Source organism: Chlorocebus sabaeus, chromosome 1 (genome assembly GCF_047675955.1).
Source record: "Chlorocebus sabaeus isolate Y175 chromosome 1, mChlSab1.0.hap1, whole genome shotgun sequence".
NCBI lineage: Eukaryota > Metazoa > Chordata > Mammalia > Primates > Cercopithecidae > Chlorocebus > Chlorocebus sabaeus.
Genome location: NC_132904.1, coordinates 3,184,780 through 4,338,212, shown reverse-complemented (window position 1 = coordinate 4,338,212; position 1,153,433 = coordinate 3,184,780). Strand labels below are relative to the sequence as shown.

Below are 1,153,433 nucleotides of genomic sequence, written 5' to 3'. Positions count from 1 at the left end.
CGAGACCATCCTGGCTAACATGGTGAAACCCCATCTCTACTAAAAATACAAAAAATTAGCTGGGCGTGGTGGTGGGCGTCTGTAGTCCCAGCTACTTGGGAGGCTGAGGCAGAAGAATGGCGTGAACCTGGGAGGTGGAGCTTGCAGTGAGCCAAGATGGCACCACTGCACTCCAGCCTGGGTGACAAAGCAAGACTCTGTCTCAAAAATAAATAAATAAATAAAAAATAAAGGCATAGAATAGCAAGCTGGATAAAAAGAGAAGACCCAACTGTTTGCTGTCTTCAAGAGACCCATCTCCTGTGTAGCTACACCCACAGGTTCAAAGTAAAGAGGATAGAGAACCAGAAATAAAGCCACACACTTACAACCATCCAATCTTCAACAAAATCAACAAAAACAAGCAAGGAGAGGAAAGAAGCTCCTATTCAATAAATGGTGCTTGGATAACTGGCTAGGCATATGCAGAAGAATGAAACTGGACCCTTGCCTTTCACCACATACAAAAATTAGAACAGACTAAAGATTTAACTGTAAGCCCTCAAACTACAAAAATCCTAGAGAAACTCTAAGAAATACCCGTCTCAACACCTGCCAGGGCAAATAATTTATGGCTAAATCCTCAAAAGCAATTGCAACCAAAACAAAAATGATAAGTGGGACCTAATTAAATGAAAGAGCTTCTGCACAGCAAAGAAACTATCAAAACAGAATGAACAGACAGCCTACAGAATGGGAGAACATATTTGCAAACTAGGCATCCAACAAAGGTCTAATATCCAGAATCTATCAGGAACTTAACAACAAAAAAATAATCCCATTGAAAAATGGGCAAAATACATGAACAAACACTTCTCAGAAGAAGACATTGGCCAGGCGCAGTGGCTCACGCCTGTAATCCCAGCACTTTGGGAGGCCGAGACGGGTGGATCACGAGGTCAGGAGATCGAGACCATCCTGGCTAACATGGTGAAATCCCATCTCTACTAAAAAATACCAAAAAAAAAACTAGCCGGGCGAGGTGGCGGGCGCCTGTAGTCCCAGCTACTCGGGAGACTGAGGCAGGAGAATGACGTGAACCCGGGAGGCGGAGCTTGCAGTGAGCTAAGATCCAGCCACTGCACTCCAGCCTGGGCGACAGAGCGAGACTCCGTCACAAAAAAAAAAAAAGAAGACATATAAGCAGCCCACAAACACATGAAAAAATGCTTGTCATCACTAATCATCAGAGAAATGCAAATCAAAACCACAATGTTACTTCTGTAGTCCTAGTTACTCAGGAGGCTGAGGCAAAAGGGTCACTGGAGCCCAGGAGGCAGAGGTTGCAGTGAGCCAAGATCACACCACTCCACTCCAGCCTGGGTGACAGCAAGACCCTTTCTAAAAATAAAATAACCTACGATGAGATACCATCTCATACTAGCCAGAATGGCTATTATTAAAAAGTGAAAAAACAACAGATGGTGGCAAGGCTGTGGAGAAAAGGGAACGTTTACTTATACACTATTAATGGGAATGTGAATATGCACATTAATTCAGCCATTCTGGAAAGCAGTTTGCAGATCTGTCAGAGGACTTAAAACAGAACTACCATTTGACCCAGCAATTGGATTACTGGGTATATACCCAAAAGAAAATAAATTATTCTACAAAAAAGACACAAGCTCTTGTATGTTCCTTGCAGCATTATTCACAATAGCAAAGACAAGGAATCAACCTAGGTACACATCAGTGGTGGATTGGATAAAGAAAATATGGTACACCAGGTCCAGTGGCTCACGCCTGTAATCCCAGCACTTTGGGAGGCCGAGGCGGGTGGATCACCTGAGGTCAGGAGTTCGAGAGCAGCCTGGCCAACATGGGGAAACCCCTTCTCCATTAAAAATACAAAAATTAGGTGGACTTGGTGGCATGTGCTTCTAATCCCAGATACTGGGGAGGGCTGAGGCAGGAGAATCACTTGAACCTGAGAGGCAGAGTTTGCAGTGAGCCGAGATTGCACCACTGCACTCCAGCCTGGGAGACAGAGCGAAACTCCATCTGAAGAAAACAAACAAACAATTTAAGCCAGTTTGAGTTGAGCTTTCTGATATTTGCAGTGAAAGGCATCATAGTGCTACATATGGAAATTTAGAATATGGTAAAATGGTGTTTCAAACGTATAAGAACAAATCATTAATGGGCTTGGCACAGTGGGGAAAATTGTGGCATTCTTACCTCACTCCTTCGACCAAAATAAATCCCAAATGGATACAAGATATGAATGGAAAAAAGAAAAGAAGCTGCAAACCTAAGAGAATTTCCTCATAATTATGATCAGGAAGGAGAGGGCCGTGAAATAAAACCCTGACCAATTTGATTGCTTAAAAAACTAAAAATGGGCCGGGCGTGGTAGTTCACTCCTGCAATTCCAGCACTTTGGAAGGCCAAGGCGGGTGGACCACCTGAGGTCAGGAGTTCAAGACCACCCTGGCCAACATGGTGAAATCGTGTCTACTAAAAATACAAAAATTAAGTAGGCATGGTGGCAGAGATTGCAGTGAGCGGAGATTGTACCATTACACTCCATCCTGGGCAACAAGAGCAAAACTCTGTCTCAAAAAAAAAAAAAATTGTAAACAAATTTGAGAGGCAGATAACCACCTGTGTTCCCATTTTATAGTGAAAGAAACGAAATGTCGGTTACAGAGCTTCCCCAAATCATTCGTTCGTTCACTTTTTGACAAGTATTTGTTGAGCACCTACTAAGTGATCAACGTAGCCAGGACCAGAGGGATGTCCCTGCCTTTGTGGAGTTCCCATTCTAGCAGGAGAGACAGACTTAAGTCCACTAACCACACAAACAGAAGTGATTACACTGGGGCTATATGGGGCCTGGCCACGGGTGGGCGAACAAGGACAGCTTCTCTGAGGAAAGATGGTGGTGGCAGTCAGCCAGTTGGAAAGGGCTGGGAAAAAGTGCCTTCTTGGCAGGGGCCAGGCTGTATGGGGGACAGCCTGTACACAGCTTGGAACCAGGAGGGAACAGGACTCCTAGAAGGAACTGAAGGGCCAAGGTGGCCGAGGGCTGGGGCGAGGCTTGGGTGGGGCGGCATAGCAGCGGAGGTTGGAGGGCAAAGGTCCCTCTGCCGTTCTAAGATTCGAGGAAGGAGGGGCCTACTCATCCGTTGGGATGCCCTGCCCGTGTCTAAGAAATGCACCAGGCTCCAGGCCAACCTTGTGTGCCAGCCTCCTTTGCAGCTCGAGCTGGCCGGAGGCCCCAGGACCCAGACAGGGTTGGTGACACAAGCAAGCTCATTTCCCAGGCTGGCAGCAGAGCTGTCAGGTTTCTGAACATGCAGAGGTGCTGTGTTGCATTTGGTGGCTGGCCCCCGTGGCTGAGGCAGCTCACTTGTCCTTCTGAGGCCTGCCAGCTGCCTACTGTCCTTTGACCACTTGCTTTTCTGCTTAAACAGCTTCCAGCCCTGTTCTGTTTTGTCTTCTGGTTCTGTTTTGCAGCTAGAGCCTGCATGAGCTTGGTTTTGTCCCAGGGGCCAGGGCAGGGCCCTAAAGAAGTCCAGGCAGGAAGGTGAGATTTGCATTTTTCAAGCCTCAGCCACGGGGTAGGCTGCAGGGAGCAAGGGAGGATGTGGGAAGCCAGGTTAGGAGGCCTCTGGAATGGCCGAGGGGTGGGGGGATGGTGGCAGAAGGAGGCGCGTGGGGCAGTTTGTAGTGAGGGCATGCATTTGAGGGGTGTTGGGGGCTTGGCATGGGTATGGGCATGAGAGGGTGGGGTTGGCATGAAGGAGGCTGAGAGGAGGGGACGCAGAGACCATGTTCAGGGTGAGGACAGAACCACAAAGACGATGGCCTGGTTTTGATCAACCCCGAATATGAGGTTCCCCAGGAGGTGTCTGGGGGCAAGGAGGTGTGTCCTGGGGTCTGGAGGAGAATTCCCTGAGTGTGGGAATGTCTGGCCAGGGAGAGCTGGGCAGACCCCATGAGGGCCTTTCAGGGCAAGGACAGGGGGATGAGGTGTTGAGGGCTGGGCAGTGACAGCTCAGGAATCAAGCCCTGCACCCGCTCCATGCACACATGCAGCTTCAGTTTCAAAACACGCGTGGAAGGATCTTTTGGAAACACGTCCAGACTGCAGACACCCAAGTCCCTCCACCAGGGAGTCCGACTCAGTCCCGGGTGGAGCTCAGGAATGACTCCACCACTGCTCCAAGCAAAAGGACGATTTCGCCTTCAGCTGTTAAGCGCTACTAATTGCTCTGTCTCATCTTCCCACCCAAATTGTTCAGGACATACATTGTAACTCCTCTTTGATCTCAGACCGCTGGTGAAAAGCAGGTTTTACAGACCAGGGCCACAGGGGGCGCCTCCTGCAGAGACTCCAGGTGGCGCCCAGGCTCCGAGTGACCATCCTCACCCTTTAACCCCCAAACCTGGACCCCTGAGGGTACACCGTGTGTTTCCCCGGGGAAGTGGGTGGTCTGCTGGTGAACTGAATGCCCAGAAGAGCTGAGCCCCAGATTTAAAACCTGCCTAGTGGCCAGGCGCAGTGACTCAGGCCTAGTATGTGAGCACTTTGAGAGGCGGAGGCAGGCGGAACACTTGAGGTCAGGAGTTCAAGACCAGCCTGGCCAACATGGCGAAACCTCGTCTCTACTAAAAATACAAAAAGTAGCCAGATGTGGTGATGGGCACCTGTAGTCCCAGTCTCTCGGGAGGCTGAGGCAGAAGAATGACCAAGATTGCGCCAATGAACTCCAGCCTGGGCGACAGAGTGAGATTCTGTCTCAAAAAATAAAACAAAACCTGCCCCGCCCCTCCGTACACCACGGAATATGACCCAGCCATAAAAAGAAGGAAATCCTGCCTTTGCTGCACCATGGACGGAGCTGGAGGCCATTACCCTAAGTGAAATGACCCAGAACCGGCATGCCAAAGCCACGTATTCTTACTTATAAGCAGGCGTTAAGCATTGGGTACAGGTGGACACACAGAGGCACACTGGAGACTGCAGAAGGTGGAAGGGCAGGACATGCCTCATGACTCCTCTCTAGCGTCAACGGCAACACAGATCTGGAACCAGCATGCCTTCTGTCTCCCTAAAATGTATAAAAGCAAACTATACCTTGACCACCTTGGGCCGATGTTGTCAGGACCCCCTGAGGCTGTCACAGGCACGTCCTTAACCTTGGCAAAATAAACTTTCTAAACCAATGGAGACCTGTCCAGATGCTTTTTGGTTTACAGGTGCTACTCGGTGATTTGAGTTTTTACTTATCCTGAGATAAATGCAATATCCCCGTGCTTTTAGGGACTGGGAGGAAGGAGAGGACCCAAGGATGAATACAGTGCAGTTCCAGACCTTAAGGAGTTCCTAATGGGAGAGACAAACAGGGAAATAATTCCACATGAAAACAAACTGAGTCCTGAGAGCGGAAGTGATTTATCAAGTCACAAGGCGCAGCTAGGACTTCAACCCAAGACTCCTGACTCCAAGGGCCATAGGGTTTCCAGCACACCAAACCGCCTTTCCAGAGAGGGGGTCCTTTGAGTTGGTTTCCTAGGACAAGGAGGAGTTCATCAGGCAGCAAGCAGCTCAGACACAGGGAATAGCAAGTGCTAAGGCCAGGGTCACGGAATCAGAGGCACCTCCCAGAGGCAGCAAGCTCTTAGCAAGCCGGTTCCAGGAAGACTCAGGAGAGGGCTTAGAGCCTGGAGGTAGAGGAAGGGCCGGGATTTTATCTTTTAAACACCAAGGAGCCGGCAGGCTGGGCGTGGTGGCTCAAGCCTGTAATCCCAACACTTTGAGAGGCCGATAGGAGAGGACTGCTGGATCCCAGGAATTTGAGACCAGCCTGGGCAACATGGTGACGCCCTGTCTCTACGAAAAATTTTAAAATTAGCTGGCGTGGTGGTGCACATCTGTAGTTGCAGCTACTCAGGAGGCTGAGGCGGGAGGATCACTTGACCCAGGAGGTCAAGCTATGATCGTGTCACGGCACTCCAGCCTGGTGACAGAAACTCAGTTTCTTTTTTTTTTTTTTTTTTTTTCCGCTTCTTCAGGACATTTATTCCATTACAGTATACCAAAGCCACAGAGAACCTCAAATTTGACCTTGCTTTCTCCTTTAATCTGCCAACACAGGTCCTAAATCCAATCCAGAGCTGCTTTTGATAGGAAAAAGAGTTAATAGAGTGCTATTTCTGCCTTTTACAAATCCTCCAAGGAGGTTTGGGCAATACTGAGTTCCAGGCTTTGAGCGCTCTCTAACTTGAAGGTACAAAGTCAGGAACTGAATGAGAAACCCAGTTTCTTAAAAAAGTAAAAATAAAGGAGCCAGCAAAACCCTTTACGCAGGACAACGACATGATGAAATAGTGTCCCACTTTTTTGGAGATCCAGAGCACGTGGTTGTTCACTGGAAAATTAGAAAAGAAAACAACTAGATTCCTGAAGGTTGTCGTCAACTTTCTGGCTGTTATGGGGAGCGTGTAATCATATATTATCACTTAGGAAGAACGGCGAGTGTTAATTAAAGCTGCTTAGTAGCTTTGTTTTTTCCCCAAATTCTTTGAGGGCTAGCAACTCATTTTGGTCTCAGGGGAACCTTGAGCTGTTGTTAAGGCAGGTTCTGCTTGTCCCATTTGATAGGTTTGGTGATTAGGGTGGGGGTTGCCCCCTAAGAAGTGGAGGAGTGAGGGTTGCGACCCAGATCACCCGATGTTCTGCAGGCTGCCCTGCACAAGCTTCTAGCTCCCAGACAGGCACGGCAGGCCCAGAAAGGGGCCCAGCCTGGGGCAGGGGCGAAGCCCATCGCAGCCCACAGTCCTTGGCGGTTTTCCGTCCCTTTCTGGGGACTCCCGGGGAAGACTGATCAGCCACTGTCCCCATCTTACAGCAGGCGGTCACCAGGAGCATGAAGGACCAGGTGATTTCACAGCAGCACGGGAACAGCCGCGGAAACTAAAACAAGGCTTATGGACACTCCAAAAATACTCCACTGAAAGCGCTGGCCAGCATCGAAAATAAACCTGTCTGCTGGCTGCCCGCCCAGAGGAGCCAGGGAGGGGCCACTGAGCCACACTTCCGGCCCCACACCCTTTTATTTTGGGAAAATCAAACTCTTCCCACCACGAGCTTGCGTGTGGGAGGGAAGCTGAGGCTGCCATCGTCCTGTGAGATTTCACTGGACGATGCTCAGGTGCAGAAGCGGGAGCCGACCCTTCCATTCATTCCTTGGTCCACCCGCAGGCACGTGCGCCTCCCTCTGTGCGCCAAGCGCTGTCTGTGGCATCAGGGCAGATGGAGCAGGGACCGCTGGACTCGGCTTGAATCTGCTGTGCTGTGGACAGGCCTGGAGAGCTCGGGGAACACTTTCCCTCTAGGAGATGGGAGTGGGCTTATTGTGCTGTGAGGGGATAAAAAGGCAGGGGAGATCTTGTCTGTGCCAGGCACATCCTGGGTCCCACACAGATGACCAGTCTCATTAGCACGTTATCTGCACTCGCTCATGCAGCCTCACCTGTGTGCATGGCAGGAGGCCCTGGCCTTTAACATTCCTGCCGTCTCACAGCTCCACCTGCTTCAAAGCTTCCGCACGCTTCTTAACCCCTGGGCAGACCTGCAACCCCTACCTGTGGCCGTGGCTCCCACTTCCAAGACCCTGATGAGCTTTGCTGGGAGGGCCCAGTCGCTGCTTTCTTCTTGGAGGAAATGGCCCTTTCTGACCTCACTCAGCCTCCTGCTCCCCTGCCCTGGCTCTGGCCGGCTCACTTCTGGAACAAGCTCCTGCTTCCTCCCGGCCTTCCCATCTCTGGTCTCTTCCTGATCTGGATCTTTCTCTCTCTCTCTCTCTCTTTTTTTTTTTTTGGGATAGGGGCTCACTCTGTTGCCCAGGCTGGAGTACACCGGTGCAATCACAGCTCACGGCAGCCTGGACTTTGCAGGCTCCAGTCATCCTCCCATCTCAGCCTCCTGAGTAGCTGGGACGACAGACCCAACTAATATTTCTATTTTTGGTAGAGATGGGGTTTCGCCATGTTGCCAAGGTTGGTCTCCAACTCCTGAGCTCACACTTGAGCTCCACCTGCCTTGGCCTCCCGAAGTGCTGGGATTACAGACGTGAGCCGCAGTGCCTGGCGACCCACATCCCTTTCTAACTGCAGTCAGAGATTTCCTTCTAAGTAGAAAACCTGACCCCCCCCCCGCCGGTCCTTGGGCGAGACACCTCTTTTCCTTTTTCGTAGTTCGTAGCTCCTTTCCCAAAGCTCAGTGACTCCAGGGTCAGCTTGGTAATTTTTGCCATAGCCATGTACCCTCTGTCATTTGTTTGTTTTTTGTTTTGAGACGGAGTCTCACTCTGTCACTCAGGCTGGAGTGCAATGGCGTGACCATGGCTCACTGCAACCTCTGCCTCCCAGGTTCAAGCGATTCTCCTGACTCAGCCTCCCGAGTAGTCGGGATTACAGGCACCCACCACCACACCCAGCTAATTTTTGTATTTTTAGTAGAGACGGGGTTTCACCATGTTGGTCAGGCTGGTCTCGAACCCCTGACCTCAGGTGATCCGCCCCCCCCGCTTCTTGGCCTCCCAAAGTGCTGGGATGACAGGTGTGTGCCACCACGCCTGGCCTCTCCCTGTTGTTTTATCTACTTAGCTTTTTCTTGAAAGCGACTCTCCTAAAAACTTAAAATTTAAAAATTTTAAATTTTTTGTGTCTCTGTTACAGAAAGAAAACAGTCTATGGCAAAGATTGCTGGTGTCACCCAGTATCTTTTCATCCCTTCTCACTTTACACAAGATCCCCAATTTTTAGCTGAGCAGTCAAGGCTGCATTTCCCAACCTCCCCTGCAGCCAGATGTGGCCCTTTGATAAAGTTCTGCATGTGTGCAGAAATGGAGTGTGGAACTTCCTAAAAAACAGCCTTAAAGGAGGGAGAGGGTTGTGCCCTTCAGCATCCCGTTCTTCCTTCCTTCTGCCTGGAATGCAAGCATGATAGCTGGAGCACAGGCAGCTATGTTGGGTCATGAGGAAGCAATGCAGCAGGATAGGAGGATCCCGGGTTCTTAATGATTACAGAGCCTCCCTGCCAGCCCTGGAAAGCTTTCATCATGGTTGCCTTTGTATGAGAAAAATAAACTTCTCTCATTGAAGCCACTGTGATTTGGAGACTTCAAACACTTACACAAAGCTACTGAAACACAGTATCACTTGGAATAATCAGGAGGTGACTATGAAAAGGAATGCAATAAAAAAGTGACATTCTGAAACTCATCATACACTCCACTGCCTTCCAGGCTCTGAACCTGAGGGCTACTCACTTTGTTTAAGAAGACATTAGTCATCACTAGCCCGAGATGAAATCTCACTTTGTTCAGAGGGACTGACCGATCATTGGAAAGGGAAAGACGATCTCACCGCGTGACTCAACACTGTTCAGTGCCAAGTTCCTCACCTCACCATTAACTAGAGTCATTGACTGTTACACCTGCAGGCTGAGCGCGCCTCCCCAGGATGAAGTGTGAGTCCTCAGCATCCCAGGGAGGTTAGTGTCCTCCTGCGGAGCTCCAGCCTAGGGGGTGCCTCCACGTCCAGTCTGGAGCCACCTCCCCACTCCCTCTCCCCAGGGCCCAGCACAGTCAGCTGTCATGAGTGTCCCAGCTAGAGTCAACCAGATGTTTAGTGCCTCTCTGTGCCTTCAGAAATGCTCCCCACCCTCGGGAATTCCAATGCCTGCTTCTCTCTCCTGCCGCACTTCTACTCATTGCCAATCTCTGTTCAGATGCCCCAGCGGATCACCATTCAGTAGACATTTACCAGGCACTCCCTGTTAGAGGGTGAGTGTTGGCTATGGAGTTAGCCGCCAGGAGCCTGCCTCCTGCTGACTGGGCAATCTGGGCAAGTTATTTAGTTTCTCCGCCTCAGTCCTTCTTATCCGTAAAATGGAGATAGGAATGGCACCTTCCTCAAGGGTGTTGGTGAGGGTTAGACCAGTTGATAGGCTAAGTGCTTAGAACTCATTAACCCCCTGGGACATCTCAGCTGCTGCTGTTATCTGTCAGTCTAGGAGGCTAAGGGATCTGCTTTCCTGGGGGATGGAGTGACCTTCTAGAACCTGCTGCAGATAGAGCTTGGGCTTCAGCCTCTGTATTAAGCGTGACCCATGGGGGTATGGGTTGGACGGTGGTCGACTTACTTTTTTACTGGCTTCCTCCCAACATGACAGCCTGAGGGCAGCTAAATTGCCCACTTGGTGGCCTGTGCGTCACAAACTCACCCAGGTTCAAAAGGAGAATTAGACTCCAGACTTTCTGTTTTTGTTTTCGTTTTTGTTTTTGAGACGGGGTCTCGCTCTGTCGTCCAGGCTGGACTGCAGTGCTGCGATCTCAGCTCATTGCAACCTCCGCCTCCTCACACCTGGCTAATTTTTGTATTTTTGGTAGAGACAGGGTTTCACTGCATTGTCCAGGCTGTAAACTCTAGACTTTGATGGGGCAGTGGAAAGGTGGGAAATTGGAAAGGTGGAAAGTGGAAGAGTATATGGGACAGGTGTCACTGCTGCAACCACCTTTTGGGAGATACGGTCCTCCACAGATGATAGCTCTCACGCCCACTGGGAGGGTTATGGGTGTGAAGCAACTGGAATATCTTTTTTTTTTTTTTTTTTTTTTTAAGAGATGGGGTCTTACCCTGTCACCCAGCCTGGAGTGCAGTGGTGCAATCATGGCTCACTGCAGCCTCGGATCTCCTGGGGTCAAGCAATCCTCCTTCCTCAGCCTCCCAGATAGCTGGGACTACAGGCTTGAGCCACCACATCTGGTGCCTGGAATATCTTACCTGCCCATAAGGGATCTCTGTGGTGACCGCAGCTGCATCATTGCAGGTTGGCTGACCACATCTGTCCCTTCTCTTCCTATCCCACCTCGGTGCAAGTCGCGCCATTTATGGTCCACAGGAATCAGCTCACAGGAGACAGTTGGACAAGCCAAGAATCCATTGGTCCACGTGGGGTGGCCAACCATTAGGCGGAGAGCAGTGAGTGGAGCACTGAGCCCAGGCCAGGTGAGCGGGTGGAGGCACCTGGGACCAGCACAGGATGTTACATGGGAGCTGGGCATTCAGAAGGGGCCTTGCCATTAAGCCGAGTGAGCCCGTGGGGCCACACGCCCCCACCTCCTCCGGGAAGGAGGGATACATCATCAGCATGGAGCCTGGGAACCCTAGCAGCCTATTCCATATCCTGCCAGAGCCTGATCACTTGATTTCATCTCCCTTCCAAAGTAGTGGCAGTTAATTAAGAATTTCTAGGTCAGGCGCAGTGGCTCACATCCATCATCCCAGCGCTCTGGGAAGCTGAGACAGAAGAAAAAACTGGAGGGCACAAGTTCAAGACCAGCCTGGGCAACATAGTAAGACCTACCCCGTCTCTACCAAAAAAAAAAAAAAAAAAATTTTCATGAGCAGAACGTGGTGGCATGCACCAGTGGTCCCAGTTACTCGGAGGCGGAGGCGAGAGGATCACCTGAGCCCAGAAGTTGGAGGCTGTGGTAAACTATGATTGTGCCACTGCACTCCAGCCTGGGTGACAGAGCACTACTCTGTCTCTAAAAAATAAAATAAAATAAAATAATAAATGAATAATAAATAATTTGGGAAAAGACTTACTAAGAAATCTTTCTCCTGCACCCCAGGGCCCCTGGTTTACTTTCACGTCTCAGGAAATAAGAATCATAAAAAAGTCACTTTCCTTGAGTGGGGGGAAGAAGGGAAGGCTGGCCAGACCCCGGGCCTCTGTCTCCTCCCTCCGTCTCAGCCATCTGGACAGAAGGGGCCTTTATTTAACCAGATGCTTCTCTACAGTCCTGTCACCCAGGGTTGCAAACTTGTCCTGTGGTCTCTTGTGGCCTCTGACATGTGGATCGGGATCAGCAGTTCTGAAGCTGATGGTCCCCTTCTTTAAAACGGTGGTAAACACATGTAACATGTAAATTACCATCTTAACCTTTTGAAGTATATAGTTCAGGGGCCTTAAAAACATTCACGGCCGGGCACAGTGGCTCAAGCCTGTAATCCCAGCACTTTGGGAGGCCGAAGTGGGCAGATCACCTGAGGTCAGAAGTTCAAGACCATCCTGGCTAACATGGTGAAACCCCGTTTCTTCTGAAAATATAAAAATTAGCCAGGCATGGTGGAGTGCATCTGTAATCCCAGCTACTCAGGAGGCTGAGGCAGGATAATCACTTGAACCCGGTGGGTGGAGGATGTAGTGAGCCAAGATGGTGCCACTGCACTCCAGCCTGGGTGATAGAGTGAGACTCCCTCTCAAAAAAAAAAAAAAGAAAGAAAGAAAGAAAAAGGAACATTCACAATGTGGCAGTACCATCACCACCATCCGTCTCCAGAATTCTGTTCCATCTTCCCAAACGGAAACTCTGTCTCCATTAAACACTAACTCCCCATTTCCCCGTCCCTGAAACGTGACAACCACCAGCTTCTTTCTGTCTCTGTGAATCTGACTACTCTAGACACCTCATGTAGGTTGAATCTTACAGTACAGTCAGACCCCCATGACTATGTGTCCCAAATCCATGGATTCAAGCACCCACAGATTAAAAATATTCTCAGGCCAGCCGCGGTGGTATACGCCTGTAATCCCAGCACTTTCAGAGGCTGAGGTGGGGGGGTCAGTTGAGCCCAGGAGCTCAAGACCCCATCTCTACCAAAAAAAAAAAAATCATTATTATTATTATTATTATTATTATTATTATTATTATTATTATTGAGACGGAATCTTGCTCTTTCTCCCAGGCTGGAGTGCAGTGGTGCAATCTTGGCTCACTACAACCTCTGCCTTCTGGGTTCAAGCAATTACCTTGCCTCAGCCTCCTGAATATCTGGAATTACAGGCACCCGGCCACCACACCCAACTAATTTTTGATTTTTAGTAGAGATGGGGCTTCACCGTGTTGCCCAGGCTGGTCTTGAACTCCTGACCTCAAGTAATCTGCCTGCCTCAGTCTCCCAAAGTGCTGGGATTACAGGCGGGTGCATCTGTAGTCCCAGCGACTTGGAAGGCTGAGGTTGGAGGATTGCTTGAGCCTGAGAGATCAAGACTGTGAGCCATGATCATACCACTGCACTCCAGCCTGGGTGACAGAGCACAACCCCATCTCAAAAAAGAAAGAAAGAAAGAGAGAGAGAGAGAGAGAGAGAGAGAGAAAAGGAAGGAAAGAAGGAAGGAAGGAAGGAAGGAAAGAAGGAAGGAGAAAAAAAATGCAGAAAAAACTTTTTACAAAGTTCCAAGGAAGGAAGGGAAGGAAGGAAGGGAGGGACGGAGGGAGGGAGGATAAAAAAATGCAGAAAAAAAGCAAAACATGAATTTACCGCTTGCTGAGTATCGCACTGAATCCACGCAAATGAAGCAATGCGTAGGCATTTTATTCGGTGTTACGAGCCATCTGGAGATGATTTAGAGTCTACAGGGGGACATGTGTAGGTTATATGCAAACACTACTCCATTTTATGTAAGTGACTTGAGCATCTGAGAATTTTGGTATTCACAGGGCGTCCTGGAATCAACCATCTGTGGACAGGGAGTTGTATTTGTCTCTTTGTGTCAAGTTTATTTCACTGAGCATAATAGTCTCAAGGTTTATCCATGGAGTAGAATGGGTCAGAATTCTGATGCCCCTTTTTATAACACACATCTTGTACAGTTCTCTTTACTCTCTCTCTTTTTTTTTTTTTTTTTTTTTTGGAGACAGGGTCTTACTCTGTCTCTCAGGTTGGAAGTGTTCAGTGGCATAGTCTTGGCTCACTGCAGCCTTGACCTCCCAGGCTCAGGCGATCCTCCCACCTCAGCCTCCCGAGTAGCTGGGACTACAGGTATATGCCACCACACCCACCTAATTTTTTTATTTTTTTGTAGAGATGGGGGTCTCAATATGTTGCCCAGGCAGGTCTCAAACTCCCAGTGTCAAGTGATCCTCCTGCCTCAGCCTCCCAAAGTGCTAGGGATTACAGATGTAAGCCAGCACATCTGGCCTCTCTTCACTCTCCTGAAATGAAATGTCTAGAATGATCTAGAACGCTGCTCTGCCCTCTGCCAGTAGACATCCAGTAGAACCCACCATGACAAGCAGGCCCCCATTCTGCATTTCCAGAACGTTCTCTAACTGTCATGCAGTGTGACCCCCAGACCACCCTGAAAACCACTCTCCCAAATGAAGTTTTTTCCTGAGGAGCCCAGAGGATTTTGTTCCTCATTATCTTCCTCAAGTCTTAGGCCCCGACATCCCTGTAAAGAGTCTTCCTTGCCGGCAAATAGCATGTGCAAAAGGCTTCCATGGGCGGCCCACCAGCCCTACAACCAACCTTGGCTTTGGCTCAACTGAGAACCCACCCACAATTTCCCCTCTATCATCAGTGACCACTCTCATTGCAAAGACATGGAAAGTAAAGTTCAGAAACACATGAAGACGTCGGGACTGACATGTCCTACATGCCTTCTAGATGTGCACACAGTGTGTCTTTACTGCTCCCAGCATCCTGGGTAGAGAAGACATCATCCCATTTTTACGGAGGTAAAAATTGAGGCTGAGCATGGTGGCTGACACCTGTGGTCCCAGCACTTTGGGAGGTTGAGGCAGGCAGATCACCTGAGGTCAGGAGTTCGAGACCAGCCTGGTCAACATGGTGAAACCCCGTCTCTAGTAAAACTACAAAAATTAGCCGGGTGTGTCGACTGACACCTGTAATCTTGGGAGGCTGGGAGGCTGAGGCAGGAAAAGAGCTTGAACCCGCCCGGGAGGCAGAGGTTGCAGTGAGCCGAAACCACACCACGGCACCACTGCACTCCAGCCTGGATGACACAGTGAGACTTCGTCTCAAAAAAAAAAAAAAAAAAATTGAGTAGCAGGGCACCAAGGACCTTTTCTCTGGGTCACAAAGCTATTGGGTGGCAAAACGAGAACCAGGAGGTAGAACACCTAATTCTAAGCCACTCCCCGCTACTGCCTCTGTGACGAAGGATAGCGGGGCTGGGATCCACTCTCCCCACAGCAGCTGCGATCGAATCAGAAAGCGCACCCGGATGCTGGGAGTCAGTGCTCAGAGGAGGAAGAGGAGACCATCGTGCACAGGGCAGTCACCACAGTCCTGGCACGGCCAGGTCTCTGCCATGCACTGCCACAGCCCACCTGGCTCAGTTCGTGGCCAGGAAGGCATGTTCCTTCCATGAGCAGGAGGTGATTTTTTTTTTTTTTTTTGAGACGGAGTCTCGCTCTGTTGCCCAGGCTGGAGTGCAGTGGTGCGATCCCGGCTCATTGCAAGCTTGGCCTCCCGGGTTCATGCCATTCTTCTGCCTCAGCCCCCCGAGTAGCTGGGACTACAGGCACCTACCACCGTGCCCAGCTATTTTTTTTTTTTGTATTTTTAGTAGAGACGGGGTTTCTCCGTGTTAGCCAGGATGGTCTCGATTTCCTGACCTCGTGATCCACCTGCCTTGGCCTCCCAAAGTGCTGGGATTACAGGCGTGAGCCACCACGCCCGGCCAAGCGGGAGGTGACTAACGAACACCGGGTGAGGACGAGCAGGTAGAACAAGGTCAGAATCTCAACTAAGCCTTCGAGATCGTGTCAGGCTCATTTCCCTGTGATGTCTGGTCTCTGTCCCACTCTGGGGTGTCAGCTTCCTGGAGACTTGCCTAGGTCTCCTGCCTTCCGAGCTCTTGCCCTGCTGCAGCCTTCAGCCCTGCCTTTCACAGCGGCTAGGCGCCCACTCCTTAGCCTGGCATTCAAGGCTGCAATGCCAACTTCAGCTTCACCCCCATTTCCTGACACAAACCCTCCACTCTGGCCAAATTCCTCCCATGCCATGACTTTCCTGCCTCTGAGCCTCTGCCTGTGATCCCCTCCACTGCCCCCCTAGGCCTGCCCTCCTCACCCATTTCACCTGTTAGGCTGACAGGGCAGGTTTGAGTCCAATGCACCTGATACCAATCCCTGACTTCGCCAACTTATCAACCTGTGAGGCATCAGGCAACCTCCTGAATCTCTCTGAGCTTCTTCTTCTTTTTTTTTTTTTTGGCAGAGTCTCATTCTGTTGCCATGCTGGGATCACTGCAGCCTCCATCTCCCGGGTTCAAGTGGTTCTTATGCCTCAGCCTCCTGAGTAGCTGGATTACAAGTGCTCACCACCACACTGGCTAATTTTTGTATTTTTAGTACAGACGGGGTTTCGACACGTCGGCCAGGGTGGTTTTGAACTCCTGACCTCAAGTGATCCACCCGCCTCAGCCTCCCAAAGTGCTGGGATTACAGATGTGAGCCACTGTGCCGGGCCAAGGTAATTTATAATGAACTGAAATCTATTGGCTTACAGTTCTGGAGGCTGAGAAGTCAAGGGACCACATCTGGCAAAGGCTTTCTTGCTGCATCATCCCATGGTAGAAGGCCCGAAAGAGGGTAGGGAGTGGGGCAAGAGGGAGCCAAACTGATCCTTTTATAAGGAAACCACTCCCCAATAATGGCATTAATTTATTCAGGAAGGCAGTACCCCCATGGCCCAAATACTACCCCCAGTTAGGCCCACCTCCCAACACTATCACATTGGGGATGGAGTTTCCAGCACATGAACTTTGGGGGACACATTGAAACCACGGCACACACCTGCCATGTGCCGGCTCTTCTGCCAGGTGGGTAGGAGAGAATGATACAGCAGTTCCAATCTTTCCCCTCTTACAGGTTTCTGCTGGGTAAGGGAGAGAGGACCCCACGTGGAAAGGGAAAGTATTTGCTACACAATGTACGAGCTTTGTAGATTATATGCAGAGTACATGTGCTCCATAGAGCAGGTGGCATGAGCAAAGGACTTGCAGAGAAGGGACATCAAGTTGAGACCTGAAGATGGTCCCGGCAGATGAAGGCAGAGGACTGGACATTCCATGGGCAAGGTGGGCGGTAAGAAGGTGTGTAGAGAAGATAAGAACAGCCGGAATGCGGAGTTTCATGTTGAGAGCAGCGAGGGGCTGGAGAGGTGACCAAGGACCTCATAGATTATGTAAGGAATGTGGTCCTTGTCCCAGGAGCAGGCTTCAGAGGGCTCCCAGCAAGGGAGGGACATGAGAAAGTTCTGGCGTTGGAGAGGGAACTCTGACTGCACTGTGGTCACCAGGTTGACGTGGACAGGATTGGGTTTGGTGGTGACGGTGTGTGGAAGCCATCCAGCACAGCTGGAGCAGAGGTTCCCCAGGCAGGAGGGGTGCTGGGGGTCTGCAGCAGAGCATGGAAGTGGGAGCAGAGAATGAGGAAGGTCAGAAGATTCCTCTGAGCTTTTTTTTTTTTTTTTTTGAGATGGCGTCTAGCTCTATCACCTAGGCTGGAGTGCAGTGGTGCCATCATGGCTCACTGCAACCTCCACCTCCTGGGTTCAAGCAAGTCTCCTGCCTCAGCCTCCCAAATAGCTGGGATTACAGCCACCACCACACTCAGCTAATTTTTGTATTTTTAGTAGAGACAGGGTTTCACTGTGTTGGCCAGGCTGGTCTCGAACTCCTGACCTTGTGATTTGCCCGTCTCGGCCTCCCAAAGTGCTGGGATTACAGGTGTGAGCCACTGTGCCTGGCCTCCCCCCAACTTTTTACCAGAGAAATTCTTACCTTCCTGAAAAGTTGGAAGACCAGTACCACAAACACATCTGTCTCTACCTAGAGTCAGCAATCTAATATCTCCAGCTTTGCTCTCTCAAGACGTAGCAAAGCGGGTGGATTTTCTTTTTCTGAAGTCAGTTTCAGACATGGACATCAGCTTCACCCTGAGACCCTCAGCTGCATCGCCTGAGAATGAGGGCATTTTTCTCCTGGATCGCAGAACCAGTATCGCACCACGGAAACCCAAGAGGAGTGACGTCTGCTGCCCAGTTTGTGTCCAGATTGTCCCGAGTGTTCCAGGATGGCCTTTCATGGTTGGGTTTTTGTTTTGAGAGCCGGGGTCCCATCAAGATCCCAGGGTCACATTTGGTTGTCTCTTTAGTCTCTAAGAAAGACTCTGGAGGTGGAATGTGCAGGGCTTGATGAGTCAGTCACTGGGTTTCAGGGGTGGAGGGCAGGGAGGATCCGGGCGATGACCGGGTTCTGGTTTGGGCAGCCGGTGGTGCAATCCTTGGCATGAGGAATTCTGGAGAGGGAACAGATCTCAGTGAGAGTGGGTTTTGGAAGGGCCGAGTGTGAGGAATTGTCTGGCTGTCAGGTGGGAAGCTCAGGAGATGGCGGCGAGATATAGTGAGGCCTGCGTTAGCTTCCTGGGGCTGCCAAACGAATGACCGGAGTTGGGGGGGCTTAAAGCAACAGAAATGTGCTTTCTCTTAGCTCTGGAGGCTGGAAGTCCAAAATCAATGTGTCAGCAGAGTCCTGCTTTTCCCAAGGGCTCAAGGGAAGAATCCTTCCTTGTCTCTTCCAGCTCCTGGTGGTTTTCAGCAATCCTTGGCGACGCCTCCAATCTCTGCCTTTGTTTCGGCACATGGTCACCTTTCCTCTTATAGTTCATATGGCCCTCTTATAAGGACACCAGTCATTAGGTTTAGGGCATACCCTCCTGCACGGTGACCTCATCTTAATTTAACCAATTACATCAGCAAAGACCCTGTTTCCAAATAAGCTCACATCCTGAGGTTCCTGCTGGAGACCCAATTTGGGTGGCACCTTATCCAACTCAGTATACGGTCAGCAGCATCTAAATGGTGACTGAGACAGCAGGAATGGCTGTAACTGGCCAGGGAGAGCAGATGGAGGGGGAGGAGAGGGAAGGAGGGGAAGGGGCCCCAGAAAAGAACCGGGGGGCCGGGCACAGTGGCTCATGCCTGTAATTCCAGCACTTTGGGAGGCCAAGGCAGGTGGAGCACCTGAGGTCAGAAGTTCGAGACAAGCCTGGCCACATGGTGAAACCCTGTCTCTACTAAAAATACAAAAATTAGCCAGGCGTGGTGGCAGGCACCTGTAATCCCAGCTACTCAGGAGGCTGGGGCAGGAGAATCGCTTGAACCAGGAGGCGGAGGTGGTAGGGAGCTGAGATCGCGCCATTGCACTCCAGCCTGGGTAACAAGAGTGAGACTCCATCTGAAAAAAAAAAAAAAAAAAAAAAGGAAAGAACCAGGGGGCTTAGTCACAGTCTGGAAGGGAGGAGGGCATGGGCTCTACACGGTCAAGTGCTGTGGGATGTCAAGTAGAGAAGGGCTGAGCCACATGCAGCCTCTGGATTCCACGATGAGCTGGCCGGAGACTTTGGCAAGAGCAGTGTCAGGAGACCGCTTGGGGAAAACCCAGACTGCATGGAATTTTGTTTTTACATTTCAGACCCTGGCCTCCTAGACCTCTTTTTTATTTGTTTGTTTTTTGAGACAGAATCTCGCTCTGACACCCAGGCTGGAGTGCAGTGGTACCATCTTGGCTCACGGCAACCTCTGCCTTTTGGGTTCAAGCAATTCTTATGCCCCAGCCTCCTGGGTAGCTGGGACTACAGGGGTGCACCACCACACCTGGCTAATTTTTGTATTTTTAGTAGAGACAGGGTTTCATTATGTTGGCCAGGCTGGTCTCAAACTCCCGGCCTCAAGCGATTTGCCCGCCTCGGCCTCCCAAAGTGTTGGGATTACAGATGTGGGCCACGGGGCCCCGCCCTCGCAGGCCTCTCGAAGGTAAGTGGAATAAGTGGCTCTTCTTACGTATTTATCTTGCTGTTGTCAGTCCTTCCCTCGGGCTGTAAGCCCCTCCAGATTAGGCGCTAGATTAGATTTTGATCCCTGTAACTCTCCCAGATCCCTGTAGGACCCGTGGCCTCCTGTGAGCATCAGCACTCACCGCCCCAGCAGGTCTGGCCTGGACTGTGCTGAGAGAGGGTTCCTTATAGGATAGGAAGATACCAATTCCAGCTGCAACTATTGACCTTTTTTGTGTGACTTCACATGCGTGGATTTGCTCATTGAACCCTAACCCTAACCTCTAGTAGTAGGAGAGTACTATAGTACTAAAATACCACAGGAGTACTATTGTTACTCCAACATAGCAGGTGAGGTAACCAAGGCATAGAGAGGTCAAGTCGCGCAGGAAGTGAGGGAGCCAGGATCCAGACTCAGTGATATGACTCCAGAGAGCACAGTGCCTTGCAGAGCACGTGGCTTCACGTTGACCATTGAATGGGTTCCAAGGTCATCAGCAGATCTCAGGCGGACTTGTAGATGTGCTCCTCGAGCTCCCTGGAGTTCTTCTGGGTCTGACCTCAGCTGGGGCCTGGCTACACGCTGTTCTTTACTTCCTGGGATAAAGAGCAAACACTGACCCTGAGCACTGTGCATCATCAGAAGGGCAGGTGCAGGCCCAGAGCAGGGGGTTTCCAACCGAAGCATGATCATGCTCCCCACAGAGCCCCTGCAGACTGGAGACTTTGACCCCACAGGTCACTCGCAGTCTGCCCACCACTTTCTCACCGCACCTTTCATGTCTCAGGTGTGCTTCTTTCAGCTGAAAGCCCCAGAGGGACCACGCCTAGCCCTTCCTGGCTTAGCTGCCCCATAGTGGTGAGGTTTTCTGGTTTATTTTTTCAGTTGTTATTAGAGGTCTTCGTTATCTTCCTCGTGAGTGACTAAAGCCTATTATCCCTAGGCAAGTTCCTGCCTGGCGGGTGGGTGGGAGCCTCCAGTGTCTGCATCTTCTCCCACACCACCCCCGGAGCCTGAGCTCACACAGCTGGGGTGGGGAAGAACCTGCCTGCGGCCCGTGGGAAAGCTGGGGAAGGAGGGGAGGCTTCTGTCCTTGCTGAGGGAGTAGCTGCCATGCCAGCCTGGCCAGGGGGCTCTTCTCTGCTGTTCTCTAGGTGTCCTGGAGACCACAGGCTGCTCCCAAAGAGAAAGGGATGGGACAAAGGGATGTCCTTCTTCCCTCTTGCAAAACTTCTTGCACCTGAGGTAGAGTAAATCTGAGTTCCCCCCACCCCAGATCTTTGGGAAGAAGGTAAGGGACCCATGCCAGGTGCAGTGTCTCACACCTGTAATCCCGGCACTTTGGGAGGCTGAGGGTGGCAGATCACTTGAGGTCAGGAGTTCAAGACCAGCCTGGCCAAAATGGTGAAACCTCGACTCTACTAAAAATACAAAAATTAGCCGGGTATGGTGGGACACGTCTGTAATCCCAGTTACTAGGGAGGCTGAGGCAGGAGAATTGCTCGAACCAGGAGGTGGAGGTTGCAGTGAGCTGAGATTGAGCCATGGCACTCCAGCCTGGTGATAGAGCAAGACTCCATCTTAAAAAAAAAAAAAAAAAAAAAAAGAAAGAAGGGAAGGGACCCTGTATTAGGCCAATCTCACACTGCTCTGAAGAACTACCTGAGACTGGGTAATTTATGAAGAAAAGAGGTTTTAAATGACTCACAGTTCCACAGGCTAACAGAAAGCATGACTGGGAGGCCTCAGGAAACTTACAGTCATGGCAGAAGGTGAAGGGGAAGCAGGCACATCTTCACAAGGTGGCAGGAGAGAGAGAGAGCAAAGGGGGAAGTGCCACACACTTTCAAACCATCAGATCTACTGAGAACTCATGCACTATCATGAGAACAGCAAGGGGAAATTCACCCCTGATCCAATCACTTCCCACCAGGTCCCTCCCTTGACCCATGGGGATTACAATTTGACATGAGATTTCGGTAGGGACCCAGAGCCAAACTGTATGAGACCCCAGCCTCAGTGGACACGGTGTGCCTGCCAGCTAGCTTTCATGCTAGCTTGTCCTCTGCCAGGGGCCCTCTCCCCACTCTGCTCACATGACAGGCTCTTACTCATCTTTGCTGTTTCACCTTCAAAGTTTTTGCTTCCAAGAAAACCTCCCTGCTTCCCCCATGCTGCCAGAACACCCTGCCCGCTCCCTTTTGTCTTTTTCACCGTGGAATTTAGCCTCCTGCCGGGCACAACCTGTGTCTTGTTTCCCACCCTGTATCCTCAGCACCTGGTCTTACAAAACAGCACAGGTTTGCCACAGTTGAATCGGCAGGTCGCCTGGTCATTTTCCTCTCCTTTCCCTCCCAGAGCCAGGCTCATCTCCTCATGCCTGAGGCTCCTGGCTTCCCTCCCCAAGTGGGACCGAGGCAAGCAGCAAGCAAAGAGTGCAGGGAGCTGAAAAAGTGCCAAGCCAGAGGACAAGACTCCTTGGCAGGATGACCTCCTGAAAGAGGTGACTTCATAGCCCAAGAGCTCAGTGGCTGCAAGATGTCAGTCTCGCAAAGGGCTGGCTCGGAGTATCCTGGGCACGGAGAACAATGAGTGCAAGGACCCTGGGGCAGGAACCAGCGTGGCAGATCTGAGGGCCACAGAGAAGGCCAGTAAGAGCAGAGCGAACTGTAGACTTTACCCCAGGTGTGTTGGAAGTTGGGGAGCAGTGCCGGGGGGAGGTGCTCTTCATGCCAGGGTGGCTGGATGAACTAAGGTTGAGGGCCTCCTCACAGCCGCCTCTGCCATCCTGCAGACGCTGTCCAATTATTTGGAAATATTCACAGAAAACACAGCAAGAAAAGCCTCCAGAGTGTGGGGGCAGTGAGAGCACTTCTCACCTGTCAGTTCATATTAGACGGTGAGAAATAGACCAGGGGCAAAGAGAACCTGTCTTTCAGCCACCCACAGGGATGGAGACAGTAGCATTATGAGGATTCCAGCCCCTTCTGGGTTTAAGTTATTTACACAAAGGTGTAAGGCATGTCATAAGAAGGTATTGGGTTATATGGCCACAAGAGCCATTCTTCTGTCTTACTGGAAAGGAGCTGGGCTGCTGTGGAGACCAGCTATGTGTTTGGATGCTCAGGGACTGATCACGTGTGCCCACCTGGCCAGCAGTGCTGAAAGGAGGCACCATCACGGCCCCTGCTTGCTCACTGAGGAAACTGAGGCTCGGAGAACTTTGGAGACCTGCCTCAGCCACAGGCCAGCACAGGCAGACAGTGAGCTCAATGCCTGGACTCCTCAAATCTTGTGCCCTTTTTAAAAACCTTTTATTATGAACTATTTCATTCATTCGCCAACAACGGCGGTGGTGTTTTGCAAGATGAAAATAATGATCACATAATGTGGACACCCACGCACCACTGTCCACTTAAGAAATAAAACGTGCCAGGACCAACCACCCCTCCTTTGCTCCTGGTGGTTGAATCACCACCACTCAGCCCCCAGGTACCCAGGACAACTCTGGATTTTACTTGTATCTTTCCCTTGCCCCATGCACCTCTTGCTTTCTGCCAACTGCTTTGTGGTTTCATAGTGTACCTAGGATATTACTATGGACTACTCAATGCAGAAATGCATAAATTTTTATGAGTGTGTGTTCATTTCTTGGCCAGGCGCGGTGGTTCACGCCCATAATCCCGGCACTTTTGGAGGCTAAGGTGGGAGGATTGCTTGAGCTCAGGAGTTCAATACCAGCCTGGGCAACACGGTGAGACATCATCTCTACAAAAAAATACAAAAACAAGCCGGGCATGGTGGCGCACGCCTGTACTCTCAGCTACCAGGAAGGCTGAGGTGGGAGGATCGCTGGAGCCTGGAAAGTCAAGGCTACAGTGAGCCATGATTGTGCCACTGCACCCAACCTGGGCAACAGAGCAAGACATTGTCTAAAAAACAAACAAACAAACAAAACAAATAAACAAACTGTGTGTTCATTCCCTGAGGCTGCTGTAATCAATGACCACAGACTGAGTAGCTTTAACAGCAGAAATTTATTCTCTCACAGTTCTGGAGGCTGGAAGTCTGAAGTCAAGGCGTCTGCACACAGGGTGGGTTCCTTCTAGAGGCTCTGAGGGCGTATCTGTTCCAGGCTTCTCCCAGCTTCTGGGGGCTGCTGGCACCCCTCAGTGTGCCCCAGCTCACGGCCGCACCCCTCCTGTCTCTGCTTCTGTCTCTCATGGCCTCATCCCTGTGTGTCTCTGTGTCTCTTCTCCTTCTCCTTCTTCTTTTTTTTTTTTTTTTGAGATAGAGTCTTGCTCTGTCACCCAGGCTGGAGTGTAGTGTCATCATCTCAGCTCACTGCAGCCTCCACCTCCTGGATTCAACCAATTCTCCAGTCTCAGCCTCCTGAGCAGCTGGGATTACAGGCACATGCCATTATGCCCGGCTAATTTTTGTACTTTTAGTAGAGATAGGGTTACACCGTATTGGTCAGGCTGTTCTCGAACTCCTCGCCTCAGGTGATCCACCCGCCTCAGCCTCCCAAGGTGCTGGGATTACAGGTGTGAGCCACCGTGCCTGGCCTCTGCATCCTTTCTTCTTCTGATAAGGACACAGTCATTGTATTTAGGGCCAGTCTAAATCCAGGATACTTTCATCGTGAGATCCCTAAGTCAATTACATTTGCAAAGACCCTTAATTTTTTTGTTTGTTTGTTTTTGAGAAGAGTCTCGCTCTGTCACCCAAGCTGGAGTGTAGTGGCGCAATCTTGGCTCACTGCAACCTCCATCTCTTGGGTTCAAGCAATTCTCCTGTCTGAGCCTCTCTAGTAGCTGGGACTACAGGTGCATGCCACCATGCCCAGCTAATTTTTTTGTATTTTTAGTAGAGACAGGGTTTCACCATATTGTTTAGGGTAGTCTCTAACTCCTGGCCTCAGGTGATCCATTTACCTCGGCCTCCCAAAGTGCTGGGATTACAGGCATGAGCCATCATGCTTGGCCAAAGACCCTTATTATACACAAGGTCGTATTCACAGGTACCAAAGGTTGGGACATGAACATATCTTTTTGGGGGCCACTATTCACCTACTACTTATGGGAAGGCACTCAAAATTTACTTAGTGGTCAAAGTGCTTGATCAAAAATTTAGGGCGCCCTATGGTGTGCAGATGTCTGTGGTATTGTCTCTGTCTCGGGACAGGGGCCACATCTCATGACCCCTCCAACCCCCCCGGCTGCTCAGTAGGATGGAGGGAAGGGGCCTCTGGACTGTGGCCTGAGTTTGCCAGGATGCAACTGAGAATGAGAGTGGGGGCTGGGTCTTTCCTCCTGCGTTGCTATCGCAGAGCCCACTTGCCCACCGCCCTCCCCCATCAGACTAACTCAGAGCTTGCAGTGTGGTTCACCCCAGTTGTCAGCTCTCCTTGCACCCTGTCCTTGTCCTGTGGGGCACATCTCACCTCGTAATGAAGGAAATCATGGGTGTCATTTGTGTTTAAGGCTCACCTTCTCCCCAGATCCTGCCTTCCCAGTTCTTCCTTTGTAGACCCTCAAGAGATCATTGCCACCTACATGAACGAGGTCCTGTGGGGTGATCTGGACCCTTCTTGGCCTGATCCAAAGGAGACTGCAGGGTGGGCTGTGTCACAGTGAGGCATTCAGCTAGCACAGGAGGAAGGAATTACCATAAGTCAAGTAAGTGGATTTAGCCTGCTTGGCCTATGGAGCTGAGAGCACAAAGCAAATGGCTGCTCGGACACCATGGCTGGGCACCTAGGAAGCCCCCGTGGGCAGCAATTTCCCCAAAATGATGGCCAAACGCCTGCTTTGTGCTGGAGACCGAGACAGGTGAACACACAGATGGAGGCACGTGGACAGACCGCGTCTCCAGCCCCACCCGCAGTAGGATAAAAGTCTTGCCTCCTGACCCCAAGGCCACCCCCGCCCTCGGGCCCCCTCCCACTCTACTTTGGCCCTGGGCTCGCCTTCCTGCCTTCCCTGCCTTCCCTGCCTTTCCTTCCTTCCTTCCTTCTTTCCTTTTCTTTCTTTTTCTTTTTTTATTTTTGAGATGGAGTCTCGCTCTGTCACCCAGGCTGGAGGCAGTGGCGCAATCTCGGCTCACTGCAACCTCCGCCTCCTGGGTTCAAGCAATTCTCCTGCCTCGGTCTCCCGAGTACCTGGAACTACAGGCAGGCACCACCACATGGCCCTGGGCTATTTCCAACCATCTGGGTGCTCAGGCTTGGGCGAGGGCCGCCTTTGTCTGCAGTGGGAAGGTTCTACCCTACAACTTTACCGTGTTGGGAAGCGGCTTGGGAATCTTCATCATGATTCCCACACGTGTTCATTCCATTCCGCCCATGTGAAAAGCCTGGAACCATTGAGTGCAACGAGCTAACAGGGTCCGGCTCCCCCTGGAGGCGGCGGCGCTCAGGGGTTTCGGAGCCCCCAGTCTGTGTGTTCCCAGAGCTAGGGCTGGGAGCCCTGCCTGGCTTCTCTTTGATAATTAGTTCTTGGAAATCGGCTGTGGCAACACTTCCCGGCACAACCATGGGTTCCTTTTGTGTCCCGGCTGGAGCCATCCGGGGGTGGTGGTGGCTGCTGGCTGGCGACGCAGGCCCCACTCTCCCAGGAGCTTCGCGGCTCCCTTCTGCAGCTCTGCCTCTCAAAGCAGCTCCTAAACCCCAGGCTCAGGCCTTCTCGGCTCCATCCGTGTCCACAGGTGCCGCCTTCTCTGGCACAAGCCGACCATTACTCAGAGCTGAAAATTTCAATCCAATTTAAAAAGAAACAAAAAAAAATCCCCACCTCCACTGCCCAAGAAACAGGCCTCATTTCTCCTTTGTTCTGAATCACAGCCAGCCGGTTCTCAGAATGCTGGGATACCGGAACAATATGATGTCCTCCATCCATCCTGGCCACGTTGTGAGCAGTCATTTCGCCATCCCAGGGCCAGAAGAAGGTGTGGTGGGAGGGGCTTCCGGGGCCTGAGGAATCAGTGGGGTCGTAGGCCGTTGGGTTGAGGGGAGATGAGGAGGGTGGACTGGGGGCCCGGGCCTCGTGCCGCATGCGAGGGCAGGCTCTTAAGGCTCCATTCATGGGACATGTTTCCTTGATATGTGGCGACTTTTTTCTTTTTCTTTCTTTCTTTTTTTTTTTTTTTTGAGAAATAGTTTTACTCTGTCACCTAGGCTGGAATACAATGGCACAATCTCCGCTCACTGCAATCTCTGCCTCCTGCATTCAAGCGACTCTCCAACCTCAGCCTCCGGAGTAGCTGGGATTACAGGTGCCTGCCAGTACACCCGGCTGATTTTTGTGTTTTTAGTAGAGATGGGGTTTCACCATATTAGCCAGGCTGGTCTCAAACTCCTGACCTCAGGTGATCCGCCCGCCTCAGCCTCCCAAAATGCTGGGATTACAGGTGTGAGCCACCGCACCTGGCCGATATATGTGGGGACTTTTCACGTTTGAAGAGACCTGACCAACCTAAACCTACTGCAACATAAAGCACAGATCTGTGAAGATCTGTAAGTCATACAGAAAGCACTGATGTGTGAAGATCTGTAAGACCACAGCTTCCTTCCCAAACACAGTGTGAACACAAGGCCACGGAAGGACAACAGTCAGGATCAAGAACCTGATACCTGCTGCATGTGAAAGCAAACTGGCTAATACCCTACAGCTCCAGCCGGGCACGGTGGCTCACGCCTGGAACCCCGGCGCTTTGGGAAGCTGAGACGGGTACATCGCTTGAGCCTAGGACTTTGAGACCAGCCTGGGCAACAGGACGAAACCCCGTCTCCACTAAAAATACAAAATTTAGCTGGGTGCGGTGGCATGTGCCTCTGGTCCCAGCTACTTGGGAGGCTGAGATGGGAGGATTGCTTGAGCCCAGGAAGTCAAGGCTGCAGTGAGCCATCATTGTGCCACTGCACACCAGCCAGGGTGACAGAGCAAGACTCTGTCTCAAAACAACAACAAAAATGACACACGTGGTGTAAGGGAATGACTCTCCAGTATTATTTAAGGCATGACAGTGAAAAACGTCATGTGAAAATAGGGATTTACCCTGACAGATAACACTGTAATTGCTCGGTCTCTTGGAAATATGGCATCATCTGCGAAGAATCTGATTCATGAGATCTATATCATCGGGAAACGCTTCAAGGAAGCAAGTAAAGACCGGGTGCAGTGGCTCACGCCTGTAATCCCAGCACTGTGGGAGACTGAGGTGGGTGGATCATCTGAGGTCAAGTGTTGAGAACAGCCTGGCTGACATGGTGATACCCTGTCTCTACTAAAAAGACAAAAATTAGCCAGGCGTGGTGGTGGGTGCCTGTAATCCCGGCTACTCAAGAGGCTGAGGCAGGAGAATCGCTTGAACCCAGGAGGCGGAGGTTTCAGTGAGCCGAGACTGTGCCACTGCACTCCAGCCTGGGTAACAAAGTGAGGTTCATCTCAAAAAAAACAAAAAGGAGCAAGTAACCTCCAATCATGGCCCTTCAGATTATCCTCTGCCATGATTATTATTATTATTATTTTTGAGACACAGTCTCGCTCTTGTCCCCCAGGCTGGAGTGCGATGGTGCAATCTCAGTTCACTGCAACCTCTGCCTCCGGGTTCAAGCCATTCTCCTGCCTCACCCTCCCAAGTAGTTGGGATTATAGGTGTCTGCCACCACACCCGGCTAACTTTTGTATTTTTAGTAGAGACAGGTTTGCCATGATTATTTTTGTAACCTGGTCAGTTAATAAACAGTGACTGCTCTCAAACTGAAAAAGTGTGTGTGGGGGGATCATTTAGCCCAAGAATCTACTCCCAACTGGGGTGTTATTCTCGGTTCATTTTTATTATCATTATTTTTTGAGATAGAATCATGCTCTGCCACCCAGGCACAAGTGCGGTAGTGTGATCTCGGCTCACTGCAACCTCTGCCTCCCAGGTTCCAGCAATTCTCGTGCCTCAGTCTCCCAAGTAACCGGGACTACAGGCGCGTGCTACCATGCCTGGTTAATTTTGTGTATTTAGTAGAGATGGGGTTTCACCATGTTGGCCAGGCTGGTCTTGAACTCCTGACCTCAGGTGATCCACCCACCTCAGCCTCCAGAAGAGCTGGGATTACAGGCGTGAGCCACTGTACCTGGTCTCCTCAGTTTCTTTCTTTCTTTTTTTTTTTTTTCTTTTGAGATGGAGTCTTGCTCGTTGCCCAGGCTGGAGTGCAGTGGCGCGATCTCGGCTCACTGCAAGCTCTGCCTCCTGGGTTCATGCCATTCTGTCTCAGCCTCCCGAGTAGCTGGAACTACAGGTGCCCACCACCACGCCTGGCTAATTTTTTGTATTTTTAGTAGCAACAGGGTTTCACCATGTTAGCCAGGATGGTCTTGATCTCCTGATCTCGTGATCTGCCCGTCTCTGCCTCCCAAAGTGCTGGGATTATAGGCGTGAGCCACCGCACCCGGCCTCAGTTTCATTTTTAAAATGAGGCTCTCGATAGGGTAAAGTGTGTTCTGGGATCTTTGAGTCTCGTCCCTGGCAGTTATGGCTTAGCCTTGTCAGCTGTCTCGCCTGGAAAATGGAAATGTGGTATCCAGGCGCTGATGCTGAAGATGGGGGAGGAGTCCCATGTGTCTCACCAGAGATGGCCTAGGATGCCATCGAGGCGGGCTGTTACGGCCTGAACTGTGCCCCCACTTTCTCCGATTCCGATGTTGACACTCTAACCCCCAGTACTCGAGAAATCGACTGTATTTAGAAATGGGATCTTTAGAGAGGTGATTAAATTCAAATGAGGCTGTTAGGGTGGGTCCTAGTCCCATATCCCATATGACTGGTGTCCTTATCAGAAGAGATTAGAACACAGACATGCACAGGGGGACAATCATGTGAGGACACAGGGAAAAGTCCGCCAACCAGGGAGAGAGACACCAACCTTTTCATGCCATGGTCTCGGACTTCAGCCTCCAGAATGTGTGAGGATAATTGTCTGTTGAAGCCACCCCATCTGTAGTTAGTCCCCTGTGAGTTTGTCTGCCTCGCTGGCTTCTTTTGGGAGCAGCTCATTGCGTTTCCCATGTGATGGGAGGAGCTGGAGGGCCCTCCCTTCTTAGGGAGACTGAGCGGAGCTCACAGCCGCAGGGCAAGCTCAACTCTGTGCCTCCATTGAGCAGATCCGATTAACATGCACCCCTTTAAAGAGCTGTCACTACCGGCAGCACACACCACGTTTCAAACCAGATACACATTTTTTGCTGCTTCATCTGTTTAGCCGCCGAGACGATGCGTTCTGATGTCTTGATTTATTGACGTACTCTCAGCGCCTGGCCCGGTGCCTGGCATAAAGTGGCTCCAGAACAGAATGCCTGTGGGATGAATGAATGAAAAGAATACAATGACAACATCTAACAGTTGTCACATCCTCTATATTTAAAAAAAAAAAAAAAAAGTAATTTTAAGAAGTGTCACTGGCCAGATGTGGTGTGGCTCACGCCTATAATCCCAGCACTTAGGGAGGCCAAGGTAGGAAGATCCCTTGAGCCCAGGAGTTCAAAACCAGCCTGGGCAACATAGGGAGACCCCATCTCTATAAAAAATTAAAAGCCCAGCCCAGTGGCACATGCTGTGAGTCCTTGTTACTGGAGAGGTTGAGGCGGGAGGATCCCTTGAGTCCAGGAGGTCAAGGCTGCAGTAAGTTGAGATCGTGCCACTGCACTCCAGCCTGGGTGACAGAGTGAGACTCTGTCTCAAACAACAATAGCAATAACAACAACAAAACAATTAGCGAAATAGCTTACATTCATATTTATTTTATTTATTTATTTATTTATTTTTGAGATGAAGTCTCATTCTGTCACCCAGGCTGGAGTGCAATGGCGTGATCTCGACTCACTGCAACCTCTGCCTCCTGGGTTCAAGCGATTCTCCTGCCTCAGACTCCCAAGTAGCTGGGATTACAGGCACGTGCCACCACGCCTGGGTAATTTTTGTATTTTTAGTAGAGACAGGTTTCACCTTGTTGGCCAAGCTGGTCTCAAACTCCTCACCTCAGGTGATCCACCCGCCTCGGGCTCCCAAAGTGGTGGGATTACAGGCATGAGCCACCGCACCTGGCTAATTTTTGTATTTTTGGTAGAGATGGGGTTTCACCATGTTGGGCAGGCTGGTCTCAAACTCCTGACCTCAGGTGATCCACCTGCCTCGGCCTCCCAAAGTGCTGGGATTACAGGCTTGAGCAACCACGCCTGGCCCAATTTTCGATTCCATACTTCTGCCCCATGTTGTTTTGTCTCAGAATCCATTTATTTAAAAAATAAATATGTTGCAGATTTGGAAAGAAAAAAAAAAAGACATGGGTATGAGATATCAGAATTCCCCAAACCGTAAGTTATTTTGTATTTATTAAAAACGTTGTGTTTACTTGCTTGTAAATAATGGGTGACCATAATAAGCAGTTTCAGAGGTTTTCTGTAAAAAAATTTAAAAAAATCTGAAGTGCATGGTTTCTAATTATAAACCAATATATTTTGACAATATTGCTTTTTTTTTTTTTTTTTGAGACAGAGTCTCCAGGCTGGAATGTAGTGGCACCATCTTGGCTCACTGCAACCTCCGCCTCCTGAGTGCAGGTGATTCTCCTGCCTCAGCCTCTGGAGTAGCTGGGACTACAGTCGTGCACCACCACTGCCAGCTAATTTTTGTATTTTTAGTAAAGTCAGGGTTTCACTATGTTGGCCAGGCTGGTCTTCAACTCCTGGCCTCAAGAGATCTGCCTGCCTTGGCCCCCCAAAGGGCTGGGATTACAGGCATGAGCCACTGCGCCCAGCCAGAATTACATATTTTAATAACATAAAAAATCTCCATCTGATGTAGACATTTGATAATAAAAAACATTAAAAGAAAAGAATATTAGTAAACAATAAATGTCAAATTAAAGTAATTTTTAAAACTTAGAATAATTCCACAAATATCCAACATTTTATTAAAAGCTTAATTGTCCTGTCTCATAATCTTGATCTTTGTTTCATCATAAATATTCCAGCTGTGGAAAAATTTCTTAGGACTGTGCCCAAAAGTATCCTCAAGTTGGACAATAGGAAGACTATAGGGTTGTTTGTTTGAGACAAGGTCTTGCTTTGTCACCCAAGCTGGAGGGCAGTGGTGCAATCATAGGTCACTGCAGCCTCAGGCTCCTAGGCTCAAGTGATCCTCCCACCTCAGCCTCTAGAGTGACTGGGACTATAGGCATGCTCAGCTCATTTTATTTTTTTTGAGATGGAGTCTTGTTCTGTCACCCAGGCTGGAGTGCAGAGGTGCGATCTTGGCTCACTGCAACCTCCACCTCCTGGGTTCAAGCAATTTTCCTGCCTCAGGCTCCCTAATAGCTGGGATCACAGACACTTGCCACCACACCTGGCTGATTTTTGTATTTTTAGTAGAGATGGGGTTTCACCATATATTAGCCAGGCTGATCTTGAACGCCTGACCTCAGGTGATCTGCCACCTTGGCCTCCCAAAGTGCTGGGATTACAGGCGTGAGCCACCATGTCTGGCTTCATATTTTATTTTATTTTATTTTATTTTTTGAGACGGTCTTGCTCTGTTGCCCAGGCTGGAGTGCAGTGGTATGACCTTGGGTCACTGTAAACTTCACCTCCCGAGTTCAAGCAATTCTCCTGCCTTTGCCTCCCGAGTAGCTGGAATTATAGGCGTGCACCACCACGCCCAGCTAATTTTTATATTTATAGTAGAGAAAGAGTTTGGCCATGTTGGCCAGGCTGATCTTGAACTCCTGACCTCAAGTGATCCACTCACCTCAGCCTCCCTTAGTGCTGGGATTACAAGCGTGAGCCACCACACCTGGGTTTCATTTTTTTTTTTTTTTTGTAAAACAGGATCTCACTATGTTGCCCTCACTGGTAGAGTTTTCTTTGTTCTTTTTTTTTTTTTTTTTTTCAATTTTGCGGTAAAATACACATAACACAAAATTTACCGTCTTAACCACTTTTGAGTACATAGTTCAGTGGCATTAAGTACTTTCACAGTGTTTCACTGCGTGCAACTGCCACCACCATCCATCTCCGGAATTTTTCTTTTCCGACTCAGTCTTGCTCTGTCACCCAGGCTGGAGTGCAATGGGGAGATCTCGGCTCACCACAACTTCTGCCTCCTGGGTTCAAACGATTCTCCTGCCTCAGCCCCCCAAGTAGCTGGGATTACAGGCATGCGCCACCACACCTGGCTAATTTTGTATTTTTAGTAGAGATGGGGTTTCTTCATGTTGGTCAGGCTGGTCTCGAACTCCTGACCTCAGGTGATCCACCCGCCTAGTCCTCCCAAAGTGCTGGGATTACAGGCATGAGCCACCACACCCGGCTGTCTCCAGAATTTTTCATCTTGCAAAACTGGAACTCTGTCCCCATTAAATAGTAACTCCCCATTTTCCTTCCCCCAGCCCCTGGCACCCACCATTCTACTGTCTGTCTTTATGGGTTTGACTACTGTAGGGACCTCAGATCAGTGGAATCACATGGTGTTTGCCTTTTGTGTTTGACTTAGTTCACTGAGCATAATGCCTTTGAGACTCATCCGTAAGGTTACTTTAAAATTTTTTTTTAATTTTATTTTTTCTGAGACAGGATCTCACTCTGTCACCCAGGCTGGAGTGCAGTGGCACGATCACCACTCAATGCAGGCACAACCTCCTGGGCTCAGGTGATCCTCCCACCTCGGCCTCCTGAGTAGCTGGGACTACAGGTGTGCATCCACCACACCCAGCTATGTTTTTGTATTTTTAGTAGAGATGGAGTTTCACCATGTTGCTCAGGCTGGTCTCAAACTCCTGGGCTCAAGCCATCTACCCGCCTTGCCTCCCAAAGTGCTGGAATTACAAGTGTGAGCCACTGCACCCAGCCCAGATTACCTTTTTTCTTTTTGAGATGGAGTCTCACTCTGTCGCCCAGGCTGGAGTGCAGTGGCGCATCTCGGCTCACTGCAAGCTCTGCCTCCCGGGGTCACACCATTCTCCTGCCTCAGTCTCCCTGTAGCTGGGACTACAGGTGCCCACCACCACGCCCGGCTAATTTTTCTGTATTTTGAGTAGAGACAGGGTGTCACCGTGTTAGCCAGGATGGTCTCGATCTCCTGGCCTCATGATCCGCCCACCTCAGCCTCCAAAAGTGCTGGGATTACAGGCATGAGCCACTGCACCCGGCCCAGATTACTTTTTTAATGGTGAAATTATTTCATCTGCTTCACAAAAAAACTATAGCCCACAGTGAGTACTCAGACTCTGGAAAATGCCAGCAAATACATTGTGTGGGATTCAAATCACACGAACATTGAGATCTGTTAGCAAGGTGAACAGCGCTAACATTCAGAATCACGCGTTGAAGTTGCCAGTTTGAGGACTTAGTTGCTTATTTCTTAGACTACCACTCATAGGATTTGGTTTTGGATTAAACATACTATGTGTAGAAACTCAACAACATTTATTTTCAAGAATAACTCACCGTTTGGCAGAGGCGGGGGCCAGGACAGGCATACACAACAGGGCACAGCCACAGGCAAGACAGACTGGTTCTCTCGCACACACTTCTGTCCTGGTTCCAGGAATGTTGGCCTGTAACCTTCAGCTCCATGTGTCAGCGCTTCCTGCCCTAGCTTTTTTTTTTTTTTTTTCTTTTGAGACGGGGTCTCACTCTGTCGCCCAGACCAGAGTGCAGTGGCATGATTACTTCTTCTTCTTCTTTCTATTTTTTTTGAGACAGAGTCTTGCTCTGTTGCCCAGGCTGGAGTACAGAGGCACGATCTCAGCTCGCTGCAATCTCTGCCTCTTGGGTTCAAGCAGTTCTCCTGCCTCAGCCTCCCAAGTGGCTGGCATTACAGGCATGCACCATCACGCCAGGCTACTTTTTGTATTTTTAGTAGAGACGGGGTTTTACCATGTTGACATGGCTGATCTCGAACTCCTGACTTCAGGTGATCCACCCATCTCAGCCTCCCAAAGTACTGGGATAACAAGCATAAGTCACTGTGCCCAGCCTGCGCTAGCTTTTTTTTTGTTTGAGACAGAGTCTCGCACTGCCGCCTGGCTGGAGTGCAGTGGCGCTGTCTCAGCTCACTGCAACCTTCGCCTCCAGGGTTCAAGTGATTCTCCTACCTCAGCCTCCTGAGTAGCTGGGATTATAGATGCCTGCCACCATGCCTGGTTTTTTGTATTTTTAGTAGAAACAGGGTTTCACCATGTTGGCCAGGCTGGTCTCGAACTCTTGACCTCCTTATCTGCCTGCCCCGGCCTCCCAAAGTCCTGGGATTATAGGCGTGAGCCACCATGCCCTGTCCTAGCTTGTGACTTGACATGAGTGCATTCTTTTGAGCCAGTAACCTCTCTCTATGTTGATGAAGTTTGTTTCTCCAGTGAGAATCCTACTCTTTCCTTTTTTTTCCATCTATCGGCTGATTTTTTTTTTTTTGAGACAAAACAAGTTTTGCTCTTGTTGCCCGACTACAATGCAATGGCACGATCTCGGCTCACTGCAACCTCTGTGTCCCAGGTTCAAGGGATTCTCCTGCCTCAGCCTCCTGAGTAGCGGGGACTATTGGTGACTGCCACCACACCTGGCTAATTTTTTATAGTTTTAGTAGAGATGGGGTTTCACTATGTTGGCCAGGCTGGTGTCAAACTCCTGAGCTCAGGTGATCCACTCACCTTGGCCTCCCGAAGTGCTGGGATTACAAGCGTGAGCCACTGTACTCAATCTTATTGACTGATTTTTCTTGTTATTCTGGATTGGGAAAGGGACCAATTTCCTGCGAGATGGTGGGAAGGAATTTCCTGGAAGCACAGTGGGCAGAATATTTCCTTATGGTCTGACGGCAGCTGCCACAGCCCCCAGTCCCAGTCCTCAAGGACAGAGGCCACGGGGCTGTCTTCTGCTCGCTCTTTCTTCAGAGACGGAAGTCCCAGGAGTCTCTGCACACTTTCCCTTATGTGTCATGGGTGAGAACAGGACTGTAGCTTATCAGGAGCAAAGAGGAAGAAGATGCTAGCGGAGTTAGTCCAAGCCTGATTCATGGTGTGGGGATGAGCATGGCTCAGATTCAAAGGACTTCCACCAGTGACAATATTGCTCATATGGCACTTCCCAACTCAACCCTCACGGCAATCCTATGAGGTGGTGCTACCATCTTTGCTTTACAAATGAGGGCAGTGTGGCCCAGAGAGGCCAAGAAGATTACCTGGGAGCATACAGCTACGGCAAAGAAGCAGAGCCAAATCTGACCCAAGCTACCTGGCTCCAGGGTCGGCGTCCACACCCACTGTGCAGAAGTGTCTTCAAAGAGGGCACGGTGACCAGGCAGGGGGCCAGCTGGGCGGGGGTTGCCATAGTCAACTCTCATTTCCAGGCATAAGGTCTCACAACGAATATCGCAGGGTGGTCTGTGGGTGTTACGATGCCCATTTGACAGATGAGGAGATGGAGGCTTAGAGGTTAGTGCCTTGCCCCAGGGCAAGGTAAAGAGCTGGGAGTGCAGCTGAGACCTCTGAGAGCTGGACTACCTCTGTCTGGGCCCTTGTCCCTATAATAGTGGGACATTTTTATTAGGTGGCTCTGTTTGATGAATACAATGAGGTTGTCAAGAGAAGCAAGTTGCAAAATGCTTGACTTCCCTTTGAAATATAATTATACGTATACATTATATTATGAATGAGACAAAAAATCTTCATGCCCACGCAGGAGGCCATGAGATGCCCAAAGCGTTGGGAACCTCCCTGTACCTGGCGTTAGGACGGGGCAATGGAGACGATTTCAGACAAGATGGATCAGGGAGACAGATTCATAGACCGGGGCTCAGTACCTTGGTGTCCCATCCCTGGTGGAAGGCTTTGACTCCTGCTTTGGGGGCTTGGAGATAACTTTTGATGTGGCTTTGGAGCCAGAGAGTTTTGGGCTCAAGTCACTGTTTCTACCAAATCATAAACTGTGGGATGTGGGGTACATTATCTAATCCTTCTGGGTCTCAGTATTTTCAACTGTAAAAGGAAGTAGGATATACTTGTGACGATTTGTGGAGTTATATGGGTTAAAGGTTTTTTGTAAAATGCTCTGGAAATTGTAAAATGCTCTGGGATTTTCTTATTGTCACTTCATCCAGAGGTGTCCATGCTCTTCGGACTGACCTGAACAAACCAAGCTCCCAACATAGTCATTGATGGACCAATTTTGTTTTTTTTTTAAAGTCTCGGTCTGTCACCCAGGCTGGAATGCAGTAGCACAATCTCAGCTCACTGCAACCTCCGCCTCCCAGGTTCAAGTGATTCTCGTGCCTCTCAGCCTCCCGAGTACTGGGACTACAGACGCGTGTCACCACGCTTGGCTAATTTTTGTATATATATATATTTTTTTGTAGAGATAGTGTTTCGCCATGTTGGCCAGTCTGGTCTCAAACTCCTGACCTCAAGTGATCCACCAACCTCAGCCTCCCAAAGTGCTAGGATTACAGGCGTGAGCCACCACTCCTGGCCAATGGACCAATGTTTAATTAATCGGTTTACCATGAGACATCGAACTGCCATAGAAACCAGAACACTCGAGTCAATGATCTCCCCAGCTTAGTGGCCACTAGGGGCTCAGTTTCCTCATCTGCAAAATGGAAAGAATACAGGCATAGCCAGGCAGAGAAATATATATATATATACACACACACACACACACACACACATATATATATATATATATATATTTTTTTGAGATGGAGTCTCTCTCTGTCGCCTAGGTTGGAGTGCAGTGGCACCATCTTGGCTCATTGCAAGCTCTGCCTCCCGGCCCCGGAGAATTATTTTAAGAATGAAATGGTGGCTGGGTGCAGTGGCTCACGCTTGTAATCCCAGCACTTTGGAAGGCCGAGGTGGGCGGATCACCTGAGGTCAGGAGTTTGAGACCAGCCTGACCAATATGGTGAAACCTCATCTCTACCAAAGATACAAAAATTATCCGGGCATGGTGGCGCACACCTGTAATCCCAGCTACTCAGGAGGCTGAGGCAGGAGAATTGCTTGAACCTGAGAGGGGGAGGTTGCAGTGAGCCGAGATTGCACCACTGCACTCCAGCCTGGGCGACAGAGTGAGACTTCATCTCAAAAATAAAGAAGAAGAAAAAAAAAAAGAATGAAATGAGATGAATAAGTAAAACGGTAGCTCTTGACCCTGGAAATTGAATTATCTGGGCTGCACTGCAGACCAACTGGTAAAATGTTTTCTCCTCAGTTGTTCCTTAAAGAGGCCACTCCTTGATCACAGCAACATGCAGACAGGACTGGGAATCGAGAGCCCTGGGTTCACTCAAGCCTCCACCTCCAGCTCTGCCCCAAACTATCTGAGTGTCTACAGGGAAATCTGTTTTGCATCTCTGGGTTTCACCTTCCTCCTCTTAAAGGAAGGACTACATCCTCCACCATCCGCCGCCCCCGGGCTCCTCCAGCTCAGACCTTCCCCTGAACTGTGTTGTCACAACACCCATTCGTTAGGTGGCTTTACATGTTCTGGGTAATTTGGGCACGTCCTGATCTCTGTGATTGAGGTCGAGCCACACCCTGATCCCCACAGGAACCTCCTTCTCGGGCCGCTTACATCTCCGGAGTGGAGAGGTGTCCTGCGTGATGCTCATGGTTGACAACTAACTGCATCGTCCAGGCACCTCCTAGAAAGCAGAGGCTGGCTGACCTCCACTGCAGCCACGTTTGCGAACATGAAACCCACGCGTAGTGATAAATTCTCTGCTCCCTCCTCACTCCTTCTATCATGTTTTATTTATCAAGCCTTTAACAGAAGAACTGGAGTGAAAACATTTTCCATCTTCGCTGTTTTCCTGACGTGGCCTTGGGTGACAGCATGTCACCCAAGCTCTGAGAAATGTTTTCCAGATAAATACTTCTGGGAAGTCGTTTAGTTGGGTGGCGTGAGTAACGCCACCTGAAAGTCATGTTAACTTCCTGAAAGCAATTCTCCATGGTTCTTGCTTGTCCAGATTGAATTTTAATGAACATTTATTGGAGGTTTTCCTACTGATTATAATAATGATGCACATTCATGATAAAGTATCTGGAAAATAAAGACTAGCAAAATGGAAATGCAGCTTCCAGCCACAATCCCACTCAAAGATAACCACCGCGAACCTTCTGATGGGTCTCCCTCCAGGAATATATACATGAAGGAAGTGGGGAAAGAGAAAAAACTAATTGACTACAGTAACAATATTTTCATATGTAGACATATATGTTTTTCTTTTATAATTTGAAACTTAAGATTTAATTTCACATTTCAAAAATAGTTCATTTCATATAAAACTCATTTTATTAAAAATATATTACCTTAACATTCTAGAGTTATTCATATACAAGATAAATTTTATATAATACAGTCTTAATCTAAACACAGACTGTTTTCTTTTTCAAATTGGGGTTCACACTCTGTATACTTGTTTGAATTTGCTTTTTAAAAAAGTTTTTGTTTAACCATGTATAAAAATTAAGGCATACTATATTAATGTACAGGTATTTGACAAACATATAGTAATGTAACTACCACCACAATCATGATATACATAATTATCTAAAATATGACTGTGGGCCAGGTGCGGTGGCTCACGCCTGTAATCCTAGCACTTTAGGAGGCTGAGGTGGGTGGATCACCTGAGGTCAGGAGTTCAAAACCAGCCTGTCCAACATAGTGAAGCCCTGTCTCTACTAAAAATACAAAAATTAGCCAGGTGTGCCTGTAATCCTAGCTACTCGGGAGGCTGAGGCAGGAGAATCGCTGGAACCCTATGAGACGGAGACTGCAGTGAGCCGAGATCATGCCACTGCACTCCAGCCTAGGCGACAGGGCAAGATTCAATCTCAAAAAAAAATGGCTGTGAATGTCATCAACTTTTCTGTCATTTGGAAGTGCAATAATTTAACCAATTTTGTTTTCTTGGCCATTTAGGTTGTTCACAATTTCTCCCTTACCGATTTCCAATCTGGGGGAATGAAATCAATGAGTTAAAATGCATGAGGGCCATGAGTGGTGGCTCATGCCTGTAATTCCAGCACTTTGGGAGGGCGAGGTGGGTGGATTGCTTGAGCTCCAGAGTTTGAGACCATCCTGGGCAACATGGTGAAACCTCTTTTCTACCAAAAATACAAAAAAGTGAGCCAGGCATGGTGGTCTGTGCCGGTAGTCCCAGCTACTTGTCGGGGAGCTGAGGTGAGAGGATTGATTGGGCCTGGGAAGTAGAGGCTGCAGTAAACTGTGTTCGAACCACTATACCCTAGCCTAGGCAACTAAATGAGACCCTGTCTCAACAAAAAAAAAAAAAAGAGAAAAAGAAGGAAGGAAGGGCAAGGGGAAGGGAGGGGAGGGGAGGGAGAGAGAGGAAGAGAGGAAGGAAGGTAGAAAAGGAAGGAAGGAAGGAAGGAAGGAAAGGAAGGAAGGAAGGAAGGAAGGAAGGAAGGAAGGAAGGAAGGAAGGAAGGCAGGCAGGCAGGCAGGCAGGCATAAAATGAATGAAATTCGGAATTTTCATTTTCCTGGAGCTATACCAACTGGGTGTCTCCCTTCTCCACTGGAAAAATCCCACCTCATTCAAGACCCAGCTCAGATATTGCCTCCTCTATGAAACCCCCATGATGCCAGCTGGAGAGAGGGTTCCTCCCTTCCCTGTGATTCCACAGCACCAAGTCATACACTGTTTATGGGACAGACATTGCAATAGTCTGATTTTCTTCTCTCCTCCAGACTGTGAACTCATACTAGAAGTGATGTCTTGGCTCTATGTTCCCAAAACCTAAGCCATGCTTGGCTCATACATGCTCCACAAATGTCCATGAAATGAATGAACATTCTACCCTGCTGAACCCATTTTGATCTTGAGCTGATTTCTTAGAAAACAGACACTTTATGAGCATGGTGCAAACGTAAGCTGGCTGCATTAAGCAGGTACGCCTAAGGAGAGCTGGACATTTGCTGGTTTCGGACAGTGGTTCAGGGGAACATGGGAGTGGTGCAGAATTGCTGGCATGTGGAGAGGTACAGGGCACTTGCAGAACACCTCATCTAAGTGATCATCTTTACAATTTTATTTTTTATTTTTGAGACAGAGTCTCGCTTTTGGCACCCAGGCTGGAGTGCAGTGGCACCATCACAGCTCAGTGCAGCCTCGACCTCTCAGACTCAAGCAATCCTCCCACCTCAGCCCCCCAAGTAGCTGGGACTACAGGCGTGGCCCACCTCGCTGGACTAATTTTTAATTTTTTGTATAGACGCAGGTCTCGATATATTGCCCATGCTCAAGCAATCCTCCCACGTTGGACTCCCAGTGTGCTGGGATTACAGACGTGAGCCCCTGCACCTGGCCAATTTTTTTTTTTTTTTTGAAACAGTCTCGCTCTGTCTCCCAGGCTGGAGTGCAGTGGCATGATCTCGGCTCATTGCAACCTCCACCTCCCAGGTTCAAGCTATTCTTCCACCTCAGCCTCCCGAGTAGCTGGGATTACAGATGCCCGCCACCACACCTGACTAATTTTTGTATTTTTAGTAGGGATGGGGTTTCACCATGTTGGCCAGGCTGGTTTTGAACTCCTGACCTCAAGTGATCTCCCCGCCTGGGTCTCCCAAAGTGCTGGGATTACAGGCGTGAGCCACCACACCCGGCCTCACCTGACCATTTTTACACTTTTAAAATAGCAAGAAACTAGGGGCAAAAAGTACAAATTCATATTTATGTGTAGTCAGTCAATAAATATTTATTGAATGAACTAATAACTTTTTTTTTTTTTTTTTTTTTGAGACAGTCTCGCTCTGTCCCCCAGGCTGGAGTGCAGTGGCCGGATCTCAGCTCACTGCAAGCTCCGCCTCCCGGGTTCACGCCATTCTCCTGCCTCAGTCTCCCGAGTAGCTGGGACTACAGGCGCCCGCCACCTGGCCCGGCTAGTTTTTTTGTAGTTTTAGTAGAGACGGGGTTTCACCGTGTTAGCCAGGATGGTCTCGATCTTCTGACCTCGTGATCCGCCCGTCTCGGCCTCCCAAAGTGCTGGGATTACAGGCTTGAGCCACCGCGCCCGGCCATGAACTAATAACTTAATGGAAGGTGTACCAGATCCTGGCAGGCGAGAAAGTCAGTCGGAGGCAGTGCTTGTTCTTAGTGCACTCACAATGGAGAATCAAGGAATTCACCTTGGACAGGCTCATTTCTCCCTCTCCTAGGCCCTGTGCAGTCTCTTCTCAGACTTCTTAGTTCTGAGGGGCTCCTGGCTGCCTCACACCAACAGCAGTGGCCAGTGGACACTGGCGATGGTGTCCTGTCATTTTGGTTTGTGAAGAGTTTGTGCGCCAAGTCAAATCCTGGGAGGAGTGGGGAGGGCATCCGCTTTAATTAATTAGAGGTGTCTCTATTCAATAATCTCCGTAAATGCAACATCTAGCACAAGACTTGGCCCACAGTAGGTGTTTAAAAATGCTTGCTGAGGCCGGGCGCAGTGGCTCACGCCTGTAATCCCAGCACTTTGGGAGGCCGAGGCGGGCAGACCACGTGAGGTCGGGAGTTCGAGACCAGCCTGACCAATATGGAGAAACCCCGTCTCTACTAAAAATACAAAATTAGCTGGACTAGGTGGCGTGCGCCTGTAATCCCAGCTACTCGGGAGGCTGAGGCAGGAGACTCACTTGAACCCGGGAGGCAGAGGTTGCAGTGAGCCGAGATGGCGCCATTGCACTCCAGCCTGGGCGACGAGAGTGAAACAACGTCTGGAAAAACAAAAAAACAAAACAAAACAAAACTTGCGGAAAGAATGAAATGACCAAGACTCCTGCAGGGCCGCCCGTCAGGTTCTCAACTAGTCACTCTTCACATCTGATTCATATCTTAAAGCAGCCTCGCTGGTAGGTCTGCATCATTTTCCCATCCTACATCGGAGGCGCTGAAGCCCAGGTGGGCTTCCCGAATCGCCCGGGCCCACGCTGCAGAGTGAAAGCCACAGCGGCAAAGCCTGCACGCTGGACGCTGCGCCGGAGCGTCCCCAGGTGCAGCAGGCTGCGCTCCGTAAGTGGGTCCTGGCGGGAACCGCGTCCTTCTGAACCCCGATCAGGCCCGGGGAGACCCTGGGAGCGACGCGGCGGCCGGGGTCTGGGCCCTCGGCAGTGGCTGAAGCCTCGGCTCGCTCTTCCTCACAAGGTGCGAATCCAGCGCCTCCAGCTCGGGAGGGACCTGACGTGCGGGACGCGTCTGCCTCAGAACCCGAGGCGCGGCACATACTCGGCAAAGGCCGCCGGCCTCCCCGCAGCAGTGGGAGGAGACTAGGGATGCCCAGAGGAAGACGCTGACCCGGCGAGCACCTGAGCGCCCACCTGTGGCTCATTCCGGAGACCCCCCACAGACCCGGCGGGGGCTGGGGGCGTGGCTCCCGTCTCGCTCAGCCAATCAGTTCCCCGGAGCCGCCGCCTGCCCCCTCCTGAGGAGACAGCGCTTGCGCACTCGGGCCGCGGTCCTCCTCGGGCCCCGCCCCCGGGGCGGTGCTGACGCTCGCGCCGACGCGCTCGACGTCGGGCACGTCGACGCCGGCGCCGCGCAGCCGGGCCCGCTCCTCCTCCGCTCCGCCAGTGTCCGGCCGCGGGCCGGCCTTAGTGACTGGGGCGGCGGGCCCCGGGGCCGCGGCGTGGGGCAGGCAGGCGGACGCCGGCCGCGGGCTGCCTTCGTCGGCTCCCAAGCTCGCCCGGAGCGAGCAGCCTCCCGCGAGCCGCCGCGGAGCCTCCTCACCCGCTCCCGCCGGTGAGCAAGGTAAGGGAGCGGGACACTGAGGCAGGCTCGGGGCCCAGGCGTCACCCGCTGGTCCCGGTCCCTGCGGCGGCCACGCAGCCGGTTGGATGTGTTCACGGGGAAGGGTGCGCTCCGGGGCGGGTGGGGGCGAGGCCGCGGCGCCGGGTCGCGCTGGGAGAGCTCCGGCTGGACCCCCGCGCCCCGAGGGATGGCTCCGGGGACTGCGCGCCGCCCCTCCCCGAGCCCTGCGCCCCGTGACCCGGGCGCTGGGGCGAGGGGCGGGGAACTGCGGCCGCTGAAAGCCCCGGCCCGAGCGGGCTCCGTTGTCAACGGTCCTCACCTCCGGGGTCCGGGGCTCCCGCCGCACCTGATACAGGAGGGGAAGGAGTGCGGTTAGAGCAGGCTGGAGGTCACCATCCCCATCAGGTGCGCCGCCTGGGGCATCCTCTCTCAGGGGTCCATCGCGCCCTGAATACTGCCCGAAAGACTCAGAAGCCACTTCCCCATCCCCTCGCGCTGTCTTTATATCCCAGACACTTAATAGCCTCTCATCATCTCACCTTTCACTTTTCCCTCTTTCCTAGCCGCCTCTGGCTGTATATCGACCTGCTATATTTCCATTGTTTTTTTTTTTTTTTTCGGTTGTAAACTTACGTAAGTTAGGTTGACTGATCAACCGTTGCAGCCATTGAAAAAAACCACTTCTACCAGCGTTTAACGAATCCAGTTCCTTTTAGTGCTCACCAACTCCAGCTCAAGAATTCAGGGAGCCGTCAGTTCTTCACAGGAGCTGACTGCACACATTCCTGCAAGATGCCTGATGGATTTTGTACTTGTCAGTTTTGCTGGTTGTATGCTCCTTCTGTGCTTTTCCTGAAAAATGATTGGGTGACATGTGTTTTGACTTTCTTCCCCCCCCCCCCCACTGGGAAATAAAAAAAAAATTAGGTAACAGAAGCACACTTGTTTTCGACAAAAACAAGTACAGCTTTGCAAACAGACTACCCCAGGGTTTGCCCTTTTTTGTGAGGGTAGTCCTCTGGTATCTTGACCCCTTCCCTGGATTTTTGTCTGTGTTAATGTCTTCATGTTGTGTATTTCTGCACTTAATATTTGCCCGGTATATGTTTTCCCAGCTTATTTACACACAAAGCGTAACAGATCTGAGGATAATGAGGCTGCCCATCTTTTTAGCTACAGATACCTGTAAAGTTGCATATTTGTGGGAACCTGTATTCTGCACTTGATGACTGTAGCCTGGCTCTTTCATTTCAAGATGATGTGCGAGGTGATGCCGACCATCAGCGAAGCAGAAGGTCCCCCTGGAGGAGGTGGAAGCCATGGTTCCGGCTCCCCTTCGCAGCCAGACGCAGATTCACATTTTGAACAGTTGATGGTCTCCATGTTGGAAGAAAGGGACCGCCTTCTTGACACACTGAGAGAGACTCAAGAAACACTGGCCTTAACCCAGGGGAAGTTACACGAGGTTGGTCATGAAAGAGATTCCTTGCAGAGACAGCTCAACACGGCACTTCCACAGGTATGAGTGCTTTTAACTTGAGACTCTGTAGATTATTCTCCACTAAATTTTTTTTTTTTTATTTGGTGTCATCTTTTGTTAATGTTTCAGATGAGTATTTTCCATAACCATTTGTGAAATGATGGTTTCTGGTGTTTCTAAGTCAAATACAAAGTTCCTAGGGATTAAACTTCTTAGGGAGAACAAATTGTTGTACTCTAAAGTCATGTGAAAATACCTCATTATTTTCATTCCTATCTTTGGGAACTGCCTAGGTTCAGGAAGTTCTCCAGAGTTTCTGAAAAAGGGCTCTGAAGCAACTAATCTATGTGGTGCCTCCGTTCTGTTGTCTTAAACCTTCTCTTGCTAAACTTGTGCTTCCCATGGATTGTGTCTCATGTGTTTCTAATTTCCTAATGTAATTTAGTAGACAAATAGGATTGATTTCACAGAAAAAAATATTATTTTGATAGCCCACCTTTATCAGAACATCTAGGTTTTGTAAGTCACATTTGTTTTAGGGGATAGAAGACTGGAGATTGATTCCTTAGGAACGTCTTCCTTGGTAGATGAGAATTTTAAAGCTTAGGCCGGGTGTGTTGGCTCATGCCTGTAATCCCAGCACTTTGGGAGGCTGAGGCAGGCGGATAACCTGAGGTCAGGAGTTTGAGACCAGCCTGGCCAACATGGCAAAACTCTGTCTCTACCAAAAATACAAAAATTAGCGGAGCGTGGTAACGCACACCTGTAGTCCCAGCTACTCAGAGGCTGAGGCATAAGAATCACTTGAGACAGGGAGGCAGAGGTTGCAGAGGAGCCAAGATTGCACCACTGTCTCAAAAAAAAAAAAAAAATTTAAAGCTTAGAACAACTGAAATTATTTCTCTGAGTGTATTACATTTGGACCAGTGTTTGAAAGACTTTGCTCATGGAGTTGAATGAGGATTTGCTTAATGGTAGGTAAAGGGAGAAAGTGTAAAAACTAGAAAAGTGTCAGGTGAGTGTCACGGAGCATAGCGGGAGAGAAGTGGGTTACTTAGGTGTTTCAGAGCTGTCTAGGCCCCATGTTACTCATCATAAGTGCCTTTGGGGTGCATTCAGGTAGACCCGCAGAAACACACATTTATACTCGCATGATGGGTCTGCAGTGATAACTTAGTAAATGAATAATTACTAGCCTTAATGTATTTCTTGGCTGTAGTCAGTTCTCCGGGAAGATTGATAAGCCAAATGTGGGTTTCCTGTATAGCAACAATGATTTGACATTAGAGCTGTATGTTCCTTTTTTGTTGGATTAGAGAATCATTAAGATTTTTCTCATTTTAATCTTATAAAATACTAAGTTTATTAAGGTCGAATTTTATTACTGCAATTTTTTTTTTTTTTAATTCTTTTTTTTGAGACGGAGTCTCGCTCTGTCCCCCAGGCTGGAGTGCAGTGGTGCAATCTCAGCTCACTGCAAGCTCCGCCTCCCGGGTTTACGCCATTCTCCTGCCTCAGCCTCCCAAGTAGCTGGGACTACAGGCGCCCGCCACCTCTCCCGGCTAGTTTTTCGTATTTTTTAGTAGAGATGGGGTTTCACCGTGTTAGCCAGGATGATTTCGATCTCCTGACCTCGTGATTCACCCGTCTCGGCCTCCCAAAGTGCTGGGATTACAGTCTTGAGCCACCGCACCTGGCCTTGTTGGGTCTTTTAATTTTAGCTGTTCTGGTGGCTGTTAGCTGGTAGGTGGCTCAGTATGGTCTGAATTTGCTGCTCCCTGATGGCCAGGAACATGCAGAGGTAAAGCATCTCTTCCTGTGTTCTCTGACCACCTGGATGTCTTGTGAAACGGTTATCTTTTGCCCATCGGTTGGTTGGGTTGTCTTATTTTGTTTCTTACTGATTTGAAGGAGTTTTCTCTATATTCTGAGTACATATGTGCATGACAGATTGTTTTTAGACTCTCGTGTTTACCTTTTCACTTTCTCAGTGGTATCTTTTGATACACAGAAGTTTTAAATTTTTAATGTAGCCCAGTTGATCAATCTTTTCAGTAATGTTTAATGCTCTTTGTGTCCTGCTTAAGAAATTTGCTAGGTCAAGTTCATGAAGATACTCTACATTGTCTTCTGAAAACTGTATTTTTAAATCTTCTGTCTGAAATTGACTTTGTTTATGGTATGTGATGGGGCCAAGAGTCTCTCTTTTTTTTTTTTTAATGGATATCTAGTTGACCCTGCATAATTTCTTAAAAAAACCATTCTTTCCCCAGTGTACTACATGCAGTGTCATCTGTGTCATCTCAGTCCAGTGACTGTAAGTGTGTGGGTCTGTTTCTGGACTCTCTTCTGCTCCTTTGATCTTTTTGTCGTCTTTGCATAAATAGCACAATGTCTAAATTACCGTAGATATAGTCTGTCTTGAGATCTGGTAATTTAAGAAAAAGGTTCTCACTCCGTTGCCCAGACTAGTGTCAAACTCCTGGTCTCCAGCAATCCTCTCTCCTTGGTCTCCCAAAGTGCTGGGATTTCCATTGTGAGCCACCACACCTGGCCCTGTAGATGTTCTTTATCCAGATGTAAAAATTCTTCTCTTCTTAGTTTGCCAAGAGTTTTTTAAATACCGTGAGCAGATGTTACATTTCTTAACATGGATTTTTTGCATCTTTTGAGACAGTCATGTGATTTTTCTGTTATGTGGGAATTTAACTGTTTTTATTTGTTTGTTTATTTTTGAGGTGGGGTCTTGCTCCATTACCCAGCCCGGAGTGCAGTGGCGCCATCATAGCTCTCTGTAGCCTTGAACTCCTGGGCTAAAGTGATCTTCCCACTCAGCCTCTCAGGTAGTTGGAATTATAGATGCACGTCACTGCGCCTTGCTTTTTTTTTTTTTTTTTTTTTAATTGCTTATTGTTTGTAGCCTGGGGAAACAACCTCAGGAACTCCTGAGAAAGAGCACCTCCCTTTTAAAAAAGATTTACAGTTGTAGAATAATTCCAACCTGATCTTGATGTATTTTCCTTTTACTGGATTATATTTGGTAATATTTTGTTTAGGATTATTACATTTATATTCACAAGAAAGATTGACTTGTAATTTTACTTTCCTTCAATGCCCTTGTTGGGATTTGGTATTGAGGTTATGCTGGTTTCATAAAACAAGGTGGAATATATTCCTTCTTTTTCTACTCCCTAGAAGAGTTCCTTCGAAATTTGTGTTATCTTCCTTAAATGTTTGAAAACATTCTTTGGCAAAACCAGCTCCTGTAGGATTTTTAGAATTAATTTTATAGGTAGATGTAGGATTTTGAATATTTCTTCATGTGTCTATTTAGATAAAGCATTTTTCCCTGCTAGGGATTTGTTCAGGCCACCCAGACTTTCCAATTTGTAAGTTTAAAGTGGTTTACAGTACTTATTATCTGCAAGATCTGTAGTGATGTCCCCTTTTAATAATTTTTGATATTGGTAATTCGTATATTGTCTCTTAATCGGTCTTGAGGGTTTGTCAGTTTTGTAAGTTCTTTCAAGGGACCAACTGTTAGCTTTACTTTTTTTCTACTTACATTTGTTTCTATTGCATTAATTTCTACTTTTTTTTAAGCTTTGTTTTTTGTTTGAGATTTTTTATATATATATATGTATATGTATATGTCTTTTTTTTTTTGAGGCAGAGTCTCATTGTGTCTCCCAGGCTAGAGTGCAGTGGCATGATCTCAGCTCGCTGCAACCTCTGCCTCCAGGTTTCAAGCAGTTCTCCTGCCTCAGCGCCCCCCCTCCTCCCCCCCCCCCCCCCCCCCCCCCCCCGGTAGCTGAGATTACAGGCGCGCGCCACCACGCCCAGCTAATTTTTGTATTTTTAATAGAGATGGGGTTTTGCCATGTTGGCCAGGCTGGTCTCGAACTCCTGGCCGCAAGTGATCCACCCGCTTTGGCCTGCCAAAGTGCTGGGATTACAGATGTGAGCCGTTGCACCTGGCCTTTTCTAGTTTCTTGAATAGATACTTGTTTTAACTTTTTTCTTTCTAATATATGTTTTTAAGCCTATACATTTCTCTCTAAACACACTTTTAGATGCATGTCACAAGTTTTGATATGTCAAATTTTCATTATCTTTTATGTAAAAATAATGTTGTAATTTTCACTGCGGTGTTGTTTGTTGTTCATACAATTTTTAGAAGTGTATTTCTCAACTTCACTGTTTGTGGGGATTTTCTAGATACCTTTTTGTCGATTTCTAGCTTAATTATTTTAAGATCCCTAAATATATTCTGCATTATTTAAATCCTTTGAAATGTGTTGAACTTTCCTAATAGCCCAGCATATACTCAGTTTTGTTAAATGTTTCCCAGACACTTGAAAGTCATATATATTGATAGGAATGTAGTGTTCTGTGTACATCAGTTATATCAATTGTTTGAGTCATGTAATTCAAATTCTAGTAGCCACATGCACAGATACAGTACACATTTTCAATTTAAGCCTGATTTATTACTTTTACTGCTTCCCAGACACTGCTGTTTCCTTAGATACTTGAGCTGGATTTAACTCCCTCCTACCTTTTGTGTCATTGTTTTATATATTTCAGTTTAATTTAATTTATATTTATTTTTAAAAATAGAGACAGTATCTTGCTCTCCTGCCCCAGCTGGTCTTCAGCTCCTGGCCTCAGGTGATCCTCTGCTGTTAGCCTCCCAAAACAGTGGGATCCAGGTGTGAGCCACTACACACTTTTAGCTGCGTCTTACAAGTTTATGTATTTTAGTTTTAGATATACTTTTCGCAGTATCATAATTGTTTTGTACAGTTAATGTTTATTTAGATTTATCCTCATAGTTACCATTTTTTTTTTGCTCTTCATTCTTTATTGTTGTTTCATGTTTCTGCGGGGGATTGCAGTTGTTTGTTTTTTTTTTTTCTTTTTTTCTTTCTTGAGACAGAGTCTCACTCTGTCACCTAGGCTGGAGTGCAGTAGCACAATCTCGGCTCACTGCAACCTCCATCTCCCGTGTTTGAGCGATTTTCTTGCCTCAACCTTCTGAGTAGCTGGAACTACAAGCGTGTGCCACCACATCCGGCTAATTATTGTATTTTTAGTAGAGACTGGGTTTCACCATGTTGGCCAGGCTGGTCTCAAGCTCCTGACCTCAAGTAATCTGCCTGCCTCAGCCTCCAAAGTGCTGGGAGTACAGATGTGAGCCCCTGCACCCAGCCTATATTTCTTTTCCCTGAAGAACTTTCTAAGGCATTTCTTTTAGTTCATATCTGTGGATAATGAATTGTCATTTTTGTTTGCCTGAAAATTTTCTATTTTACCTTTAGTTTTTTGTTTCTTCTTTTTTTTTTAAGATGGAGTCTTGCTCCATCGCCTGTCTGTAATGCAGTGGCACGATCTTGGCCCACTGCAGCCTCTGCCCCCGGGGTTCAAGCAATTCTTCTGCCTCAGCCTCCCGAGTAGCTGGGTCTACAGGCACGTGCCACCACGCCCAGCTAATTTTTGTATTTTTAGTAGAGACGGAGTTTCACCATGTTGGCCAGGATGGTCTCGATCTCTTGACCTTGTGATCTGCCCTCCTCAGCCTCCCAAAGTGCTGGGATTACAGGCATGAGCCACCACTCCTGGCCTTTTTTTTTTTTTTTAAATAGAGGCGATGTTTCACCATGTTGCCCAGGCTGGGGTCAAACTCCTTGGTTCAAGCAGCTGCCTGCCTCAGCCTCCTAAAGTGCTGGGATTACCGGTGTGAGCCACCGTGCCCAACTTGCCTTCACTTTTGAAGAATGATTTTGCTGGGTATAGAATTATGGGTTCATGGTCATTTCCTTGCACCATTTTGTAGCAGCGAATTCATTGTTTTTTAGCTGGCTTCCTTTTTCTTGACAAGTCAGCTTTTGGTGTTATTGTTGTTCCATTTGAAGTAATACTTTTTTTTTTTTTTCCCTTCTGGTTGCTTTTATTTTTATTTTTTGGAGAGGATATGACTTTTCTGAGTTTATCCACCAGAGTGGAAATAATGTCTGTGCAAAACCAAATGTTTGTTACTATAACTCTCCATCACAATTAAAATCCAAACAGTTTTTTGAAAACAGTCAACTCAATCAAAACCCACTACTTCAGAATCAATAGCTTCTTTGAAGCCACGGTAACAAATATGGTTAAGACTTGAATGTAGAAATTTGTTGGTTGGAAAGCTAATTAAACTTCCTACTTGCTCAAGTAGAATTACAGAAAGGCAGAATTGTGTTTTTCACAGAGATACAGTTCACTGGAATCAGCAACACTGGACAGCTGGTAGAGTGTTTAGGGTCCTGAGATAATAAGAAATCCAGGCAGCCTTTAGACAGTCTACTGCTGTCCTTTCTTCCCAATTAGATATTTGTGGGTGTGTGGAGTGACACCTTTACCAGCAATTGTAGACTTGATGAGAGACTGCAATTCTTCATCTCCACGAATGGCAAGTTGCAAGTAATGAGGGATAATATACTGTACTGTGAAGTCTTTTGATGTGTTTCTTGCCAGTTCAAGTACCTCTGCAGTGAGGTACTCCAGGATGGCTGTGCTATTCACAGCGGCAGTTGCGCCCACATGTCCAGGACTGATTGTCCTAGATTTCAGGTGTCAGTGAATACAGCCCACCAGGAACTGCAAATTGGCTCTCTGTGAGTGGGAAGCTGCCTTTGTTGGCCTTTCTGGAGTCCTTCCCAGCCTTACTGCCAGCCATTTTCAATTCTGCTGAAGCTCAAACAGACAAGGCAGTGAAGGGACTAATCAGACACACAGCAAGATCTCACCAGCTACTCTTTCCTTCCACCAGGATTTGAAGCTGCCTCTGGTGGCTTGTAAGATTTTCTTTGCTTTAGGCATTAGCAAAACTTGATATTTGTTGTATTGGTGGCCTGTTCCTAATCAATTTTGGAAGTTTTGGCTCTTCTCTGTATAAATATTCCTATTTTTCACTCATCTTCACTCTGAGGGCCTCCATTTTTGTGTGCATTAGGCTTTTCTTTTTTTTGAGGTGGAGTTTCGCTCTTGTTGCCCAAGCTGGAGTGCAATGGCGCGATATACATTAGGCTTTTATCATGTCCTACATGTCTCTTTTGCTCCTTTCTGTATTTTCTAGACCTTTTCTGTGTATGTGTCTAGATGTGTGTGTATGTGTCTAGATGTGTGTGTGTGTGTGTGTCTGTGTGTGTGTATATATATGTGCGTGTGTATATATATATTTATTTATTTATTTTTTAGAGACTGGGTCTCTCTCTTGCCCAGGCTGGTCTTGAACTCTTGGGCTCAGGCAATCTTCCTGCCTTGGCCTCCTAAACTGAGGGGATTACAGACGTGAGCCACTATGTCCGGCCTGTGTGGCGGGGGTGTGTGTGTGTATATGTATATATGTATATATATATTTTTGGGATAGGGTCTCACTCTGTTGCCCAGGCTGGAGTGTAGTGGTGCAATCTCAGCTCACTGCAGCCTCTGCCTTCTGGGCTTAAGCAGTCCTCCCACTTCAGCTCCTGAGTAGCAGGGACTACAGGTGCACACCACCACACCTGGCTAATTTCTGTATTTTCAGTGGAGATGAGGTTTTGCCATGTTGCACAGACTGGTCTCAAACTCCTGGGCTTAAGCGATCCACTCGCCTCTCCTAGTGTGTTGGCATTACAGGCATGAGGCAGCGTGTGTGTGTGTGTGTATTTAAGAGACAGGTGGCTGGATGCGGTGGCTCACGCCTGTAATCCCAGCACTTTGGGAGGCCAAAGTGGGTGGAGCACCTGAAGTCAGGAGTTCGAGACCAGCCTGGCCAACATGGTGAAACCCCGTCTCTACTAAAAATACAAAAAATAGCCAGGTGTGGCTGGTGCCTGTAATCCCAACTACTCGGGAGGCTGAGGCAGGGGACTTGCTTGAACCTGGGAGGCGGAGGTTTCAGTGAGCCAAGATCATGCCATTGCACTGCAGCCTGGGTGGCAAGAGCGAAACTCCATCTTGGAAAAAAAAAAAAAGAGACAGGTACTCTGTTGTTGCTGAGGCTGGAGTGCAGTGGTGCGCATGATCACTGTTCACTGCAGCCTCAAACTCCAGGGCTCATGCAATCCTTTTGCCTTAGCCTTTTGAGTAGCTGGGACTATAGGCGTGTGCCACCATGCCCAGCTAATTTTTAAATTTTTTGTAGAGGCGGGGTCTTGCTATTTTGCCCAGGCTGGTCTTAAACTCCTGACCTCAAGTGATCCTCCCACCTCTACATGTCAAAGCACTGGGATGACAGGTGTGAGCTATTGTGCCCAAACTCTCAAGTCCAGGTATTTTTACTGACCCATCTTCCACCTCACTCACCCTCTCTTCGTTTAGTGTCCATCACTGTTTAGCCCATAGATTGAGTTCTTAATTTCAGTTATAATTTTCAGTTCTAGAGTCTGCATCATTTCTTTTACTATTCTAGTTCTCTAGTGAAATGCTTTCCTTTTGTCAAGTATATTTTTGACTAGCTGACGTTTGCATCGGGTAACTTATTATATAGGTCACCTCTGGATCCATTTCTGTTTTTCTTTTTTCTCTTGGTTCATTTGTTGATAGGCCTGTTTTTGTTTTTTTTAATTGAGTCAGACATTATGTATGAAAAACTGTAGAAGCGCTGGGTGATGCCCTCTTCCTTCAGAAAGTTTCCCTGTGTCATCTGGCACATGCCTAGAGTAGGGACAGATCATCTCAGCTCAGGGCCTGGGTGACCAGAGGCTGGGATTCAGTCAGTAAGCCTCAGTTGGAGCTGCCTTCCCCCAAACCCCTGCTCCCGATGTAACCATCCGGGGGTTCCATCTGAAACCCTGGAGTGTTTCCCAGGGCCCCTCTTTCTTGGCGTGTCCTGGAGCCCAAGTTTTGTCTCCCTAACACCATGAGACTACTGAAAGCCCAGCTTCTCAGCCAGGTTTGCAGAGTGTTGGGCTCATTTCCTGTGTCTCCCTTTTCTCTGGGATCTTGGCCCCTTAAGTCCTGGCTGACTGTCAGGCCTGTACTTCTTTTTGTCTTCTCAGACCCTTGGGGCTTTCTAGAGCTCTTTAGCCGCTACTTTCTGCTGAGTTTTCTTCCCAGTTTATCAGTGTACTGCCCCCAAATCCTTCCAATTTGTCAAATGCATTGACAGAAAGAGTGGGGGCTCCGAATAGTGGACTCACCTCAGTGGGCCTCTCTTTTTTTTGGAATATTGGTCCCTTCAGTTGTGGCTGCCTTGGCATCTCTTTGATGCCTGCAGACTTTTCAGTCATACTCTCCTTTTCCAGTTCTTGGTGGGTTGCCGTGCTACAGGCCACCCTGCATATCACTGAAAGTGCAGTCAAAGCGGGCGTGCTCGCTCTGTCTGCGGCATGTGCGGAGGCTGTAGACATTGGTTATCGTTACCTGATAGGGAGCATACAGAACCCCCTCACCTTGCTTAGTCTGCCTTGTCCAGTTTCTTTCTTTTTTTTTTTTTTTTCCAGTCTGCTTCTCATGACATTGTCCAGTTTCTAATCAGAATCCCCCATTTGCCCCTACCCAGTCAATTAACCACTTAAAGACAGTAGAGCAAGTGGCCTGCCCAGCGGGAGACACAGCCCTTGGCCTCCAGTTCCCGTCTTGGCCACTGTGTGGGCTCTTCCACCCTGCTCTAGTCTCTACTCTTCCCTTTGCCCTGTGCCAGACCAAGGGAGGGTTTGTGATGACATATGTGGCAGTGGCAAAGGAGGAGGCTAGGGAGGTAGGAGAGGTTGTGTGCGTGGTGTTTAGTCTTATTTTGGAGATGGGGTCTTGCTATGTTGCCCAGGCTGGTCTCGAACTCCAGGGCTCAAGCAATCCTTCTGACTTGGCTTCCTGAGTAGCTATCACTACAGGCATGAACCACTGTGCCCAGCTACCTAATGTTTATTCTGTGACTTGATCACATGTGTGTTTTCTTTTCAGTGCTGCTTTTTTTTTTTTTTGAAACGGAGTCTTGCTCTGTTGCCCAGGCTGGAGTACAGTGGCGTGATCTCGGCTCACTGCAAGCTCTGCCTCCTGGGTTCACGCCACTCTCCTCAGCCTCCCCAGTAGCTGGGACTACAGGCGCCTGCCACTACACCCAGCTAATTTTTGTTTTGTATTTTTAGTAGAGTCGGGGTTTCACCATGTTAGCCAGGATGGTCTCGATCTTCTGACCTCATGATCCGCTGGCCTTGGCCTCCCAAAGTGCTGGGATTACAGGCGTGAGCCACCACACCCAGCCTTTTTGTTTTTTTTTTTTAGAAGGAGTTTTGCTGTTGTCGCCCAGGCTGGAGTGCAGTGGCGTTTAGTGCAATGGCTGTAGTGCAAAGACAGCCCGTTTAGGAGGTGATCTCAGCTCACTGCAACCTCCGCCTCCCAGGTTCAAGCGATTCTCCTGCCTCAGCCTCCTGAGTAGCTGGGACTATAGGTGTGCATCACCATGCCCAGCTGGTTTTTGTATTTTTAGTAAGAAACGGGGTTTCACCATGTTGGTCAGGCTGGTCTCGAACTTCTGACCTCAGGTGATCTGCCCGCCTTGGCCTCCCACAGAGCTGGGATTACAGACATGAGCCATCATGCCTTACCAACCAACTGAGTGCTTTTTTTTTTTTTTTTTTTAAACAAATACTGCCTGTGGGCTTCTCTCATTTCATTTTAAAGTTTAAGCTGCATTTTCAAATTGAGATTTTATTTTAAACTTGAGTACAGTGATTTTTATAGTCTTTTTGAAAGCAACAAATGAGATTTTTAGAAGACCTCTCGCTTGAAGAACTCTAATGTATGAAACCTAGAAAAGAGACTGTTCACCTTTCATTGCAGGTGAGGTCCCAAATTTTGCCAGTCTGTCTCCCAGTCTGCTAATCCCTGAGGCAGGGAGTACAAAACTCAGAAGACTCTAACAAATGAGATCTTCAAATCAAATCCAAACTTAGTGAAAAAGAAGTCTACCTGTGTCAGGGGTGTTCCCTGTCAAAGTGATGGGTGAGCTTCTGCTGGTTGCAGTGGAAAGTGTGCTGGTTGGATTGGGAAGGCAAGAGGGTGCAAGACAGCCCGTTTAGGAGGCAGTTCCTGCATTGTGGGCATGAAGTGTTACAGCCCAAACTAGGATGCTAGAATTCAAGGGCAGAGGGCAGTAGAAAAGAACAACCTGGCAGAACTGTGTGGGACTAGAGGATGAGAGCCGAGTGGCAGATGCCATGGTCAGGCTTGCTGGGAGACGGGGATGGGGGAGGGTAAAGAGGAGACGCTGGTGTTTGGCAGTGTTGAGAGGTATTTGTGGTTGTCACAACTAGGGGCAGGGTTGCTCCTAAACATTCTGCGGTGGAGCCCCCTCAACAAAGAATTATCTGGCCCCAAATGTTGGAAGTGTCCAGGTTTAGGTATAAAGAATCAGAAGCTTTTCTCAAGTATTGCTATTAGGTTGGTGCAATAGTGTTTGCGTTTTTGCTTTATTTTTAAAGGCAAAAACCGCAATTATTTTTCCTTCAACCTAATATGATGCAAAGTTGGCTACAACTGTAATTTGTTAAGTGCTGCAAAGTACTTGCTAAGCTTAACTTAGTGAACAAGTTAGGAAGAATTGGAATTAGGTAAAACTAGCTAAATGACTCTTCCCCGAGGATAAATACTAATGACTACCCCTTCAGATGGTGCCCCTCATGTGCTTTACTGACTGCTTTCTTAGTAGTAGTTGGTAAAACACCTCTTAAAATATCATACTTGCTTTCATCATCTTTCGTTTATGAAATCGTTGAATATATCCTTTCAGAATAATATTTGGCCATTTACATCTCTCTTTTGCACACACTGAACTTGCCATCTTGTCTTCCTGTTTCTACACCTTTAATTGTCAGCAAGGAGACAGAGTCCTCCCTCCTATTTTGTTGAGTCCTGTGTGAATATTACCGTTCTAGGCTCCTGCAGACACTGGTAGAGACAGACAGGGTCTCCGCCAGAAGGCTTTCACAGTACATCCATGTTCAAAGCAGGTGCAGGTTGTGAGACACATCCAGATAGAATGAAGGGGTTCACAAGAAATCCATTATCTCGGTTGAGTAGGGTGGACTGCCAAGCACACTGTGGTCCAGGAAGGTGAGGCTTTCGAGGGGATTGGCTTGGAGCTGAGAGATGAAGGCTAAGAGGAACCAGGTATGAGAGCTTTCTTGGCAGTGGGGCTACTTGAGCAAAATCCAGAGCAAGGGAGAGCTTAGCATTTAGCTGAGTCAAAGCTGGGGTCTGTGGCCATGGTTACTCAGCCTGGAGGGAAGAGTGAACAAGGTAAGGTTGGCTAGGTAGGTTGACATGGGATCAGACAGAGGCAAAGATTTGCTTGTTTCTGTTTTGTTTAAGTACCTTAGGGCTTCAGTACTTTGTGTGCATCGTGGCCTCAGGGGAGGGAATGATGTGATTTGGCTGCATTGTTATTTATTTATTTTTATTTATGTATTTATTTAAGATGGAGTCTCACACTGTTGCCCAGGCTGTAGTGCAGTGGCACGATCTCGGCTCACTGCAACCTCCGCCTCATGGGTTCAAGCGATTCTCCTGCCTCAGCCTCCCAAGTAACTGGGATTACAGGCGCCCGCCACCATGCCCAGCTAATTTTTAGTAGAGAAGGGAGTTTCACCATGTTGCCCAGGCTGGTCTTGAACTCCTGACCTCAGGTGATCCTCCTGCCTCGGCCTCCCAAGTTTTTAAAAGATCATTCTATGTGGATAATGAGCTGGGGATGGAGGGAAGAATGGACCTAGGGTGGAAACCACTGGTTAGAGTAGAGCCACCTCGAGTGCATGGGTTTGGGCTACAAAGTTAGCAAAAATTAAAAACTCTTGCTGGGTGCGGTGGCTCATGCCTGTAATAGGAGGCTGAGATGGGCGGATCACCTTGAGGTCAGGAGTTCGAGACCAGCTTGGCCAACATGGTGAAACCCTGTCTCTACTAAAAATACAAACATTGGCTGGGTGTGGTGGTGGGCGCCTGTAGTCCCAGCTACTCAGGAGGCTGAGGCAGGAGAGTCGCTTGAACCCGGGAGGCGGAGGTTGCAGTGAGCTGTGATCGCACCACTACACTCCAGCCTGGGGGACACAGTGAGACTCCATCTCAAAAAAAACCCCAAAAACCCCTTAACATCACCCATCCCATAAAGCACAGAACAATGTATACTTTTTAATTATCATACACATAAATACATACTGTTTTAATGCAGTATACATAATGTTTATGTATGTAATGTATACATTTATGTATTTTCAGGTATTTTGAGTGTCTGTATGTGCCATGCACTGTTGTAGGTGCTGAATATTCCATAGGTAAAAAGGGTTATTTAGCCCACATTTCTTTTCGTTGTATGAAGAGAAATGGAAAAAACCAGACTTACGTAGTTCAGTTTGAACAAGTTAAATGCATGGATGATGTAATGTGGGAGCACTTTCCGCTTTTCATTTAGGTTTGTGTAGACGGAACTCAGGGAGGTGGTTTTCCTTGGGAGTTTCACTGCCCACTGTACTCCTCCACTCTCAACACCTGTGCCTCGCAGATGGGTTACCTGACTGTCACGCTGTGTACTTTCCTTTGGGTAGGCTTTGGGCTCCTTAAATTCAACATTGACTCAGACTATCTTTCCCCCACATGGGTCCCCCTCCTGTGAATGGCAGTTTTCTACGTAGTCAGGTGGCTATGTCTCTTTTCTTCTGAGATGGAGTCTCGCCCTGTTGCCCAGGCTGGAGTACAGTGGCGCAATCTCAGCTCAGTGCAACCTCTGCCTCCTGCGTTCAAGCAATTTTCTTCCCTCAGCCTCCCAAATAGCTGGGACCGCAGGCACATGCCACCGTGCCCAGCTAATTTTTGTATTTTTGTAGAGACGGCTTCACCGTGTTGGCCAGGCTGGTCTTGAACTCCTGACCTCTGGTGATCTGCCCGCCTTGGCCTCCCAAAGTGCTGGGATTACAGGCGTGAGCCACTGCTCCCGGCCCTATGTCTCTTTTGTGTGCTAACCTTATCCTTCTAGTCTCTGGGACCTGTGGGATGGACCTTTCCATCTCTTGGAGGTTACCCCTGAGGCCCACCGACTCTCAGACCTGAACCCTTTGTCTGCACTGGGTTGACTCCCATGGCCCCTGGCTGTTGTGGAGCTTCTTTCCAGTATCTTATCCCTCATTGCAGCAAGATCTTTCTTTTTTTCTTTTTGAGACAGGATCTCACTTTGTCACCCAGGCGGAGTGCAGTGGTGTGATCGGGCTCAAGCAATGCTCCTACCTCAGCCTTGTAAGAAGCTGGGACTACAGTTGTGCGCCATTACGGCTGGCTAATTTGTGTGTGTGTGTGTGTGTGTGTGTGTGTGTGTGTATACACATATATATATACATACACACACACAGATACGTATATGTCATTATTATTTTGTAGAGGAGTGGGGTCTTGCTTTGTTGCCTAGGCTGGTCTCGAACTCTTGAGCTCAAGTGATTGGCCCACCTCAGCCTCCCAGAGTGCTGGGATTACAGGCATGAGCCACCACACCGGGCCAGTATCTTTCTAAAACACATCTCTCTTTCCTTTGCTCAGAACACTTCAACTCTCCATCGCCCCTTGGGCTGAAGACTCCTGTGTCATCACATCCTGGCCCAGCCCCTCCCTGCTCTCCCAGTCGTGGGTAGTTCCTCACATGCAAACTCCTTGTTTTTGTACAACTTTGTAAATAAGCCGTTCTCTGAGATTAGGCCTTTTGTATCTTCTACTTGCCAACTTCATTCTAGCTACAACAAGTAGTTTGGTACGGCTCTTTCAGCAATCTGGTTTTGCCTTGTGTATACTGATCCTCAAAAATGCCCATATTCTGATGCAGTGGTTTGACTTCAGCTAAGTTTTTTGGTTTTTTTGTTTGTTTGTTTGTTTGTTTGTTTGTTTTTAGTAGATACAGGAGTCTTTATGTTGCCCAGGCTGGTCTCGAACTCCTGGTCTCAAGCAGTCCTCCTGCCTTAGCCTCCCAAAGTGTTGAAATTACAGTCATCAGCCACTACACCTGGCCCTTTTTTTGTTGTTTTTTTAAAACATTTGGTTTTAGAGACGGGGTCTCTGTTTCCTAGGCTGGAGTACAGTGACAGAGTCACAGCTCACTGTATCCTCAACCTCCCTAGCTCAGGCAATCCTCCCACTTCAGCCTGTTGAGTAGCTGGAACCACATGCATGTGCCACCACACCTTGCTAATTTTTTGTTTTATTTTTGAAAGATGAGGTCTCCCTGTGTGCCCCAGGTTGGTCTTGAACTCCTGGGCTCAAGTGGTCCTCCCACTTGGCCTCCCAAAGTGCTGGGATTACATAATGATGTTGACCCTAACAACTTGTATAGTTAGATTTTTAAATTCAGACATTTAAAGTCTAAGTGTGTGTAGGTCCCATTGCACTGGGGCTCAACATCTCTCACTTGCCCTCCAGTCATGCCCCATCTCACCTCTGCTTTTTTTTTGGAGTCTTGCTCTGTCTCCCAGGCTGGAGTGCAGTGGCACAATCTGGCTCACTGCAGCCTCTGCCAACTGGCTTCAAGCAATTCTCTGCCTCAGCCTCCCAAGTAACTAGGATTACAGGCGCTGCCACCACGCCCGGCTAATTTTTGCATTTTTAGTAGGGATAGGGTTTCACCATCTTGGCCAGTCTGGTCTTGAACTCCTGACCTTGTGATCCGCCCGCCTCGGCCTCCCAAAGTGCTGGGATTACAGACATGAGCCACCGCGCCCAGCCTCCCCTCTGCTTTTTGTATCCCTTCGAGGCTCACAGTTCCCAGAGGTCTCCTTCTTGGTGGTAGAAAGTGGGGCCACTGCCTGAGGTGTGATTGCAGACCGCTCCTTTGACTCTCTCTCTGCAATTACTTGTTCCCGGGAGACTTTCAGCCTCATGGTTTTACTGTCCATTGGTGTTCCCTGCTCGTATCACTTCTTACCTGGAAGTTGCAAAGAGGTGATTTTTCCAGCTCTCCGTCTGTGTACAGTGATGAACAGATATTCCTGTACGAAGAAGAGCGTTCTCCTTTGTTCGCTTTCCAGCTCTCTCAGTCACTGAGTACACTGCGTATTAGAGTCAGGCATCGTCGTTACTCCTTGGATACTCATATTGTCCCTTTCAGATTGGCTCCTGTGTCTTTTTGCCAAGACCCCATTAGTTTTTGAGTGCTTCATTGCTTTCTGGCACAGAAATTTGTCCCAGGCCTGCTTTGTACTTTTCCTGCCTCAGATCTGAAATCATTCCTCTCAGGAGGCCTGGTTCCCTTTAGTTGGAAGTGGCGGTTAGAAATCAGCATTTGGGGCTAGGTGTACCCGTTTTCACGGGGATAGCATCTTTTTTTTTTTTTTTTTTTTTTTTTTGAGACGGAGTCTTGCTGTGTCGCCCAGACTGGGGTACAGTGGTGCCATCTCAGCTCACTGCAAGCTCCGCCTTCCGGATTCAAGTGATTCTCCTGCCTCACTCTCCTGAGTAGCTGAGATTACAGGCCAACACCACCATGCTTGGCTAATTTTTCTTTTTGTATTTTTAGTATTGACAGAGTTTCACCATGTTGGCTAGGCTGGTCTCAAACTCCTGACCTCAGAACTCCACCTGTCTTGGCCTCCCAAAGTGCTGGGATTACAGGTGTGAGCCCCTGTGCCCTGCTGAAGGTAGCATCTTTTATGTCTTTTCATTGGACCAGAGCTAGAAAAAAGTGTTCATTAAAAAAACTTCCAATTTCATATTGATTCTTCAAAATAAAATTTTTCCCCCTTTTTTTATATTTACACAGCTTAAACTGATGATTTTGATTTCTAATGATATTAACATTGTTTTCCTTATCTATGATATACATAAAATGGGTTCAACATTTTAATACATTGTTCTCATAATCAGCCCTTTGAGTGAAGTTTAGGATTCCTTAGCAATTCTTTTGGCTTTAGAAATAAATACATCTTAAGAATATATAGTTAGAATAATGGGTTTAAAACAATTTGTTGTAACATAACCAAAGTAATTACCAATTTGATAAACAGGTTCATTTGTTCCTATTTATTCTTAATTTCAGAGTTTGCATTTTATAAACTTCTTAAGTAGCTGGGACTACAGGCATGCGCCACCAGCATGCGCCTCCACGCCCCGCTTTTTAAGTGTTGGAATTACAGGCGTGACTCACTGCGCCCAGCCAAGTTTATTCTTTTTCAAACCAGGTGTGGTGGCACACGCCTGTAGTCCAAGCTATTTGAGAGGCTGAGGTAGGAGGATCGCTTGAGAACAGGAGTTTGAGGCCAGCCTGGTTAACATAGCAAGACCCTGTCTCTCAAAAACACATTTTTAAAAAAGTTTTTCAGCCAGGTGCAGTGGCTCACGCTTGTAATCCCAGGACTTTGGGAGGCCGAGTCAGGTGGATCACTTGAGCTCAGGTGTTCGAGAGCAGCCTGGGCAACATGGCGAAACCCCCTCTCTACAAAAAGTAAAAAAATTAGCCAGGCTTGGTGGTGCATGTCTGTAGTCCCAGCTACTCAGGAGGCTGAGGCACGAGAATCGCTTGAGCCTGGGAGATGGAGGTTGCAGTGATCCAAGACCATACCACTGCACTCCAGCCTGGGTGACAGAGCGAAACTTTGTGTAAAAAAAAAAGTTTATTGTTTTTCAAATACGCAAAACATGTACGTGGTTCAAAAGACCAGAACTGTGTAAAAATGTAAACTCAGAAGTCTTGCACCCAGCCCTGTGGCACCCACCGCCAATAGGTGGAGTGAGGACATGCTGGGTTTGCGTGGAGTAGTCCCAGTTTGTGTCTGTTATCCTGGAGCAATTAGTGATAGCACCTTCTTTCACTCTCAGGAATGAAGCATAGCTAAGGCTTTGTTGGCGCCTGCTCATGCTAATTTAGAGATGTGGACAAAATGTTTCCACTTTGTGGATTTTTTTCCCCTGTAGCTAAAAGTAAGGGCTTGGCCGAATCCTGCAGACTTGGATTGAGGTTCTCTTGGCAGGGGAGGTCTAACCATGGAGTTCATACTCTTTTCACAGAGTCTCATTCTTATTCGGAGGAGGAAATTTCATTTTACTCTGAAAATAAATTTGGGAGCTTGAAGCATATTGTACGTTTCCAAGTTTTTCTGCTTTGCAAAGGACTAATTATTCTTCCTGCCTATGTAGTTTTAAACCTTTGCCAGTACTAATATAAAAATTGATTTCAGGTAGTGACATGCTGAAGTTGTTGAATCATATAGAAAAATTAAAGTTCTACTTAAGATGAATCAGTATTTCTGAGCGATTGATCTCTTGAAATCTTTTTTTTTTTCTTGAGATAGTTTTACTCTTGTTGCCCAGGCTGGAAGGTAGTGGCATGATCTCGGCTCACTGCAACCTCTGCCTGCCAGGTTCAGGCGATTCTCCTGCCTCTGCCTCCCGAGTAGCTGGGATTACAGGCACGCGCCACCACGACCAGCTAATTTTGTATTTTTAGTAGAGATGGGGTTTCTCCATGTTGGTCAGGCTGGTCTTGAACTCCTGACCTCAGGTGATCTGCCCGCCTGGGCCTCCCAAAGTGCTGGGAGGATTACAGGCGTGAGCCACTGCGCCCGGCCGATCTCTTGAATTCTTAAGGTGCTGTGAAGACACTAGTGCAGTCTCTTCCACCTTAAAAATAATTTATGGGGGAAAACATGAATGACAGCCGAGGTCATAGTATCCTACGTACCCTAAAAGAGAAATGTGGCGGGATGAGATTATTTTGATTTGTCTGAGTATTAATTGGAATACTCTGATGTGGTATTTCTTTTCATACAAATTCAAATCTAAAGCACTTCACTTGTGATTACGTGTGAGATCCCACTGATGCAGGCAGGCTTAAAGAAATTCCAAGTAAAATTTTACTTAGCTGCCCCGTGGCTCAGCTCGTTTTCCTCCACCATAGACGCTGGGGCATTCCCATTGGCGGGTGATGCTTAGCCGACAGGAATTGTGCTCTTTGTGCTACCTGAAGGCACTTTACAAACAGTGATTCAGTGCATTTCCCTTCCTCTTTCTTTTTGTGACTGATGGAGATCTGTTGACTTAAATGAATAGTTTATTTATGTAATTATGTATTTTTGAGACAGGGTCTCACTCTGTCATCCAGGCTGGAGTGCAGTGGCATGGTCACAGCTCACCATGGCCTCCATCTCTCTGGCCTCAGGCGATCCTCCCACCTCAGCCTCCCCAGTAGCTGGAACCACAGGCATGTGCCACCACACCTGGCTAATTTATTTATTTATTTATTTAGAGACAGTCTCGCACTGTTGCCCAGGCTGGAGTGCAGTGGCATGATCTCAGGTTCAAGCAATTCTCCTGCCTCAGCCTCCCGAGTAGCTGGGACTACAGGCGCCCACCACCACGCCTGGCTAATTTTTTGTGTTTTTAGTAGAGACAGGGTTTCACTGTGTTAGCCAGGATGGTCTCGATCTCCTGACCTCATGATCCGCCCGCCTCCGCCTCCCAAAGTGCTAGGATTACAGGCGTGAGCCGCTGCGCCCGGCCAGTCGCCTGGCTAATTTTTGTATTTTTTTGTAGACAGAGGGTTTTCCCATGTTTCCCAGGCTGGTCTTGAACTCCTGGGCTCAAGTGACCCCCCTGCCTAGGCCTCCCATGTGCTGGGATCACTCATGTGAGCCACCATGCCCGGCTAGTGAATAGTTTAGAAGCAGGCCATGTGCATCCTTTCTGCTTGCCTCTGTAGGTAGATTCCACTCTGCCTCCCCTGTGTGGATTCCCGCGTTGGGGTGCGGGCTGGGAGGGTGGCAAGTAGGTTTGTATGGAGTGTGGGCTTGGAGCCAGCTGAACTCACACGTCCCCTTTCCCTTGTTACCTTTGTCACGTTCCCTTATCACTGAGCCTTCTGTTTTCTTACAATAAATTAGAGATAATAATCATTTGAGTAGTTTTTAGCAAGTAGGTATTGTCTACTGTGTGTAGGGTACCATCCAGGGGCTGGGTATATGGATGTTTGGGAGACAGAATGAGATAATAGTGAATGTTTATTGCCTCTAAGCCTCTTTATCGGAATGAGCCACTGAAGCCTCGTAACAGCACTATAAAGCAGAGCACTATTATATACCCCATTTTGTAGATGAAGAAATTGAGGCATAGAGATGTTTGGAAACTCGTTCGGGATCCCCTAGACATTACATGGTAGCGGCTGTATTTGAACCCAAGCATCTGACTCCAGAGTTCTTCAACTGCATGAAAAGATTGGGCACAACAGTATTCCTCGCACCCCTCTGTCCCTCTGTAGTATTACTGGAGTGCACACGCTTATGGTTCTTTAGCAGAGGGATTTGTCTCTCAGTCAGATCCCTTTCCACCCCTCTGTACCTGCTCCACCTTTGAGCAGCCGGGGCAGCTGCTTGGGCTTCCCTGCCCGGGATGGGTGCCTAGTCTGAGCAAAGTGCCTGCCCATGTGGCCTGCTGCCTGGTGCTATTCTGTCCCCAGTGTTGAGCATAGCCCCTGGCACACAGTAGACACACACACAGTGATGCGTCCTGGAATGATGAAATAATTTCCTAAACAGGATCTTTTAACAGTTACCTACCTGTTTTTCAGTGGCTCATCTAATTCTGTTCCTAGCTTTTCCACATGGTTAATCCAAGGCATTTAAAGTTTCAGTTTTTTTCCCCTTCTTCATTGCTTTTTCCAGAAACTTTTTCACAGTGCAGAACAAGGGGATTTAAGTGTGCTATATGTTGGCTTCATAGCAAGTGTGTGACGCTATTGTTTGGTTTCCCATCAATCAACTCTTGGCCCATCATAAAATTAAAATTTGCTAACCTGCAATTTCGTTGGTATTTTGATGATAACTTGAAACAAATCACTGGAACAGTAGAGAAGCAAATGAAACCAATGACTTGGGAACAGGACAGAGTCGTGGTGGCAAGGCCACTCCCCCTACCCCACTGCCTGTGGCACATAGGAGCTGCGGATTCACAGAGTGTGAGAGCAGGTGGCTCAGGAGCCAGCGGCATCTTCTGGTCTGCCATCACTTAATCTGCCGGAGCCTTGTGTTCCTTCTCTGTAGAATAAAGTAGGTGGACTGGGCCCTGTAGTTTAAAGCTTTCTGGAAGAAGCCAGGCTCCGAAGGGTCTTTTCCATAGGTAAAACTGTGCAGAGTGGCTCAGGGCAAAGTCAGCTGCCCTGGGGAGCCACTTGCTGAGACCCTCAGCCTCTGCTTTACCCTGCCCTTGAAGGGGTCTTAGGAAGACAGTTGGAAAGCCCTAGGACTAGTGATTTGATCCCTTTCAGCTCTCTGATTCTTGAAATATTCTGTACTTGCTGCACAGTTTTTTTTGTTTTTTTTTGACAGGGTCTTCCTGTGTCACCCAGGCTGGAGAATGCAGTGTGATCAAGGCTCACTGTAGCCTCAACTTCCTGGGCTCAAGCAATCCTCCCGTCTCAGCCTCTCGAGTAGCTGGGACCATCGGTGTGCTGTGCACCACCATGCCCAGCTGAGTTTTGTGTTTTTTGTAGACACAGGATTTTGCCATGTTTCCCAGACTGGTGTCAAACTCCTGGCCTCAAGCGATCCTTCTACCTTGGCCTCCCGAAGTGCTGGGATTACAGGTGTGAGCCACTACACGTGGCCTGCACAGTTCTTTTTTTGCAAATTGTAGATAAAGGTTAAACTTTGATTCCAGTATTCACCTGCAGAAGACATGAGTGAGTATTTGGAGATGGCGAGGCAATGAAAGTTGGTGAGGGTCAAGGGAGAGGAACACAGGGAAGGAAATCCAGTGTTCCTGCTAAAGGGATAAGTCCACATCCTTTAGACATGTGACAGAAAGCAGGATTTTGGTGCCTTTGAGTGGGATGTAACTTCTACCTTGAGTATCATGAGGCTTTGCAACAAAGGCAAAAAGTCAAAAGGGAAATGGTGAGAATTTTCTTCATCACATTTGTTTCTGTGTTTATGGAGAGTTGCTTGTTAGTGCGGTGTGATTTTGAGGTTGTGTGTAAGAGCATGGCCTCGGGGTCTGGACTGTTCCGTTAGCTCTCCGCTGCTCACTGTGAGATGTGCTTCACAGACTTGTGGTGAAGATAGTTAATTCCCATGAAGCTCTCAGAAGAGAGCCTGGTATTTAATAAGCATTCAATAAATGTTAGTCATTCTTCTAATAGTCATTATTGAATGGGCTAAAGAAGTTTGGTTTTAGTGAAGAATGCTTTTCCTTGTGATTCCCAAAATTAATTGTGGTCAATAGAAAACAAAACTAGAGAGGCTGGGCACGATGGCTCATGCCTGTAATCCCAGCACTTTGGGAGGCTGAGGTGGGAGGATCACTTGAGGTCAGGAGTTCGAGACCAGCCTGGGCAACATAGCAGGACCCCATTTCTACAAAAATTTAAAAAGATTTGTGTGTGGTGGTGGCATGCTTGTAGTCCCAGCTACTCAGGAGGCTGAGGCAAGAGGATCGCCTGAACCTAGCAGATTAAGGCTGCAGTGAGCCATGATCACACCACTAGTACTCCAGCCTGGGTAACAGAGCAAGACTTGTCTCTAAAATGAAAAAAAAAGAGAAAAATGAAAAAGAAGGTGTAAACCGTATGGAAACGTATGGTGTCCGCAGTAACGGCCTGTCCTCGCGCTCAGTGTGTCCGCAGTAACGGCCTCTCCTCGCGCTCAGTGTGTCCGCAGTAACGGCCTCTCCTCGCGCTCAGTGTGTCCGCAGTGGGTGTATTATCTGAAGGGTGCGTTCGTGCTTGAGAAGAATGGATGAAATTCAAAATATGAGTAACGGGTAAAATAAGCCTGCTAAGTCAAAGGGCCTGTTACGCACTACCTGTGTATACGAGTAACGGGTAAAATAAACCTGCTAAGTCAAAGGGCTTGTTATGCACTACCTGTGTGATCAGCACAGAACAATTATTGTAAGGATTCTGACTGGGTCACAGTGTCTCTGGGAAGGTGGAGAACCAGGCTTGGAGGACGCTGGTTAGCCAGGCCCCGCTAGCTGGGCCCTGTTTCCCCCTAATGTCTGTGCTCCGAGGTTGTCACCAGCAGATGCAGGAGGCTGGGAGAGCAAGTTTCTGCGCTTTCAGCCCCTCATCTGGTCCACTTGCTGTTCCTCAAGAGTGGACCGTTTCCCATCCATAGGAAGAGGCTCAGATGCTGGGTGGCCAGCCTGCCTGACAAATGGCAACAGCATAACTGAAACCCTTGACAGCTGGGCCTTAAGATCTGAAGAGAGCAGTTTCGCATTTGCTTACATGGCAGTGGTAATGCTCCTTCCCTCTGGAATGATCAGGAAAAAATGCCATGTGATTCTCTCCTCTCTGCTCTGACTTTCCTCTAGAAAGAAAAAAGAACACATATTGAATGAAACTCCAAATCAGGTGTTTGGATTTCCTTCCATCAACTTTTCTGTTGTGTCACTGCCCATGTTACTTTTATTCCTGTTCCTGATTATTCCATTTCAAGGAGAAAGGTTCATAAACAAGAAATATTGCCTTTTTGATGGTGTGTAGTGGGGTGTCTGGTTGTCAGCTGAGTGGTAGAAGGCTCATGCAGGAGGAAGTAGTGGGTGGGTAGAATAAAGGTTTTACATCGGAAAGCATCTGCATTCCAAGGTTGTTTTCTTGTGCAAACCATAGAAATACTTGTTCCTAAAACGGTTTAATGATGAATTAAGAGATTGCTTAAAAGCACATTCCTGTAGATAGGGTCTGGGTGCTTTTCACAAACCCATGAATGCCTGGCACTTTCTTTTTTATGTTCCCTAAACTATTTTTACTCTAAATGGTTGTTATTAAAAGGCCCAGGTGCTGCCAGGAAGTGACATTTTCTAGAGTGTACCTGATAGTGTTCATTCCAGAACCTGTTTATTAAAAGACTTCCAGGCTGATCTGTCCCACAGTGCTGGCCTGAGAACATCAGCTGCTGCTCAGAGGGCTTCCCTGGGCTCGGGGAAGAGCTTCCCTGCCTCCCCACCTCAGAGTGCTGGTTCTCCTGTGCTGTGACACACTGTGGGGATTGCTGTTACACATTCATCTTTACGATTCTCTTATAAGAAGTTTACAGTAATGCTGCATAGAGAGAGATGGACACTTCCCGTCACTTTTTAAACTGTCAGTAATTTAGAGGGCAAGTCTAGATACAGTTATTCTGTCTTCGTTTAACAATTTTACCATGTCTTTTTATTTCAAGGAACAGGTTCTGGGCTGGGCACAGTGGCTCACTCCTGTAATCCCAGCACTTTGGGAGGCTGAGGCAGGCGGATCACTTGAGCTCAGCAGTTTGACACGCCTGGGCAACATGGCAAAACCCCGTTTCTACAAAAACCACAAAAATTAGCCAGCCGTGATGGCGCACGTCTGTAGTTCCAGCTATTTGGGAGGCTGAGACGAGAGGATCACTTGAGCCTGGTAGGGTGAGGCTGCAATGAGCCGAGATTGCACCACTGCACTCTAGCCTGGGCAACAGAGTGAGTCTCTGTCTCAAAAAAAAGAAAGAAACAGGTTCTGGGTAGGCCTTTTGTTAGCTACAGCTTTAGAATAAAATGGCTTTTTTTTTTTCTTACAGGGGTCAGACACCATAGGATAAAATGTGAATACCGTGCGTCTGTTGACATCTCTCTGTTTACTGCGCTACACTGGCAGGCATTAGGGATTTCTTTTTCATGTTAGGTAAACCCGTGTGAAAAGAATCAAGGGAAAGGTAGCACTTGCTATCCACAAAGATACTGTTCTTGGACAGTTACTTTCGTCTGAACCAACCCTCTCCTCAGCCCCTCCAGCAGCCTTTATCGTGGGAACTTCTTCCCTTCTGGATGCTCCGGGGACCTCAGCCCTGCATTTTGTGTTTGTTTCAGACATGTCCATTGGGTGTCCTGCCGTCCCTCCTGCCAGAACTGTGCTCCCCTTCCCTTCCAAGTCAGCGTCGCCCTCTGCCTCTCATCCAAGCTTCGCTCTTGGCCCCTCTGCTCCCCTGCTGCCACTCAGAGGCTCTGTTGGGGGTTTCTTTCCTGATTCCTCGATACACACTCGTCATTGTTGTTCTTGTCTCGGAGCCAGGACCTGGGTGCCTGTGGTCCTGACTGTGCTTCTGCACTCTCCCTTTGCAGTCCGCCCAGCACACCTGCCACAGTCACCAGCCTAACCTCAGCCATTGCTTTGGGAGGGTTTGTTCAGTGCCTGTCTAGGCGCAGGAACAGAATCTCGACTCGATCAGCCCGGCTACCGACTCTGTGTTTTGGCTCCCTCCACCCGCCCCACAGATCTCCCTCTATCAGTGCCAGCCATGCCCTCTGCCCCTTCCCATAGGCCTGGGCTCCCTGGACTCCCTTCTCCTGAGATGTCCCGCGGACTCCTCTTTATTACCATGCGCTCCTCAAGGCCAAAGTCAAGCCTGCATGGTCTCTTCTCACTCCTTATAGGTGTTCTTTCTCCGCGAGGGGCTTGGGGCTGATTTTACTATTTATTCCTTTTATCTTTACTCCAGCTTTTATTTTTTAAATTTTTATTTATTTATTTTGAGACAGCGTCTTGCTCTGTCATGCAGGCTGGAGTGCAGTGGCCTGATCTGGGCTCACTGCAACCTCCGCCTCCTGGGTTCAAGCAATTCTCCTGCCTTAGTCTCCCAGTGGCTGGGACGACAAGCATGTGACGCCATGCCCAGCTAATGTTTTATGTTTTTACTAGAGATGGGGTTTCACCATGTTGGCCACGCTAGTCTCAAACTCCTGACCTCAGGTGATCTACCTGCCTCGAGCTCTCAAAGCGCTGGATATAGGCATGAGCCACCGCGTCTGGCCTACTCCAGCTTTTAAAATGCTACTGGCTTTAAGAAAAACACAGATGAAATATTAGGATCAAGGTAAGCCATGAGGGGGCAAAAGAAACCACAAAAAGATACCCTGGGAGGTGAGGCCAGCGTGGTTCTCTCCACTCAGGGTCATGGGTTGGCTGTGTAAACAGGCCCTTCTTTTTCACCTACTGCTGCAAGGGCAGTCTGTTGTTTTCCGCCCAGTCACTCCTTGTCCCCTCTCCCCGACATACATGTTATAAGTTTCAGGTCCTCTGCTTACCAATTTTCTGATCTTGGCCAAGATAGTTCACCTCTAAGACTGTTTTGCCATCTATAAAATCTATAAAATAGAGATACTACTTATTGCCCAATATTATAGGTAGAATTAATGAGAACTAACATAAAGTATCTACCATGCTAGCCTACACAGAGTAGACATTCATTTGATGTGAGGCATCTCTCTGCAAACCGCTCAGCACAGCCCCCCAACACAGGGAAGATGGAGAGAACTCAGCTGCTCTGTGCACTTGGTTTTGGTCCTCACCATGGTATCTTCCCCTGAAGACACCATCTGCATTGGGCTGTGAGTCCCAAGCCACTTACTAGCTGAGTGACCTTTGTACCTCTCTCATCTGCCTGGGTCTGTATTCTAATTTGTAAAATGAGGTAATTATGAGTGCCTTACTGGGCTGCTGAGAGTAAAATGTGATAAAATATATGAAAGTATTTTAAAAATTATAAGGCATTAGAGAAATATAGTTATTGCAGTTTACATCTTTTGAGTACCTAGTATATAGCACCTTAGAAATATTTTTTGTTCAGGAAATTGCTTGAATTAATAGGGGTACTTGTTCTTAAGCTTGTATTTCTATTTACTAAGCTTAATAGAACACAGGGAGAAAATTTCTAATAAAGGACCTTCGTTTACAGTTGTGTATCTGGACCTTTGGCTCATCTTGAGATGCCTTCTTGTTAAAGTAGAGGGTGAAACCATTCATAGAGCTCTCGTCAGACTGCTTTGCCAGTCGCAGTACGCAGCACATGAACGTTTCACGGGACCACCGTGCAGTAATGTGAGCTGTCAGTATTACTCAGTGAATTCCATATGCACTGACCGTGTGAACACTTCTGCTTTGCTCGGTTCCTTGTTATGGCTTGGGGTTTTAACAGTGATGGGCACAGCCTTTCAGCTGGGAAGTGTGGAGTCTGAGTAGACTCATGGAAGTGCAGTGAAGCGGGGGCTGTGCAGTGGCACAGTAGACAGAATCCAGTGTAGCACAGGAAAGGAGCTGGCCCCGTTGCCCTCCGAGGGGCCAGGAGCCTTCCCAGAGGAGGTGGAATGGTTGAACTGAGGGTCGTGAGGTCTGATTCAGCATCGAGGGGATCATGGGAGTGAGCAGCAGTGGGAAGAGAGGCTGGATTGGAGGAGGGAGCACCCAGCAGCTGTGTAGGGTAGGGCAGCCACACTGGTTCTTAGAGGGGATGCTTTCCCAAGGAGCAGCGGGAGAAGGGTGGCTGACCAGGAAACAGGAAAGGCAGGGAAGGCTGTGAGCTCACAAGAAGGTGGCTATCCGGGACTGAAGTGCGATCTCTGAGAGCCTTGTGGGAGGATGGAGATGGGCAGTGGAGTCTGGACAGGCAGAGGGAGGGCACTGCAGCAGCAGGGCTGTGAGCTGGAGACAGGGCACTTGAGGCACTTCCTTGGTTGACAATAAACCCTTTCTTTTTATCATTTCTACCAGTCAGTTATGTCGTTTTCTGGTAGGCAATGTCGTGCTTGTTAAGAAAACTGCGTGAGAGAGAATCAAAAACTTTTACAAGTCCATTTATATTTGTACGTTCAGCCTTAGCTGTATGGTCTCGAACACTAGAGTGTTGTGTTTTCTTGACTCATCAGCACAGTATCATACTCTGACACACTTTTTTTTTTTTTTTTTAAGAGAAGTGATCCCACTGTGTTGCCCAGGCTGATCTTGAACTTCTGGGCTCAAGCAATCCTCCTACCTCGGCTAGTCCTATCTGGGACTACAGATGTGCCACCACACCACAGGAGGAAATCCCTAATAAAGCATCTTTCACTTACAGCATTATACCAAGACCTTTGATTCATTCTGAGATACCTGTTTATTAAATGAGCAAACTTCCCATCTTTGACCTGATATCTCTAAGACCATGTCACAGACTGAAAGGACAGTGGCAGCCCAGTTTTCCTTGGTCTTGCGTATGCTGAGGCTTGAGTTTTCAGTTGTGGTCTTCCGTGTCTGTGAAAATACTGGCCAGTGTTCTCAGTTGGTGTTCCTTGCATTCTTTCAGCATTGCATTGTGGTTCTAGACCCCGGTCTGACGCGGTGTTGGGCAGCCCTTCTGCGTGTTTGTGCTGCTCTTCGGTAGCACTTGGTCTAGCAGAACATACCAAGTCCTGTCTGCAGAACCTTGACATGTCAGGCTTGGAAAATGGTCTCAGAATGCTTACTCACACACATTTGGGACATTTCCAATTTAATAAATGTCTCGGAAAAAGTTTGGCAGATTGTTTAATTACATGTAAAAGCTGCTTGTGGCTTTCCTTGCTAATATGAGCCTGAAAAATGCTAACTACAATTATAATGAAATCAGGGAAAGCTTGCACATACGCTAAGGTTTTTCTGGAGAATTGCTTACCTGTGAACTCTGAAGCCGTTCCTGAGTGGTGCCAGTGTGATATTGTAGCATAAGAAGAAATGTACATTTGGTCTGTGCCCTGGCCCCTGGCACAGAGCTCCTCAAACCCCTGGACTCTCTGAAGTGCTGAGAGTGTCCTTATGTGCTGATCAGGTGACTGGTGACTGGCCGCCCTAGGTAGCCTCAAGGTAAGGACTGGTCACTGGAGGCCGGGCACGGTGGCTCACGCCTATAACCCCAGCACTTTGGGAGGCTGAGGCAGGCGGATCACTTGAGGTCAGGAGTTCAAGAACAGCCTGGCTAACATGGTGAAACCCCGTCTCTACTAAAAATACAAACATTAGCTGGGCATGGTGGTGTGCGCCTCTAATCACAGCTACTTGGGAGGCTGAGACAGGAGAATCACTTGAACCCGGGAGACCGAGGTTGCGGTGAGCTGAGATTGTACCACTGCACTCCAGCCTGGGAGACAGAGCGAGACTTTGTCTCAAAAAAAGAAAAGAAAAAAAAAAAAGAAAAAAGGGCTGGTCACTGGAAAGACCTAGGCAGGATTAGAGGGTTAGGACTTTGAACTCCATGCCTTAGCTTCTGGTTGAAGGTTGGATTATCTAGTGGCCAATGATGTAATCAGTCATGCCTATGTAATGAAGCCTAAAACCCTAAAATGATAGGATTCTGGGGGCTCTGGGTTCCTGAACGTGTAGCAGTTTCTGGAGGGTAGTGCCCTAAGAGGGCATGGAAGCACCACACCCCTTCCCACTTACTTTGCCCTGTGCATCTCTCCTGTGCACCTGGGTCCTTTGTGATAGCCTTAAAAAAATAATTAAAGTTGGGAACGCACTGTGTTGCCCAGGCTGGTCTCAAATTCCTGGCCTTAAGCAGCCCACCCGCCTTAGCCTCCCAAAGTGCTGGGATTACAGATGTGAGCCAACATGCTCAGCCTGTGATATCCTTTATAATAAATGGGTAAATGTAAGTAAAGTGCTTCTCTGAGTTCTGTGAGCTGCTGCAGCAAATTTAGTCGAACCTGAGAAGGGTATTATGGGAACCATGATTCATAGCTGCTTGGTCTGAAGCACAGGTCACAACCTGGGACTTGTGTTTAGCACCTGCAGAGGACTGGAGTGGTCTTGTGGGACTAAGCCTTAACCCTGTGGGATCGACACACTCTCCAGGTAGACAGTGCAAAATTGCATGGGATTAGAGGCACACAGCTGCAGAATTGCGTGGGATTAGAGGCACACAGCTGCAGAATTGCGTGGGATTAGAGGCACACAGCTGCAGAATTGCGTGGGATTAGAGGCACACAGCTGCAGAATTGCGTGGGATTAGAGGCACACAGCTGCAGAATTGCGTGGGATTAGAGGCACACAGCTGCAGAATTGCGTGGGATTAGAGGCACACAGCTGCAGAATTGCGTGGGATTAGAGGCACACAGCTGCAGAATTGCGTGGGATTAGAGGCACACAGCTGCAGAATTGCGTGGGATTAGAGGCACACAGCTGCAGAATTACTTTACACCCCCGACATCTGGTGTCAGCAGTGGCGGTGTAGGTGGAAGTAGGGAAAACACTTTGGTTTTTCCTATCCTCATTAGCCAGGGAGGTCAGCACCCCCTCGTTTTACTAGAGAAGGGATGTTAATCAAGTGCTCTGCCCTTCTCAAGTTCAAGGTGCCTGAGACACTGGCACCCCTCCTGGCACCTGTGTATATTTGCTCCATGTTTTGATTGTCCTATCACTGCCAGCATCACTAGGCATGACCACCATGTTCCAGAGCCTGTGGCAGTTTGTGAGTGACAGAGTGGCAGCAAGTGGCCTAGTGTCCCGCAGGCAGAGCAGACTATTTGTTTCTCTATGGCAAGTATGCGGCAGTGCCACCGAATGGTGGTGTCAAATGATGCCCAAATGGCTCACCAAAAGCTGAGTGACAGTTGCCACAGCAAAAAAAAAAGGGGGGGGGGAGAAAACATAGGTTCAGAATTTCTTGGAAATGTTTGAAATGCATGTGATAGAACTCTAGGTAGGAAATTGGCTTGTTAGATACAGTAACTTAGCATGCATGCAACTAGAGTAAACAGTTTGACCTACCAACCCAGCGACCCATCTGTTTATTTTACTTTTTTTTTTTTTGAGACAAGATCTCACTCTGGCCAAGCTAGAGTGCAGTGGCATGATCACCGCTGCCGCAGCTTCGACCTCCTGGGCTCAAGGGATCCTCTCACCCCAGCCTCTTAAGTAACTGGGACTGCAGAGGCACACCACCACGCCTGGCTAATTTTTGTAATTTTTGTAGAGATGGGTTTTCACCCTGCTGCCTAGGCTGATCTCAAACTGCTGAGTTCAAGCAGTCTGCCTGCCTCGGCTCCCGAAGTGTTGGATTACAGACGTGAGCCCCTGAGGCTGGCCCCCATCTGTTTGTTTTAATAAATATGTAGGACTGAATTTGACTCACAGTTGACTAAGTTACATTCTAAAGTGGCCAGAAAACTTTTATTGGTAGTTTCCTTCATAGGAAAATTGGGAGGTTCTCACTCAAAATTGGCTTATATGGCCGGGCACAGTGGCTCACGCCTGTAATCCCAGCACTTTGGGAGGCCGAGGCGGGCAGATCACAAGGTCAGGAGATCGAGACCATCCTGGCTAACATGGCGAAACCCCATCTCTACTAAAAATACAGAAAATTAGCTGGGTGTGGTGGCGGGCACCAGTAGTCCCAGCTACTTGGGAGGCTGAGGCAGGAGAATGGTGTGAACCTGGGAGGTGGAGCTTGCAGTGAGCCGAGATGCGCCACTGCACTCCAGCCTGGGCGACAGAGTGAGATTCTCTCAAAAAAAAATTGGCTTATATTTGGGCATATGTTAGGATACATGTAATGTTTAAATAAAAGCAATAATTTGAATATCAAGGTAACTAGTGATTTATGGTTATTTATACTGTTAAGTAATAGGGTATTTAATCTACCCCTTATTGCCATGGGGAGGTTTAAAAAAAGCAACATTAAAAAAGGAGAAATTGTGCTGACATTTGAACAAAATAAATGGATTAGTTTTCAAGTAATGTTTTGTTTTTAGGAATAGTAAGGCAGCCCTCATTTTGCGTGGTGGTACTGTGGGACTAGAAAAATGGCCTTTTGGGCCAAAGTGGTGCAAAGTGACCTTTTTCTTTTGGAGTAAACATATGCGCACGCACATGTGCTTACCTGCGAAGCAATCTGAATTGCCAATGGGGAAATGGATTACTTGCGATCTTTAATTTTTGTTGTTGTTGTTGTTAAGGCATAAAAATCTCTCTTACTGTAAATTGTAAACATAGAGGAATGACAAGCAGTAACACATTGATGAAATACACTGTAATTTATAACATTAGAAACATTGATAGTTAAAGTACATAACCCTTTGACATAGCAGGTTCATTTCTAGGTGGATAGCTTAGAGCAATCTGGCGTCTCCTTTTAATAGTATTTTAAAGTACAATTTTTATCATAAAATGACATTCGTAAAAAAACCTTACCTAAGCACATAATTTTAGAAAAATCAATACAGTGTCTCAATTGTAATGTAAAATAAATAAGAGGAAATTAGTTTACAGTAAAATGTTTCATTGTATAAATGCTTGGGCATGACAATGCTAGAAGACAACAGGCCCGATGTGTGTACTTTCTGATGACCAATGTTTGACTTTAAGAGAAGATTGTCAGAAGCTACTGCAAAGAAGAATATAGGAACACAAAGGAAGAGGTGACTCTGCTGGTTAAAAATGTGTTAGGATAGGTAAAAGTAGACCAGTCATTTATACGTAATAAGAGAAAAGGTAAATAATGAAGTTAGAGATAACATGCCATTTGTATTATAGATTGTCACCTGGAGACAATGAGGAAGTATTATAATCTCACAAAAAAAACCCTAAGCCTTCTTTGTTTCCAGTGAAATGTCAGAATCATTCCCTGGGTCATGTCAGACTCGGAGGAGCACCAAGGCACCACAGAAAACATATGCTTCCCGCCTCCCCCAGCAGATGGCCAGGCACGCACCCAGTCGAGTACATGAAAAGATTTTGGAGATTCCTGTATGACAGGCAATGGGGAATGGAGAATGGATCTGAAAAAAGGGAAAATTAACACCAAGGTTTAATAACACACCAGGATGGTAAGGCCACAAGGAAACCAGCATTTTATTATGTTGCTGGCCTACTGGGGATAATTTAGCAGTATCTTTTAAATTACAAATTCCCTTTGACCCAGAAATTCTAAGATTTTATGTTACTGATATACTTTGCACAGGTATAGAATGATGCATGTACAAGGTTATTCGTTGCCATATTGTTTGTAATAGCAAAAGATTGGAAGCAGGAACGTAAACCTCATCAGTAGGTGAACAGTTAAATTGTGATTCATATTCTATGTATGCCAGGAAGCTGTAAAAAGGGAGGAGGATGTTATGAGCTGATATGGAAATATCCTTAACTGACGAAAAGCAAGGGCGAAGGAATATATTTGCCTATATATGCATTAAAAAAAATCTCTAGATAAACAGGAAAGGCACAAGTTTATTACCTACTGTGTGGAAGAGTGAACAGGGCTGAAAGGGAGATTTCTCTATATACACCTTTATTACTGATTCAAAAAAAATTTAGTACTTTTTCTAAAGGTGTGTGTAAAAACAAAGAAATAAAAAGGTCTATTAGGCTGGGTGTGATAGCCCCTGTAATCCCAGCGCTTTGGGAAGCCATGGCAGGAGGATCCTTTGAGCCAGGAGTTCAAGACCAGCCTGGGCAACATAGACAGACCTTATCTCTACAAAAAAAATTTTAAAAATTAACTGGGCATGATGGTGTGCACTCGTGGTCCCAGCTCTTGGGAGGCTGAAGTGGGAGGATTGGTTGAGTATGGGTGTTCAGGGCTGCAGTGAGCCATGGTTACAGCACTGCACTCTGGCCTGGGCAACAGAGCAAGACTTGTCTCTAAAAGCAAATAAAAAAGCTGTGTCCTAAGCTCCTTTCCTTTGCTGCTGCTACCACTGTTATTAAACCTTGTTAGGGCCAAAATGTATTTAGAAATACAGGTTATACACTGACCTTAGTGATGGCTTTATTATTTATTTATTTATTTATTTAGAGACAGAGTTTTGCTCCTGTTGTCCAGGCTGCAGTGCAATGGCACGATCTCGGCTCACCGCAACCTCCGCCTCCTGGGTTCAAGCGATTCTCCTGCCTCAGCCTCCTGAGTAGCTGGGATTACAGGCATGTGCTACCATGCCCGGCTAATTTTGTATTTTTAGTAGAGATGGGGTTTCTTCATGTTGGTCAGGCTGGTCTTGAACTCCCGACCTCAGGTGATCCGCTTTCCTCAGCCTCCTAAAGTTCTGGGATTATAGGCATTAGCCACTGTGTCTGGTCATTGATGGCTTTAGACTGTCAAGTTCAAACAGGCGTTTTCTCATTTCATGCTTTGAAGACAGTTTATGATTCAGTAATTTTTTGGCACGTGCATAGGTCTATTAGATATTTGAAACTGAAAAATATTTTGTATTCCTGTAAGCATGATCAGTGCCAAAAGTCACATACTTGCTCTGTTGGGAACTTCGAAAAATACTGTATAAACTGGATGTCGTATGTTTGTATTTTGTTATTTTCTAGTGTTTTAAATTTATCCGAAACTCTTTTAAGTGAATATTCTTTTTAAAAAATTGATTGCAGAGGCTGGGCACAGTGGCTCACCCCTATAATCCCAGCATTTTGGGAGGTCAAGGTGGGAGGTTCGCTTGAGGCCAGGAGTTCAAGACCAGTCTGGGCAACATCACATCTCTTAAAAAACAAACAAACAAACAAACAAATGACTTGGGCACTGTGGTGCACGTCTGTAGCCCTAGCTACTTGGGAGGCTGATCCTAGGAGTTGGAGGCTGCAGGGAGCTATGATTGTGCCACTTCACTTCAGTCTGGGTATCAGGGCGAGACTCTCAAAGAGGTAAACAAATATAAGAATAAAAAGGTGATTGTAGAAGGCTTTCATTTCTATTAGAATCAAGGGTTTCTGCCCTTTATTTATTTTTATTTTATTGGTTTGGTTCTGCCCCTCCCCTCAGGCTAAGTTTAAACATGTTAATTAGAATGTTTTTTCTTTGGGTTTTTTTACTAATATATACTTGAATTCTGAAGTATATGAAATATACATTCTCAGTAATATTTCAGGTTGTTTTGAAACATTCATACTAACATTAAAAATTTTTTTTTTTTTTTGAAACAGAGTCTCGCTGTGTTGACCAGGCTGGAGTGCAATGGCGCGATCTCGGCTGACCGCAACCTACGCGTCTCGAGTTCAAGCAATTCTCCTGCCTCAGCCTCCTGAATAGCTGGGATTATAGGCATGCGCCACCATGCCCGGCTAATTTGTATTTTTAGTAGAGACGGGGGTTTCTCCATGTCGGTCAGGCTGGTCTCGAACTCCTGACCTCAGGTGATCCGCCTGCCTTGACCTCCCACAGTGCTGAGTTTATAGGCATGAGCCACTGTGCCTGGCTGCTAATATTTTTAATTGTCTTGCTTGTTTATTCTATGGAATTGTATGTGTTTAAGTATTGAAATGCTAAAAACAACCAAAAATAGTTTGGTTTGCTCTTAGCAGAATGATAAAAGTACAGGAAGCAAAACTTAGAAACTCCCATGAGAAAAATCCCAGTTTTGCCAAAAAAATAAGTTTTCCAAAAAAGAGAAAGGAATAAAAAGGAGTGGAGCTACCATATGCTACAACATATATGACCTTGAAAATACTCTGCCAAGTGAAAGAAGCCAGGTACAAAAGGCCACAGAGTGTATGATTCCATTCCTGTGAAATGTCCAGAACAGGCAGATCCGCAGACACAGAAAGCAGATTGGTGGGTGCCTAGGGTGGAGTAGGGAGGGAGGGTTGGTGATGATTACTGATAGCTATGGGGTTTTTGTGGGGGGCTGACGAAAATGTGCTGTATTAGATAGTGGTAATGGTAGCACAACATTGTGAATATGCTAAAAACCACTGAATTGTACTCTTAAAATGGTTGGGATTGAGAATTTTATGTGACTTTTATCTTGACAAAAGTTTTAAAACATAAGAGCAGTATGGTCATAAATTTTTTGAGTGGAAATTCACATCAGTGTTTCAGTTACTATGAAGTAATGCAGCTCCCTTCAGAGTGAAAACAAAAAACAAGTTAAATTGTCAAGGATAATACAGTTTCAGAGCTGACAGACCAGATGGATTATAAATTGTGTTCATTATAAATTGTGTTTATTATAAAGTGGCTGGCAATGCCACTTTAGCTGGTGAAGAAACCACATCTTGAATTAAGGTGTCCCACGTTTGGCCTTCAGTAATACTGATTTGACATTTAGAAACGCACAAATGCACCCTCCTTAGTTGCTAAGCCAGAAGTGAAGAGAGAGGCACAGTGAATTTTTAACCTGTTCATCCATGTACTTTTTCTTTTTTTTGAGATGGAGTCTCCCTTTATCGCCAGGCTGGAGTGCAGTGGGGTGATCTCGGCACAGTGCAACCTCCGCCTCCCAGGTTCAAGCGATTCTCTTGCCTCAGCCTCCCGAGTAGCTGGGACTACAAGTGTGTGCCACCATGCCCAGTTAATTTTTGTATTTTTAGTAGAGACGGGGTTTCACCATGTTGGCCAGAATGGTTTCCATCTCTTGACCTCGTGATCTACCTGCATCAGCCTCCCAACGTTCTGGGATCACAGGCATGAGCCACCGCACCCGGCCCCTTGTACTTTTTAAAAAGCACCAAGGGCTTTTGGCCGGGCGTGGTGGCTCACACCTGTTATCCCAGCACTTTGGGAGACTGAGGCAGGCGGATCACGAGGTCAGGAGATCTAGACCATCCTGGCTAACACGGTGAAACCCCGTCTCTACTAAAAATACAAAAAATTTAGCAGGGCATGGTGGTGGGCACCTGTAGTCCCAGCTACTCAGGAGGCTGAGGCAGGAGAATGGCGTGAACCCAGGAGGCGGAGCTTGCAGTGAGCCGAGATCACACCACTGCACTCCAGCCTGGGTGACACAGCGAGACTCTGTCTCAAAAAAATAAAATAAAATAAAAGCACTAAGGGCCTTTTTCCTCTTTTTCTCTTCCAAATGAAAACCACATTCTGTTTTTGTTAAGTTCAAGCTGCAGTTGGTAGTGGTGGGCTCCTTGTCATTTAAGAGACTGAACAAGTTCTGGAAGACAGGACCAGGTCTGAGGGCCAAGTGCTGTTAGCCGTCCATCCACAAGCCAAGGACCCAGTATCGGGAGAGCAGAGAGGCTGAGGACACACTGGTTCTTAGGGGCGCTCAAGGTTGTTCACCCTTGGAAGCAGTTTGTGAGCAGTGAAGGCAGGAAGGCAAGCCGTGAGCACCCAGGAAGCAGAGGCAGAGAGTGTAGACATTCTTGGAGGATTTTTGTTAGCAAAGATGAAGGCTTTGGGAGGCCGAGGTGGGCGGTTAACCTGAGGTCAGGAGTTCGAGACCAGCCTGACCAACATGGAGAAACCCCGTCTCTACTAAAAATACAAAATTAACCAGGTGTGGTGGTGCATGTCTGTAATCCCAGGTACTTGGGAGGCTGAGGCAGGAGAATTGCTTGAAGTTGGAATGCAGAGGTTGCAGTGAACTGAGATTGCACCACTGCACCCCAACCCGGACAGCAAGTGCGAAACTCCATCTCAAAAAAAAAAAAAAGAAAGGTAGGTGCAGGGCAGGCTAGAAATCCAGAAGGTTGTCCATAGACTGACAGTGATGGGGGCATGTGTGATCATTTTCCACTTCATGTGTTGGAATGCATACACCTGCTTTCTTCAAACTGTTAACAGTACTCCTGAGAACTGAGTTAACAGTTGAGGTATTAAGTAACTTCATTTTAGCCATGTGGCAAAAATCAACCAATGCATCACAAGCCAAGGATTTGCATTTGAGGGGCAGACGGAGAGGAGGTGTTAATGTGGAAGGGGCTGCGGGACACCTGTCGAGCCACTCTCCTGGGTTAGAGGGCTGGTGGCGATACTGCCTTTCAGTTGAATGGCACGTTTGATGGTTTTCTCATTTGATTGTTATGGTTGTGGGCCATGGGTAGAATGTAGCTATCTTTGCACACATTTTGTAGATACATAAACCAAGGGGAATAATAACTTAAGTGACGTGTTTGAGGTTGGAAGGGTCAGTTCTTTTCAAACATGGAAGGACAGTGAATTAGCTTTTTTTTTTTTTTTTGAGACAGGGTTCACCTTGTCACCTAGGCTGGAGTAGAGTGGTGTAGACATAGCTCACTGCGGCCTCCACCTCCTGGACTCAAGCAGTCCCCACACCTCAGCCTCCCGAGCAGCAAGGACTATAGGCATGCACCACCATGCCTGGCTATTTTCTGTATTTCTTTTTTAGAGATGGGGTTTCAACATGTTGCCCAGGCTGCTCGAAATCCTGGGCTCAAGTGATCCTGCCCGCCTCAGCTTCTCAAAGTGCAGGGATTACAAGCATGAGCCACCACTCCTGGCCGTGAATTAGCATTTTGTTTTGTGTTTTGTGTTTTGTTTTGAGACAGGATCTTGCACTGTTGCCTAGGCTGGTGTGCAGTAGTGTGATCATGGCTCACTGCATCCTCGACTTCCTGGGCTCAAGTGAGAGCCTCCCACGTTAGCCCCCAAAGTAGCTGGGACTACAGGTGTGCACCACCACAACTGGATCATTTTTGTATTTTTGGTTGGGACCTGGTTTCACCATGTTGCTTGGGTTGGTCTCGAACTCCTGGCTTCAAATGATCCTCCCACCTAAGCCTCCCAAAGTGCTGGGATTACAGGCATGAGCCACCGTGCCTGGCTAGCGAATTAGTATTTAAAAAATATGTACTTCTGGGTTCCCCCAACAGGAATGTTGATTCAGCAGGGTGAGGCCCAGGGGTCTGTATTCGAATCAGCTCCAGAGGTGGTTACTGTGCAGCCAGTCTGTACTGCCCGTCATGCCCATGCTACCTCAACACCGTGGAGTCTGCGTGCTTTGCTGACTCGGGAGCCTAGGTGTGCAGTGCGTTGTTTTTCCTGATAGGCAGCTTTCTGGTTTTGTGAATGGGTGTGCCTTTGGTCCCATTGCCATCACCTGGACTGCGGACATTGACTGGGTTTCTCCTGGGTGCCCAGAACGTTGCCACATGTCCGGGCTTCTGCTTTTCAGAGTAGAGTGGGGAAGACAGTTGGACATGCAGCCAGGAAGTGAGGAATGCCGGGGCTGGGGGTGGGTGTGACCACCTCGCAAGGGGACCTGTCTATGTCCACGTGGGAAGTGGAGGAGGCCCCTGCAGGACATGGCCTCAAGCTGTGAACATCAGGTAAGTGGGAGCTGGTCAGGGAAAGGCAGCAGATTCAGAGATCAGCAGGAACAGCCGTGGTGTGGAAGGCCAGCAGAGGAACAGACGGCATGTTGAGGGAGCTATAGATTGCTTTGTGACTGATGTGCTATGAGGCATGAGGTGAGGAGTGAGAAGTAGGGCAGAGCTGACTTCTGGAGCTGCCACTCTGACCTCTCTTCTGTGTGCTGCTGATAGAGTTTCAAGGACTGGATGAGGCAATCCATGTTAAGTGCTTAGAACAATATCTGGCAGATAGTGCAACAGAAGTGTGTGTTATGACTTCTCATTTGGGTTAGAAGTTATTAGGGGAGCTTTGGACTTGACCTTAAGGGCAATGGGAAGTTACTGAAGGATTTTAAGCAGGAAAGTCACAGAGTCTGATTAGTTTCGGAAAACATAGAGAATGGATCAGAGTGGAGAAAGATTAGAGGCAGGGATGAGTTAGGCAGCTTTTGTAGTAGACTATGGAGACACAGTGGCCTGGATGAAGGAAGCTGGGGTGAGGAGGTAGAGGAGTGGGCAGTTCTAGAAGATATGTGTGTGAGGGCGAATTAGGGGTCCTCAGCAAGTGGTTACTGTGGAAGAGGAGGCGATGTGATGTCTCGGTGTCTGACTTGGACAACTGGATGCTGATGTCCACTGAGTGAAGGCTTATGAGGATTTGGGAATTGGGGCAGGAAGAAGATGATGAGCTCAGTGTGGAGAAAGGTTTTTGAACCTCCAAGATAACTTGCCAGTAATCTCAGCACTTCGGGATGTGGAGGCAGGAGGATCACTTGAGCCCAGGAGTTTGAGGCCAGCCTGGACAACATGACAAACCCCATCTCTCCAGAAAATTAGGTGGGCATGGTGGCGCGTGCCGGTGGTCCCAGATAATTGGGAGATTGAGGCAGGACAATCACCTGAGCCTAGGAAGTCGAGGTTTCAGTGAGCCATGATTGCCCCACTGCACTCCAGCCTGGGTGAGAGAGTGACGCCCTGTCTCAAATAGAAATTTTAAAAAGGGCAGTTGGGCATTTGCCTAGAGTAGGTGATTGAAGCCGTGGACACAGGCTGGATCAGGCAGGCACACTGCATGGGGCGAGCAGCAGACCTGGAATGTGGAACCCCAGGAGCAGCAGCGTTCTGTGACTAGTCAGAGAGGAAACCGGGTGAGGTGAATGGATGGGGGTGAACAGTCAGAGGCTACCCAGTAGGTGAGGACTGGAGCTGGCCTTTGGGTTGAACAGAGGAGAGGTGGTGAGTGCCATGCAAGCAGCAGGCGCTGGAGACAGTTGCAGTGGCGAGTGAGGGGCAGGAAACAGAACTGAGGACCGACAGATGCAGGCTGGAGACATGTTTCTGAACAAGTTACGTGTCCATGTGGACACCGTGTATTCTGATCATGTCCTTGGGTTTAGCATTGTTTAGAAAGACGAAAAGAGAAAGGAAGATTGATCTTTTTTGTTTTTAATGCTAAGCAATACAGACTTAAAAATTAAAACAAAAAAAAGTAAATTATCTTACTTCCAACCCTCATTCCCAACCATAGTGGGTAACCAGCATCAGCAGCTTGGTGTGTTTCTTTCTAGATTTTATCTTATGTATACTTGAAAAATACATAAAAGCATGTGCTTGCTTTTAACCACGTAGGATCATACGGAAATGCGGTTCTATACTGTGTTTTTTTAACTCAGTATTTGGTCACTAAATACTAAGTATGGGCATACATTTTTTCAGCATATATTTCTTAAAGAGAAACTGACAGGGAAAATAAATAAGATATTGTATTAGTCCGTTCTCACACTGCTATGAAGAAATGCCAAGACTGGGTAATTCATAAAGGAAAGGATTAATTGACTCGCCGTTCCACATGGCTGGGGAGGCCTCAGGAAAGTTACAGTCATGGGGGAAGGCAAAGGATAAGCAGGTCCCTTTTTCACCCAGCGGCAGGACGGAGTGCATGCGAGCAGGGGAAATGCTAGACTCTTATAAAGTCATCAGATCTCGTGAGACTCATTCACTATCACGAGAACAGCACATGAGGGAACCGCCCTCATGATCCAATTACCTCCACCTGGTCCTGCCCTTGACCCATGGGGATTAGGGGGTTATAATTCAAGGTGAGACTTTGGGTGGGTTCACAGCCATATCAGATACAGTGGAACCTTAAAATGTTTATGTAATCTGTTACATGCAAATAATGTCCAGTGATTGAAAAGCCAGTGCTACTTCAGTCACAGTGGCTTTGAATTTATGGTTAGAATTCAGTGAGATGATGAGACCAAATTTTCATAAAATTTATAAAAGTGTGAAGTTTGTGGTCTTCTTTTCTAGTGTCTTCCTGTCCCCCTTCTATCACTAGGAGTGGTCCACCCTTCCATCTTATCTATGGACTGATGGGCAGATAGATATAGATGTTTATTAGCATACTTTTTTTTAATCATGGCACCAGAGTTTCAAAACATGATTTGCTCATTCATTTTAATATATAAACTTCCAATTTTCTTTATTTCAAATTTGACATACTTTTAAACCTAGACTGAGGCGAGTAGCTTCTACTGCCTGAAGATCACAGTGTGAGCTCTGCATGCCGGTTTCTCAGGTCCTTGTGTCCGTTTATTAGACCTCTCTTCGACTGAGAAGACACAGGCTTTGCCTCCTGTGAAGTCCTTTTTTTCTGGGTGTTTTTTTTTTTGTTTTTTTTTTTTGTGTGTGTGTGGTAAAATACATGTAAGGTAAAAATTACATCTTAACCATTTTTAAGCGCCCAGTTCATGGCATTAAGTATAATCACATTGTTGTGCAACCATTACCACCATGCATTTCCAGAACTTTCTCATCTTCCCAAACTGAAACTCCATCCCCATTAAACACCAACTCCCTGTCTCACCCTCCCCACCCAGCATTGTCCAAACACCTACCATTCTGTTTTCTGTCTCTCTGAGTTTGACTGCTCTAGAGACCTCGTATAAGTGGAATCCTACAGTATTCTCCCTTTTCGTGACTGGCTTATTTCACTCAGCCCAGCATCCGCAAGGTTCACCCGTATTGTATTATGTGTCAGAATTTCCTTCCTTTTTAAAAAATTTTTATGTATTTATTTATTTTTGAGACGGAGTTTCGCTCTCGTTGCCCAGGCTGGAGTGCAATGGTGCAATCTTGGCTCACTGCAGCCTCTGCCTCCCAGGTTCAAGTGATTCTCATGCCTCAGCCTCCCAAATAGCTGGGATTAAGGCATGCACCACCATGCCTGGCTAAGTTTTGTATTTTTAGTAGAGATGAGGTTTTGCCATTTTGGCCAGGCTGGTCTTGAACTCCTTGCCTCAAGTAATCTGCCTGTTTTGGCCTCCCAATGTGCTGGGATTGCGGGCATGAGCCACCGTGTGCCACTGTGCCCTGCCAATTTCCCTTCCTTTTTATGGCTGAATAATATTTCACTGAGTGAAGTTTTATTTCATTTTCAGCAAAAGGTTAGTGAAATATTGAAAAGTAATTAAAAAGCAAAGCAGAACTATTGAAGGAGATTATAGAGAATAAGAGATGTGGAATTGTAACATGTTATGGCCAAGTAAAGAAAACGGGAAGAGGAAAGGGTAAGGGGCAGGGCCCAGGCACCCCTGTGAGGGTGGGGACCATGAGCCTCTGCTACCCCTTTCCCACTGGTGATGGGGGCTACTTTGAGCCATCGGAATGACAGGAAGAGAAAAGGTGGATTGCTTTTGGCAATAAATGTCACATCTGATCCATAGGACTTAACTTGAAATTGACCTGATTGTGGCTTTTGAGTAATAATGTCTGGTCTATATAATATGAACCTATTATCCAGATCTAAACCTTTTGTCCAGAAATGATAAACATCATCATTATCAGGCATTATGTGAAACTAAGTTCTTTAACTGATTTTAGTGTTATTTTCTGTCTTCTCAATCCTAGATAATGTCAGATAGAAATACATATTGGCATTCTTCTGACTTATTATTTTAAATGAAAATATTCCAGTAATTATTGCATCTATTCTGTTTCAGAAAATACTTGACACTTTAATTATTAAATAGAATGTCACTTTAAACTAGTGGTATATTTGACATAAACTTAACTTTTTTTTTCCTAAATAGGAAAAAATGTACACTGACAATTAGATTCCTGTGATGTAATAAGGTAGATCATTTATTGCACATATTTGGGGTTCCTACCTTTTTTTTCTGCAATAATAATACAAGCAGTGCATATAGGAACATGCTTTTGAGATCTTAAACTTCGGAATTTCCTGTCTAATGTTTACCTAAACTCCTAAGTTTAAATTTGCTTTGATATATTTTCAGTTGTTGGATTCTTCTGAGCAGAGAGAAAGGTTTTTTCTTTGAGTGGAATAATCATCAACATCTATAAATTTGTTTTCTACTGTAGCCATAGTAGTATACCACAGAATAGTTTTGGTAGTTGAATATATTGGGAATACTTACATTTAACCAAAATAATAGGAATTATCTGTATCTTTGGTTTTAGAGACAAATCTAAAATCTGGAAATTGAATGAAGATAGTTTGGGGCTCTTAGGAAAACCTTAGGGAAACTGTATGAAAGAGAAAAAGGCTTGCTGCTGGTGCTGGAAGAGTGACAACGTGCTGGGGGTTTGTGCGGGAGTGAAGGTGGGGCCAGGTGGGAGCCTTCCTATTTCTGGAGGGTTGGTCTGTGCGTGATGTGCAGTAGTAACTCAGGCTGCATGGTTCTTGCACCATCTGAGTTGTGAAGTGCTCTTCCTCCACTTCCAGGTCCTCCTGGTTATGAGGACTTAGGCTCTGACTAGGTCTCTTATTTAAAGGTGACGAAATTTGTTCATAATAGACTTTAAAAATAAAAGGCCGATATTCCACCTTCCTGGGACTGACAGTCCTGGGACCCTGCCACCTTGTCAGGATCCTGCATCTCCTCTTCTGTTCCATGATTACCCTCCCAGCCCTGCCAGCCTTTCAGCTCCCTTGCCTCTTCCACTTCATTGCGCTTACCTGGCAGAGACCACCCCATTCAGTCTGTTCTCCACGCCCATTCACCTCCACGGACCCGCAGAGGCCCTGAGTGCGCCAGCATCCCTGTTAGCACATCCTGCCCTCTTTCTTCAACCCATCCTCTCCTCTAGACGCCATTTCATACCTTCTCCCCTCCTGTCTTCCCCAAATGCAGATGCAGAATGATGACATTGTGTTTGTTTTTTCTCTGTGAAATTGGAAGAAATCAGAAAAGAACTTCCACCAACTCCCACCTCATCTCTGGATCTGCACCCCACGTAGTCTGCCCTCTTTCCCTTTACTGCGGGTGATCTGTGTGCCCCAGAAAATGTCAGCCTCTCCTCTTAGTCGCTGGACTTACCTGCTTCCAGTTGGAGTCTTATCAGTTGCCACCTCCCCCCTGGATTCTTGCCCTCACTATGCAGATGTCTGTCTCATCCTGCAAAGGTCTTCCTTGACCTCATATCTTCTCCAGCCACTGCACTGTTTTCCTTCCCCTTTACTGCAGAGTTCCTTGGAAGAATTTTCTGTACTCCCTGCTTTACTTCCACTCTTCCCATTCTCTTTGAACTCAGTCTAGTGAGAGTTTTGACTCGCCACTGCAGCATGCTGCAGCTGTCACAGTCACCATTGATCTCCTTCCAGCAAGTCCAGCCAGCGAGCATCAGCCGGCTCATTTGATCCACCAGCATCAGTGAATACAGTTGATCATCCTCCTGGAAATAAGGATCTTCAAAGATCTTGAAGGGTTTCCTGGTTTTCCTCCTCCTCTCTGGTTGCTCCTACCCTCTTTTGCTGATGCCCCTCAATGAGACTGTGGGGGCTTGATCCCCATCTCTTCTCATCCTCCACCCAGGGCCTCACTGAATGCATGGAACAAAATGATTATCCCCATTTGCAATCTCTGCAACACACCCAAGAACTTCAGACTGTGAACTGCACTCGATTGTCTAATAACCATCTCAAATGTAGCACGTCCAAACCCAAACTTTGACATCTTCCCTTCGAAACGTACTCTTACCGTAGGCACTCTGTCTCAGGAACCAATGACTCCATCATTCACTTGCTCCCTCCAGAATCCGTGGAGGCATCCTCGGGCCTTTCTTTCTCTGTGATCTTTGACCTGTCAGGAACTCCTGCTGGCTCTGCGGTGAGCAGGTCCAGAGTCCCTGCTTCTCACCACCTGCGGTGCTCCCACCCTGGTCTACTGCGTAATTACAGTCATTTCTTACCCATCTCCGCGCTTCTGGCCTCGCCTTCTCACAGGCTGTTCTGAACACAGCATCCAGGGGAAATCCTTTGAAAACTGGTGAAGGGCACAGCTCATGAGAATTCTTACTTAGGCTCCTTCTTTTCTCAAATACTGATCTTAGTTCAGACCCTCATTTTTCCCTGGGATTATTGCAGTGAACTCACCCAGTGACCTTTCCTTGCTCCAACAAACCCATTTCGAGCACATCCCTTATGCTAATGACTGACTGAGACTTTAACAGTTTTGCCCCATTTTCTGTTCAGGGTCCTCAAAGTCTGTAGATGAGGCAATTTCTGTAGCCTTCAACATGAAATCCAGGTTTCGTGCTGTGTGCTGTGGTCTCTGAAGGGCTGCCCACTTCTGACCTCACCTGCTTCCTCCGTACACGCTGCCCATGCCCCAGCCCTGCCGAAGCCCTCGCTTATCAGATACCTTCCTGCTTTTGTGAAAGAGGCTCTCACTGGCTCTACAGCTTGTTCTGAATTCAGCTCAATTCAAGTGCTATGTCCTTCAGCAAACCTTCCGAGAAGCACTCCCACTTCCCATCATGGATGGTTTCTGTTCAGATCCTGCAGTATCCTGGGCACTTCTCACCCAGAGCACTTGCTGCTCTGAGGTTCCTACCAGCTTGTCTGTCTGTTCTTTAAAGCATTCTGAGGAGTGGACAGGCCTTGTTTCTCTGTTGCTGCAGCAGCCAGTCTGGACGAGATATGCACTATTTCTTGAATGAACTGTAATGTCCGATTGAGGTGGAAGCACTCACTTGTGCTTTGATGCATCTCCCCTCCAAACACAGCAGTGAAAAGGTACAATTTAAGTAGAGAAATAAACCCAAAAGCATAGCCAGCCCCCGAAGCAAGAGAAATACCCTTCAGTACACAAACAGACGAGAAACCTAGCATAGTCAGCATGAATTGACTAGATTTCACTGGCCACTGAGCTGCAAGCTTGAAGCAGGCAGTGTCAGTAGGAACCTAGGGTTTTTACAAGGGTAAGGGTAACAGGGACTAAAGTATTAAGTGGAATTAGAACTAGATGTAGCTTTTATTTATTTATTTATTTTTGAGACAGGGTCTCGTCACCTGGGCTGGAGTACAGTGGTACGCTCACAGCTCACTGCAGCGTCAACCTGCTGGGCTCAAGCAGTCCTCCTGTCTCAGCCTCCTGAGTAGCCGGCTCTATGCTACTGGGTCTACACATGGTGTGTGCTAATTTTTTATGTTTTGTGGAGTTGGGGTCTCACTATGTTGCCCAAGCTGGTCTTGAACTCCTGGGCTCAAGCAGGAATTTGGCTTCCCAAAGTGCTGGGATTATAGGCAAGAGCCACCATGCCTGGCCTTAGATAGTTTTTGAAGCTGGAGTTAGATAAGATTTCCCCATCTAAGGCAATTCTCTGCTATAGAGATTGGGGCTGTATTGGCAGTTGTGGTCCTAGGAAGGTAGAACGCAAGGCCTGGGATGAGTCCTGCTGTTCCATGATTCTCTGCCAGGGTCTGCACTGTCAGTGACATAACCACGTGACAGAAGCCTGCACCACCATGGAAAACCTAGTTCTGGACTGAGGCCTTGGAAGGCTCGGAGGCAACCACAGAACACTAGTGCTATGGGACTGAGGCCTTGGAAGGCTCAGAGGCAACCACAGAACACTGGTGCTATGGGACTGAAGCCTTGGAAGGCTCGGAGGCAACCACAGAACACTGGTGCTATGGGCTGAATACTTCTGTGTCCCCCGCTCTGCCAAAGTCACGTGCTCAAGTCCCACTCTCTAGTTTCACTGTATTAGAAGGTAGAGCCCTTGGGAGGGGATTTGGTCATCAGGGTGGACTCCTTGTGAATGGAGTAATGTGCTTAGAAGAGACCCCATAGAGATCCCTGGTCCCTTCTGTCTTGTGAGGTCACCAAGCTGGGAGTTGGGCCCTCACCAGACACCGAATCTGCTGATGCCTTGCTCTTGAACTTCCAGCCTTGAGAACTGTGAAAAATGAATTTCTATTGTTTTAAGCCACTCAGGTAATGGGAGTTTGTTATAGTAGCCTGAATGGACTGAGCCACTAGACAGGGAGGAGAACGCCAGCAACAGAAAACCTTCTGTCACGATGAGCCTGAAACCCAACATCAAACTTTTTACCACGATGAGCTTGAGACCCCAATTCCTCTATACTCTAATACACATCCTCACAGAGTTGATGCCTTACAGAGCTGTGCATTTACTGCATCAGAAATTTAAGGACAGACAGTCTGGCAAAAACTGTCAAAATGAGTATGTTTAAGATGCTTAAAAACATAAATTAGCATCCATGAAAACAAGAAATTTTCCAAAAGGAAACAAGAGCAAGAAGATGTGACCCAAAAATAAAGGAAGAAAAAAAAGGAAGAACTTGAAATCTAGTAAATGAAAAGGATATTAGCCAGGATGATAGACTCTGTACTGGACATAGTCAAAGATAAAATTAGTGGATTGGCAGTTACTTCACAAAATTGACCCAGACAACAGGGACAAGGTGGAGGGGCACAGTGATAAAATTCAAGGTCCTGTATTCAGGCAAGCCTGGAGGCAACTCTTTACTTTGACTTGACAGTTATGTGCCACAATAATGGCTATTTATTTATTTATTTGAGACAGAGTTTTGCTCTTGTTGCCCAGGCTGAAGTGCAATGGTACGATCTCGGCCCACCAGAACCTCTGTCTCCTGGGTTCAAGCGATTCTCCTGTCTCAGCGTCCTGAGTAGCTGGGATTACAGGCATGCACTACCACTTCCATCTAATTTTGTATTTTTAGTAGAGACGGAGTTTTTCTGTGTTGGTCAAACTGGGCTCGAACTCCCAACCTCAGGTGATCTGCCCACCTCAGCCTTCCAAAGTGTTGGGATTACAGGCGTGAGCCACCGTGCCTGGCCTAATAATGGCTTTTTAACTGAAGCTAGTTTGAGTCTGTTTACTTTTTGCCTGCAAGAGGAATAATCTTTTCTCATGTACAAACCCCTTCATAAGATGACACTGTTTCATTAAAGTTAGGCATTAGATGATCTGACAGTCAGCTAGAGTTAATTATCAGAGAAGATGTAAATCAGGGCATTTGATATGATTAATATTGGCACATAAAGAAGAAATCTCTGAAACTTAAGACAAGGAGAACAAACTTGATGGGAGGATGTGGACAGGAGACCGGTTTGCTTAGCGGCCTATCTCCACCCTCCTCCTGCACACCGCCCAGCCGAGGAGCCCACTTCCAGGAGACCCGTCTGCTCAGCGGCCTATCCCCACCCTCCTCCCTCAAGCTGCCAAGCCCAGGAGCCCGCTTCTGAATGCTCCGTTCGATCTCTGAAGAGGTTTCAACACTTGACAGGATCCTTATCAGGTTTTAAGACACATTTGGGTGATCTTTATTAGTATTGTTGAAATTTCTTTGTGTTTGCAAGTATGCATTGAAATACTGAATTGGGCCGGGCGCAGTGGCTCGCGCTTGTAATCCCAGCACTTGGGGAGGCCGAGGTGGACGGATCACGAGGTCAGGAGATCGAGACCATCCTGGCTAACACCTCTACTAAAAATACAAAGAATTAGCTGGGCCTGGTGGCAGGCGCCTGTAGTCCCAGCTACTTAGGAGGCTGAGGCAGGAGAATGGCGTGAATTTGGGAGGCGGAGCTTGCAGTGAGCCAAGATTGCACCCCTGCACTCTGGCCTGGGAGACAGAGCGAGACTCTGTCTCAAAAAAAAAAAAAAAAAAAACCTGAATTGAAGAGCTATTCATGTTCTTTAGCTAATTTTATGGTCTTAGGAGCAGCCTTGTCTCCAAAACTCACAGTGTAATATATTTATAATATTTATATATATATTTAATTGCAACAAACTATACTAACATAAAACTTGCCAGCTTCACCAGTTCAGTGAATGCTAGATTCATGTAGTGAAATGTGCTTGTGTCCCCTCCCCACCCCTGCCGTGTTCAGCCTCTGCTGTTACTCCCCAGCCAGGCGCAGCTTTGGGTGTGTCCACAGTCACCCTGCTGCTCTCTTCCACTCTCTCTGACCACACTCAGTTTTGAACCCCACAAATGTTTCTTTTGTCTTCAGCAATGCCCTGGGATAATTAGGAACCAATTCAGTGAAATTGTGGCTAATTCTAAAAACAGTTTCTGAAGTCATTTTAGGAGATTTGTTCCCACCCTGGAGGGCTCCTGCAGCAAGAATTCTCCAGCTCTCCCTGCAGACTGCCCAGCTGCAGTCCAGTCTGTGTCTCCATTAAACCCACACCTCCAGTTGCCTCCACTGCTGTTAGGTTTAAAGAGTGCCCTCAGGTTTGTTTAAACATCACCAAACTCGTTTCTCCCTGAATGACGCCCCTGGTCTTATGGTAGCAGCCAGGGCCCTCTCAGCTTGTCACTCCAGCCCTGCAACCACCGCCTCCCAGAGCCAGGGCACAGCTGATCAGGACCCCTGGTATTAGCCCGCCACACTCAAAGTTGAGCCTCCATTCCAGAGTGGAGGCTGGACGGAGGTAGGAAGGCCCCCGCCCATGACTGCACTAGCCAGGATGTGGCATCAGCGGCACGTAGCTGGGGCGTGGTGGAGCGGGGGAGAGGGCACTGCGTCATCAGCTACAGCAGTCTGGAATGGAGTTGCTGCCTCACTGGCCTGGAAAGGGGAGGCAGGGAGCAGTCTTGGTTCAAATGCAGCAGACTCTGGCCTTTCTTACTGAATTTTTGGTTGTTTGCTGTGAACCCTTAGAATGATCTCCAGCGTCTTTGAATAGTTGTTTTCTTACAGGGTTCACCTGTTTTCCTTGGGAGCAAGCAGGTCAGTGGAGTTTCTTGTGCTGTCATGCTGGAAGTTGATTCCCCCACAGTAGGGATTCTTGCAGAAGAAATATTACTTTAGAAGAGAGGCTGGGCACAGTGGCTCAAGCCTGTGGTCTCAGCTACTTGGGAGGCCGAGGCAGGAGGATCACTTGAGCTTGGGAGGTCAAAGCTGCAGTGAGCCGTGGTCACACCATGCACTCTCGCCTGGGTGACACAGTGAGGCCCTGTCTCAGAAAGAAAAAGGAAGATAAGGAGGCTAGGACAGGGGTGGTGGCCTTCTAGGCCTTCTTTCCCCTCTCTCCAGCAACTCCAGATCACATATCTGTGAGTCATTTAAAACTGTCTTCATTCAGTTCACGCCAGGATGCTGTTCAGGAAAATGTGTTGAACTTCTCTGGCTGCTGAGAAGGTGGACTTGGATTCCCCTTCTTTGCCTGCCGTCCTTGTGCCAGGGCCCAGGGATGGAAGAAAGTCAGATGGTCTATCAGTGTTGTGATTTGTTAGGGAGTCTGTGGTCTTAGGCCAGTCCATTGACACCCTCTTTCTCGGGAGGATCACAGAGATCTCTTCCCCATAACTTGCAATGAGATTGCCTTTGTGCGAGGACTGTGAAAGGGTCTTTCTTATTTATTTAATTTTGTTTTGTGATTTTCTAGGAGTTTGCGGCACTTACTAAGGAACTCAATGTATGCAGGGAACAGCTTCTTGAAAGGGAAGAAGAAATTGCTGAACTGAAAGCAGAAAGGAATAACACCAGGGTGAGTGTGACCTTTCTGTTCACCGTCTGCCCCTGGAGCCACTGTCAGGAGGAGGGGTGCTGTCTCAGAACAAAAGGACGACCCACTCTGTCCGGCCTGAAACACTTTTCATACCTTTTCCCACTGAGCAGACTGTGATTAGTCAGCATGATCACACATTAATGACTTGAAATTTGTGATGAGAATTTATGATATTTTAATACAATTGAGGGGAATTTGTCTTTCTGCTGAATTGAAGGGACTTCATTTTAGCATGAGACTGTAAAGGAATTATTTGCCCTAGATTCAATCATGAAATTAAAAGTGCTCTTTAACGAGTCTTTATTTTGGCCTTTTATTTCAGCTGCTGTTAGAGCATTTGGAATGCCTTGTCTCCAGGCATGAGCGGTCTCTTAGGATGACCGTGGTGAAGAGACAAGCGCAGTCTCCAGCAGGCGTGTCCAGCGAAGTGGAAGTGCTGAAAGCACTGAAGTCCTTATTTGAACACCACAAAGCTCTGGATGAAAAGGTGCCGTCAGCCACATAAGTCTTGTTGTGCACATACCGTGTATTAGGCCAGCTTTGCAAATGGTGGTGTAACTTTTATTTTTTGAAGCTTCTTGAACTCTTGGAAATAACTTCTCTAAGAAGACAGGGTTTTGTAGGTTTAAAAAGTACTAATTGGCATAAATGTCTTAAAATTACTAATATATATTGATTTGCTGTTACAGATTGGGTAGTGTTAGGTTGTTGCAAAAGTAATTGTGGGATCTGCTATTACTTTTAATGGCAAACCCTGCAATTACTTTTGCAACAACCTAGTATTTCAGGGGAAGATTTGTTTTTCTCAAACTTAATTTAGAGCCATTAACAAGTTTTCGTGACACTAAGATCAAGGACAGACATTAATGGTATTTTATTATGTTATATTACACTAATATATACATTAAGTGTATATATTACACTTAACTGTGTATTAAGAATAAAATAAACAGTATACACACATACACACAAACTCAACCCCTTTTATTTTCAGGTGAGAGAGCGATTACGAGTAGCACTTGAAAGATGTAGTTTGTTAGAAGAGGAATTAGGTGCCACACACAAAGAGGTAAGCTTGAGATTTCATCATCAGTTGAACTGGGAGGTTTTTATTTTTATCCTTTAATTATTAAAAGAAGCATAAGGCCAGGCGCAGTGGCTCACGCCTGTCATCCCAGCACTTTGGGAGGCCAAGGCGAGTGGATCATCTGATGTCAGGAGTTCGAGACCAGCCTGACCAACATGGTGAAACCCCATCTCTACTAAAAATACAAAATTAGCCGGGAGTGGTGGCATGTTCCTTTAGTCCCAGCTACTCGGGAGGCTGAGACATGAGAATCGCTTGAGCCCAGGAGGTGGAGGTTGCAGTGAGCTGAGATTGTGCCACTGCCCTCCAGCCTGGGCGACAGAGCGAGACTCTTATCTCAAAAAAAAAAAAAAAAAAAAAAGTAAAAGAAGTGTAAAGACTGTAGTTGTGCGTACCACATGTTATTCATCTTCCCGATTGAGGACCAACCTATCTGGGTCATTTTAAGGACTAGAAAACTATGGTTACCTAAGGACTCATTTGGCCAGTGGATAATAAATTCCGTCTTTAATGATCTGGTTATTTTCGGATTGGATAGCATTGCCATATGCTTTCTCTTTTATACTATATTAAGCAGTTTATAGTTGTGTTTTTCCAAAAGGAGTTTTGCTATCTTTACTTATTTCTCTTACGTAAGATATTTTACACTCATATTCAATTTTTTGGTTTCAGCTAATGATTCTTAAAGAACAGAATAGTCAGAAAAAAACACTAACAGATGGAGTGCTGGACATAAACCATGAACAAGAAAATACACCAAGCACGAACGGAAAGGCAAGTCTGTAGGCTTTCTCGTCATTCTGTTTGATTTCATTTGTCCCCAGCATGTGTCGGGTTATGTGGAAAATGGTTGCTAAAGTGCCAGCTTAGAGCTGAAGTGGTCATGAAAATTGTGTAATCCGACAGATTGCATAAGTCAGTTTTGATTTTAGCTGTTTCCTGGAAGTATTTTTATTTTATAGCTCACCAAACAAGGGTATTTAGGGTTTTGTTTTGTTTTTTTTTCCCCTATCAGAGATCTTCTGATGGTTCTTTAAGCCATGAGGAAGACCTTGCTAAAGTAATTGAGCTCCAAGAAATCATAAGTAAGCAGTCAAGGGAACAGAGCCAAATGAAAGAACGCCTGGCTTCCCTCTCCAGTCACGTGTCAGAGCTGGAAGAGGATCTGGACACTGCTAGAAAAGATCTCATCAAATCTGAAGAAATGAACACAAAATTGCAACGAGATGTCCGTGAAGTGAGCAATAACAAAAATTACAGGCTTGTCATGAAGTTGAATGTTTGGGAGGTTTCAGTTAAATGATTTTTTTTCTCCTTTTGTCCCTTGCTCTCCCAATTACTTTCAACCTTTGGATTATTATATAAGTTATATTGAAAAAGAAAGAGTGCTGTGAAACTGCGATAAGATACCTCCCCATTTTTGTTGTGAAATCTCCTGTCCCTGAGCGCTTCAAAACAGAGGACAACTAGTACCACTGACTGATGTGGCCATGGAGTGGACGCCACACCAGCCCCTCCTACCTGTGCTGCTTTAATATTCTTTAATGTCCTTGTTTGTAGATTCTTCATCTGTGCAATTTCTAGGCTGTCTTAATTTGTTCTTATGTTCAGATTGCCTTCTGTTGCACACATGCTTAGCAAGCAGACGTTGATCCTGGCTGTGCTAGTTCACGTAGGGCGATGTGACTATAGTCTGTTAACTGTGGGAAGGGTCGTTGCTGGCGGTCTTCTCGTTTTCTGACCTGCTCCTTCAAGGAACTCGTGGCATTGAATATTGATGGTCAGACAAATAATCAAGAGTGGAATTTGCTTCTACGTGGGTCATCAGGATCGTATAGTAAAAATATGTCGCAGTATACTCATTGCTGACAAATATTTCTGCCATTGTAACTATGAGAAACTATTTGATCATGGAACAGTGAGGCTGAGTCCTTTCTCAGGTGCCCTTCCTGTCACTTTCTAACCTGCGCTTTGTCCCTTGTCAGGCGCCTCAACCGTGGAACGTCTGCTTTTCAGTTTGATAGTTTGGCATGAGTAATTCATGTAGGAATTCACCACAGGAAGAGCATTTGCATGTGCTGTGTCACCTGCTAGGTTCTATTCTTTGGCTATAGCGGGAGATTATGTGGCAGAGATTAACATGCCGAGAATTTTGAAATTCTTTTAAGACCTATCACTTTTATTTTTGATTTTTTATTTTAAGTTTGGGGTACATGCTTAGGTCTGTTACGTAGGTAAACTTGTGTCCTGGGGGTTTGTTGTACAGATTATTTCATCATCCAGGTACCAAGCCTAGTACCCATTCGTTATTTTTCCTGATCCTCTTCTTCCTCCTACCCTCCACCCTTCGATAGGCCCCAGTGTGTGTTGTTCCCCTCTGTGCGTCCCTGTGTTCTCATCATTTAGCTCCCACTTATAAGTGAGAACATGAGGTATGTTGTTTTTCTGTTCCTGTGTTTGCTAAAGATAGTGGCCGCCAGCTCCATCCATGTCTCTGCAAAGGACATGATCTCATTCTGTTTTATGGCTTCATAGTATTCCATGGTGTATATGTACCACATTTTCCTGATCCAGTCCACTATTGATGGGCATTTAGGTTGATTCCATGTCTTTGCTATTGTGACTAGTGCTACAGTGAACATACACATACATGTGTCTATATAATAGAACGATTTATATTCCTTTGGGTATATACCCAGTAATGAGATTTCTGGGTTGGTATTTCCATCTTTAGGTCTTTGAGGAATCTCCACACTGTCTTCCACAATGGTTGAACTAATTTACACTCCCGCCAACAGTAGGAAAACATTCCTTTCTCTCCACAACCTCACCAGCAGCTGTTATTGACTTTTCCATAATAGCCTTTCTGACTGGTGTGAGATCCTGTGTCATTGTGGTTTTGATTTGCCTTTCTCTAATCAGTGATGTTGAGCTTTTTTCCCCTATCACTTTTAGTAGTCACTTTTAATAGTTATCACTTTGCTAACTTTAGTCATTTTATAAATAGGGAACAACTTGAAAATAGTGAATTCTGGGGGTGGAGGACAGGTATTTCACAAGCAAAAAGTTCTGGTCCTAGCCTTAAGTGTTTGATACTGTTTAGTAATCATCTTGTAGACTTCAGGTAGTTGCGTCCAATTAAATTGAACTTGTACTTCTGTTTCCACTTGTCAATATGCCTGAATCTTGTAATTGTATGAGATTTCATCTAACCCTTATCCTAGAAAGTGAGACTTGTATCTCACTACTGTATCCATTGAGAGAGGCCACACCCTGTCCTGTGTAAGACCATTTGTAGCGTGAGGCAGACATAGACTGCGTCTTCTTTGAGGACACTTTCACCTCCTTGAAAAATATTTAGATATTTGAGTGTATATATTTTTATAATATTATGTAGAAATGGGAAAGCTTGGTCAACTGAGTGGCTAGACATAGTATTAAGAGAGACAACTCTTTGTTAATCGTATAGGTGAATATTTATGATATTTGAGGTAGTTACATTTTCATTCACATTTGAGAAAATTGAGGTCGTCTTTAATTTTGAGGACACTATTTTTTTTTTTTTTTTTTTTGAGACAGGATCTCTCTCTGTTACCCAGGCTGGAGTGCAGTGGTGCCATCATAGCTCACTGCAGCCTTGAACTGCTGGCCTCGAGCAATCCTCCTGCCTCAGCCTCCCAAGTACCTGGGACTACAGGGGCATGCCACCATGCGTGGCTAATTTTTGTTTCTTTAAAATTTTTTTGGCCAGGGATGCTGGCTCACGTCTGTAATCCTAACACTTTGGGAGGCCAAAGGAAGGCCAAGGAGGATCTCTTGAGCCCAGAAATTCAAGACCAGCCTGAGCGACATAGTAAGACCTCTATCTCTACAAAAAATTAAAAATTAGTCGGATATAGTGGTATGCGCTTGTAGTCCCAGCTACTGGGAAGATTGAGGTGGAAGGATCCCTTGAGCCTGGGAAGTCAAGGCTGTGGTGAGCCCTGATTGCACCACAGCATTCCAGCCTAGGTGATAGAGGGAGACTGTGTCTCAAAAAATAAAATACAATATTTTTGTAGAGACAAGGTCTTGAACTCCTGGCCTCAAGCCATCCTCCCATCTTAGCATCCCAAAGTACTGTGATTATAGGAGTGAGCTGCTGTATCTGGCCTGAAGATGCTAATTTTTAATTTGATTGGAAATTTGGGATTTAGTTCAGTTTTTTTCTCTCTTAAGTATCTTAATGTGTAATCTGTTAATTACGTACTTTTTTGTCCCTTCTGAAATACTAATTTAGGCCATGGCCCAAAAGGAAGACATGGAAGAGAGAATCACTACTCTTGAAAAACGCTACCTCGCTGCACAGCGTGAAGCCACATCTGTGCATGACCTCAATGATAAACTTGAAAATGAAATTGCAAATAAAGATTCTATGCATCGACAGGTAATGGATTTTATCGATCTTTGTCTGGCTTCAGTTAATTATTAATGAAATTAAAGACCCTTTTTCTCTCACTTTCATGTAGGAAATCAAGTCCAAATATCAAGTTTTTATGACCTTAGAATATTATGTTCAAGATATGTGGGAGTTCCTTCAGTTTACAGGTTTTGATAACGTAGGATTTGATTTAACCATTTTGTCCTCAATTTTTCTTTTGTTGTAATTGAAAGTTAATCTATTGCTTTTTAGCATTTTTACCAAAGGAGGAGAGAGTGGCAAAGAACTTCAAGGCAACTGGCTATTTGTTACTAAGTGGGAGCACTATGATAAATGAATAGTATGAGAAATAAAGTCTTGGTCAGACGCAGTGGCTCATGCCTGTCATTCTAACACTTTGGGAAGCTGAGGCGGGAAGATCACTTGAGCCCAGAAATGTGAGAACAGTCTGGTCAACATAGCAAGACCCTGTCTCTACAGAAAATTAAAAAAATAAATAATTAGCTCGGCATGGTGGAATGTGCCTTTAGCCCTAGCTACTCAGGAGGCTAAGGAGGGAGGATGACTTGAGCCCTGGAGTTCAAGGCTTCACTGTGCTATGATTGTGCCACTGGACTCCAGCCTGGGCCACGGAACAAGACCCCGTGTCTAAAATAAAAAATGCGACTGGGCGCGGTGGCTCACGCCTGTAATCCCAGCACTTTGGGAGGCCAAGGCAGGCGGATCATGAGGTCAGAAGTTTGAGACCAGCCTGACTAACATGGTGAAACCCTGTCTCTACTAAAAATAGAAAAATTAGCTGGGCGTAGTGATGCACATCTGTAATCCCAGCTGCTGCTCAGGAGGCTGAGGCAGGAGAATCGCTTGAACCTGAGAGGCAGAGATTGCAGTGAGTCAGGATTGCGCCACTGCACTCCAGCCTGGGCGACACAGCTAGACTCCGTCTCAAAAAAAAAAAAAGGCAATGAAGTCTATAGTAAGAAATTTGTGTCTCCTGTGGTTTCGTTAAACCATACTTACTCTAGTAAGAGTATCACGGTACTCCAGCCTGGGTGACAGAGCGAGACTCTGTCTTTAAACAAAAAACAAAAAGTTTCTTAGAAGTTATTTAGGAAGAGCAAATACTTTGGCAAGAGGTGTTTTGCACATTGAAACGAAGCCCAGGAAAGTGGGCATGTACTCCAGGCAACAGGAAAATTTGACCCAGGCCAGGCACAGTGGCACACACGTGTAATCCCACCACTTTGGGAGGCTGAGGCAGTTGGATCACTTGAGGTTAGGAGTTCACGACCAGCCTGGCCAACATGCCAAAGCCCTGTCTCTACTAAAAATACAAAAATTAGCCAGGTGTGGTGGCACATGCCTGTAATTGCGGCTACTCAGGAGGCTGAGGCAGGAGAATTGCTTGAACTCGGGAGGTGGAAGTTGCAGTGAGCCGAGATTGTGCCACTGCACTCCAGCCTGGGTGACAAAGCAAGACTATCTCAAAACACACACACACACACACACACACACAAACCTGACCCAGAAGCAACCCCCATCACTGTAGCTCTTCCATCATGACTCTCTTAGTCTGTATCTACATTTCAGTTTGTTTCAATCTGTTAAAAACTGATACAGCTAGAAGATTTGCTGCATTTTGATGCTTTGCTCTCATTTTATAGACTGAAGATAAAAACCGCCAGTTACAGGAGCGCTTGGAATTGGCAGAGCAAAAGCTGCAACAGACACTGAGGAAGGCAGAGACACTCCCTGAGGTGGAGGCAGAGCTGGCCCAGAGGGTGGCAGCGCTTTCCAAGGTAGTGCCATGAGCTTTGTTCTGGTTCGGCTGCCAGGCCTGTGACTGTGCCTTGCCTGTGTACCTTGTTTGTCACTGTTCTTATTACATCAGCACCTAAATCCATGGAAGAGCACAGATTTGGTTTGAGTGCTCTTTCATCTGAGATTGGAACACTTCGTAAATGCCAGACATGATCCTTTTATCCTGAAGTCTCCCTTGGTGTTGTGAGCTGTATACTATTTGTCCACAGCATGTGTGATCTGAGAGTTACTGCTTCTTAAAATTGTTTTGGTCACCAGCTTAAGCATAGGATAGAAGCCTCTGTAAAAGAAGGTAGTTTTTCTCAGAAATAGGAAGATGCCATTCTTTTAAAAACACCATCGAGATACATTCTTAATAAACACATTTTTAAGTAATTTTATTATTTTGAAATTACTTAAAAATGTGTTTTTAAGTAATATTTATTCATTTGTCCAACAACTGTTGACTAGGCATGTGCAAGGCACAGTCCCTCCAAGTTCTCACCATTCATGAGGGAAGCAGCTAAAGAGGTAAATGCTGTCATAGGTCCTGGGACCAGCGAGAATCCAGCGAGCACATCACCGGGCAAACACCCAGCCTCTGGGGCATGGGGAGCCCAGCACTGCAGTGCCAGGCAGGCAAGCAGCAGGAGCCGAGGCCGCTGTCCGTCATCCTGAGTCTCCTGGCTCAAGCTTTTCAAGCTGCTGGGGAGGGCATCCTTCTGGACCATTCAGATGGTTTTAGGGCCTACAGATCTGTTCCTTCTAGCAAGTTTGTTGCTAACAGCTTAAGAGAACCTTTCCTCCCACTCCATGATCTGCTTTTAAAGTCTCAATTTCTTTTCTCCCCTGTTATCTTTCCTGTCCCTTGTCGGCTATGTAGTCTGACCTTTTGTCTTCTGGGAGCTCTGCTGCTAAGGAAGCTAAACTGTTGGAACTTACTTCCAAGCTTAGGAAGGTAGAACGGGTGCACTGCTCCTTGCTTGTGCTTGCTGCTGCTTTCTGCTTTCCATGCTGACTAACCAGAAGCAGTCTAAGGATGGGGGAATCACAACTCCATTGAGATTGGGCATAGGGGTTGGGGGGAAACACCCAGTCAGTCACCAGCAGCAGCCATGCTTCAGAATCACCAACACAAGAGGGCTAGCCACCTCCCAGCCCAGCACGTGAAGCCCCGTAAGCTGTGTTGATGGATGAGTAAATGCTTTCCGTTTAGTATGGCGGAGGAGTCCACGCAGAGCATGTCCTGCCTGTTGCCACTGCAGTAGTATGCAGCATGTTGTTAATGAAGTGTAAGGATGAGGTAAGCTGATGCTATTTCTGCTGACAGGCTGAAGAGAGACACGGCAACATTGAAGAAAGGTTACGGCAGATGGAAGCACAGTTGGAGGAGAAGAATCAAGAACTGCAGCGGGTGAGCATGCAGCCCTGAGGGCGGGGGCGCTGAGTGGGTGCTGCAAGGGCATTGCTCGGGCTGTGGGGAGCTCGGGGCCTCCCACCCCTGACTGAGATATTGGTCCTCCAGCTCAGTTCTGGTCATGTGCATTTGTTTTGTGCCCTCATCTGTGAGTCGCCTGCTAATGTGTACATCCCACACAGTAGCAGTTTTCAGTCAGTGTTGGGAGCCGCAGAAGAAATTTGAGATCATAGGCAGTGCTTCAGGGGGGTGGATTAGATCCCCACGTCCAAAAATGCTTCTTGCTTGTCTAGTGGCCTATGAGGGGAATTGTTCTAGGTACCTGTGGTACCGGCGTGGGTAGAGGCAGGCCCATTGTCCTGGATGACTAGTCCACTTGCCTAGGATATGGCACTGAATTCCCAAATGCAGGTCAGAGGCCTGACCTCTGTCCCAGGTTAAAACACTGCAGACATCGTGGTTTGTTGGAATGAATAGTTTTAAGCAAGGGCAACACCGTAATTGAGCTACGGTAAAAAGCACTAGGAAGGAGTGTGGCAGTGGAGACTTCTGTCCATTGAATCCTAAGATTGTCTTCCTGGAAGAGTTGGACGGATATCAGTATGGAACATCCAGGAAAAAGTAATAGCAAGAGCAGTCCCAGGGCCAGCTGGTACCAGGCCTGGGGGTTGGGCCGGATTTCTCTTGAACAAGTAGGTGGAGAAAGGAAGCGTGCAGCATCTAATTGTAGAACTCTTGCACTCTCACATCAACCAGCCTTATAATTTTTTTTTTTTTTTTTTTTTTTTTTTTTTTGAGACGGAGTCTCGCTCTGTCGCCCAGGCTGGAGTGCAGTGGCTGGATCTCAGCTCATTGCAAGCTCCGCCTCCTGGGTTCACGCCATTCTCCTGCCTCAGCCTCCCGAGTAGCGGGGACTACAGGCGCCCGCCACCTCGCCCAGCTAGTTTTTTTTTTTGTATTTTTTAGTAGAGACGGGGTTTCACCATGTTAGCCAGGATGGTCTCGATCTTCTGACCTCGTGATCCGCCAGTCTCGGCCTTCCAAAGTGCTGGGATTACAGGCTTGAGCCACCGCGCCTGGCTAGCTTTATAATTTAAGGCTACTAGGTTTTGTTTTCACCAGAAATCTGTATTCTCGGCCATGCCCTGCAGAGAGTCAAATGAGCTTCCAGGAAACAATGATTCCCACTCCCAGTGAGAGGGTGCGTTTTAGGCAGTCCCCACCTCCCCTTCCAAAACGCACACTTATGCGCACAGACACAACCGTGAACTTTGAGCTGTGTTCTTTAAAAATTATTTAAATGCTGACAGAAAATACGCACAAAGAAGGATATTATTTCTTTCCTAAGAGGAAGTATGTGATACTCTGTATGCCCCATGATGTGCTGGACCCTTTCAGGTAATGAGAGTTGCTACATGTTAGACCTTGTGAGAAAAGGAGAGGTCACTCCCCATGTTTTCCCAGCGCAGAAACTGGGCGCACGGGGGGTGAATGCACTACGGATGGCGCGGTCTCGTGGCTCTCTCCTGCCTGGGCAGCATGACTCAAGTGCACGTCATCACCCCGTGCCACTGCCCCCTGCCTGGGAGGAGCCCCCGAGCACTGCACGGGCACTTGGATGATGAGGGCGTGGAGGTGCCACCTGGACAGGTGCCACCTGCTAACACTTCCTGTCCCTTTCTGCCTGTCATTTGAGAAACAGGTTTTAAACCATGAACTTAATTATGGTTTTATAAAATAACAGACATGTCAGTTTTGTTACTACATATTAAAATTACTTAAGGTAATTATTTATAATTTTTGAATATAAATTTCCATGACAAGAAATTTAAGCAACATAGAGGTATAAAGAAAAAATATGAAAGTCTCTCTAGTGCTACTAATTTTTTTTTCCAAAACAAACTTTTTAGCTTTGTAAATTAAATTCACCCTTCCTCCCCAAATCCAGACCCAAGCTTTTAGTGACACAAGGGGAAATTCCTCTACCAGCGTGGAGACAGGCTGCTCCTCTAAATATCTGCTATAAATCTGCTCCTTAAGTCCCTCTGACAGTTAACTGATGACATTCCTGAGGAGTCCTGTCGCAGGAGCAGTGGGACCTTCTAGTTAATGATCTCTCCAAGACTTGTCCTGTGTTCCCCGTGTCCATGAGTTGGTTCTGGTCACCATGCAAAAATCCACTCAAGACGGCAGTGCGGGAAGCAACTGGGGAGGGGAGGGCACACATGGGGCTCACCCTGTTGGTCCTTGTGCTTTTAAAATAATGATTGAGCATTTACATGAGGTTTGTAAGTCTTTGTTTCTCCTGCTTTAGGCAAGGCAAAGAGAAAAAATGAACGAAGAACATAATAAACGTTTATCAGACACTGTTGACAAGCTACTTTCAGAATCTAATGAGAGGCTTCAGCTTCATCTTAAAGAGAGAATGGCTGCTTTGGAAGATAAGGTAGGTTAGATAACACGGACATTGCTGGCGCTTTCCCACCCTAAAGACTGCTCATCTGCCCCTGAGCAGGCATGTGTAACAGTGGTTAGCAGCTGTTACCGAAAGTGGGAATTACTCTTTAAAGTGGAAAAGGTACACACAGTTATCCAGTCACTGAATTAACTTATTGTTTGCTATGTCCTTGCCCTATTTGCATGTATGGGAAATTGTTTATCATTCTTATTCTCTAGAATACCAGTAGGTAAGTGATTTTTATAAAGGGCCAGATAATAAATATTTTAGGCTTTTAGTAATTACAAGTAATTAAATAATTTTATGCCAATCAAGTAATTAGCACAAAAGCAGCCATAAATAACATGTAAATGAATGGGTGTGGCTATGTTCCAATAAGACTCATTTGCAGAAATAAGCAGTGGGCTGGTTTTGGCCATCAAGTTCTAGTTTGCCAGCCCCTACACTTGGATCATTTTTTGGGCCCAGCCCTCACCCCTTTATTGTTCATGCATTAGAAGTTAATTTCTGGCCGGGCACGGTGGCTCACGTCTGTAATCCCAGCACTTTGGGATGCCGAGGCAGGCAGATGACTTCAGCTAGGAGTTCGAGACCAGCCTGGCCAACATGACCAAACCCCGTCTCTGCTAAAAATATAAAAATTAGCCTGACCCGGGAGCACCTGCCTATAGTCCTAGCTACTGGAGAGGCTAAGGCATGAAAATTGCTTGAACCCAGGAGGTGGAGGTTGCAGTAAGCCGAGATCGTGCCACTCTACTTCATTCAGCCTGAGTGACAGCAAGATCCTGTCTCAAAAAAAAAAAAAGAAAAAAGTTAATTTCTATCTCATTTATAAACAGGTCACTTAGGGAGTATCGTGTGCTAGAAAGGGTTTAATCAGCTGAAACCAAATAAATATTCCAACCTCTACCTTCATTCTTTTTCATTTGATTTGGAAAAAGTTGAAGGCTAAGCCTGGACTCTGAGCACTGTCATCATGGAAACATGTTAGCTGTCGCCAAAGGGAAGGGATATCCTAGAATCTGTGTCAGAGAAGCTCTAATGGGTAGCAGCTGGATTCCAGTTTGATAAAGCCTGTCCTGACTATGCAGTGTCCCTAGCGATGAGACTCAGAAATTGCGCTGAGATTGGCTGTTAGGATTGGGGTCTGCTCATCTGAGAGACGAATGATTCCCGCTCATTGCATGACACGTTTATTTACATGGTGCTGACCATGGAGGGCATTTCCAGAGACCACACAGAGTCGTTATCCCACTCACCTCCTTGATCAGTGGGTCAGCCTTAATGGAGCAGTGTTTTTATCTTTGATTTTTTCTTTGATTATCTTTGAAACTTAAATTCAGGTTTCACAAGTGACCAAGAAATTATAAAGTCTAAAAGCTAGTATAAGCCAGTTTAACTGACTAAAATGAACTTGCACCGTGAACTTGACATACCTACCTTTAGAAAGTTCATTTGGTGAGGAGTAGATGTTACATTAGTCAGAAACATAAGAGAAGGTGTCGCCGCCTGAGGGTCTGACTCTGGGACTATAGCAGTGCTTGCTGGTGTGCTTTCTGGCTCCGTTCCCTTTCTGTGGTCCTTTTTTTTTAAACAGATACAGCCGTGCTATGTATTTAAATGGGACATTTTAAAGAAACACTAAAGGACTATCTGTCTTTTTCAGAATTCTCTATTAAGAGAAGTTGAAAATGCAAAAAAGCAATTAGAAGAAACACAACACGATAAGGTACTGAAATCTTCTCTAAATCCATGAAGAGCCGAGTTGAACTGAGTTGGTGATGGTGATAGTTACTGCAGATGTCTGACAGAGTGGAGATCAGCTTGGTTTGTGGCTCTCATAGTCCACTGCCATAAGTTTCTAGCGCTCTCAGGCTTGTATGTTGAATGCCTTTGTATTTCAGGTGTATTTTGAGTCTGGCTGTGCATATGGTTCAGAATTCAGAGTCCTTTCTGGGTTTATTTGAAGCTAAAATGTTAGCATCAATGACAGTGCTGTCCAACAGAAATATTATATGAGCTGCATATGTAATGTTTAATTTTCTAATAGTTACATTTTAGAAAGTAAGAAATAGGTAAAGTCTATTTTATTTAATTCAGTATATGTAAAATATTATTTCATTATGTATGAATAGTAACAGAACTGAGCTACTTTACATTCTTTTTCCACTGTGTATTTCGTAGTCACAGCACATCTCCATTTAGACTAACCCATTACAAGGGCTCATTAGCCATGTGTGGCTAGTGGTGGACAGCACAGCTCTAGAAATGAGATCAAGTATACTCATGACACAGGAATGGATGCATACCTGATGTAAGACAATTAAACACAATTCAGAGACGCACAGGATGTGAATATTGGTCCCTTTCTCCCCTAAAAGAGTCTGCTTCTCTACAAAACTAATAATTGTTAATGGTTTGGTGTTTATCCTCTTAAAAGCTTTTCTATGACTAAGACACAGCTTTTCATTCACTAGGGCTTACAAAGTTAATATAGTAGTCTGAGTGTTTATGTTTATTGCAGTACTCTTGGAGAAAATTTTCCCAGAATTAAAATGTTTGGTATTTGTAACTGCTGATTTAACCTGTTAGGGTTATGCTCAACATCTGAGCACATTTGAAGTAAGTGATTTTAAAATCTCAAAGAGATAGCAGTAATGTAAGCCTTTTGCTTTTCTGTAGGATCAGCTTGTCCTGAACATTGAAGCACTGAGAGCTGAACTAGACCAGATGAGGCTAAGAGGTGCTTCACTTCATCATGGGTATGGTATTAACCAGTGAGCAGCTGTATTGTCAGCACCTGTGGCAGGTCAGCTCTTGGCTCTGTGGGCAGCCTAACTGGGTGCGGCTAATGGTGTGGCCTCAAGGAGCCTGTAGCTTAGTAGGAAGCAAGAGAGAAGAGTGAAATAACTCAAAGGTTAGAGCTTGGTACTGAGGAGACACATCTTTGGCAGAACTCCAAAACGCAGGAGGAGTTTTGATCAGTTAGTATTTGGATATATTAATCGAGGTGCCAGCAGAGTGTGACACTGATGATGTAAGAGCAGGATGACAGATCCCAAGATCTCACACCACAGATGCTGGCACGGGTGGGACAATTGCAGAGCAGTTGAAGGCCAGCAGTGGCGTGTGGCTGTGTTTTTCGTCAGCCCTGGGAAAGTGGAGCAGAAATGCAGAGCCGGACACCTGGACCCACAGGAGGTGTCTCAGGGGACCCGGGGTCTCTCTCATCCTAGACAGCTGGGCTCCTTGTTGCTCATCGCCGTGGCCGTCTGCACAGCTTTTCCTGGAGAGCTTTCTCCCTGGTGGGGCTGAGAGACTGAAACTGTTGTCCTGGAGGAGGCAACAAGTAGCTCTTGGGGCGGGCGAGAGCAGTGCCCTCCCTGGAGACCCTTTCCTGTGTGGAGTAACTTTTCCAAATTGATAGATTCTGCCTTAACTAGAAGACAGTTTATTTCCTTTTCTTCTAATAATGATCATTCTTATTTTTCATATTTCAGCCGACCCCACTTGGGCAGTGTCCCAGATTTCAGGTTCCCCATGGCAGACGGCCACACAGACTCCTACAGCACCAGCGCAGTGCTGCGGCGCCCGCAGAAAGGCCGTCTGGCAGCCCTGCGAGATGAGCCTTCCAAGGCAAGGTCTTTGTGTGAAATACCTCTGCTTACGTGAAAGTTAACCTGCTTATCCTGTGGCTTTCAGACTGCTTTGGAATAAAAATGTTGATAGGTCATTGCCTTTCTTGCCCTCCTCTCATTTTCTGTTTTCTGGCTAAGAGTTTAGCTTTTAGAGCATTTTTTAAAATAGGGTTTTGTTTTTGTTTTTGTTTTTTTTAAAGAGATAAGGTCTGTGTTGCCCAAGCCGCTCTTGAACTCCTGGCCTCAAGCAGTCCTCTTGCCTCGGCCTCACAAAGTGCTGGGACTACAGGCGTGAGCCATTGTGCCTGGCGTCTGTAGTTTTTTTTTTTTCTTTCTTTCTTTTAATAGGAATTCTTATAAAAATACAGTCATTTTTAAATACAATGATAATCATGGATTTAAAGTAGTGATTAAAAATAAATGAGTAGGCCACGTGCGGGTGGCTCACGCCTGTAATCCCAGAACTTTGGGAGTCCAAGGCAGGTGGATCACCTGAGGTCAGGGGTTTGAGATCAGGCTGGCCAACATGGTGAAACCCCATCTGTACTAAAAATACAAAAAATTAGCTGGGCATGGTGGCAGGTGCCTGTAATCCCAGCTACTCGGGAGGCTGAGGCAGAAGAATCGCTTGAACCCGGAGGCGTTGCAGTGAGCTGAGAAAGCATCATTGCACTCCAGCCTGGGCTATAAGAGCAAAACTCCGTCTCAAAAAATAATAGAATAGAATAGAATAGAAATCTGGGTGCATTGCCTCACACCGGTAATCCCAGTGCTTTGGGAGGATCACTTGAAGCCAGGAGCTTGAGACCAGCTTCGGCAACACAGGGAGACCCCCGTCTCTATTTAAAAAAAAAAAAAGAAAAACTTACCTGGGTGTGGTGGTGTGTGCCTATAGTCCCAGCTATCGGGAGGCTGAGGCAGAAGGGTCCTTTGAGCCCAGGAGATTGAGACCAGCCTGGGCAACATAGTAAGACCCTGTCTCTACAAATAAAGAAATTAGCTGGGCATGGTGGCATGCGCCTGCAGTCCCAGCTACTCTTGGGGCTGGGGTAGAAGGATCCTTTGGGCCCTGGGAGGTCAACGCTATAGTGAGCTATGATTGCATCACTGCGGTCCAGCTTGGTCAACAGAGTAAGACCCTGTTTCTAAAAAATAAAAGAAGTAATTGAATACATATATTCATCATTTAGTGAAAAGAATTCACCTTTGAACATTTACCTTCTTTCTTTGGTCTGTTCAGCAGCGTTTGTTTCAATACATGTTAAGTGTAATTTTAGCCCCCATAGTCACTCAACAGCTAGTTTGGGCCCGGCCCCATTACAGCCCTGTAGAGACCTAGGGCTGCAGCAGTGTGTAGTGAAACAGGAAGAATGCCTGCATCCCAGAGGACACAAACAGTCGACATATAAAGTCTGGTAGTGTGTGTTTGTTGACTATTGGTGTGTAACAAATTACTATGGAGCTCAGTGGCTTAAAACAGTGAACATTTCATAGTTCACAGCTCCTGTGAGCGCAGGAGCAGCAGAGCAGGACAGTCCTGGCTCAATCTGGCAAGATTGGAGCCGCAGAAAAACCCAGCTGGGGCAGGAGGCCTCGGGGCCATCACCCACCACTTGGATCTGGCCACCTGGGCTGCTCTTTGGTCCTTGCATTGTGATACGAGCAGCCCGTACTCTTGGAGAGGGCAAGAAGAAAGTCCCACAGCCTTTCCAGTCCTGGTCTTGGATGCTGCAGTCTTCACTTCCTCTCTAGTCTGTTCATTGGAGTGAGGCGCTAAGTCTTGCCCACACTCAGGGTTTGGGGTGAGAATCACCCTCCACCTCTTAAAGGGATGAGTGTTAAAAGTGTTTGCGGACATATTTTTAAACCATCCCCGTATGTCAGATGGTAATAAGCACGGAAACGGGACTCAGGGCGGCCCTGAGTTGTGGAGTGAGCAGGGGAGTAAGAATTGTAAGTAGGGAGGCCAGGGAGACAGTAGAGTGAGGGTGACATCTGAGCAGGGATGTGAAGGGGGAAGGAGAAGCAGCACGTGGAACATGTTCAGTGTATTGTTATGGAGTGCCAACAAGATTTGCTGAGTGATTGGATCCAGGGTGAGAAGGAAAGAGAGGAGTCAGAGATGACTCCAAGGATTTGGGCTTGAGCAGCTGGAAGGATGAAGTCTGTTTCTTGAGATGAGGAAGACACTGGCTTGGGGGAGAGTAGGAATTGAGCCAGGGCCGTGTTCAGGTTGACAGGACTATCAGCTGTCCAGGGGAGGTGGCAGGTTGGCTGTTGAATATTCCAGTCTGGAACCCAAGAGAGACGGCTAGAACTAGAGATGAAAATTGAGACGTCTTGAGCATATGGATGGTATTAAGTAACATGAGACAAGATGACGTCATCTCATGGGTGCCTGTGGATGGAGACAAGGCCCAAGAATGGAGATCTGGGGTGCTCCAAGACCATCGGTGGGGAGATTGGGAAGGAATGAGACAGAGGCATGACCAGCAAGGGGTAGGGTCCTGGGACCAACTGGACAGAGTGCTCGGGGAAGAGAGGAGAGCAGCAGAGTCCAACCTGCTGATGGGCCAGGTCAGATGGGAGACGGGACCAAGGGACAGCTGGTGGCCTTAGTAACGGGGAGCACGTTGGAACTGCCATAGAGTAGTCCCGCTGGCGGGGAAGTAAGCACTCAAAGCGTGCCTGCAGCAAGGTCTAGAGAAGTGGGGAGAGGAAGACAGAATGGAGGCGGCTCACCAGGATCTTCTACTCTGTTTGGGAGCAGAACAGTGGAGGGGCGGGTGAAAGGAGACCCGGGCAGGGACGGGGGAAGGGCCTTGGTTTCTGCTGTGGTGTTTTAAGGTGAGATGGGGGAGAAAATGTCCTTGTGCTAATGGGACGAGCTAGTGGAACTTGCTTATCCAGAGAGGGAGCCGTGATGGCTGGAGATCCAGGTGGGAGCCAGGGCTTGAGGCTGCTGCCCAGCAGGTGGGGCTGATCCCAGAGAGGAGGAAGGCTGAGTGCAGGCCTTGGTTTTGTCTCCATGAAATGGGAAGGTCACCGGCTGGGAGTGAGAATGGGAGAGGAGGTGTTGGGGGCTTGAAGAGTGAGGCGGCATGAAAGAATCACACCTGGGGGATTGTGTAGGTCCCAGCACACACACTTTACCCTCTGCATTCTGATGACATACGTGATGCCTCAGTCAGACATGGCCACTCAGCACTGAGCTGCCCATGCCACGTACTCTGCCATTCTTGAGATCACCCTTGATTCTCTCAGTTGCTGCTGCCCTCCTTTGCTTGTTCGAGCTTGGTAGTAAGAGCCTCAGGTAGGGCAGGATGTGGACACACAGGTTGGTTAGAGGGTACTCGAAAACACGAAATTTACAACTGAGTGAACTCAATTGATATGGATTTAAATCTTTTTTTTTTTTTGTAACTTTCCAGGAGCATGTATAATTGGAGCACAGATGTATTTTTTTATTGATCCATATTGGGTATACATATTTAGGGGGTATATGTGATAATTTGATACATTCATGTAATTACATCAGGGTAATTGGGATATCCATCACCTTATGTATTTCTCCTATCTTTACACTAGGAACATTCAAGTTATTCCCTTGCAGCTATTTTGAAATGTATCACTTTTTTTTTTTTTTGAGGCAGAGTCTCTCTCTGTCGCCCAGGCTGGAGTGCATTGGTGCGACTTGGGCTCACCTCCCAGGTTCAAGTGATTTCTCCTGCCTCAGCCTCCCGAGTAGCTGGGATTACAGGCATGAGCCACTATGCCTGGCTAATTTTTGTATTTTTAGTAGAGGCGGGGTTTCGCCATGCTGGCCAGGTTGGTCTCGAACTCCTTACCTCAGGTGATTCATCCGCCTCAGCCTCCCAAAATGCTGGGTTTGCAGGTATGTGCCACCATGCCTGGCGTGTATCACCTAGTAATGTTAACTCTAGTCACCCTGCTGATCTATCCAACACCAGGTCTTGTTTCTTCTAAGGGTATATTTGCAGCCATTGATCAGCCTCTCTTCATCCTCCCCCGCCCCATCCTTCCCAGCTGATTTTCGGTTTTTGTTTCTGACTCTGTTGTCTCCCAGTTGTGTATTTCACCATGGAAGTGCCACATGTCCGTGTTAGGGCGTTAATATCACAAGCGTCCAAGGAATGGATTGTTGTCCTCCCCAGTTTCTTAAATACTGCCTGCTTCATGTCAGTACCTTACAAGCATGGCCCATCTTTCTAAAATCTTTTGGGCTTTCATTAAATAATTTATAAATTTCTGATAGATTTATGTTTCTATAACTAATGTTGTTACTTTATCTGCTGAGATTTGGTTTTCTTGTTTATAGGTACAGACTCTTAATGAGCAGGATTGGGAACGTGCCCAGCAAGCTAGTGTCTTGGCAAATGTAGCACAAGCATTCGAGAGTGATGCTGACGTGTCTGATGGTGAAGATGACAGGGACACTCTCCTCAGCTCAGTTGACCTGCTGTCGCCCAGCGGCCAGGCCGACGCGCACACGCTAGCCATGATGCTTCAGGAGCAGCTGGACGCCATCAACAAAGAGATCAGGTGTGTGCAGCCGTGCATGACACTCACCACACGCGTGGGTGGCTCTGAGGAATCTCATCCTGCCTGGAAAAGTCTGGATGAAATACTATTAACATTTCTAAGTGTTCCATAATAATAGAACTTACTTAACTTCTGTTTTAAGAATTTTAAGTTCTGAAATTGCCCTTGAATATAAAATTCAAGTAACCAGGGCACTCTCCCCACAGTCACGGCACTGGTACCTTTCAGTAGAACATTGTGGGACCTGAGAGGTGTTCAGTCCTTCCCCTGGGAGGGTGCCTGAAGGGGCTCTGGGCCCGCCCGGCTCCCACTGCCGTCCTGAGAGCTGCACTTGGAAGGCCAGTGAGCTGAGCACATCTGGAGGAGGCCTGTCGGCCTACCTTCCTGACCCGGAGTGCAGATGAAAGGTGTGCACGGCAGTGGGCTGGAAAGAGATGACAGACTGACACCTGCCTTGAATGAACAGCCTCCACAGGCCAGTGCCACTCACTAGAGAGACCAGTGCTCAGAACAAGTGCATGCCAGAGCGGGCACATAGGGTGGGAAGGGAGAGGGAGGGTTGCTTATCAACCCCCTTCTGGTCTGAGTGTCCCTCGTTGACCCTGAACCCTGAAAGGAGCGCGTTGCCGTCACCTGCCGTGTGTGTGGCCTCCTGCACAGAAGAGGCTATGTGTAGTGCGTCCGTCAACCTCACGTGTTCAGGTCCCATCACATAGTGGCCTGGCACAGAACACTGGCGCTCTTCCGGAGTGCACGCGCCACTCCAGTGTGCCTTTCCCTGTGTGAAGTTAACACGGACAGTGAGTGCTCAGAGTGCAGGTTTGCCCTCTAGTCTCATCAGTATTTTAAAGGGTTTTTCTTTAGCAACTTTAGCAGTTACAATGCAGAACTTCCAAAATGGGTCAACTGTAGAATGGAATCCAACAATTGCTTTTATATTGACAAAGAGACCGGTCAACCCTGCCCACGCTGGCTTGGCCTAGGGACACAGCAGTGTGACCAGGGGGTGCCTGGGATCTACCCCCCAGGCCCTGACCTGACGTGCCGCTTGGCCAGCCTGAATCCAAGTGAGGAGCAGGTGTGTGCGTGGAGTCCTGTGGCGGGTCTGGGTGGGGTGCTGCCAGGACTTGGTTGTGAAGTTTATGCGGGTAGAGGTCCCAGTCCTGGTCAGAGAGAACAGGAGGTAAAGAAGAGAAGGTTAAGAGAAACATCAACAAGAGCTGTATTACTCCAGCTTTTTTTTGATTAAAAAGAAAAAAAAATAGGGCTGTATGTTCTGAAGTAAGAAGTTGGTATGCTGCCGGTGTTTTTGACTTTATAAACTCCCATTTCATGTGCCACGTTGAAAACTGGTGAAGAGGCCCCTGCAGCAATCTGTTGCCAGGCATGGGGGCCCTTTGAAGGAGGACGTGCAAAATAATACGATGTGTTCAGAAAGATAGTCTTTCCTCCTCATTGTGGGAGCGGGGAAAGGATTCTATACCTTTTGTTTTTATTTTTTATAATGTATTACTGGATAAAAGTGCTTCCTCTTTATGCAGAAAGTTGACCTGGTGTAAATGTTCTGTCCACTGACTTGTGGATTTTCTTCTATTAATAATGATTAGAAATGTAAGTAGAGCTTTAATTGGAAGGGTTATTGCAAGGTTTCTATATTTTAATACTAGAATAATTATTACTGGCACAGTCAAATATTAAAACTGCTGTCTAGTGATCCACTCTAGGATAGAGGATCATTAATCTTGAATTCCAAATTAATGTAGCACGGTTGGCATGAATCCAGAAATTTAGATGAGGATGGTAGAGAATCCCATCAGATAACACTCTGGTTCAAATTTAAACTTAAAAAAAAAAAACTCAGTATTTTCATTTAATCTAAACAGTTAAGTGTTTGGAAACTCCTAATTGCTTTGTGGATCTGTTCTTTATATTAGAGTTCCTGATTTCCAGTTGAAGAAATCTGTAGAAGTCTTCAGCTTTGCTCTAAGAATAGGGGAGATAAGGGTCATAAAATTTTAAAATATTGCTTAGTAAAGAAACTATGAATTGCAACCATAGGAAAAATTGCCATCCAGCCTTCTCCAAAATTTTAGTGTAAATAAGTAAAATCAAATATGAATGATATCCAGAACCAACAAGACTCAATGGAAGGTTTACTTTTTGTTGTTGTAAGATGTAGTACATTAAAAAAGATTGAGGCCAGTGTGGTGGCTTATGCCAGTAATCCCACCACTTTGGGAGGAGGCTGAGGTTGGAGGATGGCGTGAAGCCAGGAGTTTGAGTCCAGCCTTGGCAACATAGGAAGACCTCGTCTCTACAAAACATTTTTAAAAAATGAGCCAGGCGTGGTGGTGCATACCTGTTGCCCCAGCTACTTGGGAGGCTGAGGCGGGAGGATCCCTTGAGCCCAGGAGTTCGAAGCTACAGTGAGCTATGATCATGCTACTGTACTCCAGCCAGGATGAGAGAGTGAGACTGTGTCTCAAAAAATATAAAAATTAGACTGGGCGCGGTGGCTCACGCCTGTAATCCCAGCACTTTGGGAGGCCGAGGCGGGTGGATCACAAGGTCAGAAGTTCGAGACCAGTCTGGCCAACATGGTGAAACTAAAAATACAAAAAATTAGCCAGGCATGGTGGCACATGCCTGTAATCGCAGCTACTTGGGAGGCTGAGGCAGGAGAATTATTTGAACCCAGGAGGCGGAGGTTGCAGTGAGCTGAGATCGCGCCATTGCACTCTAGCCTGGGCAACAGAGCGAGACTCCATCTCAAAACAAACAAACAAAAACATAAAAATTATAAAAGAGTAGGACATTTTTGCTGAAGTGTTCATTGAGCAACTTATTATTGGAGTTTACTCATAGTAATACAGAGTATAAGCATGGTCTTTCTCATGCAAACACATTAATCTGTTTGCCGAAACGGAAGGACTGACTGCTTTTGTTTTATTTTAGGTTGATTCAGGAAGAAAAAGAAAACACAGAGCAGCGGGCAGAGGAGATTGAAAGTCGAGTTGGCAGCGGAAGTCTAGACAATCTTGGTCGTTTTAGATCAATGAGCTCCATTCCCCCCTACCCTGCTTCCTCACTTGCTAGCTCCTCCCCTCCGGGCAGTGGGCGCTCCACCCCACGAAGGATCCCTCACAGCCCAGCCCGGGAAGTGGACAGACTGGGCGTCATGACCCTTGTACGTATCCGCCCTTTCCCTGCTGTGGCTGCCCTCAGCATACCTGTATGAAATTTTGGACACTACAAATCTACCTACAAGAAAATCAAGTACATTCATTATTCTAAGAGGTTCAAGATTATAAAAACTAGTTATTATTTAATCATTCAGTTATGACAAACTAATTTTAACATTTGGGACTGGGCATGGTGGCTCACGCCTGTGATTCCTCACACTTTGGGAGACTAAGGTGGGCAGATCACTTGAGCCCAGGAGGTCAAAACCAGCTGGGCAACATGGCAAAACCCTGTCTTTACAAAAAGTAGCTGGGCATGGTGGTGTATGCCTGTAGTCCCAGCTACTCTGGAGGCTGAGGCGGGAGGATCACCTGAGCCCAGGAGGTCGAGGCTACAGTGAGCCATGATTGCATCACTGCCCTCCAGCCTGGGCAGCAGAGTGAGACCCTATCTGAAAACAAATCCAAAATTTTTTTAATATTTGGATGATCAGGCTAGCAATACACCATTTGTTTGTGTGACATTAGGCATGACAACTGTGCAAAAGTACAGCAGCCAGAAGGGGAAATATTTTCTGTTTTCTAGGAAAAACTACTTAGCAAAAGTAAATAAAGGCAGACATCAGAGTATATGGGAAAATGTACAAAGGGAGTCAGTGCATTTCTTTCCTTTTGGAGTGCCCAGCCAGCTTCCAGGGCATCTACTACCGGGGAAAAAAAAAAAAAAAAAAAGGAAAAAATGCAAAATGAGTTCTGCGTGTGATGCCGTGAACAAGCTAGCTGCTTCGTGGCTCCCTAAGGAAGCAGATGGGCTTCTTCCCTTCGCAGCTTAGGGTCACCTCTCACCTGGAAATGCGATGACCTTCTGGTGTTTGGCGTTTGCAAAGTGTGCAGGTCTGAGGAATGTTTAAAACTTTCCTGTGGGCCTGGCACGGTGTCTCACGCCTGTAATCCCAGCACTTTGGGAGGTCAAGGTAGGAGGATTGCTTGAGCTAGGAGTTAAGAGACCAGCCTGGGCAACATAATGAGAACCCCATCTTTATTTAAAAAAACAAAAAACAAAAAACCATCTTGTATATTTAGGATTTGTCAGTGTGTTGTCAATGAAATATTTCATAATTAGACGATTTGCTTTTTAACTGTGCTTCTATCATATTTTTTCCCGTTACCATCTATTTTCATTTTTAGTTGTGTTGTTAGCCAGCATGCAATTAAATCGACGGTGAATCATTTTAGTGGCATATGAGGTGGTAACTAGTCTATTTTGCAGTGTTTTGAAATACTGTTTTTATAATTTACATCATCTAATTAGGTAATATTTTAAACTCTTTGACTGTTTTATTTGTGGTTTTATGCTTATTTCTGTCCAGAGAATTTGTAAAAACAGTTGTGTATGTTTATATATTTTTTCTGGTTTGGTAATTCCGTATGCTGGCTGACAGTCTCTATGCTTCCGTCATTGGTTTTGATTTCCTGTCATCCTTTTGTTTTATTATTTTAGCCATCTCCAGATTCATTTTTAATCCAGACCTCAGGTCCCCATCAGTCTGTAGTTTACTCATCCACCTCCCCTCCCAGTTCCACCCCATGCTATAGCGATTCTTCACAGCATGCTCAGGTAACCACGCAACTGTGTGTGTTCGATCATGTGTGAGTCTGTGCTGTGATGACTTTATTAATGGGTTGCTGTTCTCTTAGTTAAAAGTATCTTTTTCTCAATGATAATAAATTTAAAGTAGTGTATTACTATATAGTAAGTATGGATACAGGCAAGACATAGGTGTTTAAGAGTGTTTTTACTCAAATTATGTAGGATTTCTGTAATTCATAAGTGTTTCCTACATAAATAATCTATCTAAGCGTAGACTTAATGGAAGCTGTTTACACAGACAGTATGCTTTCTGGTTCTGATGATTGTATTCAAGACTGTAAATCTCATCAGCTTGTTGAATCTCATCAGCTGCTGTCTCTAATAGGTTATTTTTAAATTAAAATATCTTACTTGAATCATAGGATGAATGTAAAGATTCTACCTAACATTATGCTAGCTTTTGTTCTTATATATTTTCACAGGATACCTTGCTTTAAGCAATAACTTTATTTTTGAGAAGTGATAAATCAAATTCTAGGTAAGGATTTCACATTAATGGCCAGCAGGTGATTAACTAAAAGTAGGTTTGTTCAGTTTTATAATTGGTATTGCAGTAACTTCCTCATCAGTTGGAATATTTTTAATTATAACATGGATTTTATTAAAGAAAACTAAGTTATAGAGAGATTTGGCTTAGAATAGATGATTGTTAGGGCCGTTTATTATATAGAATGCCATATTTTAATAAAACACAAGAAATAGAATTTTATCTAAGTAATAATTTATAGTGTTTCTCTAATAAACCTTTAATAACTTGTATTTAAATTTTTTGGTGAAAAAATGGTTCTGTATCCAGTTACATTTTCTCTAAATCCTGTCTCCTGTCATTTCTATTTTAATATATTTGCTTATACTGATCCTTGAATTTCTAACTTCAAAGTGTATAGTAAATCTGGTTTCTCTTCATTTCTTTGCACGCATCTATCAGCCTAGTGATTTAAGGAAACATCGTAGAAAGGTAAATTATTTAGTAATTTAACGTATCTTTGTATCTCAATAATGTATTGAAGAGTACCTGTCATATTTTACATAAATATAGCATTATGTAGTTGTATAATAATGAATGGTTGGCGTTTTAATGGAGGTGTTTAAAGTGACCTAGCACCTTACTGGATGATGGTTCTATTGGAAATTAGTCATTAGCGATTTTCACAGAACACTGGGACAAATGTAACAGTTTGCTATTCTCTCACCTTTTCAGCCTTCTAGTCATCACATGCTTATTCATGGTAGACGTAGTTTTAAAAATAAGAAATTACTCGTGCAAAGCTATGGATTGTAGATTCGGGGGGACCTGTTTTTGTAATAGTCACAGCTAGCGCTGGGCTCTTGCCGTATGCCGGGCACTGTGCTGAGTGCTTCCCTAGTCTGGTGCAGGCTGAGTGTCCCTGATCTGAGATGCTCAGGGCCAGAGGGATTTCAGATTTCAGATTTGTTTGAATTTTGAAATATTTGCATTACACTTACTAGTTGAGCCTCTCAAATCTGAAAATCCAAAATCTGAAATGCTCCATTGACCATTTCCTTCAAGTATCATGTCAGCACTCAAATTAGAGATTTTGGAGCATTTTGAATTTCAAATTTTTGGGTTTGGGATGCTCAACCCGTATTTAATCCCCATACACATCCCTGTGAGCTTACTGATGTTATCCCCATTTTACAGATGTGGAAACTAAAGCTTAGAGAGGCCCCACAGTGCACAGTGCTGATTTGAGTTCAGATTTGTCTGATTTCAAAATCTGACAGTTGACCGCTTCACCATCTAGCCTTACTTGTCTAGATACTCTGACCTCCCTGGCAGCATTCCCACAGAAGGAGGCCCAAGACCACTTCTCTTGAGAGAGAACTGTGGATTGGGCCTTCCTGTTCTCGAAGGAAGTAGAGTACATTAAGAGCAGATCTACTCGGTGGCTGTTCTTTATGTTGACCCAAAATCTCCACCTCATAACTTTCACGCTCTGGTCTTTATTCTGTGCTGCTGTCTGAAACCCGCCTGATGGTGCAGTGACTGGACAGCCGTTTAGATACCTAAAGGCATCTGTCCCTGACAAAAGCGTGGGACCTGGTCAGCAGCTGTCTGTGAGCTGCTCTGTTGGGTGATTTAGTGAAACTGCTTGGGTTCGGATCCCAGTTTAATCACTGATGAGTTTGTGAGCTGGGGTCTGTTTCTACCTCGGTTTGCTCTCCTGAGAAGTGAAGATGATGATAGAACAGTGCCACTTAAAGTGGCATTGGACCTGTGGCTGTCTGTGGTGAGATAAGGAGCTTACACCAGCAGCAAAAGACACAGAGCACGGCCTTCAGTTCAGCTGACTTCTATTGGATTGTGTTTTCTTTATTTTTTGATAGGAAGATTTTCTCAGTGAAGGAAGCAGCATGTTGATTGATACTTAGGCATGATAACCTGGCCCTGTTGGTCACTGGTAACTTCAGGGTGCTGCTTGGTGGCTTTGAGGAGCCTAGTCCTCGGGTGGTTGTGAGGTTAAACCAGCGGTGCGTGCAGAGTGCCAGGCCTGGTGCCAGACCTGGTCCACAGAAGACTGTCGCCTTCATTCTCTGTGTCAGTGGTGTTGGTGTGGACCAAGAGGACTTCCCTGCTCTCTAGTAGGCCTGAGCTGGGATGGAGGCGGAAGTCTGGCATGTGACAGCACTACAGCGTACGGAGGAGTGCAGAGGGCGGCGTGTGGGGGAGTGCGGAGAGTGGCGTGTGGAGGGATGCGGTGGGCAGCGCTGGCCAGGCTCTCGGGGCTTTCCCCAGACTCTGTTAACAGCTTACAGCCGGCTGCACGTCAGCTTGCCCTGTACCCTGTTTTTGGTTTTGTTTTTTTAAAACAGATGATTGTTTTAACCTGAATTTTGAAACTTAAGCTTCATATTGATAATTTCTAGATATGAAAGCCTTTCATTGTCTTGTGATTGTAACTGGAAATTAGGAAAGGATGCAGGATTCATTTGCATTTTAACTGTCAGTTGAGATTGTGTCCTAAATGAGCACAGCACCATTTTGCATTGAATGCACTTGGTCCTCCCTGAGCCACAGTGGGGCTACAGTAGGATTGATATACTTTACACAATCCCATTTAAAAAGCAGAAGTTCAAACTGAGCCCAGTGGTACATGCTTGTAGTCCCACCTACTTTGGAGGCCGAGGCAGAAGGATCAGTTGAGCACAGGAGTTTGAGGCCGTAACACAAAATGATCACATCTGCAAATAGCCACTGCAGTCCGACCTGGGAATCGTAGCAAGAACCTGGCTTTTAAAAAATTTTTTAATAAAATAAAATTCACCGTTCAAGTCTTGCTGTTTATAGTAATGCTTGCTCAACGTGTTTTATGAAATCTAGTCCCAATCAAAACCAGAAAACACAGATGTATAAGCAGGATCTGCCTAGACCCTGCAGGGGTGAGTCTGTTCACTGTTGTTGCCACCATCCTGCTCCCTCAGCACATGGACACATTCATGCTCCACTGCAAAAACGAAAAACCCTGGGAGTCTGGCAAAGATCATCTTGTAATGATAAGCCTGGAAGTATTTTCTTTTAAGCCATATTGAAGAAAAATGTTTAACCTGCATAGAAGTGCTTCAATTTATAGTGTCCAGTCCAAACATTATTGAGAAATATGAGCCATACACATGTGTATGGGGGGCCATGGGCTGTTCCTTGATTATTTTTTACCCTTTCAGACAAAAAGGTATTTGACAATTTTGCCCCAGAGGTTTCTGCCCTCTAGAGTGTCTTTCGAAGTACATCAGGAGGTAAACGTTGTTGCTGGCTCTTCGTTAGTGCGAGTTAATGCTGTCTGACATTTGTAACGATGTGGTTTATAGGTGTTGTTCGGATCTCTGCAGCTGAGTGACTGTCCTCATAATGTGCCTAGGATAACCTTGGGCTGCATAGAGGAGGCTGAGGATGAGGGGCATCCCTGTGTCCTGCTGAGCCCAGCGCATGCTCGTGGGGAGGCAGACCAGGAGTCTGACGGCTCTGTGGTGCTGTGCTGCGTGGCCCTTCAGAATGGTGCCAGACTGAAACAAGACTTTCTGTGCTGGCAGAAAGCACAGCGAATCGATTTTCAAAGAAGTGTATGGCTGTAATTTAAGGCCTGAGTTTTTCACAGTCCGCTATTAGCTGACTTTGTGCTTCTCTTACTCTTCAGTTGCCACCTTCCAGAGAAGAGGTACGAGATGACAAGACAACCATAAAGTGTGAAACCTCCCCACCTTCCTCCCCGAGAGCCCTTCGGTTAGACCGGCTGCACAAAGGGGCGCTGCACACCGTCAGCCACGAGGACATCAGGGACATAAGGAAGTAAGGAGCCTGCAGCAGCCCCGTGCAGAGCATACTTGTCTTTTCGTTTCCAGTGTTGAGAAATCGACGAATCTTTTCTTGAATAAAACAGTGATTTTCTAGAATTGTCTATTAATTCAGTTGAGTATATTTACATGTTACACTTAGAATGCCTGCCACTGCTCTGGGCTACAGTGAAATCCAGCAGAAAATGCGTATCTGTTTGGGCAAGCTTAGTTTGGAAAGGAAGGAGTTAAATGATATCAGCAAGTTTTGGAAAAACTTCATGTCTTCAGAGTCTACAAATTGACTGCTTTCTATTCTTGATGGAGAGTTTGGCAAGCAAATGACAGGCTTGGGATTGGAACCGCCCTCTAGGACAACCCGTGCCTTTCAGACGCCCTCTTGTGCCTTTTATAAGCTGTGGAGAGTTCCAAGTTGTACTTACCCATTTATTGAGTGTCCCCACTCAGGAAACCAATCAACTGTTTTGTTACTAGTATGCCATCTATGCTCTCTTTTTTTTTTCTTTTTTTTTTTTTAATTCTTTTTTTTGAGACGGAGTCTCGCTCTGTCACCCAGGCTGGAGTGCAGTGGCCAGATCTCGGCTCACAGCAAGCTCCGCCTCCCGGGTTCACGCCATTCTCCTGCCTTAGCCTCCCGAGTAGCTGGGACTACAGACGCCCGCCACCTCGCCCGGCTAGTTTTTTGTATTTTTTAGTAGAGACGGGGTTTCACCGTGTTAGCCAGGATGGTCTCGATCTCCTGACCTCGTGATCCGCCCGTCTCGGCCTCCCAAAGTGCTGGGATTACAGGCTTGAGCCACCGCGCCCGGCCTCTTTTTTTTTTCTTTTTGAGACAGTCTCGCTCTGTTGTCCAGGCTGGAGTGCAGTGGCATGATCTTGGCTCACCACAGCCTCTGCCTGCCCGGTAGCTGGGACTGCAGGCACACGCCACCATGCCCGGCTACTTTTTGTATTTTTAGTAAAGATGGGGTATTACCATGCTGGCCAGGCTGGTCTTGAACTCCTGAGCTCATGATCCGCCCGCCTCGGCCTCCCAAAATGCTGGGATTACAGGCGTGAGCCACCGCGCCCAGCCCCTCTTTTTTCAAACTCCATTGGATTTCGGTTCTGTGCCAGGCAGTATGCAGGGGAGGCATGTGTATTAATTTTTGCAGTAACCCCTCAGGCAGTTAACATTGCCACGTTTCTCAGCTGAGCAGAGTAATGCTCAGGGCAGTTGTGGGAGCTGCTGGAGGGGTAGCAGGCAGACCATTGAGTTTTGGAACCTGATGGCGCGGAGTCAGGGCCTCCCCTGGAGGGAAGGGGAGCTGCGTGTCAGAGAGAGTCTCAGCTGCCCAGAATGGGTCTCTGTGCTGGCCTCACCGGGAGCCTGCCTTTGTCATGCATGATGCACTTAGTGAGGAAGATGTGTGTGAAAGAGACTGGAAGTGCTTGTAGGGAAGTTTCAACTGTTAATATGTGAAGTATCCTACAAGGGCACATGGTAAAGATCCGTTTTCTTTCCTCGAAGCTCCACAGGCTCCCAGGACGGTCCAGTGAGCAATCCCAGCAGTAGCAACAGTAGCCAGGACTCGCTCCACAAAGCCCCAAAGAAGAAGGGCATTAAGTCCTCCATTGGCCGCTTGTTTGGCAAGAAAGAAAAGGGCCGACCTGGACAAACCGGCAAAGAAGCATTAGGACAAGGTTGGTTGGTTTTCCGCACCCTTCTCAGCAGCCAGGGGTCGGGGAGGAAGGCACTGCCTTCGGTGCCAGCAGTTCCCACGCGGTGCTCCAGCAGCCATGTGCTCTCCAGGGAGCAGCATCTGTGAAGGCCTGGGAGCTAGAGAGCAGCGGTTTGTGCTCACTTGCCACTCAGGTACCACACGTTTTCTGTCTTTGAGCATTTTTGTCTTGCGCATTTGGTTGTCTAGTCAGAAACTTAGGCTTAAGAAATGATTTCCCTCTGAACCTGCAAATATTCATCCGCCTATTTATGAAAACATAGAACTTTGTCATGCTGATTTGTACTTCTGGGCTGTTCTGCTTCCTCATAGCTGGCGTTTCCGAGACAGATAATCCATCTCAGGATGCCTTGGGACTTAGCAAGTTGGGAGGACAGGCTGAAAAAAATCGTAAACTTCAAAAAAAGTAAGCTTTGTATTGTTTCTTCATCTCATTGCATGGTTTTCAGTTGTGCCTAAGCTCTAAGTAGTGTTCGTTAATTATACTATGTAGCTATGTATATATACATTGTATTCTGAAACCTTTACCTACAGCCTTAGTTAAGCCGTACTTTCTGGAAGATTTAGAATGTTTGTGAAATTTCGAAGAAACTCACACTGGTATCCCTATTGTCTTGGAAAGTTGTCCAACTAGGAGATAGGATGGGTGAGAGTTGGACTTGGCTGCCTGAGCACTGGAGTCGGCCCTGGCGCCTGCTCAGGTTCACTTTGTGACGTCGAGGAAGTGACTTAGCATCTCTGTGCTTCAGTTTTCTCATCTGTAAAGTGGGGATCCTAGTAGTACATACCTTGTATGGCTTTTATGAGAATTAAATGGGATGATATGCATAAAGTTATTTAAACAGTGCCAGCAAGTCATAAACAAGTTGTGACTGTGGCCACTACAGCGGCTGTTGTTTGCCAGCGTTCAGGATTCGCTCTTCATGCCAGTGATCTGCCTGAAACATTTGCCATGTTGCATTTTCTTCTCTTCTATAGATTTTGTACTTTTATCTCAGAGAGACTCCAGATTTTATAGCCTGTTTATTAAGTTTTAATTCTAAACTAAGTCTGCTTCTGACAACAAGCTGTAATATTTGGGATGGCTTTCAACAAAGGAGCACAGGCATTGTGATGCCCCGGGGTGAGGGCATGGAGGAATCAGGTTCCTGTCCCTGGGCCTTCTAGGATGTGGGGTGAGTTGTGTGTTGGCTGACCGTAGATGAACTAGATAGGCTGAGACAATGCCCGAGTGAGCTAACAAACGACGAACAAAACTAAAGCCACTTCTGTAATAAAAGAAGCAGTTTGTGTAGTCTATGGGGTAAGGCCTGAGCTTGAGAAATGTGGAAGATGGTAACGCCAGGCTTTGAGACAGGGTGAAACTTGATGGGCTGTGTGATGACTCTGAGTGTGGGAAAAATCATCTGGCCACTTTTAAGTGCCCTGAGAAACCAACGCTCATCTGGAAATTGGGGCCCAAAGACACTGGTTCCCAGAAGCACCAGAGCCTGCAGGGACCGTCTGCCCTAGAGGCCCCTTTGCCTTTAGCCCCCAGAGTTGCCAGCTGATTTTTTCTGTTGTGAAATCTGTCTCAATTTAGTTTTCTTTTCAAAGCCTTTATAAATAACTTTATTGATTATATTTTAGGTAAAATGCTCTTAAATGTTAACAATACCATAGGAATACTCAGGTTTTTTGGTTTCCTGTAAATGGAAATTTATAGAAACCACTTAACAGCAAAATCTGATTTGAACATTGCTATGCTTGAACTGTGTAAGAATGTTTTTTTTGTTTGTTTGCTTTTGAGACGGAGTCTCACTCTGTCTCCCAGGCTGGAGTACAGTGGTGCGATCTTGGTTCACTGCAAGCTCCACCTCCCGTGGTCACGCCATTCTCCTGCCTCAGCCTCCTGAGTAGCTGGGACTACAGGCACCCGCCACCATGCCCAGCTAATTTTTTTGTATTTTTAGTAGAGACGGGGTTTCACCGTGTTAGCCAGGATGGTCTCCATCTCCTGACCTCGTGATCCACCCACCTCGGCCTCCCAAAGTGCTGGGATTACAGGCATGAGCCACTGCGCCCAGCCAAGAATGTTTTAAAATAACTTGGGTAATTGCCATTTGGCCCCGTGAAACTTAATGTTAGGACTAAACTTTCTGCCTCCTGGAAACATCCTAGGAAAATTTCATTCCTTAGATTTTGCTAATGTTACTGTTTTTATTATAGTAAGTATGAGGAAGTGAAATAAAACTTCTCTGTCCTTTATGTTGTGCTTGGGATCCATGTGGAAGTTCTGAAATGTACCAGCTCCTTAGTGGGGAAAATTTCCAAGTACAAAGATTATTTGTCTGACTATAGAGGGCAGTTTCATTTCTTTCACTTAAACTGAGATAAAATTGATTTTAGAAAAGTGCTTTATTGATTGATTGATTGATTGATTGAGATGAAGTCTCTCACTGTGTCGCCCAGGCTGGAGTGCAGTGGCACGATTCTGGCTCACTGCAACCTCCACCTCCTGGTTTCAAGTGATTCTCCTGCCTCAGCCTCCCAGTAGCTGGAATTACAAGTGTGTGCCACCACGCCCAGCTAATTTTTCAGAATTTTTAGTAGAGACGGGGTTTCACCATGTTGGCCAGGCTGGTTTCGAATTCCTGACCTCAAGTGATCTGTCCACCTCTACCTCCCAAAGTGTTGAGATTACAGGCGTGAGCCACCGCACCCGGCCTAAGGTATCTACATATAAATGTGAAAAAAAGTTTACGTTTTCCAGAAAAAGTATTATATGAATACAGTTTAATATTTATGCCATTCTTAAGAATGAAATTATATTTCTCAGAATTATTTTCTTCTTCTTAACCCCTGATTTCACTCAAAAGTGTGCTTTTAACTGCAAAATTTACACAGCCAGATGCTTTCATTTACAGAGAATTTAAGGAACCTGGTGAGTTTGGTGGCAAGCTGATTTCAAGTTTTGTAAGACACAGTGTGGTGGGCGCATTTGGTACCTGGGATACGTGGTAGTGAACCCACAAGTCGGGGCTGGCTGTCCTAAAGACGTTCATCAGCTTTGATAGTGCATAGTGATTCCACAGCACTTCTGGAATTCCCCAGGGTTATTGAAACGCCATCTCTTGAAGTAACCTTGCTTTTAAAGTGTTCCCTTTTCATGTTCTCCTTTTTGTCTTCCTAGTGCTTTCTCAGGGTAAGCAGACTTGGGAGATTTGCTGGGCTAAGTGTGGGCAGTCACCAGCCACAGGCTCTATGCTGAGCTTCCTAAGAGGATCTTTTTATTTTTTTATTTTCGCCCTTGCAAAATAAAAGAAGGCCCTTGCACGGTTGCCTGGGCTGAAGTGCAGTGGCACATTCACCACTCACTGCAGCCTTGACTTTTATTTTTAGTAGAGACAGCGGTCTGACTGTGTTGACCGGGCTGGTCTTGAACTCCTGGCCTCAAGTGATCTTCCTGCCTCTGCCTCTCAAAGTGTTGGGATTACAGGTGTGAGCCATCACATCTGGCCCAAGGATCTTTTTAGTTTTGCATGAGAAATGCTGATTCCATCCATTTCTCATCAGGGCGAGCCTACATCTTTCCTCAGGATTCTGCCAGTGTGCCATGGCCATGGAGCATGGGAGGGGCTGTGGCTGGGTCACAGAACCGTACTTGTGGTGGTGGTATTTTTTTATGGTTTTTGGAGAGGGTCCTGCTCTGTCACCCAGGTGGCAACTGTACCTGTGAAAGCAAGTCTCGTTCACTGTGTGCAGGGTGCAGGGGATTGAACAGCTTCAGTCTTATGAAAGCAAGGCAATATATTTAGTTTGGATAGTTAAATGAAAGTACTTCCTCCCTATCCCTTACATACTGTTTGATCAGCAAAAACTCACACAAGCTTCTCGTTATGAAAGACTTTACCATTATGCTATGTCTTAATTATAAAATGTACAACATTATTCACAAATTATATGACCTTTTTGCATTATAGCATTCTCAGTCGCCAGTGAAAGAGCCAAGTCTGAGATCAAGCAATAAAGGAGGAATGTAGTTGTTCATGTAAAGGAACAGCCCAGAGGGCCAGGGTGGAGTGGCCTCAGCCATCTCCAAGTTCTGGACTCTGCATCCCCTCAACACAGGGGACTTCTTCCATAATTGGAACAGTTCCCCCAGAGAAAACAAGGGCTCTGGTGTTCCCACCTGGAGTGTCAGCCCAGGGGTAAGGTCCCATGTTTGATCTTAAAGATCATGGACTGGTCTGATAGGGGAGGGGAGCCAGGACACACACTGAGGCCTGGGCCCGCCACCCAGATGGGGTCTCCTCTGCCTTCTCCCTAACTTCTGTGACTCTTACACACATCCGTCTACCTCCAGTGTTTTAACAGTGTTTCCACTGTTGCTTCTGGACCCAGAAGCGTCTCCATTCTGGAAAAGACTTTATAAAAGCTAGTGATCATTGCCAGGAAGACGGTACTGGTGAAGTCTAGGACAGTGTACACCAGTCTCCAAGTAATAGAAGTAAAGGATTATTTTTTGACAGTTATTTTTGTTTACAGTGAGTATCTATTACATGTTAAAACATGAAATCTCTGGCAGAGTGCCAAGGCTGAGCATAAGCTGGAAGCCCTCCTGACTTGGCAGCAGTCAGATCCTCCTTGCTCCTTGGCCAGGCCACGGATGCTCAAGGCCTTAGCAGTTAACCAGATTGTCAGCATTCAGAGCTTTTTCTGGGATTGATGTGGCAGGAATTACCTGCACTACTTCCTAGACCCACCAGTGTGTGAAGGAAGCTCTACTGACTGTCGTTGAGGGGCATTTGTCCAAGGGAACGAAAAGCAGGGTTTCAGCCACCACCTGGTGACTGGTGCCATGCAGTGTGCCCTTCCTCCCAACCCCTTCATTTCACGTCTTGCGATACCACTTCATACTCCTAAGAAAAGTCTGCGGCTATTGAAATGTATTGAAGAGCCAATATCAAATTTTTAGAAATAAGAGATTCTGTGGTATGTCTTACAGAAATTATTGTAGAAAAAATGGACTAAAAGCAGCCTAGGGATGTTTAAATGACTTGGGGATATCTTTATGTGCAAACCAAATGTACGTGTCCTCTCCGTTACAATGACATCTTCTCTCTGGGGCTTTTTATTTTTTTAAACAATTAGCCTCTTTGAAAGCCTTGTAGGTAAACACTTGAGAAATAAAATGAGATTCACCAAGCTTATAGTGTTATTTCTCAAACACCTGTTAGACAACATTATGTTAACCGTGGGTATTTAAAAATGAGGCATATAGAGTATTTCCGATCACATAAAGAGATGTGTGGCAGGACTGACTCCTGCCTGCCTCCTCGTGGTCACCAGTGACACAGGGATTCTTGCATCCAGGATTCCCTGCACTGAGAAAACTGTTGGGGTTTCAAATCTCCCGGGTAGGAGGCCTGTGGGTTAAGCCACAGATGACCCAGTGACTTGATTCAGCAAGTCATCAGCTAAATAGCAGTGTAGAGATAGCCATCCACTGCTTGCCTGCTAGATTAGATCATAACATTGTAGTGTTAAAAAGCTGCAATATTCTTTTTCCTTCCTTCTTTGGGTAAATGCTGAACATTTTTAAAGATTCTCATTGAGATAGGCTACTTTGTTTAGACCAAAGTATGGTTTCCTCTTTCCAGATAGTTGTCTTCATTGTTTAAAAAGGGAATTGTGATTGTTTTCCTTGAATGTCCTATACCTTGGATGTGAAGGCTCTGCTGCTGTTTTTTTGTTGTTGTTGATTTTTTTGTTGTTTGTTTTTTGAGATAGAGTCTTGCTCTATCACCCAGGCTGCAGTGCAATGGCATGATCTCAGCTCACTGCAAATTCTGCCTCCCGGGTTCAAGTGATTCTCCTGCCTCAGCCTCCCGAGTAGCTGGGATTACAGGCATGTGCCACCATGTTCAGCTAATTTTTTGTATTTTTAGTAGAGATGGGGTTTCACCGTGTTAGCCAGGATGGTCTCGATCTCCTGACCTCGTGATCCGCGCGCCTCAGCCTCCCAAAGTTCTGGGGTTACAGGCATGAGCCACCGCGCCCAGCCTCTGCTGGTGTTTTTAAAGTTGGTAATAATTTGATGCTGTAAGGAGGTGGGGATTCTGTAGAGAATCAGAGGGAGTCATTCAGTGTTTTCTCACTCAGGCATTCTTTGTAGTGTGCACAGAACTAATGTGGAATGGATGGTGTTGATAATGTAAAACTGTAGAAGATGAAAGGAAAATGATGAGAATTTATAGTCGTGTCTCAGAGTCTGTGGGGGATTGGTTCCAGGACCCCTCCTGAAGACCCAAATCCATGGAAGCTTAAGTCTCCTGTATAAAATGTCACAGTGTTTCCATATAACATAGGCATAATCTCCCGTAGACTTCAAATCGTCTCTAGGTTCCTTACATTACCCAGTGGAATGTAAATGCTTTTAAATAGCTGTTGTGCTGTATTGATTTTTATTGTTTTTTCCCACTGAATATTTTTGATCTGCAGTTGGTTGAATGTGTGGATGTGGAAGCCACAGATAGAGAGGGCAGACTGCGTACTGTTAGACTTTTGCAAATGCTCAGAACACTTTAACTTATTTTATATATGCATATAATAGTGGTTCCTTGATTTTGTTTTTGTTTTTGCTGGTTTTAATTTTTGTTTTTTAGAGATAGGGTCTCACTCTGTTGCCTAGGCTGGAGTGCAGTGGCACAGTCATGGCTTACTATAGCCTCGGCCTCCTGGACTCAGGCAGTCCTTCCACCTCAGCCTCCCAAGTAGCTGAGACTACAGGCATGCGTCACCATGCCTGGCTAATTCTTTTTAATTTCTTTTTAAATTTTTGTAGAGATGCATCTTATTATATTGCCCAGGCTGCTCTTGAACTACTGGCCTCAAGCAGTCTTCCTGCCTCAGCCTCCCGAGCAGCTGGGACTACAGGGGTGTGCCACTACACCGTGCTAATGTTTAAAATTTTTTGTAGAGATGGGGTCTCGCTGTGTTGTCTAGGCTGGTCTTGAACTCCTGGGCTCAAGTGGTCCTCCTGCCTCGGCCTCCCAAAGAGCTGGGATTACAGGTGTGAGCTACCATGCCTGGCTGATTCTCTAATTTTCAATATCTTCTCCTTTGTAGGCATGAATTGCTGGAGGAAGCCCGGAGACAAGGTTTACCTTTTGCCCAATGGGACGGGCCAACGGTTGTGGTCTGGCTGGAGGTACATCCTTCATTTCACACGCAGTTGCATGGGTGACAGCATGTGAACTTGCAGTTCCACCTTGTAGACTGTACCTCACTATGCTGCCTTCTGCTTTCTGCCTCCAGCTCTGGGTTGGGATGCCAGCCTGGTATGTGGCTGCCTGCCGAGCAAACGTGAAAAGCGGGGCCATCATGTCGGCCCTGTCCGACACGGAGATCCAGCGTGAGATCGGCATCAGCAACCCCCTGCACAGACTGAAGCTGAGGCTGGCCATCCAGGAGATCATGTCGCTGACCAGCCCGTCCGCCCCGCCCACGTCTAGAACGGTACGTTCAGAGACAAGCCCTGCATTCTTTGGAAACAGGGAATGCCTCTCTGAAGGTATCACTGCCCTGTTCACATTGCTTCTCCAGTTCCTTAACAGCACATCAAGTATAGTTCCAACTCAAAATTTTAGCATCAAATACATTAGGACTTTTAATTTTGGGGGAATTGGATGGTGAAAGAAACTTTATTAAATGCTTTTATGAAAGATTGGCTAGAATGGCATCATACTATAAAAATATGAGCTTTTTTAAACATAGAAAAGCAATTACAAATTTAAATATGAAAATATGAAAAATATGAAATATGAAAATACCAAAAAAATTGGTAGAGTTGGGGGTCTCGCTGTGTTGCCCAGGCTGGTCTTACACTCCTGGGCTCAAGCAGTCCTCCCACCTCAGCGTTCCAATGTGCTGGGATTACAGGCATGAGCCACCACACCCGGCTGAGTTTATCAAAATTGAATCGGTCTAAGGGCCTCTTGAAGGAAAAAGTTAATATTTAAGGACACATTTTATAATTGTTTTGAATTTCATTTTTCAGTTTTTGTGATTTTCAGTTTTGTGTTTTTAAATGTTACTGGAATATAATATACATATAGAGAAACATACATATGAGTGAACAGTTAAATGATTTGTAAGTCATCATCCCCTGTGTGGTCCACGCCTACACTGAAAAATGGGATCTGACCAGGGCTCTGAAGGCCTCCTGCTCCTTTTGAGGCACTGCCCCTTCCCTAGGGGTGAGTGCTTGGCTCCTGACACCATAGACTGCTCTGTTTGTTTCATTCTTTATGTGGATAAACAAGATCCTGTAGTATTCACTCTTTTGTGTCTGGCTTCTTTCACTTAATGTTATGTCCGTGAATTCATCTGTATCATTCTATGTGTAAGTAGCATCTTGAGTAAAATTTTTGTGTCTAGTTCAGAGGACTGGCTCTTCCGCCTTCTTAGAAGCACCCATTTATTTATATATTTATGTATGTATGTATGTATGTATGTATTTAAGTTCTTTAGTTTTTAGAGGCAAGATCTTACTCTGTCACCCAGGCTGGAGTGCAGTGGCTCAGTCATAGCTCACTGCAGCCTCAACCTCTTGGGTTCAAGCGATCCCCCCACCTCAGCCTCCCAAATACTTGGGACTACAGGTGTGCACCACCACACCTAGCTAATTTCTAAAAACTTTTTAGAGACAGGGTCTTGCTATGTTGACCAGGCTGGTCTGGAACTCCTGGCCTCAAGTAGTCCTCCTGCCTCAGCGTCCCTGAGTGCTGAAGTTACAGGTGTGAGCCACCATGCCCAGCCAGAAGCATCTATTGAAATATAGCTGACATACTAGTAAGAGATACTTGTTATCCCACCGTCAAAATTGATCCCTAAGGCATTTTTGTATTTTTTGTAGAGATGGGTCTCACTGTGTTGCCTAGGCTGGTCTGGAACTCCTGGGCTCAAGCGATCTTCCTGCCTCAGACTCCCAAGTAGCTGTGACTACAGGCATGCACAGCCATGCCTGGAAAAGGTCCCTAAAGAATTCTAATCCTCCCTTCCCCATCATTCCAGTTTGTGAACAATTTTTTAAAATAAAAACTAAAGGGAAAAATAAAGATGAGATCACTGGTTGCCTTATAACCAGTGTTTTACTGTATTTGATTTGTTTGGCCTGTAGGTATTTTCCGTTTGGGGAGCTAAGGACCCTGGGAGCTCAGGATTTCAAGCAGTTCACAAATCTGCAAATGTTCATCCAACATGAGCTGTACTCATACAGTTTCTCTCCATGTGGGAAGTCCCTGAAAGCCCTTAAGAAGGGTTATCCTACTTGAAAAAGAAGAACTATGTTAATAAAAACAAGAATGGTTATTGGGAGATAAGGGCAGGCCAACTCCAGATGTATAAAGTTCCGACTTTTTACACTGACTGGATTCCCAGTCTCTGCTTTTAGTCTCCTCAGGAGAAAACAAATTGTTGTTGCGATGAAGAGCCTCCCAGGCACACTTCTCCAAGGAGCACATCAGCGCTGGATTCAGGGCTCCCAGTTTACCTTACAAAACAAGTTTTGAGGGGTTTTATTTGTTTTATTTATTTTTTTCTTCTTAGTGAACAAATTATGGTGATGAGCAATAAGCTTTGTCCTCCCCTGTTGCTCTGAGAGCTCCTTTCCCATGGCCTGCCTCGGGAGCAGTGTCTGAGCTTCTCTGGTTGTTCCACATGAGAGTGTTCCACAGTGAAGGTGCTGAGTGCTTTCTCCCGTGTTTATCCACTGTCTTCAGTAATGACGGAGAACACCTCACCTAAGGCAAACTCTTCACACCATGTCAAAGTGTAAGGAAAAAATCTCCCTCAAGTAGACACACAGGCCACTGTCTGTCTCGTGTCTGGTTCTGATGGCTGCACAGAGCCATCGACGCTGCTTAGCACATCCATGACCCCCTCGGCCTGTGGCCTGCCTTCAGCCTTCCAGGCCATCACGGAGCATCTGCGGCAGAAAGCCCTCCAATGGCCAAAGCAAGAGTTTCATGCTGGGTTCTTTGTTGTTAATCTGTTTTAAATATATTGAATCAATAGTTACTTGAGAATTACTCAAAGTTTCCAGAAGTACACAACGTGTTTTCTTCTCTTGATATTTCACATACCTCGGGTAAGCATGGCATCTAAAGCTCTGGGCATCGTGTGCTCTTCTCCTGGTGGTGTTGACCACACGGTGTTAACAGGGAATGGTTATTCTGTATGGGCATCTGAACTGAAAAGTGAGAAGAGCGAACTTTGCCTCCTCGGCCCCTTCTCTGTGCCTGTGGCTTATGCGTGTGCCCCTCTCCTCTTTGTCACTGCTTCCCTTGCCCTGGATGTGGTTGGTGCACTGGGGTCACCTTAGACCACAGGAAATGTCTGGTTAACACACGAAGAGATGGAAACGCTCGCAGCCACGCCGCAAACGGTTAGTCACGCACCACAGCCTGCACTCCCTCCGGCGCATTTTCCACTAAGACCGTCTGGGTTCTTTGCCTTTTTGTTGAAACAAAAATGTTATTTTCCATTCAATTGTTCCAGATAAGTATTTCCTTTAGTTATTAGTTGAATGTGTAAGTAGAATTTGGATTGTATTTTAGATTTTTTCCAGGAACTTAAAGTTGGTAGACTCTCTCTTTAGAATACCTTTAATCTAGCTCTCTTTTTGGAGAGATCTCAGTTGAGCCTCCGTGTGTCTGTGTGGCCCTTTCTCCTTCCATGGATGTGCTTGGCATGGAGAGAGTCTGCTTCTTGCATGAGAAGTTGAAATTGTTGGTTTTGCATGAGTTTTGCATGATGCTTTGCTAGTCTGAACTTTTTCACTCAGTGAAGCTGCATCTTCCCTGCAGAGTTGCTTTGCCTGCACTACCGAGCTCACCAATACTAATAGTTATGTTCTTTTGCATTCCTAACCACGTAACCCCAGGAAGATGAGGAGGGAAGCTGGGCTCAGGTTGGAGTCTTTCTGTAATATATTCTTCACTACATGTACAGCAGCAAAAAGCAATTGGAGTATGAAAACTTGTGTAATCTACTTTTTTTGATGTTTATAGCATCTTAATTTATTCAGAGTACAGGATTGTTAATGATTTGAAAGCACTGGTCAAGCAAAGCATAGGATTAAAGAGTACGTCTCATGGACAATTTTGAACATTTCTCATATGGTGCCATGGCAGTTATTTTTAATTAATATAGATTGCTTTGTTTAACATATGATCTTTTATACAAAGTCTTGTGGCTTAGGCAGCTTCTGAGATTATGTATGTAATTTCCTGGCAGGCTAACGTTAATTACAAGATATACTGATGGGGAAATTGTGTTCTAATAAATTTCCAAACATAAAAATTGGCATAGTGACTTTTCCTCTGTGTCTTTGTGTTGATTTTTTTTACTAAATACTATCCTAATACTATGTCCACTTAAAGATTTTCTTACTAATGGAATCCTAAGGAATTAAGCCTCTTCTCGAGTACTGTACATTTGAATTTTCAGCTGCTCAATTCTTTAACTCACCAAAAGCTCTATCCCAACTATTTTGCATTCTGTACATTCAGACAGCTTGCCGAAATGTCAGCGGTTCCTTCCGTGCGATGCCACCAGCCTTCTGTGGTCAGGGTGTATGTCTCAGTGGCCTTCTGTGGTCAGGGTGTGTGTCTCAGTGGCACATCGCAGCCATGAGGCACGGACAGGCAGTTGTAGAGGCTTTCCCGAATGGACTGTATTCGAGGGCTTCAGAAGAATCATTTTATATCTGAAAAGAATCAAAAAGATTTTAAATCATAATTTTCCTGATTACGAGGTGATGATTGAAGCAGCTGTTTCCTATTCTTGGTGCTCCTAAAATCTAGCCCATTAGACTGTCCCCACACCTTTATTTATTTTTTATTTTTTTTAACCAAATAGAGTAGCTATAATGTGACTCTGTGGGCTTTTTTCTCTCTTGATTTAAGCATTCTGTGCCTCTCCTCCAGATAAATAACCTCATTGTTTAACTTGTTAGATATCTCTTTACAGGACCAATAATGACCATAAATGAATTACATAGGGTACATTTCATAATTACTTAAATTTCAGTATATTTTCCACCAAGTAGCAGAACTTGGTTAATACTTCGGTATGAAATTGCCTGAGTCAGAGACATGAAGTGTAAATTAAATAAGCTTGAGCTTGTTCTTTACAGTGAAAATACAAACAAGACTGAGGTGTGGTGATGACTCCAGAACTAGCCGACATGCAGTCTAGTGGAAGCTCGTATCACTTTTCCCTCCTTCCTCCTTCCTGTCTTCCAGATGGGACTGCCACCACTGCCAGGGGCAGTCCACAGTGGCCAGCTCTTAAACCGGGGAGAACTTTGAGCTGCCCCTAGACACTCAGGAGGAAAACATCAAGGCGTGCCCAAAACCATGTATACCTCATTTGACAAATAGAGTGCTGGTTGCGCGGAACATCTGTGAGCAGGACACCCGTGGCCCCCCCATCATGGAGCTCCCATTTTATGGAGTTCATAAAACTGGGTTGTACTTGTGACTGTTTCAGTGATGGGAATAAACACTGTGCAGTGGGTGTCTCTTCTAGTTCGGATGTTCTCTTGACTGAGATCACCTGGTATGTTTTTTATTTCCAGAAGGCTGCTAACGCAGCCCAGGAGAAGAGGTGGGTCTCCCTGGGATGGAGCCTGATCCTTCTGGGAGTTTATGTTAAAGGCCACTTCAGGAGTCTGAGCAGAGCATAAAATGAGGAAACAGAAATAAGTAGGGTTCTGCTTCCATGCAGTTTTCTGTTTAGACATTTCCTTTGTTTAATTTCCCCATTTAAGAATACATAATCAGCAAGAAAATAATACCAGATATCCATGCTACACATATCAGGCCTGGGCCAGGTGCGGTGGGTGGCTCACGCCTGTAATCCCAGCACTTTGGGAGGCCAAGGCAGGTGGATCACTTTCAGCCCAGGAGTTCAAGACCAGCCTGGGCAACATGGGAAAACCCTGTCTCTACAAAGAATATAACAATGAGCCAGGTATCGGTGGCTTGAGACTGTAGTCCCAGATGTTTGGGGGGCTTAGGCTGGAAAATCGCTTGAGCCCGGAAATTGGAGGTTGCAGTAAGCCGAGATCATGCCACTGCACTCCAGCCTGGGTGACAGAGCAAGACCCTGTCTCTAAATAAATTAATTAAATAAATAAATAAATATCAGGCCTGTAAGGGTAAGGTTTAGAAGAGTGAAACAAGCATGGTGATACTGTTAGATAGCTTGATGATTACCCAAAAATGTTTGGCATATTTCTTTCTTTTTAGAGAAAGTGGTGAAGCATTTTTTTTCTAGTAGAATTTAAACATTCTTTGTTAGAATTTGAGTTATTGCTTCTAGCTTGGACCAAGTAACAAATGATACTGGAAGCCAGAGTTTCAAGACCAACATGGTGTTAGTTGAGAGCCATTACAAAGACCCCACAATGTAACTGCAGAATTCCATGACCATAACTTAGTCTTCCTCAGCTGGAGACTTCAGGTACCTGGGGTACCTTCCTTCGGTATGTGCGTGTATGTAATGTGTTAGTTATTTTTTATTGTATACATTTTGCATGCATTCTGTTAGATTTATCCCTGAGGATTCTACAGGTTTTGATGCCACTATAAATGGTACTTTTTAAATTTCAATTTTCAGTTCATTGCTAGCTAGTATTTAGAAATACAGTTCATTTTTATAAATTGGCCTTGTATCCTACAACTTTGCTTAAACCCACTTATTCTGATAGCTATTTTGTAGATTCCTGTTCTACATTGATAATGTTGTCATCTTCAAATAAAGACAATTTTATTTCTTTTGTAATTTATGTACTTTTTATTTCTCTTTCTTGACCTATTACAGTGGCTAGGATTTCCAGTACAGTGTAGAATGGAAGTGGTGAGAGTGGACATCCTTAGTCTGTTCCTTGTCTTAGGAGAAACACATTCAGTCTTTTTTTTTTTTTTTTTTTTTTTTTTTAAAGAGACAGGATTTCACCATGTTGCCCAGGCTGTTCTCAAACTCCTGACCTTAAGTGACCCACCCACCTCTGCCCCCCAAAGTGCTGGGATTATAGGCAAAAGCCGCCATGCCCAGCTGAACATTCAGTCTTTTACATTAAGTATGATGTTCGCTGTAGGGTTTTTGTAGATGCCTTTTATCCAGTTGAGGCACTTTTTTCTTACATTTCCGGAATGCTTGGAGTTCCATAAATGATGACAAATCTTGTCAAATGCTTATTCTGCATCTTTTGAGATGATACGGTTTTTTTCAATCTCTTCATATGGTGAGTTTCATTTCAAATGTTGAATCAACTTATGTTTCTAGAATAATAAGCCATACTTGTCATGATATCTTATTGTTTTAACTTATTGTTGACTTGGCAATATTTTGTTACATATTTTTGGATCTGCCTGAGGGCTGTTGATCTATAGTTCTGTTACATGTTTGGTTTTGCTCTCAGGATAATGCTGGCCTCATAGAATGAGATAAGGTGTTTCAGACTTTTTTGGAACACTTCGTGTAGAATTTTGGTTATTTATGCTGATAAATGTTTGGTAGAATTCAGTGAAGCTATCTTGGGTAGAGATTTTCTTTTTTGTGTGTTAGAAGATTTATGATTACAACTTCAGGTTCTAATAGAGATATATGTTACCTGTTTCTGAGAAGCTTTGGTAGTTTAAGAAATTTGTCCATTTCATCTAAGTTGCTTAAAATTGTCCACAGTATTCCCTTATTCTTTCAATGTCAATTGAATCTGTATTGATGTCCCCTTTTTGTTGTTACTCTGTTTTTGTTTTTGAGACAAGATCTCACTGTGTTGCCCAGGCTGGTCTCAGACACCTGGGCTCAAGCCATCCTCTGCTTCAGCCTGCTGAGTAGCTGAAGTTACCGGCATATGCCACCATACCTGGCTGCCCTCTAACTTTTTTTTTTTTTTTTTTGAAATGGGGTCTCGCTCTGTTGCCCAGACTGGAGTGCAGTGGCTCAATCTTGGCTGACTGCAACATCCGCCTCCCGGTTCAAGCAATTTTCATGCCTCAGCCTCCCGAGTAGCTGGGATTACAGGCATGTGCCACCATGCCTGGCTGATTTTTGTATATTTAGTAGAGATGAGGTTTTGCCCTGTTGGCCAGGCTGGTCCCCTCTTTCATTCTTGGTAGTGGTGATTTATGTCTTCTGTTTTGCCTTATGTAGTCCGGCTAGAGTTTGTTCATTTGATTAATATTTATGAAGTACTAGATTTTCATTTCACTAGTTTATTTGCTGTTATTTTTCTATTTTCTGTTTCATTGATTTCTGCTTTTTTACCTTCTTCCTTCTGCTTGCTGGGGATTTCATTTGTTCTTCTAGTTTAAGTTTTAATTTTTTTTATTTTGAGACAGAGCCTCGCTCTATCCCCCAGGCTGGAGTGCCGTGGCATGGTCTCGGCTCACTGCATCCTCCACCTCCCGGGTTCAATCCATTCTCCTGCCTTAGCCTCTCGAGTAGCTGGGACTGCGGGCACATGCCACCATGCCCAGCTAATTTTTGTATTTTTAGTAGAGATGAGATTTCACTATGTTGGTGAGGCTGGTCTTGAACTCCTGACCAAAGGTGATCCGCCTGCCTCGGCCTGCTGGAGTGCTAGGATTACAGGTGTGAGCCACCGCACCAGCCTAGTTTAAGTTTTTAAAAGCAGACTCTTGGATCATTGATTTTCTAGGTCTTTCTGCATTGATAATCCTTTGACATGATTTTTGCTCTCAAGGTATTGTTTTAACCATTTCCCACAATTTTTGAATTTTTTAAAAGTTTCTTTAAAAATATTTTCTGGTTGGGCGCAGTGGCTCACGCCTGTAATTCTAGCAGTTTGGGAGGCGGAGGTGGGTGGTGGATCACTTGAGGTCAGGAGTTTGAGACCAGCCTGGCTGGCCAACATGGCGAAACCCCATCTCTACTAAAAATACAAAAATTTGTCGGGTGTGGTGGCTTGTGCTTGTAATCCCAGCTACTCGGGAGGCTGAGGCAGGAGAATGACTTGAACCCTGGAAGCGAGGCTGCAGTGATCCGAGATCGCGCCACTGCACTCCAGCCTGGGTGACAGAGGGAACAATTTCCCCTTGTAATTTCTTGATGTGAATTATTTAGAAGTATGCTAATTTTTAAATATTTAGTAGGGGGTTCTAGATAGCATTTTATTACTGATTTCTAATTTCTGTTGAAGTCAAGAGAATGTACCTTGATTTCAGTCTCTTTAAGTATGTTGAGATTTGTCTGTCTGTGAGAATATACTATACAGATAGTAAAAGAATATATATTCTGTTGTTGGGTGGCGTGTTCTATCTTCTGTTGAGTGAAGTGTTTTATCTTCTGTTGTTGGATGGTGTGTCCTATATTCTGTTGTAGAGTGGAGTGTCTGATATTCGGTTGTTGGGTGGCGTGTTCTATAGTCTGTTGTCGGGTGGCGTGTTCTATATTATGTTGTCGGGTGGCGTGTTCTATATTCTGTTGTCAGGTGGCATGTTCTATATTTTGTTGTCAGGTGGCATATTCTATATTCTGTTGTTGGGTGGATTGTTCTATATTCTGTTGTTGGGTGGATTGTTCTATATTCTGTTGTTGGGTGGCGTGTTCTATATTCTCTTGTTGGGTGGTGTGTCCTATATTCTGTTGTTGGGTGGATTGTTGTATATTCTGTTGTTGGGTGGATTGTATATTCTGTTGTTGGGTGGATTGTTGTATATTCTGTTGTTGGGTGGCGTGTTGTATATTCTGTTGTTGGGTGGCGTGTTGTATATTCTGTTGTTGGGTGGCGTGTTGTATATTCTGTTGTTGGGTGGCGTGTTGTATATTCTGTTGTTGGGTGGCGTGTTGTATATTCTGTTGTTGGGTGGCGTGTTCTATATTCTGTTGTTGGTGGAGTGTTCTGTATTCTGTTATTGGTGGATTGTTCTGTATTCTGTTGTTGGTGGAGTGTTCTATATTCTGTTGTTGGGTGGAATGTTCTATATTCTGTTGTTGGTGGCATGTTCTGTATTCTGTTGTTGGGTGGTGTGTTCTATCTTTTGTTGGGTGGCGTGTTCTATATTCTGTTGTTGGGCGGCGTGTCCTATATTCTGTTGTGTGGCATGTTGTATATTCTGTTGTTTGGTGGTACGTTCTATCTTCTGTTGTTGGGTGGCGCGTTCTGTCTTCTGTTGTTGGGTGGCGCCTTCTGTCTTCTGTTGTTGGGTGGTGTGTTCTATATTCTGTTGGGTGGCATGTTCTATATTCTGTTGTCAGTGGAGTGTTCTGTATTCTGTTGTTGGGTGCAGTGTTGCATATTCTGTTGTTGGGTGGACGGTTCTATATTCGGTTACTGGGTGGCATGTTCTGTATTCTATTGTTGGGTGACGTGTTCTATATTCTGTTGTTGGGTGACGCGTTCCATCTTCTGATGTTGGGTGGTGCATTCTATATTCTGTTGTTGGGTGGCATGTTCTATATTCTGTTGTTGGTGGAGTGATCTGTATGCTGTTGTTTGGTGGAATGTTGCATATTCTGTTGTTGGGTGGAGCGTTCTATATTTTGTTGTTGGGTGGATTGTTGTATATCCTGTTGGGTGGATTGTTCTATATTCTGTTGCTGGGTGGTGTGTTCTATATTCTGTTGGGTGGATTGTTCTAAATTCTGTTGTTGGGTGGCGTGTTCTATATTTTGTTGTTGGGTAGCGTGTTCTGTATTCTGTTGTTGGGTGGCATGTTCTGTATTCTGTTGCTGGGTGGTGTGTTCTGTATTCTGTTGTTGAGTGGAGTGTTCCGTATTCTGTTGTTGGGTGGAGTGTTGTATATTCTGTTGTTGGGTGGCATGTTCTATATTCTGTTGTTGGGTGGCGTGTTCTGTATTCTGTGTTGGGTGGAGTGTTCTGTATCCTCTTGTTGGTGTCGCATTCTGTATTCTGTTGTTGGGCGGTTTCTTCTATATTCTGTTGTTGGGTAGCGTGTTCTTTCTTCTGTTCGGTGGAGCGTTCTATCTTTTGTTATTAGGTGGAGCGTTCTATCTTCTGTTGTTGGGTTGCATGTTCTGTCTTCTGTTGTTGGGTGTCATGTTCTATATTCTGTTGTTCGTGGCATGTTCTATATTCTGTTGTTGGGTGGCGTGTTCTATATTCTGTTGTTGGGTGGATTGTTCTATATTCTATTGTTGGTGGAGTGTTCTATAGTCTGTTGTTGGGTGGAGTGTTGCATATTCCATTGTTGGGTGGAGTGTTCTATATTCCGTTGTTGGGTCAGTGTTCTATATTCTGGTTTTGGTGGCATGTTCTATATTCTGTTGTTGGGTGGCGAGTTCTGTATTCTGTTGTTGGGTGGCGTGTTCTGTATTGTTGTTGGGTACATTGTTCTGTATTCTGTTGTTTGGTGGCGTGTTCTATATTCTGTTGTTGGGGTGTTCTGTATTCTGTTGTTGGGTGCATTGTTCTGTATTCTGTTGTTCAGTGGCGTGTTCTATATTCTGTTATTGGTGGAGTGTTCTATATTCTGTTGTTGGTGGAGTGTTCTATATTCTGTTGTTGGGTGGATTGTTCTGTATTCTGTTGTTGGGTGGAGTGTTGCATATTCCGTTGTTGGGTGGTGTGTTCTGTATTCCGTTGTGGGATCAATGTTCTATATTCTATTTTTGGTGGCACGTTCTGTATTCTGTTGTTGGGTGGCGTGTTCTATATTCTGTTGTTAGGTTGTGTGTTCTATATTCTGTTGTTGGGTGGCGTGTTCTGTATTCGGTTGCTGGGTGGCATGTTCTGTATTCTGTTGGTGGGCAGCGTGTTCTATATTCTGTTGTTGGGTGGATTGTTCTATATTCTATTGTTGGTGGAGTGTTCTATAGTCTGTTGTTGGGTGGAGTGTTGCATATTCCATTGTTGGGTGGAGTGTTCTATATTCCGTTGTTGGGTCAATGTTCTATATTCTGGTTTTGGTGGCATGTTCTATATTCTGTTGTTGGGTGGCGAGTTCTGTATTCTGTTGTTGGGTGCGTTGTTCTGTATTCTGTTGTTCGGTGGCGTGTTCTATATTCTGTTGTTGGGTGGCGAGTTCTGTATTCTGTTGTTGGGTGCGTTGTTCTGTATTCTGTTGTTCGGTGGCGTGTTCTATATTCTGTTGTTGGGGTGTTCTGTATTCTGTTGTTGGGTGCATTGTTCTGTATTCTGTTGTTCAGTGGCATGTTCTATATTCTGTTATTGGTGGAGTGTTCTATATTCTGTTGTTGGTGGAGTGTTCTATATTCTGTTGTTGGGTGGATTGTTCTGTATTCTGTTGTTGGGTGGAGTGTTGCATATTCCGTTGTTGGGTGGCGTGTTCTGTATTCCGTTGTTGGATCAATGTTCTATATTCTATTTTTGGTGGCACGTTCTGTATTCTGTTGTTGGGTGGCGTGTTCTATATTCTGTTGTTAGGTTGTGTGTTCTATATTCTGTTGTTGGGTGGCGTGTTCTGTATTCGGTTGCTGGGTGGCGTGTTCTGTATTCTGTTGGTGGGCAGCGTGTTCTGTATTCTGTTGGTGGGTGGCGTGTTCTATTTTCTTTGTTGGGTGGCATGTTCTATGTTCTGTTGTTGGGTGGAGTGTTCTATCTTCTGTTGTCGGGTGGCGTGTTCTATATTCTGTTGTGTGGCGTGTTCTACATTCTGTTGTTGGTGTAGTGTTCTATATTCTGTTGCTGGGTGATGTGCTCTATATTCTGTAGTTGGGTGGCATGTTCTATATTCTTTCGTTGGGTGGCATGTTCTATATTCTGTTGTTGGTTGGATTGTTCTGTATTCTGTTGTTGGGTGGCGTGTTCTGTATTCTGTTGTTGGGTGGCGTGTTCTATATTCGGTTGTTGGGTGGCGTGTTCTGTCTTCTGTTGTTGGATGGAGTGTTCTGTCTTCTTTTGTTGGGTGGCATGTTCTCTCTTCCATTTTTGGGTGGATTGTTCTATATTCTGTTGGGTGGCATGTTCTATATTCTTTTGTTGGTGGATTGTTCTATATTCTATTGTTGGGTGGTGTGTTCTATATTCTGTTGTTGTGTGGGATGTTCTATCTTCTGTTGGGTGGATTGTTCTATATTCTGTTGTTGGTTGGCGTGTTCTATCTTCTGTTGTTGGGTGGATTGTTCTATATTCTATTGGGTGGCGTGTTCTATTGTTGGTGGAGTGGTCTATATTTTGTTGTTGGGTGGCAGGTTCTGTCTTCTGTTGGGTGGAGCGTTCTGTGTTCTGTTATTGGGTGGAGCGTTTTATCTTCTGTTGTTGGGTGGAGGATTCTATCTTCTATTGTTGGGTGGCGCATTCTATATCCTGATGTTTCGTGGCATGTTCTACATTCTGTTGTTGGATGGCATGTTCTATATTCTGTTGTTGGGTGTATTGTTGTATATTCTGTTGGTAGGTGGCATGTTCTATATTCTGTTGTTGTTAGAGTGTTCTATATTCCGTTGTTGGTGTGTTATCTCTCCCCTTATTGGGGGGATTGTTCTATATTCTGTTGGTGGGTGAATTGTTCTATATTCTGTTGTTGGGTGGATTGTTCTATATTCTGTTGTTGGGTGGATTGTGCTATATTCGGTTGTTGGGTGGCGTGTTCTATATTCGGTTGTTGGGTGGTGTGTTCTATATTCTGTTTTGGATGGATTGTTCTATATGCTGTTGTTGGGTGGTGTGTTCTATATTCGGTTGTTGGGTGCTGTGTTCTATATTCTGTTGTTGGATGGATTGTTCTATATTCTGTTGTTGGATGGATTGTTCTATATTTGGTTGTTGGGTGGCGTGTTCTGTATTCTGTTATGGGGTGGCATGTTCTGTATTCTGTTGTTGGGTGGCATGTTCTGTATTCTGTTGTTGGGTGGTGTATTCTATATTCTGTTGTTGGTGGATTGTTCTATATTCTGTTGTTGGATGGATTGTTCTATATTCTGTTGTTGGGTGGCGTGTTCTATATTCTGTTGTTGGGTGGCGTGTTCTGTATTCTGTTGTTGGGTGGCGTATTCTGTATTCTGTTGTTGAGTGGTGTGTTCTATATTCTGTTGTTGGGTGGCATGTTCTATATTCTGTTGTTGGGTGCTGTGTTCTATATTCTGTTGTTGGGTGGATTGTTCTATATTCTGTTGTTGGATGGATTGTTCTATATTCTGTTGTTGGGTGGCGTGTTCTATATTCGGTTGTTGGGTGGCGTGTTCTATATTCTGTTGTTGGGTGGATTGTTCTATATTCTGTTGTTGGATGGATTGTTCTATATTCTGTTGTTGGGTGGCGTGTTCTATATTCGGTTGTTGGGTGGCGTGTTCTATATTCTGTTGTTGGGTGGATTGTTCTATATTCTGGTTTTGGTGGCATGTTCTGTATTCTGTTGTTGGGTGGCGTGGTCTATATTCAGTTGTTGGGTGGCGTGTTCTATATTCTGTTGTTGGGTGCTGTGTTCTATATTTTGTTGGGTGGATTGTTCTGTATTCTGTTGTTGGGTGGCGTGGTCTATATTCTGTTGTTGGGTGGCGTGTTCTATATTCGGTTGTTGGGTGGCATGTTCTATATTCTGTTATTGGATAGATTGTTCTATGTTCTGTTGTTGGGTAGATTGTTCTATATTTGGTTGTTGGGTGGCGTGTTCTGTATTCTGTTGTTGGGTGGATTGTTCTCTATTCTGTTGTTGGGTGGATTGTTCTCTATTCTGTTGTTGGGTGGATTGTTCTCTATTCTGTTTTTGGGTGGATTGTTCTCTATTCTGTTGTTGGGTGGCGTGTTCTATATTCTGTTGTTGGATGGAGTGTTCTGTGTTCTTTTGTTAGGTGGCGTGTTCTATATTCTGTTGTTGGGTGGCGTGTTCTATATTCTGTTGTTGGGTGGCGTGTTCTGTCTTCTGTTGTTGGGTGCCATGTTCTATATTCTCTTATTGGGTGGATTGTTCTATATTCTGTTGTTGGGTGGTGTGTTCTATATTCCGTTGTTGGGTGGATGTTCTATATTCTGTTGTTCGATGGTGTGTTCTGTATTCTCTTTTTGGGTGGCGTGTTCTGTATTCTGTTGTTGGGTGATGTGTTCTGTATTCTATTGTTTGGGTGGCACATTCTATATTCTGTTGTTGGGTGCCATGTTCTACATTCTGTTATTGGGTGGAGTGTTCTATATTCTGTTGTTGGGTGGTGTGTTCTACAAAATGTCAGGTCAGGTTGGTTAAGGGTTGTTAGTTTAGGTTTTCTATATTCTTTTTTCTTTTTTTGCTCTTTTCATCAATTGCTATGAGAAAGAAGTGTTGAATTTTTTCAACTGTAGTTGTGGATTTGCATGTTTCCCCATTCATTCCTATTGGTTGTTGCTTTATCTCTTCTCTAAAACTATATTTTAACTTACTTTTACTGATTTTGAAATAGATTTTTTGTTTAGGAAAACAAAGTGTTAAAATGTAAACCAACCAGAGATAATTTTAGGGAGCAGTGTTTAATTCAGCCTTCAAACTTGTTCATGAGTCGTGATCAATCTTTGTTGTCATATTATTATATTAAAAACTATTTCAGAGAGGAAATTTGTAGCCAGGTACAGTTTTTTTTGTAGTTTGATTAAAAAGTTAAATTTATCACAATGAATCATATATTTTTAATGTTACGATTCCTGTTGTATAAAAATTTTACTAACAAATTTAAAAGGTGAGAAGAAGAGATCAAATTGTTTTGCAGTTATAAAATTATCACTAGTTTAGCCTTTGAGAATATAGGTAATAGATTAAAAATTCAATTTAAAAATGATTTAAACTGCTTTTGAGACTTCCTCCATAACTGACCTTTTTCATTTATGAAAAGCAGACACTCGCCTATGGGGACATGAACCATGAGTGGATCGGCAACGAGTGGCTCCCCAGCCTGGGCCTACCCCAGTACCGTAGCTACTTCATGGAGTGCCTTGTAGACGCCAGGATGCTGGACCACTTGACCAAGAAAGACCTTCGAGGGCAGCTGAAAATGGTTGACAGTTTTCACAGGTAACTTAATGGAGATAGTTCTTACTAATTGGCTAAGATTTTTCACTGTTACCATCTCTAAATCATCTCTCTTTTCTTCCAAATAGAAACAGTTTCCAGTGTGGAATTATGTGCCTGAGAAGGTTAAATTATGACCGGAAAGAACTGGAAAGAAAAAGAGAAGAAAGTCAGAGTGAAATAAAAGGCTAGTACATGACATTTAATTGATTTAGTTCACTCCTACTTGCTGGTGTGTTTGCAGCCTCAGTGACTTCCTGTTTTCCAAAAAATCAAGAAAGGCCAAATTTAAGTGGAGAAAACTAGTCTAGTGTCATTGCAGAGGAGGGCTGGATGAAGATGAGTGCTTTTGACATCCTCTTCCACAGCCAGAGAACTGTTCCCTGTGTTCTCACACCTCAGTCTGGAGGTTAAATGTCTCAGGCTAGTCATTTCCTATGAGTTGAGAGTTTTCCTTTGGTCATGCCCTGTGTACTCCTTCACTCCAAAATGCTGTTCCACACTGTTAGATAACAACAGAGCAAAGCTCACTTGATGATTCAAGTGTAAGAAATATGACTGGGGGCTTATCCAAGGGGTTCAGGAACACAGGAAAGCGCCGTGCAGTTCTGCCCCCAGAGTGGAAGGAGAAGCAGCGTCCACATTTCAGCCAGTCCTTGAAGAAGGTGGAGGAGCTGCTTAGGGTAAGGAAAAGGCATTTCAGTTGGAAAACACAGGCCAGGGAGGTTAGAGGACATGGGACATTCATCCAGAAGACGAGGAGTTGGTTCTCCTCTCTGTTGGGGAGCCTCTCACTCGGTACTCAAATTTATTTGTTTGTTTATTTTATTCATTTTATTTATTTTATTTTGAGACAGGGTCTCGCTGTCTAGCCCAGGCTGGGCTGGAGTGAAGTGGTGTGATCACAGCTCAATGTAGCCTTGAACTCCTGGGCTCAAGTGCTTTTCCTGCCTTAGCCTCCCTGGTAGCTGCTGGGACTACAGGCGTGCTCCACCATGCCTGGAATTAATTTTTTTTTTTTTGTAGAGATAGGGTCTCACTATGTCATGTAGGCTGATCTCGAACTTTTGAGCTCAGGCGATCCTCCCACCTTGGTCTTCCAAAGTGTTGGGATTACAGGTGTGAGCCACCACACCCAGTCAGAATTTGGTTTTAAAGTTAGACGGTAAACATTAAGCTCAGAGTAATGACTCCCAGAATTCCTGGAATGCAAGGAAGTCACTAATAACAATAGCGATAAGAAGAGGCCAGCCTTACTCACAGTGAGTAGGCACCGGGTGGGTGCTCCAAGCACTCCGGGGTTGGCTTCTTTGGTCTTTCCCTCAGCCCTATCAGTCTAAGTGCTGTTTTCATCCCCACTTTTTACTAAGAAAGAAACTAAGGATAAAAATATAGTTGGGAGATGGCCCAGTTGAAGGGAAGTTTACTCATGATTGAGTTAATGTGAATCAGGAGAAAAGTCGTAAGTCGACATTTATACAATGTGTGTATATGTATGGACTTTTATCCAGAAAAGGGCATTGGAAATGAAATATGTCCATCTGTTTTGTTTTCTGTATCTATTTTACATCTCTTTCCAATAGACAAAAACTGTCTTTGGAAGTGATTGGTGATCATCTGCATATATTTTTATAGAGTGGCTATTTTTAGATCTAATAGAGCAAATTGAATAATTTGTTAATTTTCTTAAGATATTGTGACCAGGCATGGTAGCTTATGCCTGTAATCTCAACACTTTGGGAGGCCAAGGCAGGAGTATTATCTGAGCCCATGAGTTCAAGACCAGCCTGGGCAACACAGTGAAACCCTGTCAGTACCAAAAAATTAGCTGGGCTTCGTGACATACGCCTGTAGTTCCAGCCCCTCAGGAGGCTGAGGCGGAAAAATCGCTTGAGCCCCAGAGGTTGAGGCTGCAGTGAGCTGTGATGGTACCAGGCTGTATCCAGACTGGGCGACAGAGCAGCACCTTGTCAATAAAAAAAGAGAGAGAGGAAAAAAAAAGATTTTCTGCAAAGCCTCTAATATGCTGGTTGATATTTTTAAGTTTCTCTCATTTTAAAATGAGACAAAGACTTCAAGATTAGAAATGAGAGGTTTCTGTGGAATTATGCAAAGTGTTCATTTTATTCTGAAGCCAGCTCCATCCGTGATGAAGTTTTCAGAAGACTCCAGTCTGTGTGTGAAGCATGTTTATACATGTTAGGTATTCACGTTCTTGCAGTCCTCTGGCTTCTGATCCCTGGATCCTCCTTATCTTCTTTTCTCTAGAAATAATAACTTCATTCCTCTTGTGCTCACTGGAAGGATGAGTTCTAATGGGAGAGTCTCCCTGAGAGTGGAGCAGGGCCAGGACACCATTGTCTCAGTGCAGCAAATGGTTGTCTATTTAGCTGTGTCTCCCAGCACTTTTGTCAGGAGCCGAAGGATTAGGAACCATGGTAGGAATCTTTCTCCTGCATTCCCGGTACATGTGATAAAGATGGCTTTCTGAAGCCACTTTTATAATTGTCTTTATTCTTTTGCAGACGTGCTTGTTTGGAGCAATGATCGAGTGATTCGCTGGATCCTATCAATTGGCCTTAAAGAATATGCAAACAATCTTATAGAGAGTGGTGTTCACGGAGCACTTCTGGCCTTAGACGAAACCTTCGACTTCAGTGCCCTGGCACTGCTATTACAGATCCCGACGCAGAACACACAGGTGATGCCAAGCCTGTCCGTGTCTGCACTCAGTGTTCAGTTGGTGCCCTGATTATAGACAGTTATTTGAATAGAAAGAAAACTTAGGAAAAAAAAACAAACCTTCAGACAACTAGTTTTTTTGTCTTTTTGTTTTTGGTCTATCATCTTTCCTTTTTCTGTTGAAAGCATGAGAGTCCTGCAATAAACCAGATAAGGAGGATCTTTCATTCCAGCCCATGTGCCTTATCAGAAGAGTGACATATATTTAGTTCTTACATGGAAAGGGAAGTACTTTTAGGTGTGCCACAGGAAGATTTTATTAATTTTGTTTTTTTGGTTAATTGCCTTATGTAATTCTTTTTGACTTATGGGCTCATGTGAAAAACAGGGAACTTTTATTCCTCTACAGAACATTGAATATGCCAGGCGAGGTGGCTCATGCCCACAACCCCAACACTTTGGGAGGCCCACGTAGGCAGACTGCTTGAGTCCAGGAGTTCAAGACCAGCCTGGCCATCATGGTGAAGCGCTCTCTCTACAAAAAAATACAAAAAATTAGCCAGGTGTGGTGGCACATGCCTGTAGTCCCAGCTACTTGGGAGGCCAAGGCAGGGGGATCACTTGGCCCAGGAAGTGGAGGTTATGATGAGCTGCCATTGCGCCACTGCACTCCAGCCTGGGTGACAGAGTGAGACCCCATCCCAAAGAAAAAGAAAAAAAAAAAAAAAAAGGCGTTGAATATCTTTTGCCAGTACCCCTGACCAACCCACACACCGTTGTTAATATGACTCCAAGGATCATGGATCCCTTTCTGCAAAAGTCCATCCATAGACTCCACATTAGATGCCCTGATTTAAAATATTATTATGGTTCAATATAGTCATAGTAGTGAAGGAATTTTTGTTTGTTTGTTTGTTTGGAGATGGAGTTTCACTCTTATTGCCCAGACTGGAGTGCAATGGTGCGATCTTGGCTCACTGCACCCTCTGCCTCCCAGGTTCAAGTGATTTTCCTGCCTCAGCTTCCCAAGTAGCTGAGATTACTGGCACACGCCACCACGCCCAGCTAATTTTTGTATTTTTAGTAGAGACGGGGTTTCACCACGTTGGCCAATCTGGTCTCAAACTCCTGACCTCAAGTGATCTGCCCGTCTTGGCCTCCCAAAGTACTGGGATTACAGGCATGAGTCACCACACCCAGGTCCTAATTTTTATAGTTTTAGTAGAGACGGGGTTTTACCATGTTGACCAGTCTGGTCTTGAACTCCTGACCTCAGATGGTTTGTGCTCCTCGGTCTCCCAAAGTGTTGGAATTACAGGCATGAGCCACCGCACCCAGCCAGCAGTGAGGGAGTTTAAGTCTTGGTTTAAAAAACAATTATGATGCTAACACCCTTCAAATTAGATTTGATGAAAGTTTTATTTGTTATTCTTTGGTTATTTCAGGCTCGTGCTGTCTTGGAAAGAGAATTTAACAACCTTTTGGTCATGGGGACTGATAGAAGGTTTGATGAAGTAAGTTTTTGACCTAATGTTCTTTAAATGTCTATGAAACGTGTGTAAATGTTTAAATGTGTGTGAAATGTAAGCTGTTATTATTATACTCAGGACATCATGTAGCTAGGCAGTCTCTCTGGATGTTAGAAGTTAGGATTTGCTCTTATGAATTTATTAACAAATGAGCCTTTAAAAACTAATACCTGGGCCAGGCGCAGTGGCTCATGCGTGTAATCCCAGCACTTTGGGAGGCGGAGGCAGGGGTATCACCTGAGGTCAGGAGTTTAAGACCAGCCTGGCCAATATGGTGAAACCCCATCTCTACTAAAAAACACAAAAATTAGCCAGGCGTGGTGGTAGGTGCCTATAATCGCAGCTACTTGGGAAGCTGAGGCTGGAGAATCGCTTAAACCTGGGAGGTGGAGGTTGCAGTGAGCTGAGATTGCGCCACTGCACTCCAGCCTGGGCGACAGAGAGAAACTCCATCTCAAAAAGAAAAAAACACCCCCCCAAAAAAAACCACAAAAGTAATACCTTCAAGAAGGTAGTTTTGTTATTTTTGCTCTTTAATTTTTGACATCCCTCAAAAATGGTTTTCACATCATAAAACATTGGTTGCAGCTTAGGAATAGAGTCTGTAAGTTGGGTTTTAGGGACCACTAGGTATCCTACCCCAGTCCAGAGTATACCCCCCATAATCCTGTGCATTGGTGGGGTGGCGTGTTTCAGAAGTATATTAAAAACACAAAATGTTAATTTCCCCTTCAAACCATGACTCATTTGTTTCACACTATTAGGAGTCTCTTAACTGGACCTTAAGAAAACTTGAGTTTGACAGAGAGAATAGAAGGCCACCTCTAAAGATGAAGCACTCGTTGGCTATATCCTGGCATAAGATAGAATTGTTTATAGCTTAAAAATTGTTTGTAGAGCTGCACGTGGCAGGGGCACACCTGTAGTCCCAGCTACTTAGGAGGCTGCAGTGGGAGGATGGCTTGAGCCCAGGAGTTTGAGGTTACAGTGAGCTATAATCACACCACTGCACTCCAGCCTGGGCAACAGATCTAGACTCTGTCTGTAAAAAAATAAATAAAAATGAAAAATAAACTATTTTTAAGATAAATAAAAATTTATTATGTAGCAAGAAAGTGATTCCTGCAAGGTAAGAAGTAGAACACGATGCTGGGGAGAAGGAGCACATCTCCATGGCCCAGCACCGACCTCACTTCGCCAGCTGAGGCCCAGCTGGACCATCACCATGCCCCATTTCACGCTGAAGTTCCAGTTTGGGCAATACCTTGTGTGGTCATCAAGAAGGGATGAAATACACGTGAACAAGAATACGTACATTCTTGAATTCAGCAGTCATTTTAAAGGACATTTAACTTTACATCTCTGACGTTTATTTTTTAAAATGAATCTTGTTTTTTGTTGTTTAATTTACCAGGATGATGATAAAAGCTTTAGGAGAGCACCTTCATGGAGAAAAAAGTTTAGACCAAAGGACATTCGTGGCTTAGCTGCTGGGTCAGCAGAGACTCTCCCTGCAAACTTCCGGGTCACGTCTTCTATGTCTTCCCCCTCAATGCAGCCAAAGAAGATGCAGATGGACGGTAGGTGATGGGTCGTGCTAACCTGCCACTTGCTGGGAGCATGAGCAGCTTTTTGTCTGGAACATTAATAATGATCTAAAATGGCCCAGTTAATATGTTACAAGGCACTTGAGTATGGTTGCATGTCCAAATATAAATGTTTTTAAATTAACTCTTAACATTTGTTTATAAAAGTTTAACCATAATAATAGAATTTTTTAAACATTCTTGTCTGGTTGAATCTTAGCATATTTTTCCAACTAATAAAGCTCAGTATTCGTCTGTGTTCTCAGAGGGAGACTGAGGCATACTTGTAAATATGTCTGTGACAGGCCGTGCTAGAAAGCTCTTTCAGGAAATAGTAGTGTAGTAGTAGCTTCCAAACCACATGATTCACTGCTCTCCACACCAGAGAATATAACAGTATATTTTAAAGAACACACAGTTTACAGCTTGTGTGAGCTCTGCCTGTCCTTTCGGCCCTCCCTGCTGCTGCTGTTCTGTGCAGTCACGTGTCTACCCATTAGAGGGCAGGGAAGGGAGGACGGTGAACCTCCAAGAAGTCCCCAGTGGATCGAGGCAGCCATGAATATACCAGCCAGAGAGAGGGCATCACTGCCATGATTTCAAGCACAGTTTGGGATTTTCCCTTTGACAGCCACTTTGATTTGAGGTTAACAGTTGACCATGGCTTCCTGACAGGTCTCTCAGCTCTGATCTTGTACTCATCTAATGAAAGGCAGTGCACAGGTTGAAGAGCCAGGCTGCCTAGGTTTGACTCCAGCTCTGCCGCTAGGAGGTGCATGACCCTGAGCAAGTCATTTACCTAAACTGTGCCTCGGTTTCCCCATCTGTAAAATGGTCATCATGGTAGTGTCTTCCTCATAGAGTAGTTGTGATGATTAAATGCATCATTCATAAAGCTGGTGAAGTTCTGAGCCCATGTCAGTGGGGGCTGTATGGCAGCCCCTGTGCTACACACAGGTGTCACTCATGCTCAGTTCTGAGGCCAGTGAGCAGACTGAAGAAAAGGAAGTGGCATTAAAAACTGTGCCACTCCTTGAGGCCAGGAGTTCAAGACCTGTCTGGCCAACATGGCAAAACCCCGTCTCTGCAAAAAAAAGTACAAAAATTAACCAGGTGTGGTGGCACACGCTTGTAATCCCAGCTACTTGGGAGGCTGAGGCATGAGAATCATTTGGAGTTGAGAGGCAGAGGGTGCAGTGAGCTGAGATTGTGCCATTGGACTCCAGCCTTGATGACAGACTGAGACCCTGTCTCAAAAAAAAAAAAAAAAAAAATTTTTTTTTTAAGTGCTAATTAGGGGCCAGGTATGATGGCTTATGCCAGTAATCCTAGCACTTTGGGAGGCTGAGAGGCAGGAGGATCACTTGAGCTCAAGTTTGAGACTAGCCTGGGCAACACAGTGAGACCCCATCTCTACAAATAATAATAATAATAATAATAATAATAATAATAAAAAATAATAATTGAAAACTGTGCTAATGGGGTTTTTGCAAATTTTTTTTTGTCATCAGCCCCTCCCATAAGTAAGTTCATAAATTTTGTTCTCTATCACCTGTATAAAAATCAAAAGAAAAGTACATTTATATAAAACCTAGTTAAGCTGGACACTTTGGGTGAGAATAGCTTACTCTGTGGCATTTTTAGTAAAAGGCTGTATTATTTATGTATTGTTTGCCAGAGTTTGATAATATACTTAAGGGGGAAAACTCAGTATATCTTTTAACTAGGAACTTTTTTAAAATTAGCATTTTTCCTCCAAGAGTCATACAGATAATTCTTAGAAAATGTAACTGTAACTTGGCCTTCAGCTCAAGCGCTGTCACCTGCAGAGTCCACATGAGTGCTTGCTTGTTTCCTTGTGGCTTCCATTTCAGTTTTCCTTCTGACACATCACATTTCCCTTGTTAAATGTTAACAGGAATATTAAGAATGAGAGTTTGGATGGATCAAAAGTAAACCTAGGCCCGGCGCGGTGGCTCACGCCTGTAATCCCAGCACTTTGGGAGGCCGAGGTGGGTGGATCACCTGAGGTCAGGAGTTGGAAACCAGCCTGGCTAACATGGTGAAACCCTGTGTCTAGTAAAAGTACAAAAAATTTTGCCAGGCATGGTGACACGTGCCAATAATCCCAGCTACCTGGGAGGCTGAGGCAGGAGAATGACTTGAACCTGGGAGGCGGAGGTTGCAGTGGGCTGAAATCATGCCACTGAACTCCAGCCTGGGCGACGAGCAAAACTGCCTCAAAAAAAAAAAAAAAAAAGTAAACCTAAAAGCTATAGAGAATTTATTATAAAGAAGACTTTTTACCCTTACATAAATAACTCAGGCACAAGCCTGCTAAAGGGATTATTATTATTATTATTGAGACACGTTCTCACTCTGTTGCCCAGGTTGGAGTGCAGTGGCTCAGTCTTGGCTTACTGCAACCTCAGCCTCCCAAGAAGCTGGGACCACAGGTGCGCACCACCACACCTGGCAAGTTTTTTTAACTTTTTGTAGAGGTGGGGTCTCACCATGTTGCCCAGGCTGGTCTTAAACTCTTGGGCTCAAGCAATCCTCCTGCCTTGACCTCCCAAATTGCTGGAATTACAGGCGCGAGCCACTGTGCCAAGCAAAATTGATTATTTTAATGGCTTTTTAATTAAGGGAATGTGGGGTAAACTCCAGCAGGTCTCCCAGGCTCTTAGAGTCAGAGGGTTTGGGAAGATCATGTGTCCTGCCCAATAGTCCCAACTGTCTTAACATCTTTGCTGGAACCATGCAGGATGTTGATAAGAGTTCCTGGTATACCTGTGGGAAAACAAAAAACATATAACCGGGAGCAGCCAGTACCTGTTTCTGATTTGTAAGAACTTTTTTTTTTTTTTTTTTTTTTTTTTGAGACAGAGTCTCGCTCTGTTGCCCAGGCTGGAGTGCAGTGGCCGGATCTCAGCTCACTACAAGCTCTGACTCCCGGGTTTACGCCATTCTCCTGCCTCAGCCTCCAGAGTAGCTGGGACTACAGGCGCCCGCCACCTCGCCCGGCTAGTTTTTTGTATTTTTTAGTAGAGATGGGGTTTCACCATATTAGCCAGGATGGTCTCGATCTCCTGACCTCGTGATCCACCCGTCTCGGCCTCCCAAAGTGCTGGGATTACAGGCTTGAGCCACCGCGCCCGGCCTGATTTGTAAGAACTTAAACTCCAGGTTGTTAATGGAAATCAGGCTTACTTCTGGCCACACAGTGTGTTTCTTGAACAAGAACGAAAATCTGTGGTCTCTATGATTAATATTTCTAGTAGGAACCGAGACTGGGCTTCAGTTTTTAGATCAGCCCTCACCCCACTCCCTGGCCAACGCCCCACCCCTGCAGCCAGATCTCTGCACCTGCTCTGCTCCTCCCCAGGAGAAAAGGGCATGGCTTCCCAGACACCGCAGCTAGTGCTGGTCTGCGAGGTCTCTCCCCTCCTCTGAGGCTGGCCTTGTACCCAGTGTCGCCGGCCTCTGTGCTCAGTGGGGCTGGTCTGCGAGGTCTCTCCCCTCCTCTGAGGCTGGCCTTGTACCCAGTGTCGCCGGCCTCTGTGCTCAGCGGGGCCGGGCGGCATCAGCGGGGCCGCGTGGTGGTTCCTTCATACCAGTGTCAGAGATGGAAGCAGCCCCATGGGTCTATGAATGCAGAGTTTAGTAACAGGCAAAGGGATCGCTCTAAGTAGGGTCATTTATGCAGATGCACATTTTGAAATTGTTACTATACCATTTGGTGCTTGGTATTTCGGAGTAGTGTTCCAGAGTCTCCTGGGGCTCCTTGGGAGCTGGGGAGAGCCACCACTGGGTGACACTTGGATCTCTCTCTCTGGCTCCATCCCGCCCACTCAGGCAGCTCCCCTCAGGTCCCTCCGTAGGCGCTGCTGTAGTTGTGAAGATGTGTGTCTACTTGTGCCCTCATGTGATGTTCTAAGACTAACTGCACGCTGTGTTTGCACGCTTCCTCTCGTGGCTGTTGAAACAGGCAATGTATCAGGAACACAGAGGTTGGATTCTGCTACAGTCAGGACTTACTCCTGCTAAAGTCTCCTGTTGGTGAGTAGAGAGCACCACAACCCCTGGAGGTGGCTCAGAGGCACAGCAGGAGTCATCGGAGCTGCAGTGCCAGACTAGGGGTGTGGACCATGAAGGCCAATGCAGTTTTTGGGGAATTTAAAATATATAGAGACACAAGCTCTCCGTACCCATTAAGATAATGTTGTTGTTACAATTGATCATAAAGAGGTTAGTGTGCCCTCTTTTTTTTAAGGGGAAAAAAAACGTATTTTCACCTTTTCCTTAAACCTGAAAATGCTGACTCATTTTAATTGTCTGTGGATGTCATGCGGGTGCAGTGGGGAGAAGAGCAGAGCATGGCAGAGAGCGTCAGGCGAGTCTCTCACCCTGACGTCGTTATGCACATGGCCTTGATTCCTAAGCTTGCTTCGTTTTAAATACACATTCTTGAATGAAACAAGCCCAAAGTTTTGTGGTTAATTACATACTGTATTAAGTGTGACACTAATAGCCTGTCAGTTTGGAGAGACTGGTTCTTAAAACTACGGACTCTGGCTGGTGAGTGGCCCGCCCTCTCCTTGCTGTTCTAAGCAATTTTAAGGTCTCCGTTGGCATATTTGACTGGTTTGTTCATCTTTTATTTGTAATTGGTAACTTGTAGACGTAAGCCAAAATGAAGTCAGCCAAGGAACTGTCTCATTGATGTGCATAGCCCTTGATGTTCTAGCCAGTGATTCTCAGAGCAGCTACGGCACAGAAAGTGACGGTCCTGGAGGGGAGGGGCCAGGGTTGGGACGTTTGGGCCTCAGTGTCAGAAGCTCCCTTTGGTCAGCACGGCCCAGCCTGCACTGAGTGGCTTTTTGTTTGTGTTTATTTTCCAGTTTACCCACACTACTTCTACCGATGATTACGCAGCATTTGAATCCAACAAAGACTACATTTTAGAATCCAATGGAATCTTTAATCTGTTAATACTTGTTATATGGACCCTAAGATATTTTATTACAGAGTTTTTAATTAGTGAAAAATTCATGAATACCATAGAGAAAATATTTTAGAATTTAATGTTTCTTATATTTATGTAAACTTATGACTCTTCATTTATATAGTTACTTACTTTTTCATGTATATCCAGGCTATAAATATCCTTTCAAATCATGTTCTTATACCTAATTTTAGTCTTTCAAATGAATGTACTGTAATGCTTGTATGTATAAATCCTATGAACAAATAGAGGGCTTTTGTAAATTATGCATTTATTGTAATTATCATTAATTTTTTAATGATAAACCATGAAGAGGATTTTACTACATTTATAAAATTAGGACAGAAGCAATGTGCATTATCCTTTACAGATGCAGCCTAGCTCTACAGCAATCATTCTGAAATAAGCATACCTAATTTCAAGCAATTGTATTTTAATGACTGACCTTAACTATACTTTTTCTAGTAAGAAATGCTTTATTCTGCAGCATGAACAGATTTAAAATAGCTGGTGTTAAATATCAGCTCCTAATAAAATGTGGACTGAAAAGACTATCACAACACTATGAGAAGCCCCTAGCACTGGTTAACGCTTTCCTAGCCTGGTCTCTGGATTTGGGGAGCTTGTCTTCAGTGGCTGACAGAGATGGTGAGCTGGGAGCAGTTCTCTCAGCTGGAGAGACTCGGGATGGGGTAACCTGGGGACCAGCCCAGCCCCTGCGCCCTCTTCCCTGCCTCTGCTCCTTGGGAGTGGGTGGAGAGACACCCATGTAGCTCCCCTAGGGCCAGCCACCAAGCACACGCGCTCACTCCGCAAGTCGGCGCACACAGCGGATGAAGGCAGGAGACCCAGAAAGCAGTGCAGTGCAGCTCTAATAAAGGCCTTATTTTTCTTATGTAAATCATCTTTTTACATTTGTTTGTAAACATGTTTAAAGAATGAACCTAGTGGGACATTTTTAGACCTCGATGTTATAGCCATTTTGGATGGTGTAAGTTGCAGATGTGGCTTTGACTTTTTCAGTGGCATATTAAAAAGCCAGCAGAGCGTGGCAGCCCATGGCCTGGTATTTCCTGTGCAGCAGATACAGAGGTGGCGGCAGCCTATCTTTTCACAGTTGGTTTCTGCTTTTAATTTACTTGTACAATTCATTGTTACTGTTCCGTTTTTCTATTAATCTTTTGTGAACTTCCTGATTATGTAACAAAGTATGTACAGTCTACTTTTGAACTATTTTTATCACAGTATTATTTATTGCTTTCTTTCAATAAAGTACTGAAGTATTTTCCACTGCCAATGAAGAATACTGAGAATAAGCTCTAATTGCATTGAAATTGACCATAGCTGTTTTGGAAGGCAGTGTCACCATGTGGCAATTGTATTATAGAAGTCAACTGACAGAATAAAGCAGCCAGGAGATGAAGTGCAGGTTCAGGGCATCATCCTGCCCGCTTCTCTGGAGGTCCCCAGCCTGCATTACCGCAGGAGACAGGTGCCTGGTGTTAAATGCAAATGTGGGGGCTCACATACACAGTCGGTGGGTAGGGCTCAAAGGCAGAGCCTAGGCCATGGACCGCGCGCATGCACGCGTGTCCCTTAACGCCGTTTCCCAGCTCCACTTCCTTCCTCAGTGCTGGCTTCACACTCCCATCTGCTCTCCCTGCCTGCTCACGAGGTGGCTCCCAGGCCCGCACCCTTCACACTGACGGCCTCTGGAAATCAGGAAGCCTGGGTCCCTAATAGCTCACATCCAGTCCTGAGTCGTGAAGCAGCCCAGCATGGCAGAGGGGAGACGACACGCTGACGGGCTGGGGGAGGAAAGCAGGTCCCACCCGTGGAAGTGGGGGAGCTCAGTCCCCTCAGGCTGCAAGGCTGCAAGCTGATGCCCAAGAGGAAAGCCAGACACCAGCAAGTGGCCCTTCTCCTCGTCCCACCTCAGTGTGGCCACCGAGCCCAGGATTCGCAGAGCCCACGGCCAGTACCACCCCTCCTGGAGCAGGCATCAGCGGCCACCTCCGACGTCACCGGGGTCTCTGTTTCCTCATTCTGTCTACACGGCTGACACCTCTGAGGGGCACGTGCTGTCACATGGGTCGGTGTCCTGGGACGTTTCTCCTGGGCAGCCATCAGGGGTGTTCTGTGCTTTCCTGTTTAGAACCTGTGTTTGCTGATCTTCCCACTTAACGTAGGGAAAGCCTTGTTTTCTGTACTTCCTCGTTCTTGAGGTTAACCAAAGTGTGAGATTTAAAACATAACGTAGTGCCTCCCTGCTGTTTTTCATCTAATAGTCCTTTTTGGCTGAACAAAGCCAAAGGCATGCCTCAAGTATCTTAAAACTTCCAGAAAAAAGGAGACTGGGCCGGGCGTGGTGGCTCACGTCTGTAATCCAGCACTTTGGGAGGCCGAGGCGGGCGGATCATGAGGTCAAGTGATCGAAACCATCCTGGCCAACATGGTGAAACCCCGTCTCTATTAAAAATACAAAAATTAGCTGGGTGGCTCAAGCCTGTAATCCCAGCACTTTGGGAGGCCGAGACGGGCGGATCACGAGGTCAGGAGATCAAGACCATCCTGGCTAACCCGGTGAAACCCCGTCTCTACTAAAAAATACAAAAATCTAGCCGGGCGAGGTGGCAGGCGCCTGTAGTCCCAGCTACTCGGGAGGCTGAGGCAGGAGAATGGCGTGAACCCGGGAGGCGGAGCTTGCAGTGAGCTGAGATCCGGCCACTGCACTCCAGCCTGGGCGACAGAGCGAAACTCCGCCTCAATAAAAAAAAAAAAAAAAAAAAATTAGCTGGGCATGGTGGTGCACACCTGTAGTCCCAGCTACTCAGGAGGCTAAGGCAGGAGAAACGTTTGGACCCAGGAGGTGGAGGCTGCAGTGAGCTGAGCTCATGCCACTGCACTCCAGCCTGGCAACACAGCGAGACTCCATCTCAAAAAAAACAAAAAAAGGACTGGGGGCAGTGGCTCATGTCTGTAATCCCAGCACTTTGGGAGGCCGAGCTGGGAAGATCAGTTGAGGCCAGGAGTTCAAGACCAGCCTGGGCAACGTAGCGAGACTCCCTTCTCCACAAAGAAAAAAAAAAAAAAGGTGAAGACATTTTAAAATAATCAAAACGACACTTGGCATGCAAATCGATTTGACGTCTAGGACCTTAATCTTCAAACTCCAGTGTGCGAAGCATCACCCAGCAAAAGAGGCAGTTGTGGGGGTCCCCTCTGCATTCAAAGCGATTGAGCATGCATTCATTCATTCATTCATTATCTACTCTGTACCGGACTCTCTTCAGTGCTGGAGAGACCGTGGTAAGACAAAACTATTTCAACCTTCTAGGAAAAACAAACATTGCTAGTCCTGTACATCCAGGGGACAGCCCAGGAGTGCGAGCTGCACCATGACATTGGTGTGGAGGGAGGGAGAAGTCCTCTGGGGAGGGCTGCATCACACACATCAAACGCTGAGAACCGTTTCATGTTCACACTACATATTTACTGTCTCCTATGAATAAAACCCCAGACAGGGTTTCAGAGAACACCAATGCAAATGGACCCATTTTAGGTAATATGCCACTTTTCTTCATGTGACCTGTCACGCACCAGCTCCTTGTGATTTACTTATTTTTTGAGACGGAGTTTCACTCTTGTTGCCCAGGCCGGAGTGCGGTGACACAGTCTCAGCTCACTGCAACCTCTGCCTCCTGGGTTCAAGTGATTCTCCTGCCTCAGCCTCCCGAGTCACTGAGATGACAGGTGCACGCCACCACACCCGGCTATTTTTTGTAGTAGAGACGGGGTTTCGCCATGTTGGCCAGGCAGGTCTCGAACTCCTGACCTGAGGTGATCCACTCACCTCGGCCTCCCAAAGTGTTGGGATTATAGGCGTGAGCCACCGTGCCTGGTTGTGAATATTTTAAATAGGTCTTGCCAGTCGACCTCAGAAGAAGCCAATGGAGTACAATTTTTCACTCCTGATGAAGGGCGGTCGATAAGCATGACTCTGCCTTACACTACACAGTTCTCATCTTCAAATAGGCCAAAACATGCTTATCGAACAAAAGCAATATAACTTAGGAACTGGGGTATTACAGAAACTGTAAGTCTTGAGGGAGTTGAATCACCAATTCTCCAACACCCTATTTTCATTTTTAAGGTTTTTGTTATAATCAGAGTAATACATGCACATCATTTAAAGTAAAAAGCCAGGTGCAGTGGCTCACGCCTGTGATCCCAGCACTTTGGGAGGCTGAGGCGGGTGGATCACCTGAGATCAGGAGGTCAAGACCAGCCTGGCCAATGTAGTGAAACCTCATCTCTACTAAAAACACAAAAAATTAGCTGGGCGTGGTGGCGTGTGCCTGTAATCCCAGCTACTAGGGAGGCTGAGGCAGGAGAATCGCTTGAACCCAAGAGGCAGAGGTTGCAGTGAGCTGAGATCGCACCATTGCACTCCAGCCTGGGCAACAAGAGCGAAAATCCATCTCAAAAAAAAAAATCAGGCCAGGCGCAGTGGCTCAAGCCTGTATTCCCAGCACTTTGGGAGGCCAAGACGGGTGGATCACGAGGTCAGGAGATCGAGACCATCCTGGCTAACATGGTGAAACCCCGTCTCTACTAAAAAATACAAAAAACTAGCCGGACGAGGTGGTGGGTGCCTGTAGTCCCAGCTACTCTGGAGGCTAAGGCAGGAGAATGGCGTGAACCCGGGAGGCGGAGCTTGCAGTGAGCTGAGATCCAGCCACTGCACTCCAGCCTGGGCGACAGAGCCAGATTCCATCTCAAACAAACAAACAAACAAAAAAAATCAAATCAAAAAAGAACAAAACCAGCAGACCTTGCCCTTGTCCTTCCTCTCTCGCTTCCCACTCCCTAGACCATGAGGAATGGATTTGGCTATTCCTTCTATTTGCTTTCTTACTCCCAAATAATACGCGCTCAGCGTGGCCGCCTGCTTCCTCCATTTTGGGCCCTGTCTAGTGGCTTCTCATCGTGGCTGATGAGAATTTGAGCACCTGTCACCTCCGGTCCCCTCTCCCAGTCTCCCAGCTGAGGTTAAGTCAAGTTGTTGGGGTCAAATCCAAGTTCTGTTTTCATTATTGTGACTATATTATTTATTGGTGAGTCAAGTGGGATACTTCGATTATAACACGGGGCACGTGGTAAGACTACATTCCCCAGTATCCACGGATGAAATAACAGGACGTCTGGGTTTGCTTTACAATAATCTTAGGGGAGGGAGGGATCTGCTTATGAATTGAACAACACTGACCAAGTGGATTGATGATTGTTGAAAGTGGGTGGTGCATTCATGACCGTTTTATTAATCCACCTTCACATTTGTGTGAGATTTTCCATAATAAAATTTTTGCTGGGTGCAGTGGCTCACACCTGTAATCCCAATACTTTGAGGCTGAGCCTGTAGGATTTCTTGAGGCCAGGAGTTCAAGACCAGCCTGGGCAACACAGGCTCTGCCTCCGCAGTGAATTTAAAAATCAGCAGGGTGTGGTGGCACATGCCTGTGCTTCTCGCTATTCTGGAGGCTGCGGTGGGAGGACCACTTGCACTTGGGAGGTCAAGGCTGTAGCGAGTTATGATTGTGCCACTGTACTACAGACTGGGCAACACAGCAAGACCCTTCTCAAAAAAAATCCAAAAAACAAGTTTTAATAGTGGTCTCAGGCAGACCCTCTATGTGATAAACTCTTCATCTTTGGATGTTTGAGAATACTGCTGCTTACCCCTTCACTTTGTTTCGGTAATTCTGCCCAGTTTCAAACTCTGACTGCAGCCCACAGCTGAAATATTTTATATCACAACCCAGCATGCACACACTATATTTCATCAATTCTGCTGTGAACATTTTTTCATATTTTGGTATCTTAAATTAGGATGTGTCTTATAAGCAATGATACTGAAGGAAATCAAGAGATTTTACTCCAGGCCGGGCACGGTGGCTCACACCTGTAATCCCAGCACTTTGGGAGGCCGAGGTGGGCAGACTGCTTGAGCTCATCAGTTCGAGACCAGCCTGGGCAACATGGCAAAACCCCGTCTCTACAAACAGTACAAAAATTAGCCGGGTGTGGTGGTGTGTGCCTGCAGCCGCAGCTACTCAGGAGGCTGAGGTGGAAAGATGGCTTGAGCCTGGGAGGTGGAGGTTGCAGTGAGCTGTATGATCGCACTGCTGCACTCCAGCCTAGGCGACAGAGCAGAGCCAGACTCTGTCTCGACCACAACAGAAACATTTACCCCAAACTGTACTTTTGACATTTTTTTGAAATGGCTGTTATAGGGCCAATAGATGAAGGGGTCCCTGCAAAGCTGTCCACTGTCAGGGCAATTTGCATCTGTGGAGAATCTCCATTACTGCACCCAGGCCCGAGAGATTAACTGAAATAACACCTTGAAAGGTCTGAAGAGAGCCACTTATCATCTCTGACAACTTCTACTTGTGAGGTTTCATCTACCTAATAAGACCCCGTTTGCAAGCCAGACCTCTTCCTCCCGTCTTCCCAGAACCTCATTTGCCAGGATCCAAGCCCTCATTCATTCTGTGGCCTCAAGACCTGACAGTGGTGCCACCTCATCTCTTCAGGATCCCTATTCAGACCTTTCTCCAGTTGGTCTTGCACTCCTGGGCTCTAGTGATTCCTCCCACCTCAGCCTCCCCAAGTAGCTGGGACCACCGGTGCGCCCCTGGCTGCGTGCTTCTTTTACAAGCATGGGTGACCCAGCCCAGCAGGTTGGTAGCTGCAGGCCCACTCAGCACTTTGCATTCCTCTTCATTTCTGGCTCACAGAGATATCACCTTTTTTTTTTTTTATGGAGTCCCACTCTGTCTCCCAGGCTGGAGTGCAATGGCACGATCTCAGCTCACTGCAACCTTCACCTCCTGGGTTTGAGCGATTCTCCTGCCTCAGCTTCCCAGGTAGCTGGGATTACAGGCGCCTGCCACCAGGCCTGGCTAATTTTTGTATATTTATTAGAGATGGGGTTTTACCAGGTTGGCCAGGATGGTCTCGGACTCCTGACCTCAAGTGATCCACCTGCCTCGGCCTCCCAAAGTGCTGGGATAATGGGCATGAGCCACCACGCCTGGCCACCAGTTTGTTTTTGTTTTTGTTTTTGTTTGTTTGTTTGTTTGAATTTTAGTAGAGACGGGGCTTCACCATGCTGGCCAGGCTGGTCTCAGATTCCTAACCTCAAGTGATCCGCCTGCTTCGGCCTCCCAAAGTGCCAGGATTATAGGCATGAGCTACCGCGCCCAGCCTCCAACTATTTCTGAGCACAGCTATACTCATTGCTTTGCAAATTTTACACTGTATGTGTAATTTCTCTGTGGCCAGCCTCAGTCTCTGCCACACATTGTCCTGCGGAGCACAATGGGCATGTGGAAGAGTGCGCTGCCCCTTTCTCCCTGGGAGCCACTCTGAAGCAGCCCGCTCTGCCCCGGCAGCAGACTGGTCTTTCTAAGCCACGAACACTGCCCTCCTGCTGCAAAGTCTGCAGTGAGCTCTGGCTTTCCTTCTCTGTCAAATGGAAGCAATGATATCCACCTTATTGGCAGAAAGTAGACTCATGGCTGCTCAGGCTGGTGGACAGGGGATGGAGGGGGACTGGCTACTCGGGCTGGCGGACAGGGGACGGAGGGGGACTGGCTGCTCGGGATGGCGGACAGGGGACGACGGGGGACTGGCTGCTCAGGCTGATGGAGAGGGGACGAAAGGGGACTGGCAGTTGATGAGTAGGGTTTCTTTCTGGGGGAGGGTAAATGTTCTAAAATTAGGCTGTGGTGACGGTTATACAACCCTGTGAATATGCTACAAAAAACCCCCAAAACACTGACTGTACTGAATTGTATGTGAATTATATGTCAATAAAGCTGGTCTTACAAAAATGATTTCCAGCTTGTAAAGCTGTTTTGAGGAAAAAATGGAATGCCCTGCCTGAAAAATCTCATCGTGGTAGCTCTTCGAATGTGAGGCCCCTGTTTCCGGGTACGCCTGCCCCGTTTATGCCCTATTTGGCCTCCAATACCCACATTTGTTACGCTCAGTCAAGATGTCTCCTTTTGGAGCCCTCTCCAGGGCCCTTTCACTCATCTGCCTTTCAAAGCTGGATTGCCTGTGAGGAAGGCTGAGTTCTGATTTTTTTTGCCTTCGTGGTCCACAGCCACTATACTCCAGCCTGGATGAGAGAGACTCCGTCTTGAAAAAAAAAAAATGTGTATATATATATATATATAGCAATATATTTTTCCTTACAGTAACATGATTATAAGACATAATTTGTACTTTTTTTCATGGAGCAAGGGGCTCACATATGTAATCCCAGTACAGGAGGGCCACTTATGATGTATTCATTATTGAGTTAAATAAAATATTGGACATGTTTATTTTATACGTGTATGAAAGTAATGATTTTACCTTTAAAAAATGATCAACACCTGACATTTCCTTCCGCCACCCGCACTCCCAATTCATCCTCACATCTGACCGTTTAGCTTTCTAAATGCCTCTTGCATCTATCCACTTCTCCCCATCTTACCTGCCACCAGTGGTCTGCCTGAATCAGCTACATTAGGCTCTACCTGGCCCTTCTCCCATCCATTCTCCACACAGCAGCCACAGTGATCTCATTACAATTCAAACTTCATGATGTCTTATTTATTTATTCAGCGATAAATAAATAAAATTTATTTATTCGGCGAGCGGCCGGCGGGGAGGGGCTCACTATGCTGACCAGGCTGGTCTCGAACTCCTGGCCTCAGGCGATCCTCCCATGTCAGCCTCCCAAAGGGCTAGGATTACAGGCGTGGGCCACTGCGCCTGGCCCAAACTTCATGATGTCTCTTATCTGCTTAACTCCTCCAAGGACTTCCCATGTCTCCCAGAATAAAGACCGAGGTCCTCGCTGTGCTCTTTCGGCCTCTGCATGACCTGGCCTCTCTCACACCACAGCTCTGCTGCACCACCAGCCCTCTGCCATGCTGAGCTGAGCCTCCTTCAGTTCCCCTGCTGCAAGATCTTTCCTGCCTCGGGGCCTCTGAACCTGCTGTTGGCCTGCCTGGAAAATTCTTCCCTCCTTACCTTGTTTACTCCTATGGGGCCTTCACATCTTGGTTAACATGTGAATCGCCCAAAGAAACCTCTGGTCTCCCAGGGGTTCAGGTCCTACCGTCTCTCCAGTACGATGTCATGAAACTCTCACTTCTTCCTGGCATTTATCTCATTTCCCAGGTGAGTACCCATGTGGTTTAACGCTTGACTCACCTTCTAGGCTGCTAGGTCCCTGTGGCCGGGGCTCGCGTCCCTGGCACGCATGTGGCCCTTTCTGGAGGGTGCATGGTGAGCGGACAAGGACGGCTGGGAGCGCGCGAAGAGAAGATGGAGAGATGAAGAGGCTCCCCGCTCCCGGGCTCAAGGCATGCGCATCGCCTGGGCTGGCTTCCTTCCCTCGGCCCCGGGAAGCGCCGCGGATCCTGAGACCCCGCCGTGGGCTGTGTGCTTCTCAGCGCCCCTCGTCTGCCCGCGCAACGCTACTTTCGAGCGCGCTCTGCAAACTCGCCACTGGACGGGCTAGCGTTTCGCCAGCTGCTGGCTGACCCCCGGGGCTCTTGGGGGCCGGGACGCGGGAGGGGGAGGTTTCGGGGGCGGGGCCGCGCGGGGACCCGGATGCGGCCCCGCCCCCGCCCGCGGAACCGGAAGTAGAGCCTGGCGCCTGGGAGCGGCGGGCGCGGCGGGATCCAGGGCCGACCCGGGCCGGACCGACCCCAGGTGGCGGTGAGCGAGCGCGGCGTCCGCCCGGGATGCAGGCCCGGCTCTGCTTCTTCCCTCCTGTGGCGTCGCCGGGCTGCGAAAGGGGAAGGAAGCAGCGGCCGCAGCGGTCTCACCGCTCTTCCGCTCGCGGTTTCGGGGGCCGGGGCAGAGTGGCGAGGCTTTCCCGGCCTGGGGCGGGGCCGGGCGAGGGCCGGGGGTCCGCGAGGGCCACGAGGACGGGTCTGGGCCCCAGGGGACAAGGGGGCACGGAAGGCTCGGGGCTGGGGTCCGCGGAGGAAGGTTGGAGAGGGGCCAAATGGGGGGTCTCAGCTCTGCGGGGAGGGTCCCTGGACCCTGGGGGCCCCAGGGCCGGAGAGGGGCCAGGCTGGGAGGGGTAGTGGGTCCGAGGGAATAGGAGAGGGGGATGGGCTCCGAGGGAGAAGGGATTGGGGCCTGAGGGGGAGGGGCTGGGCCTGTGGGGTTCGGAGGTCCGAGCGGAGGAGGCCGGGGTTCGAGCAGCCGTGGAAGGTGGGTGTGGGGGGTCTCAAGGAAAGGGCGGGGGGTTTTAGAAGGAGGAGTCCGGGCGCAGAGGGAAAGGGATGAGGTCCGAGGGGAGGGGATTGGGGTCTGACGGGAAGGGGTCCAGGCGCAGGGCTACAGGGATGGGGTCCGAGGGAAGGGAACTGGAGCTCGAGGGGAAAGGGTCGGGGCGCAGAGAAAAGGGATAGGGTCCGAGGGGAGGGGATTTGGGCTCCAAGGGAAGGGATCCGTGTGCAGGGGAAAGAGATGGGGTCCGCGGGGTCAAGGCGCCTGGGGTCCACGGTTTGAGGGGCTCGCTGTGGGACGTGGGACGTGGCGGAGCAGCTGGAGATCCACCCGGCCTGTACCTGAGCGAAGGTTTTGCAATCAGGTCAATGGAGGCAGCGAGGCGCGGCTGCAGCTAGTCGTGAGGCTCTAAATTTGGAACCGTCCCTCCTTCGGGGTGTGTTTAAAAATCACCAGAACGGTGCTTTGGGGCTTTCTGTTACGTTTCCATCACCTGGATAGTCTAACGGATGCCTGATCCCCGGCGCTGGAAGGCCTCGGGTGAGAAGGGACAGGGCTTCCTCCCGCTGGAATCTGTGGACGTGTCGGGCCCCTTGGGGAGGAATTCATTTTCTGCTGAGGGAAACTCCGGAGGCATCCGAGGAGCGCTCCCAGCAATCCCATGCGCTCCCTTTGGGCTCACTGTTGACTTAGCTGCATAGGCTCTATTGGGGGGACTTCACCCACTAGGTCCTTAAGGCATGATCCCGGCCGGGCCCAAGGCCGTGGTGCAGGAGGGGCTGGCCGCCTGCCCCTGTCTCCATTCCCGTGTTTGACCTTGTGGGTGAGTCACCGGCTCCAGAGCACTGAGTCAGTCCTATTTCTCCTCTGGTTAGAGAAGTATTCGCCAGATACTCAAGGAACAAGGAAGAGTCTTTTAAGTGGGACTCAATAAAAAGTTGGTGAGGCAGGGTTGTTTTGATATTAGGTCCCCTAGAACTGGAAGCTAACCCTCTGCTAAATCTTACTGAAAAGAAATATCTTTTGGCCTGGGGCGGGGGTGCGGTGGCTCCCACCTGTAATCGCTGCACTTTGGGAGACCAAGGTGAGAGGATCATTTGAGGCCAGGAGTTCCAGACTAGCCTGGGTAACGTAGGGAGACCTTGTGTCTACAAAAAAAAAAAGAAAGAAAAAAAGAAATTCGCTGGGCATGCTGGCGTGCACCTGTTGTCCCGGTACTCGGGACGCTGAGGCAAAGGATCTCGAGCCCAGGAGTTGGAGGCTGCAGTGAGCTCGATCGCACCAGTGTACTCCAGCCTGGGTGACAGAGCGAGACCCTGTCCCCAGGCTGGAGTGCAGCAGCTCTTCACAGGTGCCGTCTATCACACTGCAACCTTGAACTGCTGGCCTTAAGCGATCCTCCCACCTCAGCCTCCCAAGTGGCTGGGACTGCAGGCCCAGCTAAAGCTGACTTTTAATTGTAGCATTTTGATGGACCTGTTTTTAAAACATTTTTAAAATGACAGTGCACATAATTGGCAATTCAGATATTCAGTATGTGCCATGCAGTAGGTGCTCTGAAAAAGGTGTCCTGAGAGTGTGAATTGCTGTGAGCGCTGGTTGCTGCCTTGTGTTGCAATATTCCCATGGCCCACCCCATCTGCTCACGCACTGCTTTGAGTAAACAGAGTAAATGTTGGGGGCAGGGTTTCCCTTGAGTAAGTGTGGTGTAGGGAGTGTGCCTGTGATGGCGATTTTGGCTAAGCAGATGTGTTTCCTTTCTCCTCCTGCTCTGCCATAGATGCTGAGGCTAATGGAAAGTTGATGCTGGATGGATGTTTCTGTCCCATCATTTAAAATATTCTTCGGCCGGGCTCAGTGGCTCACACCTGTAATCTCAGCACTTTGGGAGGCCAAGGGCAGGTGGATTGCTTGAGCCCAGGAGTTTCGAGATCAGCCTAGGCAACATGGAGAAACCCCATCTCTATTAAAAATAGAAAAATTGGCCAGGCGCAGTGGCTCACACTAATCCCAGCACTTTGGGAGGCTGAGGTGGGCAGATCATGAGGTCGGGAGATCGAGACCATCCTGGCTAACAGTGAAACTCCGTCTCTACTAAAAAAAATACGAAAAATGTGACGGGCGCCTGTAGCCCCAGCTACTCAGGAGGTTGAAGCAGGAGAATCGCTTGAACCCAGGAGGTGGAGGTTGCAGTGAGCCAAGATCACACTATTGCACTCCAGCCTGGGCAAAAGAGTGAGACTCCCTCTCAAAGAAAAAAAAAAGAAGAAGAAAAGAAAAATTAGCTGGGTGTGGTGGTGCATTCCTATAGTCTCAGCAACTTGGGAGGCTGAGGTGGGAGGATCGCCTGAGCCTGGGATACGGAGGTTGCAGTGAGCTGAGACTGTGCCTCTGCACTCTAGCCTGGGGCACAGTGCAAGACCCTGACTCAAAAAAAAAAAAAAAAAGGCTGGTGGGGGGCAGTTAGGCGTGGTGGCTCATGCCTGTTATCCCAGCACTTTGAGAGACTGAGGCTGGCAAATCACTTGAGGCCAGGAGTTGGAGATCAGCCTGTACCAACATAATGAAACCCCATCTCTACTAAAAACATAAAAAATTAGCTGAGTGCGGTGGTACATGCCTGTAATCCCAGCTACTCAGGAAGCTGAGGCAGGAAAATCACTTGAACCTGGGAGACGGAGGTTGCAGTGAGCCAAGATGGCACCGTTGCACTCCAGCCTGGGCAACAGAGCAAGACTCTGAAAAAGAAAAAAAAAAAATTCTTGTATAGAGGAATTTTTCCCTCTGTCTAGACAGCAAAATTACTTCACGTTTGTGCAGTCTGATTTGTACACTGACATTTGCAAGGAAGGTTTAATGTTGAGGTTGGACAGAGTCATCATCTTCTTTTGAACCGTATTGTAACAGCTTTATTGAGATAAAATTCACACGCCATACAATGCGCCTGTTTAATGTATACTGTCCACTGGTGTTTAGGATCTTCATGCAGTTGTACAACTATCACCACAATCAATCTCAGAATAATTTTGTCACCTCAAAAAGAAGCCCTTGTACCTTTTAGCCATGACTTCCCGATCCCCACCACCACCATCCGCCCAGCCCTGGGCAACCAGTAATGTATCTTTTGTCTCTGTAGATTTGTCAACTCCAGACAGTTCCTAGAAATTGAATCGTACAATATGTGGTCTTTTGTGCATGGTTTTCCTTTGCGTAATGGATTTGAGGTCCCTCCACACTGCAGCAGGTGTCACTGCTGGATCCTCTTTGTGGCGGAAATAATGCGTTTGTGTTAGGTAGACCACATGCTCTGTATCTATCAGTTGATGGACATTTGGAGTGTTTCCGTTTTGTGGCTGCTATGAATAGTGCTGTTCTGAACACTCATGCACAAGTTTTTGTGTGCTTATACTTTATTTCTCTTGGGCATAGACCTAGGAGTGGAGTTACTGAGTCATACAGTACCTGAGTTTAACCTTCTGAGGAACTGCCAGACCTTTTCCATTTAACATTCCTATCAGCAGTCTATGAGGCTTCCGGTTTCTCCACACCGTTGCTGAGACTTGTCATCGTCTTTTATTTTAGTCATCCTAGTGGGTATGAGGTGGGTTCTCTTTGTGGTTTTGATTTGCGTTTCCCTGATGGTTAATGACATTGAACAAACTTTTCCTGAGCTTATTGGCCATTTGTATATCTCCTCTGAAGAAATGTCTCTTCAGGTCCTTCACCCATTTTTAAATGGGGTTAATTGTCCTTTTTATTATTGAATTATAAGAGTTCCTTTTTTTTTCTTTTTGAGATGGAGTCTCACTCTGTCGCCCAGGCTGGAGTGCAGTGGCACAATCTCGGCTCACTGCAACCTCCGCCTCCCAGGTTCAAGCAATTCTCCTGCCTCAGCCTCCCGTGTAGCTGGGATTACAGGCACACGTCACCATGCCCAGCTAATTTTTGTATTTTTGGTACAGACGGGGTTTCACCATGTTGGCCAGGATGGTCTCAATCTCTTGACCTGTTAATCCGCCTGCCTTGGCCTCCCAAAGTGCTGGGATTACAGGCGTGAGCCGCCGTGCCCAGCCAAGAGTTTTTTATATATATTCTGGATATACGGTTCAAAATAGTTTTCTCTTGGGATCGTCTTGTCACCTTCTTGATGAAGCACAAAATTTTTAATTTTGTACAATTTATTTTTTTCCTCTTGTGTTTTGGTGTCGTATCTAAGAAACTATTGCCAAATTCAAAGTCACAAAAATTTATACCTTTTTAGGATTTTAGTTCATTTTTGAGTTAATTTTTCTGTATGGTTTTGAGGTAGGGGTCTAGAGGCTTTATCTTTGGATCCACAAAATAATCAAGCCTATTTTCTATTAGTTATTTTTGTGATTTTTTTAAAATTTCAAATATTGAGAGTATAAAATTGTGGATTTGAGCCTATCCTTAGCTGCTCATGAGATTTTTATTTTTTACTTTATGATTGATTTATGTATGAGACAGGGTCTCTGTCTCCTAGGCTGGAGTGCAGTGGGGTGATCATGGCTCACTGCACCCTTGAGCTCCTGGACTCAGCCTCCTGACTAGCTGGGACTACAGGTATACACGACCATGTTTGGCTAATGGTGTAGGCAGAGTTGTATAGATGCCTGCTGATTACAGTAATAACTGTAGTAACCAGAATGTACCAAGCAATCTGTAGAAGTTAAGATTGCCAAAGGGAATTGGGGAGAGAGATGGAGCAAACAGTTGGGTCAGGAACCAGATAGGAAATTAATTGCCAGGAGGGCCAGCCAGGTACCATCCCCTAGCACCTAATGCATGAGAAACCACTCTGCCTGTGGCCAGCTTGTTCCTAGGGACGAAGGGATTTCATTCGTCGATGAGTGATGTTTAGCAGTATGGTGTCCCGTTGAGGCTGATGTGTGGTCCTCGGGAAGGGGCCATGTGCTTGGCCACCCTCTGGGGAACTGGAGCCTTGCTCCCTGCGCGGTAACCATATACGTCCATTAGGAATGCAGCCGCCGCCTCTTCGGCTCTCCAGCTGCTGCTGTCACATCTTGAGACGGTCACTGTACCTGTGTTTTCTCCCGGCCATATCACGATCCTCGCAAGGAGTGTTTTTCTTATCTTATTGTTTTAAAAAGCTCACAGTAACAATTTTATTTTATAATGCTATTAATTAGAATGAATAAAAAGTGAAAATCTCTCAGAATTATAGCAAACAGTAAATGCATACTAGCAATTAAGGCAGTAATTTCTGTTTGCATTCATTAAGAAACATGATGTAGGCCGGGCATGGTGGCTCATGACTGTAATCCCAGCACTCTGGGAGGCCAAGGCAGGCAGATCACCTGAGATCGGGAGTTTGAGACCAGCCTGACCAACATGGAGAAAACCCATCTCTACTAAAAATACAAAATTAGCCGGGCATGGTGGCTCATGCCTGTAGTCCCAGCTACTCGGGAGGCTGAGGCGGGAGAATCGCTTGTACTCGGGAGGTGGAGGTTGCAGTGAGCCACTGCACTCCAGCCTGGACAACGAAAGCAAAACTCCATCTCAAAAAACAAACAAACAAACAAAAAAACAAAGAATCATCATGTAGTTAGAAATCTTTTAAAACTTATTTCTTTAGTTTCTCTGTGTTGAACTTTTTTATTAGTAAAATGCAAATCTTCCATCCTCATTTCAGATTTCATTACAAAACCTTGTTATATTTGGGAGGATTTCTGAAGTTTTCTAAAAAAGATCTCCACACAGAAGGGTTTGCCCAGGGAGCTGCTCAACAGACATCCTTCTGAGCTTTTACTCTTAATCTTTTTACAGACGGAATCATTCCCCAATGCCTGGAAATTCCTCATTGGATTACTGTGTTTCAAACAGAGTTTTGTGAACAGCCTTTTATCTCCAAGCGGAAAGAAAGGTACTTGTGCATTGTGAACATCCTAACATTCTTTTCCTGTGGATGGAAAGGGCAGAAATCCCTTTAACAGGAAACGGGGGAGGTTGCTGTTTCTGTGGATTTACTGGGAGAGAGATGATAATTTTCTGGGAGGAAATTTCATTGTTTAAAAGATGAAGTCAGATTTCTGTTGTGTATGACTTAGAGGAGACAGTTGCAGAAACTCTGAAATTGAGGAAGGGAACTCATTCCTGTCCTCCCTGAGGGGGAAATCTGGCCCCTTCCCCACCCCATGAAAGTGGGTGGAGCCCCCAGGCGCAGGACTGTGAAGCTTGCAGGTGCCTACCCAGCCCCCTGGTGAAGCTGCCTCCAGGAAGGTGAGTGGAGACTGTTCTCTGCTGATCTTTCCCTGATGAGCCTGAGAAAGTACCAGGCAAAGACACCTGCCTTCTTTCACCTTTGACTTGGGGTTGAAGGTTGGCCTCGCCAGCCCCGCAGGAACTCCCGTCCTTTCTTTCAGCCACTTCCTCAGTGGTGGGAACCCTAGGCGGCTGAAGTCCGCAGGCGGGCAGCCCCCTCACCAGGGCAGCATGGTGCCATGGGGCAGCCGGAGACCGAGCATCCCGTTTCTCTTTCCTGCAGCCGTTGCTTCATTTGTAAATGGGCGCACTGGGACAAGACGGACTGGTTGTGCCTTTCAGTTCTAAGATTCTAGTTCATCTGTTCTCTAAAATCCTGGCAAAAGCAGGAAATTTCTTGCCATGCTTTGGGCATTGACTCGAGGTTCCAGGGGCATTGTTGGTCCTGCTACACCCCTTGGCAGACAGTTCTTCCCCGAGAGAGACAAAGTCGCATCTAGAAATTTGAGAGCATGGTGCTCTGATTGGTCCCTCACTGTCACATTGGATTTGGACTTGAGACCCAGCCAGGCTGGACGGGGAGGAGCCAGATGGGACATTCTCAAGCTGCCAAGGGCTTTTGTCCCATTCAGATTCAGGGCGCTAGAGTCCCAACACGGCGCCTGAGGAAAAGTGAATTGGGTGTCCTCAGTTCAGACCCCTGGGCACAGCTTCTGGTTGTTTGATTTAAAATAATCTCTCGGTGGCTCTATGGCCTGTGTGAAATTTTATTACTATTTCTGTGGAAAAGGAATCAGTTCTTTTTATACGTAGTTTTTTTTTTTTTTTTTAAACCCTTAAAAGTTTCGATTTTACCACTGCAGTTACAAGAAGAATTGTCTTGTTAGGGTTTACAGGTGTGCCGTTGTTCTCTATAACAGAAAACCTTTCAGTCTTCACGGGCTGAGGAAGAAGGTGGCTGCCCACTTGCAGAGCTGCCTGATAGAGGAAAAGGTGGCGTTTTATAGTCTGTTTTCTCCCAAGTAGAGAGTAAAGCAATTCGCCGATGAATTCCTTGAAACGTTTATTAAACTGTAAGTCTGAATTAGGAAAATTATTGTTATCGTTTCAGTAAGCACTTGAAATCAAAATGGGTGCACTTTTTAAGAAATTGTGATAAAATACACACACCGTGAGATCTACCATTGGTAGCATTTAGTGTATTTATAATATATAACACACATGGTGCGTTTATTTTTGGTTGGAAACAATCATATAATTGGGCAGAACAGGAATATGTTCTTAATGAATGCAGTAAGTGCACACCCGACTTTTTTATTTTCCAGAAAATTTTCTCACTTGAGTTGAAGCCAAAGAGTATATTTCTGACGCCAGGTGACAGCAGTATTAGAACCCCGAGGGGAAGCTTCTTTCACTCCTGTGGTTGTCATTCAGGCTTAGGGATCATGAAAGATTGGCTGGTCCTGCAGCCTCGTCCTGGGTTGCCTAGAATCTCGGTAGTTTTGGCCGAAGGGCTCATCTGCTGGCCTCTGTGGATGGCACCCTGAGGCCTCCGTAACCCTCCCCGGCCGCTCTTTCAGATGTGGAAAGCTTCAGCAGGCCACGCTGTGTCCATCACCCAGGATGACGCGGGGGCCGATGACTGGGAGACCGACCCCGATTTTGTGGTAGGAGCCGCCAGCCTTTGCTTTCCTTTTTCATGAAGTGGAAGTGGCTGTCCTGGGTTTTTCTTTGATGGGGTGGTGGTTTGTTGGTGTCGCAATCCAGGCTGTGAGATTGACTGGTCGGTTTTCTTTTCAGAATGATGTGAGTGAGAAGGAGCAAAGATGGGGTGCCAAGACCGTGCAGGGCTCCGGGCATCAGGAGCATATCAAGTAAGAGGCGTCGCCACCACCCTCCCGAGGGCCCCTCTGTGGGTGGAGCCCCAGGTGCAACAGGGCTCATGGTCGTCTGTGGAGGGACAGCCTGTGTGGAAACTGCTTTTATCTTCTTGACCTGATACCCATGCAGTAAATGAATATAAGACACACACATATATGTGTGTGTATGTAATGTGTGTGTTTATATGTGTATATTTCGATACTTAAGTGGTCAGTAATTTTTAAATTCCCATTGCAAACAATTTCCATATTTATAATTTTAGAGTGTCTGCTTCTCAGTATTGTAGCTTTTATCAGGGAACATGTTTCCCTAAGCTCTACCTTGCCCGCGAGAGGTTTCTGAAGTATGAGATGTCTGAATAACTAAGACCTTAAATGTCCTGTCCCTGTTTTTATTATCTGGAAATGATTACGTATTAATTGTGGGGTACTGTGAGCTTTGTGTTCTTATCAAAAGCCCAGAGAAGGGAACTGAGTGAACCCTGTCATTGTTTCTCACTTGGCACTATCTAAAATGCCAGCTCTTGGGGCAGTTTTTTTTTTTCATCAGGAAGTGTAGATAAAAGGAACTTTTAAAATGTGCCCAGACTTCTATTTTAGGCCACACTGGGTTCAGAGTGGATCCTCCTTTCCCGCACTGTGAAGGCAGCACCACTGACCCGGTGACCGCCTCAGTATCCTGGCGAGACTGTCCTGCTTGGCCACGGTCCCTTCAGCTGAGAAAGATTCAGTCCATCATCCAGAAAAGAAGGCACAGTCTGCCCAGTGGCTTTTTATTTTGTTTTAAAAGATTTATTTATTTATTTATTTATTTATTTATTTTGAGACAGGGTCTCACTCTGTCACCCAGGCTGGAGTGCAGTGGTGCAATCATAGCTCACTGCAGCCTTGACTTCCTGGGTTCTCGCCTCAGCTTCCTAAGTAGCTAGAACCATGGGTGCACACCACCATGGCCAGCTAAGTTTTTTTATTTCTTTTAAAGACGGGATCTTGCTTTTGTTGCTCAGGCTGGTCTTGAACTCCTGGGCTCAGGTGATTCTCCTGCCTCAGCCTCCCGAAGTGCTGGGATCACAGGTGTGCGCTGCCACACCTGGCCCACAGTGGCTTTTTATACGCAAGTTTTAGTCCCTCTCTGGCTTGCTCAGCGCACTCCCTTCCACAGAAGCAACTTCGGAACTCCAGTGGCCGTGCGGCTGCCCAGGACAAGAGACTGGAATGGGGCTGACTTAGGAGTCTGCTGTGGCCTTGGGTATTTGCTATGGCGTTAAGCAGACTCCTGAATTTGTTGAGTCATCGTACCTCTTCTCATCTCTTCTGTTCCCTGTAGCTTCAAAACATGTCTTGGAGGGTGGCTTGGAGAAAAAACAACTCTCCAGTACAAAAGCCTCGGGCGGCTTAGAATTCAGAGAGGAGCGCGTGGGGAATGAGCCCATTCTTCATGCTCTGGGCCTTCCCAGGTTTTAGGAGTGGCGTCTTTCTTTCCCTGCTCATCAGGGTATTGGGCGGTTTCTGAGCCTGGTTTGCATTTCATCCTCAATTCTAGCATTGTTGTCCAGATGTCGAAGGTGGCGGCCTGGTGTCTCCTGGGCAGAAAGTGTGAATGCCAGAGTGGCCTTCATACCACGCTGGGGTCTCTCAATGACAGCTGTGTCCTGCCTGCCAGATTTGAGCACACCTTGTCATCTGTTTCATCATCTGCTATATTAAAAATTTTCAGTGGCGTTTAGATGTTAAATTCTGAAACGCTTTCCTCACGTCTTTGAATGTATAAAAAAGCTGGAGTACTTCAAGTACGGACGAGCCATCTACATGTGCAGCATCACCGGACTTCTGCCAGTGACTGGGAAAGGGGGTGTAGCCCCGTGTTCCCCTCTACAGACTGGCTTTCCTGTTCTCTGCATGTGAATGAAGGCCGGGTTTGGGTAGAGCCATCTTCAGCGGGGATTTGGGATGACCCCACTGTCTCCCTTCAGATTCGCGTTCTGTCTCCCACGGAGCGTGCGTCTGACACTGCGGACTGCCGAAGTGGGTGTACCAGCCGGCAGAATAGTCAGGAAGGCACAGTGCAGGGCGAGAATTGGTGGACATCAGACAGGCAGATTTACAAAGATAATGTCGCCTGCTCTTATTTATGACACCGGGAGGCAAAGCTGCACATCTGTTGATTGATTTGTTCCTATTTCCATCTCTTCCTTCGAGCATCCACAAGCTGAGGGAGAATGTCTTTCAAGAACATCAGACCCTTAAGGAGAAGGAGCTTGAAACGGGACCCAAAGCCTCCCACGGCTATGGAGGGAAATTTGGTGTGGAACAAGACCGAATGGATAAGGTGAGTGGCCCGCGGCTGCCTGTGCCAGGCTCCTGGTGCGCTTGGACCACTCGACTGAGTGGCAGAGTCATCCCTCAGACTTTCCTTAGATCAGCAGTTCTGAGTCAATCTGCTGAGGCTGAGATTTGCCCAGAGTAGACCCCTGTTGATTGGACTTGCTCGTGAAGTACTGTAGCTTTCTTCAAAGCTCGCTGAGAACCCTCAGAGGTGCTGGAGCACGGGTGGTACGTGGGGAGGCCCAGAGCGGGAGACTGGCCCTCAGAGGCAGCCTTGTGATCAGGACAGAAGTCCGGAAGCATCGTGGCTCCAGGTGTCATCATTGTCAGTGCCTCTGGTTCCAGCTTGCAGCCTAAGTCATGCCAGTCCGAAGACCAAAGTCAAATCCGTAGGCCCCCATGGTTCACAGCACACACGGAAATTCAACCAAAGGCCTAGCTAACGTGCTTCATGCCTTCAGTGACTGTCAGAGCAGTCTGTCCCTTGTCTAAATGGGGCGCCCACCAGGCTGGGGACAGTGCTCGCTCTGTTTGAGAGGTCTGGGAGAGCCTCCCGGGAGCCATCATTGATGGGATGCAAACTGCCGTGCAGACGTTGATTGAGGACGTTGGCCAAATGCCTCCAGCTCCACCCGTACTTTAGGTCCTCTCTACCCTAAGAAAGGGAGCCCCGTTAGCTCAGGGGGGCTGCCTTTTCCTTCCTGGAGAGAGGATGGAAGGGATTGTGGTGTGTTTGCATGTTTCTTCAGTAAAACAGACATCCTGGAGGTGAACTTTTGAGTCTGAGCGACATAAGCTTGTTCTGACCTGACAGATGCTTGCCTTTACCCTGTGGAAAGAAGTGTTTCAGCCAGTGTCGGATTCCAGGCGGTAATTCCATACCTCTCCCACCTCATGCGCCAGCCGGATGAACATCTGAGCTGGGCACAGGGTGACGTTGCCGTGTTACAGTGAGCTGCACCTTGCTCTGTCCCCTGCAGAGTAGATGATGTGGTGGGCTGGCAGGGCACCCCAAACCACAATCATAAATAGCCTGGGGGAGGAGTGGGGTGAGGGACCATCTGCAGGAAGGAGACACGGATGTTGCTGTGTCACTACCACAGAGATGCGCTGACACTGAGGAGAGCAGTGTGTGCAGAATCATCATCTCTGGAGTCTAAAAAAAGTCCGCTAGCTTTTAGGAGTGTAAACAGGCAGACGGACCCCTGTGTTCAGTACAGTGAGCGAAGCATGTGCAGACGGACAGACGGAATCCATGTGTTCAGTGCAGAGAATGAAGCATGTGCAGACGGACAGACAGAATCCATGTGTTCAGTACAGTGAGCGAAGCATGTGCAGACGGACAGACGGAATCCATGTGTTCAGTGCAGAGAATGAAGCATGTGCAGACGGACAGACAGAATCCATGTGTTCAGTGCAGTGAGCGAAGCATGTGCAGACGGACAGACGGAATCCATGTGTTCAGTGCAGTGAGCGAAGCATGTGCAGACGGACAGACGGAATCCATGTGTTCAGTACAGTGAGCGAAGCATGTGCAGACGGACAGACGGAATCCATGTGTTCAGTGCAGTGAGCGAAGCAAGTCGGTAGAAGCCTTTCCCACCGCAGACTGAGGCAAGCCCTGTGCTTACAGGGCTTGTGGGGGGTTAGTGCAGAGAGAAATTTATTCTAAAAATGGGGCTCCCTGCTCTGGGTTGGGAAAATTACATACTGGGGAAAAGAAAGGCAATGTGTCAGGGAAAGCCTGGTAGGGAAGCTGTTGTGGCTTCTCTGCTGCTGCTTGGACTGCACCTTTTTTCAGCCTGAATCTCGCTCACCCTGGAACCTGCAACTTAGGCCTTCTGGAGTGCCAGGCTCCCTGGAAGAGCCCTCACTTCCCTCTCTCCTGTGCCGTCTCCATGGCAGCCTCTGCTTCCCTCGTCAGCTGTCCTTGCCTCATCCTGCTGTCCTTCCCAGGGAGACTCCCCTCTGGGCTGGGCTTTTCAAGGGTCGGGACTTGTCATCCTCTCCTCGTGCCTGGCCCTATGCCATGAGCCCCACCTCTTAGGCCAGTGCGCTCCTGGAGCCCAGGAGGCTTGTGGAGCCTTGCTGTCACCTCTTAGCTGACAAGCTGGAGAGCTATCCTGGCAGGGCGAGTCCAGCAAGGGGTGCTGCAGCTGCTCAGTCCCGACTGGCATCTGGGCCAGGTTAGCTCTCAGCTCGGGTCAGCACCACGGGACAAATATGTTGTCAAAAATAACTCAGGGCCAGGTACGGGACTCACATCTGTAATCACAGCATTTTGGGAGGCCGAGGCAGGAGGATCTGATGAGCCCAGGAGTTTAAGACCAGCCTGGGCAACATAGCAAGACCCCGTCTCTACAAAAACATAATTAACTGGACGTGGTGCACACCTGCAGTCCCAGCTGCTTGGGAGGCTAAGCAGGGAGGATCACTTGAGCCCAGGAGGTGGAGGCTGCAGTGTCCTATGATCGCACCATTACAGGCCAGCCTAGGCGACCCCGTCTCAGGAAATAAATAGATTAAACTCAGATTCCAAACTGAAGGGGAAATGGCTTAAGTTATTTGTAACTTGCCCACTTCAGAAATTAAAAAAATAATAAAAAATTGAAATCTCTGCGTTAAGAGTTGAGGAATATGTGCTAGAGACTTCCAGAAAAAAAGAACACATTGAGGGCAAGCACACATGAGAGGAGCCTGGACGGGCTGTCCGGATTCTGTTTACGCTGGGGCCTGAGCACGCTGCACCTTTCCCTTGCGACCGGCGGTGGCTACATCCATCACGCGGGGCAGGCTTCCTGCTTGCTCCCGTGTCTCCTTGCATCCCGTAGCCCTGAGTGTACACATTCAGGCTTCAAGATACAATCTCCCCAGCATGACTGTTTAATAACGTGTGATTTCGTCAATGTAAAGTCAAATGCAATTTTGGAGATGAATCCCTTTCCATCAAAAAGTTGGAAACTTTGCCTCGTTGTCATTCTGGGCATGTCTTTAGATCCGTTTTCCTATAACTTCCTTCTGATGAAAACTCATGCTGGGGAATCCGTTTGGCACGTCTGTCTCTGCCACTCCTTCATCTCTGTTTTCTGGGTGGGACCCCAGAGGACACGGATGGGCAGTCTGTGCCACAGAGGGTTTGGAGGTGACGGCTCGTGTGGATGAGGAGTCAGCTGCCGACCTCAGAACAAACGTGGGAAGAAGAGGGCGCGGCACAGGCCCGAGGCTTAGGGCAAAGCCTGCTTTTCATTCGGGGAAAGAGTGGACGCGCTCTGAGTTGCCTGCTGTGTCAGCGCCGGTGTGGGATGCTGCTCGGGTTAGTATGAGCGGCTCCGCATACTAGAGGGAGTGAGAAGACGGGTCCCGGTGTGCCGTGGGCTTTCTCCACGCCGTCTGCTGGGCCACATGCCTGCACTGTGCGTGAAGGAGGCCTTGACCCGGCTCTGCTGTCAGCAGGGAGCCTCAGAACCCCGGGGCCTTGGTGTGCCCGAGCGTGGGACTGTCAGGGCTGGAGCAGGGCCGGTGCCTTGAGGTGGGAGATCTTGTCTGCTTTGTGGACCAGAGGGTCTCATCGGAACTGCCGAACAGAGTTGCGGAATCACAAAAGCAGCTGTGGACAGCACACCTGTGGATGGGATGTGGCTGTCCCAGAGGCGTTATTTACAGAAGAACTGGGCACCGGGTCTGGAAAGCCCAGGGGAACCCTCGGCTTTACCTGCTGGCTTTGGCGAACAGAAGGTCCCCAAACCTGTGTGCGCTGATGGGGGCTGACGACATTAATGATGCTGAAGCGAGCTGGCGCTGGGGCCGGCACCTGGCTCCTGCCTGAATGGGGTGCTGCTCAGCAGAAATCGAATATGAGCCTGTGTTTTGCAGACTATTTTTTGTGCTGATTCTTGGGTCATGTGATTCGCAGAGGTCCCACTTCGGTAAATGCCAGCAGCCTCCACACCGGCGGGTCTCACAGATCCTGCCACAGGCCACCAGCTCTGTATCCCTTCTTTATGCCCAGCGGTGTCCGACATCCCCACTGGTGGCCCCAACCTGTGGCCAGGGGTCGTGTGCAGCTTCCAGGAGCCCAAGGGCTGGGGTGGGCCATGAAAGCCTGCACCAAGGACCTGGACCTCCCAGGAGTCGGGCCCCCTCCTTGGCTCCCCAGATGGGTGTGTTCATGTAAGGTTTCCCTGCACTGAGCAGGAGGTGGCCTCCCCAGCCCTGCTCTGGGAGGAAGTGAAGCGCCGCAGTGTCGTCAGTGTCTAATGCTTTGTGTTTGAACCCTGTTCCAGTCAGCTGTCGGCCACGAATATCAGTCAAAACTTTCCAAGCACTGCTCACAGGTAGACTCGGTCCGCGGCTTCGGAGGCAAGTTTGGTGTCCAGATGGACAGAGTTGATCAGGTGAGTGATGTGGTGCTGGGGCTGGGGGAGGGTTGGGGCAAGGGGAAGCGTTCCCCGTAGATCTGAGCCATATTGAGCCACTTGTAGTGGCAGGCAGGTGCCCTCCAGCTCTGTGGGACTGCAGAGAGGGGCATCTCGCTCCCAGGATGCTCTGAGAGCCTGGGCCCAGGGAGAGGACGCGGGATGCGGAGGGCTTGCTACAGCAGTCCCTGCGGTCACTCTTCACTACGTGCCCCAGTACTGGACGGCCCTGTGTCTGTCCAAATGTGCCAGCAGGGACCATTGCTGCCCGTGTTTCTCACGTGTGTGCTACTGTGACAGAGTAGCCTCAGAGCCTGTTCCGGGGAGCGCTCGTTGCGTCCAGGACTCAGGCTTTGCGTCCAGATGTTGTTGCAGTCATCCTGGGCCCAAGCCTCTTCTCTGATTCTCTTCAGCCTGGGGCTGGCGGCTCTTTTGTTTAATAGAGGAGGGATCAGGAGCCTGGAGGGAGCAGGGAGCTGATGCTGGTGGCAGATTGTGGCTTTGTGACATATTAGCCACGGTTCTGAATTTATGTGTCTGTGAAATGAGGGGGATGATCACACCTCTCTCACGGGTGTGCTCAGATGCCCACCGCAGTGCCTGACTGGTGGGAGTGCACCCCTGGTGGCCACTGCTATTCCTGTTATTAATATTAATGTTCTCAGCATGACTTATTTGAGAAGCGAGTTTTCGTGAAACCTGTGGAATGAATCGGCTGAGGACGCCCTGCCGCCATGTGCTAGGGAGGGCAGGTCGCCATGTATACAGCTTGGCCCGCGCCGCCCACTGGGCCTTGCGGAACGTTTGTTGTCCTGTCCGTTTAGGATGCCATAGCTCTTGCGTTACTGCCACCTGTACCTGGCTTAGGAACCCAGAGGTCACAACATAACGTGTTTCATGTTTTTTAAAGTTTCATGTAATTCAGAGAGATTGTTTCAGGGACATTGAAAAAATGTATTTCTCCCCACTCTTTAATGTGTTTTTGGTCATCACAGTCTGCCGTAGGCTTTGAATACCAGGGGAAGACTGAGAAGCACGCCTCCCAGAAAGGTAAGACGCGAAAGGCGCGGAAAGAGGCCGGCGCTCCAGGGGCCCTGATGGGGAGAGTCACGGCCACCTGAAGCCGTTTCCCAAGCGGTTTCTGTTGCCACAAGGAGGACTCTGCCCTCCTCTTCATGTTTCTGGATCATCCGGATGCCACATGACGGATGCATTCCCCGTTACACAGCCTCCTTGGAGCCCTGGCATCTGCTGTCATTGTGGAGCCTCCCGCTTTAGCGGAAGCTGCCCTCCCTTCATCTGGGCAGTGCTCCTCCTGGAGAAGAGAGCGCTCAAATTTATCAGCAAAAAGCTAACTTCCCCCTCTAAGGATAGAAACCAGAGTTGTTAAATTCTTGTTTTCATTATACACATACGGTCTTAACTGCTGGTGATTAATCTTTATTACATCATACCATCTCTTTTTGAAAGACCAAAGCATATCGCTACCTTAAAGTTGACAGTTTATTTTTTGCAAGCTTATTTAGTTCTTCCTCTTTAGTGTCATTGCATCATCCGGGGGAACAAGCTCTCAGTCCTTAAGCAGTCTCGGTGCAGTCCAGGTGGAGGTAGCTGTGGTGTGGGCAGGCGGAGGGAGGATCAGGGTCTTGTTTCCCGTGTTCAGCTGTGTGGCTTTTTTCATACGAGGCTTTCTCTTTCCATTTTTTTCATTTTGTTTTGTTTGTTTCTTTGTTTTGAGACAGAGTCTCGCTCTGTTGCCCAGGCTGGAGTGCAGTGGCGCAATCTTGGCTCACTGCAAGCTCCGCCTCCTAGGTTCAAACGATTCTCCTGCCTCAGCCTCCCAAGTAGCTGGGATTACTGATGTGCACCTCCACCCCTGGCTAATTTTTCTATTTTTTAGTACAGAAGGGATTTTGCCATGTTGGCCAGGCTGGTCTCAAACTCCTGACCTCAAGTGATCCGCCTGCCTCAGCCTCCCAAAGTACTGGTTCTTTGTATGAAGCTTTCCAACTTTTAGCTGAGCAGTTGATTTTCAAAGTGGGCATGCAGCTTCATTTCTGACCACACGAAGGAACTGCCCTGTAACAGCTGACAGGGCCCGGAACCCCACCATGTACCTGTTACGAAGCGGGTCCAGCGTCACCTGTATGGAGCAGTGGGTAGCTTGTTGTACATTGTAAAACGTGTGCTTGATCTGTTTGTGAGTTGTAACCACTACACACTTCTGCTTAGTTTAACAAAAGGGACAGTTTAGTTTGTCCTCAGGCCCACGTGCTAACTGCTGCCCTGTCTCTTCAGACTACTCCAGTGGTTTTGGCGGCAAGTACGGCGTGCAGGCTGACCGAGTAGACAAGAGCGCGGTGGGCTTCGACTACCAGGGCAAAACGGAGAAGCACGAGTCACAGAGAGGTGGGGCAGACCCCACGGTCTGTAATCATGCGTTTGCTCCAGAAGCACCCATGAGGGCATTTTCTTTCCTCACACATGATTGTTGTAGATTTTTTAACTTAAAATATTTGGTGTTCTTTTAGTACCAGTGTATGTGGGCTTTTCCTAATTCGAATGGCTGCACAGTTCCCCATTGTAGGAGGATTCCATAGTGCATGTAACCATTCCTTTTTTGAATGTGGAATTTAGGTTGTTTCTTTTTTTTTTTTTTTTTTTTTTTTTTGGTAGAGATGAGGTCTTGCCATGTTGCCCGGACTGGTCTTGAACTCCTTGGTCTCAAGCAATCCTCCACCACTTTGGTTTCCTTAAGTGCTGGGATTACAGGTGTGACCTGTAAATTTTTTGTTGTTGTTTTAGAGGGAGTATAGTGGCGTGATCTCTGCTCACTGCAACCTCCACTTCCCTGGTTCAAGCAGTTCTCATGCCTCAACCTCCCGGGTAGCCAGGATTACAGGCACATGCTGCCACGCCCATCTAATTTTTGTATTTTTAATAGAGACAGAATTCTGCCATGTTGTCCAGGCTGGTCTTGAATTCCTGACCTCAGGTGATTGGCCCGTCTCGGCCTCTCAAAGTGCTGGGATTACAAGTGTGAGCCACCGCACCCAGCTGAAAGTTGACTGCAGGGAACATTCTTGTACCTTTGTTTTGCTCACGAATGATTATTCAAAAGAATCAACTCCTAGATGTGGAATTGCTGGGTTGAAGTCTATTGAATGTAAAATTTCCATAGATACTGCCGAGTTGTCCTTGGAGGCTGTGCTGAGTTCTTCCTTCCCCACGGCGTAACCTGTACACCAGCACTCAGAGAGTTTCCCAGGGCTGCAGAGGCTGTGGCCTGCCCGTTTCCCTGCGCCTCTTTTGTTTGGCCTGCACATTTAAATTTTTAAAAATATTTGCCAACATTTGAAAACTGAGAGCTTGACTATTTAAAAACTCAGATTTCTTAAAAAAAAAAAAAAAATCCCAGACCAAGAAACACCACTGGAAGATCCGACCACTCTGGCTTGGCATTTCCCTGAGGAAAGTGCCAGTGGCGTGAAGGGCAGCTTGGCTTGCAGTTTGTTGCGGACTGGCCTGGCTTGGCCTTCCTGCCGGTCAGGCCCTGCCTATTGCACAGGGCTGCTTGCCTCTGCTCTCTGCCTCTTTCCTGGGAACAATCCATTCCTCCTCTTCCCACACGGCACAGTTGTGAGCAGTGCGTGCTCCGTGAAGCCGCGTGAGTGTGTGACTCCAGTGAGCCTGGGAGCATGGGCTGAGCACCTGGGCAGACTCAAGCCTCCTCAGATGCCTCAGGCCTTCTCTCCCAGGCCTTGATCCTCTGCATTTTTACTTTTAGTGGGTTCATGAGAGATTCATGTTTTGGTATCACAGTGACATGCTAAATGGCTTCATTCTGAGTAGAACTGGTGTTTCTGGAAGATGCTGTGTGTGTCCTGTTTCCAGGTAGCCCCCTGTTTGCTTCAGTTTGTGAAGAGTGGCCTTTGAAAGTCTTGCCCTTGTGCCACCTCCTCCCCTTAGAGCCTTATCATAAACTCTCATCTCCTGCTAGCTTCTGGATGCAATGGATGATGTTACAGGAATTCGTCTGCTGTACTTTCTTTCTTGAGACAGTCTCTTGCTCTGTCGCCAGGCTGGAGTGCAATGGCACGATCTCAGCTCACTGTAGCCTCTGCCTTCTGGGTTCAGGAGACTCTCCTGCCTCAGCCTCCTGAGTAGCTGGGATTACAAGCATGCGCCACCACGCCCAGCTAATTTTTTGTATTTTTAGTAGAGACGGGGTTTCACCATGTTGCCCAGGATGGTCTCGATCTCTTCACCTTGTGATCCGCCCACCTCAGCCTCCCAAAGTGCTGAGATTACAGGTGTGAGCTGCCATGTCCGGCCTTTGCTGTACTTAAAAAAATAATAAGGCCGAGATCCAGCAGAGCTGAGATCCAGCCACTGCACTCCAGCCTGGGCGACAGAGCGAGACTCTGCCTCAAAAAAAAATAATAATAATAATAATAATAATAATAATTTTTTTTTTTTTTTTTGAGATGGAGTTTCGCTCTTGTTGCTCAGGCTGGAGTGCAGTGGTGCAATCTTGGCTCACTGCAACCTCCACCTCCTGGGTTCCAGTGATTCTTTTGCCTCAGCCTCCCGAGTAGCTGGGATTACAGGTGTGGGCCATCACGCCCAGCTAATTTTGTATTTTTAGTAGAGATGGGGATTCATCATGTTGGTCAGGCTAGCCTTAAACCCCTGTCCTCAGGTGATCTTCCCACCTCAGCCTCCCAAAGTGGTGTGATTACAGGTGTGAGCCCCCACCCCCAGCCTGTTTTTTTAATTTTTAAAAAATTAGTTAATGATTTAACTTAGAGATGGGGTCTTGCTATGTTGCTCAGGCTGTACTCAGCCTCCTGGGCTCAAGCAGTCCTCCCTTCTCAGCCTCCTGAGTAGCTGGGTTGCAGGCACATGCCCCCACCTCTGCTAACCACTCTTTATGTTTCTGTTATTACGCATAAATAGCACCTTTAAATATTGTCTGTATTATTCAGTGGCCCTACAGTGGACGGACCCGAAAGATTTTTGTGTTTTTTTAATCAAACGATAAAAGTCTTTCTTAAGGACTGCTAAGACCCTTGCATGTTCACTGATTTCATTGCTCCCTTTAAAGCAGTCCTTTTTTTGTTTGTGTTTAGATTACTCCAAAGGTTTCGGTGGCAAATACGGCATCGACAAGGACAAAGTGGATAAGAGCGCCGTTGGCTTTGAGTATCAAGGCAAAACGGAGAAGCACGAGTCCCAGAAAGGTGTCTTCCATTTTATCTTACCCTCCAGCCAGCAACTAGTAATGTGGCAGGTGGTAGCCACTCCGGAAAAGGAAAGACAAAGCGTTATTGACAGCCCTTGATGTAGATGTCTCGTTTTCATTAAATACCCAACTTGAAAACGGCACATCTAGAAACACGCTGCTAAATAAGAACTCGGAGCTTGCATGTTTTGGCGCTCCAGCCCCAGCGGCATTGCTTATCGTGGCGGCCGCGCCCGCACGTCCGTGTTGCCCGTGTGAGCCTGTGCTGCCTCGTGGTGCGGGTGGAAGCCGCGTACCTGGGAGCTTCCGTGGGGTCCTGTCTGGCTTAATCACAATGCTGAGGTCTACACTAGGTTATTTCCTGCCACTCTCCAAAGAGGGCCTCTTCGTGGATGTTATCTAAAGTATTACGAAAGATCCAGAAGGGAAGGGTGATTGAGTGAATCGAATGTGTTTAACTGTATTGAAAACATACTTTCTACCTGTGACCCGCACTACTTGCTAATGATGGGTTCTGGCCTTTCATTGTGCATGTAGACTATGTGAAAGGGTTTGGAGGAAAATTTGGTGTGCAGACAGACAGACAAGACAAATGTGCCCTTGGCTGGGATCACCAGGAGAAATTGCAGCTGCATGAATCCCAAAAAGGTACATTTCCTCTGCCTGTCCGCGAGGTGGTTTTGGAAGTTTGTCTTTGTTCTTGTGGGTCAGTTGGTGTGTGTTGTGTCTGCGTGTGCCTGCTGCACGTTGTTTTGTTTTCACTGTTTGAAGTTGTCCTGTGCACCCCCCACAGTCTCCCAGTTCCAGAAACCCTCCAGCTAGTGTAGTCATGACCCCTCCCTGCTGACACGGGGGTGGTGCCCCAGAGAGCTAGGTTTACCTGAGAGTGGGGGTGCACGGGCCAGACCTGCAGTAGGGGGCTGGGTTTACCTGGGAGTGGGGGTGCACGGGCCAGACCTGCAGTAGGGGGCTGGGTTTACCCGGGAGTGGGCACATGGGCCAAGCATGCAACAGGGGACCGGGTTTACCCGGGAGTGGGCACATGGGCCAAGCGTGCAACAGGGGACCGGGTTTACCCGGGAGTGGGCACATGGGCCGAGAGTGCAACAGGGGACCGGGTTTACCCGGGAGTGGGCACATGGGCCAAGCATGCAACAGGGGACCGGGTTTACCCGGGAGTGGGCACATGGGCCGAGCGTGCAACAGGGGACCGGGTTTACCCGGGAGTGGGCACATGGGCCGAGCGTGCAACAGGGGACCGGGTTTACCAGGGAGTGGGGACATGGGCCAAGCCTGCAGCACTCCTGGGATGCCGCTTGTTTTCTGCCTTCAGGAGGTGCAGGAGCAGCAGTGCTCCTCGTCCAGGCTTCTTGTCTATGAAGTGGGCCACGGTGTTTGGCAGGAGATACTTACTTTTGAACCAAAAGTGTTCTCTTGTCCGAACGGGTCCCCTTTCCCTGGGGAAAGGAACCTAAGGGGCTGAAACGCTTTGTGTGTGACCGAGCCCTGAGATAAGCAGGAGCGGGGCTGATGGGGCTGCACCGTCCGCATCTCCAGGGTCTCTCCTCCCATGTACACAGATACGCGCACGCGTCTGCAGTGTGGGTAGGACCCTAGGAATGAACTGCACAGCCTGGAGTGCCTTTACTGAATTATTTGAAGTACAGTTCTTAGCCTGTTTCCACATCTTGGCTGAGTGTCCAGATTTTAAGTTCATTCTTTAACGTTGACCTTTGGAGCCACCTTCTGGCGCTGAGCCTGGGAGTAGGATCTCAAAGGCCGTAAGCTCAGGAGAGCCCATGCTTTCTGGAAACTGTTTGATTTTTGCACATGCTCATGCAATTCTAACCCAACTGTGTTTCCCCTCTTGGTTGTTTTCCCCACCGTTGCTTGTGGATTTTCAGATTATAAGACTGGTTTCGGAGGCAAATTCGGTATTCAGTCGGAGAGGCAGGACTCCGCTGCTGTGGGGTTTGATTACAAGGAGAAGTTGGCCAAGCACGAGTCCCAGCAAGGCACAGTTGCCACCAGCCTCTTACCCCCACCCTCCCCCTCCCATGCAGCCACTTCTAGCACAGACTTCAGGGCTCACCGTCCGCACCTGCAGCACAGTCCTCCTGTGTCGCCAGTTGTCAGCTGTCAGGCTGTTGGGCACTTGAAACCCATTTCTATTAGAGTGACACTGGTTTTGAGTGGTTCCCTTCTCTTCCCCGCTTCACTTTCTTCCTTGTGAACCTGTGATCTGCGTATGGCAGGATGTACCAGTTAGTGTGTGGGTGCCATCTTTCGAACCCTGTGACCCTTCCGGTCTCTGGACCGGGGCATCTCCGGTCTCCAGCAGCATTCTGCCTGAGGCTGTTCTGCTGGTAATGGTGGCTGCTGTGAGCCGTTGAGTCAGGCCTTCCAGATGAGGAGAGAGGTGTTTGGTTCAACCAAATCGCTGGCTGTTTGACCAGGGGCTTCGTAGCAGCAAGGGCCAGGAGACAGGCGTGTTCTGTGTGGTTTCTGTGTTTCATTTGTGGTGGTGTTTTTGGCCAGGGTTGGGAGGTTTTTTGTTTGTTTCATTTGATGACACCGTATGTGTGTAACATCTCCACACAGAGCCACACAGTATGTACACAGAGCCACACAGTATGTGCACAGAGCCAGCTCTGCATCACACAGAGCCACACAGTATGTACACAGGGCCACACAGTATGTACGCGGAGCCACACAGTATGTATGCGGAGCCAGCTCTGCATCACACAGAGCCACACAGTACGTACACAGAGCCACACGGTACGTACACAGGGCCACACAGTACGTACACAGGGCCACACAGTACGTACACAGGGCCACACAGTACGTACGCGGAGCCACACAGTACGTAGGCGGGGCCACACAGTACGTAGGCGGGGCCACACAGTATGTAGGCGGGGCCACACAGTATGTACACAGGGCCACACAGTATGTAGGTGGGGCCACACAGTATGTACATGGAGCCACACAGTATGTACACGGAGCCACACAGTATGTATGCGGAGCCAGCTCTGCATCACACAGAGCCACACAGTACGTACACAGAGCCACACAGTACGTACACAGAGCCACACAGTACGTACACAGGGCCACACAGTACGTACGCGGAGCCAGCTCTGCATCCTTCCTTAGAGCAGTTATGTTACCTTCAAAATTTGGACTTGGTTATTAGAACCTGAACACATAATTGGAAAAATAGTAATTCCCTAACCTTGCAGGGCAGACTCTAGACTTTGCACCTGCAGCGTTAGAAACACAGCAGTGTTCAGGTGTGGGCAGGCAGACACACCTGGGGTGGTCCCGCAGACTGCATGGAGATGGCAGTGGCTCTCCGAGGCATCACTCCTGCATGACAGTGTGACTTTCATGTGGATCTGTGTTGCTGCAGCAGAAGGATTTGGCTGGTAGAATTTCCACATGGATTTTTTTTTTCTCTTAAAAAGCAAGAGAACAAACTGCGATTGAGCCTCTTTTTAGCGCTCAGTAGAGCAGGCGCACAGGAAGCAGCTGAGAATAAGCCCGTGCTGGTGCGGAAGACTGTGCTATTGAAGTGGCGCGTTGCAAAGGCCTGTCCGTGCCCTCTCCTCGCTTAGCTCCTGCCTGCCGCCTGCCGCCCCTCCTGCCCCTCAGGGAATGCTGAAGCCTGCCCCTGGCCTGTGCCCTGCTTCTCACTGCCTGGGTCTCACGACCATGGGTGGAAGCAAAACTTGCCTTGCAAGTGAAGCCTCGCTTGGCCATTCTCGTTTCTTCCCGCTGTGGTGCACCTTCTTGGGCTGTTTCTGGATCTGTCTGCATGCACCCGCGGCCACCCCCACGCTCGCCTCCGCCGCAGAGTAAGTGTTGTGTTTTGCCACATTTCAGACTACTCCAAAGGATTCGGCGGGAAGTATGGGGTGCAGAAGGATCGGATGGATAAGGTAAATATTCCAGACCCGGAGCTTAGTGTCATCTGCCTGCAGGGACTCTTGGTGGGCGTGGCTCACGGTGCCGGTGGCAGCTACGCGCTGGGGTGGGGCACAGGTGGTTTCCATCACAGTGGACATGATGTGTTCTGTGCTTATGTCTGTGCTGTGGGATAGGCGCTGGCACTGGCCCCCCTCCTAGTTGGGGGCCCCAGGCCAGGCAAGTTCAGCACCTGGCTGTGGCACAGCAGTGGACGGCTGGGCTGCCACAGGAACCTAGACGTTTAACATGAGAGGTGAGAGCCTCGAGGGCTCATGTCCATTTGAACTTAAATTCTTTTTTTTTTTTTTTTTTTTTGAGACGGAGTCTCGCTCTGTCGCCCAGGCTGGAGTGCAGTGGCCGATCTCAGCTCACTGCAAGCTCCGCCTCCCGGGTTTACGCCATTCTCCTGCCTCAGCCTCCCGAGTAGCTGGGACTACAGGCGCCCGCCACCGCGCCCGGCTAGTTTTTTGTATTTTTTAGTAGAGACGGGGTTTCACCGTGTTAGCCAGGATGGTCTCGATCTCCTGACCTCGTGATCCGCCCGTCTCGGCCTCCCAAAGTGCTAGGATTACAGGCTTGAGCCACCGCGCCCGGCCTTGAACTTAAATTCTTAACAGTAAATGAGATTGGAACCGAGTGTTAGACCCCGCTGGTGGCCGGCGCTGCCTGTGCCATGATGAGCCATGTCTCCCGTCTTCAGCCTCACAGAGACGCGGGCTCCACGCTGCCTGCTCTTGTGCATGGCCTGCGGTCGGGGTGGCAGGGTCAGTCCTTGCTTCGCAGCTGACCACACACAGCACCATCCAGGGGCTCCTGATGTGGGATCTGGGGGCGTGGGCGGGCAGAGCAGGTGTTCGGGCTGGGCTCGCCAGGGAGCCGTAGCCTGGGCTCATTTCTGAGGGCAGGCGGGAGTTCAGGAGAGAAGGCTCAGGAGACCACGGAGGGACGAGGTGTGGGCCCGGGTGGGACAGGAGTCACAGCAGGTTCTCAAGAAGCCTAGCTGCAGAGGGAGGGCGGGGAGCGGGGACAGAGCTGGCCCTGGAGAGCCCCACACACCACAGAGCGTTCTGCACGTCATTAGGTGACCTGCATGGCCCCAGAAAGGTTAGCAGGTAAGGGACACTTTGGGGGTCTGCTTTGAGAATCCGCTAGCCTCAGCGTGGAGTCTGGGTTGTGGGGAATGGCCTGGGCAGGGGGGTGTGGTCCTGAGGAGAACGGGAGGGGCTCAGGTGGTAGAGAAGCAGGGCGTGGTGTTTCGCGCCAGGGGATGCAGGGGAGGGAGCAGTCGGGTGGAGGTGGGGTGGACGTGGGGCCGACACTGAGCTGAAGAACTGGGAGTGGCGGATGTGGGTGTCAGTGAGAGGAAGCTGGGGTAGGGCTGGGGCCAGGCCCGGGTGGCGTGCAGAGTGGGGAGGGGAGTAGGCATGCGGTCAGAGGACACTGGGCAGGGGGAACCGGCGAGGTAGCAGGGGCCTTGCGAGGCACTGGGACGGGTGGAGGGAAGGAGCTCCCCTCTGGGTGAGTCAGAGGTTGTGGCTTTGAGGCCGGAACCTGAGGGACTGCTGTGCTGTGGGTGTCTGTGGTCAGCATTGCTGATGTTGGCTGAGCTTGTGAGCACGTGGGGAGGCAGTGTAGGGGTGCCGCCTTTGGTGTCATTGTCTTTCATCCAGGAGGGGGTGGAGCTTCTCTCTCCTGGTTTGCTGTGTGATGAAGTCCAAGGCTGAGAGAGAGGGATGTAACTGCCTGAGTCCCCGTACATTGTGGGGATGGGGCTACAACCCAGGCTGGGAGGTGAGGTCATCCCCTGAGGGCGAGGTGATGTCTGCAGAGGGCCCAGTGGGTGACGGGACCCAGTAAGGCTGATGGCCTTGCCTTTGAACAGGTGCAAGCAGCTCAAGGGACATGGAGTAGACGCTGGAGCTGACTGACAGGAGGAGGGAGCAGGGTCCGAGGAAGGACAGGCAGGCCAGGAAGGGGGCAAGCAGGAGATGCTGGGCAGAAAGGGGCCATGGTGTGGGGGCTCTGGTGGCTTCTGAGCCTCAGGTGTTCTCATCAGAGGTAGTGAAACCCACAGTGAGACTGGGGACGGCCGCTGGTCTCTTCGAGCCCTGCCAGTCTGCACCCGAGTCCTATGTGAGAGTCATTGCTGCTGCTTGGTCAGGCCGGAGTTGAGTCCCCCGCAATGCAGAAAGGTGTGACTGCACCACTGCGTGGTGTGGTGTGGAGGACGGGCCACCGGAGGCTTGCATGTGTCCCCAGCGTCTTCTGCTTCCTGTCAATGCTCACACCTCTGGGTGGCGAGGGAGGGTGGGGAAAGCGTGAGGCTGATCCCAGAATTGGTGTATGATAGAGCAGATGGAGATACATGTATTTCTTATGCTCATGCTGACTCACGGTTGCCTGCAAATGTGGTGGGTAATCGTTCTCATGCCTCAGTTAGTTTGCAAAACTGAGAGGCCATGAAGAGTGCTCTGGGCTGTGTGGCTAGGCCTTTAGGAAGATCTGAGGAAGGCATTTGCATCTGGTAGGAGCTGCCACAGGGCATGGAGAAAAGAGAAAAGTGCTTTTCTGACGCCCACTTCCTATCTCCACAGAATGCGTCCACCTTTGAGGATGTCACCCAGGTGTCCTCTGCCTACCAGAAGACAGTACCTGTTGAAGCTGGTGAGTCCTGGCTGATACCGGGAGCACCGTGTGGTTTCCCAGGAAAACACTGAGGGGAAGGACAATTGTGAAACACAGCCAGGAGCAGACGCACCACTAGTTGAAAGTGTGGTTGTTGCTGCATATTTTTGGGAAAGAAAATGATCCTTTTGATGAAGATCCCGTTTCTCCTGCGGAGGTTTAGAGTCACCTTTCAAACGCAGCATGGTGCCGTTGTTTCAGTGGGGCCTGTTTCGAGGGCCTCTTCCCAAAGCAAAGGGGTTACGTGCACGTTCACGAGGGTCCCTCCACACTGCCAGTGACCAGCTCCTGGGAGCAGCTGGGGCCTGCCCGGCTCCCTGAGCCACTCGGTCGCAGCTGTGGCAGGAGGAAGACGTCATGACGTCTGTGTGCAGGCGACGGCAGACGTTCTCTCTGCTGCTTGTTCTTGGGCCCTTGACCAGGGAGCTCGAAACCTGTCCTTTTCTGTGCTGGACACACGATTGAGTCAGAGGTGGTCCATGCCCTGGAGAGTCAGGTACTTGGGGAAAATATCGTACATGAAAGCAAGTGCTAAATTTAACACAGGATGCGGAGAGCTGCCACTGCTTACTAGGGGAGCCGTGGATCCACAGTTCTCAGAGTTGGAGGGCCCAGGACGCTTTGACACTTTGACCACTAGTGAGAACCCCCCAAGACGTTGATGTATTTGATGACATTGACTATATTAGAAATTAGAGGAATGTGGCCCGGCGTGGTGGCTCATGCCTGTAATCCCAGCACTTTGGGAGGCTGAGGCCGGTGGGTTACGAGGTCAGGAGATCGAGACCATCCTGGCTAACACAGTGAAACCCCGTCTCTACTAAAAAAATAAAAAAATAAAAAATTAGCCGGGCATGGTGGCGGGCGCCTGTAGTCCCAGCTACTCAGGAGGCTGAGGCAGGAGAATGGCCTGAATCCAGGAGGCGGAGCTTACAGTGAGCTGAGATTGCACCACTGCACTCCAGCCTGGGCGACAGAGCGAGACTCCATCTCAAAAAAAAAAAAAAAAGAAATCAGAGGACTGTTTTATTTGTTTATTTATTTATTTTGAGACCAGGTCTTGCTGCGTCATCCAGGCAGGACTGCAGCCTCAGTCTCCGGGGCTCAAGCAGTCCTCTTGCCTCAGCCTCTGAGAAGCTGGAACTATAAGCGCATACCACCATGCCCAGTTAAATTTTTTTATTTTTAGTAGAGACGAGGTCTCACTGTGTTGCCCAGGTTGGTCTTGAATTCCTGAGCTCAAGTGATCCACCTGCCTCAGCCTCTCAGAGTGCTGGGATTACAGGCATGAGCCACCACAGCCATTGGAAAGTTATAAATTGGTTCACTTAAAAAGAACAAAACTAGGTTGGGTATGCTGGCTCACGCCTGTAGCCGCAGCACTCTGGGAGGCCGAGGCGGGTGGATCACCTGAGGTCAGGAGTTTGAGACCAGCCTGGCCAACATGGTGAAACCCTGTCTCTACTAAAGATACAAAAAGTAGCTGGGCATGGTGGCCCACGCCTGTAATCCCAACTACTCAGGAGACGGAGGCAGGAGAATTGTTTGAATCTGGAGGCGGAGGTTGCAGTGAGCCTTGATTGCGCCACTGCCCTCCAGCCTGGGTGACAAGAGCTAAACTCCATCTCAAAAAATAAAAATAATAATATAACTGGCCATGCACGGAGTGGCATTTTTTTTTTTTGTAAATCTCTTTAATAGAAGGCGGCTGCATGCTCACACCTGTCTGCCTCTGCAGTCTGTCGATGTCACGTTGTTTAGGAAGAACATGTGGAATCACCTGGGGAGGCGGTTGGGAAAGGGAGGAGTGTTTGTAACCTTGAGGGCAGTGTGGGTGTCCTTCCGCGATGCCATGCAAGCGTGCCAGGTGGGGGTGGTCCTGCGGCCGGCTCCTCTGGCCCTGAGTGGCTCGCTCCCCAGTATGCTCGGGCGGCACCCTGTGTCGGTTATTTGGAAAATGCTGGACCTCTGAATTATGCCCGTCTTCCAATTGCGGACACTTCTCATTATACAGGACCAAAAAAAATCACTTTTGCTGTCATCGTCAATGTCATCTGCAGAGGCTAAGTGGAAATTGTCATGTTCATGTAGCCTCACATTTTTCAGAATTCTGTCTTTTACTTGAAAGCTGGAATTTTCCTGTTGGCGCCAAATACTACAGTAATTTTTCTTGACACAATAGGCTTAGTTCATTCACTTGGGAGAAAACTGCTGCCAGATACCCAGCTTTGCATAACCATAGCTTGTCTGTCAGTTGTTATTTCAGGGAAGAACGTTGTTCCATGAAAAAACAATCAACTTGCAGCTCTCATGGTTCCATTCATGTTCCTTGAGACAGAGACAGCCACCGCCACAGTCCCGGACACAGCAGGGAAGGCTTACGTGTCTTCCCACTTTTTTGAGACAGAGTCTCGCTCTCTTGCGAGGCTGGAGTGCAGTGGCGCCATCTTGGCTCACTGCAACCCCTGCCCCTGGGTTCAAGCAGTTCTCCTTGCCTCAGCCTCGAGTAGCTGGGATTACAGGTGCGCACCACCACGCCCAGCTAATTCTTGCATTTTTAGTAGATACAGGGTTTCACCATGTTGGCCAGAATGGTCTCAATCCCTTGACCTCGTGATCCACCCGCCTTAGCCTCCCAATGTGCTGCGATTACAGGTGTGAGCCACTGCGCCCGGCCTTGTTCCCCACCTTTGACTTACATTTTTATTGTTTTTTCTTAATAGACATGGGGTCTCACTATCTTTCTCAGGCTGGTCTCACACTCCTGATCTCAGACAGTCCTCCCATTTCAACCTCCCAAAGTGCTGGGAATTACAGGCATGAGCCACTGCCCTCTTTTCCATTTTTGTCACACAGAATATAAAAAAATGTATACTCAGCGGTTGAGATTCACTATATTCAGTATATGTCGATTACAGTATACATCAGTACCTTAACTGCTTTATCAAGGACAGATGTCTTTAAGAGAAATTGGCTGTTTTTATTTAAAATTGTGAGTGTGGTGGTGAAGATTCTGTCTTGTTGAAAGATCTTCCTGATGCCAAGCTTAGGGGGATCGCCAGTCCCACCAGGTGTGCAGTGCACTGCGGCCGGCGCCCAGTGCTGGCCCCGGACCAGTGGGCTGAGCTGGCAGCCGCAAGAACCTTTCCCTCCTCGGGGGTGGGGGGTGACCGGTTCCTGGGGCGGCCACCCTGTATGGGGCTGTTGTCCAGGAGCAGTGTTTTTGCTGTGCTCGAGCCACACGTCCTCCCTCCTTTCTCTATAGTGACCAGCAAAACAAGTAACATCAGAGCTAACTTTGAAAACCTCGCTAAGGAGAAGGAGCAGGAGGACAGGCGGAAGGCGGAGGCAGAGAGAGCCCAGCGGATGGCGAAGGAGCGGCAGGAGCAGGAAGAGGCCAGGAGGAAGCTGGAGGTGAGCGGCAAGGAGTGGGCTGCAGCGCGCTCTCCCTCTCGGACCTGTGCGAGGGGATTGGCAGCTCTGGGGCCTGGGCGGGGCTTATTCTTTCCTGGCCAGGTTTTCCTTGGAAGGCATGTTTAACTCTCGTTTAAGGCTGTGCTTTAAGGCACTCGTCACTTGAAGCCACACATAGGCTGAGTCTCTGGCCACAATGCTCCAGGCAGCTGGCTAGCGCCATCCTGGTCTTGCCAGTCCAGCCCTGGGACCCAGCAACCTGCCCTGCCCTCTGTCCCTGAGCTGACAGCAGAGTCATGTCGGCTTCGTCCTCCATGGAGCTCTTGTCCAAATGTCAGCCGGAGTCTCTTCTCACCCCTCCCCCTCTGGAAGCCCCTCCTTTTCCGGGTGAAAGTTTGGGGTTTGGAGGGGCCTCTGTGCAGAGGCAGCCTGCTCTTGGGGCCTGCTTCTGCTTAGCCAGCCCAGCCCCGCTCACCCAAGCCCCTGGCTGTGGAGAAGCGCTCCAGAGAAAGATGCCAGGAGCGCACCCCTGGCAGGGGCAGAGCACGAGTCTGCATCTGGGTGCTTTGGGTCCAGCCTGGGTGGCTTCCCACTGACAAGGAATTTCCTTGTGCTCAGCGGGATTGGGGGGGCTATGAATAGAGCCTGGAGCCTACAAATGTGTGTGTGTGAAGTTACCAGGTGTGGCTCTCAGCTGGGGCGTCTGCAATGTGGGGCAGGCCCAGCCTGTCTGGAAGCCTGGGCTTCTCCTGCCCACCCCAGGCCCTGCCCCTGCAGGGCCACACAGGACATGGTACTTCGAGTGTTTAATCTGTGGATGGCACCAGGTGACGTGGGAATTTACAACTGTCCTGTTGGGGTCAGGCAAGACCATAGATGCTAGGAACTGTGCTAGGGTCTCAAGACCAGGAGTGGTTTTCTCTTCAGCAAGACAAGACAGCACTACCATTGTTCTTAACAGAGCGAGGCAGCCTGCAGGGGGAGAGGAGGAAGGGTTTGGAGCGGACGCCTGGGTGTTCAGGTCCTGCAGAGGGAGAGGAGGGAGGGGTTCGGAATAGACGCCTGGGGTTCAGGTCCTGCAGAGGGAGAGGAGGGAGGGGTTTGGAGTGGACGCCTGGGGTTCAGGTCCTGCAGAGGGAGAGCAGGGTGGGGTTTGGAGCGGACGCCCGGGGTTCAGGTCCTGCAGAGGGAGAGGAGGGAGGGGTTTGGAGCGGACGCCTGGGGTTCAGGTCCTGCAGAGGGAGAGGAGGGAGGGGTTTGGAGCGGACACCCAGGGTTCAGGTCCTGCAGAGGGAGAGGAGGGAGGGGTTTGGAGCGGACGCCCAGGGTTCAGGTCCTGCAGAGGGAGAGGAGGGAGGGGTTTGGAGTGGACGCCTGGGGTTCAGGTCCTGCAGAGGGAGAGGAGGGAGGGGTTTGGAGCGGACGCCTGGGGTTCAGGTCCTGCAGAGGGAGAGGAGGGAGGGGTTTGGAGCGGACACCCGGGGTTCAGGTCCTGCAGAGGGAGAGGAGGGAGGGGTTTGGAGCAGACGCCCAGGGTTCAGGTCCTGCAGAGGGAGAGGAGGGAGGGGTTTGGAGTGGACGCCTGGGGTTCAGATCCTGCCTGGGTGGCTCCCTGGCCCGTGTGCCTGTGCCTGCACACCTCGCCCTCAGACTCAGCGTCTGGCACTGGAGCCCGCAGGCTGTCAGTGAGTTTCCCATTGCTGCTGTAGTCACCACCACACACAGCACACAGCTAGTGTCTCAACAGCCCTGGAGGTCAGAAGTCCCCAAAGATGTCAGCAGAGCTGTGTGTTCCTCCTGGCAGCCCTGCAGCCCCGTCTTCCCATCTCCAACCTCTGCTTTCGTTGTCACCGCCCCTCCTCCGTCCCTCACACTCCTGCCTCCCTTCTCTTAGGACCTCGTGATTACATTGGGTCCACCCAGACAGTCCAGAGTTCCCATCACAGAACCCTTAGTTTCATCACACACACAGTCCCTCCACATGGTGTCTGGGGACTGCGATGTCAGCAGCTTTGAGGGGCCATTATCCTACCCTAGTTCATCCTTTGGCCCCTAAAGCTTCGTGTCCGTCTCATGTGCAAACGCACTCAGCCCATATGAAGGCCCCCAAAGTCTCAACCCATTGCAGCATCAACTCAGACTCCCAAATCTGTGGCTAAACCGTCTAATCGTGTGTGGGCGGGACATGAGCTGTGGCCCAGTCCCGGCACTGTCGCGTCACTGGCTGTGTGATCTCAGCCTCAGAGCTCACCTGCCCCTCGGATCCTGCCTGGGTGCTGGTGGGATCCGAGGCTTAGTGCTCCAGCTCACCTGCCCCTCGGATCCTGCCCGGGTGCTGGTGGGATCCGAGGCTTAGTGCTCCAGCTCAACCTTGGTGTGGGTGTTCTCCGCTCCTTCCCCCAGAGCGTGCCTAGAGCTTGGGCGCAATCTTCTGAAACACGGCAGGCGTGACAGTGCAGAGTGTCATGGCAGCATTCCGATTGCTGTTTGTTTTCAATCACAGGAGCAAGCCAGAGGGAAAACGCAAACGCCCCCTGTGTCGCCTGCACCTCAGCCAACCGAGGAGAGGCTGCCCTCGAGCCCCGTCTATGAGGTTGGTGTCTTTGGTGGTTGAATGAGCGTGACTTCCTGCCAGAGCCCAGGTCCTCTGTGGGGCAGAGGAAGCCCTTGCAGGCAGGCAGCGCGGTGTGGGTGCAGAGGGCATCGCTGCATTCCACGCCCAGAGAGGGGTGGGCCGGGAGCGCCCTGGGGGTGGGTGACATGCCTCGGTGCTGTCGGGGGACAGCTGTGCAGGCCCACGTGCCATCTTCTCACCCCTCTACAGCCTGTTGTAGTCTGGCCACTTTCACTGCAGTCCCTGCTGGGGTCACCTGCTGTCAGACAATCAGATGTGGGGATCTTCATCCTATTTGCTCTCTGCTGTGCGGGACGCCACCACACTCCCTTCTGGCAATGCCGCCCTCCCTCATCACTGAGCCCCCACCTCCTGCGCACTCTGCCTTCTGTGCCTGCCCCGTTCAGCTCTCCGGCCTTGCACCCCCTCATGAGTGTGCTGCAGACATGCTGTCCGGTCCCTCCCTGTGCTGCTGACCCCCTCTCGTGGGTCCCCCAGTGTTCCGTCCCCATCCCAGAGTTACCCGTCCCCATCCCAGAGTTACCGAGCCATCTGCCGATGGCCCGCCCATCCCTGACGTTGTGTCTCCTGCTCCGTGCCAGCATCTCTGCGCTAACCACACCCTCCACCTGTCACCACCTCTCCTGGCCCCAGCCCTGCCCCTTCTCCATCCCACGGCCATCATCCTGGTCTGTGCATTCACCTCTCCTCGCCCAGGAGCCAGGCAGTGAGTTACGGGGGGCACACTCCAGACCACGGACCACGGTAGTTACGGGGGGCACACTCCAGACCACGGACCACGGTAGTTACAGGGGGCACACTCCAGACCACGGACCACAGTAGTTATGGGGGGCACACTCCAGACCACGGTAGTTCAGGAGCCCAGAGCGCCCTGGAGACAGGCAGGGTCTGGGGCCTGGGCCTCCCTGGCCATGGCCTCGTCACCACCTGACTGTCCCTCCTGGGCTGTGCTACTGCCTTTACCCTGCCAGGCCCTGGGGGGATGCGGTAAGTGAGGCCTTGCAGCTCATCGGGAACTGGCCTCCCCCTCTCGTCCCTCCCCTTGGCAGCCAGCGCCGTCTGCCGCAAGGAAGCTCCGACCCTGCCCCTCCTGTGCAGCTCAGCCCTTTCGTGGTTCCCAGCGCCTGCGCTGAGGGTGGAGTCGCTCTCCCTGCCCGGTTTCTCTCCCTGGCGAGCAGCGCTCCACCACCAGTTCTTCCCGGATCTCCTGGGTGCACGTTTCTGAGCTGTTGGCATTGCTTTCTCTCACTCACTGCCAGTGACATCAGGTGGACCCTGCTCAGAAACATTGATTAAAGCCAGCATCGGTGATAAGCAGGTCGGGATTTTCGTGAGGGCTCCGAAGCTGCGGTGGTTATAAATAAAGAGGTGTTCCGCTGGCACCTTTGTAGTTGAATGTGATTCTTCGGCGATGCCCTTGCTGCCCTCTGCAGAGAGGATCTGTTTAGGGCAGAGCCCGGTCTGCAGGCTCGGAGAGGATTTGTTTAGGGCAGAGCCCGGTCTGCGGGCTCGGCTGCTCTGCAGCCATGTGGTGAAGCTGCTGTCAGGCAGGGCCAGGGTCGAGCAGCACAGGGCAGGAGGGTGGCCACTCGGCCCCAGGGTGCCTTGTGCCTCAAAATCAGTCAAATTAACCCAATAAAGATGGGCTCTACCCCCAGGCAACAGCGCAGGCAGGGGCGTGGCTCCTAACCTGCCGTGTGGGCGTGGCTCCTAACCTGCCATGTGGGCGTGGCTCCTGCAGGACTGGAGTGTTCTGGGGTGAGGACCCAGTCATCGGTAAGGAAGTGGCACGTGGGCCTGCCCGCACTCACCACCATGGTGAACAAGCCAGCAGGCCTGGCCTTCCTATGCCGCATCTGTTTTCTCAGTCCTGGCTGGGACTGAGAATGAGGTGGCCGCTGGGTTTCTGCTGGCTGTGGCAGTGCAGCTGCGGCTCTCTGGAAGCCAGCATGGGCCCCGTGCCATGTGCGTGTGACCCTTCCCCAGGACGCGGCTTCCTTCAAGGCAGAGCTGAGCTACAGAGGCCCTGGTAGTGAGACGGAGCCGGAGCCCTTGTACAGCGTGGAGGCCGCTGACTATCGAGAGGCCGGCAGCCAGCAGGGCCTGGCCTACGCCACAGAGGCTGTCTACGAAAGCGCAGAGGCCCCAGGCCACTATCCCACAGGTACTGGGCCCCACGCTGCAGCGCCCTTCCCAGGGCGGGGAGCTCCCGAGACATCCTGCTCCACCTGTGGTGTCCTTGCGAGGAGCGTGGGTGGGTTTCCCGCTGACCCGCCTTCGCCTGCTTGCTGCAGAGTCTTTCTGTCCCTTGAGGGAAGTGCTCTAGACACATTTGGGGCAGCAGCTCCTGAGCTGCATCCCGGGAAGATCCCCGGGATGCTGGGGACGGGTGGGCAGGGCAGAGGAAGGGAGGGCTTCAGCTGCCGTCCTGTGTCCTTGGGACAGAATCTTAGGAAGTGTCTAAAACTTGAGAAGGCTGGGAACCTGTGTGGGGCTTTGTATTGCTCAGCTCTGTCCTGGCTTTCTTTTAGAGGACAGCACCTACGACGAGTACGAGAATGACCTGGGGATCACAGCCGTTGCCCTGTACGACTACCAGGCTGGTGAGCGACCCGCAAAAGTGTTCAGAGGGGAGACCCGGGCAGCTGCGCCCGCCTGTGCTTGCTTCCTGAGAATTGACTTCTCCAGCGTTGTTAGTTTAGAAATAATTCATGTTGAGATAATTTCAGAGGTATAGAAAAGTCGCAGGTATAGTGCCAAGAACTCCCATGTTCCCCGCCCAGATTCCATCTCCGCACACACACGTACCCACCCCGTTATCTTTAGTATTCTCTGAACCCTTGGAGAGCTTCGAGGGTGCTGCCAGCCCCAAAGACTCCAGCGTGTTTCCCAAGGTCAAGGACGCTGTCCCACAGGGATGCCCCACCCTCCAGGTGAGGGGGCCACACAGATGCCCCATTCCTGCCTGTCCTGTCCTGGCCGCCAGCTCCCATGTGGCCGGCGTGTCCCCGAGTTGCCTTTGCGGCCTTGGCAGTTTAAGAGCAGCCTCAGCTCCTGGGCTGGCCTCAGCCGCCTGCCCTGTGTTCCCTCAGGGCCAGGCTGAGCCGTGCTCTGGTGGCAGTGAGGTCGTGGAGACCACGTGGTGGGGCTCCCTGCTGGGCCACGTGGCGTCCACCTGTCCCTCTGTCTCAGCCACCATCTGGTCCACAAAGCCACTGCCACCCCTCTGCAGTTGACAAGCATCTTACGGGTGGCGTGGGATTCCTTTCCGAACCCCCGGCCGCTGCCTCTTAGTGCTTCCCGTTTGCAGTTTTCCATCAGTGCGGAAGTTGGCATTCTACCATAAGTGAGCGCTGGCTGTCCCCGTTCAGTCCCTTTTGCACACGTGCATTTGCATGCACTCGTGTGGATATGTCTGTGGCATCTCGGCACCTGTGTGTGGATTCTCATCATCATGGCTTTTGCCCTCCAGCCCATTTAAGCCATCACCTTGGGCTTCTCTCCGGGTGTCCCCCAGCCATCCCTCTACTGTGGCCTCCACACCCCCATGGCCTTGGGCAGCCCATCTCCCCACCCCCTCCACAGACACGTCTGCCAGGGAGAGAGGGGGAGGGAGGGCGGGCAGGGCTGGAGTTATGTGGTGGAAACTTGCTCCTGAGGAAGGGGTCCGGGTGGGGTTGGTGTTTTGTGTGAGGGGTTCTGGGCATCTTTGTAGTCACTCGGCTCGTGTTCTTCACAAATCCTGGCCTTGGTGGCATGAGAGAGGCAGCAGGAGCCTCCGCAGTGCATCTCTGCAGGGGCAGCTCCTCTGAGCAGGCTGCCTGGGAGTTTGCTCTGGGTTGCACTGTTCTTTTCTAGCAGACCAGGAAACGCTCGCACTTAGCACCTTTCTCTGTGTTCTCTTCCCCAGCGGGTGATGATGAGATCTCGTTTGACCCCGATGACATCATCACCAACATCGAGATGATTGATGATGGCTGGTGGCGTGGGGTGTGCAAGGGCCGGTACGGGCTCTTCCCAGCCAACTACGTGGACCTGCGGCAGTAGGACCCCCAGCACCCAGCCCCCGGAGCTGCGCCCCGGATCCTCACACTACAGATCAGGCCTTCTTTGGTTCTTGGGTTTTGGGTTTTTTTGTTTTTTTTTTTTTTTTTGAAGGTGGGGAGGAGAATATACACATTGCTTTTATATTTAATACTTTTGCTGATGCTTTTGAGAATGTTTATGCCACAGAATTTGCTAATATATTGTAATCACATTCCTTAGAGGACTTTGGTAATTGGTTTTATGCATTGATGGATTGATGGGTTTTTTTTGTTTTATTTTTTGCCAAATTGACTGTCACACGCGGCAGCTTCAGGGAGCTTGCATTCTCTTGAGTGCGTGTTGCCCTCGTGCTCATCAAGTGCAGTCGGGGCCTCCCACAACAAGCACGAGGCCTCAGGTGGGCCCTGCGGCGGGTAGGCAGGAAGGACTGTCCTGGGCCCTGCGGCGGGTAGGCAGGAAGGACTGTCTCAGACGAGGGCTCCCTCTAGAGTCTCAGCGTTTGGGGGGAGAGGGGCGGGCCTGCTGGAGGTTAACACAGAGCTAAGTCACCCAGAACACAGGAGCTGCCACGTCAGATGGGAAATCTGCCTGTGTCATACCGTGATAGCCCGCAGGATCAGGTGCCTTCTAGCAGAGACCCTGGATTTTTTCCTGTGCCCACCCCGGCTCGTCCTCATCTCTATTCATCCCTATGCCCAGGTCGCTGGGAGGGCTGCTGGGAGCCTCTTCTGCCCCTGCCGGGCAGCGTCACCAAGTCCTTGAAATCTTCCCCTGCCCCGCAGGTCTCTGGACTGGCGCAGTGCAGTTGAGGTCTGCGTTGGGCTTTTCTTTTCACACAGGCTGATGTCTTGACCGTCACCCAGGTGGTCCGTGGGCCACCGGGCAGCCTGGGGCGGTATATGTGCCGTGTCACAGCACGGCCTCTCAGCCTTGGGAAGGAAGTCAGTGCCTGCTCTGCTGTGAGCCACCAGGAGCCTCCTCCCATCAGTGGGGTGTAGTCTTTTTGCCAAAATATCATGTTCAATTATGGTAGTTTGATGAGCTGAAGGCTAGAAGTGTGAAGTGCAGATGAGTGCGTGTTCCTCCCCAAGGCCCCCCACAGCTCTGGGACGCCGCTGTCCTGGCATTTGTGGCCAATCACTTTGTAGGAAACTCACGTCCTTCCTGAGGAGCCGGGAGGCTGGACCAGTCCCGTCGTGCAGTCAGGTGGGCGGTGTGTCATTCCAGAAGGTCCCGTGGAAATGTCCTGGGACTTGGGTCCCGGAGCACCCGTGAAGCGCGTGTTTTTGCTTCTGAGGTGCGTTTCTCATCATCCTTGCTTTACCACAATAAGCAATGAGGTCGGGTTTTATATGCAACTTATTGTATCTGAATTCCTGTAGCACACCTCATAGGTATGATTTTTTTTAATTAAAGAATTCAGAATAAACTTTTTTTGATCCACTTGCGTGATTCGCTTTGGTCTGTGGTCACTCCGTTCTGCTGTGGAAGCTGCGTTGACACTCTCGGCATCCTGCACCCCGGACCTGGGCTGGCAGAGGCCCTCCTGCCATCCGGTGCGTCTCACGTGTTCTGTTCTGGCCTTAGACTGAAGCGCACGTTCCCTTTTCAGTGTTCTTCAGAGGTGCTGGTTACCAACTGAAACGTGTTTACTCTCGCAGATCATCCAGTTTTTTGCACAGAGGTTCCAAGCAAAGTTAAAACATTCTGTGCTTAAAAGTCATTTCTGAATTATAATTCTCAAATCCTGAGGGGGATTTTTCTCCCAGTCTCGTTTTGCTCAGGGGCACCGGAAGTTAAAGGCTAAGGGGAACAGTGGCACTGAGGGAGCAGGTGTGCCCTCGGGAGCCGGGGGTGCTGGGGAGCTGAGTTCTGGCTCACACTTCCTGCCCATCAGGTGCTCCCAGGGAGCTTTTGGCTGCACGACATACCTGCTACCCCTTCTAGCCTGAGTGGTGACGGAGCACTGCCTCCCTTGGACTGTCCTACACCTGCCTCTCGCTTAGTAAACAGCGCCTGTGCCAGCTCTACCCACAGGAGCCAAACGTGAGAGTGCCCTCGCCCTCCTCCCACTACCGAACTGCCGTGCGTTCTGCATCACAGGGTCAGAGCCCTGATGGCGAGCCCTGTCCCACACAGGGCCTGTCTGCTGGGTGAGATGGCAGCCACCTGCGGGGAGCTGGGTCCTGAAGAAATGAGGCTCGGAGGCTTGTGAACCAGGGGAAAGTCCCAGCAGGGGTGGGCAGACGGGGTCAGGGGGCTGGAGGACGGTGCGACGAAGGGAGGGGGCCCTGCTGGCCCACTGTCTGCCCAGTCTGGCTCTGCCTCTACCGCCTGCGGATGAGCATGGCAGGGGCTCAGCGGGAGTGGGACACATCTTGAGCGGGTCTGTGTTTCTGTTCTGTTGGTGGCCAAGCGTTGCCTGGCAGCTTGTGCACCTGGAGCCAGCCACCTGAATCTTAGCCACTTTCCTTTTAGATGTGGTTGGGGTTTTTTGTTTCTGTCTTTTGAGAAAGGGTCTTGCTTTGTTGCCCGGGCTGGAGTGCAGTGGCACGATCTCCGCTCCCACAACCTATGCACCCAGGGTTCAAGCGATCCTCCCACCTCAGCCTCCCAAGTATCTGGGGCTACAGGTGTGCACCACCACACCTGGCTACTTTTTGTATTTTTAGTGGGAATGTGGTTTCACCATGTTGCCCAGGCTGGTCTAGAACTTCTGACCTCAAGTGATCCTCCCATCTCGGCCCCTCAAAATGCTGGCATTACAGGCATGAGCCACCGCGCCTGGCCTAGATGTGGTCATTTTAATGTCAGCTCACTGTACCTTCTGTCTCAAAGTTGGATTCACTCCCCAGGTCCCCTCTGGCCTGAGGAGCAGCCCAGGCCTGGCTTGCCCAGCAGCAACTTGCTCTCAGCCCGCTGGAGGAGGGAGGGCAGGACGTGGACATGCTTTTCCCTCTTGAGGCCCAGACATGGAAAATGTTTTGTGGCATGTAGGGAGCCATCGGCACGCAGGCACCTCCCAGAAGCACCGGAGCCACTGCTGGCCACTCTGGGCACTCAGACGTGGGCACGGCATGGAGAGTGCTTTGTCCGGCGAAGATGCTCACTGTGCTCCTGGAAGATCTGCTGGCGACTGCTTCTTCAACCCAAGATGTTCAGAGAGCGACTGACACGGTATTAACTGTGCACATACTGTGTGCTGGGCCTTGGAGGGGAAACGGGGAAATGTTGAATAAGAGAGATGGCTCAGCCCTGGGGAAGCTGACCCAAGAAATCAGAGATTCCACCACTGCGTTTATTTTTATTTTTTAAATCAATTTATTCTTTTTGAGATGGAGTCTTGCTCTGTTGCCCAGGCTGGAGTGCAATGGCACAATTTCCGCTCACTGCAACCTCCACCTCCCAGGTTCAAGCAGTTCTGCCTCAGCCTCCCAAGTAGCTGGGACTACAGGTGTGCACCACCATGCCTGGCTAATTTTTGTATTTTTAGTAGAGACAGTTTTGCCAGGTTGGCCAGGCTGGTCTCAAACTCCTGACCTCAGGTGATTTGCCCTCCTCGGCCTCCCAAAGTGCCGGAATTACAGGCGTGAGCCATTGTGCCTGGCCCCCACCGCTATGTTTAATTCTAACCAAGGAGAAGAGGAAGTTCCGAAAGGAGAACAAGGAGATCTGAGAACACAGCTCGGGACTGGCCAGGGGCCTCCTCTCAGATAGCTCTCCCTGTTGTGTCCCTCCACACCGGGGCCTCATGAAGTGAGCACGGTTTTTGATACCCACCTTGCTGACTTTCAGCTCCAATTTCTTCATCTGAAAGGGAGGATAAAAGAACCCCTCTTTCTAGTCAGATGCCTGCTAGATTCATTTACCTGCTTGCATTTGAGATGTATTGCCAGGATACACCTCCACAGTCTGATGGAACACACTGAATATATCTTAACAACAAAAGGTAACAGTACATTTTAATAATTTTTACTTATTTTGCCTGAAACATTAGGATTCTCTCCTTTTCTTATCTCAGTCCCATGTTTTTTGGTTTTTGGTTTGTTTTTTGTTTTTTTTTTGAGACGTTGTCTCGCTCTGTTGCCCAGGCTGGAGTGCAGTGGTGCAGTGGCAGGATCTCAGCTCACTGAAGCCTCCGCCTCCCAAGTTCAAGTGATTCTCCTGCCTCAGCCTCCCGAGTAGCTGGGATTATAGGCGCCCACCACCACGCCCAGCTAATTTTTGCATTTTTAGTAGAGATGGGGTATCACCATGTTGGCCAGGCTGATCTCGAACTCCTGATCTCACGTGATCTACCTGCCTCGGCCTCCCGAAGGTCTGGGATTACAGGCGTGAGCCACAGCGCCTGGCCCCTCAGTCCTGTGTTTTGAATTCTGTTGTTTCTTTTCTCCCATTTTCCCTCCGGTTATTTCTTCTGACCCGTTTGACCTCCCTTGGGAAGACGCACTCTGCTTTTCATGATGATAATTGTGAAAATGCACACAGACGGCAACACAGTCAAAGAATTCTACGTTGTGTGATAAGGTGCTTTTGTTCTACCTACTGTCATCGTTATAATAGTGCTTCTTCGATTAAAACCGTTTGAGACAACTCCATTGTCATTTGTGAACTGTCAGACTTCCCACTAACATACGCCATCTCTCGATGTAATGTTTGTCAGTATTGTCTGTGAATTACACCTCCTGCTATTACGTAGAAAGAGATCCGTCCCTTGGTATTTGCAGGAGATTGGGCCCAGGACCTCCCTCCTGTACCCAAATCTGCACATAATCAAGTCCCCCAGTGCCCTGCAGAACCCACATCTATGAAAGGTCGGCCTTGCATGTGCAGGTTTTGCCTCCTGTGAATACTCTATTTTTTGTTGTTTTCGAGACAGGATCTATGTCACTCAGGCTGGAGTGCAGTGGAGTGACACCACCATAGCTCACAGCAGCTTCAACCTCCCTTAAGCAATTTCCAACCTCAGCCTTCTGAGCAGCTGGGACCACAGGTGCACACCCACCATGCCTGGTTTATTTTTTTTTTTATTTTTTATTTTTTATTTTTTAGGTCTTTGTAGAGACAGAATCTCACTATGTTACTCAGGCTGGTCTTGAACTCCTGGCCTCAAGCCATCCTCCTGCCTCAGCCTCCGAAAGTGCTGAGATTACAAGTATAAGCCACTATGCCCAGCCTGAATACTGTATTTTTTATGTGCTTGGTTGAAAAAAATATGTGTATAAGTGGATGCTCACAGTTCACACCCTTGTTCAAAAGTCAGTTGTGTTCTCCTGAGTAGGGTGTGTGAATGAGATGCACGTGAGTCCCTGCAGGCTCGATCACCCCCTGGTGGGCAGAATCCTGGCCTCCCAAAGATGTCTAGATCCTAATCCCCAGAACCTGTAATGATGTTATCCCACATGGCCAAGGCGAATTACGTAGCAGATGGAATTAAGGTTACTAATCAGCTGGCCTTCAAATAGGGAGATTATCTTTTCAGCACATGGCACTGGGAAAGTGATATTCACATGCAAAAGAGTGATGTTGGTCCCTTACCTTTCACCAGACAGAAACATTAACTGAAAATGGATTAAAGACCTAAACACGAGACCTGAATCTATAAAACTCGTAGAAGTAAACAGGGAAAGCTTCATGACATCGAAGCTTTCATGACATTCCTGATTTGACAATGATTTCTAGATACAGAACCAAAAACACAGACAGCAAAAGGGAAAATAGCCAAGCTGGGCCAGGCATGGTGGTTCACGTCTGTAATCTCAACACTTTGGGAGGCCAAGGCGGCTGGATCACTTGAGGTCAGGAGTCTGAGACCAGCCTGGCCAACATGGTGAAACCCCATCTCTACTAAAAACACAAAAATTCGGCCGGGCGCGGTGGCTCAAGCCTGTAATCCCAGCACTTTGGGAGGCCGAGACGGGCGGATCACGAGGTCAGGAGATCGAGACCATCCTGGCTAACCCGGTGAAACCCCGTCTCTACTAAAAAATACAAAAAACTAGCCTGGCGAGGTGGCCGGCACCTGTAGTCCCAGCTACTCGGGAGGCTGAGGCAGGAGAATGGCATGAACCCGGGAGGCGGAGCTTGCAGTGAGCTGAGATCCGGCCACTGCACTCCAGCCCGGGCAACAGAGCAAGACTCTGCCTCAAAAAAAAACAAACAAACAAACAAACAAAAAAAAACAAAAATTAGCTAGGTGTGGTGGCACACGCCTGTAATCTCAGTTAATTGGGAGGCTGAGGCACGAGAATCACTTGAACCTGGGAGGGAGAGGTTGCAGTGAGCCGAGATTACTCCACTGCACTCCAGCCTGGGCGACAGAGCAGGACTCCATCTCAAAAAAAAAAAAAAGGTAAATTGGATGTCATTTAAAAAATGGCATTGAAGGACATAACAATGAAAAGGCAACCTAGAGAATGGGAAAAAATATTTGCAAGTCTCACATCTGATAAGGGGGTAATGTCCAGAATATGTAGGGAACTACAGTTAAACAACAAACCCAAATCATTTAAAAACGGATAAAGGATTTGAATAGATGTCTCAAAGAAAATACACAGATGGAAAATGAGCAGGAGAAAGATTCCCAGCGTCACCTATCATTAGGGAAATGCAAATCAAAACCACACGGAGGCTGGGCACGGCGGCTCACGCCTGTAATCACAGCTGTTTGGGAGGCTGAGGCAGGAGGATCACTTGAGCCCAGAAGTTTGAAACCAGCCTGGGCAACATAGGGACACCTTGTTTCTACAAAAAATTAAAAATTAGCTGAGTGTGGTGGGACCCGCCTGTAGTCCCAGCTACTCAGGAGGCTGAGGCAGGAGGATTGCTGGAGCCCAGGAGGTCAAGGCTGCCGTGAGCTATGATTGCATCACCTCACTCGAGAATGGGGGACAGAGCCAAGATACTGCAGTAACATCTCACACCCATAAGGGTGACTACCATGAAGAAACACAGTCACAAGAGTTGGTGAGGATGTGGGGAAATTGAGCCCCTCTTACACCGTTGGTGAGAAGGTAAAATGTGGCAGATGCTGTGAACAGTATAGCAAATCCTTTAAAAAAAGAAAAAAAAGTACCATATGATGCAGCAATACCTCTTCTGGGTATATACCCCAAATAGTTGAAAACAAGGTCTCAGAGAGATATTGCTACACCCATATTCATAGCAGCAGCATTATTCTCTGGCCAAAAGGTAGAAGCAGCTCACTGTCCATCTGTGGGTGAGTGGATAAATCAAATGTGGTAAATACAGACGGGGGAATATTATTCAGCCTTTGAAAGGAAGGATGGTCCTAGCTGTTCAGGAGGCTGAGCTTGGAGGATCCCTTGAGCCCAGGAGTTTGAGGTTACAGTGAGCTATATAGTCCCACCACTGCACTCCAGCCTGGGCAACAGAGAGACCCTGTCTCTCAAAAAGGAAATCCTGACACGCTACGACACGGATGAGCCTTGAAGATGTTATGCTAAGTGAAAGAAGCCAGCCACAAAAAGACGAATGCGGTAGGGTGCCACTTGTGAGGTCCCTAGAGCAGTCAAATCACAGAGACGGAGAATGGTGGCTGCCAGGGCCTGGGGTCGGGGATGGAGCTAATGTTTAATAGGCACAGAGTGTCCATTTGGGAAGATGGTTTAGTCTCTTTGTGTTGCCATAAAGGAATACCTGGGGCTGGGTAATTTCCCTCCCCTCCCCTCCCCTCCCCTCCCCTCCCCTCCCCTCCCCTCCCCTCCCCTCCCCTCCCCTCCCTTCCCTTCCCTTCCCTTCCCTTCCCCTTTTTTTTGAGACAGAGTTTTGCTCTTGTTGCCCAGGCTGGAGTGCAGTGGTGCAATCTCGACTCACAGCAACCTCCGTCTCCTGAGTTCAAGCGATTCTCCTGCCTCAGCCTCCTGAGTAGCTGGGATTACAGGCGCCTGCTGCCACGCCCAGCTAATTTTTTTGTAGAGATGGGGTTTCACTATGTTGGCCTCACTATGTAGGCTGGTCTCGGACTCCTGACCTCAGGTGATCCACCCGCCTCAGCCTCCCAAAGTGCTGGGATTATAGGCGTGAGTCTCGGCGCCCGGCCGAGGCTGGGTAATTTCTAAAGGAAAGAGATTTGGCTCAGGGTTCTGCAGGCTGTACAGGGAGTATGATGTCGGTGTCCGCTCCTGGGGAGGCCTCAGCTGCTTCCACTCATAGGGGAGGGGAAGGGGAGCCCAAGTGCGCTCAGATCACATGGGGAAGAGGAAGCAAGGGGGGCAGGTGCAGGTTCTTGAATAACCAGCTCTCACAAAAACCAACAGCTCCCTCCCGCCACTGGGGAGGGCATTAATCTATTCATGAGGGATTCGCCCCCATGACCCAAGCACTTTCCTTAGGCCTCACTTTCAATATGTGGGATCAATTCCAACGTGAGGTTTGGAGGAGTCAGACAAACCCTCGTGAACCCTTGCGGAAAATGTGGGCGTTCCGGAGCTGGATGGGTGGCGACGGCAGCGCAGCAGTGTGACCGTGCTGCAAGTCAGTGAACTGTTCATGGAGAAGCGGTTAAAATGGTGATTTTTATGCTTTGTGTATTTTACCACTTTTTTTTTTTTAAGGCAGATTCCTTTCAATCATCTGAGTGAGCCCAGTGCGATCTGAAGGGTCCCTACAGGTGGAAGAGGCAGTGGCCAGGATCGCAAGGAGCACCACGGCCTCTGGAAACCGGCCGGGGAACAAAGTGGATCCCCCGTGAGCCTCCAGCAGGAAGGAAGCCCCGTGGACACCCTAACTTCAGCCCAGCAGACCTGGTCAGACTTCCGGCCTGCAGCTCTGTAAGGGGAGACGTTTGTGTTGTTCGAGGCCACCGAGCCTGGTTGTCTGTGCCGGCAGCCGCAGGAGCCCAGGCCACCGCCCCCAAGAGGTCCATGTGCTGTGACGTCTGCCTGGGCATTCTGCACAGGGTCCTTATTTTCTCTTCCCCTCCCCTGCAAGGTCAGTCCCGGGAGCCCAGAAGGTGCTTGATGAGTGATCTGCCACGTCAGCTGGCGGCATTAGTGTGATACGTGTTGCTTTTCTTTTTTTTTTTTTTTTTTTTTTTGAGACGGAGCCTATATCTGTCGCCCAGGCTGGAGTGCAGTGGTGCGATCTCGACTCACTGCAACCTCAGCCTCCCGGGTTCACTCCATTCTCCTGCCCCGCCACAACGCCCGGCTAATTTTTTGTGTTTTTGGTAGAGATGGGGTTTCACCGGGTTAGCCAGGATGGTCTCGATCTCCTGATCTCGTGATCCGCTGGCCTTGGCCTCCCAAAGTGCTGGGATTACAGGCGTGAGCCACTGCACCCGGCCACGTGTTGCTTTTCAAATGAAAGCTCTGTGGCCCTCGGTTGAGCAACTCTGAGAGCCGGGATCCCCGCCCTTCTCTCCCCGTTGTGGTGGGTCTTGTACCCAACAGCTTGCCAGAGCAGAGAGCCATGAATAGGGTTTGGTTTCCGGAAAGACGACCAGGAGACTCAGCCCAGGAGTCAGCCTGGGTTCAAATCCTGGCCCCACACTTCCTGCCTTGTCACCCTGGGCATGTGATTCAGTTCTTCGTTCTTGTACATTTGGGTGGAAACTAATAGCCGCCTGCCGTGGGGAGAACCAGCTTGCTCGCCTTCTGCGCCATGGCTGGTGCTGCTCATTAGCAGGTTAAAAAAAGCTTTGCCAATAGGCCGGGCACGGTGGCTGACACCTGTAATTCCCAGCACTGTGGGAGGCCGAGGCGGGTGGATCACGAGGTCAGGAGATTGAGACTATCCTGGCTAACACAGTGAAACCCCATCTCTACTAAAAATACAAAAACAAAAAATTAGCTGGGTGTGGTGGCGGGTGCCTGTAGTCCCAGCTACTCGGGAGGCTGAGGCAGGAGAATGGCGTGAACCCGGGAGGCAGAGCTTGCAGTGAGCTGAGATCGCGCCACTGCACTCCAGCCTGGGCGACAGAGCGAGACTCCGTCTCAAAAAAAAAAAAAAAAAGCTTTGCCAATAGGTTGAGGTGGTCTCAACTGTGGGTTTAATGCACCTCTCGCTATGAGAGGGTAGCAGTTTTACATTTGTTTAGAAAATATTTGTTTTTCTCCGTGTGCTGTTTGTTTATAGTATTTGCCTACCTTTCTCCCCTGTTTTTCCTTTTGTCTTTTACTTTGTTTACGGTAGGATTTTTTTCCTGCAGAATTTGAGAATTTTGATGTGGTTTAATTAATCCGCAGTGTAGGGCTCAGAATTCATCTTCCCGCAGAAACAACAGCCTAAGTAATGGTTTGGTTTCCCGACCAGCTCACTGAAATGGATTTCATTCATTGTCTAATGCAGACACTGTACGCTGTGCGGTGTGGACTTCGGTCTGACCCTGAGTGAAATGGGAGCCACTCCAGGGTTCACAGCCAAGCAGGGAGATGAATTTGTGTTCAGAAGATCTTTAAGGGGGCACAGGAGGAGGAAGGAACCCCAGTTGAGAGGTCAGTTCAGTAACCCAGGCAAGAGGTGTGGAGGCGTAGACAGGGGCAGCATCAGCGGAGCGGGAGACGCGGGGCTCAGCGTTTGGCTGCGCTTTCACGACAGACCCAGTGGGAATTGCTAGCAGATTAGACACAGCAAAGGAAAAGAAAGGAGTCAGAATGAGTCCAAGGTTTTTGGTGCCTGCAACAGGAAGTATGGAGTTGCCTTTTATTGAAACGGGAAGGACTGAGGGAGGTTCCTTGACTGCCCGTTAGACATCCAAGCACCTGCTGGAATTCTGTGTGGGGTTCAGGGATGAGACCCAAATGGGAATGTAAGTGTTAGAATTGTAAGCTTATGTTAGAACTAGAACCGTGGATTGGATTAAACCCCTAGATGTGGTGTTTGCCGACCGGGAAGATGGCCAAGGGTGAAACCCGGGGCACCCCAGGATTTAGAGGTCAGGGAGAAGAGAAGAGACCCCCAAAGAAGACCCAGAAACAACAGGCAGTGATAGGATGATGGGGTCCTGGGAGACGGTGGCCAGGACATCCCAAAGAGGAAGTGCGGCCATAGTGTCAGAGGCTGTGGTGGACACAGGGGAGATGAAGATAGATCTGACCCCTCCTTCAGCATGGGGGTCACGGGGACCTTGAGCAGGAGGCTGGAGCAGCAGAGGGAGGGGAACACCGGTGGCAGCAAGCCCCAGGGAAAATGGGAGGCACACTAGCCCTAAAGGAATGCAAGAATATTTCTTAAAGCCGTCATTCCAGCCCCAACAATTACAACCAAAGAAAGTAGTTCAGAAGCTGCATTTCTCTTGAGTGTTGTAACTTCAGAGCCTAGGATGGGGCAGCAGGAGGGTGTGGCGCAATCTGAGGGAGGCCTCTAAGCCATTGTCAGACCTTTTTATTTATTTTACTGTTACTTTTCTGAACGAACATATTTAATATAAAAATATGAGTGCAAGCCGGGCGTGGTGGCTCACGCCTGTAATCCCAGTACTTTGGGAGGCCAAGGTGGGCGGATCACCCAAGGTTGGGAGTTTGAGACCAGCCTGATCAACGTGGAGAAACCCCATCTCTACTAAAAATACAAAACTAGCCAGGTGTGGTGGTGGACACCTGTAATCTCAGCTACTCGGGAGGCTGAGGCTGGAGAGTTGCTTGAACCCGGGAGGCAGAGGTTGCGGTGAGCCGAGATCGTGCCATTGCACTCCAGCCTGGGCAACAAGAACAAAACTCCATCTCGAAGAAGAAAAAAAAGGTTCCAAAGCAATCCAGACAGTACAGATCAGTGTAATGTGAAAAAATAAAGCCTTCCTCTTTTTTCTCCTTTTTCTCCCTTCTTTGAGGTGGCTATGTCAATAATTTATGGGTGATTTTACAGAAAATTTCTCCGCACATAGGAGCATGTCTGTATAGTACAGAAATCTCTTTTTGTGTACAAAGGGATCATACTGTACTTTACCTTCTACGACCTGCTTTTTCAATGTGATAGACGGAGTTTCTCTCTTGTTGCCCAGGCTGGAGTGCAGCGGCGCCATCTCGGCTCACTGCAACCTCCGCCTCCCGGGTTCAAACGATTCTCCTGCCTCAGCCTCCTGAGTAGCTGGGATTACAGGTGCCCGCCACCATGCCCAGCTAATTTTTTTGTATTTTTAGTAGAGACGGGGTTTCACTATGTTGGCCAGGCTGGCCTTGAACTCCTGACCTCAGGTGATCCACCTGTCTAGGCCTCCCAAAGTGCTGGCATTACAGGCGTGAGCCACCACGCCCAGCTTGCCCATCTTTCTCTACCTCATTCTTTTGGTACCCTCTGCAGAGAATTTCATTTGTGTGTGAATGTCAGGTCAACCCCATCAAAAGACATTTACTGGCTTTCTGCATCTTTCTGTTACTACAGTGCTGTCCTGAGTCTCAATGCACACTTGTGCATCTGAGTCTGGAGGGTGAATATTCAGCAGTGGGATTGCCCAGTGTGACACTGATACCCCATATGCCTTCCCTACTTTCTTCTTTGTTACGGTGCCAAGTTTCCAAGTTTCTTCAGCATTACAATGCAGTTGAAAGACTACAATTGTCTGTCACTTGTCATCTGATTTAGCTCTGTGACTGTTCTGGAAGGAAAGCTCAATTGTGGAGGATTTCTGGGACTGGTCATTAGAAGGACAGACAGCTGGAGTATCCTTTGATCTCACCACTCTTCCCATTTCTCCTTTCTATTCTCTGGAATGTGGGTGTGATGGCTGATGGCTGGAGCTCTGCCAGCCATTTTTGACCACGAGGCACCTTGAGCTCTCCCAGCCATTTTCAACCACAAGGCATCCTGAAAGACTTTGGATTCATGTTTGCATCATGGAGCTATCCCACTAGTTTTGCCTGCTTTAGGACTTTTTTTTCCTTTGAGACACAGTCTTATTCTGTCACCAAACCTGGAATGCAGTGGCAAGGGCTCAAGCCATTCTCCCACCTCAGCTTCTCGAGTAGATGGGACCACAGGTGTGTGCCACAATGCCTGGCTAATTTTTTTTCATTATTATTTGTAGAGATTGGGCTTGCTATGTTGGTCAGGCTGGTCTTGAACTGGGTTCAAGTGATCCTCCCACTTTGACCTCCCAAAGTGCTGGGATTACAGACGTGAGCAATCGCACCCAACTTGTTTTAGGACCTTTTTAGAAAATGAGACGGAGAAGTAAACTTCTATTTTATCTAAACCATTATTATTTCTAGTCTCTACCATGAGTCCAAATACAAATCCCAACTGATCAACTGAGTCAATGAGTACATTTCCCTCTAGCATGTTTGGCACTCATTTACATGCGAGAGCATGTTTCTTCTTATTTTTGCAGAATTCAGGGATAACAATTTTAGGCTGAGCCTGTTGGTTCACACCTATAATCCCAGTACTTTGAGAGACCAAGATGGGAGGATTACTTCAGCCCAGGGATTCAAGACCAGCCTGGGCAACGTAGTATGACCCCATCTCTATGAATAATAATAATAGTAATAAATTAACTGGGCATAATGGTGTGTGCCTGTGGTCCCAGCTACTTGGTAGGCGAAGGTGGGAGACTCACTTGGGTCCAGGTGGTCAAGGCTGCAGTCAGCCATGATTGTGCCACTGCACTCCAGCCTGGGTGACAGAGCAAGACCCCGTCTCAAAAAGAAAAACCTCTGCCAATCTAAGAAGTCAAAATGTGTATCATATTTGTTACTTTATCTTTAATTCTCCTTCCAACAAATGGGCTTCTCTTTCCCTCCTCCTCTCTTTTTATTTTCTGTTTACTTCCTTTCTTACAAATACACAAGTGATTCATTACATGCGCATGGTGAAAATTCAAACAAGGACTTTCAGTTCTGGAAGTATTTTTAGCTAGACATTATGAAAACTCTTGCCATACAACACCAAAAATGGTAGATAAATTGTTATAGGTATCTTTTAAATGTAAAGTTGAGCTTGCAAAAAGATCAAGAAAATCTTCAAGGGGACAAAGAAAAGAGGAAGCAAGAACACAGAATGGAAGGCCAGCCCTGAAGTCTTGATCACCGTGAGACCATCCAGGCATTTTTCTGGATATCAAACAGTAACAATATACTAGAACTTTAAGCCTTGGGGTTTAACAGATGTTTGGGTCAGGAGTGCGCACTTGGAAAGAGTACCTGAATAAGGCTTGGTCCTGAAAGGGATATGACCTCAGGGAAAGGGTGGGAGAGTGAAATATCTGTCTGTGGTCAAAGAGTGATATTGACATAATTTGTCTAGTCATCTGATCTGGGTGGAGAAAAAGAGTTGTGTGATATTTGACCAAGATTTTGCTTAAAGGAGATTAATGACTGGTAAAAGGAAATACAGAGGGCTTGCTGGACCAGTACCCCCTATGGGTCTGGAGCGACCTGCGATGGGGAAGAGATTGAGTGACATTTCCTATACTAGCCACTAGATGGGGCCATTAACTCAGGACAGCTTGGTTGCCCTCCGTGCAAACTGGATTTCCCACTCCCGCCTCTTTGCTTAATAATTGGTGATGGGAGCATAAAAGAGACAATCTCAGTAAATCCAGAGACAGAAATCAGACTTGTGGTTGTCAGGGGCTGGGAGAAGAAGGGAGTGGGGAATGATTGCTAATGGGTACAGGGTTTCTTTTTAAGGGTGATATAAATGTTCTGGAACTAAATAGAGGGGTTGGTTGCACACACTGTAAATGTATGAAATGCTGCTGAATTGTACACTTAAAATGGTTAATTTTTTAAAAAGCAAATAGAGAATGATTCAGTCTTGAAGTCTGTGATATAGTGAAAAACAGATAATTTCGATATTACATGAAAGGTACAGAGACCACGGTCACTCAGAGGAAGGAGGGTGGATTCAGGGGAAGATTCTGGGAGGAGGTCAGAAGTGACCTGAGTCTGAAAGAACAAGTTCAAGTAAACCAAGAGAAACAGGGAAGTCTGACTAGCAGGAGAGGCAAGGCTGAGACGTGTGTGTGATCAAGGGCTTCGAAGCAGCTGAAGCATCTGGCGCATGTGGAGAATAGAGACACAGGCAGGGGCAGATCAGAAAGATTCATAGGTCATCGCAAGACAATTGGATTTCATTTTAAATGCAGTGAGGAGTTACTGAATTTTAAGCACAGAAGTGACCCGATCTGTATTTTTGAAGGATCATTCTGGCACTGATGTGGACAAAGATTTAGAGGACACAAAAACTGGTAGCAGCCCTGTTCAGGTGCTTGCTTCTGCAGGATCTGAGGGGATATTATACTAGGAATGTGGGGACCACACTGCTGTTTGAGACGCATTTATACAATTATCCTCACTTAATGTCCTTGATAGCTTCTTGAAAACAATGACTTTAAGCAAAATGACTTACTGTATGCTGGAAGAACTCTTTTTTTTTTTTTTTTTTTTTTTTTTTTTGAGGCGGAGTTTCACTCTGTCGCCCAGGCTGGAGTTGTTTATATGAGTTAGTCTGTGGTAAATTGGTTTTGTTATACAGACCATTATTTCACTTAAAGTTAGTTTCCAGGAACCTATCGACTGTGTTATGTTAAAACTTACTGTAATTTGTTTTTTTTCTTTTTTTTTTTTTTTTTTGAGATGGAGTCTCACCCTGTTGCCCAGGTTGGAGTGCAGTGGCGCAATCTCAGCTCACTGCAAGCTCTGCCTCCCAGGTTCACGCCATTCTCCTGCCTCAGCCTCCTGAGTAGCTGGGACTACAGGCGCCGCCACCACGCCCAGCTAATTTTTTTGTATTTTTAGTAGAGTCGGGGTTTCACCGTGTTAGCCAGGATGGTCTCGATCTCCTGACCTTGTGATCCACCCGCCTTGGCCTCCCAAAGTGCTGGGATTACAGGCGTGAGCTACTGTGCCCGGCCAGAAATTTCAGTCTACACTTGTTCATTGCTGGTATTTGGGAAAGCAAATGGCTTTCGTACATTAACTTTGTGTCCTGCAACCTTGGTATAATTGCTTATTAGTTCCAGGAATAGATTATATATTTATAGTGGCATTAGTTTGTATGGCCGTGTGATTTTTCTGATCTAACCAGGACTCAGGACTCGGCAAGGTGAGGGAGTGGGGGTGAAGAGCACGTGTGACTTTTTTAGCCTTCCAGGGGTAAGTGGGGATCTGCATATTCAGGGGAATAACCAAGACCGGTGCTGCAATACAACCCTAAAAATGGATGTCTGTGTCATCTAAACAAGCAGCAGCTAAGCTGGGTCTCTCAGAGGCCTCATGGTTATGAGGGCCAGCCATGATAGCATTCTGTCTCTCGTTGAATTCACTGTACCTTTTCTGTGAACATCTTGGGAGCCTCAGGCTGACCCATACCAGAGAAGGCTTAACTTCCTGTATCAGATGGAAAATGAATGATAAAAGTTGCAATCAAACTGACTGAGGCAAAGAAGGGAATTTGCTGGCTTGTGTATTGGAAGGCCAGAAGTACATCTACCTTCAGGTAGGGTTGGATCCAGGATCTCTGCTGTGTTCTCGGGCCTTGGTCTTTCTCTTTCCTAGGCCTGTTTTGCCCTGTGTCACTTCATTCTAAGGCAGAGTCTCCTCATGAAGGGACGGGAAATGCCTAGTGGCACGTAGCACAGCACCCCATCAGCGAGGTCCTCCTCCAGCCCAGTTGTTCCAGTGCAGATCTTCAGACCTGGACTTACTGATTTGACTTTGGTCATGCACCCATTCCTGAACCAATCCCTATAGCCAGGGATGGAAGATACTAGCCAGGCCAGGTCACATGGGCCACCCCTAGCACTGGGGACTGAGTGTGGGAGAGGGCTCCCACAAAGGAAAGCCGAGGTAGTCTTAGCAGAGGGGAGATACCTGACAGGCAGGCAAAGCACCAGGGCCCTCTCTCTTGCCCTGGGCGGTCCTGTTTGGTTATAATTTCGTTATCCTTTGGAGTTGCTTCACATGTGGCTGGCTGTGGCTATTCAAGCATTCATGTGCTTTGTGACAAAGTAAAGGTCAGAACTTCGCCATGACCAGGACCTGCATCCACTTCTGTCCCACTCTCTCACCAACTGAGAGATGTTTTTTTAGAAATAGTGGCTGGGCACGGTGGCTCATGTCTGTTCTCCCAGCACCTTGGGAGGCCAACACAGGAGGATTGCTTGAGGCCTAGAGTTCAAGACCAGTCTGGGCAACATAGCAAGACCTTGTCTCTACAAAAAATAAAACAAATAGCTGGGTGTGGTGGGGTGCACCTGTACTCCCAGCTATTTGGGAGGCTTAGAGGAGAGGATCACTTAAGAGACCCTGTCTCTTAAAAAAAAAAAAAAAGAAGAAGAAGAAAAGAAAAAAAGAAAAAAGGAACTGACGCAGATTTTTTTTTTTTTTAATTTTTTAGACAGGGTCTCACTCTGTTGCCCAGGCTGGTGTGCAGTGGTACGAACTCGGCTCACTGCAACCTCTGCCTCCTGGGTTCAAGTGATTATCCTGCTTCAGCCTCTTTTTTTTTTTTTTTTTTTTGAGATGGAGTCTCGGTCTGTCACCCAAGCTGGGGTGCAGTGGCGCAATCTTGGCTCACTACAAGCTCCGCCCCCCAGGTTCATGCCATTCTCCTGCCTCAGCCTCCCAAGTAATTGGGACTACAGGAGCCTGCCACCACACCCGGCTAGTTTTTTTGTATTTTAGTAGATACGGGGTTTCACTGTGTTAACCGGGATGGTCTCAAACTCCTGACCTCGTGATCTGCCTGCCTCGGCCTCCCAAAGTGCTGGGATTACAGACATGAGCCACTGCACCAGCCTGTGGGTGTTTTTTTTTTTTTTTTTTGCTTTCAGTAAATGAAATATAAGGACCCCTTTTTTTCTATAGCATACATAAAGTGAATGGGTAGTAACCCTTGAAATACAAAGGATTAAATTCTAAACATTTAGTTTTATTGATGATATTTATCTTTAAGGACTTTGCTCCAAGAAGTACAGCACTGAGGTCCCGTGGGAACTCCCTGTGGGTTCTGGGGCTGAGGACTACCCAGCGAGCTCCTGACTCCCAGCACTTGGAGACCCCCACCCTGGCAGCGAGTACTGGCCTCCTGCCTGCTCCGTGTCACTGCACTAGTCCAGCTCATCCGGAGCGCAACACTGACGAGGCAGGGCTGTGTGCGAGAAGCCCATGTGGTGCCAACGAAGAGCCCACAAAGATGGAGGGTCTACCCACTGTGCTCTTCTAGGGGCTGAGATTTTAGTATCATTTTTATTTATTTATTTATATTTACTTTTGTTTTTTCTCATTCAACACCTTTGGTGTGTGTCATTTTTTGTTTTTTTTTTTTTGAGACAGGGTCTTGCTCTGTCACCTAGGCTAAAGTGCAGTGGCACAATCACAGCTTGCTGCAGCCTTGACCTCCTAGGCTGACATGACCCTCCCACTTCAACTTCCCAAGTAGCTGGGACTACAGGTGTGAGCCACCAGACCTGGCTAATTAAAAAATAAAATCTGGGGGCCAGGTGCAGTGGCTCATGCCTGTAATCTCAGCATGTTGGGAGGCCAAGGTGGGCAGATCACCTGAGGTCAGGAGTTTAAGACCAGCCTGGCCAACATGGTGAAACCCCATCTCTACTAAAAATACAAAAATTAGCTGAGTGTAGTGGTGCACACCTATAGTCCCAGCTACTCGGGAGGCTGAGGCAGGAGAATTGCTTGAACCTGGGAGGTGGAGGTTGCAGTGTGCTGAGACCACACCATTGCACTCCAGCCTGGGTGACAGAGTAAGACTCTGTCTCAAAATAATAATAATTTAAAAACATAGAATAAAAATAAAATTTTATAGAGATGGGGGTCTCCCTATGTTGCCCAGGCTGGTCTCAAACGCCTGGACTCAGGTGATCCTCCCTTCTTGGTCTCCCAAAGTGCTAGGATTACTGGTGTGAGCCCCCTCATCTGGCCTTCTTTTTTTTTTTGTAGCAAGTTTTCTAGAAAGTTTTTTGGTAGATTCCTTGGGATTTTCTACATAGACAATCATGTCATCTGCAAACAGGTGGTTTCAGTTCTTCCTTTTCGATGTGTATCTTTCTGATCTTTTATTTCTTTTCTTGCCTTATTCCAGTGGCTAGAGCCCTAGCCCTGTGTTGAATAAGAGTGGTGAGAGTGAACACATTTGTTCTCATTCTTAGGAAGAAAGCATGCAATCTTTCACCCTTACGTATATGTTACCTGTGGGGTTTTTTGATAGATGCTTTTCTTTTTCTTTTTCATTCTTTCTTTTTTTTGAGACAGGGTCTCACTCTGTCATCCAGGCTGCAGTGCAATGGCATAATCTCAGTTCAATGCAGCCTCCACCTCCTGAGTTCAAGTGATTCTCCTGCCTCAGCCTCCCAAGTAGTTGGGACCACAAGTGTGTGCCATCATGCCTGGCTAATTTTTGTATTTTTTGTAGAAATGAGGTTTCGCTGTGTTGCCTTGGCTGGTCTCAAACTCCTGGGCTCAAGTGATTTGCCCATCTCGGCCTCCCAAAGTGCTGGGATCACAGGCTTGAACCACCACGCCTGGCCTGCCTTATTGTTTTAGATTATTAGCTCCTCGAGAAGCCAGCGCCCTGTCATGAGGACACTCAAGCAGCCGTATGGAGAGGTCAGTGTGGAGAGGAACTGAGGCCCCCTGCCAGTATCCTGGTGAGCAAGCCGCTTTGGAAACAAATCTTCCATCCCCAGCAATCTCTTCCATCCCCTCCATGTCCTTTGTCACGAGAAAGTCAGCCAGGCTCACTCTCATGAATCATGACTTTCTGTTTTTCATCTCAGCTGAAACCTCATGAGACCATAAGCCGAAACCACCCAGGTAAGCTTCTCCCCACTTCCTGACCCTCAGAAACAGCAGAAAATAATACACATTTAGGACTGTCTTAGGCTACTACTTTTTGGCATAGTTTAGAAAGCATTGTAGGGGAGCCAGAGATCACCTCCTGCCCCGCTTTAGCTGTTCGTGGGCTCTTCAGCCAGCTCTAGAAACTAAATCAACACCAGGCAGATGAGCAGGAGAAAAGCACACACGCTTTATGAGTTTTGAGTTTTGCATGCTAGTGGGGATCTTTACAAAGGAGGGAAGTCTGGAGATGTAACCCAAGCGAGATGCTTTTACTATTTTATTTTATTTTATTTTTATTTTTATTTTATTTTTATTTTTATTTATTTTTGAGACAGAATCTCACTCTATCACCCAGGCTGGAGTGCAGTGGTGTGATCTTGGCTCCCTGCAACCTCTGCCTCCCAGGTTCAAGTGATTCTCTTGCCTCAGCCTCCTGAGTAGCTGGGATTACAGGTGTGTGCCACCACACCCGGCTAACTTTTTTTTTTTTTTTTTTTTGAGACGGAGTCTCGCTTTTTCACACAGGCTGGAGTGCAGTGACCGGATCTCAGCTCACTGCAAGCTCCGCCTCCCGGGTTTATGCCATTCTCCTGCCTCAGCCTCCCAAGTAGCTGGGACTACAGGCACCCACCACCTCGCCTGGCTAGTTTTTTATATTTTTCAGTAGAGACGGGGTTTCACTGTGTTACCCAGGATGGTCTTGATCTCTTGACCTCGTGATTCGCCCGTCTCGGCCTCCCAAAGTGCTGGGATTATAGGCTTGAGCCACTGCGCCCGGCCTACTTTTTTGTGTGTTTTTGTAGTGGAGACGGGGATTCGCCATGTTGGCGAGGCTGGTCTCGAACTCCTGACCTCAGGTGTTCCACCCGCCTTGGCCTCCGAAAGTGCTGGTATTACAGGCCTGAGCCACTGTGCCCAGCCTCCTTTTTCTTTCTTTCTTTTTCTTTTCAGACCCACCCAAGAATACAAAGATGCTTTTATGTTTTTTTGGCAAAGAGTGATAAATTTGAGAAGAAACGATAGGTCAAAGAAAATCTGGCTGGAGCAATCAGTTTTCTCGGGGAGTCACTTGGAGACGTATGGGGGCGTGTAAAGCAGGTGGAAGATGAGGGCGACTGCGTTATCTATGTTTATTCAGGCCCATTGCAGCCCCTGATGTCCAGTCTTGGTGATAAGGGCTGCTTTCTTGCCCTGGTTGGGAGAGGGGACCCCTCCCAGAGGCATCCTTATGGCTCCCAGCATGCAGGAAGTGACAGGTCACCTCACCCTTTCTGAAACTACTGGTGATGGTTCCCAGGCATCATTTCTCCAGTTTTCAGTTCCTCCAGTTTTCAACATGAAATAATTGTAAACCAAAAAGTGTCTGAGACAGGTCTCAATCCATTTAGAAGTTGATTTTGCCAAGGTTAAGGATGCGTGCCCAGGAGACAGGCCTGTGCCTTTCTCCAAAGGTAGTTTTGAGGGCTTCAGTATTTAAAGGGAAAAGCAGGCTGGAGGGGAAGGAGGGAGGGCATGGCCACACTGTGGAATTCCCATGATGCAAGAGAAAAGGGGCAGTCGGGGAATCGTCAGTTACGTATTCTTTACACAAGGTCCAGTGAACACAGAGCGATGTTTCGCCTTTTATCCATCACTCTCTGCTTGGGAACAAAAGGAAAAGCAGCTTCTTGCACGACTCAGCTCTCAGTTTAGTTCTTTCCTTTGGGCAGAGTGGATTGGGGTCCTGAATTTTTCTTTTCCTTTCACATAATCAATATACTAATCTGGCATACTGGGGGATGGTGTGTCCTTCACTCCTTCGGCAGCAACGGTAACTATCAGAGATGTTTGCATTTCTTATTTGGATCCAGCAAAAAATGGGCATGGGTTTGTGCATGGAAAATGTTGCCATGCTGATATGTGTGCCCTGATATCATCTGGGGGGGTAGGGGTGGGCGGGCACCCATTAAACATGTCCTTCAGCTCACAGTTCGGCTTCTAAGGATTTATCTTCGCTACAGGAGCACGTTCATAAAGGAGACAACTTAGCTGCCAATCCACAGGGGCTGGTTCCATACGCTAATGAACATCTGCACAAAGGAACTGGACAGCCTATAAAGAACAATGATGCCTGGGAACCATCGCCAGGCTACACCGTTGACTAACAAAGGCACAGGCCCTGCAGGGAACAGTTCAGTAATTTCCACAGAGTCGGAGATGACTCAGCAGTTCCACTCCTGTTCAAGCACCTGAGAGTTGCCCTGCTAGCTGTGCACGTGGGCGCTCATCACAGCATTTGCTTTTAAAATACATTTTTAATTTTGGAATCATTTCAGATTTACAGAGAAGTTGCAAATCCGATACAGAGAATTATTGTATACTACCCTGCTCAGTTTTCTCCTATAGTTAACATCTTAATTGTGATACATTTATGAAAACCAAGAAATGAACATTGGTAGAATGTTATTAATTAAACGACAGATTTTATTTGGGTTTCATCAATTTTTCCATGAATGTCCTTTTCTGTTTCAGGATCCAATCTAGGATCCCACATTACATTTAGAAAAGCATTGATTTTGGTTTTCTTTTTCTCAAAAAATAGATTTATTTTTTGAGATAATTTGCATACCATATAATTTACCTATTTACATTGTACAATCCAATGGTTTTTAGCGTACTGACAGAATTATGGAAATATCATCACTATTTAATTCCAGAAAATTTTCATCACCCCTGAGGAAATCCCCTGCCCATTAGCAGTCCCTCCCATCCTCCTCTCGCCACCCAAACTCCTGGCGACCACTCGTCTACTTTCTGTCTCTGTGGATTTGCTTGTTCTGGATATTTCATGTAAATGGAATCATATAATATGTGTTTGTTTGTGACTGGATTCTTTCATTTAGCATAATGTAGAAAATAAATGTTTTCAAATTTTTATTAGAGTTTTTTTTTTTTTTTTTTTTTTTGAGGCAGAGTCTCGCTCTGTCACCCAGGCTGGAGGGCAGTGGCAGGATCTTGGTTCACTGCAAGCTCCGCCTCCCAGGTTCAAGCAATCCTCTTGCCTCAGACTCCTAAGTAGCTGGGACTACAGCCGTGCGCCACCATGCCCAGCTAATTTTTGTATTTTTAGTAGAGACAGAGTTTTGTCATGTTGGCCAGGCTGGTCTCAAACTCCTTACCTCAAGTGATCCTCCTGTCTTGGCTTCCCAAGATGCTGGGATTACAGGCATGAGCCACTGCGCTGGCCAAGACTAATTTTTTTTTTTTAGCAGTTTTAAGTTCACAGTAAACCTGAGTAGAAGGTACATAGATATCCCATATATTCCTGGCCCGGCACACAGCAGCCTCTCCAATGTCAACGTTCCCCACCAGAGTGGTCCATTTCTTACAATCAATGAACCTACGTGGAAACATCGCCATCACCCACCTGCCCATAGTTTATGTTAAGGTGCACTGTTGGTGGTGTGCGTTCTATGGGTTTGGACAAATGAATAATGACACGTATCATGCAAGATAGTTTCACTGCCCTAAAAATCCTCTGTGCTCCACCTAGCCATCCCTCCCCCTCAAAATAGCATTGTTTTTAATAGTGAAAAATTGGAAATAATCTGAAAATCCATTGACAGATGAATAGCTAAATAATTTTGATATATTCACAGAATAAAATACTACTCAACTGTGAATATAAATGATTTAGACTACATCTGTCATCTTGGATGGATCTCAAAATACTATTAAACAAAATAAGCCAGCTGCAGAAGGATTCGTGATTGCCAATAGCTATAATATCAGTGATAATTGTGGCCAACATTTAATTGAGTGATGACTATGTGCTGGGCTTGGTTCTCTTCATAAGGATTGCTAATTTATTATGCATGAGCTAGAGGCCATTAATATAAGGTTTTAAAATGAGCACAATAATACTACATATTGTTTATAGAAGCATACATATGCAATAAACGAATAAAAACAGGCACAGAAATGATGAATGCCAAGTTCAGGGCAGTGGTTACTTCTACGGTGGGAGGAAAGAGGGTGGAATCTGGATGGTATGAAGGACTTGTATTGCACCTGTAATGTTTGATGTCTGAAGCTGGGTGGTGGGCATGGCTGTTTGTTATTCTCCATCCTTTTGGTATGCCTAATACATTTCATAATAATTTTAAAAAGGACAAGACTACTGCAGAGAAATGCATAGAATGAGCTCTGTTTGGGTTTTTTAAATGATTCCTACCTCTATGCTTGTAGATGTCAGCACCAGCCCTGGAAACCATTGTAAGGGATTCTTAGTAGGCCCAAACTTTGGGGAAGGGTCCAGGGGGCTGGGGAGCTGATTCAGAGGGGATACATGCTTTTTCCTGCTGCCTTTTGAATTTTGTACCACATGTATTATTACTTATTAATTAAAAATAATCTGAACTAGCCGGGCGTGGTGGCAAATGCCTATAGTCTCACTTACTTGGAAGGCTGAGGCACGAGGATCACTTGAGCCCAGGTGGTTGTGGCCAGCCTGGGCAACATAGTGAGACCCTGTCTCTTCGGGAAAAACAAAACAGGCCGGGCGCAGTGGCTCACACCTGTAATCCCAGCACTTTGGGAGGCCAAGGTGGGTGGATCACCTGAGGTCAGGAGTTCGAGATCAGTCTGACCAACAAGGTGAAGCCCCATCTCTACTAAAAATACAAAAATTAGCTAGGTGTGGTGGCAGGCACCTGTAGTCCCAGCTACTTGGGAGGCTGAGACAGGAGAATTGCTTGAACCTGGGAGGCAGAGGTTGCAGTGAGCCGAGATCGTGCCACTGCACTCCAGCCTGGACAATGGAGCGAGACTTCCTCTCAAAAAAAAAAAAAAAAAAAAAGAAAAGAAAAGAAAAGAAAAGAAAAGAGAAAAAACAAAATAATTCAGCCTCTAATCATATATTTCCTTTTGCTTTGCCAGGTAATTTCCTACCCAGGACCTCATTTGCCCCCACAAAGGCCCTGGGGTTCCAGCGACTGTCAGCGCCTTTCAGATGATAAGGCAGAGGCACAGACACGATCCTTGCTTCCTTGGTCAGTGGTTGATGCAGTCTTGGAACGCAGATGGCTGGTTCCCAGCTGAGGTTCTTCCTGCCCTGGACAGTGGAGCTCAGTGGGAGGGGTACCCTGGGCCCATCCACTGGCTCCTCAGCATTGGAGGCCACAGTGTGCTCTCTCTGGTGTGCTTGGTGGCCAGATGAGCGGCTGCACAGGTGTCCACAGGCAGAGCTTGGGCAGTGCTGTTGTGCGGCCCCTTCCTCATGAGGTGGTCACTGCCTCTGGGACTGTGGGGTGGTGCCCAGTGCTGCATGGCCATATGGGACACCACAGTGGTTTCAGTGGTCCCACCGTGTCCCCTAATGTCCCACGGCTGGAGGTTTGGGGGAGGTTTATACTGCAGGAATGAAGGTTTTTATGTGCTCAGACTTAAACAGGCATGGGATCATCTGGAGGGCCTGCTAACACACAGCTCACTGGGCTGCGCCCAGAGTTTCTGATTGCACATGTGCGTGTGTGTGTGTGTTGGGGGTCAGGGGAACTTGCATTTCTAACCAGTTCCCAAGTGATCTGATCTGCTGCAGCCAGAACAGGGACCACACCCTGAGAACCTCTGCCTTAGAGCCTCCTTCACTGTAAACCAGGGGCTGATGGAGCCACAGGGGACTGCACAGACAGTAGGTATACAAGGTGCCCTGCCACTAAAATCTCCATGCATCCTGCACTCTGAGGGCCTGTGGCTGTAGCATTGGTGTCTGTCACCCAACCCTTGCCCCAGTCAACTGAGGATGGGGTTATGTGGAGCAGTTTCTCCAACTTCCCATCAGACTCCCCTGGGAGGCTGTTGAAAACAGATTCCCAGGTTTCCTACTGAATCTGAGTTCCCAGGGGAGGCCTGGGCATCTGCCTTTTCACAAATGCCCCCTGCTGTGCTCAGGGAAGTGGAGTGCAGGGATGCAGACCTGGCCTCGCCAGCAGTGCCTGGTGCATGTGGGAGAGACAGAGTCTCTGACTCTCAAATCCATCCTCAGTGCCTGTGTTGCACACAGGAGTGAGATGGTTGGGGCTTGGCCCCTCCCCAGCTCAAACATAACTCCCCCGGAGAGGTGCGGCAGACAGAAATGGGAGCCCCCATGCACTCCAGGGGGCATGTCAAATGGTGCCGCCATTGCAGAAAACAGCTTGGCAGATCCTCAACAAGTTCAACATTGAAATACGACAGGACCCAGCAGTTCTACTTTTCAGTATACGCCCCCTCAAAATTGAAAATAGGTGTTCAAAAACTCGCGCACAAATGTTCACAGCAGCCCTATCTACGATAGCCAAAAGGTAGAAAAAACCCAAGTATTCATCAACTGACAAGTAAATAAACAAAATATGATCTATTCACATAGTGAAATAATATTCAGCCATAATAAACAGCAGAGTTCTGATACCTGCCACAACTTGGATGAATCTTGAAACATTTTACAGTAAGTAAAATAACCCAGTTACACAAGGACAAATATTTCCTGATTCTATTTATACGAAATGCTCAGAATAGGCAAATCCATAGTGATGTTAAGTGGATTTATGGTTGCCCACAGCTGGGGATGGGGTGCTGGGAACATGGAGGGCCTGCTCATTGAGTATGGGATTTCTGTTTAGGAAATCTGTTTAGGAACTAGGTAGTGGTGATGACTGTACAACATTGAATTTATCTAATGCCAATGAACTGTACACTTAAACATGCTCAGTGAGGACACTCCACCTGAACACATTCTTGCTAGCATCTGCCACGTGCCCACCCATTCTCCATTCCCCTTCTGCTTTGTTAACATTTTGTCCTCCACCCCACCCACCCCATTTTGTTCCTGGCAGCACAGTGCCAAGCTAACCACTTGCTCTGCCAGTCTGCCTTGCTTCTAGTTTGCTGCAGACACCATTGTGACTGATGTGTCGGTAGACATTTCTGGGAAAGCATTGACTTTTCTGTTAAAAGAGACAGACTCAGCTGTCATAGTCTTGTCCCTTCTTCCTATCTTTGAAGAGAATGTGGTGTGTGGAGTGGCAGCAGCCTTTAGGTGCTGTGAGGTGGTAAGTTTGAAGAAATCTGAGACTTGACACTGTTGAGCTGTCAGACCAAAGCCGGGAACCACCCACCTCTTCTCCAGCACATACTTACTAAGAACATCCTATTCTAGGCACTAGGGCAGTGAACAAGACTGACAAATCCAGGCCCTTCTGGAGCTTACAATTTTGTGTAATATGAAAAGAATAAACCACTATTTGTTTAAATTGCTTTTAATTGAAGTTTCTGTTATTTGCAGCCAAACATGGTATCAACAGACACAACTGTTTACTTCCATTGTTTGATCTACTTCCAGGGGTCAGAGTGAAAATGTTCATGTCTTTGTTAAGATGCCCTGGTCACATAGCTAACAAGTTCCAGAACTTGGATGAGGACAAGAGTTCTTTGAGGCTGGAGCCCAGACTCTGTTTCAATACATGTCTTTTTTATATCTGTCCTACCGCTCTGCACAGACCCCGCCCAGGGTCTGCCTTGTGGGTTGAAGCGTATGCAGAAGCACCATAGTGATGTGAACACCACACCTTCAGAGGACTGGATGTAAGATGATACTGTAATAGCAAAAAGTGGACGTTATCCCGAATGCCAACTAAAAGGGCATTGTCAAGGAATCACACCATACCACTCAATGGGATCTCACACCACCATTTCCATGAAGGTCTGGGGACTGACGGCCAGGCAAGCAAAGTTCGGGGGCTAACGGGAAGCCAGAGAAGCAGGAGTGGAGGTGTGGGGGCATCATGATTCAACGCAGGGAGAAGGTGGGTGTTAGGATTGGAGGTGACTTGGGAGCCTGGATGCGAACTCAGCCTGGTGGTAAGGCTGTGGCAATTCCCCATTTTCCAGTGTGTGCCTAATGTGGTTACATGGCTTTGAAATTCAAAGTGGTAACTCTTAAAAAAACAAACCTCAAACATGTGCACCCCCACACGGAAGGAGGGACTTCTCACTGCTCCCTCAAGAGGATGCAGGCATCTAAGAGGACATCAGTATCCGGGCTCCCTCCCAGGGCACCTGCCTCGTCTGTGGCCCCGCCTCCTGGTCCCAGGGATTGGCTGATAGATGCCCCGCCTACTCCAGCTCAGCCAATCATGGCTCCCCATTCTTTGTCAGTGATTGGTCAATGTGAAGCATGTGACCATTGGGCCCAGAGCCCTCTGCGCGCCTTTTTCAAAGGCGGGAGTTGAGTGCAGGCCAGGCCTGGAAGGTGGGATGGCGGCCGCGGGCGGCTGCACCCTGGCCGGGACCTGGCTGAGGTGGCGAAGGGGTTGTTGGGGGGAAGGTGGCCCTGGCTTTGGCCCCTCCCAGAGCGGGGGCCCCCAGTGACCAATCTGCGCCCCGTCCTGTGGCCCTCGCCCTCCTCACCCATATCCCTGGCCTGGGAGCCGGGGGCTGCGGGCCCACGAGGAGGGCGAAGGCCGCGCCGCTGCGGCGTGAGGACGGCTTCGCACGCGGGAGCAAGCCCGGCGCCACCTGAGCTCAGCTGCCTGCGCCGAGGCGCCCGTCGCGTATTGAGAGGAGAATGAGGGTGAGTAGGGGCACAAGGGGAGCGTGCCCCGTGGGCGTGGACGCGCTGGCAGGTGTGGCGGTTTGAGTTCTGCAAACCCTCCCTATGGCGGATCTCGGGTCCTGGAGCGAGACGCCAGGTGCACGACGCCAGAATCACTGAGGTGCCGGCAGTTCCCCGGCAGCCCTGCCCTTCCTCGGGTTGGGCCTTTGAGGGGCTCGGGACCTCCCGGGGCGGCGGCCTTGAGCCATTGGTGTTGGCCGAAGTCTTTTAATAACGGGAGGGGCGGGCGGAGTCGTGGGGTTTGAGAGGCTGTGGTTTCCATAGGCCGAGGTTAAGCCTGGTCCAGGTGAGGGCTCTGAGGCGCCCGGCTGGAGTCCGGCCAAGGCTGGAATCTTTGTGCTTTTGCGGTCTGTGAAGCTACGCTCAGGTGAGCCCAGGGCAGACACCGTCTCCTTCCGGAAGCTGGGGATTGGGGTACGCGACCCCAAACACCTGATCTGGGGAGAATGGCTGCACTCCCAGCCCTTCCACTGTGGGTCTCGGTGCACAGGAGTCCCGCACCCTCCCAGCATCCCCTTGGTACCTCGAGGAGCTGCGGGACTTTGCACTCACTGAAACGGGGCCGGGCTGCACAGACATCGTTCCCCTGTGGAGCCCAGCCCTGTGTGCCGGAAAACAGACTCGTGGGGTTTGGGGGTTTCAGCCCAAGCGTCTGCCCAGGACACAGTCCGCTTCTGCTGCGGCCGCCGAGAGGACCAGCGAAGTGTTCCTTTCCGCACCCTGGGACAGGACGGGCGAAGTCCGTGGGTCTGGTGGCTTGGGGGAGCAGGGCAGATGGAGAACTCCCAGGCATTTTCCAGGCAGGGGACTAGGAGGGCCCGTGGAGGGGCAGGCCGTGCTCGGGAGGAGTCTCCGAGCCCTTGGGGAAGCCCCTCTTCCTTACCAGGTGTCTGAGGACCAGATGGAAGCTGTAGGAGTGGGAGTGGCTGCAGCATGGGCACAGCTGCAGTGGGCTGAGGCTGTGAGGGGGCCTCTAGGAGGGGCTGTCCCTGCAGACATTGCCTGAGCCAGGGCTACAGCAGTGCATGAAACAGGCCATGCCTCCGCAACGGAGATTGTCTTCCAGAGGCATGTGTGGGTGGGGTGGGGTGGGGCGGGGCGGGGCGGGGCGGGGCACGGCGATGGGCACTAATCAGTGAGCAAGTAAGTAAAGCAATAAGCCAGCGAAGGTGGCAGTAAGTGCCGTGGGGATGTGGGAGGGGTTGATTGCAGTGAGTCCCGTTCTAAATCAGGTGATCTGGGAAGCCATGTAGGTACGGGGACCCCACAGGGAGGCAATGATGAGGTGGCAGTGTGGCTGGAGCCAGGGGAGCAGGGAGGAAGCCCGAAGAGGAGAGTAGGTGGGGCCAGATGGCTCTGGACCTGGTGGGCAGAGTGGCAGAACTGAGGTCAGTGTGGCTGTGTCTGTGTTGCTGCTGTGAATGCATAGGTGGCTTGTGTTTCCTGCTATTTCTAGACCTCTCTTTTTGTGGTTTCCTTCCTTCCCACCGCACTCTCCGCTTAGCCCTCCGGGGGCCTGCCAGGGAAAGCTGGTCCCGTGCCTGTCGGCGAGGGCGGCTGGTATTTCCCAGCAAGCATACTGGGTGTTAAAGATCTCGGGCTGTGTGGCTTTCCCTGGGGCCTCGATGTCTCTATCGGGGCCTTTGTAGTCACCTTGTATAAGTTCCCACTTGTGAAGATGGAGCTTTTCTTAGCTCTCCCAGGTGGCTCCAAGGCCAGGAGGGCAGCTGGCCATGCCCTTGGCATTAAGTGGGACTTCACAGCTGCATGGGGCTGGCAAGCCGTTTCCAGGCTCACTTGGTAGCCATAAGACCCTCTATCTCATCCTTCATTAGCTGGGCCTTTCTCCTCTACCAATGGGGGTGACAGTAGAGGAAGAGGAAGGGGCTGCCCCAGTTCTGACTGGCAGAGAGGGCTGTGGGCTGTGGGAGAAAACACGTCGTCATTGTGGTGGGCTAGGAGCTCTGTCATATGGTGGTTGCAAGCAATAGAAATGTACCATGGCTGGCTGAGGCCGCAGAGGTGCGTGTTGGGAGGGTTCTGGACGGTTCACAGCCACAGGAGGAAGGCTTCACGGAGGACTTGGGAAGGACTGGCCTCAGGCAACTCTGCTCCCACGGTGAGGTCTCACAGGCTGGGGATAACTTGTGTAGCTTCCTGGAGGCCATGGGCAGTGGCAACTGGTTCTCCAAGCCTCAGTGTCCTCATGAGAAAAGGAGATAGTCACCTTGGTGATACTTAACCTCATAGGATTCTTGTGGGAATTAAAGCAGATCCATGTGTCACATGCCCTCTAAGCAAAGGGGACTTTACAAACGTTGGGTCCTTTCTCTGAAAAACAGGGGTTTCTAGGTCTTGGTTCTCCTGATCCCAGTGGAGTGAATTAAGGTAACCAGATGGCCACGGAATTCAGTCTTAGTTTTCCACAGCCCTGATGTGATTCAGTGGGTAGGGACTCCCGCCTTGCCCCACCTCCTGAATTCTTGGCCCTGCACACACGACGTCAGACGGGGCAGGGAGAGGAAGCACCCTGTGCGTGGAGCAGATTCTGAGCCAGCATGGTTCCCAAGGCCCCGGGCTGGGTTCTCTCGCCTGTAGATAGACTTGGGAAGCTGCACAGCAACCTCTGCTTCTCCACTTGCTGTGGACCTTGGCAAGACTTAGTTTCCTCATCTGGGAAATAGGACTTTAGTTGCTACCTCACAGGGCTGTTATCCACGTGGTGGGTGCAGTGCTCTGAACGGTGCCCGTCCCAGATAGCACTAGGTAGACTGAGTGCTGTTTCCAACCAGTGCTGCCTCTTGGGTACACACACAGAATGCTTGTGCTTGTGGCCACCTCTGCGGGGCTTCAAGGGCTACGTGTTCTTCCCACTCCCTGGGTTCTGGGGTTTGGAGAACACGCTTAATTATGTTTTTGCAGTCATCTTGGGCAGAGATGACCACAGGTGGGCCATGGCAGGATGGCTTGCCTTCCAGGAGCACCACGCCAGAGGGGCCGGCCCCCAGATGCAGGTAGCTAGTGAGGGGTCTCCACACTCAGTCCTGTGAACTGGGCCATTTCCATGGTCCCCACCTCACGGGGGCCTAGGGCCTGGCTGCCAGGTCTTACCCAGTGGCTGTGGGCAGTGCCAGGGCCCCTCCTCTGGCTGTCAGACACATTCTTCACACTTGGAGCAGAAGTAGCAGCACATGTGGAGCAGGGTGACCAAGAAGCCTTGGCCACCTCTCCCTGAGCACCGTGCAGGTTCTTGGATTATTGGCTGCATTGTTGCCTGAAACTACACAATCTGGATTCCAGTGGACTCTTCTGGCTGGTAAATAGACACACTGATTAATAGTCTGTGAGCTCAGCAGGCACAGTGGGGAGTTCTGGATCTGAGTAGCTCCTCACTCCCTTGAGAGATGCGTGTGGCAGGACAGCACGTGGCAGTGCTCTGCCTCCAGAACCTCTGTGGCCTGTTTGCGGGGTGCCCCCGAGAAGATGGGGCTGCTGCCACTCCCATCTGTCCGGAGTCCCACAAATGCTCACTATTGCTGTGGCTATTCTGGTCCCGCAGGCAGATGGCAGCCCTGATATGCTCACTACACCCCAGGCTCATCCTCCAGAAAGGCAGCTCAGGGAAGCTTCGCACTTAAAGCAAATGGAGCATGACAGCATTGAGACAAGAATTACGCTGATGTACTTCTCACGTCGTTTTTTTTTTGTCAAAAGAAAAACACACATGTTGCCACTTTCACTTGTGAAAAATGGAAAGTTTTCCTGCAATGAGTGGCCTCAATCACTAAAAATGAATTTGTGTATATTTATAACAAAACGTCAAAATGATTGATATTGATGGCTTCGTTAAGCATTACCAATGAGTACCACCGGAGGGCGGCACAGCACAAGGGGAGGAGGTCAGAGAGCCCAGGGCTCCTGTGGTTAAAATGTCTTTTCTCCTTTCCGTGAAAATCCTCAAACACATTTTGTATTTTAATTAAATGAAAATGCTGAAAATGATACAGTAGAGAGCACTTTTAATGGAAAATTAATTGATAACACAATCTTATTTCAATTTACTTTTTATTTTTTAACTTAAACGACTGTGTATTTTCCACAGTCTTATGATGAGAAAGGCTCCAGAATCACGTGTAGGTGTCCTCAACATTTCATAGCTCGAACCGTCCTTTCTTTACGTTGTGCATTGATATGGGCTTCTCAGTTCAGAAAACAAGGCACTATAACTATTTTATCAGCTACATTAATACATTGAAGATATATTTATCCTTTCATGAAAGATACAGCATTTGAATACAATATGGTTTTATGCAGATCAGGTTCAAAACACCCAAGGCACACACTTAATTTTTTTTTCCTTTTTTTTCTTTTCTGTGTTTATTTGAAGGCTCGTATTAAAGTTTCAAAATTGCCATGAACAAAGAGTTCTAGTGTGGAATCAATGGACAGGGATTGTTGTAATTTTGAACATAAAACGGTAAAGACTGTGGAATGTAGAACAAGTTACAGGAACGATAAACAAAATCACCAATACAGCATGGATTAGAAATCAAAGTGATCAGATCTGCGGAAGTCTGAGAAACAAGTCTGGAGATTCTCTGGTTCCCCACAAAGCATGGGCAGTCCTGTCTGCATGCAGCTGCTGTGGTCACCCAGCCACTGTGGAATGTTCACCTACTTGCATGGGTACATGGATGTCTACAAATACAGAAACACATTCCAGTTCATCAGTTCTTAAAATGCCTCCAATTTCAAGTAAAAGAAAAAAATCTTCCAATAATTTTCCTAGTAAGGTAAACGAATATATTCATCTAGGAAAAGTGGTCTGGAAGAAACCATTGGAAGCAAAGTCTAGGGGGGTGCCAAGGTTTGGGAGAAACTATTGGATGGTGAAGCGGGAGAGCTGGAGGGTGAACTACAGGAGATATGAGGACTGGAATTTTTCCTGAACATGGAAGCATAGTGGCTGCTGCTCAACTGGGGAATATGCCAAAGTAGAAGAAACTTTAGGAACTAAAGACAACAAACAAGTTTTCACTGGTGAGGCCAGAGAAGAAGTTCAACGTTTAGGTTTAAAATATGCTTCCCTAAAGCGGAGGGATGGCCCATGTCTTCCTGGCTTAGTTCTTTGCCAATAGACACAAATTCTCTCTTGCTCCAAGCCTTAGCATGTGGCTTGCTTGTCAACCAGAGAGGCGGCCCAGTTCTGCCACTCCCTTGGCCTTATGGCTAGAAGACACCCTGCTGGGGTGTGGGGAGACTGGACCCTGAGGGAAGGGTCCAGATCTGGCTGACCCTCCACGGCACCACCGCTTCCACCCAGAACAAAAGGAAAAGCCGAGCCTCAGCTCCATGCCTATAGCAGCGGTCACAGAAGCAGATTTTGACGTTTTGCATAATTCTGAAATAACATACATGTATCCACTGATAAATTGAGAATAATTTAAGGAAATGGAACCAAGGCAAATTAGCTCAGTGACAGGAGCCTATTTGCTCGATGAGAGAGATTTTTCTGGTCAGTTTTAGAGAGGCAGAGCTGGCCACAATGCTTGAGATAACCTACATTAGATTGCAAGTCAGGCAGCTTTTTGTTTAATTCAGACAGTGTTCACTGTTTGCAATCAGAACCACAACCTTAGTGCAATAGTATATTTATTTTTTTACAGTAATTTTGGTTGCCATACAAGAGATTTAAGGATTGGGAGAAAGTGCAAATTACAGGAGCTTTTTTTTTTTTTTTTATAAAGTCTAAAAAGAATAAAAGCACAAAAGTAACAGCAACATAGATAATGCGAACACGTGTTGTTACACAAACTATAGTGTGAAACGTATTAGTATTTAAAAAACAAAAAAAAATTGTTAATGGGAAAATCAATATTGTGGCCCACACACAAAAAGTCATTGCCAGATCAACTGGATAATGCTTGCTTGTTCAATAACTGAGAAAAAAATTTATCATTTTATTAACTAAAGTATCACAAATAATTCACTTTGTGATATGTAAAGTTCAGCAAATCAACAGTCACATTGAGTAATTTTTATATTATGTGAATTAACTTAAAATGTGCACAGACACCCTAGAAAAGGTATCTTGGCAGGTATACATAATTTACATTTTGAGAGATTTGGGTTTTGTATACACAATATTACAGAAACTAAGCATGTAAATGCAGTTTATTTAAATTACAGTATGTAACAAAAGTTGATCTTAAAACCTGGAATAATATCAACATGATCTTTAGATGAGCAGTTTAACATTTGTTCCACCATTAAAGAGGGGCATGGAATAGGGCCTGGTCCTAACATGTCCCAAAGGGGGAGAACAGTGGGTGGTGATTTGAATGAGGAACTATTGCTTTCAGTACCAAAATAAGCAAATAGAGATAGAGACCGATTCATCTTGGCAACATGTGTTTATTTGTTGGTCAGTGCAGGTTCTGATAGGTCTATTACTTCTCTATAATAAGACAGTGTAAAAATAAGCTATGTTATCAGCTCTTTAGTCTTGCAGCCAGCTTGCTTGTGGTTAGTGGCATGTGGCTTGGAGTCTCTTTAAGAAAGGGAATAACATCTGGCCCTCACCAACTGGCTGCCAAAGTTCAGCAAACTGAAGTCACTGAGTTGCGACTGGTTATCGTCTGCCAGCAGTTTCCTTTACTCTCCTTTGAGCTAGTGTTTTGCCTGGCACTGAGCACAGAGGTAATACCAACTGTAGGCCCAGGGAAAGCGCCATGCCAAAGGGATGGACTCACGGAATTTTGCAGTATCATCAAATGGAAGACAAATTAATGGCCAAACCACCATTTTTACATTTTCTAAAATATGGGGCGGCCTCAGCAGGCCATCTATAGTATCCTGTCTTGAAATTTCTCTAGAGTAATACTTATTCATCTCACCATGGAAAAACTGAAAGCACACGGAAGTAAAGCGCCTTAATATTCAATTGATTTCAAGTTGGTTTGAATCATTTCAAATACAAAGATTGACCTGCAAAAGGTTTTGGAACAGAAGGTCCAAAAACTTGGTTTCCAAATCGGGTGTGTGGCTGGAAAAGCGTGTGTGTGTGGTGTGTGTTTTGTTTTTGGAGAAACTGCTGCATTATGAATTGTAACGACTTTGAAGAAATTGTCCTTCAATGATGAAGTTCTAGCAAAGATAGAAAATATAACACAGCTCTGCTGGTTCAGATGCATCCAAATAAGGTTGATTTAAAAAGGTCATACTTTTATAATTATTCCACAGAAATAGTATTATTAAATCACAAAAGTTTTTTTTTTCTTTAACTTTCTAGCACTGAAGTGGCACAAAGGCTGCCTAGTAGACCAGCCACTTTTTTTTCTTAAAATATTGTGCTTATAAACTATCTGTACAACTATTTAAACTTGCAGTAAAGAAAGAGATTTTAAATTGCTAAATTTTATGTGTTCATTCTAGAGCTGTTCCAGACCTAATCAAGAAAAAAAGGAAAAAAAAACAAAACATGTTTTATAATTAGAGATGGGCTGAGCTAGTTCTGAAATCATAATAAAACCAAAAACCTGACATTCGAGTATCCTCCAAATGGGGGAGAATGTGCTGGAAGCCTGACTGTGTGTTTTGTGGCCCATGTGCATCTGGTGACCTCTTTTGGAAATTCGAGGTATTGTTATGGGGTGGAGGGACTCCGGGGAAAGAAAGGGGCAGGGCTCAAGAAAGCCTTGCCAGAGAAGCTGACCTGGCAGCCCAGGAGACCTCCCTGCTTTCCCCTCCTTACGCCTCTGCTTTCGCTCTGATCCTGCCGCCCACCTTCTGTTCTCAACCCTGGGGTCTGTCTATATCCATACCCACTGGGTCCTCAAAGAAGCTATTGTACTGTTAAGACAAGCTGGTGGGATTCCTAGACACCCAGAGCGATAGGGGAAAAGCCTCTAAGTACCATCTTCCCTGGCCTCCGAGAGCAAAAGGACTGTCTCAGCAGAGATGCTCACCCTTGGCTGGGCACAGAACTGAGAATGCTGTGCCCGCCCAGCTCCCAGAGGAGACGCTGTCTCACTGGCAGCTGCATGTGCCTGCCGTGAGCCATGCGTCTTGTCCTTCATGTCAAAGTGGATGCTCACCTGCTCTGATCTTTGCAGAGCTCAAGACATCTTCAATTAAAAAGAATTCTGAGAGGCAGAGAAGCCCTGATTCTCCATCCTGGATGGGTGCTCCTGGCAGACAATTGCTCGTCCTGGAGACCTGGAGCTTGGGCCGCAGCATGCTGGCTGGCTCCCTTGGCCAGGTCTCCCCTCCATTGTGGAATCGTGACTTTGTGCTTTGACTAACTCCATGTGACTTCTGCTTGGCCACCTTGGAATTATGCTAACAGATGTGCAGAAATAAAGAAAGAAAGCTAAGCAAAGCTGGGCACGATCCCATCCAAACTCCCAGCACTGCCAGGAACCTCATGGCCAAGGAGCCGTGGATGCAAACCACAGGAGGAGATGGGGAAAATAACCTGTGTAGGAAAAAGTTTCTCTGCCTTTCAGGCCCATGACAGGGCACTGGACAAATGCATCTGGGAGCATCTCACTGCAAGCCAAGTGCAGGAGAAAGAGGGGCAGGTGAGCATCAGGTGTCCTCCAGGAGGCCACAGGACTGAGGAAAGGCCTTGTGCCGGGGCCTGGGGTGGTGAGAGCTGCCCGGAAAGCAGAGGATGGAGGTCTCAGGAGGTATCTAGAGTGCACTGGTGTCTGCCTACAAGAGCTAGGATCCCGTGCAAAATCAACGGGGAGCCTCTCGGACCCAGCAAAGCGAGGCCACCTGCATGCTGGGCGGCAGGCTGGGAATCTCTTTCCATGTTAGAAAAACTCTCTCCCCTTGTCCCATGTTTGATAGAAACTGCCCAAGACACCCACATGGTGAGCCAGGGGTCTGAAGACCCAGCCATGTTGTGGACACAACTCAGTATTTCTTTGGGTACCAGGAGACAAACCCATGGAGTGGGGTTGATGTTCACAGACTTCGCTTGGCATTCAGATGTTTCAGCACGAGCCCATCTCTACTTATAACAAGAGCAGTCTGCGAGGTGGAGAGCAGCCGTCCTTATCTGTCCAGTAGCTGTTTCAAAGCCCTTTCTATGTTCATTCTGTGCCCAACTCGAGTCACCCCAAGATCGATGAGGTCCTCCTTCTGCAGGTTTGGTAAGTGACTGCCGTCGATCTCATTGTCCATGAAGGCCTCTTTATGTTCACCCAAGTTTAGACTTTCCAGCCAATCGGCCACGTCTGGTTTAGTCCACAGGTGGACAGGTTTAGTTGTAAAAGGCTTATTTGAGATTGGCTGTTGCAGTATCGAGGGGGATGGCGACCTACTGCGTCCCGCTGGGTTCAAGCCAAATAGATCCCCGGAAGGGGGCTGGCTTGGAAGGCTAAAGACATCTGAGAGAGTGGGAGAAGGAGAGGCGGCGGCAGCAGACAGGGGGGCGGGCAGGGTCTCTTTGTTCATCTCTGTTGGCGAGACCACAGGGCTTGGGGCACGTCTTGTTCCTGAGGTCCTGCTTTCGTAGTCGGGGGGCCGGCTCTGCAGGGTGATGGGTTGGGAGGTGCCGGGGCGAACAGTGAAGGTGACCGTCGTGCTCCGTGTACCTGAGATGGTGCTCATGATCTCCGGGCTTCTGAAACAGCAACAACAGAGAAGACCGTCACAAGCCAGGTCACCGAGTCAGGGCAGCTGGGTGCAGATCACCAAGGAAGGCGAAGGAGATGCCCAAACCATGCCAGAGTGTCTAGTGGCAGATGCGCTGGCAGTGAACAAATGATTTGCCATGCCAGGGTGGGGGAGGGGGAGAAAGGAGCCAGAGCAGAGGTGGAGACACCAGAGCACACCACGTCAGCCCACTCACCCGAACTGGGACAGAGGAGCTGGGGGACCTGCCTGTGCTGGGGGGCAGGGCCAGGGGGGCCCTCAGGAGGGTGGCCACTGAGGCACTTGGAAGGGGTCCCTTGAAGAGGGTATGGAGACAGGGACATGTGGGGTCCTGTCCCCTGGATAGAACGTGCTGGGTAACATCTCCAGCGCCTCAGCTTCAGCAGGTGAGAGGGCGCACACCTGAAGGAGAGGCCCCTCTGAGCCGCCTGGCAGCCTTTGGCTTTTTGGGTAAATGGACAAGAGCAGGGCAGGATCATTTCCAGGCGGCCCTTTTCAGTGACTGGAACCCCTGTAGCCATATAGGGCACTCAGGGTTTGAGATCACCCAGAAACACAGACAGCAGGGTGTGGCTTGTGTGGCCAGCGTGGGCTGTGCTCACCTTCCTGAGGCAACACTGTCCAGCACCCACCCAGTGGACAGTTTTGTTGCAGAAGGAGCTGGGGTGCACTGTGTTATTTTTAACCTCTTTAGCTCACTGGTAGGACACACAGGCCTTACTGAAAAGCAGAACGCGTGAGGAGCCCTGTGTTCCCCAGAGTGGCCATGGGCGTCCCCGAGGGTCCCCTGTGCCTTGCCACTCTGGCTAGGCAGGCAAAGCCCTCAGAGCTCAAGTCAGGACGACCCTTCCAGCTCAGGGCCCAACCTTTACTGGCCCCAGGGAGGTGGCCAGATGACTCCTACAGGCAGGAGGTCCCAGCTCAGGGCCAGAGAAGTCCAAGTCCTCACACTTACCCACATGGAGGTGGCCTTTCACACATCACTCCCTCACGGGCTTTGGACAAGGCCCGTGGCAGGCACTCTCCACACCAAGAGAACAACTGCCACTCTGGGCCCTGGTGCATTTTGCTGTCCCCACACTGAAAGCCCATTCATCCTATTGCCCCTAGGAAGGCCACAGCCACTGGGGAGGGGGAAGAGAGGTGTGGGTCTCTTGCCTTTTGGGCCCATTCACTTGGATATGAACAGCTCACCCACTACTTCTGGAAAGATCCATCCTACCACAGCTCTCTCTTCAAGACCTGGACTTGAGAGATGTCTGCTGGAGCCCTGGCTCTGCCAAATGCCAGCTTGGGTGCACCTTTCTCCCATCTCCACATCTTCCCGCATGAAGTGGGCTCCTCTCCCTCCTACGTGGCAGGTTACCCCAGGTGAAGGGGCTCTGGAGAGCATGAGGAGTGCACTGGTGTGACATCATGACCGTGAATGGTGGTGGGCTGCAGTGTCTCAGTGAAAGGGTCATGGGCAAGAGGGGGAGAGCTGCGAACAGTAGAGATGCTGCTGTGTGGGGAGACTCCCTGGAGGGCAAGACTGAAGCCCCTGCCCATCTGCTGGGGGCCGGTTCATCAACTTGCATTGGGGCTGTCTTTGGAGCTCAATGGCTGACCAGTCAGAGCAGCACTTCCCAAAGAGGAGCCCACAACCCTTCATAGAAACCACCTGGGACACTGGTGGGCAGTGAGGACTCCTGAGCTTGTCTCAAACCTATGGAAGCAGGAGTGCTGTGCATGGGGACCAGGTGTCTGCAATTAACAAACTCCCTGGACACTGAGACATTGAACCTTAGAGGCCATTTGGTTAGGCCTTGGTTTTCATTCCAGGGTATGCACAAAGCTAATGGCCCAGAACCCTCCAGGAGCTAAAAGCAAAGGGAGTGAGCTAGAGATGGGCCCCGCCGCTGGTGCAGTTGTCTCTCCGGTTTTTCTTTTCTCTTTCTTCACCGTGGATGCGTATTTGGGTGAAACCACCCATCAGTTACCTAGGTGCCCCTAAGCTGTGGGACACTTCCCTGCTTGATGTTAGTCACTGTTGCTTAAAGTGTGGAGTAGTTCATAGTGAGAAAGGAGGAGCAAATCTGAAAGGGGCCTGTGCTGTGGACTGAGGCTTCCATCCTGCTATGAGAAGTGTTTGCAGGGGCTGGTGGGGGCACTGCTGGGCCAGGGACCCCATCCACCCACAGGGTGTTCACGTGTTATTTTCCGGAGGGCTGGGTGCCCCTGAGTGGGAGATGTTACAAACCAGGCACCCCCATCTAGAGCCTGCCCCCACCCTCAATGGGGGCTTGCTGGTCATTGGTTGTACTGGTCACACCAACAGGCATAAGGCAGGTGAGACTCTGAGGATTCCTCCACTGTTTCTGGGCCCAGTTACTCACAATCAAGAAATCAGAGGCCAGGCAAATCCCAGCACTTTGGGAGGCCGAGGTGGGTGAATCATTGGAGGTCAGGGGTTTGAGACCAGCGTGGCCAATAGGGTGAAACCCTGTCTCTACTAAAAATTAAAAAAAAAAAAAATTAGCTGGGTGTGGTGGCAGGCACCTGTAATCCCAGCTACTGGGAGGCTGAGGCAGGAGAATTGCTTGAACCCAGGAGGTGGAGGTTGCAGTGAGCAGAGATCGTGCCACTGCACTCCAGCCTGGGCGACTGAGCGAGACTTCTTCTCAAAAAAACAAAAAACAAACAAACAGAAAACCTGAAATCAAATCAGAGTCCAGTGGGGCTTCACAGCAGGGGAGAGGGGCCAGCACCCTCTAGTATCTCAGTTTACATTCTCAAGAGAGAGGTGGCCTATGGACATAGGATACACGAAGAAACCTGCAACCCCCCCTTCTCTGGTACTCAGAGAGGTTTGAAAGACCAGCTCCAGTTCCAACTTAAGTTAAAACTGGGGGTGCTGTGGCCTGTTCTTCTGTGTCTATTCCAGAGTCACAAGAGCACAGGTTTTGGGGAAGGCTTATTTGCCTACATTGATAAAACAATTAAGCCAAGATGATTGAAATCAAATAACGGGTAAGTTGAAAGTCCCTGCATTCAAAGGTGATTTAGGGTGTTAATTAGGGCCAAGGACCTTGGGGCACAGGGAATGTTTCCTATAAAATGGGAAAACATCTTATAAGAAGACACATGCCCACAGAGGACTAGGGGAGGAGGGTAGCTGGGGTAAAGTTCTGGTCTCCATGTGCTTTTGCTAAAGCTGACTGCATGGTGACTGTGCCTGCAGCCCTGATTCTGGGCAGCTCCATGGTGGCAGCATGGCTGGGGCCTGGCCTTGGTGCTCACCAGGCCTGTGAAGCAGAGGCAAGTGAGCCCCAGAGTGACAGCACCTGCTTCACACCTGGGCAGTATTCACCACGGGTATCTCTGGCCCAGAGGGTTGCCCCAGTGTCACCCTCACTGGGAAAATACCCAGCTGTTCCCAGGTAGTTGGGATTGATTTTGGCTTTTGTCAGGAAAGGCTCTGCAGGCAGCTGTGTGTGTGGTTAGGAAGCAAAGAGGAGGCTCTGCAAACACCTTGGTGGGCAGCGGGAGCGTGAGAGTGGCACACACGGGGTCACGCAGCAGCACGGCAGGTGGCACTTACTTCCGTTCAGCACGACCCTCTTCTGTTAACACCGGTCATGGGAGCAAATGAAAATGACAAATGGAATGACTTGAGACAACACTGCAAAAATTAATGAACAAGAAAGGAAGAAACAGAAAAAAAGCTGCTTTTGACAGATGAAATGAAGGCAGTGGGGCAGACCGTGGCTGAGAGCCCATCCGTGGTAGTCCCTCCGGCCTGCCACAGCCTGCCCAGAGCTGAAACATCAATATGGCATCACTTTTCATAGGGAGCGTGGGAAACTCACAAGCTTGCCTTCTCCTTCTTTGGCTCGGGATAATGTAACCACTTGTAAAGAAGAAAAATAACCAGGAAAAAAGGAAGAAAATAGTGGCATTGGAGTGAAGTTCACCTCTGCCTGAAACCCACTGAGAAGCAGCTTATTGCCAATTTCCTACCTCAGGTGTCTGAACTGTCTTTCCTGAGGCTTAGGGAGGATAAACGAACATTCCTGGCCGGGGAGGGCACCCCAACAGGACAAGTGCTTTGCTTCAAGTCTGCATCACAAGATAACAGCCCAGCCGTTAATCATGGGGGTGTCACGTGCTTGGGGCCTGCCAATATCCTGCCCAACATCGCTATAGAAAATAACCGCCTGCGAGTGTGAGATGCAGGGTGCAGGCCACCCTGGGCTGCCCGCCCTGCCCTCCTCAGCAGCTTGACTCTCTTGGTTAATCACATTGATGATATGCACTGGATCTTCCTGGTTGCACAGATGGTTACGTTGCTAAGCAACCACTGGGTTCCCAGTCGGAACACACAGGAATCTGCTGCCCTGATTTAGAACACACCACATATACACACTCACACCCAACAGGTCACCACTGTCTACCCTGCCTTTTAAATCAAATCCATGTAGAAATGTGAGAATTAAGAAAAAAAAAAAAGGTAATTGAGACACTCAAAGAGGTGCTGTTATTTCATCAGTGCAAGTTAATTGGGGTGCGGTAAGTAAAGAAGCAAGTGGCTTTTTCACTGTTTACAAATTCAATGTGGCTTTTTTTTTTTTTTTTTTTTTAAAAGACAGGGTCATGCAGCAATCATAGCTCACTGCAGCCTCAACCTCCTCAACTGATCCTCCTGCGTCAGCCTCTGGCATAGCTAGAGTAATTTGTTCTTTAACTGTAGCTGAACATGGACCAGGGACTGGTCAGTGACGCTGCTTGGGTATGCTGGTTCTGTCCCTCCCATGAGCCGTCTGTCAAGGGCCTGCTGGGCCCGGCCGGCACTGGGGCTGGACTTGGAGCCTGTCAACATATGTTCTCTCCAGCACACTGCACGCCTCTGCATTTTAGTGATGAGCCCCCATCTTGCATGAAAATAGCACTTATTTCCAAACTGCTTTCTTTCTTATTCTATCTTTATAGCCTCCTGATAAGCAGGACACTGAAAAGATAGAGCTGGAGGCACCAAGTCCTTACCTAGCTTGCCCGAGGCCTGGATGTGGGGACTGGAGCCCACACTCTCACCTGTGCCATGCTTTATGTTGTGCGTCTCAGCAGCTGCCAGGCCTCCGCCTCACCCCCAGCTCTGAGTGCCATGAGGGGGTCCTGGTGGTCTAGTTTTAGTCCTTGAGGTCTGGCCCAGAACAGGGGTGGAATAAATAATTGTTGGCTGAAGTGTTGATGGATAATATATCCTTTTCCCAGATCAGAAAGTTAAGGGACTTTGCCGAGAGCCAGACCTGGGAGCAGGGCAGGCAGCCTGAGGCTCTGCGGCAGTTCCACCAGGAATCCAGGTTTTCGTGCCTGGAGGTTCACAGCTAGGATCAAGAAGGTGCCCAGCTCTTGGGAAGAGAGATTCACCCTGTGATATGCTTTTGCCAAAGGGGTCTCATGTCCAAAATGGGGAAGAAGATTCTGACTTGAGATCCACCTGTTGACGGGCAAGGACGAGGCACTCCCACTCATCCTTGCCCAACTCCCACAAGTACCAGCCCCGATGGACGCACAACCTTACTAGTGCTCCCAGCCATCCACAGTCGCATTCACTGACATCACATTCACGTTTCTATCAGGGCCTGGAAACCCTCACACCACCCTGCTAGTGCCGAGGTGCTGAAAACACCGTGAGGCAGCTTCTAGTGCCAAGTCAGTTTTGAAGCAGTCTGTGCTCTGGGACCAGCTGGGCAGAGATAATTTTTTAACAACCTAAAATTATCTGAAAATCAAGAGGCTGTCAGGATAATACTGCAGAGATCCCAGGAGGGACTGCAGGCCTTGGCAAGTTGAGGCAGGTACCGTGAGGCAGCGGGCACAGGGGCCTCGGGAGGAAAACTCGCCTGAGCTCACATCCCAGGGAGCCTGACCACTCAGAGGCCTCTGGGACCTGGAGTTTCACAGGACAAATCTTCCTTAAGCCCATCCATCCCATGGGGAAGCGAAGGCCAATCTCGAGGTCCCTTCTGGACCTCCCCCACTGCAAAGGGCTGGCGACCTAGAGGGGACTTTGGGGAACTCTTATAGGCCATGCCCCCTAACAGAAGCCATGGGGGACCCCCACAAGCACACACTCACTGCTCTGTTGCCCCCACATACACAGAGTGAATGTGAAGCTGACCTCTGCCATAGAAGTGATGGTAAAGAACATCAGATGTATCTGGCTTTACAGTCGGCGCCTGGTATGTGTCAATTATCTCTTAATAAAGCTGGAGGGCAAAGGACACCTGGAGCTCCTGGGTCATAGCAAGTTTGTTTTGGGTCAAAGCATATAAGTCAGGCAAGCTGCTGTGTTTTCCTGGGTTCCTTTGGCACTTATCCCTTGAGTCTACCTGTTTGTCTCCAGTGTGCAGGCCCTATACTCCCACAGCAGCCTCCCTGTGCCACCAATGGATTCACCTGATCACACGGCTGCCTGGGCTTTTTTTGTTCAGGAAACAAAGTCTGGTCATGCCAAGGCTTTGCTGAAGCCCTGTGAAGGCAGCCGTATCTGGAACTCCACCCAGCTCATGCCCATGGCCTGCAAGCCCCTTGTGACCTGGCCCTGCCCAGCCCTCCTCATCTGGTCATGGTTTCATGAGCACGCAAGGCGCTTTCTGGCCTCAGGGCCTTGTACTCTCTGTCCTGTGCTGGGATGCTCCACTCCTGGTTTTCTGCAAGGCTGGCTCCTTTTTAAATTTCTGGTCATTCAAATGTCATTTCCTTACAGAGTGTCAGTCCCTTTCTGCACATGCTCGCTGTCACCTGCTAGGGCATCATAGTCAGCCCTTTTTGTGTGTGGTCAGAACCTGCTGGTGTCCCATGGCTCTCTTCTGTATGTGGTTATTGTAACCTGCTGGTGCATCATAGCCCGTTTCTGCACTGGTGTCACTAACCTAGTAGCATGTTGTGGCTCCTCTGTGGCATTTGTCACAGTTTGGGTTTGTCTTATTATTTGTTGTCCACTTCTCCCCTCGAGAATTTGAGCTCCCCAAAAGGGAGGGGCATCTGGAATGTTTTCTTGTTCAGTGATAAATCCTGGGCACAGCATGGTGCCTGGCACATAAAGGCAATCCCTGACTTTGTGGAGTGAATGATTAGTGACGGCATTGCTGCCCCATTCTGAAGGCCCAGGCATCCTTGTTGGTGTATTCCTCATTACTCTGTAGCCTCAGCCTGGCACTGGGCTTGTAGAAAGTAGCCCGGTGAACTCCTGACTGGTGAACTCAGGAGACGGTGGGGCTGGGCCGTGATTCCAAGCCTGAGTGTCCAGTCGGTCTCCCAGGCCTGCACCTGAGGAGCTTCAGGCTCTGAGTTTTTGTAGCCCCAGGCTCCTGTGCTGGGACCCCCAGTGTGTGGCACTGTCAGGCCTCTGGGCTGGCAGCTGTTGTCCTGGCTTTCTGTGGAGGAGGGACCACTGACTCTTCACGGAGACACACTCACTCTTCCTTCCCCAAACCAGTTTCCTTCACTTTGATCCAGTTTGAGATCAAAGATGAGATTACCTCCTGGAATAATCAGGCCAGGTGGTCCTGGAACACTTTTCTCAGAATTTACGCCTCCATTCTTGGCAAGGTGTTTTCAGATCACCCTGAGAGACGCCTCTAACATGATGTACTAAAGAGAATTACTTCATCATCTTCCTTTCGTCAGCGTATTTGTAATTAAGACGCCTGCAAATTCCATGTCATCCTTGACTTCAGGGAAGAACTGTGAGCAGCAGAGATTCATGGCTAAAGTTAAATCACACATACCCAAGGAAAACAAGGATCTAGTCATTTAATCTTTGGCTGCTTCCTTTGATCCCATCCTGGATTCTTGCAAGAAGTGAAAAGAATGGAAGATTCCAAGGATGAGACGAACTTTAAAAGGGTCATGTTCAGCTGAGGTTTCTGCCCATTTCGTGAATGAACATTTGAGGAACAACTCTAAAAATGGTCCCTTTCTTGGGCAATCAAAACTTGTTTCTATGGAAATGGGATTTTTACACCACTGCTTATCTATTATTTCAAAAAAGCATGGCTGGTTTTCAGTTTTCCCTGGAAAAACTCATTTCTTTTTCCTCAGTAGGAATTCCCTTCATCCAATTTCGTGCCTCATTTTGCCCAGGGCCATTCACAGCTCTTAATTTTTAGATGCATTTAAAAGGGGTGGTGAGTTGCCCAGGCAGGTGAGCTCAGGTGAGAGTTCTTGAGGCTCCCTCTGATCCTCAGATGATCAAATGCCCAGGGCCCATCAGTGAAGGCCATGCCCAGCAAAGGAGACGTGCCCAGAGATAGGTCTGTGGCTCATGGCAAGGAGGGCAGCTTTGTTGCCCTGGCAATTCTGGAACCCCTGGTGGTCGTTGACTAACCCCCCCCCCCAACTTGTCCTTATCAGTGTGTCCCATGACTGGCGCACCTCCATGGGGGCTTTGTCCCAAGTGCTCAGCCTGGTGAGGTTATTAGATCCAAGAAGCAAGGGTGAGGGAGAGAATTGAGCCTAGTTTAGTGCCTACAGCGAATGCCCTTCATCTTTGTCCTCCGGCTTTAGGCCATCCTATTTCTAGTCCAACCCTGAGTGTAAAGTGTAACCCTTGGCTGGGAGCAGGAAGGAACAGACATGGCCTCTGGGAGCTTGGCAGTGCCAGTGAACCCCTAGTGACAAGCCTGCTGTTATCAGCCACAGGGTGACCTCCTGGTGACTAAACCTGCTATTAGCCTCATGGTGACCAAAGAGCTTGGCCTAAGGGCAGTCAGAGGCCTGAGAGCAGTCCTGCCCATGGCAGTCTCAGCCTTGTAGGTGTCCACTTTGCCAGTTGGTCATTCCTTCCAAGGCAGTCCCTGGCTCCCACAAGGTCAGGAGTCAAACCCTGAGCCAGCTCCGTGGGTTGGGGGTCTAGCTCCGCGTCTTGGCTCAGCAGATTCACCGCCCTGCCCTCGGGTTCCTTGTTTGCACAGCGGGAAAAATTACAGGCCCTGGCTCAGGGGTGCCGTGGAATGCGGTGCCTGGCATTTGGTGAATGCTTTGTGTCATAGGTGTGGGCTCCTGTTCTTACTGTAAGAGAGCTGGGCTATAAATAACAGGACAGCTGGGAGGCGGCCATTCTTGGCACCCAAGCGTGGGTCGGCAGTGGTATGCAGCTGCTGTCCTTCAGAGTCCAGCAGGATTCTGCCCTGTGAGGTCTGCTTTGAGCCAGCCCCCCACTCAGGGTCCCCCTGGAGCAATGCAGGGCAGAGAAACCCTAGACACACACAAGTTGGAGTCCCACTCCCCTGTGGCACCCCAGGAGCCGGCCCAGCCTGAAGACGAGTAGAGGGGACGAGCTGTCCAGCTACCACTCAGGGAGAGGCCCCCACGGACGAGGTCCCTGGACTCACTGGGTGGAGTGCTCAGGGGAGCAGAGCTTGGTGCAGGATGCTCCGCTGGCCTGAACAGTGCATTCCTTCCTCCAGCCCTAGAGCCATTCCCTTCCAGTTCCTTCCTTACTGCAGACATTGCTTACAAGGGGAAGTGAAAGTCAGGAAACCCCAGCCTGTGTCCCTATCTATCCCCAGCTCTATCTCCTGCTGGCTGTGTATGCAGACAAGCCGCTTATCCTCTGAAAAATGGGTGTGACTCATACCTGCGCCCCAGCTGTCATAAAAATTACCCACCCATGTGAAAGTCTTTTGTAAAAATGTGAAACACTAAGATAAGGCCTCTTAATTGTTGCTTCCACATAGGGTAACGACGGAAGAGCCACATTAGTATGTAATGGGGAAGGGTTAAACTAGTCAGTTTTTCAGATTTTTGGCCCAGTGCAGTGGCTCATGTCTGCAATCCCAGCACTTTGGGAGGCTGAGGCGAGTGGTTTGCTTGAGCCCACTGGTTCGCTTGAGCCCAGGAGTTCAAGACCAGCCCGGGAAACATGGCGAGACCCCATCTCTACCAAAAAAAAAAAAAAAAAAAAAAAATTAGCTGGGTGTGGTGGCATGCAATCTATAGTCCTAGCTACTCAGGAGGCTAGGTGAGGTGTGAGGATTTCTTAAGCCCAGGAGGTCTAGGCTGCAGTGAGCCGTGATCACATCACAGCACTCCACCCTGAGCGGCAAAGCAACACCCTTTCTCAAAATTCCTGGAGGCTGTTGAGTGTACTTGTAGGTATATACGTACATAATTCTTAAAGACTTTCTCCTTGACTGGAGGCACTGTCTGAATGTCTGCCATGTAACTGTGCTTCTCTCTACCAATGCCAGTCTGTTGATACTCCTCTAGAGTAATAGATGGCATCCGAGTCATTTATTTACATCCACACTGAAAAATAACTGGGAAAATTGGGGCTCTCAGGTTACATCTTGAGCCCCAGCTGTATGTGATGTCACTGATTACTGCACTGAGTGGCTTAAATCAAATGCCTGCCCAGCAGGGGTGTGGAGAGAGGCTTCATTAGTCAAAATGATGAAACCCGAGATCAAATATCAGTGGGAGAGACTGAAGATGCTGCTGCCTGGGGAACAGCAAAATGGTGCACGCCACAGGGAAGGAGAACCAAGAACCATAAGCCATCACGGGACCCAATGGGGCTCCCAAAAGCCACAGACCGCTGAGCCCTGATATGGTTTGGATTTGTGTTCCCACCCAAATCTCATATGTGAAATTGTAATCCCCAGTTGGAGGAGGTGCCTGCTGGGAGGTGATCAGATCATGGTGGGGGAGTTCTCGTGAATGGTAGCACCATCCCCCGGGTACTGTACATAGTTAGTGAGCTCTCACGAGATCAGGTGGTTTAAAGAGTGTGGCACCTCCCCCGATTCCCTCTTGCTCCCCCTTCTGTGATCACTGAAAGTTTCTTGAGGCTTCTCCAGAAGCCAAGCAGATGTCAGCATCATGCTTCCCATATAGCCTGCAGAACTTGAGCCAATTAAACCTTGTTTCTTTATAAATTACCCAGTCTCGGGTATTTCTTTATAGCAGTGCATGAGAGATAAAATACAGGCTCCTTCCAGACAGCCTCAGATAGAGCCCTCTGGTTGCATCTAGAAATGACTCCTGACTTACTCTACCTTCAGTTCCAATGGAAATAATGTAAACCCCACATGATACTGTGAAGGGCTGACACGGACACAGCTGGAGGCTTCTGCCCCTGGGACAGCGGGGGCTGGCAGGGAAGAATGTACTGCACTTGGAGTTCACCAGTACAGCCATGACCCAGTGCCTCCCTAGCCCGCAAACCTGGTAGTGATGCGGGGAGAAGAACCCACACGTGTATTCAGACACCTGCACCTGCCGCCCAGCCACTCGCTGCCCTCTTGGGGCAGCTGGTCTCCTGCAACCAACTCGAAGCTTGGTTTGGGCTTTGGTGAGGCTCTAAATGGCCTTCTAGGTAGTCCTGGCAGAGATCTGGAGGGCACAGAGGAGAGAGTGGAGCTTCTCTTTGGAAGCCATGATGGGGAGGGCTTCCAGCAACCTCATTTCATTACAGGTCTTTATGAGGGAGTGCTGTGTCCCACCAGGATGGCTGTGATCATTACTTGGCTGTCCCAGAGTCCAGGAGCATGAGAAAAAGAAGTGTTACTGCATTAACAGACGTGGCCCACACAGGCTTTACAAATTCCCCTCTTCGTGTCCGCTGGGGCTGCTACCCGAGGGCCTTTCCTGGTCAGCAGGGACAGTGCACGCGGAGCGGTGTGCACCTGCACCAACCACGGACTTACCTTGGAGCGAGGCTGGCGGACTTGGCTCCCATTGGTGAATCCAGTCCTTCCCCCGGCTTTGCTGATTTCTCTCGGTTCATTTGCTGTAGGATAGAGTTCAATTCACTAATAACATTTGCCTTTGGGCCTGAGAGAATCGGGCTTTTGATCTCTGTGACGTCGCCCCACAACTTGGAGGTCCTTGGCTGGAGAACCTTGGCCATCCCAGGCTGGGCACTGCCCGGCGGGGGCGGGGGAGCGGGCGGGGGGATAACAAAGCTATCTACATCCTCTTCCACGAGCGCGTCTTGATAAAGTGCATTGCTTTTGTGAATGATGGGCTTCATTTTTGGCTTAGGAGGTACTGGGGGTTTGTCAACCATCAATGCTTGCCCATCTGCATAGACTGTGCAGGTGTCCACGTTCTCTCCCCCTTCGGAAGACAGGGTGGAGATGCTAGACACGGTGGAGATAGTGCTGGTCGTCTCGAGGTGGTGCTCGCTGCTACTCCGGCTGTCCACCTCCTCGATCCCAGAGTCGGCGACGGCGTCAAAGCTTTCAGGGGGTGGCAGGAATGAGGCAGGCAGACAGTTTGAAAGACTGGCTGGCTTCTTGCTGTCTGCAGAGTTGGTTGGTTGGCTGGAGTTCAACGAAGGGGACTGAGGGGTGTCGCTTTTCTTCTGCTTCACTAAGTCTGTGAGAGCCGGGACAGAAGCTGCCCGGTCATCGGGGATATCAAAACTATTTGCAAATTCCAGGGGAGGAGGCAATGGCTCTGTAAAAATAAAATCCTCGTCCAAGTCCACGGATGCCAGAGGGGGAGGAGGGATGCGGAATGGCAAAATCACCGCCTCTTCCATGGAGCCCACCGCCACGATGGTTCTGCCGGGCACGGTGGTGGGCTCGGGGGCAGCGGAGATCTGTAAAGCACCTTCGGTTTCGGAAACACCTTCTGGCACCTGGGACGGCGAGCTGTCTGGCTTCATCTCCACGTCTGCCTTCTCGTCCTCTTCCTGCAGGGCATTGTCCAGCTTAGTGGCGTCCACGGTGTGGACCATCAGCAGGCCAGCCGACTTCTGCTGGGACGTGTCCATGATGTCGATCAGCATGTTCTTCTTGTCGTCGCCCTTCCGGTCTCGGCCCAGGTCGGTCTCGTACTTGTTCTCCGTCTCCTGCCGCCTCAGGGGTCCCCGAGTGTTCTGCCTGGTGACCGTAGGGAAGCCAGCATCTAGGCTGGGCCGCATTTTGGTATCAATGTAAAGAGGTTTGTTGAGGTCAGCCTTGGGGGCCTCCCCTTTGGGTCCCTGCTGAGACTCCTTCATGGCTCGGTCCCTTGCGGAGAGTGCCAGGGCCAGCGGGGAGCTGGGATCAAGCAGCCGCCCTGTGAGTGGGTGGACGTAATTCCCGGGGCCAGCTGTGCCGCTGCTTGTAGGGGGTACTGCTGGGCTGCTCTCAGGCCCCTGGGCTTTGGACGTGGAATTCAGCGGCCTCCCAGCCTCACCCTGAGCACTGGCCTCGGCGCCACCCACGAAATGGTTTTCGGGCTCCCTGGGCGTGGCACCCGGCATGGGGGATGACAGCTGCTCAGCGCTGTCCTCGTCGGCGAAAACCCCCTCCTCGGGGAACATGGAGGGCCGCGTCCTGGGGGCAGGTGGCCCCAGGCCCACATCCTCGTCCCCCAGGTCTGTGGAGAGGAAGGCCGGGGAGTTCCTCCTGGCTTCCAGCCGCTTCTCACGGTCGCGGACGGCTCCGGCGATGGCGGCGGCGAAGGGGCTGCTGACGGTCAGGCTTTCGTCAGGCCGCAGCTGGCCTGGTGGCTCCGGGGCCTGGGGGTCGATCTCCATGCTGCTGCCCTGGCTGCTCTTGCCGCTGCTGCTGGTGGACGGCTCCTTCACGATGATGGTCGGGATAGGGATGGAGCACGTCTTCTCGGGGCTGTCCTCCACGTTGGACTGCTTCACCAGCATCCCCTTCCGCCTGGCGGGCTTGGCGGGGACGTAGACGGCTTTGCTGGCGATCTTCCCCACCTCTGAGTATGGGTTTTCGGGCATCTGGCCCCTCTTGTTGCGGAAGTTGGCCTGTGGGCCGGCGTTCCGACTGTAGAGGTCTTCAGAGTCCAGGGAGTAGCGATCCAGCTCTCTCCTGAAGTACATCCCCTTCTCCCTCATCATGGTGGCCACAGTGTCGGACCTGGTGGCGGGGGACACCTTGGCGGCAGAATTCTGATTGAACGCAGGCTTAATTGTCCCATAGACTCTTGGAGTTGGGGACTTGGGGCAGTTGTAAGCGGTGGGGGAAGGTGGTGGTGGGGACGGGGGCACAGACTGTGGTGGAGGGGGGATGTCCTCGGAGGTGTCCGGCATGGACAGGCTTCTGGTGAACTTCAGCATTGGAGGAGCCAGAAACTGCCGCTCTTCCTCTGTTATTCCTACAAATAGAAGATAGGTTTAGCTTTAAGTCACAATAGCAACAAAGCCTAAGTTCCTAGGAACGTGCGATATGCTACGTCTCCACAAACTCACAAGTTCAGATGATGAACGGGTGTTCATGAAACACAGCACAAGCCACAATGCCAAGTGGTTAGTCACATGGCCCATCATGAGCCAAAGGACAAGAAAGGGAAGAACAGAAAGGCACTGGGGATGCTGTGAGTACGCTGCTGCTGCGGAGCCTCCAGGCGCAGGCTGCAGCAGGGGAGCTATATGAGGCCAGGGCAGAAGGGCCCCTGACGCTGAGCTGTGTGCCAGTCTGCAGGCCAAGTGGGCAGCTTGCCTTGGGGCTGCATGTGTGTGTGCGCACGTGTGCTTGTGCTGGCATTGTGCTTGGGGCGGGGTTGGCTAGACCAGGAGGTGTCCTTCCACCACACCCCTTCAGATATGATAAGGGCTCCTGGGAGGGTTTTTAGGGCAGGGGCCTAAGGCTGTCACCTGTCCATGTGAAATGAGAGCAAAGGGGTGCAGGTACTGCTGTGTTTATGTGGCAAGGATGGTGTGCAGTCCACCATCCAGATGGCACTTGAGCCCCGTGGCTGCCCAGATGTACAGGGAGGCCTCTGCCACCCTGAGCGAAGCCATCTGCCCACGGTTGGCTGTGTGTGTGCTGGAAGGAGGTGCTTTTCTTCGAGGGTCACGTGAATCCTTTAATTGCCTGACTTCACTGGGCCCCACTAGGGTTCTGTGTGTCCTGGAGCTCTCTGGACCCTCAGAGAGGTGGATGGCTGGGGAATGCCAGCTCAGAGAGGTGGATGGCTGGGGAATGCCAGCTCAGAGGAGGGGCCATGTGGGCTCGAGAGCCTGGCCCTGAGGGGAGGGAGCCCAGGTTCCTTTAAAGATCCCGGCCTGAGGTAGGAGTAGGATCCTGAGCCAGGCCTCAGTGAGCCCCTTCTGGGTCCCAGTGGCAGCCCTGGAAGTGGTCCTGTCAAGACCCTCTAGAGCAGGGGCTGAGAGCCCAGCGGACCACCATGATTGCAGCTGATAGAACCTCATACTGGCACAAAGTATGAGTTGACCTAATGAAAATACGTGGATGTTGAATGTGTGGGGATGCAGCTGAGGTCCTACAACAGCCAGCAGCGTGGCCTGAGGGTTCTCTGGGTGTGTTGCCTGGGTGTGACTTTACAGACTGTCCAACAGCTCAAGACACAGACACGTCAACAGGAGCACTCAGGGAGAAGGGAAGCGAGACACGCACACACGCACCGACAGACGCACGGCACAGGGATTTCATGTCAGGAGCATGCAGGGTTTTCAAAGAGGTAGCAAAATAAATTACTTGAAATGAAAAAAAATTCCTAGGACAAACTACAATAATTTATTCCAATGAAAACTTCCATTCGATAAGGGTATTCCAAATTTAACATACTCCTTGTGGGAGGACATTTTGGCATTGCAAAGATGGCTCGTTCTCCATTGACCAGTCACTCTGAGTTGGTTGTCTGGCAATTATGTTCCCAAGGAGTACTAATTTAAGAATACACCTTATAAAGTAAACTGGGTTACATTCAGATTACAGATTCCAAACCATAAGGGTTCACTAACCTGATAGAAAGATTCTGCTGTCTGACAGGAGGAAATCAGTTGTTATTAACCAGTAACCGCAAGACAAATACGCAGCTCTCCCTGAGTTTGCTGGTGCAGGGGGAGCTTTAAGCACAGCAGACACCACCTCCATGGCCACTTACTGCCTAGTGACTGCCTACAGTCATCCACCTCAGACTCACAAGCACGCTGCGCTTTTGCACAGCAGCCCAGAGGCATTTCCAGAACACATAGGACAGTGCCCCTGGGGTGGGCTGGGCAGACCAGAGTCCCAGGGTTGTCCCACAACTCTCACAGGGCAAGGGCCTTAGCTTCTATCAGAATTGACACAGTAAAGGCAATGCTGAATTATCTCACAAAGGGACTGTCTCAAAGGGTCAAGTGTGACCTTGTCTCAAGGTCAAGTGTACCTTTGCCTGCAACAGAGTCAATAGGAATAATTGTGACATTAAGAAGAAAGGAAGGCAGTTTTCTGCAACACACAGTGCGTTATTTCATTAGAATTCGAGACCCTGACCAGACCACCCTTGGAAGTATATCTGCTGAGCTCATCCTCCAGGCCTGGTGGTGGCTGGGGAATGCAGGGAACCCACTCGCCCTTCCCACCCTGAGCAGGGCAGGGTGGGGCAGGGGGGCTGGCTCAGACCACCCTGCCCCCCTGCCCCTTTACTCTGCTGGAATTATCACAGATAACTGGGCTTCAATATTACAGAAGCCACCCCGGATTTTGTGTCCTTCAGGGGGCATAAGTTTCATGCCACTCAGATGTTCCAATGGCTCCCTGGTGGGCAAGGCCAGGTTCCTGCCCTCTGGTAGGCGGGCTGGCAGGGCCTTGCTGGGGTGAAACGCCAAGGCAACTGTGGCAGGCCCGGGGTCAGAACTCCCGAGGGGCTCTAAGGCTGTTTGAAAGCCCAGGGGCAACTTCTGTGGGGGGTGCCACACTTCTTACCTATTGATTTCTGCCTTCGCATCGTACCTCGAGGGATGCCCAGAAATGGGGCTTTTGGGCTCCCAGGAACAGTGGGCGTCATCACGGCGATTCCTTGGCGTTCATACACAGACTGCAAAGCGGAGAGCCTAGGGTGAGATGCAGCCCTGGCCAGCCCCCACCCAGGGTCACAGGGCCCAGAGGCCACAAGGGAACGTCTGTCACTGTGGCTTCCCCAAGCTGCTTCTGGAGCCACCTCAAATCTCCAGAGGGGCTGATGAGAACCACAGCATTGAGGACCCAGGAAGGGCCCTCTCTAGGTGCCTTTCCTATTCACTGCAGCTGCTACTGGCCTCTGGCCCTGTTAGGATGGCAGCATGCCCTGTTCCATGGAGAGGTGGTCTGCTGCAACACCATTTGCCAGAGCAGCTGGACAGACTCGTCTCTCTGAGATGGGGGCCAGGCTGGATGTCCTGTGGGAAAGGGCACAGAGTGGTGGGCAATGGGGTCTGGCCTGGGTCCATACGCTGCTCCCCATGTGCCATGTGACCATCAAGTCCTTACATAGGAGCCACCATTTCCTCTTTCATAAAATGGGCTCATGATACTAGCCCCACAGTATGTGCAAGGGCTAGCCAGGTATTAGGGTAGTGTGTGGGTGAGTGTGATGGGCCAGCTAGCTTGAGCAAGCCCTGGAGCTGCTTGGGGGCACAGTATGGAGTCTGCAGCAGCAGGCTGTCCCCAGCTTCCTCCCTCTTCGGCCTATTCCAGGAGGAGCCTAGAGCTCCCCTCCTCCACCTTGGAAGCAGAGTCCTGGTGCTGCCAACCCTTTGGCTTCCCCAGGCTGCTGCTTTGTTTGCAAAATTGAGATGGCTCAGGGCCCCAAACCTGTAGTGTTGAAGGCCAACCCAGAAGAATATCAGATGCGGAAGCTCAATGGAAATATTGGTGTGCAAGCTTTTATTACTCCAGCTTGGAGATGCTGTTTCCATGTGTCCACAGCATCTGTTTGTCTCACTGTATGGCCCTGAGGCTGGAGGGGGAAATTGGGACCCTTTGGGAGGTCGAGGGCACTTTGTCTCAGACACCCCCCAACTAGGTGGGGCACGTGGGTGCTGCGAAGGACTGGGAACAAAGAGGGAGGCAAGGACGGGTAGGCAGGGCGTGAAGGGGAAGGCCCCTTGTGAAGTTCAGAGGTGATGGGAGGAGGTGTGAGGGCAGATATTTTAATTGTAACCATTAACAGTTGTTTAATGCACATTACAGAAAAGTCTTGTGGTAAATTTATAATATTTATAGGTGTTATTGTTCAAGAAAAGGCTAGAAATAGTGAGGCAGTTTGATACTGGTTCAAAGGGAATACTAAGTTAGGTAAGCAATCACGACAGGTAGGCAGTGCTGGAATCTGACATCAGGCTCATATGGCTGCCTCTGTAAAATGGAGAAGCAATCCAAGGGTCCAGGAGGCCACGCCTTCCTCAGGATGTGCCTGGGGGAATCGAGCAGCCTCTGCCCCAGGCCCTTTTCCAGCTGTGTGCCCTCCTGACTGCATAGGGAAGGTGACCATGGCACGGGCAGCCTGCTCTGAGCCAGGCACCCACTCTACCCAGCAGACACTGAAGCCCTTCGTGGCACTTCGGGCCCCGAGGACAAGTGCTGCTCAGGATCTCGGAGCACGTGGGGGACTGCCACATGGGATGTGGGACAGATGGCCTCTTCCACACCGGAGTATTTCTGTGCTCTGGGTGGACCAGGAGGCAAGATCACCTCTGTCTGAAGCGTGCGTCAAGGCCCCTTACATCCGTGTGTTCACAGGTCCTCAGCAAAGTATGACAGGGGACACCTTTGAGGCTCAGGGCACTGAGTGAGCAGAGGCAGTCAGTGCAGTAAGGGAGTGGCACGGCTTAGATGTGGTCTGCTCTGTCCCACCACTGTGAGTCTGCACGGACCCGGCTGTTCGTCCTGTGGCTACTTGGATTTGGGCCCCACCTCTGGACAGCATGAACCAGACATGACAGCATGTGCGCCTTAGCTACTGAGACAGCCCACCCACTTCCTGGGTCACTGCCAGCCCCTGCCCCGCGTGGTCCCAAGGTATGGCCACTTACATTCATGTCTGAGCTCGCCGGGAAGCACCGGCTGCTGGGCCGCTGCTTGATGGTCGCCACCCTTGGTTCCACGGCCATGTTCTCAGCAGCACGGGAGGGCTTGGAGGCCGGGACTATCTCCTCGGGTTTATCTGCAATAGAACCGTGAGGATTGGAGCAGCATCACCAGTGGGGGAAGCTGGGCGTCCATAGGAAAGCGCACAGGTGCAGCAGCCACTCCAGCATCCAGAACTGTGCAGGGGGCATTTGTTGCTGCTGTGAGGAGCATGCGTGTGCCTCTGCCACATGCATTCCCACTGGGGCATGGGCTCCTTTCCCAGACCTTGTCCTTGGAGGCATGCATGAGGTGTGGACATAGAAGACCCTCCACAGCTCGGTCGCCTCCTCGGAAGTGCCCAGCCCACCAAGGGCTCTGAAGCTTTTTGGGACATTTCGGGTTTTTTTTTTTTTTTTTTTTTTTTTTTTGAGACAGAGTCTTGCTCTGTCGCCCAGGCTGGAGTGCAGTGGTGCAATCTTGGCTCACTGCAACTTCCACCTCCCAGGTTCAAGCAATTCTCTTGCCTCAGCCTTGCGAGTAGCTGGGATTACCGGCACCTGCCACTACGCCCGGCTAATTTTTGTATTTTTAGTAGAGATGGAGTTTCACCATGTTGGCCAGGCTGATCTTGAACTCCTGACTTCAAGTGATCCACCTGCCTTGGTCTTCCAAAGTGCTGGTATTACAGGCGTTTGGGTCATTTCTTTAGTGGAATCACTTTATTCTTACTAATGGGATTTATTCTTTTTTTTTTTTTTTTTTTTTTGAGACGGAGTCTCGCTCTGTCACCCGGGCTGGAGTGCAGTGGCCAGATCTCAGCTCACTGCAAGCTCCGCCTCCCGGGTTCACGCCATTCTCCTGCCTCAGCCTCCCGAGTAGGTGGGACTACAGGCGCCCACCACCTCGCCCGGCTAGTTTTTTTTGTATTTTTTAGTAGAGACGGGGTTTCACCGTGTTAGCCAGGATGGTCTCGATCTCCTGACCTCATGATCCGCCCGTCTCGGCCTCCCAAAGTGCTGGGATTACAGGCTTGAGCCACCGTGCCCGGCCGGGATTTATTCTTTTGAGGGTTAACTAAACTGACTTTTTGAAATTTTTGTTTGTTTTTTTTAAAAGAGACTCAGAAATATGGTTCCTTTGTAACTGTGATTGCCAAGACATGAGGACCTGCCATCCAAGGCAGTGTGGGTGTTTTAGAAGCCAGGGTGCTCAGGGGCCCCAGGCGTTAGTAAGTGTTGCAGAGGGAAGTTCTCGGTTACAATTTTCCCCAACGCAGAACCTTCCCATTTCCTTTTAAAAAATGAAAGCCAAAATTTATTTATAAGGGATCCTTAGCAATTAACAAAAGCTTTTTAAAAAGGACATTTACAGCACTTTTTTTTTTTTTTTTTTTTTTAACTTGAAAACTGAAGGCACATCCCGGAGCTCTCCTGACACCTTAGCTTCATCTCAGGGTATTTAGGATCAGGCATAAGGGTGTGTCTAGGGCTGTTTAAATGCAAGGGCCCTGTGCCACTGAGACCTGGAGAACTGGTCTTCCAGTTCCGACTGTGGAAAAGGTGACCCCAGTTGTACTTCTAAGATGTCACTGGGTTGGGACAAAGCCAGTGCGGTGCCTGGTGGGTGTACCCCATTCTAAGCCTTTGAGACAGCACTGGCCTTACTCCCTGGGAAGAAGCAGGCCATCTAGAACATTCTGCCTTCTGGCCACCCTAAGCCCACTCTTGGCATCTGGTGGCCTCCCATGAAGTGTATGCTAAGGACTTGCCCAGACTTTGAGCCATGGGGCTATTGTGCGGGTCGGAGCTGAGCAGAGTGCAGGGAGGAAGGCCCCCATCTCCAAGTTGTTCTTCAGGATGAGGCGGAAGTTACCTGTCATGGCAGCTTCTCACGGGGAGCTGACCCATGGGCAAAGCTTCCAGAGCCACAGCGTGGCTCAGGGTTGTCCAACACAAAGGCATCAGGCTCCTGACAAAGGCAGCCCAGACCAGAGGTTCCCACAACAGAATTTTGGGGAGAAGAAATGGGGGTGTGCTGGGGACACTGAGCCGGGCACCCTGTGATGGCCCCTCAACCTTGCAGAGCAGCTGAGATGTACATAACTCTGACACCTGTGGACACTCTCATGGTAGAGTCTGCATGAGGGGCCTGGTTCCAGGCCTGTGTTCCAGACCCTTGGACCAGTCCTGCCCGCACTGGACCAGAACCTCAGGTCAGTCTATACTTTTTTTTGTTTCTTTAAGATGGAGTCTCGCTGTCACCCAGGCTGCTTGGCTCACTGCAACCTCCACCTCCTGGGTTCAAGCAATTCTCGTGCGTCAGCCTCCTGAGTAGCTGTGCGCCACCATGCCCAGCTAATTTTTGTATTTTTAGTAGAGATGGGGTTTCACCATGTTGGCCAGGCCGGTCTCAAATTCCTGACCTCAAGTGATCTGCCCACCTTGGCCTCCTGAAGTGCTGGGATTACAGGTGTGAGCCACCACGCCAAACCACATGTTTTTAGCCTTCAAACAAGGAGGGGGGAAGAAAAGCCAGGAGAATGTGCAGCAGAGGCCTTATGGCTGCCAAGCCCAGCACACTTACCATCGGGCCCTTCCGGGAGGCATTTGCCGACCTCTGGCCTGGACCACATTTCCAGTTGTCAGCAAAATGCCAAGTGTTCACGCAAAGCAAGAAAGCCCTTGCCCCATAGTGTCCGGGCAGCCCAATCTCCCCCCACAGCACTCTCCCTTCATGACCAAGTCCAGCTGACCAGGCCTGCGGGCTCACTGGACCCCATTGCTGCATCCCTGCTCACGCATTCTCTCCTGTGATTCCTGGACCCACAAGCCCTGCTGGCTCTTTGACGAGCCTGATGCCTCCTTGGGGTCTTGTCATTCCCCCGGTGGATGCTAAGCATCTGCTCCTCAGGGAACTGGTCAGGCACGGTAGGAAACACCCGATTCTCATCTCACTTGGCAGTGGGGACATCCTGGCTGCGACCTGTGACCCCAGTCCAGAGCCATGCTGTCCTCACCTGCGTTCAAGACCCTCCTCTTCTGCCCTCCTCAGCCCAGCTCCTCCAGCTGCAGCAGGTGCTGCATGGCTGCCTCGTCTCACATTCCCTTTGCTAGGGTCCCTGTCAATCTCTCTGGGCTGCACGGGCCGGATCCACCTGCCATGGTTCCAACAATTTGCTTCCTCCAAGGAGCCTTTCCCCTCCTAGGGCTGGGTTGGAACTCCTTGGATGGCTGGGGTCGAATTTGTTTCTGTGCAGGCCTCTCTGCCCTGGCCTTGCCCATCAGCTGGGCTGTTCCCCTTTGACTCAGGACCAGGCTGACGCTTGGGTGATCTGCTTTGGCCGGCTGTGACGTGCAGCTCCAGCTTGGTCTGTCCCTGGAAGTGGGGGCGCTGGGCAGTGGCTGTTCTTTGCCTCAACTGAGATGTGGCCGCTGGTGGCCCCCAGAGTATTTTTCTCCAGTGAAACAGGGGTTGAGATGTGCCTCCGTCACCAGGGAGTTATGTCCCACAACTGTGGTGAGCCAGGGCACTGTGGGGTGGGGATGCCCCGGACCTGCTTCCTGACAGTGCTGGCCTGGGCCCCTCCTCTGACCCCAGTGGAGGGTGAGGCCTGAGTGGGGCGCAGCAGCATGTACCTCCACGAACATGACCCAGAAGGGATGCCACCAGGCTAGGGGAAGAACAGCTGGAGCCCAACAAAACATCCCACGGGGCATTCCAGGTGGTGAGCTCTGGGGACAGCCACAGAGACTCCAGCCCGCCGGATACTGTACACAGGTGCACACAGGGAAGGGTGCCTTCCTGGCTGCCACCTGCCTGTGCTCGGGCCTGCACCTGTGGAGATGCAGGAAGGCCCATCCGAGCCAGAAACCCCTGGGCAACCCTCCTGGCCGGACTTCAGACTATGGTAAGCTCAGAGGCTAAGGCGGCAGCCAGGGCTGAATAGCTGAGGTGAAGGAAAGTTATCAGCACTGAACATTGACAGAGGTGTCAGACCCAGAAGATGCAGGAGAGCCACGGCCCTGCAGGGGAAGGCCTGAGCGCAGGTGGGTGTGGGAAGGCTATGGCCAGGCTCCACTGTGCTGTTGGCCATGTCTGGGCACATCAAAGAAGGAGGGACTCTAGGGTGTAACAGCTTTCCTGGGATTACAATTTAAATGAGCCAAATCTTCAAGAAGCTGGGCCCTTCCAGAAGCCATGCGTCTGCTTTTTATGTATTAACAAACTCCACAGCTGATGAGGCTGGTTCATTTCCATCCACTGCACACTGAGGGTCTGCTGCCTGGCCTCCCCAGGGCACTGCCTTGAATCCTCACATTCCCAAAATGAACAGGCTACAGGCTGTGATTTTAGGACCTCAGGGCCTGCGGCAGGCATCTTGCCAAATACACCTCATGTAACTGTGTGCCCGGGGTGAAGGACAGGTGTCCTGGTCAATAATGACAACCATCCCCGAATCAGGGGGAGGTTCTGGGTTGATCCTCATGAGAAGCTGGCTGTAGTAAAGGGATTGTTCCCTTGTTGAAGCGAAAACATTTCAGGTCTGAGATGCGTAAGGCCATACAGGGCAAACCATGGGACCACGCGGGAGCTGGGGCTGGATGGGGGTCCCCCGAGCCTTGTGCCTGCCATGTGAATGGGCTGCCCAGCCCTGGGCCCTGGTGGGCAACGGCTGCAGAATGTGAGTTTGGAAATGATTGGGGTCAGCACTGGCATGCTCTGCCTCATCCAGGAGAACCACGAGGTGGGGGTGGGGGCGCCCTTCCCATCATCACCGTCGCCACGTCGGAGGGTAGGGTTGGTCAAGTCCCTGCAGGTGCATCCCTGAAGCTGTGGCCACTTTGACTGTGGATGCTTGGTCTCTGTTTTAAACCTTTCCCTTCCCAATAACCCCAAAACAAACGTTCTTTTGAACCAGAATAGGTGAGAGCAGCCAGGCGTGTTGGGGTGACAGGGTCAGGGGCTAGCATTCCTTTTTAAGTTAGAGTTAGTGTAATTCAAATGAAAAAGGAAAACCCTGCATTGGTCCCCCACAGGGGTGTGGGTCCTTCCTGGCCCTTGTCTCTTGGGGATGTGGGCAGTGGGAGCGTGCTGGCCTGACTTGCTCAGTCCCTATCTTGGAGATCTTGTTTACCAGATCTCCAAGACTTTTCAGAGAAGCCACAGGACTGCAGATTCCTGCTTCTCATTCTAGGCTCCTAAGGATTATGCTTAATTTATAAAAGCTCAGAACTAGGTCTTTATTCAGGGACTCCGGATGAAGGGGATTAGCGAATCCGGCCCCTGGCAGTCTTCGAATGAAGTGCTCAGTGACTGAAAACGAGCCTCAGACAGATTTGAAACTGTCAAATCCCAAAATACTCCAGTGAGGAGCTGATGAAGATGCCCCAGCAGTCACCCGCATTTCAGCCCTCTGAGCAAGCGTGTGTTCTCTCTAGAAGACACACGTGATGCTGACCAGGCACAGGGAAAAGGGAGGGGAGGTGGTAGGTTTGTCACCTGCCTGCCCTTCCTGTTACCAGAGCCCCCCAACCCATGAGCTGACTCTGGACCACGGGCTGACTACCGTGCAGGTTCCCCTGATGGGGGGAAGAAGCAGCGTGCCCCGTGCTAGAGAAATCTTGCCACGGCTCTGCATCCTCAGCGAGTCACAAGGGAGTCACCAAATCGAGGAGTGACACAATCCCAGCGTCCATGCTGAGGCTGGGAGGCCCAGGACCACACAGGCACCTGGTGGCCAAGTCTCCTGCTTCCCCAGGTAGGAAATGGGCTCTGCATTGAAGCGACGCTAGGTCCACTGTCCAGCGAGTTCCTTTGCCTGTGGCCATACAGCAGGCCCAGAGCCTGGGACCCAGCTCCATTGAGGGGCAGAGTGCCCAGCTGTTTTCCCATCGACTCTTCAGAACCTTCCGGGGGAAAGCAGCAGACCAGACCCTGTGGAGGGCTGCAGAGGGCTGCTCCAGCTCTTCAGCTTTCCTGGGCCCTGATTCATGGTCTGCTTCACATCCTCCAAGATGATCCAGGGACCCTATCGGTTCTCAACCACTGCTCTCTCCGCTTATGTGAGCTTGAAGTGGTCTGTCTACCTCTCTGGAGGTGCAGTGCCACTACATCCTGTCTCTGAGTGACAGAGTATAAATGTCACTCCATTTCCAAAAGGAAAACACATCTGCAGTGCCAGATGTTAGAGGACAGAAGCTGTGTGTGTTAGAAGCAGCGGCTGTTGCCAGCTGGCTGGCCTCTTGGTTTAATCTTCCAAAGAGGCAGTGCAGGGTGGGAAGTGTGTGCTTGGACTCTGGTGGACTGGTCTTGGCCTGCAGCTCTGAGTCACACACCTTCCAAGGGCTAGAGTCTGAAGGTACAAGTCAGAGGTGCCTGGTAGGGTGGAGGCCACAGTCCCCTTCATGTGTCTGGGGGCAGAGGCCCCACCCCAAATCCTACCTGACAGCCGGCTTCTGCCTGAGCCCAGCACAGGGTCTGGGGTCTAGGGCAGGTGCTCAGAGAACACTTAAACACTAAACAAAGATTTTACAGATGGAGAACTGAAAATCTGGGATCACTAAGCAGGGTAAAGCTAGCAGGGGACAGAGTTGGGATTTGAGGTGCTTTGCCAGGGATGTTAAGATAAATGACCACGCACTGGGGGGCTTAAAACAATGGAAACATATCCCTGCACAGTTCTGGAGGCTGGAAGTCCAAGGTCAGGTTCTTTCAGAGGGTCTGGGGAGGATGAAATCCATGGTGTTTCTTGGCTTGTTCCTTCTTTACAAGGACACGTCACTGGATTTAGGGCCCACCCGAGTCCAGCATGACCTCATCTTGATTAGATCTGCAAGGATCCTATTTCCAAATACGGTCCCATTCACAGAACTTTGGGGGTCACTTTTCAACCCAATACAACTGCAAAGGCCTGACTTTTGTTCCACATGCCTTTCTGGAGTGTGGTGAGTGCTTTTTCCGAGGAGAGGCCAGTCTTCCCAGAGACAGGTGGAGGCAGCACCAGGGTCCTGGAGCATTTGCTGCACCCCAGTGTGTGCTCCACACTTCGCATGTGCACCGTGGGATGCGCTCATGGCCCAGGAGGCAGGGGCTGTCAGTACCCCTCGGTGTCTTCAGTCCCCAGCTGGAACCCCCAGTGTGACCAGGCCAGGCCACGGCTGCTGGTCCCTTTGGGGTCTTCCTGCCCCCACCCCTGCCCCCGTTATAGCTGGGGTTGGGGCTCTGGGGCATTTAAGCTCAAATTTGTAGTCAGGTTCTCTTGCTCAGACGGGAGGTGGATCTTCTCTCTCTGGAGCTCCTGGCCGTGCTATGTGTGGACTCTGCCTGGCTGTGCAGGCTGTGACTCTTATCTTCTGATGCCACACTGGGGGAGAAGGGCAGTGTGGATGGGGCCAGGTCCCAGCAGGCCACAGGCGCCCACAGCGGCTCAGCCACCTGAGTCCCGAACTGTTCTCCCTGACAAGGGAGTTTTGTTGTCCCGCGCTGTTCTGGCAACTGGGTCCATGGGCACCTGTGGTGGGGGCGTCTTCCTCGGGTAGGTGATGAATAGAGGGCCATTCCTGTGAGCTGGGGTTTGGCCTTGGATTGAAGGGGCGTTCACACAGAAACGTAATTGCACGACATAGAAAGAAGGGTATTCTGTATCCCGGGTGTCCATATCCTCGGCGCAGCAATGGGGCCTAGAAAGCCTGCTGGGAGTTTTCTGGGCAGCCGTAGGATACTGGTGCAAGCCCGGGGCTGCTGCACAGAGGCCACTGGGATGACACAGGCAGGGCGGTAGGCAGGGACAGCCGGGGGGGAGGCAGTGGTGGTTCTATGCCCACTTCACCCATTCTCATCTAACATGACTGGGACACAGTTAAGATGTGCCTTAGGGCCAGTGCCTCTGGCCAGATGCTAGGGTCCTCCCAACTCCAAGAGATGAATTAAAAGCTCGGAGTGCTGCTTTTAATTGTTGGGGGAGCTGTGTCCAGCAGCAGGCGAGCAGTACCCCCCAATGTGCTTGCTGCTGTGAAAAGGGGGACCCGAGTCTATCCGGGGCCTGCGGTCCGCCTGCCCACTCCATGGTGATTGCCAGTCTCCCACTCCACACCAGCCCTGGGTGGGGAGGTATAGCCAAAGAGCTCACCCTGCTCCCTTCTCCCCCCAGTGCCAGGCACGGGGCACAGGGCAGCCTCTTGGGGAGTGGGTGATTTCCGGGCCTTAAAGGGAGGCAGTTCCTGCCCACCACAAAGGGTTCCTGAGGGTCAGGAATGCAGCCAGGGGCTCTGCTCGCCTGCAACCCCCCATCCAGGGAGCCCCATGTGACTCAGGCCCCTGGGAGGCCTCACAGACAGAGCTTGAAGGCTGCCCAGCTAAGACCAAACAGGGGTCCTGCCAGCTTCACGGTCATGACGATGTGAACACAGGTCAGGGAAGAAACACAGGACACGCTGGGGAATCACAGACAGGAGAAGCCAAGCAGAAAGAACAGACAGACGGATGTGCTCCAGGGTGGGGCTCCTCGGGCAGGACCCGGTGGGAGAAGGCAACACAAGGCTTTGCGGCACACTCAAGACTGCACGGCGTCACAAAGGAGGTTTCTGTTCCACAGGGGGGTGATGGGCAGGGGGCTGACACAGACACCGGGCCTCCCTTACCCTTCTTCTTCCGGACTGAGGCTTGCAAACAGAAAGGGGAGCGCCGTGAGCCACCAGGATGCAGCGCCCGCCCGCAGCCTACACTCGGGCCTTGTCAGCTCCGGACGCCTCAGGAGCAGGCTGGGCCAGCACTGGGGCAGCGGGCAGGGACTGTCTGGAACGCTGCAAACGCAGGCTGCGCTATCCACGGAGCAGCAAACCTTGGCTGCCCGCACAACTCTGTCCTGTCTGCCCTGCTCGCTAACCTACTGCCTGGCAGTGGAAAGGGGCTTTCCTTCTTCCTCAGCACCTCTTGTCCCACCAGCACCCTGCCAAAGTGGGGGATGAGTTCTCAGAGCAGACATGAGCAGAGGTGGTGGGGCCAGCCTTCAGAGCGCACCTGTGGCCTTTCCTGCCTCATTCCTTTGTTTCTTGACTGAGCTGAGCTCGCGGGAGCACCCCTTGGAAAGATGAGAGCTGCTGGGTTTGTCTCTCTGGGGAGCCCCAGGACAGGCCCCTGTGGAGAGGGCCTGGAGGCTGGCCGCCACCTCCATCGACTGTGAGGCTGGGGCACGTGGAAGTGGGTTTCCCACGCGGGGCACTACTGGTTCTGGGTGGGTGGGGCAGTGCCACTGCAGGGCTGCTATTTTGGATTGAGGCCTCATGCCCGTCCTCAGACTCCAGCCCAGAACCTTGTGAGAGGCGGCCTGGCCGCCCTCAGCACCCTTGCCCAAGGAAGGATGACTACTGCTTCACCACTGTGGCAGCACTTGCTAGACCCCTCTCGGGAAAGCTGCCTGTGCCGGGAGTGCAGGGAGGACAGGGCCTGTGAGTGAGAGTGTCGGTCGGGGCTTGGCTCTCAACCTCCTGGGCCAGCTGGACTGGACCGTGGGCCTTGGGCAGGGGCTCATTTTTTCCGTGCCCATGTAAGCTGCCTTCACCAGCTCTAATTTGTGTTCCAGTGGAGCAAACATTTCCACCCACACGCCATCTCTGTGTGTTTCAGAACCACCCTCTTTCCAAAGGTGTCCCTGGGCTCCATGGTGACTCCCCGGAACAGGATCCTGCGTGGCCAGCATGGTCCACGTGGCTGCTTGTCGCCCTTCCCCTGTCTCCAAGATGGAGTCAGAGGGCCAGAGCCTCTCTCTGTTCCTTGCAGACCTTATACAAAGGTGCCGGGAGTTCCCTAGGCCTGCTGTGCAGACCAGACTGCTCTGCCAAGCCCACGCTATCTACACAGATCCCCGGAGGATGGAGCCTTCCGGTCTGAGCCACATGGGGAGCAGCTCGCGCAGGCCTCTGAGGCCTGGACTGAGATGGATGTTGGTGGGGGTGCCCTAGACAGCAGGGGGAGCTGCTCTGGGGACCCAGTGGGGCTGCTTACCTTTATCCACTAGTGAGAGGCCCAAAAATTCAAAACAAAACAATGTTAGATAAACAGAAAAGAGGAAAGGCAGGACTAGCAACAACTCCCCGCGAGGCTCCGAGGGAGGTGCACACGTGGGGCTGCTGGGCATGCAGGGGCACTTCCCGACACACGTCTGGGCACAGGGGCAGGAAGGGGGTAGCGAGCAAGCATGGGGCCATGCACAGCCTGCTGCTTTGCAAAGGGCAGCTCAGGGACAGGCATGGCGACTACGGGGCTGGGCCGGGTGTGCGACTTACCAAGCTCCTCCAGCTCTGAGGTCATGGACTTGGAGCGCAGCGTGAGGGCCGTGGTCGGTGCTCGCTTTGGAGGCGGGGGAGCTGGAGGGCAGAGGAGAGATGGGTGTGAGACCCCAGACCATGTTTCCAGACATATGAATAAGGCCAGCGGTGGCCCTGTGGCTGGCAGGTGGCTCTCAGGCTGTCTGGCTGCGGTGGTCGGGGATTGTGCAGGTGTGCTTATGATGGGAAAGGACTGGTGCTCAGGAGGATCTTGCTGTATCCCTGAACTGCAGTGCAGAGCCTGCCCTCTCATGGGTGGGCCTGGGCAGGGGGAGGGAGGGGACAGGACACTGAGTCGGAAGCCTGCGGAAGGGACACCTGCTAGTGACTAAAAGGGCACTCCTGGTGGGGCACGGATGGTTCCGGCAGCCTGTGAGCCCCAAGTCATTGTCATGGGCTCTGGCAGCAAATTCCAGTCTTGTCCCTGTTCCTGGGCTCTCAGAAGTGTGGAATCAGCTAGAGAGAGGGCCCACTGCCCCCCAGCTGTCCTGCCCACCCCCACCCACCCCTGGTAGGGCCCCAGGCTGGAGCTGGGCAATGTGGGGCATGTACCTTTCTTTCTGGCAGTGTCGTCGGGGTCCAGGTTCCTGGTCACCGTGACCACTTTAAGGACCAGGTGATTCCCTCCCTGCCGGATCATGTTCACCACCTGCCTGTGGCCGACTTTGACAACATTCTCATTGTTAACCTGTGGGAAGGCGGGGAGGATGGCGTCAGTGAGAGCCAGCGGAGAAGAAGACAGCCAGCACCCACCCAAGGCAGAGACATGTGGGCTCCTAAAAGGGGGGCGAATGCAGGGAAGCGAGGGGAGTGAGATCGTCATCTTTTTGGAAGCAAAGGTGCTTTTGGGGAAACCAGAATGAATGCTGCTGTGACTGTGGAGGTCACTTAACTGTGGCTCAGGAGGCCAGGGCAGGCCAGGGGAGGCGGGGAGGCCCTCCTGTGACACTGCAGCTCTCCACTGAGTCCTCCACAGCTGCTGCGGAGGAAGGCCTGATTCCTATTTAACCTGAGCATCCTTACGTGCTTACTCTTACAGGCCTGGGGCAATTTTCACGGCCACCAAGAGACTGCATGTGAAGAGCCTGACAGGCAAGTTCCAGGGCTGGGCTGCAGCGCCAGGCTTTGCATCCTCACAGGAGGAGGAAACGTGGCGCTTAATTGCTTCTCATATATTCTGGGAACGCACATCACACTGACGCGGCCCTTTTCCTCCCACTCCCTCCCTGCTCTCCTGCTCCAGAGGCCTGGGAAGGCAGAAGAGCCTGGCCCAGCAGGGCACTCACAGAGTGGGGGCCCTGTCCCCGTTCTGGCCTGGATAGCTAGCTGCCCCAGTACTCCTGGGAAGGTGAGTGGCAGGCTGGGAACCCCCAAGGCTGCCACGCTGTGGCCACTGCCCTGCAGTTGAGGAGCTCTTGGTCCCTTTAGGAGCCGGTTACCTCCCCTGCCCCATTTGTTCTCGCCGTGGCAAATGCACCTGGCACAGAAGTAGGAACGGACTCAGGGTGCCATCCCACAGGCAGAGGTGGTGCTGGGCCTTGGCCCTCTGCTCTCTGCTCTTCTCACCTCCCTGAGCAACGCTCAGCAGCAGATGGCCTTGGCCTCTGCCTCCCAGCCCTACGCCACTCCCAGAGGAAAACCCGACGGATAGAGACTGGAGCTGGGTAGGCGTCTGGGCTGACACTGCCCACCCTGGCTACTGCAGGAATAACCCTTAGTGGTTTTCAAATGTTGCTGTGAAAAGGCCCCGGCCCCACCCCTGCCCATGGAACTAAGCTCCACAGGGGGCCTCTGGCACCTTCATCCCAGCAGCTCCTGAATGGGAGCGCAGCCCAAAGGCAGCTGTCTCTAGGTGGCAGCAGGGAGGAGGAAGCCCGGGAAGGTGAAGTTTACAGCTACTTTACGCACCACCTTTGAACAAAGAAAAGCACCCTGATGGTAAACAACAGCCAAGAAGTCATGCCCCTCACCAGCCACACTGCGCTGTACGTCTATCCTCCTCGTGCTATGGATTTTTCAAAAACTAAACATCTGGTGTAGCCACAAACAGAAAACGTAAAGCCTGCGTGCTGCTTGGTGGATTTTCACAAATCCAACACCCATGTAAGAGCTGGATAGAAGCAGGTACCGCCCGGCTCCCCATACTGTTGACAGGCCCAGGATGTGCCAGTTTCAGTCACCTCCAAGATGGCAGCAGAGCTGCTCCAGGCAGAGCTGTGACGAGCCCAGGGAGGACTCAGCGGCGCCAGGGCAGTCCCCACGCCAGCTGCTCTGCAGTCTCTGCTGTGGGACCGGCTCATTCCCATGTACTCAGACCTGCCCGGTTTCAGCAGTGAGTATCCAATGTCCTGGGCCCACTGGACAGCTGATCACCCTGAACCGCCCTGAAGATACAGTCTTGGGAGCAGGACCATCCTAGTGGGGCCTTGGGAGAGAGGCCCACCTACAGCAGCAGTGGTCTTTGCAAGGTGACTCCTGGGGCTGTCCCTTTGACTGAGGTTCTCAGAATGTAATTAGGAAAGCAGATGGATTTAGGAAGTAAAGAAGCCAGATCAAGGAAGAGAATGCGAGAATTCTCGGAGGGCAGACCTCAGCTTGCAAGACCCTTGCTGCTCTGGTACGGACAGGCAACCGAACACAAGCCACATGTTATATTGGTTCCCTCCCCTCCAATCAGCACACCTGGGCAGCGGCTGTTGCTCAGGAATTCATTCATTCACTTAGTCATTCCAGTGTTTCTGTTCCTGGTACCACTAAAAGCCACGAGGCACAGGCAGTTCAGCTGTCTCTGTCTCCATCTGTGGGAAGTTTGCGTCCTCTTGAGGGAGTTTTGGCCAACACACAAAGAAGTGAACACATAACTTCAGGTGGCTGAGTACCACCTAAGGCAGAGCCAAGTAAAAGGAGACGGAACAGAGGCCTGGACCCACCAGGAAACAGCAGTGTGAAGCGGAGTCCTGGGGTGGGAATAGGCAAGGAAGCAGTTAGGGGGCCGGGGGCGCAGAAAAGGCCTGAGAGCTGGGCCCAGGATGCCAGGGTGAGGTTATCGGCCAGGGAGTGCTGAGGTCCGATGCAGAGATGAGACATGTGACCCAAGCAGCTGTATGAGGTACCAAACACATGTGGGAGGCACCGAGACACTGGGGCCTCAAACTGAGATGGAGGAGGCAGGCTGCCCCGGCTCAGGAGTCACGAGGCCAGTGTGTGAGACGTTGGTGAGAAGACCTGACAGTAGGGAGCCCCCAGCTGCCCAGCCACTAGATCCCCAGGGGTCATCCCTTATAAGGCTGTGGGTAGAGAGGGGAGGACTTGGCCCCACCTTGAGATGGGCTAGGACCAGCTTCCCTGCTCTGGGCAGGCCCCCAGTGCCAGGCCTTGAGGGGGCTCCAACCAAGAAAGTGCATATTACTGCCTGCTCACTCCTGCCACCCGCTGTGGGGCGTTCTCTGGATCTGATGCTTGGGGAGACTACGGGACTGGCACAAGGATGGGTCACTGGAGAAGCCAGGCTCAAGTTGGGGCCTACTGAGGGCTCGTTGGGCTGATGGGGATTCTAGCAGCCCGGCCACTTAGGCAGAGAGGGGCTGGGGATGTGGCCTCCGACTGCGACCTGCTAACCATCACGGCTTTGGGCTCGCTCCTTAGAATCCTCATCCTCCAGAATCTCCTGTGGTTCATTTGTGATGGCTGGATGCTGTCCTTCCATGATCTTGGCCAGAGCTGGCCCTTGGCCACTTTTGGGGGAGAAGTTTGTTCCTGTGCCTTGGAAGGGTCAAGGGGCTGGAGAGCCCTTTTCCTCAGAAGTGTCAGAGACAGACATTACTCTTCTCTGGGCAGGGGAGACTGTGTTTTAGGAAAAGGACCAGAGGGCCTCTCAGGGAATGAGCCACTCATGGGGGATTCTCAGGAAGCTTGGCTGTGGGACCGAGGACCTTGGTGGCCCCAGCACCTTCCTTGTCTGTAGCCGACAGCCTGGGTGCACGTTCTGGTGGCACCTCCACACAGTCATGCTGCCCCAGCCAGAGCTGCTCCTGCACGGGGGCAGGCTGGCTGCCCAGATGTGATGTCTCGTATCTGAGTCTGCAGAAGCTGCTGTTTCCACCTAACTCCTGATCAGCAGGGCTCCCCAATTCCTTATTCTGTCCCCTGTACCCCTTTTATAGACCTGCTGCCCTCAGCAGACTGCAGCAAATGGCAGGACCTGCTCAGGAAAGCTCGGAGGAAATGAGGCTCCCATGGGCCCTGGAAACGTCACTGGGCTTTCTCTGAAAGCTGATGACAAAGGGGCATACAGGGCTTGCAGGGGTGGAGCTAGGTTTGGAATCAGTTATTGGGCATCTGATGCCCCTCTGACCTCCGGAATCTGTCTCGCCCAGGTCTTCCTAGGTCATGAGTCACTTCCAAACAACGTTGCTTTGGAGAGCTCCCCTGCAGTCCCAGCCCCACCTGGAGGGCCCTCCCTCCCCCTTCATGGTGGGATGGTATCCGGAGAGCCCTGGTCCTGGTGGGCCCGCACCCCTCCAGAATCAGTGTATTATTGTGTCCACAGCCCGTGGGGGCCCTGCTGCTTGCTGGGTGCCCGTGGGCAGGACACCTGCCTCTCTAGTGGGGTGTCCTCAGTAAACAGCATGGCTTCCTACCCTGGCAAGCACTTGGGGGCAGGGATGTGGTGCCGACAGGGCCTCAAACCATCCACACACATCCTAGGATGTTCCCTTTGGTCCCCATCCAGCGATTACCAAGGGTCAAATCCCACCCGCACAGTGCCTCAGTCAGTTTCAACTTAGCTGTCACAATTTAGAGAGTATGAAACCTTTGCATAGAAAGTCTAGAATTTCAGTTTTCATTGAAAAATCAGAACCCTCGCACTTGGGGAGCTGGGCCTCCCACTTGCCTGCGGCACTCTCCCCTGCTGTTAGCTGGGGCTGAGAGAGCTGCTGTGCCCACCCGCCCCAGCCTCCTGGGCCGTGACGTCACTTTCTCAGCTTGAGGGGGCATTGGATTTGTGGCTCTTGCCAGCCACCAGTGAAACAGAAAACTGCTATCACTGCCTTTGATGCCATCTGCATTTAGAATTTTGGGAAGGGACAGACTGAACTCTGCACATTGCTGGTCTCAAAAGCAGACCGGGTGACATTCATGAAATTGATTTCTGTTTCCTAGGGAAGCTGCAGATGACTGGTGAGCCCTGTATCAATCTAAGCTTCCCAAGCCAGTCTCCTGTGGCAGAGCTTGGCTCTCAAAAAACATTCACCTTGTGACCAAAACCTTTCCCCTGCAGAGGGAGCGGCATGTCTACAAGGGGCCTCCAACAGCCTCTCTGAGCATGAGGAGGAGGCGGCAGAATGGGGGAATGTCATGTGGGTGCTGGGCACAGGCAGGTGGCCACCTTGCCTGTCACCACTCTGCATTACCCTGAACCCTAGATGCAGGCCCAATGGACAGACATGGACATGAGGTCTGGAGGGGTCTGTGGGAGACCCCAGCTCAAACTTGGGCTTGCAAAAGCCAGGAAAGTGGCTCCGAATCTTGCACTTAATATAGAAACCACATTGTTTCCATCAATGAAGAGCCAGTTCCAGCACCAAGCATGTGGTCCCAGTGACGCGCGTTTGTAATTAGACTCTAAATACCATCAAGGCACTAAAAATGCCGACTTCCCCAAAGCAGCTGGGGCTGGGAGGCACCCGCAGGAGTGGGGCTTGTGACTTTTCGGGGTGTTTAGAGGCTCTGCAAATGATCTCAGACCAGTAGTAACTCCTGCAACACGCATTTGCTCTGCACCCCTCCAGGGTGTGGTTTAGATTCTTCCAAGAGGGCACAGGCCATGAGAGTGTGCCACAGGGACCTCCATCATACAGGCTCAGGACAGGAAGCCCCCTTGGTGAGAACCTGGCTGCACTGACAGCCTGTCCCCACCTCTGACCTCAGGCAATGACAGCCTGCCTTTTGGGAACACCACAGGGCACCAGGGCTCATGGGGGTGAATGGTGCCCACATGCTGCTGGGCACACACCTGCCCTGTCCCCCTCAACTGAGCACAGAGAATCCACCCCGACCTTCTGCCCACACTGACCTTTCCCGGCAGAATGCTCAGCACCCTCCCCACATCCCACCCCTCCGGTTTCCCCTAAGGCCGCCATCAGGGCTAAGTCCTGGGGCAGGGCAGAGTCTGCCCCCTGCCCTACCCTGCCTACTGGTGCATCATCTCTGTGTCCCCGAACACTTGTTCTGGACTGAACTGTGTCCTGCCCAAATTTATATTCTGGAGTCCTAACCCCCAGTATCTCAAAATATGATCTTATTTGGAAAGAGGGTCTTTGCAGATACAGGCAAGTTAAAAAGAGGCCATTAGGGTGAGTCTGACCCAGGTGACTAGTGTTCTTATGAAAAGGGGAAATTTGGGCCAGGTGTGGTGGCTCACACTTGTAATCCCAGTACTCTGGGAGGTCGAGGTGGGCAAGCTGCTCGAGCACGAGTTTCAGACCAGCCTGGGCAACATAGTGAGACCCCATTTCTACAAAAAATACAAGTTAGCCTGGTGTACTGGTGTGTGCCTGTGGTCCCAGCTACTTGGGAGGCTGAGGCAGAAGGATCACCTGAGCTCTGGAGGCCGAGACTGCAATGAGCTTTGTGCTACTGCACTCCAGTCTGGGCAACAGAGCGAGACCCTGTCTCAAAAGAAAGGGAGTCAGGGGAGTCTGGATATAGAGACATGCACACAGGGAGAAGGCACCATGAAGGCTGCGATCAGGGTGATGCTTTGAGATGCTAAAGGTTGCCAGGAAACCGTCAGCTCCTGTGGGAGAGGCCTGGAAGATTTCCCTCACAGCCTTAGAGGGAACCCATGCTACTGCCACCTTGATCTCAAACTTCTGGCCTCCAGAGCTGTGGGAGAGTCCCCTTCTGGTCGAAGCTGCCCACCTGCAGTGCTCCGTCACCAGGCCTATGCCTAGCCCGGCCTTCTTGGCCAGCACCCGGAGGACTGTTCTATAGCAGCCCTCAGCCACAGTGCGTCTCTGTCTGCTGCCCACTGAGGCTCACCTGCCCCTGCAGCAGCAGCTGTTGCCCAGGCAGTGGCACAGGTCTCCAGCGCTGCCCAATGTGAGCGGACACTGATTGGGCCACAACCTTGGCTCTTGGTCCCATGACCTCCCCCAGGGGCCCAGTGTGGGGACACTGGCTATTGACCTCAGAGCAAAAATGGCCCGAGTCCTGTTTATCCCGTTGAGGAGGGGCTCCCAGCATGGAGCGCTGCACTCTTCCTCGTAGGAGCTCAGAGCGCGGCCAGCCGGCATGTGGCTCTGCCTGGGTCTTCAGCATTGTGGCCTTCGGGGCAGCCTTCCTCAGCTCCCCGCCCCCTCGCCCCGCCTGTCTTTCAGCTCTGACTCAGCCCACCCTGCTGGCCACGAATGGAAGCTGGGGACTTGCAGCGGCTGTGTGTCTGTGTCCCCCCCAGTCCATGTGTCGAAACCCTCACTGCCAGTGTGATGGGGCTGGGAGGCAGGGACTCTGGGAAGTGATTACATCATGAGGTGGAGCCTTTGTTAACAGATTTAGTGCCCTTATAAAAGGGACCTTGGAGCAACCCTTTGCGTCCTGTGAAGAGAAGATGGCTTTCTGCAAACCAGTTTGCCAGCCAGTGCTATGATCTTGGACTTCTGGTCTCCCGAGCTGGGAGAAATAAGTGCTGTTTAAGCCACCCGAGCTGTGTATTCTGTTGCAGCAGCCCAAATGGACTAAGAACTCAAGTGACAAACCATAGCTGTGCCTACTTTCCCAGGAGGCTGGCCACAGCTGCTCCTCTGGGATCTTAGGGACGGTTCCCATCTCCCATCCCCTGCAATTACATATATTGTACCAGGCTTGGGATGGGGAGGGAGGAGGTGTCTCGGCCAGCAGATGACCCAGGAGTGACTGGTTTCGGTTAAAGGGAAGCTGGGGGGCAGGGACTGGAGGAGCAGACCCTGGGGCCGCAGTCCACCCAGACCTGCAGAGATGGCAAAGGCAGCTCTGGCATGCAAAGGCCACAGCCCCAGATGCTGCTGCTGCTGTTAGCAAACCCAGGGTCAAGGCTGGTGGCTGGGGCATCTTAAAGGTCCTGGGGGAAGGGGTGTTGTGAGTGGGAACTCAGAGGCATTGCCATTGGAAAATGACTGCCGCAGCCCTGGGAGGGAGTGGGCAGTGCAGGCTGGAGGCCACAGCCCTCCCACACCCTTGCTTGTAACAGAGCTTCTGCCCTTCCCCAAACCACAGAGGTCCTATCGAAACTGTCCCCTTTAGCAGGGCTAACTGAGGCACGTAATATGGGTCCCTGAGAAGAGATTGTCTCTCCTGCCTCTGCCAGTCCCCCCACCCCCAAGTTTCTGCCACTGGACCCAGATGTCTGTGAGGCCTCTGGATACAGATCCTGTCCCTCCCTTCCCTGCTCCTCTGTCCAGGAGCTGGGGGAACCCGTCTGCAGGAAGAGGGTGTCCTCCAGGATGGGTCCATGTCACTGTCTTCTACCTTTAGGGGAAGTGTCTCTGCCTTGTGCGAGTCATAGCACAGTGAGTCCTAGAGGTTACTGGAGTCCTCCCTGGGCTGGGCACACAAAGGGTGGAGCCTATGCTCCCAGCTGCCTTCCCCTTTCCCGGTGAAGAGGAAGTGTGACTCCATTTTCCGGACAGAAGCTGCACAGCCACATGAAGTGGCAGCACCTACTTGTTGCTGCCTCAGAGCCAGCCCCAACCAAAGAGGCTGCTCCAACTTCCCATTGACCATGCTGGTCTTAAGTTCTCATCCTATTCTGCAAAATAAACAAGCTTTGGATGAAGTCCTTCTCCAAAAGTAAGAAACATACCAAGGTCAAAGCTGTGCGCTGTGTGGCTTTCTGTTTTTGTGCACCTGCTCCCAGTGTGAAGGTGAGCACTTTAACAACGAGGCATGAGGATGCCAATCTTGGAGTGTGCCCCAATGCCCATCAACACTTCTATGGGAAGAGTGGGGCAAAGGCACATGGCTGGCAGCTCAACTCAACGTAAAATTAATTGGCAAGACCAGCAAGCAACAAGGCAGGACTGGATAATTCAGTTACATTTCCTTACCCAGTTCAGCAGAGACAGGAAGAAAGAGCTTTGGGATCTTTAGAATTTCCCAGCCTTTAAACAAACCTAAAATCAATTTAACCTGCAATGAGACTTTGGAACCAGCTACAGTCCTTAAAACAGATGCCAGAAATTGCTCATGTGGTGACAGAAACAGCAGAGACAGAAACTGCAGAATAGGTGAATTGCTTGCTGTTTCCTCATATGCTCAGGTTGGCATCTTGAGCTTTCATGGGGTTTCTGTGCCCCTCAAAAAACCCTGGACCTGCAATTCTGGAATGCTGCCACCAGGGGAAGGTATGGCTTGATCACTTGCCAGATTTATAGAAGGCTCAGATAAGTACTGAAGCTCCTGGGGATAACTGCCTTGGAGTTGAGAGAAACTGTTGAGAAATCATGGATCCAGTTAACTCCAAAAAAAGAGTAATGTGCCTATCCATGCATCACCCTTACATACAGACATGGAGACATTTACAGAGTGAGTGAATCACAGCCACATCCAGGTAGATGGCAAGAACCCAACCCTGTCATCAGCCACAGTCCAGGGGATTTCTGTGAAGAATGGGCATACCTGCCTTCCTTGTAAATAATTACCTTCTTCCATTTAAATTGTTACTTAAAATACCAAAGTTGTACATACACATACACAGAGTTTACAGAAACAAGGAGTTCCACGAGGATTGTCATGATGAAACCCCACCACCCAGCCTTACTTCTCACTCTGAGTCTTCAGCTATTTAATTTTATATCTATCACGCCATCTTTGAACACCTATTTTTGCTACTTGATATTTACATTTTTGATATTATCTGCTGACACACTGTGATGGAAAAGGATGACTTGGCTCGGAGCTTGTGAAATGTGGCACTATGGTGATTTTGGACCAATTAATTCTTTGTTGTGGGTGTGCATTGTAGGATGTTTAGCAGTGTCCCTGAATTCTACCTGCCAGCTGCCAGCAATAATCTCCACCCCCAAGTGTGAAAACCAAGAATGTTTCCAGATATTGCCAAATGCCCTATGGACGGTCAAGACACCATCAGTTGAGAACCACTAATTTAGCTCTTTTTAAAAATCCTCCCTCCCCACTATTTTCCCAGTACCACCATCTTCTAGATGTATTTCTATCAAAATTTTAACTAGATCGCCATTCAGGATTTACATCATGACTATGTCAAATCTATTCATGGCTTAAACTATATAGTATACTATGGTTACTTTGTCTTTTCCTGTACATTTTGTTCTCCCTAGAGCAAAATAATTTTGTTTGTTGGTTGGTTTTTCTATGTACTTAACAGTAATGCAAATCCAAATGCTTCCCTAATTATGTAAATCTCTTTTCAGAATTTTCAAATACATTATCCATTTTAAGTTTGTCTTCCTGAAGAAATATTTCCTGAAGACTTTTGATCGGCACTGAACAACCAGGATTAAGTGTTTTCTAGCAGCTGTCCCCATTACTCTAATCCTCAGGATTCTTTTGACTGATTCTTTCCTGTGTTGGATCTCCTGAATCCCCGCATTTTTTATTTGGTTCAAAAACCTCATTTTTTGTAAAGGACATCCTCCAGTATCTTCTCCCCAAATGGAGTCTGGAGATAATTTTTTGAGACATTGACTATTTGAAAATGGCTTTATCTGTACACTTAACTGGTAGTTTGGCTGGGTATAAAATTTGAGGTTGGGTAATAGGTAAATTCCTGAGACTAACTCTTCTGCAGGTAACAGCCATAAAATCTAGACAGAGTACAATCCCCACCCCCAAACCAACAAACGAATTCTCTGAAGGTTCTGGAGAGTGCACAAAGACAGGCAGATTTTAGAAGAGAGTTGAAAATTAGAAGCTTTGTGCAATGGATGCATTATGGTGTGAGTCACCTGCGGTTTTTTTTTTTTTTTTTTTTTTTTTTTTTTTTTTTTAATCCAGATCCTGCTCAAACCTGCAGTTCTGATAGAAATCAGAGGATACAGTCCACAGTGGCCATAGCAGCCAGAGTGAGGGGAGAACTCCAGAAAAGAGAGAGCCAGAGAAGGGTAGTTTCATGTTCTGTGTGTAAACTTTTCCTAGGTCTTTGGTTGATGTCCGAGCTGTGTGTGTAAGGAAGACTCAAATAAGCTTGCTGATAAGGCTGAAATTTGAGCTGCTGCCACTGCAGGTCAGACAAAGGTTGCAATTTGAGTTTAACCAAACTTATTATCAGCTAAAATGAAAACATTAACACCCATCAAAGGAATGTAATATAATCCAGAATTGCCACAGCATAACATTTACAATATTTGGCATACAACTCAAACTTATTTAGCAAACCCGGAGATGACCCAGATGTTGGAATTATCAGACAAGGACTTTAAAAAACAGCTACTGTAACAATACTAGGTAAAGGAAAATAGGCTTATAATGAATAAAAGACAGGAAATCCCAAGGAAATTTTAAAAATATATGGAATTGTTAGAAATACAGTATCTGAAATTTAAAAATGCATCAGCTGGGCTTAACATCAGCATGGATATGACAGAGCTAATCGTCAGTGAATTTGAAGACATACCAAGAGAATGTATCCAATCCAAAGAAGAGAGAAAAAAAGATTTTAAAAAGTAGAACAGAGTATTAAGGGTCAAAAGGTCTAACATAAGGTTAACGAGAGTCCCAGAAGGGGAGAAAATTAGAATCAAAGAAGACAGAGAAAATGAATCAGAAAAATTATTTGAAAAAATGATAACCAAGGAATTCCCCAAGTAGGTGAAGGACAAAAATTTATAGATTCAAGAAGCCTGTGAATCCCCAAAAGGATAAATGTTAAAAAAAAATTATATAGGCACATTATAGTCAATTCTGCTCAAAGCCCAAGACAAGGTGAGAATCTTAAAGCAGCCAGAGAAATTATTTACCTTATTCACACTCTACAGAAAAATAACTGAATTATGGCAGACTGCATCAGAAACCATGGAGAAGAACAACTTGTAGAAGACCACAGAACGACATCTTTAACAGGTGAAAGTAAAAAAAAAAAAACAACTAGAATTCCATTTCTGGTGAAAATTCTTTAAAGAATGAAGGCAAAATAAAGACCTTCATAAAGAAATGATAACCAAGTTATTTGTTGCCAGAAAGCCTGCACTATAAGAAATGCTGAAGAACATTCTTCAAGCTGAAGGGAAGTGGGACTGGATCTATGGATGGCACAAAGGGTGCCACAAATGGTGAACACCTGGATACAAAATAAAAGATGATTTTCCCTCTTAATTTTTAAAGTAGATATGACTGTTTTAGGCAAAAATAATATTGATTTTGGGGTTTACAAGTGTGTAGGTGTAACACACATGACAATTATAGAATAAAGTGAGGCAGGAGTGAAGAAGATGCATCTCTATGGCTGCTGGGTTTTTATATTTTACATGAAGTATACTATTTGAACTCTTAAGTAGATGATGGAAAGCTAAGAATGTATACTGTAATCCCTGAGCCACTGCTAAAAGAATGTGAAGAGGTACAGCATAAAACTAGTGGATAAATTAAAATAAGGTTCTAAGAATAGTCAAATAATCCAAAATGAGGCAGACAAAGGGAAAAAGAAAACAAACCAAGGAGATAAACCGAAGACAAACTTGTAAACCTAGGTGGAACCACATGAACAATTCTATTAAACGTCACATAGGATAAAACTCCAATTAAATATCAGGCCTTATAAGACGGTTTAAAAAGAAGACCTAATGATGCTGTCCATACACTTTCAATATGAAGACACTGAGAGGCTGACAGTTAATAAATTGGAAAAGATAGTTCCTGGGTAGAATGGCTGTTAATATCAGACAAAATCGATTTCAACCACTAGAAAAATAGTTTGGCAATTCCTCAAAATGTTCAACATAGAGTTGCCGTACGACCCAGAAATTCCATGCTTATTTATACAGCCAAGAGTGGTGAAAACATATGTCCACACAAAAACCTGTACATGAAAGTTCATAGCAGCTTTTACTCATAATAGTTAAAAAGCAGGGGTGGGATGAATGGGGAATGACTGCTAACGGGTGTGAGGTTTTTTGGGGGAGTGACACAGTGTTCTAAAAATAGATTGTGCTAATGGTTACACAACTGTGAATTAACTAAGATTCATTGCATTGTGCACTTTAAAAGCTTAAATTTTATGGTGAGTTGTATCTCAGTAAAGCTGTTATTAAAAAGCAGACTTCAAGAAAGTATTACCAGAAATGAAGAGGCATATTTCAGAATGATAAAAGAGGCAATTTATAAGGAAGATATAACAATCATAAATGTTTACACAACTAATAACAGGGCTTCAGTGTAATGAGGCAACATTTGACAGAATTAAAGGGAGAAAGAGGCAACTCCGCAAACACAGGAGGAACTTTTAATACCCCTTTCTCAAATTGACAAAACAGGCAAAAACAAAGACACAAATGATCTGAACAACCACCTTGACCTAATGGATAATTCTAGACCACCCAACAACTTCAGCGTGTACATTCTTTTCAAGTGTGCATGGAACATTCTCCAAAATAAATGCTATACTGGGCCATAAACTTCTAGGCTAGAAATACTTTTCTTTCAGAATCTTGAAGGCTGTGCTTTACTTAGCTTCCAGGTGAGCTGTGAAGGACCTGATGCCATTCCTGTTTTGATCTGTTGTATGGAGTCTGCCTTCCTTCTCTGCTGCCCATCTCCTCCCTACTGGAAGACTTTGTGAGATACTCTTTGTTCCAAATTTTCTGAAATGTATTGATGTGCTTTGGCGTGTCTATTTTCTTCTCTTATACTGGGTACTTATTGATCCTTTTCCATCAGGAAACTCAGTTCTAGAAGGTATTTTTCTTTTTTAAATTCAGAGGCAGGGTCTTGCTCTGTTGCCCAGGCTGGAGTGCAGCCTGGCACAATCACAGCTCACCTGCAGTCTTGAACTCCTGGGCTCAAGAGATCCTCCTGCCTCAGCCTCCTGAATAGCTGGGACTACAGGCATGTGCTACTATGCCTGGGTAATTTATTTTTTTTGTAGAGTCTTGCTACATTGTCCAGGCTAGTCTCAGACTCCTGGCCTCAAGTGGTCCTCCCACCTTGGCCTCCCAAAGCACTGGGATTACACGCATGAGCCACCATGCCCAGCTTAAAGTTTTCTTAAATAACTGTTTTTTTTTTTAAATTTGTTTGTTTGTTTTAAATTTTTGACACAGGGTCTTGCTCTGTCGCCCAGGCTGGAGTGCAGTGGTGTGATCATGGCTCACTGTAGCTTTGACTTCCCAGGCTCAGGTGATTCTCCCACCTCAGCCTCCCAAGTAGCTGAGACCACAGATGCATGCCACCATGCCTAATGATGTTGTGTGGAGAAACATGGTTTCACCATGTTGCCCAGGCTGGTCTTGAACTCCTGGGTTCAAGTGATCTGCCCACCTTGGCTTCCCAAAGTGCTGGGACTACAGGCATGAATCACTGTGCCTGACCATTCAATTACTTTTTAAATATTTCTTTTATTTTCTCTTTGAGGTATCTTTATTTTATACACAGTAGACCTTCTGGACTGACCTTCTAATTTTATTATCTTTCTTCTTCGAAGGTCATATCTGTCTCTTTTCTGAGAAATTCTTTTCGATTTTATATTTCAATCTATCTTTCAAAATTTTAATACCAGCCTGGAATAGTGGCTCATGCCTATAATCCCAGCACTCTGGGAAGTTAGGGTGGGAGGACTGCTTGAAACCAGGAGTTTAAGACCAGCTGGGCAGCATAGTGAGACCTCGTTCCTTGAAAAAAAAACTTTAAAAAATTAGCCAAGCATGGTGGCATGTGGCTGTGGTTCCAGCTATTCAGGAGGCTGAGGTGGGAGGATCCCTTGAGGCTGAGGCTGCAGCAAGCCATGATCACACCACTGTACTCCAGCCTGGGCAACAGAGCGAGACCTGTATCAAAAACAATTTTTTTTAATACCCGGTATAATATTTTTAATTTTCAGGAACTCTTATTTTGTTCTCTGAATGATCATTTCAGAAAGAACATTCTACTTTTATTTCAATGATGCAATATTTTCTTTGATCTCACTGAGCATATTAATAATCCATTTCTTAATCTTACTCTTCCTGCATATTGGTTCCTTCAGTTATTTTCAGTGTGTTTGTTTTGGGCTGTATTTCATATTAGTTCATCAAATGTCTGATGTTCCTTGGAAGGCAGCTCATATTTCAGAGTAGCCCCTAAAAGACTTAAGTTCGATCACAGCCAGTTATTTTGTGAATACTGACAACAGATCCTAAAGTTTATATGGAAAGGTAAGAGGCCCAAAATAGCCAACACAATATTGAAGGACGACAAAGTCACAGGGCCGACACTCCCCAACTTCAAGAGTTACTATACAGCTACAGTAATCAAGGCAGCGGGGTACGAGTGAAAGAATAGACAAATAGACCAATGATCAGAATAGAAAGCCCAGAAATAGACCCGCACAAATAGAGTCAACTGATCTTTGACAAAGGAGCAAAGGCAGTTCCATGGAGAAAGGACAGTCTTTTCAACAAGCCATGCTGGACATCCACATGCAAAAATGAATGTAGAGACAGACCTGGAATCTTTCACAAAAATTAACCCCCAGTGGATCATGGACTTAAATGTAAAAAGCAAAACTATGATACTTCTAGAAGATAATTTAAGAGAAGAGCTAGGTGACCTTGAGTTTGGTGATGATTTCTTAGATACAACACCAAAAGCATAATCTATAAAAGACAAAATTGATGTTGAACTTCCTTAAATTAAAAACTCTACAAAATGAACTCTGAAGAGAATAAAAAGATAAACCACAGACTGGGGGAAAATCTTTGCAAAACACTTATCAGCTAAAGGACTGGTATTTGAAATACAAAAAGAACTCTTACATCTCAACACTAAGAAAACAACTGAATTTAAAAATGAGGCTGGGCATGGTGGCTCATGCTTGTAATCTCAGCACTTTGGGAGGCCGAGTTGGGCAGATCACCTAAGGACAGGAGTTCGAGACCAGCCTGGCCAACATGGTGAAACCCCTTCTCTACTAAAAGTACAAAAATCAGTCAGGTGTGGTGGCACATGCCTGTAATCCCAGCTACTTGGGAGGCTGAGGCAGGAGAATCGCTTGAACCTGGGAGGTGGAAGTTAGAGTGAATTGAGATGGTGCCACTGCACTCCAGCCTGGGCAACAGAGTGAAAAAAAAGGGCAAAATATCAATAGACAACTCACCAACGACGATACACAGATGGCAAATAAACGCTCCGCATCATGTGGAATTAGCAAATCAAGCCAATGGTGAGACACCACTACACACCTATGGAATGGCCAGAATCTCAAACACCGACACCACCAAATGCTGGCGAGGATGTGCAGCAACCGGAATGCTTATCATTGCTGTTGGGAACGCAAAACAACACAGGCACTTTGGAAGACGGTTTGGCAATTTCTTACAAAACATCAAAATTTTACCCTATGATCCAGCAGTTGTGCTCCTTGGTATTTACCCAAATGAGTTGAGAACAGGTTCATACAAAAACCTGTATGCAGATGTTCAGAGCAGCTTTATTCATAATTGCCAAACTTGGAAGCAACCCAGATGTCTTTTGGGAGGTGAGTAGACAAACACACTGGTCCCTCTAGAAAACGGAATATTAGCGCTAAAAGAAATCAGCTACCAACCCATGGGAAGGCCTGCAGGAAGCTTACATGCATGTTGCTAAGTGAAAGAAGCCCATCTGAAAAGGGTGCACACTGCATGATTCCAACTACATGACATTCTAGAAAAGGCAAACTATGGAGAAGGTAAAAAGATCAGTGGTTGCCAAGCGCTCAGGGGGAGGGAAAGTGGAACAGAAGCACAGAGAATGTTTTAGGGCAATGAGGCTGTTCTGTTTGATACTGTAATGGCAGGTACAGGATATTATACATTTGGCAAAACCCACAGAATGTACACCACCAAGAGTGAACCCTCGTGTAGACTATGGACTTTAGTTAATAACAGTGTATCAATATTGGCTCATCAATTGTGTGGGACATCTGCTACAATTGAGCCAATTGAAAAATAGGGAAAATGGGGAGAGATACAAGGGGGTATGTGGCAAGTTGGTACTTTTCACTCATTTTCCCCCAGAAACGAAAATTCCTCAAAATATAAAGTCTACTAATTAAAAAGAGGCTCATTTCTACAAGTTTTTCTTATGGAAGAAGCCCCATGTTACATGACAGTAGAGAGATGAGTACCCTGAGCCACTGCTGTCCCTTCAGCCAGCATCAGCCACTGCTGCCTCCGAGAGCACCCACCCAGCCCCTGGGGTGATCATATCCTCTTTGTTCCCTGGAAATGGCTCAGCGTGCTTTCTATGAAAAGACAAAGACTCTCATTAAGAAGAAACACAACTGAGGTGGGAGGATTGCTTGAGCCTGGGAGGTTGAGGCTGCAGTTAGCAGAGATCACACCACTGTACTCCAGCCTGGGCAACAGAGTGAGACCCTGTCTTAAACAAAACAAAAACAAAAAACCACAATGCCATTCTCACGCCTTAAAAGCGACTGCATTCCTGGTATCATGAGGCACCCTGTCATGGCTCAGGCTCCCTGAGTGTACAGCTGGTTTACTGGACTCATGAGCAAGATGCACATGTCACATCTGGCTGGCATGCCTCTGAAGCCTTTTTACATCTCTAGGCTTTCCCCATTCCTCTTTTATCCCTTTGTAGTTCAATTGCTGAAGAAACCGAGTCCATTGCATCCTGGGGCATTGCTTTTATTAGTAGTGGTCAGAGGCAGGATCACATCCAGGCGCACTTTGCAGGTGGTACTGGGCACGCCCATGCCAGGAGCCCTGGCGCAGCTACTTGGATCTTTCTGCGATGAGATGGCACCGGTAGGTCAGGCACCCTCAGCCTGGCCCCCTCCCTGTTAGCTTGCCACTTAGTATTTTTAGCAGCCACTGGTAAATGCCATGCCTAGATCCTTCACCTCCTGGGAGCTGTGGAACGCTGATGTTTGACTTCTATTGCTCCTTCTCCACTTATTAGTTGCAATAATTTTTATTTTAACTTTTTGAGACAGGGTCTTGCTCTGTCACCCAGGCTGGAGTGCAGCGGCATGATCTCAGCTCACTGCAGCCTTGATTTCCTGGGCTGGAGTGATTCTCTCATCTTGGTCTCCTAAGTAGCTGGGACCCAGGACCACAGACATATACCACCATACCTCTTTTTTTTTTTTTTATTTTTTTTTATTTATTTTTTTTGAGACGGAGTCTCGCTCTGTCGCCCAGGCTGGAGGGCAGTGGCGCAATCTCGGCTCACTGCAAGCTCCGCCTCCCGGGTTCACGCCATTCTCCTACCTCAGCCTCCCGAGTAGCTGGGACTACAGGCGCCCGCCACTGTGCCCGGCTAATTTTTTTCTATTTTTTAGTAGAGACGGGGTTTCACCATGGTCTCGATCTCCTGACCTTGTGATCCGCCCGCCTCGGCCTCCCTTTTTTTTTTTTTAAAGATGGGGTCTCACCATGTTGCCTAGGCTGGTCTCGAACTCCTGGGCTCAAGCAATCTGCCTGCCTCAGCCTCCCAAAGTGTTGGAATGACAGGCATAAGCTACCATGCCTGGTCTAGTCTTTGTTTTTAAGCAAATCTTTTATTTTAGAATAGTTTTAGATTTACAGAAAGATTTGAAGACAGCATCCACAGTTCCCACACACTCCACGCCGTCTCCCCTATTACTAGCATCTCACACTGGTATGGGTCATTTGTCACAATTAATAAATCAGTATTGATACATGATCATTAACTAAAGCCCATATTTTATTCAGATTTCTCTAATTTTTACCTGATGTCCCTTGTCTGTCACAGGACCTGTCCAGAATGCCACATTATGTTTAGTCGCCGCGTCTCTAGGCTCTGCCTGCTGGGATGGTTTCTTAGACTTTGTTTTGTTGACCTTGACAGTTTTGGCTGCTGGTCAGGTCTTTTGTACTACCCCTGAATTAAGATTTTTTTTCCTCATTATTAGACGGAGGTATATACGGGTGTTCAGGAGGTAAAGAGCCATCCCTGTCACATAGTATCGAGGGCACACACTGTCACCAAGACTTATCACCGTTGGTGCTGACCCTGCTCGCCTGGCCAAGGGAGGGCTCGCCGGGCTCCCCGCTGTGAAGTTACTCTCCTTTCCCTCCTTTCTACGCTGTGCTCTCGAAAGGAAGTCACTGCATACCGCCTACATATAAGGGGTGGGGAGTTACACACCACCTCCTTGAGGACAGAGTATCTTTGCACATGTTAGGGAAGATTTGTCTATTCTTCCTTTGCTTTTTCAGTTGTTTATATCAGTGTGGACCCATGGATACTCATGTTGTACTTTGAATGATAACCAAATGCGACTTTATCTTCTGGCTCAAATTGTCCTGGCCGTGGCCTTTGGGAGCTCCCTGGGATTTGCTCCAGCCTTTTGTTTTTTGACCACTTCCTTCCTTTCCGGTTCTGCAGGATGCTCTGGGCTGCTACCTTTTGCTGTGCTTTCGAATCCTCCACTGTGCTGTATGAGCAGTCCTTCCTCACACTGGCTTCTGAGCCCATCACATGTGACTTTGTATCTTCAATACTTTCCTTGCTTTTGGGTGTGACAAAATATTCTACACTCTTCACGATTATACTGATAGTTTCAACAGAAAATTAGGATGATGCTGTTTTTACTTATTTTCTTTTATATTGGTGTCTCTCTTTGCCGAAAATCTAGGTTCCTAATGACTGACATTAAGGTCATGATCTATTTGCTCTATCATTTATTAATCAATCATCTATCCATCTATCATTAGATGCTTTCAGACTAACACCACCAATGTCATTACTAATAACAGGATTACTGTAAAGAGGTTATGATTTCTTTCCAGTTTGCAATGACATGCAAATTGCCACTTGACATAATTTGTTAATGCCATTAATTTAATTAGCAGTTATGTTCATTTCTGTTATTTTGTTTTGGATTTTGAGATTTTCAAAATTTTGACTTGTGTTTTACAATTATGTGAAATATTTACTCAATTCCAAAATTGAACCTGCTACTCTTTCTCTTCTACTTCCTCTTCTTATATTCTCCCCTTTGAGGCAATGTTAAATTAAAACAAGTTATTTTGGTGGATTATCCTTCCATTAAAAAGAAGAAATGAGAAATACCTGTGTGTTTCTGTATGTGTATGAGTGTGTGTGCACGTGTGCTCGTGTGCATGTGAGCGTGTGTGTGGGCGTGTGCACGTGTGTGTGCGCATTCCCTCCCCACCCTTCCCTGGGTAAACAGCAGCACGCTGGTCACGTTCTTCTCGCCTTGCCTTTCCCACATAACAACACCCCCTGGAGACGGTGCCACGGCAGCATTCAGAGACACTCCCCGCACCTGACTGCAGCCGCATGTTCTCCCCACAAGGCTGTTCTGCGGCGCACACTGCAGGCTCCTACTGGTGGGTCTGGTGCTTAGCGTTCTGCTCTCCAAACAGAGCTGAAAACAGCCACGTGCGTCCTTGTTCTAATTTTCCGAGTGCACCTTTGGGCTATGTTCACATCTGTGGGGTTGCTGGCTCTAACAGTTTCTTATCCAAACTACCCATCAGCCCTTAGCCCAGGCCACCTCCACCTCCTGGGCAGAGGCCACAGCCTGTTGCAGTTCTGCCACGTGTCCTGACTGTACCAGCTTTCCCCACCACAGCCCCGTTCCAGCTTTCTGAGGCCTTTGAGTCCACTTGCCGTGCAGCCACCATCGCCGTTTCTGCTCTGTCCTTGATGGTCTCTGCCTCTTTAAGGATGGCTTATCCTGCTGCACGCATGGCTGAATGCACGGCTTAACCTCTATCTAGATTTGATTGATTGCCAGTGTCCCTCTTTTGCTGGACGTTGCCAATCAAATCTCTAAAAATTCATTTATTCTTGAAAAAGATACAAGAAAGTACCAAAGGGGCAGCCACAGCATGGCTGTCCTTTCTGCACGTGCAGGGTTGTCATTAATTCTTAGCTTGTCTCCAGCCATGGTTTATTCAAACCCCGATCTTATTTCCTCCTTTGACTAGAAAGCAGCTCTCTGGTGGTACCCCTCTATCGTCTCTCATCCTACCCAGGGGCTCCGAGTCCCTGCTGGCTCAGGCTTTGAAAGCCCACGCCCCTTACCCGGCTCCAGCTCCACAGGCTGGTGGGCCACCTGCTCACACTGTCTGTCTAAGCTTTTTCAAGGCTGTCCTTGGCCTTTCCTTGGCATCCATTCGGACTGTGTCCTAGTCCCTCAGCCATCAGAGGGGGAGAGGAAAGAAGGAAGAGAAGGGCACTGCCTCCACCTCCAACCAGGCGGCATCATTTCCGAGACTCGTGCAGAAGGGAAGCTGCCCCAAGCCAGCCAGACATTTGGGCCCCTAAATGCCACAGCTCTTCTCTTAGCAGCCACAGTTGCCCCTGGCAACGTGTGGCAGTGGACAGGCTGCCTTCGCTGAGGCCTCCCTCCAGACCCGCAGCTCCAATCCACACCCCCTTTGAAAAGTGTTTACACACAGTGCCGTGAGGTCTCCGGCAGAGGGCTTGCGGGTGTGAGGAAGCCCACGGGTCCACACACAATGCTGGCATGGGTGTGGAGGGGCGGCTGCTTGTCTCCTGCCCCTCCCCGAGCATCAAGGCATGCGGGTGGCACAGCAGGGTGGCACACATGCTTCTGCATCCGCCCGGGCCAGCTGGCTGCCGTGTGCACACCTGGAGGCCTCTGTCCAGAGCACCAGGAGGCTGGCCTCACACCTCAGTGGGACTGGTTACAAATGCAGATTCCCAGCCCTCATAGCAGCGGCTGCTCTATAAATACTATTGGGTGGTTCTCTTTGGGACTGGCAAAACACAGCAGGGTGGGAACCCCTCGGTTCAAGTCTCAGCTCCCCCACTGTCAGGTGCGTTTGTGACCTCAGAGCAGGGCTCTGGCCCTCATCAGCTCTGTCTGCAGCAGGGAGCAGCAGCCCCAGCAGCCTCTCCGTGAGAATGCCTGAGGATGGGTGTGTGACAGGAAGGCGGGAAGCAGAGGCCCTGCCCTGCTGGGGAGGATCCCCCGTGCTGCCCCGAAGCCCTGTGCTGCAGGCCAGCTTTCCCACCTGAGCAGGCTTCGTCTGTGGTCCTACCTCCCCAGCTGTCCTTCCCGTGTACCCTGTGCAGCAGCCGGATCTGGAGGGCAGCGTTCATCGCTTCCTGTGTCAGGAGGCGCTCTCTAGCTGGGGCTGGACTGTGCACGAATCAGGGGCTGTAGGGGATTCTCAGTCCACTATCTTGTTGTTCTCAACAAGAATATCCACAATTTCAGTTCAAAGCAGTGGAAAAGCATCATACAGAGGCAGAGTCGGAGAGCCGGGGTAGCTTCCTCTGACCCCTCATCCTGCTGTGTCCTTCAGCTGTCCTCCCTCCCCTGTGCTCCCTCCCCTGGCTCCACGTGGCCACTGTGTGCTGGCTTCAAGGCCCCTGTCAGGGGTCAGGTCCCAGGTTGAATACCTGGCACATGATGGGGCCTGGCCATATCTGCAGCATGACTAGCAAGGCAATGTTAACAGCCAGTGCCAACTAAGCACCGACGATGTGGCTGTCCCTGGGCTAAGGACTTTACATAGTTATACCATTCAGTCCTCACAAGCACCCGATGGACCAGGTGGCGACAGGATCGCCTTTTACAGATGAGGGACTGAAGCTACAGTGGAACCCTGGGTCATCCCCTCTCTACCAGGACAGTAACCAAGAGCAGTCCCACCCCTGGGGACAGCGCCACTGTGAATGCCACCAGCGGAGATGGGAAAGCACCAGGGGCAGCTGTGTCGCTCACATCCATGCTTGCCTTACCAGCGTAGATGCACAGAATCCCAGAGAGCCTAGAGAAAGGTATAGACTGTCTTCAACTTAATCTGGTGGTGACACCCATTGAGGTTGCTGTTCCCAATGTGCTATCTTTACTGGAGCAAATTGGTACAACCCCAGACACCCGGATATGGCTATGACCTTGTGAATTCCTTTGCTCCACATGGATTTGCAAGGAGTACCAGTAGGAGTCTGCATTCACCTGACAGCACCAGTGGTCCACATGCACAGCCTGCCCTCCCGCTACCCCGAGCCTCCTGCTTTCTGCCATCCCAGGGCCCTCAGAGATCCCATCAGCTCAGCTTTCCATGCTAAACATCACGCTGTCCACAATACTGATGACATTACGGTAACTAGATCACGAGCAGGCAGTAGCAAACGCTTCAGATGCCTTCTATGCAAACCAAAGGGTGGGGGAGGAAGCCCACAGAGATGCAGGGGCCTGCCAGTTCAGTGAGGGTTCTGCGTCCTCAGTGCTCTGGAACATGTCGAGATAGCCCCTCCAAGGGGAGGGACATGCTGCTGCCTCTCACCATCTCATGCGCACATGCTCACACACACACAGGCACGAGGCTTGGCAGGTCTTTGTGGAACGTGGAGGCAACACAGGCCACATTGGAACGTTTTTTCCATCCCATCTACAAAGTCCTCTGCAAGCCTGCCCGCTTTGAATGGGGACCAGAGTAAGAAGGCTCTGTGCAGGTCCCTGCTGCAGCAGCACAGACCTTGCCGCCAATCGTCCTGACAGCCCAGCAGCTGCAGTGACACTTACAGTACCCATGGCAAACAGAGACGCTGCGTGGAGGTTCCGGCCAGCACCAGCAACAGAATCCCAGTGCAGGCCTCGAGGACTTGGGAGCACATTCAGGCCCTTCTCTGCAGGTAGCTCTTCTCCTTCTGGGGGACACCTCTCTGGCTTGCTCCCGGGCCACGGTGTACACCCTGCCCAGGCTCGCCCAGCTCGTTCGCTTCTGTTAGCTTTGTGCACCAGCCCCCAAGCTCACCGAAGGAACAGACTCTGTGGGTGGCAGCGCCTCTCCAGGAGCTAAGGACAGCAGCCCCCAACACCCAGGACAACTCCTCCCGGGTCTGTGAACCCCCCAGCAGGCCCAGGGCTGGGCAGGGGATGGTGGATTTTTTTCTTCTACCTTCTGCTTGGAGCATGAGACAGACTAAGAGAGGGGTGAGAGGAAAGGGCATTTGGAAACGAGCCTCGAGGTAGGGGAGAAAACAGGCTCTTTTTCTTGAAATGCCAGGGTTGGCAGCAACGGAACAGGAGCAGACAGGGTCCTGGTACTGTGCACCCCCACCTCCCAACGCCAGGGAAGGGAGGGGAGTCCTGACACCCCGGTAAGCACACACAGCAGGTCCTGGATAGGACCAAGCCACCACTTTGCCCCCCAAACAGCATGCTCAGAAGGGATCTCTGCTCTCCAGCTCACCCCCGCCCAGCCCCCAGGGGATGCAACTCCTTTGGTTTTGTGGAGGTGATGGTGGGGAGGTCCTGCTCTCACAAGCTTCCTTCCCCCTGCCGGCTCTGTGACTCCTGTCCCCTCTGCTGGACTTCCCCACCTTAGTCTTGGTGGCCTGGGGGGCAACTGCCCATCATTCCCGGCCAACAGGCCTGTCTCAGGAGGACAGGCCCTGGCATACTCCGCCCCTGCCTGCCCACCCCCCTTTGCAATTCAGACACAACTGGCCAGCACTCACATTAAAACAGAGATCCAGAGACTAATGGAATGGACTTATGGTAGCAACAAGACACCAAACTATAAACAAGACCTGAGGCCGTGCCAGGCAACGTGATCCTGCACCCTAAACCTAGGGAATAAGGTGGGTTCTGGCCACCACAAGGCTTTTTGGATTCTCTAGCAGCTAAGCAAGCACTGGCCTTGGGATAAGCAATATTAAAATAATTATAGCTCATCCACCTCCAGATGCTGACAGCTGGCCCCTGTTCCAGCAGCCATAGCCACCGCTGTGACTGGACAAGAGACTGATCTCAGTGACTTTCTCCTGACAAGAGGCCGCTGGCCATGGGCTGGCTCTCGCTGGTTCACAGAGGCTGCACTGAGCCCCTCTGAGTCCTTGCTTCACCTTTTGACAGGTAGGGCCTGATTGCAGTGCCTTTCAAAGTTACCCCCAGATGAACATGGGAGGCATGTACCATGCATGTGTGCTCAGCACACACACGTCAGGGCCCCCGTGTGAATACTCATGGTTCCTCCTATAACCTGCTGAGTATGCTTAGCCAGCGTATCCTCATTCCAGCCCCCACTCCCTTGAAGTGCCTGCTTCCCGCTTTGGCCAGAGGTTACGCTTCCCAGCTGGTCACAATGCCACCTCGCAGGCTTAACCCTTTACAAAATAAAGTCTCCTTTCAAAATTTTATGATTTTGTGATTTCAGTAGACACCACTCCTCCCTGCCCCCCCTACTCTCAGCAAGAAGGACCCCCTCCCTCCCACCTGAACACCCCTGCCATGTGCTGCCGACCTCTGCAGTCCTGGCCCTCTTGGAATCACATCCCAGGGAAGGCCCTCTGAACCCCACTCTCCTCCCTGTACCCTCCCCATCCGGCCGCCACCCTGGGAGCATCCCTGCCCCCGTCTCAGAGGTATGCCAACCTCCCAGGACACCTCAGCTGCTGACCAGATGCTCCCAGTCCTCAAGGCTTCCTACATGAACACATCCCAGACCCTCCTTACACCGTCCCCTTCTCTGATCCTGGCCTCCGGGTCTCCTCCACATCACGCTGGTGTTCTGACCCACGCATAGCTCTGATTCCACAGCTGTGGTCTGGGCAGCCCCTGTGTGGGGAGGGAGAGCCCAGAGACCTGGTCATTCATTGACCAGATGCTCCTGAACGTTCTGCCTAGGCCCTGTCCCTGTCCCCACCCCCGGGACTCCTGTAGTTAAAGCCTCCTGGGGAGGGTGTGGTGCCGGCCTGGCTGTGGGCTTATGCTGACCCCTTCTGGAGCTGGGCTGGACTGACCCTGACTTTGTTCCTCTTGGGCAGAACTTGCAGCCACCTGGAGCTCATTCCAGAACAACCCCCACGGTCCTGGCTTCCCAGTGGGCCCTGGGGAATGGTGTGGGCTCAGATGGGGCCTGATTCAAGTTAGGGGATCCTAAAGCAGCATAGCTTCCTGGTGTGTTTAAAGTACTCATTTGCTCCTCACTCAGAAGGGCAGTTGCTATAAATGGCCTCCAGCAGCCTGGAGACGGCACTAATGGTGTCATCAGCCAGCTCAGGTCTGCAGAGGCACCTCCTCCCTGGAGCCCCCGTGGTGGTGAAAGGAGCAGGGGCCCTGAAGCCAGGCCCCCAAATCTCCCCGGCCATTCATATGGCCTCGCAGGGGACATGGTGGTGACTCAGACTCCGAGGTCGTGGAGAAGGCCCGTCTGATGAGCTATGAATGTGCCTGACCCTCCTCAGGAAGCTAGGAGAGAGGACACCCAGGGACAATGGCAGACCAGGGCAAAGGGCAGAGAGGAGCCTGCGGAGGTGGGCCAGGCAGCCAGACTCCGACCCACGCTCCTTCACCAGGTGACCCAGACCTTGCCAGGGCCTCAGGTGTCTCAGCCACAAAACGGGATGGTAGTGGGAGGGAGGGGCCTGACTGCACGTTGAGGACCTGGAGAGCTGCTGGGCGCATCCGCAGCAAATGGGGAGGCCACACCCTCGTGACCGTCCTCCCATCCCCGCAGGTGATCCGGACCCAGACGACACGGCAGGAGGTGGAAACCAGGATGGCGGTGCAGAAACCTACCGAGCATCAGGGGCACCTGGGCGCGATGCTGCCAGCCCCAGCTGAGGACCTGGCAGGCCGAGACCCCGTCCCCAGGCACCCCTGAGGTCTGAGGATCAGGTTGCCCATGTATGGGACGAACGTGGCTCTCGGGCTGCTGTGGTGCCCTGGTATCTGGCCGAAGCAGGAGCGTTTGGCTGGTCCTCGGCAGGGTGCAGCCTCCTGGGCTGACGAAAGGCTCCTTGCCAGTGCCTCAAAGCGCAATGCAGGCGCCACCTGGTGCCCATGGGACCCCGGAAAGGGGCTCCAGGTCCCACAGAACACCCCAGTTCATGGCCCTTTTTGGCACCCATGGGAGGGGCTGGATGGGGTTCTTCCCGTTTACCGCGTGGTGTTCAAGTTGCCCAGAGCTCCGTTAGCCTGCCCCGCTCAGCCGGTGTGGAGGCAGCAGAGCTCCCTGGCGGGGGCTCCTGCATCCTGGTGAAGGCCTGCACAGAGGCAGGCCCGGCAGAGCCTGGGGCTGAAGGCAGAAGGGAGTCTCTCCTAGGCGGTTCTTTACTATGCCCTGACAAGCGGTCAGCTGGCCGGCTCCCCAGGGCGTGGAAGGAAGCAAGCGTCCTCGGCACCTGCGGGGGACATCACCTATGCTGAGGGTGGGGAGGGTGAAAGGTGAAGGGGGCCCGTGGCGGCCGGCGAGCCGGGAGAAGCACAGCACCCGGAGGAACCCAGGTGACGGCTCCTGCTCCAGGGCCTCACACCTGCCTCTCAGGAGGGGCTTCCCGTTTGCAGAAATAAAAGGTCCTGGAGAGGCCCCCGTGATGATTTCCCCCACTGGTGGCCGTAGGGGAGGAGATGGGGTCTCCTCAGTGTGATGATGGGGGCAGATGATGGGGCATCCGGGAGCCTGGGTGTGGAGCAGAACTCAGGGGGGTCAGACGCCCTGCTCACTTACTCCCCTCTGGGACCAGGGAGTAAGAAACCGGTGCCTGGGGAGCCAGAGGCACACTAGGCCAGGACCGGCATCTCATGTGACAGCAGCCCAGGACCCATGTCATGCTAGGAAACCATCATGGCACCTACTACTGGGAACAGCAGGGCCTGTGCCCACTGCAGAACCTCACCCAGTCCTCCCAGCAGCCCTGTCAGCAGGCACTACTGTCATCCCCATCTTCCAGATGGGAGGCTGGGCCCAGAGAAGGCAGGTGACTTGCCCAAGGCCACACAACTGGTAATAGTGGCTGGTGCAGTGGAACTGGGCAGTTGGGGTTCAGCGCACGGGTTCCTCATTACCACCCAATACCCCCCCCCCCCCCAAGGTGCTGTGGGATCCAGGCTGCAGTGCGGCGGATGCAGATTCTGGGTTATTTTAGAACAGCCTAGAAGGTCCTCCTCTCCTGACAGGGATTACCACCTTTGCACTGTGGTAAAATACACGCGGCATAACGTTGACCACTGATAATGTTTAGTACAGTCACAGCGCTTTGCAACCACCACCTCTATCTAGTTCCAGAACGTTTTTGTCACCCCAGAAGGAAACCCTGCACTCATGAGCAGTCACCCCCCTCCCCCTCCCACTGGTAACCGCTCACCTCCTCCCTGTCTCTGTGGATTTGCCTATTCTGGGCATTTCGTGTGAAAAGAATCAGACACTTTCTGGCCTTTCGTGTCTGGCGTCTTTCACCTGGCCTCACGTTTTCAGGGTTCACAGTGTGGGACCAGGCATCAGTCTTCTGTTCCTCTTCATGGCTGAATAATATTCCATTGCATGGACAGACCACAGTTGGTTTTTTTGCTTACCAGTTACGACCATTTGTGGATTGGGTTGTGGGGATGTAGAATGGTACAGCTGCTGCGAAGACAGTATGGCATTCCTCAAAACACCGAACAGAGTTACCACGTAATCCAGCAACTCCATTCATGGGTACAGAAGAAAAGAAAGCAATGCAGGGACTTAAGCAGATATTTGCTCACCATATTCACAGCAGCATCATTTGCAATAACCAAGAGGTGGGAGCAACCCAAATGCCCCTTGATGGATGACTGGATAAACAAAATGTGGTCTATCCATGCAATGGAATATTACTCAGCCATGAAAAGGAGGAGGCCGGGCACAGTGGCTCATGTCTGTAATCTCTGCATTATGTTGCCCAGGCTGGTCTCAAACTGCCAGGCTGAAACAATCCTTGCACCCAGAAGTTCGAGACCAGCCTGGGCAACACAGTGAGACACCATTTCCACAAAAAATTTAAAAACTAGCCAGGTGTGGTGACATGTGCCTGTAATCCTGGCTAGTCGGGAGGCTGAAGTGGGAAGATTGCTTGAGCCCAGGAATTTGAGGCTGCACTGAGCTATGATCACACCACTGCACTCCTGTCTGGGTGACAGAGCAAGACCCTGTCTCAAAAAAATTAAAAAACACAAAAGACAGGAAGTTTTGACACGTATTGCAACATGGATGAGCCTTGAGGACATCATGCTCAGTGAAATAAGCCAGACACAAAAGGACTAATACTGCATGATTCCATTTATCTGCAGTCCCTAGAGTAGCCAAATCCATCGAGACAGAAAGTAGAACAGTGGGTGCCCGGGGCTGGGAGAGGAGAGGACGAAGAGCTGGTGTTTACTGGGGATGGAGTTTATTGGGGACAGTGTTTATTGGGAAGATGGAAAGTTCTGGAGATGGGTGGTGGTGACGATTGCACAATAACGTAAGTATACTCAAGTGTATGCTTAAAAATGCTAAGATTTTGTCCGGGCGTGGTGGCTCATGCTTGTCATCCCAGCACTATGGGAGGTCGAGGCAGACAGATCGTTTGAGGCCAGGCCTTTGAGACCAGTCTGGACAACACAGTGAAACCCCATCTCTACTAAAAATACAAAAAAATAAAATACATTTAAAACATTCATCGGGCTTGGTGGCGCACGTCTGTAATCCCAGCTACTTGGTGGCTGAGGCATGAGACTCACTTGAACCTGGGAGGTGGAGGTTGCAATGAGCCAAGATGGCGCCACTGTACTCCAGCCTGGGCGACAGAGCAAGACTGTCTCAAAAACACAAAAACAAAAAAAGGCTAAGATGATAGATTTTACATGTATTTTACTATGATTTTAAATAATAATTTTTTAAAAGAGAGAGGCATGGCCCAGGCCTAGGCGCCTCACCTTCCAGCCCTGTGAGCGGCTCTCTGGACCTTTGCATCCATCTGTGCGGGGACTGGTGGTGGGGCCACTCTTTGGGGTCTTGGAGGATCAAATGCAAATGCACCCAGGTGCCCGACCTGAGCCTGGGGTGCACGCTTTGCAGAGGTGAGCTATGGTTTTCTTTGACCCACACTAGACTGACTGCCTCACGGGTGGATGACTGTTCCCAGGCCACGGTTGCGGGTGAGGCCCCAGGGAGGCCTGGGACCATGCCAGGGCAGGCCGGGTGACCCTGGCACGCAGCAGGGCTGTGAGGACAAGTCTAGGGCTGAGATTCCATCTCAGTGTCCCCAGGCCCTGCTGTGTGGCCACAGGCACTTTGCTGCCCCTCCGTGTCCTAAGAGTGGGGATAAGCAGCACCTCAGGGCTGGCATGGGGACTGGGTAGGAGCGCAGAGACCCTGGGGACCTTGGGAAGTCCTGGGCCTTCATGTCACTCAGGGGCTGGAAGTGGCTTCTCCATACCTGGTCACTTGCTGGCTGGCCCCACACTGATGGGGTGGGGTCCTTGCAGCCCCTTCCCCCCATACATTTCTTTCCTGCCTTACAGTTCTGGGTGCTGGTGCTTGTCTCTGTCAAACCTTCCCGGAGCTGACAGCAGGGACCAGATCTCCCCTTGTCTGCCTGGACTGTGGTGTGCGGTGACAGTTCTGGGATATATGCCCCTCTCTAGGACACAAGCTGGGCCCTGAGCTCTGAGCATTTTCCCCCAACCTGGGCTTCTTCTCTCTGGATCACTGTACCTGGGCAGAAAGGCCCAAGGAAACCTCTCCTCCATTCTTTTGCCTGTCATTGAGAAACTGAGCATGCTGAGCCGAAATTCCTGTGGCAGCAGCTGTTCTCAGGAACGTGTCAATTCCATAAGGCAGGTGGCTCCCACACTGTGCAAGATAAATGTGTTTCCGGGTGTCAGCAGGCAGGACTGCCCTGGACAACCGTGTAGGTTGTTCACTCCACAAGGGCGTCTGCTGGGGGTGGTGTTCCAGTCCACTCTACTCTGCCCCCCATGCTGTGCACAGTGGCTGGCGTGCCCGCCCGGAGTGCGGGGCCTCCTCACATTTGCACAGAGGTACTGTGGGCTCACAGAGGTGGCCCGTCAGCAAATGCCTCGAGTCTACGGGCACACTTGTGGGTCTGTTTGCATTTTCCTAGAGGGAGGGCCCCTGGTCCTCACCAGACTCTAAAACGGAGTCACAACCCAGAAAGAGGCTTCCCCTCTTCCAGGGAAGCAGGCCCCCAGCACAGTGAAGCCCACTCCCAATACAGTCCATTGTCCATGGGAAAAAAAAAAAAAAAGCAAGCAAGCATTCAGTGGGAATGCAGAATGGTGCAGCCGCGGTGAAAGAGTTTGAAGATTCCTCAAAGAGTTAAACACAGAATTACCCAATGACCCGGCAATTCCAGGCCTACTTATAACCCCAAGATAATTCAGAGCAGGGTCCTAGACCGACACGTGCACATCAGCATCCACAGCAGCACCATTCAATCGCCGAAAGATGGACGCCACCCACCGTCTATGGACAGAGGGATGAATAACACTCGGTGGCCGCGCCAGACAGTGCGACACTCACAGAAAGGAATGAAATGCTGACACGTGCTGCAACAAGGAGAGCCTCAGAGACACGATGCTGAATGAAGGAAGCCACGAAGCACCCCACTTTGCATGACTGCATTTCTGTGTAATGCCCAGAGTAGCCAAATTCACAGCGGCGGAAAGCAGACATTGCCAGAGGCTGTGGGGAGGGAGAATGACGGCTCATGGTGATGGGGTTTCCTTCTGGGGTGATGGAAATCTCCAGAAACCGGAAGGTGGTGACGGTTGCACACCCTGTGAATGTGTCAAATATCACTGTACACTGTAAAATGGTAAATTTTATGTGTATTTTACTAACATTTTACATTTTTAGATTTGTATTTTTGTAGAGATGGGGTCTTGCTATGTTATCTAGGCTGGTCTCACACTCCTGGGCTCAACCGATCCTCCTGCCTTGGCCTCCCAAAGTGTTGGGATTACAGGTGTGAGTCACTGTGCCTGGACTTACTACCATTTTTTAAAAAGACAACTAATCCAAGGTCTCAAATACAGAGACTCCTAGGTGCAAATTCTACATCCTTATTCCAGTGTCAGAACTGCTGAGAATGTCCAACCTAGCTCCAGTCACAACCTGCGGCCCATGCCATCTGGCTCCTCCCCCTGCTTGCCTGGCGTTCCCTCTACCGCAGCCATGCTGGGTGCCCCTCTGTTCCCCAATGACTGGCTCCCACCAGCTTTTTTGGGGATATGCATATTTTCTTAATTGCGATGAGCTTATATAATGTAAAATTCACACTTTCCAAGTGTGCGACTCCATGGCATTCAGTGTTGTGCACGCACCACCTCTAGTTCATCCCCCACACAAGGAAACCCCCTACGCATTAGCAGTCAGTCCCCACTCTCCCCTTCCCCAGCCATAGGCAAGCACCAATCGGCCTGTCCTGGACATTTCATGAACATGGAACCGTGCATCATGCCGCCTTTTGTGTCTGTTTCTTTCACTCAGTGTCACACCTTCCATGCTCACCCACAAGGTAGCATGGCTCAGCACTTTCTTCCTTTTTATGGCCAAGTAGTGTTCCACTGAATGGGTGCCCATTCTCCAAGAGCTGTGGTACATGGCTGGTCTGAGCTCATCCCAACCCAGGGTCTCTTGATGAAGGAGGAGTAAAGGCCAGTATCTGCTGGGCGCTGCCCTAGAGGGGCAGTATATTAGTCTGTTTTCCTGCTGCTTTCAGGACATACCCAAGACTGGGTAATTTATAAAGGAACGAGGTTTAATTGACTCACAGCTCCGCGTGACTGGGGAGGCCTCAGGAAACACAATCCTGGCAGAAGGGGAAGCAAACACATCCTTCCTCACATGGCAGCAGGAGAGAGAAGTGCCGAGTAAAAGGGGGAAAAGCTCCTTATAAAACCATCAGATCTTGTGAAAACTCACTCACTATAATGAGAACAGCATGGGGGTAACCACCCCCACGATTCAATTACTTCCCACTGGGTCCCTCCCACAACACGTGGGGATTATGGGAACCACAATTCAAGATGAGATTTGGGTGGGGACACAGCCAGACCATATCAGACGGTAACTCGCTTAGCCCTCGCTCAGCCCTGGGAGGCAGGTGCTCTTACTGTCCCATTCACAGACAGAAGCCACCATGGAGGGCCCAGGGTAGGACACGGGGCTGGGACAAGGCCTCAGGTGTCCTGGTCTCCAGTCTGTGGTCTCGACCCAGAGCCAGGCTGGCTTCAACAAATGCCAGCTGGATGAAAGAATGACAGTGTCCTAAGACTGCTGGGGAGTCCAAACTGGTGGCTTCACTCTAGCATGTCACTTCTTCCCGTAAATGACAGTGACACAGCTCATCAGTTCAGGTGACCCCTCAGACACGACTGCACAGACTGAGGGGTATAGAGGACAATGGCGAGGTGGGGACTCACGATCTGCATGATGGCCTTTCCCTGACCGTCTGCCTCACTGAGAGTGTGCTCAGGCCATGAAGCTGCTTCGGCCCAACAGAGACGAGGATAGTCAAGTTCACTAGCTACGCAGGGGTGGGAGATGTGGACAGTGCCTCTGGCTGGGGAAACACTGACAAAGGAGCCATGGCTCCAGGACCCTGGGCAGGGTGATCCTCAGCTCTCACACCCTGCTTGCCACCCATGTTGAACAGGGCAAAGCTGACCTGGAGGGAAGATTGGCTTTGGGGCAGGTGAGGCAGGCACATGAAGTGCTGCTCATGACCAGGGATAGTTCCCATGAGCACCTTCCTCCCTCCCACCCTCCATTATCCATTTTCCATCCATCCACTCACCTAATCCATCCTCCATCACATCAGTCAGTCCATCCATCACTCCATCCATCCATCTGTCCTTCCATCCATCCTCTATCCTCCATCAGTCAGTCCATCCATCACTCCACCACCATCATCCATCCATCCATTCATCTGCCATCATCCATCAGTTCATCCATTTATCCATCATCTATCCATCACTACACCCATCTGTTCTTCCATCCATCCATCCATTCATCTGCCATCATCCATCAGTCTAACCATCAGTCCATCCATTTATCCATCATCCATCCATCCATCCATCCATCCGTCCGTCTGTCCGTCCGTCCGTCCGTCCGTCCATCCGTCTATTCATCCATCCACCATCATCCATCAGTCCATTCATCTATCTGTTCATCCATCCCCCTGTCCTTCTGTCTACTGATGCATCTGATGTCTGTCACGTTGCCTCTGTGAGGTCAAGTGTTGTGCTAGGCGCTGGGGAATCAATACCTCCCGGGCCTGCCTTTGAGGGCTGCACAGCTGGGCAGGAGGATGACCACCCAGGGGGACGCAGGCCAGCCCTGCAGCAGGGCCACCCAGCAGCACTGTGGGAAGTCCCTGTGCTCCACGGGACAGGAGGGGTTCAGGTGGGCCGTCTGCTGGCAAGGAGCTGGGCCCAGGCACTTGGGGAGCTTGGGGGCCTGTGAAGAATGGGGCAGGGCCTGGTAAACTGTGGGGGAAGCAGTGATTGGCTGGAGATCCTAGGAGAGGCACATAGCCCAGAACAGACATGCAGCTCACCCAGGGCTGGGTGACTGAGGGGACTGTGTGGGGGCTGGGCTTGAAGCCAGCAGCCCCACAGGGCCCAACTCTCTGCAGGTGCACACACTACCGCCAAGGCATGTGGGCACACCTGCACCCCCAGGCCCAGGCCACCGACAGCACCATGCCTGCCCCCCCGGGTACCCTCAGCCTGGGCTGAAGCCCACCCAGGTCTGCTGGAGGCACCGACCCAGGAGACCTCCTGACCCTGGCCTCGCCGCCCAACTCTGTGCTGAGCCTGCCCCGTGTGGTCTGGGCAGAGCTCACGGTGCCAGGGGCTGGGCCGACGGTAAGTGGCGGGGCGTGGCGGGCTCGTCATGCTTGTTGTTTGTTAAAGTTCAAGTCCGTTGGACTAAGCTGAGCATGAGTCTTGGTCTAAAATAAAACCGGAGCTGCGTCAGCGTGTGGGCCGGTTCTGTAGGTTGGAGGCCACTCCACAGCCAGCAAAGTGCGGCTGTGCACCCCAGGGCTGTCCCCACCCAGGCTGGTGAGCTGTCCCCCGATGAAGCCGAGCTGTGGCCTCCGTTGAACCCGAAAGGCAGAATGGCCGACCAATCCTGAGGCTGTGGCTGCACCCACATGGCCGCGGTGGGCAGAGGGCCCACTTCCAGCGACCCGATTCCCGCATTCAGCTTCTCCTGCGAGCTCCTGGGCTTCAGGCCTGCAGCTCCCTTCAGCTGGGGTCACACATCTCAGGCTTGGCTCTCACTTCTTGAGTCAGAGAACCATGGGGTGAGAACAGAGCAGAGGACCCTTCTTACTCCAGGAAGTAAACAGCATTTTCTGAGCTGTATTGAGTGTTGGGCTTTGTGTCGTACATCAGCTAGAAGAGGGTTCCCCAGATGAGGCTGGGGAAGGGTGGGGGCACGGCCTGCCCATGCTCCTTTTGCTCCCTCAGGGCCTCCCAGACACTGAGATCCTAGTTCGAAAGGATCTGCCAAGTGCCCTGAGCGTCCCCCTCTGAGTCCACTGCAGGGGTGTCCCCAACAGTCCCTCCAGAATTTAGGCCTGAGAAGCAGAGGACGGGAACCTCCCCACCAGGATGCTCGTTAGGAAAGAAATCCCCAGGGCCAGCACGGCAGCCCTCAGAAGATACGTCCTCGGCCCCCGAACCTGTGAATATGACTTTATTTGGAAAAAGTCCTTGCAAATGTAATTATGTCTCTCAACAGGAGATGACCTGGGATTTATGGTGGTTTCAAATCCATTGACAAGTGTCCTCGTAAGAGACAGAGGAGGAGACACACAGCCGGGAAAGGGCACGTGGAGATGAAGGCAGAAACAGGATGCAGCCACAACCAAGGAACACTGGGAGCCCCTCAGAAGCTAGAAGTGGCAGGAGGCCTCCTCCCCAGAGCCTTGGGAGGGCACAGGGCCCTGCCGCACTTGGCTGCGTCCTGTGCGGCTGATGTCTGACTCCTGGCTCCCAGGACTGTAGGGGAACACATTCCCCTTGCTTGAAGCTGCCCTGTTTGTAGCCACTTGTGGTTGTAGCCACTGTGGCAAGCCCAGGCCACTCGAACACTCCCAACAAAGTGAAGAAATAGGCAGCTGGGCCCTGGCTCAGTCCTGCAGAGGCACCTGCCAGCTCCACAGAGGGCACCATCTACACTCCGTTGGCAACAGGGACTGTGCAGGGCCAGGCCTGGTGCAGCCGATGTCAACCCTGCAGCAGGTCACAGAGGCCCGTGGGGGGTCTTCCAGGAGGCATTTTATGGGGCACGTGCCCTGAGCAACTCCCTGGCCAGTCACTTGCCCTAGCTGGATTTTACATTGAGAGGGCAGTGAGAGACCCCACGAGGGTCACAAAACAGTGATCTCAAAGTCGCTCGCTCACTTGCAGAGGGGTGTTACCCTGGAACACTTGTGACCATCCTGGGCCCAGCACACCCACGGGGCAGTAGCGAGCAGTGGGGATTCAGGCGGTCACTGTCATCTCCCCGGCCTGAGGCCTGGGTAGGGCCAGAGTGCAGAGTCACCCCACCCGGGGCTCCTGCAGCCCTGCCTGTGGACACAGCCAGCAGGCCACATGGAGTCCCTGGGCACTGACCTCTTCCAAACAGCCTTGCCAGTCCTTCCCCAGGATTAGCTGACAGTGACCTGGAGGGGCCAGGGGATCTGAGGCCACTGCCTTTGTCCCGAGGGGCTGGGCCAAGGATGCACAGTGGAGTGGATGGCACCTGCCAGGCCTCTTGTGGGCTGCATACTGGGCCTCTGTGCCAGGCCCTGGACAGGGCAAAATCACAGGGGGCACACAGCTCATATGGTATTTTTGGGAGTGCGTCCTCCCCTGAGCCAGTGCTAAGCAGGCTCCCACCGTCCCATGCAGTGTCCTGGCCCCGGTCAGAGTACAGCTCTGGTCAGAAGGAAGGAGCAGGATGACCTGCAGGGGGACCTGTCTTCTGCAGGAAGTGCATGGCGAAGGAGGCAGCTGTCACTCTTGCTCTGGCGGTGGTGGAGTCTGTGCTGGTTCCCTGGGGCTCTGCCTGCTCCAGGAGGAGATGAGACCTGCCAGCCAGGGGCAGAACCGGCCCCGAGGCACAGCCTCCAGGAAACGGCCCATTCCACACAGAGAAAGCACTGGGTGGGGCGGGAGGCCGCGCAGACGGTGGGCAGGGCTAAGTGTTGGGGACAGCCCTGGGTCCTGTCTCAGGGGCACCCCCAGCCTCCCCACGCTCACTCCCCACGCTCATCACTATCACTCACCAGGCTCGCTCCCCACGCTCGCTCCCCCAAGCTTACTCACCAGGCACGCTCTCCACGCTCGCTCCCCACGCTCGCTCACCAGGCTCGCTTTCCACGCTCGCTCCCCACGCTCGCTCCCCCAAGCTTACTCACCAGGCACGCTCTCCACGCTCGCTCCCCACGCTCCCCACGCTCCCTCCCCACGCTCGCTCTCCACGCTCGCTCCCCATGCTCGCTCCCCCAAGCTTACTCACCAGGCACGCTCTCCACGCTCGCTCCCCACGCTCGCTCCCCCAAGCTTACTCACCAGGCACGCTCCCCACACTCGCTCCCCACGCTCGCTCACCACGCTCGCTCCCCACACTCGCTCCCCACGCTCGCTCACCAGGCTTGCTCCCCACGCTCGCTCCCCATGCTCGCTCCCCAGGCTCGCTCCCCACGCTCGCTCCCCACGCTCGCTGACCACGCTTCCTCCCCACGCTCGCTCTCCACGCTCGCTCCCCACGCTCGCTCCCCCAAGCTTACTCACCAGGCACGCTCTCCACGCTTGCTCCCCACGCTCGCTCCCCCAAGCTTACTCACCAGGCTCGCTCCCCACGCTCGCTCCCCACGCTCGCTCCCCACGCTCGCTCATGAGTGGATAAGCAATCACGGGCAGCGCCACAGGCTGGCGGCAACTCTGATGCTCTTATCTACCCAGCTCCTTCCTGCCCGGACTCTGCTGTGGGGACCAGGATGTAATCTGGGCGCTGACCCATGTCCACCTTCTCCTCGTTCAGCTGGGATGGGCCATGATCCAGCAGGCTGGGGTTTCCAGGGAGCACGTTTCTCTCCCGGGGCGGCCGTCGCAGAGGGCCTCGGTGCTTTAACTACAGACCTTCATGTTCCTACAGTCCTGGAGGCAAAGTCCGAGGTCAAGGTGTGGGCCAGGTGGGTTCCTCTGGGGACCTCGAGGCGCTTCTGTTCCAGGCATTTCTGTGCCCCTGGTGGTGGCTGGCAAGCCTTGGTGTCCCTGGCTTGGAGGAGCATCGCCCCCTCTGCCTTCATCTTTGCCCGGCCTTCCCGCTGCGTGCCTGTCTGTGCCCAAACCTCCCTCTTCTTACAACGACATGGGCCGGTAGATCAGGGGCTGCCCTACCCCTGTGACCCCATCTTAACCAATCATATCGCAATGTCCCGATTTCCAAGCAAGGCCTCGCTCTGAGGTAACGGGGGTTAGGGCTTCAACGTAAGAATCTGGGGGAACATGATTCATTCCACAGCCGTGAGTTACGGGCATGCTTGTCTCATCTCACACGCCTCCGCCAGGCCAGTGTCCCCAAGGGTGGGGCTGGGGCTCGCCCATCTCTGCAAGAAGGAGAACGGAACCAGCAAGTGGGGTGCCAGCGGGCAGGTCAAGGGGACGGCGTCTGAGAAACCAGGCAGGCTGGGGCCCCCTCCATCTTGTGGAGTCAGGGTGATGAGGACCCTTCTCATCCTACCACCTCCTCCCTGTCTGCGGGAGCCCGGGAGTCTCATGTCCAGCCTGACACATACACGATACCCACAGCTGCAGCTTCACGATTAGCGACGGGGGTGAGCTGACTCCACGAAGGCCCTGAAACACGTCCCATCAGCCCCACCCAGGCCTGCCTCTTTATAGTTTTAATTTTTAACTGCACTGTGGTAAAATCTGTATAACATAAAACTTCCAGCCTGGCCAACATGGTGAGACCCCATCTCTACTAAAAATATAAAGATTAGCCGGGCGTGGTGGCGGGCGCCTGTAATACCCAGATGCTCGGGAGGCTGAGGCAGAGAATTGCTTGAACCCGGGAGGTGGAGGTTGCAGTGCACTCCAGCCTGGGCAAAAGAGTAAGATGCAAAACAAACAAACAAAAACAACAACAACACAACAACCGCAAAACATAAAACTTAGCACGGTAACCCATTAGTGCACAATTCAGTGTCACTGAACACACAATGTCCAGAACATTCTCATCTTCCCAAACGGAGCCTGTCCCTGTGAACCACAGACTCCCCATCTCCTTCCCTAGCCCCTGGCACTCACCCTCCGACTTTCTGTCTCCAGGGACTTGGCTACTCTAGAAGCTTCATATGAGTGGATGGTACAGTTGCCGAGCTTGTCTCCTGTGACTGGCTGATTTCACTTGGCATAATCTCCTCAAATCTCCTCCGTACCAGGCCTTTGTAGCCGGTGTCGGTTTTCCTTCCTTCTTTAAGATGGAACGATGCTCCTGTTCTGGATACACCACATTTGCCTTCCTCCTGCACCCGTGACGGACACTTAAGCTGGCCCTTTCACCTGAGAACACCTGTCCTTCCGTTAGCCAGGCTGCACCTCTAAGCCTCCCCTAGTCATCAGCCTGGCGGGAACAGTAGGAATAGCCACTGGCCCCCCGCCAACCATCCTTGGCTTCATCAAGAAAATGGACAGCTGGCTGTGCTGGCTGGGCAGCTCCCTGGTGTACCCTCTTGGCCAGTCACCTCTGCATGTAGCAGGTGGGCTGGCGAGCATGAGCCAGCTAGGACAGGGTGAATGATGACTAGATGTGTAGGTGACTGCGGGCCTCGCCAGAGACCTCTGGGCAGGCAGGGGTGAGGCCAGCAGGCACTGACAGATGTGGGGCGTGGAACCTGGTGTTCAAATTGGCTCTGAGAACCTGGTTTATGGCTTAAGACAGGGGTTTTCAAGCGGGGGCAATAGTGACCCCCACAAAGCACATTCAGCCATGTCGGGAGATATTTTTGGTTGTGACAACTGGTATTGCTACTGGCATCTTCTGGGTGGAGACAAAGGAAGCTGCATCCTACAAAGCACAGGACAGTCCCCCACAACAGAGAATTGTTGAGTCCCAGGTGCCACCAGTGCGGGGACCGACCCTGCCCTAAGGCTGAGGGCAGCCATCTTGGAAGGCACCCTGCAGTTCTCGTGGCAGCTGGCATAGAGCGGGACCCATGCAGGTCAGGGAGCTCCTCACTCAGAAGCTTCTGCACACCCCGTGACAGTGGCTAGAGAGGGTTTACTGCCCAGGATCCACGCTACTCCTCTGTGCACAGGCCACTGAGTGCCCCATAGTGACCGGGCAAATGCTGAGTGGCTGCTGCATGCTTTGCTTGAGTTACTGCAGGGAGGTTACAAAAACAGACTACACAGTGAGCTGAACGGTGGCCCTCGAAAGGTATGTCCATGCCCTTAACCCCTGGCACCTGCCAATGTGACCTTATTTGGACATAGGGTCTTTGTAGATATAATTAAGTTAAGGATCTCGAGATGAGATCATCCTGGGTTACCGAAGCGGGCCCTGAATCCAGTGATGGGAGCCCTTATGAGGGATGAGGAGAGAGGAGGAGGAGGCTGTGTGACCACAGAGACACAGATTGGCTCCACGTGGCCACCAGCCAAGGAATACCGGCAGCCCCAGAGCTGGAGGAGGCAAGGAAGGACCCTCCCCTAGAGCTAGAGGGGCTCATGGCTTTGCCCACACTTTGATTTTGGAATTCCGGCCTCCAAACTGTGAGAAAATCCATGTGTGTCGTTTACAGCCCAGCCCCTGGAAATGCATGTGGGCTGTGCTCAGCCCTGCTCAGGGGACATGGCCACAGGCTCCTGACTCTCACTGGGCAGGGCTCTGGACTCTGTCCAACACCTCCACTCTAACCAGCAGGCCCTTCCTGGAGCACAAACCCAACAGCCCAGTAAGGTCTGCGAATGACTCAGAAGTCATGTGGGCCTGAGTGACTACTCCTGGAAGCTGGCTCCCAAAGCAGCAGTTTCACAAGATGACCCGATCACGCAGCTTCCTGCCTGCACCCCAGCAGGGTTTCCAACGAGCCTCCTCACTCCTGGGCACCAGAGCCTCAGTTTCCCCACTGCCATGAGGAGAGGCAGGAAACGTTCCCAGGGGACTTCTCCAGCATCTCAAGGGCTGACTGTCCCCCATCTGGAGATCTCAGCAGGAAGGGGGCTCCCCCAGGACGTCTGACCAATCCCACAAATGAGAACTTGAACAGAGCGAGCAGGTGGGTGGAAGGGCAGGGGCGGTGTGTGCTGGGTGAGGAGGCAGAGCCCTGGACCAGCCTGGCACGGGGTGAAGGCTGAGCTCCCCAGGGCAACTGCATGTGCTTTTGATGAAACAGGAACTGCAGTTTGAGGGACAGGCACCTTTTAGATCAGAGGATGCTCTATTAGAGAAAGGCATGGAGGAACCACACGCAGCCTGCGTTGTGAAATGGGTATTTGGTTTTCCTCTCCTTTACTGACATGTGGCCCCTAAAATCTTGGGACTCTGCAGAGTGCTGAGTGTCTTTGGATGCTAATGAGATGACTGACGGCTGGGGGACCCTAGATGGCTTCAGAATGGGGGCTGGTTATCAGGAGAACCAATCCCAAGATCAGAGAGTTGAAAATTTCAGCCCTGCTGCCCCGCCTCCAGGGAAGAGAGAGAGGGGCTGAAGGTTGGGTCGATCACCAATGGCCAATGATTTAATCAATCGTGTCTATGGAATGAAACTTCCATAAAAACCCCAAAAGGACCGGGTTTGGAGGAGTTTCTGAATAGATGAACATGTGGAGGTTCCTGGGAGGTGGCGTGCCTGGGCAGGGCATGAAAGCTGCACACCCTCCCCCGCACCTCACCCCACACATCGCTCCATTTGTAACAAACCAGCAAACGTATTTCCCTCCATTCTGTGAGCTGCTCTAGCAAATTAATCGAACCCGAGAAGGGCATCACGGGAACCCTGATTCATAGCTGGTGGGTCAGAGGCACAGGTCACAACCTGGGGCTTGTGCTCGGCACCTGCAAAGGACACGGGGCCCATCTTGTGGGACTGAGCCTCACCCTGTGGGATCAACATGCCCTCCAGGTGGACAGTGCAGAACTGAACTGAATTAGGAGCACCCGCTGGTGTCTGAGGGAACTGACTGCTTGCTTGCTGTGTGTGGGAACCCCGCTCACCTGGCCTCTGAGTGTCTCTGTGGATTGCGTTGAGAGAGTATAGTGGGAAGGAACTGAGTTTGCTTTTTCCTGTAGCCTCACAGTCCCCCCAAATGTGGCCTCAACGAGAGGCCGTTAGCAGACACGTCCTCATTTCTTAAGACAACTTTCTAGAAGTCAGGAAACGGCCTATTTGGAAAATCCAACCTTGACCTCTCACCCTGTGCCTCTCCCTGGGGATGACAGCCCCAGTTCAAATCTCCACTCTCCACACGCAGGAGGGAATCCTGGGGCTGCAGAACCTCTCCAGCCCCCAGCCTGCCCACTCTGGGGCTCAGTGTCCTCATCTGGAAAATGGGCCAGTCCCAGCTCCTTCCCCATAGCTGCTGTCAAGTTAAAATGAGCCCCCAAAGGTGGAGCCCCACGTGGGACCTTCAAGACCAGCTGGTAGCAACTGTCATTGTTCAGCCGGGGGTATGGAGGGGGCAAGGCTACTGCCCCTGTCCGTCCCTGTGAATCCCAGAGCAGCTGCCTGTGGGAGAGTGACCAACGGATCTCACTGTGGGCTGCCCAGTGTGTGTGGTTCACCAGGGCCCAAATCCCTGCCCGGGGAGAGGCACTCAGCAGCGTCAGGAGGGGCCACGCCGCCCTCAGGTCACAGTAGACACCATTCTGTCCTGATGCCCCCTCTCGGGGCTGGACCAGCAGATGGACTTGGGACCAGGAGCGGGGTGGCCACCACTGCACAGACACGGGTCTTCCATTCGGTAGGAGACAAACGGGGTGGCCCCTGCTGCTGCCGTAACCTGAAACCCTGAAACCACAGTCTCACAGAGGCCAGACCTCAGCCACCCTCAGGCTTCTCCCCACCCTCAGGCTTCTCAGGCCACAAAGGAGCAAATGTCACCGGCGCTGTCCTGGGCAAGACACTGGTGTCCCCACCCAGGGGCCCTTCAGGGATTGCATCCTCTGAGCCCACATGAGCACCAAGGACACCGTCGTGCGACCATGTGGGGCTGCGGCCTCTGGGGCTGGGCCGGCTGCTGTGTCTCCTGCCGGGGTCATGGTGGACCTGGGGAGCTTCTCCCACACGCCTAGTGCGGGCACAGGACGGCCTCTTCGAGGAGGACGGGCCAGTGGCAAGAGCCCAGGCCAGGGCAGGCAAGGGCCATTGGGGCCTGGGAGGGGTGGCACTCTGATCCCCTGATCACCACCTCGGCCCTGCCGTGGGCATCTTTTTGCCTGAGAATGGATAGAAGTGGCTCCTGCAGTCCCTGGGCTCGTGCTGTCTGGGCTCCTAATCCGGCTGGCTGGAGGCAGCCTCTCGTTGCTAATCAGCTCCTTTGTGTGCCAGTCTCGTCCTCCTGACCCAGCTTCCTCCCGTCTGCAGCTCCTGCTCCAGAGGCATTCACGGCCCCAACTCACTGCAGCCTTCGCTGGCCCTGGGGTTGGGCTCCAGGGGAGAGGCTGGCCAAGCAGAGGAGTCAGGGCAGCTCTGGGAGGCCCCGAGCCACCGCACGCTCTCTCCTGGATGGTGCTCAACTCAGCGCCTGCTGCAGAGTTGATGGTCCTCACCTTGGAGCCTTGGTTTCCTCCCCTGAGAGCAGCTCAGTGACAGCACCGTCTCCCTAAGGCCACTGGGACAGGATGGGAGAATTCATGCACGCCCTTAGTACAGCGCCTGACAGTAAGTGCTCATTAAACAGCTGGTGTTGTATTTTTTTCTGACACCAAATACATCATTCCAACATCAACCAATTCTCTAATCCCCGCCAGCTGGGTGTCCTACTGCTCAGTTCAATTCTGACAGTACCTCCTAGAGTCACCTCAGGGTAAGGGCCCAGTCCCACAAGACTGCCCCGGCCTCAAAGGCCAGTCGCCAAGAAGTGGCCCCCGGATGACCCACACTTCTGCCTGGCTGACTATGAGTCAGAGCTCCCACAACCCTTGCTTAGGTCTGATATCTGCTAGAACCATTCACAATACTCAGGAACATGCAACACTTACGGCAACCGGTTTGCTCTGGAGGCTGCACCTCTGAACAGGGAAGAGAAGCTCAGGGCCAACGGGAAGGGGGGAGGCGTGCAGAGCTTCCACACCCCCTTGGGTACCACCAGCTCGGAACCTCCCCAGCCTGGTTGTTTTTCAAAAATTTATTTATTTAATTTTTTTTTTTTGGGGGGGGTAGAGATGAGGTCACACTCTGCTGCCCAGGCTGGTGTTGAACTCCTGATCTCAAGCAATCCACCCGCCTCGGCCTCCCAAAGTGCTGGGATCACAAGTGTGAGCCACTGCGCCCAGAGTTTTAATGGAGGTTTCAACACGTAGGCACAGCGGATTAATCACTGGCCAATGGCAACTGAGCTCAACCTCCAGCCCCTCTTCCTGAGCCTTCTGTTCCTCTAGAATCACGTGGCTGGTTTTCCTGGTGACCAGCCCCTGCCATCCTGAAGCTATCTAGCCTCAGACTCCCCTAAGGGTCATCTCATTAACATACAAAAGACAAGAAATTCAAGGGGTTTTAAGAGTTCTGTGCCAGGAACTAGGGACAGAGACCCAATGTACGCTTTTTTATTATTCCAAGTTGTCGTGAGCCCAGATGCCTTGCCTCACGGGGCAGTCTTTCTTCAAGATCGAGACCCTCCCAGCTTCCCTGACCCTCCTGCTACGGTCCAGTCCCGTTGGAGCCTCTCCTGGCTGACTGGGCTGGTGCAGACCCCTGGTGGGACTTGGTGGGAGGGTGTCCACTGTCTTGCTGGCCTTGGGAGAGGCTGGGCTGCCCCAGTCCCCTCCCTGGGAACGGTCAAGGGGGAACAGAGCGTACACCTCCCTGCTGGCTCTGGGTGTCTCCAGTGTGTCAGGCCCTCGAGGTCCCTCCAGCTGCAGGACCTTCTGGGGGGCATCCTGCCTTGGCCAGCTCTGTGCTTGCCGAGCGATGATTAAGATTCTTTGCTTTGACCCGGCGCGGTGGCTCAAGCCTGTAATCCCAGCACTTTGGGAGGCCGAGACGGGCGGATCACGAGGTCAGGAGATCGAGACCATCCTGGCTAACACGGTGAAACCCTGTCTCTACTAAAAAAAAAAAAAAAAAGAAATACAAAAAACTAGCTGGGTGAGGTGGCGGGCACCTGTAGTTCCAGCTACTCGGGAGGCTGAGGCAGGAGAATGGCATGAACCTGGGAGGCGGAGCTTGCAGTGAGCTGAGATCCGGCCACTGCGCTCCAGCCCGGGCAACAGAGCGAGACTCCGTCTCAAAAAAATAAAAAATAAAAAAATAAAAAAATAAAAAAGATTCTTTGCTTCACCAGGTTCCTTAGACTTCTCCTGAGTCCACCCCTGCTCTTCCATATCAAATCCAACTTCAGCAAGAACCCCCAACCCTGGATATCTGATCAGGCCGCTCACCCCCCACCCCCACCTGGGATGTCTGCTTACCCCAGCCTGCCTGCAGCGAGAATCCCATTAGGTCAGTTCAGCCAGAATCTCCCTCACCCTTGATGCTTCCACTCAGGTATTTTCCACCCTCTCACTCCCACCCTGCTCCTGGGCCCTAAATCCCCACTGGCCCATGCAGTATTAGGAACTGAGTTGTGTCCTGCACTGAGTCTCCTCCCTATTCAATATCCTGCTACTCCCCTACTGCAATAGTCCTGGATGAAAACCGTATTTATTATTATTATTATTATTATTTTTTGAGACAGGGTCTCGCTCTGTCGCCCAGGCTGGAGTACAGTGGCGCAATCTTGGCTCACTGCAACCTCCACCTCCTGGGTTCGAGCGATTCTCCCTCCTCTGCCTTCCGAGTAGCTGGGATTACAGGCGCTTGCCAGCACGCCTGGCTAATTTTTGTGTTTTTAGTAGAGACGCAGTTTTGCCGAGTTGGCCAGGCTGGTCTCGAACTCCTGACCTCGGGTGATCCGCTGGCCTCATCCTCCCAAAATGCAGGGATTACAGGCGTGAGCCACTGCACCTGGCCTATGGCTTTAACTTCTGTTCAGCTCTGGTCACTACACAGCTCAGCACAGAGCAGGTGCCTGTAATCCCAGCTGGAGAGTGTGTCTGAGTATCCAACAGCTATTCCTCTGTCTTGAGGAAGGTACAGACGCGATTTGAAAATAAAAACTACTTCTCTGGGACCCCCGCTTGAATAGCTGACGTGAAAGGCTGAGCTCTTACTCTATGTAACTGTCTTCCAAGTGCAAATTAACTCTGCTAAAGGAATCCGTGGTCCCCATAACCATTTAGACACAATCGAGACAGAGAATTTCAACATTCTTGGCAAGCCCCTGCAAGCCCGAGGCTGAGCTTCATGGCAGCAGTGTGAAGATAAGCTTGTTATCAGCTCACTGAGTTTGAACTAGAACCGGAAACATCCTTTCTCCCTGCCAGCCACACAGAATGCCCTAGAAGGCTGTGGGTGTGGCTGGCATAAGCATGCTGGCCTGGCCTGGTACAGCCTTCTGGGCAAAGGAGGCGTTGATGTACGTGGCCTGTACTGGACAGATGTAGGAGCGACCGCCCTCTCACTCCGCCCTCCTTCCCGATGATGGCCGGCAGGAGTTACCAGCATCCGGGCTGGCTGTGTGCAGACACTGGCCGCCCGCTCTCCCCACTCAGCGGCTTCCTGCCTGAAATAGATGCTTCCAGTTTTCTCCTGTGACTTAGATCTTTCTGAAAAGAGCCTCGGATAGACGTGCACACACAGCCATCTCTAGCAATCAACCGATGGCTGGATTTCCCTTCCTCCTGGGACCGCCCTGATCCCAGGTGGGGAGACTCTGCTTCTACGACCACCTAGCCCAAGTCCCGTCCCATCCACCCACCACTTCCCTGCTCTTGACTTTGGCCAGCCTCCCGCTGGGCTCCGTTCTCAGGGCAGCTCCTAGAGTTTGGTGGGAGGCTGGCCGGCGCCTGTGCCCGGACACGGAGCCCATTCTCTGTCCTTCCCCTTCCAGAGTCCCCGCGGATGAGAATGGAGGCTGTTACTTTCTCCCCTAGGATGCGGGTGTGGTCTATAGGAGAGGCTGCCCCTCGAGAGTGCTGAACCCTGGCTGTTGGGATCACAGGTTATTGTGGGTTGGAAAGTGTTACCCCCAAAGCTATGCCCATGTCCTAACCCCCGGAGCCTGCGAGCGAGAACTTATTTGGAAACAGGGTCTTTGTAGATGTAATCAAGTTAAGATGAGGTCACTGGGGTAGATCCTAATCCAGTCACTGGTGTTCTCAAACAAGAGGAAAATGTGGACACGCATGGTGGGAAGGAGGCCGGGTGAACACAGATGCAGAGATGGGGGCTGCTGCTGTGAGCCAAGAGGCGCTAGGGGTTGCCAGCAGCCACCGGGAGCAGGAAGAAGCTGGAGGGGTAGGCAAGGCTCCTCCCCCAGGACCTTCCGGGAGAGCATGGCCCTGCTGACACCCCGACTTCAGACTGCTGGCCCCCAAACTGTCAGGGACTATGCTTCTGTTGTTCTAGCCACAGGGTGTGCGGGACGCTGTGACAGCAGCCCCAGGAAATGGATTCCCTGGCACAGCTGTACATATGAGGGTGCTGGATGTGAAAGCTCACGCTGACCACACGGGCTCTGCGGCCACGGTCCGACTTACAGAGGTACTTATCACAGGCTGCAGGCACTGCGGCCCCCAGTGACCTGTGCAGTGGAGTGAAGGATTCCACGCCGACTTAGCCGAAGGCATCCCTTCCAGACGTGGACGAGGTGTGGCGGCCTCGTGCGAGTCATTGCAAGCTGCTTCTGCCTCTCTCACCCCAAGCCCACGGTCACACTGGTCCCCCTAGTGAACGGCCCTTAAAAATAAGCTCCTGATGGCCCAGAAAGGTGCTCCTCTGTATTTAGGAGACGGAGCTGCCTGCTTGCTCCTCAGTAACAGGACGTGGACTAGGACGGCCTCACGACATTTGCAAAGTGAGGTTGCTTCCACCGTCCTCTCCTTTGGTGCTCAAGGCAGTGTGGCCAGGGATAGGCAGGGGCTGTTGCTCCCCTCTCAGAAGCTGGACTCAGCTGGGATGTGACCTGAGGTCCCCGGCCAGGGACTGGGGAGCTTGAGTGGGACACCCGGGTCCCAGAGCTCTGTCCTTAGGATGGGATGAATTTATTAGGACATTGAAGGAATCTTCAGTCCTGTTGGAATTCATGCCTCTTGGAGGTGAGACCTTTTCCACGGACAGTTAACACCGACACAGGAGCTCGAGGAAACAGAGTTGCATTTTGGGCGTGATTCTCACTACACTTTGATGTTTGGGCTTTCCACCAGGCAAGGGCTTGCGACAGACACAGCGAAGCCCCAGTTCTCTCACAGCCACCGCCTCTGGGAGGCTTGGCGGGCTCTCTCCTGCTGGGCTCTGCCAGGGCTCTGTCCAGTGCTGGCTGAGACCTCCCCATGCACAGGGCACTGTCCTGTAGCCTCCCAGCCCCTCAGAACAACCGCACTGGCTTGGCTGCCGCCCCAGAAGCCAGGAAGTCAAGAGCAGCTCAGGCCTACCAGCCCCGCCAGGCTCCCCTCTTCCTACTCCTACCCGGGGTTCCTGTATCCCTGGAAAGGGAGGCACCCACCCACCCGCCTATGTCCACCCAGCAGCCCAGGTGCTCTGCTGCAGACCCACTCCCAGCAGCGCCTCTGGGAGGGGACAGATCCCTGCCACGAATGACCTCAGCCCCCTTAGAGCCCTTTCCCCATGTCAGTTAGGCAGAGGAGACACTCCCAACCTGCAGGGTGGGCAGGGGCACAGCTAGCCTCGGAGCAGACGCCACCCCTCCCCTGCTGGGGCCTGCTGCACGTGTACCCCCAGGCGGGCCGGGGCAGGAGGTGCCCTTCAGTTTTTGGCAAATGCTGCATTCTACACCCTGGACCCTGCTGCTCTCTATACCTGGGTCCTTCTATTCAAGACCAAAGTCCAGCCCACTGCCACTGCTGCTGGGCGAAAACCTCATCTGCTGGATCTGCTGGTGAGGCCTCCGTTTAGGAGGAAAATCCACGTCCATGGGGTCGGCTCGCATTTGGTCCCGGATCCTCGTGGGTCGGTGGGCTAAGAACGGAGCGATGTTGATAGCGAAGGTCCCGAGTGAGGGAGAACCCTGGGGAGGGGCACGGTGGTGAAGCGGGTATACCCTGGAGGCTCAGCGCCCAAACCTCCCGTCAGTCCTGGGCTACCGGGCTCTCACAGGCAGTCAGCAGCGGGTGGTTCTCAGGGCAGGACGAGTTCCAGGAGGGCCCAGAGGTGGTGGAAATGTGAGTCCAGGCTCAGGGCCTCCGTGGAGCCGGCCTGAGAAACACTGAGGCGTGGATGGATAGCTACGGAGAGGACACTAGCCTCAGGAGCAGACAGGTGTGGACCCAAACAGCCGCCCTGAGGTGGTAAGCGCTCTCCGGGAAGGTCTAGGGACTCCGAGAAGGTGATGTCCCTGAGGGCCGAGCGGGGAAGGCCGAGGGGCTTCAGGGCCAGCAGACCCCCTCCCACCCCGCCTCCGAGACCTCATCCCTACACTTTGCTGGGGGCTTCACCGGGGTCTGCATTTTCACATGTGCCCACTCTGCCTGTGTCTATCGCAGCAAATGTTCCTTTTGAGGGAGGAGACAAACACTACAGAAACTTCCCCGACGTTGCCTATGATGTGGTTCTTTCAGCTTTAAAGACGTGTCTGAGGCTCTTTCTTGAGGCCTTCAGAAGGAGGCCAGAGACCACGGAGCCTCTGCTCTGTGCCCTGCCCACTGCCCTCTCCCTCCCTCCCACCGCCTCCCCCACCTCCACTCTGGGCCAGTATGACCCTAAGCTGTGTGGACGTGGCGTGGAGCCCTACCTCTTATTTTAAATTCGCGGGCAGAATTCTCAAAAAATTCCTACCACATGCAGAATGCCGCACCTGACTTTCGCCCCAGCGTCTGGGCTCTGATGGCGACCGCATGCCTGTTATCTCCCCCGGGCCACGGCAGCCCCGGTGTGACGCTTGCCATGGCCTGCGTTCCGGGCATACGGCTGCTTCCTCAGGCTGACTCAGTGGTTTTTTTCACTCAAATTCCCAAGCCGCCACTAAGCAGGAGCATGAATAGAGCTGTAATTCTACAACGATGCGCTAGTTACGTCTTTGTACTTAACACACTAAAATCAATACACTCCCTCAATGTGAAGTGCAGCCCTATATCCCACTCAGCCTCAGCTGCGGGCCCCACCTGGGGACATGGCTCTCTGCTCCTCCACCTGGCCCCTCGCCTGGCCCCGCAGAACTGGACTCCGGGTTCTGTGAGCAGGCACAGTCAGGAGTGCCGGCCTGGGACCCGGCCGTAAGGCCTTGAGGCTGGAGGGCTGGGGAGCAAGACCCTCTATGCGCCAAGCCTGTGCTGCCAGCTTCCCAGCCCAAGGCACGGGGGAGCCCGTGGGGGCCTGGGCTTCTTCCCTCCTGGGGTCTGTACATTTTATTGGAAAGCATGGACCAAACTTAAATGCGATGAGTAATTTCAGGCAGTACCCGAGACCACGTTTACCAGTGACAATGCCTGAGGTCAGAGTGATTCCCAGGAGGGCTGCATGGAGGAGGAGGCCTTGACCTTGGCTCTGAAGAATAATATGAGCAGGTGAGGTGACAGTTGGAAGGGGCAGCTGGTATTTCCCGGGTACGGCCAGGCTGCCGGCAAACAAACGCACAGACAGGCGAGCAATGGGTGGGCCTCTCCTGGGAGGAGAGAAGCTGAGAGAACGCCCGGGCACCTCCAGCCCAGGCCAAGCCTTGGGAGGTTGGGCCTCCTGGTGCCCAGCAGGACCCTGGAACACTCGTGTGCCAAGCTCAGGGAGATTTAGAGCTCAATTTAGTTCTTGCATGTCCCACGTCACGGCGAGTCATTTATCGAGTGCTTCAACTTGACAACAACTGAAAAATTAATCCCAACAGCAAGCGATTAGCTCTGCAAGGGGATCAGATGCCTCATTTCCCAGGCTCTGATCTCCAGGCGTTCGTCTGTGAAGTGATTTGTCACTTTCTACCCAAGATGACACAGGCGGAAGCTGACCCCGGGCAAGCTGCGGGCCACCATGGGCTGCCTCTGGGGCTCGTCACTGGGTGTCATTAAACCTGCAGCTCGAGGGTTCTCCGTGGCGCAGGTGGCCAGCCATGGACACAGCCCGGGGCACAAGGGAGTCGCCGTGTCTAGCCACGTCGGGACATTTTCCTTATAGGCATGTCTCAGGATGGAGGGTGACTTTGGTCCCCACCTGGCCTCTAAGCTGGACCCAGTTCCAGAAGCCTCTAGTCATCAGCTCGGGCTGCCCTAACAGAGCACACAGACAGGGCAGTAACTTAAACCACACACAGGCTAGAGGCTGAGGTCTGAGAGCAAGGTATCTCAGCGTTAGCTCCTCCAGAGGCCTGTCTCCTTGGATGGCCGCCTTCCCTGGTGTCCTCATGTGGCCGTCCCTCTGTGCCTGTCTGTGTCCTAATCCCCTCTTAAGGACACAGTGATATCGGATTAAGACCCACTCTAATGGCCTCATTTGACTTAATAATCTCCTTTTTTTTTTTAAGACAGAGTCTCGCTGTGTCACCAGGCTGGAGTGCAGTGGTGCGATCTCGGCTCACTGCAACCTCCATCTCCCAGGTTCAAGCAATTCTCCTGCCTCAGCCTCCTGAGTAGCTGGGACTACAGCTGCCCACCACCACGCCAGGCTAATTCTTTTGTAATTTTAGTAGAGATGGGGTTTCACCATGTTGGTCAGGCTGGTCTTGAACTCCTGACCTCAAAAGATTCGCCCTCCTCAGCCTCCCAAAGTGCTGGGATTACAGGCTTGAGCCACCTCACCCGGCCTGACCTTAAGCATCTCTTTAAAGATGCTGTCTTCAAATACAGTCACATTCTGAAGGACTGGGGATTGGGACTTCAATGCATGGATTTTTGAGGGACACAACTCAGCTGTGATGATCCCTACCAGCTCCTGTCCGGAAGCTTGGTCACTGGAACACTCAGCCACGTGAGGTGCAGGACTGCAGTGGGATGCACGTCAAATCAGGGTCAGGACCCTGGCACTCAGGCCCTTTCACCAAGGGCCGTGCAATCCTCAGCAAGACACTTCTCTTCTCTGGGGGAACACACAGCAGAACCAGACAACGTCAGAGGTTTGCTTCTGCTCTGTCCCTTGGGCTTCCAGTGATGGTCTGCGTGACACAGGGTGGAAGTCAGGCTGTGCGATACATCCCTGTATTAGTTAACACCCCCTCCGTGAATAAGAGCCCAGTCACGTCAGAAGTCACTTCTCATCCAGGTGGGGTCGGGATAAGCTCACTTCCAGTGGGTGATTCAGGGCTCCCCGTGTGTGCCGCAAAAGAGGCTACAGGCCTGGTGGACAGGAAGCCAGCAGCAATCTGAATAAAATCACGAAAGAGAACTCGAAATGGCCTGGGGTCGCTGAACGGATGGGATCACTGGCAGGAAGTCCCCGCTGGGGGCGACAGCCTTGCTTTGCCGTCTCCTTTGCGGGGAGCAGATGGCAGGAACAGCCTGTGCTGATAGGGGAGGAACTCCCGAGTCCAGCCCCTGTCCCCAGAAAACACCACATCTGCAACCCTCCCCTCCTGATAAGAAATCACAGGCACCTCCTTGACCCTCCAACCACTTCTAGAACATTCCATTCCCCTCCTAAGAGCCTGGCTTTGATGGGTCTCAAAGAGGGTCCAGTCTTAGATGGCCTCAAAAGTCAACGTGTGGTCAGATGATCACCCACAGTGGACCTTCAGGGAGGGTTCCTGCGCGGCCTCTTTTCTAGCTGTTCTGTCCTCTCGAATACGGGTTCCTTTGTAATCCTGTATTCTACCATGAGTCAACGCTTGCAAGGACATACCTGATCATATTTTAACAAAGACTTTATATTTTGGAACATTTTTGGATTTACAGAAAAATTGCACAGAAAGTTCAGAGTTCCCAGATTCCCTCTCCTCCCCACCTCCCCCAGGCTCCTCTGTCAGTAACACCTTGCATGAGTCGGTTGCATTTGTTGCAATTAATGAACCGATCCTGACACGTTATAATTAACTAAATCCACAGTCATCATAGGGTTCCCTCTTGGCATTGTCTATTCATTGGTTTTAACGTATCTATAACGCCCTGTTCCCCCACTCCAGTGCCACACAGAAGAGCACCACTGCCCAACAACGGCTGTGCCCCATCTTTCACCCCTCCCTGCCCCGAATCCCTGGCAACTGCTGATTTTTCACTATCTCCATTTTTTTTTTTTTTTTTGAGAATGTCATCTACAGGCACACCTCACTTCATTGCACTTCATGAACATTGTATTTTTTTTTTTTTAAACAAACTGAAGGCCTGCAGCCACCCTGCGTGGAGTCAGCCCATCAGCACCGTTTTCCCAACAGCACATGCCCGCTTTGTGTCTCTGTGTCACATGGTGGATAATTCTCACAATATTCCAAAGTTTCTGGCTGTTATGATGATCTGCGATCCATACTTTTTGATGCTACTATTGGACTTTTTTGGGGGGTGCCGTAAAACACACTCAAATAAGATGGTGAATTTAATCGATAAATATTGTGTGTTCTGACTGCTCCACCCACCGTCCACTCCTCCATCTCTCTCCCTCTGCGCGGGCCTCCTTATTCCCTGAGAGACAACACTATTGAAATGAGGCCAGTTAAGAACCCTACAATGGCCTCTAAGGGCTCGAGTGAAAGGAAGAGTCACACATCTTTCACTTTAAATCAAAAGCCAGAAACGATGAAGCTTAGTGAGGAAGGCCTGTTGAAAGCTGAGATAGGCTGAAAGCTAGGCTTTTTGCGCCAACGACAGCCAAGTTGTGAATGTAAAGGAAAAGATCTAGAAGGAAATTAGAAGTGCTACTCTGGGCTGGGCGAGGTGGCTCACGCTTGTAATGTCAGCACTGGGAGGCCAAGGTGGGAGGATCACTTGAGCCCTCGAGTTTGAGACCCCATCTATATGAAAAATAACAAATAAATTAGCCGGACATGGTGGCATGTGCCTGTAGTCCCAGCTACTCCAGAGGCTGAGGCAGTGGGTCACTTCAGTGCAGAAGTTTGAGGCTGCAGTGAGCTATGAACATGCCACTGCACTCCAGCCTGGGCGACAGAGTGAGACCCTGTTTCAAAACAACAACAACAACAACAACAGCGCTACTCCAGTGAACACACAAATTATCAGAAAGTGAAGCATCATCACTGCTGAAATGGAGAAAGTTTCAGTGGTCTGGACAGAAAATCAAGCCGGTCACAACATTCCCTTAAACCAAAGCCTAATCCACAGCAAGGCCCTAACTCTCTTCAAGTCTATGAAGGCTGAGAGAGGTGAGGAAGCTGCAGAACAAAAGTCTGAAGCTAGCAAGGGTGATTCATGAGATTTAAGGAAAGAAGCCATCTCCATAAAATAAAAGTGCAAGGTGAAGCAGCAAGTGCTGATGGAGAAGCTGCAGCAAGTTCTCCAGATAATCTCGCTGAGATCATTGATGGAGGTGGCTACACTGAACAACAGGTTTTCGGTGTAGCCTGTTTAGGTTAGCTTCTTTTGCTTAACGATATGGATTTAAGTTTCCTCCATGTCTTTTGTGGCTCAATGCCTCATTTCTTTTTTATGGCTTGATAGCTCATTTCTTTTCATTGCTGGATACTATTCCATTGTCTGAATATATCACAGTTTGTTTGACCACTCACCTACTGAAGGATGTCCAGGCTGCATCCAGGTTTTGGCAAAAAAGCTGCTACAAGCACTTACGTGTAGCCTGATCATATTTATTTTCTCTCTCTCTTTCTGTTTCTTTCTATCTCTATCTTTCCTTTTTTTTTTTGTCTTGCTCTGTTGCCCAGGCTGGGATGCAGCGGTACAGGCATAGCTCACTGCAGCCTAAAACTCCTGGGCCCAAATGATCCTCCTGCCTTAGCCTCCTGAGTAGCTGGGACTACAGGCATGCACTACCATGCCCAGCTAATTTTTTTCTTTTTTCTTTTTTTGTCACCCAGACTGGAATGCAGTGGTGTGGTATCAGTTCATTGTAGTCTTAGCCTCCCAGGATCTGGCAGTTCTCCTGCCTCAGCCTCCTGAGTACCTGGGATTACAGGCATGTGCTATCACGTCCGGCTAATTTTTGTATTTTTAATAGAGACGGGGTTTCTCAATGTTGACCAGGCTGGTCTCTAACTCCTGGCCCCAAGTAATCCGCCCTCCTTGGCCTCCTAAAGTGCTGGGATTACAGGCATGAGCCATCACTCCTGGCCTCATTTTTTCTTATTTTTAATTTTTTTTTTTTTTTTTGTAGAGATGGGTTCTTGCTGTGTTGCCCAGGCTGGTCTCAAATATCTGGGCTCAAGTGATCCTCCTGCCCTTGGCCTCCCAAAGTACTGGGATTATAGACATGAGTCACCACACCTGGCTGAGCCTGATTGTACTTTTACAAAGCCAGGGACATAAATGTCATGGCATTGCTGGTGTGACTCAGAAGGACCCAATCACTTCCATATTTCAAGTGCTCACCACATACCAGGCACTGCACTAAAAGCCTCATTCATTCATTCATTCATTCATTCATTCATTCATTCATTCATCTCTTCACTCAATATTTACCAAGTGCCTCCTAGATGTAGGCTCTGTTCTGGGTGCTTGGAACAAAGTTATCAACTGGCCTTAAGATCTCATGAGTCACAGACAAAAAGCAAGCAAGCAAACAGACGATGATGTGTGAGTTCCAGGGCGGGGACTGAACCCAGGCCAGCCCACCCTGAGGCTCTTGCTGCTAACCCACCTCCTCCTAAGGAGGGACTCACATGGAGGGGGTTCTATATGGAAGCTTCCAGACATATGTTCTGGATGCTCAGCAGTGGGGGAGGAGCCCGGATAGAGTTGGCAGTCCTGGCTCCAAGGCTGGATGTGACCCCTGGGAGGCTCATCCCAGAGCCTGATGTCGGTCTTGCTGCTAAAGCCGGGAGCAGGGAGCAGGGTGGCAGCACTGCAGGGCCAGGGTAAGAGCTGGCAGCGGGACCTGGCGGAGCTGTGGGTGGGGGGCCCTCACGGCTGTGTCCCCCAAGATTCCCACAGTCTGGAAGGATAAGCAGAAAGGCCCCCTGACCCGGGCCTCCCTGTGCAGAGGCCCAAGTGGTTCCGGAGATCCCCAGTGATCCCGAGGAGGCTGGGCCTGGACGTTTCCAACGGGCAAGCGGCTCTCTTCACGCACACAGCTGCCCAGTGTGTCCGAGCCCACCTGGACTCTGCAGCTGGGCTTCCTGCAGCCACAGCTCCCAGGCGTGCCGAGCCAGGGCTGAGTCACTGCTACCATTTGAACACTTTCCTCTTCAAAATGACAGTCTTTGGCAAATATGTTAAATACCAATCGAGAACAAATGCCACCAGGAACTCTGATCATCCTTCATCTGCTCAGCTAGGAAATGCCGGGGGAGAAGGGAGAGGAGGCGAGACTGTGAGGGGTCCCGGGGTCCATGCTCTCCAGCTGTCCCATGGCAGGGGTCCGGCTGCCCACCCAGGAGGCCTGGGTCTTTCTGGGGATTCTCAAAGAGGTTCTTTCCATCTGGAGGTGTGCGAGGGGCGGCCCCCTGGCCCTCCAACTGCAGGCTCATTCACCTGCCCACTGGGGCTTGGGTAGGAGCATCAGGTCATGGGCTTGCGGGCCTGATATCATGTGGGGGACACCCGTACCTGCCCTCTGGACAATGCCACGGGGGCTCTCAGCAGGAAGGGAGCAGCTGGCGTCCCCCTGCGTCAGCATCGGGCTCAGCCCATTCGGTGTGCACAACCCAGTCCAGTGGTGCCTGTCACCACCACAGAGCTGGCCTTGAAGACAGTGCCTGGGCCGAGCTTCGGAGCTCAGGCTGGAGCCAGCCTGCCAGGGTTCCAAGCCTGGATCTGCCAGCCCTCACTTGGACGGTCTTAGACAAGTGGCTTACCCTATCTGTGCCTCAGTTTCCTTGTCTGTAACACAGAGGCAGTATCAGTGCTCCCCCCATGGGGATGCTAGCTGGGTCCCTGAGGCCATGTGGGGAGGTAGTCAGTCCAGGGCCTGATGCACCTTGGGCCCCTGAGTTCCGCAGCCAGATTCTACACTGGGCACCGGGCGAGTGAACCGAAAGAGACAAGACTGTGCACCCCTGAGCGGGAGGCGACCAGAAAGACACAATGACGGCCCAGAGTACAGAGATGTGGCAGCTACAGGAGAGCACAGGAGGGCTCTGGCTTCCTGGAGGATGTGAAAGAAAAAACAGTAGCACAGCTGCTGCATGGAGACAGAGCAGTCCTCCTCGGAGTTGGCCTGCAGCGCGTCTGCACATGGAAGAGAGAGGTGCTCAGGGCGATGTGCACGCACACGCCTCTTAATAACAATTTCCTCATTTCAGAGACTCTTCATAACAATTTCCTCATTTCACAGATGCTTTTGTTAAATTTCCAACATGGAGTCTCTTTCTGTCATTCAGGCTGGAGTGCAGTGGTGCGATCTTGGCTCACTGCAACCTCCGCCTCCCAGGTTCAAGCTATTCTCCTGCCTCAGCCCCCTGCGTAGCTGGGACTACAGGCACCTGCCACCACACCTGGCTAATTTTTTGTATTTTTAGTAGAAATGGGGTTTCACGATGTTGGCCAGGCTGGTCTTGAACTCCTGACCTCAAGGGATCCGCCTGCCTCGGCCTCCCAAAGTGCTGGCATTCCAGGCGTAAGCCATTACACCTGGACCATAGACCCCATTCTTTATTTTTTTTTTCCGAACACATTTAGCTTTACCAAAGGAAACCGATGCAGACAGCGTTCAGAGTTTCCATACACCAAGCTTCTTTTTCTTACACAAATAGCAACACGGTTAACATTCTGTCTGCTCCTGGCTTTTTTCACCTCAAATCACTTACTTAGGAGATCATTCCCTAGCAGGACACCCAGAGCAACCTCAGCTTTCTGACAGCAGCATGGCACTCCCCACACTGGGTGCTCCATAGCTCACCTGACCCATGCTCTCCTGGGGACACACCTGGACAAGTGGAGCTGTGGGATCAAGTCCTGGAAGCACAGAGGCTGGACCAGAGGGCATCTGCATTCATCATTTTCACAGGAATTGATGAGCTGTCCTCCAAGGAGGACGTGCAATGTAACCTCTCCCCAAAACAAGACAGTGCGCCTTGCCCAGTCCACTCCTGCCCAAACGGTAGATGATCAGACTCCAAAAACAGAGTCCTCACACAAAACAGCCCTTTCCTCTTCCCGTCCCAGACCACCCACATTCTAGGGGTTGCTTATTTATTTATTTAGAGACAGAGTCTCACTCTGTTGCCCAGGCTGGAGTGCAGTGGCGCGATCTTGGCTCACTGCAGCCTCCACCTCCTGGGTTCAAGTGATTCTCTTGCCTCAGCCTCCCAAGTAGCTGTGATTACAGGCATGCACCACCACACCAAGCTCAAGCTCATTTTTGTATTTTTAGTAGCGATGGGGTCTTGCCATGTTGACCAGGCTGGTCTCGAACTCCTGACTTCCAGTGACCTGCCTACCTCAGCCTCCCAAAGTGCTGGGATGACAGGCATGAGCCACCGTGCTCGGCTTGAGGCTGCATTTCAAGTGGAGCAGAATGTCCTGGATCCTCTCACACCTCATAGCAAAAAATGATCACAAACAGAAATTCAAAAATATCTCTACCATATCTTCAAAAAATACAAACTAGGAATAAATACAACAAAAGATTTGCAAGACCTGTACACTAAAAGCATTAAAACATGGCTGAGAGAAATGGAAGATCTCAGTAAATGGAGAGGTTTTAGATTACGTGACAGAAGACTCCATCTCTCCCGATTGGTCTATAGAGTCTATGTAATTCCTATCACATCCCCAGTAAGGTGTTTTTTTTTTTTTTTTTTTTTTTTGGTAGAAAATGACAAGCTGATTGTAAAGTTCACATGGAAATGCAAAATATCTAGAATAGGCAAAAGATTTAAAAAAGGACAAAGTTGGAGGACTAACTTGACCTGATTCCAAGATTTTTTTTTTTTTTTTTTGAGACAGAGTCTCACTCTATCACCCAGACTGATATTTTGTTAAATTTCCAACATGGAGTCTCTTTCTGTCATTCAGGTTGCAGTGCAGTGGCACGATCTTGGCTCACTGCAACCTCCAACTCCTGGGTTCAAGCAACTCTCCTTCCTACCTCAGCCTCCTGAGTAGGTGGGATTACAGGCACCCATCACCATGCCTGGCTAATTTTTTTTTTTTTTTTTGAGACGGTGTCTTGCACTGTCACCCAGGCTGGAGTGCAGTGGTGGATCTCAGCTCACTGCAAGCTCCGCCTCCCAGGTTCACGCCATTCTCCCGTCTCAGCCTCCGGGGTAGCTGGGACTACAGGCGCCCGCCACCACGCCCGGCTAATTTGTTTTTTGTATTTTTAGTAGAGATAGGGTTTCACCGTGTTGAACCACGCTGGTCTCAAACTCCTCAGGTGATTCGCCCACCTCGGCCTCCCAAAGTGCTGGAAGTACAGGTGTGAGCCACCGTGCCCAGCCAACTTATTATAAAGATACAGTAATCAAGACAGTGGCACCAAGCTAGACAAATAGAAAATGGAACAGAATAGAGAACGCAGAGACAGCCCCATAGACATGTGAAGAACGGGTTTTTGATAAAGGACAAAGGCAATTCAACAGAGCGGGAATCTGCAGGATACTTCCTCTCCCGTTTCTGCTGTTAGTTATGTGTGTCTTCTCTTCTTCCGGATCAGCCTGGCTACAGGTTTCTATTTTTTTGAGACATGGTCTCACTCCATCGCCCAGACTGGAGTGCACTGGTGTGATCACAGCTCACCGCAGCCTCGACCTCTGAGGCTCAATCTTCCTGCCTCAGCCTCCTGAGTAACTGAGACTACAGGCATGTGCCACCACGCATGACTACGTTTTGTATTTTAATAGAGACAAGGTTTTGCCCAGGCTGGTCTCCAACTCCTGAGCTCAAGTGATCTGCCCAGCTTGGCCTCCCAAAGTGCATCGATTTTATCGATGTCAAAGAACCAGCTTTTGGTGGCTCCATTTTCCTTTATTGTTTTTCTATTTTCTATGTCATTGATTGCTGTGACCTTAATTACTTCATTTCTTTTGCTTACTTCTTGTTGTTGCTGCTGAGACAGGGTCTTACTCTGTTGCCCAGACTGGAGTGCAGGGGTGTGGTCATAGCTCACTGTAGCTTCGAACTCCTGGGCTCAAGTGAGGTTCCCACTTCAGCCTTCAGAGTAGCTAGGACTACAGATGTGTACCGTCACACCCAGCTAGTTTTTAACTTTTTGTAGAGATGGGGGGTCTCACTATGTTGCCCAGGCTGGTCTTGAACTCCTGGCCTCAGGTGATCCTCCCACCTTGGTCTCCCAAAGTACTGGGATTACAGGCGTGAGCCACCACACTCGGCCTTACTTTGGTTTTAATTTGCTCTTTTCCTTTTAGCTTCTAAAGGTAGAAGCTGAAGCACTGATTCGAGACCTTACTTCTTTTCTAGTAGAGGCATTTTGTGCTAGAAATGTTCCCTTACAGACACTTTAGAGGCATTCCACACATTTTGATATGTTGTACTTTCATTTCATTTGGTTCCAATATTTTCTAATTTCCCATTTGATTTCTACTTTGATCCTGGTGTTATTTAAAGTAATATTATTTACTTTCCTAATATCTGTGGGATTTTCTAGAGATCTTTCTCTTACTGGTTTCTAATATGATTCCGTTTGGGTTAGAGCACACGTCATATGACTTGAATAGTGCCGAATTTATTGAGACTTGTTTAATGGACTAAAATATGGTTTATCTTAATATACATTCCAAGTGCACTTGAAAACAAAGCGTAGAGGATTCTTTCCACAACTCTCTGTTAAGTCAAGCTGGCTGAGGGGTTTGTTCATGGTCTCCTATATCCTGGCTGACCTTCTGTATATGTCTATCAGTTACAGAAGGAGAAGTGATTATACTTATAGTTTTATCTATTTTTCCTTGCAGGTCTATTTTTTTTTTTTTTGAGACGGAGTCTCGCTCTGTTGCCCAGGCTGGAGTGCAGTGGCTGGATCTCAGCTCACTGCAAGCTCCGCTTCCCGGGTTTACGCCATTCTCCTGCCTCAGCCTCCCGAGTAGTTGGGACTACAGGCGCCCGCCACCTCGCCCGGCTAGTTTTTTGTATTTTTAGTAGAGACAGGGTTTCACCGTGTTAGCCAGGATGGTCTCGATCTCCTAACCTCGTGATCCACCCGTCTTGGCCTCCCAAAGTGCTGGGATTACAGGCTTGAGCCACTGCGCCCGGCTGCAGGTCTATTTTTTGCTTTATGTATTTTGAGGCTCTGTTATTATTTAGTGTTTTTAATGTCCTTCCATAGAACTGACCCTTTTACCATAATGAAATAACCTTCTTTAAGACTGTTCACATTCTTTGTTCTAAAATCTACTTTGATACTAACATTGTCATCCCAGTTTTCTTCAGATTAGTGTTAACATGGTGTATGCCTTTCCACCTTCTTACTTTTTAACACTTTTGTGTCTTCATAATTAAAGCGAGTGCTCCTTGGAGGTGAGCATCTATTCAACTTGAAAAATCTGCCCTTAAAATAGGGGTGTTTATATCATGTGCATGTAACGTGTGATTATGGATATGAAGTTTAACCCTGTCTCTTCTTTCCATTTTGCTTTTCGTTTGTCCCACGTATATTTTGCCTGCCCCCCCCCCACCCCCCGCCAATTCTCTGTTTTTCTGCTTTCTTTTGGGTTGATAATTTTGTTTGTTTGTTTTAAGATGGAGTCTTGCTCTGTCACCAAGGCTGGAGCGCAGTGGCGCAATCTTGGCTCACTGCAACCTCTGCCTCCCAGGTTCAAGCAATTCTCCTGCCTCAGCCTCCCGAGTAGCTGGGATTACAGGCGCCCGCCACCACGCCCAGTTAATTTTTGTATTTTCAGTAGAGACGGGGTTTCACCACATTGGCCAGGCTGGTCTCAATCTCTTGACCTCGTGATCCGGTCACCTCAGCCTACCAAAGTGCTGGGATGACAGACCTGAGCCACCCACCGTGCCCAGCCGGGTTAATAATTTTTTATGATTCCATTTTATTTCCTCTGTGACTTTATCAGCTATTATTCTTTGTTCTGTTATTTCAGCAGTTGCTTTAGAACTTATTTATAGTTGGCTGGGCGCTGTGGCTCAAGCCTGTAATCCTAGCACTTTGGGAGGCTGAGACGGGTGGATCACGAGATCAGATGATCGAGACCATCCTGGCTAACACGGTGAAACCCCGTCTCTACTAAAAAATACAAAAAACTAGCCGGGCGAGGTGGCGGGTGCTTGTAGTCCCAGCTACTCGGGAGGCTGAGGCAGGAGAATGGCATGAACCCGGGAGGCGGAGCTTGCAGTGAGCTGAGATCCGGACACTGCACTCCAGCCTGGGTGACACAGCCAGACTCCGTCTCAAAAAAAAAACCAAAACTTATTTATAGCAGACACCCTTATCACTGCTTATAATCAAGTGATGCTCTACCAGTTCGTGTATAGTACAAGAACTTACAACAGTACACTTCCACTCTTCCCCTCCTAGACTTTGTGACACTCTTATCACACCTACGATCTTTCCATGTCCTAATCCCCAAGCTACATTTATTCTTCTGTTTAAAGACAGTTATCTTTTGAAGGAATTAAACAAAACAAATTTTACATATATGGCCATGCAGCTAAGTCCTTCGTTCCTTGGTGTATTTCCATCTGTGGTCACCTATTTACTTATTTTTTTTTTTGAGGTGGAGTTTTGCTTTTGTTGCCCAGGCTGGAGTGCAATGGTGAGATCGTGGCTCACCGCAACCTCCGCCTACTGGGTTCAAGCAATTCTCCTGCCTCAGCCTCTCGAGTAGCTGGCATTACAGATGCACACCACCACACCCAGCTGATTTTGTATTTTTAGTAGAGACAGGGTTTCTCCATGTTGGCCAGGCTGGTCTCCAACTCCCGACCTTAGGCACTTTCTTTTTATCTGAAAGAAGACCTTTCACATTCCTTATAGTGTACCTGCTGGTGATGAATGATTAAACCTTTTGTATTTTTCAAAAGTCTTTTTTATCTTTGTTGGAATAATTCTGTTTGAATTCTGTTGAAATAACTCTGTTGAATAATTCTGTTTTTTCTTCTTTCAATACTGTAAAGGTATTTGTCCACGATCTTCTCACTGGCATTGCTTCTGACACTATGCCTGCTGTCATCTTTCTCTTTCTTCTTCATGTGTCACATATCCTTTTCTCCCCATGTGGCTGCTTTTAACATATTTGTCCTTATCTCTAGTTTGGAGCAATTGGAATCCTATGTGCCTGGGTGTTTTTGTGTCTTGTGTCATGTGTCTTGTGCTTGGAGTCCATTGAGCTGCTTGGGTCTGTGAGTTCATAGTTTACTTCAAATTTGGAAAAAGTTCCATCATTATTTCTTCAAATATTTTAATATTTTTTCTTTTCTTTTTTTTTTTTTTTGAGACGGGGTCTCACTCTATCACCCAGGCTGGAGTGCAATGGTGCAATCTCAGCTCACTGCAACCTCCGCTTGCCAGGTTCAAGAGATTCTCCTGCCTCAGCCTCCCAAGTAGCTGGGATTACGGCGCCCGCTACCATGCCCAGCCAACTTTTCATATTTTTAGTAGAGATGGGGTTTCACCCTGTTGGCCAGGCTGGTCTCGAACTCCTGACCTCAACTGATCTGCCCACCTCAGCCTCCCAAGGTGCTGGGATTACAGGCGTGAGCCACCACGCCCGGCCTTCAAATATTTTTTCTGCCCTCTCCCTGCAACCACCCCCTCTTCAGGGACTCTACTTGCATGTATATTGGGCTGCTGGAAGCTGTCTTGCAGCTCACTCACTGATGTTCTTTTAAAAAGAATTCTTGCTCAAGCCTGTAATCCCAGCACTTTGGGAGGCCGAGGCGGGCGGATCACGAGGTCAGGAGATCGAGACCGTCCTGGCTAACATGGTGAAACCCCGTCTCTACTAAAAAATACAAAAATATAGCTGGGTGAGGTGGTGGGCGCCTGTAGTCCCAGCTACTTGGGAGGCTGAGGCACGAAAATGGCGTGAACCCGGGAGGCGAGCTTGCAGTGAGCTGAGATCCGGCCACTGTACTCCAGCCTGGGTGACAGAGTGAGACTCCATCTCAAAAAAAAATAAAAATAAAATAAAATAAAATAAATAAAAAGAATTCTTTTTTTTTTCCCTGTGTTTCACTCAGGATAGTTTCTACTGAGACTTCTCTGAGTTCACTATTCCTTTTTAACATTTAATCTACCCTCAATCTCATCCTGTGTATCTGTCATCTCAGACATTGTGGTTTTCACCACTGGAAGTTTGATTTGGGTTAAAAGGTAAAGAACTGCTTTATGTTAAAATACACGCCACAAAATTTATCATATTAACCATTTAAAAATGTGCATTCCAGTGGGTTTTAAAAATATCTTCCGTGTCTATATTTAACTTTTTGGACATATGGAATTCAGTTTTAATGATTCTTTTAATATCCTTGTCTGCTAACTCTAACATCTGCGTTAATCCCCAGTCAATTTTGATAATGGATTTTTCTCCTCCTTATGGGCCGCATTTTCCTGCTTCTTTGCAAGACTGGGAATTTCTGAATGGATGCCAGACGTCACTAATTGTACTTGCTGGGGGTGCTGGGTAGTTCTGTATTCTGGTCTTGAGCTTTGTTCTGGGTGTAGTTAAGTCACCTGGAAGCAGTTTGATCCATTTATCTGTTCGTTTGTTTGTGTGTTTGACAGAGTCTTGCTCTGCTGCCAAGGCTGGAGTGCGGTGGTGCGATCTCGGCTCACCGCAACCTCTGCCTCCCAGCTTCAAGCAGTTCTCCTGCCTCGGCCTCCCGAATAGCAGGGATGACAGGTGCCTGCCACCATGCCCAGCTAAGTTTTGTATTTCTGTAGTAGAGATGGGGTTTTACCATGTTGGAAGGTTGGTCTCGAACTCCTGACCTTGTGATCCACCCACCTCGGCCTCCCAAAGTGCTAGGATTATAGGTGTGAGCCACCACGCCCAGTCTCAATGTCTTCAATGTGGATGTTCTTCCAGTTTCTGCCTGAGTTCCCTCTCCCTGCCCCATCCCATCTGTTTCTTATGTTTTAGTGATCACTATCATTTATTACCTGGTGTCTGGTTGTAAAACCTAGTGCTTTATATATATTTTATCTTTTCTTTTGGACATTTCATGAGGAAAGGTAAATCTGGTCTCTGTTTCTCCATCTTGGCCACAAGTAGAAGTTGAAGTAGAAGTAGGCATTATTTTTTTTTTTTTTTAATTTTCAGGTTTCTTTTCTAACGGAAAATTGCAAACATAAAGCAATGTAAAGACGAATACTGTATTAGTCTGTTTTCAAGCTGCTGATAAAGACATACCCAAGACTGGGTAATCTACATAGAAAAAAAGGTTTAATGGACTCACAGTTCCACATGACTGGGGAGGCCTCACAATCATGGCAGAAGGGAAAGGGCATGTTCTACATGGCGGCAGGCAAGAGAGAATGGGAGCCAAGCGAAAGGGGTTTTCCCTTAAAAAATCATCAGATCTCATAGACTTGTTCACTACCGTGAGAACAATATGGGGGAGAATGTCCCCATGATTCAATCATCTCTCACCGGGTCCCTTCCACAACACATGGGAATTATGGGAGCTACAATTCAAGATGAGCTTTGGGTGGGGACACAGCCAAGCCATATCAAACACCATGATGAGCTCCACAGTCTACCCTGAAGCTTCTGCCATCATCCATCTCATAGCATTATTTTCATTAAGACAAAAACCACACTTCCCTGACTTTAATCTACACCACCTCGCTTCTCATGGATGCTAAGAGTTGACCCCAAATGGGAGTGGAAAAGTGACGCTGCACCCTCCCAGGACAGGGACACCCCCTCATCAAATCCAGGGCTGGGACCACCGTCCCCAGTCCCCAGGCTCACTCGCAGAAGCATGGCTCCCACAGCCTGAACCCCAACATGGATGCCTAGACTTTCCACTCTGAGTCCTTCTGAAGTTTGCTGTCACAATTGACAAGATATGGGTGAGTATTGATCCTGAAAAGGAAGAAATTACAGTGTTTCTGAGAGTGAAATTTACCCCACCCTGCCCTTCCCTTCCTGAGTTTGATGGCGAGTGCGCCCCACGCAGCTATTCTGGCTTGCACAGATACTACCAGAGCAGACATGGGTGGTTAACAAGTAATTCATTTAGTCTCCATCATAACCACTTAGCAATCTGTTTCCTATTTCCTGTTCGGAGACCTTTGGATGTGGCAATCTGAATAATTGATTGGAGCAGAAAAGCCTCAGGCCTTTGAAGTCCCTCATTAATTACCTGGACAGGAAGAAGGAAGAATCTCTACTCAGCCACAAAGTGGCTAAACACGATCAAAGAAACCCTACCTGGCTTTGATGGGTCCCTCTGTCAGCCAGAGGCACCATTTCCCCTCGCGGCGGGAGGAATGCTTCTGGAACCCTCTGAGCTGCTGCTGAATGCCACCTCCATTGTTATCGGGTGGTGCCACCATCTATCCTAAGTCAAACACATTGGGCTATGATTGATGGAGAGGTGTATGCAGAGCATCTGTGATGAAGCTGTGATCAGCTAAATTGCGTCCCTCTTAACTCCTATGCTGAAGTCCTAACCTCCAGTACTCGAGGGTATGACTCTATATGGAGACAGGGCCTGTACAGAGGTAATTAAGTTAAAATGACATCATGAGGATAAGCCTTAATCCCATCTGACTGGTGTCATTATAAGAGCTGGAGATGAGGCTGGGCGTGGTGGCTCACACCTATAATCCCAGCACTTTGGGAAGCTGGGGCAGGTGGATCACGAGGTCAGGAGTTTGAGACCAGCCTGGCCAAAATGGTGAAACCCCGTCTCTACTGAAAATACAAAGATTAGCTGGGTGTGGTGGTGGGCACCTGTAATCCCAGATACTCAGGAGGCGGAGGCAGGAGAACTGCTCAAACCCAGGAGATGGAGGTTGCAGTGAGCCAAGGTCACGCTACTGCACTGCAGCCTGGGTGACAGAGCAAGACTCTGTCTCACAAAAGAAAAAAAAAAAAAAGAACTGGATATGAGGATACAGACACACATAGACATACAGACGGACGACCACGGGAGGACCCAGGGAGAAGGCAGCGCCTACAAGCTACGGAAGGAGGACCAAGTCCCTGAGACACCTTGATCGTGGATTTCTGGACTCCAGAACTGTGATAGTCAACATCTACTGTCCCAGTCACCCTGTCTGTGGTGCTTTGCTGGGGCAGCCCGAGCTACAACAGACACCACACCCTGGGATAGCTGTAGGGCTGGGAGGGAAGCTGCAGACACTGGATGTATTTGTCCAGCCCAAACACTTCAAATGGACTGAGTTATTCAAACCAAAACTCAGCGAGGAGACGGGCAACTAAAGAGTTAAAGGGGAGACTGGAAGTGAAATGGGTCTGGGCCATCAGCTGATGGCTAGTACTGGAGGCGGGGTGCAATACAGCTGTGAGGTCAGTGGGGTGGGGTGGGGTGGGGAGGATGGCGGATTCTGACTCTGATCCTGCCTGTGATGGATCCCGTGAAGGGGTCAGAGCAAAGCTTCCAACACAGAGAACCTAGAAAGCAGGCCCTCAGGTAGCTGTAGCAGCCGCCTCTTCCGCAAGACTTAACAGCTGGGGAGGCTGGAGCCAGGGATCCTTCCAGGGGTGGCGCCATCTCCAGCATCAGGAAGAATCTTCACTTCCTCTTTGAAACTGCCCTGGAAGTGAGCTTAGGGACAGAGCTCAGGCAAGGCAGTGCCTCACTCGGTGTGTAAAGCCTCCTTCCCTCTCTCATAGCTCCCTGAAAGCTCCTTGCAGAGAACTCTGTTTAATAACCTGGGAAAAGCATTAAAAGTGAGTCCGAAGAACTCATTTAATGGATTCTTGGAGGCGGCTAGGATCCTCAGAGCTCTGTGAAGCTGGGGAACTTATTCTTTGTAGAGCCTCCAGCTGGAGAAACACTGTTTGACTTTCCCCAAAGCCAATTCGAGTTGTTGTTCCTCCTGGGAGGATGCATCTCCCAGCACCTCCCCTCTCCCATGTGGGCAGCAGATTCGGAGCTGCTCTTTTCAGCAAAGCCATGGGTGGCCCAGGTCAGGCATCTGGGAGGAGCCAGGTTCTGGGAGCAATTCTGAAAGATAAACCACCCTCTGGAGGGTGTGACTCCCAAGACTTCGATTCTTTGAGCCACCATGACTAGACAGCCCCCTCCTTCCTTTCTGACAGAGGACTTGAGCCCTTGGCCCTGCAGCCCAGCTGTTTATAGATGGCTGAGAAGCCTGTCTGTGCCCAGCAAGAGTGCAGCTGTGTGGCCAGTGGATTCAGCATCCATGTCCCAGCGACTGCTCCCATTCTCTGAAGATGTTTGAGGCTGCCCATGCGCTCTTTCCCCGTTTTCAGGCATGCAGCATGCAGGCCCCACTCCCGCCGCTGGACTTACAGTGAACGCAGCCAGGAAAGCGAGCCTGCCCTGACTTGCCCCGGATTCTGCAGGAAGGCCCCACCTGAACCACCTCAGTCCCATGGAGAGGGGTATCCTTTATCCCCTTGGTGCCAATCGGACTGAGGACCCCCGGGCTAAGCCCAAGTGCATAGTGACCTCAGGGGAGGCTGGTGGCTAAGCCATGCCCTGGGGTCCTGGGGGGTTGGGGCTCGGGAGTACCTGGGGTGATCCTGCTCATGCCCCTCCCTGGTGGACGCATCTTGCCCTGGTTTCCAGGTGCGGTGGAGCGGGGAGCTCCGGGGCTGGCAGAGTGAGCAGGACCTGGGTACCGAGGGAAAAGGCGGCTCCTAGGCTGCTGGACTGGGCAGAGGGTGGACGGTGGGGCTGATCCGCAATGAGGCCCTAGGGAAAGCCGGCCGCATCCCCATCTTACCTCTGCTGGTGCCGCAGCCCTTTCCTTTCTGTGGCCCCTCCCCACGTGGAGGATACTGAGGAGACTAGGACAGCCCTCGGGCTCAGCAGTGCCCAGTGACCCAGTCCTGGCCAATCGGGGGTTCCCGTTTCCCAGGCCACAGTGATTGGTTGAGGGACGGTCATCCAGGCCAATCAGAATCCTGCCTGGGTTTTTCCTCTACATCTACTGGGAAAGATGTTCTGTCCCTGGGGGGCTGTGATGCTGGCAGATGTGTGAGCAGGGAGGGGGCTCCTCAGCCTGGGGAAAGGCTGGGGCCGGCACAGGGAAGAAGCAAGGGCAGGAGGTCAGTACCAGGAGATGGAGACAGCGGTACAGAGCGAGACAGAGACACACACTCACTGAGACAGAGACACAGAGACATACGGAGAGAGGGAGACAGAGAAGGGAGAGACAGAGACAGGCCCCCAGCACCACCGTGGACTCCTGTCTCCAGCTGTTGAGTCCCCCCCGCACATTATTCACCTATGAAACTTCAGCTGCTCAGTTGGAGCCTCATAGGCTGTCGCTACCTGACTGTTTTTTGACCTATAAAAATGGCAGCTTCACAAGGCTTGACTGAATGACAAGAGGCAACTTCTATGGCTTGCCGCCCAGAGTCCTGGAGAAAGTAGGTTTGGCCGGTGGCCACGCTGACCCGCAGGAGCCCTGCCCCTTTGAAGCCCTTCCCTCTTTTAGATCTGCCGGGTTTACAAGGGGCCCAGGTCGTTCCTGTTCTTGATGATTAATTTTCTAAAAACGGTATTTCTGATTCCTGATGGTAGAACTTCAAGCCCTGGCGCCTCTCTAGGGTGCACGCTTGGGTGCCCCTGACCCAGGATGGGTACCGTCTGGCTCTCTTTAGGAGCTGTGGTCAAAGCACCCCTACCTGCTGCAGGACCAGGACCGGGGTCCCATCGCCAGGTTCCCCAGGGAGGCCTTGCCCTGAAAGGGGCCCTGGGCAGCCCATGCCGTGAACTCCTCCTTTGGACAGGGCTAGCTCCTCACCTGCTCTGCTGCAGGCCTGGGGCTGCCTCCACAGCTGCAGCCTCCCGTGGTGTGTGTAGGCTGCAGCTTCAGACAGGGCCACCCTCCAGGATCACTGCAGCCCAGCTGGCTCTATGAGAGGAAGCGCCAAGGGGCTGGAGGATGTGGGAGCACCTGAGTGGGGAGTGGGGAGTGGGGTGCCGTAGGCTGAGGCCCTCCGGCAGTCAGTGCCCACTCACACCCGGGGCCCACGCCCACCAGGGCCTCACACTGAGCTCCCCGTGGAGCCATGGGTGCAGTTCCAGGGACATACGCTGCTTGTCACCCAACTGGAGATATGAGTGGGGCTCTGAGAGTGGACAGGTTTCATAAACCTTGCAGTTATCTCATGCATAACACAATGATGCTGCATCCTGTGGGTCAAAGCATGAGACGCTTTTGTGTGGTGGTGCTCGTGGGCGTAAGCATTTCTTCCTTTTGAAGCAATCCAGGAGGCTCAGAACACCACAGCAGCTGGGTCCTGGAGGTGGACTCCAGGGAATGACTCTCCCTGGCTTCCCCCAAGGCCTCTCTGACCCTGTCCAGCTCTCCCCCGCCCCCTGGAGGTCAGGAGTGTTCGCTCTGGGGTCAAGGCTGGGCTCGGCGTCTGCATCCATGTTTGTGCTCTCCATTGCCCTGCAGAAGACGGCGTTTAATTCTTCCAGCTGTGGGCCAAGGACAGCGCTGTGAGCATGAAATAAGCATCAAATATCTTGTGGGTATTCATCTTAGAGGCTTAGTGACTTCCGGTGATCCATAGCCCGAAAATGGAAGGGCAGAGAATCAACACCAGGCTCTTGGCTAGGCCACTGGGCCCAGCCAGGCCTTCTGCAGAGAAAGGGCATGGTAGCAGGTCCTGGATACTTGGATACCATTGTGCTACCTTTTCCTTGAAATAAAATGTTCATTTTCCAATATAAAAAGTCTAGATGCTACCCCCCACCACGTGCCCCTCCCCAGCAATAGCTGGCTGAGCTGGAGTGGCCCCCTGACCCCACAGGCTGACCAGTGGCCTTGGGTCTAGGGAGGAGAGGTGAGCTGAGCCTAGCCAATTCTGTCCGTGGGGCAGAACCAGGGGATCCGGGTGTCTGTGCAGGGAGCTCAGTTGGAGGCCCCTACAGGCAAGGGCTGAGGTCGATAGTAGAGGAGTCGGCAAAGGAGGGTGGTTCGTGCAGGGAGAAGTGATGAGCCCTGAGGAGAGGGAGGGGCATGGCAGCAGGTGGCCCCAAGGAGGAGTCGAGGTGAGGGGAGAACCAGAAAGCCAGAGAGGAGGAGGAGAGGGAGGGCTGGGTGCTGTGGGCTGAATGTCTGTGTCTCTGTAACATTCCTGGGTTGGACCCTAAGCTTCAACGGCATGGTGTTGGGGTGAGGCCTCTGGGAGGAGACTGAGCCCTTGTGATGGGATCAGTACCCTTACAAAAGGGACCCCAGAGAGCTCGATTCCACTTTCTCCCTCTGCCACGTGAGGACGGCGTGAGAAGGCAGCCGTCTCCACACCAGGGACAGGCCCTCGCCAGAACCCGGCCCTGCCGGCATCCTGCTCTCAGGCTTCAACCTCCAGAACTGGGAGAAAATCAACCTGTTGGTTTTTGAGATGGAGTCTCACTCTGTCGCCCAAGCTGGAGTGCAGTGGCGCGATCTCGGCTCACTGCCACCTCCGCCTCCTGGGTTCAAGGGATTCTCCTGCCTCAGCCTCCCGAGTAGCTAGGATTACAGGTCCCCACCACCACGCCCAGCTAACTTTTGTATTTGTAGTAGAGATGGGGTTTTGCCATGTTGGCCAAGCTGGTCTCAAACTCCTGACCTCAAGTGATCCTCCTGTCTCGGCCTCCCAAAGTGCTTGAATTACAGGCGTGAGCCACCGTGGCTGGTCACCCCTGCTGTTTTGGAGCCCTCGGTCTAGGGTATTTTGCCCTAGCGGGTTTAGCTGGCTCAGACAGAAGGGAAGGGAAGGAAACTAAGGGAGGAGAGAGAAAGCCCCTGTGTTCCCCACAATGTTGCAGTTCTGGCTTCCCAGAAGAAGATACAGGGATGGCTGGTAAGAATAAGAGAAGATGCCCAACATCAGAGGTCTCCAGGGAAATGTGAGCTAAAGTCACAATGAGACGCCACCTCACACCGTTCCAACTGAAAAAGAAGGCACACACCAAGTACTGGCGAGGCCCAGGAGAGGCTGGACCGCCACACGTGGCTGGCAGGGACGCGAGATGGTGCGGCTGCTGTGGAAGATCGCTTGGCCGTCTTTTAAAGTTGCATGACCTAGCCTTTCCTCTTCTGAATATCCAAGAGAATGAAGGCACTCATCTACCCCAACTCTAGTGCACGGACATTCTCAGCAGCTTTATGTATGGTACGTCCGGAGTGGATGCAACCAAACGCCCATCCACCGTGACTGGTTACCAAATTGTGGGCCGTCGACACGGTGACTGCCCATCACTCGGCAACGCGAAGGAAAGGGCTGCCGGTACACACGCCTCAGAATAATCACGCTGCCGGAGAGGAACCAAGCCAAAAAATAGCATCGATTGCGTGACTACATTTCATGTGAAATTCTAGAGGGTGCAGGCTGCTGTGATGTGAGGGAGCTGGGAGGTCCCTGCAGCTGTGGGGGCGGGGCTGTGATGGAGCTGGGCGGTCCTTGCAGTGGTGGGGGCGGGGCTGTGATGGAGCTGGGCGGTCCTTGCAGTGGTCGGGGCGGGGATGTGATGTGAAGGAGCTGGGCGGTCCCTGCAGCAGTGGGGGTGGGGCTGTGATGGAGCTGGGCAGTCCCTGCAGTGGTGGGGGCGGGGCTGTGATGGAGCTGGGCGGTCCCTGCAGCGGTAGGGGTGGGGCTGTGATGGAGCTGGGCGGTCCCTGCAGCGGTGGGGGTGGGGCTGTGATGGAGCTGGGCGGTCCCTGCAGCAGTGGGGGCGGGGCTGTGATGGAGCTGGGCGGTCCCTGCAGCGGTAGGGGCGGGGATGTAATGTGAAGGAGCTGGGCGGTCCCTGCAGCGGTGGGGGTGGGGCAGGGGCGGGAGCAAGCCGGTTGGTGGAAGGACTTGTCACCTTGACCTTGGCGATGGTTTCCCAAGAATACACACATGCTAAAACTTACAGAATTGTACACTTTAAATATGCAAACTTGACGTTGATTATGCCCCAGGAAAGTTTTTAAAAAGTATATCATGATATGACCGATACCACAGGAGAGGCTGCCCCATACGTCTGTGTGTGGGGGGGGGGGGGGCGCGGCATTTAATATAAAGAACATAGAAGTTACTGGGACAAAGACATGAAGATGACCCCAGTGGCCCCTCCTATGTTGACCAGATCAAGCTTCAGGTTCTGGGAGACAGCTGGAATCCATGTCCCACGCAAGCCCCTGGCTACCCCTGAAGGTGAGGAGGGGAAATGGGGAGCCAGCTGATGCCTCAAGCTCCCAACCCCACACCTCACTTCAGCAAACGGCCACTTTTATGTTCTGTCTGACTTAGAGTATGCAAAGTACTTCTCACACTGAAGACTTCAGGGCACACCCACATCCTGGTGACAGTGGAGCCTGGAAGGCCTGGGCTGATGATATGATCTTCGATTCCACACCCTGCGCCAGGGGCAGATGGCGCTACGCCAGTTTCTCTCCAGCCACCAACACCCATGCTCCTGGCCCCCAGCCCCGGTTCTTCTCCAAACATGGGCACTTCTTAGGAAATCTGGTCGCCTCCTGCCAGCTCCGAGGGGCGGCCAAGCCCCCAGCGTGGTGTTGATGGAGAACTCGGCCAGTTCCTCCTGTCTATGACCACAGGGCTCACAGCACTCATGGCAGCCCCTGCCCAATCTCTCTTAGGCCCTGCCTCAGTTTACCCTGCTGATCGATCTCCAGGTGAGCCAACACAGACTGTGGAGGTCTGGCCCAAAGCCAGCCTGTGCTTGTTTGGGGCCTTTATTCTGAGCTTCCCCACACTCCCCACAGCCTGCTGGGAACTCATACCACAGGGCACTAAATTCCCCACCTCCCCCACTGGGAGAGGCAACATCAGGGTAGGGGGTGGGGGTCTTTGGAGGCAGGAGAACAGGCTGGCTTGATGCCTGCTTCCGCTCCATCCCAGCACTGCAACTGTGACTGATCACCTAATGTCTCCCACTCATTCATTCATTCATTCATTCGTTCAGTCATTCTTTTACTCATCTGACTCTGGGGCCATGGCTCCTCCCATTTTCACACATTTGCACTTTGCCAGGGGACTTCTAGTGACTGTCCCTTTGCCCATGAAAGTGGCGTGCCCTGAAGGGTCCCCTCCCCTTCTCTGACTCTGTATGCAGCCCTGGCTCCACCATGGAGCAGGAAGAGAAGGAGGGACTGGCTCTGATGGGATCCACCCTGTGCACTGGGGGCCACGCCATTCTACAGCACGGAGCACAGACAGGGGTCTCAGTCTATGAACTGGGGGATTAGGTCACATATCTGCTAGTAGTGCTGGGACACCTCTGAAACCATTATGGTTGGCAGCCTTACAAAACTCTGACCCCAAACCTTGCTGCCTGGCAAGTTTTCTTTGCTTTCCTTCCCCGTCCTCCTCATTTTGCCATGATACCTAGAGGCTGAGTAGATGTCCTGCTATGAGTCCCGCCTGTCCTGCAGGCCCTGCCCAGCTATCCCCATCCCCACACTCACACACAGGAAGCCACACACACAAAAGGCACGTTTCTGTTTCAAAATCTTCATTGCAGCTGATCCTCTGTGGTACATTCAAGCCAGGCCCCCCTTGTTCCCTGCTCCGGGTGGGGACAAGGACAGCACACTGAGTAGGAAGGACACTGGGGTCCAAGTCAAGCCACCCAGGCAGGCAGCAGAGGAGAGGTCACCCAACGGTGACTGTCAAGGTACAAAGGCCGGTTGGGCGCGGTAGCTCACACCTGTAATCCCAGCACTTTGGGAGGCCGAGGCGGGTGGATCACCTGAGGTCAGGAGATTGAAACCAGCCTGGCCAAAATGGCAAAAATCCATCTCTACTACAAATACAAAAAAAAATCAGCTGGGCATGGTGGTGGGTGCCTGTAATCCCAGTTACTCAGGAGGCTGAGTCAGAAGAATTGCTTGAACCCGGGAGGCAGAGGTTGCAGTGAGCTGAGATTGCACCACTGCACTCTAGCCTGGGTAACAACTCCAGACTCTGTCTCAAAAAAAAAAAAAGAAAAAAAAATGTACAAAAGCTACAGAGTCAGCCCCAAAGAGGGCACACACAGTCCCCTGGGGTGGGGAGGAGACACCAGGCTTTTCTTTATCATTCCCTCTGCCTCCACCTTTGGCGTTTCCACATGTGTTTTGCAATGTGTGCGTGCTTTACAGAGTGCAAGTAAATCGACACTCAGGTGGCGGTGGGGGAGTGGGGGTGCGGGATGAAACGTGCAGAGACTCTGGGCTGTGAGGTGACTGCTGACAGGCTTCTGCATAGCCGCAGCCCATGGTGGGTGATGGCGTGGAGAACCTGGGTCAGTGGGGGCAGGTGGGCTGGACAGAGTGGAGGACGCTGAGCTCCTGTGAGGCTCCTCGGAGCTAGACTGGGGCCCTGGTAGGTTTTAATTCCTTACCGCAGAATCCCCTGGGCCGTGCTACAGCCTGGCAGTGTCAGGGGCTCAGTAATTATTTGTTGGTGGAGTCACCTGAGCAGTGAGAGTCAGGCGTGAGCTTCGGTGTGCTGCCTTTCCCGTTTTCCAGAGTGGAAATGCGTCCCCCGCCCCCCCACAACCAGAGCATCGCACGGGCTTAAATTCTGGCAGACGGACTCCTGGCATCTGAGCACCAGGCCATTTGTGTCTATGGGGAGTCACCTGTCCCTCAGTACTTCTTAGGAGCCCTTTGTTTTCACAGGTGCTGGGAAGCAGATGAGGAAAGGAGAGGCTGGGGGTGCAGGGGCATGGAAGCTGCAGGCGAAGATGTGGTGTGCAGCCTTCCTGCGAGGGACAACAGGCGGCTGCGGCAGACCCCATGCACTTCCCGGGGAGCACTGGACTCAGCGTCAAAAAAACCCACACTCACACCTGTGATCCCAGCACTTTGGGAGGCCAAGGTGGGCGGATCACAAGGTCACGAGATTGAGACCATCCTGGCTAACACGGTGAAACCCCATCTCTACTAAAAAAATACAAAAAATTAGCTGGGGGTGGTGGCAGGTGCCTGTAGTCCCAGTTACTGGGGAGGCTGAGGCAGGAGAATGGCATGAACCCAGGAGGCGGGGCTTGCAGTGAGCCATGATTGCGCCACTGAACTCTAGCCTCAGCGACAGAGCGAGACTCCATCTCAAAAAAACAAAACAAAAAACACCACATTCCCAGCCCTAACTCTGCCCTTACCAGCCTGAAGAAGCTACCTGGCTCTCCCAGGGCCTCTGTTTCCCCATCAGTAAGACTGGGATGCCCAGGGCTGCTGTGAGGCAATGAAAGTCCCTGCAAACAGGTTTCATCATTTCCTTATCCCTCACTTTTCTCCCCTACTAAGTAGGGCAGTAGTACCACCAACCCCAAGGGATTGTGAGGGGGCCATGAGTCAGCCCCAAGGACAGAGCAGGCAGGTGATAAATGCCTGGGGAGTGTCGGTGGCTCTCTAGAAATAATGAGTATCACGCAATTAGCAGAACAGATGGCCAGGACACTGTGGGAGCCCAGGAGATCACCCATCCTGCACCTGCCACGGAGGCCACGCCGCTGCCTCCCTCCCTGGGGACGAGCTCCCTCAGTGCCTCCGGACCCACGTCATTGGGCGCCAGCCTCTTCCCTCAGTCTGGATACGGTGACACAGACGTGACACAGACGTGACACCGTGGAGCCCGGACACCCCCAGGAGGACTCGTGATCCCCGTGCGGTGAGAGGAAGGAAGAGTGACTCAAGGCTGCGTCTTTCTGGAAAGCGTAATATGGGATCATCAGTGTCAAAACCCCGAGCTCCGGGCAGGGGCCATGATTGCTCCAGTGGCCCCAAGACCACCAGAAATGACCCAACCACGCGGAGAGTGAGGAGGGCCGCGGCCACGCCTTTCTCCCTGGTGGGGCCGCTTCATGGCACCCACGGACCACAAGACACCTCTGGGCTGAGGAAAGTCACACGATTCCCAGAGCCTCGATTCCACTGCAAATGGAGACCGAAAGCCACAGGCGGGTTTGCAGAATCAAGCCAGGTAACAGGCGTGGGGTCGTGGCCAGTGACCACCCCCAGGCCCACAGGCACTGCCGCTCATCCTCTTGCAGGGAAATCATCCTTTCCTGATGTGCACAAAATAGATGAGGCAACAGATTGATCTGAGGGGCCAGGCCTGGTTTCCCGCCCAGGCCCACCCCCACCTGAGCATTCAGACACTGGACTCGTGGCTCCTTGCCCTGGCTGCACTGCACCCCACAGCCTGGGTGGGCTGATAAATGGAGGCAAACTGTGTGTCCCTATTCCTGTGTTAAAGTCCCAACCCCCGCAACCTCAGAACGTGACTGTATTTGCAGATAGGACCTTTAAAGAGCTGGTTAAATTAAAATGAGGCCATTAGGGTGGGCCCTAATCTAGTAGGACTGGTGTCTTTTAAGGAGATGAGGACACTGACACACTCGTGGGGATGACCTGTGAGGGGACAGGGAGAAGGCAGCTGAATGCCAGCCCAGGAGAGAGGCCTCAGGAGGAACCAGCCCTGTTCTATCTTGATCTCCCACTCCAGCCTCCAGAATGTGAGCCCACCGACAGCCCGTGTCAGCCGCCCAGTCCGTGGGGCGTTGTGGTCAGCCCGAGCTGACTCAGACACACGAAGACACGCTGAATGCATTGCCGTGGCAGCTCGTACACTGCACTCTCGCCATCGCACAGACAGGGAAGCAGCCTACAGATACGGCGCCTGTCCAAGGTAGGACTCGAACCCCAGCAGGATGCCTGCAGGATGCACTGTACTTCCGGGAACCACAACAGGCTGCAAGAAATGGAGACTCCTGCTCCCCCAGGAAGGGAGGAATGCAGATTGCTTTGGAACTTTTATTCCAGCCCCACAAGAGTGGGTTTCAGGAACGGCGCCTTCTCTGCTCACCTGAGGATGGTGATGCTGTTGGTGCAGAAGGCGAGGTCTCAGGGAGGACATGCACATGGCAGGACACACAGCCTTCCCAGCCTGGACCACAGCATCGCACAGCCCAAGTGCTTGTGGCCACGACGAGCTCTGGAGGCCCAAATCCTTTATGTGCATGATTCTGGTACTGACAGTGGCTCCTCCCCCGTGGAGTAGACAGCGTGTCCCCGAGAAGGTGGGGGGCCCTGGGGCACATCTCACAGACAGAACCTTCATCTCACACCAGCTCGAACCAGCCAGGTGCGTGGCCTCGCGCTTGGTGACATCGAATCTGCTAATTTACACGAACTGGAGCAACAGGATGGCCTATGGAAGATTTTCGCCCAATTCAGAGATAACTAAGAGATTGGTTTTCTTCTCAAAGGGGGACGGATTGCCCTTGCCTTGAAAGTTACTTATTCGTGATGGTTTAGATGTCGGGGATGCCACGAGCCCAGAGACCATCTAGTGGATCACTCGCAGCCCTTCCCTAGCCACCCCACAGGACGGGCAGCCTCCCCTCACAGCCCATTCCCACGCGCCGCAGCACCAGCCTCTCTCCAGCTGTTGCTGAATACAGGGACGTGGGAACCTGAACACAGAGGAGCATGAATGCAGGTGAGAACGAGGCCTGTGCGGGATCCAGGGGAGTAGGACTGCGAGGCCTGTACTGGATCCAGGGGAGTAGGAACGCAGGGCTACACACCCTAGGTCCCACTCTGATTTATTAAATTAGGTCTTGCTCAGACTCCAGGCCCAGCTCACCCCTGGCAAAGTGGCCAAGGGCATGGATGTGTCCCCAGTCCAACCCTGCCCTGTGCTGGGCGAGGGACATCATATTTCTCAAGAAAATCATGTCCAGCTAATGAGCTCACTGGGCTACCTTAGCATCTACATGAAACACAGATCAAAGCCCCTCGCACGAGCACGAGGTGTCCCCGAAAAGGCCCAGCTGTGGGACGGGACAATGGTGGCTGCCTCTGAGGACAGCCAGAAGAGGCTGCAGCTGGCACTACATCCTTTCCCTTCCTTCTGCCCAGAAAGTGGGGCCTACAGGCCACCCCATGGGGCAGAGCCCAGTCCTGGGTGATGGTATGAATGTAAGACAGGCATGGATGGAGCTGGGCCCCAGGTGGTGTCTCCCAGGCCTGGGCCAGATCCCGGGGACCCCAGGTGTCCCCAGGACCTGCCCTGTGCAGGTCAGCCCGCTGTGGTCAGCAGAGCCATCGCTGCCAGATGTCCATGCCCTAATCCCTGGGACCTGTGTGACCATAAGTGGCAAAAAGGACTTTGCAGATGTGATGAAGACCTGGAGATGGCTCTGACGTTCAGCGTCATCAAAGGGTCCTGATAAGGGGAGGAGGAGCTGGGAGGAGCAGAGCTGGAGAGGCGAGTTTGGAAGCAGAGGTTGGAGGGATGCGCTGCTGGCTGGAGGAACCACAAGCCAAGGAACACAGGTGGCCTCTAGAAGGTGGAAAAGGCAAGGAAACAGGCTCTCCCGGAGCCTCCAGCAGAAACCAGCCCTGACCATGCCTCGACTTTAGCCCAGTGAGCCCCGCTTTGGACTTCTGGCTTCCAGAACCCTAACATAATAAACACGTGTTGTTGGAAGCCACCAGGTTCATGGTGACTTGCTGCCACCACGTCAGCCACAGGAAGTGCACAGCTGACTTCTATGAGGCTGAGAACATCAGAAAGCTGTGGACATCCACCGGGCTGCTGCGAGGAGGCGCTCTGCAGACCAGCCCCTCCCTTTTGGTCATTAATAAACAGGGGAGGGGCGGCTGGCCTGAGGCTCTGCGCAGTTTTGCTGGCTACGTTTTGTAACTGAAGACCCTGTAAAGAGTCACAAGGTGAGAGCTCAGCCCTGTACCCCACGTGGCCCCAGTGTCCAGGGGGCCACCAGCAGGACGTCTCTGAACATCCCTTTGTCACTGCAGACCACGCCAGTCTCCAGAACACTCAATGTGTCCCTTACCCTCCTGCAGGATGAAATTGGGCTGCCAATGAGTGGCGTGGGCCTGGAGCCTGGGCTGCTGGGGATCTGGCCTTGTCTGCGAAGTCTGGGTCTGCTCGGCGTTGCCAGAAGAAATTGTGGGCACCAGGTGGCACCCACGGGGGCTCAAGATGAAGGACGAGGGAGCGGTGTTTTGCCAGGATCAAGGACAGCGCCGTGGCACTGGCTCAGTGGGCACGGGAGCCACTTCCTCCCGCTCTTCAGGCCTGAGGCTGCTTCCCAGCTGGTGGCTGCCCAGCCAGAGCCAGGGCTGGGGCAGGCGGGAACAGCGAGGCCAGCAGGCCATGGGCCACATCTTCATGCCAGGCTCTCCCCGGGCCTGGGCGGTGTCTCCCAAGCCTGGGCGGTGATGGTACCTCAAATGAGAGATGAGACCTCAAAGCTTGTGCTGCTCTCAGAGGCTAGAGCTGGTTTGGCTGGGGAGACCCTGGGGGGCTCACTGCTGTTCCCTCTGTGGACCCCAGGATGCTGCAGCACACACATGTGGGTATACACTCCACACCCCTCTGTCACTCTGCCCTGACCCGGAGCCCACCAGGTCCAGGGGCTCTCAGAGTTCTGGCTCTTCCCCATCATTAGCACCTAAGTGTTCGTCACTGTGAGGCCTTCCGAGGAGCCGCCAGGGAGGGAGGACGCCAGATCTAGGGACAAGAGGCACCCGGATTGAGAACGGATAAAGGTTCAGGGCACTCCCTTCTCCAGAAGTCACCGTGGGATCTCCGTCAGGGACAATGGCAAAAAGCAAGTCTAGTGTTTGGAGGGCAAGGGAAGAAAAGCTCTTGTAGTCACTGAAACAGAACCACAAACCTGACTGGCTGTTCCAGTACCTTAGGAAAGACCCCTGTCTTCCTCAAAGATGGCATCTTCCTATCTGAATGTCATATTCTCTGTTACATTAACGTTGTTGGTGCTTCAATTTTTGTTACTGTTTTTTTACTTCTCACCAACATCATAACTCACTACACTTTAAAGCTAGCTAGGCCAGGTGCAGTGGCTCATGCCTGTAATCCCAGCCCTTTGGGAGGCTGAAGAGGGCAGATCACTCGAGGTTGGGAGTTTGAGACCAGCCTGGCTAATATAGCGAAACCCCATCTCTACTAAAAATACAAAAATTAACCGGGTGTGGTGGCATGTGCCTGTAATCCCAGCTACTCAGGAGGCTGACGCAGGAAAATCGCTTGAACCCGGGAGGCGAAAGTTGCAGTGAGCTGAGATCCTGCCACCGCACTCCAGCCTGGGTGACAGAGCAAGACTCTGTCAATCAATCAATCAATCAATCAATCAATCAATCAAGCTAGCTAGCTAGCTAAAGGCAAAGACTGAAGTTGGGGCCCGGTGCACACAGTGGCATTCCGTGAGTACAGAGAGCCCAGCCCTGGAACTGGAGGAACTCACCCCGAGCCTCGCTCTGCCAGCTCTGAGCTGTGTGACTGCTGTGGCCCCTGGGAAGCCACTTAATCTTCCTGGACTCCAATTTAATCTCCTGTAGAGCAAATTTCGTGATCTCCTCTCTCAGGCACACGAGCGTTGGGGCTGTAAATGTTTGCCGGCCCTGCCCCAAGCCTGATGCCCACAGAGACCACTCTGCCTCCCCTGGAAGCTGCTGGTCAGTGGCAGGGGACAGACCCCGGGCTGGGCCCAGCCTCCCTTCCCTGCCCAAGAGTTGAGGCCAGAGGAGGGGTTGGCCTGGGGAGAGAGCAGACAGACCCAGAGCGGAGAGTCCAAGGTGCTATCAGTCAGAGAAGACCTTGGAAAGAAAGCAGAGAGGGGCTCCACCCCAGGGGGCTAATGCCGCCGTCCTCACGATGAGAAGGGGCCTGGCATGAGCACCAGCTGAAAGGACCACCTAACTATCCCCACACATCCAGGGCCTCCAAGCCCCTAACTCTGTTACTGCTGATTGAATGCCACGGAGGCCGCCAGCCCCGGCCAGATCCAATTAGCTCATGCACACAGGTCTGCAAGTGACAGGGAGGGCTGGGGCGAGATGCTCTCTGCTCGGCCTGCTCAGCAGATGGGACCCACTCAGCTTCCCTGTGGAGTCCCGGAGCCGGTGCGTCCCTCTGAGCTCCCCACAGAGGCGGCAGGCAGCAGATACATGCTCAGGCCCGTATCTGTCTGACCAGTGCGTGCAGGCTGGGGCGGCAGGAGGATGTGCAAACCTCTCCCCTGGTTCACTGAGGGTGGCCCTGGAGTGATGGGGCCCTCACAGGTCCTGGTGGGCACCTGGTCAGGTGTGGGGATGCAGTGTCTCACTTCTGATGCTGTCAGGGTCCCTGAAGGGGCCTTATCCCAGAGATGACAGCCCAAAACCAGATGTGTCACAGGCAGCATCTGTGTGTGCTCTGGTGGTGTTCTAGAAGCTGGTGGAGCTTCAGAACCACCTGGGAGGCTTTGGACAAATGCAGACCCTGGGCCCTCTCCCTGGCAATCTGAGTCAGCCAGTCTGGGCTGGGGATGGGGCTGGGGTCTGCTGAGTAGGATGGACGTCTGATGAGCAGGACCCCCAGGTGCTGGTGAAGTCTGAGAAGCCCCAGGAATCACTGGCAGAGCCTGCTCTGCAGGAGGTCACTCTCCTGAGGCTTGCAGCAGCCTCGTGGGGCCAGGGCGCTGCCCTGTGGACGGGGGGCGAAGCTCAGTGCTCTGATGGCCACACGGAGCGGGGCAGGCACAGAGGGAAGACTGGGGGAGAATCTGCATGGTGCCTAGCCCCGGGGCAGGGGCACTAGGCTGTGGCTGAGAACGTGTAAGGGAGCCGTGGAGGCCAGAGGGCGGATGTCATCGTCTACCTACGGGCTCAGGTATGGCTCCATAGGTGTGGGATTCCCAGGCTGACTCCAGAAGGCCTAGCAGCGTCTCCCCAACTGATGCAAGAGGTGGGAGGAGGCCTTGCTGGCAGAGGGAGCATGTGGTGAGAAGGTGACCTGGAGGGCAAGGGTACAGGGCCAGGATAGAGCCAGATGATTCAGCTGCAGAACAGGGGCCAGCGTGTGATGGCAGCATCCATAGTGCCCCGATCTTCGGGGCTGTGGCACAGGCAGAAGGAGTCCAGTCCTGCCCAGTGCCTACAGCACGGCAAATGCTCAGCAAATACTGGCAGGTGCGATTTTCATGAGCTCTGATTCTTGCAAGGGGCTGGCTGACTTCTGGCTCCAAGGAGGGCCGTGCCAGGAAAGTGTAGCTAAATGCCAGCTGCCCAGATGGCACGGAAAACATACACTCTGGGTCACCGAATCCCAAATTCACTGGGGTTGAGTCCCCTCCATCTTGAGTGGCTCAGGATAAAAACTGGAGCCCGTCCACCCCTGCTCATTGTCAGCAGCCTCCTAATGACCTACCAAGGCTGCGCGTCCCCTCTGCAGTCTTTTGTCCACCCAGCGGCCAGAGCGATCCTCCACAACACAACAAGAGCTCACCACCACCCCACGGTATAATGCCCACGCGCTGCCTGCTCCTCACAGGTAAAAGCCAGCACCACCCAGTGGCCCACAGGGTTCCCATGGCCTGGCCCAGCCACGCCTCCCCTTTCTCCCCTGCCACTCTCCGAAGCTTGCTCAGCCCAATTGCACAGCCGTCTTTCCCTCCAACCTCCAGGCATGGCCTGGCCGCCATGCATGACTCTGCAGCCACACCGAGCACGCTCCCCGAGCGGCTCCCCAAGGCCTCATCCCCGGCCGACCCCCAGAACCATTCAATTATTGGCCGTGATTGCTGCCTGTGATGGGTCTGCCCGCCAGCACTTTGGCTCCACTCTGCCCTTGGGTGGCCCCTGACGTGTCCCCAGCTCTGAGAGTGGGGCCTGCCTCAAGGGCACATTTGCAGGTCCAGTGAGTCTAAAGGTAGGAGGTAGTTACTAAGCCAGGCATCCAGGCGCTCGAATCACGTGCAGGGCTGAGTCTGTGTTTTGATCCCGTGTGACGGACCTACCATCTGTGTCTTTTATTTTCTCTTTCTGATGCTCTGGCATCCAGGGTTTTGCTGACCCTGGAGGGACGGCCCCTCGAGAGTCAGGCAATTCCTAGAGAAAGTAAACAGCTCACCTGACAGCCGGACTTTCAAATGCCAACCAACCAAAGCAGAGGCCACGCCCATCCCTCCTCTATCCGGCTCCCACGCTCCCAGTCACTACCCACTATCCCCAGGACTGGGTACCAGACAGCCAGGGACAGGCCCTACACCCCAGATCTCTGAAATGATTCCAGCTGCCAACCCTAAACCCACCTACATTGCCTGCCTCGCTCGCTCCTTCCTGCGGAAATCATGATAAAGCTCCTGTCCACATTTGCCCCCTCTCTCCCTCTGCCTCCTAATGAACCTGGTGCTTCCCCGTATGGCCCCCAAGGCATGGCCTCCCCCACCTCCTGGGAATTGTGAGTTAGCAGCTGTCTCCTGATCCGTTGGCCTCGCCATACCTTAATAGTAATAAAACCTACATTTTAAAACATTGGGGTACACAGGACCTGCCTGACAAAGGACCCAGGAAAGCAAGTCCCTGAAGGTAGTTGTTTTGTGTCGTTCCACTACATGTTCTGAAGAGTGGCAGTGCCGGCACAGTCTGGTGCATGCTGGTGCCTGAGATCGTCAGCAGAGACGCAGAGAGCCAAGGGCTGGAGGACAAGCCCCTGAGTTCCGTGGCTACCACCCCAGGGACGTGGATGCATTGGATTTTGTGTGGGTGCATGGTGAATACCACTTTGCAGCCCCTCTGAGCTGGCACAGCTCAGGCCATAGCACTCCCACTCTGGCTCAAGGGAAATGGTACCATGCTCTGTGCCCTGGGAGACCGACTGACCCAAGGGTGGGCTCCTGATCACAGGTGGTCCATCCCTTGGCTGGCAGGGGCTAAAGCCAAGAGCTGATGCAAAGGGCATTCCCAATGGGGCAGGGATGACCAGTACGGCCAGTTGGATAGGCTGCTTTGGGAAACAGAGAATTTGGGACCAGTGACAATAGAACGGACTGGCAGAGTGAGGCAGGGACAGCATGAGGGAGGAACGGGGAAGCAGCCAGTCAGTAAAGCTGCCCCAGGTCCTCACAGCTCTAAGTCTCAGGCCACACTGCTCTGCAATACTCTCCAATCTCACCTGGCATTTAACACAAATTGGCCAGAGTCATTCCCTGTTCTTTGTTCCTAATAAGGACAGGCTTGCTTTTATCCATCCATCCATCCATCCATCCATCCATCCATCCATCCACCCACCCACCCATCTATGTATTCACCCATCCATCCATCTCTCCTTTCATGTGTCCATCTACCCATCTAGCCCTCCATCCATTCATCCACCCATCCAACTACCCACTCATCTATCAATCTGCCTACCCATTCACCCACCCATTCGTCCATCCAATTAGTCATCCCTCCATCCATCCATGCACCCACTCATCCTCCATCCATCCATCCACTTGACTACCCATCCACTCATTTATCCATTTGCTCACCCACCCACCTACCCACGCATTTGTGCATCCAATTAGCTATCCATCCATCCATGCATCCACCCATCCTCCCTCCATCCATCCATCCACCCATCCTTCATCCATCCATCCATCCATCCATCCATCCATCCATCCATCCATCCAACAGCTATTTGAACTGTTTAATTACAATCTCCCATAGGGAGACACCTGGGAAAAAGACAGATTCAACCCTGACCTTGTGGAGTTTGCAACCTGCAGGTGACAACTGAGCAAGTAGCCATGAGTGTGGTGAAGTTTCTTGGAGAATCACACAGGTGCCTGCCCTGGGTTGTGTAATATGGTGGAAGCTATTCTAATTAGGGGGAAGGTCAGGGAAGGCTTCTCTGGGATGTGACTGTCAGGCCTGAATGGTGCCCAGGAGTCAGCCAGGGAGGGAGGAGTGCTTGAGGCAAGAGAGCTGGGAGGTGGGCAGTGGGGGCAGATCAGGAAGATGGGAATGGGGCGCCTCCTCAGGGACTCTCTGGACGAATCTTTAAAAGCTGGGCACAAGGATCACTTGCGCCTTAGAACGCTTGCTGTGGGCAGGGGTGGCAGGTGCGAATGAGGGAGGTGCTGGGGCCGGGGTCACCTATTGGCTTATTTCTTTTAAGGCATAGCTGGGGCTAGTGGCACAGAGAGCCCCAGGGTGCTGCATGGCTTGTCACTTAGAGCTTGGCAGCCTGGGCACACCACTCTTCACAGGGACCTTGGAGGCTAGCTCCGAGGTGCCCCCTGCATGGCCGGCCAAGGGGCACACGCTGGGACGCAGACTCTCAGTACAGATCGCCAGCCTCTGGCACCGTCGCTGTGGAAACCAACTGGCAATGAGAAATTTAGCCATTTGAAAAAAGCATTTCCTCCTCTTATTTATATCTCTTGACCCTTCTCCTACGGGAATGGCGAGGGAAGCACAGCTCGCAGCTGGAGTCAGGAGCGGGCAGGTATCTTGAGGGTGCCGTTCCCCAGAATGGGGAGGGCTGCCAGTACCTCACCCCCCAGAGTGGGTAGAGCCTAGAGACGCCTTCCCAGAATACATCGCTCCCGGGAAAGATGAAAATAATGCAGAAAAGGCAAAGTCTCCCTCTTCCCTCCCCCATCTCACTCCCCTCCCAGGGACGACCTCAAACGTCACTCCGAGGATTGTTATTCCAGACCTTTGTCTATGCACCGCTGGGCACACACAGGAATACAGACACATGCCGGTGCTCCTGTTGAACAAAACGGGGTCGCGCTCTAGCCCACGGCTCCTCTGCAGCCCACTCCCTTTGCTGAGGGCCTGTGTTGCTCTCCTGACCACAACGCTGGGGTTGCTGCATCTCTTCCACCACTGCACAGAGTTCCACGGCGAGCTGGGCCGGGCTGCATGAAAGCAGTTCTCTCAGATGTCCAGGGATGCCACGCCACATGAATCACCAAGAAATAAAGCAACGCACATGCCAGTCCCTCCTCTAAATGCTTTCTCTAAAGGCAACCTGGCCAACAGGAACCCGAACTAGGCAGGCCCTAATGAGGCAGAGGGGAGAAGCGGGGAGAGCAATCCGGAGAAAGGAGCCTGTCACAGTGCCACGGGAGCATCTGTAAATGTGAGAGTCAGGGAAAAACGAAATTGGTCTGGGGCATTCTATGCAGCCATCAAAGGCACGGATGACAGTGCTTACCGACGGGAAAAAATATTCCCCATCCGTTCAGGAAACAAGGGTAGGTTACAAAACAGTATGGAACAGGGAGTCCGATATTCAGAGAAAAGGTGTTAAAAAGACGCAGAGGCATATCTTATTTTATTAACCCTCGCTTTATTGTGCTTCGGGGATACTGCATTTGTTACAAACTGAAGGTTTGTGGGTTTGTGGCAACCTATGGTTGAGCACATCCAGTTTATTTTTCCCCCACTTTTATTATTATTATTTTATTATTATTATTATTATTATTTTGCTTGGAGATAAAAATATCACATTGCTTTATTTTTCTACATTGAATTAAATGATTACATTTTCTTCAGAAACTCTTATTGGCAGACTGGTTTAAAAAAAGTCAATTCAGGAAAAATGAATCTTCCCCAGTGAATTCCTGGAGGCTTTCGTCTTGTCCTAAAATTGATGGAAGGGCCTCTAGTCTTTAGTTCATTATGATTTCCATTGAGACGGTAATTTTTTTTATTATACTTTTTTTTTTTTTTTTTTTTGAGATAGGGTCTCGCTCTGTCACCCAGGCTAGAGTACAGTGGCAAGATCACAGCTCACTGCAGCCTCAAACGAAGCTCCCACCTTGGCCTCCCCAAGTGCAAGGATTCTGGGTATGAGCCACTGTGCCTGGCCTGAGTCAAGTAAATCTGTTGGCACCACTTTTCCAAAAGCATGTACTCACTTTATGTCTCTGTCACATTTTGACAATTCTCGAAACATTTCAAACTTTTTCAGTATCATGGTATCCGTCATGGTCATCTGTGATCACTGATCTTTGATGCTACTATTGTAATTGTTTTGGGGTGCCATGAACTGTACCCACATAAGACTGAGAACTGAACTGATAAATGTTGGGTGTTCTGACTGATCTACCAACTGGCTGGTCCGTCATCTCTCCCTATCTCCTTAGGCCTCCCTATTCCCTGAGACACAACAATATAGAAATTAGGCCGATTACAGCTCTAATTTCACATGCCAAGGGAATAAAAAAAGAAATAAGGTCAATGAATAATCCTACACTGGCCTCTAACTGTTCAAGTGAAAGGAAGAGTCACCCATCTCTCACTTCGGATCAAAAACTAGAAATGATTAAACTTAGTGAGGAAGGCATGTCAAAAGCTGAGATAGGCTGAAAGCTGAGACAGGCCTCTTGCACCAGTTAGCCAAGCTGTGAATGCAAAGGAAAAGCTCTGGAAAGAAATTAAAAGTGCTACTGCAGTGAACACACAACTGATAAGAAACTGGAACAGCCATAGCACTGATATGGAGAAAGTTTTAACTGGTGCACAGAAAATCAAATTGGCTACAATATTCCCTTCAGCCAAAGCCTAATCTAGAGTAAGGCCCTAACTCTGCAGTTCTATGAAGACTGAAGAGCTGAGGAAGTTGCAGGAAAAAAGCTGGAAGCCAGCAACTTCCATCCAGTTTAAGAAAAGAAGCTGTGTCCGTCACATAAATGTGCGAGGCAAAGTCGCAAGTGCTGACGGAGAAGCTGCAGCAAGTTCTCCAGAAGATCTAGTTAAGATCATGGATGAAGGTGGCAACACTCAACAACAGATTTTCCATTGAGACAAGACAGCCTTCTATTGGAAGAAGGTGCCATCTAGGATTTTCATAGCTAGAGAAGAGAAATCGATGTCTGGTTTCAAAGCTCCCAAGGACAGGCTGCCTCCCTTGTGAGGGGCCAGTACAGCTGGTGACTTTAAGCTGAAGATGGGACTCATTTTCCATTCTGGAAATCCTAGGGCCCCAGGAATTACACGAAACCTGCTCTGCCTGTGCTCTGTAAATGGATCAACGAAGCCTGGATGACAGCACCTCTGTTTACAGCGCGGCTTACTGAATATTTTAAGCCCGTTGTTGAAATTTACTGCTCAGAAAAAAGAGATTCCATTCAAAATGTCACTGCTCATTGACGATGAACCTGGTCACCCAAGGTCTCTGCCGGAGATGTAAAAGGAGATTCATGCTGTTTTCATGCCTGCTGACTCAACAGCCATTTGCAGTCTATGGATCAATAAATAATTTTGACTTTCAAGCCTTCATATTTAAGAAATACATTTTGTAAGGCTGTAGATGCCATAGACAGTGATTCCTCTGATGGATCTGGGCAAAGTCAATTGAAAACTTTCTGGAAAGGATTCACCATTCTAGATGCCATTAAGTACATTTGTGATCATGGGAGAAGGCCAGCATGTCAACATGAGTAGGAGTTGAGAATAAGTTCATCCCATCCTTCATGGATGACTTTGAGGGGTGCAGGGCAAGAGGTCACTGCAGATGTGGTGGAAACAGCAAGAGAACTAGAATTAGAAATGGAGCTGGCTGGGCAAGGTGGCTCACGCCTATAATCCCAGCACTTTGGGAGGCCAAGGTGGGCAGATCACGAGGTCAGGAGATCGAGACCATCCTGGCTAACACGGTCTACTAAAAATACAAAAAAAAAAAAAAAAAGCTGGGTGTGGTGGCGGGCACCTGTAGTTCCAGCTACTCGGGAGGCTGAAGCAGGACAATGGCGTGAACTTGTGAGGCAGAGCTTGCAGTGAGCTGAGATCGCACCACTGCACTCCACTCTGGGCGATAGAGCAAGACTCTGTCTCAAAAAAAAAAAAAAACAAAAAAAAAAAAAAAAAGGGAAGAAGAAGAAGTGGAGCTGACGATGTGACTGAAATGCTGCAATCTCATTAGAAAACTTGAATGGATGAGGAGTTGCTTCTTAGGGACAAGCAAAGAAAGTGATCTCTCGAGATGGAATCTACTCCCGGTAAAGATGCTGTGAGCATTGTTAAAATGATAACAAAGGATTGAGAATATTCCATAAGTCTAGTTGATAAAGCAGCAGCAGGGTTGCAGAGAAAAGACTCCAATTCTGAGAATTTCTGCTGTGGGTAAAATGCTATCAAACAGCATCGCATGCTACAGAGACACCTTTCATGAAGGGAAAAGTCAACTGATGTGGCAAACTTCATTGTTGTCTTATTTTCAGAAATTGCCACAGTCACCCCAGCCTTCGGCAACCATCGCTCTCATCAGTCAGCAGTCATCAACATTGAGGCAAGACCCCCCACCAGCAAAACGATTATGACTCGCCGAAGGCTCTGATGATTGCTAGCGTCTCTCAGCAATAAAGTATTTTAAATTAAGATATGTACGCTGCTTAGACATGATGCTATTGCACACCTAACAGACTCCAGGATAAACATAACTTTTCTATGCACTGGGAAACCAAAAAAACGTGTGCGTCTTGCTTTAACGTGGTATTTGCTGTCCTGTGGTGGTCTGGGCTGAACCCACAAATATCCCCAAGGTCGGCCTGCACAGAAAACAAGAGCTGAGAGGCATCCTGAAGTTAACGAGGCTCCTCTTGGGACCAAGACTTTCGGGCCTGGAGGATTCATTGCTCTTATTATTAGTATCCCTCTCCCCAGTAGATATTATTTTTTTAAAAAGGAAAAGACAAAGAAATGGAGGGAAAGGGAAGGTCTAGAAATGGGTCAGAAAAAGGAAGGTAGAGGCCGGGTATGGTGGCTCACGTCTGTCATCCCAGCACTTTCGGAGGCCAAGGTGGGCGGATCACTGAACCTCACTTGAGGACCAACCTGGCCAACTTGGTGAAATTCTGTCTCTACTGTAAATACAAAAATTAGCTGGGTGTGGTGGTGAGTGCCTGTGATCCCAGCTACTAGGGAGATTGAGGCAGGAGAATTGCTTGAATCTGGGAGGCGGAGGTTGCAGAGAGCAAAGATCACGCCACTGCACTCCAGCCTAGGCTATAGAGAGAGAGAGACTCTGTCTCAAATGAAAAAAAAAAAAAAAAAAAAAAAAAAAAAAAAAAAAAGAAAAGAAAAAGAAGAAAAAGAAAAAGAAAAAAGAAGGTAGAAAAGAAAGAAGCAAAAGATAGGAGAAGGAGCCAGAATCCACAGAGCCAATTTGTGCAGATAAATTAGAGGAGTAAGCGCATTGCCCTGGACTCAATGCTGTCAACTTCTGGAGATACAACATTTGCTTTTCTTAAAAAAAGAAGAAGAAGAAGAAGAAAAAAAAGCAACATCATAGCTCCATTTTTGTCTTCTCCAAGGAAACATAACACATTTCAACAACTTAAAAAGGGACAGGAAGACCATGTGAAAACATCCTGAAATAGTGTTTTCTCTCAAGGGCAGACCTGAGCTACACTGATCTCCTGAAACATTTTTTAAAATGCAGAGATGTGGGCTGGGTGCGGTGGCTCACGCCTGTAATCCCAGCACTTTGGGAGGTCAAGGAGGCTGAATCACTTGAGGTCAGGAGTTGGAGACCAGCCTGGCCAACAGGGTGAAACCCCATCTCTATTAAAAATACAAAAAATGAGCCAGGTGTGGTGGTGTGTGCCTGTAATCCCAGCTACTTGGGAGGGTGAGGCAGGAGAATCGCTGAAACCAGGAGGCAGAGGTTGCAGTGAGCTGAGATCGTGCCATCCAAGATCGCGCCATCACACTCCAGCCTGGGCAACAGAGCGAGACTCCGTCTCAAATAAATAAATAAATAAATAAATAAATAAATAAATAAATAAATAAATAACAAGCAGAGATGTGGAGACTACATTTAAACAGGGCATGCAGGAAGCCCAGTCCCTGTCAAGTCTTTAATACTCTCCTGTGGCTCGGGCTGTGAATTGATGTGTGCCAACTGCTGGCCTCCTCACTCTACCTGCTCCGTCTTCCCTCTGCACACAGGGGACAGGGGAAAGACAGAGGCAACTGTCGTTGGCCCCCCAAGGGACAGCCAGGGGAGGTGAGGACTGGGTCCTGCCTGGGGAGGCTAGCACTGTCTTTGGGTCAGTCCGAGAAGGGATGCAGTCTGCTCCCACTCGGAGTGAGAGGCAGGACTCTGCTGACTCAGGTGGGGCTTCTGCAAAGGCTTTGGGGTGGGAAGTGGCCGCCAATCTGATGCAGCCAACTCAGACCCAAGCACGACACACCCAGCTCTGAATCCCAGCACATCACCTCCAGCCACGGCCAGGGGAGTCTCTCTGAAGGCCATGCAGCATCTTGGTGCCCCCCTTTTGCCCAAGGGGGGTCTCGGGCAGCCTCAGTCCCTCTGTCTGCACCCCTAGTTGAGGGCAATGTGTGCGGCCCTGGTCCTGACCTGCTTCACCACTTAGAACAAGGGCTGTGTGGTTAGGCCAACTTCTTCCTCCAGCCCCCTCCCATTTCTGCCCATCATCTAAGCAACAGTGGCTGTGTCTGCCCTTTTGCTATGGCCCAAGGCAGCTGCGGATTCCCACCCATGCTCCTTCAGCCCTGCGGCCCATGCCCCTCTGCATGCACCTTCAGGGACCCCATGTCCAGTAGAGGGACACCCAGACATCCCCACCTCGCCTGGGGTAGCCCTCAGGGTTTCCAGGCTCCTCGGCCCTGCCCCCAGGCCTGTCACCTACGTGTTGCAACCCCAAGATGCCCAGCAAACACTTGCCGAAAGGAGGGACTCACGAAGGGAGCCTGCAGCTGTCGGAGGGGTGGGTCCCAGCCCTGGCCCCACGTGGCAAACTCCCCACATCTGTCTGTCTGGCCCCAGAGTTCGGGGGAGGCCCGTGGCTGCCCCTCCTGACCGTTAAAGCTCTCCTCGTACCGTTTCCAACATGAACGCACACTGTCCCAGCACGCGTAGGACTTTAGGGACATTTTTTGCTAGGTGTGGATCCTCTACTTATCTTATCATATTCTATAATTTCTTAGCTGTCTCCACGCAGCTCTGAGAACTCTTGCCACGTTGAGAAAAATCTAACCTACAGCCTGTTTTTAAATGAATGTTGCATTTAACAGTGAATGAAGGTAGGATATAGTAATTAAATATTTACTAATCTGAACATTCTTGCTGCCTTTTCTTATTCAGAGGCTGTGAAATGTTATTTCTAGATCTGGATCCTGGAAAGCTCAAGAGCTCTCACACCAAAGTGGTCCTGGAGGAGACTGGTGCTGTCTCATCAGCCTGAGCCTCAGTTTCCCCACCTGGGCATGGCGGCTGCCTCGCCTGCCTGCCCCACGGGACATCTGAGCAGGTGCGTCAGAAAATACTAGAGCAGCAGGAAGGTACCTCCCACACCTACAACACCCCCAGGGAGCTCTGTCCACAACCAACTCCTGTTGAGTGAATGAATGGAGTGAAGAGTGAGCTAAACGGCATTCAATGTCAGGAGGCCTACGGCAGGGTTGGAGCAGGTTACATTCCTGACTTTGTGGGCAAATGACGAGTGTCCACCTTCTTGAGTGACAAGGACCCCAATCTGGACCCCTTTGGCCTCAGCTGGAGGGACCACGCAGCTGTTATCATTAGTTCGTTCCTTCGTTCATTCATTCATTCATTCATTCATTCATTCATTCATTCAACGAATTGCTACATCCCAGATGCTGTTCTAGGCTCTGTTGATACAATGGTGACAGATGCACACGTGGGACCTGCTGGTGTCAGACGCTGAGTGAACCCATGTGGAGGGTGTGAGGAAGGGATACAAGTGCCAGGGAGGGGCTCTCAGAAAGACGGGTGGACCAGATGTCCTCCAGGGCCTCTTCCTAGGCAACGCCGCATTGGAGCTGCCCGATTCATAAATCGCTGCTTGCTCACATCAACTTTTTTTTTTTTTTGAGACGGAGTCTCGCTCTGTCGCTCAGGCTGGAGTGCAGTGGTGCCATTTCCACTCACTGCAAGCTCCGCCTCCCGGGTTCAAGCCATTCTCCTGCCTCGGTCTCCCGTATAGCTGGGACTACAGGTGCCCGCCACCGCGCCCGGCTAATTTTTGTATTTTTTTAGTAGAGACGGGGTTTCACTGTGTTAGCCAGGATGGTCTTGATCTCCTGACCTCGTGATCCGCCCGTCTTGGCCTCCCAAAGTGCTGGGATTACAGGCGTGAGCTACCGCGCCCGGCCCATCAACTCTTTAAAATTTTATTGTGCCTTGGCTGACCTGATAAACAATGGCCATCCACAGATGAATGACTGAATAGCTGTGGTCTACCCATACCATTGAATATGATTTGGTCATGAAAAGGGCCGCAGCTCTGACACACCAGGGCTTGGGGGACGCTCGGCTACTTCACGCCAAACACGAAAGATGGCATTACTTGAGTCCACACACGGTCACCCTCGAAAGATGGCGTTACGTGAGTCCACACACAGTCACCCTCGAAAGATCGCGTTACGTGAGTCCACACACGGTCACCCTCGAAAGATGGCATTACTTGCGTCCACACACGGTCACTCTCGAAAGATGGCATTACTTGAGTCCACACATGGTCACCCTCGAAAGATGGCGTTACGTGAGTCCACACAGAGTCACCCTCGAAAGATCGCGTTACGTGAGTCCACACACAGTCACCCTCGGTGCACTCCGGAGATCGGTCCCAGGACCCCGGCACAGACCCAAATCCAAGAATATTCAAAAGTCCCACAGTCGGCCCTGAGGAACCCACTCATATGAAAAGCCAGCCTGCTTTCTACGTGGGGTGGGTTCTATATTCCATGAATACTGTGTTTTTGACCAATGTTTGGTTGGAAAAAATCTGCGTGAAGTCAATCCATGCAGTTTAGGTGTCAACGGTATATGAAAAGCCTGGAATAGACTCATTTATAGAGGAGAAGTAGCTTGGTGGTTGCCAGGTAGGGGCGGGTGGGGGCAATGGGGCGCACGTGCTTACCGGGTCCAGGGTTTCATTCTGGGGTGAGGACAATGGCTGGGAACTGGATAAAAGTGGTGGTGGAACAACACCGTGAACCTCGAAATGTCACTGATTATACACGTTGAGTGAATGAATGGAGCGAAGAGTGAGCTAATGGGCGTTCAGTGCCCACCATCTAAGCAACAGTGGCTGCATCTGCCCTTTTGCTATGGCCCAAGGCAGCTGCGGATTCCCGCCCATGCTCCTTCAGCCCTGCAGCCCGTGCCCCTCTGCATGCACCTTCAGGGAGCCCCTGTTCATGGTTCATTTTACCTCAGTAAAATTTCAAACAAAAGTGACCTTGAACAAACAATGAGAGAAAGGCTTCAGGGCCAGGAGTTGGGTCTCTCTGAACCCATTTCCTACCGGGCTCCACGTCTGGGTGGGCCTCATTCTTCCTCACTCCCCAAGGTGGTTTCTGTGGGCCCCCCCACCTCTCAGCCCTCACCTGCCAATGGGCCCAAGGCTTGCTCTCTGCCAAGGTATAGGAAGAACCCACGCTGACGCCTCACGTCGGCCACCGGATGGAGTGGGGGTGGCCCTCCAGGCAGCTTTGGCCAGGAGGGCAGTTTGAGGGGTGCAGCCCGGCCTCTCAGGAAGCTCCGGTGCCAGCAGCACCCTCCACGCGCCCCCTCGCAGCCAGCCGAGGCCGCTGCGTTTGTTAAAAATATGCAGTACCATCTGCAGCAACTTGGAATTTAATAAATTTATTTATAAAGCGACTGAGGCTTCTTTTAAAGTCGAGCTTTTATCTCTGAGATGAGGCTTCTGAGGCCTACGAGGTTCACTCGGCTTGGCTCGCTCTCTCTGAAAACTGCACACAGGCCCAGATAACCCTCCGCGAAGGTGGCGGAGAACTGTGGCCTGGAGCCCAGCCTACGGCCCCTGTCACGGGAGAGGTGAAGGAAAGTTGGGAACCACAGGGCTTCCGCAGCTCAGGTTCTCCTGGACCGTGTTGAATGGCATCTGCCCAAAATTCGTGTCTACCCAGAAGGGGCTTGCCAGCCCTTCCCCAGCTGCTGGGAGGCCCCACCGCCCCGGGTAGCGGGGGAAGAGTGAGGCTTACCCAGACGTGGACTCCACCAGGAAATGACTCAGAGAGACCCAGCTCCCAGCCACGAAGCCCTTCTCTCAAACCGCAGATTGTGGCCTGATTTGGACACGGGATCTTTGCAGATTTAGTTAAGGTAAGGTCATGCTGGATTAGGGTAGGACTTTATTCCAGCGACTGGTGTCCTTGTAAGAGAAAACAGAGCGGGGTTTGAGTTGCAAACACAAAGGAGAACGTCGTGAGGATGAAGCAGAGATTGTGGCGACCATCTTCACACCAAGGCATCAGGGGCACCTCGCCAGGATACGGGAAAGGCAGGAAGGCCCCTCCCCAAGAGGGAGCCCACCCCGCTGACACCTTGGTTTCAGAATTCCAGCCTCTAGAGCTGCAGGAGGATCGAGCTCTGCTGTGCTGAGCTGTCCTGTGTGTGGTGATTTGTTTGGCAGCCCAGGCAAGCCCCCTTCACTGCCTGCTCTTTGGGGCACCTGGGCCGGGGCTGGGCCAGACCCTGGACGCTTCCCAGTGCCACAGTACCTCCTGCTGACTTCACTTCCCACAGGCAGACCTGGCGCCTGGGAACCAAGAGGGGAGGGGCATGGGCGCCAGTTCCAGAAGGAGCCACAGGCACCAGGCAGAGAAACTGTCCAGGGTATTTCCAAGGGACAGGCCGGGATGGGCGGGACAAAGGAGAAGAGCTCCGAGGACCCCCTACCCGGGTTCTAGGGTTCTGGGGTTGGAAGGGGCATTGGGATCCGGTCTGGGACCCACCGCCCTAGGCCTTGCTATGCCAAGACGACTGCAGGACTTTCCTGAAGTAGAAACCGCTGAGGGCAGAATCCTGACGCAAGGGGCAGAGGGCCCAGCGGGGCAACCGCCAGGACAGCGGGGCCGGCGCAGGGCAGGGGCTGGCGGCTGCCCCTCCACTTGGGCCTTCCTTCCCGCCTTCCTTCCCTGGGCTGCTGCAGGGCTCACCTTCTAGACCACAGCAGTCCACTCTCTCTGGAGTCACGGGCACTTTGGTGGGTGCACTCAGAGGCTGTCTGGAGCTGTGCTCTCCCCCAGTGTGAGGAATCACGGAGGCTTCTCGGAGGAGGAGAGAACAGAGGACAGTGCGTCGGGCTGTGGCACGGCATGGGCACAGGCTCGGAGGCAAGGGGCCTTTCCCATGACTGAGGTCTCCTATGGTCTGTATCTATTTTGCAAGTGTAGACATCCTCAGACCCTATCAACGAAGCTGAATACTTGTGCACCGGTGCTTGGGGGTGACCGTTCCCTCCAGACTCAGGGGCGTGACAACGCAGGGGAGCAGGTTTTGCACAAAATGGGCACAAGGTCACCGAGCCCATGATTACTCCTGGCACTCACGCCAGGCTCAGTGCCCGCCACCAGGGGAATCTCCTCCCTGTCCCTTGTTCTCTCTCCACCCACTGCCCCTCTATCTCCTTTGAGCTACTCCCTTCCACTACCCAGGCACCCCATAATAGCCATGGAGATCCCGAGGAGCAGCAAGTACTTAGTAGACACAGGAAACCTGGAGGAGCCCTGAGAAGGGGCTGCCTCTTTACCACACCATGGATTCGGCGCTCCCTGAGAGGCAGCCAGTGGAGCTGGCGGTCGTAAGGTAAGAGAATAGGGTAGAGAGGGGAAGAGATTTTTATTTACCTGGCAAAGTCCTCATGGGACTTCTGAGCAGGCATGTCAGAAAACACCAGAGTGATGGGACGGGTGCGGTGGCTCATGCCTGTAATCCCAGCACTTTGGGAGGCAGAGGTGGGCAGATCACCTGAGGTCAGGAGTTTGAGACCAGTCTGGCCAACATGACGATACCTCATCTCTACTAAAAATACAAAAATTAGCCAGGCATGGTGGTGGGCACCTGTACACCCAGCTACTTGGGAGGCTGAGGCAGGAAAATCACTTGAACCCGGGAAGCGGAGGTTGCCGTGAGCCAAGGTCATACCACTGCACTCGAGCCTGGGCGACAAAGCGAGACTCCATCTCAAAACAAACAAAAAACCAAACACCACCAGAGCGGCAGGATCCAGACCCCTTCAGACCCCACCTGAAATGCAACCCCCAAGAGAGGCCTTGCGGGCACCCCTGCACCAACCAAGTCTGACAGCAGCTCCCAGAAGCTGTGCTTTGTCCCTTCACAGCACACAGGGCAACGCTGTCCACTAACTGCCCCTCTGGACACTCAGGGGTGGGGTGGGCTGCGGCACTCTGGCCGTGTGCTGGAGTCCAGAGCCAGCAAGGGGATGTGCCGTGGACAGGGTCCCATACAGGGGCAGATTGAGCCTGTTTCCAGCTGCAGACGACGGGGTGGGACGAATGACTGAACATTCTGTATGTGTTTGTTGAATGACCTCGGGGCACTCACAAGCTGGGCTGGAGAGAAGGGTATTGGAAGGTGGAGAAGAATAGAGGAAGAGGCTGGAAATGGAGGCTTGGCGGGGAGCCCTTGACTATCTGGGAAGGAGCCGAAAATGGATCTGAAGTTAGCACAAATGGCACAAGAAAAATAAAAACTCGAAGAGTTCTGTAACCTTGAAAGAGATTGAACCAGAAGTTGCAAATCTTTTCATAAAGAAAACATGAGGCCCAGATGGCTTTCTGAGCAGGGTCAAGTCATCGCAGAAGGAACATGTAATTCTAACCTGAACAGTGTCTTCTGGAGAAAAAGAGAGAATGCTCCCCAGCTTCTTGGGAGACTGGCAAGAGCTTGACTCCGGTTGGAAAAGAATGGCCCCGGAAAGGAAAATTACAGGCAAATCTCACTCATGACCTTGGATGCAAAAATCCTACACATAATATTAGCAAATGGAATTAGGCAACATATTAAAAAGATGACTATATCATGACAAATTGGGTTTATCTTAGGAAGCTAAGACTGATCTAACAGAAACATCAATTAATACAATTCATTAGCAAAGGAGAAAAGCTGTGTAATTTTTGCAAGTGATACAAAAAAGGACTTGAGGAAATTAATTACCCATTTGTAATTAAATAAAAATCTCTCGCACACTAGGAAAAGAATAAAATACTTTAACCTGATAAGCTGCATGTCAAAAACAAAAAAACAAAACAAAACAAAAAAAGCTGGACTCAACAGGAATTTTGAAAGCTTTTTTTTTTTTTTTTTTTTTTTTTTTTACAGATCAAGAACAAAGCAGATATTTCCATTATTCCCACTTCTATTCAGCATTTTATTGCAGGTCCTAGCCAGCAGAGAAAAAAAGAGAAAGGAAGAAAAAATATAATCAGTCGATAAAAGATGAGAATTAATAAGAGAATTCAGCAAAGTGGCTGGATAAAATAAAAATCAATATACCAAAGCCAGCCATATTTCTGTATTTCAGCAAGAATCAGCAAATGCAATTCTGAAAAATATATCATGAACTGACAACAGTGAAACTACCTAGGAATAAATCTAAACAAGGTTGCAGAAGCTCTTTGTAGAGATGCTTAAAAAACAAGTTTGAAAGAAAAATGTAGGCCGGGCGCAGTGGCTCACGTCTGTAATCCCAGTACTTTGGGAGGCCGAGGCGGGTGGATCATGAGGTCAGGAGTTCAAGACCAGCCTGGCAAACATAGTGAAACCCATCTCTACTATAAAAATACAAAAAAATTGTCTGGGTGTGGTGGTGGGCGCCTGTAATCCCAGCTACTCAGGATGCTGAGACAGGAGAATTGCTTGAACCTGGGAGGCAGAGGTTGCAGTGAGCTGAGATTGTGCCATTGCACTCCAGCCCGGGTGACAGTGTGATATTCTGTCTAAAAAAAAGTAAGTAAGTAAGTAAGTGTATTGTGTTCTTGAAGAGAAAGACAACATTGTGAAGGTGTTAATTTTTCCCAAATTGGTCTAAGCTGGGTCAATGCAATTCCAACCAAAATCCCAATAGGGTTTGTTGTTGCTGTTGCTGTCTTGTTTTGGTGTAACTTGAAAAGCTAGTTTAAAAATGCATATGGAAGCCAGGCGTAGTGGCTCACGCCTGTAATCCCAGCACTTTGGAAGTCTGAGGTGGGCGGATCACCTGAGGTTGGGAGTTCAAGACCAGCCTGACCAACATGGAGAAACCCTGTCTCTACTAAAAATACAAAATTAGCCGGGTGTGGTGGCACATGCCTGTAATCCCAGCTGTTCGGGCGGCTGAGTCAGGAGAATTGCTTGAACCCAGGAGGCGGAGGTTGCGGTGAGCTGGAGATCGCGCCACTGAACTCCAGCCTGGGTAACAAGAGTGAAACTCCGTCTCAAAAAAAAAAAAAAAAAAAAAGCATACAGAGCAGGCATGGTGGCTCACACCTGTAATCCCAGCCTTTTTGGAGGCTAAGGTGGATGGATCATTTGAGGTCAAGGGTTCGAGACCAGCCTGACCAACATGGCGAAACCCCGTCTCTACTAAAAATACAAAAATTAGCTGGGTGTGGTGGCGCAAACCTGTAATCCCAGCTACTCAGGAGGCTGAGGGATGAGAATTGCTTGAACCCGGGAGGCGGAGGTATCAGTGAGCCGAGATTACGCCACTGCACTCCAGCCTGGGTGACAGAGCAGGACTCTGTCTCAAAAAAAATAAAAAAGAAAATGCATATGGAAATGCAAAAGCCAATGATTGCTCAAATAATCCTAAAGAGACAAAAGGTTGTGGGTGAAAGGTAGAAATATTCAGAGGTAATGAAGGTGGTACGCAGACAGACAAACGGACCAATGGACAGCCACGCCACAGACCTGCATCGACGTGGAAGTTTGGTTTATGATGCCTCCAGCACGGAAGATCTTGGAGAAAAGGATTTTATTTCACCGATGATGCTGGAAGGATGGGGTGTCCTCAGGGGAAAAAGTGAAATTGGATCCATGCCTCGCGTAACACAAACACACACAATCTGAATTCTTGGATTAAGGATTTACATATGAAAGGTAAACATTAAACTCCTAGAAAATAAGATTGGGAAACAGCTTTACAAACTCTTAGGAGAAGATAACTTCTTAAATAAGACACAAAAATCACAAACTCTGAAGGAAAGTTTGATAAATTCATCTATACTAAATTAGAAATGACTTGTCATAAAAGAATGAAAAGACAAGCTAAAGATCAGTAAAGAGAACATACATATATATTATATATATGTATATATATTTGAGATGGAGTCTTGCTCTGATGCCCAGGCTGAGTGCAGTGGTGAAATCTCAGCTCACTGCAATCTCTGCCTCCCAGGTTCAAGTGATTTCCATGCCTCAGCCTCCTGAGTAGCTGGGACTACAGGTGCGTGCCACCATGGCCAGCTAATTCTTTTTTTTTTTTTTTTGAGCCAGAGTCTTGCTCTGTCACCAGGCTGGAGTATAGTGGCGCGATCTCAGCTCACTACAACTTCTGCCTCCTGGGTTCAAGTGATTCTCCTGCCTCAGTCTTCCGAGTAGCTGCGACTACAGGCGTCTGCCACCACGCCCAACTAATTTTTGTATTTTTAGTAGAGACAGGGCTTCACCATGTTGGCCAGAATGGTCTTATCTCTTGACCTTGTCATCCACCTGCCTCAGCTTCCCAAAGTGCTGGGATTAGAGGTGTGCACAACCGCACCTGGCCCATCTTTGTATTTTTAGAAGAGATGGGGTTTCACCATGTTGGCCAGGTTTGTCTCGAACTCCTGACCTCAGGTGATCTACCCGCCTCGGCCTCCCAAAGTGCTGGGATTACAGGCGTGAGCCACCGCGCCCGGCCAGTAAAGAGAATATATAAAGAACACAAATCAATCTGAAAAGGATGAACAACCCAGTAGAAAACTGGGCAGAAGATGAGAATAAGAATTTCCCAGCAAAGGCACTGCAAACAGTCCAGAAACATACAAAAAGATGCTCACGTCCATTAGTAATCAGGACATGCACATTCGAATGGCAATGAAAAACTATTAGGTACCCCCCAGATTGACAAAAACTGCCAGGTCTGAACCAGAACAGGGGCAGCTGCAGCGTGGAGCCAGGAGACCTGCCACCCAGGTAGCTGGAAGGCAGCCGATACAGTTTGGATATTCGACCCTGCCCAAATCTCATGTCGAAATCTAATTCCCAATGTTGGACGTGGGGCCTGGCGGGAGGTGTTTGGGTCTCGGGGCAGGTCCCTCGTGGCTTGATGCTGTCCTTGCAATAGTGAGCGAGTTCTCCGGAGCTCTGGTTAAGTGTGTGGCAGCTCCCCCTGCTCACCTTTGCTCTTGCTGTGTGAACTGCCTACTCCTATTCCACCTTCCATCATGAGTAAAAGCTCCCTGAGCCTCCCCAGAAACAGATGCAGGCACTATGCTTCTTGCACGACCTGTCGAACCGTGAGCCAATTACACCTTTTTCTTATAAATTACCCAGTCTCAGGTATTTCTTTATTGCAACACAAGAAGGGCCTAATGCAGCTCCCTGCAGAGAGGTCTCAGCCCCCACCTGGTAGAGCTGAATACTTGCCTCCTAGTGATCTAGCAGCTGCTCTCCTAACACCTGCACTTGGACATCAGGAGAATGTGCAGGAGTGCTCAGAGCTCCTCCGCTACAGCCCCCTAAACCAGGAGGCATCACACACCCGTCAGTGAGAGGACAGACGCATCAGCGGTGGGACAGGCCACAACACCAGACCCCAAATTCCCACCTCCACGAGGCTCTGAAAACAAAAAGTATTTCTTCCTCTTCTTTTTGGTAATTACACTGGTGGCAACACCTGTATTTACTTTCTGCATTTATCCCACTGAGTAGTTGGACATTTTGAGGCAGAAAAATCAGCGTGCTTGATTACATGACATGATTGGACTGGAATTATATATAAAATACATAAAATGTTACATCCTCTGAAATTTATTTTATAGTGTAAATTGTAAAACATGACTTTTTTTTTTTTTTTTTTTTTTTTTTTGAGATGGAGTCTCGCTCTGTCACCTGGGCTGGAGTGCAGTGGCACAATTACTCACTGCAAGCTCTGCCTCCTGGGTTCACGCCATTCTCCCACCTCAGCCTCCCAAGTAGCTGGGACTATAGGTGCCCGCCACCACGCCCGGCTAATTTTTTTGTATTTTTAGTAGAGACTGGGTTTCACCATGTTAGCCAGGATGGTCTCGATCTCCTGAGCTCATGATCTGCCCGCCTCGGCCTCCCAAAGTGCTGGGATTACAGGTGTGAGCCACCACGCCCGGCTATAACATTATGTTTTACAGTATTAAATAAATACATGCATGCTGTACGTTTATTCTGAAATGCACGTGGCCCCACAGGCTTTGGGTAGCAACTAAGAAGCTGTCTATCATATGATAGAGTCCTATACAGGTGGGAAAATGAATAAACAAGGCACACACACACCGGGAGGGAGAACCCCAGAGCGTGCTGCTGCGCCACGGCAGAGCTCGGCAAAGAATGCAGGTGGCAAATGTCCATTTACAGAAAGCCGGAAAATAGGTAAACGTTAGCTTTGTTTAGTGATATCAACACAGGTGGTAAAACCCCAAGGAAAATCCTGAGGAAGCAGTGCCGGGGGACCCCTCACAGCCCTACTGTCTCTGCACGCTGTCCCTTGGCTCAGGCCAGTACCTCCATGATGCTTCCATGACATGGGGAGAAACCGCCAACCATGGACCATGTACACCACATGGGCCCAGGCCTGGACGGCAGTTGAGCCTAAGGCTCAGGCCCCGTGAGCAGTTCTGGGCAGGAAGCTTGGCTGCTGTCCTGACACCAACACCAAGCCACAGCCATCACCGCTCCTCCAGGCTTCCCCTCCTCCTCTGGGGCAGCAGCCCATCTTCCCAGCTGCCCAAAGGAGAAAGGCATATCCTGGGTGTCCCTCCACATCCTGACCCTGACCCTGTCCATCAGCTGGTCCACTGCTGCAATAAACCCAGAGTCCAGCAGAGCCTTTGCTCAGTAGGCACATAAATCATTCTTGAGCAGATGAGCCACTAATTATATGTCACTGACACCAAGGAACAGAGGGTTGACTGACTTGCTTCAGGCCACACAGCAAGTGAGATACCAAGCTGGGACCTCGGACAAGATGCCTCCTCCGTACTAGGCAGCCCTCTCCCGGGCCAGTCCTGCTCCCCACTCCCAAGAGCCTTGATGCTTTCACAAAAACTCAAGAGGCTCCAGGAGAATCCCACAGTCCCCCTTCTCAGCCTAACTGGCAGGCGAGGAAATATCCGTGGAGCCCTCCACTCATCGGGATCCATCCCCCGCCCAGGGGACAGGCAGAGACCTGCCCGATGCCCTGGTGGTGGCCACAGGAAGGCTGAGCAGATAGATGGTGCTTGGCACCCAAAAGAGGGGTCAGGAGAGTAGAATGACCTGGTAAAATTATTGATGCAAATATTTAACCACGGGCACTGCGGCAATGCGAAAATAACATCGAGGAGCCCATGAAACGTTAGCTGTCCACCGCCCCAAGTGCCTGTGTGCAGAGCCAGCGGCAAGCCAGAGGGGGCAGGAGGGTTTGGGGAGGAGAAGGTGCCTCAGAGGGAGCAGCCGGGAGGGAGGGACAGCCCCTCCGTCTCTGCGCAGGCCCAGCTGCTCAGGGAAAGACTCCCTTCTCCCTCCTTTAATGAACACCCATGAATGGCTCGCTCACCTGTGGTGGGGCGTTTCCACGGTGAGCAAAACGGAGAGACACAGGTGAGCAGAGCAAGAGTGTGAAGCTGGATGCCCGTGGGGGGGCTACCCTGCGCCCCCTGCTCCTCCCAGCATCTCTGGCAGGTCTGCACAGGGCAGATGGGAACTGTGGGGCACAGAGCTACCTGGGGGACCCTCCGGACCCCTCTGCCCTCTGAACGGTTGGGACAGCAAGTCCAGGAGGGCCAGGGGGCTGGCCTGGGAGAGGTGGTGCTGGTGTTCTGGGCTGGAGCGGGCACTAGGATCACCCTGGTTACAGATACGGACACTCAGTTCGAGGAGGGCAGGTGCCTGGCCCGAGACCCCCCGGTGAATGGTCACTGCATAGAAACAATGAGCGCTGCACTGAAGACAGTGGCAGCAAAGCTTCCCCAATGTCATAGATGATGCGTTGATATACTACACGTGTATACATACAACATACATTCTACATATAGCATAGCGGCATCCCGCAAGCATACGCAGTGCTTTTCATAAACGGAACCACTGGGGTCTCACAATGGCCCCTGAAGGGGGTTAGTCATACAATCCTCACGCCATTTCACAGATGACACACTGAGGCACAGAAGGGCTGAGGGTGGCGATGGGATGGAAGCCCCGGGGGCCTGGCTCTGGCCCCCTCCCGATCCGTCTGCACTGGCCGTTCAGGGTGCTGGACACAGGGCAGTGGGGTGTGGGCAGCATGTGAGTCACAGGGCAGGCTCAGGGGTTTTGGGGCCCACCAGGATTCACCAGCAGCCGCACCAGGCTCTACAGTTGGGGCCAGATGGGCCTTGGGCAGGCAGCCTGGGGCAGGGCCAGGGGCCTGCAGCAGCCCTTCAAGGATGGGAGGCTCTGAGAATCCTCGTGAAAGGTTGCGAAGCCCTGTTCAGTGAAATCCTGCTCCAGGCAGGGCTTGAGCCTGGGATGGCACTTTTTAACAGGGCCATGTGTCTTTGCACATAAAAAAAAAAAGCCCCCTGCCATGCCAAATCTTAAAGTAAACATGCCTCTTTTGGAAGAGGCTCTCCCTGCTAGGCCTGGCCACTCCATTGTTGTGAGCCCCGGGGGTGGGAACGCCCAGAGTGAGAAGTGAAGCCTCCCACAGCTAGCCGGAGACAGCCTGGCTGGCCACGCCCAGAAGGCAGCAAGCGGGTGAGCCCATGACAGACGCACCCTCGGCAGCTGGGAAAGGGCCCTTGGCAGAAAGCCCCCTGTGACCTCTCATGTTCAGGCTGGACACTCCACACCTGCATTTTCCTAACGCAGCTGGTCTCTCTCCCTTCAGAGATTAGCACGTTGCGACCACAGAGCCTTGTGAGCTCCCGCAGGTTTCTTAATGGCCGGCTGCCTCCGGTAGCCTTATTTTTAGCAATTTCCACTCTAATGACCGCTCAGTGAAGCTCAGATGTATCATGCGCACTGGGAGCATGTCCATATCGAACTCTCTCCAAGGAGGCGGAGGGGGGCAAGGAACACAGAGCTCGACTCCACGTTTCCCTGGACTCACTGCGCAAATTGAGTTACAGATGCAGATTTCCGACCCATTTCTTGATGTTTTCCTCCTGGAGCCAGAGCAAAGAAAACCCGAGGAAATTTGACGGCAACAGGCCCCAGGACGGCAGGCGAGCTGGCGGCAAGACCACTTTCCTATCTAGAGCTGGATTTAGGAGTCTGAAGCCAGCCAGGAAGGAGGAAGCATGAATTTAAATGACCCTTCTAGAACAACCTATTATTCCCTCCCTCCTTGGGGTAAAAAGACTGCATGAAGTACCCTCAGTTAAGAACCCTGAAGAAAAATAACCATCCGAGGATCGCACTCTCCAGACTGACGACAGCAGATCGGGGCTACTTCTTGAACGCTCCACTGCCAGGAAGTGTGCTTGGCAGGGGGCAGCTGGAAGGTCATCCTGAGCCACCCCAATACCAGCAAAGACCCCCCTCAAAATCAGCCCACCCCATGTCTGAAAATCAGCTCTTCTGGCTCCACTGCCCATCCTTCCCCCACCTTTTCCACTGAAGAGATTCCTACGCACTCTTTCAAGATCTTAGCATGAACAGGCTTGGAGGCTCCTGCCTTTGATCCCAATGCTTTGAGAGGCTAAGGTGGGAGGATCGCTTAAGGCCAGGCACTTGAGACCAGCCTGGGCAATCTAGCAAGATCACATCTCTACGAGAAATAAAAAATTTAGCAGGGTGTAGTGGCACATGCCATCATATGACCCCAGGGGTGGGGTGGGGGTGTCACATGATTGCGCCACTGAACTCCAGCATGAACCACAGAGTGAGACCTTGACTCAAAAAAAAAAAGATCCTAGCTTGTATCCTCAGCCTTATGTGCAGACTTCAGAGTTTGAATCAGTGGTCCTTTGTGGGCAAGTCCTGTAGTACAATTACCCCTCAGACTCTCCTCCTGGGTGCCTGTGTCTTTAAGGGCCTGTGGTCATCCACACCACTTCCATAACTTCTAGGTCCTGGCCTAGGACGAGGAGCTCCCAGGTGCAAGATGGAATGGACCGTGTGCTCTCTGAGCCTCAGGTGCTTCCCCAGTCCCGGTTCCTGGTACTGGGTCAAAGCACAGCAGGAAGATACGGAAAGGAGGTGCGCTAAGCGATGTCTCTGAGCAACCTTGTTCTTCGGCTGTTTTCATCCTTCAATGCAAAGCCCTTAAATCTCTGCACAGCCCTGGAGAAGGACGAGGCTCGGGACCTGAGTTCCCAGTCATGTCGTCTGTGCCTGCAGCTCCTTGACAGGTGCCTGGAGGGACAGGCCAGCAAGGGTGCCCACTCCTCTCGGTCCCTCCACATAGCCGGGGTCAGTGGAGGTCCCAAATTCACACCAGGATCTGAGGCCTCAGCCCTCCTCTGTGGCCCCTCAGAGGCAGGCGACTTTCCTGGAAATATCCGCCTTCCTCCCCAGGCGCCAACAGGAATATGTGCCTTTTCAGGTCTGGGAAGAATGGGCTCTGGGGTCTGGGTATTGCAGATTGCCCCGGTCATATACCCTGGGTCCTAGGAGAATTTTAGCAGATGAACTGGTTTTCAGGCTAAACTCTGGGCCCAGCCTCCGTGGAAGGTCAGAGGTGACCTGCTGGCAGATTCTAAGGACCTGGCCACTCTCCGGCTCCTCTCCCCCCACGTGCCTGGCCCATGCCCAGCTCCCCAACCAAGTACATGCTTGGCCAGGTCTTCCCGGAAGTCAGAGGTGACCAAGTGGGTCCTGGTCACCATCACACCCCACCCCCTGCCCTCAGGCGCCCATTCTGTGCCCAGCACCTCCACGCACACACTGGTTCTAGGGCCTGTTTGCCATCATTTACTCCCTGGGCCCACGGGTCCAGTGACTTCTTGTATGCCTGTGGCCACCAGGAAACAGAGCAGATGAGCTTAGAAGAAGGACTGGCCTCCCTGTGTACCCCTGGCTTGTCCAAGGAGAACAAGGGCAACTCCTGACTCCCCGCAGCACGGGGCCCCCAGGGCACGCCACCATTCCGTGAGCAGGCAGTGGCCAGGTCTGCTCACCGCCTAACGTCAGCCTAGCTGGTCCGTTCTGAGAGTTGGAGTCAAGCGGGAGAGGCCCCAGCCCATGGGGTGGCCAGAAAGAGACCACTGAGTATTCTTTCTCTTGGACAGCATTTAGCCCCCCTTTCAGAAAGAATAATCTATTTCCAGCTTCATCCTTGTGTTCCTGTGGGGCACAGTGAGCAGCTGCTCATTTCCACACTTGACTCTGATCAGAGAGACCGAGTGGCTGGCCCAGAGTCACACAGAAAAGGCAGTGCCAGGGCTCTTGACCACTGCCCTCCATGTCCGATTCCTGCTGCCTTTGCCAGATAGAGGTAAATGTGCCAGCTGCTCTTGTGGGAAATCGGAATCTCACCCTAATTTGCAAGAGATTTTTCTTTTTCTTTGTTTTCTTTCAGAAACAGGGTTTTGCCATGTAGCCCAGGCTTGTCTTGAACTCCTGAGCTTAAGCGATCCCCCTGCCTTGGCCTCCCAAAGTGCTGGGATTATGGGCGCGAACCATCTCACCCAGCCACAAGGGATATTTCTTTCCTCTTTGTGAAAAGAGCTACTATTTTCAGCTACTGATTGGGCTACATGGGAGCTCCCTAGTTGAAAGTATAGGGGGCCTGCAGGCTCCCAAGGCCACCTGGCGATGGGAACTTGTTCTCTCAAACACCCAGCTCCTGATGGGGGATCCATGGGACCTGGAGGGTAGGTCTGCACCTCTGAGTTCTGGGACCTGGGCTAAGTCACCCAGCCTTTCTCTGAGCCTCAGCTTCTTCATCTGTAAAATGGGGTCATGTAAAGGCTCTGCAGGTGGGCAGGACACAGCAGCCAGCAGCAGGGAGTCACTGAGAGCCGCTGTCCCTCCTTCTCTTGGCCGAGCCTGGACTCCATCAGCCACAGGAGCACGACTTCCTCAGGGCCTCTCTCCCTGCTTCACCCACCTCGACATGGGGGTGAGGGCCACAAGCTCCTGGAAACCCATTCACAGCCAAAAGCTCGTGCTTTTAAGTCTCATCTGTGTGCAGCCGATGAGAGAACTTGATCTCAAATTACAAACCTCTCAGCTAAACATGGTCTATTACGCAAAACCTCATTCCAGCAGCTATAAATAACCCTCACAACACAGTCCCCAGGAACTCTCTGGAAAGATGCGGCGTGGTTATGAATAATGAGATAATGGAAACACAAACCGGTGCTAATTAATTTCACTGCTCACAGAGCGTTCGCTCCTTGCTTAGCCATGGTCAGTGGGACTCCATCAAGGAAACTCTGCGATGAAACAGGAGACGTCTCGAGGGAAACCTGTTGGCAGAAGGGCCCAGCCACGTGGAGCCACGGCAAGTGGCCACGTGGTTTGTTCACGGACCTGTGGCACTAGGGGACCCAGAGAGGGCCTGGCCGGCTCCCACCTCTCAAAGCCCTGCTTGGACAATGCTGCTCAGAGGCAAGGCTCTAGGAGGGCCCACCCCACAGAGGGCTAGGTCTGGCGGCAGGTGGTTGGTTTCAAAGTGAAAGAAGAGGATGCTGAGGGCTCCTGCTGAAGGGTCACAGGAGTCCTCAGGAGGTGTCTTTATCTGTTCAAATTAGAGACCCCCAGAGAGATGACGACCTGGCGTGTGAAGAAACCAGCATGGGTCACGGGAAGCATTCAGAGGTTCCTCAGTAAGTTAAACACCCAGTCACCATGTGACCCACTAATTCCACCACACAGGGAAGCACAAACAAGCACGCACAGCCATGCTCGGAGCCCATCCGTGATGGCCAAGAGGCGGTGGAAACAGCCCCGACGCACATCCACTGATGAAAGAATACACAAAACATGGCCGTACAAATAATGCGGGATATATCATAGAGAGAATGGAATAGATACAATATGGACTATGTATATTATGGAATATTATGCGGGCATGAAAAGGAATGAAACACAGATCCATGCTACAACATGGATAAACTTTGCAAACGTGACGCCGAGTGAAAGACGCCAGGCACAAAAGGCCAAGTTCTGTGATTTCATTTATAGGAAATACACGGAATCGGTGCATCCATGGAGACAGAAAGCTCCCTGGGGATTGCCAGGGGCTGGGGAGGGGTGAGGGGAGTGGCTGCTGGTAGATACGGGGCTTCCTTTTGGGGCGGTTAACCAGGCCGTGGTGGTCACACAGCCTTGTGAATGTATTAAACACCGCTACGTTATTCCCCCTTTAAATGGCTAAAATGGCACATTCTATATTACACGTATTTGACCACAATTAAAAGAAAATAGTTATGGGACCAATGGGAGCTTTGGTGCCCCCAAAATTCCACCAGTATTGCCTGTTCTTGACAGGCTTGTTTACTTCTTAATACGAGGTGTGCACACTCAGCTCCAAGTCCCCTCCTGCTGCCCAGCTGCAAAGAAATGAATTCTTGCCTGGTTTTATGAGTCTAATGTTGTGACCTGCTCCTGCCACTGATGCCAAGGCCAAGAGGTCTGTCAGTCAGGGTGGCACATGATATGCCTGTGCCCCCCTGGCCAGTCCCCCGATCCCTGATCTCAGCTTCTCCCCTGCAAACTCAGAAGCTAGAAACAGGCTGCTGGTCTTTGTTCTTCTCTCCCTGAATCCAAGGATGACGGTTTTCCAAGCAGGCTGCATTTGTTAAGTAATCCTCGACTCTCCATGTTATATGAATGAAAGACAAACAGAACTGCCAGCCAGAGCCGCTGACCGGCTCCAGTGGATGGGACAGGCCCGGAGAATTCCGTGGAGCAGCCAACACAATGCCAGCCCAGAGCACAGAGCGCGGCATGGGGCTGGCATGCAGGAGCACCAGGGACTCCTGCCGGCCCCTCTGGGCTTTCTGCATATTTAAAGCAGCTCTTAGAGCCCAGAGACTCCATTCCAGGGCCTGTGGGGATCCACGGGACTCATGCCAAGAATGACGGGAATCTTTTTGAGCTCAAAACTCTCTGATTTTGAAAAACAAATGGTCCTTTGAAGAACACTGCTTCCATATGGAACCATGGGGCACGGTGATCAGAAGAGCTCCAGCCTCTTTAAAAACCAGCTAATGATGCACCCTGATCCCTCTGAATGTCCAGAAGAAGGCTGAACCTAGAGCCATAGTGACTAAGAGGCAAATGCAGGCTCTCAAAATCTCCACAACCCAAGACTTGCCTTTTCACATGTGAAGCCAAGGCCTCAGAATGCAAGAGAAGTGGCAGCTTTCAAAAGGAGTTTGGAGGTTCTCAGATTTAAGCGCAAATGCCACTTCCTGGGGCTGGTGCTAAAACTGCAGGAAAAGGCTGGTTGGCAGAAGCTCACAAAGGGGAGTTTATCAATGTTGCAAAGGGTATGTTCACGGATGCCTATCGGCGTTGGCCTTGTTCTCCACGGGGATGGTGAGGCGGGGCCAGCAGCCTGCAGGGCTGCGGCATTACCCTTTCCTTGACAGTTCCCTCAACTCATCATCACTCCAGCCGGAGCCCTGGGTTGCTCCCCACCTGCCCTGCTTCCCCATCTTCCCTGCATTGCCCCATGGCAGCCCTGGGCACTTGGTCACCACCTCACGACCCACGTCCTATCCTTCAGGGACAGGCTCGCCTCTGGGCTGTTTCGAAGGACAGAGTGACAAGGCACAGAGACAGAGCATTTCTGGTTTAAGGGTTACTTCTGCATTTATCATTCCATTCTTTATTTTGGGTCTAATTCAAACCATGCTTTCAAAAAGGCTAGGAATGTACAAAGCGAAGGGACCCACTGGCCCCAGGGCAAGATGGGAGGGTGTCCTGGTGGACGTGTCGTCTGAGACTCCTTCCCTCCTCTAGCCATTTAGAATTTCTAGGTAGTCAGGCACCCAGGATGGACCTTCCAGGATGAATGGGGGAGTTTAGAAAACTGCCTTCGTTTCTACTGAAAATGGAGAAAAAAAGGCAATTTTCAGTTCTTGCAGCACTCCGGAGTGTGAAACTGGGCTGCTGCTGAAAAGGAACGAAAAGCCTTGTTCCAAATTTACTTGTCATGGGAGGTGGGTGGGGGGGGCGTGAACACTGGGAAGGCATCGAAGAAGGGGAGCGTCCTGAACGTCCTGCCCAAGATCTGGGAAGGAGGCGGCGGCGGCCGGGTGTGACACAGGCCCCAGAGGGGAGCTGGATGGGGTGGTGGCGAAGTTGCCTGCGACTCCTGCCTGGGAACCGGGGCTCTGTGCTGGTGGTGGGGTCCCTGTGGGATGTGTGTTCTCACAGAGAGGCCTTCCATAAGGGCTCTGAAGGTGTCCCGCTGCTGAGTATGGGAACTCACACGTGCTGGGCGGGAGAGAATCAGGGCTGGGCTGATCAGGGAAACGCAGAGGGCAAAGGAAGTCTACCTGTAGCCCCCATCTCTGACAGAGGCAAGATGCACAAGCACCTTCCATTTACCTGATAGCAGCCACAGCTCTCGCCAGGTACGGCTGCAGGTGAAGGCACGAAAGGTTGGGTTTCTCTACATATGTATGTACACGTATACCTACCCATATGCATGCATGCATACATATTCTTGAGGGTGTTTGCCTTCTTCATACAATTATGAATATCTTTAGATCCACGCTTACTTTCTGATGGAACTTCATCCCTGAAGTAAACATACCACATAGGCAAGGATAAACGAAACTCCACGAAGAAAAATGCAAAATGTTCAACACTCCAGACGCCCCCAGTGGCCCCCCAGCAGCCACCCTCCTCCCTGCAGGGGTACCTGGGGTCTGCGCGTGCAATTTCCACGCTCCGGCTCTTCTCTAGCACTGTCACCTGCTCACTTCCTTAAATCATACATGGATTCCCTTTGCCTTTTTTTCAAATTTTACAGAAATCATTTTGCCCCCTCCCCCATTTTTTTCCTGGAACTTTCTATACGCAATATCAGACGCTATGTATTCCTCTGTGTCCTCCACGTTCCCCTCCACAGCATTTCTGAGATTCACGCGCCTTGGTGAATGCAGCTGGCATTCATTCATTCTCCCACTGCCGCACTGTACTCCACGTGTGAGCAGCTCACGGCATCCGGATCCTTTCTTGTTCGCAGACACTTGCATCATTTCCAGCTTCTTGCTGTTATGAACAGAGGTGCTTGGAAACTTCTCATGTGTGTCTCCTGGCCCACGTGGGAGAATGTATCAGGGGTGTGTGCCATGGAGTCACATGCTGGTTTGCACAGCAGGTGCATCTTTCATGTTAGTGGGCAATGACTACTGTTTTCTAAAGAGGTTGCAATTTGGGACTTTTTTTTCATGTTTTTCTTTTTCAAAAAACACAAAGTGTAGAAACTCAAAAGGCTCGGGAAGACCTGGCCATGTGCAGCAATGTTATGAGTGGAACTGTGTCCCCCAGAAAGAGGTGTGGACGTCCTCACCTCAGGACCTCAGGATGTGCCCTTATTTGGAAGGAGGGTCATTACAGATGTAATTAAGATATCAATTAAGGTGAGGTCATAGGGGAGTAGGGTGGGCCCTACATCCAAGGACTGCTGTCCTTATAAGAAGAGGGGAATTTTATTTTTTATTTTTATTTTTTTTTGAGATGGAGTCTCACACTGTCACCCAGACTGGAATGCAGTGGCACAATCTTGGCTCACTGCAACCTGCCTCCTGGGTTCAAGCAATTCTCCTGCCTCGGCCTCCCAAGTAGCTGGGAATACAGGCACATACCACCATGCCCAGCGAATTTTTGCATTTTTAGTAGAGACAGGGTCTTATTATGTTGGCCAAGCTGGTCTCCAACTCCTGACCTCAAATTATATGCCCACTTCTGCCTCCCAAAGTGCTGGGATTACAGGCATGAGCCAATGTGCCCAACCAGAAGAAGGGAATTTGGACACAGACACACAGGGAGCCCTCCATGTGACAACAAAGGTCGGGACTGGAGCCGGGCAGCACACGCCAGGGAAGGCCAAGGAATGTCGGCACCACCAGCAGCCGGAAGAGGCCAGGAAGGGCCTCCTGGAGCCTCTGGAGGGAGCGCTGCCCTGCTGACTCCCTGACCTTTGTCTTCCAGCCTTCAATGACACAGTAAAAGTCTGTTGTTTTAAGCCAGCCAGTCTGTTGTTTCCTTTTTATTTTTTATTTTTGAGACAGAGTCTCCCTTTGTTGCCCAGGCTGGAGTACAGTGGCGTGATCTCAGCTCACTGCAACCTTTGCCTCCCAGGTTCTAAGAGATTCTTCTGCCTCAGCCTCCAGATAGCTGGGATTGCAGGTGTGCGCCACCACGCCTGGCTAATTTTGTGTTTTTTAAGTAGAGACAGGGTTTCACCATATGAGCTAGGCTGGTCTCGAACTCCTGACCTCAGGTGATCCACCTGCCTCGGCCCCCCAAAATGCTGGGATTACAGGCATGAGCCACCATGTCCAGCCCAACCTGTGGTTTCTTAGCAGCCCTAAGAAATAAATAAGTACAAGTAGCATTCCAGGCCCTTCCTTCATCCCATCCTCCAGTCTTTGTCTCAGTGACCAAACAGGCCTTGGGTCTGTTGCTGTGAGAGCAAGGATGACCAAACCCTTCTGCAGATCTCCAAGAGTCTGTGTCCTCCTCTGAGCCTGGGAGGAGCCTCTGAGCCCTTCTCAACACAGGGCTGCAGACCTTCCCTCCCCACTAACTTAACACGCAGGAGCACTGGATATCCCCATGGCCGTGTTAGAGGCTTCTGGAGAGGGAAGAGGAAGTGGGCCGCTATGCTGCTCCTGGCTGGGGGGCTGTGGTCCCAGGGCCTTGCTTTAATGGGTTAACTGGAAAGGCAAAAGGAAGGAAAGAAGAGAAACCTGCTTAGATTGGATTCACCCTATGCACAGAATCCATTCGTGGACATGCCATCTGCAAGGCTTCATGGAAGAGGTCTTCTGAGGGCAGAGGGCAATCATGAACTCAACACTCAGCCTCCCTCTGAACCAAGAGCTGGTGGGGAATGAGTGGGGGGGTGGAGAACAGTGGGTGGGCCTAGAAGGAGAAGGTGGCCTTGGACGAGCACAGTTCTCCCATCTCTTTTGATTTTAGTTCTTAAGAATAAACGTAGAATGTGCTAGAAATGCAACACCCCAAGAGAGGGAGGGCTGATTGGAATAGCCTGGGCTCTGTCCCAGTCTTCCCCGGAAACCTGATGTCCATCAACACTTTAGCCCAGAAGTCATGTGGCCCCGGAGTATAACACCCAGGAGGAGCTGCTTTCCAGGGTCCCTCAGTTGCAGCACAAGTGGGTACATGCAGTCAAGACTCCAGTCACCTTTCCTGAGCCTTACAGGCTGGCTCGGCCGAATCCCAGGCTTCTATTGTTCCTTGCTGCCTATCTGTAAGCAATGAACCACTTCATGTAACTCGCTGTGTGGGCGGCTGGCTCACCAGCCTAGGAAAAGTCAGTAAGCCGCGTGCAGTGAACCTGCTCCACACCTTGGGGCAGAGTTGCCAGGCCATTCAGTCCAATCCTGGGGTTTGGTATTAGAAGGAAACCCACCCACCCACAGGCCTAAGTCACCTTGGCCGGTATTGTCTTTGTTGGCAACAAGGGAGGAACTTGCTCTATGTGGCTCTTACGTCGTCGGTCTGTCTCTTTGTTGGTTAGTAGTGAGGTGAGGCCGGGCACCAGCCTTACTGGGGCCACTCAGACCCCAGGTGTCCCTTAGAGGGCTGCCGAGGAAGGAGTGGCAGACAGCGTGGACGCTGAGATCAGAGCCTGCCTCTGGGAAATGGACAGAGGCCTTGGAGCCCATCCTCCCTTCACTGTCCTTGCCTTTAGGATGCCCTTCCCTGGATTCAGGGCCTCAGCTGCTCATCAGGATGGGGGGCACATGAGATCACCATTCTTGTAGGTTGATAATAGGTCAATATTTGCTAGTTTGACATGGTGCAACTGAACGGACCCCACAGCCGACTGCTCCTTGCTCTGATAAGTAGCTATCGAGTTGAAGGCCCCGAGAAGTCCCGATGAATAGCAGGCCAGGCCCTGCACCTGTGGCAACCCCACACTTGGCTGCTGGAACTGGCTCCAGGGACCCCGAGAGGAGGGCCTCCCCAGCCTGGGAGGGGCCTGGATGGTGTCTCTGAGTTGGGGCCTACAATGAGACCAGAGGGTGAGCCGAGCAGAGGATGTGAATTCGAGTGCTAGGACTGCCCAAGGAGTGCGCTGGGTGGTACTGGGGAGGCGGACAACTCAGGAGGCTGAAGGTCAAGGGATGAGGGAGGCGGGGCCAGGCCACGAGGATGGAGGAGGCACTGTTTCCCACGGGCTCTGGAACCGGGTCCTGGTGCCCAGTGCTTGGTCCTGAGCAAGTTCTCCCCAGGGTTAGAACATTCACACCTGAGAAGGAAGGCAGGGTGGGGTGTGGGGGGCTCTGAGGCCTCTGAAGGCTGCTGGGTGAAGGCTGGGAGTGCCAGAAGGGACTACTTTCAGGCTAGGGCGGCCCAGAGCCTCACCCTGGCCCAGGGGACTTCTGCCAGGCTGGCTCCTGACCAGGCCCCAGGTAGGTGGAGCCTGCAGGGCATCCCCTGACAGGGGCCACTGAGAAAGAGGAGATGGCAAACACCCTGCAAAGGGCCACAGAGTGCAGCAGCCAGGGGCAGAGCCGTGTGTGCTCCTGTGTGTGTGTGTGTGTCTATGACTGTGTGTGTGTGTGTGTCTATGACAGTGTGTGTGTGTGTGTGTGTGAGACAGTGTCTGAGAGTATGTTGTGTGTCACTGTGTGTATGTCAGAGTGGGTGTATGTCACTGTGTGTGTCTATGAGTATGTAGGTGTGGCAGTATCTGAGTGTGTGTGTACATGTGTGTGTCTATGGGAGTGTGTATGTGTGTGTGACTGAGAGTGTGCTGTGTGTGTCACTGAAAGGGTGTGTGTGTGAGCTGTCTGAGTGTGTGTGTGTCTATGAATGTGTGAGTGTGACAGTGTGTTGTGTGTGTGCATGTGTGTCACTGAGAGTGCATGTGTGTCAATGTCTATGACGGTGTGTGTCAGTGCCTGAGTGTGTGTGTGTGTGTGTATGTGAGTGTGTAGTGCATGTACGTGTGTGTTAAAACCTTTTAAAAATGTAAAAACCTTCCTCAGCTCGTGGGTGCAGAAACTCAAGTCATGGATGGAACGTGGCCCCCAGGCCAGAGTTCACCCAGCCCTGACATAAAATAAAGAAATGCGAGGAAGGGAGTGGGGAGGTGGGGCAGATTTGTCAAAACAGGGGCAGTAAAATGTGGCACATACACACCATGGAATACTATGCAGCCAAAAAAAAGGATGAGTTTGTGTCCTTTGTAGGGACATGGATGCAGCTGGAAACCATCATTCTCAGCCAACTATCGCAAGAACAGAAAACCAAACACCGCATGTTGTCACTCATAGGTGCGAATTGAACAATGAGATCACTTGGACGCAGGAAGGGGAACATCACACACTGGGGCCTATTGTGGGGAGGGGGGAGGGGAGAGGGATAGCATTAGGAGATATACCTAATGTAAATGACGAGTTAATGGGTACAGCACACCAACATGGCACGTGTATACATATGTAACTAACCTGCACATTGTGCACACGTACCCTAGAACTTAATAAAAACAAACAAACAAACAAACAAAAACAAACAAAAAAAAAACCGGGGCAGTCAGAACCTCCACAGATCTGGTTGTGGGCTTCAGAGCAGAGCTAGGGGGCAGACGCAGCTGTCCCCACAGGGGCCCTACATAGCCTGGAGCAAGCTCAAGTTCAGAGTTAATGGGAGAAGGCGGCGGCTGGAATGAGGAGAAAGAGGCCTTCTTGATCAAGGTGGAGTTTACCCCACGTGCATATGACCAAAACTCTGAAAAACAGTATTTTTCTGAATAAATGTCTACCATACCAAGCATGTTAGAAAGGTTTGATTCAGGCTGGGCGTAGTGGCTCACACTTGGAATCTCAGCACTTTGGGAGGCCAAGGCAGGTGGATTACTTGAAGTTAGGAGTTCGAGACCAGCCTGGCCAACATGGTGAAACCCCGTCTTTACTAAAAATACAAAAATTAGCCAGACATGGTGGTGTGCCTGTAATCCCAGCTACTTGGGAGTTCGAAGCGGGAGAATCATTTGAACCCAGGAGGCAGAGGTTGCAGTGAGCCAAGATCACACCACTCCACTCCAGCCTGGGCAACAGAGTAAGACTCGGTCTCAGAAAAAAAAAAAAAAAGAAAAAAAAAATGCTTGATTCTGATGTGATTCATGCAGGGGTGATTCCAGAAGGTCAAAATGAACCCACGAGAGGGAAGTCTTTGAACAAAAGGACAAAAGTCTCCAGAGTTAACCGCCATTTATGTCTAGCCTAACCATTTGAGGAAGGAGGTTCTAGAATCCCAGGGCCACTCCGCCCTAGGTTCCAATGAGTGGCCCTGGCTCCGCCCACAGCCAGGCCTGGCCTTGCTTGCAGGTGGTGTGCATGGCTGGGATTCAGTAATTAAGTCACAAAACACAAGGCTGGCTACTTAGAGCAGAATTACAAGGCATTGCAGCTTGTGAACATGGTAATCCAGCTTAATTAACGCCGACTCAGAGAGCAAGGCACAGGCCTCTGGGTTAAACCAGCCCATGCGGAAACGCTGGCCGCCGCTTACCCTCATCACACTATGCTGAGGATTTGTCATTGTGTGGAATAAAAATAAACCTGAGCTTGGAAAACTGGGCAGGTGACCCTGGAAAGGCCCGGAAACCACCCAAGGCTGGCTCTCCAGGGCCTTTGTGCTAAAATGGAACAAATCCAGCAACCCTGAGAGGTATCAAGGGCAGGCAAGCTTCTCTGGGACAGGGGACACACAGGCTGACCCGGCAGATGGCCAGGAGATGGACGGGGTGAATCATCACAGGTGCCGTGCACAGCCACCCCAGTCCCGTACCCACACGCCTTGTCCTGCAGGCTCGATTCCCCTTCAGGACCCCCGCTTTCTGCCCACAGCCCTGCCCAGGGGAGGCAGACCCCAGCCCAGCCTGTGACATGCTAAGGACTTCTGAGGGTTCATCATTTCAGCCTTACAACCACCCTTGAGTTTGATTCTTATTGCTTGCTGTAACAAATTACTACAAATTTAGTGGCTTAAAACAACACAAATGTTCTTATCTGCCAGTTCTGTAGGTCAGAGGGCCAACCCAGGGCTCAGGGGACTGAGAGAGAGGTGTGGGCAGGGCTGGCTCCTTCTGAAGGCTCTCAGGGAGGATCCTTTCCTGTCTCTTCCAGCTCTGGGGGCTCCTGGCGTTCCTTAGCTGAGGGTTCATCACTCCAAGCTCTGTCTTGGGGGTCCCATGGACTTCTCCCCTGCATGCATCAAATCTCCCTCTGCCTCCCCCTTATAAGGACACCTGTGGTCACACTCAGTCCCCCCTAAGTGATCCATGATGACCTCCTGATTGCAGCAAGATCCCTCAGTTCGTTGTGTCTGCAAAGCCACCTTTGCCATGGAAGGCAGTCGGTCGACAGGCTCTGGGGATAAGCACGTGGACATCTCAGGGATTCTTATTCAGCTGGCCACTGAGAGGCACAACTGGGCTCTGCGGAGAGGCTGCCCAGGGACCCTTCGAGGCAGTGATAACGCCTCAGGGCCCCTCTCTTCCCCATCTCCCTCATTCTCTTTGGGGCTGTCGTGGCTGCCTCTGTGGGGCGTGCTAGTCAGTGCCGGCTCACAGGGAGGAGGCCTCCATGACAGCAAGGCCCTTGGACGCTGGAGGGTGAGATGCTGCCCAGTGCGAAATCTACCTCTGTTACCATGGGACTTGGAGGAACCCCTGTTTGGGGCTCAGCTTTGCTAACTGATGCTCAGGGAGGCAGGAGGGGAGAGTTTTAAAAGAGCCACAAAGTACCCAGGAGCTTAGAAGGAGAACACGTGAGGGTCTTGTTAAAGACCGGAACAGAATGTCTATCCTGGGAGAGAGCGTGCTGGTCTCCCTCTCTCTTCCCATAAAGGACATGGATCCCATCATGAGTCCCCACCCTCTGACCTCATCCAACCCTAGCCCCCTCCCAAAGGCCCTGCTCCTGACACCATCCTGGTGGGGGTTAGGGCTCCAACATTTGAGTGTGGGGGTCACACAGACTTTCGGTCCACGGCACCATGCTGATGCTTCCTGGTGTCTGAGGTGGGGAGAGGCCTCTGCATAGCACAGCTGGCTCTTCTCTTTCCTAAGGCAAAAGAATCATTACCTTGCCGGGGCCTCATCAGAACAAAAATGTAATTGCTTTGTGCCTTTCAGAATCCTCCTGAGTTGGGAGAAATGGAGATTTTGGTGGCTGTCCATGAAGTACTTAATTAAGCAGAACAGGTAATCCCATCATTATTACAAGAAACACGCAGAGCTCCAATATCTGTGGAAATGCAGCTGCCTGCCCCAGCCTGGTCTCCCCCACCCCCACCATGGGCACCTTCCTTTCCAGCTATCTGGGTTGTTGCATTAATGCTTGTCCTGCCCCCAGACAAAATGTGGAGTCTGTTGTTATGGTCTGAATGTCTGTGTCCCCCCCAAGTTCCTATGTTGACACATTTGGAGACAGGGCCTTTATTGAAGGCAATTCAGGTTATGTGAGATCATAAGGGTGGGGCCCTGATCCAATGGGATTAGTATCCTTATAAGAAGAGACTCCAGAGAGTTTGGTGGCACTTTCATGCTCACTCTCTCTCTCTCCCCTCTGCCATGTGAGGAAGGCAGCCGCCTAAAGCAGGAAGCAACCCCTCACCAGGAAGCAACTTGCTGGCACCTTGATCTGGGACTTCTAGTCTCCAGAACCATGAGAGAATAAATGCTTGTTTAAGCACCCCCCGCCCCGGCTTGTGGAATCTTGTTACAGCAACTCAAACTGAGTAAGACTTGTGGGGCTGGGTATGACGTAATATCTGTGTGACCCCAACAGGCCTCAGTTTCTCCATCTGAAATGGGGATGGATGGTAACAGCACCTGCCTCAAAGGCTGCGGGGGCTGAAATGAAAGCTCAGGCACCAAGGCACGGGGATCAGGCAGGGTGTGGTCCTGACTTCACCTCCACAGCTCATATCAATGACGGCAGCCCCTGTGCAGCCTGCCCTGACCGCCCAGGAAGACCCCATTTCTGGGGTGTCCAAGGAGAGTCCTAGACACTTGAGGACATTACGTGTCATAAGACATCAGCCCCTCTGTCCTGATCACTATTTTACAGATGAGGAAACCGAGGCAGGAGCTGCCAGGGTGCTCACTTGAGGTCACAGGCAGAATATGTGAAGCAGAAGCCAGACCAGCTTGGAGCCCAGCACTGCATGGCTATTGCTTATGCTCTGCCACATTTCGTCCATTTCTTTTTGGTCTGGCTCCTGCCTCTGCCCCACCATGCAGCCAGATGCACCCCGAAGGCTGCACCCCTACAGCACCCTTGGCAAGGACATGGCCCCTGGCAGGCGCTTGGGAAATACGGGTGGACAGGCTGGAAGGAAAGAATGAAGGAGAGAGGGGACTGGAAATTCTTCCCAACTCCTTCATTTCCCAGATGGAAGGTGGTTTTCATCAAACGGGAGGTCTGATACGGTAGCCCCAGCCACGCACGGCTGCTTACGTTACGAAACGACCCAGGCCAGTGAGTGCAGAAGGGGAGACTCTGCCTGAGGACGTGGGTATGGAGATTTAGGAGGAATGATGGAGATAAACGGGGATGGCCCATTGCTGTAACTCTTCTGGAGACACCCATAAACGATCCCAGAAAAGCATGATTGAGGGCTTAATGGCAGAGGTGGTCAAGTGTGACTGACAGGCGTTGCCAACAGACAGTCCAGCCTGCACACCCCCAGGCCTGGCCAGCTCTTCCGTTCGCGCAGGAGGGGTGAGGGTCGACTTCTGAGCTCGTTTCTCTTCCCAGCTCTGTCCACATGGTGCCGGGAGGGTCTGGTGCTGAGCCCAGCACCATGTGGAGGTGCCTGTCCCACCTTGCTGGGCTGGCTGCCCCAGGCACACTGGGGCAAAGGTGTGAGCCCAACAAGTGGCGTGGGTGAGCCTGACAAGAGCAGCTGGTCAACCGCTCCTCGGCTCCTTCTAGAACCATTCGAACCAGCAGGATGTCCAATGGAATGGACATCTCCAACTCAACACAGCACCGCAACTTCCCCTGCCTGCCAGAGGCTTCCCTGTCTCAGCAAAGGGCCCCATGGCTGCCCAGCAGTGTATGGAAGAGCCCAGGACTCACCTATGTCAGTCCCTGTCCCCCACCTATGCTCTGCCCTGAAACCGCCCCCAGCCTCAGTCCTCTCCACCCTGGTGTTTGATGTGGAACAGCCTCTAACGGGGCTTCCTGCGTCCCTGGGCTTTTGTTACAAAGCACCACAAACCGGGGGACTTAAAACAACAGACATTTATTCACTCACAGTTCAGGAGGCCTCCAGTCCAAGACCAAGGCTTCTGGGAGGGGGCATCCGTTCCGGGGCCCTCCCTCAGCTCTGGGGACTGCGGGCCACCCTGGCACCCCACCTTAGCTTGTAGTTGCACCCACCAAGCTCTGCACATGGCCTTCTGCTCTTTGCCTCTGCGTCCCCCCTTCTTACAAGGCCAGCAGTCAGCAGATTTGGGGACCACCCTAAATCCAGGATGATCTCATCTCAAGATCCTTAACTATAAATGACGTCTAAAGACATCTGTGAATACCTTGTTTCCAAATGGGATTCCCAGTGGACACAAGTTCTGTGGAACACCATCCAAACCCTACTCTCTCCAATGCAGTCTCCGAACGGAAGTCCCACAAGCTGAACAACACACACGGGCAAGCACTGCTGCTCCCTGCCACAAACCCTGTCACCTGGGGAGTAGAGTCAAAATTCTTCCCACAGCTGGGTGCGGTGCCTCACACCTGTAATCCCAGCACTCTGGGAGGCCGAGGCGGGTGCAACACCTGAGGTCAGGAGTCTGAGATCAGTCTGGCCAACATGGTGAAACCCTGTCTCTACTAAAAATACAAAATTAGCCAAGCATGGTGGCTCACGCCTGTAATCCCAGCTACTTGGGAGGCTGATGCAGGAGAATCACTTGAACCCGGGAGGCGGAGGTTGCAGTGAGTCGAGATCATGCCACTGCACTCCAGCCTGGATGACAGAGCGAGACTCCATCTCAATTAAAAAAAAAAATTCCTCTCCACATCCTGTGGGGCCTGTGCCTGCCTCTCCCGCCCTTCCCACACTTGGGGGCATGGCCTCTGCCCCTCCAGGTCCCCTGGCGGTCTCTGCCTTTGCGACTCTGAGCCCACCTCCTCCGAGGCTGTTGCCGACCCTCCCTGACGGCCACCACTGCATGGCTATTGCTTATGCTCTGCGCACCCTTAGCCCTTCTGGAGGATCATCACACTTATTCATTTATTTCTGGCCTGGCTCCTGCCTCTGTCCTATCACGGAGCCAGATGCACCCCGAAGGCTGCGTCCCCACAGCAACCTTGATGAGGACACAGCTCGTGGCAGGTGCTTGGGAAATATGGGTGGATTGGCTGGAAGGAAGGAAGGAGAGAGGGGACTGGAAATTCTTCCCAGCTCCGAAGGTGGTTTTCATCAAATGGGAGGTCTGATACAGTAGCCTCAGCCACCCACGGCTGCTTAAGTTTAAATTAATTGACATTAAACATTTAAAACTAAGAATTAGTTCCTCAGCCACACTGGCTGCATTTTGTGTGCTCAGAAGCTGTGTGTGGCCAGTGGTGCCATATCAAGCACGTGGGACATTTCCAGAAAGTTCTATCAGACAGAGTTGCTTTAGGCCAAGGAAGGAGAGCGAATTCAGGGCTGTCAGCATTATGAAGGTCCCAGGGCATCTCTTCCAGCCTATGGCCCCTCCCACGCCAGGGCAGGGTATGGACAGCAACAGAGACTCCACTGGGGAGCTGGGGTATAGGACGGGGCACAACTCAGGGCTAAGGGTACGCCCAGAGCTGCCACCAAGAACTGGAGTCACAGGAGGTGGGGCGCCTTCGTCCCTGTGCAGGGAGGGGCAGCCTCGGGTGTGGACTCCTGGGAGCAGAGGCCCTGGGTTCCCCAGGGGAGGGGTGGGCCTGGAGCCTCCTAGGAGCTTCCAGCCTCAGGAGGTGCTGAGGCCGGGGAGTGTGCAGGGCTAATGGACACCACGCCTGCCACTTCCTGAGCTGAGGGCAGAGTTGATGGGGACGGGCTGTCCCCTGCATCGTCTTATTCCCAGGCTTGCATCCTACCCCTCTTCCCCATGGAGGAGGTGGGAATGGACAATGCCCCCAGCCAGTCCCCTGGTGCCCCCAAGGGATTCCTGCCAGCTCTGCGGCCCTCAGACCTGAGGCCAGGGGGTACTGGACACACTGCATCCCTCACAGAGAGACGAACAACTGTCCCCTCCTGCCTGAGCCAGGATTCACCCCCAGACATCCCTCAGAATCCATTTCCATCTTTCCCAAGAGATGCTCCCATGGCCACAGCCTGCTTCAAAACCAAAAAGCCCCAAACCAGCTTCCCCATAAGGCAGCAGTCCTCAGCCAGGGGCGATGGTACCCCCCCAACCCCCAACCCCCAGGGAACCCGAGGACACGTGTCAACCTCTGGGGACATTCTTGGGAGAGGTCAGGCTGCTGCTGGACACCCTACAGCGTGCAGGAGGGGCCCGCAACAGAGTGATCCCGCTAGAAGCGTCCCTGGTGCCTCCGTGGGGCAGCACTGCCCCAGTTCCACAGCTGGCGGGCGGCTCTGGGAAATGCCCCCACCCAGAGCATGGTCTCTATCAGCTCCCTCCCCTGGCGGCCTTTGGGGGGTGCCCCAAGGGGTCTCACCAGGAGGTTAGCCAATGTACAGTTCAAGAGAACAGCTGCCACAACACCACCCCATCCTCACTTCAGACACCAGCTGTAAGTTCCGGGGGTCTCCAAGACCACCCTCCAGTTTGGTGATTTGTGGGAAAGACTCGGAGAACTCACTAGAAGCACGTGTGCTCACAGTGTTGGTTTATTACAGCAAAGAGATCCAGGGTGAGATCAGGCAAGGACAGGGAGGCATGGGGCAGGGTCCAGACGCGGACACGGGGTATCTGACGTTCTTCCCGGGAAGCGGGGATAATTCCTTCCCAGAGATGATGTGTGACAACACGCACAGGGCATTGCCACCAGGGATGCTCCAGGACCTTTGGTGTCCCGAGTCTTGGCTGGGGCTCTGTCACACACTGCCTCGGTGGCAGTGCTTTAGTTTCCAGCTCCTCCTAGAGGTTTGGGCTAATCCTTCTGGTCTCCAGTTTCTTCTGGAGGCCCAAGCTGACATGGCATGACCCAGAGCCCCTGCCATAAATCACACTGTCAGACTGTCCAGCCGTCAAATCCCCCGGGCAAACAGACACACACATCAGGCAGGATATTCTGGGATCCCAAAGACCACCCACCCGGGAGCTGAAGGCAAAAGTGAGCCCTCTCTCTGGATCAAGCTGGTGTTTCACTACCCAGACCTCCCTCCCTCCATTTTACATCAGAAAACTGAGGCCCAGACCTTAGGAAATCTGAGCAGGCTCTGAGCAGTGGAGGATGTGGGCTCTGAGCCAGTCTCTGCACTCTCCTCTTTTACTCAGGCCCCTCTGCTCCCCAAGCCCCCTGCCTCCCAGAGGTCCACAAGCCCAAGCCGGGTGAAATCTCAGTGCAGCCTCTTAGACCTCTGTGCAAAAATGAAAGAAGAGGACATGTCTGTGCATAAAATACACACTGTAGAGGAAGGAAAAATGCAGAAAGAGAAGTTTCCAGTAATCCACCCCATGGCAACCACCAGGCCATCACGGGACCTGGAGTATTAATCCTCTAAACCTGGGGCCCCTCCCACTTGGAGGGCCGAGGGCTGCAGCCCTCTGGGGCCTCCCCGCCTCCAGTTCCGTTGCCTTGTTCTCACTCCCAGGCAGCCTCCGTCCCAGCCTCCCATCCCGGCTGAGCATGGTACCCCGCACACACGGTTGCTAAGAAACCGTTGCCGAGAGTCACAACTCAGCTGGCAACGGAAAACACCCCCAGCAACACAGTTTGCTGGGCCCATTTAGGGAGACATGTTTTCTGGTCCACTCGATGCCTCATCATCTTTGCAAACATTTCAAACGTTTTCTTTTACATGGCTTCTAGATATCACTTAGCATGCACTCTAAATTTAGGAACGGTTATGAAACAAACATATCACCCACAATATCTGCACTGACTATGGCATGAAGCCTGGTACTGGGATCAAGAGGCAGGGAGACACCAGGGAAAAATCCTGCCTCTTATCACAGGGAAGCCTGGTGCTCCTGGCTGATTTGGGAGCTTGTCGGTCAGTCTCAACCCCCAGGTGGCAAGCTTTACGCCACAAAGCCCATTGGACTGTGGGAAACAGGAGAGACGGATGGCTCCTGCCCTCAGCAAGAGGCAGAGCTTGTCAGTCAGTCTTATCTGGTCTGATCCCACCACCCCTGGGTGGCAAGCTTTACGCCACGGAGCCCACTGGATTGCAAGAAACAGGAGAGACCGATGGCTCCAGCCCTGGACCAGAGGCTACTATCCTCGTAGTACCCCTGCAAGGTCAATCCTTGCAGCAGTCCCAAAAGGTCCAGATGCAGCCCCTTATTTTGCATAGGAGGAGTCCAAGGTGGCCGCCCACAGGAGGCAGAGCTGGCCTCTGTTGCTGTAGTGGAGAAATACTGCACCCCAAGCCACATCACGACACTCTTCAGCCCAGAGTGGGCAGCGTGAAGAGGAAAGACCCCATCCCAGCAAGGATGAAGCCTGCAGTTCCCAGGTCCTCCGTCAGCACGTATCTCGTTTCCTGGGCACCCAAGACGGGGACCCCGGGAGGCCCTTTGGTCGGCCTTGGCACAGCCGTGAAGGTCAGATGGGAGCCTGGAGGTGGGGGTGGTGGCATGGCGCTGGTGGACTTTGTCCCTGAAGTGTCTCCTCTCACAGCTCACTCTAGCACTAAAGGCTCCTGTTTTTGAGGTTTGCGGTATTAGAGTTGTTCCCCAAAATTCTGATTTTCCTCCTTCTTCGGCACATGCAGGGCTGCAGGTCTCCACCCTCCTGAAGTTAGGTGCGGCCAGTGAGCTGGCAGCGGCAGGGACGTGTGTCACTCCAGGAAAGGTGAAGACCAACTCACCACCCGCCACACTGCCCTTGAACCCAGACGTGGCGACTATGAACGGATCATGGTCCGGTCAGTGGGGGCATCACCCACCCAGGTTCCTAAGTGAGGAAGGCAAGGGACAGCACCCAGCAGACCTGGCAGGGCAGTGAGAGTGAGCAGGAAATAATCCTTTGTTTTTTTAAGCCATGGCAACCTGGATATTGTTTCTGCTGGAGATTAACCCTGCTGTCCTGACTGCTACAGGTCAGGTGACTACAGCGAAATAGCCCTTATCCTAAACCCTTGGACTAGAAGTATTCTGGATTGCATGTGTTTTTGGATTTTGGAATATTTGCATGTACATTTGGTATATTTACACATATAATCACATATATCTTGAAGATGGGACCCAAGTCTAAACACGAAATTCATGTATGTTTCACATATGCCTTATACACATAGCCTGAAGGTAATTTCATATAACATTTAAAGAATTTTGTGCATGAAACAAAGTTTTCATTGTGTTTTGACTGGGACTTATCCCATGAGGTCAGGTGTGGAATTTTATACCTGTGGCCTCATGTTGATGCTCAAAACGTTTGGGGTTTTACAGCATTTTGGATTTTGGATTTTTAGATGAGTTCAGCCTGGATTGGATCTCAAAGGGGGCCCTTATAAAGGTCAACATGCCTAGCAAGGAAGAGAGTTTTTTTTGTTTTTTTTTTTTTTTGAGACAGAGTCTCGCTCTGTTGCCCAGGCTGGAGTGCAATGGCATGATCTTGGCTCACTGCAACAGCAGCCTCCCAGGTTCAAGTGATTCTCCTGCCTCAGCCTCCCAAGTAGTTGGGACTACAGGCGCACGCCACCATGCCCAGCTAATTTTTGTATTTTTAGTAGATACAGGGTTTCACCATGTTGGCCAGGCTGGTCTCGAACTCCTGACCTCAGGTGATCAACCTGCCTCGGCCTCCCAAAGTGCTGGGATTACAGGCATGAGTCACTGTGCCCGGCTGAGAGTTCTTAAAACTGAAGATCTTCCAGGTAAGCCCATCTTTGCATGGCAGGAACCATGGGTTAGGCTGGGAGGGTCCGGAAGCAGAACATGGAAGCCAAATTCTGATGGTTGCAGCACGGGTGGAGGTTGATGGCACCAAAGTCAGGGGGCAGAGAGTGCAGTAAACACATGTGCCCCTTCTCTGCCCTACCCAGGCCTCGGTTTCCCTGCTTGCAAAGTGAGCATAGTCACTACTAAGTCGTGTCGTAATATATCAAGAGCTCTTTTCCCCGGGGCCTCCTTCAGTCCTTGTAGTAGCCCTGAAATGTCTAGTTCCAGCTCCTTATTTTGCAGAGGAGGAGCCTAAGGTGGCCCGCCCACGGGAGGCAGAGCTGGCCTTGACGCCAGCCCCATGCTCACTCCACACCCAGCATCATGATGCTGCTGTCATCCCCCAACTTCCGGCTTCCCGAGCTCCAGCCAGTGGAGACCCACCATCCTGCCGGCTGTTAGCACCGCCTCTGGGTGGTGAGGGGCTGCCGAAGGTTTGGGCCACCTGCCCACCCCAGGACAGGCTCAAACCGAGTGTCTAGGAAGAGTCTCTTGACTAGGGGAGTGAACAGGTCCCGGAGGATCGCAGTACCGCTGTGGGCTCTGGCTGGGTAAATCATCCCAGCTCTGGGGCTCTGGGCTCCAGCACGACAAGGCAGTGTGTTCCGCACAAAGACAGGATGTACTTGGGGAGAGGCTGCACCATTGTTGCGAGCGGAAGAGAAATTAATTTTAAGCCTGGAGTTGATTCCAGCCTGGGAGGGAAACGCCAACACTCGGAGAGGGCTGGTTTCAGGCATGTGCACGCCAGAGCTCACGTGCCCACTGCAGCCTGAATTCAGTGGGGAAACGCACCCCGGGCACCCTCCCTCCTCTGACAGCGTTCCAAGCCACCCCCACATCCCAGCACCGGAAGAGCCTGGCCCCTCCTTCCATCTAGAAGCCTTGGGTGTGTTCTCCACTGAGCCACACCCTGTCCCCTGCCCCACCAACTAAAACACACCACCCAGGCTGCTGCCGAAAAGGCTGGGAGAGGGGCAGGGAGCCAGACTGAGACCGCCTCTCTCCAGCGCTCTGAAGGGTTTGGTCAGTTCTCTGTCACTCAACCTGGCGCTTGGTGACGAGGACACAGAATGGAGTGTGGCCCTGCTGCTGGCCTCCCGGGTCTCCAGGCCTGATGGAGTGGGACACACAGATGTCCAGCAGGTTCCAGCCTGGCGGGAGAGGGAGGCCTGGATCACAGACTGCGGGCCACCGTGGCCCTGGGGGCCACATGTGGTGGGAAGGGCAGGGGGATGTGCTGGCAAACACTGGCGACCGCAGCTCCCCTAAGGGCCTCTGAACTGCCGCCACAGCCGCTACAGCCGGGTGCACTCTGACATCAGCTCCAAGCCGGGGAGAGGCGGGTGCTGCCCTCAGAAAGCTGCCACCCAGGCCAGAGGCACGGGACACCAGGGAGTACCTGCTGCAGAGCCGGATGATCCTGCTGCCCTCCAATGCCCCGACTCCAATAAGCCGACCTCTGGGCCTCAGTTTCCCCAAGTGTGCAATGACAGGCCTGGCCATCCAGCACCCCCAGCAGACTCAGTCCCCTGACACCCATTCTAGTCCCCTTCCTCACTATGAGGACCCTAATTTTGTCTTGTCAGTTAACAGACCCAGCTACAAAACCCTTTTTCTCAGTTTTCCCTGGCTGCTAGCAGTGACCAGGAGACCCCAGGGTGCTTATCAATGAGACAGGAGAGGACATCATCTGTGGGCTTCCAGAGAGGAGCAGACAGCATGCACACTGCTTTTGCTCCTGGTCCTGGCCCTGGAGATGGACGACCATGGGCTTTGGCCCCCACTCAGCTTGCCCTATGTGACAAGGTTCCCTGATGGCAGTGGGGTGAGGTGGGCTGCAGGGGCCATGCTTAGAGTAAGAGAAAGGTCAGCCAACCTGCTGGGCTGGGAGTGACTGTGCAGGTGCCCTGAGGTTGGACGGCAGGCAGCAGCGATGCCCCAGGTCCCAGACCCCAGAAGGCTGGTCAGCCCCCAGGACAGGAACCAGGCCATGATTGATGACTGTGAGGGTAGCAGACAGAAGGACAATCAGGCCCAGGCTGCCCAGAGGCGGGGCCGGGAACAGATCTGCAGACAAAGTGGCATCTCTAGGCCTCTGGAAATTGTGTGTGATTTCAAGCAAAGAGACGGTAGTGGTTCAATTTTGTCCCCCTAAAATCCACGTCTATGTAGAACCTCAGAATGTGACCTTCTTTGGAAATAAGGTTGCTGGAGATGCAATCAGTTGGGATGAGGTCATCCTGGAAGAAGTGGGCCCTTAGTCCACTGGTTGGTGCCCTTATAAGAAGGGAAAATACAGACTCACAGAGACATGGCCACGTGCAGATGGAAGCAGAGACTAGGGGATGTGGCCACAAGCCAAAGAACACCTGGAGCCCCCAAAAGCTGAAAGAGCCAAGGAAGGGTCCTCCCCTAGAGTGCCGGAGGGAGAGGACCCTGCCGACACCTTGATGTTGGTCTCTGCCTTCAGAACTGTGAGGGGAGACACTTCTGTTGTTCAAGCCCCAGCTGGTGGCTTTGAACCCTTTGTGACAGCAGCCCCAGGGCAAGAACACAAAGGGTGAGCACATAGCAGGCCAGTGTGGTGATCTGCGTCTGTCCATCCGGTGGTCCCTCCCTCCATCTGGCACCTAACGCGTCCTCAGGACTGGCCGGGGCCTGGGGACCGGACACGGAGCAACTGGCAGCAGAGGGGGATGACAGAGCCTGCATTCTGGAATCTGACCGACAAAGGGCTGTGGCATTCCTAGGAGAAGCCGCGGAAGACCAGCAGGAATGACAGGAGCAGCAGCAAGAACCCTTCAGAGGACCCGCGAGATGCGAACTCCCACCCCAGCAAACCACCAAGGGGAAGAGGCAGGCCCCCATCCAGGCAGCTCAGGAACAGGAGAGCTGACTTTTATATGGCAAATAAGGCCCAGGTTGCCTAAAACAGGGGAGGGTAGCCTAAGGCTCTCCCAGACTCATGACAACTTAGATTTGTACAAGTGGTACATTTAGCTGGAATCTGGGAGGAGCCTGCTGGGGGCCGTACCATCCTGAAGGTTCCCAGAGTCACACACACACACACACACACACACACACACACACACACACACACCCTCCCTCCCTCCCACCTGCCTTCTCTAAATAAAACCATGTCCCTGGACTGTTTCTCTCGGTATCCACCTTCTCCATCACGGAGGAGGTCTCAGCTCCTAATCCACTCAACAAAGTCCCAGCGGACAGTGAGTCACTGAGTCCTGGGCCAGGCACACGCTGAGCTCAGGGCCTCCAGGGCAAGGTGACCCGGAGCGCTCTGAGAATAGGACAGCGTAGGTGCCCCCATAGCAGAGGATGTGGCTGGGTGTCTGTGAGGTTGCTTCCTGCATGACAAGCTGGGGTTATAAGAACACAAAAGCCTGTAGGATGAAGCCTGGCCCAAAGCAGTCGGGGTCCCGTGACCTCCCCGGCCTCTCTCCATGCAGCGTCCTCCCCAGGGCGCCAGGCTTCCCTAGCTCCGAGTCTGGGCGTCTGAAATCTGCTGTGTAATTGGATCACGCCCCAGCCCGTGCTGAGCATCCATCTGCACCCGTCTCGGAAAACACAAGTCTCAGAGAAAGAAAGCAGTTGCCACAGGTAATTTTCTATCAAATATATCACATTTCTTGGAATCACATGTGGAAGTTAACTAATTAGATTCCCCCTTATTTCTGAAATGCTTTCAGAGGACAATGGAAAGGTTCACTGTGTTCTGGGAAATGCTTCATTTAGATGCTAAACATTAGAATGCAATTTGTTCTTCAATCAGGGAAGAGTGGAACGAGCGAACTTTTAAGGATGCCATCCGCGCTCCCTGCTCCTGGTTCCATCGCGGGCCCTGAACAGCCGCAGGTGTGCGAAGGCAGGTTGGGGAACACTTTTGAGTCAGACCTACCTCCCTGGTTCAACCAGAGGCTCTTTTCTCTCCTTGATAAAAATCCAAATTGTGATTGTTTTATAGAACTGCCTTTTACAACAGAATCGTCTCCCCACATACTATATTCCCCTGATGCTGCCTGACAACTCTTGTCTCCCATGGATGTGGGCACACAGCCACACGCTGCTCTACCTCCCACCCGCCCTGAGCACTCGGTGGATGCTGGGACCCTGCTGGTCAGCCAACCAGAAAAGGGCATATGAGGGTACATCTGGGCGGCAGAAGAATGTACTAATTGGTTTATTTTTTGAAACGAGGTCATGTTGCTCTGGAAGGTAACTCAGGGGAAGGGTAGACAGGACCAGAAGGAGGACAGAGGACAAGGACATCATTCAGCAAGATGAGGGCCTGAGAAGCTGGGTCTCTGAGAAGCCTGGGCTCCTTTAATCCCAGTGAGACCCTCACACGCAGCGCTGACGGATGAGGGGTAGGGGGACAGGGACGGGGGCAGGTGCTCATTGAGGAGAGAGGCCCTGCGGTCCCCAGACCTGGGCATGAGAGGGCTGCCACTGGGCACAGATGAGCAACCTGGGCACCAGGCAGAATAGCACCTGCAGCCGATTTAGACACGTTGAATATATAAAAACGTTATATATATTAAATATATATTATGTATGTTATATATAACATATTTATACATACATATATTCATATATATAACATAAATGTTATATATTTATGTATTACATAAAAATATATATTTAATATATTCTATATAAAACAAATATATACATACACACACATTATATATATATATATATAAAACACTGAGTTGAATATACAAAAATCTTGAGTTCACAATGACATATTGGTGAGGGAGAGAGAGACAGACAGGGGCAGAGAGGACAGAGGGAGAGAGAAAAAGACCCTAGTTCATCCCCCAACAACACGATAGAAAACCAACTCATTGGACATCAGTGGAGATCACTGAAGCATCAGCTTCGTACGGAGAGACTTGATAATTAAAAAGAAAGAATTAAGCATTTATCTTGCCTTCTGGTACAAACAGCGTTCAGCTTAACCAAGTCATCTTATTTGAGATGAGAAAGTTCTTCGAGATGGAAGAATCTCAGCTCATCTCTGTGGAAGGATTAGGAAGTCACCAAATGCAAGCCTCAGCACACTCTTCAATGTCTGCAGGGCCCACCCCAGAAGGAGGCCCCTGGGTGACCAGCTGGTGAGGAAGGATTCACCATCAGCACCTGGAGCCCGGGTGCAGCTTTCGTCACGGCGGTGGCGAGCGCAGTCTCTGCCTCCTGGGGAGACAGGGTGTGAAGCTCACAGCACCTGCGTGTGGCTGGGTCCAACATTAACAACACTGCAAGAGCTCACCTCCGTTTACAGGAAGCAGGAAGGACCCAAGGACTGGCTGATGACACCACAGGAGGCAAAAGGCACATCTGGGGTTGGGGGCAGCCGATGGCAACCTACCCCATCCCTCTAACAACTTACCCCATCCCTGTAACACGTCGCTGGCAGGAAACACGGGAGATGACTCGGACTGGAGACTTGGGGACATAGCTCCCAAGTACCACGTGGGTCCTGGGTCGAAGTCACCACCATGAAAAGGCATTTCTGAGATAATTTGGGACATGTGCTAATGGAGGCACTTCAGATTCCACCCAGAGAGCACTGCTGGGTGTGTGGATGGGATAGTGACACTGGGGCCCGCAAGAAAGATGCTATGCTGTTGAGAGACAGACTGAAGGGGAGGAGGGAGTGACGCAATGCCTGGGATTTGCTGGAAAAAAAAAATAAAAAATAAAAAGGGCTACCTGTATATGGATGGCAAGAATTTCTTAGGTAACAAAAGCACAGCCAATATAAGAAAAAATAAATACTAAAGTAGATGAAAATGTAAAACTTCTGCGTATCAAAGGGCACAATCGACAGAGCAAAAAGGCAGCTAAAGAACGGGCGGAAATATTTGCAAATCATGTATCTGGTAAGGGGTTAATACCTAGAATGTGCAGAAACTCTCAGAACTCAACAACAGAAACCAAAATCTCACTTAAAAATAGGCAAACTGGCTGGGTGTGGTGGCTCACGCCTGTAATCCCAGCAGTTTGGGAGGCTGAGGTGGGTGGATTACTTGAGGTCAGGAGATCGAGACCAGACTGGCCAACATGGCAAAACCCCATCTCTACTAAAATTTCAAAAATTAGCCAGGCGTGATGGCACATGCCTGTAATCCCAGCTACTCAGAAGGCTGAGGCAGGAGAATCGCTTGAACCCAGGAGGCAAAGGTCGCAGTGAGCCGAGATCATGCCATTGCACTCCAGGCTGGGTGACAGAGTGAGACTCCATCTCAAAAATAAATAAATAAATAAAATGGACAAAGGACTTGAATAGACATTTCTGCAAAGAAAAGATACAAATGGCCGACAAGGACTTTTCTGAAAAGATGTTCAACACCACTAATCACTTCGAGAAAGGCAAATCCAAACTACAACGGGACACCATCTCACACCTGTTGGGATGGCCACGATCCTAAAACAGAAAGTAACGATGCTGGTGAGTATGTGGGGAAATTGGAGCCCTTGAACACCGCTGGCAGGAAGGTAAAGTGGTGCAGCCCCTGTGGAATATGGCACGGTTGCTCCTCAAAAGGTTAAACATAGAACGAGCACGTGAGCCAGCAATGCCACTTCTGCCTCTGTGCCCGAAGGAACTGACAGCAGGGTCTTGAAGAGATATCTGCACACCCGCGTTCACGATGGCAGCACTATTCACGATAGCCAAGAGGTGGATGCAACCTAAGTGTCCACCTACAGATGAATGGATACACAAAAGGAGGTGTTTCCATAGAATGGGATATTTATCATTCAGGCTTAAACCAGAAGGAGATTCGGATGCAACAACACGGAGGAACCTCGAAGGCATTACACCGAGAGAAATAAACCAGGCACAAAAAGACAAATACTGCAGAATTCCACTGATCTGAGGTCCCTAGAGTGGTCAAATTCATAGGGAGAGAAAGTGGGGTGGTGGGTGCCAGGGGCTGGGGGAGGGGATGGCGATGAGTGTTTAATAGGGGAGAGTTTCAGTTCAGGAAGATGAGGAGGTTCTGGGATGGATGGTGGCGATGGTGAATGGAAATGTACTTAATGCCACTGAAACGTATACTTAAAATGGTTAAGATGGTAAATTTTATGGTATGTGCACTGCACTACAATTTGAAACATAATAAAAAGTATAATTGTAAGAAAAAAAAAAAGGGGGAGGAAGTGAATGGAGCATATGGGCGCTGCGATCTCTTGGAGGCCAGCTCTCCACAAGGTCTTCATAAACCCTCGGTCATGCTCCTCCGTTGCTCAAGGGCCTCCAATGGCTCCCCATTGCCCTGGACCTTGCCATAGCCTGAAAGGCCCCGTAGGGCTTGGGTCCCGCCCCTTTTTCTGCAGCATCCACCCTCTCGATGTTCCAGAAGACACCGAGTCCTTCTCTGGTCCAGGCAGGGCCTTGTGCACCACCCTGGTGCACAGCCCACCGCCACCTCAGCTCTACCCTCCTCTCCAGGTCTCAGCCTAAATCCTTCCCCTTGAGGAATCCTCCCTGACTACCCTGTCGACAAAGGCATGGCCTCTGCCCTGTAGCTTCACAGCATCCTAGTGTGTGTGTGTGTGTGTGTGTGTGTGTGTGAGAGCATGTGAGTATATGTGTGAGCATGTGTGAATGCATGTTGGCACATGTGTACGTGTGTGCGTGAATGTGAGCCTGAGTTTATGAACATGTGCATATGCAAGCATGTGTGTTAGCATGTGTGAACATGTGTGCGAGCATGTGTAAGCGTGTGTGTGAGCATATATGTGAGTGTGTGAATGTGTGAACATGTGTGCGAGCATGTGTAAGCGTGTGTGTGAGCATATATGTGTGTGAATGTGTGAACATGTGAGCATCTGTGTGTGTGTAAGCATATATGTGAGTGTGTGAATGTGTGAACATGTGAGCATCTGTGTGTGTGTGAGCATATATGTGAGTGTGTGAATGTGTGAACATGTGAGCATCTGTGTGTGTGTAAGCGTGTGTGTCCGTGTGTGTGCATATGCTAGCATGTGTGCGAGTGTGTGCGCATGTGCAATGGTGTGTGTGTGAACATGTGTACTGGTTCCTGGGGTTGTCATGACAAATCACCACAAACCAAGGGGCTTCAAACAACAGGAATTTTTCTCTTAGCTCTGGCGGCCAGAAGTCTAAGATCAAGGTGTAAGCTGGGCCACACTCCTCTGGTGGCCACTTATGTGGGTGCATTCGTGTGTGTGCACGTGTGTGGGTGCCTGTGTACGTGCGTGTGTGTAGGTGCCTGTGTGTGCATGTGTATATGTGCATGTGTGTGTGCATGAGTATGTGTGTGTTTCCATTCACAGCACAGCCACAGCCTCCAGTTATGGAGCCTGCTGACCCACATAGTGCCTGTCCATCTGTGCAGCGCCTGTTTTCCCAGCACTCAGGCTCTGCGAGAGCAGGGCCTGGTCTTCCTCTCTGCAGGATCCCAAAAGGGCCCAGGCTGGTGCTGAGTACGGAGTCAGCGTGTGGCCCGTACACAACTGATCAGACCCAGGGTGCCTACAGAGACCCTCCTGCTATTCACAGATGGGGGCAGGTGGGGCTGGGTTGGGTGTTTACTCCCCTTCTGGACAGACCATGGCCAGCTCGAGCTCCTCCTGGGGTGCAGAATCCAGGTGCCCACAAAGACAAACGAGCAGCTGGAGAGCCAGTCCCTGATGAACAGCCCCTCAGACCTCCCCCCACCAGCCCACCAGGAAGCAGCCACCGCAGAGAGGGTGTGACCCGTGGGAGGCCGCCACGCAGCGCTGAGGAAGGCCAGCACAAAGGACACTAGGCACTGGGAGTGAGGCTGGTGCCCTGGCGAGGGGAGGCTGGCTGCCCCAGACTCTCGAAAGCCCTGAGGCCCAGATCCTGGCAGTCCTGTGAAACAGACCCAGGTGTCAGACCCCTTTCCTTCCCACATCCCACATTCTAGGCTGCCCAGGGGAATCCCAAGGAGCCTTGGCATCCCAACCAGCCTCAGGCTAACCAGTGAGTCTACCCTGTGACAGGGTTGGAGCCCTGTTTGGGGTCTGCGAGCTGCCCACGGCTCACATCAAGTTGGCTTCCGCTGTGTCCAGCAGTTCAGGCTAGCTGAGCACAGGTTCTCAGGAATGCCCAAGAGGCCCATGCCAGGTGGGTCCCATTCACAGGTGGCTGTTCACCAGCCAGCAGGAAGCTGGAAAGTACCCCCAGGACGGCTAGCAGCCCAGTGAGCTGTGAGGCACATGGCAATTTGGGGCTAATTTTCTCCTGCAACGAAGTTGATCCCATAATCTGGTAAATACACTAATCATCACCGCCCTGCTCAGAGCAGGAGCTTATGAGCTACAAAGTCCGGAGGGAACAGGCTTGGCATAGAAAGAGACCACGGCCGGCCGGCTTGAAGAATGTGCTGCCAGGATATGAAACCCAAAGCTGGCAACGGACCGTAAGCCGCTCCTAGTGACAGAGGACCCAGGCCACAGACCAGCTGCTGCACTGGGCACAATGCTTCTATTGTCACAGAACCCTGCATCCACACGCCTGCCCAGCCCCGCTTGCAGATGGGAAAGCTGAGGGCCCGGAACGGCAGGATCTGCTTGGCGTCCTGCTGCTGACCTTCCCTGGGCCAGTCTGACCCCCAGTTCCTCTGATCGTCTCTCCTTTAACAGAAGCAAAGAATGAGTCGTAATAGCCAAGGACCAAGGAGCAGCTCTTCTGTCAGCAGATGCACCAGAAAATCTGTGGTGGCCGAGGAAGCCCCATTTTGTTTAGTCTGCTCAGCACTTCTCGTACAATAATAAAAACATCTGAATTTCCAACATATATAATAGAAAGATTTCCTAGAAAATGATCTATTCTGGGTTTGTTCAAAAAAGTTGAGAGTCCGGCTGGGCACAGTGGCTTACACCTGTAATCCCAGCATTTTGGGAGGCTGAGGTGGGCGGATCACCTGAGGCCAGGAGACCAACCTGGCCAACATAGTGAAACCCTGTCTCTACTAAAAATACAAAAATTAGCTGGGCATGGTTGCAGGCACCTGTAATCGCAGCTATTTAGGAGGCTGAGGCGGAAGAATCACTTGAACCCGGGAGGTGGATGGTGCAGTGAGCCGAGACTGCCACTGCACTCCAGCCTGGGCAACAAGAGTGAGACTCCGTCACAAAAAAAAAAAAAAAAAAAGGTTGAGAGTCCATGACTGACACTGCCCTTGGGCCCACAGAGCCAGCCTGGGCTGGTGCTGGGAGGGGCTGCCCCTGCTGGCCGAGGGTCTCTACAGCCCCAGGACGTGCCACTCCCTGACAGCATCTAGAGGCCTCTGTGTTGGGGACCCACGTAGCAGCCTCAGGAAATGGCCAGTTTGGGATGGAAGTGGGCTCTGCAAGTGCCTGAAAGAGAGTCTCAGTCCATTAGGCTTTTGCTCAGGTTGCCGTAGCAAAATGCCACAAACTGGGTGGCTTCTAGACAACAGAAATGTATTTCTCACCATGCTGGGGGCTGGAAGAGTCAGTGTCTGGTGAGCGCCCACTTCCTGGTTTCTTCTCATGGTGTCTTCACAGGGCAGAAGGGGCAAAGGGGCTCTCTGGGGTCCCTTTTCTAAGGGCACTACTTCCTCTCATGAGGGACCCACCTTCATGATCTCATTTCCTCCTGCAGGCCCCACCTTCTAACACCATCGCTCTAGAGATGAGGATTTACTGTATAAATTTTTCGGGGGACACAGACCATCACACCACAGTAAAGAGGGCCTGGGTTTTCTTCTTTCTTTCTTTCTGAGAGTTGATTTCCATCTGATTTTCCCAGCAACACATTAATTGGGTAAAGCCAAATCCATATGAGTAGCTGCGGTGGGTACAGAAAGGAGGGTGGCCTGAGGCTCCCCTGCAGGCCGGGGACATGAGGGTGCCCTGGCTCCCCTGCAGGCCTACAGGGTGGGTTCTGGCCTCCAGGGCCTGAGCGGAACCCCCTTGAGCCACACGGGGTCTTTACCGGGCTCCTTTCCGTAGTGGAGTTCCATGTGGCTGGGACTGGGATGTCAATAGACCCAGGGACAACCCCAAGGAAGGGGCTAGGTTTCAGACATAGGAGGAAGGGGCAGGTCCTCTGGCCCACAGGCCCGTCTGGGGCTCAGAGGGCTTTGCTCAGGCCTGCCAGGGGGCTGGGGGCTGCAGGACATGGAGGTGCAGCTGGGATGTGTCTCCAATGGTAAAGCAGGCAACCCGGGGCCAGGCATGGCTAGTGCAGTGGGCTGAGTGGGGTCTCCCAGAAAGATGTGCCCAGGTCCTAATCTCCGGAACTGGGAATGGGATCTTATTTGGAAAAAGAGTCATCACAGACATAATCAAGTTAAGGACCTTGAGATGAGGAGATTATCCTGGGTTACCTGGCTGGGCCCTAAACCCAATGACAAGTGTCTTTATAAGAGAGAGGCAGGGGGAGGTTTGAGACACAGAGACGCAGAGAGGAGAAGGCCACGGGAAGATGGAGGCAGGGACTGGAGCGACACAGCCATGAGTGAAGGGACACCTGGAGACACAGGAAGCTGGAAGAGGCCAGGAAGGATCCTCCCCTAGAGCCACCATGGGGAGCAGGACCCTGCCAGGCCCTGGATTTCAAACTCGTGGCCTCCAGCACTGTGAGTGAACGTATCGCTGTTGTCTGAGGCCACCCAGTCTGTGGTCATTTGTGACGACGGCCGCAGGACACGAATACAGTTGTGCTTCAGAGAGGACTACACAAAGCTGAGGCCCGAGCCCTGATCTGGGAGCACAGGTATGTGCCAGAGTTGGGGGCACTACGGGCTGGGGAGGGCTGGGGTAGGAGGGGCACATGTCCAGTCAGGATTCCTCCCTGTCCCCCGATCCCTAGAATAGTCCCTCAAGGCTGGGCTCTGGAATCCTCTGTAAGTTGCTCCATCTCAGAAAGCCTCAGTTTACTCATCTAGAAAATGGAGAGAGTCATGTAAGTCCACTTTGAAGAACTCCTGGAAAGAATCGAGGCAACTGCTGGGTAACCTGCTTAGCACAGAGAGTGCAGGCAATGAGCGTCTATGCAGAGAGCCTGGGGACTTAGAGGGATGCAGTGTTCAGACAGCTAAAACACGTGCTGGCCACTGCCTGGCATCCCTCCCTGATGAAAAATAACAATAGATCATGTACAGAATTTTAAAAATTTAAAAGTATCTTTTTTTTTCTTTACTATGGTTTTTTCTTTTCTTTTCTTTTCTTTTTTGAGACGGAGTCTCGCTCTGTCGCCCAGGCTGGAGTGCAGTGGCGCGATCTCAGCCCACCGCAAGCTCCGCCTCCCGGGTCCACGCCATTCTCCTGCCTCAGCCTCCCGAGTAGCTGGGACCACAGGCACCCGCCACCTCGCCTGGCTAGTTTTTTTTGTATTTTTTAGTAGAGACGGGGTTTCACCGTGTTAGCCAGGATGGTCTCAATCTCCTGACCTCGTGATCCACCCGTCTCGGCCTCCCAAAGTGCTGGGATTACAGGCTTGAGCCACCACGCCCGGCTAATTTTTTGTATTTTTTAGTAGAGACGGGGTTTCACCGTGTTAGCCAGGATGGTCTCAATCTCCTGACCTTGTGATCCGCCCATCTAGGCCTCCCAAAGTGCTGGGATTACAGGCGTGAGCCACCGCGCCCGGCCTACGCTTTTTTCTTCAACGTGCTTCGGCTTGTCTAGGAGGATCCAGTACAAGACATTGTGAGATCAACAGCAGAGAATGGCATGTGCTCTCCCTCCAGAGGCACAGCAAGACCGCCTGCCCCAGCCTCCCCTGAAGGGAGGAATGACCGCCAGTGGAGATTGCAGTCAACAGAACATAAGCAGAAGTGATATGCGCTTTCTCTTCTGCCAGCCAGATGCGGCCGAACCCAGTGACCTGGGCGTCCGCGTGTTCAGGATGGAGGAGCTGGGAGCTGGGAGGAGCCTGAAGCTGCTTGGAGGACTTGAGAGGGGCAATAAATAACTTTCCATGGCTCAATGAATAGCCAGTTTTCAGTCTGGGACTTGTTACAGCGTCCAGCATTGCGGGAACGGACGCACAATGTCTAAAATGGGTGCAACACTGCGAAGTGCACCCGAGACCTCTGGGCCGTGGGCGGTCGAGTGGGCATGCCAGCCCCTGCCCCAGCTTGCAGCTGTGCTAGCACAAAAGGGCCAATCTCTCTGGGCAAGGGTCGTGCTAGGGAATCCCACTGCGGATGACTCTTCTGGGTAATCAAGGTTCAGGCTCTTTCCTGGGAGTCCTTGGGTCTGGAGAGAAGGTCACGGGGGACTGGGTACCAGGATGGGTAAGGCCAGAAGGACAGGGGCTGGGGTCACTGGCATTCCCCTGAAGGAGGCCGCATTTCACAGGCTTTTCCAGTTGGCAAAGCCTTTGCCCACAGGGTCTCTTTAAAAGGAAACCAGACAAAACCAACCCAGTATTTCCTGCGCTGCGTCCTGACCTCAAACCATCCTGCCTAGCAACTGGCAATTAGGCTGCCTTTGAGATAAATATTCTTGGCTAAAAATGCCCATGGGTCTTAAAACTTTGATTTTCCGTTCGATTCGAATTTACATCCAGAATCGCAGTGCTGTGGGAGGCGGGGGATGGCGATGAAATGCCCAGGATAAAGACAATGTCCTAGCTAACAAAATAACCAGTGAGCGACAGAGGGGCCTCAGCAGGAACTCTGGGCAGAACAGCGCTCGCCAGGTCACCCCATGTGAACCACTTTGGACAACAGAGTGGTAGCTTTGTTGGATTTATGGGGATAGCGGCTCAGCCTGTCTAACCGCAGTTGAGGCGGGGCCGAGAGGCGTCTCCCCTGTGTCCACGCTAGCTGGGTGCTTCCCTCCCACGGACACGGAGGCCAGGCTGCCACTTCCATCCTTCCCCGACACCTCCAGTCATCTTCTGGGAAACACCAAGTAACACAAACAGGACACGGATTTCCTGGAGATTTATATCTGGCTCAGCAGTTGCACCTGCTGAAGAGGTGAAGATGACAAAGGCCCTCAATGTGACCGAGAATAACGCAGAGCTGCTCCCTCAGGCTTGAGAGCCGCAATTTCGCCAGCTTAGAATTTCTAACTAGACAAAGAATACAAGTTTTTTTTTTTTTTTTTTTTTTTTTTTTGAGATGGAGTCTCGCTCTGTCACCCAGGCTGGGGTGCAGTGGCGCGATCTCGGCTCACTGCAAGCTCTGCCTCCCAGGTTTACGCCATTCTCCTGCCTCAACCTCCCGAGTAGCTGGGACTACAGGCTCCCGCCACCGCGCCCGGCTAGTTTTTTTTGTACTTTTTAGTAGAGACGGGGTTTCACCGTGTTAGCCAGGATGGTCTCGATCTCCTGACCTCGTGATCCGCCCGTCTCGGCCTCCCAAAGTGCTGGGATTACAGGCTTGAGCCACCGCGTCCGGCCTTACAAGTTTTTTAAAAAGTTACTTTACAGAAGAGCCAAGGTGACTATAGTTAATAATAATGTATAGTATATTTCAAAATATACAAGAGGAGATTTGGAAGATTCCCAGCACAATGAAATACATGTTGGAGGTGACATCGCAGTTTATTCTGATTTGATCCTTAGACATCGTGTAGATGTATTAAAACATCACACGGACCCCGTAAATATGTACAATTACTAGGTAGCAGTTAAAAAATAGCTGAGCCCTCTGTGAGTCACCCTCCACCCGTCTCTTCCTCCAAGGGGTTACCTTGGAAGAAGGCTTATCACATTGGTGTGGAGATTTCCAGAACTTTTGCATAACATTTATGTTCCCCTGGAAAATGTGGCGTACAGAGAACAAATATAGTATTTTTGCGTCCTTTTTTAAAAAGCAGAAATATTATCATACTACAGTGGTTGGTCTGTGACCTGTGGTTGGCATTTGAGATGGTGTCTCGGGAATCATGTTGTGATTGGTACGCAAATACTCCTCTTTCTTTTATACGTTGGCATCGTTTTTGGTCATTTTAATGAGGGTTGATCTCCTGCCATGTGCTGGGTGCTTTCTCTTGCAGGTGAGCAAGAAAGACAGTCTTTGCTTTCATTGAGTTATGGTCCCATGGGGAAAGACAGACCAACAATAAAAGGTGAATAGAAACCATACCGTGTGCTAGTCCAGCTATGAATAAACAGGAAGCCGATTAAGGGACTGCAGGTGGAGGAGGGGGAGGAACAGAGAGGCGAAGAGGTGACCTGGGGTCGGGGGCTGAGTTGGAGCTGTGCCTGGGGTCTCAGCTGACCCAAGGGTTGTACGTGGCGGCGAGCAGGGGTCACCACTGGTTCTGTTTCAGAGCCCAGGAAACATGCTGGGACCTGCCCCAGATCTAACAGAAAAGCCCAACTGTTCAAAAGTTAAACAACGAAAAGGAGAGAACATTGCTGTTTAAAAAATGTTAAATTAAAAAAAAAATGTAGTAAAAGACACAAAGCAAAAAATTTGCCATTTTAAAGTGGCCAGTTCATGGCATTAACTCCATTTACAGTGTGTGCAGCCATCACCAGCACGCATCTCCAGAACTTTCTCGTCTTTCCAAATGGGAACTCTGTCCCCATCACACACGAACTGCCCATCCCCTTCCCCAGCCCCCGACACCCACCATCCTACTTTTTGTCTCTATGAATGTGACGAATGTGACTACTCTAAGAACCTCACTTGAGCGGAATCATACAGTTAAAAGGAAGAGAATGTTGTGTTTGGCCACTCCTGGCATCTGTCCATCTGCTTCCCTGTGGGTCTCAGGCTGGATACCTCCGTGTGGGGTGGAGGCAGTGACAGGAACTGAGAGGGGCCCCGTCCCAGGGCAGGACCAGCAGCCCTCCTGCAGGGCAGCTCCTGCCTGCTGCAGATACAAGAGCGAGGCTGATCTTGGAAGAACACGCGTTTCCAACATGCATTCCCAGAGACAGTGCAGATCTCAGCAAAGCCAGGGGTGAGGACAGCGTTGAAATCCATCTCCAGACCTGCCTGCCAAACCCCACAGAGTCACTGAGTCCCGATTTGCTGTGCTCATTTAATTGATTCCTTCCTTTATGCATTCAACAAACAATAGCCCATGCCTTTTGCCAAGACTGACACCTGTGCCTCAGACAAACACATGGGGAAAGGTGACCCCAGCCTGGCAGGGGCTATGAACAAGTAGGAAATTCATCAAAAGATCTCGTCAGAGGCTGGGCACGGTGGCTCATGCCTGTAATGCCAGCACTTTGGGAGGCTGAAGTGGGCAGATCACCGAGTTCAGGAGTTCGAGACCAGCCTGGCCAACATGGTGAAACCCAGTCTTTACTAAAAATACAAAAATTAGCTGGGTGTGGTGGCGCACACCTGGAATCCCAGCTATCTTAGGAGGCTGAGGCAGAAGAATTGCTTGAACCTGGGAGGCGGAGATTGCAGCGGGCTGAGATCGTCCCATTGCACTCCAGCCTGAGCAACAGAGTGAGATTCTGTCTCAAAACAAAAACGAAAACAAAAATAAAAAACACGTCAAGAATGCTTTGAAGAGGCAGACAAATTACACACAAGCTTCGTCCTGCTCAATGCCAAAATCCCGGTGTTGCTGGGCTGAGGCAGGGGCTGTCTAGAGGGGCTACAGGCTGGGGATAGGGCTGGCCATGGGGCTGCTGGGCACACAGCCTGTTTTCCAGGAACAACAACAAAAAACCTGAACAAGAAATCAGTCCACTGGAATCAGAAGGCTCATCAAAAAACACTCTGGGAAAATTAACTGACAACAAAAACTGTCTTCCTGGAACAGATGAGGTTGGGCCCAATACAGGAATTAAAACCAATCACTGCTGACCCCACACGGGTGCTGCAGAGGTTCAGCTGCTATATTTACAACAAGGGAATGATGCATATGCCACGAATTAGAGGCAGCGTTGCCTGCCATGGACCCTTGGGGCTGAGTCCCCTCAAGTTCAGTGGCTGACACCTCCCAGTTTTGCTTCAGTCTGGGATCAGGCTGGGGAGCTGGGGCAAGGCAGAGTGCCCTGGGCTTTGAGTCCAGCATCAGGATGGCCAGGACCCCCGAGAGCCCTCTGACCCCCTGCCTTGCTGCAGCAGGAGTCACACACAGTGTCCAAGAACTCTGGAGCTGGAGCCGGACTTGGGTTTGAATCCTGCCCCGTCACTCCCTCACTATCTCCTGTGACTTGGGTCATCCTATGTTCACCAAACCTCAGCTGCTCCATGTGCAAAATGACACTAATGCCACCTCCCTCCTCAGACTGCTGAGCGTGGAAGGGGACCCTGGCATACAGTAAGTGCCTAAGAAGGGGCAGAGGTCATTATTGAAATAGTCCTTGTTATTGTTCCTAGAGCTGTGTGGACCCCCAGAACTCGCATGCTGGTAGCCCATGGTGGCGAGGACAGCATTTTGATCTTCTGTGCCCTGTGTCCCCTCAAACCCAGGCCATTCAGAATAAATGACTGTGAGCCTCAGGCTGGAAAGATCGTTTCCCTTCCCAGCTAGAAAGACTCATCCATCAGGCTGTGTCAGACGCGCCTGAGCCCTCCAGGGTGGTCAAAGGTAATGAAGCTTGTGTCCCAAGTGTAGCATTTAGGGCTTCCCAAGGCAAAGTGCCCAAGCAGGCTCTCTACTCTCCAAGTTCACGGTGCACAGTAGTCACGGCTTGCCTCTCCCAATACACAGGATCTCCAAGGGCCGCCCTCCCATCCCTCTTGTTTCTCAGCCCATGTTTCTCCTCCTTCCTTCAGTTTGACAATATAGGTACAGCAACCACTTTGCAGGATGCCTCTGCTTAGGCATGCCTGAGCATGGGGCTAAGGAGAAACATGGGACCTGAACTCTGCACTCTTTGGGAAGAAGGACCACATAGGATTCAAATCTGTTTCACCAACCACTAGGCTCCAGGCCTGAGTCTACCCAGCAACTGCTCAAAGTAAGTTTGCAGATGTGTGTAACCCAGACAGATACCCTCACCCTGTGCGCTCCAGTCCTTGTTGGAACGATTTTCAAAGAATCACAGTCCAGATGCCAAATAGATAGGAAACAGGGTTTCTGATCGTTATTAGTACTTCTCCAGTTATTAAAGGGAATCTTATTTATTTATTTATTTATTTATTTATTTATTTATTTATTTATTCTTGAGACGGAGTCTTGCTCTGTCACCCAGACTGGAGTACAGTGGCACAGTCTCGGCTCACTGCAACCTTCATTTCCTGGGTTCAAGCGATTCTCCCTGCCTCAGCCTCCCGAGTAGCTGGGATTACAGGTGTCCGCCACCACGCCCAGCTAATTTTTGTATTTTTTAGTAGAGACGGGGTTTCACCATGTTGGCCAGGCTGGTCTTGAACTCCTGACCGCAGGTGATCTGCCTGCCTCAGCCTCCCAAAGCGCTGGGATTACAGGCATGAGCTACCGCGCCCAGCCAGAATAAATCTAACTTAAAGCACAAAGCAGTATCTTTTGGTAGCCCCACCTTTTATAATCTGTATGCAGAAGTAAGCCCCCAGTTTTCCTTCAAGGTTTGCCCATCATAACTTTTATTCCTCTCAGCTTTCTGTCTAAGCTCTCTCTGTTTCTTTGTTTTCCTCTTTCCTCTAGAATCTGCATCACAGAAGACATCAAATTGGGCAAGATTCCTCCTCACTGACAGGTGGCACAGGAGGGTGGCTGGAGCGGGAGGGTGGGAAGCAATACATCGATCTTGGAAGAACAGCCTGGCTCTGCCACTCGCCGTGTGTCTGTGGGTACGTGAGTCCCCACTCTGCTGTGGCCTCCTCATGCAGGGAAAGGAACTGATAAAAGTAACCGAGTTGGCCGGGTGTGGTGGCTCAAGCCTGTAATCCCAGCACTTTGGGAGGCCGAGACGGGTGGATCATGAGGTCAGGAGATCGAGACCATCCTGGCTAACACGGTGAAACCCCGTCTCTACTAAAAAATACAAAACACTAGCCCAGTGAGGTGGCGGGCGCCTGTAGTCCCAGCTACTAGGGAGGCTGAGGCAGGAGAATGGCATAAACCCGGGAGGCGGAGCTTGCAGTGAGCTGAGATCCGACCACTGCACTCCAGCCTGGGTGACAGAGCGAGACTCCATCTCAAAAAAAAAAAAAAAAAAAAAAAACCGAGTTAAACTGAACACAAAGTGAGTTCATGTGTGTGAACTCTCAAAAACAGTGCTGGCACACAGTAGGTGCTCAAGCAGTGCAGGCATTTTACACAGTCACTGCCATGGCTCTTGTGAGTTTTATTTGCAGTCTGTATCATGCTGCCCAGCAGTTAAGCTTTTGTTGGATCTGAGTTCTATCTTAACGGAAGCGGGCAGGACCCCCTCCCCTCTGCGGTCCTTCTGGCCAGGCATGTGACGAAGGTCGTGAACTCAGCACTCACTGAACACCCGCCCATCCCACCTGGGATGGGGACTCTGGGGTGTGCATCAGCAGTTTCAAGAAACACAGAATTACCGCATGACGCAGCAATTCCACTCCTAGGTATGTACCCCAAAGAACTGAAAACGAAAACTGGTACAAAAACGTTCACGTCGACATTCTTCACAATAACCAGAAGCTGGAAACAGCCCAAGTGTCCCTGAACTGGTGAATGGATAAACTAATTGTGGTCTAACCATGTGGTGGAATGTCATTCACCCACAAAAGGAAGGTAGTACAGACACACGCTACCACATGGGTGAACCTAAAGCACATGATGCTGAAAGAAGCCAGAAAAAAGGTTGCCTAGAGCATGATTCCGTGGATGGAAAACATCCGGAACAGGCAGACCCAAGATGGAGAGGGGATGAGTGTTTGCCTGGGGCTAGGAGGGAGATGGAGAGTGAGTGCTAATGGGTTCGATGGTAAATTTTATGGTCTGTGTATTTTACCACAACAAAAAAAAGACATACCCAAGTGAAAAAAAAAAAGTGTATAAACACATGACAAAGTGTATTACTAACAAGACACATATAAAGAAATAAAATTCCACAAAGATAAACCTTGTTTTGTGGACACTGTCTCCTGGTGGCAGCATCCCTGGTTTTTTCTTTGGTTTCTCTGCATTACCAATTTTATTTGTGTCTGACATGATTTACTCGAAACACAGTGAAGTAACACTAATACAAAAGCTGGCCACCAGGCAGATATGGGGGTAGAGTTTACTCAAAATTTCCTAGGAGGAGGGGTACACATTCCCCCTGTAAACCTCTCAGGATTTGAGTGGGCCTGGGGAGAGAAGGCTGGCACCTTCCAGGGAAGGGCTGGTTTGTCACGCTCTCTGATGTAAATGAGTCCACCCCTCCACCTCCACCAGCTTTTCAAGTTCCGGCACTGATGGAGATGGGGAAGGGGTTTGGGAGGAAGGATCCCCTTCTCCAAGACAGAAGTTCTATCCTGGCTGTGCTCTCCTCGGTGGTGCCTTCCTTTCCTTAAGGAATATTTATTGGGTGCCTGCCATGTGCTCGGCTCCGGGTGGTCCCTTATCTGATGGGGTGTGTGCAGGAAGTGACTATAGCAAGGGGTTATGAGTGGACACCCCAGGCAACTTTCAGGGAGCAGACATCTGAGGCAGATGCAGGAGGTGCCCTGGTAGAGCAGGTGGAGGAGACGAAATTGTGGGCAAGTGTCCATCTCCTCACTGGCCTGGCACACGTGCCATCTCCCCTTCTCACCCATATAACCCACTCCTCCCTCTGCAGCCCCAGCCCTGAGGGTGCTGATGGAGGTGCACATGCCCAGGACAGCCCCTGTTTATCCCCATGACCCCCTAGGTCCTGCCACGAGACTGAATACAAAGGAGATGCACGGAAAAGTCTGCTCCATAGGACCCATCTGAAGATCCCGGGGAGAGGGAAGCAGATAACTTGCTGGTGGCTGGTTGATTTAGTGAGACCACAGTGGGGCCACCATTCTCAGGGCTCCACAGCATCAGCTCTGCCTCCCCTTCTCATCCCACTCTGCTTGTGGGCACGCACACACCCTAACTCCCAGGGCTGACAAACTCCATCAATTAAAAGACCCGGTGGGGCACTTAGCACAGGGCCTTCCTCCAGTTCATTTGCCAATCTAACCGCTTGTATCATGAAACTCCCCACAAAAGGGCACCAAAGGTGAAGACAAATCAATGCTAACAAGAGCCTGCTGAGCACACTGGGAAGCGGGCAGTGGGTGTATGGGAGGGAGGAGGGGACAGGTGGAGAGGACCCAGAGGCACGAATGGGTACGTCAGAGGACCTGGTGCCAGCAGCTTCCAACATGGGGGTGTCAGCCTACTATGCCTCCTGCTGCCTTCACTCCATGTAGCCTGGGGCTGGGTGTACAGCATCCACACACAGAAAAAGATGGCTATAAGGTTACATCCCAATGATCTGGGACTTACCTGGACCATGAGGTAGACACAGTGCAAAAGAAACAAGCTTTGGAGTCAGCTTAGATTCAGGCCTCCCTGGAGGGCCCTGGGCAGGCTTCTTAATCTCTCTGAGGCTCAGTTTCATTACTTGCAAGATGAGTGTAAAACTACTTCCCAGGAGTGCCCATCACTGAACACATGCGTTGGGGCCTCTGTTATGCACCTGGCACTGTGTTGCATGCTGGAGATGTAGCAGAAACATGGTCAGCAAACTCTCTGGCCCACAGGGAATGTTCCATGAGGGAGGTGGATAGTAAGTCAGTCACCTAACACAGGAAATGTATGATTCCTATGGTCATGGAAGCACACGGTGTGAGTGTAAGAGTCAGGGAAACCCGAGGGTGCCAAGAGGGTCCTCTCTGAGAAGGCATGATGTAAGCTGAAACCACAGTGGTGAGGGAAGTGGGGCTCAAAGTTGATGCAGATGGACAAGGCAGGACATGGCAGATGCTCGACCACGTTGGCTCCTTGGCCCCTCCTTGTGGAAGAGATTTCTCTACCAAGTAGATGAAACTGTCACTAAGTAATGAGTCTCTATGCCCAGAAACTCCAAGGATGCAGGGGACAGAAATGAAAGGTGCAGGGACGGAGGGAGGGGACATGCTGAGGGCTTCCTCCAGACTCCTGAGGAAGGCTGCATCCTATCCTCCTAGCTTTCTAGTTCAGCACCCTGCAGAGGGCCAGCGCCGGGGAGTGGTTCAGCACCCTGGAGAGAGACCATGCCCCACAGGGGTTCAGCACCCTGGAGAGATCCAGCTACGCTCTGGCTCTGTGCAGCTGTCCAGTCACACACATTTGTACCTACTTAACTAACATCCCAGGCCCCCACTAGACCAGTTGCTCACCCTCAGCTTCATAGCATCTGATCACTCCCAAAATCCACCTTAAACATTCCTGACCCCCTAAGCTTTTGCTCAAGATCTTTCTTCTCAGTTCTGCCTGCAGAAACCTCACTAACCCATCAAAGCCTGGAGCCAACACCATCTTTCATGAAGCCCTTTTCCTGATTTACTCTGGGGCCTTCGCCACACTCTGCTTTTTGCCTACCCCTCCTAAACTGTGTGTTCCCCAAGGAACTGTGTCTGATTCACGTCTTTCTTCCAGTCCAGCACCTGAGAGGCAGAATGTATGCTTCAGAAATGAATGAGTGAAGTTTCAGAAGTAATTTTTACAATTGCCACCATTTGTTGAGAACTCATGATGCCAGAAACTGCTACATGCTTCACACACACTTTTATTTACAGTTTGAGAAACTGAGGCCAAGAAATGAGCAACCTGCCCAAGTTCACACAGTTAAGAGGAGGCAGAACCTGGATTCAAACCCGGATCAGACGGCACAGCCTGTGCCCTTGACCGCGGCTCCTCTCCGCCCCTCTCCAACCCCGTGTGCTGCCATCTGCCAGTCCCACGGCATCTGAGCACAGCAGCCACGGTCCCCTGAAGTGATTCTGAATCTTTTTATAGCCTGAAATTGAAATCACTGATGCTTCAAATTAGAACCCCAAAATGAACGAGCCAAGATTTCAGATTTGCAAGTTGCCGAGCTGCCCGCATCCACCTTCTCAGCAAGATTCCTGGGCTGCTCCTCAGCCCGGACCACCTGTTCCCAGTCAATATGGAGGACAAAGAGAACGACCTCCCCAGGCCCGGAAGGCCACGCGCAGAAAAGGGATCCAACCTCCCCGCCATGCAGGACTCCCCACGGAGCAGTGGCCTCTGCCTGGGAGAAGAAAGACCACAGTGCATTAAGCCTCAGAGAGCAGACCCCAACGCTGTTAGCCTCAGAGAGTGAAGACCCCCAGTGCTATTAGCCTTAGAGGGTAAAGGCCCCCAGTGCTATTACCCTTGGTCAGTGGATCCTGATGACACGGTGAGAAGCCACTGAGCTGTCAGGACAGAAACACCCCATACTCAGAGGGATGCAGGGCAGACCCTGTTTGTCTTTGGTGTGAATGCAATGAAATATTGGCCTTGATGACCAAAGCACCAATGTGACCCTGCTCAAGAATTCAGCAGTCACCCTGGGTTCCTGCTAACATCAGCTGGTCTTTGGTCTTTAACTTGGTTATTAAGTAGCCATTTAAAACCATTTAAATAAGAGCGGAAGAAATTTTGGGGGTGGGGTGCAGAGAGTTTCCAGATTGGTCATCAGGGCCACCAGCAGGACAAAGTCTCTCACAATATCCCAAAAGGCGAGCTAGAGAAATGTGAGCTGTGTGCTGTGGCTGAACCATTAGACTCAAGGGATGCTGGCACCAGGCAAACCACAACAGGGCTCTGGCCTTGGCCCTGGGATTTGCTGCTAGAGGGCAAAGTGGGCATCAGGAATAGGAATTCCAAGGTGATCTAAAAGCCAGACCCACGCCAACACAGAATTGTACAGGGTGGTAAGTGCTCGGGGAGCAGGAGTTTGAGCCAAAGGAGGAGATGTGCCTGCCAGGGACTTCGGAGGCTGGGGGGCAGGGTGGGGCAGGTACCTGTATTCGCGACGTTCCCCACGACAGAGGCATAAGGAAACCATGGCTCATGTCCTCTTGGCTGGAAGTGTCTGAAGGACTTGGCACAGGCTGGGTGTGCTCTGTGACAGCTACATGCTTCACATAATAGTGGTAACGAACATCAGTTATTATGATAATATTATCATCCCTGTTTGTTCAACTAATAGCCACTGGTTTCCTCTTCTGAGTCGGGCATCATTAATGATGATGAAGGACAAGATGATGATCCATGACAAGTACTGACTGAGGCCGGGAGAGGTGATGTATCTTTAGTTCCAGTGCTTTGGGAGGCTCAGGTAGGAGGATCATTTGAGGCCAGGAGTTTGAGACCAGCCCAGGCAACAAAGCAAGTATGGTGGTGCATGCCTGTAGTCTGAACTACTTGGAAGGCTGAGGCGGGAGGATCTTTTGAACCCAGGAGTTCAAGGCTGCAGTGAGTTGTGACTGTGCCACTGTACTCCAGCCTGGGCAACAGAGCAAAATCCTGTCTCTAAAAAAGAAAGTTGATTGAATGCCAGCCCTGTGCTCCACGCCTCTGACCAGCCTCTGACCAGCAGTCCACTGCTGAGAGCTCAGTTTGTCTCAGGTGATTCTACTGTCACAACCATACATTTCATCGACAGGAATACCGGGACCCAGCAAGAGTAATGACTGATCGTGCTGAATCTGGACTTCATTTTCTTTCCTCCAAGTAATATTTAAGTCTGAAGCTGGGGAGGAGGGGGTTGACCCTTGAGTAGCGAGCTCTAACAACTGTTCCTCACGCCTGCTTGGTTGAAAAGTCAAACATGCTAGAGGCCACCTCACATTTCTCAAGTCCCATTTTAAAATACCAGCCTAAGAATTTATTTTTTTATTTTTTCAAGACAGAGTCTTGCTCTGTTGCCCAGGTTGGAGTTCAGTGGCGCCATCTCGGCTCACTGCAACCTCCACCTCCCTGGTTCAAGCGATTCTCCTGCCTCCGCCTTCTAAGTAGCTGGGATTAACAGGCACACGCCACCATGCCCAGGTAATTTTTGTATTTTTAGTAGAGGCAGGGTTTCACCATGTTGGCCATGCTGGCCTCGAACTCCTGACCTCAAGTGATCTGCCCACCTTGGCCTCCCAAAGTGCTGGGATTACAGGCATGAGCTGCCACACCCGGCCTTACAAGACCCTCCCAGGGTCTCTGAGGAAAGCACCAGGACATCCCTCTTAGCATCCTGACTTAAATACAAACCACGAGTATAAAGCAGATCCACACCCTCTCTCGTGCAAGTATTTAATACGAGGAAAAAGTAATTAGCAAACTCGAGCACCACTTTGCAAGGATGAAGGATACTGCTGCCTGCTTTAACTGCAAGGGAAAACCTATTTAGAGAAATTAACGCAAAAATGAGATCGGCCACTTCAGGGCCAAGAAAACAACCACAAAAACCATAGGCGTCGTCGGAGCCCTGCAGCAGGCGGGTGAGGAATGGCCCCAGGAAAGTAATTAATGCTCAGGAAGCCTTTTTCCTCTGACAGCAAACAGCACCACCTGTGCCAAGGGGGGGGCTGGACATTTGTCTCCTGTGTGAGACAACTTTCTCTAAGACACCCTTTCCTATGTACGAGATGGATACTTTTCAAAATAGGAATACTTCGATTCCAGGAAATCTGAGAGAAACGTCTGAAAGAAAGAGCAAATAACACAACCTCACCGCCTAGGGGTTAATGTTTCCTGTCCTTTTTGTTTTCTTCTGTGCCTACACTGGGGAAAGATGGTATGAGACGATATTGTGCTGAGCATTTTGCTTCTGCCTTTCTCACTAAGCAGAACGTAGCCTTTCTCGGCTGGTATTAAGAGCTCCTTGTAAACATCATTTTTAATGCTTTCTTATGAATTCACAACAGATGTTCACTGTCACTGAACCATTCTATTAGCCCCGCCCCCTCCCCGCCTCAACTGCTTGTTTTTGCCACACTGTAATTGCTACCTGTTTTTATTTTATTATTATTATTATTTTGAGACCGAGTCTTGCTTTGTCACCCAGGCTGGAGGGCAGTGGCCGTGATCTCAGCTCACTGCAACATCCGTCTCCCAGGTTCAAGCGATTCTCCTGCCTCAGCCTCCCGAGTAGCTGGGACTACAGGTGCCCGCCACCACGTCCAGCTAATTTTTTGTATTTTTAGTAGAGACGGGGTTTCATCGTGTTGGCCAGGATGGTCTCGAACTCCTGACCTCAGGTGATCCACCCGCCTTGGCCTCCCAAAGTGCTGGGATTACAGGCGTCAGCCACCATGCCTGGCTGATTTCTGTCTGTTTTTTTAAGATTATTCCCTTAGCATGGATTCCTAGATGTAAAATTCCTGATTCAGCTTTATGGCTCTTGTTACCTACTGCCACATTGATTTTGAAAACATCTATGGCAACCTAGTCTTTCCCCCAGCAACATGTGAGTCCTGTCACCAGCAACGAGTATAGTCACAAAGAAGTATTTGCTAATTTGAAAACAAAACGGGCACCTCACTGCTTTTCTTCTTACTGTTTGCCCATTTACACATAAAGCTCATCAAAGTGTTGTTCATGCATCTTTGAGCCATGACATTACAGAGTTGGACAGCCTGGGCTGGAATTCCACCCTCTCCACTCACCAGCTACACGGCCACAGGCCAGTTACTGCACCTGTGTGCCTCAGTTTCCCCATCTGTAAAATGGGGAGGAACACACATGCTGTACGGATGACTCTGAGGGTTGGATGGGGCACTGCAGGGCTTCTAGCGCTTGGAGATCCACCTCAGCTGCTATAAACAAGGACACGGGCTTCTTGGGACATTTGTTGCAAATGTTGTTTGCCCTCTGCCTGCCTGCTGTTGAGTTGAATCGTAAGGATGTCTCAGATACAGGATATTTTAGATCATGAAAGTCACTCAAGAAACAAAATTTAGGTTGTCAAAGAAGGGGTTTGTGGAAGACGGTTCTCGTCTTAAGGAGATTAGCGCAGCACCAGCTTGTGTTTGGGTTGAGGAGACTTTAGTTGGCAGGCCACGTCAAGAGGCTGGAATGTCAACTTGGGCCGGGCCAGTGGGTCACCGCCTGTCCTGTCTGTTGGGACCCCCAGCATCACCACTGCAGCTTTCACGGATGCCCCAGCTCTTGCCTCATAGTTCTGATTCAGGGTGTGTGGGCTGGAGACCAGATTTCTATAAACCTCGGGTGACTGGGACGCCCAGCCAGATTTCACTGAGAGAGACCTACGGTGAGCCCCGCAAGACATCAAAGTGGTGTCCCCACCCCCACATCTCCTTAAACACTTGATGCACTACTGTCCTCCGGGAGCCACCCACAGGCTTAGGACGTATCATGAACTTCGGAAGCAGCCTCTGACCTCTCCAGCCCCATGTTGTGGGAGTGAAGGGGCCTAATCAGGGTCATCTCAAAGAGACAGCAAAGTCTTCAGCGAACTCTTACAGCAGGCTGACTCTCCCTCGAAAGACTCTGGTCTCGGCTTCCTGACAAGCTCCAATCATTATGAAAATCAGTTTGGACTGGGTTTCCTGTTGTCACCAGAGGGACGTGGGCCTCTGTCATTCCTGGCTGGTGGAGGCCCCGTCGTCACCTCTGACCTGCATGGAGAGAAACACCTGCCCTGCTTCTCTCAGGGGCTGCCACTGCTCCAGCATCCACCCCTCTGCAAGCCATGGCCTCGGCCTCCCCCTGCAGGTCCCACGGGCGATCTCCACAGGGGCATTCAACTTCCCGCTGCCCTGCCCCTCCCACGGCCTCTAAAATCTCTCTGGCTCCATCTCCGCTGGGCTGGTTGACATTTCACAATCTGGAATGGCTCAGTGTCACTGGCTATCTCGGGGATTCCAGCACACCAGCTGATCTGAAATGGTAAATCACACCGTCCACGGAGCTACTGTGATCAAATGTCCCTATCCACGGGACATCCGCTTATCCTTCACATCCACCTCTGAGGTGAACCTTTTATTACCACACAGCTTGTGCGATAACATCTGTCTGTCTGATGAGATTCCCGATTTGGCGACAGCTCAAAGCCTTTGATTGTGGTTGGTAGGGTCAGGGGGTGGTCAACCAGAAACAAAAACAATAGCAAAAGAACGAACTCTTCCCCAAAGCTTAGGTAGGAGAAAAATAAATTCTACAAGGTAAGTACCCAAGAAAGTCACGCACAGCAGGAAACCATGACAGGCGCCAAGGCCGAGAGCTGGAGGGCCATGTCAGGGCATTCTCACAAAGTTAATGAGGGAAAATGAAGTTCTGGAGACGCCAAAGACGTTAAAAGCCAACATTCACTTCAAAGGGTGCCCCTTCATCCAAAAGTTCAGACCGCAGCATGCAGTTTTAAAGAGAAAATAAAAATCTGTCACACTTTCGAGGTTCTTTCAAATAGCAGAGAGAAAGGAAGGTTTGCCAAGGGCTGCTTGGGGTAAGGAAGACACAGTGTCTGCATTTCAGGCAGCTTTTCACGTGGAGACCTTGCACCTCACCGAGAGCTCAGAAACCCCACCGACTCTAGGGCTGGCTGCTCACCAAAAAGAAAATTCACGTGAGACACGTGACGCTGTTTCACACCATCCCTCCAAGGTCAAAGCTCTTCACTGAAAATAGAGAAACATGGTCTGATGGAACAAACACGCACCTATTAGGCTATACATGATTTTAATATTCCGGTGGCAAAATCCAGTCGCTAGGAACACAACTCAATGGAATTCTCAGTCTTAAGCCCCTGCAGGAGAATTTCTGAGTCCCCAGAGGCAGGTGTGGACATGAACTGTGAGGAGCCAGGATCATGCAAGTGTCCAGCTGCCTGCGCCCCACACCCTCATTAGTGTAAGACTGGTGTACAGCAGCCTTGCAGTGCTGTGGAGGGCCCAGTGCTCCTTGGGTCATCTGTGATATCATAATGCAGGCACAGCCCTAATGCATCTCAGGACCAGCCATTCCTAGAATACTGGAAGTCAGAGGTTACCCAGAATATAAAACCTGCCCCCAAATAGCAAATATATTTGCATATCAGAAGTTAAAAGCAATGTCAAAGGAGGTGCTTAGAAACAGAAGTGTGGAAACTCTCAAAGCTTCAAATTTCCACAAAGGCTTCAAGCCGACAGGACAGGTGCACCTTCTCGGCCCCACCCAGGCAAGTGCTGCAGCCACAGACAGCAACATCTTCTAACCCAGTGTGGCTCTGCTCACCAGGCAAGTGCGGGGCCCACACATGTGCCTCAGCAGGGCACGTTTCTTTTATTGATGAGTTTATCCAGGAAACAGTCCAACGAGCTGAACAACGGGGGTGCTCTTGCATCTGCAGCCCTCTTTTATTATTGAAAATCAAGAACCAAGAGCGACCTATTTCAACACCCGCCCCCATCCTGCCTGTCACACATGCACACACTCTTACACCACCTATAGACTTCAGCCTTGCTGCTAGGCCCAAGGCCACACCCCCCCCAACACACACACACACACACACACACACACACAGGAAGGGGACTCACATCCCAACTGCATCCTACAGAGGATGATTCAACCCAGGCCCTCTGTATTTTCATGAAGGTTACAAATCGAATTAACCCCCGAAGCCACGGCAGGCTCCTGTCTCCATCATTCTAGTGGGCATCCAACAGTTTCAAAGCACAAAAACCCAAATAAATTCATTTCTCATTCAAATCAGGTTCTGATTGGTCGATAATCATTTAAATATATCTTCCAGCAAATCAAAGAGATCCACAGGACGCACTCAGAATAAGTTTAAGCACTTGCTCCATCTTACCTGGTTCTCTAACAGTCTCTTCCCTTCTGACTTTCCTTCGCCCCTTAATAGTCCTGAGGATCTCTAAGGAGATCACTAGCAGAATCACAGCATGATCAGCCAGCTTGGGAGCTTAGGCCTGACTGGGAGAAATGATCGCAGGTAGCCCTCTCACCATGGGCTGGGATGTGGGATCCTCGTTTACAGAACGAATATCTGGCCCAATGGCAGGGACCACCACATGGCTGGCTGGATGCCACGTACTCTCCCCTTCCACCCGCATATGGAGTTCTGATGTACACGAGGCAGGGTTCAGGGTGACATAGAAAAACGTGTGCATCCAAGAAACGTGCACTCCCAATGAGGACCATTTGAGTCTACAGAGCCTTTAAAATATCATCTTTTTCAACCTATAACGTTCTTTTCCTCTTCCTGTTTCCAAAGAGTCACACGTTCCTTTGCTTAACAAGATTAAAAGTAACACCTAAACTCACAAAAAGGCCAGGTGATCAGATGCACTGGGGCCCCTGACCCCTCGCACACACCGACGTGCCAACCCTAGGGACTGTTTGCTGTTTGGAGAGCCGGGGCACTCACACCTCTATTCTCTAAAGGAAGAAAATGCTCTTTCCTTTTCAGTACCAGCAAACGCTCATTTTCAAAGCATCTGAATTCCTAAGTTTCCTTTTTGCACCATCGACGCCAGCCATCCCTCTTGCCCGGGCTCCTTGGTCTTAGAAGGCTATCGTCCAACTGACAGGGTGGTTACCACAACCTGCAAATCTACGAGCTCTTAGCTACCAATGTTACAGACCTCACACCAGCAACTGCCACACAAGAGTGCTTGCCGACTCACCCGTAGGACACAAGAACGGATGATGACTCCTCTTGGTACCTATTTATGGAGTCACACCTAAGCCACCCACAGATCTGCACATGTCCCCAACATCATGGTGACCACATGCCTCCACTTTCTATCTTCTACTTCAAGACCAATGGCCAAATTCTACAGACTTTTCCTCCTCCAACGGGTTACGGCCAAGGCCTCCAAGACAAGCCCAACACCAGGTCCGCAGGCAGAGGCACCCATGGTGGGAGAAATTGACCAAACAACGAAAGTTCATGGCAGACTCCACAAGCACCCCCAGACTGGGCCTCGTGGCCGTGCTGCCAGGACTACGACCTCCTCCCCGAGAGTCGGCGCTCTCCCCAAGCAAAAAGATATAGACACCTGTGTCCCTACCTCAATCAAGAAGTCCCCGGTCCTTAGTCCGGCTTGCCATGCCACCCCACCTTCATCCACGGACTCCAGGTACTGCAGGGCTGGGAATGCCGGTGTTGGTGTGAATTCTTCAATGGGTGTGTCAGCTGGGAAGACAAGCAGCACCTGGTTACAAGCCTGGGAGATGTTTTCCAAATTCACATTGCCTGACCTCCCCAAGGGACCCCGAGAGGAAGTGGGCCCGCACATCTCCCATCGCAGGTGGCTGGTCCAGGCCAACTCTCCCCCAGGAATGGCTTGAGACTCATACTCATGGGCCGATGCAACTCAAGCAATGAAGTCAACCGCACCTTGGTGCCGCCATCATATTTCTTGGCCTCTCTGCTGAAACCACGGGATGATGTGCTCTGTGGTACATGTCTACACGCCTGTCATTTTCTTTAAAAGCATCAGTGACTAAACATTTTCGGTTCTAAAAATGGAAAAGTTCCTCCCCTGCCACACAGAGCTACAGAAACACCACACTAAACCACTTGCCAAATTTACATCTACGTAGACTCGCAACCAAGGGAATTCAACTTGGAATGCGGACGGAACATCACGCTGACCCAGTGGGTGGCTACGAATTTGGAATCTGCTCATGAGTCCCGTCTACAGGGACCCCAGGCCTCTGTGATCACTCTGTGTGTGACCAGTGTCCCTGGGCACTGGTGTGTGTGTGTGTGGGGGGGTGCTGAGCCACCACTGCCCAGCACAATGAGGCTCAGCTTCTGGGGCCCACACAGCTGCCAGGTGCAACTCCAGGGCAGGAGACGGACTTTCCTAGGGAGGCATGAGTGGCCGGGGGTGGGTGGGTGTGGAGATGAAGATTCCAGCAGGGGGAGGGGAGAGCAAATCACACAGACAGGCGCGGACGCTCTCACAGAGACAGCTGCAACTGCTCTTTCTCTCTCTGGACAGCTTGCTATGAAGCTGCCTGAGTCTGAGGCAGGTGGGCACGCCAGCCGGGGAGGAGGCCTCCTGCAGCACAGGTGCAGGACCCCTGGCACAGCGCGTAAGCCCTGAGATGAAACTTCCACATGGCTGAGCCACACACGCGGTGGGCGGATGTCCCCTCTCACGGGGAGGCGATGCCATTTTGTTTTCTTTTGGAGGGGAAGCTGTGCGTGCAGGGTGGCTGGCGGGTGTTACCGCCATGGACGGCATCCCTGAGCCTCCCACGACGGGCCACGTAACGTGTGTGCTGCCGGCTCAGTCCATGGCAGAGGGGACCATCTTGTCACATTTTCTTTGCAAAGTCACCTTAGAGGCAAGCACACAAATGCCCGCTGCCCTTGGAGCCAAAGCCCACTCCCAGAATGGGGCAGTTTCTAGTGCCTGAAACTCAGGCCTGGGCAATCCTGGGGATTTGAGAGCCGGAGCTCTGTGGGCAGCCACAGTCTGGCTCAAGTAGAACACAAAATTTTAACCACCCCATCATTTAAAAACAAAAGGTAGGAGGGGGCAAGGGGGAGAGAGACCCCATTCAGAACAACGTTGTCTACAGAAAATTAAAAACATTCCTCAAGGAAGCCCTGACGCTTTCTGAGTAAGGCGCAATGTGAAAGAACATGGTTGTCTAGCAACCAAGTGCCCCCAGGAAAAATGCTTATTTAATGCTTATTCCTGAGCCAGGAACGTTTTGCATGCAGGCGTACAAACACACACACACACACACACACACAAACATGGGAACATATTCAGGCTCGGAGCGGCTGCTCTTACCTTTGGCCCCTCGAAGCACGAATCCAAAGCCCTCATTGTCTTTTTTCTGCAGGACCACCGTCTTCTCCTCAATAATGCAGTCACTGTAGAGAGAATTCCGGGGACAGCGACCATTATTGTAGCCCGTCATCATCACCGCGGCCGCTCCTCCGCCGGGGACGTTCATCATCATAGCCAATTAATCACCCCAGCTCGCCAGATCCAGGCAGCATGGAGGAAAGGAGGCAGCGAGGGTGCAGGAGGAGCGAAGGAAGAGGGGGGTGGCTACCGGGATAGGCGAGCGTGGCACAATGAGACTTGCAGGGTGGGGGCAGGCAGAGCCGGAGCCAGCCGGAGGAAGGAGTCATACATGGTGGGGCGGCTGCCGGAGGGATGGCTGAGCTGGAGGCTCAAGGGGGGCTGGCCAGGACGCCGCCCAGGGCAAAGAAAGTAAGTGGCCCGAACGGCGGCGGCGGCAGCGGCGGCCTCAGCAGCGGCGGCGTCGGGAATGAGCTCCTCCGGCTTGTCCCGGCCACACGCATCTTCCAGCAGAGCCCGGGAAAACCAGCCAGAGGAGAAATGAGGCAGCAGTTTTGTTTTGCTTTTCCTTGAAGGGGGTTAAAAAAAAAAAAAAAACAAATCCTATCTGCTCCCCGCACGAGCCGGCAGCAGGCACCAGAGACGCAGGGACCTGCGCGTCGCATCCAGCGCCCCCTCCCTCTCCCGTCCCGGCGCCGGCGGTGTGCGGCAGGCAGGAGCCCCCACAATCATCTGACGAGCCCACAGTGCGCCCGCCCGGCGGCTGCCTGGGCGTCATCCCGCGCAGAGCATCCGCAGACTGGGCTGGGAGCGGGCGGGGAGCGGGAGGGGCTGGGGCTCTCTCTGCATCCCCCCCTCCAGCATCACCCCTGCCCCGTGGCCGGTGGGTGAGGCCGGTGGGTGAGGGGCTCCCTGGCAGAGGACTCAGGACATTTCGGTCTCAAAGCCCCTGAGGACACTGGACCCCTGTGGGGATGATGAATTCATTGCTGGGGGAACTGGAGGGGGTATGGGCTGCCCCTTTGAGATGACAAGCTAAAGCCACACTGCTTGCCTCTTGCCATGGCATTTTTTTTTAAAGAAAAGAAACCAGAAAAGCTCCAACTTTGCGCTAGCTGCCACAGCGTCCTCTCGCTTTTCCTGCTGCCACTCGCCACATGTGGTCCAGCCCCTGAGGCACCCAGAGTGTGTGGGACGGGAACTGCTCAGTGAGCCTCCAGGCTGCGGCTGAACTGTCCTCCACCCTCACCTTCTGGGTGGCCTGCGGGGGCAGAAGGGGAGTGAGATGAAGGCCTGCCGGCACCCTGCTAGGATTCTGCTGCTGCCCGGAAGTTAGTGGGGAGCTGGGAAGGCCTCTGTGGAAGGGAGCGTGGAGGGAGGCCTCTGCAAGGTCTTGCGGGGCTGTGTGTGAGCCTCAGGGGTGAGGAGAAAGGACACCAGGCCAGGGGCCCAGCCGGAAAAAGCTGCAGATGGGCCCTGAAGAACCCAGCAGGCCCCCGTCGCACAGGGGAGTCCTGGGAACACAAATCTCAAACAGAGCCACGTGCTGATGGACTCTTGGTCCCAGAGGAGTACGGGTCAGCTCTGCCTGGCACCAGCACCAGGTTCACGGTTTACAGGAAGCACAGGGCCTCAGGTGCAGCCAGCTGGTGACAGAACAGCCACCCTAGATTGGGGGGCCCCGGGGAGGAGGAGGGATGGGGCAAACGTGGATGACGGGGCTCAGCGTCCTGCACAAGGGATGGGCAGCGGCCCCTCAATCCTCCCATGTTACAGATGAGGCTGGTGAGGCTCAGAGAGGTCGGAGGACCCAGCTGGGGAACACGTGCTTTTCTCACCACTCCACACACCCACCCCTGACGGCATCAGAGGGCCGCACATGGAGGCATGCTGCGGTGACCCTGTCTTCCAGGAATAGCCGGGCATGAGTGATACCTTCATAGCTGAACACCAGGACAATCCAGGTGACTGGTCACTCCTGTCTCAGCAGCTGGGACGGGGGTTCTGGCCCTGGACCTTCCTTCCCCTGCACCCTCCCCAAAGACAGCCTGCTAAGTGCAGGGAGCTCCACTCTGGGGAACTCGGTCACAACTGTGAGCCCCTCTTGGCTCAGCCCCGGAAGCCCACTCGCCCTGCTCAGGGCCACCAGACAAGGGCTGACACATGGTCAGAGGTCCAGGACCCCGGGAGTCTGGGGGTGAGGTCACGTGGCTGTTGTGGCCTTTAGGAGATGATGAGGCTCTCTAAACCTCAGTTTCCCTACACAGCAAGAGTGGGTAAGAACAAACCGACAGGCCTCTTGGGATCACCATGGGGTCAGATGAGGCCATGCCATGCTGGTGTGGTGTAATAGGAGGCCTCAGGGAGCTGTCCCTGTAACAGCTGTCATTAACCTCCAGCAGGCCTGGTAGTCGGCCAGGACCCGGCAGCCCTGAGGAGGCTGATGGGGGGAGAGCTGGGGCTCTCTTGCCATGGATTTAGGAGCCCATGAGGCACTGATGAGCAGACCCCCTGATGAGCAGACCCCCTACCAGGCCTCTTGACTTGTCTCCACGGCCCCCCACAACCAGAACACGGACTTGTGCCTCTCATGGGAAACGCCTTCTAGTCACCACCCGTTTCCCCTCTGAACTTCTGAAAGGGGAGTCAGTCCGGCCTGGCCCCATGGCTCACTCACAGCCGGGCAGGCGCAAGCTGTGTGACCAGCCTGTGTGTCTCCTGTGTCTCCTTCATGGAAGGTTCCCTAAGGCCCCGGCTGCCAAAGCCAAGAGCCTCTGCTCAACCCTCCTGTGCACCTGCTCTCTGCAAGAGGAGCTGCCGAGGGTGACAGCCTCCCTGAAACCCTGGAAGGATGATGCCGAACCCTGGGGTCTGGATCTCAGCGCCCTGCACTCTTCCCTGGGGACACATGGGCCGATCAAGTCCATCTCCACCCAGCTCCAAGGGGAACCTGTCATGCGCTCCAGGCGCTCACTTGCACTGCTGGGCAGCTCCCTCCTGCAGTGCCCAACACCACCCAAACCTTGCATCTCCAAGATGATCCAGACCACTTCCTGCCAGCATACTCTGCGACGGGGAACTTCTTAGGGCCAGGGGGGCTGCCCAGAAACTTGCTAGCTGTCTCCCACAGACTAGAGAAGGGCAGGGGCATTCCAGTGCGGCGGGTGGAGGCACCCGCTTTGGCATCACAAAGAACGTGGTTCAAATCCCAGCTTTGCTTTGACCCTGAGGTCACTGACCTGCCAGGCCCCAGAGCCTGCTGTGCAAAATGAGAACAGCAGCAAGATGCACCTGATGGGTCCTGAGTGGGAGGCCGTGAGTCGTCCATCCATGCCTCAGAACCAGCCCCAGCAGGCAGCACGTGTTCATAACTCCAACAGTTACGAGTGGGATCCCGGTCTGCACACGCCACCCTCTCCTCCCAGATTCCCTTCCTCCTGCAGGGACCCCTCCGATCTCGACATCCAAGGCTAAAACTTTTCAGTAATTCCTGATGCATCCGAGAACTTCCTTTTTGAAAGTTAGAGACGGGGTTTTGCTCTGCCACTCAGGTTGGAGTGCAGTGGTGCCACCACAGCTCACTGTAAGTTTGAACTCCAGGCCGTAAGCGAGCCTCCTACCTCAGCCTCCCAAGTAGTTGGGACTACAGGCACACACCCTCATGCCCAGCTAATTTTTAATTTTGTTGTAGAGACAGGGTCTCACTGTGTTGCCCAGGATGGTCCCAAACTCCTGATCTCAAGGGATGCTCCCTCCTTGGCCTCCCAAAGTGCTGGGGTTATAGACGTGAGCCACCACACCCTGCTCCCTCTGATAATTTTCTAGGCCACACTTGTAACTGTGCAAAGATCTTGCCCCAAGACTGTAATGGCCCTGTCCTGTTTACTCAGTAAAACACCAAACTGCTTAGTCTCTGACATTAAGAAGGACTGTTTCTGACTTCTCTTTCCTGCATTGTTTCAGGATCTAAACAGCCCCCGCTTCCACCCACTATGACCCCATCTCACTTTCACTCACAGACAGACATGGGTTTCAATTTTAACCCAGACATTGACCACCTTGACTACTTACAGCCCCAATTTCCTGACCTGCAAAGTGGGGGAGAAACATCTGGCTTGTAAGGTTTAGGAGGAGCCAGTGAGGCGGTGCCCAGTGAGTGTCCCATGAGCAGGGGGCTCTCTGTAACCAGGGGAAGCTGCTCTTCTTAGCATCCCCATCCATCGTGTTGAGCTCGGTGACCCTGAAGAAAACGTCCCCTCTGAGCTTGTCTCTTGGTGGGGAGGGGACATTTTCTACAGGGTCAGTGGGGACAGTGACCTCATCCTGCAGACCACCCCCAAATGCCCACAGCACCCCGCATAGGCCAGGTGCCCCATGTGCGCCCAGAGGGGATGCAAAATGGGTATGAACTCAAGTCAGGAGCAGAGCAGGGAGAAACAGATGTTGGGTGGGAGGTGGGCAAAGGATGACTGCAGGGTTTCCAGTAAAAAGACACAAGAACAATCCCTGGATTCCTAGTTAAACCCAGAGGGCAAACTCAGTGCTGCAGAGGACCTACTGCATGCACCTGGCTTGGCCCAGGAAGTCACAGAGGAAAGAGACAAGGCAGCCCCAGGCCCTTAGAAATTTTCAATGTTTTGAGGAATTCAGGAAGAGCAATGGGACACTCTAGAAGAGTCATTCCTTGAAAGGAGCTGCAGTCGCTGTGTCTGAAAGGTGGAACTTGGCAGTATCCCCCATTCCCATGCAATCAGACAGGGGGACCTCACACGCAGGCCAGAGGAAGGGGCCTTTCTGGAGACAAGACACCCTCGAGCTCCTGCTGGTTCATGAATCTAAAACCTGTCCCAGGATGACAGCTACAGCTGGGTCTGGAAGTTGTGGCATCGAGTTCTGTGTGCTGCCCCAGAACTGTGCGAAGCCCCTGTGAACCAGAGTCTGCCCTGACCTTGGCCCCTGCCAGCCTGCCCTGCCCCTGCGCCAGCAGACCCACTCTCCACATGCAGCTGAGACGCGCTGCAATCCAGTTTCATGGGGAAACGACTGAGGCACCTGCACGTTCCCCACGCTGCTGCTGCAACAGCCTTCTCCAAGCCTGTCTCACCCCCTAACCCGCTCACTGACCACGTGCCTGAAGTAGGCACCATGGGCTCCTTGTAAGCAAATGCCATGCCCCGATCCTCTGAGTCTCTCCATGCAACACAACATCGACCCATGCTTATTGACTGAACAAAAAATGTAATCCAGCGGTGTACTCTTCAAAAGTTTTCTGAGCTAGTTGGACGGGCACTTTGACACTCCCCAAATGTACCCTCTTTTGCCAACATCTGCCTGCAGCAGGAGCTGTGGAAGGTGAAGGGGGTGGACAACCAGCCCCACCAAGCACAGCTGTGCAGGTTGTGCACTGTACAACTATGGAGGAAATCATTGCCATCATGGCCACCACAGCACACATACCAATGGTAATTTTGGCACAGAGGGAAGAAATACGTCTTAAGGAAGGGGAAAGCACCTTTTCCTAGTTCACACAAAGATGGGGTCTAGGCGGCCCCGGCCATGATGCCATGGAGAATGCAAGAGGTATTCCTATGGGAGCCATACTGGCTTCCCAGAGACACAATTACCTCCATGCTGATGCCCTCCTGGGAGCCACATGGAGGAGGGAGCATCAAAGGTTTGCCTGTGTGTGCTCGCCCACAGTCCCACTGTACGCTGCAAGAGAGCTTATGGAATATACTTGGAACACTTAGCACCTCGAAGCAAGACAGGAGGGTTGTGGGGACCCAGGGACGGCCACGCAGCAGGCCCCAGAGGTCTCTCCCCACTGGCAGGCCTGAAGATGCTCCTGGTGTCTGCCTTGCAAGACCACTGGGTTCCCTTTCTCCCAGCTGGCGCCATGACAGACCCACAAGGAAGGCTGCACTTTCCCTGGTCCAGCGGGCAGCAGGTACCAGCGATGCCAGTTGGCATTTAGGATCTGTCAGTCACTTTAACAAGCTCCCTTGGCAGCAGCACCTGATCCTGGAGGCAACGTCAACTCGGAGGCACAGGAAGCCAGGCCTGAGCTGGCCCAGACGCATGGGCCTGAGGGGCTCTGGGTGGCTCTGTGTGCCTCCCCACACACGGGGCGGATAGACGTGGACATTTTAAACTCTGAACACCAGTGCTATTGGGGTAGACCAGATGGCTTTACTCATAGCTCTCAGGATCCCAGCTGGGTTGGTGGCCCTGTCTGGTGACAGCTTTAGTTCTTCCTTGATCAGCTGGGACTGGGTTTCAGTCTCGGCCCCAAGTTCAGAAGTAACCGGGGCCAGCGTCACGCTGCCGTGTAAATCGGTGAATCAATCCAGCTGTTACGCCCTGAATACCCACTGAGGGTCAAGGGATGAACTCCTGGGTGCTGGGCATTTAGGAAGGAACAAACCAGGCCCAGTCTGGCCCTTACAGAGTTGTCTGGTGTGGTCAGTTGAACCCACCCAAAAAGATTGGGTTTTAACATACCCAAAAAGATGTGTTCAATTCCTAACCCCCGGCATCTGTGAAAAGTGACCATATTTGGAAATCAGGTCTTTGCAGGTGTAGTTAGTTAAGGGTCTTGAGTTGAGATCTTCCTGGATGGAGGGAGGGTCCTAAACCAGCAACTGTGTTCTTATGCGAGAAAAGCAGAGGAAGGTCGACACCCAGAGGCAGCACAGAGGAGGCCACGGGAAGGCGGAGGCAGAGGCTGGAGTGATGCGGAGGCTGGAGCAATGTGGCCTGGCCGAGGAGCACCGAGGACTGCAGGCCAACAGCAGAGGCAGAGGAGGAAGACCCTCCCCTGGAGCCCCTGGAGGGAGGGCAGCGCTGCTGTCATCTTGGTTTTGGACCTCTGGCCTCCAGGGCTGTGACAGAAGTGGCTTCTCTTGTTTCGAGCCCCCTTGTCTGTGGTGATCGTTACAGCAAAGGCTGGGCAAGTGAGGACAATAAACATCAGTCTGCGGTCACAGACACGTGTGCCTTCAACAGTGCAGGATGTGGTTCTGTGAGAACCATAGGGGCACCTGGAAGACTTCCTGGAGGAGGAGGACTGACGTATGCATAGGAGAATGGGTTGGGGGACTGGGGAGGGGACAGGAGGGAAAAGAACATTCCAGACAGAGTGGGGCTGGAAGGTAGGCAGCCGGCCCTCATGTCTGAAGGGCCTGGATAAGGCAGCAGGGCAGGAGCAGCTGACCTCACGGGGCTGCAGACGTCGGCTGCCTACTCACCCAGGGCAGTCTAGGGACACAGCGTGGCAGTGACGCACAAGTGCAGGTGTCAGCAGGGCCGCGGTCACTCACGCTTTACCCAGTTTCACCCAAGAAGGCTGAAACCGCAGTAAAGCTGTTGCCCTATGGCTTCTCCTGGTGTGTTTTTTTTTTTTTTTTTTTTTTCCGGTGAGGCCCGAATCCTCCTGGAATGACTCAGGGTCAACTCGCACCTACACCAGGAACTTCCATCCAATGATCATGCTTCCATCTAAACAATTCACAAGCACGAGTCAGCTGCTGCTGGCTGAGGAGGCTCCCTGACCATCAGCGTGAACACTGCTGTGCTCCTGCCTAGAGGCCCTGGCTGTTCTCTTCAAGCGGCTGTGAGTGGGCTGTGGGGAATGGTGGACGACAGAGTTCCCACCCCTGCCTCTGTGCAGGGTGGGGCTTCCAAGGTCAGGGTGGGGCTGAAGCCACGGTGGTCCCTTTGGCAGCGGCTGGACGTCGGATGAGGTACCAACGTCGGAACGTGTGCATGTGTGAGGTCCAAGGTTCAAGGCCAGCAGAGGAGGGGGCTGCATATCCAAGCAGTGGGTGGGAGGGCCGAGCCGGAGCAGCCAACCCGCCCCGGGTGTGCGGAAGGGGCCTCCAGGGCCACCGGGCAGGAGGCAGCGGGGCTGTTTCCACAACCAGGCCCTACAGGTCCAGACTCCAGCTGTCTCCAAGGGTTGCGGGGACCCCCAGATGTGTCTGCAACTCGAAAAATAAAATTCGCCAGCTTCCAAATCCAAAGAGCCACCAACAGTGTGGTTAATCTCTGTTGAATTCAGTGTCTCTGAAATTTAATATGGGGTCAACGTCACGACCCGTTGAAGCTGGGATCCACAAACGCATCACTTCATTGCGTGTAGAAGCACTCGTAAGGCAGGTGTTCCCACCTCGCAAGAATCCTTGGGTGTGTCGACGACGGCCGGGGAATCACAGCAGCTGCTGGGGAACGATCATGGTGTATCACTCACGGCCAAGCAAGTTCAAAGGCAGCATGATTGAAATCCTTTCCGAATGTTTTTCACGGCGGAAAGGTACAGTGAACGCGGGCTGTGGATGTGATGTCTGATCAGACCAGGCAGGGGCCACTGGAATGCAGGGGGGTGGAGCAAGGTCCATGGAGGTGGGTGGCGGGACCTGGGAGAGCCAGGAAGGACTCCCCGTAGAAAGACTGGGTGGTGCATTGTTTATTGTCCCTGAAAGTCCTTCCCAGAGCAGCAGGAGCCAGGAGATCTGCCTTCTCCAAGGCAGGGAAGGGCCCGAGAGCGGCTTGGCTAAATCACTCCTGGTGTAATCGCATTTCCGTGGCAGGGCCTGGTGAAGGCAGGAACTGGAGCACTATATTAGAAAGAGGATCCTCCAGGGAACGGTGATGGCAGTGGATGTCCTAGAAATTTCCGGGCTTTGCCAATCAGGAAGGATGAGGCTAAGCAGAGAGCTGTCAGCAGTTCCGTGGGGGGTGTTGAGGTGGGGACCCAACAGGTGTCCCAGCTCAGCGGAGATGCCAGCTCGGGCTCTTTGGCCACCGGGTGTGGGCAGCCAGCCCAGCTCACCGTGGCAGAGCTGGCTGCAGGGCAGCACAGAGGGCAACACAGAGGACTGTTCTACGGGCGGGCAGGCTGCAGGAGAACAGGAGGGTTTCCCCGTCATCTGTCACTCCCAAGTGGGAGGGGGGAGCCTCTCAGCCCATGACCACACACACAGCTGCTGCCAGCATCCTGCTTCCTGGTCGGAGAGTTGCAGTGTGTGATGCTGCTCTCTTGCCCTTCCTGCAGAATTCACAGGGGAAATGATGCCCAACGCCCAGTGCCATCCTGGCGCCTGAGTGACAGCCCCGGCCAGCCTGCTCTTGGGAGGCCACTGCCGTCTCCAGGGCAGGAGGTGATGACTTTGGACAATTCATGCATGGAGGGGACTCCTCCTGGTTCCCTGGAGCCACTCTCACCCACGGGTAGGGGGCTGTGTCGCTTCACGTGGCGTCGGGAGGGCAGTGGTTCTGTCCCGGTGCAGCCCGCACACCCGCGCCCAGAGACGTGCGCTGGCGGAAGCCATATCTCAAATCGGCAATTACGAAAACGCCCTGCCCGGCGCTTATTACGACCATTTTCCTCCTCATTGCTAACATGATAAGCAAGGCAAGTTTTTTCCTAATAGAAACAATAATGTACAAAGAACTTGATTGAAATTAAATTGTCTCATTACTTTGTAATAAATCACCCACAAGCATTTCCTAAGCACCACCAGGCATGTTACCTGCCAGGAACGGCTGGCGGAGACAGATACGGCTTAACTGCACTTATGATCATGATGGGATATGATCAGCGCTCCCTGCTGAGACGAACGGAAACGTAGTCTAGGAGGGAGAATACCTGCCTTGGAAGTTGAGCACCCCAGTGGAACCCCAGCTTCCCCAAAACAGCGCTACACCCCTGACCAAGTTCCTCAACCTCGTTGAGCTCCAATATCCTCACCTGCTGACTACGGACGTCAACTGCAGCCTCAAGACACCACAGTGGGGCGGGAAGTTCCTTGTTTAAAAGGCCTCTGGCATAGGATTCAGTACGCGGCAGGGGCTGGAAGGCTATTAGCACATGAGAACGCACCTTAGTGTTGCAGAACTTGCTTCATTCTGGAGACCTTATGCATAAACAGGTATTTTCACCTGTGCCCAGGTAAAACACGCTTCCACTGAGATCAGCAGAGGCCTGCCCTCTGGTATCCTTCCTTATGGACAGCAAGACACACCTGTGTGTTAGCAAACAAGGAGAAAGTCCCACAGTGTGTGTCTCACAGGTGGGCGGGTCCCTGCACACAGAGCTATGGGCAGACGGGATGAGGGTAGGGGGCCCCCGAGCGAGGGATGCCAGGATGCCTCCCTGTGCTTCCAAAGCTGGCAGGGACTCTGCGGTGCCAGGCAGAACACCCAAGTGCTGGCCTGAACCTGAGGAGCTGTTCCCAAGTGAGCTGCTTCCTTCCCTGACAGCCAACCTGTCTGAAAGTACCATGAGTTCCTCTATTCTGAGCCCACTGAGGAGTCTCCTCTGAATTCACTCTAGGTAAAAACCTTAAATTGCACGGTATCTCCCCTACTTAAAATACCCCAACAGATCCCCATCATATTATTATTTTTTTTTCCAGACGGAGTCTTGTTCTATCACCCAGGCTGCAGTGCAGTGATGCGATCTCGGCTCACTGCAACCTCCGTCTCCCAGGTTCAAGCGATTCTCTTGCCTCAGCCTCCTGAGTAGCTGGGATTGCAGGCGCCCACCACCACACCTGGCTAATTTTTGTATTTTTTAGTAGAGACAGGGTTTTACTATGTTTGCCAAGATGGTCTCAAACTCCTGACCTCAGGTGATCCACCCGCCTCGGCCTCCCAAAGTGCTGGGATTACAGGCATGAGCCACTGCACCCAGCCTCCCCATCATAATCGAGGATAAAATCCAAATTCTCCACCATGGCTAAGACCTTTTGTGATCTGATTCATGCCCCTTCTCCTCCTGACTCCTCCCATTCCAGCCATGCTGCCATCCGCTCTTCCTCCAGCAGGTCACACTCATCTCCAGCACAGTGCCTTTGTGCTGCCTGTGCAATTCCCAGGATGCTGCTCCAGGTCTCCCTGAGCCGGGCTGCTGTCCCTGCAGGTCCCCCGGGTCACCTCCAGAGAGAGGCCTTGCCGCCAGGTGGGGGCTGTCCTTCTGTGTCCCCAGCTCTCCAGCCTTTCTCTCTGCTTTGCTTTCTTCTGGCCAGTTACTATGTTTGAAATTGTGATTTGCTTGTTCACTCATTTACTGTCTGACTCCCCCAGTAGCACGTGAGTGCCCCCGAAGGCAGGACGGTTCTGCCCACCACCTCTGCAGCCTTGGACAGCGCCGGCCACTGGTGTTATTTTTGGAAGGAAGGAAAAGCGCTGCTCGAGGTGGAGAAGGCCCACTTTCTAGTCCTGGCTCTGGCAAGAACTGGCAGCGGGACCCTGGACAGGACCCTCAACTACCCTGAGCCTGGGTTTTCCTGTCTGCAAAATGAAAGACCAGAATATCTGGGCAGAAGCCTCATCAGTGCTCCTCACACAGTGAAGGAAGCCTGAGCTGGAACCTCCTGTGTGGTCTTTGATGCAGGCTGGGTGTCCCCCTGTCCTGAAGTTCCCTGACAAAGCGGTTTTCTGGGATATGGGGCTGTCAGTTTTAAAACCAAGATGGCCCTGGACAAACGGGGTGAGTTGGTCGCCCTCCCAGACCACCCCCTGTGCCTGGAGTACAGTACCCGTGGCTCTATTCAAAACCATTCTCCTGCATCCCTCCAATTCGGCAGCCCTCGAGACCCTGCAGGCTGGTGGGAGCACTGCCACGGAAGGTCCAGGCAGCCTGCAGTGACAGCTTTGCTCAGGGCACATGTCTCCACCAGCAGCAGGGCCAACTCACACTCAAGCCTCAGCCTTTGACTCTGAACTGAATGTTCTTTTAAAAAAAAAATCAGGGGAACAGTACAACTGCCTGGCATTTTGCTGTGAGTGCAGGAAGGGACTGTTTATGGCTTTTCTTCATTCGTTAATTAAAATGACAGGCCAAGCCTGCCCCATCTGTCTGTCTCAAAGCTCGCCCACAAAGACTGTGCCAGCGGGCCATGGGACAGGCCACAGGGGTCTCCCTGTGAGGCAAGTTCCCAAGTCCCTCTGGTGGGGATGGGGAGTAGATGGCCCCACAGCTACAAAACCAGAAGCGTCCTCCTCTCCCGGGAACTAGACTCAATGTGACAGTCACCTGATGTCCTGGGCTTTGCAGGGAAGGCTGATTCCAGGGCTGGGGGCCCACCTGCAGCCCGTGGTCCCCCCACCAGGCTCACCTGCCCAACCTAGATGGCACAGAGCTGTTGGGCTGGAGGCCATGAGAAACCCAGGTCAGACCCGTGCCGGAGGAGAAGGCCACTGCTGCCATCCACCCCAGGCCACCAATCTCCCTCTACTCATTAGGGCCACTGAAAAGTTTGCTTCTCTTCCAAGTACTGACACTTCATTAAGAGGCTGGTGTCACCAGAGGACAGTTGTAAAAATAGTTAAAAGTATGAGGCTCATATAATTTGGCTATTTGTCCCCTCCAAATCCCACGGTGAAATCTGATCCCAATGTTGTTGGCGGGGCCTGGTGGGAGCTGTTTGAGTCATGGGGGCAGATTCCTCATGAATGGCTTGGTTCCATTCTCCCAGGGCTGAGTTCTTACTCTTAGTTTCCACGAGATCTGGTTGTTAAAAAGAGTTGGCACTTTCCTCTTCTCTGTCTTTCCTCCTCTCTTGCCATGTGATGCCAGCTCTTGTTGGCCTTCCGCCATGAGTGGAAGCTTCCTCAGGCCCTCATCAAAAGCAGACGCTGGCACCGTGCTTCCTGGGCACCTGCAGAACTGCGAGCCAAAGAAACCTCTTTTCTTTATCAATTACCGAAGCTTAGGCATCCATTACTGCAATGCAGCTGGACTAAGATAGAGGGCTGACACATTGTAATGGAAAGCACTTTAATGACGTCTTTTTTTTTTTGAGATGGAGTTTTGCTCTTGTTACCCAAGCTGGAGTGCCCAGCTTGGCATGATCTTGGCTCACTGCAACCTCCAACTCCCAGGTTCAAGTGATTCTCCCACCTCAGCCTCCCGAGTAGCTGGAATTATGGGAGCCCGTCACCAGGCCTGGCTAATTTTTGTATTTTTAGTAGAGATAGGGTTTTTCCATGTTGGCCAGGCTGGTCTCGAACTCGGGACCTCGGGTAATCTGCCTGCCTTGGCCTCCCAAAGTGTTGGGATTATAGGCGTAAGTCACAATGTCCAGCCAATGATGTCCTTTGGAAGGGGCTCTGCAAATATTCTAGACCAGGCAACGGCCCAGAGAGTGAACATTCCAGGTTTTGAGGGCAGATGGGTGGTCCCTGTCCAACTACTCACTCTGCTAGTTGTGGCTCAGAGGCAGCCATGACAATATGTAAATGATGGGTGGGGCTGTGTTCCAATAAAATTTTATTTACAAAAACAGGCAAGGGGCTAGATTTGGCCTGTGGGCTGCAGTTTCTAAAGATAGGCTCTACATATTCTAACGACATTTAAATCCACACAAATAATACATGTACGTGGCATATAACTACGTATAATAAAAGCTAAGAAAAGTCTCGATGTTGCTGCAGAAGCCTTGCTGACATTACCGTGTACAGGTGTGCCTGGCTTGATATAACACCTGAGCTCTGGAAAAGAGGCGAGGAGAACGCATTTTAGAAATGAGATCATCTGTAAGACGCCCGAGAGAGGTTCAGAAGGATCACATGGGGAGTCCTTTCTGGGAAACAAAGAAACACCTCTTTACTTTGTCTAGGTTTTTATGCTCTGGTTGGCTCCAGGTGGGGACAGACCTGAATTCTGGCTTAATGAGTAATAATTCATAATTAGAGTAATTAGTGTAATTCTTACGCTACGGCCTTTGAGCACCTTCCATGCGCCAGGCGTTGTTCTAAGTGTTCTGTGGGCTTAACTAATTAAATCTGCATAATGACCATATGAGGCAGGAACTGTTATGACTCTCACTTTATGGATGAGCACATAAAGCACAGAGAGGTTGAGTGATTTTCACAAGGACACACAGCTGGAGGCAAAGCCAGGCTGTCTGAACCACTGTGGGTTATTGAACAATAGTGATACTGAAACACTGTTGATTCCTGGCCAGGTGGGGGCCAGTTCCCTGACAGCTCACAGCCCTCCCAACCCGGACAGTGACAGAGAGAAAGGAAAGGACCCCCCGGGGGAGGCACTGGTTCTAGCAGCATGTTCTGGAGAAGGAATTGGTGATGTACTGTCCTGCCAGTATCTGAGCTGCTGGGAGGGCACCCTGGGATGCTCTGAGAAGATTTTGCCAATAGATCCTGCTCTGTATCAAAAAATTTGAAATTGGAAATGGCGGACCAAATGCTGGGCTGGGTAAGGCCAGGGAGGAAGGACACAGTGGGGTGAGCAAGGCCAAAGGCAAAGCAAGGCCCCACAACTAAAAATGGGTGCAGGAACATCTGGATAAACGTTTACAGTTCACACCCCATGCTGGTTATGCCTGTGTTTTACGATTCCCGTCTCAATGAACTGGCCATGTGTCAGAAGAGAAGGCGTCTCCTGGGCACAGCAGGGGTGTGTGCTGGTCTCTGGTTCACACTTTTACTCCCACCTACAACACTCCATACCTGCTATCTCTATCGGCTGAACTCCTATTCATACTTTAAAGCCCACTGCAATAGCCACCACTTCCGAGAGGCCCTTAATGCTGTCCCTCACGTGAATCTGTGCGCTTAGATGGAGGGGACTGAGTCTTATTTTTCTCCCACACCCAGCTCCCGGCACAGACTCTGGCACTCTTCCCAGCTTGCTGCCCGCTGCAGCGGCTGGAAAAGCCAGACACTTGGTATTGCAGCCTCCCCTGCGGTCATGGATGGTCATGACCCTATGGAATAGTTTTGGCCAAGGAGACCCGAGGCCAGGTCCACTGGGACCTCTGGGACAGGCCGGACTATTTGGAAAGGGAGTAGGGGTTGGGGAAGTGCTCCCTGGCACCCCCTCCTTTTCGTTCCTGAGTAGGACGTGCTAGGGGGACATCATACGTGGAGCTACGGCCACCGTCTTGCCACCATGAAGGAGAGGCCAAGAGGCCTTCAGAGATGTCACTGCCCATGCAACGGATGATAGCCGTGCCCTCCTCTGGACTCGCCATTGTGGTCTCAGCCACTGTGAGTGAGGTTTTTTATTACTTGCAGCCAAATGCTTTCTAATGAACATAAGGTGAATATTTGGAACTTGGAGCGAGGGGGCAGGGTGGTTATAAATGACAAGATATGGGCAAAACACTAGGATGGCTTTCTGACAAATTAAAAGGTCTCCGAGTTATATTCTGGGTTGGGAAACACTGACCCAGCCCTTATTCCTTCAAAGACTGTAGTCATTGGCAAGGAGGATTCATGAGCCCCGGTGACACAGATGGGGGCCCTGCTCTGTATTCAATTGTCCAAAGAAGATCTAGTCACAACTCCTCACCTCAAACAAACTCTTGGTTCAGAAAGCAGAGAACTAAGGAAAAGCGGTTTCCTTGGATTCAACTGCTCTGAATTTCCCACTCACCACAATACTGACTTCCTGGGCACGCTGGCTAATCCCAAGTATACAGGCAATTACTTGTACATCACAGCACTGGGGACAACACACACCAAGGCTGGGAAATCTCTAAAAAGCCAAGTGAAGTAAAGAGATATAGATTTTAGGTGCAGAGGGGAATGTAGCAACGGAGTGGATCAGAAGACACAGCCGAGGCCCATGGTCCGGTCTGGACCTGATGATTGGATGTCTGAGGCTGGACGCTGCCTCTGCTAATGGAACCCTCTGGTAGACCCGAGGACCAGCCTGTCCACAGATGGGGCTTCCAGACACCCCAGATGAGTCACACAATTGCAAAGTCTTTGTCATTCATGCATCCAGCTGAGCGGCCAACATCCTCCTCTTGGATTCAGCACGTGGTGTGCCGAATCTTCTCTATCCTTTAAGCGTTCCTAGAACCCAGGCCACCACCCACAATTCTGAAAGTGGGCCTTGCTCACATGAAGCCCTGCCTTTCCTCTCACCTTCCATGACACCGTTGATACCCCGTCTCTGTGACTGGACCCTTGGCCACGGCATGGGGGCTGAAGCGTCTCCCAACAAGATAAAGGTAAGGCTGGTTGCCCCTGGACAACCTTGCTCATTTCACCCACCCAAGGAAGTCCACCATTTATGTGACCACGTCTACTGCTGAGATGACCTCCAAGAAGCGTGCAGGCAGGGAACCCTCAGAACACTAGGTCCAACACAGCAAGACCCACCAGAAACCCCATTCAGGGCTCCGGAAGCCACGCTTCCCCTGAGCCTGAGACGCCTACTCCCCCTCACGCTGCTTTGCACTCGACCACCAAAGCCAGGGTCCTTGCATACTCATTTCCCAGATGTGTGCAAACTTCTCGCTGAGGAAGACACGTCTTAAGAACGAGCTGCTTGTCCCAGTTGTGGGACAAAAAGACTCACTCCTTTTTTTTGCAAAAGGTTCCAGTCCTCTGTTCCCTTCCACCATCTCCACAGGAGTCCTCACTGCCATTTCCCACTGTGTCCAGTTAATTTAGTATGTTGGGGGGCCCTCCAAAGCCCGAGTACCTGGGACTACAGGTGTGAACCACCACACCCAGCTAATTTTTGTATTTTTAGTAGAGATGGGGTTTCACCATGTTGGCCAGGTTGGTCTCGAATTCCTGACCTCGTGATCTGCCTGCTTCGGTCTCCCTGAAGTGCTGGGAATACAGGTGTGAGCCACTGCGCCTGGCCCAGAACAGGTATTTTTCTACTGAAGTGCTGGGATTACAGGCATGAGTCACCGCGCCCGGCCCAGAACAGGTATTTTTCTAACTGCGAACTGTTTTGTCCATGCCCCTATCCCCAAGTCCAGGCCACACAAGTATTCATTTGCCTTGATGTATGTCCTCCATATACCCCCTGGTTACCTCCAAGCTCGAACACACTCACTCTCCTTAACCAGAGGCTCTCAGAATGCTCGCTAGGACAACCTTCCTCCCTCGCCCTCATGTGACGGCGAAGAAGAAGATGCCAGGCCCGTAACGGGTGACAGCACAGGCTCATCCCTGCAAATGCAAGTAGTAAAACACACCTGACGGCAACGCTGGGCCCTGGCAGGCTGGTGCTCACAACACACCAAGCCCCGTGGGGAGCCCCTGCACTCATTCTCTCTCTCACACAACACACTGTGGAGGGAGGCACCGTTTTCTTTCCCATTTTACAAACAAGGACGCTGCGGCTCAGAGAGGTTCAGTGAGGAGCTCAAGGTCACACAGCTGGCAAGCGGCGAACCTGGGCATCCAAACCCGAGGCCAACTGCAGAGCCTGTTCCCACCACCAGCAGTCAGCCAGCCCCCTTTGGAGGTGCAGGGCAGGCCTAACTCCGGCCCATCAGGGAGGTGGGAGATCTCCCTGCACCCTTGGCCCCCTCTTTTGGGGTGTGCACCTGCCTGGGGCGGTCCCTCTGTGCCTGGCAGCAGCGGAGGCTTCCAGCTACCAGCTGTCTCCCCATGACCAGTACAAAGGGCTGTGTCCCATCCCCCTGTGGTGGGGAGAAGTGGTTCAGGGCTGGGCCCTGGCCCTGCCGAGGAACAGAAGGGCACCTCCACTGAACGGGAGGCTTGGTGCCATCTGTCACGCTGACTACACTCCCCAGGGCCTGGAACGGTGTCCGGCACATGTGGGGGTGTCATGAGGATGTCTGTGGCCTGAGCGACAAAGGCCACCGCTGCCTGCTGCCACACTCCAGCCAGACCCTCTGGCCCATGGAGTGACAACTAGACCAGGTGCACCTCCCTCAGGACCCTGGACGTCCACCTGCCAACAGTTGTATGATCCGTTCCCAAATCCACGGAGCCCAGGGTGACTGTGGCCTTTGGGGTTGCACAGCCCCTTCCGAGACCCCTGTGATCACTGTGATTGGAAATGACTTTGGGTCCCACGTAGGCCTATGGGTGGGACGGGGGTTGGGGCGGGGAGGGAGGCAGGAGAATCTGGGAGAGAGGCGGAGTTTCGTGTCCTTTTCTGCTGCACATCCTGGCCCTGGGAAAGAGAGCAGAACTCCTGCAGCCTCGGTTTTTCCATCTGTAAAGTGGGACCATTGCGCCCCGTCCCAGGGAGTTACATACTCACAGCTAAACTCGGCCAAAATGCCTTCCGTCAGAGTGGGTTCTCAACCTCTTCAGTGTATGCACTGAACGTTCACAAGCACTCTGAGTGTCCTGTGATGGCGATAACAACGTAACATAAACTTGGCAGCTAGACACATTTAGCCTCTTACAGTTCTGGGGGCCAGAGGTCTCACTGGGCTAAGACTGAGGTGTCGCAGGATGGGCTCCTCCCCGAGGCTCCAGAGGAGGGGCTGCTTCCTGTGTTTCCTGGTTTCTAGCAGCCACCACGTTCCCAGACCCATGACCATTCCTCAGATTACTCCAGCCTCCGCTCCCATCATCCCAGCTCCCCACTCTCTGCCTCTGACCCCCTGCCCTCTGATGAGGACCCCTGTGATGGCACAGGGCCCACCTGCCTTCCCAGGACCATCTCCTAATCCACCGCCAGCTGATTAGCTGACAAATGCCCCATCTGAAGCTTCATTCCCCTTGGCCGGGTGGAGTCCCACACTCACAGGCGCCAGGGGTCAGGACATGGACATCTCTGGGCTCCACGGTTGAGCTGGCCATGCCACCCCAGTCTCTCTCTCTTTTCCCCTGGTGAGGCTCGAGGTGGATGAGGTTTTAATATGGAGTGGGGGTGTTTTCAACCCTCTTTCACAGATTGCGGGGTGACTCATCCAACCCCAGGCACCGTCCTCCTTGTGGGGACTCTCAACAGGATGCAGGCGCACCTTGGATTAGGTACCAGCAAGCAAACAGGCAGGTCCTGCAGCCAAGATACTCCCACACTTTTCCCAGAAAATCACACTCTCCCTGGGCGTGGACCATCCCATCGATGCTCAGACCACAGGCCAGTACCCACTTAAAGGGCAACTGGCTCTGGGGTGCTGGTGGCCCAGCTGACAGGTACCCTGACTTGCAGGAGGACTCAGAGGACACTGGCTGCTCAGGGACACCTCAGCATCGGTGCCTGGGGCCTCCAGCGCCTGCTGGGAGGGTCCTGCCTCTTGAAGCACACAGCGGCACCGGCTCTGCCAAGTCCCCCGTTCTCTCTCTGCTGCTCAGCGTGGGGTCCCTTTTCTCTTGGCAAAGTCTGACGGCAGAACCCCCCCGCCCCCGGAATAAACAGCTGCTGCACAGAGACGTTTCTCTGCGGTTCAGGATTCGCGTCGGAGAATTCAGAAGTCCAAGCCCATCATCCGATGCTGCCAAATTTCCGCCAGCCTCAGCAGTGACCTTATCTGGCAAGGTTAAAGAGCCTATCAGATTCCCAGCCCAGAAGCTAATTAGATAAAGAGGAAACCTGGGCCCCCTGGGGTATCTCCTCAAAGGCCAAAAGGTGCACATCCACCACGTCCACCCCACCACGCCCGGAAATGGAACCCACTGGCGGTGCTGCCTCAGCCACCCTGGACTGTAACCATCCAGGCTCTCAGCCGGATCCCTGCTGTACCTCCGCGGGGGAGAGGCCAGCTCATTCACATGAAGGGAGACTGAACGGGACACTGGGGCACACGGAGCTCCCCAGATCACTCACAGCAAACTTCCTGCCCATGCCTTTCGGTTTGGGAGGTGACCCAAGCCCCGTACCTAATGGGGTGACTTGAGTGGGAACAGGAGGCAGGGGTATCCAGGTTCCACGGAGAAAACCCCTTCTGGATCAACCAGAGCTCTTGGTTTTAGCAACAGAAACCACCTCCAGAAATCCTGAACACAGTGGGGTTCTGCACGGGCTTCAGGTCAAAGATGGGGAGGGGTGGACATCACCGGGCTTTATAACAGCAGGGTCTGGGCATGCTCGGGGTGAAATCTAAGGGAAACACATCTGGGGTGTGGCCTTCACCCAGGCGAGGGGCTGCAACTTTTCCCTTTCAGAGAAACAGGAGTCCGACAACCTGGGAAAGAGCGTAAGGCAGCTCAAACATGCTGGAGGGTGCGTGGCGAGAGGGCCTTTGATCCACAGGCCAGGTTCCAGGACTGATCCCACAGAGATGCACCCTCAAGGGCACCACAAGGCAGGACCAGGGCTGCTGCTGCTACTGCCATTGTCTGAACTGGGAACATTTTGAGCCATCTCCAGGGGACACGCTGGGTCCACCCCATCCCCGGACGGTTACTAGGAAGGACACTGTCTACACAAATCCAGGGGCGTGGAAGTCCGACACCAACAGACTACAGAAACAAATGGCAGGATGGAGGGTGGCGGAGCCCACTGTGCCCCACAGATACACGACAGGAGGATGCAGTGACGTTGCAAAAGGCCGGCGGGCAGATCGCTGAAGGTCAGGAGTTTGAGACCTGCCTGGCCAACATGGTGAAACGCTGTCTCAAACTAACAAAAACAAACAAATAAATAAGGCTGGTGGGCACAGCCAGCCATGCAGAGTGGCCCCTTCTGGGAAGTGGAACCAGGAGGACGACATTTACTTTCTATATATTTCTGCATTCTTTGAATATCTTGAGATGGAAAAGTGGGCATTGCTGTTTTGTAAAACAGACAATGAAGATGGGAGGGACAGAGGGAGGAGAGGGGGGAGGCAGGTAGGGAGAAGTTTCCGGTTTGCCCAAGGCCACACAGAAGGAGGCCTGGAGCCCCTGTCCTCGTGGGTTGGGGAGCATCCTGGTTCCTTTGTTGAACTCACTCTCTCAGGACCCGAGAGCAGCCGCGGATGGAAGAAAATGAAAAGACAAAACGCAAGTCCTAAGCACAGGAGGATGACAGGAGGATGGTGAAGGACGCTGCTCTTCACGGCGCCACCGAGGCACGGCTCACGTCCGAGGCATGCGTCAGGGGTTACCCTGAAGGTGAGGAAACCGAGGCCAGGGGTTAGGTGACAAGTCTCAGGCAGACCTGAGAGTCTTTGCCGGCTGGAGTCGGCAAAGCTGGGAAGCAGCTGAGGGGGTGTGGACCGCTGAGCTGCATCCCCTGGAAGGCGCCGTCTCCCTGATGGCCTCAGTTTCCCTGCTGGTCTCCCCACCAGGCTCACTGCTGGCTCAGGATTTGACAATTACCGCTCCCTCCTTTTTTATTGAAATTTTTAATTTTATTTTTAGAGATGGGATCTTGCTTTGTTGCCCTGGCTGGTCTCAAACTCCTGTGCTCAAGCAATCCTCCCACCTTGGCCTCCTGAAGTGCTGGGATTCCACCGTGCCTGGCCACCTCCTCCTTTCTTTTCCTTAGTTCTAACCTTCTTCCTGTCTCCGGCCAGCTCTCACCTCAGTGAGCTCCACTCTGGTGTTTCTGTGTAACTCAGCAACCTGCCCTCTTACCCACCCAATCCGTGCTGCCTTTAACACTTTCCTTCCACCCCTGGAACTTGCCGCCTTCTACTCATGGTGCATCTCTGTGTGTTAGCTCACTGATATGCTGATACACGCTCTCGGAGTTTCCTGTGGACACTGCAACAAATTGCCACAAACCAGGTGGTTTAAACAGTGGAAACGGGTTCTCTCACAGTGCTGGAGGCCAGAAATGCAGTATCAGCATGACCCACTGTGGTGAAATCAGGGCATCGGCAGGGCCACGCTCCCTCAGGAGGCCCCAGGGGAAGACCCCTCCTTGTTTCTCACAGCTTCTGGTGGCTGCAGGCATTCCTTGTCTTGGGGTCCATCTCTCTAATCGCTGCCTCTGTGGTCATGTGACTTTCTCCTCTTCTATCTTCATGATCTCCTTTTTTTTTCCTTTCCAGACAGAGTCTGGCTCTGTTGCCCAGGCTGGAGTGCAGTGGTGTGATCTTGGCTCACTGCAACCTCCGCCTCTCAGGTTCAAGGGATTCTCGTGCCTCCACCTCCCGAATAGCTGGGATTACAGGTGTGCACCACCACGCCTGGCTAATGTTTATATTTTTAGTAGAGACAGGGTTTCACCATGTTGGCCAGGCTGGTCTCGAACTTCGGGCCTCAAGTGATCCACGTGCCTCCACCTCCCAAAGTGCTGGGATGACAGGTGTGAGCCACTGCGCCCGGCCCTGGATGCATACTTTTGAATAAATGAATGAAAAGAGAGAGAGAGAGAGACCTGGGTCCCTGTCCCTGCTACTCACTCTTCATATCCATAGGCCCTCTCCCAGGGTCTTCACTGTCCCCGTCCTCCTACCCGATCATCACCCTTGAAATGTGAAAAATGGCTCCCAGAGCCTGAAACCATGAACGTTTAAAGGCATACTCCTGGCTGGGTACGGCTCATGCATTCCAGCAGTATGGGAGGCAGAGGTGGAAGCATTGCTTGAGGCCAGGAGTTCAAGACCAGCTTAGACAATGTAGAGAGACCCCATCTCTACACACACACAAAATTAGCCAGGCATGGTGGTGCACGCCTGTATTGTGGCCCCAGCTACTTGGTAGGCTGAGGTGGGAGGATCACTTGAGCCCAGGAATTCAAGGCTGCAATGACCTGTGATTGCACCACTGCACTCCAGCCTGGGCAACAAAGTGAAACCCTGTCTCTTAACCCCTACCCCCACCACAAAGGCATACTCTCTGGTTTCCTAGGAGAATCCAGTTTGATATCTCATACTCCCCTCACCCAGAAAGCACAGGCTGTGGAAAGAGTGTCTCAGCCCCTGTCCGTCACTTAGCAGGACTCAGTGAGTGCCTGAGTCACACCCAGCAAGAGGGACAGTGCCCCTGGCCCTGCTCATCCAGTGCCCCTGGCCCTGCCCATCCAGTGAGTGTTGCTGGTCCCAGCCCTGTCCTGTCTGCAGCCCTTCCGATAGGTCACATGCCTCTCTCTGCCTCAGTGTACCCCTCAGGAAGAAGAAGGGACTCCAGAGATCCCTCTTGGCTCAAATGCAAAGGTGAGGATAACTTGGGGAAAGAGGCAGGGCAATTACTTTGTGCATTTTGGCAGTGGGAACACTGTACCACAGAAGGGTGAGGCAAAGGACCCTGATCAATGCCTGACTCCGACACCACCTTAGTCCCTGCCTCGGGTCCCCGAACTCAGTCCAAGTCATTCCCCCAGGTGGTGTGACCAGAGGACTCCAGTTCCTTAATCCCTGCCCTCCCATCTGACAGTCCCGGAGGCTTGGCGAAGAAACCCCCAAAAACAAAAAACTGGCAAATGAAACCCAGGAAAGAAAAAAGCTCCCAACCTCCAGTCTGGGCCCCTCTCTTCCCGTCTGCTTTTGAACTCACTTTTTCCACCCTCCTATCCTCCTGCCACCCAGAAAAGAGCTGCCCTCTTCCTGGTTCCTCCCCTTCGCTCCTCTTGGAGGCCTTAGAGCTCCACGAGGCCAACTCCAGGCCAGGGGACCCGAGACACATGGTGCCAGCTGCTATACCAGGCATTAGGGCACTGAGCCAGCCTCCACCTTGGCCTTCGGGTCAGTGGAGACAGGTTTTAATCAGCACATGCCCTTTAATCAGAGCTAAGCCCTGCTTGTTGGTTGGCAGGGCCTGGGAGTGCAGCCTCTAGACCTCATCCATCGAACCAAGCTCCCTGACAGGGAAAGAGAGGGAAGCAGGTTCTAAGCTGGACCCTCCCAAAGACTCAGATGGGCTGCATCTCTTCGTAATCCTAAGCATGGGGACAGGTGCCTGGTGCTTCATTCTGTCCTGGAGGGAACGGGGCAGCAGAGCCCTAGGGAGGACAGAGGGCAGTCTCGGATCCTTAGACTGCCCTGAGCACTTTGATGGCACACTCCTTGGCACTGGGGACACAAGTTTCCTTCTCACTGGGGCCATGCTGTCCCTTCCTTTCCGTTAAGTGAATATTTATTGAGTGCTGACGATGTGCCAAGTACTGCCTATAGAGAGGTGTGAGCACACTTCCCAACCTCGGTCCCTTCCCTTACCCCAAGTCACAGATTCAGCCACCCACCCACCCACCCATCCATCCATGCATCCATGTGTCCACCCATGCACTCATCCGTCCATCCATCCACCTATCCATCCATCCCCCACCCACCCATCCAGCTGTCCTTCCTTCCTTCCTTCCTTCCTTCCCTCCCTCCCTTCTATCCATCACCCATCTACCCATCCATCCATCCACCCATCCACATACCCATCCAGCTCCCCTTCTTTTCCTTTTCCTTTTCCTTCCTTCCTTCCTTCCTTCCCTTCCCTTCCTTCCTTCCATCCATCCATCCATCCATCCACACACCCATCCAGCTCCCCATCTATCCATCCATCCATCCATCCCCACACTCATCCAGCTCCCCATCTATACATCCATCCATGCTTCCTTCCATCTATTCATCATCTATCTACCCATCCATCCACTCATCCACCCATTCACACAACCATCCATCCATCCATCCATCCCCACACTCATCCAGCTCCCCATCTATCCATTCATCCATCCTTCCTTCCATCCATCCATCCATCCCCACACTCATCCAGCTCCCCATCTATCCATCCATCCATCCTTCCTTCCATCTATCCATCATCCATCTACCCATCCATCCACTCATCCACCCATCCACACACCCATCCAGCTCCCCATCTATGCTTCCTTCCTTCCATCCATCATCTTTCTATCCATCCATCTTCTCACCTCTCCCTCCACTCATCTCCCCATTCTCTGAGAGCCGGACATTTGCCAGACCCTGTGCCAGATGCCAGGGAGAAAGAGACAAGTCAGTCAGTCCTGGTCCTATCCTGGAGGAGACACAGGCATAGAAAGCACAGGGGTGGGCAGAGGAAAGACAGATCAAACCCTTGGCTGCCCTGCGTGGCCCAGGTAATGTTGAGTCAGGGAGGTCTGATTGCTTCTCACTCTAGCTCTCCAAGTCAGGCACCAAAGACTCCCCCTGCTTCCTGGAGGAAGGCCCAGAACACCAGGCTTTTGGCCAGAGGCGGGGATCAGTGTGAGCACTTCCCAAGAGCCTGCCACTTCCCAGACACAGCCTTGGGTACCCCTCCAGAACCAGTCTCCTCATCTGCTCCCTGGAGAGGCACCCCTTGGCCTTGTATGCCACTGGTGGCCCGTGCCTGGACCCCAACTAAGAGTGCTCCTGCCCATCTTGGGCTGCCCTCTGGCCACCCCTGCCCACTCTGGGTCAGGCCCTGGAATCCCAACCCTGCCCAGCCTGTCTCAGGGTTTGCAGTTTTGTCTAAAGTGCATTCACTCATGGTGACCACTGACCAGTGGCTATGGCAGTTTCAGGCCCAATGTGTAGACTTTTATATTCGGAAGAGATCTCGGCGATGATGTAGGCATTTTACAATGTAGCCATCTTACAAATGGGGAAACTAAGGCCCGTGCAGGAAGGTGATGCCAGAACTGGGACCAGGACCCCTGGCACCTGAACTCCCAGGCCTAGGCTCATCAGGCTTGAAACCCGCCTGCTGGAGCTTCAGATCAGCACACTTCATTATCCTGTGTAAGACTCAGAGCACAGGTTGGAGCAGGGGTGCAGAGGCACAGATACTGCCCAGGGATGAGCCAGAGCTGGCTCTTAGGAGCTACCAGGGCTGACTGTGGACACCTCTTTCCAGCTTGCTCAGTGACCTCACATTGACAGCTCAGAATGGGCCATTGTGGGGTGATTTGCACCACCCAAATCAGCAAATGCTACCAATCAAGGTTGATATAAGACAGGGGCACGAGAGGGGCCAGGTACAGTGCGGGGGTTGGGGGGCGGGGAGTTGGGGGGGGGCGGTATGGAGGCAGAGGTAAGCCTTGGCAGCTGTTGTCAGGAACAGCTCCAGAGAGAACATGAGTAAGTCCTCTCCTTTGCCTGCCAGAGGGGCTCAGGGATTTTAGGAGACAGGAGATTCCTCTGCAGCTATTGAGCCGAGCTCCTGAGCTCTAGGGGCCCCTGCCCCATCCAGGTGGGGAGCAAGGCAGGCCTCTGGGAGTACCCTCAGTGGGACCCCACCTGAAGGTGCTGAATCCCAGTCCCCCAGGCCCTCCTCTGCTGCTGCTCCAATGGCCCCACCCACCGCCGGTGCCCTCCCCATCCAACCACTCGCCACCTGGGACATGTACTAAACGCGGTCTGAAGCTGCTCCGAGCCAGGAGCCTTCCTGTGGTGAGGAACTCAGCTCCCAGCCCTAAAGTAGGGGCCTTGGGTCCAGAACAAAGCAGCCAGACCTTCCTGCCTGGCCCCACAGAAAAGGCCATCACGAGGTATCCAGGCTGCTGAGAGCTTGGCTTCCCCACCCTCCAGCCGGAGTGGTCCTGGGGCCACCCACTCCAACCCGAAGACCAAGTGTGCCCATCCCCAGTGCAGAACAGTTGCTCAGCTGGGTCCCCCCTGCAGGGCGTGAGGAGGCCCCTCCCCCTCTCCACCCTCAGAGTCCATCCAGCTGTTTTCAGAGGGTCTGAGCATACCTCCAGCCAGAAAAACCTACCCTCACCTTGGTCTGGGGCCAAGGTCCAAAGTCCCCAAGTGAGGCACCTGACATCATAAAACTGCAAGGGGAAGTTGGCCAGGTCAGAGCACACCTAATTTCGCATCACCGAGTACTGGAGAAGGAGGAGTCCAAGCCTGGCCCAGCCAAACCAGCAGCCCCAACCATCCCAAGAGACTCATGACCCACTGTGTACCCAGGACACACAGCAAGTGTCAGCCTTGTGTTCGGCTCTTTGAAATTATATATTTCACAGATGATATCTATGAAATCTGAATCTCAAAGCTCCGTGACAGAGGCAGAATCACAAATGTTCATTTGTAGAAGGCACACGCAGAGTTGAGAGTGGACGATCTTGTTACAGGGCTGGCAGGTGGAGAGGCTGGGAGGGAATAGGGGTTTGTAACTCACGAGCCTAGGCCCTTTGCACCTCACTGCTGCCTTTCCAGAGAGGCCCCTCCCCTTTCACGACTCAGCAGGGACACTGCGCTCCTGAGACCATTTCTCCCTACCACAGTTCCACCACCTGGTCATCTGTGCACCTCACTTCAATATAAACTCACCAGCACTTCAATTTTCAATTTGGATCCTACTACTTGTCCCATAGGTATGCACGAGAACCTAGGTCTATCTTTGCTTATGACCTTCTGGTGGGAGTGGGGCCAGGAGCAAGTCTCTAAGCCTCTCTTTTCGGTGTCTGACCTGGAGGAACGTTCAGTTCACCTGAGCTCTGCCATGACAGCAGCTACGTGCAGAGATCTGCCCATACCTGGCTGACTGGTTTGTTCCCAAAGAGATCCAGGAACCACTTCTCTCAAGCTTTAGAAGCTTATCCCATTGTTGAAAGGAAAAGCTCTTGGACAGTAACGGTGTGATTGACAAAACAATAACTTAGATAGACAGGTTGGAAGTTAAGGATATTTCCCAGAATATAGAACAAGAAGGCAGGGAAAAAAATCTTGAGAAAGAATAAGTGACAAATGGGGAGAATGTAAATGGTCTACTAGAGGAAATCCAGAAAGGCTGAACTGAAAGAGGAAGCGATGGGATTGTCAAGGAGGTAATAAAATACCTTCTTGAAGTGGAAGCTGCTTCAGTCTGGAGGAGCCTCCAGAGCAGTGAGCTCAGTGTGTAAAGGAAGCCCACACTCAGATCCGCCATCAGATTTCAGAATATTAAGAAAAAGTAGAAAATATGACATTCTTACAAACTTCTAGAGAGGAAAATAAAGGGTCCCTACCTCCAGTGGAATGAGAATCAGACAGTGCTATAACTTCTTACTGGCAATTCTCACCTGCCAGGGATAAACAGGAACATTGAATAATGAGAAAAAGATCAATTCAGAACTGGGAACAGAACCCCCAGGCATCTGAACTCCCAGGCCTAGGCCTATCACCAAGAAGACATAACAGTCCTGAATGAGTACAAACCTAACATCAGAACTTCAAAATACATGCAGCAAAATCTGAGAGAACTGAAAAGAGAAAATAGACAACACACAATAATATTGGAGAATGTCAGCATTCCTCTCTCAGCAATTGACAACAGAGGACAAGTCAGTAAGGCTCTAAGCCATGAGTAGAGATGGGATGGTGATGAAGCAATGCCTGGAGAGTTCACAGGGAAAATGGTTTTGAAGCTAGAGTTCTACAACCCAGAGAACATTTGATAACTAGGGAATTTCCAGACATGGAGGTTACATTCCAGTTACCTTTTGTTGAAGTTGAGGAGGTATCCTGACAGAACAAGGGCAAAGACAAGAAGCAACTCACGTATCCACTAGCTCAGTGAAGTGGAACTGCAGGATGACCGTTGTGTACTGAGAACAGGAGTTCAAATTGGAGCAGAATGTCAGAGGACTCCAACAAGAAGAGGACAGATTCCAGTGATACATCAGAAAAAGAATGATATTTTAGTGGTATGCTCAAGAAGCCATAATTTTAGGCCGGGCGCGGTGGCTCAAGCCTGTAATCCCAGCACTTTGGGAGGCCGAGACGGGTGGATCACGAGGTCAGGAGATTGAGACCATCCTGGCTAACACGGTGAAACCCCATCTCTACTAAAAAGTACAAAAAAAACTAGCCGGGTGAGGTGGCGGGCGCCTGTAGTCCCAGCTGCTTGGGAGACTGAGGCAGGGGAATGGCGTAAACCCGGGAGGCAGAGCTTGCAGTGAGCTGAGATCCGTCCACTGCACTCTAGCCTGGGTGACAGAGGAATACTCCACCTCAAAAAAAAAAAAAAAAAAAGAAGCCATAATTTTTCTCCCACAAGAAAAAGAAAGGCAATCGGAAACTCCAGGAAAAATAAAATCTTCATGTTGAAAATGATGATTCGAATATTCAGCTGAAATGTGGAATTAACTCTGAACCACTAATAGAGTAGAAAAAAAAAAACTCATTGGGTTGTGATACTATTAATACTCTTCTTCTCACAGGTCTGTAAAGAGGAATTGGAATCCTAACCCCATTTGTATTATCATCATAATGTAATACTTCCCGTGTGTGTGTGTGTGTGTGTGTGTGTGTGTGTGTGTGTGTTTGGTTTCACTTTGTTGTCTATGTTGGTCTCGAATGCCTGGGTTAAAGCAATCCTCCTGCCTTGGCCTCCCAAAATGCTGAGGTTACAGGTGTGAGCCACTGTGTCCACCCTCCACCGTTTTTTAACTTCTGAGTCCAACTTGGAGACAGAACTTAGAACCTATAAATATAAATATACCAAAAGGTCAAGTGATATTGTCTAAAATGCAATAAACAAGAGAGGGAAGTTTGAGAATGTTATTTAAAGGTAATCCATTAGCATACTGGCAAGAACTATTCAAAATTGGAGGTGAGGGTCAAACTACGAAAGCCTCATCTTTTCCAGCAATGTGTCAAGGATGTTTCACATTTTAAAATTAAGAAATATGGGAGTAATCATCATGTTGGGAAGGTACTCACCAGAAGAATGAAGCAGACCTAATTTAAAAACTGTTTTTTGTCTGCCAAGTGGGGCTGTGTGGATGAAGCTGGGTCAGAGTGGGCAGACAATAATTTAGTTCTACTCTTAGCCCTATCTCTGTAGTTTAATTAGTTGCTTTCATTACATGCATGCAGTACTTGGGTGAAAATTTATGGAGGAAGGAAAAATGTGAAACTGAGAGTTCACTGAGAATGGATGAGGGGAGGAGTCCCTGGGGCAGCCAGACTGTGGGGTGCTATAGAGAACAGAGAACACGGACAAGAGCCAAGGAGCCGGCCCAGTGAAACAGCAGGAGGACAAGGAGAAGGTAGGACTCCTTGACCCTTGTGATGGACTAAAGAAGGGGGCGAGGGAGGAAAGCAAGGGAGAATGAGGAGGGGGACACTCAGGTCCCCCGTTTAGGCACTGGGAGGGCTGTCCATCACAATAGAGACCACAGAGAAGAGCAGCACTCCCTGGAGAAATGACTCACCCAGATGGAGACCTGGCCCCGGCCACCATCTTTACCATGCTGGGAGGGCATGAAGGAAGAGATGGGTCATCTGTGGTTGTGATGCCTTCCCTTGCCCGTACCCAGAGAAATACCTCTCTGTTTCAAAAAACTACAAAAGCACTATATACTTGCAAAAATAAAAATAAGGTGCAGTGGCTCACGACTGTAATCCCAGCACTCTGGGAGGCTGAGGCTGGTGGATCACCTGAGGTCAGGAGTTTGAGACCAGCCAGGCCAACATGGTGAAACCTTGTCTCTACTAAAAATACAAAATAATTAGCCAGGCATGGTGGCACATGCCTGTAATTCCAGTTGCTCAGGAGGTTGAGGCAGGAGAATCAATTGAACCTGGGAGGCAGAGGTCGCAGTAAGCTGAGATCACGCCATTGCACTCCAGCCTGGGCAACAGAGCGAGACTCTGTCTCAAAAATAAATAAATAAATAGTAAAAAAATAAAAATACACAAAATGCATGAAATAAACAGTGAAATAATCTCTTGCCCTGACCCAAACTATGCCTCAAAGAAGCTGCTATCAGGGCTTCCATATTAACTGCGAGGCCCAGCCTTCAGTTGAGAGTAATGAACAAATGGGGTGTGCTTCCTTCTGTGTCCAGACAGTAGACATACTCAGGAATAAAGCCTTCTTTTCAAGTCTAAGAAATAATAAAAAAAATATATAAAAACACAAAATAATGGCGGAGGAAGAAGGGGGGAAGTCACTGTTTCTTGCCATTCAGTTCTTACAACCTACACACTGAGGCAGTCTTCTAGAGCGCAGAGTTAGGGTTTCAAAGGAAAGCCAGCTACCCACACACGCTGCTCACAACTCAGCACCCCTCTGGATTTATATAGCACATGCCTCTTAGGAGCTGCAAGTACTAAACATATTTTCTCATTCATCCTTAACACGAACACAACTGGAGATATAGAATGAGTTGGAAGCAGCTCTACTTTGCAAACAACAGGAACTGAAGGCTCAGGGAGGGGAGGTGAGCTACCCAAGGTTGCATAGTTACTTAGCTGGAAAGCCAGAGAGAAAACTTAGGACCAGTGATTTCTCAGGGTCTTTAGAAGGCTTCAGATAATATGCATATATGCTTCTAGCTGCAGGGTCCTTCTCTAGAAAGATCCTCACAAACCCAGCAACAGAGATTCTCCGTAAGGAGAATAACTTGGGGACTAGAAGGCAAAGATGGAAGACCTACCCTTCACACTCTATCAATTTCCTGCATATCTTGAATTTTTAAACCAGGTATGTGTATTTCTTATTACTGATTTACAAAAGATAAAAATTGGGCTGTGAGGTCAAAAGCCATGAAAATGGGGAGCTGTGGACACTGGATATTCAATGGTGAACAGGCATACTTTGTCATCCTTCTAATTCACTCTCTAAGATAAAACTGGTTTTCTCTAAGGGAGAACAAAAAACAGATGCTCAGCACCTTCTTAAACCCTTTCCTTGAGTAGCATTAATGGACATATTCCTTCCTTGCTGCCAATAAGGATGTGCCTCCGGGAGCTCCTCCCTGCGAAAACCAAGAGAAGGTGAGAGCTAAGTCCTCCGTGCTCTTCCTCACCCCCATGTCCATGCCCCTTTCCAATCTAACTTCATCCTACACCTCAGTTCCATCCACCTCTCTACCCCACCTCCTCCACCAGCACCAACTACCGTTGTTGCTTGGCCTGGATAATTGCAATTGGGCTCCTCACTGGACTCCATCCATCCTGCCATCTGCTTTCCTCCAGAAAAGTGATTCAGATGATGTCACTTCTGCCTAACGCCCTCCAATGCCTCCACTGCAAGTGCGAGAAGACCCAACTCCTTTCATGAAGCACGAGGTCTTTCTCTGACATTACTGCTTCTACTTTTTCCTAGGCCATGGCTATTCCTGCAGCGTCGAATCCTCTCATCACCCCAGTGCTTCTGTGCTTGCTGAACCTTCTCTTGAGGGCTGATTCCTCCTCAGTCTTTGGGTTTCAACTCAAAAGTCACTTCTTCGGGGAGATGCTCGATCCCTGGCATCACTACATAAAGCTGGCATGACCCAACCTCCCAGGACTCTATGACAGCACTCGTCTGCTTCATAGCGTCAACTACAAAGGGAGATCCTCTGCTTCATTTGTTAACTTTATTGTGTACTTTTACTAATTAGACTGTAACCTACTTGAAGTCAAAGAATGTGCTTACCTTGTTTATATCCTGAGCTCCCAGAATAGTTAGGTCTTGATAAATACTGGTTAAACAGATGGATAGATGAATGCAGTGGTTGGGTGGATGGATGGATTGATGTATGAGTAGATGGGTGGATGGATGGGTGGGTAAGTAGATGGGTGGATGGGGGAGGGAACAGATGAATGCATGGATGGATAAAGACATACATATGGATGGATGGATTCATAGATGGATGGGTGGATAGATGGACAGGTGGACAGGTGACTGGGTGGATAGATGAATAGGTGGATGGATGAGTTATAGAAAGATAAATGGCTGAGTGAGTGGATGGTTGGAAGGATGGATGTATAAATGTATAAATGGAGTCTGTTCAGCCTAAAGCAAGACCCTGAGTTCTTCCCCATCCCACCAGGTAGACTTCTCCTGGGTATCCCATGATGAGGCTGGGTATTCAGTTAAAGAGGAGTGGGAACTTAAGATTCCCATTCCCTGAGTGGAGACATGTTTTTTAAAAATGACATTGAAATATCTGTAAAGTCCTGAGTAGAAATGGCCCTTAGAGCCTCTGTTGTTTGACCTTAATTAATGTGGCCATTTCTAGATCCTTCTCTCACTGTTTTCCAGGTGAGTGGAGGGGAATCCCAGGGAGGGAACTGGCTGGAACAGCTGAGTATGTTCCCTAATGAACTGGTGTGTTTTAACATTTGGCTCTCCAGCTCTGAGACTCTGAGCAGTTTTTGACATAAGAGGAGGTGGGAAGGGGAGAAACCTCCTGACTGATTCAGAAAATGTCTCCATTGAGTCTCACTTCCCATGGCATTTTCTCTCATTACACTTGCATCAGCAGTGGGGTGGCCTCAGCCCCGTGCCGTCTGCCTAGATTGCGACCCCACAGCCGACTCTGGATAATTGGCCCACGGGGCTGGCACCGCACCCAGATTTCTGCTGCTCATTAGTCTAGTTGCAACATGAATGTCGACAAGTGTTTGCAAGCTACAGGCTGTTCTACACCCATGCCCTGGTGACCATGACTTCCAGATGCTCCTCCTGCTCCCCTGGAGAAGCTGGCAGTCAGCCTCTCACTCCACACCCACTCCAGAGCTATGCCATTTCAGGGTCACAGGGGTGCACAAGACCTACTCATCTCTGTCCACAAACTTCCATGCTGCTGGCCCTCCTTCCATGCCACCCACTCTGCTTCCACACTGCCCGCTCTCTGCCTACACTAACCACCCTCCATCCGTGCTACCCACCCACTGTCGGCACTGCCTGTCCCCCATCCACCCTGCCATGCTCACAGGTTCACAGTCTGGTCGAGGCCAGTTCTGCTGGTCCTGAGCAGGGTGGGCTCCCTCAGGCTAACCCTGCACCTGTTATGAACCAGCTCAGACAGTCAGGGATGAACAAAGGTAATACCATCATCCTGAATACATCAGGATTCCACTCATCTGAGGTTCCTAGAGTCATCAAATTCATAGAGACAGAAAGTAGACAGGTGGGGGCCAGAGTCTGAGGGAGGTGGGGCGGGGAGTTTGCGTTAATGTAGACAGAGTTCCAACTTTGCCAGATGAAAGAGCTCTGGAGCTGGATGGTGGTGTTGCTTGCCCAACACAGTGAATGTCTTAATACCACGAGACTAGTGATTCACGTAAAAACGGTCAGAATAGGAAAGTTTATATCATGTGTATTTTACCACAATAAGAAAAAATTGGGGGGCGGGGAAGGAATGAAGTACTGGTGTGTGTCATTGTGCGGATGCACTTTGAAAACATGATGCAGAGTAGAAGAAGCCAGACACAAAAGACCACGTAGCGGCTGATTCCATCTATGCGCATCTCTCCCAATAATGCTTCAGGAGGTGCTGACTCTGTCACCACAAAAAACACTGGCCCTCCTCCTCGTCAGTTTCCCTCAACCCAGGTTGGCTTTCGGCAGTACCCTCCTCACCACAGGAAGGCAGGACCCAAGTGCCAGGGCTCTACTGCTCACAGATCAGGCCTCATATTCAGGCTCAGATGCTCATTGACTTGGCCTTCCTTTCCCTTCATCAGTGTCCCTCTAGCAGGTGGAATGTAACACTTGCATTACCAGCTCGCTGGGAGGCTCAGCTATGAACGGGGCTATGCTCCATGCAGGGTGGGTGGCGCATGGGAGGGGTGGATAAGCAGTGCTGTTATGACTCTTGTTTCTTCCAATGGAACACAGGGTCACACAAGACCCACAGCTTGTCTGATCCCTCACCATGGGAGTGCTGGAGCTGACTCCTAACTCTAGTCAAGGCTGAAGCTTTTCACCATTTGCTTAAGCTACCAGTTGACCCCAGTGTGGTCTGCATGTTCCTCCTCTCTGAGGTGAGGTCCCAGGACCTGGCAGAGCAGGTGTTCGGTATACATGTAAAACAATAGTCCTTGTCTGGACACCAAAACAGGGATGCAGAGTTGGTGGGGATCTTGGAGGTCATCCAGTCCAATCTTTTATGACATTCTGGCAAGAGAATCCCCAGCCCTGCTTGGCTCCTTCCAGTATGGGGTGCTCACTACCTCCTAAGGCAGCCTGAACAGCCACAATAGTTCTGCAAGTCTTCTCTTGGCTGAACTCCAGCCCATGTCCCTGGTGCTTTCTGGCCCTGCTGTTAGCCATGTGTCACACCTTTGCTACGTGACCCCAGGCAGCTTGGCCCACAGATGTCTCTCTTCCCAGGCAGGTCCTTCCTCTGCTCCTCTGTGGGGAGCCTCAGGCACTAGGGACCATTGTGCAGACTCTGCTTGCTATCACAGATCCTATCACAGTGTGATAGGCCCACTGACTATGACCACCTGCCCAGGGTCCACTTCCACAGGCTACTGCTGCAGAAATGATTCATCTGTCCCAAATAAAGGCTCATCAGGAGAAACTGGGGTCAGCCCCTGAGCTGCCTTTTAGGGCTGTGTTTGTGACCAGGTCATGGATCACACCTGGGCTTCAACGTAAAAAAGTGGGCAAGTGTAGCAAGACCTGGAAAGTCTGTGACATTCCCTGGAGGGGTACCGGCTCCTCTCCTGGCTGTAGCATTCCTTTCATAGCACATCTCATTTACGAGAGAAGCGGCTGGGACAGGTCAGCATTATAACTGAGTCCAATGAGCAATTCCGCTCCTAAGTACATGCACATACTTGCATGCAAATATCAACAGCAATCAATACCATTCACGACAGCCAAAAGGTGAAAACAACCTGTGCTCACTGACAGATGAAGGGATGAGCAAAATGTGGTCCGTCCATACAATGAAACATTATTCAACCCTAAAAAAGGGAAGAAAATCCAGACATGCTACAACAAGAATGAACCTCGAAGACATTATGCTTAGTGAAAGAAGCCAGTCACAGAAAGATGAATACGTCAGGATTCCACTCATCTGAGGTTCCTAGAGTCATCAAATTCATAGAGACAGAAAGTAAACAGGTGGGGGGCTGGAGTCTGAGGGAGGTGGAGTGGGGAGTTTGCATTAATGCAGACAGAGTTTCAACTTTGCAAGACAAAAGAGCTCTGAAGCTGGATGGTGGTGTTGGTTACACAAAGCTGTGAATGTTCTTAATACCACTAAACTAATGATTCCCTAACAAGTGGTCAGAATAGGAAACTTTATATTACATGTATTTTACCACAATAAGAAAAAATTGGGGGTGGGGAAGGAATGAAGTACTGATGCATGCCACCATGTGGATGGACTTTGAAAACATGAGGCAGCGTGGAAGAGGCCAGACATGAAAGATCATGTAGCAGCTGATTCCATCTACGCACAGCACTGAGGCAGGCAGAGCCCGGAGACAGAAGCAGGTGGGTGGGTGCTAGGGGCTGGGGAGGGGCAATGGGAGTGGGAGTGACTGCTAATGGGTGACAAAATGTTTTGGAAGCAGATAGTGGTGATGGTTGCGTAATACTGTAAACGTACTAACTGCTACCTTATTGTACACTTTAAATTGTAAGTTTTAGGTTACATACATTTTACCTCAATCAAAATAGACAAACAAAAACAAACCAGTCAGCCAACCCAGCTGGATCCCTCCACAGGCAGGTAAGAGTCGAGGGCAGGGGTCTGGGCTGCTCATCACAGATGTCCTTGAGGTTGGGGAAGAACTCAGTGTAGGACCCTCCCACCTCTGGAGGAGACGGGTGTGGTCAGCTTCTGAGAAGAGGCTCCTCAGCCAGCAGGGCTGGGTGCAGGACCCTCATGTCCCTGGGGCCTGCATCTGCACCTCCTTCTCTTTTCTACCTCACACGCTGGCACCTGTTGAGCTTCAATATCCAGTAAGCACCCTCCATCTGGAGCTTCCCACATGGAGGGGTCTTTTCCCACACTCGGGGCCAGCAGGACACCCCCCAGCCTCAACCTCCCCTGCAGGCAGAGGGGCGCAGAGACCCAAGGACGTCCCCACAGCTGGTGCCACACAGGTGTGGTTTCTGCAGAAAAATCCAACCATGTGCCTGTGCCAGTCATGTTGTCAAAGAGCCAGGGCTCTTTCCACACATCAGACGAACCCAAACCTGCTGTGCTTAGAAGATCTGGCTGACTGGCGGCATGCCTGCCTCCTTCCCTCACAGCCATTCCACCTAAGCAGAAGTGGCAGGAATGGATGAGAACCTGAGGACTGCAGAGGAGGCACAAACCCAGACCTGAGGCATCTGAAATACTCCCCTGGGGGATGCCACTACCCCAGTACTGCCTCGAGGCTCCTGTGGCCCACTGCCTTCATCCTTGACATTTGCGTGCTTTCGTGAAAACAATGCCAGCCGGCCCTCTCCCTGGGGCCACCACACAGGTGTGCTCTGGCTGGACACAAACCAAAGGTGGCACCAAGTACACCTCTCAGGCAGGGGCTCCAGGAGACAGTGGCTTCCACAGTCCTAGCCTGGTAACACACAGCAGGAGGCAGACACGAGGGGCCTGAAAGTTGCATGTAAAGTGGTCCAGCGTGTCTGCAGCACAGACAAACAGCTTTGACCAGAGGGTCCTGGAAGAGAAAGCAGCGCGTCTCACCTGGAAGTGTCGAAGCTGTCATAGGAGCCCACGGTGTAGTGCCTGAAAAGCTTCTTGCTGCGGTCAGCACGGGTTTCTGTACAGAGAGGGAAGAGAAACACCATTCAGAAAAGTCATGGTCCCCAAATTCTGAACCCACAGCACACAAGGCTGGTGGGCCCTCTCACCAACTCCCCAAAATGTGAGATGCCCTGTCCTGGGGAAGAGTCTGGAGGAAAATGAGGCCTGGGTCCGGGGCCCGACTTTGAGAAACTTGGGGAATGCATGTGCACCCCAATGCTGACCACTGAAGAGTCAGGAGCACCGCTCGCTAAGGGACGCAGAGTCCCACAGGCCTCATCTCCCAGAGGAGGCAGGAGGAAGCAGCCTGTGAAGACGAGAGGGCCAGGCCAGCTCAGGCCACGACAGGGCAGCCCACTCAGCTCATGGAATCCACTAGAACAGCATTCTGCCGTGGTGAGCCTTCCAGCAAAACTGAAAACCTGCAGACAACTGCCTTTCAGGAAAGAAAGAACATTTATTGTCATTTTCCTGATTATAGTTCCTCTCTCCTGAAAAAAAAAAAAAAAAAGCACCAAACCCACATGATTAACGTTTCTAATTAAGTCCTCTGCTTGTTCCCCTTACTCAGCAGATTGAGACATAAATTTCATGGGAAATGATATGAGCGGTGTAATTAGATTTAATGGATAGTTCAGCGTCAGAGGGAGAAAAAAAAAAAACAAACCCACAACAAAAAGACATAAAACATAGCAGCTCACGAGTTCCTGTTTACTTTCCTCCCAAACAGGATTTCCTGCACGATCTCCTACCTAAACCCTGCAAAACATCCAAAGAAATTATGCAACTGACTTCAGGAAAATGGCCCAAAGTTTCATTTAAACTCTGTAAACAACCTTCTCTGTTGTTAGCCTCCTCCATCCCAAATTCTGAGGCGAAAGCATTTTTTTTCTGCTCAAACCCCAAAATGCACATTTGCAGTTCAAAAGTAAACTGAGGGAGTTGAGAAAGGTCTCCACACCTTTCATGTGCCCAGAGGCAGCCAGCTGTTCACCAAAAGCACACGTTCCAAGAACCCTTTCCCTTTTCCAGTGGTGTGGTGTTGCCCTTGGGGGCAGGAAAGGGGGTGGTGTTGAGCCCAGGACTCCATTTCCCAGCCTCCCTTGCACCCAGATGTGGCCACGTGACTAGTTCTCACCACTGAGATGTGAGCACAAGCAGGGTGGGAAGGGTCCCTTCCAAGCTTAGGCTTTTTAGAAGCCAGTGTTCTCTCCCGACTCTCTCTTCCTGCTTCTGCCGGCTCAACGCTCAGGCCTCTGAGACCCTGGGGTCAACAGCTGGGTCTCAGTGCCCTGGACCCTTACGTAAGCAAGTGTTGCATTTCTACCACATTAGGCTGCAACCTTGGATTAATTTGATGCAGCGGCTAATGCTGCCTTAGCAGTGCCCTGCCTGTGCAGGACAGACGGGTCCTCCACCTGGAAGCTCCCAGCTGTCTCCACCTCTTCCACACTGCTCCCCACAAACACCTGAGGCTCCTACAAAACACAACAGGATTCCCCGAACAGCCACATCATCACCATCTCCATCATCATCACTGACATTTATTGAGCACTGACTGTGTACCAGGCCCTGCTATAAAGTGTCGCTTGACTATTCAACAGTTTAACTACCATGACCACCCAGGGAGTGGGGCACACTCCGCTCTGCATCACCTCCAGTGCAGCCAGGGACACTCTCTGCCCTCACTCCATTGAATGCCACTCCTCAAAGCCTTGCTCAGGGCCGTGGGAGCCCTGCTAGTACTACCAAAAAGACGCATTGCACAATTACCAGATAAAAACACAGTATACACCATCAGACTGGTCAGAGTGCACAGGGCCCTCACCAAGCCCGCACCGGTCCAGCCAAGCTGCACACACCTCCCCAGTGCTTGGCATCTGCAACAAATATGCCCAGGTGCAGGAGGACACCTGTGTCCTCCTCTTCCCTGGCATCCAGCGTCTTGCACAGGTCCAATTCCAATCATCATTTATGAAGTCTACCTGGCAGCCAGGCCTGTGCCCTGTGTGCAGGGATTGGAAGAATTCAGCATGGCAGAGCCTCAGGCTCTGCTTTTTGTGCTCAGGATCCCAGGGATGGGGTGAAGGAGGAGTCCCAGGGTGCTGAGGCTCCACAGGCTGGATGAGGGGCCCAGCATGTGGGTAACTGTGAGGTAGGAGCACACGGTCAGGCAATCCCTGTGACATTTATGTTGGGCCATGCACGTGCAGGGACAAGTGAGACTTGAACCTTTCCATAGGTTTAAGCAGAGTAGCTCACAATGCCAATGAAGGGCCTCAGGGACTGGCTGCTAATTGTTATTATTACTGTTAATTGCCTCTGCTCCTTACACCCCCACGTGGCAGCTCCGCGCTGGTTGTCTAGGGAACTGCTGGGCACTACCAGTTGATTGGTGCAGGATCCTGGCTGAGATCAGAGGCCAGGGGCCAGAAGCAGAGAGGAGAGTGTGTAGTGGAATGTGTGCGTGTGTGTGTGTACACGTCTGTGTGCATGCATGCGTGTGTGTATGCATGTGTGTGTACTGTACACATGTGTGTGTGTATGCGTGTGTGTGTGTTTACCAGAAGAAAAGACTATTTCAGTAAAGGAACCATTTCTAAGCTAGGTAAGGTAGCCAGTGTGTCCCAGACTGGAGTTTCACGGACCAACAAAACTTGAAACAAAGAGAAGAAGGGTGTAGACTAACAAAACATTCACCAAGTTTTACATTTGGCTCAGTAAGGATATTAAGAACAGTAAATTCCCCTCTGGTATCAAAATTGTAAGAAAAAGGAATTTTTTTTTTTTTTTTTTTGAGATGGAGTCTCACTCTGTCGCCCAGGCTGGAGTGCAGTGGTGCAATCTCGGTTCACTGCAAGCTCTGCCTCCCAGGTTCACGCCATTCTCTTGCCTCAGCCTCCCGAGTAGCTGGGACTACAGGCTCCCGCCACCACGCCTGGCTAATTTTTTTGTATTTTTAGTAGAGACAGGGTTTCACCACGTTAGCCAGGATGGTCTTGATCTCCTGACCTCGTAATCTGCCTGCCTCGGCCTCCCAAAATGTTAGGATTACAGGCGTGAGCCAACGTGTCTGGCCAGAAAAAGGAGCCCTTAATAGGAACATTACCTCTGACTGCTTCATAAAAGAATCCCACCACACAGGCCTTCCCTGTCTCCTGGTTCCCAGAGATAGTTATACTTGGGCTCTGGGATATGGCCCTAAGGGACAGGAAAGGGATCCTAAGGGACAAGATTATTATCACTGTCACCACTATCACCACCATCACTACTCCCATCATCACCACCATCCATCATCACTACCATTACACCCATCCATCATCACCACCATTATCACCAGCATCACCACCATCACCACCATTACCCCATCCATCATCACCACCACCATCACCACCATTACCACCATTACCACCATCATCTCCACCATCATCACCACCATTACCACCATCATCATCTCCACCATCATCACCATCATAATTACTGCCATCATCACCACCGTCATCATCACCCCTATCATCATCACCATCACCACCACCACCGTCGTCTTCACCATCATCACCAACATCATCACCACCATCACCAACACCAACACCACCAACATATCACCACCACTAATCATCACCACAACCCCCATCACCATCATCAGCACCATCATCTTCTTCACCACCATCATCATCACTACCGTCATCATCACCATCATCAACCACAATGGCCACCACAATCACCCTCTTCACCATCATCATCATTGTCATTATCACTGTAATCATTATCATCATCACTGCAGCAGAAGACATATTTATGTACTGTCAAGTGTGGAATGCTCTGCTAAATTATCTCATTTCATTAAAAGTAAGTCTTTACCCTTACTTGGTCCTCACACAATATCCCAAAGTAAGCAGATTTCCCGTCCCTGGTTTACAGAAGTAGCAGAGTGCAATGATGAGGGATGTGGGCTCCGAGGCCAGGCTGGCTCGATTCAGAGCCCAGCTCTGCCACTTACTGGCTGCAAGTCCTCATCATGTCATCTTTAAAAGGATGATGCTAGTAACAGCCCCTCCTCAAAGGGGAAGGATTGAGGAGTCAATACGTGTAAGGCACTAGAACGGCGTGTGGCATGTTGAAAGTGCTATGTTATGTTAACTAATGCTGTCATAGTCATACATTTGTTTAGAAACCTCTGCCTCCTAAGGTGGCCTCTCAAGGTCACGGAGTCCATGAGCAGCAGTGTGGGCCTCTGACCCCAGATTTGTGCCTCTACAACCAGAGCTGACAGCAACCAACGGCCACAGCTGGTGATCCACTCACCAGGGCCCACACGTATTCTAGGTGTGTGTGCTTCACCTGTCTGATGTTGCTGTGTCTGATTTACGGGTGAGGAGGGGGAGGCTCAGAGAGTTTGAGTGAGTTGCCTCAGGTCCCCCAGCCAGGAAGTAGCAGAGCCCACTGTAGTGCAGCCTCCAGGGGTAGCGCCCATACGGGATTCCTGGGAGGCAGCAACTAATGAGTGACCCGCGTAAATCCAGGTGGCCTTCTTGACTCTGCCACGTCCTGTGGACGTGTTCTCAGCAGCCTCAGTTTCTCACCTGGAAAGAGCAGGGTGGGCTAGACGGCCCTTGGGACCCCGTCCCATGTTACAGTTGCACACCTCATGGCTTGTCCAGATTTGGCCCCCTGGGACTTGCTGTGCGCTGCACTGAGAGGCAGGGGCTGCTGGGCTGCCCCTTCCCAAGGCTCCCTGGATCTCACTGGTGAAAATGTGGGTCACAAATAAAACACCCTGAGACAGACGAGGGGAGGAGCAGGAGGTCAGGGGCCACACCAGCCTCCCTGTGCACCAATGACAACAAAGGATGCTGGCTGTTCCCCGCTGCTGAGAGGTCAGCTTCCCAGGTGCCGGGGCCTGAGGTCAATGCTGCCTCAGAGCTGACTGCACCTTCGGCTGTGCGTCCACCTGCTCACCCTGCTGGCTACATCCTCCCTATCTTCTGTGGGATCAGTCCTTTCTCAGTTCCAGCCATGTGGTCAGGTGAGGGCACCCTGCCCCTCGCCACCCAACCACCCAGCCCTGGGCTCCAGCAGTTGCCATGGGAGCCCAGCCGGAATGTCCCTTTGATCCCAGTGAGTGACGGGATCAGGGTAGGGGCCCAGGACCCCAGTGGGGACAATGCCATCCTACTCCTGCTGCTGGGGTTCCCACGCCTCAGGACACAGAGGGAGGCCAGCCGCCTGAGGGGGACGCCCACGTGCAGGATGACACAGGGCTGGGGGAGGAGGGAGGGCAGGAACAGAGACAGAGAGACCTAGAGAGATGGGCGACTGTCCTAGAGACACAGGTGGAAACCCTGGACACAGCCATGCCCGGCTTCTCACTTGTACAAACCAAATGCATATCCTTGGTGGTATTAAAAAACTTGGCTTTCTGTTGTTTACAATGGAAAGAGCTAGGAATGATGCAGTAATACGTTTAATAGTTGCGTTGCTGTACCACGTGGTTAAGAAACTGCCATGGCCGCATAGCTTCCCTGGGGACACAGCCACTTCCCTTCACCATGGGAAGGTCCTGGTGAGGCTGCCCTCAGGAGGCCAACAAGGCCACCCGGCACACAGGGGTGTACATGTGGGTGTGGTCTAGGGATCCTGCTGGACTCTCCTAGGCCCCGTCATTAGCCGTAAGTGACCCATGGCCCACGCAAGGCCACGTGGCCTTTTTCTGAGATGTTCTATAGTCTGACTGCTGAGGAAGGTGATCTTGGCTTCCTTTTAGAGATGCGATGGAAGGACACGGGCTATGGCCACCATTCAAAGCACAGGGAGGGAGGGAGTCCAGTGATGAAGCCAGCTCACAGCAGAAGGCAGAACCAAGTTCAAGGTCTGGGGCAGGGAGAGATGGGCCTAAAAGACCTTGATGCCAGGAGTCCCCGGATTGTGGCTTCTGGTGGTCACTGAAGCTACTAATCAAATACTTCTGGTTTTCCACCAGGGGGTATGTGGTCAGACACTACCTTCTTGGCTCTCCTGTGGTTGAGTAAGCCCTTGAAATTAACTTCGGCCAGTGAACTTTGAGAGGAAGTGACTTATGTTATTTCCTGGCTGGAGACTTTAATTCCAAATGCAAGACCCCCACCACCAGCATTGTCTTTTTGCCCTCGGGCATGGCCACCAAAACATTGGAGAAGCTGGTGGTTCTATTGGTCTGGGTCCCCAAGTCACCGCCTGCTGATGTATGATGGGCATAAGGCGAGAATGAGAAAGAAACCTTTGTTGTTCCAAACCACAGAGATTGGGGTACTTTTTACTTTTTATTTTTGAAGGCTAGTCAGGTGAAGCACTGAGAATGGAGAAGGAACAAACAAAATCTGTAACTGGTTGTGATCAATGAGCTGTCAACACTGCTGCACTCAGACCTGCCCAGGGGAATGCTTGTTACTGCAGCTTCATGTAGACCAAGCTGACTGAAACACACCTCCATAGCCCTCTCAGTCCTGTGGGCCAGTACATCCTAGGCAGAGATGGATTTCTGTCACCAGCAACCAAAATCATCCTAGCAAGTACAGGAGGGAAGATCAGACAAAATCAAGGCAAAGGCTGAGTTTAGCCTCCTCGGAGAGAATGGCTGTACTTCCTAGGAGAAAAGGAGAAAACAACCTACTAGGCAATGGAAATGGATCCCATTAAGCATGGCCAGAATATGGCATCGCGGCATGCACTTTATGTGTCTCAGAGGAGATCCCTCTGCCTATGATAAAGGAGGCAGAGAAGCCAACCATCCAAGAGGGAAGTATTGATTTGCCCACTTCCTTAACTGTGGAGAAACTTCTTGACGTCAAAACCAAGTTTCCAACCAGGACTTCCTCCTGGTCAGCACTGGGATCAGCGCATCATATAGCAGGGGCTCAGCGATGTTTGTAGTGCTCCACACACATGGAGGCCAGCAGTTACTACCACTCTAGTCTGAACCACCATGATCTTGCACCCGGACTGTTGCAGTAGCCTCCCATCTCCCTGCTTCCACACTTGCCCCTCCCCTTCACTGATTCACACACTACAGAGCCAACAGAATGAGCTTTTGAAAAACGTAAATCAGGTGATTTTCAACTCTGCCGCTTAACATTTTCCAACGGCTTCCCAACGCAACCAGAGTCATGTTCAAGCTGCCTTCTATGGCACAAGCCGGACGCCACATGGCCCCGCGTGCTCCCTGGCTCATCTCCCACCACTCTTCCCCTCCCCGGTCCCCTCAGCCAAGTTAGCCTCCTCTTTGTCTCTTGAACAGGTTGAGCTCATTCACGCCTCAGGGCCTTTGTGCATGCTTAACTCTGCCTGGAACTTTCCTTCCCCGGCTCACATTTCACCACAATGCTAGCTCTCCAGATCCTACAACACAGCCTGGTGCATAGCGGGCACTCAGTAACTCTGGAGAAAGTGAGCTAATGGGTAAAAGTCACACACCCTTGGACCCTTTGCTCCCATTCCACGTTGGCCACGCCATCTCCTTGGGTCTGAGCGTGGCAAGTTGGAGATAGAGCACAGGATGCTGGATGATCACAGCTCCTGCTGGGGACTGCCGAGGCAGGGGACACAACCCTGGCTGGGGCGGTGGCTGGCTGTGAACTCCTCACTTTGCCCCTCTGGGCCTTCTGCTTCTCAGCTGTGAAGTGGGTCGGTGGGGACTAAACATTCCTTAGGCTCTTGAACTTGTCAATCTGACACATCCCTCTGGGTGTAAGGCGACTCACCCCATGTCCCAGGAGAGGGCCATCGGTCCAGGCATCTCACACATGCAGCATTTGAGCATGCAGGGCCTGAAAGCTGTTTTCTGAGTATGGCCTAGAAAAATCTACACTGAAAGGAAAAAAAAAAAAAAAGGCCAAACCTAGAAATCCCATTTCATATACCTTTTGGGACTCACGAGAGGCAGTGACAGATTGCATGACAAGCTTCAGACTGTCAGCATTTAAAATAGTCCTTTAAGCAGAGCCGCTGGAAAGAGGATGCCGTACAGCTTGGCAAGGAAGCCAAGACAGGGCATCCGGGGAGATTCCAATGGCCTCTGATCCTGGGCTCTGACTGTTTCTGGACAACGAAATAAGAGGAATTTTCTCAAAGAAATTTACTAAGACACTGAAAGGCCAAAAGCTAATCTTTTGGATGGGTTGGAAGGAGGTGGGTTATGGAACTAAGAGATAGAAGGTGGGGCAGGTGTGGTGGCTCATGCCTGTAATCCTAGCACTTTGGGAGGCCGAGATGGGCAGATCACCTGAGGTCAGGAGTTCAAGACCAGCCTGGCCAACATGGCAAAAACCCATCTCTACTAAAAATACAAAATTTAGCTGGGTGTGGTGGCGGGCACCTGTAATCTCAGCTACTTGGGAGGCTGAGGCAGGAGAATTGCCTGAACCCGGGAGACGGAGGTTGCAGTGAGCCAAGATCGTGCCACTGCACTTCAGCCTGGGTGACAAAGTGAAACTCAATCTCAAAAAAAAGAGAGAAAGATAGAAGGTGAGAGGTGAGGACACGGTCCCGTGAGCACGCTGACCTCTTTACACTCCAGCCACATTCCATGGGCAATGGTCCCCTCTGCTCGTGAGACACACGTGGACAGACAGAGAGAGGAAGGATACACAACAGTCCATCTTTAGACAAGACAAGCTTGAGCTTAAATCTCTCCCTAGCTACACAACCCCAGGCAGCAAACAACCTCCCTCCAAGCCTCAGTTTTCTCAACTGCGCCCTGGGCCAAGAGCAGAGTTTACAGGGCTGCGGTGAGGACAAGAAGAATGAACACTTCTAAATAAATCCTTTCCCCAGCCTCTGGCCTAGGGAAGCCGTTGAGTCATGTTGGCTACTGTTGTCTGTCCAGGAACCCAGCTTGGGTGTTCTGGTCTACAAGCCTCTCTGAAAACATCCCCTGCCCTCTGCAGAGAGGAAGCCCTGCTCCCTGACCACCTCGGTACCACCTCACCCCACGCCCTGGTTACAGAGGACTGGGCCATGAGATGGCGCCTGTGCCAGGCCAGGCCAATCATCAGAACCTCCCCTGGGAATCTGAAGTAGACGTGGACAGTCTGCTCCCGGTATGCACTGAGGACGTCACAGCTGGGGCGATGAGGCTGTCACACCACACAGCACCAGTGGAGGGACCCATGTGCTTCCAGGGCCTCAGGAGGCAGGGCTGTGCCTTCTGCCCTCGACAACCAGGAAAAGCCCTGGCGCCCTTAGACCAAGGTCCATTTCTTCATGCAACCCAGCTCAGGTAAGCTTTGTATTTCTTGCAACCGGAAAAGTGCCATTTTTCAGCCTGTCTGCCATGCTGGGTGGAACCTGTTATTACCCAAGATGTCATCTCAGGTCCTGGCTTGGTGGCCCATTTCTCCCAGTGGATGGCCCTGGACACTGCAGGGCTTTGGGTATCCTTGCTCCAATCTTTAAACATTGGTATTCACCATGACAACCAAGTAACATCCCCTCCACATTTCCAATCATTCCCCCACGAGAGCCACGCACCGCAGACATTTCTGGGTTACTTTTTGTCAAAGGGCAGTGACAATGACCAGACAGAGGACACTGAACACGCAGGGGTCAGATGTCTCCTGTGTCCACGACAAAGACAGTGAGGCCGCGAGATTTGGCCAAGGACCTTAAGGCTGACTTCAAATGACCACAGAGTACTTCTGGGTCAGGCGGCCTTGGATCGTCCGCCTTTGCTGGGAGCCGCTCCTTCAAGCCCTCTGGAGTGTCCCAGATGACAATATACTGAGCTTTTTCATGCTTTTCCCCAGGTACTACGTCCCAAATTTACTTTTGTAAATTGACAATAAGCACAGATGCCACGGGAGAGTGGGAAGGTGACGCCATGTGTTCTGAAGAGGGGACTGAAAGGCCTTCTGATGTGTAGACCCCTTGCTGACTTCCAGGACAGGTTTTAAAATACACAAGAAGGGCAGGGTGTGTTGGCTCATGCCTATAATCCCAGCAATTTGGGAGGCCAAGGTGGGCAGATGGCTTGAGGCTAGGAGTTCAAGACCAGCCTGACCAACATAGCAAAACCCCATCTCCACAAAAAATACACAAATTAGCTCGGCATGGTGGCATGTGCCTATAAATCCAGTTACTTGGGAAGCTGAGGTGGGAGGATCGCTTGAGCTTGGGGGTTTGAGGCTACAGTGAGCTGAGATCACATCACTGCACCACGGCCTGGCTGGCAGAGTGAGAACCTGTCTCAAAACAAAACAACAAAACAAAACACACATGAAGAATTCTGATGCAGGCGAATTCTGAACAGGACAGTTCAGAAGGTGACTGCAGAGAGCTGAGTCACAGCAGCTAAAGCCCTGAACACACATGAACATGGACCCAGGAGCCTGGGCAGGTTATTTTACTGTGTTCTCTGCCACACGGCAGGACCTTAGCTAACGGTGGCGATTGCCAAGGCTCCTGCTGGGAACAGAGAGTCCCCGAAGGCTGAGCTCAGGTCCGACCTGGCTGAGGAAGGAGAAGGAAGTCCCAGCAGAGATGGGGAAGTGTCGTATGTTAGCTACAGATTGACAGAGCCCACTCGGTGACCACAGCCATCCTGACATCCCACGGGGAAATGCTCAGGACAAGCCATAGAAAAATTCCGTAGGACGCCCATTTCACAAACGCAGAGACTGAGGCAGAGCGTAGTTAAGGGAAGGCTTAGCGCACGCACTCAGGGTTGGGCTGCTGGAGCGTGTGGCCGTGGCAGAGACAGCTGGCAAACGTACGCAAGTATCGTGAGATCTGGGGTTGGGGGAGAGACTTGGGGGAGCCCCGGCGAGCGAGTCTCACGTGACGGCTGAGGGCAGAGGCTGGGGAGAGATGAGAGAAGAGCCAGCCGCAGGCCTCAGGTTGCCAGTGGGGCGGGCCAGAGGGAAGCCCTCGGAGCTGAGTCTACACTTTCAGGGATGGAGGGGGACAGGCGGTAAGAACGGTTCCCGCAGAGAAGTAAAGGAGGAAGGATACTGAGACTCCCTGGCTGCTGGACTTGAAATTCAGAGGCCAGGAAAGGGTGGGGCAGCTGAAGAGGTTTTCTAGGCGCTCTTCCAGATCAAAAACCACCACCGCCTTTGCACTGAAAACCCCTGCTCTGAGATGAACGCGATATAGGGCTGCCGTCCGCCTCCTCGATGACCGTGGGAAGGCAGGACCTCGATCCCTACTGGCTGTCCCCGCACCTGGGGGCTGTGCTGTCCCCCCAGGTGGGCCTGGCTCCCTCTTCACAATGCCTTAAGAGCTGCCGCAAGACAAGTGACCAGGCTCTGAAGTCAAGGACAAGCAACCACTGCACACGACCTTTGGCCTGCGGAGAGGATTGTAGGAGACTGTCCCCCCACCCCCTCTCAGCCATGGAATGAGGCAGGAGGGAAGCTTCAAACCCAAGGAGGGCTGTAGACACCTGGCTGAATGCAGACTGTGCTGGAGCACATGAGGCCGGCGAGGGAGGCAGAACTGACTATGCTCCCCTCGACCTTTGCCCCCTGGCATCACCCCCACAGTAATGTCAGGGTTGATGGCGAAAGGGGGATTATCAGGTAGGACCGAACTAATCTCATCTCATGAGTCCTTTGAAAGCAAGTACTTGTCTCTGGTGGGTGGCAGAAGGGGAAGCTGGAGAGACTAGAAGAGCTGGCAAGGCCAGTCCCACAGACTCAGGGAGCGAAATCCTGCCCACAACCTGAATGTGCCGAGGCAGACTCCTCCCCCAGCCTGTGGCCAAGAGCACAGGCCTCAGATCCCTCCACGGGAGCCCTGTGATAGCCTGGACAGAGAACCCAGTCCGGCTGCCTGACTTTGGACTCACAGAGCCTCGGGGTGGGGGGCGTGAGTGGACACCCCTGTGGTCACGGGTTCCACAGCACAGAAAACGGAGGGTACTGGGGCTGCAGTTTCCTTCACGTTTTTGTTTGTTTGTTTGTTTCCTTTTTCTGAAGATTTGTCTGCAGTCTCACCCAAGACAGAGATTGAAAAAGAGAGAGAGGGAGGGAGGGAGGGAGAGGTATGTGGGGGAAGGGAAGTCCCTGAGAGCCTACCCTTCCTCCCTCCCTGGAAATCCATCATCCTCTCTGGACTCTCATTCTTGACTCTTTACCCCAAAGAGGCAAAAATCACAGCAGTGGGCTCTGGGACGGGGTGGGGGTCCCCAGGACGTCCGTGTCATCCTGGTTGTGATTGCTGAGCTCCTGCAATGTGCAGCCTCAAGTCCGCTCTGGCCACACCGGCCCTGCGCGGCGGCATCCTTCCCACTGTTTAGAGGGCTCAGAGTCACCCGGGTGGCAATGTGGCCGGGCTGTCCAGCTCCGAATCCCCCCGGCGCTGCACCCAAACGCTTCCCTCCCACGCGGCCTCCTGCCGTCTCCGCGGGTTTTAAATCAGACGCCGCTCAGGCTGTGCCCAGGCTGCTGAGCCAAATGCGGGATCAGAACCACAAGGAGGGAAAAAATTACTGATGGGGATGAAAGACAGAAATAACTTTTCTTTTTTAAAACCAAAGATGCTGATGGGCTCCTTGCAAGGCAGAGAAACACACAGGCAGGAGTGCCGCAGGCTGGAATGCTGGGAGTGTGTGGAGCTTAGAGCCAGCGCGCCCGCCGGCCTCCAGGCCCAGGACTCCACTCCCGGGGCGCAGTCTCTGCTCTGGCCAGCTGTCAGGCACGGGACCCACCACGAGGGGGACAGAAGGGCGGGGACCCCGGCTCCGAGAGTTACTCAACCGAGAGGCACAGAGCTTTCATTTGAAAAGCAACACATATCACACTAATGCCGCCAGCTGACGTGGCAGATCACTCATCAAGCACCTTCTGGGCTCCCGGGACTGACCTTGCAGGGGAGGGGAAGAGAAAATAAGGACCCTGTGCAGAATGCCCAGGCAGACGTCACAGCACACGGACCTCGTGGGGGCGGTGGCGTGGGCTCCTGCGGCTGTTGGCACAGACGACCAGGCTCGGTGGCCTCGAACAACACAAACGTCTCCCCTTACAGAACTGCAGGCCGGAAGTCTGACCAGGTCTGCTGGGCTAAAGTTAGGGTGTCCACGGGGCTTCCTTCCTGCTGGAGGCTCGCGGGGGATCCACTTGCTTTCCCGACCTGGCTTCCAGAGGCCGTGGTGCTCCTTGGATCCTGTCCACTGCCTCCACCTTCAAAGCCAGCAAAAGCGGCGCGAGTCCTTCCCCCCATTGCATTGCATCCCTCTGACTCTCAGCTCTATGCCTCCTTTCCCACGTTTAAGGACCCTTGGGGTCACATTGAACCCACCCAGATAACCCTCAGCTGAGAGCAACCTGAGTTCCCTCTCAGAACTCCACTCCACGTGACCATAAGGCTGATGTATTCAGAGCTTCTGGACATCAGGATGTGAACATCTCTGGGGGTCACTATTGTGCCACCATAACCACAAAGAGACCATCCTTGTCGGACAGCACAGCTGGGCAGGCTGTGCTCAGAAAACTGTTTACCTCCCCATCAGCAACACAGCTCAGAACTTTCAACAGGACAGAAATTACGAGGGTGACAGAGAAGCGGCTTCCGCGAAATGCATTTAACTGCTCCCAGATACAGACAACACTCAGTTCCAATTCGGATTCTGCCACTTACGGTGAGCCCTAGGGTGGGGCTCAGTTCCTGGAGACTCCTCCTGTGATGGGTGGGTGTGGCCCTTACTCAGGCTGAGCCACCAGCACGATGGTTCCTCGCTTGGCTAAAAGCACCCAGCTCCGCACCAACAGCCCTTTTCCTGGTCTGCACCACAAGCTCGAGGGGTCAGGCTCCCCTTCCTGGAATCACAGTGGTTTCCAGTAGTGGAAGCTGCACCCAAGTCCATGGTTCCACTTGTTCCCAGCTCCCTGGAGGATCGTGGTTCCTCCCGCACGCACACGTGCGTGGCGTGTGTCGTCTGCCCTGCTCCTCCTCTTTGCCCGATGCTGAGAAGAACAACTGTAAGACCCCAGCAGCGAGGCGCAGGGGGACGTTTGCCAAAAGAACCACGTGCATTGAATTCCCTTAACATGGGCATGGGTGTGTGTGTGGTGAGGGGAGGCACCAACCCTATCGGGCGTATGCCAGTGGGTCCCCAGCACTCCGACACCACACAAGGGCCAGATCTATGGACTCCAAATCCAGGGGCCAAGGAAGCGGGTGCTGGCATGCTGGGCTGTGTTTCCATCCTCCGATAAACAGAAATCACTTCGGAGAGCCGGCTGCTTCTGCCACGGTTGGTCTTTTCTTAGTCATCTCAGGAAATTGTTGGTTGTACTGCAAGATGACTGAAGCACCTTAAGAACACGAGTTGCAGTATTGACTTGCCACTTTACGAAGCAGTCTTTTTGCCAAATGTAGCTGTGTCTGCTTTCACAGAACCCCTATAGCAGCGGGGCTTGGGCGTGGAGCAGACAGGGCCCACATAGCAGCGGCTTCATGTACGGAGCCGAGGGGGAGACGGGCAGGCTCACAAGGTGGCCGAGGGCGCCCAGCAACGCCGGGGCTCAGCTGCGTGTTCCACTGAGGGTCGGAAGGCCAGGGTGAGATGTCAGCCTCCAAGAGTCTGAGGAAGAGAATGGGAGGGAGATGCCTCCAGGCGGCAGAGCTGTCACAGGGCTGGGTGTCTGTCACAGCGAAGGGTGTCCGTCACAGTGCAGGGTGTCCATGACAGCGCTGGGTGTCCGTCACAGTGCTGAGTGTCCATTGCTGCCACTATGTGATCTTGATCTGTCTTCTTCCACCATCCATCATGCCTCGCTGTGTGCCACACGCACCATTTAAGTGTAAAACACGCTCTCTTCTGAATGCGCCCAGCAACCCTACAAGACAAGTACTAGCAGCATTGGCCTCCACTGTGCAGGTGAAGAAGCTCAGGTGCACACCAACGATCTGTGCCAGTGTCCAAGCTCTGGGCACTGCCTTGTGGCCCTGCTAAGCACCTTCTTCCTTCTAACAAACTGCTTTGGCTCACTCAACAGCTATTTGCAAGCAGCAGCTCGTCCCACTACCCCAGGGCCCAGGAAGCTCAGCGCTTCTCCCAGCCTCCCTCCAGGAACGCCTAGGTCCTGGCCAATGAGACAGGAGCAGGCGCCTGCCAGGAAGGGCTTCCTTTCCCCAAACCAAACCTCCCCAGAGCCTGCAGCTTTTCAGCCCTTCCCTCTTCCCTGTCTGGAATGTGGAAGTGGCTCTACAGCCATGCTGCCTCCAGAGCATGCTGAGGACGTGGAGGAGAAGGAGAGAAAGAGTCACAGACCCAGATCACCGTAGCGGCACAGCTATGCCCATCTGGCCCCTGCTGCCTGGCCCGTGACTTCTGTTGAGTGAGACGAGTAAAGCCCTGCGAGTTTAGGCAACGGTTTCTGTTTCTCCCAGCCAGGCAGGGTCCTAACTGCAAGGCCATGCCTTATCTTGTTTAACCATAAACAGCCCTATGAGACAGGTACCGTCATTATAATACTTAGATGGGGAAACTGAGGCACAGGAAGGTTAAATAGTGCTCCCTATAACACAATCAGCAAGTGACGGAGCTGGTGATTAGATTCATATCTTAACACTTCTGCAGTAATAAACACAGAGACTCCATGAGAGGACTCGACCCGGAAGAAAATCAGGTGTGATCTGATCATTTCCAAGGTCACCTGGCTGCTGAACATCAGAGCTGGGATCCAAACCCAGGTCCTCCCGGCTCTGTGAGTCTAGGTCAGCCCACGGCATCTGGCTGCATCCTCCCTACGGCATTTTTCTTTCCTTTTTTTTTCTTTTGCAAAAGATTGGTTTTACCGGTAGCATTTCTGTTTTATAAGAGACAGAGTCTTGCTCTATTGCCCAGGCTGGAGTACAGCAGTACAATCACAGCTCACTGCAGCCTTGAACTTCTGGGCTCAAGCAATCCTCCTGCCTCAGCCTCCCGAGTAGCTGAGACTATAGGTGTGCACCACCATACTTCGTTTTTTTTGTTTGTTTGTTTGTTTTTTACTTTTTGTAGAGATGAGGTCTCACTATGTTGCCCAGGCTGGTCTTGAACTCCTGGCCTCAAGCAATTCTCCCACCTTAGCCTCCCAAAGCACTGGGATTACAGGCATGAGGCACCACACCCAGCCCCACCTATAACATTTTTGAAACGATACATCTTAGAGGTGAGTAGTGCCTTGTAGATAATAGTTTTTACAATGCTACACTTGAGAATTATCTGGGAATGTGTGAAAAACCTGGAATCCTAGGTTCTTGGAGGAAGGATCCTCACTGGAGAATGGGACGGGCTCTGCCCAGGGTCACCCAGCCCGGAAGGGAGGATGACCAATTCTGCCCTGCTGCCCTCCCGCCACTGCGCTCCTTCACCTGCTTTGCAAGCTCGGTGGATGCCTCCTGCCCTGGGCACCCGGTACCCATGGGGAGGGCAGTGTGGACTTCTCTTTTGCCCATACTAGCACTTCTTGCAGCTCTCGGGCCAAGCCAAGTTGGGGACACCATCGGAGGGGAGGCTACATACAGTCTCTGGTGATGCTTCCCAATTACCACCCTCCCAAATTGGCTGGACAAATGAATAAAGCTGTTGGCTGTCACTGAGTTGGTTTCTACTCTATAGTAATTAGAATGTTTAAAAAAAATCAGCCCAGGAGCTCAGTGGAAGCATGTATACCAATACATCGAGCCAAACTCACAGTTTAAATGGAAATTAGAGTAAATGGATGAATCTGTGCCTGATTTGCATTTGCTGATGAGCTCGGCTGGGAGTGTCCATGCTGAAGCAGGCTCTGTTTCCAGAATGGCTCCCTCTCCTCTATCTGTCCAGGACGCCTGGCGAATGTGACCCACATGCCCCTGGCCCTGGCAGCCCAGGACTGGAGTCACCAGTGGGGAGGAGAGGTGGGGTATTGTGGCCAGACTCCAAAAGACTTGTCCATCGCTGAGCTAATCCGGCCTGAGCCAAGAGGGGAGCAGAGCTTGCCTCTGGCTGTGGACAGGGCATCTGGAAGGGCCTCACTCTGTGTAACCCTGTCCCCCATGCCTGCCCCTCCAACACCCACTGTCTAACCCCACGGAACACCCTGTCTTAGGGCCCTGCCCCCCATGCCTGCCCCTCCCAACATCCACTGTCTAACCCCACGGAACACCCTGTCTTAGGGCCCTCTTTGTGGTCAGCCTCTTTCCCCGGCCAATCAGAGCACCTCAGAGAAGGCCGATGATAATCAGAGCCACCATTCTTGGAGCAAACACCCCGAGCATCTCCTGGCAGAAGGTGTTCAACGCTGCTCCCGGCCAGGCCTCGTTACCCCCAAGAGAGGGCCCAGGAGGGGGCCATGTCCAAGGGCACGCAGCGGAGCCTGGATTTAAATCTAGGAATGGGTGGGGGCGGGAGGATTCTTTTTAGCTTTATAATCTTTTTTAAGGATACCAGCAGCTGAGGCTTTGGAAATAGGACATCTAGAAAAAAGACCTGTTGAGCTCAAGGAAACCGCCCTGATCGTGTGGGAAGACAGCTGCTTCTTTATTGCTCGGGTTTCGGCGCTAGGACCCTGGCCAACCGGAGTTCGTGGTCAAGGGGACCCGTCTCCATCAGGGTGCCTTCTTGGGGAGGACGAGGTGGGCCCCACTGGTGCTAACAGAGGACAAAGACCACCCGCCCTCTGCCCCCGGCCATGACCTTAACAAGCCAGGGCCAGATGCTCATGGCTCGTTCCCCGCCATTCACCAACACGGGGCACCCCCAAAAGATTCTACACATCACTGACAAAACCCAGAGTTGCCAGGCAGGTGAAGACCAGCGGGGAGACTGGGTGGGGGTCACCATAGTCTCGGCAGCTCATGGCTCACAAAGCAAAGAAACATCTGCGAGGGAGGCACCTCGGTGGCAGGCGCCTCACATCCCACTGGACCGGGTCCCGGAGGCCCCCATCCCCCGCTGGACCCCTCCCAGGCTGGCCGCTCCTGCTCTCCTCGGCCTTTGTGGGAGAGAGGGAGCAGTTGGTGAGAAGCTACTGGAGAAGTTGATATAAACCATTATGATTATGCAGCCTGTAAACGCACAGGGTGTTTCTCCCTCTCCACCGTTGCCACGCCAAAGGAGCACACCATCCACTAGGGTAAAACAACAACGGAAATCCACCCAGCCACGCTGCCTTTGGAGAAAGGCAGGCTGCACTCGGGAGCAGGCACGTTGCCCCAGGCCAGCCTTGTGGGGACTTTCAATACAGTTTGTCGGGTTAGGAAAGAACACGCCAGAAAATGAACAATCCACGCCTGTAGCCACAGCACCTCATCATGCAACCGACCTCCCTTTGAGGTTAACCGCAGTGCTTACTAGGAAGAGATGTTCGAGTTTGTCTCAAAAACCCACCAGCCGTTCAAAGGGACTCTTGAGAATATAAACAGGACCCCTGGGATTCTGGCTGTAACTGAGGAGCCTGTTTCCTCCCGGATGATCTGAGGCTATCTTTATTTCCATCCTAAATCAGAAGCAGACGAAAGCCGTGATGGAAACAATAGCCTCGGGGCACCCAGCAAGCAGGACACCGTCCCTCTAAAACACACAAAGTGCAAAGCCATCGCCACCCTGTTTCACCAAGCGCCGGCAGGACTGCCTGAGTCCGGCGGTCCTCCCGTTCCCGCGGCTCTCGTAAAGAACAAAGGCTCCGCACACCAGCCCACAGCGTACCTCCAAAATGAACTTTCTTCTTGAACCTTGAATTCTCGGCCATCCTTTCTAACCTGGGTGTGACCATCTCACTGGGACCGCTGCTCCTCGGGGTCTCCGCGGAGACCGAGTCCGCGGGGCGGCCTCATCTACTACTGCCTGTTAATTCAACAGGAAAAAAAAAGTTGCAGCCCTCTGGGGGCAGAACTGAAGAAGAAAAGAAAAAAAAAAAATCAGATGAAGAAGAAAGATGGCTCCGGGAATGTTTCATCCATGAGGAAGTTCACGAATTTGACTTCTGGGGACTGAGCATCCCAATCAGCTGAAAATTCGTTTCTTTGACACAAGTTGTAAGCCCCAGACTGGAGCCGCGTCCTTCCACTTCCCACTGTACCAGGGACTTTTTTTTTTTTTTTTCCCTAGTGCTGGTTTCCATGGCAATGCATCAGTCACTAGTCTAAATAAGTACGGGTGAAGGACGCCTGAAAAACCAGTGCAATTACGCATGCCATTAGCAGGGAGAGGCAGTGATTCAACCCGGCTATTAGGACGGGCTGGAGGTGTCACTTAGAGGTGGCTGCTGTCCTCGTCCCCAGTAACTGCTTTATCATTTTGCAAGGCTTGGTGTTTCCTCGGTCTTGGCAGTTCACAGCCCTGCTTTCTGTGAAGGGGGCAGCCGGGCAGCCAAGCCGGTTTTGGCTACACAGATGCCCTGAGCCAATGCTGGAGGGAAAGAACTGCGCCGCGGTGGAGGTGGAGGGCATGTACTATGCCTTCCTCTGGGCAGTGGGTCCTTAGCTGGGCTTGGGACAACAAGAGGCAAGGAGGGATTTGGGGAAAAATCCACAGACATGCTGTCGATTCCATCTGCAGGGTCATGGCCAGCAGTCCACCCTGGATCAGGGTCAGGGCACAGGGCTGGGGGCTGAGCCTCCTTCCAAATACCTGCAGGGACTTCTCGGCTTTCAAACACCTCCCAATTGGTACGTCCTGTGAGAAGGGGAATGTCACAGCAGGGAAAGGAGGGAGTGCGCCTCCCTTTTTGATAGAGCTCATTCCGTTTTTGTTTTTGCTTTTTTTTGAATTGCTGGCCTGAATGTCCATCATGGCCTGGGACAGAAGCCCTCACCTTCCTGAGCTGCAGGCTTTCAGTGGGTTAGCAAACAGATTGGAAGGGGTTGGGGATACTCCATGGATGTCTTTCATCCCCCTGGAGAGGCAGAGTGTGCGGCAGGGAGGCAGCCTGGACTGAATCCAGCTTTGCCGGTCACTGGCGCTACGAGCTTGGGCCTGTTTCCAGTTATCTCGTGTCAGCTGGGGAGAATCACAAATTATCCACAAGATGGAAATCGGGGTCATGAGAATACAATGAATTAAAGAAGGGTGCCCGGCACACAGTAGGCATGCAAGGAAGATTAGCTTTGTTCCTGTTCTTACATTTACCGCCGACGTGGAGAGCACGTCAGGTGCTGTCACCCGCACGCACGCCGTGGCACGGTGAACGCTACCTGGGCTTCCGGATAGTCTGCAGTGTAACTCACTCCTTTGATTCCCGCTAGCCCACCCATGTTGGAATAGACGCTTTGTAAAGGTTCAAAGATGAGAAGAGTGGACCTGGAGAAGGTTAGTGACTGGCTCAAAGTCACACAGCCAGGAAAGGGTGGACTTGGGGCTGGAACCCAGTGCTGTGCCCACCCGCTATCCATGCCTGCTGCCCCAGCACTCCTGGGGACATGCGTGTCATGGTTCTGTGTGCATGGGCACACAGAGGGCTGCTGGGGATGAGGATGGAGCTGGGCTTCACTCTCATGGGTGGCCTGGCAGATGCTGAACCTAACCCTAATCCTGCCCGCACGCAGCGCGGTGGAAGGGTGCAGAACCCCGACCTACATGGGATCCTGGTTCCTGCCCTTTCCTTCTGCCCGTGGTCTGATGTGATCTACGGGCAAATCGGAAGGTCATAAAAATAGCCCTGCCTGGCACACCAGGGGCCCAGGGGGCTGCCGCTGCTTGCTGGGATTTCAGTGGGAGGCAGAAGCTACAGAGACAGGGGTAAAAATAGCAAGGGTTTCCACAACAGCCCTGCACTCCAGCATTTGACACGGCAGCACACGAGATCCTCCACTGCACTGGAATCTTAAAGGTTCCTGTCCTTGGAGACACCCTGTCTTGCCAGGAAAATGAGGAGCTCGTAGCTGCACACAGCAGAGGCTCCACCTTCCCTGAAGTCCTCAAATCCCCCACATCAGGCTGACTAGGAAGGCCAGAAGTGAGTGACGGCTGAACTTCGAAGCAAAAGGGTTGGTCCCTTCCCAGTGGGTGAGCCCGGGCAGGTTCCTCAACCTCTCTGAGATTCAGCTTCTGCATCAGGAATAGGCAGGCAGACAAGAACAGCTCCTGCTGGAAGACGGAGTCAGAACCATTGGACCGCTGGAACCAGCTCCAAGCAGGCACGGTCCACGTTGCCCCTACACGCCACTGCATCCCCAGGGCCTGGCACCCAGGAGATGCCCATAAACACCGACTACCTGCATGCACGTACTTATAAACTATAAAGTACTGTACAGAGTGCCATGGTCATTTCTGATGTAGGGGTCATCACCTCATCTAACTGAGTTATCACCAAATGGATGTGACCCAGGGACACCTCCAGAGGCTACAGAGAATGACCCCGGGGTCTGGCGTCCGCAGCCCCTGAATGTCAATCTACTCACTGATGCCATGGGTGATGAGACTGAAGGAATGTCCCTGGCACTCTTGGCCCTGTGACTCCTTCGTTGGCGAAAAAGTGGGGATGGAGAAAGAGCCAGCTCCTGGAGGGCTGCGGGGAGAACCCACGAGGGTGTGTGGAAAGCGTCTCAGTTGAAATCCGCTCATCCATCACACCCCCATGGCAGGCAGGCCCTAAGAGGTCCTGGGAGGGAGGATTGGAGATGGGGAAGATTTGTTTACGCTGCTCTTGGCCCAACACCAGTCTCTAATTACCCAGAAACATGCAGGAATGACAGGCGGGACTGACAGCTGTGTGTTCTTGAGGTATACATGTGCTGACACACATGAACACACACGTGAACATATGCGCACACATTCATGTAGCACATCTGCACACACAATGCACGTGTGCATACACATGTACACATGCTCACATACATGCACACAAACACATCTTCACACACGTACATGTATGCACGCCCACGCATGCACACATACATGTCTGTACACACGTGGTGGGGAGGAACAGAGGAGAGATTGGGAATTGGGAATTTTTTCTTTGGAAAAATGATCTCAAAGCTTTCCCTTCCTTCTTGAACCCAAAGGAGTCCAGTCCTCATTCCCCCAGTGACCTGAGCCTGGGCTTCCATGTGCCAGACAGGCCTGAGGTGAGACTCCTGACTGACTGGCAGCCCGGGCATCTTCTCTCTGTGCCCCTCTCTTTCCTCCAGTTAACATCTGGACGTCTCTCCACTGATGTCTAGGGAGACAAGGGTCTCCCTGGCACGCTCTGCTGCTCCTTCCTGGAAGGGGCGAGCAGCTCTTGAGTTTCATTTCACACGCATCACACCTAGTGGGGCCGTGAGGGTATCCCTCAGTGACTGCAGCCGCTCCCCGGCACACGCTCTGAGGCTTCCTCCCCAGTGTCTCACATGGACATGTCTCAAGGTCGGTTCTCAATGAGCTCTTGCTTATTTGGATTTAATACACGAGTCAGGGTTAAATGCAGGAGTCAGAGACGCCAACATCTCGGGGCAGGCTGTGTGTAAAGAAGCTGGTGTACCACCACAGGGAATTGCGAGGACTGGGTCCCATTGAATCTTGGAGGTGTGTACACCCCACTGTTGGGGAAGGCCTGTTCTTTCTGAGGGCAGCTGTGGGTGGGGCTAGGCTCAGGGCACCACTCTGTGAGCAGCATTCTCACTGAGGCAGTTCTGCCCCTGGCGTGTGGTCTGGAGGTTCGTGGGCCAGCTATCACTGTCCCAGCGCTGGGGAGGTACCACTGGCATGCCACGGGCAGGGCTGGGATGTGGGACAGTCAGCAGCCAGTTACCCTGCACACAGGACTTCCAAAGGTCCCACCCAACCCTAGACAGGTGCAGCGTCTTTTTCTAACCATCCGAGCTCAGATCCTAAATTCTTTTCACAAGAAGCACAGAGTGTTTTGGGCACGGCTTGAATACACTCAATTCTTCAGGAATGCCAGTGACTTCAACATCAAGGGAAGAATGTCCTTTGTTTAGTTGGGGCTTGGAAAGAACTGCTCACCAATTCCCCAAATGATGCCACTAGTGGCAGGGCCTCTCAAGGTGTGAGTGCACTTCGTGTGGCACTCCAGGTGACTGCAGGATCATCCATCCCATCCTTTGTTTTCCAGTCCAGCGGCACCCAAGTGCATGCATCTGGAAATCATCTTCCTGCTCTGTCATGCCATCCTTTCCTCTGTCCTCGCTGTCACTGTTGGGATGTGTGCTGTTTCTTGGTACTCAGCCCCATTCCTGCCCTTCTGTGCTCTCAGGGGCTAAGTATGCACACTGCACTTCCCACTCTCTTGCCAGGGCAACAGTCAGGCTCTGCTGATGGGAGGCATTTGTGCAAAGCTGGCCTTAGTGGCTGGCAGAGGTGGCCACTGAGGAATGTCAATAGGATGCTCCTCATGCTCTCAGCAATACCTCTTGGTTCTTTTTACTCCTGTAACCCTAACGGACATGACGGTTTCCTGCAGTGACCAATCTCTGGGTGACATCACCTATCCTTTTCTGCTCCTCTAGCCTCTCCAATACTTTTGAAAACAATTTCCTGTATTAAATCCCCTCTGTTTGAAACACCTACATAGGCATTTGTTTTCTGACTGTGCATGGATTCATAAAAGGTATTATCTTGATTTTTTTGAAATTAGGTATATTGTTAATTTTATTCTGTAAGAATTTCATTTAAAGATAATAAGGGGAATCCTTGCACATCATTGTTAGAAAAAATAGGTGCAATATGTCTATTAGAGGTGAGAATCACTGGGCAAAAATGAGAGATAATTTCTTAAAGGGTTGAGGATGCTGGAGCTGGGAATAAAGGTCAAAACCACTACCTCCTAACATAGTGTACTTCGAAGGCTGCTGGTGGCTTAACCTGGAGACTTATTAAAAGAATCTCTTAGCCTAAAAGCAGGACTTATGACTTACGAGAAGTGGCAGGAGAATAATGTGCTCAGAAAGATTCTAAGCCTCCTGAAAAAGAGGTTTGAAATAACCAAAAGCTTTCAAAATAAACCTACTTTGTTAGATAAAAATCTCACTGTTAATAATGAATAAGCCTCAGTTTTAACTTTTCTGCCTGGTCCCTCATCTCCTTACCTTTATGGGACTTTTTACAAAGCACTGTCAGACCCCATGTGGGGCTAGAAATATCCTCATGGTCCTTGTGGTAGACAAACTGGTAAGGTGGCCCTGAATTCTACCTTCTGGTCTTCAGGCCCTGATGTGATTCTCTCCCACTGAATATGGGTTGGGTCTCAGACTTGCTTCTTCCAAGTAGAATACAGCAAAGGGGACAAGATATATGTGACTTCATGCACATGATTATATGGTTATATGATTATATTAGATGGTAGCAATTTTCTTGCTGGAGGGTCTCTCTCTCTCTCTCTCAATGGCCTGGTGAAGCAAGCAGCTGCCTTGGGGAACCCCACCTGGCAAGGATACACAGGTGGCCTCTGGTTGCTAAGAGCAGTCTCCAGCCCCTAGCAATGAAGCCCTTCCTCATAAAAATGCAAGGAACTGAATTCTGCCCACAATCTGTGAGAACTTGGAAGTGGATCCTTCCCCAGTCAGCCTCCAGATGAGAATGCAGCCCAACCAACAGGCTGAGTGAAGCCTTGCAGAAGACCCAGCTAAAGCATGCCTCTCTCCTAACCCAAAGACACCATGAGAGAGTAAATGCATGTTGTTAGAGCCACTGATTTTATGGTAATATTGTCATGCAGTAATAGGTGACTAATCAAGTCCCACACTGTTTAGACTTTTGAGCTATGCTATACAGCCTTACTTTATAGTAACACTATAAAATAATCTATGGGTGAAACGGTCTCTCCTAGACCCGAGGAAGAGGACGTAGAGAGGCAATGTAGGAGAAGCAAATTGAAGAAAGAAACAAGAGCAGGTGTCCTCAAATAGTAACGAAGCAGCTCCAAGGAGCCAGCATTCTCCTAAGGTGCTCTTCTGAGTACTCTAGGGACAGAAACAAGAGCAGGTTCCTTTTCACAGCTCAAGACCTTGCCAAATCTACCAAAAAATAACAATAAAAAAGTCCCGCATCAAACCCTGACTCCTCAAGAGGTGTTCTGGAAACCCCAAAGGTTTTTTTTTTTTTTCTTTTTTTTTTTTTGAGATGGAGTCTCACTGTGTTGCCCAGGCTGGAGTGCAGTGGCATGATCTTGGTTCAATGCAACCTCCACCTCGTGGGTTCCAGCAATTCTCTTACCTCAGCCTCCTGAGTAGCTGGGATTACAGGTGCACACCACCACTCCCAGCTAATTTTTGTATTTTTAGTAGAAACAGGGTTTCACCATGTTGGCCAGGCTGGTCTTGAACTCCTGACCCCAAATGATCCACCTGCGTCAGCCTCCTGAAGTGCTGGGATTACAAGCATGAGCCACTGTGCCTGGCTCAAAGTTCACTCTTACACTTTGCTCAGTTAAGGAAGAACCATCTGTGAAGCAGGTTTTGTTGTGGTGGTGGGGTGTGTGTATGCACGTGCCTGTGGCCATAGGTGCAAAAATGTCTCCAAGAACTATTGCTGTCAGAGGATTCCATGTCACTGAGCATCCTGCTAAGAGCACTGCTAGCTCTTCTGGGTCTTTTCTGAGTCATCCTCTCCTCCTTTGATCTCATCAAGCATGGTGCCCTTTTGGAAATATCAGACAGCATCCGATTCAGAGGATGCAAGAGGTCCAGATTCCCGAGTTAGGAATTCCCGAGACTTAGAAGCATTGTGGTGACCAGATGACTGCCACCAACCACGTCCTGTGGAGAGCTGTGTTGGCACCTGCGGCCAGGCTGTCTGGGCAGCCCTGTGTCCAAACACCAGCTCAGAGGTAGCAGGAAGACGCTAACTCTGCATTCCGGAAATGTCACCTGCTCAGTGTCTGGGAATGGAAACCTCTCTCAAGATCTAACGGGGTGAACAGGTAGCAGTCTCTAGTCAGAAGCAGCAACTTGCAGCTGATGCCCATACACCCTACAGGGGAGGAGACATTTGAGATGGGTGAGATAAGGAAAGTCCTCAAGGTAGTTAAAACCAGTCCCAACCAAATGTCGGTCTAAAAGGAAGCAAACCAACATTTGCTAAATGCATACTATGTGCCATAAGCTTTCATAGGTAAGAAAAGATTTTTTAAAGTATGTTTTTAAAAAAGAGTATTCCAAAGCTTGATTCTTTGGGGGAAAATACTTCAGCTAAGGCCATTATAAGACTATCGTTAGCCTAAATAACATGGGCAAAAATAAGCACCGTACAGTATACCAAAGGGAGGGATGTTTTTCTACTGTGTGGAATTTTAGTGAGTAAATGTTTCCCTACAATATTCATAAATGCCACTAACGCCCCAAAGCAGCAACATTTAACTTATTTGCAGCTGGTTCTGTGTCATATTTAAAATGAATCATTTTTCAACATTTGCGGACTCTTAAAAGCTGAGCGTGGCAGGAGGAATTTCTCTGGGTATTGGGACAGGAAGGCGCATGGCGCTGAGGGCTTGCCAGGGTGTGGTGGCCTAGACCCACTCCTCCCAAACGGCCTGGGGCCTTTGACAGCTGCATGTCAGCTGCAATTGCTGGCTAGAGCCCTAGGCTAATGAGGTCAGAGCAAGGGCCTGGTGCCCGAAGAGGCTCACTATGGACCGAATCACTTCGACCAGTGGGCGTTGTTCAGACGAACCTCACCCCAACACTGCATAATCCCAAGAGGATGCAAGGAGAAAAGATGCATCCATATCAACACAGAAACATGGCTATCCACAGAAACACTGAGAATGTCATTTATCAAAGGCCTACTTCTTGTCAGCACATTGTTGGTATTCTACATATTTTATTCCCTGTCTTCATGGATGACCCAGTAGGCATCTGCAGACAACTGAAAGATGGCGCACAATGAATGAAAAGATGTGTACAGAAGCATGGGGGGAAGAATGGCCACCTTCTAAGCTGCATCATCTCCGTTCCTCACAAGCACCTAGACAAAGCAAGGCAGACGTGTTGTTCTAACTGGTTTGCTTGACAGTCCATAAAAGCATGTCCAAGCAGCTGGATGCCCAGGAGGGTGTGTATGAACTTATACACACAAGCAGTGGAGGGACAGAGGCTCAACTCGAAGCCCCAGCTCCCTGCTCCATGTAAGCTTCTCCATGCTCAGCTGAGTCTCTCAGAGCTGTACCTGGTAAGTGCACTGAGGGCTTTTATACCTCCTTCCCCACTTTAGGGATGGGTGCCTCTTTTTCAGTGAAATCTTACCCAGAACCTAACACAGAAGCAGTAAGGGCAGAGGCCCTGCCCCCTCACCTCCCACCAGCATCTTGGAGGGACCTGAGCTCCCTCGGGGCTGGGTCTGGAGGCTGGGGATAAAGATCTCTTGCCTGTCTGTACCAAACGCAGGGAGTGCAGAGGTCTGGCCACTAAAAGGGGAGCCAGAAACCTCTGGTCAAGATGCACTTTGTCAATTCACCAATGCCTTACGGAGTTCACGTGCCAGACTCTGGTTAGGAGGCTAGAGATGTGGGGTCTTTGCCCTGAAGCTGTTCTGAGTCTGGTATGGGTGGGTGGGGTGGGCAGATAAATTAGATCCCCTTGGGATCAGGGCTGGAACAGAGGTGGACAAAGCTGGTGGAAGCCAAAAGGCAGGGGCAAGTGTCTCTGTCTGTGGAGATCAAAGATTTTCAGAGAGGGAGAAATTACGCTCACTTGGGAAGGCAGATGGGGGTTGGCTGTGGTAGACGGCAATAAGACCTAAAATTATTCCCCTCCCTGAACCTACACACATATGCAGTATGACTTTGCAGCTCCTCTTATCAAGAGACAAAGTCTATCTGCCCAGACCTTAAACTTGGTCTGGTCCTATGATACTGGCCAATAGCATGCGGTGCAAGTGACCCTATGCCAGTTCTGAGTCTAGACTCCAAAAGGCCTCATGTGCTTCTGCTCACTCTTGGAAGGCTGTACAGGTGCCATGTCATTAAGCCTGGGCTAGCCCACTAGAGGATGAGACTCAGATGCCCTGGTCATCCCTACCAACTTGCTGAGAGTTCACCAACTGCCACTACAGACACAAGTGGAAGTCTACCTGGAAACAGAATAACCTTCCTGCAGAACCCGCCCTAATTTGACTTACGGAATCATGAGATAAATGGTGGTTGTTTTAAGCCACATAAGTTTTAGAATAATTTGTTACACAGCAACTGCTGACTAATACATTATGACTCTCGGCAAGTTACTTGATAACTTAGCAACAGTTTTACCATCTACAAAATGGAGATGACAAATTTTGCTTCTGGCATGGAGCAGTTATAAGAGTCGCATGGGGAACTATATAAAAATGCACTGCAAAGTGCAAGGTAGCTGGGGTGGAAGTATTACTATTAGAAGAATAGCCTGGAAGACAAAATGTGGGAGGCTGGCCAGCACTTCACATGTGAACTGCTACATTCAGGATCTTTCTCCAGAGAACAGCAGAGTTCCCTGAGGGGTTCCTTCGGCGATGCTGAGTCTCCACTGACTCCTGTGTGGTTTCCAAGGCTTTCTGGAAATGAAGGTGGTAGGTAATTTGCTTCCTGATACAAGAGGCACCATGGTAGAACAGGGGTATCCTAGGAGCTGGCGTCCCAGGCAAGGTGTTTGTATTCTGGCCCTATTGCTTTGTAGTTTATGCTCTAGGCTAAGACTGTTCCTCTTGCTACACCTATTTGTGGGTAAATGGATGCTGCCACCCCTGCTCTGCATTCCACATGGGGCAGGCGTAAGGTAAAAATGAGGTGACCCATGTCAAAAATTGGTACCACCCTGGATTAAGACTCAGGATAAATGACCTCCCAAGATCCCAGGTTGGGGGTCCCAGTCCTACCCACAAGCATTCAGATGGTATTATCAGCAACACACCCTCTGCTCCCCCAAGACACTGGATGGAGGCCGTGGGCTGTCCTCAGTTTCTGTGCACAAACATTTACATCAACAAAAGAAAACTTCCAGAGCAGTAAGTAATTTTCCTCAAGGGACAAAGGAGGTGAGAGGTGTTCTGATGAGTTTTGTTGGCTGACATTTTTCAGAAGTTATTTACGGGGCTCAGCGAAGGCATTTATTGTGTTTAGTGTTCTATGCTATAAATGCTTTGGAAAAGGAGAGTAAATGAATATGCAAGCACCCAGTGTCAGGGGAAGAACAGGCAGGTGTACGCGGAGCCTACAGCTTCCCTGGCGGTTCCCTGTTGACTATCACCATAGAGACCGAGTCACAGGGTTAAACCGACTCCCAGAGGGCAGCACTTGGTTAGGAACACAGGGAAATGTACTCCCCGCTTGGAATTCACAAATGAGAGTGTCCCACACTTCCCCAGATGCAGATGGGTCCTTGCGGGATCCAAAGAGGATCCCTCTGGGATAAGTGAGAAGGGACAAAGAAGGGTCTGCAGCCAGAGGCCGGATCCGAGGCACCACGACTTGGGAGCGGTCACACTCAGTTCATTTGGTAGAAGGCGGCCTCCTTACTGCCAATTAACTTAAGACAGCCTGGCAGCTGGACTGGTTCATCACGCAGACTCAGGAAGCGTCCTGAGTGGAAGCAAAGTCATCCCAGGACTCCAAGGAGCCCCAGATGAAAGCCACGCTCCAGGGCTTCTGAGTGGAACGGGGCTGGGCTCGTTGAGCCTGATAGACAGAGATAATGAGTTTTCACCCAAACAACACATCTGCCTGGAAACAAACAAGGCACAAACAAATGTGCACGCCCAAAACACTGACCATGGGTGGTCTTTCTTTCACCCAAGGTGCTGTTTGAATTACTGTGTTACCCCCAATTCAGGCTTGCTTTAAAGAAAAACAAAAAACCAGTTCCAAACATTTTCAGTGACACTCACACCTTCTCCTACGTGTGCCCTCTGATCACAGAAGGAGGCCTGCGGCTAAACGTATTCATAAGGGGTTCAGGAAAATGATCCTCCCAGTGGGAGATGGTGCAGCACAGGCTGACTGGTGTTGGCACCTAAGAAGGAATGAAGGGCTGGGTGTGGTGGCTCAAGCCTGTAATTCCAGCACTTGGGAGGCTGAGGCGGGCGGATCACCTGAGGTCAGGAGTTCGAGACCAGCCTGGCCAACATGGCAAAACCCCATCTCTACAAAAAGTACAAAATTAGCCGGGTGTGGTTGCAGTTGCCTGTAATCCCAGCTACTCGGCAGGCTGAGGCAGGAGAATCACTTGGACCCGGGAGGCGGAGGTTGCAGTGAGCCGAGATTGCGCCATTGCACTCCAGCCTAATGACAGAGCAAGACTTTGTCTCAAAAAAAATTTAAAAAAAAGAAAGGAAGAAAGAAAGGAAGAAAGAAGGAAGGAAGGAAGGAAGGAAGGAAGGAAGGAAGGAAGGACTGACACACGTGGCAACACAGATGCGTCTCAGGAACTTGCTGCTCAGTGAATGAAGTCAGACACCAAGGGCTCCATCTACACAACATGTCCAGATACACATGTCCATAGAGGCCAGAAACAGACTGGTGGGCTCCAGGGACTGGGGGCTGGGGGAAATAGGGAGGGAGTGACTGCTTCATGGGCACGGGGCTTCCTTTTAGGATCTAAAAGCGTTCTGGAGTGAGAGAGGAGGCGGTTGTACACACCTGTGAATGTACTTACACCACTGCACTGTGTACTTTAAAAATGGGGATAGTTCTGGCGTTCGAGAATGATATCTCAACAAAGTGTTTATATATATATATATATATATATATATATACTTAAAAAAAGCAGATAGGTGCCTGAGCCAGGTGGTCTAAGTCCCACACCTGTTCCAACACCTACGGCTTCATGATGTGGGGCAAGCAAAACTGCCTCTCTCTCCCTCGGTTTTCTCCTTTGCCATGATACCTACCACAGCAGATGTGTCGGGCCTGGATGTGTCAACGTACGTGAAGCTCTTAGAAGGGCCTTGGAGAGGAGGAAGTGGGACCTGTGTACCGGCTGCTATTATGTGTTTTAATCTTATCATCGATACTATTTACAGCACGAGGCCCCGGGAGCTGGGGCAGGTGAATATCCTTCCATGGAGTTCCCCGAGCTCTTTGAAGCAGGATGTGTACATTGGTTCAACAAACACCTAGATTGTGAGTTCCTGGCCTGTCAGTTCCTTGCCTTCTCTACTCCTGCCCTTGCAGGCCCTAGGACTGCAACCTACCCACTCACGCCCAACTGTCCCCATGATCTCATCACAAAAAGATGCCCAGGACTCACCCCAGAAGCCCATCCCTGTAAGGCTGTGCACACGCCTAACTGGACTGCATCTCACCTGACTAACCCAGACTCAACCCCTGTAATGCTGTGTGTGCCCCTAACTGGACCGCATCTCCCAGCCCTTCCAGCACTGTCCTCAGAGCTGCCTGACGAGCTAATGTCTCCTCACATCCATTCCTACCCTATCCGCCTGGTCCCTGCAGATGAGCAGCTGGGCTCCTGGCCAGGCCAGCTTCTCCTCCTCTCCCTGCTGAAGGATGAGGCTGCTGCGGCAGGGCCAGCAACTTCCAAATCATCCAAAACATATTCTCTGGACCCCACATCTTCATTTCAGCAACTCTCCTTCCCAAAGTGGCCTCTGCTCACCACTGTGCCTGGGTCTTCTCCTCTCCCTTTTTTTTTTTTTTTCGTAATTGAGGTGAAATTTACAAAACTGAACACTAATCATTAAAAAAAGTACAATTTAGTGGCAGTTAACACATTCACAATGCTGTGCAACCAGCACTTCTATCTAGTTCCAGAACATTTAAATCACCCAAAAAGGAAATCTCATACCCATGAAGCAGCCACTCCATGTTATGGACTAAACTGTGTGCCCGCAACACACACATGTTGAAGCCCCAATGCCTAATTTGACTGTATTTGGAGATGGGGCAGTTAAGGATAACTAAGGTTAAATGAGGTCGTAAAGGTGGGGCCCTGATCCTTAGGACTAGAGTCCTCATAAGAAGAGAAAGAAACACCTGTGCACCATCTTGCTCTCAGCACACACAGAGAAAGGCTATGTGGGGACACAGTAAGAAGGCAGCCGTCTGCAAGCCAAGGAGCGAGGCCTCACTGGGAACTGAATTTGACGGCACCTCGGCCTCTGACTTCCAGCCTCCAGAACAGTGAAAAAGTAAGTGTCTGTTGTTTAAGCAACAGTCTGTGGCATTTTGTTATGAAAGTCCAGGCTGACTGACATACTCCCCACTCCTTCTCCCCCATCTCCTGGCAACCACTCATCTACTTTCTGTTTCTACAGATTTGCTAATTCTGGGCATTTCACAGAAATGGAATCACACAGTACACAATGTGTGGCCTTTTGTGTCTGGCTTCTTTTACTCAGCATCCTGTTTCCCACACTCACGCGTGCTGTGTCAGTCCCTCATTCCTTTTAAGGACTGAATAATATTCCATTCTCCGGACAGACCACAGTCTGTCCATCCATCCACCTGCTGGTGGGCATCTGGGCTGCTTCTGCTTTCTGGCTATTGTGGATAGTGCTGCTGTGAACATCCATGCACAGGGACTGGTCGGGACATCTGTTTTTAATTCTCTGGGGCTCTCTTCTTTCTTGAGTCCTCAAAACCAGATTCACACCAGCTACCAGTAAGGTGCCTGTGGCCTCCACACTGCCAGGTGGAACGGCTGATGAGCAGCCCTCATCTCAGCTGACACAGCCACCTCCTCCTCCTGCACGTGCTCTGCCAGACTGGGGTGCGGCCAGGCTCTCCAGATGTCCCCTTCCTCACTTGCTGGATGCCCCCGGCCACTCCTGTGGCCTCCTCCTCAGCTCCCCATCCTCTGAGCACAGTTCTCTGGGTCTTCCTCTCAGGCCATACGCATCCCCAGGGTGACCTGATCAAGCCTTGGCTTCAGACGCCATCAGACTCACCCTCCAGCCCAACCCATGCAGGCTCCACCCTGACACCCTACAGGCTGCTCAAATGTAACTCGCCCAACATCACACGTAACGTCACCCCATCTCTGCCCTGGCGCCTCATCCAGTTGCTGGGGCTGCAAGCCTCGCCTCTGCTCTCACCCTCCACAGCCAATGAGACAGCAAGTGCCTGCAGGTCACAGCCAACTCCGGACCCTTCTTGCTGCCCATTCACAAACTCTGCTCTGGCCTGAGCCACCTTCCCCTCTCTCCTGGTCCCTGTGCCTGACTCTGGACCAGTCTCCCCACTTCTCTACTGCTCCATCCCTTCTCCACCTGGCCCCAAAGCCATCCTTAGAAAGCCGAACCCATCACATCTCTAGGCTGCTCAGACCCTTGCACGGCCCAGGATTTTTTTCTGCGTCCCCCAAGCCTCACTGAGCTGGGCTCAGCCTACCCGACCACATCTCCCGGACCCAACCCTCCCTAGAAGCTACAGCCGCGCTGCCCTTCTTGCTGTTCCCCAAGCGCAAGTCCATTCCCGCCATGGGGACTTTGCACCTGCTGTTCCTGATGCCTGCAGTGCCCCAGCCCATGCCCATGCCGCCCGTGCCCTTGCTTTTGTCCGGTGTCTGCTGACACACCCCACCTCTAGGTGGCCGTCTCTGTCCTGCCTAGGAAACCTGCCCTCCCCTCTCCAGCACTCCCCAGCCCCACAGCTGTTTCACATCCGCAGCAGCTGCCATTTCCCTGCAGGGGACAGGCCTGCCGGCTCTGTGAGGGCAGGAACTCTCTGTTTTGCTCCCTGCTGTAACCCCGGCTCTGGAAATGGTGTCTGGCACACACAGCCCGCGCGAATAGCGCTCTGTGGAATGAATGGAATGAATGAATTCTGAGCGTCTCCTGCAAGTCAGACGCTGCCGATGGAGTGATGACTAAGCAGTGGCGAGGGCACAGGCTGGTGGGGGAGACAGACGCGGAGCAGATCGTCTCAACTGAGTGGGATCATCCGCGATAGAAAGACGTGTCACATGCTACCGGAGCCACTGAGAGTGCCGGGAGTGTGAAGGGCTTCGCTGGAAGTGTGGAGAGGAGGGACTGTCACAGCTGGGTTTTGCAGGATGAGTAGGAGTTGGGTAGATAGACACGTGAGGGAAGGCCATCCCAGGAAGGAGGAAGAACATAAGTAAAGGCCTAGAGGTGTGAAAAAGCTGAGTATGCTTACACAGAAGGAAGGAGTTGATTCTTATTAACAATTTATGTGTGATACAGAATGTCTCATTCAATGCACAGTGGTGAGTACAGTGATCATCGCCATTTTAGGATCTTGAAGAAGAATTTGAGAGGCTCCATCCTTTTCTGGAGGCTTCACAGCTATGGGTGACTGAGCTGAGATTGGAATTCAGGGCTGCTGCCTGCTTTTGTCAATAAAGTTTTTGTCAATAAAGAGGGACAGGCTTAACTCCCATGAGGTGTCTGTGCAGGCGCAGGGAATGGTGAGGACAGGGACTCAGAGCTGCCAAGGCGGGGAGGGCAACCTCCAAGCACTTGCTACCCCTGAGTGCCTTTGCCAGGCCCAGCTCATGCCTGGCCAAGGTGGGACCTGGAGACAAAGCGAAGCCGTGGCTCTGTGTACTTGCTCACATACTCGCACACTCACGGAAGACAGGGGAGGGTGTGCAGTGACTGGGGAGAGAGGAGGAGTCTCCAGGGGCTGGGAGGTCCCTGGCAGCAGGGAGGGGGAAGAAGGCACCCTCTGAGTCACGTGTCTGGGAGGAGCAGGCAGAGTATGCAGAGCAGAGCCTGCGGGAGGGACTGCCGGGCAGCAGGTGCAGCAGGGGCAAGGGCGTGGAGGCCCCTCCAGGGCACCGTGATGGGGGAACCGGCTATGTGAGGAGACGTTTTAACTGGGTTGAGAATGTTTTGCCTGATGCTTCTGAGCAGGGATTGAACAGGCAGAATAGTTAAAATCTGAGGGAGGTTGGGCGAAGGTGTGTGACGGTCACTTCAAAGGTGAGGTGCATTTCATGACGAGCGTTAAGGGTGCCAGTGGGCCGCCTGGCTCTCATGCCCAGTCCACAAGCCCAACGCCGCCAGCTCAGGGTGCCTGTGGTCGGGCTGGCAAAATTCAGCCAGGCCTCACCAACCATAGGCAGAGTCCAGGAGCCCAGCGGACACAGAGCCCTCCTGCTGTGTGCTTCAAAGGATCCAGTGGGCGAGGACCAAGGGGCGGGGTGGGGAGGACACAGGCCGAGCCAGGGCCCTCAGGCCGACACCAACTCTCCTCCCAGCCAGAGGCTGCCCTGGCCCAGGCTTTCAGCAGGGGCCCCATGGCCTATGCCCTGGAGGCCAAGTGGTGTCCTCGAGACCAACGGGTGCTGAGAGGTGGCCTGGGGACCAGCCAGTGTTACATGGCCATGGAGATGGCTGCTGGCCCCCAGGGCCTTCCCAGCGACCACCTGAGTGATGAGGACTCTTGGGGACAGCTCTCCTGCCACCGCCTTCCCCTAGGCTTGAGAAGGAAAGAGAAATTCTGACAAGAACAGAGTATAAGGCCCATGAGGCTGGGAATGGCAGGGTATTTTAAGCGGCACGGGGGGGATTCTGGGTTGCCCTGGAGACGAGCGGGCCCAGGCCTCAGCGGCTGTAGCACAACTGTGCTCTGTGAGAGGCCAGCCCTGTGTCTGGGCTCAGGGGCGACCTCCATTGTGGGGTCAGTGTCGGAAGGTGGGCGAGGCCGTGGCTGCCCCCAGGGTGGGCAGGTTTTCGGGACTCTGCCCGATCTGTCAGGGAACCCACTGCCCTGTGTTCGAGGTGCTATCTTCCCTGAGAGGGGCAGCGGGGACTGAGGACAGAGGCACACCTTCTGAGTCTTCTACAAGGGTCCCGGGCAGAGCTGGGCAACCAGGCAGGGTCTCGGGAAGGCCTGGTTTCCCAGGAGATCCTTCCTCAGGGACGAGGGATGTGCAGGGAACTCCAGAGAGGAAGCCACACCTATGGAGGCTTCCTGGAGTCCCACAGGCCAGCCTCACCCAGCATGATAGAAAATGTGCAGAGGGCTGGGCGAGGTGGCTCACGCCTGTAATCCCAGCACTTTGGGAGGCTGAGGCGGGCGGATCATGAGGTCAGGAGTTTGAGGCCAGCCTGGCCAACATGGTGAAAACCCATCTCTACTAAAGATACAAGAAATTAGCAGGGCATGGCGGCAGACACCTGTAATCCCAGCTACTTGGGAGGCTGAGGCAGGAGAATCGCTTGAATCTAGGAGGTGGAGGTTGCAGTGAGCCGAGATCGCACCATTGCACTCCAGCCTGGGCGACAGGGTGAGACTCTGTCTCAAAACAAAACAAAACAAAAACGTGCAGAGGCAGGGAAGGGGGGAGGCCGAGTACTCCTTTTACCAGTGCTCACTGGCCCCCAGGTCCGCCTCCCCAGAGCACCATGTGCTAGCCCAACTTAGATTCTCAGAGCTCTCTCTTCAGTGAGTCCACCCTTCAGGCAGGTGACTGCATGGTCACGCTCTCCAAATCCCACAGCCATCACCATCCTAGTTGCTCACCTCCACAAGCTCCATTCACCTCCCTTGCCCTGCGCACACACTCCTTATGATGTGACCTCAGATCCTGCCACTTGCCATGTTTTCCTGACCCAGGCCATCGCCTTCCTCCACAGCCACTGGAGCAGCCAAGAATGGGCAAACTAGATGCAAGCCTGACCCAGGTCTGAGGCTCGGGGACAAGGACCCAGCCAAGCCCAGTGGCAGAGGAGCCAGTCAAGGTCCCTGGCTGGGCTCTGAAACCACACACACCTATGTTCACATTCAGGCCCTGCATGGCCTGCTGGTGGCCAGTGGCTCATTTCAGAGCTCACTCACTCATTCAGCAAATAGTTACAGCATGCCCCTCTCTAGTTATGAGGGTGTAACTGCAGGCAGGGTGAGTGCTGGTCCCCAAAAGATGTGACTGCACCCTAGCCCCCAAAACCCACGAGTGTGACCTGATTTGGAAAACAGTTCCTTGTAGGTGTGATTGAGTTAAGGATCTTGGGATGAGGAGATCATCCTGGATTTCCCAGGGGGGCCTTAAATCCAATGGTAAGTGCTCTTCTGAGAGACAGAAGAGAAGACGCAGACACAGAGAAGGCCATGAGAGGACAGAGGCAGAGACGGGGCAATACAGCCACAGCCAATGAATGCTGGGAGCCACCAGGAGGTGGACAAGGCAGGAAGGACCCTCCCCTAGTAACTGTGGAGGGAGCACGGCCCTGCTGCCACCACGATACTGGACTTCTGGACTCCCGAACTGAGACAATCCGTTTCTGCTGTTCTGACCCACCCAGTTTGTGGTCCTCAGCAGAGTCACACAGCTTCATTCCATGGCGGCTCCCCGCCACGCACCCCAACACAACCCCCACCCCACCCTCACACCCTTCAGATCCCAGGGACGAAGCAAAGGACAGCACCATCTCCCTGGGGGCGATGTGGCTTCTCCAGAACCACACGGTTTGCCAAGATGTGGTCAGGGCGAGGGACTGAATGTGAAATGGGAACGGAATTCAGCCGCTTCCTGGCGAGAACCTGGGGGTTCTGAAACGTGGCCTCCAGAATCCCAGTTTCTGTGTGAATTTCTTGTACCATGTGTGTTCCCAGGGGCCTGGGAAACCTGTCCCTACCCTCCTTCACCTGGAGCCAAAGTGGGGACAAAACCCTTTCTGAGCCAAAGTCCTGAGCCGAGGGCTACACCCCTCGAGACTCCTGGGACTGCCAGCCCTGCCCGGCCACTCTGGTGTAGTCGGGCCCCACACAGGCTGGGTGCAGCTCCCAGGGGTTGGAGACCGGCTTCTAGGTGCAGCTGCCTTCACTATTATTTCCCAGCCATGTGGCACATCCTCCCGTTTCAATGTTAAAATAGAAACAAGTTCAAGGAAGACGCGTTCACCTGCCTGATCTGCCTGCCAGCTTCCTGTGAGGTGGCAGCCCCAACGGCTCTGAAAATGATCCTCATCCATCAGGGTCCCGGGCTCAGCCCTATGCCCTCTGCACCTGGGACACGCTCGCCCCCAGGTGGCCTTCTTTGGGATCTGCCCAGAGACACGTGCCAGGCACAGGTGGCTGAATGAGACCTGGCCGAGTTCCCCAGCCCGGCATGCATCTCGCTCCAGACATCCCTGGCCACCTCCATTGCACTGAGTCCAAACCCACATGATACACTCCATTTCTCTCCAGGAGACCGTCTGCAAGGGCTTCCGTGCTCCCTGCCCCTCTAGAGAAGGCAGCCCAGGCCCCAGTGGGCAGCCAGTACAGGACGGCCAGCCCGGGGCAGGGCTGCAGCCTCAGCTGCATCTGGAAGGCAAGGGTGGTGCTCCTCCCACAGACCCTTCCATTGCAAACATTTTGAGGACAGATGATTCCAGAATGAAGGCTTCTTGGGGCCAGTTTTCCCTGCACACAGATGGCAAGGAGGCCCGTCATCTGCAAGAGCTGGCACTTAAATGAAAAGACACTAAGTATATTTGCTAATAAGATTCCAGGGTGAGCACGTGCGACAATGACAAGTGTGAAGGTGCCCTACGGTGAGCTGTGGAGACGTGGGCGGCACACCAGAGTCTGGGCCCAGGCCTCACGATGCCAGAAGCCGGGTGCAGGGCTCGGCAGCTACTGCACCGGCTGGCTGCACGGTGACAAAGCCCACAAGACGGTGGCAAGAGCTCCCTCGCATATCGCATGGTTGGCCGAAAGCCCCGAAATCTGTCCTGACACCAAAGCAACCATGCATCGCACGAGAGAATCAGCACACGTTCCAGGAGGGGCTTGGCAGCAATGCCACAAGTTTCAAAACTGCTAAGAGACCTGGTAGATGTTCAAGCCTTACAACAACCAAAGCTTCAGAGGAAGCCGCGCGTGGCCTGGCAGAAAGCCGGACGCCCGTAACAACATGCAGGGAAAGGCGCTCCCCTCTCTCTTCTGTGCACCAACCCCAACCACAAACACTCCGTGGAGGCTGCATCACAGCCCTGAGGGGCGTTTTGCCTCCGAGCGGTATGCAACGTGGCTGAGGCTGCACGGGAAGAGGCCGCCTTCACCGCCCCTCATGCACGGGGAGCAAGTCCATTCCCAGGGCCCGCCACAGGGAAGCCCCCGGAATCTACAGAGCTTCCCCATGGTGTTCTGGTCTGTTTGCACCCAAACTTATCCTACTGTTTCAGCTACCCAAGGGACCAATGGAAGCACAGCCAGCCGCTGGACCCCTCCTGTCTTTCTGCAGTGGCCACCGTACTCATTCTCATAACCCCCATCAGTCCTGACCCATCTCCAGCCTGCGTCCTCTGACAACAGAGCTGACTAGCCAGAACGCCCACCTTGCCGGAAGCCACCCGCCTGTTTGGAGGGAAGCAACAGTTTACAACAAAAGCAGTAAGCAAAGCACCTCAAGGTCTCCAGCCATGTCCATGCACTGCCATCAGCCTGCCCAGGCCCCAGAGGGTTCTGCTGCCCCCTCGAATGGAGATCTAGCCCATGGAGGAAGACAGCAGGGTCACTGGACTCAACTTTTCCATGCAGGGAGGGGGTCTGTGGTCCGACGGAAGGGCCTATGGTGTTCAGACACCCCTCTGGATTCAGTGAGCAGGGCTGGTGAGTGTCTCCAGCCGAGAAGCTGCATATCCCATTGTCTGGGGGCAGGACACATCCCACTTTACCTCTTGGCCAGTGAGTTAGGCAGGTGGCATGGCTGAGCCCCATCAGGGAGCCTGACCCACCAGCAACCAGCTGAACCTCAGCCAGAAGGCCTGATGGTGGGGATGAGGCATGCGAACTTCGGGGGCACACAGAGCCCAGATACAGACCCAGGGCATCTCCCATCTCCGCCCATCTCCACCTCCCCACGGAAAGGAGGAGGCCAGGAGGTGGACAATAAAACAACTGTGTGGAGCAGCTGTCGCCATGAGGCCAGTCACAGACCCCAGCCCTGACGCCCAGGCTGCCCCACCCTCTCCTCTTGCCCCTGAGGTCTGCCTGTGCCCATGTGGGGAGGGTGTGCGTGCCTGTGCCTTGTCTGGGGGAACATCTGGATCATGACCCGTGGCTGCTGGGCTCCACCAGATCGTGTGATTTGTCTTGTTCTGGTTTCAGATTCTGAGCCTGGTAAGGTGGGTCCAGGGTCTCACCACCAGCTAGGGTCAGCTGGGTCCCAGGGAGGCTGTGATGGGCTGAACGGAGTCCCTCCAAATTCATACGCTGAAAGCCTAACCCCTGCTCCTCAGAATGCGACTGTATTTGGAGGTGAGGTCTTTAAAGAGGTGATTAAGTTAAAATGAGGTCCTGCGACGGGCCCTCGTCCAGCATGACAGTGTCCTTGTAAGACAAGGAGAACCAGACACACGAGGCACCAGGGAGGCATGTGCGGAGGATAGCCACGTGAAGACAGGTCAGAGCTGCCGCAGAGGATGATGATCCTGAATCCTGGCATTCGGTGGCACACAGGTAGGACACAGAATGCCAGCTCGGCTCCTTCGGCATCAGGAGGCCTTGGACAATCACACAGCCTAGACCAGGGGCCCAACAGGGGCAGGATTTTTGGGATTGCTCACAGCTCCGACCACAGCACCTAGGACAGGCCGTGCCTGCCACAAAGCAGGTACCCACTGGACACGGAAGGTGCCGAATGAAGGACTGAAAAGGCTTCTCTGCCCCTGTAGCCCACATCTGTATGAATGAAAACCATAAAGGTTGTCCGCAATGGGTTCTCATGACAATCCACGAGAAGGGCTCCCTCTGGGGATAGGAACACAGTATGTGCTCGATAAATAAATGCCAGCCCGTTTATCCTGACCTCTGCTCCGTGTCTCTGTGGCCTGAGATTCCCCTAGGCTGGGACCACCCACCCTCTACCTTGAGTTCCTGAAGCTTCCGCCGTCTTTTCTGGGTCTCCCATATCCTCGGTGGTAAACAGGGAGTAGCTGAAGCACCCTCAACCCCTGGGGTGATGCGTCAGAGGAACTGGGACTGAAGTCTTCCTGTTCCTTCCCCTCACCCCCTGCCTGGTTTGATAGGCCCCAGCAAGCAGCATCAGCCAGCCCAAGTTTATTTTTAATCACACGATTACCCAGGGTCTTTTGTCACTTAAGCAGTTTAATTGGGAGCTGCAGCACTCCCCTCCCACAGCAGGGCAGCCAGAAGAAGCGTTAGCTGGCACAGCCTGGTAGCAGTGGACAGAGGAAGCCAGTCCTTGAAGCCAGCCTCTCCCCAGAGGCAGTTCTGGATGTCCAAGGCCAGTCTGGTCCTATCCAGCAGATGGGAAAGGGCAGAGTCCCTCACTGAGGGAATGTCCTTGAGCATCTGCAGCCCCTGGCCAGGTGGTGCCCATGTGTGTTGATCAAGGGGACAAACCATGACTGAGACTGATGTGTTGGGCAGCAAGGTGGAGGGGATGAGGTTATCTGTGTTATCTCTTAACTGTTCATCCATTCAACTACCGCTCATCCCGTCTGTCTATCCATCCATCCAATCATCCATCTCACAGACTGAGCTATTGCTCATTGAGCACCTACCTGATATACCTTCTCCCACTTCTGAACTCCCTCAGATTCTCAGAGGTGTTGCCTACCTATCCATCCATCCATGCATTCAACCACCCATGTATCCAAACATCCATGCATCCATCCATCCGTTCATTTGTCTGTCCGTCTATCCATCCAGCCATCCATCTATCCATGCATCCATCTATCCATCCATCCATGCATCCAACTATCCATCCATCTATCCATCCAGCTATCCACCCACCCACCCATGCCACACATTCATTCACTGTTCATTGAGCACCAATAGGCATCTTCTCCCACCTTCAGACCCACTTAGCTTCCAGAGACATTGCATAGTCACTCATCCATCTGCCCACCCATCCACCCCACATATCTGTCTGTACCTCACTGAGCACCTACCAATTACCTTTCCCCACTTTCTTAGAGGTGGTGCCTACTCATTGTTCCCAGCTGCCTGGGTACCCTCTGTGTCCTCCCTAGGCCCCTGGCATATCCCCTGCCAGGTTTCCAGCCTCCTCTCCACCCTCTGCCTCACCATAACTTCAGTGGTCGATACTTACCTCCTCAGAGAAGGAAGCAAACTAACAGAAGACCTACTATGTATTGGGCACACAGGCTGCCTCTTTTCTCATTAAGCAGTCATCACACGTCCATAAGGGACTATCCTACTTTTCTAAAAAGATACAACTGGCAAGGAGTAAGGAACAGAAGGCATATTTAACTCCAGATCCAGGATTCCTTCTGCTGCCCCCAGCAGTCGCACAGGAAGCAGCCCCCATGCTGGTGGACCCTGAGAAGTGTTAAGAGTCAGTGTCCAGAATTCCAGATTCCCACCTGGTTCCCCCGCTGCCCCAGCTAAAGGACTGCTCTCTTCTGAGTCTTCATCTCCTCATCTGGAAAATGGAGTAACGAAAACCACTCGCAAGACAAAACATTAGGTACATTGGCTGTCCACCTGGCAAACTCCAAATTCTGACAGCTTCCAACCCCTGGAGGCCACTGCTCTGTCCCTGAGTCCACATCCCCTGTGGCCTCATGGGCCAGGGAAGCAGACATTGCAGTCCTCTATGAAGCAAAGCCCCTTCTTTCTCCTTCTGTTGGTAATCTCCTACTCATCCTTCAAAACCCAGCTGGACTGTCACCCACTCTGGGAGGTCATGGCTCTCCAGACCCTATTGCCTCTTGATTTCTACCAACTGCTCTTGAACCCACAGGGTGAAGGAAAAGGGCCTGCCCCTCAGGCCACTGCACAAAGTAGAACTTTGGAATGCTTTTTTAAAAGCTAGGCATATTATTTCTCTGCCTAGGTCCAGGACAATTCTTGGCAGGTTTCTCTTACTAGGAGTACCCAGGCCAAGCACTGAGAGGGATGGGGAATCCTAAGCAGTCATCACACATCCATAAGGGACCATCCTACTTTTCTAAGAAGACACAACTGGCAAAGAGTAAGGAACAGAAGGCATATTTAACTCCAGATCCACAGTCACAGCCCAGTTCACGCCAGCCCTCACCCGGCTTTGCCATCCCATAATCTAGCACTTCCCCGCATGACAGAGAGGCAGGCCCAGGGCGTGGAATGAATGTCAGCACTAATCTGTTTAGGCTCAAAAGGAGGCGGATCCAGAGCTCTCCATGCACAGCCACCCCACTGGGCAGCGTGGCTCACTGGCTGCCAGAGATAAGAGGCAAGGGGGGCGGCCTGGAGCGCACGTACAGCCACTCCCTGTTGGGGGTAGGGGCCGGAGTCTCCCTGCACAGGTGTGACCAGCGCTGATAAAGGCAATGGAAAGAAAGTTTGCCACGGGCTGAGAGTAGAAAATTCACGCCTCTGATGCCTTGCACATATTTGATAAGCTGACTCTTGGCCTCGCGCCCTTGGACGTCTGGCATCTGGAATTCTGCAGAAGCTTTGTGCGTATTTTGCTGAACACACCAGGTGGCTGCAGTGCTGATGGGATCTGAGAGGAGATCAGAACCTGGGAGAGGAGAGGCGCCCGAGGACCAGCGTGCATCTGCCCAGTGTCAGCAGTGGGGACACAGAGGCACAGGGCGGGGGCTGGAGGGGAAACCCACGGAATGATCGATAACAGCACAGCCAGGAATGCAGGAGCTGCAGGAGCCAGAGCTGCTGGATGCTGGGGCAGTGCTCCAGCTGCGCGTGTGTGTGCCTCCCCCAGTTCATATATTGGGGCCCGAATCCCCGGTGTGAGGGTCTGGAGGTGGCGGCTTTGGGCGGTGATTAGGGTTGGAGGAGGTCATGGGGACGGGCTCTGGTGATTAGTGCCTTTGCGAGGAGAGACACCAGTACCCCTTGCCCCCAATGAGAGCAAATGGCATGAAGGCTGCTGTCTGCAGACCATGAAGGACTTTCCAGCCTCCAGGGGGCTGAGAAACACTTCTGTTGTTTGAACCATGCAGTCTAGAAGACTTTTGTTACAGCAGCCTGAGCTGACTCAGGAGGAGAAGTGATTCCTACTAGGACTTTATGCATCAACATTTACTGCACACACACACCGGATACTTTGGGATAAGCACACAGCTACAGAAAAGCTTCTCCATAGGGTGACAACAGCAGTTACCCTACACATAGGGGCCAGGAGAGCACCCCCAGGAAGTTGCTCTGTGTCCCCCTCACCTTCTCCAGCCTCCTCCAGGCGGGATCCTTAGATCCTGGTGCACTCTGCCCAGCTCCTACATCCCTGCCCACCAGTTCCTGTGGATTCAGGCTCCAAAGCCTCTTTCTCCCTCAGGTCTCCTTCCCTTTCCTACCAGGCTGCTGTGACATCCCCGATGGCTCTTTGTGGCTCCGTGAGGCCCTGCCAAACCCTTGGGGTCCTCTTCCTAAGACCCCGTCTGCTGTACCTCCTTCCGCCTGCAGAGTCTCAGCTGCTCCTTCGCCCAAGCCCTCAGCCCAACACCTGGTCTCAGCCTTCCCTCTGGGTCTAACCCCAGCTGGGCATCCCAGGCCACACTTCATGCAGCAGCCACCCTGAGCTACCACCAATGTGTGGCTGCAGGTCCCAGGCTTCTACCCAAGGGGAGGAAAGTGGAAGAACCAGGAACAAACAGGGCCCCCGGGGTCACGTTCACGCATCTGGCAAGTCGCCACCCCCATGGCTGAGGCTTTAGCCCAAGGCCCAGGGTGGGTCTCTGGCCTCCCCCAGAAAGCTCCTGCCCTCGTGGGCTCCCAAGTGGGGTTAGGCGATCAGATCCCACGGAGGTCTTTCCATGACTGCAGTAGAGGCTGGTCACACCCTGCAGCAAGCATCACTGAGACCCACGTGGGGAACCCTGCCAGGCCCTCCTTCCCCACCTCTGAGTGCCCTCTCTGTGCTCTGCTCTGTGAGCCTGCAGCCCAGCCTGGCAGGCAATGCTCCCAATGTCCTGGGGAGTTCCTGCTAGGATCTTTCTATGGGAGGAACGATGAACCCAGAAGGCTGGAAGACGCAAGCAGCTTCCTCCCTCCTCCTTGCTCCTTTCCGAGTCCCTCTAGTGCAGCCCACAGTGGCTCCAGCGGTCCTGGCATCTCTCTGTGGACCCACTGCCCGCCTGGCTGTGCCCCTGCAGCGGTGACTGTGGTGGTGGAATTGTGATGGCTGGGGACCGAAGTGCCAGCGTTCCTCCAAGCACTAGGACATCGCAGAGCCAGCCAAAGTTTCTTGGGGCCAATAGCCCTGGGCTGTGGGAGCCCCAGCTGGACCACACCCCACCTCAGGCATCTGAGGGCCCCCCTGGCCGCACCCCTGCAAGGCCTGAGCTTGGTCAAGCGCACAGGCCACCTCTTGAGTGATAAGCACTGTCTTGTTCCCCACCAAGGCCTGAGTCCAGGTAGCCACCTCCCCCAGCCCGGGCAGTGGCAGCTGCACCCTGCAGCCCTGATGTGAGAGTGAATGCACAAGAGGACAGACACCACAGGGGGCACCAGCGCCCCAACCCAGCATCTGCGGCAGCACCAGGGAGCCAAGCAAACCTCTCAGCAAGCCATCCCCAGCGGCCAGGACTTCCCCATCAAGGATTGTCATTTTCACCCCAATTTTCACCCCACCTCCAACTCAGGGTCAACCAGAGAGAGGCACATCTGCCCCCCGCCACCAATGACTCAGAAGGCCCCAGTGCTAGTGAGCCTTCCCTTTCTCTGCTATAAAGCGTTTCTCTCACTGCCTGCCTTCGAGCCTCTGCCTCACGCAAGTGGCAGGGCCCGGCTGTCTTGCCAGAGCAAGCTCGTGACACCCAGCCTCTGCTTGCTCCCAGTTGGGTAGTCTCCACGTATTTCCATGCCAGCCCTGGGCACCCACATCTCTCATCTATCACCCTCCCTGGGTTGAAACACCTGTGTCTCAGGCCTGGGGCTCACAGTTCCTCAAAACAAACCTCCGGGCCTCCGTCCTCTCCTCCTGCTGCCTTGAAAACACAGTCTTGGCCGGGCGCGGTGGCTCACGCCTGTAATCCCAGCACTTTGGGAGGCCGAGACGGGCGGATCACGAGGTCAGGAGATCGAGACCATCCTGGCTAACACGGTGAAACCCCGTCTCTACTAAAAAACACAAAAGACTAGCCGGGCGAGGTGGCGGGTGCCTGTAGTCCCAGCTACTCGGGAGGCTGAGGCAGGAGAATGGCGTAAACCTGGGAGGCGGAGCTTGCAGTGAGCTGAGATCCGGCCACTGCACTCCAGCCTGGGCGACAGAGCCAGACTCCGTCTCAAAAAAAAAAAAAAAAAAAAAAAAAGAAAACACAGTCTTGGCTGTGTCCCTTGGCTCTGTCCCGCCCCTATGAGTGGTCCTGCCACCGTGGTGGCTACCCTTGGAGTGTCCTGCCCTGCACTGGCCTGGCCTGAGGGAAGCCCAGAACTCAAGAGGGCCCCAATCCTCCCCTGGGAACGTGGGTCTCCTGTAGAGTAAGCTTGGATGGGTAGAGTTGCTTGGAGCTGGACTGGCCCCCGCCTGGCCCAGGGTCTGCCTCCTACTTCTGTGAGCTGTCCCACTCCCTGCCTCACCCAAGCTGTCCCTGGGTCACCGCTGCCTCGGAAGGTGCAGTCTTGGTGGGAAACACACTACTAAGGACGCAAATGCAACTGCGGCTCAAAAGGAGGCCTTGTGCCTTGATCCGCCACACCTGGGACCTCGAGTAAGCGTTATTCCTTCATCCGTGTTCTTCACAGTTTTCAAAAAAGGCCTCGGATATGAAACCATTTGGGTGCATTTATGGAGAAGGCAGCGGAGCACGTACGTGCTGCACCCCCCTCCTCCAGCCTCCAGCCAACCCCACCGAAGCCTGGGGCCTGGGGGCTTTCACGGGAGTTACTGAAGGGGGAAATCACACAGGTGCTGACCCGAGACAGGGCTGAGGACCTGCTGGGTCAGAATCTCACACCCAGGCTTCAAAGGTGACTCTGGCATGGTCCAGGAGGCCATGAACTCACCCGGCATATCTGGGGGCAGAGCCCAGGGCTGGGTAGCATGCTCAGCCTTACCTGCAGCACAGAAGCAGCCTCTCCCACCACACTCTCCCGCCTCTCCAGGACGGGGAAGGCTGGGCCTCCCTTCAGGGTGGGGGTTGCGGGATGCCCCATGCTCACAGCCCCCGTCTCCCTGCTGCTTTCAGGGTCACCCCTAGGAGGCGCAGATGGGAGGCTCTGGGTCTGGTCCCTGTCCTCCCTCTTGTTGCTGCCCCTTGGTCATCAGCACTTGCAGGTGGCCTTGGGTGACTCTTCTGTGTCCCCAGGCACGTCATGACCTCCCACCTCAGCTCCTCTATACCCCAATGCCCCCGCACTGGGGGGAGGGCTCTGCCCCACCCTTCCCATCCCAGCCTCAGGTCTGGGCTCTCCAGATCTCTCTGCCACTGCCCCTGGGGATGAGGGTGGCTTGTCTGCTTCCTTCTACCGCTGTACTCCCCTCCCTCCACCCCTGCACTCCTCTCCCTCCACCCCTGCACTCCCCTCCCTCCACCCCTACACTCCCTGCTCAGTCTTCCCCTGGCTCATCCATGGTCCCCACAAGTGACTGGGGACTGGGCTGCATGGGGACAAGCCCGAGGTGGTGAGACTCTGCTTGGGTTCACAGAGGTAGGAGACTGAAGGGCTGGGTGGGGTGCACCACCTTGAAGTGGAAAACTGTGGCAGAGCTTGCAGCAAGTGCACGGGGAGGTGGCAGGTGGGGAGGTGGGGCTCGGCGCTGTGCTTAGCATTGCCCTGCTCTCCGGAGCTGGCCCTGGAGCCCTGGGCAGCAGGGATGGGAGGGACCCCAGCAGTCAGCAGCTGGCTACCCAGAGAACACAGTCCTGTTTTCCGCTGGTGGAAAAGTCCTTTCAGGGTCTGACGTTCTCAGGCTCCTAATCAACCAAGGCCAGGAGCCATGGGGGCCATGTTACCTTGTCACATCCTGACAGGACAGCTGAGTAATTGAAGACTGGCTTACAGACCAGTGTTGGGATTTGGAAGCCTGTTTCCAGGGCAGCCTTTAGACCTGGCACTGCTGGTGGCCCCTGGGCTTGCACTGGAGATAGCACTGTTCGGGTGGGGCTGACCTGGCCCTCCCTCCACGTCCCCAGGCCCCAACTCCATGCTGAGTAGCAGAGACAACAGCATGTGTGTGCACATGAGTATGTATATGTGTGTGCATGCATGCTGCACATATGTATAGTGTGCATACATGTGAATAGGCGTGTGTGTTGCATGTATGCCACATGGTACGTGTATTGCAGTATGCATGTTTGTGAGTGTTCATGTATGCATGCATGCTGCATATGCATGTTGTGTGCATGTGTGTCCACATGTGGGCATGCATGCTGCATGGTGCCTGTATGTGTAGTGTATGTGTGCATATATGCACATATGATGTACATATGTGAGCACATGTGTGTGTGCACATATGTGAATGTGTGTATGTATACATGGAAAATACTAAATGTTAGAGGAAAAAAGAGGAGAGGGAAGGAGGCAGGAGATTGCACTGCTATATGGAACAGTGGAGCAGAAACTGGGTTATCTTGTCCAACCTATACACTTCCTAGTCAGGAAAACTGAAGAAGTCACATGACTTGCCCGAGGTCACACAGCAGAGAAGGAACCTGGGTCTTGGCTCCCAGTTCATTTCTCAGCCCATTGCACCACACTGCCTGGAGGCTCTTCCTGTTCCCAGGAACTCTGAGCTGCTCCCAGGACACCTACTGCAGACAAACCATGCACTGAGGTGGCCTCGCCCAGACGTAAGTCACCGAGAGACACTGCTGTTCCGAAAGCCACCAGTGCCACATGTGCCCCATGGATGGAATCCCCAGACACAAGGTCCTTTTGGCAAGAGTGAGCAAGTCACGGGTGAACATCCACTAACCAGAAAAGGGGACTGTTCCCTGCCCGTCCCCATAACCATGGTGGGTGCCTGGCTAATGTCTGGTGCTCCCTGGAGGGACTGCTGGCAGGAGGGCAGGAAGAGACACTCCCTAGAATCAGGGAGGGCCAGTGCCCAAAGGAGGCCTCGTCAACATCTAGTCTATCAGCTTCTAATGACCTCAGATCCAACCATCCACCTTTAAAATAAACATTTTCTAATGCCACCCCTATGTTGCCAAGAAATACAATTCACAGATACTAGAAACTTTCGGTATAACCACCCCCAATATAATTCCTTCTAACTGTTAAGGTGCAGACAAACCAAAAGACGGACACTGTTTAAAACACAACTGTCTGCATCTCCATGTGAAATGCTCGCACCTACACAGATGGAGTGACCGTGAATGTGAAAACCACTAGTGCAGAATAAGCCGGTGACCCCCTCCCACCAGCCCTGCTGCTTAACAGTGAAGTGGAGAAAAGTTCTTGGAAAAGTTTCAAATTAAAAGCCAGCACTGGAGAGTGCTGCTGTTAAGATGCTACAGAACCCCCCACGGACAGCAATCAGAACACTGTACAACAGAAACAGCAACGAATCTCCCCATCACACACACAGTGACCTGAGGGTTCCCAAGAGTAAATGAGAGCACTCAAATGGGCTCAGGCATTAGTTTGTATTTTATGGGCGCTTTGTCCTGAGGGCCTGCTGCAGACACATAGCCATGTGGCACGGGCAGCTAAAACTCCAGGACAGCTGCCATCTTTCAGGCTGAAGGATTCAGGGGAAGAAATGCAGGCAACTGTAGGGGAACTGGGGAGTGAGAGGAAAGCCCTGGAGGGAGAAAAGCTGGAGGAAGGGAGTCCCCAGTTCTGGGTGTGCATCAGCAAAAGTCCCAGGCTGATCCTGAATCATGCATGTGTAGGACAGGCCCGAAGGAGTGGAGCAAAAGCTGAGTGATCTGAGGCTTTAACCACTGAAGGCGAGATGGGGCTTCCAGTCTGAGTCTAATCATAGTAACTGTCAGCTCAAACAAATCACAAACATTCTCCAGAGGAATATATCAGAACCCAGAATCTACAAAAGGTAATACTCACAATATCAAGCAAACAATCCAAAATTCCTGGGAAAACATGACCCATTCTCAAGAGAAAAGGCAAGAGATAGCAGGCTTGAGATGATGCAGATGCTGGAATTAGGAGGCAATGACTTTAATGCCACTATTGTAACTATTTCAACAAGGAAAGGTAAATGTGGTGAATATATATATATATTTTTTGAGACGGAGTCTCGCTCGTCACCCAGGTTGGAGTGCAGTGGCGCGATCTCGCCTCACTGCAAGCTCTGCCTCCTGGGTTCACGCCATTCTCCTACCTCAGCCTCCTGAGTAGCTGGGACTACAGGTGCCTGCCACCACGGCCAGCTCATTTTTTGTATTTTGAGTAGAGTCAGGGTTTCACCGTGTTAGCCAGGATGGTCTCAATCTCCTGACCTCGTGATCTGCCTGCCTTGGGCTCCCAAAGTGCTGGGACTACAGACGTGAGCCACTGTGCCCAGCTGAACATTTTCATAAATAGGAACCAAATGAAAATTTTAGAGTTGAAAAATACAATATCTCAAAAAATCCAATGGACAGCTTTAGTAAGATAAAGGTGACAAAGAAAAGACTCAAGCAACTTGATAAATCAATGACTTTTGTCTAATCTGAAGAAGAAAGAAAAAAAGACTGAAAAAAATAGACAGTGTCAGGGTTCCAAAGGACAGTATTACAAAAAATTTAAGGATTGGATAATCAGAGTCACAGAGAACGAGGCAGAAAAAAATATTTTAAGAAATAATAAATAGAAACTTCCCGAATTTTATGAAATAAATGAATGTACAGATTTAAGAAGCTCAGCAAAAGCAGTTCTAGTTCCAGGGTAGATGGAGTACACACACCACACTCTGTTTCCCTAGTTAAGGCAGCTAGTAAACCCGGACAGATACCGCTGTCTGTGGACTCTGAAAAATAAAGAGTAGCAGGCAAATTGGAGAAGAAAAGCAGAATTCCAAGTACCACTAAAGAAGCTGAGAGTTTTTTGACCCAGCCATCGCATTACTGGGTATATACCCAAAGGATTATGAATCATGCTGCTATAAAGACACATGCACACATATGTTTATTGTGATACTATTCACAATAGCAAAGACTTGGAGTCAACCCAAATGTCCATCAGCGACAGACTGCATTAAGAAAATGTGGCACATATACACCATGGAATACTATGCAGCCATAAAAAAGGATAAGTTCGTGTCCTTTGTAGGGACATGGATGCAGCTGGAAACCATCACTCTCAGCAAACTATCGCAAGAGCAGAAAACCAAACACCGCATGTTCTCACTGATACGTGGGAACTGAACAACGAGATCACTTGGACACAGGAAGGGGAACATCACACACCAGGGCCTATTGTGGAGAGGGGGGAAGGGGAAGGGATAGCATTAGGAGATACACCTAATGTAAATGACGAGTTAATGGGTGCAGCACACCAACATGGCATATGTATACATATGTAACAAACCTGCATGTTGTGCACATGTACCCTAGAACTTAAAGTATAATAATAAGAAAAAGAAGCTGTCAGTTTCCCATTTTTTCCCTTGGGGTGTCACTTGGCTGGGACTCAAAGGTAGCCTGAAAGTCACATGTGAATAACAAGTGTGGATAAAAAGAGCTTCAAGAAAAGGGAGCCCCAGGGTTCAGAGAACATGGGAGATCTTCCCTTTCATTCTTTATTGCACTTTCTCCCATCCACAGCCTCAAGCAATCCTGTGGTGGTGGAGGCTGGGCAGGCACCTAAAACTCCGGAGGAGGGGGATCCTTCTTTCTGGCCAGAGGAGCTGTGGTCCACATATGTGGAGGAATCTCCTTTGCTTTTGGCCTCTCTCTCTTTTTCTGCCACTTGACCATGGATGAAGATCCATGTGCAGTAAGTTTACGGCAAAGCAGGGAAATTAAGGTTCCAGTTTTTCATCCACATATAAAGGGGTCTCCATGGACATGGAAAATGTCAGGGAGACTGTAGGGAGGAGGGAGCAGAACAGGGATTGTGTGAAGTGGTGGATGAACTTCTAGGCTCAGCTCCAAGTTGTGCACAGGTGGATCTGACCTTAAACAGTGTATCAGTGATATTGAGAAAAGAACTAAGAGATAAAAACCACCACCATCTCCAAGCTTGGCCAGTGTCTGTGCACATGTGGGGCAGATCTCAATGGCAAGCAAAGGGTTTCGAAGCTCATTTGACACTGGAAACACAACTCATAAAAGTCCTATAAAAGGAATTTGGGACTTGATCTCAACCAAGTGCTCAAGTTAACCTTTTCCATCAGGTTTAATCAAGACCCAGAGTATCTTAACAAAATATTCTGAATGTCCATGATACAGGCTTCATTTACTTGGCATACCAAGAACTAGAAATATGCCAACTCTCAAGGGAAACAATATAAATGAAAAAAAAAAAAATGACTAGATGTGTCAAAAGCAGAATGTAGAGAAGATAGAGAAAAAAATAGTGACCGTGAAGACAGATCCTTAGAAATTATCCAATCTGAACAAGTGGGAGAGAAAAGCACATAAACTTAATGGATTCAAGAAGCTCCATGCATCCTAAACAGGATTAGCTCAAAAAATCCATTCCCAGACACGTCAAAATCAAATTGCTGAAGACTAAAAATGAAAAAAATATACACTGAAAGCAGCTAGAGAAAAATGACACATTTCATACAGAAGAACAACCATGGGAATGACTGCAGATTCCTCATCTGAACCATGGAGGTCAGAAGGAAGTGGAACAGTATTTTCAAAATACTGCAAATGCAGGATTCTATACCCAGCGAAAATATCCTTCAGGAATAAAGGTTAAATCAAGACATTTTTAGATGAAGCAAAACCAAGAACATCTGCGGCCAGCAGGCCAACTTTAAGAGGAATGCCAAAGATAATGGTTGGAATGGAATGTACATGAAACCAGAGAGAACCTTTGAAAGTCAGGAATAAAGGAAGTACAGACAAAATGGGCAATATCTTTTAATAGACTATACTTTACTTCTTACATTCTTGAAAACACCTATGGTGGTTGAAGTAAACATTATTATATTTTATGACAGTACCTTCAATATATGTGGGTTTAATACACGTGATAGCTACACCACAAAACGGAGAGAATAAAGCAATCTATGTGGTGGTAAGGTTTCCACATTCTACTTGTAGTGGTAAAGCATTAAGTAAACTGTGAAAAGCTACATATGTGTATTGAAATACCAGACTAAATGCTTTAATGAAAAAAAAACCAAAAAACAAAAAAGTGGCCAGGTGCGGTGGCTCATGCCTGTAATCCCAGCACTTTGGGAGGCCGAGGTGGGAGGATCATGAGGTCAGGAGATCAAGACCATCCTGGCTAACATGGTGAAACCCCATCTCCACTAAAAATACAAAAAAAAAAAAAAAAAAAAAAAAATTAGCCAGGTGTGGTGGCAGGTACCTGTAGTCCCAGTTACTTGGGAGGCTGAGGCAGGAGAATGGCATGAACCCAGGAGGCAGAGCTTGTGGTGAGCCAAGATCGTGCCACTGCACTCCAGCCTGGGCGACTGACAGAGACTCTGTCTCAAAAAAAAAAAAAAAAAAAAAAAAAAAAGGCTATATAAATTTTTTTAAGCCTCCATAATTAAAATGGAAAAGTAACTAGTCAAATAGTAATCCAAAAATTATCAGGAAAGGAAAATAGAGAATAACATGCAAAGAAAACAAATGGAAAATAAATAAAATGGTAGACATAAATACCAACACATGAATAATAACATTAAATTTAAATGCTCTAAACACATCGAATAAAATAGATTACCAGATGGAGTTTTATTTTTTTATTTAAAAATCTGACTTGGGAGTGAATTGATCCGGGAGTTGAAGAGGGCTGCAAAGGTGGGAAGTGAAGTCAGTGCCTCAGTTGCTGATCAGTGTGTGTTCTGTGTCCAATTCTTTTATCACCAAAAAAGAGAAGAAATATTGCAGTGAATGAAGATTCCTCTGTATTTTAGCACTGCTTTTTCAACTGTAGTTGGCTTTTGAATGAGGATGACAATGGAAGAGATGAAGAACGAAGCTGAGACCACATCCATGGTTTCTACGCCCCTCTCTGCAGTCATGTATCCTGTGTTTAATGAGCTAGAACGAGTAAATCTGTCTGCAGCCCAGACACTGAGAGCCGCTTTCATTAAGACTGAAAAAGAAAATCCAGGTCTTACACAAGACATCATTATGAATATTTTAGAGGAAAAAAGTGTAGAAGTTAACTTCATGGAGTCCCTTCTTCATATGGCAGCTGATGATATAGAAGAGTATATGACTGAGTGGCCAGAGCCAGAATTCCAAGACCTAAATGAAAAGGCACGAGCACTTAACAAATTCTCAGTAAGATCCCAGATGAGATCAATGACAGAGTGAGGTTTCTGCAGACAATCAAGGATATAGCTAGTGCAATAAAAGAACTTCTCGATACGGTGAATAATGTCTTCAAGAAATATCAATACCAGAACCGCAGGGCACTTGAATACAAAAAGAAAGAATTTGTAAAGTACTCCAAAAGTTTCAGTGATACTCTGAAAATGTATTTTAAAGATGGCAAGGCAATAAATGTGTTCATAAGTGCCAACCGACTAATTCATCAAACCAACTTAATACTTCAGACCTACAAAACTGTGGCCTCAAAGTTGTATATGTTAAGAGGTACTTCTCAGTGGCAGTACTGAACTGCCTTTATCTGTAAATTTTAAAGTTTGACTGTATAAATTATCAGTCCCTCCTGAAGGGATCAAATCCAGGACGCTGAATGGGATTATTGCCATCTTACACCATATTTTTGTAAAATGTAGCTTAATCATAATCTCACACTGAAGATTTTGCATCACTTTTGCTATTATCATTCTTTTAAGAATTATAAGCCAAAAGAATTTACGCCTGAATGTGTCATTATATAACATTCCTTAAAAGAATTGTAAATATTGGTGTTTGTTTCTGACATTTTAACTTGAAAGCGATACGCTGCAAGATAATGTATTTAACAATATTTGGTGGCAAATATTCAATAAATAGTTTACATCTGTTAAACATTTCTTTGCTTGAAAAAAATGCATATGTGTGTGTATGTGTGTGTATACATATATATATATAATCAGAAGACCAAGACAACTTGGTGTAATGTCTAAAAAACTTCTAATGGGAGCTTGTCAGCAGTTTATCAAATAATAAAGAAACAAGAATTTCTATTTTTGTCCTTCATCACTTTGGACACAGAGTAGTCAATGGAAATATTTTTGTTAATTATTACTTACAAGGTACTGAGTATTTTTATAGGATTTCCAACCTGTTTTAAAAGACTTATGAGTAAGAGATGGCATTTTCTAGTGTTTCCGCACTATAATGTCACTTTTTGAACTCTTGTGACAAATGTAGATTTGACTCTTAAAAATTAAGCCTTTCGTATACTGGGCCCTCATAAGCTTTACACATTTCTTTTTCCCAAAAAATAGCCACAATTAATAGTGCTTTGAAGCTATGTCAACGGTTGGATTGAAATTGTCATGAGTGTTAATATTCTACACACTCTTCAACTAGGTACAGTTTTATTTCACCATAAAGAAGTTTTAAGGAAATTATGTATCAAGTGTTCACGTTAAGTGGTTTCATTTTTCAATTATAAAATAAAGGGAAAAATCAGAAAAAAAATTGACTTATTTATTATTTATTTTTTTGTGGAGACGTGGTCTCACTTTCTTATCCAGGCTGGTTTTGAACTCCTGGCCTCAAGCAATCCCTCGCCCCTTGGCCTCTCAATCAGGTGGACTTTCAGAAAACTACCCAATGACAGGCAGTCTGTAAGGAATCAAATTTACGTATAATAACATAGGGAGGTTAAAAACAAAGGGATAGAAAAAGATATATATACACACTAATACAAGGAAAGCTAGAGCTGGTATATTAATATCAAAGTAGTCTCAAGTACAAGGAAAATTGCCAGGGATAAATAGGAACATTGAATAATGATTAAAAAAATCAGTTCTCCAAGAAGACACGCCAGTCCTGAATAACCTAACCAGTATAATAATACCCAATGCCAGCATAAACATACAACCGAACACTGGAACTTCAAACTACATCAAGCAGGCCGGGTGCGGTGGCTCAGACAAGTAATCCCAGCCCCTTGCGGGGAGCCGAGGCAGGTAGATCACCTGAGGTCAGGAGTTTGAGACCAGCTTGGCTAACATGGTGAAATCCTACCTATACTAAAAAAATAAAAGAAGCTGGGTGTGGTGGCAGGTACCTGTAATCCCAGCTACTTGGGAGGCTGAGGCAGGAGAATCACTTGAACCCAGGAGATGGAGGTTGCAGTGAGCCAAGATCATGCCACTGCACTTCAGCCTGGGTGACAGAGTGAGATTCTGTCTCAAAACAAAACAAACAACAAGCACAAAGCAGAAACCGACAGATCTGTTTAAAAAGAAAAAAGGACAGGCACACAATGATACTGGAAAATTTCCACATTCCCATGCTCTCAGCAATCAACAATAGAGGCCAAGTCAGCAAGGCTATAAACACTTAAAAATACCATCAAAAGGACCGAATTGACCTTTAAAGAACACTGCACTCAACAATAAGGAGCATAATATACGTTCTTTTCAATGTCCACAGAATATTCATCAAGATAAACCACAGCCGGAGTAAAAAAAAATAGAAAAAGAACAAAATCAACTCAAAGCATGGACAAGGAAGAAAATAACAAAATAAAGACAGCAATCAATAAGCTAAAAGCACAGGGAGAAAGGAGAAAACTTAATGAAGCTCAAAGGTAGTTCTTTGAAAAGATCAATAAAATTGATAAAATTTTAGTAAGACTGACAAAGAAATAAAGAGAGAAGACACAAATTACTAAAAGAGATGATATCAATACATGGTCCACTTTAAACAGATAATGAGGGAATACTACGAAGAAGTCTAAGATAAATTTGACAATTTACGTAAAATAAACTGATTCTCTAAAAGTTGCAAAACTTCCAGAACTCTCCTAGGAAGAAAGAGATAAACTGTCTTACATCTGTTAAAGATATTAAGAGAGTGTGTGTGTGTGTGTGTGTGTTTGAGACGGAGTCTCACTCCGTCGCCCAGGCTGGAGTGCAGTGGCGCGATCTCAGCTCACTTCAACCTCTGCCTCCTGGGTTCAAGTGATTCTCCTGCCTCAGACCCCTTAGTAGCTAAGATTACAGGTGTGCGCCACCATGCCTGGGTAATTTTTGTATTTTTAGTAGAGACAGGGTTTCACCATGTTGGCCAGGCTGGTCTTGAACTCCTGACCTCAGGTGATCTGCCCAATTCGGCCCCCCAAAGTGCTGGGATTACAGGTGTGAGTCACTGCGCCCGGCGCGCAGGGAGCCTTCTTCCTGTGGTATCCACCCTCCAGGGGCTTCCTGCAGAAAGAGTGTGTGCAGGGGGCGTCCCGGACCCCTCATCCCATCCCTGCGCCGTGAGTGTCCAACCTCTTGGCCTCTCTGGTGCCCTGTGGGAACCCGGGCAGAGCCGGTGGTTTTCCAGGAGCATCCCCGGCCCTGGCCCCGGTCTGCAGTGGGGGCAGTGGGACCACAGCGGAGATTCTGGGCGCAGGGCCCAGCAGGTTCTCCTGGGAACCCGCCTCCCTCGCGCGGAAGGGACTTGCTCCTGGAGGCCACCGTCAGCTCCGCACCCCGCGGCTGCCATCTAGTGGCCACGAGCGGAGACGCGGGGCAGAGAGTCCGCTCCTACCAGGCGAGCCACAGGCCAAGAGAGGGAGGACACCGGGCCAGCAGGTCCCCCAACGCCGCGGCTTCCGGAAGGGCCTCCCAGTGCGGGGGCCATTGTGGGGCCACTTTTGCATCACTCTCCGATTGTTGGAAATACAAGTTTATTTCCATCTTACAGGATGGCTTTCCGTTGCCCAGCTCTTGAATACCCAGCCCTCCCAGCTATGCCTGTGCAGGAAGTCAAGCGTGTGACTTAGCCGCTTCACCCAGCCCCAGGCCCTGCAGACGTCCTGGGGCTGAGGGCCTCTGTGATCTTGGGGAGATGGCCCTGGTGCTCTGAGCTCGTTTCCTCACTGGCTGCAGCGGGTTCAGGGTGACAGCTGCAGCCCCTGGGCGAGCAGGTGCAGGAGACATCCCCAGTTCCCCCAGACACAGGTTCCCAGAGTGAGGCAGAGAACCTTCCAGACCCCAGGCGAGGAGGTCTCTCTCCTACCCTCCAGCCAGGGAATGCTCCCTTCCTGAATGTCCAGGCTCTGATGGGAAAGATCTTTTACCTGAAAACGCGCAAATGCTGGCCTGGGTTCTCTAAGCCTTAAAGGCGCATTTGCAGAAACGGGGATAATAAGGGTTCCAGGAGCACTCACTGATCCTGGGGGCTGGACACTGTGCTGGGTCTGGGATAGATGGGAGGTGAGCCAGAGAAGAGCCCCAGTTAGCAGGCGAAGTCCTCACGTTGCCTGACACAGAGCACACCCACTGTCCTTGTCGCCCTCTCCCAGGAACAGGCATCTGAATCCACTGCCCCCTGCACATTCCTTCCCTCCAGCTGTATGGGCAGGGGCTGTGGCTACCTCTCTAACTAGTCTCACAACCCGTTCTGCCCTCTCTGGGGTCCAGGCAGGTTCCACAGCGTCATGCTGGGTCCTGCTTTCTGCCACTAGCAGGGGGAGGTGGGGAGGCTTGGAGCTGCTGAGGGCAGGGCCTCAGCTGCACACTCTGGGGACCAGGCAGCCCCACACCCCTATCATCTCAGTCGCCACGCAGCCTTGAACATATTCTGACATACGGAATTTCGCTTTGTAAGCTGCTTTGTGTTTCTGAGAATGTGTCCTCTAAGCTCACCTTTACACAGATCTGTAGCTTCTCTTATGTAGACCAGCACAGCATGTTACGAAAGAGGCCGGATACATAGAGCAGACCCTGGGCTCAGACCCAGGCTCCAAACCTCCTGGGCCAACCGCTCCACCTCCCCAGGCCCTTGTGCCCATGTCTGCAAAATGGGGCACTAGTGGTTTCCATCATATTGGACATTTGGCAAGGATTATGGAGGGGAGTCGTGTGAAGGTCAAAGGCTGGCAGGTAACAAATGCTTAATAAATGTAACTATTCTTATTTTTATTCCTCCATGCATCCCTTTAGCAGACAACTATCTACTGAGCCCCTGCCCTGAGCAGGAGAGGCAGGGAGCGGGAGGGTTAATAGCAGTGTTAGGAGCTGGACTCCCCGGGTTTGAATCCCAGTTCTGCTACTTATGAGCTGGCTGACCCCGAGTAAGGGGTTTGCACTCTCTAGCCTCAGTTTCCTTATCTGTAAAAAGGGATAACAACCATATCAACCCATGCAGATAACAGTGAGTACAGCAGGCCTGTGGCTGCTGCCCTGAGAAAATCCTGCCTGCAGGGCTGGCCCCTAGCTGGCATCTGGCAGCTGAAATGTCTCCTACATGGAGAGGCCGGGACACCCAGCCCTGCGGCAGCAGCTCCCATGGCGTGTTGAGCCAACATTGTGGTTTACGCAAGCAAAACTCCAGCTTTCCTTCCAGGAGCTGGGAATTGTGGCACGTGCCAGGCAGAAGGTGCCTACGTGACGGGCTTCCCTAGTGAGGAATATTTCATACATGTGGCTGCATTTTTTCCTGGTGGGTGGGGAATGTGCTGTGTCCCCTCGCAGGAGAGAGGAAGGAGGGGGGCTTCAATCTGCCCATGGATGCCTGCAGACTCCGCCTGAGCTGTGGCACTCTTATAAACCTTAGACAAGAGGATGACTCTATATCGAGTCCTGTGAGTCCTTCTAGAGGATCCCAGAACGTGTGGGTGGGGTCCCCCGACACACCATCTCATAAGCCTGCATGAGTGGCCCAAATGACCCCAGACCAGGAGGCCTGGACGACAGACATTCATTCTCTCAGTTCTGGAGGCTGGAAGTCTGAGATCACAGTGTCTGTAGGGTGGGCGCCTTCTGGAGGTGAGAGACAGGACTAGCTGGAATTTCCTAGGCTGACTAAGAATCCCTAAGCCTAGCTGGGAAGGTGACCACAGCCATCTTTAAACACGGGGCTTGCAACTTAGCTCACATCCGACCAATGAGATAGTAAAGAGAGCTCATTAAAATGCTAATTAGGCAAAAACAGTAGGTAAAGAAACAGCCAATCATCTATCGCCTGAGAGCACAGCGGGTGGGACGATGATCGGGATATAAACCCAGGCATTCGAACTGGCAACGGCTACCCCCTTGGGGTCCCCTCCCATTGTATGGGAGCTCTGTTTTCACTCTATTAAATCTTGCAACTGCACACTCTTCCGGTCCGTGTTTGTTACGGCTCGAGGTGAGCTTTCACTCGCCGTCCCAGACCCGCCCTTGGCTTCCACTCCTCTAGATCCGGCAGGGTGTCTGCTGCACTTCTGATCCATCAAGGCAGGGCCCGTTGCTGCTCCCAGTGGAACTACAGGCTCGCCATTGTTCTCGTGCGGGCTAAGTGCCTGGGGTTCGTCCTAATGGAGCTGAATAGAGCTGTAACACTCACCGCTTGGCCCAAGATTCCATTCCGTGGAATCTGTGAGGCCAAGAACCCCAGGTCAGAGAACAACAGGCTTGCCGCCATCTTGGAAGCCACCCGCCACCATCTGGGGAGCTCTAAGAACAAGGACACCCCCCCGACCTGCCGGTAACAGAAGCTCCCAGGAAGAATCTGCCCCAAGCCTCTCTCCCAGCCTCTGGGTCTGCTGGCATCCCTCAGCAGTCCCTGGCTTGTGGCCGTATCCCTCCAACTTCTGCCTCCATCTTCACATGTGAGAACTAAGCCCCCAACTGACTGGACCAAGGGGACACCACAGAAGCCTTAAAAACTGAGTTCTGGCAGGGCGTGGTGGCTCATGCCTGTAATCCCAGCACTTTGGGAGGCTGAAGCAGGCAGATCACTTGAGGTCAGGAGTTGAAGAGCAGCCTGGCCAACACGGTGAAACCCCGTCTCCACTAAAAATACAAAAATTAGCCAGGCATGGTGGTAGGTGCCTGTAATCTCAGCTACTTGGGAGGCTGAGGCAGAATCGCTTGAACCTGGGAGGTGGAGGTTGCAGTGAGCCCAGATGGCACCACTGCACTCCAGTCTGGGCTACAGAGCAAGACTCTATCTCAAAAACAAAAAACAAAAAAGCAAAACGGAGTTCCAACCACGATGGGACGGGAGGTTGGGCACATCTTATTATGCTGCTCCCTGTTGAGGTTTAGCCACAACTGGCCAGCGTTAAAGGAGAGACTGTGAGACTGATGGAATGGGCTCCTGGTGGCAATAAGAGACCAGATTGTAAGCAAGACCTAAGACTGTGTGAGGCGAGGGTGAAATCACACACCCCACACTTAAATAAACTGGGCTCTGGCTGCCATAGAGCTTTTCTCTTCCTCTAGCAGCCAGCCAGCCCTGGCTTTGGGATGGACGACAATCAAACCATCACAGCTCCACCAGATGCTGATAACTGACCCCATTCCAGCAGCTATAACTGTGATTGGATAAGAGGCCAATTTCAGTAGCTCTCTCTTGATAAGAAACCGCTGGCCAAAGACAGAGGGCATGGGATGGCTTCTACCTCGGAGCCTCCAGGAGGAACCCACCCTGCAGACACCTTGATTTCAGACTTCCAGCCTCCAGACCTGTCAGAGACTGGCTCTGGCTGGTTTACAGAGGCTGCACACCGAGCTTTACGTTCCTGCTTCACCTTTTGACACACAGCGCCTGACCGTAATGCCTTTAAATGTGAAGCCTCCAGCCCAGGTGAACATGGGACGCATGTAACATGCATGTGTGCTCAGTGCACGTGTCAGGACCTGTTTTGCGAATATTCACAGCTCCTCCTGTAACCTGCTGAGTATGCTTAACCCGCCATAACCTTAGCCAATGCAGTCAGCATGAAGCCCCGTTCCACCCTCCCCTCCTCGAAGCGCCTGCCTCTGGTTTTGGCTAGAGGCCCACTTCCCAGCTCGCAGGTTGTAACCCTTTATAATAGTCTCCTTTCTAAATTTATAAATCGTGCAATTCTTAAGCTGACACGTGACTTTCTGCTCCCCGCCTTTGTTCCCCCTCTCTTCTCTTCTAAGGTCACCTGCCATTGGATTTGGAGGCCATCGTAATCTAAGATCTCATCTCAAGATCCTTAACTTAATTACATTTGCAAAATTCACAAAGATGCTTCCCCCCCCACCCCAAATAAGGTCCGACTCACAGCACCTGGAGGTTAGGATGCATGCTGGCCATGGCAGGGCCAGCCTTCAGCCTGAGACACGGTCCTCGAGGGGACTCAATGAATCCCCACCCTACAGTGCTGTGGGAGGGTGAGGCACAGGGAGCAGCTCCAGAAGGCCCCATGGTGGCTGCTCCCCTGAGCATTGCACACCTGTCCCTAGGCGGTGGCCTGGGGGCTTCCAGCTGCAAGGCAGTTGCTGAAGCTGCAGGTACCCCAGGAACAAATGAAGGGATTAACCTGGAGGGTGGTAGTCAGGGTGGGAAGGCTCCTGGGAGGAGTGACCTGTGGGGTGGAGGCTGGAGGTTGAGCAGAGCCAGCAGAAGGCGGGTCCAGAGCCGTGTTTGCAAGTCTGCAATGTGGGAGGTGACAGTCCCCTGGAGGATGTGCTGAGGGGGCTGCAATGCCCAGGGGCGGTGGTGGAGGTGCCGGCTTTCCAGGCTGCAGGTCGGGTGGGAGAGGCACCACTGGGAGGAGAGGGTGGAACCCTCCTCTATTAGTGTGCCGGGTCTCTGGACAAATGAGACAAAGTCATCCGCTGTGGACTGAATGGTGTCTCCTCCCCGCAAATTCAAACATTGAAACCCAAACCTCTAACAGGATGATATCTGGTGATGGGACCTTTGGGAGGTGACTGGGGTGAGATAAGGTCATGAGGGTGGGGCCCCCATGATGGGATTCGTGCCCTTACTAGGAGAGATAGGAGAGTCCCAGTCTTTCTCTCCTTTGGCCACACGAGGGCACAGTGAGGAGGTGTCCATGAGCCAGGCAGGCTCCCTGACCTGGGACTTTCACTCTCCAGCACTGTGAGAAAATTGATTTCTGCTGTGTGAGCCCCAGTCTCGACTGTGTTTTGTTTCAGCAGCCTGAGCTGAGGCACCAGCCTTCCCCAGACCCACAGAACGAGGCACCACGTCTGTGTGGGATGATGATGATGGTGAAGGGTGTCCGATGAGGGACGCGCCTCGACGGGTCTCCTGACTCATCCCGGTTGCAGGGCTGTTCCCCTCACATTCTGGAGAAGACTCCAAAACCCTCTGGAGTGTGGGGCTTCCCCGGCTTTGCCGTGTGTTCCAGTCCCCGGGGGTCTTGTCAGCAGGTCAGCTCCATTCGGTAGGTTCTGGGGGCCTGGGAGTCTGCATTCCTAACAAGCCCCGAAGTGGCCATGCCCATGCCACGCTCCATGGTCCACGCTGAGTGGCAAGATCCTCACGAGTGGCCCTTGATCTCAGTCGTCCTCGTGCAGATATCCCCAAACCTGAGCTGCTCCGGAGAGCTTTTTAAAGCACAGAGCTTCAGATTCCAGGGTGGAGCCTGGGATTCTGCATTCCTAGCAAGTTCCCGGCTGCTGCTGCTGGTCTGGGCATCCAGCTGGAGCAACACTGTGCAGGTGGTTCTCAGTCCCAGTGGCTTTTCTCAACGACTGCTGCCCCGGCCCCGCCCACTCCATCAGCGTCTGCGGCCGTGGGGTTCTTTTTGCAGTGCCCCGGGGATTCAGAGAACCCCTGATTTCGCTCCTGCTCTCTTTCCCTCAATCTGCCAAAGCTCATCTCATGAATATTTCATCTTTGAAGCAGATAGAACAGAGCAAAGCTCCAACAAAGCAAAACCTAAGCGAACGCGGTAGTTCTCAAAATTCTGCGGTTTTACAAACGTGGCCTGAAATTAGCTTATTTTTAAGCCGAAGGAAAATGGGGCCCATGTTAATTGCCGACCTCCCAAGTGTTCTGGCTGGAGAGAGAAGTTCTCCCTGGGTGGGTACCGTTAGTGGCATCCAGGGCCCCCCAGGCCAGCAGGATGCAGAGAAAATGAGACAGAACGTCAGTGGCGGGGGTACCTCTTTTGAGTCTGTATTCTGGAGTTGGTGGGCAGCTGGTCTGAGGGCCATGGTGAGAGTCTCCTATCAGGGTTTCTGTGGTGCCAAGTGTCCAGGTGCCTGGAGACCACCCCAGGGTACTGCCCCTCCAGTCCAAGCCCAGCCAATAGGTGACAAGGCTGACGGTCCAGCACAGAGGTGCACAGACCCCAGGCCCCAGGTCCACAGATCCCATAAGCAGTGGAGGTCATAGCTCCTTCCTCAGTATGAGCCATCTGGGTGGCCTAGTGTCTACCTTAGGGCAGGTGTCCCTGGGTCCTTTCAGGTAAGGCACATTCACCTGGAAAGGCATGAGGTGAGGGGCCTTAAGGCCACCTGGCCCTCTACAGCGGCCACTTGAAATATGTGCCCTCATTTCACCCTGGAGGAGGAAGGAAGCACAGACAGGTGGTGGCCTTGTTAGAGAAACTCAGAATGGAGGCGGGAGAGATGCTGTGCTTTTCAAAGTCATGGCTGGTGGCCAGGCCACGTGATGGGAGCACGCTCACCTGCATACCACCATGAGGTCCGGCCACACTGCATTTCCACCTGGGCATATCCCTCCCAGCCACTCCAACTCCTCCCCAACTCCCCCCTTTCCCTGACAAGGAGCTTGACCTGAAGGAGCAGGGTGTGACAAGGGAAGTCACTGGCTCTGCGACCTGGAACAAATCACTTAACCTCTCTGAGCCTCAGTTTCTTCATGTGGAGGATAGAGCGAAAACCAACTGGCCTTGGAGGGTGGGTGTAAGTTACAACAGACGCATCCTAACGAACAGCAGTGATGAAGCACCTGCCCCGCACAGCAGCCAAGTACACAACCATCCTTGAGACGGGGCCGTGGGATGGGAACTCCTGTCCGCATGGGACAGTGGGGGACATAGGGGCACAGAGGGTTCGCTGGCAGGGGTGGAGCTGCTTCAGAATAACGGTGCTGCCCTGAGGATTGGGTGAGTGGATGTGGGTGAAGCCTCAGGGCCTGGTTCTGCAGGGAAGTGGAGCAGAACTTGGACATTCTCATGACTCCCATGCCCTTCTGTGCTCTGGGCTGCTCGGGACCAGGCTGGGCTCAGAGTGGTCAGTGAAAGGCCACCTACTGGAGCCAGCCTCATGAAGGGGGTGGGGGCCATGTGCTTTCGGGCCAACAGCACCCACAGAAAGCACCCTGTGACCTGGAGAGCAGCATGCCTGGCTCTGAGCCTGTTGGGCCATATGGATGCCCGACGCATAATGGTCTTCAGCTGACTGCAATAAAGAGCAGGCAGGCAGAATGCATTTGACAGGAGGGTATCACCCCTAGAACCACACCCAGGGAGACGGAGAGGCCCAAGCCCCAGTGCAGGCTTACTCGAGAGAGAGGCTCAGCTGTCCTGGGCCTGTGGTCACACTGTGAGTGGATATGACTCAGCATCATCCACACTATTAAACTGCTTCTTAAAAGGGTGGAATGTATGAAAGTTAGATGCTGACATGAAATCATATCACATTAAACTGCATGTATTTAATCAGAGCTGTGGGAATCATAGAGCAAAGTTATCCATCACTCAAACTATCTGATTATTAAGTCATCCATATACCCATCTATGCATCCACCCATCCATCCATCCACAACACATCAAGCCATCCTTTATCCCTCCCTTCCCCTTTCATCCTTCTATCCATTCACCCACCCACCCATCCATCCACATACCTACCCATGCACCCATTCATTCACCCCTGCATCCACATATCCACCCATCCATCCATCCACCCATCCATCTACCCACCCACCCATGCATCCACAAATGCATCCATCCATCACCCATCTATCCATCCATCCATTCACACATCAGTCCATCCTTTATCCCTCCCTCGCCTCTCTCTTCCATCCATCCATCCATCCATCCATCCATCCATCCATCCATCCATCCATCCATCCATCCATCATCCCTCCCTTCCATTCTCTCTTTTATCCATCTATCCATTCACCCACCCATCCATCCACATACCTACCCACACACCCATCCATCCACCCATGCATCCACATATCCACCCATCCATCCATCCATTCACCCACCCACCCACCCATCCATCCACATACCTACCTACACACCCATTCATTCACCCCTGCATCCACATATCCACCCATCCATCCACATATCTACCCATCCATCCACCCACCCACGCATCCACACATGCATCCATCCATCATCCATCCATCCATCCATCATCCATCCACACATCCATCCATTAACACATCAATCCATCCTTTATCCCTCCCTCCCTCCCCTCTCTCTTCTATCAATCTATCCATTCACCCACCCACCCACCCACCCATCCATGCACATATCTACCCACACACACATCCATGCATCCATCCATCCATCCATTCACACATCAAGCCATCCTTTATCCCTCCCTTCCACTCACTCTTTTATCCATCTATCCATTCACCCACCCATCCATCTACACACCTACCCACACACCCATCCATCCACCCATGCATCCACGTATGCACCCACCCATTCACCCACCCATCCATCCATCCATCCATCCATCCACCCATCCATCTACCCACCCATCCATTCACATATCCACCCATCCACGCATCTACATGCATCCATCCATCCATCCATCCATCATCCATCCATCCACACATCCATCTATCCATTCACATATCAATCCATCCTTTATCATCCTTCCCCTCTCTCTTCTATCAATCTATTCATTCACCCACCCACCCACCCACCCACTCACATATCTACCCACACACTGATCCATCTACCCCATGCATCCACACATCCATCCATCCATCCACCCACCCACTCACCCATCCATCCACACATCTATCCATCCATTCACACATCCATCTGTGCTTTATCCCTGCCTCCCACTCTCTCTTCCATCCATCTATCCATCCATCCATCCACATATCCACCCACCCACTAATGCATCCACATGTGCATCTACCATCCACACATGCATCCATCCATCCATCATCCATCCATCCATTCACACATCCATCTGTGCTTTATCCCCGCCCCCCACTCTGTCTTCCATCCATCCATCCATCCAGTTGGTCACATATTTATTAGCACCTGTTTTATGCCAAGTTCTGTGCAGGGCAGGCACTGATGAATCAGAGAAAGTGTTACATATGGCCCCTCTCCCAATAGATTCATAGGCCTGGGGGGAAGTAATCCATTAATGAAAGACAAGTCACTGAACAACAGCCCAAGGGAAGAAGACTATACCAGTTCTGTTTTGATCGAGGAGAGAAGTGTCAGGGCAGGAAGTGGGGAGGTGCAGAACGGAGGTGGAAGGGAAGAGGGAGTTGGGCCTGCCTACCATCTATTTCCTGTTTCCTGGGGAAACATTATAGCCCATGTCTGTGTGCCAGTCTTTGTGCCCCGAGTGGCACGGCCAGCCCCCTCCAAAGATATGCATGCAATTCAGGTCTGGTCAAAGGGTTCATCCCTCTCCCTTGGCCAGCATGATTGGGTTAGGGATGGGCAGTGATTCAAATCAGTCCAGTGACTGGGAAAGAGGCACTCTTGCTCTTGTGTGACTACTAAAACAGCAGAATGCTAGCCTCGTGCTGCCGGTGACCACCTCCGCATGGCATGGGGGATTTCATACAGAGAACACCAGGAAGAAGAGACAGAATGAGAGCTTCCTAAGGCTCTCTTAGCACCTGGATCCAGCCAGGACTGAAGCTGTTATTCCTAAACTTAAAAGCCATTAAATTTCTGTTTGGCATCAGCCAGGATAGGCTTGTTTTCTGTCATTTGTAACTAAGTGTCCTTACTAATATGGCAGGGTATAGCCTCAGCAAAGAGATCCAGGAGGTCCCAAGACGGCAAGAACTCCCATGAGGCTCTGAAATCCCCTGCCAGAGACCCAGCGTGGCTGGTGTAACATTAAGCGGGCACAAATGCATCTGGGGCAAGTCCTTCCCCAGCTCAGGCTTCATTTTCCCCATATGTGAAATAAGTTTTGTTTTCTCACTTAAAGCTTCCCAACGCTTTCCTTGAAAGACATTTTATACCTTATATCCTGAACTGCTCTGAAAGTGGGAGGAAGTAGAGGACATCTGTATGGGGTGAGCACCTTGGAAATAGGAAGAAAGCCATTACCTAGGAGGTACTGTGACAGAGGTAACCAGCTGCCTATCCCAGTATCGGTTCTCAGCTTATTCACCCATAGCAGGTTATCTGGAACAAAGCCAACAGCTCAGCCTCCTTTGAGATGATGTTATGGCTGGTCGTCCATAACTGGAAGCACAGTGGACAATATGTATGTCCTTAAAAGAGGGAACGTTTTCTTGAACCTTTCCCTCTTCCTCTATTGGAACGCAGATACAATGGCTAGAGTCTAAGCAGCCACCTTGAACTGCGAGGCAGCCTATGAAGGATGCTGGAGCAGCAAGGAAGGTGGAGGCCAGGTCCCTCTATGTTTGAAGCCCTCATATCAGCTCTGGATTGCTGCCCTCTGTCTTCTTTAATATGACAGAGAAATACGCCTCTGTCTCACGTAAGCCATGTTCTTTAGTTGTTTTTCTGTCACACGTGACTGATGGGACTCTGAATAGCAGCACGTCTTGGATATTCTGGCTGGGAGGAAGGAGAAGTCAGAGGGGAGGAAGGGGTCTCTTCTTTCAAGACATGGATATTTGGATTTTTGTGTTAATTTGAAACCATCTTATCTGATGCTTTCAAATTACAGAACATTTCCCTCAAACACCTCCAGGCCCTGGTTTAAGTCGTTAAAATAGTTTCCACTCCTAAGCAACCACATCAGGGGTTTAATCAAACAATAGAGCAGTGTACGTGGATATCAATGCCCCTCAGAACAGACGGGGCCGGAACGCTCCCTGCTGCCATAACAGGTAGAGAGGGATCACTCCTCACTTGTTAAAATGTACCTGTCGATTTTCTTCTTGTTTCATAACAACTCCATTTTGTCACTCTAATTTTAGTGGCAATGTTTTTGTTCCAATCAGCGATCATTTTGGAAAAGTAGGCTGCTAGAAGAGCTCTTGGCATACAAAATGACAAGCAATTTTTAAACGGCATAAGACGGGTGATTTTTAACCACACGGAATTCTAAATCTATTTTGAGTTGGTTAGCGCTCCTTAGAAAATAACTAGCTGTCCAGGAGATGTGATGTCCACTCTGCTAGCTCTGGCGTGGCAGGCCTACTGTGTGCCAGGGGCGGACACGGGGAGGCATCAGACAGGGTCCCTGCCCCAAGGAGTTGCAGAGTGGGGACGCAGATGAGAGATGCGCAGATGGACATGGGCGCTGGGCTTTGGAACTGAAGGCTGGCTGTAGAGATGATGTTGGGCTAAGCATCTGGGAGAGCCTCACCTCTGCCTTCCAGCCCAGGATCCTGCCTAGCCCCAGGAGGGGACTAGGCAGCAGCCAGACTGACCTCATTCTCTGGGCTCAAGAATCCAGAATGTAAGAAAGTTTGGCAGTTTCTCAAAAAGTTAAACACAGAGTTACCATATGAACCACCGATTCCACTCCCTGGTAGGCACACCCAAAAGAAGGAAAAACAGGTAAGCATATCCTTACACATGGACGTTCACAGCCACACCACTCACAGATGCAGCCAGAAGGGCGGGAGCAACCTGAGTGTCCCTCAACAGATGAGCACATAACGAAACGTGGTCCATACACAAAAGGAAGTGCTATTCAGCCTTCAAAAGGAACGATGCACCACCACAACGCCACAATGTGGACGAGCCTCGAGAACAGGGCACTGAGGGAAGGATGCCAGTCACGAAGTCCACGCTGGAGGATTTCATTGATAGGAAATGCACAGGAAAGGGAGTCCGTAGCAATGGGAAGTAGATTAGTGGCTGCCAGGGTTGGGGGGCATGAGGAGTGATTGCTAAAGAGCACAGGGTTTCTTTTTGGGGTGATGGAAATGTCCTCAAATTAAATAGAAGTGACAATTCACAACTCCAGGAGGATCTAAATGCCACAGGATTTTGTACTTTAAAATGGTTAATGTGAATTTCGCCTGAATTAAAACACAAAAGCCTTCCAGAATGGTCTACTAGGGCTCAGATACGCCGTGCTGCCCTTCCCTCTGCTTCTTGCAGTCAGGTCACCACCAGGGGTCCTCTGGGTCTCCCCTGCCTGACTCTGCAGGGATCTGTGCAGTAAGGCGGGGCAGGGTGCTAGAAATACCCAGACCCCCTTCAGATCCAAGCTGGCCACTTTCTAGCTGGGGTAGGGGGCTGAGGATGTTGCTGAACTTCTTGGAGACTCAGTTTCCTTCTTGGTAAAGCGGTAATAGCTGCACATAGGGCCAGCAGTGGCACAAAGAGATGATGCAGCATGCAGTGTAGATGTGAGCTCCCTCCCTGCCTGTCTACTGGGGCAGAGGCCATGTCTGATGAACAGGGTGGTTCTGCCAGTGGCTATTTACTGAGCAGGCTTCTGCACTAGATGGTGAAGTGGTGACGGAGGAAGTTGTGGACAGGGAGAATAAAGTCCCCAGCATCACCTGAGAGATAGGCAAGAACAGAGCTCCCCAAATCGGCCAAGTAATTCTGGCCACAAGAGTGTCATCACACCAAGAAAAGGACAAGGTGAGGAATGGGATGCGGGAGCAGTTCAGGGAAGGCCCTGGAGTGGCGGCACAGCGGGGAGGCTGCCTGACCGTGCAGGGAAGCCCTGTGGCAGCAGAGAGAGCTGGGTGCCTGCAGCAGTGAGGGCTGGAAGGCAGGACAGCCTCTTCCCACTCTGGCATCTCAGGACTCTGCAGGGCACACACCACAGCCTGCGCCCCTGAGTTATTTAACAAGCAAAGGAAGGGAGCAGCCATGTGTAGCGGTTTTCCAGGCAGGCTTCCCTCATCAGGAGAAATAAGGCTGGGGGAAGCCTCAGACCATGGGGAGCTTGGAGATGGAGGGAGGAGGCAGGCAGTGGTGTGAGGGTGAGGCCAAGGACTTGGCTCTTGGCTTCCAAGGTTGCTGGACTTGGCTTCTGAGGCCTTGGCTCTGGCTCCCGGCTTCCAAGGTTCTTATCCTGCACATGGGAAGAGGGGCCAGGTGAGCACCAGTGGCGGTGTCAGGTCCAGAGACCCGTCCCAGGGGTGCGGGGAAGGCAGGTGTCTCCAACTTTCCCCAAAGGTGTCTGCATGGGCGACCGAAGCTTCCCAGGCTTTGGTCTCACATCCGCATTTTGGGCCTGCCTCGTCGGGGTCTGTCCACAGTAGGGAAGCTTCCCAGGCCTTGGTCTCACATCCATATCTTGGGCCTGCCTCGTCGGGGTCTGTCCACAGTAGGCCATTGCTTATCCCCAGGTGCAATTCGCTGAGAGGCTTTATTCCCTGGAACACAGGGCCTGGCATCCTGCTTGTTCTAGTAAGAGGGTGGCGGGGTGAATGAATGGGTTGGTGGGTGGCTGAGTGAATGACTCGCCTGAGAAGTTCCAGTTCCAGTCTCCTTCAGCAGAGCGAGTGCAGCCCATCATCAGGGCCGATGCTCCTGGCAGTAAGTAGGCCAGCCCTGCTTCACGCGGCGGCCCCAGGGACGGTGCCCACTGCCCTCCTTTGCTTGCAGACGTGTCCCCGTTTGGATGATAAATGATACGGTCACTCTGGCACATAGACTCCTTCTAGGAGGATCCAGGAGAAATGCCAGGAGCTTCAGGAACAAGAAATAGGTCAGGTCCCCACTGGGGTTTTGTATCTGTGCCAGAGCTCAAGGACAGAGCACGTCCCCGAACAACGCTGGAGCTGCAGAGTGACCTGAGCTTGTGCTCAACAGATGTGATGCATCGCTGGTGCACACGGCGGGGGCGGGGGGCTCTCTGAGCCTTCTGCAATAGCACATTAAATGGCGTGTGTGCACATGCACATGTACACATGTGTAAATGTGTGTGGGTGTACGTGTGCTTCCGGGCACGTGTGTAGCATGTGCATGTGTGTATGTGTACAAGCACACGTATGTGTGATCTATGGGCATGTGTAGGCATGTGTGTCTGTGTGCATGTATGCATGCATATGTGTATGTGCACATTTGCACATGTGTAGTGGTGTGTGTATTCTATGGGCATGTGTAGGCATGTGTGTGTGCATGCATGCATGCATATGTGTATGTGCACATTTGCACGTGTGTAATGGTGTGTGTGTGTTCTGTGGGCATGTGGAGGCAAGTGTGTCTGTGTGCATGCATGCATACGTGTATGTGCACATTTTCACGTGTGTAGTGGTGTGTGTGTATTCTATGGGCATGTGTAGGCATGTGCGTCTGTGCGCATGCATGCATATGTGTATGTGCACATTTGCACATGTGTAGTGGTGTGTTCCATGGGCATGTGTAGGCATGTGTGTCTGTGTGCATGCATGCATACATGTATGTGCACATTTGCATGTGTGTAGTGGTGTGTGTGTTCTATGGGCATGTGTAGGCATGTGCGTCTGTGTGCATGCATGCATACATGTGCACATTTGCACGTGTGTAGTGGTGTGTGTGTGCATGGGTATCTTTCATTTGCTACTCAGTGAGGTCTGTGGCTGCATGTGTCTGTGAGAGAGGCACCAGCCAGTACACCCTGGGTCCTGCAGGTGCTGGAGGCTGGAGCGGGTGGGCATCCATCATCTTCCTCCACCATCTCCTACCCTATCCCCGGGCCAGGGAGGAAGGCCTTACCTAACCTTGTGTGAGCATGTACCCTCTCCCAGTGGTCCATGGACAGTGTGACCTGGGCCCTCTGGTTCCCGTTGCCAAGCAGCTGGGGGGAAGATGAAAACCCTTCTCAGCTGAGTACGTGAGTCAGATAAAGCTCCAGTCTAGGGGAGAAAGTTCTAGGCTCTGCTGCAGCCCACTTGATGTGTGACTCGGAGCTCGGCTGTCTCCTGCTCTTTGCCTCTGGTGTCCTCCTGAGAAACAGCACCACCAGAGCAGCCTGGTCTCTGACAGTGGGAATCTTGTATACACAGCAGGCTCAGGAAGTCCCTCGAAGGTGACTGGGGTCATGGCCATGGGCCCTCTTCTCATCTTCCCCCTGGGTGGGAACTTTCCACACCCAGCAAGGAAACTCACTGTAGAGAGAGGTCGGTTGTCCAGCTGTGTTAACGCTGAGGCCCCCAGCTGGCCTGAAAATGCCCGCCCGGACAAAAGCCACTATGCTTGGAGTGGCCAACGAGCCTGGGTCACGGTGTGATGGCTGGGAAGTTACTTAACCCCCAGGGGCTTCTCTCTAAAACGGGTCCTCAGGTGCAATTCTGGCCCTATTCATCCAATGGAAGGCTCTGGGGAAGCGCTTGGGCACCTTGAGAAGTTGTAACCGTTTACAAACAAAAAGCTCCACAGTGAGGATGAAAGTGACACCCATTTTGGTTCTCTTAGAACCAGCTGGAGGATGGGCCTCCTCTCCCCAAGGAAAAGAAACCTTCCCCCAGGTTCCTGCTCTGGGTTCAGTCCCTCCTCTGACATATAGAATGTTCCAGAAGTTAACAGGCTCAATCTCTGCACAGATCTGCAGAAGCCTGGTAGTTAATAAGAGATTCCTTCTTTCTTTCCCTCCCCTCCCTTCCCTGCCTGCCCTGCCTGCCCACCCACCCACCTGCCCGCCTGCCTTTCTTTCCTTTTTTTTTTTTTTTTGACAGGGTCTCACTCGGTCACCCAGGTTGGGATGCAGTGGTGCAATCTTGGCTCACTGCTCCGCTGTGAACCAGGCCTCCCAGGCTCAAGCGATCCTTCTACCTCAGCCTCCTGAGTAGCTGGGACCACAGGCATGTGCCACCACACCTGGCTAATGTTTTGTATTTTTGGTAGAGATGGGGTTTCGTCATGTCGCCCAGGCTGGTCTTGAACTCCTAAGCTCAGGCGATTCACCTCCCCTCGGCCCCACAAAGTGCTGGGATTACAGGTGTGAGCCACGGCACCCGGCTGAGAGAGAGTTTCTATAAAAGGCGGCTTCTTCCCCTCTCAGCACACCATCACGAAGGAGTGAGGGGCGCTTTCAGAGACGTGGAGGGCCAGGCGCCTTGTGACCACATGCACGAGGGGCCAGCACACAGGAGTGGTGGGGGCAGCTGGGTCCCTGGGTGCCTGACGCAGGTGGGGCCCAGCCCAGGGCAGTGGGGTCTGGATGGAGACTCCCAGCGGCAGCTCATCTTCCTGCATGAGGACTGCAGTGCTGGAACCTTCTGAGCATATTCTCAGGGTTAAAAAGGTGAAGGGAGCAGCTGGGCCAGGTGGGGCGGGTGGACATCCACGGGATCGGATGATGGCTCCCGGGGGATCTGGCGGTTTTCTGCAGTTACTTCACGGGACAGAGGCTCTCACCCAAGCCACCTGAAGGAGGGGCGTGGAGCCGCTCTGGAGGCCCAGCGAGCTTCTGCCTCCACCGGGAGGGGCAGCTCTAAGCTCATTGCAGGAGCAGCTGGGCTGCCAGCCAGTCTGTCCCATTGTGACCACACATGGCCACTGATGGATTTGGAATTTGGAGGTTCATAAATAATGAACACTTCCTGGAGCCAAATCCCTGCTCCCAGCTGCGCTGCCAGGACTCCGGAATCCGCCCCTGGTCTGTGCCATCAAGCTGAGGAAGTCAGGAAGTCACAACTGGGCCTGGGGGTTTTCACCACAAGGTGTCTTTGTTTAAAGGCAGCAAAGCTCTGAGGTCTAAAAGGCAAAGGTCTGTAAGGATGAGGACGGCTCAAGCCAGAGGAGCCCACTGTGCAAGCTGCGAGGCCCTGGGCAAAATGAAAAAGGGCCTCTTGTTTAAAATGACTCAGAATCTCTGGGTGGTGACAGCAGAGCATTACACAAGCATGGGGCTCCTGTGACAGTGGGTACAAGCCCTCCTGGTTTGAGAAGTGTATTGGTGCAGTGGCTCATGCCTGTAATCCTAGCACTTTGGGAGGCTGAGGCAGGTGGATGACTTGAGGTCAGGAGTTTGAGACCAGCCTGGCCAACATGGTGAAACCCCATCTCTACGAAAAAATACAAAAACTAGCCGGGGGTGGTGGTGCACGCCTGTAATCCCAGCTACTTGGGAGGCTGAGGCAGGAGAATCACTTGAACCCCAGATGCAGAGGTTGCAGTGAGCCAAGATCACATCACTGCATTCCAGCCTGGGCAGCAGAGCAAGACTCTGTCTCAAAAAAAAAAAAAAGTATATTATTCCATGCCTCTGAGAGTGAAGGACGGGCCGTCCTCACATACGCCTGATTGGTATACTGACCATTTCCTGTTGAAACACTGAAGAAACTGTAGTTTCAGAAAGGGTGAGCTGACCTGTCGCTTCCTACATGCAGCCAGTGATAGACAGGCCTCTGGGAGGGGTCCCCTCTCTGCACCAGGGCGGGAAAACGGCTCTTGTCACCAGAGGCTGGTCACTGGAGGCTGCAGTGGGCCTGAGTAAACATACGTAACGGAGTAGCCCTTATCTTCTACTGCTTTACACCATCCTGTATATCTCCTGGGGACTCCACTAGAAAATTTACTGTCCTAGCCAGATTTTCTTTGCCCTGTCATTTCTTTTCAAATGTATCATTCTTTGTCTAAAAAGTACAAAAGCATCTTGCTTTGGTCACTTCTTTGGGTTTCACTCTCTTGCGGAAGGAAGATCCTTGCGTATATGTGAAATCAATACAATTTGTATGCTATTCTTGTTAATCTGCCTGGTGTCCATGTGGTTTCTAGATCCAGCTGAAGTGCTCACTAAGAGCTAAATGGCGGTTGGAGGTGACTTCTGGCTCCTCTAGTCCCCCAGTCTCCACCCACTCCCAGGGCTGTGGGCAGGTCTTATCTTTACTAAGCTGCCAAGAGCTGAACCAGAGAGGGGCCTTCTAGAACTTCTAGAAGGAGCTGGGGGTGAGGCAGCCATACTTCTGGCTTGGGTGCGAGTGCACTGCTCAAGAACAGCTACAAGGTGATGTCTTGCTGTGCAGAGTAGCTGGGTGAGCGGCTCACAGGGCAGCGTCCTAAGGACAACAGCAAAGCTTTGAGATGATGAGGACGTTCCTGAAGAGGGAAACATGCCAACAACGGAAGTATCACAAGTCGGAAGCGGGGTTGGGGGGGAACAGACGACAAATGTCACACATCTGTGACAACTGGAAGAGCCATTAGCAATGGTGTTTTGGAAGGATCTTTTAAATTCATGACATCTCTTTTCACTTGGAAAAAAGCAGATTCATAATCATAGAGAATGAGCTTAATGTTGCTGAATATACACTTATGCTCAAAGAAGGACTACAGCTTCAGTGGTGACTATCAATGTGGGATAGATTCAGGAGTGATTTTAATTTTCCTCCTTATACCTTTCTATATTTTCCAAATTTGCTACAGGACTAGATATTACTTGTATAATAAAGTATGAATTTAATAAGTGATTCCAAAGAAGATGCACAAATAACCAATAAACATATGAAAAGATGCTTCACATCATTAGTTATTAGGGGAATGCAAACCAAAACCACAATGATAAAGGTCTAATACCCACTAAGATGCCTATAACGACAACAACAAACCGGATAATAAGTGTTGGCGAAGACAAGGGGAAAACTGGAACCCTCCTACACTGTTGTCGGGAATATAAAATGAAGCCACTGTGGAAAACAGTCTAGCAGTGCCTCAAAAGCTTAAACCTACCGTTCCCTTGTGACCTAGCAATTCCGCTCCTAGATATATACCCAAGATAACTGGAAACAGGTGTTCCAACAAACCATGCACACAAATGTTCACAGCAGCCAAAACCTGGCAACAACCAAAGTGTCCATCATCTAATAGAAACAAAGTATAGTATAACCATACAATGAAACACAACTCAGCCATAAGAAGCAGTGAGATTCTGATACATGCTATGGCGTGGGAGAATCTCAAAAACACTGTCCTAAGTAGAAGAAGCTGGTCATAAAGGACCCCACATGGATGATCCTATTACATGAAGTGGACAGAACAGAAAAATCTAGATTCAGAAAGTAGAGTCATGGCTGCCAGGGCTCTGGTAAAGGGAAAACTAGGGAGTGACTTCTTTTTTTTTTTTTTTTTTGAGATGGAGTCTCATTCTGTTGCCTAGCCTGGAGTGCAGTGGTGCAATCTTGGCTCACTGCAACTTCCACCTCCCAGGTTCAAGCAATTCTCCTGCCTCCACTTCTCGAGTAGCTGGGACTACAGGTGGACACTACCATACCCAGCTAATTTTTGTATTTTTAGTAGAAACAAAGTTTCATCATGTTAGCCAGGCTGGTCTCGAGCTCCTGACTTCAGGTGATCCACCTGCCACCTCAGCCTCCCAAAGGGATTACAGGAGTGAGCCACGGTGCCTGGCTGGGAGTGAGTTCTAATGGGTACAAAGTTTCTTTTTGGGGTGATGCAAATGCTCTGGGATCAGAGAATGGTGATGTTTGCACGATCTTGTGAACATGCAAAAAGCCACTTAATGGTGCACTTTAAAAGAGAAAATTTTATGGCATTGAAATTATATATCAATTTAAGAAAAGAAAAAAAGGTTGGTGTCCTGTGTGAATTCCTTTAGATCACTAAACAGGCGAGGGTTAACTGTCAAAATTTGATTTGAGGCCAGGTGTGGTGGCTCACACCTGTCACCTCAGCACTTTTGGAGGCTGAGGTGGGAGGACCCTTGAAGACAGGAGTGTAAGACCAGCCTGGGCAAGATAGTGAGACTGTCTCTGAAAAATAAACATTGCTTTTAGACTGGGTGTGGTGATGCACACATATAATTCCAGCACAGGACTGCTTGAGGCCACGAGTGTAAGACCAGCCTGGGCAAGATAGTGAGACTGTCTCTAAAAAATAAACATTGCTTTTAGGCTGGGTGTGGTAGTGCGCACCTGTAATTCCAGCACTTTGGGAGGCTGAGGTGAAAGGATCACTTGAGTCCAGGAGTTTAAGGCTGCAATGAGTTATGATCGAACCTCTGCACTCCAGCCTGGGCGACAAAGGCAATCTTGTCTCTTAAAAAGAGAAAAAAATTGGTTGGGCGTGGTGGCTTATACCTCTAATCCCAGCACTTTGAGAGGCCGAGGCGGGCGGATCACAAGGTCAGGAGTTTAAGACCAGCCTTGGCAATATGGTGAAACCCCATCCCTACTAAAAATATCAAAATTAGCTGGGCGTGTTGGCGCACGTTTGTAATCCCAGCTACTTGGGAGGCAGGAGAATCGCTTGAACCCGGGAGGTGGAGGTTGCAGTGAGCCGAGATGGCGCCACTGTACTCCAGCCTGGGTGACAGAGTGAGACTCTGTCTTAAATAAATAAATGAACGAACGAACGAACGAACGAACGAACGAACGAACGAACGAACGAACGAACGAGAAAAAATCATTTTGCAACCTGCTTTGATTGAATTAACCACTTTGAAGCATCTGGAGGTTGCCTCTGTTGAAGGTGAGTGTTGACTCTAGACTCACATCTGCAGATGGTGCCCAATCCACCACTCCCAGCCATGTCCTCTTGGTTTCCTGTGCCAGGTCTCCTAGAAACACGGGTTCCTCCTTGGACCCAGGGCTCCTAAGCCACACAACCTGGCCGTGGACAGGGGGCTAGAGTGTCGTCCAAGATACTTGCCTTGGTTACATGATATGTTTGAGCAGGAGCCTGCCCTTTACACATCCACTCTACATATGCATGCCTTAAATTTAATCTGTAAATGTGGAGGTTTCATCGTTACCAGCACGCGGCCCCCATAAGCCAATGTTTATTCATAATCCCTGAATCTGTTTCCCATCGTCTATTTCAGAGGAGCCAAAAACAACATCTTCATTCAATAACAGAGCACCATATGACAGCTTTCATTTCCCAGAATGAGCCATGGCATGCTCTCGGGGGGTGGCCTTTGGACTCCATCTGTGCCCCAGCTAGAACGGGACTCCCAGCCCTGGCTGATCAGACCCAGACTTGGTGTCCCAGTGTCAAGTGAGAGACCGCAGGTCTGTCCTCACTAGGTTCCCATCTGACAGATGGCACATCAGTGGTGCCACTGCATATACTGGGAGCAGCCCATTCCTTCTACCTTTTCAGGGTATGACAACATCAGGCTTCTGGAACACCCAAGAATCCAAGACACTGATGGCATGAGCAAGGTGGAGCAGGTCACCCACCTCTCCCATGTGGATGTCCAAGCCCCAACCCCATTCCTCTGGCTCCACATGGGCAGGGCTGAGGCCTGCAAACTGGACTTGGGGGGCAGGACAGGCATGCAGAGTCTAAGGCCACAGTGCATCTGGGTTGGCTGAAGGTAACTGATACCTTAACACTCTCTAGGGGCCAAAGACTCGAAGACAACCTGACCTGGAATGCCAGTGATGCTGCTGGTATTTCCAAGAGCCTCATACACATCTCATTGCTTTCCCTGTTGCTCATAAACTACGGTTTTAAAGACATTTCACTGGGTAATGTTGTAAAGGTTTACAATAGGAAGGGGTGCACAACTGGAATTGGGGTGAGCTGTGTGTGAAAGGTAGAGTATCTATAAACACCCCCAAGCAAAGCCCATCCATCCATCCACCTAGTCACCCATCCTCCCACCTACCTACCTAACTGAGTAGGTCTCACTAGATTCCCACCCACTCACCCATTTATCCATCTACTCGCCCACTCAGCCACCCATCCATTCACCCATCCATGTATCCTCCCATCTACCCATCACTTATCCACTCATCCATCCATACATTCATCCATGTATCCATCCACCCATCCATCCATCCACTCACCCATCCTCCCATCTACCCACCTAACTGTTCATTTAGACATCTATCCACCCATTCACACACCTACTAACCCATTTATCCATCCACTCAGCCACCCTTCTGTCCTCCAACCTACCCACCTACCCATCCATCCATTCATCTACCCACCCACCCACTCATGTATCCATCCATTCGTTAACCCACTCACTCATTCACCCATCCTCCCCCATCCACATATCCATTTACACATCTGCTCATGCATCCACCCACTCATCCATTTATTCATCTACTCACTCACTCACCCACCATCCATTCATCCACTTATCCATCCATTCACCCATCCATCCATCCATCCACCCACCCACCCACCCACCCATTTACCCACCCACCTACCCACTCACGCAGTCATCCATCCACTCACCCACCCATGCATCTATCCATCCACTTGTCCATCCTTCCACCTACCCATCCATTTATCCATCCATCCATTCACCCACCCACCCATTTATTCATCTACCCATCCACCCACTCACCCATTAATCCATCTAACATTCCACTACCCTTCATCCTTCCAACCCCGCTAACCCATTTGTCCATCTGATCACCCACCCATCCATCCTCCCACCTACCTATCCATTTACCCATCCATCTGGAAGTCTCTACTCCATGCCAGGTACTGTGTGAGGTGCAGAGAATACTGATGTGTATCAGCTGTATCCTCCTGGTTCTTGCCTCTCATGGAGGGTAGTAAACCGTGATCAATTCACTCCACAAACAGGTGTTTACAAATTAATCAACCTCCAGGTCCTTGCCCTCGGTCCTCTTGGCTTGCACCATTTGCACTTATTAAATCTGCTCCAACACGAGGTTCCTGATCCCAGCTCATCAAACACATCACTGGGAAAGCTGCTTAAAAATACAGATTCCCAGGTCCCACCCCAGACATTTTGGCTTCATGAGGTGGAGGTAGAGCCCTGGCATCCACATTACTTTTCTATAGACCAGGTTGAGGGCCATACCTTAACACATGGCTGGCCAGACACAGCCTATGTTTTCTGGGTATCTGCAGCTGAGGAAGGAGAATGATGATAGGAGAGCCAGCTCGCTCCCTGTGCTTTCCAGGATGAATTCATTCCCCTCTCATAGCAGCCCTGTGGCAAACACATTACTGTCAATGCCAACAGAGGCTCAGAGAGGCTGAGTAACTTGTCCAAGGCCACACAGCAAGGAGACATAAATCAGGAGCCATGGACTCTGATGTTTGCCTTTTCAACGGCAAAGAATCCAGGTCATACCCCCAGAACAGCCCTGAGACTGACCTAAAGAGGCTTCTAAATGCATATGGGCCAGGGTACAGCCTTGTCAAGTAGCAGTCTCTGCCTTCAGCTCACACAACAAAATGGCCCCACAGAGGATGGGACTGTGTGGTAAGAAAGGGCGAAACTGAGAAGTCATCCACAGAATTCAGCTTGGTTTACAGCTGTGACTCTTCACCTCTGAAACAGACTAAATGTTTATGTCCCCCTCAAAACTATGTTGAAGCCATGACCCCCTCAATGTGACTGGATTTGGAGAAAGGACTTTATAGAGGTAATTAAGATTAAATGAAGGTATAATGTCAGACCTGAGAGGACTGGCATTCTTAAGAAGAGGAAGAGATAGCAGAGGTGTGTATGCACAAGGAAAGGCCCTGTGAGGACACAGCAAGAAGGTGGCCATCTGCAAGCCAGGAAGAGAGGCCTCACCAGGAACTTCCCCTGCCAGCTCTTGATCTGCAGCTTCTAGACTCCAGAATTGGGAGAAAATACATTTCTGTTGTTTAAGTTGCCCATTCTAGGGCATTTCATGATGGCAGCCCAAGCTGACTAATATAGACTCTTCCCTGCCTACTGCCCTCCACACTGGCAGCACAATGTAGCACTAAGAAGGTTTCTAACCCCGTGAATGTTTGAGCCATGCCACTGCCCCTCTCTCCTGAACCCTCTGCCCACAGTGGCCGCTGCACAAGGTGACTTTCTGCAGACACCATATCCTGTAGCGGCAGGAGGGGCTGCGGAGAATAAAAAGGCAGGGTTGGTACCCAGCATCACCGGGTTGCCATAGTAACCCAGAGCAGGCACCCCCACAGCTGGGAGGGGACGAGGAAGGCCTGGGCCCCACAGCAAAGCCAGAGACTGGATCCTCCCAAAGGAACCTGAAGCAACACACAGACCTGGCAGAACTCTATTTTGAGGGTGAACCCGAGCATGGAAGCTGGTCTTTAAAACACAGAGCAGCTGCTATGAAACAGCAGCACATGCCGCATGGCAGCAGGGCTCTGAGAGTGTTTTAATAAAGTGGCGTATGAGACAGAAAGGGCGGGGGATGCAGGAGTCTGCCACGGTTGTTTAACAAAAACATAATCATTAGTAGACAGGACAATGCGTCCTCATAGCTGTTTTATGTTCTGCGAGGGAACAGCTAGTAACTTCTTTGGAAGCTGGCTTTTGTGGCTTATTAATATTTTAGATTACAATTGTGCTAATAGAGTCATTTGCCTGTATTTTTAAATGCTCTAAAGATAACAAAAACATTCTATTTTGGAAGAACCAAACATGGGTATGCTGATGTTTTGCCGAGGGTTTATACACACGGTGACTAACGACACTTCTGTTTAATAGGACTCCACCATACCCTGTTCCATGGCTCCAACCAGAGCCACCCAGAGATAAGGGTGACAGCTCCCACCCCTTTCATGTCCTTGGGAAGGCATTCCTACTCCCTGAGAAAGCAGGTCACAGCAATATCCTCCTCTGAGCTTCAAAGAGCCCAGGTACTTGGCATCCCAGCTGAAGGCACATCTCTAACTATGGCCTGCAGAGGTCCTGCCTGCTGCCTCCTCCTTCTGCTGGTTCCAGCACCTCAACCATCCTTGGCAAGCCATCTTCCCTACACCCCTGACCCAGACCTGGCCAGTCACACTGGGGCGGGTGCACCCACCCCTAGCCCCTGGTTCTGGGTAGGCAGGGACATCATTCAGGGCACGCTGTAGGACTCTCACTAAAAAGCTAGCACAGAGCCATTCTCTTTCCGCAGACTTGGACCTATGAGGACATAAGCCCTGGAGCTTCCAGGGACCATCCTGAGAGGGAGCTGCTCACAGAATAAAACTCCCATGGAGAAATCAGGCCAAGAGATGGAATGAGAGCTACCTGGGGACATCATTTGAGCGGCTGGATCCAACTATGCCTGATACCAGACAATCTTAGGCTTCTCCATGATGTACACTAATAAATTCCTTTTGTAGGGACAGGGGTTGGAGGGAGTCCTGGGGTTTTGTCACCTCCAATTTAAAAAGCAATAATGACCAGAGCAGCCCGAGTTGTTACAGGGGAAGGGAGAGGCCCTAGGTCAGAGTTTAACGCCAGGGCTCCACGCCAGCCCTGCCATGAGCCAGGCATTCGATCCCCAGTAGTCAGAAGCCCAGATTTCTTCCTCTGAAAAACAGAGGACTCGTTCTAAATGAGTTTTCCCAAATTGGGGTCCAGAAACTCCAAGTTATCTGAGGGTCATCTCAGGTATGTTTATTTGGTGCCAACATGTAGATGATAACCTAAATACATGACTCTACACCTATCTTTAAAGACAAAACAGTTTTTCCCTGGTAATTGTTTTTTTTTTTTTTTTTTTTTTTTTTTTTTTTTTTTTAAAGACAGAGTCTTGCTCTGTCGCCCAGGCTTGGAGTGCAGTGGCATGATCTTGGCTCACTGCAACCTCCGCCTCTGGATTCAAGCGATTCTCCTCCCTCAGCCTGCCGAGTAGCCGGGATTACAGGTGCGCACCACCACACCCGGCTACTTTTTTGTATTTTTCGTAGAGACGGGGATTCACCATGTTGGCCATGCTGGTCTCAAACTCCTGACCTCAGGTGATCCACCTGCCTCAGCCTCCCAAAGTGCTGGGATTACAGGCGTGACCCACCGTGCCCGGGCTGTAATTCACATTTTCAAAGATAGAACTTCTGTTTCACAGTAGTTTGTTTTGTTTTGTGTGTGTGTGTGTGTTTTTGTTGTTGTTGTTGTTGTTTGAATGCAGGAGATCTCCCTCTTAACAGTGACCTACGCATTACTAAGTTGGAGAGATTTTGAACTAAGCAGTAACTATCATCCCTTCTGGTTCTCACCTTCTCTGGACGGTGTTTGTGTCGGTTCTCTGTGTATGAGCCCAAGGAGTGAGGGGTTCCATTGTCAGGTGAACCACATGCAAATCCTCAGGCTGCAACTCACAGGACTGTGAGACCCCGGACCAGCTGCTTAATTTCCCTGAGCCCACATCCTTACATGCAAAATAGGAACGGCAACACTGAACATGCAGGATTGTTTTGGAGATTGGAGGAAAACCATGAGAAACGTCCGGTTTGAAGCCAGCCGCCCAACAGGCACTGGCTGGTGTCGGAATCAGGGTCAGGATTACTGTCATGGTGCTTCAGGACCTTCAGAGCCCCATGGTATCCACTGCCCCACACAAACATCTGAAGCCCCCCAACCCAGGCATCTCTGAGAGCCTTAAGTTAAGGAGCTTGTCTGGGAAAGGGACTACTGCTCGGTCATCCTCAAAGCCACAGGGCAGAGTTTTCCAAACACAGTCAATCAGACACGTTTATTTCTAAAAGTAGCTCGCTATTTACTTACTTATTTATTTATTTAAAGACAGTCTGCTCTGTTGCTCAGGCTGTAGTGCAGTGGTGTGATCTTGACTCACTGCAACCTCTGCCTTCCAGGTTCAAGCGATTCTCCTGCCTCAGCCTCCCAAGTAGCTGGGATTACAGGTGCCCGCCACCACGCCTGGCTCATTTTTAATAGAGACGAGGTTTCACCATGTTGGCCAGGCTGGTCTTAAATTCCTGACCTCAGGTGATCAGCCCGCCTTGGCCTCCCAAAATGTTGGGATTACAGGCGTGAGCCACCACGCCCAGCCTTAAAGCAGTTCTTTAAGTCACCGTTTTAAGTGGAAAACCAGCCTCCCTGGCATAGATGGAAAGGAGCCTTCACATTCAATAAGGGGGACAGCAGGCTGTGGGGTCCCAGTCGAGTCGCACTGCCATCTGTGGAAGGCACTGGGCCAGGCCCACCTTCTCCAAGTTACAAGGAGGACTATGGACCACCAGAGCTGTGTGGAAGAGTCCCCAGCCCCCAGAAAAAAAGGCCAACCACGCTCTGGGAGCAGACGTCTGCACACCTGCACCACTGACAAAGGTCTTGCTTCTGAAGTATACAAGGAGTGACGACAAATCAACACAAAACAGACAAGCCTAAAGAAAAACAGGCAGAAGACCCGAACTGGCGCGTGGCCAAAGATGACACACAAACAGCCGGCCAATACATGCACAAAAAAGGTGCTCGGCCTCAGAAGTAATGAGGGAACCGCAAATGGCAATCACAACCACATCATCATCGCACATGCAGCACGTCCGCAGAGGAAGGGCCCGTCAGTGGTGAGCTGGCAACACGTGGGAACCATTACTCTTACAGACTAAGTGTTTGTGATCCCCTCCAGAATTCACGGACCCCCAGTGTGATGGGGCCTTTACAGTGTGATGGGGTTTTGTCACGAAGCTGGGGTCCCCAAGATGGGATTCCTGCCGTCCTAAGAAGAGACAGCACAGTGCTCTTCTCTGTCTCTGTCTTTCTGTGGGTGAGGACACAGAGAGACAGAGGCTGTCTGCAAGCCAGGCAGAGGGCCCTTCCCAGAAACAGCCGTGTTGGCACCCTCATCTCTGACCGTCCAGCCCCCCAGAACCAGCATTTCAGCCCTCCCAGCCCTCAGTGTTCTGTTACAGCAGCCTGGGATGACGAGGTCCATGCAGGACAGGGTTGAAGAATTCAGAAAAGCAGAGGATGTGTCCAGCCTGACCACGGTCACTCCTGGGGTACGGGCAATGGAAGGGCACCCACGTTTACACTGTGACAGAAGGGTAGGGACTCCCACAGCAAGTGGCCTAGGACTGTCCATGGCGGAACAGAGGGACAAATTCCCAGTGAACGACCTCACAGTGAAAACAAGTGACCCAGATCTACCCGCATGACCCAGATACCAGGGACAGCTGTTGGGAGAGAAGCCAGCACAGCGCAGCACACGCCAATCCTGTCTCCATATGGCTCATGAGTGGGCAAAGCCCCACGACACTGTTTGGAGCTGTAATAAGAGCCTGGGACTAGAAATAAAATCAGGAAACAACTGTATGCGAGACCAGCCCTGGGCAGAGACAGTTATCCTGAGGAGGGAGCTGAGGAGGCAGAGGGCGTGTGTGGGGTGGGGTTGGGGGTGCTGGGTCCACGGGGTTTTTGTCATAACTGCCCGCTGGATGTGCATTGTCTTGTGAACCTCTCTGCATGCTTGTTACACGCCACACAGAAAAATAGAAAATAAAAGCATCACACAGGCACCAAACAGGATCCTCCCATCTATTCGGAAGGCCCGGAACAGGAAGGAGTGAAGGGAAACTGCTAGATTCTGGGTCTGACCTGCAAGGTCGTCTCCCAGACGCCTGCCCTGAGGACCCACTGTGTGAGCCTTGGAGGTGACACAGACCCAGGGGGTGTGAGACGCAGGGCAGGGGCCACTGGGGACAGGCTGGAAGTGGGAACAAGTGGCCGCCTGATGGCCCCAGGGGTGTCTCTGGGGCAAAGCCGGGATGTTTCGGTGCTGCAGGAAGAAGCCGGGCACCCTGCTCACCCAGCCAGGGTCTCACTTGGCACAAAGAGGCCTCGGGAGAATACACAGAAACCCCTGCATTTTTTTTTTTTTTTTTTTGAGACAGAGTCTCACTCTGTCACCCAGGCTGGAGTGCAGTGGCGCAATCTCAGCTCACTGCAGCCTCCGCCTCCCGGGTTCAAGTGATTATTGTGCCTCAGTCTCCTGAGTAGCTGGGACTACAGGGCATGCGCCACCACACCCGGCTAGTTTTTGCACTTTCAGTAGAGACGGGGTTTCACCGTGTTGGTGAAGTGCAGTAGTGCGATCTCGGCTCACCGCAACCTCTGCCTCCTGGGTTCCAGTGATTCTCGCGCCTCAGCCTCTCGAGTAACTGGGATTATAGGCGCCATGTTGGCCAGGCTAGTCTCAAACTCCTGACCTCACAGGTGATCTGCCCACCTCAGCCTCCCAAAGTGCTGCATGGCCAGAGCCTTGGCAGTGCTGGTGTTCCCAGTATTACTATCAGGAAGCCCATTCCATCAGTGCTGTTGGTAACAATTCTTGTATGTGTATGGACTTTTACACTTTTGCATTCTTCTCTGTGAGCCCTTGTAACAACCCTGCGGGGCGTGTCTATCTGCAGGGCATATAAATCCAACTTACAGATGAGAAAGCTGAGACATACAATGGTAAAATAATTTTTCTCAAGGGTACCCAGTGTGGTTTTGATTCCTCTACATCAAGAGGGGATGTGAGGAAAGAAATGGAATTTCAAGAACTAGAAGGGGGAAAGCCAGGAGCTTCCTCCAAAGGGAGGGAAGGCTGCACAGGGCTGGGATGAGGAAGAATATTTGTTCATGGCCAGAGCAGTAGGGTTCACCAAGGTGGAGTGCCAGACTTGACTAGTATCATCCCTTTGTCATCTTAAAACCTCTGTCACCATCACCACTAGCATCATTGCTACTAGCATCACCACCACCATCAATCACCATGACTTCCACCATCAACAGAATCGCTACCATCATCACCAACAAAAACAGCATCAACACTATCATCACCATGACCATCACTACCAGCATCACCACCATCATCACCATGACTGCCACCACCAGCATCACCATCATCGCCATGAGCACCACTACCATGACCACGACTACCAGCATCACCACCATCACCACCACCAGCATCATCACCATGACCACCACCACCAGCATCACCATCATCACCATGACGACTACCAGCATCACCACCATCACCACCACCAGCATCACCATGACCACCACCACCAGCATCACCATCATCACCATGACGACTACCAGCATCACCATCACCACCACCAGCATCATCACCATGACCACCACCACCAGCATCACCATCATCACCATGACGACTACCAGCATCACCACCATCACCACCACCAGCATCATCACCATGACCACCACCACCAGCATCACCATCATCACCATGACGACTACCAGCATCACCATCACCACCACCAGCATCATCACCATGACCACCACCACCAGCATCACCATCACCATGACGACTACCAGCATCACCACCATCACCACCACCATCAGCATCACCACCATCATCATCATGACTACCAGCATCACCACCACCACGACCACGACTACCAGCATCACCACCACCAGCATCACCAGCATCACCACCATCATCACCACCATCACCACCACCACCACCACCAGCATCATCACCATGACTGCCACCACCAGCATCACCATCATCGCCATGACCACCACCACCAGTATCACTATCATCACCATGACCACCACCATCATCATCACGACCAACACCACCACCAGCACTACCACCATCATCACCACCACCACCACCACCATTACCACAAACAGTGTCACCACGGCTGCCATCAACCACTTATCACTACCACCACCACCACCCCTGCTCCCTGACTCCAAGGCCACAAAATATTAACATCTCAGAGACTGGCTGACCGTGGGGATGCTCCAGCCTGGCAGCTAAAGGAAACAGATATCAGCTCAGATGTATCTATGTTTAGGTCCTGGGTTGGCCACCCATGCTTCTAAGCAAGTCACTCACCATCTCTGACCTCATGTCTAAAATGGACTAACATCACTGCATGCCCCTCTCCCAAGTTTAGTCTGAGGATCACATGAGTTATCTGTAAACATCAAATGAGAGGTGACAGGATGCAACCACAGGGACAAGGTTTGGAACTGTGTGCTCTGAAAAGGCTGGAATGATAACGTTACATGGCCTGCAGGGTGGGGGAACATGACTGACTCCAGTGCATACTTGATATGGCTCCCGAGGGAGAGCAGGTGGATCCCAGAGGCTGACCTAGTGTTGAACAGGAAGGCGTGGCAGCCAAGAGGACAGGTCCCCCACCCAGGGCCATCACGGATGAGGACTTTCCTCATTATTATGTCCTCTTCTTATCAATGGCCACAGATAAGAAATCTCAAAGGACAATGGCCCCAAGTCACTTGTGACTTCGACAGTCCCCCTTTATCCCTGGTTTCACTTTCTGAGGTTTTAATCATCCACGGTCAATTGAAGTCTGAAAGTAATGAACAGAAAAGTCCAGAAATAAACAATTGAAAAGTTTTCAATTGCACGCCATTCTGAGTAGCGTGATGTTGAGTGCCGTTCCGCCCAGGGGAAGTGACTCATCTCTTTGTCCAGCGTACTCCTGCTGTCTACACCACCCACTGGTTAGTCACTTAGGAGCTGGCTCTGATACCAGACCAAAAACATGGTATATGCAGTACAGGGTTCAGAGCTGTCCCCCATTTCAGGCACCCAATGGGGATCTTGGGACGTATCCCCTGAAGATAACGGGGGACTGCTGCAGTCACAAAACAGTTGGCAAAACCAAGAGGTCCCCATCCTTCTCCTGCCCAGCCCTGACCCAAGGGTTGGATTTGGGAAGAGGAGATTTATACTCCAAGTGTGTCCTGAAACCCCAAAGCGGCCACACAGGGTGTCCTATTGGAGACAGGAGGGGACGGCTCCAGGTGTGGCTTCAGATGGCAGAGGAACAATGCACTGCACTTGGGGCGATTTCTGGGAGGAGGAAACACATGCCAGCCTCACCACCACCCTGTCGGGTCCACATGATCTGAAGAAGAGATCTGAGAATGTTGTGCCCATTAGCCCTCGGGGTGTGGGGCTGGTGGCAGTCCGGAGACATTTCTCAGAGTAAGCGAAGCTGTAAGGGCCCCCTACGCTGGTAAATTAGAGAGTGACTGGAAAGGAGAGTCCATGGCACGGATTCTGAATGGGAACAGTCCATGGAAAGAGAGCTTGGGAATGTGGACAGCCTGACCTACATGCTTCCTGGACACATACACAACACGTGTTTCCTGACGAATAAGCAGGGATCATAAACGGACCTTCCATGAAGGGCAGTTAGGAGGTTCAGATGAGGTCCTCTCTCTTCTCCGTTGAGTGCCACAAAAAAGTAGAAAGCACACACTGCAAACCACATCTGTTCCCTGGTCAGAGCTCTGACTTTCTGATCTAGACCCTGTGCTTATGGCTAGCTTCTAGAAACTTCTAGAGAGCCAGGGGGACTATTCTTAAATGCAGACTTATCCCACAAGAGTGGCCAGTCAAGGGAAGGCACGGCTAATCCCATCCTAGACTCACATCTTCTACCCAGTTGAGAGCCCTGCACCAGGGAGTCAGCTAGAAGATTCCGGAAGTCCATTTGGCAGAGAATCCCATCAAGTCACTTCCTCCACTTACAGGTGGTCTCTGTAGCTGATTGAGGATCCCGACTCCAACAAGCTCTGGCAGTGCATATGGCACAGGACACGCTGAAACTACACTGGCACTGGGGTGCTCATCTGGGTAGGTGCCCAGGAGTGAAGAGTTGAGAATGTGGCACCTTATGCCCCGGTCTGAGCTGCCTGGCTGTGAGGCCACCACTCCTACCTCAGTGGCTTTCAGGTGACCAGATCCTACCTGTCTCTGTAGGATGGAAACAGGGATGTACAGTGGTGACTCATCACACCCATTTTCTCATCATGTTCTACATGAATGGTGCTCACTGATAGTCAAGTCTTTTCTTTGTTTCAGCAGCTAAAATACTATTTCCTCCAGTGCTGCTTGGCCTTGTCATTTTCTCAGGGATAAACAGAGAGCCCTGGCCTGACAGTTTCCATGTACACATAAGATGTGTCGCTGAAAATTGCATGCATTCATTTTTCATAAACTGCCTCATCCACGGGTGCCAACTGATTACTTTGAAAATATTTTATCTTTGTCTCTTAGTCAAGATACATCATCCGGGGCAGCCCTGATTTCAATTTGTAGAATTCTGAGGAGGAAGGATCAAGTGATTCTACAATCCACCAGCCTGAATTTACAGATGAGGAAATCAATGCCTTGGAAGATGCGGAAGGCAGTCAAGGTCCCCAGCAGGGGAGGTGGGCACTGTCCCTCCATCCAGGGTGCATATCTGGCCCCAGAGGCTCAGCTTTATGGGCCAACTGACCAGCGTATAGCACCCAATTATGCAGCCAAGCACTAGCCTAGGTGTTGCTGGGAGGGTATTTTGTAGATGTGGCTAACATTTACAGTCTGTTGGCTTGAAGTCAAAATTTTTCTCAGTAATGTGGGTGGGCCTCCTCCAATCAGTTAAAAGGCCTCAAGAGCAAAACTGAAGTTTTTCTGAGGAAGAATAAATTCTGCCTCCAGGCTGCAGCACCAGCTCCTGTCCGGCGTTCCAGGCTGCTGGACTGCCCAGAGGATTTTAGACTCGCCCGTTCCCACAACTGGGTGAGCCAATTCCTTGAAATGAGTCTCTTAATACATATGCTCTATCTGTATCTACATCTGTGTCTGTGTCCTGCTGGTCGTTTTCTCTGGAGAATCTTGACTCAAAGAGTCACCAGGAGGTGGCTCCTGGCCCGGGACCACAGGGCCCAGCATCTGCAGCATCCAGGTCCCCTCCACAGGGTGTCACGGGTAATGACGTGTGTCCCTGCTGTGCCAGAGCCTCACACAAGAGGGCAGCATTTCTCCATTCTCTCTCCCTGTCACTGCAGGCTGCGGGCAGGGGGCCCTAAGGCCCTCGAGGATGACCAGGCCACATAATGGAAGGGCCTGGACTGCTTGGTCACATCATGGAGAAAATCAGCCCGTCTGCTGACCAGAAGAGACCACACTGGGTAGCAACTGGGCAGGAAAAAAACCTGCACTCCATTAAGCCACTGAAGTTGTGGGTTCACTTGTCACAGCAGCTGACATTGTGCTACCTTATACAAATGGGTGGAAAGCTTTAGAGTCTAGACAAAAGCCAGACCTTCCAACTCCTGACGGATCAAGTACGACACCACCCAACCTCCTTTTCACTAATGTGGTGGGCCAACTGATATGTACTCTGTCCTGGATAGGCACCATGCAGGACACAGGTGTCCCTGCCCTCAGGGAGCTTAAACTCTAGCAGGATGGGGTGAGGACATGCATGTAATTAGCCACCAATTTTCCAGAGCACCATCTTCCAAGATGCCTCTCTTCCTGCTATAACAACATAGTCATATGTGGCACTTTGCTCTCAGGTCTCTGGGCTGATGCATGCAAAGAGGTGAGATTTTATAAATCTGGGCATGCCTCTGTCTCTTATGCATAGAAACAAAAAAGCTACGATCATAAACTTGCCCCCAACTCTTCACACGCATTATCTCCAGCCTTCACATTTCAGATAAAGAAGTCTACTCAGAGCCAGCCAGAGACAGCTGAGCTGAGAACAGACCTGGATATGTTTCTGCTTCCCCACTGCTTCAGGTGGATATGCAGGATGATTAATCACTGGCAGTCACACATCAGGATCACCACCCTGATCACTGCATGAGAAACGCTGCCCTGATGCAGGTACAGGTCACAGCTCAAGCATTAGTAGTCACAAACAATGGGTCATGGTCCTTGCCCAGTAACTCCCCATCTGTGTGCTCCAACATGCTGGTATGGGGATGCTCATGTGTACAATGCAGGTGATGATTCCTGCCCTACTTATTCCAGAAGGTTGGATGAGACAGCATGCAGGAAAGCCCACTGGAGACTGTGAAGTCCCATAAACATGCAGCCTTAAGAAATTACAACTAAGGTTCAGGTGAGTAAGCCCATCATATCTTGAAGGCATAACCACCAAACTATTCATGGAATTAAGCTGAACTTCTATCATTTGACCAATCATTCATCCATCCATCCAACCAACCAACCAGCCAGCCAAACAGCTAACCAACCAACCAACTAACCAACCAGTCAGCCAACCAACCAGTTAATCAACCAACCAACCAATCAGCCACCCAGACAGCTAATCAGCAAATCAACCAACTATTCAGTCAGCCAGAGAGCTAATCAACCAGCCAGCCAGCCAACCAGCCAGCTAGCTAATTAACCAACCAACCAACCAACCAACCAACCAGCCAGCCAGCCAGCTAATCAATCAACCAACCAGTCAACCAGCCAACCAACCAACCAACCAACCAACCAACCAACCAACCAGCCAGCTAATCAACCAACCAACCAGCCAACCAACCAACCAACCAGCCAGCCAGCTAATCAACCAACCAACCAGCCAACCAACCAACCAACCAACCAGCCAGCCAGCCAGCCAGCCAGCCAGTCGACCAGCTAATCAACAAACCAACCAACGAGGACCACCATTTGATTTTGCTGTTTATTACCCCCAACCTCCAGTGACTGTCATGAGGCAATGAGAATTCACTGGGTCCTGAGCAGCCACTTCTTTACTGAGTTATTCATTCTGTGAGTCACTCACTTATTTCACTTAATGTTCATGAATGGGGTTTACCAACTAAATGTTCATTTTACAACATAAAGCAGTGGTGCTCCATAAAAGAGAAACAGCTTCCAAGGATGCAAGCAAGGCCAACTGTGTAGAAAGAGCTTGCTGGATGGGAACATCTAAAAACATTTTGTACCATCTTCCAGATTCTATGTATATTCAAAGTCTTCTAATTTTCAACACCAAAAAAAGCTACAAGAAGGGCCAGGCACGGTGGCTCACACCTACAATCCCAGCACTTTGGGAGGCCGAGGCAGGAGGGTTACTTGAGCCTAGGAGTTCAAGAACAGCCTGGACAACATAGTGAGAACTTGTCTCTACAAAAAGATATAATAATAAAATACATTTTAAAATAAGGCAGGAGAATCATTTGAGCCTGGGAAGTCAAGGCATGTAATGAGCTGTGATGGCACCACTGCATTCCCACTTGGATGACAAAGCAAGACCCTGACTCAAAAGAAAAAAGTGACAAAAAGCACTAATGTGAAAGAAAAAAATAATAATTTGGATTAGATTCAAAATTTAAAAAACCTTTCTACTCATTAAAAGACATACAGTTGACCCTTGAATAACATGGGTTTGAACTGCATGGGTCTACTTATATGCGGATTTTTCAACTAAATGTAGATTGAAAATACACTGTGTGATATAAAACCTGCATATACAGAGGGCTGACTTCACATACACAGGTTTCATGGAGCTGACTCTGGGACCTGAGCCGGATTTTGGTATATGGTGTGAGGGGGTGGTGTCCTGGAACTAATCCCCATGTATACTGAGAGATGACTGTAGTTAGAAAAATGAAAAGGCAAGTCACAGGCTTGGAAAAATGCAGCATATATTTGACAAAGGACTGATAAACAGAATATATAAAGAACTCCTACAAACCAATAAGGAAAAGATGAACACCACCATTAAAAATGAACCAAAGACTTAAAGAAGCAATATGTAGAGCAAATGAGCACACAAAGAGACGCTTAATAATCATCACCAGAAAAATGCAAATTACACCCACAGTAAGGTATCATTTCATATCCATTAGAATAGCTGAAGTTAAACAGACCGATATTGCCAAATGTTGATGAGAAAGTGGAGCAACTAGAACTCTCACACACTGCTGGTAGGAGAACAAAATGGGACAGCACTTTGGAGAACTGTGTGGTAGTTTCTTATAAAATGAAAATGTTAACATACAACCCAGCAGTTTTCTACCTAGAGAAATAAAAATGTATGCCCTTAGAAAGACTCACACGAAAACCTTTTTTAGCAGGTTTCATTCATATTAGCCAAAACTGAGAAGCAATCCACACGTCCATCATCAGCAGAATGCTCAAACTGTGGTGTAAATACATCACAGAACACTACCCAGCAATACACATTTATAAACTGCTGTTTGGGCACAGTGGATCATGCCTGTAATCCCAGCACTTTGGGAGGTCGAGGTAGGTGGATCCCTTGAGGTCAGGAGTTTGAAACCAGTCTGGCCAACATGGTGAAATCCCCTCCATATTAAAAATACAAAAATGAGCCAGGTGTGGTGGTGGGAGCCTGTAATCCCAGCTACTAGGGAGGCTGAGGCATGAGAATCACTTGAACCCTGGAGTTGGAGGTTGCAGTGAGCTAAGATGACACCACTGCACTCCAGTCTGGGCAACAGAGACTCCGTCTTAGAAAAAAAAAAATTATCAACCACTGAGTCCTGTAATACATAGCTGATATCCCAGGCATTAGGCTGAGGCAAAGACGTTAGGCCCGAGAATACAAGCTGCAGGGTCCCACCTACATGAAATCCAACGATAGGCAAAACTGCTAGAAATCAGATCGCACTTGCTTCTGTTGTGGTATGGGGACGGATGGCTGAAGACAGTCTGAGACCACTTCCTGGGGTGAAGGAAAGGTGTTTTTAAAAATTATTTTATATATTTTTTGAGACGGAGTTTCGCTCTTGTCATCCTGGCTGGTAGTGCAATGGTGTGATCTTGGCTCACTGCAACCTCCACCTCCCAGGTTCAGGTGATTCTTGTGCCTTGGCCTCCCAAGTACTGGGATTACAGGCACGCACCATCACACCCAGCTAATTTTTGTATTTTTAGTAGAGGCAGGTTTCACCATCTTGCCCAGGATGGTCTCAAACTCCTGACCTCAAGTGATTCACCCACCTCGGCCTCCCAAGGTGCTAGGATTACAGGCGTGGGCCACCGCACCCAGCCTGTGAAGGAAAGTTTTAATATCTTATTTGCAGTTGGAGACGGGGGTATATACATTTGTCAAGATGTATTGAACTAGATTTTTCTTATAATCTTTGTGTTTTCCTGTATGTAAATCACACCTCTAGAAAAGAAGATAATACAAAAGAAGGTGCTAAGTCACGATCTTAGAACGCCCAAGGGCAAACAGAACCCAGCAAGAACCACTGTGGAATCCTCCCCACCCTCCTCAACTCCTCTGTGCTGTGACCTTGGTGCACCTCGTTCCACCCCAGGTCACAGAGACACCTTCCTTCCCTGACCCACAGCCTTTGTGTTAGAGGAGAGTCCTGATGTTCATTTTTGTTATCTGTGTTAGGGAGAAAGATGGCTCCTCCCAAGGATGCCCAGGTCCTAATTCCTAGAATCTGTGAGTATGTGCCCTTAAGGCAAAAGGGAATAAGGTTGCAGGCAGAATTAAGGCGGCCCATCAGTTTATTTGATCTGGATTAGCAAGGTGGGCCCATCTAATCACACAGGTTCCTTTCCTTCCCTTTGCCTTTCCCTTTCCCTCTTTTTCTTTTTCTTTTTTTTTTTTTTTTTTTTTTTTTAAGATGGAGTCTTGCTCTGTTGCCCAGGCTGGAGTGCAGTGGTACAATCTTGGCTCACTGCAACCTCCGCCTCCCAGGTTCAAGCAATTTTCCTGCCTCAGCCTCCCAAGTAGCTGGGACTACAGATGTGTGCCACCATGTCCAACTAATTTTTGCATTTTTAGTAGAGACAGGGTTTCACCATGTTGGCCAGGCTGGTCTCGAACTCCTGACCTCAAGCCATCTGCCCACCTCGGCCTCCCAAAGTGCTGGGATTACAGGTGTGAGCCACTGCACCTGGCCATAATCACACAGGTTCTCAAAAGTGGAAGAAGAGGAGGCAGAAGGGAGGGATGGGGAGATGCAATGGAAGAAGGACCCTACCAACAGGTGCTGGCTTTGGAGATGGATGAAGGGGCCATGAGCTGAGGATGCTGGAAAGGCAAGGAAACAAATTATCTCCCACAGACCGCAGAATGGAATGCAGCCCGGGTGATGCCCTAACATTAGCCCAGTGAGACTCACACCTGCATCAGCCCAGGTAGAAAATACGGTTTTATCAAGGACATCGTCCTGGGAGTGTGAGCTGGAACAAGATCACCCTTCTAGAAACCTCTGTCTTACCCCAATAACCTCCTCCCACAGTAAACACAAACACAAACCTCTGCCACTCTGGAAGCTGCCTGAACAGGACGCGCGTCTTCTGGCAGACTCCACTCGCCCACCTGCCCTGGGTGGGTACCCTGTCAACTGGGCTGGAGAAAGTCATATGTTCTAGGGCACACAGGGCAATGCTGGCAGGTGGGCAGGAAAAGCCCACAGGAGAGAGGAGGAAGGCAGGTTGTTCCGGCTGCCCTGCTGCCTCCTGCACACTATACAGGAGGCCACTACTCTCTGGAGGATGGAGAGAGCACGAAGCTCAAATGATCCCCCTATGCAGCCCTCCAGGGCTGTCCCATCCATGTGTGGCATAGCCAGCAAAGCCCGGTGCTGACACAGTTGAGTCCTTCCAACAAAAGAGTGGCGGGAGGGCAGCCAGCGTGGCTCTGAAGGTGAGTCCCAGGAGAGGGAGGAGTGGTGGCTGCCCAGGAAGAGGAGGACTGGAAGACAGGGAGAAGGAAGGCATTGAGCAACCATGGGAGGCAAGCTGAGCTCCCGGGCCTGGCTCTTCTCAGACAAGTGAGGCAAGGGCAGGTTGCTTGCAGGAGAGGGTAGGTATGGACCAGGGATGAACGGGCAATGGCAGGGCTTGGAGGTCTGACCTGTGCCAGTGCTCAGTGTGACTGCTACCCAGTGTAAAGCCCGTGTGGTCTACCTGGTTCAACTCTGCTTATCTTGAGGCAATAGGATGCCTGAGGTCAAGAAGTTTCCCCTGGTGACCAAAAAGGCTAAGACTAGTGGGTTCCAAGATGGCAGCTCACTTGGCTTCTGAGGAACCTCTAACCTCATTAGAATCTGATTTCCATGCTAAATGACCCTCCCACCAGCACCAGGATAGTTGACAATCACCATGACAACAACAGAAAGAAACCAGAAAAGGACAGAAAGGAAGGTGGCACACCAGTTCTGAGAAGCTCCCTGCCCATTTCCAGAAAAGACATGAATATTCTTCCCCTTGATTTAATGCCCAATCCCTTCATTACAGAGGCCCCAGCTCTGTGACTTCCCAGCTCTCGGGAGCTGAGAAATGGATCTGCGAGCCAAGCTCCTGCTTCTCAGTTCCATGGCCATCAAATGAAGCCTGTGCTGTCTGAAGCTCACTTTTGCTTTTGGATGCTGGCTGTGTAGCACACACCAGGGAAAGACCCCATTCTTGGGAAGACCAGTTTTGTTGGTAACATTGTCACCGCCACATCCAGAAAAACACAGTCCCTCCCACCCAGCCGCCTTCCGAGCAGAGCACATTCCCAGCTTCCTTCATGGTTACGTCTGGGACATGTCTTACCTCGATACCCCACAGTACCGTCTGGTGTCTAAGCCCGAGCAGGGACTCATCAGCGGGGAAGCTGCTGCACGAACCGAGCCCCCATTGAAGCCAAGATCTCAGACAGAGAACCCACTGAGCCTCCCTGCTAGAGACTGCAAAGCCAGCCGGGTCCAGGACAGACTCCTCCTTGCTTTCCAGAGCACATGTTTGTAGGGCCTGCCTGGCCCTGGTAGATCTGATCAGACGGCGGAGGGCTACCTAGTGAGCCCCTAGACTAGGAACCTCAAAAACAGGGCAGTGGGCCCGTTGGGGCAGAGCTCAGAGACGGCGGGCTCCGCACAAGAAGGTGTGCGTGGTTGGTGGCCGCGGCGACCGTGGCTGCTTGACACACATTCTGTGAGTCTGGGATTCTACTAAAAGCCAGACGCCGTTCACATGCAGACTGCTTTCTTCTTATAAGACACTAAGGCTTCACTCTCCCCCCACTCTCATGTATATATATACACACATATACACACACACACACACACACGCTCGGTACCATTTTATATAAGTGGTCTCCTCTTCACATTTTAATCAATTCATTCTCTTGGCAATCAATTTTGAAACGATTTTCAGCAAGTGCTATATCTGGAGGTTCTAAGAGAGATGCTGGAATGGCTTCCCGTCGGAACACTGAACTCTTTCGAGCAGTTTTTACGGAGGCGTTTGCTATGTGTTCTCAGGGTGGCACGGGAGCGTCTCGCCTGCACATGGGAAGCTGCCTGTTTTATGCCATCGATAGAAGAGATCGAAAAAGAAATCTAATCAACCCCCCAAAGTCTTTCTCTGACGGCTAGAACATACGGTCCAAGTTTTCTGGGACGTGTACTGAGCAGCCTTTTAACTAAAAGCTTCCACACCATCTTGTAAGGAATTTCTGGTTTGGATGAAGCCCAGAGGAATGAAAGCAACCAACCTGTTTCCAAAGATCTAGAAAGTCCTGAATTTGCAACTCAGTTTCCTTCTACGACGCAATGGCCGAATCTTGCCACGGACAACAGCGACCACGGGCCTGAGATGGGCCCGCGGGACCAAGGGTGGGCGGCCACGAGCACCTGCCTTACCTGCCTGGCTGTCCCTGGGCTTACACTGGACCTCCTCCACGCACTCCGCCGGAAACCATCCGATGTGGCCGCGGGCGCTGCCTTCCCAGAAGCCCCCTTCGCCGATGCTCAGAACTAGAGATGACAAAAAGGGAGAGGCGTTAGCACGGGGGACGTGGAGGGCCTGAGGGTGAACAGGACGAGGGGGGCTAGGCAGAGGCAGGAGAATCAGCGCATCCTTGACCAGGCCGGCAGAGCAAGTGGCTCTGGTGTGACTGCACTTCCTTCAGCGCTGACAGTGCTAAGAGGCGTCGAGGCATCGCCACTGCAGCCCACAGGTGTCCTCTGCCCCTCAGGTGATGAGACAGGAATGAAGCGCTGACATGTTTGCCTCTTTACGTATTTGACACCACATCATACAAATGGATGTGCACGGCAGCCCTGTAGCATCTCTCGGTGTTGCACATGAGATGGGACAGTGGTGCCTGGCTGTCCTTACCACCACCGATTTCAGATATAAAAGCGGAGTCAGGGGGCACTGCCACAAAGCAGGGAGGAAATGATGATGTCATACCTTCCCCCCCTAACCTGGGCAAGAACTGGAGGCAGAAGGCCTAGAGGAAAGAAAATCCACCTGCTCGGCTATGTCTATATCTTTTAAACAAGTGTGGGGGAAGGAGAAATCACAGCAGAGGGCTGGGCGTGGTGGCTCATGCCTGTAATCCCAGCACTTTGGGGGACCGAGGCGGGTGGACCATCTGAGGTCAGAAGTTGAAGACCAGCCTGGCCAACATAGCAAAACCCTGTCTCTACTGAAAATACAAAAATTAGCCGGGCATGGGGGCGTGTGCCTGTAATCTCAGCTACTCGGGAGGCTGAGGCAGGAGAATCACTTGAACCTGGAAGATGGAAGTTGCAGTGAGCCGAGATCGTGCCACTGCACTCTAGCCTGGGTGACAGAGTGAGACTCCATCTCAAAAAAAAAAAAAAAAGAAAAAAAAGAAAAAAAAGAAAAAGAAATCACAGCAGTGAATGGGTGAGTAGCTCACGAATCGTCTGACAATGGTGTGGACATGGAATTATCTTCACTTAAAATGGAAGGGACTGCATTGAAAACCTCACACAGTCAGCACCAGCCCCTTGGAGGCCTGGCGCACCGGCCTGCTGGCTTATTAATCAGGAAGCTATTCATTACGTGGTTGCTGGCAAGGACTGCAGGTTTCTTTCTGGCTTGCGGTTGAAAGAAACCAATTCCCCAGGAGAGAAGGGATGGTGGCCACACGGAGACCTTGTCCTGGGGACCACGTACATCGCTGGACAGACACGGCCACCCCAGCCAGGGTGGAAGTTGCTGAGTCCAGACACAGGCACCCCTCCCCGGGCCGTGTGCTGGGTGCACAGTAGACCCTCAATGAATATCCGCTGGAAGAATAAAGCATGTTTGTTTTTAAACTCAACTGCTGAGCATGGTTGGGGGACATAAGCCCAATGACACTAGAGGGTAGAGGGAAGGTTACAAGGACCCCACCGGTCCCCACGGCCCCATTGTGATAACTATTTCTGTTATAAAGCTTGCAAAGCCTGCAGTGGCAAAGTGAGGAATGAAAATCTATATCTTAGGATTTTTTTTTTTTTTTTTTTTTTTTTTTTTTTTTTAAGAGGCAGTCTTGCTTTGTCACCCAGGCTGAAGTACAGTGGCGCCATCACAGCTCACTGCAGCCTTGACCTCCCAGGCTTAAGTGATCCTCCCACCTCAGCCTCCTGAGTAGCTGGGATGACAGACATGTACCACTACACCTCACTGATTATTATTACTTTTTTAGAGACAGGGTCTCACCATGTTGCCCAGGCTGGTTTCAAACCCCTAAGCTCAAGCAATCTGCCTGCCTCCGCCTCCCAAACTGTTTGGGATTACCGGGGTGAGCCACCGAGCCGGTCTGTATCTTACTTAGGAGAAAACAATCTGATCTCTCCACATCTTTACCTTCTTTTAAATTACTCAGGATCCAAAGGCTCCAGACCTGCTGAAAGAGGAATCATGGCCCCAGAAGTGTTTTTCTCTAGCCCTCATGTTAACTCAAGGGCCAGACAGAGAACCACTCAGCCCATGATTTTTCAAAGTTAATGGAACTGAAAACCCCACTTTATAAGTTCCTAAGAACCTGAAGAAATGACCTAACTGAAACCTATCAGCCGCATCCCAGGTGACCAGGACAATCATCACTGCCTGAAGCATCTCCTCCAAAACTCGATGCGGGGCCTGTGGGCTCCTCTCAGCCCAGCTGACCGGGATATGCCCCCCAGTTTCCCAGCAGAACCCTGGACCTGAGAGAGTCATCCCAGAGCAGTACCCCGGGCTGCAAAGGGAGGCCAAGGACTTGTTGCTGTGCCGCTAGGAGCCAATGCCCACAAAGATACCCACGCTCTCCTTCCTTCACGACTGTGAGGTCATTCTGCTGTTTTGTATGGGCCTGGGGAGAAGGGAACAGAACAGGTAGAGACTGGTATCTTCTTTCACGGAAGCTCTGCCCCATCTTGGCTATGCGGTACTTGGGAAAACTTCTCAGTCGCTCTGTGCCTCAGTTTCCTCATTTATCAGAGCATGACAACGCTATCTAGCTCATAAGCGTTGCTATGCGTGAATCAGAGGCACGTGAGCCCAGTGTGGAATGAGTACTCAACACTCTTGCCTGACTTTCCTTCCAAACTTCCCTCTCTGGGAGAATCATGCCTTTTAGGTCCAGATTTAATTTCTATCAAGTATGCACTTCGGGATGTGTTATCGTTATTATAAGACCAACCGGCCGGGCGCGGTGGCTCACGCCTATAATCCCAGCACTTTGGGAGGCCGAGACGGGCGGATCACAAGGTCAGGAGATCAAGACCATCCTGGCTAACACGGTGAAACCCCATCTCTACTAAAAAATACAAAAAAAAAAAATAATAAAAAAAACTAGCTGGGCGAGGTGGCGGGCGCCTGTAGTCCCAGGTACTCGGGAGGCTGAGGCAGGAGAATGGCGTAAACCGGGGAGGCGGAGCTTGCAGTGAGCTGAGATCCGGCCACTGCACTCCAGCCTGGGAGACAGAGCAAGACTCCGTCTCAAAAAAAAAAAAAAAAAAAAAAAAAAAGACCAACCAAAAATATGAAAGGCTGTTTCTAGCAGGCTCGTACAAGGAGGCACAGGTGATGTGCTGAGAGGGGTCCCCCAGCACGGGGAGCCTTCGCATCAGGGGCGTAGAAACAGCAGGATCTGGGCCGAGGGTGCAGGGGAATGGAGGAGGGGCCACTTCTGGGTTTCTGGTTGTGCAAATGGTACCTGCTGGTCCTCTCCAGAGAATGGGGAGCAAGAGAGGGGTTTGTGCCTTGAGTGCCTCCCTGACAGAACATCTGCGTCCAGGTAGGAATGGGTGTTCCTCATATAGTGAGGAAGGGGCTGGGCTTGGCTACCCCATTGTTTGCTGATGCAATTCATTCAAAAGTAAAGATTCCACACCCCAGGTAAGAAGAGGTGGAGGAGAAGAGGAAGTCCCCTCCACCCAGCAGTACAAGAGCAAGCACTGGGCTGGGAGGCCAGAGACTTGGCCCCATCACTGGGATGCTGAGGGATCCCGGGGTCTCCTGTGCTCTCTGTGGCCCCACCTCCTCCATGCAGAACAATAGGGTGAATTCTGAGAGTGAATTCTGACCAGGCAACCAGGTGAATTCTGGAGTCTGGAGTCCTGCCTTGCCCTTGGGTGCTCCGGCTGGAAAAATTGTCAAGGACCCTGTCCCTGGAGCCCCAGACTTACAGGGGAGCCACGGTGTGATAGGACTGACTCTACCACTGAGGATCAGATGAGAACGGTTCCAGCCAAACCAAGGGGCAGGAGGAAGACTACTGAAGAAAGGAGGGGGTGCGGCGAGACTCGGGCAAGCACTGCAGGAAGAGGCAGCACTTTGAATGGTGGGTGGAGAGCAGGTGAAGGCATTGCACCCAGGGCATGAGGACACGGGGAGGGGCATATACAACATGGCTGGGAGCCCTGGGAAACCTGGCTAGAAGGAAGATCCATCCTCAACATCATGTCTGCTCCAACACAGAGGCTTTAAGGCACCTGTGAGAACCAACTGCAGATCTCTCTATGGGCCCCAAATGCTCCCTGAGGCCACAGTGGGCATCAGCTGGTTGGAGAAGGGCCAGCCCTGCCATCCTCACCACGGCCACCACAGTGGGCTGCTCCCTGCCTCAGCAGCTCTCTTGCAAACTGGAAAGCAGCAGTGATTCCCTGTACTGGATGAGCTGGGGCAGGGGTGGCTCCGACCCCACTGCTACGCTCCACCTTCTTCCCCTCGACCCCAGCCTGGGTACAGAAACCCGCCAGGTCACTGCGGAGGAGGGAGGAGCTGAGACCCAGCATTTCTCCTGTTCTGTATCCAACTCCCTGGTTTCTAATGTACCTCTGGGCCATCTTTACTTTCAAGCCATGCATGGTGTTCTTGAATACGAATATCCTTCTGCTTAAATTGACCCAGGACTTACTTGGGCCAGGGACTGTGCTGGGCTCTGGGGTCACAAAGATGGTGCAGGAGTTGGGGCAAACACCTGGAGGAGCTTCAGAAGAGGAGGATGGCCTCACTGTCCACCACCTAATATCACAGAGCAAAAACGTGGGCATCCCACATGCCCCCACCCCCCAGCATTGGCAATGTGATGTCGTGGGTTTTGTTTTTTACTTGCCAGAATGGGGGCTTCCAGCAAGCAGGGTCAATCATCATTGTTTCCCTTGGCCTCATCCATGGCCAGGAACCCTCAGGGGTTCATTGTGCATCTGTTAAATGAACCATGCTCACTGTGCTACACTCTGCATCAGAGGCCTGTGTGGCCTGAGCCAAAAAGTAGAGATGGAGCATGGCAGGTGGGGGCGGGCACACTCCCAGAGGAAGGGACATGGCAGCCGAATCCTGAAGGAGGAGCTGACGGGAAAACACAGGGATAGCTGCTTTCTGAGCAGAGGAAAACCAGGATGGAAGCATGGAGGTGAGAGTATAGGACAAAACACACACTGCTGTTTAGAAAGCTCTGTCATTCTTCCATGCTGCCATGCACTCATTCACTCACCACCTATCCAACTACCCATTCATTCATCCACTTACCAAACTCGACCATGCATGCATCCATCCATCCATCCATCCTCCCACCTACCCATCCATCCATCCACCCATCCATCCATCCATCCATCCATCCATCCATCCATCCATCCATTCATCCTCCCACCTACCCATCCATCCATCTACCCCTCCATCCATAACCCATCCACCCATCAAACTCAACCACATTTCCACCCTCCATCCATCCATCCATCCATCCATCCATCCACCCACCCACCCACCCATTCGTCTATCTTCCCATTTACCCATCCACCCATCCATCCATCTACCCATCCATCCATCTATCCATCTACCCATTCATCCAATTTCCCATCTACCCACCCACCCATCCATCCATCTACCCATCCATCCACCCATCAAACTCAACCACATTTCCACCCATCCATCCATTTACCCATCCATCCATCCATCCATCCATCCATCCATCCATCCATCCGCCCACCCACCTACCCACCCATTCATCTATCTTCCCATTTACCCACCCACCCATCCATCCATCTACCCATCCATCCATCTATCCATCTACCCATTCATCCAATTTCCCATCTATCCACCCACCCACCCATCCATCTACCCATCCATTCATCTATCCATTCATTTACCCATTCATCCATCTTCCCATCTACCCATCCATCCATCCATCTACCCATCCATCCATCCATCTATTCACCTAACTTCACATCTACTCACCCACCCATCCATCCATCCACCCATCCATTCATCTATCTTCCCATCTACTCATCCGCCTGTCTATCCATCAGCCCATCCATCCATCTATCCATTCATCCATCTTTCCATCTGCCCATCCACCCATCCATCCATCCACCCACCCATTCATTCATCTTCCCACCTACCCATCCCCACCCATTCATCCATCTACCCATCCATCCATCTATCCATCCATCTATCCATCTACCTGTCCATCCATCCATCTACCCATTCATCTATCTACCCATCTATCCATTTATCCATCCATCCATCCATCTACCCATCCATCCACTCACTCATCCACCCATCAAACTCAACCACATTTCCACCCATCCATCCATTTACCCATCCATCCATCCATCCATCCATCTGCCCATCCACCCACCCACCCACCTACCCACCCATTCATTTATCTTCCCATTTACCCATTCACCCATCCATCCATCTACCCATTCATCCAATTTCCCATCTACCCACCCACCTACCCACCTACCCACCCATTCATTTATCTTTCCATTTACCCATCCACCCATCCATCCATCTACCCATCCATCCATCTATCCATCTACCCATTCATCCAATTTCCCATCTACTCACCCACCCACCCATCCATCTACCCATCCATCCACTCACTCATCCACCCATCAAACTCAACCACATTTCCACCCATCCATCCATTTACCCATCCATCCATCCATCCATCCATCCATCCATCCATCCATCCATCTGCCCATCCACCCACCCACCCACCTACCCACCCATTCATTTATCTTCCCATTTACCCATTCACCCATCCATCCATCCATCTACCCATCCATCCATCTATCCATCTACCCATTCATCCAATTTCCCATCTACCCACCCACCTACCCACCTACCCACCCATTCATTTATCTTTCCATTTACCCATTCACCCATCCATCCATCTACCCATCCATCCATCTATCCATCTACCCATTCATCCAATTTCCCATCTACCCATCCACCCATTCATCCATCTACCCATTCATCCACCCATCAAATTCAACCACATTTCCACCCATCCATCCATTTACCCATCCATCCATCCATCCATCCATCCATCCATCCATCCATCCATCCACCCATCCATCCATCTGCCCATCCATCCATCTGCCCATCCACCCACCCACCCACCTACCCACCCATTCATCTATCTTCCCATTTACCCATCCACCCATCCATCCATCTACCCATCCATCCATCTATCCATCTACCCATTCATCCAATTTCCCATCTACCCACCCACCCATCCATCCATCTACCCATCCATCCACCCATCAAACTCAACCACATTTCCACCCATCCATCCATTTACCCATCCATCCATCCACCCATCCATCCATCCATTTACCCATTCATCCATCTTCCCATCTACCCATCCATCCATCCATCTAACCATTCACCTAACTTCACATCTACTCACCCACCCATCCATCCATCCACTCACCCATTCATCTATCTTCCCATCTACTCATCCACCCATCTATCCATCAGCCTATCCATCCATCTATCCATTCATCCATCTTTCCATCTGCCCATCCACCCATCCATCCATCTATCCATCCATGAATCCATCCATCCACCCACCCACCCATTCATCCATCTTCCCACCTACCCATCCACCCATTGATCCATCTACCCATCCATCCATCTATCCATCTACCCATCCATCCATCTATCCATCTACCCATTCATCCATCTTCCAGTCTACCCATCCAACCATCCATCCATCCATCCATCCATCCATCCATCCATCCATCCATCCATCCATCCATCTATCCATCTACCTATCCATCCATTCATCTATCTATCTACCCATTCATCTATCTACCCATCTATCCATCCATCTATCCATCCATCCATCCATCCATCCATCCACACATTCATCCATCTTCCCATCTACCCTTCCATTGATCTATCCATTCATCCATCCATCCACCCACCCACCCACCGATTCATCCATCTTCCCATCTACCCATCCACCCATCCATCTATCCATCTACCCATTCATCTATCCACCTGTCCACCCATTCATCAATTCATCTGCCTATCCACCCACCCATCTGCCTATCCATCTGCCTCTCCATCCATCCGTCCATCCATCTGTCCATCTGCCTGCACGCCTGCCCATCGTCCATCTGCCTGCACGCCTGCTCATCCGTCCACCCACCCACCCACCCACCCACCCATCCAGCCATTTCATCCATCCATCATCTGTCCCATTCCAAGCGCTGTGTCACATGCTTGGGAAACAAGAAGAAAACAGTCCTGCCTGCAGAGGGTCTACAATCCGTCACAGTCAGGAATGCTGCAAAATCACCTGAGGAGCTCGTTAACTATTCAGATTCCTAGGCTGTGTCCTTGGAGACACAATTCTACAGATGTAGGGATGGATGGTCAGGAGATCTGCACATTTAACAAACTCCCCTCATGTCTCGGATGCAGGCACTTTGGGAAGAGAGGCTCAGAAACTGCACCCAGGTACACAGCTTGGACAGGGCTCTGGCTCAGGGTACACAGCTTGGACAGGCCTCTGGCTCAGGTGCCTGATGCCAGATCTCACATAAAGAACTATTAGGGGTGGAGGGAAGAATGTGCCAGGCACAGTGAAGGACAAAGAAGAGCCCTTGAATTAAAAAAAAGAAAAGAAAGAAAAAAAAGGAGGGTCAGTGGGGGAATCAGAACATGTATATACCTATTCATGTATATACCACATGTATATACCACAGAACATGTGCCTATTCTTGGGCACCCCTTATTTTAGGAGAAAAATGCTGGGTATGTTTTCCCAGGTACGTGGTATCCAACTGTCTACTGGGAACGTCCACCCCTTCCCAAATGGAACTGAATGGAAGAGATGTAAATTAGCCTTCTGAAAGAGCCAAGAGCAGCAATGTTATCAGCAGGACCCCAGGGCCACCCTGGGACCCGTCACAGCCACCCTGCCTGCCTGCTACCCGGGCCCGACTTCCACTGCAAAAAATGAGTTTGGTTTCTCTGGAAACCCTCCCAGACCTGCCCCTGCCCACCAGGCAGCTGGGTTTCCTGCCCACAATGGTTGTTCCCTTGATGTCAAGGGGACAGAATTCCTCCAAAGGGCCTGGGCTCTGCAGGCAGTGGATCAGCTCGACCCGCCCGCCTCTAAGCACTGCCATGCAGGCAGCAAGGATGCGCGGGCCACCCCGTGAAGGGGGGGAGGCACCGACAGCTCGGCAGGAAGGAAGAGCGGTGCCGCTGGCAGCAGGAAGGGGCTCTGCGCCAATTGTGTGCAAATGGCCTGCGCGGCCCACTCGAATCTCTTTTCAGAACAGCAGTCCTTTGCCATCGATCCTTTGAAGTGTGAGTTTTGGAACCAAGCTCTGTCATTTCTGTTCTCCCTGGGAGACAGGCCCAGCTCCCCACACGCCCCACACTCCTGCGAGGGGCGGGTTCCCGTCTGATCGTGTTTGAGGAGGTGCTGCTGGGCTCCAGTGTGCTGGGGAGGGACAGAGGGGCCAAGGAGGTCCAGTCCTGGGGCCTGGACAGGAGTCACGTGACCTCCCTTCTTTTCTTTGTTGGATCATTCTATCAAACCCAGGGAGTTGGACAGTTGAAGGCCACCAGAGCTGCTGGGAATCAAGGTGTGAGATGTGGATTCGCCTGCCATGTTCCACAACCCCTGCGAGTCCTGGGTCATCAAGTCTGCCTACCACTGCTGGCCTGTGGGAGACTCGGGCCCACTGATGGGCTCATCGCTGGCTCCCCCTCTCCCTTGACCTCCTGCTCATCCATGCTGCAAACTCAGGGTCCCTTCCGAGGAACTCTCAGCTGTTCAGTGCTCACTCCCACGGGCCTCTGTTCTATGTCTGGGTGACTGGGGATGCCGCCAAGTTCACAGCATGGGAGCCTGTCTCCTGCTCTGCCCCTCCTGCAGCATGGGTCGGTATGTCTTAGTGAGTCCACAGATGCCCAGCCCCAGGCTCCAGGGTCATCTTCACAGGCCTCTCTGCCCCTTTGCAAGTCCAGGACTAACCTGGCTGCCCTACAGGAACTGCCAGCCGCACCCCAGCCTCCTCCCTGGGCATCAGTGAGCTCCAAGCAGGACTCACAGAGGAGCAGCTCCCACCCTCCAACCCCTGAGCCCCAGGCTTCTCCTTTCTACAACGGGGACAGGCCTGGACAGGAGGACCATGTATCTCTTCCTGCTCTAGAGGGACAGTGAATCTCCTTGGCTCCCACTTGGGCCTAGGGGGTGGCCCTGAGTGTGCAGACTGGTCAGAAAACATTCTCTAACTAGGAACCTCGGCTCTCACTTCCTAGAACGGGGTTGCTAACAAGGCCAGCATTGGCACTGATCCCTGCACAGATTGCCCCTCTTGCTCCCCACCTGCGGGGCCTTGACATCCCTATCACCCGACATCTCGGGGCTGGCCTCAGTGGGGAGGAGGGAAGGTGGCTCTCAGCACTGGTCCTCAGAGAGACAGCCAAGTTGATGGGGTAAGTGTGAGGGATTTCAAAGTGACAATTACCAATCTACAATGTTGTAAAAACAAAACAAAAAAACAAGTTTTTTTTTTTCTTTTTTTTTTGAGACGGAGTCTTGCTCTGTCGCCCAGGCTGGAGTGCAGTGGCCGGATCTCAGCTCACTGCAAGCTCCGCCTCCTGGGTTTACGCCATTCTCCTGCCTCAGCCTCCCGAGTAGCTGGGACTACAGGCGCCCGCCACCACGCCCGGCTAGTTTTTTGTATTTTTTAGTAGAGACGGGGTTTCACTGTGTTAGCCAGGATGGTCTCGATCTCCTGACCTCGTGATCCGTCTGCCTCAGCCTCCCAAAGTGCTGGGATTACAGGCTTGAGCCACCGCGCCCGGCCAAAAAACAAGTTTTTTTTTTTTGGTTTTTTTTTTTTTGAGATGGAGTCTCGCTCTGTCGCCCAGGCTGGAGTGCAGTGGCCGGATCTCAGCTCACTGCAAGCTCCGCCTCCCGGGTTTACGCCATTCTCCTGCCTCAGCCTCCTGAGTAGCTGGGACTACAGGCGCCCGCCACCTCGCCCGGCTAATTTTTTGTATTTTTTAGTAGAGACGGGGTTTCACCATGTTAGCCAGTATTGATCTCCTGACCTTGTGATCTGCCCGTCTCAGCCTCCCAAAGTGCTGGGATTACAGGCTTGAGCCACCGCGCCCGGCCCTAAAACAAGTTTTTAATGAATAAAAAAACTCAACAGAGTAATAGGAGGTCTTGGCAAATAAAAGGCAACAATAAAAATAGATACCTGGAAAAGCTAGCAAACATAATTTCTGAAATTATAAAACTCAAAAGATGGACTTAACAGCTAAAGGGACATTTCAAAGGAAACGGTAAGTGAACTTAAACAATAACCAATAGAAATGATCTAATGTCAAGAAAAATAACTGAAAAAAATGAATAGAGCTCCAGGGACTTGTTTGATGCTATCAAATGATGAAATATGTGTGCAGCAGGAACACCAGCCATCAGGCATGAGGGCGGGACTCTGCCGTCATTAGAATGTTCCAGTAACCCAGGTCAAGCTGACCTGATCAGTGTGCAGCGCGGAGAAAGGAACTGAGTCAATTACCTGCTGGGGGCCAGGCGGCAGCCAGCTGAGGAAGGCGGGATTTGAACCCGGCCTACTGACCCCTAAGGGCCACACCTTCCACCAGTGCCACGCATCTTCTGGAAGCCTGCCCTCCAACAGCAGGGCCTGGGTGTGCTAGCCACGTGTGCTGGGCCTCTCTTGCTCCACCCAGTGAGTTCCTACCACCCCACACAACCCCTGCAGCCCACACTTGCCATGTTGCTTCTGCTGCGTGCCTCAGATGCCACCACTGCCAACTTCCCTCCAACCCTACTTTTATCTTCCTGCAGTGCCTCACACACCTGATTTCCCCTGGGCAGAAACTATCGCTGGCTCCCCAGTACCCCAGGAACAACGTCTAACCCCTTGACCCGGTGTTGACAATGGCCCCCCAGAGGCTTCTCAACGCTGGTTCCCAGGATTCTACTTTGAGAATCCTTCCTTCCAAGCTGGTAGACTTCCTTCCTTTGAACACTGCAGGCCCCAGGCCTCAGGTCACACCAGACCATCTACCTGGAGACCCCAAAGCTGACCCATGCCAGGGCCCGCCCTGACACTTCAGACTTAGGGGATTCCAGATGGAAAGGAGTTCTGCTCTTCAACGCCCTCATCTGGCTCCCCCACTGCACTTCTCAAGTGGAATCTCATTCCCGATGGGCATGTCCTCATCGATCCCTGAGACCCAGCACTGAGGATGCCGCAGCAGCTTCCTGGAGAGTGAGGGAAAGGATCTGGGAACGTCACTCTGTTCCCCATTCCTGCCCTTCCAGGGGTCTGTACTTTCCATGGAGAAGCAGTGCCTTGGACATCGTCCCCACGGCAGGCCGGCTGAAGGGCCCCAGCCTGATCTCACTCCAGGAGCAGAGGACAACTAGCAGACACTGACCTTTGACCCTGTCGCCACGGTGAAGGGGGATCTCGCCGTCGACTTGGGGTTGGTATGGCTTGACGGCGACGAAGAGCCTCCCGGGCACGGCACTGTAGAGCTTCCGCTTGGGCCCCGGGTACTCGAAGGCCGAGAGTGAGTCCTTGTTGGCACCAGCAGCAAAAGGCGACCTGGACCAGGCAAGAGGGGCAGAGAGAGAGAACAGAGTCACGAGGTCACAAGCTACCCTCCAAGAACCACAGCCACGCCATTCAACACACACTGTGCCTCGGCCGGCCACGTGAGAACTCCTGACGCCAGACAGTGAGGAAGACAGGAACGGGCTGGGGCAGCACTGTGGTCAGAGATGCAGGCAGATCCAGCAATCCCACTCACGGGTCTGCCCCGCACGGATAGACAGCAGCCACTCGGGGAGACATCTGCACACCCGCGTCCACAGGGCACCGTTCACAGCAGCCCAAGGGTCCCTCCACAGAATAATGGAGAGACACGGGGTGGTCCAAACACACAATGGAACGCCGTTTAGCCTCCATCAGGAAGTAAACTCTGGGCCGGGCGTGGTGGCTCACACCTGTAATCCCAGCACTTTGAGAGGCCAAGGTGGGCGGAGTTCGGGAGTTCGGGACCAGCATGGCCAACATGGTGAAACCTCGTCTTTACTAAAAATTCAAACACTAGCTGAATGTGGTGGGCACAAGTAATCCCAGCTACTGGAGAGGCTGAGGCAGGAGAATCACTTGAACCCGGGAGGTGGAGGTTGCAGTGAGCCAAGATCACACCATTGCACTCCAGCCTGGGTGACAGAGTGAGATTCTGTATCCAAAAAAGAAAAAAGGAAGTAAATTCTGACACAGGCTACACCATGGGTGAACCTTGGGGACACTGCTCAGTGAGATATGCCAGACACAATAGAACACAGACTGTGTGATCCCAGCCATGCGAGGGCCCGAGAGCCGTCAGATTCATGGAAATGGAAAGTAGAATGGGGGGTGCCGGGGGTGCTGGGGGCTGGTGGAGAGAATGGGGAGTGAGGGTTCAATGGGGACACAGTTTTGGTTTCACGAGATGAGAAGGTTCTGGAGATGGCTGGTGGTGATGACTGCACAGCACTCAAATGTATTCCACTCAATGCCACTGGACTGTGCACTTCAAAATGGTTCTAAGGTGGTAAACTACATGTTACATATACTTTGCCACTATTTTACTTCATTTTTAAATTTTTTTTGAGACAAAGTCTTGCTCTGTCACCCAGGGTGGAGTGCAATGGCGTGATCTCGGTTCACTGCAATCTCCGCCTCCTGGGTTCAAACGATCCTCCTGCCTCAGCCTCCTGAGTAGCTGGGACTACAGGCGCCCGCCACCACGCCCCGCTAATTTTTGTACTTTTAGTAGAGACGGGGTTTCACCATGTTGGCCAGCCTGGTCTCAAACTTCTGGCCTCAAATGATCTGCCCACCTCGGCCTCCCAAAGTGCTGAAGTTACAGGCGTGAGCCACCACACCTGGCCCATTTTGCCACTATTTTTAAAAAGACTAGCCTGGGCAACATGACAAAACCTCATTTCTACAAAACAAAAACAAACAAACAAACAAACAAAAATTGGCCAGGCATGGTGGTGTGCATTGCATTTGTGGTTCTCGCTACTTGGGAGGCTCAGGCGGGAGAATCACTTGTGGCCAGGAGGTCGAGGCTGCAGTGAGCCATGACTGCACCACTGCACTCCAGCCTGGGTGACAGAGTGAGATCCTGTCTCAAAAAAACAAAAACAAAAAAACCCAAAGAGACTCAGGGGGAGAAAGAGATCCAGGAAGGCCCTGGGTGTCTGATATTTTATCCACCTCCCTGTGAGTGTCAGTCACACCGGGCGAGGAAGCACCCAGGACCTTCCATCAAAATCGCTCATGACCTCGGTTCTCTCAGTGCGGTTCCCAGCGTCCCCAGTGAAACACACAAGAGGAACGAATATCCGTTCTTGCTGTATGTCACTGATTTTGCACAGAGCTATGTTTTCAACCTGACTTCTACACCCGACAGTGAGACACACCTTAACAGGGACCAGAGACAGGACATGCTGCACAAAGTACTCTGAGATGCACCTGCACCGTGGCCAGGATGGGAGTCCTTAGAAACAAACGCATCCACAGGAAGAAGCTGGCCAGGATTTCAGGACGGCCCTCCCAGGCACATGCTCAGAAAGACAGGGAAAGCGTCCACCTGCAGCTGGCACCCTCCAATAGGGCGCTGGCCAAGGGAAGCGAGTGGTCTCTGACCATGGTTCCCTTCCCAAACTTTAGGTGCTGTGGCCTCTGAGGCGATGGAGGCAGCATCGACCTTTCTATGAGGACAGGGAGGAAGGACCCATGCACACAGGGACCCATGCGAAAAGGGCTTGTAGGGAAGTTCTAGAAGCGGATGTGACTAGCCTCTTTTGGCACTTAATGTGAACCTCCCCCTCATCATGTGCCTTCACTACTGTAATCACCGGACACATGTGTCCCTGAGAATTGCCTTAGAGTTTGCTCTGTGCTTGTATAAAATTACAAAAGGGCAACGGGGCTGTATTTAGCTCTGCTTCTTACTCCTTCTCTCAGCATTAGGATGGTGAGATCTGGTCACAGGGACCTTACCCATGTCAGTGTGTTTGAGGAGCCAGGGCTCCATGTACTCCGATGACTCTGTAGGGAGTAGACTGGGCCTCAACGCTCAGTCTGTCTGCCTGACTCCAAATCTCAGATTTGTCCTGAAACCATGGGGAGCTGAGACAGGGCAGGACACTGGCCTCTTCTGGAACAGGTGGGCGTCTTGGATGCTTACCTGGGCTCTGAGGACACTGAGAGATGGGGGAGGCTGCAGGCAGCTAGGACTTCCCTGTCCCCTGTCCCTAGGATGTCATTCCTCCCCCAAGTCACAGCCACAAATGTGGCAGTCACAGACTCCTGGGGGCACAGGTGTGCTGTCACTGCCACGCACCTGGGCACAAGATGGAGCCCACCAGGCACGGTGTGGCACAGCAGCACATCGATGTGCACAGCCTGGAGAATTCCAAAGGACCACTGTTCCCCATCGATGGACATCATTTATCCCCAAACACCCCAGGAGTTCCTGGAGCAGGAACTCCTGCAAAAGCCAAGTTTGGTGGCCTCCTTTTGTCCAAAGGCATAGCTCAGTGAGCCACCAGGGAGCAGAGGAAAAGGACACTGGGCACTTCCTGCTCTGCAAGGGGAGCTGAGAAACGCAACAGCAGTGCTGGGCCAGGCCCCCATCTGAGAGGCTTCCCTGCCAGCCTTCCCAGCCGTCTGCACGTGCACCAGCACTCAGACGCATTCATTCAGCTCAGCCTGACTCAGGGCTGGACTGGCGCAGGACCCAGAGCTGGGAGGGATGGGAGCCTGCACTGCAGGCACTGAGCATCTCACAGCTGTCTCGTCTCTGGCTCCCAGGCCAGCAGGGATGTGGGGAGGAGAATCCCGGCAACCAAGGGGACTCTGGGAGAATATAGCACCCCAGGGTCAGAATTCCTCCTCTCCTTGAACTTCCCTTAATGCACCTGCCCACATCTGCCCCGAGTGATGAAGCCGGCAAGGCCAGTGGCCATCATGGGCTCTGTGGACGGCCTGAACCTCCCGTCACTCCCAGGCTGATCTGCCCCAGCTGTGTGACCTTCAGTGAGTCACTTTACCTCTCTGAGCCTTAATTTTCTTATTTGTAAAATAGGTGGTAGAGGGTGGGGGGAATCCCCACCCCCTGTGGTTGCTGGGAGCATACATGAGAAAATGCAGATGAGAAGCTCAGTTCTCAGCCCCACTGCAGCTCCGAGGGCAGTCACTGTCTCTGCATTGACCATCATCCAGGCTGGACGGGCAGCAGCCAGAACACAGGGCTATGCTGACATCATCTCAACCCCCTTGTCCTGGCTGGGGGTGTGATATGGGCGCTTGGAGGAGCTGGATGCATTAGGCCCCATCAGGACTGAAGGTTAGTCCTGGAGATGGGGTCACATGTGGCCCTGGTGTCCCCGGGCGGCATGGATGCTCTTGAGCAGGTGGAGTGGCTGCAGGTCAGGTCAGCCCAGCCCCAGGATCAGTCCCCAAGCACCCGGATAGGTGGACTCCAGGGGGAGCAAGGTGAGGCACATGGGCTTCCTCCTGAGGGGAAAGGGTGGGTCAAAGTCTGGAGGAAAAATCAGATGGACAGGGCTGACAGTAGCTGGGGCAGGGCAGAGGGTGAGCCACAGAGCAGGAGTCGCAGGGTCTGTTCACAACTGTTATGTGACTGACACAGCAGCTGCTTAAGTCCAGAACTTAGGAACCAAACGAGGAGTGCATCTTCTCAGGTCTTCCACACCCAAGGAGCTTCTGCAAGGAACCCCATGGCCCCACTGTGCATCCTCAATAGCAGCTGGCAGGGGAGATTGAGCCTGCCCTACTTGAGAAGTCAGTTAACTTTATCAGTTATTCATCCAGGCTCCTTCCATCTGCCCAACTACCGGTTCTTCCACCCATCCACCACTCATCTACCCACTATCCATCATCCATCCATCCACCCATCCATCCACCATCCATCCATCTACACATCCATCTACCCATCCATCCATCCATCCATCCATCCATCCATCCACCCACCCACCCATCCATCCATCATCTATCCATCCATCATCCATCCACTCATCCATCCACCATCTATTCATCCATCCATCCACTCATCCAACATCCATCTACCTATCCATCCACCATTCATTCATCCATCCATCTATCCATCCATCCACGCATCTATTCATCCATCATCTATCCATCCATCATCCATCTACCCATCCATCCACCATTCATTCATCCATCCATCTTATCATTTTTCTGAACATCTATTCACTCATCTACCCAAAGTTCAGAAAGACCTGGCCTGAAGCCCAGCTGACCACTTACTATCCACCACTGGACAAGACAGCTAACCTCTCAAAGCCTCAACCTCCCCATCAGAAAAGGGGATGATCAGGAGGAACTGTGAGAATGCACTCTGCCAGGTGTTACGCAAACATCAGCACCTTCACACTGCCCTGCTGCAGCTGCAAAGTCGGTAACTAAGTGCCTGTCTCACCTCACTGCTCCAGCTGGCACCAGTGTGTGTCACTTGACAGAGAAGTCAAAGTGAACACAGCTCCAACTCTGAAGTTCTGTTTCTTGATTCTCTTTGCAGGAATCAGTTCTCTAACCCATCAATCCCATGGCCTGGAAAATCTTTATCTAAAAACAGGAAAGCCTTATTTCTTCCAGACCACAGTGGTGTACATGGTTCTAGGAAGTGATTACTGGCAGTGACATGCGATTCCACCCAAATGCTCACATGTCTTCCTATTCATTGTTAATTTGAACCTCAAAGAGTCCCATAAAGGCAGCGGTGAGAATCTCTGTCCCCGTTTTACAGGTGAGAAAATGGAGGCTCCATAAATGGTGACTTGGGTATGGAAATACAGACTTGGGTATGGAAATACAGGGTTCCTTGCTCTGTCTGGTGACAGAATGAGGTGAACAAGATCTCACCTGCTGCAAGGTGTCTTATCCTTGTGACGTCTCATTTGATGAACTACATCTTCCTGCTGGGCCCCACTCTTCCCACGGCAGCCACAGACAGCAGCAGAAGCCAGGCCTCTGCGGCCCAGGGAGAAGAGTGGCTGTCCCGCTCAGGACACATGGCACCCGGGCCACGCTGGGGGTCCCTCCTGCTGTCCTGCCTGCACAGTGAGGACTGAAGTTCCTGCACCCCAATATGTCCATGTTTTCCTTACGCTCTGGCCAAGAACAACCAGGAGGGATTCTAACCAACTTGCTTTGGTATAAGGGCCAAATCACTGAATTCTTAAAATGAAAAAATTGGTAATCTTCTCGGTGGGGTGACTTGGATCAGTGAAGTGGGCCATTTCCCAGCCAGCCTGGGTGAACATACAGTATGGTCGACATACTGACCTTTCTCCATTCATTCATTCACCAGTCAGTTACACATTCATTCATTCATTCAGCAAGTACTCTGTGGATGGGCTGTGAGCCCATAGCCATGTGGGTCTGCAGACCACCGTGAATGGTAGACACAGATGCAGGCCTCACGGAGCTGACTGTCAACTGGGCAGAAGCACAGGTCAGCAGATGCATTTCCGCTAATCTGAGGGGTCGGAGCAGACAGAAGGTGGAGGTGGGGAGCCCCACTGAGGGGCCCCTGTGTTCATCCCAGCAGAGCCTCTGATGTGTCGAGTTGTGAAACAGTTGGAGGTATCAAGAGGCACAATCACCCAGGCCTGGGACCTACTCAAGGTGGGTGTCCCCAAGCCCTGTGCACCTTGGGCCTGAGGGCTTCACTCTGCCTCTGTGGTTCTGGTGACAGCATCTCTGAGGATGCACAATGGGGACCCAGGATTATTTGCAACGTCTCACCTTGCTGTCTGCAGTGACTGCTTCAGGGATGGGCACAGGACACTGGGTGCCCCTCCATCTGGCCCCGGTTCCCTGCCAGGCTAATCCTGGGCACAGGTGAAAGTCAGGCCAGGCATGGTGGCTCAGCCCTGTAATCCCAGCACTTTGGGAGGCTGAGGCGAGTGGATCACCTGAGGTCAGGGGTTGGAGACCAGTGTGGCCAACATGGCAAAACCCCATCTCTACTAAAAACACAAAACTTAGCTGGGTGTGGTGGAGCACACCTGTAAGCCCAGCTACCTGGGAGGCTGAGGCAGGAGAATCATTTGAACCTGGGAGGTAGAGGTTGCAGTGAGTCAAGATCATGACATTGCACTTCAGCCTGGGCGACAGAGTGAGACTCTGTCTCAAAAAAAAGAAAAGAGAAAGTCAGGGTCACCAGGAGAGCTCCCAACTCCACACCTCACCCCCACTCTGCCAGCAGGGCCCAGCCACCCCCACTTTTTGGGTCAGGATGATGGGGCACAGGAGGGCAAGCAGGAGCCACAGTCCTGGCACTGACTCGAAACTGCTCTGCTGACCCCTCACCAGCAGCATCCCGGGATGGCCAATGCCCCCTCTGCCCATTTCATCCACCTGAAACCCTGAATGCAGCTGCACCTCGGTTCCCATGCCACGTTCAGGAAAACAGAGGTCACTGGGCCAAAGACGGGCTTCCCAGAGCCCCACCAGGTCCTGCTGGGGTCCAGCCCCTGCCTGTGTGGCCAGGTGGGTGCCACTGTCCCTCATGCATGCAATGGACAAGGTGTGGACAGGGCTGCAGCATTCATCTCCACCAACTGAACTCGAAAGCACGAGTCTTTCTTCCTTGCCGAGCTGACCCCACCCAAGAACATTCTTGAAAGAGAGGGTGGCCAGGACGTTCCCTGGTGGGTGAGGCAAGAGCAGCGCTTAGGCTGCCACTTTGTAGAAATACATCGAGAGTTGTTCTGAACCTGGGCAGGCCAACCAACCCCTTGGCAGCTGGGAGAGACCCAGAAGGAACAGGGACGCCCCCACCCCACGCACTCCTAGAGCAGGGACTCAGGTGTCTCAGGAATGTTCTCAGATCGTGGCCCAGCAGTGCCAGTGGGCGCCACCAGAGGGCGCCCCCAGATGCGGAGCTGGCTGAGCCTCATACCTGAGGGAGCAGAGGTGTGCAGGTGTCCTGGACCAGCACCTCTAGGAGGACGGGAGCGCGCGCGCGCACACACACACACACACACACACACACACACTCACACGAAAATGAGGAGAAGGGGGGGGAACAAGGGACAGGTGGGCAGGAGAGACCGTGGGGGAGGATGGGGGCAGGGACAAGAGTGGGGCATGTTCCTCTCTCTGCCTCAGAGGGACAGCACTGCCACAGGTTCTGGTTCACTCGGGAGGGGCTTGTGCAGTGATGGGCAGCGAGGGACCCTGCAGTGTCTCCATTGAGAGCCCTCACCTCCCAGCAGACACTGACCGTCCACAGTTCGGCCCCCTCACACCCCTTGCAGCCCGCTTCCTGTTACACCATCACTGCAACACCAGTTCCCAGGTGGGGCCCGGCGAGCTCCTCGGGGTGCTCACCATTGTGCAAACTGGCTCAGAGTGGCTTTGAACCAGGGTTGGCACCTCCATGCAGGAAGCAGACCCTGCCCGCAGCTCTGAGCCCAGGCCAGGAGGCACTGGATTGCTTGGTGCCAGCAAGAGTCCCAGTGGGGGCCTTGGGGAGGCTGGGAGGCCTCCCTGAACTCCATCAAGGCTGCATTTGAGAGAGTGACCTGAGGCTGGCTCTGACCACACTGCCACACCCACTGCAGTCCTGGCCAAGGTTTCTGGGTCTTTGGGTCAGCGTTTAGGCAAATAAGTCTGGCCCGAGAGGGGTGCTGAGCATGAGCAGGGGGACACGGGGCCTGGCCAGTCACCTCCCTGCCCAGGACAGTCACCCTCCTCCTACCTGGCCATCTCTGCTTGCCCTGCTTCTTAGCCCAAGCAAGCCTCTGCCACCGGGACAATAACACCTGATGCCCTCTGACCCCTGCCCTACAGGAGCCAGTGGCGTCTTTCTAAACTGTCCACGATGAGGATGAGGTTGAAGACGACCCTAAGAGCGGCTGACGCTTCTGCAGAACTGAAGACTCTCTATGAGCAGCTGTGGATCTCAGTGCAGGCCGGGTGCTGAATGCCACTGAATCCACCCAGCACACACGGGAGGGGGCGAAAGTCATCAGCCCCACGTTACACAGGAGAAAACAGAGGCACAGAACCGACAAGTGACTTGCCCAAAGTCACCTGGCGGGTAGGCAGAGCCAGGGAGCCCTGGCGGTCAGCACCACTTGGGGCATGGTCAGCACCGCTTGGGGGATGGTCAGCACCGCTTGGGGGATGGTCAGCACCGGCTGCTCAGCATGGGCTCATGGGCAGCTGCCCCACCCCCGAGACAGGAGGAAGCGGGGAGGGCTTTTCCCTCCACAGCAGGGAGAGCACGCTGTCACCTATGCTTCTGATGGCAACCAGAAAGAGCTCTGGGGCACTCAGGGCCCCAGATACTGGGAGCCAGCAGCCTCCCTGAAAGTGCCCTGTTAGTGCCGCACGGCCAGTGCCTGTTGCCCTAGGAAAGAGCTGGTTTTTCAGGAATAGTAGGGCAGGTGCACAAGGCATGGGGCTGTGCTCTGAGCTTCAAGGATGAACAAGAAGCAGAGGGGCTCGGCCACCTCCTGGAGCCTCAAAAAGGCCCTGGGCTGGGTTGCATGGCTCTGTGATCCACCATCCAGCATCACCAGGGCTGGCCGAATGAGCGTTTCCCTCTCAGTAAAGGCCACTTCCACACTGGGCCCTCAGTCCACAGCCAGGAAGCAGACAGCTCCGGCCGGGCCCCCCTCCCCTGGCTGTACCTCGTCTGCAGGACATTCAGACCAAGTGTGCTCAGGGCACCAGCCTTTGCACCCCGGCTGCGTCACCTGAATGTCCCGGTGCCCGGCATGGGCCTGGGTAACTGCTCCATAAACAAACAATGTTCAATGAACTGGCTCCCTTCTGTGCCCCCTCACCGTGCAGACACTTCTGTGTCCCAAGTGCATGTGGCCCTATGCAGGGACAGAATACAACAATGGCACCCGCATAGCCCACTTTCATCCCAGGGGACCTCAAAAAGAAGCCTGGAGAAGCATGCCTGCCTCCAACTCTCCATCCCACCTGGTCGCCTCAAAGGCAAATGCTCACTACTGCCGTCCCATAGCAGGGGACGCCCGTGCCACTGGCAGGTCCTAGTTAGGACACAGGTCTTGAGGGGAAGGACCTCTCAGCTCATTAGTGCCCACCCAGAGGGTTCCTCCCGCAGCACAGCTACTGCTACCATTGAGAGTGCTGAATCCCAGACAGATGGATACGGACAGGGAGGCTGTGAGGGGGTGGGGAAAGGGAAAAAGATGGGAACGAGGCCAAGAAAGATGGGACTGACAGGTCAGGGCCACCAGGTAAGAACAGGGCCCCTCAACTCGGGACAGGCAGTGGCCCACAGTTAGGGGGACTGGTTGTCCTGAGTTTAGCACTGGAAGTCCCGCATCACAGGCAAACCTGAATGGCTGGTCACTCTACCAATGGTTCTGGGTGACAAAGGGGGCAGTCTTGGCCAAGCTCTGGGCCTTGGACTGAACACGGACCTGAACTCTAAGAACGAATGTGGAACGAGCCCTGGCTGGACAAGGTGCTGTGTGAGGCGGCCACCCTGAACAACTTTAGCTGATCTCGAGAAAAACCTGAAGGTGGTCTTTCTGGGACCTTTCTTTTTGAGACGGAGTCTCGCTCTGTCACTCAGGCCAGAGTGCAGTGGTGCCATCTCAGCTCACTGCAACCCCCGCCTCCCGGGTTCAAGTGATTCTCCTGCCTCAGCCTCCCGGGTAGCTGGGATTACAGGCATGTGCCACCACATCCAGCTCATTTTTGTATTTTTAGTAGAGATGGAGTTTTACTGTGTTGGCCAAGCTGGTTCTGAAATCCTGACCTGAAGTGATCCACCCACCTTGGTTTCCCAAAGTGCTGGGATTACAGGCATGAGCCACTGCACCCGGCCCCTTGTTTTATAATTGACAAAGAAGAGGCAGATTGGGTTTTAGCTGCCCGAGGTTACACAGCTATACAACGATATAGTCCCGAAGCGTGTACGTAGGAGGCCAGACAATGAGCATTTGAGGCAGGCTGACCACCATGATGACCACACACACACACACACACACATACACAATGATTCTCTCTCCTTAACATGCACACACAGGTCTACACACCTGCATGCACGAAGGCAAATGCACACACACACACAAACACAAAAATGCGTGCACATACATACACAGGCATGCACACACAAAAATGCACACACACATGTGTACTCCATCCTCTGCTCCCCACACATGAATAGGGAAACAGGGACGGTCAGACCGTAGTTGCAATACACCTGGCAGATTCTCTCTCTCCTGAGTCACATCTCGTCTACAGCCGGCTCAAGTCCCTGGCCATGTTGCCTTTGCTCTCTTATTAGATTTTTGTACTGGGCGAAGGGGACACACACTCTTTTAAAACTGTAGTCAGAAGTCTCGCTAAGTGTGCGAAGTGCAATTGGCTGCCTCAGGGGAGCCCTTTAATTTAGCTTCCCACTGTTCTCAGCACCTGGGACTCCTCCCTCGGGGTCCTTCCAAGCAGGAATCTAGACCAGAGGCAGCTGGACCTCCTCGTTTGGCTCTGGTGGGAAGCATCCATGGGCTAAAGGCCAAAGCGTTGAGAGGACGGGGGTCCGCCAGCTCTAAGAGGGTCAGGGCTGGACCCTGCCTAGGGGCCAGGAGAAGCACGCTCTCACCGGCACGTTCTCCCCCCGGCCTCCTTGGCTGTGACTCCAAAGCTTGGGCTGCTGGTCATAGTCAGGGTGATCAGCCCTTCCTGGGACAACGTGAGGCACTGACCCCTCCTCCAACTCACATGGAGCCTGCCACGTGGAGCCCCTGGGGGCAGGGGTGGTGGCGGTCTTCCTCCCTGACATCCCTGACCTTAGCTGGCAACAGCGCGTGACCCAGGTCTGCAAGACTCCCCACAGCCAGGCTGTGGACCCCGAGAGGCTTTGAGGCCAGGGAGGAAACAGGAAGCAGGTAGGATGGGGGCGAGTCAGGGGCCCCAGCACTGAATGCCGACATCACCGAAAACATGGCAACAGCCGGGGAAGCACAGGTCCAAGGCCCAAACCTGAGGGAGTGCCAAGTCCCCAGACGCCAGAGCCAGGGGCCTGCGCCGAGTCCTGCCCTTGCTACATTCCGGCTGTGTGACCTTGGGCTCCTCATAGAGGCATCCTGCAGCAAGGAAGCCAGCACGGTGATCTCCTGGAGCAGCAGTGCCCATGAGAACCTGGAGGCGTCTGCGGCAACGGCCGCTGCCCCTGCAGGCGCAACTTTCATGGCTGGAACCAACACCAACCCCAGCACCTGGGGCCCCGACAATGAGTGGACCCCTGGGAGGTCTCTTCCTCGCCTGAAAATTCCAGGAGGTGGTGTGAGAAAGGCAGAGACCTGCTTGGGAGTTGGAGCTTTGAGTGCAAATCCAGTTCCCCTGGCTGCTCAGGAGGCAGGAGAGTCGGGAGAGACCCAGACCTGGAGTTGGATGCCGAATGGGGTGCTGGGCAGGACACCACAGGCAGGTCCCAAAGTCTGCCCTACACTGCCCATGACCTTGTCTAGGAAATGGAACAAGGCACAGGCTCCTGTCACCTGGGGCTGCCTCAGAGACTGATGGACCTGCCCTCTGTGCTCCTGACGGACCTGCCCTCTGTGCTCCTGCCATGCTCGGCCCAGGCCTGCAAGAGCTCCCCTGTGGGTAGCACTACCTGAGACCATCCCTGCAGCTGCTGAGACAGCCAGACACCAGAGCCCTGAGCCAGCCTCTCCAGCCCCCAGTGTTCTCCTCTGTGCTGGGCTTCTCCCTGCCACCTGTGTGCACCCTCACTTTGGATACGGTGTGTCTGCACGCTTGCAAACGTGGCCCTCGGGAGGGCACGCACCCCTGACCAGGCTTGCAGCCCTGCCTCTCTCCCTCTTGACATTTCACTTAGGACCAAAAAGTCAGTGCACAAGGAAAGGAAACGGGACCCAAGACGCCAGCCGTATCCCCAGCCCACCCCAGGACACTCAGCTCAGCCTCCATACCCGCCCCGAGCTATCATCATGGGCCTCCATGAGGCTCGGGAAGGTGACCCCGGTCCCCGTGCGGGAGACCGTGTCAGCAGGGACACTGGGCAAAACTCAGGCATGAAAGTGTCCTCAACACCCGCATTGGAATAAAATGGGCTTCCTTCTTTCCTTCTCAACCTCTGGGCCAGCCCCAAGTTGGAAGAGCTGGGACCCCCAGCACATGGTGGTCTTCCTCCCCTTGGCATGTGGCACTCCTTACCCGACATGCCAGAGAGGCTGCGGCCTCTTGCCGTCCTCGCCTGTGCCGCCCAGCCTGTTGAGTGATGGGGACCGGCTGCGGGGCCCGGGCACGTAGCTCCCGATGGTCTTCGCGGCCCCCTCAGGCTTGCTGGGCATCTGCTGCAGCAGCTGGGGTGAGAGGCTGCGGTGCGAGGTGGCCGTGGAGCAGACGGCCCACTCGGGAGCGCTGGCATTGAGGTTGTTGTCACTGTTGGAGCGCAGCAGGACCCGGGGGGCGGCCAGCGTGTTGGGGGGCCGCCGCCGGCGGTTGGAGTACGCCGGGGCCTCTCGGAAGGGCACTGGGGAGAAGAACAGGGAGAAAGGCTGGTGAGTGCATCCGTGTCGCGGTCAGCTGGGTGGGGACCCTAGGGAGGTGCAGGCCTGCGTGCGTCCAAGCCCCCATGCGAGCCTAGCAGAGGGGAGCTGTGAGTTCTGGGCCAAGACCCCAGCTGGACTCCACCAGGCCCAGAACTCACCCCTGACATGGAAGCAGAGAGGCAGGCTGGGGACAGAGAACGTCTCCATGGCAAGGAGCTCAAGCCAGTGCTTCACATGGAAGGGACACGGGGTCTGAGCTTCCATCTGGCCCGTGAGACGTCCGGCTGGCTTGGGCATGTGTAAGGATGGGCCGCGCCATCACACAAAGCAGGAGTGCACCGAGCTGCCTGCCACAGGGCCCCCCTCCCCACAACCTAAGCTGGGCCTCTGTGATGGGCTGAACTGGTCCCCCTAGTTCATGTGCTCATGTCCTAACCCCACGTTTTCAAAACGCACCAATATTTGCAGGTAAGGTCGTTACAGAGATAATCTGGGTGGAGAGGCATTAGTGGGGGTCCTGATCTCATAGGACTGGGGTCCTTATAAGAAGAGGCAATGAGGACACACACACACAGAGGGATCTCCCCATGAGGACACAGGGAGAAGGTGGCATCTGCAAGCCACAAAAGGAGCCTCAGGAGGAACCAGCCCTGCGATGACCTGATCTCAGATTTCTAGTCCTCGGGACTGGGAGGTGTAAATATCTGTTTTTTGTTTGTTTGTTTTTGGTTGCTGCTGCTGTTGTTTTTGAGACAGAGTCTCGCCCTGTTACCTAGGCTGGAGTGCAGCGGCACAACCTTGGCTCACTGCAGCCTCTGCCTCCCAGGCTCAAGCAATTCTCCTGCCTCAGCCTCCTGAGTAGCTGGGATTACAGGTGCCCTGCCACCATGCCTGCTTTTCTATTTTTGGTAAAGACGGGGTTTTACCATGTTGGCCAGGCTGGTCTTGAACTCCTGATCTTGTGATCTGCCTGCCTTGGTCTCCCAAAGTACTGAGATTACAGGCATAAGCCACCGCACCCGGCCAATATCTGGAGTTTAAGCCGCCTGTCTGTCTGTGGTGCTCTACCATGCAGCCTGAGCCAACCATGCAGTCTCCGAGTCTACTGGCTGGATGATTCAATCTCAGTCTTTACTAAGGAGGCGCCTTCCTCCCTCCCACCAAGTGGGGACTGTGTGAGGAGGCAGGGGCTGAGCACCACTTATCTGACACCCTACAAAGCTCTAGATGGGGCCAGGCCCTCACTCTCCTGACTCAATGAGCCCAGGGACTCAGAATGAGAGCAACAGCCCCTGGGAGCTTTGAGGGGTAGCAGCCACACCACAGCTGCCTTGGGTCACCCAGAGTTCCTGAAACGGCAAGCGTCCTTTCCAAGACAGAGGACCTCCTGAAAGGCAGCCCTCAAAGCTCTGCAGGAAACAGCAGAAACCACCACCACCGGCTGGCCAAAGGCATGGGCTTCTTCCCGGCCCGTGATAATCACGCCTGCAGCAGCTTTTCACCGGCTACAGGATTCAGCCCTTAGGCTTAAGCCACGCTTGGCTCCAAAGTTTGCACTGACAGGACCAGGGCTACCATCTGACAAACTGCAAGGCAAGAGAAAACATGTGTCCTCCCTGGGAGTGGGTCTGGGGGGAACTTCATGCCTCAGAGGAGAAGAATCTCACAAGTAGTTTGGGACACAGGTGGCAATGACGAAGGTCTTGGGGACATGGATGGTGCTGGCAGAACTCATGGGGGATAGAGGTGGTGCTGGCAGAGTTCATAGGGACGAAGATAGCACTGGCAGAGCTCATGAAGGAAGTTGCATTGGCAGAGCTCATGAGGGTCAGAGGTGGCGCTGGCAGAGCTCATGGGGGTAAGAGGTGGTGCTGGCAGAGCCCACAAGGGTCAGAGGTGGCGCTGGCAGAGCTCATGAGGGTCAGAGGTGGCGCTGGCAGAGTTCATGAGGGTCAGAGGTAGCACTGGAAGAGCTCATGAGGGTCAGAGATGGCGCTGGCAGAGCTCATGAGGGTCAGAGGTGGCGCTGGCAGAGTTCATGAGGGTCAGAGGTAGCACTGGAAGAGCTCATGGGGGTAAGAGGTGGCGCTGGCAGAGCTCATGGGGTTAAGAGGTGGTGCTGGCAGAGCCCATAAGGGTCAGAGGTGGCGCTGGCAGAGCTCATGGGGGTAAGAGGTGGTGCTGGCAGAGCTCATGAGGGTCAGAGGTGGAGTTGGCAGAGCTCATGAGGGACAGAGGTAGTGCCGGCAGAGCTCATGAGGGTCAGAGATGGCGCTGGTAGAGCTCATGAGAAACAAGTGGTGCTGGCAGAGCTCACAGGGACAAAGATGGCATTAGCAGAGCTCATGAGGAAAAGAAGTCATGCTGGCAGAGCTCACTAAGGATAGAAGTGGTCCTGGCAGAGCTCCTGGGGGAAAGAGGTAGCACTGGCAGAGTTCATGGGGGACAGGGTTCGCACTGGCAGAGCTCACTAAAGATAGAGGTGGCACTGACAGAGCTCCTGAGGACAGAGGAGGTGCTGGCAGAGCTCATGGGGGATGGAGGGTGCTGGCACTGCTCACGGGAAACAGCTGAGACCCAGCACACCTTCCCCACCTCCCCAGGACACAGGGCAGCCCTGGAGACAGAGCTAGAGCCAAGCCTGGGGAGCCGCACAGAGCTGCGCAAAGCGTCCTGAGGTTGGACACTGGACTTGGCACAGTCGGACGTCAGTGCCTGCTGTTGGTAAGAACCTGGAGGTGGCACACTGGGGAGGTCGCGGTCTCACACCTGCTCTGATCTGGTTCCTCTGTGAAGCCTTTCTGTCGTTGAAGATGCCCTGCTAAGCAGCTGGGGTTCCTCAGCGGCGACTTTGATCCCACTCCTAATTTCTCAAAGCACATGGATCCATGAATGCCACCCAGGTGGCCAGGGAGAGACAAGGAACGGAAAAGGCTGATGGCACCCTCCGTGGACACCTCTCCTTCCAAAGACCCTCGAGGGGCTTGGCCTGGGATCCGCAGCTACCACCCACGAGTAAAACCTCATCCCTGGGACAGGTCACCGAGTCTGTGTTTTGTTGGTCATGAGGGAAAACCACGTTGGGGCCCCTCCCTCTGGACCAGCAGAGACTAAAAAAAACCCTTGTAGATCACTGAGTGTTCGCATGGAGGTTTACAAAGATACGACTGGCCCAGAGGGCTTCCGGGTGATCTGGGAACTGCCTATCATTGGAGGGGGCTGGGCGGGTGGATTAAAAGACCTTGCAAAGGGCTGATGAGCCCACAGTCTCAGAGAGCGATTATCTTTCATTTACAGAGATTACGTGTTGGAAGACTGTATTGGTGTGAGAGCCAAAATCTCAAACAGACACAGCCAGCAGGAAGCAGCCGCAGAACCCCCAGCTTCCTGGGGCACCCAGGAGAGGCCAGGGCTCTCCCTACCCACATGAAGGAGACATCACAGGGCCCCCAGTCACGGAAACGCTGCCTCCCACAGCCGACTGCCTCGCGCCCAGCCTCCCCGCCCTGACAATACAGCCAATTCTCTTTTTCTGACCCTTGTAACTGGGGGAGGTATGCACAGCCTTCATAGCAAGTGATGGCATCTGGGGGAGTCCTGGCAGTTGCTAAGATAAACTCATTAGGAAAGAGAAGTCTATAGAACAGAACAGAACAGATACAGAATTAACCTAACACCAAAACCCCCAAATTTTCAGGCTGTTCATGGATTATAAAAATCGAAGTCCCGGAAGGTGAATTTTGGTGAATAATGTCAGAAAATGGGCACAGACAAAGGTGGTTATTTATATACATTCCTAAGACTCTGTCAGAAGAGTAGGGACTTAGAGAAGGGGAAGAATTCGCATGGGGGGGCCACCCTTGGAGGATTAAGGAATAAAAGAGTTGGGACATTTTCAAATACATTTTACTCTGTGGACCAGGCAAGTTACTCAAACGAAATCTCACCGGTGACATCAGTGCGAACATTTTAACGAAAATCACTTCGCTTAATTACCAAGATTCATATTAAATTAGTTTCCTGAGTACTGAAATGTCTTCAGTGTTTATTTTGCTAGAAGCTGGGGCTGGGAAGTACCTTCCTCATTTCTTTAAAGTCACATCTTTATATGATATCTGATTTCCTAAAATGAGAGCTCTCTGACAAAACTGGAACCATCCATGGAAATGATGATTTTTGTGAAAAGGGTTAAAAATAACTGTTTTCTGTCTGAAAATGATTAATATTCCACCCAACTGTTTCCTTCTTTCAGGCAATCTGCACACTCTAAGTAGGTGGATATTTTCTTAGCTGGCTTACATGCATTTATTTATACATTTTTTCCCCACAATAAAAATTACACAAGGTATGACAAAGAGCATGTGCACTTTTAAAGTTGGCCACGCTCCCTTCCCATCCACTCCATGTAACTGCAACCCAGGGATGGGAGAGCCGGGAGCGGCTCGGAAGGCAGCCACCCTTTCAGTGCAGCCAGCTGTGTGCCCCGACCTGCCTTGGCCAGTGCCTAGCAGCTCTCTGGTCACTGAGGACTACAGTCAAAACTTCCTTTATTTTCCCTAGGACTTAGTTCCTAACACGCTCCGTGGCACGGTCCCCACGGATGGCCATTCCAGAATGCAATCCCACAAGGGCTGAAGGCTTGAAAGCAGTACACAATAAGGCAAGACCTTCCACAGCGTTATATCCGGACCAACTCAAACCAAACCATATCCCAAACCAAAGTCATTATCCCCTGACATGCCAGGGATTAACAACTGGCAATTTTAGGAGGAACTGGAGTCCTCCCTCTCCCCTACCCCGAGAATCAGCAAGCAGCTGCTAATTCCCATGCACCCGGCTCCCGACAGCTTTTTCCTTACCTTCCTTCTTGGTGAAGGCATTTAACAAAGACTTCATTTTCCCTCTGACTTTGGCAGCGGTCCGCTCATTATATAACCTTCCTGGATGGGAGGAAGGACAGGCGTGCAGCCCGGCCCCTCGGTGCTAGAGCAGCTGGGACCCGGGGAGAGGTGGCGGGTGTCTGGGCACGGTGCACTTCCGAGCATAGCTGGGCATGCCAGACCCAGCGTGCTGGTGACAAAGCCCACCCCATATTCTGTCTGTCAGCTGGGAACCAACTGCACGTAGACGGGCTGCTCTCAAACCCGGCTACCTCTCGCAGCGCGCGTCATGTGAGCCGGGCTACTCTGCTTTTGTGCTCAGGGCATTGAGGAAGAGGCACCGCGGAGGGTTAACGCAGATCAGGCGTCCTCGAGCTGGCAGCTGGGAGACGCCGGGAGGCATGAGTGATCTCAAGCCCCAGTTATCCAAGGAAACTCGGGCTGGTGCTGGGCGCTCCATGCGCCTGTGCCTAAATATAATGCACTGTGCTTTTCTATTTTTTAAAAAAAAAAATTTTAAAGAAAAAGCCAAGTTTGTTTGTCAGCTAGCAGATGTGGTAAGACAGACAAGGGGGAGGGAAGCATCCAAGTACCAGATAAGCTTCACACCAGACCCACGTTCCCTGGGCAGACATGGCCAGCATTCTGGAATTTCTGAACACGACCTATATTTCTGTTCAAAAGAATCAGACACAAGTGCCCATGACTTCTCTGGCTCCCCCTCCATCGAGGTAATTACCCTGGAAAAAACAGGACTCCACCCCCTCCTAGTTTTTTTTTTTTTTTTTTAAAGAGAGAGATAAAAAGACAATTAAACTGAGACCCTGCCAAGGATGGCCCCGATTCCAGGCAGCTGATAAAAGCGAGCTCCTCAGGGTCACTTTAGGCATTTCCAACCCAGCAGAAGAAGAAAAAAGAGGAAAGCGATCCCTTGGAAGCCCTACGTGGAGAAAGTCAGATTTATAAAGCGAACACAGAGAAGTGGATGCAGGCTGGTGCCCTATGGCAGGTGGACAGTGCATTATTTCTACACCAGGAGAAGGAGCTTCCTGAAGCTACGTGGAGCATCCAGGGGCAAGGTTCTGTTGCCTGATGCCTGTGCTGGGCTGTAATTTAGTGTGCTGTTTTTTTTTTTTTTTTTTTTTTTCCTGGTTGCTAAGAGAACTGCTTCAGAAATTTAAAACATACACACACACAGACACACACAGACACATACACACACACACACACCCCCCCAAAATCGGAGAAAGATGAGACAAGACAAGGAAAAAGCAACCAGAGCACTGAAGTTTAATTCCATATGGTTGACACACTTCGTGTCAATAAAAATGGCGCTGTGAGAACGAGGAGGCTGGCTTCCCCCAGGAGCCTTTCCCCGAAGGCATACCGGGGACGGGACGGCGGCATCCCTCCGTGAGGGCCTCTGAGCAGAGACTGCCACAGAATCACTGAGGGTACGCCCTGTATCAGCTGAGCACCCGAACAGCATCTCTTGGCCGGGCGTGGCGGCTCACGCCTGTAATCCCAGCGCTTCGGAAAGGTGGAGGTGGGTGAATTGCTTGAGCTCAGGAATTTGAGACCAGACTGGGCAACACAGTGAGACCCCGTTTCCATGAAAAATAATTTTAAAACATTAGCCGGGTGTGGTCGTGCACCTGTGGTCCCAGCTACTCAGGAGGCTGAGGCAGGAGGATTGCTTGAGCCTAGGAGTTGAAGGCTGCAGTGAGCTATGATTGTCCACTGCACACCAGCCTGGGGACAGAGCAAGACTCTGTCTCCAAAAACAAACAAACCAACCCCACAGAAACCCAGAAATAGCAATAAACCTCATCTCTTATTTAACTCACACAACTCATGAGCCATGTCAAAACTCTGCCAGGGGTGACATTCTCACTCTACCATGCGTCGCCAAATCACAAAACCGAGTGAGTCGAAGCCATTTCTAAGACTTGCATTAAGAAATGGTTCTGAGGTCAGAGTCACCAGCATGTCCCACAGGGTTCATGCACTTGGACACTCTGAGCAAGGCTGAACGGCTTCCAGAAGAACCTCCCTCAGATGCACAAAGCCTCCCCTACTTTGAGAGGCCTGACGATGTGTCCTCATGGTGGACCAGCCAGGGGGGCCAGAAGCTTTCCAGATGGTGAGTGTCTAGTTCATTGCTATGTGCTGGCCTGGCTGCCTGCCCTGGCTGGCGAGCGCTGGGAGGCTGGGACGGGGATGCCACCGTGTCCGTATTGGTGTGTAGAGGGAGCTCCTCCAAGGCTGGGGGACCCGGCTGGTCGTGTGCTCAGCCACGTGAGCCCAGAGAACTCACCAAAGCTCAGGGAACTCTCGGGGAGACTCAGTGACGCTCAACACCCCCTCCATCTGCCACTGATCGATTCCCTCCCAAAAGCAGAGAGCCTCATCCCAAGCCAAGTTTCTGAGCCAATCACTGCTCTGGCATTGCTGCCTTTGCGGCCTGCAGCAGTGCGGGCAGAGCCTGCACGTTTTTGGGCTGGTGAGGCCAGGATGGCCCTTGGCCTGAGGCCAGTGGTGTCCTGTCGGTGTCCTGTCATCGTTGGCTGCCTTGCTGGCCACGGATGACCTTGGGTGGAGGGTGTGGGGAAGAAGCCACTTCCCGGGGGCCATGTGACAACCTTGCATCTGTTCTGGACAGACGCAGGGGACAAGATGGAGCCTTTTTCCCCTCGCAGGGGCCTCCAATGTCAAATATGCCAAAGGACCAAGAAAAGGTCCTGCCCCGTCTAAACCGGAGCAGAACCCAGAACCTCTGGACGGGAGCCATGCAGCAGCACCCACAGCTGGCCCAGACAGGACCCTCAGCGACCGCCATCGTGTGTGTGTGCAGCAGCCGCTCATGTGCCCACAAGCAGGAGGCCAGGCAGGGGTTCCACGAACCCTGAGCTGCCCAGGGAGAAGGGAAGGAGCCTTCCCAAGACAAGGCCCCGTCACCAGGAACACGGCTGGCTTCCATCCCTGGTGTCCCTCTGCGCCATCCACCCCCACCCCTACACCCCATGTCCCATCCGGTTTGGGGGCATGTACAGAAGACAGCCAGATCTGAAGACCCAGGCCTGCTTCTCAGGCTGTGCAGGGGTGAGGGGCGGGGCACGTGAGGCTTTGGACACTGGACGATTTGAAGAACCCAGGGAACACCCCCAGGCTAAAGGATCCCTTTTTCAGACACCTTCAATTCTTTCAATAAGCAGACAACTTTTCCCGCCCACACTCGGAGGAGGCTGAGTAAACCATTCACAAAGATCAGGAGCAGCAGTGGCTCCATCAGTCTCATGCACAGACCTACTGAGTGCCCGGCCCTGGGCCAGGCTCTACCACACGGGGTCTTCTGGTCAACCCTACAGAAATCCTGCAGAGGGTGTTGGGCCATTTTTGACACCACCCTCCTGGCTATGTGGTAGGCTCCCCATGGATACTTCCAGCGACAGGGGGCTCACTACGTGTGTGCAGGGGTTCTCGCTGTCAGACGCGGGCAGCAGCCTATATGAGCCTCCTTCTCCCACACCCACCACCTGCCCCCTTCCCCAGTGGGTGCAGACCACTTCCTCAATTGCTGGGAAGTCTGGCGCTGAAGGCACAATCTCTGCCTCGACAAACACAAACCCCTGTGCAGCCTCCAGGGCAGTTTTCATCTGGTGTCCCCGTCCCTGCCCTCCTAGGGGAATATTTCTCTTCCAGCCCTGGGATGTGTCCATGGGAACATCAGCATTCCTTCTGCCCCTCATTTTATGAGCGCATCTGCGGCCTGAAGGCTGCCCTGCCTGCCTGGCTGGGCGGGAAGTTCTGTGTGGACAAACGTTTGGTGTGAGTGTCTGGGGTCTGGGCCCTCACAGATATCCACACTTGGGTTATTGCAGGAGACAAGCACACCCCTGAGACCCAGGTAGATGGTTCGCACTGTCCTGCTATCTGCACACAGGCCCGGCCCTTCACCCTCCAAGCCACGGAGACCCAGAAACCTGCCACAGACCAGGTGACCTTGGAGAGCTGGGGCAGCAGAGGCAGAGGCGGGAGCAGAGCCTCTCGCAGAACTCCGGGAACTCACTAGCACCACTCCCATCTCTAAAACAAGGATTCCGAGGACGACCGAGTGCTAGTAGTGGTGGAGATAAAAATTAAGACGAAGATAAAAGACGAAACTTAAAAACCCATTTTCCCCTGAGGCTTCCAGAAATCTTTTTCTCTGAGAAAAGCCTCAGGCTTTGGGAATGTCCCCTTGGAACTGCCATCCTGGGTCCCTGAGACCAGCAGGAAGGCTGGCAAACGGGACGGACGAGGTTCAGAGAGGCTGAGCGCTAAGCTGCCCAGGGTCCGGGAAGGGTCAGACAACCCTACTGCACCCACATAGGTTTCCATGCGTTGGAGCCCAAATGCCCACAGCATGGTTGAGTCTTCCCTTCCTTCCGCCTTTAGAACCTCTGTTCCTATAGGGGTCCTGTGTGGAGGGCCTACAACGACCCTGCAGGCTTGTGCTGGCCACATTCCTACTGAATGCAGATGAGGTTTTATTTCAAACGGATTTCATTCTGGAAAAGGGAGAGATTGGAGGGGAAGAACTTCCGGGTGTGAGCTGGGCTGGGGGCAGGCGGGTAGCAGAGAGGGTGGCAATGTGAGTGGTTGGTGATGAAGCTATCTGCCTGCCTGCACGCCCACCCATCCCAAAACGCAAGCGAGCACCTTTTGAGTCTGTCTGTTGTCCATGGACAGATTGAAAACCAAGAGAAAAGAGGAGAGGGAGGCTCTGAAGTTAGAGTTTCCAGAAAGGAAAAGGGTCACCCCCAAATGAACCCCAAACTCTCAGCCACCCCACCTGGCCCCGCAGACACCAGCTCAGCTCCATTCAGCCCAGCTCCAGTGCCTGGCCCTTGGTGCTTTGTGAGCCAGTGACATTCAAAGCCCCGTGCCCCTTTCCCTCCCTCCCTGCAGCCCCTGCCCACAAGCACCCCACAGACTCACCCCATACACTGCACCACGCCCTCAAACCCTGAGACTCACTAAGCCCTTTATTTGCCATGTCTTTTGACAACTGCTTGACAACGGGCTGAAAATAATTTCACTTCTTGCATAAAAAAAAGCTCTTCGCACATCAGAACATTTCAAGGTGCTCTGAAGTCCTGGCGGGGAGGCCGTACCAGGTGTTATAAACGTGCCTGGAGAGACTCAGAGGTGCGCACGGGTCTCAGAAACGCCCCCCGTTCAGTGGCGATCAGACACCCGCCTCCACTTGCTGTGGCTTCAGTGCCCATGTGGTTTGGAAAGAACCGGACGTGGGAGTCAAGACGCAGGTTTGGGTGCTGACTCTGTCTCATGCCCCCTGCAGCCATGGGCTGGTTGGACACCCCCTGACCCTGTTTCCCCATCTGTAAAGTGGGAACAGCACAACTTACTCCGCAGGGTAGAGCTACCCGAGCTCATGTCTGAAGCACAAAGGAGGGGCTTGGTGCACGCAACACTGTGGGGACACCTTTGGGGGCAAGTCTTAGCTCTGTGACCCCGGAAAAGTCCCGTGACCTCTCTTAGTCTGTTTAATGGGGATATTAATGGTGCCGCTTCACAGGGGAGTCATAAGGATAAAGTAAGTTAATATTTGTAACAGTAGTACCTGGAGGCAGTGTCAGTGATCACTGAATGAATATATTTAGTTTTTTAAAAATCTGTAAGCAGATAGCAAGGCAATCCTCCCACTTTGCCCTATCTCTATAATAAACAAGTCCTGGTCTGTTGCTCACAATGCATTCACATTATCTTTCTGGGTGCTGCCTCCTCCAGGAAGTCTCCCTTACTGATCCAGGCACCAGACAGACCCCTCTCCTCAGGGCTCCTGTGGCAGCAGTGAGCCCTCAGGGCATGTTGCGGAGCCAGGAGCCTCGCAGCTCGTCGAAGGCGGGTTCCGTGCCTAGCCCTCCTCCTTGCCCTGCACACTGGCAGTGATCCCCAGTGCTCTGGAGATGAATGAACGAATGAATGAATGAATACATGCATGAGTGAATTAACAGAGGGGGTGAGTCCCAGCTTCTTTTCTGAGTGTTCCACAGCACTTTACTAGCTTCACCAGGCTGGTCTCTAGTTGTGCTATTCACCTGAGGCCAGAAGCCACCTTCCTTCTCCAACTCCCACCCTACCCCCACCCCCACTTCTGCCCAGGGCCTTGCATGCGCCCAGTGGAGGCCCAGGGAAGCCTGTGCTAAACCACAGCCACGCTACCGGCTGCCCCAGACCCTGAGAAGGCATGTACTGCCCCGCCTTGCCCCACGAGCAGATGCAGCCAGGACAGCATCCTCAGCGTCCTCGCTGCATCTGCAGAGCAGCTAGGCTGTCGTCCTCAGCATCCTCACTGCATCTGCAGAGCAGCCGGGCCAGCATCCTCAGCATCCTCACTGCATTTGGAGTTCCCCGCACCCCATGTCCTGCCTGGAAACAGCGAGGGCTCATCTCTCAGCTTCCCCAGCTGCTGGGGTTTCGAGTTCAAGCCAATCAGACACATGGACCAGGAAGGCACTGATGCAGGAGGAGCAACTCACCGAAGCCAGTGGGTGTGGCACGCGGTTCCAGCACAATGTCAAGCTCCTGCCAGCACCTCTGCCTGTGCACAGCACCAGGTGCTCCACAGAGCCCACCTGTGGCTGGATGCCCTGACTGGCTGCCCCGACTGGCTGCCCCGGCTTGCCGCGGTTTCCAGGCCTGGCTCTCCAGTCCTGTTGGAGCACAGTGACTGCCTGACATCTGTCAGAGTCTTCCCTCTCCTGCATCAACAAGCCAGGGTGGACTCTACTGCTGGTGACCCAGACCCTGACCCACCCATGAGGCTGGGTCCCAGGCAAGAGAACTGGGCACGCCACATCTCTCAGGGAGGCCTGCGGTCCAGGGACCCTGAGAGCGTCTCTGCAACATCTGCAACTGGACTTTCTGGGTTCAAATCCCACAAGGCAACTGTCCACAAGTCACAAAATGTCCCTGGAATCTGGATCTCCAAAAACAAAGCAAGCACAGTGATAGTGGCCACTTCAAGGAGCTGCTCGGGGGGTCATGTGCTTACTGGGCGCAGTACTTATGCACGGTGAGCGCTCAAGAGAGGTTAGCTGCTGCCACCATGACCACGACTGAAGTTTGTTTATTATTGCTGACTGTTCATTACTGGGATTACTACAACAGCTTGGTGACGAGGGAGGTCCTGACAGGCATTCTCAGTCTCTCCGGGCAGCCCAGGTGGTTGCAGGTAGTGGAAGGCCATCGGGCCGCTAGAGACAGGGTCCTGACCCAGGCCAGGGCAGGGCCATCTCCCCAAGACACTGCTCCTGTGTAACTCAGACCTGGGCCCTCCTGCCAGGAAGGAGCTCCAAGTTGAGGAAGGTACAAGGGCCAGCTTTGAGCAGTACCTTCAACTTAAACCCGCGGCAAAACCCTGAGTGTGATCACACCCAAACCAGAAGGAAGAAAATAAAATGCTGGGATGTAGGAAGCCATGCCAAGAAAATTCACAGGGTTTTGGGGCAGAGGATGCCCTGATATCCCAGAGATTTATTAAGGCCCCACCCCATATTTCAGGGGTAGCTGCAGGGGAGCACCTGAGCCTATTTCCACCTGAACACAAAACACACAGGAGGTGGCTCTAACTCTGTTCAGACTGGAGGCCCATGGGGAGCTGAAAAAAGAAAAGAAACTGTATAGGGTCTCGGGGGCCCACCAGCCCCAAGCTCCACTTTATCTTGCAGAAACAAAGACCGAATGCTGAGAAAGTGTGTGCGCAAGAGCCTGAGCCAGCGGGTGCCAAGCCAGGAGCAGGGGTGGCAGGTGCAGGGCAGGTACAAGCTAGAGCGGAATTCTTCCTGCCCATCCCCCACCAGATCCAAAATAGCAGCTCTTGTTTCTTTCCCTCGTAGCTTTAGATAACTGCAATTTAAATATTAGTAGGCAACATTTCTCCATCTCACAATAATTGTTAAATGAATCATGCTTTTATAAATAACGCAAGATATAAAAAGGCATCTCGGCAATAATGCGGGGTTATCTTTGCACAAAGAGGTAGGAGTCTGTGGCGTTTGTAATGTTCCTGTCGCTGGAGTCATTGAGGGAAGCTTTGCTCCTGCAGGATTGATGGAGGCCTGTGGAAAATCGGGGTGAGGGCACTGAGGAGAGGGCATCGGAATCTCCCACAGGGTCTGTCTCCCTGGCTGGATGGAGAGCTGCAGGGGACTGGGGGTGTAACTCCAGGAGATACCACTCACCAGTTTTCTGACCCTGAAATGGGCTTTAGGGCCAAGAACACGGCTATTTTGGGGGCAGTGGGGAGGAGCTCTGGAGGGTGAAAATGGGTCTGACTACAAAGAGAAGTGAGGGGTTCCCTAAGGTATATTCTAGACGAATCACAGCCTCCAGACGCTGCCTCCTCTGCCCTCCCTCCACGCAGCTCCAGCCTTGGCCACAGGCTCCCTGCAGAGCCGCAGCCCCAGTGCACAGGACGCTACTGTGTGCGGGACACGCTGCCCTGACGGGGGAGCAGAGGTGGAGCCCAGGGGTGTGCAGTGGCCCATGCACTGGCTTACGGGCAGCATGAGCCACCCCTGTGGTGGCCCTTCTGAGAGCTGAGTGACTGTGGATACCTGGGCCTCCCACAGGGGAAAATGAGGCTTATATGCTGAGACGTCCTCCGCCAGTTCTCGAGGACATGGGCTGCTCAGTCAGGAATCACAACCAGGGGCCGAGGTGCAGGCCAAGTAGGCTGTGGGCTGATGGAGGACCCTGGGGGTCTGAGTGATCTTGCACCATGAGAAGAGGTGTCCAGCCCCTGGGAGGAACCAGAGCTGAGCTAGCGGACCCCTGTTGGGGTGAGCCATCCTCTTTCCACAGGACCTGATGGGGTCCTTTGTTCTAGTTTCTTATAAAAGAATGAAATCTGAGCTTGGTGGTGGAAGATGTGAGTCCTGGGTCAGTCTCTGACTCAAGGCGGGGCTCTGGAACTCAGTTTTCTCATCTGTAGAGTAGTGTGACCAGCCCTCACTCTGCTGAGGTTTCATGAGGTCTCTGAGAATCCCACAGGCTAGAGAAACCCAGGGAGGAGAAGCCTGGAGATCTAGGGACCGAGTGGACACCCTATCGGACCTCAGCGGAGGCTGGGGGAGTGGGCACCCTGAGCCCACCGCACCCTAAACAGGGCAGCAGCTCTCCCTGTCTCAAGCCACACTGGGGTGGGCGCCCACCACCTCCCCTCCCCTACAGGAGGGCCCACCAAGGTGCAGGAGGGACTCCCAAAATGTGGGTGGGAGTGTCACTCCGTTTCCAGCCACAGACACCCTTTCACAACATGGCCAGCTTGCCCATGGGGGGTCGAGGGAAGGCCCGGCTCTCAGTCCTTAAGGGAACGTGCCCGCTGCCTCCACTTCCTGAGCAGCTGCACACTCAGAAGCAGCATGGCCCCTTGGCCCTGATTCTCAGGTCAGCACCACACAACTGCCACTGGGCACAGAAGGAAAGCTTGGGTGAGGCTGGAAGTGAGGACGGTGCCTGCTTCCACCCTTGCTGCTTGAGACCTCAGGCACGTGGCTATGCCTGTTCGAGCCTGAGCCTGCAGGTCGGAGAAAGGGTAATAACTGCAGCCGCCTTGAAGGCCAGCAGTTGTGCAAGTCAACGTTTACAGAGTGCTAGGCATGGAGGGAAAGGACTTCCCGTGGGTGGCCCCGGGTGCCACCCAAGGCCTGGACCTCTATATCGTTCCTGTTGCTCCCCCTATTGCTCCAGACAAGGTAGACGCTGTCTGGAGGGCCCTGCCTGCCTCCATCACAGCCTCTGCTCACTGCTCACAGGCTCCTCACTGCTTGGGCATTTGGTGCCAGACTGCAGATGCCAGGACCACACAGAAAGAACCGCTGCAGCTGCCCAATGCCTGAGTGTCCCAGGACACAATGAAGGGCTAGGCCTGCTCAGCAGCTCCCTTCACAGAGTGACTTATTCAAAGCAGCACCTGAGACCATCAGAGGCCAACTACAGTCACCAAGTCCTATGGCCCGAAAGTTTACATCCCCCCAAAATTCATGTGTTAAAGCTCTAACCTCCCATGTCATGGTATTTGGAGATGGAGACATTGGGAAGTAATTAGGGTTGGATGAAGTCAAGGAGGTGGGACCCCCATGATGGGATTGGTGTCCTTGTAAAAAGAGACTTCAGAGTTGGTGGCTCTCTGTCTCTCCACCACAGGAGGGCTCGGCAAGAAGGCTGCCGTCTGCAAGCCAGGAAGGGAGCCCTCATCACACACCCAATTAAGATCCATTCAAGGCTGGCACCTTGATCTTGGACTTTCCTCAGAACTTCGAGAAAAATGTTTCTGTCACTTAAGCCACCAGTCTATGGTATTTTTGTTAAAACAGCTGCAGCTGATGAAGATACCAGGCAGACTGAACATGCCACTGCCCCCTTACAGGCCTCTAGGGGACTTACGCCACTGCCTCTGCTGCTCCTGCTCCTCCACATGCCCCTTCACCCACACGGGCCCTGCCAGCTCCCTCCCAGTGCTCTGGACACACCTCTGTCCCTGCTGTGCCTGCCTTCCATCTGGCACTCATCTGCCTGCTCTTCCTGTGTCTGGCTGCTTCCAACTCCAGGCCTTGTGCACTCACACTCAAGGTCAACACATGAGGAGGCTTTCCTTGGCCATCCTGTCCAAGAGGGTTTCTCTCTTATTCTCTATGCTAGCCCCCTGTGACTTTTTCCTTCATTCTATTTATTGAATATTGAAGTCACATTAGTTTTAAGTTTGCTTATTTGGTCTTTCTCCCCCAAGTAAAATGTCTGTAAACTGCGGACAAGGGCAGAGTGTGTCTTAATCACCACTGCATCACCAGCACAGAGCCCAGCCCCTCTTAAAGATGTGTGTTGAGGCCAGGCATAGTGGCTCATGCCTGTAATCCCTGCACTTTGGGAGGCTGAGGCAGGCAGATCACTTGAGGTCAAGAGTTCAAGACCAGCCTGGCCAACATAGTGAAACCTGTTTCTACTAAAAACACAAAAAATAAGCCAGGCATGGTGGCACGCCTGTAATCCCAGCTACTTGGGAGGCTGAGACAGGAGAATCGCTTGGACCCAGGAGGCAGAGGTTCCAGTGAGCTGAGATGGTGCCATTGTACTCCAGACTGGGCAACAGAGCAAAATTCTGTCTCACAAAAAAAAAAAAAAAAAAAAAAAAAAAAAAAAAAAAAAAAAAGCATGCTGAATAACTTCATCTAAAAAATGAATAAATAAAAGGAAGGCATGCTCCTATCTCCCACCCTGGACTTTTTTTTTTTTTTTTTCTGAGATGGAGTCTCGCTCAGTTGCCCAGGCTGGAGTGCAGTGGCTGGCGTGATCTCCGCTCACTGCAAGCTCCGCCTCCTGGGTTTCCACCATTCTCCTGCCTCAGCCTCCCGAGTAACTGGGACTACAGGCATCCGCCATTATGCTCCATTTTTTGTATTTTTAGTAGAGACAGGGTTTCACCATGTTAGCCAGGATGGTCTCGATCTTCTGACCTCATGATCTGCCTGCCTCAGCCTCCCAAAGTGCCAGGATTATAGGCATGAGCCACCACGCCCGGCCACCACCCTGGACTTTTACTGTGTTTGCCTCACCGTGTGAAGTGTCTTCCCATCATGAACACTGTCTCCCCACAACTGGGGCCTTCTGGAAGGCCTGGGGCAGGGGAGGGGCCTTCACACACTTTTCTATGCTCAGGACACAACAGAAGACCCCGCACAAAGTGGGAGCTTATCAGTGCATGTTCTGGTTGTTTTAGGTCCTTGTCTGCTTCAACACTTGGGTTGTTTGATGCTGCTTCTAACAACTGTGGCTTCCTTTGATTGCACATTGCACTTTCCTTCTCTTTGTAGCTAGTAATTTCTCATTCTATACTGGTCATTGTGTTTGTTATGTCGGAGAGGCTCCAGGTTCTGTTATCTTCCTCTGAGGTGTCTTTAGTTTTTCAAGTAGGTAGTAAAACTATCAGTGCAATGCCTTGCCCTGTGGAGGTAGCGATCTGAGGCTTTGTTGGCGGAGTCTCTGTCGATTTGGTCTTGGGATGGAGTCCTGAGTCCTACGGCCCCTCTGGGGCTCCAGCAGAAAGCTCAAGATGTCCATCAAGCTCTTCTAACACGTTGGGACTCAATTCTATACTCTGTCTCTCCTGTGGAAGAAACTACTTAAGTCTCCCCATGGCATCTGGGCTTTAATCTATTGTTTTCCACTGAGCCCCTGGATTCTCACCCTGCACAGGCTGCTTCAACAATCCAAAAGGAATTTATGTGTAGACTTCAGGGCCCTCCTCTATCCAGAATTTCTCTTGACTTCCGGTCTCTCAGGCAACTCTGACCCCAACCTCAAACCCCTGAATCCACAACACAGTAAGATTCCAGTTTATGTCAGGGGAAACCTAATTAATGTGGGCCTCACAAGGCGGGGGCCTCTTCTGTCAAGGGTCCCGGCATCTCTAGTTCTGTCTGCTTTTGGCCACTTGCCCAAGCCTACAAGCAGCTGGTGTTGGTGTTTATATAGAATTGGTCCGGCGTTTGTCACTGTGATTAACAGGAGGGTTAGTCTGACATGAGCTGTTCCATCACTATGGGAAAGCAGAAGTCACGGGCTCATCAATACATCTGTAATTATATTTAATACAACACACTTGCAGATATTCAGTAAAGTGGGGGAGAAATCATCCAATAGGCTCCTTCAAACTACTTTTCATCCTAAATAAAATAAGAACCATGGTATAACATGTGGGCTCCAGAACTCGGATCATGTGCTTGGAGGTGTCTTGGTTGCTTTATTTGGTAACTCAGCTTAGAAAGTCCTCAGGGAAAGGGCAGGTCTGGGCCCGTGGCCCTCCCCACCCCGCTCCACAGCCTGTGGTATCCAGTAGCCAGCGCACTCCCCCCACGTCTGGAGGCAACACACACAGCCCTGGTAGAGAGGGCAGGTGTGTCAAAGCAGACAGGGGACCAGGATGTGCTGGGACCACTGACTACGTAAGCCAAAAAGTCCTGAGCAGACAGGAGGTGCAGCCTTCCCGGGCCACTGGGTTCCCAGACCTGGACTTCCTTACAGCCCATCAGGGAAGGACCACAGCCTTGGAGGGGGTTTATTTCAATATAAGAATCCAAGTTTTGCAAGGCTTGAGTACCTCCGGGAGGCTGGAAGTGAAGGCGGGTTGAAGGGGAGGTCCCTTTTTAGATCAAGGTGTCCCCGGTAAAGCTGCCAGGCCACCCTGGAAAAGGAAGCACTCACCAGGCGGCTGAGTGAGGCTGCTTCTCCACCTCGGTTCTTCACCTAGTTAGCGGATCCAAATGCACATTTATATTTTGGGAACTAATTAAGGCTCAGCGACTGATTTAACCTTCAAATAAATTCCTCCCAGGGCCGAGCTGGCAGCATAGTGAATATCAGGCACCGCATCTGCATCAAGAAAACCCCCAAGTCTAGGAAGAACCAAACCCCGAAGGGAAGGGATGTGGAGACGGGGGAACATCAAGTGTGAGGTGGGCTCGGCCGGTCAGCAGCTGTGCAGCCCCGGGGCTGAAGGCAGGGGTCGTGGGGTCTGCTGGCTGGTTCCCCACATGGTGACGGCGCGCAGTCTGGGAAGAACAGCATGAGGGGCTTTGAGGACTCAGGCATTATCACGGTCACAGCTTCCCAGGGCAGCGAAGGCCTCACTGTGATCGTCACCTCAATGTCAAAGCCAACCAGAGGTGTCCCGACCCCTGGACACGGAGGTAGTTGGGTGGGTGCCTTGGGGGGCAGGTGAGGAGCTCATCTGGCAGACTACACGGCATGAGGCAGAGATGCCCAAGGGCAGGTCTGCAGACCCACCTGCGTGCTCCAGGTGCTGCCTCTGCCTGGCTAGGAGTCCGTCTCCCTGGAGCCTCAGTTTCCCCACATGTCAAAAGGGGAGTGGAATGTACCCCAAAAGTCCTTCAGGCTGCAAGATCCCCCCTCTCCGTTCTGAGGAGCATCCCTGTCTGGGAGGAGCCCCTCGGAAGAGCAGAGTGTCCATGGGCTGACTCCTGGGATTCTAGCGGCATTAACTAATACAAAAGGTAGAGACCTGGGAGGGGAGGCCTCTCCCTCCCAGCTGTCCACGAATAAAAGGGCACACAGCAGCAGCCACATACTGTAGCTCAGTGGCCAGGGAGAGCTCCTGGGACCTCAGCCATTAGGGCAGGGCTGTTCCAGGCAGCAGGAGCCTGGGGAGGACTGGGGGGCCATAAGGGGAGGCTGGAGCCCGCAGACTCAGGATCTCCCTCCTGGGTGCTGAGGACAGCGACAAGGAACTGCTGTGGGGGTTCTCATGCTGCAGCCACCCCAGCACCAGGCACTTCTAAGAGATGCTGATCAGGCCACCCCCAGCCATCAAGACTTGACTGTGTTTCACTGGAGCTTGATAAGACTTCACCTGAGAAACACTCTGGCTGGCTCGATGTCTTCCAGAGGTGTATAAAACATAAGAATAGACCGGGCATGGTGGCTCAGGCCTGTAATCCCAGCACTTTGGGAGGCCGAGGCAGGTGAATTGCTTGAGGTCCAGAGTTCAAGACCAGCCTGGCCAACATGGTGAAACCCTGTCTCTGAAAAAAAAAAAACTAGCCAGGCACGGTGCTGGGCGCCTGTAATCCCAGCTACTCAGGAGGCTAGGGCAGGAGAATCGCTTGAACCCGGGAGGCAGAGGTTACAGTGAGCTGAGATGGCGCCACTGCACTCCAGCCTGGGTGGCAGAGCAAGACTCTGTCTCAAAAAAAAAAAAAAAAATTAATTAATTTAAAAAAAAAACCGTATAGAGATAAAATAGCAATTATCACCGCAGCGAAAGAGGTGGGCAGCGGCAGCAGGTGATGCCTGCGACACGCCAGGCACGGAGGGCAAGAGCTGCACGGCTTCCATCTCTCCTCCCTCCACCGCCGCCCAGGGCACAGCCATTTTCCCCATTACACGGCAGAGGAGTCCGAGGTTCAGAGCAGGTCAGCAACTGGATGGAGGACACATAGCCAGGCCACAACGTGCTCGGGCTGAGCCTGTGGGGTCTGCCTTTGGCCCCATCGCTGACCCAGCTGCTGACGGTGAAACCCAAGCCCTGCAGTGCCACATTCCAGGAGAGTTTCCACTTTCATTCTTCAGGAATTCTGGCCTGACCTGGGTGCCTACGACAGCTGCGGGAAGGTCCAGGGCCCCTTTCCCTCTACTTCTCCCTTAGGCACCAGAGCCAGCTCCTGCTGAATCAGGGTGAGTCTCCAGCCCGCAAAGCCAGGACAACGTGACTGCTCCTCCTGTCTGGCTTCTTCCCTCCTCCTCGGGACCGGAGCACTCAGTGCCACTTCTAACCTACAGACCTTCTCATGCCTCAACCCCCACCCTGACTGTGCGTGTCTGCTCATCAGCTCCCAAACCTTCTCCAGGTCTTGCCTACTGTCACTGACCTGGGTAGACATCCCCGGAGCCCACCCCCTCCCAAACCATCCTTTACACGCAGTCCTTGTGCTGTCACCGCCCTTATTTCTGGGACCTAACTGCCCTTCTCCCTGAACGCTGGGCTCCTGCAGGACAAGAGACCTTGTCTCTCTCTACTCCACACGCCCCGCAGCCTGGTTGGGCGTCACAGCCGTCTGGCCTGTGCTTGCTCAAATCACGAACAGAACAAACGCAATATTGGTGATATTTGACAACTCACCTAGCATTTACTTCCAAGTATATGAAATCTCATTATGTTATTAAAATATTTAAACATTTTGCTAATTTCTTTTCAGTAAAATTTGAGGATGGTTTTGCTTTCCCTTGACTTGGGGCCAAAACCCATGCTGGAAAGAGACAGACATTCCAGGGAATAACGCACATTCCCTGCCCTGGGGCAGCCCGGGAGGCTCCAGACCTTTCTGCAGCACCGTGGTGACCCCGAGGTGGTCAAGCTATGAGCTGTGGAGGCCCATGGCCCATTCTGCTTCAATCAGTGCTGGGGTTTCGCTGTGCCAACACCTTGGCCAGGCTGCATAACCTCTCTGAGCCACTGTCTCTCCAAGTGCAAATGGTGTTCTAGGGCCCCCTCCGCACTTGTCCCTTTCAGGAGCCCCTTTAGCTTCAACAGAAGAGAACTGGGCACAGGGAGGGGTCAGCAGCCCTGCACTGTAAGCTTCTGCCCTGGAGCAAGCACAAGCCTCAGCCTGGGTCCCTCGGCCAGGAGTGGGTCCCGCTCCCTGCTGTGCCACCTGGGATTCTCGTGCAGCTTAAATGGAACTCGACAAGGAAGCCAAGCCCTGTCCTGAAGCTGAAGGAGACACCGCTGGAGGCTCACAGGGAGGTGGGGGGCAGCACACAGGGTCTCCCCGCCCAGAAGCCTAAGAGATGGCCAAGGTGAAGCTCCCTCCACACAGTTTCCTCCCTCAGCGTCTGAGCTTGCACGGGGATCTGTGAGAACGACACGGCCGGTAGAACCTTCCACTCCATAGGCTCACGGGGCTGGGCTGGGCGGCCGTTCTCTAGTGTCATCTGACTACCCTGACGTGGTGTCATACCCCTAACACAGGCGTGGCTCGCATCGCACAGAGCTGCTCACACCACACCCTGGGCCTCAGACTCCCAGGGCGGGCTGGGCAGACCCTGGACTCTCACAGCATGTGGAAAGCTGGGGTGTGAGCCCAGGGCTGAGGCTAGAAGGTATCAGTTTCAGGTCATGGGGTCAGGGAGCAGAGGCTGCAGTAGAAGTGGAAAGCCTTTGAGATGTTCAGGTGGTGACTGTGACCAGGAGGCAGCAAAGACAACTATTAGGAGTGGGCTTGGCTGCTGTGGGGAGGGCTGGGCTGCTGTGGGGAGGGCTGGGTTGCTATAGGGTGGGCTTGGTAGGCCCCAGGAGGAGGAAGGGAATCAAGCCTTGGTGGCCTTTGGGAAGAGTTTACGGATGGCTGGCATTGTAGACAGAGCTGAAATTCATATTGTGAGGTCCTGACGCCTAGTGGGACTGCACGCGGAGAAGAGTCCTTCACGGCGGTTAAGTTAAAGGGAGGCCACTAGGATGGTCCCGAACCCATTCTCACTGGTGTCCTTGAAGAAGAGGAGATGAGGACACAGACACGCACAGAGGAACGACCCTGTGAGGTCACAAGGAGAAGGCAGCACCTACAAGCCGCAGAGATAAGCCTCAGGAGGCCCCAGCCCTGCAATACCTTGATCTCAAGCTCCAGCCTCCAGGACTGTGAGAACATAGACATCTGCTGTTGAATCCCACTCCCCCAGCCCACCTGCGGGGCTCTCTGCACATAAGAGACTGATCCAGGGCTCGACGGATTCTTAGAGGACACATAAGTCAACTTCTCTAAAACAGAACTGCTCCAGCCCTCCCAATTTTTGGTGCTCAAGGCCCGGGAATTCAAAAACGTCTCCTGGTGCTTCCGTCGGAAGGCCTGTGACCATGCCATCTCCTTGGATGGGTGGTCATCCATCTTCATCTTCCTCCTCAGCTTGGGGATGCAGTCTTAGTGGACAATTCTCCAGTGACTCCTCAGTTTTCCTAGGGTAGGACCACACTGTGCTGCATCCACCGTCCCCTGTCCCATCTAAGTCCCTGAGGGGGCGGGAGCTCCCTGGGGGATGAGTGGGTGCCTGCATCCATCCACGCACACCCAGCCCTCGCCCGGCTTCCCCACATCTCTGGACAGGAGGACTCTTCCGGCAGCACGTTCTCCCCACCACAGGTACCCCCACAACATTAGTGCAACTCATTAATACTCTGCTTAAAAAGAAAAATCTAATGAATGCCCCATTTTCCTAATTGGGTCAGCGGAGCACTCCTCGAATAGCATTTAAGCTGTTCAGTTTCTACCTGAAATTGCCATGCGTTTTTCCATTTGGGTTGGGGGTCGGGTGGGGGTGCGGGCATGAAAATCTCTCCCCCTAAATCCTTGCTCCGGCCTTCACAGCCGGCCTTCTCGACAAGGGGGTCATCGAAAATGCTGGGCACATTTTCCGACATAGCACAAACTCACTGGAACCGTGGGGTTCGGGGCCGCGGTGGAGGAGTTGGAAACACAGGCTCCACGCCGGGTGCTGCCCTTCACTCCTCACACTGAGCACCTGGCCCTCCTGCCGCAGCCCTTGGAGTAATCTCACGGGATGTTACATAACATTCCTGGAGGACACATGCTGTTCTTTTACATGACAAATTCTTGAGACAGGGATCATCTCAGTCCAGCTGAGATGCTTTTCGACTTTCCCCATGATCGATAACACGGCCGAGAACATCTTCACACAAGTAGCACCTTTCTTCATTTGAATATTTTACATTCCCAGGAGTGGAAATGCCAGGTCAAAAGGTCTGAGTGCCCCCATGGCCCTGGGCATGCGTCTGGCCAACTGCTTTCATTGGAGTTATACCAATTTATATGACCAAGACACTGGGACTCAATTTCCTCTTAAGAAAATAAAATAGGGCCAGTGGCTTACGCCTGTAATCCCAGCACTTTGGGAGGCCGAGACGGGTGGATAACGAGGTCAGGAGTTCAAGACCAGCCTGGCCAAGATGCTGAAACCCTATCTCTACTAAAAATACAAAAATTAGCTGGGCATGGTGGCACACACCTGTAATCCCAGCTACTCAGGAGGCTGAGGTAGGAGAATCGCTGGAACCCGGGCAGCAGAGATTGCAGTGAGCCAAGATTGTGCCACTGCACTCCAGCCTGGGTGACAGAGCAAGACTCCATCTCAAAAAAAAGAAGAAAACAAAATCTTTTTCTAAAATGAGCTATAGAGAAAATGGGTTCCAACCAGAGGACAACAAACTTCGAAGATGAGAGGGCTTTCCACTCGAGTGGATTAGGGGAGACATAATTTCACACTGAAGGACTCATCAGAACAGAATAGTTTCTCTTTCTCACAGAGAAATGGACTCTGATAACATCAGGCTTACTCCAGATCTCCAAGTCCGTGACATTTTTCCTACTTGGCTTTGTGAAATTCCAATGGAACGTGCTTGTTGGCCCCGGGGTCAGCGCGAGGCCATCTTAGGTGCCAAGGATAGAGTGGGGGTGTTGGAAGATACGGGTGGGGATGCCCACAAACCACCCACAAAGACCGTTCCTAGAGACCAGAGGCAGGAATGGCAGACAACCTGGTGACACTGCAATCCCAGTAACATCCAGGATTGATTGATGAAAAGACGAGGCAAGCCAGGGAAAATCAGAATCAAACGGACGGCCCTGGGTGAATGAATGCACATTTCCCATAATTATATAGAGATGGAAATAAGCAGCACAGAACAAAGCGGGAAGGACAGCCCACTTCCAAGTTGTTTGCAGCGGAGGCTGAAAATAGACACTGGAGAGGTGGTGCTGGATAGAAACCACCAGTGTTTGTCTCCGAGCTTCCTGCAATTAAACAACAAGCAATGCACTGGGGGCAGGAAAGGGAGCCGGCGGAGGAGAAGCACCCCAGAAACGCTCTTCCCCGTGCCCCGACACCGGAGGAACAGGTGGCCAAGGGCAGCCGGCAAGGTTTCCAGAGGCTGGTGCCGAGCCCAGAGAGACCTGCACTGGGTTCCTGGGGAAGCGGAAGGGCAGGAAACGCGAACTGGAGAGTCTAGAATGTGCTTCCAGGTGGAAGGCACCCCCAGGCAAAGTCAGCTAAAGACAGTGCGGTGGGGGGTCTTCCTACCGCGGCAGAAAACGGAGGCACCCCCTTCTTAGGGGTTCCTTGGAGGACACCTGAGCCTTCGATGCCTCAGGTTATTTATCTGTAAATTATTATCATTATTATTATTACTAGAAACAGGGTCTCACTCTGTCACCTAGGCTGATGTGCAGTGGTGTGATCTCAGCTCACTACAGCCTCAACCTCCCAGGCTCAAGTGATCCTCTTGCCTCAGCCTCCCAAGTAGCTGCAATTACAGGCAGGTGCCACCATGCCCGGCTCATTTTTACTTTTTCATTTTTTGTAGAGATGGGGTCTTGCTATGTTGCCCAGGCTGGCCTCAAGCGATCCTCCCACCTCGGCCTCCCAAGGCACTGGGATTACAGACATGAGCTGCTGCGCTCGGCGTCCTCTGTCAATCAATGACAAGGATGATGCTGGGAAGCACAGGTCAACTGCTCGTGTCCCAGGCCCTGCTCTCAGCACTCCACGGATCCCAGGTACCTAGCGGCCACCTTAGCTCAGCACAGGAGGCAGCGCCATCATCCCCATGACACAGACAGTCCAGTCACCTGCTCCTGGCCACACGGCTGGGAAGGAGTCAGTGCTCCGAGGTCTGTGTTCCAATGTAAACAGCCACACTCTCCCTCCCTTCTCTGAAAAATGGGAGCTAGAACAGGACCACTGGGTGCTGTGAGCATGAATGAGGTCATCCACTGGAGAGCCTTCGGTGCCTGCCAGGTCCAGAGCATGGCTCAAGGCCCGTGGTGCTATTTAAGAGTTTCTCTGTGCTCATAAAACAGCCTGCTGCCATGGGGCCTGGCTGCTGCTCTCTGATCTGAGGATGAGCAGGACTGCAGCTGGGGCCTGGGCATTCCCCTCCCTGAGCAAGATGGCCTCACTTTACAGAAGAGGGGTGCAGGCCCCCATCGGGAGGAGGGGACCCCCACCACAGCCCATCATCAGTCTTGCCAGGGCCCTCCACTGTGCTGCGACCCCCACCCAGTGCAGGGTCCTGGGAGTGCGCTAGGGAGACGGAGACACAGGTCTACGTTCGGGGCCTCAGCTGTGCAGTCCCACCACATCAGGGCACCCCGTGGGAGGCCGTCCCTCCTGCCCACTCTGCACTTGACGAGGTCCACGCCTCCTACTGCTGCCATTCTGTTGAGGTTCTAATGAGACGGGGTCCCCCAAATGCAGCCTTGTCTCACAGGGTGGTGATGGGGTTGGCAGCAGCAGGGCCTCCTCTCTGAGATTTTCAGCAAGAAAGTGATGCCAGGAGGCAAAGCCGTCAATCCCAGGATCTGCTGTCAGTGTTAAAAATAGGGGGAAATGTGCCTGGCTGCCAGATCCCCTGCCAGGGAGGGTGCTGCCCCCCTACCCCACTCAGCATCATTTTAAATTAATTTAAAATTGCTCTGGAACGGGGGACCAGCACTGAAAACCTGCCCCAGCATCTCTCTGCGCTCAGCAGCGACCCCATCCAGGGTCTCATCTCTGCTCCTGAATTTCCCACGCTCCCCTCTCAATTCACTCCACTCATGCTCCGAGTTCATAAGCAGAGTCTACCATGCAAGCTCTCCTACATCCCCACAGAGAGGAACCAGCCTGGCTCTGTCCAGGGTGCCCCCACCTACCCAGCCCTCATCATCTGGCAGCCCAGGGCCTGCCCAGCAAGGCCTAGACCAAAGAAGGGGGCAGGGATTGGAGACGGTCCCCAGCGGAGGCCCGCCAGGGGACCGCCTCCTCCCAGGCTTCACGGCTACAGGAGCCTTGGGGTGTCCAGGCCTGCTGAGGTGACCGTGGCTGGAGGGGACCAGCCAGCTGGGGTGCGGCTTCATCTTGCTAGAAGGCATGGCAACGCCTGCGGTAGAGAGGGCGGCCCCACACCTATTCCCGGTTCCCAAAAGGAGTCTGAGGTCTGTTGGGCTTCATTTCACAGCCAATGAAACAGAAGACGAAAGGCCCTCTCAGGACAGCCGTCTCTCCACGGAGGCTTAGCGACAGCAATCTTATCACTGCTGCCTAAAAAAGAAGCCAGAACTCTGGATTTTTATGTGAAATCTCCTGATTTTAAATACCAGCAACGAGTTCCTATTTTATCAAAATGTGCCTTACAGCATGGGCTAAAAGAATCTGCCCGTGAGCCGCCAGGAATTGTGGGGTGGGGGTTTGAAAGATGGGCCATGTCAGGGCCTGGTGGGGGCGATCAGCCCACCTGCTCCCTGTTCTTCCTGCCACTTCCCAAAGTGAGCTCCGCGGGACCCTGGAGACCCTTGAAGCCGACTGTACAGAATAGGTTCTAAAGTCATGTTCGGGAAATGCTAGGTCAAACAAGCTAAGGGGCTTTTTTGAATTGCAGGCCTTACCAGGACCTTAAATGCCCTAAGGTGCATTGCAGGCCTTATCAGGACCTTAAATGCCCTTAAGTACATTCTGAGGGTCCAGGAAGGAAGTAAAGCAGGCAGTGCTCCCAATGCAATCTGACCGCAGACCTGTGCTTTGCAGAGCAGCCGTGGCACTCACTAGAATCCAGCACCTTTACCTTGAAAGGTAAATGTCAAGTGTGCAGCTCAGGGTCTGAGAAGCTTGGGCAGGGATGCACCATGTCTAGTGCTGCACGCCACCCTCAACCGTGCACTCTGGCTGTGATCTTAATTACAGAATGGGAGAGCCAGTCCTCTCCCTGAGCGAGCAAGCCCGATGCCAGCTTGTTTCAGGACCACCAGGAGTGTCAACCAGCGCATGGTTCTGGGAGAGCAACTGAGCATCATACAGACAGCTGGCCCTCCGAGTGGGTGAACGGGGACCTTGCTCTGAGGCGTGATGCTGCGTGAATGAGTCAGAGAAGAATGAGAGAAGGATGTGAGTGGTGCCCAGGGATGCCGGCTGCAGGGCCACTGAAAACATGAATGGTACAAATGGTCTGGACCTCACACTCTGGAATGTTCAGACATAGGGACACACACTCCCCCACCAGGACGCAAGGCACACTTACCAACAAGATAAATATGTCCATGTGCAGGGCGTGAGGATGCACACCTGAAATCCCAGCTACTCGAGGCTGAGGTGGTATTGTTTGAACCCAGGGATCTGAGACCAGCCTGGGCAACACAGTGAGACCCCATCTCAATATATTAATATGTATATATACGCATGCATGCCAATGGCTGGTCTAAAAAGGTGAGGTAGAGAAAAAGACACAGATCCACAATCTACTCTCCCTAGATCACATCTGCATGAATTCTGTCTATGGGTGCACAAATGGGGCTAAATAAGGACATGGAACCTGGATGTCCTTTTCTGCACTAGAGGCCAGTGGGCTGCGGCAGGTCAGTGTAGGAAATGGGTGCCTGGGCTTAGAGTGGATCCCAGTGCCAACTGTACTAGACCATAACCCTGGACAAGTGCCTACCCTTTGTCAAATGAAAACACAAGGGCTCACTGTGTGAGAACATAACACCCTAATACACATGTCAGCATGCAGTAGCCGTGCTCCTTCCTCTCTGAATTTTCTTATGAGGGCATTTATGTCAAAAGAATGAAACCACAGCAGAAAATATGCAGACAGCACTGTTGGGTCAAATCTGTTAACAGCTTTAACAGCTGCCATTTATCAAGTCTCCCGAACGGTGGTCTGGGGTCCATGATTTCCCTACATTATCTTTTTTTTAAAAAAAATGGCTTTACTCATGGCACAATACATATAAAATTTACCATGTTCATCATTTTTAAGTGCACACGTCAGTGACATCAAGTACATTCACAGTGTTAGGTGACCATGACCACCACCTGTCTCCAGAACTTTTTCATCTTCCCAAACTGAAAACGCTGTCCCCATGAAACACGCACGCCCCATTCCGCCTCCCCTAGCCCCTGGTCCTCATCATCCTACCCTCTGTCTCTATGAATCTGACGACTCTAGGGACCTCATAAGAGTAGACAGATACAGGATTTATCCTTTAGTGACCAGTTTCTTTCACTCAGCACAGTGTCCTCAAGGTCTCTCCATGCTGTAGCCTGTGTCACAACCTCTTACAGTTCTCTTTTAATCTTCACAACAGTGTCAGCAGTCAATACTCAGGTGACCAGATGGGATCAGAGAAGTCAAGCAACATGTCCAAGGTCACACAGCTGCACCTGAAACTTGAACCTAGAGATGTCTGCCTCTAAGCTTCCACCCCAGGTGCTATACCTCCTGCCCCCAAGGTTTTTGATGCATTATTCAAGCAACTGACTTACTTGACCCAAATGATATGCCCATATTCACTGGAGGCCAGGGTGGTGTGGTTTACCAGTTCTCCCTCCTGCCCACCAGACAGTCCCCAAAGCACTTGTGAGGAACTTTCTGGGACAGTGTGTGGAAACTACACCAAGGACAGCTCCTCAGCCTCCCTTCTGCCCCTCCTCAACATGCATGCCAGAGCTGAGCTCTCTCCCAAATTCCAAGATCCAAGTGTAGTGGGGGCTTGGGCCTCAGGTCACTGTGCCTGCAGTTCCTGTGGGCTCCTGGGGGGAGTAACTTATGACTCTGAGGCACCCGGACCTTCTGGTCAGTTCTGGATCCCATCAGACTGTTGGCGAATGGGGAGAAGTTGGGAAAGGTGACCTCACAAGGCAGCTCCTGATCTCAGCTTTGGGCAGGGGTCCCTGAGTCCCGACCGGCTGAAACAAGTGCCCGAGAGGCCTGACAACTGTGCTGCTGGGCTCTAGAGCCCTGCCAACCCCTTCGCCCTCCAAGCCACACATTTTCCATTTTTAAAATGGGATCACAGGACTCTTCACACTTGCTGCAGGGGTAGAGCGAGCTAACATAAATTTGGAGCATCCGCACCCCAAAAGTGACCCGTGAACACGGCTGTGGCTCTCAGAGGAAGGCTGGGACCCAGCCCTGTAGGAGGGACTGTCAGACCCTGGTGAGAATTCCTGAATCCTCTCCAGGATCCCTCCCCTACTCTCTGGACTTTCCACTTCACTGAACCCTTAACTCTCAGATCCGAATACAGAGCCTTGTAGAACGAGAACAGACTTTCCTTCAGAAAAGATCTCCCCAGCAAAGGCACAAGAAAGGGCTGCTGTAGCTGGGGCTCCTAATTGTCCCCCACTTTCTGTTCTCCTGTCTTCCTCTGGAATGTAACCTGGCCCTTCGTCTGGTCACCTGGCTGTCCACTTAAGAAGGGAGCTGTGTGGTAAGATCCTGACCACTGGGACATAAATAAAAGAAATAGGTCCACTTAAGGAAACTGTCCTTATAGGAAAAGGGAATAATGCCTTTCTCCTGCTCCTTTCTCCTTTCTGCTGATTGGAATGATGATGTAATGGGTGGAGCTAAGGCAGCCACCGTGAACTATGAGGGCAATTGAGCATGGAGTCCACATATGATGGAGCAGTAAGTCAGAAGAACATGTGCCTCAGATACCACAGAACCCTGCCTCAGCTCTGGACCACCTAGCTGGACTTTTATGGAAAAGACAAACTTTTTTTAAAAACTTAGGATGTTTAGTTACTCACAGCCATGACTCACCATGACTATTAGAGGCTAGCAATGCCAATTTAGAAATACTTGAGAGAGCAGTAACATCGTTATTAAGGACACAGAGCTCAGGGTCCAGTTGGACCATGCAGGGAGGTTCAAACTCTCACTAATCATCCTGAGTGGATGCAAAAGTCAGAGCCTCCCGGCCCCCAGGCTGGTGAAGTGAGGCAGACTCATAAACGACTGTGATAGAATGTGATCAATTAATAAGAAACACCACCCCATGAAACTCTGACAGGCAGTCCGTTCACATTCCTACCTACTCCTGAAAGCCATGAAAATAAAACACAGACTCTTTTAAAACCAAGACCTTCTGGGCCACTCTGTTCCCAGGGAAGCAGGACTACTGCAGGGGTCCCCTGGCCACCGGGGAGGGGCATGGGCAGGGCCTGCAGAGGTGCGAGAAACCTCGGACTCAGACATGACACGCAGCCCACCTGTTAGAGCTTATGGCCTCTCGTCCTGCTGTTTCCAAAGCATTTGCACAGTGCCAGATTGCACAGACCATAAAGAAAACTGGTTCCCGTTTAGAAGTTTTAAAGAAAGAATATTGGGAAGGCGATGAATGTAAACCCCAGTCAACTTCAAGGCCATCCCAGAGAAGCGCTTCAGAAAGAAGTTTCCTCAGAAGGCCATGTCGGGGCTCCACGGGGCCTGCAAAGGGTGTTTGTGGGATGCAGAGGCTGGGGCAGGAGGGTTGAAGGGGAAGGGCAGGAAGAATGGGGTAGCTGTCCATTTCCATCAGGGCAGTGCCACAGTCTGCACTCCACGAAGGCCCCCAAGTTTTCGGGGGACTGTGCGTTCCTCAAGATCCACAATCGGCTAGGCGCAGTGGCTCACGCCTGTAATCCTAGCACTTTGGGAGGCCAAGGTGGGCAGATCACGAGGTCAGGAGTTCGAGACCAGCCTGGCCAATAGAATGAAATCCCGTCTCTACTAAAAATACAAAAATTAGCCAAGCATGAGGGTGTGTGCCTGTAGTCCCAGCTACTTGGGAAGTTGAGGCAGGAGAATTGCTTGAACCCAGGAGGCGGAAGTTGTGGTGAGCCGAGATCATGCCATTGCACTCCAGCCTGGGCAACAAAGCAAGACTCCCTCTCAATCAATCAATATGGCTGTGCTGTAAGGAAGGAGCCCAAGGGGGAGGCCAGGGGAGGGGTTGCCTTGACAAGGCCTTGAGTCTCCACATCACTGTCAGCCAGAGGAAGCCAATGTTCCCTGAACCAGTGGGCCACATGGGAAGTTCTGCAGAGTCCCACAGCCAGCCCTGCCCTGGGAAAGCAGAGCCCTCAGGCCCACTCGACAGGCCATCTGGGGTGCCCCCTGCTGAGACACCTTCATTGCCTGGCATTGGGTTTATGGGAGACAGTAATCCTTGGCGGGGTCCTCCTGGGCTCCTCAGAGCCTGTGGGGAGAGTGAAGTTGGGGGAAATGAAACATGAGCAACACTCCATGAGCTCTGGAAACAGAGCCAGACTCTTTCTAGGGAGCAGACACTGGAAACTCCAGCCAGGTGGACCTGGACCAGGCATCCCGGCGCCTCCCACGGGCCCTGGAGCTCAGAGCACAGCTTCCTGGGAGAGCCCAAGTGCGGGAGAGGGTGTGAGTCACAGCAGCCGTGGGGACAGACGAGACCCTGAGGCTGCGGTGAGGCTGAGTGCCTCGGCCATTGTTACCCGGTGACGGAGAGAGGTTTGAAGTGGACTGGTGCTCAGTTCTGGGAGCAGCCTCAAGTGTCTTTCTTGGTCTCTTTATGGCCAGGGGTGATGCCTCTCGGCAGGCAGGGCAAAGGCAAATGTCTCCTCCCGACAGCTCCACCAGCCCGGAGTGTGTGATGTGTAGGATGCTTCCTGGGCATCTGCCTCCACTCTCAGTAACGGGAGAGAGACAGAGTGAAAATGCAGGATGCATCCTGCGTTCCTGGAGCTGCCGTGACCGCTTAATGCATACTGGGTGACTTCAGACGACAGAAATTCATTATCTCACAATCTTAGAGGCCAAGAGTCCAAAATCAGGGTGGTGGCAGGGCTTCCTCCCTCCAGGGCCTCTAGTAGAGGACCCTTCCTGCCTCTTCTACTCCATTCTCTGCCTCCATCTGCACATGGCCTTCCTCTCTTGGTGTGCCTCTGTGGGTTCCTGTGTCTGAATGCCCCCTCCTTCTTCTTATAAAGACATCAGCCATTGGTCATACTAATCCAGCATGACCTCGTGTTAACCAAACCAATTAAACCCACAAAGACCCTATTTCTAAATAAGGTCACATTCTGAGGTTCAAGTCGGACATGAAATTGAGGCGACACTATTTGACCCAGAAGAAAGACCCTGCAGTGTTAACAGTGATTCACTTGGAGAGTGGGGGAGAAGAGAAGACGGTTTGGACGATTTTCATACGTACACACATTTACCCCTTGCTTTTGTGTAATTTCTGTGAAGACCACATATTACCTCTCTATTCAGAGGCAAATAAATAATAGTATATTTTTGATTAAGAAGAAACTACTTAAGATCTCAAAGGTCCTTGTTGACTGTCATGGGTAGGAAAGTTACCAATGCTAAAAATGCTGAGATCAAATCTGATGAGTCCAGGAGAGAGAAGGCTGCTGGCTCACGGCCCAAGAAACCCAGTGCCTTGTAACCATGACCAGTGTTGTTACTAGCACTCAGCCCAACCAACAAAGTCAAGAGCTTGAGCGACAGGAAAGTGAAGTGAGCACGTGCCTCAGATTCCACCCCCAGTGGCCTGCATTCAGCAGGCCCGAAATCCAAGTGACTGCATGTAGCTCGAAATCCAAGTGACTGCATGCATGGCTGGATCAAGGGAGAGGGACCAAGGTCCAGAGGGTGAATCATGTTCTCTCCATCCTGGCACAGGTAAGGAAGGGCCTTCTGGGGAAGGAGATGCAGAAGTAGCCCCAATGGAAGATGGATGCAGGCCCACACAATGACAGGTCCTGCCAACGTTGACAAGCACATGAAGGCCAATGAAATGTCCCTCTCCATTCTCAATGGGGAGCCCAGGGAGAAACACCCACAGCTGGAAGCAGGCACCACAGGGGGCAAAGCTGCTGGGGTGTGAGTGCACTGCCCCATGGCCTTTGGGGTCCTGGACAAGCCCTCTGGCTACCACAGAGCAGAGACTAGTCTCCCTACTACACCTGTGGTGCGTACAGGGAGTGGACAGCAGCAGCTGTGCTCTTTTTGTTTTTGCAGAAATCCAGATCACGGTTCACTCACAACTATCAGAAACCTACCCCCAGATGTTCATGACTGTCCATCAGTCTAGGAGGTCTGGGCCTGGCCCGTAGTCCTGGAAATCTGGATGCTCTCAGTGACCTGTTAACAAGCAAGGACAGCTATTTGGCCAGATGCCAGCATATGGCCCAGTGGCTCTGGCTGTTTGCACAGCAGGCTCGGCTGCCCCTCACTGACTTCATGATGAGGGATAATTAAAACGGCTTCCCTGATCATTCTCCTCCCTCATCCAATTTGGTTACGTGATGAACAAGCTCAGAAGAAATTAGCAAGGTAAGCCCTATAGGACAGACATTCTAGCAGGTGAGGAGTAAGCCAGGTTTCTGGAAGCTTCCCACATCTAGAATGTTGGGTTCTGGGCAAATTGCCCATCAGTCTGGCCCATCTCAGTCACAGAAGGTTTCAGATCCCTCCTCTCTGCTCCCCCAACCCTTTGCTCAGATCTGATCCTCTCAGCTCTTCCAACAACCTCCAGGCAGGTCCCCATTTAGTCAGCTTCCCCTTTCTGATTCCTGAACTCCAAAGTTATAGCTCTGACCAGGGCATCTGCTTTAAAAATCTTCAACAGCTCCCATGGCTAGAACAAAAGTGAAGGAATGGGAATTCCTGCATTCAAATCCTAGTCTCCAACTTCACAAGAGGTGACGATAAACTGGCAGACCCTGAGGGCAGAGAAGCTCCCTTCCATGGCACAGGGCCTGGCATGTGGTTAGCTCACAAAAAATGTGAGATGAACAGAAGAGAGGAAGGAAAGAAAAAAGAAAGATGGAAAGAAAGGAAGGAGGTAAATCGATGGCAGGATGGGTAACTGCATGGATGGCTGGATGAACGGATGAATGGGTGGGTGTGTGGGTGGGTGGATAAATGAATGGATAAATAGATAAGTGAATGAGCGGAAAGATTGGTGAATGGACAGATGGATGAATGAATGGATACAGAGATGGGTGAGTGCATGGATAGACAGATGGAAGGATGGATGGCTGAATGAAGAAATGGATAGATGAATAGATGAGTGGATGGATGGATGGATGGATGGAAAGATGGGAGAATAAATTAATAGGTGGATGGATGGATAAATGAATAGGTGAGTGAATGGGTGGGTGGGTAAATGGATAGATGAGTAGGTGGGTGAATGGGTGGTTCAATGGGTGGATGGATGGATGGATGGATGGATGGATGATGAATGGATAGGTGATGGGACGGATGGATGAATGAATGTGTATATAGATGGATGAGTGAATGGATGAATAAATGGATGGATGGATGGGTGAGTGAATAAGTGTGCAAGTGAACGCACAGATGAATGGATGGGTGATTGGAAGGGCAGATGAATGGATGGATGGATGATGAATGGATAGGTGATGGGACGGATGGATGAATGAATGGGTAGAAAGATGGATGAGTGAATGGATGAATAAATGGATAGAGGATGGATGGGTGAGTGAATAAGTGTGCAAGTGAACACAGAGATGAATGGATGGGTGATTGGATGGGCAGATGGGTGGTTAGGTGGGCAGATAGATGGATGGATGGACAGATAGATGGATAAATGATTGGATGAATGAATAGATGAATAAATGGATGAATGGGTAGATGGATGGATGGAGAGATAAATTAATGAATGGATATTTAGATGGATGAATGGGTGAAGAAATATGTGGGTGGATGGGAGGTTGGGTGGTAGGTGGATGGGAGGGTGGATAGATATATTAGTTGTATATATAAAGGCAACTTTCCCCTCTTGGACTGTTTTGCCCATCTATTACATTTCCTTGCCTCTGGGTGGTATGAGTTTAAACCATACTTGATGCATTATTTCATTAAAAACACCAACAGCCCTATAAGGTAGGCATCTAATTCCTGCTTCACCGAATCAGAGAATTTCAAGGATCTTAAACAGAGTCCCACCAGTAAGCAGGTGCCAGAGCTGGAATTCAAACACAGCAACATCTGCTTATCTGTGCCCAGGACTCTGCCTAGTGTGGTTCTCCCTGCTCTTCCCAGCCCCAAGCATCATTTGAAACTCTGGATACACACCAAATGGACACCCCTGGCCTGCCCTTAACTTCTGTCTACCTCATCTCTATCCTTAGTCTGACAGGGTTGGTGATACCTGTTTTGGACTTACAGTTCTCCCTGCTAACTTATGCTCTCTGCAACTGCCTGCCACTGCATGCAAATGTTCCTGCAACAGGAATAAAGCAAACATTTCCCTGACGATGGCCCCAGCAGCCAGGAGGCAGTCTCAATACCTGGTTGCCATGCTTTGCATAAACTTCAGTAGACTCCAAGGGCTGGAGCCTGAGAGCCCAGTCGGGCCATAGGATGACTGACACTGGACAAGTAAGTGGGCCTCAGCTCCCAACCTACAAACTGGGAATAATGCAAGTAGCACCCACACAGGGTTATTTTAGGAATCAGACTGGATAATGCACAGGACTTAGCACCCCGTAAATATTCAATGGACGGTGACCATCTTTTCAAATGCCTGCTCCTAAGCAAAGCGTTCTCAACTCAGCCACAAGCAACCTGGAGGCTGAGCCCCTCCTAGGCGGAGTCTGGCCTTCTCTAGCACAGGGCTCAGTCATGTGCCCAACAGATGACTGCTGGGTCTTAGATACCCTATTTCCTTTTCTTCAAGTGGCCTCATTTCCTGATAAAGACCCTGATGTCTTTCTCAGGACTTGAGAGGGCCAAGCCCTTGGTCAGTGCCCAAGAGGGCACAAGCAGTTGACATATGGGTTCTGCTGCCCACCCCATCATCCTCAGCACTTTAGTCGACAGGATGGCCCATCTCTTGCTATTAGGGGCATCATGGAGCACAAGAGGAGATCTAAGCCCACAAGACTTAAAACTCCCCAGTAGGAACTGACAGCAGCCTTAGCACATGACATCACGAAGACACCATGACCCCTGAAGACCAAAAACGGCGGTAACAGCAGATCACAGCGATGGGGCAGTTCCTTGAGTCACATACCACATTCCACGGCTCACACACATCCTCTCAGGAGGCTGAGACCCAGGATGGGGGCCACATCTGACCTAGTGTGTGGGTGCTTCACTGCAGCCTCCCCCTATCCCACCTTGGAATCCTTGTACTGTAGCCCTGATGGATTCTCCAGGCCTGTGGCAAGTTGCAAGACACCAGTTGGAGAGGGAATTATTCAAATCATAGCACACCCATGACCTGTGCTTCTCAGCTTTCATCCCAGCCCAAATGTGCCAGGAGCTAAATTTAGGGTGAGGGTTGTATCCAGCCCGTGCTCTGTCCAGAAAGAGCCGAGTGCTGCTGTGAAACCACCCAAAGCATCTGCTTCCTGTCCCCTGTCCGTGATCCATTTTAAACGGAGTCATCAAAATTCACTGCCATGTTCATATAAAATAACAGCAGCAACTGCCACTAAATTCATATTGCACTGTGCGGCCAGGCTGCTCTTCTCTTAGTCATGGCCATGCCAGGCAGACAGGGGGCACGTGATACCCATGTCTGAAGCTGCAGGCATGGCAGTGTGCCATGCAAAAGCCCACGGCCTCCTGAAAGTCTTTGCCATCCACTCAGTGGGCCAGACTGGAAACCCAGGCATGACCTGTACACCCAACACGTAGCAGCAAGGCAGATTTCAACCTGACCATGGCTCTCCAGTCTCATGCCCATGGCTGAGTATCCCATGGACATGGCAGCAGCCTCCCAATGTGAGCCCCGCTTCCTTCCTCGCTAAAGACAGCTATCCACGTAACAGCCAAAGGATTCTTTTTAACAATATAAATCATGGAAACTTCTTTGCTAAAACTCCTTAAAGGTTATCCACATTTAGAACAGAACCCAGACCCCTGATTTCGAACATGAGGCTCAAGGGACCTGGCTCCTATCTCCAGGCTAACTTTACTATCTCTTCTCCTGGACTATGCACCTCCCACTCACACCTCCATCTGGCTACCCCCGGCATCTGGGAGATCCCAAGCAAGTTCTTTCCCACGGCAGGGTCTTGGCCAAAGCTGTTTTCAGGAATGTGTTGTCCACACATCTGTACACGCTCGTCCCTCCCACAGGCATTCCTGAGTACTTGGTTTTTACTACTGGGCAGCCCACCTTGCCCTGAGTCTCACGCTGTCCTTTCTGTAGTGGAGCACTGGTTTTGAGCCTAGAGTCATAAAATGTTTAATACAGCACTGCTCTGGATGGGTGGGTGGAGGAGTGGAGAGGTGAGTGGATACACAGAATGGTGGGTGGGTGAGTAGATAAACAGATAGGTGGGTGGATGAATTAGATGGACAGAATGAATGTAGAGATAATAGAGAGATGAACAGACGTCTGGATGGATGGGTAGATGAGGGTAAGTAGGCAAGTGGATGAATAGATGAAGAGATAGATAGATGGACGAATGAATAAATGGATATATAGATGGGTAGATGGATGGGTAGGTGGGTGGAGGGATAGATGGATGGACTGATGAATGGATGAACAGATGGATGAACGGAGAAGTGGTAGGCAGGTGAGTAGGTGGATGGAAAGATGGGTAGATGGGTGAGTGGACAGATGGACTGATAGATGGATAAGTGTGTGGGTGGATGGACGGATGGATGGACAAATGGATGAAGTGGGTAGGCAGGCGAATGGATAGATGGAAAGATGGGTAGACGGATGGGTGAGTGGGTGGATGAATGGATGACAGGTAGATAGGTGGACAGATGGATAGTCAGAAAAGTGGATGAATGGCATCATGCGTAGACGATAGATGTCATCACCTCCACAACAGAGTCAGGGAAACCTCTTCAGAGAAGTTGAGAAACTTAAGACACAGAACCAGCAAGTGACAAAACAGGGTCAAGTCCCTGCCCTTGAACGTGGTTTGACCCCCATGAAGTGAGAAAACATGCCAGGAAGCTTGTTACCCACAGACTGGTTCTACCCTCGAGGCTGGTGTGCAGTATAGCTGAAGAGATGCACTAAGCCCTCTTTCCCTATCAGGGCTAAATACAAGGATAGATGAGTGAACTCTGGAGCACCACACCTCCAGGGACAGTCAGAAACCATGTCCCGGGGTCCAGCTCACAGCTGGGACTGATCAATGGGATGCCAACGACTCTTCCAAATTCAGCCTTGGCAACAATTCCACAGCACCCAGGCTCAGCAGTCATCCTCGTGTGTTCCACAAAGAACGCTGCCTATCTCCCTCCCTGCAGAGCAAACATCCCCACCTCCAGCCTCCCCCAGCATCCGACCCTGCCCCTTGCTCCCTTCACGTGGTAGGAGCCCCTTTCTCTCAGAAGCCTCTTTGCTCCAGACCAAGGCGAACACAACTCACCTGATCCCCTCACCTTCATACCCTATCACACCTGGTCAAACCTTCTCTACCTGCCCCAAAGCCCCCATGGCTATGAGTTACTTGGGTACGGGGGATTTTCTCAGCTCTGTACTTGGCACCCCCAGACTCTCATCAGCCTGAATGTCCCCTCACAGGCCCCTTCTCCCCTCAGGCCATGTTATTCTCATGCACACCTGCCCTTCAGACCTCTCCCACCACCCATGGTGACAGGTCTCTTTATGTAACCCCACGCAAGAACATTTTGAAGGTAGAAATGGTCTGTGGAATACAGGAAGGAAGAAGGGAATAAGAATTAGACCAACAGAGTGTGTCTTTCATCTGTCCATCTTCAATCCCGATGTGTGGAGTGGGAGAATGCAAGGTGCCCAGGGACTGGGACTCAGTCTTGCTTTTCTACCAGTTGGGTGAATGAACCAGGACAAATAGTTAACCATTTCTCCCCCACTCTCTCGCTTGAAGAAAATGGATGATTACTCGTCCTTTGACCTCTCAATGTCATAAAAAGTATAAAATGAAATGCAAGCATGCATTTATAGTTTTAGAAAGATATGCAAGGGGCCTGGTACGATGGCTCATGCCTGTAGTCCCTGCACTTTGGCAGACTGAGGTGGGAGGATCACTTGGGCCCAGGACCAGGGGTTCGAGACCAGCCTGGGCAACATGGCAAAATCCCATCTCTATTTAAACAAACAAGCAAAAAAGAAATAAAAGAAAATGTGTATGTGAATCACACTATAAAGCTCCTTCATTCCAAATTCTTTCTGTAGGAGCCACGTGCATCTCAGGGGACACTCTCTTCCCAGGACCCAGGGAAAGGTCGTCCCTCCACCTGCTGGGCACATGGAGAGCAGCACTGACCTCTCCGGATTCCCTTGTGGGAGGGAAGCATGCCGGCCTGCCCCCTCTGCAGGTACCATCAGTCCAAGCTGGCAGCTACCACCAGGCATTTAAATCAGGCCCAGGTTAGTAAATCCTGCCGCTTCCCTGTGGGTTTTAACCCTGCAGTTGGAAGGTCATGTTTAACAGCAAGACCTGCTATTATGCCTCTGTTTCCATGTGAAAATAAATGAGTCCCAAACCTACTAATGGTTTTGCTCCTCCAGTCTGTCCTCTTAAAAATGGGTCGTGAAGGACTAATGCTTTTAAAACACTATAAAACAAGGTCTGTAATGGCTCTGACGCCTCAAAAGGTATATTAAGATGAAAATTTATGTTTTCCTACACCATACAGCATTGAAATACAAGCTCTAAAATAAGAGGCAGAATTATTGTGTGTTCTGACAAAAAATCCCTAGCCCTACCTGCAACTGAACTTGCATCAAAACACGATTTCCATCAGAATTTCCATCAAAAGTCTTATTTGGAGGAAAGCAGGCTTTTTAGGTTATTTTTTTAAAACTACACAAACGTCCGTGCCAGAGTTAATTGCACTGAGTTGGCCTTCTCTACGAGCCAGTTAACTCTGTAGCTCAGGGCCTCAGGGTTTGTTTCTTTGACTCCTCCAGGCAGGTGCAAATACAGCAACCTACAGTTGCCTCTGCAGGCTGCAGGGTTTGTGAGTTGAGACAATCCCAGCAGATGCCGACCCCCAGGCCAAAAGAGAAAGGCAGGGAATAGGCCAGACCTCAGGGAGTTTAGAGCTAGACAATAAATAAGCACAGGAATAAATGAATGATCCAACTGGGAGGAGAACCAAAAGACCAAAGCAGAGCTGTGACCAGTTAGAAGAGGAGCAGAGCCCAATTTGGATAGGGTGGTCTAGGAGTAGAGGGACACAGGTGCAGCCAAAATGCAGAGAGCAGGGGGCAGGAGCAAAAAAAAGTGAAGACCTGGGAAGGATCCTATCACACTGGGCCTCCCAGGCCAGGGGGAATCTGGTGTTGATACTAAACCTGCTGTGATGAAGTGTCTCGAGGGGGAGGGTGTGTACCACAATCTGATTTATGGTCTTTGTTGGAAAATAGAGTTGTAGGAGTAGAACATGGAGCCCGGCTGGGAAGCTACTACACTGGTCTGTGTAGTCTCTGGAATGGGCTTGAGTAGAGACAGTGGGAATGGAAAGAAGTGCAATATGTCAGTTGGAATTTGGAGCCTGGACTGGATTGGCTGATGGACAGGACTGGACTGGCTGATGGACTGGACATGGGGTAACAAACTGTGGATGATGCTTAGCCACCCGGCTTGGGTGGATCATGAACAAAGAGGGAAATCTATGTGCTTGGGGTGGGGGTGGGGAGCTTGGTTGTGGACACATTGCATTAGAGGACCCTTTGAGATTCCCCCACAGGAGTAGTCAACTGGGCAGCGGGACATAGTCTAGAGTCTAGTAAACTGAAGGTAAGAATTTGGGAGGAGGAGACACGGGTGTGGGGCTGATTCTGCTGAAGCGCCTGTCTCGGGGCTCTCGGTCTCAGCGGGAGCCAAGCCGCCTTACCTCAGGGACTCAGGGACACGGGCTAAAAGGTGTGAGCTGGTGGGCAGGGCAGAGGCCACTCCACAGGACTTATGGATCAGGGGTAGCATCCACCTTAGACGGCAAGGATCGAGGGGTTTTTACCCCTGGGTCGGTCTAGAGAAACCATGAACACCGTCACATTCCAGGGACGAATCTCAAAAATAATTTGTAGGCCAGACAGCAGGTGAGAGAGGTCCCTGGTCAGGAGGGGTTGGCCTAGGTTGAGTGGCCCACTGGGATGGGCTCCATGAGGTGACACCTCTCCCCATGAAGTGACTGTCTCTGTTTCAGCTTCATCTAAGCACCAGATCCTGAGCTGATGGCACACCTGCCCCGTGCCCAGGTCCCAGCTCCTCGAACACAGCCTGACCTCATCCCGGCTCATCCAGTGCTGGCCCTGTCTGGACGAACCCCAAGTGTCCTCTGCTTGGTGCCCTGGGATGCCTGTGAACTCCTGGCCACGGCTGTGCGGTGGAAGACACGGATTCCTTGGGGGGTTTTCCTTATCTCTACGACTCACCCAGCTGCTCCCATGGCAAATCCTCATTTTAACTCTGGATCCCAATGAAGGTACAATTTAGAGTCTAAAATAACTCACGCTGGTGCAAACGGAGCTTTGCTGGGCCTGGTGCCTCCTTTCAGACAACATCTGGTCCCCTCTCTCTGGCATCCTAGGCTGAGGGAGCGGGAAGAGGCACCGGCACCCCATTTCGGCCTCTTTATTTGGAGATGGGATCTTTACAGCTACAGGGAGTCTTTAAAGTGGAGTTACTCAGGTAGGTCCTCATCCAAACAGGAGAGGTGTGTTGTAAGAAGAGGAAACCTGGGCTGGGCTCGGTGGCTCAAGCCTGTAATCCCAGCACTTTGAGAGGCCGAGACGGGCGGATCACAGATCAGGAGATCGAGACCATCCTGGATAACATGGTGAAACCCCGTCTCTACTAAAAAATACAAAAAAAACCTAGCCAGGCGAGGTGGCAGACGCCTGTAGTCCCAGCTACTCGGGAGGCTGAGGCAGGAGAATGGCGTAAACCCGGGAGGCGGAGCTTGCAGTGAGCTGAGATCCGGCCACCGCACTCCAGCCTGGGCTACAGAGCGAGACCTCATCTCCAAAAAAAAAAAAAAGCCTGGACAGACAGGAAGAAACCGAGAGGGGATGACGACGGCCACCTGCAAGCCAGGAGAAAAGGCCTCAGGAGAAACCAGCCCTGGGACACCCTGATCACAGGCGTCCGCCCCCACAACTGTGAGAGAATGCTTCTGATAAAACCACCCGGTTTTTGATACTTTGTTACAGCAGCCCCAGCAAACTAAAACTGGCACCATGGCTTCCCCTGTCCTGGCCCCTCGGTCTCTACGACCTGGGCATTTTGCAAGCGCAAGGAAGGGACCATCCAGTTTGAGGCGCCCACACACCTTGCTTTCTTCCTTGAGCTCTGGTCACCGAGGAGGCAAAGGGGAGAGAGGCATCCAAGGGGCCCATCATTTGGAAAGGGAAAACCAGCATCCGTTGCCGTGGCAACTCCACTGGGATGCTCTGCTATTTGCACATTTTGAAATTGGAGGTGGGTAGTGAGAAGGGAAAAAGGAAAGAAAAATTGAGGGAGATGGGAGTATCCAGAGCAAAAGAATGGAGAGAAAAGCAAACGGAGTTTAGGAAAAATCCAGCTTTGGACGGGTGACCCTGAGAGTGCTTACTGAGCTGAAATGAGTCCCAGGGGCTCTAGGACTTCCCCGTTAAGTCGTGGTGGTTCCAGCCAATGTCAGCCCAGGTCCCTCACTGTCAGAGAGGAAACAGAGGCTCAAAGACGAGAAGTGCCCTGTGCAAAGTCACCTTGTAACTTGGAGGATTCTCCAGGTAAAAGCAGCCGTATTGGGGGAAGGCCTCTGTTCTTGTAATGAACCAAATGTTTGTGTCAAACCCTCAAATTCATATGTTGAAATCCTAACCCCCAATGTGATGGTTTTATGAGGTGGGGTCTTTGAGAGGTACTCAAGTTATAAGGGTAGAACCTTCATAAACAGGATTAGTGTCTTTATTAAAGTGAACCCCAGGACCTGGGTGTGATGGTGTGAACCTGTAATCCCAGCGCTTTGGGAGGCGGAGGTGGGAGGATCCCTTGAGGCCACAAGTTTGAGACCAGCCTGGGCAACATGGCAAGACTCTGTCTATACAGAAAATACAAAACTTAGCTCGGTATGGTGCTGCACACATGTAGTCCCAGCTACTCGGGAGGCTGAGGTGGGAGGACTGCTTGAGCCCAGGAGTTTGACTGGAAAACAGAGTGAGAGTGTCTTAAAAAAAAAGGGGCGGGCCTTAGAGAGTTCTCTGGTACACTGGTTTCAGACTTCTAGCCTCCAGAATGGTGAGAAATAAATATGTATCGTTTATGAGCCATCTAGCTCATGGTACTTTGTTGCAGTGGCCTGAGTGGGCTAAAACATTCCTCCTTGGAGATCCCATGGAGTGGGGTTCAAGGGGTCCCTACAATGCCCGTGAGAGGATTACAGTCAGTCCTGCACCCCACCGCAGGCTCTAAGGAAAAGACTCAACTTTTAGGGTCTGGCTGGCAGACTTCTCTCACTGGACAAACCATTATAGAGAAAAGCAAAGATGCTGCAGAACTAGGCGACGTCTAAATTTAGCCTCACAAAGAATCTAGAGCACGGGAGCGTGGAAATACTATTCTGAAGGGACAAGGAGAAGAATACCATGGGCCCAGGAGGCTGAATTCACCGTGAGTAAGGGCACGCGGTGGGGGCAGGTGTCTGAGAAAGTACAGAAGTCAAGTGACGGAATGGCCAGGCTGAGATGCAGCTGCGCGTGCCTCATTCCCCAACAGCCCATTAGATGGAGGTGTGCCTCAGGGTGGGGTGGGGTGGCCGGGCAGGCTCAGCAGCAGAGGGTGGGGTCACAAGCATCCATTTCCAAAATCACCCATGAGCCTGCTAGCAAGGAGCCAGAAGACGCTGCCTGGTGCCGCCTTCTGATGTAGCCAGACAAGAAGTGTGTTCTTCTTCCAGCATCGAATCAGATCCTTTCTCTCAAAATGAGCCTCAGATAGATGGATTCATTCATTCATTCATTCATTCACTCACTCACTCACTCACTAATTCCTTCATTCACCCTGCAGAAACCAAGCACCTGCTATGTGCCAGGTACTGCTCTACCTAAGCATCCAGCATCGAGGAAGATGCCCACAGTGCTGCCCTTCCTCAACTTCAAATACCTGGCTTTCTTGGGTTGTGGCCCCTCCCTGGCAATCCCAGCCTCGGGCACTGCTCCCCTGGGCCCTCTTCTCCTCAGTGCTTTCTGCAGTTTCTTAGTGGGGGGCTGCCTGGCTGTTCTCCAGGGTCCATGGCCTGTCCAGTATCTTGGTCATTAATTCCCTGCTCAGATACCTCTGTCGGAAAGGCCCAGGGTGGTCTCCACTTTCTGGATTAGACTCTAACCCCCAGGCCACCAGGGAGCGGTCTGCTGCAGTCTACACCCTCCTGTGAGACTCAGGCTCCACTCCAGACAGTGCTCCTGAGTGGCTCCCCTGTCATCCGAAGGCAGAGGCAGAGAGTGCAGCTCAGAGGAGCAGCAGCCCATCACGACCCATGGTACCAAATGGGGGGAACCATTTGGGAGGGATCTAGTCACAGAGAAGGGAAGTCGGGAACTGAGACTCATTTTCGAGAGTAATGGTCAAAAGAGCCACACCTGGCTAATTAGGATTCTGAGAACGAGATGCTGCTGAAACAAGAAGGGAACAGATAAGACCAAGAAACATCCCAGACCTAACATTTGGCTACAAAGAAGGAGTCCAAGTGTTCTTTTATGTTGATGTTCCAGAAAGTCTAAATTGCAATTTGCTGCAGACGTCAGTAATTCTAGCACCAAGGGTTCACGGCACTTGCACCTGGGATCCGAGGAGAGCAATTTACAAGGAGTAAGGATAGAATCTAAAGTCCTGTCTCAGTAGGAATGACTTTTCTTATCAGTTCATGAAGGGCCCGGAGACACACAAGTCAACAAATAGGAGATTTTTGTGATTTCTAAAGGTCTGCTTTTGCTGGAGATTTTCTGTGTCTACCTGGCAAATTTTCAACTCCCCATTTCCCCAAGGAGACATTTCTTAAGGGGTAACCTAGAAACAGCCACTCTTTGCCTGCACATGGACACAGCAGGAGCTCCATGACAGCCCTCGTTGGTCTTGAGAGCACCTCTAGGTAACAGAGGACAGATCAACAACCGCAGCAGCCTCTTCCTTCACCCCCTCACTGTGGCTCTCACCCCAGCAGACAAGGCCTGGAGCTGACGTTCCATGAAGCCAGGGGCCAAACGAATGATGCGTCGTGGACACCACCATGGACAGCACAGAAGGGAAACAGGACCTCGTAGCCCAGAGGGATTTGAATCCAATTAGGTGTATTAAAAAAAAATAAAGAGAGAGACAGAGAGAGAGAGGTTCCTTGGGGTAGGGGATCCCCTTTCCGTCTCTCTCAAATTCTAGAATATGAAGGTGCCATCCTGAGGTCAGCTGTCTCCTATCCGGGTAGCGGTGGGTGGAGGGTGCTGGTGGAAGGACTCTCTTGTCCGAGTCCTCAGTAAATCCTGAACACGGGGGAGGATCAATGAGGGGAGCACACACTTCTTGGCTTCACATGGGCGGTAGGGCCGAGAGCAGGTCCAGAGGCCCCAGGACTCCACCAAAGCAGGATGAGAGGCAAGAACTGTTGTTGACAGCAAATAGCTGTGTGCACTGCCGGGGAGTACGGTATGGGCATGAGGGCTGAGGGCTGGGGCAGGACAGGCCAGAGCTGCCTAAGCCAGGGCTGCCTTCACAAACACGCTGCCCCAGCCAGAAAAGCCTGTCCAGGCCACTGGCTCGTGAATGTGGGGTCAGCTGAGCCACGTTCCCTCTTGAGAATGGACGCTATAGATTTGTATTCATTACCCACTGAATTCAGAGCCAGCCAGACATCCACGTCTCACCCCAATAAAAGCTTTAACATTTACCCAGCGGCACAGAGTCATTATTCTGTGACAATATTCCACCGCTGACCTTTATTGCCTACGACTCTCTGTGAAATTTCCAAGGAAGCATTTCGGCGTTCAGCACACAGGTCCCAGGTCCACCGCCTCCACTGCTCCTGCACCGGCGGGCCCCCGCTTCCCGCCCATCCATCTCCGGGCTGTTTGTCTCTGTCTGGATTTCATGTACTGACAGTGTGTTTGCTACCACTTAATTCCATCACCGACTGTGCCTCCCTCTAAATTGATCAGTGTCAATTCTGGGCAAATAGTCGGGTGGAACTACCGCGGGTCCCCCCGTGCTGATTATGCAAATAGTGTACGCCGTCACCAAGGGCCCGGCGCTGGCAGTAAGTGTCTAAACTCCTTAGCATTTGACAGCATAATTGAAGACACAAATAGGAAGCCTAATGAAGAGTTTCTTTTCTTGAGGAAGACTCCCTCATTCTCACTTTCAACAGCTTGGCGCAGGGGGTACAGGTGAGTAAGGTGGGTCGCGTAGACACAGAAGCTGATGGGGTCGGCATGCGGACACCTGTCCACGGACACGGGGCGGTGTGATCTGCTCTTGGACAACTCCAGGTTCATAACCTGTGCCTGCTATGATAAGCCCGGCCAAGTTGGATAAACTCCCAGGCCTCGGTTTCTCCATGTGTAAAATGGAAATAACACTATAATAAACAGTGACAACGGTCAAGAGTCCTTCTACCACCACTGCTACTACCTGGGCATGAGGCTATTGACTATTATTTATCCCTGTGATACAGAGGAGGCAACTGTAGCACAGAGAGGTTAAGTAACTTGTCCAAAGTCACACAGCCTGTGAAGGGCAGAGTCAAGACACAAGCCAAGAAGGTGGGTTCCAGAGTCCAGGTTCACAGCCTGTGGACTGAGCTGGGCCATGTCCACATCTGACACAGTCAGTCCCACACCCCACAGGGGCAGCCCAGGGTCCCACCTACACAGGGAGCACAGTCCAGGAGCTGCCATGGCCAGTTCTAAGTCCCGTCCAGGAAAGGGCTCTGGCACAGAAAACCCTGTTTGGACACATCATGCGGCCTCCTCATCCTCACCCATTCTCTTCCACAAACCTGCCCAATTCTCACCCAGGGTGCAAAGTCCAGAGGATGTTGGGGGAGGGCGTTCTGCAGTCAGAGGCCATGTCCAGGTGGGCGCTGAGTGCTAGAGGCTGAACTGTGTCACCCGCAAAATTCACGTGACGCAGGCTTAACCCCCAGGAGGTCAGCATGTGTGCGACTGTATTGGGAGAGAGGGGCTTCAAAGAGGCAACTACATTAAAATGAGGCCAGATGGGGCGGGTCCTAAATCCAATCCAATGGGTGTCCTTACAAGAAGAAATCAGGACACAGACATACAGAGGGATGACCCCATGAGGATACAGGGAGAAGGCAAAGTCTACAAGCCAAGGAGAGAGGTCTCAGAAGGAACCAGTCCAGAGATCCCTTGATCTCGGCCTTCCAGCCTCCCAAACGGTGAGATGATAAATTATCTGTGTAAGCCCTCCCGTCTGTAGTGCTTTACGAGGGCAGCTGGAGCAAACTCATACACCACAGATCCCAACAATCTGTCCTAGCGGCCTCCAGTCCACCTGGTTTCAGAGGGAGGAGAATGTATCGGTCCACAGGCCACAGAACGCTTGGGATGCGCCGATCGGCATGCTGTTAAACTCACCAGGATCAACAGAATTCCACGCATCCCATACGCTTCCCACACCACAGTGATTAATGCTTCCAATCTCATCCTGTGCCATAGGAGGCTTTCATATTTCACGGCAAGGTTGTGCAGACCATTTGGTTCATGGCAGGCTGTCTGTCCCACCTTGCTGCCCACGGCCTCCCCGCCAAGCCAGGCTCAGGTGTGGAGCTCCTGACGGTGCCCAGCACTCTGTCTGCTCTGTGTCCTGGGCTAGAAACCTGGTTATCAACAGAGCCTTCCTTGGGTTGGGCACCCTGGGCTCGGTGACCACCATGTCATCCTGGCATGTCTCCATCATCGCCTTGATTGTCCTCCCCCAGACAGGCGGCTTGAAGGGAGTCTCGTGGTGGTGGTGTTGGAAGATGGGATGAGAACTGTCACCGTGGTCACTTACCACCACGCTGGGTGCTCAGTTGCTGTTGGGTCAGTGCAGGGATCTCACCACTAATTATGTGAAGCTCTCCAGGCTCTGCCTTCTCACACACCCAGAAACCCTCACAAAAGTCCACAAGAGTATCCCCCCAAATCCATGTCCACCCAGAACCTATGAATGTGGCCTTAACTGGAAATAGGGTCATTATCTTCTTGCAGATGTGATCAGTGAGGTTGCGATGAGGTCATACTGGATTAGGGAGGGTCCTAAATCCAATGCCTAGTGTCCTTATAAGGGGAGTGTGGCCCAGGCCACTGTGGAAGAGGTTTGAGGATGAGCACAGCAGCAGAATCTGAGGGCTGGAGGCTCACCCAAGCAGAGTGTGCTCCACTCCGTTCCGGGGGACTGAGATAAACGAACCCGGGGTGAGACCCAGCGCCGTCTCCTCCTGCAGTCCAGCTGAGCCAAAATGAGAGGCCAACCAGTGGCAAGGGAGGGGCAGATTCAGGAAACAGAAAAAATGGAAGGGACTGGTCCTGGACAGATGGGGGAAGGGGCAGGTGAGGGCCAGGAAAGATCTAGGAAGGTTTTTGGGTTTTCAGTTCCTGGGCCATAACTGAGATGGGGTGCCCAGGAGGAAGGGCCAGTTGGCCAGGAAAGAGGGGATGTGTTCACTGGAGCTGCGGTAACCACAGCCCGGGTGACGGAAACCATAGGGATGTATTGTCTCATGGTTCTAGAGGTTAGAAATCTGAGGTCAAGGTGTTGGTGGGGGGGGTTCCCACTGGGGACTGTAGGGAGACCCTGTTCCAGGCCTGTCTCGAGCTCCTGGTGGCCTGTCGGCAATCTTTGGCATTCCTTGACAGAAGCATCACCCAGAGCTCTGCCTTCATCTTCACATGATGTTTGCTCCGAGTGCATGGCTGTGGCCACATTTCTTTCTTTTCCTTCCTTTTCTTTCTTTCTTTTTCTTTCATTCATTCATTCATTCATTCATTCATTCATTCATTCATTTGAGATAGAGTCTTGCTGTGTCGCCCAGGCTAGAGTGCAGTGGCATGATCTCAGCTCACTGCAGCCTCCGCCCAGGCAGATTCAAGTGATTCTCCTGCCTCAGCCTCCCAGGTAGCTGGGACTACGGGCGCCTGCCACCATGCCTGGCTAATCTTTGTATTTTTAGTGGAGACGGGGTTTCACCATGTTGGCCAGGCTGGTCTCAAACTCCTGACTTCAGGTGATCCATCCGCCTCAGCCTCCCAAGGTGCTGGGATTACAAGCGTGAGCCACTGCGCCCGCTCCCATTTTCTCTTTTTATAAGAATATCAGTCCTACTGGATTAGGGCCCAAACTAATGACCTCATTTTCAGCTGATGACTTCTGTAAAGACCCTATCTCTAAACAAGGCCACACTCTGAGATCCTCAGGGTGATACTTCAACATATGCATTTGCAGGGACACATTGCAAAGGGGAGTCAGGGGTGTGGGCTCGCCTGGTGGCAGGCCCTGCAGAAGGTGAGTCCGAGGGTCCAAGCTGAGGTCCAGGGAGGGCTCTGCAAGCCACCAGCCCCGAGGGTCACTGGCACCAGAAGAGCAGGGCAAGATGTAGGGGGCCCAGATAGCAGAGCGAAGGCAACCACAGGACCTGGGGCCATACCACCTTCTGAGATGAGCCACATAGCCTGGCACTGAGCCTCCTCCACGTGCTGAGGCCACATCTGTGTGCCATGGAGCCTGTGAGCCCCTGCAGGGAGAGGCTGTGCCTGGGACCCTGCAGATTCCCCAACACATTTGCTGAATAAGCAGGGCAGGGAGAGAAAGGAAATTGAGGTCGAGACAAATATTATAAATATGACCATATCCCTGATGGAGAAGAAAGTCAACAAAGAGTTCACATTGAAAGGCAAAGCGGGCCGGACACACCTGGTGCTCATGGAGCCCTGCAGGGAGGGTTTCACAGCAAACTGTGGCCATGTGGGGGCTAGGAGGTGACAGCCAGGAAAGAGGCACAGTCCCCATCTGAATGTGACTGAGAGACTCTTTGAAGCCATCTGAGATTCCCAAATACGATTTCTATTAATATTTAAAGCAAGATGCATCCCATCCTCCGTAACAACACCGTCTTGAAAGGAGCCTTTGAACTTCTTGAAAGGTAGACCCAGCATTATTCTTGGATTAAGAACTCTGTTGTGGATTCAGCAAATACAGCCCCACGATGACATCCCTGAACGCCGGGGCAGAGGTGCCTTGGTGTGTGCACGCTGCCTGCTTTTGTGGCAGTAGGACGATGCATGTGCGGCCTGTTACGTCATACCACCAGTGGGTCTGGGCAGCACCCCATTGCCAATCGCGGGAGGAGTCCTTCAGGGGATGGATGAATAATCACACTAAGTAGGATAAATAAAAACTATAAATAGCCTCACATCAGTTCAGGTCAAGTCCCACTGCCAATGAGTTATGGAGAAAGCATTCGCTTTCCAGATCTTTTTGTGGATCCACGTTGAAGGGAGGGAACTCTGTCTCCACTCCTGAGTGTTCATGTTGGCGGGCACTCGAGTGAAGACAGAGTTCCCTACCTTCAAGTTTACAGAGGAGATGGGGTACACAGTGGAAAGGAGGGAAGAAAACCCACATGCATGAAGAGGAAAGACAAGTAGGATGCAGGCTTTGAGGTGGAGGCTCGGAGGAATGGGGAGAAAAAAGGACAAGACCCTTCCCTAGAAGCGCTTGGTGGACACAGTGGGTGCAAATGACCAAGTAGCTGGATGGAGGGAAGAGAGACCCTTAGATGGAGCGAAGAGGGGCGCCCATACAGAGGGGCCCTCCACAGACGACAGTCAGGGGCACACAGGTCCCTGAGCCACATGGAATGAGAGATTGGTCCCTGGACCACATTCCTTCTGGCTCCTTGGCGGACCTCCTCCACGTCCTGGCCACCTGCGGGTCCCTGTTCTCCTACACACTGGCCAATTAAAAACTGATGGGTGGCAATTCTCACCCCTCACTGTCTGAAGGGTTGTGGGGGCTGCTTTGCTTGGTGCTGGAGTCTGGGGTCACAGTGGAGCATGGCACTGATTGGCACTGATTGCTAAGAGGAACGGACCTCACGATGCCCTATAGAGCCCAGCTCCTTGGGGCAGGAGGAGCACATTTCTGCTGTCTGCCCCTCCCCACATTCATGACCTCTACCTCCCTCAGCCCCAAACATTACAAATGCTAAAGACGTCCTGGGCACCTGCAAGAGAGGAAGAGCGGAGATAGTTCCCACGTCCATCCTGGTGCCTCTGCCTCCCGGGTGGCGACCCTCAGGAAGGTGAAACCTGCAGCTTGGGCCCTGCAGTTTATAGAATGATATGTTTGTGGTTCCCTAAAACAAAGAGCCGTTGCCACAGCAACCGTGGCATCCCAGCGTTCAGAGGCTATTCTCAGACACTAAACAATGAGTTTTGCCTTTCAAATGCATTTGATACAATTTGCTTGGAAGGCATTAACATCCTCTGACAAAACCCATGAGTAAGAGGAGGGCAGGGGAGAGCTGACAAGGTCGAGACTTGCAGGGCTCCCAGGAATCACGCTCGTTCATGAGATAGGAGGGCCCAACGGACCCAGACATGTTCAACAGGCAAACAGGAAATGGGAAACAGCAGAGGTGAGGCAGGCAGGATCCCTAACCCACCCACAGCAGCGCTTCCGTGCAGGAGGAGGGGCTGCCCAGAGGTGAGGCAGGCAGGATCCCTAACCTTCCAGCAGTGATCCCATGCAGGAGGCGGGGCTGCCCACACCCTTTCAGGGCTCCTTCAGAAGAGATGCTTCGCAGTCCCACCTGGGGCAGTTCTCTTCTTCAGGGTCACTGCAAAGATGGCAGCACAGGCCAGAGCCGGCAGCAACCACTTAATCCACCCTGCTCACTCTACAAAGGACACGGAGTACGGCCCCTTCTCACAGCCAGCCATTGCTTCCTCCATTTACTTTTTTTTTTTTTCCCCCAGTTCATGAACTCTGCTATTGTTTACGACAGTCTCATGGGATTAGAATACCAAACGGTGATGCCAATGAGAAAACCAAATAACCTTGGTTCCCAGCCTCCCGTCACTAGCATGCTGGGCAAGCTGTCCTCAAAAACAGCCCCCAGGTGTCAGTGACAGGAACACAGGTCATCAGGAAGAAGGCCTAATGTGGGCAGGCTGGGGGCAGCGCCCCAATGCAAAGTATGTTTTTGAACAGACTAAAGAACATGTGAACAGTACACATAAATTCCTCTATCTAGCCATCTATGTATCCATCCATCCATTCATCCATCCATCTATCTTACCTATCTATCAATCCATATATCTAATCTATCCTATCTATCTAATATATCTACCTACCTATCTACCTACCTAATCTGTCCATCCATCCATTCATATCTATATACGCCATCCATCTATCCATCCACCCCTCCAGCTATCCAGCTATGTAATCTATCTATCTATCTATCTATCTATCTATCTATCTATCTATCTATCTAGTCTATTTATATGTAATCTATCTATCTACTATTTATCTATCTATCTAATCTATCTATTGAGACAGGGTCTCTGTCACTCACACTGGAGGGCAGTGGCCCAGTCACAGCTCACTGTAGCCTCCAACTCCTGGACTCAAGCGATCCTCCTGCCTCAGCATCCTGAGAAGCTGGGACTACAGGCACATGCCCCTCTTCCGTATGGCAAAATTATTTTCATTGACAGTCATATAATAACCATCATTTTCTTGATTCGTGCATCAGTTTTAAAATGAAACATTTTGAAAGAATGCCAATTTTAATGGTTATTATCCAAATCTAATAAAATAGCTCATATAAGCACTGAAATCTGCATATCTGCATTTACTAAAAAAAAAAAAAAAAATCCACCTTGTAGTTCACATCCACTGCTGTTTCAAATTTTAAACACAGATGAAAATTCCGAGTGGCTTCCTAGAATGACAGCACTGAAGGAACACAAGTTCACTTTGTCTTTATAGTTACTGTACCCTCATGTCTGTTTCGAATCTACCGTGTAATAGCAGGAATGGTGATCACACAGCATGGAGACCAGAACGATGGTAAAAGCCGGCTCAGGCCATTCCAGACCCTGCAGACTTCACTCCAGTCGAAAGGCTGCAGCTACACCCACTCATGCCTGAGAACCACCACATGTAACTATAACAGCCTTCCCCAAGTTAATGTCCACACAGAATACGGTATTCACTAAAAGATGCATTATAAAAAGGTGGGAATTTGAAGTTCACAGATACATTTCAACAGCAACTGTAGCAATTGCTCAGATCTCAGACCAACGATTGGGGGTTGCAGTGTTTTATCACTGGCGATTTTTAGAACTGGGGGATGTGGTGATCATTACAAGGGAAGGGACATTTAGCTGGCTTTATTGTTATTTGGAATTCTCTCCAGACGAAGTGCCTTCCTATTGTGTGTACCTGGGGCAGACAGTGTCACTCACCCCACCCTCAGTAGAGCTCTGCTTTTGGAACATGATGATAAAGCATTAATACTGCATGTTTGGGGGCTGGGCATGGTGCCTCACACCTGCAATCCCAAACTTTGGGAGGCCGAGGCGGGTGGATCACTTGACCCTAGGAGACCAGCCTGGGAAACACAGTGAAAGCCCCGTATCTACAAAAAAGATAAAAATTAGCTGGGTGTGGTGATGCATACCTGTGATCCCAGCTACTGGCGGCAGGGAGCTGAAGTGGGAGGATTGTTTGAGCCCTGAGAGGTAGAGGCTGCAGTTGGCTGTGACCACAACGCTGAACACCAGCTGGGGTGACAAAGTGAGACACTGTTTAAAAAAAAAAAAAGGCTAGTCACGGTGGCTCATGCCTATAATCCCAGCACTTCGGGAACCCGAGGTGGGCGGATCACCTGAGGTTAGGAGTTTGAGACCAGCCTGACCAACATGGAGAAACTCCATCTCTACTAAAAATACAGAATTAGCCGGGTGTGGTGGTGCATGCCCGTAATCCCAGCTACTCAGGAGGTAGAGGCAGGAGAATCGCTTGAACCCGAGAGGCGGAGGTTGCAGTGAGCCAAGATCGCGCCGCTGCATTCCAGCCTGGGCAACAAGAGCGAACTGCATCAACAACGGACTGCATGCTTCTATGGCCTGTACAAGTGAAGGCAGGAAATAACAGGGCTGTTGCTGAGTGCACAGTCGGGTCTTGTGAAGTGCTCTGAGCAACGGTGGGGACGCGGATGTTCCATCAGAAGGGGCCAGCATTCAGAGGTAGCGCGCCCTGTCCAGTGGCCACTCCAATACTCTGGTCCTGTGACTGCCTCTCAGCCTGGGCCATCTGGACACTGGCCGACAAAGGGCTTCACCACCGGGACCTTGGAGAATTCCAGAAGGGACTGAGATCCGGTGAGATTCTAACAACTGGAACACACATATGGCCCTGGTGAGAAAGGAGTAACTATTGCTTCCTGTCCCAGGCACACAATTTCCTCCCATCTCTTCCTCACTGATATTTTTATTTCTCTTCAGGACACAGATAATTCATAACTAAAGAAGCAACAATGGTGTTCTTATTTTTCCCTCTTTTTAGAACACATCAAATCTAATTTGTGCCCTGCTCGTGGATAACTCTGAGAGAAGGCAGGTGTTCCGAGGGCCCCAGTCAGAGTCAGGGCCAGGAGGCCTGGGCAGAGCCCTCACCCTACGCCAATGGCCAGCCTGTGACCTCGCATAAGCCAAGAGGCTTCCTGGGCCGGATTTCTACAGTAACCGGCCACTGGGTCTGCCGGCATACGTCGCCTGACTTTCTGCTGTTCTGTTCTTTGGCGGAACACCCTTCCCCTGCCTGCTGGCTGCCTGGAACTGAATGAAGCCACCGTGATTTCAGGGAGAGATCCCGGCTCCTGCCCTCCCCACCAGCTTCAGCAGAACTCTGCCATCCAGCTTGGGTCACGCATTTCCTTTCCTTACTTCACCAGCTCTGGTTGTGCACATCTGGGACCCTGCCAGGACTCTACCAAGGGCCTGATAGACGGGATAGAAGATGAACACCTTTGGTCACTGCGATTGGTTCAGGGATGGTTGATACCTAAAGCCACATCATTGCCTGGACTCCTGAGGCTCTGGCCAGTGCCACAAGGAGTAAGAAGTTTACTTACTCAAAGGAGCAAGGCTGAGGCAAAACAGAGGGAAGCCAAGTACAAACACTGAGAGACTCTGGCACATTCTATGAATATTCCCTGCGGAGAAAATGGCTCTTTCTCTCCTGAACCAGGAAAGAACAGGTCTGAATAGTCAGCAATTGACTCAACAAATATTTGTCAAGCACCTACCAGGTGGCAAGAACCATACTGGTTGGGTGTGCTGGGGAAAAGAGAAAACATAACACCTGCCTTCGTGCAGCCGCGAGTCTAGCGAAGAACTCAGAGAAGCAGGAGGGAGTCAGCGGTTCTGAGAAGGGTTCAGCTGCCATTGACTCAGCCTCAGGAGCAGGGCACTGAGGCTCCCAGACACAGGAAGGAGGGTGTCGCCTTTACGGGCTTCCCTCTGTGGATAAAGTCAGCACTGTAGAAGGCTGCCCCATCCACATCTCTCTTACAAAACCAAGCCACAGTTGCTGAGCTGGAATGCAGATGAATGTTCACAGAGAACAGGGAATTGGAGGGTTGATGACCAAGTCATTCCAAAGGCAGGTCCCTGGGAGGGCCTCGACAAGGTCTAGACCCTAACACTGGGCCACACCTCTCAATGCAGCCCTAACTTCCCCTCCACGTAGAAGGGAGAAAATTCGGAGCAAACATACAGGGCATCAACACACGGGAATTTCCCATCCTGCTTTCTGGAGCAATTTACCAGATTAATTGGCTGTGGCTGATGCTCAGGAAATCATGGAAAGCCACGTTTCAACCCACAGGAACTCAGGGACCTGCCTCAGGCATGCAGGCCAATGGTCTTACCACCTCAGGGCACCACCATGACGGCCTTCCTCAGGGGTGGTCTTGGACAGGGGACTGGCGGAGGACTGGAATGGGATCTGTTCTTATTTTTCAGCCTCTACTTGATAAATGAGTCCATGAGTTTGCCATGAGAGGTGGACTTCCTCCTGCTCCATCAGAAGGGACCCTGCCAAGCTCTCCGCTGCGCCGCCCAGGGTTCGAAGCAGCTCCCTTCCCACCAGCTCCTACGAGCTTGGACCAGGGCCATGAATGAACACTGAACAATTCTGGAGAAGGATCTGGCCTGAGGCCAGGAAGGAGGCCGCTCCCTGCCCTCACCTCTAGCTCCAGCCAGACTCTCTGCCCCTCCAGGTCATGTGACTTCTCCTTCACCAGTTCTCCCCCAGAGGACATTCTGAAGTCTGGTCCTGGGGAAGGAAAATGTTTCCTGAGGCTACTTATCTTCCTGAAGCCGCCCCCATCTTGGTGGACTCCTCGGTCAGGGCAGCCCATGTGCCCGGTGACCCTAAGGACGAGGGTATACTGCTGCCTCCATCTGGCACCTGGATCCCGGGGAACCGGGGACCAGCATCCCATGAACTGCTGCTGCTTCATTAGCTGTTTAATTTGTCCCTTCTGGCTTGGCTAAAAGCAGCAACACTTAGGTACACACGCGTACAAATTCTTCCTTTTCTGTCTGAAGCCTCCATAACGTCTTTTCACTTATGCTTATTAGAACCAGAATTAGAAACCTTTCCTCTGTGCAATTTAATTCTACCCTGCATATTCTTACGAGGCTCCAATATGTGAAATCCCAAAAGGCACTTCAAGAAAGGACTCTCGATTCTCTGTCTGAATTCGGGCTTAGCTCAGAAGAGGGTCTGAAATGCAGGGAGTGGTGAGAGAGAGAGACTGTTATCTGTGGTAGCTGCTGAGGCTCAGAGAGAAGCCGTGGCGGGTCCAAGACCACACGGAAATTCCGAATTGGAACCCTCGTCCCTCTGGGATTTGGTCAAACGCTTTTTCTTCAGTTCCACTACCGAGGTGCCTTTGCATATTAACAAAAATTAGGATCTCTGTGACTCTTTCCTGACTCCAGTGCCAGTGGCTAGGAATTTGGGGATCGAATCCCTTTCCCCAAAGGTCATGCGGGGCCCCCTCCCAGGCTTGCAGAGGACCGATGGGCTCTGACAGCAGGACACCGGCAGTGGGACCCTCTCTCCTGGCACCAGCTGAGTGGGGCCTTGGCTGGGTTCCTGCAGTTGCTTCCAGGCCTGGAGAGACAGGGACACCCCAGGGAAGGGCACAAGTGAGGAGTCAGGGAAAGCAGAGTCCACAGGGATCCCAGGTCTCTCCCAGGAATAGTGACAGAGCTTCCTGGCTTTTGAGGGTAGCCAGATGTTTGTCTGAGTTTCAGGACCCTGATGTTGCAACTGTGCTGTGGCCCACTCGGTGGTGGGTGCTGTGCAGCTCCCGTGTGAGGCCCAGGGGCCGGTGCTGTGCCTTCTAGGGCTCCAAGCTCCCCAGCTAGCCTTGGGATAGTCAGCCCAGGCACCCCAATGTCTATCCCGAGCTCCCCAGGTAGCCTGAGGATAGATAACCCGGGCACCCTGATGTCTATTCTGAGCTTCCTGGTTAGCCTGGGGATAGACAGCACATGCACCCTGATGTCTATGAAGCCAGCCATGACTCTGAATGTGAAAAGGGAAGTGCACTAATTGGGCATCCTGGTCAAAAGAAGGGCTGTGGTCGGTTGGGGAGGAGACCGGGCTTGGGGGGCTGCTGGAAGAGTCTATGAAGAAAGTTGGGGAGATGGACAGAGGTGCACTGGGAAAAGGAACACCCTAAACAGAGGACCGAAAGGTGGGGCAGGGACAGCTCCTGCCTGTGAGCTGCCTGGAAGGGCTGGGAAAAGAGAAAGCTGGAGAGGCAGATGGAGCCACTCAGGATCAAGAGCTTCTGAGACGTCCATTCAAGTCATCCGGAAGCAGGCAAGACCGCCCCGTGAGGCTGGCGGCATGTGCTCACGGAACACAGAAGTCAAGACGCTTCTCCACCCCTCTCCCATCCCTGGGCTTGCCCCCTATGCTGGGAGTGGGGGACCCTGGGCTGGGGATGGGGGACACGATGTCTGCTCCCATCAGTCTGTCTACCCTCACAAGAGGCCCTGCCCCACTGAAGCGTAGATTCTTCCCTCCACAGAATGAGGAGGACTGAAGGGACCAGGGTCCTGGCTGCCACCTGTGGATAGGCATCCTGAGAGGATGGAGCTCCCGGGGCCATCAGCCACAGTCGCCCAAGTGCAGGCTCTCCAAGGGGGATTTCTGGCCAGGTCTGTGAGTCATGAGACTGAGTGGGGGTTCCCAAGATTCCCAGAATCCTTTCACATTCAGAGTCTGGGTTCCCTGGGGTCACCAACTTTTGTGCGTCCCAACCCCGAAAGACAATTACTTCTGGAAGCACCTTGAGAGTCTTTCTTTTTGTTAATAGAAACAGAACCTCTATCTGTCATCCAGGCTGGAGCACAGTGGCCCGGTCATAGCTCATTGCAGCCTTGAACTACCAGGCTCAAGCCATCTTCCCATTTCAGCCTCCCAAGTAGTTGGGATTATAGGCATGCACCACCACACTTGGCTAATTATTTTATTTTCTAAATTTTTTGTAGAGATGAAGTCTCATCATCTTACCCAGGTTGGTCTTGAGCTCCTGGGCTCAAGCAATCCTCTAGCTTCGGCCTCCCAAAGTACAGGGATTACAGGTGCGAGCCACCTTGCCTGGCCAAGAGTCTTTCTACAGCTTCACCATGAAGCAGGTGAGTGAATCGGGGGTACAAGATAGACACAAATCTTAAAATGTGGCTAATGGGGTTGGTTACAGTGTCTCACATCTGTGATTCCTGCACTTTGGGAGACTGAGGTAGAAGGACGGCTTGAGCTCGTGAGTTTAAGACCAGCCTGGACAATACAGGGAGACCCTGTCTCTATCAAAATAATAGTAGTAATAATAATAATAATAATAATAGGAATCTCCAGGGGGCTTGGATTGTCCTCTTCTGGGTAGATCCCAAAAATCTTTCTCCCCAGGTGGATGGGTGAGCACAGAGTTCTACAATTCCAGAGCTCTTTTGAGTACACTAGATCCTTTGGCTTTAACTTTAATTTTCTTTTAAGAGACCAGATTTTGCTCTGTTGCCCAGGCTGCAGTGCTGTGGCACCGTCATAGCCAGGGCTGCTCACTGCAGCCTCAAACTCCCAGGTTTCAAGCAATGATTCCACCTCAGCCTCCTGCGCCCAGCTAATTATTTATTTTTTTTTTGTAGAGATAGGGTCTTGCTAAGTTGCCCAGGCTGGTCTCAAACTCCTGGCCTCAAGGGATCCTCCCAGCCCAGCCTCCCAAAGTCCTGGGATTATAGGTGTGAGCCACCACACCAGTTTAGATCCTTTGTTTTAATTCACTTGCAGGAAGGGAACCTTTGCTAGAGAAGGGGAAAACATCAATGTGAATTCCCCAAGCCCGCAAGTGGACACACTGAGGACCAGGGTTAAAGGATGAGTCACCGGCATGATGCTGGCAGGTGAGACAAATAGCATGGAGGAGGAGGAGGGAGGGGGTGGGGAAAGGGGAGGAATGAGCAAGGGAGAAGGAAGTGAGGAGGGAAGAACGGGTGGTTCTGCTCGGCCCGTCCACCAAGTGTTTCCAGGCCTGATGAGCTCTGGGGTGGGACAGGAGGGGGGCCCCTGCAGTGTGGAAGGCAGGCAGAAAGGCCCCTGTGGTGTGCCTGTGCCTAGGAGCTGGGAACCAGCTCTATCGCCTACAAGCCAGGGATTTAATATATATCTCAGGGTGATGGGGAAATTGATTTTCCTTGATAAAATGGCCCAGTGAAAAAGATCATGACAGAAGCGGCCAAGGATTCCTTTCCTTGGCAGTGTCTGGTCACTGCTGCAGGCTGAGATGTGACCTTGTCATTAATAGGTCACAAAACAGGAGCAGGGGCCAGATGCGCTGGTCTGTGCAGAGACAGGCTTAGGTCAGGTAGGGCAGACCGCAAAACTTGCTTGCAAAATCATCCAAGAGCACAGGGGTGAGGGGTGGCGGTGCAGGGAGAGGACAGTGATCCCCACGGCTTTGCTGAATGTGGCAGTGGCTTATCCTCATGTCCACAGGAGAGGCCACCTCTGTGCCATCTGTCCACGCTGGCCCAGCATCTGCGAGCACAGGAAGCCAAGCAGCTGGCCTGATCCTCCAGGAGGGCAGAACTGCATGGATTTTGCAGGAGTGAGGGGAGGTCCTAAGGAAACAGCTCCAGGTGAACAGCACACTGCAGGGCAGGCGGGAGGCAGGTGGAGGGGAGGGTGGGCTTGCCTGCAGCCTGCGGGAGGGGAGGGCAGGAGCCAGGGTCCCAGAGGTCAAGGTGGCAGAGAGAAGCAGTGTTATGGGCAGCCTTGGCAGGAGTGAAGGGGCGGCTCTGGAGTCAGGGCTCTTGGTTCCAGCCCCAGCTCCGTCCCCACCCTGGGGACCCGGTCAAGTGTCTGGGCTCCAGGATCCTCATCCTCCTGGGCCGAAACCGGGGCAGTGAAGGCACCTCCCTAACAGGGCTGTCATTAGGATTGAGCACTGAGTCCAGGCCTGGCTCTGAAAGGGCTGAAGGCACAGGAGCTATTTTTGCTGCTCAGATCAAGGCAGCAGTTGCCGCCTCCTCCAGGAAGCCGTCCTGACTCTACACCCCATTGGGATTTAGCAATCCCCTAATGCTGACCTCAGCCTTCCCACCCTGATACCTATGGCAGGTATCACATAAATGTCCTCCATCTGTAGGAAACCAACAGCCAAAAGTCCAGTTCCTCAGCTATGGTACAAAGTCCTGGTCCACTTGATCCCTGGACCTGGTGCAGGGCCTCCATCTGGAGAAATGACACGGGCAGGGAGAATCCAGAACCTGACCTGAGCAGGCAGAACCAGACCTAGAGAACAAAGGAGGCCGGGAAAGGGGGCAGAGGCCACCCAGGACTCCAGGAGGCCACCTGAGAGGGCATGCCACGGTGTGCAGCAGGACCGAGCAAAACCAGGGGGCCCCGGAAAGCCTCCAGGGTGCAACTCAACGCCCTCCTGGACCCACACTGGAGGCACAGAGAAGGGGTGGGTGAGACCATGTGGAAACAAGAACCGGCCTCCACCTGGGCTAGGACATGTGCCCTGGAAGGCGGGCAGGGCTGGGGAGGCCCAGGCAAGGGGAGAAGGCACTGAAGACGCCGGCAGGGCACGAAGGGGACACTTTACAACAGGAGGCCAGGAAGGAGGATCTGCCTTGGTTGTGACCTTGGTGGTCTTCAGCCCTCTGCAGGAGTCAGAGCTGAGGAACCAGAGGCCAACCTGCAGGGCCACAGAGTCCTCAGTCTCAGAAGTGCGGGAACAGAGCTCTGCAGGGAGCCAGGAGCAGGGGCAGGTGGCTCGCAGGGGCAAGGGAGGAACTCTGTGGAAGAATGGACGCAGAGGGCGAGAGCCGATTGCACCAGCCCACGCCTGGCTCAGGCCAGTGCACCAGGGCAAACCCTGGGAGTGCCCGAGTAGCATTTCCCACCAGGCTGGCATCCACCTCACCAGAGAGGGCTCGGGGCTGTGATAATAATTCGGGCAGGGGGTGCTTCTCACACGTGGTGGCAGGGGCCAGACAGGCTAAAGTCCTGTAAGGCATGGAACGGGCCCCTAGGGATGTTGAGTGACCTACCAGACGTTCAGACAGATGCAAAACCTGTTTATCTGCACAACCTCCGGCGTGTGACTTAGAAACACAACACAGATCTGCACTGCTTTAATATTCCCTGAATTTTCCAGGAATGTAATGAAAGACAGCACAGGCTTTGTTTGGTTTGGAACTTTCCTAAGAGCTGTTGACCATTTTGGAAGCCAGCCCTGCCTTGGACCACACCCGACCTATGGCCGAGCACCTCCCAGTTGCTGGAAGAGCTCTGGGGTTCATGGTGACCAGATGGGAAGGGAATGACCACTGAAACTGCACTGGGTCTTCTGGGGCAGACCCCTCCCTGCCTGCAGTGTCCGGTCCCCCTCGAGTGTTCCTTCGTTGTAGAACAGTGTTCCTGTTTTGTAGAACACGATGGGTATCTTTTTTTTTTTTCTTTTCTTTCTTTTTCTTTTGAGATGAAGTCTCGCTTTTGTTGTCCAGGCTGGAGTGCAATGGCACCATCTTGGTTCATTGCAACCTCCGCCTCCCGGGTTCAAGTGATTCTCCTGCCTCAGCCTCCCGAGTAGCTGGGATTACAGGCACGTGTCACCACGCCTGGCTAATTTTTGCATTTTTAGTAGAGATGGGGTTTCACCATGTTGGCCAGGCTGGTCTCGAACTCCTGACCTCAGGCGATCCACCCACCCCGGCCTCCCAAAGTGCTGGGATTACAGGCATGAGCCACCGCACCCGGCCGGACGTCATTTCTAAGTTCCACTTGTCAGGGTATGTTACCTAAGAGTTTCCTTTGAGGATAACGAAGGAGATGTTATACAACATTTCTTCTAAGAGAAGCTGGGGTCTCGTGTGGTTGGGAACCAGGGAACAAAGTCGTCTCCGGTAAGTGCCCCGGGAGCGCTGCATGGAGGGGAACCGTGCAGGGACGCGTGGTGAGGGTCAGGCTAGGGTACAACGGAGACTCTCTGAGCTTCTGCCCTTCCGCAGGGGATGGAGTGGGAAAGGCTCTTCTCTAGGGGCCCTAACTGACCAGGAACGGGGAGCAAAGAGCTGGGAGAAGCTCAGGTTTGGGCAACAGTTCAACCCAGAAGACGGAAGGAGTCGATCTCTGTGTGCACCCTGCGGGATCTGCAGTGGGACAGGCTTCCCAGCAGCCACGTGTCCACTGCGGGGGAATCAGTGTGGTCAGGGACTCCATGTCCTCCACCCAGTCCCCCCGAACAGTTCTCCATTTGGCTGAAGAGGGGACAGGCCGTGGGGCAGGCTCCAGTGAGTAAAGGGGTTACACAGGAGGCATGGGGCAGGGGTGTGGACAGAACACGGCAACGAACATGAACGAAGACAAGGCACACAGAGACACACATGGGGCAGAAGCCCTGGCCTCACTGTCACTGCAGCATCCCCTCAGGACAAAAACCACAATTGCCCCGGGAGCACCATGTACTCAGCATTCGGGGCAGGCCACGCAAGACGGCCGATCTGCCAGCGGACACTCCCCGGGCGTCGGTGCTGGAAATCGGCCAAATGTAAAAATACCCTCCCAACCCAACACACTGGCCACCTGTGGCCCTTACACAAAGCTGGTCACCTTGGATCCCATCCCCGCAAGTCAACTCCGCTTTCTGGAACAAAACTTCTAGACAGATACGCACGGGAGAAAGCAGAACCACAGCAACACGCACGTGACCGACCCCTTCAGCAGACATGAAAATGACACCAAGCAAGACTCCAGAGTGGCAGACAAACAACAGAGCTGGTTATGTCCGGATAAAACCAGCAGCCGGGCGTGTGGAGTCAGCACCGCACACACACAGACCGGAAACCGCACGCACACTCGCACAGCTCACTCAGTCCCGCGAACGGGGACGAGACAAGACGCAGGTCAGTCCCAACAGACAGGTCACAGAGGCGGCCGACTGCTCCCATATGCCTAGAATCTGCTGTGTCTGTTGGGGGTTTTCTGTCCTCCTTCTCCAGCAATTTGTTTTGAAAATATTCTATGGGAATCTGGTCCACAGCTGTGTGACTGCTGCAGAATGCTAAGTAAAAAAATGCAATCTTGACTTTCCTTGGGAGGCTTTCTTCTTAACATGCACAGGAGGGGACTCAATAACGGGGACCCTGATCACTCTGATCTAACGAAATGAAATAGGTGAGGATTTGGGGTTTTCCTTGGGAGCTGCTGGTTCTACTTGCAAACACAAAGGCTACTGTGTTTACTGCAGATAATCATCTGTGTTTCATTGGAAGGAGCACATTTCACAGTCAAAATGCCAGGTAAACTGAAATTTTTCAAATCAGATCTATTTTATTTCACAGCAGGGAGTATCTAGCAAACAGGTATATTTTTAAAGGATCATGGCTCAAAATCAGCCTGAATTTTACTTTCACACACACAATCACACACACACACACCCCTAACATATTACATTAAGCAATCTGTTTGAAAACACGACCCTCTATTCATCATCTATACATATCTAAAGCATAATTATACAGGCACCCGGTCTTGAAACCTAGCAACAGTATCCAAGTATTCCTTCGTCGGCTAATCAGGCACCCAAACTCACACATCAGCTCAATGTGCCTCCTTTTAAAATACAAAAACCACTCGTTTCTCTCTCCATAGCTGCGGAAGGACAAGATGTATGAAAACAAACCTTGTTCGGTTGAGGAAGAACAACCCATGTCATTTAATCCATCTGACAGTGCATCTCCCCACAAAGCCGGGCAAAAGCAAAAACAACAAAGACCGTAAAAAATAGGTTATCCCAATCCAAAGCTTATCAGCTGGCAACATGCTTAATGTGTGCATGACTGTTTCGGACGCGGGCTCCCCGGCACCCGGACAGTCTTGCTGTTTGGGATCTCCATCCTACAGAAGCCATCGTCAAGGTTCTATGGCAAAGCTTTTATAACCTGCTGGGCTCATTTACTCGGCCGGCTAAACACTGGACGACAACAAGCAAGGATTAACTTTGGTATTCACGTCTGCATTTAAACCACCACTTTCTTCCAGTTGGCAAATAAAATCACCAAACAGAGGTCACATTTAATATATTTTTTTAAGAGGAGGGGGACGGAAACAGCATCACAGCATCAGTCAACAGCAACATACATGCTGGCCGGATGGTGAACAGAACGCTTCGCTGCAGGCTGAACCCTCTCTTTTAAAGAGATACACTTGAATCCATTTCTGGATTCTACAGACCTCAGCGCACCCATTCATCACCTCACGGTGTTCGCTGTCTTCTCCCTGAAAGCCACATTCCAGCATCGTAAAGGCACTGACTTCCTGGCACTGATGGCTTCTGTGTTTCGGAAACAAAGGATCCCTCCTCAGCATCAGGGAGGCCATTTGATCCTTTAAAGGAACTTTTTAAAGGAAAACATCCCACTGACCAGGCTGTACGTGGCAAGTCAGAAAAACGTTCGGTATTTTTAATTTACCCACTTCGAAGCACCAACATCCACCCCACACCCACCTCCACCTTGGAATTTGCTTCCACCAGACCCACATCGAGAAATGTGACCCAACCCCATAGAGGCAAAGGTGAGTCTCACCTCCATTTCCCGATAGGAGAGAGCTCTGCTTGTGAGCACCCAGGGTTTGCCCTGACGCCAAAGCAAGAGCCAACAGCCTCAAGTTTAAGGGACAGGTCTCTCTTTATCCATGCTTCTCCTAAGTTGCATAAGACAAGTCTTGCAGAAGACCATAATGCAGAAATGCCATGATTCCTGAGGCTGACAGTGATAGACAAATGGCAGACAGAGAACCTGGAGTCCTCCAGTGATCATCTGACACCACCCACCCCCACCCAAGAGGCCAGGAACGGGCAAGAGATTCACCCTGAGGAAGAAGGACTACAGCAGCACCCTTGAAGTTATGGAGGATACAGGGTGGAGGAAGCCAAGCCACAGAACCTAGAATCAGGAAGCCATGTGGCCACCCACAATCTAACGCAGAAATCCAGAAATCCCTGGCTTGAGGACTCACGACATCAAACCCAACACAGCCCACTTCCTCCGACTGCCTCCTCTCCTCTGTGCCTCTGAGATCGGCTGCTCCTGGACTCTGAAACCATTCGAGTCAGATAAAACATCGCCCTCTCGCAAACACACTCAATCCAGCAACTGATTTGCCAATATGTGTCCCACCCTTGACACTCAAGACTGGGTACCACGGAAAGCAGGTTTGATGTCAAGAACAGAGAGTAGGGCCGAGTGTGGTGGTTCACACCTGTAATTCCAGGACTTTGGGTGAGGTTGAGGTAGGTGGATCACCGGAGGTCAGGAGTTCGAGACCAGCCTGACCAACATGGTGAAACCCCATCTCTACTAAAAATACAAAAATTAGTTGGGCGTGGTGGCAGGTGCCTGTAATCCCAGCTCCCAGCTACTCGGGAGGTTGAGGCAGCAGAATCGTTTGAATCCGGGAGGTGGAGGTTGAAGTGAACTGAAACCGCTCCACTGCACTCCAGCCTGGGCAACAGAGGGAGATGCCATCTCAACAAACAAACAAACAAACAAGGATGAGAGAAGGGCTGACTTGGAGTGAACAAGAGTTGGGGCAGGAGCCGTCCATCCAACACACATTGCCTGAGGCCCCACCACGCGCCCAGCACAGTGGGGACGGCAGAATCAGACACCACCTGTCCTTGAAGAGGTAACAGTCTGGGAAGCCAAAAGTCACGAAGCAATGTGAGTCCCCTACAGTGGGTGGAATGGTGGTCCTCAAAAAGATGGGACCAAGTCCTAATCCCTGGGACCTAAACTGCACCCTCATTTGGAAACAGGGTCTTTTCAGGTGCGACGAGTTGAAGGATCTCAAGACGAGATCATCCTGGATTTAGGGTGGACTCTAAATTCAAAGACTGGAGTCTGTATAAGGGAGTGGAGTAGGACCTCTGAGATACACGCAGAGGAGAAGCCACATGAAGACAGAGGCGGGGCCTGGGGTGATGCATTCAGAAGCCCAAGAACTTCAGAGGCAAGGAAGGATCCTTCCCCTGAGCCTGCAAAGGGAACCAGCCCTGCCAACACCTTGATTTTGGACTTCTGGCCTTCAAAACAGTAAGACGGTCAATTCCAGTTGTTTGAAACCACTCATTTGGTGGTCATTGGTTGCGGCAGCCCCGGGAACCGAGTACACGGCCCACCCCCGGGGCCTGACCAGGGCCGCGAAAGATGTGGATGAGAAGAAATGCCTGGCAGATCCTGGGAACCAAAGGAGGAGCTGGTGCTGGGACGTCCAGCATGAGAACCACCAGAGGGATTTGAAACTGCAATTCCAGAGGGCCTCTCGACCTACCGAGTCAGACTCTGAGGGTGGCGCTGGGCATCTGCATTCCATACAAGCTCCCCCAAGGGACTCAGATGTACCCCAAATCAGACAGACCGCTGGGCACCAGGGGCCTCAGTGAGTAGGAGAGGGTTAGGGCAGGCAAGTCAAGAAGACAGTCAGGACCAGGACCAGGACCAGGAGTGCGGTGGCTCAGAAGCTGTCTTAGGGGCAGCTGGCAGCAACACAGAAGGCTCCTGGGAATGGAGGATGGAGAGAGGGCAGAGGAGGGAGATGCAGCTGGAAGACTGGGGCCAGGACACGGGGGAGTGGGAGCTGTAACAGCCAGAGAAGCAATGTGTGTGGAAAAGCCCATTTTCCTGAGTGGGTGTGGCATGTGTTCCCATTAAACAGCAACAGGTTAGCAGCTCACTCCACCTAGGAAGGGTACACAGGCTCCACCATCCTTCAAACATGACTTTTAGATCTGGGGGTCCCTCCATAATAAACAGAGGGACAATATCTTCCATGGCCATCCCCTCCCAAAGGACCTGGGACATGCAAATGTTTCTGAATCTCCAAATTAGTACAGGGTCTGTGCAAAAGGTGCTCAGTGAAGAGTTGTCACCAGGCTGGGCACAGTGGCTCATGCCTGTAATCCCAGCACTTTGGGAGGCCGAGGCGGGCGGATCACCTGAGGTCAGGAGTTCAAGAATAGCCTGGCCAACATGGTGAAACCCTGTCTCTACTAAAAATACAAAAAATTGGGCCGGGCACGGTAGCTCTGCTTATAATAAAAGTGCTGCCTATAATCCCAGCACTTTGGGAGGCTGAGGCATATGGATCACTAGGTCAAGAGATTGAGACCATCTTGGCCAACATGGTGAAACCTTGTCTCTACTAAAAAAAAAAAAAATACAGAGGCCAGGTGTGGTGGCTCACGCATGTAATCCCAGTACTTTGGGAGGCTGAAGCAGGCGGATCACCTGAGGTTGGGAGTTCGAGATCAGCCTGGCCAACATGCGGAAACCCCGTCTCTACTAAAAATACAAAATTAGCCAGGCGTGGTGGCGCATGCCTGTAATCTCAGCTACTCGGGAGGCTGAGGCAGGAGAATTGCTTGAACCTGGGAGGCGGAGGTTACGGTGAGCCAAGATCACACCCTTGCACTCCAGCCAGGGCAATAGAAGCGAAACTCCATCTCAAACAAAACAAAACAAAAAATTAGCCAGGCATGGTGGCACACGCCTGTAGTCCCAGCTACTCGGGAGGCTGAGGCAGGAGAATTGCTTGAACCTGGGTGGCGGAGGTTGCAGTGAGCCGAGATCGTGCCACTGCACTCCAGCCTGGGTGACAGGGTGATAGACTCCACCTCAAAAAAAAAAAAAAAAAAAAAAACAGAGTTGTCACGGGAAGGTGGTGACCACATAGGAGTTGGAGCTGGTGAGAGTGCAGGCGTCTTCAGGACCTGCTATTTCAGGTACCTGACATGTGCAAGTACAGCCTGGGAGAAAGGATGCTTCTCCTCTAGCAGAGGCAGTCTGCCATCCTCAGTGCACACAGGCTCCTCTTCAGATCGAAAGAGAATGGAGCCATTTCTTCCCGCTCAGTTGGTGGGAACCACCACGAACGGAGTGGCTTAAAACAACCAGAATTTACTATCTCATAATTCTGAAGGCCAGAAGTCCAAAATCAACGTGTTGGCGGGGCTGGTTCCTTCTGCTGGTGCCCTGGGTGGACAGCCTCCAAGGTCTCACAGTCGGAATTCTTTCGTTCTGTGATCCCAGGGAAGTGAGTCTGCAGCCCCCAAAGCATGTCCTCCTCCTCCCTCCCTCTCTCGGTCTCCGTCCCCCAGGGCATTGGGCCAGGCTGCATCTCCCCTCTGAAGGTCTCCTGGGTGACCCTGATGGACCCTCACCCTGACACTGCTAAGAGCATTCTGGGAAGGAACATTGCCAGTGACAACTGAATATTTCACGGTGGGTGAGAAATGTCACAGAAGAAATTCCTCTTTGAAATGTTAACGTGGAAGGTGGAAGGAGAGGAATCTAGGATTTGCAGAGAAAACAACTGATTCTGTGGGTGAGAAGTTACTCTGGGCACCGGGTGAGGACAGGAGTGGCCAGGACCAGTTCTGACTAAAACATGACCTCTCTCGAAAGCTCAGAGGATGAGCAACTTGAGCCGCCCTGGTGAGAGACCACTGTGAGCTTCAAAGGCTCCCCTCGGGGGCTGCCAGGCAGCACAGCCATGAGGCCGGGACCTCAGTCCATCATTCCATCCATTCTCAGACAACTCTCTCCAGCTGCCAGGCTCTGCCCCATGCGGTCTCAGCATCATCTTCCTCCAGCCCCACCCCTGCCTTCTAAGCACAACTGGGGAGAGCTGGCCGGGAGCTGACAAATGCTTAGCTTTAGTAATCTCAGAGCAAGGGAGCCTGGAAGATGAAGCAAGGAAACAGAGAGGAGAGACCCCTCTAACTATGGGGGTACCACCCTGTTGGTGGTCTGTGGCCCAGGAAGCCTCTTCCCTCCGCCCAGCTTCCCAGCTCTGGTTCTAGGCCCAGTCTGTGTAAAGCCTCCTGAGCCTGCCTCGTCCCAGTCCACACTGATGCCTACAGCTCTTGCATGGTGCAAGGTTTCTCTCAGCTTCACCAGGGAGGCAGCGGGGTGTGGTGGTTGAAAGGACAGGTTCTCAAGGTAAGTACTTCAGCATCAGATGGACGTGGGGTTGAAATCTGGTTGGCCCAATTCCTCCAGCATGTGGCTTTGGCAAAGTCCTGAATGTAAGATGCCCTTGGTGCCCTGCCTGCATCCCCTTGGCACTCACTATTCCCGGGTATGTGCACTGCTTACCCCCACAGGCCCCTGCAATTCCCCAATTCCCTGATGAAGGTCTTGGTACCCAGAGGGAGCATGCATAGGAGCTGGAACTGGTGGGTAAATACATGAACTGCTTCATAATGCCCAGGCACACCTTCTGCAGGTTCCCAGAGGACCCCAGGGGTCTGAGCCTCAGGGGCCCACAGAGTCAACTGCTCGTGAACACATGTGTATGGCTGGCGCCCTGCCCTTCCCTGACTTCCTTCCCTAAGTCCCTGCTGGTGCTTCCTGTATCACCTCCACAATAAACAGCTTACCCTCAAATCCTCATCTCAAGGTCAGCTTCCAGGGAGCCCCACCCCCAGTGCCATGTTGCTTAGGCTCTTCCTCACATGGAGATCACAACTGCATCTGGACATGGAGGCTTACATGGTTGTGATGCTGTACGTGAAGTGCTGGCCTGTAGTACTTGGTAAGCGCTAACTGTTTTCACTGTGGTTATTCATTCATTCACCCAGAAGTAGGGCAGCTTTCTCAAACAATGAGCAAAGACCCACATGCAGGAGTTTGCAAGACCCATGCAGGCAAAAAACACGCAAGCTAGTGGGGAAGAGAGCACGAGACCCTCCCCACCACGTACCCAGCACCTGGCCCCACTATAGGGGCGATGCAAAGAGGGGGTGACCACAGGGGAGGGGAGAAGCCAGTGGGTTCCAACCTACAGGTTTAGTTAAGAAGGCATTAGTTCAGGATTTTACAACAGATTCACTGTGCTTGGATCAATCAACACATTGAGAGGCGTCAGGTTCCTAGAGGACTCACAGCCTCCACACCCTTCACCTCTCTCTCTGAGAAACTTTCAACACAATGATTTAAATGGCACAGTTTGCGTTGATGCCAGTTTGCTAGTTCATAATCACAAACCCTTAGACGACTCAGATGAAACAAGAGGTTTTTTCCTCTTCTTCTTTGTACATGCACAAGGAACCCCGTGGGCAAGTACAGATTTTTTAAACTATCCTTTCCCTTTGGGGCCCTGGGAAAGCTCAAAGAGCAGGGAACGACAGACAGTGACTCCCTGCGTAAGCTGATTGTAAAAGCCAGTCCTGCTTCTTTCCTGCAGAACTGGGGTAGTTTACAAACATACAGACATGAGAGACTCAAACCTCGATCCTGGCACTTCAAAATATGTTAGTCACGTGAGCCTGTAATGAGGACCCCCCCTTTCTCAACAGGGGGGTGCTGTTTACAGCTAATAAATAATTGATCAGAACAGGAAAAGGGTAATTAAAATGTATTTGCCCAACAAATGGGCGTTCCTTTTATAATAATGAAAACCCCTCTGTTTGTAAAGAGGTGTCTGCATCATAAATAGGGAAGATATTAATAATAATTATATCTAAAAACTGAAAAGACAACAAATGTCTCCCACACTGGGTTGTGAAATCAACTCGGTGCTTCAACAGACTTGGAAAGTCATCCTGGTTTTTTGTTTGTTTGTTTTGTTTTGGTTTTGAGACTGAGTTTAGCTCTTGTTGCCCAGGCTGGAGTGTAATGGTGCAATCTTGGCTCACTGCAACCTCCACCTCCCGGATTCAAGCGATTCTCCTGCCTCCACCTCCTGAGTAGCTGGGATTACAGGTGCCTGCCACCGTGCCCAGCTAATTTTTGTATTTTTAGTAGAGACGGGGTTTCACCATGTTGGCCAGGCTGGTCTCAAACTCCTGACCTCAGGTGATCCACCCGCCTCGGCCTCCCAAAGTGCTGGGATTACAGGCGTGAGACACTGTGCCCAGCCCATCCTGTTTTTGAGTAGGAGGGTTTGTCAGAAGGGAGGAAGGGTGGCTGTGACTCCATGGGGCAACACTTAGGGGCAGGGGTGGCAGCCCCAGTATCTCTCAGCTGTATGTGGAGAGCTGGGATAAGGAAGCCACTTCACGCCTTCCTCTTTGCAGTATAGGCCCCAGTGAGGGTAGCCCAATGAGGGTAGCCCAGAGCTTGTCACCATCCCAGACAACTCAGGATCCATGGAGCTGGTGGGGGCTCTGCCTCCAGGGCTGCCAGCAACCACCCCTGTAGTCGTGGGTGGGACCTGTGCTCAGGCTCCCTCACCTCCTTTCTTCACTGTGTGCCCCTGGTCAAGACAGTCCCACTCCCTTCACAGCAGCTGATATTTTTAGCTCTCAAACCAAAGCTATTCCGTGTGCTGCGTTTTCATATTAGGGAGGTAGCAGGGAGATGGTCTCTGGCATTCTGAGAGCTCATTTTCTAAATCACTTTGCAGACATTAACTCATCAATCTCTATAATGTGCTCATGGAGGTGCTGAGGCAGCCCTGGCAGAACCCTGGATCTCAGAGCAATGAAGTGATTTGCCCTGGCTCACAGGAGGGACGTGCGCGTCAGTGTCAGGCGCAGCCTTTGGGAGGCCCCGAGGCTCTGCACAGGTACTTGATGATGCAAGCCGTGCATCTGGCTCTGCATCCTCGTGCAGTTCTCCAAGGTGGGGTAGGTACCGACTGTGGTCGACGCAGGGCACACATGCCACATGGTAAAGCCTCGACAGCCAAACACACAGTTCTGCTTTCCCTGATGCCAAAAATGAGCTGAGGGTCACAGGCAATAAACAACACCCAGGAGCACCCCCCGGACCCCTTTGATGGGGTGATGCCATCTTCGAAAGCTCACCACTGCCGGTCCAATGGGACTGCTCCCCGCTGCAGGTCCTGTGGAAGCGCGGGGCTGGAGGAAACAGGCCAGTGGGCTCGTCCAAGTTGCAAGACCGGGCCCAGCCAATGGCAGGGCGATGGGAGAGAGGAGGAGCCCCAGAGACTGTCCTCCTGGTTGGCACAAGGGGTACTAAAAAGGGGAACGGCCATCAGCACAACTGCGGAGGAAGTGAAGCGGAGGCAACCGAGGGGAGTCGAGAGGATGCCACTGGCTCTCTCTCCACCCTCATCGGGTCGCCAGCTCTTTGCCTAAATAGAAGTGTGGATGTTACGGCACCTTCCAATAAACACATCTAAATCAGCTGCAAATTAATTGGTTTCAGCAATCAAGAGCCGTGCCCTACATCCATTGCTTGATGCTTAGCACATTCTCCAGTTTGATTTCTTTTCAGATTTTTAAAAAAGATGTCATATTTTTAGAGCAGTTTTAGGTTCACAGTAAAACCGAGCAGAAGGAATAGAGCTTACCCAGAGAGCCCCTGCCCCTCACGTGCGGTCTCCCCAGTCATCAACACCCCCCTGGAGTGGGCCATTTGTTACAACTGAGAGCCTACAGAGTCACTCGAAGTCCACAGTTTACATCAGGCTTCACTCTTGGGCTTGTACATTCTACCAGTTTGGACAAATGCGTAATGACATGTATCAATTTTTATCATTAATTGGGAAAACCAGACACATACATCAGAGAGGGAATCCCAGAGCCAAACCTTAGCATGAACTCCACACTTCCTGTTCCTCTCCCCATTTTACTAAATCAATGATGCTCACATGGAAAGAAACCTTGCAATGGGGACTGTCGGAATAGACTAGAACATCATCCTTCTAGAGAAGCACGTTTCAGACAGCCTAACCTCTAAGGTCTTCCCTAGCTCCATCCCCACCATAAGTTAAAAAAGTTAAGACCAGAGACAGAATATGGGCTAATACTACGTGAAGTTTTGCTAAAAGCAGGCTCTAAACCAATCTTAGGGGCATTTTAAAAAGCTGGTGAGTGACCCCTCACAGCATCTCTAAACCAAATCCCACCAGTCTCTCCACGTGCCTACTCACCGATGTCTGTTTCCTTGTGGTTCTTGATGTATTCTGCCAGCTCAAAGTTGCCTGCTATTATGGCCACCTGCAAAGTGAAAATCACATTAAGTTAAGTGTCACCTGCAGAACAATGATTTCTGCATACACAATTACATCATTGAAGGCCTGACACCAAAAGGAGTCCAATCACAGCTCTTAAAATTGCAGCCACAATATCCATCAACACTCATCCTCTGAACTTGCCAACCACTACACTTGCTTCTCTCAAAGCAGTTGGCTGTTCTATGATGATAAGGTTGTCATTGCTCTACAACCTATATGAGTGGGGGCCTCTGTCCAGAAGGCATGTGGGGCAAATCACCCACACAGCAGCTGAGGATTCAACCAGGCCTGTGTCTGGAAATCTCCCCATTGACTATGTCTAGTGTTCCCACGGGGCTTGATTAGTTCCGGCTCTCACACCCCGGAGTCCTGTTTATCCGATTAGAGGCATGCCAATCTACATAACTGGAGAGAGGGGGAAACCTCAAAGAAAGCATTTAAAACTCATCGGATTTCAGTTCTGTGGGAAAAATTCTACCCACAGATAGATGCACAGCCAGATGGGCGACACCAAAACCATCACCTACAGGAAATTGTTCCAACTCAGGCCCTACAGATCTGTTGCCTAAAGATGCATGATCTTTGATATGGGAGAGCAGCCAGGCAGGTAAAGCCAAGTCTCCTAGGATGGCCATGGAGACCTGGAAGGAAGGCCAGCACCAGAGACCACATGGGCAAGGCACACAATGCCTCAGAAGGAGAGACACTGGGCTCAGGACCAATGCACACAACCCACAAAAGAGCCAGGCATTCAGATGCCAGCCTGCAGAAATACACTTACATCTACAATATGCTGATGTCAAGTCATAACGTAAGTGGACCTTATCCAATCAGCTGGGGGCCTTAGGAGCCGAAATCGAGGTTTCCTACAGAAGAAGTTTCTCCTCAAGACTGAGGCATCAACTCCTGCCTGAGTTTCCAGCTTTATCTACTGATTTCAAATTGGCCAACCTGTGAACCAATTATTTACAATAAATTATAAACAAATGCAAACTTTAGTGTCAGGAGTGGGGTGTGGCTGTAACAAATATTTATAACGTCTTCCCAACATGGGCTTACTTCATTTGTTTAATTTAAATCAACCTTTCTTCTTGTGTGTATGAGGTGATCTGGTAAGGTAGGGTGGGAGATTTTTGGTTTTGTGGCTTTTTTCTTCCTTACTTAGGGCATCTGTAGGCCTCAAAGGACCTTTCGTTTAGGTCATATTCCTCAGAAAGTCTTCGCTCTTCTGTTTTTATTTTGTTTTTTCCTAAAGAATATTTTCAAAGCTCAAATTTGTGGAATAAGTTAGGACTTTACTTAGAATTATTGGCTGTTGGCAGCAGCAGTCTGTTCTGAAATGTCTCATAATATACATATATACACACACACTTTTTTTTTTTTTTTTTTTTTTTTTTTAAGGCAGGGTCTTGCTCTGTCCTCCAGGCTGGAGTGCAGTGGTGTGATCTTGGCTCACTGCAACCTCTGCCTCCCAGGTTCAAGTGATTCTTGTGCCTCAGCCTCCCGAGTATCTGGAATTACAGGCATGTGCCACCATGTCTGGCTAATTAACCTACATATTTTTTCCTCTTTTTTTTTTTTTTTTTTTTTTTTGTAGCGACAGGGTTTTGCCATGTTGGCCAGGATGGTCTCAAACTCTTGGCCTCAAGTGATCAGCCTGCCTCCCAAAGTGCTGAGATTACAGGCATGAGCCACTGTGCCTGGCCAAATACACACACACACACATACACACACACACACATATATATATTTTAATAAATATGGTGTTGGTGAAAAAAACCCAAAAATCTAAAAATATTATGGAATTGCTTTGGAACTGGGTAATGATTACAGGTTGGAAGAGTTTTGAGGTGCATGCTAGAAATATAAATGTTAGAATGATTCTGCTGAGATATCAGATGGAGATGAAGAACACGTTACTGGAAACTGGAGGAAAAGTGATACTTGTTCTAAAGTGGCAAAGAACTTGGCTCAACTGTGTTATAGTATTTTTGTGGAAGGTAGAGTTTGTGAGCGATAAAATCAGATATTTAGCTGAGGAGATTTCTAAGCAAAGTGTTGAAGGAGCAGCTGGATCCTCCTGACTGCTTATAGTAAAACGCAAAAGGAGAGAGATGAATCAAAGAAGGAATTGTGAAGCAAAATGGAACCAGAGCTTGAAGATTTGGAAGATTCTTAGTCTATCCATATGGCAAAAAATCAAAAAGCCTATCCACATTGCAACAAAACGAACACCAAGGGTATGGCTGGAACGTCACTTGATAATGTATGAGATTATAAGAGCAGGAACACTGCCAGTTTGAACAGAAGGGGACGGAGATGAAACAAATAAAAGAAGACTGTTGGACGTTTTGGATTTGACAGAAGAGGGTGATAGAGCTATTTGGTCACAAATGTGTGTCACTCTTCAAGAAGAAGGCAAAACAACCCTGAAAGGAATTCAGAGATCATCAGATCCACCCCTTAGTTTCAAGAGTTAGATGGTCTCTGCCCAAAGACTTGTGGGCAGGACCACAGGGCAGAGTTGTAGGGTGAGATGGTTTGGCTGTGTCCCCACCCAAATCTCATCTTGAGTCCCCATAATCCCATGTGTTGAGGGAAGGACCCGGTGGGAGGTAATTGAATCACAGGGGCTGTTTCCCCCACGCTGTTCTCGTGATAGTGAGTTCTCATGAGATCTGATGGTTTTATAAGTGTTTGGCATTTCCCCTGCTGACACTCATTCTCCTGCCACCCTGTGAAGAGGTGCCTTATGTCATGACTGTAAGATTCCTGAGGGCTCCCCAGCCATGCGCAACTGTGCATCAATTAAACCTCTTTTCCCCCAGTCTCAGGTATTTCTTCATAGCAGTGGGAGAATGGACTAAGATGTGGGGGAAGCTTCCTGAGTGGTGGTTTCCCTTGGGCATGAAGGTAGAAAAGGTGGCTTTAGAGATAGGCATGTCTCCAGGCCATATTCAGAGAGACAGAAGCCGAGGTGCCCTCCTCCCAAAGGGAGACCACCTCTTCCTACAACCCACCTCCAACTCAGCTTTGGGAACTCAACTTAGGCAATGTGGACCCATGCCCTGGCCTGCTCAGGCTGAGCCAGACATTTCCTTCTCCAGGGCCTTGATGGTTGTGCTGGCTCCAGGATGGCCCGAGGCCTCTCTGCCCACAAGGCCCAGGCATCTCTCCTGCATTCCTACAGACCAGCCCTTGCCGAATGCCTGAGGTGAAACTGGCGGACTGGCAGAGGGATGCTGCCACAGAGGTGGAGGGCATGGGCTCTGGCCCGGGCTGCCTGGGTGTAAATCCAGACTTGTACTATGTGACACTGGGCATTACGTGTAATCCACAAACCTAGGTTTTCTCACCTGTGAAATGAGTTTGGTGTGTGGATTTATTGAGATCTCACAAGTAAAGGTTTAGAGCAGTGCCTGGCACGTGGCCAATCAACCCTAAAAGAGTTTGCTATGGGCCAGGCGCTGTGGCTTACGTCCGTAATACTAGCACTTCGGGAGGCTGAGGCAGGCGGATCACTAGGTCAAGAGATAGAGACCATCCTGGCCAACATGGTGAAACTCTGTCTCTATTAAAAATACAAACATTAGCTGGACGTGGTGGCATGCACCTGTAGTTCCAGCCATTCTGGAAGCTAAAGCAGGAGAATCACTTGAACCTGGGAAGTGGAGACTGCAGTGAGCCAAGATCATGCCACTGCACTCCAGCTTGGTGACAGAGTGAGACTTGGTCTTAAAAAAAAAAAAAAAAAGGCTGCTATGGTTAGAAAAATGATGACTGACTACATCTTCGAACACTGCAGACTGCTCATTGTAAAGGTAACCCACTCCCCAGGTCACCCAGTACCCCACAAAAATTCACAGTCAGATACACGCAAGTGCACAGCCACGTCTGCACTTGAACGCACACCTAGGACAGCTGCTGAAGTAACACACACGTGGACCATCCCCTAGTGATTCCGGGATTCTCCTTCCAAAGAAAAGCCCTAGGAGCTTAAGCCCAGGCACCTCCCTGCTGGTCTAAAGGACTCAGCTCAAAATGCAAATGAGAACAATGCAAACGTTTACTTGTGATAATTGCCTGACTGTTTCTCCCCTTGATGATTTCAAGGCCTAGAAAATCCTCTTGGCAGAAAGCAGCTTCCTGCCTGTCCTCTGGCACTGCCTGCCCTATGCTTGGCTTATCACAGGTTCCCAGTAAAAGCCTTCTGGGAGAAGGAAGAGGGAACTGGCTCTTATGTGATGTCTCGGCATTGCTCAGTGTTGTCCAGCTGTTGTCAGGCTGCTGGTCTGGGTGACATGAGGAAGGCAGAGTGTGGGGTCTGTCTCTGTGGCTGCAGGTGTACATTAACAGCGAAAAGAACACTCACAGCAGAGACACAGCCGGGGCTCAGGTGCCACACGCTGCTCTGAGTTCCCGGGAGCGACCTCTTTTGATCTTAACAGCTCTTATGAAGTGGGCACCATTATCTCTACTCGACAGAGGGGGAAACTGAGGCACAGAGAGATTAAGAAACTTGCTCCACATCACAGTCAGCACCGAAGCCAAGACATTCACTCAAGCCGTTTGGGTTCAAAATCTTCATCTAATCACCTTAGCATATAATATGCTGTCATTTTCATGGACTAGGGCATTTTTTTAAAAAGTTATGATATAATCACAGGTCACATACCTTTGTAAAACATAGAAGCACAAGAAACAAATGACAAATTATTCTCGAGGGTTATAACAAGCCACACTTAGGCTGGGCACCCACAGGATCTTCTATGGTGAAAAGTGCCCTGCGCAGGGGAAGGACAAGTCCTGTAAGAACAGACGCTGCTTTGTCCAGGTTTTTCAGAGCCCTAGAGGCCTGGAGGGGAGCCAGTGAAGAAATGAGAACTCAGCTCTCTACAGCTCACCTGTTTTCCCCCCATTAATTCAACTGTCCTCCTCCTTCCTTGTTTCAAACAACATTTCGGTAACACAGACAGATGCCTGCCTGCAGGGTACGACCATAATGCAACCTTGAGGGGAAAATGTTAGGGTTTAAAGAAACCCAGAGCAGGAAGGTGCCCCTCACCCCCACGGGATGCAGAGACACTTCCTGTCGCCTCCCTTCATAAGACATCACCAGCTTTGGAGTACCTGGAGAAGGAGCACCTGGCGGGGGTTACAGCTCAGGCAAAGGTTAGCAGGATGAATGTCAGACGTGAATGTGCCAGCAAGACAGGCAAGATGGATGTGTGGAGGGAGGAAGGTCAGAGGTCAGCGCAGAAGGCACTGACTGGCAGGTCATGGGAGGAATCCACACGTGAAGCAAAGGGAACCCTGGCTTCTGCAGTGAGGTGGTGACAAGAAACCATGGCCCTGGAAAGCATCTGGGGACAGACAATACCAGGGAGCCCTGAAAAACAGCAACAGGCAGGATGTCTCCAAGGCTGTGGCCCGGCCGGCACCCTTGGACAGAAAGGAGGCTGGGAGAATTCGGATGATGGGCAGCCAGTTCTGCGCCACGCCACTGGACAGCAGAGCCGCAGGCGGCCACCCGGGCAGTGTCACTGCACCACACTGGGCATTTGTATGAGACGCCTCACTGGCATTCTAAATCATCCTAATTCTCACTTCCGTATCTGCTGGCTGGGAAGGAGGAAGGCCTTTTATGGACATTTAAACAAGAGTTATGTAACACAAAGCAACAGTCTGTGTTTCTCTTCTGTGGATTTCAAAGGAAAGGGAGAGGCGGGGCCTCCAGGGAAGATGCAGAGGGCGTCCTCCCTCGCTGGCCTTTCTCAGCCAAGCGTGGGGCCGAGGTCCCAGCTCCCGCCGCCTCCCCACCTGTCTCCCTCAGAACTGGGCTTTCTTGCTGTGCCCCTGGGGGCTGCCTCTCAGGGGGCTCCCCTTAGCTCTTGCCCCAAGACAGAGTTAGTATCACTTTCTGGAGCCTTTGCTGTGACCTTATGAATGACATCCTGCATTTGAAGTGTGATCTACAGTTCCAGGCAGCATCGATGGCTAAAGTTTTGTGTGATGAGGGCACCACAGGATGAGTTCTTGTGGGAATCACCCCCAGTTGTAAGTCCTCGGTGCCGTAAACTGGGTTTACCTGGAATGAAGCAATCATATCTGAGATGGGGACCTTTTGCTGGTGCTGGCAAAGCCCCCTGTAAGAGATGGCACTGGGATTAACAAGTAGAGGAAAGCAGATGGACACCTTGCCAGGAGCTGGGGGCTCTGCTCTTGGCACTCAGCGCCACAGGGACCCCTAAAGATGCAGGAATGTCAAGAGGGAGCTCACACTTTTTTTTTTTTCCAATAGGAGCCACTCTGCAGGGCAGTGCATCTCAGGAGCCAAGCCCAGGAGACAGCATGGCCCCACTCCACTGATCTACCAACTGGGGGAGAAGGCGGAGTCTCCATCTATTCTCCTAACTCAAAAATTGACAACCATCTCCTCCTTAGCACCTCAAATGCTTACACCTCACATTAACTTAGCCGGCCGGGCTCAGTGGCTCATGCCTATAATCCCAGCACTTTGGGAGGCCAAGGTGAGTGGATCACCTGAGGTCAGGAGTTCAAGACCAGCCTTCCCAACATGGTGAATCCCCGTCTTTACTAAACAAAAATTAGCTGGGCATGGTGGCCGGCGCCTGTAATCCCAGCTACTCAGGAGGCCGAGGCAGAAGAGTTGCTTGAACCCGGAAGGTGGAGGTTGCAGTGAGTCGAGATTGCACCATCGCACTCCAGGCTGGGCGAGAGAGAAAGACTCTGTCTCAAAATAAAATAAATAAAATAAAACAAAATATTAAAATAAACATTATCTTCAAAGCCTATAATATGACAACCACAGCCCACTAGGACTTAGGATCATAGAAAGACTGGAGACTCGATCCATCACACTCATCATTGGCAAGCGTCACTGGGAAAGACAGTACAGGTGCCCAGAGCTTGTCAGGAGGGGCTGGGGCCCCAGGGCTCGAGGTCGGTCCAGACCCCTTCCACACACTCTGTGCATGACCACTGGCTGGAAGCCCCGACTCCTGGGGCCCTGTTGTCTCTTTTGCCACCTGCATTGCAACAGCACAGAGACTTCCTGTCCCCTCTCTTCTTAAGCCATCGTCCAGCTTTGGAGTACCAGGAGAAGGTGCTGTGGGCCAGATGCAAAGCCCTGCAAAACCAGTGAAAATGCCACCTGAACATCTTTCTAGAGTCCTGAGCTCTGTTGAGCCCCAAATCCTCCTTCTCCCCAAAATGCAGCACTTTGATGCTGTGTAAGCAGGGGAAGCCCATTCCAGGAGCAGCACCCCAAATTCCCAGCAGAGATCCTCGTATCTGGTGCTTCCTTCACTCCCCTAATCTGGATTAAATTAGGCAGCCCCTGCTATCCACCCAGTCCTTGCACCCACCCCATCAAGGACACCTGTAGACTTCATGGGGGCACCTGTTCCTCGCTTGGTGTTGCCTGCCCCACAAACTCAGAAACGAACCACTCGAGTAACAAGTGGTGAGAAGGATCAGACCACCACACAGTGGGTGCCTGGAAATTATCTGAGTCTCATGCCAAAGGACAGTGCTTGGTGCACACAGAGCCCGAGCGTGTTTAGGAGGTGCAGGCAGGCTGGGGGCTGGCGAGCACAGCAGGTGAAGCTACCTGCTCAGGTTCTGCGGGTGGTGTGGATTGCAATCCCATGCCTCACATAAAAAGCTGCACTCTCAGCCTCTGAGGAACTTAAAGACCAAAGCCGGTGACAAGGCTTGGCTCTGTGTCCCCACCCAAATCTCATCTCGTAGCTCCCATAATTCCCACGTGTTGTGGGAGATGACAGAATCATGGGGGTGGTCTTTCACGTGCTGTTCTCGTGATAGTGAATAAGTCTCACAAGATCTGATGATTTTTTTTTTTTTAATGGAGTCTAACTTTGTCACCTTGAGTGACTTGAGTTTGAGTGCAGTGGCGTGATCTCAGCTCACTGCAACCTCCACTTCCCAGGTTCACCACCTGCCTCAGCCTCCCGAGTAGCTGGGATTACAGGCACCCGCCACCACACCTGGCTAATTTTTCCATTTTTAATAGAGATGGGGTTTCACCATGTTGGGCAAGCTGGTCTCGAACTCCTGACCTCAAGTAATCCACCTGCACCAGCCTCCCAAAGTGCTGTGAGTATAGGCATGAGCCATCATGCCCAGTCAATCTGATGGTTTTAAAAAGGGGAGTTTCTCTGCACAAGCACCTTTGCCTGCCGCCATCCATGTGACATATGACTTGCTCCTCCTTGCCTTCCACCATGATTGTGAGGCCTCCCCAGCCACGTAGAACTGTAAATCCATTAAACCTTTTTCTTCCCAGTCTCAGGTATGTCTTTATCAGCAGCGTGAAAGCGGACTAATACAGTGGGGAAATGCGAGGAACAGCCTGGGTGCTCTTAGGCATGGCATGGTCTCAGGATGGTAGAAGGTGGAGTGGGATGATGCCAGGAGCAAGGACAGCCCCACTGGGACTCGGGACCTGGACTGGCTTGATGGCGGGAAATGAGCCAGACAGACAGGCAGGCGAGGAGGACCTGGGGCTGTCTGGTTTCTCCGAGGATCTGAATTCCACTCCTCCCATTATATCAGGCAACTCCTTTCAAGACAGCTCCCTAGATGGCTCCAGCATTGTGTGGAAAATACCTTTCCTGGGCTTAAGCCACCCACCCTTCACTGAACACCACAAAGTGCCACATCCTATACCAGCTAGCACTGAACTTGGCCTGCTGTGACGCTCTTCCTGCTTCGTGTAAGCCTGCATTCTGAATGACGAAATGATTCTCCCTGAGCCCAGGGGCCATGAGGATTCCTGCCATGGTCTGGATATTCGAGGCCCCCTCCGAATTCATGTGTTGAAATGGAAACCCCAGTGTGAGGGTGTTAGGATCTGGCGCCTTTGGGAGGTAATGAGGTGATGAGGGTGGAGCCCTCATAAATGAGATTAGTGCCCTTGGAAAAGAGGCTCCAGAGAGAGCCTCGCCCCTTCCGCCATGTGAGGACACAGCAAGCAGACCGCCGTGCAGGAAGCAGACCCTCATCAGACAGCCCATCTGCTGGCCCTTGATCTTGAACTCACAGCCTCTGAAGCTACAACAGATCCATGCCTATTGTTTATAAGCCACCCAGTTTATTTTATTTATTTATTTATTTATTTAGAGACAGAGTTTTGCTCTTGTTGCCCAGGCTTGAGTGCTGTGGCACGATCTCCTGTCACTGTAGCCTCTGTCTCCTGGGTTTAAGCAATTCTCCTGCCTCAGCCTCCTGTGTAGCTGGGATTACAGGTGCCTGCCACCATGCCTGGCTAATTTTTTGTAGTTTTAGCAGAGAGACGGGGTTTCACCATGCTGGCCAGGCTGATCTCAAGCTCCTGAACTCAAGTAATCTGCCGGCCTCGGCCTCCCAAAGTGCTGGGATTACAGGATTGAGTCACTGCACCCAGTTCAGTTTATGGTATTTTGTGATGGCAGCCTGAACAGACTAAGACAGTGTCCAGCCTGTTGCACCTGTCACACAGGCCAGCCCCAGGCTCCGACAAGGTGCCACAAAGCCCTGCCTTCCTCTTCGGGGCTGGGACATGGGCAATGCATGGGAGTGATCTTCACAGTGGTGAGGACGCCATGGAACGGGACTGTCACCTTTGAGAGTGGCTCTCGGGTGGCCAGGGCTCTGGAGAGGCTGTGGCCTTGCTGCGGTACCCACGATGCGACCTGTTCCCTGACACTAAGAGGCAGAGCCCGGGCGAGGGTGGAGGCCACCTCTCTCATCACTCGCTCAACAAGCTCCTGGGATCTGCACCGAGAACTCGGAGAAAAGCCACTCCACCACCCCAGCGAAACCTCCTTCTCTTGCCAAAACGAAATGTGCCTCCCGACACCGAGAGCTATTTAGAGGTAGCTCTGTGATCCTGACACCTCCTCGCCGTAACCGGAAAATGGCTCCTCGGAAAGGCACAAGGGAAATCGAGGGCTTGGGATGTCCCTGTCTTTGTCTCCTTCCAGATGATGAAGCTTCATCTATTTCAGACTTCTGTGGCAACTCAGGAAGCCACTGATGCCCAAAGACCCCAGGGCCTGGTGAGGATGTTTTAATTACAAGCATCCTCCAAACATGGCAGGGAGGGCACCTGGGCTCCTGGCTCACCAAGGTCAGGGGTCGCCGAGCTCCCTTGCAAACTCCAAGGGAGTCTCTGCCCATCTCCAGGCTAAAGCCCAGAGTCTGGAGAGGCAGTTGAGGCCTCTGTGGTTCCAGAACAGCTCCCTGGGGCTTTGTTAAAACCCCACACGGGGCCAGGGCCTTTGCAAATCGATGTATATTACCCAGAAGCCCCTGGTTGCTCCAGGACCTTATACCTACCTTGACAGGGCTGACCAGATAGAGGTGGGACTGATGCAAGCAACGTCCACACCTCCTGAAGTGCCGGCTCAGGGGCATCGTGGGCCAGGCCCCCAGCCAGAGGAGGCAGCTGAGGACTGGGAAGCTGTTGTAGGAGTAGTTCCATGCCGGGTGACCCAATGAGCCTCCCAGGTGAGAGGAGGACCCTGAGCATTTGAGCAAGACTTGCCTAGGTCTCTGCCAGAATCCCCAGAGGCTGGGGATGAAACAGCCCCTCAGTCACACAGAAGGTGGAGCAGGTCCAGCCCCCAGCACCCCTCCCATGGCGGAGTGAAGGGGACCCCCTGGGCTGGGGCCAGACTTCACTGAGGCAGCACCATGCAGTGGTCAGGGCTACAGGCTTGGACACGGGATAGCCCCAGAGGGAGCTTTCTAGCACCGATACCACAGACAACCTCCCCGCCGTCAGGCTCCAGAAACTGGGGATAATAATTCAAGTATGATTCGTCTATGACTATCATGAGAATTAAAAGTTAATTGGCAAATAATAATTGGCAAATGACTTAAAACAGCACCATTCAGTAACACCAAATTGAATGCAGAGATCCATATATTAAGGAGATGATATCATTGCTAGGGGGGTTTATTTCAGAAATAAGAAAATTGACGAATATAATTCATCGCATTAGCAGATAAGCAGGGGAAATCTACATAATCATCTTTGACAGTTGCAGGATCGGATTTTGGATAAATATTTTATCAAAACACATTGGATACGACAACATAGATTCATGATAAAACTTAATAGACTGGGCCAGGCATGGAGGCTCATGCCTGTAATCCCAACAATTTGGTAGGTCAAGGAAGGCAGATCACTTGAGGTCAGGAATTCCAGACCAGTCTGGCCAACATAGTAAAACCTCATCTCCACTAAAAATACAAAAACTAGCCAGGGATGGTGGCACGAGCCTGTAATCCCAGCTACTCGGGAGGCTGAGGCAGGAGAATCTCTTGAACCTGGGAGGTGGAGGTTGCAGTGATCTGGGATCGCGCCATTGCACTCTGCACTCCAGCCTGGGCGACAGAGTGAGACTCCATCTCAAAAAACAAACAACAACAACAACAACAACAAAAAACAAAGGCCAGGTGCAGTGGCTCATGCCTGTAATCCTGGCACTTTGGGAGGCCGAGGCAGGCAGATCACAAGGTCAGGAGATCAAGACCATCCTGGCTAACACAGTGAAACCCCGTCTCTAGTAAAAGTACAAAAAAATTAGCCAGGCATGGCGGCGGGCGCCTGCAGTCCCAGCTACTCGGGAGGGTGAGACAGGAGAACAGGATGAACCTAGGAGGTGGAGCTTGCAGTGAGCGGAGATCGCGCCACTGCACTCCAGCCTGGGTGACAGAGCAAGACTCCGTCTCACAAACAAGATAAAAAAATAAAAAATAAATAAATAAATAAAAATCTTAATATACTGGGAAGAAAAGTGGACTTTGCCTGCTAGTGCAGCAGTGAAACAGACTGTGCCTGAGAGAACACCCTAAAACTAAGGGCCGCATGGGTCTGAGGACTGCTGCTCTGGACTCCCTCACGTGACTGCGTTTAAGTGGAGGATCAGCCTGGCTGGCAGGTGCGGGATAGCCTCACATGGGCCTCGTGGTTGGCTGGAACACATCTGTTTTCTTCCATGCGTCCTTCCATCCCCCAGCAGACCAGGCTGGCTTCCTTACACGGTGTCCTCAGGACAATGCTCCACGTAGACAGCATGTCACACTGCCAAGGAGGGAAACAGACTCTGCCTGTGCCTGGGAGTGGCTGCACTTTTTTTTCCTGCCACAGTTCCAATCTGCAATTGTGCCATGACTGCAGCTCAGGCACGGTCATGGGGATCCGCGGGTATTCTGGGTGACCTTCTGGTTGACCTTGTCCTTTTGGTCCTGGGATCGAGCAGAAGCTCCGAAGGCTGCACAGCAATCTGGGATTCGGACCAGGCCTCCAGAGCTGCATTGATATTGGCAAGTTACCTCCCAAGGATGCTGGGCTTCAGCACCAAGGTGACTTCAAACGAAATGCTGAACCTGAACCAGGGGTTGGCATGGGGGGATCATGTATGAGAGGAAAACCACTTTCACCATTTGGAATTTTCTGACCTCATCAATATCAAAGTCAAACCACGACCCAATGGATCTACCTCCATTTAGTCGTTCAGCTTCCAGCCAAGATGTTGAAACGTCAGCCGGGGGAAAAACCGGCCACCTCCTCGGAGGAGGCCACCTCCCCTCACCCTTCTTAGGGTAGAAGAGACCTTCCGGGCAGTATTATCCAGTCCTTTGTCCTGTGAAATACGTACAGCAGTCAAGGGAATAAAAACCTCGAAAAACATTAGTGTGAAAGTTTAACAAACACACAAAAGAATGGGAAATAATTATTTCATGTGGACCGAATGCAACCTCCGTCTCCCAGAAGGATTTGCCAATAAGATGTAAATTTTTCCTTTGAAATAGTGATGGCATTGAAGGACATCATTTGCTCCCAGAAATCTTGATAGAAAAGCAACTGTTCTTTGATGTTTGCAGAGGAATGGTTTTCAGGAGAGTGGCTCTGGTGGGACTCCGAGGCTAGAAAGCCATAAGCCCACAGGGCAGTTAGATTTTTCTACTTGGCCTCCAGGAACCCTAGACTCATGGCACAAAATGAGGGAGGCTGAGTCTGTTGTGAGAAGAGGAGATTTCTGGGGATTACCGATGTTGCTAGGCTGGCTTTCCCGTGCTGTAATGATGAGGAGAGTGATCAAGCTGATCTTAATGATAACTACCCATGTTTACCCAACACGACATGCAGCCCAGCATCTAAATACAGTCTCTGAATTCCACCCTCATGGCATGCCTTGAGGAAGTAGAGCTGTCATGATCCTTGTTCTGCAGATCAGAAAACAGGCTCTGAGAGGTCAAGCGAGTGAGATTTCTTCACTGCGTAAAGGAAGGCCCTGTCCATTCCATTCCAAAGCCTAGGGGAAGGCAGGCATTACACACACAGCCTCATGTGGCTCTAACTACAGAAAGTTCTCTTGTGCAACAGCCCAGGCACAGCCTCCCTGCTTAAAAAAGGCAAGAGGGAGATTAGCAACGAGATTTGGTTCTGAAGCAAAAATTGAACACCATTTTCTGCAGGACAGTAACCAAAAGAAAGAAATCACGGCTGACAGCGGGGTACGCTTGTGTATGAGTTTGATCAGGCTGCCGTCACTAAGCACCACAGACCGGGCGGCTTAAGCCACAGACACTTCTCATTTCACTGTCCTGGAGGTTGGAGTCTGAGATCGGGGCGTCGCAGGGCTGGGTCCTCTTGAGGCCTCTCTCCTTGGCTTGCTTTGGGCCGCCTTCTCTCTGTGTCCTCACACTACGGTCCCTCTCTGTGTGTCTGTATCCTCATCTCCTCTTCTTATACGGACACTGGTCATATCAGATTAGGGCCCAGCCTAGTGACCTCAATTTAACTTAATTATCTCTTCAAAGTCCCATCTCCAACTACAGTCACATTCAGAGGTGCTGAGGCTTAGGGCTTCAACACAGGAATTCAGGGGGACACCATTCTACCCAGAACAACTTGCTTAGCACAAGAGAGCAGAATCTCTTTGCCTTCCTCAGGGATGCTAGGGTCCCCAGCAAACACCCAGGTCAGAGGTGTCTGGGACCTGCACAAGGCTGGAGAATCTCTCCCCTCAGTGGTCTGTTTTCAGGGAGCAGAGGGTAGGAAGAGGCTATTGCACACTCAGTTGTCACAGATGAACACGCAGGAGCCGAAGCAATCACTGCCTCTCCCACCCCCACGATTCAGTTACGAAAAGTGTCACACCCACTGAAAAACTTGAAAGAATAGTCTGGCTGTAGTGGCTCAAACCTGTAATCCCAGCACTCTGGGAGGCAGAGGCGGACAGATAACTTGAGGTCAGGAGTTCAAGATCAGCCTGGCCAAAGTGGCAAAATTGCATCTCTACTAAAAATACAAAATTAGCCGGGCATAGTGGCGGACACCGGTAATCCCAGCCTCTTGGGGGGCCGAGGAAGCAGAATCACTTGAACCCAGGAGGCAGAGGTTGCAGTGAGCCAAGATTGCATAAATGCACTCCAGTCTGGGCAACAGAGCGAGACTCCATCTCAAAAAAAGAAAAGTTGAAAGAATAGAGCAAAGAAAATCAAAACACTTCCAAACTGGATTACACAACTGTTTACATGTTGCTTGGTGTGGTGTGTGTGTATGTGTTTGCACTGGGGAGCACATGCGCACATAATTCGATTTTTGCTAAGCCATGATGATGCATCCCTCTCTAAACACCTCAGCATTTGCAGAAATGAAGGGTGTGCTCCCGTAAGTCATGTCACACGCAGAAGATCAGCATTCACCCCCAGACTTCCAAAACCACTCCACACGCACGGCTCTCCACATGCCTCTTTCCCCTAACTTTCTGTACTGTTTTAATTCAGCTAAAAGTACATGCCATGAAACACACAGGCCTTAAGCACAGAGTGGGAAAAGGTTTTGTTGTTGTTGTTGTTGTTGTTGTTGTTGTTTTATTTTTGAGATGGAGTCTTGCTCTATTGCCCCGGCTTGAACCCGGGAGGTGGAGGTTGCAGTGAGCCAAGATCCCACCATTGCACTCCAGCCTGGGCAACAGAGAGAGACTCCATCTCAAAACAAAAACAAAAACAAAAACGCTGCCTTCTTTTCAGAGCAGGGGTTACCATTTCAAGCCCCAGTTACTCCACATTCTTACAGACAGCATGTAGCACCGTCCATCTTCTTAATTTTGGCTAATTGTGTGCGTGAAGTAGGTGGTTTTAAACTTTATTTGACCCCAACTTCTTTTTTTTTTTTTTGAGATGGAGTCTTTATTTGACCCCAACTTCTTATTTTTTTCTTGAGACGGAGTCTCGCTGTGTCGCCCAGGCTGGAGTGCAGTGGCCGGATCTCAGCTCACTGCAAGCTCCGCCTCGCAGGTTCACACCATTCTCCTGCCTCAGTCTCCGGAGTAGCTGGGACTACAGGCGCCCGCCACCTCGCCTGGCTAGTATTTTGTATTTTTTAGTAGAGATGGGGTTTCACTGTGTTAGCCAGGATGGTCTTGATCTCCTGACCTCGTGATCCGCCCGTCTCGGCCTCCCAAAGTGCTGGGATTATAGGCTTGAGCCACCGCGCCCGGCCCAACTTCTCCTTTTCTGCAACCTCATCATTACTATCATTAGAATAAAGTTAATTATCTGTTTGCCCAGAGGGTGGAAAAACGCAATGATTCTATAGGACTCAGGCCAAGAACTGGAGACATCAGCTTCACAGAAGCTGTGAGTGCGTCTGCAGCTTCTACGGGCCAGGGAGTAAGACTCATGGCTGCTGTTGTTTGCTCAGGAACATCATCTCCTATCCCAAAATGATAAGACTGAGAATGGCGGTAGAAGTGGTCAGTGGCTGGGTGTGGTGCTTCACAACTGTAATCCCAGCACTTTGGGAGGCAGAGGTGGGAGGATCACCTGAGGTCAGGAGTTTGAGACCAGCCTGGCCAACATGGTGAAATCCCATCTCTACTAAAAATACTAAAAATCAGCTGGGCGTGGTGGCAGGTGCCTGTAATCCCAGCTACTTGGGAGGCTGAGGCAGGAGAATCGCTTGAACCTGGGAGGCAGAGGTTGCAGAGAGCTGTGATTGCACCACTGCACTCCAGCCTGGGTAACAGAGTGAGACCCTGTCAAAAAAAAAAAAAAAAAAAAAGAGGAAGAAAGAAAGAAAGAAAGAAGGAAGGAGGGAAGGAAGGAAGGAAGGAAGGAAGGAAGGAAGGAAGGAAGGAAGGAAGGAAGGAAGGGAGGGAGGGAGGGAGGGAGGGAGGGAGGGAGGGAGGGAGGAAGGAAGGAAAGGAGTCAGCTATGAAGGTGGTGGTGACACCGGGTGACCTTATGCCCGCAGAAAATGCTTTACTTCATTCAATGATGTGAAGGAAGTTTAACAAATAAATTATATAAGCTCAAATCATGCTTATGGGGTATCAACTACATTTTTTAAAAATGGACTAGTTGGGTGTTGATACGGTTTGGCTGTGCTCCCATCCAAATCTCCACTTGAATGGTATCTCCCAGAATTCCCCCGTGTTGTGGGAGGGACCCGGGGGGAGGTAATTGAACCATGGAGGCGGGTCTTTCCCGTGCTATTCTCGTGATGGTGAATAAGTCTCATGAGATCTGACAGGTTTATCAGGGGTTTCCGCTTTTGCTTCTTCCTCATTTTTTCTCTTACTGTCACCATGTAAGAAGTGCCGTTGGCCTCCCGCCATGATTCTGAGGCCTCCCCAGCCGTGTGGAACTGTAAGTCCACATGCTAAACCACGATGATGCATCGTGCATCACGATGATGTATCTCTAAACACCTCAGCATTTGCAGAAACGAAGGGGGTGCTCCTGCAAGTAACGTCACACTCAGAAGATCGGCATTCACCCCCAGACTTCCTCCAAAACCACTTAAACCTCTTTTTGTTCCCAGTTTCGGGGATGTCCATCAACAGTGTGAAAATGAACTAATACAGGTGTTTATACGGGGTTTTATTTGGTCAGCTTCTATAGAAACCCAAATTAACAATTTCATTCAAATCACTGTCATATGTCACATTGGGGAACAATTTCTGAGACAGGAACAAAATTTGACCACGAAAAGATCATCCGGGAAAATGGTCATCTTTCCTTCAGTTCTTTGGACTTATCAATATATAGTCTCAGGGAACTGAATTATAGATTCTAAGCCAGTTCCTCATTCATTTCCTTCCCCCCCCATCACTTCTCCAGCAAAGAAAAGGAAATTAAAAAACAACCACAAAAAACCTCTACCCTCGCATCCTCTCATAACCTCCTGGTATGTTTATAAATAAATTCAGGTTAGGTCATGTCCTTTAGAAAAAAAAGGCATTCAATTTATAATTAATCCCAGTGAGAAAGAAGAAACTTATTACATAAAGAAATTTGTTTTCCTACTTTTCCCTCATTTATCCTAAATGAAGGACTTTATTATGAGAACCTGGACCCTTCAGGGACCGTATGGAATACTCGGGGGGGCTCTATGTGCTAAAGTGGATGGGAGGTATGAGAATTCAATTCAACACATTTAAATAACATAAAATTGCATTTCAATTCCTCCAGGAATGAAAAGAAAAATCAAAAGGCATTTACTGTATTAGGAAAAATCTGGGGATCATGATTAAGTTCCTTGTAACTGGCAGGTAAAAGTTCAGGAGAAAGAAGCAAACAGAGAAGGAGAAGGGAGGGAGAACAAGAGGGAAAGAAACAGCAAAGAACCAGGGATGGTTTTCCTCAACATTGTTTTTAAGATCCTTGCAAATAATTTAAAAACCACTAAAAATAAAAGCCAAGGCCTCAGAGTTCCCACTTTGGGATCTGGGGGCTAAAAGAGAAGATTCTGAGTTTAGACGTTGGCTCTAAACCCTGCCCCAGACTTCACGCGGAAACATACCCTAAAAAGGCATCCTCTCCAGAGACAAGGAGCAGCAGGCATTAGGACCCTACATGGTGCCACTGCCGGCCAGCCCGGCTCTCTGTGCTTCTGGTTCAATCAGAGCTGGTCTTTTCATCTCCATTCGGAAAACAGCACTCACGTGTAACCACACAATCATCTCATTGTTCAGGTAATGCTGCCACACTTCATTAGGGAGAGCAGCTGGCATCAGGGTGGTCTCGTCAGAGCAGTGCTGTGAGTGTTTATGGCTTTTCAATTAATCCACTTTTGGATTTAGCATATTTACACTGGGGCGGCAAGCAGAGAACAGGGTGGCGGTGGGGAATTTCTGTAAGGAGTTGTCTGGCCCTCAGAGCAGGTGCAGGGCTCTGCCCAGCCACACTGCCTCTGCAGCATCTTGTTTCAGGGCCCTGAGAAGGCACACCCTGCTCAGCTGCATTCCACAGCCTGTTTGAGGAAATCGGGCTCTGGGGCTTGTACAGAGCTACAGGAACAAGTGTACAAAGGAGTTCCACTTAGACACAAGTCCACCTGACCCTGTCAGTCTCCCTTTCAGGTACAATCTACCTGGCACCAGGAGAGCATGAGCAACACCCAGGCTTTCCAAGAGCCTGGCTTCCCCTCAAGCCAGGGGCTAGAAAAAGGTCATCCCACCACACCTCCCACCTGTCCATGCTGGGGCCTTCCCGGGAATAGAGAGAGAAGCTTAAAAATCCAGCCTCGCACAGAAAGGCCTTTCAAAAACACACCCCCCCTTGCAAGCAAACACAAGAGGCTGAGCATATGAAAAGGGGGGTTGGGCCCAGTAGCTCACACCTGCAATCCCAGTGCTTTGGGAGGCCAAGATGGGAGGATCACTTGAAACCAGCCTGGGCAAAGTCTTTTTTTTTTTTTTTTTTTTTTTTTTGAGACGGAGTCTCGCTGTATCGCCCAGGCTGGAGTGCAGTGGCCGGATCTCAGCTCACTGCAAGCTCCGCCTCCCGGGTTTTTACGCCATTCTCCTGCCTCAGCCTCCCGAGTAGCCGGGACTACAGGCGCCGCCACCTCGCCCGGTTAGTTTTTTTTTGTATTTTTTAGTAGAGACGGGGTTTCACCGTGTTAGCCAGGATGGTCTCGAACTCCTGACCTCGTGATCCGCCCGTCTCAGCCTCCCAAAGTGCTGGGATTACAGGCTTGAGCCACCGTGCCCGGCCTGCAAAGTCTTAAGTAAGAACCCTGTCTCTACAAAAAAAAAAAATTAGTCCAGCATGGTGGTGCACACCTGTAGTCCCAGCTATTCGGGAGACTGTGATGGGAGGATCGCTTGAGCCCAGGAATTTGAGAATTTGAGGTTGTAGTGAGCTATAATCGCACCATTGCACTCCAGTCTGGTGGCAAAGCGAGACTCTGTCTCAAAAAAAAAAAAAAAAAAAAAAAAAAAAAAAAAAAAAAACCAGAACAGAAAAGAAAAGAAAAAGAAGAAAATTCAGTTGTCGAAGTATTTAACTGGAAACACCAGGAATCTTGTAGGCTACGACGCCATTCACTCTGGAAATGCCCTTTCCTCTCCACAAGCTGCATCTCGGCTTCCTCTCCCTAATCTTAGTAATGTGATCTGTGGGTGAAGCTGACTGCTGTTGGCTGGCAATGACTTTCCAGATGATTTCTGGGTACTGTTGGCTTACGGGACACGTTCGTCCTCAGGTCCCAATACAATCCCTCAAAAATACTGATGCCTTCTTTAGACACAGAAGTTGGGCCCTTGGAGACACTTCGCTGCCACTGGGAATCTCATCTCAAATGTGCAGGGCTGCTGTTCCCAAATCTGCCAGCACACGTTAGCAGACTGTACACACACCCCCCAAAAAATCCCCTAGCAACTACACGCTGGCGCCTAACATTTTAATTCTTTCAGTTATGATTCATGGTGCCATCTGTGGACAGATAATGAGAGACAATAATCCAAGAATAGCTATCAGACATTTGTTCAGCAGAGTTTTAGCATCAGTTGCATCCAAGTATGGGAAGGGACGGTGCCACCCCGGGAGTGCCTAACCACTCCCACGGCTAAAATGGGACTCAGTGAATCAGAGCAGCAGGTCTGGCCGCTGCGCCCACCCGAGTGACATCATGCCCTCAGCCGTCCTCAAACTCCTGAGAACACCGAGAGCACGGCTGCAAGGTCCAGGCATGAGAGAATCCACAGGAGACCACCCCACAAAAGGGCTGCCTGCCTCGCCGGATGGACGGGATGACGGAGGGGCTGTGGCTATGAGAAAGGGGACTCCCTTGAGGCTCGCTGAAGCTTGCCAAGGAGAAAGATGCATTGCTCGGTCATCAAATCCAAGACCACGCTTTAAAGACTTCTGGATGACTTGACTTACGACACTTAGGCACGCCATCATTTTTTTCTTATTCTAAACACTGTGTGTGTTCTCCGACCTCCACTTATTTCAGAGCACAGACCTGGCTGTCAGCAGACACAGATGTGGGTTTCCGGACACTATACCCTCCATCCTGTTGTGTTCTTCCCCGATCCACATCACCTTGCTCTTGTTTTCGAGAGCCAGACATGTCTAGGGAGGCCTACGTATTTTCTGCAGGAAAGGATTAGAGAAGAATGAAGGACAATTACCACCTTCTTTCAGTGGTTTGCCCAAAGCCATTCTAAACTGGGCAATGTGTCTACCTGTGAATCCGGAGGGATAAAAGACATTCTTGACCGTCCCTCGCTCTTGAGAGAGAGGGTAGAGTTGAGATAAGCTGAGCCCCGTGCCCCATGGAACAGTTCATGCTGAGTTTAATACTCACGGGCACTGTCTGGGGGAAAGGTCGGGGGATGTGGAAATGGCCTAGTTGTGGCAGAGTGGGAGGCAGCACAGAACAATACCCCTTGCCAAGCCGGCTGGCCGTCACATGGCCACACAGTGGACAGAGGCATGGAAAGCTCTTGGCACTTCCAAAATGCAAGGCTGGCAGACAGCAGACAAGCTAAATCCTAGCATCAGTCACTCATGTGTATGTTTGCGTGTGTGTACACACACACACGTGCACGCACACACATGCACACACACATGCACGCGCACATGCACGCACACACTGTGCACGCACACGCACAGACGCACACACGCACACATGCACACACACGTGCACACGCACACGGACGTGCACACACGCACACACACGCACATACGCACGCACACACATGCACACACACGCACATACGCATGCACACACATGCACACACGCACACACACCTGCCCCACCACCCTTCATGCAGTAGCACAGCAAGCTTCAGGAATTATTTCCAGAATTGTAATGGAGCATGATTCACTGGCAAGAGGACAATGACCTAATTATCCACCTGTGTCAGTTAAATGGCAAAAAGGCCCCTCGCCCTCCCTCTGCCTGGCGCAGCACTCAGCATCTTCCTGCTGTCTGAAGAGAGGCCTGCAAAATGCTAATGTGACTCCAGGGTCTCTCTCCTGAAAGCTTGCAGGTATCCAAGCAGCCTGGGGAAAGGGAAGCCAGGATCACATGGAGTCCAAGAAGAAACTGAGCCTCAGCAGGCTCTTGTGTCTTAATGCACAAATCTCCTCCTATAATAAGCAAATGTATCATTTCTCAATCTCCACGGTACCTGAGGCCTTAAGCACCAGGCACATGTGGGGAAGGTGTGGAGGGAGGTTAGGAAACCATTGCTTTTGGATGTTTTGCTTAATTTTTATTAGGAAACAGAACATGAAAAGTCAGCGTGAGGAGAGGGAAAGTGACCAAGAGAAGCCACCACACCGCAGGACAGTGAGCTGCTTCGAAGGAAGACGGCAAGTCAGGTCTTGGCCCCGAAGTCAGCTGAACATCCCGGCCTACTCCAAACATCACAAGAAGTTAAGGATGCAAGAAAAAAAACAAACAATCCCCTTGAAAAGTGGGCAAAGGACATCAACAGACACTGTTCAAAAGAAGACACACCTGCAGTCAATAATCACATGAAAAAAAGCTCAACATCACTGATCATTAGAGAAATGCAAATCAAAACCATAATGAGATACCATCGCACGCCAGTCAGAATGGCTATTACTAAAAAGTCAAAAGACAACGGATGTTGGCGAGGAGAAAAAGGAACCCTTTTATACTGTTCGTAGGAGTGTAAATTAGTTCAGCCACTGTGGAAGACAGTGTGGAGATTCCTCAAAGACCTAAAGACAGAAATGCCATTCGACCCAGGAATTCCATTATGGGATACATACACAAAGGAATATAAATCGTTCTATTATAAATATACACACACACATATGTTCACTGCAGCACTATTCACAACAGCAAAGACATGGAGTCATCCTAAATGCCCATCGGTGATAGACTGGATCAAGAAAATGTGGTACATATACACCGTGGAATACTATACAGCCATAAAAAGGAACAAGATCATGTCCCTTGCAGGGTCATGGATGAAACTCGAGGTCATTATCCTTCACAAACTGATGCAGAAACAGGAAACCAAATACAGCATATTCTCATTTATCAGTGAGAACTAAATGTTGGGAACACATGGACACATAAACAACAGGCACAGGGGCCTTTCAGTGGGGTAGAGGGTGAGAGGAGGGAGAGGATCAGGAAGAACAACTAATGGGCACTAGGCTTGATACCTGGTTGACGAAATAATGTGTACAATAATCCCCCAAGACATTTGTTTACCTATGTAACAAACCTGCACATTCTGCACATATAACCCCTGAACTTAAAATAAAAGGGTTTTTGTTGTGGTTGTTGTTTTGTTTTGCTTTTTAATAAGGCCAACAGATGAACATCTCAAGGCAACCCGTATTTTAAGTCACTTTACTGTGAGGACCCTGACCCAGGAAAGAAAAGCAATGGCTATAAAACAGGTGGCCCACTGATCGGCCACGAGAGCCAACTTAACAAGAGATTCACCTCCCAAAGGCAGAACACTTGCAGCTGCTCCATGCGGGGTGGGGGCCTAGGGAAGAAAGGTCACCAGACTCTCCTCACAGGGCTCCTGCATCAGCTACAAGGTCAGGTCAAGTCAGACAGCATACCCTCTCCACAGAGAGAGGCTGATTGGTATCAATTTTATTGAGATAATTTATGTCCTAGAATCACAAGGTCGCTCAGCACCCACTTGCAGTTTCATCATCCATGCCACGTACAGCCCAGGTGGCTCGGCCAGTTGAAGTGGAATTGGGGAAGAATGTGCCAAAGTCTACATGGATGTCTTTATTTTAACTGATTTTTTATTTTTCTGAGACAGAGTCTTGTTCTGTCTCCCAGACTGATGGAATGCAGTGGCGTGATCTCGGCTCACTGCAACCTCTGCCTCCCGGGTTCAAGTGATTCTCCTGCCTCAGCCTCCTGAGTAGCTGGGACTACAGGCCCCTGCCACTACACCTGGCTAATTTTCATATTTTTAGTACAGATGGGGTTTCACAATGTTGACCAGACTGGTCTTGAACTCCTGACCTCAAGTGATCTGCCTGCCTCAGCCTCCCAAAATTCCGGGATTACAGGGTGTGACCCACCGTGCCCGGCCTTAATTGAATTTTTAAGTTGACAAATAAAAATAGTGTACACTGATGGCGTACAACATGTTTTGAAAAACTCATACAGACCAGGCACAGTGGCTCACGCCTGTAATCCCAGCACTTTGGGAGGCCAAGGCGGATGGATCACTTGAGCCCAGGAGTTTGAGACGAGGCTGGGCAGCACAGTAAGACCCCACCCTCTACAAACAATTTAAAAATGTAGCCAGGTGTGGTGGCATGCACCTGTGGTCCAAGCCACTTGGGAAGCTGAGTTGAGAGGATTACTGGATCCCAGGAGATCGAGGCTGCAGTGAGCCGTGATCACCCCACTACACTCCAGCCCAGGCAATAACAGAACAAGACCCCGTATCAAAAAAATAAAAAAAACAAACAAACAGAAAAAGAAACATGCATACAATGTGCAATGGCTAAATTAAGTTAATGAGCACATGCACTGCATCACATGCTGACCATCTTTTTGTGGTAAGAACACTTAAATTCGACCCTCTCAGCTATTCAAGTATACAATGCATTGTTAACTGGCCACAATGTTGTACAACAGATCTCAGAACTTACTAATTCTTTCTTTTTTTTAACTTTTATTTTTTTTGAGACTGAGTCTCACTCTGTTGCCCAGGCTGGAATGCAGTGGCACGATCTCGGCTCACTGCAACCTCCGCCTCCCAGGTTCTAAGTGATTCTCCTGCCTCAGCCTCCCGAATAACTGGGACCACAGGCGTGCGCCACTACACCCGGCTAATTTTGTATTTTTAGTAGAGTCGGGGTTTCACCATGTTGGCCAGGCTGGTCTCAAACTCCTGACCTCAGGCGATCCACCTGCCTCGACCTCCCAAGGTGCTGGGATCACAGGCGTGAGCCATTGCGCCCGGCCGATCTCAAACTTACTTCTCCTGTCTCACTGAAATTGTGTATCCTTTGACCAGCACTGCCCTGGCCCCCTCCCCAGCCTCCTGGCTTCTGGCAGCCGCTATCCTACTCTCTGCTTCCATGAGTTCAACTTGTTAAGATTCTGCACATAAGTGAGATTGTGCCATGCTTGTGCCTGGCTTGTGGTGCTTAACGTTAAGTCCTCCGGGCTCATTCTGTGGATGTCTTTTAAATAATCAATCAAGAGCAAGCAACCCAAGCTTGGTAAGTGGCAGCTTCCAAAACTGCAGAGACATACGCAAGTTGGGATAAGACCTGGCTTCTAGTCTCAAGTTCAAGTCTACCAGCTGTAGCATTCTGGCCAAGTTACTTAACATCTCTGAGCCTCAGTGTTTTTATCTGTAAACAGAGATAATAACAGACCTGTTTATTCTTTTGTGGGGGAGCATTCATATGCCTCTAGCTACTTCATCATATCTGTCTGTGCCTAGTGGGCACAGGGCATTTTGTCAATTAAAGTGAGATAGTGCAGAGAGCATAATTATCAGTACTACCCAATACACAAGCACTTAATAAATAGCAGCTACTAGTATAATCATAATTATTTTAAAAGCACTCTCTGTAAACAACAGAAATATTATTGCATGTATGTATGTATGTATGTATACAGAGATAGGGTCTTGCTATGTTGCCCAGGCTGGTCTCAAACTGTAAGCTCAAGTCAGTCTCCCACCTTGGCCTCCCAAAGGGCTGGGTTTACAGGTGTGAGATGCCATACCCCAGCCTATGTTTAAAAATGATTACCTATCATGAAGGAAGAGAACAGAGTGGAAAGGAGAGGGGGAAGGTGGAACTTCTTTGTATATAACTTGGTTTATAGATTTGACTTTAAAATGCAAATATTCTATAGAATTACAAACCAAAATTAAAAATGTAAAAAGCAAGTCATTAAAAATCAAAAATGAAATTAAACAAATGAACCTAAATCCGTACATAGCTGCTGGCAAAAACAAATAGAAATTATTCCAAATGTCTCTCAAGCTCAGTAGCTTAATTGCATGTCCCTAACGGGGTCTACTCCAGTGACAACACGACACTGCAAGGGAGAATCTGAAACCACTACAGCAGCATTATTGCTGGGTAAGTGCTAGCAGCATGATGTGAAGAACTTTTTGTGCACATAGAATAAACTAAAAGAAGGGTGATGTTCCTCATTAAAAGTTTTTAGCATAGCTGAAAGGAGATACAGATGTTAAGATCAAGGAGGTTGAGCCAAAACCTTGTCCTGAATCACAACAGGCAGTATCAGTATAACTCACGATGCATATTACCTAAAAAGTAAGCCCCCTTAAACTTAGACGTGGCCCTTCAACACCAGTTTCCACCAAAAGAAACAGGCTTCCCTGAAAAATGGCTGATTCCACGTCTGAGATGAGAAGTCTGAAATGTCTCACCACACCAGAAAATCAGGAAGCTATCAATGACTATGAGGTCATGTCCCAAAGACTCAGGAAAAGGTCGGAATCAGCCTCCACTGGGCACAGACAGATATGATGAAGTAGTTAGAGGCATACGAATGCTCCCCCGAAAAAGAATAAACAACAAAAGACAACAGCAAACGTATCTTTTAAAGCATCAGGGAGCTACTGAAGCTACAAAGACCACAGGTGCCAAGGTTCGGAAAAGGGGCTGCTGTCGAGAGGTGAGCAGATGTGCTAAAGCTGCTTCCCCCCTGGGATCATTTGTACATCCCAGACTCAGGGAAAGGGCTGAGAATTGGTCCTTGGGTCACGAGCCGATTCCCGCTAGGTGTAGAGAAATCCCTGGAGTTTTTAGCAGCGAAGTAGGGCTCCTAAGGCAAAAACTGCAGACCCGAAGAGGAGTCATCTGGGTGAGAGGAAGGAGTAGAAAAATGAATGAGGCATTCGGCTGCTTTTCCTTTCGATATTTGCTGAATCCTGAAATTGGGAGGAATCGAAGGTGAAAAAGCCAGGCGTAAGCACTGGAAGGCAGGGCCCACCACGGAGAAGGATGCTGGTAAACACCAGGCTCTCAGTTGAAAGTGCTGAGGGCTACATTCTAGAAGGAAAGGAGAACTGGAGTTAGAATGAGTCCTCTCAAAACTACAACCCAGCCTTGACTCAGCTAGGTCTCTGACTGCATGAAGGTGACAAGGCTTCCCTCTATCTGCCTAACAGAAGAAAGGATAATCCTCTCTGAAAGAAAATAACATTATCCAGAGTCTCCATAATTTTTTTTTTTTTTGAAACGGAGTCTCCCTTTGTTGCCCAGGTTGCAGTGCAGTGGCATGATCTCTGCTCACTGAAAGCTCCGCCTCCTGGGTTCACGCCATTCTCCTGCCTCAGCCTCCTAAGTAGCTGGGACTACAGGTGCCCACCACCACGCTCGGCTAATTTTTTTGTATTTTTAGTAGAGATGGGGTTTCACTGTGTTAGCCAGGATGGTCTCGATCTCCTGACCTCGTGATCCACCCACCTCAGCCTCCCAAAGTGCTGGGATTACAGGCGTGAGCCACCACGCCTGGCCATAATTTTTATATATATATCCAATGCCTGACATTCTATAAACAATTACTAGTCATTCCCAGAGACAGTACCATGGGTTGGAAAACAAAGAGGAAAAAAACAGTCAATAGAAACAGACCCATGGATGATCCAGATACTGGAGTCAGCAGTGAAGAACTTAACAATGATTAGTATGATCAAGAAGGTAAAAGGAAAACTGGAGAAAGCAGCTGAAAAGATGGAGAATTTCAAGAAACAATTGAATGCAGAAGAGAATCAATCGTAAATTCTAGGCCTTAAAATCCAACATCTACAATTAAGGACCTCAAAGGTATGTTTAAGATCAGATTACACGTAGGAGATGGATAAGGAAATTGGAAAATTGGTCAATAAAATAATGCACAAACTGAAGCATAGACAGAAGGATGAATGGAAAACACAGAAAGGACATATATAAGACACACTGAAAGTCATGTATGTGAATCGAATCCTAGAAGGAGAGAAGATAAAAAATAGGGCAGAAGTATTACATACATTAATCCTAAACTGACGCAACATGTAAAGCCACAGACTCAAAAAGCTCTATAAATCCCAAGATAAACACAGGAAAAAAACATAGCTAGGCACACAAATACTGAAAACCAAGGACAAATAAAATTTCTTTTCTTTTTTTTTTTTTTTTTTTTTGAGACGGAGTCTCGCTCTGTCGGCCAGGCTGGAGTGCAGTGGCCGGATCTCAGCTCACTGCAAGCTCTGCCTCCTGGGTTTACGCCATTCTCCTGCCTCAGCCTTCCGAGTAGCTGGGACTACAGGCGTCCACCACCTTGCCCAGCTAGTTTTTTGTATTTTTAGTAGAGACGGGGTTTCACCGTATTAGCCAGGATGGTCTCGATCTCCTGACCTCGTGATCCGCCCGTCTCAGCCTCCCAAAGTGCTGGGATTACAGGCTTGAGCCACCGCGCCCGGCCACAAATAAAATTTCTAAAGCAAACACAGTAAATGGCCATTATCTACAATTACACTGATAGCAGTCTTTCAAAAGAAACTAGATAACAAAGAAAAAAGAAAGTAACTACCAATCTGGAATCTGTATCTCACAAAAATATCCTATTAATAAGGCAAAATAGTGACATTTTCGGAAAAATCAAAGCAGACAATCTATCACCAGCATGAATTCTAAAAAGGACTTCTTTTAGCAAAAGAAAGATGATCCCATAAAAAAAATCTGGAAGGAGTAAAAAGCAAATGGAAAATAAGTGAGCAAGTAATAAAGAACATGAAGATATAGGAGTGGTGAGTTTCTAAACATGTTACCAAAGCTAGGAGACATAGGGGAAGAAGCTAACCTGGTGACATAAATGAAATACAATAACATCCCCCATACTTAAACAAACAAACAAACAAACAAAAAACCCGATAAGCAAAGTTGAAGGGAGATAAATTTGAAAAAAAAAAAATCCACACATTTGTAACTTATGATTGAGTTAAAAGTACCTATTATATTATTATAAATCTACAACACAGAAATCCAAACCCAAAAGCCAAATGGGTACAATCCAACTGACAATTTGTATGACAGGGAGTCATTGATGGTAAAAACCCATCAACTGTAAGGAAGAAGAAGGAAATTTGCAGCTGCATGGTCAGGAGGGAGTGACAACACACGATGGGTCCCGCCTGTTTCCCTCCAATACGACTGCCCTGATCCTCAGCTTTCATCTTTTTGTTTTGTTTTTGAGATGGAGTCTTGCTCTGTTACCCAGGCTGGAATGCAATGGCGCAATCTCGGCTCACCACAACCTCTGCCTCCCGGGTTCAAGCGATTCTTCTGCCTCAGCCTCCTGGGTAGCTGGGATTACAGGCATGTGCCACCACAGCCAGATAACTTTTGTATCTTTAGTAGAGATGGGGTTTCACCATGTTGTCAGGCTAGTCTCGAACTCCTGACCTCAAATGATCTACCTGCCTCCTTCTCCCAAAGTGCTGAGAACACAGGCATGAGCCACTGCGTCCAGCTGCTTTCAACATTTTTTGAGAGAGACAGGATCTCACTGTGTTGCCCAGGCTGGAGTGCAGTGGCATGACGTGACCTTGGTTCACTGATACCTCCACCTCCCAGGCTCAAGCAATCCTCCCATCTCAGTCTCTCAAGTAGCTGGGACTACAAGCATGCACCACCATGCCCAGTTTGTTTTTATATACTTTTTTTGTAGAGACAGGGTCTCACTATGTTACCCTGGCTGCTCTTGAACTTCTGGGTTCAAATGATGGTCCCACCTTGGCCTCCCAAGGCACTGGGACCACAGGCATGAGCCACCACACCTGGCCAAGCATCGTTGTCTTAACCCTGATTAGCCTAATTGGGCAGATCCTCTTCCCTTCCAGCCACTGACATCCAGCCTGTGAGAACGACCAGTGAACCACTGCCCAGTGATGGTTCCTCAGTGCCCTTGTGAGACACTGCAGTGAGCCCTGTGTCTACTCAGGGGGAGGCAAGAGGGAGCAGACAGGGGCAAGAGGCTGGCCAACTACCCAGAAACCAATACCGTCACAGGGAAAGCATCGCCAGGTCCTGGTTGCCATCATGAAACCTTTGCTTCCCAATGCACTAGATTCAGCATCCCTCCCTCCACGCTCCCCACCACCCTGCACCGTTACCAGAGTCCCCAGGGATCCCTCCTGACGGTACAGATACTGATCGGCCTGACCTGCCGTATTGAGGACATGCCCCACAGCAGGTCTCTCCATGGATAGGAGCTCAGTCCGCGGCCCCTGGGTAAGATGCTGCATCCCAGTCTCACCTGCGACGTGCTGCTCCTAGGAGATGGGGCCGGGCTCAGGTGTAGGAGCCAAATTGACACTGGGGGCTCTGTCCAACAGCCAGTGAAACGGTGGGGCTAAAGGAAAGCCATGCCCTTGCCTGATACTTTTATTTTATTTTATTTTTAAGACAAAGTCTCGCTCTGTCACCCTGGCTGGGGTGCAGTGGCATGATCTTGGCTCACTGCAACCTCTGCCCCCTGGGTTCAAGTGATTCTCCTGCCTCAGCCTCCTGAGTAGCTGGGATTACAGGTACCTGCCACCACACCCAGCTAATTTTTGTATTTTTAGTAGAGACGGGGTTTCGCCATGTTGACCAGGCTGGTCTCAAACTCCTGACCTGAAGTGATCTGCCTGTCTTGACCCCCCAGTGCAGGGATTACAGGCGTGAGCCACTGTGTCCAGCCCCTTGCCTGATACTTGATAAGGGTTTTACACGTTTATTATTTCATTAGGCATCACAAAACCTCATAAGAGAAATGAGCTTATTTCAGAGAACAGATAAAGGAAAGGCTATGCAGACAGCACAGGGTCCGCCACTCCCGGAACAAGGCCGGAGCTGCTAACTTTGAATCGGAAGCATTTACCAGGACCCTCCCTTCCCATCACCATCCAGGCTCACAAGGGGGGCAGACGGAGCGCCCACTTGCCCAGCAGAGATGCGCACTCTAAGCTTCCCTCCACCAAGCGGTCAGGAAATAGACAAAGCCAGATACAACTCTCCATGGCGGTCGGCACTGCAGAGGGGAGTACGTGTGGGGGTTTCACAGTGGGCCACTATTTATATCTGTATGAATCAGCAGCCTTAAGCTGTTGCTGAAAGCTTAAGCAGTTCCTGTATGTTTAAGAAAGCAATGGTTAAATATATGCCCTATTTCATCAGCAACGTTATGGAATAAATATTTCAACGATACCCTGCTAGGTTGACTCTGTGCTAAGAAAACCAAGCATTTTTATTAAAGACGACCCGCCAAAGTGAAGAAAGCCCTGCTAATTCTTACAGATTAGGTGCCCAATAGGAGCAGGTACCACCTGGAAACCAAGCTGTGTAATAAGGAAATAGCATGTTCACAGAACATGTCTCTTCCAGTGCCTGCTGCCCCACCCCAGGCGTCTATAATCAACACCAAGCAGATACGCACCTGTGCAAAAGTCAGATGCTTAAAGCCTGGTAAAAAAAACATGTGAATCTAATCATTCCCACTGTAGAACTTCATGCTTGTGTTAGGTTGAAATATAAAAGCAAATCCACTACAAACGACTGGCAGGAGCACCCTAGTGAGAAGAAAAGCCAGGTTGGCACAGGGCGTGCCTACTGGATGTTACATGAACACGAACTTGAGAGGTGCTTGACCTCCCCTGCTTGCCTTGCCGTGTGCATACAGCACTAACTTCTTATTGTCCAGGATGTGTAAAGCCATTATTCTCATGGTCTGTATTGCTAACATCCTATAAATCTGCCACAAATACAAAATTAGCAATCCTGAGCTGTTGCTCCTAGGAGAAAAGCAGGGTTAGGTTCCTGAGAGCCTCTGGTCACACCCTCATCAACCCATCAATACATAACCTAGTTTTATGTGTACTCCTGATTAAAGACACCTTATTTACACATATTGTTGACTCATTAACATTGTATTGGCTGGGTGTGGTGGCTCGCACCTGTAATCCAGCAATTTGGGAGGTTGAGGTGGGTGGATTGCTTGAGCCCCGGAGTTTGAGACCAGCTTGGGCAACATGGCGAAACTCCCTCTCTACCAAAACTACAAAAATTAGCTGGGTGTGGTGGTATGTCTGTAGTAACAGCACTTTGGGAGGCCAAGGCCGGCAGATCCTTGAGCTCAGGAGTTCAAGATCAGCCTGGGCAACAGAGTAAGACTCCATCTCCACAAAATACCAAAAAAAAAAAAAAAAAATTAGCTGGGCATGGTGGCATGTGACTGTAGTCCCAGCTATTTGGGAGGCTGAGGTGGGAGGATCACTTGAGCTCAGGAGGCAGAGGTTGGAGTAAGCCAAGATGGCGCCACTGCACTTCAGTCTGGATGACAGACCGAGACCCTGTTTCCAAAACAAAACAACCAAAACAAAAACAGTGCATTCACGGCCAATGATTATGACTCAGACATGAATGAAGTTTCTCTAAAGTGTGTTTTCTTCATGAGCACATCACAGCCTTCTCGCACTTGGGAACCCCAGACAGCACTGCAGCACCAGGACAGGGGGCCGTTCCATAGAGCAAAACCACCAACAAACAGCACACAATTTCAAAACCCATGGCACTAAAGAGATGGCAAAAAGGACACTTGTTTAGGGTACAAGAGGTGAGACCAGAAGGCAGAGCGTGACCCCATTCAGCCTCAGCTGGGCACCTGCGGGCTTGATGACTCAGACTCTCCACCGTTCTGCATAGCTGCGAATAACCGTGAAGGCGCATGAGCTTTTATATTTCAGTGTTACAAATAAATTTTAGTGAGTAGGCAAAATCACAAATATGGAATCTGCGGATAAGGAGGACGAACTGTGCAAAAGTGTGTGGCGTCCACAATCTGACCCACTCGAGCTGGAGGAGGCATCTGATCCTTACTTTCCACCAATAACCACTCATCTCTCTCCTGCCTCCTGGTGGATCCCTTTCTACCTGCTTAAAACAGGCAAAAACCAGCGATGAGAATCTCTACCACATGACATGGCGGGGAAAAAAGAATTCCAGGCAGACACACATCATATGCTTGCCAAGGCATCTCAATATGTTAATTTCTTTGTTTTAAAAAAATAAGGGCCTACAGTAATAAGAAATAGACTTCAACGCAACACATGGAGACAAAAGATTCTTTGTAGCTATTTTATAAACAATAATACTTCCCATTGTGTTAAAATAAATAAGAGTCCCTGAATGCTGACTCTGAATTCCATTTAAATATTCATGAAGATTCTGAACTCGATCTGCAAAAAAGATTTCACAATAAAATATTCCATTTATCCCATGTCTCTTGCTCTGCTCCCAGGGTCATTTCACTGCCTGGTGTGATGGACTTCCCGTCGGAAGCACGGGAGACTCAGCTTGTTCTATGTGATCGATGAATCTGGGCCAGGTTGGGACTGATGGGGTCTGAGATGGGGAGAGGGCAGGCAAGTCAATACAAGGCAAATAACCCCACAGAGCAGGCTATCTCCACAAGCAGTGAGTTCCCCATCTCTGCAGGGGTTCAAGCAAAGGCAGGCAAGATCTTAAGGAGATGGAAATTCCCATTAAGACACAGGCAGGGTCCTGGTGACCTTCAAGGCCAGTGACAGTTCATTTTATGTGTCATCTTGACTCAGTTCCAGGGTGCTCAGAGTAAACCGTTATTTCTGAGTCTATCTGGGAGGCTGTTCCTGGATATATCTGGGAGAATGTTTCTGGATCCGCATTTGAACTGGTAGACTCAGAAAAGCAGATACCCTCCCCAAAGTGGGTGGGCCTCATCCAATCCATTGAAGGTCTGAATAGAACTAAAGGCAGAGGAAGGGGGCATCAGTTCTTCCCAGTTGACTGCTGGAGCTGAACACAAATCGTTTTCTGCCCTTGTCCTGGCATTTACACCACCAGCTTTCCCAGGTCTTTGGTTTGCAGATGGCAGATTGTGGGACTTCTCAGCCTCCGTAATCACATGCGCCAATTCCTTATAATAAATCTCTCCTCATTCTCTTTCTATATATATGTATATATTTATATATGTACACATATATACATGTATCTTATTGGTTCCATTTTTTTCTAGAGAACCCTGGCTAACACAAGGCCTGTCGACACCACCGACTGCATGCCCTGAAACCCAGAGAGACAAGGGCATTGTCACAGATACCTGTTCCCATCAATGGAGACCCCAGCCATGGAGCTGCCCTCTCCACCATGCATGCCAAAGGTGTCTAGAAGGGAAAGAAAGGCTTGTGTGCTTGAAGGGGGAAAACTTGAAGGCAGAGATCTGAGACAACTGGTCAACTCGCTACAAAGCCTAATTCAGTGCAGAATAGGTTCTCATGGCACACCTGGCATGGATCAAGGGCTGCCCAGGACAGTCCTAAGATGCATTTGTTGACATGAGAAACAGAGCACGGTTGCCAGAACAGCCTCACCCCCAGAAGATGTGGCAAAGGTCTACTGCTTGCTTTTATGTGGAACACGAGATGGAATCACAGGGCCTCAGAATGGAGGAAAAGCACATGGTAACAGAAAAAGGCATTTGTTTCAAAGCTGATTCCTGTGGGGAGAGGAAGACTGGGTGGGGGCACAGGGGGTGCTCCCCTAGAGGAAGAACCAGGTCCCTCCAATGGGATCCATGGGGCAGAATTAGGACTAAGGGAGAAAAACTTGCAAGCCTGGCAAGACATGAGCACTGATAAAGGTGCCTAGGGCTGGAAGTTAAGAGCCCACCTACGACTGTGAACCTGGACAGGTGGTAGGGCTGCCTTCAAACTCCCACACCAAAAGCCTACACCAGAGGAGAGAGGCAGGAAGATGCGCACACTGAAGAACGGTATGGGGTGACCTGAAAGTGACTCCCCATCTCTCCTGGGAGGGTGGGGCTGGCAGAGTCAGGGAGCAGACAGATGGTAATGCAGACCCTGGGGGAGTGCAGACCTATGGAGACGCACAGGTGTCTTGTGGAGAAAGAAGCTGGGAGGGTACTTCTGCTTCAACAAAAGAAGCAACGCCACCCACAGGACACGAAGAACAATGTGCCCAGGGGCTTGTCACTTCCTTAATCTCTAGTGTGAGTTCCAGAACTTGTACCTGAGGTCACCATCTGTTAGTGGTGTGTGTATCGTAAGGAAGCCTGTGGTGTGTGTATCATCACATCTGCAAAGGCAGTTTTGCCATGTAAGGTAATATGTACACAGGTTTGGGGGATTAGGATGCAGATATGTTTGGGGGGACATTATTCTAGCAGTCGCAATATTGAAAGCAGTTGGATCCTGGGTGACTACAGAAACGTGAGCTGTAAGTGCCACAGACAGTCACTGAAATGACAGCAGTGAGTAGGATGCTGATGAGGACACTCAGCTGGTGTGAGCAAGCCCTGCAGAAAGCCAGAGAGTAAATACCTTCAGCTTTGAGGACCACATGGTCTCTATCACAGCTCCTCAACTCTGCCCTTCCAGCACAGTAGCAAACACAGGCAACATTTCAATGAATGGGCATGACTATGCTCCAGAAAAATTGTATTTACAAAGATAAGGCCATGGGCCAAGTGCAGGACCTATTGTGTAAACCTCAATGCAGAATATTTTCTTGGTTCCAATCATTCAATCTCTCCCTGGATGAGGATCAGAAAGCCCTACCTTCTGCCTCCCTGTGGAAGGAGGCATGGCCTTCCCACCCCATGGATGTCAGGATCTGCCGGTGCTCTGCTCCCTCTACCCAGACAACCACAATGTCTCCTTTTGTTTAGATCCTGGGACACAGAAAAAACTGGGGCAAATCGACAGTCAACCTTTAGAGGCAGTTACCAGACGACTTGAAGCCACTGGGAATGTGGGGGTGTTTGTTATGAGGCACAACTGGGTCCAAGCTGACTGATGCAAATAGAAAGTGTTAGTTATTAGTATTGTATTTATTGTTTTAATGCTATTCCAGCACCTTCTCTGTTATCTCTCCTGGCCAGTATGAGATGCTGAACCTAAGGTACTCTCAAGTCACTGCCAGATCTGGATAGAGGTCATTGGTCTCAGAGGTTGATCTTGCAAACATAAATGCCTTTTCTCTTGTATTTATTTCTTTTTTCTTTTTTTTTTTCCTTTTTTTTTTTTATTTTTTAAGACAGTGTCTCACTCAGTTTCCCAGGCTGGAGGCTGGAGGCTGGAGTATGGTGGCACAATCATGGCTCACTGCTGCCTCGATCTCCCAGGCTCAAGCAATCCTCCTGCCTCACCCTCTCATGCAGCTGAGACTACAGACATGCCCCACCACACCCAGCGGGTTTTTTTTTTTTTTTTTTTTTTTTGAGATGTGGTCTCACCATGTGGCCTGGGGTGGTCTAGGGCTCCTAGGCTCATGCAATCCTCCTGCCTTAGCCTCCAAAAGTGCTGGGCTACAGGCATGAGTCACCATGCCCACCCACAAATGCATTTCTGGGTATGGGCACAGAAGCCATCAATGGATAAACAGATGCACAAAATTCAGCCACGAAAGGGAATGAAGGCCCAACACACACTAACACATGGATGAGATTTGATCACACCATGCTCAGAGAGAGCAACCAGACACATACAGCCTCATGTTCCATGATTCCATTCACATGACATGTCCAGAATAGGCAAATCCATAGTGACAGAAAGTAGACTCATGGTGCCAGGGGCTGCAGGGAGGGAGGTTTAGGGGAGGCTAGTGAAAAGGTTTCTTTTTGAGGTGATGAAAATGTTCTAAAATTGACTATGGTGATAGTTGCACAACTGTGAATATACCAGAAACCCCTGGACTATACATGTTAGACAGGTGAACTGTATGGTCTGTGAATTACATCTCAATAAAGCAGTCTTTTACAAGGACAGCACACAGCACTGGGAAACCAGCGCCAGGGATGTCCGTCTATCCCTCCGCACAGCCCTCAGAGGGTGGCAGCTCTGGGGCACCCTGGACCACAAGTCAGAGTTGCTGGCGTGGCCACGGCAAGTCAGGAAAGGGAAACCGAAGAGGCTACAGAAACACCTGCCCTTGTATTCTCCTTCCTGGTGGCGACGTTGTCCACCGGTCACCAGGGCCAGCCCTTTGTAGGTCATCTGTAAGCCCTCACCCGCCGTTCTGAAATGGGCAAGAGAAGGTGTCTGGATGCCAAGGACACAGCTATAATTAGAGACCACTTAGTGGTGCACAGGGCAACGGCAAGGTGCTGGCGCCAAGCGTCTGTCAGAGCAATGAGTTCTCATATCCAGAAAGCCACTGCCTGTTGCTGAAGGGCCAATCTCTTTTGAGCAGAGACACCTTCTCAACGACGCTTATTATTTTTCCAAAGTGAAAATCACCCTAACATTTTTTATAAAGAAAGAAAAACATCACCCATTTTCAAGCCTGCAGAAATCCTAGCAATTCGAAATTAGCATAACAAATATTTTTTTAAGAAACACTGGAAGAGCCTCCGTGTGCCATATTTATTACCGATCTCAATAAGCCCACTCTAAACGTCTCAGAATCACCATAATCTCTATGACACGGTATCTTCCATCGGAAATGAGTGGAAACGTCTTTTTCAAGCTGAAACTGTGATGTTCTGAGAAGAAAAGAAAACATTTTGCAGACATCTGGTTCTGGACAAAAGCATTGCTTCTGCCTTAGCCATGGAAGTCTACACCTTGGGGAAATCTGAACAGCTGAAACTACGTTCCGTGGAGGAAACAAAGGCAGTGTCTCTGATAAGAGCCATGGGAAATATTAATTTCCAGATGCACTCGTTTTTATCTTAAAATCTTGTCCTATATAAAGCAAGGCCTCATCTTAGACACTCCAGGAGCCAGAAGGAATAAGGGGTCTTCAGACCCCCTCAGCAGCAGAAGCAGCAGGGTTCTGCCGGGTCCGTGCACGTGCGGTCCTGCTAGGGGAAGTGGATGCATGGAAACTGTCCAGACCAGAGGCAGATCCGTGCCCCTAAGACTTCAGACCAATTCCCAGGGAACCACCTCTGTTTACAAAGATTAAAGCCAATTTCCAAGTCAGGCATCTGGGCCACACCTTCCCATGGTGTGAGTAGAGATCCACCCCCAAACATTCAGTCTTCTGCAAGCATTGATCAAAGCAAATGCCAGGGTAGCTATGAAGTGGCCAGGCCTCAGAGACCCCACGTGGGGACCATCTGGCAGGGCAGGGGGCTCTCCTAACTCCACCCCCTGCCTAGGCATGTCACGTCTTCCATATGATATTGTCCTGGTGGATGCCACAGAAATCAGAAACTATTGAAAAGCACAGCATACCACTTCACATGGATTAGCATGGCTGCTACATAGACAAGAAAACAGAAAATCACTAGTGCTGGTGAGAATGTGGAGAGACTGGAACTCTTCGACTCTTGCACACTGTGGCTGGGAATGTAAAATCACACAGCTCCTATGGAAAACAGAAGGGTGGCTCCAGGAAAAATTAAAAATAGAATTCCCATATGACCCAGTAATTCCACTTCTGGGTCTACACCCAAAAGAATTCAACCCAGAGACTCCAACAGATATTTGCACACTCATGTCCACAGCAGCATGATTCATACTAGCCAGAAAGGTGGGAGCAGCTCAGTGTCCACCGGCAGACGAATGGATGAGCAAAGTGTGGTCCATCCATGCAGTGGAATATTATTCGGCCATGAAAAAGCAATGAGATTCTGACACAGGCTACAACATGGAGGAACCTTGAGGACACTGTACTGAGTGAAATAAACCAGTCACAAAAAGACAAATACTGTAGGATTAAACTTAAATGAGGTCCCTAGAGTTGTGAGATTCATAGAGATGGAAAGTAGAATGATGGTTACCAGGGGCTGGGGGAGGAAGGAACAAAGGGTTGGTGTTTAATGGGGACAGAGTTTCAGTCTGGGGAAATGAAAAAGTTCTGGTAGTCATGGCGACACCATCCCATGAATGTGCTTAATGCCACTGAAGAGCATGCTGAGAAATGATCAAAATCGATAAATTTTAGGTTATGTGTATTTGACCACAGTTGAGAAAAACATGAATTTCTAAATTCTCTTGAAAAGCAGGAAGATCTGACAACAATGGGTATGTGTATTTATTGTAATTTTTTAAAAAGCAACAACAGACCAGGTGTGGTGGCTCACACCTGTAATCTCAGCACTTTGGGAGGCCAAGGCGGGCGGATCACCTGAGTTCAGGAGTTCAAGACCAGCCTGGCCAACATGGCGAAATCCCGTCTCTACTAAAAATATAAAAGTTAGCTGGGCGTGGTGGCACACGCCTATAATCCCAGCTACTCTGGAGGCCGAGGCAGGAGAATTTCTTGAACCTGGGAGGTGGAGGTTGCAGTGAGCTGAGATTGCGCCACTGCACTCCAGCCTGGGCGAGAGAGCAAGACTGTGTCGGGGAAAAAAAAAAAAAAGCAACGACAACAGCTGGGTGCAGTGGCTTATGCCTACTATCCCAGTGCTTTGGGAGGTTGAAGTGAGAGTATAACTTGACCCCAGGAGTTCGAGATCACCCTGGGCAACATGGCAAAACTCACGTCTACAAAAATATCAAAAAAACTAGTGGTGTGTGGTGGCACACGCCTGTAGTCCCAGCTACTCCATAGGCAGAGGCAGGAGGATCACTCAAGCCTGGGAGGTGGAGGCTGCAGTGAACCATGAGTGTACCACTGCACTCCAGCCTGGGCAACAGAGCAGGATTGTGTCTCAACAACAACAACAACAACAACAAAACAGTAGCAACAACAATGCCCACTGCACATTAAAACCAGGTAGTCACTTCCTGCCGCACACTCAGGTTCCTCACCCCAGGTAACGGAGGCCCGTGCAGCCGGCCGGCCTCCCTCCTGCTTCTCAGGCCGCCTCTGCTTCCCAAACAGCCCAGCCCTGCCCAGGGTGCAGCCTCAAACACAGGGGCTCTGCCTGGGAAGCAGTCCTCGGCCGTCCCCACCCCGCCGCAGGGTAAGCACTTTGGCTTTCTGAAGCCAGAGGAGATGATGCTCCCCAAGAAGGTCACTGGGTCTCAGACTAAGTCACCCCCAGATAGCATCTCCTGGCATTCATTGCAATTGTAAGACCAAATTCCATCAACTCAAAGCCACCATCAATTAAGGAGGCTCCTTATTTTATGCCCCAATGATAAGAGAAAACGCTGTCACTGAATATTTCGAATACTATTGATTACAATATAGAAGAGGCGAAAGAGAACCCCTTAGATCAGCTGAAATGCCGCGTGTGGGTAAATCATGAGTGGCGCGATTTTCCTCCCGGAGGCCAGTGGGGCCGTTCCAAGGGGAGGACCTCCTCGCTGGGGAATGTCCAGTGCCCAGGTTTTCAATAAATGGGAGTTGGATGATGGACAAAGCAGGAACATTAGGTAACAGTCAGGGACCAGCAGGACAGGGGTGGAAACCTCCCAGGGTATAGCACCCAGAAACAGGGTTTGTTTCTCAGGAATCAGAATCTCAGAGTGGATCTTCCTGCCTCCAGGACACACCAAACTCACGGGTGTGCTGGGCACAGGTGGGCACCGAAAGGTCACGTGGGCTTTCTAGAGCTCCAGCAGGAGTCTCCTGAGAGCCCACTGACTCTCGAGAACTGCGTAGCAGTGTGGGAGCCAAAATGTGTCCCCTCACCCATGGGCTGGGCCAATGTCACAGATATTCATCGCCAGTGTGGATGAACAATTGACCCCGACGGTCACAGGAGCACCCAAGACGGGCAGGACTGTCGCCGTTTCACAGACACAGGGCCTGGCACTCAGAGGGACGTTACCAAGGAGACGAGCTGGTCCGGCTTAGCAGGGTCAGCCGTCCTCATAATGGGGCTTCACTTCTGGAACTGACTCCTTTCTCGAACTGCCTACATTTTACCAGGGACCGCGAAGCAAACCAAAGCAACGCAGTGGCCGTGGGGAAGCGTTCACGGAGAGCAGGGATGGGGCATGTGCGGAGCCAGCCACCCTGCTTCCTCTCTCCACAGGTAAACAGCCGTGTCTATGACAGGAGCCTTCCTTACCTGCGGTTTCAGTTAACTGCAGTCTGATGCAATGCGAAAATATGAAACAAAACATTCCAGAAATAAACAATTCACCTGTTTTCAATTGCGTGCCATTCTGAGCAATGTGATGGAATCTTGCCTCCTGTTGCTCCGTCCTGCCCAGGATGTGAATCATCCCTTTGTCCAGCGTGCCCATGCTGTCTAGGCCACCCACTCATTCGTCATTCAGGAGCTCTCCCGGTTCTCAGATTGAAAACACAACCCATACATGGAGGGGTCTGTACTATCCTCCATTTCTGGCATCCACCCGGGTCCTGGAACACGGCCCACATGGGTAAGAAGGGTCTGCTACAGTCTCATTTTGCAGATGGAAGAACCGAGTCCTCAGTTTGTAATTAGCCCCTATCACATGGTTAGCCAGGAGTGAAAGCGATAGTGGCAGCCAAACGGATGGGTTCAAGGACACCTCTGAACCATCCGGAATCCATCTCCGGAGGTCACTCCCTGTGGGTCACGTTGACCTTTCCAACAGCCTAAAACCTAAAACCACAACCGATTCTATTCTGACCTGGACATGAGGCCTTTTCTGAACCTGGGATGCTAACCTGTTATTTATTCATTTAATCAGCAAACACGCCTACCACGTGCCAGGCCCCGAGCGGGACAGCTGACTTGAATGGAGACATGGATAAAACAGACTCTGTCCTAAACAGACACTTTCCAAGATCTGAAAGGCCTCCTCCAAGAGACAGCAGCTTAGGCATGTTTTAAAACTCCATGTTCTGAAAAGCACAGCGAATCTCTGCCCTGAGTTCCTCGTCATGAGAGCGGGCCTGTTACACCGCCTCCGCAATGGCGAACCGTTCCAGGTTAAGCAGGGATTTGGAGGTGCCCATCATGAACAGCCTCGGGTTCACACCTGCCAGGGACCATCTCTTTCCCCTGCCTGCCCCCGCTGCACTGGCTGAAGTGGGCACCATTCCTAGAGGCCCACGGCTGAGGTCTCACACGGATTGAAATCAATTTGGCCACATTAATGTCTCAGTTGGCTGAGATTTCTCTCTCTCCAGTAAACACCATTCCTTAAATGCCAACTCTGTGGAGCTTATTCTCAAAATGTTCAAAAAAAAAGGAAAAACCCCTGAAGAAGAATCACAGCACTAAAACCAATGAGAGAGTTTTCAGATACCTTTAAAGCAACAGGCGAGGTCAGGCGTGGTGGCTCACGCCTGTAATCCCAGCACTTTGGGAGGCCTAGGCAGGCAGTTCACCTGAGGTCAGGAGTTTGAGACCAGCCTGGCCAACATGGTGAAACCCCATCTCTGCTAAAAATACAAAAATTAGCCAGGCGTGGCGGCATGTGCCTGTAGTCCCAGTTACTCGGGAGGCTGAATCAGGAGAATCACTTGAACCCGGGAGGCGGAGGTTGCAGTGAGCCAAGATCACCCCACTACACTCCAGCCTGGGCGACAGAGTGAAACTCTGTCTCAAAAAAAAAAAAAAAAAAAAAAGAAAGAAAAAAAAAAAAAAAGAGAGAGAGAGAGAGAATTACATAAAAAAGTAAAACTAAAATAAATAAGGCAACAGGCAAAAGAAGCAAGACCATGTGTTTGTGTGTTTGTCTTTGCTATTTTTTTCTCTATCTTGTTGACAATCATTTTGGTCTCTAAAGACCATGTTAGCAACCAAAAGACAGAGCTGAAACAGTTCTCCACTAAGGAACAGGTTCACAGAGAGCTGGTGCAGGCCGGGTGGGCTCTGGCCTCCTCGCTTCCCGGACCCTAACCCGTGTGTACCCTCGGGGTTCCCAACAGCCCTCCCTAAAGAACAGTCAGAGACTATAAGCAGGGAAACACCTCTGACGACGGGTAATGCTCACCAGTACCCACCGTAAGTCCTCAAGGTGATTCAGCCAGCACTGGGTTTCCAGTTCCAAGGATCCTTCATTTCTCCTTGGAACTGACTCTTCCACCTTCCTTTCCCTCCCTGAGATGTCTTGATGGGCCTGACCTTTTTTGAAATGTCACTGCTAGTTGTCGCTTTTAAGTTGGAAGACCGAGATCTGTAGCGTCAGTCATGTACTTCTGCCCTGTCAAACCCCAGTTCTCCGTGTGGAGTCGGAACATGTCACTTATCAGCCCTGGACAAGCTAAGATGCTGTGCAGGGGCCTCTGGGTTCCTCAGGATCGATATAGCCTGTGTCTAGAAGAGTTTAAGAGTCACCAAACACTAGATGCACAGGCGCTTTCAAAGCTCAAAGGAGAAGGAAGAAAACATCCTCTGAGGAGAACAAGTGATGGGAACACAGAAATCTTTTGAAACTCCCCAAGTCATGTGATAACAGGGACGTGTTCAAAACAAAAGCCCCAAACGCCTTCACTGATCACTGCTGCCTGCCTGATGGAGGTTCACCAGGACCTCTTTTCCCTGACAGCCTGGTGAGGCTCCCTCCTAGGTGACTTTTGGATGGTGGACAAGTGACTCTGTCATCGTCTGCCCCGGGGGTCTCCCAGATCCTACAATTTCCCGACGACGTCCATGTTTCATCAATTGGTGGCCTATGCATCTGGAGTGCTCAGAGGACCTGGCCTTGGCAAGCGTGCAAATGATGAGTATGGCCACCATCGGATCGTGTGCATTCTGCTATCAAAGATCACAGTCACAGTGGCTACTCCCATCTTTTGAGCACTTTATAGTGTGTATGTGTGTGCGCGTGTGCACACGTGCAGGTGTGTGTGCACCTTTTTTTTTTTTTCTCGAGTGGAAATAAAACATCTTTTAAAAGGCAGAGCTTAGAGAAAAAAGGTCTAGGTCAAGTCCTGGTGTTGTCCCTGTTTACTCAGAAACTGCTTATTGTTGAGGAACACAAACCCACTAAGATGGGCTCAGTCCCAGAGGCAGAATCTCACAAAAACCTAGTGCAGGATGTGTGACCTCTCAGAAGCCAGAGGGCCTTTGGGGCCACTCTCTTCATTTGCATGTGTGTGCGGATGCCTGCGTGCATGCACGTGTGTGTGTGTGTGTGTGTGTGCATGCGTGAGCATGACCTGTCCATCTTATTCTCTCTGGGTCTATATCACCTCCTCGCTTTATTTTTTTCTGGCATGTCCTTCCCTGGCTTCTGCCTCCCTAGGAGCAGAGGGCTCTTTAAAATCCCAGCAGGAATGAGTCTCTGCCCCAATCCCAGTTTCCCCAGGGACAAATCAGATTGGCTCAAAATTAGCCAATCGGCTGGGGACACAGGGGGTGAAGGTTGGAACAGAATCCAGAGGGTTTTCAGGTGGGACCAGCATCACTGCATGTGTGGGTGTGGTGGTGGGGGCTGTCCTGGGCACAGCTTGAACCCCTCTGAGCCAGGAGGAGATGTGCTGAGGATAAAATAACACAGAAGGAGCAAATGAAGGTAGACTTGCTTCATGAATGTGATCCACTTAGTCAATACTCTGGAATATTGTTGAAAACAGGATTCCCTCCCCAACAAGGAAAGGCATGTTCCTGAAAAGTTACACGCAGGTCCACTCAAGGGATTACTGAAACAAAAGACAGGAGGCACAGAGGCCATCGGGGGACTTATGAAAATGCATATATGTGTCATTTTGCTCACTAAGATTTAGCCAAAGAAACAGTATTTACTGACAGCCACCTGTACAGGTCAATCCTGAGGAATGTGCTGAGCACAGGAGGTCCCTGCCCTTTAGAAACGCAGCTTCTAGTCAAGGAGATGATAAAGAGCCCAGAAGGCAACGGGCAGCCAGGCGAGGACAGGGAGAGGGAAGCCCAGGAGCTGAGGAGGAGGAGGAGAGTTACAGGCAGAGGAATAGCATATGTAAAATGTCAGAGGGCAGAGTCAGGCTAGTGGACTCCAGTTTAACACGCCTGGAGCACGGAATGCAGGGAGCACACGACAGAGAAGGGAGGTGACGTGACAACTGCCACATTCAGAGGGCCCTTCTTGGCGGAGCAGCTGCAGGGAGTGACATGACCCCATGTGTAATCTAGAAAGGTGAGGTGCCCAGCTGCAGAAAGGAGAAGGGTCTGAGCCACCAGCAGCGGGAGAGAAGCTGGTGGCTAATCCAGGAGAGACACTGCGGCGCCAGAACTGTGGGGTGGCAGCAGGGACAGAGGGAGGCCAATGGGCTGGAAAGACCTTCCGAAGGGAGATGACAGACCCTAAGGGAACCCGGGGTGACTTTCTTTCTCATAAATAAGATGATGAGGACCAGGCTGTTCTTTCTGACTTTCCCTCCCGGGTTTTGTGTTTTGCTGGCAGCGTCTCAAGATCTTGTGCACTTCAGTTTAAAAAGAGGCAAGCTCCAACATGTTGGGAGGCCAAGGCGGGCAGATCACCTGAGGTCAGGAGTTTGAGACCAGCCTGACCAACATGGTGAAACCCCATCTCTATTAAAAATACAAAAATAATTAGCTGGGTGCAGTGGTGCGTGCCTGTAGTCCCAGCTACTTGGGAGGCTGAGGCATGAGAATCGCTTGAACCTGAGTGGTGGAGGTTGTAGTAAGCTGAGATCATGCTGCTGCACTCCAGCCTGGGCGACAGAGTGAGATTGTCTCAATAAAAATAATAATAAAATAAAACAAATAATAATTCTAAAAAAGAGGCTAGCAAGGTGCTAGCAAGGTGCTCCATGTGTGGGGCAGCCTGCTTACCAAGGCCTTTCCTGAGCTTTGTTCTCCATTCAACAGCTAAACAACTTTAGGGTTTGTTGACCTGGGCCCCCCTGGTCCACCCTGATCCTACAGAACTTCTCATACCTCATTCCCTTCCCCATGATGGGCCAAGAGAGGCCCTGTCCTACCCGCAGCCCTCCCCACTGCATGGTTTCTCTCTTTAGAGGTAGGCAGAACAACGGCCTAGAAGAGATCAAGTCTCAATCCCGGGAGGCTATAAATATGTGACCTTTGTCTTCACAGATGTCATGAAGTTAAAAATCTTCGGATGCAGAGACTATCCTGGATCATCCAGGTGGGCCCTAAATGTATCCCAAGTGTCCTTCTAAGAGGGTGATTTGACACAGAAGAGAAGGTAATGTGACCACAGGGGTTGAGCTGGGGTGGGGGGACCAGAGATTCGTGTGACGCGGCCACAACCCAAGGAACACCAAGATTGCCCGTCGCCACCCAGAGCTGGAGGAGACGAAGAATGATTTCTCCCCAGGGTTTCCAGAAGGAAGGCAGTCCCACCCACACCTTGATTTCAGACTTCTGGCCCCCTCAACTGGGAGAGAGTCAATTTCCACCTTTTTTTTTTTTTTAGATTCTCACTCTGTCACCAGGCTGAAGTGCAGTGGCACGATCTTGGTTCACGGCAACCTCCACCTCCCAGGTTCACACAATTCTCCTGCCTCAGCCTCCTGAGTAGCTGGGATTATAGGCGTGTGCCACCACGCACAGCTAATTTTTGTATTTTTAGTAGAGACCGAGTTTCACCATGTTGGCCAGGCTGGTCTTGAACTCTTGACCTCGTGATCCACCCACCTCAGCCTCCCCAAGAATTTCCGCTGTTTCTACCCATCCAGGCAGTGGTCATTTATCACAGCACGCCCAGGACACAAAGGCATCTCTCCCATTAGCCAGTGCCCCTCTTCCTCTGATAGTCCCCCCAGAACCGACTCAATTTTTCTAAGAGGATAAATCATAACTCCCATAAACCATTCTCAAAAGGGGTGACAGCAACACCCTGACAAGAGGCTGATCACTGGTTGCTGGAGGGGGTTTAAAGCACAGCGATGCAGTGATAACTAAAAAGACTTATGGTTTATGTGAGGCATTAAATCTTCATGGAGGGTGCAAGAAAAAAGGGAAAAAAAATGGCTTTTAAAGCACCGAGTTAAATGAACTAGCACCACACAGGGGTCATGAGTACTTCCTTCCTTTAGTCATAAAATATCTGCTGAGATCCCAAGTGTGCTACTTGGTGGGGAGATGATGACCACGGGACTGGCCTCTGCCCTTCTGGAGCATTCATTCTGGTGGGACACGAAGATAGAGAGTTACGGGTTTGAATCCCTTCCAGGAGGCAGAGGGGCTGATTAAAAACAAGTTTGGGGTCTGATGGTCTCCAATTTCAATTCTGCCTCATGAGCTGATCAGTAAAATTGGTTCATAGTATTTAAACCTGCAGAGCATTCAAGGACCATGTCACACCAATAAAGCACCTGCTCCCTATGTGTACATAGTGGATACTCAATACATGTAGTCCTCTCTCCCCTCCCCCTGAGTTCTATCTATTCATGAACTAGACAGATAGCTAACTCCACACACTGCCCAAAAATGGAGGCTGACACACTTAGACACACGACACCTCCCAGAACTACATCTGTAGGAAGACAGCAGGCTGTGTGTTGAAAGCAAAATATTGCAGAACTACAGACAACAGAAGTATTACAGTAAACTGAGAAAACTACTTAATATTCCTGACCTGAAACATATCTCCTAAACTTGCTGTTGGGGTCGCTATGGACTAAATTGTGTGTTCCCTCCCGACTCTCCCAAATTCATATGTTGAAGCTCTAACCTCCAGTGGGATGGCATTTGGATTGGGACCTTTTGGGAGTGTTTAGGTTTAGGTGAGGTCATGAGGGTGGGGCCCCCACGATAGGATTCGTGTCCTTATAAGAAGAGGTACCAGAGAGCTGACTCACTCTTTCTTTGCCACATGAGGGCACAGGGAGAAGGAAGTCAGCCCCTATGAGAAATGGAATCAGCCACAACCTTGCTAGGACTTCCAGCCTCCAGAACTGTGAGTGATAAATTTCTGTTGTGTAACACCTTCCAGCCTACAGCACTTTGCTATAGCAGCCTGTCTTCATCCGTTTTGTGTTATAATAATAATATAATATATAATAATAACATAATAATACTGGAGAATGGGTAATTTCAAAAGAAAAGAGGGCTGGGTGTGCTGGCTCATACCTGTAATCCCAGCAATTTGAGAGGCCAAGGTGGGTGGATCACGAGGTCAGGAGTTCAAGACCAGTCTGGCCAACGTAGCGAAACCCCGTCTCTACTAAAAACACAAAATTAACCGGGCATGGTGGTGGGCGCCTGCAATCCCAGCTGCTTGGGAGGCTGAGGCAGAAGAATTGCATGAACCTGGGAGGCGGAGGCTGCAGTGAACTAAGATCACACCATTGCACTTCAGCCTGGGTGACAGTGAGACTCTGTCTCATAAAAAAAAAAAAAAAAAAAAAGGAAAAAGAAAAGAAAGGAGGTTTATTTAGCTCATGGTTCTGTGGTGTGGGAAGTTCAAGGGCACCGCCTCGGTTTCTAGTGAGGGTTTCTGTGCTGCTACACAACATGGTGGAGAAGGTCAAAGGGGAAGCAGACACATGCAAGGAGGAACCACATGTGAGGGGTGTCCTGGCTTTATAACAAGCCATTCTTATGAGAAGAAACCTATTCCCATGAGGACTAATCCCATCTAGAGAGTGAAATCTCACTCACTACTGGAGAACACCACCAAGCTATTCATGAGGGATCTGCCCCAGAACCCAAACACCTTCCACTAGGTCCTCCCACCTCCCAACACCTCCACATTGAGAAATCAAATTTCAGCATGAGATTTGGTGGGGACAAGCAAGCCACATCCAAACCCTAGCACAGCCCTAGCACACTAGCAGAGTATCATTTCCACTTCACTTCTAACAGATGAACTTGAGGATTTACATTCAGGGACAGACACTTCTTCAGGATGGAAACAGTGGATTATAAGTATCTCACCAAGCATCAGTTGCACCCTGCTCTCACCTTTTGCATTTCACAAGCCCCTCCTCCTTAACTGGGCACCAAGCTGTACCAGGTTAACACTGCCACTTAGTAGCCAGCTCAAGAAATTACATGGAGCCATATGACCAGACGGGCCCTTTGCCTGTTCACTTAACATTTGTTACTGAGGGTTCTGGGTCTGGCGCTGGGCGCTGGGAGAATAAAGATAGATGGGAAAGTGCATCCCTCTCAAAGCACTTTAAAGCTTAGCTTGGGAGACTTATGCATGAACCATTCATTGTAATACAATACATAAAAGGTACCCATCAAGTACTGTGGGAATCAAAAGCAAAGCTTTCTGCAGAGAAAGAACTTCGGCTCTGAGGGGTGGGAAGGAGTTCACCTGGCAAAGGTGGTGATGGTGGAGCAAGCAGTCCCACCTGGCTGGAGAGACATCACATCATTGACAAGATGGTGTTCAGTCACCGACGTGTTCAAAGGGGTCTGTCTGTGTCTCGGGGAGATTATGTCCTCTGTTGGAGGCGGCCTAGCAGCAGAGAGAGTGGCTAAGGCACTTCTTAGATAAACTCAACAAGGGAAGTGTGGCCATGCTAGAGAGGGCACCTATGGAGCCCTTGCACATGAAACAGGCTAGGATTACAACCCACTCTGGTGTCCTTAGGTGGAAACTCAATTGGATGCCCAGGCTTGAAGCACCTTGAGAACTGGGGCTCTGACCAGGCCAGTAAGCAGGTCAAACCGAGGAGGAACCAGGAGCTTTTCCCATGCAAGGAGAGATGGCAGTGGGTCCAGATTTAGGGCACAGCAGATACTCATGAGATGAGCAGGTGGCAATATCCCTGGGCGGCGGGGACAGGGGCTGAGGAGGCAGGAGAAGAGCCTGGGCCAGAAGGATGGCAAGCCCTGAGCACTGTGGAGCACTGACCCCGAAATGCAGTCTTGTTTGCAATAGCCAGTGCCAGATGAGAAGATGGAGAAGAGGTAATATTAAAGATTTTCTCTAAACAAATTAAATCTAACTTTTACAGCAACAATGTCCTGTCTGGATGGATGCTTTAAAACGTTTATTGTTCTACATGGGGTATGAGCTGCTCCCCTCCCACCCAACCCCTTCCTCACCACAGGGCCAACCACATCCCACGCCGCAATGCTTTTTCAGGTGTTTGCTGCCTATTTGTAAATAACACACATCTGATCATCTGTCTTGATTTCCTTCTGTTTAAATATTACTTATTGACTTCCTGCCAGGGAGGATGAGAGTTTCACTCATTTATCACACAGCCCAAGACAGCCATGGCCCCGCTTGGTTAAATCATGGTTCCTGTGTTTATGCTATTAGGGCTAGTTACATCTTGTCCACAGCAAGGTAGGCAGTCGACTGCGATTCTATTTTCCTTGAGTAAATAACAGCCACATTTTCAAATCTGCCTTTCTATTTACATGTAACGAATTTATCACCAAGTTCTGACAGAGGTGTAAATTGCAGAGCGCAGGTGTCCTCCTGTGAGGTGCAAACATATCCAGCAATCTGTTGCCTGGGTTTCTGGGCCACCCTCTCCCAGAGCCATCCAACCTCCTGTGCCCACCTAGGTCAATGCTCCACACTCATCCCAGGCCCGGCCTCTGCCCGGTGCCAGGGCCCCCCCCAGAGTCCAGGTCTTCCTGTCCCCTGGCTCACTCCCTCTGGTGAAGCTCCTCTCCAGGAGCTTCCTGAGAAAGCAGCATAGGAGGGGCTGATTTGAGAAAACATGCATCTGAAACACCTCTGGGACCCTCTGATTTGCTAGAACACTGGTTTGGAAGGTTTTTCCCACTGCGCTTCCCATATGGCTGCTGAGAGGTCAGACCCCAGATCCTCTACGCGCAACTTGACTTTCCTCTCTTGAAACTTTTAGGATTGCGTTTCTGTTTCTATTCCCTGAGTTCTGAGCTTTTAGGACCCCCAGCTTGCCTGGGGGTGTCTTCTCACACCAGGGCCCTTTCAACTGGGAATCTCACATCCATCTGCTCAGAGGCTTTATCTTGGATGATCTCTTTGTTTATTTCTCCCTCATTATTCAGATGCTGAACCTGCGCGATTGACTCCTCGAACTCTACCTGATTCCAGGGCTCTCTTCCGCCTCCTTGTGTTCATCTCCAACATTACTGCTATGCCATTTTTTTGCAATCATCATTGATCTTCAAGATTTTCTCAAATGCTCCCTGTTTCATAGATGCTATTATCTTCTCTTACTGCACTGAGGATATTAGGTAGGGCATCTCCTTTGGAACTTCCCTTCTGTGTTGCAGGAAGTCAGGGAACCCAAACAAAGGGACCGGCTGAAGCTATAGCAGAAGAGCATAAATTATGAAGATTTCATGGACATTTGTTAGTTCCCCAAATTAATGCCTTTATAATTTCTTACCCCTGTCTTTACTGCAATCTCTGAACATCAATTGTGAAGATTTCACGGACATCTATCACTTTCCCAATCTATACTCTTACAATTTCCTATGCCTGTCTTTACTTTAATCTCTTAATCCCGTCATCTTCGTAAACTGAGGATGTATGTTGCCTCAGGACCCTGTGATGATTGTGTTATCTGTACAAATTGTTTGTAAAACATGTGTGTTTGAACAATATGAAATCTGGGCATCCTAAAAGAACAGGACAACAGTGATTTTCAGGGAACAAAGGAGATAACCATAAAGTCTGACCATCTGTGGGGCCAGGCAGAACAGAGTCATAGGTCTATTCTTTCAGAAAGCGAATAGGAGAATTATTGCTGAATTATTTTCTCAGCAAGGAATAACCCTGGGAAAATGAATGCATTCCCAGGGAGAGGTCTCTAAAATGGCCACCCTGGGATTGTCTATATTATGCAGTTGTAGATAAGGGATGAAATACGCCCTGGTCTCCTGAAGTATTCCCAGGCTTTTTAGGGTTAAGAAATTCCAGCCTGGTGACTTCTAGTCAGACTGGTTGTCTACTCTCAAACCCTGTTTACTGTTTAGTGTTTATCAGTGACAACATGTGCCCAGCAGGACATGGAACCTCGTTAGTAATTCTAATTTCACCCTGGCCTTGTGATCTCGCTCTGCCCCCATTTGCCTCGTGATATTTTATTGCCTTTGAAGCATGTGATCTCTGTGACACGCTCCCTATTCGTACACCCCTCCCCTTTGAAAACTGCTCATAAAAACTTGCTGGTTTTGTGGCTCGGGGGCATCACAGAACCTGCCAAAATGTGATGTCACCCCCGGAGGCCCAGCTGTAAAATTTCTTTCTTTTGTACTCTCTTTATTTCTCAGACCGGCTGACACTTAGGGAAAACAAAAAAGAACCTGCATTGAAATATTGGGGGCTGGTTCCCCTGATACTTCGGTTCCCCAAATTGTCTTGGTTTCTGCCTGGAGTATTCAGTTCTACTTGTTTCATGTCTGCCTTTGAGGTGACAGCTTTCCTTCAATGACAGGTGATTCTCAGCTGCTTGTCTCCATCTTGTACTTGAGGCACTTACACAGGGGATGGAAATTTTGTATGGGTGCCTCTTGTCAACAGGAGGACTTCCCTTGGGGCACTTTGTTGGGGAGATGAACCATGAAATCCTTGGAGGACGCGTTCCAGTCAGAGTCCACAGCAGTGCAAAGGTCCTGGGGTGATCATGTGTTTTCTGTGCTTGAGAAAAGCAAAAGTGGACGCCCGGGAGGCTTGAGCAGAGGGAGGAGGTGACGGGAGCAGGCTGGTGAGATCAGCAAGGCCCCCACCAGGCTGGCTGTGGTTCCTCCAAGGCCCTGTTTTCAGCCACGCCTACAGCCTCATGTGGAAGGACCAGACCTCCAATACCCTGAGCTCCGACAGCTTTCAGCCCTTCCTGCTGCCAGTAGGGATGGTTTTCTCCAGGCTGCCACCTCATCACAACCACTTCTTCATTTCACACAAGGGAGCCCAGGGCTGTGTGCCTGCCAGGCCTTTAGCACCACAAAGATGAAGAAGAGCCTCGACCTGCACATACCTCACAGGCCCCAGCCATAGACCTGTCTGAGTGCATCAGGGCAGGTGGGCAGGGCTGACCTCAGATGGCTTTGCTTAGACAGACAACAGAATGACTTTAGACTCCTGAGACACTAGGTGACCACCTAAGGTGCAGGTGCCTGGGGTTGCAGCACCCCCTGAGTGGGACGTTATGGGGGAAGAGCTTGAGGACTCATCCTTCCAGCCCACAAGGAGCTGCTCTCCTACGTCTTGGATCTACAGCCCTTGGTGGGAATGAACGTGACCTCAAGTCCTCTCCTTCACAGCCTCCCTCTCCATTAACCAACCCTTCCCAGGCTCAACCACCCTCTCCACTAACCAACCCTTCCCAGGTTCACCTTCCCTCTCTGCTAACCGACCCTTCCCAGGCTCAACCTCCCTCTCCACTAACCGACCCCTCCCAGGTTCACCCTCCCTCTCCGCTAACCGACCCTTCCCAGGTTCACCCTCCCTCTCCGCTAACCGACCCCTCCCAGGCTCACCCTCCCTCTCCGCTAACCGACCCCTCCCAGGCTCAACCTCCCTCTCCGCTAACCGACCCCTCCCAGGTTCACCCTCCCTCTCCGCTAACCGACCCCTCCCAGGCTCACCCTCCCTCTCCGCTAACTGACCCTTCCCAGGCTCACCCTCCCTCTCCGCTAACCGACCCTTCCCAGGCTCACCCTCCCTCTCCACCAACCGACCCTTCCCAGGCTCAACCTCCCTCTCCACTAACCGACCCTTCCCAAGTTCAACCTCCCTCTCCGCTAACCAAACTCTTCCCCAGGCTCAACCTCCCTCTCCGCTAATCAACCCTTCTCAATTAACCAACTGACTTGGAAAATCTCCCCGTGCTGACCCCAATCTGGTGCAATTCTTGAGGCACCTCTCTAACACACACACACACACACACACACACACACCACCCACTCACCCCCAACACACACACACACACACACCACCCACCCCCAACGCACACACACACACCACCCACCCCCAACGCACACACACACACATACACACATGTGACATTTAAAGGTTAGAAAACAGCCCTGCAGTACCCAGATGTAAGGGAACAAGGCCAGCATTCTGGACTAAGGACCCCTCAACTTTCAGAACATTGTGCAGTAGGGTCTGGCTGCGGAGCGCCTGAAACACGGGAAATGTTCCCTGAGGAACAGAACTCTACATTTTTTTTTTTTTCTTTTGAGATGAAGTCTTGCTCCGTCACCCAGACTGGAGTGCAGTGGCACAATCTTGGCTCATTGCAGCCTCCACCTCCAAGGTTCAAGCCATTCTCCTGCCTCAGCCTCCCAAGCAGCTGGAATTACAGGTGTGTGCCACCACCAGACCTGGCTAATCCTGGTTAATCTTTGTATTTTTAGTAGAGATGGGGTTTCACCATGTTGGCCAGGCTGGTCTTGACTTCCTGACCTCAGGTGATCCTCCTGCCTCAGCCTCCCAAAGTGCTGGGATTACAGGCATGAGCCACTGCACCTGGCCTGAACTCTACATTTTTAAAAATTATAGTTATATGTAAATACCCATGTGTGTCCTGCGGTTACTGGACTGGACAGGGAGCTCTAGAATATTCTGCTAACCCCAGATGCCTCACTCAGCATCTTCATGAGATTTTACCAACATTGCTCCCCATCCAGGATAGCATCTGTGTGGGTGATGGATGTACGGATTAAAATCCATTTTAGAGTTCTCTTCTGCACTGTTGGCACTGCACATCTCCCTGAGACTAAAATCCAAAGACCTTGCCAAGCAACATGGCCCTCTAAGATCTCATTTCCCACCACTGGTGTGGGCCCCATCCCACCCCATCCTCTGCAGCTGGCCGGCCTCCTGGCTGCTTCCCACACACCCCAGGCATGCAGTGACCCCAGGGCCTTTGCACACGTCAGCGCCACTCTTTGAGATGCCTTTCCCTCTGACATCCCGAAGGCCCACTCCTTCCTTCCTCTTTTCCTGGTCTTTGCCCCAGATGTCACAGAGGCCACCCTCAGCTCCCAGCGGGAAGGAAACTCGCTTCTGCATTGCCAGCTCCGTGTCATTCCACCCTCACCCTGCTTTATTGTTCTTCCTGTCATTTACCAACCCCGACATGTTGCACAGTTCTCTGCTCACTGGTTAATTATCTAATGTGCAGTCTCAGAGCGTAGAGTGTGCTGTGTGGCTCACTGATGTGTCCCCGGCACCTAGAAGAGAGTGTGGCTCTTACGAGAAACTCCGTATGTACTCGTGGAAATAATGAATTCGATCCCTGATTACTTTTCATCATAGATATGCACCGAACATCAGCCACATTTTGGGTTACCCAGGTTTCTACGCCCTCATCTAGAAATACAACTTCCACTTCCCTGTTTCTATGGGAACACAGAGTCTGAATCCCAAATAAGACTCAGCAGAACTTTTAAAAGAAGCTACTTCTAAACGACTGACTCCGCCAACTGCATGCCCTCAGCAGGGCCACCACCACGCTGCAACGTGGAGGAGGTGGACCGGGGTGGGCTGCAGGGAGCGGTGGGGAGTGTGGCAGGCTGGAGAGCACAGCCTTTCCAGAGGGGCCACGCTCCCACCCCTTGCCAAATGTCCACGTGCACAGAGGCTACCCGGGTGTGGCCACGTTTCCTAATTTTTCAAGCGAAGCTGGAAAGCTGAATTTTTTAATGAAATTCCTGGAAGTTTAAACACCAGCAACACATTCAATTTTTTTTTTAAGTTAAAAAAAAAATAAATGTTAACATCTGGGCAGGTTACAATCAAGCTCTCTTGGGTCAGATCCACCCTCCAGATGGCCGGTGGTGAACTTTACACTACGGCTCATTCTATCAACCCAGTGAGAGCTGGGCCCCAGGCCGAGACTCACTGACGGCCCTGCAGGAGGTTGACTGATCACAAGGTGCATGGCAGGTACCAGCCAGTGCCCAGCTCCCTGCCAACCAGCTGCTTGTAAATACGTCGGATAAACACACCAAAAGAAGAAGGGAAAAGAAATAAAAATAATGATTTGCTTGGTCACTCACATGTGGAAGAGAAAAGGCTAAAATAGAAGCTGATACTCCCTCATTCAGTCTGCAAGAGCCTCAGTCCCGCCCCTCCTGGCTCTGCCCACAGAACACAGGCAGCAGGGGTGAAAGTGGGCGAAGAACCCTGTGCACAGCAACGTCCCCAGGCCTGGCGTGCTGCCCGGCAAGCAGCTCCCCCGGGGCGCATCATCTTGGCAAACTCTCCCAGGACCCTGGGCTGCACAAGCTCAGAGACTCCGCCTGTTGTGTGGGGAGACGTCCTCGCTCTCAGGCTCCACCTGCTCATCCTCCCTTCACATCGAGAAAAGGAAACGTGACATGGACCAGAATCCCCAAGTCGGTACCAGCCACATTTCCTCGCCCTGCCGCGTAGCCACCCAGGAACCCACAGGGTGACCTGGGCTCCAGACTAGGGCACCGAGCCTCGTGGTTGGAGTGTTTGCAGGGATCATGAGGGGCCGGCTGGACACAACCACCTCCTCCTGCCGTGGAAGGAAGTCCCTGTCCTTCACACTCGCTGGCACTGCCCTGACCCATGCTGCAGGCCTCCCTGGGCCCCCACGGCCTGGGCCAGCCTCTCTGGGCTTCCAAGGTTGGCGTGTTCCTATGGTGGGGTTGACGCTGATGACAGTACCCACAGTCATGAAGCACTGTCTGACCCCTCCACCTGCGTGTCTCAGTGAGTCCGGGCCTCTATGCCAAAACACCTGAGGCTGGGCCGATTATAAATGGCAGAAGGCTATGACTCACAGTTCTGGTGGCTGGGGATTAAGGAGCCGGTAGGTGCAGTGCCTGGGGAGGGCTGCTCCCTGTTGCACAGGTGGTGGCTCTTGCTGTGTCGTCTTGGGCAGAAAGACAAGGCAGTTGCCTTCAGCCCTTTTTTTTGAGACGGAGTTTCTCCCTTGTTACCCAGACTGGAATGCAATGGCGCTGATCTCAGCTCACTGCAACCTTTGCCACCCAGGTTCAAGTGATTCTCCTGCCTCAGCCTCCCGAGTAGCTGGGATTACAGACGAGCACCACTACACCCAGCGCATCACACCCAGCTAATTTTTGTATTTTTAGTAGAAACAGGGTATCACCATACTGGCCAGGCTGGTCTCGAACTCCTGACCTCAGGTGATCCACCCGCTTTGGCCTCCCAAAGTGCTGGGATCACATGCGTGAGCCACTGCACCAGGTCCGCCTTCAGCCTTTTGTACAAGGGCACGAATCCCATCGCAGAGGCTCCATCCTCATGATGGAATCACCTCCAAAAGGCCTCATCTCTTCGTGCTACCACACTGGCGATTAAATTGCAACAAGATTTTTTTTTTTTTCTCAGACAGGATCTCACTCTGTGGCCCAGGCTGGAGTGTAGTGGCACGATCTCTGCTCACTACCACCTCTGCTTCCCAGGTTCAAGTGATTCTCATGTGTCAGCCTCCCAAGTAGCTGGGATTACAGGTGCACGCCAGCATGCCCAGCTACTTTGCGTGTGTGTGTGTGTGTGTGTGTGTGTGTATTTTTATTTTAGTTTTTTTTAGGAGAGACAGGGTTTCACATGTTGGCCAGACTGGCCTCAAACTCCCAGTTTCAAGTGATCTGCCTGCCTAGGCCTCCCACAGTGCTGGAATTACAAGCACGAACCACCACGCCCGGCCAACACATGAATTTGAAGGCACATTAAGACTACAGCACCTATATGTGATGTCATTTGAACCTCTGGACACTCCCTTAACTGCAGTGATTAGCCCCACTTCGAAGTGGAGGGGGCTGCATTCCTTTCCCCCAGCTGCGTGCCGTCATAAAGCGGGTGACTTAAACAACGGAAGTTTCTGCTCTCACAGTTCCGGAGACCAGAAGTCGGAATTCCAGGTGTTAGCAGGGCTGTCCACCCGAAAAGGCTCTAGGGGAGGGTCCTTCCTGCCTCTCCCAGCTTCAACGGCATTCCTTGGCTTGTGGCCGCATCACTCCAATCTCAGCCCTCCGTCTTCACGTGGCATTCTATCTGTGTGCACAGTGTCTCTTTTGCCTTTTCTTCAAAGGACATCTTTCAAGACTAGAGCCTCCCCACTCCAGCGTGACCTCGTCTTAACTCAGTGACATCTGCAAAGGCTCTAGTTCCAAACAATATCACATTCACAGGTTCTCGATAGACATGAATTTACGGGGCAAACGCTTTAACTCAGTACGGGAGCACTTGGAGACTTTTAAGTAAATCCTAAGTGGCCTGACCAAGGGCACCAGCTGAGAAGAAGCCCAGCCGGACTGAAACCAGGCTCTGCAGACAGGGATGCCAGGCCCCTGCTGCGCCCTCTGGCCAGATCTGTGGCTGAGTGGACCGGTTTCCTTGGGGTGTCTCTCCTGGCCGAGGTCTTGTGCCTCAGTAAATGCAGACCCAAAATAAACCACCTTCTTGGGTGACTGAGAACCCGGAAGAGAATTCTGGAAACAAGTTCCATCTTGTTCATAGAAATGGTGTTGGACACAACACAAAACCCTTCCACGGGTGCGCTGTGGAAACCGTAATCCTTTGCCAATTCCCGGCTGCATGTGCTCCCTCCTCTTTTAAAGTGGATAGACGCAAGCTGTCTAGCTACTTGGTTGTCTTGTTCAAATAAATGGGATTTCATCAAATCACCCAGGAAGTGCAAAATGCAGTCTCTGGGTGGCAATGGAGCTAATACCCGTCTCAGTGCTGAAACTGTTCTCCTGTTGGCTCCTACGCCGTGGCTTTTCTACGTGGCTTTCGGTGGTGGCAAACAGCAGAGACACGCCCAAGCGGCTGACGATTTTCATGGAAAGGTGAGGCTGATTCACGGCGGCACTCCGGGGGACAGGGACAGCAGGACGGTCCTGGCTTCGTGTGGCCCGGGGGGGACCTGAGCAGCAGACGTGCAGGAACTCGCCACTGACGCCCACCTGTGGTCTCTGGTAGCTGCTTTTTGTGGCTGCAGGAACTAATGATCACAAACAAGGTGGCTTCAAGCAACAAACCTTTCCCACAGTCCTGGAAGCCAGCGTCCAAAACGGCATCACTAGGCTGGCCCTGAGGTGTCATCAGGGCCGTGTTCCCCGGGAAGGCTCTGGGGCAGGGTCCTTCCCAGCCTCCTGGCAGCACCATTGTATCTCTGCCCCCATCCACGTCCCACTCCCACCGTCCCCACCTTCATGCAGCCCCCTTCCCTGTGTGTGTCCTCTATGAGGACCTTGGTGATGACGCTGGCTTACCCAGTGCTACACTTTGGACATTGGCCCCTTTCAATCCTCACGTTAAAATGTAATCCCCAGTGTGGTGGTGTCGGGAGCAGGGCCGAGCAGGAGGTGTCTGGGCCATAGCGGTGGATCCCTCATGAACAGATCAATGCCCTCCCCTCCCAGGTGAGTGTATTAAATCAGGGCTCTCCAGAGGAACAGAACTGATAGGATATATTTACACAGGAAAGCGAGTTTTTTAAGCGAGTTTTCTCACCATCACAAGGTGAAGTCTCACAACAGGCCGTTTATAAGCTGGGGAAGAGAGGAGCAGGTCGTGGCCCAGTCCAAGTCCAAAAGCCTCAAAACCAGGGAAGCTGACAGTGTAGCCTTCAGTCTGTGGCCAAAGGACCAAGAGTCCCCGGCAAGACACTGGTGTAGGTCCCAGAGTCCAAAGGCCAAACGGCTTAGAGTCTGATGTCCCAGGTCAGCAGTGGAAGGAAGCGTCCAGCATCGGAGGAAGAATGAAGCCAGGAGACCCAGCAGGCAAGGTCATCCCACCTGCCTCCACCTGCTTTGTTCTTGCCATGCTAGCAGCCAAATGGATGCTGCCCACCCATACTGAGGGTGGGTCTTCCTCTCCCAGCCCACCGACTCAAATGTCCACCTCCTCTGGCAACACCCTCACAGACACACCCAGAGACAATACTTCCCCATCCCTGTGGGCATCCCTCAATCCCGTCAAGTTGAAGTGTAACATTAACCATCACAGAGAGTGGGTTCCTGCTCTGCGAGTTCCCACTGAGAGCTGGTTGTTAGGAAGGGCCTGGCACCTCCCTGCCAGGGAACTGGGCCAGCTTCTGCCTGTGGACTGACAGGCATGTGCACCTCTAGAAGAGCTGTGTGTGTATGTGTGTGTGTCTAATAGACAGTCTTACATGAACTTTACAATTTGCCCACATCAGCTCATAGAAATTGCAGTGTAGACGGCAGCACAACAGGGACGTCCTGGGACCCTGCCCATGGCGCTCATCAGGGAAGAGGAAGGTCCTGGGAGAAAATGCCATGACCCTGTTCCCACATCCACGTGGATTTCCACAAAACAAGGAAGACACAACCAAAGAGTCTTGTTGGGGCTCATTTAACCAGGAAAGAAACTCAGAAAGCCACCTGGAGGGAACAGGGAAGAGAAGGGTCCATTGAGCAGATTTCGTGGGTTTCTGAAAAGTGCAACGCCCGGAACCACAATGTCATCCACAGTGTCAGGCGGCCTTCATCACTGGCCGTCCCTCAACCACGCAGTTGCCTCCACCAGTGCGATCAGAGGAACTGCAGAGTGCACAGCCGCTGGCAGAGTGCTCTGGCAGCCACCACCGCGTGTGGCACAAGAAAATTTACTCATCCCCCTCTGGCTAAATTGCTAAATGTGGGAACTCAGTTTGGAGCTTTATGCAAAAGGAAATCAGACGAAGGGTCTGGAGGGCAAAAGCCAGGCTCTGACATTTCAAGAGATCCGCCCTCATTTTCATGGGCTGAGTCCTCCCCCCAGTGAAGGCACTGGGGACAGGCCATGTCCAAAAACGCTTTGCCTGGGATCCTGGAGTGAAGAGCACAAGATGACACAGGACCATTGCCAACAATATTCCTGGGCCTCTGCCATCACTGGCTTAGCCTGCGGCAATGCTGGGGTCCATCACCTAATTGCCAGAGAACTGGAAATTCCGTTCCTTGCTTCTGGCTTCAGCCTTTCTCCTCCTCCTTCTATGTGTAGTGTTAGGAGTTAAGGAAGAACATGGGGTCTGGCATCCAGCAGCCTATGCCCTGTTCATTGTCCTTTTAGGAGCTGTGTGACCTGGGCTGTTCACCCACAGGAGACCCTGCTTCATGGGACCACATGGAAAGGGCTCAGCACAGGACTGGGCAGGGAACCACCATGCACTGAAAGGTATCCAAACCACCAGGCACAGTGTCATTCATCAGAAAGACATCCACGTCAAGGCCTTCTTTGTCTTTTCCCTCCCATTTCATCCTTGTCCTTCCCTGCCCATTACTAAAATTGGGCCATATTAAAATGGAGCCATTCTGAACGTCTCTCACTGCCACTGCCTTTTCTTCCTGATTTTATCCACCCTTTCTTTGCTTCTGGATGTCTGGTTAGCAACTGTTGAATACAGCCTGAAAACCGACAGAATGACAGCACATGGGGAGAAAGTTGCCCCCTCCAAAAATACAATGCCAGGTGCTAAAGTCCCTGCATCCAAAAAAACAGTGGAAGCCCCTTTCAGAATGCAGCTGCTGGGAGGCAGGAACAACTCCTCCAGTCAGTTCCCCCATGCTTCAGCCAGGGTTCTCCAGAGACACAGACCCACGGGATGTGTGTGACGTGCATGTGCGTGTGTGTGTGAATATATACACCTACAAATATATATTTACGCATATATTTGTAATATGTGTATATGTATATATTTGTGTATGTGTATACTTTACGTGTGTGTATATGTGTATGTACATAAAGAGATTTATTTTAAGGAATTGGTTTAAATGATTATGGAGGCTGACAAGTCCAAAATCCATAGGACAGGGCAGCAGGCTGGAAACTTAGGCAGGAGTTGATGCTGCAGTCTTAGGGCAGAATTCCTTCTTCTCTGAGAAACTTCAGGTTTTGCTCTTACGGCCTCCAACAAATCGGATGGGGCCCACCCACATCATGGAGGGCATACCTTTACTTAAAGTCAACTGACTGCTGATGTCAATCACATCTACAGAACACCTTCACGGCAACCCCCACATTAGCATCTGAGTAGATAACTGGGTGCTAGAGTCTAGCCAAGCTGACATATCAAACTACCCAACACATACAGCCCATTTCTGCCTCTCTCCCTTGCTGTATCCCCTCTTTGGCTTGCGTCTTCTACTGTTTAGACTTCTACCCATTCTATTTCTCTTTGTCTTCAGAATCAGGAAGTTTGCTATCTTCGACTGAGCAATCCAAAAAGCAAAGGGTCACCGATGATGTTCATTTCACACCTGGTTGCAAGAAAAGGGCCTGTCACAAAGAAGCCTCTTCCTCACCACAGATCCCAGAGCCCTGGACTGGAAGTCAGAAGGCCTAGAGACCACTGACTTATCACTAATTTTGGAATTCTTACCATCTGTCTCTCTAGATTTCCATTTCTCCCACAAACTGGGGATAAAAAAACCAACCTCATTGGATTGCTGAACATTAAACAAGAACATATAGAAAAGCATTTGTGAACTTTAAAACTCTATGCAAATGGAAAATTCATCACTCTCATCATCACTACCATTTTCAGTATCTTTTTTTTTTTTTTTTTTTTTGAGACGGAGCTTTTCTCTTGTCACCCATGGTATAGTGCAATGGCACAATCTTGGCTCAAGGCAACCACCGTCTCCCAGGTTCAAGCTATTCTCCTGCCCCAGCCTCCCAAGTAGCTGGGATTACAAGGCATGCGCCACCACGCCCAGCTAATTTTGTATTTTTAGTAGAGATGGGGTTTCTCCATGTTGGTCAGGCTGGTCTCAAACTCCCAGCCTCAGGTGGTCCACCCACCTCGACCTCCCCAAGTGCTGGGATTACAGGCATGAGCCACCGTGCCCGGCCCATTTTCAGTATCTTAATCACCACAATCATGGCCATCATCAAAATCATCACTATTATCACCATCACCATCAATATTACCATCATCATGGCCACCACCATTGCCATCAATATTACCATCATGAACACCACGACCACTATCAACATTACCATCATCATAACTACCATCACAACCATCAACGTTACCATCATCATGACCACCACCACCACCATTACCATGATGAACACCATGACCACTATCAACATTACCATCATAACTACCATCACAACCATCAACGTTACCATCATCATGACCACCACCACCACCATTAACATTACCATCATGAACACCATGACCACTATCAACATTACCATCATCATAACTACCATCACAACCATCAACGTTACCATCATCATGACCACCACCATCACCATCAACATTACCATCATGAACACCATGACTACTATCAACGTTACTGTCGTATTAACTACCATCATTACCATCATAATGACCACCATTATCACCATCAACATGACCATCATCATCACCACCAACACCACCATCAACATCACCATCATTATCATTATCAATATCACCATCAACACCTTCATTATCACCACATCATCACCATCATTCTTCAACACCCACCCAAAATGTTTAAGTGCTTCATCTCTACCTTAGATAAATCCACTTCTGTCTATCTTCTGATTCTCAAACCAGAGTAAACATTAGAATCTCTGGAGGGCTTAGGAGAACACAGAGCACTGGTCCCTGCCCCCAAGAGTTTCTGATCCAGTGGGACTGGGGTGAATCCTGAGAATCTGCCTTTCTCTCAAGTTCCTAGGTCATCTGATGCTGTCTGTCCAGTATTTTAAATCATTAAGTAAGAGTCAGCCAAATGAACTCCAACAACTATCCCAAGACTTCTTAGAAAAACCTGCCTTTGCAGCACAGTTGTACATCGTCAGCACTTTCCAGATGAACATATTTGATCCCTTTTAAATGGTGCAGCCAGTCATCATTTCTCCCACAAACTCAATATTAAATGATTCATTTTTCATAACTGAGAGGGTAAGAACAACTGTGAATGAAAAATAAAAGCTGGGGATATTTTACGGGCAAAGATCCACAGAGTGAATCCAGTCTCTTTGTATTAATAAAACACAAGGCAGGAAGATAAGGAGGAGAAATTTGGCTGTTGACAGGCACTGCCAGGGCCCATTTTGGGCACGTAGATTGGCAGAGACCTCATTCCGCCAGTTACCCGAGCAACGTCTATGGTGTACGGAGTCTGATCAGTTCAGTGACAGTGCGCATCACTTTCTTTTGGAATCATTTGTGGCACTGATTGATTGTCCTTAGAAAAACAGAGACAGATGGCACAGGGTTGGTGCTGGTGCAGTTTTGCTGCTGTGAGGGCGTACTAAGCATCCTGCCAGGTCTCACGTAATAAGGGCATCCCCATCCCTGGTGGTCACTGCGCCAGTGGCGACAAGGCTGTAATGGGGACTGACAGGGAGGGGACAGGCCCCCCAAACCGACCTTTCATCCTGGCTGCCATGGAAGACTCGCTTCCCTGGAGTGCCGTGTGGTGGTTGTAGGCTACCGCCCAGGAGAGTCAGAAATGGCTTTCATATTACCCAAGTGTTTGCCTTGAGTCAATGGGCATCAGCAGCTGTTTTTTGAGCAATTTAAGCAACTATGTGACTTTTTAAAATAAAGGACCAAAGAAATATATTATTTGATGCCCAAAAAATAATGTTGAATCCAAGCCCACAAATGCATAGCTAACCCCAAAGGGGCAGACGCAGTCACACCATGAAATCAAAGAAACCCGCAGCCTCCTCATGTTCACCACTGGAAAGAGGACATTTTCTTGGAGTGTAATTGTAATCTCTACAGACCCATCAGCAAACCAGGGACCCATTTCAACCATCTACTTTATATTAGACATTTGCAAACTGCCAGATTCAAGACTAAAATCCAGGCTCACCACGACTGAAGAGTTAAAGTAAACTCCCTAATGGTTGACACGGTTTGAATGTGTCCCTACCCAAATCTCATCTTGAATTGTAGTTCCCATAATCCCCACATGTCATGGGAGGGACCCAGTGGGAGGTAACTGAATCATGGGGGCAGTTACCCCCAGGCTGCTGTTCTCATGATATTGAGTGAGTTCTCATGAGATCTGATTTTATAAAGGGCTTCTCCCCCTTTTGCTCGGCACTTCTCCTTAATGCCACCATGTGAAGAAGGATATGTCTGCTTCCCCTTCCGCCATGATTCTAAGTTCCCTGAGGCCTCCCGAGTCATGCTGAACTGTGAGTCAATTAAACCTGTTTCCTTCATAAACTACCCAGTGTCAGGTGTGCTTTTATTAACAGCATGAGAACGGACTAATAGTGGTTACGAAGCATCTGGGCCCAGTTGTTGGGCTGAACTCGTTCATTTTCAACACAACAAGCCTGTATATATTAGGAATGTCTAAGAAATTTTATATATTAGTAAAATCATTCGTGGAAGCCGATTCTAAACTAACGTCCTCTCTCAGTGCAGTAAGATATACAAATCATTTCCAAATGAGGAGAATCATGGAAATGTCAATTTTCAGTTCAAGTGGATCTGACTGTGTATAACATCAAAAAGCATTTCTATAACTCATTTAGCTAAAAAAATTAGCATTTAGCTTAAAATATTTTCACCCTAAACGGTTCTCTGGACAACTGCATCAGAAGTCGACGAGCTCCATTTCTGTGCAACAGAATATTACCCAGCCACAGAAAGGAGTGAAGCACAGGCGCAGGCTACAACGCAGGCGAGCCTCAGCGACGATGCTGACTGACAGAAGTCAGAGGCAAAATCTCATCTGTTATATGACCTCGTTCATATCACACGTTCAGAATAGACAAATTCATAGAGATGGAAAGTCATGAGTGGTTTTCTAGGGGCTGGGGGAGGGGAGCGGGGAGTGGCTGGTTAGTGGGTACAGGGTTTCCTTTTGGGGGTGATAAGTTCTTAGCTAGATAATGGGGATGGTTTTGCACGGCATCATGAATATACTTAATGCCACCAAAGTGTACACTTTAAAATGGTTCAAATGTTAAACGTGATGTTGTATGTATTTTGCCACAATTTTTTAAAAAGTTTAGGACCTGGGCTTGTGCATTCCACCTCAGAACCCCTGGCCCATGCTTGGCTGGGGTTGTTCTCCCTCCACTCTGGGACAGCGGACCCCCGGGGGTGCCGATGGAAGGCAAGTCCCCTCCCGTGTGATCCTCAGGAAGCTTGTCCCCCTGGACGGAGAGGCGGCAAAGCCAGCATCTCCCAGCAGCTGCACAGTTGGACGCACTTACGTCTTTGCTACCTTTCCAGCGCTGACTGCTGCACGCATTTCCACATTATTTGTGCCATTTGCTCTAACAGGAAGGAGCCAGTGCAAGCAGGCACACTGAGACAGGGCAGCAGCTTTGCACTAAGAGAGGGAGGCACCCGGAGCAGCCTCCGAATAAGAAAACATCCGCAACAGAACGAGCCAGCCTCACATCACACATACAAACACGACCGCGGAGACGGAGAGCCATCACCCACTGTGATCCACACACAGGCCTTCCTGATGCTGAGATCTCTTTTACCTGAAATGGAGTCTGGCTGTTGTAGTTTTTTAACTCCTTATTTCCACCTCGAAACAGAAGCACTCTCGCACAGCTATCCTGCAAACAGAAAAGGAGAAATCTGTTTGTAACATTCTCCAAAGAAATCTGTCCAGTCTCAAGCTCACAGGAAACCAGGGAAACAGAAGTGCAAAGTTAAAAGGGAAGGCATGTTGCTTTCACCTGGCTCCCGTATGCTGTCAGGTGAGGCTCACCTGCTGCCAACACTTTGGACAGCAGCTGGGTAGAATCTATTTAAAAAAATAAAATAAAAAATAAATTAAAAACACCCTATGGCCAAACAATTTCACTTTTTAAGACTATATTCTATAAAAAGTTTTGCACATTGTATACAATATATAACAAGTGAAATATCTTCAATAAAATAGAGAAAGAAAGGAAGAAAGAAGAAAAAAAAGAAAAAGAAAAAGAAAAGAAAAGAAAATCTGGAGATAGCATACATGTTCTAAAATAGGGGAGACTAGGGATATATTCTAGAACATTCTTCACCTAGGCAGTCTCAGGACAAAACAAGGCAGATGACTATAAACTGACAAGAAACATATCCAGGAACTTCTAAATAAAAAAGGCAAGCCTCAAAACAATAATATTTGCCAGGCATGGCAGCTCACACCTGTAATCCCAGCACTTTGGGAGGCTGAGGTGGCGGATCACCCAAGGTTAGGAGTTCGAGAACAGTCTGGCCAACATGGTGAAACTCCATCTCTACAAAAATACAAAAATTAGCCGGGCATGGAGGCGGGCTCCTGTAATCCCAGCTACTCAGGAGGCTGAGGCAGGAGAATCACTTGAACCCAGGAGGCAGGGGTTGCAGTGAGCCGAGATCACACCCAGTGCCCTCCAGCCCGGGCAACAAAACTAAGACTTCATCTCAAAACAAAAAAAAAAAACAATAAAAAGAACAACAAAATCCCCAGTAATACTGCTTAATTTTATTTACATTTTAAAGGCTTAAAGAGAAACTAATAAAGGCTTAAAGTCTCTATTATAGAAAAGCAGGGACCATGTCTGGAAGGATATGCACCAGTTAACAGTATTTACTTTCATGGAAAGGAAAAGGATTAGGGAGAGAACAGAAATAATCTTTTTTCATTTTATTTTTATTTTTTGAGACATAGCCTCACTCTGTTGCCGGGGCTAGAGTGTAGTGGTGCAATCTTGGCTCACTGCAACCTTCATCTCTCGGGCTCAGGCAGTTCTCCCCACCTCAACCTCCTGAACAGCTGGGACACCAAGCATATGCCACCGTGCCCAGCTAACTTTTTTTTTTTTTTTTTTGGAGAGACAGGGTCTCACTATATTGCCCAGGCTAGTCTAGAATTCCTGGGCTCAAGTGATCTGCAGGCCTCTGCCTCCCAAAATGCTGGGATTATAGGCGTGAACCACCATGCCTGGCCGGAGAATCTTTTTTTTTTTAATATGTAGGCTTATAGTACTTAATGTTGTTAAAAGCAAGCAAAAGTGTTTTTGTTTGTTTATTTGAGACAGGGTCTTACTCTGTCACCCAGGCTAGAGTGCAGTGGCGATCACAGCTCACAGCACCCTCGACCTCCCGCCTCAGCCTCCTGAGTACCTGGGACTACAGGGACGTGCCACCATACCCAGCTAATTTTTGTATTTTTTTTTTTTTTTTTTTTTTTTGTAGAGACGAGGTCCCACATGTTGTCTAGCCTGGTCTCAAACTCCTGGGCTCAAGTGATAAGTGATGTGCCTGCCTCAGCCTCCCGAAGTGCTGGGATTATGGGTGTGAGCCCCTGCACCCAGCCTCTTACACATTTTCATAACAAAAATGAATGTGCATCTACCCACTGATTGGGCATCTACTATTTGTCCATGGGGTTGATGGAGAACTTCTCACCAACCCCTCTGAAGCTCCCCCAGTGAGGACTGCAGCGGCAAATAATGACCAATAAAAGGCAGCGGTAGAATGTCGATGTCGCTGGACCAACTATTAGGATAATTTTGCCTGCAAATGCAGTTGGCTATTTAGAATAAGTAAACTGTTTTTGGAAGCGCATTTAAATGATCAGGAGCTGGCTGATGCTTGTGCCTCAACAGCAGGGGCCTGACTCTGGGCTGGGGGCACCTTCTCCTACAGGACTCGGGGCCTCAGTGCAGGTGACAGCCGAAGCCTGTACTGGGCAGATCCTGGGAATTCCATCCTTACCTACAGTCTAGTGTACAGACAACAGGTGTGACCACCTGGACTCAACACCACACAAACACACACCAAATAAAGGGATACGTGGATTAAATGACCAGGGCTTCCCACCCAGGACGGCTCAGAGACCCCAGCCCAGGCCCCGGAGGAACCCCGTCCTCAGGAACAGCAAGATGCTGAGTAGACACGGCACAGGTGGTGGGACCCGGCAGATCAGCAGATTTGAAAGAGGGCTGACTGGCTGGGCGCGGTGGCTCATGTCTGTAATCCCAGCACTTTGGGAGGCTGAGGTGGGCGGATCAGCTGAGGTCAGGAGTTCAAGACCAGCCTGGCCAACAACACAGTGAAACCCCGTCTCTACTAAAAATACAAAAATTAGCCGGGCATGGTGGCAGGTGCCTGTAATCCCAGCTACTCAGGAGGCTGAGGCAGGAGAATCACTTGAACCTGGGAGGCAGAGGTTGCAGTGAGCCAAGACTGCACCACTGCACTCTAGCCTGGGCAACAAGAGCGAAACTCTTGTTTCAAAATAAATAAATTAAATTAAATTAAATTAAGATAAAAATAAGAAAGAGAGCTGGAAATCCAGAAGGAAGTAGGGAGCAGTTGCCAATAGATCCTGGGTTTCAGTCTGGGTGAAAAAAAAAAAAAATGTTCTAAGGCTGATTGGTGACGGTTGATGGTGGTGACGGCCGCACAACTCTGTGAATAGACCAGCGATCATGGAGCCTTACACTTCAGATGGGTGAACTGCATGGTGTATGAATTACACCTCAATAGAGGTCGCATACATACAGATAAGAGGACAGATAGCAGGAAGGCGGGCCGCCCTGGCAGAGAGTCTTCATCCCTGGCGGGCGGGTGGGGCAGACCAGGAGCACACTGAGCTCTCAGGGCCCGGCTGGTTTCAGGGTGGGGAGCCGACCAGGCCTTGGCCCCATGATGGTGATTATTAATGAGGGAACCACACCTTCTCCGGCAGCTAAGAGTGTGGGCTGTGCTCACCTGGGAGACACAGGTCGGGGGATGTGAGTTCGGTGGAAAAGGCTGTCCTGTCTCTGTGTTCTCCAGCATCCTGGGGCCTCGGTGACCGTGGCCGGCTTTGGTCACCGACTGTGTAAAAAGCCACCTGCGTACTTGGGGGTGCACTCTGCCTCCAGCCCCACTGAGGCCGCCTCTGTACAGAGTGGGGGGCTCTGGCCACAGATGCCACTGAGTCAGGCGTGAGGAATTGAGTGTGGACCGGCCCACAGACCGTGCTGAGTGTTCTGTCCCACCGCCCTACAGGAAGGTCAGGCTGGTCAGAGGGGGATCCCCAGAGCCCCTGTACCAAGATTCCAATTAGAAGCAAGACCACCATGGTGTCCCCAGCTCCTGGCACAGTGGTTCTCAACTGGGGGTGATTTTGCCTTCACGAGAATATCTGGCAATGTCTGGAGACATTTGTGGCTCTCACGGCTGTGAGTGCTACTGGCACTGACTGGGTTAAGACCAGGGATGTTGTGAAGCATCCTGCAATGAGTAAGACAGCCCCCCACGGCAAAAAACTGCCCAGCCCCAAACCTCAAGAAAGCTGAGGTCAACAACCCCTGTCTTCGTGGCTCCAAATGTTACTGATGACGGATATGAGTCATGCACAGCAGCATCCCTAGAACAGTTTCAGAACAACACAGACCACAGTCTCCTGTATGAATGACATGCCACTCCCCAAGCCCACCAGGCCGTGGCCCCAGCTGGTCAGGCTCAAGGGGACGCCAAGCCCTGTGCTATTCAGGGTCTTGTCCCTGGAACGTGTCCTCGGACTCAGGGACAGCCCAGCATGTTTCACAGAAGATGCTTCACTCCTGGGGAGTGGGAAGGTGGAGGCGGCCTCTGTCACCTCTCACTACGCAGACCACACATGTCAGCAGGGGAGGGATAAATGCCCATGGAGCTGTCAGCCTGAGGCTCATGGGGCAGAGGTGAAAGGAGCCGGCAAAGCCACGTGTGAGGCTCGAACAACATTGCAGATGGAGGCTGAGCTGAGAAAAAGCAAACACAAGGAAAGGAGTCGCTAGAAGCCCATGGTGTTTCAAAACAACGTGTGAGTCTGGAAGAACATGCAGCAGCCGATATAGGGTGACGCTCTGCACAGGGTTTCAGGGTGGGAAACCCCTGGAAAAAGCACAAATGTGGATTCCAGGTTTTACGCTGGGATTTTCATACTCTTCTAATTATTGCCATAAACATGTGTTGCTTTGAGTACAGGAAAAAATATGTAAGGGAATTTTCAAAGACACAACCGTGTTCAACAAACAAATCTTTCATGTTGGGGGTACAATTAAACCCAGAGTTTCAAAAACAGAAAGCCCTGGTGTCCGTTCTGCCGTGCCCCGGGTCCACACCGTGGGAGGTGCAGGTCGAGACTCCGGACCTGCTTATTTCATTTCGGGGTTGCAAACTATGGTCCTCAGGCCGAATTCTGCACATCTAATTGTGTAAATAAAGTTTTATTGGGATGCGACCACATCCACTCACCTGCATATTTTCTGCGGCTGCAAAGCCTGAAGTATTTACTCTCTGGGTCTTTACAGAAAAAAGGGTACCCACCCTGGTTTTAATTAAGTAGTCCTGCGTCTCCCCAACATAGTCACGAGTTCACAGAAATGACCACATCGGCAGGATGCCCTAACACTACACATATTAACAACCATCTTCAGGCCCCACTTAGGCTGGTGCCAGGGAGTGCAGGGTGATAACCAGCGTCAGCACTGAGAGAGCAGCTCTGCCTCTTGTCTTCTGAGCCTCAGTTTCCACCTTTTTAAAGTGGGGACACCGGGCTCGGTGGCAGCATAACAAGCCTGATACACCATCAATGACACAGGTAGGGGTCTCCTTCCACCCTCAGCAATGCCTTGTCCTTGGAAAGTGACCCCTGACCCCCAGGAGAGGGGCCCACCCATATGAGTACAGCACCTCCGAGTCCCAGCCACATGGACCCATCGGGTGTTACCAGGAAACTGGGAATGGTGAGTTTCTGCGGGTGATCGGCATTTCAAGAGATGCACAGAACGCAGCCTTCTCCACCGGGATAAGGCAGAGTGTGGAGAGCACTGGCCGGGCCTCTGGCTTTTCCAGTCCTGACCTAGCCCTTCCCTGCTCTGCCTCAGCTGCAGGACTTGCCCTGTGTCCTAATCATGAGTCCAGAATTTCCCATCAAATCACCCCCAGTAGGGTCCTCTTATTTCCAACCCAAAGAGTCTTTTTTTCTTTTCTTGAGACAGGGTCTTGCTCTGGTGCAATCTCAGCTCACTGCAACCTCTACCTCCCAGGCCCAAGTGATCCTCCACCTCAGACTCTCAAGTAGCTAGGATTACAGGCTTGCACCACCATGCCTCGCTAATTTTTGTATTTTCTGTAGAGACAGGGTTTCACCATGTTTCCCAGGCTGGTCTTGATCTTATGGGCTCAAGAGATCTGTCCACCTCGGCCTCCTAAAGTGCTGAGATGACAGGCGTAAGCCACTGCACCCAGCCCAAAGTCTTTACTAAAATCACAGTATTATCAGGCTACGGTGAGCAAAGACTTTGTTTTTCACTTTGGTAAGAGAGGAAACAAAAAGGAGGAGGAGAGACCACAGGGCCAGGAGAATGGGGTGATGGCTTTTAGCCAGTTTCCATCTTCTGGGGCGTGGTGGGGGCAGGAAAGAGAGAATAGGGCAGTAAGGGAGGAGGGACTTCATGGGGGTGGGCAACCGTGGGGATGTGAAGGCTGGTCCCTGGGGGTCTTGCTCACCCGTTTGCTCTGGGCTCTAACTGCACCCTGGCCCAGTGGCCTAGAAGAACCACCCAGCACTGACAAGACCCAGATGGCTGAGAGTGGCCTGGCAAATTGGAATTCAGAATACGAGAGACCTGCTCAGGGAGGAGCCTGGGGACACTCTTCCTCTTATTTCTCAGTAAGAACCTTTTTCAAAAATTCCCTATTATAGGCTGGGCATGGTGGCTCGCACTTGTAATCTCAACACTTTGGGAGGCTAAGGCAGGAGGATCGCTTGAGTCCAGGAGTTTCGGACCAGCCTGGGCAATATAGCAAGACCCCATCTCTATATAAAATGAAAACAATTAGCCAGGCGTGGTGGTGCGTGCCTGTAGTCCCAGCTACTTGGGAGGCTAAGGCAGGAGGATCCCTCGAGCCCAAGAGGTCGTGGCTGCAGTGAGCTGTGATTGTGCCACTGCACTCCAGCCTGGGTGACAGAGTGAGACCCTGTCTCAAAAAAAAAAAAAAAAAAAAAAAAGACACAGAGAGAGAAAGAAAGAAAGAGAGAGAGAGAGAGAGAAAGCAAGAGAGGGAGGGAGGGAAAAGAAAGAAAAGAAAAAAGAAAAGAAAATTCCCTATTATAAAGGACACATATTTCCAACAAAAAGCTAAGAATAAACCCTCAGCAGGCACTGCCATTCCAGGGGGATACAGGCAGGACCTAAGAAAAATCCTCCACTACCTCCGCTCGCTCAGTGACTTTGACCGAGTCAGGATCATACCTCCGACCCATTACCACAGTGTTTCCCAGATGTCAAAAAGAGATCAGGTTCCAGTTCGTTATTTCAAAATGCAAGGGTACACGATTCACTTGGCTTAATAACAATGACACCTCCATGTATGTGTGCATATCACACACCTGTCTGTGTACACGTGTGTGAACATGTATGCGTTTTGCAGTTCAAAACGCACATCTACCCGCTCCTTCTGATTTAACTCTCAAGGTATGGGAGAACTCTCTGCCAGGGGGAACAGGAGGCCCATTTTACAGACAAGGTTAATGTGAAAAACTGTGAAGACTTGCGGCTTCGGAAAGGAGGAGAAAGGAAAAACTGTAATCCAGGAGGTGCTGGTGGGAGCTTTCGGTTCCCTTGCGAGGCTGCTGGCTGCCCTGGATTCCTTTCAGAGGTGTATCTTATCTGACAGGTCTTTATCCTTTTAAATAATTCAGTGAAGTATAAATATAGAAGCAATTGGAATGCTTTTTGAAGACCCAAGCATCAAGAAGAGTATCATTTTCACTGCCACTTTTTCTCTTGGTATGAATTTTCCGAGACACTTCCCTTAATAAATGTACCTCCCACCGAAGGAGCATTCCTGGGGCTCGCACTGTGCCCACCGAGAACACAGTGTGCCTGGAGGTCCCATCAGCTGCTGGACCCCCAGGCCCCATCATTTCCATTCACAGAAGAACACCTGCAGTTCCCACCAGCAAATGGATTCCCCAGACCCCATCATTTCCATTTACAGATGAAGAGACAGACGGAGAAAGCTGCTCATCGATGCACACAGTGAGTCCTCATGGAGCTCCAGGTACCATCCTAGTCCCTGGAGACACAGATGCAAACCAGAAAGTCAAGGTCTCTGCCAGGCTTGGGCTGGAGAGGGGGCACAGGAAACAACGACACCGCCTCAGGACGGGTGGGTCTGATGCAGACAGTGGAGAAGGTGTGGCTGGCTGGGCAAGCTGAGCCCTGGGATGGGAGGAGAGACAGCCGGCGGAGGCAGAGGCCATCCCAGCAGAGTACCAAGGCCCGAAGTAGAAACCAGCGAGGGGCCGGGAGGCAAGAAGACAGTGGTGGGGCCGGGCTGCAGCAAGCTGGGACGAGCTGGGCTGGACAGGAGAGAAGGGCACAGGACACAAGCCCTGGGTTATGCAAAGGGGGTTCTCAGCAGAGGAGGGACGAAGAACTCGGGTGACAGAAAGTGGATTTGAGGGAAGACAGACTGGAAGGGAAGACAGAGGCTGGACAGCGAATACGTAGTCCTGGGGAGAGACAGCAGGGCCCCAGGCAAGGGTGAGAGGGGTGGTGGGGACAAGACGAGTGGAGGAGACAAGAGGGGTAGATGGGCCCGGAGAGGGTGGAGAGGGAACGGACAAGCCCCGGGATGAGAGGGACGGTGAGAAACAGGAGGCGGCCAGGTTTCAGGCCTGAGCTCCAGGGGAAAGGCGTTATTTACAGAGTGGGGAGCAGTTGCCGCAGTGGAGGCTCCTAAGAGGTCAGCACATGGGGACACGGGCCACGAGCAAACATCACTGCCAGAGCTCAGGGCAGAAGTGAGCTGGGAGACCCTGACTGGGGACTCGGGGTTTTCTGGAAGGTGTGCAAGGACACAGACAGGCCCGCCTGAGGTCACCTCGGGAGTCACTGCAGGAGGGAACCTGGGTAACGGGAGTGTGCAGTGCAGACGCCGAGAGATGCCACAGAGACGTTGAGCTGGATGGGGACAGAGGCGGGACCATGGAAGTGCCATGTGGGTGTGACTGGCTTTGAGCAAGCAGGGACGAAAGTCTGACCACTCTGTGTCAGTGAGACAAGAGCCATGGGAAGGTGGAGGCCATGTGTGCAGAACTCTCCCGGGGAGATGAGCAGTGAGTGGGGAAGTTGGGGGTGGGTGCAGGACTCTCCCGGGGAGATGAGCAATGAGTATGGAAGTTGGCGGGGGGGTGCAGAACTCTCCCAGGGAGATGAGCAGTGAATGAAGTTGGGGCAGGGTTGCAGAACTCTCCCAGGGAGATGAGCAGTGAGGGGGGAAGCTTAGGGGAGGGTGTGCAGAACTCTCCCAGGGAGATGTACAGTGAGTGGGGAAGTTGCGGGGAGGGGTGCAGAGCTCTCCCAGGAAGATATACGTGAGTGGGGAAGTTGGGGGTGGGTGCGGGACTCTCCCGGGGAGATGAGCAGTGAGTATGGAAGTTGGCGGGGGGGGTGCAGAACTCTCCCGGGGAGATGAGCAGTGAGTATGGAAGTTGGAGGGGGGGTGCAGAACTCTCCCGGGGAGATGAGCAGTGAGTATGGAAGTTGGCCGGGGGGGGGGGTGCAGAACTCTCCCGGGGAGATGAGCAGTGAGTATGGAAGTTGGAGGGGGGGTGCAGAACTCTCCCGGGGAGATGAGCAGTGAGTATGGAAGTTGGCGGGGGGGTGCAGAACTCTCCCGGGGAGATGAGCAGTGAGTGTGGAAGTTGGAGGGGGAGGTACAGAACTCTCCCAGGGAGATGTGCGGTGAGCAGGGAAGGTGGGTGGGGGGGTCTGTGAAGCCAAGGGAGCTTCTGGAGACAGAAGTGGGTGTAATGTCTTCATAAACAAATGGGCATGAAGTAAGAGAAGGCAGAGGTCAAAAGCAGAAACACTGGTGGCAGATGTGCCCACAGAACCAAACAACATTGCAACCAGGATGTTAACTCGGAAGCTCCAGGCCCCGTCAAGCCATTTCCTTTCAACGGCACTGAGGCTGTCTTCACTTAAATGTCACAGACACAAATTACTGCACACTCCAAACTGTAAGTCAGGAGTTTGTTTTCAGGTTAAATTATCTTTTGAAATAAGGCTGTTTAGGCAGCCATAAATGTAAAAAACAACTAAGATGTCTGCATAAGTAAAACGGGGGAAGTGGCTGGGACGCTGGTGTCATCGGAGCAGGGCTGGAACCTGGTCCCTCAGACCAACCCTCCCCTTGAAGAGCTGTGCCTCTAAGTAAGGTCCAGGGTAAACATGAGTACACCCCTCACTGCCATGGGCATGGGTGCTTCTGCCTGACCCATGCCCAATAAAGGCCCCTTCCCCAGTCAGTGGGTTATGGGAATGCATCCACAAGGGGTACTGGAAGCCTGGCTTCCCCGTCTACTAACAGAGCGGACTTTGACCACTCCTGAATCTTCTGACCTGTATAAAGGGAAAGTCAACCAAACCATCCACCGAAGCTGGGGCAAGTGAAGGAAAGGGTGTGTGGATGCCATCTCCACTCAGCGAGAACCACGCCCGCAATGCCCAGTGCTCAGGGGGCTATCACCCCATGGTGGACCCATGGGAACTGCCACAGAGTGGAGAGGTGCTCCATGGGACACCAGCAAGCGCAGAGATGCAAGCAGGAAACACGACATCTTCCTGCCCTGGCTTGCACTGGTATCAAAGAGAGGCAGGTTTTTATTTTATTATTTTTACCTTCCAGACAAATTGGCCTAGCCCAGTAACCTTTGATATTTACAACTTGCTTCACTCCTTCGTCATCCAGGGCAGAAAAATGAACCCCAGGCTGCTCCCCTCCCTCTGGATCTCTTCGAAAGCCAGGATGAGGTGAGGGGTTGACAGATTAGACACAATTTGATACTTATAATCAAAGCCCTAATTAGGTGATTTCATAAAAGAAGAGAGAATATTCTGATCATAGTGTATTTTATTACAAGTGTGGAGGTAGTAAGGCCTGCCTAAAACTGATAAAGCACATGTAACAATCCATACACCTGGGTGCTTTTAGATTTAATAAGGAGAAGCTTGTTACGGGAATATCGTCAGTAGCAGCATCACCATCACCGTCATCGTCACCGTCCTCATCGTCATCACCAACACCTGCATCAGTCACCATCAATAAGACCATCATCACTATCACCATCGCCACCACCACCACCATCATCACCACTACCACTATCACCATCATCATCACCACTACCACCATCGCTCACTATCAATATGACCACTGTCACTATCACCATCTCCACCATCACCACCACCACCACTATCACTAACACCATCAATATCGCCAGCATCACCACCATCACCATCACAATCATCACCATCACCTGCATCATTCACCATCAGTATGACCATCATCATCACTGTAACCACCATCCTCACCAGCATTCTCACCACCACCACCATCACCATCATTACCATCCACATCATCACCAGCATCATCACAACCATCACCATCATCATCACAGACATCATCACCATCATCACCACTACCACTACACCATCATCATCACCACTACCACCATCACTCACCATCAGTATGACCACTGTCACTGTCACCATCGCCACCATCATCACCACCATCACTACCACTATCACCATCAATATCACCACAATCACCACCATCACCTGCATCATTCAACATCAGTATGACCATCATTATCACTGTAACCACCATCGTCACCAGCATTCTCACCACCACCACCACCATCACCATCCACATCATCACCAGCATCATCACAACCATCACCATCATCATCACAACCATCATCACCATCACCACCATCATCACAATCATTATCACCATCATCATCACCACTACCACCATCACTCATCATCAATATGACCACTGTCACTATCACCATCACCACCATCACCACTACCACTATCACCATCAATATCACCAGTATCACCACCATCACAATCATCACCATCACCTGCATCACTCGCCATCAGTATGACCATGATCATTATCACTGTCACCACCATCCTCACTACCACCATCACCAACATCACCATCCACATCATCACCAGCATCATCACAACCATCACCATCATCATCACAACCATCACCATCACCACCATCATCACCATCACCTGCCATCACTCACCATCAATGTGATCACCGTCACTATCATTACCATTAGCTCTGCCATCATCATTAGTACCATGACTTAATCTACAAGTAGAAAGAGGGAGGGGGTGATGTACACAAGTAGTCTCAATGGCAAACTGAGTGATGAACACTCCTGCTTAGTGCCCAGAAACTGAATCCTAAATGCCCAGCAAGGCTTGGCACAGTCCTAGACAACAGAAGACTGCACCCTGACCCCCAGTGTCTGTAGCAGAAAAGCTCAAGGGCTATAAGACTTATTCAAAGTAACTGGAAGCATCTGAAAATCTAGGGAAGGCAAATAAAATGCCTTTGCTTGACAAGTTCCCCAGCTCCACAAGGGAACACTGCAACCATGACTGTGTATTTGGTGACCACAGGCCATGTTCACAGAGAAGGCCTGTCAAGCCACCATTAGATGCCACAGTGACTTGGGTCATGCTCTGTGAGGGCAGAATGGAAAGAGACCTTAATGGGCATGGAGTCTGGTATGCTGGTCCTGTCTCACAGTGGAGCCAGCTGCTGCTCTGCAGATTCCTCGGCATCACTGCGATTCTGGGTTATGGGCTGGCATCTGTACTATTCACAGGTTCTTTGGGTAATTCCAACGTGGAGGTTACAGCTCAGCTAGAAACCTCATTTATTCTGCTGCGTTGCTGTCACCATCACCATGACCACGCTCATGGTCAGCCATCATCAGTACCACCACTATCAACCACCACCATCATCACCATTACTGTCACCATGACCACCATCATCACCATCACCATGATTACTATCACCACCACCACCACCACCATCAACCACCACCATCACCATCACCATTACCACAGTTACCATCACCATCACCACTACCTATGGTTACCATCACCATCACCACCACCATCTTCACCTTCACCATCATCACGATCAGCTACCACCATCATCACCACTTTCATCATTGCCACCACCACCATCACCACCTTCATCATCACCATCAGCCTCACCATCACCATCACCACCATCAGCAGCACCACCACCACCAGCTTCATGACGACCACGACCACCATCAGCAGCAGCATCATCACCACCTTCACCATCACCACCAACACCACTGCTATCATTACAGCCACTACTTACTGAGCATCTATTATGTTCCAGGAATACCATATTACCATATATTTGTTTTCTATTTTTAGCCTCTTAGCAACCCTGTGAATTTGGTATAATTATCCCCACATTATAAATGAGGAAATTCAGGGTCCTAGAGAGACAATAGGTTGTCCAGGACAGCACAGCAAGGCAAGGCAATGGGCTAGCCCAGATGAAACCCACACCGCCGTGCCTCTTTGAATTACTGTTCCACTTCCTCAGGGCTGCCTCCTCACTCCTTTCCTTGAATCCTGTCTTGATTCAAAGGCATCTCTGCCCCACCCCTGAACAGTCTATTGTTCAACACTACTCCCTGCATGCCCTGTGTGTGTGTGCCCTGTATGGCACCCTTCCTGCTTAAAGCTGCCAGAGTGGTTTCTACTGCCTGCATGAGTACCTGCTCTAATGCAATCACATGTCTCACATGTGTAGACAAGGGGGAGTGAGTATAGCAAGGTGTTCAGCTGGTGACTCAGGAAGGAAAGCAGCTTTGGGTCAAGTACAACACGCAGTACCTGCAGGACAAAGGTAAGGGTTCTGTATTCCTCCCAGTCACTTACTGGCACTTACTGGAAGATGCAGACATGAAGCTGTGCCTCTCTTGGCATCACACGAGATGTGGTTTGGACCAGCTTCTTTAACTGCATCAGTAGGACACTCCAAAGAGTTTGGGGAGGGCATGAGGAAGATTAAAGACACCCTAGAACCCTAAGGAGGAGTATGAGGGATACACAAAGCTGGATCCTAGACCACTCGCAGACATTCCAACTGACATTGTAGCCAGAGATCAAGGGGCCAACCAGCCCAGAGCCTATGACCCTGCCTATTGGCTCTTGGAGGCTAGGCAAGGCCGGGAATCAAAACCAAGGGCGCCAGCTAAGGCATTTCTACCCAGACCGAAGAGGGGGCACACAGGCGGGAGTTGGAAGAGCTGTCCCCCCAGAAGGGGATGGCTCTCCACACTACCTCCAGAGGCTTCCTGACTGCAGGAGAAGCCACTCAGTCCCGGGGAGGGGGATCCATCAATAAGACAGGTTGGGGAGAGGAGCAGATGCAGCCTTCCATTCCAAGACTGAGCAAAGGATGGCCTGCAGGCCAAATTGGCCCACTCCCTGTTTTGTAAATAAAGTTTTATTGGAACACGGCTACACTCTGATTTACATACTGTCTATGGCTGCTTTTGCACTACAGTGGCAGTTGAATCATTACGACAGAGTTCATGCAACACGCAAAGCCTAAAATATTCCCCAACCAGCTCTTTATAGCAAAAGCAGCTGGCTCCTGTGCTAACCTGAGGCCCAAGGTGGGTAGAGGATGTCCTGAGAGCCCTGGCCAGCTTGGGACCCTCCTGGAGCCGGCAGCTGAGGCACAGGAGAGATACGGGGCATGTGGAGCGTGGTGTGATACCGAGTCAAGCTCAATACAGATCATCAAAATGTGTTAACCTTTTCTAATCAGAAAGAAACATCAACACTTTCAAATACCATCTTGTCCACAATTATTTCAAGTGACAAAAAACAGGCTTTTCTGGAGTTTTCAAGATAAAATGTGCTTGCAATCTACTGGGGAAAATTAAGGAATGTTTTTTCCATCCAAAGCAGTAATTAGGAAGCAGATGTTGGTGCAGATGTGTTTACCAACCACAGCCAAGCCTCATGATGTGTTTTTCTAATGCAGCTGAGTAACGAATCTCCACACTCACACAGACATTTCAGCATCCACACGCCGTGGCATACCTAGGGACACAGCTGCATGCAAACCACATCAATGTGCTTTCCTTGAGGAGGAAGCCAGCAGCTCTGTAAAATGCTGCTCACAGCTCAGCTGAAATGCTACCCAACCACAGCCAGCCTGGCTGTTCTCTTGTGCCAGGTATGAAAGACGGCGGCTTATGCCTCTGATGGTATCCACACATGCTTCCTCTCAGGTAGACCCAAGGGGAAGGGAGCATCAGCAGAGAAAACAAGGAAGGCATAGTAACTGCCTGGTCCTGGACATTCTGCTCTGGCTGTGTCTTGCAAAGGGTTACAGAGAAAAATACACAACTGTGTGAGGGAGTCATTAGCAGAAGGCTTGACTCAGGGGCAGGAAGTCTGAATGGGGTCTTGAAGGATGCATAGGAGTTTTCCAGGGCAAAGAATCCAGGAAGATTGAACAGTTAGAAGCAAAGTGGGACTCCAGCAGAGTGGCTGGAAGGGCCTGGGCTGGTGACTAACCATGGAAGGGCTGGGGAACGGCTTGGGTAAAGGATGAGGCTTGAGATTTCACCCTGGAGGCCACTGCGAGCCAACAGGATGGGAGCACTGCTTTGGGATGGGAAGAGAATGCCGACAGCCTGCAGAGGATGGACCCCGGCACAAACAGCCCTGGGCATCCAGCGGAGCTCCTCCTCTGAGATCTCCCTCTGTTCCTCCAGGACGAAGAGCCACATCCCTTCCCACCCCACGCTGCTCTGCTGCTTAGTGTAGCACCCACATCTCGACACCCTCCAGATTTGAAGTTCCTTGAAATCAGAGAAAGAGAAAAGAAAAGGCAGGAAAGGAGAAGTCCTTCAATAGTGATGTCCAAGAATTAACCTGACTTTGAGCACCAAGGAAACAGAGAAACAGCCCCCTGTCCTCCTAAAGCAGTGCCTGCACGCCTCCTATGCCGCATGAGCCCAGGGCCCCTTCTCACCAGCTCCACTCCACAGGCCGTCCCCCACCGCTTAATCCTCCACGGCTCCCCCCTCCTGCAGGACCAGCAGGGCCCCCCCACCCTGCTGCTTCACCTCCCCATGAGGCCATGGTGCACACACTGGGCGGGGTGGCACTTGGCCTTGTCATTTAGGATTCAGCCTCCCAGAGGGCAGGGCTCACATCCCCAGAGCCTTCAGTGTTTCCCAGACACATTCATTTCCTGCTATCCTCGGCTCTCACACTTGTTTCTACAGGGAAGAGTGTGAAGATGATTTGCTTTTTCACATCAAGGTTCCACTTGTGGGTATTTTTCCCCGAAAGAAATGAAAACAGGGCCTTGAACAAATATTTGCACATCTATGCTCACAGCTGCGTTATCCATGACACTCAAAAGGTGGAAACCACCCAAGCGTCCCTTGACAGATATCCACGCACACGATCCACATAATGGAGTATTATTTAGCTTAAAAATATTATTCAGCTTAAAAAGGAAGGGCCAAAAATTCCGACACAGGCTACAGCATGGACAAACCTCGAAAACATTGCACTCAGTGAAGTAAGCCAGACACCAAAGCACAAACACTTTATGCTTCTACTCATATCAAGTCTCTACCACAGGAAAATCTATAGGCACAGAAAGTAGAATGGGGGTTGCCGGAGGCTGAGGAGAGTGGGGAGTTACTGTTTGATGGGGACAGAGTTTCAATTTTGCAAGATTAAGAGAGTTCCGGAGATGAATGGCGGGCAGTTGCACAGCCATGTAAATGTACTTAATGCCACTGAACTGCATACTTAAAAGTGGTTAAAATGGTATACTTTGGTTATATGTATTTTACCACTGAATGAAAAGGCACATTGGGGCATATCTGTCCCATGGAGTGGTGGAAGCTTTTTTTTTTTTTTTTTTTGGTGATGGGGCCTCGCTCTGTCACCCAGGCTGGAGTGCAATGGCGCTATCTCGATTCACTGCAACCTCCATCTCCCGGGTTCAAGCAATTATCTTGCCTCAGCCTCCCGAGTAGCTGGGATTACAGGCCCACGCCACTACACCCGGCTAATTTTTGTATTTTCAATAGAGACGGTGTTTCACCATGTGGGCCAGGCTGGTCTTCAACTCTGACCTCAAGCAATCTGCCTGCCTCAGCCTCCCAAATTGCTGGGCTTAACAGGAGTGAGCCACTACGCCTGGCCAGGCTTGCTTTTTAAATTTTTATTTTGGTGACAGGGTTTCACTCTGTCACCCAGGCTGGAGTGCAGTGGCATGATCTCGGCTTACTGTAGCTTTAAACCCCCAGGCTCAAGTGATCCTCCCACCTCAGTCTCCTGAGTAGCTGGGACCACAGCCACATGCCACCATACCCGGCTAATTTTTAAATTTTTTGAAGAGATAGGGTCTCATGATATTGCCCAGGCTAGTCTCAAGCTAGATCAAGTAATCCACCTCCCCTCGGCCTCCCAAAGCACTGAGATTACAGGTGTGAGCTGCTGCACCTGGCCGGAAGGCCTGCTTTTGTCATGTGATGGTGCCACACATGCCTGGTGGGGGTACCAGAACTATCCTAAGGCTTTGTCTGCCACATCCTTCCCCATCTCATGACTCTGATCTGCCCCCTCCATGTTCCGCATAGAGACCTGCTAACAGGGTAGATGGCCGACTCCAGAACGGAACAGAGTTTGCATCCCAGCTACGGAGGGTGAAAAAGACAGCCTGGTTCCTTGCGCATCTTCTGGAGCATGGACGGTGCGGAGGCGCAGCACTGACCAGACCTGAGTCCTGCGCCCAGTTCTGGCACCAGCTGTGCGAGCGCGATGCTCACCTTGCTTTCCTGGGGCTCTGTTTCCTCCCTTCTACAACAGGGTAACAGTTCCCACCGAGGCAGCAGGTGAGGATGACCTGGGAAGCCCCCTTCAAGGCCTTCCCGGTGTCCCCCAGGATTAGGGCTGACTGGGCTGCATGTGAGAAACAAACTTACCCATTTAAACCCAAAGAATGGACTGAGAGACCCGGAGAACAGCGAAAGTGAGACTCTTACTGATGGTCTTGTAAGATCAGGTGTCTGATGGGCAGGCACACCCAGCACCGCTTCAACAAGCAGTGTACCCCTCAGTGCACAGGTCCCTCCCCCAGTTCCTCATAGGCTGAGTACTATGGGTTACGATTTTTCCAGATGTTGCCTATTGGTTGTTGGGTTGGAGCTTTGGGTGTTATTTTTAAGGACTTCTTTGCTGCATTTTGTTGCAGCCCACAATGTGTTGCAATTTTAGTTAGCTTAAGGGCTTTTTAAGTATTTAACTCAAGACCCATGTAGCTGGGCAGGCTGGTAAGAACAGACAAAGCGAGCTATTTTGCAGGCTAGTAAACTTTCATCTTAAACTTTTTTGGTTTGGGTGAGGGCAACTAAGGGGCAGAGGCTGACAAGCAGGCATTGGCTATTTAAGCAGGGGCTTAGTATATTTCGTTTCTTTAGTAGTTTGCTGACCTAAGCTAATCTAAGGCACCCTGTTTTGGAAATGGACCTCTGTCCCCATTATTTCCTTTGGGCATGCCCAGCACTCACCTGGTTGTAGAGGGCGCAGATGTGCAAGGCCGTGTTCCCCGAGGCGTTCTGGGCACTCATGTCTGCCCCGTAGAACAGCAGGTGCTCCAGGTGCTGCACGTGCCCATACCTGCAGGCCTGAAACGCAGAACCCAGGCTGTGAATCAGGAACCCTCCGCCATGACAGCCGCATGCACACACAAAGTACACCAGCCACTCGGCTTATCCTTCAATGCACAGGTCCCTCCCCCAGTTCCTCATAGGCTGAGTACTATGGGTTACAATTTTTCAGATGTTACCTATTGGTTGTTGGGTTGGAGCTCCACCAGAACCCCAAGGCAGGGCAGGGCCTGGGCGGACCCCAACCCCCCACCCACCATCTGGGCAAGGGTTCCAAAGACGTCAGCAAGCACCGCCAGACCCCTGGCTGTGGATCGGGGAGAACAACCTTCATGGTGGGACTGGGGACTGGTGCTCAGCTGTGAGACAGAGGGTCTGGGAAGGAGCCCCAAAGTTCCTTCCATCCTGATCCAGGGGTCTAGAGCCTAGAGGTGCAGGATGTCTTTCTCTCAACCTCAGTGCCCCGCTCCACGAGATGCAAACCAGAAGGCTCCGCCCTGGCCTCGGTTACCCAAGCTCCCCCTTCCAAGGAGGCGGCACGAGATGGCCAGGAGCGGCCTTCGTCGCCTCTTCCCTGCGCTGTATCCACAGGAGTGAGCCCTGTCCTTCTACGTGCGATGGACGGCCCCACGATGGCTTTAATGCAGTCCAGCTCCTAAGTAAGTTGCAGGACGCAGGGGTAGGGCAGCCCTGCAGTATGACCAACTTCTCTCTGAGAACTACAACATGTGCGGCTTATGAACCATCAGGGCCCGGGGGTCAAACAGACCCAGGCCTGAACCATTTGTCAGAACTTTCGCCTCGGCACCTACGTGCATTCTCATCGGTAGGCAGGAACAACCCTCAACCCTCGCAGGGTTCAGACGAGAATCACGTGGGACAAAGAACCCCACAGGGCCTCACACGAGGCCGGGCACTGAGCCAGCCAGCGCAGCCCCTCCCCACCCAAGCTCACAGGGGCCAGGGAGGTCCCCGTGCAGGTGACGAGGGCCCTCTGTCCAGCCACGCACTGCTCGGCATTGTGGCCACAATCTTGGACCTGGAGAAAAGTGGGTCCTGACCTAACACATCTCACCCCCAGGGTCGGGAGGGAAAGACATGAGCCCCGCCAAGGGCAGGCAGTCAAGGGATGCTGAGAGCAGCAGGCGCCGTGGTAGCCCAGGAAGGGGTTCTCATGAATCCTGCTCTACTGCTAATTGAGACAGATAGAGGTGAATTTCACCTTCTCAGGGTCCATGAGAAAGAGCTACACCTCAGTAAGGTGAGGAAAGATGACAGGGAGGATATTGAAACTATTAATTGGATGAGGTGTTAAAAAAAGAAAATTCCATTTACCACTGCTGTGCCTCCCACAAATCTCATTAATTTATGAAGTAGATCCCTCGTTCCTGTCACCTGCCCGGCCCCACAGCCCCTTCTTCTGGGAACTGCGTTTGCCTTTGGGGGCTACCCCAGCTCCACTCTCAGAGGTCTGGGAAAGGCCTCCCCACCCTGCTCCTGCAGAGGCACAGAACACAGGCAGGAGCCATCAGGTTCCATCTCCCCAGGCACAGTAAGGGACGCCCATGCGACCTCAGAGAAGCTGCCATGTCCCAAGCTAGAACATTCACCAGAACTAATGGGGGAAAAGTTCTTTCTTTCTTCCAGAGTGGGGAGCAGAAAAGTGACAGAGCCCTGGAGCTGCTGGGACCCTCAACACAGAAAGGAAGTGTGACGGGGGCAGGGAGAGGAAGAAAGGAAAGAAAGAGAAAGAGGGGAGACAGGAAGAGACATGCACAAAGCCAAGATGACACTGTCTGAGTCCCTCTAGGCTACAACTGACCCTGGAATTTCAGGGACATAACGATTAGGCATAATTCCCTCCCCTCACCCACCCATTTGCATTGAGATTTGCGTTCCTGAAACTAAAGGATCCCTGGCTATTTGGCACTCCCCAAAGGACTTCTGGGAGGCAACACTTTGTTACAGCTTAATTTAATTGCTCTGTGGTCAATAAAGACAACTAATGTTAGCATAAAGACACTGAACAATTAATCCACACTCATTATTCCCCTTCCCCCAGTTAATCTGAATTTATGAGCTTGTAAGTTCCATCAGTCAGATGGTGCCAGAGCACTCTTTCCTTGCAAGGGCAAAATAGGCTCAACAGGAAGAGATGAAAACGGAGCCGCTGACTCCAGGCGGACGTCTCGTAGGCGTATTCCCAAGAGCATGCTTCCATTTTCCACTTTTCCCACATCCATTGCTTTATAACACACAAACCCGGGAAATACAGAAAAGTGCTAAACAAAAACCAAAAGTCACCCAGAATCCCACAGTCTTAGCACTAGCAGTAATTTTTTTTTTCAAGCATCATTTCAGCTAGTCTCTTCTTTCTGTTTTAACCCCTGGTGGTTGAGGCACGGAGCTCACTCCTGCTGAGGAGATGCAGCTGCCATGCAAGGGGGTGAGGGGGATCCAAGCCAGATAGTGGGCAGACGGGTCCACAGATGGCTGCACGCAGGACTCTGCACACACAAGGACATTCAAGAAGGGGAATGGGAGCTGGGCTCTCACTGTCAAAGAAGAAAGTTACAAATACACTACAGGAGAAAATGAGAACATGCCTTGTGGCGTTGGCTTGGAATGGGATTATCAGTAGGAACTCACAAATTTTAATACACAGACTAATGAAAATTAAAATGTGGATGCCCACGTGCCTACCCATCCCTAACTCTGCCTACTGAGAGGGTGGGGGACAGGAATAGCCCAGCAGCCATCAGCACCCCAAGCACCTGCACCTTGGCTTCTAAATACCACACCACACTAAAAAGAACCAGGCTCCTTGGAGAAACAGCTGATTCCTGAGGCAGGAAAAGAGCAAGGTGAGCCTGAAATACCTTGTTGTGCCAGAAATGAAGAAAATGGTTTAAAAAAAAATAATCAATGGAGCTGTGTCCCGAGGACACAGGAGCCATCCTGAGGGGCACCCACCAGCTAAAACTGGGATAATAATAATGGATTATTACCTCCTGAATAAAGAGAACTCTGCAAGTCTGCCTTGTAAATATATGAATAAACAAACAAGAAGAGAAAGCTTTTCTTTACAACAGAAAGCCAGCTAATAAATGTAGAAGCAATTGTAGGATTAAAAAAAAATCTCCATTTAGCAACCATGATAGCAATAATTCTGGCAAGAAAGGCCAATGGATGCCAGAACTGTCAGGCAAAAGGGGTATGAGAAAACAGATTTTTGCACAGCCTCAAAGATCACCAAAAAAGATCTATTAATTACAAAGGAGCAAAGTAAGGCAGGAGGTGGGACTCAGACAACGGACCAAACGGAGGACTAGCTAACACAGGGCAGGGCAGAAGCAGCTTTCCATAAGACACGCCCATCCGTGTGCCACATCAGTTTACTGTTGCCAACGGCAACACCCAGCCGTTACCACCCCCTTCCCTGGCAATGGCCTGATGACTCAGAAGCTACCACCCTTTTCCTGGCAATTCCTGCAGAACCTGTCCCATAATTTGCATGTAATTAAAAGTGGGTATAAATGTGAGTGCAGTATGGCCTCTGAGCTGCTGCTCTGGGCACACTGCCTCTGGGGCAGCCCTGCTCTGCAAGGAGCAGGCTCTGCTGCTGTTCACAGCTGCTTCAATAAAGGTTGCCAACATCGCCATCCTGCCCTTGAATTCTTTGCTGGGTGAAGCCAAGAGTCCTCCCGGGCTAAGCCCCCTTTTTGGGTCTCGCCTGCCCTGCATCAAAAGAGGAGAAAATCAGCAGACCCCACCTGACCAGGTGGTCAGCATGACCTTCACGGTGAGCACCAGATGAATGGTCCCCACGTGTCTCTGTGAGAACGTGATGCTGACAGCACAGCATCCTTTCTAAGGCATTCCTGCCAAATGCACACGCTGGATCCCATCACGAGCAAACACCGAGCAAACCCAACAAAATGACCACCCCAAAATCTTCAAAACGGTCACAGCCATGGGAATTAAGGGAAGCCAGAGGAAGTCTCCCAGATGGACAGGCTCCACGCAGGGTCCCAGGCTGGATCCTCTTCTATCAGGGACGTTACTGCGACACCAGCACCACTCAAATGTGCTCTCCGCGTGGAGGGCATATGGGAGTTCCTTGTACTATTCTTGCAACTCTTCTATAAGCTGGAAATGGAAATAGTCATTTACAATTTTAAAAAGAAAGTAATAGGCTGGGTGCAGTGGGTCATGCCTGTAATCCCAGCACTTTGGGAGGCCAGCATGGGTGGATCATGAGGTCAGGAGATTGAGACCATCCTGGCTAACACGGTGAAACCCCGTCTCTACCAAAAACACAAAAAATTAGCCGGGCATGGTGGTGGGTGCCTGTAATCCCAGCTACTCAGGAGGCTGAGGCAGGAGAATGGCGTGAACCCGGAAGGTGGAGGTTGCAGTGAGCTGAGATGGTGCCACTGCACTCCAGCCTGGGCGACAAAGCAAGACTCCGTCTCATAAATAAAAAAATAAAGAATCGGCCAGGCACGGTGGGTCACGCCTGTAATCCCAGCACTTTGAGAGTCCGAGATGGGTGGATCACGAGGTCAGGAGATTGAGACCACCCTGGCTAACACGGTGAAACCCCATCTCTACTAAAAAATACAAAAAATTAGCCAGGTGTGGTGGTAGGCGCCTGTCATCCCAGCTACTTGGGAGGCTGAGGTGGGAGAATGGCATGAACCCGGGAGCGGGAGCTGGAGCTTGCAGTGAGCCAAGATTGTACCACTGCACTCCAGCCTGGGCGACAGAGCGAGACTCCATCTCAAAAATAAATAATAAATAAATAAAGAAGGAAGGAAGGAAGGGAGGGAGGGAGGGAGGGAGGGAGGGAGGGAGGGAGGCACTTGCTTGACACAAAGATACTGAAAGCTACGAAAGCGTTAAAGGAAGGAGTTCATCCTCCCCCAAGAGAAGCAACACTAACCCCCTTTTCTTATTTTGAAAAGGGTGTCTGGCCTCTGGCTGTTGAGAGACAGCTGAGAGGGTGACAGGAGGATGGAGAGTAATGGAACGAAAGACAAAACACTGCCCTTGACACCTGCTCCCATTCTCCTGAGGTGCTTTTTGGAAAATGCATGTGTGGGAGGCTCCACCTACGTCTGTTGCCTCTGAATCTCCTGCTGAGATCTGGGCAGGGGCACCTGGAGATGGCTCCCCTCGAGACTCTGTTTGCCCAGCGATGCCTGGTGTCCCACCCGCCCCTGTGCAACCACAAGACTTGGTGTGAATTAGAAAAAAGGGGGCTGCTTCCTTCAAGCCCTTTACTGCCACCTGCTGGACACTGGTGAGACATCTACAGGACCTCAAACTATGGCAGGAGGAACGGCGCCACCTGGGGTTGTACAACGCCCAGCACAGCAAACGGAGCGGCGGGGAGGTCACTGCTCTCTCTGCAGGGAAGCAGCACAGGTCGGCTGAGACGAACCCCCTACCACTTCTGCTTGGCTCTGTGCCCCAAACAGAATTGTTCGCAACCACACTTAGGCATTTCTCCCAAAGCATATGCCTTGTAACATGAGGTGGAGACACCACAGCTCACACAACCAAGAGTCACATCATGTCAGCTCTCACTGGGTCAGGAAGCGGGCTGCCCGTCAGTAGAGAAACAACGTCTTGTCCAAATACAGGCAAACCCCCTCGCCTGGCCTGAGCCACTGGCTGCTCCGTGGCCCCGCATACCACGGTTTTCAAAGGCTGGCTCTGGTCTTCCTCCTGGCCCAGCAGTCGAGGAGGCCAAGGCACCTGAATGAATGCAGGAACGCAGGCAGTGGACGGGCTGTGATGCAAACCACAAGCGGCTAGTTCGGTTTTGTTGGTGTTGCGGGCTGGACTGCATCCCTATGGCATTCATGCATTGGAGTCCCCACCACCAGCACCTCCACGTGGGGTTGTATGTGAAGAGGGTCTTTCGAGAGGCAATTAAGTTAAAATGAGGCCATTGGGGGCCCCTAATCCCGTCTGCCTGGTATCCTTATAAGAAGAGGAGCTGGGGACACAGACACACAGGGGGATGACCCTGTGAGGACGCAGGGAAAAGGCAGTGTCTGCAAGCCAAGAAGAGAGGCCTCAGGAGGAACCAGCCCTGGACACCTTCATCTCAGACTCCAGCCTCCAGAACTGTGAGATGATGTCTACTGTTTGAGGAGCTTTGTGGTGGCAGCCCTATGCAGCGAACACAATCTCTTTGGGTCTACTAATGTGTGCTGTTCAGCCTGAAATGATCACAGACAAAGGACGTCACGCTACAATTCCAAAAGGAGAGATGACTGGCATTCCCACATAAAGCTACAGCCCTTGCCCATCTTCCCCATGGAGCCCATTGCTCTCATGTGATTTTTGGAAAAATGAAGTCTCTTAAAGATGCCACCTATGTCAGGAGGGCAGGACAGAGGACCTGCCGAAGTGCAGAGCGTGGAGTGCTGGTCTCGGGGTCTTCATACTCAAGGGTCCTCATTCCCTCTGGAGGCTCAGAGAGAGGATGCCTCTCTTCCTTCTCCAAACAGAACCTTGCCAGGCAAGAGGGGCTCAGAATACGGAACTGACCTCCCAGGTCAATTCAGAGCAGATCCCCCGAAACACGGCTCACTGCTGCAGCTCTAGACACCGGGGCCACAGAGGCTCGGCCACTCATGCCCAGGGGCAGACACTAAGCCCTGGGGCCAGAGTGACATGGGGAGGGGCTCCCACGCTCCAGTCCTGCCACCTGGCAGGGACCCCAGACTCTCACACCCTGGAGGTGTTCATCTGGAAAGGTGCAGTTCCTGCCAGCACCCACGTCCCACAGTGAGGCTCGGCCACAGTTCCAAGGCTGCCAAGCACATGCCAGCACCAAGGGGCAGAACCCTGTTCACGACACCTCCTCCCCGCCCGGGGTCAGCGCATGCCACCTGCCCAGATCTGAGGGTGGCAGTACCTGCCAGCACCACAGCCTGGCTCTAACACAGCCCCCACCTCCCCTGGCCAGAATAAGCCACCCCCGGCTGGCACTGTGGAGCTCCCGGGCTCTCCACCTGGCCGCTGTTCACACTGGTCCTTCCTGTGCTACCTGGCATTGCGCTTTCTGTGACCAAGCCCAGGCTTGGACACAGGGTCACTGCGGTGCCTGAACAGTGGTCATCTCAGCGTCTAGGCAATGGTCACCTTGGGGCCTGGACACAGCAGTCACCTCAGCACCTAGATGGACAGTGATTACCTCAGTGCCTGGACACGGTGGGAGCCACTGTACACTAGAAAAATCTCAATCTGAAGGAAGACCACACCCCATGTGGCTCCATCCCATCCTAAATGCTGACTTTTCAGTCAAACATTGACTCCCATCTCTACCATGCAGCTCACGCCGGGCTGCACACAGTCCCACCCTGGCAGGACGGTAACCAGAATGCTTGGACCCAGAACGACATAACGTGGGGCTCCAGCAGAGAACCTCCCACAGGCCTGGGAGGATCAGGGGCCCGTCCCCTCGCCATGGGGCCCGGAGAGGCTCGAGAGCTGAGGGCATCCGGCCAGGGATGCGCAGGGGGCAGCCTGGAGCAGGAGGAGGGGAGAAGTCACTGTGGCCCGAAACTCTCTTTAAAGCTGACACTCTTCATTTAAATGCGATAAATAACAAATAGGAGCCAGTAACAACATTCAGACTGATGCCATACCCATCTCACGATGGGGGAAAATCAAACGAGGGGCTGGGAGCAGATGTGGTTGGCACTCTCTGAATACAACGGATTGTTTAGTTTTTTTTTTTCCCCCTTCTGAAACAGGCTCTCATTATGATTGCCCAGGCTGGATGGAGTGCAGTGGCACGATCTTGACTCACTGCAGCCTCCACCTCCGGGCTCGGGTGATCCTCCCACCTCAGCCTCCCAAGTAGCTGGGATTACAGGTACGTGTCACCACACCCCGCTAATTTTTGTATTTTTGGTAGAGACAAGTTTTGCCCTGTTGGCTGGGCTGCTTTTGAACTCCTAGGTTCAAGTGATCTGCCTGCCTCAGTCTCCCAAAGTGCTGGGACTATAGTGTGAGCCCCTGTGCCCAGCCTAACGTATTATTTCTAATGCTGACCAGCCTAATGCATTACTTCTAATGATGATGTCGGACGTGGCCACATGATAATGAGGATGATGATGTGGGGACAGATGATGACAATAATGATGCGGACATTTATTGAGTACCTGGTCTGTGCTGGGCACTGCAGAAAGTGCCTCACGTGAATTCTGTCATTAGCTGTCTCCAGAGCTCTGCAAATTATTACTCAGCCAACCTGAGGGATTAGCACACAAGCCCAGAGAGGGTGGGGCACCGCTGGGTGACCCAGTGAGTGATGAGGTGGGTTTGCAACCCCAGGCTGCATAACACCCAAGCCAGAGTATGGCCAACAGACAGCATGAGGAGGAGATTCCCTCATCCCAAAGATACCGAGTCAAACTCAGAGAGGGAGGGAGGGAGCCAGGCTCTGCCCCTAGGCAGGCACCAGAGTTCAGCACGTGGAAACACAGCATCTGGATCCCTTGCCAAGCGGCGTCCTCTCTAGGACCACACCCCCTCTGGCCAGGGCCACCGTGCTGTGACGTTGCATGGTGGATGTAAAAGTCTTCAGCAATTAAAAATACGGAATGAATACCCCCAAATCTGATCCCTGACGTCTCTGGGTTGTGGGAATGCATTGGAGTGTTTCTTAACTTGCTTCTTTATACTTCTTTGTATTTTCCAAGATTTCCATGATGCAAGGGTATTTTTTTGGTAATCCAAAAAAAAAAAAGGGTAATTTGAATAACAACTTTTAAGATCATTTGCAGACAGCCTGAGCTCAAAAAGGGCTCTTCTAACATCAGCCTGTGGGGACGGGGCATATCCCCACTGCATGAAGTGGAAGGTGGATCTGAAATGCGTCCTTAGGCCACATGCACCCAGCCTGAGACCATGACGGGAAAGCAGTGGCCTGGGGAACTCTGGAGTGCACCTGTAGCAGCTGTGACCAGGCCTGGCTGTGGCCACGCAGGCTCTCCCACAGCATGAACAGCCAGAACCCTGGGACAGGGCTGTCCATTCTCCAGGTGCTAGAACGGAGACATACACTTTAAATGCAGGGTCCATCAGCCTGAGAGCTCAGAGGTGCTTCTCCCGAGAGCGCAGAGCCAGGCACGGCCCAGTGAGTCCAGGAAAACCCACCTGCCCCTGTAATTTGTTCTGCCACAGACGTGCTGTGAGTAGTTTGGATGTGAGAACCCTACAGGCAGCACAGAGAACCAGGTTTCTGGGATGAGACAGGCTGGGAGCAATCCCAGCTCAGCCAACTGCTTGCTCCATGGCCTTGGGCAAGTTACCTGCCCTCTCTGGGCCTGTGAACTCATATGAGAAACAGCAATGAGAAGTAACCAGCTCTGAGGATATAGAATCACAGTGCAATTAAAGCAGCTCAGGACAATGAATGCTCCCAAATTGCTATGGGTCCTATACACAGTTGGCCATTTTTACAAAGAGAAGACTCTGTCATGTACCTGGAAGGGTTCGTTCATTAAAGGAAATCTGAAATTAAACGTTCCTCTTCCAGGAGTGTTCCTGTCTTAATGATGTCAATGACGGCTCTCAAAATCAGTAGACTTTGGGCTAGGCGCGGTGGCTCACTCCTGTAATCCCAGCACTTTGAGAGGTTGAGGCAGGCAGATCACTTGAGGTCAGGAGTTTGAGACCAGCCTGGCCAACATGGTGACCCCTGTCTCTACTAAAAATACAAAATTAGCTGGGCGTGGTGGCGCACGCCTGTAATCCAGCTACTGAGGCAAGAGAATCGTGTGTACCTGGGAGGCAGAGGCTACAGTGGGCCAAGATCACCTCACTCCACCCTAGGTCTCAGGTAACAGAGTGAGACTCCATCTCAAATATAAATATAAACATAAATATCAGTAGACTTGGAGTTAAGCAGATGATTCTCCATAATGTGGAATGGGTCCCATCCAATCCGTTGAAGGCCTTAAGACTGAGGTCCCCTGAGAAGGAAGAGACTCTGCTAAAGACAGACTTGAGACCTGCGCTGTGGCATTTACTGGGCCACGTGGCAGGGTAAATGTGAGCGCTGATGAGGATGATCTGGGAGGCAGACGGCGCTGTCCGCTGCTCCTGCAGGCCCGTGCAGGGCACCCGCACCCATCCCTTATCTGCTCCGTCCCTTATCATCTGATAGGCACAAGGGCCCTGCAGATGAACGAGAGGAGGCTCGCAAAGGCAAAGTTCTTCACATCATCACCAAGATTCTTTAGCAGAGGAGAAAATGGGTTTCCTAGTCTTTCTTGAATAGCCAGCACACCACCAGAGGGCAGTGAACGCACCCGGCTGGCTTTCCAAACTCTGCTCTGCATTTTCCAAGCTGAGGCCGGAGCAGGTGCACCGCCCTGGAGCTCATGCCTCCAAGGTACCAGTGCAGCTGCACAGGCGCAGGTCGTGGGACCGAGGTGGCCAGGTGGCACTGGGACGGCCAGGCTCTGAATGTAAGTGAAGGCCCTCAGGGACGGAACCCAGCCCCTGGCAGGCCAGGAGTCACAGCTGAGAGCTGCAGTGAGTGACTAATGACCAGGGCTCCTGCCAGCCTCCACCGTCACCTCCATCCCAGGGCCAGCTGGAGAGATGGGCCTGGAGACATTTGCCTGGTTGGGAGAGAGGGCAGGAAAAAGGAAACAGGGAGGGGCATGGGAGGGGAAAGGACAGATCTCCAAGAATCCCGAAAATTGAGACACGGCGGCTATTCTGGCCAAAGGGCTGGTGGCTAGATTTGGGGCTCTGTGAACTACTCCACGTTTAAGGAGGTTTTAGCCTGCGCTCACACTTTCAGAGCTTGAAAAGCAAACAGCAACGCAACCAGAGCACTGATGTCTAAAGGGAGGACACACGTCTGGAAAACACTAATTCAAGCAGGCATTCTCATAGAGAACAAGCGAGCTTCGGGTCCCATACGCATTTAGCTGGGTTTTCTGTGTGTGTGTGTGTGTGTGTGTGTGTGTGTGTGTGTATGTGTGTTTTGGAGTTTCGCTCTTGTTGTCCAAGCTGGAGTGCAGTGGCATGATATCGGCTCACTACAACCTGTGCCTGCCGGGTTCAAGCAATTTTCATGCCTCAGCCGCCCGAGTAGCTGGAATTACGGGTGTGCACCACCACACTTGGCTACTTTTTGTATTTTTAGTAGAGACGGGGTTTCACCATGTTGGCCAGGCTGGTCTCGAACTCCTGGCCTCAGGTAATCCACCTGCCTCAGCCTCCCAAAGTGCTGGGATTACAGGTGTGAGCCACCACGCCCAGCCACACTTGACTGTTTTTACAAAGCCTCTGTCCTGTGCCTGGAGGGGCTCATTCACTAAAGGAAACGTGAATTTAAATGTTCCTCTTCCGGGCGCGCTCCCGTCTTCATGAAGTCAGTGACTGCTCTCAAAATCAGTCAACTGAGTTGATGATTCTCCATAATGTGGGTGGGCCCCATCCAATCAGCTGAAGGCCTCAAGAGCCTTCAACTCTTGAAGGGGAAAAGGGGACTGAGGTCCCCTGAGGAGGAAAACATTCCGCCAGAGACGAACAGGATTCCATGCAGCGGGATCAACTCTTCCCGGGTCTCCAGCCTGCCCTGCAGATTTTGGACTTGCAGCTTCACGATCGCATGAGCCAATTCCTCAAAAACACTATTTAAAAAAATTCTGTATCTGTACACACACACACACGCACACATGTGCACACTCTATTGGTTCTGTTTCTCTGGAGAACCCTATCACCCCTAAATACAGAAGCAACAGCGAGTGGGTTCCATGGTGTCGTCCAGTGACATCAAATGAGTTCTGTTCATGTGAATCACCGACTTAGAGTTGACTGAGAACAAGACACATAACTCATTCTCCATTTGGCCAGGCAGGAGGGACGTCCCCAACATCCATGTCTCTTAGAGACTCACAACTCAGTCTTGTCCCCTGGGGCCAGCAGCTGTTAGGCAGAGACCTTGTGAGACTCGAGAAGGACGTGGGTGCTCAGGGTGCCACGACTCCCACCCCTCGCCCAGCCACGTCTGCTGGTGGAAATGTCTCGTGTGTGACTGCACCACCCCATCAGGAGCTTCCCCTCATGCTGAACTTGACCTTGACCTCAAATCAGCCTAGTCAGTTTTAAAAACGAAGCTCATTAGAGCTTTGGCAGTCCCAGGAACTGCCCTTTTCCAAGCAGGTCACCTTGGAAGCTTGGGACAGCTCCCAACACAGGCGGGATTCTCCTTCGGGAACTGCCTCTTCCACATCCTCAACAGGAGCCGAAGCTCACACCGTGTGGACGGGCCTGGTCTTGAAAACACCAGCACAGAGCTGACAGCCAAGCGCAGCAAGGAGAGGAGATGGGCAGAGGAACGGAGCCGTGTCTCCGGGCATGAGTGTCTGCATGGCCACGGCGTGAGCCCAAGAGGCACCAGTGCCCAGAAACACAGAACACTGTCAGGCCTGCTCAGAAGCATGTCCACACACACGTGGACCTGTATGTACGTGTATGTGTGTGTGTGTAATTTATGTTAGTCTTTCTGTCTCACATCTGGTTTCCCCACAAGGGAACACCAGGGGCTTGCATCAGGCATTTCTGTTCACTGCTGCAGGCTGTGTGTTCAGGACACTGAGACACGTCGCTGAGGATCACACCCAGCAGACGACGTCTGTGGCTGAATGAGCACTGGCAGTAGGTGGGGTCTGCGGTGCAGCCAGAATGCCTGGAAGTGGGTCAGGCATGAAGAGGCGAGTGTGGTCAGGCTCAGGCCGGGAGATCTCTTGGGGACCCCCTGAAACAGCTCAGACACAAATGAGGAGGGTGCCAGGGGAATGAGCATGGCCAGGGTCAGATGCTGTGGAGAGGCTTAGAAGGGCCAGGCCTGACACACAGCCGAGGGATGGCAGGGCCATCTGAGGCTGGAACTGTTGGTTGACAAAGGGAGAAGAGGTCAAGGGGAGGAAGAAAGAAGGAGCAAGGACAGAAACACTGGCAAGTTTAATCCAGGGAAAAAGCAAGGGCAGGGCAGGAGACTGAGGCGGGGAAGCAGCTCCCCCAACCCAAAAAGCTCCCCAGTGCTCTGCAAGAATTCCCCTGCTGCTTCTACATTCAGGTGTTATCAGCCAGGGCTCTCCAGAGAAACACAATGTGTGTATGTGTGTGAGTGTGTGTGTGTATGTCACCTGCTGCTTCTACATTCAGGGTGTATCAGCCAGGCCTCTCCAGAAAAACAGAACCTGTGCGTGTGTGCGTGTGTGTGTGTGTGTGTGTGTGTGTCCTGCTGCTTCTACATTCCAGGTGTATCAGCCAGGGTTCTCCAGAGAAACACAACGTGTGTGTGTGTGTCTGTGTGTGTGTGTGTGTGTCCTGCTGCTTCTACATTCAGGCTGTATCAGCCAGGGTTCTCCAGAGAAATAGTGTGTGTGTGTGGACACGTATGTGTCTTGCTACTTCTACATTCAGGGTGTATTAGCCAAGGTTGTCCATAGAAACAGAACCTCTATGTGTGTGTCTCTCTGTGTGTGTGTGAGTGTGTCCATGCCCTGCTGCTTCTACATTCCAGGTGTATCAGTCAGGGTTCTCCAGAGAAACAGAACCTCTGTGTGTGTGTGTGTGTGTGTCCTGCTGCTTCTACATTCAGGGTGTATTAGCCAGGGTTGTCCATAGAAACAGAACCTGTGTGTGTGTGTCTCTGTGTGTGTGTGTGAGTGTGTCCATGTCCTGCTGCTTCTACATTCAGGGTGTATCAGCCAGGGTTCTCCGGAGAAACACAACCTGTGTGTGTGTGTGTGTGTGTGTGCCCTGCTGCTTCTACATTCCAGGTGTATCAGCCAGGGCTCTCCAGAGAAACAGAACCTGTGTGTGTGTGTGTGTGTGTGTGTGTGTGTGTGTCCTGCTGCTTCTACATTCAGGGTGTATTAGCCAGGGTTGTCCATAGAAACAGAACCTGTGTGTGTGTGTGTGTGTGTCCATGTCTTGCTGCTTCTACATTCAGGGTGTATCAGCCAGGGTTCTCCAGGGAAATAGAACCTCTGTGTGTGTGTGTGTGTGTGTGTGTGTGTGTGTGTGTGTCCATGTCCTGCTGCTTCTACATTCAGGGTGTATCGGCCAGGGTTCTCCATAGAAACACAACCTGTGTGTGAGTGTGTGTGTGTGTGTGTGTGTGTCCTGCTGTTTCTACATTCAGAGGGTATCAGCCAGTGTTCTCCAGAGAAACACAACCTGTGTGTGTGTTTGTACATGTATACACTTATATGTTACATATGTATACACACACAGAGAATTTTTAAAAGTTTAAAGTTTAAAATAGACACATAAAAATTAAAGATGGAAATATTTTAAAGAGTTGGCTCATGCAGTCATGGAAAATGTAAGTCTGAAACCTGCAGTGCAGGCTGGAGATCCAGGGCAGAGTTCAGTGGGAATCTGGAGTCTTTTTCCAGCAGAATTCCTTCTCTCTTGGGATCTCTGTTTTTTCTCGTAAGGGCTTCAACTGATTGGATGGGGCCCACCCACATTTGGAGAGTCATCAGCTTAACTCACAGTCCTCTGACTCAAATGTTAATCCCACCTTAAAAAACACCTTCTTAGCAACTTCCAAAATATTGTTTGATCAAATATTTAGGAGCTACAGCCTAGCCAAGTTGACACATAACATTAATGATCACAGGGGAAAATTATTTTCCTTTTTCACGAATAAGAGCACAAGAACGACAAGAAATCTCACGGCGGATGCACGGAAGAGGACTTCCAAAGACCGGTCATTACTGCTCCTGCTCCCGAGAGCTCCGGCCTGGGTGTGGGCCTGGGGCTACCCTGAGCAGCTGCACAGATCCCTACTCACACCTCGGGGGGAGCAGGGGCTTCTTCAGCCTGCAGGGCCGAAGATCAACCAGAACTGACCTAGCACAAGGAAAGCCCAGGGAGGGTGGGGCCTGCTGGCACCCCCACTGCCCACTCTGACCACAGTGGGCAGAGTGCATAACCTCCCTTACAGGTGTGCAAGGTGGCGATGGCCGAGAACACACAGGTAGCTGGAGAAGCCATGGCAGTCACTGTGCAGAGGACCAAGCAAGAAACCAGCTCAGAGCCCTCTATCCTTGACCTCCCCTTGCTATTCCAGAGCCTCCTCTTGACCTCCTGGGTAGACGGGCCCCATCAACTCTCCATGACCCACCTCAGCCCTCTGCCTGGAGACCCTGGCCTCCAGCCTGCACCACTGAGCTCCCTCACTGTCCTCCGACTCTGGCAGGGCTCAGCCAAGAGAAGAGAGGCAGGCGTTCCTTCCCTGAGTCCTTCCTGACATGGGCCTGGGGGCCCCCTCCCTCCCCAGCCCTGGCTCTCCTGCTCCCGGGAGCACCATCTCCTCTCCCTGCCCGTCAGCTCACAGGTGCTGATGGCTCCCCAAGACTGCTCTTCTGTGGGGGCCTCAGCCTTTAACCCCGTCCACACCTCTACCTGATCAGGTAAAGACTTTTCACTGCAGATAACAGGTAAAAGTCTGTTTCTTGCCAAGACCACAGTTGACCTATCTCCTAATCCAACTGTTGCAAGGTGGGACCTGAAAAACATGCCCCTTGTGCATGCAAATCAGGCCTTCCTGGGGTTCACCTGTACTCAGCAAACACTGGTGCTAAAACACCAGTGCTTTCTGGTATCCTGCCCTGTCAGGACGGTGGGAACCTGGAAAGCGCAGGGCTTCTAGGAAGGCGGCGTCTACCTCATAACTGCCGGGCACTCCTGCTGTGCAGAAACTCAGTAGCCTTGCCTAATCTCCCGGTTTCTCCAGAGAAGTCAGAAATGTCTATTTGTCTATTTCTATGCAAATGTGTCTGTTTTCAAATACTGGTATTCACGTTTTAAAATAATTTTCAATTCACATATTTTTAGGAACTATGGGCAAACTAAACAAAATACCCGAAGGTAGGATCTAACCTTCGGGCTGCCCTGATCATCTGGGGGATCGGAGGAGAAGGGAAGGTCGGTTCGTGGGTACGACAGAGTGGAGGAGCAGGCCCACGTACCTGGTGGATCTCGTGCCAGCCGTTCTCATCTTTGCAGCACACAGTGGCGTGTTCGTGCAGGAGAAGCTCGCAGCAGTAGGGATCACCTCCGACGATGGCCGTGTGATACAGGGGGGTGAGGCCGTAACTGTCTTTATAATCCGGGGATGCACCAAGCTCTAAAAGAGTCTAGGAAAAAAAATCAAAATCTGTTGTTATTGGGTCTCATGACCCCTTTTGCAGAGTGAGGCAATCAAGAAAGAAGCACCAGGACCACCCTCCCACAGGCCAAGGCAACCCACACCCTGAGTACCCAGTGCTTCTCCTGGGCTCCCCAGAATTAAGAAGAGTATAACTTGGCTGGGCGCAGTGGCTCACACCTGTAATCCCAGCACTTTGGGAGGCTGAGGCAGGCAGATCACCAAAGGTCAGGAGTTCAAGACCAGCCTGGCCAACATGGCAAAACCCCATCTCTATGAAAAATACAAAAAAATAGCCGGCATGGTGGCAGGCGTCTGTAATCCCAGCTACTTGGGAGGCTGAGGCAGGAGAATCGCTTGAACCTGGGAGGTGGAGGTTGCAGTGAGCTGAGATTGCACCATGGCACTCCAGCCTGGGCAACAAGAGCGAAACTCAGTCTCAAAAAAAAAAAAAAAAAAAAAGTGAGGGGGCATAACTTTAAACAGTAACATTTCTAGTTCTGAAGCAGCAAACAGTGCCCAGAAATGCAGGGCAGACTGTTGTTCAGATGAGGAGACCTGCAGCACTCAGACCCATCCTCGGCCTGGCCAACATTCTGTGCCGTAGTGACGGCAACATGTGCTGAAGAGAGAAAAGGTACATGGTTTAACCTACACGCCCAGTGGAAAACCACCTCAATCTGCACACTGACGGTGGCAAACCTAGCAAGCATCGCATCCTCAAGAACGCTCCTGATTTCCGAGGAAGCCAACGGGTACGGTGTGGCTCTGCGTCCCCACCCAAATCTCAATTTAAATCGTAACCCCCAGTGCTGGAGGTGGGGCCTGGTGGGAGGTGATGGCTCATGGGGGCGGATTCTCAGGAATGGCTTAACACCACCTGCTTGGTGCTGCTCTCATGATCGTGAGTCTCCCTGTGGATGGGGCTGGGGTTCAGCACTGGCCTTATGGGTTGAAAACACAAGTCCCTTGACTGAATAGAAGGTGAAAGATGACTTCTTGGGAACCACGAATTCTCAAAGCATCGACACCCAGGAGAGAGAACAGGAAAACCTGAAACCTGGCTTCACTTCCAAGCTCCGGCCGGAACACTGTGCACAGACCCCCTACGGTGGGCCGGACACTGCTCACGGACCCCCTAAGGTGGGCCGGACACTGCGCACGGACCCCCTAAGGTGGGCCGGACACTGCGCACGGACCCCCTAAGGTGGGCCGGACACTGCGCACGGACCCCCTAGGATGGACACTGCAGGGATGGGATGGGGCAGCTGCCAGGGATCAGACAGAGCAGGGGGCGGCACCCACGTAAGATGGGCCTGGGTTTACCTTCAGGGCAACCTGGTTCCTCGCTCGCGCAGCTTTGTGCAGGGCGGTCATCCCGTCTTTGGCACGGAAGTCCAGGTGAGCCCCGCCATTTCTGAGAGCTTTGATGACCTCCACAGAGTTGTCCAGCTGAGCGGCTAAGGTCAGGGGTGTCTCTGGAGAACCCAAACACACACACTTTAGAACCAACATTTACCGCTCACACAGCCATATTCAGATGCCCAAAACTACGCTCAAAGAACTGCCCCCCGCCCCCTACCACCTCCAGGCTGTTTACAGCTCCCACCACCCGGGAACCCCAAGAGTCCAGGCACACTGCCTAGTGTGGTTCAGGCACCCCGTGCGCTGCAGTGACACACAGGGTCACGCGCGGATCACAGGAGTGACAGAGGCAGGGAGTCAACGGGACTGCTGTGTGGGCCATAGTCCAAGAGGCTTCCCCGGTGCCCTTCCCTCTGAGTACGCAGAATCCTGTGGTGCCATCTGGGTGCTTCCCGAACAGGAGGAGTGAAGGACTAAAGCCCTCGTTAGAGATGGGAAAGGCACACAGCCACCCTTCCTCATTCAATGTCACATTTACGGGCATCTTAGGAGATGCCAGCCATGGGCTGCAGGGGTACAAACAGATAAGACACGGAGTCCGTGCCCCCTGGAGCTCCCGATCTGGGTAAGTGGAAACTTTCCTTCATCAACGTGGTGCAGGATGACCCAGGAGGGAGGGCAGGGGCCCAGCAGACAGAAGGATGCCGCCTGCCTTTGTAGGGACAAGGGTCCCGTGCAGATGACCCTGAACCAGTCTGCAGCTGAGCACAGCTAAAGACATCAGTATCTATGACAACAAATCTTTCCATCCATCTTCATCTTCCTAATGGGCTCACCATGGCCACTGCTAAGCATGAGGAACTATTTTGCTGTGGTTCATATGAGAGGCTCTTCATGTTCCAGAAGAGTGCAGTGTACCAGGACAACACTCAAGTTCCCATGACCCAGAAACACCAACAGTGAATATTCACTCGGTCTCGAAGCACATTCCAGTGACAGAAGACTTCGGATGCCTTCCACGGGGTGTGTGCCTTGCTGACCCCTCACCCCATCCCACCACCCTCCATCCCAGAAAGGGCACCTGCCTCGCGAGTGTGCACTGACTATTCCCATCTATTTTTAATTCTGATGTTTACTTATCCATAAATGGGTACCATCCTGAGGACTTTTAAAATTCACCCTAGGAACCACTCTGCAGCTTGCCACTTCGTGGTGAGATGCACAGGCTTAACCCCTCCACGTCAGGAGTGTGCCGTGTGTAGACACGACAGCATCTTCATTCATTCCCTCTCCATGTGAAAGGCAGGCTTCCTGTCTTCCCCAGCTAGGAAGACTGGAAGCTCAACAAGCATAACCTCAGAAGTGGCCCCAGTCTCCCTCAACGTGAACAATGGACGGGAGTAAAAACATCTGTAATATTTTGAGACAACCTCAGAGACATGCAGTCCCTCCAACTAGAGGCTGCCCAGCAGCCACGTGGCTCCAGGGATGAGCAGATGTGCTTCGAAAAGGTGAGAAGTGGGGGCTCCTGGAAGCGCAGCAGGAGGGCACTAGCCACAGCTCTTTGTCCTGACACTAGGAGGTAGCACAGCAATGGGGGGCGGAGGAGGGGCAGGAGGCAGGAGGAGTGTAAGTGTTTAAGACAGCTGCAGCTACCCAGCGGGCACAGGGCAGTGCAGGCTGGAGCATGTGTACGCCCGTGTATGTGTGCACACCTGTGTGCATGCCTGTGTGTATGTACGCCTGTGTGTGCATGTGCATGCCTGTATGTGTGTGCATGCCTGTGTATGCATGTGCATGCCTGTGTGTGTGTGTGCATGACTACGTGTATGTGTGCATGCCTGTGTGTGCCTGTGTGCATGCCTGTGTGTGTGCCTGTGTGTGCGCGCCTGTGTGTGCCTGCCTTTATGTATGCACACCTGTGTGTGTGTGCACATGCCTGTGTGTGCATGCCTGTGTGTGTATATGCATGCCTCTGTGTGTGCATGCTTGTGTGTGTGCGCGCATGCCTGTGTGTGTGTGCATGTCTGTGTGCCTGTGTGTGTACATGCCTGTGTGCATGCCTGGGTGTATGTGCGCATGCTTGTGTGTGTGCATGCCTGTATGTGTGTGTGCATGCCTCTGTGTGTGCATGGCTGTATATGCGCATGCTTGTGTGTGTGTGCATGCCTGTGTGTGCGTGCATGCCTGTGTGTGTGCGTGCCTGTGGGTGCGTGCGTGCCTGTGTGTGCATGCATGCCTGTGTGTGTGCGCATGCCTGTGTGTGCGTGCATGCCTGTGTGTGTGCGCGTGCCTGTGTGTGCGTGCATGCCTGTGTGTGTGCATACCTCTATGTGTCTGCATGCCTGTGTGCATGTTTGCGTGTGCATGCCTGTGTGTGTGTGCATGCTTGTGTAAATATCCATGTGTGTGTGCTCCTGGGAGCATCCTAGTGTCCAAGATCAACGGGGCTGCAAAAATCAAACGACTGGGCAAGCAATTCTTCCTATGAGGGGGAGTGACTGGTGTCAACAAAACCCAGCTCTTTCCCCAAAGGGTTGGGGGGCCTCCAGCAGGTTTTTTAGAAGATGATAGTTCAGGAGGCTGGGGATGCTCAGAAGGAAACCATCACGTGAAAGAAGACCACAGATGTATCACAGGTGTAGGAAACAACCTCACTGAAAGGGATGGGGAAAGAACCGCTGACCTCGGTAGCTCCAGACATGAATGGAGTCTGTAAGACTAAAGGCAAAAGGAACAGAATAGATAAAGCTGGGTTATAAGGCAACCAGAAAGTGAGTGCAGCCACATCGATAGAAGTAAGCAACGGATTCAAAAGCGAATGGGAGGAAGGGGCCGATCTTGCAATGCAGACAAATTCCAAGCAATTCGCATCACTTCTCCGTCCTCAGGTGGTGGCGTGTAGCCCCCATTCCCCCGACCCCTTATGCGTGGGCTGTGTACAGTGGCTTCCTTCTGAGAGCACAGTGTGGAAAAGGGAAAAATGGGAGCATCTCTCCGTGGGGAAACCTGATGCACACAAGCTCAGCCAGGAGATGGGGGCAGCATTGCCCACGATGAGCCATACCAACAGGACGGGCCCTCGGCACCGGGCGATGAGAAAGGCATTTCCCTCTGTGCTCCTCCTCCCCACACCCACAGCCCTGTCTAATTGTGAAAACACCAGATGGATCCCAATAAGGGGCACCCTACAGACACCTGACCAGTCCTCCTCTGAAACTGTCCAGGTCATCACCAACAGGGAGAGCCTGGGAAACGGTCACCGCCCAGAGAAGCCCAGGGAGACGAACGAGGGAATGTTGTGTGGGAACCCGGGTAGGGCCTGGGGACGGAAAAGGACCAGCAGATAAATGCTAATGAGAGAAGAAAAAAAATGTGGACTTCAGTTAATAATAATGCATCAATATTGGTTCTCTAATTGTGAGAAGCATACCAAACTGGAGTATGATGCTGATAAGGGGGGAACCTGGGTGTAGGATATACGGAAATTCTCTGTACTATCTTTGCACTTATTCTGTAAGTCCAGAACTGTTCTAAAATGAAAAGTTTGTTTAAAAATGCCTCCTGGCTGGGCACGGTGGCTCAAGCCTGTAATCCCAGCACTTTGGGAGGCCGAGACGGGCGGATCACAAGGTCAGGAGATCGAGACCATCCTGTCTAAGACAGTGAAACCTTGTCTCTACTGAAAAAATACAAAAAACTAGCCGGGCGAGGTGGCGGGCGCCTGTAGTCCCAGCTACTCGGGAGGCTGAGGCAGGAGAATGGCGTAAACCCGGGAGGCGGAGCTTGCAGTGAGCTGAGATAGTGCCACAGCACTCCAGCCTGGGTGACAGAGCGAGACGCCGTCTCGGAAAAAAAAAAAAAAAAATTGCCTCCTGGCCATTGTGCGGGTTAATAGATTTAATGTAAAAAACGCTGCTGCTCAGACTGGCAGAAAATGTTTGTGAAAAGCATATAAAATACTTGTAGCCAAAATATACAGAGAACCCTTAAAACTCACCAACAAACAGCCGGGCGCGGTGGCTCAAGCCTGTAATCCCAGCACTTTGGGAGGCCGAGACGGGCGGATCACGAGGTCAGGAGATCGAGACCACCCTGGCTAACGCGGTGAAACCCCGTCTCTACTAAAAAATAGAAAAAACTAGCCGGGCGAGGTGGCAGGCGCCTGTAGTCCCAGCTACTCGGGAGGCTGAGGCAGGAGAATGGCGTAAACCCGGGAGGCGGAGCTTGCAGTGAGCTGAGATCCGGCCACTGCACTCCAGCCCCGGCGACAGAGCAAGACTCCGTCTCAAAAAAAAAAAAAAAAAAAAAAAACTCACCAACAAGAAAGCAAACCACCCAATTAAAAGAAGGATAAAATATTTAAATGGATACCTCACAACAGAAGATATTCAGATGGTAAACTCAGACATGAGAAGACGCTGCACACTGTATGTCATTAGGAAACTGCAAATTAAAGCAACAATTATAGGCTGTGTTCAGTGGCTCATGTCTGCAATCGCAGCACTTTGGGAGCCAAGGCAGGAGGATCATTTGAGCCCAGGAGTTCAAGACCTGCCTGGGCAACATAAGGCCTCGCCTCTACTAAAAATTTTAAAATGTACCAGGCATAGTGGCACACGCCTGGAGTCCCAGTTACTCAGGAGGCTGAAGTAGGAGGATCACTTGAGCTCAGGAGGTCAAGTTTGCAGTGAACCATGATCACACCACTGCACTCCAGCCTGGGAGAGAGAGTAAGTCCCTGTCTCGAAAAAAATAAATAAATAAAAAATACCTCGACACAATTGTCAGAATGATGAAAATCTAGAACACTGACATCAAATGCTGGTGAGGATGTGGAGCAACAGGAACTCTCAACATTGCTGGCAGGAGTGCCAAATGGTGCAGTCACTTTGGAAGACAGTGTGACGAGTTCACGCACAAGTAAACATGCACATACTCCACGATCCAGCAACTCAGCTCCTAGGTGTCTCCCTGAATGAGCTGAAAACTTACGCCCACACAGAAATCTCAGTGTTAGCGTTGACGGCAGCTTTATTCACCATTACCCAAAACGGCAAACAATCCAGAGGTCCTTCAGTAACTGAGTGGATAAATTACCCATGACACACACAGACAGCAAGATGCTGTTCAACACTAAAGAGAGACGAGCGGCCAAGCCACGACACAACACGAAGGAAGCTTAAATGCATATTGCCAAACGAATGAAACTGATCTGAAAAGGCTGCACGCTGTGTGATTCCAACTTGATGACATTCTAGAAAAGGCAAAACCACACAGCCAGTGGTTGGTCGGGCGCGGTGGCTCGTGCCTGTAATCCCAGTACACTGGGAGGCCGAGGCGGGCAGATCTTGAGGACAGGAGATCGAGACTATCCCGGTTAACACGGTGAAATCCCGTCTCTACTAAAAATACAAAAATTAGCTGAGCGTGGTAGTACACGCCTGTAATCCCAGCTACTCAGGAGGCTGAGGCAGGAGAATCGCTTGAACCCAGGAGGCAGAGGTTGCAGTGAGCTGAAATCACGCTACTGCACTCCAGCCTGGTTGACACAGCAAGACTCCGTCTCAAAAAAAAAAAAAAAAAAAAAAAAAAAAAAGATCAGTGGTTGTGAGGGGTTAGACGGCAAGGGAGGGATGGATAGGTGGAGCACAGAGCAGTTTTAGGGCAAGGAAGCTAGGCTGTGTGATTCTGTAATGGTGGGTACAGGACAGGATGAATCTGTCCAAACCCACAACATGAGCAGCACCAAGAACGGACCCTCATGTAAACTATGGACTTCAGTTATTGTAACAAATGCCCTAAACCAGTGCAAGCTGTCAGTAACAGGGGAGGTGGAAGTGAAAGTGCACAGAGGAAAACTCTGTGCCTTCTGCCTGGTTTCTCTGCCAGCCTAAAACTGGGCTCTGTCCCCAACCCCAAGAGGGGCTCCTGAGGACCCTGGCCCCTGCCTCCGTGTCACCCCCACCCTCGCCACTCCCTCTGCCACATTTTCCTTACTGAAGGCACGGCACCTTGCTCCATCTAAGAGCATGGCAGGGTGTGTGTAAGAAAAACCCTGAAATAATGAGACAGTGTATTTGAAATAATTGGACCCTTAAAAACAGGTCTCTTTTTATAAGGAACTGTACCGAACAAACCAAAGGCACCCAAATATATTCACCGGTAGCAAAGGGAGTTATTTACGCGAAGTCTTCCAGCTCCTTCATTGGCACTGGGTAATTTCTGCACCTCTCACCCTCTGCAGACGGAGGTTGACGAGGTTCCAGAACCATATTCTCTTGAATTGCCTCACCTTCCCGGGTGCTGTTAGTTCTGGGGAATCGCACTGGGTGATTCATTCAGGGGCCAAGGTGAGACTGCGGAGCATGAACTGTCAGTCATTGCACGCATCAAACAAGCCCCTTCCACTCTTCACGACGATGCTCTGAAGGTAGTCAGTGCACCAGGACCCAGAATGTCCTTGAGGCCTCTTAACTGGGTGGTGCGGGAGGTGGGAAGGGGCTCCCCAGTGACACAGCCCCACAGCAGCAAGAAGGGGGAGCCGGGGATGGGGGGTGGCCGAACTGGAGGAGCTCAGCCTCATAGGCAATGAGTGCACCATGGCCCTGGAAACAGATTCAGTAACTGGATTTCATCAGTGAGGTCCAGACACATCACAGGTGCTCTGCGGAATCGGGCTTCATAAAGGAACCCTCTCTTTCTGACTTCTCATCCAGATACTTAAAGAGTCGAAAGGCATTTCTAGCTTTATTAACCAGACCTCTTTTGTGGTTCCTGAGGCTTCTCTCAAATTTGGAGACAACGGTGCAAGATAAAAGGGCCAACCTAAGTTTTGTTCAAATTGTCAGGTTCACTTTCTGTTCGGGGCTTGGAAACACAACTGGTCTCATCTCAGAGGTTCCAACCAAAGCAGGAGATGAGCCCTGAGACTCTGGTGGGGGAAGTCTTTGTTTGTTTGTTTGTTTTTTACACTACTTTCATCATCGTTACTTAATACAATTTACATTTGGAACAGGTACCAGATGGTCGCCTGCAATCACACAGGCTGTTATGTTTTCACTGACAGGTCATTCCACTGGGACTTAATTATCTCAGTCTAGAGGGCTGCTTCTCTCTGCTCCCGCCCCATGTCCAGTCCCAAGACAGGGACATGGGGCCCAGGTCTGCAGGGCCTGGGACTGAGCAAGGCAGCATTTCCTGAGCTTAGCAAAAAGGCTGCTTTGAACTCTAAGCACAGACTCTGTTGCTCCCCAGATGGCTTTGAGAAGTCACCAAACTCACTGTGGAGAGGCTAAAATATGGGATGGGAACATGCCCAGGCTGTGGCCGACAACCAGGAGGGAAGTGGGAATGTGAACAGCTTGTCCCCTACCTGGGCCTGCCTGAGTCATCCATGTCCAGCCAGGCCAGCTAATGCTAAGAGACCCCTGTTTGTCCCATTGCCTTTTCCCCCAAGAGTTGAGAGCAGGGACCTCCAAGGGCAAGCAGAGCCCAGGCTCTGCCTCTGCCCTCTGCGGTGACTCAGCAACTGGCCTAGACTGGGCTGTGGTAACAAGATCCCAGAGGCTAGGTGGCTTAGAAGTGACAGACACGTATTGCTCACGGTTTTGGAGGCTGGAAGTCCAAGATCAAGGTGCTGGCAGATTTGGCGTGTGTCTACCTGGCTCACACAGGCCACCTTCTTGCTGCGGCCTCACAGGGTGGAAGGGGTGAGGGAGCTCTCTCGGCCTCTTTTGTAAGGGCACTAATCCCATTCACAAGGGCCCCAACCTCTTAATACCATCACCTAGGGGGTTAGGGTTCAACAGTATGGGGGACGCAGACATCAGCCCTGGCAGCCGCTCAGCTGGGCTCTCAGAGCTTCAGATTCCTCCCAAGACAGCGGTGCCTGCAGGGGACCCCCCCTTGATTACAGAGCTGAGGCCTGGCAAGGCCCTGTTTGCTGCTGGAGCACAGCAGGTCACCAACAGACTGCAGCTATCACTCTCAAGTGCCCTTATTACTGGTAGGGTGGGTGACAGTGCCAGTCTCCCTGGGACCAATAGGCTTCCCAGGATATGGGGTATTCGGCACTAAAACCAGGGCAGTCCCAGGAAAACCAGACACATTGGTCACCCTGCCTGTTTCCTGGAGGCAGCCTGCCAGAGTCAACCCTGTGTTTCTCCCTCTGCGTCCAAAACCAGGAGAAAACAACACTGATTGAGCTGCCGTAGTTGATGCTGATGATAGGAACATTCTGGAAACTCTATTAAGGGTGGCACATGACCCACAGGCTTAACCACTGATATGGTTTGGTGTCCTGCCCAAATCTCATGTGGAAATGTAATCTCCAGGGTTGGAGGTGGGGCCTGGTGGGAAGTGACTGGATCATGGGGATGGATTTGTCATGAATGGTTTAGCACCATCCCCTTCCTTGGTGCTGTCCTGGCAAAAGTGAGTGAATTCTTGCAAGATCTGATTGTTTAAAAGTGTGGCACCTCTCTCTCTCTCTCCCCCTCTCCCCTTCTCACTCTCTCTCCCCCTCTCCCCTTCTCTCTCTCCCCCTCCCCACCTCCCTCTCTCTCTCCTGCTTTTGCCATGCGATGCACCTGCTCTTCCTCTGCCTTCCGCCATGAGTAAAAGCTCCCAGAGGCCTCCCCAGAAGCAGATACCGCCAGTTTCCTGTACAGCCTGAAGAACCTAGAGCCAATTAAACCTCTTTTCTTTATAAACTACCCAGCCTCAGGTATTTCTTTACAGCAATGTGAAAATAGCCTGATAGCACCACACTGCTCATCTAATGCTCACATTTTCCTGCCCTGATATCATTCAGTTTAGGAGACAAGAGGATGGAAGCTGAGAGAGGTTCTTTAACCTGGTCTTCACACAGCCGGCTGCAGAGAAGCGGGGGTTAAAGTCTCCTCTCTGGGGTTCTCCATGGCCTGGCATTGAGCTGGGTATTGGAAGGGTCACCTCTGCAGTTCCAACATAGGGCTCCCTGGTCCTGCACCTCTGAAGCCCAGTGTCTCTAACAGTGGTGTTATCCGTGTGGCCGGGTAGTGTCAGCGTTTCAGTCAGGAGGATGCATATCTGTCCTTCCCACTCTGCCTTCTCCTACTCCGCCTTGACAGAAACAAAGTGAAGGTGGTGTCCTCCCTGGCAACACGGGGCTCTGGCTTCTCACCGGAGCTTCTGTTTAGCTTGTCTCCCCTGATACTCGCTCTGTGTGTGCCTGAGGGTTGCTATAAGCCATTGTTCTGGAATTACTCACAGCTACCTTTGTTTCTGAGAGCACCCACCCGGGCTTACTTTTCTCTTTTCCCTCATCACCCTGGGTCCCCACTTCGCTGCCCCTCCGTCAGCACTGCTGGTTTCTCTCCTGATTTGAGAAAACAAGTGAGAATTCTTGAGACACTGGTGGCAGGTGCAGAAGTTGGGAAGTGGGGTGGTGTGAGGCCAGGGCCACCTGTGCTGTCTGCAGCCGACCCGTGGGTCTGCACTTGGCCTTCAGTTTCGGAACTTTCTGCCTTAGTTACCCCTTTTCCCTTTTTATTTGCCATATATAATGTTTTTGGCCTTACAAAAATATGTCAGTGTATATGATCGCTGTTAGTTTTACCTGTACAAAAACCTGCACACAGGCGTTTATGGCAGCTTGACCCACAATTGCCAAAAGCTGGAAGCAGCCCAGACGTCCTTTAGAAGGCGAGTGGATAAGCAAACCAGGGTACGTCGGAAAATGGAACATTGTCCAGCGCAAACAGGAAACATGCTTCCAAACTGTGAAAAGGCCTGGAGGCACCTTCCGCACGTGCTACCAAGTGAAAGAAGCCGATCTGAAGCACACTGTGTGATTATAAGATTCCAGCTCTAGAACATTCTGGAAAAGGAGAACGTGAAAGGGTCAGCGAGGCTGGGTGTGGTGGCTCATGCTTGTAATCCCAGCACTTTGGGAGGCCGAGGTGCTCAGATCACCTGAGGTCAGGAATGTGAGTCCAGCCTGGCCAACGTAGTGAAACCCTATCTATACTACAAATAAAAAAATTAGTTGAGCATGGTAGCACATGTCTGTAATCCCAGTTACTGGGAGGCTGAGGCAGGAGAATCGCTTGAACTCGGGAGGCGGAGGTTGCAGTGAGGCAAGATCATGCCACCGCACTGCATCCTGGGCGACAGAGAGAGACTCAGTCTCAAAAAAAAACCAAAACAAAACAAAACAAAAAGGGTCAGCAGCTGCCAGGGACTCAGGGATGAACAGGGGCACAGAGGAGCTCTCAGGCCGTGAAGCTGATCTTTATGATACTGTGACGGTGGATACAGGACATCTGGCAAAACTGACAGAATGTGCAACACCAAGCTTGAACCCTCACATAAGCTCTGGACTTTGGGATCACTCGTGGGTACAACTCCAGGCATAAATCCTCGTGTAAGCTCGACTTTAGGATCACTAGTGGGTACAACACCAAGCACGAACCGTCGTGTAAGCTCTGACTTTAGGAGCACTATTGGGTGCAACACCAAGCACGAACCGTCGTGTAAGCTCTGGACTTTAGAATCACTAGTGGTTACAACACCAAGCACGAACCGTCGTGTAAGCTCTGACTTTAGGATCACTATTGGGTGCAACACCAAGCACAAACCGTCGTGTAAGCTCTGACTTTAGGATCACTATTGGGTGCAACACCAAGCACGAACCGTCGTGTAAGCTCTGGACTCTAGGATCACTAGTGGGTACAACACCAAGCACGAACCGTCGTGTAAGCTCTGGACTTTAGAATCAGTAGTGGTTACAACACCAAGCACGAACCGTTGTGTAAGCTCTGACTTTAGGACCACTAGTGGGTACAACACCAAGCACGAACCGTTGTGTAAGCTCGACTCTAGGATCACTAGTGGGTACAACACCAAGCACGAACCGTCGTGTAAGCTCTGGACTTTAGGATCACTCTTGGGTACAACTCCAGGCATGAACCCTCGTGTAAGCTTGGATTTTAGGATCACTATTGGTTCACTGATTGTAACACATGTGCCACACTAAAGCAAGATATTACTAACACGGGAAACTGGGGGAGGGGACAATATGGGAACTCACATTCAATTTTCTGTCAGCCTAAAACTGCTCTAAAAAATCAGCTCTGCTCATTTCACAAAAGGGAGGCAGGAGAAGAGGAAGTTCTGCTTTATAGAGAAATATCAGCCACTACGAGAAGAAAAACTGATTCATAAAATTGCCGTTCGGCAACAACCAGGGGAGAACTGATCCCATAATTCTGCTTTAAATTTTAAAATTGAAAATAAGAGGCTGGGCTCAGCGGCTCACACCTGTAATCCAAACACATCAGGAGGCCGAGGCAGGACGACTGCTTGAGCCCAGGAGATTTAAGACCAGCTCGGGTCACATAGGGAGACCCTCATCTCTACAAAAAAATATAAAAATTAGCCCAGAGGCTTGTCATCATGAGAATATTTCAGAACATTCATAAGGTAACTCCGTGCTACTGTCTCCACGGATCAGGCTCCCGAGCCGTTTCTACTCAGTTCTGGGAAACACGGTCAGGTCTTTCTCCTTTAATTCTGCTGCTTTGCAGTGGTTCACAACAACTATGGACTTTCTGCATTGACACCGGCCTAATCCAGAATTCCAGCGGCAGAATTTCGAGTATGGTGGCACGTACCTGTAGTCCCAGCTATTCAAGAGGCTGAGGCGGGAGGATCAACTGAGTTCAGGAGGTCAAGGCTGCAATGAGCTGTGATCGTGACAGAGGGAGACCCTGTCCCAAGAAGAAGGAAGGGGAGGGAAGAGGAGGGGAGAGGCCAGGCGCGGTGGCTCACACCTGTAATCCCAGCACTTTGGGAGGCCGAGGCCGGTGATCACTTGAGCTTAGGAGTTTGAGACCAGCCTGGGCAACATGGCAAAACCCCGTCTCTACAAAGAATAGCTTGGCGTGGTGGCACATGCCTGCAGTCCCAGCTACTTGGGAGGCTGAGGTCGGAGAATCACCAGAACCTGGGAGGTCAAGGCTGCAGGGAGCTGAGATTGCGCCACTACACTCCAGCCTGGGTAACAGAGGGAGACCCTGTCTCAAAAAAAAAAAAAAAAAAAAGGAAAGAGGAGGGGAGGGGTAATGATTTCTGTCGAGGCCAAAACCAAAACAAAATAAACCCCCAACCTCTATGTGTGCTCGTCTCCCTGGTGATGCAGGGAAGTGTCCTGTAAGGAAGCACGCACGCATTCTGTCTTTGAGCACCAGACCCACCGGGGCCCCATCCCAGGCCCCAGCCCCGCGGGTCTCTGCCTTTGCTGGAGACCCTAGAACGCCTGTCCTTAACTGAGTGCTCTTTCCCAGGAGCCACTTGTTGGGGGCCTGATGACAGCAGGGGTTCCTGTATCTTCTCTGGGTTTGGTCTTTGTCATCAGTAAACCAGCCCGGAGGCTTGTCATCATGAGAATATTTCAGAACGTTTGAAAGGTAACTCTGTGCTACTGTCTCCACGGAACAGACTCCCGAACCGTCTCTCCTGAGTTCTGGGGAACGTGGTCAGGTCTTTCTCCCTCTTTAATTACGCACCTCCACAATGGCTCTAACAACTATGAACTTGATGTTTGGCACCGGCCTAATCCAGGATTCGAGTGGCAGCAGCTTTAACTCCAGGCAGGGCCCAGAGAAATCGCTGTTTACCTGTTCAGAGTCTGCACTGATGCGTTTTTAGCAGCAAATTGAGGGTCTATTCTGGAATAACAGTCATTTCAGAACTCTTAAAGTCGAGACACCAACAACAGTCTGGTGAAGGAGGCCAAGGGAGGCCTGGCTTGGGACGGGTGCCAATTACAGGGGGCACATCAGGAAGAGAGGAGCACAGCAGCTCAGAAGGGACTCCCAGCCTCCTTCTACTGCTGGCCAGGCCAAGGCGAGACAGAGGGCCACGATGCCTGGTTACCCCACAGCAGCATCAGAAACAGCCCTGGACGAGGCCAGGATGAAGACGTAAGTGGCTCTGCCAGCGTGGTGGGAGCCACGGCCAAAGGCTGTCTCCAGGGAGAATCCGGGTCAGCAGCTCAGGATGAAGGCTGCCCATGGAGGTGCTCCGAAGCTCAAGGTCAAGCTCAGGAGCCCCTGGGTCCATTTACTTTCACAGCCTCATATGGAAAGGGTTCAAGTCCTCACAGAGCCAGGAGCTGGCACAGAGGCCATCACCAGAGAGATACTGCCACGTCAGCGCAGCACAGAATGCGTCCACATCAGGGAAGGCCGACTGGCCAGGGCTCTCCCGAGCTGCCTGCAGACCTGCACGCTCTCCGTCACACCACCATGCCCGGGTCAGGCCTCTCTGCTTCCCACCTCAGCTCCTTTCCTTCTCCCACTGCCGGCCCCACGGCTGAGGGCCACCACTCACACAAGATGAAGCCCTACAGCTGCTCACCACCCTCCAGATGCCCTGCAGGCCTAGACTCTACTGCTCCTGCCCACCACATGCCCTTGTCCCCATCACTGCCTTTCCCCTCTCCTCCTCTCCAGATGTCCCCAGCAACACAAGCCCAACTCAGCCTCCTGCTTCATGCCATCAGCTGGGACTGCCCAGACCTCCAGCGAAAGCTTGGCCTTGTCCACGTCACTGCCCCGCACGCAGACCCCCAGGCTTCCCTGACTCACGGAGGATCGGCGCAGGGCCTGCGGCCTGCTCAGCTGTAGACAGGCACTCGCCTTCCTACCCTTTCCCTACCCGCTGGGTGCACTCTGCCCCCCGAGCCACGCTCATGCAGTCCTGCCTCCCGATGTCACAGGCATCAAAGCTCCTGTGCCGGCTTCTCCTGCCGCTCACAGTGAAGCCTAAGAGACACAGACAATGGCAAAGAGGCAAGGACAGTTCTCCAGCAGTGCTCAGGCAGAGCTGTGCAGGCTGGATCCACGCCCAGCAGGGTCTCCTCCGGCGTTCAGAGGTCTGAGGAGTTCCCACAAATGATGAGAAAGTGGCATCCTTCGGTTGACAAACACATTTGTTGTGTATTTTATATTTTGGAGGTATGACACCAGTACATGACGACGGCACACCATGCAGGGGCCAGAAGCAGGGCTGGCACACTCAAGACAAGAGGGGAGGGAGGTGCCCACTGCCCTGAGCCCAGGAGGAGTGTTCCCCGCCCAGGATAGCCCACCTGAGGGGGCATACTCTGAGTTGCTATGGAGACCCTCACCTCCGCCACTCTTGGTTCTCCATAAGGACCTAACCTCTGCCTGCCAACTCCAGCTGGTGCCCTGCTGGCAAGGGACTGTCACCTGGGGTGACAGTGCTCACACCCAGGGACAGTGGATGATGTCTGGAGACACTGTTGGTTGTCACAACTAGGTGTTGCTATTGACGCTGAGTGGAGGCGGGGGCTGGCACTGAACCCTTTGGTGCACAGGATGGTCACGCTGCAAAGGCTCGCACACTCGTGGAACCACCAAGGGCCTGGGCCGTCTTTCCCGACCGATGCTTAGAGGCCCACAGTCGTGAGGAATGTGGTTTCCAGCAGGGGAATAAGAAGATGCGTGTGTGCAGATGCCTGTCTGCTGGGCTGCCCGTGCCCAGCGGGAGGCAGAAACACACATCCCCCGCCTTTACAAACATATGTGTCTCCAAAGATCCAAGGCTGGCACACAGGGGCACAACACATGCATGTCATCTGCTCATTCATTCACTTCCTCAACAATTCTGCACCGAGCACCTGCCGTGCTCCAGGCCCCGTGCAAGACGCTGGGGATGCCCCATGGACAAGACAGACTCAGCCCCTGCTGACTGGGAAGCCAGAGGAGAGTGAGAATGCACCTGTAAACACTAGGCAAAACCAAGTAAAACGTAACGGCCGCGTCATTCACGGGTAGCGTGAGCAGCGGGCTGGCCTTTTCTATGCTTCCGTAAAGCCTGGTAAGGTCCCCTCTAGCGAGTGCCCACCTCCGGTCTCCAGGTCGTGGAAATTGGGATCCAGGCCTCGGTCCAGCATCTTGGCGATCTTCTCCACCGAGCGATGCTGAATGTGATCCATGCATTTCTTCAGATTGGTCTAGAAGGAAAAACAATACAATTCAAACATCTTTATAAGAAATGTCCCAACCTGAGCAATGAAGTAAGACCCCGTCTCTACAAAAAATCAAAAAATTATGGCCGGGCGCAGTGGCTCAAGCCTGTAATCCCAGCACTTTGGGAGGCCGAGACGGGCAGATCACGAGGTCAAGAGATCGAGACCATCCTGGCTAAGACGGTGAAACCCCGTCTCTACTGAAAAATACAAAAAACTAGCCGGGTGAGGTGGCGGGTGTCTGCAGTCCCAGCTACTCGGGATGCTGAGGCAGGAGAATGGTGTAAACCTGGGAGGCGGAGCTTGCAGTGAGCTGAGATCGCGTCACTGCACTCCAGCCTGGGCGACAGAGCGAGACTCCGTCTCCAAAATAAATAAATAAATAAATAAATAGCCAGATGTGGTGGCACACATGATTCCAGCTACTCGGGAGGCTGAGGCAAGAGGATCACCTGAGCCAAGGCTGCAGTGAGCTGTGTTCATGCCACTGCACTCCAGCCTGGGCAACAGAGCAAGACCTGTCTCAAAAAAGAAAAACAAATGTCTTTCCAGGGTCTGGGAAAGTTCCTGACTGGTACACTCGGGAGACCCACTCTCGCCAGGGTGCACTGCAAGCCCTGAGGCTCCTGGAGCTGAGGCTTTTGGAACCACAGGCTGAGCACAGTGTCTGGCACGAGGCAAGTACAATCAGCCTGTCCTGGATGAATGTTTAAAATCCCCTCACTCTTCACCATCCTGGTGCTATGGACTTAATGTGTGCGTCCCCCAAAAATTCCTAAGTTGAATAATCTCCGATGTAATAGCATTGAGAGGTAAGGCCTTTGGGAGGTGATAAAGTCAGGAGGGTGAGGCCCTCGTGAATGGGAGTAGTGTCACTACAGAAGAGGTCCCAGAAAGCTCCCTTGCCCCTCCCTCCGCGAGAAGGCAGAGCAAGACGATGGCCATCCCACCCAGGAACTAGGCCTTCGCCAGATGCTGAGCCTGCCGATGCCACGATCTCAGACTTCCAGCCTCCAGAATGGTGAGAGACACACTTTTGTGATTTATAAGTTACCCACGGTATTTCGTAAAAGCAGCGCAAATGGCCTTAGATACTTTGCCGAGAGCTACAGAGGCTCCTCTGCTTTCGGAAGAGACAGCCGGGCTGCTGGAGCACTTTTCAAATCTCCAGCTTCCAGGGCCAGCCTCCTGCCTCCATCGCCACGGAGTGAGGCCTGCGGATTGGTACTTAACCCACTTTGAGTGGTGAACACAGGCAGAAAACAGCGAAGCCTGGTCCCCGAGTGGCTCAAGGTGAAGGGCGGGGCTCATTACTGTGAGGTCATGACGGTCCGCAGCTCAAGCTGACGGGGTGGGAACTTTCCTACCCTCCCAGCCTCGCTGTAAGAAAAGTCATGATCCTCTGCCCATCCAGAGCCAGCCTGGGCTGTCTGAGCAGGACTGTGGGACTTGGCACCCCTCTGCCTGCTGCGTCTAACACTCCTCACCAGCCTAATTCTTTGTCCCTACTCTGTACCTCTCTCAAAATAAAGAAGGGGGACAAAGGTGGCTTCTGACACGGCAGGTTCCTGGGCCTCTCAGCCTCCTGGCACAGGCGGGATTTCCACCTGACCGTTTTCTGTAGAGTCCAGAACCGGACCTGATCCAATGCCCCAAAACGCACGACCTACATGTGATGTCACTGAAACCCTGCATTGTTATTTACGAATCAGCATTTTTAAAATTCACAAATATGTTTTTTATCTGTACATCAGAGGGTGATTAAAAAAAAACAAAAACCCAGAAGCACCCAGACCTTGCTGTCTGAATACCGCTTTCCAGGCAATTTCCAGGGCAGAGGCAGGGGAAGGATAGGAAGAGCCCAGAGCATCTTGTGCCAGAAAGTGGCCGGTGCGTCCAGGATGGTGGGGACGCGCCACAGGGCAGAGCACCAGAGGAAGGGCAACTGCCGGCCACATGTGGACAACGTGAGCACAAAAATCAATAATGATAATGACAGATTAGAACCCAGTGAGTACAATAAGAATCCCGCCGGGCGCGGTGGCTCACACCTGTAATCCCAGCACTTTGGGAAGCCAAGGTGGATGGATCATCTGAGGTCAGGAGTTTGAGACCAACCTGGCCAACATGGCAAAACCCCATCACTACTAAAAATACAAAATCGCCAGGCATGGTGGTGCGTGCCTGTAATCCCAGCCACTCGGGAGGCTGAGGCAGAAGGATCGCTGGAACCCGGGAGGCAGAGGTCGCAGTGAGCCAAGATTATGTCACTGCACTGAAGCCTGGGCAACACAGCAAAACTCTGTCTCAAACCAACCAACCGAACAGAATCCTTGCATCCACCTGATATAAGAAGTGGGGGCAGCCAAACAAAACCCGAGAGGATCCTGCTGGCTGAGAAAGCCATTGGTGAGCTCGCAGCTGCAGGGAAGCTCACCTGGAGAGCATCAGGGCCCTCCAAGGGAAGCGCTTCAGGCAGCTGCCCCGACTCTCCACCCCACGCTCTGCAGGGAATGCTATTGGGCTCTCCTTAGGAACAGCACCAGGGGCCGGGACAAAAGCCTCCTGGGTATTACAGATTCCTCCTCCTGTCAGTTAAGCAAACTGCTCGGCCCACACACCCTATGCTTCAGAACCCTCTCCATGCCTCCTCCTCAACTCGCACAGCACCCTCAGAAACAGCAGGGTGTCCGTGGCATGGATGTCTTATCTGGGACTCTGAGCTCAAAGCATAGTGCATTCTGCCAGGTTGCAAACACTGTGTGCAATGCCCCTGCTGCTCACCTGCAGTCTAACTTCAGTGCAGTTTACGTCAACAGCACTTTAACAAGGTTTTTCCTGAAGCAACAACAGCAGAACACTAATACGGGACTCGGCATGGACCCTCTTCCCTCCACCACGCCGTGCGTCTAGATCCCTCTCTCTTCAGAGCCAGCGCTTTTGAATCTCCCTGTAGCAGCCAGTGGGATCTGCCCTCCTTCCCCGAGCCCCCACGGCCACACCCAGCAGCCCCTGCTGCTTCCCGGGTGGGTCTCCGCAGTGTGCACCGTGGTGGCCACATGCCGCACCAGGTACACAGCAGGTGCCCCTGGAAGCAAAGTGTCTAAAGATAACACAACAAGATAACAACGAGGACGCCGTACGTGTAAATAACAGCTTGTTCCCTGCATACCTTTGTGTGGAGCTTGGCCAACTGTTTCTCATCGAGACTGGCTTGTTTATACACCCGCTTCTTGTATCGAAACTGGCACAGAAAACAAAAAAAAAAAAAAAAAAAAAAAAGAGAGAGAGAAAGAAAACAGGTCAATGCTTCACACAGCTGTTCAGAGGGAAAATGGGCCTGTTCCTTGGCTATGTCATAGAAGACGGGGAACCCCACAGCAAACTCTTCCAGTTTTAAATAAATGACTGGTATTTGCACCCCAGAGTCTACAACATCCTAAGCATCATGTTTGCCAAGATTCTGCAGCAGTTTAGCCAAAAAAAACATAAAAAGAAACAGGAGCAAGGGGAAGGGAAGATCCTGCAGGTGAGGAGCTGGGAGGTCTCCCACCCGGTGATGGGCTCCCCAGCTAATGGGATGGTGACGGTTCCTCCCGGGGGAATCGATCAGCCCTTGACAAGGCATTTTTGGTAAACAAGGATGCTGCTCCAAACACCAGGTTTTTCTCCTACATCGTCCACCTTAGTTAAAAGACACCTTAGAAGCCCCACCTGGGAAAGACCCCACCTCCTGTACTCCCGCAACCTCCACCCAGAACGCTGGAGCTACTGTTTTTCCCTGCAAACAGCAGCGCCTCCTTTGAACTGGAAATTACATCATTGCACGGACCAAGGGGCACGTCTTCCTCGGATGTAGGGAGTAAGCAACACTGTCGGAGCGGGCTTGGTGGGTCTCTAAAACACCTCCTCCCTCCCCCAGCGCCCCGCTGGGCTGGAGATGCTGCAGAAGGTCTGGGAAGGACACTGAGCATTTAGGAGTCACTGCAGTTTGGAGTCGGGACCTCTGTTTCAATCCCAGCCCTAACGCTCTCAACTCACAGGGTAACTCAGGGCTGGGCACTTTCCTGTCTCACCTCAGTTTCCTCATCTGCCCCATGGGGATAACAGCACCACCTCCCAGAGTGGCCGGAGCATTGAATGTGAGCTTCCTGGCACAGACCTGCCACTAGACAAGTCCACTTTCTCTCTCCCTCCTTACTGCCCTTGATGCCGTCACCCTGCACGGTTACACGTGTGCTCAGGGCCAGCAAAAACTGCCCCTGGGTAAAATGACAGTGCGGAGTAGTGGGTGGGTGAGCTCATCCTGAAACCGAAAGTCGCATCTCATGGAAAGCTTCCAAATAAACAACCCTATTCTCCATTTTCCACCATGCCAGACAAAATGGCTATTTGACAAAAGACAAAATTCTTGTGCACAGACTGATACTTGCAGGGTTTTGTTTTCAAGTGCCAAAATAAACCAGCTGTGAAATCAGAAAGTTCGGTGAAATGCAGGCTGCACAGAGTTTGGGGAGACAGTGTGCTGGTCAGAAGGGCACCCATTCATTTCCCAGAACAGAGCAGGGAGGAAGAGTTACAGGCCCATTTTAGAATTTCCACCTCTGATTCTAGATTCCAGGATAGCAGGTTCTGTGTGTCCATGCCCTGGAACCAATCACGTCTCTGGTCCAGATTTCAGAAGCCACTGAGAATGACGCCAGGTACCTTCTCAGGCTCACGATTATGTGGCTAAGCCTAAACGTCTCAGGGAATTCAATTCCACGGGTCCCCTTTCCAGATATAAAATAATCCACTCAGGCCTATAGCATCTCTGGGCAGGAGGGTAAAGTATTCAAGCAGGGAGTGTTTATTCCAGAGTCATAAACATTTATAGCCCGTGACTATAGAGGACACCGGCTCAGGACCACAAATCCTTTTTCTTGCTATTTCTCCAACGTTTCATAAGCAGCCCACCATATTATGCTGAAATTATCTGAAGCAAAGAGCCCAGACTGATGCCTGCCCCTAATGTGTCAATTCCTGGGCCAATCTCAGCCTTTGCAGTGGGTCACCTGGTGGGACAGTGGCCTGGGGAGATGAATAAACCTAAGTACCAGCAACAATTTTGGCCAGGCGTGGTGGCTCACACCTGTAATCCCAGCACTTTGGGAGGCCAAGGCAGGTGGATCACCTGAGGCCAGGAGTTTAAGACCAGCCTGGCCAATATAGTGAAACTTGTCTCTACAAAAAATTAGCTGGGCATGGTATGGTGGTGGGCACCTGTAATCCCAGCTACTCAGGAGGCTGAGGCATGAGAATCACTTGAACCCAGCAGGTGGAGGCTGCAGTGAGCCGAGATCACACCACTGCAATCCAGCCTGGGTGACAGAGCGAGACTCGGTCTCAAAAGCAAAACAAAACAAAAACCAAACAGAAAGTATCAGCAACAATTTCATGACAATGAAATCAGAGCAGCAGCTGCAATGTCAATCTGGGGACTTGTGGATGGCCAGACTCACAACGCACACACTGTTCCATGAATACCTTCTCTGGCCCTCACCACCACTCCCGGACGTCACTACTAACATTCACTCGATGACCGGGAATCTGGGGCTCAGAGAGCGTGGGTGGCTGGCTCGAGGTTGCACAGCTATAGGTACTGGGGCCAGATGCAGAGGCGGCTCCCAAATTCTCTGGTCTTCTCGCCCAGTTTTCCTGCCGTTATGGATATGATCAGCCCCTGAAATGAACTGCGTGGATTTACTCTTCCTGGTCCATCACCTCCCACTGGAGTGTAAGGTCTGTGGGATCAGCACCTTGACTTTTCTGTGCCTGAAGTGTCTGATCCTTAGTTGGCCCTCAATGACAATTTTTTTCCCCAATGGATACCCATTTTACAGATAAGCAAACTGAGGCCAGGACCCCTGAGTGATTTGCTCTAAACCACCCAACTTCCAAGTGGCATCTCATCCTTTTCTCCGCTGAAACCCCTCCCCGAATCTGACACATGGCCCACACTGGGGATCCCAACAACCTCAGCCTCAACGTCACAACGGAACTGAGAAACATGCAGACGCAGCATCGCCTCAGTCCTGGGTGGGCGTCCATGACATCTCGGGCTTCAGAGGAATCTCTAGTCACCGAGTGGAGAACCCACTTAGGCTGCTCAAAAGCCAGCTGCAATTACACACATGCAGCCTCTCGCTGTTGACTAAGCTAAAGTGAGTGCAATCACTGAACGATGCCAACATGCTGTGCAGGAGTAGAAACGACCCGTTTCCGGCTTCTCTTAACTGACATAACCCAACACGTATACGCTACAGGAAACGCTGCCTGTAAACTTGGGGCGCAGCAAGCCCAGGTCAGAAAGGCAGAGACAAGGGTCATGCATCGCGTAGAAACGTGTCAGGGCTGCCCCGTCTTATGGATCGGCCACTTCTGAAGGGAGGCCCAGGCGCTTGTGGCTGCTGACGGCAGCACAAAGAACCCTGATCACCCGGACAGGAAGCAGAAGCAAAGCTGAGCTGTTGAGAACAGCTGGATGGCCACAGCCACCCTGTTACCCAAGGACTCAGAGATGAATTGGGGAATGGCATGGTTTGAATGTATGTCCCCTCCAAACCTCATGTTCAAATGTGATCCCTGTTGTTGGAGGTGGGGCCCGGTGGGAGGTCTTTGGGTCCTGGGGCGGATCCCTCCTGAAGGGCCTGGTGCACTCCCCAAGGTAGTAAATCAGTTCTCATTCTGTTAGTTCATGGGGGAGCCAGGAACTACTCCTCCCCTGCTCGCTCCTGCACCCGCTCTGGTCACCTAACACCTGCTCCTGCTTCACCTTCTGTCACGAGAACAAGCTCCCTGAGGCCTCGACGCCGAGCCGATGCTGGCACCACATTTTCTGTACAGCCTGCAGAATCGTGGGCCAATCAAACCTCTTTTCTCTCAGCCAGTCTCAGGGTTTTTTTGCTGTTGTTTGTTTTTGTTTTTCAGACAGTTTCACTCTTTCAGACAGTTTACACAGAGTTTCAGGTTGGAGTGCAACGGTGCCATCTTGGCTCACTGCAACCTCCACCTCCAGGATTCCAGTGATTCTCCTGCCTCAGCCTCCCGAGGAGCTGGGATTACAGGTGCACATGACCACACCCAGCTAATTTTTGTATTTTTAGTAGAGACGGGGTTTCACCATGTTGGCTAATCTCGAACTCCTGACCTCAGGTGATCCACTCACCTTGGCTTCCCAAAGTACTGGGATTACAGGCGTGAGCCACCTCACCCAGTTATTTCTTTATAGCAATGAAAGAAGACTACCGTGAGGAACATGACATAATTTAAAAATTCCTTCTGTGTCCCTGATTCCTGGCAGAGTTCCTAAAACCCTTGGAATGTCCTCGGTGATAAGAGTATCTCTGGAGCACTAATGAGATGACTCTCAACTCCCAGGCAGCTTCCAGGATGGGGGCTGGTGGCCAGAAGGATCAGACCATGACTTGAGGGTCAGGATTCCCAGCCTCCCTGCTGACCAGCAGGGTGGAATCGGATCACCATGGTCAGTGATTTCATCCTATGTAATGAAACTTCTATAAAAATCCCTCAACAACGGGGCCTGGAGGCTTCCGAGCTGACAAGCACATCCACGTGCTGGGAGGGTGGCACACCCCCAACTCCACAGGGATGGAAGCTCCTGCAGGCTGGGCCCTCCCGACCTCGCCCAGTGCACCTCTTCACCAGCTGTGCGTTTGTACACTTTGTAATAAGCCGGGGGTAGTAGTTAAAATGCCTTCTTAGGTGCTCTGAGCTACTCTAGCAAGTGATCGAACCCGAAAAGGGGGTGGTGGGAACCCCTAGTTCACAGCCAAATGGTACAGAAGTGTGGGTGGCCTAGGGACTCGACATTTATGGAGGGCCATCTTGTGGGACTGAGTCCTTAAACTTGTAGTTAGTGTCAGAACTGAATTAATTCTTGACATCCAGTTGGCGTCTGGAGAGGTGGAGAAGGAAAACCATTAGGTGCTGGGAGGGAAAAACGTAAAACCCCTCAAAGAAGCACGGGGAGCCCCGTTCTGCATGCTCAGGACCCACGGTCCTGGTTATGAAAGCCTGAATCAGACCCATGGTTTATTATTCACAGCAAGATTTCTCTCCAGGGATTCTTTGAATCTGCAGTGAAAAAAAAAATTGTAAAACTTGTACAACAGTATGAGATTCACGGCAAAATCAGATGCAACCTTTTATTAGTCCATTTTCACACTGCTATAAAGAAATACCTGAGACTGGGTAATTTACGAAGCAAAGAGGTTTAATTGACTCACAGTTCCACAGGGCTGCGGAGGCTTCAGGAACATTATAGCCATGGCAGAAGGTGAAGGGAAAGCAAGCACCTTCTTCACAAGGCAGCAGGAGAGAGACGAGCAAAGGAGGAACTTCCAGACACTTAGAATAAAACCATCAGATCTCGTGAGAACTCACACCATCATGAGAACAGCATGGGAAGCCGCTATGATCCAACCACCTCTCTCCCTCAATACCTGGGGATTACAGGTTCTTCCCTCAACACGTGGGGATGACAATTAGAGGTGAGATTTCGGTGGGGAACACGAGCCAAATGATATCAAACCTCAAGACCCCAGATTGATTTTTAAATGTGGGGATAATTTCCCAGTGCAAATGGAATTGGTCTCCCCCCACCACCGTGTCTCCCCCACCCACCACGGCATCCAGGCTGTGACACAAACACGGTCCATGCACCGTGGGCTGAAATATACCTCCAGGGAAGGAACGCCCTCGCCCACGGGCTGTGGGTACTCCCGCAGGAGCCGCTCCTCGTCCAGGAACTTGCCATCGCGCCCGTTGCTGGCCGGCTGGAAAAGGCCGTAGTTCAGGACGTCTTTCAGACTCTGGGTTAATGTACACAGGATCCGCTGCTTTGCAACCCACACCGTGGCGTCCGGGTTAAATCGAATGCATTTCTGCCAGGAAGGACAAAGACAGCTGGTGAGTGACGGAGGACGCTACCTGAGTCACCCACGTGGGGCACATGGTTAGAGACGACAAAGCTGCTTCAACCCCTTCCCAACACTTCCTCTGAACGGTGAACCCACGGCTTTTCACGCTGAAAAACAAAGCCTACTGGTCGCCGGGACAGAGACATTTGGTGAATATAGAAGGGAAAAAGGAAGGAACGAGACATTGGTCTCTTTGGCCTTGGTCTCACCACGGACTCAAATCTCCAGCACTGGCCGGGTGCGGTGGCTCACGCCTGTCATCCCAGCACTTTGGGAGGCCGAGGTGAGCAGATCACGAGGTCAGGAGTTCGAGACCATCCTGGCCAACATGGTGAAACCCCATTTCTGCTAAAAATACAAAAATTTGCTGGGCATGGTGGCGCGTGCCTGCTACTCGGGAGGCTGAGGCAGGAGAATCGCTTGAACCAGGGAGTCAGAGGTTACCATGAGCCAAGATTGCGCTACTGCACTCCAGCCTGGCAACAAGACTCTGTCTCAAAAACAAAAAACCAAACAAAACAAACAAACAAAAAAATCTCTAGCCCTCACAGTGTCTTTTTTTTTTTTTTTTTTTGAGACAGAGTCTCACTATGTCACCCAGGCTGGAGTGCAGTGGCGCTCTCTCAGCCCACTGCAAGCTCCGCCTCCCGGGTTCATGCCATTCTCCTACCTCAGCCTTCCAGTAGCTGGGACTACTGGCGCCTGCCACCATGCCCAGCTAATTTTTTTGTATTTTTAGTAGAGATGGGGTTTCACTGTGTTAGCCAGGATGGTCTCGATCTCCTGACCTTGTGATCTGCCTGCCTGGGCCTCCCAGAGTGCTGGGATTACAGGTGTGAGCCACCACGCCCGGACCTCACAGTGTCTTTTTGGTCATCGATGACCACCTGTCACCTCAGGGCACTCTCTCACTTGCATGGCACTTCTCAAACTCCAGCAGTTTGAAAAACACAGGTCACAGACTCCACTTATGTCTCCCTAACAGAATGTCTAATTCAGCAGGTCTGGGTGGGGCCCGAGAACCTACATCTCAGACAAACGCCAAGGCACTACTGCTGCTGCCGTCCTGGGGAACACACATTCAGAACCACAGCCCGTGCATATTACAACGTGACTTAATTTTGACACGGATTGTTCTTTAGCATTTCAGATTCGGTGGGAGTCTTGTCTTAGAACCACGCTGACGAGAAAGTTTTCATACTACCCACGCTGACTCTGAACAGAAAAGCTTTAAAAACACAGTCATCACCTCTCCCAAAGGACACAGGAAAGCAATTACGGAAAAACGATTTGACGGAAAATCAAATCAGTTGCCACGAGAGTTCATTTTTGCAAAGTTAAATAGTGTCAACAGGGCCTGCAAACCAATCACAACACTTCAAACACACAATGGCACCTCTGAGAACTGAAATAACAGCAACTCGGTCACGTTGCCAGGTCCCCTCTGTGAGACTCACCAGCGAGCCAGGAAAGGCAAAGGCCAGGCAAATCCACTTCTAACCATGACTTCTAATTTCTGTTGAATTAAAATTATATTCTACTGAACAGCTGTCAGCAGGGGCTCAATAATTCCCTTTGTCACTGTCAACATGTTCAGAACGAAAGGAGGTTTGATCGACTATGAGGCTCAAACCAATTCTCTATCTGGGGATTTGTAGGTTTGTGTTCAAGAAAGCAAAAGGCCCTACCATCTTCCCAAGACAGCCCGAGGGTAAGTTCCTCATCGCTAGGAAAATGATCCTGGGACTGCCAACAGGAGCCTGGGTTCAGTGGGCGGCCAGAGTCCCCCCTGCCAGGAAACCTGACACCCTCTGCACAAAAGCTCCTGTTTCTCCCTTCCAAGGTCGAAGGCTGAACTCACACGTGGCTCTCAAAGCCCCCCCCACCCCGCCCCCCCCGAGGGCTGTGAGGCTGGATGGGGGCAGCTGTTTATTCCAGAAAGATTTCCAGACCCGCACCCTCCCCCATCCTTGGCTGAGCAAGGACTCTCTGGAAACTCCTGGCACAGGAAACAAACTGTATCAGGTGTGACCAGGCGGGGCCGCTCACTACTCACCCTTCGGTCTCAGGAATCCTTCTGGGCCCCTCTAATTCAAAAGCTCCAACATCCACAGAGCCCATGGCTCCCTCCCTGACAGCTGCAGAGAAGATTCAGCCAAGGGGCAACTCCTTGGAGGAGCACAGGTCTCCAAATTGCCTCTCAGGGGACTTCTGTGCCACTGCAGGTGATTGCAAAGATAGGTATCCACCATCATTTGTGGACAGGGCAGGGACACTGTGTCTGTACAGCACGGGGGCCAACCCCACAAAACAAGAACCATCTGCTCCAGAAAATGCTAAGAGCACCGCCGTGAGAATCATCTAGAAGGAGCAAGAGCTCAAAGGTCGGAAAGCCTGGGTTTGCAACCCAGTGGCGCACACCAACCTTGATTCTTAGGGAAACCCACCCACCCAGCAGTCCTCCAATTCCCCCATGAAAATCAAAGCCACTACTTAACTTCAGGGCTGCTGTCAGGACCAAACGGAACATAAATAAGACATGTTGTTACGGGCTGAACTGTGCCCCTCTAAATAAATGTTGAGGTCCTAACACCCATATCCTACGAATGTGATTTATTTGGGAACAGGATCTTTGCAGATGTAATCGAGTTAAGATGAGGTCATACAGGAGCAGGGTGGGCCCTACTGCAATAACTGTGTCCTTAAAAAGCAAGAAAATCTGGATATTAGTCCTCTGTCAGATGAGTAGGTTGCAAAAATTTTCTCCCATTCTGTAGGTTGCTTGTTCACTCCGATGGTAGTTTCTTTTGCTGTGCGGAAGCTCTTTAATTAGATCCCATTTGTCTATTTTAGCTTTTGTTGCCATTGCTTTTGGCGTTTTAGTCATGAAGTTCTTGCCCATGACTATGTCCTGAATAGTACTGTCTAGGTTTTTTTCTAGGGTTTTTATGGTTTTAGGTCTAACATTTAAGTCTTTAATCCATCTTGAATTAATTTTTGTATACGGTGTAACGAAGGGATCAAGTTTCTTCTACAAAGAACTTAAACAAATTTACAAGAAAAAATCAAACAACACCATCAAAAAGTAGGCAAGGGATATGAACAGACACTTTTCAAAAGAAGACATTTATGCAACCAACAGACACATGAAAAAATGCTCATCATCACTGGTCATCAGAGAAATGCAAATCAAAACTACAATGAGATACCATCTCAACCAGTGAGAACGGTGATCATTAAAAAGTCAGGAAACAACAGGTGCTGGAGAGGATATGGAGAAATAGGAACACTTTTACATGTTGGTGGGAGTGTAAACTAGTTCAACCATTGTGGAAGACAGTGTGGCGATTCCTCAAGGATCTAGAACCGGAAATACCATTTGACCCAGCCATCCCATTACTGGGGATATACCCAAAGGATTATAAATCATGCCACTATAAAGACACATGCACATGTATTTTTATTGTGGCACTATTCGCAATAGCAAAGACTTGGAATCAACCCAAATGTCCGTCAATGATAGACTGGATTAAGAAAATGTGGCACATATACACCATGGAATACTATGCAGCCATAAAAAAGATGAGTTCATGTCCTTTGTAGGGACATGGATGAAGCTGGAAACCATCATTCTGAGCAAACTATCGCAAGAACAAAAAACCAAACACCACATGTTCTCACTCATAGGTGGGAATTGAACAATGAGAACACTTGGACACAGGCAGGATGGGGAACATCACACACCAGGGCCTGTCATGGGGTGGGAGACTGGGGGAGGGATAGCATTAAGAGAAATACCTAATGTAAATGATGAGTTAATGGGTGCAGCAAACCAACAGGGCACATGTATACATATGTAACAAACCCGCACATTGCGCACATGTACCCTAGAACTTAAAGTGTAATAAAAAGAAAAGTGAGAAAATCTGGACACAGCATCACGCACACAGGGAGATGACCATGTGAATGGCAAGGCAGAGACCGGTGTGTTGCATCTGCAAACCCAGCAATGTTGATTGCTGGTAAGCCCCCAGCAGCCGGGGTAGAGGTAGAGAATCTGGGACAGATTCTCCCTCAAGCCTCAGAAGGAACCAACCCTATCTATCCCTTAACCTTGGCCTTCCAGCCTCCAGAATGTGAGACAACACGTGTCTGTTATTTAAGCTACCAGTCTGTGGTTGGTTATGGCAGGCATGGGAGCTCATAAACGTGTGAATCACCTGCCACTAATTGTGGCAGCAAAAAACAAAACAAAACAAAACAACAGCAGCACCATCATCTCTGAGAGCGGAACTCAGCAGGTCAAGCCTTCCCAGCTCCTAGGGAGTTCTCCTCCCTCCATATGTGACGGGAGCTGCCCGCATGTTCACACCAGCTCCGGGCAAGCCCACAAGGTCAGAATACACTTTGGATGAATCCTGCTTCCACTCTTCACTTACCCGTCATTGACTCACTGCCTAATCAGGCAAACCCCAGGTCCAAGAGCAGGCCTGACATAGTACAGGTGACTGACACTGGCTGAATGGATGATGTGGGAGCCACGAAGACAATAAATAAGAAGCAAACCAGCCTGAGGCCACCATCTGTAGTAGGGAAAGACACCCACTCAACTGTCATACAATATGGAAAAGGTAAAAATTCATGCTAACACAAGCTCCCTTGAGGACCCAGAGGAAGGAGTAAGTGACGCTGCTTGGGAAGGAGTGCACATCCTAGGCTGCTGCCCAGGAACACAGAGGGATATGCGAGTCTGGGGTAGGACTTCCAGGTTGAGGGCTCAGCATAAGAAGAGGGAGGGAAGCAAAGGTGGAACAGTGATGTGTCTGGCAGGCGGATGGCATAAGACAGTTTCTGCCTTAAGTGACCCTTCCTGGTCCCACTGTTACCAATGTGAGCCTTGGTCATGTCAAGTTCTCCTTGAGGAGAACAGTATCTGAGTCCAGTCTCCCACAGCCCCGTGAGGTGGCTATTCCTTTATAATTTGTTAGAGACATTCTGAGTGAGTGAGTGATTTGTCAGATGACTCACAGATAGTACAGAAAGGATGGCAAAGACAACAGTGTGTAAGGAGTCCCAACCCTGGCCATCTCCTCTAAAGGATTGCTGGAGGAAACACCTCTCTTCTCCTTGAGCTTCTATCTTCTGTGCGCAGGGTCCTATACCAGCACCAGGACAGCAGTGGGTGAGAGAACATGAAGATGACCAAGATGGGCTCTTGCCCCTTAAAGAGTTCAGTGTCTACAGGGAGGGGATGATGATGATGGTGATGATGAGGGTGGTTGTAATGGTGATGATGGTGGTGGTGATAATGATGGTGGTGGTAGTGGTGACAGTGATGGTGATGAGGGTGATGAGGGGGATGATGATGGTGGTGGTGATAATGGTGATGACGGAGATAATTGGTGATGGCAATAGTGATCATGATGGTGATGGTGATGATGATGATGGTGATGGTGATAATGGTGATAATGATGGTATTATGATAGCGATGATGGTGATGATGGTGATGATGGTGACGGTGATGATGGTAGTGGTGATGATAGTGATGGTGATGGTGATGGTGATAATGGTGATAATGATGGTATGATGATAGTGACAATGGTGATGATGTTGGTGATGGAGAAGGCAGTGGTGATGACAGTGGTGATGATGGTGATGGTGACAATAAGGGTGATAATGATGGTATTATGATAGTGATGATGGTGATGGTGATGATAATGATGATAATGATGGTATGATGACAGTGATAATGGTGATGATGTTGGTGATGGGGATGGTAGTGGTGATGATAGTGGTGATTATGAGGATGGTGGTGATGATAGTGATGGTGATGATAATGGTGATAATGATGGTACGATGATAGTGATAATGGTGATGATGTTGGTGATGAGGATGGTAGTGGTGATGATGATGGTGATGATGATGGTGATGGTGATAATGGTGATAATGATGGTGGTGATAATAGTGATGGTGGTGATTATGAGGATGGTGGTGATGGTGATGGTGATAATAATGGTGATAATGATGATATTATGATAGTGATGATGGTGATGGAGGTGATGGTAATGACGATGGTGATGATGGTGATGATAATGGTGATAATGATGGTATGATGATAGTGATAATAGTGATTATGTTGGTGATGGGGATGGTAGTCATGATGGTGATGGTGACAATGATGACGACAGTGGTGATCATAATGATGATGGTAGTAGTGGTGATAATGAAGATGATGGTGATGACAGTGATAATGATGATAACCACGACACAGTGATGATTACCATGTATTGACTCCTAATAAGCCAGAAATTCTGCTAACCATATTCACCTTCACCACAACCCTAAGTGGATATTATCATTACTGTTTGTATAACATTATTATTACTGTTTATATATTATTATTATTCTCACTGTTTATATAATAATAATATTATTCTTCTCATTCTCTAGATAAAGAAGCTGAGCCTCAGAGACTTCAAGTAACTACACCTTGCAAGGTCATACTCCTAGAAAGCAGTAGAGGTTTGATTTAAACCCAAGTCAAATCTCCCCATCTCCCAAGTGCTTGCTGTTCAAGTGATAGATTATGTTCCTCTCTATACACACCCACTGCAAATCTTAGTGCAGGCAAAACATAAATTAGAGCCATATCCTGTTCTATTTCACTTTGCTTTATTGAGCTTCACAGAGAACGTGTTTTTGCAAATTGGAGGTTTGTGGCAACTCTGCAACAAGAAAATCTGTCGGCATGATTTTTCCAATAGCACGTGCTCCCTTCATATCTCTGTGTCACATTTGGGTAATTCTTGCACTATGTCAAAATCTTCATAATTATTATATCTGTTAGGATGATCTGTGGTCAGTGATCTTTGATGTTACTACTGTCATTGTTCTGGGGTGTCATTAACCACACCCATATAAGATAGGAAACTTAATAAAAGTTCTGTGTGTTCTGACTGTTCCAATGACCAGCTATTTTCTCACCTCTCTCCCTCTCCTTGGGCCTCCCTATGCCCTAAGACACAATAATATTGAAATTAGGTCAAGTAATAACCCTACAGTGGCCCCTACGTGTCCGAGTGAAAGGAAGAGTCACACATCTCTTATTTTAAATCAAAAGTGAGAAATGATTAAGCTTCACAAGGAAGGCATATTGAAAGCTGAGTCAGGCCAAAAGTGAGGCCTCCTGCACCAAACAGTAAGCCAACATGTGAATGCAAACAAAATGTTCCAGAAAGAAATGAGGAGGGCCACTCCAGTGAGCACGCAAATGGTAAGTGAAACAGGCCTTAGTGCTGAAAGGGAGAAGGTTGGAGTCGTCAAACTTTGATGATCAAGATAGTCGCGACATTCATTTAAACCAAAGCCTAATCCAGAGCAAGGCCCTGACTCTCTTCAATTCTATGAAGGCTGAGAGAGGTGAGGAAGCTGCAGGAGAAAGGCTGGAAACTAGCAGAGGTTTATTCATGAGGTTTAAGGAAAGACGCCATCTCCATAACAGAAAGTGCAAGGAGAAGCAGCAAGTGCTGATGGAGAAGCTGCAGCAAGTTCTCCAGAAGATCTCGCTGAGATCATTGATGAAGGTGGCTACACTAAAAAGCAGATTTTCTATGCAGACAAGACAGTCTTCTATTGAAAGAAGATGGCATCTAGGACTTTCATAGCTAGAGACAAGAAGTCAATGTCTGGCTTAAAAGTTTCAAAGGACAGGTTGTCTTGTTAGAGGCTAATGCAGCTGGTGACTTTAAGTTGAAGCCTATACTAATATATCATTCAAAAAAACCTAGGGCCCTTAAGAATGATGCTAAACGGTTCACGTCTGTAATCCCAGCACTTTGGGAGGCTGAGGTGGGCAGATCATGAGGTCAAGAGATAGAGACCAGCCTGGCCAACATGGTGGAACCCCGTCTCTACTAAAAATACAAAAATTAGCTGGGTATAGTGGCAGGCACCTGTAGCCCCAGCTACTCAGGAGGCTGAGGCAGGAGAATCGCTTGAACCCAGGAGCCAGAGGTTCCAGTGAGCTGAGATCACGCCACTGCACTCCAGCCTGGTGACAGAGAGAGACTCCATCTCAAAGAAAAAAAAAAAGAATTATGCTAAATCAACTCTATCTGTGCTCTATAAATGGAACAACAAAGCCTGGATGACAGCACATCTGTTTACAGCACGTTACTGAATATTGTAAGCCCACTGTTGGGACCTAATGCTCAGAAAAAGAGATTGTTTTCCAAATATTACTGCTCCTTGACAATGCATCTTGTCACTCAAGAGCTCTGATGGAGATGCACAAGGAGATAAATGTTTTCATGCCTGCATACACAGTATCAACTCTGCAGTCCATGGATTAAGGAGTAATTTCGACTTTCAAGTCTTATTATTTAACAATATATCTTGTAAGACTATAGGTGCCACAGATTCCTCAGATGGAGCATTCCAGATGCCATTAAGAATATTCATGTGTCATAAGAGGAGGTGAAAATGTCAACATTAAGTTGGGAAGAAGTTGATTCCAACTCTCACAAATGGCTTTTTTTTTTTTTTTTTTTTTTTTTTTTTTTTTTTTTTTTGAGATGGAGTCTCACTCTGTGGCCCAGGCTGGAGTGCAGTGGTGTGATCTCGGCTCACCACAACCTCTGCCTCCCAGGTTCAACTGATTCTCCTGCCTCAGCCTCCTGAGTAGCTAGCTGGGACTATAGGTGCCCGCCACCACACCCGACCAATTCTTTGTATTTTTAGTAGAGACAGGGTTTCACCGTTAGCCAGCATGGTCTCGATCTCCTGACCTCATTATCCACCCTCCTCAGCCTCCCAAAGTGCTGGGGCTACAGGCGTGAGCCACCGCTCTCAGCAAAGAATATTCATGATTCATAAAAGGAGGTGAAAATGTCAACATTAAGTTGGGAAGAAGTTGATTCCAACTCTCACAAATGGCTTTTTTTTTTTTTTTTTTTTTTTTGAGATGGAGTCTCACTCTGTTGTCCAGGCTGGAGTGCAGTGGCATGATCTCAGCTCACCACAACCTCTGCCTCCCAGGTTCAACTGATTCTCCTGCCTCAGCCTCCTGAGTAGCTAGCTGGGACTAAAGGTACCTGCCACCACACCTGACCAATTTTTTGTATTTTTAGTAGAGACAGGGTTTCACCGTTAGCCAGCATGGTCTCGATCTCCTGACCTCATGATCCACCCGCCTCAGCCTCCCAAAGTGCTGGGATTACAGGCGTGAGCCACCGCTCTCAGCAAAGAATATTCATGATTCATAAAAGGAGGTGAAAATATCAACATTAAGTTTGGAAGAAGTTGATTCCAATCCTCATGGATGACTTTGAGGGGTTCAAGGCTTCAGTGGAGGAAGGAACTGCAGGTGTGGTGGAAACAGCAAGAGAACTGGAGTTAGAAGTCGAGCTGAAGATGAGACTGAATTGCTGCAGTCTCATGATAAAAATTGAATGGATGAGGAGCTGCCTCTTTGGGACGAGCAGAGGAAGTGGTTTCTCGAGATGGAATCTACTCCTGGTGAAGATGCTGTGAACACTGTTGAAATGACCACACGTGATCTAGAATACTGCATAAACTCAATGGACAAAGCAGTGCAGGGTTCGAGAAGATTTCATCCAATATTGAAATAAGTTTTGCTGTGGGTAAAATGCTATCAAACAGCATTGCATGCTACAGAGAAATCTTTCGTGAGTCAATTAATGCAGCAAACTTCTTTGCTGTCTTATTTTACGGAATTGCCACAGCCACCCCAACCTTCAGCAACCACCACTCTTATCAGTCGGCAGCCATCAACAGGAGGCAAGACATTCCACCAGCAAAAAGATTACAGGCCACTGAAGATGCAGGTGACTCTAAGTATTTTTAACAGTAAAGTATTTTTTAATTAAGGTATATACATTGCTTTTTTAGACATGATGCTATTACACACTTAATAAACTAGAGGGTAGATATAACTTTTACATGCATGGGAAACCAACAAATGTATGTGCCTCATTTTACTGCAAGATTCATTTTATTGCAGTGGTCTGGAACCAAACTCATTATCTCTAAGATATGCCTGTTATGTGAGTCATTGAGAATACTGAAGAGGATGTTGATGTTCAGGTCATTTCTGGATCCGAAGAAATACTCCCTTTGTTCAGACTTACCAGGCTGCACACAACCCCCCGCCCCAGCCTCTGGTGGACCAGTCATCCTCTCTGCGTCTGCCAGCTGGAGCCGCACTCATCCTTTCCACCGGGGCCAAGGTCTCACAGTGCCATCCCCCTGGCCTCCTGCAGGCTGAGTTGACCACTAGGTATCCTGGGTGGGAACACAGGGAGCTGCTCCAACTGCCTGTGGCCCTCGGGCCAGCTGACCGATCCTGCTCCCTTTCCTGTCCAGCCCGTGAGTCTCGGCCTCTTCACCCTGCATTTCCTGCCTCCCAGGAAGGGGGCAGCAGTGCTGGGTTTCATATTTTGCCTTAGGATGTTTCTCCTCGCTCTCTCCTAACCGGCAAGCAGGAGTCGGTCCCTCTGTCACTCAGTCTCCTGAAGGCTGTGATGTCCAGATCCTTCTGAAACCTGCCGTGTGCCTGGCCCAAGCGGCTCAAGACACAGAAAGCCTGCAAGTGGATGGAACGAGATCTCCGAGACCCAAATCAGGCTTCTCCTTTATCTCCAGAAAGGCAGTCTGGCATACAGCGTGAGACCCGGGCGGTGATGGAGTGGAACAGGGCTGACACGGTCAGGAGCTGTAGAGGAGGAGTCTGTGGCTGACACCAGTCTTGCGATGATGTACACACCGAATCCTCGGAAGTTCTCGGGGCTTCTTCGAGCCAGCCTCAGTTTTCCCTAAGTTCCCTTCATACCACAAAGGCCCTCAGCCACAAAAGGGAGCTACTTCCTAGCACAGATGAACCATCCACATCTTCCTGTCCCTCCTACTCCTCCCCATCTCTTTCTCCCCCAACATCTGTCTCAGCACCACTCCAACATCCAGCCAGTTAAGTGCTCCTCCCTGCCCTAGCCCAAGCTGCCTGAGGACAGGGGTGTCTGTCTTTTTTTTTTTTTTTTTTTTTTGAGATGGAGTCTCACTGTTTCGCCAGGCTGAAGTGCAGTGGCGCAATCTCAGCTCACTGCAACCTCCGCCTCCTGGGTTCAAGCAATTCTCCTGCCTCAGCTTCCGGAGTAGCTGGGACTATGGGCACCTGCCACCACGCCCAGTTATTTTTGTATTTTTAGTAGAGACAGGGTTTCACCAAGTTGGTCAAGATGGTCTCGATCTCTTGACCTCATGATCCATCTGCCTCGGCCTCTCAAAGTGCTGGGATCATAGGCATGAGCCAACGTGCCCGGCCATTTCTGTCTTTTCCTTTGCATAACCAAACCACAGCTTGTAAACGTGGATGGCATTGAACGGCATTGGGTCAACATTCCAGACATGGAACACTCCTGGGTGATATCATCCAACAGTCAAGGAAGGTCTGGACTTCACAACGGGGGTGACGGGAGTTTCTGCCTACTGAGCCTTGCTTGTACTCAGTGGACTGTGCAGACTGTTAACTACAACCATGACCCTGCGAGTGGAGGCTACAACACTGAGGTCTGCAGAACTGTATGTCGCACAGCTAGGGTTGGCCATGCTGTTGAACAGAATGATACACCTACACCCCTCTTAGTACAGTTCATGGTCAAGCTCCAATCAAAACCAAAGAGCAGGCTAGGCAACATAGGGAAACAGTCTCTACCAAAAAATAAAAAGTTTAAAAAATGAGCCAGGCATGGTGGTACATGTCTGTAGCCCCAGCTACTCTGGAGGCTGAGATAGAAAAGTCCCTTGAGCTGGGAGGTTGAGTCTGCAGTGAACTATGATTGCATCGCTACATTCCAGCCTAGGTGACAGGGCAAGACCCTGACTCCAAACAAAGCAAAAGAAAAAATGGAGAGAGTGAGGGAAAGCCACTCACACTTGGTTCACATGAGTTACAAGTATTCTGCAAGGTGAGAGACTAAGAACTGAGACTACACAACTGTGGGCAGAATGTGGTCACTGGAGACAGGCAGAGGCAGCTGTGTTTGGCCTGAGTCTGCCACTTATGCTGAGTTATGAGTCACTCGGGCTGCCATGGCAAAAAGTACCACGGACCAGGCTGCTTAAACCACAGACATTTATTGTCTCCCATTCTGGAAGCCGTACGTCTGAGATCAAGACGTCTGCAGGGCTGGTTCCTCCAGAGGCCTCTCTTCCTGGCTTGCAGACGGCCGCCTTCTCTCTGTGTCCTCAGGTGGTTGTCCCTCTGTGCGTGTCTGTGTCCTCACTTCCTCTTCTCATAAGGAATCCACTCCGATGGGATCAGGGTCCACTCTTAACAACTTCATTTAACTTGATTGCCTCCGTAAAGACCCAATCTCCAAATAAAGTCTCATTCTGAGGTCCTGGGTTACGACTTCATTTGATATAGGAATTTTGGTGGGGGACAGACTTAGCCCACAGCACTGAACCACCACGGGCGAGTCTCTGCAACCCACTGAGGGCCACCACCTGCCTGTGGGGGGACACGTCTGCACTGATGAGTAAGACACGTAAACAATGGTGGATCAGCAAACCTGCGCCGAAAAGTGTCTGGCCTGTGGGGGTCACGGGAGCTTCCTAGGCCAGGCTGTTTCGATTTATAGCAATGTAGCAAGAGAGTTTCCTGTGAGAGACTAAATTGCTTTCCAAATCTGCTTTAGGTCCTGTAAAATGGCGACGATGACAGCTGATTTTGGAAGACAGTAGTGAGGGCGAGAGAGTGTCTTGACAAAGCTTGAGAAAATGGTAAATATTATACCATATGAAATAGGTCTTATTGCCGTGGGTTATCTGAAGGCTGTGGAAAGGGCCATCCACAACACGAGGCTCGGATTACACAGATAGATTCAGGGACCTCCACCTCTACGGCATCTGCTAATTCACCTTTCTCAGGTGAGACTTACATCCACCTTCCTCTTGACTTCTACCCAACCAGCCCAGGAAAAGCCAAGAGAATAAGGGAGGAAATGCCAGGGTATCTCAGGTCGTGGCCCCACAGGGACATTCCCTATTCAGGATCTGGAGCTAGAAACGCAGACACCCGGAACAGTCAAGACGCCAGCTCTGCAAACGCATGTAAGCAGCGTTCGGCAAGAACTCAGGAAAGCCAGAAAGAAATCCAAGTTTCTGAGCACACTGTTCATTACGAGGAAGCGCATTTCACATTCAGAAGTTCCTCTGCCGTGACGCTTTCTGTCATCATCAATTTCTGCATGATGCATTTTCAAGGGCCCATGATAAACACAAGCTTGGCAGGAGCCATAGAAAGGTGCACGCAGGTGTCTTCGGGCCTTTGATAGCTGTTCACGTGCAGTCTGTGTACCTACACGCCTCTGACGAACAACCAACGTCAGGGTCACTCCAAACTCCAATTGGTTTATTCCCAAATGCAATTATCCAAATGAGATAATACTTCTTACTGTGGACAGAGGCCCACTGGGCTGGTACTCGTGGTGGCAAACACTAAGACCCTCGCACGGGTAACACACGAAATTGAAATCAGAGATGTCAATGGAACAGGGAAATACGGGGTGACCTTGACTCAGAAACACAGCCTGGTCAGGGGGTGCTGAGGTCCAAGGCTCAGGCTTAGTGTTTCTGCAAGTTTAAATGCCAATCAAGGGTAACGCAGCTGTGGATTCATTTTTCCAATTAGAACATTTTTCACACAGTGAAAGCTTCATGGCAGCCACTGGATGCTGTGGCGAAGTGGTGGGCATACTGTATCTCCGGGCGATTAGTAAAGAGGTTGCCTGTCTGTCTCTGCTATCGTCAAGGGGATGCTAAACTGGGAGACACTGCTTGGTTCTGCCAGTGGTCCATGGACTCCTTGGGGGTGACTTAATCTTCCTCTTTCCATAGCCATGATTTCAGGCAGAGCCATCGTAAAGCAGAGACCAGATGCCGGCCAGAGAAATCCCTTTAGGAGCAGTAAATTGAAGTGAAGTAACAGGCAGCCATGGAGGGGAGTTATAATTAAAAAGTCCTGACTACAGACACAAAACACTTACTATGCACCCACAGCCTGGCTCGTCAGTGTGTTAAACACATCATCTCTTCCTTATGTTCTCCAGGAGGCGGCATTAGCACCCCCATGCCCAAAGAGGAATGCTCCAAAATGCCAGATCGTTCCCAGAACCATACAGCTGCAAGAGGAGGAGCGGGGATTAAGGGGGTCCCCGAGGCCGAGCTAATGAGTTCAACTCGATCCCTGCAGCACACAGACAAAGCTGTGAGTCAGGAAGATTAAGCCAGCAGGAGGTCAGAAAGTGGATTAAAGACGAGGCCACAGAGGCTGGTGCGGCTGCTGCTGGGACGCAGATGCTGCTCAGAAGCTGTGATGCAGGAGGCCTCGTCTGCCCAGAAGGCAGGGCAGCGAGGGAAGGGTGGAGGCTGGTGGGGAGACAGAGTCGGAGCCAGGCTGGAGGAATCGCCCAGGTCCGACCTCAGAGCAAAGATGCTGGAAAAAAGCCCCACCCTTGGATGTAACACAGAAAAGTAAAAACTGATGATCTGCAGCCCTGGTATTACCACCCTCTGGATAAGCCTTACCAGATTGGGATGGCAGCAAAGAGAGGACGGCTACTCCTCACCAGCATGGCCTCAAACTACAATACTCCCCCCACAGTGTGGGATTTACAGAGCTTTGCTACAGAACGTGTAGTGATTCCAGACCAAAGCCACTTTTCCCATACATTATTTTCTCCATGAGATTTAAGTGGGTATTAACTCTAAGCTGAGGCAGAAGAGCACCTCAAGTCAGACGTTTTCCATGCAGGCTACGGAGACCCCTGCAAACTGGGGCAATCTCTCCCACATACAAAGCTCGAACCCAATACGTAACAGAGGAAGGGGTCCACATACAGTCCCTACAATATTTGCTTTAAATGATGTGTAAGAAAATAAAGTCCTTCTCCGCCTTTATGGAGGGTACCCTGTGACATGAATGATAATCAGTATGATCAAGGCTTGACTTTCCATGGTAACTTCCACTGGAGAGCCCCAAGGCCTTCCCTTTTGTTTTAAACAATTTGTAATGCACCAATTTCTTGATTAGAATAGTCAAGTGTAAACCACTCCTCTTAAGGACAGGGAGGCTAGTTTTCATTGCTGTATTACAGAGACAATGGAGGCAGAGGGAAGGCTGAGGGGCTGGGGAGCGGCACTCTCTTTGGTCTTAGCAACCAGTTAATGAAACCACAAAGGAAATCAGATTCCATGCCTTCCACCTCCCCAAGAGGTAATCCAAATGCATACTACAAAGGACATGGCAGGGCTACTCAAAGAGGAGACCAAAGATCCTAACCATTTATTTCTATAATCAAGAGAATGGATAGATGGGTGAATGAGTGGATGGAGGGAACGAGGGAGGGGTGAGGTGAGTAGGAGGATGAGTGGATGGGTGACTGGGTAGGTGGGTGGCTAGGTGGATGCATGGATGGATGGATGGATGGATGGATGGATGGATGGATGGATGGATGGATGGATGGGTGGGTGGGTGGGTGGGTGGATGGATGGATGGATGGGTGGGTGGGTGGGTGGGTGGGTGGGTGCACGGATGGATGGATGGATGGATGGATGGATGGATGGGTGGGTGGGTGGACGGACAGATGGGTGGGTGGTTGGCTGGGTAGGTGCATGGATGGATGGATGGATGGGTGGGTGGGTGGGGGGATGGGTGGATGGGTGGGTGGGTGGGTAGGTGGGTGGCTGGGTAGGTGCACGGATGGATGGATGGATGGATGGATGGGTGGGTGGGTGGGTGGATGGGTGGGTGGGTGGATGGATGGATGGATGGATGGATGGATGGATGGATGGGTGGGTGGGTGGGTAGGTGCACGGATGGATGGATGGGTGGGTGGGTGGATGGATGGATGGGTGGGTGGGTGAATGAGTGGGTGGGTGGATGGGTGGATGGGTGGGTAGGTGGTTGGGTGGAGGCCAAGGAGCCCTCCTGCCACCTACTCCCCAGCAGGTTCAGGTGTTGAAGAGAACACAGCAGAAGGTAAATCTGACCAGAACCGGCTTTCTACCTGGAAAAATCCACCTGAAGGAGTCAAGAACAAACCTTCCTGAAGTCGAATTAAGAGGCTGCCAGTCAGGATCACGGCCACCCAAGCCGCCAATCTCCCAGACACACGAACTCCATTATCTCCTAATAGACGACACCCAGCTCTCACCTCGCAGGGGCCAGGAACAAGGAGTCAGACACACACACAGCGAATCTTCCAAACGCAGCTTCTGACGGTAACGAACCACACTCCTGCACCAGCCGTCCAGAGCCCCCTTCACAATGGGGTGGCGGGGGGCACTCTTACACAGCAAAGCTTCCAAACGCAGCTTCTAACGGTAACAAACCACCCCTGCACCGGCCGTCCAGAGCCCCCTCTCACAATGGGCGGGCGCCTCATGGTCTCTGAGGATGAGGAGCCAGCCCCAGGTGCAGGAGGGGAAGATAGGCTCAGACGTTGCCAGGACAGGTAGAGTCCTCCCAATATTCAAAAGCAAAGGAATCCTCAAATACAAAATGCAAATGCAATAATTATATGTCTGTGACCAAAAAGAGGGAATTAAATCCTGGAGGAGGAGGAGGTGAAACCTCCTTGCTCCTGGGGTTCTATTTTAATCCACAATAATAAGCAGGCAGGCCAAGGTCACTTTGGAATCAAGCATATCTTCCTGGGCGTGGTGGTTCATGCCTGTAATCCCAGCACTTTGGGAGGCTGAGATGGGAGGATCACTTAAGCCCAGGAGTTCGAAACCTCTCTGGACAATATAGTGAGACCCTGTCTCTACTGAAAAGAAAATAAACACCCCAGTGTGGTGGTGTGCACTTGAGAAGCTGAGGCAGGAGGATCCCTTGAGTCAAGGGTGCAGTGAGTCATGACTGCACCACTGAACTCCAGCCTGAGTGACAGAGCAAGACCCTATCTCAAAAAAAAAAAAAAAAAAAGAAAGAAAGAAAGAAAGAAAAAGAAAAATCTGAGAGTCCATTTGGAAGCAGCAGACAGACGAGAGGACATCCCCGTCAGCAGATGTGTGCCACAGGGTGAGGCAGCACAGGGGGAATAGGAGGGCAGGGGCCTCCCAGCATGGCAAAGGTATTAATGAGCATTGAGTGACTGTACGGGTGGGGAGAGAGGGAGGACAGGTGAGTGACAATGTGTGGTCTTTGAGGGGGTCAGGATGGCAGTGCAAATGCTTTTTCCTAAACGAAGTACCCCACTTGAAGATGCACGTGCTTTATAAATGGAAGCACTGACTCAAGCACAGAACGGGACACTCGTTTTCCCAAAGCGACTGCTGGGAGGTGGGCCAGGTCGCAGGGCTCAGCCCTCAGAGTGACAGCTGAGCTACTCGGTGCCAGTCCTCGGGGAGAGGCAGGTGTGGGGCCGACGTACACACCCCAGGAGAGCCCGAGAAAGGCCACTGCAGGCCCGTTCTATTTTCTTCTCTGCTGTCCTTGTAACATGGCATTCACTGTGGATTAAAAGAGAAACCACTTCGGGCCATAGGGCCAGTTTTCTTCCCTCTTCCTCATTCATGCTCCCCCAGAAATAACAGAGCTCACCGTAGTTTGTATTGATTTTGGCACATGCTACTTGTGTAAAAGGCCACGCTGAATGTCCGGTGCCAGCACTCCACTATAGCACATTTCAGAGGATGCAGAGATGCTGCCCTCCCTGTGCCCAGAGCCCACCCCACCACTCCCTGCGTGGCCTGGGAAGCCCGCCCACACAAGACTATTCAAGTGAGGGCTCCGGTTGTGCCTGAAGCGTCATGGACACTGCTAGGGGCTCTCACTCAATGACTTAAAGCTTCAGTCCCACTGGAGGGTGAGGCTCAGAAACAGCACTCACTCGGCCAGCAGCAGTGGGCCCAGACAGCAGGGGAGGAGGGGCAGCATCTGGGGAGAAGAGGGGCCACCCAGGTGCTTCTCCAGGACCAACTCCCAGCTGGCGGGCACTGGGGCCTCGGTGCAGACTCACTCAGCAGCTCCTGGCTGGCTCCTCCGGGCAGGGTTCCAGGAACTGTCTCGTGTCCCTGGCTACACAGAGGACTCAGCCCCACAAGGGATTTCACACAGGAACAAAGTCTGCTTTGTTGCTGAGAGCTCACACCCAGAGGATTTCTGGTTTTGGCCTCCAGGGGCTTTGTTTGCCTTGAACAGAGTGAAGCAAAGTGGTCTTCAGAAGGTTCCAGAAACAACCAAGCTCCCACAAGTGGAGACTAAAACCTGAGGAGTCCCTGGCTTTCATGAGGAGGTGCTGTAGATTAAATCTGGGCTGTAGCAGAGCTGTGGCTCCATCGTCACTCCAACAGGTCTCCAGTGCCTCTAGCAAAGTGGGCAGAACACCTGCTGGGAAAACAACCCCTGCCCTGCAAGGGGAAGATTACCCCGTCAAGGACAGCGTCAGACAGGCAGGGAGGCAGGGTCCGGCCGGGTGTAGGAGGCCCCGATCTCCCGACACCCTTGCTCCACTGCTGATGGAGGACCTCCATGGCTGAGACAACCAGGGCCTCCCTCCTGTGTGGCTGATGAGAGCCTCCAGGAGGGTGGACTCGGGAGAACGGAAACAGTAATGGGCCCCTTGTGGGTGCTCCCTGGGCTGGACGCCAACCCGCAATGGCTCATTTCACAAGTGGTGTTTGTGTCCCGACAGGTGGAACCCCGAGGCTCAGACCTTCAGACCCTCGCCCAAAAGCACAGAGTGAATGGCAAGGGGGACATGAGTCTGACTCACGCCGGGACGACTGGGGCCGGGACTGCTTTGAACACAGCGCTGCCTGCTGGCCACATTCCTGCCAGGAATTCAACTTGCAGGTGCAAATCAGCCCAGCACCAAGCAGTTGGTGGCGCAGCCAACGCCAGTATCCCAGGGCTTCCACCCAGCAGGTTTCAAGGCCCAAGGCTGGGAAACCCCAGGACACTGGCTCTGCCCAGCACCAAGCAGTTGGTGGTGCACCCAACACCAGCATCCCAGGGCTTCCACCCAGCAGCTTTCAAGGTCCAAGGCTGGGAACCCCCAGGACACTGGCTCTGCCCAGTACCAAGTAGTTGGTAGTGCACCCAATGCCAGCATCCCAGGGCTTCCATCCAGTGGGTTTCAAGGCCCAAGACTGGGTACCCCCAGGGCAATGGCTCTGCCCCTCACTGGCTCTGGAGTCTGACCCTCCTGTTCCCATCTGTAAATTGGGATTAAACATAAACCCTCCCCATGACTAGGAGGGGGTAGTGGGGCTCCCGGGGCTGGCTGGTGTCCTACGCCTTCCTTCGCCTGCAGGTTACATGCTGCGTTCCATCTAAGTGCATGGGACACACGCCCTCTGGACAGGTGTGTTATCCTTCAACAAAGATGCTCACAGTGCTGTTTAACTCAAGGCTGACAGCACTTTGGGAGGCTGAGGTGGGCAAATCACTGGAGGTCAGGAGTTCGAGACCAGCCTGGCCAACATGGTGAAACCCCCTCTCTACTAAAAATTTAAAAAAAAAAAAAATTATCCGGGTGTGGTGGTGGGTGGCTGTAATCCCAGTTACTCAGGAGGCTGAGGCAGGAGAATCGCTTGAATCTGGGAGGCGGGAGACAGAGGTTGCCGTGAGCTGAGATCGCGCCACTGTACTCCAGGCTGGGCAACAGAGGGAGACTCCTTCTCAAACAAACAAACCACAACAAAAAGACGTGACTTTGCTCCTCCTCCACCTTCCACCATCATTGTGAGGCCTCCCCAGCCATGTGGAACTGTGAGTCCATTAAACCTGTTTTTCATTATAAATTCTCCGTCTCGGGTAGTTAGCAGCGTCGTCATTAGCAGCATGAGAATGGGCTAATACAGCGTTTCAGGAAAGACAGGGATTCCAGGCCCTGCACGTGGACGCCACTCTCCCAGCCCTGGGCCTGCTCATCTGCAAAGGCAAACAGACGGCCAAATCTAACTTCGTAATGGAGCCGAACGGAACTCACCCATGCACTATGCGAACCAACAGAAAGCCTGAACTGCCGACAGCCAACCAGGACGAGACGGGGAGACACGTCAGGGAAGCCACAGGGACCTCGCACAGACGCAAAATGAACCAGACCAAGAAAGGCGGCACGCAAACCTCCGACAGCCTCCGAGCTGCATGAAAACTCAGCACAGTCAGAAGACGAAAAGCCCCCAAGAATGCTTTCTGCCAGGGAGGACAAAAATAAGACAGAAAACCTACCAAACAAATAACTCAGGAGAGTACTCTCAAAAGGAGAGCGTGCAGGGCTATGGAAACAAAAAGTCAGCAAAGGAGCATGACTACAATAAATCAGACATTACAAAAAATAGAACGGGTCTAACTAAGAACACAACAATTAAAGGCTCAAGAAAATCACGGCAGGCCGGGCACAGTGGCTCAGGTCTGTAATACCAGCACTGTGGGAGGCCAAGACAGGCAGATCACCTGAGGTCAGGAGTTGGAGGTCAGTCTGACCAACATGGCAAAACCCTGTCTCTACTAAAAATACAAAAATTAGCCAGGCTTGGTGGTGGGTGCCTGCAATCCCAGCTACTCGGGAGGCTGAGGCAGGAGAAGCGCTTGAACCTGGGAGGTGGAAGTTACAGTGAGCCGAGATCGCGCCACTGTACTCCATCCTGGGTGACAGAATGAGACTCTCTTTCAATTAAAAAAAAAAAAAAAAGAACGGCAAACAAACAGAAAAATGCCAAGCAATTAAAGCAATTAGAGAAAAAGATAAAAGATATGAACAAGGAAAATCCAATACAGGGATAATTACTATCCCTGAAATAAAGGATCCAACCGATAACACAGAAAAAGTAACAAAATACAGGAAAACATCATTAAAATGAAAACGTCCTTAAACAGAATCTGCAGAGAGAAAGTTTTTCTAGGAAAAACCAAGAATGCCCAACACCAAACACTTCCTGGTCTAGCAATGGAAGCTACTTCTTTAGGAATTTAGCCTCAAAAAAAAGTCACCTATGAGATGGAAAAAATAAATCTGTTGGCCTCAAATGTATTCAAAGCAATGTTCAGGGCAAGAAAACAATCACAGATGGGAAATTGTGACTCAAAAATACAGAGGAGGTCAGGTATGGTGGCTCATGCCTGCAATCCCAGCACTTTGGGAGACTGAGGCAGGTGGATCACCTGAGGTCAGGAGTTCAAGACCAGCCTGGGCAACATGGTGAAATCCCGTCTCTACTAAAAAATACAAAAAATTAGCCAGGCGTGGCGGCAGGTACCTGTAATCACAGTTACTTGGGAGGCTGAGACAGGAGAATTGCTTGATCCCGGGAGGTGGAGGTTGCAGTGAGTGGAGATCGCGCCACCACACACCAGCCTGGGTGACAGAGTGAGACTCTGTCTCAAAAAACAAACAAAAAACTCACAGAAGAAAAGAGTTTTCAAGCCGGAGGGAACACGTTGACATTTTTAAAACACAGCCAGTCCTCACTATGCATGAATTTTGGATTGGGGGTGTGCCTACTTGCTAAAATTTATTTGTAACTCCAAAAGCAATGCTTTTCGCACAAAACAGCCAAAGGTTTCAGTTGCCCGATGCGCGGGTTCCCACGGGAGGGTGAACAAGGTGGTGGTCTGACTTCTTGTCTCAGCTCTCACCTTGCAAACAAGCATCTGACTGCAGCCCACAGAGTGTCACGATTCTCACATTGTTTGTGCTTTCTCTTGGTGATTTTGCCATTTAAGAGGGGCCCCAGCGAAGGGCTGAGTGCTATCTACTTGTCCCTAAGGCAAGAAGGTAGTCACGAGCTTCACACCGAAAACGTGCCAGAGAAGCTTCACTGAGGCCTGCGTGAGAGCACTGTTGGCTGTGAGTTCCATGTTAATGAATCACCATTACATATCAAATAAGGCATCTTTAAACAGCAATGCACATAAAGCAAGATTGCATACTGACCTATGGTCAAACATGCGACCAGGGGCTTGTAGGAATCAAACACTGCACTTCCCCTGGGAGTAATGGCCAAGGCGTCACTCATTCAGCATCTGTGGCAGCTTTTTAGAACACGAGTACCACAGATAATGAGCATCGACCGTCCATTCACTGAGAAAGCACTGCTCTCAGGAACTCTTCCTAAAAAAATCCCACTGAACAATGAATTCCCTCCCATTAAAGGAAACCAACAACCAGAAAAGGATCTGGCAAAAGAAAAGTCCATTGCAAACGCAACTGACGGCAGTGACCCCCTCAAGAGAGACAGAGTGGCTGCGCGCCCTGGAGGCATGGTGGATAGTAAGTGGGAGGGAGAGTGACTGTGTGTGAAAAGTCACTGTCCACACCCAACAAGGCTCAGGAGGTGGGGGAGGAGAAGTGTGTGTACGCGCATGGGTGCACCCTCGCATACATAACTAGCTACTCATTCACCAAACTGATGCCCTTTTCTTTCTAGGCTCAGACCTCCACCGCATTTCCCAGCCTACTCTGCCGTCAGGTGCAACCTCCTCATGAAACCAGGGAAGATGGTGCACTTTACAAGTTCTGTCTCTTCCTCTCTTGTCTTCTGGGCAGATACAGAGGACCCTGTGGAAGATTCCGGAGCTCCAGGGAATGGTCCAGCTATCGAACGGAAAGAGTCTGGGTCCCTGAATGTCTGTATGGATCAGAACTTCCCAACTGTCCCTCCTGCCAAACCAGGTGGACTGAGAAAAGAGAAAAAAGTAAAGCATTGATACGTTAAGTGCCTGACATTTGGAGGCCTTTTATTACAGCAATGAGCTTAATTTACCCCTAAACCATATAGGAAGAGGACACAGTGAGAAGGGAAAAAAACTATAATTAAAAAAAAAAAAAAAAAATTCCAGCCTTCCAATGTTTCACAATCACTTCTTTTAACTTCACAGATTTAGCTGGAAAAAAGTCTCTTGTGACAAAAACCATAAAAGAAGCATTTCCTTCACCATCTTTTTCTCCTCTTATACTCAAATAAAATAACATTGATGATGTTCATTTCTTAAGAGCGTGTGCGGTTTGAGCCCACATTTACCAAGGTATTTCTATCCATATACACATCCACCCATTGCCTGTAGTCCCGCAGAGGGGCATGTCGGAATGGGGGTCCGCGAGCACTGATGTGACTCCATTGCTGAGTCTGGCATTTGTGCTTCCCTGCATTACTTGATCTGTATATAACAATCATTTATAGCTTTTATAAGAGGCATTAAATAACACAGAAGAAGGAACTCCAAAAGACCACGCCTATCCTCCTGAACAGCCTTTGTACTACCAGGGCAGCCCCTGGGCCCCGTGGCATGGCCAGATCAGGCCACCCTAAGCTTCCCCCACCATGGGTGTCTCATCTTTTGGCTTCCCTGGGCCACATGGGAAGAAGAATTGTCTTAGGCTACACATAAAATACACTAACACTAGAGAGAGCTGATAAGCTAAAAAGAAAAAAAAAGTTGCCAAAAAAAAAAAAAAACTCTCAGAATATTTTAAGAGAGTTTATGCATTTGTGTTGAGTCACTTTCAAAGCCGTCCTGGGCTGCATGTGGCCCACAGGTCTTGGTTTGGACAAGCTTGTCCTAGACGGTGAAGCCACTTGGCTGAGCGCATCCCTAGAGGGCACGTGTTAGCCCCCTCAGCCCAGTTAGCATCTCTCCCTGAAGGAGCAGGGCTGGGGGTGGGCTGAGCAGAGGGTCCCTGCTGGACCGCAAGCTGCTGGCACTGGGGAAAGAGTAGACACATTTAGCCCTTGCTGGGGACCAAGCCGAGAGGTGCCAACCCCAGGGTATCTCTTAGCCCCTCCACAGCACCAGGAGCTGGCACCCTGGATGGGCACCAAGTGAGGCACCAGCAACACTCAGCCAGTGGGCAGCACAACGCTTCCCTGATTTCCAGCACCTGGACCTCCCTTCCCCATCGTGGCTGGGGACAGGAGACTGTACTCAGAGGTCGGGGTGGATGCGGAGCACTGGGCTCGCCTCTTCAAGCACCTGCAGCAGCCTACACTGCCAGCCCACCTCTCCCCGTTCCTTTCACCCAAGGCTAAAATGAGAAGGGTCTTCCCAGCCCACTGAGGCCCCGGGAGACCCTTCTAGAAAGCACAGATGGAGACTGTCAGGAGCCTCACCCAGATGCCCCTCTGAGTCCTAACGCTTAGATGTCCACCATGTTCTACTCCACAGCAAAAGGGCTTCGTACCAACTGCCCCTACTACTGTCACCCCCACCCGCCTTCCCCAGGTGGACAGACGGCGTGTGAAATGCTCACAGGCCAACCCTACTAGGCGCCTGTCTGCAACCATGATGTTTGTTCCATGCTTCCGGCTCTGTCCCACACCTCCGATTGAGACCACATGCGGCACAGTCCCCGCTGTGAGCAAGAGGAAACGCGGCTGGGCGACTGGCCCCCAGCTTGCTCAGGTGGATTCAGGCAGAAGATGAAGCCACACCCCTTCCTCTGCACACGAAGGTCCCCTTTACAGACAGCCCCAGTTCCCAGGGGCCATCGTCCTCCTCGGGGAGGCAAATCCAACAACGGGGACCCCCAGGCATAAGGACAGACATCCAGGGCCCAGCCAGCATGGGCCAGGGCAGCCTGAGGGCTCTGGGGGGCACAGGAATGACACTGGGCCCAGGGCTGGAGGGACAGGAGGAGGCAGACAGTAGCCACGTGGGGAGGAGTGCTCAGAGCTGTACCCCGTGGAAGTGGGGGAGCATGAGACACTGCCCCTCGGGCACGGTGGAGTCCGGCACCAGGAAGAGGCAGGGCCAGGCCTGAGAGCCTCCTGCACTTGGCGCTAGAAGCCACCTGGGTTTCCTCTGCAAGGCTGTGAAATGCTCCTCTCCATCTCTGGGCCCCTTGCCTCAGGTCTGTTACATAGCAGATGCTCAGAGAATGTTTGTGGATGGAGGCGGGGACAGTGACCGTGACAGCATGATGTGAGGCCAGTGGTAGCAGGGAGGGGAGGCAGGCACAGGAGGGAGCCTGCGGGGAGTGGGGCAGAAGTATGGAGCAAGGAAGGAGCACGGTGTGCCTGGAGCAGTTGGGACCGCGGGTCCGGGGAGGACCAGAGCAGCCCTCTGGTGTTCAAGCCACAGGTGACATCGTCCAGATGGGAACCAAAGGGCAGACCACAAGGCTCACCGTCTGCTGCAGGTCATGGATGATGACGCGGATCACCAGCGTGTTGCCCTGGCTCTCCTCCGTCCTGGCACCGCCCGGCTTCTCCGCAGTGGCCCGGATCGTGTCATAGATGGTCTCTTCTTTGGAGCTGTCTGACTCCGACCCCACGGAGTAGTCGGAGAAGCTCTGGGCCATCTCGTCCTCACTGGATGTTGGGCTGCGCGGCATGGCTGCCTGTGTCTTCAAAGTGGGAAGAAGGAAGACAAAGAACAGGAATTGTGAAAATGAAAGAAAACCCAGGGGCAAGGTGGACGCTGGCACTGGAACACACGTGGTGGACTCGCTTTCACAGTCGTGTTTGCTGGTGTGACCGCCAGCCGAGGGCCCCGTATGTGCACACGTACAAATCCCAAAGGGCGGACACGAGTCAGCACTGCCTGCTCCCCCTGGAGCCTGAGTAAGAGGCAGCAGCCAGAATCCAGAAAAACCCTGCAAACTCTGGTACCAGAGCCATGAAACCCCAGCACTCAAAAGGAGCCTGAGCTAGCCATGGGGATGACCACAGCTTACAAAGATGAAGCAGAGGGCCACTGAGGACGTCTGAGCTGCCCAAGGTAATAAAAAAGGCTGCCTTTTGTTTTCCTTGGAGGACAGAGCTGCAGGAGAGGAAGAAACACAGGTCAGAACGGCAGCAAGTTCATGCTATAATAACCCCCTCTGCTTCAAACACAGGGCAATGATAGGTACCACGTAAAAACAGAACAAAAAGCCAGGGCCAGGCTCACAGATGAGAGAACCTCCCAGGCCAGGACTGAAGAGGAACCCGAGTCATGAGCAGACCCCAAGAGGCAGGGGCAGCTGAGAGTGCAGCTTCCTCAAGGTCAAGTGCAATAAAAACTACCCCACAAAGAGTCAGGTCAGGTTGCCAAGGGCCACCTTAGACCAAGGCTTTTTTTTTTTTTTTTTTTTTTTTTTGAGATGGAGTTTCACTCTTGTCACCCAGGCTGGAGTGCAATGGCACGATCTCGGCTCACCACAACCTCCGCCTCCCGGGTTCAAACGATTCACCTGCCTCAGCCTCCCAAGTAGCTGGGATTACAGGCATGCGCCACTACACCCAGTTAATTTTGTATCTTTAGTAAAGACAGGGTTCCTCCATGTTGGTCAGGCTGGTCTTGAACTCCCGACCTCAGGTGACCCACCTGCCTTGGCCTCCCAAAGTGCTGGGATTACAGGTGTGAGCCACAGCGCCCAGCCAGACCAAGGCTTTCAAGAAGGACACAGACTGAACCCTGGGGACAGCCATCCACTATTTGGTGGCTGCATCTACGGCATCCTCCACCTCTGCAGGGCAGGAGTGCAGAAAGGGTTGGATAAAAGTTGGCTTGACCCCGGCGATGGTGGGGACTGGTGGAGGAGGGGCCATGCTGAACCAGCAATTCCACTTCTGGGTGTATTCTGTAGGGAAGGGTGAGGCCACGTGCATACGGAAAGGAATCTAAGATTGTTCCCTGCCAAAGCAGCACATGGAAATGCATGGTCACCCTGACTGTTTAGGGACCACTTGATCAAGCTGTGGTCTCTTCATTCCCATGAACTCCACAGCCGTGACAATGAATGAACCCAAGCTGCATGTGGATGATCCCCAAAACATAACACTGTGCAAAAGGAAGGCAATTTGCGGAAGGATTCAAACCATATACAATCATCTCCAGATAAAGGCTGGAAAGATGTCACACAGTCCCACAGATGGTACATGGGCATTTTCACCCTGCATAATGGCGCAGAAGTAGTCAACTGGAAAGGCACAGGCCCAACGCAGGACAGCAGTTCCCTCTCAGAGGAAGGCAGGGTGGGCTGCACTGGCCATGTTGCTTTGAGCCAGGCACTTCTGAAAGCAGTTCCAGCAACTATGGCACAAGGTCAAACTTGATACAGTTGAGGACACAGATGTTTGCCGTATTATCCTCTCTGTTAGAAATCATTCACTAGGAGCAAGGAAGGAGGGCCGGAGTGCCGGGGGCCGAAGAGGCCACCCCAAAATATGCCGCCTGGGCATAAGGACCGTCCTGAGTCGAAGACGACGGAGGAGAAACAGGTGGGAGAACAGCTCGCTGCCTTACCCCACCGCCAGTGTGCCTCAAAGCAAGATGTAAATTCAGAAGGCGCACCCACCCCCACCACACCAGGAAGGACAGAAGTTCATCGCTGGAGACAGCTTTAGACTCTTGTCAGCTCTGCCCTGGAGGAACCTATGGAGCCAACTTTACCAACAGACTAGCCTTCAGCTGCTGTTCCTTTCCTGCAGCTCAGCCGCCTCATAATTGGCCCGTCCAGGAACTCACAGTCCTTTCCCTTTGTCTTGTCCCTTCTCTACAAACGTGCTGTTCCTGCACTGAGGCACTATCCAAGCCCAAGCTCTAGCCACCTTTTGAGACACTCTTCACGGACGGGTGCTCCACGTGTCCACAAACGGTTTTTCTCTTGTGACTGTCTTATGTCAGATCAATTTCAGGGCCTCAGGTAGAGAGGAGGGTAGCAGGAAAATAAATTTCTCCTCTGCAGGGGGAGGGATTAGAAGAAAGGAAGGAGGGGAGGGAGGTGGATACACGAATGGATGGATGGATGGATGGATGGATAGATGGCTGGCTGATTGTGTGCGTAGGTGAGGAGGAGGAAAGGAGGAAAGAAGGGAGGGAGGGAAGGAGAAAAGGAGGGAGGGAGGGAGGGAAGGAGAAAAGGAGGGAGGGAGGGAGGGAAGGAGGAAAGGAGGGAGGGAGGGAAAGAAGGAGAGAAGGAAAGAAGGAAGGAAAAAGAGAGGAAGGAAAAAAAGAGAGGAAAGAAGGGAGGGAGGGAAGAAAGAGGGGAGGGAGGGAGAGGAGGAAAGAGGGGAGGGAGGAAGAGGAGGAAAGAAGGGAGGGAGAGGAGGCGGGAAGGAGAGGAGGGGAGAGGGAGAGGGAGAGGGAGAGGGAGACAAAGGGAGGGAGAGGGAAAGGAAGGGAAAGAGGGAGAGGAATGGAGGGAGAGGGAAAGGAAGGGAGGGAGGGGGAGGGAGAGGGAGAGGGAAAGGAAGGGAGGGAAGGAGAGGGAGAGGGAAAGGAAGGGAGGGAGGGAGAGGGAGAGGGAAAGGAAGGGAGGGAGGGAGAGGGAGAGGGAAAGGGAGGGAGGGAGAGGGAGAGGGAAAGGAAGGGAGGGAGAGAGAGGGAAAGGAAGGGAGGGAGAGAGAGGGAAAGGAAGGGAAGGAGGGAGAGGGAGGGAAAGGGAGGGAGGGAGAGGAAGGGAGGGAGGAAGGGAGGGAGGAAGGGAGGGAGGAAGGGAGGGAGGGAGAGGGAGAGGAAGGGAGGGAGGGAGAGGAAGGGAGGGAGGGAGAGGGAGAGGGAGGGAGAGGAAGGGAGGGAGGGAGAGGGAGAGGGAGGGAGAGGAAGGGAGGGAGGGAGAGGGAGAGGAAGGGAGGGAGGGAGAGGGAGAGGAAGGGAGGGAGGGAGAGGGAGAGGGAAAGGAAGGGAGGGAAGGAGAGGGAGAGGGAAAGGAAGGGAGGGAGGGAGAGGGAGAGGGAAAGGAAGGGAGGGAGGGAGAGGGAGAGGGAAAGGGAGGGAGGGAGAGGGAGAGGGAAAGGAAGGGAGGGAGAGAGAGGGAAAGGAAGGGAGGGAGAGAGAGGGAAAGGAAGGGAAGGAGGGAGAGGGAGGGAAAGGGAGGGAGGGAGAGGAAGGGAGGGAGGAAGGGAGGGAGGAAGGGAGGGAGGAAGGGAGGGAGGGAGAGGGAGAGGAAGGGAGGGAGGGAGAGGAAGGGAGGGAGGGAGAGGGAGAGGGAGGGAGAGGAAGGGAGGGAGGGAGAGGGAGAGGGAGGGAGAGGAAGGGAGGGAGGGAGAGGGAGAGGAAGGGAGGGAGGGAGAGGGAGAGGAAGGGAGGAAGGGAGAGGGAGAGGGAGGGAGAGGGAGGGAGAGGGAGAGGGAGAGGGAGGGAGGGAGGGAGAGGGAGAGGGAGGGAGGGAGGGAGAGGGAGAGGAAGGGAGGGAGGGAGAGGAAGGGAGGGAGGGAGAGGAAGGGAGAGGGAGGGAGGGAGGGAGAGGGAGAGGGAGGGAGGGAGGGAGAGGGAGAGGAAGGGAGGGAGGGAGAGGAAGGGAGGGAGGGAGAGGAAGGGAGGGAGAGGGAGAGGAAGGGAGGGAGGGAGAGGAAGGGAGGGAGGGGGAGGGAGAGGGAGAGGGAGAGGGAGGGAGGGAGGGAGGGGGAGGGAGAGGGAGGGAGGGAGGGAGGGAGGGAGGGAGAGGGAGAGGGAGGGAGGGAGGGAGAGGAACAGGAAGGGAGGGAGGGAGAAGGAGGGAGAGGAGGGAGAGGAAGAAAATGATGAGAAGGAAAGCTGAGATTTCCTAATGCAGGACCTAAGTCTGTTGCCAGTTATTCATATTAGTGGATAACAATGACATTGATAATCCCAAATCAATAGTTTAATCTTCTATTTAATCTCTGGCTATAAACCAAAATACATTTACTGTGCACCAATTATACACGAGGAATCCCCCTAGGGTGTATGTAGCTTCATGTCCAGCCCACATTCTTTCTTTGTAAGAAAGGCGCGATGCCATGGTCCACAGTCTTCGGAGCACAGTGTCCAACCACCTAACACGATCCCTGCATGGGTCTCCTGGGGACTCTCGGCTTTGTGGAGTGGGGTGGGGGCAGGAGCTTCCCACTCTGTGTGTAGACACTTCACAAGGCACAGATGATGGCACGAGCTGAGAAAAGGGGGTGCCTGTTTTTTGCCATCGAGTCCCTAAAATGGGAGTGGGCTTTATAGGAATCCTGAACTTAAGACTTTCCACAGAACATCTGGATTTCAGTCGTCTCTAGAAAAATCACAGGCTCCTGCTTCCTGGGCCCACTCCACCCACCTGGCAGCCATGCGGACACTGGGCCATGTGGCCCTCTCGATGGGGCAGGAGCAACATGATTCACCCAGCCCCACCTCGCCATGCCCTCTGCACAACAGGAGCTGCCGTCCCTCCCCATCGAGGTACGGTGAGGCTCACCCTGCACCCAGCTCACCTCACCCGCCCCATCAGCCCTGGACCCTGGCAGCAGAAGTGTAGGTTCACAGACCCTGTGCTAGCGTTTTATAACTGGGGGACCCTGTGAGTGTTCAGGGATGTCCCGGGGAGGCCACAGTTCACCAGGAACCAACGCTCTATGTCCAATTAGGAGAAAGCTGATACCGGCTGCTGGCTCCCAGCACTCCTCCAGCGTGGGAAGAGCATGCCAGGTAGCGGAGTGCGCTGGAACTATGTCCTCAGCAGGCACTCCGGCCTCGCCCTCAGCTTTGCTGCCCAGAAACCTGACAGCAGCCACTCCTCATCAGGTATCAACCTCTATCCGTGGGTGCGATGCCACCCCATTCCACCCATTTTTATTCTGCGTCCTCATTCTCCTGGGCCCTGCTGGGTTAGAAAGCAGTGCAGGCATGAGGGTGAAGGAAAGGAGTTCCTCTTCGGACCCAGCACCAGGGTCCAAGGAGCTACTCAGAGCTCATGTCACCCATTAATGCAGAAAGAAGCCTAGTGTGGTAGCGGGGCCAGCCTCAGCTTCAACATCTGAAAAATGGCAGGCTGGGAGCCCCGAGCTCAGAGCCCTGGCATAGAGCAAACACGGCCCACATTGGTTCTGTCCCTGCTCAGGTCAGATAATGTCCAACTGGCAAGAGCAGGCAAAAGAAGGAAGAGGAACCAGGATTTCGTGCAGAAGCAGGGAAGCACAGAGGAGAAGGCTGGGTCACACCACCCAGGCTCTTTGCAGAACCGTCCTGGGAGCGCATGGCCAGAGATCTGACCGAGAGGGTCTTGACCTTCGTAAGGGGCTTGAGTAACCTGATTAGCAGCTCCCTGGGAACAGCAGACACCTGATCACTGCCTGGGAAAACATTTAATTATTAACTCCCGGGGAGAACCACCAGGCAAGGCAGACGGCGCAAGTCCCATCTACATTTCAGATAAACAACAAAGACACTTTACTGCATGTCCCAAATAATTGCACGGGACATACTTATACTAAAAACTCTCTGTTGTTCATCTGAAATTCAGGCAGAACTGGGTGCGCTGTATTTTATCTGGCAACTCCGTGAGAGAGCCGGGGTGGGCTGTGCTGAGTTCTCTAACCCCGTGAAGACCAGCATGCCGGAAGGCTCCGCAGAGAGAATGAAAGCAAAGACCAAGACACAATCTAAAATCCTGGCTTCCCTGGGAAAAGCCAGTCCCAGCTCAGGGGAGGGGAAGATTACTCACCACCCCGGGCAACCGTTCTCTGTGTAACTAATCTCTCGGGCTGGTCAGGAGAGAGGCTATAAAACCCCAGGTCCGTGAACTTCAATGACTCTTAGTGTGTGTTTCTCTCATTGGCCCTGCTAGGGTAGACTAATGAAGAGACAAGAAAATCATCACAATCAAAGCAAGTTCAACAAAGCCTCAGCATTTTGCTGCTAACTTGCTCCAAGAAAACCTAAAATCCTCAACCGGCTCATGCGTCCTCCAGTACCTCTGACGAAAAGGTAGACAGACTTTTCCACTAATTATTTCAGCCACTGTGAAAATATGAAAGCTGACCTGGGAGAGAAGATACGTAATAAAAACAAACAAAAAACCTCATGGCCAGAGCTGACTTTGTCAAGGTTAGAGTTACAAAACCTTCGTAAACACCTTTAAAAGTGCAAGGGTTCAGCTGGGCGCAGCGGCTCACACCTGTAATCCTAGCACTTTGAGAGGCCAAGGAGGGTGGATCACCTGAGGTCAGTCAGGGGTTCAAGACCAGCCTGGTCAACATGGTAAAACCCTATCTCTACTAATAGAAAAATTAGCCAGGTGCGGTGGTAGGCAGCCTGTAATCCCAGCTACTCAGGAGGCTGAGGCAGGAGAATCGCTTGAACCTGCGAGGCGGAGTTTGTAGTGAGCTGAGATGGTGCCACTGCACTCCAGCCTGGGCAACAGAGTGAGACTCTGTCTCAAAAAATAAACACCACCACCACCACAAGAAAAGTGCAAGAGTTTCCTCCGCTGAACGCTGATTTAAGAACTTTTTCACCAAAAGAAAAGAGTATTTTTATTTATATGGAATTTCTGAGACACACCCTGTATGTGAAACACATGGAAACCGAGATTTTGTGACTGCTCATTGATTTTGTGCATTCATGTGTGTAAAATGCGCTTGTCCTCAAGGCAGTGAGAACCCTGAGGCTTCCCTGGTGCCTTCTACAGACATGTAAACTCGGGGTCAAACGGCTGCAGGACTGACAGCACTCCATGGGAATCTGTGGAACTAGAATAGAATATTCAAGGGATCCAGGTTCCATTGCAACGTTAGAAAACTGCCGTTCTAAGAGCTGACATAAACATAGAGCCGAGAGCAAGTGCTAGGGGGTGCCCTTCAGGGAAGGGTGGGCCGCCAGCCAGTCCAGAGTTGGCCAGGTGTGAGGGAAGGGGAGGCTGGCCGGGCAGAGGAGAGAAAGGCATGCCGGCTTCCTTCTGTTCATTTAACCCAATGTTCTCCTCCCCGCACTTGCAAAATGTTATCAGCTGAGAAGGAGCTAGAAAACAACACATGGGGGCCCTGGAGTGAGGGTGGACTGCTCTGGAAGTTTCTGCAAAAGCAGATCTTCTGACACAGTGCCCCAAATACAGAAGGGGTAAACCTACCCCACCCTCGCTCCCAGAAGAGGGAGGGACCTACCCCGCCCACACGCCCAGAGGAGGGAGGGACCTACCCCGCCCACACGCCCAGAGGGATGGACCTACCCTGCCCACACACCCAGAGGAGGGAGGGACCTACCCCGCCCACACTCCCAGAGGAGGGAGGGACCTACCCTGCCCACACACCTGGAGGGATGGACTTACCCCGCCCACACACCCAGAGGAGGGAGGGACCTACCCCGCCCACACGGCCAGAGGAGGGATGGACCTACCCCGCCCACATGGCCAGAGGAGGGATGGACCTACCCCGCCCACACGCCCAGAGGGAGGACCTACCCCGCCCACATGCCCAGAGGAGGGAGGGACCTACCCCACCCACACGCCCAGAGGAGGGAGGGACCTACCCCGCCCACACGCCCAGAGGAGGGAGGGACCTACCCCACCCACACTCCCTGAGGGATGGACCTACCCCACCCACACGCCCAGAGGAGGGGCAGACCTGCCCTTCCATGCCCCCAGCCACACCCTCAACATGGAGAAGCCACCAGCCCCCAGTAACTGAAGCAGAACCTGGCTGGGGAGGTCTGGGTATCCAACCACATCGATGCCGGGATTCAGTCTAGCACCACTTCTTCCTCGGGTCTTGCCTAGAAGCTGTCCCCCAAACCCGCCCTGCCCCATTACCCCTCAAAGCCCCTCAGAGAGGTGGCCTGTCCTACCCACCCCAAGTAGAGTGACTATGGCCGTGGCCACACGAAACCACGTGGCAGCCCCATGTCAGGGCCGTGCCCTCTGCCACAGAGCTCCCAGGCACCAGCATGGCATTAGACCCACTATGAGCTGAACTGTGTCCCCTGCTCAAATCCACATGTGGAAGTCAGAGTCCCTGGGGCCTAGGAAAGTGATGGTATTGGAGGCAGGGCCTTTAAAAAGGAAGTTAAGATTCCACAAGGTCTTACAGGTGGGGCCTAATGCAAGGACGGTGTCCTTATCAGAAGAGGAACTCTGGACACACAAGAAGCACCCGTGGTGCATGTACACAGAGGGATGATCACAGGAAGACACACAAGAAGGCAGCCACGTGCACGCCAGGGAGTGAGGCCTCAGGCGGACCCAGCCCTGCAACACCTTGATCTCGGACAAACAGCCTCCAGGACTGTGAGGACATCAGTGTCATTCAGGCTGCCGGGTCTGTAGTTCTCTGTGATGGCAGCCTGAGCTGACTCCTCCAGTCCCCAAGACCCTCCTGATGGGCTTGTGAAAAAGATGCATGGAACAAACAGATTTCTGAAAAGAATCTCCATCTATCCAGGTTTCCTGGGATTTCCCTAATCACCAACAAACAAAAACTCTGTTACCAGCCCTGCTGGCATCTCTGGATGAACTCAGGAAACAGGATCCTGCCTCTGAGTTTCCGCCCTCCACTGGTGTCACCGTCTTCTACCCTGAGTTTCTCTCCCCATTCAGCCAAGTCCTTCCCTTTCAGCCTGGCTTGCTCTACCTCAGGTGAGAACCAACTGCTACGGTACACAAGCTCCCCTTCCTCTCACCTCAGAGGGCCTGCAGTCCACGCCTAACTCCACATCTAATTCCTTCCTCAGCTGCGCCTCCTGACTACAGCTCTGAGAACTAATTCCATTACACACACACCCTCCAATTCTCCTCTGGACACAAACATTTGGGAAACGTAACGGGATAGAACAAAAATACACAGGTCACTTTGCGGCTGAATTTTCAAGAGGCCTTTGTATGGCAGTGTCCCAGAGACAGGGGTAAAGGCAGCATTTCCCAAGTGCACCTGCCCCAGACATGCTTTTCCCCTGGGACTGATAAGCAATCTCCCACAACACAGGAAGAGAAGCTGTGGTCTGAATTGCCAATGGGCCCTTCCTTGCTAGACTCAAGATCTTAAAAGCAAAAGCCAATCACACACTTACAATGCATGGCCCACTGAGGCCAGCACCCTGCCAAGCATTAATGCCTGAAAGAGACTGACAGCAGGAACTCCACAATGGTTCTCTATCTAAAAGAAAGGGGCTCTAGGGATATAACAGCCACTCCACACCTTCCTCTTAATGCCCAAACCGATATCCCCAAATCAGAAAACAAGCTACTAATAAATCAGATACCTGAATTAAAATGATACATCACTTAAAAGCACTCCCTTAGATGAATTGCAATGTCTCACTGGTGTGTTCTGTTAAGATACTGGGGTGTCCAGGTCTGGAGAAGGACTGGTGAGATGGTACATTCATTAGGTAAGTCTATTTCTCTTCCACGCCTCAGCATTCATGTGGGAGTGTGCCGTTTTCTCGGTGGCACCGGTAATCACACCACAAATGTGGTCTGCACCATCTTTCTCTGGCCAGACTCAACACAGACCCCAACAGTCTCTCAGTTTCTGCTAGAAAAGCCAGAGAGAATAGTCTGTCTGGCTTTCTAATTGGGCCTCAGTGGGTTTCTGTCCAGGCTGCTGTAAAGAGCACATGATTTCTAAAGAAGTCTTCATCATATGACAGGTTTCCATTTCAGTTTTCTTAGAGCAGAATTCAAGGGGTTCTGGCCAGCCAGCATGAACCCACTCTTAGCCTGTGTGTGATACGCTGGCCTACCCATCTCACAATTCTGCAGAAACCACACACCGTGACCAAGAAGGGAACGACTTGCCCAAGGTAAAAGGCTTCCTGGGAGACAACCTACACAGAAGGAAACAATCAAGACTACAGGTCAACAAGTCCCTCCTGGGACCCTGCCCCTGTGTGCAACAAGGCCCTGTGTCCAGCAGGAACAAGAGGCCCAGCCACGGACAGCCTGGGGTGGGGACACAAACCACCCCCAGTCATGATCAAACTCTTGGAAAACTGGGAATAGAAGATAATTTCCCGAACTCGAACAGAGCATCTACTCAAATCCTGTAGCAAACATCAAAAACAAGTAAGCAAACAGATAAGTGAATACATTGTTTACGGATTAAAAGAAGGGAAATTGTTATTCTCAGATAATATGCTTCTGTGAATAGAAAATCCAAGAAAATCTAAGGACAAATTAAATAATGTGTAAGTGTAAAACTAGTTAAAAAAAAAAAAGTCCAGCAAAATGCCATATAAGAAGTTAATATACAAAAGTTAACTGAATTGTTACATTATCAATAAACAATTGAAAAACATTCAAAAACACTATAATACCACTAACAATAACCAAAGTTAACTTAAAAAAAAAAAAAACACAATATGTGTGAGGCCTTTATGGAGAAAAGTAATACTATATAGCATTATCTTTTTGAAATAAAGAAAAAAATGAAGGAAGACCCAAATAAATGAAGAGCTATACAATAATCATGGACACTAGGCTTTAACATTTTCAAGATGAAAATTCTCCACAAAATATAAACTTGATGTAACTTTTTTTTTTTTTTTTTTTTTGAGACGGAGTCTCGCTCTGTCGCCCAGGCTGGAGTGCAGTGGCAGGATCTCAGCTCACTGCAAGCTCCGCCTCCTGGGTTCACGCCATTCTCCTGCCTCAGCCTCCCAAGCAGCTGGGACTACAGGTGCCCACCACCTCGCCTGGCTAGTTTTTTTGTATTTTTTTAGTAGAGACGGGGTTTCACCGGGTTATCCAGGATGGTCTCAATCTCCTGACCTCGTGATCCGCCCATCTTGGCCTCCCAAAGTGCTGGGATTACAGTAACTTCTAATAAAAACCTGATAGGACTGTTCGTAGAACTTAACACTCTGATCTTAAAGCTCAAAGAAGAGAGGGAGCCAGCTAAAACCAAGATAACTCTGGAGACTAAGAGGAGACTCATTCTACCAGATGCTGAGGCTTACCAGAAAAAGTTATAGTATGGAAACAGTATGGTATTAGACAAAGACAAATAGATTGATTTAAAAAGCACAGAACCTTAGTCTGGGCTTGTAAATATCAGACTCCCATATGCGTTGGGGGAAAGGGATGAATTAAGAAACCTATGAGGTTGACACTTGCAAGTATTCATATGGAAAAGATGAGAAATAGAGCCCCATGCCACTCCAGACACACAAATCCATTCCAGATGCACTGACTACTGTAACATGAAAAGCAACACAACAAACCTCTAGAAGAAAAAGTAAGAGGCAACGCCTTCACATAAGGTCCCTTAGACAGGGGATTCTGTCTGCTCAATAAATGCTGCTTTGTTGCTGTGTAAGACGATAGCACAGACTTAGTGGGTTAGAGCAACAGAAATGTGCAGCAGTGTACCCTCATCACGCTGAGGTCAGAAATCCTAAATGAGTTTCACCGGGCTAAAGCCAAGGTGTTGTCAGAGCTGGTTCCTCCTTAAGATTCTGGGAAACAATCCACTTCCTTGCCTTCCTCGGATGTTGGTGGTGACCTGTATTCCGCCGCTCATGGCCCCTTCCTCCAATTTCAAAGTGGGTCACTCCCATCTCGGCTTCCATCTTCACATCACCATCTCCTCTTCTGCAGTCAAATCTCCCTCTTAAAAATAATGACCCTTGTGATGACATTCAGGACCTACCTGGATAACCCAAGGTAATTCCTCCCATCTCATCCTTAACTTCATCACCTCTGCAAAGCTCCCTTTGCCGTATGAGGTTACATATTCAGAGGTGCCAGAGACTAGGACCTGGATATCTTTGGGGGCCATTAATTAGCCACAAATATGTTCAATTGTTATTTGCTGAATAAATCGAGGGGAGAAAAAAGTGTTTCTTTCTACAAGGCACTGGGTACAAAGCATGAAGGGACAGACAAATTAGACAACGTAAAAGTTAAGACTTCATCAGACACAACAGCAAGAAGACACCTCAGGCTGGGCATGGTGGTTCATGCCTGTAATCCCAACACTTTGGGAGACTGAGGCGGGTGGATCACTTGAGGTCAGGAGTTCAAGACCAGCCTGGCCAACATGGCAAAACCTTGTCTCTACTGAAAATACAAAAAAATTAGCTGGGCGTGGTGGTGCACACCTGTAGTCCCAGCGACTTGGGAGGCTGAGGCAGGAGAATCACATGAACCTAGGAGGCGAAGGTTGCAGTGAGCCTAGATCGTGCCATTGCACTCCAGCCTAGGTGACAGGAAAAAAAAAAAGAAAACACCCAAAAGTGACCTTTACAAGATAGGACCGAGTGCTGTGGAAAATCTGGGAAGAATTCCTGCAGGGCAAAAAAAGAAACAACTCCAGATGCAAACGGGTACAGTTCATCGCAGGGGACACCTGAAGGGCTAGTTGGCATGGGAGAACGTATCCCAAAGGTACTAGGAAAACAAGCAATGCCAAGGCCCACAGTGAAAATGCAGTCCCAGGATGGAGAAGGGAATGCAAAGTGGGACTGTTCCAGAGGATCCTGGGGACTCTGTCATCCCCACTTAAAGCAGCCCTGAAATTCTCACTGCTATGAACTGAACTGTCTCCCTCTAAAATTCATATGCTAAGGCCCCTAACCCCCCAGTGCGATGGTATTTGGAGGTAGAACCTTTAAGAGGTAGTTCAGGTTATGAAATTACAAGGGTGGGGTCCTGATCACATAGGACTAGTGTCCCTATGAGGAAAGGAAGAAATATCGGAGAGCTAGCATAGGGGCCCACGTGAGGTCACACATCCCCATCTCCCTGCAACCAACCATGTGAGGATACAGCCAGAAAGTAACCCTCTGCAAGCCAGGTAGCAGTCCCTCACCAGGAGCTGAATCAGCCAGCTCCTTGATCTCAGATGTCTAGCCTCCAGAAAGGTGAGAAAATAAATTTCTGCTAAGTCACTCTATCTGTTCTGTTATAGCCTGAGCTGCCCAAGACACCCACCTTTTACAAAATCATGTGTAGAACATAACAGAGTTGATGGGGAAAACAGTTGAAGAGGCCACTCCAACATATGCCTTTTTGTCGCCAGAGCCCTGCAGAAGCCAGGAAAATCCCTGCTGTGTTATTTTGGCTCCAGCAATGACACCTTAAATCACGGTCCATGTTGGCAGCCTTCATCCCTGGGCTGCTGAGCCTCCCAAGAAATGTCTGTCTCCAAAGAAGATGGCTCCCAATAGAAACCAGTTGCTTCAAAACTGAAACTAAGTTTGCAGACAGCCTTCTTTAAGTAGTTTACTTTTGCTAACCAGAAATAAAATTCTAAGTCCACCACCAACTGAATGGATCCCCCAGCCACTCTTGGCCAAGGGCATTCCAAAGTAAAACCGAAAAACGAGTTCAAAGCATGATGGGAAGCGGGGATCGAACATGCCTCATTATATCTGCCTCCCTTTGGAATTCAGGCACAACTGACCAGCATTAACATTAAAACAAGAGATCTCAAGATGGACAAAATGGACTCTTTGTAGCAATAAGATACCAAATTCCAACCTGACTCTAGTATAGCATCACATGATAGATAGCAGGTCCTGAAAGAAAACAAAATATTTTTTACCGAACTATATTTCTTTGACATATTTTGAAATGGCCCTGCAAAGCTGTCTCTTGTGGGGAAAATTTACACTCTATAGAGAATCCCCTTCCCTTTCCAGATCTCTTCCTGATCCAGGAGAGATTAACTAAGAGCCTGGCATCCTTTTAGGTAAGTTAAGAGACATTTACCCTCCATTCTCCCTGAAGTCTGCTATCTGGAAGCTTCTTGCACATAATAAGAACCTTGGTCTCCACAACCCCTGATCTTAACCCAGACATTCCTTTCTATTGATTCCAGGTCTTTACATAATAACAACTCTTTCAACCAATTGCCAGTCAGAAAATCTCTGAATCTACCTATGACCTGGAAACCCTCCCCTGACTCCACTTAAAGCTGTCCCACCTTTTTGGACTGAACCAATGTACACCTTACATGTACGCACTGTTGTCTGCCTGTAACTTCTACCTCCTAAAATGTATAAAACCAAGCTGTAACCCAACTACCTTGGACACATGTTCTCAGACCTCTTGGGGCTATAAAATGGGCCTTGGTCACTCATATTTGGCTCAGAATAAACCTCTTTAAATATTTTACAGAGTTGACTATTTTTCATTGGCATTTTCTTAGATACAGGAGGAAATGTCTTCATAGTCTGTCCACAGGCAGGGCAGCATCCTCAAATCTGGTGGACAGTATGGAGGCTCCCTAAGCCATTGCAGCAGCCTCTCCTTACACTGAATGAGACACCCTGTAGCATTTTCTGCTTTTTGTTCTGAAGCATCACATGATCTCAATGTGCACTTGGTGAATTAACCAATGAACTGGAAACAGCTTAAATGCCACTGTCTTATTCCACTTTTTGTTGCTGTAACAAGATACCATAGGCTGGGTAATTTGTAAAGAAAAGAAGTGCATTTCTTAGGGCTCTGGATGCTGAGAAGTCCAAGAGCATGGTGTGGCATCTGGTGAGGACCTTCTTGCTGCATCATGACATGGCAGAGGGCATCACATGGCGAGAGGGTGAGATCATGCATGTCAGCTCTGGTCTCTCTTCCTCTTCTATAGAAGTCATAAGTCCCATCATGGGGACTCCACGCTGATGACCTTATTTAATCTCAGTGACCTCCCAAAGGCCCCAACTCCAATCAACATACAAATTTGGGGATGAAGCTTCCAACATAAGAAATTTGAGGAATATGTTGAAACCATAGCAGCCACCAACAGGAAACTAAGTAAATGATTGTGTAGTAATATCAGGTAAAATTACAGAACAGTGAAGACAAGTCAAGTAACATACATTGACATGCAACAGTGAAATGGGGGAAATGTCAACTTGCAAAAGAATAGATACATTTATCTAAACGTTTTCATACACAAATTAAAAATATAGATGGTGATGGCTGTCTTCACCTATCTATAGCCCTGCTTCAAAACAGGGAAAACTGATGAGAACAAGTGGGAGTTATCTCAAAATAAATAAATAAATAAATATTGCAAATATGCAAATAGTGCAAAATCTTAAAATGTTTAGTTCTGATGGTGGGTATAGAGTCATTATTGTGTTTTTCTACTTTTCTATGTTCATCGTGTCTTTCTTTAAAAATAAAAACTTTAGAAATTACATGACTGTGGCACAGGGTCTGCCTGTAATGGTCTTTCCAGCGCAAGCCCTTGATAAATCAAATTTATTCATTTTAGAAGCCGGACAGATGTGCTTGTGGGGGATCCCAGTGGATGAGAACACAGAAGGCCATGCTGCTGCAGGAAGGCAGAGCTGATGCTTCTTCAGGGCTTCCAGCAAGTTGGCCTACCAGCTAGGCCTGTATGTTAGTATCTCTTGTCAGTCCTGGGAGAATGTGATAGGAGGACTTCGTGACTTCCCCTTATCTGATAGATAAGGAACCTCAGAAGGTAAACTCCTGGTGCGTCACAGCCAGGAAGGGAGGCAGCTCACCCTCAATCCAAATCAAGATTCTCCAATTTTCAAAAGACAGTCTGCTTGTGCAAAAAGGAGCTCAGTGGAAACTGCCCCAAAAGATTGCAGCGTGAGGTCTTAGAGAAGTGAAATTCGGATCAATTCACTCCCCAGCCTTTCACGCAAATCACACACCCTCGGCAACAGGAAGGCTGGAGGAGGACAGAAGGCAGAATGCAAAATATTTATACATCCGTGCTTTTTATTGTGCACTTCTAAATTAATAGGCTTTAGTCTTCTAGAGCAGGTTTAGGTTTATATGAAACTGAGCTGATACAGAGAGTTCCCACTGATCTAGTTCCTAGTTTGTAGTCTGTCTGCTCTAACAAACCTGCTGCACTTAGAATCTAAAAGGAGATGTAAAATCAAAATACAACCCTCCCAGATGCCAGTGGTCTCTAAATGTTCAGGTGCCCCCCGTTTGTTCCTCAGCCTCCCCGCGGCTGGCTTGGGTCCATCTGGACAGTTCTGGATCCTGGGTTGTGAGTGCAAGGGAGGGGTGTGGCAGTCAAGACTAGCCACCAAAATCATCCCCAGGTACAAGTCAAGTTCTTAAAATCCCAGTACCTGGCAGTGGAGGGCTGGGGGATTAACCTTCCTTTGAAGATTAAATATCACAGTACATTGCATGTCAGCAGTGTCTGTCTGTACAGAACAGCTTTGGCATTAAACAGACTCAGCAACCTAGGCCACTACAGAAAAGACAGAAGCATGACCAGGTTCTATTCCAGCTCCAGACTCAACACCAGAGCAGCCACAGAATAACCCAGTGGGACCCCGTGTCCCCAGTGAGGGGCTGACCGCAGGGTGACCCACCTAAGGCATCTCCGATTCACAGACGGGCCTCGCGACAGCTGCCGCACCTTCTAAACTATGGGTTACCAGAAACTAAGTTAAATTACCATGTCTGGGAACTGGGAACATCACACACCAAACTCACACGCTCTGAGAGCTCTATGGAGATGAAATGTCACTGGTAAACTAAGATGTGCCTGTTACTAAACATATTTAGTGTACAGATGTGCTTGTACACTAAACAGATTTCAAATCAAGGGTAAGAACTCTCGACAGCTTTCTGTGCCGTACCCAATTCCATCAAAAGCCGGCCTCAGGCATCTGTTGGGGGCCTAGGAGAGACGCCAAGTGCTCGAGTCTGAAGGGGGCTTCCCAGTCACCTGCTTGGGGACGCCCTTGACTCCACCACGAGTGGGGCTGTGGCTACTCCATCCTGCCATCATCTGTAATGACAGTATTTAAGCTGGGGGTGGGTTCCCTTAATTCCCATTATTCCAATGTTTGTGGGAACCCAGATGTCCTTTGCTATCTTAACTTTAATTTTTTTGTCTTCTGTTTTTTTTGAGACGGAGTCTCACTGTGTCGCCTAGGCTGGAGTACAGTGGCACAATCTCAGTTCACTGCAACCTCCACCTCCCGGGTTCAAGTGATTCTCTTGCCTCAGCCTCCCAAGTAGCTGGGATGACAAGGCATGTGCCACCACACCCAGCTAGTTTTGTATTTTTAGTAGAGACAGGGGTCTCACCATGTTGGTCAGGCTGGTCTCAAAATCCTCATCTCAAGCCATCCACCCGTCTTGGCCTCCCAAAGTGCTGGGATTACAGGCGTGAGCCACCACTCCCAGCCTCGTCTTGTTTTCTTAAGAAGAAATATTGTTCCCGTCTGGGGTGTTTTAAACTATTGCGCTAACCCAATGGTTGAGAGAACCTCATGGCGAGGGAACCTCTTGCAGGCCTCTGCGGGAGGTGCCCCCAGGTGTGTGTGCCGGTCCTCAGCGTATCCTGCTCCTAGGATGTTACGCTGTGCAGCAGTCCCACAGCCTTAATGCCCCCACAGCATGAAGAATGAAGCCCCAACACCAGGCGGGAAGGCTGTTCTCGCTTTTCTCTGTGAAGCCTGGACAAACCCTACAGCGAGATCATTCATCCCAGAAATCTTCCTCCTCGGAACTTCTCAGCCCTTGAAAAATGTTTAATGCTAAATTTAATTTATACCTTTATCAAAATACATTCAATTTTCTTTTCTGTATTAGCCCATTTTCATGGACACCCAAATTTTGTATACACTGAATATATTAAATTTCTAATCATTTAGCATATGAAACACAGATTGTGCAAAATGCTAGACCAGAACAACATAGTGGTAATTTTCCTGAACAGAAGGCAAGACAAATATATTTTCTGGCATATATAATAATGAATGAATGGCATTTATATTTATTACTTATCCAAATGTCACTGTGCATCAGTGAGATGCCCAAGTGTGCAACAGAACAATTAAACTCAGCCGTGTTTGGTGTATCAGCAGCTTTCAATCACATGCAATAGCCAATTCCCACATGGTTTACCTTTTGCCATCACAAAGGGATGTCTGTGAAAGCAGAAGAAACTATGATCTAACCGCGTGCTAGCTGGTGTGTGGACCTAACTTTCAAATAGGAAACATGTCACGTGGGCTTCTGCTGGTGCTCCCTGCCCGGACCCCAAATAGTAGGGGCCGGCTGGCGAGAGGTGGCACTGAGGCACGTGTTGCCTGTTCCCGACCTCCAAGACTACAGCAGAGCCCACGCTCAAAGGGGTCTCCAAAGAGGCAAGGAGCTGGGACGCTCCCAGGTGCCAGGAGGAAGCAGCTATTTCTCCCAGGACAAGGGTCAGGCCTTCACGCCTATCAAATCCCAAGAGCTTTAGGAAATATGATGGCCCTAGTCCTCCTGGGTTCCTGCTGTCACTGGCAAGGGGTGCAGTAGTCAAGTTTGCTGCCATCACAGAATACCACAGCTGGGGCTATGACAGCAGAAATGTATGTGCTCACATACATTTCTCTCAGTGAGGGTTCTTCCTGCCTTGCAGACAGCCAACTTCTGGCTGTTTTCAGCACGGCCTCCTCTTTTGGCACCCGCGGGGAGAGAGTGAGCCTTCTGTTTTCTCTTCTTCTAGGTGCACTGTATTGGTCAGGGTTCTCCCGGGAGACAGTATCAACAGGAAATGTACAGACACATGTGGGTGGGCTTGTCAGGGGGCTGACAGAGCCTCCACGATGACAAAGGCTGAAAAGTCCTGTGACAAGCCGTCTATAGGTTGGAGCCCCTGGGGGCTGGGAGCAAGACTCAGTCCAGGTCCGAAGGCTCGGAACCGGGGAAGGTGATGGCGTAACTCAGTCCGAGGTCAGAGGACAGAGAGCCCGAGGGGAAGGGGGCGGCCGCTGGTGCAAGTCCTGAAGTCCAAAGGCTTTCGAGTTGTCCAAAGACAGGAGAGGACGAGAGTGTCCAGCCCAGCGGCTCTATGCCCTTGCCCCTTCTCTGCAGTTGTTCTCTCCGGACCCCCAGCAGGTTGGCGGTGCCCACTAACACCCAGGGCAAATCCCTGCCTCCAGTCCCCTCAGACTTATGTGCTAATCCCCTCCAGAAACCCCACAGACACGCCCACAATCACACTTTGCCGGGTTCCCAGGTGTTCCTTAGTGCAGTCGAAAGGATACTGAAGATCACCCCTCAGGCCGCTAATCCCATCAGATTAATCAGATTAATCCCTGTGACCTCGTTTAACCAGGATCACTGCCTGAGAGGCCCCAGCCTCAAAGTCACGATGGGGGTTATGGTTTCCACAGAGAAATCTTGAGGGGACACAATCTAGTCCACAATACCTGGGAAGGCCCAGCTCTGATCCTGAGACCCTGGGCCTGGGAGGCCTCCTTGGGGCAGCAGCAGTGGGGTAATGGGACTGTCCCCCATGGCTGCCCAAGGGTTGAACAATGTGGCAGACCTCACCACTCCACTCAGCCCCATCCATGGCACACTGACCACATAACCAAAAGGAGCAAACAACTGCTAGGATTTCCAACACCATGATTCTCATCTGGCGCAAGGGAAGCCCTCAAAATATGCCACTGTCCTGCCAGCTCAATCCCTGACCTCACACAAGGAGAAGGAGCGCCCAAGGAAGGCATCCACCTCAAGAACGCAGGGCCACGTGCTTTCTCTTGTTACTTTATTTACTTAAAACAAACAGCTGCCAGGCGCAGTGGCTCACGCCTGTAATCTCAGCACTTTGGGAGGCCGAGGTGGGCAGATCACAAGGTCAGGAGTTCGAGACCAGCCTGGCCAATATGATGAAACCCCATCTCTCCTAAAATTATAAAAATTAGCCAGGCACGGTGGTGGGCACCTGTAGTCCTAGCTAACCTGGAGGCTGAAGCAGAAGAATTGCTTGAACCCAGGAGGCAGAGGTGGCAGTGAGCCAAAATCACACCACTGCACTTCAGCCTGGGAGACAGAGGGAGACTCTGCCTCAAAAAAAAAAAAAAAGAAGAAAGGGAGGGAGGGAGGGAGAGAGGAAGGAAAGAACGGAGGGAGGGAGGGAGGGTAGAAGGATGGACCTGAGGAGCAGCATCTTCCCATATTTCCAATGGCCTCTTGGGAAATGCTCCTGAGAGGAATAACCCTCAGGGCACATGCACCCCTTAAAGGCACTCCCCCACCAGAAAACCATCAGACTGCTACCCAGAAAGCCTGCACAGTTAACGCCAGGGCAATGCCTGCCTCCTGCAGGTGCATGGTCTAGCCCGGCATGCCAGAGCAGGCAACAGCAGGTACACACACAGTGACCGAGTCCCGTGTGAGAACAGGATCAAAAATGCACAAGCACAGCAAATTCGCACTCCTTCAAAGACACTCCCGAGGGCTGCATTTCAAAGTGCTCTGGCCTCCGGGGCCATCGGGCTGGTGGAGGCTGAGAAGCGGGCATCCCAGCCAGCACCCAACCCTGTCACTGTGCCCTGTCCTCTCTGAGTAGGGACAGGCAGAATGCCTTGTTTGATGAAGTGTCTTATAAATCTATTAAATTTATTTTTTCCAGCTACTGGTCTTTTGTAGACTATAAAATACTGGACTATTGGAGTCAATAACCATAAAAGGAAAATCTATCTCACCCCTCATGGAGGACAAGATGAACTGGAAGAGAGAAACTGATTCCAGTACAGGTTTCTCCTTCTGGCTGGGATCACTGCTGGAAGGAGTCTGCTGTTACCCTGCCTGCTTCTGGAGCAGATGTAAAGGATGAAGCTCCCAGGTGCCTCCAGGCAGGGTGGCTGCTGGGCTGGCCTCACGATTGGCACCACTGCATGTGGTCCCGGTGTGAGTTCACCCTGCTGGAAATACCCTGACTGTCCAGCATACAAAGCTAATACTGTTTTCAACCTTCTTCTTTGATGAACCAGGCAAATGTCCCCCTAGGAAACATTCTTTCACATCCACAAGCTAGGGGAACTTCCACCACAACAATTTTAACTTCTGCCCAAAGAGTCGACTATTCCAGAACACGCTGAAACCTACCCAAGCACACTGGCGTGAAGAGTGTCCTCTCAAAATTCATCCTCACCCAAACCTCAGCATGAGATCTTCTTTGGGAACAGGAGGGTCTTTGCCGATGTAATTAGTCAAGATGAGATCATATAGGGAGGAGTGTAGGCCCTACATCCAACGCCAGGTGCCTTTATAAGGAGGGGAAATGATACAGAGGGAAAGACAGGGAAGTGACCAGGTGAAGACAGAGGCAAAGACTGGAGTGATGTGGCCACAAGCCAAGGAACAGCTGAGGCTTCAAGAGCGGGGGAAGGATCCTCCTCTAGAGCCTTTGAAGTGAGCATGGCCTTGCCGATGCCTTGATTTCAGACTTCTGACCTCCAGAACTATGGAAGCTGAGGAGGGCGGATCACAAGGTCAGGAGTTCGAGACCAGCCTGACCAACATGGTGAAACCTCGTTTCTACTAAAAAATACAAAAATTAGCTGGGTGTGGTGGTGCATGCCTGTAATCCCAGCTACTCAGGAGGCTGAGCCATGATAATCACCTGAACCCAGGAGGCAGAGGTTGCCGTGAGCCAACACTGCACCACTGGACTCCAGCCTGGTGACAGAACAACACTCTGTCTCAATAACAACAACAACAAAAAACCAAAAGTTAGCTGAGTGTGGTGAGGCGTGCCTGTGGTCCCAGCTATTGGGAGGCTGAGGCAGGAGAACTGCTTGAACCTAGGAGGTCGAAGCTGCGGTGAGCTGTGACTGTACCACTGCACTCAGCTTGGGCGACAGAGGGTAACCCAGTCTCAAAAGAAAAAAAAGAACACAGGCTTTGAGGGGGGCCACACAGGATTAGATTCCAATGCTGGGGCTCCCTGAGGGAGTAGCTTGGACACAGAGAACACACCCAGCTTTGTGCTCACCATTTCTTCTGCCTGGAATTCTCTCCTTGTCTCCCCCTCCTCCTCTCCCAGTTTACATGTCATGCTCTCAGATAAGCCTTTCCTAGTTACCTTTCTCCAGCTACAAAACACACACACACAGTCACTTATCTGCATTTACCAGAGCAAGGGATTTTGTTAAATCTGTGTCTTATTTATTTTGTGCGTCGCTCCCAGGAGGGCAAGAGACAAAACCCATCATCTTCGCCAGTGCTTCCTCGGCACCTAGTCCACCTCAGCACAAGTGTGAAGAACGAAGAAATGAGCAGCGGCAGGTTCTCGGATGGGCATGGGAACAACACAGCTAAGCATGACAGGTCTCAGGAAATGCAAAGCAGATGATGCCTGAATACAGAGCTGGCGTCGATGGGAAACCACGGCCGCTGCTGGGTGGTCCCGTGTACACCGAAGCAGGAAAGCGAGTGTGTCAAGAGAGCAGGAGGAAGGGAAGAAAAAGAGAGGGAGAGGAGGAGGAGAAACAGACCAAAGTTGTAGAGTGTGGGGACAAAAAAGGCAGAGGGACAGAAACAGACAGCAAGAGAGAGAGAAACATTGCTTCCAGCCAAGATGGAGGAAGGGGTGCTGGATTTAGCCTCCTACCTGAAACCACCCCCAAAATATTCAAAATATGAAAAAAAAAAACCATATATTTTCAAAGTGCAGGACAGGATGCATGGGAGACAGGAAATAACGAGGTGAGCCCTATGATGACTCCCAGCTTTCTGCCTCTCCAGAGATTCCAGGCCATGCTGCAAGCAAGGACCACCAAGGTGAACTCCCAGAGTGGAGGCGATGGGGCTGAGAACACAGGAAGGTCAAGGTAGCTCCAGTTTGCAGGACAAAAAAACAGGAGGGGAGAGAATGAAACACAGCCTAGTAGAGACGTGTTCCCTTATTCAGAATATGATGGATGCAAGCACGTAACAAACCACCTTAGGCCGGAGAAAGAACCACCCAAAAGAACTGGCAGAAACAATTCATATCTATCACACAGGCCAGGAACGGTGTCTGTTTCCATCTCACCACTCACGGGGCAGTGTACATACAGAAGGGTTTTGCCTCATGTAGTGGGAAATAATCAGACATTGGCTGAGCACTGCAATCATCCCACCAAACGAATATTTAAATCAAGACCCAAAAGGATTAAGCTGTTTCTAAGTAACTTAACTAAATCCCAGAAACAAAAGCTCAAGAATATGTACAGAAATCCAAAACACACAGGTCCAACAAGATTAAATTCATATTTTACAATGTTTAGCGATAGAAAATTCAATTAATAAAACAATGAAAAACTATCACACATGCAAAACAAGAACATATGACCCATAATGAGGAAAATAATCAACCAAAACTAAGCAAAAATACCAATGTTAGAATTAGCAGACAAAGCATTCGAATCATATTAACAGTATTCTGTATGTTCAAAAAGATAAGTAGCAACATGGAAAAAAATTAAACTTCCAAAGATAAAAACGACAATATCTGAAGTGAAAAATACCCTGAAAAGAATTAATGGCAAATTACACATCACACAAAAAGATTTGTGAACTTGAAGCTAGAACAGTAGAAACTGTCTAAAATGAAACACATAAAGAAAATAATAACACCAACAAATTATAACAACAGAACAGAGTATCAGTGAGCCATGAAACAATGTCAAGTAGCCTAATATGTACATAGTTGGAGTTTCTAAAAAGAAAAGGTGGAGGGGGAATGAACAAATACTTCTATTTTTGGCCAAAACTTATTCACATTTGATGAAAACTATAAACTCACAACTTCATGAAACTCAGTGTAACCTAAGCACAAGAATCGTTAAGAAAATTACACCAAGGCACAACATAACAAAATGGCTCAAAACCAAAGATAAAGAAAAAAGCTTAAAAGCAGACTAGGGAAGGGAGACATGTTACATTCAGAAAACAAACTTAAGAATAACAGCGGATTTCTTGATGGAAATGATTCAAGTGAACTGACAGTGGATTGGCATCTTTAAATGAAAAAAGTCAAACTAGAATTATACAAGCAGTGAATATATCTTTCAGAAATGAGGACTTTGGCCAGGCACGGTGGCTCAAGCCTCTAATCCCAGCACTTTGGGAGGCCGAGACGGGCGGATCACAAGGTCAGGAGATCGAGACCATCCTGGTTAACACAGTGAAACGCCATCTCTACTAAAAAATACAAAAAACTAGCTGGGCGAGGTGGCGGGTGCCTGTAGTCCCACCTACTCGAGAGGCTGAGGCAGGAGAATGGTGTAAACCCGGGAGGCGGAGCTTGCAGTGAGCTGAGATCCGGCCACTGCGCTCCAGCCTGGGCAACAGAGCAAGACTCCGTCTCAAAAAAAAAAAAAAAAAAATGAAGACTTTTCTGACATACAGTAGCTGAAAGAATTCATGAACAGGAGATCTGTCCTACAAGTAATGTCAATGGAAAGTCTTGAGGTAGAAGAAAACGATACCAGATAAAAATATGAATTACACAAAAGAGTGAAGACAATCAGAACTGGTAACCCCAAGGCTAAATATACAATTTTTTTCTTAGTTAAACCCCTTTAAGACAACTAACTATTTAAGCAGAATAAAAATGTATCATGGGGTTTACAAGATATACAGAAGAAAAATATATAACAACAACACAAAGGTTGGGATGGGAACATGGAAGCATATTATTTTAAAGTTCTTATGCTTACATGAACTGGTATAACACTACTTGATGATTGAGTATAGTAAGATAAAGATTTATACAATAAACCTTAAACCGACCATTGAAAGAACAAAACAAAGAGTAATCACAGATAAACCAATAAAGATAAATGGAAAAAATTCTATTAATCTAAAAGAAGACAGAAAAAAGAAAAGGAGAAGAACAGATGTAACAAAAAGAAAATAGTAAGATGACAGATTTAAATCAAACCATTATCAATTTTCCCATTAAATGTGACCCAACTCTAAGCTTCCTATAAGAAATACACTTCAAACCCATAACCCAATTCAAAAACAGGCAAAGAATCTAAATAGACATTTCTCCAGATAAAACATGCAAATCGCCAATAAGCACATGAAAAAAAAATCCAACAACATTAGGCATTTGGGGAATGCAGGTCAAAACAACAACGAGATACCACTTTATATCTACTAAGAGGGCAATAACAATAGTAAGAAGAAGTAGAAAATGACACATTTGGTGAGGATGTAGAGAAACTGGAACCCTCATGCGCTGCTGATAGAAATGTAAATCGCGTGGCCACTATGGAAAACAGGATAGCACTTTTCCAGAAGCTTAAATAGAGAGTAACACCTGATCCAGCAGTTCCACTCCTAGTTATAAATCCAAAAGAACTGAGAGTAGGGACTTAAACAGAGCTTTGTACATGAATGTTCATGGCAACAGTATTCACAAGCACCAAAAGATGGAAATAACCCTTTCACCTGTCCATCAACTGATGAATGAATGAATACACAGAATGTGGCCTGTCCATACAGTGGAATACTACTCAGTCCTAAAAAGGAAGGAAATTCTGACACATCCCACAGCATGCACAAGCTTTGAAAACACTGTGCTCAATAAGCCAGACACAGTAGGAGACATCTTATATGATTCTACTTATATGAGGTACCTAGAATAGCCAAATTCATAAAGCCAGAAAGTAGACTGGTGGTTACCAGACGCAAGAGAGGGGAGAGGGAACTATTGTTTAATGGGCACAGAGATTTTGTGAAGGATGACCAAAAAAAGGTTTGGTATAGACAGAGTGGTGGTAACACAATGTTGTGAATGTATCTAATACCACTGAATCGTACACTCATGAATGGTTAAGATGATAGATATTATGCTATGCATATTTTATCACAATTTTAAAAGTCTTTAAAAAGAACTGTGCTTTAAAAATAAAGACAAATGGCCGGGCGCGGTGGCTCAAGCCTGTAATCCCAGCACTTTGGGAGGCCGAGACGGGCGGATCACGAGGTCAGGAGATCGAGACCATCCTGGCGAACACGGTGAAACCCCGTCTCTACTAAAAATACAAAAAACTAGCCGGGCGAGGTGGCGGGCGCCTGTAGTCCCAGCTACTCCGGAGGCTGAGGCAGGAGAATGGTGTAAACCCGGGAGGCGGAGCGTGCAGTGAGCTGAGATCCGGCCACTGCACTCCAGCCTGGGCGACAGAGCGAGACTCCGTCTCAAAAAAAAAAAAAAAAAAAAAAAAAAGACAAATACAGGTAAAAAGTAACTGGATAGGAAAAAGCATACTAAGTTAGTATTAATCTGGCCAAGCGCGGTGACTCACACCTGTAATCCCAGCACTTTGGGAGGCCGAGGTGGGTGGATCACTTAAGCCCAGGAGTTCAAGACAAGCCTGACCAACATGGTGAAACACTGTCTCTACTAAAAATACAAAAATTGTTGGGATTGGTGGTGCACCTCTGTAATCCCAGCTACTCAGGAGGCTGAGGCATGAGAGTCACTTGAATCTGGGAGGCAAGGGTTGCAGTGAGCTGAGGTTGCACCACTGCACTCCAGCCTGGATGACAGAATGAGACTTCATCTAAAACGAACGAACGAATGAATGAATGAATGAATGAATGAATGAATGAATAAAATAAATAAAAGATCAAGTTAATATTAATCAAAAGAAAGTTGGAGGATTATATTATTTTTCCAGAAAGCTGGATGAAAGGAAACATCTCAATGCCTTCTGAGGCCAATATTGCCCCGAAACGAATAAGAAAACATAGACCAACATTCTTCATGAACACAGATGCAAAAAGTCAAAATAAAACAGCAAATCAAATCCAACAATATGTAAAAAGGATATTTCATACCCAAGTGTGATTTTGATCAGGAATTGATCAAATTTAACATTTGGTTCAACATTTGAAATTAACATTTGAGAATCAAAGCATTCCAACAAACCATGTTAACAAAAGCTAAAAACTCTATGAGCAGCTCAATAGTTGCAAAAAAAGCATTTCATAAAATCTAATACAGACTTGGGATAAAATCCCTCAACAAAGCAGAACTGGAAGGGAATCTTCTTAGCCTGAGAAAAGGCATCTCTGAAAAACCCACAGCGTCCACCATATTTACATGGGAAGACTGAGAACTTCCTCCCTAAGATCGAGGACAAGACTGAGGCGTCCACTCTCACATGTCTCCTCAGCAAGACAAGAAAAATAAATAAAATGCACCCAGAGTGAGATGAAAGAAATAAAACCATCCTTGTTTGCAGAAGACATGATTGTCCCTGTAGAAAATCCACTGGAATCCTTGAAAAAGCTACTAGATCAAGTGATTTTTAGCAAGACTGAAGACGGCAATAGGAATATAAAGCAATCAATTATATTTCTATATCATTCCAATGAATGATTAGAAGTTGAAATGTTAAAACAACTCTATTTACACATACCAACAGAAAATAAGACATGCTTAGGAGAAAATCTTGGCGAAAGATGTGAAAGATTTACACGCTGAGAACAACAAAACCCTGCTACAAGAAACTAAAGATGACTGGATAACCGAGATGCCACCTTGTGATGCGAGTCTCAAAGTCCACGCTCATGCAAACCTCTGCTGGCCAATTAAGGTTACAGGACTTCCAGGCACAGGACATCCCGGGAGCTGACAACCAGTCTTCACGCTGTAACCTGCCTGCCACTTGAGAATGACGAGCGTCTTGCTGAATTTCCCAGGGACAAATGTCATTATCTTCACTTTGCACTTGCAGAAAAACGTGACTCAGAAGCAAATAGCTCTGGGCATCCTTATTCCAGGTGTACCCACGACTACATCGTACTCCAGATGTGCCCAGCAACACCTTGGTATTTATCAGAACAAACACCATGGGGCACAGAATATGTGCTTTTCTTTGAATGGAGTCGACCTGCTGGCGTTCTTTATCAAGAGTACAGGATAGAAGGAAAGAGAACAGAGGAAGTAGTTTCCAAAGAAAAATGTGGAGGAGGTGACAAGCTTTGTTAATTTATGGTCTGGGCAGTTAAAACAGCTTTTCCTACCAGGGTAGGAGCAGAAGGAAAGCAAGAAAGCACAAAGTCCCTTACCCCGTGCCCATCTAACAACGCTTTGTACAAAGAAGTCGACAGTGGAAGTCTAGGTTGCAAAAAAAAAAAAAAGAAAAGTAAACTAAACAACCTCCCCACACGAAGTTCAGTTTCTAAAGGAAATAGATACAGGCTTCTAGAAAACATCTACAGATGACTTTTTTTTGGGTGGGGGGGTGGTAGGGATGGCATGTTTGAACAAACCTGTCAATCCAGGTAAACCATACCACACTAGCCCACACGCCAATGTGGATCAAATGAATTTCAGCTCAGGAACTAAAACTTTTAGGAAGCGCTGAAGCTACAAGCCAAGAAGGATGGTATTGTCACCAGCCACTACTCTTAAATACACCACTGGAGAGGAAGTAAAACTTCCTGGGGCAAGGTCAGACCATCGGACAGTCCCTCCCCTCCACCAACGCCCACGAGGCACAGCCCCGTCCGGCTGTCTAGTGTATTTCTGGCCATAAAGCAACCTTCCAGTTCCATGTGGCAAATCAGCCTCATCCCTGCTCCCTCTCGAAATCACACACAAAAAATTGCAGCAAAGGGATTTTATGTTTAACGCATATAAACACAAGGACAAACAGGAAAGGGGAAGCTGGGAAAGAAACCAGAGACAGCAGAAGATCTGTGAGTGCAACTGCTGCTGAGGGGAGGCCTGGAGAAGCCGACCAGCTTGCAGCACAGAACTGCAGGAAGGCCCAGGAACTGAATTTCAGGTTCCTCCAGCTGAGCTGAAGGCAGGAAGCCCGATTCAGAGTTTGTTAATAAGGTAGCAGCTGAATCCCCTCAATACAGCTTCTCTTCCTCCATTACCTCACTCTCACGTGCAAAGAAGCCACTGGGTATCAAGTGGCACATGGCCTTTAAGAATGGCTATGACAGGCCGGGCGCGGTGGCTCAAGCCTGTAATCCCAGCACTTTGGGAGACCGAGGCGGGCGGATCACGAGGTCAGGAGATCGAGACCATCCTGGCTAACACAGTGAAACCCCGTCTCTACTAAAAAATACAAAAAAATTAGCCGGGCGTGGTGGCGGCGCCTGTGGTCCCAGCTACTCAGGAGGCTGAGGCAGGAGAATGGTGTGAACCCGGGAGGTGGAGCTTGCAGTGAGCCGAGATCGCGCCACTGCACTCCAGCCTGGGCGCCAGAGCGAGACTCCATCTCAAAAACAAAAACAAAAACAAAAGAATGACAATGACAGCTGGGCATGGTGACGTGTGCCTGCAGACCCAGCTGCTTGGGAGGGCAGGACAGGAGGACCGCTGGAGCCCAGGAGTTCAGGGCCAATTTGGGCAACATAATGAGGCTCAAAAAAAAAATAAAAAAAGAAGAAAAAAAAAAAGGCAATGGTCATATGACAAGTCAGGATCTCAGAAGAATGAATCCAAGGTCAGAGTCTCATCTTGACAACGAGAGGACCCCAGTGTCAGAGAAAACCAAGTGGAGTGGCCACCAGCAAGAGGAAAGGGCAGGTGCTACAGGCAGGAAATGAAGCAGCAGAGGCCTCCAAGCAAGGCGACCGCTCGTGGTGAAACACGGGGATCCCCTACATCCAAGGCAACTGGGATACCGCGTGCACAATGGAACCAGTGCAACAAAGAGCTGCAGGTGTGGGGACGTGCCCAGGAATCCTCAGCCCTGGATGCCGTCAGAGCCACCTGGGGAGCAGTAAGATGTTCAGGTTCCCAGCCCCGCCCAACCCAGATCTACTGAATTCGAATCTCCAGTGGGACAAGGGTCCATCACGTGAAACAATGTCGCTGGCTTCATGGGGCCTTCGATTCAGAGTTTGCCCCTGAATGTCAGGGCTGGGTTCACTGATGGTTCAACTATACTGAAGCCCAACGATACCTGCTGGGCTGCAGCGGCTGCTCAACCTCAGGGCTGGCTCTGTAGAACAAACAGTGCACACAGCCACGCCACTCCGGGGGCAGGACTCAGGGCCCTTCTCATACCTGTGGCCAACTCTCCCCTTGATGAACTTGGTTATGTTTTCACTGACTCATGGGCAACTGCTGGCAGCAACCTCACCGTCTGGTCTGCCACTTGGAACAGTCAGATTAAAGACATCCGTCTTTGGGGCTGCACATTGTGGCAAGTCACGGTGGCTGATTGAACATTCTGGGTCATCATATGCTGAGAGTCCATTTGTTCTTTGATGACACTGAATAAGACCAAGCTGTTGACTGAACCCGCACTGCCCAGAGGCCACCACTACTACCCATCATACCAGACAGCACCACATCCACTATTGCCTGGGCACAAAATTTAACACTCTGTTCCTGACACAGAGGCCACCTCTGCATGCCACACTTGTGACTCCTGCCCACAGCTGTCCCATCTGTCCCCCATAAGGGTGGGCCCATTGCTCCTGCCTCCTCTCAGATCAACCATCTCAAAATGTGGTGCTCTCCCAACCGACCCAGGGTACCGGTGGGGGCCTCACCAACACTGAGCCCATTATAGGCTACCATGATGCTGTCCTAATACAATCAGCCAGCACTGGCCACACTGTTACAGTTGTTGAAACTCATCTGTAGCATGTCTTTGACTTTTCAGACCATCCACACTCAAAGATGGCGCACCTTGTACCACAAAAGCCACTTGCCAGCAGGCAGAGGGTTGAGACACTCGATGGACTGTCTACCTTCCCTACTCTCCACCCTTCCTACCCTCACCTCCTTCTGGTCCTTAGCAGAAAAGTCTGATCACTATATATGGCTAATCCAGGAAGGAATCATCTCCCCTTGGCCACATCTTGAGTAATTGGCCAGGAAGGGAAGGATGGGGATCATACGGACCAACTGTGAAAACTCAAGGTTCCACCCTGACCATTCCTGGGCATGACGCTTCTTTCTTCCCTCTAGCAGCGAGCCCAGGCTGGTCTGGTTGGTGCAGCCTCCAGGTGACTACCCAGCAAAACGGAGGCCTGAAGGGTTCAAATCTCATTCCAGTTCAGCCACTGGGATTCTCCTGCTGACTGACATGGTCCTGGGCTGCAAGGACAACACACACTTGGGAGAGTGTACTGCTGACCATCTCCTTCCACAGTGACCCAAATGGGACAAAGCGGATACAATGGGTCCTCCTATGGGACAAAGCGGATACAATGGGTCCTCCTATGGGACAAAGCGGATACAATGGGTCCTCCTATGGGACAAAGCGGATACGATGGGCCCTCCTATGGGATAAAGCGGACACAATGGGTCCTCCAGTTTTATAAAAGGCCTCTTGCACTTGACCCTTCAAGTCTGGGTGCGAGGAGGGGACACTCGAGGAAGAAAGTGAAGTTGCAGCTATTGTAATGAGACATCAATTTGGGGGGTGGGTGGGGAAAGAACAGCAACCCCAGAGCCTGGGGAGGGAGGAGGACATTAACAGTCTCACCTTTCTGAGTCTCCCATGGCACATTCCCCACAATGGAAAATACACTGGTACGGTGACACCCCCATAGCGTGGTACATTTCACTGGCTGCTGGGTCTAGCATTCTCTGCCTTTCTGAGTCACCCATGGCTCATTCTCCACAATGGAAAACACATTGGTACAGTGACGCCCCAAAAGTGTGATAAATTTCACTGACTTCTGGGTCTAGCACTCTCTGAACCCAATTTGATGCCCATTCGCCTTATTCTTACTGAGAAATCTATCAGAACGTGCATGGGAGAACTTCAGTCCTGCACGTCCCAGACAAAACACAAGTCAACACCTGCTGATGTCCCCCCCAGCCCCACCCCCACTCCTGGAACCGCTGGCCAGTCATTCGGTGAGGTGGACAAATGCCATCTGGCGTGGACACATTGAACAGGCTGGACCCGCAGACTGAACTGAATTATTCCAACTGAACCAGGTGCCTTAAGGTCTATCAGTCATCCAGGAGGTCATGTTGGAGATACTGACAACCTCTATCCCCCAACCTATGGAGGTCCCTCTTGCGGGGGCTCCAGCAATTGTAAGCAACCCTTACTTTCCAGGGCACCGTGTACCCACAGCTCTCTACTTCCTGTGTGGAAGCCAAGTGTCACCTTGCTTCCCTCCTGAGAACACGGACACTTGTACCTTAGAAGGGTCGTAAGAGACCTTTGGGTATATAAGCAAAGGCACTCCCTGTATGTCACATAGCCCTCCATTACTGAGAAGTTCCCTCCAAAGTGGAGCTACCCTCAGTGACTTGGTAAACTTTTTGGGTTAGTGGCACATTATTTATGTGAATGCTGCCGACAGTTATCCATAGGATACATCTGACTACAAAAGGTTGTAGGAAACACGTCCCGGGATTTAGGGAAGGTGATCAATGCCACTACCTTGGCCCTTGGCATTCAGTCCAGCCTCAACTCACCATCCAGGAGCATCACAGATGACAAGATTGCCCTTGACTTCTTCCTTGTGGTTCAAGGCGAAGTCTGTGCAATTGCCGATTCCTCCCGCCGTAGCTGGAGTGCAGTAGCATAATCATGGCTCACTGCAGCCTCAACCTTCCAGGCTCAAGCAATCCTCCCATCTCAGCCTCCTGAATAGCCAGGACTACAGGAGCGCACCCCCACACCCAGTTAAGTATTTTCATTTTTTGTAGACTCAGGGTTTCTCCATGTTGCCCAGGCTGGTCTCAAACTCCTGGGCTCAAGCAATTCGCCCGCGTTGGCCTCCCAAAGTACTGGGTGTGAGCCACTGTGCCTGGCCATGGTCCCAACTTTACACATGAGCCCACCAACACTCAGAGAGGACGACCTCTGTATCCGAGGCCAGCAGGTCTCAGGGACAAACTCCATGTCCACAGCGTCCCTCCCAAAGCCTGTGCTGCTGCCCTTGGGGTGAATGAACATGGGAAAGGCTGCAGTTGAGGCCTGGGGAAGCTCTTCTGCCAGCCTGGCTTCAAAGCCCCAGCACCTGGGGGAGGGTTCACCCCGATTGCTAGGACAAGAGGGGCACAGTAAGGGAGCTGAGCACTCCGAGCACGAGGGCCCAGTCCACGCGACCAGTAGCACCGCGAAGAGCACAGCCGACTTGCTCCCGCAGCCCAGCCCTTGTCTGCGAGGAAGCCCTAAGTCATCCCCGCGTAGGTCGAGCAACAGCAGAGACGTCCACCTGCAGGGCCCCAAGTCCACGACTGAAAAAGAAACCAGCCAAGCACAGGCACTGCTGCCCGAGCTGCCCAGTGGCTACAGCTGCCATTGTTCCCATCCCCGCTCTTATCCAAGCCTTGGACAAGAAGATGGCCTTGCCTCTTTGGAGCAGAGGGGAAATGCTTCGACAGCTGCAAAGGTGGGCATTGTTGGCGGCAGCTTCAGAAGGCTTTCGCTTGTGTTCTCCTTCCACATAATCAATAACCAGGCCCTAGAGGCAGCAGTGCTAAGTACTTAGCAAGGGGACAGCGTGAGGCTCCATCCAGACCCTTACACATCTCGGCACCCATCTGCCGCACTCCTGAACTAACCCCTGCAATGCCCGCGGGAAGAAAGGGATGTCTATGCCACTTCTCAGAGGAAGAGACGGTGTGGCTCACCAGTGTCTGGAAAATGAGGCCTTGGAACCAACAGATGGTTAATGGGGAACAAGAGGAAGTGTGTCACCATCCACCAAGGCACGAGGCCTCCGCAAGGAACCAGACTCTTAAAGCCTCTCCCCTTTCTGACAACGTCTGTGCAGAAGTGTGTGACATCCTGCAGGCCTTGACAGAATGTCAAGACATGGGAACAAGGACTGTGCAGGCGTTGGGAGGGGGCTTCTGCAGGTCAGGCAGAGCTGAGTCCCAATTCCACGGCTCCACCCTGGGCTGCGTGGCCTGCATGAACCCGTCATTTCTGTCTCAGCCTCACTTTCCCCATCTGGAAGGTGGACGTCCAGCCCCTGCGGTGCTGGAGAAGGCCACTGTGAAGCTTAAATGAGAAATGGGCCAGGCACAGTGGCTCACGCCTGTAATCCCAAGACTTTAGGAGGTTGAGGCAGGAGGATCACTTAAGCGCAGAAGGTCGAGGCTGCAATAAGCCACAACTGCACCTGTGCACTCCAGCCTGGGCAACAGGGCAAGACCTTGTCTCAAGAAAAAAGAAAAAAAAATACAAAAACGCATGCAGCACACTCAGCTCAGCTGTATCCCCATCCACACTATGTCCTCATTCACAATTTAGTACTGATACCACTGTGTGTTATGAGGGAGACAGGACACTGCATATCACCTCAGATGTCTTCGCTCAGGCTGCCGCACAAAGCCCCACAGACGGCAGCTTACACAACGGACATTCATTACCTCACATCCTGAGGCTGGAGTCTGCACAGGGCTGGGTCCTCCTGAGGCCTATCTGCTTGGCTTGTAGACAGCACCTTCTCACTGTGTCCTCACAGGGTCATCCCTCCATGCAGGTCTGTTTCCTCATCTCCTCTTCTGTTTTTGGTTTTGTTTTGTTTGGAGACAGGGTCTCACTCTGTCTGTCGCCCAGACTGGAGTGCAGTGGCGTGATCTCGGCTCACTGTAACCTCCACCTCCCAGGTTCAAGGGATTCTCCTACCTTAGCCTCCCAGTAGCTGTGATGACAGGCATGCACCACCACGCCTGGCTAGTTTTTGTATTTGTAATAGAGACGGGGTTTCACCATGTTGGCCAGGCTGGTCTTGAACTCCTGACCTCAAGTGCCCACCTCAGCCTCCCAAAGTGCTGGGATTACAGGTGTGAGCCACTTTGCCCAGCCCTTAGCTTTATTTTTTATTTTTTTTAAGACGGAGTCTCGCTCTGTCGCCCAGGCTGGAGTGCAGTGACATGATCTCAATTCAGTGTAACCTCCGCCTCCCATGTTCAAGTGATTCTCCTGCCTCAGCCTCCTGAATAGCTGGGACTACAGGTGCACATTACCACAGCTGGCTAATTTTTGTATTTTTAGTAGACATGAGGTTTCACCGTGTTGACCAGGCTGGTCTCAAACTCCTGGTCTCAAGTGATCCACCCACCTCAGCCTCCTAAAGTGCTGGGATTACAGGCATGAGCCACCGTGCCCGGCCTTCATCTCATCTTCTTATAAGGACACCAGTCCTTTGGATTAGGGTCCATCCATATGACCCCAACTTAACTTGATGACTTGTCTCCAAACATAGTTACATTCTGCGGTACTGGGGGTTAGAGGTTCAACTTAGGAATTCCAGGAAGGGACACAGTGCAGCCCAAGACAACTCTCCACTCTGCTCTTCATGACTTGTGGTGACGGGGCTCCTTGCAGACTGTTGGGCTGTGACTATGAAAGCCCAATGACCAACACGTCAAACAAAACCGCTACTTCATATCAGAATCCACATTTGTGGTGCTTGTACCTCAGTCACTGCCTGGAACCCTGTTTCCTGAAAGGGGCCGGATGACGCTGGAAGGTCCCCGGCTGTCCCCACTGTAATTAGAAAGACCAGAACTTGAACCTTTATGAAGATATTTTAAATGAAAAGAAACATGACATCCGGGTGAAAGGAACAACGTGCCCTGCCCTGGGAGGAAAAGCCTCACCTTTACCAGGAAAATGACCTAATCAATCCAGTTCATACTCTCTGTCTTCAGTCATTACCGGAATATTCACTTACAAATGCAAATTGCAAAGAGATCTATATTCATCAAGGCTTTCTTTTTCCTAGAGATCTTATCAAGCTATCAGAGGCTATCAGCTCATAAAGGTGACAGGAAAAGGCCAGACACAGAGAATGCAATCATGCCTGCTTAATTACGTCGCAGGCAGGGTGCTCGAGGAAAAGATGAAACGCCTCGTATAAAACACCGCGTCTTTAATGGGGGAAGCTTCCTTGTCAAAGGCAAACATCCAATTCAAACAAGAGCTGGTACAGCTTACTCTTCCTCCTTTAAAAGAAGTCTGCAAAACCAAACCTGGCTGTCTGGAAAGTACTAGAAAAAGAGAGAAATTAAAACCCTTCCTGTCTTTATTGCCATGTTAGATACACAGAGACAAATGGCCTCCAGGCAATGCAGAGACACAACTCTGCTAAAGCCAGATTCCTCCACCAGATTATACTAATAAATCAACTGAAACCACAGGCACGGGCCCCAGGTGATGGTCACACTCACCAGAACCGGCTGAGAGGGCTTCTGTGGCCGGTCTGGAATCCCAGCCCATGGGTTCTGGGGCCGTCTCATCAGTGTCTTGCAGCAATTCCAAGAGGAGTATGTGTGAGAGACAGAGTGTGTGTGTGTGTGTGTGTGTGTGCGCGCGCGTTCACATGCATGCATGTATATGTGTGCACAAACACACCAGAGATACCTCATTTCCTGGACTCCCCTATAATCAGCAGAGCTGTTCCATATCCCAGGGCTTGACCTTGAGCTGGATGTCAAACATCTCATGATCCCATCCAGAGGAGGGGTTGAGGTTTCATAACATGAGTTAACAGGCTAGAAAGAGCCACAATTTCTGAGGTCAAAGGGCACTGGCATGACTGCTAGGAACAGAGTCCCCAACCCACGTGCCTCTGGTCACTGCCTGATCACCATCCAGAGCTCTCCAGCCTGCTCCAGCCCTGGGCACCCGCACGAGTCAGCCAGCGCTGCTGTGGAAAAGTGCACAGACCAGGCAGCTGAAACCACAGAAACACCGTATCCCATGCCCCTGGAGGCCAGGAGTCCTTGGTCCAGGCAGGGTCGGTTCCCTCTGCAGGCAGATTGTTCCAGGCCCCTCTCCTTCGCCTGGGCACTGCCATTTTCCCTGTGTCTTTATACAGCTGTCTTCTTCTAAGGACGTCAATCATGATGGATCAGGGCCCACCCTACTGGCCTCATTTAACTTGATTACCTCTTTGAAGACCCTCACTCCAAATAAGGTCACATTCTGAGTACTGGAGGTCAGAGCTTCAACCTGCGAACTTGCAGGGACATAGTTCAGCCCACAGCAGTGGCTCTGGCGGGAAGGGCTGGGCCAAGAGCAAGATCCTTCCCATTTTCCATGGAAATCAAGGCACAGAGAGACCCCCAAGCCTTATCAACACCAAACACATCACCACCCACTCCAGGATGGGGTGGACAGCGGGTATTCGGGTAACCCAGGAAAAGTTTTGTGTTCAAAGTGGCTACTGAGGCCACATCTGGGGATGCTGGTCTGTAAGTGGCTGCTCTGATGGGACCACAGTTACTCTCGGGGACAACTAAGTAGTGGGTGCCCGATGGAGATGGAGCTGATGTCATCAACAGACCCCAGCATCAGTGCTGGGCGTGAGGGCTGAGACCCAGGGACCTGGGAGTGGGAGCTGCAGGAAGTCAGGGCAGGCTGCTGCTGCCTCAGCCCTGCTCTCTCTGCGGCCTCAAATCTCAACACTTGGACACAGGAAGGGGAACCTCACACACTGGGGCCTGTTGTGGGGTCAGCGGAGGGGGAAGCGATAGCATTAGGAGATGTACCTAATGTAAATGACAAGTTAATGGGTGCAGCACACCAACATGGCACATGTATACATATATAACAAACCTGCACGTTGTGCACATGTACCCTAGAACATCAAGTATAACAATAAATAAATAAAAGAAATGACATAAAAAAAAATCTCAACACCACTCACACTTCTCTAAATCACCTCACTTTGTGTTAACTGAGAATTAAGCCATGAAGCAGGATGTTAACGGCTGGATCCAAAGAGCAGGTGCCGATGGGAGAGGGGCAGGTCCAGACAGACAGACACAGAGAACAGAGTATCAGTGACCACGGAAGCGGACGCTAAGTGACACACGGGTGTGAAGGGGCTGCTGGAACAGCCACGTGTCTTCAGAGCCAATCTGGAAGTAATTAAAACATCTAAAGACCGCAAAGAAACACAAAAGAGAACCAGACCATTAAAGGGAGCTCCAAACCTCCTGGCGAAGTATGCTCGCAGAGAATCATCCAGGCTTCCATAACTTGAGCAGGGGCTGATGGACAGCAGGACCCGGCCCTCTGCAAATCACAGAAGACCTGCTATGGCTGCAAAGAGCAAGGACCATGAGGAAGAACTAAATCCTGGGTCCCAGCGCTATACCCACCCCCATCAAAGGTCAACTCCAGCTACTTAGACAGAAGGTCCAGTCTGCTTCCTTCATGGGTCAATGGTTTACAATCCCAGGAAGGCTTAAACCTGAGGACAGACATGAAGAAAGAAACCAAAGCCACCTGACACGTATCGCATGTACAATCCAGAAATAGGACTCACATTTTACGTAGGGCACACCTGTTTATATTTAGTATTAAAAAGCGCCTAACCAATTAATCCTGTCATCACAGCCAAAACATGCAGGTGAATGATTGACGGAGACATGAAATTTTATACCGAAAGCATAATTTTAAGAAAAGTGAAAACATTTCTTAAATGTTTCAGAGAATGTAGGATTCCCCCTATTTTCAGTATATTGAGATTAATAAGGATTACTTACATACACAAAACAGAGTTTTTTGATAGAATTTCAGGAATTCAGGTTTGTAAATGAGACTATGGTGTAATCAGAGACCCACTCTTAAAGGATCATAAAATCAACTAGACATAAATAGAGAAATCCTTGTACAATTAAACTCACAAACTTTAAGAAAAACAAGTTTTTGAATGTATCACTCTAATAAGTTAAAAGTTTAATGCTAAAATCACACATAACAAAAATACTCTTCTGAGGGGGAAATCTTCCCTTGAGGAACAAGAAAGAACCTGCCTGCCATAGAGGAGAGTCAGCCATAAAAATAAATGTGATGGGCTGGGTGCAGCGGCTCATGCCTGAAATCCCAGCACTTTGGGAGGGTGAGGCAGGAGGATGTCTTGGCCTAGGAGTTCGAGACCAGCCTGGGCAACACAGTGAAACCCTGTCTCTACAAAAATATTTAAAAATTAGCCAAGCATGTTGGTGTGCGTCTGGGGTTGCAGCTACTCGGGAAGCTGAGGCGGGAGGATTCCTTGAGCCCAGGAGTTTGAGTCTGCGGCTGCAGTGAGCCAAGATCACGCCACTGCACTCCAACCTGGGCGATAGGGCAAGACCTTGTCTAAAGAATAAATTAATATGTATGTAAATAAATGGATGGTTCTTAAATTCTAGCTACATGCTTTAATCTGCCTAAGGCTCTCAGCCCGCCTCTGGTTTGTTTTTGTTTTTTCTTTTTCCCGAGACGGAGTCTTGCCCTGTTGCCCAGGCTGGAATGCAGTGGGCGTGATCTTGGCTCACTGCAACCACCACCTCCCGGGCTCAAGCAATTCTCCTGCCTCAGACTCCCAAGTAGCTGGGATTACAGGCGCCCACCACCACGTCCGGCTAATTTTTGTATTTTTGGTAGAGACGAGGTTTCACCATGTTGGCCAAGCTGGTCTTGAATTCCGGACCTCGTGATCCGCCCATCCCCACCTCCCAAAATGCTGGGATTACAGGTGCAAGCCACTCCAAGTGGCCCCGCCTCTGGTTCTTTCTGCTAAAAAGGGAGAGACTACCAAGGTCCTAGAAATGTCAAAGGCTCTCTGGCACGGCAAACCAGGGGTCTCCCCACACCCCCTCCCCTCAATGGCTCACAAAGACCCATCCCTGCCCAACACGGTGACTCACGCCTGTAATTCCAGCACTTTGGGAGGCCGAGGCAGGTGGATCACCCAAGGTCAGGAGTTTGAGACCAGCCTGGTCAACATGGTGAAACCCTGTCTCTACCAAAGATACAAAAGTTAGCTGGGCATGGTGGTGGGCGTCTATAATCCCAGCTACTCAGGAGGCCGAGGCACGAGAATCACTTGAACCCAGGAGGCAGAGGTTGCAGTGAGCCGAGATCATGCCACTGCACTTCAGCCTTGGTGACAGAGTGAGATTCTGTCTCAAAAAAAAAAAAAAAAAGATCCATCCTGGTCTCAGCATTTATTGGATGAATGCCCTCATGTGCCTAGCTCTCCCTAAGGGCTTGAGACCTCACATTGAACAAAATCAACAGAAATCCCTGCCCTGGGAGACCGTCTGTTGTACTGGGAGTCACAACAGAACTGCAGGTAGAAGAACTTAGTTCCGTGACTCAGTGTGACCCAACGTGTTTGTATCCACGAAACCACTGCTTCATTTCCTTCCCCACAGTGTCCGGCCTGAGCACATGGCTGGGCCTTCCCGGGTGGGGTGGAGGAAGGTGTGGGCAGGTTCCAAGACGCTACCATTCCAAGCACGTGATGCAGCCTGCACCAACCTCAGCACACAACCCTGCTCAGGCCCGTCTCAAAAACAGATTAATAAATAAGCAAGTGTATGTGATGGTTCTTAAGTTCTAGCTCAGTTCTTTCATCTAGGGTTAGGCCTCCCTGTTGCCAGGCAAGCTGAGGACGCAAACGCCCTGCCCCATGAGGCCATCTTCTTCTCCGTCTCTCCATCTGGGCAAACCCCACCAGCTCCATCAGATGGTGAATCCTGGGGAGATGGACCCCATCGGTCTCAGATTTTAGATTTTGTCTGCATCTTCTGAAGAGAACCTGGCAGGCGTTTTATTTTTTGGGGGGACGGAGTCTCGCTCTTTCGCCCAGGCTGGAGTGCAGTGCCGCAATGTCAGCTCACTGCAAGCTCCACCTCCCGGGTTCATGCCATTCTCCTGCCTCAGCCTCCCAAGTAGCTGGGACTACACTGGGAGGTGTTTTACAAATCACTGTGGATTAACCGAAAGGCCATTTCTGAGCCACATCGCCTACTCATGCTCAGCCCCAAGGAAAGGGCATTTAAAGCAAAGAGCCTTAATCACCAACCCCAGCCAGGGAAGGAGGAGTCGGGCACCCTGGCCACAAACTCCAACGTCAGAGAATTCCAAGTTCAAACACAGGGCAGTCACTGCTAAGGATGGTGAAAGAGCTGCAGCTGCCGAAGCTTCACTCTGTGTGCTGTTTCGGGTCAGCTCCACACCCAGCCTTTGAGGACAGCGGCTTGGGTTTGCATTTTTGCCTTGCTTTTAATTAATTTTTTTTTTTAGAGATGGGGTCTCACTATGTTGCCCAAGTTGGTCTCGAATTCCTGTGCTCAAGAGATCCTCTCACCTCCGCCTTCCAAAGTGCTGGGACTGCAGGCACGAGCCACTGCACCCAGCCATTTTTGCTTTTGTATGTTATGAATTTTGTGGCTGGTGCCAGGGCCTCCTGCCCAGCATCTGTCCCAACAGGACCATGACCCCAGTTGGGATCTCCCCCTGTGGGGAGTTTGGAGGGGCTGGCAGCTCTCAGGTTAAACAATCCTTGTTTTCCCAGCCAGAGACCGGATGAGGAAGGCTCGTGCCATGTGAGGAGAGGTCTCTAGAGGGGCCTCCAAGAGGGCTTTCTGCACCCTTGAGAGACAGCACCACAGGAAACAGGTCTTCTCTTCCCCAGGACCCTGTCAGGAACATTCCACTACCACACTGTGAGTCCACGAGCTGTGAGGGGCGAGACCACGGCTGACCCCGCAGACGCCGTCCCCGCCGATCCCCATCCATGGCTGACTCCACGCCACACTGGGGATGGGCCGAGACCAGACTCCCTTCCACGTCAGTCCCACCGGGGCCCCCTCCCGTCCAGCAGATGTCCTGGAGATTCAAAATCCAGAAGGCAGCAGTGAGCCTCTGAGGCAGATGCCTCGTGTCTGTGGGTGAGTGAGGTCGCGAGGTGGCAGGGTCTTTGAAGGCAGAGTTGGTTCTGGATCCTGCACTGGCAGCTGTGGCTGATGGAGGCCCAAGCATCCCGTGGCACCTTCCTTAGGCTGCAGCTTTGAGAGTTGCCTGTGATGCTCAGCCCAGCATCGACGGTCATGATCAGGCCCATTTCTCGAATTCCATTCCGTTCTGCTCAGTCACCTGCCACCATGCCACAATGGACACAGGGCAGAGGCGCATTCAGTGATGTGGCCTGGAGCCCACGAGTGAGGCACTCCAGGCCAGGGGGTGTGAGGGATTCCCCAAGAAGGTCCAGAAACCAGAGACGGTCTCAGGAGCTACGAGTCACTTCCCTTACTCACAGGAACTGTAGTCCAGCATTCTCAGCTCTGCCACTTGCTGTGTGACTTTGAGAAAATCACCAGACCTCTCTGAACCTTAGCCCCTCCACCTGGAAAATGGAAGCTTTACTTCCCACCTCACAGGGCAAATCCACAGAAGTCGGCCTCTGCAGATGTCAACAAGCCATATATTAAAATTGAAGACTCAGTCACAAACTGTGTCACCACCTGGAGGCAGCCGGGGTTTGCTCCAGGCAAATGCGCAGGCAGGAGCCATACCCGAATGAAATGTGACCTGCCATAGAGGCAATACCCACAGCTACAGGTGACCACTCAGTCGAAATGAAGGTTGCAGTCACGCCCCAGGAAGAAGCACTTCATGGACAGGAGCAAGACACAGCAGCAAAGTGCTTTGGCTCTCGAAGCCTTCGCTAAAACGTGCACACTCCCCAAGCAGCAGCCCACGCAAAGCAGCTGCAGCCTCGAAGGCAGCATGCAGGAAAGATGTGACAAGCTAGCCACCGCCCCTAGGACCTGGGCCCAGTGGATGTCCTTGAAGCAGCAGGGTTGCCAGGAACCGTGGAAGGAAAGCTGGCAGCACGGACACCTCTCCCTGCCATGGGGAATCCTAATCCCCTGCGCTGGAACGATGGAGAACAACCTTGGCCAGATGCGCAGATCCTGTAGCTGTGGGCTGCCAGGGACAGAGTCGGGGGTATTAAGAATTCAAGGGAACAGCAAAATGCCACGCGGGAATCCCCTCTGGCAAAGAGACAGATGCTTCATTTCCAAAGAGATTAATCTCTCAAAGGCAGACATGGTTTTGTCTTTTAGGGTGTGTTTCCTTAGCAATTTTTTAGACAGATAAAATTCACATAACATAGAATTTACCACTGTGAAGTATTTAATGGTTTTTAGCCATGTTGTGTGACCATCACCACTATCTAATGCCAGGACATTCTCAGCACCCCACATGGAAACCCCAAACCCATTAGCAGCCACCTCCCAGCCTCTGGCAACTGCTAGTCTATTTTCTGCCTCTATGGATTTGCCCATTCTGGACACTGCGGATAAATGGAGTCACATCACACGTGGCCCTCTACATCTGGCTCCTTTCACCACATGTCATGTCCTCAAGGTGTATCCATGCAATAGTCCTCATCCATAATCCATTCCTTTTCAGGCCGAGTCTCATCCCATCACGTGGGTACACCACCCAGTTTATTTATTACTCAGCTGACGGACATCTGACTGATTCCAGTTGGGGGCTATTGTAAATAATGCTGCCAGGACCATGTATGTAAATGTTTTCACGCCTACCTATGATTTCATCTCTCCTGGGGACACACTCAGGAGTGGAACTGCTGGCTCATGTGCTAACTCTACATTTGACTTCACTGTACATTTGACGTAACTCTACATTTAACGTAACTCTACATCTGACTTCAGTCTACATCTGACTTCAGTCTATATCTGACTTCACTCTACATTTGACTTCAGTCTACATTTGACTTCAGTCTACATTTGACTTCAGCCTACATTTGACTTAACTCTACATTTGACTTAACTCTACATCTAATGTATCTCTATGTTTTACTTCACTCTACATTTAACTTTTTTAGGACTTGCCAGACCGTTTTCCTCAGTGGCAGCCACATGTTAACCAACACCATGGGTATGACTCAGACAGTAATTCCCTTCCCACTGCTGTCATTTTGTCTTCAAGCCTTTAACTGCATGCTCAGTCAGGAGCTTCACACCGTGGTCAGATGTATTTGTCCTCAGTCACCAGACCAGAGAGAGGTATCAAGTCTCAATACACACACACACACACACACACTCTTACACACTTCAGATCTTATTTTAGTGACCGTCATATGGGGAAAACCCTACTTGTAAATAAAGGTGTGTGCTCAAAGCTTTGTTCAGTGGTGCATTCAACCAATACTGGGCACCTGCAGTGGCAGGGCCCGCCACGGGCCCCGAGGATGCATCAGTGAACAACATAAAGCCTCCCCCATCGACCTCCCCAGAGCCATCAAAGAGACAGATACGATAGTGACAGTTTAAGATAATTAGCAGTGCCCAAAAGTTCCTCCCAAGATGGAAAATTAATCTTCCAATCAGGCCATGCAGAGCCCCTGCCGATGACACACATTCATCTCCCTCAACCGTTCCTTCTCCACAGCAACCACGTGCCCTCCCCTGTATTCCAACTTGACAAAGCCGTGGAAATCTGAGGCACTGCAAAGAGAGAGGCCTCGGCTACGAGAAGCACCTCTGCTCTCACGGACACATGAGATCCTGGATACACGAGATGCATCATGATCCCAGGGACAAGCACGTCTTTCCACGCCTTGGGGGAGCTGTGCCGCCTGTCGCTGCCCGCCCGGAGACTGCACCGAGCTGGCGTGTGCCACAAAGGATGATCACCACGCTGTGTCCACTGCACTCCAATGCCACGATGGTCAGAGCTGCTGCTGCTGCTACTCACTTGGCCACAGACGGCCGTCACTGATGGTGATCACTTGCACAGCAGGGGCTCATGAGTGAGGGTCCCTATGAGCCGGTTGTCTTTCAAGCCCAGACACCAATGACCTCGGCTTTAAGATAAATCCAGTGACTGTTCCCATTTTACAGAAAAGAAAAGCAAGACTGAGAAGTATAGGTCACAGGTTCACAGCCACAGAGTGGGTACAAAGCAGAGACTCGTCCACGCCCAGCACGCAGATTCTGAGGGTAGTGGGGCTGGCTTTGAAATCTAGAAGGAGCACGTCGTCTCCCGCCGGGGGGCAGGGGCTGAATCTGTGGGAAGGAGGCAGGGACGAGGCACCTACTCCAGTTCCTCCAGTCGCCCTGACCCGAGGAACAAACCTGCCTCCTGGAACCTGCCCAGTGGCTTCTGTCAACGCCAAATTTCAGGGGCACAGCCAGGAGCCCTCCAAATGGATTAGAGTTCCCTGTTCTACAGGATGCTGACCAATTATTGTTATTTGTCCAAGTACTGGTTTATCTGATTCTTCACAGCTGTGTGGAGGAGTAGTGTGCCCATATGGCTCACGGGTACACAGTAGGTGCTTAATCACTGTGTGCCAAGTGAATGAATGGCTGCTTGACGATGAGGGTGCAAGTTGCACAAACAACTCCCTGCCTTTAAGGCATCTGCATGGGCCTGGTGGACACATCCTTCTGCCTGCTGGCAGCCCGGATCAGGACCTCACCCCAGAGGTCACTGGTTCCCCAGCCCCACCCCCTCCTCATTCCTCCCCTCGGGGCCCAGACAGGTCACGGAACCACATCTCAGAATGTGCACAGAAGCACAGTGGACACACAACCAGCCACTCACTGCAGCTCAGGTCCTTGTACCTTAAGAACAGCCTACCTGGTGGGTGGGCAGGTGACTGAACCCATTTCAGAGGTCCACAGACTGAGGTCAGAGAGGTGAGGGTAGCCCCAGTCCCTCGGCCAGACAAGGCAGAGCTAGGACCCGGGTCTTCCAACTCCATGCTCAGCATCATACCCACATCTCAGGCTACCCCTCCTCAGGAGCTGGCTGCCAGGTGGCTCTGCCCAGGTGTCAGAAGGGGTCGATGTTGGCCAGAATGACCCACCGGGAAGGCAGCCAGCACACAGTCGCCAAAAGTGACCTTTGGGAAGTCTCTGAGTCACAGGCCAGCCAGAGCACACCATGCACAATCCTCTTGTCCATGTGGGATTCCTGACCAAGTCCCACCCAAAGGGCACAGGAAGGCTGTCTCCATCCACCTGGCCGGCTCCACTGCCCGCTGTGCCAAAGTCACCTGCCCTGGTTAAGTCAATGGGCACGCAAGGGGCAACAATGAGCATGGCACTGACCCAGGGCCAAAGCCGTGGGAAACTGCCTCGGAAGAAACAGAGCCAGATGCCACCAGGATAGTTGGCACTGGGGCTGGGTGACTTTGACCCCTTTTCTCTGTTTTCCAAATTTTCTGTGGGGCAGCAAAATAAGAAGTAAACTGAGATCTAGAAAACACTGTGTGCCCACAGGACTGCACACACAGGCATGCTCACGGAGCAGGTGGCCCTGTGGGGTTCCAGTGATCTCAGGTACCACCTGCAAGGGTGGGGTCAGCTTTTAGAATCAAGGGTCACACCAACGTAATGACCCCCTGTGAGGAGGAGGTGCAGGGTCTAGGGAGATGTGCCCCAACTGTCTGCTGGAGATGGTGAGGAGGCAGCGAACCTTTGCAAAGACCTCAGTGGTCAGCATTTGCCAACAAGTCAATCTCCCACATGCCTAAGAGGTACGCACTATGATACCCCCTATTTCAACAACAAGAAAACAAAGAGATATAAAAAGTATCTAAATCAGAGAGCTAATAAATGGTCAAACCAAGATTTGATCCCGTGCAGCTTGGACCAGATGCCCGACATTTAAATACTAAAGTGCAATAAAGGGTTAACTCAGCAGGCCTGGGTTGTCCAAACCCCACACATTCCAAAGAAAGACGGGGTCCCCAGCAGAATTGCTTGAACCGGAGAGGCGGAGGTTGCAGTGAGCCGAGATCGTGCCACTGCACTCCAGGCAACAGACCAAGACTCTACCTCAAAAGGAAAAAAAGAAAGAAAGACGGGGTCTTTACCCAGCTCATGGGAGATCCCCTCTGAGCCCTGGGAATATCCTGTGTGGTAAGAGTGCCCAAGTTCACCTGGGGTCTTGAGCGGCATCACATGGCCTGTGCTGACCACATGCATTACAGTGGGGACCCCAGGCCACATGGTAGCAGCATGATCTCTGGGGGGTCTGGGGACTAAAGCCAGTCATACCTATGTGAAAAACCCCCAGGAAAAGCCTGGCTCTGAGGCTCTGGAGCATAGTGCAGAGGGCTGGACTCCTTGTGTGCTGTCAACATCTTCGCTGGGAACCGTCCACATGCCGTCCCGGGAGAAGACAGGGGAAGCGGGCGCCTGGTCTCTCCTGGACTCTGCCCCACCTGCCTTTTGCCTTTGCTGATTCCACCCTTCACTGTGATGAACCCTGCCTGTCACCAAAACAGCCTCACTAAGGACTCTGTGAGTCCTTCTCGCCAATCAGTGAACCTGGTAGTGGGGGCGACCTTGGGGAGCCCCGAACACAGCTGTTCTGTTCTGAGGAGAACTGAAGGCCAGGGGTGGGGAAACCGAGGTCTGGCTGGATTTACAAGAACATAAGTTACTTTTATAAAAGTCAAAGATGTAAATCCCAAAAAAAAAAACCCATAAACTCCACTGGAATGATCTGGAAGGGGTGTGTTCATATGGTAACCACGGCACCAGGCCCCCCGGCTCAGGGCGTGGGCAGAGGGCCCCTGCTGGGCTGATGGTGTGGCTTGGCAGGAGCGACCCGTGGGCAGGTAACAGGACTCGGCACACCTCCCATCTGCGCTGCCTCTGTAAAGTGAGCCTGTGCCAGGAAGGGACCCCATGGACAAGTTCTCAGGTGACAGGCTCCGACTCCGACGGGAAGAGGTACCACAGGGTGCTGCTAGCTCACCTCCTCCCCCAGGGTGAAGACCGCAGCAACAGACTCCTGAGGCAGGTGCACTTCACCCCGAGACCCTGACGCCTGTTCCCTGCCAGCCACACCCTTGCACTTTAGGGGAAAATAGGGCTTCTGAGAACAGGGTCCCACTGAGGTTTCAGTTGGGGCCACTGTCACCTTCCAAGACGGCCCCAGTCTAAGCCTGACCAGAGACACAGAAAATAAGACCAAGAATGCACTTCCCGCTACTACAAACTCATTCTCTTTCTCAGGACTGCTAAGTGATGAGGGCCACCCTGGAGCCACACAGAACAAGTCCTGGGAAGGAGGCAGGAGGCAGGGGCTCGGAGCACTCCACCTCCCCAACAGCCCATCCACAGGATGCTGACCAGAGCCGGGCAGGGAAGGGACACCTCAGTAAACAGTTGATAATTTGTAATATAATAAAAATGTCAAGGCTGGGTATAGTGGCTCATGTCTGCAACCCCAGCACTTTGCAAGGCCGAGGCAGGAGGGTCACTTGAGGGCAGGCGTTCGAGACCACCTGGGCAACATAGCAAGACGCAGCAACTACAAAAACTAAAAGTAAAAAAACTAGATGGGCATGGTGGCACGCACCTGTAGTCCCAGCCACTCAGAAGGCTGAGGTGGGAGGATCACTTGAGGCCAGGAGTTTGAAACCACCCTGGGCAACATAGCAAGACCCTGGTCTCTACAAAAATTAAAAGTGAAAAAAAAAGATTAGCCGGGCATGGTGGTGCATGCCTGTAGTCCCAGCTCCTCAGGAAGTTGAGGAGTGAGGATCGCTCGAGCCCAGGATGTTGAGGGTGCGGTAAGCTATGACTGAACCACTTTACTCTAGTCTGGGTGACAGAGTGAGGCCCTGCCTCAAGAAAGAAAAAAAAGAAAGAAAAGAAAAGAAAGAATCATGGAAGGAAAGGAAAAAAGAAAAAAACAGGAACATTTGGATTCAACCAACACTATAAATTCTTTTTTTTTTTTTTTTGGAGACCAAGTCTTACTCTGTCAACTAGGCTGGGGCGCAATGGCGGGATCTCAGCTCACCACAACCTCTGCCTCCTGGGTTCAAGTGATTCTCCTGCCTCAGCCTCCCGAGTAGCTGGGATCATAGGCTTCTACCACCATTCCAAGCTAATTTTTGTATTTTTAGTAGAGATGAGGTTTCACGATGTTGGCCAGGCTGGTCTTGAACTCCCAACGTCAGGTGGTCCACCCACCTTGGCCTCCCAAAATGCTGGGATTACAGGTGTGAGCCACCACGCCCGGCCCATTTTAAATTTTATTTCCAGCAGTCTCAGACCAAGCCTCCTACATTAGGTTTGTTTGCTTGTTTTGGTGAACTACATTCTCTCTGATTTTTCCCTTCTTCTTTCCAAGAAAAGGGGAAATTAGCAAGTTTCTAACCTATTTTCAGTGCTTTGCTGAGATGCAGGTAAAGTTTAACCAAGAAGCAAAAACAAATCGACAGAGCAGGGCAGCACGGACGCCAGGGCCAGCTAACCTGTGTGACCCCGTGTCTCCCTCGGCCAGGTCTTCCGGTCCTCATTTCCAGAATCTGAACAGCTCTAACTAGTCCTCAGCATGACACCGTCGCTGGAGGCTGACCCTGCACCAGGCATCTCTGGAAGGTGGCACACTCGGGGTCACTCTCGCCTCTCCAGGCTGGACAGTGAAATGCCGAGAAAGGAATTCCTCTGCGTTCCTGCCTGCTTCCGAGGCAGGCTTACCTTTCAATGAATTCCACTGGAAAAAAAAAAGAAAGATTGGCATCCAAGTGGTACACTGGGTTTGGCAGTCTGAGGGCTCCTAAGAAAAGCTTTTAAGGGCCTTAAGACACCTGAAACGCACACATGAAGAAATCTACAGCTGCCCTGAACATCCAACTGTTCCAGCATCCCTGTATTTAAACCCGGCGGGGGGCAGGGGGGCGCGGCACAGAAAGCCATGCAGTGGTGTTCCTAGGGGCCCCACTGTGTACTCGGTGTGGCAGGAGGGTACCCTGGAGGGGCATGAGCTTGAAGTGGGCATCGCTGGTTGAGTGGGATGTGCCAGGGCAGGGAGAAGCTGTCCTGGGAAGGAGGGCAGCCCCAGCAGAAGTATCAGGGGAGATGGGGAAGTGCGCGGGAGAAGGGACACGCACAGAGCCCAGCATGTGCAGAGGGCTCCAAGAATGGACTGGGTGAGGCTATAGAACAAGGGCAGAAAGAATTCCAACCCCATAAACCCTAGCCCGATGCTGCTTTCCAAATCTCGGATAGCTCCAGGGGATGTTACGTTGCCAGGACAGGGCTGTGCACCCAAGTGTCCCTCCCTACCCTCCCTTCCTGAGTCCTAGGCAGGTGCCGTGGACATTACAGGTGGGTATAAAACAGCCCTGCCTCAAGGGAGCTCCCAGGATAGAGTGGCTGGCATAGCAAAGAGGGTCAATGGGCAGTCTCTGGGATACGAAATACTGGCTTGGAATCCTGATTCTAATTCCCTTAGGTGTGATCCTTGGTGAGTTACTGAAGCTCCAGCCTCAGTTTCCTTATCTGGCAAAGGCAGGTTGGAGGCTTAAGATAGTCTAGGAAGACCAGACTATTCATTGAGAAAGAAGTGCTCAATAAACTGCATCTAAGGCGCACACACACCCTCTGACTTAGAGCAGAGGTTACTAAACTCTGGGAGATCACAGGCCAGGAAATGGAAGAAAAAGAAATTTCATGATCCTGTTGGGATGCCCGACGTTATATGTCTCCAGGAAAAGGTGTCTGCAGAAGTGAGATGCACCGTCAGCCACTGTTCCTCACCAGCGAGGACGCTCAGCCCCACTGTCAGGGGAAAGGTCAGAGCAGAATAAAGCCCAGTCCTCTGACTCAAAGCCACTGTGCTTCCAAAGCAGAATGCCCTCTCAGGCCCTGGCTCTCCTCATCTCACCACAGACGGAAGGAGCTGGTCGGCAACCAGTCAGGCTGAATCAGGAAGCAGGAGGCTCCGCCAGCCCCATGTCCAGGCCAGGACAAATGTCGCTATGGGTAAGGACTTGAGGAAAAGCACAGGGCCTTGCAAGGACTGTCATGATTGTTCTCATCAAGAAATCCGCTTTGCAATTTGTAGTGAGCCACTCCCGAGGCAGGCCAACCAGACACACCCCGCCATGCCCTGCCTCAAGAAAACCCATGTGCAGCGATGACACAGGAGGGACCTTCGGGAGCTTCGGTTCGCAGGAGCCCAGCCAAGTATGGTGTGGAGGGCGTCAGGCTTCCCTGTCCAGGGACACACCTGGGTGCTCACCCTTGCATAGGTTGTGCCTCCTCTCAGAATCGGGAACAGCCGTGGCGCCCTCCCACCAGCACACACGTGGTCATACACAGACCCAGCTCCTCAATCTTGACTCAGTGAACTTCTGAGAGAGCTACAAAGCCAGGCAGCAGCCGTCCCTTGTGGCACAACATACAGCAGACAGGAACACTGCGTTGGTGTCAATGTGTGGGTGCTCCTGCAGGAGACCCTCCATGCTGTGTGTGTCCCTGGACTACCAAACAGTGCATCTGCTCTGGAGGTGAGGGTCTTCCTCCGGTCCCCTCAACAGAGCACCTGCCGTGAGCTGCCTAGAGAGAGATACTGGGGGGTCTCTGCCAGACTGAATTCCAGGGGCCTGCCTGGCGCCCGGTGGGAGCTCTCTGGGAGTGGCAATAAACTGCCGAGGATTCGACGCAGGACGTGGGTGTGTGCTGAGATGTCCATTCTTCACAAGACTCAACAGACGTTCAAACAAGTCCGTGACCCCAGAATGTGAAGAACAGCAGCTTTCCATCATCTGCAAGGGAACTTCCAAAGGCAGCCTCAGTTCCAGGAGGTCTCCAGGGGCTGCAAAACCATCCACAGTACTTAGTGGTGCATATTTGGTCTCAGCACCTGGTCTCAGCCCTTGCCACCTTGTCCTCTTCGTTGGAAATCCACAGGCTTGCTTATTTTATTTATTTATTTATTTATTTATTTATTTATTTATTTTATTTTATTTTATTTATTGAGACAGAGTCTCACTCTGTCGCCCAGGCTGGAGTGCAGTGGCGCAATCTCAGTTCACTGTGAGCTCCGCCTCCCAGGTTCACGCCATTCTCCTGCCTCAGCCTCCCAAGCAGCTGGGACTACAGGTGCCCGCCACCACGCCCAGCTAATGCTTTTGTATTTTTAGTAGAGACAGGCTTTCACCGTGTTAGCCAGGATGGTCTCCATCTCTTGACCTCGTGATCCGCCTGCCTTGGCCTCCCACAGTGCTGGGATTACAGGTATGAGCCACAGCGCCTGGCTCAGGTATATATTTATATTCATGTAACGTGCTTTTGTTTCTGTTCACACTCGTCTCACTTCTTCCCTACCGGCAGACTGTTCTGCAAGTGTCAGGAAATCCACTGCAGCTGGAGACCAGCTCATTCCATCCACCCACTTCCCTCTACTTGGCCTGGGGCTCAGTGAATGCCAAGAGACTCAGGCTTCTGCTGAAGGAACTGGGGACACAGTATGATCCGTCCTAAAAAAAAAAAAAAAACAAAACAAAAAAAACAAAAAAAACAAAAAAAAACACACTCCACTCCTGGGCAACACTCTCCCTGCTCCAAGAATGAGCCCAGCAGCCCCAGGGCTGAAGAGAAAAACGTCTTGGGGGGCAATGAAGACAGCGTGATGCGGTGCCAGCACTTCCCTCATCCTCACGGACTTGGGGAAACACGACAGTGTCCGAGACAGACGCAGGAGGAAAGGGCAGTGGGGCATATTCCAGCTCGGTCCATCTGTACTGCTGACAGGATCCTGCCATTTGACTCCTCGGGGTCCTGCTTCAGGGGGTTCCCCAAGGTTGCTGCAGCCCTAATTGTTCCCCTTACCAAGCTCACAATAACAGCTCCCTGAGACACCCACAGGCGTGGTGGCAGGTGCCTATAATCCCAGCTACTTGGGAGGCTGAGGCAGGAGAAATGCTTGAGACCAGGAAGCAGAGGCTGCAGTGAGCCGAGATCGCTCCACTACACTCCAGCCTGGGCAACAGAGCGAGACTCTGTCTCAGAAAAAGAAAAAAAAAAAAATGAAGATGGTAACTTCTGTATTATGTGTATCTTGCTAAGACTTTTAAAATAAAAACAAAATTTCATTTATAAAAATAAGCAATGAGCAGGATTGGACCCTTGCACCACAGTCTGCCAGTTTCTGGTTGGGCACAAGGCAGTGGGTGCCCAGCAGGAGACAGTGGCCAGAGCACAGTTGCAGAGGACAGGGTCCTCGCCCCAATCCTGCCCTGGCAAATGCCGCTTGATACCCTGTTTCCCCACCCAGGAGGGTCCCCTGGAGCATATCCTCTCGGGTCACGTCATTAATCATTAGGGGTCCGATTACACCAACAAGTGGAAAATATAATTTGAGACAATAGCAAAGAACACCTCAGGAAAAGCCAAATCTTCAAATTCATCTAATCTAGCCTCTTCAACAGTCAATGAGAATTGCAACATTGTCAGTTAATTCTGTTACTGCTAAGTGGAACCCTTCTGCCACTAATTACATGATATCCTGGCTGCTCACTCAATTACCCCTCCAGGGTAATTTTCCGTTTTTTTTCTGAGCAGCAAGGGGAGGTGATCAGTAGACAACGCTAGAAACCCAGGATGTACGCAGGCGCTTAGGCGCTGGGAGTCTCCACTGTAAAATGACACTGCAGCCATGGCATGGGGGCGTGAGGTGGCCACACAACAATGTTCGTGATGAATGTGGGTCTGAGGACATCAGGAGAGCCATTGAGGAGCAGGGTCCCTTGGTGGCTCCTGTTAGGGTGGAACTGGGACACCTGAGGAAGCAGGAGAAGCTGCTGGAGAGAGAAGCGCCCAGGTGAGCATGGCCGGGTCAGTGATTCTGCCTCACCCTTCCCTGCACCAGGACCAGGACCACCTGGGCCTCCCAGAGCACTGACATCCCCAAAAGGAAAACCCCACCTACCCCACCCCACCCCACCATCCTGCCTCCAGCCGAGGGGACTGATCTTCCCAGAAAGCAGCACGGCTCACCTGTCCCAAGGTCACCAACTGTGTGAGCTGAAAGTACCCTGGCCAGAAAAACAGAAATAAAACAAATTCACTCCTGGCCTTCATGAGTTGCCCAGGCCAACTTTTCATTCTCTCCTTCCCTTTAATCACAGTCGCCAGGGTTGCAGGGCTGCTGCTCCGGAAGCAAGCGCTCCCCAACACTTGACAGCCAACGGCAGCTCCTGAGAGACAGGCTCCCAGTGAGAAGCAAAAGCTCAACCCAACCACCCAAGTGTTCCTTTCTCACGAAGCTCCTGGAGGAGCTAAGAAGGGAGTTGCAGGGAGACAGGTCCCAGCTGAGAACCGAGGCCCAGCTGGTCGGACGCAGGCACCTTCTAAAGGCAGAAGTGCATGCACACTATGGGTTTTAGCTCTGCCCCAGCCCCAGGAGAGAGAATGAATAAATGGCAAGTCCCAAGTCCAAGCTCCGAGGAAGCCAAAGGCAGCTGACTGCTGACAGCATCTTAGTGGCTCAACCCTGGGCCTGCAGGGACACATGCTCCTTCCCAGGTGGACAGGCACTAATGTCCTTCCCTCTCTGCTCCTGCCCTAGGATAAAGGGGTGGACCGCCTTCTCCAGCAGGGTCACACGTTCTCATATGCATCCTTGTGATGGCTTTCGAGCAGGAACCGTGTACTGGGCCAGTGCTTCTGCACAAGGGACAAGTATGCAGCATCGGCCAGAGACAAGGGGGACTGTGGAGGATGCAGACCCAGCACTCGGCCAAGACAGCCAGGGAAGTCAGAAGCACCCTCCACGGAGCGGTGTCGCCATCCCTCCACCCGGGAGGACACTTGTCCACATCTGGGAGCGGAATGACAGCAGAGGCTGAGAGGGAACTCAGAGACTTGGAGGGACACGCGGGTGCAGAGAAGGGCCTGAACACGGGGAGGGAGAGAGTCTGACTGGATTTCAGATGGGATTGGTGAGCTGTGGAGCTGGAGAAACGAAAACCAGGCAGGTGAGGCCGCCCAACTGCGATGGTGACCAGGACCAGGGTAGTCCTGCATGGGGCTGTGACTCCGACATTCCGCTCCTGCCTGCCGTGTTTAGGACCCCAGCATGTGCATTCTCGTGGGGTGGTGGAGGGTGAAGCAGAGATACACAATCGGCACCTAAACAGCCTTCCACGTGCACGGCTTCTGTTTCACTGCACTCAACCAACCACGCACACATTGGAAATACTTTTTAGTTGCATCTGTACCGAACACGTACAGACTTTTTTCTCGTCATTGTTCCCTAAACAACACAGTATAACAACCATTTACATATCATTTACATCATTTAGGTATCATACATGATCTGGAGATGTTTTCAAGTATATGAGAGAAAGTGCTTCGGTTATATGCAAATACTGCACCATATGAAATCAGGGACTTGAGCATCCATGGACTTTGGTATTCACGGGAGGTCCGGGAACCAATCCCCTTTGGGTGCTGAGAGATGACTGTATGGCACTTCCAGGGTATTAAGATCTCATGGTGTACACAATCAGGAAAGCATATCTGACACAGCTTCTTGGGCAGGCCCATGCATCTCGCACCCATACCCCTTCCCTGCACGTGGGTACCACCAGGCACGCCCCCCCCCCATCCACATGAAAATGACGGAGAGGAGCTGGAAGCGCCTGCACCACTCATCTGTCTGCAGCCACACCAGTTGGGTCTGGCATGGGCACACTGGTGAGGACAGCTCAGAAGGACTGAGAAATTGCCCATGGGGCTCTGGACCATACAGATTTGTCTTTATGGCCCCTGGTATACAAGGCCATGCCAGGAGGCAGGGTCCTGTACCAGCAGGAGCCCAGTGTGCGGTCAGCCAAGCTGGATTCAGCCACTCAATACCCACGTGACCATGACCAAGTATCTAACTGCTGAGAGCCTGTGTCCTCACTGAAAATGGTGGTAATGCCACTTTCTGCATGGAGTTGGTGGTAGTCAGGGTCAACGTTGATAAGATATTCAGCAGACGGGGCCTTTAAGCACATTACAGGTGAAGTGATACCAGCAAGGCACAGAGGAGGCACTCAAGAAAAGGGCCACTGAGCACCAGCCCACACTCTGGCCTCTGCAGAGCACACAGGCCTGGGCTTCAGTGCACCCTTCCCTGCATGTGGGCACCACCAGGCACACCCCCGTTCATGTGAAAACGATGGAGAGGAGCTGGAAGTGCCTGCACCACTCATCTGTCTGCAGCCACCTTGACTGGGTCTGGCATGGGCACACTGGTGAGGACAGCTCAGAGCACAGTTCAGAAGCCAGAGGCATAGTCCCTTTCACACCCCACAAGGTCACACAAGAGGCCCACCAAGGACAATGCCATCCATCTTCTTCCCACCCAAACACAAGCACAAGGCACACAGGGCCTGACAACAAGAAACTGAAAGTCCCCTGGCCACAGTGCAAAGGCGGGGAGGTGGACCAAACCAGACAGTGGCCACTGGCTTGCAGGTAACAAGCAGAGGGGAAAATGTTATAACTCACCAGAGGTGTTGGCAGACTGAGCCCCACAGATGGCCTCTTAGAGCAGGAACTGTCTGTGTTCTAGGGGGCCAAAGCAGGGTGCCTGGAGAGATTTCCAGACCTGTGGAGAGACAAAGAGACCAGGGCATGGTCAGACAGAGACTGTGGAGAGGCACGTGTTAAAACCTCATGTAGGTTCTGGTATTTCTGAGCTAAAAACCAGGGATCGAACTTCTGCTTCCGGGCAGATGGAGTAGACACATTTTTCCCTATTCCTCACACAAAGCACAACTAATACTCAGGATGGTGTATATAAAACAAACATAACGCTCCTCAAGGTGGAGAGAAGGCAGACCAGCCAGGGACATGGTGTGAGCTCTCTGGGTTTTCTTCTTGCCTCATACCTCCCAGACATGGTACTGAATAAGCCAGTGACCCAGAAAAGTCAACAGGAGCAGGAACAATACCACAACAAGAGCGTGTTCTCTTTAGTCGAAAGACTGGGAAAGTGGCAGCTAACGGGGCAATACATTTAGACAACAGGTCTACTCCAGCCAGACACTGCAGAAAAATCTGTGACCTCAGCCCCACCCACAGCAGCAAAGGCTGAGTAGGGAGTCTAGATTTCTACCCTGTGTGGCTATAATGAGGCACCAAATCCCTGCCAGGGTGGCATCGAATAGACCAAAGGAAGGAGCTGGCACATTCATCCCCACCAGGCAGTAACAAATCCTCCTTTCACTCTGGCATTAGTACAGGCAGCATGGCGAGCCTGGATTTCTATAGCACCTGTCAGTCATGAGGTGACGCCCCTTTCCACCTTCCCTTGTGGAAGTGGCGTCAGGAAAAGTTCACTTACCAAAAAAGGTTTAAGACTCAAAGTCTCATAACATAATACAAAAGTGTCCAAGTTTCAGTAGAAAATCACCCATCAAACCAAGGTTCAGGAAGATTTCAAACTGAAAAAATAAAATCAATTGATGCCAACACAGAGGTGACAGAGATGTCAGAATGGTCTGGCAAAGAGTTGAAAGCAACCATGATAAATGCTTCCACGAACAATTATGAACATGCTAGAAACAGAAGAAATAACAGAAAGCCTCACCAAAGAAGCAGAACATCTCACCAAAGATATAAAAAAGAATCAAGTGAAAATGATAGAACTGGCCAGGTGCGGTGACTCATGCCTGTAATCCCAGCACTTTGGGAGGCCGTGGTGTATGGATCACTCGAGGTCAGAAGTTCGAGACCAGCCTGGCCAACATGCCTAAACCCCATCTCTACTAAAAATACAAAAATTAGCTGGGTGTGGTGGTGGGCACCTGTAATCCCAGCTACTCAGGAGGCTGAGGCAGGAGAATCACCTGGACCCAGGAGGCAGAGGTTGCAGTGAGCCAAGATCATGCTACTGTACTCCAGACCATGGGCAACAAGAGTCAAAATCCATCTTACATTAAAAAAAAAAAAAAAAAGAAAGGAAAATGATAGAACTAAAGAATACAATAACTGAAATAAAAGACTCAGTGGATGGACTCAACAGCAGAATGGAGGGGACAGAGAAAATAATCAGTGAACTGGGAGACAGAACAATAGACATTACCCCCAACTGAACAATAGAGTGAAACAGACTGAAAATAAATAAACAGAGTCTCAGGGAGTTACGGGGCAATAATAAAATACCTAACTTTAAATGCTTGAAATGTCAGAAGGAGAGATAAGAGAGGGAGGGTCTGAAAAAAGTACTAAAAATATCCCAAATTTGGTGAGAGATATAAACCTACAGATTCCAGAGGCTGAATGAATCCCAAATAGGATAAACCCAAGAAAATTCACACCAATATACATGAGAATTAAATTTCTGAAAACTAATAATGAAGAAAAAATACTGAAAACAGGCAGAGAAAAGCAATACTTACATTTCTTATCAGAAACTGTGGAGACCAAAAGAAAGTGGCACAATAATTTTCAAGTGATGAAAGAAAAGAACTCTCAATTCATAATTCTATACCGATAAAAATATACTGTAAGAATGAAGGGAAAATTAAGATAGTCTCAGATGAAAGGAAACTAAGGAAATTTGCCACTGGCAGACCTATTCTAAAAGAATAGCTAAAAAGAAACCTTTCTAAATAAAATAATAATAATAAAAGATGGAGTTTTGGAACATTAGGAAGGAAAAAGGAGTATGGTAAGCAAAAGTTTGGTAAATATAATAGACTTTTCTTCTCGAGTTTTATAGATTATATTTGATGATTGAAACAAAAATTACAACACAATCTGATATGGTTCTAAATGTACAGAGCAAATCTTTAACATTTATAAATGGAGAAGGGTAAAGAGACATAAAAGAAGATTGTATATTTTACTCAAACTGGTATCACAATAGATGATAAAGTACACGTGATATAATACCCAGAGCAACCACTTAGAAAGCTATGCGTGGCCAGGCACGGTGGCTCAAGCCTGTAATCCCAGCACTTTGGGAGGCCGAGACGGGCGGATCACGAGGTCAGGAGATCGAGATCATCCTGGCTAACATGGTAAAACCCCGTCTCTACTAAAAAATACAAAAAAAATCTGGCCGGGCGAGGTGGCAGGCGCCTGTAGTCCCAGCTACTCGGGAGGCTGAGGCAGGAGAATGCCATGAACCCAGGAGGTGGAGCTTGCAGTGAGCTGAGATCTGGCCACTGCACTCCAGCCTGGGTGACAGAGCTAGACTCCGTCTCAAAAAAAAAAAAAAAAAAAAAAAAAAAAAAGGAAAGCTATGCAAAGAGATATACACATAAACAAAATGGAACCCTAAAAAATGTTCAAAAATGTTCAAATAACCCACAAGGAGGCAGGAAAAAATAGAAAAACGAAAACCTGAAATAACAAATGTAAGGCCTAATGTATCAATAATTGCATTAAATGTAAATGGTCAAAATATACCAGTTAAAAGACAGAGATTGGCAGAGTAGATTTTACAAGCTACAATTAAATAAGATCTATAAAAATTTGCTTCAAATATAATGACATAGGTAGGATGAAAGTAGAAGGATGGAATAAGATACCTTATATGAACATAAGTCAAAAGAAAGCAATCATGGCTATGTTAATATTAGATAAAATAGACTTCAAGGCAAGGAAAATACCACAAAAAGAACATTACATAATGATGAGAGGACTCCACCAAGAAGACATAGTAATTCTAAATGTGTATGTACCAAACAACAGAGGAGCAAAATACATGAAGCAAAAATGGATAGAACTGAAGAAAGAAGACATAAATCCACACTTATAACTGAATACAACTTTAACAAGCTTTTCTCCACAATTGACAGAATAAGACAGGAAAATCAGCAAGGATACAGAAGAACTCAGTAATATGATCAATCAACAAGATCAAAGTGATAGTTATAGAACCTGCCTCTGCTGTAGTACAGCAGAATTCACATTCTTTTCAAGTGTTCATGAAATTTACAGCATATACTGGAAAAGAAGAATAATCTCAAATCAAATTCTAAGTTCCTACCTCAAGAAGCTAGCAAAAGGAGAGCCAAACAAACCCAAAGCAAGCAGAAGGAAGAAAATAATAAACATATAACTGGGAAAAAATGAACAGGAAACAGAATAACAACAGAAAAACCAGTGAAACAATAAGCTGGCTCTTTGTAAAAGTCAATGCAATTGACGAAACTCTAACAAGACTGACAAAGAAAAAAAGACAACACAAATCACCAATACCAGGAATTAAATAGGAGACACCATTAAAGACCCTGCAGACATCGAAAAGGTACTAAAGGAATACTAAATCAGCTCTACACACATAAACTTGACAATGTGGATGAAATAAAGCAATTATTCAAGAAATATAAACTACTTCACCTTGCCCAATTTGTAAAAGGTAATTTGAATCATTTCCTACAGCTATTAAGGGAATTGAATTCATAATTTTTAAACTCCAGTTTTTTTGAGAAAAAGAAATCTTTAGACCTAAATGAGTTCACTGGAGAATTCTATGAAATGCTTAAAGAATAATTAACACTAATTCTACACAATTTCTTCCAGAAAGTAGAACAGGAGAGAACATTTCTTAATTTATTTTATGGAGCAAGTACTACCCTGATAACCAAAGCCAGAGAAAGTGAGCATAAAAAGATTACAGTCTGGGTGTGGTGGCTCACGCCTGTAATCCCACCACTTTGGGAGACCGAGGCAGGTGGATCACCTGAGGTCAGGAGTTCAAGGCCAGCCTGGCCAACATGGTGAAACCTCGTCTATACTAAAAATATAAAAATTAGCTGAGCATTGTGGCAGGCACCAGTAATCCCAGCTACTCGGAAGGCTGAGGCAGGAGAATCGTTTGAACCTGACAGGTGAAGGTTGCAGTGGACCAAGATTGTACCACTGCACTCCAGCCTGGTGACAGAGTGAGACTCCATCTCAAAAAAAAAAAAGAAAAAAGAAATAGGTATAAACCTAACAATACAAGTTCAGGAACTGTATGCCGAAAGCTATGCAACACTGAGGAAAACAAATCAAAGATCTAAAAACACTGAAATATACCCTGTTCATGGATGGGAAGACTCAACATAGTCAGAATGTCAATTCTTCCCAAACTGACGTGCAGGTGATGATGATGAACACAATTCCAGTCAAAATCCCAGCAAAAATTTTTTGTAGATATGGACAAGATTATTCAGCATTTTGGGAGGCCAAGGCTGGTGGATCACTTGAGGTCAGGAGTTTGAGACTAGCCTGGCCAACACAGTGAAACCCCGTCTCTACTAAAAATACAAAAAATTAGCCGGGTGTGGTGGTGCACACCTGTAATCCCAGCTTCTTGGGGGGCTGAGGCAGGAGAATTGCTTGAACCTGGGAGGCGGAGGTTGCAGTGAGTTGAGATCACACCACTGCACTCCAGCCTCCAACCTGGGCAACAGGGCGGGACTGTGACTTAAAAAAAAAAAAAAAAAAAAAAAAAAAAAAAAAAAAAAGTACATGGAAAGGCAAAAGAACTAGAAAAATTAAAACCATTTGCAAAAAAAAGGGGGGGAGGAATCAATATACTCAGCTTCAAGATTTATTATACAGTACAGTAATCAAAGCTGTGTGGTTCTGGTGGAGGGACAGGCACATAGCAATATAACTCAACACAGAGTCCAGAAAAAACCCACACAAATATGCCCAACTGATTGCTGATGAAGGTGCAAAAGCCACTCAATGGAGGATTGTCTTTTCAACAAACGATGCTGGAACAATTGGACATCCATCAGCAAAACAATGAATATCAACCTAAATGTCTTGCCTTATACAAAAATTAATTCGAAATGAATCATGAACTTACATGTAAAATACAAAACTAAAACTCTTAGGAAAAAATGGGAGAAAATCTTCAGGATCTAGAGCCAGAAAATGAGTTCATAGACCCAATATAAAAAGCACAATCCACAGACAAAAATATTGACAAATAAGTTCTCATCCAAATTAAAAACTTTTGCTCTGAGAAAGACCTGCTGAAAGGAGAAAAACACAAACCACAGAGCGGGAGAAAAATGTCTGCAAACCACATATTTAACAAATAATTTGTGTCTAGAATAAAGAACTCTCAAAGCTCAACAGTAAAAAAAAATAATAATAATAAACAAAATGACAATCCAATTAAAACAGCAAAAGATAGAAGGCATTTTCCAAGAGGATATACAGATGGCAAATAAGCACATGAAAAGATGTTCAACACACCAGCTATTAAAGAAATGCAAATAAAACAAAATATGACTATACACCTATCAAAATAGCTAGAATGAAAAATGGTGACACTAATTGCTAGTGAGAAAATAAAGAATCACATTGCTGATGGAAAACCTGGATCTTGCACATTGCTGGTGGAAATACAAAATGGTATAACCGTTACAGAAAACAGTGTAGCAGTTCCTTAAAAACCTAAATATGTAACTCTCATGTGACCGAAAAACCACGCTCCTAGGCATTCGTCCCAGAGAAATTCAGACTTAATGTCTATGGGCCAGGTGCAGTGGCTCACGTCTATAATACCAGCACCTTGGGAGGCCAAGGCAGGTGAATCACTTTGACCCCAGGAGTTCAAGACCAGCCTGGTCAAGGTAGTGAAACCCAGTCTCTACTAACAATACATAACTAGCTGGGCATGGTGGCATACGCCTATAATCTCAGCTACTTGGGAGGCTGAGATGGGAGGATGGCTTGAGACGGGGAGACAGAGGTTGCAGGGAGCCAAGATCATGCCACTGCACTCCAGCCTGGGTGACAGGGCCAGGTGTCTTCAAGGGAAAAAAAAAAAGACAAAGAAACCTATACACTAACGTTTATAGCAGCTTTATTCATAATAGCCAAAAACTGCAAACCACCCAGACGGCCTTCAGAAGCTCAATAGTTAAACAAACTGATACATCCACACCATGGAACATTACTCAGCAATAAAAAGGGAAGAACTTTCAATACGCAAGACCTGGGTGAATCTCTAGGAAGTTGTGCTGACCAAGGAGGGGAAAGCCAGTCCCAAAAAGTTACTTACTGTGTGATTCCATTTCTGTACAACTATTGAAACGACAAAATTACAGAGATGGAGAACAGATGAGTGGTTACCAGGGCTTATGGAGCAAGCAGGGGCGGAAGGAAGTGGGTCAGGCCATAAAAAGGCACCGTGAGGGGTCCTGGTGTGGACGGCAACATTTGAATCTCGACCATGTCAACATCAGCATCCCGGCTGTGATGCTATCATACCGTCCCAGGACGAGACTATGGGGGTAAACTGCGTATATCTCTGTACTATTTCTTACAACTGCAATTATCTTAAAAATGCAGTTGGCCCTTAAGCAACACAGGTTTGAACTTCACGAGTCCCTTACATGTGGATATTCTCCCACCTCTGCCACCTCTGAGACAGCAAGACCAACCCCTTCTCCTCCTCCTCCTCTTTTCCCCCTCCTCTCCTCCTCCTCCTTTTCCTCCTCAGTCCACTCAACATGAAGATGATGCAGATGAAGGCCTTTACTATGATCCACTTCCACTCAATGAGGAGTGAATATATTTTCTCTTCTTTATGATTCTCTTAGTAACATGTTCTTTTCTCTAGCTTAAAGTAAGGTTATTTGTTTGTATAACATACAAAACAGGTGTTAATGGACTGTTTATGTTATCTGTAAGGTTTCCAGTCAATAGTAGGCTATCAGTAGTTACGTTTTGGGGCAGTCACAAGTTATACCTGGACTTTGCACTGTGTGGGAGTTGGAACCCCTAACGTCTACATTGTTCAAAGGTTAACTGTAAAAATTTTAAGTCTTTTTAAAAGTACATTGTGGAAAACAAAAGGACAAAACTTTCACACAGTTTCAATAAGAGACGGCAACGTTCCTAGGCATACAACTAAAAATAATAAAACATCCATCCACACAAAAACATGCAGGCCAGCCACAGCGGCTCACACCTGTAATCCCAGCACTTTGGGGGGCCAGGGTGGGAGGGTGGCTTGAGCCCAGGAGTTTGAAGCCAGCCGGCAGTACAGAAGACTCCATCTCTACCAAAAAAAAAAAAAAAGAAGTGTATATGAATGTTCATGGCAGCATCCCTCATAACAGCTCAAAAGTGGAGGTAACCCAAACATCCCTGAGCTGACGAATGCATAAACGCAGCCTTAAAATGGAACACGATTCAGTCATCAAAAAGAAGAAAGGCCTGACCCAGGCTACAACACGGAGGAACGTCGGTAACACGATGCTAAATGAAAGCAGCCAGTCACAAAGGATCTCACTTGGCATGATTCCACTTACATGCAATGCTCAGAACGGGCAAACCCACCGAGACGGAAGGCAGATGAGTCATTGTCAGGGGCTGGGAAGAGGGAAGACTGGAGCAGGGAGCAAGGTTGATGGTTTGGGGGTCTTTATTAGGGGGGATGAAAATGTTCCTAAATCGACTCTGATGATTGCACAATCTCCCTAATTTACTAAAAAACATGGTACTGCAGGTTTTCAAAGGGTGAATCACAATGGTATGTAAATTATATCTCAACAAATTCTCTAAGAAATCTGCAACTGGGTTCTAGGAAATTTTAATGACATCCATTAAAGAAGGACGCTCCTTCCCCTAGTAGTGAATCACTAAATTACTGAACTATTTAAATCGTTGGCCTGCAGACCAGACGCAGAGGTTCATGCCTGTAATCCCAGCACTTTGGGAGGCTGAGGCGGGAGGATCACTTGAAGTCAGGAGTTCGAGACCGGCCTGGCCAACATGGCAAAACCCCATCTCTACTAAAAGTACAAAAATTAGCTGGGTGTATTGGTGTGTGTCTGTAATCCCAGCTTCTCAGGAGGCTGAGGCAGGAGAATTGCTTGAACCCAGGAGGCAGAGGCTGCAGTGAGCCAAGATCATGCCACTAAGACAGAGCCAGACTCATCTCAATAAATAAATAAATAGGGCCAGGCGTGGTGGCTTATGCCTGTAATCCTAGCACTTTGAGAGGCCAAGGCGGGGGGATCACGAGATGAGGAGTTCGAGACCAGCCCAGCCAACATGGTGAAACCCCACCTCTACTAAAAAATAATAATAATAATACAAAATCAGTCAGGTGTGGTAGCACGTGCCTGTAATCCCAGTTACTCGGGAGGCTGAAGCAGGAAAATTGCTTGAACCCGGGAGGCAGAGGTTGCAGTGAGCCAAGATCATGCTATTGCACTCCAGCCTGGGTGACAGAGCAAGACTCGTCTCATAAACAAATAAATAAATAAATAAACGCTAGCCTGCAGATGCGCATCTATTTTTGGAAGTGCTCATCACTCTTGCAGAGACGGAAACCATCCTTGTGAGGAGTTCTGAAACAGCTCTGTGACCCAAAGTTAATGCCCCCCACAGACAGGTCCTCCATGCGCTGGACTCCAAGTCGGGGGGCCTGTCTGTAGGCAGCCAGACCCAGCCTGCCTGAGCCTCGGGCCCCTTTACTGGAAGGTGCCACAAAGCAGGGGCCTGGTCTCTGGAGCAGCCCACCCCACCTGACCCCAGCCCCCTCCATGACTTCCCAACTGCCCACGTTCAAGCTAAGTCTGCATCCTCTTCTGTCGAGGGGGGATGAATGACCACACTCATTCCGGAGTCCCAGGCACTGGATGAGCACGGCTGGGTGGCCCTGCTGCCCCACAGGCACCCCATGAACCGACGGAGGAAATGTCATGCCCTCCCCATCTCATGTTCAAAACGTGTATACAAATGTTCACGGCAGCACCATTTACAATAGCCAAAACCCAGCAAGAACAAAAGATCCATCAATACACAACGGAGACAGGAAACAAGAGCTACGGTACAACGGAGCATCTCCAGCCATAAAAGGGAAGGAGGCACTGATCCACACTACAGCACGAATCGTCCTCTGTGGCATAAGAAATACACTGGGCGCCGGGCGCGGTGGCTCGTGCCTGTAATCCCAGCACTTTGGGAGGTTGAGGCGGGGGGATCACAAGGTCAGGAGATCAAGACTATCCTGGCTAACACTGTGAAACCCCGTCTCTACTAAAAATACAAAAAAAATTAGCCAGGCATGGTGGCAGGTGCCTGTAGTCCCAGCTACACGGGAGGCTGAGGCATGAGAATGGTGTGAACCTGGGGGACGGAGCTTGCAGCGAGCCAAGATCGCATCACTGCACTGCAGCCTGGGTGACAGAGCGAGACTCCGTCTCAAAAAAAAAAAAAAAAAAAAAAAAAAAAAAGAAATACACTGGGCTTTGTCCCTGGTTCCCAGCACAGAGATCCTAATACCCTGAGAATTTCCTGAGTAGCAGAGGTGAGTCCCTTTTGACCCCACCGGAGCTTATGCTAATGAGGTGACTTAGGGTAGGGGCCCCAGTCTCAGACTGGGACTGGTCACCAGGATCACAGGTGTCTGAGAAGGTGGGAACTTCTGGCCCTACTTGCTGAGCTCCGGAAGGTACCGGAGATCAAGCTCTATAAAAACTCTTGCACAGGCCGGGCACGATGGCTCATGCCTGTAATCCCAGCACTTTCAGAGGCCAAGGCAGGTGAATCACCTGAGGTCAGGAGTTCGAGACCAGCCTGACCAACATGGTGAAACCCCGTCTCTACTAAAAATACAAAAATTAGCCTGCATGGTGACACGCACCTATAATCCCAGCTACTCAGGAAGTTGAGGCAGGAAAATCGCTTGAATCCGGGAGGCAGAGGTTGCAGTGAGCCAAGACCGTGCCATCGAACTCCAGCCTGGGCCATAAGAGCAAAACTCTATCTTGGGAAAAAAAAAGTTAACTTTATGTTACATGTATTTTACCTCCATAAAGGAAATAAAAAGAACCTCTCATTCTCAACGCTTCACAAGGGTTCAGGATCCGCTTCATGGAGCAAGGGGAAAACACTGAAGGCAAAAGGCCAACATGTACAGGCATGCAACGGGGACAGAAGAGCCTCCGATCTTCAGTTTTTGTCAGAAGCCACCTCCTGAGGTCCATGTGACACAGCCTGTGGGGAGTGGCTGCCGTGAGGATGGGCACACGTTCTCCTCACACGTGTGTGTACACCGTCTCCCATCCTGCCGGCTGCCTTTGCTGAAGTCTGTGCCAGAAGCAACGTGACTTTAACAGATGCACCCATTCTCCTGCTGAGAAAACTAAGGCCAGACCAGCAGGTGCTGGCGGCGGAGCCAGGACCAGGAGGAAGCCAGGCTGGCCATTCGGTTCTTCCTGCTCAGCCTCCTCCATCCCCTCCACAAACACTGTTTGTTTGAAAGGCAGGACCGGACTGACAGGGATGGTGCTCGGGGCCCGTCTCACCATCCACAGAACACTCCTCATTCTCCTTGTCCCCAGCTCAACGGCCAGAGAAGGCAACAGGGCAGGCTGAAATTAGCTTAGCAACAGTCACCGTGCAAAATTATTCAGGAATAAAATTAAAACATGCATTACGCGTCCTGGTTGAACCATAAAATGCTGTGACCAGTAAAAGCATCAAAACCCAGTGTGAGGCCAGGCGTGGTGGCTCATGCCTGTAATCCCAGCACTTTGAGAGACTGAGGAGGCTGGCAGATCACTTGAGGTCAGGAGTTCGAGACCAGCCTGGCCAACATGGTGAAACCGCATCTCTACTAAAAATATAAAAATTAGCTGGGACATGGTGAAACCCCATCTCTCCTAAAAATATAAAACTTAGCTGGGTGTGGTGGCGTGCACCTATAGTCCCTGCTACTACAGAGGCTGAGAGGCAGGAGAATTATTTGAACCTGAGAGGTGGAGGCAGGAGTTAGCCGAGACTGCACTTGGCTTGCGCCCGGCTCCAGTAGGCAACTTACAGAACTGTGAACTAAATAAATCAGGGTCAGCAAGCAGCTGCCCACGGGCCAATTCTAGCCCAAACCTGTTTTCATAAGTAAAGTTTTATTGGAACACAGCTGTGTCCATTCCTTCCCGCATTGCCTTTGACTGCTTTTTTGGGGAGACACTGCACAGCACACAAGCACGACATTTTTACTCCAGCCTGGGTGACAGAGTGAGACTCTGTCTCAAAACAAACAAACAGAAACAAAACCCAATGTGGCACCTCTATACTCCTGTGAGGTCTTTCTGTGCCCAGAGGGCAACACTGCAGGCAGTGGCCGGGAGGGACCGGGCACAGTCCGGACTGCGCTGCAGGCCTGGGAGGCTGTCACAGTAACGGCTCCAATCAGTCATACCTCCTAGATCTACCATCTTGGGAAGTCTTCTCCCACAAAGACCCTGGAAATGGTCACTGTGTTCGCTCTGGCCATGTCAATAAACCCAAAGGGACAACAGCAGCAAATGTGATGCAAGCAGAAGCTGCAGACCGTGGCATCCTGAAGTTCCCCCTCTTGCTGCCCTCGGTAGCCCAGAACCACCAAGTAGCCAGTGGGCAAGGAGGACTGAGTCCAGGCACTGAGCCCGGCTCTAGTGGGCAACTTGCAGAATCATGAGCTAAATAAATCAGGGTCGGCAAGTGACCGCCCATGGGTCAATTCTAGCCCAAGCCTGTTTTTATAAGTAGTTTTTACTGGAACACAGCCGTGCCCATTCATTCATGTATTGCCTCTGACTGCTTTTTTGGAGAGACACTGCCCAGCACGCAAACACAACATATTTACTATCCGGCCCTGAAACGAACAGGTGTTTTACCCTTTGTTTGGGGCGGTCTGTTATGCAGCAAAGGTTAACTAACACGACTCTCAACTTAACAGGTGCTTATTAGATAGGTGTCGTTACCTCCAACCTAAAGACCAGGAAGCCAAAGCCTACAGCGAAGGATCCAGTCACTCACCCAGGTCACATCGTGGCACTTACAGGGAGGCTCCGGCAAAGCAGGAGTTAACCCTGTCTGTCTAAACCAAAGGCCCCAAGCCCACCACAATGCAGGCTTTACGGAAGGGTCCCTAACGGAGTCACTAGCTGTACAATCTACCCCATCTCACCTTCCCAGGTCCCCCGCCCCTTTCTCTTCAGTAAAACATGGCAGGATAAGATTTCCAACGAACAAAGGCTCATCCATGTCAGGAAAAGCCACTGAGGGCCACAAAGGCCGACAAGGACGAACACACACCACTATCCAGGCTCACGGGTAGCAGAGCAACCCAGTCACCTGGAGTTCCCACAGGATGAGGGGGGCCCCTCCCAAGGGGGTCTCCCTGTGACACACAGACTCACCTCTGTCCCCAGGCCCTGCACACATGGACTGAGGGTGGGACTGGGGGGGGGGGCAAGGTTGCAGATGTCCCTTGCACGAGCTGGGGGGCTGCCGCTGGGCACCCCATCATCCTGAGTCCCTGAACCCTGTGCACTCATGAAGCCCACGTGAGAGGCTCTGCAGAGAACAGGTGGAGGCCACAGCATACCTGCTCTGCCTGTAACAGGACCTGTGTGCCAACCTGAGATCTCAACAGGCCAGTGGGCAGCCCTGACAAGACAGGCACTCAACAGACCCAACAATCCACATGTGGCACAGGTCGCATGGACACAGATGATGCAGACGTCACCACTAAAGACTGTAAGAACAGCTGGCAGTACGTGGATGCTTACCGTAGTCTCGGTTTTACAAAATTGCCTTATTTAATGCTCACAGCTACCAGAAATACGTTAGTACCCCCATTTCAAGGGTAAGAAAACCAAGGCCTAGAGAGGCCAGCTGGGTTGTCCAAGGTCATACAGCAGCACGGCAGAGCTGCTCTGCACTGCAATGTACTATTTACTACAGCAAGGAAAATGAATCCAACACTCCCCAAAGCCCAAAGATGTCGGGGTAAGAGCGGAGAGGCCAGAGGGCCCTCCTGGCCAGTGCTATGCTCCCTCTGTGGCCCAAATTCTCCAGGCAGATCACCCGTCACCACGGCCTAGAGAACAGGGTGCTGAAACACAGTGACACCCAACTCTGCTGGGCAAATGCACTGTCTATGGCCAGAGCTTGCTCGAGTCAATCAGCAGAGTGTTGAAGAGCTGGGGCCCTCTGTGTCCTCTCTGTCCCCACGCTGCCTGCACCTGCTGCAGAGGACTCTCCCCAGAAGAGGGGCTGTCCAGACACAGAGTCACAGGGACAGACTTCATTCATGGGAAGGTCCAACTCACGGTTTCACAAGCATTTTGTTCACAAACACCCAGGAGGCTTGAGGAAGGACTGGCTGTCAACATGTCAACAGATGACCAGGAGGGGCCGCCAGGCAGGCCAAGAGGGAGGACTCACTGCAGTGAAGGAGATTAAATGCTCCCGTCCCTTTCCATTCTACTGGTTATAACATGTAACATGCTACATGGGTTCAAAGCCCCAGCCAATGCACCTCCCTGGAGCTCAGTTTCCCCTTCTGTGAAATGGGCATTAAAATACTCCCAGACAGCAACTGGTGATTCCATGAGACCAGCTCCTGGCACACAGCAGATACTGAAATGGTCTCCAACAATGTCTGCAGATAATACATTAACGATAATGATGATGACTGACTGACTGAGCTACCTACAAAGATACAGGTCACTCTATGTTATTACTGCATTGTTAATGGTCAATTTTTTTTTCTTTTTTGAGACAGGGCCTCACTATGCTGCCCAGCCTGGAGTGTACTGGCACCATCTCAGCTCACAGCAGCCTCAACCTTTCCAGGCTCAGTGATCCTTCCACATCAGCCTCCCAAGAAGCTGGGGCTACAGGCACACACCACAATGCCCAGCTAATATTTGTTTTGTTTTTTGTTTTGTTTTGTTTTCTAGAGACAGGGTTTCACCATACTGCCCAGGCTGGTCTCAAACTGCTCTTAAGCAAGCCACCTACCCACATCAGCCTCCCAGAGTGCAGGGACTACAGGCATGAGCCACCGCACCTGACCAAGAAGTCATTTTTGCCTCTACATGTGGAGCGTCCTGCAGCTGGCTGGATGGTCTGTTACCTCGGGGGCATTTCCTTTCGTTCAGAAAATCACCCACCCCACCCCAGGCCACTGAGCCCACCAGGCACAGGCTACATCTCGCAGGGCGTCTGCCAGGTGTCTCAGGCAACTGCACATCCCTGGGAGCTGGGCAAACACTCAGCGGTGGCCAGAAAGCCATCTGAAGATCCAAGGGCCTCCATGAATGTTCAATAGTAATATGATACTTATTCTAGACTACTAGAATTAGTAATATGGCACTAATAGTAATAATTACTAACAGTAATATGATACTTTTAGACTGCTAAAATTAGTAATATGATACTAATAGTAATAATTACTAACAGTAATACGATGCTAATTCTAGACTGCTAAAATTAGTAATATGACACCAATAGTAATAATTACTAACAGTAATATACTAATTCTAGACTGCTAAAATTAGTAATATGATTCTAATAGTAATAATTACTAACAGTATTATGATACTAATTCTAGACTGCTAAAATTAGTAATATGATTCTAATGGTACTAATTACTAACAGTAATATGATACTAATTCTAGACTGCTAAAATTAGTAATATAATTCTAATAGTAATAATTACTAACAGTAATATGATACTAATTCTAGAGTGCTTCTGGTAAGAACCTCGTTCTTCCGGAGAATGAACTCCAGAAGCTATTTAACCAGGCTTGGTCTATGAAGAGCCTGCCACGGGGTACTGGGAGGCTTGTCAGCACGGGGATTCTCGGGTCCAGCATAAAACCTGCTGAAAACCCGCTGCAGGACCCAGACGCGGTGCATCTTCTCCCAAGGTCCATTGTTCTCCAAGAGGTTTGGACCTGGACTGTCCAGAGCCAACAGTGCAGAACCGATTAATTCTCAGTGAGCTCTAGGGTCCTGCTCACACTCAGGTCTCTCTGAGTGACAAGCTGTCCTAGCCCATCCTCTCTCCCTAGCCCCTCTCCTGTTCCTCCAACGAGAGTCTTGGCTGCTAACTCAAAGGAAGCATGTCAGCAGGAAGGCGACTCCGTCCGAGGGTGAGAAGGTGGCGGTGGAAGCAGGGCCACTGCAGGGCAGGGGGCCAAGCAAGAAGGGGCAGACCCCAGCCCCTGGAGAAGGAAGTTTACAAATCCATGCTGCCCCATAGCAATATAATTGGAGTCACAAATGTAATTTTAAATTTCCTAGGAGCCATATTAAAAAAAATAAAATGGGCTGGGCATGTTGGCTCATGCCCATAAACACCAATACTTTGGGAGGCTGAGGTGGGAGGATCGCTTGAGCTCAGGAGTTTGAGGCCAGCCTGGGCAACATAGGGAGCCCCCTCCAAAAAAAAAAAAAAAAAAATAGCCAGGTGTGGTGCTGTGCACCTGTCGTCTGTGTGTCTGTGGTCCCACCTCCTCGGGAGGCTGAGGTGAGAGGATTGCTTGAGCCAGAGAGGTCCATTCAGAAAATGGAAAGCTGAGTGGTGGATGAACCGGAACTGGGAGAAGCTTTCTATGAATCAGAGAAAATGCAAGTTAAAAGGAGACACCATTTCCCACCCATTAGACTGGCAAATATCAGGCAACACCAAGTCTTGCTGAGGAGGAGGGGCCCAGGGAGTTCTCACACCACGCGGGTGGGATTGTAACTTGGTACAACCCTCGGGAGAGCAATTTGAGAACACTGGCGAAAGTTAGCTCTGTGCATGGTGAAAGCTCCGGGGTAGGCAACTTCTCATCTAAGGAGGTACCCAGGGAAGCCCCGGCAGGCCCTGTGGAGAAGAATGTTTGTTCCCTGCGGCACGGTCTGAAAAAACAAGATCCTGAAAACAACCCAAATGTCAACAGGAAGAGAAAGAATAAAATGGGGTTAACCATTCTATAAAATGTATAAACTGAGCTACATGATCAACTCAGGGTGGATTTTTTAAAGTGGCTATTAAGGAAACTTCAAGACAAAGCTTCCAGGGAGCGGGAAGTACCCGGACACCCCGCTTTTCCCACCCCACACAGGCGACCCAAGGCCCCATGAGACAAACAGATACGTACCTTCGCCAGCAACTGCACATGAGATCGGCAAATGACCCATTGCACAATCAGCCCACATTTTAGATCATGAGGCAACCGGACAGCATCTAATCAGTTCATCAGCTACATTTTGCAGGAGACACTCTCTCCCCTGCTACTGTCTCTGGTCCCTATCTTTCTTGGTCCAACCCTAGGCTAGGGTTGAACCCACAAAGATGAGACATCCCCAGTAGGTTCCCAGGGAGTAGGTTCCCAGGGAGCAGCACCTTGCCTCACTGGAAGACACCGGACATGGGAAAAAGTCTGTCCCACAATTTCTCCCACACTCAGGGTCACCCCTGCTTTCTCCTGAGACGCACGAAGAAAGGTGGGGCCTCCTTCTCTGAGACACCAGCCTGGCTGGAGTGAGTGGGTAAAGGACCTCAGTTTTAGTAGCTCAAGACCGGACGGCCCTGGGGCTGGACATTGCTTTAGAAGGTGTTTTCTGAAAGCAAGGACTCAAGATATTTGCACGCCCACGTTCGCAGTAGCATCAGGCACAACAGCCAAAGGGTGAAGCCACCCAGGTCCCCATGGATGGATGACTGTATAAACAAAACGTGGTCCATCCACACGACGGAATATTACTCAGCCACAGAAAGGAAGGAAATTCTAACACACGCTACAGCATGGATGAGGCTTGAGAACATTATGTGGAGTGAATTAAGCCAGACTCAAAAAGACAAACACTGCGTGATTCCACTTGGATGAGGTCCCTACAGAAGCCAAAGAGACAGGAAACAGACTGGTGGTCACTAGGGGCCGGGAGAAGGGGGATGGTTTGCTAGTGTTTAGTGGGAAAGTAGTTTCAGTTTTGCAAGCTGAAGAGTTCTACAGATAGATGGTGATGATGGCGGCACAGCAAGGTGAGTGTCCTTAATGCCTCAGAACTACACACCTAAAAATGGTGAAAAGGGTACCTTTTTATGTTATAGGTATTTTGCATGATTTATAAAATGTGCATTGGGAAAAAAAGTGCTCTTATATCAATTTCCACTGAATTCCTCCTCTATCACGCATCGCTTCCTTCACCTCCTTTAAGTGTTTGCTCAAGGACCACTTCCTCAGTGCAGCCCGCACCGACCGCCCTGCTAAAACAGCAGCCCCCTTGGCTCCCAGTCCCCACCAGCAAGCTCTCCTTTCCTCCCGCAAGGCATCACTGCTTCTTTATGATCTCCCTTAATTATTGTTTGCTCCTCTGGTGAGGGTGTCGACCCTACAGGGGCAGAAATACTTGTCTGGTTCACTGTTGTATCCCAGAGTCTAGAGCAGCCTAGCAGATATCTGCCGCACACGCCACAAAAGACAGCAGAATACGCATTCTTCTCAAGGGCACATGGAACATTCTCCAGGAGAGGCCTCATGCCCGGCCATAAAACAGCCCTCATTAAACATCAGCAGGACTGAAATTATACAAATAATGTTCTCCAACCACGATGGAATGAAATTCGAAATCCATTTTACAAACGCACAAATTAAACCACACACAAACAGCCAATGGGTCAAAGAATAAACGACAGGGAAATTGGAAAACACTTTGAAACGAGTGAAAAAGAAGACAAAACATATCAAAACTTATGGAATACAATTAAAGCAGTACTTAAAGGAAAGTCAGATCTGTAAATGTCTCTATTAAAAAGAAGAAAAATCTCAAATCAGTAACCAAAACCTTCCACCTTGTGAAAGTCAGAAAAAGAACGGGAAACTGAAACTGAGCAAGCAGAAGGAAGGAAATAATAAAGGTTAGGGCTGAAGTTAATGAAATCTAGGCTAGAAAAACAATAAAGAAAATCAATAAAACTATAAGTTGGTTATTTGAAGAGATCAACAAAATTGACAAACCTTAGCTGGAATGATCAAGAAAAGAAGGGAAGACTTAAATCATCAAACTCAGAAATGAAAGAAGGGACATTATTACCAACTTACAGACTTAAAAGGAATCAGGCCGGGCACAGTGGCTCAAGCCTGTCATCCCAGCACTTTGGGAGGCCGAGGCAGGCGGATCACGAGGTCCGGAGATCAAGACCATCCTGGCTAACACAGTGAAACCCCGTCTCTACTAAAGATACAAAAAAATTAGCCAGGCCTGGTGGCAGATGCCTGTAGTCCCAGCTACTCAGGAGGCTGAGTCAGGAGAATGACGGAAGCCCAGGAGGCGGAGCTTGCAGTGAGCCGAGATTGCACCACCGCACTCCAGCCTGGGCAACAGAGCGAGACTCTATCTCAAAAATAATAATAATAATGAGATAGTGCTACAAACAACTACACAGCAACCGAATCAGAGAAACTCACTTGAAGTGGACACATTTCTGGTGGGACACAAACTAACAAACTTGACTCAAGAAGAAACAGAAAATCTAAAAAGATCTATGACAAGTAGAGATCCAATTAATAATTTTAAAAGTTTTCACAAAGAAACGCCTAGGCCCAGATGGCTTTATTGGTGAATTCTATGAAACATTTAAAGAAGAATGAAGGCCAATTTTGCATAAACTTTTCAGAAAAAAAAAATGGAAGACAAAGCTTCCCAAGTCATCTTTTGAGGCCAATATTACTCTGATACTAAAACCAGACTTCACAAGAAAACTACAGGCTTCCTCTGGCAGCCAAACACCTACAAAATCCTCTCCGCTCTCCTGTCTACACTTGCAAGCCTGCTTCACTCTACAAATTGGCCAGGCTGCTCTCCCAGAGTCTCCTAAGTCACCTCAGGCTCTGCCAGCCTCCTTGACCCCACGGCCTGGAAGGTGCCCCTGCATGCTCCCAACATCCTAGACTGCACAATCAGAAGGCCTGCCCCTGGGGTGGGAACCACCTGGTGCTGTCTGAAGCCCGCAACTAAACTTCACAGAAATATCCTGAACGACAAGAAAAGGGACATGCAACATTCAAAGCATCCCCTGGACCACATGGCAAAGCCAGCTTTCAAACCAGACCTGTGCACTGACAAGGCAGATCCCATGCTCCTCCCAGAGGCTCTCAGCACGCAGCCCCAGGAACCAGCCTATTCGAGAGATCTATGAAGTCAAACCATTCTCATCATAACACTGAGATGTAAGCTGCTTTTTCAAGCTCATCCTCTCCCAAGTGCACAACGGAAGCTACAGAACGTGTGACATTGCAACTAGCTGACTGCAGGAGCAGATACGGGAACCCAGCTGTCTTCCATTAAACCTGACAGCAAAAAGACTGCAAAAATGTTAAACAATGTCACTCTTCTCACCAAGTCTTTTTTGTTGTTGTAGAGATGGACTCTCACTCTGTCGCCCAGGCTAGAGTGCAGTGGTGCAATCTTGGCTCACTGCAACCTCTGCCTCCTGGGTTCAAGTGATTCTTGTGCCTCAGCCTCCTGAGTAGCTGGGACTCCAAGTGTGCCCCACTGTGCCTAATTTTTGTATTTTTAGTGGAGATGGGGTTTCACCATTTTGGCTAGGCTGGTCTTGAACTCCTGACCTCAAGTGATCCACCCGCCTCAGCCTCCCAAAGTGCTGGGATTACAGGTGTGAGCCACTGCACTATTTTTTGTCTCACTCTGTCACCCAGGCTAGAGTACAGTGGCGTGATCACAGCTCACTGCAACATCAACCTCTCAGGCTCAGGTAATCCTCCCACCTCAGCCTCCTGGGTAGCTGGGACCACAGATGCGTGCCACTACACCTGGCTAATTTTTTATTTTTTGTAGAGACAGGGTCTCATTATATCGCCTAGGCTGGTCTCAAATTGCTGGCCTCAAGCAATCCTCCTGCCTTGGCCTCCCAAAGTGCTGGGATTACAGGCCTGAGCCACCTCAACCAGCCTCACCAAATGTTTTTCTTGTTTTGAAAAGAGTTGTTTTTCATAAAAACACATTATTTATACCAACATGTAATGAGTTTATTACTATTTTTAAATGCATTAATAAATATTTTTAAATTCTAACAGCATAAATGACAATAGATTAGTGCTCATACACAGCAAGCTTCTGGGTCCTTCAACATTCTAAGAGAGCAAAAAAGTTTCCTTAAGCTAAAAGTCTGACAACCACTGCGCCACCTCATCTGCTTTACCTGAAAGCGAACAGAAAAATAAACTGGCGTGCCACCTAGGAGGCGATCTGGAGGCCGGAGAAGCGAGGGGTGCCTTCCTCTGCACGGTGCAGGGGGCAGCCGCCTGGTGTGGATCCCAGCTGGGCCACAAGACCTTCGGCAAGTTCAGCCACTGGAGCTGAATGACCCTCGAGGGAGGGAAAGTCCAGAACCAGGATGAGGGCCCGTAGCAACGCCATCCGGTCAGTATCTTCCCCTGCCAACGTCCCCTGGTCCATGCTTGGTGCCACTGAAGGACCTTGAAATGCAGATAGGAGCAAGACGTGGTCCCTTTCCTGGGGACCTGTCCATGTGGTGAGGAGGGGTCAGACAGGAGCCAGGTGGTCCAGGGGCAAACGCCTCTGGTTTGCAGGCCCCTGCACGGGAAGGGGGGAGTGAAGCAGATTCTTCAAATTCCAGGGACATTTGTGGGGGGCGGCAGGAAAAACATGGACAGGAACGGCTGAGCCCTATGCTCTCAGGGTACAAATGAGGGCATGGAAGCATCCCCCTCCCCTCCCCAAGAAGCCTGCCTTCTCCCCAGGGAAGGAATCCAGGGCAGGATTTTTAGAAAAGACAAGCTCAGAGGCTCACTTCCCACCGCCCAGGAGCCTGGAAGTCTGTGTCAGCTCCAGACCTGGAAACCCAGGATGCCCCGCACCCCATTCCCTGGCCCTAAGCTTCCCAGGACCCACCCCAGTGGACCAGGGACCAGGCTGCCAGCTGTCCAGACTCTCGGCCATTCCCCACCCCCACCGAGGACTCTAGGTGCTGACTCCGGATTCTCCTTGAGAAGCGGAGGGGCCTGATGAGCCACAGTGAGGAGGACGTGGGGCAGGACACCCCCAAGTCTGCAGGGAGGTAGCAAAGCCGGGCAGTATCCAGAGCACACAGCAGGCATCACCTGTCCCTGCCTTCACATCGGTATCATTACTCTCCCCAGGTAAGAATCACCTGCAGGACCCCGAGTGCAGGTGTAATCTTGTGAACCAAGATCTTTTCCCTTACAGAGGTCCCTTTCAAACTGAGGTGCAAGGACCCTTTCCAAGTGGACCCAGCTCAGTCTAAAGGGTAACCAAGTCTGTCCTGAAATTGCTCAGTGGAGAAAGGCCTTGGGTCCCCCTGCCCACCTCCCCTCCCCAACACGGAAGCTCTTTTACATGAGAAAGGCACTGCCATCCCCCAGAAGCTGGTGAGGTGGCGGCGCAGCTCCAGAAGAGCCCTCCTGATACCAAACAAAAGGGCTAATGCAACTAGGGCTTCAATTAAAACACCAAAAACACCCACTGCCTTCTCAGAGATGCAGCTCCAGTAACAGCTCCCCTTTTCCATTTCTAAAAATCTGTAATATATTTATAGTTTTTGACCAACTGTGCCCTAGCAATGACTGTACAGCTTTTTCAATTCAGAAGTAATTTTTTTAAATACTTAGCAACTTCAGGTCACGGGAAATTTTATGAAAGTCAATTTATGTATATTTTTCATGCAGAGAAGTATGCTAGGTTGATTAATAAAAGACCCATGAGCATAAAAGTCTATTACATTAGGATAAAATTCTTTGGGGGAAGTGGCTGCATAAATTCAAGAAGAGAAAAGAACGATGAAAATGTCCTAAAGCTCACTTACATATCTGTCAAGGAAAAGTGGATGTGAGTCACGATGGGTTTATATTACAGTGAGTAAAGAGTTAGGCAACAGTTCCTTTTAAAATATTGATATTTACCCTCACAGAGGTACCATAGCCTTTACAAATATTTAAACCTATGAAGAAAAATTTTAGATGTTGACTTTAAAATGTGTAAGAAGCCTGGTAAATGATGAATGGTATAATCTGAACGTCTGCTGGCAATTCTTTCAGCTTTGCTGGATATTTGAATTTTTCATAAGAAATTGTTGCAGAGAACAAGCAACAATTGAGAGAACAAGCTGTTTTTTTAAAACACTTTTAGGGAGGGACAAAAAAAATGCAAGAAGCGGGCCCCAGCCCAGCAGGGCCAAGGCAGGGTTTATGACCTCAAATGCACGCCTCCTGGGGGGGTCTCTGGCGAGGCCTTTCTAAGTCCAGCAACTCAGGGCTGCTCCAGCTGATCTTCCTCTTCCTCTGGGGGGCTCCCGTGCAGCCTTTCTGCCGCATCAGAATTTCTAGGACGGGGAGCTAGGAGCCCTTCCACACTCCACCATTTGGAATCTGCAGCCTCAGATTGGGAGTTTGTGGCCTAATTCCATTCACACACCCCTCACTGAGCTAACCCTAGGGTAGCTACCACACCCAGCAAGGACAATTTTCAAACACCGTACCCAGTCACGCTCTGGTGCAGTGCCGGGTTCAGCAATGACATCTGGCAGCCAGTCGGGGAGCCCAGCATGTCCCTGCTGCTACCCACTAACTCCTGGCAGCCCCACAGGCTTTTAAGAGCTTAATCTCCCAGGGAGCGAGCTGCATTTCAACCAGTCCCTCCCTGAAGGTCCATCCCCAGGGTACGTGCATCCAGAGAGACCCAGTCTATGGTCCCTAAACCCAAGGCAAGCTCTGGGTACTGGGCATGGGCCCATCTTCGCATACCCTGCAAAGAACGGAAACCCTCAAATGCAGGAAAGGCTTGCATCAGAAGCACCTGTACCCCGAAGCCCAGCGTCCGTACTGGAGCCACGGCCAATGAGACAGCCGTCCATCAGCGGCATCAAATCAGTCCTTGAATCTGCTTTCCACAATGCAAAACGTGGAGCACATCAAGAAGTCTAATGAGAAACTGGTTTTCACCTGCTGACCGCAGCGCTATTTCACAGCACGGGAACGAGAAGACTAATTTTCTAACCGCTGCCTAGCAGCTTTCTCCAGCTGGGTAGTGCGCATTTAACCACGGGGCGGTGCAGGGTCAAGGGCTCCCCTACCCGCTAGGTGTGTGGGCTAAGGCAAGCGGCTTCACTCCTGAGCTTCAAGCTCCTGATCTGTGAAATGGGAATCATAATGAATCAGAGCTGCCTCCTTGGACTTCTGTGAGATTTACTGAGGGAATAAATAGCAAGAGTATGGCACTAATGCCAACCAAAAGGAAAATGTTCGGTGAGAGTCTCACTATGCACACTGCAGCTGCTGACATTATTGTGACTAGCGTGTGGCTCTGTCGCCACCCCGGGAACAAGGACTGGATCGTTCTGCCAAGGGCCCATGTTCAGTCCCAGGAGGACGCAAACAACCCGGGCCTCTTCCAAGGGTTTGTATAGCCCCACCCCACGCTGGGTTGGGGACCCTTTCTGTGCCCTGCAGCACTCAGTGGTCACCTCCATCACAAGCCCTGTCACAACACGAACTAACTGGACTGTCCAGTCACGCCTCTTCCTCCCCATTATCCTAGAAGCTCCCTGAGGCAGCCCTTGCGGCGAGTCCAGGCTTGGATGCGGCAGCAGGCCCTCAGATGATTATTCATGCGGAAACAAACAAATACACCCTAGATATCCTCTGACTATCAGAGAATGACAGGCCTCTCATTTTGGGTGGGAGGTTAGGTGCAGTGGCCAAGTCACAAAGGTCACTCAGCCCTGGGGGGGCTGCAGGCTCCAGGCCCTGCACTAATATGCTCATAGCCTCTCAATAAGTGGTTCATTCTCCCAGTGCCCAGGCCAGTGGCGAGGGGTGGGGGACTCCAGAGATGGAGAGGACCCGCCTTCGTCTGGAGCTATCCTCCCTTCTCCCCTCTCCTTCCCTTTCTTCCAGATTCCCCAGTCTATAGACACAGAGAGGGTCAAGAATTTTGCTGGAGGTCCTGTGAAGGCAAGAAGATCTAAAGGGTCCCTCCCTGGGGCTCACAGTCCCAGTTACAGGACAACTGGAAGCTCCTGAAGAGGCTGTGCGCATCCATTTCCAGTTTTTCTCAGCCACACCCTCCCTGCTGCCCTAAGGAGGGGCCCTCAGACTCCAGGTACAACAGCCCCAGGTGAAAGCTCCAGCTTGAGTTTACAAAGCAGGAGGCTGGAATTGCAGGCAGGTGAGACCTCAGGTGTCCAGGCCCAGAACTCCTTTAGAGTAGGAGGCATGACCTCAGGCCCCGCAGCAACTCCCAAGCTGAGCCCCACTTTAGAAAAGTCCTCATCCCTCATCAGGACTGACCCTCTCTCATCAGGACAGAACTCTCTCATCTGCAACTCTGTTACGTATTTGGAAATAAGGCAAGTATGTTAAAGCACTGCCTTCCCATAAAAAGCCATTTTTAGGAGTGTGTTCCTGTATACTGGTCAATTCCCAGCCCATTTTTCTCTCCCATCCTTTTCCTCTTCACTAATGATATACGAAATGCAATGCAGTCTCAGAATCCCTTTACCTTCCTCTGGGCAGCGCTCACATCTGATATCACCTGGCTCCCCAGTTCCCGGCCTAGACCAAGACCCCTAGAAGCCAGCATAGGCCCAGCATGGGCCCTAAGCACCCACATGAAGAAATGAATGAATGAAAAATCTCCTTGAAACTCACCCAAATAGGAATGGGGCTTTCTATAGCAGACTGTACTTGGAGACAGTACGCAGAAAAGATCCCCCACACAGACCACACCCCTCCCGTGGGGTGGAGGGTAATCTAATTTGTTAAAAGCAGCCAAGTGCTGTCAACCGAGGCCTCTGGGATCATCTTTATGGGCGAAATCACCTACTCCTAAAGAGCTACCTTTGATACCTGAATTCCAACCTCCTTCCAAAGGCAGCCAAAGAAGCACCAAGCTTTCCACCCAATTCTTCCTTCCAGGAAAACAAGGAATTCCTGGGTGTGATAATGGAATTAGAGGCCTTAGACAGTGCTTCCCAGGAGCTGGATCATGCAGGCACTAACTGGGACACCCAGATTCCTATCAGGACAAGGGTCTCCCTCAAGCCCCCTTAGAGGCCAGCGATATCCGGCATAGAAACCCACAGCTCCCACCTACCAATCCCCCTCTTAGAGCAGCACCAACGGCTTTCCCCCAGAATTAACACTGAACCCAGACAGGGGCCAAGCTCACTCCACTCCCGCAGGCTCAACCCTGTTAGGACCCTCAACCTTGTTTCCAACCCACAAGTAGTTGGAAAACTCCAAAAGCAATCGGCCCAGAGGCTGTTCTGGACCTGCTGAAACCGCTGGGGCGCCGGGCTCGGTGCCTAGTGCGTAGTAGGGCGTCACTAATTATGGGATGCGGACCGCAGGGCACCCGGGTCAATGCTGAATCTGTTAGGTCCTTTTCCAGGGGCGCAGAACTCCCCCGTAGCTGGGTCCTCAAAACCGAGGTTCACATCCCAGATGGAGATCAAATCGCCCTCCCACACCGGGGGACTTCCGAAATTACCTCTCTGGATCTGGCAGCTTAATTAGCTGATTGGCCTCATTAACGTTCGAACTTGAGTTTCAAACGAAAAAAGAGGTCACGAAACTATCCAATTTACTACCCCGAATTTCCATCCGAAAACCACTTTATTTTCGGATGGCCTCTGAGGACGCCCAGGCCTTTGCCCGCAGCTGCCAGCCCCCGAGGGCCCTACGTACTTTAGTTTGACCCCCCCACACCCCCCACCTGCCTGGCCCGAGCGCCTTCTCAGTTCCAGGCGCCCCGAGCCCCTTTAAAAGCTCAGCCGCGAAAACCCACGGTCACCCGCACCATCCTTTCTCCCTCTGGGTGCTCCAGCCCCACGGAAAGGCAAGCCTCGCCCACGCGCTCACCCACCTCGAGCAGGGTGTCCGCACGCAGACCCGCCTGGAGGGCGCCGCGCTGCACCCCCACCCCAAGTCCCAGAACCCGGGCAGGGAGGTCCACCCCAGCCCCCGCAACCCCCCGAACCCGGGCGGCGAGGCCCGCTGCGGTGGTCGCACCTGCTGGCTCAGTCCGGCTGCCCCAGCCCAGGTGGCGAGTGCGCTGTCGGCGTCTCCGGGAGCGCTCCCCACGCCTGGCGCCCGGGGCCGGGGCCACCGGTGCAGGCGCCTGGGCCGCGGGCTGCGCGGGCGGAGCTGCCGGGCCGCCGGGGAGGAGGGATGCCCGGGCGAAAGTTGCCAGGGAAACTTGATCAACTCGAGCGCGCCGGTGCCAGCTTCCTGCATAATTCATGGACGGTGGCGGCCGGGCTGCGCCCGCCGGGTCTCCCTATCCCAGTTGGTGAGCACGGCGGGCCGGGGTCGGGCACCTGGCTGTGGCTCAGCGCGACCCCGGGACCTGGGCGCCCGCCCCGCCACCCCCGGGCCCGCACCAGGCGCGCCGGCCCCGGCCTCTCCGCGACAGCTGCTGCTGCCGCCGCGCGCGCCTGAATGGGAGCTCTGAGTGCGGGGCCAGGGTGACCGCAGCGGGGTCTCGGGGGACCTGGCGGCCACGGTTCGGGTCTCCGCCCCCGCGCGCCACCTGGCGGCCCCGCGCCAGCTCCTCCGCTGGGCTCCCTGGCCCGGGTGCTAGGGCTGGCGGGCGGCGACCTGGGGCAAGGAGACCACGGGAGCGCGGCGGAGGTCGCGCCACACGCGCTGTTCCAGAGGAAGGGGCAGGACGCGCCAGAGACTACGGGGTCCGTGCACGCAGAGACAGAGCGGGGGCTCCTTCCTGCGCTCTGAGCCCACGCCGCTTCCAAAGCTTTCGACACCGGCCCCTGCCCGGGAAGAAAGGCACGCGGGGGGAGGAGCTCTCTACGGAAAATCGACCCCCACCTGGACACGCGGCTCCCTCCCCTCAGCGCTCACCTCCCCAGCCTCTCTGGGTCTAGGACTGCGCTTACCCAGTAGCTGGTGCTCCGAGAATCGAGACGCACCCAAAATGCCGTCAGTGAGCAGGGTGGGGTGCCCAAGGGCCACCTTCTGTCCTCCCCAGCCCCCGCCCTGCGTCCCTAGCCGCCGCCTCACCTGGCTCTGCGAGTCGGGGGCGGGTCCGAGCCCCCCGGGAGCGCCGGCGTCCGCGCACACCTGGCTCGGCCGCTGGAAGCCGAGCGGCGCCGCGCCCAGCCCCGCCGGAGCGCGGGAGCCGCCGCCGCCGCTCAGGTGCAGGGGGTGGGGAAGGACCCGGCCCCGCCCGGCACGGGTGCTGGCTCCGGCGAGGGTGGGGGAGGGGCCCTCTCGCCGCCAAAAGGACGCGTACGGCCCAGGACCCGCGGGCCACCCGCCCTGGAACCCCGCCCCGGCCCCGCTCCCGCCCGCGGCTGCGGCTCGGGCGCGCGCGTGGGGTCTGTTGTGGCAACCCCGGGAGACCGCGGGGCGCCCTGGCCGCCTCCGCCCCGCCCCGGGCTGCATGGCTCACGCACCTCCCCCTCCCCGGCCAAAGCCGGCGGACGAGAAAGTCCCTGAATTTTGTAAAGTCCGGTTGGGTCTGCACGATTATCCCGAACGCAGCTGGCTCCTGCTACAGAGTATTTATAATAGGATTCGGAAATAGAGGCCGCCTGCACATCAAAACGTTTGCAGAGCAAATGAAAACTTTGTACCCGGGTAATACGCCAGCGTCTGCTGCCCAGGCCACCAGGTCTGGGGCACCTTCCGCCCAGGGGTGCACAACGGTGTCTCCCCAGCTGCTCTCCAAGCCAAGAACAGCCAGGGGGTGGGGTGGGGGGAGCAAAAGCCAACGGCTTGGGTGAATCCCAGAGGCCAAAGGCACCCTCCGGAGACTCCCAGGAATCCTGTTATTATCCAGGACTCCGGATTGCCAGGTTTGCGGAAGCCCGAGGGGGCGGGTCCTGAGCTTGGAGCTGTGGCCGAAGTGTGAGCTAGATTTTCTCAAGGCCTTGATCGTTCACTAGGAATCTCCCCCAGTACAAGCTGCGTGTTTCTGAGTAAACTCTTGAGGTCTCTCTGTTCTGGGTTTTCCAGTATTTTGGAAGGGGTGGGTAGGGATCAGAGTCCAGGCTGTGAAGTAGGACAACTGTCTCCAGAACCCTGGAGCCTGGCATTATGCAAACCCAAAACTGTGCCCCCCACATAGAGAGAGAGAGAGAGAGTGTGTGTGTGTAAGTCAGTCTATCTTACAGGACATGCCTGGGAGGTTTGCATGGGCTGGTGACTTCAACATACCAAAGGCAAAGTTAAATATTTGCTCTAGATACTTTTTTTTCCTGCTTGCATAATTGTCCCACATTTCAAAGAAATCTTTAAAAGCACTTAGGTTTAAAAAAAAAGTTGTGTTTTGGGCCTGCCTGAATATTTCAGGACACACACGGAGTAAATATTGTAATTCCTTGAGGGCAGCTGCCTTATGCAAACGTCTTTCTCGTGACTGCTTCCTTAAGCATACACTTGATAAAATATTTGTCGAATGAATAAAGGAGGCAATCAAATAATAATAATCCCCAAAACAGGAAGAGGGACATCCTGACAGGATCCTGCAGGCATCCTTTCTTTGGCATGGAAGCTGGGGCGCCCGGGAGGGGTGTCAGCAGGGCAATCGGATGTTCTTTGGGTTGGCCAGTGGCAGATGCAACCTGGGTTGCAGGGAGTGGGGGTGGGGGCTCTACCTTTCCGTAACAGTCCGTCGGTACCCTCCCCACCAAAGAAGGCAAGTCATCTGAATAAAGTGTATTTACCCTTCAAACCCAGCTCAAAGACCTATCCTCAAGATATTTCCCTCCTCTCACCAGATTCCCACCCCCGGAACGCCCCTTCCTAGGTTTCTAGAACCACCACTGCAGATAGCAAAGGAGGCAGCTGGTCACAGTTCAGTTGTGAACACTTTCCTGCTATCTCTATGCAAGGTTTAAGGCCAATGTCATTCTGCTATCTCCAAGAAATACTTCCCTAGGGACGCAGGCCTCTGCCAGCCTTCCACCTAAGTGGACACCCCTTGGGCCATCCCCCTCCAGTCCTTCTGATCTGATAGCCAACAAGAGCGCTGTGTGAGAGCCCCAGCATTCGGCATTTTAAGGACAGCATCCTGCTTACGCCCCAGTTTCTTTGTCTGTTTAGAGATATCCAGTTCAGCCTTGTACTCTGATGAAGCAACATCCTTCAAGTCTGTAAAAATCTCTTATGATCCCAAAACAAAGAAAATCAAGGTTGCAGGTGATGGATATACTCATTTCCCTGATTTGATCATTACACATTGTATACGTGTATCAACATCTCACACTGGACGCCATACATACGTACAGTTAGGTGTCAACTAAAAGTATTGACAGCCAAAAAAAAAAAAAAAAAAAAAAAAAGCCTCTTATGAAAAGGTTCAGGGTCAGCTAACACTGCAACAGTGCCTTTATTCACACCTTAACGCCCTGGGCAGGCATCTCAGGTTGAGAGGAACACCTAGCCCCCACTGCTCATTTGAAGTAGGACCTCTTTTGGCATTCTAATTTCTGGTGGGCCCATAGCCACACACACCACCAAGTGCCTTCTTTTAAGTTCAGTTTAGGAAAAGGAGACATGACCCTCCTGGCTTCTTGGTTTCAGAACCCTCCGGTTTTGTTTCTGGAAGCTGCCTTCCAGGATTCACCAGGTGTTGCAGAAAGGGGTAAGGTTTTCCATCTAATCATTTTCTCTTTTGTCTTGTCCGACCTGAACCATGAAACCATCAGCCACCTCTGTGGAGTGCACGCTGTGTGGTCCTGAGCACGCCAGAACTTTCTGGGAAGAGTAACTTTTATAGAGAACTAGAAACTGGGACACCGTACCATCAGGGATGTGAGATACAGCCACCTTTTCGGTCCTGGGGAAAACATTATAAATATTTTGTGGCTTAGATTAACCCAGATGCTCACTGCCTTCAGCAGCAGTCCCTCCCTCCCAGAGAAGCTCCTGGGTTTGAGGCTTATGTATTAAGAGTTGGAGGCTGGCACATCTTCAGAGAATGGTTCTTAGACAGCCCGAGTGGCAGTGGCCTAACCCAAGGCAACCCTGTTGTTTAACAGGCGGGAAGCTGAGGTGCAAGGAAGGGAGGAGACTCACTCAAGGGCACGAGGTCAGGGCCACACAGGCAGGTGTGCACAGGTGAACCCATGAAGCCAGATAAAGGCAAGCACACACAGGTGAAGTCAAGTAAAGGCAGGTGTGCCCAAGTAAAGGTAGGGGCTCTGGCCAGCAAGTCTGCTGCATCCCCTTGTCCCTGCCAGATTCTCCCATGCTTTTGCGATTTTTTTCTGCTTGTTTTCTAATACAGCAAGAGGTCCACTTCCCTCCTGTTCCCTCCCATGTCAAGTACTGGAAAATTCACTCATTTCTGCATAATTTCATGACAACTTCTAATTCAATCACATAAACCTGATGCTGTAAGGATTCCCAGGTTTTACAAGCCCTCTCACTCCTGTGCAGAAGTGCCTCTCACGTCTCACCTCTGTAGCTTACTATGGACTTTTATTCCTCTCCATTAATTTTCCATGAGCTTACGTGGATGGATTTGCTGAGAAAAGCCTCCTGGGACTTTGAACGTAAGCGTCTTGGCTGCTACCTGGGAGATTGGAGGGAGAGTTTCTGTCTCCTGGAATCTGAGCTGATGAGAGGGAATGGTCTGAAGCTTTTCCTGCTGCACTGGAGCAGGAGGATGTGGGAAGCAGCAGGCAGGAGGGAAAGCTGCAGGACATGGTCTCTTCCCTTGAGGCCCACGTCCAGAGCAAGGGTATCGTCCACCTTCTCCCAGGTCTCCCGTGGGGGTGCAGGGCATCCTGTAGAATGGAGGAGTTCATTCCCCGAGGGGCCACTTCCAGTCCTTGTGGAAGCAGAGCAGGGAGACTGGGAGAGGGAGCTGCTCTCCACCCCGCAGGTGAACTGTCCTGCTGGGGCACATTGTCTGGCTTCTAGGAAGGGCCTTTGTAGCCTCCGTTGTTTACAGCAGGGGTCAGGACAAAACACCTTTATTTGGAGATGGCCTCCTTCTGCATCTCCCTTCCGCTGCTCCCTGGAGTCAACTCTCAAATGGAGAAGCCTGCATCCGAGTCCTTGTTTCAGGAAAAGCATTGAGGGGAAACCCAAAATAATACAGTGTCCCCCAACCCTTATGACAGGGGATACTTCCAAGACCCCCAATGGATGCTCAAAACTGCAGGTAGTACTGACCCGGTATATACTATTTTTCTATCTCTTGATCTGGACAGGCGGGTAGTGTATGCTGCCTGGAGACACTGGACAAACGGATGGTTCACATCCAGGGAGGGATGGGGCTGGATGCCCTGAGGTTTCATCACACTGCTCAGAATAGCACACAGTTTAAAACTTATTGTTTATTGATGGGATTTTTCATTTAATATTTCCATACCTTGGTTGACCTGGGGTAACTGAGGCCACAGTAAAACTGTGGATAGGGGGCACTATTATATTAAAAACTGTCTTGTGAGGCCAGGCACAGTGGCTCATGCCTGTAATCCCAGCACTTTGGGAGGCTGAGGCGGGCAGATCACCTGTGGTCAGGAGTTTGAGGCCAGCCTGGCCAACATGGCAAAACCCCGTCTCTACTAAAAATACAAAAAATTAGCCGGGCATGGTGGCGGGCGCCTGTAATCCCAGCTACTCCGGAGGCTGAGGCACGAGAATCACTTGAACCGGGGTGGGACGGAGGTTGCAATGAGCCGAGATCACACCACTGCACTCCAGCCTGGGCGACACAGCAAGACTCTGTCTCAAAACAGATAAACAAAACAAAAGACCTGTCTTGTGTCATGGGTCGGGATGCCTGAAGTCACCAGCAGACCATGTGAGTTGAGGCTTGTGTGAAGGAACCTTAAGGCGGGAGCGGGTTCAGCTGATCCAAATCACTTTCAGCAACTTGATGCTATTACTGGGAAATGAAACAAATTGGCCGGGCGCGGTGGCTCACGCCTATAATCCCAGCACTTTGGGAGGCCAAGGCGGGTGGATCACTTGAGGTCAGGAGTTCTAAACCAGCCTGGCCAACACAGCGAAATGCTGTCTGTTTTAAAAATACAAAATTACCCGGGCATGGTGGGGCATGCCTGTAATCCCAGCTACTCGAGAGGCTAAAGCATGAGAATCGCTTGAACCTGGGGAGGTGGAGGTTGCAGTGAGCCAAGATCATGCCACTGCACTCTAGCCCAGAGGGGAAACTGTGAAAGAAAGAGAGAGAGAGAGAAAGAGAAAGAGAGAAAAAAAAGAAAGAGGAAGGAAGGAGAGAAGAAGAGAAGGAAAGAAAGAGGGAAAGGAAAAGGAAGGGAGGAAGGGAGGAAGGGAGGAAGGGAGGAAGGGAGGAAGGAAGGAAGGAAGGAAGGAAGGAAGGAAGGAAGGAAGGAAGGAAGGAAGGAAGGAAGGAAGGAATCAGAGGATCCCATTACAACCAACTCACAACCCTTGGGGTTTTTTGGCCAAGCAAGGAAATAAGCAAAACTTTCAAAAGGATCAACAGACAGAATACATCAAGGCTTTACAAAAACAGCACACCGTGACTAAGCAAGGTTTATCCAAGTAATGCTGGAATATTTCAATATTAGCAAACCTATTAGGAAATATGTTTGATCAAATAACATTTCTTGGTTAAAAAAAGAAATCGTGTGAGAATATTTTAGTGTTATTCAATTTTGTATATCAAACCAGCACTATGTCCAATATGAAATGCTGAATTGCCCTCATTCAATTCAGGAACCAGAACTGTGATGCTGCTAACATTACCAGAACTTAACATTTCTCTAAAATGATAGCCAATGCAATCGAATAAGAAAATTAAACAAGAGACATTGCTAGCACTTAACATATCTCTAAATGCTCCCAATGCAATCGAATAAGAAGAATAAGCATGGGAACAGAGGAGGCAAATTTACCATTTGGGGAGGTGCTATGATTTTCTTGATTAAAAACCTAAGCAAATACACTGAAACTGAAAGTTCATGGAGGAGTTTAGTAAGCAGACTATTCAAAAGCACTAGCTCTTCTTCACAGGAACAACACGTCAGAAATACAAAAAAAAATAAAACCATAACTCCTGGTATCAACAAGACAAAAGGAAAAATATGCCAAGACAAATATAATGAGAATATTTCTAGGCCTGTAAGAAAAAAACAAACTAAAAACCTTCTTGAGGAAAAGAAAAAAAAAGTAGAATGAACAAAAAGCAAGCATAAGATTGTGGTTAAGAAGCAGGACTGTTAAGCCAAACTGCCTGGTTTCAAATCCCAGCTCTACCACCCATGAATTGGTTGGATGTAGGCAAGTTCCCTAGCCTCTTTTTTTCTCCATTTTCTTTTTCTTTCTTTCTTTTTTTTTAAAGACAGAGTCTCACTCTGTCTCCCAGGTTGGAGTGCAATGGCATGATCTCGGCTCACTGCAAACTCTGCCTCCCAGGTTCAAGCAATTCTTCTGCCTCAGCCTCCCAAGTAGTTGGGATTACAGGCACCTGCCACCACACCCAGCTAATTTTGTATTTTTAGTAGAGACAGGGTTGCTCCATGTTGGCCAGGCTGGTCTCGAACTCCTGACCTCATGATCTGCCCACCTTGGCTTCCTAAAGTGCTGGGATTACAGGCATGAGCCACCATGCCTGGCCTTTTTCTCCATTTTCATACCTAAAATGGAAGTTGAAGCAGCACCGTTTTGCTGAGAAGGTTAAATGGACAAACCTATGTAATCTACTCAAAACCACACCTTGCAAGAAGTACTTTTTTTTTTTTTTTTTTTTTTGAGACAATCTAGCTGTATCACCCTAGATACAGCACTAGAACAGTGCACCCTAGGCTAGAGTGCAGTGGCGTGATCTCAGCTCACTGCAACCTTCGCCTCCCAGGTTCAAGTGATTCTCCTGCCTCAGCCTGCCAAGTAGCTGGAATTATGGGCACCCACCACCACATCCAGCTAATTTTTGTGTTTTTGGGAGAGACAGGGTTTCACCATGCTGGCCAGGCTGGCCTCCAACTCCTGACCTCAAGTGATCCGCCCACCTCAGCCTCCCAAAGTGCTGGGATTACAGGCATGAGCCACCACTGGCCAAGAAGTAATTCTTACTAATGTAAGTGCTGCTGACCTGGCTGTTCTTGAATAGGGAGACACTACTGCAAGGCTGCAACTCTTCCTCAACAGATCATAAAATCCAACATAATCCTAAACACAATCATGGCAGGATTTTTTTTTTAACTTGACATGCAGTTTATCTGGTAAAATATTTATGTCTAGAATATATAAAAGAATACATTAGCAAGATAAAGACAAGTCCATATATAAAGTGGGTGAAACACTTGAACAAGGACCTCAAAAAAGAGGCTATGAAGATGGCCTGTGAGGGTGTGAAAAGGTCCCCAATTTTATTTGTCATCAGAGAAACATGCAAAATAAACTGACAGCGAAACACCTCTGTCACCTGATTGGCTAAAACGACAATGAGAGACTATGCCATGGGGCCAGGGACACGTGTGTGTACTGCGGTTGGGAGTGTGAATTGGCACAGCTGCCTGAAAACGCTTTGGCACTGTCTACTATGACCCAGCAGGTCTGCTCAGAGGGAGACACTCCAGAGGAATGAGTGTATATGTGCATCAAAAGATGCATAGCAGGCCAGGCACAGTGGCTCACACCTGTAATCCCAGCAGTTTGGGAGGCTGGGGCACGCGGATCACCTGAGGTTGGGAGTTTGAGACCAGCTTGACCAACATGGAGAAACCCTGTCTCTACTAAAAATACAAAATTAGCCAGGCATGTTGGCGCATGCCTGTGATCCCAGCTACTTAGGAGGATGAAGCAGGAGAATCACTTGAACCCAGGAGGCAGAGGTTGCAGTGAGCCGAGATTGTGCCACTGCACTCCACCTAGGCAATAAGAGCGAAACTCCATCTCAAAAAAAAAGAAGAAAGAAAAAGGATGCAAAGCAGCCAGGCATGGTGGTCACGCCTGTAATCCCAGCACTTTTCGAGACTAAGATGGGAGGGTCATTTGAGGTCAGGAATTTGAGACCAGCCTGGGCAACATAGCAAGACCCCGCCTCTTAAAAATATACAAAAATTAGCCAGGTATGGTGCCATGTGCTTGTAGTCCCTGCTACTCGGAGGGGCCTGAGACAGGAGGATCACTTCAACCTGGGTGGTTAGAGACTGCGGTGAACCACGCTGCACTCCAGCCTGGGACGCAGCAAAACCCAGTCTCAAAAAAAAAAAAAGATAAAGAAGCATAGCATTCATTATGTGGCAAAAACAGAAACCATCTGTTAGGGACTGATTATTGGTGTCTCCCCAAAATTTGTATGTTGAAATCCTACCCCCTAATTTGGTGGCATTAGGAGGTGAGGTCTTTGTTAGGTTATTAGGATTCATTGAGGTCTTAGTGGAGCCCCCGAGAATGGGATTCATGCCCTTATAAGAGTCATGAGAGAGCTCACGTCTGCTCTCTGCCATGTGTAGGGGACACAGAGAGAAGACGGCGTCAGTGAAACAGGAAGTGGGCCCTCACCAGACGCAGAATCCGCCAGCACCTTAAGCTTGGACTTCTCAGCCTCTAGAACTATAAAAAGAAAACTTCTGTTGTTAAAGCCACCCAGTCTATGGTATTTAGTCCATCATACGCTGGACGGACTAAAACGTCACCCAAAGCTCCATCAACAGTGAAATGAAATGATAAATGAATGAAATACTGATCAGCCATAAAGATGAAGGAACTGTTGCTACATGCAAAAGCGGGAATTAATCTCACTGCTACCATTGTAAGTGGAAGAAGCTTTACATGTTGCACAGGAAGGTACTGTAAAATCACATTTATAGAAGATTGAGTCATAAGCAAACGTACTCTACAGTGTCGGCAGCTGGGACTTGGGGAGAACATGAGGAAAAGCTCTCAGTGCTGAGTGCTCTGTTTCCTAATTGGTCTGCTCACATGGGTGTGCTCACTTTGTGAAAATCCATCAAGTCATGCACTTATGATTTATGCATTTTTTATAGATATGCTAGACTTCGATAAAAGTTGATTTTAGAATAGCAAGGAAAACCTTCAAAGAGACCAGCAAAGGAGACCTGCCCTACTCAAGCTTACATATACCAAGAAGCTATGATAATGACCAAGTGTGTAACAGGCACAGAAATAGAGTGATAGAGCAACCGACCCATCAGAAATAAAACCAGGTTACTCACTACCTGCATTCTGTGCTCCAACCACAATGATCTCCTTTCAAGTTTTCATGACGCCAGGCTCTCTCTTTCCTCTGTTTACCCATTCCCACCATACCTCCTTGACTGTCTATCCATCACTCAACTTTTACAGCAAAGCTGAAATACTGTGTGCCAGGGCCATGTGCCTCAGAGCATCTTGTCAACCGGTACATCTTAACTCTCTCAGGCCAGGTGTGGTGGCTCACACCTGTAATCCCAGCACTTTGGGAGGCAAAGGCTGGAGGATTGCTGCAGCCTAGAAAGCTGGGCAACATGGAGAGACCCCCTCTCTACAAATGATAATAGTAATAATAATAATACAACCACAATTAGCCAGACATGGTGGCACACACCGGTAGACCCAGCTACTGGGAGACTGAGATGACAGAATCACCAGAGCCCAGAAGTGGAGGTTGCAGTGAGCCATGGTTGTACCACTGAAGTCCAGCTTGGGCAACGGGAGTGAGACCCTGTCTCAAAACAATGACAACAGCAAAACCCATTAACTCGCTCCTGCTCACCTGGATTTGCAGCACTTATACGGAACCTGGCTCTTGGTACGTGCTCAGTATGCTTTTAGCAAAGGAAGGCAGGGCGGGAAGGAGGCAGGGAACCTGGGAGGAAATTTAGCGATCATAAATATGCTTTTAAAAACGTATAGGAAAAAAAGACTATTCGATATATGGTGTTGAAGTACAAGCCTAGCAATTTTTGAAAAACATAGTTAAATCTCTAGCCAACTTCTCATAGCAAAGTAAATTTCAGATGAATTGAAGATTTAGCCAGCCAGATATGGTGGCTTCTTCCTGTAGTCTCAGCTAATTGGGAGGATAAGACCGGAGGACGGCTGGAGACCAGAAATTTGAGACCAGTCTGGTCAACGTAGTAAGACCCCGTCTCTAAAACACAAAATTAAAAAAAAAAAATTAGCCAGGCACGGTGGCACGTGCCTGTGTGTCCCAGCTACTCAGCAGGTCGAGACGGGAGGATCACTTGAGCCCAGGAGTTCGAGGCTGCAGTGAGCTGTGATGGTGACACTGCACTCCAGCCTGGGCCACAGAGTGACACTTCATTTCTGAGGGGGGGAAAAAAAGGTTTGACAGTTCCTTAGAAAATTAAGCATATCCTTAATATATTCAACCTAGATATTTACCCAAAAGAAATGAAAAGCCTATGTCCACACTCAAACTTTTCTGAATGTTTATAGCGGATTTATTCATAATTGCTAAAATGTAGAAACAACCCAAAGGAATGTCCTTCAGTGAACACTGCTCAGCAATAAAAAGGATCATCTCCAGACACATGCGACGAGTGGCTGAATTTCGAATACATCGTGCTATGAGAAAGAAGGCAGCATCAGGAAGAAGGTTACTTACTGAGTGATCTCACTTAAATATTCTGGAAAACGCGAAGCCCTCGGCACGGAGAAGGGATCAGTGGTTGCTCGAGTTTGGGTTGGAGAGAAGCTGCAGAGAAGCAGCAGGAGGGAATTTCGGGGGCGATGGAACTGCTTTTTATCTGGATAGTGTGGTGGTGACTGTGCATCTATCAAAACTTGTGAAATGAAAAAGAAGGACTCTCACTCCATGTAAGTTGGAAAACAAATTATGAAAATGAAACTTATTCAACTATTAAAATATCAATGAATCTATTCTAAACAAGACAATTGACAGATATCTCAAAAATATCTTTATTCATTGATAATTCAAGATGATGAAATAAAATCAAAACTACTCATTTCCTTTTCTGCAAACAGAGGATCAAAGACAGATGCACCCCAGTGTCTTCCAGGACGTGAGAATAGGGGAGCCCACAGGACTAGGTGATGGTGTAAGAAGTTGCAAGTAGCCAGCTGCAGTGGCTCATGCTTGTAATCCCAGCACTTTGGGAGGCTGAGGCAAGCAGATCCCTTGAAGCCAGGAGTTTGAGAATAGCTTGACCAACATGGTGAAACCCCATCTCTACTAAAAATACAGAAATTACCTGGGCATGGTGGCAGGTGCCTGTAATCCCAGCTACTTGGGAGGCTGAGTCAGGAGAATAGTTTGAACCTGGGAGGTGGAGGTTGCAGTGAGCTGAGATCGCGCCATTGCACTCCAGCCTGGCCGACGAGTGAAACTCCATCTCACACTCACACACAAAAGTTGCAAGCAAGGTGACTGCAGCATGACCACCCATGTCAAAGGGAAAAGTGTAGGAATCCAGGAAACCAAATTCTAGGTTATTCTAAGGACACAATCACGTCATCGCCAAGGGATTTGTGCCTGAAGGAGATCACCTGCACGTAGGTTGATCACCTCCCCAGTCTGGAAAGTGTTAATAGCTGTGATGGTTGATTTTGGCTGTCCACTTGACTGGGTGAAGGGATGACCATATGGCCGGTAAAGCATTCTCTCTGGGTGTGGCCTGTGAGGGTGTTTCCAGAAGAGACTGGCGTTTGAATTGGTGGACAGAGTAAGAAGATCCGCCCTCACCCAATGTGAGCGGGCACCATCCAATCAGCTGGGGGCCCGGATAGAACAGAAAGGCAAAGGAAGGGCACATTTGCTGTCTCTTCTGGGCCTGGGACACCTGTCTTCTCCTGGCCTTGGGTATCAGAGTTCCAGTTTCTCAGGCCTTTGGCCTCAGACTGAGAGCAACACTATTGCCCCCCCTGGTTCTGAGGCCTTTGGCCTGGGGTGAGCCATGCTGTGTCGGCTTCCCTGGTTCTCCTGCTTGCACAGAAGGTCCTGAGACTTCTCAGCTTTCATCATTGTCTAAGCCAATTCCCATAATGAAGCCCCTCTCTGGCTCTCACGCTTGCTCACTCTCTCGTTCTCTCTCTTTCTCCCTGTGTGTGTGTGTGCACGTGTATGTGTACACTGTTGGTGCTGTCTCTCAGGAGAACGCTGCTGACTCAATCAGCACCCAAAAGCCTGTCAACTGTGCTATCAATGAACAAATCATGCCATCTTCATGGCCACAGAGTGAATGCACTATTACTACACGACATGTGGATGGATCTCAAAAATGGATTAATCTCACAAATATAAGTGCTCAGCACAAATAAAATGTAACACGGGAAGACAATAGAATACCACGCAGCCGATGCAAATGGGGACGTAGATCTAAATTTACAGACATAGACACGAAAAAGAGGACCCCGATCCCTAACTGAGTGACAGAAGTACAGTATAGAACATCGCACACAGTCCTGTTTATGAAAAAGCACGCACGGTTGTACTTTCCATGCATGTGCGTGCGGGTGGGCAGCAGTGCTGCGGGACATTGTCCACCTAAATATCACCGTGACATGCACAGTCTTAAAGTTGCGAGAGACGAGCACGATGCATTGGGGTTTAGAAATATTTTTGCTTTTGCAGGGATGCTATTGCCAAACACATTGGATGTGCCTGGCACAGTAAACATTTGTTTGATCAACCAAGGGCCATTTCCAAAACGGTGGTATTTCCGTCAGTAGCCTCCGAGTGGCTGACTCCCCATCGCCCGGCGTGCATACGGCTTCCTCTTACAACACCTTCAGAGGCATCCTGGGTCTCCACGTGTCTCACGCCTACTTTGAGCACTCTTCTGTGGGCCCCCCGAACCACTGGGGTCACCCCAGCTCTGTCCTTGACCACCTCCCTTCTCCCACTCCCCAGTTTTCGTAGGTGGCCTTGTCCATAGCCACGTCTCCTCTGCAACCTCTGCTGAGTGCCCCACTTGGACATCCACGTCTGGTCACCTCACTGGGACTTCAGTCTCAACACATCTGAAAGGGAGCTCAACATTCCACAGTGCTTGTTCCCCTCCAGGCTCCCTGCTGGGGGCAGGGGTGGCAGTACTGTCACCTTAGTGCCCTAAGCTAGGACCCCAAGGTGTCCCGGACTCTTGTTTCTCCCCCGCCAGCTCTCACATCTCCAAGCCCTGCAGAATCGGCCTCCTCCACCTGCCTTGGGTCCCGCGTGTCTCTCCATCTATCCTGCAGGGGCCTGCCGTCATCCATCTGTTGTTGATTTTGAATCACCTTCAGCCCCTTCACCTGCCTCATTCACCAGCCCTGGAGCTCTTGGCCTGGCCTCAAACTGCACCCTGCTTTCACTCCTGTCCGGCTTCCATCCCTCCCGCGTCAGATCCAAACCCCTCCGCTGGGTAAACGGCCCCTTGGAGGTGCCGACCTTCTCACCCGGCTGCTTCCTCATCACCTCTTAAGACTGGCTCGCACATTCACTCCCTTCAGAGAACTTCCCAGTTCTCCTGGCTCCACTGTTGCCCTGTCCGGGTAGGGCCAGTTCCCCGAGATCCTGCCCTCAGCTGCACTTGCTCCTCCTCGTGGGGGAGGGGCTGTGTTTTACCTGCCTTGTTGTTTCCTGAGCCCAGGAACCCTCCACATTTGCAGAGTGGAGCCAGTAAAGGTTGGGACTCAGGCCCGGTTTCCAAACCAGTTCCACGTAAGAAATGTGGCAGAACTGCTCCTGGGGCGGGTTATGCACACGCGGGCCTCTGGGCTCAGAATCCGGCACAGAAAGGAGGTGCAGGCTGCCTGCTTTCTGGACAAACCAGGCCCACCAGAGGCTGAACCGTGTTCATCTGGCCAAGTGCACACTGCTACGATGCGCTCTGTGAAGAACTTCTTAAGGGGCACAGTGACTGAATTTATCCCAAGGTCCAAAGTTTATTTTCGTTAGAAGAATCAACTTTGCTCAGGCGCGGTGGCTCATGCCTGTAATCCCAGCACTTTGGGAGGCCGAGGCAGGCAGATCACTTGAGGTCAAGAGTCAGAGGCCAGCCTGGCCAACATAGTGAAACCTCATCTCTACTAAAAATACAAAAATTAGCTGGGCATAGTGGTGTGCACCTGTAATCCCAGCTACTCAGGAGACTGACGCACGAGAATGGCTTGAACCCAGGAGGCAGATGGGCGACAGAACAAGACTGTCTCAAAAAAAAAAAAAAGAAAGAAAAAGAAAAACCAACTTCCATGCATTCACTTCTCTGAAGGAAATGTGGGACTTTTTTTTTAAGTAAATGATCGATGAAGCAATGAATCGGGTCTACTGCTGCTGTCTGGGAAGGATATGGAGCCACTTGGTAAGTTTCCCACTTTTAAAAAGGCCTCCCTATACCCTTCCCCGGGTCACAGTTAAGGAAATTAATTCTAAATGGAATAGGTAATATAAAAGTCAAAATAAAATGGCCAATGGTAAATTATTTGACTTTTTTTTGACAAGAGACCCAAGGCCTTCTCCCCTGGACAGCCTCCCCTAAGCATCTCATTCCTTACAGGAATGTACCCTGAGGCCAAATGCAAAGTGTACCAAGGGGATCATTTTGTTGGAGATGATTACATTCATTTCTTTGGAGTGCAGGATGCAGAGTACATAACTATAGGGTTTAGACAGGATTTGCTCTATTTTAACAAAACAGGGTGCTGCCTCTACTCAGTCCACCTCTCCCCCTCTGGCTGGGTTTGGGGTATCTAAGGCAGGAGGCCATTTCCAGGCTATGCGGGCTGGAGCCAGCAGGGACCCCCAGAACCCAGGTCCCACTCCCTCCTCCTCTAAACTTGGCCACAGCCTCCACTCTTCCCCCCAGAAACTGTCTCCCTTGGGGTCCCATAACCACCCACCCCACCACCCAGGGCAGGCCCCTGCCCTAGAGACTAGTAGATAAGCCAGGGCCAGTGCAGCTTGCAGGATGGGGCAGTCGAGCAGAGTGGGAACCCCCAGCTTGGCAGCTGTGCAGTCCTCACTCCCAGCATCTCCCAGGCTTGAGTCATTTGCAAACCACCGTCAATTCTTCCCCATGTGTCTGGTCCCTGCTGTCACCTGGTGGTCCGTCTACTGCCCTGTTGTTCCCTGTGTGGTCTGGGCTCCCCTCAGAATGAGCTCATGCACCTCGGGGAGCTGTGCCCTGGGAAAGGCCCACTGCACAGCTCCCTCAGCCCCCGGTTCTTCCTCTGTCAATTTCCTCTAATAAAGTGAGGTGGGAACCAGCCTCCCTGTTTCTATGGCAGTGGAAGTTCAGAGGCTGGCAGAGGCTACATGAGAGGGCACAGCTGCATCACCAGCCGTCTCCTTCATTGTCCCACCACAACGTCCCGAGTTCCACCAGACGTCCCTGGAGAGAGCGCAGTCATGTTGAAAACAATCCAGGGCCGCAACTAGGATGCAGGAGAGTCAGGCTTTCCCATGTTCATTCTCACTGCACTATTATTATAATTCCATTGCTATCGATTTATTGTTAACTAATACTTACATTCTTCGTTGTTATTATGAAGATAACAGCATAATAGTTTAACCAATGCTTGTCAAGACATACTCTAAAATTAAAAAGATCTGCCTCCCCGTTGACAGTCCATGTCCCTCTCTCCATGCCCAGTTCTACCCCAGCTGCCTCTGCAAGGTGGGAGTGGGTCCAAGCCTGGGCTTTGGGAGGAGGAGGAGGAGGCTGAGCCAGGCTTTCTAGATTCCAGAATCTCTCTGATTTGTGTTCTGCACAATATCAGTGGATGCGAGTCGTGCCCCTGTGACTTTTCGGACTTTAAAACCACCCCACCCTCACACTCTCCACAGAACAAACAGAATATCATGCTGTCCTTGTGTTTGTGGCAAGACAGGCCGGCAGAAGAATTCATTTCACACATTTGGAACACTGAGAATGGGAATGCCCTCATGGAGGGGGAGGGGGTTGGGGGTGGAGGAGAGTTTGGAGCTGGCCCTGACTGCCTGAGGATATGGCACATGGAGCCCTGGAGCCCTGGTCCCCTCTCTGCCAATTGTACCAGCTCTATGATGCTGAGGGGCTAATCTGGGCGTGCTAAGTCCCAGATTCCTTGTTAAATAGGGACAACAGGCTGGGCACAGTGGCTCACGCCTGTAATTCCAGCACTTTGGGAGGCTGAGAGGGATGGATCAGTTGAGGTCAGGAGTTGAAGACCAGTTTGGCCAACATGGTGAAACCCCGTCTCTACTAAAAATACAAAAATTAGCCGGGTGTGATGGTGCATGCCTGTAATCCCAGCTACTCAGGAGGCTGAGGCAGGAGAATCATTTGAGCCCGGGAGGCAGAGGTTGCAGTGAGCCAAGATTGCACCACTGCACTCCAGCCTGGGTGACAGAACGAAACTCCATCTCAAAAAAAAGGGGGTGGGGGGACAACAATGTCTTCATTGTGTTTTATTTAATGAGGGTAAATGAAATCTCGCATGGCACAAGGCTTGGCACAGAGCCTGCTGCCACAGAGTAGATCCTCAGCAAATGTCAGCTATTGCTGTTATCACATCTGGTTGAGAGAATTGCTGTTATCACATCCGGTTGAGAGAATTGTTATCACAACTGGAAATAGAAGGCTGGAGGTGGCATTAGGGCTGCCATCAAAATCACTGAGAACAATGGCCCATGAAGGTTGGATTAGACTTTGCACAGCTCCTGTTGGGACAAAAGTAACATCAGTGGAACTTTAAAGTGATGAATCGGGTTCAATACAAAGAACTGGCCATGCCACGAGGTCAGTGACTCGAGCTGCTTTACGTTCAGGGTACACTTTCAAGAATTTTGGGTGGCTTGTAAGGAGGAGTTAAGGCATTTAAGACTCATTTTAAAAGAATTCAGAAATCTGAGAACAAGAGTAAAAACTCCTGCATTTCCTACAAGGTCTTTACAGCATGAAACTGCTGTCTGCCCTGCCGTACATCCTCTCCCAGTTGCTGTGGTCACTCTCGGGTACCTGCTGGATGGCCCCTCTGTCCACACCCTTTGTACACACAGCAAGCTGCACCTGCTCTCCTGCACACGGCAAGGCCTATTTCAACCAAAATTCTTTCTTGAAGACAGCACCTTTACTATGCCCACTGTTGTAGCAGTAGTTCATCTGGAAAAAGATCAAAAGTTGGAGGCGATGCCTCTATGGAGGGGTTTCCCACCCTGTGGGCCGCCTGGGCACACCCCTTAGGTGCCCCCAGTCAGGCTCCTGCAGGAACACCCTGGGTTGTCTCACAGAGAGCCCATGTGGCTGGTGGGAAGGGTTCAGGCCGAGGTGAAACATGACCGGTGGCCGGCGTGGAGGCTGCAGTGGGGATCCCTGTGTTGGCTGCAGGACTGAATGAAAGAACAAGAGAGGTTTCGGCTGAATTCTTGGAAAATACAGACAGCCTCCTAACCCTCCTTAGTTAGCAGTGATTAACACTCTTATTAAAGAAGCCTTTGTGTTCTAGGCCCTGGCATTAACAGTTAATTGGCCCAATAACAACTTAATTAGGAACGCACATTACAGGGAATTATAACCAGGGCCTTTGACGGAGTGGTTTGTCCCCAGCTCCTCGCCATGTATTTCCTGAGAGCCTTTTAATACAAGGGATGTACAGACTGGCAGACCAAGAGATGCCCGTCCCTTGCTGTTGCAAAGAGCACAAAGGGAACAAGAATGGGGCCTTCATGAAGGTGGGATAAAGATGCAGAGACAATTTGGAATAGGCGATTGATGATTCTAATAACAGTTAAGTATAGGTTACTTGCCTATCTGAACTCTGTTGTTGTTTGTTTTATTTTATTTTGTTTTTGAGACGGAGTTTCACTTTTGTTGCCCAGGCTGGAGTGCAATGGTGCAATCTCGGCTCACTGCAACTTCCGCCTCCTGGCTTCAAGCGATTCTCCTGCCTCAGCCTCCTGAGTAACGGGGATTACAGGCACACGCCACCATGCCCGGGTAATTTTGTATTTTTAGTAGAGATGGGATTTCACCATCTTGGTCAGGCTGGTCTCCAACTCCCTACCTCAGGTGATCCTCCCTCCTCGGCCTCCCAAAGTGCTGGGATTACAGGTGTGAGCCACTGTGCCTGGCCTGGTTTTATTTTTAATTCTATAATGAGAGCCTGGATTGCTTCATAGACTTCTGTGGGTAGGAGTTTCTGTTGTGACGTGTGCTCTTCTTCTTTCTCTTTTTCTTTTCTTTTTCTTTTTTTTTTTTCTTTTCTTTTTTTTTTTTTTTTTTTTTTTGAGAGGGAGTTTCACTCTGTTGCCCAGGCTGGAGTGCAGCGGTGTGATCTGCAACTTCCGCCTCCCAGGTTCAAGCAACTCTCCTGCCTCAGCCTCCTGAGTAGCTGGGATTACAGGCACATGCCACCACACCTGACTAATTTTTTATTGTCAGTAGAGATGGGATTTTGCTATGTTGGCCAGGCCGGTCACAAACTCCTGACCTCAAGCAGTCCGCCCACCTTGGCCTCCCAAAGTGCTGGGATTACAGGTGTGAGCCACCATTCCCAGCCACATGTGTTCTTAAAAATAGTAAATTAACCTGAAGGCAGGGGTAGAAAATGAAAGCAACTAGGTGGATCTGGCCTTTTGTGGGGCTTCAGAATCTTCTTACCAAGTGTTAGGGAGAACGGGTACACCCTCTCTTGAGTTTGGTCCTGTTGTGTGACGCAGAAGAGGCCATGTGTGCCTCACACTGTGGCAACATGAGGTCGGGACTGAAGAAATTTCCACTCACAACTCTGCCTTGCTTTTGAAGGCTTCGTTCCAGCACTCTGGTGGCCTTATTCTCTGTGTCTTGGGATTAATAACTACCAAAATTTCTGTAGAACAGTCTGCAAAGCAAATTGTGGTAAAGTGCTAATGATAATTAGGCAAGAAAGGCTGGGAGCTCATTAAATCACAGTGGCTTGATAGATAGGGCCTGGGTGCCTGTTAAACCCCTGGGCACTGTTACCCAAACTCTAATGCTCATCTGAAGATGCGAGTTCGAAACCTGTTAAGTGCACAAAGGGATCTGTCTGCAGGGTCAGATGGCCTGTGGGGCTGCTGTTGGCCCAGATGGGGATAGCAGGGTCCCCAGGGATTCTGCTGTGATTTTTACAATAGAGACCCCATCCCCATTCCGCACCAGCAAAGGAGCCTGCCTGGGCTCTCAAAGGGGAGCTAGGTCTGTTGTAGATCAGAGTGAAGAATGTTGCAGGCTAACTGGAGAGCAAACCCTCAGAAGAGGAGAGGGGGCAGTGCTGCAGGCAGCCAGAGGAGACCTGTCTCCGCCAGTATGGGCCAACTTATGCTGTGGTAACAAACATCCCCCCACTCCAGGTGGCTTACCACAACGACGTGATTTCTCACGTCATTTATTTTTCACTGTGGGCCGCTGACCCTCCAGAGCAATTGTCCTCCACACACCTCCAAAACTGTCACCATAAAGGAAGAGTGGGCGATGGGAATCACCCACCAGCTCTTAAATGCTCCCTTCTGGAAGTGGCACAACCCCCTGCCATTCACACCCCCATCAGCCAGGGAAAGCAACCAGCTAGGCCTAACTCAAGGAGGCAGGAAAAGGTCATAGTCCTTCTGTGTTCAGGAAGGCAAGGAGAAGCAGAGCTAGGATTGATCAGCCTCAGCAGTGCTTACCACAAGGCCACGTTTTACATAGAAATGCAGGGTCAGCTTTCCTGGGGTCGGGGCCTTCACCAATGGCACCTGTCATTGGAGGGATTATACCCATGCAGGTAATGCCCCCTCCCTAAGAGCACACAGCCAGCCTCCCTCCTATATCAAGAAGAAGGAGGATATTAAAGCCACACACACACACACACACACACACACACACCCCTCAAATACTACTGTCGGACTCTATAGTGTTGAAATGCTTGGGCTTCAAGTTAAACAGAACTGAATTTGAGTCCTGACTGTCACCCACTAGGGTGTGACTTTGGACAAGTAACTTAATCTTCTGAGCCTCTGTTTTCTCATCTTTGAAATGGGGATCATAATGATAAACATCTCATCAGATTATGGTGAGAATTAAATAAGATAATTTAAATGAAATGCTCATAAAAAGTGCTCTGAATGGTGAGCTATTCACAGCTATCACCATTGTCATTATTCATGGTATAAATTACATTCTATTCAGTAACATTCACAGCAATTCAAGCCCAAAAAACAAAATGGAGTAAGATCTGAAGAATTACTACAGCAGCCACAAAATACGAGTTCCAGCTCGGTTTCTAAAGCCCTTGTTACTTATTCAGCAGAATCCCAACTTCTCTTTTTATTTCTTTTCATGCAGTGCACTGGACTGCATTATTGTTCAGCAAATATTGACTCTACTGCCCCACCCCCACCCCGCCATTCCACCATGGGTGAAGTTTACTCCTTCGCCCCACTGATGTTCACTTGGCCAATGATATGACTTGCTTTGGCCAATAGAATTTGGATGAGACTGACCAACCTGACCTGGTGGTGAGGAACACAGTGCAGGTGCCCAACAGCTCTCACTTACTCCTGATCTCCACCCTGAGCAGAACAGACCCCAGAGACGGCCGCTCCTTCATCCTCAGTCTCAGAATGAGAGACTGTTAGAAATGCTTGTTCCCCAGTGCCACAAATAAATGGCACTTGAACATACATTTAATTCTCTCAGCAAGGCAATTTTTCCTTTCTGCAGAAAGGGTGCTCATTGCAGATGGAACAATGACGAGAGCACACCTGAACAAGGGAGAGAAGCATGTTTTACCCTTATGCAGTTTGTCCCTGCTACTGTGACCTCTCTCCATTGGCCGGAGCCAGACTGCACAATCTAAACTAAAACCCGACTGGCTAATAATTTTAAAACTTTTATAAATAGGTAAAAGCAATGGAAAACAGAAAAAGAGGAAGTTGCTTATGAAAGGACTTAGAAAATAATAACATTCCCAAATAAGGAAGGGGCATAGGCTGTGAGCTGGGACATGCCTGTGAGCACATCCAGCACAAATATTTTGGTTAAAGTACAAGGACATAGAATGTACTATGTGCCTGTGAGCATGTCTAACAGCTACGTAGGATAGGGCTTAACAAAGAGTTATTAGCATAAAGTAAGGAGGCTTGAAGGAAGTTAGTCTTTAAAGAAACTATTATTTTCAACACTTATGATTTATTCTTTAATAAGAAGGGTGACTTTGGCCAGGCACGGTGGCTTATGCCTGTAATCCCAGCACTTTGGGAGGCCAAGACAGGTGGATCACGAGGTCAGGAGATCAAGACCATTCTGGCTGACATGGTGAAACCCCTCTACTAAAAATACAAAAAAAAAAAAAATTAGCCAGGCATGGTGGTGGGCACCTGTAGTCCCAGCTACTTGGGAGACTGAGGCAGGAGAATGGCGTGAACCCAGGAGGCAGAGCTTGCAGTGAGCAGAAGCCACTGCACTCCAGCCTGAGTGACAGAGCAAGACTCCATCTCAAAAAAAAAAAAAAAAAAAAAAAGGGGGGGGGCAACTTTGAAGAAGAACTTTTATTTTCTACAGAGACCCATGGAGGGGTCTTCTGAGCAGCGCTTCTGACCACATCCTAAATCCCAGCCCAGCGAAGCCCACTGAGTCTCGTAAGAAACACATGCTTGTAATCAGAAGATGTTAAGCTTTTGGGGTTGTTTGGTACCACAGCAAAAGCTGACTAATACCCTTAGACTAGGAAAAGGACTTTCCCTGATCACAGATTTTCTGCCAACTACATTCAACTTCAGCATTAAAGAAGAGACAGGCACATGCCATTTTGTTTAGCTTCACTTTATCGCCTTTTTTGCAGATTGAAGGTTTGTGGCAACCGTGTATCACGCAAGTGAATCAGTGGCATTTTTCCAACAATATGAGCTTGATTCGTGTTTCTATGTCACCTTTGGGGACATCTTGCCATATTTCAAACCTTTCTGTTCTGAATAGCTCTGTGATGGTCATCTGTGATTGGCAATCTTTGCTGTTACTGTTGTAGTTGTTTTAGGACCCCGTCAACCAATTGATAAATGCTCAGTGTGTTCTGACCAATCCACTCACCAGCCATTCCCCTCTCTCCCTCTCCTCGGGCCTCCCCGTTCCCTGAGACACAGCAATATTGAAATTAGGTCAGTTAATGACCCTACAATGGCCTCTAGGTGTCAAGTGAAAGGAAGAGTCACATGCCTCCCACTTTAAATCAAAAACTAGAAACAATTACGCTTAGTGAGGAAGGCAGGTTGAGAGGGGCTGAAAGCTAGGCCTCTTATGCTAAACAGTGAGCCAAGCTGTGAATACAAAGGAAAAGATCTTGAAGGAAATTAGAGTGCTACTCCAGTAAAAACACCAAAGGAGAAGTCGTCAAAACAGCCTTCTCGCTGATATGAAGAAAGTCTGAAGGGTCTGCACAGAAGATCAAACCAACCACAACAGCCCCTTAAGCCAAATTCTGACCCAGAGCAAAGCCCTAACTCTATGAAAATTGAGAGAGGTGAGGAAACTGCAGGAAAAAAAGTTGGAAACTAGAAGAGGTCGGTTGATGAGATTTAAGGAAAGACGCCATCTCCATAACATAAAAGTGCAAGGAGAAGCAGCAAGTGTTGATGGAGATGCTGCAGCAAGTTCTCCAGATGATCTCGCTGAGACCATCGATGAAAGTGGCTACACTAAACAGATTTTCAATGTAGACAAAACAGCTTTCTCTTGGAAAAACATGCCATCTAGGACTTTCACAGCTAGAAGAGAAGCCAATGCCTGCTTCAAAGCTTCGAAGAACAGGCTGATTCTCTTGTGAGGGGCTACTGCAGCTGGTGACTTTAAGTTGAAGCCAGTGCTCATTTGCCATTCTGAAAATCCCAGGGCCCTTAAAAATGGTGCTGAATCTACTCTGCCTGTGCTCTACAAATGGAACAGCAAAGTCTGGATGACAGCACATCTGTTTACTGTTTACAGCATGGTTTACTGAGCTTTTTGGTTTTTTTTTTTGGTGGGGGGGAACAGAGCTCTACTCTGTCACCCAGACTAGAGTGCAGTGGTGCAATCATAGCTCACTGTAGCCTCAACCTCCCAAGCTCAGGTGATCCCCCCACCTCAGCCTCCCCAGTAGCTGGGAATACAGGCATGTACCACCATGCCCAGCTAATTTTTGTAATTTTTGTAGAGGGGAGTTTTGCCATGTTGCCCAGCTAGTCTTGAACTTCTTAGCCCAAGTGATCTGCCCACCTCAGCCTCCCAAAGTGCTGGGATCACAGGCATGAGCCACCATGCCCAACCTACTGAACATTTTAAGTTCACTATTGAGAGCTGCTGTTCAGAAAAAAAGATGCTTTTCAAAATATTACTGCTCATTGACAATGCACCTGGTCATCCAAGAGCTCCGATGGAGATGTACAAGGAGATTAATGTTGTTTACATGCTTGCTAACATGACATCCACTTGCAGCCTATGGATCAAAGAGTCATTTGTATTTTCAAGTCTTTTTTTTTTTTTTTTTTTTTTTTTTTGAGACAGTCTTGCTCTGTCTCCAAGCTGGAGTGCAGTGGCACAATCTCGGCTCACTGCAACCTCCACTTCCTGGGTTCAAGCTATTCCGCTGCCTCAGCCTCCCGAGTAGCTGGGACCACAGGTGGGCACCACCACACCTGGCTAATTTTTTGTATTTTAGTAGAGATGGGGTTTCACCATGTTAGCCAGGATGGTCTCGATCTCCTGAACTCGTGATCTGCCTGCCTCAACCTCCCAAAGTGCTGGGATTACAGGCATGAGCCCCCGTGCCTGGCCTCAAGTCTTGTTTTTTTAAGAAATACACCTTGCAAGGCTATTGCTGCCAGAGATAGTGATTTCTGTGATGGATCTGAGCAAAGTCAATTGAAAACCCTCTGGAAAGAATTCATCATTCTAAATGCCAGTAAAAAATGTATGATTCATGGGAGGAAGTCAAAATATCAACAAAATATCAACAATAGGAGTTGGGAAGAAGTTGATTCCAACCCTCATGGATGACTGAGAGGGGTTCAAGCCTTCCAGGGAGGAAGCAACTGCAGATGTGGTGGAAATGGCAAGGGAACTGTAAATAGAAGTGGAGCCTGAAGATGGGACTGAATTGCTGCAATCCCATGAGAAAACTTGAACAGATGAGGAGCCGCTTCTTTTGGATGGACAAATAAAGCGGTTTCTTGAGATGGAATCTACTCCTGGTGAAGATGCTGTGAACATTGTTGAAATGACAACAAAGGATTGAGAATATTCCATAAACATAGTTGCTTAAGCAGTGACAGGGTTTGAGAGGATTGACTCCAATTTTGAAAGTTCTACTGTGGGTAAAATGCTTTCAAACAGCATCGTACGCTACAGAAAAATTATTCATGAAAAGAAGAATCAATCGATGCAATAAAATTCATTGTTGGCTGGTCACAGTGGCTCACGCCTGTAATCCCAGCACTTTGGGACGCCAAGGCGGGCGGATCATGAGGTCAAGAGACTGAGACCATCCTGGCCAACATGGTGAGACCCCATCTCTACTATAAATACAAAAATTAGCCAGGCATGGTGGCACACTAGTACCAGCTACTGGGGAGGCTAAGGCAGGAGAATTGTCTGAACCTGGAAGGTGGAGATTGCAGTGAGCCAAGATCCTGACACTGCCCTCCAGCCTGGCGACAGAGTGAGACTCCGTCTCAAAAAAAAAAAATCATTGTTGTCTTATTTCAAGAAATTGCCACTGCCACTCCAGCCTTCAGCAACCACCACCCTAATCAGTCAGCAGCCATCAACATCGAGGCAAGACCCTCCATCAGCCAAAAATTCCAACGAGTGAAGGCTCAGATGATCGTTAGCTTTTTTTTTTTTAAGCAATAAAGTATTTTTAGTTAAGGTATGTACATTTTTTAAGACATACTGCTATTGCATACTTAATAGACTATATTATAGTGTAAAGAAAACTTTTTTTTTTTTTTTTTTTTGAGACAGTCTCACTCTGTCACCAAGGCTGGAGTGCAGTGGCATGATCTCGGCTCACTGCAACCTCCATGTCCTGGGTTCCAGTGATTCTCCTGCCTCAGCCTCCCAAGTAGCTGGACGCCCATCACCACGCCTGGCTAATTTTTGTATTTTTAGTAGAGACGGGGTTTTACCAAGTTGGCCAGGCTGGTCTCAAACTCTTGACCTCAAGTAATCCTCCCACCTCTGCCTCTCAAAGTGCTGGGATCACAGGCATGAGCCACCATGCCCAGCTGTAAATATAACTTTTATATGCAACGGGGCACCAAAAAATTTGTGTGATTTACATTATTGCAATACTTGCTTTATTGTGGTGGGCCGGAAGCAAACCCACGACATCTCCGTGGTACGCCTATGTGTTGCTAATGCAGAGACATCTCCAATAGGTTGTAGATTGGAAAGTGGTTAGTTGGAAAATATTTTTGCTAATATGTATTTATTCCTAATGACGTACATGCATACATACATGTGTACACACACAAAAAAACTCACCTGTGAATATATACTTTAAAAAGTTAACACTATTTGCCTCTTAGTACTGGGCATTATGGGTGATTCTCCACAAATACTATTTTGAATTCTTTTAAAACTATGCACATTATTCCACAGATGATAAAAGAACCCCAAATATCAAAAGTCAGATGCCCAATGAAAAAAAGTCATTCTCCCATTCTAACCCCCATTCTCACTCTTTGGGGACAATATTTTCTTGGTATGGTTCTAGAAATGTTCTCTCTATAGCCATATTTTCTTTTCTTTTCTTTCTCTTTTTTTTTTTTTTTTTCTGAGACAGCGTCTCACTGTGTTGCCCAGGCTGGAGAGCAGTGGCACGATCTTGTCTCACTACAACTTCCACCTCCCAGGTTCAAGTGATTCTCCTGCCTCAGCCTCCTGAGTAGCTGGGATTATAGGTGCCCACCACCACGCCTGGCTAATTTTTGTATTTTTAGTACAGATGGGGTTTTAACATGTCGGCCAGGCTGGTCTCGAACTCCTGACCTCAAGTGATCCACCCATCTTGGCTTCCCAAAGTGCTGGGATTACAGGCATGAGCCACCGTGTCTGGCCTGTATTTTCAAGTAATTCCAGTTCACCAACTAACTATGGAACTAAGGTTTATCAAATCTCTGAGTAAAAAAAATAATGATCTAAAATAATATTCTACCCAGCACAGATTCTTCCTGTGTTATACAGGGCTAATCTGTTTCTCATTAAAATTATGGATTAAAATTTAATCCTCACACTTTTAGAAACAGGAAAATACATTCTTTGTACTTATTTGTTTACCTAGTTGAAAGGTGTATATTTAGCTTTGGAAGAGAAATCTTCCTTAATGCAAGAATTTGGGATTATATATGATGTCATGAGATCACTCTTTAAATCTTTATGAAAGGATTTCAAAGAAAGGAAAAAATTTCATCAAGATTCTGGGTCAGTTCTCCAGACCTACCCTGTAGATTCAGAATTCTTCCATGTCAGCAGAATTGGCAGTGAAGATCTGAAGCCATGTGAATGGACAGCAAATTAATTAGTATAGTAACTTTTCTGGAAGTTTACGGTGGGTTCATTTCTATGATGCAAATATGTTATTTGCGGGTACAGTCAAGGGGAAAAAGTTACACAGAATTTGACTCTGCAGCAATCCACATAGGAAGCAGTCCTGTGAAAACCGATGACAAAGAGAAAGTTTCCCCCAAAAGACGTACTTTTTTTCTAGTGAAGGTTCTCTCCTGGTTTAAAAGAATTAAGGTAATCAAAACTGATTACTATTTCTGTGGAATGTGACCCATCCTGGGGCCAAGGGAAGCCCTGGGTTCCCAGGAATGAGATTTTAGCATCCGGGATGTGAAAGGTGAGAAGTGTGGAGTGAGGTGTGGGGGTCTGGCTCGGGTAGCCACGTCCTGGCTGGGGTCTGCGAGGGGCCCTGTGGAGTGAGTGGAGTCTCTGAACCCTCCTATTGTGCCTCCTTTTCCTGGTGTTTTCTAAATGATTCAAAATCTCTCTCTGGCCTCCATTTAACCAGGGAATTCCACCCACCCTCATCTGCCTTTGCTCCTCCCCGCTGTGTCTGGATCTGAGAAGCCAGTGAGCGAGAACCTAGAGAACTGACCCAGGAGTCAGAAGCTGTGGGCCACTTTGGAAAACAGCGTGGCCATTTCCTGAAAAGGTAAACACACCCCTGCCCTCCGATCCAGCCCCTCCACTGCTAGGTACTCACCCGGGAGGAATGAACACTCGTGTCCACAAAAGGTGTCAGGCATGAATGTCTGTAAGAGCTTTGCTTGTCACAGCCCCAAACTGGAAACAACCTGAAAATCCGTCAATAGGCGGATGGTGAAGCCAGGCACAGAATGTCCACACCACAGGAGGCAACTCAGGGCCCCACAGGAGTCACTGCGGACACACACTGTCCGGGGCAGCCTCAAAATAACGCGGCTTAGTGAAGCCCAGACCGCTCCAAGGTGCCTGCTGTACGATTCCAGATAGATATACAAAAGCCTAGAAAATGTAAGCCAAGGCCAGGCACAGTGGCTCACACCTGTAATCCCAGCACTTTGGGAGGCCGAGGCGGGTGGATCACCTGAGGTCAGGAGTTTGAGACCAGCCTGACCAACATGGAGAAATCCTGGCTCTACTAAATATACAAAATTAGCCAGGTGTGGTGGTGCATGCCTGTCATCCCAGCTACTCGGGAGGGTGAGGCAGGAGAATCACTTGAACCAGGGAGGTAGAGGTTGCAGTGAGCTGAGATCGCACCACTGCACTGTAGCTTGGGCAATAAGAGCAAAACTCTGTCTCAAAAAAAAAAAAAGAAAAGAAAAGAAAAGAAAATGTAAGCCGAATCCTCAGTGACAGGAAACAGATGGGCTGTTGCCTGGGGAAGGTGGGAACACAAAGGAGCTTGAAGGAATTGGAGGTGAGGGGTCCTTCATCACTTGATGGTGGTGGTGGCTTCATTGGGGGACACGAGGGGTCCTCAATCAGGGATGATTTTGCCCCTCACAGACTAATTAGACCCCTGGCATCTAGTGGATAGAGGCCAGAGATGAGGCTAAACATCCTACAGTCCACAAGACACCTCCCATCCCCCAAAAATAATTAACCCCAAATGCCAGTGGGGCTGAGGCTGAAAAACCTGGGTGTATACATGTTTCACAAATTACATAATTGTACACTATTTATTTATTTATTTACTTATTTATTTATTTTGAGACAGAGTCTTGCTCTGTCACCAAGGCTGGAGTGTAGTGGTGCAATCTTGGCTCACTGAAACCTGCAGCCTCTGGGTTCAAGTGATCCTTCTGCCTCAGCCTCGCAAGTAACTGGGACCACAGGCATGTGCCACCATGTCCCAGCTAATTTTGTATTTTCAGTAGAGACAGGGTTTCACCATGCTGGCCAGGCTGGTCTCGAACTCCTGACCTCAGGGGATCCACCCACCTCGGCCTCCCAAAGTGCTGGGTTTACAGGCGTGACCACTGTGACTGGCCCAGAATTGCATGCTTAAAACATGGGCAGATTACTGTACATCAATTATACATCAATAAAATTGTAAAATCAGTGAAATCTCAGCCCTGCCATTTGCTGGATGCATGACATTGGGTAATTCACATCCCCTCTCTTGGCCTGTTTCCACTCTGAAAATATGAAGGAGTGGGTAATAATGCTTCTTTCCCAGAACTTCTGAACATTCAGTGAGATCCTGAGATGTGAGCCAAATACTAGGTAAATAAGAATATGCATTGATGTCTAGACGCACTTCTGGTTCCCTCTGCAGCCATTGGAACTGACTTCAGCTGTCAGGTGAGCCACTTGGCAACACCATCCATGGAAAATACATTTAGACCGAATGCAAGTCCTTAGAGACAACAGAAGGCTGAGTAGAAATGGCCCCTGGATTTTAGGTAACAGTGCCAGGCTTGTGGGGCAGGAAAGGAAACATTGGACAGAGGCTGAAAGTCACTTTGCCTGTGGGTAACAGGGACCTTGGAGTGACCTTGAGGCCTGGCTTTCAGCCTGACCCCAACAGGAAATATGACTCTCATATGATTTATTTAAAAATATAAAATATTCATACATCATCATTATTATTATTTTGCCAAGGTTATCATTCACTGGGTTTCAGCCACAAAAACACTCAGGAAAATTGAAGAGACTTGAAGTTCTTAAATCAGAGCCCACCTCTTCCAGGCCACCCTCAAGTTTGGGCTTGGTGCCTGGTGAGGCCGTTTTGAGGATTATGAATGGTGCACATTTTTGCAATTTAGCTGGAGACCCAGTAATCATGGCATTATCCTCGCTGGGCCCCATCCCCGTCCCCCTCTTCATTCAATTGCACCTTGAGGAAGATAAATAGGAGAGCAGCTTAGGAAACAGGAATGAGAGTCCTCAATCACCTCTTTGTTCGCTCTGACCACTGGGCGAGACAGAGAGAGTGACTCTGGCAGCAGGAACACACCACCTTTGTCTCACGTGTGGCTCCAGGGCCTTTTGGAATCCAGTGGCTGAGGAAGGTGGATTCTTCCCCACTGGAGCAGCCTGGAGCACCTCCAGGCACCCTTGGGTCCCAGGGTTAGCTAAGAGACAGCCAAGGCATTGCTGGGGCACAGCTGGGGCATAGCTGGGGCACAGTCAGAGCATTTCTGGGGCACAGCGGGAAATGTACATGCAGCTTCTGGTCTCGTTCATTTAATGGCTTTTTCCCAAATGATGACAGCAGCGCCAGAGAGCAGGTGGAGAAGACAGCAGGGGTGGGGGTGGATTCCAGGGAAGTCTAGGATGCCCCGGACTGTGGTGCCCAGGAATGAAGGGCTGTGTGAGGCCTCACTTCTGACCATGCCTTGTACCCGCCCCGCGAGGACACTTCTCTGCTGCAGAGTGAACCCCACGGGCCTCGGGTTGGCAAGGAAGGCTGTCAGCTTGGCCCCATCTCTGGGGCTCCTCCTCGAGCTTGGGACACCCCACGGTTTGTGCTCTGTGCTCCTGGGGAACCACATGCGCCCTGGGGCATCCTGTCTTTACCGATGGCGTTCCCTCTGCTGAGGGTGCTGTTCCCAGTCTCCGGGCAATTCCAACCCTGGAGAGTCCTCAGGGCTCTTCCAGGACGGTGTTCCACCAAGTGATGCCTCCTCATTCCTGAGGCTGGATGACAAACTCATCCCCCGGGCTCCACATATCTCCCGTTTCCCCCACCACGGCATTGACTTTGGGTGCTGGCCTTGTCTGGCAGGGGTCTCCCTGCAATTAGATTATGAGAGGAGCCCTGCCTTCATCATTTTTGAATCCCCGGTACCAGGCTCAGTGCCTAATATAACTGACGTGTATTGAATAAACGTGCTCCATAGAGGGTGAACAATGTGGCTTTCCTAAGTGATTTTTCTTTTTCCTTTTTTTTTGTTTTTTTGTTTTTTTGAGATGGAGTTTTGCTTTTGTCACCCAGACTAGTACAGTGGCTTGATCTTGGCTCACTGCAACCTCCACCTTCTGGGTTCAAGCAATTCTCCTACCTCAGCCTCCCGAGTAGCTGGGATTACACACCCAGCTAATTTTTGCATTTTTAGTAGAGATGGGGTTTCATCACATTGGCCAGGCTGGTCTTGAACTTCTAACCTCAGGTGATCCGCCCACCTTGGCCTCCCAAAGTGCTGGGATTACAGGCATGAGCCACTGCGCCTGGCCCCTAAGTGATTTTTTTTTTTTTTAGACGGAGTCTCGCTCTGTCACCCAGGCTGGAGTGCAGTGGCGCGATCTCAGCTTACTACAAGCTCTGCCTCCCAGGTTCACGCCATTCTCCTGCCTCAGCCTCCCGAGTAGCTGGGACTACAGGTGCCCGCCACTGAGCCTGGCTAATGTTTTGTATTTTTAGTAGAGACAAGGTTTCACCGTGTTAGCCAGGATGGTCTCGATCTCCTGACTTCATGATCTGCCCGCCTCAGCCTCCCAATAAGTGATTTTTCCATATCAAACACCAAGCAGAAACAGGGGGAGCAGAATGGAAGGCTCGGCTGCTTTCACAGCGGGGAGAGGTCAGCTTCTCAGCGCCTCCTTGCCCTTCAGCCTCTGAGGCTCGTATTGGGAGGAGGGGCCCTGCTGACGCCGTTGAGTGCCAGCTGCCTGGGTTCAGAACAGGCCAGGCTGGTTGGGTTGGTTGTGTGGGGGAGAATCAGGAAGAGGGAGCTTGTTCATAATCCAGCTCGTTTAGCCAACAAACAATAAAACAGAGGGCGGGATTGTTCGGAGATGCCGGATGGCAGCCATGAGAAAGACCTCACTGGTCTGAGAGGTCTGTGCAGGAATGCACGGAGCCTGGGAAAAACAGAGAGGAATGGGGCCTGCGAGTGAGGACGCAGGACAGGTTAAGGACTGGGTGGCACTGGGTGCTAGCTCTGGCAGAAAGCAAGCCGACCGGGGGCATTTCTTGCACGGAGCCTGGGAAACACAGAGAGGAATGGGGCCTGCGAGTGAGGACGCAGGACAAGTTAAGGACTGGGTGGCACTGGGTGCTAGCTCTGGCAGAGAGCAAGCCGACCGGGGGCATTTCTTTCCAGCCCCGTGGCTGATGGTCTCGCCGTGTGTGATGGTGAATTTTATGTGTCGCCTTGATGGGACCATGGGGATGCCCAGACATTTGGCCAAGCCTCTGTGTTTGCGAGGATGTTTCTGGATGGGACTAGCATTCGAATCTGCAGGCCGAGGCAAGCAGAGTGTCCTCCCCGCAGAAGGTGGGCCTCACCCCATCCATCAGAGGCCTGAATAGAATAAAAAGACGAGGAGCTAATTATTTGCTTCTGCCTGTCTTCAAGGTGGAACCATAGGTCTTCTCCTGCCTTTGGATTTAGACTCAGCAGAAAGAGCACCTCCCCTGGCCAATGCTTTTGGCAGGATTCCAGAATGTGCACTCCTGGAGCCCTGGACCACGGCTGGCTTGGTTCCAGCCCATCTGTGACCATCTCTCCTAGGATGCTGGGATGTTCTGTGGGGCCAAGCTAGGGCCACTTGCCTACTTCTGCTGCAAGGGAGGGGTCAGCCTCCCTTACGGGAACCATAAGTGCAGGGATTGGGGCAGCCTGATTCTCTAGGAGGAACTGCTGCACTCTTTCTAGAAAAAGGAGAAAGGATTTCAGGCAGCCCAAGCGAACAGAGGCCTGCTGTGCACTTGTGTGTTCTGAGCACAAGCTAGGAAGTGCAGGGCTAAAATTCATAAGAACCAAGACAAGGCAGTGAACTCGTGAGCCTTAAAAGGTGATGGCAGGGGCTGCTCGGGGCAGGGAGGGCTCAGCCTGGAGTGGGCCCACCCACTCCTTGAGTCGTTCCCCGTCCTTCCCGTCATCTGACAGGTGCCTGACTCTTTGTTCTTCCTTCACCGTTGGGGACGAGGGTGCAGGGGATGACGTGTTCATTTTCCTCTCCTATGTTCCACTCACGGCCCCCGCACTCCACTCCCCGCCTCACCCTGATCGCTTTCCCATTCAGCAGGTTCAATGCACACACACAATGCACGCGCCTCCCTGCAGAACACGGCGTGGGGCTTCCGGTGAGCGCTTCACATTGTAAATGCCGCTGTGCCTCGGATCCTACTCAGTTTCACTCAACGCTGTTCTTGTTTGTTGTCATCAAGTTAAAAAAAAAAAAAATTGGTAAAATACGTATAACCTAAAACTGACCATTTTAACCTGCGTTTTTTTTTTTGTTTTGTTTTGTTTTTTGTTTTTTTTTTTTTTGAGATGGAGTCTTGCTCTGTCTCCCAGGCTGGAGTGCAGTGGCAGAATCTCGGCTCACTGCAGCCTCCACCTCCCGGGTTCAAACGATCCTCCTGCCTCAGCCTCCCAAGTAGCTGGGATTACAGGCGCACGCCACCACGCCAGGCTAATTTTTTGTATTTTTAGTAGAGACGAGGTTTCACCATGTTGGCCAGGCTGGTCTGGAACTCCTGACCTCAGGTGATTTGCCTGCCTCAGCCTCCCAGAGTGCTGGGATTACAGGCGTGAGCTACTGCACCCAGCCCATTTTAACCATTTCTAACTGTATCGTTCAGTGGCATTCGTGACATTCATTCACACGGTTGTGCAGCTGTCACCACCACCCATCTCCAGAACTTTTCATTTTCCCAAACTGAAACTCTGTTCCCATTAAACCCCAATTCTGTGTCTCCTCCTCCCCCAGCCCCTGGCAACCACCGTTCTACTTTCTGTCTCTATGGGTTTGACCATTCTAGAGTTTGACATCCTTAAACTTCATCCATGTTGTCGCCTGTGTCAGAATCTCCTTATTTCCGAGGCTGAGTGATATTCTGTTGTGTGGATGGACCACACTCTGTTTATCCATTCACCTGTCAATGGACGTTTGGTCCATTTCTACTTTTCGGCTAGTGTGAAAAAAGCTGCTCAGAACAGGGGTGTACAAATACCTCTTTGAAACCCTGCATTTGGTTCTTTTGGACACAGACCCAGAAGTGTCATTGCTGGATCACATGCTAATTCCATGTTTAATTTTTGGAGAAACAGTCATCCTTTTTTTTTTTTTTTTTTTTTTTTGAGATGGAGTCTCGCTCTGTCGCCCAGGCTGGAGGGCAGTGGTGCAATCTGGGCTCACTGCAAGCTCCGCCTCCCGGGTTCACGCCATTCTCCTGCCTCAGCCTCCCGAGTAGCTGGGACTATAGGCGCCCGCCACCTCGCCCGGCTAGTTTTTTGTATTTTTTAGTAGAGACGGGGTTTCACCGTGTTGGCCAGGATGGTCTTGATCTCCTGACCTCGTGATCCGCCCGTCTTGGGCTCCGGAAGTGCTGGGATTACAGGCTTGAGCCACCGCGCCCGGCTGCCATCCCATTTTCCACAGGGGCTGCACCATTTTACATCCCCACCCACAGTGTGCAAGGGTTCCAGTTTCTCCATGGCCTCGCCGACACCTGTTATTCTCCGCCTCATTGACAGTAGCCATCCTGAGGAGTGTGGGGTGGTGCTGTGTGTTATTTTTACTTGTCTCCATGCAGCTGAGGGCATGTCGGTGCACGCCTAATGCAGGCGGGGTGACGCCCGCACAGTTCCATCTGATGCTCCACAACGTGTTGCTAACTCAGTCACTGACCACTGGACTCTGGGCTGCTCCATCCCTCACTTCCACAAACAGTGTTGATGGATACCCATGCAAGCCCTTCTGGGGAAGATGCAGTGAGAGCCTCTCTCAGGCATGCATTCCTCAGCCTGACTGCAAGGTCGCAGCCCACGACACAGCCCAGCCTGAGTGCTTCCCAGGCTGCCATGTGCCAGGTCTACCTCCCACGGCAGTCCTGGAAGGCTCTGCTTTGCACCAACTTGCCAGCACTTGGCGTTAGTCAACCCTCTAGCTTTTACCAATCTGATGGGTGTAAAGGGAATTCCTGCGTTTTACTTTGCATTTCTCTGATTCCTGTGGGTTTGAGCAGCTTTTCATTGACGTGTGTGTCATTTGCACTTTCCCTTCTGGGAGTTGTCTGTTGGGGTTGGCTTTCTGTCAACTTAAACAGGAGCAAACTTGGTTACTTTTAATTAAAATCAGGCTCATGGCAGCAGGGGAGTTTTACATGCACAGGAAGGTCAGGTCCAGCCCAGCCCGTCTTCGTGCATACTCTCTCTTTGGTCACTGTTGTGCGGCATGGTGAGCTTGGCACCCGGCCTTGAGAACGCAGCCACAGAAAGGAGTTCACGGGCTGGGCATTCTGCTAAGGGACACAGCTGTCTCTGGCTCCTGCATCCAATTACTGGACTCTCTGCTTCATTGCTCTGGTAGAGCTGCAAGCCTGAGACTCCACATGTTCTTTCAACACTCCCTCGGTGGCCAGCCCAGTGTGCTTTTAATCGTTGACAAGCAAGAGGGTGCCAGAGAGAAGGATGTTGGCTGCTGTTCAGGCATTTGGGGACTGGCAGGAAGGGCTGTTGTCTGTGACAGATGATGCCACAAGTGGATTCAAGATTGAGTTTTTTGTTTTGCTATCCATCGCCTCAAGCATTTGTCTTTTTTGTGTGTGTTACACACAATCCAATTATACTCTTTTAGCTATTTTTATATGTACAATAAATTTTTGTTGACTCTAGTCACCCTGTTGTGCTATCAAATGCTAGATCTTATTCATTCTAATTACATTTTTGTACCCATTAGCCATCCCCTTTCTCTCCTTCCCACCCCCCAACTACCCTTTGCAGCATCTGGTAACCATCATTCTACTCTCTATCTCCATGAGTTCAATCGTTTTAATTTTTAGCTCCCATAAATAAGTGAGAACATGTGAAGTTTGTCTTTCCGTGCCTGCCCTATTTCGCTTAACATAATGACCTCCAGTTCCATCCATGCTGTTGCAGATGGCAGGATCTCATTATTTTTATGACTGACTGGTACTCCACTGTGTATATGCACTGCATTTTCTTTATCCATTCCTCTGTCGACGGACACTTAGGTTGCTCCCAAATCTTGGCTTTTGTGAACAATGTTGCAATAAACATGGCAGTACAGATATCTTTTTAATATACTAATATCCATTCTTTGGGGCTTATACCTAGCAATGGGACTGCTGAATCATATAGCAGCTCTATTTTTTGTTTATTTGAGAACCCACCAAACTGTTCTTCATGGTGTCTGTACTGATTTACATTTCCACCAATAGTGTACGAGGGTTGCCTATTCTTCACATCCTCACCAGTGTTTGTTATTGCCTGTCTTTTGGATAAAAAACATTTTAATTGGGGTGAGATGGTATCTTATTGTGGTTTTGATTTGCATTTCTCTGATGATCAGTGACGTTGAACAACTTTTCATATGCCTGATTGCCATTTGTATGTCTTTTTTTTTTTTTTTTTGAGAAATGTCTATTCCAATGATTTGTCCATTTTTTAATCAGACTATTGAATTTTTTCCTGTTGAGTTGTTTGAGCACCTTATATATTCTGGTTATTAATCCCTTGTCAGATGGGTAGTTTACAAATATTTTCTCCCACTCTGTGGGGTGGCTCTTTACTTTGTTGATTGTTTCCTTTGCTGTGCAGAAGATTTTTAACTTGATGTGATCCCATTTGTCCATTTTTGCTTTGGTTGCCTGTGCTTGTAGGGTATTACTCAGGAAATCTTTGCCCAGTCTGATGTCCTGGAGAGTTTCCCCAATGTTTTCTTTTAGTAATTTCTTAGTGTGAGGTCTTAGATTTAAGTCTTTAATCCAGTTTGATTTTATTTTTTTATCTGGTGAGAGAGAGGGGTCTAGTTTTCTTCTTCTGCATATGGATATCCAGTTCTCCCAGCACCATTTATTGAAGTGACTGTCCTTTTCCAAGTATATGTATTCTTGGCACCTTTGTCAAAAATGATTTCACTGCAGATGTAGGGATATATTTCTGGGTTCTTTATTCTTTTCCATTGATCTATGTATCTGTGTTTATGCCAGTACCATACTGGTTTTGTTACTATAGCTCGGTAGTATAATTTGAACTCAGCTAATGTGATTCCTCCAGTTTTGTTCCTTTTGCTCAGGATAGCTTTGGCTATTTTGGGTCTTTTGTGGTTCCAAATAAATTTTGGAATTATTTTTTCTATTTCTGTGAAGAATGTCATTGGTATTTTGATAGGAATTGCATTGAATTTGTAGATTGCTTTGGGTAGTACAGACATTTTAACAGTATCAATTCTTCCAATCCATGAACACAGAATATCTTTCCATTTTTTCTGTTCTCTTCAATTTTAATTGCTTGCATCAATATTTTACAGTTTTCATTGTAGAGAGATTTTACTTCCTTGGTTAAGTTTATTCCTAGGTATTTTATTATATTTGCAGCTATTGTAAATGGGATTCCTTTCTGGATTTTTTTCAGAAAGATTATTTGTTGTTGGCATAGAGAAAGGCTACTGATTTTTGTGTATTGATTTTGTATTCTGCAACTATTGAAATTTTTTATCAGTTCAAAGATATTTCTGGTGGAGTCTTCAGGTTTCTCCAGATAATATTGGATCATATTATCTGTAAACATGATTAATTTGACTTCTTCCTTTCCAATTTGGATGCTCTTTATTTTTATCTTTTGTCTCATTGCTCTAGCTAGGATTTACAGTACCATGTTGAATAACAGTGGTGAAAGAAGGCATCCCTGTCTTGTTCCAGATCTTAGAGGTAAGGTTTTTAGTTTTCTTGTTCAGTGTGACACTAGCTGTGGGTCCATCATATATAACATTTGTTGTGTTGAGGTATATTCCCCCAAACCCAGTTCTTTGAGAGTTTTTATCATGAAGTGATGTTGAATTTTATCAAATGCTTTTTCAGTCCAATTGAAATGCTTATATGGTTTTAATTCTGTTGATATGATGTATCACATTGATTGATTTGCATATATTGGACCATCCTTGTGTCCCTGGGATAAATCCTACTTGGTCATGATGAATTACCTTTTTAAATGTTGTTGAATTTGGCTTTCAGGTAATTTTTGAGGACTTTTGCATCAATGTTCATCAGGAACATGGGCCTATAGTTTTCTTTTTCTTTTTCTTTTTGATGTGTCTTTGTCTGGTTTTGGTATCAGGGTAACACTGTCTTTGTAGAATGAATACAGAAGTATTTCCTCCTCTATTTTCTGAATGGTTTGAGTAAGATTGGTATTAGTTCCTCTTTAAATATTGTGGTAAAATTTAGCAGTGAAGCCATTTGGGTCTTGGGCTTTTCTTTGCTGGGAGGCTTTTTATTATGGCCTCAATTTTATTACTTGTTATTGGTCTGTTAAGGTTTTGGATTTCTTCATGGTTAAATCTTTGTAGATTGTATGTGTCTAGAAATGTATCCATTTCTTTTAGGCTTTCAAATTTATTGGCATATAGCTGCTCATAGGTGCTGCTAATGATCCTTTGCATTTCTGTGGTATCTGTTGTAATGTCTCCTTTTTCAACTCCATTCTTATTTATTGGGTCTTCTCTCTTAGTCTGGCTAAAGGTTTGTTGAATTTTTTTATTCTTTTGTCAAAATTCTTTTAACTTTCTTGTCAAGTTTTGTCAAATTTTTCTACTTTTTTGATATAGGCATTTATTGCTATAAACTTTCTTCTTAGTACTGCTTTCATTGTATCCAATAGGTTTTGGTATGTTGTGGTTTCACTGTAATTTGTTTTGAGAAATTTTTAAACTTTTTCTTAATTCCTTCATTGACCCACTGGTCATTCAAGAACATACTGTTTAATTTCCATGTGTTTGTATAGTTTCCAAAATTCCTCTCATTATTGATTTCTAGTTTAATACAGTGTGGTCAGAGAAGATACTTGGTTTAATTTCATGTTTTTGAATTTTCAAAGATTTGGTTTGTGGCCTAACATATGCTCTATCCTTGAGAACAATCCATGTGCTGAAGAGAAGAATGTGTATTCTGCAACTGTTGGGTGAAAAGTTCTGTAAATATCTATTCATTCCATTTGGTCTATAGCGTAGATTAAGACTGATGTTTCTTTGTTGATTTTCTGCCTGGATGATCTGTCCAATGCTGAAGTTGGGGTGTTGAAGTCTCCAGCTATTATTGTATTGGGGTCTATCTCTCTTTTAGCTCTAATAATATTTTCTTTATATATCTGGGTGCTCCAGTGTTGGGCACATATGTAATTGTTGTATCTTCTTGCTGAATTGACCTATTTATCATTATACAACTTTCTTTGTCTCTTATAGTTTTTATGTTGAAATCTATTAGGTCTGATCTAAGTGTAGCTACACCTGCTCTTTTTTTGGTTTTCATTGGCATAGAACATCTTTTTTATCCCTTTATTTTCAGTCACTGTGTGTCTTTATAGGTGAAGTGTGTTTCTTGTAGGCAACAGGTTGTTAGGTCTTGTTTTTCTATCCATTCAGCCATGCTTATGCCTTATGATAGAAGAGTTTAGTCTATTTACATTCAATGTTATCATTGAAAAATAAGGACTTACTCCTGCCAATTTGTTGTTTTCTGATTGTTTTGTGAGCTTTTCTTCCTTCTTTTTTTCCTTCTATCTTCTTTTCAGTGAATGTGATTTTTTTTTTCTGGTAGTATGTTTTAATGTTTAGCTTTTTATTTTTGTATATCTCTGTTGTATGTTTTTTGATTTGAGGTTACTATAGGGCTTACAAATAATATCTTCTTATAACTCATTATTCTAAACTTGTGAGAACTTAACACAGATTACATAAATAAACTACAAACAAGCAAGGAGAAAACTAACAAAAACTCTACACTTTAACTTCATCTCCCTGTTTTCGAACTTTGTGTTGTCTCTATGTTTTACTATATCTTGAAAAATTGTTGTAGTTATTATTTTGATATGTTAATCTTGTAGTCTTTCTACTCACAATATGAATAGTTTACATACAATAATTACGGTGTTATAATATTCTGTGCTTTTCTGTGTACTTACTATTACCAATGAGTTTTGTACATTCAGATGATTTCTTACTGCTTATTAATGTCCTTTTCTTTCAGATTGAAGAACTGCCTTTAGTATTTCTTGTAGGACAGGTCCAATGTTGATGAAATCTCAGTTTTTGTTTGTCTGGGAAAGACTTTATCTCGCCTTCATGTCTGAAGGATATTTTTGCTGGGTATACTATTCTAGGATAAAAGGGTTTTTCCCCACATATTAAATATGTCATGCCACTCCCTTGGCTTGTAAGGTTTCCACTGAGAAGTCTACTGCCAGATGTATTGGAGCTCCATTGCATGTTATTTGTTTCTTTTTTCTTGCTGCTTTTAGGGTCCTTTCTCTAACGTTGACCTTTGGAGTTTGATTATTAAATGTTTTGAGGCAGTCTTATTGGGGTTAAATCTGCGTGGTATCCTACAGCCATCTTACACTTGAATGTTGATATCTGTCTCTAAGTTTGTAAAGTTCCCTGTTATTATCCCTTTGAATAAACTTTTTACCCTGATCTCTCTCTCTTTCTACCTCCTCTTTAAGGCCAATATTGCTTACATTTGCTCTTTTGAGACTATTTTCTACATCTTGTAGGCATGCTTTATTCTTTTTTATTTTTTTATTTTGTCTCCTCTGACTATGTATTTTGGAATAGCCTTTCTTCAAGCTCACTAATTATTTCTTCTGTTTGATCCGTTCTGCTATTGAGTCTCTGATGAATTCAATATGTGAATTGCATTTCTTGGCTTCTGCATGATTCTTTTTAATTATTTCAATCTCTTTGTTAAATTTATCTGATAAGATTCTGAATTCCTTCTCTGTGTTATCTTGAATTTCAACGAGCTTCCTGTAAATAGCTATTTTGAATTTTCTGTGTGAAAAGTTACATACCTTTACATCCTGGTATATGGTTACATACCATACACCAAGATTGTTCACTGGTGACCTTAGTTCATTTGGTAAGGTCATGTTTTCCTGGATGATCCTGATACTTGTGAATGTTTATTTGTGTCTGAGCATTGAAGAGTTAGATATTTATTGTACCTTATAGTCTGGGTGTATTAGTCAGTTCTTGCATTGCTATAAAAATATACCTGAGATTGGATAACTTAAAGAAAAGAGGTTTAATTGGCTCATGTTTCTGCAGGCTTTATAGGAAGCATAGTGGTTTCTCCTTCTTGGGGAGCCTCTGGAAGCTTCCTATCACAGAAGAAGGGAAAGCGGGAACAAGGTACTTCACATGATTGGAGCAGGAGAAAGAGAGAGGGGAGGAGGTGCCATACATTTTAAAATGACCAGATCTCATCAGAACTCACTCACTATCACAAAAATAGCACCAATGGGTAAATCTGCCACCATGATCTAATCACCTTTCACCAGACCTCCACCTCCGACACTGGGGATTACAATTCAACATGAGATTTGGGGTGGGAACACAAATCCAAACCATATCACTGGGCTTGTTTGTACTCATCCTTCTTAGGAAGGCCTTCCAAGTATTTGAAGGGACTTGAGTGATCCAAGTCTTTGGTCACTGCGGCCATATCTGCATTGGCGGCACCCCAAGCCTAACACTGTGGCTCTTACAGACTTGTAGAGGTAATGCCTTGGTAGTCTTCGGTAAGATTGGGGAGAATTTCCTGTATTACTGGGCACAGACTTGTTCCCTTCCCTTACTGTCCGCCAAACAAACAGAGTCTCTCTCTCTGTGCTGAGCTGCCTGGAGCTACGGAAGGGGTGATATAAGTACCCCTGTGGCCACCAACACTGGGACTATGCTGGTTCAGACCCTAAGCCAGCACAGCACTGGGTCTTACCCAAGGCCCACGGTGACCACTGCCTGGCTACTGCTTATGTTTACTCAAGGCCCAAGGGCTCTACAGTCAGCAGGTGGTGAATCTAGGCAGGCTTGTGTCCTTCCCTTCAGGGTGACAGGTTCCCACTGGCTGCGGGGGGTTCCAAAGATGGCATCTGGGAACCAGAATCTGGAGTCAAGAACCTTAGGAAGATACCTGGTGCTCTGTTCTACTGTGGCTCAGCTGGCACTCAAGCTGAAAAACAACGTCCTTCTCACTGCCCACTCTTCCCTCTCCTTTGCTCAAGCAGAGGAGTCTCTTTCCACGGCCACCACTGCCCCAGCCCTGTGGTGAGTACTGCCTGGCTAGTGCTAGTGTTCACTTAATGCTCATGAGCTCTTCAATCAGCCTGTGGTCAATGCTTCCAGGCCTGTGTCTCTCCCTTCAAGGCAGTGGGCTCCCCCTCTGACCCAGCACAGGTACAGAAATGCTGTCCAAGAGCCAAGGCCTGCAAATGGGGCCACCAACAGCCCACTTGGTGCTATACTCCACTGTGGCTGACCTGGTACCCAAGTTGCAAGGCAAAGTCCTCCTTTCTCCTCTCTCTACTTTCCTGAAGGAGGAGGAGTCTCTCTCCCCGTAGCCACCACATCTGGGAATGTCCTGGGTCATGTCTGAAGCCAGCACGTCTCTGAGCCTCACCCAAGGCCTGCAACAAGTACTGCTTGGATACTGCTGCTGATTATTCAGGATTCAGGGGCTCTTTAGTCAGGTGGTAATGAATCCTGCTAGGACTGGGTCCTTCTCTTCAAGGGAGCAGGTTTCCTCCTGGTCCAGGGTGTGTCTAGAAATGTCATCTAGGAGCTAGGGCCGGGAATAGCGGCCTCAGGACTATGCCAAGCAGAAGGAAAGAGTCTCTCCTGGAGCTGTGAGCTGCACTGCCTGGGATTGGAGGGTGGGTGTGGCAAGCACTCCCACAGCTGCCCCAACTGGTGTCTCACTAAGTCATGTGCAGCCCAAGTCCACTGGCTCTGAGCACAGCACCAGGACTTGCCCAGGAATTACAGTCATTGTGGCCTAGACTTCCTTCGAGTATATTTAGAACCCCATAGCACTTTAGTTCATGGTGTCAGGGCTTGCTGGAACTCAGATTTTGACCGCTGAGATGGGTGGTTCCCCCCAGCTAAGATTGGTCTAAATGCTCCCTCCATGGGCACCCACTGAGTTTTGCCATGTGTTACTTTCTGCTGTGACAGCACAGCATGGAGTTCCAATGCAAAGTCCCACAGTCACTGCATTATACCTCCCCAGAGTGGCCATAGAATCTGCTTTTTCTGGGTAGAGATGGGGTCTCACTATGTTGCCCAGGTTGTTCTTGAACTCCTGGGCTCAAGTGATCCTCCCTCCTCAGTCTCTCAAAGTGCTGGAATTACATGCATGAGCCACTGAGCTTGGCTTCAGGAGATCTGTAGGTCAGGAAATAATTCTGTTTAATACTGTAATGGTAGAGACATGTCATTGTAATGTTTGTCCAAACCCACAGAATGTACAACCCTGAGAGTTATCCTCAACATATTGAGGATATAACCCTCATATAACCCTCAGAGTTATCCTTAACATAAACTATGGACTTTAAGTGATGATGTGTCCATGTAGGTTCATCAGTTGTAACCAATGCACCACTCTGGTAGGAATGTTGGCAATGGGGGAGGCTGTACATGTGTGGAGGCAGGGGGTATATGGGAAGTCTCTTTCCTTTCTGCTCAATTTGGCTGTGCACATAAAACTGCTCTTAAAACAAGGATGAGCTGTAGATGATTTTTTAAAATGCAGGATTCACAGGCAATATGAATTTCAAGTAAGCAATGGATAAATGTTTACATCCCATGCTATATTTGGGATATACTTATCTTAAAAAATTTTTTTCTGGCAAACTTACTATAGAGAGAGATGTAAGAAGAGTCAGAAAACTCAGAGAAGTGGGTGTTGTTTCTTAGTGAACCAGGGGCCAGAGGGGTTGGACTAGTGGCTTCTGGCTCTGAGGAAGGATGTGGCCACTTGACTGCCTCTGCTTCCTCTCCCAGATGCAAGGTGCAGGTCTCTGTTGTATACAAGGAGGAGGCCAGAGCCTTGGGCTTTGCTTAAAACAGTCTCATAAATAGGTAGGTCTGCTGTGTTTCCCCATCCAAGGACCCAGTCACACCTTGCTTAGAAATGGACGGCATTCCCCGGTCCTGTGACAGCATCCCCTGGTCTGGTGTGGGCACCACAGGCATGGCTGTAGGGGCAGCCCACAGGCCAGGCTTTATGGACCAGCTGCCCCAAATTACAGCATTTTAGATGCCCTTTTGGCACCTGCTAATGTTCTCAGGGGCACTGAGGTTTTGGCTGTGGGCATTATGTCAACAATTTAAAGTAGGCATTTTTAGAATCCCATGATATAATTGCTTTCAGATTCAGCCTTTAAAAAAGTTTCTTTGAGCCTACGGTGGCTCCAATTCAGAACAGAGCATCTTCTAAGTCACTCAGTGAGACCCACATTTCAGTAGGAGTCTTATGCCATTTCATTCATTAAGCAAGTATTTATTGAGTGCCTGCTGTGTGCCAGACAGAGTCTGAAGATGCAGCAGGAAACTAACCACACCCCTGCCCTCAGGGAGCTGACCTTCCAGTGGGGAGAGATCAGCCATAGAAGTAAATAATCAACATGCCGGGCACCACCAGGGATGTAAAGAAAGCAGGGTGTGGTAGGCAGGGTACGGCCTCCCAGCGAAGTATTCAATCCCGGGAGCCTGCGAATATCTTACTTGATGTGGAAAAAGGGGCCGTGTAGATGTGACTAGGGCCTTGAGGCAGGGAGATGATCCTGGATTATTCGGATGGGCACGGTGTCATCGCAGGGTCCTTAGGATAGGGAGACAGGGATCCCTGCCAGTAAGAGATGCGGCAACACAAGCAGAAGTCTATTCAGCATCAGACAGAGACTGGAAGACGCTATGCTGCTAGCTTGGCCTCAGAGGAAGGGGCCAGGAGCCGAGCCAAGGACCACAGGCGGTCGCTAGAAGCCAGACAAGGCAAGGACACAAGTTCTCCCCGGAGCCTCCAGCAGAACCCAACCCTGATGACCCCTTGATTTTAGCCCAGTGAGACTCCAGACTTTCAGAATTGCTACAGAATAAATGTCTTGTGTGAAGCTACTAAGTTTGTGGTCCTTTGTTACAGCATCCCTGGGGACTCCTACGTGAAGTCAGGAAGTGAATTCTAATGTTAGTGCAGGGACAGGGGACGGGAAAGTCGTGCCTGACAAGGTGACGTTTAAGCGGATGTGGGTAAAGTGTGGCTTTTTCCGCCACAGCAGCCAGGCTGGTCCAGAGCTCAGAGCCCAGACCAACACTGGGGGATGTGACACAGAGGAAGTATGAAGCTCCAGTGGGAACTCCAGCCAGAGGGAGCGCCAGGAATGAGTCACGTCAGCCTGGAGGTGCCCAGCCTCAAATGCCAGCATGGCCGCTCACCGGCCTGTCACTCGACCTCCCTAAACGGGCTTGTTCTGTTTGTTATCAGTTCCGTGAGGTGGCCATAGAATCTGCTTCAAAGGGCCATGTCACCACATGGTGGTTTGCGTGGTGACTTCCCGCAGAAGGTACAGCCACCCAGGACCTGTGCGTGCAGCCTTGTTTGGAAAAAGGATCTTTGCAGATGTGATTAAGGAAATGCTGAGGTTATTCTGCATGGGAGCGGCTGTACCTCCAGCGTCCTCATGAGAGAAGAGAAGGGAAGGGCAGAGGACACGGAGGGGACGTGATGGGAATGCAGAGCAAACACTGGGGTGACACGTCTACCCTCCCAGAAGTATTGCGGATCACCAGCAGCTACGAGAGCCTGGAAGACACCAAGAAGGACCCTCCCCTAGAGCCTCCAGAGGAACCAACCCTGTCACACCTTGACTTTCAACTTCTGGCCTCCAGCCAGGTGTGGTGACTCACACCTGCAATCCCAGCAGTTCGGGAGGCCGAGGCAGGCGGATCACTTGTGGTCAGGAGTTCGAGACCAGCCTGGCCAACGTGATGAAACCTCTACTAAAAGTACAAAAATTAACCAGATATGGTGGCACACGCCTGTAATTCTAGCTACTCAGGAGGCTGAAGCAGGAGAATTGATTGAACCTGGGAGGCAGAGGTTGCAGTGAGCCAAGATCATGTCACTGCACTCCAGCCTGGGTGACAGAGTGAGACTCCATTTCAGACAAACAAACAAAAAACTGGCCTCCAGAACTGTGACACTAATAAATTTCTGTTGTTTCAAGCCCCCCAGTTTGTGGTCCCATTTGTTCTGGCAACTCTAAGAAACTAAAACAAGCTTCGAGGAGGAAAAAGAAAACAAGTATGAAAAGTTCCTACGCACAGGAGACCCTCACTACGAATTAGCCCTGATTGCTACAAGCCAAGAGCCATTTCTAGAGAACAGACCAAAGAATAAAAATGTGCGTTCTGTTTATCACAACTGGAAAACCAAAGAACGAAAGGGAGAAGTGGCCACACAGCACAGATAAAAATACTTAACAATGTTCTATATTTCACAATTTTGCCTGGTCTGCTACCCAGACTTGATGATCGATGAGTTTTCTCTTTTTTTTTTTTTTTTTTTTTCAACCAAAAAGAACGTGTTGCATAAGCTCAGGTTTCCAGGGACCTGAGAAAGGCAGAAAAACAGCCTCTCAAACTCTCCCCATCAGCCAGGCAGTGGCCTCAGCTTTCCAAACTGCATCAGTGAAACCCTGGGGAGGGACTGATGTGGAACAGCCCAGGGAGGGAGGCAGGGACCTTTTCTAATGACCCTGAGAAAGCCAGGCACAGCTGCCGCCGGGAAAATGAAAGACACAGGTACTGACAGTGGAAATGGAATGAAGGTTTTGGAGAAAATGCAGGCAGAAGCAAAGATTTAGGATGTATCTGTATCCGAGGTCATTCCTGGAGAGATGCCTTCTTGGAAGCTGAGTACGTCTTCTGACAGAACAAATGGAAGGCTTGCCGGTCCTCTGCTCTCAGCTTCTGAGAATGACTGCATGTGTCACAGCAAGCGCTTGTCCCATCTCTGCAGGCAGCTTCCGATGGTGTCCCCAGGACTCCGCTGTTTACCAGGGTGCATAGGAAAGGGGATGATGGGAGTCTGAAATCGTAGGGCCAGAGCGGAGTTGGAGGGTGACTGGAGGCCCTCTGTCCCTAGAGACCTGGGCCGGGCCAGTCTCCTCACCCGTTAGCCAGGCTGGGTTGCTCTGGCAGCTCAGGACACAGCGTGACCCCTGCAGGGGCCCAACTGGGAAACTTGCAGGGCAACCTGGCTACAGGAGGGCAGTGCTGGTCTGACCTATGTGTTAAGGAGGGACGGCAGGATGAACCGCCTACCTCGAACAGCCCCTCTTTCCCTGGTGTGTCGTGAAAGCCCCTCCTCTGGGGACTTCTTCCACAGTTCTTCCAGAGCACACGGCTTATGGCCCCATCACAGCGCTTGGCATGCTGCTAAGGGGCCGTCAGGAGACAGAAACAACATGGGTATTTCGGCAGCCAGAATTTAATAGAGAATACAGAAGGGGTGCTAACTGGGTGCCAGTGACTTCTCCACAGCTGATCCACGCACAGTGAGAACTCAGGGCAGACCTGGGATTGGGAGGGACGGACCCTGCCCCCAACTCAGGGTGGGCGCTGATGGGGATCACCACTGTGATTGGTCAGTGCAGGGCATGTGACTCAGACCTAAGCCAATCAGCACACAGACCTGTCCTCTCCGGTGCAGCAATCCATTGGTAGATAATCAGGGTGGACCTAAGAATTTGGTACAACGTTTGGGGATGGGGGACCTTTGTGCTCCCGCAAGGTTGGCTGCAAAAATTTGGTGCATAATTTTCCCCAGTTCAAATGAAAATGAAGAGCCTTTGTTCAAAACTCAGGAATAACGTGTTATTAAAGCTATTGTAAGATAAACTTGTCACTGATTTCCTCCATTTCTCTCTTGGTGTCCTATTTTTAGATTTGCAATGAATATCATTCTAAATAAAGAAAAATTTAAAATTTAAATTATTCACATAAATTAGTTTTTAGCTCATGTATAAGATCATTGAACTTGTGTGTGGAATTGTAGAAATTGTACCATTTGTCATTTGTGGCTCACACCTACACATGTATTGTGTTCTTGTAAGACAAAACAGCAGCCTTTGTTTTACTCTTCCAGATGCACACATTCTACACTCTCTACTTACCACTTACTGGTGAGTAAGGAAGAAGTGAAAGGCGAGGGAACTTTTTCTCTCCTTCTGTGTCATAATTCTCAGCATAAATGGTTGGCTATAACACGGAAGTCACCTGAGTAAGAAAGAATATAACGAGGTCCGGCATGGTGCCTCATGCCTCTAATCCCTGCACTTTGGGAGTCTGAAGCGGGAGGATTGCTTGAGTCCAGGAGTTTGAGACCAGCCTGGGCAACATAGTGAGACCTTGTCTCTACAAATAATAAAAAATTAGCTGGGTATGGTGGTGTGTGCCTGTGGTCCTAGCTATGTGGGAGGCTGAGGTGGGAGGATCACTTGAACCTGGGAGGTCGAGGCTGCAGTGAGATGTGATGGTGCCACTGCATTCCAGCCTGGGTAACAGAGTGAGACCCTGTCTCAAAAAAAACAAAATAATATGATGGGTTGTTCCCCTCCACCACCAATTCATCTGTTGAAGCCCTATTGCCCAGTGCCTGAGGATGTGACCACATTTGAGTCTTTAAAGAGGCAAATAAGTTAAATTGAGGGGTCTTCAGAGTGGGTCCTATTCCCAGATGACTGTGTCCTTATAAGAAGAGAAGAGGAGGACTCAGACACACACAGAAGGTTGACCCTGTGAAGACATGGGGAGAAGGTGGCATCTACAAGCCAAGGAGAGAGGCCTCAGGAGGAACTAGCCCTGAGACACTTTGATCTCAACTTCCACTCTTTACAACTGTGAGAGAAAAAGTAGCTGTTGTTCGAGCCCCCCAGCCAGCGGTATTTTGTTACAGCAGCACACACTGACTAACACGGACTCCTCAGTTGTTCTTGTTCTTATTTATTTATTTTTCATCTTTTTTTCTTAATAAAAAATAAAAAATAGAGATGGGGTCTTGCTATGTTGCCCAGACTGGTCTGGAATTCCTGGGCTCAAGCGATCCTCCCCCAGCCTCCCAGAGTGCCCGGATTATAGGAGTGAACTGCCATGCCTGGCCTGTTCCTTTTCTTCGAGGGCCATCTTTCTGCATCTGAAGCAGGCTCTGACTTACGTGGAAACGGCATCCTCCGGGGCTGTATCTCATTGAGGCATTTGCAGACCTCACACCCTGGGCTTCCACTCTCTTGGAGTCCTGCTTAGTGACACGATGGGAGAACTGTGTGAGGCTGGTGAACCCACACCCAGCTCAGGCCTCCTGCCACAGACACGCTGCACTGTCCCATTGGACTTCAGTTACAAGACACATGTTCAAGGATAGACTACTAAAAATAATAAGACAGTGACAGCAGAACATTAAACCAAAGCTGGTGCTGTTCTAAGCACGGGCCCCATGTGATGGTAAGCATTGTCCTGGGTCTAAGAAACCTCGTGCCCAGAAGGGGAGCCATGGCAAACGTAGTAAAACCCTGTCTCTACTAAAAATACAAAAGTTAACTGGGCGTGGTGGCCCGTGCCTGTAGTCCCAGCTACTCAGGAGGCTGAGGCAGGAGAATCGCTTGAACCCGCGAGGCGGAGGTTGCAGTGAGCCAAGATCATGCCATTGCACTCCAGCCTGGGCAACAGAGTGAGACTCCGTCTCAAAAAATATATACATATATAAACATATCTTCATCATCAGATCATTGCTGTGATTGTCCAAATGAGCAGAAAAAGGCACTTCATAAAACAGTGCTTTTTCTTCACACTGTAAACAACCTGTTTCAGCTCCCCAGGAAGGTCTTCCTCTGCACGCTGATACCGGCTGATGTCTAACATTGATCACCTTTCTTGGTGCACCTGCAGACCCCTAATTTCTGCCAGCTGCTGCACTCATACCCCTAGAAAGCAGCCAGAAAGGCTCTGTGATTTGGGACCTGGAATCCCGGGTCAAAAATTGTTGTTAATGTGTTGGAATTCATGGTAACCTGGACAGTTTCCTTTTGAGGATCTGAAACCAAAAGGCCAAGACCGCAGTATGAGTTTTCTGGGGCTTTCTGACACAGACAGAGTGACTTAAAACAATGGAAATGGACCCTTTCACCATTCTGGAGGCCAGCAGTCCACAGTCGAGGGTTGGTTCCTTCTTGGGAGCTCAGAGAGAGAATCCGTCTCATGCCTCCCTCCCTCATTCTGGTGGTGGCTGGTGATCCTTGGCATTTCTTGGCTTGTAGATGCTTCACTCCAGCCTCTGCCTCTCAAAGTGCTGGGATTACAGGTGTGAGCCACTGTTCCTGGACTATATATCTTTTTTGATGAGATATATTTTCAGATCCTGTGCCCATTTTAAAATAGAGTTGTCCTTTTTCCTTATAGTTGTATTTTTAAAATTCTTTGTATATTTAGGATACATGTCCATTATCAGATATGATGTGTTTTGCAAATTGTTTTTTCCTATCTTGGCCTTGTCTTTTCATTCTTTCACAGACCAAATATTTTTGATCTTAATAAAATTCAACTTATCTATTGTTTTCTTGGATGATGCTTTTGGTGCTGTGTCTAAAAACTCATCTCCAAACCCAGGGCATGTAGATTTTATTTATGTATTCTTCTAGAAGTTTTATAGTACATTTTATAGTATTAAATGTAATCCATTTGGGTCTATAATCCATTTGAGTTAATTTTTCTGTAATAATTTTTGTCTAGATTCTTTCCACAGAATTGTCTTTGGCCATTGTCAAAAATCAGTTGACTGTATTTCTGCAAGTCTATTTCAAGGCTCTCTCTTTCATTCCATTGACCTATGAATTTATTCTTTCACCAATACCACAGTGTCTTAATTAATGTAGCTTTTAGTAAATCTTAAAATTGAATAGTATAAGTTCTTCAACTTTGTTCTTCAGTATCATGTTTGCTATTCAAATATATAGGTCCATTCCAGTTATTTATTTCTCCTTGTGTGAGTTTTGATGATATGTGTCTTTCAAGAAATTGGTTCCTTTCATCTAAGCCATCAAATTTTGGGGCATAGTTATTTGTAGTATTCTGTTATTATCCTTTTAATGTCCAAGGGATCAATAATGATGAAACTTTTTCATTTCTGACACTAGTAATTTGTGTCTTCTCTTTTTTCTTGGTTAACCTTGCTAGAGGTTTATTAAATTGATTGATATTTTTTAAGAACTGGATTTTTTTTTTGTCTCATTGGTTTGCTCTATTATTTTCCTATTTTCAATTTCATTGATTTCTAATTTTTATTCTTTCATTTGCTTTGGGCTTATTTTGCCCTTTTTCCTTTACTTTCCTAAGGTAGAAGTCAAGATTATTGATTTTAGAGCTTTTTTCTTTTAAATATATTCATTTAAGGCTGTATATTTACCATTAAGCACTGCTTTAGGGCATCCCACACATTTTGATAAGTTGTATTTTCATTTTTGCTAGTTCAAAATATTTAAAACTTCCATTGAAACTTCTTTTTTGACACACAGGTTACTTAGAAGTGTTGCTTATTTTTCAAATATTACAGAATTTTCTAGTTATCTTTCTGCTTTGGTTGCTAGATTAATTGCACTGAAATCTGAGATCATACTTTGTATGACTTCTATTATTTTAAATATTTTAAGGCATGTTTTATGACTCAGAATGTGGTTTGTTTTGGTGAATGTTCCATGTGAGCTTGAGAAGAATGTGTGTTCTGTTGATGGAGTACTCTGTAAATGTCAATTAGATCAAGTTGGTTGCTAGTGCTATTCAGGTCATGGATATCTCTACTGATTTTCTGCCTGCTTGATCTATCAATTACTGATAGAGGAATATTAAAAACTCCAACTCTAGTAGTACATTTGGCTATTTCCCACTTCAGTGTTGCCAGTTTTTGCCTTATTATTTTTATTTTTGAGATGGAGTTTCACTCTTGTTGCCCAGGCTGGAGTACAATGGCACAATCTTGGGTCACTGCAACCTCTGCCTCCTGGGTTCAAGGGATCCTCCTGTCTCAGCTTCCTGAGTAACTGGGATTACAGGTGCCTGCCACCATGTCCGGCTAATTTTTCATATTTTTAGTAGAGACAGGGTTTCACCATGTTGGGCAGGCTGGTCTCGGGCAGGCTGGTCTCGATCACCTGACCTCAGGTGATCCACCTGCCTCGGCCTCCCAGAGTGCTGGGATTACAGGTGTGAGCCACCGTGCCCAGTCTGTTTTTGCTTTACTTTTAAGCTCTTTTGTTACATATAAATATTTAAGATGGTTATCTTTTTTTTTTTTTTTTTTTTTGGACAGTTGATCCCTTTATCATTATCTAATGCCTCTCTTTGTTCCTGACTAATGTTCATGCTCTGATGTCTAAGAGAGCTACTCCAGCTTTCTTTTGATTGCTGTCAGCGTGGTCTATTTTTCTCTATCTCTTAACTTCTATCCTAGCTGGGTCTTTATATTTAAAGTGGGTTTCTGTAGACAGTATATAGTTGAATCTTGTTTTTAGTCTACATTGGCAATCTTTATTTTTTTAATTGGTGTAGTTAGACCATTCACATGTAAAATGGTGATTGATATATTTGTTTTCTATTTGTTGCATTAGTTTTTCATTTCTCCCTCCCTTTTCTGCCTTTTCTGGTTTTGAAATTATATTTCTTGTATGCATTTTCTTGTCATTGTCCTAGAGTTTACAATATACATTTTAACTAATCTAAATTCACCTGCCAATACATTATACTACTTTATGTGTGTGGTAAAAGTAACTTACAAGAGTATTCTCCATTCCTCTTTCCTGTTCCTTGTGACATTGCTGTTATTAATATCACTCATCCAATATGTGTAACCCAATACATTGATACTATTATTGCTTATGAAAAAAGTTATCTTTTAGGTTCATGAAAAATAAGAAAAATAAATGATTTTATTTTCTTTTCACTTATTTCTTCTTTGATGCTCTTCCTTTCTTTGTGTAGATACAAGTTTCTGACCTATACCATTTTCTTTCTGCATGAAGAGCTTCTTTGAAACATTTCTAACAGGGTTGGTCTTCAGATAACGAATTCCTTCAGGATTTTCATTTGTTTCCTCTGAGAAAGTATTTCTTTATTTTTCACTTTTGATGGATAATTTTTCTAGATGTAGAATTCTTATTGGTTTTAACTTTTTCATATATTTTTTATTTGTAGAGACAGAGTCTCACTCTCTTACCCAGGCTGGAGTGCAGTGGCACAATCATAGCTCACTATAACCTTGAACTCCTGGGCTTAAGTGATTGCCCTGCCTCAGTCACCCAAGTAGCTGGGACTACAGGTGTGTGCCAATGTGCTTGGCTAATTTTTTATTTTTATTTTTCGTAGAGACATGGTCTCACTATGTTTCCTATGCTGTTCTAAAATTCCTGGCCTCAAGCCACCCTCCCATCTTGGCCTCCCAAGGAGCTACCATGCTCTGCCTTGTATTTTTATTTTGTTTTGTTTTATTTTCAACATGAAGTATTTTATGCCACTCTCTTCTTGCTGTCATGGTTTCCAATGAGAAACCCACTGTAATGTTCACCATTGTTCCCCTATGTATCAGATATTGTATTCCTTTGCCTTCTTTCAAGAATTTTTCTTTGTCTCTGGTTTTCTGCAGTTTTGATACAATATGCCTGGGGGTATGTGTTTGATATTTATCATGTTCAGTGTTCTCCAAGATTTCTGCATGTGTACTTATTGTCTCTCATTAATTCTGGAAAGACCTTTCCCATTATTACTTTAAATATTTCTCTCCTCTATCTTTTCTTCTTCTTCTTCCAGTATTCCAATTACATGTATGTTACATCTTTGTTTTTGTTTCTGTTTGAGACAGGGTCTCACCCTGTGATCCAGGCTGAAGTACAGGGACATGATCATAGCCTCACTGCTGCCTTGAACTCTTGGGCTCAAGTAATCTTCCCTCCTCAGCCTCTCAAGTGGCTGGAATGAGAGGCACACACCACTGTGCCTAGCTAATTTTTTCATTTTTTGTAGAAACAACATCTCACTATGTTGCCTAGGCTGGTTTTGAACTCCTGGCTTCAAGTAATCCTCCTGCCTTGGCCTCCCAAAATGCTTGGATTACAGGCATGAGCCACCACACCTGGCCTCTGTTGAATCCTTGAGATGACCCCATAGTTCCTGTGTGTTATATTCTCTGCTCAATTCTTTCTCTTTGGATTTCATTCTGAGAGGTTTTCATTCCACTGTCCAGATGTTCAGACCCTTTCCAGGTTGTGTTGAGGCAGTGATGAGCCCTTCGGAGGCATTCTTCTTACTGAGTTTTTCCATCTAGCATTTTTTTTTACTGGTTCTTAGAGTTCCTATCTCTCTGTTTACATTACCCATCTGTTTTTGCATGTTGTCTACTTTTTCTATTAGATCCTTTAACATAATAATCATAATCAATTTTAAGTTCCCTGTCTAATCATTCTAACACCTGTGTCACATTTCAGTTTTGCTCCGATGATTGCTTTGTCTCTGCAGACCACGTTTTTTCCCTGCCTCTGAGCCAACGCTAACTCTCTGCCGCTCTCCTTTAGAGAATTGGTTTACAAGCCCACACCTGCTTGAGACCTTAGGCTTGTATTGTAGGAGGGGAGGCCAAGACTCCTGGCCAGACAGACCACTGACATGCTTTATTCTGTTTTGCTTTCTAGTAAATCTGAAAATAAGACAACAAATTTGAAAAACTCCAGTTCCCTTCTGCTTCCAGGAGAATGAGTTTTATGTCATTGCTGCTGTCTCCAGTAAACTCAAAGGGAATGGTTGCTGGCTTGGCAAATGTGCAGATGGTACTAGCTGGGTGTCTCAGTGTAACTTGTATTACACTGAGAAGCAAACGTATCATCCTGAATCAATCACCTAATTCCACGGCAGCCGCGCACATCAGACCTGCCCAATCTGTGTGGCTTGGCTCACATGAAAAACCAATTAAAAGCCTGGTAACCTTGGGGTCACTGCCTTGCTTCTAGCCCTGTCACCATGATCAGTTTGCATATTAGACTCGTAATTTCTGCCAGAGTGGTGGTAATTTGCTACAGCCATCGACACACAGGTAAGAAGGGGGAGAAATGACGTTCTGCAGGGTGCTGGGGTCAAAGACTCACCAGAACTTGTCAACACAAACGGCAGAAGGATGGCACAGGTCATCCCCCGGTGGTCCCACCCACTGACTTATTCAAGGTCACACAGTAAGTGGTGAGTTGGGCTTTGATCCAGAGCCCTGCACTTTTACCCACTAGGAAAGGAGGATTAGGGCTGAGGCTTCCTTCTCTAATAGCCCTGAGGCAGGAAGGAGGTCCACAGTCCAGGTCCCTCTGACCATCACCTCCCACCTGCCTCATGCTTTGTCCTAGCTGCAGTGTTCGATAAGGAAAATCACACCATATCTGCAGCTGCTTAATCAGCCCTGGAAGGGTTACTGCAGGAGAAACAGTCTTCAAACTGAACCCCCTAAGCCTGGTCCTATGCACGTAAGTGTCCCATAAATATTAATATCCAAAACATGCTCCTCAACGTACATTAAGTTGTATACGAGAGAGGCTAACGATGTTCTTAATTTAAAAATATTGGGTGTTCATTACAAGCCAGCCACCATGCTGATCCTGTACATATATTTATCTAATACCTGACCCCTCTTCCCACCCTGGCTCCAAGCTCCTTGAGGGCAGGGACCATCCGTGCACTCATTTGCTGTTGTTCCTCCGGTCCCTCCGTCTCTTATTCTGTGAGGAGTTATCAGAAAGCAGAACAACTGAGGAGGGACACAGAAGCATTAGGTATCCCTAGGCCCATGTTCATGAACGAGCGTGCTGGGAAGAGAATTCCAGGAGCCAGGATTTGGGAGCTTGGGATTCCTTGGTTTGCACCTTCCTTCCTCCACCCCAGGGTATCCTGACTGCAAGGGACCCAGAGTGGTTCAACCCTCTATTTGGGGCCTCCCAAAGTAGGGAAGATCCCCAGACCCTGCTGGGAGCATCTTAAGAACACAGCAGGGACCAGAGCACCCCAGACCTGGTGGGACCAGGGAGGCAGTGGCCAGAGGGGGAAAAACATTTCTTGACAGTGACTGAGGTTGCATCATCTGTCAGCCCCTCAGATGGGAGGTGGGACTTGACTGCAGCAAATTCCAAAGCCTCCCTTAGCCTCAGCATCCTCGTCTGCAAAGCTGGCCCCATGACTCCCAATATGGTTTGGATCTGCGTCCTCACCCAAATCTCATGTTGACTTGTAATCCCTAATGTTGGAGGTGGGGCCTGGTGAGAGGTGATTGGATCATGGGGGCAGCTTCTCATGAATGGTTTAGCACCATCCTCTTGGTGCTGTCCTTGTGATACTGAGTGAGTTCTCCCAAGATCTGGTTGTTTAAAAGTGTGTGGCACCGCCCGCCTCTCTCGCTTGCTCCTTCTCCCACCATATGAGCTACCTTGCTCCCCTTCTGCCATGATTGGAAGCCTCCTGATGCCTCCCCAGAAGCAGATGCTGCCATGCTTCCTGTACAGCCTGTAGAACCATGAGCCAATTAAACCTCTTTTCTGTATAAATTACCAGCCTCAGGTATTTCTTTATAGCAATGCAAGAACGGATGAATACACCCCTGCTTGTTGCGTGGCTTGCATGAGATCATTATGCAATAGCTTAAGAAGCAGTCGGCACATGGCAGCTGTTGCTCATTGATGAAGGGTAGGTTGGAGGGTGCAGGGAGGTGCAGTCCCTGCGGAAAGTCCAAGGGCAAAGTTGTGGGCTTTGAAGTTCACATGCCACTGCTCTCCACCTGACCTGGGGAAAGTCACTTATCCTCTCTGCCTCAGTTTCCCTATCTTCAAAGGAGAAATTACAGGACATGCTGTGAACCAGGATGTGCATTTCATAAACTATTCTTTGGACATGTACTGATACTGAGCTCATGGGGCATCCTGAGAGCCAGAGGTAGCATCGGGCAAGGGCAGATCACATGTGCAGGGAGCCCAGGACATGGTGGCTCTCGCGTGGTCATCCCAGTGACCACAAGGGTGACCTGGGCCATCCTTCCACCCTTTGTGTTGACAATTTCTGGTGAGTCTTTGGCCCCAGTACCCTGCAGAACGTCATTTCTCCCCGTTCCTTCCTGCATGCTGATGGCTGTAAAAAATTACAACAGCTCTGGCAGAAATTACAAGTCTAATATGCAAACTCGTCATGGCGACAGGGCTAGAAGCAAGGCAGTGACCCCAAGGTTGCCAGGCTTCTAATTGGTTTTCATGTGAGCCAAGCCACACAGATTGGACACGTCCGATGTGGGTGACTGTTGTGGAATTGGCTGATCAATCTGGGAGTATACGTTTGCTTCTGAGCTTAATTAGCTCCTTGGCTTGGCTCACCCAACTCCCTCCTGCTGGACAGGAGTATTCCTTGGTTGGGAAGACCGGCTGCTGGGGCTGCTCTCAGAGTTCTGTCTCTGCCCCAACCCTCTGGATCCAAACATAGCTGGGCCCCACCCAGATGCCCCCATGCCCTGAGGCCTGGGTACCCATTCAGGGAGAAGATGCCCATTCCCAGTTCCCTAATGCAAGGCCTCCGTGACAGGACCACCCAAAGCCACCTCCCAGGAAAGACCCCTCAAGGCTCCAGAGTGGAGCATAAGCTTGGATTCTTCTGTTGAGTATTTTAAATCAGGACTGCTCGCTTCCACGCCTGGGTTAGCCTTTGTCAGACACTGTCAGGGCAGGCTGAGAAGCAGAGATGTTCTTTGTTTTGGCCTCTATCCCTCCATCCACTTACAACAAACCTGAATCTTAACCCCCAAGCATGAAGAAGATTGCACTCCTTAATTCACTTTAAATCAACCCAAACTCAAGCCTTATCTCCTATCCGAGATGCTGAGGGACAATGCAATCTCAGTCACTGTCAAGACAGTTTTTTCCCAGCCACCGCCTCTCCCTGGTCCTACCAGGTCTGGGGTGCTCTGGTCCCCGCTGTGTTTTTAAGATGCTCCCAGCAGGTCCTGGGGATCTTCCCTGCTTTGGGAGGCCCCAAATGGAAGATTGAACCATTCTGGGTCCCCTGACCCCTAACTTCTTCCCAGGCTGCAGAGCTGTGCCTGTCTCCCGTCTTGCAACCCTCAAGGGCTTCCCCCAACATACCTGCATGAACAGTTGTTGTTTTCTGCTAGTCCAATGTCTCCCTGGCCTTCTGCTGGTGACAGTACCATGGTATTCGGCAGAGGTGGTCACCCCAGCCCCCTCTTGGACTCCGTGCCTTAAGTGTCTGTGTAGGTGGTCAAAGAGGAGGCTGCTGTTCCCAGAGACTGAGGCACACAGCCAGCGCCCAGGCCCAGGAAGGTAAATGCTGGGGATGCCAGAGCCAAGGACAGAGGCGGGAGAGCTGGAGAGAAGCTGGTTCTGGGAGAACCTGGGGAGGAAACCCATGCCAGAAGGCTCCATCCAAAGCACCAGGGTCAGAGTCAGGGCCACCGGCTGCCATAGGAGGCCCAAGGGCAGATGCAGCCCTGAGGAAGGAGGGGTTGGAGAAGCCTGGGGGACAGAGGGATGCTCAGCCACAGTGGTAAATCCATATTCCCGAGCCGACATTGCCTGCACAGGGAGAGACTTTTGAAGCCCCATCAGAATCTACAAGGACGCCCTGTGTGTCTGCTTGTTGATGGCGCACTGCTCAGGAGGACAGGGTCCAGGAGGGCAGGGGCCACATCTGTCCAGGGCTGTGTCCCCAGCCCCCAGGGCAGTGCCCGGTGCTTAATGGGGGCTCCGTAAATACCTGAACACGTAGATCCCATACTGAGTTTGGTTTTCAGAAGCAATGGCTTTCTATAATAACTCAGAGATGACGTCACAGGGCAGCCCCTTGACTATCCGGGAGGCTGCCTTAGCCCCTTCCCATTCGAGGTCCTGGCACCCAGGAGGTACTGTCATGTCTCTAGGGAGCTGTCTCAGTCTCACCCACACTGGTCTGCACCCTGGATCTGCACAGGGCATCCTGTCCCTGTGTCCCTTCCCTGGGCCGTTCATTATTCCCGTCACTCACCATGCACACCGGCGCCTATTCTATTGTCTCCATGGAACTGGAAGTTGACAGGTCACACTCTGTGAAGATACCAACAACCTGCCATGATTGCTGTGCAGGACAGGCACAGGTGCAGGGACAGGGACTATGGTGAGATGGCCTGTAAGTGGGGGCCTGAGTGATGAGGAGCCGGTATAGAGAGTGGTGGTGGCATTCCAGGCAGGAGGTCTGTGCAAAGGCCCTGAGGCTGGTCAGCATGACGCACCACCAGAGGGGAGTTCTATATGAGGAGGCTGGAAGCCTCTGGCCCTGCAGGGCCCTGTGGGCATAGTAGGGAATTGAACCATATTCTAAGAGTGGTGAGATTCTTCTGGAAGATTTTAAGATGGGAACTAACAATATAATTTGTGTTTTAAAAGATTATGGCACTAGACGCAGTGGCTCACGCCTGTAATCCCAGCACTGAGGCCAAGGCTGGCAGATTACTTGAGGTCAGGAGTTCCAGGCCAGCCTGGCCAACATGGTGAAACCCCACCTCTACCAAAAATATAAAATTTATTTGGGCATGGTGGCATGTGCCTGTAATCCCAGCTACTCAGGAGGCTGAGGCAGGACAATAACTTGAATCTGGGAAGTGGAGGTTGCAGTGAGCCAAGAGCACACCACTGCACTCCAGCCTGAGTGACAGAGGGAGCAAGACTCTGTCTCAAAAAAAAAAAAAAGAGAGAGAGATTATGGCATCCATTCTGTAGAGAGTACACTGTGGGGAGTAAGAGTGAGGCAGGGGCCCCCCGGGAGACTCTGTCCGAAGTCCAGGAGGCAGATGGTGGTGGCCGAGGAAAGGGAGAGAATTGGATCCATCCGTGGCTTTGGGGCTTCCTGGGAGCGAGGAGGAAGGAAGAGAGGAGGGTTGAGGAAGGTGGCCAGCAGGAGCGATGGGAGGGTGGTGAGGCCGCGGCCTGAGCCCACTGGGAGAGGAAAAAGCACGCAGCAGTGGGGAGGGAACATCAGGTTCCATTTTGGGAACAATAGGTAGAGACACCTGCAAGACCCACACATGGAGATATCGAGCAGAATAGTGGAGACACACACCTGGACACGCAGCACAGGGGTTTGGGTTGGAGATGGATGGCCAGTGACATGGAGAAGACAACCAAGGGAGGAGGCCTCTGCCTGGGATGCCAGCACGGCACCTGCAGGGGCTGAAAAGAGTCTGCCAGAGAGACGTGTCCCTGTCCCAACTCCCACACCTGGGAATGTGACCTTCTTTGGAAAAAGGGTCTTTGCAAGATGTGATTAAGTTAAAGCTTTGAGGAGCCACGTTCATCCTGGATTTTCTGGATGGGCCCTAAACCCAGTGACAAGTGACCTTAGAAGAGAACAGAGAGGGGGCCGAGACACAGAGAGAAGTGGAGGAGGCCCTGTGAAGGCAAGGCAGGGACTGGAGCGGAGGGGTCACAAGCAACGAGACCCCTGGGCCCTAGAAGCTGGAAGGGTCCCTCCCTAGAGCCTTCGGTGGGAGCACAGCCGAGCTGATGCCCTGGTCTCAGACTTCTAGTCTGCCGAATTGTGAAAGAATAAATCTGTGCTGTTTTAAGCCATCCTGATTGTGGTCATTTGTTGTATACAGCAGCCACGGACATGAACACGGCCCTCCAGGGAGGTGGGGGGGAAATGAAGGCCAGGTGGAGCCGACACAGCCAAGGTGGGACTGCAGAAGCATATGGGCCCACTCTGCTCACGAGGGTGGGCCCCGATCCCATCTGACCCCGGTGCTTATCAGAAGAGGGGGTGAGGACACAGGCACACACAGAGGGACGACCGTGTGAGGACTCACAGGAAGGTGGTGTCTGCAAGCCAGGAAGAGAAGCCTCAGGAGGAGCCGGGCCTGCCACACCTTGATCTCGGCCTTCCAGCCGCCAGGACTGTGAGACAGTGTCTGTTGCTTAAGCCACACGTCTGTGGGGCTTTGTTAGGGCAGCCCCAGCAAAAGAATGCAGGCGGTATTGCCCAAATTCCATTTCCCCAGGGACGGAGGGAAGCCAGCCTGGGCCTGGATCCTACTGGACTAGGTAGAGTGCCCTGAGGTCATGTGCCATGGGAAGCAATGTTCAGTCTTTCAGGACTAGGCATGTCCTCATCTGTCCCCAGAACAAGCCTGGTCCTGGTGACCTCTTCCTTCAGAGCCTCCACAGACCCTGCGCGTGGCCACAGGTTTGCACCAGGTCCAACTCGGTAGGAAGCGTCACTGCTGCTTCAGGACAAAGCTTGGCAAACTGAGTTCACGGTGCTTGAAGGGCCAGGAAGGAGGTGTTTCCCTGCTGAGTGCGAGGATCTTCCGAGTTTCAGCGCCATTCAATTACAAATCAGCGACAGTTGGTCAGGCCCCAGGGGACCCTTCCAACGTGTCAACAGCACAGCCCACTCCTGGATTCACTGCCACTCCAGAGGCGGGTTCTCCTTGGTCACCCCAGAGCCACGGAGGAGCCAGCCACAGCCGGATTCCACGCCTTTCAGCATCTCCAACACCAACCCCAGGGAGAGAGATCTGTCACTTACTGCTGATTTGCTGGTCTAGGGTATTAAAGGCCATGACTGTCCTCTTCCTGGGATGTCCAGCGGACAGGTGGCTGCACTTTTGCCCGGCCCTCCTCCGGCCATTCGGTGGACTGTGTATGTGTGGCATCCAAGAAGCAGCCCCGGGGAGGCCAGGAGGTGAATCAGGCAGCCATCCTACTTGTAGGCCGGTGACTTCAATAACGTCCTGAGGCTTGGGAAAGCGTGGGCTGCAGGCGTGACGCCCTCTCGGGGCCTGTGCAGCTCCGGTGTTCATGGGGTCAATGTAGATGTGCATGTTTGGGTGCTCGGGCCACACGACGCTGGCAGGCTGCTTTCCTCACTCAAACTACCGCACCTGGCGGAGGCATGGGGTCTGCCTCAAGGGCAGGAGCCAGGTGCAGATGGGCACAGGGTCTCCTGTCATCCAAGCCGCTCGTTTCTGCTGTGGTCTGTGTGATGCAGAGAAACACAGAAAACATCTGAGGACCCATCTGCCCAATTGTCTGGGTCTGTTTTTCCAGCCTCTGGCTTCCAAACGGAGCAGGCTTCAGTCCAGGCCCTGAGCCCCCTTTCCCTGGATGGTTCAGTCTCTCCCGTCCCCAGACAAGAGCAGTTGCAGACAAGAAGCCGGCAGTGGCCTCTAAGGCCTCCTCCCTGTCCTTCAGGAGGCTTGGCATGAACACTCCCTTCCACCTGGTGCAGGTGACACCTCATAGCACTGCTCCGATGTCCCCCCGTCCCTACTCCCAGGCTGCACGTCTGCACCCCAGCGAACAGACAGGCTTTGCATCCCTGTTCATGCCGAGCTGCCTGACTTCTGGTCCAGCCCGGGCTCCCAGCACCTTACCCTGGGCCCAGCCCCTGTCATTAGCCTGATTTTGCTTTTGAGTCTGCCTGGTGGACTTCGTCTCTGCACCAAGATGCTGGGGACTGCCCGGGACTTGGCTGTACTTCCTGACCACGGTGTATGAGGAACTGCCCAGGACGCGGGCCCTGAACCCCATCTCATGAGCAGGCATCCACCGCAGACCCTGCCTGCCTGTACTCCTGGCTGTGGGACCTGGGCTGCGTTTCTGAGCCTTTCTGTTTCCTCAACTGTAAGATGTTGGTAGCGATGGCCCCTGCTCACATGGTGGCTTTGAAGACCCGAGGAACCCATCCAAAGTGCCTTCGTTAGGGTCCCTCATGAGTGGCCACGGCCTTGCCCAAGCACGGTCAGTCCTCAGTGCCCATCGTGTTGGCCTCAGGAACGTGTGGGCAGCGCTCCCTCCTCCCTCGGCGGTGTTGGCTTCCAGGGCTCTGTTGCCCAGGCTAGCGTGCAGTGGTGTGGGCGCAGCAGCCTCAAACCCCTGGGCTCAGGCGATTCTTCCATCTCAGCTTCCTGAGTAGCTGGAACGTTAGGTGTGCACCACCATACCCAGCTCGTTTTTATTTTTTTTGTAAACAATGGGGTCTTTCTTTGTTACCCAGGTTGGAGTACAGTGGTGCAATTACAGCTTACAGTAGCCTTGAATTCCTGGATTCGACTGATCCTCCAAACTCAGCCTCCTCAGTAACTGGAACCTCAGGGGTGTACCACGATGCCCAGCTCAATTTTTTTAAAAAAAAATTTTATTTTTATTTATTTATTTTCTTTGAGATGGAGTCTCGCTCTGTTGCCCAGGCTGGAATGCACTGGCGCTATCTTGGCTCACTGCAACCTCTGCCTCCCAGGTTCAAGCAATTCTTCTGCCCCTGCCTCCTGAGTAGCTGGGACTACAGGCATGTGCCACCATACCCGGCCATTATTATTATTATTATTATTATTATTATTATTTGTATTTGTATTTTTAGTAGAAACAAAGTTTTAGTGTGTTAGCCAGGATGACCTCGATCTCCTGACCTCATGATCCACCTGCCTTGGCCTCTCAAAGTGCTGGGATTACAGGCATGAGCCACTACGCCTGGTCCCTCTCTTCCTCTTAAGGCTGGAACAGCCCAGCTGGATGTGTCCTTTCTCTGCCTGCAGTCCCTTCCTTGCTGCCCTGCTCCAGGCGTGTCTCTCATTCCACCCAGGTGCCCACAGCTCCCAGCCCAGACCTTCCTGCACTCCAGCTGTGTAGGCCTGAAAGCTCATTGCTGCATGTATGTCTGCCAGTGTCTTCAGCCCAGCTCCTAACTGTCCCTGCCAAAGGTGCCACACTGGAGCCTGCTACATCCTGGGTGGTGGCACCTCCAACCTTTGGGTTGGTTGTTCAGTTTAAAACCAGCCTCCCTCACTGTCTCACACCCAGATCAAACATGTCGACAAGCCGGGCATGTGGGCACAGGCCTATGGTCCTCGTTACTGGGGAGGCTGAGGTGGGAGGACCCTTTGAGCCTGGGAGGTCAAGGCTGCAGTGAGCTATGATTGCACCACCGCACTCCAGCCTGGGTGACAGAGCAAGACCTTGTCAAAAAAAAAAAAAAAAAGAAAAAATGTCGATTCTGTTAATTCTGCTTTGAAGCTAAATCCCAGCATGAACACTTCACAGCCTCTGCACTGCCACCTCCCGGGCTGAGTGGCTGTGGCATCGTGCTTGGATTGTTGCAGTGGCATCTTCTCCGGTCCGCCTGCTTCCACTCTTGAGTGCTTAGAGGCTCTGTGCGGCACAGATCCTGGTGTGATCCTCTAGAGCAGTGGCTCCCCAACCTTTGTGACACCAGGGACTGGTTTCATGGAAGACAATTTTTCCACAGACTTGGAGGGCGGGGGTGCAGGGGGTAAGGTTTTGGGATGATTTGAGCACATTACATTTATTGTGCACTTTATTTTTGTTATTATTATTGTGCTATAATGAAATTATAAAACTCACCATCATGTAGAATCAGTGGGTGCCATGAGCTTGTTTTCCTGCAACTAGATGACCTCCTCTGGGGGTGATGGGAGATGGTGACAGATCGTCAGGCATTAGATTCTCATAAGGAGCACCCAGATCCCCCGCAGGCACAGTTCACAATAGGGTTTATGCTCCTATGAGAATCTAATGCTGCAGCTGATCTGACCAGAGGCGGAGCTCAGGCCGGAATGCTCATTTGCCTGCTACTCACCTCCTGCTGTGCAGCCAGGTTCCTAACAGGCCGCAGACCATTACTCCTGCTTTAGAGGGTGGGTCACAGCATGTGACTCTGTCCAAAACCCTGGAGGGCTCTCCGTTTCTCCTTAAATAAAAGCCAAAACCCTTACAAAGGCCCACTAGGCCTGCACCAACTGCAGAAACCCTGCTCCTTGCATTCCCTGCCTGACCTTGTCTCCGCCTCTCCCCACCACTTGCTCAGCTCCAGCCCCCACAGTCTTCCTTGCCCTTCCCCAGACTCCCCACCTGTGCACCCATCCGCCCTGCAGTCCTTGCATGGGCCATTCCTGCGTCTGAAATGTTCTTCCCCACGCCACCTCCTCACCTTGGCTCATACATCACCTTCTCAAGGTGGCCGTCCCGGATCACTCTATGTAAGCATGCCGTCTGCACCCAACACTCATCCTAGGTCCCCAGTTGCCACTTTCCTTCCTTCTCCACGTTACCACCCTTTGACAGTGACCTATTCATTAGGTAACTGACTTGTTCTCCAGGGGCTGTTCTCCATCAGACGCATTGTTAGGGCAGGAATCGGTCCCCTTGAACTTGGCCAGGCTCCAAACGCCTAGAAAAATGCCTGACATGGACTGGGGCTGGCTGGATGTTTGTTGGGTAAAGCATACGTGGGAGAGGTGACTTCCTGTGTGACCAGGACTGTGCCTTTCTGCCAGCCTCAGTACACACTGAAGAAACAGAATTCTAAAATGACGGCCAGAGGTGGGCCAGCCACTCGATTCTGCAGCGTCACAGTGAGGTCCGGGGGCCTGTCCTCCTCCCCTCACCTCTTTCGTGAGCCCAACCTGCTGCCGCCTTGGCTCAGCTCCCACTTGGTGCCCCTTCCCCACCTCCACGCAGAAGGTTGGAGAGGACAAAGCCAGGTGCCCACGCGAACGTGAAGTCAGAGGCCTCCACAGGCAGCAGAGGGACAAAGAGCTGACAAGGACGTCTCATGACCAGGCACATACCTCTAGGTTCCATGCGTGCTTTACTTTATCACGAAGCATTTTTCAATCTGAGAAACACTCATGAGAAATCTAATTCTCAACACAGCCACCAATGGCCAAGGAAACAATGCACCGGTAAACAAAATGGAATACCTGATTGTGAGGCAGAGCATCACAGCATTAAAAACAAGTGAGTAGGCAAGGGTGAGCTTTCTTGTGTGTTTCTTGGGAAGTCTGATGATGTCCTGTTCTGGATATTTAAATTGTGCTGGGAGAGGTCCCACAAAGAGGCAAGGCGAATAGCTCCCGTTACCTCGGTCTAGCCACACAAGGCCCCTCAGATGGAGAGAATAGAAGGATTACCCCTCACCCCTCCCTGCTCCTAAGAAGCACCTGTGACATCTCCCTGGAGAGGGAGCTGGGGCAGGTGAGGTGGGTGGACCAGGTGCTCTGATCTCTGAAGGCTTCTTTCTTCCCTGTGCTGCTCACTCCTGGATCCAGCCCCTCCTTCCCACATGGGTCAGAGTCTCTGGGGAGTATGCGCAGTGGCCTGGAGGCTCCGATGGACTGGGCTGTGCCAGGGTCCTCACTCCTTAAACAAAGATTGATGGAGATGACCGAGGAACCCATGACGTTCCATCCAATTTTTCTACAAATGCACATGTGTGTTTTCCTGGGAGGAAGGTCAGTCCCTTCATCAGATTCTTAACATTTTCATAACCCTTGAAATGTTCACACCACTGATCTAACTGGAGAGAAAAGCTGCTCCCACCATTTATTTCATGAACACCAGCTATGTGCTGGGCAGGAGCTATGACATTTCTCTAATGTCATCTCTTGGATGTGGGGATGAATCTCTCAGCATTAAAGGGGAAAACACTGAGGCCTGGAGGTGCCTACAGACTCACCCAGGGCCGGCAGACTGGGAAAACGAAAAAGGCTTCTGGATCTGAGGCTAGGGCAGGTCTCTTAGGACCAAGGGGCATTCCTGCTGGTGTTCCCTGGATAGGGGCATTCAGGAAAGAGCTGGGGTTTGGCCAGAATGGGAAGAGCAAACAGCAAGGGTGCCAGGACCAGCCACCCAGCACTGCAGAGAAGGTTGGCCACCAATGGTTGGGGCACCTGAGGTGGGGGTAGGGCAGAGAACTCAAATCTCTGTGAAGGAACAGGCAGGGTGGCAGCAGCAATGGAGCATGAGTTCAGAATCAGGGGCCAGCTTCTAGGGTGACCCTGCATGCCTCGGCCGCTGCCCCTCTCTGATGAGGTTCCCCTCCTGTAGGAGGAGAATGGGGATTTACTCACCCAAAGACTCCTCCTCTTTCCTATAATAGCCTTGCTGGGAGCCCTTTCATGACAAGGGGCTACAGGTGGGTCTCCAGGGCTGCCCTCATAGACCTGGGGGTATGAGGCTGGGGCTGGGCTGTCAGCAGATGGCCAGTCCAGCTTGCCTCCTGCTTCTGAATTTCGGCTCAGCCTGGGGACACCAGAGCAGAGCAAACTGCCTCTTCTCTTCCCAGCCCATATCCTGGGAGGACCAGGCAGACACTTGATTCAGTGCAAATCCTGGGGCCACCTCCAGCCTCATGCTAAGCATCTCCTACACCTCTCCCCACACATTGCAAACCTGCCTAAGCCACAGGACAAAGAGGCTCCCACCTTTTCAGGGCTCATTGCCTTGAGGGGGCTTGGGCAGGAATCAGGCCTGATGGGTACCCTGGGCACTGGCCATAGAGGCCACAGCTGTAGCCACAGCCACAGAGGCAGGTGGGACCATCCAGCACTTCCCCAGATGCTTGGCCTGCATGAGGGACATTAAAAGCACTGCAGCTTGATCCTGAAGATAGATCCATAAAACTGTAGCTGAAATGAGATGGAAAGTGATGGACCAGCCTTTCCCTTTTCTCTAATCTCTTTATTCAAGCTCAATTTGGTGTTCAAACGCACCCTGATGCAAACCCCGCCTTTTGCCAAAGAGATTTAGAAAGGCAAGGTAGAAGATTATGCAGTTTCACATTCCAAAGCGTGTGCATAAATCTGCATATCATATGCATCTATTACAATGGATCATATGTTGCATAACCAACTCAAAACAATCGGTTTTTGTTTCCTGCATTTTAAAATTTGTTTTGCACAAATGGCATGGATCCTATTACCCGTAGTTCTACAGTGGATTTGTGCTGATGACTGGATGAAGAGTTGATGCCAAAGCTCCTTTGGGAAGGAAATACTTTGGGATTCAAGGTGAGCAGGGATCCAAAGACTAGCACAGTAGGCTTCACTGTGTCTGCACCCCATCCTTTTCTTGCCCAGAGCTAAGAGTCCAGGGAGTAGTCTTAGCACCAGGAACGACTCTGGCAAGACTCTCGGTTGATTATCCCCTCTGTGTCTCAGCACCCTAATCTGTAAAATAGGTACAATTTTTAAACATGTTTCTCCCTTCTGCCTTTAATGAAAATCACCAGAGTCATCAGTCAAGCTTCAGCTGCAGGAAACAAACACAGTCTAGATTGAGAGTTTAAGACAAGAAGAGTGGACCAGCCAGAGTGGATATCCAGGAAAGTCTTAGGCAAGAAAATGGGGAGAAGAAGGCTGCCCTTGGAAATACTGACTTCTAGAATGTTCCATGGGGCTATGATGCAGGGGTCAGCTGCTGCCACCTTCACAGCTGCCTCTTGGCACGAATAAAGAAAGTGGCCACAGGCTAAAAGCTCAACATCCCTGTGGTGGTGCCCATCACAGAAGCTGAGAGCAGCTGTGACTCACATAGTGTATAATTGGAGGAAACTCATTTGCATATGATGCCTAATTTGCATACAGGGCCCAAGTTGCAAGGGCACCTGGGAAATGTAGTTTTTAGATTTCTGGCATCTGCAATATGGAAAGTCCCCCCAGAAGGGGTTGGATGGCCGAGGGCCCACTCACCAGGCCAATTACACCTGACCAGATGGGCACTGCTGGCTGACAAAGGGGCTGACTCAGTTCCTCTTCCCAGCTCATTGCACTTCAGTGACTGGTGTTTCCTTGCATAATGATTGCTCTCAGATTCAGGAGCAACCCCGTTCAGAGTGATGGAGAGCTGGGTTCTGCACTCAGACTTGGGCTCTCTCCTGGGTTCCACCCCTTCCTAGCTCTGCTGCCTGAGGCATGTTACAGAATTTTCCCAAACTTTAGTTCCTTCTGCTATGATGGGGGTGGAATTAAGACAGAGGGCTATTGGGAAAACCCAAAAATATGATGTGTACAGCATCTCACTCAGTTCCTAGCAGGCAGTAAGTGCTCAGTAGACACAGGCCATGGTGGTTATGGAGGAAAACAAGGATGGGGGTTTGGGGAGTGGTCACCGTGGTACTGGACAGACTGGTCCTGGAATCACACCCAGGGGTTGGGTCTTTCAGAGTTACCTGGCAGTGCTGTGTCCTGAGAAAGCATCTTCCTTGTGGTCTCCTCATTTGTGAAGCAGTACTTGGACCCTGAGCACTAAAAGCCCTCCCAGCAGGGCAGACGTGCACCAGGGGAGGGGCAGAGCTCAGGCTGGGCCCAGGAGATGGAGGGAGGAGGACTGGCTCCTGCATTTCCCCAGCACCCCACAGGTCCCTGCCCAGCTGGGCTGAGTTGGGAGGATAGCCATTTCCAGGCCCCCGCTGAGCTGTGCACATGGAGAGCCCATTGCCTGGCTCCTTCCCACTGGCCCCCATCTCTGCACCTGCTGTGCCCATTAGCAAGTCCTCCCCAGCTGCAGTCCTCCAGCCTCCCTAGGCTTTGCTGGTTAGAGCAAAACCACAGACAGGTCTAACAGGGTCATGCTGCAGTGCACCCCCTGGGGGCCTGTCCTTAGCTGGAGGATGGGAGCTGGTTGCAGTTCTCCAGAAGCTTCTCAGGGGGTTTCCACATGAAAGTGGCTCTGAGAAGCTGCCTGCATCAAAGCCCTGCAGGGTGTATGAATCCACATCTCCAGTCCGTGCCATCTGTGTCTGTGGGAATGATCCTCATCCAGGGACTCACTACTTCCCAAGACCCTTACTCTGTGGACAACCTGGAAGCTTCAGGAAGCAGGGACAGGGCCGGTCACCTCCTCTGTCACCCCAGGGACCATAACAGTGTGGATACATGACTGTACTAGAAGGTTCTGTATGTGGACAAGCATTTGTGGTTCAGAGCACAGACGAGACCTGAGCCCGATGGGACTTCAGGCTCTGGCTGTATGATGTGGGCAAGTTACAGAAGCTCCCTGAGTTTCTAGGGTTGGTGAGACATTGCAGGACTGCCAGTGCAGGGAGGTCTCCAGCCTTCAAAAGAGAGTGTATGCACAACGTCCTCTCAGATCCAGGCACAGGGTAAGTGCTCAGGACACAGGAGTTGTCATGCTGAACTGACCTCCAGCCTATAGCTCAACCTTTTGGGGTGTGCAGGCCAGGTCTCCACTCTTCACGGGGAACGATTTCCACAGGAGAAAGCAGCTTGCTCTCTCCCAGGCATCAATTCCTCCAGGCTGCAGGGCTCCTGCCTTTGGTTGCTCCTGGGACCATTTCTTCTGGATTCATTCTGAAGGGGATCCATCCCCTTCCAGAGTCTACTGCTAGGAAGCAAACGCTGTACTCCACAGTGTTTGGGGTTGTGATCCCAGAGCCCAGCTGGGTTCTCACCTCCTTGTCCTGGACATAATACTCCTGTTAATGCAGCCCAGGTCTGGGGCAGCCTGGTGCGGTGATGGATGGCCCAGAATTTGCAGTCCACCACGCTTGCACAAGGAGGTGGACAACTCACCCTCTACAGAGGTGTAGATCTAGGGTGACTGCTGGGCACCGGCTTCTGCCAGCTGGCCTCTGGGCTGTGTGGCTTCTTTTCTCACCCTTCGATCCTTCTGAACCCAGGGCCTTTGCTTGGCCCAAGACCTCTACCTTGGTCAGCCAGCTCTCCTGCTTGGTTTGGGCAGAGCTTAGTCTGAGCAGGCACTCCTGGCCTGGGTCAGAGAGGACAGGGGACAGATGAGGCCAGGGAGATGCATTTGGCATTGTAGCTGCCCTGGGACTGGGCATGGTGAGCATAGTGGCTGTTCATCAGGGAAGCTGCAAGCCCAAAGCCTCTGGGAGGGAGGGCTGATGTTAACAGAGTAGACACTGCAAAGCCTCGATGTTGCAGACCTGAGAGAGAACTCAGAAGTTGGAAGACAGCCCTGGAAACTTCTGGGCTCTGGAGGTGGCTCTGTGCTCACCTGCAGAAAAACTTCCTCATTAGCCATTAGAATGATGGAGCTGCCTCCTGTGCTTTGGCCAAGTGCAGTTGACTGGAAGGTGTTGCTCTGTGGAGCCCTGCAGAGAAATCGCCCTGACCTTTACTGTGTTCCAAGAGTGCAGCTGAGAAGATGTGATCCTGGGAGCCAGAGCCCACAATGTGTTTTTTATTCGTCTCAATTTATGTTTCTGGCAAGAATAACAAAGGAAATGCTAGAGGTACAAATGAGCAGAAAAAAATTACGAGGAAGACCACATCCAGGTGCACGGTGGTGAAATCGCACCAGGACGTGCCAAGCCCATCTTTAGTTCAGCATTCCTCCTCACCTGTAGGGGACCACATCTGTCATCCACATTGCACAGTTCTGAGAACGAGTGCCAGTGCCATCAGTAATTCCACCAGGACAACAGGTGTACAACGGGGATTGTCCTGGCAAGCTGGACCATATGGCTGCTGCCCTTATCTGTGCAATCAGCTGATTTGCAGGGATAATGAGATATTTGATGAGAAAGGTTTTGTGGCTTAGAGCAGCACCAGAATCAGTGCCAAGCCATTTTTGTAGCTCACTTATTTGTCCCACAGGCAGTGTCCTCTGGAGATGTGCTCTGTTGTTTAAGCTCTGAAAGTTGGTGCTGGACAGGCTTACAGAGAGGGGTATCCCATGGCTCGTGAGCCCACCTATGGGCCAAGCTTGCCCAGAGGCAGCATGGAAAATGGAAAGAACAAGGGCTTTGGGACTGGACCCGCCCAGGTTCCCTTTAGTTTCCCTCCCCATGGCTTTGTAGCTGAGCAACAGATAATTGGTTGTTGGTGCTGTGTTTCTCCAGGACCTGCCTCCTTAGGTCTTGGTAAGGATAACCTACCCTTCTAGGACACACTCTAAAAGCATGGGTCCCTTCTGCTTTCCAGCCTCCCTGGAAGCTGGGCACGGGAATGTGGACTGACTCAGCCAATCAGATGAGCCTGCCCTGAGTCACCTGTCCAATCAGGTGCCCTTTCCCTGAACGTCACCCAATCAGATGCACCTGATCTAAACAGGGACAGTCAGATGCAGCCACTGTAAATTGTGTCCAATCAGATGTCTGCCCTGAACTGTGGATGGGAACCATGGGAAAAGGAGATGGAGACTGGGAGAGGCCAGTGTGGTCCAGTAGCCCGTGTCTGGGGCCGGCAGGGCATGTGTCCACAGATACCTCCTGTCATCAGTTCCGCAGCATTTTCCTCTTCTTCTGGCCATGTTTGTGCTGCCCTTTATTTTTCTAATACATTTCTGTTCTGCTTACGCTAGCCAGAACCTGTTTTTCTCTTGCTTACAACTAAAGAGCCCTGGCTAGTGTGCTGCATGAGCTCAGGCAGTTCTTGCCATTCTCTGAGCCTTACACAGTTATCTTTAAAATGGAACAAAGATCCCTGCCCTGCAGGGTTTGTTAAAGATGAAGGAGCATGCTTTCTGCAGAGCACTGCATCCAGCCACGTAGCCCTGGAGCAGCTGTGGGTGCAGCCTGCACGGAGGGTAAAAGGAGCTGTGATGGTTTTGATGTTTGTCTCCTCCAAATCTCATGTTGAACTGCAATCTCCAGTGTTGGAGGTGTGGGCCTGGTGGGAGGTGATTGGATCATGGGGGTGGCTCCTTCGTGAGTGGCTTAGCACTCTCCCCTTGGTGATGATGTGAGAAACAAACTCACCCATCCAAACCCAAAGAACAGACTCAGACACCTGGAGAATGGCGAACATGAGACTTTTAATGATGGTCTTGTAAGATCAGGTGTCTGATGGGCGGGCACACCCAGCACCGTTTCAATAAGCAGTTTATCTCCCAGTGCACAGGTCCCTCCCCTAGTTCCTCACAGGCTGAGTACTGTGGGGTCACAATCTTCCCAGATGTTGCCCATTGATTGTTAGGCAGGGACTTTAGGTGTTTTATTTTTGGGGGTTGTTTTGCTGCATTTTGTTGCAGCCCACAATGCATTGCAACCCTAGTCAGCTCAGGGGCTCTTCAAGTATTTGACTTATGACCTAAGTAGCTGGGCAGGCTGATAAGAACAGAAAAAGCAAGCTATTTTGCAGGCTAGTAAACTTTCATCTTTTTTTTTTTTTTTTTTTTTTTGAGACTGAGTCTCGCTGTGTCTCCCAGGCTGGAGTGCAGTGCCACAATCTTGGCTCACTGCAACCTCCACCTCCCGGGTTCAAGTGATTCTTCTGCCTCAGCCTCCCGAGTATCTGGGACTACAGGCGCGCATCACCACGCCTGGCTAATTTTTGTATTTTTAGTAGAGATGGGGTTACACCATATTGGCCAGGCTGGTCTCAAACTCCTGACCTCAAGTAATCCACCCGCCTCGGCCCCCCGAAGTGCTGGGATTACAGGCATGAGCCGCCACGCCCGGCCTGTAAACGTTCATCTTAGACTAAACTTCTTCACTTCGGGTGAGGGCAACCAAGGGGGTTGGGGGCTTGACAAGCAGGCCTTGGCTATCCAAGCAGGGGCCTAGTATATCCTGTTTCTTCTGTAGTTTGCTGACCTAAGCCAATTTACGGCATTTTGTCTTGGAAATGGGCCACTGTATACATTACTTCCTTCAATGAGTGAGTTCTTGCTCGGGTAGTTCATGCGAGATCTAATTGTTTAAATGTGTGTGGCCCCTTCCCCCGTCACTCTCTTGCCCCATCTCTCACCCTGTGACACGCTGGCTCCCTGTCACCTTTCACCACGATGGGAAGCTTCCCGAGTCTTCACCAGAAGCAGATGCTGGCACCATGCTTCCTGTTCATGAGAAAAAATGAAACCTCTTTTCTTTATACTTTGCCCAGCCTCAGGTATTTCTTTACAGCAATGCAAGAATGGCCTGACAGAGGAGCCTACCGTGGCAGACAGCAGCGTGTGAACTACCCATTAAAGTACTTGGCAAGCTCATCTCCTCCTTTCTGTCAAGGGGTTAAAATGTTCAGAAACAAAAACTCAACCTTCAGAAATGACGACAAGTCAACCCCATTTAAGGTACTGCAGGCAGAGCTTCCCTCGCTGCACAGGGCTGCCAGATAACATGTGAGATAAGCCATGGGTTATTATTTATTTTAGTGTAAGTATGTCTCATGCAATATTTGGGCATACTTATATGTAAAAAAAAAAAAAATTGTGTGTCTGGGATTCCTATGTAACTATGCACACTGTTACTTTTGTTTGCTAAATCTTGGCCCCCTCACACCCTGGTTGCCTCCTCCAGGATTTTTTCTCTTGACTCCCATGTCCTGCATTTGCTTTGCTTTGGGGGAGCTCTGCAGACCACCCAATGCCCTTTTTGCAGCGTGGCTCTGAAAACCTCCTGCATTTGCTCCAGAGCTTATTAAGACAAGCCATTTCCACCATGACGAAGAGCACGCACGCACAGCCATGCCCCAGAATCAACAGTGTCTCAACGACAAAATTGAAAGCATTCTCACGTATTCCACCACTGGGAGCCCAATATGAGGCATCAACACCCTTCTGGGTCATTATGGTTCATTTTCACTTTCAAAAGCACATGCTTCTGGGTCGTCTGGCCCCCATGCCCGCCTCTGGCCCTCTCGTTCCTCACACCCACGCACAGTCAAGGTCCATTATGCGCCCGACGCTGTCCAGACAGGGAGCTGCCAGGGACAGTCATTTTCCAAAGAGGAAACACATTTGCTTAGCAAGTCTAGGCCTGCTGGTCTCCCCACCCAGACAGACATGGAAGCTTCTCCTTACTTCTAATGCATCGCCCTGGGAGGCCAAAGGAGACCATTTCGGGAACTGTGCTTCCCAGCACAAGCCGTACCTCCCAAACACAGCAGGCAGAGGACAGAGCCTGGTGGTTGCCGTATGGCTACCTGTAACCAGGAGGATACCCAGGGCTGAGGTCTAGGTGAGTCAGCGGCTACCCGTGTGTGCTCTCTCTGGAGCCCACAGAGCTGGCAACTCAACTAGGAATTCAAAGCTGTGATTTTACACATCCGTGGAACAGATATCAGGAGCTTAAAGAAATCATCTTCATCCCTTGCACTCCCTGGGGATGCATCTCCTGTGCTTCGCTGGTACTGGTCTTTAAAGAGGAGGGCGATTTGGGTTAATTACCATAGTTACTGTTATTGCCTAGTGGGCTCCGTGCTGCTGATTTCTCAGGATTAGTCATAAAATACGTGGATGGCCATTCCAAAGATGAGTTCTTACTGTAGTTGATTTTAAAGGCGCTTCAGGGGAAGCCGGGGAACCAAGCTGCCAAAGGGCTGCTGATGTCCTTTCTGGACAGAGCACAACGGTCCTTTCATGTCTGCGTTTCTCCCTCCATCACCGATTCATTCCAGGGACACTAACTGTACATGCACCGTGCGCCGAGGCTTCTGGGCAGGGTGTGGGGCCTCTGCAGTGATGGAGGGTGAGATAGGGAGGCCCACGTCCTGCAGGTCACGGTGCTGTGAGGAGTGCTCCTGAGACAGAGTTCAACCTGCATGCCGTGGAAATGGTCAGCTCCACGGTGAGCAAGCCTCAGGGGGCTGCACAGCAGGCGGCAGAAGTGGGGGGTGCAGGGGGGGCAGCTCCAACTCCACCTGGCCACAGACTCACACTCTATCTTTTCCAGCTTCTGCCCCAATCCTGGTCCTCCTCCCTGTGTCCCCCACCCCTGCATGATGACACCTAGCAGTGGCGCAGGCTGGGAATGCAGTTCTTTAGCCAGGCTGAATGCCTGCCTCAGCCTCACTGGGCCACTGTCATAGGAAGAAGGAAAGGGTGGTATCGGAAAGGCCGCCATCACGGTCTGCTGTGCCCTGGGGTTTACACTCTCTGGGGACGGTCTGTCTATGTTTAGGTCAAAATTCCAGCATCTGCCTTGCTTCTTCTTCTCTTGCCACCTTTATTGACCCTAAGCAAGTTCTCTTAAATCTACTTCGAAAGTGTAGACTAGTCTGTGCACATTTCTCCAGCTTTACTCCATTGCCCTCACCCTGGTCACTGGTAACTCTCTCCTGGGCTTCTGTAGTAACCTCCTAAGGGGTCTCCTTGTGTGTCCCTTCCCTGTTGATACTGTCTTCTTGGAATGGCCAGAGTGATGTTGCGTTTTTTGTGGGTTTTTTTGAGATAGGGTCTCACTCTGTGGCCCAGGCTGGAGTGCAGTGGCACAATCTCGGTTCACTGCAATCTCTGCCTCCTGGGTTCAAGGGTTTCTCCCACCTCAGCCTCACGAGCAGCTGGGACTACAGGCACAAGCCAATACGCCTGGCTAATTTTTGTACTTTTAGTAGAGATGGGTTCACCATGTTAGACAGGTTGGTCTTGAACTCCTGACCTCAGGTGATCCACCCACCTTGGCCTCCCAAAGTGCTGGAATTATAGGCGTGGGCCACCACGCCCGGCCCAGAGTGATCCTTTAACTGCATAAACCAGATCGTGTTCCATCTTTACTGAAAACTCTCTAGTAGCATAAGATCCAGACCCCTCGCCTGGACTTGCAAACCCTGCAGGCTTCAGTTCGCAGCCTCCCCAGGCATTCGTGCTGCCTCTTTCCATGGGTTCCAGCAATGGTCCTTTCTTCTCTTCCACAGACACCCCACGCCCATCCCTACCTCACGGCCTGGGCGCCAATTGTTCCTTCCACCTGGGGTGCTCTTTCCTGGTCCCTTCTTGTCATGTGGGTCTCCGAAAGACCACGACCTCCAAAAGGAGACCTCACTCTTCACCTGCCATTGGCCTGCCATTCGTTTATTTTCCTTACCCATCTGCCTGCTTTCCACCTTGCCCTGCTGGAGCCTGTTTGTCTCATGCATGCTCCATCCCAACTCCTACAGCACTGTCTAGCAAGGAGCAGGTGGACAGTGGGCAGGGCAAGCCGAGGTGGGAGCACAGATGCGCTGGGATGGGGTGGCTTCTAGGTGGACCCCCACAGGTGGGAGGAGCTGGCGAGGTGACGAGTCAGGGAGGACATCTTGGGAGGCGGCAACAGCTCTGGCCAAACCTCAGGTGAGGGAAATAGCTTGGGACATTCAAAAAATGGAAAGACGACCAATATGGACATGGCATGGGTTACACGGCTGGCCACTGAAAATGTGGCTGAGAGGTCCATGCCAGGCAGCGCCCTGCAGGCCAGACTGTGAAACATTGTCCAAAGAGCAATAGGGCAGCACTGAAGGCTTTGAGGAAGGGAGTGACACAGTCCAGTCTGCCTTTCAAAAATGTTGCAAGGAGGAAAATGGAAGGGAGTAGAGCTGGGGGTGCCCAGGAAACCAGTGAGGGGGTCACAGTCATCCAAGCAAGAAACCAGGGGCTTGGGCAGGAGGTCTGCTTTGAAGGGAGTGCCAACAAGTCCCGGGAGAGTCAAGAGTGACTCCTCAGGTCTCAGGGTGCTCGTGAGGCTTCCCAGTGGAGAACGTGAGAAGTGGGTTGGGTAAGGTGATTACATCACATCTCAGAGCTGGAGGAATGCAGAGTCCTCCAACCACAGCCACGTCAGAGCTCAAGTTCAAGCTGCGACTGATCCCCATGGGCTGAGACGTGTCTCCCCAATATTCCTATGTTGATATCCTAACCCCCAGCACCTCAGCATGTGACTGTATTTGGAGATAGGAACTTTGTTTTGATTATTTGTTTTTTGAGACAGAATCTCTCAGTGTCACCTGGGCTGGAGTGCAGTGGTGCAATCATGGCTCACTGCAGCCTTGACCTCCTGGGCTCAAGGGATCCTCACACCTCAGCCTCCCAAGTAACTGGGACCACAGGCACACACCACGATGCCTGGCTAATTTTTTGGTTTCACCATGTTGCCCAGGCTGGTCTCAAACTCCTGGCCTCAAGCGATTCCCCCACCAAAGTGCTGGGATTACAGGCGTGAGCCACCATGTCTGGTCCAGGATCTTTCTTTTGAGCTGCTGCCTTCTTGGTTGTTTTTACCACCTCTGCATAAGGCTTGATAGAGTTTTACAACCATTTCCCCTCCTGGAATGTGAACTGCCCAGGCCCAGGCAGCGTGCATCACAATTCTTTGCCCAGAGCCCATACTTGATACAAACTTTCATGAAAAAAGATTGACATCCTTCCAGTGTGCCATGTGTGTGATCTTCAGAACCAACCGCACCCTTAGTGTTCTTAGATATCAAGAAAAGGAAAAAGAACTCCCTCACATGTGTAGATTTTGGCAAACATCTTTCACTTGGGCCGTTATTCACTCTGTGTCCATTTAGACTTGGTCAAAACCACGTCTGCCAGGAAAAGTCCTCAATGAAGGAAAGCAATCACAAAAACATCTTGAGTTATAGAACGGGTAAACCGTCTTTTTTTATTATTATTATTATTTTATTTACTGCTTCTCATAAGCAAGGGAGTCTGCAGGGTTTGGGGCGTTATTGATCGAGCATTGGTAGAGACATAGCTAGCTTCCATCATTCCTACCAGAATTTTCCTAAACTGCCTCTTTTTTTTCCTGCTGGCGATTGTATGGGCTGCGCCGTCAGGTGAGGGCACAGGACTCCCTCTCCTTCAGACTAATAAAAGCCTGCCTTGCAAGGCATGTAAACAGGGCCGTCTTTTACAGCTTTGCCAGCCCATTCTGCCCCAAGGCTGCTGGTAGCTTCTGTTGTGTTGTTAAAAGACAATTTAGCCAAGTTTTTTTTCTTTTCTCAAAGATTTTGACTTGAAAAAAAAGAAACATTCCATTGTGTAAATGTCTTAGTGCCTCACCCGCTCTCTAGATGAGGCTTTGGGCTGTGGAACTGGGGCCTTTCCAGTTCTGACGTCCCCATTTCCCAATATAGGCCACGTGTGAGCCAACTCACTGGCCCAGATCACCCGCCGGGGCCCTTGGGTATGTGACTGCACCTGCCACAACTCTCAACTTGACCAACACTTTGTTCAAAGCCTTGCAAGGGGCCCAGGGTGCCTTCAGCATTTCATAGGGCCAGACTCAAGTTTAAAGGCCTCCTCCAAGAATCTTCAAAGGAGACTGGTTGGCTTCTCTCCTTGAGTCAATGAATAAAATAGAAGTGCAGAATTTCCTTATAAATTTATAGGTGTGCTCAGAAAAATATAAAGTGCCTTCTTCCCTAGTGTTGAACGTATCATGAGAAAGAAAGAAAGAAAGAAAGAAAGAAAGAAAGAAAGAAAGAAAGAAAGAAAGAAAGAAAGAAAGAAAGAAAGAAAGAAAGAGAGAGAGAGAGAGAAAGAAAGAAAGAGAAAGAAAGAAAGAAAGAATGAAAGGAGAAAGAGAGAGAAAGAAGAAAGAAAGAAGAAAAGAAAGAAAGAGCAAGGAAAGAAGGAATAGAGAAAGAAAAGAAAGAAGACAGAAGAAAGAAAAAAGAAGAAAAAGAAAGAGAAAGAAAGAAGAAAGAAGGAAAGAAAGAAGGAAAGAAAGAAAGAAGGAAAGAAGGAAAGAAGGAAAGAAAGAAAGAAAAGAAAGAAAGAAAGAAAGAAAGAAAGAAAGAAAGAAAGAAAGAAAGAAAAGAAAGAAAGAAAGAAACAAAGAAAGAAAGAAAGAAAGAAAGAGAAGGGAAGGAGGGAAGGAGAGCCAGTCTGAGTCTCAAAAATGAAGATCTTGGAGTCAGATGTTTGAGGGCAGGAAGCATCCAGCACAGCAGAAAGATGTAGGCTGGAAGGCTAGACCAGTCTCGCCTTTTCACGGTTTTCTGCCTGCTTTATATTCACTGGAAGTTGATCAGATTGTGCCCATCAGATTAAGGGTGGGTCTACCTTGCCCAGCCCACTGACTCAAATGTTGATCTCCTTTGGCCACACCCTCACAGACATACCCGGGATCAATACGTTGCATCCTTCAATCCAATCAAGTTGACACTCAGTATTAACCATCACACCACTCAGCATGAAGATGACAAGGATGAAGACCTTTATGAGGATCCACTTCCACCTAATGACTGTCTTCCCTCTTCCTCACGATTTTCTTAGTAACATGTTCTTTTCTCTAGCTTATTTATGGGAAGAATATGGTATAGAACACATACAACATACTATTAGTAGTGAAGTTTTGGGGGAGTCAGAAGTTATATGAAGATTTTCAACTGTGCAGGGGAGTGGGGTGTGGTTTCCCCTAACCCCTGTGTCATCAAAAGTCCACTGTATGTTTAGACTAACCCAAATCTTATTCAACACTTGGGTGCTTGTGCACAGCAAACAAAAGTGAATATTTTAACTTTGTCCCTAAGGCTACTTCTAGTGATGCCTGGAGGTTTTGTCTGCCATCCATACCCATTCTCTGGTCTTGGGCTGACTCTCACTCAGCCACCTGCTTCCCGACACCTTCCAGAAGCCTCTCCCCATTGGCTGGTGACATGTGCAGACTCAGAGGTGACATGTGCGTGCTCTTGGCCAGGGCCTCTGACAGTGACCCATTTCCTCTCCAAATCTGGGACGAGCTGTGTTCATCAATTAATCGTGGTGATCTCGCTTAGCGACTTCCCTTCCTCTATCTTCAAATAGAGGGAGGCAACCCACAAAACCAGGTGCCATCCAGGCTCACAATGCACAGGCCTCGCCCAGCAGGGTGGGGGTGGGCATGGGGTCCATCCTCCAGGCTGAGGCCAGGTAGCTGGAACTGGGCCTTGAGAGCTGAGTCTGGCCCCTTCTGCATCCCTCTCAAAGGCAGCATTCTGGACCTGGGCAGGAACGACAGGACTTCTGTCTACTGCACCCTCTGGTCTTTGGGAATCGAAACAGAGGACGCCCCCAGGACAGCCTGAATAACTGTGGAGGGCTGCCCCTTGTGGAGCTGGAGGAGGCAGGGAGTCAGGCACAGCAATTGTCCTGAGGCTCAAGGCTGTGGCTGGTCCCCATCGAGAGGCCAACGTTGGGGAGGCATGGCCAGGGTCATGGAGCTGAGGCTGTACTTGGTGGAATGCTAACTTGAGGACCACCAGGATCAGCACACTAGGACGGCCACCTGCCCTCAGGCCACCATGCTGTATTCTTCCCTGTCACACCTGCCTCTCCATCTCAGAATGGCCTTCGCTGGTCTGGCTCCTAGTGGGCATGCACAGCAGCAGCCCGGAGGCCAGGGCTGTCCCAAGGCCAGTGTGGCCAGCTGACCTGGGCAGTGGTGATGCCAGGCCCTCAGGGAGAAGGAAATGAATGGCAGGCAGGGAGCTTTCTGCATGAGGCGCCAAGCAAGGGCTGATGTAGGGCAGTTGGTGGTGAAGGCGAAGGCTTTCCTCGGGTGCTGGAAAAGTCAGAGGACAGGTGGATGCCCTGTCATGGATGGGAACTAAGCTCCCTGTGAGGGAGGGACATGAACATGTGGTCTCAGTGATCCTCCTTCCCTACTCACCCCCACAGGGCTCGGTGAATGGCTCCCTTCCTTCACGCCCTCCCTGGGGGCCTCTCCACCGGCTCTGTCCCCAGCCACGGACCCAGCCTCATCTGCTCTCTGCTTCCGAGTCCCACCCAGGTGGAACCGCTCCCACTCCAGGTGTGGCTACCCAACCCTGGCCCATGCAGAGGTCTGGACTCCCACGTCTGGGAGGAGGAGTTCAAACCTGAGAGATGGACTCATCCCTCTTGAACAAGGAGTCCTGGGCTGGAAGAGGAGGATAGAGTCAGGACAGTCACCCACAGCTCCAAGATGCTGGAGAGAAATGCTCCATGGTCACACCCAGGACAGTGGGCCACACCCTGCAGCCTGTGCTGGTTCTCCAGGGAGAGGCAGTGGATCCCAAAGGTGGGATGGGACTTCAGGGCCCACCAGGCTCGGCTGGAAGGTGATGGTGGGAATCCTGCAGTGGACTGCAGGATGCTGCAGGGGCCTGCGGCTTTTGGGACCAGGAGAAAGACAGGGGTAGTGATGAAAAAGACCCAGGTTCTGGAGACCAGCAGACCCCGAGGTTAAATTCCAGCTCTGATATGTACACTCTGCATCAACGAACACCTGCCAGAGGCCTGACTTCCCATCTGCATTATGGGAGAGTATCAGTAACTACCCATGGGGATACTGTGCAGATGAAATAAAATAATGCACAGCAGGCACTCAGCTCAGCACCTCACCAGTTTGGCACCATGTATAAGTGGGAGAGGTACTACTGATGCCACTGATATTGTCATCGCCTTCATTATCACCATCATCATCATCATCGTCATGGTTCTTATAAATGGTCTGGGGAGGCGGGACAAGCACCAATACAGGACCAGGGTAATCACAAATATCCCTTAACTCATCAAACGCTGTACAATTACAGAGCATTTGGCTCCCTCTGCTCCCGAGAGTTTACTGACGCAGCACACAGTGATGTCCAGCACTGGGATGGGAAGGAGGGCCAAGGCTCAGAGAGGTTGACGTCAGCCCCAGGCCACACAGCTGGTCAGCAGCAGAGCCGGGATGAGCGCAGCCGGCAGCTACCATCCTTGTATGCTCTGTCTCCAATCCCGCCCTCGTCGGCCTGTACTCTGGGCAGGGCAGCATGTGCAGGGGACCTCCTGGCAGTGGGACTTGCCTTATTAGCTGCTGGTATTGTGAGCTCCCAGCATGGGCATGAAGGAGTGGATCATTCATGAGCACAGTTTCCCTGCTGTTAGTGCCCACCAAGGGGGCCTCGAGAAGCTCTGCCCTGGGGAAATGGCAAGAACGTCCTGAGTCTGCAGTAAAGGCTGTGATGAGCAGGGTGTCTGGGTCTAGGATGGTCCCCTCCACAGCATTCATCTGCTCATCTGTCTGTCTATCTATATCTATATATCTATCAATCTATTTATCCACCTACCCATCTGTCCATCTACTATCTATTCATCCATCCATCTATCCATCTATCCATCCATCCATCTATCCATCATCTATCTATCTGTCTTATCTATCTATCTATCTATCTATCTATCTATCTATCTATCATCTATCTGCCTATCATTGATCTATTACCTATTTACCCACCCATCCATCTGTCCATCCAATATCTCAATATCTGTCTATCTATATATCTATCCATCCATCCATCCATCCATCATCTCTCTATTCACCCATCCATCTATTATCTATCTTCTCTCATCCATCTATTATCTGTCATCTACCTTCTCTCTATCCTTCTATCCATCCATCGATCCATCGCTCATCCATCTGTCTATCTATCTATCCATTCATCTATGCATCATCTACCTATCATCTGTTTAACTATCCATCCACCTGTCCATCCATTATCTATCTTTCTATTTATTCATCCATTCATCTATCCATCATCTACCTTTCAATGATCTATTCATCCATCCGTCTATCCAGTTATCTATCCATCTCTCTATCCATCATCTATCTATCTACCTATCTGTCTCTCTACTAATTATCAACTCTCTAACACTACCAGATTTTTCATGTATGAATCATATGTCCCCTTTCTACCCAACCTCAACTCTGCCTTATTCCAGTGAGGCCCAGGGAGGGTATACATGGCCACTGACCTCTGTAGCCAAGGTTGGCCTCACTCTTCCTCCTTGGGTGAAGTTGCTGACCACTGTTTGAGCACACCTGCCTGTGCACATGAGCATGTAGTAAGGTTGCAAGTCCTAAGTGCTGAAACTAGATCCTCATCACTTGTGTCCCCCAAGCCCATGTGACTTTGAGGAGGCCCCTCCCGTTTTCTGACCCTGAACAGTAGTGCCAACTCTCAGGACTACTGTAGGAAACAGATTAGTGGATAGGATGGAGATCTCCTTAGTTACCAGCAAGGTAGTGGTGTGAGAACAAGAAGGGCTCAGTTGCTTTAAAAAAAGGTTGTGCAACACTCATGCTTGACCACCGACACTGTTGTGCATGCATTTCAAATTGCCCCTTCCTGGTGTTCCTGGTGGAGGAATTTCCTAGCAGTCAGCATCTCCATGCAGGAGGAAGGCTGGTGGGGGGCCAGTGCAGCTCAGGTGAAACTGGGCTGGGACATTTGGATACACCATCGAGAGCGCTCAGGCCCTGGGTGGGCTTTGGGAGAGTGGGTGCTTCCTGACCTTAAGGTGTTTCCTGACCTTGAGGTATGGAGGTTCTCTTGAGGTAAGAGTCTGGGGCCTGCTCCATGCATTGCAAACTCCAGGATAAGAGGAGATCAATCCAGGGTTCTGTTTTTTGTTTTTTGTTTTTTGTTTTTTTTTTGAGACGGAATCTTGCTCTGCCGCCCAGGCTGGAGTGCAGTGGCCAGATCTCAGCTCACTGCAAACTCCGCCTCCTGGGTTTACACCACTCTCCTGCCTCAGCCTCCCGAGTAGCTGGGACTACAGGCGCCTGCCACCTCGCCCGGCTGGTTTTTTGTATTTTTTAGTAGAGACGGGGTTTCACCATGTTAGCCAGGATGGTCTTGATCTCCTGATCTCATGATCTGCCCGTCTCAGCCTCCCAAAGTGCTGGGATTACAGGTGTGAGCCACCGTGCCCGGCCAATTCAGGGTCTTTAAAGAGAAAATTTAAGTGGGTTAAGAACAAAGAAAAAACAGTGCTTTCAGAAGTATCAGCCAGACATTATGATTTTTATATAAGTTCCCCATATAAGTTTTATTGCAAGGCCTCATAGTAATGTGTTTGTAATCAAAAGAGAACAGCGATAAGAAGATTTAAAAAAGAGAAGTCTCTAGCTTCTGAGCAGCTTGTTTTAATGTCGTCGTTGGGGGCCTAGGCTCTGCCACTGTGTGATCTTGGGCAAGTTTCTTAATCTCCCTGGGCCTCAACTTTTTCATCTTTAAAATGGGTATAAATATATTAAAATAAGTTAGATATTAAAAAATAATATAGACAAAGACTACAAGAGTCACTACATGTCAATTTCTTAGAACAGTGCCTGGCACAAAATAGGCCATCAATGAATGTTATTGCTTAATGTAGGATAAGCTTTGACTTTGTTAATAGAAAAACTAAAATACCAATGGTTTGAGCCGCATGAGATTTTATTTCTCTCTCATGAAAAATAATTCAGCAAACAGACAGGCAGAACTAGACTGGTGGTTCCATGGTCATCTGGGACCCAGAATATTTCTGTCTTCTCTAGCATTGGCTTCTACTCTCACTGGCCCTTCGAGCTGCTGGAGCTCCAGCCATCAGGTCTGTACTCCAGGCCAGGGGAAAGAGGAAGAGGGAATGAATGAATAGACCACATTTTTCAGATGAGTCTGCAGCATTTTAAAAACAGCTTTATTGGTATATAATTCAAACACTGTATAATTCACAGATATGAGTGACCATCTCCACAATTTTTTTTTTTTTTTTTTTTTTTTTTTTTTGAGACAGAGTCTCGCTCTGTCACCCAGGCTCGAGTGCAGTGGCGCGATCTTGGCTCACTGCAAGCTCCACCTCCCAGGTTCACACCATTTTCCTGTCTCAGGCCTGTAATCTCAGCACTTTAGGAGGCCAAGGCGGGAGGATCACGAGGTCAGGAGATCGAAACCATCCTGGCTAATGTGGTGAAACTCCCTCTCTACTAAAAATACAAAAAAATTAGCCGGGCATGGTGGTGGGCACCTGTAGTCCCAGCTACTCGGGAGGCTGACACAGCACAATTAATTTTAGAACCACTTCATCACCTCGGAAGGAATCCCCCTACCCTTTAGCTATCACCCTTTCACTCCCCAGACCTAACCAACCACTAAACTACTTCCTGTCTCTGTGGATCTCCCTTCTCTGCATATTTCATGGAATCATACCCTATGTGGCCCAGGTGTCTCTACATTTACTTGGAAGAGGGTCATAGAGTAAAAAGTGAGGCCACTCGCCCAGGCAGGTGGAGACCCTGATGTCTGGACCTGTAAAGAATAGTGACCTTAATGAAGGGGATATAAACACACCCTAAGCTGCTGTTCCCAGAAAAGTGTGCTCAGGGAGCCTTAGAAGTGTGGTTCTTATGGGTTATCTAAGTCGAACCCAGAGAATGAAAAGGAACCTGCGTCTGTGGGCAGGTTTGGACGCTGACCCTTGATGGGCACTCCTCCTCCATGGACCCACTGAGTGGGCTTGAAGGAGATTGTCCCTCTGCCTCTATTTCCACACTTGTGCCTGCATCACCTGCCAAGGAGAGGAACTGCCTGAGCCAGTCACTGTGGGGGGCCGTTCTAAGATCACCAAGGCCTCAGAGACTGCAGAGCCCAACCTGAGATGCCACTCAGCTGAGGCTTGACCTGAAACCAGTTCAGTGGCTTGGGGGAGGAGGCAGGCTGGGGAGGTGGAGGTGTGTGAGCCCTTTTTCAATAAATAGAATATTTGTCTTTTAAAACAAAGATCAGTCCCAGGCCTGAGGTCTCCCAGAGGCCCCATGGCAGCTGTTGGAGCCATTCGGAACATTCTCCAGGGTGCTGGCTTTCTCAGGCTGATGTTGAGGGAATCCCCCTGAGAGGGAGAAACAGCCAGACAGCCCTGCCTTGCTGGCTGCTCTGAAGCTTCCCCACAGATGGAGAGGGACAGATGGTGCTCACTGCCAACCCTCTCGCCGGGTACCCTGACCTCATTTATTTGTTTAGGAGCACAGAGCACCCTCTGCTCTCAGCCACAGCCAGCCACTGGCCAGGAGGAGAGGCTTGGACCAGACTCAGGAGGCCCCTTGTGCCCCCACGTTCTTAGTAGCTGAGTGGTCTTGGGGCCTCTGATACCCAGATCCTTGTGGCAGATCCCAGCACAGTGAGCCCTTGGGAGGTGTCTCTTCCTGCTCTGGCCCAGCCCTGGCAGGGGCAGCGAGAGTGGGCAGGGAGGATCAATGGGCTTCAGGCCTGGTTGAGCAGAGCAGAGGCGCACAAGGTTGGGAGGACGGCCAAGCTGTCATCATGTTGCTGGGCCTGTGACCTGCCCCCATGCCCCATAACAATGGTAGCTACTGCAGCTGAGGCCACCATGGCATGTACTCTGCCTGTGTCCCTCATTCCCAACAGTCCAGCAGGGTATCCTTTTGTCCCCAGTGTCCCTCACTAATGAGTTAGGACACAGGTGGAGAAGCTCAGTGTGGAGGTGGCAGGGCTGAGTGCGGCTTTGGAGCCAACGTCGCTCTCTGACGCCTGACCTGATGCCCACCCACCTGCCTTTCTTGAGCCTCAGCCTCCTCCCCAATCTGGGTTCCTCACTGGCTCAAGTCCTCCAGTCCTGGGAGACCCAAAGCTCTTCACCTTCCACCCAGGCTCAGTGGGCCAGGAAGGGGCTCTTGCAGGCCCTGGGTCTGTCCATCCCAGCCCAGAGGGGCTGCTCTGGCTGTCAGCCCAGGGAATAGGAAGGAGCCTTGGCCTCTGATGTCCTGAGTGAGGCCCAGCTGTAAGCTGAGGGCAGCTGCCTGGCATCTCGCAGGCCTCGGCCGAACCAGCTAAGGGGACATGGCCTGGCCCCGGTCCTTCCCTGGGGGTCCTGTCCCTTCATCACTCCAGCCTTCCTGGTTTTTCTCTCTAGAAAAGGTAGAACTTGAGTAAGGCTCAGGGAGGAGAAGGCTGCTTAAAGATAGACATGCAGTCTGTGCAATGCACATGGGCACTGCTGTCACCTGGCTTTGATGAGGAGCATGTCCCAGTAGGCAGGAGTCCAGCATCTTCAAGGGTACCACTTTCTAATGTGAGTGGTGACACCTTATCCTGCCTTCATCTCACTGCAGATTCTGTTTCCCTGCCAAGAGCTGCTTTAGTCACATTGTCTCATTCATTCATTCATCCATCCATCTGCTAAATATTTAAGATAACCATGGTTTCACCTCCATAGGTCTCATCTGCCCTGCGTTCCTATGCTCTTGGCCAGCCCTCACTGAATAGGGCTTGTGTCCTTTTTTACATTTTATTTTTTAATTTAAAAAGTTTTCTAGACAGGGTCTCTTAGAACATGTAGAAAAAAACAAAAATAAAATAAAATAAAATAGACTCTGTCACCCAGGCTGGAGTGCAATGGTGCAATCACAGCTCACTGCAGCCTTGGCCTCCCAGGCTCAAGCGATCCTCCTGCCTCAGCCTCCCAGAGTGCTGGGACTATAGGCGCATGCCACCGTGCCCAGCTGGGCTAGTGTTCTTAATGGCAAGGGCTTGACCTGTCCTCAGGACCAGATGCCCTACTGGTCATTTGAGAGCCTTGATTTCTAGACACTGTCCCCAACTTGCAGATGAGGACACTGAGCCCTTTCAAGGCTCAGGTGCCTGAGTACCTGGCCCTCAGCACAGGAGGCCATGATTCAAATGCAGGGAGCTGGGTTCAAGGCCTCTGCTTCTCCTGCCCATGACAGAGAACATGCTTCCTCTATTTGGAAAGGGCTCCTGACTTTGGATTGTTGCATCGGACTGGAAGTGTCTGTGCTCCAGGCTGCAGAGTGACCCAGGCTTTGTCACTGGATGGCCAGACCTGGCTCCCAGGATGCTTCGGAGCTCAGCCTTTCTTCCTGGGCAAGGGTGAGCCCTCCTGGCTGTAGTGCCTGGCTCCTTGCACCACAATGGCCAGGGCTCCCAAGAGAGCAACCAGCTGCTGAGTCCAGGGCAGCTTCTGTGGGGTAGAGGTGAGAGGCCTGCAGCAGGGCCAGGGCCGGCAGAAGGGTGTGTGGTGTAGGGGCACACCTGTTCCCAAGGTCCCCGGCTGTCTTGGGATTTCCTATTAGAAAATGAATTATATCAAGCAATTGGTGAACAAGCAACTGACCTCTGCTTGCTTTAGGGAGAGACTCTGAGCTGCAGGAACATTCTAGGCAGCAAAAGGTGCTGAGCTTGCGGGTGTGTTTCCTTCCTGGGTTCTAAAAATGTTGACCAGACCAGGTGCGGTGACTCACACCTGTCATCCCAGCACTTTGGGAGGCCGAGGCGGTCGGATCACCTGAGGTCAGGAGTTCGAGACCGGGCTGGTCAACATGGCAAAACCCCATCTCTACTAAAAATACAAAAAATTGACCGGGTATGGTGGCTCACACTTGTAATCCCAGCTACTCGGGAGGCTGAGGCAGGAGAATCCCTTGAACTTGAGAGGCAGAGGTTACAGTGAGCCAAGATCATGCCACTGCACTCCAGCCTGGGCGACAGAGGGAGACCAGGCTGGTCAACATGGTGAAACCCCATTTCTACTAAAAATACAAAAAAATAGCCAGGCATAGTGGTGCGTGCCTGTAATCCTAGCTACTCAGGAGGCTGAGGCAGAAGAATCGCTCGAACCCAGGAGGCAGAGGTTGCAGTGAGCTGAGATCACGCCGTTGCACTCCAGCTTGGGCAACAAGAGCAAAACTCCATCTCAAAAAAAAAAAAAAAAATGTTGACCAGACCCACAAAGTGGGACAAACACACTCCAGGGCTTCTGCCCAGGCCCTGTACTGCTCAGGGCAGCTGCCCAGCTTGCTGTACCCATCTCCAGACCCTTGCTTTCCAACCTCCGTCGTGCCCGCAACACATCCTCCAAACTGTTGCTGCTGGGGAAGTTGTTCTAAAGTGCAAATTAGACAAATTCACCTGCCACCTCTCTCAGGGCCCTCAAAGGAAACAGAATTGACCCTGAAATGGTTCACCCTCCTGTAAGGAGTGTGGATGTGAATTCTTACACCCTCTGTGGGGTAAAAGAATTCACAACCACACTCCCAACAGGAAGACTCTGAGCAGGGCACGAGGCTGGAGAAACACCCAGGACTGCTGACGGGGCTTGCTGTCACCACGCCAGCGGGTATCTGGTAAAGTCTGAGTCCCTGGAGCCTGGAATGCCTTCCCAGGGCCCCCGAGCTGCCGCCCCAGCCTCTTGCTTCCCCACTGCTGCACTGAGCCTCTTCCCTGCTCCACCCACGCTCCACACCAGGGCCAGCGTCAGTCTCCAACTCTGGACCCCGCAAGCTCCTAGAGCTTCAGAGGTGCTCGCTGAAGTTTGCTGAATGTCAGATGCCAGCAGCAGCAGAACCACCAGAATTCGTGAGCACCACCCAGGCTCCCCAGGGCAATGCCAACGCTCCAATGCATCCTTCCCAGCTGGTCCACATGGCGCTGTGATGGGGCCACAGCCCCTGCCTGGGCGAGGTGAGGAAACCAGGCATTAACAGGGCGGTGCCTCCCATCCAAGCACGTGGCTAGCAGCCCAGGTCACAACATGTGCTGAGTCTGTCTTAGAAATCCTAGCTCAGCACTCGCTCCTCTCAGTGGCCCTCTCCTGCCCTCTCTGACCTCAGGACGTTCGTCGGGGATGGCCTTGAGTAGCTCCATTTGCCCTAAATGCTCAAACACACAGAGACCCACCCTCTTCCCACTCAGGACCGGCTGGACCCCCAGGCAGGCAGCCGAGCACACCTGCCATCCTTCAGCTGTGCAGCCAGGATGAGGCGCCTGGTCCGCCACCTGCACCAGGGCAACATCTACTAGTCAGCGCCAAAAAACAGGAACTCTCCCCAATGGTGCCAAGGGTGAGCAGGGTCCCTGAGGCTGATCATGACGCATCCTGGCCCCTCCCAAGGAGTCGCCAGTGGCAGGGTGAGCACGGGGCCAAGTATCTGCCTTTCTGACAATCCCAGGGGACGTTGATACTGCTGGCCTGGGACCCCCTGCTGATCTCAATGGACATTCAGCAAGCATGAAGATTTGCTTGGAGACCACTCAGAGCCAGGCACAGGTTTAGGGACAGGGACCACAACAGGAGGCCACACAGTGTCTGCAGGGCTGTGGACAGCAAGGGAGCTGCGGGTCGGGTGGGAGTGCCGCCGGGAAGGAGAGTGGTCCCAGGTGCAGCCCCAGCTGGTTCAACCTTCACAGTGCCTCAGAGCCCTGTTTCATTGTCTGAAAGTGAAGAGTGGGAGGCATGGAATACACCCGCCGTTTTAGTCCCGATAGGTAGGCAGTGGGAGCTCCGAATTCAGATCTGTGGGCACCAAAGCCTGTGCTCTGTAGGCCTCACCTAACCACCCCCAGAGCTGGGGACCGCAGCGAGACCACCATGGAGTGCAAACTCCCGGGGCAGCATGTGGCGACCACTCTCTGAATACTTGTGAATGAAGAGTGGCAGGGCAGCCGAGAGCTTTGGCTGACGCGGCGTGGCGGGGGAAGCCCTGGCGGCAGGCTGCTGCTCCAGGGCTCATCCTTAAGGTTAAGCGGGGCGTCTGGCAAGCAGGTGTTTCAGCAGGAGCTGTAACACAGCCTTTTCTGATGTCCGAGGCAGGGGGGGCTTCCACAGCCAAGCGCCATGGATGCACTGACTGAAAAGTGTCCCCATGGAAACCAGGGAGCAGGGTAGGTGCCCGGGGCCCTCTGTGGTGTGAAAGAAGTCACAACCACACTCCTCAGTGTTCTTGCTTGAGCAGGAGGGCCCGACTGTAAAAGTGGCCCCCAAGGGAGGCTCCTGCTGTGGGATCAGATCCCTGCAAGGGCACAGGTGCCAGAGAGCACACCTGGGTGATGCCACAGCAGCTGACATGCGCTCTGCTCATCTACCCCTGCGTCCACCGTGGTGTACAGGCAACAACTAGCCTCTCACATCCGCTGCTGCACGGGCCCTTACCAAAGGGACCCTCCTGCCCACTTTACAGATGGGGAAGGTGAGGTTCAGAGGACAAGCATGAGGCAGAGCCAGGAGTGGAAACCAGCCCTTCAGAGCCTGGACCAGGTGCTGGGTTGTTTGTGGTCTACACCCTGGCTCCTGAAGGGCCACAGTGAGGCCACAGCCGGGCAGCAACCACGTGGTACCTGTTGCAGGAACTGAGGGTTCAAGACAGAGGACTCCCCCGAACTGCCCTGGTGTGGGGTACTCCCAGGAGGCTTCCTGGGGGAGGGGAGCATGAGCAGGTCTGCGATCTAGGCAGGTCCACTGCTGGAACACACAATCCCCAAGTCTCGATTCTCAGATGCATTTCTCTGTCATGTCCAATCTGATGCCAGCTGACTGTCTTCCGAGTGATGATTTGAGTTCCGTCCACCGGTGCCTCTAGCCTTCAGGGCTGGAAATCTGTTCAGGAGAGACCCTGGGCCAGAACTGGGACAAATATATGTTTGTTGTCTTAAGCTGCTAAGATTTGGGGCAATTTGTTATGTAGCAATACCTCCCATAGCCAAGACGGACCGGTGTGGGATACCAGCAGTCTCTCTACTGTATCTGCTCTTAACCCTGCACTCTGAAAACAAAAGACAGTGGCAGCAGCACTGTGGAGCTGTGCCTTTGCAGGAGCCACAGCGGTGCAGAGCAGGGCGGGAAACACTATCAGCCTCTCATCGCTAGTCAGCCTGGACTGGGGCATCTGCCTCAGCTGGAGCTGCAGCTTCCAGCAGGACCAGAGCTTCCTAGGCTGCTCATTAGCCTCTCTGATGGTGGGCTCAGGCCCAAAAATGGCGGAGGAGACCCAGACCAAGCACTGCAAGGTGAAGCAGCAGGCCTGGCTGCAAGAGGGTCTGCTGGGCAGAGCCCTGACCTCACAGACAACCCTAAGTGCACTCCAGCACAGTGCTCCTTGGCTCAGTACTCCTTGGCACAGTACTCCTTGGCTCAGTACTCCTTGGCACAGTACTCTTTGGTGTAGTACTCTTTGGCATAGTACTTTTTGGCTCAGTACTCCTTGGCAGAGTGCTCCTGGCCCGGCACTCTTCACCTGGTGCTCCCGGGAACAGTAAGTGCCTCTAGCATGGTGCTCCCTGTATTGATGGCCCTGGCCTAATGTTCCTTAGCCCAGTGCTTCCTGCCTGGTGCTTCCTGGTCTGCTGCTCCCCAGAGGGGTTCCCCATCTTGCCACTGTCCTCCAGGTTCACTTATGTGTTTTGCAGGTCTCACTGCCCAGTCTCCCCACTCACTCGGCAGCCCCCAGCCCTGGCTGGAGGAGGGAGAAGTTTCCATCTCACAGAAAAAACAAGGAAAAGCATGGAGGGGGAAAACGAGCTGGTGGTCTGCAACCAATCCCCTTGATATGATGCACCTGAATTTTGCATCAGCTTCTCTGGGAGGCCGCTGCACCCTCCTTCAGGGTCGAATCAGCCTCTTGCAAAAGGGAAAAGGAAAATATCTCCAGCTGGGTCTGTCGGCTAGTGGTCAGCTCGCACTCAGCCCTGGCATGGGTGCCAGCTGGAGAGACAACCTGCACACGAGGCCTCTGAGTGGCCGCTTTGTCCTTCCAAGGAGAGCCACCTGCTGCATTCAGATCAATCACAGGCCTCCAAAAACATGACCTTGAGAACTTGTGTTTTCCTCACTTTCTCCAACCATGCAGCAGGGGCGAGCCTGCTTCCCGAGCCCAGCCACATTCTCAGACGAGAAGAGAAGTGAGAAGAAACATAGTTACCATGAAAAACACAGTCCTCACACTCCAGGCCGTCCACGTTTCCCATGCTCTGCCCAAACAAAAAATTCCTACAATTCCAGAGATGTCACCCAGTCTCTCTCTGATACCTGCACCAGCACAAAACTCTCCGCTTGACATCGGTTTTGAAAAACATACACTCAACACAACTTAGACGCAGCCATTGTGTGTCCGAGTTGGATGGGCCATTCGGGGACGCTGCTCTCCTGCTGCTCTGAGATGGAAGACCTCTGACCTGGGGACACCGGGCAGGGGCCTGAACTTGCAGGACACTGGGGCACAGCTGCCCATATGTCAATTTCCTCCAACTCTTCTTTTAGAGGAAGAGTTAGATAATTTAATCGGTAAGTAACTTAAAACATTTAACCATAAAACCAACAGCTCTGCTATGGAGAGGAGTACCAACCTGCACACATTTTAAAGAGAGGACGAGAGATCTAAAAGACACGTCTATGCTGTAACAGCTGCTTTGTGCTCTCTGCTCTCAGATCCCATGGAGGAGAGCAAGGCCTCCCGCTCTGCCATTTGTGTCCTGACCCCATAGGGCAGCTCATGGAACAGCAGGAGCTGTGTCCCCAGTGTGAGTGTGGGTCCTAGAATGGCCCAGCACCAGCAAGCTGGGTACAGAATTTAGGCCTCTTGGTTCCTGGTTCTCTGTCCTATACCTTGCACTACCCTGCTGGCCTCATTAGGGGTGGCTTTGCAGAGCTTCCCATGCCCCCTGAGTTTGCTGCTTCACCTGAGGGAGACCCAGCTGTTTCCAGTAGGCTGAGCCCCATCCTGCAACCATCAGCTTGTAAGAGAGGGAAGCTGCTTGCCCCAGAGCTCTGGCCTTCACTGGCCTCATTTGGCCGGCTCTGTCCCAACCCTACTAGAGGGGCCCCGCCAGACTCGGTGGGAGCTGGGACGAGAGTGTGGCATTGCAAGGAGGCCCAGGGCCCCACGCGAGCAGGACACTCTCCCCAGAAGCAGTGAAGACAGGCACAAATGAAGGAGGATGAGAGGAGTCTACGAGGAGACCTGGGGAATCGAGAGGAGGGAAGTTGGAGCCTGATGGGGAGAGAGCCAGGCCTCGCAGGCACCGAACGATCCACTCTGACTGAACCTTCCAGTTACCAGGGCTGTCTGCGGCATAGATGACCGCTGGGGTTATGAGGAGTCTGGGCCACTTCCCTGCCCTTTTGCAGGGTGAGTGAGAGAGCAGAGGAAGTGGGTGTGCACGTGCTGAACCCTCCACTCATGTCTACGCATCTGCTCCTCCAACACCCTGGGAGTTGGTGTTGTCAGCCCATGAGGTCGAAGAGGAAACAGGCCCTGGAGGGTGAAGTGATTTGCCTAAGAACTTGTCCATACTGAGTGGAGCTGGAATTCACACCCGGGCTACCTAACAAATAGCCAGCATCCTTTCAATCCCCAGCCTCTGGGCCACACTGGCAAGAAGGACAATGGGGATTGTTGCTACCAACATACCTGCCTCATTGCCATATTCTCTGACCACCATCCTCGTTCCTTGACCATGATGGAAAAGTCGATTCTCAACCTCCTTTGGAGAATGGATTTTTAAACCAAAAGCACTTGGAGCATTAGCAACTACTGACCTCTTCTGGACTGAGAAGGCAGACCCTGAAGACCGATACCATGTCGTAGTCAGTCCCCTATGCCAAAGGCACATTTCAGATGTGATGCCTTAGTTCCTTGAAAACAGGGAATATTTCTTCTATTTCTCCTGAAACTCTGCCTGGAGGCCTAGTAGAAATCTAGGCACAGAGTAGGTGTATCAATCCCACCAGTTGGTGGCTTAAAAGAACAATTATGTATCAGGTAATGATTCTGTGGCCCAGTGACTTGAATTGGGCCTTGCTGGTCCCTCTGCTCGTTTTGGCTGGGTTCATTCATTCATCTGTGGGCAGCTGGTGGTCAGGTAGTTTCACACCTGCATTTGGCAGTTGGCTGCTGATTGGCTGAGGGTCAGATAGAGTTAATGGGCGTTACTGGGCATGCGTCTTTCATGACCCCAAGTATATCCACCAGTTTGCATGGTGGTGGCTGCAGAATTTCCAAGAACAGCAAGAGAGGAATCCCAATACACAGTTACTTTTTACCCCTTAGTCCATGGAACATTGCATCATGCTTGCTAATGTCCCATTGACTAAAGCTAGTCACATGACCAACCCATATTCTAGGGATGAAGAAGCAGTCTCCAGTTCCTGATGGAAGGTGAAGAATTTGTGGCCCTTTTTGCAGTCGCCACGGTTGGTGCTCACGGATGTTTCCTAGGACATCGTTGTCTCATTCTCTCTCCCCTCTCACCACCTAATACATAACTGCTGCTGTGGCTATAATAGACTTAAAATGCAGAGGTTTTATTTCTAGGCTTTCTCCTCCTCATGCAGTGACTGAGCTGCCACAGGCAGGAATCACAGCAGGTGTATCTCTTTCCCAATCTCCTAGCCTAGGATCTGGTGAATGCTTACTCAGTGAAAGTTTATTAAACAAGTCATTGAATTTGTTGAATTGAATATAAAGTGAAAATGGCTTCAGGTGAGCAATGTGTTAATTAGACCCAGGATCTGAAACTCCAGATGGGCAGAATGCAAATTAGCGGAGCTTTTTAGAAGCACTATCTGCACCACAAGTTCAGCGTGATGATTCCCCTCAAGTATTCTAGGACACCTGCGCGAGCCCACCAGAACTTCCTGTGGATCACAAGTGGGTGAGGTTCTTAGCCTTTCTTGGATATTCACCCCTTCAGGAAGTTGGTGGGAATGATGGAGCATCTCCCTAGAAAATGCTTACCTGCCCTATATCACTGGGGCTCAGTCTCAGAGAACAGGATGCACTGCAGCTAGTTTAGCCAGGAAGGAATTAGTTCCAGGATACAGCAGGGCAAATAGAATCATTGGAGAGGCTGAAGAAATGGATGTGGAGCTGAATATTCAGGAACGACTTTTTAAACAAAACTGAGCCAGCAAAGGAGCTGCTTCCTCTTTGCCAACGGGAAGCTACCTGCTCAACTGGGAAGCTGTAGCTCCTCCTTCAGCTCCAGAGTCAGGTCGCCATGAGAGTCAGGAGACAGCCACTGCAGACGCCACTCAGATAGGGAAGCTGCTGGAGGAAGGGTCAACACCTCTGCAGGCTTGCCTGCAGGAATGCCAGGCAGTGCTGGTGGAGCCTCTGTCTTGCAGGAGCGTTCAATTCGATGCAGGTGCTTCCATTAGGAGCTTGCTGCAAGGGATTCTGGGAAATGCAGAACAGGGAGACACTGGGAAGATTAGGATAGAGGGTGAGTCCCCTGATCTCCACCCTCGCTCACCCACAATTTCCCAATCTCGGTCCCCCACTATCCACTACAGTACATGGTATTCCCTTCATGAACCCCAAGTTAACAACTTTTAGATATGTGGCAGAAAAATAATTTTTTCAAATACTTATGTATTCCTAGTGAGAACATTTAAAATCTACTCTGTTAGCAATATTCAAGTGTATAAGACATTGTTATTAACTATAGTCATTGTGTTGTACAGTAGATCTCTGGAACTCATTCCTCCTAACTGAAACGCGTCCTTTGACCAATGTCTCCCGAATCCTCCTCCCCTACCCTCGCCCCTGGTAACTACCATTTTCCTCTCTATTTCGATGAGTTTGACAATTTTCGATATCACATCCAGTAATTGGCTTTCTGTGCCCGGTTTATTTCACTGAATATAGTGTCATTCAGGTTTGGTCATGTTGTTGCAAATGACAAGACTTCTTTCTTTCTTAGGGCTGAATAGTACTCCATTATTTATGTCTATACCACATTCATCTGTTGATTGACACCGATGTTTACTTCATAATTTGGCTATTGTGAACAGTGGAGCAATGAGTGTGGGAGTGCAGACATCTCTTTGCCAAGTCGACAACTTCATTAGTTCTTATGAGTTAAAAATCAATTTGAAATATTTTCTTAGAGAAAAACAGGCAGTATAGTGAGAATATGATCATTTATTCTGAATTACAGAATTTGGTAGTGCATTAAAGAGAACGGAGTCAAGATTATGATTTTTGTTGTTTGTTTTGAGAAACAAGTTCCAGTTACTTATCTTTCCATAGAGTCCCCTCCTGCAGATGCCTGGGCTCCTGTTCACAGCCTTGGTGGAGAACATGGCGTACAATGTGAATTATAGCAGATGCCAGTATTTGTGTTTGTCCAAATTTACCCAGGAGGAGGGAGGCAGGAGGAAGAGATGGAATGAGGGCCCACTTTCAGACAAGTGTCAGGGATACTAATCAGGGTGCAGACACAGCGCTTTTGCAAACGGGGACTTGCCAAGGCTTGCCGCTGGCCGAGGATTGCTGTGCTAGGGTTCAAACAGAGCTAGGGCATGCTCCCAAGGGAGCCCCTGGTTTGGGTCAGTTCTTAGGAAAGATCAGGTTGAAGGAGGGCAGTTCTAGAACTTTCTACCCTATCTCTGAGCACCTTAAAAATATTTTTACTCAACTTAGGTCCATCGGTTAAATAAATACAGTACCTTTTTCGTAGCATAATCATGATTAATAAACACATTTTTAAAAAATCTGTAAGTCCTAACAAAGTATATCCTACTTTTGTGGTGGAGACTACCAGAAAGTATTTGCCTGTCCCAATATAACCTATAAAGACCACCTTAGAGATCCATAAGAAATGCTGGGGGGGGTCCCCTGATCAGCAGTGGCACCAACACCTGAGAGCTTGTTAGAAATGAAATTCTTGCTGATTGAGAAATGCTGGGGTGGGGCCCAGCCACCTGCTTTCAATCACCCTCCAGGTGATTCTGATGCACATTAAGTTTGGGAACCATTGGTTTATGCCAACACCCTCCTCCCTGAGTTTGCTGAGAACTTTGCTACTTACAAAGTGTCTTGTGTTTGCTGTTTCATGCTCATATGTATAACAGCCCTGCTGATAGAAATTGAGATAAGGATAGAGATAGAGAGAGGTAGAGGTAGAGATAGAGATAGATAGAGGTAGAGGTAGAGATAGAGATAGAGAGAGAGAGAGAGAGAGAGATAGAGATAGAGGTAAGGATATGCACAGAGACAGGGAGAGGGATAGGGTTAGTGATGGGTATAGGAATGAGATGAGGATAGAGTTAGGGATAAGATAGAAATAGGGATAGGGATTATCTTCATCCATTTTCTGCTGCTATAACAGAATACTGCAGACTGGGTAATTTATTATATGAAGAACAAAGGTTTATTTGGCTCATGGTTCTGGAGGCTGAGCAGTCCGAGAACATGGCACTTGCATCTGGTGTCATCCCATGGTGTAAGACTGAAGGGAGGAAACAAGCACACAAAACAGAGAGAGCAAATGGGGGATGAACTTATCCTGTATCAGGAGCCTACTCCCACAATAACTAACCCCCTTCCAAGATAACAGCATTAATCCACTTATGAGGACAGAGCCCTGATGACCTAATCACTTCTTAAAGGCTCCACCTCTTAATGCTACTATTACAATAGAAATTATATTTCAGCATGAATTTTAGCAAGGGCATTCAAACCACAACAGGAATAAAGATAGAAATAGGAATAGGGTTCAAGATAGATATAGAGATAGCAGTGGACATAGAGATAGAGACTGGGATAGGGATAGGGATAGAGAGCAAATTGTCACCTCATGACTGATGAGCAGAGGGGGCCTCAGAGTGGTGGTGCGACCTGCCTGAAATCACACATCACATAATGAGCCAGGACTGACAGTTCCCCTATCCCCATTATTTCAACCTCAGGAAGATATAGATTGTTTGAAAGGAGGATTAAGCCAATGGCTTCTCTGTGTTGTACAGAATTTTAAATGAAAATACAGGCTTCCATCCCACAGTGAGTGCAGCAAAGTGGCTGCCATGAGCCTGAGATTGTAACTTCCACCATGACTGTGATGAGTGGCTGCTCCCTGCTCAGGGTGGACCAGCACTTCCCTCTCCTCATCTCTTGTGGCTGCTGAGTTCCATGGCCAGAGCCAATCATGTGGGTTGGCAGACAACAAACTTGAGGGCTTCAATAATACTTACTAAGTCAGTTCACCCAATACATTGGATCATTTTAATTTGTAAATGACCATTTTTCCTCTTAAGCTATGTCCCTCTTTCTAAAGAACGCACACAGTGGATTCAGTCATGGATTCAATAATCTTCTATACATAAGCAAGCTCTGATACTGGAAAGATGTGCATGCAGAATAACTTTGGCCAGAGTTGGAAGCCATCTTGAAGATTATCTGGACTGATTCTTTTTGGAGACATAAAAATTGAGAGTTGGGTTGTTCACTAACTTTCAGGAAATCAATAGGTTTTGTATTGAAGCTTTCAGTATGTTCAACCAGTCTTCTTATCTAAGACTTCTTTAGTTTAACATTGTGTCTTGCTTTGTTTAAAAAAATTACCAAGTCTAAGCAATGACTTGAACAGAAATTAAATATATGGGTAAGATCACAGTATTGTCCTTATTTTTAAATAGTATTTTAAGAAAGGTTCCTCTGGAAATGTTTAATTACCAGGTTCCAAAGTTAAGCTCCTCTTCTCCTGAAATCTGAAAAAATAATTTAGTATTGTATGATCCCTGAACATGCTGCCAGCTCCTTGACACTTTCCTCAATAGCTTCTCTGAATTCCAGAACTTTTTCTATATATTGCTTTAAAACTATACCATCCTGGCTGACAATAAATCTTGGTGAATTTTAATAATTATGATAATGGTAACAGTTAACATTTGTTAAGCGCTTATTATCCCCAAACCACTTTTCTAAGCCCCTTACAGGGATTAACTCTTTGACTTCCCCATTTTACAGATTATTATTATTCCCCCATATTTTATAGATGAGGAAACTGTGCCATATAGAAATATAAGAAACTTGCTTCAGTTGCCCAAACACTGAGCCAATCCCTTTTGAACTTTCAATGCTCTTAATGTTTTAAGGCAATACATTTTAAATCAAATGGGGTGAAATCACATTCATAGAGTTCAACAAGAACAGTGGATTATTGTTTATGTAAACATGTCATGCATGAGAGTTTAATTGTGTGTCTTCCATACTGACCTTCCAACTCAATTTAGTCAGCACTGGACTCCATTATTCCATGTACCACACAATTGCCAGGAAAAACAATGTCAGTGTCACCTTCACAGCAGGCATTTATAGCAGACAACAGATCACTACAGAACTAGAAAACAACATATTTGCAAATAAACACCCTGATATGCTTTGGATCTGTGTTCCCACCCAAATCTCATGTTCAATTGTAATCTCCTATGTTGGAGATGGGGCTTGGTAGGAAGTGACTGGATCGTGGGGGTGGTTTCTAATGGTTTAGCACAGTCCCTCTAGTGTTGCTCTCGTGATACAGTTCTCACGAGATATGGTTGTTTAAAAGTGTGTAGCACCTCCCCTCTCTCTCCGTCCCCCCTGCTTCAGCCATGTAAGATGTACTTACTTTCCCTTCACCTTCTGCCATGGTTGTAAGTTTCCTGAGGCCTCCCCTGCCATGTTTTCTGTACATGTGTAGAACTGTGAGCCAAATAAACATTTTTGTCTTTAAAAATAAATTTTTTAAAAAAGAAACTTGCTGGAGGTCACACACAGTTAATTAATAATAGAACTAGACTTCAAGTACAGATGATTTGACTAAAAAGAACCTGTTCGCTTATGCAGTATAACCTCGGTTTTTAATGAATGAGTGAGGAATGGATGAATGAGTGAATTGTTGGTTGGTTGGATGGATGGATGGATGGATGCATGAATAGATGGATGGATGGATGGATGCATGAATAGATGGATGGATGGGTGGGTGCGTGGATGGATGGATGGATGGGTGGGTGGATGGCTGAATGGATGGATGTTTATATGTATGGTTGGATGGGTGGATGGATGGATGGATGGACGGGTGGATGGCTGAATGGATGGATGTTTATATGTATGGTTGGATGGGTGGATGGATGGGTGGGTGGGTAGGTGGATGGATGGATGGGTGGGTGGGTGGGTGGATGGATGGGTGGGTGGATGGGTGGATGGGTGGGTGGATGGGTGGATGGGTGGATGGGTGGGTGGGTGGGTGGATGGATGGATGGATGGATGGACGGGTGGATAGCTGAATGGATGGATGGATGGACGGGTGGATAGCTGAATGGATGGATGTTTATATGTATGGTTGGATGGGTGGATGGATGGATGGATGGACGGGTGGATGGCTGAATGGATGGATGTTTATATGTATGGTTGGATGGGTGGATGGCTGAATGGATGGATGTTTATATGTATGGTTGGATGGGTGGATGGATGGGTGGGTGGATTGGGTGGGTGGGTGGATGGATGGATGGATGGATGGGTGGGTGGGTGGGTGGGTGGGGGGATGGATGGATGGATGGATGGATGGGTGGGTGGGTGGGGGGATGGATGGATGGGTGGGCGGGTGGGTGGATGGGTGGGTGGATGGATGGATGGATGGATGGATAGACGGGTGGATAGCTGAATGGATGGATGGATGGACGGGTGGATAGCTGAATGGATGGATGTTTATATGTATGGTTGGATGGGTGGATGGATGGATGGATGGATGGATGGGTGGATGGCTGAATGGATGGATGTTTATATGTATGGTTGGATGGATGGATAGTTGTAGAGTTGTGTGTATAGTTGAATGAATAGTTGGAGAGATGATGGAAGGATAGATGGGGCGATGGATGGATCAATGATGAAGGGCTGGGCAAATGGAGGGATGGACATGGATGAATGGTAAAAATAAAGAACAGAAAGCAGTACACTTGAGTCATCTCTAGCCTGGCCTCTATGTTCCTGAGCAGCCAGCACTGAAGTGCATGGATACAGGCTGGGCTGGCACAAGGGGTTGTACCCAGAGCTGCATCCTGTGTAGGTTGGAGAGGATTGCTGCAGTTGAACCAACAATTGCAGGATTGACCTGGGGATGACAGAATGGCCCCAGCTGACCCTTTTACCACCCCCTCTACTGCTGTTGTGTAGGGTTGGGGGATAATGTGTCCCATAATTTGAGACATGAGAACAAAATGGCCTCTTGAGGAATGATTATCCCTGAGGTCTGAGCTGCCTGTAGGCTGCTACACCTTGGACTGGGATTGAAACTCAGCCAAGGGTAAGAACCAACTCTCCAGGAACAGAGAGATCATCTAGGGGCTGGGTTTACAGTTATTTACCCCAGTCTCTCAACTGGCTTTTAATGAAGCAATTTTCAGCATCAGATTAAGTGTAATGGACTATTAGGATCACTAATTGTTGTGTTTTTAATAGGAGAAACTCACTCTGGAGTAGTTAGTATAAATCACTTGCTGAATGCTGGTAATTACACTCCTTTGGAGAAACCAGGCAAGCCAGGTTTCTGCGTGCATGTGTGTGGGCCCCAGTTATTGAGTACTCTTGATTTACTGGGATATAAACATGGATGTTTTTCTCAATTGCTTTCAGCTGTGCTGACCCCTTCTCTCACCCCTGCTCTTCTCCACAGGCAGCAGGCAACCTGATTCTGTCACTGTTTACAGATTTCTGGTTCTACTGGGAAGCAGGCTAAGGTCTATACCTGCCTGGGACTGAGACCCAGCCCCCCACTTTCTTAAGTGTGTGATGATGGGTGCTTCCACTTGTGTTCTCTAGAATGGGGATAACCATAGCCCCTACTTCCACCATCCTTGTGGTGAGGACTGAGGTAGGTAACCTATGCACACCACTTAGAACAGGGCTGGTGTAAGGCAAGTTGTGCTTTTATTAGGGGTGGGGCAGTCTCATTAATATTTTCTACAGCTTGGTCCTATTTGTTTTAAAATGTTAATGTCATATTTGATTCAAGGAATTTCTCCCTCTATGCTTCCCCCCACCACCACTGCTCCAGCCTTGACTTCTGCTCTGGAAAAGTGAGGAATGGATGGATGGATGAGAAGGTGGGTGACTGGGTGGATGGAAGGAAGAATGGATGGGTGGAGAGATGGTTGGATAGATGGAGGAGAGGGTGGATGGGTGATGGGTGGATGAGTAGATGGATGGATGAATGGATTGTTGAATGAGTAGATGGGTGGGTGGTTGGATAGATGAATAAATTTTGTATTTGATGAAAGGTCTTTCTTTCTTTCTATTTCCTTCCTACTGCCCCAGACCTGACTCCTGCAGCTGAATGAGGAGTGCTGGAGTGCTTGTTCATCTCGGGTCTCTCCCTCTTCCCTTCACTGGGTGCTCCAGTGTGGGTAGGGAGGAAAGAGGAAGAAAAGACAGCTCCTCACCTAACTGTCTAGAGTGAGGATGCCATCCTTTCCTTGGTCGTCCTTGCTGCTGTGGTCTGTGGCCTGCATGTGGGCAGGTATGACTTCTCTGAGCTCCCACCCTCAAGAGCTCCTTGCCAGGCAGCTCCCCTGGGACCCAGAGGTCCCTTATGAGACTCCACATTCTACCACCCCTTGTTCTGAGTGACATCCAACTAGAGAAACAAAATGACACCTCCAAATCATGTATGGTTTGAGAGTGCAAGGGTCCCTGGCTTCAGGGAGGGGAAGCGCTCCCTGTCCCTGGGGGTGAAAGGGGAGGTTGGCCTCTCCTCTCCTACACCGCTCTCCTGAGTGGGTGACCCCATGCCCAGCTGGAGTCAGGGAGGGTGGGGTGGGGGAGGTCTTAGTCTTTCCTGGAGCCCCCTGCCCATGGTAGTCCAGCAGCCTGGAACTTAGCTCCTTTCCCCCTCAATCACCTCAGTTCAGGCCCTGAGACCCCCAACTCCTGCCCACTATAAACATAGAGTCATTGTGTAGACACTGCTGGGGAAAATACCTCCCGCCACCCCACTACAACCCCTAAACAATTCTAGTATCACCACTGGAAATTGAGCTGAGAAGTGCTGCTGCAAAATCCAGAGACAGGCAATGGTGCCATTGCCCAGGAGATGGCAGTCACTTGGAGACAGGTAGCTGGATTCTGGATGTAGTTTGAAGGTATATTCCATCAGATTTGCTAAAATTGTATGTGGGCCATGAAGTAGAGGGTCAAGAATCACCTTCAGGATTTTGGCTGAGCAATGGAGTGAGTGGCCTTGCCCTGTACTGAGACAGCAGGTGAGTGCTTGTGGGAGGGGCCCACAGGAAGAGTTTGATTTGGGCATGTTCACCCAGACCTGAAGGAGTTCCTGGTATGTTCTATATATTATACCCTTTGCTGATACGTTTGGAAGTGACATGCACCTTAAAGAGGTAAAAAGATTTGACACATTCTTGATGGTTGTCACCTCCCCTCGGTAAATGAATCTCTCTCATTTTAACTTTTTTGCTTTGATTCTTATTTATGTCACATCTACTTATTTTTGTTCTTGTTTTTCTGGCATATCCTCTTCTGCTACTTTGTTTCAAACTTTGCTTTCTAATTTCACTTTATATATGTCCCACTTACTGCTTTTTTCCCATTGGTTTCTGGTATGGTTTGGATCTGGGTCCTCACCCAGATCTCATGTTGAATTGTAATCCCCAGTGTTGGAGGAGGGGCCTGGTGGGAGGTGATCAGATCATGGGGAGGGGGGGATTTCCCCCTTGCTGTTCTCATGATACTGAGTTCTCACGATATCTAATGGTTTAAAACTGTGTGGCACCTCCCCCTTCACTCTCTTTCCTGCCGCCATGTGAAGAAGGCACTTGCTTCCCCTTTGCCTTCCGTCATGATTGAAAGCTTCCTGAGGCCTCCCAGCCATGCTTCCTGTACAGCCTGCAGAACTGTGAGTCAATTAAACCTCTTTTCTTCATAAATTACCAAGTCTCAGGTAGTTCTTTACAGCACTGTGAAAACAGACTAGTACAGTTATCTTTAAGTTATTTAAAAAAAAAAAAAATTCTTTAGAGATGGGGTCTCACTTTGTCACCCAGGCTGGAGTGCAGTAGCACAATCATAGCTCACAGCCACCTCAAATTCCTGGGCTCAAGTGATCTTCCCACCTCAACCTTCAGAGTAGCTGGGATTGTAGGTGTGCACCACCACACTCAGCTAATTTTAATTTTTTTTGTACAGATGGGCCCTCACTGTGTTTCCCAGGCTAGTCTCAAATTCCTGGGCTCAATCAATCCTCCTGCCTTAGCCTCCCATAGTGCTGGGATTACAGGCATGAGCCACCATGCCTGGCCTCCTTAAGTTATTCTTTAAAAATTACTTAAAGTTCAATGCGTGTAGGACAAAACTCAGAATATTAACTCTTTAGATTAGGCTCCTCTAATTTAAATTCCAATGCCCGCTTATAAGTAATTGCTATAGTTTGGATGTTTGTCATATCTCATGTTGAAATCTGATCCCCAATGTTGGAGATGTGGTCTGATGGGAGGTATTTGCGTCCTGGGGATGGATCCCTTATGAATGGTTTGATGCCATCCTTGTGGTAATGACTGAATTCTCACTCTATTAATTCCTGCTGGAGCTGACTGTTCAAAAGAGCCTGACGCCTCCACTGCACCTCGCCCCCTCTCTCCACGGGATCTCGGCACACACTGGCTCTCCTTCACCTTCTTCCATGAGTAGGAGCTTCCTGAGGCCCTCCCCAGCAGCAGATGCCGGTGTCATGCTTCTTGTATAGCCTGCAGAACTGTGAGCCAAATAAACCTCTTTTCTTTATAAATTACCCAGTCTCAGGTATTCCTTTATAGCCACACAAACAGACTAAGACAGTAATAAAAGCATTAGAGGTTTACTACCTTAAAATAATCCTGATTTACATATTTGACTACTGCCACCCTGATACAGATTGGCTCTGTGTCCCCACCCAAATCTCATCTTGAATTGTAGTTCCCATGTGTTGAAGGAGGTACCTGTAATCCCCAAAGTGTCAAGGGAAAGAGGTGATTGGATCATGGGGGCGGTTTCCCCCATGCTGTTCTCATGATAGTGAATGAGTTCTCATGAGATCTGATGATTCTGTGTTTGACCATTCCGCCTTCACATGCTCTCTCTCCTGCCACCTTGTGAAGAAGGTGCCTGGTTGTCCTTCTGTCATGATTATAAGTTTCCTGAGGCCTCCCCAGACATGTGGAACTATGATTCAATTAAACCTCTTTCTGTTATAAATTACCCAGTCTCAGGGAAGTTCTTAATAGCAGTGTGAGAATGGGCCAATACCCACCCAGGGTGAGACTATACCTCCAGAAGCTGCATGTCTGCATGGTTTTCAGCCCACAGATCCATGGGCGCCATTACTTGCTGGCTGCATCATACCATGTTGCCAATGTAAAGACAATGGCAAGCAACCAACTTTTCCAAATGTATTGGAATAAAAATCCTTGTTCTAAGGCCAGAAAAAAGTTAGAACTATCTGATAACTGAAGGAAAACAATCCCAATGTTTGACGTCTGAAGTGACAACCCCTTGAATAAAATGTTACTTTTAAATACAGCCAGAGCTGCTAGAATTGTATCTTTCGCCTACCCAAATCACCTGGGCCAGGTAGAGGGTTGGGGGAGGACTGTACAGGCCAACAATACATGCTGAGGACAGTAAACGAACCTGGAAGATGTGGACTAGGTCTGTGTGTGCAGTCTCCTGCTGTTCTCAGATTAGAAACATACATGCCTAAATTTAATCTCTCCTATCAATCTCTAGAGTTAATGAACACCCATATAACACACATATTTTCCACAATTTCACTTTCTGCCTCATTCCCTCCTCTATCACCTCGCCCCTCATTTTGAGATCATCTTAGATTTTTGTTCCATACTGTTATTAATTTTTTAAAAATCTATAATAATTATTATTTAGATTTAACTCTAAGTTTGGTCCGCTTTCTTAACTCACCACTGTTTCTTTTTCTTGGTTTATTTGTTTATCCATCTTGTAGATAATCTTTGATTCTGTTTTTAGAGAGAGCATATAGGTGGTAAATTTTCAGAGTGTTTGCCTGTCCCCAAGTTATTTTTTTTTTTTTATCATTTCCACCTATTGGAAAAGGTATGAGATGTTAGGTTCAAAATAGTCCTTCCTCTTCACTTGATGGTTTTCTTCTCTTGTCTTCTACAACAATTTGCAGTCAAGAACTCTGATAATAATAACTGGAGTCACTTTCCCTTGTGATGGTGGTACCAGATTTAGCAAGTAGAGATAATACACAACATTTGGGACGTGCTTATACTAAAAATTTGTTACATTTCTGAAATTCAAAATTTAACTGGGTAACCTGGGTTTTTTTCCAGTTACCCTACTTTAAGTTAACCTACATTTGTTTATTTCTCTCAAAGCCTCTAAATGTCATTATTTTTGGTATTCTGAAATTCCACTAGTGTCTGCATTCAGGACCCTTCCTTGGGTCTGTGCAGCCCTCCATGGCCCCTCTACACTGAAAACATATGTCTTCTATTTGGTTGGTTGGTTTCTTCCTCTCCTTAGTTCTCTCTGTTCGCCCCTGACACTCTTACTAGATGCTATTTGCTGATTTAAACTGCCTATTACTACCTAAATAATCTTGATCTAGTTAATTCACCTCTCTCAGCACCAGTTTCTGCTTTATGAAATCAACTTTAATGAAACCAACCTCACAGCAACGCCATGAGGATTAAGTTCATCGGAGGATGTAATGCCCCTTGCATGGTGAGTGCTATGGGTACTGCCCCAATCATGCCTTCACGAGGCAAGAGCATCCATGCTGTTCTGCTCATGTGGGTACATCAGGCCTGTGGTAGGATGACACTTCCTGACTCTTGTGGTTGGGTAGGGCCATGTGACTTGTGGTTAATCATGACTGTGTACCCTGTGATTTTTCTGAATTGATGGATTTAGTTGCCAATGTAAGACCCAGCAGCACACTCTTCTGCTCATCCACAATGAATGACAATGTCTCTGATGCTCTGCTCTGTCACTGGACTCTGAGTGAGGATGATGTAGGAGGCAGCCCCTGTTGACCTTCAGTGGACATGCATGAGTGAGATACTGACTTTTGTTTCATGGTACTGAGATTTGGGGGATGCTTGTTACTGCAGCACAGCTTCACCATCCTGACTGATACACAGGAAGAGCCAGGATTTCCCTCTCCTCAACTACTCTGCATTCATGCAGCTGGTGTCCTGTGACACTGCGTAGTGAGTGTCCTGTGCTGCTGCCAGCCCAGCCTAGACAAAAAGACAGAGTCCATCCTTTATTGACATTCTTTATTGAAGTCTGGGGGAGGACGTGCCTTTGCCCTTGAGCTGGTTCTGAGCTCTGATCAATTCAGCCACAACAAGGCTCATCCTGCAGTTGGTGTTGAAGGCACCTGAAAGCCATACATCAGAAGCTTTTTCTACTGACGATGGAAGAGCCCATCTCCTTGTACTCCTTGCCAGTGACCCACATGTCCTTGAACGTGGAGAGTGAGCACAAAATGGAGCCACCTACCCAAGCTCCATAGACGGAATACGGACAGGTGGCCACCTGGATGGGGTTAAGGAGGCAGAGGAGAGTGGAGGGCAGAGGAGGGAAGGGGAGGTAGGGAGAGGGCAGGAGAAAAGAGAAGAAAGCAAAATCAAAATGCTACTCTAAAGTGGGGACACAAAATGTCCGCCCCTGAGAGAACTTCATGGACGGTCGTCTCTCTCTCCTGGCAAATACAATCTATGATTTGCCATTAAAGATATTGAACAGTCCATGCCTACTTCCTGTAGCTTTATTTTTTATTTTTATTTGAGACAGGGTCTCGCTCTGTTGCCCAGGTTGGAGTACAGTAGCACAATCACAGTTCACTGCAACTTTGACTTCCCAGGATCAAGCAATCTTCCAGCCTCAGCCTCCCAAGTAGCTGGGTCCACAGGTGCACAGTACCATGCCTGGCTAATATTTTAATTTTTTTTTTGTAGAGATGTGGTCTTGCTATGTTGCCCATGCTGGCCTCAAATTCATGGCCTCAAGTGATCCTCCTGCCTCGGCCTCCCAAAATGCTGAGATTACAGGTGTAAGCCACCATGCCCGGCCTGTAGCTTTAAACTATTAGATAAAATGAATAAGAGCACAGAGGACTCGTGCCCTTGGCATTTTAAAACATGTAACACATTTTGTCCATATAGAATGACGGTGCCTAAGGCATAGGTATTTTGTAGAAAAAAATTGGAAAATACAGATAAGCAAAATCAACCAATCACCAGTCATCAAACCCCCTAGAGAAATTCCTTCTAGATTGCGATGGGGAGCTTTCAAGACTTCCTCTCACTATTGCTAGGCTTCTCTTTTCATGGCAACACCTATAAAGTGTATCTTTCTTTCCATTTCTATTTTAGGAGAGAGTAATGTTTCTTATACCCAGTCAGGTCACCTCTGGGCTGGGAGGAAGTGAAGGTCTCTACAGCCATTTGTCACTGATCCAGGTGACAGCTCTTCAGTGGAAGAGGCTCCCGGGTGCCTGGCGTTGGCCCTTTCTCTGCCTGATGCAGGGGGCTAGGCATGGTGGTGTGCACCCGTGGACCCAGCTTCTTGAGAGGCTGAGGCTGGAGGATTGCTTGATCCTGGGAGGTCGAGGCTGCAGTGAACTGTGATTGTGCCCCTGTACTCCAGCCTGGGCAACAGAGTGAGAACCTGTCTCAAAAAATGAAAATAAAGGCCAGGCATGGTGGCTCACGCCTATAATCCCAGCACTTTGGGAAGCTGAGGCGGGCAGATCACCTGAGGTTGGGAGTTTGAGACCACCCTGGCCAACATGGTGAAACCCTGTCTCTACTAAAAATACAAAAAATTAGCCAGGCATGGTGGTGCATGCTTGTAGTCCCAGCTACTTGGGAGGCGGAGGCAGGAGAATGGCTTGAGCCTGGAAGTGGAGGTTGCAGTGAGCCGAGATGGCACCATTGCACTCCAGCCTGGGTGACAAGAGTGAAATTCCATCTCAAAATAAATAAATAAATACATACATAAATAAATACATACATACATACATACATACATACATACTAAAAAGAGGGCCCTGGGGCTCAGGAAGGTTAAGGTCACTTGCTCCAGGTCAGACACTTGTCATTTTCACACGTTCACTAACTTTCCTTAAGTCACTTAGGTAGATAATAACAGGACATGCTTAGGATTCTAAGACACAGGGAGCAAATGCCTCGCTGCGGGGATCTGCAGTCCCAAAGCGCTGAACGGAGATTTGGGAAACCCGAGGCGTAGGTGAGAGGGAGGGAAGAGGGGTTCCCCGACTCAGCTGCCCAGTGTCTCCTGGCTCTGCCGCACCACAGAATGGCCCTTGGCTTGGAAACCACTTGCTGGCATTGGTTAATAAAAGATTTATCATAGCTAAAAAAATAAAAATAAAAAGGAAGAGTCGGGGCGGGGGGGGAAGCATGCTTAGGATCAGGGCATCAGGCAGAGAAAGGGCTGATGCCAGGCACCCGGGAGCCTCTTCCACGGATTCCATGGAGGGGATGTCACCTGGATCAGTTGGTGACCTCATCTGTGTTTTATCTAAACCAAATGGAGACTGGGATGGTGTGTGTGTTAAGAAGAAAGTAAATTGATCAGTGGCTCATGCCTATAATCCCAACACTTTGGGAGGCGGAGGCAGGTGGATCACCTGAGGTCAGGAGTTCTAGACCAGCCTGGCCAACATGGCGAAACTCCATCTCTACTAAAAACACAAAGATTAGCTGGGCGTGGTGGTGGGCGCCTGTAATCCTTGCAACTCCGGAGGCTGAAGCAGGGAGAATCGCTTGAACTGGGAGGCGGAGGTTGCAGTGAGCCGAGATTGCGCCACTGTACTCCAGCCTGGGTGGCAGAGTGAGATTCTGTCTCAAAAAAATAAATAAATAAATAAAAAGGAAAGAAAAGAAGAAGATAGCAAATCACTAACAGAAGATGGCCAAAGGATTGGATTGAACAATTATGAGAAATATGTTTTTAAAAATTAAAAAAAAAAAAAAAAAAAACAGAGAAAAGAACAACAAACGTTTCTTCTCCATCTACCCAGGTGCCCAGGGGTTTTGAGAACAAAGGACCCTGTGCTAGCGTGGACGTGGTCCAGAGCTGGCTCAGCCCTCGCCGGGACAGATGGGAGGCTCAGTGTTTCTGTGGGCAATTGGGTCATCCATTCAAAAAACCTTGAGTTGTGCATGATTCTGACTCCGAAATCCACATCTAGAAATGGCTCTAAGGGTAGGATAACATTCTGAAGAAATGAGGGGAAACACTGGGCAGAGTTTTAGCTCAAGAACATTCATGACAGCAGATTTAGGTTGCTGGGAGAAACAATTATTTGAAAAGTTGGCCCCATGGAAACTAGCTGTTCTCTCAAGGTGGATGATGAGCTCATTTCAGGGACAGCATTTTCTTTAGGCAACAATATAAGGAGCTTTATGGATGATTACAGGAGAAGCTACCACAGTACCTCTTTCAGAGATGGCTCAGACAGGAGAGAAATTAGGCAGAGAAGAGCTAAATCACAGCCAAGTAATGGGAAATGGGCGATGTCATCATCAAGCTTCATGGAGAGTTTTGGGCAGGAGGAGGCTGTGGAGGGCACCTTGAGGACTCAGAAGGATGAAAGGGCTTGGACCAAATGCAGCCCAGCCACCTGCTGGCAGGACAGAGATGGCCCAAAGATCCCCTTTGCAAATGTGGTCAAGAAACCTATAAATGTATGCCAGGCGTGGTGGCTCACACTTACAATAACAGCACTTTGGGAGGATGAGGTAAGTGGATCACTTGAGCCCGGAGTCCAAGACCTGAACCAAAAAAATGAGCCGGGCGTGGAGGTACACGCCTGTAGTCCCAGCTACTTGGGAGGCTGAGTGGGAGGTCACCTGAGCCTGCAGTGAGCCATGACCATGCCACCGTACTCCAGCTTGTGTGACAGTGAGACCTTGTCTTATTTAAAAAAAAAAAAAAAAAAAAGGAAAGAGAAAAAAAGAAAGTTACAAAAGTATGACATTCAATTTTAATGTGTTTTCCATGCTGGGCTAAGCAGTAGCCTTCTGTTCTGATTCAGTCAAAGTTAATTACACACGAGCCTGGAGTGGTCCAGAAAGCTGAGAGGAGGGAGACCAGCAAGAGGCTATGAAGTGAGAGCCAAGGGCTTTGGAGTGAGAAGGTGGGAGGGGTGATGGTTTTAACAGAATATAAATGCCTGTGATCTAACATAAGATGGTCTAACGAGAGCTGCAGACTTAGGGAGGAAGGAAACCAATAACAGTTTTACAGCATCCCATGAATGTTTATGGCCTGTAGGAAGAGGGCTGAAGACTTGGGAAGTGACAAGGCAGTGGGAAGATATTTTTGTGTAATCCTGGCTGATGCATTTGTAATTCCTGATGCTTCTCTGTTGCTACGGAGGAAGGATAGGGACCACCTGGGATGGGCATCACTGCTGTGCATTCTCTTTCAAATCTCACCTTGGTCTACAGAGCAAGGACAGGAAGGGTGCAGGGAACACTGTCAGATGGGCAAGGAGAGTCTCAGAGGCAGCCAAAGATGCTCTGAGGACACGTGCCAGACCTTTCCCTCTGAGTGCATCTGCCTGCAACCAGACCTGAGGCCCCTAGGGTTGGGGATGAGGGCAATGGGTGATAGGGTGATAGAATCCTCCAGAAAAGTTTAGGGGGCTGTGGGCAAAAGGGAGTGAGTCCATGCCTCCTGCCTGCAGACTCTGGAGGAAGTCACCTTGCAATGCCCTGTTTCAAAGCTGGTGGCTGCAGCAGAGGGGACAAAGGCAGAAAGATAGGTCTAGGGAGGACAAGAAGTGTTGAGATGGCCACTCACGCCCCTGCCCACCCTGGTGTCTGAAAGATCCCGCCCCTGCCCCACCCCCACAGAGCATACAAAGGGTGGCCATGAACCCTGATGACAGGCGCGAGTTGGGTGGGGGTATCGCTCTGGTGAAAGTCTCTTGTGCACCTGCAGGAGACCCCATCACAGAGTTCCCTACGGTTGGCCAGTGGGATTTGCAGCCAGCTCCAGGGCCAGCTGGTGATATGGGAAGGATTCAGGGCCAGCTCGACAGGGACGCCTTGCAGTGACAGCTCCCAGAGACCCCACAGCAGAGGCTGCGAGGCCAGATGCAGACACAGAGGAAGCCAGAGAAAGTGTCCACTGGGGACAACCCTGGGTGGGGCACCCACGGGGAAAAGTGCTTTCATTTAACCAAAGGAGGCTGCATTCATGGGGCAGCTGCTGAGCCCAGCTAGAAGTGACTGAGTGACCTTGCCCCTCCTGCCCCAGCCAGGCCAGGTGTGTCCCACATCCCTACAGTCCCTACATCCCGACAGTCCCGACATCCCGACAGTCCCAACATCCCAACAGTCCCAATGTCCTGACAGTCCCAACATCCCAACATTCCCAACATCCTGACAGTCCCAACATCCCAACAGTCCCAACATCCCAACAGTCCCAACATCCCGACATTCCCAACATCCCGACATTCCCAACATCCCGACAGTCCCAACATCCCGACAGTCCCAACATCCCAACATTCCCAACATCCCAACAGTCCCAACATCCCAACAGTCCCAACATCCCAACAGTCTCAATGTCCTGACAGTCCCAACATCCCAACATTCCCAACATCCTGACAGTCCCAACATCCCAACAGTCGCAACATCCCAACAGTCCCAACATTCCAACAGTCCCAACATCCCAACAGTCCCAACATCCCAACAGTCCCAACGTCCTGACAGTCCCAACATCCCGACATTCCCAACATCCTGACAGTCCCAACATCCCAACAGTCGCAACATCCCAACAGTCCCAACATCCCAACAGTCCCAACATCCCAACAGTCCCAACATCCCAACATTCCCAACATCCCAACAGTCCCAACATCCCAACAGTCCCAACATCCCAACAGTCTCAATGTCCTGACAGTCCCAACATCCCAACATTCCCAACATCCTGACAGTCCCAACATCCCAACAGTCGCAACATCCCAACAGTCCCAACATTCCAATAGTCCCGACATCCCAACAGTCCCGACATCCCAACAGTCCCAACATCCCAACAGTCCCAACATCCCAACAGTCCCAACATTCCAATAGTCCCGACATCCCAACAGTCCTAATGTCCTGACTGTCCACCCTTGTGTCCCTATGACGTCTACTCTCTGCACAGGAGCCTGATCAGTTCTCCAGAGCCTACTTGGACAATGTCTCTCCTCGGCTGAACCCGCCGGGGGGTTCCAGCCCCTCTTGGGTGGATGTCCTTCTGCGGCATCTCTGACCTCATTTTCCCACTGCCTTTGCTCACTCGGCCCCGGCCAACCCTTCCTTGCCCTTCCTCCAGGAAGCAAGCCTCTGAGCTGCTGCATGGACTGTTCCCCCCCTGGCTGAACGCTGTTCCCCAGATACCCACATGGCTCACCCTTACCTCAAGTGCTTACCCAATGTCCCCTTCTTAAGGAGGCCCACTCTGGCCCACCCTGTATTCAGCAGCCCGGCCCTGCCCGCACTCCCTCCCACCCCGTCCTTTGCTGCATTTTCCTGACATGCCACTCATGTCCCCTTCATGTTTATTCATGACGTTTCCTGCCTCCCCCACCTCCGCCAACTAGAGTGAAAGCTCCAAGGACTTCCCAGGTGCCAGGAGCCATGCCCAGCATATCTGAGGCATTCCAGATACATCTGTGGAATGAATGTGAGGCGCTCCCAGAGGGGATGGGTTGGGGAAGCCTCACCTTCACATGAACTGTAGGGGACACCAGCTCAGATATTTCTCTCTGCATCCGGAATCTCAAGCCGGGGCAGGAGCCCGTCCCTCCCGACAGCAGCATGTGGCCGAAGAGGACATTCTGGAGGTCGGGGCTGCAGGAAGCGATGCTCTGGACGGCCATCGTGTGGATGCCAGGGGTGTCTCTCCCTGTCAGGACAGGCAGAGGGAGAAAGAATGTTGGAAGCCAGAGGTTCGGCAGCTGCGCGCCTGGGCCCCTGCCTCCCAGCGGAAGGCCTTGGGTGCTGGAAACCTCCCTGAGCCTTAGTTAGCTCCCAGTGTGGCGGGCAAACCTTAGCTTAGCTGGACTCCCATCAGGGAATGCAGGGAGCCGCCCGGCCAGACGACAGGACTCAGCTGCTCCTGGTTGAGGAAATACATAGCAATTCTCCGCTCTCCTCCAGGAGAATTTATATTCAACTGTTATTGACAGTTACTAATATGTAACGCTCTGGTATCAAGTGTATAAAAAGATTCCTGTCGAGGCAGCATCCTCCTTCCGGCAGCCTTTGAGAAATGACACTGATCCCTCCTTTCTTGGCTCATCATTTGGCCACATGAATAAACTCAAATATAATGGGAACCGCCCTGAAGAGATGTGTGTCTTGTATTACTAGGTTGGTGCAAATGTAATCGATTACTTTTGCACCAACCTGATATTTTTTGTTCAATATTGTGAGCCCCTGGGAGGGCTAGGTGGTGCCGTCCATGCCTCATGTCCCTTGCCTGGGAGGAAAAGCTGCCAAATAACCTTGGACCCATGAAAAAAGACTAATCTCAGGGGGCATTTAAGAGGGGCCCGGCAGGAAGGCCCTGCTAGCTTCACCGTTCTGGGGTGGTGCTCCCGTTCACGGGGACCCAGCCAGACCCCGGGGAGAACTTCCTCACGGTGGGTGAAGAATCTCAATTGCTTCTCCACTTCACATTGGTGGGGCACGTGACCACGCCATCCCCTGCACAGTCTAACAGGGGAACACAGAGACAAACCAACTAACTTACAGGGGATTCTAAGTGCCAGGTACTCACTGGGTCCTCATCCCAGGGAAATGGTTACTTCCCCACCTTTAATTCCCCTTTGTCCTTTATGAAGGTAACAAAGGAAGAATTGGACTCTGGGGAACACCTGCTTTTCCATGTCGACCCGGGAGATTCCATCTTTCCCATCAGTAGGGATTTCACCCTCCATTATTTTGGCCGTTCCACCAGGACAAATGTACTGGCCGGAGCATTTAGGCAGCTCCATGCTCACTCAAAGTCTCTAGATCAGCCACATTTGTAAAAAGCTCCCTCCAAATCCAGGGTGATTACATGTCTGTCTTAAATTGTCTTGATTTTTATATTTCAGATTATTTTGTGAGTAGGCAGAGTATAAATAGTACACTATTAAAGAGAAGGCCTCTTTGGTGAGTTTCCTTCTCTGTAAATTGGGATAATTTTACAGAGGCAGATTTGGGGGTAGATTCAAGGATATAACACATGCGATGGTCAACAAAGCAACAGGCAGACTGTAAGTGTTAGCTGGAGTCGGAGGAGCTTTTGAAACAACGTGCTTGTTTGCTACTCAAACCAGACTCCCTCCCTCCCTCCCTCCCTCCCTCCCTTCCTTCCTCCCTTCCTTCCTTCCTTCCTTCCTAAATGACACTGGATTTAGCGGATTCACCTATGAGTTTTGTCTGGAAGAGCGCCTCGGGGCAGAAGAAGCTCTCCTGCCCAACGGTGATCTCTTGGCCGTCAGGCAGCTGATATTTCTGATGGTGGGAAGGTGTATCAGTTTTCTTCTTTTCCTTGTCAAAGTCCAAAGCCACATAGCAGCATTTCTCCTTCATGTCCCGGATGTACTCTCGATCCCCTGTGGGACAAAGGAAAAGTGCCAAACAGAAAAAGGCATGAAAAGGAGATGAGTTCACAGAAGCGCCTTTGGTGAGGTTGAGGCTGCACCACTGGAGCTGCCATTTCCATTTCCATCTCACACCCCAGGTGCTCTTGTTCGTGCCGCGCGTTGAGCCTGAGTTTGTGGAAGTGTAGAATAAGTATGTCTTGAACTAAGATGAAAGGGGTTAGGAAATTTCAGCTTTTGAGAAGTTGAGATCCTTCTATATATGGTGTATGTTTGGGAGAGGGTGGGAGGAGCTGGAAAACCAAACCCAACTTTCTTATCTACTGCTATGAGCGGTGCTGTTGGTGCCCCATCCCCCAGCTGCCACCTGCTCACCGTTGCCACCTGCTCACAGCTGCCCTCTTCTTCTCTGGAGAACTGCCCACAGTGGATCAAAGTCCGCACCCAGAAATATCTGGAAGCTTACATACATTCCTTCTCTTTCTGGATGGCGGACGACAGGTTTTAAACCCAGCTGCGTCTTCTTGTGTTACAGTTTTATGCTTTGTCTATCACTGTTTTTGAGTTGGATCAGGGGAACTCTGCACCACCCACCTGGAAATGTCACTTGCTCTTCAGCCCCCTGATATCTGCCTTCTACCTTCACTCGCTCCACCTAACCTGCTCTTGCCTGGGTCTGTTCTGTACTCCTAGGTCTGAAAACCTGAGGACACGCTTTGATTCTTTCCTGCCCTCTTTTTCTTGGCAGCTGAGGCTGTTAATAACTCCCTTCTCTTTCCTCGGCTCCTGGGATGCTGCACTCTCCTAATATTTGTTCCTTTCTTCATGCAGCTGGGGCTTTGGTGAGGCAAATTTGGCTTCGAATCCCATCTCTGCCATTGACCCAACGCCTGGCTTTAGGCAACTTCATCAACCTCTTAAACCTTCCCTTTCCTTATCTGCAAGAATGGGATTAATGGTCACTCACAGGACTGTTGGAAGGACGAGAGGCAACGATGTTCACCAAGAGCTCACCAAGTGTGAGGCGTCAATAACATGCTATACTTTGCCCTGCAATCCTTCTCACTTTCCCTCTAATTGCTGTTATTCTTTAGGGTTCCATGCTTTGCATCGCTTTTGACACAGACCTCTTGGTCCACAAGGAAGACCCTGAGATGCAGGATTGTAGGCTCACTGGGAATGGGTGTCACGCAGGTTACACAGGCTGGGAATCTAGTCCAGGAACTGGGTGCAGAGAGGGACAGACACCTTGCCTGGAGCCTTGGGTTCATATCCCAGCTGCTATGCCATTTATCATTTATAGAGTGTTGGGCAAATCTTCTAACAACCTTCCTAAGCCTCTTCCTATTTTTTTTTTTAAGAGATAGGGTGTTGCTTTACTCTGTTACTCAGGCTGGCATGCAGTAGTGCCATCATAGCTCACTATAACCTCTAACTTCTAGGTTCAAGTAGTCCTCTTGCCTCAGCCTCCTAAGTAGCTGGGACTACAGGTTGCTTATCACCACACCCTGCTAATTTTTTAATTTTTGTGTAGAGACTGGGTCTTGCCATGTTGCCCAGGCTGATCACAAACTCCTAGACTCAAGTGGTCCTCCCACCCCAGCCTCCCAAATTGCCGGGATTACAGACATGAGACATTGCACCCAGCTGCATTGTCCTCTTGCAATGGAAATAACTGTTCCCTCTCATGGGGTTAGAGTGAGAAGCAATGAGAAAATGCATGTAAAATGTTTACTTGGCCCAGTGCTTTGCACAGGATAAATTCTCTATAAAGCTTAGCTCACCATCATCATAACAATTGTCAATCATAACTATCATCACCATCACCATCATTACTACCAACACCATCATCACAATCATTGTTACCATTACTGTCACTGTCATCATCACCATCACCGTCATCGTCACCATCACCATCACCACCACCATCATCGCCATCACCACCAATCACTATATGACCATCACCATCATCACCATCGCCACCATCACCACCATCACCATCATCACCACCATCACCATCACCATCATCACCACCATCACCATCACCACCATCATCACCACCACCATCATCACCACCACCATCATCACCACCACCATAATCATTATCATTATCATTGCCCTTATCATCATCATCAATCCACTAAATGTCCCTAAATATAGATAAGGTTGTTTTTTAGAACTTCAATGATGGTCATGAAGTCTTAGCTTTACATACTGAGGGCCATAGGATGAGCTAGCAAAGAAGGCTATTACACCCCAGAGATTAGTTTACCCAGCCAAAAATAGCAGTTTCCTACCTGTGCCCAACAATAATTGCCCATTGTCTTTCAACAGTTGCAGGAGGTGCAAGGTTAGGTCCTGGCCCGCTATGTCCAGCTGGAAGGTTGACAGATGCAAAGGGCAGCCATCAGCGATGGGCACAAAGTGTGTCATTCCTTCTCCAGATTCAACAGTCAAGCCTAGACAAGAGAACATGCTGGCATCATAATGAAGGGCCAGTGACATCCCTTATAATTGTTGTATCTGCAGGGAGAGAAGGCAGAGGGGAGCTAATGGAGGAGAAGACAAAGATTCTCAGGAGCCAGCTTTCTTCCCCCAAAGGGAAGTGCCCAAGGAGGAACAAAAGGACTGGCTGCTTTGGACAGTAGCCCACAAGTTTTCTTATGACACCACATAGGTAGGTTTCACAGTAGTGGTCCAAAAGGTAAAAGAGGAAAAATTATACCAGGATTTTTTTCCTTTTATTGTTTTAATTGACAAATAATACTTGTACAGTGTTTGTACTGTACATAAATAGCAGCTTTTTTTTTTTTTTTTTTCCTGAGATGGAGTCTCGCTCTGTCGCCCAGGCTGGAGTGCAGTGGTGCGATCTCGGCTCACTGCAAGCTCCGCCTCCCGGGTTCACGCCATTCTCCTGCCTTAGCCTCCCGAGTAGCTGGGACTACAGGCACCCGCCACCACACCCGGCTAATTTTTTGTACTTTTAGTAGAAACGGGGTTTCACTGTGTTAGCCAGGATGGTCTCGATCTCCTGACCTCGTGATCCACCTGCCTTGGCCTCCCGAAGTGCTGGGATTACAGGCGTGAGCCACCACGCCCGGCCCATAGCAGCTTTATTTACAATAGCCCCAAATTGACTACTCAAACATTCATTCACAAGTGGATAAAGTACAATGTATTCATATGATGGGCTACTATCCAGCAATGGGAAGACATGAACTCTCAACCCACACACAAGGATAAATCTTCAAGTAATTATGCTGCGTGGAAAAAAAAAAAAAAAAAGAATCCCAAAAAAGAGTGCTGCCCTCCCGGTCCATTCATACAAAATTCTAGAAAATGCAAACCCCAAGGCAGCTGGTGGCTGTCTGGGGACAGACTGGAGGGGCCGAGTGTGCGGTGCCAGGGAAGGGATTGGGGTGACAGATACGTTCATTATCTGGTTCTGAAGGCTTCAAGAGTGGACCCATGTGTCAAAACTTAGCAAATTAAAAAAACTTTAAACATGTACAGTTTATTGTATATCAATTACACCTCAAGAAAGCTATTAAGAAAAAAAAGTGAACAAACTGTTAAAACCTGGGAGTGAATCGTTTAACCAGGAGGGATGAAAGGGGCTGGAGAGCACGAGCTATGCGGGTCTTTGTTTTTCATTACTGGTCAGGGAGGGAGTGGGCTGTGCACAGTGGTAAGCGTCTCAGCTGGAGGGATGGGGAGGGTGTGGGGGGCTCCCACAGGGCCACTCACCAGAGGTCTGGCCAGAGGCGTACAGAGAAAGGACTCCTTGGTTAGCTAAATACAGGGCAGGTATGTTGAAAGTCTCAAACAGCACCTAGGGAGAAACATCAGCCACCCCTGGCAGCCAGGCCCGCAGATGAGGAGGAGGTGGGCTTCTCCTTAACTACTCAGGCAACATGAGTCCCGCCTGCAAGAGGCACTTGGTTCCCCGCACCACCCGAGAGAGCCAGACCACGGGCACAGAAACACATTCCTCCTTATCCTAGCTTTGCTCCAATGAGCTCCGGGACACTCAGTTTCCCAGTCTGTAAAATGGGCTCACATCCATCCCAGACATCTCTTAGGACTGTGGGGAGACTTGGATTAGATGGTGGACTCCCTACGGATGGGCTCCTGGGCGTAGGGGCTGTCCGTTGATGTCTGGTATCTGGCTCAGGGTGGATTAGGACAGGTGCACAGTGGCCCCAGGGTGTGAAGTGCTGGGGTATGGACACTGGGAGCAGCCCAGAGTTCAGGGAAGGGCCTGGTCTGGCATCAGGACCCCTGGGTTCTAGGCCCGGCTCTTCCAGCATGTGTGACCTTGGGAGACGACTGCTCCTCGCTGTGCCTCAGTTTCTTCATCAGAAGGATAATAGTGGTACCTCCGTGGGGATGGTGCTGAGGACAACATGAGTTAACACCCGTAAAGCCCGTGCCATAGTGCTTAGTGTACACTGGGCATTTCGCAAATCCCATCACTTGCTGGTCCCAGGCCTTAGTTTTCTCATCTGTAAAATGGGAAGTGGACCACAGGGAAGGATCCTGAGGACCATACGAGCTCTGTAACCTTATGGCCCCACAGCAGGCCAGTGGGAGCCAAGGCCAACTTTTGTCTTTGTGGGGATTTTCTGAGGCCTGCTGGGGCTGGGTGTAGGATGGAGAGGTCAAAGTAGAGCCCATAGATGTGGAAGTATCCCTTTGCCAACAGTGAGGAGAAGCCCCACATGGGTGGGCTGGCGGTTGCCTGTGGCCTGCAGAAGCCCCCGCCTTCCTCGTGATGTCTGCCCCGGGCTCCTCTTTCTTGGGTCGCCCATCAGGTTCTGCCCACAGGGCTCCAGGAGACCCAGGGAGGGGAGGAGAAGGGCTTGCTGACGTCCCAGCTCCCTCCCTGCTGGGTCCCTCCTCTGAAGGCCACAGTGCCTGGGCGACAGCCCTCCCTGGGAGCTGATAACCATCCACTGCTCTTTCAGGCTTAGGTGTGGTAGCAGCTGCCCTGGGACACCCCCGGATACTGCAGCCCCTCATGGGACTTTTTTCTAACACTCACGCTCACCTTTGTGTATAATCTCTTTATGACACTCCCACTAAATACACCCCATGTGAGTATACCTTTGACTTCCTGCTGGGTCCCTGATACAGTTGGAGGGTGAATTTGGAGAGGACCAGGGCAGAAAGGCACGCAGTGCACCCAGCGGGTGGGAAGCCGCCGAGGCAGGCTGGAGTCCAAACCCACAGCTGGAGCCCTGGCTCATCTCACGGGCCAACTGAACTGGGCCGCAGGGCACCTGGGCTTTGGCCAAGCGTTCTTCAGTGTGTGTCTGTGGGGTGTCTCTGAGTGAGACCAACACGTGGATCAGGGGCTGCGTAAAGCAGACGGCCCTCCTGGGTGTGGGTGGGTCTCATCCAATCAGTTGCAGACTTGATTCACTCAAAAGGACGGAGTAAGAGGTAGCCCCTCTGGCCTGACTGCCTGCACCCAGACGCCAGCCCTTTTCTGCCTTCAGACTGGGAGTGAACGTTGGCTCTTCTGGGACTAGAGCCCGCCAGCCTCCGGACTGGAGCCACAGCATGGGCCCTCCTGGGGCTCCAGCTTCCCAACGGCAGAGCCTGGAACTCGCCGGCCTCTGTCACTGTGTGAACCAGGCCCTCATCCTGAACCCCTCTCCACGTCTACGCTCATCCCACTGTTCTGTGTCTCCGGAGAATTCTGCCGCCCCCACCGGGAAGCGGGATGTCCCCTGTGGAGGGGGCTGTCCCGCTCCTTCTCCAGCTCCCCATCGCTTCATGGGCACTCGACAGTCTGAAAGTGGGAGCCTGATGCACCCCGTCTACGCAGCCCAGCTGTGGCCCACTCCTGTGATCCACCTGTCCACAAGCTAAGGAGGACTCAAGGGTCTGCTCAGGGCTTTGGCTTAAATGAGGCAGCAGCTCATGCCTGCACCGTGACAGATGGAGCTGCCGTTTCTGGGCCGCCATGTGCGCCTCTGCAGCGAGCAGGTGGTGCCGCGAGCCCTGGCCCTGTCCGTGGGTCACGGCTCACCTCGGGAGAAACCGCTGGGCTCCAGGGACTCTGGGCCAGGTGGTGGAACCATGCTGCTCGCTTAACGAGCTCACCGATGTCCTCATTAGGAGCAGCTAATGATGTGATGGGAGCATGGTGGCCAGTGGCGGCCCTGCAGCCCCCACCCCACCCTTAAGGAGAGTGCCACACCTTCCTCTCTTCTCTAGCCCAGGCCCCTGCCGGGTCCCACTGCCCAGTCCCATCAGGGCCACCCTGTCAGCACACATCAGTGCCTCCTCTCTGGTGCACAGGCCCAAGAGGAAGCTCAGAGAAGAGACCTGGGAGGTTTTAAACCAGAATCAGAGGCTGGAGTCAGACCTGCACATAGGACAATTGAATTGTGGCTGAGAGTGGAGTTGCAGGGCGAGACCACCAGGGTCTAGGTAAGCCCGGCAGCGACACTCCGCATGACCTTAGCCAAATTGCTTCAGCTCCCCGCTGCCGCAGGCTCTTCGTATGTACAAAGGGGAGAATGGTCAACTGCCCCATGGCTGGTTGGAAAGCCTGCATGAAGTCACGTGTATGCAGTGCCTGGTCCCTAGCCAGCGCCCTGGCGGAGACCGGCGTGCTTGGCGTGAGTGTTGAGGGGGCGTCTCCTGCCCAGCGTCCCCCTCTTGCCAAGCAAGGGGCAGGTGAGACCAAGGTTGCCCCCAGTTCAGGGGAGACCAGACACCGACCCCGCCCCGAGGCCCTCACCGCCGCCGGCCCCGCCCCGAGGCCCTCACCACCACTGACCCCGGTACCTGTGTGACTTTCTGTTTGCTGGGTGTTGGGTTCAAAGGCGGCTCCGTCACCAACACGGGGTGCTGCTCTGGGGCGACGTGGAGCACCTGGTAGAAGGAGTGATGCCAAATCTAGGAGGAGACAGGATGCAGTCAGCGGCTTCCTGGAGCCAAGGCCAGGCTTCTGCACACGGGGCAGGGCACGGCTGCAGGACCGGGCAGGGCTTCATGTTTTGTTATTTTATGTTATTTTACGTTATGTTATTTGTTTGACAAAGCAGTGTTTTATTTCTATTTTATTATTTCTATTTTTTGAGACAGTGTCTTGCTCTGTCGTCCAGGCTGGAGTGCAGTGGTGCAGTCTCGGCTCACTGCAACCTCCACCTCCCAGGTTGCAGTGATTCTCCTGCCTCAGCCTCCTGAGTAGCTGGGACTACAGGTGCCCACCACCACGCCCAGCTAATTGTTGTATTTACGGTAGAGACAGAGTTTTGCCATGTTGGCCAGGCTGGTCTTGAACTCCTGACCTCACGTGATCCACCCACCTCAGCCTCCCAAAGTGCTGGGATTACAGGTGTGAGCCACTGCGCCCGGCCGTCAAAGCAGCATTTTAAATAGCACTCGCGACGGCTGAGTGACAGCGAGGTCAACCTGATCTGAGGGAGCAGCAGGGAGACAGCTTCAGCAAGATGCAGAACCTCCGCTCAGTCACCAGGCCTGGGGCTAGGACGTGGGGCTGAGACCCGTGAGGCCCGGAGATTGGCTAGAGCATCTTGTGGTCTGATGAGGACAGATACCACCACCAGGACTTCAAGGGTGTGACACAGACTGGGACTCAGATGGGTGGATGCCGCACGGGGAGAGAGTGCAGGCGTGAGCCCAGCACGCACGGAAGCTCCACCACACACCAGGCCAGCCCTGGACAAGTGACCTGACTCTGTGAACCTCATTCCTCATGCTCCAAGCAGGAAATGTTCCCTGCCTCACAGAGGAGCATAACAGTGAAATCGTGACCTCGCCGAGAAGCCTGGAGCATTCATGTCCCACAGTTGCCATCACAAAGCTCCAGAGACGAGGTGCCTCGCACCGCAGACACTCGTTGTCTCCCATTCTGGAGGCTGGAGTCCCAGATGAAGGCGCTGCAGGGCTGGTTCCTCCCCAGGCCTCGCTCCTCGGCTTGCAGCAGGCACTGTCTTCTCCTGGTGGCGTCCTCACAGGGTCCCCCGCTGTGTGTCTGCATCTAACCTCCTCTTCTGATGAGGCCTCAATTACATTGGATTAGAGCCCACCCTAATGATCTCTTCTTAACCTAGTTGCCGCTTTAAAGCTGCTATCTCCAAGCACGGTCACACTCCGAGGCACTGGAGGCTAGCGTTTCACATGTAAATGTTGGGGACACAGTTCAGCCCCTTACATCCAGTACAGTAGGTTCAGCCCCTCACATCCGGTACAGTAGGCTCAGCCCCTCACATCCAGTACAGTAGGTTCAGCCCCTCACATCCGGTACAGTAGGCTCAGCCCCTCACATCCGGTACAGTAGGGGCTCAGTACACCATGGTTGGTTACCAGGTGTGAGTCTGCTGCCTGTCCCCATGCAGGGACGTGCCCCTGGGGGAGGACAGTGTGGAGGGGCAGCCTCCTGCAGGCAGGCACAGAACCCGGAAGCATGAGGCCACGATCCCTGTGAAAGAGCAAGAGCCAGGTGTCAGCGGCAGGTGTGGCCCATCCGCAGATGACCAGCCTGAGGCAGGGAAGGGACACAGCCAGACAAGAGCTTGGAAGAGTCTCCTGAAGATGGGGCGGGATGATGAGAGGGAGGAGGTGGGAGGCGTGGGCACAGCGGAGGGTCACTGCGTGACACTGGCAATTCAGGGAAGATGGTGAAGCCAGGAGCCAGGACCCCTGAAGCCACACAGAAGTCAGTGCCTTGGGCTCCCTCAGGCAGGTGAGCCCCACCCAAGGCAGCAGAGGGTGGGGAGCCGCTGGGGCCCATAGCTGAAGCCGTGCTCTCCAAGACCTGTCTACACGGCCCGTGTTTCTGCATTCCCTGTCACACCGGGAGCCACTTGTGAACAGTGCTCCCACTGCCCCTGCCAAGATGGCCCCAAGGCCCTCAGCCCCTGGAAGTCATGCCCTGTGCACACCTTTCCCACATGGAATCAGGACTGGCTTCTGTGACCAACAGAATGTGGCAGAAGTAACAGTGACCTGGTGCCTCCACCTTGGCCTTTTCCATAGTTTCCCATGGGGGAAGCCAACCGCCAGGCTGGCAGGCCATCGAGCAGCCCTGGAGGGTGACCCCCGTGCAGAGGAAGCACCCCGCGGCCACCTGATACTGCCGCCTTGGAAGGGGCTCCTCCAGCCCCAGTCAAGCCTGCAGCCGACACAGCCCCTGAGCTGTGGCAGCCACTGGAGACCCCGAGCCCGAACCAGCCTGAGGAGTCACTCCCAGATTCCTGCCCACAAAACTGAGAGAGATGACCACTGGCATTTTGAGACTCCACACTTGGGGCTAAATGTGTGAAGGCAGCATTAGAACATTGTGATGAGTTGAACCGTGTCGCACCAAAACTCATAGTTTGAAGTCCTAGCCCCCGTACGTCTGAATGGGACCTTATTTGGAAACAGCGTTGTTGCAGATGCCATCAGTTAAGAGGAGGGTGGGTCCCCAATCCCACAGGAAGGAGGAAATGTGGACACAGACACGGAGAACGCCACGTGAACCTGAAGGCAGACGTCGGGGTGACACACCTGTGAGCCAAGGGGTGCCAAAGACTGACAGTCACCAGGAGAGAGGCCCAGGACACGCACGGCCCTGCAAGGAACCAGCTCGGCCCACGTCTTGACCTTAGACTTCCAGCCTCCAGGATGGTGAGGCAATGAATTCCTGCTGTTGAAGCTGCCTTGTCTGTGGCTGGAACAGGGACACAGTAACTAACAGGTACACAGTAACTAACAGGTACATCCTCTAAGGCAGTGCACGGCCTGTCCAAATGCACATGGAGGCCCTAGCCAGAACCGGTTACTAAGTGAGGGAGCTGCAAGTTCACCATACTTACCACTCCTTACTGCTGGGACTGAAGACTCTTTTGCTTTTTGTCTGTCTGCTTTGAGACAGGGTCTCCTTCCGTTGCCCAGGCTGGAGCAGAGGGGTGCAGTCACAGCTCACTGCAGCCTCCACCTCCCAGGCTCGAGCAATCCTCCCACCTCAGCCTCCCCAGTAGCTGGGACCACAGCGGCACACCACCACAGCCAGATTATTTTTTAATTTTTTGCAGACATGGGTTCTCACTCTGTTTCCCAGGTTGGACTCAAACTCCTGCACTCAAGCGGTCCACCTGCCTCGGCCTCCCAAAGTGCTGGGATTACAGGCACGAGCCATCGCGCCCAGCCAGGACTGAGGACTTTTTATCCATCATCCCCCTCAGCCCTCAGAGCAGAGTCTGGGTCAGGAAGGCCTGCACCCCCGTCTCATAGCTGGACATGGCGAGGGAGGCCTATGAACACGTCCTGCCTGGCAGAAGCTGTACCCACCTTCTCCATGTTGTCCCAGTTGGTCATCGTTGCTCGAGAAATGGGATATTGCAGGATGAGTTTCCCTCGTTTTTTCTGAACCTCCTCTCCGATGAACCAGTCTTCCTCTTCCATCCCCACCAATACGTTCTGAAAGACACAGGCAAAGACAGGTCAGCTTCTAGGGGTGACTGGGGTTGGACTCCCCTGCAGCTGGCTTTCGTTTGTGGAAACCCAGTGAGCCGTGGCTGGGAGGCCACAGTGGACTTCGTGGGAGACTCCAAGTCACAGCACTGGCATCCAGGACCTCCCCAAGCCCTGTGAACTGTTTCAGAAATGGCCGCTAAGAGGTTTTAGCAAAGTACCTGCAAGGTAAGAGTGCACCTGGGGAGTCGTTCCTAGGAACTTCATCCTGTCCAATTTTTAGATGAGGAAACTGGGAACAGCAAGGAGAGAGGCTGCTGAGGAAGGAGAGGTGTGGGGAGATGCACCAGGAATGCCACGGTACTGCTGGAGGGTCAAGTCGATGAAGCCCACTGGCAGGAATGCATTTCATAAGCTGACATCATGGTAGGAGGGATCGTCACTGCTTCCATATTTGCTTTGGAAGGTTGACCGGGAAAAGGTCTGTGATGTAATTCAACTGCTGTTATTTTTTAGGAAGATAAACCTGGCTACTTTCATGGCAGATTAAGCTATCCATTCCATCATTCAGAAGTGATTTTACGTGATGGTCCATGTGTTCATCTGGGTCCACTGAGAAACAGACACCAGGATGGAATGAAAGGTGCAAGGATGTGATTAGGGAATGCGCACACAAAGGGGACAGTGGGGTGAGAGCAGGATGAAGATCGAAGAGACAACAAGCTGCTGTCCAAGTCTGAGCCTGGGTGCAGGAAAAAGGGAAGCAGATTGGGTGGGTGACCTTAGCCACCATGCTGTCTAAGGGAAGGCTTTGCAAGGTTGTTGGAGAGTTCTTGAGCCAGGTTCATTTATCACAGGAGTGCTGGGTTTCCCAGAAATGGGCTTGACTTGCCTTGGTGTCATTGCCATCCTCCATTGTTGGCTGGGAGCAGCAAGTAGGAAGGATGGCCTTAGTGCAATGGTGCTGCGCCACAGTGACATAATGGTGCCATGCTGCAATGACCTCATGGTGCCACAATGCAGTGACATCATAGTGCCATGGTGCAATGATGTCATGGTGCCATGGTACAATGGTGCATGCGGTGGAACAACCATGCCATGGTGCAGTGGGTCAGTGGTGCCATGATGCTGGGTGCAAGAGTGCAATGGTGCAGAGATGCAATGGAGCAGTGATTTCAGAGTGAGGCCCCCTCTCCAGGCTGCCACAGCTCACCTGCACAGAGCTTTTCTATCTTAGGAGTTTGTCTCTTTAGCAGAAGAGGTTTGGACTTGGGATGAGAATCACCAGCTATGAGACCTGGGGAAAGTCATGTCCCTTCTCTGAGCCTCCATCTTCTCGGAGCCCCCATCTCCTTCTCTGAGCCTCTATCTCCTTCTCTGAGCCTCCATCTCCTTCTCTGAGCCTCTATCTCCTTTTCTTTACCTCCATCTTCTTCTCTGAGCTTCCATCTCCTTCTCGGAGCCTCCATCTCCTTCTCTGAGCCTCTATCTCCTTTTCTTTACCTCCATCTTTTTCTCTGAGCTTCCATCTCCTTCTCTGAGCCTCTATCTCCTTCTCTGAGCCTCCATCTCCTTCTCTGAGCACCCATCTCCTTCTCTGAGCCTCCATCTTCTTCTCTGAGCCTCCATCTCCTTCTCTGAGCCTCCACCTTCTTCTCTGAGCCTCCATCTCCTTCTCGGAGCCTCCATCTCCTTCTCTGAGCCTCTATCTCCTTCTCTGAGCCTCCATCTTCTTCTCTGTGCCTCCATCTCCTTCTCTGAGCCTCTATCTCCTTCTCTGAGCCTCCACCTTCTTCTCTGTGCCTCCATCTCCTTCTCTGAGCCTCTATCTCCTTCTCTGTGCCTCCATCTTCTTCTCTGAGCCTCCATCTCCTTCTCTGAGCCTCCATCTCCTTCTCTGTGCCTCCATCTCCTTCTCTGAGCCTCCATCTCCTTCTCGGAGCCTCCATCTCCTTCTCTGAGCCTCTATCTCCTTCTCTGAGCCTCCATCTTCTTCTCTGTGCAATGGGAACAATGACCTCTCTTCCTCACACCTCGCCATGGCGCTGCTGGAGGATCAAGTCGATGAAGCCCACCAGCAGGAATGCGTTTCATAAGCTGGCTTCATGGTAGGAGGGATTGTCACTGCGGCCACCTCCTCGAACGTTTCTCAGCCACCACATCTAAGTGCGGTGGGTGGGTGGTGGACAAAGTCATGGGTGTGCAGAAGGAACAATGTTTTTTCCAGTTCGAAGTTGCTGTTTGAAATAAAAAGAGGGACAGAGCTGGGCCTGGTGTCCTTTCGTCAGGAGGCCTGTGGGTCAGAGCGGCTGCTCTACTCGGAAGGGACCCAATGACTTTGGGCAACGCCTTCATCCTGCCTCTCTGTTCTTACAAGTCCTCCTACGAGGGGTCTCACTGCCATCTTGGCTGCCAGGCTCAAGCCCTGGAAGGGGCGTGGGGGTGGGGGAGCCCCGAGGGACACCCTGGGTCTCCGTGGCTGTGACTTCTTGACTTGGGAGTTAAGGGCACTGCGTTGAGCTTGTGGGAAGGGCCATGGAGTTTACATCTAGGACAAAAGGTGACCTCTCTGAGATAGAAACTTACTCCCACCTGCCCATGAAAATAAATCCAGATCAAGAGCCAATCTGCTGTGGTTCCGCAGAGCAGTCTGCTGCTCCATAATTCATCTTGGTCACTCATTCTGTTTTGGCGAAGAATTTTCCTCTTGCTGTGATCTTGTGTTTCGCCATCTAGGTCAGCGTTCCCCAACCTTTTTGGCACCAGGGACCAGTTTCATGGAAGACAATTTTTGCACTGAGCAGGGCAGGGGATGGTTTTAGGATGATTCAAGTGTGTTACATTTATTGTGTGCTTTATTTCTACTATTATTACATTGTAACATATAATGAAATAATTATATAACTCACCACAACGTAGAATCAGCGGGATCCCTGAGCTTGTTTTCCTGTAACTAGGACAGTCTCATCCGGGGGTGATGGGAGACAGTGATCGTGCCTACAGCCTAGCTGGGGTGGATTCAGAGGGGAGAGCCTCGCTCTCAGCAGACGCTCCCTAATGCACCCCCTCTAAGTCAATTCATACTCCAAGGATAAGGCCCCTTCCCTGGAGGAGGCGCTGAGAGCTGAGATGAAATTCCACGTTGTAACTGCAGTGGGTTGAATGATGACCCCCCGCCACAATTATGTCCACCTGGAGTCTCAGGTGACCTTATCTGGATAAAGTGTCTTTGCAGAAGTGATAGTTAAGAATCTCAAGATGGGCATCACCTTGGATTACCTGGATGGGCCCCAAATCCAACGACAAGTGTCCTTCTGAGAGACAGGCAGGAGGAGATTTGAGACAGAAAAGGAAAAAGAGAAGGAGGCCATGTGAAGACAGAGGCAGCCAAGGGATTGTTGTTTTTTGTTTTGTTTTGTTTTGTTTTGTTTTTTGAGATGAATTCTCACTCTGCCACCCAGGCTGGAGTGCAGTGGTGTGATCTCAGCTCACTGCAGCCTCTGCCTCCCGGGTTCAAGCGATTCTCCTGCCTCAGCCTCCAGAGTAGCTGGAATTACAGGTGCGCACCACCACGCCCAGCTAATTTTTGTATTTTTAGTAGAGACAGGGTTTTGCCATGTTGGCCAGGCTGGTCTCAAACTCCTGACCTCAGGTGATCCACCCACCTCAGCCTCCCAAAGTGCTGGGATTACAGGCGTGACCCACCGCGCCTGGCCACATTTCTGTTGTTTGTTCTAAGCAAATACACGAATATGTTAGTCATTATTATCATCACTGCCATTGTTGTCATTGCTGAACCTTCCCCATAGGCCAGAAACTGTGCCAAACATGCATTCACTCATCTCATTTAACCTTCAGGCTGAATCTATGAGATACATCTATGAGGACAATCATATTATGCAAAAGAGATGCCTCTGCCACAGCAGCACCCTTGCCCTGAGTCAGGCATGTGCTGAGGACAGGACTGAGATCGGAGCCTCAGTCTCCCCGGCCCTGCAGCCCCAGCTCTTAACCACTGAGCACCACAATCTCCAAGTGGTAAGCTGGTTGTCTAGCTCGAGTGCAGAGGCCTGCGATTTGCCAGGGCAGTCCCTGCTATGACGCCTGCCACTTGGACAGCGAGGAGGAAATCCACTGGTTCCCAGGAGCCACGTGCATTTCATCCTCTTGGAGAGGGAGACGAGATTTCCTCCTCTGTCACAGCTCTGGGAGCCAGTGTATCTTGGATAATTAGAAACATTGCCAATAATTTGCTCCAAGTGCTGCAAAGCGCAAGAGTGATCGCCATGAGGTCCTGTGACACCTGAGATCTTCCGTGTCACGACACTGCTCCCTGCCACGGACGACTGGAACTTCCGGAGGATGAGCTCCACGATCCAGAGCATGGGCTGGGAACGCAGGTGCACTGGGGGTCTTGTCACCACCACTTTGTCACCACGTGGATTCGAGAAGTCACCTCTCGGAGCAGGCGGTTCCTCTTCGGGGAGAAGGGGCATCTCCCTCCCTACTGGGAATGTGGCCGGGCTCAGGCTCACTCGCCGAGTTTCGTTTACGATGCGACTGTGTTGTCCGGGGCAGGGGATGAGCAGCTGGTTTTTAATGGGGCCAGAGCTTCTGTCTGGGAGGATGAGAACGTACTGGAGATAGACGGTGGCGAATGTTCTTGATGCCACTGAACTGTGCAGTTAACACATCTTTACATTGTGTATACTTTACCACAATAGAAACGCCTGCGTTTCTAAATTCCCTTGAAACGCAGGAAGATCTGGCAATGAGGGATCCACTTGCTGGCATGTCAGAGACGGACCTCTTGGAGGGCCTGTGCCCCGGTCGCCACCCGCCCTCCTACTGCCTTCCTGTCACAGAGGCTGAGTGTCCATTGCCGCTCACCCTAATGGACTCCCATTTATCCTAAAGGCGAATTGCTCCTTCCCTGCGTCCGTACCTCTCCGAAGGTGGGAAGAGCCAGAGATGGGAGACGGGCAGTAAGACTGACTTCTCACGTGTCCACTTTACTGATTTATACGTCACTGCTCCCTCTAAGCCTGTGGTTCTCAGAGCGGGCTGCATGCTGGGAGTCATGAGAGGGGCAAGGCCTTTCCCACCCCATCCCCAACCCCGGACTGGCTGAGGCAGAGACTCTAGGTGGCCCGGCCATCTGTGTGGTACCAAGCCTGGTGCTGCCGACTTGGATTCACGGAGGCACGTTCGCGCCCACCACGCCCTGCCCTGCTCAGGGGATTGCCTTGGTCGCCCTGTGGGAGAGGCGATGGGACTGACCGGGCCAGCAGGCCACCTCTGGATGAGCAGCACCCCACAGGGAGGAGACCCCAACATCACTCACATCGTGCCGAAGTTTCCCGAGGACAGTGGGGAACACGCCCATTGGGCTTTCCATTCCTGCGAATCCCACCTTGCTGAAGCCACAGCCGTAGTCACAGATGAGGGGCACACTGTCCATGGCAGTGAGGCTGTGGAAGAGAACACACGGTTACCCACGCCACTGCATGGCACTGGTCCCTGGGGCAGGCGCTGTGCTGGGCATTAGGATCAGGGTTCATAGCACCTGGGGGCCCAGGGCAGTGTGGGTGGCCCCCCACACCCAGAGCTGGGCCCTGGGCGGGCAAGAGCCACTTCCAGGATGCTGTGTGCAGTTTGCTGGAAGGGGGTCCTTTTCGATGACCATTTGCACATGGCTGCCCTAGAGAAGGGAGGATTAGGAGGGTCCTGCACTAAGGCTTTGGCCTCCACCTGTTTCTAGCAAACTCTGTGACCTGTTTCGCAGCCACTTATCTGAAGCAGCCCATCTCCCCTTCGTGGGAGGGGAGACCCCAAGAGGAGCTGGGCCCTGGGTGGTCTGCAAGCTGTGGTCCCAGCCAGATTCCTGACTTCCAGCTTCAACACCACCTCATCCAGGAGGCTTCACTGGCCTCCTGGCCCTGGTTGAAACCATTCTCTCCCTCTGCTTTGCTTCCAGGGAACGTTTTCCATGTTTTTGCAAGTTTAGAAAACATGCAGAAAGATACAGAACATCAAAATCACCTGAGGTCCCCGCCCGTGGTCACCCCTCTGATATTTTGGCATTTCTGTTTTCAATCTTCTTTTTCTTAGGCAAAGTCTCACTCTGTCACCCAGGCTGGAGTGCAGTGGCATGATCTTGGCTCACTGTAACCTCCGCCTCTCAAGTTCAAGGGATTCTCCTGCCTCAGCCTCCTGAGTAGCTGGGATTACAAGTGTAAGCCACCACAGTGGGTCCATTTTTGGTATTTTTAGTAGAGACAGGGTTTCGCCATGTTGACCAGCCTGGTCTCAAACTCCTGACCTCAGGTGATCCGCCTACCTCGGCCTCCCAAAGTTCCAGGATCACAGGCGTGAGTCACTGTGCCCAGCCTGTTTTCAACCTACTTTTATGCAGTGTATAGGTTTTTTAAAAATCGACTACCCTCAAAAATGAATGAGTCAATTTTCTTTTTTGAATATTGCATTGTGACTAAATATTTGTCATGACGAATGTTTTCTTCATTTTATAAGTGACTTTTGGATCTTTTTTCAATAAAGAAAGAATACAGGCTCATTGTAGAAAATAGAGAAAACCGTGAAGAAAAAACCCTTTCCAAATCCTGCTCATCAGAGGTAACCTTTGTCAATATTCAGCTATCTACCCTGATAGTCGGCACAGAAAACAGAGGGGTCTCCCTTCATCTAGTGCCTCTGTGAACAGCTGTATGAGGTGAGACTCAGTGGGGCACCAGGGCGTCTCTCACTAAGTTGCTTAGGTATACACACTACATATATTACAGTATATGTGGTTTTGTGCTAGACTTTTCAGTGGAACCTTATAGCCATTTGCATGTTATGAAGTATTCGATGGAAATGTTTTCCTTCTAATGTCATCTGCCACACCTGCTATGAATCCTCTGTGGAGCCTGTAGGTCCTATTTTTTTTTTTTTTTTTTTTGGCACCATCAGCAACCCTGGGATAATCTCCTTCGTCATCCCTCTTTTTCCTGCATTTTGGATCAGCCCCTTTCCATCACCTCCTTCGAATGACTAGTTGGAAGAGCAAGAATTTTTAAAGGCTCCTTAAACATTTTGCCAAATTGCTGTCCAGACACATCAGTCAGTTTGCCGCAGCCACGTCAGGCCCTCGTCACATGGAGCTGCCGTCATCTCTGCAGGCCCCTGTCTCATGTCGCCACGTCAGGCCCACACTCCCCCTCTGAGTACCGCATGCTCAGCTGATATGGCTGGATGGCTTTTGAACCCACCTGGTCTCTCATGTGGGGGGCTTCATAACCTTCCTCTCTGGAATATTTGCTGGTGTCCCGTCTGTCTGCATGCTGACTGCGTATCTGCAGCCAGCCTGGTACTTCTGGAAGGCCAGGCATCCGCTGCCTGTTCATTTCTGTTCATCCTCGACATGCAGGGATGGAAGAGGCTTCGGTTACTACAGTTTTGTAGTATATTTTGAAGTGTCATAATGCCAGCTTTGTGCTTTTGCTCAGGATTGTTTTGGCTATTCAGAGTTTTTTCTGGTTCTGTACAAAGTTAAAGATTTTTCTAATTCTGTGAAGAATGCCCTTGGTATTTTGGTAGGGGTTGTGTTTAACCTGTAGATTACTTTAGGTACTATGATCATTTTAACAATATTTTTGGATCCATGAGTATGGGATGTCATTCCATTTGTTTTTCTCCCCTTCAATTTTTTGTCAGTCACTTCTTAAGTTTATTCCTACGTATTTCATTTTCTGTAGCTATTGTAAATGGCATTATCTTCTTGATTTCCCTTTTAGCTATTTTATTGTTCAGGTATAGCAATGCTGCTGCTCTTATATGTTAACTTTTTATCTTTACTAAATTCATTCATCAATTCCAAAAGATTTTTGGTGGAGTCTTTAGGATTTTCTACATATAAGATCATATTGTCTGCAAATAAGAATAATTTGACTTTTTACTTTCTAATTTGCAACAGAGCCTGAGACATGAGGGGCACTTGACAGCACAGGAAACCCTTGGGTGCATTTCCTGACCTGATCCTCACTGCCGTGACAGGTGTGATGGCCTCAATGACATTGATGATAGATAGTGATGATGATGACAATGATGACGATGGCTATGACAATGATGACAACAATGGTGATGACATAATGACAATGATGACAATGATGACGATGACTATGACAATGATGATGATGACAACAATGGCAATGATGACATAATGACAATGATGATGATGACTATGACAATGATGATGATGACATTGACAATGATGACAACAATGATGATGATGTCAATGATAACAGTAATGACAATGACAGTGATGATGAAAATAATAACAATGACAATGATGACTATGACAATGATGGTGATGATGACATTGACAATGATGACAATAACAATGATGATGTCAATGATAACAGTAATGACAACAATGACAGTGATGATGAAAATAACAATGACAATTATGATGACTATGACAATGATGACAACGATGACACTGACAATGATGACAATGACAATGATGATAATGACATTGATGATAATGACAATGACAATGATGACACTGATAATGATGACGATAATGATAACAATGACAGTGACGATGATGATGATGTTGGATTGTCTTGATATGCAAGGCACTTCCCCCACGTAAATCAGCAAATAGCCACTGTGGGAGCAGACATCCAAATACCTTGCTCTTTCTACTAAGTGCTATGCATTTGGGACACAGAAATAAATTAATTCCGGGGCTGGTCAAGCTGTTTTCATTTTTTCTTTGGTACAATAGCATTTACATTCAGGAAAATTAGCCCTGATGTCAAAAACGTGGTTTTTCCTTTGCTTTGTTTTAAATCATCTGATGTTGGCTTCCACTCCCACAGAAGGAGGGAAATGAGGCCATGAGTAATTGCGCTGCTCTCCTGAGCCAAAATATTTTCATCTGGGGTGTGTTGAGTGGAATAAAAACTGGTTCAGTACAGGGAAGGCTTTTGCCTGCAACAGGCTGAATCCCTGAGCTTGCCCCAGAATGATGTGGCCAACCAAGCAGCACGTTTCTACTTTACTCCAAATCCTCATTGATCTGAAACTTACTTGTGAATCCACATATTGACTACCAATGCACAGAAGTGAAAATCTGAAGAAAGCATAACAGAAATTGGGAGAGGCCAGCTGCAGTGGCTCACACCTACAATTCCAGCACTTCAGGAGGCCAAGGCAGGAGGATTGCCTGAGCCCAGGAGTTCGAAACCAGCCTGGGCAACAAAGAAAGACCCAATCTCTACAAAAAATTTAAAAATTAGTCGGGCATGGTGGTGGCACACATCTGTAGTCCCAGCTACTTGAGAGGCAGAGGCAGGAGGATTGCTCAAGCACAGTTTGAGGCTGCTGTGAGCCAACATCGCACCACTGCACTCCAGCCTGGGCAACAGAGCAAAACCTTGTCCTAAAAAAAAGAAAAAGAAAAAGGAAAGAAATCAGAAAAGAGTGTTCAGCTACTGAGAAAAGAAACTGTTGGTTCACATCACCGACATGCAAAAGGAAGGGAAAGAAGGCATTGCCCTGTTTCAGGTGCTGTGCTGGGCACATAACTAATACCAGGGAGAGAACTGGTGACAAACAGGTGCAGAGAGGTAAGAGGTGGAGCCCACCCATAGTCCAGGCAGGGTCCCTCTGTGTCATTGCTCTGCATGATGCCACTATGAGGTGCCTAGTAGATGTCATGGCCTCTTGACCTAGTTGGGGCTTCTGGAAGCTGGCCTAGCAGCCTCCTAGAGTCTCCACCTCTCTTTCCACTCTAATCCTGCTCCAGTCTTAAGATTTGGATGAGGTGGGCCCTGAGGGCTCACAGGACCCATGCTGACCATTAAGATTATTCCACTCCTTGGCTACTGTAGTTGGCTAAATAATGGTCCCTGTCCTCCTGCCACATCCTAGTGTCCAGAACCTATGTGTATGTGACCTTCCATGGCAAAAGGGACTTTGCAGGTATAGTTAAGTTATAGATCTTGAGATGAGGAGATTTCCCTGGATCATCTGGGTGGACACCAGGTAATCATGAGGGTCCTTATAAGAGGAAGCAGGAGGTCAGAGTCAGAGAGATTGGAAGATTATACACTCCTGGCTTGGAAGACGGAGAAGTGGCAGCGAGTCAAGGCATGTAAGCACCTCCAGGAGCTAGAAAGGACAAATAAATAGGTTCTCCCAGTTCCTAGAGCCCCCAGAGTGAAAATGGCCCTGCAGACACCTTGATTTTGACCCAGTGAAATCCATTTCAGACTTCTGACCTCCAAACTGTCAGAATACATTTCAATTGTCTTAGGTCAAAGTTTGTGTTGATTTTTGATGGCTACCCTTGACCAGGGTGGGCATGTGATGCCAGCCATGGTTTCTTCCTGGGATCTTGGTCAACTCTCAGGAAAGATACTCTCTTCCCTTGGATTCAGGATCTGGGAGAACCTGAAGTGAGCCTGGAGTTGCCCTGCAGCTGCCTTGCAGCCCCACAACCAGAGCTTCCCTGAGGAGGAAGTCAGCCTGCAGGAAGCAGAGGAGAGACATGAGGAACAGAATTTTTATGATATCATTGGAGCACAAACCTCAGCCTGCCCTGCACTGTTCAGTGCAGGGAGCCAACAGAATTTTTTCCTGCCAAATGGGTCTGAGTTGGGTTTCTGTCACTTGCAACCAAGACAGTCCTGACCGATTTTTAGCAATTGGGCTTCCTTGGTCCTGGGCATTAGAGCTTGGATGGAATGCCCAGAAAATCATTGAAAATTAGAGATATACGATTATCCTCTCAAAATGCTGTTGTAGATTTAGCTTAAGGTAGATTCACTCAGAGGGTTATCAGTATTCATTCGGCAAATATTTACCAACTGTCTCCCAGGGGCACGGTGCTGTTCTAGAGTGAGGAGACAGTGAGGAGGATTCAGACAAATTTCTTTCCTCATGGGCATGCTGGTCTCCCTGGGAAGTCAGATATTATATGGAATTTATTTATTTATTTATCTGAGATTGAGTTTCACTCTTGTCACCCAGGCCAGAGTACAATGGCGCCATCTCACCTCACTGCAACCTCCACCTCCTGGGTTCAAGCAATTCCCCTGCCTCAGCTTCCTGAGTAGCTGGGATTATGGGCATGCACCACCATGCCCAGCTAATTTTTGTATTTTTAGTAGAGACAGGGTTTCACCACATTGGCCAACCTGATCTCGAACTCCTGAGCTCAGGTGATCCACCTGCCTTGGTCTCCCAAAGTGCTGGGATTACAGGCATGAGCCACTGCACCTGGCCCAGAATTTATTTTTAAATTAAAAAGTCATTAATAATTTTTCAATTGTGATCAGTGCCATCGAGGCTGCCTGTGCATGTCTTGTGATGTCACTTGTCCTGCCTGGAGCACTGAGCTATGACTGCAGTGTGCAAATGTCACAGAATAGCAGTCACACAGACGGGGGGAGGTGCCAGAAACTTCTGGGCCAAAGTGGGTCAGGGCCCACCAGCTCTGTTTGGAAGGCCACGCATTGCCAAGCCACACACCCACGGTCCTCTGGAGATGTTGGTCTTGATCATTTTCTGCTGTGGGCTGTCCTGTGCCTTGTAGGATGTGTAGCCATCCCCCAGCTTCCACCCACTAGATCCCCATAGCACCTTCCAAGTTATGACAAGCCAAAATGTCCAGGCTCTGCCAAGCATGCCTGCAGAGGGAGTGGGAGGTGGACAAAACAGTACTGGCTGAAAGGGAAGGGCCTTCACGATGCAGACCTGTGGAAGCCAGGTGGGAAGACAATTCCAAGGGGTGAACCAGTCAGAACCAGATTTTCCAAGCTTATGAAATACTTTCCTCACCAGGGAAACCATGACAACAGATCTGATCCTATCATTGTTTCTCTCCATCTTCATCCAAAATCATTTCTTCCATCACAAGAAGACAAAAATCAGAAAGTTCAATATATCCGGGGCAGCCCTGACATCATCGTGTCCTGCTGCACCATCGGGCATGTCATGCCTGACTCCCCCCATAGCTGCAACAGGAGACGTTCTTCCTGCTCATGACTCTGGTGTTCCCGATGGGTCCTGTGACTGCTTGAGTCATGTGGCTGCAGAGAAGAGGACTGATGTGAAGACTTGTGTTTAGTAAACTGTAAAGTGCTGTACATACCTAAGGGGTGATCACAATAATAACATCAAGGAGTTCTCGCTATTATATTATTATATTTTGGGCAATTTGAATTTCCCAAAAGGGGGTAGTTGGGGAGGGACAGAGAAAGAGAGAGAGAGAGAGACAAAGAAAGAGAGATTGTGAGAAAGGGATGTTGGAGTGTTGGAGAGGGTTAGAATTGGAAAATAAGTTGGTAGACTGAAGTATTTGCAAAGCATTTTGTGAGCTCCAGGATGGATGGATAGATGAGTGGATGGCTGGGTGGGTAGATGAATGAATGAATGTTGAATGGATAGATAGATGAATGGATGAATGGATGGATGGATGGGTGGGTGGGTGGATGGATGATGAATGGATGGATAGGTAGATGGATGAATGGGTGGATGGATGGGTGGGTGGGTGGATGGATGGATGGATGGGTGGATGGGTGGGTGGACAGATGGAGGGATGGGTGGATGGATGGATGGATGAGAGGATGGGTGGATGGGTGAATGGATGGATGATGGGTGGTAAGTCCATGGATGGATGGATGGGTACATAATGTAGTCATTTTGATCCTTGCATCTCTTATACCTCTCTAAGTTCAGACAGCCGTGTCTTCACCTAGTCCATTTGTTAGAAAGAAATCTTTCAAAACAGGCCTTATAGAAAGAGAAATGATGTATCCGTCTACTCCCTACCCAAACTTTCTACTATCTTGGCATCCCTTTATAACAAAGCATAGTTCAACCCTACAAGTGTGCAGTGAATACTAACTTATTACATTACTTTAGCAAGTTCTTGGATCTCTTCAAAAGCACAGAGACGCCCTTGGGGGGCCCACCTTTGTCCTCTCTTCTCAAAAAGCCTGAACATCCCTGATGCCCTGAGGATGAGATCTGTTCTTCTCATGGGAAACAGATAGGATTGACAGAATTTGGCTACTGTGTTTTTCTTAAGCAAATTATTCTAAGATCCATATGGCAACGTCCCAGAAGAGAGACCACATAGACCTGCAAGGGAGCAGAATGTGTACTGCTTACATCCTTCCTCTCTTGAGAAGTGCTGGCTGGCTTCCACCATTTCTGATGGAAAATAGGGTGAAGCAAACCCCAGATGATTTAAAGGGGCTGGGATAGGATGTTCCCTAAGGCACAACCACGGGCTCTGGGCAAGACCCTGTTTCTGCTCTCAAGAAGCTCCCAGCTCATAGGAGAAAGATATTTGTAAAAAAGAAATTATTCAATGCAACAAGGACTGTAAAAAGAGGCTACAAGGTCAGTTGACCTTTGAAGGCTTGAACAGATTCTAGGCAGGGCAACAGATAAGGAAAAAGCCCAGAGCTGGGCAGGGAGTCCTTGGGTACGTATGTGAAGGGACATTCCAATGGTCTTGGGTGTCCTCAATTCTTTATGCCCCCAGTGCTGTCACATCTGTAGGGGTTCACTGAGACATTAATAACAGCAGCCACATGGAGAGGACTTGCTTGTGCCAGACACTCTTCTAGATTAATCCAGCTAGCCTCTCAGCAACCTTCTGAGGCTGGGTAGCATCAGTCTCATTTTTTCTGTTGGGGGCAGGAGCGGATCAGGCTCAGGGGGATGAAGTGAGACCTCCAGCTATGAGATCTGGAGTTAAAATTCAATGCCAAGCAGCTTCATTCCCTATCCTTTCATTCCATCTGAGTGGTAAATCACAAACAGCCAAAGATTCCTTGCAGCTGCTCTTGTTACAAGGTGGAGCCTATTTTCCCATGCTTAAATCTGGACTGGCCTTGTGACTCCTTTGATGGATACGGTGTGATGAAAGTGACACTGTGTGAGCTCCAAACATAGTCATCAGAGGAGGTGCAGCTTCCTCCCTTGCTATGTTCAGACCCCTGGTGTGGGAGCTGGAGTTAGCCTCTTGGAGGAGGAGAGGCCACGTGGAAGAGAACCAAGGTGCCCAGCCAACAGCCAACCATCTGCTAGACATGTGGCTGAGGCCACCTTGGATAATCCACCATCAGATGACCTGTGAGGTGACCCCACCCCCAAGTGCACAAGACAGCTCAGAGAGACCAGCCAAACCAGCTCAGACCAGAAGAATCCCCAGCTGACCCACAGACTGGTGAGTATAATATGACGGTTGTTGAAAGCTATAAAGCCTTGGTATGGTTGTGCTACACTGCCCTGCATCTATACTCTAAACAAACGGTCCTTCCCAGACTTCCATGGTCAACTTTCAACTGGGTCAAAGTCATCCACACACAAATACAAAGATGGAAAACACAGAGAAGCTAAGGGGATCATTGAAAATCACACTGTAACGGTCTGAACCAGAGGCTGGCAAACCAAAGCCCAGAGGCTAATTCTGGCCCACTGACTGTCTTTGTAAATAAAGTTTTATTGGAACTCAGTCACGCTCATTTGCACTCTAGCTGCTCTTGGGTTACCACAGCAGAGTTGAGTAGTTGAGAACATGTGGCCCACTGGACTAGTCCGTTCTTGCACTGCAATAAAGAAATGCCTAAGGCTGGATAATTTATAAAGAAAAGAGGTTTAGGGCCAGGTGCAGTGGCTCACGCCTGTAATCCCAGCACTTTGGGAGGCCGAGGTGGGCGGATCACGAAATCAGGAGATCAAGACCATCCTGACTAACACAGTGAAACTCCATCTCTACTAAAAATACAAAAAATTAGCCAGGTGTGATGACATGCACCTGTAGTCCCAGCTACTTGGGAGGCTGAGGCAAAAGAATTGCTTGAACCCTGGAAGCAGAGGTTGCAGTGAGCCGAGATTGCACCATTGCACTCCAGCCTGGGCGACTGAGACTGTCTCAAAAAAAAAAAAAAAGAAAGAAAAGAGAAGAAAAGAAAAGAGGTTGAATTGGCTTGCGGTTCTGTGGGCTGTACAGGAAGTGTGGTGCTGGCTTCCAGGTAGGCCACAGAAACGTTACAATCATGGTAGAAGGCACAGGGGAAGCAGGATCATCCTACATGGCCAGAACAGGAGGGAGAGAGAGGAAGGAGATGCCACACACTTTAAAACAACCAGATCTCATGAGAACTCTATCAGGAATAGGAACAAAGGGGAGAAATCCACCCCCAGGATCCAATCACCTCCCAGCAGGCCCCACCTCCAGCACTGGGGATTACAATTCCACATGAGATTTGGGTGGGGACACAGATCCAAACCATATCACCCACAAAGCCTAAAATATTTCTTACGTGACCCCCTTATAGAAAAAGTCTGACAACCCCTGATCCAGACTTTATCCCTTAACACTGTGACAACAGTTCTCAAAGTGTGGACCCCAGACCATCAGAATTAGCTTCATTTGTGAGAAATGCAGTCCTCAGTCCTCATCCCAGATCCCCTGAATGAGAAACGCTAGGTGGGGGCCCAGCAATCTCAGTCTAAGAAGACCCCCAGGTGAGTCTGATGCTCGCCAGTCGAAGATAAAACAATAAGAATACCACCACCTTCAGTTACAGAAATCTGCCGTGATTGTTGACTCCCCAATCTGAAAAGCATGTTCGTGTATCCTCACTCCAGCCTTTCAGGGAGGACTAATTGCTCTCAAGCCTCATTTTACTAGTTTAATCTGCCCTTAGCGAGATTGGAGGCAGCTGAGAGTCACTCAGGAAAACGCTGGCAGCCCCCAGGAGCTGCCACTGGGAGATGCGGGATGCCTATTCCTTCCAAAATAAATGGAGGGTTTCCAGAAGGCGTACAGGATATGTGGAGTGCTCCTGTGACACAAAAGCAGCCCTAGCCAAACCAAGCCCTTATATTTGAGTACCAAAGTCTGGGTGAAACAACCAACTCATCCTGGTTTGGTTTTTTCCAGTTTCAACATTGAGAGAAACCATGTCCCCCAAAAACTTCTCAGTCCCGGTCAAACTGGGACAGGTCCTAGGCCTGGGACTTAAAAGTCCAGGCTTTCCTGCAAAGAGCAGGTAAAATGGCGGCTGATCCCGCCCACCAGCATCCACAGATGCGTCCTACAGGTGCTGGAATGCAGAGCTGGAAGCAGCCCAGAGCTCAGGGAGCCAAGGCATGGCTGGGTAAATACAAAGGCAGCTACCACCCAGTGTGGGGCACCGCCAGTGGCATTCCCAGGAACCCCGGGAGCTGCAGGGGTCACGGGGGCATCTGAGCCAGCAGTGCAGTGGCACCTGGGCATCAGCCTGGATCCCGTGCCCTGGGACAGTCCTCTGCCTTGAGTCACTGTGTTCCAGACCCGACGTCTCTCACTACAGCTTGTCATGCCTCCCACTCTACCACGAAGCCTGATTTCCACACCAGCTGCAGTTCTCTGGGTTGAGCTGAGCATCTGCGGTTCATTCAACTTTACAGCTTCTAGAAAACCACACTGCAAACCCTAACGGCCAAATGAAAGCTTCCCCAGATCTAAGCTTCTCCGTCTCCCCAGGGCTGCACCCTGAGATACACATGCAGAAGGCATTATTTCTAGTTTTATTTTATACTGTGTTATTATGATATATTGTAAAACAAGGTATATGTAATGTAATACACGTTAGCGATGACTTTTTTTTTTTTTTTTTGAGACAGTGTCTGGCTCTGTTGCCCAGGCTGGAGTGCAGTGGAACCAGCATAGCTCACCGTAGCCTCGACCTTCTGGGCTCAGTGATCCTCCCACCTTAGCATCCCGAGTAGCTGGAACTACAAGCATGCACTTGCACACCTGGCTAATATTTTGTATTTTTAGTAGAAACAGGATTTTGCCACGTTGCCCCAGCTGGTCTCAAACCTCAGCCTTAGCTTCCCACAGTGCTGGTATTACAGATCTGAGCCATCATACCTGGCCTTTTTTTTTTCCTAGCAAGACAGAGCCTTGCTCTGTCACTAGGCTGGACTAGACTGCAATGGCATGATCATAGCCCACTGCAGCTTCCACATCCTGGGGGCTCACATGATCCTCCCATCTCACCTCCCGAGTAGCTGAGACTACAGGTGCAGTTTTTGTTTGTTTGTTTGTTTTGTAGAGACAGGGACTTGCTATGTTACCCAGGCTGGTCCTGAACTGCTGGCCTCAAGCTAACCTCCCACCTCAGCCTCCCAAATGCTGGGATTATAGGTGTGAGCAACCTCACCTGGCCTTGTTTTAACAAATAAGTTAATAACCTGCTACCCAGCATAAGACATCATGTATTCTCCACACTTCTTGTTTAGTTCTTCCTCCCAAAGATATCCAGCACCCTAACGTTTTGCTTAATGATTCTCTTGCTCTTTTTAGCACTTTTGCCACATCTGGATATATCCCCAGAGAAGATATTGGTTTTGCCTGATTTGGGGCTTTCTGCAAATAAAGTAACCACCTCGTATGTTTTTTCCTGCAGCCTGTTTATTGTATTCGTCCTCTGGTGGTGCCCCCATGTTGATGTGTGTAGCTGTGGTTTGTTTTTCCCTGCTGTATAGTATTCCTGGTTCCACTGGAAGAAAATGTGGTCATTTGGGCCAAGGGATATGTTTGGATAGCAACAGAAAGCTGGAAAACGGTCCTGTGTGGATGATACCATGCTTTGCCTGGAGGGCTTGCAGGTGGAGCCTGAACTGAATTTCAGGGGATCCAGGTGAAGCTGAACTCCCTCTGCTCCCCCTCATAGCACTCAGCCCTTCCCTAAACACAGATCAGTCAGTTATGTAAGTAATTTGGGCTGAAGCTTGTTCTCCTGGGTGCCATGTGTCTTGGTCTAGTCCTGATGACATCACACATACACTACTTAAGCATATATTTGCAGGAGTAATACGTGCACAAATCAAAACCACGAAACCTTTGGAAGGGTAGAGTGTGAGAAAACAGTGTCTTGCTCCCTCGTTTGCACCCAGAATCCCAGCTCCCGCACCCCAGGTGAGCACACAGCATATCCCAGGAACAGCCCGCACCTTTGAGCCTCCAGATTTCACCCCTGGTTTCTGGGTGCAAAGCAGGTTACTTCTGTGTGCATTGTGCTCCCCCTGGTGGCTGTTCCCTAGAGCACAATTCTCACGCCTCTCAGTCCCAAATCCAAGCTTCAGGAAGGAAATGGCTTTACACACTATTCCCTCTGGAGCAAGGTTGGTACTTTCAGCCTTTCAACCTACCCCTCACATAATACCTAAGAATCCTGCAACATTTTTTAAAGTTCTTAAAACAGAATCGTAAAAGGGAGAGGCAGTTTTAATACATATGTACTTAATTAAAACATCTAGTTCTGGATCCTAAGGGGATGGGGGACGCAGTCGCTGTCCTGTAGGAACGGTGAGCGTGTGTAGCACAGGGGTTGGCAAACCGTGGCCCACAGGCCAAATCTGCCCACCGACTGCTTTAGTAAATAAAGTTGTGTTGGAACATGCTGATTTGATTCTGTGTTTATTGTCGGCGGTTGCTTTCTCGCTGCAATGGCAGAGGTGAGTAACTGCAGCAGAGACCTCATGGCCTACAAAGCCCCAAATATTTACTCCCTGGCCCTTTCCAGAATCAGTTTGCCCACTCCTGGGTGAGCGTTTCAACGGAGACACCTATGACAAGGATGTACGACCAGCCTGGAAGGAAGCTTCCTCTTAGGATTTGATTTTCCATTCATCCATCCCAAAACGGTTGCATACCTACTACGTACCAGACATTATTCTGGTCAGAAAAGATTCTTGATGTTATTTTCAAATTTGGAGAGCTGTAGTATTTTCAGTGAGAACAGTAAGTCATACCAGTTACCAATGACCAGTTGGTCATTTGGGCACAGATGCCCCCTCTATGCTGAACTGAAACTTATCTCAGGCCCCATCACCCCCTTTGCCTGTATCCCCTGATGCTGTTGGAAGCCAACTGTGTCTTCTATGGAGGATATTGACAGTGAATTCCAGCCTGGTAGGACGGGGGAGGAAGGAGTGTGTTGGTGAGATCTGGATCTGGCTATACTCTCGCTGTTTGTCTGGGCAGAGTCTAAATCGAGCAGTGGGAGTGGAGCCAGATCAAGCCAGGTCAAGTCCCTAGACCTTGACTGGAGGCCACCTCACTTCCAGCAGTGGTAACCGGCTGGTGAGAAATGCAAATGTTTGTGAATTTCAAATGTATATATATTTTTTATTTATATATATTTTTTATTAAACTATATAATATATAATTAAAATATTTTTTTTTCAAATATATATATTTCAAACATTTTTGAAATATATTTTGAAATATATTCAAAATACATATATTTGGAAATAATATATATATTTTATTTTTATAAATTATAAAGGGAGCACACCCCCATATGATTCTCCAAACACCAGGGAGGCACTCACCTCCCCTCTTACCTTTGCAATCCCCAGGTGAAGAGCCAGCACCTGTTGGCGTGATTCTCAAGGGGGTTTGTGTTTATTCAGCAATTGTTGGTCTTGCTCGGGGATGTTCTCACTTCCTGTTTAAAAATTTTTAAAAAAAAGATTCTGAAAGACTTAAACAGTGAAAACATCTGGGCCAAACCAGAGCTACTGAAACATGTATGTGTGTGTGTGTGTGTGTGTGTGTATATGCACGAACAGAAAGTCAAATACCACATGTTCTCACTTATAAGTGGGAGCTAAGCACTGAGTACACACGGACACAAAGGAGAACAATAGAGGATGGGGCCCCCTTGAGGGTGAAGGACGGGAGGAGGGTGAGGCTCAAAAAACTACCGATTGAGTACTAGGCTTATTACCCGGATGATGGAAAAATCTGTACCCCAAGCCCCTGTGACATGCAATTTACCCATGTACATATATATACACACAAATATATATACACACACATATATATATACACACATATACATACCCATATATATATTTGGAAGAAAATCCCAACCTACTTTTCATTTACCAGGTGGCCACACATAATGCATGGTTGGGTCTTCCCCTTAATAAACATATCCAGATAAAGAAAATGTGGTACATATACACCATGAAGTACTACGCAGCCACAAAAAGGAATGAGATCACGTCCTTTGCAGGGACATGGATGGAGCCGGAAGCCATTATCCTCAGCAAACCAACACAGGAACAGAAAACCACACACTACATGTTCTCACTTATCAGTGGGAGCTGAACAACGAGAACACACGGACACAAGGAGGGGAACATCACACACTGGTGCCTATCGGGGGTGGGGTGGGGGAAGGGAGAGCATCAGGACAAATAGCTAATGCACCTGGGCTTAATAACAAGGTGATGGGTTGATAGGTGCAACAAACCACCATGGCACACGTTTCCCTAAGTAACAAACCTGCACGTCCTGCACACATACCCAGGAGCTTAAAATTAAAATTTTAAAAAAAAAAAAACCTTGGTTTAAATGTGGCCTTGCTGGTCTATGTTAGCCACGATACAGAAACCCAGCCCTCTCCTGAGGGTTCTACCAGGACCCCCGACTCCAGGACTTCGCAGCCTGCTTTTGAGCACAAGCCCATAGAAATTACTGAATTCCAGGTGCTTTTAGAATAGAACAAGATCACAGAACTAATTTGGTTCCATTTTCACCTACAAGGAAACCCTTCTTAGTAGACGGAGGAAGTGGTAAAAAGTAGCATCAAGAGAAAACCTAAAACCGCAAACTTTCACTCTTGAGAAACTTAAAACTCCCAGAGCACACCCTCATATGATTCTCCAAACACCGGGAGGCACTCACCTCCCCTCTCACCTTTGCAATCCCCAGGTGAAGAGGCAGCACCTGTCGGAGTGATTCTCAAGGGTGTTTGTGTTTATTCAGCAATTGTTGGTCTTGCTCGGGGATGTTCTCACTTCCTATTTAAAAATTAAAAAAAAAGAAAAAAGATTCTGAAAGACTTGAACAGTGAAAACATCCAGGCCAAACCAGAGCTACTGAAACAAAGAACTGCTTGAAAATCATCTATAATGCAACCCACCCACAACCCTTGTGCTCTTTTCATTAGAGAATGGATTGTTCCATATCACCGAATAATCCGGTTAACAAAAAACTAGGTAGAGCAGGATGTTTGTTTGTTTGTTTGTTGAGACGGTGGAGTCTTGCTTCGTCGCCCAGGCTGGAGGGCGGTAGCGCTGTGACCTCGGCTCACTGCAAGCTCCGCCTCCCGGATTCACGCGCGATCTCGGCTCATTGCAAGCTCCGCCTCCCGGGTTCACGCGCGATCTCGGCTCATTGCAAGCTCCGCCTCTCGGGTTTACGCCATTCTCCTGCCTCAGGCTACCGAGTAGCTCGGACTACAGGCGCCTGCCACCACGCCCAGCCATTTTTTTTTTTTTTTTTTTAAGTAGAGACAGGGTTTCACCATGTCAGCCAGGATGATCTCGATCTCCTGACCTCATGATCCGCCCGCCTCGGCCTCCCAAAGTGCTGGGATTACAGGCTTGAGCCACCGCACCTGGCCGAGCAGGATGTTTTTAAATGCACCAAGATCTCTAAAGGGCGTTACAAACCTTCCTGCCTTCCTGAGCAGGGATGCTGGGTGTCAGGTGGCCTCTTCTGGGTGGCTCAGGCCATCATCATGCACAACAATGGCTCTGTGCTGCAACACAGCCATGACCTCAGGGGCCCCGCCCTGTGCGGGCATCAGCCCCTGGCAGCGGTGGCCCCAGAATATTACCTTTTTGCTTTTATGCTCTTGTTTCTCCTTTATCTATATCTATCCTTTTGGTTGTTTTGGAGTGTGTGACCTTCCAGGGATCTGTCCTGCCAAGGACAACGGAGGCCCTAAGACTTTTGCCCGGATGGTTGAGAAACTGGGAGGCTGAAGAGAGAGCTCAAAGTATGGGGCATCCCTGCCCTCAGCTCTGAGCAGGGGAGGCCTGGGAGGTCTCTTGGGGATACAGGAGCGGTAGCCGCACACGTGGAGCAGGCAGGAGGGTCCAGGTCGTCTGGCTGGGACAAGGTAAGGGCAGAGGAAGGTGCAGCTCACCTATGTGGGCGGGACATTCACCTGGGCTGAAACGATAGTACCAGGCAGCTGTGGAAGGACACGGGGCAGCTCAGCGTGGAGATGCTGCGCATTTCAACGAGACGATTGAGGCTGTGCAAACAGAAGGTAGTTAGGACTGCTGAAGCCCGACTGACAGGCATGATGGCACTGTCTCTGCCCGTTGGGAGGTGAACGCAGGGGGCCTCCGTGGAGTCATTCACGTGAAAACAAATTTGAGATGGAATTTTGCTACGTTGCCCAGGCCGTACACAAACTCCTGGCCTCAAGCGATTCTCCTGCCTCAGCCTCCCCAGTAGCTGGGCCGATGGGTGCCCGCCACCACAGCCTGCTGGAGTAGTGGACTTTAACATCCTCACTTCCATATGTCAGGGGCCAGTTCCTAATGCCACCTCCATAAACATCACGTGATGGCCAACCAGATGTTGACTGTTATCACCCGGACTTAACTGGGAAACCCCCTTTTTCCTCCAAATTTGCTGCTCTAGATTCTAAGGGTCTGGAGGACAGAGCTTTGGCACTGTTAGAATTCTATCAGAAAAAAAGAGACAGAAGGCTATAAGCACGAGTGTGGGCTGGGTGCTGTGGTTCACTTCTGTAATCCCAGCACTTTGGGAGGCCAAAGCAGGAGAATCCCTTGAAGCCAGGAATTCAAGACCAGCCTGGGCAACATAGCAAAACCCTGATTCTACAAAAAATTAAAAAGTTATCTGAGTGTGGTGGCACACACCTGTAGTCCAAGCTACTCAGGAGGCTGAGGCAGGAGGATCCCTTGAGCCCAGGAGTTTGAGGCCAAGGCTGAGGCGGGCAGAGTATCTGAGGTCAGGAGTTCAAGACCAGCCTGGCCAACATGGAGAAACTCAATCTCTACTAAAAAATAAGAATAAAAAATATAACCTGGTGTGGTGGCGTGCACCTGTAGTCCCAGCTACTTGGGAGGCTGAGGCAGGAGAATCACCTGAACCAGGGAGGTGGAGGTTGCAGTGAGCCAAGATCATGCCATTGCACTCCAGCCTGGGTGACAGACTAAGACTCCGTCTCAAAAATAAAAAAAAGAAAGGAAAGAGTGTGGTGGGAGACAGAACTTACAGCTTCATGCTTAAGCATGAGGACCCTACTGCTGGGCAATAAGGATGTTGGCTCTGCACTTGCTGTGAACTGGACAAAATTGAGACCTGGCACTGCTGTTCCCCCCTTGTTAAGTGGGAGCAATGTCAAGTGTGACGCCTACCTAGCTCAGGGAGTCTGAGTCACTGTACAGCAAGGACTGAGATGAGGGCCTTGCCTTTGGTCAGGGGGCAGTAAATGCTGGTCATCACCAGGGGCCTGGGTTTCCAAGCTCCCACTTTTGTCATTTGCTCAGGGGCTCTGTCCCCCATCAGCTCCTTCTGCATCCACAGGGTCTCTATAAAAAGCCACTGCAGCCACTGCCCTCCCAACAGCACCTCCCTCCAGGAGACCCCCTTACAGCTTTCCTGTTGCAGGCCCCTGTCCACACCTGTGTTTCTGGTCCCAGCCCAGCCTCATCCTCTGCAGGTGCATTTGCATGAACTGCCTGGCTTTCTTCCTTTCCTAGTGAAAAGATATCATCTACAGACATGAAATGCATTCATTTCAGGTGCAGAGGGATGACTCACATTTGCCTACTCCTGAGTAATTGGACCAAAGCCTAGAATATTTCATGTGTCCTTAAGGCAGCACCCTGTTCCCTTCCAGCTAGGTTACCCCACCCAGTTCCATGGTCCCTGGAGGTAACCATGCTTCTGTCTCTAATTATGATAGTAAGTCCTTCCCGCCCTTGGCCACCATATAGAGGGACTCACGTGGTGCACAGTCTTGGGTCTGCTTCCTTCGCTCAACGTCCCATGTGCAGACTCAGCCATGCTGCTGGGCGTAGCCATTGCTGCTTTCTTGGTTTCTTTCAGTTGCCATGCATTTTTCCATTGTGTGGCTGTACTTCAAATTATTCATTCTACTGCTGATTGATGTTTGGGCTGTTGCCAACTGTTTCTTTTTTTAACTATTTACAAATAATGCCACTATGAATGTTCTTGCATGTGTCTTCTGGTGAGCATGAAGGTTGCATCCCTGGGAATACTCCCAGGAGTAGGGTTGTTGGCTCATAGGGTACATGAACACTTGGCTGTAAGAGACGCTGCCAAACAATCTCCCCAAGGAGTTGTTCCCACGTGCACCCCATCAGCAACTGGAGAACACATCTCTACAACAGATAGGCTTCTCAGCCCTTTTCTTTGCCATTCTGGTGAAGATGCAGTAGCTCCTGGTGGTTTTAATTTGCATTTACCCGATAACTAATGATGTTGAGCATATTTTCACTTACATTAGTCATTTTGTCAAAGCCCCTTTCTCACCTTAAAAGCATCAGGGTGCCATTTTCTCCATGATTTGTAAGAACCTCTTTTATTTTTATTTATTTTTATATATATATATATATATATATATATTTTTTTTTTTTTTTTTTTTTTTTTTGAGATGGAGTCTCGCTCTGTCGCCCAGGCTGGAGTGCAGTGGCCGGATCTCAGCTCACTGCAAGCTCTGCCTCCCAGGTTCACGCCATTCTCCTGCCTCAGCCTCCCGAGTAGCTGGGACTACAGGCACCCGCCACCTCGCCCAGCTAGTTTTTTGTATTTTTTAGTAGAGACGGGGTTTCACCGGGTTAGCCAGGATGGTCTCAATCTTCTGACCTCGTGATCCGCCTGTCTCGGCCTCCCAAAGTGCTGGGATTACAGGCTTGAGCCACCGCGCCCAGCCAGAACCTCTTATATTAAGTTGGTGACAAAGTAGCTGCAGTTCTTGTCACTGAAATAGCAAAAGCCACAATTACTTTTGCACCATCATAATATAATGTGGATGTGAGTCCTCCAGGGGACGGAAGTGTCATTGCAAATAACTTCCCCCTCTTGGTGAATTGCCTTTTCATTCTCGTAGCATTTTCTTTTGATGAAGAGAAGTTCTAATTTCATCAATGTCCACTTTTTTTCCTTTTCTTTTGTGGTTAGTGCTTTTTATCATCCTGTTTAAAAATCTTTGCCTAACCAAGATCCTTTTCTTACATATATTTTTAAAGATTTTATGGGTTTGCTTTTTCCATTTAGATTAATAATCCATTTCAGTTTTGTAAATGATACGAGTTGGAGTCAAAATTCATTTTTCTCCATTTGGGTATCTATATGACTCAAAAATTTTTATTGATTTTTTAACTGCTAATTTTTTCATTGAAAATATTCTTCATTTCTCACTTGGTTGAAATGGTGCTGTATCACCAGTCTGATATGTAACCAGTATGTAAACACATCACCAATATGTAAATGTGGCACACCTATTTATTTATTTAGCTCTTCTTTAATTTCTCTCAGAAATAATTTGTGGTTTCCAAAATACAGTAAGTCTTCCATATTTTTAATTAAAATTTCATTCTAAGTCTGCTGTTTTTGACACAGTAAATGTTATCAAAAAATTGATATGATTCCTTTTTTGCAAGAATAGAAATAAACTAGATTTTTGATATGGACCTTGTATCCTGCAACCTCACTAAATTCACTTATTAGTTCTGGTAGCTTTTCTGTAGACTTCTTAGGATTTTCTGCACAACTATTGTGGGGGACTGTCAAGACCACCCTCAGGTCTGATGATTCCCTAAGAAGGCTCAGAAAACTGCAGCTTCCAGGGAAAGAACAAAAGTCAACATGAGCAGAGGGAAAAGGTGCATGCGAGTGGAGTCTGGGGGAGACCAGGCATAAGCTTCAAAGGGTCTCTCCCAGTGGGGTCATGCAGGACATGCTTAATTTTCCCAGCAACAAGATGTGACAATACGTGTGACATGTTATCAATGAGGGAAGCTCAGTTGAGATTAAGCAGCCAGGACTTTTCAGGAGTGCTGGCCTTATACCATATCCAGCCTCTGCTTGGCATGGTCAAAATTCCAGAGTTCCAGAAGGAAAGCAAGCGAACCAAAAGGCATACTATTTGTATCAACAGTCTAGGCACAGTGAGCTACTCATGTCAATCACAGTGGTGAGAACCCTACCTACATCTAAATTCCCAGATGCTACTTAAGGGCCTACCTTGAAGGCAGACCTTTCCTAACAGAGTAGTTAGGGCCTGTTGTATTAACTCTTTCCTACATAACAATCTTGTGAGTTGTACTAATTTACTTATTTCTTCCTAATCTATGTCTTTTTAAATTTTTTTCTTGCCTTATTGCAATCTCTATGATCTCCAATATCATTTGGAAGACGTGACAGTGAACATTCTTGCCATGTTCTTGATCTTATGGGGAGAGAATCCAATATCTCACCATTAAATATGAAGCGAGCTGTAGGTTTTCTATGGATGTCTTTGATCAGATTAAGTAAGTTTGATTCCCTATCTATGAGAGTTTTTATCATGAATTAGTGTCCTTTTTCCTCCATCTATTTGATTTAATAAAATGGTTTTTCTTCCTTATTAAGTTAATGTGATTCATCATCAGTTGACTGCCCTGTTCTTTTTGAGAGCTTCATAATATTCTGCCATGTGGATGCATTTAATAAACCAATCACCTACTGATTTGCATAACTTGTTCCCAATCTTTTGACGGTTTTTTGCACAGGACACTGCAATGCGCAGCCTTGAACCTGCAGCCATTTTGCACATGGCAGGATACAACTGTGAGGACACTCCTAACAGTGGGATATGTGGGCATCCGCACCCATCACACCAGGATCCACCACACCCTGGAGATCTTAGTGTATTCCAAGGTACAGAGGGCCATGGTGACCCCCCCTGCAGCTCCTTGCATTCCTGTTCAGGGGGGAACAGCCAAGATGGTTCTGCAGACACCTTTGCTGCCCTCCCCAGGGTCATCTCCAAGTCTTAAAGGGAAGACAGCTGTTCCTGCCTCTACTCAGCCTCCACAGCAGCGTTTCTCATCCGCAAGGCAAGTCAAGAATGAATTCTTTCTCAAGACAGAGTGGAGTTCACTCCCACTTAAAGAAAAAATAATAACCATGTAATTCAAAAGACTCCCGCCTCCTCCTCACTTATCTAAGTCTGTAGTCTTCCAAGTGTGCTCAGGGGTAAGAAGAAGTGAGCCAACAACACGGAAACCAGTTCCAGAATTGGCACTTCCATTGCAGCTAAGTGTTGCAAACAATTCTGCAGCTGAAATCCCTGGCCAGAAAGCTTGGCGGTCGATATCTTGATGATCTTGGCCATGGGGATTTGCATCAATAATTCTAACTGGGCTTTGACTGGGGTGGAGCAGTGCTGGAGGCCCAGGGAGGTGGTGGGCATGGCTGTCGCTGTGTCAATGTGGGAGAAAGCAGCAGGAGAGGTCTGAGAGTCCACAGGGCTGCTGAGGCCCTCAGAACGACCCTGGCTTTTATTCTGAGCAACACTAGAAGACCTTGGAAAGTTCTGAGTGGTGGAGTGACAGGACTTGACTCACATTTTGATGGGATAGTCTGGCTGTTGAGCCAAGAACAGACCGTGGGCAGGGGGCAGGAGGTGGGAAGACATGTGTTGGGGGCCGAGAGAGGCTGGGACGGAGGCACCCGGTGGATGGAAAGCGGTCAGATCCTGGACATTTTACAGGCACAGCCACAGGCTTGCCCTCTGATGGAACGTGGGGTGGGAGAGGGGAGTCAGGGATGATACCAGATTTTGGGTTAGAGCAACTGACATTTATGGGGAAAGGTCAGGACTGATTGAGGTGTGAAGTCAAGTCACCTTTCAGACGCTGAGTGAGGTGCAGAGGGGGCATGTGGACTCATGAGCAGAGTTCAGGACAAAGGTGTGGCTGGAGATGGAACCTTGGAGTCACCAAGCTGTGGAGGTGTTTAATTAAAGCTATGAGCCAGGTGGGCTCGCCTGGTACTTGCCTCTTGCTAACAGCCATCTTGCAGCTTCCCTGTGTGTCCAGGTGACCACACTGACCCTGTGCGAACCCCCACCCCTGCCCACTTCCTGGGACAACAAAGAGCTGGCCCACGTCTGTGGGTCATTGCTGAATGTGGGGCATAGAGTTTCCAAAAGCCAGACCCATCCCGTCCCCAGCTCCCATTCACTGCAGTCTTGGTTTTCCCAGGTAACATCCAGATTTCCTAAGAGATTTGGAGACCAAAGTTTGGTAAAGGGGCAAGAGTGGATATGTGAGCTGAGGAGGCACTCAGGGAGAATAATCTGCTCATCCTGATTAAAAAAACACACAGAGGGGATTTAGATCTCAAGTCTGCATGGACTTGAGGCCTCTTGACCTCAATGAGGCCTCTTGACCAGAAAATCTGGCCAGGCCATGGCCTGGCGTTCCCTCTCCTAATAATGCAAGGTTTTTCTTGGTCCTTTCATGGGACTCACAGAAGGGGTGCCTCGTCTACTCAGTTCTCTGTGCTCAACCCCTTGCAGGAGGGGGCAGGTGAGCGAGCGAGTGTGGGATCTGGCCGGCCACTCTGGGTGCAGACACAGGAGCAGGCTCCATGCAGGACCTGTGGCCAGACTAGGCGTGTTGCAGCCCCCAGGTGAGGGTGCCTGTGACCCCAAAGCCCCAGAGGCAGCGTTACAGTGCCCCTTTAGTTCTGCCGTTTGTGGATGGAGGTGCGTTAGCAGCTCACTTGTCCCCCTGCCTTGTCACATGGTGTGGCTGCCCTCCACTGGCAAGGGCAAAGGGCCAGTGTGACAACCTTTCTGGGTACTCACACTAGGTGGGTCCCGCTCTTGCCCAGCATCCAAGAAGAATGAAGTCACATGGACAATTGAAGGATGGTGACAGCTGAGAATTTTATTGAGCAATGAAAACAGCTCTCAGTGGAAAGGGGAGCTGGAGGGGGGCCGGGAAGGGGAGGTCATCTTCCCCAAAGTCAGGCCCTCTCCCCTCTACTGACTGAGTCTGGAGTCTTTATAAGTACAGGATGGGGAGTGCATGCTGATTGGTTTGTGAGTATGCAAAAAAAGATTAAAACTAGACTGGGCGCGGTGGCTCACGCCTATAATCCCAGCACTTCAGGAGGCCAAGGTGGGTAGATCACCTGAGGTTAGGAGTTCGAGACCAGCCTGACCAACATGGAGAAACCCAGTCTCTACTAAAAATACAAAAATTAGCTGGGCATGGTGGCGGGCACCTGTAATCCCAGCTACATGGGAGGCTGAGGCAGGAAAAATCGTTTGAACCCAGGAGGCGGAGGTTGCAGTGAGCTGAGATTGCACCACTGCACTCCAGTCTGGGTGACAGAGCAAGACTCTGTCTCAAAAACAAACAAAATCAAGGTTAAAGCAAAGATGCCACTCAAAGGTGGACACGACAGTGTAGAAAACCAATTAGGAAAGGGTAGGTATATGTAAAACAGGTGAAGGGTGGGGATCCATCAGAGGCAAGTGCACCAAACAGCAAGACAACTTCTCAGTCCAGTCCAAGGATAACTTGGCTTTCAGGCTTTAAACTGTCTTCGGCTTGGAGGTGGGGCTTCACCGGGAACCCGCCTCTGTCTGCTGGGCATTTGGCTGCCTCCTGTCGCTATCACTGACATCCGCCTCTGACAGTCCTCCAGACAGAGCTCTGAGCAGAAGTGAATTGCACACAGCTGACTCCTGCTCCGGAAACAGCCCTCCCTGCAGGCAACGCGGTGAAGCCAACCCCAGTCCTCCGCCCTCAGTGGCACCAGTGCCTGCAAGGAAACACCCCTCCTGGCCAGAAGTCCTCCTCCTCCTCCTCGGCCTGCTTAGGGCAGGAAGGTCTAGTTTATTAAAAACAAACACATCGTCTCTGTCCAGGTGCAAGCAGCCTTCCTCGTGTCTACTATAATCCTGCAGAAGTGTTACTGAAAAATAACATTTACCAAAAATACAGAAAAAAAACACGATTACCTCCACCGCACAGCTATGAATAGTGTTAATGTTTATGTTTTGGTCTATATCCTTTTATGTGTCTATTTCATATGAAAACTTTATTAATTTTTTTTGAGACAGGGTCTTGCTCTGTTGCCCAGGCTGGAGTGTGATGGCACAATCACGGCCCGCTGCAGCTTCAACCTCCCCAGGCTCAGATGATCCTCCCGCCTTGGCCTCCTGAATAGCTGGGACTACAAGCATGTGTTACCATGCCCAACTAATGTTTTCATTGTTTTTACAGAGATGGGTTTTTGCCATGTTGCCCAGGATGGTTTCAAACTCCTGAAACTCAAGGGATCGGCCCACGTCGGCCTCCCAAAGTGCTGGGATTACAGGCGTGAGCCACTGCGCCCAGCAGAAAACTTTATTATCAACCATACTTGCACGAACATTGTTATCGAAACATATTCCTCCTCCCTTGATTTCTTCAGGGTAAATTTCTTGACCTGAATGAATGGGTCACAGAACTCCTACGTGCTGTTTAGGAGAACGCTGGCTTCTTGTTGACCTCGGTGATGCCGGGAGCTACAGTTGCGATAAAGTTTGCCAATGTGATAAAATTTGTCAAAGGATCACATGATGTGAATTTTCCTCTCTCTAATTGCTAGGGAAATTGAACAGCCTTTCAGATGTTCATTGGTCATTTCTATTTTTTAATGGTATTATCAATTGACAATAATTGTTTATATGTATGAGGTACAATGTGATGTTTTGATACCTGTGTAAATTGTAGAATGAGTCAATCAAGCTACTTAACATATCCATAACATCACCTGTGTGTTTTTGTGGGTGTGGTGAGAGCCCTGAAAGTTTATTCTTAGCAATTTTGAAATATATAATACATTCCTAACTATGGTCATGCACCATGCTGTGCCACAGATTGCAGAAACTCACCCTCCTGTCTAAGCCAAACTTTGAACCTTGTGACCTACACTGCCCCTTTACCTCTCCGCCTGAGGTTTAAATTTGGCCTCTACCAGTTGCTACTTCTGTCATTTGGGGTGAGTTGCTTCAAACCCCAGGCCTCAGTTTCCCAAGAAGTCAGCTCTACCATCAAAGACAGTGCCCGCAGTCTGCCCAGCTCCTCCCAGGACAGAGATATGTGCTGAGTTTATTAAGATTGTTAAACAAGGACCAGAAAGCAGATCTGCTGGAGCCAACAGCAAGCGGGTGGTTTCTGATAAAGGCCTCCCTCGCTTTCCAAGGCTGAGGTGGGGGAGGGTGGGGTGTGTCAGGATTAAATCTACTCAAGGGAAAACAGCCTCTCTGAATGTGCCCACTGGATTCCTGCACTGACCCTGTCCTGGGGTACCGGATGCCTGCCCCTTATCAGAGGGCAGTGCCATGCCCCGTACAGCACAGGTCAGATGGCCCTGGCAATCGATCTGAGCTGCCCTTCACTGTGGAAGGGGGCAAAGGCCAGGCCGGCTTCCCAGGGAGCAGGCACTGTGGCTTCACTGGGAACAGAATGCACTCTGTACCTGGAGAATGGTAGAGGCTGGCACTGTCTAATCTGGGCTCTTGGGTCACCCTGTTCTTGCCCAGAGAGAAGCGGGCTCCATCTGAGGGCGAGTGAGGGCAGACGTGTCTGGTGGGACAGAGCCTGGGCCACAGCCTTGCATCTGCAGAACCCACTGTGCAAACATGGCATCTGGAAGAGGAACCTGCAGCCCGGCGCAAAGCTGCTCCAACAGAAACCAAACCAAAGGCAACCCTCGGCCGATTGAGACGGGCAGGTCCACATCTGAACCGAGAGCTCTCCCACCAAACTGGTCTGGGAAGCCCTTCTCATATCAAGGCAGGAAGATAATAATGACCCTCATCTTTCAAAAGAGGAAGCTGAGACACAGAGAGGGTTGGTCCGCTCAAGGTCATGCAGCTCTTAAATGCTGGGGCCAGGATTCCAACGCGGGCAAGGAGGCCCAGATCTGAGCTCACAGTGACCACACCCCAGCCTCTGTGAAATGAATTTACTCAACGTCTGGGAAAAAAAGGCAGGGTCTACTCCGCTCAGAGCCACACAGGGCAGTGTGCTCCCATCTCCCCGGCATTTGAGTCACTCTCGTGATGTGTGTCCAGCACAGATGACCGGGACCCCTGAGGCCTATATCCTCAAACAGGTAGCAGGGGGCCTGGTGCACGAACACCGGGGCTCTGCAGTCAGCCGGGGTCACAGTTCCGATACCCTCCAGGCTGTCTGGGAGGCCGCCTGGCTGTGGGACCAGTTCTCATGCGAAGCAATGAAACCACTCTGAGCCTGGCCCTCTGCCCTGGCATGGGCACTGGGCTGCCTGTGTGAAACTCCCTTGTTTCTCCAGGTGCAAGACAAACTTGGCACTTTCTTTCTGGTTTCTCCGTTCACTTGCTGGGGACAGGGGGCCAAGCCTGGTTTCATCTCCTTGGGGAACAGAACATTCTCCACATCCAACCTGAAAACAGCCCCAGCAAAGGACTGACACAGGAGGGAGAGAGGCAGGGTGGCGCCATGCACCCATGGGCACCCAACGCTTTGATGCTGCACCCAAGCGTCTCTCTCGGACACCCCTTCTCATACCGGAAACAGAGCCCGCATATACCAGTCAGACCTGCGGTCAGGCCCATTCATGAGTCAGAAACCACACAGCCATTTATTCAAATAGGGAAAGTTTAATATAAAGATGAACTCTACTCAGAACATAAAGTTTAAAAAGAGCTTTACACAACACCCTAGGGATGAGGGAGAATGCCCCAGGTAACAAAGCACAGAAAAGGAGGTGCCCTGCCGAGGCCAGGACTGAGACCTCCTCGCTGGAGAAGGCGTGGGAGGCCCCCGAGGGTGAAGTTCCCTGGGTTGCTCAAGCCAGAGTCCGTGCACAGTCACCGGGCAAGCAGAAAATTCTCTCGAGAAGGTGGGTGCTCACAGGGAATCGGGGAGCAGAGCCCACTGACCTACACCTGAAAGGCCAAAGTCGGTGCTGGGACCTCTCTGAGGTCTGCACACTCCAGGCAGAGCACCCCTGGATGTCTGCTGAGCACCCCTGGCAGCTGTGCAGCAGGAGCAAGAAAGAAATGACATGAAAGCCCCTTTCTCCCCAGCGCCCCAGTTCAACACCAAGCACGCTACCAAGTCGACACGGTGCACGGGCCCCGCGCACGACTGCAGAGCAGGCAGGGGAGGGGGGATCTGCAGCTGAAAGGCAATACATGGATAACCCACACACCCCACTCCCACTTTTATTTAGCAAGAATAAATGCAGCCTAATGACAGGGCATGGGAAGACCTGCTCAGCGGCAGACACCAGTGTGGGCAGAGTGTAGCGTGGCCTGGGCTCCTAATACAGGTAAATTGTCTCCAAAGTACTAGTAAAGGTGACCAGGTAATCCTCCTGCCCCAGGGACACTGATGAGGGAAAATCCGTCTGTGCTGGCAATATGGCAGTGGTGGACACTCGGAATTCCCTTGAAGGCAAAAGCAAGGAACAGAGCGTTATGATGTACTGCACACCTGCCAAGTGCCGGGCTCTCTCCAGTTTACAGATGAGGAAACTGAGGCTCCTACAATTGCAGCTGGGATGCCAGCCCCCATGGACCTGGCAGAACATGCTTTTGACAGCCCTACAGGGCTTCTCCCTAGGGCGCTCCCTTAGAAGATTCCAGGCAGCAGGCGGTAAGGCACCGCGGCGGTGTAACGCTCCCAGTCCCGGCCGTACTTGCTGGCACAGCGGTGCTCATCCCGGAGGCAGCGATGGGTCAGCAGGATGGCCATGTAGATGATGTAGAAGTAGGGCAGCAGGTGGCCGCCGCCGCAGGCCAGGCAGTAGGCCAGGCTGCCCATCAGGTCGCCGACATAGTTGAAGTGGCGGGCCACGCCCCAGAAGCCTGACACCAGCAGCTTGCTGTGGTGCCTCTGCCCATCTGCGGACGTGTAGGAGCACTCGATGACCTTTGGCTTCTTGCCCCAGATGAGGCAGCGCCCATCCGTGCGGCGGAAGAGGTCCTTCTGGTGGTTGGCCACCCGGAAGATGTAGTAGCCCACCAGGCCCAGCAGCAGGACGCCCATGGCATGCGGGGTGGACAGCTGTACGGGGTGGTACACCAAGTACAGACCCTGGGGGACGAGGGGGAAGGGATCAAGCGGTGCTTTGCCCAGGGAGAGGACAGGTGTGTGGGCTCCGGGGCCCGGTGGCCTGGGGTCAAACTGCAGCTCTGCCTCTGACACGCCTTGCCTCAGTGTTCTCTTCTGTGAATAAAAGCACTTACCTCGAGGGCTATTGTGGGTATTAAATGAGTAACTCCACCCACCTTCTACCTGTCTATGTGTGTATGTGTGTGTGTATATACCCCCTATATATGACATATAGTATAAATATCAAATACGTAACAGTATTAAAAATATAATCTGAATTTAATATTGTGATGGTCAATTTAATGTGTCCACTTGGCCAGGCCACTGTTCCCAGATATTTCATCAAACACTAGTCTGGTTGTAAAGGCATTTTTCAGATGAGATTCACGAATCAGTCGACCAGCCAGAGCGGATGACCCTTCACAATGGGGGTGGGCCTCATCCAATCAGTTGAAGGCCTTAAGAGACAGAAGACCCACCTTCCCCAAAGAAGAGGGAATCTGCTAAAAAGTAGCCTTCTTACCACGCACAGTGGCTCACTCTGGCCACACACAGTGGCTCATGCCTGTAATCCCAGCACTTTGGGAGGCTGAGGCAGGCGGATCACAAGGTCAGGAGTTTGAGACCAGCCTGACTAACGTGGTAAAACCCCCTCTCTACTAAAAATACAAAAATTAGCCGGGCGTGGTAGCGTGCACCTGTAATCCCAGCTACTCGGGAGGCTGAGGCAGGAGAATCGCTTGAACCCAGGAGGTGGAGGTTGCAGTGAGCCAAGATCACACCACTGCACTCTAGCCTTGGTGACAGAACAAGACTCCATTTCAAAAAAAAAAAAAAATGTGGCCTTCTATTTAAGTGTAGCATCAACTCTTCCCTGGGCCTCCAGGCTGCCCTGAAGCCACCCTTCAATCACATGAGTTGAAAAATACATCTCTTTCTTACATGTATACCCTCCGCCCTTCCATTGATTCTGTTTCTCCGGAGAAGACTAATACAAATGTAGTACAAAAAATGTACATACATCTCAAGACACATACAGAGGCTAAAGCAAGTAAGAGCTATTATATAGTGGGACCTATTGCTACGTTTTCACATCCCTGAAAAACGGAGTTTATAAAACCAGGGAACCAGCAGGCCTGCAGCCAGCCATGTGGAGAAATGGGGCCGGGTGGGCCATGCAGAGGCTCCAAGGACCTGGTGTGAGCGTGGGGCCAGCTGGGGCTCTGCACCCTCCACCTGGTACTGGCCCTCTCTGCTGTGAGCGTCTCCAGGACACTTCTCCAGGACACCCACACCTCCATCCCACAGGACTGGCTGTCACGGGTGAGGCTGGGCCTGTCACATCCTGAACAGGTGACAGCCTCTCTGCGTTGGTTCTCTCCACTTGTGCACAGCCTCCTGGGGCAGGCCACCCCACCGAGCTGCTAAGCAAGTGCCCTGGGGTGAGTTATTTCTGTCCCCGGGGGCTCCTTGCTCTTGAAATGGGCAGATGGCATCCTGCATAGGATGCAGGACCAGAGGCCACCTGGCATCCCTTACCTGGGAGCCCAGCATTTCCCCCAAATCAGAGCAGGTCTGCTCTTGTTGAGCTGGGAGGGAAGTGGGGGGCTTGATGCCAATGACAAGACCACTCGCTGTCCCCCACTGTCTTGGAATTCCCAGGGCAGCCCTGCCCCAGTGCCCAGCACATCCTAGGAGGCAGGAATAAAGAGGACACCTGCTGCCAGCACCCGCACTGACCCACCTCCACCTCAACTGCCCCATCTAGCCCTAAGCCGGCATCTGCCCTACTTTGCAGATGTTGGGGACATGCTCAAGGTCACCTCCCTGGCTGGTGGCCCAAGGCAGCCAAGCTAGCTAATACACGAGGCCTTCCCTTCTTCCTAGAAACAGAAAGCAGCTTTGGCGCCCCCAAGGACAGACGCTTCTGCAAGGAGAAAGCTTAGCATGTGTCTGCCAATGCCCTGCTGGGCCGGCCCCCGCCCTGCCCACCTCCTCACCTGCAGCGTGTAAAGGTAAGGCAGCCAGACACAGTCACCCCAGCCCAGGTACCACCCGAAGTGGTCATGGCAGATGTCAATGGTCTTCAGGTACCAGGTTTCATTCCAGAAGAAGTCAATCACGTATATGGCCTGCAAGACAGAAGCAGCCGCTGACTGCCCCCGGCCCTCCTGGGGCCCAGACGGGCCTCGGGGAAATCACACTCAATGCGGGTGCAGGAGGGGACGCTTGGGGAGTGGCTCAGCAGCTTCCTCACTGTGCAGCTGGGGCTCTTCCTGCCTGGGACACGGGCAGGGGTAAGGGTATCCTTGTCCTCAGAGCCACCCCAAGCCCATGGCCCTGGCGTCTCTTCCAGCCCAGGTTCTCAGGGCCTGCAATGGCGCATGCCGAGGGGAAGCGATACATTCATCCCAACCAGGTCAACCTCCGGCCTGAGCAATGTCAGCAGCTCCTGACCGGCCTCCTTCACCCTCTCGGGCCCTCCTAGGCAGCTCCCACCGGCTCGCTGGGTGACGCTTCTGAACACACCCGATCCCTGCCACCCTGCACCCCAGCTCAGCACACACTTTCCCGGTCTTGCTGCTTTTAAGGTAAAGACGACGACTTCCATAAGGCCTCCAGCCTCACCTGCCTCCGAGCTCCTGAACGCTCTCTGCACAGGATGCGGGACGTTCCTGAGTGTCCCAGACTTGCCACCCTCTCTCCTACAGGGGGTGCCTGGAGCACGCCGTCTTGCCTCCACTCTACCAGGTTAACTCCCACGCACCCCCAGATTCTACTCAGGTGTAATCGCCAAGGGAGACCTTCCCGGACCATGCCTGGCTGCGTAGAACCTGCCTCCTCCCCTCCCAGGGCTGGCAGAGACAGGCACCCAAGGATGGCTTCCTTCACCACATGCTTCCTGGTGACACCTGGGGAGGGCGGCTGACTCTCTTTTACAAGCGGTAGATTAAGGTCACGGAAACACGCTCCGGCTCTTGGGTTTCCCCAGAGCCCGCCGGTATCGGCGTTCCACCCTCTCCAGCCATGACAGGCACCTGAAGGACGTTGACCAGGACCATGGCGTTGGTCACGTGGCCGTGGAGCTCCCGCTGCTTTGCTGCGAAGGACAGGTTGATAAGCGTCCAGGCGACGATCCCGGGGCGCCCGTTGAAGAACAGCTTGAAGTCAAACCACTTCCCGATCCGAGGGTTAAACTCGACGCCCATCATGTAGTTGTAAAAGAAATTGCCTGTGAATTTGCTTGAAAATATAAATAAAAGATACATTTAGTGGAAGATGGGGCCACCTTGCTTAGTGAGAGCCCAGCACTGGCCCAGGGTCCTAAAGCGTAACGTGAGACGGCGCAGGCAGAGACTGGCCATGAGCCGCCGGGACCCCCACGGCTGGAATGCTTCAGTTGGCTGGTTCCTGGCACCTTCATTCATTCTCCTTTGTGTTCAGCTGCTGCTCAGCAGAGGCATCCTTGGCAGAAGCCCCTGGGCACCTGCTCTGTGCCCGGGAGGGTGGGAGACTGGCCCTGGGCTGGTACCTGGGTTTCTCTCTACCCTTCTCCAGATGCCCTTGATGCATGGCACAGGTGAGCCAAAGAACTGGCTCAACCGCACTGAGATTATGTTCTGGGGCCCAAACACGTGGTCTGAAGTAGACTCGGGGCATGTGGGTCCTCATGGGTGAGTGATATTATAAATCACGCCAGCGTAGAGAATGACAAACGCACCCTGGGCCCGGCTTCCAGCATGTGCAGGACAAGTTCTTTGACCAGTTACCTGAATCCCCCAATCCCTGGAGGGCCAGAGCATCAGCTGAGATAACCCCTGTGGAGACCCTGGCTTGGTCTAGCTGGCTGCAGACACAGAGCAATTTCTGTGTTAACTAGAAAATCCTATTTTCATGTCCAGTTCCCTCAGGTAGGGTAAGTAGCAAAAAGCAAAACACACAAAGTCCACAGCCATTGACATGACTATAAGGTGGCAAGGATGACCTAAAGGAGCCATTGAAGGCCAGGCTCATTATCTGATAACACACAAGCTACAAAGTGTCATCCTCCAGAAACACTTCCCAAAAGCCTAGGTGTAAACCACACTGTGGTTTTTTGGATCCCCCAAACTGAACTGTAAGTCCCACTGCCTACGAGTGTCCACAAGAGAATCCCACCGAACATTGGTTTATGATGGATGGATGGATGGATGGATGGATGGATGGATGGATGGATGGACAGATAAGAGGGTGAGTGGGTGGAAGGATGGATGAATGGGATGGGGAGAGGAGCAGGTGGATGGATAAATGATAGGCAGGGTTGAGCTGGGGTACAGGGTGGCAGGGATCAGGTGTGTTCAGAAGTGTTACCCAGGGAACCGGAGGGAGCTGGCTAGGAGAGCCTGAGAGGGTAAGGGAGGCCGGTCAGGAGCTGCAGACATTGCTCAGGAAGGAGGTTGACCCGGATGGGATGAATGTATTCCTTCTCCTCAGCACACACCATTACAGGCCCTGATAGAGTGGATGGATGGGTAGGTGGATGGATGACGGGCAGGTGGATGGGTGGGTGGCTAGATGTGTAGGTGGGTGGGTAGGTGGATGGGCAGATGGATGAATAGATGATGGGAGGGTAGATGGATGGATGATGGGTGGGTGGCTGTGGGTGATGGATAGGTGGATGGATGAGGGTGGGGGGACGATGCATTGGTAGGCAGGTGAATGGGATGCGGTGATGGGTAGATGGATGGGTGAGTGGGTGAATGGGATGGGGTGATGGGTGGGTGGATGATGGGTGAGTATGCAGGTGAATGGGTGGATGGGTGGGTGAGTGGGGAGATGGGCAGGTGGATGGATGAGTGGACAGACAGATGACTGGCTGACCGCTGTCCAACCAAGGCTTCCATGAGAATGGGTACAAGCCAGCAGGTCTCTCCTGGGAAGCTGTTACATTAAAGCCACAGGGACAACAAGACTCTTCACGAAGCTTGTCTTGGGCCTCACTAGCTAATCCAAAGAAAGAGGCAATGGGCTGCCAGTGCCCCAAGCCAGAAGTTCTTCCTGGGTTCCCTACCCCCACGCCAGCCCTAAAGACAATGACTTGGCCACCACATCTGACCTGGCCATCTTCAGCTGCATTCTTGCCAAGGATGGAGAAGCCAGCAAACATTCAGAAAGGATGTTCCCCAGGGTGAAGCAAGTTCCATCCCCTCCTCCTCTTCCATGGATTCTCAGTGCTCAGGGCTTTACAACTACCTGCCCCAGGCAGCAAGAAAGGCCAGGGGTGGAGGTTTCCACTTTCCACATCAGGCTGGACCCACTGCTAAGAACGTACCAGTCTCTGGCGCTGGTGGGGAAGAAGTAGCCCTTGACCATGGCGAAGGTGGAGACGGCATAGCCAAGGATGTTGGCACACCACAGCAATGGGATCCAGTTGTCGAAGATGATGGTGGGCGAGAACCAGGACAGGAGATGAGCGTTTGCAAACCAGAGCAGATGCGTGAGGAGCCAGGCTTGCAGGCCGTTGATCTGATACTTGTTCACAACCCCTGCAGACGAAGGATTCAGAAATCAAGGTGCTTTCCCAGCCTGTAGTGAGGAGCTTGGCTGGGCTGAAGTGTGCCTGGCAGGGGCTCTGGTCACTTTCTGGGCCTCTGCTGCTGCAGACCCTCGTCCGGGGCCCCAGGCACCATCTCTGAGGCCCCTACACCCTTGCCCAAGGAACTGCTTGCTCCTCCTAATTTCTGGGAAGAGGGAGAGGAGGCTGAGTCCATGCTTTGGTTCTGCATCGTGCTAACTGGCCATAAGCTGAGTGACAGGTGCACAGTCTGACAGGGAGGTCAGGGCCAAGGGGCAGAAGTAAGTGAGGATGCCCCTGTGGTGTCCCTGGTCCCATCTGTAATTGTTGGGGAGCGCCTCAGCCCACCCTCCACCCCAAAAACAAGGAGTCTCTCAGGGCAGAGTCGGGGTGAGGTTCCAGTCTGCACCCACGTGCGAGGCATGAAGCCAGGCTCCTCATAGGTTCTCAATGATGGCGAGGAATGAACAGACAAGGTCTCCCATGGACAGCCCAGAGGAAGGCACGGTGGTCTCTGCAGGAAGCTCCATGGGCCCAGTGCATCCCCTGCTATGGGGCTGGGAAGAAGCTGGACCCATCCATTCCCTCCTTACCCAGGAAAGTGATTTCTAACCTGGGTGTGGAATGGCCCCAGCTGCCCTCAATGGTTTTGAGGACTGGTGCTGTGAAAAATCCAAGCAAAATGGATTTCTATCCTGTGACAAGTCTTAGGGATGACGCGGTGTGGGGAAGGACAGGCCCCTGAGAGGAAGGGCCAGGAACGGGAGCCTGGGGAGGGTGAAGGGGAAGGGGCTACCTGCAGGGGTCACGGCCCCCTCCTGGATGCCTCCGACGTAGCCAGGTAGAAACTTATGGCAGAAGTCAGGGAGAGACGTGTACAGAAGCACCTGAAACACACAAGCAGCCTGACCAGCCCCGCCTGGAGGGCACCTGCAAAGGGGGGCACCTGCAAAGGGGGGGCACCTGCAAAGGGGGGGCACCTGCAAAGGGGGGGGCACCTGCCAAGGGGGACGCATAGCAGGGACATGAGAATCACAATCACAGCCTTTTTCTTCCCAAAGCACTTACGGCTCCTGGAAGCTCACACTGCTGGGCTGCCGGTTTTGAAGCGGGTTCTAAGACAATAAATTCATCAACCAGGGAAGGTGCCAACGCGTTCTCCCCCAGGGCTCCATTCGCCCCTCAGGAGAGGGCACAGGTCCCTCCCAGTCACCTTTAAAAATGGGGAATCCCACAAAATTCACCTTTTTTTGATACATAAATCTATTTTTTGAGATGACATCTTGCTCCACCACCCAGGCTGGAGTGCAGTGGTGCAGTCATAGCTCACTGCAGCGCTGACCTCCTGAGCTCAAGTGATCCTTCCACCTCAGCCTCCCAAGTAGCCAGGATTACAGGTGTGCACCACCACACCCGGCTAAAATTCACCCTTTTAAAGTGCACAATTCAGCAGCAGTTAGCACATTTACATCGCTGGTTGTACACCCATCACTGCTAATTCCAGAACTTTTCATCACCATAAAATAAAACGTTGTTCCCATCCACAGTCACTCTGAATTCCCTGGCCCTGCCGCCCCTGGCTGCCACTGAGCTTTCTGCCTCTGTGGATTTGCCTGTGCTGGGCATTGCATATAAATGGAACCGCACGGTATGCGGCCTCTGTGACTGGCTTCTCTCGCTCAGCGGTGTCTTCAAGGGTCATCCGCCTAGTGGCATCAGAGCTTCATTCCCTTCCACTGCCAAATAGTGTCCCACAGTGGGCACAGTGTTCTGTTCTGTGTGTCTATTCATCTACCGATGGACAGGTGGGGTCCTGCTTTGTGTCTATTTGTGATTCACACTGCCCCTGTTCACTCAAAGGGACCAAGAGATCTGAACTGAGAAGTATTCTGGAGCCCAAAAGCTTGGACCCTGCGGAGAAATAGCTGATCAGGATCTGAGCCTTCCTCCCTCCCAGGAAGGAAAACCCAGGCCTGTCTCTTTCTAGCACCGTTTCCCTGGAAACCTTTGCCTGGGTTCAGGCAATCAGCACCACCCTTGTGTGTGCCAGGTTTACAACAACCCCTTCCTGGAACTCCCTCTGGACCGGGAAGCTGGTGGGGAAACCACAGAGCTGAGAACATCCTGGATCTCGACTGCCTGTGGGGAAACACAGCCCTGCCTCGTGAGTGGCATCTCATGACTGAGAGCGTCCCTTTGGGGACTGTGATGCTCCTTTCCAGACCTGGTGCAAGGCATGACTCCTGCCGACTATGGGGCTTCCTCGGGCTGGCCCTGCCCTCCCACCAGGTTTTGCTCCTATCCTCAGCTTGTCCCTCCAGAGCTGGGCGTGCCCAGCAACTGCAGGCAGGCAGGCCATGAAGGTGTATTGAACACTGATGTGACAGGTGCCTTCTGCCTGACATCTGAGGATGAATCTGAACACACCAAGGAATGCCCTGCTGGGTCCCGGGAACCCAGATGTCAACCTGAGTCAGGATCCCATGTCCCAGACAAATGGAAGGACTACCCCAGCAGGAGGGCACACTCCCACCTGCTGAGCCCCCGATCCCAGGGCAGGGGCTGCTGACCTGGAAGGTGACCCACAAGGTATAGAGCTGGGCGGCTTTCCTCGTTATAGGTGGAGTCTTGGCCCAGATGTCTGACAGCTGAGCACGCCCGGTGGCGATGTCCACCACGGGGCCGGTCAGGGCGCAGCTGTACTGGTCACACGCCATGATGAAGTAGTAGACGATGAAGGGCGCACACAGCAGTAGGAAGATGATGCTCCCCAGTGAAAACCAGTCCACCTCCCTGCAAGGATGGATGTAGGCAGTCACACGGAGGCCCATCCGCCCCGGGCCCCACCAGGACCCTAAGAGGCTCTTGTGTGGAGGACCTGTTGCTCAAACCCACCAGCAACCCATGAGAGAGGGCATCAGCTCCTAGCACAGGCCCTCCTTGTGGGCAAGGAAGCCACTCAACATGCCTGCTTTACTGTGGTTGATTAACTGGCGGCACAATCTGTGGCCCCCACGGAAGGCCCAGAGCTCAGAACATGAGTGCAGGTAGGTTTTTCACAACCACCAAGGTCAGTCGTTTCCCCAGTTCCAGGCCGGAGAGGACACTCGCCCCACACGAAGTCCCCATGGCTCCATGGCAAAATGGGAGCTGTGACAACAGGTCATATACTCCAGGGTGGGGAGAAGGCCCCAGCTGCTCTTTAAACTCATATCTTTTTTTCCACATTGTTGACTGGCCATGATTTCTAGTTTCTTTTTCTAATTCCTTACTTTATAAAGTGGGAAACTGCTTACCTTTCATTAGTCTTGACAAAAAAAAAAAAATTTTTTTTTCTTTTAAATAGGTCTTTCATTCCTTTGGGTCCATACAATTCCAAAGGCTGGAAAGCTCTGAGACCACACTTTACTTTCTAGCTGGGAGAACAGGCAAGATCCTTACCAGGCACGGCCCCACTGCCCTTGAGATGCAGTTCTGTCATTGGTGATGCTGTCTATACTCTTGGCTTTGGGAACGTTGGGTTGCGATTTTGCAGCCATTGGGCCCTGCAAGAAGGAGAACCTTGCTAACATTGTCCCTCAAATAACAGACACCACCTTTCCCTGTTGCATCCACCACTGCTCCTGGGCCCGGCAGGGCTGGCCTCCTGTGCACACCTTCCCGGTACCTTGTCCCTGACAGCAGATTCCATGCAGGGAAGAGATCATCTTGTCTTAGACTCTCTCCTCTGGACCCTGCAATCACCTCCCACCTGACCTTCCTACGGCTGCTCCTGCTAGTCTCAGTTCATTCTCCAAACATGGCAGAATGCCCCTCCCTCTTACAGCACAAATTGGCTCCCACCTCCCTCCTACATACCACTCTCTCCTATTCTCCTTGGCTCCAGGAACACAGGGGTCTTCACTCATCCTTGAACACAGTTTAAGTCGCCCGTGGCACTGACTTCCTCTGCTTAGAGCACATTTGCAGGTGTCCTTGTTCAGGGCTCATGTAAAATGTCCCCTCCTTGGGAGATCTTCTCTCCCAGCCAATCTGAAGCAGCTGCTCCCCAGGTTCCCTGCCAAGGCCCTCCACTGGGTACTTAATTTTCTTAGTAACTCTCCCCATCGCCTAGAAGTATTCATTTGTGTGTGTGTATTGTCTGTCTCCCCTCACTAGAGTGTAAGTTTCCCAAGGGCAGGAATTGTGTGTCCTCCTCATTGTTCTACTACCAGGGCCTAGAACAGCGGCCCATATGGGGCCCTCAATAATCACCCTACAAAAAAAGGTGGAGAGAACACAGAACGTCTCTAGGTACCCACAGCTGCTCTACATGGTTATAATTTGGAGGAAGCAGTGACATCCCCACTTACAGAACAAGTTCATAACTGTGAAACTTTAAAATATCAGAGATTTTTTAAAAAGATGCTCTTGAAAGCTTTTAGAGAAAAACCAGGAGTAAAAATCATGGTAGCCTTAGATTTCTCAACAGTAAGCTGGATTCTAGAAGACAATGATGAAAAGTTTCAAAATTCTGAGGAAAACTTTTTTGCAACCTAGAATTCTATTCCTATGAGAACTATTACTCAAGGACAACAACAAAGGATCCAGGAAACTGGAGATCCAAGAGAGCTGCTGAAGTGATATCCACAAAAGGGCATGGGCAAGTCCCAAGAGGACAGCTATGCAGCAGGACTAGCCAGAAACCAGACCACATTGGTATAAGACGAATGGCTAGGAAAGAGAGGAAATGAAAATGATGAATTTTGTTGCATCCGAATGTGTAGGAAAATTATTGATATGTGTGACAGCTCAGTTACAGCATCCAGAAAAAAAAAATGAATGATAGATGCATAGAAACCTTACCAAATTTAAAAAAAAAAAGCAAGGCAACTGTTAACTCCAGGAAAAATAAAAAGTCATACAAGGGAGGAAAAGAAGAAACCAAACCATTATTATAGGATCTTACTTGGCTCAACAATGAATAATGGTAACTTTGTCATAACAATGTATTCTCTATTGATTATTGTACGTGCAGAAGGAAATTTGCAAAGTTAGGGTTGCTAAAAGCAAACTACTTAGAAATAAGTAGGTACATACAACAACACAAAAGTAGCTAAAAGAATGAAAAGTGTTTGCTGCTGGCAAGCAAGACTGTCGATGTGGGATGTGGTAGAGACTATTTCTTTGGAAGGCTTTTAACCCTGAGTTTTAAAAAAATGTGAGCATGAACTACTTTAATAAACATTTACACTCATTTAAAAATTTTCAATAATGAAAGACATTTTCCTTATGCAGTGTGAGAACTGCAGTAGCAGCACTTAATTCAATTTACACAAGTTAGTTTCTGAAGTTCCTATGATGTACAAAGCAGGACGAAGAGTTCTTGATGGGAAGAGACCGTGTCTCTCTACGGCCCCAAATACTGAATACAGAGCCTGGTGAGTGCCAGTCACTCTCCTTATATCTATAAAATCAAAGTGGATGAAAGAAAACTGCTTCTGAGAAAAACTGACACGCTAGTGAGTCTGATCTCAAGATCACAGCCACCCGGACAAGCCAGCTTATTTTAGACAGTTCCTCTCCCACAGGCTCTCATCAAGGTAAGATACAAGTTTAGTTTCTTCCCAACCAAAACTTACCAGCTCAGTGCCCCCACTCCCCCCGATCCCTAGCTTCCACACTGACTAGAGTTAATCCAGACCACCCACATGCACACTTGCCTTACAGGAAGGCTAAGTAGAATGGGGTGGCATTCTTCCTGCCCCAAGTCATGGATAAGCTACGAGGGGACAATGCCTAGTACCAACATTATCAATTATGTAAAATACCAGAAAATTGCAAAGGGTCAGAGGATGCGTAACCTCAGAACAAAAGTGTGAAAAAGCCACTGGGAGAATGTTGTCAAAAGGAATTAAAACTAGACCTAAGAAGTACTTTTAGCTTACTACAGAGTTCAGTCACCCAGGAGTCAGCTCTTTAGTCATAAGCATTGAGTTTTGCAATAAATATCTAAGTAACATCCTTCCCAATAGATGGCTGGGAACAGACAAAGGGGAGGTGCCCTGGTATGTTGTACTTTACTCATAAGAGGCACAGACAGTCATTGGCGCTCGGGAGCTGGTGGACCAGTCTGTCTGTACTTTCAACGCTGTGAAGCCATAGCCTGCGCCCAGGATCCAGGGCACTGAGACACACTTACCTCCAGCCTCTTGCCAAATAGTTTCACAGCAGAAGGGAAGTTTTGCTTCTTGAACTGGTCCCTTAGAAGTTTCTAGACACCTGTGCTCCAAATGCCTGCTTGATCCTTCTCAACCGGCTAAAGTCCTGCAGGGAACACAAAGATGGATAAGACCCCAGGGAGCTGACATTTCAGGAGAAGGCAGACGCTCAAGGTCCACAGTTGGAGTCAAGCAAGAGGCACAAGGTGAGCGCTTAGGGTTTCAACAGCCGCATGTCAGGTAGGGCGGCGGACAAGCCAGTCCCATCGCAGAGCTGCTGTGCCTGGCTCAGGACTGACAAAGAGGGAGGCGAACAACAGGTGGGGCAGGAGAAAGCGCCACCGCGGAGCGCCCCACGAGGCCAGGAGCCGACCCCGGAGCCAGGCAGCCTTCGCCCAGGGAAGCTCCAGACCGCGCGGGGACAGAGCATCCCTCAGGGGCCGGCTCGTGGGGGAGGGGAGACTATCCACGCCTCCGCCCCGCCTTCCCGGAGCCCCAGTTGCCCCTAGCCTGTCAGCCGGACCCTGTCCCCACTAGCGCGCGCAGGTCCCCGTCCCCACCTGCGCGCACACCCCCTGCCCCTGACCCCACCCTCGCCCTGTGAGTGGGCACCTGCTCACCTGGGCACGCGCCCCCCACTGCGCACACCTTCCCCTGGTCTCACCTGCGCACACCACGGCCCCTCACCTGCGCACACCTCGGCCGCTCACCTGCGACCACCTTCCCGTGGCCTCACCTGCGCACGCGCCCCTTAGCCGGCTCGCGCTGCTCCTCGCCGCCTACCCTCTAGCCAGGGGCCGGAGTCACCGGCAGGGCAGGGGTGCCCGCCCCCGGATGGCGTCAGCGATTGCCCGCCAATCGGTGGCGAACCCCGGACGCCCGTCGGTGCCGCGCCTCGCGATTGGCCGAGACGCCTGAGCTGACTCCGGGCCCACCGCGCCCGCCACTCGGCAGCGGCCAGAATCGAGATTGACGGCCCAGGCCCCGCCCCGCCGCCCCGCCGCCCCTCCCCGGCCCCCGCGAGTGAGCGCAGCTTCCCGCGCTTGGTCTGGATCCGCTAGGACCAGTCGGGTGTGGGGCGGGGCGGGGAGGCCACGTGGGCCGCGCGGGGAACATGCCAGGCTCATCACCTGGATGATCGTGCCTTAGTTTCCTCCTCGGCAAATGGAGCGTCAGCGGCTCGCGACGCACGTTGATGGAGCGTATGTCCAGGCGCCGGTGCACCGCTAGGAGCGAAATAGACACAGAACCTGCTCCTAGGGCTTACGTCCCGGGGCGAAGAGGATCCTCCGCAAACGATGAGGTAAACACATGGATGTCAGGGAAGGCTCGCCGCTGGGAGACCGCCAAAGTGACCCGAGATGGAGTCCGGGTGGTCTGCTTATTAGGGGGCACACTCGTGCTAGGACGGGAGGGGAGGGAGCAGCAGAACTGGGCAAAGGAAAAAGCTGAGCCACAGTGCGAGCCGGACGTACGGGCCACGTTGCGAGGGCATGACCTGGGGCGAGGCAGACCTGGAGATGGGGGCAGCTGAAGGTGTCTGCTGACCCCACACCCAACAGCTAGGGTAACGGACCTTACTTACGGGCAGAGCGATCTGGTTACCACGTCTCTGTGGCCCTCAGAGAGACATCATGTTTTATTTTTTCCCTGCACCTTTTTGTTTTGAAAAATGTTCAGCATACAAACAAGTTGAACGTAAAGTGAATACGCAGATTCCTGGATCCACCAGGGTTGAGCAGGTGGCCACGTTTCATTTCTCTCCCTCTCTCTTTATATATGTGTATTTTTTGTATTTTTCTTTTTTCTCCCCACTCAGTCCCCACCGTTAGCTGCAGATACCATGATACCCCCCTCCCAAATACTTCGGTATCCAACTCTGTAAGAACGAGAACCTTCTCCTATATTACCAAAATACAGTGACCACATCAGTTCAATGCTGTTATCTATTCTCCATCTCCAGTTTCCCCCGGTTGTCCCAATAATGCCCTTTACAGCCCTTTTGTTATTGTTGTTTTGTTTTGCTTTTTTGATACGGGGTCTCTGTCACACAGGCTGGAGTGTAGTGGCACGATCGATCGATCGCAGCTCACTGCAGCCTTGAACTGCTGGGCTCAAGCGATTCTCTTCCCTCACCCTCCTGAGTAGCTGGGACTACAGGAGCACCCTTTTTTTTTTTTTTTTTTTTTTTTGGTAAAGACGTGGGTCTCACTATGTTACCCAAGCTGGTCTCGAACTCCTGGGCTCAAGCGATCCGCCCATCTTGGCCTCCCACAATGCTGGGACAACAGGTGTGAAGCCCTGCCCTACAGTCCTTTTTTAAACCCCAGGATCTAATCAGGGAGCCACACTGTGCATTCAGGCTATGCACTTTTTTTGGCAGGATAATATACTAGAGCATGTTTTATCTTGTCAGAAGGCTGTCAACCTGAAATAACCAAACAGGTCAGAATTTAGCTTAAAGAGAGTTTATTTAAGTGTATAAAGTTTAAGGACAGGCTGCCTGGGAAGCATAGATTTTAAAGAATGGAAATCAGTGTTTCAAAGTGTAGATGTTTGGGATCATTTATGTAGACAAATTTTAGGGAAGTTTAACAGAATTTTAACTTTTTTATGCATAAAGTTATAATCTGACAAATTGAGGTGGTCTCTTTTGGAGAGAAGGTATATTTAACATTTTACACTGAAGATGTAGGAGTCTGGTCTGAGTTAAGTATGGGATAATAAGAGACAATATAATAAAGATCAGTAATTAAAAGGGGAGGAGGCCTGGTCTGTGGTCTCTCCTAGAAAAACGTTTTAGAAAAATGTTAGCCTCTAATCTAAAAGACAAAATTACAAACATGCTGCGTGACCCAGTTTCTAGGACTTCCCTCTTGACATAATAAATTTATTTATTTTTATTTATTTAAAGACAAGATCTTGCTCTGTTGCCCAGGTTGACATAATAAATTTCAAGAGTCCTAAACTTTTCTTTTTTAAGACAACACATCACTATGCTCCATGATTGATAGTGGGGTTCAGTGGTTACTGCCAGAAGTCTCCATTTTTCCTTTTGTTATTTATGAGTAATTGGAGCAGTGATACTTTAAGACTGTAAATATGCTATTCCCGAATTACCTTTCACCCTACCATTTAATGAGAACTCTTGCCTGAATCCCTTATTTCTTGGGACAAAGTGTTAATTTTCTAATTTTATCATTCCCTCAACATTGATTAATAAATTATTTATTAGCAAGCATTCTTCTGTAGAGATTTCCTCTTTATTTTTTTTTTTATCAATATGCCCTAATGGATTTAACTGACTGAGTTATGACCCTTACTGTATTGTCCTGTCTTTGGCTAATGGGAGCCCCTTCAAATTGGCTTCTTTTTTCAAATGACATGTCCCTACCATCCTTTGAGTACTTACTATTTTCTGGGACAACCAGATATTCAAGGATCCTCCCCTTCTCTGCCCAGGCCTGGTGTCAGCCATTGTTGGCAGGAGATAATTTGAGCAGATTGTGTGGATTTCAGAGGCATGAAAACTACTGTGAGGATTAAATAAGTTAGCATGTATAACATTCTTGTGCTTTTGTGGAGTTTCCCAATTGTCATGAACAAGCATTACTTTATAGGCAGTGAAAAAGTGATTAAAAATGGAAAAGCGGGTATATGTACATAAGCTAAAAATAAAATCCTAAGCCCCCCATTGACCAAAGGGACCTTCTGTTGACCAAGGGGACACCAGAAAAACCTTAACACTGAGTTCCCAGACATGACGGGATGGGAGGTCAGACGTGCCTGGTAATAGCCCCCTGTTTTAGAGTTTGGACAGCACAACTGGCCAGCATTCATGTTAAAACAGAGATCGTAAGACTGATAGAATGGACTCTGTGGCAATATGATACCAAATTTAAACAGGACCTGAAGCCATGCTAGGCAAGGGTAAGTCAGGCACTCTACACTTAGAGAATAAACTATGTTCTAACAGCCACAAGGCTTTCTGTGTCTCTATTAGCCAAACACTGGCCTTGGGATAGGCAGTATTAAAACAATTGCAGCTCCACGTGCTGACTAACTCACCCCGTTTCACCAGCCATAACAGCTGTGATTGGACAAGAGACTGATTTCAGTGACTTTCTCCTGATAAGAGACCACCGACCAGCTGACCCGTTTATAGAGATGATGCACCTGCATGCCTTTGTGTCCTGAAAAGATCTTTTGCCATAAAGGCCCTAATTGTAAGACATGTAAATGTTAAGTCTCCCCCCCAAAGTGAACATGGGTCATATTTTACATGCTTTGCTCAAAAACAGGGCATGTGTCAGGACCACCTTCATGAATATTCATAGCTCCTTTTCTAACCTGTTAAATTGTATGTTTAGTCAATCTCTTCAGCACAGAGCTCCTGCCCCAAACCCTCCTCCTTGGAAGTGCCTGTCTCTGGCCTTGGCTGGAGACAGATTCCCGGCGCCACCACCTTGCAGGCTACAACCCTTTACAACAAATAAAGCCTCCTCTTTTTCCAAATTTGTAAATTGTGTGTTTTTAAACTAACATGAATGACAGAAGGAAGGATGGCCTCTTAGAACAAGGATGGTGAGGCAGTTATTTATATGGGGGAAAAATGGATTCTACCCTGGGTGGACTAAAGAGGAAATGTGAAAAAATAAAAAGTGAGAAACTGCTGATAGTGAATCGGTGCAAGCGCCCTGGAGAAGAGACTTGGCAATATTTAAGAAAGTCCAACAGCACGAAACCTACTACTCCGCAAAGCTGCTGCAGAAACTGGCTGAAAGAGGCCACTAAGGAAACCTTGCGGGAAAGGAAATTGCAGCAGTGCGTGTGTGCGTGCGTCTGTTGGCAAAACGCTGCTAACAACTTCAATGCCCATCCGCTATTGAATAAACCTGCTTTACTCCTACAATGGAATACCAAACTGCAGAAAAATAATTAAAAGAACGTATCTCATGTTACAGGGGAAAAAATCAAGTTGCAGAAGCACATTAAAGTGCAGTTCGTGTAGTTTCAGAAAAGGCAAGCAGCGCGCTACCTGCGCTGCTTACACACGTGGTACAGGAGTGAAAGGGGCAGGAGAGGGTTCCCAGGAATTCAATGCCATCAGCCCAGGGAGGCAGGATTCCCAGCACGGAGAAACGATTGCTGTGGTCTGCTGTCCCGCGAGCACGATGGAGCGCTCCTACCGTACTCTCTAGTGTTGGTGTATTTGGAACGTTTCACGCCGTATTAAAATAAAACATGGCCAAGCTGGTTGTGGGGTGGCGGTCTGGGATAAAATGGAGGGGAGCTGCAGCTGGGCGGTGAGCCCCCTGCACCTGTGCGACTGGACAGGTTTGCCCGCGAGGGCGGGGGCTGGGCCGGGGCCCGGGGCAGGGGTGGAGACGGGACGGGGGCGGGGCCCTTGACGGGGCAACGAACTCGGCGGCCACTCGCTGCGCAGGCGCGGTCGTGAGCGCCGCAGACGGGGCGGAGCGATCTGTAGGCAGGGCCTGACGCCGCAGTTCTCCTTGGCCGGAGCCTCAACGGATGGGCGGGGAGGGGGCGGGGCCCGGGAACCCGGAAGGTCCGGCGCCCGAGCACCCTGTCTCGCTGGGACCCGGGTCTTGCTGGCCTCCTGCGCGGGCGACTGCAGCCAGGATGGGCCGGAAGGTGACCGTGGCCACCTGCGCACTCAACCAGTGGGCCCTGGACTTCGAGGGCAATTTGCAAAGGATTTTAAAGAGTGAGTCTGGGGCGGCGGGGGCACTGTGGCTAGGCCCAGGCTTGCCCGTGGCACGCTCACAGCCTTGCCCTGGGCAACTCGCGGCCCTGAGCATGGGATCAGGTGAGATAATGGGTAATGACCCCGCCAGTGGTAGGTGCTCAGGTCCTCCTTGGGAAGTGTTTATAGTTCTTGGGGACGAGCGATATACAAGGCACGGTTAAGAAAAGTCTGGCGGTTTAGGCGGGAGGCCTGGGGATGGACCCGTGTTCTGATATCTCTGGGGTCCAGTGGCTGGGGCTGAGCTGCCCATCCTCGGAGATATGTAAGTTGGACGGAATGGCTGCCCCCTGGCGGGTATGGTGTGCAGAGACCAGAGATTGACGGTCTGGGTCCCCGTGGACCTTCCCGGTGGGTGGGCATTGGGAGAAGGCGTCCCAGAAAGGGAAGTAGAAAAAGATGCCTGTCATCCCAGCACTTTGGGCGGGGAGGAGGCAGGGGAATCACCTGAGGTCAGGAGTTCAAGACCAGCCTGGCCAACACGGTGAAACCTCGTCTCTACTAAAATACAAAAATCAACCAGGCGTGGTGGGCTCGAAGATAGGGTGTGGTTGTTGAAAGGTCACCATCTAATTTTCGTTCATATGGACGCACCGTGGAGGATGAAAAGTTAAACTATTACACCTGCACCTAAATGGGCAAGCCTGCAGGTGTAGTCAGGTTGCAGGTTATCTTGCACTGGTCTGCTGACTGCAAGAGCCTTTGCCAGGAGCAATAGAAACAGAATGTTTCAAGAGCTGGCATCTTATCAGCATGTGCCCTGGATGATGATGATGATGATAATTATTATTATTATTATTTTGGACATGGACTCTCACTCTGTTGCCCAGGCTGGAGTGCAGTGGTGCCATCTTGGCTCACTGCAGTCTCTGCCTCCTGGACTCAAGCAATTCCCCTGCCTTAGCCTCCTGAGTAGCTGGGATTACAGGCCTCCGCCACCATGCATGGCCAATTTCTGTATTTTTAGTAGAGACGAGGTTTCACCATGTTGGCCAGGCTGGTCTCGAACTCCTGACCTCAAGTGATCCACCTGCCTTGGCCTCCCAAAGTGCTGGGATTCCAGGCATGAGCCACCGCAGCCAGTGGTTTTTTTTGTTTTGTTTTGTTTTGTTTAATAGCAACCTGCTTTCACCTCATTTGCTCAGAGCAAATCCAGTTGGACTGAAGAAGGCTGGGTGACCAGAGCTAAGTCTATACTCTGCCAGCCTCTCCTCCCTAGATGCTTGTTGGAAGCTGCTGCCCAAGACCCGTAAGCCGATGGTGCCTGACAGTGGCACCACTGCTGGATCGTAATCTTTCAAGTCCTTTTTCCTCTGGGTGGTGTTGGGCATTTCCTTGTTAATAAACTACCAGGGTGTGACTTCTTCCTCTTCCTCCGCCTCCTCCATGGTGCTAAGGGTCAGGCCTGCAAACCCTCCCTGTTTCTCATTTTCTGCAGGTATAAGCAGGCATATGCAAGTATAGGCAGGTGCAGGTGTATACAGGTGTATGCTGCCCTCTGCTGCCAGGCTGTCAACAGGAAGCCTGACTGCATCCGGTCTGGGAAGGCTCAGAGCATTTTTGTTTGTTGTTTGTGTTTTGTTTTTATCCTACTTACTGCAGCAGGTTATTTCATCTGTCTCTGAATGTATAGGTGCTGAAATTGCCCCATTTTCTTCTTCTATCTGTACTTACAGGTATTGAAATTGCCAAAAACAGAGGAGCAAGATACAGGCTTGGACCAGAGCTGGAAATATGGTGAGAACAGACACAGACACCCTGGGGTGGTCAGCTAGTGATGCCTGCATCAGCTCTCCCCAGCTGAGAAGGCAAGGAAGGAGCAGGGACAGTCCTGAGAGCTGTGGACACGCCACACCTGCTGTTGGGCCTGGTTAATGCCATTGAACACCTGAGCAAGAGCAGGCCCAGGGAGGCTGAGTAAGTCTAGATTCCCATGTTGAGTAATTAAAGGAACTGACTTTTACGAGATTAAGGCCAATTTCAAAGTTGGGCTGCTTCTGTGTTACCACTGCCTTTTTGCTGTAGTCTGAATGTTTGTGTCCCCCCAAAATTCATACGTTAAAACCTAACCCCCAGGTAATGATATTAACAGATGAAGCCTGGCCGGGCACGGTGGCTCAAGCCTGTAATCCCAGCACTTTGGGAGGCCGAGACGGGCGGATCACGAGGTCAGGAGGTCGAGACCATCCTGGCTAACACGGTGAGACCCCATCTCTACTAAAAAATACAAAAAAAACTAGCCGGGCGAGGTGGCAAGCACCTGTAGTCCCAGCTACTCGGGAGGCTGAGGCAGGAGAATGGCATAAACCCGGGAAGCAGAGCTTGCAGTGAGCCAAGATCCGGCCACTGCGCTCCAGCCTGGGCGACAGAGCGAGACTCCGTCCCAAAAAAAAAGAGATGAAGCCTTTGGCAGGTGATTGGGTCATGAGGGAGGAACCTTCATGAATGGGATTAGTGCCCTTACAAGAGAGGCCCAAAGGAGCTCGTTGGCCCCTTCTACCAAGTGAGGACACAGAGAAGGATAGAACCAGCCCTCACTAGGTACCAAATCTGCCAGCACCTTGATCATGGGCTTCCCAGCCTCCAGAGCTGTGAGCAATACATTTCTGTTGCTTATAAATTACCCAGTCCAAGGTGTTTTGTTATAACAGCCTGAGTACCAAGATAGCTTCGGTTTTCATTCCGTGAACTCAGAACAAGCATAAGTCATCATTTCTTATATGCCTTTTTGTAAAAATCAGGAAAACTGATTGCTTATTTCCCTTCTTGTCCCTTCTTTAAAAAAAAAAAAAACAACAAAAAACAATGAGTAGCCACATTGTAGGTCTCTTGTAAGCGATTGTCCTTTCTCATTTTGGATGTCAGCTGCCATCTGTGCTCAGCTAGTTTCCCATTGGTCTTTAGGCCCCTAACCCGTTATGGAATCTGGAAGTCCCTCTTCAGTCTTTGTCTCCTGCCTTAGTGTGTGTTCTTGCTTCTGGACTTAGAGTAGGCAGGAACTGTCTTCTCTTAGGAGGTTTTGTGTGAGTCCAGAGGCATCTTTCTCTAAGTCCTTCCAAGTTCCTTTCCTTTATTAGGTCGATTTCTCTCCTTAGAATCCCACCTTCAAATAGGGCTGTTTCTCCCATAATATTCAAGAATGTTTACTTTGTTCTTTAATTTGTCTTCATTTGATTGATTCTTTAAGAAATTCTTCACCTAAGTGCCAAGGGATCTAGGATTCTGGGTTGTCTGAGGTCACAAAGCTTCGATCCTCTCCTGGCCCCGTGGCCGGATCCTCTCCTGGGCCGGACTCAAGGCCTGATCATCTCGTGAGCCTGACCTCTCCTGGGCTGGTCCAGGAGCCTGATCCTCATGTCCTGTCTGCTGCTTGCCCTGGAAGAGCTGCAGTGGTGACAGCCCAGTCCCCCTGGCCTGATGTGGCCCAGATGCTTAGAGTTTAACTCTTCTTTCTTCGTCCTAGTCTCTCTCTTCTATAAAAGTTACATCCACCTCTCTCTTTCCTCCAAATATGGACCTGTTTCATTTTGAAAATGGGAGGATGTCTAACTAAAGGCCGCTGGGATGGGATATTTGCATCCAGCAGGGACAGGGGCCCAGCTGAGCAGGGCTCTACATAGCTCACAACCTGCTGAGCAGGTTTCTATGAATTATTCCAACAGTTTACAAAGAGGAAACCAAGGCAGGAGAGGAGGGACGTCACTTCACTGAGCACACCGCCTCTTGTTCTTACTGGTTAGGGGTCCAGCACCTGATACACAGGGAGGGCCCAGTGGCCCTAGAACAGGCGAACTCGTGGACCAGAGACCCTCTCACCTAGAAAGATCAGCTGTTTCCTTTGAGTCGGTGCTGGAGGCTTTGGAAAGGGACGGCTGCCACCCAAATAGCCCCGGGCACGGACTGACCAGCCTCTGCGATAAACTGCTCCTCCAGCTGCTGGCCCGTCGAAGGGGTGAGAGGCCTCTGGTCGCTGGACGCCATGCAGAGGGACGTGTGGTGTTATAATGTTGTCTGGTTTCACATGTGGGCCAGGACGCCAACAGGGCATGAAAACCCACGAAACAGGGATCCATTGGAGGAGAACGGACATCTCAGGACTCCGTTCCCTACTGGGGCATCTCCTGGATACCTTTTCTATCTGAGAACTGGGCTTTTCCTCTTAGCAGAGCCAGCGCAGAGAGCAGTGCTTTCCCAGATACTGAAAATCACAATTGCCGGTTTTGGGGTTTATGCAAGTGTGTGTGAGGTTTGCTGGGCATTTGAAGTGTGCCTTCCAGGCTGATGCATAGTAGAAAGGAGAATTTCTTGAAGAGTTACAAGTGTTCTACAAATGCTCTATATTGTATTATGGGAACCCCAATAGTAAGCAACCCAGCCTTCACATTTAATGACACTACAGATTACTGAATTAATTCCTGTGGCTGCCGAAACAGATAGAAACAAACTAGAGGCTTAAAGCAACAGAAATGTATTATCTCATAGTTCAAGAAGCCAGAAGTCCAAAATCAGGATGGCAGCAGGGCCTGCCTCCCTCCGAAGGCTCTTGGGCAGGGTCCCTCCTACCTTTCCCAGCTCCTGGTGGTTCCAGGTGCTCCTTGGCTTGTGGCCTCCGTGCTCCCATCTCTGCCTCCGTCCTCACGTTGCCTCCTCCTCTTCTCCCTGTCTCTCCTTTCCTTTCTCTTACAAGGACACTTGTCATTGGATTTAGGCCCACCTGCAAAAGCCAGGATGATCTCGTCTTGGGATACTTAATTTCATTACATCAGCAGACTCTTTTTCTAAGATAAGGTCACATTTGCAGGTTTCTAAGGTTGGGATGTGGGCAGACCTTTTTGGGGTCCTTCATTCAGCCGACTACAAACATCTATAGCAAGAAACTCGGGTAGCTTTGTGGGTGGTTTTTCTGAATGGTTATTAGTGATCTTTGTCAAAGAATGGATTTCTGTGGGTCCAGCTTTTTTTCTTTGGGGTTCTTCTCTTGTCAATCAGTGTCATTTGGGCCACATTAATGGTTAAAAGGAAACCCAAGGACAGGCACTTCCTGATATGAGAGTTTTCTTGTAGTAACTTAAAACTCAGAGAGAGGAGCAGGGGCCATGCTCTTCACTTTCAGTAAAGCACATCGTGCTGGGGCAGTGGGTCTTATGCTGGATGCTTATTGGAATCACCTGGAAGGCTTTCAGAAAACAGCTGAGCCCCGGCCCCCAGACACGTTCAGACTGGACGGGCCCACAGGCCCTGCCCCTCCCCGCTCACCTGAGTTGTTTCTGGAGCTCACCTTCTCACTCTCTCTGCAGCGGCTACGGATGCTGGGATCATTATTACGAGTCGGACACCCTCTTGCACTCGTTTCAAGTCCTGGCGGCCCTTCTGGAGTCTCCCATCACTCAGGACATCATCTGCGATGTGGGGATGTAAGTGCCAGTGTGAGTGTGGAAGGGCAAGCCCGGGACACAGGCAGACTCAAGGGCATGACCCACCCAACCAGCCTCCATCCAGGGTGTGGAACATCCACGTGTCCAGGGATACCAAAGGCCTTATGCTTGAAAAGTGGGTTTTGTTCCTATCTCAGCCCCGTAAGCCACCTCATTTCCCCTGCAAGGAGGTAGCTCCTGGAAGCAGGATGTGTCAGTTCTTCCAGAAAGTCCCGTGCACACATCAGCAGACTCCACACAAAGGGGAATGTAGCGTTCACCCCATTGCATGCAGAGAGCTTGACTTACATCATGGGGAGCCCTGAGGCTCATTCCATGTCCACATGTCGCCACGTGGTTCCCATGGCCTAGGCTGTATGTGTGTAACTCCACAAGGAAGGCCTCTGCGTGCACCATGCTGGTGTCTGTGCTGGGCCCTGCATACAGCTATGGAAGCCTCTGCACATGCTGTGCTAGTGTCTGAGCCCTGCTTTGCATAGCCGGTTCCCTATGGTGTATGCTGTGCTGGTGTCTGTGCTGCACTCTGCATAGCTGGTACACTGTGGAGGCCTCTGCATGCGCTGTGCTGGTGTCTGTGCTGTGCCCTGCATAGCTGGTCCCTATGGAGGCCTCTGTGTGCACTGTACTGGTGTCTGTGGTGCACTCTACATAGCTGTCCCCTATGGAGGATGCTGTGCTGGTGTCTGTGCTGTGCCCTGCATAGCTGGTCCCTATGGAGGGTGCTGTGCTGGTGTCTGTGCTGTGCTCTACATAGCTGCTCCTATGGAGGCCTCTGTGTGCGCTGTACTGGTGTCTGTGCTGCACTCTACATAGCTGTCCCCTATGGAGGATGCTGTGCTGGTGTCTGTACTGTGCCCTGCATAGCTGTCCCCTATGGAGGCCTCTGCACACGCTCTGCTGGTGTCTGTGCCGCAGTCTGCATAGCTGTCCCCTGTGGAGGCCTCTGTGTGCGCTGTGCTGGTGTCTGTGCTGTGCTGTGCACAGCTGGTCCGCTGTGGAGGCCTGTGTGTGTGCTGTGCTGGTGTCTGTGCCGCACTCTGTACAGCTGGTCCCCTGTGGAGGCCTCTGCACTCACTGTGCTGGGGTCTGTGCCGCACACTGCATAGCTGTCCCCTGTGGAGGGCTCTGTGTACACTGTGCTGGTGTCTGTGCCACACTCTGTACAGCTGGTCCCCTATGGAGGCCTCTGCACTCACTGTGCTGGTGTCTGTGCTGCACACTGCATAGCTGTCCCCTGTGGAGGCCTCTGCACATGCTCTGTTGGTGTCTGCTGCGCTCTGCATTGCTGTCCCCCGTCACCGGGCCTTGCATCGAGTCCTTTACGTCTCCTTCAGCCCCGCCTCATCCGGCATGGAGGTGGCACCTTGGCTCACTTCTTTCTTGGCATCTGTCTGGCGCGTATTCTCCCGCCACTCGCATCCAACCCTCGCCATGACATTTATGGAGTGGGGCCTCTTCTAAGCAGCACATGGATGGGAATTTTAGGCTCTGTTCACATGGATGATGCTAATTGGTCCTGTGGACTCTCTTAGTTTCCTTTTGCTGCTCTGGTGAATTACCATGGACACAAAACACACAAGCAACACCAGTCTTTTATCTAATGGTTCTGAAGGTCAGAAGTCAAGGGGTCAGTGGGTCAGCAGCAAGCCTGGTTCCTTCTGGAGACTCTCCAGCAGGATCTGTGTCCCTGCCTTCTCTAGCTTCCCTGGCTTGTGGCCCCTTCCAGCTGTGATGTCACCCCGACCCCCACTTCTGTTGTCACAGCTCCTCCTCTGACCCTCCCTCTTATGGGGACTCTTGCCATTATGCTAGCTGGCCCAGATTGTCCAGAATCAGCTCCCATCTCAAGGCCTGTCACCTCATCACCCCTGCAATGTCTCAGGTAACAAAACACAGTCGCAGGCTCCAGCAGTTAGGATGGGGACATCTTTGAGGGGCTGAGAGTCAGCTGACCACATGGACTTACTCTCGTCACTTCACCAAGTTTTCTACTCATTAGGTTTTCTTTTTTTTGTTTTTGTTTGTTTGTTTGAGACAGATTCTCACTCTGTTGTCCAGGCTGGAGTGCCGTAGTGCAATCCTGGCTCACTGCAGCCTCTATGACCTCCTGGGCTCAAGTGATCCATCCGCCTCAGCCTCCTGAGTACCTGGGACTACAGGTGCACGCTAGCACACCTGGCTAGTTTTTTTTTGTTTTGTTTTGTTTTGTTTTTAATTTTTCCTAGAGACAGGGTCTCGCTATGTTGCCCAGGCTGGTTCTTTTTGGGTTTTGTCTTTTGTTGGTTCATTTTTGCTCAAACTTTTCCTCTGCTGACTTTGAATTTATAATCCTCTTTTCATTTTTCTACTTTTTACACTTAAAAATTGTAACCATCATATTTGAAGGTATTTTTTTCTTTTGAAATCCAGCATTTTTCTGGATTGGAGGCTCCAATGAACAAAACAAGAGTTTTATCATAATGTCATTGATAACTTCCATCTTGCACTGTTTCTTCAAATGGTCCTCCAGGAAGAATGTGCTGACTTGGGTTCCCGCCCTCTGTAGTTGCAGGTGCACCATCCTTAGTTCTGCCCTACAAGGGTTTCGCCTTTATAAACAAAATAAAGAAACAGAGTGGTGAATACTTTTTTAAAAACGACTGTCTTATTTATTTGCTTTGCTCACTTACGGACTTGAACTTTTTTTTTGTTGGTTGGTTGTTTGTAACACTCTTCGAGAGTTACCTGGTTTTTTGCCTACAACTGCTTGTGTCTCATTTATTTTGAGTCCTTGACATGTGAAACATGTCAGTCCATTCCCACGTAAGGTAAAAATCCTTCTCCCGGTGCGTCGTTTGGTGTGTAACTTTGTTTTATGTGTCCAGTGGTAAAATGTTCACGTGGTGAAAGCGTTGCCCTGATCTGCTTTAGTTTGTTTCTGAGTTTATCCTGGTGACTTACTCCACTTAGAGACCAGATATTCACGGAGAACTCGTATTTTATTGAAAACATCTATTTCTCTCTCACACTCTGGGCACACTTTGTCTAAGTGAGAACAAGTTTGTGTTCATCAGGCATCTTCCATGGCAAGAACAAGAGCAAGAGAGAGAGGGGCGAGGTGCTACACACTTTTTATTTATTTCTTTCTTTTTGAGACAGAGTCTCACTCTGTGACACAGGCTGGAGTGCAGTGGTGCAATCTCAGCTCACTGCAACCTCTGCCTCCCGGGTTCAAGCGATCCTCCTGCCTCAGCCTCCCAAATAGCTGGGACTACAGGTGCACGCCACCACACCAGGCTAATTTTTGTATTTTTAGTAGAGACGGGGTTTCATCAGATTGGTAAAGCTGGTCTTGAACTCCTGACCTTGTAATCCGCCTGCCTCAGCCTCCCAAAGTGCTGGGATTACAGGCGTGAGCCACTGCACCCAGTTGCTACACACTCTTAAAATGACCAGATCTCACGAGAACCCACTCACTCCCTGTCAGAAGAACAACACGGAGGGGATGGTGCCAACCCATTCATGAGAACTCCGCCCACACCAGGCCCCACCTCCAATGCTGGGGATTACAGTTGGACATGAGATCTGGTGGGGTCCTGGATCCAGAACATGTCAGAGAGGAACAGAAGCCATGATGGAGTGAGTCGCTCATGGTGGCCACAGCCAGGACAGGGGCCGCAGCCAGGACTGGGAAGGGCAGTGGTGCCCCTGCATGCATCTTACCCTTTCATCCCCATTTTTGGGAGGAAGAGTCGAGGCTGGTGTCAACCAGAAATAAAATCCTAAGGCCCTCCCAACCCTCTGAATGAACCGCTTCTCTCAGAGGGGCCCTCCAGGGTTAACCTGAAAGCCTGGTTCAGGCCATGACGGGGAGTCGGGGGTGATCGGGGATCAGACAGGCCTCATTTCCCCTCCTCCCTTTTGGAAGAGCTGACCAGCATGAACATCAACACAGACTTTAAGTCTCATAGGAAACATTTACAATCTGTTCCCTCTGAAGCCCGCTACTCGGAGGTTTCATCTACATCATAAAACTTTGGTCTTCACAACCCACTGTCATAACCCAGACGTTCCTTTCTATTGATAATAACTCAACCAATTGCCGATCAGAACCATTTAAATCCACCTATGGCCTGGAAGCCCATCCCCGGCCGCCTCGAGTTGGTCCTGCCTTTCCAGTTCGAGCAGTGCCCATCCAGCATGTATTGAGTGACATCTTCTCTCTCCCTGAAATGTGTACAAGCAGGCTGTGCCCCGACCACCACGGGCACGTGTGGTTAGGACCTCCTGGGGCTGTGTCAGGTGTGCATCCTTCACCTTGGCAAAATAAATGTTCTAAGTGGACTGAGACCTGTCTCAGATACTTTTGGGTTCACACCGGTCACTTAGCCAGTGGCAAGGCTGGAATTGGAACTCCACACCGTCCACATTTGGTTTTTTCTTCCCCCAAAACACTTTTGCGGTCGGATCACACCCCCGGCAGGCGCCTGTGCTTCTCTCCGACACTGCGTCCTCTCAGCGCCCCTGTCCAGGTCATCTTTCCCTTGTGCTGCCCTGCTCTGGCCAGAGCCTCTTGTCGGGTCACTCTCGTCCCCCTGCGAGTGTCCCCAGCCAGGTCGCCCTCTCCTGCTGTGGTCCCCTCATCTGCAGTGGGAGATGATAGGGTGTCAGCGAGGTGATAGGAGTGTGAAGCCAAGGCCCAGTCCTGAGAAAGGGCCGGCCCGGAGCGGCGAATGGAAGGGTTCCACATGTCCCAGGTGGTGGGTGGAAATGAGCTCAGGGCGGACAAGTGCTGGAAAGTGGATACCTCAGGTTAGCACAAGGCAATTTGGAGGGGGAAGGGGAGGAGGCAGCAGAGGCTGGAACATTCCAGGAGGAGAGGGAAGAACCCTGTGGTGGAAAGAAGTTGCCGTTCATTGAGAAGAGGCTCCTCTAGGCTTAGAGTCGGTGCTGCCTGGGTGGCAGAACCATCTCGGCTCGTTTTAGCTTTGATTGGAGGGTGCCAACAGAAGAGCCTTGCAGTTCCGTGAAGGGATCGGAGGGCGCTTCATATTAAAGTAAAATGCATGATTCCAGAGCTGCAGCCAGCCGCTGCCTCCGCGTGCTCTGTGTTTTCATAACTGGGCGGACATGCGTGTACCTCCCCTCTCTCCTGCAGGCCTGTAATGCACCGAAACGTCCGCTACAACTGCAGAGTGATATTCCTCAACAGGTAGGCTCCCTGCCCCCGCCCCCGGGAGGGTGACTGGGGCCTCTCCCTGGCTCTCAGCCGAGGGTGCTGCCCTGGGGACCCATTACTGGTAGGCTGCTTCTGGAAGTGCCCGGGTTAGTCAGGGCCGATGCACCAGGCAGGTGACCCAGGTGCCTTTGCTTCTCTGGGTGTCAGCCACCACCGAGACAGGCATCATCAGGTATCAGAAAGAGAGAGACGCAGAGGGTGGGGGTGCGGGGACACATGTCCTTGTGGCCTGGAAGCCAGTCCTGCTGAGCGAGTTCCCTGGAGCGCCTGGTCACCAGCTGCTGGTGAGGTGCACACCTGCAGGGGCTTAGCTGCTTCACTGTGAGGGTCAGGAATGGATGCAGCTGTGGGGACCTGAGTCATAGACAGAAAGTGGAAGCCCAGAGAAGGAGAGAGATTTGCTCGGGGCCCCATTCTTGAGCCGACTGTACACAGCATCACCTTGTCCCCCGGTGGCAGTGGCCACCACTTGTGGCACGTTCGTCTCAGGAGCCCGGTGTGCACGGCTTTGTTCCCCTGCCTGCAGGAAGATCCTGCTCATCAGACCCAAGATGGCCTTGGCCAACGAAGGCAACTACCGTGAACTACGCTGGTTCACCCCGTGGTCGAGGAGTCGGTGAGTCGGGTGCCGGACCGCTCCCAGGATGTGTGTTAAGCACCTTCGCTGTGTGTAGCCTTGGGTCCGGATCATGGGAGTGTTACTGGTGGAGGGTGTCCAGGTTCTTGACATTTTGAACAAAGGATTGGACAAAAAGCACAAACAAAGCAAACAAAGAATGAAGTAACCAAAGCAGAGACTGAATGAAAATAAAAGCCCACTCCACAGGGCGGAAAATAAAAGCCCACTCCACAGGGCGGGAGCGGCCCCAGCAAGCGGCTCATGGGCCTGGTTACGCAATGTTCTGGGGTTTAAATATCCTCTAGAGGCTTCCCATTGGTTACTTGGTGTGGGCCCCATGTCAATAAAGAGGCTGAAGTGAAGTTACAAGGTTATTTACTTGGTGTACACACTATGCAAATAAAGAGGTGTTTCCTGTCTGAATTAGTTACAAAGTTATTTACTTGGTCTTAGAAAGCTGGGGTTTTTCCTTTGATTTAGTTCTAGGAAGTGCTTAGGTTCCCTGCCCCCAGACCCTATTCCACCTCAGCAGTGTCACAGATATCCGCTAGCTGGGGCCCATGGTGCAGGCGGTGAAGGAATTTACCAAGACAATTGTAGGTGAAGAGGGGCAGATTGATTAGAGAAAGTAGGAAAATATTTTGCAAGATTGCAACAGGCAGCACAGCAGAGAAGGGGCTGTCTGCAGAGAGGCAGCGGCTGGAGGGAGGTTTTATAGGGTTGTGCTGGAGGGGGCTACATTGGGGATGAGGTAGAACTGTGGGAGCCACTGCGGAAGGAGGTCATTGTGCCTGTGGAGGTCATCGTGCTCTCAGAACAACTGTTCGTTGTTCTCCACCTCTGGGGCTCCATACTCATTGCTTCCTCATCTGATCAGGTCTCTGCAAGTAGAGGATGCACAGAAACAGGGACTAGGGTCTCCACCCCCTGGTGCCAGTCCCTTATGTGCCTGATTTGATGCTGCTGATTAAACTGTAGCTAGGTTCAGCACAGATCACGTGGAACTCTCAGTCATCAGTCAGGGATGTCAGTCATGTTAGGTGAAGTGTCACTTCCATCTCGAATGATACTGAACGTCAGGTTTCACATCTTCACCCGGTTGACCTTTGGGTCATTCTTCGTCATGGGGTGTCTGCCACATGCATCCTCAGGCATTTACTGGCATGGCTGGTCTCCCCACAGATACTCCCAGTTGTGACAACCAAAAATGTCCCCAAACATTACCAGATGTCCCCTGGGGGGCAACATTGCCCCAGTTGAGAAATTCTGCTCTCTATTTTTATTACAGTTATTTCTGTTTTTTATTGTTGCTATTGCAAATGGACTCTTTAATATTATATTTTTAAGCGGTTAATATTTTTATGTAGGAAAACTTGATTTTTATGTTGCTTTCGTAATTGACCACCTCGTTGAATTCTGTTGTGTCTGTTGGTTAGTCTGTTGATTTTTGTAGTTTTTCTTTTAAGTTAAACTTATATAATATGCAATGAATTTTCCTTTTCCTTTCCAGTATTTACACCTCTTGGTTCATTTTCTTAACTTTTGTTGGCCAGCATTTCTAGAACGGTGCACTAGATCATTTCTGGAGCAAAATTCTTTGCTAAGGGGCAGTTTCGTCTTTTTCCCGACTTCCCTTGGAAAGTTCTTCATGTTTCTGCATTTGATTGGGGCTTATATCTATCTACAGCTAGTTTTACTTCAGATTTTTAAAAATTGAGAATGGATGTTGAGTTTATCCCATGTCTTTCTAGCATATGTTGAGGTGAAGATAAAGTAAATCTTTGCTTTCTAAATTCTCCAGAAAAAAAAAATTTTAAAAAGCCGTCTTTTGATCTCCTAGGCTGAGCACCTACACTCAGCCCCCTGGACTTTCACTTACCACGCGCCCCCATCCTCAGCCTCTAGACCTCAAGACCACCCCTTTCCCTGTCCCCTGTCTCCCGAGCCTAGTGTTCTGGTGCCCAGTGTCTGGTGCACTCTGGTCCCCAGTGGGATGATGTGCTGGGCCCAGGAGGTGGTCCAGGTATCCTCTGCTTCCGGCTCTGTCTCACCCCGCCCTCTAGAGCCTGGTGCTGCCAGACACGAGCTGCAAGGTTTCCGTGGTGGGACGGCTTTGCTTCTCATGGCCACTCTCTTCTGCAGGCTCCAAGGCTGTAATTTCATCCTCTCTGCCAGCAGAGGCGGAGAGATGTCTGCCCCCTCGCGGTTCACTTTCTGTCTTGCAGGTGGAATCATTGACTGCTCTTGTCTGCCACTCACTCCTTTGCTGCTTTGCCGTTTCTGACTCCAGGGCAGTTCCGGAACCGGAATGACCCTCACAACTGAAGCCATTAATATGCCGGATACAGTGTGTCTGCATTTATGTCTCATTTTCACATGTGCACCACTGAGCTGGCAGGAAAGTACAGAATACATTGAGCCTAAAAACAGTGAAACCAGAGACCCTGGGAAACAAGGGTAAGACCCTGGGCACAAAGCTGGCTTTTGCCCCAAGGGTTTTCCTACGCCTGGAGACCTTGAGCTTTACTGGTGATAACTCCATGGAAGTGGAGGTGGGGGGATGGGCAGGAGATCCAGTAGGAGACACCCCCGTATGCTGTTGCTATAGTCGACTCCCATTGAAACCATGACTGAGACATAAGCCCACTGCACAGAGAGAGAAGGCTGAACACATGCCTTCCTCAACCTGGTGCTTGGTGGAGGGGGAGAAGTGTTGCCTAGAGATTGACAGCCTTTGTGCTGGAAACCTCCCTACCTGTGTAGTATAATAAGACTCAGGAGAAGAAGTTAATTCCGTGTGCACCCAAGATGAGTTCCAGAAGTGTCCAGTCTCCAGGCAATAGACCTTCCAGAAGTTACTATAGCGTCCGCAGATGCTGGGCACAGGCAAACAGACTTCTGGGCACAGGCAAACAAATTTCTCTGGAGAAATTCACCTTCAATCCAGGCTGCTCAGAATTTCTAGACATGACATTTATAGAAAATGAGAAACTCACAGTCCAAAATCTTAAAATGCACAAGGAAATAAAGCACAACGAGTAAGAACCAGCAAAAAAATACAGTAGACGCAGACGTGAAAGCTCGACACAGAATAGAAAATAAGTGTTCCTAATACACTGAAATAAATCGATGAGAAGCTCAAAAGGTAAGAAACAGACAATCAGAGTTAGAAAAAGAGCCAAATAATAATGTGAATGAATAACACGTAAGTTAAACATAGTTGAATAGAGAGGTAGGGAACTGAAAGATAGACCTCTCCCTGCAATTATACAGAATTTAAGCCTTAAAGAAAATCTGATGCAAACCTAAGAGACATTAAGAAACATCAGCAAAGAGTGAAAGTGGATAACAAGGGTGGAATCCCTGTCTCAGAAGGCGATAACGGAGGTTACAGAGAAGAGGCGGTATTTGAAAGAAGATGGAAACATCCACAGAATATTTAAAAGATGCTGTTCTCAGATACACTAACTGCAACAGATCTCAACAGGATAAACAAACAAATTCACATCTAGAAACATTCTTGTGAAACCACAGAACACTAAAGACACAGAGAAATTCTCGAAAGTAGCCAGAAGGGAAAAAGACAAATCACCCACAAAGATTCAGCAGCTGGAGCAACTCCTGCTTCGTAGTGGCGAAGCCTGGAGCCAGGAGACGGTGCCTGGAAAAAACCTGAGGAGGGAGTCACCAGCAGCCGGGAATGTTAGAATCAGCAAATGCATCCTTTAAGAACAAGGATTAAAAATCAAGACATTTTTACAAAAGCAAAAACAGTTTACCGTTAAAAGACTCGATGGAAATTCTGAATGTGGACGTTAGGCAGAAGGAAAATTACTCTAGCAGAAGCCTCGAAATTTCAAAAGGATTGGTGAAAAAGGATATTGATAAATTTGTGGATATGTGTAAACAAACGGGACTGTACGAAACATAATGTCTAGTATGTAGTAGAAAATCGGCCAGCCCTAAATCGCTGCACAGCTGTGCTTGTAAATTAGGGCAGTGCTCTGTAGGAGGGTAAATATACTGATCAATTTTTGACTTTAGGTGAAATACACATAAAATTTCTCAGGTAACCACTAAAAGGAAAGATACAGAACATATGATTGTCAAAGTAGCAGGCAGAAGAAAAGAAGAATAAAAAGGAAAAAATGAAATAATTCCAAATGAAGCATAAAAGAGTTCTTTAAAAGTCCAGTAGAAAAAGTGGGACTCAGAGATAGCACGCAAGACAGAATAAATCTGTCAGTAATCACTACAAATAAAAATGGATACAATAATTTGATTAAAGGACAGAGGTCATTATTCTGGATTAAATGAAAATCCAGGAATAGACTGAAACCGTATTGTAATTAACTTGCCAAATTAACTTGCCAAAAGGCAAGTTTGCTGGATGATAAAACCAATCAAAAGTCAGGTTCCTTTCATTTACCAGCAACATTCAGTCAGAACGTGTAACTTTAAGGAAGATACCGTTTATTCCAGCAGCCAAAGTGCTTATGGATAACTATAACCAGAGATGTGTAAGCCCCGTATGGGAAAAAGTGATAAAATTTTATGGGAGGGCATTAACAACTACTGAGCTAAATGGAGATTGCCTGCGTATGTGAAAAGGAAGGCACAGTGTGAAAAGCATTCATCTCCCCTAAGTTGATCTATGGATTCAGTGTAGTTTCCATAACTACATAACAGGAAATTCAATAAACCGGCTCCAATATTTCCATGGAAGAGCAAAAGGCCACGAATAGCTAAGATACTCATGAAGACCAAAAGAAAGGCCAGGCGTGGTGGCTCATGCCTGTAATCCCAGCACTGTGGGAGGCTAAGGCAGTCAGAAGTTCAGGATTCGAGACCAGCTCAGAAGTTCGAGACCAGCCTGGGCAACATGGTGAAACCCCCTTTCTACCAAAGAAAATACAAAAATCAGCTGGGCATTGTGGTGTACACCTGTGGTCCCAGCTGTCGCGATCAGCTGGGTTGTGGAGACCCTAACCCAGCGGCACTAGAGGAATTAAAGACACACACACACAGAAATATAGAGTGTGGAGTGGGAGTTGGGGCTGACAGCCTTCAGAGTGGAGAGTCACGAATGAGTGTTACCCACATATTTATTGACAGCAAGCCAGTGATAAGCATTGTGTCTATAGATTATAGATTAAAACAGGAAACAAAGGAATGGGCTCTGGTTACTTATCTGCAGCAGGAACATGTCCTTAAGGCACAGATCGCTCATGCTATTGTTTGTGGTTCTGGACCGCCTTAAGTGGTTTTCCGCCCTGGGTGGGCCAGGTGTTCCTTGCCCTCATTCTGGTAAACCCACAGCCTTCAGCCTGGGCGTCATAGCCATCACAAGCATGTCACAGTGCTGCAGAGATTTTGTTTATGGTCAGATTTGGGGGCCTGTTCCCAATACCAGCTACCTGAGATGCTGAAGTGGGAGGATCACTTGAGCCCATGAGACTGAGCCTGCAGCAAACCCCGATCGTGCCACTACACTCTAGCCCAGATGACAGAATGAGACCCTGTTCATCTGTTTTCATGCTGCTGATAAAGACATACCCAAGACTGGGTAATTTATAAAGAAAAAGAGCTTTAATACACTCGCAGTTCCATGTGGCTGGGGAGGCCTCACAATCACTGCAGAAGGCGAAAGGCACATCCTACATAGCGGCAGACAAGAGAGAACAAGACCCAAGCAAAAAGGAAAACCCATTATAAAAGCTCTCCTGAGACTCACTACCATGAGAACAGTATGGGGGAAACCATCCTGTGGTTAATTTATCTCCCACCGGGTCCCTCCCACAGCATGTGGGAATTACAGGAGCTATGATTCAAGGTGAGATTTGGGTAGGGACACAGCCAGACCATATCAGCACGCCTGAGTTGAAGTACAAAGATAGGCGAGATTTGTTGCGGGGTGCACTTCCAAGGAGAGAGCATCACACGCTGGGGGCTCGGAGGTCCAGGCGATGCTCTGCTCCTTCACCTGGGTACTGCATGCACTGGACTTATTTTAATATCCTTTAATTACACATGTGTGCCTTTGTACTCTTTTGCGTAACATATTTTGCAATAAAACGAATCCATAAAGGAAGTCTGTGGCCAACCAGATTTTAGCGCTGCGTCTGCAGGAACCAGCTTTTCCTGCCAAGGTGCCTGTGGGATGTCTCTACGACTCTGGAGGTTCAGTAGCTCCAGCAAATGGCTTGGGGGTTCTCATCGTGTTTGATTATACCCTGTAAGGTTTTTCGACTTCACATTCAGGTCTTCTTATTTCAGGAAAGTTGACCTATTTTCTGCTTCCAAAGGCTTTTGTTCTTTTGCTTCCGTTCTGTTCTTCAGGAACCTCGATGACTGGCAAGTGACATGTCTGTGTCTGCCTGCCTTATCTTTCATCTTCTTTCTAACCTTCACTGTCTTCGTGTATTTGCATTTTTTTCTGGCAGTTTTATTGCCCGGAATTTGTCTTCTCTGCAGTGCTCTTCACAGGGCTCTATCCTGTGCTTTGTTTTTCGTATCTGCAAGCATTTTAAGACTTTTCAAAATCTTTTCTTAGTTGTCAACTTATCTCCCATCATTTATTTGTGCTTTTGTTGAGATCTTTTATCAGTTGATGTTGTCTCTAGGATTTCAGAGCATAAGTGTGGGGCTCCTGTTCCTCCTTCCCTGTTTGTCTCATGAACACCTCGGTGTCAGGTGTCACACTGGGCCCTCTGGGATGGTATTCCTTTCATCCTTCCTGTGGAAGGGGTGGCAGGAAGGTGAGACTGGAGCCCACCAGAAGCAACTGCACGTTTTGGTTCGCTTAGAGAAAGCTGAGGTTTCTAATCCTCTGGGAGCTGTGCCAGATGATGACAAGAAATGGTCGTGTTCATCATGCCCCTACTTTAGTAAGGAGTATGCAGGCTCAAGGTGCTATTCCAGGTTCCAGGTCCTCTTAGGAAAACATAACTAAGGCCTGGTACTTGCCTGCAGAGAGCCATTCTCAAGGTGTGCGCTGGCCATGGAGCACAGCTGCAGTGAGGGGCAAGGCCGAGTGCATGCCCATCCTGCTGGGTCTTTGGTCTGGTGCCCGGGGGGGTCTTTGCATGAGTCGAGGGAAAGGTGCAGATGAAGGGAGAGATGTTTGGACAGTTCCTGCATTTAAAATGCATGTTGGTGCAGCAGCATCGCCATCAACAGGCTGTAGAGGGTGAACTGAGTGCTCGATATGGGATGGCAAGGCAGCCTGGAGGTCTGTAGGGTATCTTCATGTCCCCGTTCCCTATGTGAATGAGGGGGAAAGACATCATTGACTCAGTTTCTCAACTTTTAACATTTCTTAAGTGAAGAGAGCTACTAAAACCATGCCCAGAAGGCTCCTGGGAATTCTAAGAAAGCAAAAAGGAAACAGAGTTCCTTGCAAGTCTGAGTGGCGCATCTTGTGACAGCCTGTTGGAAGTCAAATACGTGAACCGTCTATTTTGAAGATTCCACCTCTTGGTGGAGATCCTTGGGACACCTTGCACTAAAGTTGGTATTAAACCCTCCTCCCCATCTCTCAAATTGAGAGCATCATTTTATTCCAGGGATGTACGGGTTTGTCATTGTGTTTCGGGTTAATGCCACATGATTTTTCTGATTTAGTAACAGCAATCAGGAATTCCACCCGGATTTCTCCATGGGGCAGCGTGGTCAGTTCTCAGCGAATCCCCTGTGACACATCTCTCCATAAAGATGAACAGGAGCGTGTGGGGAAACTGAGACAGCCCGATGCTCAGAGAGCCCAGCCCACCACAATGCCACGTAGTCTCCTCAAGCCACCTTCATACTCTTTACCTTCATGCAATTGTTTATTGCACTGGGGGGACACTTGGCAGTTCCTTTGCCAGTTCATCAGTTCGGAGGGTTCAGTTTGAGTTTTGTTTAAATGTAGCTGCCCTTCCTCATTTGTCCTGAGATGCTCATCCTCAGATCCTTGGTGTTTTCCTCTCCAGGCACACGGAGGAGTACCTTCTGCCTCGGATGATACAGGACCTGACAAAGCAGGCGAGTCCCTGGGTGTGGAGCCCATTTTTCAGTTGGTTGTCGCTGTTCTCAGGCAACAGTGGACCGGGTGGGGCGGGAACCCTTTGGGATCCAGGTAACGGAAGGCACCACAGTGCACACAGGTCTGAAACAGACAAAGGAGGCAGATTCCTATAGGGAGGGGGGCTGCGGGCCAGGCAGCAGCCAGGGCGGCTCCTCCTGGCCTTGGGGCTGCTTTTCCTCCCTGTCCCTGCTCACACTGGCTTCCTCCTCTTTGTGTCCTCCTTGTGGCAGAAGACAGGCTTCTCTGCCCCCAGGGGCTATGTTCCTACATTTAAGTGTTATCTAGACCGACAGCAAACTGCCCTGTTCTCAAGTTTGAATTCTAAGGGAAGGCACCCTGGTGTCCCCTCTCAGCTGCTGGCTTGTGGCTGGGAGTGGGGGCCGGGCTTCATTAGCACAGGGCAGCAGCTGCTTCAGTGTGATCACAGAACAGGGTCACTTCAGAAGCCGCTGGCCCCGATTGGCAACCCCATTGGTGACCGTGACATTCTGCCCCTTGGCTGCTCAGAGTACAGACATCCCCTTATTCCACACATAGGCTCCTAAAGGCTCCTCTTCCTGGCACCACCCAGTGTCCCATGTGCAGCCGCAGGGCACCCACCTCTTCGGAATGTGCGAGAGCCCAGAGCCAACTCCAGCTCTTGTGGCTGCAGGAGGTGTGTGGCCCTAGGTAGTGTTTGTGGCCCAGACAGGGCGTGACCAATGAATCTTATGCACTCTTCTCTTCCGACGGCAGGAAACTGCGCCCTTCGGAGATGCGGTGCTGGCCACGTGGGACACCTGCATTGGAAGTGAGATCTGTGAGGAGCTCTGGACACCCCACAGGTCAGCCCCATGCCCCCGTGCTGTCCGATCGCCCACCTCACATGGGCCAACTGGGAGGACCTGGGACTGCAGACCTCCTGGGGCCATGACCGTCGGCCGGGAGCTGCCACGGGAAAGTGTGAGGGCTGCCTGGGAGGCTGGGTTGGAGGAGTCTGGTGGCCTCTTCTCTTCACCTGCCTCTGCCTGCAGCCCGCACATCGATATGGGCCTGGATGGAGTGGAGATCATCACCAATGCCTCGGGCAGTCACCACGTGCTGCGCAAAGCCAACACCAGAGTGGATCTCGTGACTATGGCCACCAGCAAGGTAGGGGTTGGGCCAGGGAGCGTGCACCACAGGGCAGGCGCTGTTATCTGAAGCACTCTGCATCCTCAGTGCCCATTGCAGGGCTGGGCCCACACAAGATGGACCTTCCGGGCTTGTAATTACGGCCTGGACTCAACAAGTGTGCCCTGCCGCCCCCCGGGGCTTCGCTGGCACAGCCCATCTCACCCGCGCAGCTACCCCAGGAAGCCAACCCTGTCACCCTCCCTGCCGTGACCAGGAACCAGGACGTGCTCCTTGTTTGTTGGCATGATGGCGGGGCGTAGGGAACACCCGTACGTTTGCTGCTTCTGCTCTTGGGCAGTGAGACGTGCAGCGGGCGGTGCTGGTTCGTCCTTCACGTTGCAGGTTTGGGTTTAGCTGAGCCGCGTTTGAATCTTGGCTTCATCACACAGAGCTTTCTTTGGCTTGTCTGAACCTCATCATGCCTCAGAGAGGTGATGGGGTCTGCCTTGTAGGGTTGTTATGAAGCAAAAACACATGTTTTACGAAGAGCCTGGCACCTAGCAAGGCCGGGCTCGCCGCAGCTTCACGTGCCTGTGCTTCCCTACACGTGCGTGTTATCTCGGCGGTGGTGGGGCCACTCATGATGACCTTGCAGGACTGGGGGGAAGTTCCTATACGTGGGCAGGTGGCAGGCGAGGGCGGTGGACCACAGCTGACCACTCCACTGTGGGCTCTGCCTTTTCCAGAACGGCGGGATTTACTTGCTGGCCAACCAGAAGGGCTGTGACGGGGACCGCCTCTACTACGACGGCTGTGCCATGATCGCCATGAACGGAAGTGTCTTCGCTCAAGGATCCCAGTTTTCTCTGGATGACGTGGTAATGAACGGGCCTGGACGTGACTGGGGGAGGGTTCCCTGTGCAGAGGCCGAGCTCCTGGCCCTCCCCTGTAAGCCAGGTGCTTAGTGAGGGCCCCTGTGGAGAAGCCCCCGGGGATCCCGCCTGCTCTGATGGCCTCTGATTTACCTGGTTGGTGAGGGGGGACCTCCCACCCTCGGGTCTGAGGACAGCCGAACCCCGACACACGGCACATGGTACTGGACGGTTGAGGTTATGGGCAGCTTACGAGTTCTGCGTACCCACAGTGCAGGAGGAGGGCTCCGTGCCACACAGGGCCAGGTGGGAGTGCACTCAGGAACCAAGGGGACGGCCCCCGCGGTGGGAGGCAGGCTCTGTGGTGCCGAGAGGATGGGTGCCGCCTGGCACCTGCGGAAGGTGGTGTTGGTTTGTTTGAATTCCAGGGGCTGGCAGGGAACCAGAGCCGCTCCTTTGAAAGGAGCAGACTCCATGGCCCCCGAGACAGGTTTAGGGATCCCGTGTTTGGTGAGGGGGCCTTATCCTCAGGAGCAGAGCGGTCAGGAGAGCTCATGGTGAGGCCGTTCAAGGCTCCGCCATTCTTCCCTGGGTGCTGAGGCCACATATACTCATCTAAGGCCCTACACCATGCTGTCCCTGAGTCCGGGGAAGCAGGAGTGGAGACCCCAGGACACTCTGGTCAGCGAGGCTTTGTTCTATGGGGCTCTCTGAGCACGCAGTGGCCAGCTGCGTGAGGGATAGCCCTGGGGGAGCTGTGAGTTACAGGTTGGAAGCTCCATTGCTATCCTGAAGTGACACAGATATGTGGGTGCTCAGAGGAAGGAGACGACATAGAACAAAGCTAAGAACCCTGCCTGGCACAGTCCTCACCAGCAACTGAACTGCCGCTTGGAATGGGGTTCAGGACCTTGTTGGAGCCCCAGATTCCTTTGGGAAGCTGATGAAAGCTCTGCACGTTCTGCGTCTAAAGATGCGCATTAGCACGGGGCAAGGCTTCCCAGGTGATCGTTACCGCGATGGGCGTGAACTTCCTCCACAGAGAAGGGACCACAGGTGGAAAGTCCTGGGAGAGGTTTGGGCTACTCTTCCTTTCAGTTTTTTGTTTGTTTGTTTGTTTTTGAGACGAGTCTCGCTCTGTCGCCCAGGCTGGAGTGCAGTGGCACGATCTTGTCTCACTGCAACCTCTGCCCCCCAGGTTAAAGCAATTCTGCCTCAGCCTCCCGAGGAGCTAGGACTACAGGCGCCTGCCGCCACGCCCAGCTAATTTTTTGTACTTTAGTAGAGACAGGGTTTCACCGTGTTGCCCAGGCTGGTCGCAAACTCCTAAGCTCAGGCAATCCACCCACCTCGGCCTCCCAAAGTGCTAGGATTATAGCTGTGAGCCACCGCACCCAGCCTCCCTTTCGGTTTTTGAAGCAAACAAGAAAAAACGGGCTGTTATTGCCAAAAACGGAAATCAATCCCAAGTGCACAAATACAACAAAAAGTAACTTTTAGTTCCGCCCCAATCCGGTGTGGGTGGGAGCATCCCCACTCTCGGACTCAGACCCCGCGCGGGTCCCCAGCGCTCCCTCCCGCACACAGCGTCGCCGGACTCACCTTTGGACCCGACGACATTCCGCTCTGCTCTTGTTGGGGACCGGCATTAAAGTGTCGGATTCACCGAGGCAGGCAGTAGCACACGAGACAAGTTCTGCAGCTGGCTTTGCAGGAGCAGGGCGAGCCTGTGTCCTGGCATCACCGACTCTGAGAGGCTGTCTGAGCGGTTTCATGGCTTTGCTGCCCCTGCGTTCCCATCCCCACGATTCTGTCTGGTGCTTTCTGCACAGCATAGGCGTGGTCAGCACGGAGGCGGTTACCAAACCAAACCAGTTTCAAAGTGGACCGAGTGAACTTCACCCTGAAAAAGAATTCCACGGTCTTTTCAGGGGTTTCTTGCACAGAGGGCAGGCAAGGGTGTGGCCGTCTCAACTCCAGGCCCTGCTTTCCACGTGACAGCGTCCCTGGAGGCCTCCTTGCTCTTCGTCGTTAACCACGACAGCTGGAAGGGCTTTGAAGAGAAGGATTAAGTTCCTGCTGATGGGAAGTGTGGTCCGCTCCCCATTCCCCACGTCACAGCCACAGGCACGTTGGCGGTCGTGTTGATTGGCAGGTGTGTTGGGAATCACCTGCCCCAGGACCCCCGCAGGTTCCTGGCCCCACATCAAGCCCCCGAACCAGAGTCTTCGGGGGTCTGCATTTTTAGTGAGCGCCAGGCAGTTGTTTCATGCACTAGAATCCAGGAGCCGTTGTCTCTAGAATTCCTGATGTAGCCCGAGATCTCCGTCCTGGGCTGCAGCCACAGGTCTGCTGCATTAAGAGTGGCAGTGCTGTCCTCAGGCTCAGGACACCGCCCTCTGCCAGGTCCTCCGTGGTGCACCTGAAATTGTCAACAGAAGTCTTGTGACACATGGAATCATTTGAGAGTCTCCCCTTCTGCCTCCCACTCAAGCAACAGACCTGCCGATCCCCCTCGTCGGCCCATGTTTCTTAGGGTCTTCCTAATCCCCTGGGCTTTCCGGCTTGTTATGTGCCTGGAGTCAGGCTGCAATATGGAAGGCTGTTAACCTAGCCTTGGGGAGAGTGGGATGGAGCCACCTTCTCATGGAACAATCCTCACCTCCCCCATCTCCATTGTTTTATGGCTTCACACTTACCATGGCTTTCTGCATGGAAGCTTGGTGGCCGCAGTGCCATCCCTTTGGAAAGCAGCCAGAGAACCACAGGATGCGTGAATGGTCTCCTTGTCTTCATGGGCATCTCCAGCCAGGTCTGGCCCCTGTTACAGCAGTAGGAGCGAGGGGCGCGCAAGGTGGCCACAGCCATCCTGTGAACCGCCGCAGTGGTGCAGGTGCTGTTCCCGCTGTCCCATGCTTGCGTTTAGCAAGGCAACACTCAGGAACACAATTTGATAAAGGTATTTTTTCATGAAGGAATAACCCCTGAGTTAAAACCTCATTTCTGCATACACTGCAATTGGCAGAACCCCTACCATAGCCAGGTTCAAAGGCAAGGCAGTGTCACCTCCTGTGACATAGGCAGCACGTCCGGGCCAGGACCCTGGCGTGGATGCTGGGCCTGTGGCTCTGCCTCTGCCCTCCCCCAGCTCCGCCCTCCTCTGTGTTGGTCTCAGTCTCAGGTTGCCTCTCCTCTTGGGCACGGGATGTTTGCAGCAGCTCCAGCCATCCCATCTTCACACAGCCACATGCAGAGGCAGCAAAGGGACCCTGGCTCCCTGTGTGAGAGAGGCATTCCCAGAAGTCCCCTGCAGAGGCTTACTGACGGGGGGATGTCTTACTGACAGGGGGTGGTCTTACTGACGGGGGGGTGTCTTACTGATGGGGGCTGTCTTACTGACAGGGGGGTGTCTTACTGACGGGGGGATGTCTTACTGACAGGGGGTGGTCTTACTGACGGGGGGGTGTCTTACTGACAGGGGGTGGTCTTACGGGGGGGACGGGGGGTGTCTTACTGACGGGGTGTCTTACTGACGGGGGGATGTCTTACTGACGGGGGTGTCTTACTGACGGGGGGGTGTCTTACTGACGGGGGGTGTCTTACTGACAGGGGGGTGTCTTACTGACGGGGGGATGTCTTACAGGGGGGTGTCTTACTGACGGGGGTGTCTTACAGGGGGATGTCTTACTGACGGGGGGGTGTCTTACTGATGGGGGCTGTCTTACAGGGGGGTGTCTTACTGACGGGGGTGTCTTACTGACAGGGGGGTGTCTTACAGGGGGATGTCTTACTGACGGGGGGGTGTCTTACTGACGGGGGCTGTCTTACTGACAGGGGGGTGTCTTACTGACGGGGGCTGTCTTACTGACAGGGGGGTGTCTTACTGCCGGGGGGGTGTCTTACTGACAGGGGGATGTCTTACTGACAGGGGGGTGTCTTACTGACGGGGGGGTGTCTTACTGACGGGGGGTGTCTTACTGACGGGGGGGTGTCTTACTGACGGGGGGATGTCTTACTGACGGGGGTGTCTTACTGACAGGGGGGTGTCTTACAGGGGGATGTCTTACTGACGGGGGGGGTGTCTTACTGACGGGGGCTGTCTTACTGACAGGGGGGTGTCTTACAGGGGGATGTCTTACTGATGGGGGCTGTCTTACAGGGGGGTGTCTTACTGACGGGGGTGTCTTACTGACAGGGGGGTGTCTTACAGGGGGATGTCTTACTGACGGGGGGGTGTCTTACTGACGGGGGCTGTCTTACTGACAGGGGGGTGTCTTACTGACGGGGGCTGTCTTACTGACAGGGGGGTGTCTTACTGCCGGGGGGGTGTCTTACTGACAGGGGGATGTCTTACTGACAGGGGGGTGTCTTACTGACGGGGGGGTGTCTTACTGACGGGGGGGTGTCTTACTGACGGGGGGTGTCTTACTGACAGGGGGGTGTCTTACTGACGGGGGGATGTCTTACTGACGGGGGTGTCTTACTGACAGGGGGGTGTCTTACAGGGGGATGTCTTACTGACGGGGGGGTGTCTTACTGACGGGGGGATGTCTTACTGACGGGGGTGTCTTACTGACAGGGGGGTGTCTTACAGGGGGATGTCTTACTGACGGGGGGGTGTCTTACTGACGGGGGCTGTCTTACTGACAGGGGGGTGTCTTACAGGGGGATGTCTTACTGACGGGGGGGTGTCTTACTGACGGGGGCTGTCTTACTGACAGGGGGGTGTCTTACTGACGGGGGCTGTCTTACTGACAGGGGGGTGTCTTACTGACGGGGGTATCTTACTGACAGGGGGGTGTCTTACTGACAGGGGGGTGTCTTACTGACGGGGGCTGTCTTACTGACAGGGGGGTGTCTTACTGACGGGGGTGTCTACTGACAGGGGGGTGTCTTACTGACGGGGGGGTGTCTTTTAGGGTGGTGTCTTGTGCCGTGATTAGTGGGTCACTGGCAAGTGTCTGAATGCAGTGGAGGTTCTGGTGGCAACAGTGAGAGGGAAGGGCTGTGGGTTGGCCTCAATGTCATCTGTCCCATCCCTGGGCCCCCAGGAATTCAGGGGTCTCAGTCCCTGCTTTAGAAGGTGTGACACACCTTTGACAGCAGCCACATTACACATGGGAGTCGAATAAACGGGAAATCATGCGTTCTCTTTGAAATTTCCTTCCCCAGGAAGTCCTGACGGCCACGCTGGATCTGGAGGACGTCCGGAGCTATAGGGCGGAGATTTCATCTCGAAACCTGGCGGTGAGTGCTCCAGTAGACAACTGTGTGGGACGCTCATCAAAGATGTGGAAAGTGGCACCATTCATGTGGGCCTGGTGGCGGTCATGAGGGTGCAGTGCCTGAAAAGTCCAACGGGAAGTTCCGGACTTCCCAAGTGTGGAAAGGGCTGGTGCTGTAGACGGAACCTGCTTCCATCTCTTCCCCATCGTCCTCTGCTTGAGCCAGGCCCTGAGCTGGGGTGAGCTGGGGACAGGCAGGCAGAGAGGCCGACAAGTCGGTCAGTGTGCTAGGGGCTGCCACACAAGAAAGACCCAAGCAGCCTTGGAGCCCAGGAAGGCCTCAAGGTGGGGGGTGGCAAGCGCAGTAGGAACAGGCACGCAGCGTGCAGCCAAGGCTGGTCCCCACCTCGGCAGTCGGAGGCAAGGTCCAAGGCACAAGCGAGCCTGTGTCTGAGACCCTGGGATGCAAGTAATGCCCCTCCTGCAGCCCAAGGTCCTGCTGCTGGTAGCCTGGAGCTCTGCGTTTCTGCAGGATGTCATCACAAATAGGATATCCAACTGTGCAGCTGTCGTGAGACGGTGATTTTTGCAGACATTGAAGAAGTGTGATGCTCATAACAGAGCGGACTCTTCTGCTATGATTGATTGACACAGGGTCTCATTCTGTCTCCCAAGCTTGAGTGCAGTGGTATCATCACAGCTCACCGCAGGCTGGACCTCTGGGACTCAAGTGATCCTCCCACCTCAGCCTCCCAAGCAGCTGAGACAACAGACACATGCCACCATGCCCAACTAGTTTTTAATTTTTTTCTTTTGTAGAGACAGGGTCTCACTATGTTGCCCAGGATGGTCTTGAACTCCTGGGCTCAAGCAATCCTCTCACCTTGGCCTCCCCAAGTGTTGGAGGTACGGGCGTGAACTACCACGCCCAGCCTTTGTTTCCATAGCAGTTTTATTAAGTCGTATTTGCCATACCACCCAATGTATCCATTTAAGCACCCGATTCAGTGCTTTTTCGGGTTCTCATGGAGTTACGCAGCCACAATCTTAGCGCATTTTCATTACCCCAGAAAGAAACTCCACCCCGTTCCCCTCCTCCGCCCCTGACAACCACAAGTCTACTCTCTGTCTTCATGAATTTGCCTATTCTCGACGTTTCATTGGGGTGAAATCACATAGCGTATGGCTTCCACACTTTACTGTGCTGTTTGCAAGGTTATCTATGTGTCGGGTGCAGCCACCCCTCGGTATCCACAGGGGTTGGATCCGGGAGCCTCAGCCTCCACCGATCCCCTGCAGGGATGCCTGTGTCCCACAGTGCCCCCTGCAGAGCTCACTGACACGAACAGTCGGCCCTCTGTATCCATGGGCTTCAGATCCTGCGATTACTGTATCTTCTATCTGTGTGCGGTTGAATCTGCGGGTGTAGAACCCACAGATACAGGGAGTGACTGTAGTTCATCCCTTTGTATGGTCAGAGCGTGTTCCATAGCGGAGATGGACACATTGTGTTTATTCACTCATCCACTGATGGGCATCAGGAATGTTTCCACTTTCTGTCTATCGTGAATAATTCTGCTACAAACATACATGTACTTTTGTTGGAGGGAATACGTGTTTTCATTTCTCTTGGGTGTGTCTATCCAGGAGTGGAGTTGGCTGGGTCTTATGGTAACTTTGTTAGCCATTTTTTGTGGGTTTTTTTTTTTGTTGTTGTTGTTGTTTGAGACGGAGTTTCACTCCAGGCTGGAGTACAATGGTGCGATCCCGGCTCACCACAACCTGTGCCTCGTAGGTTCAAGCGATTCTCCTGCCTCAGCCTCCCGAGTAGCTGGGATTACAGGCGCCCACCACCATGCCTGGCTAATTTTTGTATTTTTAGTAGAGACGGGGTTTCTTTTTTTTTTTTTTTTTGAGACGGAGTCTCGCTCTGTCGCCCAGGCTGGAGTGCAGTGGCGCAATCTCGGCTCACTGCAAGCTCCGCCTCCTGGGTTCACGCCATTCTCCTACCTCAGCCTCCCGAGTAGCTGGGACTACAGGCGCCCGCCACTGCGCCCGGCTAATTTTTTTTCTATTTTTTAGTAGAGATGGGGTTTCACCATGGTCTCGATCTCCTGACCTTGTGATCCACCCGCCTCGGCCTCCCAAAGTGCTGGGATTACAGGCGTGAGCCACCGCGCCCGGCCGAGACGGGGTTTCATCATATTGATCTGTCTGGTCTCGAACTCCTGGCCTCAGGTGATCCACCTGCCTCGGCCTCCCAAAGTGCTGGGATTACAGGTGTGAGCCACCACCCCTGGCTCTGTTGAGCCTTTTGAGGAGCTGCCAGAGCGTTTGCCACATGGCTGCACCGTGGTGGGTTCCGGGCAGCCGGGTATGAGAACCCTGGTTTCTCGCCCCTCACCAACACCTGTTGCCATTAGTCGTTTTGCTCCTCGCCATCCTCGTGGCAGTGAGGGCGGCCTCGCTGTGGTTTTGACATGGCGGATGGAGTCCTGCTTGCCTGTCAGTCCCGGGGACCCAGAGGGTTTCCATGAAGCTGGGAGTCATCCTGTCTGAATCTCCATTGCCAGGCCAGCAGGGCAAGCCCCTACCCCCGAGTGAAGGTGGACTTTGCCCTCTCGTGCCATGAGGACCTCCTGGCACCCATCTCTGAGCCCATCGAGTGGAAATACCACAGCCCTGAGGAGGAGATAAGGTGTGTGGCCCCGCCCCTGGGAAGGACCTGGCGTCCGCGTGGCCACACCTCTGGGGTGGGGACTCCTGGAGGTCACGCAGTGGGTTTTCAGAACCTGCCTGGGTGGAGACTTGGCAGGAGGCAGCTGTGCCTCCCCTGGGTTGAGGGTGTGGATGCTGGAGCCAGACCCCCTGGGTGTGACCCCCAGTCCTGCTCCTTCCCCAGGCTGTGACCTTGGGCCCCAAGGCGCTGTCCTTTCTGTGGCTCAGTGTCCCCATTTTAAAATGAGGATGATGATAATACCCACGTCCCGGGGCTGTCTTTGGAATCACATGCGTCCCTTCTCACGAGGTGCCTGAAGCAGAGACGGGCGTCCTGAGAGCCCAGCGTTGACTCTGGCACTGCAGCCTCCTGGGGCCTGCTTGGGTGGGTTGGGGGCTGTGGACCGGGGCGTCCGCCTCCGGGCTCCATGTTCTGATTGCCCTGCAGCCTTGGACCTGCCTGCTGGCTCTGGGATTTTTTAAGACGAAGCCAACAGGTAAGACTTCCGATTTCTAGTGAGCCCACTTTGCTTGTTCTACTAGTTGGTCTGGTTTTATTCTGGGGCAGGGTAGGGATTTTTTCTTTTTTTTTTTTTTAATGCAAATGACAAAAAGCATTTCATCACTCTGCCTCCATGGTGAGCTTAGTCTGCACTAGCCAGAGGCAAGGTGGGCACAGTGGCTGGTGGGTCGGCTCCACCTTTGGAGGCTTGGCGGAACCCAGCCTGTCGGCATCCAGGGTCACGCTCACCATCTAGCCAGCATTGTAATCCCTCGTATCTGCAGTTCATCAGTGGAATCAGCCTCAGACACGCCCCACAGCGAAGCGTCTCTTTTTCCCTTTGAAAAATCCATTAATCCTGCCACGTGTGGGCATTTGTCCTGACCCCATGGAAAGTGCCGACACCCACGTGCATTTCTGTGGACGCCTCCTTGAGTTCTGTGGGTGGAGCTTGGCTGGTCCGTGGGCATGCCGCTTCTCCGAGGCTCTGCTTACACTGTGTTTGGTTGGTCCATTCCAGGGGGGGTTTTTGCTGCCCCTGAGTGGCGGGGTGGACAGCGCAGCCACCGCCTGCCTCGTCTACTCCATGTGCTGCCAGGTCTGCAAGTCTGTGAGGAGCGGAAGTAGGTGACATCTGTTGGCTTGAGGGAGGCTCCAGGGTCCAGCCCTTGGGCTACCTGAGTCGGGGACCCAGGAGGGGGCAGAGGAAACACCCATGCCATGGACGTCGGGGTGAAGGGGGCTTTGCGGCCACGCACAAATGTCACAGCGTCACATCCCAGTCCTGCAGCCAAGGCAGCAAGGCCATCAGCAGCTTCCTGGAGCTTTGGGCCTATGTGGCTGAGTCTCCAGAGCTGCACCTGCCTGCTCCGTGCACGGTGTGGCCTGGTGGAGAGAACACAGGCGTTGGAGGTTCACATCCTCCCCCGTGTGATATGGTATTGGACATCATCTTAGCATATGTAGCACAACAGGGGTGACGATGCCCATCGGATGGGGCTGTGGGCCATAGCATGGGCTGGTGCTACACAGGCACCTGGGGTGTAGACCAGGGTGAAGCCACACAGTCAGCTGGGGGTGTAGACTGGGGTGGAGTTGCACGGGCACCTGGAGGTGTAGACCGGGGTGGAACTGCACGGGCACCTGGGGGTGTAGACTGGGGTGGAACTGCACGGGCACCTGGAGGTGTAGACCGGGGTGGAGTTGCACGGGCACCTGGAGGTGTAGACCGGGGTGGAGTTGCACGGGCACCTGGGAACTGTAGACCGGGGTGGAGCTGCACGGGCACCTGGGAGTGTAGACCGGGGTGGAGCTGCACGGGCACCTGGGGGTGTAGACCGGGGTGGAGCTGCACGGGCACCTGGAGGTGTAGACCGGGGTGGAGTTGCACGGGCACCTGGAGGTGTAGACCGGGGTGGAGTTGCACAGGCACCTGGAGGTGTAGACCGGGGTGGAGCTGCACGGGCACCTGGAGGTGTAGACCGGGGTGGAGTTGCACGGGCACCTGGGAACTGTAGACTGGGGTGGAGCTATGTAGACACCCCACACACTCAGGCGACTTCCACCCATTCTGTCCTGGTGGTTTTCAGATCAGGAAGTGCTGGCTGATGTCCGCACCATCGTGAACCAGATCAGCTACACCCCTCAGGATCCCCGAGACCTCTGTGGATGCATACTGACCACCTGCTACATGGCCAGCAAGAACTCCTCCCAGGAGACGTGCACCCGGGCCAGAGAGTTGGCCCAGCAGATTGGAAGGTGGAGTTTGCCCCTGGTGCTGGGCATGGCAGGCGGCTGACAGAGCTCAGAGCCACTGGAAGCTCTGCCTGTGAGCACATTGGTGACTGGCTTCATTCACGCCACATCGTGTCATCTACAATGTGGATAAACGTGTCAGTGCTCTGTCCCTTTTTGTGGGTGAATAATATTCCACTGTCTACGGATAGACCAGTTTGTTTCTCCAGTCATCAGCAATTGCTTAAATGTGCATCTAGGAGTTTATCAGGGCTCCACTTTCTCTTGGTTTGAGCCAGATTTCAGGGAAGTTGTGTACGAGTCCTCCCTATCTGACCCACCTGAGTCTCCAATAGTGCCTACAATTTCCACCCTTCTGTCCCCTCACTCTGTGCATTCCCAGTGTAGGCTGCAGGTCGTATGTGCTCACCAGGGTGCACAGCAGGTCCTGGGAGTTGGCTGCGGGCAGGCTCCTACCCCTCCTCCTGTCCCTTCCCCCTGCCCTCACTGCCTCTTCCACAGGCAGTTCTCTACATGAGGACAGTGGAGGGAGAGCACCTTTCCAGAGAAGAGAGAGTGGGTTCCATCTAGAATGTTCCATCCGCAATGGCTCGTAGGAGAAAATGAGCAGCTCCCCATCCTGTTTGTTGAGCTCAGCTAAAAGCTGTCCCCCTGCCCCCCAACAATTCTCCTCCTAGATATGTACTCAGAGGAATCAAAAGCAGGGACCCAAACAGATACTTGTTCAGGAAAGTCCATAGCAGCACCATTTGCAGAAGCCAAGAGGTAGGGACAACCCAAGGTCCATTTCAGATGAACGGAGGAAGAAACTGTGGTCCATTCACACAGTGGAATATTATTCACCCATGAAAAGGAGCGGAGCACGATCACGTGACACAGTGAGGAGAAACCTTGAAGACGTGGTGTGGATGAAAGGAGTGGAGCCAGCCACACCAGGCCACATGGTGTTTGATTCCATTTCCATTCCATTTCCACACAATGTCCAGAACAGGCCACGGCACAGAGAGAGAGGGCGTCTGTTACTCTCTACATCTGTCAGTGTCACAGCTGTCAGAGCTGGAGGAGGAGGGAGTGGGAACAGACTGCCAGTGGGATGGGGTTTCCTTCTCTGGTGATGGGAAGTTCTGAGCTGGATGGTGGTGATGGCTGCACAGCACTGTGGATTGCTAAACACCACAAATCATACACTTTAAACGGGTTACAATGGTCAGTTTTAGGTCATCAGGGCTTCACTGCACATGCACACACACACGCACACACGTGCACATGCTGCCTTCAACACCTACCCTTCTCCCTCCAGCCACCACATCAGTCTCAACATTGATCCAGCCGTGAAGGCCGTCATGGGCATCTTCAGCCTGGTGACGGGGAAGAGCCCTCTGTTCGCAGCTCATGGAGGAAGCAGCAGGGAAAACCTGGCACTGCAAAATGTGCAGGTGCCCCCGCCTGGGCCGGCGTCCCCTGGGGGTGGGGATGGGGGTGGGGGTGCAGGGAGCCCTGGGACAATCACTGCAAAATGTGCAGGTGCCCCTGCCTGGGCCGGCGTCCCCTGGGGAGGTGCAGGGAGCCCTGGGATGGCTGGTGCAGGATGTGCAGATGCGCCTGCCTGGGCCAGCATCCCCTGGGGAGGTGCAGGGAGCCCTGGGATGGCTGGTGCAGGATGTGCAGATGCGCCTGCCTGGGCCTTCATCCCCTGGGGAGGTGCAGGGAGCCCTGGGACAATCACTGCAGGATGTGCCGGTGCCCTGGCCTGAGCCATCATCTCCATGAAGGTCATGGCACAGGGAGCTCAGGGACAACTAGTGCTGGGGTCACAGCCTGTGTGCCTCACTGAAGACGTCAGTCATGCAACCTTGTTAACAAGGAGGGGGTCTGTGTGTGTGTTGGTGTGTGAGCCTGTGATGTGTAAGAGCAAGAGCGGGGGTGTAAGGGTGTGCATGCATGAGTGTGTGCACCAGCGTGAGTGCAAGAGGAGGGTGTGAGCCTGGGTGTGAGCATGAGTGTGAGAGGTTACATGAGTGTATGAGAGTACAAGTGTGTGAATGTGAGTATGCACAAGTGTGGGGGTGCTTGTGAGTGCTTGTGCACAAGTGTGTGTGGATGTGCGAGTGAGTGTGCACAAACATGAGTGCACAATTGTGTGCATGAGTGAGTGCATGAGCATGCCTGTGAGCGTGCGGGTGGGTGGGTGTGCATGATGTGAGAGTGCACGTGACTGTGTGTGAGTGTGTCTCTTTAATCCTCAGGGAACAGCCCAGATGCTGTCTGCTTCCTGGGCTACTGCACTTGACTGGGTGCTCCATGATGGGTGGAGGAGAAGAGGCCAAGGGCTCCCGCTGCTGGGATCTGTCCTGTCTCTCCCTGTCCCCTTTCTGCTGTGCCTTGGTGGCCTCTCCCCTCCTGCCAGTGGTAAAGGGATGGAAATGCAGTGGCCAAGCTTTCTCCCAGGGACCCCACAGCTCAGTGCTGCCACTGATGCTCCCTCTGCCCTCTGCCCTCCTGGGCTCTGGGTGCTCCCATCTTTGAAGACAAGCCCCACTGAGCTTGCGTGAGCCCTGTGGAGGTGGGACAACCCTGAGAGGAAGGCCTCGGGACACCGTGGGACTCTGAGACTCTGATGTTCCCAGAACACTAGAGAGCTCCTAAGCTATTTTAATTTTCTGGTTTTCAAGAGTTTGCGGGTGCGCGTCTCCCATGTGTTCCTTTGTGAGGGAACCTGTTATTTCCTCTGTTGTGTTGTCCAGGCTCGAATACGGATGGTCCTCGCCTATCTGTTTGCTCAGCTGAGCCTCTGGTCTCGGGGCATCCGTGGTGGGCTCCTCGTGCTGGGATCCGCCAACGTGGATGAGAGGTGAGTGTGGCCCAGTGGCACACGATGGTGAGCCCCGAACCTCTCAGGACTCTGAGGGTGACACGCTGTGAGATTCTATCCTCCTGTGCCTCTCATGGCGGGTTTGGTACCTGGAACGACATCATTCCTCTAGAATTTCACCCAACCCGAGTGGCAGAGCTGATGAGCATTGTGTACTTGCCGGTGGCTCTGGGTGCTCACCACTTTCATCAGCCTTGTGGTTCTTCATCTCTCCTGCGCCTCAAATTCATCTTCCCACTGCCTTCTGCCATGGTCAGGCTCCCCTCTTTCTTCTAGGCTATTCCACTGCCTTTTAAGTCATTCCTTTGCAGCTAGTTTTTACCTCCAAACCAGAGTTCATTTTTTATGTGGACTGAAAATACTCCCCTTCTCATATTGCTTCCTTGTTCAACAAAACTGTTGTTTTCCAGATAAAATTCAAGCTGCCCCTCGAGCCCAGCAGTGGAGGCTCCTAGAAATTCTTTTCCAGCCTTGGTTTCCCCACTTCCCTTAGGTGAGCCTCTGCCCCTCTCAGCTCATCTGTGCTATTCTTAGTTGCTCCTTAGTAGCTGAGGAATTTCAAAAACTATTTGTCATGTATTCATTTGTTTGTCTATGCATCCATCTATCCATCCATCTATCCACCCATCCATCCATCTGTCCATTCATCTATCCATCTATACATCCACCCATCCATATACCCACTCACCTGTCCATTCATCCACCCATCTGTCTGTCCATCCATTCATCCATCCATTCACCCACCCACCCATCTGTCTGTCCACCCACCCACCTATGACCCATCTATTCATCCATCCACCCACCCACTCACCTATCCATTCACTCACCCATCTGTCTGTCTGTGCATTCATCCATCCATCCATGTACCCACACATCCCTCCACCCACCTGTCCATCCACGCATTCATCTACCCACCCACCTATCCATTTATCCACCCATGTGTCTGTCCATCCACCCATCTGTCTGTCTGTCCACTCATCTATCCATATATTCACTCACCATTTCATCTGTCCACCTACCCATCCATCCGCCCATCTCTCGCTTTGTCCATCCACCCACCCATCTGTCCACATTTCCTTCCTTCCATCCATCTATCCCTCCCTTTTTTCTATGGTGTGAGTGCCTTTTTTTTTGAGACAGTCTCGCTTTGTCGCCCAGGCTGGAGTGCAGTGGCGCCATCTTGGCTCACTGCAACTCCATCTCCCGGGTTCACGCCATTCTCCTGCCTCCGCCTCCCTAGTAGCTGGGACTACAGGAGCCCACCACCATGCCCGGCTAATTTTTTTGTATTTTTATGAGAGACGGGGTTTCACCGTGTTAATCTCAATGTCCTGACCTCATGATCTGCCCGCCTCGGCCTCCCAAAGGGTATGAGTGTCTTAATCACTCTGCATCCTTGCCTGTCTGCAGACATGTTCTCTTTTAAAACTGATTTTTTACTTTTAAATCCTATTTTATTGTTCTAATTACAGAAATCTGAAATTAACACCTGATGCTGTGTTAACATTCTCATCCTCCTCATGCATGTTTTGATCGTTGCTTTTCTGGTGCCTCTGGTGCCTTTGTAAGGGACTGATTTTTCAGGAGGGGTGAATGGTTGGTGTGTATTCTGAGCTCTGGTGTAGTCGAGGAGATTGATGTTTGGTTTGGATTTTTATTGCTTTTGTAGATGTGGAAGAATTTGATCTGTTATAAAATTGTGTTGTAACAGTTCCCCTCACAACTCTTGTCCATCATTTTCTAGTATTTAAAATGTTAACAAAGAAACGAGTATTTTTTCCAGGGCGGGATTGGGTTCTGGGAGCTGGAAAGTCTCTAGATGCCATTTAGAAAATAAACAAACGGGCCGGGTGCGGTGACTCATGCCTGTAATCCCAGCACTTTGGGAGGCTGAGGCAGGCGGATCACGAGGTCAGGAGATCGAGACCATCCTGGCTAACACGATGAAACCCCGTCTCTACCAAAAATACAAAAAATTAGCCAGCTATGGTGGCAGGTGACTGTAGTCCCAGCTACTCGGGAGGCTGAGGCAGAAGAATGGTGTGAACCTGGGAGGCGGAGCTGGTAGTGAGCCGAGATGGCGCCACTGCACTCCAACCTGGGCGACAGAACGAGACTCTGTCTCAAAAGAAAAAGAAAAAAGAAGCAAAGGTAATCCCTCAGCTGCCCCTTTCTGGCTGCGGGACAGAAGGCTCTGTAGCTGCGGACACGCCCCTCATGATGTAGCGAAACCCTTCTGTCTGTCTCACATGCCTCGTCCCCGTCTGCTGTCTTCTTCTCACTGGACACAGCCCGTCCTTCTCTTCCTCTGCGTTCTGGCGAGAATCTCAAGTGTGTAGTGTTGATTTTTTAAAAAATTTCCCTGTAATTCTGTTGTTGAATTGCTTCTGATTCTAGTTCCATTGCATCCCTGTCTGTTCGTCGGGGGCCTGTTGGACACCTGTCCCCCATCAGGCTTTCTTCCCGGTGGTGTGAATGAGTCAGAAACAATTCTTGTTCTCTGCAAGTAGGAGCAGACAGCGATAACCCAGCTGATAACATGTGTGTTGTAGGAAACATCTGCCGAGAGAGCTCAAGCAGGAGAAGGGAGAGCTGGGAGTTTGTAAGCAGCTTGCCCAGGGAGGGCCCTACTGAGAAGTGGGTTTCATAAAGGCCTGCGGGAGGCAAGGGTGGGTGGAGAAGAGCCTGTGAAGGCCTGAGTCGTGACTGCCCCAGGACTGAGGTTCCGTCATTGTCTCCCTGAAAGGCCTGGTCTTGAGTGGGGACTGGAAGACCCACAGAGCTGGTTTTGGAAAGTGTGCGGTGTGGGGCGGGGGAGGTGTGAGAAGCCGGAGACAGCTGTTTCCAGAAATTTCACTTCGAAGGGGAGGGGAGGCGCAGGATAAGCGCTGCCGAGATTAGCGGGGACAGGAAAAGGAGTTTGCTTTATTATTAGAGACAGGGTCTTGCTCTGTCACCCGGGCTGGAGTGCTGTGGCACTGTCACGGCTCACTGCAGCCTCGACTTCCTGGGCTCCAGCGATCCTCCCACCTTAGCCTCCCAAGTAGCTGGGACTGTAGGCGCACCACCACGCCTAATTTTTTTTTGTTTCCGCTCTGTTGCCCAGACTGGTCTCCATTTGTTTTCTTGCCTTAAGATGCTGTAAAGAAAAGACCAACAGAGAGAGGGTGGACTTGCTGGTGTGGGGCAGTGGGGATGTTGCTGGCGAGGAGATGAGAGCAGGTGACCAAGCAGGAGCGTGGCTTTGCTGGGGCCTGGCCAGCGCATCCATAGCAGCAGGAGGGGTGGGTTCAGAGGCAGGCCCAGGAGAAGGTTCCAGAGGGAGCAGGAGGGGAGGGGAGAGTGAAGCCAGCCCTGCGGGGTTAAGTTGGGGTCAGCACGGGAATGCAGAGCTGGGAGACTGTGTTGGAAGTGGGCATCTAACAACATGATTTTGGCTGATGGAAGTGACCAGCCTGAGGGAAAGCTCCGTGCAGAGTGCAAGAGGAGGGGACAGCTGCTGGAACTCGGTGGTCCTGTGTTGAAATTTATGGCCACGCCTATTGCTGGCTTCAGAGTCTCACCAATCCACCAAATCAGTCTTGATTTCACCAGAAAAAGTCTGCCTCAATTTTCCCCCTATAACAGTGCCTCCCCATCCCCATGGTCCCCAACCTCCCAGCCGGAGTTTCCTTCCGCCAAGACGAGGCAGCATCCTGGCCCCGTGGGTCTGCAGGTTGAGCTGAGCTCTGCACTGCGGGATTTCCCCTGGCTGTGCTCTCTGAGTCAGCCCGGGCGGATTTCCCCAGTCCTGGGCAGTCACTGGGGATGGAAGAGAAAAAGTGGTAAGATGGAAACTCATCTCCCATGGCCTGTCTGGCCCGTATCCCAGCTCCTGCTAAAGGACCCTTGGGCGGGACAGGACAGGGAGTGATGGGGCGACTGGGACAGCCCCCACTGAAGGCAGCACAGGGTCTCACTTGTCCCTCTGTTAGGACCCTGGCGGTCTTACACCCCCCGACATTGCTCCACGTGAGGGTCTGGAAGGGTGAGAAGGCGTGGAGGTGTGAGTTTGAGAGTGTCGAGAAATGCCTCTGGTGGGGTAGGCAGGGGCCAGCCTGGAAGGCCTTGCAAGGTCAAGGGCAGTGTTGAGGGGATTCAGACAGTGGAAGGGCCTGGCCTGGCCTGGTGTGGCGGAGATGGGTGGGCAGCCAGGAGTCCCGTGGAGAACCTGGAGGCCTGTGCCAGCGGTGGCAGTGGGGTGGGGTGGAGAAGGGCGGCTGGAACCCAGTACCACTAGGTAAGTGCCTTCAACAACACGCATTTATGGTCCTTCAGTTCTGTGTGACGCATGTCCAGTATGGGTCCCCTGGCTCAAGTTAAGGTGTGGACATGGTGGGTTCCTTCTGGACGCCCCAGAGAGAATCTGTTTCCTGCCGTTTCCAGGCTCTGGAGTCCTGCCTTCTTTGGCTCACGACCTCCTCCGTCTTCACCACCAGCGGCCCCGCGTTTCTGTCTTTCCCCTGCAGTCAGGGCTCCCTCGACTCTCATTTTCACCCCCTTCTTTTAAGGACCCCTGTGATTGCCTTTCGGGCCCACCCTGCAATCCAGCATCAGCCCCACATCTCAAGTCCCCACCTGAGTCCATCTGCAAAATCCCTTTTGCCCTGTGCAGTGACAGAGTCACAGGTTCTGAGGATTAGGACGTGGGCATCTTAGTGAGGGATGGATTCTTCTGCCGACCGCAGGCCTCAGAGTTGACAGGCAGGGGAGGGGCCCGGCCGCACGGGCAGCAGAGTGTCTGTCCACGTGTGTCGAGTCCCTACTCACTCCCGACACCCCAAGGCCTCTGTCCCTCAGCTCTGTTCAGACAGCTGCTCCCAGCTCCGTGCTGGTGACGCCCAAAACCTGCCTGCCATCCCCGTTGTCTCCTCTGGTGTGCTCAAAGGCCCTCCCGGGTCATCTGCAGCCTCTGCCACCTTTGCAGGTTGCTCTGGGACTTCTCCAGGAGGCTTGAATTTGCCACACTTCTGGCTTCAGGGCCCCTGGAAGAAGCAACTCCATGGACGGCTGGGGTTGATGGAGTCTGTGGCCCCTCGGGAACCCGCGCTCTCTCTCCCTCTCCCTGCAGTCTCCTGGGCTACCTGACCAAGTACGACTGCTCCAGTGCAGACATCAACCCCATAGGCGGAATCAGCAAGACAGACCTGAGAGCCTTCGTCCAGTTCTGCATCGAGCGCTTCCAGCTTCCTGCCCTGCAGAGGTGAGTGTGCTCACGGGCTGTGGCTCCACAGCCACGGGGCTCCTCTCCCAGCACAGGCCTGGCCACCCTGGCCCACACTCAGGCTCCTTCGTAGCTCCTGTTGCCTGCTGAGTAGTCCTGCCCTTGAGCTGGCACTTGCGGCCTGTGACCAAGCCTCCCTTTCTTCCTGTGGGTGCCTCCACAGCCCCCCGACTCCGGCCAGATCACAGACCTGTGGCCTCCTGCCTTCCCCGCCTGCCCTGCCTCCCTTCCCCAGGCCGAGGCTTGGCGGACCGAGGCTCGCCACATCTGAGCAGAGCACCTGTGCTTTAGAAGTGACAGAAGACGGGGCCGGGCGCGGTGGCTCAAGCCTGTAATCCCAGCACTTTGGGAGGCCGAGACGGGCAGATCATGAGGTCAGGAGATCGAGACCATCCTGGCTAACACAGTGAAACCCCGTCTCTACTAAAAAATACAAAAAACTAGCCGGGCGAGGTGGCGGGCGCCTGTAGTCCCAGCTATTCGGGAGGCTGAGGCAGGAGAATGGCATAAACCCGGGAGGTGGAGCTTGCAGTGAGCTGAGATCTGGCCACTGCACTCCAGCCCGGGCGACAGAGCGAGACTCCATCTCAAAAAAAAAAGAAGTGACAGAAGACGGATCAGTGCCCAGACCTTTCCTCAGCCTTTGCCAAGGTTTCCTGCCACAGGAATGTGTTTTCTTCTCTGCTTATTCTCACTGAGGTGACCGTGCCCCCCAGGGGACAGCAGGCAATGTCTGCAGACATGCTTAGTTAGCTTCGCCACACGGGGTGTGCTGGACATTAGCAGGTAGAGGCCAGGGGTGCTCTTCAACATCATGCAGTGCACAGGCCATTGACATTCCCTACAGCAGAGTCCCCTTGACCCAGGTGTGGATGATGCCTGGTGGACTGGCCCTGCACTGTGCCTCCATCTCTGCCTCTCCTCCTGGGGTCGGGAGGCCACAGCAGTGCCCACGCTCCTCAGCCCAGGGTGCTCACCCCCGCTAGGAAGCCCAGCACCGCAAGCCTCGGTGATGTCTTGCCCAGGGTGAATGGAGTGACCAGGGCCAGCATACTCGGGAAACTTAGTTTGGGGATTCTCTCCCAGAGCTCACACCACCCTCGCAGCTGCACTGACCCACCTCTGTGTGTTTTGGCTGCAGCATCCTGTCGGCGCCGGCCACCGCAGAGCTGGAGCCCTTGGCTGATGGACAGGTGTCCCAGACCGACGAGGTAATGGCAGTGGCTTTGCCACGGTGCTTCCTGCCCTCCTCCCCACCTCCTGCATGGTGGTGCTGGCTCTTCCCACCTCCCTCCTGACCCCAGGAGCTGTGCTCCATCACTGTCACTGGGTCCCTGGCCTGGGTGCCCCGGGCTCAGTGTCAGTCACATTGCTGGCCTTTGACACTTCAATTTACTTCCTCATGGTTGGGGCCCCGGAACGAGGATGACATGGTGGGAGGGAAGGGAGAACAAATGGCAGGCGGAGGAACACAAGTCCCTCGCAGGCAGGAGGGGCATCTCTGCTTGTGCTTTAGCGTGACCTAGGAGGAGAATTGCCCTTGACTCCTCCACTGCACGCTGGCCCTTCATGATGAGGCCCAGGCTGTGGTTTTTAGCTTAATGGATGCTGGGAGAAGTGGCTGTGGGCTTTTTATGATAAGATCCATGACACTCTAGCCTCTTAGGTCACAAGGACTTGCTGCTATAATTTCTTCCAAGCGTTTTCTAGTTTTCATCCTTACATTTAGGTCTGTGATCTAGTTGAGTTACTTTTGTGTGTGGTGTGAGGAAGGGGTTCAGTTTCATTCCTTTGCATGTGAATATCCAGTGGTCCCAGCACCATTTGCTGAAAGGATGATTCTTTCCCCCATTGATTTAGCTTGGCACCCTTGTTGCAAATGTAGGATTTATTTCTGGACACTAAATTCTGTTCCACAGATCTTTTCTGTTTTTCCTTATGCTGGTCCCACACTGTCCTGATTATTATAACTTTGTAGGAAGGATTTTGGCTACTCTGAGCCTCTTGAATATCCATATGAATTTTGAGATCAGCTTGTCAATCTCTGTAGAAAAAAAAAAAAAAGCTTGCATTTTGATGGAGATTGCATTGACACTGTAGATCAGTTTGGGGAGTTCTGCTGTCTTAATCATAAGAACTCTTCTGATCCATGAACATGGGACATGGAATGTCTTACTTAATTTAAGTTGTCTCTAATTTTTCTTTTTTTTTTTTTTTTTTTTAGACAGTGTCTCACTCTGTTGCCCAAGCTGGAGTTGCAGCGGCACAATCTCAGCTTACTGCAACCTCCACCTCCCTGGCCCAAGCAATTCTCCTGCCTCAGCCTCCTGAGTAGCTGGGATTATGCGTGTGCATCACCACGCCTTGCTAATTTCTTTGTATTTGTAGTAGAGATGGGGTTACACCATGTTGGCCAAAACATGAGGCCTCAAACTCCTGGCCTCAAGTAATCCGCCCACCTTGGCCTCCCAAAGTGCTAGGATTACAGGAGTGAGCCACTGCGCCTGGCCTCTAATGTCTTTCAACAACGTTTTTTTCTAGTTTTCAGAATTTAAGTTTGCACTTCTTTTGCCAAATGTATTTCAAAATATTTTATCATTTTTGATACTCTGGTGAATGGAGTTATTTTAATAATTTCATGTGTAGATTGTTCATTGCTACTTTATAGAGAAACACTGTTGATTTTTGCATATTGACCATATACCCTGCACCTTGTTGAGCTCATGTATTAGTGCTCAGAGCTTTGAGTAACCTCCTTAAGATTCCGACTTACAGGGTCATGCCGTCGCAGCTAGAGAGAATTTCTGCCAAGCCTGATGATCCTAACCCAGGGCAGGCCCAGGCTGATCGATGTGTTTGTGTTACTATTTTTTAACAAAAAAAGTTAAAAAGCAAAATAAAAATCTTTTTTTAATAGAAAGAAGCTTATAGAATAAGAAAAAATATTTTTACAATTAGATCCGTGACCCTCCAACTTCCTTAGGTCACAAGGATTTGCCCCTATAATTTCTTCCAACAGTTTTATCGTTTAAGTCCTTATGTTTAGGTCTGTGAGCCAGTTGAGTTAATTTTTGTGTGTGGCAGCTGACAGTGTATTTGTGTTTTAAGCTGTTATTATAAGAGTCCATTTTTTTTTTTAATTAAAAAGTTTATAAGGTAAGGCTGAGTGCGGTGGCTCACGCCTGTAATCCCAGCACTTTGGGAGGCTGAGGCGGGCAAATCACTGAGGTCAGGTGTTCAAGACCAGCCTGGCCAACATGGTGAAACCCCATCTATACCAAAGAAATACAAGCAAAACAAAACAAAACAAACAAACAAAAAAGTGTATAAGGTATAAAGGTTACAATAAGCTAAGGTTAATTTATTATTGAGGGAAGAAAAATATATTTGTATTAATTGACTGTAGCCTAAGTTTACAGTGCTTAGAAAGCCCACAGTAGCATCCCAGGCCTTCCCATTCACCCACCACTCACTCCCTGACTCACCCAGAGCAGCTTCCAGTCCTGCAAGCTCCAGTCCTGGGAAATGCCGTATGCAGGTGTCCCATCTTTTATCCTTTCTACTGTATTTTTACTGTCCCTTTTCTACATTTAGATACATAAATACTTAGCATTGTGTTAGACTGGCCCAGAGTATTCAGTAGAGCAACATGCTGTGCCCGTGTGTAGCCAAGGAGCTCAGGCTGTACCATGGAGCATAGGCGTGTAGGAGGCTAGACGATCTGGATATGTGTAAGTGCCTTGAGGATGTTCACAAGATGCAGTGGCCTGGCCGTGTGTTTCTCAGACCGTATCCTGTCATTAAGTGATGCGCGCCTATCTTTCTTGATGATCCATTGATTTCTTTTGTTTTGTTTTGTTTTTGAGATGGAGTTTTGCTCTTGTTGCCCAGGCTGGCTGGAGTGCAGTGGCGCAATCTCGACTCACCGCAACCTCTGCCTCCCGGGTTCAAGCAAGCAGTTCTCCTGCCTCAGCCTCCCGAGTAGCTGGGATTTACAGGCATGCGCCTCCACACTCGTCTAATTTTGTATTTTTAGTAGAGACGGGGTTTCTCCATGTTGGTCAGGCTGGTCTCGAACTCCTGACCTCAGGTGATGCGCCTGCCTCGGCCTCCCAAAGTGCTGGGTCTACAGACCCACCGTGCCCAGCCTCGCCATTGATTTCTGTAAAGTCACTAAGGTGTCTCTCTCATTACGGATTTTAGTTGAGTCTTCATTCTTTTTTATTGGTCATTTTAGCTAAAGGTTTGTCAATTTTTTTTTTTTTTTTTTTGTCTTTCCAAGCATAACTTTGTTTTGTTGATTTTCTCTATTGTCTTTCATTAATTTCCCTCTGGTCTCTGCCATTTCCTTCCTTGTGCTGGCTTTGGGTTTCATTTGCTCTTCTTTTTCTAGTATCCCAAGGTGGAAAGTTAAGTTATTGATTTGAGATCTTTTTCTTTTTTAAGGTAGGTGTTTACAGCTACAAGTTTCCCTCCTAGCACTGCATTCAGTGCCTCCCATACGTTTTGGTCTGTTGTCTCTTCATTTCATTTATCCAAGTATTTTCTGATTCCCTTGGTGACTTCTTCGTTGATCCATTGATTATTTAGGAATATGCTCTTTAATTTCCACGTATCTGTGAATTTCCAAAATTTTTGTTACTGAATTTGTACTTTTATTCCATTGTGGTGAGAAAGCACTTTGTGTGACTTCCACATTTAAAGTTGTCTGAGGCCTCTCTCGTGGCCCAGCAGATGGTCTGGCCTGGGAAGTGCCCCGTGTGCCCTTGGGAGGAAGGTGGGTTCCGCGGCCGCTGGGTGCAGCGCCCTGCAGCCATGTGCCAGGCCTCCCTGCTTGACAGAGTTATCTGTATCTTCCATTTCCTTGCTGATTTTTCATCTTAGTTGTTCTGTCCATTATTGAAAGTGGGGTATTGAAGTCTCCAGCTATTGTTGAATTGAAGGAATTAAATGCTCACTTCATGGGAAAGAAACCCCTCAAGCAGCCATTTGTGCACAACCCGTCAGGTGCTGGGGACTCCATGGAGAGCAACACAGACATGGCCACTGCAGGAAAAACACTTAGAGTCCCCCGTAGGGACAGACAAGAAGGCCCAGCGATGGCTGTGGCCATACTGTCTGATGATGGCCCTGGGGTGTGGTAGGAATCCAGGGGAAATCTGAGCGGGTCTTGAACAATGGAAGGGGCCTGAGTTGTATGAGCCTCAGGGTGAAATCGGCTCCTCTGAGCCTGGCTTGAGGCATTTGTTGCCTGGTGCTGTGATAGTGATACCAGCGGCACCTCATGCTCATGGCCTCCAACATGGCCCCGATTTCAGTGAGCCCCCAGCCCTCTTCTCTGAGTCCCCCACACTTCAGGGCACGGGCTCAGGAGGGCAGCAGACAGGCTCCATCTGCTCCGTGTGCCATGCCTTCCTCGGATGATTTGTGGGGCTACTGTCACTAATGACCCGGTGGCTTAAAACAACAGGAATTTCTTCTCTCACAGATCCAGAGGCCAGGGTCTGGAATCAAGGTGTTGGCAGAGTCCTGGTCCCTCCGAAGGCTCTGGGGCAGTGGTCCCCAGTCTTTTTGCACCAGGGTTTCCTGGAAGACAATGTTTTCCACAAACAGAGGGTGGGAGATGGCTTTGGGATGAAACCGTTCCACTTCAGATCACCAGGTGGTAGATTCTCATGAGGGTCGTGCAACTGAGACCCCTCGCTCGTGCAGTTCACAGTAGGGCTCGCGCTCGTGTGAGAATCTGTGCCACCGAGGATCTGGTGGGAGGCGGAGTTCAGGCGGTAATGCTCACTCACCCTCCGCTCACCTCCTGCTCTGCGATCCAGATCCTGACAGGCCAGGGACCAGTACCCATCCATGGCCTGCGGGTTGGCGACCGCTGTTCTAGGGGGTCCTTTCTTGCCTCTTGTGCCTTCTGGGGACTCCAGGTGTTCCTTGGCTTGTGGCTGCGTCACTCCATCCTTTGCTTCCTTCTTCCTGTGGCCTCCCGTTCTCCACGTGTCCCCCTGGCCCTCATAAGGGATGTCATTGGATGCAGGGCCCACCCCACATTCAGAGTCATCTCACCTTCAGATTCTTTACTTAATTACATCTGCGGCTGGAGTACAGAGCCGCAATCTTGGCTCACTGCAGCCTCGATGTCCTGGGCTCAGGTGATCCTCCCACCTCAGCCCCCCAAGTAGCTGGGACTGCAGGTGCACACACCACCACACCCAGCTAGTTTTTTATTTTTTGTAGAGACAAGGTCTTGCCATGTTAAACCCCTGGGCTCAAGCAGTCCTCCCACCTCGGCCTCCCAAAGCGCTGGGATTACAAGTGGGAGCCACCACGCCCGGCCTACGCACTTTTCCAAATAAAGTCCCATCCCCAGGAACTGAGCCTTCAGACACGAGCGCTCTTGGCGAGCCACAGGTCCTCCACTGCAGTCCTCCAAACCAAGTGCCTGGTTCTTCGTTCCTGTTTTCCAAATGCTGCCTCCTTACTGGCTGACCAGCGATGGGGAGTAAAGCCCACCTCTGCTCCTGCCTCCCTGGGAGAGTCTCACCTCCTGGGTCTCTGGTCCCCAACTCCAAAAGAAGCTTTAGGCTGTCCTCGCGCTGTGACTTGCTGTCACTGTGGAACGGATTTTTGTCGTGCACAGGAAGATATGGGGATGACGTACGCGGAGCTCTCGGTCTATGGGAAACTCAGGAAGGTGGCCAAGATGGGGCCCTACAGCATGTTCTGCAAACTCCTCGGCATGTGGAGACACGTCTGCACCCCAAGACAGGTAAAGCCCGTGGGACGTGTCACAGAGGCAGGCCAGTTAGGTAATGTCCCCTTTGCAGAGGCCAGTTTGACCTGCAAGAACAAGTAGACAATGGTGTGACCCTAACATAATAAAACTGTCTCACACGGTAACACTCTCCAGTTGTTTTTACCAACTCTGGTCTTCTGCTGGCCCAAAGTTAATCTATGTGAGGCTCACCCACAGCCGGGTAAACACGACATGAAACAAGCCCTCCCTTTCTTTGAGGGCAGAATGTAAACTTCAGGGTCAGAATAGTATTGCTTTTCTGCTAGTTGTGAGTCTTGCCGGGGCTGAAGCCCACAAGCGTGGTAGTCCCATGGAACCTCCTGGAAGCCTTGTGAAATAAGTCTTCATAGCATTTATCTCAGATCTCCCGAGTCAGCATGCCATAGCATCAGAGGCAGGGAACCCCATTTTCATAGCATCAGAGGCAGGAGACCCCATTTTCATAGCATCAGAGGCAGGGAGACCTCGTTTTCATAGCATCAGAGGCAGGGGGACCCCAGTTTCATAGCATCAGAGATGGACCCCGTTTTCATAGCATCAGAGGCAGGGAGACCCTGTTTTCATAGCATCAGAGGCAGGGGGACCCCAGTTTCATAGCATCAGAGATGGGGGACCCCGTTTTCATAGCATCAGAGGCAGGGGACCCCGTTTTCATAGCATCAGAGGCAGGGGGACCCTGGTTTCATAGCATCAGAGGCAGGAGGGCCCTGGTTTCATAGCATCAGGGGCGGGGGACCCCGTTTCATAGCGTCAGAGGCAGGGGGACCCCGTTTTCATAGCGTCAGAGGAAGGGGGACCCCGTTTTCATAGCATCAGAGGCGGGGGGCCCGTTTTCATAGCGTCAGAGGCAGGGGGACCCCGTTTTCATAGCGTCAGAGGCAGGGGGACCCCGTTTTCATAGCGTCAGAGGCAGGGGGACCCCATTTTCATAGCATCAGAGGCGAGGGACCCCGTTTTCATAGCGTCAGAGGCGGGGGGCCCCGTTTTCATAGCATCAGAGGCGGGGGGCCCCGTTTTCATAGCGTCAGAGGTGGGCGGCCCCGTTTTCATAGCATCAGAGTTAGGGGAACCCTGTTTTCATAGCATCAGAGTTAGGGGGATGCTGGTTTCATAGCTCAGCCAGCGCCCCTGGCATGAGCCTGGGCATCCCCCATGCCTGCCACTGGGGAAGGTCCTGTGTGGGGAGTAACCCATTAGCCGTTTGCTTGTGTGGTCCAGCATGGGAATTCCAGCCTGGGGTCTCTCCAGCTTTGCTAACATGAAGTTCGTGTGTTGCACGCCAACCAGGTCGCTGACAAAGTGAAGCGGTTTTTCACCAAGCACTCCATGAACAGACACAAGATGACCACGCTCACGCCCGCGTACCACGCCGAGAACTACAGCCCTGAGGACAACAGGTTTGATCTGCGACCGTTCCTGTACAACACGAGCTGGCCTTGGCAGTTTCGGTGCATAGAAAATCAGGTAAATCCAGCAGAAATGTTTCTTTCTCCATGTTTCGTGTCTGTAGAAGAAACGTGAGGTTATTTCCATGAAGGATTGAAAAACTTTCTTATATACACGGTGACTTTTTACTGTCCTCCTTTCTGCAAAGGGACAAGTATGTTTAAAGTATTTTTTAAATTTACTTTTCTCATGTTGACAAATAGAAGTTCTGTATATTGATGGTATACAACATGACATTTCGATATGTATGTCATGGTGAAATGGCTAAGTCAAGCTCTTTCACTGTACATGCATTACCCCACATGCCTATTATTTGTGTGTGGTGAGAGCACTTAAAATCTACTCTCTTAGCAATTTTCCAGTATTAACTACAGTCACCATGTTGTGCACTGGATCTGTTGAACTTACTTCTTTTGTGGCCTTTGACCAACATCTTCCCACCCACCAGCCCCTGCTGGCCACCATCGCACTCTCTGCTTCCACGAGATCACCTTTTTGCGATTCCACAGATGACTCAGACCATGCAGTATTTATCTTTCTCTGCCTGGCTTATTTCACTTAAGATGTTCGTCTAGGTTCATCCGTATTGCTGCAAATGGCGGAATTTCCTTCTTTCCGAAGGCTGCATAGTTCTCCACTGTGTGTGTGCACATATTAGGGACATTAGGTGATGACTGGAGATGATTTTGGTTATCACAACTGGGCTGGGGTCTGTGCTCCCCGCATCCCGTGGGTGAAGCCCAGGGATGCTGCTGAATGTCCTTCCATGCGCAGGACGGGCCCATCCCAACCCCACGCCTAGCAGAGAATTCTTTGTTCCACATGGTGGTGGTGCCAAGGTTGAGGAATGCTGACGTTTGGGGCTGGAAGGTGTTTGGGGCTGCATGGTTGTAAGGAAGAGATACTGTGTCTGGCTGATTTCTGTGGAATGGAACTTGCTGAAAGAGTGACTTAGAGCGTGGAAGGGAGGGCAGGGGTCACAGGGTCTGGAAAGCTGGGACTCAGGCCAGGTGGCTGCTGCCCTATATCCCTTGCTGTGGCTGGACGAACCCATGCGCCACACCCTGTCTGGGCTGGATGCCAACCTGCTCTGCCATCCTTGAATCCCAGTGTCCCTGGGTCACCGGGCAGTGGAGTGGCCAAGCCTCAGGTGATGGGCCCTGTCATTCGGCCACCCAGTTCAGGAGAGAGAGCTACCCCAGCTCTGGCCTCTGTAGTGGGCGGTGGGGGCTTGGCTCCCACCAAGATGCACTCAGGCGTGAGCTCCCCCAGATCAGGAAGGGGGTTCAGACGCTGTACAGCCAAAAGAGTGACACACGTAGGAACATCAGAGACAGATTCAGGTAAAGGTGGAGACACTGCCCTGCTGTCGTCTGCGGTGACAGCTGTGCGTGTGCTGGACCTGCCCCTCCAGGCTTTTCCAGCGCACACTCCCAGCATCCGGTGGAGACTCTGGTAATTTACTTTTTCACCTCTGGGACTTGTGACCCGCTTTTGGTGTGTGCCAGTGTTTCGACAGCCCCACAGTCTGTCCTCGCAGGGCTGTGGTGTCACAGGCCTCTCTTTCCAGGTGCTACAGCTCGAGAGGGCAGCGCCACAGTCCCTGGACAGCGTGGACTGAGGCCAAGTCCTTCCTGGAGGCCTCCTCTCCTCAGGGACCCCAGCGCCTCGTCACCAGCATTGCTGGAGCCAAGGGTAGGAGCCCAGAACGGCACGGCATATCAGCCGAGAAGGAGGGAACTTTTCAGTCAAATTCCTCAAAAAGAGGCTGGAATAAAGCCTGGGCTTAAAAAGAGGCTGGAATCCAATGCATGTGGTTTTGACCTTCCGCCAGCGCACGCTTCCCCACGAACTCTGGCACTCTCTGACAGAAGCCGCCTGGGTAGGAGAGGTCCAACCACCGCCCTGTGTGGCATCTTTGCTGCAAGAACAAGAATGGTGGCTCCCGGGCAGGGAGGGGTATCATGAGCAGAAAATGAAGGAGAGAAGACTTCCTCTCCCACCCATATACACCTTCCTGTCCTGGGTTCCAGAAGGTTCTGGGGAGATGGTCCCCGCAGAGCTCTCTTCCTGGGAGTCTGGGGACTAGTCGGCCTAGCTCCTGTCCTGTGGGAGAACCAACCCGTCTGGGCATGGGGCAGGGGCGGGGCAGGGGCGGGGCACTGTAGGTCCCCCTTCCTGTTCGTCTTCCTGCCATTCTGGGCACCTTTGTCTTTTTATGGAATGGGGTGAGGAGCGGCGCTTCCATCCTCTCCAGAGCTCCCCTTGGTCCTGGAACCCTCTCTCCAGGGTAGCCCCAGGGAGTCTCAGCCTCCCATCCTTGCAGGGTGAAGGTGAGATGAAGATGGGTGCACAGGCCAGAGCCTCCAGGAGGGTGGAGTGGGTTTGGGGTCTGTGCTGCCCACCGGGTGTCCGTCCTTTCTCTCCCCCATGCCCGGCCCCTCTGCCTGGAACACTCCTGCTTCCCAGCCTCACCTAGAGCCCCACACCGAACCCAGGGCCCAGACTGGGACACAGACCACAGCCAAGGGTGACTTTCCCAGAAAGCGGCTGGGGTACAGGGAGTGATCCTCCCACCATGCCACCTCTGTGGGTCTGCGAAGTCTTTCTTCCCCTGTCCCCGCTCTGTCTCCTCTCACTGTCCAGCTTTCCCTAAGCCGGGCTGTAGATTTCCCTCCGTCCTGGGCCACCAGGGAGCCTTCCAACTGTGATGTGCCCAGTACCGAGGTGGCCCCCAGCAGACCCTGTCCCTCCCAGTGTGCTGCCACTGGGGACGACCCCCAGGGGGTGGCTGCCCGAGGCCTCCTTGATCCATCCCGTTCTCACCATCTCTAGGTCATAGCAGTACTAAGTGGCGTGGTAGCAGAAAGTGGGGGGCACTCGGCAGGTGCTATTGGGATAGCAGAAAGTGGGGGGCACTCAGCAGGTGCTGTTTGTATAGTAGAGAGTAGGGAGCACTTGGCAGGTGCTGTCTGGATAGTAGAGAGTGGGGGGCACTCGGCAGGTGCTGTTGGGATAGTAGAAAGTGGGGGGCACTCGGCAGGTGCTGTCTGGATAGTAGAGTGGGGGGCACCCGGCAGGTGCTGTCAGGATAGCAGAAAGTGGGGGGCATTCAGCAGGTGCTGTCGGGATAGTAGAAAGTGGGGGGGCACTCAGCAGGTGCTGTTTGTATAGTAAAGAGTGGGGAGCACTCGGCAGGTGCTGTCTGGATAGCAGAGTGGGGGACACTCGGCAGGTGCTGTCTGGATAGTAGAGAGTGGGGAGCACTCGGCAGGTGCTGTCTGGATAGCAGAGAGTGGGGAGCATTCGGCAGGTGCTGTCTGGATAGCAGAGAGTGGGGAGCACTCGGCAGGTGCTGTCTGGATAGCAGAGTGGGGGACACTCGGCAGGTGCTGTCTAGGAATGCTAGACAGGCAGGGAAAGAACACCTCAAGTGAGCATGCGCACAACTCCAGTAAACACACTGCGCATGCTCCCCTCCCAAGCGCCGGCAGCCACTGCGCATATGGATAGCGCTCCCCGAGGGAGGAATCCGGGAACCGTAATGCCAGACCCCGGAAGCATGCCGACCCCACGTCAAAAGGTCAAACCACGCACCTGACTCTCAAGTAGCCTGCTGGGCCCTCCTCCAAATTTACTTTCCTTCCTTTCGTTCCTGCTCTAAAGCTTTTTCATAAACGTCCACTCCTGCTCTAAAACTTGCCTCAGTCCCATGCCCCTCAGTGGAATTCTGTCTTCTGAGGAGACGAGAATTGAGGCTGCCGCAGACCCCTATGGATTCGCCACCGGTAACAGGAGGTGAAACCAAGAAGAGATATGGCAGGCACGGTGTTTTCTCCTTTACTCTCCCACCGTAACAATCATCGACACAAGATTTCTGTGACCAAGCATGGGTTTTATTTCCCCCTCACACTAAGCAGTGGACGCCAGCTGGGTATCCTCTAATTCAGTTCTGACACCATCTACCCGGAGAAAGCATCAGGTCCCACACATTGAGAGCTCAGTTCCCAAGACTGCACACCCCGCCACCACCACACACACACACAAAACAGTCGCAAGTCCGGGCCTCCAGAACCTCTGACCTACCAGCTTCAAGTTGAGGTTCCCATGACCCCCTCATTAAGCTCACAGAACTCAGGGAAATGCTTGTGTTTAGCAGTGTATATAAAGAATATTGCAAAGACTATAGATGAAGAGCCACGTACGGTGAGGCACAGGGGGAGGGGTGCGGAGCTTCCATGCCCTCCCCAGGCGCCACCCTCTGGGACCCTCCCTGCATTCAGCTACCCAGAAAAGCTCTCCGAACCCAGTCCTCTTGGGTTTTCTTTTCTTTTTTCTTTTTTTTTTTTTGAGACAGAGTCTCGCTCTGTTGCCCAGGCTGGAGTGCAGTGGGACGATCTCGGCTCACCGCAACCTCTGCCTCCCAGGTTCAAGCGATTCTCCTGCCTCAGCCTCTCGAGTAGCTGGGACTACAGGCACGTGCCACCACGCCCAGCCAATTTTTTGTATTTTTAGTAGAGACGAGGTTTCACTGTGTTAGCCAGGATGGTCTCGATCTCTTAACCTCGTGGTCCGCCCGCCTCGGCCTTCCAAAGTGCTGGAATTACAAGTGTGAGCCACCGTTCCCCGGCCCCTCTTGGGTTCTCATGGAAGCTTGTGCCATCACCATTCTTTCCCCCAGGGCATGGGGTAAGTAGGGGTTACTGTCTCATGGGAGGGTCTCAAGACCCACAGTCAACAAGGCAAGGGACCATCAGAGTGGAAGGAGGGCAGGAGGACACCAGAGGCTGCCCCTGAGGCTTAAAACATTCAATAGTCTATTAGGTTGCTGCAAAAGAAATTGCAATAACTTTTCCACCAAACTAGTAACAAAAGACTCACCAAGTCTGTGGGAGTTATCAGCTAGGAACCATGGACAAAAAATATCATGACACCAGAACAGTGTAAAGTGCTATGTATACACAAGTTATTCAGTGCAGTGGAGTCCCATCTCACAGCGGCTGGGCTTCCAAAAATTAGCTTACCACCATACCTAGCTAATTTTTGTATTTTTAGCAGAGACAGGGTTTCACCATGTTGGCCAGGCTGGTCTCGAACTCCTGACCTCAGGTGATCTGCCCGCCTCGGCTTCCCAAAGTGCTGGGATTACAGGCGTGAGCCCCCGTGCCCCACCCATTCAAAATCTTAAATCCACAGAGGTTATTCTCTAATTGTTCCACTTACACTCAAATACATTTTGATGACAGCATACATTATGCTATAAGTATTTTACAGAAAATGTAAATTTTTTTAGTTACCATAAACTCTCCTAAAAAATTATTTCAAAATACATTTTCTCTTAAGACATTTCAAAATTTGACATTTCTTAAAACAGTGCTTACCATATACAACCCACTGGTATTAATGCTTTTACTATTCAAACTAATGTTATAGTAACCACACTGTGTTAGGACTTAATAACATCTACCTTTTACAAATAAATCCAGACAGTGCTAACTGACCAATTGAATCTTCTGACCTGCAGACAGTGCACGCCTCTTGTCCCAGTTAAGTGATCCAAATGTATTCGTGGCTATAAATGACCTCAAACACTCCAGTGAAAAGCCATTTCTCACCACATTAGAAAATTCCAAACCTCTCATCAGAACCTGCAGAGTGCTATGTGGAGCGATGTGGGGTGGGGAAAACAGTGAGAAAGGTGTAGTCGTAAGACAGGCAAAGAAGGGCTGTGATCAATGCATAGTTAGGGATGAACAAAAAGAGACGGCAGAGAGCTGGAGATTATTAGAAAATAAAACAAGCAAATTCCTCTTCATAAGTTTAGAGAAAGCCAGTTGTGTAGCCTGAAAGCAGATGTCCTCTCTCCACATACAAAATATCATTTCTTCGCCATGGATGTTTTCAGTCTCTAACTTGAAAACACAAACTTGCTTCAACAGAATTATTTACTTCTAATTATAAAGAATGTTATTCACCTAGCACTATATTTGTTTACTTCTTTTACATATCAAAATAACCCAATAACTTACGAAGCATCCCCAGTGTTTACCTGAACAAACTGCCTGATAATGTAAATACACCCAACGATATCAATTATAAAAAGTAAAAGAACAATAACTAAAGAAAAATTGGCTTAAATTGGGTTCTTTAAATGAAATAACTAAACAAAATGTATGAGTTATATAAAATATTAATACACTAATTGTGAAATTGCTCACATCTGAAAATTATTTGGGGAGCATCACTAAGGTTTATGTAAATTCTTCTCCTCATCCCTGGGCAGGGCATGGAAATAATGCTGCATGAACAATGGGACAGGAACATTTGATGTGAGGTCCAACATGAATAAGAGGCAAGTAAAAACAGAGGGTTTGCATGAGGAGATTCTGAACCAGGAGCCAGAATATTTTACAGAAATGAATTCAATACAAAGGAAAGAACAGAGATTTCTTTCAACATCTTTGAGGTTTATAGTTTTCTATAGTAAATAATCATGTCTATTAAAATTATCTGTTTTATCCAATCCTGCTGTTTTCTTTGTTGTCTGTACCTTCAAACTAGGTAGACACCAACACTCATACAAACACAATTACTTGCTCCATAATTCTCTGAAACCTAAAGTTCATCTTTATTGCGTTTGCTTTGTTCTTTTTTTTTTTTTTTTTTTTTTTTTTTTGAGACAAGGGCATGCTTTGCTGCCCTGGCTGGAGTGCAGTGGCATGATCATAGCTCACTGCGGCCTTGATCTCCCAGGCCTCACATGATCCTTCCACCTCAGCCTCCTGAGTAGCTGGGACTGTAAGTGTGCAGCACCACTCCCAGCTAATTTTTTAAAAATCTATGGTAGAGACAAGGTCTCACTATGTTGCCCAGACTGTTCCCAAACTTTTCAGCTCAAGTGATCCTCTTACCTTGGCCTCCCAAAATGCTGGGATTACAGGTGTGAGTCCCCATGCTCAGCATAGTTTACCTTTACAGTAATATATTTGTATATTTAACTCCATGTGAATCAAAACTAAAACTCTCCGTGTGTTTTGTCAGGGCAGAATAGTTGTACATCCAACAAAAAATATAGGAAAAAAATTAAAATACTCAGAAATGTATGTATTTTATTTATACTCCTGTATAATCTTTATTATAGCAATAATGATGACTCTGCAGTTACAAAAAAAGCATAAAAAACTATGGGAACAATATTCTTCAAGTTACTTGCAGTTAAAAAGTCACTGGGAATAGAGATCACTGGAGATGCTATTCCACTATGCTACCCAATAGCATATTGTTACCACCTGTTATCAACACCCTTGAATAAGACGGAATTGGTTTTTGGTAGGATAACACTTTATTTCATGAACTTAACACATTTAACACAATTGTATTTAATTAAAAACAAATTAAGTTCACACAGAATCTTATAAAACATTTAAAAATTTATGGTATATTACCTTCATGAAGTACTGGTAAAACCAATGATTTATAAAATTCAAAATGGTTCCCTCTTCCTATAATGCAGAAGAATCTTCCTACCTCATGAACCACTTAAAGTATGTAAGACAACCACAAAGAGCCTCTTGATCAAGATGTTATTCACGCATCTTACATTTCAGAGCCTTTCGCTTTTCATGGACAAGTGTATCAGTGATGCACACCTACTGTAAAGGAATTTCTCATATTTCTGATGCAACAATAAGAATTGACTGTGTGTTTTCACATCAGAACTAGAAATTAAGACATAGCATCAATTGAGAGTTGAATTACATCAATATTCACTTTTCAAAATACTTAGTATTCTTTCAATGCAAAAAAGTACATTTAGAATATAATTATGACTACTAAAAATCAGTCTCATCCTCCTTTTTTTTGGAGACAGAGTCTAGCTCTGTCACTCAGGCTGGAGTGCAGTGGTACGATCTTGGCTCACTGCAACTTCTGCCTCAGCCTCCGGAGTAGCTGGAATTACAGGCGCGCACACCCAGCTAATGAATGATCTGTTTTAAGTCTAGATGAGTCTATAGACTCAACACTCTGATTCAGCATCTTTTCTGAATGTGTCCGTGCCCTATTCTTTTCTCTCTTGAATCCTCCAGTGTTTCCGTAGACTTGATTTTGCTTATTTTTTCCATTTACTGCATTTGTAAAATATCTTTTAGTATGAACTCTGGTGTTTTCTAAACTATAGTTTCTGAACAAATGTTATTCCACATTTGTGACATTTGTAGGATTTCTCTACAATGCAAATTCTCTGAATTTGAATAAAGTTTAAGCAGCTGATGCAAGGCTGCCGTCTAGTATAAAAGATATTTCTAATTTTTTTTTCCAGAAGAAATACTCTTTAGCCCTCTGGAAACTTATATTTCATGAAAGGTCTTTCAACAGTCATTACATTTATAATAACTTTATTAAGTCTGAACTCTGATATAAAGTAAGATGCAAGCAGATACTAACAGCTTTGCCTATTTTTATATTTGTTTATTTTTTTCTCAAGTATGAATGCTTTCATGTACAGTCGGGTGTGAGAACTGGGTGAAGGCTTTGCCACATTCTTCACACTTGTAGGGTTTCTCTCCAGTATGAATTCTCTTATGTACAATAAGGTTTGAGGACTGGGTAAAGTTCTTTCCACATTCTTCACATTTGTAGGGTTTCTCTCCAATATGGGTTTTCTTATGTTTGGTAATATCTGAGAACCACATAAAGACTCGGCCACATTCTTCACATTTGTAGGGTTTCTCTCCAGTATGAATTCTCTTATGTACAATAAGGTTGGACGACTGGGTAAAGTTCTTTCCACATTCATCACATTTGTAGGGTTTCTCTCCAGTATGGGTTTTCTTATGCTTAGTGAGGTCTGATAACTGCTTAAAGATGTTGCCACATTCTTCACACATGTAGGGTTTTTCTTCAGAATGAGTTCTCTTATGATTAGAAAGGCTTGAGCAAGTTCTGAAGACTTTCCCACGTTCTTCACACTGGTAGGGTTTCTCTCCGGTGTGAATCCTCCTGTGTTCACTGAGGTGTGAGGACTGTGTATAGGCTTTCCCACATTCTTCACATTTGTATGGTTTCTCACTAGTGTGAATTTTCTTATGTTTAGTAAGGTCTGAGAACCATTCGAAGATGCTGTCACATTCCTCACATTTGAAAGGTTTCCCTCCAGTCTCACATCTCTGCTATTTGGAAAGACTTGGACTTGTGCAGTTTTTCACATTTGGAGAGCGTCTCTCCAGCAGGAATCATCTGATGATTAGAAAGCCTTGAGCAAGAGAGAAAGATACTGTCAAACTCTTCACATTTGTGGAATTTTTCCACAGCACCATGTTCCTTATGACCAGTAAGGTGGGAGAGCTGTTTAAAGACTTTGCCAAATTCTTCACATTTGTAATGTTCCCCTGCAGTGTAAATTCTGTTTTTAGGAAGGACTGAGCAAGTTTTAAAAACTTTGTCACATTCTTGACATTTGTAAGATTTCTCTCTAGTGTGAATGTTCTCACGTTCAGTAAAGTGTGAGCACTGGTTAAAGGTTTTGCCACATTCTTTACATTTTGTGGAATTTTTTTCCGGTATGAATTTCTGATGTTCAGTTAAGAATGAGAACATTTGAAAGGATTTACCACATTCTTTGCATTTGAAAGGCTTCTGTCCAGCATGAATTATATTATGTCTATTTAAATTTGAAGAATTATTAAAGATTTAACACATTTATTACATCGAAAGATTTTGCTATGGGTAGTTGATGAACATTGCTTAAGTCCATTATAATCTTCTTTCTGCAATTTACACTCACCTACATTTCCCCAGTCTTTCCTCCAGTGGAAATTGTCAAGGCCACAATTTCCACATCCTTTCCATGTTGATTTTGGGAATGCATCTTGTATGCCCTGCTCTGGCAAAAGGTCTTGGGTGATATGAGAAGACATAGCTGAAATAAATAAATAAATAAAAGTTACCCACTTACTAGACACAGATGAATACACTTTATGAATCTAATCGATAAAACAATACTGAGGACATTAGCAAAACGGCATTAAAAATACCACGGGCCCTACTTTTCTTTATAAACATGTAAATGTAAACATGTATTATCTGAAAAAGATAAAATTATAAAATGATAATATTATAACTGTGATACAGTTGGGCATTGGGGAATATAGAGTTTCAATGACCAACCTCAGTTCACACTAAAAGAAAATAACATTTTGAAGTAAAATAACTAGATTATCTTATATTTGGGCAGATGCTTAGTGTTCGGAGAAGATTACTGAGTATAAATTGCTGTAGACTCCCATTTAAAACCTCTGTAGGAACTGAAATCATAAAGCAGAACACACAACATCTGTTTATGGGACTTCTGGGATTTCTTAACCAAACACCATCACCAGGCCTCTCGCACATTGCAGACACAATGCGAAAAGGGAAATTAGAAAACATGTCGCATAGAGTTCCTCAAACGTAGGCAGGTGCAAGCATGTTCCCAAAAGCAGTGGCACAGCAAGCAGTGAGAACCACACAGGCCCTTACTCACCAGGAGGAGGACTCTGATTTTCACTGTGACCCTTACAAAGAAAAATCACTAAACAGGAAGCGGAGTCTGTAGAATGTTTAAGAGAATGAGACAGAAGATGCTTCTGGGGGCAGCAAGAGAAAGACCCCCGGGCTCTCAGAACCGCCCCTGCCCGCTTTACCTGCTTGGGGGTGCCTCCTGCGGCCGGTTCCTCGGAGCATCCACCTGGGCAGGGCCCACGTCCTCCCCCTCCCGGTGCCAGCCTGAAGCTCCCGGGGCAGCCTGGGTTTCTCCTTTTCCTCTGGATCTCCAAGGACTGCGCGGTCCCTGGGGTCTGCTGGCGGGGAATGAATGAGTGAATGAATGAATGAATGAGGAACCGGGTGGCCATCTGGGTCTCAGTGTCTGTCTGGGGGCGGGGTGGGGGGCGTCCCCTGATGGACCTGGCTCATCAGAGTCACTCCTGGGGGCTTCCCTTGGGGTTGGCACAGGGCAGGTCCCCCCCGTCTCAGGGCTGCTTCTGTGGGGAGGGTTCCCGAGAAGAGGAGCGTGGGCTGGTTTTTAGGGGGTAACCCACGAAGGCTCCGCCTGTCCGCCCGCCCCCCGGCCGTTCTGGGAACCCCCCGGCACCACCCTGGAGCCCCGGCCTGCAGCCTCCTCGGGGCCTCGTCTCCCTCCTCCCGGGGAAGCTGCGGGGCAGGCACCCGGCAGACCGCGGGACCTGACTCCCTCCCCTCCCCTCACGGTGGGGTCGCGGCTCTGGGGGCTCCTGGGGCCGCTGTCGGACCCTCAGCTCTGTGGCCAGGGAGAGGAGCTTTCGGGGCCACAGTCTCAGGGCGACACAGACGGGGCGGCTTCAAGGCTTCAGCCACAGACGTTGATTTCCTCTGTTCTGGGGGTGGAGGCGTGAGGTCAGGGAGTCTCAGGGTTTGGTTCCTTCCCAGGCCCCTCCCGGGCTGGGGGCGGGTGTCTCCTGCGCCCCTCGGGCTGCCCTCTGTGGGTCTGTGTCTCCTCTCCCCATGGAGACCCCAGTGAGTGGGGATCAGGCCCACCCCGGGGACTTCACTGAAACTGAATGACCTGTTCAATGGCCCCACCTTCAAATCAGGCCCCGTCCTGAGGGACTGGGGACCAGGCCTTCCACGCAGGGTAGGGCACACGCCTTAGCCCGTCACACAGGATTCCCTGGGCCCTTAAGCACTGCAGCCGGGGTGGGCTGGAACTGGGTGTGGCAGAGAAGGGAGTTGTGCCTGTTTCGCAGGGTCGCTGCTGGAGACTTTTCAGGCACTTCTTGATATTGACTTTAACTCATTTAATCCTCAAGGCAGCTGCGCGTTTTTCGTGTCACAGGCACAGAGGGGTTAAGTATGAATCACTTGCCCGGAATGGCACAGCTCGCAGTGCAGGGATCAGATTAACCAAAGAGAAGGAACTAAGTCAAGGGTCTTGACCTTGGCCTGAGAACCACAAGTGAGACACCGGGAGAACCGCCGAGGTCTGAACCCGCCTGGAGAACCGTCCTGGGGGGGAGTGAGTTGGGGGTACTCAAGGGCATGAGCTTTCCTTCTGAGGCGATGAAACGTTCTGTAACTGGCGATGGGTGCACTGCACTGTGAATACACTAAAAGCATTGAATTGTATGCCTTAAGTGGGCAGATTGTGTGGCTTATAAATTGTATCTTAACAAAGCTGTTACCAAAAAAAGAAGAGGTATCAGAGAGGTTGGGAAGCGGTGAAGCCATGGTTGTGCTGATGGACCGAGAGTTCTGGTGAGATCCAAGCATTGGAGAAAGAGAGCTAGGAAGAGGAGTGTGGCTGGAAGCGGGTTGTGTGGGACAGAGCCCAGTGGGGTGCCCTGCTGAGAACACGGTCACAGATATCACCACAGGGGTGAGGAGTGGGGAAGGTTCATTTACTTGTGTATGGAAATCACTGAGAATTAACCTAGAAATTGTGTTGGAAAAAGTAGTCACGAGCCAGAAGCTAAAATCAAGAAGAAATTGGGAAGAGATTGGCAAGTCATACCAGCCTGCACAGAACGGAGACAGAGATGGAGGCTCTGGAGAAGACGGAGTGGGATAGGCTGGTGGTGATGGGAAGACATTACCCATCTTCTGGGACCAATTTCCAAACTGAACGCTTGGACTTGTCCATTTTCTTACTCGATTCCTTTCTATCCTTACATTTTTTGTGTCTAAAGATGTCCCCAATTCTGAAAGTGAGATCTTTAACTCTCCCTCCATATTCTTTTATTTGTATGATATGTTTTAATTTTTATTTCATGGCTCACTGCAGACTCGATTTTCCAGGTTCAATGTTTTTCCCAAAAACCTAAGCCTCCTGAGTAACTGCAACTACAGGTGTGTGCCAGTATGCCTGGCTAATTTAAAACAATTTTTTTTTTCTAGAGACGATGTCTTCCTATGTTGCCCAAGCTGATCTTGAACTCCTGGGCTCAAGTGATCCTCCTGCCTTGGCCTCCCTGGATTACAGCCACTCTGAGATTGCAGGCATGAGCCACTGCCCTGGGCCTGTTTGGTGTTTGACCCTAAATCCCAGCTGCCAACTTGCTGCTGTCTGTTCTTTTCTTTTCCTTTCTATTTATTTTATTTTATTTATTTTTTGCTGTTATCCATCACCCTTTTTATGTTCAACATGTCTCTACCACTCTCTACCACTTTGTCTTAGGTGAGCTACTTGGAAACTGCACACCACAGCTTCTGTTTTCAACAGAGTTCAGTCACCTCTTGAGGGCTCTTCTGATTCTTATCTCGGTAGGTCATCTCCTGAAGGATTTCTGTAGGTGAGTACGTTGGTGACATGTTGCTGTGTGCTTGGGTGAGTACGCTGGTGACATGTTGCTGTATTCTTGGGTGAGTACACTGGTGACATGTTGCTGTATTCTTGGGTGAGTACACTGGTGACAGGTTGCTGTATTCTTGGGTGAGTACGCTGGTGACATGTTGCTGTATTCTTGGGTGAGTACGCTGGTGACATGTTGCTGTATTCTTGGGTGAGTACGCTGGTGACATGTTGCTGTATTCTTGGGTGAGTACGCTGGTGACATGTTGCTGTATTCTTGGGTGAGTACGCTGGTGACATGTTGCTGTATTCTTGGGTGAGTACGCTGGTGACATGTTGCTGTATTCTTGGGTGAGTATGCTGGTGACATGTTGCTGTATTCTTGGGTGAGTATGCTGGTGACATGTTGCTGTATTCTTGGGTGAGTATGCTGGTGACATGTTGCTGTATTCTTGGGTGAGTGCGCTGGTGACATGTTGCTGTATTCTTGGGTGAGTACGCTGGTGACAGGTTGCTGTATTCTTGGGTGTGTACGCTGGTAACATGTTGCTGTGTGCTTGGGTGTGTACACTGGTGACATGTTGCTGTGTGCTTGGGTGTGTACACTGGTGACATGTTGCTGTATTCTTGGGTGAGTACGCTGGTGACATGTTGCTGTATTCTTGGGTGAGTACGCTGGTGACATGTTGCTGTATTCTTGGGTGTGTACGCTGGTGACGGGTTGCTGTATTCTTGGGTGAGTATGCTGGTAACATGTTGCTGTGTGCTTGGGTGTGTACACTGGTGACATGTTGCTGTGTGCTTGGGTGTGTACACTGGTGACATGTTGCTGTATTCTTGGGTGAGTACGCTGGTGACATGTTGCTGTATTCTTGGGTGAGTACGCTGGCGACATGTTGCTGTATTCTTGGGTGAGTACGCTAGTGACATGTTGCTGTATTCTTGGGTGAGTACGCTGGTGACATGTTGCTGTATTCTTGGGTGAGTACGCTGGTGACATGTTGCTGTATTCTTGGGTGAGTATGCTGGTGACATGTTGCTGTATTCTTGGGTGAGTATGCTGGTGACATGTTCCTGTATTCTTGGGTGAGTATGCTGGTGACATGTTGCTGTATTCTTGGGTGAGTGCGCTGGTGACATGTTGCTGTATTCTTGGGTGAGTACGCTGGTGACATGTTGCTGTATTCTTGGGTGTGTACGCTGGTGACAGGTTGCTGTATTCTTGGGTGAGTATGCTGGTAACATGTTGCTGTGTGCTTGGGTGTGTACACTGGTGACATGTTGCTGTGTGCTTGGGTGTGTACACTGGTGACATGTTGCTGTATTCTTGGGTGAGTACGCTGGTGACATGTTGCTGTATTCTTGGGTGAGTACGCTGGTGACATGTTGCTGTATTCTTGGGTGTGTACGCTGGTGACGGGTTGCTGTATTCTTGGGTGAGTATGCTGGTAACATGTTGCTGTGTGCTTGGGTGTGTACACTGGTGACATGTTGCTGTGTGCTTGGGTGTGTACACTGGTGACATGTTGCTGTATTCTTGGGTGAGTACGCTGGTGACATGTTGCTGTATTCTTGGGTGAGTACGCTGGCGACATGTTGCTGTATTCTTGGGTATGTACGCTGGTGACAGGTTGCTGTATTCTTGGGTGAGTATGCTGGTAACATGTTGCTGTGTGCTTGGGTGTGTACGCTGATGACATGTTGCTGTGTGCTTGGGTGTGTACACTGGTGACATGTTGCTGTATTCTTGGGTGAGTACGCTGGTGACATGTTGCTGTATTCTTGGGTGAGTACGCTGGTGACATGTTGCTGTATTCTTGGGTATGTACGCTGGTGACAGGTTGCTGTATTCTTGGGTGAGTATGCTGGTAACATGTTGCTGTGTGCTTGGGTGTGTACACTGGTGACATGTTGCTGTGTGCTTGGGTGTGTACACTGGTGACATGTTGCTGTATTCTTGGGTGAGTACGCTGGTGACATGTTGCTGTATTCTTGGGTGAGTACGCTGGCGACATGTTGCTGTATTCTTGGGTATGTACGCTGGTGACAGGTTGCTGTATTCTTGGGTGAGTATGCTGGTAACATGTTGCTGTGTGCTTGGGTGTGTACACTGGTGACATGTTGCTGTGTGCTTGGGTGTGTACACTGGTGACATGTTGCTGTATTCTTGGGTGAGTACGCTGGTGACATGTTGCTGTATTCTTGGGTGAGTACACTGGTGACAGGTTGCTGTGTGCTTGGGTGACTAAGCTGGTGACATGATGCTGTATTCTTGGGTGAGTATGCTGGTAACATGTTGCTGTGTGCTTGGGTGTGTACACTGATGACATGTTGCTGTGTGCTTGGGTGTGTACACTGGTGACATGTTGCTGTATTCTTGGGTGAGTACGCTGGTGACATGTTGCTGTATTCTTGGGTGAGTACGCTGGTGACATGTTGCTGTATTCTTGGGTATGTACGCTGGTGACAGGTTGCTGTATTCTTGGGTGAGTATGCTGGTAACATGTTGCTGTGTGCTTGGGTGTGTACACTGGTGACATGTTGCTGTGTGCTTGGGTGTGTACACTGGTGACATGTTGCTGTATTCTTGGGTGAGTACGCTGGTGACATGTTGCTGTATTCTTGGGTGAGTACACTGGTGACAGGTTGCTGTGTGCTTGGGTGACTAAGCTGGTGACATGATGCTGTATTCTTGGGTGTGTACGCTGGTGACATGATGCTGTATTCTTGGGTGAGTATGCTGGTAACATGTTGCTGTGTGCTTGGGTGTGTACATTGGTGACATGTTGCTGTATTCTTGGGCGAGTATGCTGGGGACATGCTGCTGTATTCTTAGGTGAGTACACTGGTGAAACAATGCCCAAGAGCATGGCCAGGAGATTTGAGGAGCAGACACATCTGGTAAGGAGACTTCAGTTTCTTTTCAGTAATGTGCCCCTCTTATGCTCTCCTCGGGGTTTAGCATGCACCCCTTAAACAAAGAAAGTAGCCTCATATAAGCAATGGTTTGGTGACTAGAGTGCCTCAGTGCGTTATTGCTGCTATAAGAAAATACTTGACCTGGGTAATTGATAAAGAACAGAAATGTACTTTCTCATAGTCCTGAAGGCTAGGAAGTCCAAGATCAAAGTGCTGGTGTCTGGTGTGGGCCTTCTTACTGTGTCTTCACATATTGGAAAGCAGAAGGGCACGAGAGCATGAATATGCTGTCCTCACATGGCACAGAAAAGGATGAAGGCCCTCCCTCAAGTCCTTCTTGCATGCAGCACTAACTCATTGCAAGTACCTTTTGTTAGGCCCCACCTCCCAACACTCTTGCATTGGGGGTGAAGTTTCCAATACATGAATTTTGGGGAACACATGCAGACCATGGCATAAAGGAACCTCTTTCCCCACATGGAGTACAACTGAGCAAGGAACCCAACTGAGAAGCTGGAAGAAGCAGCATAAGAGGAGTGAACACTCTGTCTGGGGAAGAGAGAAAACAACAGCAGAGAGATTTGTGAGATTTTCAGAAATAATTGAGTAGGGGAAAAGATTCCCCACAAACATCAAGATGAGGATAGATTATTCTTATTTGGATAGGAAAGGAAAGGATATTTTCTGGGTGCACTGGCTCACACCTGCAATCCCAGCACTTTGGGAGGCTAAGGCAGGAGGATCATTGGAGGCCAGGAGTTCAAGACCAGCCAGAGCAACATGGTAAGACCCCCATCTCTACAGAAAGTTTAAAAGTTAGCTGGGTATGGTGACAAATGCCTATATTCCCAGCTACCTAGGAGGCAGAGGTGGGAAGATTCCTTAAGCCCAGAAGTTTGAAGCTGGAGTAAGCTGTGATCACGTCACTGCAATCCAGCCCAGGTGACAGAAGAAGACTTATCTAAAAAAAAAAGTGATCCCCAGTAATATAGTTTGGATGCCTCCTCCAAATCTGATGTTGGTGAGGCCTGCTGGGAGGTGTTTGGATCACGGGTATAGATTTTTCATGGATGGTTTAGCACCATCTCCTTGGTGATGAGGAAGTTCAAGCAAGATCTGGTTGTTTAAAAATGTGTGGCACTGACCGGGCATGGTGGCTTATGCCTGTAGTCTCAACACTTTGGGAGGCTGAGGCGGGCAGATCACCTGAGGTCAGGAGTTCGAGACCAGCCTGACCAACAGGGAGAAACCCCGTCTCTACTAAAAATACAAAATTAACCAGGTGTGGTGGCGCATGCCTGTAATCCCAGCTATTCGGGAGGCTGAGGCAGGAGAATCACCTGAATCCGGGAAGCAGAGGTTGCGATGAGCCGAGATCATGCCATTGTACTCCAGCCTGGATGACAAGAGCACAACTCCATCTCAAAAAAAAAAAAAAAAAAAAAGTGTGGCACCTGTCCCTCACCGGCTCTGTCTTTCTCAGCTGTCACCATGTGGCATGCCTGCTCCTGCTTTGCCTTCCATCATGAGTAAAAGCCCCCTGAGGGCCTCCCCAGAAGCTGAGCAGATGTTGGTGCCATGCTTGTACAACTTGCAGAACCATGAGCCAATTAAACCTTTTTTCTTTATAAATTACCCAGTCTCAGGTATTTCTTTACAGCAACACAAAAAGAGCCTAATACAGAAAATTGTACCAGGAGTGAGATGTTGCCACAAAGACACCTGAAAATGTGGAGGTGACTTTGGAACTGGATAATGGCCAGAGACTGGAAGATTTTGGAAGGCTCAGAAGAAGAAAGAAAGATGAGGAAAAGGTTGGAACTCCTTTGAGACTGGTTAAATGGTTGTGTCCGAAATAATTACAGTGATAAGAACCATGAAGTCCAGCCTGATGAGGTCTCAGGGAAATGAGGAACTTACAGAAAACTAAAACAAAAGTCACATGTGTTATGCCTTGACAGCGAGCTTGACTGTATTATGTTTCATGCCCTAGGGGGCTCTGAAACTTTCTACTTAGGAGTGGTGACTTAGGATATCTGGTGGAAGAAATTTCTAAGCAGCACAACATTCAAGTTGTGGCCTGACTGAATCTAACGTCGTACTCTCACATGCAAGAGCACATACATGAATTAAAGTTGGAATTTATATTTAAAAGGGAATCAAAGTGTAAAAGTTTGGAAGGTCTGCAGCATGGCCATGTGGCAGAGAATGAAAAAGCATTATCAGGAGAGGAATCCAAGCAGGCTACAGGGCAACCACCTGCTAGAGATATTAGCATGACTCAAAACAAACAAAACACAACCCAAGTGCTAATAGCCAACACAATGGGAAAAGACTTCAGATGCATTTCAAAGGTGTTTGAGACAGCCGCTCTCATCACTGACCTAGAGGCCTAGGAGGACTGCATGGTTTCAGGGGCTCAGCCCAGGCTCTCACTGCCCTGCACAGCGTTGGAGCACTGCTCCCCACACATAGGCTGCTCCAGCTCCAGCCTTAGCTCAAAAAACCCCAAAGATAACTCTGGCTTCAGAGGATGCAAGCCATAAGCCTTGGTAGCTCCCATGTGGTGTTAAGCCTGTAGATGTGTAGAGTGCAAGAGTGAAGGAGGCTTGCGATCCTCTACCTAGATTGCAGAGGATTTATGAGAAAGCCTGGGCACTCAGGCAAAAGCCTGATGCAGGGGCAGAGCCCTCACAGAGGATATATACTAGGGCAGTGTAGAGGGGAAATGTGGGGCAGGAGGTCCACATAGAGTCCCCACTGGGGCACTGCTTAATTGAACTGTGGGAAGGAGGACACCATCCTCCAGGCCCCAGAATGGTAGAGCCACTGGCAGCTTACATCTTGAGAATGGAGAAACTACAGGCACCCAACTCCAACCCATGAGAGCAGCTGCGGGGGTGAACCCTGCAAAGTCACGAGGGTGGAGTTCCTCAAGGCCTTAAGAGCCCACCACTCGCCCCAGTGTACCCTGGATGTGGGACTGGGAGTCCAAGGACATTACTCTGGAGCTTTAAGATTTAATGGCTGCCCTGCTGGATTGCAGACATGCATGGGGTCTGTAGCCCCCTCCTTTTGGCTGACTTCTCCCTTTTGGAAAGGGAGTGTTTACCCAGTGCCTCTACCCTCATTGTATCTTGAACGTAAATAATGTGTTTTGGTTTTCACAGGTTCATAGGTGGAAGGAACTTGGACTTTGGACTCGATGTTGGAATCAGTCAAGACATTGGGAGGACTGTTGGGAAGAGATGATTCTATTTTGCAATGCGAGGACATGAGATTTAGGGGTCGGGGTATAATGATATAGTTGGGATGTTCCCTCCAAATCTATTGTCGAAATGTAATCCCCAGTGTTGAAGGAGGGGCCTGCGGGGAGGTGTTTGGATCATGGGGGTGGATCCCTCATGACGGGCTTGGTGCCATCCCCTTGGCGATGAGTGCGTTCACTCAGATCTGGTTGTTCATAAGTGTGCGGCCCCTCCTCACCCCTTGCTCCCACTCTCACCATGTGGCGTGCCTGCCCCTGCTTCACCTTCCGCCATGAAGAAAAGCTCCCCGAGGGCCTCCCCAGAAGCTGAGCAGAGGTGGGTGCCATGCTTGTGCAGCCTGCAGAACCATGAGCCAATCTAACCTCTTTCCTTTATAAATTACCCAGCCTCCAGTATTTCTTTAGAACAATGCAAAACTGAGAATGGCATAAGTAAAATATAAAGACCATGGATAACTTTTGAAATCTAAAAACATAAAATTAATATTATCTGGGGGAGTCAACACAGGAAAGATGAGAGCACTTGGGCAGAGGCTGTTGACCATTGGTCACATGTGGTCAGCAGAGAGCAGGTGACCAGCACCCTGGGGCTTTATGGGAAGCACCAGACAGCCTGGAGCTCAGGTATTAATTGTAGGGGCCAAAACAAATGGGGAAAAAGACAAATTTAACACACAAAGAAAGTAGATGCTCAACTGAGCCAGGAGGAAGTCACTAGCAAAGAGGGAAAAAACAGAGCTCTGGAAAAATAGTGTAAACAGTCACAAGGAAGGGATCCTGTATCATGCCTGACATCTGGACAGGTATATAAAGAGCCCAGGCTCAGGGAGCTCCACACCTGCACCTCCCTCTCACCTACTCCTCTACCTTCTCTACTCTCAATCCACCAGAACCATGGGCTGCTGTGGCTGTTCCGGAGGCTGTGGCTCCGGCTGTGGGGGCTGTGGCTCTGGCTGTGGGGGCTGTGGCTCCGGCTGTGGGGGCTGTGGCGCTGGCTGTGGGGGCTGTGGCTCCTGCTGTGGGGGCTGTGGCTCTGGCTGTGGGGGCTGTGGCTCCAGCTGCTGTGTGCCCGTCTGCTGCTGCAAGCCTGTGTGCTGCTGTGTGCCAGCCTGTTCCTGCTCCAGCTGTGGCTCCTGTGGGGGCTCCAAGGGGGGCTGTGGCTCCTGTGGGGGCTCCAAGGGGGGTTGTGGCTCTTGTGGGGGCTCCAAGGGGGGCTGTGGTTCCTGTGGAGGCTCCAAGGGAGGCTGTGGCTCTTGTGGCTGCTCCCAATGCAGTTGCTGCAAGCCCTGCTGCTGCTCTTCAGGCTGTGGGCCATCCTGCTGCCAGTCCAGCTGCTGTAAGCCCTGCTGTTCCCAGTCCAGCTGCTGTAAGCCCTGCTGCTCCCAGTCCAGCTGCTGTAAGCCCTGCTGCTCCTCAGGCTGTGGGCCATCCTGCTGCCAGTCCAGCTGCTGTAAGCCCTGCTGTTCCCAGTCCAGCTGCTGCAAGCCCTGCTGCTGCTCCTCAGGCTGTGGGTCATCCTGCTGCCAGTCCAGCTGCTGCAAACCCTGCTGCTCCCAGTCCAGCTGCTGTGTCCCCGTGTGCTGCCAGTGCAAGATCTGAGGCTCTGGACTCAGGCCTCATGTGAGTCCTGCTAACCCCATATTCTGAAGCTGTGACCTGTCCTTCATCGTTGAGCCCCAAACCACTACCCAGAGTCCATTCCTCACTACAAGATGAAGCCGTATCTGGCTGCCTTTTCCTAAGGAGAGTCCACCCTAATTAATGTCCATTGTCTCTCCTAACAAATTCTCTTCCCAAGTCAACCACCCCTCACCTGCTAGCCTCGCCTTTGCTTGTCTATTCAGAGGCCTGAGCTCCTGAACCCACTTACAGTCCTGTCTTTTCCAGCTGGAAGCAGCTGGCCATGAGCGTCCTACCTGCAACAAGGCGGGTGTTTAAGAGGCTTCCTTGGAGTCCCTTTGCATGTCCAACACTCTGCTTTATCTTAAACGAAAAGTTGCAAACTAATAAAAATACCATGCCAACAAACTGAAATGCATATCTTGCTGACTTCTCTGTTGTTCGGCGTCATTACTCTGGCTATGGCTATTGTTTTCTTGTTCTTGTATTTCGGACGGTGTGGGTCTGGTGGTGATGTTCGTGAAAGGTGCTAGGATGGGGCTGGCTGTCTCCCCTGCCTCTCATCTCCTTCCCGGCTGACCCCTCTTTTCTCAGACCCCTTCTCTTCCTAGATCTTTCCAGCTATTGATCTGATGGAGACAGGACTGTTCCTCAGACCAGGGCCACAGGAGCAGAAGAGGCTCCTGAAAACTCTGGGGAGTTCAGACTGGCCTCCTTTCCCTGGTCCAGACCTCTGCCATCTTCCCCTGGGAAGTTTTTGTACCCAACTTACTCTGATTGCCTTTGTTGTTACACACCCCGTTACCGCTGTAAATAAACACTCCTGACACCAAGCCAATATTGCCTTTTAAGAATTCTGAAAGAGCTGAGTGTGGTAGCTCACGCCTATAATCCCAGCATTTTGGGAGGCCAAGGCAGGTGGATCATTTGAGGTTAGGAGTTTGAGACCTGCCTGGCCAACATAGTGAAACCCTGTCTCTACTAAAAATATAAAAATTAGCTGAGTGTGGTGGCACGTGCCTGTAATCCCAGCTACTTGGGAGGCTGAGGCAGGAGAATGGCTTGAACCTGGGAGGTGGAGGTTGCGGTAAGTTGAGATTGCGCCACTGCACTCCATTCTGGGCGACAGAGCAAGACTCTGTAAAAAAAAAAAAAAAAAAAAAAAAAAAAGATAATATTAATAGAATTGAATTATTTCAAGTTATTTGGAAACACAGCAATTTATTGGTGGGATATGTCCTACGCATAGAAAGAACACAAAAATAAAATTTCTAAGCTGTTTTTAGAAGTCATGGTGGCAGTGGTAGTGTGGTTGATATCCTGCTGTGAATGTTGTATGGAAAAAGCAAATGCATTAATTAGGTTGGTATCAGAACTGGAATTTTTGGTGTGGAACTGATGAGGTTAAGTAAAAACCTTGTCATCCTGAATTTGAATTAGACATATCAATATGAAATCATGATGTATTTTATCCAAATAAAAATAGTTTCCTCCTCCACTGAAAGACTTAGAAACAATGAGCCATCCTGTAGCAGTGAACATGCCCAGCACCAAGACTGTTGTCTTCAAATGCTGTTTATTGTATCTCCCTGGAACCTGGCTTCTCTGGTGAATGGGCTGGAAGTGAACAAGATAAATCTAGAACATCTTGTCATCCCAGAAAGCAGAGATGATAACTAAGACTAATGCAGTCACATCAAAAGAACTAAAGAGTCAGCCGGGCAAGGTGGCTCACACCTGTAATCCCAGCACACAGGGGGGCTGAGGCAAGTGGATCACTTGAGGTCAGGAGTTGGAGACCAGCCTGACCAACATGGTGAAACCCTGTCTCTACTAAACACAAGAAATTAGCCAGTTGTGGTGGTGCATGCCTGTAATCCCAGCTACTTGGGAGGCTGAGGCAGGAGAATCCTTTGAACCTGGGAGGCAAAGATTGCAGTGAGCTGAGATGGTGCCATTGCACTCCAGCCTGAGTGGCAAGAGCAAAACTCTGTGTAAAAAAAAAAAAAAGATAAGAGGCAAACCTGGAGAAACTCTCTGTAGACAGACTTAGGACAATCTGAACACCAATTTCTTAACTGGACTGATACACATCAAGTATGTTTAAACTAGGAGTAAGTAATCATACACAAAAACTAATAATACAGATACTATGCAAACTATAAAACTTAGTTGCCTGTAGAGGATTCTAGGAATCAATGCATTATTTTGAAGATGACTAAGTAAAGGAAAATAATCAGGCACTTATTCTATCTCTGGTAGACAAACTTTATCTTATGGTAACAAAATTAGAGGAAGTATTCCAGTTTATAAATAAAGAAGAAATCATAGAATTAGAAACTTAGCATTTTGTAGCCCCTAATGAAATAATGGGGCTACCAGATTTACTGCATGCAGCCAAATCAGTGGAAAATTTATAGCCTTAAATGCATATGTTAGAGTAAAAAATAAAAGTTTAAGCTCATTTAGCCAAAGCCTATGTATAGGACTGGCAGTGTTGCCACACAGAGCACAGAACGGGGTGGTAATTAGGGCTCTTTATAGGCATCCTGGTTCTCCTCTCCTTCTGGGAACAGGTCAGATGGCAGGTGGTAGAGTGGCCCTTCCATGAGCCCTCTCTAAGTCAGGTGTGACCATGTGATTTGCTTGCCTCAGTGGGAAGAAGTCTGAAGCATCTGCTGCAGTTTTCTGCATTCTCTGTTTCCTCTCCCCACTGTGACCACTAACGTTCCAAGCAGTGGCTGCTGCTTCCGACTGAGTCCCAGAGTGACGAAGCACAGAGCAGAGTCACCAGCTGACATGCAGTGGCCTGCGATGTGAACAAGAAGCAAGCCTGTGTCGTGTGAAGTCACTGAAACGTGGGGATGGCTTGTTTGGGCAGCATAATGGGTCCATCCTGGCTGACCCAGAAACCAACCAGAACAAAAACATAGCATTGTGGCCCTGGTTTATTGGTCAGGAGGTGGGTGGAAAGGAAAGTTATCAGAGGCGAGAAAGGTAGTTATTATGTATTTGTTAAGACTGTCCCAGATCGTGTATCCCTGAGGGAAGAGTTCAGAAAACACAAGGCCCCTCCTGCGTGGGTTGTTGTGGCTGCATTTATCAAAGCATTACAAGAACAGGGTGAGCTCGAAAGAACCGGCTGGTTTTG

At 50.4% G+C, this 1,153,433-nt stretch overlaps 6 protein-coding genes, 2 long non-coding RNA genes and 4 pseudogenes across 34 annotated transcripts; 5 read left to right on the top strand and 7 right to left on the bottom strand.

Moving 5' to 3' along the window:
• Positions 1-43,287: 43,287 nt before the first annotated feature.
• PPFIA1 (PTPRF interacting protein alpha 1) lies at positions 43,288-160,895 on the top strand. 11 transcript variants are annotated; one of them, XM_037998881.2, is made up of 32 exons: positions 43,297-43,511; positions 44,767-45,030; positions 95,453-95,554; positions 95,898-96,062; positions 96,570-96,644; positions 97,335-97,436; positions 97,678-97,899; positions 100,942-101,088; positions 102,747-102,881; positions 104,213-104,296; positions 106,614-106,745; positions 108,424-108,486; positions 109,440-109,519; positions 110,258-110,393; positions 114,735-114,958; positions 117,914-118,145; positions 119,642-119,758; positions 120,720-120,749; positions 123,946-124,097; positions 125,613-125,785; positions 126,136-126,229; positions 132,934-133,015; positions 133,123-133,323; positions 136,190-136,252; positions 136,751-136,777; positions 148,624-148,799; positions 148,886-148,983; positions 151,322-151,497; positions 152,924-152,992; positions 154,422-154,587; positions 158,582-158,652; positions 159,495-160,895. In XM_037998881.2, exons 2-31 carry the CDS (start codon positions 44,767-44,769, stop codon positions 158,638-158,640), a joined length of 3,846 nt encoding a protein of 1,281 aa, XP_037854809.1. In that variant the 5' UTR covers positions 43,297-43,511; the 3' UTR covers positions 158,641-158,652; positions 159,495-160,895. The 11 variants fall into 11 exon arrangements, with proteins under 11 accessions (XP_008013984.1, XP_072865269.1, XP_037854809.1 ...); XM_008015641.3 differs by lacking the exon at positions 119,642-119,758 and adding an exon at positions 103,766-103,840; XM_073009018.1 differs by lacking the exon at positions 120,720-120,749.
• Positions 49,851-53,172, bottom strand: LOC140709721 (histone H2A.Z pseudogene; annotated as a pseudogene).
• Positions 154,975-169,242, bottom strand: LOC103245379 (uncharacterized). The gene is made up of 2 exons (XR_501926.3): positions 168,872-169,242; positions 154,975-157,383 (listed from the first exon to the last, which is right to left on the bottom strand). It is a non-coding gene; the product is annotated as an uncharacterized lncRNA (long non-coding RNA).
• A 36-nt stretch (positions 169,243-169,278) lies between these two features.
• On the top strand, positions 169,279-208,201 carry CTTN (cortactin). 5 transcript variants are annotated; one of them, XM_008016266.3, is made up of 18 exons: positions 169,281-169,381; positions 175,715-175,811; positions 177,730-177,816; positions 177,950-178,023; positions 180,229-180,358; positions 184,638-184,748; positions 185,765-185,819; positions 187,068-187,178; positions 189,902-190,012; positions 190,552-190,662; positions 191,919-192,029; positions 193,894-193,949; positions 196,572-196,641; positions 199,928-200,076; positions 202,580-202,669; positions 204,698-204,875; positions 205,243-205,314; positions 206,622-208,201. In XM_008016266.3, exons 3-18 carry the CDS (start codon positions 177,730-177,732, stop codon positions 206,756-206,758), a joined length of 1,653 nt encoding a protein of 550 aa, XP_008014457.2. In that variant the 5' UTR covers positions 169,281-169,381; positions 175,715-175,811; the 3' UTR covers positions 206,759-208,201. The 5 variants fall into 5 exon arrangements, with proteins under 5 accessions (XP_008014769.2, XP_072865500.1, XP_008014457.2 ...); XM_008016342.3 differs by lacking the exon at positions 169,281-169,381 and adding an exon at positions 170,422-170,443; XM_008016578.3 differs by lacking the exon at positions 187,068-187,178 and having other exon boundaries at positions 169,279-169,381.
• On the top strand, positions 187,185-189,927 carry LOC140709707 (uncharacterized; annotated as a pseudogene).
• Positions 208,202-241,047: 32,846 nt separating the features above from the next.
• SHANK2 (SH3 and multiple ankyrin repeat domains 2) lies at positions 241,048-903,788 on the bottom strand. 7 transcript variants are annotated; one of them, XM_037998869.2, is made up of 25 exons: positions 903,682-903,788; positions 876,368-876,467; positions 820,084-820,302; positions 794,693-794,896; positions 789,124-789,195; positions 785,828-785,936; positions 770,873-771,024; positions 769,368-769,535; positions 753,232-753,348; positions 735,287-735,364; positions 669,762-669,828; positions 595,709-596,027; positions 582,861-583,030; positions 570,545-570,658; positions 471,740-471,815; positions 434,791-434,873; positions 433,048-433,172; positions 274,476-274,611; positions 273,882-273,962; positions 273,601-273,609; positions 272,238-272,258; positions 263,562-263,692; positions 261,475-261,586; positions 256,510-258,916; positions 241,048-244,784 (listed from the first exon to the last, which is right to left on the bottom strand). In XM_037998869.2, exons 3-25 carry the CDS (start codon positions 820,288-820,290, stop codon positions 244,214-244,216), a joined length of 5,529 nt encoding a protein of 1,842 aa, XP_037854797.1. In that variant the 5' UTR covers positions 820,291-820,302; positions 876,368-876,467; positions 903,682-903,788; the 3' UTR covers positions 241,048-244,213. The 7 variants fall into 7 exon arrangements, with proteins under 7 accessions (XP_037854797.1, XP_072864776.1, XP_072864786.1 ...); XM_073008789.1 differs by lacking the exons at positions 272,238-272,258; positions 273,601-273,609 and adding an exon at positions 248,397-248,418 and having other exon boundaries at positions 244,678-244,784; XM_073008736.1 differs by lacking the exons at positions 272,238-272,258; positions 273,601-273,609 and adding an exon at positions 248,397-248,477 and having other exon boundaries at positions 244,688-244,784.
• Positions 525,328-526,522, top strand: LOC103244468 (programmed cell death protein 10 pseudogene; annotated as a pseudogene).
• A 129,373-nt stretch (positions 903,789-1,033,161) lies between the features above and the next one.
• Positions 1,033,162-1,050,541, bottom strand: LOC103244089 (uncharacterized). The gene is made up of 3 exons (XR_005240252.2): positions 1,050,521-1,050,541; positions 1,049,158-1,049,261; positions 1,033,162-1,035,203 (listed from the first exon to the last, which is right to left on the bottom strand). It is a non-coding gene; the product is annotated as an uncharacterized lncRNA (long non-coding RNA).
• An 11,744-nt stretch (positions 1,050,542-1,062,285) lies between these two features.
• DHCR7 (7-dehydrocholesterol reductase) lies at positions 1,062,286-1,076,380 on the bottom strand. 5 transcript variants are annotated; one of them, XM_073008635.1, is made up of 9 exons: positions 1,076,255-1,076,380; positions 1,075,500-1,075,624; positions 1,072,760-1,072,863; positions 1,071,889-1,072,111; positions 1,070,115-1,070,205; positions 1,069,076-1,069,289; positions 1,066,803-1,067,007; positions 1,065,765-1,065,896; positions 1,062,286-1,063,746 (listed from the first exon to the last, which is right to left on the bottom strand). In XM_073008635.1, the coding sequence occupies exons 3-9, from the start codon at positions 1,072,855-1,072,857 to the stop codon at positions 1,063,282-1,063,284; spliced, it is 1,428 nt and encodes a 475-aa protein (XP_072864736.1). In that variant the 5' UTR covers positions 1,072,858-1,072,863; positions 1,075,500-1,075,624; positions 1,076,255-1,076,380; the 3' UTR covers positions 1,062,286-1,063,281. The 5 variants fall into 5 exon arrangements, with proteins under 5 accessions (XP_072864736.1, XP_037854791.2, XP_008011618.3 ...); XM_037998863.2 differs by having other exon boundaries at positions 1,062,286-1,063,878; positions 1,076,206-1,076,332; XM_008013427.3 differs by having other exon boundaries at positions 1,076,206-1,076,331.
• An 85-nt stretch (positions 1,076,381-1,076,465) lies between these two features.
• Positions 1,076,466-1,130,967, top strand: NADSYN1 (NAD synthetase 1). 3 transcript variants are annotated; one of them, XM_037998862.2, is made up of 21 exons: positions 1,076,466-1,076,821; positions 1,082,962-1,083,022; positions 1,086,583-1,086,699; positions 1,091,858-1,091,911; positions 1,092,465-1,092,554; positions 1,100,531-1,100,582; positions 1,101,361-1,101,449; positions 1,101,639-1,101,756; positions 1,102,467-1,102,598; positions 1,107,765-1,107,839; positions 1,110,391-1,110,515; positions 1,110,984-1,111,032; positions 1,111,558-1,111,660; positions 1,112,627-1,112,795; positions 1,114,093-1,114,228; positions 1,115,537-1,115,643; positions 1,120,775-1,120,906; positions 1,122,069-1,122,138; positions 1,127,571-1,127,699; positions 1,129,014-1,129,190; positions 1,130,743-1,130,967. In XM_037998862.2, coding segments are annotated over exons 3-21 (1,860 nt in total). In that variant the 5' UTR covers positions 1,076,466-1,076,821; positions 1,082,962-1,083,022; positions 1,086,583-1,086,697; the 3' UTR covers positions 1,130,794-1,130,967. The 3 variants fall into 3 exon arrangements, with proteins under 3 accessions (XP_037854790.1, XP_008011220.3, XP_008011295.3); XM_008013029.3 differs by lacking the exon at positions 1,076,466-1,076,821 and adding an exon at positions 1,081,039-1,081,246; XM_008013104.3 differs by lacking the exon at positions 1,076,466-1,076,821 and adding an exon at positions 1,081,270-1,081,348.
• Positions 1,130,968-1,137,518: 6,551 nt separating this feature from the next.
• On the bottom strand, positions 1,137,519-1,142,611 carry LOC140709482 (uncharacterized; annotated as a pseudogene).
• Positions 1,142,612-1,149,353: 6,742 nt separating this feature from the next.
• Positions 1,149,354-1,151,271, bottom strand: LOC119624178 (uncharacterized). Its single transcript, XM_037997348.2, has one exon. The coding sequence runs from the start codon at positions 1,150,176-1,150,178 to the stop codon at positions 1,149,354-1,149,356; it is 825 nt and encodes a 274-aa protein (XP_037853276.2). The 5' UTR covers positions 1,150,179-1,151,271.
• Between the last annotated feature and the right edge of the window lie 2,162 nt (positions 1,151,272-1,153,433).

Excerpts from the sequence above, each read along its gene's own strand:
- SHANK2 (XM_037998869.2), bottom strand. The coding sequence starts at position 820,290 with ATGCCGCGCAGCCCAACATCCAGTGAGGACGAGATGGCCCAGAGCTTC. Across the intron at positions 753,349-769,367 it reads GCTGGCACGAGATCCACCAG|GCCTGCAGGTATGGGCACGT; the intron begins GTACGTGGGCCT and ends TCTGCGTTTCAG. Across the intron at positions 258,917-261,474 it reads GCGAAGGCAGAAATCAATAG|GAATAACAGAGGAAGAGCGG; the intron begins GTAAGAAGTGTG and ends TTCTATTTGTAG.
- DHCR7 (XM_037998863.2), bottom strand. The coding sequence starts at position 1,072,857 with ATGGCTGCAAAATCGCAACCCAACGTTCCCAAAGCCAAGAGTATAGAC. Across the intron at positions 1,070,206-1,071,888 it reads CCTTGTGGGTCACCTTCCAG|GTGCTTCTGTACACGTCTCT; the intron begins GTCAGCAGCCCC and ends TGTGTGTTTCAG. Across the intron at positions 1,065,897-1,066,802 it reads TCCTGGTCAACGTCCTTCAG|GCCATATACGTGATTGACTT; the intron begins GTGCCTGTCATG and ends TCTGTCTTGCAG.
- CTTN (XM_008016266.3), top strand. The coding sequence starts at position 177,730 with ATGTGGAAAGCTTCAGCAGGCCACGCTGTGTCCATCACCCAGGATGAC. Across the intron at positions 180,359-184,637 it reads AACAAGACCGAATGGATAAG|TCAGCTGTCGGCCACGAATA; the intron begins GTGAGTGGCCCG and ends ACCCTGTTCCAG. Across the intron at positions 204,876-205,242 it reads CCCAGGCCACTATCCCACAG|AGGACAGCACCTACGACGAG; the intron begins GTACTGGGCCCC and ends GCTTTCTTTTAG.
- PPFIA1 (XM_037998881.2), top strand. The coding sequence starts at position 44,767 with ATGATGTGCGAGGTGATGCCGACCATCAGCGAAGCAGAAGGTCCCCCT. Across the intron at positions 101,089-102,746 it reads AAGATTCTATGCATCGACAG|ACTGAAGATAAAAACCGCCA; the intron begins GTAATGGATTTT and ends CTCATTTTATAG. Across the intron at positions 102,882-104,212 it reads GGGTGGCAGCGCTTTCCAAG|GCTGAAGAGAGACACGGCAA; the intron begins GTAGTGCCATGA and ends TTCTGCTGACAG.
- LOC119624178 (XM_037997348.2), bottom strand. The coding sequence starts at position 1,150,178 with ATGACCCACAGCCTGAGGAGCAGCAGCAGGGCTTGCAGCAGCTGGACT.
- NADSYN1 (XM_008013029.3), top strand. The coding sequence starts at position 1,081,051 with ATGGGCGGGGAGGGGGCGGGGCCCGGGAACCCGGAAGGTCCGGCGCCC. Across the intron at positions 1,112,796-1,114,092 it reads TTGGCCCAGCAGATTGGAAG|CCACCACATCAGTCTCAACA; the intron begins GTGGAGTTTGCC and ends TTCTCCCTCCAG. Across the intron at positions 1,127,700-1,129,013 it reads ACGTCTGCACCCCAAGACAG|GTCGCTGACAAAGTGAAGCG; the intron begins GTAAAGCCCGTG and ends CACGCCAACCAG.